Source organism: Agelaius tricolor, unplaced genomic scaffold (assembly GCF_023055355.1).
Source record: "Agelaius tricolor isolate 1412-34295 unplaced genomic scaffold, bAgeTri1.0.p SCAF_11, whole genome shotgun sequence".
Taxonomy (NCBI): domain Eukaryota; kingdom Metazoa; phylum Chordata; class Aves; order Passeriformes; family Icteridae; genus Agelaius; species Agelaius tricolor.
The window spans coordinates 21,356,228-22,491,875 of NW_027269271.1; the positions used below are offsets into that span (position 1 = coordinate 21,356,228).

General features: G+C 46.1%; 35 protein-coding genes and 2 long non-coding RNA genes across 71 annotated transcripts in view; 15 read left to right on the top strand and 22 right to left on the bottom strand.

The window, feature by feature from the left end:
* Positions 1-11,234: 11,234 nt before the first annotated feature.
* On the bottom strand, positions 11,235-108,195 carry EIF2B3 (eukaryotic translation initiation factor 2B subunit gamma). 2 transcript variants are annotated; one of them, XM_071436590.1, is made up of 12 exons: positions 107,906-108,195; positions 104,353-104,492; positions 89,489-89,648; positions 83,912-84,023; positions 59,656-59,745; positions 41,282-41,412; positions 40,421-40,614; positions 36,420-36,497; positions 35,557-35,705; positions 35,319-35,342; positions 21,757-21,860; positions 11,235-11,451 (listed from the first exon to the last, which is right to left on the bottom strand). In XM_071436590.1, the coding sequence occupies exons 1-12, from the start codon at positions 108,051-108,053 to the stop codon at positions 11,399-11,401; spliced, it is 1,383 nt and encodes a 460-aa protein (XP_071292691.1). In that variant the 5' UTR covers positions 108,054-108,195; the 3' UTR covers positions 11,235-11,398. The 2 variants fall into 2 exon arrangements, with proteins under 2 accessions (XP_071292691.1, XP_071292692.1); XM_071436591.1 differs by lacking the exon at positions 35,319-35,342 and having other exon boundaries at positions 107,906-108,194.
* A 446-nt stretch (positions 108,196-108,641) lies between these two features.
* On the bottom strand, positions 108,642-117,280 carry LOC139594445 (E3 ubiquitin-protein ligase HECTD3-like). The gene is made up of 21 exons (XM_071436589.1): positions 116,570-117,280; positions 116,331-116,491; positions 115,711-115,803; positions 115,145-115,280; positions 114,661-114,776; positions 114,288-114,401; positions 113,125-113,207; positions 112,722-112,887; positions 112,299-112,380; positions 111,870-112,052; positions 111,728-111,777; positions 111,532-111,596; positions 111,190-111,293; positions 110,823-110,942; positions 110,605-110,694; positions 110,306-110,512; positions 109,940-110,069; positions 109,484-109,558; positions 109,146-109,227; positions 108,980-109,051; positions 108,642-108,811 (listed from the first exon to the last, which is right to left on the bottom strand). The coding sequence occupies exons 1-21, from the start codon at positions 116,894-116,896 to the stop codon at positions 108,727-108,729; spliced, it is 2,541 nt and encodes an 846-aa protein (XP_071292690.1). The 5' UTR covers positions 116,897-117,280; the 3' UTR covers positions 108,642-108,726.
* Positions 117,281-121,914: 4,634 nt separating this feature from the next.
* On the bottom strand, positions 121,915-131,801 carry LOC139594448 (E3 ubiquitin-protein ligase HECTD3-like). Its single transcript, XM_071436593.1, has 21 exons — positions 131,475-131,801; positions 131,246-131,406; positions 130,758-130,850; positions 130,317-130,452; positions 129,759-129,874; positions 129,358-129,471; positions 128,907-128,989; positions 128,362-128,527; positions 127,811-127,892; positions 126,738-126,920; positions 126,149-126,201; positions 125,769-125,833; positions 125,231-125,334; positions 124,808-124,927; positions 124,377-124,466; positions 123,823-124,029; positions 123,306-123,435; positions 122,832-122,906; positions 122,561-122,642; positions 122,370-122,441; positions 121,915-122,111 (listed from the first exon to the last, which is right to left on the bottom strand). The coding sequence occupies exons 1-21, from the start codon at positions 131,799-131,801 to the stop codon at positions 122,027-122,029; spliced, it is 2,544 nt and encodes an 847-aa protein (XP_071292694.1). The 3' UTR covers positions 121,915-122,026.
* A 99-nt stretch (positions 131,802-131,900) lies between these two features.
* On the top strand, positions 131,901-135,631 carry UROD (uroporphyrinogen decarboxylase). Its single transcript, XM_071436594.1, has 10 exons — positions 131,901-132,136; positions 132,966-133,078; positions 133,157-133,236; positions 133,435-133,497; positions 133,596-133,793; positions 134,036-134,197; positions 134,472-134,609; positions 134,752-134,852; positions 135,107-135,173; positions 135,362-135,631. Exons 1-10 carry the CDS (start codon positions 131,901-131,903, stop codon positions 135,524-135,526), a joined length of 1,323 nt encoding a protein of 440 aa, XP_071292695.1. The 3' UTR covers positions 135,527-135,631.
* A 1,850-nt stretch (positions 135,632-137,481) lies between these two features.
* Positions 137,482-234,512, bottom strand: ZSWIM5 (zinc finger SWIM-type containing 5). The gene is made up of 14 exons (XM_071436592.1): positions 233,834-234,512; positions 167,358-167,714; positions 159,416-159,564; positions 158,600-158,750; positions 153,117-153,296; positions 150,693-150,869; positions 148,312-148,458; positions 145,318-145,455; positions 144,596-144,856; positions 144,068-144,203; positions 142,170-142,327; positions 139,853-140,016; positions 139,466-139,547; positions 137,482-139,056 (listed from the first exon to the last, which is right to left on the bottom strand). Exons 1-14 carry the CDS (start codon positions 234,510-234,512, stop codon positions 138,194-138,196), a joined length of 3,642 nt encoding a protein of 1,213 aa, XP_071292693.1. The 3' UTR covers positions 137,482-138,193.
* An 8,270-nt stretch (positions 234,513-242,782) lies between these two features.
* Positions 242,783-246,102, bottom strand: LOC139594451 (selenoprotein Pb-like). Its single transcript, XM_071436595.1, has 5 exons — positions 245,948-246,102; positions 245,005-245,221; positions 244,695-244,907; positions 244,423-244,558; positions 242,783-243,795 (listed from the first exon to the last, which is right to left on the bottom strand). The coding sequence occupies exons 2-5, from the start codon at positions 245,205-245,207 to the stop codon at positions 243,550-243,552; spliced, it is 798 nt and encodes a 265-aa protein (XP_071292696.1). The 5' UTR covers positions 245,208-245,221; positions 245,948-246,102; the 3' UTR covers positions 242,783-243,549.
* Positions 246,103-247,067: 965 nt separating this feature from the next.
* HPDL (4-hydroxyphenylpyruvate dioxygenase like) lies at positions 247,068-250,259 on the top strand. The gene is made up of 2 exons (XM_071436600.1): positions 247,068-247,431; positions 248,568-250,259. Exons 1-2 carry the CDS (start codon positions 247,287-247,289, stop codon positions 249,761-249,763), a joined length of 1,341 nt encoding a protein of 446 aa, XP_071292701.1. The 5' UTR covers positions 247,068-247,286; the 3' UTR covers positions 249,764-250,259.
* A 534-nt stretch (positions 250,260-250,793) lies between these two features.
* On the bottom strand, positions 250,794-255,853 carry MUTYH (mutY DNA glycosylase). Of its 3 annotated transcripts, XM_071436596.1 has the most exons (15): positions 255,723-255,853; positions 255,396-255,529; positions 254,597-254,636; positions 254,240-254,313; positions 254,064-254,105; positions 253,898-253,969; positions 253,581-253,694; positions 253,225-253,322; positions 252,817-252,961; positions 252,656-252,731; positions 252,396-252,581; positions 252,067-252,212; positions 251,712-251,864; positions 251,562-251,612; positions 250,794-251,341 (listed from the first exon to the last, which is right to left on the bottom strand). In XM_071436596.1, the coding sequence occupies exons 1-15, from the start codon at positions 255,838-255,840 to the stop codon at positions 251,237-251,239; spliced, it is 1,554 nt and encodes a 517-aa protein (XP_071292697.1). In that variant the 5' UTR covers positions 255,841-255,853; the 3' UTR covers positions 250,794-251,236. The 3 variants fall into 3 exon arrangements, with proteins under 3 accessions (XP_071292697.1, XP_071292698.1, XP_071292699.1); XM_071436597.1 differs by lacking the exons at positions 255,396-255,529; positions 255,723-255,853 and adding an exon at positions 255,157-255,367; XM_071436598.1 differs by lacking the exons at positions 254,240-254,313; positions 255,723-255,853 and having other exon boundaries at positions 255,396-255,661.
* A 432-nt stretch (positions 255,854-256,285) lies between these two features.
* Positions 256,286-261,008, top strand: TOE1 (target of EGR1, exonuclease). The gene is made up of 7 exons (XM_071436605.1): positions 256,286-256,442; positions 256,525-256,565; positions 256,676-256,772; positions 256,930-257,088; positions 257,363-257,622; positions 258,913-259,087; positions 260,079-261,008. Exons 1-7 carry the CDS (start codon positions 256,329-256,331, stop codon positions 260,856-260,858), a joined length of 1,626 nt encoding a protein of 541 aa, XP_071292706.1. The 5' UTR covers positions 256,286-256,328; the 3' UTR covers positions 260,859-261,008.
* A 614-nt stretch (positions 261,009-261,622) lies between these two features.
* On the bottom strand, positions 261,623-337,986 carry TESK2 (testis associated actin remodelling kinase 2). 4 transcript variants are annotated; one of them, XM_071436601.1, is made up of 11 exons: positions 337,785-337,986; positions 329,889-330,189; positions 312,700-312,821; positions 303,464-303,512; positions 284,898-285,044; positions 276,482-276,564; positions 274,563-274,638; positions 272,839-272,922; positions 271,613-271,699; positions 268,117-268,252; positions 261,623-266,309 (listed from the first exon to the last, which is right to left on the bottom strand). In XM_071436601.1, the coding sequence occupies exons 2-11, from the start codon at positions 330,105-330,107 to the stop codon at positions 265,297-265,299; spliced, it is 2,016 nt and encodes a 671-aa protein (XP_071292702.1). In that variant the 5' UTR covers positions 330,108-330,189; positions 337,785-337,986; the 3' UTR covers positions 261,623-265,296. The 4 variants fall into 4 exon arrangements, with proteins under 4 accessions (XP_071292702.1, XP_071292704.1, XP_071292705.1 ...); XM_071436603.1 differs by lacking the exons at positions 329,889-330,189; positions 337,785-337,986 and adding an exon at positions 307,486-307,578 and having other exon boundaries at positions 312,700-312,823; XM_071436604.1 differs by lacking the exons at positions 329,889-330,189; positions 337,785-337,986 and adding an exon at positions 299,981-300,080 and having other exon boundaries at positions 312,700-312,772.
* Positions 337,987-346,288: 8,302 nt separating this feature from the next.
* LOC139594456 (uncharacterized) lies at positions 346,289-361,312 on the top strand. Of its 3 annotated transcripts, none has more exons than XM_071436606.1 (5): positions 346,289-346,406; positions 355,972-356,442; positions 357,504-357,836; positions 358,171-358,331; positions 359,129-361,312. In XM_071436606.1, exons 1-5 carry the CDS (start codon positions 346,340-346,342, stop codon positions 359,171-359,173), a joined length of 1,077 nt encoding a protein of 358 aa, XP_071292707.1. In that variant the 5' UTR covers positions 346,289-346,339; the 3' UTR covers positions 359,174-361,312. The 3 variants fall into 3 exon arrangements, with proteins under 3 accessions (XP_071292707.1, XP_071292710.1, XP_071292708.1); XM_071436609.1 differs by lacking the exon at positions 359,129-361,312 and adding an exon at positions 358,464-359,120; XM_071436607.1 differs by having other exon boundaries at positions 346,291-346,406; positions 355,975-356,442.
* Positions 361,313-372,190: 10,878 nt separating this feature from the next.
* On the top strand, positions 372,191-377,467 carry MMACHC (metabolism of cobalamin associated C). 2 transcript variants are annotated; one of them, XM_071436623.1, is made up of 4 exons: positions 372,191-372,299; positions 374,187-374,381; positions 374,751-374,903; positions 375,451-377,467. In XM_071436623.1, the coding sequence occupies exons 1-4, from the start codon at positions 372,228-372,230 to the stop codon at positions 375,760-375,762; spliced, it is 732 nt and encodes a 243-aa protein (XP_071292724.1). In that variant the 5' UTR covers positions 372,191-372,227; the 3' UTR covers positions 375,763-377,467. The 2 variants fall into 2 exon arrangements, with proteins under 2 accessions (XP_071292724.1, XP_071292725.1); XM_071436624.1 differs by having other exon boundaries at positions 375,454-377,467.
* Positions 377,468-384,730: 7,263 nt separating this feature from the next.
* On the bottom strand, positions 384,731-391,979 carry PRDX1 (peroxiredoxin 1). The gene is made up of 6 exons (XM_071436625.1): positions 391,830-391,979; positions 388,949-389,065; positions 387,978-388,131; positions 387,589-387,711; positions 386,651-386,781; positions 384,731-385,112 (listed from the first exon to the last, which is right to left on the bottom strand). Exons 2-6 carry the CDS (start codon positions 389,052-389,054, stop codon positions 385,027-385,029), a joined length of 600 nt encoding a protein of 199 aa, XP_071292726.1. The 5' UTR covers positions 389,055-389,065; positions 391,830-391,979; the 3' UTR covers positions 384,731-385,026.
* A 2,120-nt stretch (positions 391,980-394,099) lies between these two features.
* Positions 394,100-417,036, top strand: AKR1A1 (aldo-keto reductase family 1 member A1). 2 transcript variants are annotated; one of them, XM_071436621.1, is made up of 9 exons: positions 394,100-394,999; positions 398,185-398,280; positions 404,514-404,633; positions 406,380-406,531; positions 408,496-408,691; positions 409,294-409,493; positions 410,519-410,591; positions 411,538-411,624; positions 415,160-417,036. In XM_071436621.1, the coding sequence occupies exons 2-9, from the start codon at positions 398,191-398,193 to the stop codon at positions 415,223-415,225; spliced, it is 984 nt and encodes a 327-aa protein (XP_071292722.1). In that variant the 5' UTR covers positions 394,100-394,999; positions 398,185-398,190; the 3' UTR covers positions 415,226-417,036. The 2 variants fall into 2 exon arrangements, with proteins under 2 accessions (XP_071292722.1, XP_071292721.1); XM_071436620.1 differs by lacking the exon at positions 394,100-394,999 and adding an exon at positions 395,125-395,946.
* Positions 405,558-418,186, bottom strand: LOC139594464 (uncharacterized). Its single transcript, XR_011680639.1, has 3 exons — positions 418,055-418,186; positions 417,237-417,378; positions 405,558-405,959 (listed from the first exon to the last, which is right to left on the bottom strand). It is a non-coding gene; the product is annotated as an uncharacterized lncRNA (long non-coding RNA).
* On the top strand, positions 417,636-428,814 carry NASP (nuclear autoantigenic sperm protein). Of its 2 annotated transcripts, none has more exons than XM_071436610.1 (15): positions 417,636-417,796; positions 418,536-418,586; positions 419,361-419,471; positions 419,982-420,062; positions 420,235-420,332; positions 421,061-421,909; positions 423,713-423,795; positions 424,659-424,735; positions 424,867-424,940; positions 425,882-426,070; positions 426,292-426,458; positions 426,867-426,920; positions 427,014-427,085; positions 428,010-428,141; positions 428,640-428,814. In XM_071436610.1, exons 1-15 carry the CDS (start codon positions 417,735-417,737, stop codon positions 428,691-428,693), a joined length of 2,154 nt encoding a protein of 717 aa, XP_071292711.1. In that variant the 5' UTR covers positions 417,636-417,734; the 3' UTR covers positions 428,694-428,814. The 2 variants fall into 2 exon arrangements, with proteins under 2 accessions (XP_071292711.1, XP_071292712.1); XM_071436611.1 differs by having other exon boundaries at positions 417,700-417,825.
* A 562-nt stretch (positions 428,815-429,376) lies between these two features.
* CCDC17 (coiled-coil domain containing 17) lies at positions 429,377-432,518 on the bottom strand. Of its 6 annotated transcripts, none has more exons than XM_071436615.1 (8): positions 432,181-432,518; positions 431,750-431,941; positions 431,292-431,659; positions 431,136-431,195; positions 430,921-431,051; positions 430,711-430,833; positions 430,349-430,518; positions 429,377-430,063 (listed from the first exon to the last, which is right to left on the bottom strand). In XM_071436615.1, the coding sequence occupies exons 1-8, from the start codon at positions 432,358-432,360 to the stop codon at positions 429,923-429,925; spliced, it is 1,365 nt and encodes a 454-aa protein (XP_071292716.1). In that variant the 5' UTR covers positions 432,361-432,518; the 3' UTR covers positions 429,377-429,922. The 6 variants fall into 6 exon arrangements, with proteins under 6 accessions (XP_071292716.1, XP_071292715.1, XP_071292718.1 ...); XM_071436614.1 differs by having other exon boundaries at positions 430,711-430,845; XM_071436617.1 differs by having other exon boundaries at positions 430,711-431,051; positions 431,292-431,415; positions 431,530-431,626; positions 432,181-432,517.
* Positions 432,519-434,184: 1,666 nt separating this feature from the next.
* GPBP1L1 (GC-rich promoter binding protein 1 like 1) lies at positions 434,185-466,137 on the bottom strand. Its single transcript, XM_071436619.1, has 12 exons — positions 465,997-466,137; positions 450,739-451,624; positions 450,001-450,115; positions 449,584-449,713; positions 448,957-449,240; positions 446,187-446,259; positions 444,861-445,054; positions 440,849-440,989; positions 437,188-437,346; positions 436,324-436,448; positions 435,354-435,456; positions 434,185-435,114 (listed from the first exon to the last, which is right to left on the bottom strand). Exons 3-12 carry the CDS (start codon positions 450,058-450,060, stop codon positions 434,968-434,970), a joined length of 1,416 nt encoding a protein of 471 aa, XP_071292720.1. The 5' UTR covers positions 450,061-450,115; positions 450,739-451,624; positions 465,997-466,137; the 3' UTR covers positions 434,185-434,967.
* Positions 466,138-466,262: 125 nt separating this feature from the next.
* On the top strand, positions 466,263-470,402 carry TMEM69 (transmembrane protein 69). Its single transcript, XM_071436622.1, has 3 exons — positions 466,263-466,853; positions 467,305-467,367; positions 467,996-470,402. The coding sequence occupies exons 2-3, from the start codon at positions 467,323-467,325 to the stop codon at positions 468,713-468,715; spliced, it is 765 nt and encodes a 254-aa protein (XP_071292723.1). The 5' UTR covers positions 466,263-466,853; positions 467,305-467,322; the 3' UTR covers positions 468,716-470,402.
* Positions 470,403-471,029: 627 nt separating this feature from the next.
* On the bottom strand, positions 471,030-478,978 carry IPP (intracisternal A particle-promoted polypeptide). Of its 2 annotated transcripts, XR_011680640.1 has the most exons (9): positions 478,595-478,978; positions 478,080-478,511; positions 477,588-477,743; positions 476,531-476,698; positions 474,978-475,115; positions 474,535-474,657; positions 473,610-473,830; positions 472,890-473,050; positions 472,633-472,764 (listed from the first exon to the last, which is right to left on the bottom strand). XR_011680640.1 is itself a non-coding variant. In XM_071436626.1 (8 exons), exons 1-8 carry the CDS (start codon positions 478,896-478,898, stop codon positions 472,540-472,542), a joined length of 1,767 nt encoding a protein of 588 aa, XP_071292727.1. In that variant the 5' UTR covers positions 478,899-478,976; the 3' UTR covers positions 471,030-472,539. The 2 variants fall into 2 exon arrangements, 1 of the variants encoding a protein (XP_071292727.1); XM_071436626.1 differs by lacking the exon at positions 472,890-473,050 and having other exon boundaries at positions 471,030-472,764; positions 478,595-478,976.
* Positions 478,979-481,574: 2,596 nt separating this feature from the next.
* LOC139594469 (uncharacterized) lies at positions 481,575-507,984 on the top strand. Of its 2 annotated transcripts, none has more exons than XR_011680641.1 (4): positions 481,575-481,739; positions 490,121-490,247; positions 502,709-502,914; positions 506,937-507,984. It is a non-coding gene; the product is annotated as an uncharacterized lncRNA (long non-coding RNA). The 2 variants fall into 2 exon arrangements; XR_011680642.1 differs by having other exon boundaries at positions 481,584-481,739; positions 502,709-502,839.
* On the bottom strand, positions 489,314-499,020 carry LOC139594468 (riboflavin-binding protein-like). Its single transcript, XM_071436640.1, has 5 exons — positions 498,867-499,020; positions 498,045-498,144; positions 496,814-496,942; positions 492,372-492,483; positions 489,314-489,678 (listed from the first exon to the last, which is right to left on the bottom strand). The coding sequence occupies exons 1-5, from the start codon at positions 499,003-499,005 to the stop codon at positions 489,436-489,438; spliced, it is 723 nt and encodes a 240-aa protein (XP_071292741.1). The 5' UTR covers positions 499,006-499,020; the 3' UTR covers positions 489,314-489,435.
* Positions 507,985-509,245: 1,261 nt separating the features above from the next.
* Positions 509,246-697,101, top strand: MAST2 (microtubule associated serine/threonine kinase 2). Of its 11 annotated transcripts, XM_071436632.1 has the most exons (33): positions 510,133-510,212; positions 511,260-511,388; positions 512,382-512,448; positions 530,496-530,643; positions 533,938-534,080; positions 590,783-590,814; positions 599,344-599,550; positions 631,361-631,452; positions 638,183-638,258; positions 640,661-640,681; positions 643,203-643,281; positions 648,066-648,220; positions 655,603-655,678; positions 656,552-656,761; positions 662,471-662,572; positions 666,445-666,577; positions 668,210-668,271; positions 668,925-669,010; positions 670,405-670,613; positions 671,471-671,609; positions 672,030-672,162; positions 673,532-673,697; positions 674,717-674,818; positions 676,417-676,539; positions 678,700-678,809; positions 680,817-680,971; positions 682,306-682,610; positions 685,245-685,460; positions 687,207-687,433; positions 688,958-689,080; positions 689,813-689,949; positions 690,187-690,374; positions 691,083-697,101. In XM_071436632.1, exons 3-33 carry the CDS (start codon positions 512,416-512,418, stop codon positions 693,170-693,172), a joined length of 6,078 nt encoding a protein of 2,025 aa, XP_071292733.1. In that variant the 5' UTR covers positions 510,133-510,212; positions 511,260-511,388; positions 512,382-512,415; the 3' UTR covers positions 693,173-697,101. The 11 variants fall into 11 exon arrangements, with proteins under 11 accessions (XP_071292728.1, XP_071292729.1, XP_071292731.1 ...); XM_071436631.1 differs by lacking the exons at positions 510,133-510,212; positions 511,260-511,388 and adding an exon at positions 509,488-509,651; XM_071436627.1 differs by lacking the exons at positions 510,133-510,212; positions 511,260-511,388; positions 512,382-512,448 and adding an exon at positions 509,246-509,651.
* Positions 697,102-708,119: 11,018 nt separating this feature from the next.
* On the bottom strand, positions 708,120-886,145 carry PIK3R3 (phosphoinositide-3-kinase regulatory subunit 3). Of its 3 annotated transcripts, XM_071436650.1 has the most exons (16): positions 786,875-787,032; positions 785,655-786,316; positions 781,659-781,754; positions 781,362-781,439; positions 773,026-773,157; positions 770,021-770,222; positions 769,586-769,671; positions 725,048-725,159; positions 722,642-722,740; positions 721,017-721,197; positions 720,053-720,178; positions 719,169-719,311; positions 717,913-718,089; positions 717,375-717,449; positions 716,893-717,063; positions 708,120-715,447 (listed from the first exon to the last, which is right to left on the bottom strand). In XM_071436650.1, the coding sequence occupies exons 2-16, from the start codon at positions 785,968-785,970 to the stop codon at positions 715,246-715,248; spliced, it is 2,196 nt and encodes a 731-aa protein (XP_071292751.1). In that variant the 5' UTR covers positions 785,971-786,316; positions 786,875-787,032; the 3' UTR covers positions 708,120-715,245. The 3 variants fall into 3 exon arrangements, with proteins under 3 accessions (XP_071292751.1, XP_071292752.1, XP_071292753.1); XM_071436651.1 differs by lacking the exons at positions 769,586-769,671; positions 770,021-770,222; positions 773,026-773,157; ... (2 more) ...; positions 785,655-786,316; positions 786,875-787,032 and adding an exon at positions 740,589-741,296; XM_071436652.1 differs by lacking the exons at positions 722,642-722,740; positions 725,048-725,159; positions 769,586-769,671; ... (4 more) ...; positions 785,655-786,316; positions 786,875-787,032 and adding an exon at positions 886,124-886,145 and having other exon boundaries at positions 721,017-721,193.
* On the top strand, positions 792,904-797,382 carry TSPAN1 (tetraspanin 1). Its single transcript, XM_071436644.1, has 7 exons — positions 792,904-792,972; positions 793,982-794,188; positions 794,578-794,652; positions 795,349-795,447; positions 795,805-795,942; positions 796,403-796,486; positions 796,736-797,382. The coding sequence occupies exons 1-7, from the start codon at positions 792,916-792,918 to the stop codon at positions 796,787-796,789; spliced, it is 714 nt and encodes a 237-aa protein (XP_071292745.1). The 5' UTR covers positions 792,904-792,915; the 3' UTR covers positions 796,790-797,382.
* POMGNT1 (protein O-linked mannose N-acetylglucosaminyltransferase 1 (beta 1,2-)) lies at positions 801,872-816,573 on the bottom strand. The gene is made up of 22 exons (XM_071436642.1): positions 816,436-816,573; positions 815,470-815,662; positions 813,320-813,428; positions 812,832-812,947; positions 812,512-812,577; positions 811,986-812,099; positions 811,203-811,320; positions 810,793-810,891; positions 810,203-810,330; positions 809,558-809,628; positions 809,218-809,293; positions 807,727-807,810; positions 807,556-807,597; positions 807,326-807,384; positions 806,760-806,832; positions 806,333-806,461; positions 805,924-806,049; positions 805,723-805,787; positions 805,325-805,369; positions 805,011-805,146; positions 804,584-804,693; positions 801,872-804,305 (listed from the first exon to the last, which is right to left on the bottom strand). The coding sequence occupies exons 2-22, from the start codon at positions 815,578-815,580 to the stop codon at positions 804,197-804,199; spliced, it is 1,986 nt and encodes a 661-aa protein (XP_071292743.1). The 5' UTR covers positions 815,581-815,662; positions 816,436-816,573; the 3' UTR covers positions 801,872-804,196.
* On the top strand, positions 816,584-822,551 carry LURAP1 (leucine rich adaptor protein 1). The gene is made up of 2 exons (XM_071436643.1): positions 816,584-816,946; positions 819,923-822,551. Exons 1-2 carry the CDS (start codon positions 816,737-816,739, stop codon positions 820,610-820,612), a joined length of 900 nt encoding a protein of 299 aa, XP_071292744.1. The 5' UTR covers positions 816,584-816,736; the 3' UTR covers positions 820,613-822,551.
* Positions 829,967-842,187, bottom strand: LOC139594473 (uncharacterized). The gene is made up of 3 exons (XM_071436645.1): positions 841,445-842,187; positions 840,341-841,354; positions 829,967-830,511 (listed from the first exon to the last, which is right to left on the bottom strand). Exons 2-3 carry the CDS (start codon positions 840,816-840,818, stop codon positions 830,330-830,332), a joined length of 660 nt encoding a protein of 219 aa, XP_071292746.1. The 5' UTR covers positions 840,819-841,354; positions 841,445-842,187; the 3' UTR covers positions 829,967-830,329.
* RAD54L (RAD54 like) lies at positions 870,205-920,763 on the top strand. Of its 2 annotated transcripts, none has more exons than XM_071436646.1 (18): positions 870,205-870,389; positions 902,569-902,658; positions 904,162-904,281; positions 905,017-905,077; positions 906,645-906,780; positions 907,555-907,624; positions 909,690-909,978; positions 910,393-910,517; positions 911,843-911,993; positions 913,156-913,282; positions 915,452-915,526; positions 915,940-916,070; positions 916,172-916,282; positions 916,427-916,550; positions 916,835-916,913; positions 917,020-917,199; positions 918,610-918,773; positions 919,878-920,763. In XM_071436646.1, exons 1-18 carry the CDS (start codon positions 870,246-870,248, stop codon positions 920,077-920,079), a joined length of 2,379 nt encoding a protein of 792 aa, XP_071292747.1. In that variant the 5' UTR covers positions 870,205-870,245; the 3' UTR covers positions 920,080-920,763. The 2 variants fall into 2 exon arrangements, with proteins under 2 accessions (XP_071292747.1, XP_071292748.1); XM_071436647.1 differs by lacking the exon at positions 870,205-870,389 and adding an exon at positions 902,341-902,444.
* Positions 920,761-929,152, bottom strand: LRRC41 (leucine rich repeat containing 41). Its single transcript, XM_071436649.1, has 10 exons — positions 928,885-929,152; positions 928,713-928,799; positions 928,348-928,418; positions 926,444-927,575; positions 925,780-926,025; positions 924,743-924,907; positions 924,304-924,402; positions 923,716-923,838; positions 922,772-922,847; positions 920,761-921,641 (listed from the first exon to the last, which is right to left on the bottom strand). The coding sequence occupies exons 1-10, from the start codon at positions 929,009-929,011 to the stop codon at positions 921,407-921,409; spliced, it is 2,361 nt and encodes a 786-aa protein (XP_071292750.1). The 5' UTR covers positions 929,012-929,152; the 3' UTR covers positions 920,761-921,406.
* A 62-nt stretch (positions 929,153-929,214) lies between these two features.
* UQCRH (ubiquinol-cytochrome c reductase hinge protein) lies at positions 929,215-930,486 on the top strand. Its single transcript, XM_071436653.1, has 4 exons — positions 929,215-929,350; positions 929,440-929,460; positions 929,692-929,853; positions 930,226-930,486. The coding sequence occupies exons 1-4, from the start codon at positions 929,327-929,329 to the stop codon at positions 930,256-930,258; spliced, it is 240 nt and encodes a 79-aa protein (XP_071292754.1). The 5' UTR covers positions 929,215-929,326; the 3' UTR covers positions 930,259-930,486.
* A 926-nt stretch (positions 930,487-931,412) lies between these two features.
* On the top strand, positions 931,413-935,102 carry NSUN4 (NOP2/Sun RNA methyltransferase 4). Of its 2 annotated transcripts, none has more exons than XM_071436654.1 (6): positions 931,413-931,580; positions 932,155-932,576; positions 932,723-932,877; positions 933,040-933,194; positions 933,843-933,967; positions 934,676-935,102. In XM_071436654.1, exons 1-6 carry the CDS (start codon positions 931,449-931,451, stop codon positions 934,947-934,949), a joined length of 1,263 nt encoding a protein of 420 aa, XP_071292755.1. In that variant the 5' UTR covers positions 931,413-931,448; the 3' UTR covers positions 934,950-935,102. The 2 variants fall into 2 exon arrangements, with proteins under 2 accessions (XP_071292755.1, XP_071292756.1); XM_071436655.1 differs by having other exon boundaries at positions 932,723-932,838.
* Positions 935,103-936,076: 974 nt separating this feature from the next.
* On the bottom strand, positions 936,077-946,989 carry LOC139594036 (vitamin D3 hydroxylase-associated protein-like). Its single transcript, XM_071435625.1, has 15 exons — positions 946,777-946,989; positions 944,887-945,000; positions 944,450-944,593; positions 943,143-943,276; positions 942,565-942,771; positions 941,283-941,323; positions 940,943-941,067; positions 939,186-939,311; positions 938,708-938,805; positions 938,437-938,536; positions 938,293-938,336; positions 937,805-937,844; positions 937,299-937,407; positions 936,896-937,041; positions 936,077-936,202 (listed from the first exon to the last, which is right to left on the bottom strand). The coding sequence occupies exons 1-15, from the start codon at positions 946,987-946,989 to the stop codon at positions 936,077-936,079; spliced, it is 1,767 nt and encodes a 588-aa protein (XP_071291726.1).
* Positions 946,990-953,731: 6,742 nt separating this feature from the next.
* LOC139594480 (vitamin D3 hydroxylase-associated protein-like) lies at positions 953,732-966,024 on the bottom strand. The gene is made up of 15 exons (XM_071436658.1): positions 965,300-966,024; positions 964,204-964,317; positions 963,729-963,872; positions 963,252-963,385; positions 962,771-962,977; positions 962,212-962,252; positions 961,512-961,636; positions 960,404-960,529; positions 959,583-959,680; positions 959,007-959,106; positions 958,427-958,470; positions 957,792-957,831; positions 955,605-955,713; positions 954,638-954,783; positions 953,732-954,394 (listed from the first exon to the last, which is right to left on the bottom strand). The coding sequence occupies exons 1-15, from the start codon at positions 965,507-965,509 to the stop codon at positions 954,266-954,268; spliced, it is 1,767 nt and encodes a 588-aa protein (XP_071292759.1). The 5' UTR covers positions 965,510-966,024; the 3' UTR covers positions 953,732-954,265.
* Positions 966,025-968,264: 2,240 nt separating this feature from the next.
* On the bottom strand, positions 968,265-977,180 carry LOC139594479 (fatty-acid amide hydrolase 1-like). The gene is made up of 15 exons (XM_071436657.1): positions 976,816-977,180; positions 975,303-975,416; positions 974,475-974,618; positions 974,015-974,148; positions 972,786-972,992; positions 972,345-972,385; positions 971,700-971,824; positions 971,312-971,437; positions 970,997-971,094; positions 970,527-970,626; positions 970,206-970,246; positions 969,782-969,821; positions 969,143-969,251; positions 968,702-968,847; positions 968,265-968,610 (listed from the first exon to the last, which is right to left on the bottom strand). The coding sequence occupies exons 1-15, from the start codon at positions 976,978-976,980 to the stop codon at positions 968,482-968,484; spliced, it is 1,719 nt and encodes a 572-aa protein (XP_071292758.1). The 5' UTR covers positions 976,981-977,180; the 3' UTR covers positions 968,265-968,481.
* A 30,962-nt stretch (positions 977,181-1,008,142) lies between these two features.
* Positions 1,008,143-1,028,391, bottom strand: DMBX1 (diencephalon/mesencephalon homeobox 1). 2 transcript variants are annotated; one of them, XM_071435626.1, is made up of 5 exons: positions 1,028,238-1,028,391; positions 1,014,443-1,014,608; positions 1,010,880-1,011,058; positions 1,009,358-1,009,712; positions 1,008,143-1,008,543 (listed from the first exon to the last, which is right to left on the bottom strand). In XM_071435626.1, exons 2-5 carry the CDS (start codon positions 1,014,594-1,014,596, stop codon positions 1,008,143-1,008,145), a joined length of 1,089 nt encoding a protein of 362 aa, XP_071291727.1. In that variant the 5' UTR covers positions 1,014,597-1,014,608; positions 1,028,238-1,028,391. The 2 variants fall into 2 exon arrangements, with proteins under 2 accessions (XP_071291727.1, XP_071291728.1); XM_071435627.1 differs by lacking the exon at positions 1,028,238-1,028,391 and having other exon boundaries at positions 1,010,880-1,011,075; positions 1,014,445-1,014,596.
* Positions 1,028,392-1,135,639: 107,248 nt separating this feature from the next.
* TMEM275 (transmembrane protein 275) overlaps positions 1,135,640-1,135,648 on the bottom strand; it is a 9,885-nt gene continuing 9,876 nt past the window's right edge. For both annotated transcript variants that reach the window (XM_071436659.1, XM_071436660.1), the window contains exon 3: positions 1,135,640-1,135,648. This exon is cut by the window's right edge and continues 1,846 nt beyond it. The gene's annotated coding sequence lies outside the window, so the exon portion shown is untranslated.

A 1,135,648-nucleotide genomic window follows, 5' to 3' on the forward strand; every position in this document is an offset into this window, starting at 1 on the left:
CAGCTCCACCATTCCCCTTCCCGGTGGACCCGCACTACCGCTGGGCAGCTGCAGCTTTTTATCAGCTTAATATTTAAAACGTAAGTTGTCGTCCTCCTTTCCAGCAGGGATGGTTCCCCCTCCCCATGTTCTCCATTGGCTCCCTATCTGTCATCATTGGTTTCCACCTGGGGCTCTCCCACCCCGCCCTGCACCCTGGGAAATGTCATCAATGTCCTTGGAAAAATCGTGGAATGGCCCACGGAGACCTGCTCAGTGTCTGCCAGGGCCTGGGCGCCATCCCAGGGTACCAAGGGTTTCTCTTGGACGTGGGCACCCAGTGCTACAGGGCCAGCTTCCATGACCCCACACGTTGGCACCAGGGTGCTGTGCCACAGGAGCACCATGCAGGACAGGATCACCCCTGGCACCCCTGCCTGCTCCACACCATGCACCCCTGTTCCACTGCCCTCCCACTGCCACTGTGGTCCCCAGGGACCAGCTGTCCCCCAGTACCTGTGTGCCCTGGCAGCACTGTCACAGTGTGGTGACTTGCACCCCAAGCAAGAGGCCACGGGGCTGGGCAGAAGGGCAGCTGGTTTGGGGATCCCAAGATTTGCAGCAGGAGTGACAATACCAGTGACAGGGCCAGATCCTGCCATGCCAATGAGGATCGAAAAACCAACTGGAAAATGGCAGGACGGCGCTCAGCCTGCCCTGCCCTGACGCCACAGAGATGAGCTTTGAGTCTCCCTGCAGGGAATTTATTTCTCCCGGAGCCACCCGAAAGGGGACTGGGAGCCCTGCAGGCCCTGGGGGAGCAGGATGGGGAGCAGGGGCTCGGCTCGCACGCAGGGAGGCTTCTCCTGCCGCTTCTTGCTGACCGGCTGTTTTATATCAAGGCGGGAGGGGGGATTTGCTGTTCTAGATGGTATTTTAATGGGCAGGCAGGCAGCTGGAGCCTGGGAGAAGCCTGCTTTACATTGTTTGGGGTTGTAACAAATAAATTCAATTAAAGGCAAATGGCTCCGCGCAGCCCCCACCCTGCGCAGTGTCTCTGTGGCACTGGAGGCTGCGGGAGCCCCGCACAGGGGCTGCCCGGGGCTCTGCCCACCCTCGCCCTCGGCCCTGCCGCAGGGAGATGGCGGGGTGAGCTGGCAGGATGCGGTGGGAGCTGGGAAGGGCAGGGCACCGCACCCACAGAGTACCCACAGAGAGGATGGAGTGTCCGGGGAGTCCACCCTGTCCCCACACTGCGTGTCCCACCCCGTTGAGCAAAGGGGATGTGAAAATCCCCGTGGCAGGAGCCCCGCCACAGCGAGCACTCCTCAGGAAGGGCAGCCCAGGACAACAGCCGCGGCGGGCAGCAGCATCCTCCGGGCAAGCAGAGACTGGGCAGAGGCTGGGGCGTGGAACTGAGCTTTGCATGGCCACCATGCAGCCCCAGAGCCCCATGGCCGGGGGGGAGAAACAGAGGGGGCTTGGCAGGGACATGCCAGAGCCTCAGCACGCTGTAAACAGCCGCCGCCGCAGCAGCAACTCCTCTGCCGGGAGCCAGCGCCGGGCGTTAGTTAGCTGGAAACCAGATGGTGCTCCCCCAACCACCGGCACAGCCTGCTGGCCACGGCCCGCAGCCAGGCACAGGCTCTCAGGGACCCCAGGGCTGCACAGCACCCAGCACTGGGACTCTGTCGAGCTGGACAGAGAGCTGGGGGTGCAGGGAAGGCCCCACAGATGGACAGGGAGAATCAGTGTGTCCCCGACCCCATTGCTTCCTCAGCCAGTACCATGTGTGTCCCAAGGCATGATATGTCGTAAGGGATGGAGAAGGGAGGCAGAATCCAGCAGAGGGGATTGGAGATAGGGTGTTAACATCCCTCAAAATGCCCGTGAATCTCTGGGTGCCACACCGTGCCTCAGTTTCCCTGTGCCTCCCAAACAGCAGGGAACAACCAACAGCTGGTCCACAGGTCAGAGTCAACCTCATCCCCCCAGATAAGGATAAGATAGGGAAGAGATAAAGCCCCACTTCCGAGGCCAGGGAAAGCCTGAGCAGTCCCTGGCACATCACACCTGGAGTAACTCTCCATGGGAAATACAACGTGGAATACAGACAGTGAGCCCCCATCCCAGCACCACCAGCAGGACCTGGGGCTCCAAGCTCTTCCCCACTCCCCAGTGGTCTTGGGAGCAGGTGCACCGAGGGGGCACAGCGGACCCATCCCAGCCCTGGGATTTTAGGGGGGTCTACAGCAAGAAGACAAACAGCCGGGGCTGGGGAGGGGCCAGGGGGAAGGACAGCATCCCTGGTAGCCGTGGCGGGGGTCCTGTGGTGTTTACAGAGCTTAAAACCCGCCTAAGCCCCGCAAGGCCATGGCGCACAATAGTGTGTGGACGTGGTGACACCGGCCGTCCCCACACCACCTTGGAAGACAGAGAGCCCTGCCACCCACCGCCAGCACCGGGATTAATTATGATAATGTAGTTCTTTCCCCCTTTGTCACCCTAATGAATGGGCCCCTTTAGGATTTTAAGGCCTTTGTTTGGTGCCTCTTTACTGCGGTATTGTAGGATGGGGACTAGCAGGTGGCAGGTCCCCAAACAGCCCCTTTTGTCTCCTTTGGGGGCTGTTTTGTGGTGGGGTTGGGGAGGGGGATGCGAGGATGCAGGAGCGGGGGTGTGCTGCAAGGGAGCTCCTGGACGGCCCCGTAGCACCCGTGCCATCGCTGTGGGGCCGTGGCACCCCACGCTGTGCATTGTGGCACCGGGGATTGCCGGCCCCGGCCGTGCCCTGAGCCACCCGTGCCCTGGCCTGCTCAGTGGGCAGATGCGGGGAGCCACCGTCTGAGCCCCTGCCTTGATCTTTTACTGCCTGGGCAAATCAATTACCCAGCAGAAAAGTCTCTAAATCCCACCATAAAACCCGTTTAGCAGCCGCGGTGGCGCTCGCCAGGCCCTGGGCAAACCTCACCCTGTGCCGGCACGGAGCTGGAGCGATTTTCTGCAGGGACGGTGGGTAACTGCTGCCGGGGAAGGTCGGGCTGCAGGCGCAGCTGCACAACATCTCCCCACGCCCAGGAGGCAGATGAGGGCTCCCAGGAGTCCTGGCTGTGCTCAGACCCTTCCGAGACCTCCACAGCTCCGTGCCCTTCTGCACCAGTCTGCCCCCCTCCACATCCCCTGAGCGCAGGAGCAGCTGGGGATGTGACAGCACCGGGCACGGCACTGGGGACCAGGGACAGGCAGCTGAGGTGGCACAGAGGCACAGGGAGCAGGGACAAGGCAGGGCACAGAGACACCCGAACGGCAATGCCCTGTGCCAGCGTGGTTCCATGGGCTTTGTGTCGGGGCCATTGGCTGTGCTCATGGTGCCACCACAGTCATGATGATGGAGCCTTGCTTCCTCCTATGCAGACACATAGAAGCATCTTTAATACCAATGCCAGCAGAGGGATGACACCACTAGAGGGTTGAGGGGCCCGGGGATGGTTAACGTCCCCCTGATTGCAGGCTGGGCTGGGTGATTCCTTCAGGATGCCCAGGAGCACTGGAGAGGCTGCATGGTTCTGCCTGGGGCATTGTCAGGTGCCGGGCATTGGGGATCTCTCTGCTGTGCTGAACCTTACGGCACAGGGGACCCCGGCTGCCGTGTCCCCCTGGGCAGAGGGGCTCCACGAGGAGGGGGGAGATTCTGGCCAGGCACTGCCGGGGGCTGCAAACTGGTGAGCAGCGGGGTGGTAAAACGGTGACAAGTAATTGGTGTCCCGGCCAGTCCTTTCATGCCGACGCCGTTTTATGGGTGAGGAAATTGCTTGTGAGTCAGGAACACAGGAGACAAATTTAGGAAGTGCTCTCTGAATGTGCCGGGGTCAGGCGCCGAGGCCGAGTGCTTGAAACCTGGGTGGCCTCGCCGCTCGCCCCGCATTCCCCCCCCGGCTCCTCGGCATGGGAAAGCAGACCTTTTATCTTATCACTGCTCTTCCGCCGCCCCGGCCTCCCCCGCACGGCCCCCTCCCGGCACAGCCGCTCGCGCAGCAGACACAATGCGCGGTGGCGGCCAAACGCGCACCCGTGACCCTCCGGCAGCGCCTGGCACCGGGGGCTGCTCCCACCCGCCTGCCAAAGGGCTCGGGATCCTTTGCACTACTCCGCATTCCCTTGGCCACAGGCACCTTGCTGGCCAGAGGGCTGACACAAGGCGCCGTGGGATGAGGGGATGTGGCATCCTACCCCTTCTCGGGAGCGAGCCCTGGCACAAGCTGTTGTGACCTCAGGGATGCAGCGATGGGGAAACGCTGGTGCAAAGGTCTCCCTATACTATGGGGTGGCTGGTCCTCATCCTGCTGGCAAAGGTGCTGGAGCAGGCGGACCCCCCGTGCTGCAGTGCTGCACCCTATGCCAGACTTCCCCACGTTCCCCCATAGGCTGGGAAGTTAGTACTCCCTTTTCCTCCCTTTTAACTGGGAGGGAAGGCCTCAGCTCCATTAAGGTGCACCCGAATACAGCTGCCGGCTACCTTGAGCGCGCAGCCCCCATCCCCGGCCGCGGCCGAGCCGCCGCATCGGGCGGTTTGGATGTATTTTTCTTGATCGCTGGCCAAGCACTCTCTCCTGCAAAGCAGCATGTTTCTCATTTTCTGTAGGTTTAACTCCAAATTAATTTGTAAGTGATCTAGGTTTCTTGTTCCCCGAAAGATACCTAATAGCGGGGGGAGAGCTCCTGCCAACCGAAACGTCGCAGCGGGTAAAGGAAAAGCAGGAAAAAGAATCCCAGGAACTGTGACCCCTGGTGGGTATTTAACAAGGTGTCAGGGCAAGGGATTTTCGGAGCCAACTAAGTGGATGTGACACCGGCCCCGTGGGTCGGGACGGGGTGTGGGGATGCTCCTGCCGCGGCAGTTTGCTGCCGCCAGGTCTCATCCTGATCCAACCCTTCCTTGGGGGCAGCACGAGCAGGGAGGGATGCTCAGCACTCCATTGCTTGCGCTGGCGGGTGCTGAGAGCCCCGAGGTGCGAGAAAAGCCGGGGGAACAGGAGATGTTCGGGGTCGGGGCGAGCCATCCCCAGCACGGGCCGGTGGAGGTGCCCTCGCTGGGGGACCAAGGCAGCGCATTCATACTGGACAAGGGCTGCGGAAGCGCCAGCGCCTGCGGGGAGGCAGGGGAGGCCCCACAGGGTGGTGGTCCCCTGGGGCCGGTGGGTGGTGGGAGGGGGCCAGCGAGCCCGCCGGGCGCCCCTGCCGCATGGGAAGCGGGCACGGTTTAATTGGGCGGGCGGCCGCTCGGCGGGGCCGGCTGCTGGCAGGCGGACACAAGCTCTTTTGTCTCCGCTCTCGCTCCCGGCACCGGCTGGGGCTGGCAGGGCCCGGAGCGGTGCAGCCACTGAGAGCCGAGCTCGCCACCGGGGCAAGCAGCCAAACCCACCCCGGCTCCTGGGGCTGTCACAGGCCCTCGCTGCACGCGAGGAAGTGTCCAGGTGGCCAGCGAGGCTTCCTGGCTGATGAGGGGTTAGGAAATGTGTGGCAACCCCCGGGAAAGGGCCCTACAGTTCTCCCCGTGCCCCCTTATTGCCAGCAACAGGCAAGACCCCTGCCCTCCCTGCTGACCGGGCCCCCGAGCTTCGTGGCCAGGGATCCTGGGGCAACAGGCGTGTGAAAGCACCCTGGCTTTTGCTCTCCAAGGTGGGATCTACAAGAGGATGCCAAGGAGGGATCTATGGTGACAGCAGCCACTGCTTTTGGATCCTGGTTCCTTTTGCATCCCTCCCGTCCATCAGCTCCACTCAGATCCTTTCTGTGGAGTAGGTCACCAGCCAGGGGCGGTGCCTCTCATCCCTTCCCCTGCACCCTACTGGCACGGTGGCTCTCCAGCCCCACAGGCAACATCCATGAGGGTGGATAATGACAGGGCTGAGGAATAAGGAGCAGACCTCCACCATGTGCACACTGCCTGGTCTCCCAGGGCCATTCCCAGGAGCCTCCTCTCCCAGAACTCTCGTGCTACAGGAAGAAGACTGGAAAGGACATCATGGTGAGAGCATGAAAGAGTGAACCCCAGGTGATGGGGTGGATGGTCTGGCCACCATCCAGAGCAGACTGGACTCCTCAGAGAGCAGTCCCAGCCCCTTGCACAGAAGGAGCATGGCTGGGGCAGCAGGGTGCATCACAGCCAGCTGTGGATCAGCAGTGGCTGCAAGCAGAGCGCGGCCAAATCCCTTCTTCCCGGCATCCGGCACCAACCACCCCCTTTGCAGAAAGGCCCAAGCAGGGGAAGATGTTGCTGTTGCTCAATGACCCTGCGAGGGCCTGGGTCCTTCCTGGTGCCGCTGGAAATGGCTGGGCAACACGGCTGAGTTGCCAACCCAAAGAGCAGGCACCATCATCACCATGGTGAGCAACGTCTCAAGGATGGCACAGACTGGCCAGGTTTGCCTCCTCAAGTCTCTCTCAACCCATCACTGGGAGATTCATGGCTTTCCTTGTCTGGCAACACAGCTGGATTCCTTGGGGAACCCTGGGGGGGAGATCAGAGGCCATTACCCACTGACCATCCCACCCATCACCGCTGCCAGTGTAGCTGGTTGGTTGCTCCTCACCATCCCCTCCAACTCTCCCAGCGCTGGCAGGCGGCTGCACCCCGGCCCCAGGCACAGGTGTTCGCTCTGGAGACCACAGTCCTGGGGAACAGGGCTGCCCTCCCTGCCTGGGGCAACCCGCATCCTGCCACAGGGTTAAACTCCCCAAGGAAAGGAGGAAGATAGGAAAAACAATCACAAGAATTTGTTTCATGCTGCCTGGATCCTTCCCCGCACGCAGCAGTGTTTTTGGACGGCCGATTTATAATCAGCAGTGTGGAATGTTGTAAATTAAATATTTTTAAACAACTTTGCTCTCTCTCTGGTTAAACATTTCAGAGATCGCTCTTTCTTGTCTGTCTCTTGCTGGGTGGTCCCTCCATTCGCCCGTACATCTTCCTCAAACACAATTAACCATTTAGATGTTGCACAAAGGAATAGCTTATGCATACAACACCAGTCGCTTGCTGCTCCGACGCTGGGGGAGGGAGGCAAATAAGAAGGCAGCTTCTTTTATTTTCTACTAAAAACAAAAACAAGAAAATCCCTTTTTCCTTCCCAAACTATCCCATTTTTTCTTGAATTGTAAAGGCACTGATCCAAGCTCATCAGCTGTCTTGGTCCTCAGTCCAACAATCCCCTTGCCGTCCCCCATCCCCTGAAATTCAACATTAGCATTTTAAAAGCCTAAAACATACAAGTTTATTTAGACTCAAACTCTCCCAAGCTCTTGCTTTCCATATTTATATACACACGTATTTTAACGTATATAAAATGTCTGTCTATAGGAGCTGGAAGGAAGTTCCCGTCTGCCGGCCCGTCTGGGAGGCACAGGCGCGGCTGTGGACCTTGGCTCCTGGGAGATGGAGTGAAAACCGACAGGATCCAGAAATCAGCCTCCTGGCTGAGAGGGAGCGAGCCTCGGTGGGCAGGCTGCTGCAGAGGTGCTGGGGCAGGGGGTGGATGGTGCTGGGTGCTGGTGAGGGAATCTCCACATCCCAAAATTAACTCTGCAGGTGGCCAGTGAGAAGGGCCCCGTGCTCTGCGCTCCCCCATGGCTCTGGGATGTGCCAGGTCAGTGCACAGTGGGCAGCCTGCAATGCCAAAGGCCCCAACCCCAACTGCCCACTGCAGTAATCAATCCTTTAAAACAGATAACCAAAAGGCCACCACAGGAGGGGCTGTATGTGACGGGAGGGCGGCACTGCGGTGTCCTGGGGCTGGATTACACCACACACTGTGCAACGTGCGTCTGTCACAGCACTGCCGCCGGCACAGGCGGCTCCTCTGCGAGCCCCACGTGGGGCTTGATCTCACTCTGCCTTGGGCAGGGACCACAGCAGCCACTACTGGCCCTCACTGGGGACTTGGGCCAGTGTGAAGGCAGTAAGGCACCTCTGGAAAACAATGGTGCTCCCTAGACCTGTGAGGTTTTATTAGGAAAATACTCATCTCTGGACCAGCGAAGTCCAAAGGGTGACCGGGGCATGGTGAAAAGCACTCTTCCCAGGCAGCCAGAGGAAGGACAGTGAGGTGCAGAAACCAGCAAGGAAGCCAGCAGGAGCATGGCTCTGCTCAATCAACCTTGGAGACTGATGGCAGGAAAAGATTGTCAAGTCCTTGTGATCCCAACCCTGAGAGGTCCAGGAGAGTCCTATTGCAAGGGCTGCACACACAGTGTCACCTGGATAGGTGACCAGGGGAGCCAGAGACCATATGACTGCTCAGGCTCTACTCTCCCCTTCCTGCCCACAAGCCAAAAAACTGTCCTAAAAGCAAGATCAGAGCTAGGTGCAAAGTTTTTGTGTCCATTTGAACACCATGGGGGTGGGAAGCCCACCATCCCTGGGAATGGCTCCCTGCTTGTCTTCACCTCATGTGGCTCTCTCCCAGGGCTGCCAGGAAGATGGGAGCCATCTGCTTTGGTTTGACTGCAGAAGGGATCAGATGAGCTGCTGCTTCTTGAAAGATCCCAACAGCCACCTACAAAAGCAAACACAAACTGCTGAGGGAGGCGAGCCACGGCTCTGGGTGCCTGCAACTGCCCAACAAATGCTCTTCCCAAATCTGTGTCTTACAAATGGGCTTGGCTGCAAAAATCTTGGCAAGCACCTGGCTGCAGAGCTGCTGCCAGTTGCACCCAGCTCTCATAGGAGCCAGAGTGAGGGGTCAGAGCTTCAGGTGCCTCTGCCATGGTGTGCCAGCAGGGCAGGACACACAGGAAGAAGTGTGGCCAGGTCTACACACACACCAACCCTGCTGCCCTGGTGACAGGAAAAGCCTTTTGGGAGCAGCTGGCAAGACACCACTCAGGAAAGACGATGGTCCTGCTGGCCATGAGGACATCAGGTAAACCTCTGCTTTACCCCATGCAGATCCAGCATGTGACAAGCCACTGCAAGAACCTTTTCACAGCAACCCTAGCATTACATCTGCCAAAGAAGTGTTCAGGACGAGTCTGTCGAGAAAGAGCCAGCGCCTACAGAGCTGGAGAACTTTCATCTCTTTCAGAGAAATGTTGCCTATATAGCACCACTTTGACACCAGTAACACTGTGATGGGCACGAGCTGTAATGCTCAGCTGCCTGGGGGTGACAAAGCAGCTTATTTGTGTCTGAGATGTGCCCTATTCCTTAAAGTTAGTGAGCAGCCTGTATTAGTAACACCTTCCAGAATGTCTCTGTGACCTGGGAGCAGTCACATCCAAAACTACCTGGGAACAGAACCTGATGTCCTCAGTCACCTCCCCAATTTTCTCAATGACTCTAACATCACTTGGTTTGTGAAGTTGCCTGACCCAACCCATCACATGCTCACCTGATGATGACAGCAGTGTGGAGGCCAGGTTAGATGAGGAAGGGTTAACCTCCCAGTGCCTGTCTTGGGATTCCTGAAGGCCCTATTATCCTGAACTATTTTTCATAATTACTGCCACACACGAAGACTACATCAAGAGTGAATCTTCACTTTGATAATTTGTGCTGTGAAATCTCACTTTGGGATCTACTTTTATCTCACACCAAACACCTGCAGGTCGTAAAAGGCAAAAAGGAAAAGAAAATGCCTCAAATCCTAGCCAGGTTTTCAAGTGTCAGAGAACACTAAATTAATGCTAAATTCTAACCGACACAGTAAAGAGCCCCCCACCCTCTTCTTAAATTAGCTAAACAAAAGGACTGAGACTTTAACATATAATTAAGGCACAAGGAGGTAAAGCTGTAGCTGCTAAACAAGGCAATGCAGACCTTTCAGAAGTTAAGATGTATCCTAAAAACAGAGGGGGAGAAGGCTTTGTGTTTCAGCAAAAGGACTGTGAGTCAAAGTCCCTGCAAACCTCTCAAGGCTTTGCCAGCCTTCTGGTAAAATGCAAAGCCAGGTAATTACACTCCACTCTGCTTCTGTTTCTACACACCCAAAATGGAGCCTCTCTCCCTTGCCGCACACAGAGACAAGAATTCTCTTTAATTAACCTCTGTAAAACCTCTGCGATCCTTGGATGAAAAAGGCTTCGTACCTTAGGAACATGTTTGCGCACATACACGAGACAAAACCTCCAGCACAAAGCTGGGAGCTGAACTGCAGTGCATTTCTTCTCTGCAGCTTGTCACAGACCTTGAAGTTTGTCCTTACCCATAGTTTCCATTCCAATCTGGTCCTTTAGAAGAAGGATTTTGTTTATGAAACTCAGGGAATGTCTGGATTATAATCTCTCTCCTGTCAAATTAACTAGGAAATGGTAACTCTTCTCAGGGGTCACAGATGCCCATGAAGCACACATTTAACATTTATCACTTCAGTTAATGAAATACCATCCCCGCCAGTTGCTGTAAGCACCTCTGGATGTCAAACTGCCAGGGGCAGATAAATGTCCTGTTCAATCCTACTACATTCTAATAAACAGCTTTTAGGTAGAAACTTGTGTCCAATTTATAAACATTAAAGAACAGCTTGTGTTTCAATCCCATCCAGGTGCTTTACAATCCTGGCACAGGCCCTGACCACAAGGCTGTGCGTTTCACATTAACACGAGCGACTCATCTCAGAGACACAGGTACAGTCATCCATGGATCATCCAAGTGTGGGGAGAGACCTCTTGTCTGGGATTAGGAACAGTGGACTGACAGGAAGAACCATCAAAATAAGGCAGGGAGTACCCACTGTTTACACCTCATGCCTCCTTCATGCTCAACCAGCTCTCACATACTTGCTGTTGGGCAGAATTTCAAACTATCAGACCAAACTCAGCCCTGATGGAAATGGGTGCCAAACTCTTTGACTGCATTACAGAGGAGGAGAGGCGCAGATTAAACACTTCTGTGCGGTGGGGCAGCATCATGAGAGACAGTGAGGAGGAGGAGGAGGCCGGCGAAGCTGCCGGGCTGCAATGAGCAGCCGGCACGGCCGCTGTTCTCACTGTCCGCCTGCTGTGCTGATGAGATGCACAAGCAGCATCCTGAGCAGTTTCTCCCAGGCTCAGGGACGGTGGTGCAGGACTGCAGGGACGTGATTTACACCGCAGGGAGGGCGGCTAAGTCATTCTTTGGAGTGGGCACAGTCTGTGTGGTCCCCGCTCTCCCTTCTGCTGGAAAAGTACAGTGCGCTGGCCGGGCGCAGGAGCCGATCTAACCCGGCACCAACCCGCGCGCATCCCAATGAGGGGGGAGGGGCCCACGGACACTCCGCTCTGCAAATCCTCCTTTATTAAGACATAAATATAAAGCTGAACAGGAAAGGAGCAATGACAGGGTAAACCATGCCAGTACTGATCTGTACGGATGATCTTACGATGCTTGAACATCTGGTTCTGCTGCTGGCTTCCATAAAATCATCTTTTAAAGCTACTCGGGTTATATCTCCATCAGCTGTTCGGTGCCCACAATGACTTCATTAACATGTTTGGCTGAAAAGAGAGAGGGAGGAAAAGAAGAGCAATTGAGTTTTGCAGCAGAGCTTCAGACCTTGCATTTTTTAAATCTGCAACTTTAAAACAAATGAGAAAAGCAGATTCTGGAGAACTCAAACAGAGATTTGCTGAACTCCAGCGTCTCTCCGACAGTATCCCACACACATGGTGAAAGCCTAAACAACTGACTAAACATCAGGAGATTTCTCTAATGAGAGTTTTCACATGTATGTGTCACTAATAAACAAGAGAGGCCCTACGTAAGTCACAGCTGCTACTGACAGGTGTACACCTAGGTCAAGGCAAGGAACCATCAAAATCTAACATGGCGACTGGACATAAAATTAAAGATCAGTAATCCACCCTGGCCCTAAAGAGCACTGTCTACCCCAAACTGCTGGGATGCCGGGTGGGAAAAGGGCTGCTCAGCACCAGGGGGCCATCACCGAGGCAGTGTGAGATCCTCTCAACAATCTCAACTCAGCCCTGGCAGCTTAAAAACAAGAGGTTTTTTGTGTTTTCTTTTCTTTTCTTTTTTTTTTAAATTTAAACCTGACCCTCCTGTGGAGCAAATTTGTTGGAGGGGCAATTTCTGCAAGGTCACTCTTTTGCCTGTTCCCAGGAGCTTTGCACAGCCCCAGTGGACACATTAATGTGCCAGTCCCTGCCCCAGCACTGTTAATGCACTGTACTGAAAGAGCCTTCCCTTTAAAATGCAAAAGCAGCTTGTCAGGGAAGGACTGCAAATAAAGGATCTAAAGCCAAAATAATAAAAACACGCAACTGAAAGCCCAGTGCCTAAAAAACCCAAGCATGTGGCCTCAGAGCATGACACAAAGCTGGTGTGCTCAAAGTGGGTGTCCTCAGGGTACTGTGGGGGAGGTGGTAAATCTAAACTGCTCTCCAGGAGCTGGACACCTATCCAGGTGGAGCTCAGGTGCTGTGTCCCATGCCCCTAGGCTCTTCATCTTACCTCCGGCAATTAGGAATAACAATTGTCTCTGGAGCCTGGGATAAAGTGTCAAGGCCTGTGAGGGGCTGGGATACACCAATGGAGGCTCTGGTGTCTCCCACACCTTACACAGCAGTGGGGGTAGATAGCCAAGGATGATGGAAATGATGAGTTGTGTTTTATTTACCTACCTAAAACTCCTCCCCTCAGGGGAGTGGATCTTGAAAGATTGCTGCAAAACAATATCCCACCTTTGGCTAAAGGAAGAAATTCCTGGCAATCCCCAAAGTGGCTGGGCCAACATGGTGCTTCTCTTGGTTTAAAATTCAAGATGCAACCTTTGTACCGTGCAAACCATTGCTCCAGTAAAGGTTTGATCAAATTGTGCTCTATAAACTTCTGCACTGTGGCAAGATAATTTCTCACTACAACCTCAACCCCAACCCCACAATCATATGGATCACATGCAATCTTCTCAGCCTGAGGGACAGAATGAGTGAGCCACACCACTTCCTTTCAGAGACCCTTCGTGAAGGCTAAAATAAGGAGACCAAGGGGCTGCTTCTCACCTGCAGCATCAGATTGAGACATTTAGCTCTTTGCTCAGGGTATTTACTGTAAACTGGTAATTAGTCCAGGAGCCTCACATTAACATCCTGGAGCTCAATCTCCAGCACTTTGGGCAGGATGAGCAGAGGTGGATGCAATGCTCAGGAAAATGAGGGGCTGACTGTACAAGTGCCAGGTGCAAGCATGATGTAGGTAGCACCACACAACTTCTCCAGGACAGCTCTTGCCAATAGCCCCAAGTCCAGCCTTCAGCGCCTCTCTCCTCCCGTCCTGGACCCCACACAGCCTTGCCAAGGTACCTCAAATCCAACCTGCAGCATTTCTTGCTATACATTCCTCACCCCCAACAACTTTCCCAATATATCTCAACAGGCCCTGTAGCAACTCCTGTGACTCCATTCCTGAACCTCCTCCAAGCAGACTATCTATCATGTTGATTTCTATGATGTGAATAAGACCCTGGCTACCATCCAGTGAGAGTAATTATATTATGCCTCTGCAGATTAAACATGTCTTCATCTAGGCTCATAGAGAGCCATGTCAATTTATGGTTCTATATATAGGTTATCTGTAGCAATACTTTTTAATAAGGAACTTCTTGCTTCATTTCAGACAGCATCCTCCACAGTCCTAAATGTGCAGAGCTGGGATGGGTCCTGTCACATACCTTGCTGCAGAGGTGGTACAGACTATTTGTATTTTGCACTGACATGCTAGCAGCAGCCTTATGGTGTCTTGTATTTTACACCTGATGAGTTCAAAGTGCTTTTTGAGAACGGGTGAGTAAGAGCATTCCTGTTTTACAGATGGGGAAACTGAGGCAGCAGTGAGTTTAGGGAGCTTCAGCAGCCAAAGCCGCATGGGAAATTGGAGCCTGCATTCCCTCATCTCTCACCCCTCTGCCTGTTTCATCTCCTCCTTGATCCCCGTGACCCAGATTCCCCAAAGTGGGCACACATGGTATGTCACTGCTACTTCAGACTCATATCACCAAACGTATTTCTTCTTGTAAAGGCTTAAAGAAAACACATGAATCTGCCTGTCTAAAATCCGCGAGAAAGTTTTTAAGTGATAAAGGGAATGGTTTTGCTAGAAACAAAGCCCCATTCCGCACCTCGAGGGGATGTGGTAGGCAGATAAGGATTCACCCTGCTTCCCTCTTCCATTCCCAAAGCCCTTCTTGAGGAGTGAAGGGAATTCAGACTCCAGTGTGTGTGCCAGAGAGCTGAGCTGTGGATAGTGTTTCATTATCAGACGTGGCTGCCAGTTGCCAGTGGCTCTGGCTGGTACCGGCAAGCTCAGTTCCCGCAGAAACTCTGCCTGAAACTCCGGGGGAGGAGGGAGAAGCACCTCACATGCTTTGCTGTTCAGCTCCCTTTCTCCTTCCCCAGCTCCCGGATTTCTTACCAGGCTGCCTTTTATCTGACACTGGCAGAGTTACAGATGCATTCAGCCCACAGAGAAAGAAGAGAGATTAGAGAAAGGACTTTGAGAAAGCCTTAAGAGTTGGACTCTTCAACCTTAAATCATGTTCAACTAGATCTTCTCAGATTGGGAGCATCTGGTGCTAAGCAAATCCAGAGCTGATCAACACATTCAACCTTCTGATTAGCACTTTGCTTCAAGTTGCTGACGCAGCCCAGCCTGAAGTCTGCCTGGGTGCTTGAACCGAGTGTCCACGGAGACTTTACTGAGTGTAAATCAAAAACCTGTCACTCGTTATATATGCGTTCCTGCTTGGGAAGACATTTGTTTACACATACTGTACACTAGCCCCTTAAAAACATACGCACGAGGCGAGCTAGAGAGCAGAGCAGCTTTTGGTGCTTGGCTAAAAACAAATTGTAATGCAAATAAACAGAGGGGCGGAAATGACTGCGCAGCCCAGCACAAACCCCAGCAGCAGGCTGGGGGCCGGGGACCCAGCACTCCCCAGCCTTCCTGGCAGGTTCCTGCCAAGCCACTCACAGAAAGGGGATGCCGGAGCATTCCTTTAAAAGCCATGTGAAAGCATCTCCTTGTTGTTTGCTCAATTAGCCCCAGACAGATTGCTGCTGCTGCTGCTGGTGGCAACGCTGGGTTGTAAAGGAGGAGGGGAAGGAGGGGAAAGGGAGGAAAAAAAAAGAGAGAAAAAAAAAGGGTTAGGGCCTAGGCCCAGGACCACCACGAAGTTTCAGCCCTCAGGGGCTCCAGAAAACGTTCAGTTTACTCACTCAATTACATACACTGTTTTATAAACCCTTTAAAATAAAATAGAAAACAGTCCCTGGCACAGAATTACTGCTCTATTATACAGCAGTGATGAAAGCCACTGCTGTGTATTTGCTCTCTTTAAAGCAAGAGATAGTTTAACTTAAAAAACTAGGTGGGGGGGAGGGGTGGCTGCAGAAACGCATGCACGAAAACACGCTGTGGGTGGTTCCCACCACATTCACCCAGGACAGAAAGGATCAGAGAGTGGGAGAGAAGAGCAACTTGTCTCTGCAGTGATGGTTGGCTCTGGAAAAGCAGCCAGGTTAGGGGGGGGAGAGGAACTAAAGGGGCTTAAGGGGATGGGAAGCAGCTGAAGCTTGACTTTGGGAGGCTGGAGGGTGTTTTAAATTACATGTACAGATAAAGAAGGGAAGCAGGTGATGGGGGCTGATTTGTTTGTGTTTACAGAGCAGTGGGACTTTCCAGTCAAGGCCTGTTCTCTCCTCAGCCAAGCTTTACTTACACGATCACTGGAGACCAGGGTGACCACACTGTGGCCCCAAAGGCCAGGCATGTCTCAATTTCTCCCAAGTGCCAGGTCAGACCCAATGTGCAGGCATCAGTTGAGCCCATGGGTCCCCAACAATGATGATCCCCATGAGTTGAGTGTTCCAGCTGCTCCTAGGATTCCTTTATGCAGGGAATAAGGGATGTGCAGGTCACCCCAGGGGGTTAGTGGTAGCTTCAGGCAGATCAGTTCTGAGCCACAGCTGGGGCCTCCAGCCCACAGAACAGACAGGCAGCAGGGATCTTACTTCTGCCTTACATCCAACCACCAGTTCTCAGTGCTGGTGGCCCCATGGTTCAGCTGAGGATTTTTTCATAGTTCAACCAGAATGAATCCCTTTGCTCTCAACCCTTCTTGAGATGTGTCTTGGAGTGTGAAGGTAAGAGTGACTCAGTGCCCAATGAGAGATGACTTTACTGTGGCTTGGAGCGGATAGGTTGAGGGAGTGAAGGTAGATTGAAGGAGTGAAGGTAGAGGACAGAGATGTACAGGGAAGCGATCACACAGGGTCTTAGAAGAAAGGTTAGTAAAGGATAAAGGAGACCCAGAGCTCAGGATGCACCTAAGATAGCAAGTTCCTTGGGAAGGGAGACATGCTTGAAGTCCTCATACTGGGACAGAGTCCTAGCAAAGTGTGTGAGAAGGGACTGGATTACATCCATCAGTGCTCCCATGGGCTATCACTCCCTCACAGCAAATGCAAGCAGGGATCTCAAAAACAGCAGTCTGACTGTCTACATCTTAATTTCCTGATATGATGGCAGAGGTGCCATATTTGCCTGGAGCACTGGACACAAGCCCTTGTCCTTTCTCAGCATCTATTGGGGTGTTCTTCCTGACTTTTTCATGTGCCTGAGCTCTACCAGAGCAGAAGTAGTTATTTTCTCTGCGTGGAGCATGTAAAAATATTTCCACAAGGTTATGAACTGCTGCCTTCTGGGTAGACTTCAATATCAGCATGCTGTGAATGTGGCAGCACATTTAACCCGCTCACTCAGGAAGCCTGAACTTCCCTGGCTGGGAATGACAGTATGCACAAGTGTGGCAGTCCCCAGCAGCAGAAGGGAGGCCAAAGCATCGCTGGATGGATATTCTAAGGAAGTTTTGCGCCACTGCTAAGGCCAGAACTCATAAACCATTTTTATACAACTTGGAAAGAAGGCTTATTAGGATTAGTTAGCAGTGTAGTCACTGCATAGTCACTGCAACAAAAATGTCAACTATTTAAGAGATGCCTGTTTTAACTGCCAACAATATCTTTGTCATGGGCATTCAGTAGTTAAACTACTTCAGGGAGAAATCTTACCAATCTCTCAGTTTTGCTATAAATTCACACCATTCCTACATCACCTCCAGCTCATTTTGCACCCCTGTGCACAATATACATGTGTGCACTGTTTAGTCTGTGTCTGTTCTTCATGAGCTTTCGTAACTCCCATCTGCACAGCAGCATGCCTTCTGATCCCAACCCTGTGTCGTGCTAAGTGTTTTCAGTTCCTGAAGACTGCACCAGGAGGTACTCAGCATCTTGCAAGAGCAGATGCTTGCCCTTACTTGAATGTAGCGAGAGCATCAGAAAGTCTCTCAGTTCCTTTCTGCCCCTATCCTGTTAAATCTTGGCTCATGTGAAGCCTCCTCACAAGCAGGGAACCATTCACATGTGGAGGTTTCATAAAATGTACCTGGATTTAGAGGATGACATTAGAGAAAAATGTGCTCTTTGGCCCTCATTAAAATAAAACAATCTTATTCTGTTTCATTGAGAAGTCCTGGGACTCCAAGCTTGGAACAGGACTTGGAAAATGATTGGAAACGGGAGCCAGTCCTTACTGGATATGAGCCTTTTTCTCTTCTTGTGAGAAACCACACAGTTTTGGCTATGTGATAAGCATTTGAAAAAAATCTGAAGTTTGCACATGTTCTCAGGAGAACAGCTAAAAGCTCCAGAGACTGCAGTGAGCACTCTTGACCATGGAAGTGCAGGAGGAAGGCAGGGCTTCCTCCAAGCTGCATGGACCAGGGGAGCACTTGGCACAGAACCACCCCTGTCCTGTGCCCAGTACAGCCTGCCTGGGCATGAGAGAAAGGGATGCAATCCAACTAAAAGCAGTCAGGGAATGAATGCTAGATGAAAAAAGGAGCATGGGACTGGAAATAGCAGCTATGGTCAGACCAGAGGAGGTGTCAGGTGGGTGTCTGGGAATAACCAAGTAAGAGAGAAAAACAAAAGTCTCTATGGGAGAAACACTAGGAGAAAAACCAAAGAGAAAGCTCGGATTGGGATGAGCCTGGTGCTCAGACAGAGCCATAATGGAGAGCTGTGAAGCAGGAGTCAGGATCAGGTAGGACACAGATCTAGTTGGAGCCCCATGTCTGATGCTGGAAATAAATATGCAAATAAAACAACCCTGCCCCAGTGACAACAGAGATGAAAGCAAGGGAAAAGGTAGTGAATTTTATACCAATTTTGCCAGTTTTATACTTTGTGTTAATGTTTACTATCTCTGCTCCTGGGGTTGCTTTGAAGAAAGGTTAGGCTGCTTTACCTTGAAGAAGGGTTAGGCTGCTTTACCATACATGCTTGTACCTGGCTAACTCATACCAGATGTACAACACTCTCCCTGCTGAATCTGGCTGAGAGACTCCTTTGGGAGCTGTACTTAGTGACTCCAGGCTCATCTGACTCCTTGACTGGCCCATCAGCAGCACTCCCTCTCTCTAGTCCTACTTCACTGAGCACATGCTGCTTTTGAGCTCCTCTGTAAAACCAGCTTTATCAAAAAGGCTGCGGTGTAATCTTAATAACTGTCTTCAAAACAGTGATTGAATGCTCTGTGCAATAATGTTCTTTCAGAATGCTGTCTGCCATTTCCTATTCCTCTAAGAATTACTGCCTTTTTCTTAGGTACCAACATGTTTTTCAAACTGCTACCTGGTGAGGTAGCTTTCACAAAGCCCATCTGTTAATTCTCTGCTAGCAAATTCTTTCAAGTACCAAAGAGGAAGGAAAGTGGATGCTTCCAAGGCATGGTAATAAAAGCAGTAGGAGAATAGCAGTGGTCTCAGGAGGCACAGCTTGCAAATCCAGAAGTTAAATAAAACTCCATACCTTGACTTCAACAGAGACATTTAAAAATACTGTCTCTGGCCAGTGCTGTGACAGGGTGGAAGTCAATGCAGGACTGGGATGACACTGCTGACAGTTGTCAGCACTCCTGGGCCTCCAATTTTCTTTTTAGTTTGAAAGTACCAGGTTGCCTCTGATCTACCCCTGTAACCAGTGGTGGAGTATTCCCTCTATTTAGGTGTCAAGAGATTTGCCAAGCCCATTATTAAGTGATGAGGTCTCCCACCATGTCCCCAGGGAGATTATCCCACAGCCTACCAGACCACATCGTTAGGAAAATGCTCCAGATAGCCAACCTAAATTGTGTTTAATTCAATCCCATTACTCCCAGCTGTACCATTTGGACCACCCTAAACATACCCATATTATTGTGCAGAAGGAGAAGGACGAGAGCTGGTTTAAGTTACGTTTGCCTATCATTTGTGGTAGCTGTTCTCCTGCCATCCTCCTTGCATGGGACTGGAATTCATTTTATGAAAGGAGGTCAGTGCACCACTGGCTCAAAGAGCTCTTGTACCCCAAGCTGCCTGGGCAGTGTGGCCAGGACTCGTATGGTAGAGCAGGGAGCATACAGCCAGTTTTGCAGCAAAGTCAACTGTGGGATCTTCTTGGGGCTGTGTAGGATGATTCAGGGATATTTCTACCTTTGATGAATCCTGGCTGATGTTCTGGAATAAGGGACTGCTATATTTTTATTTTTTTAATGTTTCTGGGAAGGTGTATGGAGTTTTGCTGAGGAGGTTTCTACTCCCAGAAACTGGAATGTGTAACTCCCAGACTAGGGTCAGCAGCCAGCAGCTACTGCTTATGTCTGCTGAAGGGTGATCAGCTTGCAAGAAAAGGTGGCTCCTACCCAAGAGAACTAGGTTTTTTCTTTACTCAGCCATGGAAGCTCAAGTTTGAAGAAGGAAAAGTTACCAAACAGAAAAACACAGCCAAAGTCTTGATGAAGGGTGCAATATGGAAACAGACTTACAGGGCCACACCAAAAGCTTGGCACAAGATACAGGAAGTCTTGGGCAGGGGAAAGGAAGTCATGACATGCTTTCACAGCGAAAAAGACAAGACCCAGTCTACTATGGGATCAGTCAAGGTCAGAATAGACATGCTGGGCTGGAAAGACTCCATGGTGCAGGAAGTAAGTCATGAACTTCATAGACAGATCCCAGACCACCAAGGCAAACCTGACCCCTAGCCCAAAGAAATTCTAGAATGGTTAGGAAACTGAGGCAGGAAAATGAACTGAGGCTTTACTATTTTTTCTTGCTCAGCATAATGGTGTATTTATAATCTATGTCTCTGCTAATGTCAATCATGCATTTCGAAACAGCCTCTAGTTAACCCAAGAAGTGGGTTTAAACTATGGGGAGGGGAGCAGTAGCCTCTCAAGAATAGGCAAATGATCCATGGCTACAGCTCTGTTATCCTCCCTGCAAATACATCTGCAGACCCTAAAACCTATTCAGACAAGGATGACAAAGACAGTCAAGGAGAAAAGAGTAGTTTTCATACTACAATCAACCAGACTAGGATCTCCACCCTGGAAGACACTTCTGAAGTGGTTGTGATCAAGGTCAAAGGGGGATATTTCTGTCTGGTATCATATACCAAAGAAATAAAATATACTCCTGTTTCCTAAAATATTAGCTAAATCTACATCTGGTGTCCTCATAGTTCACAATACAGGTTAACAACCAAACATGACCCAATTCATCTCTCCTGGTGATTCATGCAGATGTGTAGATGCAGCACTCAGGGACATGGTAGTTTAATGGGACAAAGGACACCAATTCAGACTGGTGTGATGGGCAAAGCTATGAGTAGACACAGCCACACAGAGACCAAGACCACAGTGAACTCAATGTGTTACCTACAGTATCAGAGACTTGCAACTGCAAGATCAATACTTTGTTTTCATGAGTCCTTTGTATTTTTAGTTTCAATTTAAAATTTGTCATATGCAAAGCTGACAACAGGTTATGCTATACTACATTAAGTTCAAACCCTGCTCTGTATCAAGACACTTAGAACTGGGAATCCACCCTCAAAGACAAAGCAAGCAAATAAATCCTGATCTGACTAAATAACTTCACATGAAGCCTGCAAAGGAACTCACTTTTGTCCTTGGTCTACACACTGGAGCAAGGATCTGCCAAACCCCAACCATAAATATTCATTAAAAAGCCTCTGCTTGGGATGCAGTCACTGAAACAGCCATTTCCTGCCCATTATCTCTTAGGGCAGGAAATCAACAGTTCCACTCATGCGGTTACCACCAAGCCCTCACCACGAGCACTCCCACTGGACAGCTGAACTTTGTATAAATGAGGGCCACGTAGCTGTAACCTTTCTGAAGCCCCAAAATAGTACTTCTTGGCAGTAAAGCAGATCTGAATGTAGCTGCCCTTGTATTTCATACTGAGCACACCAGGTCCTAATATGATATTCCACCTCGAGTTTTTCCTTGGAGCAAAGTGAACACACTGGCACTGTGGGTTGGGAGCATCTACAGAGAAGGATGTTTGTGTGTTCAACAGATTTGCTTGCTTTGCCCCTGCCACTGACAAAGATTACTAGTCAAAATAATGGCTCCTTCTGCTGAGGACAACCTCAGGCTGATCTAATTGTGGTCTCTGGGAAAAGACTGTCTCAGCACCCAATCTTGTTCCTTATAAGAAAAACAGAGCTTTTCTGCCAACTTCAGAGGAGCAAACCACTGAACTTATGCCAAGAAGCTGTACTTTCCATGAAAAAAGTCCTGATATTATAGGACACCCCACTGTAGAACTGCCACAGTTTACTATCACTTCATGAAGAAGAAGGAGTAAAATCTCAAGGAAAAAGTTCTGAAAATTATGACAAATGCACAATAAATACAGCTTTTGTACTTACCTTTGGTTTCCAGCCTCTGATCACTTCCAATCAAACAGTCCTTGATGTCTGCACCCTTCTCTATCACAGCATTATGACAAATAACACTGCCCTGAAGACAGCACCTACAACATAAACACAAGCAAAGCAAGAAAATAATTTAAATGACAGAAACAAAGGTATCCACTGGAATATGTAATGACTCTGTGACATGATCCTGTAATAGGTTCAGTTCAGCTCCTTTCTCAAAAACTCCATTTTTCTCTTGATCCTCACACCCAGTTGCTGGAAAATCTTAAATGCCAGGTGTCAGATTGGCTTTGCAAAAAAGAGTTTGCAGCTTTACCTCCCGCTAGAACAGCTTTCCTCTACATTTCCTCAACAGAATAAATACTTAACTGAATAAATAAAGACTTGGGACCTGGATCAAGTCTTGTATTTTCCACAGACAGTCTGGGCAACTGCAGGGGTGGCTTCTCTGCTCAATTCCCCAGCTAAAAACAGGAGCAGCAGCACAGTCTTTCTCTGCAAATTTTGCAGAGCAGTTTTATGCATTCCAGCTTGTCAGGCACGAAGAAAAGGTGGAGAGAAGGGGCAGATCAATAGCTCAGCTGGTTGGCTTTGTTCGTGTTACATTCAAGCACCCAAACATGATTATTCTGCAGTACTAAACCAATGAAACCCACACTACACCTACACTACCTGCCTTGGCTATCTTCAGCTTCATGTTGCCTTTGACATCACTAAGTCTGAAGTGCTACACACGATAGAACTTTAGCAAAAGCCACTTTATTCCAAAATGTATTTGAATCTGTAATAATCAGCTTTCAAATCTGCCAATCCCAACATCCAAAGAGGAGAGGAGTTCAGAGTTCAGCTGCTGGGTTTGTAACTTCTGTGCTGAGAGTTTCTGAGTTACTGCATTTCTCTGAGCCCCTTCTTCCAGTAAGTTGGAACTTGTCAATCTTAACTAGTATCTGTGATGTGTCCTGAAAGGCTATTCCCTCAGCATGATGCATCGTGTTAAATAGCATTAAATGTAATTTCTTTCAAAGCTACAGAGAAGAAAATAGCTGTGAATCAAATGATTTCTTTCCTTATTTTCACATGTGCAAAAGTAGATAGGAGTCACTGAAGGACAGAAAACACAGCTAAGATGTATCTAAAAATACTAAAACTCATCAAAACCAGCTGATTGGGAAGAGGGTATAAGTGAGATCTATAACCCTGGAGAGATGCAGGTAATCTGCTCCCCCTAGATAGCTCAGTATTAATCCTACTGTGAACCATAGCATCTCATATCTGCTTCCCAATATTTCTGTCAATATTAATTACAATAACTGTGAATATTATCAGTCCAACAACTGATCTCTGTCAAAAACCAGAAGTTTTTGGCTTCAATGACCTTCTGCACAGTGAGCTGCCCAGTTTAATGACCTGCAGCCATTCCCCACCTTGGTTATGGGCACCACCACTACTCTCTGCCCTAGTGAAACACGGCTGCAGTGCACCATCAAGCTGGCTTGTGGACAGAACTGTCAGCCTGGAGTCTGAATTAACAGAGCAGTTTTGGTATCAGGTCAAAGCCCTGAGCCTCAATTCTGTATTTAATGGAGCAGTAGTCAGCTGAGGTCCTCAGAAGTGTGAAACATTGATCCTCACTCCAGACCGCTGATCCCAAAATTAATTCATAGTATTTTCCCGCTCACACAACACTATTATCTAGAACAAAGAATTTATCATTAAACATATTACAACTCTGTTGCTTGTGTGAGTCAGAGCAGAAACCATCTGCCCCACAAAACCACCATTAATTCTGCAGGAGTAAAAGCAATAAAACTGGACCTCAGTTGCAGTGGTTCACAGTTACAACCCCCCGTGAACAGACTGTCCCCTCTGAACAATTATTCTTTTAACTCACTTAAACTCCCCCCCTCTGCTGACCTATAAGGAGGCAATATGAGCAATTATTCTACAAGCAACCAGCTCAGGTTGCTTTGGCATGGTTTTTACTAACATGTTAATAAGATAAAAAGCGGCAAAGATACACAGCAGACCCCTGCCTGTCTTTGCTCTCGCACTGTCGCGATCTGCTTCCTTTCCAATAGCCTGTGTGCCCACACAGCGGCTCAGGCCATCTCCTGTGCAACAGCAGCTGCTGAGAGCAAGAGCAACTTGGCATTTATGCTGGGCTAGGGAAGGGATCACTGGAAGCAGGACTGCCCACTGCTGCCATCCTGACTTAGCTTAGGACTAGCAAAGGGAATGGGAGAAGTTGCTCATTTCCCACAGAAATGGCTCCTATCCAAAACATGCACTCCAGCATACCTCCTCCTCCATTGCTTTGAGCCAGTCAGATGAAAGCTTTCCCCTGAAACTTTCAGGTTCCCACCATCTATCACTACTCCTGAGCATGAGAGCAGCTGTGAGCGCACTACACCTCTCAGCATTATCCTCATGCAGGAGGATATTCCCCAAAAGAGAGGGGATTTAAGCTGTCGGTCTGGAGCTCAGGCTGGAGAATACTGCATGTGTGTTCAGAGCCTACTTGAGCATTGGCTTTCAACTCCCTGAGAAAGAATAGCATTGTAACCAAGAAACTGCTGATGACATTAACATCAAAGATAATGGGGGTTCCTGCCAAACCATTTTTTGGGAGGGACAGGCCAGGGCACCAAGATGAACTTGTCTGTGCCAGGTGCTTGCAAATCAACCCTTCCCTGGTGCCAGGGTAAAACAAAACCCAAGAACTCCACCACCCCAGGAGTTTCTTAAAACTTATAAACCCAACCAACTGCAGAAGTTTTAAAGCCATACTCAATGCTCAGATTACCCCAATCACACAAACCAGCAGCAAATCCGGCTTTTATTGCTCAAGTGGAACAAAACTTCAAGAGATAAAAACACAATTTGTGGGTGTTCCCTTCACCCGCTGACAGATGTAACACAGCCATTTTGAAACCACTTGTAAATGCCTTTTTTCTTTAAAAAAAAAAGTTATAAAGCCTGCCAAGAGAAGTATTTTGTGTGTTTATTTAATTTTTACTATTTTTTTCAAGTTGAAGAGTAAGGAATAAACTTTTATTCTCTTACAGGGTAAATATCAGATCTCAGGGCACTGCTGTAGTCTCCTTGGCTAAACTGCCACCACAGTTCCTGCCTTCCATAACAATTAGGTGCTATTAGCCCTCAAAGGTGCTCTGACAGCATCCAGCTTCATCAGCTCTGGTGTGTGTGCGCATACGCACACATTGATGTACTGCTTTATAATGCAAACCATATTTATTTTTTCCCCTGAAAATGTAGTATATTTTTAAACTTTTCAGCACGGTGAAAACGGATATCTCCTGACCTTAAAATCCAAAGAGCATGTTCAAACCCACAAGAGGAACTAATTTGGGGCATTTGATTTACGGCTGAAATTTCACTTTGAATTTGTTTTAAGTGTAATCACAAACTGAAAGTCTGGCAGCTGGGTGTTTTTCAGAAAATAAATAAAAATATTCAGTGTACATCTGCATTCTAGAGAGAGCATTTTACAAGCCTCGTCCTGTAGTGGGAACAGATGTAGCTAAAGCATTAATTTGTTCTACAGGTACAACGTGTAAATGGGAGCATATGAGAGAGTGTGTGCCTACGTCTGTGTGTCTGTGTGTCTGCTACGTGCCTGCATCTGAGAGACAGAGCCCGACTTTGGGGTGGGTTTTTTTGAAAGTGAGAGAACAAGAGCAAAAGGAGTAGTGGCCAAGGAGGCATGGGGGGATTACAAGGATTTAGGTCTTTAAACTGCAGACCACCTAACAAGATCACTCTGAAATGCCACTAATTTCAGTTAAGGCCACAGACCTCCCTTCCTCTGCCCTCCCTCTCTCCCCCATTGTAAACAACTAATCCCAGCAGAAAACAACAGAGAGCAAAATGTACACACATTCTGCAACATTCCAGGTCCTTCTTTATCTTTTATTTATTTTTCTAAAAGGTCAGCGTATGTATGGAGGGAGGGGGGAGGGGAAGAAAGCCAAAAAAACCTCAAGTCCATCTCTTGTGTGGGCTTGAAGGAAGCTGGGAGAAAGCAAAGTCCAAGAGCACACAATATGGAGCTTTTATAGCACAGCAATTCCTGGACTCGGCTTACTTTCCCCTCCCTCTATTTGTGGCAAAGTCACATAGCTTTAAACCAAAGGACAGGGTGGTCGATTACATCTGAAAGAAATGTAAAAAATTGGGAAAGAATTCCATCTCCTGTCGAAATTATAAATAAGGAAGTATTAATCCCAGAGACAGGCTGATTTATGCAGCCCTGGAACTGCTGACTTTCAGCCCGAGTATCGGTCTATAAATCAAACTCTTAAATCAAGTGTGTCAATCGCTGCAGCACTGTGATACTCAGGCAAAGCAAGGCACCTACCACTGAAAGCAGGAAGATTGCCAGGGGACTGAGGTGCCGTACCCTTCTTAATTTTCTGAAGTGTAAATCTGAGATCAAACATCCTTTGGGGGAACGGGAAATCAAAATACGCAGTGCTCAGCACACCGGGAGCAGGCAGCAGGAGTCCAAGACACAACCCCCTAATTACAGGCTACCCACTGATTATTTAGGACTCTGTGATTAAAGTGATGAACGCTCCTGGGAGAAAGGGGCTTAAGTAACTGAGGTCAAGACCTCAACTGCAGCTCTCGCCCTGGTTGTGCAAGCTTAGGAAGGTATGAATGTCACAGGTTTGCCTTACAGCAAATCTTCTGAAATGCCAATGGAAGTTATCCAGGCCTGGTACTTTAATCCAATTGTGCCAAAACCCCGACATAATCTCTGTTGGGCAGCAAAGCAAATGAGGTGTCTATAATGCAATGCTTAAAACTGTAGACTCACAGGAAAGCAAGCCTGGAGCACAAAGCCTAGGACAGCCTGTTGGTACTGTTCTGCCCTGCCAGTCGGTCTTGTGCGCCTCCAGATGAGCTACGAAATGGAGAGACTGACGCGGGAGTTAAAAGCAAAGGGTGACATGCCTCAGCAGCTACTTTGCTGACTGAGGGGTAACAGATGCGAATTCCCCTGGGAGCAACATCCCCTTCTGCCCTGACCAAGGAGATAACAGCCACCACAGGCACCTTAACAATTCTAAGACGTGGCAAGGAGTCAGGGAGAGTTCTAAAACCTACCAGCAACCCCTAAAGGAATCCCCTGCTAGCTAGTGAGCTGGTGGCTGGGACTCATGATCACAGGGGTGAGGCATAAAGACCATGGAAAAACAGGGGAGAGGCAAAAACACTAATAGAGAACTTGGGAACCTGAAACGTTGCCTTTGCCAACATGCTTTACACACCAATACATTTTTACACCAACACACTTTTACACACAAACACAAGAACTCCAGGCACTATGAATCTCACGTTATACACTCAAGTAAATACCAAAGCCTACAATAGATGCCAGCAGTACAGGCTATAATTTATAGATATATTTCAAAGCAAGCATTCGTAAGTGAATTTGGCCTTTGATCTCCTGTTTTTCCCCTTGGGGGTAACAAAATCATTCTACCCCTCTAAATTCTTCGCCCGTCTCTGAGGGTGTTTTCACTACGGAACTTGTTTCATGTCTATTTTCTAGCCAAGCTCATCACTGTGGTATGGCTCCTTTACACTTCTTCCCCACACCCTAAACATTTTGCATTACATATTGCATATACTTGCCAGCACTCGTATTTTCCAGTGAAAGTTCAACTGACCTTAAAGGATTGCCTCAAACATACCTTAATGTGTTTTATTAAGTGAAACTTTGGGTGCAGGGGGAGGTCGCCAGGAAGGTCATGCCTCACCTCTGAAACTTCAGTTACATCCAGCTCATCTTGGAACAAACAAATTGGTGGCCTTTTATGTAGCTGTAAGCTCAGGGCTGCACACTTCAGCAAAAGAATGCTGCAAGGAGTTTACACTGGGAAACCCCACACAGACGAAAACTGACCACCCTCTGGATTCTCTTTTGCAGAGTGGGAGGTGTAGGCCAGGTCATGATTTTACAGACACTTCACTGATGGCCAGGAAAAGCTACTTGTGTCTATGTGAAGGAAACAAAGCAGGAAAATTATATGTTCACTACCACCTCTAGGTTTGCTTCACTTTCCCACCAACTCACACAGACTGAGCGAGGTAACAGGCACAGAAAAAGGAAACCTTTTCTGGGGTTTTTGAAGCACAGCTCTGGGTTGAGAGCTGTGGCCCTTCATAAGACATTATTGGTTAAGTCAGTTTCTATATCATGTGAGCTAGGTTGACATGGAAAAGGTTTCTGTAAATGTCACCCTTACAACTGAACCTGGCTTCTTCGATTCAAAGTGAACTTGTTCAACCCTTTTCTCTTCAGCAACTCAAGAGGTACAATGTGATAATTTCTTTGTCTTCCATACCCAGGCAGGAGAATATTTTAAAGAGCATCAGAGACATTCACGCCCAGATTCCCACCAAAATCCAACAGCAATCAGCTGTTTGAAAAATCTCCATACTCTTTGATTAGACCCATGTGGTTAGCAGGAGACAGAAGCTTATTTATAGCTCTGAAGTCAGACATAACCCTGTCCCCCTGAAGAAGCAAATCAGCAGAATGAGAGGAGATATTTTAAAATGCCACTTTTCAGGGCTCATCTGTGCTTTAAGTTCAACATTTGATGTACAAGATGTTTGGAAAACTGGGATGAGCTCCCTGCACTATCAGGGAAACATCTGTATCTCAGATTAAAGAACAGGTGATTTATTTAAGACAGATTGATGTACCAGGAAGCTAGCCAGAAGAAAATTTTTTTTTTGAGGAGCTGCTAGTAATAATGTTCCAGACACTCACAAGATAACAGATATTATATGAGAAATTTCCTCAATACATTAGATACAGTAGAATCTTCAGTTGAAAGTAACTGAAAACTAGTTCTGCAAGTAGCTCCACTACTTCCTACTTACTAGTTTCCTACTTTGCACTTTCTTCCTCAATTTATCTTCCTGAAAGGAAACTCTGCTGGCCAGAGGTTGTCTCTATTCAGTATCTTACATAGCATGTGCAGTGAATTACATAGTAGAATGAAAATTGTAATTCCTGACGAAAAATGCTCACAGTTTAAAACCAAGAGGTACGACAGAAAGGACAGAACTGCTACATAATCAAGAGAAATAAGACCCCTTTTTACAGGCAGGGACTACTATATATATAGTTTCTTCATGAATTTAATTTTTATCCATATCCATTATATAGTTTATCCATATATTTAAGATGAGCATGTGCTTTTTCTGAATGAAGCTCTCACTTTTCATCTGCTTTCTGTGATATCTATTCTAAACTCATTCTTCTTTCTAGGGAGGCAGGGATCCAACTAGCAGTGCAAGATAAAGTGTCCAGGAGACAACAGCCATCTTAAAAACTGGTTCAAGATACAAAATGCTTGGGAATTTCAGCATAAGCAGATCTTTATTTTCAGCTTTGCAAGCTATGGTGCTGGCAACAACTTCACCTCTTCATTCCTTTTCATGAGGTTAGGTACTGTAAAATATGTTGCCTTGGCAATAGGATCATGCCTTTGTACTGCCACTGTCCAAGGGGACAAAGACTATTTATGCACTGAACCCCTACAAAGACTCAATTCCACCCTGGTTTTAATTACAACTTTCTTCAAACCACTGACTGTTTCTATGTCAGGTGCTGATTTGGCACTATTGAGGAAACAACCAATAAACTTCACAATCAATCTGCAGTTAGTAGTCAATCCAGCTCACCCTGCTTGTTGTTTTCTTCCTTTGTACATTTTCTCATACAAAGTAGCAATAAATTGAAGACATGTGGTGAACTAGAGTAGCCTTAACCAGTCACATGTGGTCTCTCTCCAGTCCACTCACTAAGCAGAATTATGTCTGTCCATCTACTTTCACACAGGTAGCCAGAACACCTTTAACAAAATCCAGTGCATAACTTACTGTCTTCACATGACTGAAGAAGGATGATGCTAGTTTTGGCTGACAAAACATTTTTGGTGCCAGTTCTTTCTTCACATATCTGGGTACTTTAGTCCCTCATACTAATTTTTACTCCAGCCTATTCCTCCCACCCAGGGAGTCAGAAGCCCAAGGTTTACCACATCTTCCTGTGGCACTCTTCTAACTCTCCCTCTGTGTCCTCAACACTCACATCACCTCCCTGCAGTTTGTAACTCGAAGCCTTTGGTGTCACCTCCCTCGCATTCCAAGTTTCCTGATGCTGCAACACTTTGCAATTTGCTGGCATCACAGTGCAGCCTGACCCAAAACATATCTGCCTTTTTAACCCCTTCCCTTTCCAAAAGGTGACCTTAGCTGTGTGCCACATGGGGAACTTCAGCAGTTCAGTTCAGTTCTTTTGGGTAGGATGTTTGTATGTGGTTCCAACAACATGCTGCAAACTTTACAAGTAAAGACATGAGGGTTTTGTTCAATGATTCCTGCCCTGCACAAACTCAATAACCTCAGTCACACCTGCACCCCCACTCTTACAGTTCCTGAACCAAATGCCCACTGCATCAAGGCTAACTGGCAAATATCTGCTGCAAACTCCTTTCTGGAGGGTACACTCTCCTTTTCCCATTGCTAATCCTGGTTTGGGATACAGTTTTTCTGGTAAAATTACAGGTGAGACAGGTTTAGCTTCCTTGGTTTCTCTGTAAAGATCTGGTACTTGCTGTGGAGGTGAAATCTAGAAGCAAATCTTGGGCCATTTGCTCTCTGATAATCAGAGCAGCCTATTTATGATTTTCATAAAAACAGCATTTGAAGCAGAATGCTTTCCTGTATTCCCATGAAAAAAGCAAAGCAGGAAAATACTTCATTTCAGACTATATCTACCACAGAGTCCTTTTGGTACTGACTACCACCATGTCAACAAGACCTTTTCAAAGCATGGCTTACAGCAGACTCAGTATTAATCTGAGCTTTTCATGCTTGCCTTCTCAACTAACCTCTAAGTAGCCCAAAGACCAGATTTTTTTCCCTCCTAAAGAGTCCCTTTCCCTGAATCTTTACCAGGGAAACATTAATTTTCCACGACCAAGGAAAAAGGATATAATGTGCACATAAAATGGTCAAGCTCCTTCCCGTAAGTGTATACACTGGGATAGTTTTACTAACAAACAAGAGATTTCGAAATATTTATCTGCAGGGATGGAATAAAGGATTCAACATGTTTTTCCTGTTAATATTATTTGTAATGCTCAGAGCGCTTCAGCACAAGGTCCTGTATGACCAGAGCAATTAGATGTTTCTGCTGCCAGAAGGTAGCAAACTAAGTAAAACAACAAGACTGGTAAAAATAAAGCCAGTGTTTGATAAAAACCAACAAAGCAACCGTTGACTGCTAAAACAAAAGCCAGAACAGGAACCTGAAACTAAATGAATCCATCCATATCTAGGTCTCATTTCAAAACAGCTAAGTGTGCCTAAGTCTATCAAATGAAACAACATTATGGAACCATAGAGTAGTTTGGCTTGGAAGGGACCCTTAAAAGTTATGTAGTCCAGACCGCCTTAAATGAACAGGGACAGATTTAGCTAGACCAGGTTGACCAGGGCCTCATTCAGCCTGGCCTTGAACATTTCCAGGAATGGAGCAGTCCCAGCTCCTCTGGGCAACTTGTGCAAATGCCTCAAAACCTTTACAGTAAACAATTTCTTCCTTATATCTAGTTGATATTCTTTTAGTTTAGAGCCACTAGCCCTTGTCCTGTTGCAGCAGGCCGGGCTGAAGTTTATAAGCATCAATCTTAGAAGCCCCCTTTAAGTTCTGAAAGGCCACAATGAGATGTCCCTGGAGCCTTCTCTTCTGACCAACCCCAACTCTTTCAGTCTTCACGGAAGTGTTTCATGGTTCAGCCCTCTGATCAGTATTATGTCTGATCATATGTGTTATGGTCCTTACAGCTGAGAGGTGTGGGAAGAGAGATTGACAGTGAAGAATGAGACAAAAAAAGTGGTTGAGTATCTCAGCCTTCTCCTCATCTGCTGTAACCAGCTTGCCAGCCATGCTTATCAGGGGGTTAAATTTACCAGGCATTACTTTTCATTTGCTAAATGGCACAATCCCCTGGGCAACCAAGCTCCAGTCAGGTCTGTGGGTGTTACACGCTGTCCCTTTGCAAGAGAGCTACAATGAGGGGACTCCTGCACCAGAAATCCAGGGACCCTCTTGTGCTGCTCCACCCCTGATGAAAACAGAGCAAAGAGAAGGGGCAGTCCTGAGCCACTACAGAGACTAAGGACACACACAGCTACTGCAGGAACATCCACACAGACAAGGTTTTCAAGCAACCTATGATTTTAACTCAATTAGTAGATTTTTTCCAACTATGTAACTCAGTGCAGTCATTTGTCACTGAGCTCTAGGGAGCCATCCAGAGGGAAAAAAAGAAGTGTTTTGCCACTGCAGCCTGCCACCTGGGCAGTCAGCATCTCTCAGCACTTGTGCTGTTGTATAAATTACATCCCTCCCAGCTTGGTCAAGTATGTCCATCATTCAGCACATATGTAATCTTTGCTATTTTATTGTCTCATTGATGGAAGAATTAGCTGCACAGTGGGAAACACATTAAGAAAGGACTACCAATTATTTTGCCCTGTTACTAACTTCTTTAATCCCCTGTAATCTCTTCTAAGGGGGGATTCATATCTACTCAAATCACTTCACAGGAGACATATATAATGTAATAGAAGCCCTACACACCAAAGCAAACAAACTCAGCTTCTGGTACTCCAGAGTATCAAATGCACCAGCCATTGCTGGAGGACACATCATAATTTGCAAACAGTATGCAATGGACTGTCCAAACTAACCCCAGTTACTTGATCCATTCAGTTGGGAAAGTTATCATCACCTAGGCCATGACCTCTGTTCCTCCAGTAATGAGGCAACCACTGCCTAATAAGAGATACCTGGTTTTGTTCTAATCACCTTGTGGTGTTCCCACCTACACAGCAAGAATTTATCAATTTCAGAAGCTGGTATTAAATACCAGCTGTGAGGTTATTCAAAAGCTTTCTTCTGGTTTGGAGATATAATTTGTGGATCTTGATGCTGCAGCAATTATGGCACAGGACCATCAATCACATAGGAGAACTACCAAGAAATAAACATTTTAAATTTTGGTTTTGGTGAGTTTTGTTTGTTTATTTTGTTTTGCTTTTTCTATCTTGACATAATGAACTGAAGCTGCTGATCACTTTTGCAGCTCAGACAGGAAAAAAAAGAAAGATTCAAGCCAGAGAAGCTAGAGGTCATAGAAGAGGCAAGGGAAATACTAAGGCAGTGAGTGCCATGTAGCTCTTGATAAATGAACTTAGAATGCAGAGCAATTTTTGCATTTGGTTGTTCTCACTATCCCAACTTTAAAAGATTTATCTGATCTTTCTTTCTTCTGAGTTATCTATACACCTTTGTCTTTTCCATAAGTGTCCTACTGCAGTCTTCTCAGCCTACTGCTTCAAGCTGTTGTTACTGCAAAGAACACTCCTGAGAATGGCCTTCAGTTACCACTCACATTTGACTTGGGCATTATTATACAAGATCATTAGTCTGGTTGAGCTGCTCATGTCAGTATAAAAATGTATATTCTTTAAATGACACAGTTTTTATCCACTTCTCAATGCAATTTCAGAAGTTTCTAATATACAACACTTTAGTTGATAAAACTGCCTTACTTGTAGGAAATCTGCTGTGCAATATAAAAATGGATTAGATCTGTCAAGGCACTTTATTATGCTCATTTTGACCCGTATCAGCCGACACATACTGACTTTCCAATTAAAGATGAAGACATTTTCTGAAGTTGTGATTAGATAAAGCCTGAGTTGTTTTAGAGACACTTGGGAGAAGAGGTGTTTATAAGGAGTTGTCCACTGTGGACAGTTTAGAGCAAAACCACATATAATTTATCCACCTGTTCCAAATGGATCCATCAACACGAGTAAGAATGATTAGCATTTTAACAAAAATCCATCAGATTTAACCAAAGTAATGAAAGAGAATCAAAATACATTGAAAAATACATAGAAATCCTTCACTGCAAGCAAGGCTTCTTTCAACAAAACTCAGCAGCTAGAGTACTTCTGTTTCTCACTACCTGTGTATGCATGACTTCATGCCCCTCTAATCTTAAGACTTATCATGATGCAATAAGAAATAATTTATCAGCTCAGTATCTGTGCAGATCTACATAATATTAATTAGAGTATGCTTTGCAATAAAGATCCAGGGTATATAGTCTTAATTCCATCTGGAGAGGAATAATTGCAAATTTGACTCCAGTGCATCAGCGTGCAGTAACCATAGAGCAGCTAAAGGGGGTAAAACCCCTGGGACTGTGAGGTTTTTCACTCTTTGGTGGCTATATTGTTTTCACCAAGAGTGACTAGGGATCACATTGTTTTCTAGAATTCACAAAAATGTTACCCCAAAAGTCAGTTTATCTCACTTATAAATAATATATCACCAACTTTACAATGCTTGTGGAATTTTGTGAAACGCTTAACATAACAGCTCTGGGATCGATTTAGGATTTAGAGCACTACTAAATGCCAATGCAGACAAACACAAGATGATTTGGGACTCTTCATAAAAAATAGTGCTATTTATACACTTAGCTGCCTCTGCTATTTAATGGTAGAGCTGCTGACCTCATATGCAAAACCAAACCATTATCATTGTGGCATCAATTCGTTAATCAAAATGACAGAGGGTCTCATGATCAAATGAGAGAGGTTCCTCTACTTTTTATGACAGTAGTGCTTGTGATACAGCCATACTGGATCCATCTGTGATTGAACTGGAAACCAGCTATTTTCTATACTCAATGGAATTCTGATTTATGATGTGTTTGAAATTACTGTGGATTTCTATTAAAGACAAACACTTTGTGGTAAGGTACCATACTTACCTGTAATTTAGTTATGTAACAGTAGTATCCTCCATAGACCCCACATCCTTTGGGGTTTTATGTTTTTCAGATATGCAACTTTCAGAGCCAACTTGGCATTTTTTAAGAGTTTGGCCTTTTTCCTGAGGCCCTAAGCAAACCTCAAGCCATGAAGGAGCAGAGAATTTATACAGGTCTGCACAGACTCAATCAGCAGTTTCCTTTCCACTGACATCCACAGGAAGCCAGCATGTATGGAAAGATGGGGGCATGCAGACATCAACAATTACAGACAGGCCACTTTTCCCACATTTGGAAATGTACAGCTCAAGGCTAACTATTTAGTCAGTGTCTTTAGTGCATGAGAAACCTCTACTAGTTGGCAGATTTTCTCTTTGAAAAGTTTATTAATTTATTCTATTACTCAGCATAGGCAATGGTAAAGTAAAGGCTGCAGGATGACAAAGAAAGGGCCAAAGAAAATGACATTTTAGGTGAAGCTGTAATGTTCAAATGTGAGAAGAATATTTCTAGCTGGCAAGCATACCACTTTAAAATATGCTTTGTGCCTCAAATATTTTAGGGATACTCACTGATCCAGCCACTAAAATAACACTTGGAAGAATGACACACAAGCTCATACAGACTCATACATCCACTTAACTTACTTACACATTCTGAAGATGACAGGGTCTACTGTAAAAAGAAGACATTTATGTTCCAAGATTCTTGTTAGTTCATTTCACTTATGCACTTCTGGACTGCTTATAGAGCAGTCTTTGGAAACACACCCCCTGGTATCATCTCTTCTGGCTGAGGATTCTTTACAGGACAAAAATTACTGACTTATGATCTATCTAGAAAAAGAAACTGCAAATTTAGGGAAGTAAGGTAAAAAAAGGTAACTTACCCTTCCTCAATTGTAACAGAATTCATGATGATACAGTTTGTTATCTTAACTTTGTCTTTTATGGTACACATGCTACCGATGATGGAGTGTTTGATGGATGTCTTCTCTCCAATTTGTGTGGATGACCCAATGATACTGTCTGACCCAACCTAGGGAAGAAAAGAACAGAAATTAGCAAAAGTACATGGAGCTCTCTGATACGTGTTCTCCATACACTTCTCCCAAAGCACATCTCAAGCACTCATCAATAAAATTTACCCTGCTCTACCCTGAGGGATCCTTGGCAGAGGAAAGACCTGAAAATTTAGGGCCCACCCCACAGGCAGACAGACAGTCTTCCCAGGTCTGTTAGCCTGGTAAAACTCCTAAAAAAATCCAGTGGATCTGGCTTTGTAGGCTTCATGCAGAAAGGTAAGCACAGTAGGCACGTTCCTGCTGGTACTCACTGGTTTCACTCAGGTTTGCCCTGTGAGACCTGTTAAAGGGAGGCTTGAAGCTGGCATTCAACCAAAACACATTAGCAAGAAGCAAAGCTAAAATACTGATCCTTTCTGGGTTTGGTGTCCTTAGGGAGGCAAACTGCTCAACTACCAGGAACTGCCATTAGGAAACAAGAGGCTGCAGTGTCTGACTTGGGAGTAAGATAGACTTTTTACCAAACATTTTAAAAGAGAGAGACTGAAAGGCAGGAACCCATGGGTGAGCCTAAGAAGAGTCTGGGCTGCATCACCTACGTTCCACCATTCCACTCTTCAGAACTTGGCTTCACTTCCAATAGTGGGACTCAATTTTAGCAAGCAGTTCTTGAAACAAAGGGGTTGCAGACTACTGAAAGAACAGAGATGGGAAACGGCAACACTTACCATGCCTCTATCAGTGATCTGTGCAGATCCATGAACCAACGACTCTTCCAGTCCCAGATTAAGCAATAATTTGGGAACCTACATGAAAAAACCCACATCACAAATTAACATGATACTGCTGTACCCACAAGTTACATAAACAGCTCAAAGATGGCTTTGGTTTCCATTGCACAAGTGTATTTGCCACAAACATTTTAAATTATGGGGAAAGGTAGGTCACTGCATTTCAAATGTCCACCAGTTATGTGTGATTTATCATCTCCCACTTTTGTAAAGGAGACAGGTACACTACTACCACAGTGCACTACATGTCTCCTTTCAACTCAGCTTCCCATTGTGGAGAAGCAGTGGATCAGCAGCAGCAAGCAGGCTGCCTCCAGCTGAGCACAGTGACATCCTGTACGTCACCACAACGTCCAGCATCTGCCATTCCTAATGCAGCTCAGCTTGTTTTACACTGTCCAGTAAAGCAAAGGAGGGAAGCAAGTAATAACAAATATAAATCAGTAAACTGGCATAAAAAGATGACTGTGTCCAGCCCACTCCATAAGATAGTACTCTGAGGCATGGGCAACAAAATTGTATTTCAGATGTTAAAGTAGAAAGAAACTAAAGATGATCAAGTGGCTATTCCAGATGATGGAAAGCTGCACAAGAAAAGGCTCTTGACAGGGAGAAGGCAGGTGTTAGACAAGCAGACAGAGCAGCAGTAGGTAATAAAGAGAGACACAGCCCATGAGGTAGCCAAGAACAAATCCATAGAGAGCAATTCTGAACTGGCTCCTGAAAGGAAGGGGAACTAGCATTGTAGGAGATGGGATATCACTCCATCATTCCTTCTTCTGTGGATGAAAGAGCAGCCTGAGGCATTCTGCATCTCCTGGCTGAAGCCAAGGTCACACAGCACAGAAGAAGTGATGACAGCAGGGATGGGGATGTCAGGGGAGGTGGGAGCATTGCAGCAATGCACAGACACAGTGCTACACAGTTACTGGCAGGGGTGATGCTATGTATGATGTCTCTTGGTAGGACAGAGAGACAGGGATGTATGAGGGCTAAGAGGTCTGCATCACAGCAAACTGTCTGGCTGAATGAGAGGCAGCATGTGCTGGGGCTGGTGTGGAGCTCTGCACGTGCTGTTGGCCATCCAGGATGTGGGCACTCACTGTCCATCTGGGAGGTCATCTGGAGTCTCAGCACAGTGATGGTGAAACTGAGTTTGCCTCAAGGGAGGAAGCAGCATTCATTAAGTCTTCCTTTTCTCTACCCAAGCACCTACTTTTACAAAACTCTTAGAAAAGCTTATCTCCGAGATCTCTATTGCTCTGTTAAATTTGGCTGAATGTTGCCAGCAATTTCCAAAGTTGCTATTAAGGAACTGCTACACAGTACAATTGTGTAAAATTATTTCCTTAGAAAGCTGGGATAACAAGAGCTGATGGCTAAGGAATGAACCTCAAAAAGCAAATCCCCCAGATCTGAAGAAGATGGGATCAGATGAGCTTAGATTTCTGAGCTATCATTTCAATTTGCTTGTTGCCCCAGTAGACATTTTCACACCTGTAGCTCTTTATATCTTGAAGTTGGCCCTTCCCACTAGACTTGGATTTTGTTTGTTTTTTAAAAAGCAAGAGTAGATTAGATTCTTCAGTCCAAGGTGCAGGCACTGCAGAAAACCACCAGGTTACCAGAACACCACAAATTAGGCAAATCGGCCTGGATGATGCTGGCTGGGTGAAGAGATGTCCCAACATGTCACCTGACACAAAGATCCAGGACAGGAACACACACTAAAGCATACCTACAGCATAGGTTGGAAAGATTCCTACTATCCAGTGTTGATCTGCAGGAAGGAAAAAAAATGAAGAAAGGCTCTTGACCTCCCCAGTGGAAAGGTGGTGGGGTGAAATAAATAAAGGATTTTACTGGCCAGAGCAAAGGCCTTATTAGAATCAGTCAGTGGTAGTGCAGCCTGAGGGGTAACCCACAAAAGCTACAAGCTCAAGCATTTTGCTCTAAAAAGAAAGGTTAGACTGGGGGCAGGAGTCAGAGGGAGTGCCTGGGTCAAGGGAAGGTTTAAGATGTGTTTGGATTTAATTCATCTTACAAAGAAACTATTTCCTGCTATTGAAGATAACTCCCTCCTGAACCCACCTGCCCACACACAGGCTGCAGGCATCCAGAAACCCAGCTGGAAGTGAAATGATGTGAGCAGTGTTTCCTCACCAGAAGGGCAATGGGTTAGGATGCCATTCCTTCCCACAGCTACTGGACTGGACTGCTACTGCTATGTGGGTCCGTCCTTTGGGATCTCAAAGTTATAGGTCCTGACTTTGCAGCAAGGGGATCAGAATCTGGTCTGTGAAGGCCAAGATAAGAGCAAACTAAACACCCAAAATCTTCCTTAGAGACCAACAAAACAGGTAACCCTGTGCCCCCCCACCCCCCCAATCAAATTAAATGTGCATCTTTTATGAGGATTAGCAAGAGAAACAAAATGCAGTGGCACTGAAAAAAGGAACTGCTTTCTCACAACTCCTCATTAAGCTCCATTTTATGTTTTACCTCCACATAGTTTCCTTAGAAATTTTACCATCCTGAAAAAGTTCAAAATTCAAAGAAAATCCTTTCCAACGTTGAAGGCCCCAATGTGACTTCAAAACACTAATTCTTTGTACCACCCAGGAGCAAATATATTTCCTGAACTAACCAAAATGTAGAATATTTAGGTTAAAAAAAAAACCCAACCAAAAACAAAAAACCAACACAAAAAATCCCACATGGAGTCTGACTGGCTTAACTCAATAACTTTTTACTGAAGTGGCTGCTGCCAAATGTACACGCACACTTCCCTTAGCAAGTGGTATTCTCCCTTAACCCTTTGGGCACACTTGCTCCTGCTATTTTTGGGGAAGTTTTCTCTGACAGCAGTGCTGCATCTCTTCCTCATCTCTCTAAGCACAAAGCAAATCACTTTATTTCTGTGTTCCTCTACAAACATCAAGGAGAAAGAGCTCCAGTGTGTAAACTCCTGCTGTCATTCCTCAATTCTGATTTGCATGAATTAATCCATTAATGTTGTCAAAAAGAAAGCAACTCAGTCTGAGAGCAAATGCAAGGCAGTGACCACTTCCAGAATTCCCAATACAACTTTATCACCTTTCCAGCTCCACTTCCAGAAATATTGAGTCTTTCCTTACTGGTCTTTCAAAACTAGAGGAAACTGTCCATTCATGACAGCAATGAAGTTCATCACTAGCAGAGCAAAGTATAGAGAACTTGTACATTGCATCAGCCAGTGTAGCAAAAACCCCCCCCCAACCCTGCCCCACAAAGATATTAAGAGCTTTTAATCACCAGCTTGTTAGGTAGTACAGGATTTCCCTAATTCTCATCTGTTATTTTTTCCTTTTATGAATTCTCAGTAGTGTGAAAGTGAAAGCTGCAACAGATGCTGCCTCAGATCAAGAGTTCACCTCTGTGTGTACCTGGAGTCCCACAGTAGGAAAACCTGTTCATAAAAGAATCCTTTTATAATGGAAATCATTAGGCAAATTAAATGAAAGGGTAGTTTACATCGCTCTTCAAATTGTTAATAATCTTTGCTATTATCACAAACAAACATCTGCTAGGAAGAGTCCAGTCAGAACTGACCTTGCTTTTAGGACATGGAGGACATTGATTAAATGAGCTATCAAAGTTACTTCCATTCTTATTTTCCACACTTTGTGGCTCTTTGGCTGCAGGTCTTGCCGCTCCCAAAAACCCACAAGAGTGTGTAGGGTGAGGGTAAATCAAATCTAGAGTAAATCAGTGACAGAACTGTTTCCTGGCCTCACATCCTATCCAGCCAGCAGCAGGGTGATGTGTGCCTGGATAACGTGGCTCTGGTTCAATTCCTACATACTCCTCAGCTGTGTCACAGGGAGTCACTCCTGCAGGGTGAAATGTCCTGTAAGCTACTGCTGGATTCCCAGGTGGAACCTCTGTATTTTCCTCACCTGTCTGTTGGCTTCAATGTACAGCCCAAGAGTATTCACTCGGTAGCACAGCCCCTCCTTCATGATATGGACGTAGCAGCGCACTTTCCCTTCGTGGAGAGTCTCATTCATATCTCCTCTGTGATCATTCCAACAAGAGTTATCTGGAGCAGGTTTCAGCAAGCTATTATCTTCCTTTATGAAACTATAAATGTCTGGAGAACACACACATGCATGAAGTTAGACAGGATTTAATGAAATACCTTCTGAAGAGGAATACTATTAAAATACTGTTGGTGAAGGGAAATCTTCACCTCACCTCATCTCCATGGCTAGATACTCAGCAATCATTAACAGATTTTATCACATGTAGTGAGTAAGTGCTTATTTTTATTCTGCAGGTGTGAATTAAGGAATCAGGACAGATACAATGTTTTGCCCAAGGTCACACAAGGAGACAGCAGAAATACTAGAAATAAAATCCAGAATCTGAGACCCTGTCGAGTTCCCAGTACAGGGTGGTTAAGGCTTAGTCTGTTGTCCTACCCAATTTTAGGAACTCCCTCCTAAAATTACATTTTCAACAATGAATCTAACTTTTTTCCAGAAAAAAACCCCCAAACAAACTAGAGCTCCTAGCTGATTTTCTAATGGTTTACACCAAAATAAGGGAGGACAAAAAATGTATATAGTCTACAATACTATTTGAAAAAGAAATCTACTAGAATATTTGCTAGGGAAAAAAAGGTTCCTCTGCTGAGGAAAAAAAACTGAATCTCTAAAATAGTGTTTCAGGCTAGTTCTGTACTCTACTCCATAGCTCAGCTGTAGCATATGGGCTTTAAAACTTCCATAAACCCAAATCTTTGGTATTGTACTGACCTAGGGATGCTTGCTCTTTTTTCTTTTGGTCCTCTTCTTTGTTGTCTAGTCCTTGTTGCAATGATGCAGGAGAAGAAAACTGTTTCCTAACCAGATGAGGAATCAGTTCACTCCGGAGAGATGTGATTGTCCTGGGGAAAGAGACACATGAGGTCTGTGAAAGCTAAAAATTATGTCTTCATTTTCTTTGTGTAACATTATCAGACATTTGCAAACTTCATGAGGATGAATCAAAATGGCAAGACATTAAGACAATTTCCACTAGTCACCTGCTTCCTTAATGCATTAAAATATAAAGAAATACTCAAAATGAGGAAAAAGCTTCATTTTCAGAACTATGGCCCCTATATTTTAACAGATGTGACTATAATTTATTATGTCCTTATTCTACAATTCATACTTGTGTGGAGATGGAATGCAGATGGAATGCAGAAAGTACCAACATTGTAATGACAAAAACTGAAGTCACTTTATATGGCTCAAAAGATGGCATCAACTGACTGGAAAAGAGAGAATAAAGCACCCACAGAGGGAAAACCTAAGCAGCTCCTCTTCTTTGTGATAAAAATATGGAAATACTCAAGGATATATGAAATATCAGATCACTAAAGTAAATTTTTTATGATACATTAATGATATTCCTTTTCAAATGACAGATCCAGAACATTTTAAAGACTCAATCCTTTAACAAGAGAAATTAAGACATTTCAGTTTAGGTCCCAAGACCTTCATGTTCTTTAGATGTTGCAATATAAAAGGTGTAAGTGAACAGAAAGCTTCCAGAGGCTTCAGCTGACAATACACCCATCTTCCCCTTGTACAGAATTCAACTTTTATTGTATCCATTCTGATACCCCAATGCTAGGAGGTGGGGAAATCAGGAGGAGTTTTATCCCAAATCAACTATGCCTTAAAAAAGGGTCCGAATCACTAGTGTATCTCTACTCTTATATTGATTTATACATTGCAATGAATCAACAAAAAACTCTCCCAAAAGACAAATATCAATGAAGAAAGTCTATTGTACTATGGGATTATAACTCTGCAAATTTAATTTTGACTATGAGAAGAAAATTTTATTTTTCAATAAAGTATTTGGGAAAAAAACCCAAATCAACAGTTTTTACAGTTGGAGTGCAGTCTTAAAATAGCTTTATTGTTGTTGTTTCATTATTTTAACAATCTCCATTTAGTTACTGAATTGTGGATTATTTAAAGTAGTACTTGGGAAAATCATGCGGAAAATGAACTCAAACTTGGCATGTGTAAGAGGAAGTGCTAAACTTCAGAGGAAGGGTTGGAGAACTAACACAGTGAATTTGGCTAGAGGAACTCAACAAATAACAACCCACAAAGAAAGAGGAGTTGTTTAGAATGGAGGACAGCAAAACTAGGAACTAACTAACAGATAAAATTACGAAAGGCAAGTACTAGAACGAGTACAGTGAAAATTATTTTGGTTGGCAAAATCTCTAGCAAAGGGGGATCTTACACAGTTCAAACTTAAAGACCAGCTCAAAGCCCACCCAGGCCCCTGTTCAGGTCAATGATAGTGAAGCAGACCTAAGGACCAAAACAGTCTTTCCTGTCCCTAGCTTTGAAGGGAAGATTCAGATGTGATTGCCAGTTCAGCCCTATGAACAAATACAGAATGTTTCTTTTTCTTGACAAACTTTTTCTTCAGCCCTCAGTGCAGGTTGTGTCACATCCTCTCTCCTGCAGCCCACCTCTGAAATTCTGCTTTTATGTTTTATTACAGTCAAGGAAAAGCTCTAGTCTTTAGTCTCTCCTCCTGCTCGAAAATAAGATTATAATCACCTTCAGATAGCTGTATTTCAGGAACTAACGAAGTGAAACACTTCGTTCCCTAATCACCGAATTTCTGCCTGCTAACCACTCACAGGCGCGCTCAGCCGCGGCCGCGCCGCCCCGCGCTCCCACACACGTGGGGCTGTGCAGATGGGCAGTTTACTAGCTCCCAGTGTTTGCCTGCAGCTGTGCCATTCAGCAATGATTTCCTGCTTGGGTTTTATACTGCATCCAAAACCGACAATCCTCTGTTTCCCTCAGAGGCTGGCTATGGCATTTATAAGATATATTACCTATAAAATACCCAAGTATTTGGCAGTCTTAAATAGTCTGATGCAGAGGACAACACAACACGGTAGGAAATGAAAGCAGTGGAAAGGGGAAAAGACAAAGTTTTGCAGTTTTGCCTGGTTTTTGATGGTTTAATCTTTCTTGGCCAAACTCCTGAAGCTTTCCTGCAATTCTCTGAAGTGCTAGCCACATTCCTTTGCCAAAGGTGGAGCAAATCTCTGGGTCATCCATAAGATGTGGCTCAGAAACACATCCTTCTTACTGGAAAAGGAAAACCAGGAAGGTTCGCCTCTGCTTGCTGTTGAATTTATATGCAACATTAAAGGAATTTGCCTTTGGAAAGTAGTAAAAATATACAGTAAGGCCCTCTGTGAGAAAGATTTGGGAATTTTTTGCAACAGATCTTGCAAACTAAGATATACAAAATGATAGCATGAGACTATTATCTGACTGTCAACAGCGGGAGAAACCAAACATCTTGCTGGAACTAGGAAAGGAATTGAAATCAAAGGAAATGCAGAGAGACTGAAGACCCTTCATCAAAAAAGAAAAAAATTAGCAGGAGTTTGGAAGAACCAACTGGCCTGTAACCTAGTGACAGAAGAAGACAAACCAAAAAGGTTTCTGGTCTAGTGTATTTAAAATTCTTACAACCAAATCCCAAACTTCACATGCCTATATTAAGAAGAAATAAACATAAGACTGTATAAGCTGAAGAAAGCATCTTTTTTATTCTCTTCAGGTTTTAAAACTTGGAGCCCCCTGGTTTCTAAAGCTCGCTGTTTTCGTTAGCACCAAGAAGTGAAAATGAAATATGCACTGAGATCCACAGAAGGAAAAATCTGCTACAACCAGGAGAAAGAAAGTAAAAGGGTGAGTGGAAGGAGAGGAGGGCACAAAAAATTTTGGCAGAAATCCAATTCTAAGCCAATGTGGAGTAAGCATGCTCTTGACACCTCAGAGCAAACTCCAGAGGGTAGAGAGCATAAACATGAACCTGCCTTTGAGAAACATTTGCCAAAATAAATGTGTTTTCGTAAAATCTAGCCCAAGTGACAGGCCCTTTTTCATGACTTTTCATTCCCTCGACTTTGATTTTTGAAGTTCTATCTGTCTGTTTCCACCTCAACAGAAAGTAGCAGGTTTTTAATGAAACCACCAAAGATGGAGAGTGCTGTTAGATGTCTTCTTGTAAATGAAGAGAGTGGGACACACTAATCCCTGAAGCACCTTATGTGGCTCCAGTATCCTGAGAACAAGAGTTGGCAGCAATTTTGAAAGAGGCTGATACTGATCATATTTTAAGCATGCAAAAAGAAGTATCATCCCTGCCATTCATGCAGCAGGTCACAACTACAGGAGATATTGGCAAGAGATGGTGCACAAATGGGGGAAATGAAGACAACTGGGCAGTTGAAATCCATGGTGCAAGTGCAAGAAAAAAAGTGGGAATTCAAGTGAAGATGAAATAGTTAAATATCAAAAGAACCTCCTGGGAAATTCAATATTCAATGTACCTAAGAGATTAGAGCATACATCAGTTACTTGCAGTTAGCTATGTGGATTGCAGACTCAGACTCACACAATATAAACTTAGAATATTCCAGATTAATTTTCTTTAAAACCTAAAACATTAAGGGACAAAAATGGCTATTTGGTCAGACAAGTGTTATTTTACCAGCAAGACATAATTACACCTTTAGAATCCCTTTATTCCCAGTCCCTGTGCACTCTCTGTATTCCCAGTGTTTCTGGGATTTTTACATTTCACTAAAGGCACAGATAAGATTCCTGCTAAATGAAAAGTTTTACTTGTGAAAGAACATTGGGTGAAAACACCCCACCTAGGTCAATAAGCTTAATATTTAAACACAGCTATGCAGAGTGTTTCAGAGACTTTTAACCATAAATAAACTTAAAACAGTCTACAACGTGGCAGAATTAAGTTTGTATCTATGTATGTTATATTACATTACATTACATTATGACCCACAGAGGGCCAACTTTTACTTGTTGCTGAAAAGCAATTGCCTCTGGGATGAAGCTTATTGAAACTTCAGCAAGAAATGAAGAACAATGTAGCCAACTGAAACACAAGAAGAGTTTTGGGGGAAAAAAACTCATACTGTCCCCTTAAAAAAAGACAAAAAAATAAGACAAAAAATGATTTCACAATTATGCTTTAATGGGCTGTGATTTCTGTTCTTAGATATATGTATTGCTGGAGACTCTGTCATAAGACATGGAAAATAATGGTTCTGACCAATGATGATAAGGAAAGGAATCTCATAAAATATTTTACAATAATACAAGAGTCTATTTGAATCTAAGTTTGGGTGACCTTGCACAAGTCTAGGTAACTGTAAGTGCTGTTTGGCTTGATCCACAGCAAGAATAGGAGCATCCACAGCAGGAACAGGAGCATCTACAGCTTCTGCTTCCTGCAGCTAATTCTCACCAGCTTCAGACACCCTGAACACAACTGTCAGTTCCATTTACCGGCTGTCATTCATTTTCATTTTCCATGTTTAATGTTAAACACCATAAAATAGTATTAATGAGTATTAGCATTCTAATATCCTCCCTGTTTTATTAATCTGTGATGAAGCATGAAATCTACTGTTGCTGTCAGCACCCACCTGTGAAATCTGCTGTTACCCTCCATGGGTAGCTGCAGGGGGCTTCCCTTGCTATCACTGTCAGCACAATCAGCTACATCTACAGGTGCAGATAATGTTTGTGATTCCCCACTACAAACAACCAGATCATTAGCCCTTTCATATCCATTTGTATCCTTTATTTTTTTTTTAGCAGGCGAATGAATGTTAGCTCTTGTACAGCTATGCAAGTGTACACTGGGTTGGGTTCTGATCCATGGCCTTCAACAGAGATTCTTCAGATCACATCAAAAGAACATGAGGCTGTATTTCAGACTGGTGCTCATAATTAATGTTAGAAATGTATACATAAATACAACTAAACAAATCCTAAGGCAACTTACAGTTTTGGCCAGAAAGGAGTTGCATGTTTATACAGAACAATAAAGATGTAAGAAAAAGGGAGGGAAGGAAAAAAAAAAGGAGGGTGTTTGGAAGAAAAAGAAAAGTTAATTCTGAACCCTGTAGGTACATAGTTCATGGTTCTCATCGTTTAAAGGATAAAGCCAAATAACATTTAAAAATTCCATGTAAGCTGGGAGCTCTCTTGTTGAATCTCAACGTTATTTTCTCCTGATCCTTTGATGGAGATTAAAAATTTCCATGTGAATACAAAGAAAGAAACAACAGTTACTCTGAGATTTTTTCCCTGAGCATTTAATGCTCCAAACTAGAGCAGCCAGCCACCATTCCCATCTCCTCCCCCATCCTTCAAGAAAAAAAAGTCAACTCACTTTGAAGAAAAGACAAAACAGACAAAACAGGGTCAGGGCAAGGGGGATTAGGGAAATGATATTTATATCATGGACCAAATTAAAATGTCAATGCAAGAGGCAGGCAAACAGCCCATGCCACATATATACACCAGGCATGTTTCCTCAAGGAAACAGGAAAGAGATTTGAAAAGAGTTAATGCAGTCCTGAGTTAATACCACCTGCCTCAGACTCAACACCACTTAAAAGACAGTGTTTGGGTCCATTTCCCACAATGCCGTTTTAACAAGCACAATGGAAAAAGGAATTACAGGACTTTTCCCCTTCTTCCCACTGATTCATTACTAAAAATGCTGGAATTTCTGAGACACGCTAAGAATGTGGAGAAAGCAGAGAAGGACTACATTAAAAAGGAAAAAAAATCAAGTGATAAATCTCTAGGGTGTGCCACATCTCTGCAGAAGGCTAATTCTGCCCTTACATCTTGCAATAATCCTTTTGCCTTTGTTTGGTGTAACCAAGACCAATTATAATAAAGGAAGACTCCAAAGTAACCAAGCAAGCCAATAAATTACCAGGCAATTAATTGTGCATAATTCAATAACCTACAGCACTTGTCACAGCATTAAACATCTGTTATATCTTGCTATGTTCTATTTCTCCTGTTCTACTCTCAAAATCTGGACCACAAAAAGAGCAAATACATTTCTCACACTCTGCCATAACTTCATATTAATTGTCAGTGTCTCTTATTTTTGAAGTTAAAAGCCTAGGGAGAAGACAAGGAAACTTCGAGAAATGTTCTACTAAAAGGTAATTCCACATGACTGCATTTGTGCTTCATTTGTCTTTCCATACTATTTTCTAACTAAAACCTTCAAGCCTGACAGCAACATACTCCCAAAGCTCACAAGAACGTGCATGACTCATTCAAAAGCCATTACACAGCAAGCCAGTAAAACTGCACAGCTTTGCAGGCTCAGGTTTATGAATGACTTCCCAAAACTGCAGAATCACCACCAAAACCCCACATTCTGGATGATGGAGGGAAAGCAGAAGACAGGCAAGTGACAGTCACAGGCACCATAACATGGAGAGAAACTAGATCAAAGTATGAAAGGGATGGTATGGATGCAAACCACATAAAAGCTGTTCTCAAGTTCCACCAAGTCTGGATGCAGTTAAAGGAGCAGGGATCTAACTTCCACTTCTGCCAAAAAGCCCTTTGGGAAACAAGGCAGCTTTCTGAAAAATTGACCACAGAAATTAAAACTCCTCAATTACATACTCAAATCCTTTGAAAGCGTGTGCACACTCAGCTCAGGTCATCTAAGTAACCTTAACTCTGCCCACTTGCCAAACAGCCAGCAACACCCCACAGCTCCCAACTAACACAGCTTTTGCACAGGAATGCCAGCAAGTTTAGACATTTTTAGAACTTCTCTCTGACCAAAAGCCTCTGAGGCCGTCGGAGGCCACCCAGGGTGTTTGGCAGGTTGTACACACTGCTGAGGAATGGATCTCATTCATTCCCAGACAGCATCCCATTCTTCTGAAACAAGCGCACCTGCAACAAATGGGACTCCTTGCCAGAACTCATCTTTCCCGTTTCTCTCCCACCTCCGCCTTTGCAGCCATCTGTGTCTGACTTACCAACTTTTTTCTAAGTGCCTTTGAAATTAGGCTCCTTTTCTGAAAAAGAAACAGGCATTCTGACAATTTGCCTAAACAAACACACACATATACGATGCATTTGATAAGGCTGACATGTATCCATAAACCAGTGAGTTATGTAAACTTTAGGTGCATAATTATGTATTTAAACACTTCAGACTTGTATAAAACATGTAAGTGTCAGAAAATCCAGACACGGCTCTAGCTTCACATGGGCAACCTCTTCCACCCCACTTCACTGGTATTGCATCACAGGCACTGGAGATGCCCACATGACTTTGCTCTTTCTCCATGCAGATACTGTGTTTGGTGGTCTGCAATCAAACAGATCTATCCTCAGTTTGACTAATTTCTCTCAGCAGTCTGGGAAATAAACTGGAAGCTGTGATGTGCAATTCAATCCGGCTTCCACCTATACAAGTACCATTTCTATATCCTTCTCCCCAGCAATCACTCTACCTTACCTCCTATCCTCTATACTCATTGCTAATCCTTGCTCCACCCCTCCCTGTAGGACAATTCTTCTGTTCTTTTTACCATGGTGTTTGCAACATGATCTTCTGCCAGTGATAAGACTAAACTTTTTTTTTGTCTTCACTTTATCCTTTCTTGAAGAACTTTGAAAGCTTTTTGGCCAATGAATCCCATCTCCTCTTTTTCACGAGACAGCTTGTATTCATAATATTCTTTCCAGGTGGTATTAATCCATAAAAGCTTGGTGTAAAATGCTGTGGGAGCTACAGTTCATCTCTGCATCTTTGATTTAGGGGAAATATCACTCCTCTCCATTCAGCTCTTGGACTTCTTCAAAAGGAGTAGCTTAACTAGACAGCATTCAGCATTTCCCATAGACTATTTAAAATGTTATACTTCATTTTTTTTTTAGTTTTTTTCACTTTAAGTAAAGAAATTCACAGTTGCTCCTCTTCGATTCAAGATTGTTCTAAGATCAACCTGTACCTCATGCTCTAGGCTCCTTATCACATCCAAAAGGGAACTCAGAGTACCATTACTGATTGAATGATGGTTCACTAACTTAAGGAAGACACTTCTTAGCTACTCTATTCATGTATAAGTGCCCTATCATCACTGGTAGCATTTACTGTCCCATCTATAGGCAGGAAGTTAGAAGTCTCCCACAACAATAACTCAATGCAATAATAAAGTCAGCAAGAGTGTTAGAGACATATTTATGATTGTTCATGTTTCATTTGCCCTGCTAAGGCACAATGAAATTTAACAGTGAACACCCAGAATAAAAAAAAAACAAACTACAAGAAAAAGCAAAATACTAGGAAGACAATAATTGTTTTCTCTCTTTACCCAAAATTCAACCTGTCAGTAAAAGGGGACTCAGCATTTCAGGATATATCAGTGACTAAGGTGTTGTGGAAGAAGAGATTTAGAAGCAAAACAGAGAGGGACAGAAAAGAAAAAATGTTTTCTTTTGAATCTTGAAAATTGTACATTCAGATCATCTGAATGAAGAATACAAGGGAATTATGTTTTTCACTGCAAGAGACACATATATGATATCATAGTATAAGGATTGTATCCTCACAGGGAGATGCCCAGCAAGGCAAGATAGTAACTTTACCCGAAGTATTTTCTTACATGCAAGTAATGCTGGGTACAGAAAATGTACTGCATTGATAAAGGAATGTTTACGGTGATACTGCCCAAGTGGCAACGATTTAAGAAGGAAAAAAATCAATGGGAAAAAAGCACACAAAGATGGGTAAACTAATTACTTCTTGGCTCTGAAATCACATCTCGTGTGAAGACAAAAGTCAGCTTGACTGAAGGTTACCCAAGGAAACTGAAACTGCATCAAACAGTGGAAAAATAGTTAACCATTTTTAATGTTTATTATCAGATCAGAACAAGCCCAGCTGAGGCCACCAAGAGGGCCAAGAGCAGATGACACAGAGGGAGAAGCTGGGGGAGCTGAGTTTGTTCAGGCTGGAGAAGAGAGGGCTGTGGGGGAATCTGATTACCATTTTCCACTACCACAAGTGAAGTGATACAAAAGACAGACAGAGACTTCCAAGAGGTGCACAGTGAGAGAGCAAGAGGCAACAGATGCAAGCTGCAACAAGGGAAATTCCAGTTGGGACATAAAGAAAATAACTTTTCAGTGAGTGGTACAGTCCTGGGACAAGGGCCAGTTTCCATCCTTAGAGATTTTCAAAACTCAACTGCAAAAAAACCCCTGAGCAACACAAGAGTTAGACTTGAGCTGGAGGCTGGACTAGATCTTGCTAGACATTCCTTCCCAATCTAAATATTTCTATGATTCTATAATTGAATGACATCTTTCATGCCCTTCCTTTATTTACTTTTTTTACTTATTTACTTTTTTTACAGAATCCAAAGGGTCATAATATGATGCTGTAAGTCACAGTAAGAGAACAAAACTGACACATTTTAACATTTACCTTAGAAAAAATTTGCATTAGGAGCAGCATTAGCTCCAATGCAGCATATCCAAAGATACGTCTACTCCCAGGTAGTCTGCCAACAGGAAAAGGAATTGTATTTCTTACAGAAGGCATTTGCTGAAAATCATAATGTGTTTAAATCTAGTTTGGATCATTAGGGCTTTTCCCCCTGAGGTTTCAGGAGTAAGCTTGATTGGTACCATGGAAAGATGATAGCAGTAATGATACCCTGGAGGATGAGGACATCAACAAATTTTAAATCCTGGCATTTCTAGTAAGGAGCAGGGAAAGCTCCAACAGCTGGATATGTTTGACAAGGAAAGGAAATGGGGAAGATGAATTGCCATTTCACATTGTAATAGATTAAATGCACTAAGGAGGAGCCTGGGTTGGGTTGACTGTGGGGTGTTTTTCCCCCTTTTTCTCTTCCTTGTTTGAAAAGCTACAATCTATTTGCCCTGACTTCACAGAGTATACTTCCTGTAGGAGCTATTTGTTTATTTTTCCGTTTTAATCACAAGGAAAGTATTCATTATAAAATCTCTCCTTACAGCAAAGGAGAAACCTTCCAGCCACACGGCTGACACATGTTAACTTGCAGGTATTCACAGAGCAGGTCCTGTTTTAAGCCATCTTTCAGGCAGCCACACAAAGACCACCAAAGCTGGGTGTTCAGCTCTGCCAGACCTCCCCCAGCCAGCAGCCCTTGCCAGGAAACACAGGTGACAGCCTGAATGATAAAAAAGGCATTTAGAGGGGAAAAAGAAAAAATGCACTGGTTTAGTCTGGGCAGTACCTTAATATAAACCTGCAGGGGCCTTTGTGTACAGCAGAGCACACAGCCATCCAAGCAGGAGCTCCAGAGACAGTCACTCACACCTCCAGTTTCCAAAGATCTCACACTGCCCTACCCTTTATTGAGGGAGGAGAAGGGTGGCTCTGCTGCAGCTCTTTTCATGGCCACAGATCTCCCAACACAGCACTGAGATAGCAAAACCTCCTCTCCCCTCTTGGTGCTGGCCCAGCAGAGGCTCTCTGGACACAGCAGAGGGGAGCTGAGCAGAGAAGTGTGCTCTGGGATTGCAGCTGAAGCAGTTTGGAAAGGCAGAGTACTATGACCTCACACAATTTGCTCTTATTTATTTCAGCAGTTTAAGAAAAAAAATACCAACCCAAACCCCAGTGTTTAACTTTGTAAACAAATCATACTGACTTTGGCTATAAAGTTTACTGCAAATTTGCTCAGTTCAGAAAAGAGTTTCTCAACTGGCAGATTCTGGCAGGCGGCTCTCCAGCGCTGGAAGAACTGCAGAAAGCTGATTTGTTTTCTTAGCTACAGCTCAGACCCTCACAGGGTGCACCCTGAGAGGAGGGCTCCCCAGGGAAAGTGGATTTCCCTGGTGGCAGGCAAGATGGCAGCACTCAGCATTCCCAGGATAAGGCACTGTGAATTGCTAACTCAGACCTTTTGACGTGAGCACAGTGCTGCTGTTTGTCATTCTTGCCTTTTCAGTACCACAATTGATCCTTCTGGCCACAGGAAGAGCTGCCCACTTCCCAGGTGACTGTACCTGGGAAACTGTGGCTTTTTCTACATCCAAAACTTCATAAGGACTAGATTCTGGACAAAATGGTGATTTTCAAAACACATTACTAAACACAATAAAATTTTACGTGGTTTTAGGAGGAAGAGGGGTGGGGGAAGAGGGGTGAGGGAAAAAGGGGGAAGGACACCATAAAAGTATGTGAAAAGTCCTAATATATAAGAGGAACATGTGTGCTGTCAATTTTGTTTTACATGCCTACACAGTCTTTAGAAATGAAACCTGAATATCTTATGTCACAAAGTGCATGTGACACTCAGGTGGAGAACAGAGAACCCAGAACATCTGAGCCAACACACAGTGGCATCTGCCTCCACCAAATCTAAAATGACCACCATTCAGAGGTGGTGCAACTAGGGTGCCTGAAGAAAAATTGCCCAGAATTTCCTATTTTAAGTTTCTGTTTTCATCTGTTTGTAAACTTTGCCAAACTGTAACTGTTTTGGCTGAAATTACCCATGCCAGGTGTTTCCCTCAAGCTGATTATTTTTTGGATAGCGTCATCAAAAATGTCTCAGCTATTTCCAAGAACAAAATTATGGAAAAACCCCTTTGTTTTGATCATGTTAAAAATATTTCATCTGCTGTGCTGAAAAGCTCTTGCATTTCCAAGCTTAGAATTTGGCACAGCACAGGGTTGTCTTTTCGTCTGGGCATTACATTTGTAAACAGGAAAAGTGCCCATACTACCCCAAGCTCAGTCTGAAAAAACACTGTTTGCACAAGCTTGGAAGAGACCTGTTTGGTTTGGGTTTTTTTACTTCTAAAAGGTAGAAGTACTTCTACCTTGGGCATGCTCCATTCTCTCTTTTCTGCAAGGCAATTGAAGTACTTGTGCTCTGTTCCACAGAGAAACAGATATGCTTTGGGCCAAGGTTATAAATGCTGAGATGGATATTCTTTGAAGTGTAGAGCATCCCATCTCCTTCTGGTGGCTGACCTGAAAGGTGATAAATCTATGCTGATAACAGCTAGTCTGTTAGCAGGAGTCACAGTAGACTCACTGATTAATTCTAGAAGTGTCACATACATAAATATATATATACACATACTAAAAGAATATCATGGTAACAGTTTGGGCACTCAAATTAAGAAAGCTAGAAGCTGCTTATACCTCAATTAAGACCTTGTGTGTTCACATTATGATACAACCCTTAAAAACACACCTACTTTTCCTCTCTCCCCAATCTCAATCTCTTCTTCACCAAATGCAAAGGTGGACTATGCCCTGGGGATGGATCACCTTTGTGTAATGAGGCAGAAGAATGCCTCATTTGTTAGAACATGTGTGTTAAATGTACAAGGCAGAGGGCTGCAAGAGGAGAAAAGAACTGCTAAGATGTAAGACAAATGAATGATGCCTGAAGAACTGAGTTTTACCTTTTTTTTTTGCAATTCTGTTCTGTCAGAGGATTTTACGGATGGTGCTGCATGCAGAACATAAATCTAACTTCTGCAGGTTGCCACTGATTGATTATTAGCCTGCAACAGCTATCATCAATGGAAAAGACTTTTTCAACATTACGAGCTCCCTGTATAACATTAATAAGTGAAAAATGGCATACTTAAGACAAAGATGCTTCAAACCTCAGCTCTTGTGTACCTTGGTTTCCCACTTTCAGAAGGGGAAAGCCACAGCTTCACTAATAGACGTGCTGAAAAGAGTTAATGGGCGTTACAGAATCAGTGATGAGCACCAAGAGGAACATATTTACTTTTACCTTTCCAAAACAAAGTATTTGACTTATCTTCAGAACATGGTTTAAACAGGGATTAAGGCTGGTGGCCTTCACCTGAACTACAGAAGTTATGTACAACACTGAACAGTGTCTCCTTCAGTAAACATCTCAGGCAATAAACAATGCAATGGTCACAGATGGGAAAAAAAAAACCCAAACAAGGTACAAAGTCATGTAACTGAGGCTGTAACATAATATGTGGGAAAAACAAAAGCAAAAAGTTGCAAAGGGAGCCTCAGCTGTGGCATTTATTAATTGGCAAGTGCTACAATTAACAAAGTTAGTATTTTTAAATGTGGCTTTTTGTATGCTCAACCTGTAACTAAGGTTGGATTAGTATATTCCTAATATACCAAATAAGCTCTGCACTGATGAAATTTGAGAAAAATTATTTTGGGGACCTTATTGATTAGGACCACATACTGCTTTGCTTTAGGTAGCCTTGATCTGGCTTTGGACTTTGTGGTCTACCTCAGTGAGGGGTGAAAACAGCTGTCCCCATATGCCTACGGGTTTCAGCTGCGAGCATGGTAAAATTCTAACAAATATAACAAATGCTGCCATCTGTACCTGCACAACTGACTTTGGGCACAATGCCATTCATGTATACATGTATTATAAATGCATGTTAGGTATGTTCTTAAGCATATTCATAGGATATGTAGAGACATATCTTCAAGACTTAAATTTCCAAAGCAAGTTTGAATTTTCCATGTTAAAACTTCACAAGGAAAGGGGTTGCACTATACCTATCTCCCCTCTGCCCTCCTCTCAATTATGTATCTTACTTCACCATGCCAACCAAAGCTTTAGAAATTTTCAGGAAAAGCAGAACACAAACTACCATGCAACTTCCCTTTGATCACATTTCTCCTGGTAGCAGCTTTGCTGGGATTGTTAGCAAGCCAACTGTCAGCGCACAGCAAAGAAATAGCAGCACATGTCAGTGCAGCACGCGGGGCTCACGCGGCACATCCTGCCCTCTGCTCCACGTGAACTTCAGGGGGAAAGGGAATAAGGACTCTCTTCTTCCATCTGCTCCGAATGCAGCAGCGAGGCAGGATTCCAACCTAGCACTCAGGAGAGTGCCAAAAAAGGGACTGGCTACTGTGCTGGCTGCCACTGCAGGGCCCCAGGGGTGTGAGGCCCGCCAGCTGTGGGGTGGAGCCGTGCCCCCAGCCAGCTACAGCCTCTGCTGCTGTCTCGCTGCCGGCTCAGCGCATGCAACGAGCGCTTTAAGAAAAGCAATATTGTGCAGTTCACCGTGTGGTGCAGGTGTTCACCTTCAACTGTCCCTGCCCTGGGCTGGCAGAGCAGCTCCAGCAGCACACACAGCCTCACACAGCCTCTGCTTGCCTGTCTTCCCATGCCACAAAGCGTGGCAGCTATGAGATCCCTGGGCTGGCTTTGCTCTGAAAGAGGAAATGCTGAGGAAAGGAAAGCTCTCACTATACTCTCTCAGTATTTTTAACTGACTTCTCTCCCATGTGGAGGTGTGATACAACTCCACACTCTCCATCAAGAGCAACCTCAGCAAGTCTAATTTCACTGATGAAGAAAGGAACCTGGTGAAGAATCAAAGGCCTCTGCTGAAATAAACCCCGGGGCCAGGTACCACCAGCAGAAAATTCAGCCAAACAAGAGCTGCTTCACATTGAGGTCACAGTTCCTCTTCAGACAGGATAAATCCAGCTGGTAGCAGGGTATGGTCTGTGACCTGTTGTGACTCTCATGTGGACAGACCCAGCAGTCAGCAGTGACTGGGTATCCACTGCAGATGCAGGGATGGAGATGCCCATCCCAGGGCAGAGTTCCCAGTCCCACCCCTGTGCAGAGGCTGCCAGTGCACTGCAGCTGATTAAAGAGCATCTTTTAATCAAACTACCCTCGTGAAGCAGAAGTATGGAAAGAAGAGGAGGAAGAAATTCCAGCTGCAGGAAATAAATTGCTATGGGCAAGAATTTCTTCAGCTGTTGCCCAAGCCAGCATGGAACCATGAGGGTTTGAGCTTGGTAGATTTGGACAGGGTAGGACCCTTGCACACTTGATTTCACTAGGATCCAGTGCTGAACTAGTGGATGAGTGATAGATGGAGATTTAACTGCCAAAATGCATTTTTTCCTCCTAGGAGAGGAAAGAAAAAGCAGTTTCATTCCTGAAAAATAAATTCCCCAGGTTTAAATTACATTAGGGGCATAGTATTTTTTATTTTTGTCTGGACATACATATTTGAGGGTGTTCTAATAAACAGAATATTTCCTCTGACTTTTATTCAAAGGCACTAGCAAGTTCTGCCTTTTAAAACTCAAGAATTTGAATTGCTATAGAGCAGTAAAACTTCAGGCAGGATAATCATAAATTCAGGCCTTTTAAAATAGTTCATAAAAATGCATTAAAGGACTACAAACTGAGTTACAGGCTACCAAACAGTATTTTGACCTCTCCTAACATCTCTCATCATAGAATCTCACTGCTGCCAAACAAATACTGATTATTTTCCAAACAATCTCACCCAGAAGAGGAAACAAATGCATAGAAAAATCAAAGGATCTGTCTAGTACCACAAAGCAAGACAGTGATAAAGCTAATGAAAAAACCCTTGGTATAATGACTTCATCTTGTAGTTGAATATTCAGCCTTTTTCCAAAGCTGCCACTCAACAAAGTCGTTCCAAATCCTAAAGCAAGATTTTTATAGTTAGACAGAACCAAGGTTTAGCCATTTTCTCCCATTTTTATATTAGTTGCTCGTGACTTTTTACTTTATTTACAGCACATATATTAATCTGAATGCCAATTACTCTTACAGGTACAGCTATAAACAAGTTAGATTCACCCAGGCAGAGCTTGTTCTTGCCATATCTTTGCAGCTAAGCTGGGACTCACTGAAGAAGAAACTGATCCCATACAGATAACCACATCAGTTTTCACATAATGCTTCAACCTGGAAGTAATCATAATTTTCCTCTACAAAAGCCAGTTGTAGCAACTGAATTTTTTACTGCTGGGCAACATCTTTTCAACTTTTGTCTGTCAAAAAAACATTTGAAAAAATGTAAATGCTTCACTGAGCTACAAACAATGAAAAAAGGTGTTCTGCCTGCCATCAAACCCCGCTGTTAAAATATTAACACAATGTAAATATTGTAATATTGAGGAAGTACACTGTGTCAGTACTTCCTGGCACTGTACAAGAGCTTCACTGTTCCCTTCAGTCCCTGCTGTTAGTTTTAAACACGCACAACTTAAACAAGGCATCTGAGCTTCTCCAGTCGTTTTGCAGAGAGGCAAAATCTTACTGTAGGTTCTTTCTGGACTAAAAACCAAAGTATTAAAAAGAATCCTTAAACCCAAACAATTATGTAGATGTCAGTATTTTTGAGGCAAAAGAAAAAAATCCCGAGAGTCTTTCAAAAGTCTTGGCATATTGCTGCCAAACATGGAAAGATCCTTGGGTATGCACTGTCCTCCCCTTCCTCAGAGAAGAAAAACAAGCTGCAAATGCCCACCAGTGCCAGAAGTCTGAAAGCTGAAGTTATTCCTCATGGCAAAAGTCCCATTCCCCAGATTTGCCAGTTAAGCACATTACTTGCAATTGACTCTCTCAATTGACTGAATAAGCAGCATTTGTGTAATAAAGAGAATGAAGCAGCTATCTACCATCACTAAGCCAGATGTTGCTATCAGGTCTTAAGAAATGCTGTCTAGCTGCTGTAATGATCTATTTGTCATGGAAGTGTCACAGAAAAGCAGCACTGCTTCAAAAAATAGTGAAGAAAGAGAATAACCTTGCTATAAAAACAACAAAAAAACCCCTCCTAGTCGGTCATACTTGAAAAAAGTCAGTAGTTTTCTTCTATGGGGATCTGAGGGCAACTAGTGAAGTTTTACTCTACTGGCTTTGGTTAATAAAAGGCAAAATCCTTTTTTTGGATTGACTGACAAAGTCAAAGGTCTCACCAGTTTCCACTGAAATAGCATTAAAAAAATTGAAATCTGAAGTTGCTGCTATTTACACCTCTCTGAGTAACATATCTGACAAGGACCATCCTTGTCCCACAGATCTAAATTCAAAACCAAATGAAATACCAGGGAAAAATAACTGAACGTGTGAAATGTCTAATATTCCAGAAATGTCTAATCCCAGCAAAACTAGGTGCTAGGATTTCAAGAAATGAGTCCTACGTGCTGTATTATGACAAAAGAAAGTTGTAAACACTGCTTCATGCTACCACAGGAAGAACGAGAATTCCAAACCCTCACCAACTTTCTAAAATACACTAAATAAATGGTTTATTTCAGGTTTAAAGCATCTGCTGCTCCTGAAGCTTTCTTACCTTTCACAAGTTTCTGTACACAAGTGGGAACTAAAATAACTTGTACAATGCCCCTGTGTACCAAAATGTTGGCTAAGCCTTATTCTTATGCGTGGTAAGAAACTGCCCTCGGGGTTAACACAGATCTTCCACTTAATTTTAACTCACTCACAGACCCTTATTCTGGAAGAGCTCCTTCAAGCATGTATCCAGCTGTATCACCAGATTTGTACATGGTCAAGACTAACATAAATCTCCCACCCTCAATGTTTTTTCACATGTCAGTTTATCTGCTAAGAAAATGTACTATGAACACAACACTTAGCCCCTGTATCTTTTATCTTACTTAAAAGGGTAGAAAAACTCTTGAGAACTCAGTGAGCATTCAGTATATGTAATGGGCATGAGAGGGCTATAAAAAGTCTAGGAACGGGACATAATTCCAAAACTGAACTACTTACTGTGAGGGGGAGTGTTCATTTGTTTGTTTTTAAAAGACAAACAGGGGGCTTTTTTTTGTCTGTTTCATGAAATATTATAGCTAAGATCCTTCTCCACTTCCATAAATGGATGTTTTTCTTAGTCTCAGTGGGTGGTCTCAGAGTTTTGACAGAGGAATATCACAAGCTAAAACATAGGATGCTACAGAGATAGCCCACCTGCAGTGGTGGTGGATGTGAAGGGGCAGAGGGAAGGTGATTGCAAAAGACCAAAACAGACTGTGGTGGGGGAAATCAAAGGTCAGAAATGTATTCACAAGCCTAACAATAGGGAAGCCCTGGTAAAATGAGCAGCCAAAAAGAACAGATACGTTAGAAAAAGAAGGAATGCATAAAAGAGACAAAAATGTTAGTGTTCGCTTTTGCTGGGATTTTTGTTTAGTTTTGTTTTTTCAAAAAGATCATAATAAGAGACTCAGACATAATTCTTGGCACTTCTTTTAGTATAGTTAAAATATTTTGAAAACTGGTTTCTTTTATATTTCTATTTTATGCTAGCTTTTTTTTTTTTATATTTCTTTTTTATGTTAGCACTAATTTAATGGGAAAAAATTCCTTTAAAAGCTCTGATGTAAACCATAAGTCAATGCAAACTCCTGCTACTACCTTGTGTGTTGCTTGGTTTCTTACCTGTTTTCTACCAGAAAGTCTACCACATATTTCTTCAGACAGTAGAGATGGGCATCCATCAGCCCTGTTCTGATGTGCATTCTGGGGTGCCTGGAAAAGAATAAAAAAGGGAAATCATGGAGCTTTTGCATGGTTGTTTACAAGAGCTTGACTTTGCAATGAGGTCAGGGGATACTGACAAGTGTGCAAAGGTTTGTTCCTTTCCACAGAACAGGATTGCTGAAACAGAAGAGCTCAGGCTGCCATTATTGGGCTGTGTCTATAAACTTACACCTGCTGGCCCTGGGCTGATTTGCTGCAAAAGAAAACACCTCCTCCAAGGAGTCATTACTCCTGCTACATCTTCTCATGTAAGTGGAAATTGCACATTACTGGGCAGGAAGCCAAAGTAATGGGCCCAGAGTGCTAAAAGTTACAGTGGGTAATGTCAGGGTACAATAATTCAAAGCTTCTGGCTAAGTGCCTGCCTTAATATATATGCAAGGCTGGGCATGTTCTGCTAGCAAACACAACAACACTACTGTATTTTCTCCAACACTTCCTGGAGGGGAAGAGGGGAAGGAGATGGGGTCTGCTCACCTTTCTTACACTACACATTACAAATGATTGCCACAGCTCAATTACAAAGCATTTGGCTATCCAGCCCAGTAAGGTGGGAAAGATCAGTAAAACTCCCACTCATCATAAGCCAAACAGGGAAGTCTTGGCTTTTGGAGCAGTGTCAGGTTAATATTTCAGAACCTCAGGAATCTCTGGTAGCTTCAAAATTTTAAGAACAAAGTTTAAACCATAAAGACTCATTGACTGCTTCTATTGCTTCTCTTTATGCTTTCTCGTTCTTGGATAATGGAAACCCTTTTTGGAACCTGTTTCAAACCAGCTAGATATTTAAAGCCAATATTACTTTCCCTTCCACAAATCTGTGGCCTCATTTGAGACCATTCTGGCTGCCTGAATTTGCCACTGTTCTCAGAACAAAAAAGCCACAAGAATATTTAGCCTGCAGATTAAAAAAGACAAAACACAACAACAGTCAGGGACTATGCTGAGTTGTTCAAGACATCCATAACTGCACTCACGGTCAGAGGCTATTAAGGAGAGAAATTTCAATCCACACCTGAAATTGTCTCTGTTTTCATTTTGCTTCCTTTGATGTCTGGATTTCATAATTAAGCTGGAATGAACCTATTTTATCAGTGTACTCTATCCAACTTGGTTTGCTTATTCCAGAACATGCTAAAGTCAGATGTTTGTGATCATGATCACTTTTATTATGTAGTTATCTCAGCAGAAGGATCACTCACAAATTGGGCATGCATACAAGTATAAACAGTAAACCAATACTACCACACCAAATATTTATTAATACCAAAGTTACCAAGAACATCAGGTGTTCTAGTAAGCCATTTTTCAGTGCATTTTTCAATTAATGCCTTGAACTACCAAAGTATTTAAGTCTTAACATTTCATGACTTATGAGGCATTTCTCAAGCATGCCATTCAAGCTACGCATATTTTTGACTATAACAAAATTCCTGAAGTCCCATTTGCAAAAGGAACGCTCCTATAATAGTAGTACAACACTTTGCAGTGAAGTATGTGGTACTAGAAAATGATATATGCACTTTCAGTAGATTACTTCATTAACAAAACATGAGCTCACCTAGCAATGCTCCAGTACTGATGTTATCAGTGGCCCAGATGTTGCTGTGGAAGGCAGCCCAAACAGCAATGTTCCTTATGCAAAGAGGATAGGGAATCCACTAATTTTAATGAGATCTTGTAGTTGGAAGTCAGCAGATTCTCTCCTGCTCTGCATCCTGAGAATGGTTTCCACTTTTTGTGTATGTGTGAGAGGGAAAAATTTCCTATTTTCTCTGAGAAGGGTTCCTTTGTATTTATGTAATGAATATAATAGTTTACTGGGAAAATTAACAAATCAATGCAACAGGCAATAAACATGTAAAAATATAGAAACAGATGGAACATAGGAAGGAAAGGCAAAAATGGGAGGAAAAAATCCAATTTTTAACCTGAAGATGACAAACAAGACAAAATTTCTTTAGTGCCAGAATGCCAGTTTTTTTCTCTTCCTATTCAAGATTTTTCATACACTCCCCCTTACACACCAGGCAGAGGAAGCTGCAGGGGCTAGGCATCAAGCAATGCTGTACAACAGAAATTCCCCAGTAAATGCTGGTTCTGTTGCCAGTGTCTGTGTGGCTCTCACACATGCAGTCTCCCCACCTGCAAACTGGAATAATGCTATTTAGCTACACCACAGGACACTGAGGATTTGTGGGCTGAAGTTTGTATCTGCATGCAAGCATTGTACCAAGATTTTCTGTAGCTATGCAACTTTGTTATAAAGTTATACAAAATCAGTGGAAGTGGACAAATAGTAGCACAGTGCTATCCCAGCTCCTCAATCACACACAAAACAACCCCCACAAAAAGCAGCCAGACAGAAGATGTACTGAAACACCAGTCTGAGTTAGCTTTCAATGTAGAATATACTAACAATAATGGAACATCATGCTGGACAAGAGGGAGGTCCCACAATGAAATCCTCTAAAATACAGACCACCTAAGTGATTTGCAACAGAATAGTCCCATAGATTAATATTATAATCACAGCTTCAAAGGTCAAACAGGCAAGTTTGGGCACATGCATAAACAAAGCTGTGATTTCTGTAAACCAGGCTCAAGAAGAGAATAGCCACACTAAACCAGACTGATAAGAGCACTCTATCATAACAAGCCACTAAAGATGATGCTCATTTTCATTGACTAGTGCTTAAATCAGTTTATCTTCAGGTAAAAGCAAAGTAGCCAAATAATCTAACAGATAATGGCAAACCCCATCACCATTTCAAATGAGCATCTGGTTACTAATATTGAGAGCCACGCTCCCGTCTCATGCCTCTGATCTCCCACTCCATCAGCTAATCTTTACAACATATGAAAAATGAGCATGTCCAAGAACAGCTGATACAGAGAGAATCCAATAACAAACAATGCAGGAGCTGACGCACCTAGACTTATTGCTTCGAGGGAGATAATACAGAAGGCTTTTAATTATATCATCAAAGCCAGAGAGAAGGTACTAGGAGGGGCTGGCTGCAGATGGTTAAGTGTTAATGAATGCCAGGTTGGGTGGTTTATCAAAAGAAAAAGACTGGATATGTATCTGAGAGGGTCACCCTTGAGATGAAAGTTGCAACAGCCATTGTTGGAGCTCTTTAATGAGGGAGGAATGTCAAATGTGTACCCTGTAAGAATCATACTAATTACTAAATGAACTTCAGTTCAATCTAGCAAATGTAATCAAGCACAAGTCATTAAAATACACAGTAAAACTCCCTTTGGTGCTGCCACTATAGTGTCTATTACTGTCTGTGCTCCCATGCAAGGGAGGGGGCTGCTCCCACTTATAAGCTCTGTGTGTTAACTGACGGCAGATTTTAGTCCTAATGATGAGGCACGGAGGGCTCCCTGGCAGAAAGTCGACAATTAGAAGGCTAGGAGAGATCTGTGGAGAAGTCAGGGAAAGATTAAAAGAGCAATTTCAATGTGTAAAATTAGCTTTTATTAGCACATAATTCCACAAAATCCTGACTCAGGATGAGAGTGCATAAAGGTCTGCAAGAGTCCTTAGAAAAGTCTGTGCCTGTAATTCCTGACACGCCATTGTGAAATAATAAGCAGTACTAACAGGATTGATGCATGCTTCATACATGGCATTGCTTTGAAAGTGGAGCCCAGAGCTTTTCTTTCCCTGATAACCTCCCTCAGGATTTCCTCCCTCAGGGAAATCAACCACTGATAGAGCAAACTTCCCTTGTTTAAAGGCAAGAAGTCGGACAATTGTTTCAACTGTAAACTAATTAAGAGAGATTACCACCAAGAGCTGGAGGTTCCAGCCAGCTCCATACTCCCACTGACAGTGTGATAATGCCAGGCTGGGGTCAAAATCATAAATCTGAAGGGAGCACACACAATGCTTAAAGCCAAAAAGCCTCTCTACTAAGCATGGGATATTGCCACATTAACCTCACCACCTCACAAATAAACTAGCTGAGAAAGAGAAATCCCATGGCCTCCCTTTCCCTAACTTCATACAGCTGTTGACGGAAAATATGAAGGTCTTTAAATAAACTCAAGGACCTGAGGCTGTCCGTACTCTAACACTAATCCAGGCAATGACACAATAAAAATCTAATCATACCTGCTATTAACCTGGCTCCTAAACCTACACCTGAATTACATCAGGTGGGCTCATGGGTATTAGTTAATCTTCCTTCCCATCATTTCAAAGTAAATAAATAACAGCAAGCTATGTGCAAACTACACATTCCACACTTGCATCTTTTCTAACTAATGGCATGTAGCTCACATAGTCCATATAGCCAAACACGCTATCACATTCTTCCGGTCCCCACACCATGTACTGTGCTCTTGCATGAAGCAGCGTGCGGTCCAGGTCAAACACAGTGCTGACCCCTGCCTGTCTGCAAGAACATGGTGCCCTCGTGTTGATACAAAGCCAGTGTACAGATCAACATGAAGAGAAGTCTCACAGCAAAAGCTGCCAGACCACCTTTAATGTCTCAAGCGTTCCTGCTTTTAAAGGAAAAAAAAATAATCCCTAAATCGCATTGCTCATTTACGGGACAGCTCTTGGCTGTAAACTCACTAATAATAAAAGACCACTGTTACACAGGCTCTTCAAAAATCCCAGACACCTTATGACCTTAATTTTTTTTTTTTTTTTTTTTTTTTTTACACAGTGCTTTTGGCCAAAAAGATCCCAAAGCACTTATCCCCATGAATGTCCCCTCTGTGTGCCGGGGCTGCTTTGCCCACTGGTGAAATGCTGCCACCTCTGGGCTGCAGAGCTGCGGTGGCGGGGCCGGCCGGGCCCCCCCGACGAGGCAGAGGAGGGTGGGCAGAGGGGAGGAGAGGATGCGACTTCTTGGGTGGGACTGCTTCAGTTGTGGCTGAGGAACACCCCAGCAATGGGGCCCCAAGAGCTCTACACGGCGTAGGCTACCATGAGGTGTCTCCCAACACATGCCATGAGCCCTGGACGCCCCTGACCTCTGTTCCCCCGCTGTACTTTTGTAACAACCTTATTTAAAAAGGCAGGAGGGCAAAATTTGCTTTGGTCCATGGAGGATCTCGCAAGGGAGGACAGGACACTGCAGTTCTGGTAACAACTCCCCACCACTCATCCTCACAGCTGCTGCTGCTAAAGAGACACTGCACCAGAAATGGGACGTACTTTCCAAATGAAAATGTTTTATTGATCTGGTGACCTAAGTTGCTTGAAAGCCTTCTGAATAATAAATATTTTTCACTTAAAACCTTCACCACATGCCACTTTTCTTTGTTGTACTACGTTATTAATATACCCATGAGACTATAATACAAACTCTGAACTCACTTTTGACAAAAACATGCTGAAAACTTTTTGGTAAAGGAACTAACCTTCATGGAAAGCCAAAGATTAAATCATTTTCTCTAGTATAAAGAGTATAGGTTAGCAGTCAGAACTCAGGATTAATATTTGCTCAAGGTCAGTAATGGTTTACAACAAGCCAGTGTGACCTCTCTGTAGAAAGTAATTTTCTTGGCAACAACACTGTGTTTTAAAGTTAACATCTCTTTAGAGTTGATGCTGAAGAGCAAGGATGCCAATGGTTGCACAGCCACCCCATCACATGAACCTATAAAAAATGTTTTTCTTCATCCTGCTTCAGCTTTCCCATATGAAAACCAGAACAACAGTAATTCCTCAGCCACCCCAAGTCAGAGGAGTGCTCCCTGGGGGCTGCATGGCCACGTTGCTGGATGCACGTGCATCCCCCTGGGAGCACAGCAGACACAGCTGCCTGTGAAAGCACTTCCCTAAACTTGGTTCCAAGGGTCTTCTCTACCATACTGAGTGTGAACAGCTGTAGGAAACAACGCAGGGGCCAGGCTGCCGACAACACTACCACCCCTTTTCTCTTTCCCTGTCACTAGAAAAACAGAGTTCATGCAAATATTTTATACTAGACACTTTTATACTAGATACTATTCTGTTAGCATACCCTGATTGCTATGTATAAACTGGGAAAGCAAAAGAGAGAGACCAAAATGATAATAAGCCTGGAGTTTGGTGTGAACAGAAGAGAATACACTGTGAAGGAGGGCGGGGACTGCCAGAGACATTATTAATAGGTTTTACCCTTGAGCTCTGGCAGCTACTTGTTCTATACACAGAGGAAAAGGATTAATCAAGCCTTGCATGTAAAGGTTCTTTCTATGGTCTGCCAAAATATTTAAAGGGCTATATACAAAGTGTAAGCCTTATTATTATACACATTCAATGTAATCATCTTATGCTACAGTTAAGGCCAGGATGACAATAAAGTAGATTATTGTGTGCTATAACCAATTCAATTCCAAAACAACGGGACATGGCTTAGTCACTTAGTTCAGATCTGGTGTTTGAGCTTATTTTTCTTATGCTGGGCTAAACTGTGATTTAAGAGATTTAATCGAGCTTTGGGAAATGCTTTCTTTGCTGAAGAAGGAGAAAGAGCTAGAAGTCTGCACCTGGCAACCCTAATCATTTCCAATTTTCAGCCCATTTTGCTTTCTGCTTCATGGAAATTCACCTTAGTAAATAATTGTTCCCTAAAATCACCAGGGCTGAAAGGATGACAACACTTCAGAGGAACAAGTTTTAAGATAACATCTGAAGCTGGAGGATTGTATAGAGGCTACTGAAGAACAACAGCTCCTGCTGATCCCTCCTACATCAGTTCCCTAAGGGCTAAGCAGCAGACATATGATATATTTTTTTAAATCAAATAATTACAGTAAATGCATGGGAAACTGAATACTAGGTCAAAGCTGCAGGTCATGAGCAATATGTAGCTTAAACACAGCAAGGCTGACACAATTTCTTCATGCCACTGGCCTGGACTCAAAGGCAAATAAAACTGTACTTGCAGCATGAGCCTTACATGACAAGGCTCTGAAGACCTTCTGCACTTCCCAGGTGAGGTGGGTTCTACTTAGAATATATGATCTGCAAAATTTGGGAATTTAAGGTAAGGGCATATCTTTGGGCTACTAAAATACATAGGCAAAAAGAAATTTTTCCTCCTCTAACTTTAAATTGTAAGTAAAAGCATAAGCAAAAAAAAAAGCCTCCAAAGTTGAAATAAGCATAAGCAAAAAAAAAGCCTCCAAAGTTGAAATAAGCATAAATGTTTCCCTTGCACTTCACAGGGCCCAGGAGCAGAACAAATTGAAGCTGTCACACACATCCTTGGGTTTCCCATTGTGAGTTGCTGTTCAGGTACCTCATGAGAATCACCTACTTCTGCACCACCAGCTTATTAAAATTAAAAATCTCTCTTTCTGTAGAACATATTTGCATTCAAGAAAGTTAAATTTCACCAGACTAAAGAACAACCTGACAAGAGCCCGATAGCAAGTCATTAGGGTTAGAAGGAAGACTACGTTAGACAAAGCAGCATCTGGCTCCCACCAAAACATAAAGTCCAGAAAACAAGAAACATTGAACTTTGAGTCCAAAGATGGGCAAAATTTAAGTGTTATTGTTTTTATTACCAAAATCTACTCAAATCCAACCTTCTAAATCCAGCCTTTCTGCCTTAAGCCTGGCAATGCTAATTAAGTGAATTATACTTTGTTCCTGCTCCTTGATGGTCTGTAGCTTCCTTAGCTGATGCTTTGACCTGTGGGGCTTTTGTTGATTTTTGCAACTACTGCTTCTGCCTCAGTTTTGGTTCACAATAAGCTTTTACTACCATATCTACTCACATCTCAATTCCACTGGAACCTCACCACTTTACCACTTGACATGGCAACCACTCTTCATACTGACAAGATCCCAATAACTGCAAGTGTTACTTAATTAGGTAATGAGAACAGCTTTATCTCAGGCAGAAATTAAAGTGGGCACAGAACTTGGCTCTGCAGTGACTGTGGAGGGAGTCTGGCTGTGACTGTCAGGGTGGGGCTGCTCCACACCTTGGCACTGCTGAAAAGGTACATAAAACAAAAATACATGTTGAGGAAATTCTTCTAAGGAATCAGCACTCAGACTTCATGAATCCTGCTTCCCTACAGGAAAACAGAGGGGTTTCCTGACTTGGTTATACTGAAGTCATGACACAGCCTGTGTATTCAGATACACCCTCAGAGACATGCTAGCTCAGATTTAAGGCAGCATCAACCTTGAGCTGTGAGATTTCAGGACAGTGAGAGTCATCAGAGCTTGGGACATCAACTAATGTAGAGTACAGCCAGTCCTGCTGTAAAACTCCCCAGGTGATAGGGACATCACACAAGAAATACAGATATACTTATGCTTTTTTCTAGTTTAAAAGAACCTATACAATTTATCAACAAATATTTTGACAGTATCAAACAAGAACTTAATTAAAAGAATGTCTTAATTAGCAAGTGTAACATTCTTTTTGCAGAGTGACAGCAGAATTGAAAGCCAAAGGAGAACTGAAGTCAGACTGAAGCCACTGACAGACATCACTCATCTTTTCAGCCCAGAAGAACTTTATGATTACTTCTTTTAATAGCTAACTGGCATTTTACAAAACACCATTAGAAATACCATGGAATGAGGAATGTAAGTATCAGAGGGAAAAAAAAGGAAAAAAATACTAGACACAAGAAAGTATCATCACCACAAGATGACCTTAACATTCACCCAAAGTCTAAATTTGCATTTTTTTTAACAAGTAATCACAGTGGTTACAACCACACTGGATTAGTTTCTGGTTAGACCAGATTACTCACGATTTAACATCTTCAGACTTGTTAATAGCTATAACAGAAGTTGCTGCTTCTTATTACTACAAGAAATTGAACCTACAACTAAAACACTTTCAGGAAGATGCTAAAGTTGGAGCTCTATAGCATTAAGCCCAGATGAACAAAAACATACTGTACTAAAGACAGAGCTGGATTTCCAAGAATCTCTCTCACCTTTCACCCATTAGTAGCACCTGAATAAAAGCTTAAAGTTGGGCTGGAAGAATTTTACTCCTTTGGAACAGTGATCATACAGCAATTAGAATACTGCAGAAGAAAATCCTGGTGAATTAAATGCAAAGAGAAGGTACTTTGAGCAGGTTTCCTTCCTTCTTTGGAACAGTTATTGCTGACTGAGAAACTTCACATACACTAGAGTGAAGTTTCTCACTTCAGCACATGCTGAGGTAGGAGCTGCCTTTATAAATAAGTAGGCAAAAAACCCCAAACAAACAACAAAAAAAACCCCCAAAACACATTCTTGAAAGAAGAGTTGTCAGGACAGCTAATAAAACACTGCTCATCTGTGTATTTTCACAATTCCAATATTAATTTTTGAAATTTTTAGCTGCAGTTATGAAGTCCAGTTTTTGGCCAGAATTACCACATATTTTATTGCTATGACACCCAGCACATTACTTATCTGGAGACTGAGTGGCTTCAGCAATTAAATAGATAAGAGAAACGTCATTAATCCAGACTTCAGTGGTCCCTCACAGTGAAAGCAGCAGCAGAGAACCATTTTCAGCACAGATCACAAGTTGATATTGAAAAGCAAGTGAGAAGACAGCAACTGAATCCTCTGTTGTTTATACCACCTGGGGCAGTGAGTTTAAAACTCACAGCCTAGAAGCAATAAACTGGCCATGGCAGGTACCAGAGCTCAGATGTTCCATCATTTTCTCTTAGAAGAGCTTTCTGTACAAAAACCAGAGCAGCAACAAATCCAGTCCCTGTCCTTTGCAAGGCTAAACTCATGGTGGGACCATTGCCTCATCTTGAAACATTTAGCCTAACAGAAAGAAATGGGTAGTGGATGACCTGAAGATTATCATTTACAATTTTACATCAACCTCAGATACTATTAAAACAAAACAACTTTTATTCCCTTCTTGCTTGGAAAAGACTGGGACCATTCTGTCTGTGGTTGTAGACTGTTTCAGTATTATCCAACTGCATAAACGAAACTAGTGTCAAAATTAAGTTTTAAATGGCTTGAGGTTTATAGGAATTAAAGAAGGAAAAATTAAATTTGAAACTCTGCTTGTTTACTAGCACTAATTAAATATGCCAGATTTCTGGGCAAGCTTCCTAGCCTGTGGCTACTACGTTACTGGCTTGTAAAACAGTCAACAAGTGCATGAGTACAAAGCACAAATACAATAACAGATTTCGTGTACAGTCCTGCCCTTAGTTTATAAAGAAAAAAATGTATTAGAACCAATCTGTAAAGCCCTGTGCTAACCCTCTAGACTGTGCTAGTAACATTAAAAAGGTCCAAGTCTACAATGGCTGCTTTTGCAGAGACAGTTAAAAAAAGTAAACACAGAGAGAGGTAAGAAGCAATAAGTACAACAAAAATTAACAGGAAGCCTTAAAAGACCATGAAGAAGCCAAATTTTTACTTCTAAAAATTCCATGCTTCTGGGCTCTGCTCTCAAAATAATTTGCTATTAAAAATAAAAGGGAGTTTTATCACTGCAACAGAAGAGGTGGGTCTGATTCTTCACACCACAGAAGCTGCACTCTTCACAAATAGATTATTATATTGGACTTCACTAGAAAATAGCTTTATCCTGGAAAGCTGGAATTGCACATTTAATGGGAGAATGGACCAGATCTTCAAGTGTACAGTCCTTCACATTCTGTACTTTTAAGACAGGTAATATCTTTGTGTTCTACATTTTAAAGGAACCAGCACAATGAGCTCATAGTCTGTGAGGAAACTACAACAACCAAGAAACAACAAACTGAAGCCAATCTCAGAAAAAAAAGGAGTCTCTGGGGACAGAAAAAATGCAGTGGTATCATCCCTAGGTAGGTAGAGAAGGAAGGAGGGACAGTAAGAGCCCATCAGCGAAACTGTTCTTTGCACACCCTTCTTTCAGAAAAAGCTCCCAATTTACTTTCTGTGCCTGAAGCAGCTGTTTCTACAAAAGCAGCAAACAACTCTTAATAAAAAAACCACTTGTGGACAATTTGCTGCCTTGACAGCTTTAACGTGAAAAGCCTTTCACAGCAACTCAAATTAATGGGTGTTCCCACTATACAGTAGTCCTGCTCAGCTTTAAGGAAACCAGGAATTATGCTTCAATAAAAATTCAGCCACGCAAATATTCTGCTGTAAAAAGAGGCATAAACATATAAGTCTTCAACTTCCAGAATCACGTACATGAGGCAAAGGGAAATGATATAAAAATAACTAGGCTTTTGTTTACATCTCTGATTTAGAAGAGCAATTCCAGAAACTAAATTGCTTCCACAGAGGCATTGATTTAATTAGTCTGCATAGCATGCTTTATTTGTGCTCAGACCTCTGACGTACATTGATAAAAAAAGAAAAAAAATACACAGTGGACACACACAAAATAATTGCCTAAACTTTTCTATGCCAGATGCAAGTAGGAATTCTTAAACACACTTTCATGGGCTCTTCCCTACATGCAAATGATCTTTTTTTAATATACACAAACTATGTATGTTTTCAATTAAAAACATGACTAGATTGATTGGATCATATATTTTTGCAAAGCAGCCAAAAATCAAACACAAACTGAAGCCATGAAGGAATTTCTGGAAGTACAAACCATACTACAGTTCTACTTCTGGCAAGGAGAAACACCTCTCATTTTCAAACAATACTAGAACTGACATCAGTGCACAAAAATATGCTGTCATTCAGCAATGAAATAACTATTCAGAAGCCTAAAAACCCCTAAGTGGTCAAAATCTTAGCTTAGTAAATAAGCCCACTCTGATCAAGTAACAGCACAACACTGGCTTATTGCTTTTTGGTAACTCTCAATCTCAATTTTGGGTCTTCAACAGGATGACAATGGTCCTCAGAGATGTGAACAATGGATTCTCTTCAGGACACAAGCAGTGGCAGGGAGGGTGACAATTTTGCCTAAAGTAACAAACAGGACTACTAAGAATGGGCTCTCATACACCTTTTTTCCCCCATTGCATTTTGATCCCCATGAGTACAGATATTGCTTATCCTTCCTCACTATAGATTTAAAAGCCAAAATATCCCAGAATTTTGGGAATGAACATTCAGCTGTGTAAGTAAGACATTATTCACTTTTAGAGACAACATCCAAGTTCAAGTCAGTGTCTACCTTGAATGAATACTTCTGAAGTTCATCAATTTTTCTGCTCTTTATAACCTCATCTAATTTTCCCTATGCATGCAGCACCCAGCAAGAAGGGATCAACAATTGTAACACAGAGAAGTCAGATCAGCCTTTGCAAAGACACAGCCACAACACCTTTCCCTGGTGTACACCGCACTTCTCTTTAACACTCCTGTGTGCACAGTACACAGCTGGTGGTGGCCTCACATCACCTTCCCAAAACCCCTGCTCATTTCAAGCTTTTGGATGCTGAACAATTTGGTTCAGCTTTCACCTCTTCACCATACAATAACTTTTCAGGCACTGCCCAATGATAAAAACATTCACAGGTCAGTGTATCTAGAACTTAGGAAACAGCCATATCCTAAGATACCATATCCTAAGACTCTGGATATTTCCACTGAGACATGAATTAACACTCATGGCCAATTTTTTTATTGCCATTGGAAGAGCAGTGAAATCAGCAGTAGATATGCAGACATATGGCAGGTAGCAGACTGAGGCCTTCCAGAAGTCTTGACTGGAACTTGTGAGTCACTTCCACTGTGAACACAACACGTTTCCATATACGAAAATTAAGAAGGCAAAGCAGAGATTTCAAAGTAAAATAAACTTTTAAATTATTTTGCTGCAGTTTGCAATGATCATTCACTTGTACTCAGTACTAACCACTTTTCTCATATTGACAAGTTCATAACCTTTCATCCACTGCCTCCAAGATAGTGAATCAATCAGCTAGAACTTGAAACACAGAAATGAAGGAGCAGGTAAAGTGACAGATTTCTTTGCAGCAGGCTACTGAAATGCAAGGTTATTTCAGCTCTGGAGTCTGGCATTTCTGCTGTTTGTGGCATTCTTGATTTACAGCTTAATTATAACTTTGTTTATGCACACAACCTTTATGAAGCCGCTATTCAGTAGGGCAGTATCACTTTGTTTTATTACTATAACCTGTCATTCAGAAAGCATTCACTCTTTCTGTTTATGGATAAAACTGAGATTAAAAAAGTGAAGAAGGAGATCATACACAGCTGCCCAAATCAACTGGGAAGATGTTTTACAACAGATCGCCTGCAAAAATATCTGTCATGTTTTTAAAATGTTTAGGAGAAATGAAAGCAGTTAGTCTTTGAAGTGATCACCTTCTAAAGGGAATTACTCTTCTACTGTGAAAATAAACTATTTGAAGAATTATAAAAGATTATACTCTTGTTTGATACTTGTATTCTGCTGGATCCTGAAAGTGCTGACCAAAGCTATATACACAGGTAAAACCACAGCTGACATCACAGCATTTTAAAACTGCCATCAGGAGGCCAAACTGGAAGCAGAGAGCAGCAAGCAAATGCAAGAACTGAGGAAACATAAACATCATTTTTTCTCCTTTATGCAGAACAATATGGACCTGGCAAAGCCCACATGACACAAGGGTTTCTTTCTGCAGAGGGACTGGCTCCTCCCAAGGAGTCCTCCTGCTATTTCCCCAGGACACACAAGCCCCGGGTCGGCTCCTCCCGCCCTGCGGTGCCCTGGCAGCCCTTGGGTGTCAGCTCAGGGGCATTGCTCTGCCCTGCCAGACTCACCCAGCATTTGTAGAACCAGCTCAGATGCATGCCAGGAGTCAGGCACCTGAATACAAATCCCTGCACACCCACGAGGAGCAGCTTGCATTTAATGCAAAAGAAAACAGATTTAATTTTTCACTGCATGTCCAGTGCCCTTGTAGAAAAAAAAAAAGAAAAAAAGGAGAATTAATACATTGAAAAGGAATTAGAGACAGTGGAGTGGTAAGAAGAGCTTTGCATAATAATGTAACACACAATACAGGACATAAATACAACAGACATCTGACATGCAAAAATACAAGTGCTGAAACTGAAAATCTGGGTTCAGACATGACCTGTAGCTCAGGCTGGATGCAGTGTTAGATCAGCTGTTTCCTGCAGGTCATTTAAACAAGTACTATTCTGACTCAGAGTGCGGGAAAGCCAACAGTTAATACCCTGTACTCAGAGCAGCATTTAACATTTACACTACTGACATAAATGCTCACAAGTTATGCCCCTATGACACAGGAAAGAAATACTGCATTCATTTTAAAAAGCAAAGAAAATGTGAGACACTAACATTAAGTGGATTTCTCAAGATCACAAAGTCAAGCAGAGAGGTGAGATCTCTTTGTGTGTAAATTACAAGGCATCCTTAATGCAAACAGGTGATAACACACCAATTTGTATGAAGTTTATCCCTTCCAGCATCAGATCTCCCAGAGAACTCTTCCTCCATAACCACAAAGGTTGCTTATTTTAATGGTTCTCAACAACAAAAAGATTAACACTTCTATTTTTTTCGAACAGAAGAACAGATTAGGAAGAAATAAGGTCAGACTTCTCTGCAAATACTTTAATTCAACAGTTGTCTAGGACAGTAAAAGTAATTTTTTACCCCCAGGCATATGGTCACCCCTATCACATATGAAGGCCTGGAATCTACATAATATCCCTAGCATAGTAACATTTTTTTCTAACAACTATCAAGGACATACTGAAAAAAATGCTAAAGTCTGGTTTTTTTCCAGTATACTTCCTTCACATAGCAAGGTAAATCACAGACCACATAGAATCCTGTGTTTCAAAGCTACACTAAAATGGGAGTACATCTCTAACAAACACATGCAAAGGACATATTCCTTAAATCTGAAAGATATACTATTTTCTCAAAAGGTAAGATATAGAAAAACATACTAGCAAGCACCAATTTGTCTCACTGATCTATCCCTTCAATAGCCAGAGGCTACTTTTAAGTATGCTGTCTTAACACAGGAATCTGAATTGTATAAATCAATGTCTCAATTAACATTTTGTTTAGGAAGAGTTACAGAAGAAAAACAGAATGTAATCATTTGCTAGCACAGTGGCTCCAGAGGTCTGGGAGTATGTGCAAGAAGAATGGAGCTGAATGTGGGAAGGGTCCATTATTCTTTCAATAGTGTCTGGTGCTGCAAAGTATGCACTTGCATACTTTCCTACTGGAAAAGCTTAAGTCTTCAGTAGCTCCTTGGTCTGGGAAAATGGCAGGCACCCAAATGCTAACCCAGGGATCTAGGAACAAGATCTACCTGAAGAACAATATTTTTCAAGTGGCCTTAGAAGTGAAAAATGGCCATAAAAAGAAGTCTCATTTCCCAAGGGATTTTATTCCTTCTGTCTGGCTGCTGTTTGTCAGGTGCCGTTCCCCACACACATCCTCAGCACATTCTAAAGCAAGAATGGAGTGAGGGCCTCTCTAAAAATAATCACACTTGCTGAAAGACCAGCCCTGCATAAATATCTCTAACAACAGTACAAACAGAAATCAGACTTCTTGCCCAATACTTTAGTTGAAATTTATGGCACCACTGGCCATGATTCTGTTATTACTATTCTACCTGGCTAAGGCTCAAAGTCACAGAAGTGGGAATTTCAGAGGTATTTTCAGAAATGATGTAGCTCATCTGGGGAAAAAAAAAACCAACCAAAAAACTTACTTAGTTCTACAAAATGTTGTACCAATGCATCAGTGAACAAAGCTATATATTACACATATATGTATACATATATGAACACATACACCATAAAGATGGGACAGAGAAGTTAAGGACACACACACAGCCTCTGAAATTATATTTAATGCTACACCTTGGGAATAATAAAGCAAAGGGGGGGGGGGAAATAAAATCAAAGGGAATACTAGAAGACAGTCTCTGGTGCTCTTGCAAATTTCACCAGCTGCTGGATGATTTATATGCAAAAAAACTAGAAGTTGAGCTTTAACTTAAATTTCCCTGCTTTCTTACTGGTTTGCTTCCAACCCTAGGAGTTTAATTAAAGTCCATCAGCCAAATTTTTCTGAAGGACGTAAGTTATTCCTTTTTAAAATCTTCCTGTACTAACTAACCCAGATTTTTTAAACTTTTGAGCTTTCACCAACCTGATTATGAATACATACACACACATTTTTAAGAAGGTTAAAGAATTTCAAGATGATCAACTCAAGAAATACCAACAGCTGCTGCTGGCCAATATGCAGGTATGCAGGTACATGCAACTTATACTAAAATGAGTAACGGGGCAAGACACAGCATTCTGCATTGCCAGTTCACATGACAAGATCTAACAGCTACTTCCTCTTCATTCTTAACTGAGTACACAGTATTTGGTGACTGGGGAAGGAGAGTTCTACAAGGAATCTCCAAGAAAAGTGGATAAGCAGTTTTACTGCTTGTAACAGGAATCTCTCTCTCATCTTCTCTAGCTTTCTCTAGGGAAATGGTGCAATAAATTTGATGAAGAAAGGAAGGATTTAAAGCCAGAGAAAATTAGGATTTCTCAAAGCAGAAACATGCTGCCCTTAGGAATAGATCTCCACTATTTACTTGATCTACTGGAAGAACTCCTGGGGAGCATGTCTTAGCAAGAGAAAGGAAAGCTTGCTATGCTCTTCATTTCCTGTGTAATTCCAGAAACTGCCAGCACAATGCTGTTTGGGGAGAACCACACTACAGCTATTCAACAGGGAATTCGGCATTGTATTCTGAATGAATGGAAACTTTCTCAAAGATATATATTTGCTGCAACTAAAGTAGAATGCAAACCCAGTAAGGATGTGAGCCCTCATACACCTTCAATCAGCTAATTGCAAATTGTGACTCTTTCCATTATGACTTTCGCAATTCTTCGCAGTGCGAAACATCACAGTAAATCACCCGGGTTAGAGTTCACAGGAGCCACGAACTAAGTGCAATAAATCAGCACTAAAAATATTATGCAACTGCAGTTCAGCTGATACCAAGTGTAGCTAATTTAATGGAGAGGCTATCACTTTTATATGTCCTTGCAAGTTAGTGATTTGGGGTCTCGGTGACCAGGGTAAAGGAAAGGCTCTCTGAAATCTGGATTTCTTGGAATAAACTAGATAAATGGTTCCCTGCAAAAATCCCAGGGGTATTTCCCTCCTGCCACTGCAAAAACCTTCTGCTAAGGATGAAAATTTAAAGGACTGAAAATGCATCAGTAACACAGTACAGTAAGGGAACCACAAACTTTGGCTGGCTTCATGAGCCAGAACCTCATCCCCAAGCAGAATCAGACCTTTTAACTGAAGAGGAACAGTCACATGCCTCATTTCACCCTTACTTTGCTTTAAACTAGGCTGTTTCCTCCCCCGCCATATTCCACATTGGCTGATAAATTCCCCAACGGCGGGTGTTAACTAACTCTGCATTCCAGTCTGCTCTGCGTCATGGAGTTCCACATCCCACTGATGAGGAACACATGGCGGACATGTGCTAGGGGAGAGCCTGACAGCGCTCGCACAAGCAGGGATAACTCCTCTGACCTTTGGCTTTTTTCTCTCTGTACCATCCCAACTGCACAATGAGAACTCTGTGCCCCTCTGTCGCCTACTGGTCACTCTAGGATCATGGACACAGCTGAAACCCTGACATTCCAACAGACAGCTACACTGAATACACGTTATGGGTGAAAATACACATTGAAAGCAAGCAATTGATCGTTCTGTGTCTCTGCCCTACGCAAACCATCCAGAGGATTTTTTGACCACACAGGTTACATCTGGATCAACTGGGGTAGAGTATGTCACAAAAAGAACTCTGGTTATGCTTCCTCATCAACTCTGTGAAATAAGGTAACTCACAGCCTTGCTAAAAAGTAAACAGTGGCAACTGTATTAAAGCATTAAGATGTCTTTCTAAAATGAACAGACCATTTATCATCTTTTTAGGACCTGAGCCTGGCTTAGAGTAACAATGAGCTTCAACTTCAGTGTTGTCCAGACTGAATGACTCATGCAGCGTACTGCATTTACCAAGTCACATGGACTCGAGGGTGTCCAAGCAATACAGTCATCCCTTCCTCCTTCGAAACCTCTGAAAAGTAAAACCGAATCACAGGCTAAGTGCTGGTCTGAGACCGCAGCAGACAGACAGACAGACAGACAAATGACTAATGGCAATCCATGCAACATACATTTACTGCCGATTAGAAACCAAATGCTGAGCCTCAAGCTCTCTGCTTTTAGTCTTATGTGTACTAGAACACTGGCCAGAATCCTGCAGTAAAATGAAAGCCATTGACAATAAGCCTTTCTATAACTACACTCAACAGAAGCTCCTGCTAGTATTCCAGATTCTGAGATTCATGAGATTCATGAGCTCTTACCTGTATAAGCTGTCAAGACACAGCATGACCTTTCTTTTATAAATAGGACCTGGATATGCTGTACCTTCCTTTCAACCCCTCACCAATGTATGAATAAAATAACATGGCAGCAGCAAAACAATAAAATCCTATGGAAGCAACAGTATTAAAATCAGTAATAGCACTATGTTCTTTAAAATATAAAGTCAATGTTTCACTAAGTGCTTTTATACTATGTTCATGTTTATTGTACAAGTATAACATATAAAAGCATCAAATTAAAGAGTTTTCATTATACTTGGCTACATTGATTTTAGAAATAGTAAATAATTTTTTAATACTACTCCATTTCTGAAATTAAAGGCTACACTCATCCCCAAGAAATTTACAGAAAAGGCAGAAAAAGTTGAGCGAAGTTTAAATGCATAATAAAAAGGGCAAACTCTCTCAGAAAATGAATGCCTTCTAGCTACAGCAGCTATTCTTAGTGAGCTGAGAAACTAAACAGGCATGCAAATCCTACTCAGGGCATCCTGAGAACATCTACTCCACGCTCATGTCTCAAACAACAACAACTCTTGTATCAGTATCTTTTTCTGAAATGTTCAGCAAAACCCTCTTTTCTAAAGAAATACGATTGAACATTTTAAAAGTGTGATTATAGTTTGAGAAGTTAGTGTGTAAAAGTCACACCCTTTGATTCAATAGACTTAGTTCCCTGGTTTTGATTCAGTCACATCCACTTGCTTTACTGGCTAAAATAATTTTTTACAGCTTTCTAAATTCCTATTAGTACTGTGAAACCAATTCAATTCTGGGAAGGGAAACCAGATTCTTTTCTGGCTTATGCATCTGTAAAAGGATTATTACCTAAATCAACACATACAATTTCTATTTTTTTGATAGAGGAGGCAGAAAGAATGTTACTTATTTTCTGGATGATAGCCAGAAAACTTTATTTTTATTTGCGAGAAGACCAGACCTGGACTAATTGAAAGAGCAGATTTGGATCAACAGAAAAGACATCACTCTATAGAGGTCATATTTAGAGAAAACAAGTTATATCCAACAACTTTCTTTGGTATTTCTCAAAATATCATTTGATTGCAAAGGAAATTTAGTCAGAAAACTTTGCTAATAGTGAAAACTCCTGATTTTTCAAAGAGAAGTCCACCACCAAAGCTAGAATGTGTATTCCTTCTGTAGGCAGCTCAGACCAGCAAAGAGTTTTTGGTCCCTGGTCTGTCCTGAACTGCTCCTCAGGATTTTCCTATTGAGTTGCATTACTGGACCCCCCCCTTCCTTGCCAGCAGCACTGCTTGTGGGGACATCTCCCAAATGCACAAAGAAAACAGAACCGAGTCACCAAAGTCCTGCTGTTTAATCTATCAGAAGTCATGAAGTATTTTTGACACATGTGGCTTATGGCGTACTCAACTGTATGTCCAGCTGGGCATAAGCTCAGGGTGGTGGCCCCCTTCACCAGCACAGCTGGATCTGGTACAGGACATCTGCCCATGATTCAGTTTAGGATGCTTCATACTGTAGAGCATCTGCCTATACCAGTGTCATTCCCAACTTTTCTAAAGGAAATATATTTTAAAAGAGAAAAAGAACCACCGTAGGAGCAGCAGAGTATTTCAGAGATGACAATTTCCCAAGAGCAACAGTTTTAGAGAGCCGAAACATTAAGGAAGTTGCAGCATGTTTACATATGATCCACTTATTTAAAACCAATTATCAGCAGGGAAAAAAAAAAAGAAGAGAAAAAGGACGATATCCCAAGGCAACAGAAAGGAAATCAAGTGTATCAAAGCTGTTTCTGAGCTCCCTTTACCTACCCACTTGGCAATGCTGAATTTTGAAATTATACTACACCATTCATTTTTACTTTCGTGATGCAAGGAGAAAAGGAAGAAAAAACTCCCCAATCTTACCCCCTCTTTTTACTAAATTACCTTAAAAACAGATCTGCATTGTTACTTCAAGGTTACTAATGTTAGTACTGTATATATTTATAGATGAGGTATTCCTTTCTGTCTGAAGCACATGAGGTAATAAGTAGCTGGAATTGTCATGGTGATTTATTAACATATTCTCTAGGAGAAGCCCTGCACCTGCATCTGTGCAGACAGAACACCCACGAAGGCTGAACTCACCCCTACACAGCCCACAAGATCTTAAAAGGAAATGCTCCAAATTTAGACCTGCTCCAACAGGTGTCTTTTACTGTTTCACTTTGCATGACCATAAATATCAGAGGTGGAGCAAAAAGCTCCCTGTCCATTGTAATCGTGCTTTGAAAACAAATACCTTTGCCCCCTCCCAAAGCAGAGGCAGCAGCTATGGAATTCTCATCATTTCCTCACTCCTTCATCCTGTCAAGACCCAAGTCAGAGAGATGTCACCGGCAAAACCAGGCTCCAGGGATGAGCACATAACTTTATTTTTTTCTCTTCAAAGGGCCCTAAGCTGGCTCTGAAACGTCCCCAAACTGTATTTCTTTCATTCTAGTATCTCATCTTGCAGCTATTTGCCAAAGTGAATGACATGCACAGGCTGTTCATGGCTTTTTATAAGCTCTCATTACCCAAACAGGGAACCATTTCCTTGAAAATGCTTTCCCCAGCAGCATTAGTCTCTCTAGGCACCACCAATAAATTTGTCTTTTGGCTCAGCCTGTTGCACTCCAAAACGTGCCTGAATAGATGTATTTGATATTGTTTTCCACTTGTTTACTGAGGGAGGATGCTACCTGTGGGACTTGTCATCAGGGTGCTTAACAGCACAGGGAAAATAAAAGATAATTTTACCCGCCAAGTTGAAAGCTTTGCCAGACTTGCTCTGGCAAGCAAAGAGCAAAATCCAGACTCCTTTCTGTGGTGTAACAAGGAGAAATTTTTGCAATCCCAAACCCAAAATGGCTATCCACGACTTACAAAACCACAACACAAATCAAAATAACAAATCTGGAAAAGAAATCCTAACCAAACTGAGAAAGAGAATAACAGGTTACACCATGAGCTTAGAAATTCCACTAAAATGTTTCATTCTGTAACACTTCCACTACAAAACACCCAGGTCAAGAGCAAGTAAATATTTAATACTCAAAAGGTACTCAGGAGAAGGTGTGTTTTCCCCGTCCCTCCTCACCAGCTGCTCTTTTATGGCAGGAAAGTGAAGAGCATGAAATCCAATGATAGGAAGAAGGCAAAGGTCAGGAAAAAGGTTTTTCTTCAAGGATTTAAATTAGCCTTCTATAGTTTTGTGTGTTTTGTCAACACAACTTCCCTCCTGTGAGGAGGGGAAGCCAAAGGGCCTTTGAACCATTTCTGTATGGGGTCTAGATTTTTACCAGTAACAAGATTCCTAGCTTTAAAGAAAAGCTCATCTTCCTTCTTCCCATTCCTTTCACCACTCCCTCCCTGTCCCTCCTTCCACTCCCCTCCTTAAAAAGAGACAGGAAAAAGAAAATAGACAAAGGATCTGAAGAACAAAACAAGCACTGGAGGAGTTCTAGAGTTCATGTAACGAGACCACTATAGCCCTTCAAAGGGACCATTAAAAGCAAAACAAACAAAAGCAACACCCTCAAGATGTCTATTGTATTCTACAGAGGAACAAATGAGTGTACTGGAAATTCTCCCACCATCTTGCCACAAAGTCTGTTATTTCATCAAAACAAAGTCCAGAGATCAAGAAACAGCCAACATGGCAGCTGAAAGTCAGTCACATCAAATGATCCATGAAGAAAATGAGATAGGGCTTGCTTTTTTTTGCATTTTTTCTCTTTCTTTAGTATGATGTATTAAAAAAAGACTTCAAAGACTGTTTCAAGAGTCGCTTTTGTTTCTCACATGAGAAAATCAGGGGTTGAGCAGGTCTAGACAACTCAGTGGTTAAAACACCATTAGCTGCCAACACTTTGTCTTCCTAGAGCTCCCACAGTTGTTCTTACCCTGGATTTGCCTCAAATGAAATTACTTGATTTCCATATACATTTTGCTTCCCTCAGAGCTTCCCAAAGATGGCAGCTGCAGGACAGAGAGCACACCAACATTGACAGTTGGCAGTTTCAGATGTCAGAGGCTCATCCACGTGGGTACTGGCCCAATACTTCTGCTTGATGCTTCAAAGCACCATTTTTATTCATTTTTTATTCTTTTTAACACTTAGTGGATCTCTTTTTGTTCTTCTACACTATCCTAGCATCTTTGGGCTTTACTTGGAGGGTGGCTAACACTTTACATTTGCTTTCATAGTTGTGCATGTAAGAACTACAGGGAGACAGATAGATTTTTATCCCATCTGTATATCATCAACACTCCATTCACCAAATCCCAAACAGTAATGCTTAAGATCTGCTGAAGACAATATAACTGAACAGGTGCTACTGAGGGCAAAGTTTAGCCTGCAGGATAAAGCCTGATAAATTTAGCTATAGGAATGAGAATCCTCTGGTTAGATGAACCTGTAAAATCAGGGGTCAACTAAGATCACATATGTTACAGCAATTTCTAAGTCATTATACCACAGCCACCCTCTAGTGCCAGGAGGAAGCCATAAAGACAAGCTTGTCACTAACAGTAGATAAAATATTCCTCCCCTAGCCCAAAATAGATCTATTAGTCTTCATGTGCACAAACCCACAGAATGCATCAGTGATGAATTTCCTACTCTATACATATCAGCTGCTCTGTATGTTCAGAAGGCTTGCCTGCAGCTTGGTCCCTCCCATGCCCAAGATGAGCCCAGGAGAGCGCCAGTGGAAACATGCTGGGACAGGCTCTTTCCATTACAACAGTTAACAGGGCACACTCTTGATCACCTTCCTTCTAGGATAATCCTTAAACTCAGGCAGAGGAGGTGTCATCTTTCCATGGGCACAGAGCATCTCCCTCACATCTGGTAGCGGGATGTTTAAGGAAAGATTACACTGAGCTGTGGCCTACAGCACACACCAGAGGCATTTTCACAGCAGAGATTTATCTGAGAGCAGACCCCAGATGTCTGCATCCTTGACTTAAAAGGTCCACATGGATGAATTCCCAGATCTCAAATGGCTGTTCCACAGGTGTCTCATCTCACAGAGGTGAAAGTCTGACTGTCAGCCTGGGACGAACTACAAAGGTTGGCCTCTCAAGGAGCCAACACAGCTTTACACAGAACACGTCAGACAATGTGTGCCTGAGAAAACTAAAATCACTGTACTGGAGAGCATAAAGAACGAGTCATCTTTCCTTCTCCTACTAATGGATATGAATTACACAGTGCAGAAAGCTCAGCTTGTCTGGCATATTTGATAAATTTATCCAAGTCCCCAGTGAAGTTTAATGGTGGCTATAGCATGGTTTCTGTAATGAATCTTTTGGAGCTGGGAAAGACAGCTGAGATTTTGTGCCTTAAATGCGTAAGAGGGTCATGAAATCCTGAGAGGCTCTCATGGATACTCTGCAAAACCATTTGGGACTCAACCAATGAGACAAGCATTTCATTTATGGAATAGGACCTATTCATTTATAGGCCTAACACTTCACAGTCTCTGAATCTAAACTGTATCTGACCTATTCCAATATAGGTTTTGTTTCAAGAAGAGTTACCTTTTCATGCATTTTTTTTCTTCCCCTGGATTCTTTCCTAATAAAGGTATAAGACTATACCTATAGACTATAAGCCTATTACTTGGTTCCAATGATGTAACAAATAATAAAATACTGCTCCCAGAATATTGCAAAAGTGGCTTTTCCTCTTCCCTTCTCATCCTACTTTGTCTTTAACCATCTCTCCTACGACACAATTATTTTATCTCATCCCAAGTTCAGTTTCTATTACAAGGACCCATGAGCTTACTTCTGAAGGATGGATCTTTTAATGACAAGTTCTTCATCCAAGTCAGCTTCATTAGCCATGAAGAGCAATCTTTTTCCTGTGTCATCCACTCCAATGAAGTCGCGCTGCTCCACTGAAGTAGAAAATCAAACACAATCATTATATAACCCCATTTTAATGCAGGCTGGAAAGACAAATGGCACCACTAACCACCCCTAAAATATGAAATACGACTATCCCAGCAAATCCATGAATTTAATAAATATTGTTGATAACTTTTTCAACTTCTTGTCAGTTGGGGTAGCTGATATATATCACGACATTCAAAATATTGGCCCTGAAAGGTTTGTGCATCCTTTTTATGAAGATGCGAACTACAGGTCCTGACATGCAACACTCAATTTTGAGCTGTGCTTTCCTTTCCTTTTTTTTTTTTAAATAAAAACCCCTGCTACCTGAATTAAACCAACAACAAATTCAAGGCAAGCAGTGAGTTCTTCAAATCCAACTGCTTCTTCTTATAATGTCACTCCACATTAGAATTAAGGGGTCTGGAGAGGATTATGATTTCAGTTGAGACATAAGCATTTTGCAAGTCATCTATTTTAGACAAATACCAATACGTAAATCACAAACAGACATAAAAGTATAGATTCTTAGACTTCTACCATGGATGTTTCTGGGTGGATTAACTTGGTTTAAATATCTGTTTCTAAAATTGTCCACCACGAGAATACCTAACACTCACATGTATTATTGTAGCAGTCTGTATCTCCTGCAATCAGTGACTGTGCATCAGCAAGGACTCTGGCCTACTGAAATATAAAGCTTTTGTTTTTTAACAGTTTTCCACAACATCTGAATACAGTGGTGGTAGCTCATTCTAATTTTCACTCTGTAGTTGGGCCACCACTCTGGTGGCAGCCATATAATGGTATTTACAGACACAGGCTGTACAAGTAAGCCACAGCACAATTTTAACAAAAATCTTTTTTCTCCCAACAAAGACTGTAATTTTGGCCCAAACTGGCACATATTTGATCTCCTAAGTTCTATGTCTTTAACCATGCTGGAGTAACAACATACCCTAGAAGTAGCTAATTCTCTAAGATAATTTTCAGACAAACTATTTTTAACTTCATTTTTCTCAGTTCAGGCCCATCCCTTGTTTTACCTATACCTGTTCTTTCAGAGTTACCACAGTAATAACTACCATGAAAACAGTCAAATCTATGCAGCTGTTGAAAGTTCTCCTGTGCAATCTTTGATCCAAGTGATCAAGCATACCCTCTTCAGAAAACTCTCAACCCTTCTTAGAAATTCATTACACAGCAAAGAAATATGAAAATAGGCCTGAACATCTAAAACCATGACAAAATAAGTACAATTACAATAAAACTTACTTGCTGTAAAAACTCAGAGTAAGTCTTGAAAGCACTGCCTATTTTCATTCTGTGGAGGGCTGTGAAGTTTGAGATTAGGGGTGCATGAACCCTCACCTCTGCCACCTAAGGGGGGTCTCCTGACAGGCTGGAAATACAACAGTGACTGACTTTCCTCTATCAAGGCACCAACACTTCCCTGAAAGTTCAGGTCCTGCCTGCCCATCTCCTCCTGGCTGTTCTTACAGGAACATATTACACTGCTACAGCAAAACTCTATGCAACAGGAAAAAGGGAAAAACCAACTTGATGAGAGCAGGACCAAGCACATGCCTAACACCAAACCAGCTGCTCTTGCTTGTGTGGATAGGTAAGAAACAAACAGTGAAGCCATGAGAGTGCACTGTGGGATTTTTTGTAGCAGATGCAAGGTCAGGTTTCTCCTTGTATACTGGCAATAAAAAACATTACTTCAGTAATTTAAACAAAAGACAAAAACAATTATCCAGAGGTACAAGAGTGCTGTTTCAAATCCCACTGGCATCACTGGAAGGAAAAAATAAATGGAAGAGCAGACACATAACTAGCTCACAAAATCCCTGCAAAAAGTCTGAGAAAAGTGTTAAAGTGACAGTAACTTAACAAAATCATTTAAAGCATAAAAATGACATGCAGGATGTGTTTTGCCTCCTCACAATAGACAAATAAGGACTTGACACTGCTAATGAAATATATTAATTATCTTACAAATTAGATCCCCATCAATTTTAAGGGCTTTAATGACATAAAGAAATTATGACATCATAAGAGAATACTAAGCACTTCAGTAAGAAAAAGAAATAAATTTCAGTCACATTTTTTAAAATGCTTTCTAATCAATCATAATTAACTGACTTGAGAAAAAGACATCTCTGTTAAAGACTCAGTATCCCCACCCTTTCAATTAAGTGGAGAGGATTTCACAGGATGCAGCCTTCAAGACCACCAAGAGGTCTTCTGGCAAACACAGAGAATACCAGTGATGAGATGCTTGCTGCTTTCAAGACAAGAAAAATAAGCAGGAAAGAGTCACCATCCCCATCTTTTCTGCCTTTCTTTATACAAAGAAAAGTTCAGACACTATTTTCCACTCAATCCCTTGCAGGTCATCTTTAAGCACACAGCTCCATTCTGGGTATCTGAATTCCTCTGAATTCCAAACACTCTCTGTTTATTTGGGTTACTACCACTGACTAGCATTTTCATGTGTTTTTTTTAATTGCCATTGCTCTTACTGCTCTGTTAAAAAAGCCAATGAGATTATTATTGTCACTATATGATCCCCTAAATATAAAACCCAATGAACTAGACCCTGTAATTTGCAGCTGAGTCAAACATTGCAGGAAACCATCAGGATGAATTTATAGCACTTAACACACTGCAATTCATGCTAATTTAAGAACTGTTCTTTATATCACAGTTCTTGAATGTTCAATAATACCCCAAAAGCAACAACTTTGTATCAGATTCCATGACGTATGCGAAATAAAATCTTGTTTATACTTCTTAAAAAACGAATTGCTTTGTAGGAACAGTGAAAAAATAAATCCAGTGGCTTGTCATGGGATCAATTTTCTAATAGAAACACTTGAACAGTAGAGTCCAAGTACATAAAAACTTGTATGTGTCACAATTTAGAGAAGGAGATAATAGTGCCACCTACTATGGAAAACTGCCCAACATACTCCATGTTAATATCTTGTCTTTGGGTGCTTATAAGTTTCACCAAGTTTTAACTGTCTGGGATGAAATTTCTAATGCCAGGTGCTGGCTTAAGAGGAACATTTGAAAAACTACAGCAAAAACCATTCAGCTGGTTCTAAGGCTAAGGGGAAAAAGAGTTTAGCATAAGCAGAAATGGTTTGGTGTCCCTTCCCTTGAAAAGCTCTAACCAATCTTTGGAAAACTGCAGGTTTATATGCTTTATTCTCCTCTAGCCTTCTATTTTTGCTGCAAGTGTTTCTGCATATTTTATTCTTAAGGATAGATTGTTCCAATTCCTCAAATAGCAGGTGCTACCTAAGGTTTTCTGTACCATCAGGTGGTAAAAGCAAAGCACACAAACCAGGAGGGTCCACAGCCATGCTGCAATGACTGTTCCAGGGGAAAGAGTTTCATTTGTCTTTTTGCAGTCTGTCTTTTACAAGGAAATAAATGTCATAAACTCACAGAGGTGAGGGAAAAAAAAACCATAAAAAAATGAAGATTCTGTAAGACAGGCTGGAAGGGACAGAAAGCAGCCCCTGAAAACTACTGGAAACTGTGACTGCCTGTTAAAGGACACTAGATGGGACAGGAATCAGAAGAGAACAGGTGACTGTAGGTAGATAAATGAACCAGATGAAGACAAGAAGTCAGAAACAGAAGATGGAACTGGCAGTTCCATCCATCATCAGTGAAAGAAAAGAGAAATAGATGAGAAAGAAAAGCCAGGCTCTCAACAAGAATCCTTGAGGAAAAAACTAACGAAAGAGAACACAAAAAAAAAAAAAAAAAAAAAGGAAGCTGGTGGCAGCAGAAGCCAGCATAGGCAAAAGAAGATGGATGAGCAAAGGTAATGTTGACAGCAATAGGGTAGATTTAGTCAAGTAGGAATGAAAGCCAGGAGGGTCTGGTACTCCCTAAAATGTACTTCCCTCCTCCAGAACCTGGAGGAGAAACTAAGATTCCTGTCTTGGCCTTCCCCTGCTTTTATCAAATGACTGAAACAGGCCAGGTAGAGTTCATGTCTTGTCGGAGGCAGTTCACAGGAAACATGTCACTACTGCTGTCCATGGCAGCTCAAGTGGTGCTTTGCATGGGAGATCTGAGCCCCACAGAAAAACACCAGGGGTGACAGAACACTTCTACATAATGGAATTTTAGTCTTTTCAAGTTTGGTATTTTACAGATCTGAAAAAACACACACAAATTTCAACAAGTCATGTAGAAAGAGTTATGCTACAAAGTCAAGCACGCTAACATAAAAAACAAGCAAAATAAGAATGCATGTACAATCTGATGTGTTTATATTTGAAAAGAGCCTTCAGATAATCTTGTTTATCCTCACAGACCTCCTCACCCCCACCCTGTGTGCTCAGAGCTCACATGCTGGGAAGCTCTATGATGTTTAACCACAGACCCATTAGTTTACAACTCCTGAATGCTCAACTCTCCGCTGTAGCAGTGCTCTTGACAATGTTTTATGTGCCATTAGCACTTAGATTGCCTTTTCAAAAGTAGGGGAGTTAGAGCTGTTTGAGAGTCCAACTACTAAATGCTTTCAGCCCTACTAACCTTACACGTTGCTCCAGAAAAATCTTCATGCAGAGCCTAAGAAGTTTTCTTTTAAAAACTTATTTCCTCCACTTTCAGACAACTGTTGGCTTGCATTTCACTCCTCTCTCAAACAGTTTGAAGCTACATTTTCTTACTTGTATTCCAGTAATGCCTCTGAGCTTTAATCAAGGACCAGGTCCCACTAAACTGCCAATAGTTAAGGCTCAGCTTTTAACAGATATCATTAACAGAAAATGAGAGGTATAGTGTGGGAACAACTGTGTGGTATTTAGTACTTTTAGCATATAAGTAAAATGGGTATAATAGCCCTGCTCTGCCTTACAGCACTGTTGTGAGAACAGATACATTAAAGATTACAAGGCACTAAGATATTATGGTAAAATGGACAAGATAAGCATCTAATCAGCTCCTTGAAATCAGTGGGAGTTTTGCCTAGCAAAAGGCTCCTGGATGTGATTTCAGAAGAGTAATTCACTACATATTATGAGAGGGGAGAATTTCTACAAGTGCTTTTTACCCACCTAGTGCCGGTCCCTACAGTCAGTGTAAAATTCCCAGCTATAATCTGGCTGATGCGTAGTGCTCTTGAAAAACCTAACGGTTTTAATGTTCATATGTAACAAAAATTCAGGGTTTCATCCAAAACTCACTGAAGTCACCTGGAGCTTTTCCCTTAACTCTTGTGAGCTTTGGATCACAGCCTGCAAGATTACACGAGTCTAATACTTAATTCTGAGCTGGAAAAAACCAAGTCACACCCTCACCAGGGAATCTGAGGAAAAATAGGGTATCTGTGCCTTTTTTATTTCTTTTGCTCTGGGACTGATAACTAAACATATCATACATACCAGTGGTTTCTCTATAATTTATTAATAAATATGTATTCCTTCCTACATACCTGGCTTTTTTTTCCCTTTCTGTCCTGGTACCCCTTCTGTTGGTTCATGAGCTTTCTTCATTAACATGGAGAGAGAAGCATCATGTGTTCGAAAGAGGTCCACAACTTTGTATAAATCAACATCTGTGATCAGATCGCAGCTCAACACCAAGACATCAGTCTGTCAAAGAAGGAAAAAAAAACCAGCAAACCTTTCAGAGACAGAAATTACCACATATGGATTAGCATTTGAACACCCAAAACCAAATACACACTTAACTCACTTAACTTTTTTCTTATTTTTTAATTTACCACTGCCAAAAATAGCTCCTGGTTTTTACCAGTGCACTTTTCTTGAGTCCTGCTGTTACTGTTGTTTGGTTAATGCTTATCCAGATCTGCAGCATATACAATATGTGACCATCTGAATTCTCTTCATCTGCTTCTGAGGACACAGAAGCCATGGCTTTCAAAACCAGCAAGAAATTCTGCAGTTATTTCAACAGCTACTTTTAGTTATATAATGAGGTAGAAAAAAAATCTTTCTGAAGAACTCTTTTTAGCTGAGTTTGCATCTGGCAACAAAGTGCTGGAAAAGATATTTAAACTATGTTATTTTATTGGGGGACAAAAAAAACAAAGACTATCTAGGATGTGATTTACTCAGTAATTGCACTGCGATGGTGGGCTCAGTTTAGAAATACATTTCCTAAAACCAGCAATACTCCATATTAGAAGGAAAAAAAAAAAAAGGATGTTAGGTCCTATTTAATAGGAGGCTTGTACTTTATTTTGATCTCAAAGGATTCCTAAATCCCTTATGCAGTTTTTAAGAGAACTGCTGCACAAGTCACAGGAACTTTATCACATATTGAGCAAGACATAGCAGCTTCATTAACGGTGGACACTACTAATATAATCCACCTAAAAACTCTTATTTAGAAAAAATTTTCCGTATTTCATGGGGGTTGCGAGATTTGCTGCCAAAAACCTATGAGTTCAGCAATTAACTTAATTTAAACTAATCCTAACATAATATTTGTGCAGCATGGCTAACACAAAAGTAGCAAATTTCCACTTTTTGTTAATGATCAACCTTCTAAAGGCCTCTCCAGAAGATAGTGTTTCTTTTCTGACAGTTACCATTTTCACTTTCTCTGCTGCCATTTTCCATGCTAAGTCTCCCTGCAGTGTGACATGGCTGCCTAATTTTATCTTTTTAAAAGACAATATTTAATGAGAAGGGCATTAGACAATACTTAGAAAAAACCTGAGTTAATCCATGGAGGATCGATCAGTAATTCTACTCTTACTTTTGAAAACTATCTTGGTTTAAAGCAAACTATTTCATGACTGACCTCCCATTCCAGAAAGGTTTATTAAAGAAAAGCTTGCTTTTTTAACTAACATGAGGAGATTCCACATTGTAATTGTGATTAGCTGAGGTCTGGTATTTACATTATTTGACAGGTTCTCCTATAACTGCTAGGCAGTTTCATGTGTTTACCAATAAGGTGTTGGAATTCATCATGTCACAAACTGTTGGAGCTGCTGATTTGGCATGCTGTGCAAAAGGTCAAGCTCTTCCATGTTCATGTGATTTGTCCCCACTTTACTGAGAAACACCTGGCTGCTTTACAGGAAGGAACAATCTGCAGGTCGAGAATTTTACACATTCAAAACCCGACTTGCATCACTCCTTTTAACATATTTTCAAAATGTGTATTTTATATTACAGTTTTGCCCAAGGAAAGTGTTTTAATTAGCACTTCTCTAAAAAAACCCAACATGCACACATTGGAAAAAACCCCAACAACCCAAACCACTAAAGTGAGTTGCCCAGCACTCTGGAGCAGCCCTGCTCCAACATTCCAGGGTGCACAAAGAAAATAAGAAAAAAAATTCAGCTTGGTATGGAAGCAAATCTCCCGCTTCACAACTGTAAACTGTGAAGAAACACATATTAAATATCCTGGAAAATCCTGCAAAATTTTCAGATATTCTGTTTTTACAAGAGCACGAATGAATAACAACGTTTACAGAAAAGACCAAAAGGTATTCAAGACCCATATAAATAGACCTGTACTTTTCAAACTCACTTTATAGAAAGAAGAGATTGCCAGCTTCAAATCTAGCTGCATTCACTCCAGTGGTGAAAATAAGAAATAATCAAATGAGAGAGACTGACACCCCAATAGTCTTATACTAAGGAACGACTATCTGGACTTGTAAAACAAACCTTGTAATTATTTCACATTTTACTAAATGCTTTAATCTGTCACTAATGCAAAAACCCAACAAGCATTTCATAGTTCTGACCAGGCTCCTGGGTTTTTTCTCCTCCCTATAGGACAAGCTTTTTGCAAAAACTGAATGCAAGACCCCTGAGGAGCATACGGGAACAGAACCACCAAATGTCTGGTTGCCATCTGTTCTACCCATTTACTCTCCCAATATGTAAATAAACGTCAGTGAGCGCAGGGACCAGTGAAACACACAGTTGCTCTGTAAAGCCCACATTTCTGCCTCTCCTCCTGATGAGCAGAGCAGTGGCCTCAGAAGCACGCTGAGAATACACCATGAAAGGCTCTTTTGGGACTTGACAGCTTCCCCTTTGAAACACCACCCCCCTCATAAATAAAGCCCTCACTGTCTAATGGATGCACTTTTTTTTCCAGTGTACAACTCCTGAACGAATAAACTAATGGCTGAATGAAAAAATAAACTATCCTAGAACCTTAGCAGAAGTGTGTGTTTTTCTTTACGTTTTCGAGGTGGGTGTAGAAGAAAGAAAATAAATGGTAGAACTTGTGGGTTTTTTACATATATACACACCAAATAAATGCAGTGCACCTTTCCCAATGAGCCACTGATACAAAGAAGAGAAGTACATACTTACTACATGCACTCACGTGCTAACAAGGGGTATGTGAACATACTTGACTTCATGAATTATGCAAACGCCTAAGTACACGCACATCTCTTAATGAAATACATGGAACAATGATTACATCAACCCCAAACTATTATACAGACGATAAGAATCAACACGAACTGATTAAAAAAACCCCAGCAAGCACACACCTCAAGCAGAACAACTCCAAAGGAAAAAAATGCACTCACAAATGCACTCTCCACACGCATTACAACCACGGGCAGGGCAAGGCAAAGGTCTTAAATCAAGAAGGACCGTCAAATGGATGGAGCATGAGACAAATACTTGGAATATCTGGCATCTTCCTGCTCTGCCAAACTTGACACATTTTGTGTGCCATTTTGTCTCTACTACTTTTATGACAAAGAGCAGGTCTCATCACAGACCAGGGCTCTGCCACAGAAGCTGCTATACGGAGCAGGTGAAAAGGCCACCAAGCATAAGAGAGCAGCAAATGATTTTGGGTTGAGGAACACAGGAAAACACTGTATTGCTACTCTCAGGGACAGCAGCCCTGCCCTCCTGGTAGCACAGCTCATGTTTTTGTGAGCCACAGAAAAGACAAGGAGAATATAATGCTCCTTGGAAGTGTTAACTTGGGCCTTAGCAATCCCTTTTAACCTCAGATTTGCATTCACTCACTCAAATGAAAAACTGAGACTAAGCTACTGACCAGTGGAGAAAAGTGGGATTCTGCAGAGATCATCCCACCTATGATCTGAGTTCAAGAAGATTCTTCTGCATCCCTACTGACTTCATAAATTATTGGAGTTCTGGGCTTTCAGTCCAACCATCCCTGAGTACAGAGTATTCAGTTAAGTCAAGTATGAAAACATGGCACTAAAGTCCCCACATCTCCACTCTACCTTTCTGGCTAACAAATCTCCACTCTACCTACTGGCTAACAGCACTTCACCATCAAATGTTATAAACTATAAACTAACTATGTGAAATGGTCAGGTATTAAATAAGTTAAATACTTGATCCAGATAAATAAAACAGGGCAACATAAAACATGAAGAGATTTATACAAAATAGAGAAAACAGTAAGGAAAAAACACTAAAAACCAGTATGTCAACAACTATATTAAACCCAGAACAATATGGAAAATATACACAAAAACAAGACCAAAAAGCAGATTGTTTCAAGAACTCGGATCAAGACAGCCGATTTAAAAATAGAAAACATGTTTTCAATGGAACTAATTCATACCATGGATCAAAAGATGGATGCAATTATATGGTGTAATATACCAGCATAAATAAAAAGCCTTGGACTTTCTCACACCCTGCATACAAAGGCAATGCTAAAAACCCTTTTATATTCAGCAATTATTGCTGGAGCCCTTATGATCAAACAGGAGATGTCAAGGTTACCACAGATAGCTGGCAGCAAATTATGAATTTTTACTGGTATTTACTATGCTTTTTCTATCAAGTATAGACAAGGGCAGGACCTCACAGCCTAAACTGCTGATGGCCTCAAAAACAGCAGACTAGAAAATGAGAAAACATGTGTTGCAAGGAAACTGTAATATGAACAAAATCAGCCTCAAGAGAAAGAGGAAAACAAATGTCAGATTGCATTATAAACAGAAAAGAAGCAAAACATCCACAAGCAGTAGAACCAGCTTCTTAACAGAACTTGAAACAGACAAAACACTGAAGCTAAATGTTAAGTTTCTAATTGCAAAGTATTACAGCTGAGACTTTGACAGGAAAAGAAAGAAAATCAAGAGATTAGATATACTCAACCTAAGTTAATACATGCACAAACAGAGAACTTTGCATCACTTCCTGCGGTGTCACCAAACAACAGGGGAGAGAGAGAGGAACAAGTTATAATTACTGCTGGAATTAGGACTGAGTTTTATACACAATAGCCTGGAACTTCACCCACATGTTGCATTAACAGTGGGGTTTGTGTGTAATGCTTTTTATTATTCTAAAGAGTGGAAAGGGAAAAAACAGTTTGGCTGTGGGCAAGCATTTTGATTGCTTGTTAGCATTCTCCAAGCAAAGTCAAAGATACCTCCCAGCAATTGCATTACTCACCACTCTTCAGATCAGAAACTTACATCCAAGGCTTTAAATAATCCCTTTTTATCTCAGTCTCCATTAAGAGACCTCCAATTTCCACACCTGTGACCTCTTTGAAGCTCTACGGCTGTTGCTGCAACTGGAGCAGGGAACCTCATTTATTTTTTGATGTCTGTAAGATCTTGTTAGCTACCAACTGAACTGGCCGCCTTTGGCTGGGAATTCCCACTCTCCTTTTGTAATGTCCTTGATGGCAAGATTCAGAGGGAAATCATGATTTAGTACTTGCTAGCAGACACAAAGCATTTACCTACTCTGCTGTCACCCTGCAGCAGGAAGTTTGCTGTAGACCAGCACCTTCTAAACTATTCTGAGGACAGAGGACAGTGGAGGCACAGAATGTCTTTCAATCTGTAATCTAGAAGCAACCTTTCCTCATTAAAGGATGGAAGAATTATATTTTAAGATCTGTGTAATGTGAAAGGAGCTTCTTAGAGGCTTATTTTTCCTTTTTTTTAAAAAAAAAAAAAAAAAGAAAACAGGAAAGTCTGATGTGGGAGCCAAGGGAGTCTCTTCTAATTTCCTGGATGGCCTTGAATTCATCAGGTGAGGATATCTTAAGGCAATGTGAATGCCTTCACATACGTAACCTGTCAGCATCACTGTTTATCTTCCCAAAGAAAGCTGCAAGAAAGATGCCAGAAGCTGGGGAGGAGACTTAACCCCAGTCCCATCATATGGCTCATCCTATGTTTTGTATCAGATGGGACCATACAATGAAAACACCATTTTAGGTTATCTTTTCATCTCACGAGCTACCATCCAAAATCAATATTTTTTAATTTACATACATATAAGCTAGGAACAGGAAAGATATTCAAGCCTAGAAGGCATCCTGTCTCCTCCCAGAAGGAAGTCGTGTTACCTATGCTCAAACTGACATGTGAGGTGGAAAAGTGTAATTTACAGTTCTCAGCAACCAAACCTAGAACTATAGAAATGAACAGAAGTTCATACACTTATTAAGGATACTTTCAAAGCAGGACATTGATATTATGACACTTACTGAACTGTAAAACTTCTGGTCTGGAACATAAGCTTTCCAATCCACCTTTTTCTCTGGTGTCAACTAAATCAATCTTGTCCTGCTTATACAGTACTCCAAATGTAATTTTCCCAGCTTATTCCTCTACCCCCATCACCCTTCTTCACTGGTTCTGTTTTCTATCACATGAACCACAAGCTGTTTACTGTCCTTTTAAAAGCCTATCCCATCCACTTGTCACGCACTTAACTACTTCTACCGCACTTCAATACAGGATGACAGCCCTAGTATCTATTTGTATCTTCTAAAGGGTGTGGCTTCAGCCTCTGCTGTCTTTATTTTTTTTTAGTAAAAAAAACCTGCTACCCTTACACTTGCAGAACACTGACAGTCGTCATCCTATCAGTATCCTGGGGCACTGGACTGACACAGTTGATCCTATAATGGTAGGCTCTCTCATCTGTCTGAGATCAGGGTCATCTCCTGGGTTTATGTCCCAATCCTGAGTATGTGGTTTTCCCATCTAAAGGCATCCAGAAGCGTGCACTGTGCCTGCAAAGGCTCAGGGGAGCACTCCAGAACCCAGACCTTGCATTTGCCAGCTCATGGAGGGTAAGCCTGGCAAGGTAAATTCTCTCCTGGCTCAATGCAGTGCATGGACAGACCCCTTCTCCACAGGAAGAACTCCAGAAACAAATGGCACTCTCCTCATCACTCCTTTCCTGGAAGGCAGGTTTCCAGGACTACCTGGACGGCAGCACTGCCAGACCTGCTGCGCAGCTGATCTTGGACTCTGCCTCCCATGAACAGAAAGGAGAACGCAGCAGTCGGGCTCCAACCTCAACAGCAGCAGCGCAGCAGGAATTGCTGCCAAAGCCCAGAGCTCAAGCCCAGGCTTAACACTTAATGTAAGCAGAGCCTTAGGCAGTCAGGTGCTGCAGTCATACACACAATAATAATAAAAGTAGTCCTAATGGAGCTCAACCGGCTCAACTTATTGAAGGGAAAGAAGGCCTTTGCCCACAGCCAGCAATCAGCCCAACTGCAGATCTCTCAGCAGCACAACAAAAAGCAGGAATGACTGGATTCAAGGGCTAGGAACCAGTGATCAGTATAGGAATAAAATACAAAGTGGTTTAAGAGGGAGAATAAGTATAACCTGGAATAAAATATCAAAGTATGTAACAGACAATTCATACATTCTAGTAGATGAAGAAAGTCTTGCTATATTTCAGAAACACTTTTGCTAAGTCATCCCTAAGTTTTGGGGCTAACAGACCCAACTAGTGGGTGCAAACTCCCATAAAGACTAGAGGATCATAATGGTTCCTTGCAGTCTCAAACTAGACACTAAATAAAAACCAAAACGTACAAGCATGTGTCCTCAGGAATCATTCTGCCATCCTGCAGCTAGTATCAGCACGATCTTAAATTAAAAAAAAAAAACCTTTCCAAGGTCAAAACAAGTAATTACACAACATCCAGTTTCAACACTGCTTCAAAAGAAAACCCGAATTCTGATGTACTCTGCAAAGCAGAGGCTCTGTGAGACAGCTCAGTGAAACTGCTACTGTGCACCAGCCTGCACAGGAGTGGAAACCACCTTCCTGAAACCCCATCAGCCTTGTTCAAATGTTGGGGCTCTTCCCTAAATACTTTTCATGCTATGGTAAATAAAAGCACTATTATAAACTGTAGATCTCTAAACTAATCTTCCACACAGGATCATTTTCTCCTCTAGCACCTTTCCAATTTTTCTAATGGTGTTTGGTCTGCAGCAACTGCTGTTGTAAGAAAAATGTTACGAAAACTTCAAGACCTCCACTGCTTTTTCTAGCACTATTAGTCTACATCAAGAATTTTCATCATCTTCCCAAAGAAGCTGATTGAATTTATACTACAGAAGAATATCTAAATTTGATTCATGAAAAATCTAAATGCACATTTGCTTTTCCATTTTCAGCACAGAACCGAAGAAAAATGAGATAACCTGTTTGGGTTTCCCAGTTAACACAGCATGACAAAAATGCAAAATTAAATTCCAGGCATCCTAAAGTCCTAAAGTCCATGATCTTCAACATGGGTTTCACCAAATTAAACAGTGACAGAAAACCAGTGCTGAGAAGAGTGACAGTCTCTGGGATAGCCTGTGCTGTTCACAACACCACATTCCTATTATCAGTGTTACACAACTGTACCAAGCTGCAAAACCAGACACAGGGGAAAACCCTCTCCAGCATAATTAAGTCCATGGGCTGACGTTTGACATCTCCTTCCTTCCACATTCCCCAAAAACTGGAACTAGGTACTGAGGCTCCAACACACAGATCAGCTGTGTCTGATCTGAACAATTCCATTTTCTCTTTCAGGGGAAGAATATCACCTGCAATTATATCTTCTTTGGACATTTTTCTGGAAGAACATTCCTTTCTTGCTGCCTACAGCCTTTTTTGCTTTGTTTCTAGGCTGTGGGATTTCTACTTGTGTATCTTCCCCATGTCTGGATCTTAACAGATCTTCCCTCATAGAATGTTTGGGCTTTTCATGGCAATTGTGGGCATTACAGCTATCACAGCTATCCTTAAAGCACAGTAAGTTATTTACACAGGGCAGCTGTATATATTTTAAATAGGGAAAATGAATGAGGATTTACCAAAATGAACACTATTATTTACTCCCCAGAAATGAAAACTAGTAGTGGCTGACAAAACCAGGAAAATATTTTTACCAGGATGCTTTTAAATAAATTACTTCAGCTATATGCCTGGGCAAAGAGCTTGCTGTGTCTGCAAGTAGAATAGGCTGAATTCGTGTAATTCATCAGAAACCACAGAGGGCCTAAATGAAAACACACACTGTAATACAGGAAAAGCAATGGCCATTAACTTCTACATGGGAACAAGAGGTATTGGTTAACATAATGAGCACGGGCCTGGAGTTCCCAGGAGTATGAAAAGGACATGCAGTGGGAGATGCAACAATTGAACTGACAGGCATCTCAGGTCTGTCAATGACTCTTCTTGCAAAACACCTAAGGTTTTGCAGTCTCTATAATGGAAGGCATCCTCTTTAGTTGACAATGGGCAGAATAGCAAATGCCCTAATAATCATTCTTGATCCAGCTTTCACAGCTAATTGCCTTATTCAAACTTCTGGTGTTTAAGTCATTATCCATAGCAAACCTGGGCAGCAAAAGAATTTAATTAGCTAGAGTCTTCTAAAGCTGAGTAACATTAGAAAAAATAAAATAAAACAACAAACAAACAAAACCCCCCAACAACTGCTGAATTCTCTCTTACCCTGCCAGAAAAAATAATGATCAGCTGAAAGTCCTGAACACATTCCTCAAGCACAGAGTCAGGCAGTGGTGTATTGTTCCTCCCAGCCACACAGCCTGAGCACCTGCCCATGTAGCTGCTTTCTACAAAGACCATCAGCTCTGCTTTGGGAATGGGACTTGGGCATGCAAACTGTAATAAATGTTTAAAAAAACAAAAATAATGTTGGCCAGTGCCTTCAGTCGTGGCAGCTTTCAGTAAGAGGCAGAGAGAGAGAAAAAAGATGCTAGATACCCTGTGAACAGTCTTCTGATACATCTGCTTTCCTTACTAACAACATTGTTAAAGGCAGAAACAGAAAAAAAACCAAGACAGCATTTTTATTTGCATTTTAAACACTTAAGTAAAAATGTTTGCTGTCAACTGAGCTGGAAGAAAAATATTAAATTATTTTTACTACTTCAAAACAGATTAATAGAATATTTAGTTCAGCCTTGCTATTATATAGACCTTGTCTCTTACAAATGAATTTCATTTGGGTTTTTTATTTCCACTGACAGTACAAAAAAATACATAACTCTCTATTATGGGGACCTAAATTTTTCTTTCCATGCTCACCAAACTCTGCTCAGTCGTACCAAAAGGATTCAGATTCCATCTTCCAGCCGTTCCAGCAAGCTTCCTTACATCATGTGTTTGGAAAGGAGATTTTTCAGCAGAGGAAGCGGAGCGCTTCGCCGTGCTGGCCAAGACTCCACGGATCAGTGACCCTCAGCAGCACACGGACCACCACCGTGACATCACACTTTCCACAACACGGATCCCAAAGATGCACATTCCAAGAGAATCTGGAGTTTCAATCTTTGTTTATTTGCTCAAAGAAAGTTGGTTTTTCTTCTTCTTTTTGGTAGCTTTTTAGGGTTTGTTTTGCTTTGCTTTTAAAGAGCTATATTACTTTGTAATCTTACTTTTTGAAACTGAGAAAACCAGGTGGACCATCTGAGATGAAACATTTCTCTCACAAGCACTCAGCAGTGATAGCAGCAGAAGACAAGCTGATTAATTCACAGCATATTATTCAGGGCTTCCATTAACACAGCTAAGGGCTCATCAAGGGAGGAAAATATGAAATTGTTCCATTGCTGTTACTCTGCTGGAACGCCACATTTTAATCACTGTCTGGAGTATAGTTGAGCGACACAAGGGAGAGAAATGCTTAATAGAAGATGAAAATAATACAGACTCAGTGAAGACAAATGTTTGATCCAGGCACACCCAATCCACCCAAAACACAGATTCATCAGTTAACCAGGTTTTTCAACCTGCTGCCTGGAGAGCCCCAGCCTGGGAGGGGTGCCAGACAGCAGCTGTGTGGGTCTGGTAAAATTTGGCACAGGAAACAAAATGGTCAAATATTAGAGATGCCTAAATTTCAGAGGAGCTCATTTGTAAACTATAGTGACACCCCTTGCCATTTATTTTTTTCATCAACAGTAATCTACAATCCACAAAAAGGGCTTTAGCAGCCTGATGAATGGTACAAGCAGAAAGTCACAGAAACACAGTCCTCAAAGGGGTTTCCTGAGTCAAGAGTTTTGCCTCCTGTCATTCCAGCTATTGATTTACTCAGTTTATTTAAAAGCAAACAAAACTAAAACAAAACAGATTCTCATTCAAGGAGGAAACTGAGGGATTCTTATCTTGTTTACACCTGGAAAACTGTCTCACAATCACATTCTGCTCTGATTAAAACTTTTCTGTAATTTTCAGCCTATGTTTTCTCACAGCTAATTTAAACCCATTTATACTCCACTCTGAGTATCTTATCTTCTTTTCTAGTGTTTGTCCCACATTTGATACCTTTGAGTTCCACACCTGCTCAATATTCCTGGCAAACAACTCCTTCTCATTGCCTTAAGCAATACAATTAATTTCTCATCTCTACCATAAAGAATACTTTACCTGATACATTCTAGTTTTGCATCAACCTTTCCTTCCTCCATCAGAGTGGCTGCTTATCATCACAGTATTTCAACTAGTACATTCTGAGACACTGCAATTTACTCTTGGGCTTCTAGCTCCTACACAAATTTCTTGTTACTATTCCCCAAAATCACAAGTTCTGTGTTACCAGCCAAACTCTATGTGCTATAATATGAAGGTCATGGCACACATTTTGCATACTGGTCCTGTGAATCAGCCAAAGGAGGTCCACTGAACTGCAGGAGCAGGCTTTTAAGAATGACAGCAGAAGTCAAATAAATGAAGACCTATTTCTGGACTGCAAAAAACCATACTGGATGTATCAAAAGACTTTACAATATGACTTGAAAAAAGCATGTCCACTAATACCAGCTACAGAGGAAAAGCCTCCCTAAGTGAGCCAGGGGATTTCATTACATAAAATTACAAGGAGCATCAAAATAAGTTCACATTTAAAAAGGCTGTTCCCCATAATAACAACAACAAAAAATTACCACTGAAAGACAAGCTGCCTACAAAACCAAACTGCATCATCTGCTACCACAGCCTGCAGCAGACAGCACTCAATCTTTTCTCTTGCTAGAAAGTGTTATCACATATCATCACTGAAACGGTCAAGACCTTTATGATTTCCCTATTACCCAGATTCAACTCACCTGAATGCTCCAGCCAGTGCTGCTTACCAATGAAAACCAGAAACAAGGATTAATAGTAGTTATTGAGGAGAAAGCAAGTATATATGATTTTAAAGAAAAGCTGTATCTCTTCACCTAATTATGCCTCAGTTCTCAGTTGGAGAATTGTGAGGACAAACTGATTAATGGTGTTTGCTATTCAGACCCCAGAACTAAATGATTAATAAAAATAAACAAAACAACCCACTACACACATCAGTTAGAGAAGTACTGGTAAAGAACAGGCCAGACTGACACCCAGGCCTAGGAATACACAAAGTGAAACTTACAGGACCAAGTTTTCTGGCGTTTGCTACTTTTCATGTAGGTACCTTAAGGACCCAAGTTTAGCATAATATTTTTATTGTATGAAGGATCCAAGAAAAGTATACATTCAGACTTGTAATGAACATGAAAATCCTAATGAAGCTGCTACCTTGTCAATCAGGTGTAGGCTGAGACAGCCAAAAATAACAAGAAGACTTCCAATAGAGCAAAGAACTTGCATCTAGTATATCAACTTTCGAAGCAAAATTGTCAAAAACATTATTATGTGTGCAGAGTGAGCAAACAGCAAACAAAAACTTTAATGAGTTTCCTTTGCTCTCATGAACTTCTGAACACTTGCAAAAAGTAAGACTGGCAGTCAGATGGTTGTTACTGTGAATGACAAGTCAGTCTTACCTGCCACCAAAAAACACCAGCACCATAAAGAGAGATAACAATGGAAACTACACTTCCTTAGCCCTTACAGGTTTTGCATGTACGTGCTCTCCTGCTACTTCTGAATGCAATTTTCTAAGTCTAATCTTGACATCTAATCTTTAAAGTATCAAGCCTCATTACCCAAGGAGCAACACAACAAAAAGGCCCAAAACTGCAGGCACAGCAAGCAGCAGTGAGACTCCTTCAGTCAATGCTAGACAAGGCAGCAAGTCATGAAATGTTATGCTTTAGAGTGCTTTATGCACATCTCAGAATTTGTGATCAGCAGTTCTGCTACCCTTAGCCATATTTCTTACTGCGCATTTATAATCTTGGCTCTACTCCCTGTCACTTGCACTGCACACAAGCAAGTTGTCTATGCTGTGCCATGTTACCTCGCTTTCACTGAGCATACTTGCTCTTCTGTCTGTGGGCAATTAACTCAATTTGTGACAACTAAGTTTCAGCAACCAGTTTAAACTTCTCATCAGACTTTTGGCATGGGCTGCAAAAAGCCTGCCAGCAAACTATGGCCACAAGAAGCAGTTGTTTTCACCAGGGAAACTCATTCTTCAACGAGATCACTCTCCCACTGCACCGCAAACACAGCCAACATACAGCAGCTTTTCAGCTACCTCTACTGTGGAGTTCTCTCACCTCTATCACACAGGAGAGGGCATACCCTGTAAGAGGTGCACTAGTGGTATGCATTTACTACAGGAATGACTCCAAAATACACAGTGCAGCAATCTGCTCAAGAACTTAGTATAGGCTTCTTTCAAATAAGAGACCACTGTCCTCTGTGCCCAGGCAAGCAGACACGGAATAAAAAGGGCAGAAGCAGCTGCTGCCACTCATACATAGCATCTGACTTAGGAAAACTTGTGTGGGTTTCAGCACTACCTCACATCTTCTCTAAGCCTCTTTTCTGGAAAATAAACAGAGGATCAACACTGCCGCCTGTGAAGACACACTATTTTCTAACTCACAGACACTCTACTTGTTGCTTCCCAGGGCCCCTAAGCAGACCTGGCTGGATTACCAAAAGACAGAAACCCCAATATTGATCAGACAATAAAACTGTAAGGTCAGGGTTCCAATTTGCAGTGCAGATACTTCCTCATTGCACACATGTATTTAAAAAATACTGCCAAACTGAGTTATGACAAAATGTGATTCTGCACATGGCAGAAACATTCAGTTCAGTTAAACTGATTTTGTTAATTTTGATTTTCTTTGTTATGCATTCTCTTCACCCTCTAAATACTAGTCTGTACATTAATCCCTTGCCAGATCTATCTCCTTGTGCCATTGACACATCCGTATTTGCCTTGAAGTTTCACCTTGTCTCAAATGAAGTCTTTCTCTTGGGAGTATATAGCCTGTAACACTGCACTTTGTTAGCTTCAAAAAGAGCTTCAAAAAGAAACCTCAGGACTTAAGCACTCATTGATGTTCTGTTGCAACATTTATTTAAACAGGCAATTTGGCTAAGATGGCCTAAACAGACAGGGAACAAATCCCATGATTAAATCTATGACAACAACAAAAACAAAATTCTGTCCCAGATCACAGCAAGAGCTCTGAGCAGAGTTTCTGCCTTACATGGGAGTGTTTTAATTATGCAGCTGGAAATTAAAATTCTATAAACTGCTGGTTTTATTCGAACAGCAGCCCTTTATCACATCTGGGCACTGTTTACTGAAGACCTTACTGTAAGACCAAGGGAACAAAAGCAGAGGAAAAGCAGAAAACTGAAGCCCAGCACAAGTCACTGACCCAAGAGTGCAGGCACGCCTGTGTCATGACCAGCAGTGAACACAAACTCTCTGGAGCACCACTGCACTGCCTTAGACAGCAAAGAACATTTGTGCAGAGCTACTCCCCCAAGCACTAGGTAGACAGACAACAACTATCACACTCTGTATCAAAAATCATAGAAACAAATACAACCTTTTAATTCCTTGCCAGAAAGCTAACAGTGACCAAGAAGCAGCCAAAGCCCAGCCTGAACAGGCTCCAGCCTTCCCAGCTCTCAATTCCAGTCATTCAGAATCTTTGTGTGCGTTCCCTTGTGAGGTGACCTTTACAAAATTCAGCTCTTTTGAAGACCAGGAAATTCAGTTATGCACAGTATCACTACACAGGACACTCCTTACAACACAACAAAAAAAAAAATTACAAACAAATAACTTCCAGTTAAGTTCAATAAAAGACAGTAATACCTTAATTTTCTGGTGAATATGCCTCAGTGAATCTGCTGTACCCATGTCCATGTTGTCACTGATGCACACAAAATCAAGCTTCATTTTTGTGTCCAGGTTTAGCATCTTCTGGATTTCCTTCCTTGTAATCACAATGACCTCTAGGACAAAGAAGAGTGAGATGAGATGAAGCAGAAAAAAAATCTAAATAATATTTATCACAAATAGGATACACCCACTTTTTTATTTAGAAAGGCTCATGGAACTGTCAAAAGGCTTGAGTAACATCACTGGGTTCTCCACCCAGTCAAGCTCTTTTGGCAACAGTAACTTTTCAAGAAAAGAATTAAACTCCAATGAATGGGAAAACAATCTCCCCTGCTTTGCTGGGTGGAGGTTGTTACTGAAAGGGACACATGCATGTGTGGCATGAGCTAGCAAGATAGAAGAGACACTTCTTGTATCATTAACCAGCAACCTCAAACCATATGTCCTCAAACAGACCAATGAGACCCCGTGTTCATGTCACCAACACTTTAGAGCTTTGTCTTTTGCTGCCCCGATCCTGTAATCCTCTGTGGACAACACCAACCACACTATTACAATACAATGGTTAAACTATTTCTCAGCATCAGCTTGGCAAGAAAGTGGGGTAATATATGAGCAACAAATTCATTCCATCTACAAAAGAAAAAGGATAAATACATATTTGAAGGAAATCAACACTGGCATGAAAGCATATTTTCCAAAACGAAGAATGTGAGAACAGAAGCTCTGCAAAGAAAAGACTGAGGAAACACGATGACAAGAAACCTTTTCCCCCAGTCTTAAGAATGGGAAGGAAAAGCAGCAATCAAATTTTCCAGTTAAAATATCCCCTCAAAACACCTCAACACTATAACATTGTATTCCACATAAAATTTTGAGAAAAAAAAAAACCAGAGAATTATGGGAAATAATAAATAAGAATGATAATAATAGAATAGGCAAGATGAAAACACAGGAATAAATCTGCATCAATCAAAACTCAACTCATCTTGAATCTATTTAAAAAAAAAAGAGAAAGGAACTGTAAACATGGGACTTGTGTGGCATTTTAGTGCCAGAGACATGGCTGCTCTTCCACTCCCATACTGGATGCTAGTGTGAATTCAAAAGAGGCTGAAGAATCTAGAGAAAAGGACTGAAAGCACTCCTTGAATTAGGCAAAGAATTAACTGATAAAGGGGGAACTGGTGCAAGTTGTAAGCTCACACAGTTCAGCATAAACCTGGTGAGCTGGGCAAAGGCCTCCTAAATATTAGGAGGGATGAAGCACTTGCAATTAGGGCAAATGAGACACAGTGAGTCACCCATGGAACACCTACTTACTTACATAGCAAGTATGAGGAACTAATCCTTAAGGGAGAGAACTCATGCCACTGGATCATTTAATACAGGGGTGTACAGCTTGGTCACAGGTGTGAAGCACAGAAGGAGAAGGAAGGTGGCAGTTTCCTTACTGAAGCTGAATGCATTTACTGAATACAACCCTGCATGTCCACATTTTCACTGGAGACAGGTAAGCTGAAGCACTACATGTGAGAAAGGAGAAAGATCTGACTGCAGCACTGTCACAGAGTCACAGCAGGGTTCAGGATGGAAGGGACCACACTGGGTCATCTGAGCCAACCTCCCTGCTCAAGGAGGGTCCTCTCAAATCACATTGCACAGGATTGTGTCCAGATGGCTCTGGGATATCCCCAGTGAGGGAGGTCACACACCCTCTCTGGACAGCCTGTCCCAGTGCTCAGTCACCTGCACATTAAAGAAGTTTTTCCCCATGTTCAGGGGGGAACTTCCTGTGCATCAGTTTCTGCCTGTTTCCTCTTGTACCATTGCTTGGCACCACTGAGCAGAGCCTGGTCCATCCTCTGACACCTCCCTTCAGAGAATGAGAGACATTGATGAGATTCCCTCTCAGTTGTCTTGAGGATGAACAGGCCCAGCTCCCATAGCATTTCCTCATAAGGGAGATGCTCCAGTCCCTTCATCATCTTTGTTGCCCTCCACTGGACCTGCTCCAGAAGCTTCATGTCCCTCCTGTCCTGAGGAGCCCAGGACTGGACACAGCACTCTAGATGTGCCTCACCAGGGCTGTGTAGAGGGGCAGCACCTAGTGCTAGTGGTCAAGAGCATCAAGTGGAAATGGTTATTTCTGAATAAAGAGCCCCACAAAGCACAATGCTGATTATACAGAAGATTTTAGCTATCTAAATTTCCATTGGAGGATAAAAGTATTGAAAAAAAAAAAAAAAGACAGGAGAACAGGCAAAGAAGGGAGACATTCAGAATGCAGATTTCAATAAACAAAAAACAAATCCAAAGAACAGAAATTCTTTAGGATTTTCTAATTAAACAGAATAAAGGCAAAGTCTGCTCTTAGTTTTGTTCCTTCCCACTGAAATAGTAAGAAGCTAACATGGATAATCATGAGCTGATCTTTACATCTCCACAGAATATAGAAGCAGTCAGGAAGAAAGCCACAGACTCAGGATGAAGTACAGGATAATCACAGAGACAAAACAGAGAAGAAGAAACACAAAAGACAAACACAAACATAAAAAACTTGGACACTTGAAAGGTGTCAGGAAGAAGCTTTAGAAGAAGCTGGGGGGGATGCCACAGAAAGATTTGGTCCAGCACTCAAAAGGTGAACAAAGCCTAACTTCAGAAGATACTGAAGAAGCTCACCAGGTACTAAATAGCACTTTAGTCCCAGGGTGAAACAAAGCCCACAGGTGAGCACCACGAGTGTGCCATTGTCCCCAACCTGCTGTGGCCACACGGACTGAGTGCCTCAGACAGAGCCAGCAACCCTGGCCCTGGGCCAGGCTGAAACAACAAACCACCAGGGAGATGGCACTTCTCACACTGCTGCCATTAATGACTCTGAGAAAGGAACACGGGAGACTCAAGGTTAGTGACCCAGGGAATGACATCAGAGCTGGGAAAGGCCTCAAATCACAGAATTGCTGCAATGTTTGAAAAGATCTTGAAGATCATCAAGTCCAACCAACCAGCACCACCACCACGTTCACTGCTAAACCACGTCCTCAAGTGTCATATACTCATGGTTTTTGAACACTTTCAGAGATGGTGACACCACCACTTCTCTGGGCAATCTCTTCCAATGCTTTAACACCCCTTCAGTGAAAAATATTTTCGTAATATCCAATCTAAACCTCCCCTGGTGCAACTTAAGACCATTTCCTCTCGTCCTGCCACTTGTCACCTGGGAGAAAAGACCAACACACCCCTCTCTACAACCTCCTTTCGGACAACCGCGGCCCTCGGTGAGAAAAGGGATGCAGGCACAGGGAGCGCAGCCGAGAGGGCACGAAGGGATGTGACACGGGCCAACAGCACAGCTCCAGCACAGAGGGGACATGTGCTACAGCACCTGCCCCGTCCAACAGGGCACCTGCGACACGGCATGAGAACGGACGGGAGCGGCGGCGGTGAGCGGGGACAGCCCGTGGTGACCAGGGGCAGTCCGCAGTCCCCAGCATGCCCAGAGCCCGCCGGGCCTCACCTTCGAAGCCGGCGCGCTCCAGCAGGTTCAGCGGGTACCAGAGCAGGGGCCGGTTTCCCACCGGGAGCAGCGGCTTCGGGATGCTGGAGGTCAGGTCCGTCATGCGGGAGCCGCCTCCGGCCGCCATCACCACGGCCTGGAACTCCATCGTGTGGCGGAGTGACACAGAGAGGCAGGGCCTCACCGGCACAGGCGGAACGAGGCCGGGTCACGGCTCCGCTCCCCGCGACCGCTCCCGGCACTGACAGCGCAGCAATGGCGGCGCGGCCGCGCTGCGCCTGCGCGCGGACAGCCGAGAGCGTCGATGGCGGGCGAGCGCCGATAGAATCGATCCACCACGCCGGTGGGCTGCGGGCGGCCTCCACCCAGCCAGGACGGCGAGAGGAACACTGAGCGAAGGGATCCCAAGCTGCCGAGCGCCGAGTCATGGATCCCTGCCCAGCGGCGGGGGGCGCTCGGCGGAACAGCGCCCCCAGGCGGCCGCGGGGAGAACTCTGGGGGGTAATGGGGGACACTGGGGGGACACCGGGGGCTCTGTGTGGGGTGTACTGGGGACACTGGGGGTCAGTTTGCAGCTGTGCTCCCCTCACCATGTCCAGACAAGGGACAGGACTTACACCGCTCCCTGCCCCCACGCTCTCCACCCCGCAGGACCCTGTGCGGGCAGCACCCAGCATCCAGCGCCATGCTGACCCTTCCAGCTGCAGTCCCAGACCTAGAGAAGCACAGACACAAATGGGGGCAGGACAGCAGGATCTGGCCCTGCAGTTTTATTGAACCCAGTGTCCCTGAGGCTCCCATGGCGTGGGCACAGGGGGGTCTCATTCATCCGCGGGGTTCTTGTCGGTGTCGATGGACATGCAGTTGTATATAGCATAGCGCAGCAGCTCCTCGCAGATCTTGGCCCTGGCAAGGGGAATGCCAGGTCACAGCCATGATGGCCACAGAAGACCTCAGGCTTCCCTCCCCATGCCTGCCTGGACAACCCCCAGGGGAAGGCCTGGGGAGTCTTGATGGGAACCCCAACACCAGCTCCAGGGAATGGGGAGCATCTCTATCCCCAGCTCAACTCACGTGGAATAGTTGGGCAAGAAGAAGCTGCAAGAGCATGTGGAGGACTGTGGCATCACGTCCCACGCATCCAAGCTTGGGAGAAAGGAGAGTCAGAACCCAGCACAGCAACCTGACATGATGTGGGGACCCCAGCATGGCACAGGGACCCCAGGCAGGACGGACTCACTTTGACCTTTCCGGATAGACATTGATCTGAACTGGGAGGCGGCTCCGGCCAGTGGCAAACTTGAGGAAATGGCTGAGATCCTCTGAGGGGAAGGACAAGAGCTCAGGTCTCAGGGACAGGGCTGTCCCAGCAAGATCTGCCTTGCAGAATCACCCCAGGAGCATGGGGCAAAGCTAAGGGATCCTCTCGGAACCCCAGGAAGGGCCGGCTGGGATGACCCCAGCCGTTTCCCAGGGAAGCACCTGGTGAGCACCCCTGGGGCACAGGGCAGGGGGTACTCCCTACCCTACCCCGTCCTACTGCACATGAAGAGCAGGTAAAGGCTTGGGGTCACTCACCACTGGTGAAGTTGTTGAGTGCCTCCAAGAAATACTTGATGCGGGTATCATCAGGGGGGAAGTCCTCAAACTTGACTGCAACAAAGAATGTGCAATGGCTTAATTAGAAACTCCCAGCAAAGCAAAGGAAAGGAGGAGACCCTCTGCTTCTCGGTGAGCCTATGAGAGCCCCTGGCACCCCTGAATGGGACCAGCACCTTGTGTCATGGTGGGTGGAGAAACAAGGTCCTAGTTTGCAGAGTGGCCACTCAACTCTGCCCATAGCAGCTAAGGACCAGATGGAACAGAGTGGGTTTTGCTGCTAAACCTGAAGTATCCAGGGACCCTCTACCTAATCCTCCCCCAGCCTCTCGGACATCCCATGACCAGGATGCATGTGCAGGACAAGCATTATCAAGGGGATCCCCTGCCCTTGTAGAGGGCAGGGAGCAGCTCTGGGCTGGCCCTGTGACTTACTGAACTTCTGCAGCTCAGCCACTGTGATCTCCGGGTCCCCACAGATCCTCTTCTCCATCTGCTGCCAGGTGAGCAGGTCCAGCACGGGCTGGGGCACCACACGGAGCAGCCCAGCACGTATGGCTGCAATCTGTGGGGACACAGGACGGGCTCCATGTCACCACAGTGGGTCTGAGCCCCAGGCAGCCACCTAGGGTTCTGGGGACAGCAGCCACAGGACCCCAGAAGGGATTCCCCAGGGTACACAGACATCCTGGGCATGGGATGCACAAAGAAACCACCCAGCTGGAGCTGGCAGTCCCACAAGTACCAGGACATCTTGCCCCAGGAGCAGAGTCCCCTGTCAGCCCTGGGGGACAGTGTCACCTGCTCCTTGCTCTCCTCCAGCCGAGCCTTTTGCACCAGGCGGATGAACTCCCTGCGGTCCTCGTAGCGCACAGCGGTGTTGCTGCCATTGGGGATCAGCTCCACCATGCGCTGGTCACTCAGCACTGTCGTGTAGGTCAAGTCTCTGCCAAACATGAACTCAAAGCCTTCCTTGTCCACCCTCTCCAGCACCTCCAGCAGCTTCACCTGCAATCCAGATGAGCAGTAGCCACCACAGTGGAACCAGAGCAGCCATGAGAGAGCACAACGCTGCCCTGCCAGCACCCGGCCCTGCTCACCAGCTCTGAGTCCACAGTGGCAAAGTCCTTGCTCCAGCTGACCTCCTCCCCTGCCAGCTGCTTCCACACCAGCGCTGGCAAAGACAGGATCTGCCAAAACGAGTGGACACAAGCATTCTCCTCCTGTCTCTTCTTCACTCATGGGCAGCCCCTCTGCCCAAGACAGGGGGGCCCCTGCCAAGCCCCCTCACTGGCCAGGAAGGCTCTGCTGTGCTCACCAGAAACTCCTTGCTCCTCAGGGCTGCTCCCATCAGCTGCCCGATCCACTCATACTTGGGGAAGTCCTTGCAGGAGGGGTTGGGGACATACCTGTCCCTGGTGTCACTGCTGCTGTTAGCCTGTGTGAGAGACTCTTAGGACACAGAGATGTGACAAGCCCAGCATGGTCTCTCCTGCAGCCTCCCCCACATTCACCCCTCCACCTGCCTCTCCTGCCCTTTACATCCCTCCAGGAGATCTCCACCACCCAGGTACAAGCACAGCTCCCCCAGCCAATAGCCCTGCAAGCATTAAGGTAGGGCTAGCACCCCAGGCTCTGCTGACTCACTCCCCTGGCCTGGACAGGCAGACTGTGGGATGCCAAACCTCATTGGAGGTGCGCACAAAGAACGGCAGGGGCACCGGGACATCGCTGGAGCTGGGACACAGTTCCTCTGACACATCTGTCAGGCTGTCCCGAAAGCCACCACCTGCAGGGGGGGCAGAGGATGGTCAGTGCCTGACACACCAGGGCCAGACACTGAGCCACAGTATCTGGCCAAGCTGCTCCCCTCCCTGGGGCAGCAGCAGCAGCACTGGTGGGGTAGGGGAGATACAGGAATGATCTCATGTTTGCAGAGCAGGGGGCTGCCGCTCCCAAAGCAGCTGGGACAACGTAGGCACCCACTGAGCTGCACAACACATGAGACACCAAGGGAGAGCTCTCACCACTGTCAATGATGCCCTCAGTGACGAAATCGCACTCCCACCACTGGCTGTACGTCAGGGGCCACCTGTGGGGAAGCAACAGCCCCATGCACATCCCTCCTCCATTCCAGCGGAGCACATTCCAGCAGCACCTGGAATCCCCTTGCATCCTGCTCTGGGGAAGTGACACCCCACAAATATGACACTGAAGACCTACCTGTAGTCCAGGGGCTGATTGTTCTTGGAAGAGCTGAGGCCTTCATACAGCTGGAGAGTAGTAGAGCAGAAAGGGGATGAGATGGGGGCAAAATACCTGCTGAAGTGACAGGTACCTGGCACAGGGCACAGTGGTGCCATACCTGGGTGAAGACTGCGTTCCTGCAGCTGGGGTCCAGCGCGGGGTTGGCACGGTGCTCCCGGGCCAGGAGCCGGTTGATGTAGAGCTTTGGCAGGCTGTCAGGAGCAGAGCTCTCTGAGGACTGCAGACAGTGGGCAATGAGGGCTTCACTCTGCTTGGACAGCAGCAGGAATGGCTTCATGCTCTAGCAAGGGACAAGCAGGGATGGTTAGAGGTCTGATCCTGCTGTCTTTTCTACTCCTCAAGTCAGCCCTGGTGTCACAGGGGATGCTCCTCCATCCCTGAGGCAATGCCAAACATGGCAGCTCTCAGCCCTGAGCTGGTCTGTCCCCACTGGATAAGGAGGAAACACAACAGCCCCCAGAAAACCTGAACTTGTGAGGAGATGCCCCTACTGGCACCATCCCAGGGAAGCCTGGCACATGCTCACCCTGAGTGCATTGAAGGTGCCGATGCTGTCCTCGGAGAGGGGGATCAGGTAACACAGGACACTTTCCAGGAGCTGGACAAACCTGGAGACAGGAGAGAAGCAGTGTGAGGCTGCAAGAGAGCGGCATTTCACCACAACCCCTGGGCACTGTGCTCCCTGCACATGGGTCCCCTCCAGCCCACTGAAAGACATCAGGCACCAGAGGAGCACCCACCCTCTGTCCAAGCACTTTATTTCATTTCCCCCCAAAAAATGCTGCAAACAAGAGCAGCCCAGCCCAGGCTGCTGCACTGCAGCTGAATCACTGCAGAGGGTCTCTGTGGGGCCAGTGCTGACCCCAGCCTGGGGCTGCCCTGCAGGTGAAGGCACGATGCTTTTTGGGACTGAGATCACTGTAGGAATTGTGGCATCCCTATGCCCTACCTCTGGATGAGCACAGCTCTCCGGTACAGCACGTCGGCATCCACCCCTTCCAGGAGAGGGTAGCGAACCAGCCGGGCTGGCTGGAACATGCCAGCGTTCAGGATCAGGTCCCACTCCCAGAAGGACACAATCTTAATCCCCTGCAGACGGACATTGTACCCTCGGGCTGCCGAGAAAGAGCAGCGATGCTGCACGTGCTGCAGCCAGCATGGCTCGGATGCTGCAGCAAGAGGCGAGGTGCCCCCAGCACCTGCAGCATCTCATATGAAGCTCATTCCTCAACCTCCCCGCCAGTGGATCCCAAAAAGCAGCAAGTGTGGTAGGAAGAGCCACAGGGTCAGGACTAGCTGCGGGTTTAGGGCCAGGCTGGACTGGCAGGCACAGTCTGGGTGCACAGGCTCACCCCGGCACTCCAGGAAGCGGATCTCCAGCACGGGCATGTGGGTTTTCATGTCGCGGAGGATGCAGACGCTCTGGTAGCTGTTCCTGCACACAGCACGGAGGGAGATGGCAGAGCCATGAGGCACAGACAGTGGTGAGGTGGCCAGCGAGGCACAGGCCACTCTGGCTCCCCAGCCAAGGATGTGCTTCTACCCATGCAAAAGCCTCCCCGCCTCACCAGGGCTGTGGCAGGAGGTGCCCAAGCAGAGAAGAGGCTGTCAGAGGCACAGAGACGTTCTGGAGAAGGTGGAAGCCGCATCCAAAAAGCCAGAAAAGAGCACAAATTCAAAGCAGTACAGAAAGACAAGATGGCTGAGAGCATGTCACTGTTCTTGGGGGTCCCAGCACATCTCACAAGGGCAGAACCATCCTTCAAGCAGAGTTGGTCATGCAAGGGTGGTGCGGTTTTGAAAGAAACAGGGATTTGTGTAAATGAGCAATTTACTAAGTGTATTTTCAACGCCTTGTCAAGGTCCCATCAAAGTCCTGTGAGCCCATGGGGAAAAAAACACTGCAAGCATTCAGATGCAGATTCAGAGCTGGCTCCTGCCGCTGCAAAGGACACCTCTGCAGTCTCATGGGTGCTTCTTCAGAGACACATTTCACTGCTCAGCCAGAAAACATCAAACAGGCATGTTTAGGGGGGAAGGCAATGGAGACCTTTGTGCTCCTGTGTAAGCCCCTGGCTGCCTTGAGAAGGGTGTTCAGGGCCTGGGTGAAGATAGAGAGGTGAAGCACCCCGGGACTTCTTGGCTACAGCATGGCAGAGATGCTCAGGAAGGTGGCAGCGGTGGCATGTGTTCCAGAAGTGAGGAGGAAGAGGCAGAAAGACCATCAAAGTCACCAGGCAGAAGGAAGCACGCTGCAGACCAGCTGCTGCAGCATGGGTGAGGAGCAAGAGAGGAGATTAAGGCACTTGACTGGCACATGGAAGCAAGGGACCACCACACTTGTCGGAGCAGATGTAGCCTGCACCCAGAGAGTTCCAACCCTCAGAGAGCCACTGTCACTGGCAAGTCACTCAGAACCAACCCCAGCCCCACCCTTAATATCTGCTCAGGATGCAGAGACAGCTCAGGAGTGTGGCACAAGCCGGGCACAGGCTGCTCCTCACTCATTACTCACTCGTTAATTAGGACTGTTCTCAGGTGCTGCAGCCTGCTTAGTGTTCCCCCATACACAGCCACTCGCCTGGGTACATGGGAGTTGGACTGCCCATCCAGCATCAGCCACAGCCTCCTGGCGGTGAGAAGAGCAAGAAACAGCGTTGTCCTCCCCTCATGAGCTGCCTGAGCCCAGAGGTGCCCCCACAGTTGCCCCAGGCCTGGGGCAAGGCTGTGTCTTCCTGGGGTGCCTTTGGCAGCAGCTGTCCCCCACCTCAACCCCACGCCCCCAGGTAGAGCAGGGGGAAAGCTGGGTTGAAGAGGAAGATGGTGCTTTGCCCTACACCCTGCCCTTCCCTGGCACAGCTGTTGGCAGGGACACCCCGAGGTCTCACTTGACAATGGCGCCTTTCTTCATGTTGAGCCGCACCCAGTGCTGCCCCGGGGGCCCGCAGCTCTCCCAGAAGGTGTATGTCAGGTTGTCTGTCAGATGGGCTGCAGCACAATCCTCCTGCAAGTGAGCAGAGGGAGGGAGATGAGCATCCTTGGACACACCATGGCCTCCTCTTAGATGTGTTCTGTGGGTCCAAAGGAGGTCAGGAACAGGCCAGCCCCTTGGTTTGCTAGGCTGTGGGTGGATGGTGGCTCTCTGACACAGCAAACTGGGCATGGCTGTGGACCCCCAGTGCCCCAGAGACACAATGGGGTTTTGACCCCAACACCCAACTCCCAACAGCTTTGCTAGAGCAGCAAAACCCCCCCACCATGCCCTTCCCCTCGCAGAGGGGACAGCCACAGCTGGCCACTCCACCCCACATCTGTGCTGATGCTCACGTGTCTTGTGCTGATTTGAGGCTGCAGAGGAGCCCCACTACGCACCGCGTGTGAGGAGACCTCAATGCTGTTGATGTGTTCCTTGATGCAGTCCGCACTCTGCAGCTTCTTCTCACTGTGGTCGTACAGGAAGCGCCCCAGCTCCATGTCGTGCTCATAGGTCCAGCCTGGGGGCACGGACCTGCAGGGAGTCTCTGTGTTAACAGGATGAGGAGACCAGGCTGCACCCCAAACCTGCCCACCAGCAGTGTGCAGGAGCCCCAGCCCCAGCTGAGACTGGCTGCAGTGTCTCATGGCCACCAAACTGACATGGTGCCAGGACACTGTGCTGCAGCAGACAGATGGCATGGCTCTATCTCATCATCAGCACACCAGGTATTAATGGCCACTCCAACCCAGTGGAATAGCAGTACACAGTCACTCCAATGGTCTGTGGAGCAAAGGCCATCTTCGCTTGAGCAGTGCTGAGGTACCAATGTAAAAGGCATCTCGTGGCACTCATCCTCCCGCCTCCAGACCCTGAAGCCAGTCTTGGCCCTGCAGACATGTCCAGGCCCTGGCCAGCAGCCCCTCAGGATGCTGCAGTCTTGCTCAAGGAGATGCATTCATACCGAAACTTCTGCACGGCAGCCTCATCCTGCTCTATGAGCCTGGGCATCTCTCCAAGGCGTATGGAGTACGTCAGGTCCACCACTTGTTCCCAGCTGGAGCAGCAGAGGCAGAGGAGTCACACAATGGAAAAGATGTGTCAGTGCTCAGTGTGTCCATTACTGCCTTAGCCTGAAGTGTAGTCAGCAGTAGTGGGGCTCTGGGGGTGGCACCCAGGAACAGCTGCGGGAAGGGTGAGTGTCCCTGCCCGAGTACAGGCTGGGACAGAGCAGGGGAATCCCGCCCTGCACATGACCTTCCATTAGGAAAATAAAATTTGAGCTCTCTGATCGCTGCACAACCCCTGTGTCATTTGGGCTCAGCCCAAATTCAAGTGACTCAGAACGCCCCTGGTATCATCTTTATTCTGTGCAGGCGCTGCCACAAGCAAACAGGATTAATCTACGAGGGAGCACCCACCTGCCCGCCGCTGCTCGGCGGGGACGGGTCCCACCTGCGCTGAGTGAGTGGGCTGTGCTGGGCGTGCCCAAGGGATTTGGGATGGTTGGGTTGCATGTCCTCTGTGAGGACCGGTCACACGCGTTTTCAGCGCCCAGAGCCCAGTTCCTGCCCGGGGCCATACCTGACAGCAGGTCTGTAATCAACCCCCAGCGTTTGGTGCTGACACTGGATCCTCTCCACGGAGTCAACGGGGACTAATTTATCTCCTCCCTCTCCGAACCTCTGCGCCAGGACCCAGCCCTCCGCCAAGCCACGGGTGCCCGTGTGCTCCTCCAGCTGCTCCTGAAGGCACATCCCGTCCTGTCACCGCCGTCGGGACCCGGCATGCCCGGGTGGTTCCCGGTGCCGCCCCCGCGTTACCTTGCTGAGCTTGACCCAGAGCCCGGCGCTGTTGCAGTACTCCTCGCCGGTGGCGCGCAGGCAGCCGCCCTTCCGCACCTCGATCGTGGCCCGCGCCGCCCGCTTGCCGCCCCGCGCCGGCCCCGGGCTGTCCCACACGCTGAGCAGGCTGCGGGCGGCGGCGGCCGCGGGGGCCGAGGGGTCCTTGCAGATCTTGTACTGCACCTCCCGCGGCACGTAGCAGAGCGCGGCGGGCAGCGCCCGGGCGCGGCGGAAGCACTCGCTGCACTGCAGTAGGAACCGCAGCCGGCCCAGCACCTGGTGCGGCGCCTCCCCGCCCGCCTTCATCGCGCTCCGGGCACCGGCTCCGCGCCGCTGCGCTGCGCCCCGGGCTGTCCCGACCGTGCCCGCCTCGGAGTGCCCGCCGGGCCGGGGCGCCTCCGGCGGGACCGCCGTGCCCGCCTCCCTCCGGGCCGCCCCGCCTCGGGCAGCGCTCACTTCCCAGCTGCCGCCTCCACGCCAGGCAGGCGCCGCTCCGCCCGTGCCCCGGGCACGCCCCAGCGCTTCTTCATCACTCTCGGGCCGCAGGCGCTCCGGTCTCCAGTTCCCGGCCCCCTTTGCCAAAATCTGACTCTGTTACACCCACTTCAGTATCTGCTCTCTCCCGGCCTCTAACATCTCTGTCTTTGCCTGCATTCCAACAAGCAGAGAGGGAGTCCTGTGGCATCAGGGCACAGGGCTACATCTCCAGCCTGGATAGGGAAAAGAGGTTGGTGGGAATTCTGGTATGGGAGAGCCAGCTTCTGGCTGTTATATCCTTGCCCTGGGCAGGCCTGCAGCAGGTGGAGATGCTCCAAGCACTGCTGGGGAGGAGGACAGGCTTCTCTGCCTAGAACAGCTTTATCCCAGGTGGCAGAGGCATCCTGGCAGAAGGAGTGAGGCCATTACACCCAAAAGCACGCAACCCCAACTCCCCCACCCTGCCCTGAACATGGGGTGTGCCATGTCATCTCTGCTTGTTGCATTCCACAGCAAGGCGATGGCAGAGAGCAACTCAGCTCCACCCCATGCTACCTTAATTTCTTCAGGTTGGGCACAAAGGGCTGAGTTGAAGGATCATGAAACAAGCAGATGGCAGAGCTCAAAGGTCCCCTGGTGCCTGCCTCCTCTCCTGGCAGGTCAGAGTCCAGCTCCATCCCTGCCTGCAAAGGCACAGTGCAGAGAGATCCAATAGCTGTTCATCCCTGCAGTGTTACCTATTGAACAGGCATGACTGTGTCTCACCGCAGCAATGGCCACCTGCCTTGCCATGAACCACAATGCAGAAGAAATGTAGACTTCAGCCTTACAGTAACCTGCAGTAACCATAGTCAGGAGGGTCCTGGGCCCTCCTTCTGCAGCCAGTCACCCTGTACCACTGGTTTGCAGAGCTGCTGTAAAGGGTTAAGCCAGTTAGTACTCTGAGTCACCTATGTGACGCTACTTTGTGTGCAAGACATGGCAGGGCCAACTTCTGCTTCACCTCCAGCTGCCTCTCACAACACCAGTCTTCATTGCTGCTTAGAATCACAGAATCATTTAGGCTGGAAAAGACCTAGAAATTCATAGAGTCCAACTGTTAACCCAGCACTGCCATGTTTATGACTAAACCATGTCCCCAAGTGTCACATCCACTATTTAACCCAACAGAAGGACACAGGAGCCCCTGGCAGACCTGAGAAATCATCAGGAAGGCCAGGAGCAGTTAGTTCATTCATTTTATTCTAGATCCTACACGAGGCAGGGACAGACAGAACCTGTCAAACTACTAAGAGGTTTGTCATACTCCAGGGTAGTAGTAGCATAACAAGAACAGCTAACTACATGTGCATTATTGATCACCTGACACTATTCTATCACAATCCAGCAAGTTGAAGGCAGGAGAGAGCAGGAGGTTACATGGAACCATGATGACATCACTCCCTCCCCCAGCTCACCCCTACCCACCCTGTAGAGCTGCAGCTCGAGCACACAGAGATGCTCCTCGGCAGCACAGAGACACCAGCACCTTCCTTAGGATGGCACTGGCTTGAAAATCGATCTCCACTGATTTGAGACTGGTTGTTGGGGCGAGGACACGCAGCTGCTGCTTCCTGATAATCAGGACTCTCTTGCCCCAGGCCACATGCAGCGGGACTCCAGGGCAGGGGCACTTGATTTGTGCCTTGTCAAACACAACAGGAGACAGTTCCTACCCACAGCTTTAGAGATCAGAGAAGAAACAGAACCCAGCACTGACCTAACACCTATTTTGGGCCCTGAGATTGGCCAGAGTTGAGCCAGGCTGACCTTTTCCACAATTTGCTGGGCTGTCACAGCAGACATTCAGTTTGTGATTGGCTTTAAAACGCTGCAGATGAGAGGATCATGCAGAGGACCTCCAGGCCACTCCCAGCTCCTTCTTCCCAGCTTACCTTTGCACAGCAAACTCAACAGCACAATCAGTGGGTTATCTTGGCATTGTTCCACAGCTGCCATGTTTTTCCAGACTCTCTGACCATGCACCAAACAAACTCATTGCTGCAATGGGCTCCTCTCCCTACTAGAGGGGCTTTCACGGGTCTCTCACCCCAGTACACAACCACAGCAGCAACTGCTGCAATTCTCCAACATGTGTATGGTGATAACACAAAACAGAAAATAAAACAATGGTTTATATGGTAAAAAAGTGGTTTTCTCAGTATGCTTGTAGGAGTTAAATCCAGACCATCCTGGGTGATTCCCTTTCTGCTAGGGCCAGAGTCCTGTTACTACAAGTATCTTTTAAACAGAAATCCCTGACACCAGCTAGATCCTTTCCCCAGAGTCCAGCAAGCCCTTGGGCTGCACTTGGTGACAGGAAGTAAGAGGTCTCAGATGCTAAAAGACCTTGCTGGAAGGAAGAGTAGAGAAATGCAGGAAAAGTGGGAAAAAACTAGTTGATAACTCCATAGTCATCAAGTGCTTCAGGTTAGGGAGGGCCTAGATCTAAAGCCAGCAGGATGAGACTGGAAGGTTGATCACAGTGCCCAGGGCTGTACAAGGAGTCTTGAGCATCTCCAAAGATAGAGGTGCCACAATGCTTCTAAGGGAAGGATTCCGCCACTTCAGCCAGGTTCTGCTCTCTGTGTTGCTTTGCACAGCAGCCCTCTCCTCATCATGGAAGGCTGGGGCTGTGTATGTGGATAATGAGAGGGAACAGAGCTGTCTAAACACATCTCAGCGAGAAACCTGAAGTGTTCTGGGTATACCTCTGTAATAGCCTCAGTTACTCTCCTTCAGCTGCAGTTGCTTCCAATGGTAGGGGAGCCAGAGGTGCCTGTTCCCCTAAAACTGATCACCCCAAGCAGCCCTAGCTGGCTCCTAACCTGCCCATTCCAGCAGGTGACATCAGCTCACCCTCGACCAAAGACTAGGGCCATCTTATCCATCCCACCCTGAACCACTCACCAACCAACCCCTGCCCAGCAATAAAGAGAAGAGTCTATTTTATTGCTGCTTCTAATTCTGCTCAGTAAATAATGTGGCCTCCTGCTGATGTCCAGTAGAGGTAAGAGGATAAGGTTGGAAAAAGCAGTATCAATTCCATCCCAATGTCAGTCTCTTTTCAGACAGCTTATTTCAAATCCCAGCTCACTGCTGCAGGCTTCTTCCTCAACACTCCTGACTGAGGGCAAGCCAGCAGATCAAAGTCCTTTCACCAGCTTACTCATGCCCATCTAAAACAGACACCCTAGGAAGTGACTCAGCCACCAGCACATAAAAGTATTGCACTGGTTCCGCTCCTGTTGCCATTCACACTGCTGGAGGAAATCAGCCACAAAGCCACAGAGATCAATTCTGGAACAGCTCTAGGATTTACAGAAGACCTCCTCCAGCAGACGGGACTTCATACCCACCCAGCTGAGCATGGAAGGCCCTGCTGCAGGCAAGGGCTGCCATAAACAGCTTCCCTAATTCACCCTGTGCTCTCTCCACTCACTATGATGCAGATGGCAGCACATGCTCCTTCCTGGTCCTACATCCCTTTTAGTAACAACCCTCCTTGGCAGATCTGGGAATGCATGTTTCAAAAGAAACTAGTGACGGGAAGGACTTTGTTTAAAACTGGAAGTGATCTCTGGCTGACAGACTCCTTCAACAGAGGAGAAAAAGCCATGAAACATTAAGACAGGATTAATCTTGACTCACAGCATCAGCCCTGCTCCAGTGCAGCCACAGTGATTCTGTGACTCACAGTAGTAGAGGTCCAACAGACCACATAGGCTGAAGATGGAGCTGGAGGTATAAATGCAGACTAACATCGAGCAGCTCCCAGTGCTAGGCAATGACCAGCCCTGCCCAGAGATGGGAAGATCCACAAATACTTCCAAATAGTTGTGAAGGTTTTATTGCCCACTTCTCACTCACAGAGCATGCGTCCATCTACTCAAGGAGCTCCAACTCTTGGTACCCGGTTTCTACACTGCCCTAGGGCAAAGGCTTTTCCTATTCACCTGAAACTTCCATGTCCCTTCCCACGGATGACGGGGGGGAGCAGAGCCTGGCACTGCCATGCCTGCTACTGCTTTAGCCTCTGCAGTCTGGAAGATGAACTTGGCCCTGACAGCGGATCTCCATGAGAACTAGAAGAGAGTAGTTGTAATACTGCCATTCAGGGGTAAACTGAGGCTCAAAGAGCCTGGAAGAACAGCTGCCAGGCCACCAGCATGCTGAATGCAGAACTAAAAGAATTAAAGGGAAGCAGACAGTTCCCAGCAGACAGTGAGTGCACTGTGAGGATGCAGTTTCCCCAGCAGTCGCTGCTGTGTAAGAGGTGCCAGGAATGACAGGAACTCAGATTTGGTGTGATGTAAAAGCATGGGAGTCCCTTTGGAATCTTCCACAGTCCTGCTGTGCAGGTCTGTTATGACACCTGGTGGCCAAAGGCACCCCTGCAGCACCTGCCACCAGCCTGCGCCATCCTTCTTAATCCTAGATGAATGATTTAATTTCCATTGATCTCATGTGAGAGCAGGAACAAGGCAACAGAGTATGGTTGGGACACACTGAGCATCTTGGCCATCCCCTAGTCTCAGCAGCAGCTCACAGTTCTGTCCTGTGCTGTAAGCTGCTGTGCAGCTTTGTCTCCTTACCCCACTTTTGTTTGAGCAAAGTGCACCCTGGAAGGAGTGAGCATTGTGGAGCTACAAGAAGATGTGGAGAAGAAACTCATTACAAAAGCCTACCAGCTTTTTGATGCAGGAGGGCTCAGACAGAGTTCCATCATCACAATCACATTTACAATCCAAGGTAGCTCCCACCCTGTTGAAGACCCAACTCTTCATGTCAACTGCTGGGAGCCAGGCTTCACACCTATATATTTATTATATATATACACATCCCGTGGGGACAAGGGAATGCTTCCCACTGCATGGTTTCCTTGAACAATTGTCCATGCTGCTTGGTCAGGCTGCAACATCACTCTTCCCACGGACTCATATCCGTGTCAATGGCCACGCAGTTATAGGCAGCATAGCGCAACTTCTCTTCACATACTTTGGCTCTAGGGATGGCAGGAAGGAAAAAAAGATAAAGGTAAGGAGGAGCTGCCATTGCTGCATTTGCCAGTTGAGGGGACAAGATGTTTTCTGAAATGGAGGATAAGCTTCACCAGGGTCTCAAGAGAGAGAAACTCAGCAGCCATGCAGAACAGGCAGGGGATGTAAGCGTGGCAAAGTGATGGCCCCCAACGGGTCAGCACCAAGGTTAAGAAGAGAGCCCACACACAGTCCTCCAGACATGGGGAAGCACCAAAACTTACGTGGCATAGTTGGGCAAGAAGAGAGTGCTGGAGCAGGTGGATGATTCTGGCAAAGCATCTGTTGTCTCTGAGCTGGGGAGAAGGTGACAAACTGATTAGAACCAGCAGGCCAGCAAGGCAGGGAGCCCAGACAACCCACTCCTGTGGTGTGGGCTCTGCCAGCCTTGCAGTCTACAGAAGAATGGACTTACCCCATCTTGTCTGGATAGATGTAGATCCGTGCTGGAAGGCGACTTCTGCCAGTGACAAATCTGAGGAAGCGGCTGCGATCCTCTGTGAAGGAAAAGCAAAGACATCAGCAAACCCTAGAGGGATGTGAGATGCAGTACAGCTGCTTCCAGGTACCCCCAGCACTAGCGAGCAGTCCCTTCAGCCTAGCTGCTTGCTTTCCCTCCCAGCTCCCAGCCAGCAGGCAGGAGCTGTCATGGCACAAAATACGCATGGACAGAGCGAGTTGCTCACCATTGGTGAAGTTATTGAGTGCTTCCCAGAAGTACTGAACACGGGTATCCTGTGGCTCAAAGTCCTCAAACCGGGCTGTCAGAAAGGATACAGAAAAGAGTTTAATAAAGATCCGAGCTCCTCCCTCCTTGGCAGTAGGTGCCTGCAGGGTGTGACCACATAGACCCAAGGTGCAAGAAACATAGATGGTCAGGCCCCTCCCAGGAAGCACAGCCAGATCCACATCTCAGCTCCACAGGGGCTCAGATACTGGCAGCCTAGGGATGCCCCAGCCTCTACTATGAGGCCCACGACGGAGTCAAAGGACACTTCTGTCTCCCCATCAGCACTCAGCTAAAGGCAAGAAGTACACAGGACCACATTATCACTGTAAGAAAGGCTAATACTGGCCTCCCACATTTCTCCTTGTGCCAGCACAGACAGAAGACAGTTTTGCTTTCAGGAAGAGAGTTTTCAGCAAAGCCCTTCACTTACTGAGCCTCTTCAGGGCATCCACTGTGACTTCAGGGTCTCCACAGACCTTTTTTTCTAGTTCCTGCCATGTAAGGAGGTCAAGAACAGCTTGGGGTACCACCTTCAGCAGCCCAGCCTGCATGGCCATGATCTGAAAAGGAGACAAGGTAGGTAAGCAGCATGTCTTGCCCATTTCCCTGACTCAAGGTTAAGCCTAGAGACTCTACTGGATTCAAGCCATGTGACTGCTCAGCACATGCTCCAAGGAACCTGAAGGAACAGGATAGGATCCCAGAGAGATGCATCCCCATTCAGAGAAAGCCTGTGTCAGAGCTATGAATAAAACCTCCTATCACCAGTGATACTAGAAGCCACTTTGCTTCTCAACAGCTCCATAGGCTCCAGTACCCCACTGAAAGGGTTGGATACCATTGCCCTCATGAGCACAGGGATGCTAACCACAGTGCATTTTACCAGAAACAGGCTGGGGGCAGGTCTCTGGGAGCCAATGACCAGCCACAGGGTGGGACAGTGTCACCTGCTCCTTGCTCTCCTCCAGCCGAGCCTTTTGCACCAGGCGGATGAACTCCCTGCGGTCCTCGTAGCGCACAGCGGTGTTGCTGCCGTTGGGGATCAGCTCCACCATGCGCTGGTCACTCAGCACTGTCGTGTAGGTCAGCTCATTCCCAAATTTGAACTCAAAGGTGTCTTTATCCATGACTTCCATCACCTCCAGGAGCTTCACCTGTCCAGGCACCAAATAAGTCCATGTTAGAGAGATGGCCAGAGAGCAGTGATGTGCCCAAGTCCTCATCTTCTCCCTTCCCAGACAAGCTACAATGACACAACATGGGATATGCTGCCCTAAAGCTGTTTAGCAGACCTTGAGCCATTGCATGCTTAAAGCAGCAGTCAGCATGGCTGCATCTCTATAAGAGCATTTGGTGCATCCTTATAGCTGAAAGTTGCCCTTTGTTGTGTTTATTTGACATATCATAAGAGGAATCAAGTACATGAGGACAGGGACACAAATCAGCACCTTGCTGAGTGCCACAAGGAATAGGATAGGCACAGCCTCCCTGTCCCTCTCACCAACACGGAGTCCACAGCAGGGAAGTCTTTGCTCCAGCTGACCTCTTCCCCTGTTAATTGTTTCCATACAAAGCCAGGAAGAGCCAGGACCTGAAGAAGAAAAGAGATTTTATTGAATCTGTGTCAAAATGAGACCTCCCCGAAGATGGAGATAGGACTCAACAATGCAGACACAAAGAGCCTTCCCTACTTCTCCCTCTACATGCAGAGCTCATCATAGCTCAGTAGAGACCAAACACTGTCTCCCACACTCTCAGCATCATCCCCCAAAACTCAGACTGTGAGTTCTCCAAACTAGTTTGCCCCAAATACCTCTTTTCCCAATATGTGACCACAGAGCCTTTCCATTCTCCTGTTAGACAGGCTGCAGGAGGGAGCTATCAACTCCCTTTGCAGCAAATCTTCTTAGAGGGATGGGGCTGAAAACTTACCAGAAACTCCTTGCCCCTGAGAGCTGCTCCCATGATCTGCCCAATCCACTCATACTTTGCAAAGTCTTTACAAGAGGGGTTGGGGACATACATGTCCCTGGCTTCTCCAGTGCCATTACCCTGTAGGAGTGAGAGGCAAAACTCCAAGTCATAATTTCAGCACAGCATGAAACACCACAAACTACTCCTCCCATGCCTCTGGGCACTTTTCACAGGAAAGTGCCCCATCCCCCCAGGCAATATTCCCAGAGACAGACCAGTATCCAGGCACTTGTCAGCATATTTTAAAATGAAATGCCACAAAGCAAACCCCTCACAAAGAAAAGTTTAAAGTAAGTATGTCCCTGGCATGCAAGGGGACAGGGACAGTGCTGCATGGCCAGGCATGGAAGGGTTTGCCCCAAACATCCCAATGCACAGCACCTGGTTGGATGTGCGCACGAAGAAGGGCAGAGGCACAGGGGTGTCTGCTGAGCTGGGGCACAGCTCCTCTGACATGTCTGCTAGGCTGTCCCGAAAACCACCACCTGCAACCCCAAAAGAAGGGCATTCTTAGTGATGTGAACTCCCCAGGTGCTGATCCTCAGAGTTATGGAGCAAAGATGAGGATTTCTGGTCCAACCTGGCCCTGGGTTGAGCAGAAGGCTCCTGAAAGAGCCTTATGGCACTGGAGAAAGTAAGACAAAATAAATAACATCCCTGCCTGAACTGTGGAGAACAGCCAGAAGGATCACTGGCACTGGTAAAGCTGCTGTTAGTGACTAATGGAAGTTTGGTCCCCCTCCCAGCAAACAGCACTCTTTATCTGGGTCACAGCCAGAGGTGGCAGGACAAGGCAATCTGCCTTCCTTCTCTCCTCCACACGAATTAACACTGGAACCAAACCAAAGGACCTACAGCAACAGTCACCTCATCAGCCCCCGACTGCTCCAGAGGAGCTCTGGCCTCCTGCAGCCCCTACCTTGGTCGATGATGCCCTCTGCGATAAATTTGCACTCCCACCACTGGTCATAACGCAACGGCCACCTGTGGAGAACCAGGCATCACCTGAGGCGCTGCTCAAAGCCAAGGAGGTGCTGGGACAGGCACAGCAGGGACATCAAGGGATAGGGTGGAACAGTCTGAGTTTAGCACAGGACAAGATCTCAATCTCCAGAGACAGCTGCATCCTCAGTAGGGAGCTGACACCTTGGGGAATGGGCCCTGATCCCATGGTTGAGCTGGCTCCTGCCCTAGCAAACCCTCTCTGGAGTACAGCACAGGGCTTCCCAAACACCCTACTGTAACAGGACACAGCTCCCAGCGCTGCATGGTGCCTTCCCTTCCCGAGACACTGCTTACCTGTAATCTAGAGGCTTTTCAAACTTGTCTGAGGGTTTCAGACCTTCGTATACCTGCAACAAGCAGAGACAATCAAGGTTGGTATCCCCTCTCCAGGGGAACTGGTGCCACATGAAGGCAGGTATATCAAACACAAAAGTCTCACAGCAGTTTGGGGTGTTTGTGCATGCACAGAGCCCCAGATCTACTGGAGGTTGGGAGAGAATGCACACAGGAAGATCAGCATTGCTGTAAAACCAAAACACAGAACTCTATGCAGCTACTTGACTGCTGCCACACAAGAATTCTTTGCTGCCTTTTTAGTGCAACAGGATTGTTACACTCTCCACTAACAACATGCCATAGAGAGCATCCAAGATAGAGTATAGATGTCAACTCAGAGATCCCAAATCCCTCATAGTTATCATTCCTTATGGGATCATCAGCACCTGTAATTACAGAGCCTGTGAGTCACATGAAGAAGCCTTGAAGGCTTGGTCTGTCTCCAGCTCCAAGCTCTCCCTTCCACCCATCCTAATGCAGATCATTTTGATTTTGGGATGCCCCAGTCTCCCCAGAGCAGCAGGGACCCTTGCAGGAGGGACAGTACCTGGGTGAAGACAGCGTTCTTGCAGCTGGGGTCCAGGGCAGGGTTGTCCCGGTGCTCCATGGCCAGGCGCCGGTTAATGTAGAGCCTTGGCATGAAGTTGGGCTTGCTGGTCTCCGAGTCCTTCAGACACTGGGTAATGAGAGCTGTGCGCTTCTTGGACAGCAGCAAGAACTGCTTGATGTGCTGCCAACAGGGACGCACAAAACATGTCATCTGCTTTCTGCTGGAGCCATCACACCTCCCTTTCCCAGGGCCTTCCCACACAGACACATTCTCATTGACAGTATTTGCTTCCCCTCTGCCTCTGAAAGATGCTGCATTCTGGCCTAAGGGAGATAACAAGCTCAGCCCTCAATCCACCAGCTGTCATCTGATGCTCACACTCCAGTGTTGCTCCTTTACCCTCACTCTCACCAGAACACTGGTCTTACTATCCCTTTTAGTTGTAATCAACCCAGCTCCTCTAAACAAACAAAAAACCCCAAATGCTTTGGGTCCGTGTTGACCTGGCACAGGAATTACAGTGCTTTCTGACACTGGGCCTGGAAACACACAGAATAGGGCTATCCTGGTAATATCCAGCATGTGTATTCTTGGAGAGGATGTAAGGAAAACAGACAACTGGAGGGATGAACTCAGCACTATGTAAAGGATGAAAAGCAAAAGCTTATTAAAGCCAGGAAGAATGTTACTGGTAAAAGCCTTGATGTTTGGACAAGCCAGCTCAAAGCTGCTGGCAGGAAGCGCAGGAACAGAGCGTCCTGGGCTGAGATCTTGGAGGGGATGTGGATCCAGCTTGCATGCCTAGTGCTGCTATGATCCAAGTCCCTTTGAGGGTGAAATGTTCTGGTTTGAGTCTACTTGTTAGCCCACAGCTACTTGCTTCTACATCAGCAGTTTAGCAGGAAAATAAACAATATCACCTTTCACAGTCTTAGTGACTTGACCTCAGGAAGGTATTTCCCTCCAGCTGCTTTAAAGGCAACAAGTCCTGGCTGCCTCCCTTACCACAGCATGAGCACCATCACCCTGCCAGACTGAGGCCCCAACAAGACACAGAGCCAAGTGCTCACCTTGAGCTTGCTGAATGTGCCAACAGTGTGGTCCCAGGCTGGCACCAAGTGATGCAGGACACTGTCCAGGAGCTTGATGAACCTAAATCCCAAAGAAGAAGGTATTGCAACAAGGAGTGATGGGGATCTGTGCATGTCTATTCCAGACCATACATCCCTGAAGCAGAAAAATAACTGATCCAAACCAAATCCAGCATAGTTTTTTACCTCATGAAGCCTTTGGTACTAAATTCCCAGTGCCTGGGCACTGCAGTGATTTTGCATCCCTTACAAGTGACTCTGCATACACCTGCCCCCCACACTGCACAGATATGCTGTGCTTGTGACACACAAGACACTGTAAACTTGAGCTACAGAACTACTCTGAAAGCACAAGGAAGCCACCCCAGAGAGCCCACTTTGTCCCCAAATGACTGCTATTTTCTCCCAGTGTCCAGGACATCTGTCTCAAAAGAAGTGTCGTATTTTTACAGCTTCCAGCCATGTACGTGCTGGAGATGGCATCAATCCCTGCAGGCAGTGGCACCTGTCTGCCCCCCTCCACACAGTACCTTTGAATGAGCACGGCCCGTCGGTACAGCAGGTCAGGGTCAGTTCCTTCTAGGCGAGGGTAACGCACCAAATTGGGCAGCTGGAACATGTCAGCACTGAGCCCCAAGTCCCTCTGTCGGGAGGATTTGATTTTGATGCCTCGGATACGAACATCAATCCCATCATCTGCCAAGGAAGACCATGAATGATATGTCAAGATCACAAGGAAGCAAGCCTTAAATAAAGTGTAGGAGGTCTATAAGCAAAAACAGTAGGAATGTACCAGCTCCACCAGCTCTGGGGTTGGGCACTGTGAGCTTCAAATACCTCTGTGAAGAAGCAGGGCATTTACAGGAGAAAAATAATTAAATTATTGAAGGCAGAGAAAGATAGGATGAAAGCTGAGAACTTGCAAAACTTCAGAGCTCTCAGGAGTTTCCCATGGTTCTTTTGAATCTCATCTAAAACAGCCCACAGGGAGAAGAAGTGCAAGTCACAGAACAAACTCTTAATGTATAGTATTTTACAGGTGCATTATGGATGTGGCCACAACAACCAGCCCTACCTCTGCACTCCACAATCCGGATCTCGATGACTGGCAGGTGTGTTGTCATGTCCTCAAGGATGCACACATCCCCAATATAGCTCCTGCAAACACAGAACAGATGAGGATTAAAGGGCTGTTCCCTCACCCATCCTGCCAAAATCCACTCAGACACTTGTACAGGAAGACAGCTTGCATCTTTTGAAATGGGAGCCTATGGCAAGAACTCAGTTCTTGCTTACAATTACAGCTGAATGCCTGAACCTGCTGTTGACTCAGGTCCAGGTACCATGATTCTGATGTGTCCCACAATCGGATGAGGAGAGCTCTGATGACACCACCATGCTATTGTAGGCAGAGTGAACCTGCATCCTAGAGAGCCTGGCTTGTACTGCATGCCTGCTTAAGGCTACTGTTCAGCAGCTTGGGCCCCTGCAAGAGCCATGACACCCTGTGCACCTCCACCACTCACTCATCAATGCCGACATCATTCAGTTTCTTCAGATTGTCCCCCTCGCCCCCATACACAGCGACCCGCTTGGGCATGAAGTTCTCATCAGTGGTATCCACTGTCAGCAGCAGCTTCCTGCAAAGGGAAGCACACATTAAGGAGAAGGCAATTGCATCTGAACACCTATTGCTACTCCCTCTCATCACTTGGTCATGTTGTTACCAAGCTGGGATGCCCAGGTACCTGTGATAATGCTAAAACGAACTTCAAGCCCAGAGCCAGAGTAAGGGCTGAAGGGCAGGGAGTGCAGGGCAAATTTGGGCCACGACACTCAAGCAGAGAGGGAGTGGCAAAGCTTGCCCCAGTCACTAGCCAGCATGTAGAGCAGAAATGACTCTATAGAGCAGAGAGAGATGACTCACTTGACAATGGTGCCTTTCTTCATGTTGAGCCGCACCCAGTGCTGGCCCTGGGACCCATCACTCTCCCAGTATGTGTCGGCATGGCTATCGGTCAGGCATGACACATTGAAGTCCTCCTGGAAGAGGGCAAGTGAATGGAAGGAAGATCAGATGAGTGTAGGATAAACTTCTCTTTAGTGGTTACTTTCATCATGAATCTCAGTGTCAGAGGGTATCACATGGGCCTGTTCCCTTTGCTGGGCTGTGGGTGGACACTGGGAGTGCAGAGCACACAGGACACTGGGGTTGACCCTCAGAGGTGCTCTGGGGTCACAGACACAACACAGAGTATCAAACCCTCCCTAACATCAGCTTTGCAGCTAATATTAGCACTGGCTTCTCAAACCACTGTCCCTCCAGGGGCTACATTATACAACATGCTGCATGATACTCCCCAGGTTTTTCTCCCACATCCTCAGACAGAGTGCAGTCCAGGCCAGAGCAGCACAGCAGGCAGTACCCATGCTCCCCAGCCCCACAGCACAGTGGGGCTGATGTAGCCTTGTCCCTTTAACCCACCGTGTAGGACGAGACATCGATGCTGTCCACGTACTGCTTAACGCTGCCCAAGTTCTCATCCTCCTTCCCAATGTGGTCATACAGGAAATGCACCAGGTCCTCATCACATTCGTAAGTCCATGTTGGGGGCACAAACCTAGCAGGGAAAAGGGATTACTGGGTCTGGAGAGCCAGAGGCAGCCAGGCTAATGGGTCAAAAAAAGGAAGGGCCACATCCTGCTTGCCTTGCTCAGTTTCCTGCTTTTTTGCAGGCATATCTAGGACAAGACTGTGCTGTGCAGAGATGCCTGTCTTCCCCCCTCTGCCCCACGTCTGCAGGAGACGGCTGAGATGCCTGTCTTCCCCCCTCTGCCCCAGGTCTGCTGGAGACGGCTGTGTGGGCAGTCACAAGAGACAGGAGCTTGTCCCCCACCATAGCAGAAGCCAGGAAACAGTTCATACCGAAGCTTCTCTACTGCAGCCTCATCCTGCTCCATGGGCCTGGGTTTTGCTCCGAGGCGCAGGGAGTATGTCAGATCCACCACCTGCTCCCATCTGAAACAACACAGAGAAGTGGAGTGAGAACATCCCAGAGGAACAGGAAATTGCTGATCGAGGAGTAGTTGCAAGGGGAAGATTTGCGTTTAAAGCCCCACCGTGCTCCATCCTCCATCATCTCCAGCATCATCTGTTGCCCTTTCCTTTCCAACCACGTCTACTCCTTCCACACCCCGCTGGGCATGTGACAAGCACAGTGCCCGTGCCAAACCCAATTCACTCCACATCCGGCATCCCTCTTGCCTCACTTCCATGAAACCTGTCCAAGCAGGCCGGGGGTTCCCTAGCCCAGGGCAGGAGGGGCCGCGGGGAAGCATCCCGAGCCCGCACAGGGGTGAGCGCCTCCGCGCTCCCGGGGAGGGACCCAACGGGACACGGCGGCGGCCCCGCACCTGATGACGGGTTTGTAATCCACCCCGAACAGCTGCTGCTGCCGCTGGATCCGCTCCGTGGACTCCACGGGCACCAGCCGGTCCCCGCCGTCGGCATGCTTGCACACCAGCACCCATCCCTCCTCGAGATCGCAGCCGCTCCGGTACTCCTCCAGCTGCTCCTGTGGGGACAGCCGGCGGTCAGGCAAGGCCGGGCCGGGCCCTCCGCGGGCCGCCGCCCCCGCGTTACCTTGCTGAGCTTGACCCAGAGCCCGGCGCTGTTGCAGTACTCCTCGCCGGTGGCGCGCAGGCAGCCGCCCTTCCGCACCTCGATCGTGGCCCGCGCCGCCCGCTTGCCGCCCCGCGCCGGCCCCGGGCTGTCCCACACGCTGAGCAGGCTGCGGGCGGCGGCGGCCGCGGGGGCCGAGGGGTCCTTGCAGATCTTGTACTGCACCTCCCGCGGCACGTAGCAGAGCGCGGCGGGCAGCGCCCGGGCGCGGCGGAAGCACTCGCTGCACTGCAGTAGGAACCGCAGCCGGCCCAGCACCTGGTGCGGCGCCTCCCCGCCCGCCTTCATCGCGCTCCGGGCACCGGCTCCGCGCCCCTCCGGTTTACGGCGAACCCCGCCCGCCGACAGGCAAGATGGCGGCGCCCGGCGGGGCGGACGTAGAGCAAGATGGCGGCGCCCGTGCCACGTACAGAGGAGCAAGGAGCGGGGCAAGATGGCAGCGTACGGAGGGGTGGGGAAAAATGGCAGCGGGCGGAGAGGCGGGATTACGTCGAGATGGCGGCGACGACGGGGCGGGACGGGGACGGGGGCGGGGGCGGGATGGGGGCGGATCGCGCCGCGTCGGGAGGCAACGGAGAGGCCGGGGAGCGGCTTAGGAGCATGGCGGGTGGCGATCGGCTCCTGTGAGTAACCGGGACCGGGCAGGCCTGCGTCTCTTCCTGGTGTGGTAACGGGGCCGTGTTCTGGCGCCTGCCGGCGGATACTGGCGTGCCTCTGGGAAGGGCGATCTGGCACTGTGGGAGCACTGGGGGTTGTGCTTTCGCGCTGAGATCCGGTACTGGGGACACTGGTGTGGCTCTCCGGACTCCGCCGAGGCGCTGGAGTGGCTCTGGGATTATGGTGCTGGCACAAGAGTCCGCTACAGGGTCACTGGAGGGGCTCCGGGCGGGGAGGGAGGGAGGGAGGGAGGGAGGGAGGTGACCCTGCACTGGGAGGGATCAGCAGGGCCGCTGGTGAGCTAGTTAAGTCCCTAGTCCCAAATGGAGGTTTTGGGGACTTTGTTCCCATAGGCCCCGCGGTTGCCAGGGTCCCCTTCCGCGGCGCGGGCCGGACTCCAGCAGCCGCACAGCCCACGGGGAGCTTGGAGACGGGGAGCTTGGGGACCGTGAGGCTGGGGGCGCGTGGCCTGGCACAGACCGGCGGAATGCAGGACTGCCCGCCCCGCTCGTCCCAAATCTCCAGGCGGGAGCAACTGGTGGCCCCGATAACTTAATCTCGCCCTGGGCAGCGCATCGCCTCTCCCGGGGGCCCCACGGTCCTCAGCAGGAAGAAGTCCTGGGGCTGTGGTGGGGAGAAGTTATCGCACTTGTCACAACTGGCGCAAGCCTCTTCTGCGGTCAGGGAGTGGGGACGAGCCGCTTACTCTGGCACCCTGTGCCCCAGTCGTGGGGGACTGGCAGGGCTGCCAGGCCCCTCGTGGGTGACACCCTGTACCTGCTCTTTGCTCCGCAGCCCCAAAGGCTTCCCCAAGCTGAAGAACGACACGTTCCTGCGCGCGGCGCGCGGGGAGCAGACGGAGCATACCCCGGTGTGGTGCATGCGGCAGGCAGGGCGCTACCTGCCAGGTGAGCGGTGGAGGCGTGCGGGGGTTAGCGAGGGAGCCTCAGCAAGCACCCGGTAACATTTGTGGTGGTCCCTCGTAGAGTTTCGGGAGACACGGGCATCACAGGATTTCTTTGCCACTTGCCGGAGCCCCAAATTGTGCTGTGAGCTGACACTGCAGGTGAGCATCACTCAGGGGTCTGTGTGTCCCCTCTCTCTGCCCAGATGGGGATGGGAAGGAACCTTGGTTCTGGCCATCCTGGATGGCCTCAGTAAATTGCACAGCCCTTGGGGACTCCACTACCTCCTGTGCTTGACCAGGTCCTCCATGGGAAGGGAGTTGCAACCCCTCAGTAATGTTGCCTCTTCCTCTGTGCAGCCACTAAGACGATTCCCCCTGGATGCTGCCATCATCTTCTCTGACATCTTGGTGGTGCCCCAGGTAAGAGCCATGGCCAATGCCACACGGAACAGCAGCTGGTAACAGGGCAGAATTCAGGGCTGCTCCATTCCTGCTTCTCCATTCTCCCCTGTCCCCAGGCACTGGGCATGGAGGTTGTCATGGTCACTGGCAAAGGACCCACATTCACAGAGCCCCTGAAGGAGGTGGAGGATCTGCTGAAACTGCGACAGAAGGTGGATGTCACAGCAGAGTTAGGTTACGTCTTCCAGGCCATCACACTGACACGGCACAGCCTGGAGGGCAAAGTGCCGCTCATCGGCTTCTCTGGGGCACCGGTAAGGAGCGTGGCTCCTCTCTGTGGGTTTCCCTGATGGGCTCCTCTGCTGTCTGGTGTCAAACCAGCCATGGCACCCCCAGCTGTGAGTGCTACATGGGTGCGTAATGGGAGGCATTCAGTGCAGGAACAGCTGTGCCCCAGGCTCTGGGGTGCTCACAGGTCCTACCTTCAGCATCGTGACTGCGAACTTTGTGTCTTCTTTCATCTCCATCACTCTCCTCACTTCACTCCTCCCCACAGTGGACGCTCATGTCCTACATGATTGAAGGTGGTGGCTCCACTACAATGGCCAAGGCCAAGAGCTGGCTGTACCGTCACCCCGAGGCAAGCCACCGTCTGCTACGCCTGCTGGCTGATGTCATCATTGACTACCTGGTGGGGCAGGTGGCTGCTGGAGCGCAGGTGTGTCCTGGGGCAGTGTGGACAGGGCCAAGAAGGAAGGCAGGGGATAGGGAGCAGAGAGGATCCAGCATCTGGAAGGAGGAGGAGGGACTGAGTTGCTGCTCTCCCAACCCCATGGGAAAGTGGTTGAGTTGCCATTCCTGGAAGTATTTGATAGACAAATAGATGTGGCACCTGGGGACACGCTTTACTGCTGGATTTGGCAGTGCTTGGTTGTTAGACTCAATGATCTTAAAGGTCTTTTCCAGCCTAAAGGAATCTGTGTCCCTGGCAGGCGCTCCAGCTGTTTGAGTCCCATGCAGGGCACCTGGGCCCAGAGCTGTTTCAGGACTTTGCCCTGCCTTACATCCGGGACATTGCCCAGGCTGTCAAGAGCAAGCTGAAGGAGGAGGCACTGCCCCTGGTGCCCATGGTGAGTCAGGGCTACCTGGATTGACCCTGACATCTGGGCACTGCTGGAGTGGGGTGCATCCCATGGTGCCTGCTTCCCTCAGTCCAGCCTGTGGAGAGGTGTCTGAGCCACAGCAGTGGCTGCCCATCTCCTCCCTCCGCAGATCATCTTTGCCAAGGATGCACACTACGCCCTGCGTGACCTGGCCCACGCCGGTTACGAGGTCGTTGGTCTCGACTGGACCATCCGGCCCCAGGAAGCTCGGTAAGAATCTGACTGAGGGCTCAGGTGTTTGGGCAGGATCCCAGACCAGGTACTCTGACCTCCTCCTCTGCCCTGAGGCGTCCCAGGCCTGGACATTGCTGCTCCAAAGGTGGGGATAGTTGGGCCACCATGCTACAGCTTCTAAAGGCTGTGCTGAGGGGTCCTGGGTGTCCTGCGGTGGGGGCTGCAGGCACCTGGCTGCTCTCGGTCTCTCTACCACATGCAGCAACTCACCTGTTTCCTCCCTGCTGCAGTGCACAGATAGGAAAAGATGTCACCCTGCAAGGGAACTTGGATCCATGTGCTCTCTATGCACCCAAGGTGAGCCATGGCTAGTGCCGGCCACTCGGGCTAGTTCAAGCCTGTGTTAAAGGCCTTCTACCTCAGCTTTGCCACCTGCAGCACTGGCTCATGTCCCAGCATCCCCTCAGGCTAGCTGAGGGGGACTGGTGGGGGTGAAAAACCTGAGCTGGATTGGTCTGACACATGGTTTCCTACCATACCTACAGGAGAAGATTGGCGAGCTGGTGAAGAAGATGCTGGAGAGTTTTGGGACCCAACGCTATATTGCCAACCTAGGCCACGGCCTCTACCCTGACATGAACCCTGAACATGTGGGTGCCTTTGTGGAAGCCGTGCATGCTCATTCCCGTCATATCAACAAGCACAGCTGAGCTTGGGGCCTTGGGGACAGGACTCTGGTTTGGGCATAGTCACCCATGTTGTCACAGGGCTCACTTTAGGCTGGGCTGCAGCATTAAACCAGGACCTTCTCTGCAGCAGCCGTGTGGCTCTGGCTGGGGGGATGGGGAACTGGACAGCCCTGAAGGAGAGGGGAAGGCATGGCAGACTGCTAGAGGAGCATGTGTGGTGAGGGGGAGCCCCTGAGCCCCATCCTGCAGGTCAAAATGGGGAAACAGGGATGGCAGCAAATTGTGGAGGATGCCTCTCCCTGCCAGGCTGCAGTGTCCATGCTTGCAACAGAGGATGTGAGCCCAGGGCACAACAGCCATCTCCTGAGGATGGATGTGCTCAGCCCTGCTAGGGAAGGTGGGCTGCCTGAGGCTGGCAGGGTCACAGCCTGGGAGCTTGGGGCTCACAGCTCACCACTGGCAGAGACTCAGCATCAGCTGTCCCACAGTCCTGCTCCGGTTGAAATGGGCAATGTGTCCTCAACCCAGGGTAGTCTCAAGGGGCTGGGAGAGCCAGCAGGACTCACCTGGGAGAGACAGCTGGCAAAATGGCAGGAGAACCTCTGACACAGCACCACCAGCCCCCCGCCACACTGGCTGGGATGGCAACAGAGGCACCATGGCCCTCCTCCTCCAGCTCCCAAAGCCTCTTTAGGACCATCCCCCTCGTCCTAGAGTGTTCCCCTATGCGCACCTCCCCATCTCCTCTGATCCTCAGGGCCAAGCTTGCCTGGGGCTTAGCAAACACTGCAAAAAGCAGCCCAGGAACCCCGAGTTACAACTCCTTGCCACCCCATTCCACACTCAGCACACTCACTGTGGTCCAGGCTCGCAGCAGGATGGATCAAGACAGAGAAACGCTGGTCTAGCTGGCATGGGTAGGGCAGTGTCTCCAGCATGGGCAAGGACCTGCTAACGTACATGGCAGGGAGTTGCACCAAGAAGCAACCAGGCTGCCCTGTCCCTGCTCTGTCCCCCTCTTCGGGGCACAGGAGCTGGCTACCACAGGGGGCTGCAACACTGCACAAGTGTGGTGACCCCCCCGACATCAGAGAAAGGCAGGAAAGACACAGGCGGTAACGTTCATCCCTTTTATTATTAAACATCAGATGAAGAGGTCGCACACACACATACACGCACGCACGCAAAAAAAAAAAAAAAAAAAAAAAAGGGAAGGAAAAAAAGAGAGAAACAGACTGGTTGAAGACTGCTATTTCGGTGGCGACACAGACCGAGTACAATTGGGTTCCTGGCCAGAGCGCGGACACAAGTCACTTGCCAAAAAATTAAACCAGACAGCAGATAACTAACGTGCGTTCCCCAACTACAAGTCACCATCCAGACCGGCCCTGGCCCCCCCCAGCCCTCCCAACCTGCTGGCAAAGAAATGAACCAAAACTGAAGAGCCACTGGCCCGGGGCTGGAGTGTGCCCCCAGGGCCGGGTGAGCTGGGACGGGCCCAGCCTTGGCTGCACCACGGAGCTGGAATGAGCTGGGAATGGTGCAGGAGGGTGACGCGGCTGCCCCTCCCTCCCCCGAAGGCAGCCCCGGTGCCCGCCCAGGCACTCACACCCTGCACCTGCCCTGCGATGGGCCGAGTCCTCCATCGCCAGCATCTGCATGTGTCCGTGTGAGCATCGCCCCGAGTTCCTTTCCTTTGCTGGGCTGCTGCTCCTCCATCCATCTGTCCGTCCATCTGTCCCAGGGCTGTGAGTCGAGTAGATGTTCGCCTCCCCCCCACACCCTTCTTGCTGCTGACGATGCCATGGGAACCTGAGAAATGTTCGCGTGCCTCCTCCTCTTTTTGTCTGTGGTTTTGTGTGGGTTTTTTAAATAATAGTTTTAATAATAATAACAATAATAATAATAATAGCAATAATAAAAATAATCGCCCCAGCCCACAACAATTTCAAGTATCCCCCAAATAAAAGACAGAATTATAAATAATTATAACTTTACAATTTAATAATTGACACATATACTATAGTATTTACAGTATCATAAATGCTTTTTTTTTGTGTTACTTTTAGTAAGCAATCCCTGAGAACAGTTACTTTTACTTGTTTTTATTGAAGTATCTTCACAAATAGAGGAGTTTGCATGTCTCGGGCGGGCGGGAGAAGCGCTCTGCAAAGCCATTGCTTTTGGTGACGCATGAGGTTCTAGTGTCGCAGGTTTCTTTGCTTGCTTTTTTTTCCTTTTTTTGTTTTGTTTTGTTTTGCTTCATTAAATTCCCCACTTAATTTTAAAGATTTTTCACTTTGCAACCTTCATATCCCTCCAGCGACCACGTCCTTCAGGAAAGAGGTATTAGATTTCCAGGTTAACTTTTGGTATTGGCAAGGGAGGGCAGGGGGCTGAGTAAACCATCCTTTTTCCCCGTGGTTGCCTTTTGGTTTGTGCCCAAGGAATCTCTGGATCCTCTCAGTGTGTGAAATGGTTAAATCCAAGAAAGAGTAACACTAAAAGAAAAAAAAAAAAAAGAAAGAAAACAAACAAACAAAAAAAAAAAAGAAAAAGAAACAGAAGACCAGAACAGAGCAGCCTCTGCCGATGGGGGGAAGCTGATCTCCACTTTCCTTCCTTCTTCTCTCCCGAGTCCCCTTGCTGCGGCCAGACCCTGCCAGTGAGCATGGCAGGAGCCGGGGCTCACCCAAACCGTTCTCGCACCAGCAGCATCAGTTTTTTCTTGCCTTTGTAGATTTGTTTAAGATTGTCAATGAATTGGGCGAACTGTATGTGCCCGTCCTGTGCCAGGAGGAAGGTCTCCCTGGCCTTGCTGAGGAACTCGATGAACTCCCCATAGTGCCGTGGGCTGATGTGGGTGAGCCGGGAGTGGGTGGTGTTGATGTAGGCGCTTATCGTGGCGTCCAGCAGCTGCCGCAGGGGGGCTTTGTCAGTGGACATCAGCTTCCCCGAGTTCCTGCGCCCAGGGATGCCGGCCAGCCCTGGCGCTGTCATGGTGCAGCGGCGAAGGATGTCCGAGAGCACCGTGGCACAGTGCACGCTCTTCACCACCAGCGGGATGATGGCCGCAAGCTCGTTTTTGCCCAGAGAGTGGCTCAAGGCGCAGGCCCAGAGCACATCATTGATGGCTGGGTGCGTGTCCTGGTTGTAGGCCAGGTTGAGATGAGTCATGGCCAAGGAGGCCAGTTTGAAGGCTCGGAGTGGGTAGCCCCGGTGCTCCATGTAGCGGGCGATGGTGAAGAGCTGGGTGTAGGTCATGCCGGTGGAGGCGGCGTCAATGACGATCTGGTAGGCGGTCTCGAAGGCGATGTGGTCCTTCTCGCAGAGGGTCAGGGCAGACAGGGCGCAGTTCTGGGGGTCCTTCATGGCGCACTGCAGGGCCAGGGTGCGGGCACAGCTGGCCAGCTCTTCCCGCTGTGGGTAGTCCAGGCTCAGGCGCAGGATGGTGTTGTGGGACATCACTGTGGCCGCCACAATGCTGGTGGCTTCCGTGGGAGTGAACAGTGAGTACCAGCTCTGCAGGATGCTCACCAGGGCCCTCACTCCTGCAAGAAAAGACCGGGGTCACAGCATATCCCAGGGACCTGACTGAATTTATGGGGCTCCTCTGAGACCCAGAGACAGGGCAAAAACAGCCCGGTCCCTCACTCTGCCCCAAGGGGGACAGGGCAGAGGGGGACAGGCAGAGGCCAACCCACACTGCCATGCTGCAGGGCACAGAGACCACCACTGGCCTTGGCCAGGTACAGGGCACCCATCCAAGTCTCAAAACTGGCCACTGCTGCAGTCCCAACCCTGTCAACTGGTGCTCTGAGGTAAATTTAGTTACCCAAGAAGAAATGAGAGACTCGGGAGAACTCAGATGCTCAGGACTAGGCATGACCCAAGGATCTCCATGCCCAGCCCTGCTCCCACTGCATGCAGGCCAGATCCCCCAGCGCACATGGAACTCACCCACTTCAGTAGCACACGTCACCAGCCACCTCACCATCTCCCGCCGCCGCCAGTTGAGCGTGGACAGCGTCATGCGCATCACCTGCGAGGCAAACTTGGGGTGACTGGCTGCCCTGCAGGGCTCTAGTGAGGCCACCCAACAGAGCAGTGCTCCCCAAAAATCCCCCTGGTTCAACGGGCTACCACCTACCTGGCACTGCCTCACCTCCACCCAAACCACAGTGAGCACAGGGGTTTCCCAGGGCTGAGGTCCCCTGCTCAGGACCATGCAGGGATCAATTTACTCCATCCACAGGGGACGCCTTGCTTGGCGAAGACCATAACCAGCACGGCTGCCACAGCAAGAGGGGCTGAAGGGCCACCAATACCCCCAGCATCATCCCATACCTGGAGCCCCAGTTCCAGCGCCACGTTGAGCAGTGTCGTGTCAGAGTTGCTGTCAGCTGGCGTAGCAATCTTGAATGCATCCTGAGCCAGCTTGAAGATCAAGGAGGAGGAGTGGATGTTTTTCTGGATGGCCTCCAGCACCGTGCGTAGGCGCAGCATGTCCCCTGGGAGCAAGCAAGAACGGTCAGATGGCTCAGACACCCCCCCAACTTGCCTTGGAGCCCCATCTCTTGCCTGCACCACAGCCAGCCCCTCTGGACACACACACAGAGGGACACACAGTGATGCTGGATCAGGCCCTGCAGTCCAACAGTCTAAAATGGAGCACCCTCCCCAGGAAGTGATACATCCTACAGCAAGCGTCCTCACTCAAGTTCATCCTCTCACAGAGAGGACAAACAAACCTGAGTGATCCCAGACACGTCCTGTCTTTAGCAGACATCTCCAGGCACCTGGACGTTCCACCCTGGCTGCAAGTTTGACAGCTGTAGAGTAGCATCTTCCCAGAAAAGGAGGGGCTTGGGGAGATGCCTAGTATTGCATGGCTGCAAAAACATCAGTCTTCATCCAGGAACATTAGGAAGAAGAGGAAAAGCTGTTTGCTGCACACACACTGTCTTGCCCAGCAAGTTCCCTCTGCAAGGCTGGGCTGGGTATACCCAGACTTGCTGCACCTTGGTCCTCCATGTCCCAGGTCAGGCACACAGCACTCACAACTGAGACAGGCTGAGCTATCCCCAGAGAAGGGGGTTGTGGCACAGTACCCAACGGTGCTGCAGTACTCCTGCTACAGGAGGTTGTGGGTGCTAGGATATATGATGGCACCAGGAGATGGGGCAGGATCTTGGAAGAGGGACACATCAAGGCATATTAATATCATGATCTGCACCTATCCTCCTATCAGTGCCTGTGGGACACAGTGTGGGGAGTGGGACCTTTGGGATATGTGCAGACCAGAGGTTCTAACATGCCACATTAGGTTCCAGCTTCATTTCTACTCCCACTAATAGACTGAGCAGATGAACCTCATGCAAAGACAACCAAATCATGCACAGCAGTGAAAAACCCAGTGCTGCACCTGGACACACGGAGACATCTCGGGTGACTCATAGCTAAAGATATCACCTGCCACCCACCACAGCCGCTTGCATTGCCACCAAAATCCAAGCCTCCCTAAAATGGCTCGTAGGGGCGTGGGGAAGAGAGGCTGCAGGATCACACTGGGACATGCTGCAGCAGGGGAACACCTGAGGAAGGGGATAGTTGGAAAAACAAATGCAATCCAACAGCCCTACATCCCCAGCATAAAAACCTCATCCCATTAGGCACTGGAAGGGAGAAAAATACCTGAAGGATAAGCCAAGTACCAGCTCTTCATCTGAGCACTGCAAAACGGGCAGAACACCATCAGCCCTGGTAAAGCAGCCTAGAGAAAGAGGCTGGAAGGAGAGAAGAGGCTTGCAAGGCAGCAAGGTTGGAGCTTTCTGACAGCTCATTTCCCTTCCCTCTCACTGGGAAAGAAAAACATTCCCTGTCAGGGTGGCAGCACCAGGACATCAGAGGGCAGTGGTAACTGCTTGGCTCACTGACCCTCATGGGATACAAGACTCTTGCCACCCTGATGGGGTCGGTTTCTGGCCAGGAGGATGTCTCATGAAAAGCCTGTGCTCTCCTCCATAATAGTGCCTGGGCAGAAACTGAAGAGGTGCAAGAGACCAATGAGGTCTTTCACGAGCCCCTTGCAGCCGGGACCAAAGTGTCCTACCCAGCACTGCTGGTTCCATATCCAACAAAAGCCACTTTTGGTTTGGTGCACAGGGAGCTCTTCTCTCTCCCACAGCCCGTGCAGGATCATCACCACAGGATGGAAGAGACAAAGCAGAGGTGAAAGGATAAACAGCTTCAAACTAAACCATGGCATGACCTCATGACATGCCTGGCAGGGACTGCTGGGCTGGCAGCTGGCTGTGCTGCAGAGCAGGCATGGTCCTGCATCACGTGGGGCACTACCCAGGACCTGCAGCACCATGGCTGCAAGGCCTGCCTGCACCTCACTGGAAATTCCCATCCTGCCTGGCTGGACCATGAGCCCTTTAGGACAAGAATCCCAGAAACCCCAGATTCTCAAGGCCAGCTCATCGTGCCCTGCCCACAGCAGGTTGCTAGTGGGGCACCTCTGGGGCCAGTGGGGCACCCAGCCAGTCTCTGCCAGTGCCAGCAGAAGCAAGAGCTCCCTCCTCTCTCCAGAAAAAACTCTTCCATGCCCCTGAGCACCATCATCCCACCAACCCTCTCCCAGAACTGCCCTGCCACCAACCTTTGGCTGCCGTGAGCATGGTGGAGGCGAGCTCACACTGCTGTGACTCCAGGTGCCCCAGGGTGAACCAGCGCGGGTACCTGCTGGGCACCACCGACACCAGGTGGTGAGGGTGAGTCACGTCGCCGGATGGGGCCGTGGTCTCCAGGACAGGCAACCTGAAGGGCAAGCAGGAGGAGGCACCATCAGAGCCCAGCCCAGCCCCAGCCTCACCTCCTGTCCCTGAGGTGCTGCCAAGGCGAGGCAGGGGCTGCCTTCAGGCAGCTGCCTGCAGCAATGCCTTTGAACACATCCTGCTGCTGTGCACGTGTGTGGCTCCCCAGGCTGCGTGCTCAGCACATGGGCACAGGGATCAATCTGAGACTGACTTGAAAGGGGGGAGAAAGATCCATGGAGTGATTTATAAACTTGTAAGGAAAAGCACAGACCTCAGAGAAAAATAAAAAGGAAGGAAAAAAAGTAAAATCCCTCCTCCCCTCCTGCTCCTTTCATGTCAAAGCACCCGGCAGAACTCCTGACAGTATCATCTGGTTCTTCTTAAAATGCTTGGTTATGATCAGAAGCAGCAGCACATTTCTCCAGGGCCTCTAGAGCCAGGTTAGGTTGCCTATTTTTGTGGGCACATCCAAAAGCTTGGAAAACCCGTAGGAGAAGCAAGACTGAAGAAGGGGAGCAGGATTCTCATGTCACCAGCCATGGTGACAAATCCTAAACCCCTGAGTTGGTGCTGGTGTTGCTAACTTGATGGCTAGTTATGCAGGAAGGAAACTGCAGCCAGGACATGAAGAGCTTCCAAATGTCTGCTATCCTCACTTGGAGGCCTGAGGTAACCACAGGGCAGCAAAAGCCCAACTTTTCCAGCCTTGGACACAGATACCCCAAGACAGGGAGTCCTAGCTGGAAGCAGGGGATGGGCATTAACAGATGGCATCCCTGGGGCCCTCAGTCCTGTTCAATGGCCAGAGGTCTCAGGTCGGCCAGGACATGGTGTTTCCATACACCACAGAGGCCTTTGGCTGCTTATTAGGACTGGCTGCCTCCTGAGCAGCTCTTTCCAGAATAGGGGGATTTCAAACTTCCCCCCAGTGTTGGAGAGAGATGACCCATTCCATTTCACTGAGGAAATGCTGAAAAAAGGCAATGCTCTGGGCCAGGACTTATTTATAATGGTGGTAAGAGGGAGAGAGCACTGGGATGTTCTGGAGTTGACAGTGCTCCAAGCATTGACTTGTTTAGGAAATTCCAGCTTTTCCAAGACCCACCCAGTCCCTGTCAAAACAATACACAGGCTGATGTTTGAAGTGTGTCATGGACTGGGGAAGGAGATAGGGCAGCTCTCAGCATCAGCTGTTACCCCAGTCCCAGAGACAGAGATGGGTTTTAATGGAGAACAGCATGCAACTGTGTTCTCCACCTGGCTCTGTGACACCCTGGAGGCTGGGGCAAACCATCCACCCATCTGTGCCAGGATAACAGCCCTTGTTGCAGGCAGGGAGGGCTGCAGGGTGCCCGAGGCCTGGCAGACAGAAGGCAGATGACAGTCCTGTGTGTGCCTGGGACCTGCTCTGGCAGAGGATGTCCCTGTCACAGGGGCAGGCAGGTCCAGCCTGGAGTGAGTGGCTGGGTGGAGGGCTGGGCCAGCAGACATTATTGGACCCATACAAATCTGTACAAATGGAGTTTATAAACCAGGAATCACCCAAATGGAGAGCAGGAACCTCTTTGCACTGCTGCTGTGCCCAGTGGTCCTACACACTGCAAAAGATCCCACGGACAGCAAGCTCCAAGCCTGTCTCCACTCCCATCCTTGCTCTAAAGTTGCAAAGCATCCCAGCTTCCCAACAAGCACAGGAGAGAGGCAAAAAGGGGAGCAGAGACAGAATTAAACATGCACCAACCTCATGGCCCGCAAAGCCAGCTTGTATGCCAGGTCAGCATCGTGGGGCAGCAGGGCAGAGAACAGGTATTTGGCAAAGGTGTGCATGGGGACGCTCTCCCGGTGGATGACTTCTCCCAAGCCGCTGAAGGGACCACCTAGGCAGAAGCAGAGCCCATCAGCCATAATTAGCACAGCAGGATCCGTGGCTGGGGTCTGGACCACCCCAAAGCTCTGAGGATCTGCTGTTCAACTCCCTGTTACTCAAGTTGGATCCAGGGATGCTCTTTCCTTTTCTAAAAGAAAATAAGAAACTGAAGCCATGTGCTCAGCACCCTTCTCCATATTGCCTCTGACTTGGTCTTTTTCTAGGGATGCCAACAAACCCTTGCTTTTCCAGGTGATGGGGCAGAGCAGCCATCCTACAGGCTCTGCACCACATCCAGAGAGGAAGAAGCAGGATGTGCGTAAATTTTGAAAAAGGCACCTCAGAGATGTTACCAACACTCAGCTAAGACACAAAAGTCAGCTAGATGAGCCAAGGCCCCACCTTCCAGCAGCAAGATGCACTGCTTCCGCAGGGTCTGCACCAGCACCGGGTCCAGCTCCAGGTCCTGCAGGCGGGCAATGATCTGCTCCTCATTGCGGCACACCTTGTCCTGGGCATAGAGGCCTTCGGGCATCACTCTCTGCTGACCCATCCCCATCAGGGCCACCTCTAAGGCCAGGGACAGGTAGGACTCGTCACCGTCCTGGCTGCCGGTCACAACGGGCACATGTTGATACACTGGTGGTTTGGAGTCCCCAGCGTCTGAAAGGAGGGAGAGGAGATGCAGTGGGGTTACAAGAGTCTTCCCAGACAGCAGAATCATTGCAGAGAAAAATCTCTCATTTCAGAAGCAAGACCCACACTTCCCTTCCTGCCTGCTTTTGGTTACCCAGAAACGACAGATGAAAGCTCCCTGAGGGAGATGTGGGCTTCACCATCCTTTCCTGCTCTCACCAGGAGATGCAAGAGACCCAAGACACATGCAACAGGGTGCACAGCTGACACCAGAGTCTTCCCTTGGACCTTCTCTGCTCTGGCTGCAAACCCTGGGGCTGAGAAAATTCTATTTCTCTCTACTCACTACCTTCCTTCTCTACAGTTCTGCCCTGGTGCTCCTGCCAAGGCCGAGAGGGGGGACTCAGAGTCCAGGTGTCCAGAGCCCCAGATCTGCACCCACCTCAGCCACAGACACCGGGAAGGGATCCAGGAGGAACACTTGGTACCTGAAATTTCAAGGCAATTTTCCTCTTCTAATCTACAAGCTTCGGTCAGGGTGAGAAAGAGGCAGCCGATGGGGTTCAGAGGGTGGCCTACCCAGCCCTCCAGGTTGGTGATGGTTGTTGCTCCTCTCTGCAGCAGTTCTGGATAAAATAGAACAGTAAAAGTAAGGAATTTAAAGACAAGTTCTGCACCCAGAGAGGTTTCTGAGACCAGAGGACTTTTCTTATCCCACAACTTGCATCCAACAGGAACCTCTAGGGCCAACTCTGGCATGGTAGTTCATGAGGGCAAGAAGAAGCCACTCTGCACAGACAACTGAGGGAGCAGGCACAGACACAAAAAAAGGTGTCCCTAAGGCCAATAAGATGCAGAGACTCATTCTCTGTTCCAGGAGAACATGAGGGTCTGCATAGTCCCAAAGAAAAGGTCTATAATGCCAGACCTGCAGCTCATGGACCAATTTGCAATGGTAGCCTGGATGTTCGTGAAACACAAGCAGAAATCTCTCCTGAGATGATCAAGACTTCCAGTGATTCTTAAAATGTCATCTTTTGGTGATCTCAAGCTGGCTGAGCTGGCAAGGACCAGGAGTCGCTGACCTTCAGCAGCACTGCAGTAACTGACCCCAGCTCCCTTCCAATTGCAACTGCAAAAGGAGGAACACTGGGCTTGTCTCCTGGTACATTGACTCAGGAAATGCAAGGTGGAAGTAGCACACACAGCCAGTTACTGCTGCTCAGCAGTCAGGCAGCTCCTCTTCAATGCAGGCAGATCTTGCCTTACAGGCAACCAGACACAACAACAGTGGGAACAAGAACATCCCTACTGCAGCAGCCTGAAGACAGCATTTGGGCAGCTGTGTCCTGAGTATGTGGGTATCAACTCAACTTGGCTCAAGCAACTCAGTTTGTCTTCCTAGGACATAAGCAGTCCCCTGCAGCGCTGCCCATCTCTGCCACTCTGAGTGGGGCAGCACAATTCTGTTACAGAATCACAGAATCACTAGGCTGGAAGAGACAGACCTTCAAGATCACCGAGTCTAACCCATGCCTTAACGCCTCAACTAAACCATGGCACTGAGTGCCACATCCAGTCTTCTCCTAAACACATCCAGGGATGGTGACTCCATCACCTCCCTGGGCAGCCCATTCCAGAATTTTATCACCCTTTCACAAAAAACTTCTTCCTAATACCCAACCTAGATTTCCCTTGATGCAGCTTGAGACTGTGTTCTCTGGTTCTGTCAGTTGCTGCCTGGAGAAAGAGACCAACCACACCTGAACGCAGCCACCTTTCAGGGACTTGTAGAGAGTGATAAGCTCACCCCTGAGTCTCCTTTTCTCCAGGCTAAACACCCCCAGCTCCCTCAGTCGTTCCTCACAGGGTTTGTGTTCCAAGCCCCTCACCAGCCTCGCTGCCTCCTCTGGACACGCTCAAGTGTCTCAATGTCCTTTCCAAACTGAGGGGCCAGAACTGGACACAGCACTCGAGGTGTGGCCTCACCGGTGCCACACTGCTCCCTGCTCCTGCTGGCCACATTGTTCCTGATACAGGCCAGGATGGCCTTCTTGGCCACCAGGGCACACTGCTGGCTCACGTTCAGCTCGCTGTTGACCAGAACCCCCAGGTCCTTTCTGCCTGGGCACTGTCCAGCCACACCATCCCCAGCCTATAGTGTTGCAGGGGGTTATTGTGGCCAAAATGCAGCACTTGGCACTTGGACTTATTAAACTTCATCTTACTGGACTCTGCCCATCCATCAAACTGTTCCAGGTCTCTCTGCAGAGTCTCCTACCTTCCAATAGATTGACACACACTCCCAGCTTAGTGTCATCTGCAAATTTACTAATGAAAGACTCAATCCCCTCATCCATGTCATCAATAAAAATATTGAACATAACTGGTCCCAGCACAGACCCCTGAGGACACCACTGGTGACCGGCCCCAGCTGGATGCAGCACCATTCACCACCACTCTCTGAGCCCAGCCATCCAGCCAGCTCCTAACCCAGCACAGAGTGCTCCTGTCCAAGCCATGGGCTGCAGCTTTTCCAGGAGTGTGCTGTGGGAGACAGTGTCAAAGGCCTTGCTGAAGTCCAGGTACACAACATCCACAGCCTTTCCTGCAGGTCACCTGGTCATGAAAGGAGACCAGGTTGGTCAAACATGACCTACCCCTCCTAAACCCATGCTGGCTGTACGTGCTGTGTGATTACACTTAATATAAACTGTTCCATAGCCTTACCAGGTACTGAGGTCAGGCTAACTGGCCTATAATTACCAGGACCCTCCTTCCTACCCTTTTTGTGAATGGGTGTCACAATTGCCAGCTTCCAGACATTTGGGACCTCACCAGTGAGCCGGGACTGTTGGTAAATGATGGAGAGCGGCTTCATAAGCTCATCTGCCAGCTCTCTCATCACCCTGGGATGGATCCCATCTGGGCCATGGATTTATGAACATCCAAGCAGCTCAGCAGTTCTCTGACTGCCTCCTCCTGGTTAACATGGGGACATTCTGCTCCCTGATACCATCTACCAGCCCAGGAGGACAGCTGTCCTGACGACAAGCCATCTTCCCACTAAAGACTGAGGCAAAGAAGGTGTTAAGCATTTCCACCTTTTCCTCATCTGCACTTACTGAGTTCCCTCCCATCCAGTAGAGAACAAAGGTTGGTCTTACCCTTCCTTTTGCAGTTAATATATTTGTAAAAACATTTTTTTATTATCCTTTACAAAAGTTGCCAAATTAAGTTCGAACTGAGCTTTGACATCTCAAATTTTTTTCCTACATGCCCTAGCAACCCCCTTAAATACTTCCTGAGACACCTGACCCTCCTTCCTAAGATGGTACTTCCTCGTTTTATTCCTAAATCCCCTCAAAACATCGTTGCCCATCCAGGCTGGATGTTTGCCTCGTCAAAGTGGAAAAGATATTTCCAACCGAGATACCCCAGCCAAATGTCACAAGACACTTGTCACATAGCTCTACCCATACCTTTCTTCTGATGCTTATATATTTCCAGCTGCCTTTGCTGCTGCAGTCGCAGGGTGTTGATGATGGCAACAGTGAGTCGGAGAGCCTCTCTGGGATAGCCGTGGGAGCGCAGCGCATCCACCCGAGCACAGGCTGTGGGGACGTGTTCTGCAAGGCAAGGAACAGGGGCATGGCTGAACCACAGGCATTGACAGGATGGCACTCATGGGCCACCTTCTACTCACGTGCCCCACACCTGAGATAAACTCCTGCTTCCTGTCTTGAATTCATCCCTTCCTCCCTGCTCCTGGAAAGGATGCCTACCAGGAATACTAACGGGACTCCTGCCACTTTCAACCCACAGCAGCCACGTCAGTACCTAAATCCCCACCTCCACAAAGTTTATCTAATGGCAGCATTTCCAACACACCATTGCTGCAGTACCACAGCTCCAACACAGGCTGTTACAGTCCTGCCGCTCATTTCTCCTAAAATCTGCATGGCCTATCTCAATTTCTCTCAGTGCTCTCGGGGCACAGGGTGAGGCTGGGCATCCAGCACTGTGCTGGGGGCACTGGCAGACTTGGGGTGATGCTTTGAACTGACTCCTTAACACCTCCATGGAGGGAGCTCTGCAGACATCCTGTCTCTTCTGCAGTTCTCCTACCTGGTGTTTTATTATTAGGAACAGTTGCACTAAACCCCCTCCCAAGACTCACAGTTGCTTAGGAATTCATCTGCTCCCGCTGCTTATTGCTCACCTGAAATCACAAGCAACTGTGGAGAGGATTATGACTGAGTGAGAAATTAGCAGGAGCAGATGACATGACATGCTGCATAACAAGCAGCAAAAATTCCATTTTCTTTCAAAATGTCCTACCAAGGGGAGAAAAAAACCCAGGCAAACACAGAAGATCTGAAGTTATCATAGAGGGATAATGTCTATTCCTGGAAGACTTCAGAAAGCTGTGGAAATGCAGACAACCACCTCCAGAAATGGGGTATCCACATCCCAAAGGTCACCCACAAGGAATACATGAGGAGGAGATTTCAGAACAAACACATCTGTAAAAGAGCTTCTTGTTGCTCCCTCTATTCATTTGCTAAATGGATGAAATATTCATCTTCTCACTGAATTCATCACGGGAAGTTGCTGACAAATCACCCTCTTCTCCCAGCACTGGGTCCCTGAAGAGGTGCCAAGAAAGCAAAAGCGCAAAATCCAAAAATCATGGCAAATACATCAGAAAAATAACATGCACCAACCAGCTGGGAAAAAGGGCTCACCAGAACCCAGATTAGGCTCAGGAGAGGGGAGCTGTGGCCACCATATCCCTTCTAGATGGAGTCCATGGATGCATTAACCCACCACTGCTGCCTGTGGCTGTGGGGGAAGGGGACCTCCTGCCTGCAGCTGCCCAGAACTCTTCCCAGAGCAGAAATATCCTCTCCTGCTCCAGCTAAAGTGTACCAACAGCCTACATATGAGCCCTTCCTATCTCCTGGCATTAGCAGCAACTTAGTGCCTACTACTCCAGAAACTACATCTCTAGACAACTTTAAATATTCTCTTTCCTTGTGGCAGACCCCAGCTTCTGGAGTGGACAACAGTGCAGTGGTGGGCTTTGACCTGTTCTGTGCTCATATACTCAACTCCTGGACTGCAGGGGCTAAGTAATTCCCCCTTCCTGGAGGTGGGTGGGGACTTGTGTCCCCCATTTTGGGGTCTGTCTTAGGGCTGACAGCCACACCAGGTTTCCCCCCTGCCCCCCAAGCCCTTCATGTCACTCGTTCTCATCCCAGACAAGGAACAACATGGGTCCACAGATCTGCCTGGGCTCATGACTTTGCAGGAGAGAATTTGTGTGGCTTGAGGTACTTGGGCTAAAAGTCTACAACAGAGGAGGCCTCTGGGCTTGCCTGGCCCAGTACACCTTAAGTTCCCATGAGGCTTAATCGTACTGACTGCTAATTGCCTTTAAGAGAAGACTAACAAGAAGGGGAGAGCAGGAAATAGAAAATCTGGAGGATACAGCTGTGCTTTGCAGTCAATTTTCAAGAGACTTTAAGTGTCCAGACCCTCTGTAGTGGAAACAATGAGAGGTTGCTCTGGGGACAGCTAAACACTGGCAGGATGAAAAGGGACATGATGAGCTTGGTCCAAACTGCCCAAGAGAAGGCCAGACTGTAAATATGTGGAGATTGCTCTAAGGATTGTGGCTGGGGTGTGGGTGGGCACTGAATTCTTCTGCTCCCCCCACTCCTCAGGCTAAGGGCCAGGGTAGCAATTGCAGTCGAGGATGCAGGAATTGCAAGGACCCAGGGCAGCCTCAGGTAACTCCTTTCCATTAGAAACCCAACCCACACAGGCCATGAGAGGGGCTGCTGGTTTGGAGGCTCACCCAGCCACAGTGGCTGTCCCTGGGAGTTGAAGAGGAGGCTCTCCCCCTCCCGCTGGTAGGAGGGGGACACGTAGAAGTCGCTGCTGATGATGCGCTGCAGGTGGCTGTCCTGCCAGTGCAGGTCACAGCCCTCGATGGCCCGCGTGAACACCGTTCGTCTGGGCCTGGCCAGGGAGTCTGCAAAGAGAAAAACATCAGTGCCCTGCTGGGGCAGGAAGAGCCTGTTCCTCCTCCCAGACATGACCTCCCTGGGCACAGCTCTGCCTTTACAATGACAGCAAAACCTGGTCTCACCCCAGTAATTTCTGGGATGGACATGGGCTCTGGCTTTGGATGCCTCTCCTGACTAATGTCTCCTCAGATGGCATTGCTAAGTAATTTGCTAGAATAGCTGACTTGGTCAGAGGGGTGAGAAAAGAGGCAGGCACCACCCACCCATTTTTTGTGACCACAATCCACTGTCACACACAAGGCTGATGCCTTGAAACCTGGCAGTGTGCTCCCTCCCCTGTGACACTGAGCACGCAGGCAGCTGCCCCTGGGTCAGGACTGGGCTTCCTCAGCATTACTGCCCTGCAAGCACCATGAGATCTCCTCCTCTGCTCCAACACAGTCTCAGCTTCACTGAAGTGCAGCTTCTTAGATCAGCAGCACATGAAGCCACGAAGGGAACCACACAAGTGTGTCTCAGCTGCTCCCAGTGACTGGGGGAACAACCCACCACCCCCAGCAGCCTCTGTGGGCCTTGTGAGAGGGCTGGAAGGGAGGAGACAGCATCATCTGAAACCCCACTGCTGCCCTGCACCAGATATCTGCTCCTCTTCAGAGCTGCTCTGTAACTTCATGGGCATTTCTGAAACTGAAATACTAATCCAAATGCTGGATTAGTATTTCACCCCATCCAGACCAATCAAGACAAGTGGTTTGATGTGAGGAAAAAACCTGTCTGGAGCAATCCCACTATCACTCCAGCCACACTGGATCATGAAGGCCAAACACAGCTGGCAGGCTGCAAAATGGGAAGCCCCAAAGGGGCTGCAACGTTCCATGTAAGGTCCTGCAACCCACAAGAGGGGCTGAGTTAAATGCATTCAAGGGTGGAAAACAAAAGGCACTGTTCAAAGCTGATCCAGGGAGGCTGGGTAAACATGCTCCGGAAACGATGGCAACAAGCAATTAGCCGGAATGCTGCAGGCACCCTGAGGTGGAGAGAAATTAAACAGGTGTTTGTATGTTGGGAACCAAGGCTGCTCACTTTACCAGGAAGGATTTCAAGAATCAGCTGTTCTTCAGTAATAAAAGAGGCTGTCAACAATCTGGAGCAGTATTTGCATATGCACAAACATGAACCCCAGGACACCTCCAGGATCTGGGCTGCTTTCAGTCCCCTTCTTGGAGAGGCAGGAGCACAGGGAGAAGAGAAGGGGACATCCCTGGCATGTGCTTTGGGAACCCCTTGCAGGTCTAAAAAAAATGACCTGTTCAGCCCCAGCAACCTTCCCCAAATGCCAGAGCAAATCCTTGGGAGAGCTGGGAACACCAAGGGGGTAGTCCTGGGACTGATGCAGGACATGGAGCAAGGCCAGGTTTAAATTAAGCTGCTCCCTGAGGAAGAGGATAGGGAGGCCGGGTATGTGGTCCTGGCCATGGCTGGCGTGGTTGGCAGGACAGCCACGCTCCCAAACTGCTGCTGCAGGACCAACCCCACCCTGAAGAATGAAGTTTCCCCTGTGGCATGGCTGCTGTCCCCCTCTCCTCCACCCACTTTGGCCACACATAATACACCCAAGAGCAATTCCAGTGCAGCAGACAGAGGCATGTGAAGAGCAATAACTTTCAATTAATGTCTACTTCAGGCAAAAGGAAAGAGAAAGAGTGCTTAAAGGGATCAAATGCTTTGTCAGCGGTTGAGAAACTATTTTAGCACTAAGGAACAACCCCTTAACTACATCGCTCTGTCTGTGCTCTGCACTTGAACTGTGTTAACATTCCTGGCTAATGACTTCCCTACCACCTGAATCACAGCCTTTAAGTGAGGCTTAAGGGCAGGGAAATGGGCTCTGCACCATCTCCAGCTCCTCACTCTCACATTACAGCCAGGACTTCGGAGCTCAGCTCTGCTCTGTGGCAAGCAATTCTGTTTTCTTGTATTACTCCATGCCCAAACCTGCACTAAACTACCCCAAAGTCAAACTGCTTTAGAACAGTCTCTAAACTCAAAACACAGGCAACTTTACCCTGTAGCAAAGAAGCAAACAATTATATATAAAACCAGAGGCTGTGAAGACAAGTATTTTGTGTTCCTATGACTCGCAGAAGCATAACCAGCAGCTGAAGCGAGTTCTCTCAGCTTTGGGGTGAGTTTTGACCTGGACCCAACCCCTGTGGCTGTCAGCTGGATTTCCACTCCCTACCCAGACTCACCTTGGCTGTGACCGGAGCTCTGCGTAAGCGCGTTAGTGATGTTGGGAAGCTCGTTACCATAATTGCCATCTTCCAGGGGACAGACGTCCATCTCACCCCACTTGCGCAGCTGCCGGAGCCAGCAGGATTTCTCTTCCAGCTTGCAGTGTGGGTTTAACACCACACACACCCACAGGGCCCCTAAACAAAGCCAAGAAATCACGGAGCTGCCACCGCCATGCGTGTGGGGCAAAGCTCTCCAGCCGCCCCGAGAGCCTGCAAGGTTCCATCGAGGTTTGTAAACTCATTTCAGCATAATGCAGAGACCCAGGAGGGGGATTTACACAGCTTCTAAATAAGGAGGAAATTAACTCTATCCCAGCTGAAACCAGGACAAAGTAAAACTCCTTCGTAATGAAGCTAAATTATAATCTCATGAGATGGGGGACAGTGGGGAGGAGGGAGGGAGAGAACGGCTGTGTATGAATTTGTGAGTGCTTCTGTCTGCCAGGACAAATCTAGTGTTTGAACTACACATCAAAGCATGCTTAAAAACACCCTGGCAAGCTGCAGAGTCTGCATCTCCAAAGACTAACCTGATTTTGATCCTACCCACGTTCCAAGCGCTTTAAAACCCGCTCTGAATGCCATTTCATCTGCTATTGTTCTTCAGGCCATTTGCATTCAACTATTTAAAAAGGAGATTTGGTGTATTTTCTTTCTTTTTTTTTTTTTTTTTTTCTTTTTCAATCCCTACTAGCCCCAAGCCTGCAGAGGAACCAGCAGAGGAACCTGGAGCTTGGCTTGATGTCTTGCAGAAAAGAGCCCTCCCTTTGGAGTCCTTTGGATCTCACAAGCCAAGCTGCTCACCAGCAGGACACCCACACTGACACCCTCTGGGTCAAGCACGGGACCTCACATGATGCTGGTGATGCTGTCTGCTGTGTGAGAGACAAAACCAGAACCAAGGACATCTGTCATCATTAAGATCCAGCTCATCCTTTCATAAAACAGGGCTGATGCTGGTGCTGCTAACTGAGCCTTACAGACTATTCCGAGTCACTCACTGCCCCAATAAGGGCTACAGCAACCTGAGTAAGTGTAAACCCGTTAATTTTTCTTTAGCTAACTCCATTTCTACCCAAATTTCCCTGCATGGCTGCCAGGATGTAGCATGTCCCCTCCTTTGTGCTTCCCTGCAGGGTGGGATGGCTGTAGGCTGACACAGCTGCAATATGAGGTATCCCCAGGGATCCCCTCAGGCTGAGCAGCTCCTGCTGCTTCTCTCTCTGTCCATGTCAAATCCTGTCACACACGTGGCATCCTGCAGAAACACCCTCTCTGCCTCTCCTCCATGGGCTCAGCAAAGCCCTGGAGCACCTTCCTTCTCCCTGCTGTCACCTCTCCATCACTCCCAGAGCCAAGGTTCCCATCCCAAAGTGACAGCCAGTGGCACAGCAACATCACCCAACATGCCTCCACTGCACAAGGAGATTCCTCCACAAGCCCCAACCACCTCCCTTGCTGGCTGTGTTTTGAGCAGCAGCTCCCCAGCCCTGCCATTGAGCCAAACAGCCCCAAGCAAGGCTGCAGATCCAACAGGAGCCAGAGCAGCCGGTCCCTCTGCCAGACAACATGAGGCAATCCCAGGCTGAGCAGCGATGTCCTGGCCCTGGCTCCACTCTGGTGCCTCTCTGCATTACAGCTGAGTTTCGGTGGTGCTTTTGGGGTGCATGGACCCTGACCAATCCTTTGCCAGCTGGAAATTGTGGACATGTCTGGTTCAAATAATTAGTAAGGCGTGGAGGCTGTGCCTGTCTGGCTCCTTGGAGCTGCCTGGCTCGGCAGGACAGACGTCACCGCATCACAACGCAGATGGCGGCAGCAGCATCACATCCAGGAATGGGCACGGGAAAAGCAATTGCAGGCACGAGCATCAGCAAATGTCCAAAGCAGCCCTTGCCCAGTTCAGCTCAATCTCTGCCCCCAGGAAAGCCCACCAACACCTCACTTTTTTCTGATGAGCAGGGGGGATTCAGATTTTTGAGCTGCAACATCAGCAATTAATTAATGTGTAAAAGAGGTACCTCCTTGGGGGCCCATCCTTACCAGAGTAGGTCTATGTCACTCACTCACAGGCTCCTGCAGGCTCCATGGGGGATACTCAGACATGGCATCTTTATAAAAATCAGGTCTCAGCTCCAGAAAATGAGTCTTCCTTAAGGAAGGGGATAGAACTTCCCACCTCCTCGGGTGGCCATGAGATAAAACCTGCACTCGACTCTGGGTGTCGGGCATTCCCTTCCCACCAGTGCTCCCGCCTGTTGTCACTGCTCTTCGCCCACTTTGGGGGTGCTTGTGTCAAAAGCAGCCTCGGGCAGTTTCAACTCACGCCTCTGAGGGTGCACAGATCTTGGCTGACAGGCAGTAACAAGGCTTGGTGCTCCAGCTTCACCGCCCCCAGGAATGGGATGCACCCGCTGGATTTTTGGCTCCCACAGCTCTGCTAATATGCGTTCCTCGGAAGCCTCATGACTTTGCTGCCTATTTTTGAGAGCCCTCTGAGGCATCCTTTGCATGCCAAAACATTATGCCCCTGGGCTCTCCTGCAGAAAGAACGATGTGACGGGGAGGTGGGAACTAGGAGGGAAGTGAGATTTGCATCTGTCTCAGTCATGATAATTATCTGGGAGATATAACAGAGTGGTTTTCTGAGCCCTGTGGTCAAGTGACATCAGCTGACAGCACAAGTGACTCCTGTCCTGAGCCGAAATGCCACACCAGGTCAGACTCCATGTCTCTTCGCATGCTGCAGAAACCTTCATCTGAACTTTCTGATAGCAGGAGGTTAAGTGGGGAACAAAGCAGCAGATCACGATTAAGCTAAGCCTCTAAACAAAAATGCTTTTTGATGACGGGGCTGGGTCCAGGGACAGGGGGGGTCAGAGCCTTCCCAGCTCAGTGGTCCTGGCTGCAGGCCCCAGAGCAGACAGGCGCTCCGATCCCGCGCCCAAGTTTCCCAACCATCAAAGAAATTCTCCCGTTTCCCACAGGGTCACTCCCCAGCTTAATCTCCTGAAATTCCCCACTGTAAACAAGTGGCCGAGATAAATAAACCCGTCTCCAGGCAGATTAAGGTCAGGCTGCACTTCAGCTGGTTTTTCGTCTATTTTTTGTAATTAGGCTTTAATCGTAAGTACTAATGCGCCAGGGCAAATACTCCCACGCTGCTGAGCTCTCCATCCAGCAGGTCCTTCCTCTGGCTCCCCAGCAGACGGGGCAATAGAGGTTCAGTTGGCAGCACATGCACAAGCAAACCATCCCGTTTTTATTTTCATTTCCTTTTTTTTTTTATAACTCTGAAATCCTGCAAAATCCTTTACATTTTCCCCAGCATAAATCCACAATCTTCTTTAAGGCTGATCTTCTTCCAATCCCACGCAAGTCTGTGATGCAGTCTTTGCTAAAATCGATGATTAATTATTAAACACGTGCCCAAAATAATTTCCAAAAGGCCCTTTTTTTGCTTCTAAGTAGTGGAGGATTGTGGTCTGTGCCAGGGCTTCCCGTGGCAGCTGGCAACAGGCTCCTCATCCCTCCCTTCAGCAGTAATGGTAATACTGGCAGCTTTGGCATCCACAGCCAATAGGCAGTGGGATGTGGTGCTTCCACTGCCCCATGTGCCCTGGCTACTGTTACCCACCCAGGGATGGTTTAGGACACTGCTCTGCATTCCTGATGTTTGTTACTCGTGAACACCCCCAACTCCAAGCAGCTCTGGTCTCTGTGCCTCCACACCTCCTTCAGAGATATGCTCTGCTCCTACAGTAAACACTGCACAAGGCCAAATGCAAAAGGCTTCTGTAAAATGAAGGAATAATCCCTGCTTTGAGTACAATCCATGCCCATTCTGGAATTGCTTCTTGGAACATCACTGTGTCCTCTACAGGAGCTTCTCTTCAGCATGGAGATGCCCAGACCCTCACGTGTGACATGCCTCTGCCAGGAGAGCTGCTCTGACGTGTGTTGGCTGGCACCACACTTCCCCTGCTGTCGTGTTGATCCAGCACTGGAAGGGCCCTGACATTCCCCAGCCACTTTGCCATCTGCCAACAGGGACGTGCTGCCACCTCCTCCCACTCTGCCGACCAAACCTGCGTCCACCAACCTGGTCCTTGTACAGTTAAGCCAGGACTGAAACCCAACCACCCTCTCCTCGCCTGTGCAGGAAGGGAGGGAGGGCTCTCGGCTTGGATAGCAGCTTGGAAATCTGGCCAAATAATCTGTAATTTTAAGCAAATTGCTTCCTGCGTCCAGGCCTGCCCACACACCCATCCATTCATATATCACCAGTGTGCTTGCTTTCTTCCATGTGGAAATTCTGGCTTGGTGGACTTGGCCACCTCTCCAGGATCCTTGCATATCCAATTGTCTAGCTACAGCATCCCAAAATCCTGGAAATATCTTCTTGGCAAGCAAGCACAGATGAGCTCTCCAGAGCTGGTGTGGTTATTTCCATCCAGGAAACTTCATACAGAAACAAGACATCCCACCCCTGCCCAGATCTTGTCTGTATAGTTTGGCCAGAGTTCCCAGCCTCATTTCTGTTTGCACTTGTTGGGCACTTGGTAGGTGGGTTTGTGATTTCCAGCTGCAGTTTCAGATGTTCCAGATCCCAGACCTTCTAATCCTTCTTCCAGCTCTACCATATCCCTTTGGTGCCAGCCCATCCGCCCCTACCCTTGGAGCAGTATCTCCTACCAGAAGGCTGCAGAGGAGCTCAAACTCACTCATCAAACTATGGCTCAAGCCAAACTATTCACCCAAGGTCCCATATATCCAGGAGAGCCCAGAACTGCAGGGTTAACTTCACCACACAGCCCTACTCCCCAAGCCCACGTCATCTAAATGTTTTATTCTAATGATATTACAGTGTCAGCCAGCTGAGCTGGTGTCTAAGGTGCTTAGCTAGAATTACCCAGAACTGCATTTCCCTCACAGCCAGGCTCTGTGCTGCCCATCCTGCCCCCCTCACCCTGGAAACATGCACCACAGCAGGCAGAATCTGTTAGACGTGATGAGACTTGAGAACACGCCTTTCCCTCTCTGGACCAAGGTTCCCCCAGGAACAGAACTGCAACATCCAGGCTACATCTAGCACCTGGGGCTCACCAGCCCTGTGCCCTCCCTCACAAAGGCTTTGGGGCAGCTCACCAAACACCAGCCTGCTGGAAGCATGCGACCAGCAACACACTGCACACTTGTCATCCTTGATCCTTTTGCAAGAGAGGGGCAGGTTTAAGGTTTTGAACTGTGTGATTTGGTGTGATCAACTGTGATCCAGCTGTCTCACAGTGATTGCCCAGCAGGGGATAGAGTAAGGTCCTGGCATGTCTCAGGGTCTCTGTTCCCAAAAAAGAGCCCCCAGAGGGCCTCTGTAATGATGTCCATTGGCCCAGGAGCCCAGGTAACTCTGCTCCTCTCTGCAAGGCAATGACCCTTACCCAGCTCATCCCAGAGCTGCCGGCACTTCTCTGTTATGCCTGTCCCCTGCTGCCTCCAGAGGGAAAGCCGAGGATCAGCCATGAACTGCTCTGTTATCAGTGTCAGCATCCTGGCCCCGTTGGAGTCCCTCATGCGCAGCATCTCCCGGACCTGGAAAGGACAAACAGAAAGTCTTGGGTGAGACAAACCATGGTTCCTCAAAGGTGTTTAAGACACATTCACCTTGCTGGCAACCCACAGCTTCCTCAGCCTGAGGGTTCAGACTGTATGTAAATACATACATACATACATACGTGTGTGTGTGTGTGTGTGTGTGTGTGTGTGTGTGTGTAATGGAGAGTCACACACTATAACCCCCATGCAATGGCTGTCATGAGGCTGACTGGAGCCCAGTTGAGTAGCAGCCACAGCCAGGCTGTGAAGGAGACTGAGATTACAAACATGAAAGCAAAGCCCTTCTGCAAAGAAAGGCCCATAGGTTGGTGAGATCTGTGGGTTATGGTTCCACCTTCCCATGGTCTTGGTAGGCTCTGCAGGGTTGGCTTTTTCCCCACTGCGCTGAAGAGGAGATGGGGGAATGTCCTTCCTTGCACAGGGATCACAGCACCCATGGGAGGAAGGGACCTGCCAGGACAGCAGGTGAGACAATCCAGGCCTGACCCAGAGCCTGGATTACAACTGCCTGCTTCGCGACAGGGCGAGAAGGCACTGGAGCACAGATTCCCAGCTGTGATGGGCACCCTGCCAGGGCAGCCAGCGAGTGCCAGCTACGTGACAGGCTGAGCAGAGATGGGAGAGAGCAGCCGGCTCCTCACCTTGGCAAACATGGAGTTGAGCTGCTTCCCCGAGCCGTAGTACCCTCCCTGAGATAGGAACAGCTTCACCTGCTCTCGGACCTGCTCCTCGTCCAAGTGCCAGCAGTTCTCATCATCGATGCTGGCCCCAGCAGTGGGGTCAGGAGCGCCTGAGAGGATGGGGGGAGAAGAGAGACAACCATGTTTATGGCAGCAGGGTCAGCCGTCCCACTAGCAAGGAGTGCACCTACCTCTGTTTTATTAGGAACCCACCTTTACTTTATCAGCTCAGGTGACAGAAAGGCAACTTGATTCCTCAGTGAGCCCAAGTGGCAGCACTGTGCTGTCCTAACACAGTAGTGGCAGCAGCCATCAGGAGGGATATCCGGACCACAGGCCTAATTCTTGCATGACCCCTCACCCTCTGTACCCCATATGAAATGAGGCTGAGGAAGACCAGGGACCTGCCTTCCTCCAAAGCCCCAGGAGTGCAGGCAGCACAGCTGCAGAGCCTGCAGCACTCTGTGGCTCCAGGGAGTGCCCAGCGTGCTCCTGCTCCACATCACCAGTTTGTTAAAGCATCAGTAAAGCTCCAATTCCTGCAAGCCCTTCCCCATGTCTGGAACACAGTCTAACAAAGGTACTACTGCACTTGGGCTCCAGAGCCCTGGGTTAAACACCTGGTCCTGCCCCTCACTTGCTTCAGAACAGGAGACAAGTCCCCAGGCATCAGTGTACCTGCCTGAGAGAGACCCTCCGTGGGAAAGAACAAAGGATCAATAACCCTTCAAAGAGCAAACTGTGACCAGAGCAGGGCCTTTGGCAGGCACACATATGCATTCACAGGCTGCATTTCATCTTCCAGAGAACAAAAGAAAGAAAGAAAATCCACAACTGATTTAAACAAGTTGGACCAAATTTCCCTCACCTTGCCCCTTTTGATTCCAATTTTCTGCCCAAGCACTACCCTACATCCCAGCCATGGGTTCCAGGGCTCACAGGACAGGCAGTAGCACAACTCCAGTGAGCAGCCAAGAGCACAAAATGGAACAGAAAGTTGTATTTTCAGCTGTCTGCTTTTGGGTCTTGCTCTACAGAAACTCCTTAGGGAAAACCAGTACCAAGGAGGGACTGCTGCAGCTGGAGGATGTTCCACTCCACCTTAGTCTGCTTCTCCTATCTCCATTTCAAGAGAGGAAGGTCAGCACAGGAAGAGCAAGGTGCTGCATGAGGAGCCATGGGATGCTGTAGCTGACACATTCCCAATTAAATCTTCATGATGCCTTTTCCAAAACTGGGATTTGTTAGGGAGCAGACATCACTTTCCTACAGAGACAGCCTGGGATGCTGTGCACACCCCAGCCTTGTGCATTGCTGAACCAGGAGCTCAAATACAATTCATGAAAATTGTGCTCCAGGATGCCTGCTCAGCAGGGCAAGTGCCTCTTCCTGGCTTGTAAGCAAGACATCATCAACCTCAGGGGTTCTGCTCCTCCAGCAGGCTGAGAACACTCCTGACCTGCTAAGATACAGTTATTTGTATTTAATGTCCTTTACAAAATTACTTTAATTTCTGCTAATGGTCACTGCCTGAGAGAAGTTCCAGCAAGCTCTAGGCATGCTGAAGGGACAGGATGCTGCTGCTCCCTCTGCAGAATAATTTATAGTTGACACAACCACATAATTGGGATGAGAGCTGAAGCAGCAGAAAGGAAATCACAGCTCCTGGATGAGCATGAGGACTTTTGCCACATATGCCCTGATCCTGATCCCACTCCCCTGCCACAGCCCTGGAGAAGCAGTTAAACCCCGAGTCCCCAGCAAGGGCGAGTCCTGCTCAGTGTACCACCAAAGTCAGCTCAGAGTCCTGTCTTAAGCCACGAGGGACAAGCACAGCCAGGGACAGGGACAGTCCATGCCGGCCCTCTGAGCTTTTCTGTGCCTTTTCCTTCCCTCCCCCAGCCTCATCCTTATCTCGCAGATAAAGAGCAGACAAGCCGGTGATTATCCCCTATCAGGAACCGATGACTAATCTGTCTACCATGAGCGCTTATCCGGCCCCATCGCTAGGTATCCCAGACGCTTGCACTCTTAATATCCTCCTCCCGACCATCCTGCCCGCCACTCCCAGCTGCAGCCATCCAGAGCAGCCTCGACTGCCTCTACAGGGTCACCTGTCTGTCTACAGGGACCAGGAGGGCATGGTCACCTGGAGTGACCCATCCCACCAAAGCTCAGCTCATCCCTCATCCCTCGCCACGGCCGTGGCCGCTGTGGCAGATTAAGGAGGAGGAGGTCACAAAATGTAAAAAGTAGGTGCGTTCTTTGGGGGTTCCCGGGGCTACCCCGCCGTGCCTGCTGCTCACACGTAGCGTTAGCAACGGAAAGCCCGAGCAGCGAGGAAGGGAGTGTGCAGCTAAATAAAACCTCCTCCTCCCACGCAACACATTGAGCACTTCGCACGTTGGGGTTCGGGCCGCAGCCAAATTAGCAACGCGCCTCCCGCGCCTCCAAATAAAGCCCGAATTTGCTTGTAAATGTATTTTTCTCTCCTATAAAAGATTCAGAGAGAGGGCTGTAATAGCAAATTCCCACACGTGCAGCACAACCCGGCAGATAACGGGCTGCCCAATTACGCTGGGGAGCTGAATAAACATTTAAGAGCAAACAACGGGATTTGTGCTGGGTTTAAATATTAATGGCAGGATTTGTCCACTTCCCCTTGCCAACGTTCACACCGTGGGGGCTTCGGCAGCGGCACGCCGTGACGCAGCTGATGAGTGATTCCATGTCTCAGCTCCAAAGGAGCTGGGAACGGCATGTAAAACAGCCCGGCGCCTGCATAACACATTTCTCATATAGCAGCATTCGTGCTCCAAAGAGCCCTGTTTCAGACGTGCTGGATCTTGGTCCTGCCGGATTCGGATTTAAGGAAACACCATAGCACATCTTGAGTGGAAAGAGTGTTTCACCAGCCCGTTTACACTGGCTGTAGAAACTGAGATAAAAATGCAATCCATCATACCCCAAGCTGGGCTCCCCCCTCACTGGGAGCTCGGGGGTTTAACTGTTTGACAGCCAAGTGAGACTTGGCAAATACAATGACTGAGGAAAAAGGACTGGAAAAATCTACAAATTAGAAAATAGAGTGAAGTCAGGCATGGAAAATTCAACTCCTTGCTCAGAAATTAGCTGCCCAACATGAAGAAAATGAAAGGGGCTCCTGGAACGGGAAGCTGCATGTTTCCAGGACTGAGGAGGCAGTAGGACCTTGTGGGTCACGCCAAAGCATTGTCCCAAACCCAAGCTCCTGAACCCAAGAAGGGGAGATACATCAGCTGAGTAGTGTGGAAAGCACTCCCAGGACATCTGACCTGAAGCAGGATTGGTGATACAAAGAAAAAGGCTTGATCATAATTTTTAACCAGTACCTGGAGCTGATAAAGTGATGCTAAAAGCCACCCAGTGATAAGGGTGGCTGCTCCAGCATCTCCCTTATGGTCATTTCACCCGACTGTGCCCAGCACCCATCAGTGGTTTGGGGCCTGGCCGTGCCAGCCCCGGGGTCAGTGGTGCCTGGAGCAGGGCTGGCTGTCGTGGTGGCCATTCACAAGGGCCATCTCATGACTGCACATGGTGGTGTTGCTGAATGCCTCCAGGCTCCTCTTCAGCGTCCAGAGAGAAAACAGATGTGAAGGATCAGCTCAGGGCGGGGGGTGGGGAGGACATGGACAAATAAGCAAACGGCAGAAAACCTTGAAGAGAAAATAACCAGGCACCAGAAAGGAAATGAACTCTAACAAGGGATTAAAAATAGCAGCAAAGCAAGGAATCCAGCTCTGCCAAGACTCCCAGTTTGTTTTCAAGTGGAGGCAAGTCAGAGCGAGCTGCCAGGGCAGCCTGAAGATTCACATACACTTGACAGCACCGGGACAAGGGAATCCAGACTGGCTCCCAGCATGGTGGACAGGAGCAATGTGGTCCAGCTGGTACCAGTACCTGGTGCAGCCAACTTTGGAAGCTGCTTGTCAAGAATCACTGGTGCTCTGGAGTAGTTTGGCAACCCCAGTCACTCTGCAAGACAAGGGGAAGAGCTGTCTTTCTCTCCAGCACTCAGGTGTGTTTTTCCCCTTAAATCCATCACAGCTCAGCAAACAGGAACATGAATGCCCTGGAGATCTGACCTTCTCCTCCTCCCCTGTGGGAAGGCAGAATTTCGAATAGATTTACTGGTGCTGCCCTCCAGACGCTGTCTCGAGATGACCTGAAAGTCAAAGAGTGCCTGAGGACTCCTCAAACATCAGCCTTGGCTCGGTGTGACAGGACAGGCAGGGACTTCCTGCACACTGACCTGGCAGCCAACTCACTGCGCACAAGGAGCAAGGTGGGACAGCATTAGCCCAGGAGTTGAAGGAAAGCTTAAGGTGGTCAAGAATGCATGTAGGGAAAAAGGGAATGGATGAGCCAGCAGGCTTCTTATGGCTCTTGCATAAGGAGATCTGCTTTTCCCATGCCAAAGCCTGAGGGACCATTACCTTTAAGGGTTTTCCAAAAGTCCTCTCCTCCAAGAAAGCTCCCAAGACCCTGCAGGACCATGGAGGCCTCTTGGTGATTTACATGGCTTGTCCTCAGAGGGAGCTGCCCCTGCACCTTGTGACAGCAGAGGTTTTGTGGCTTTTCTCACTTCTGGTTGAGAAGAGCATCCCAAGCCCTTTGATGGCACCAGCTGAGCACCACAGATACAGCATCATCCACTGGCATTTCCATGGGCCAGACAGACCACCCCAGCCACAACTCCTGGACAGAGGGCAGCAGCACCCTCTCCCATGTCCACATGCTGCTCAAGCTGGGTGAGTTGCAGAGCCGCAAACACGGAGTCTGCCAAAATCTCGTGCTCCTTATGCAAGGAAGGGGGAGAATTCATCAGTGATGCATGAAAGGTACCTCGAAGCCCCAAATCTGGGCCCACAGGCACTGTGCCATCTTTAAGCTCTCAGAAGAGCGGAGGGAACAGGATGCCAAGGTGGCCACCACCAGATGATCCTCATTCCCATGGAGTCCCAGCTGTTGGATCCAAGCCCTCCAGCTGCAGCTTCTGGCTGCCCCCAGCATTCGACCCACCAGGAGAGACCAAGCAGCCACGAGTCACTTTTGCTGGCACAGTGCAATCCTTGCAGCCTTGCTCTGTGCCAGGCAGCCACACTGCTGGCTTTGTCCCCTTGGGGAGGAGCATTGAAACCTACCCTGGTCCCCTCCCTCCAGCTGCCACTCCAGACGCCAAGCGTGGAGGTGCCAGACACGGGAGATGCTCTCGCTGGCACACGCTGCCCTTCGCAGCCAAGGCACAGGAGCAGAAACGTGACCCACTTCAGCAGGCAGAGGTCAAGTGGGGAGCAGAGCTGCAGGCACACCTAGGCTCTGCTTGGCCTGAATCCTCCGGGAACACGCAAGCGCCTTGGCTGCGCTCCAGGACTCCATCATTACTGGATAGTTTGCATTTCCTTCTAGGAAGGCAGCCGGGAAGATCGGCACGCGGTGCACAGCCCACGGCTACAGACTCCTGCAAGGAACAAAGCTCCAGTGCCCAGAGCTGAGCACGCCAGACAATGGACAGTAATTTTCTCTGCCATTCAGGCTCTGCAGGAGAAGGAGCATCCCTGAAAGCCTTATTTTACAAAACCAGACAATCCTCTTGCACAAGGGGCATTCCCCAGCCAGCCTAGTGCAAAAACAGCTCCTCAGTCCTACAAGCTTGCCATATAAATAAGGAAAGAGGAATCCTTTGAGTGACCAGAGGCAGGTGAGGAAGACCTGATGCTGATATGAAGCTCAACAGACCTACCCTCAAAAGAAGGAGGGGCAGGGGAAAAGGAAGGATTTCCAGAAAGAACATTCTTGCTCCAGGGTGTAATAACTTCAGGTGCCCAATGCACACAGTGGGTTACTGTTTGGGTTGCACAAGCTGGCCTGCCAAAAGACACCTTGGCCCCAGCCACAAGGCTGGGGTGTGACCCCAAGGGTCTGAAATGCACATAAAGCTCTACATAGAGCACAGCTTAAAGAATTACAAATCCCAGGATCAGTGACCCACTACAAATGCATGATTGACAGCTGGGAAGGGCAAGATGGTGGACAAATTTGGATCCACTTCACCTGGAGACCCTAGAATTCCTCTCCCACAAACAGACCCCCATGGCTGCAGCCCTTCCTCACCCTGGGGTCAAGCAGGTCTGCAGTGCAGTTTGTTGCACCGTGGCTGTTCTTCTGGCAGGACCAAGAGGGCAACACTTGCAACACTGTCTGGGATGAAGAATCGAAGCCCTGGACAGCATCACTATGAACTTGAATGTGAGGGGTTTGGAGCCTTCCTTTTCACAGGAAGCAACATTTATGAGCTATAGATCACCTTAAGAGTATGTCAACATATGAAGGCTGATCTGCATCCTTCCCAGGGTGAGACAAGGCTGCTCTCCTGCTTGCAGAGGTGTTTACACACTTGTGACCAGCCGGGCAGCCAGAGGGGTGTCAGGTAGGTGCCACCCTCTGTGGGGTGACCACGTCTCTGTTGGTTTAAAATCGCACACTGGAGTGCGTAAATTTGCACCAAGTTTGAAGGGAGTGAGAATTTTTGCTTTGTTTTTTTTTTTTAAGCCACTTGTAAAAACAAGAAGCAGATATTGAACTGGAGCCAACATCTGTATCTTTGTAAGACTCTCAACCACCAGCCCTTTGCTGACTCTAGAACAATAAATATTCAGAGCCTTAAAAGCTTTACTTCAATCTGCTTAGGAGAAAGCAGCTTCAAACAATGGCCAAGAAGGGATCTTGCCCAGCCTCAGCTTCAGTAGATCAGTTCAGAGAGGGAATGGCCCTCACCAGATCCTTGCAGCATCACAACTCCTCATTCTTTTACAATTCCAAAAATTGAAGGCCCCCCTGCAAAAGCCAGTTAGTTAGAGCACAACCACCCATGCAGCACATGTGGCCCAGCAGAGGAGACAAAGACCTCTCCCAAGGTAGGAACAGGAACTACCAGATAGAGAGAGATGAACACATCCAAGATCAGAGCTGCCATCACCCCCATGGTGACGGTGAACCTCTGGCCTTACTTCTCTACATGTGGATTCAACTAGTTCAGATGGTATTTTAGGCTGCATATGGGGCTTTTCATCTTCAGAACACTTAATAGGCACGTGTTAATCCCTGCAACGCCCTTCCGTGGCAGATAAGTGTTTATTATCTCTGCTCTACAGCTGGTGGGACTGGCACAGCGGGGAGCTGCTCATTGTTGCAGACCCTGGGCAACTTCAGCTCCTGGGCTCCTTGAAAAGACACTGTGGGAGATCCCCAGGAGCCTGGGCCACATCCTGGGCCAGTGGAGCAGGGCTGGGCTGGGCACTATCCCCCAGATTTTCAGGGGAGGAAGTCAAAAGCATTTTCCAAACACAAAGCCACAGGACACATCTCCACTGCCTTTGTGCAGTAGGTAAGAACAGCAGTGCTCATTTATTATGGGCAAATTAACGCCCATGGAGATTAAAGCTTTATCTCCCACCAGCCCAGCCACATCCGACTTAGTGCAGGGCTCAGGCTGACACTGTGTCCCCATGTGCTGGAGGAGCCACATCCCCACTTCACCTCCCTCTCCACAGGGTCCCAGCACCACATCCTTGGCTTCTCCATTCTACTCTGAGCTTCACCTTGTTCACTACCAGCCTGTCAGCTCTGCCTCTTCCTGCCTGTTGAAGCCCATGTTTGACACACAAACACATAAAGAAGAGGAGAGGGCAGGCTGGGGACACCCCAGCCATGTGGTCCCAACACCCATGCATTAACATCAGTGTGACACTTCCAGCTCTTTTCTGTGCAGCAAAAGACAAATGTAAAATGAAGGACACCACCATGGGCACCAGCCCAGCCCAACCACAGAGCCAGGGTCACACAGTGAGGAGGGAGGAATTACCGTGCACTTGGTTGATCTCAGAGTTGGATGACAGGATCTCATCAGCCAACTTTTGGGCGGTGGGCAGCACCTCAGTGTGGTGTGCTGTGATCAAATACTGAACAAACTTCTGGAGCTGGTCCCTGTTCATCTGGAAAAGGGTCTCTGAGATGGGAAGACGGAGTTTGACCTGGTCTGGCTTGCGGATCCTGTACAGTGAAAGCGCCACGACGTGAGCGCAGTAAAAAATGTCCTTGTTCCCACAGCCGCACGTCACGGAGGTGATTTTGCAGCGGTCGAAGCTGATGGCCACCTTGTAGGTCATCTCTGGTTCTGTTGCAGTCGCTGGCTCCGTTACTGTTCCACTGAGGTGGAACCCTGGAGAGGGAAAGAAGAAGAGAGAAAGGTCAGGTTAGCTTCCATCTGACCACAACCACCCATGCCAGCTCTGGCAGGAAGGAAAGCCAAGACCGCTCGCGTTTCTCTCTCATATAGCAAGGAGTGCAGCACCCAGCACAGCCCATCCCCGTGGCTTACACCCAGCAACACCCAGCCCGTGTATACAAACACACTTCTGCACCAACACACACACACAGCCAGATTCATCGGCGAGTTTATTTAACAGCCAAACCCTCAGGGGAAGAGCAAAGCTGCTCGATTCCCATTTGTTTAAGTATCTCAGACTGTTTCTCTCTTGGGAGTCATTTCCATCCACGCCTCCCTCTCGCTGAATTTGCAACTCACATGAGTGAGGGCTGGTAGAAAAAGACCACGTTTGCTTTTCTTTGATGAGGCAGACAAAAAAATCCACAAACTAAATGCAAAGCAATTTCAGCTTTGGTCTCTCAACCAGGTAGAGTGCTCCAGGGCATGGTCACAGCTCTGAGCTCTTCCACACAGTGGAAACAAAGAGCAGGGACAGGAGCTATGCACAGTCCAAACCACAGCTGGGGGAAAACCATTCACTGAGTTCCACAAATCGTTCACACCAATGTTACAGTGCTCCTGACAGTTCCCACCATGCAGAAAGGGGGAGCAGTGACTTCAGGCATAAAGTGTGAAAAAAAGCCCCCAGAAGTACCAAACACAGGTGAGGAACATGAAATGCGCTCAGAAAGTCCCATGGGTCAAAAGAAACGTGGATGTACCAAGCAAGTGAGGGACTAAGTCAGTGAGGTAAGACTGACTGATGGATGCCTATCAGCCTCACTTTGAATGGGAGCCTCAGGGAGTCCTTCTCATGATCCAGTTGCTGAGTGGGTTCAACACCAACACTCTGCACTTGCTCAGCCACCTGGAAAAGGGATATCTTTGTTTCTCACACTCATCTGCCTTGTTCCTCCAAGAGGGTGAGGGTGCACCAGGAGGTTAATTAACACAGCCAGGGCAATCTGGTGCCCCCATGTCAGAACATGGTGTGGGACCTGGCACCTCACAGTGCCCATCCCAGCCATCCTCCCTGAGGAAGATGCTCACTTTTCTCCGTGCCACTGCAACCTTATTAAGCCTGTGTATGTACAGGTCCCTGCAGAGCCTGCCATCCCCTTGGAGAAGGCAGCAGACAGCTGAGAGCCCTACAATTAGCGACAGAAAAGGAGAAGGGGTGGGGGGGTGAAGATTAAAATACATTAACTGCATCAAACCCTTGTGCGTTTGCCAGCTCTTACAAAGGCTTTCGGAGACAAATTCTACCAGAGGTTTTTAATAAATGGCATCAAAACCAGCTATTCACTGCCAGTCTCTTTAAAGCCACGCCAAAAACCACATTCAAATCTGATTAAGCGTCAAGGAGGTCTGCTTTTACTTTAGTGCCGGGGCGGGGGAAAAGCAGACCTGTTCTGCTGCCATCACCCAAAAGCCACCCCATGTGGCCAGCAGAGCAGGAGGGGAGGGATGCACAGCCCTGCGCTTCCCTCCCTGCTCACAGGCTGCTGGAGCAGGAGCAGTGTGGCTGTGGAGGTGCTGGGCTCGGCGCCGCGCGAGCAGCACGGCCAGGGGCTGACGAGCCTCCCCCTCCACACAAGCCCTTCCCCTGGCAGCCAAACTATATAAATCCAGAGGATAAACTCCAAAGTGTTTATGTTTTACCACTTCTCTGGTTTGCAATGCTTGGCAGGAGGCTCCGACTCACTGCCAGTTTCTCCCTAGTTTACTTTTTGAACAAGTTAAAGGGACTGGAAACCGCGTTCCTGAGCAAGTATGTACGTATAGCCTCATATGTATGCCTGCACACACATATATAAAACACTCCAGGACAAATTACTGGCCATAAACACTGCCTTGAAATGCTTACTTTAACACGATTGTGGGCCAGACCCCACTTGGGGCTAACTGGTGTAAGACTGGAGAAACTCATTTAACCAAATTATCTGTTTCAGACAGGTATAAGTCTGAAAAAATATCAACTGTGGTCTGATCCGGCCTCTCATGACAGAATATTTGTCCAGATATTCCTCAGGATATTCTCAGGCATCCCAAAAGCTGTGCTCTCCCATCTGCTCCAAGAGCTGCTCTTCACAATTCAGATCTGGTCTGCACATTGAACAGGACCATTCATTATGTCAACGACTGCCAAGTTCATCTGGCACTCGAGCCCCAAGTCAAGTGTTGGTTTAGATTTTAGCTGTGGTGACAGCAGGTCTGTAGGATAAACTAGGAACTCTACAAAACATTTATCAAAAGTTGAGTCAGAAATTAAACATGGAGGGGTGGAAGAGAGATGAGCTGGCAGGAACAGAGGCATTATTTGTGAATATTTACTTTAATGTGAGGTCAGACTGCAGCTACCACATTGCAGCCAAGTCTGCACCCCAGCACCATGGCTGCTGAGCACACGAGCTCAGCAGTGATGGGTATCACAGTCCCAGAGAAGAGTGGTGGCTAAAAGGTAGGTTTTGGTGTGGTTACTTCATCATCCATCGAAGCTCACACTCCTGCTCCACATAGAACACTGATGCTATCACCAAAAAGCTATAGGTAGCCCTGGAAAAGTACAGCTCTCACTGTACCCTCCTCTCTGCTCATCTTGCATCCTGGAAGAAAGAAGCATCCTAGGAGCTGTGATATCAGCACTTCAATAGAGAGAAACAGCCCTGATCACTGACATAAGGTCTGGATAGCACTGACAGCAAAGACATACTCTCCTCTGTGTCCCCCCGTACATTCAATTTAAGACATTCCTACAGCCCAGTGCTTATCTAGGACTTCATCTTCTTTCTTAACATAAGCTAAATTAGTGTTTGATTTGCTGCCAGCAAAGTTACAGTGCCAAGGCTTGAAAACCATGGAAAATAAATAATTAAATACCATCTTTGTAACTGCAGACTCATTACATCCCTCCAGAGTCTAGCTTTGTCCCAAGATCTTCACCTTTTCTCTGCCCCAGAACACCCTCTCCTACTTTTACCACAGAAGCTTCCCAGTGGATGTCTCTTTGATTGAGCTTGTAAAAGGAGCTGACTGTTCATAACTGCCCCAGAAAAAGCACAGAAAGGTGCCATGAATGTTCACGGGCACACAGGGCATGATGAGCTCATCTCTTTCTAATCCCAGCCATCCAACCCATCAAATGGGGACAAAACTGGAGGAAGAACTTTCCTTGTTTTACTGCCACAGGACATTGCACCTCTGATTTAAATTAAAATAGATCCTAGAATTGTTTTCCAGGAGTTTGTGAGTTCCACATTGGTGGGACTTACAAACTTGTCATCTGGGCAGCACTCTCCTCTTCGGAGCTGATAAATCCTGCAGGCTGGGAGGAGGATGGATCCACAAAAAATGAAATAAAAATTCCTGGGCTCTCAAACAGCTACAAAGGATCAAGCCTTTAGCAGGGATCCCAGTGCAGGAGACTTTGCTATTGGGACAACAGTATTAACACCTCAACAGAAGCATCTTTAACCAAGATGATGAATTTTTTTGATTTCTAAACCTACTTGACCAAAAGAAGTTGTGCAAACTCTTCCAGTACTGCAAGACCAGAAAGCCTTTCAACAGGACATCTTTAACTCAGAAATCTTCGTGCCAGCCATCAGGAGAAACCACTAGCCTGTCCTGCAGCTCCAACCTACCATAAGGCCATCTGCAAAGACCCCTTGCTTTGTGTCCTTCAGCAAATCACTGAAGATAAAGCAAACATTTAGGCTGGTAATATTGAAATACCTGGAGTCTGGAGACAGGCAGATGCCCAGATGGAAATTTAAACCCCAAAAGCAAGCAAAACCCAGGCATAGCCCCTTCCCTTCTCATAACTGTGGCACCAACACTTGAAAGAGAGAGGAGGACTCCTCCACACCTACCACACTAGCTGGGAACCCGAGTGCTCAGCTCTGCTCCCTCTGGCAGTTGCTGCTCACAGCCATCCCTCAGATTTCACACTGCAGCCCAGACTGAAGTCACAGTTGTCATTTGCTAAGTTGTGCCATTCGGAAAAAATGAGCTCTTCCTTCCCAGGCGTGGCAGTCGCTTGTCTTTCCCGGAGTGTTGGCACAGTCCTGCAGGGGTGGAAAGCACCACAGAGCTGCAGCCACCTGCAGGACCTAACCCTGAGGATGCTGGACTGGCACTGCTGTGTGAGAGGATGATGGCCAGTAACACACAGGTAACGTGGGGAACATTTCTTCATGGCACTGTGGTTCTTCTGCCTCCTCACAGGCTTTTCTTTGTGATAACCTTGAAGCAGGGCAAGGAACGGCTCAGTAGAGGGAAACGTGCACCACATCCATGCCCTGAGCATGGACCACTGGTGGGATGTAGCTAGACCATGTACATAAAGAACTCACAACCACACCTAGCTGTCAAAACCTTAAGTAACCTCCTAGTACCTGAGGCTGATATTTTGGGCAGCCTCTGTTAGGAGCCACGTGATGGAAAGTCCATCCACGCAGCTTCCTGAAGGCACCAGCCACATCCCCTTGCATCACAGCCAGAGAGGGGTGGCTGTGGCTGACAGCAGCTTGGCTGCTCACTGCTCTTGTACTCTGTGCTCAGCTCCCAGGGTTCTCCACCTCTAGCCAGACTAACCCCACTCCAAATCTGTGTTTGGGGAGCTCTGTCTTCAGGCAGGCAGGAGCTCTGTGAAACCAAATGGAAAAGAATAGATGGATATTTATGGGGCTCAGCAGATGTACATGAGGTAAACTGAAATTCTCAGTGCAAGTTGTATACACTAGGTTAACGTGACCCAAATATGTTTTTTTAAAATTTCCAAACCACAGCGGAAAGTTATTTTAAACTAAAGTGATTCCAAGCTCTTTAGTGATTAAACGGACTGCAGCTCCAGCTCCTAGTGGAAAAACCATTTGTTTTTCCAGTGTGTGAAAGCCATAACTAGCAATGAATAATAATTGCCGCACCCGAGTGTTATTTATAAGCCATTCTCAGTCACATTTCCATGCCTCGAAACAGCAGCTTTCTAAACATGAACTCAAAATCGGTCAATATTTGTAATGTAGACAACACCCACGGGAGGAAGGTGTCGGTGTGCTCGAGCGGTGGGAAGCAGAGGAGAGTAAAATCTCCCGAAGCTTTCCAGCTTCTAGATCAATTCCTCCAGCCGGCTGATGCTGACAATTGCTCAGTCCCTGACCTTGCAGTTGGAAAGGAGATGGGCTCATGAACTCATTTGCACATGACAATGCTCCAGCAAAGTGAATCATCTGCCTCCGATAGTAACGAGAGTACGGCGTGCCCCAGCCCTCCCGGGCTCCATTCAACCAGCACAGGGCTGGCCTTTTGTGCTGCCAGTGCAAGAAAGACTCTGCTGAAGATGTGTGCAATTAAACCCACTTTTCTTGTTGCTCTTTTGATTCAGCAGCTCAATGAGAGGCACCCTAGGCAGGTGTTGTCACACACAGATAAAATGTGCCTTTTCAGAGCACTGGCAGACAGAAAGAAAGAGGGTAAGGCTGAATCAATTGCCATTTCTCCCTTGCAAAATAGGGAATCCAGGCTTCCAGTGAGTCAATGAGCAGAGCTGCCATGAGTTTCCATCCTCCCTCCTCTCCAAAGCTATTCTGTTTTGTGACCGCAGGCAAAGGTGCTGCTGTTGAGACAGACTTTGGCAGGGATGAAGGAGGCAGGCGATGGCTGGTCAGGAGGATGCCGCCCCAGCAGCACAGAGCCTCGCTTCTGCTGCTAAAAGATTTCTCCCTGCAGCCCTGCTCCCTGTCCCTACCATGCTCCTGTCCTTGCCCAGTCATTATCATCCTGGAAAAGCACCTCCACTTTCAGAGAGCTAACAAAGACCATTAATATCACCCCAGGAAGGAGCCATGCCCGCAGCCGCAGGAGGAGCCGAAACAAAGGGATATGGATGAGTTGGAGAGTATGCACCATGCCTGCAAGGGTCCCCACACATACCTACGGCCTCAGGCACCAACTACGACAGGTTTGGGAGAAATACTCTTCTACCACCTCTCCAGGTAGGCCAGGGAAGAAGCAAGAGCTGCAGCTGTAAACAGAGGAGATGGAATGGGGCTGTTTGTGCTGGAGGGAGCCGTAAGCTCCTCTGAGCAGCTGAGTAAGCTGGAGGGACGCTCTCTCTGCCATCTGCTCTGATCCCACAACACCTCCTGCAAATGAAGAGTCAATCCGCTGGTTTCTATCCCTGTTAACCTCTAATCAGCCAAGAGGACCGGCCTCTGCCTTGCTCTTTATCCGAGCCAGCTAATGCGTGAAGCACACCGCGCTTCCCATCTGCTCCAGCATTACTAGAGTTAAAGGACAAAGCCGTTTCCCTGTCCCGAGCATTCACTTACACAGATGCCCTTGTATTAACTCAATTTCTCAGTGATTTCCATTATTACCCTTACGAGATTTCTGGTGTTTGTTTATCTAGGAGCCTGAAATGGAGGTTTTTCCCCTCCCCCTACCCAGCTCAGGGGCTTGGCTGGCCCAAGGCCATGCTCCAGACAACCAGTCCTAATCTGTGATTTTACCCAAAAGTATTACAAAATGTTCTCCATTTTCTCCCCAGCCTGGAGTGCTCTTTGTTGCCCATACAATTCTTAAGAACCAGTTTTTTTGGGTCTTTGTTGCCAGCCCCAAAGCCAAGACCATCCTTTCCAGCATCACCTTCCACAATCTTCCAACACCTGTCCACTAACGGGTTTTTAATCTACCCAGATGTACAACCCTTGCTCTGAAGACATACAGTTTGGGCAAAAAAGAAAAAATACAACCAGTTTTAAAGCTTGGACTGATTTCCTCTGCTAAGGTGTAGCCTTGCAAGCTGAATTCCTCTGCTAGCAGATCAGATCCACTCAATCTAAATGATGATTCTGAAGCAACAGAAAGGGCTTGAAGAGAGAATGACTTCGCTGCATCTTGGTTAACATATGATGCAATAACTAGTGGCAAACTGCTGTCAAGTCTCTGTTCTTTACTGCTACAGTATAACTAACTTATAGGCATCTTGAATATAAAGACCTTTCTTACAAAAACCAGAAATGTGAGAAAGGTGAAGATATGCAGTACATTTTTAAGCAGAAGCAGTGAATGCAGCATCCTTACAGTCAACAGAGAAAAAGCAACGCATTTTTGTGACCATCCTCAAAGCATCCAGCCTTCTCCTCTTCTCCCTGTGCTTACAAGTGGCTATATCCAAACAAGGAGCAACATGGTTCCTTGTCACAGCTCAGGTGTTTGCTCAACAGATGCAGGGCTGTTTTCAAGCATGAAAGAAAATATCCACAGGGAGGAAACTCACTTTTTCCGCAGCTTCCGGGCTCATGCGTGCCATCAGTTGGAGCTGCCACAAAGCAAACCCAGCCCCGTGCTGTCACCACCTCGGCTGCCTCAAGGAAACTGATGGGAGATGCCAAAACTCACACACGAGACTCAGATGGGGTCATCTCCTGACTTCAATGAAGCCACCCAGATTTCCAACAGCTGAGAAGCTGGCTTCTAGCACATAAAAGGGTTCTAATTAGGAACTGCCTCTTATCCCTTCATGCAAGCATCACCATGATGGGATCACTGAACTTCGTCACAGTCAAAAGCAAAGGGAGCAGTGCTCTTCCCTTCATCGCCTTTTCAATGTGGTGATTCACAGAGCTCTTAGCACCACAAAAACATCATCCCAACCCTTAAAGCAAAGTGCCTCCTATGCCAGAGCCCTTAACCCGTTGCTCCTGGTTTAAGGGCTCCTTCCTCAGGGTCCTCTGCTTGCGCAAGAAGTTGATCCAGAGCCATGGTCATCCTTTTCTCTCGAGGTATCTGCTTGCCTTGCTGACCTGCTTTTCTGAGACACAACCTCCCTCCGGAATTGGCCGCTTTTCCAGGACTTAGCCTGAGGCTGGGGAGCAGCTTTGGATTTTGTCTCCAAACATGCAAAGATAAATTGCATTCAATGCATATTTTACCATTTAAAGCTGCCTCGGGAGTGAGCCATCTTCAAATCAAAACACAAATTCAATTTACCAATATTGAAAAACAAAAGCAAAACCAAGCCTGAGAACCTCCTGACTTGTCTTCTTCCCACATTTTGGTCTTGCATAGGGCAGGACTATCTTAATCAGAATCAAACCAGGGCATCACACAGTAATGGAGGGAAGCAGGACACCACCCTGCTCCTCCCTGAGACACCAAACCTTAAAACAGCAGCTCTACAATTTATAGGGAAGTTATTAGTTATGATTTTCCTGGCCCTCAGATGCCTTCCGAGGGAATGAGGCAGCCTAGATTCAATACGAAAATCTGCTCCAAATTCTTCCCCAAAAAGACACTTTTCCCACTAAGAATAGCTCTTTCATTTTAAGAGAGCATAAAGTCTGACTTTCTAAGCCACTGGCAGTGTTGTTAAATGAACACTGTATTTACAAAGCATTTCAACAGCATTTCTGGTAATGGTCTCAGTAACAAATTTGTTGAAAAGGTCAATTAACTTCCTTCCGAGAACCTCACTTCTAAGCACAGAAAATGGCTTTGCATTAAAACTGCCTCCCCAAAGTGGAAAAAACTCTAAGGTGACACCATTTTGCCATTTCCACCCTCAGCTCCCCATTCAGCAGCTGAGCACAGACCCCAGGAGAAGGCATCAGAATGACTCCCCTCTCCTGCTGACTTTTACAGCCCTTATTTAGAATAAACCCACCTTTTTTTTTTTTCTTTTTACATATATTTATATATATATAAAATTTCACTAAGGAGACTACAGACACACGCTTTATATTGCAGAAATATTATTATATTAAACAGCTTAGCTCACTTCAGTAACTTCAAAAAACCTTTGCCATTTCCTCCCCTCTCTGGCCCCCAAACCAATAAAGCTTAAATTCTGGAGCTTATTTGGGCTGCTCCATATAGGGAAATTATCTGCTCATTGCAGAATAAATTATTCAGCAATTGCTATTCCAGATCAGCCTCCTCTGTTGACATTTTATTCCAGAATAATTTTTGGAAACTTGGTGAGTAGATTTCTGAAGAAAGGGACCTCAATTCCAGGACAGGGAGTTATCCTAATACCTGCTGGCACACCAGTGGCTGGGCTGGTCACCATCCCATGGTGAGAGCCTTGACCAGAGCCATTCCAGAAGAGGAGGTGAGAGGTGGTATCAAGTTTGGGAAGACTGACTGTTGTATTTCAACATCCAGCAAAAAGTGAGGTGAAGGAAAGGCACAGACCTTTATTTTATGTGGAAATAAATGTTTTTTCCAGCTTTCTTTCAATTCGTAAATTGCAAAGGGAGAGGAACCACCCAGCAAGAGGCTGGAGGACTGTGCATCACAAGGTGTAACATCAGGAGGGTGGCACAGCTTTAAATCCATCATGCAAGTAAAGTGCTGAGGGTATTTGAGAAGCACCAATTCTGACAGTGGAGAGCCCTGCAGAGCTCCACATCTACATGTGCTGTGGTAGTTTCCAAGCCCAACTCAACCTGCTGGTGGATGTTTTGTGCCTCTTCCACATGGCCCAGGGGCTTTTCTGGGTATTCTCCAGTTCTACCAAATTATGCATCACATCCAACACTACTCAGAGTCAGCTCCGTGGAGCCCAGAGGCCGTGCCTGAGCAGCCAGACTCATTGCCATTTCCTGGGCACAACCATTTCCACAACTCCCACAAACAGCTCCCTGGTACAAACACCACCACGCACAAACCTCAACACACTTCAGAGGGCAACAGCAAAGCAGTGTGTTCATGCACTGTAAGGAAAATCAAAGAGGGATAAGACCAACCCAAGCGAGGCAACCACATAAAAGCCCTCAGCCGCCAGTATGTCCTCTCTGGTGAGACCCCACAGCGAAGTTCTGGGTCATGGCTGACAAGCAGTCAAATTTCCCGATTCTGCAGGACCAAAACCTCTGAAGAACAGTCAACACGCTTTAAATAACACTTTAAAAACCCTTTTGATCACATTAGTCTTTACATGACCTTTCTGAGAAGTCAGGAAGGCAGCGGGAGGTCTGCAGAGCAGAGACATCCCCAGCAGCCCTCCTTGCTTGAAAGGAATGTGGTTGGGAGACAGATGCCTGACAAAGATGCTCTGCTCTCCTGCATCAGCAGTTTTCACCATCTTTAGCATGCAGGCATTTCAGGAAAAGCAGATTCCCGTGCAGTGATTTTAAGCCCCTCAGTACTACCCTTTCTCCTTCTGGACACACATTGTGCCCAGCATCTCCCAGCCACACATCACCGAGCTCTGCTTTAGCAAGGAGCGTGCAACTGGAAAGCTGTCCCGGAAGATCCACCATGCACAGGAAAACATGAGCCCTCCTGCTTTTCAAGTCCAAGATGACTCCACAGCTTCACAGCCTTCAGAAACACAAAGGGCCACAAAAGCTGATATCCAAGGAAATAGGAGCCATCGCCCTTGCTGGGTTGGGAGCAGTGTACAGGCTGCCTCTGCGAAACTCATGTTTCTCATTAAAAACTTCACAGATTTTTTTTTTTTTCCCCTGGAAAAACATTGTTATTCAACCCATAGCCTAGACTGCAGGCTCCTCCGTTTGCTTTTGATGCAGTGCAAACATCTAAAATGACACCATGTAATGACAAGATCTGTCATCAGGATGGATGGGGCTACAGTAGAAAGAAAAACAAAGGAACGATCCTTTCCTTCTCCCTAGAATTCAACACAATTAAAACAAAAGGAAACCTATATTGTGAAGTTAATGCTAAATACAAAGGATTGAAGGGAAAAGGGAAAAGCGTGATGTGAAACATTTAGTGGTGGTTTTCTTCCATTATGTGACATGAGGCCCCTTTGGCAGTGGATGGAGGGTCTCCAGCTCCTCTAAACATAGATCTATTTCAGTAATTAAGTTCTCTTACAAAGAGGGAAAGGGAAAGGGAGAGGGAAAGGGTTGCAATATTTCAGATAACTATCTGTGGGTGAAATTCCACCTCTGCAGCCTCCTGAAGCTCCTGGTTAGCCCCCATCCTCTATGGGACAAGCCAGGCACAGCTCCTAGGTAGCAGACACAGCAGCATAATTTGGAACTGGAAGCAACCAAAAATCCAGTCAGCTCAGCATAATGGGAAAGAAATAAAGTAAAAAGCAAAACCAGATGAGCAACTAGGAACTGACTCCTCTCTTCCCTTTGAAAAGGGAAGCCAGTAATTTGAGAGAAGGTAGTTTTACCCACAATCTCAGCAAAGGGTTTTAGGAGTCACCCTAATAATCACATAACCTAAGTATTACATAGTACTCCCACTTAAGAGATGGGAAAACATGGTGGGGAAATCTTCCCGACCCTTGAAAGCAGGTCCACGGCCCAGAAAAGGAGGAGCAAGTCCCACACTGTGGGTGACATGTCCTGGCTTGGAGTGGTCTCTCTTCTGGGCAGATGGCGGAGTGCACCTGAGGAGCTGCACCCTGCTATTTTTCCTGCTCCAGGCTGAGCAGGAGCAGAGTGCCCCTTCCCCTGTCTGGGAAACCAAGACAGAGGGGTCTGACAGCAAATTCAAGGCCAGGGAACAGTGGCTGTGCATGCAAGGAGCCCATGCTCCACTGCTGTCTCTCCAGGAAGGAAACCTCCAGCCCTACCTTACCCCCAGACATCTTCCTAGGGCTCAACTTGTAATATCTGCAAGGTTTTAAGTAAACTCCCATGTCTGGGCTTTCCAGGAACCACTGCCACTGACTAAATATGGTGCTTCACTGCAAAATTAATTGCCCTAATGAGAGCGGTCAGGGCTGATGATGCCCTCACTAAAATGCCACCTGCAAATGTATCTGTGCAGGTGGATTCCATACTGCCCTGATGCTGGATGTTGCTAACCCCACTTCCACAGCTGCTTAGCAACTCCCACAGTTTGCTGCACTGACTGTGTGTCAGGCATTAAGTACCCTCATACTCAGGTTTTGCAGGTGAGGAACAGACAGGAGATAACACACAAACCATTTTCTCCTACAGGAGGTGCTGCCTCAGCCTCTGCTGGGCCCTTGAAAGTTCCTCCAGGATGCCAAACTGCAGCACACACCACTGAACAACTACTATCAAACCATTTGCAGTGGAAAAGCCTCAGTCTGTGGAGCCACATGAGAAGCCTGGTTATCACAGGCACTTTGAGAAGATGCAAGCATGATCTTGAAACCACCAAGGTACAGAAATTAAACTCAGTTTGCTTTCCAAAGCTTGTAACATCTTAAGCAGATACAACTGCTTTTGTCATGGCTTGTGGCTTCTGATAATTTGAGTTGCTCAGAGAAGTTAACATCAGCCTGATGCACAGCCAGACTCCAGCATCATTCCCACACTCCCACAGGAGGGGTATGCATGACACTTAAGGCAAGGTCACCTCCAAACCAAACTCAGCATCACCTCAGGATGGAGGAAGAAAGGAAGTAAGGAAGCAGCTGTGGGTTTCTGGCATCGCCAGGGGGCTGAGACCTGACTGGCACCACACACCGAATGACAGTTTGCCTGGAGGAGCAGCACTAGGATTGCCCAGTGATACACAGGGAAGATGTCTGTCCAGTTGTGCTGGGTTTCAAATTTACCCAGAGCTAAAGGAGATGAGAGCCTTAAAGTTCCCAGCAAGACCAATTCAATTCTCTCTGAGCCCTTGCTCAGAGACTGACTTGCAGAACCTCACACCCATCACTTGTGTGCACAGGGAATGGTCAGCCCTTACAGGCTCCGACACTGATGCACTCCCCTCAACAGCAAACAGTCCTTCAACAACACACACGACAAATTAAAATGATTCCAACCCTCAGCAACCTCTCTCTCTGAAGAGCAACTGCCACTACTTATTAATTTGCTTCCTCAAGATAAACAAGAAATTTATTCAAGTCTGAAACAGACCAGGAGCACACAAGGCAGCAGAGGGGCAGGGGGTTGCCACTTGTCTTTAAAAAATAAATACTTCTATGCTAGATTACACTTTCCACTTGCTGTTTCCCCCAGGAAGCAGTTTCCACTCTGTGCAGGATGGAAACCCCACAGACTTCTATGTTATGTTGAGGGCTCAATCATTTTTGAGGGGAGGAAGCACCAAATTTTAGACCTCGCAAGTGAAATGGAAATAAAAATAGACATTTTAAAATAAAAGCTAAATGCATCTGAGCGATGAGTGCATCTGTCTACAGGCTGCTCTCGCAGATCATGACCTTGACATCTTGCAGAGGAGGTGCAACCTTTGACAATCAATTCAGTTCCTTGTTTAGAGAAACTGCTCCATTAAACCTGGAGATGAACTCAGCATGGATGGAGAGACCAGCACTTCCCAGGAGAGCTGAAAACAGTCTCACTCCATTCAGTCAACAAGCAGGTGATGGTCGTGGGTGGAACTGGAAGAACAAAACTCTTCAGTACAGTTTCCTACGTCATCTACAGTGAGAAGAAATGGTTGGAAGGATGATGAGGAACAGAGTTCCCTTCATGCTCACAATGTACATTTGCAAAGGCAAAACATCATCTGTGGATTTTCCACCCATGCAACAGCCGCTCCAACAGCCTTGCTTTCATACATCCCCCCTTGTTTCTCCAGTCACAAGGGAGGAATTAAAAATGGCTGTTTCCAGCCCAGTACAAGCTATCAACTGCATCACTACACCAGCACAAAGGAAATTATGTTCACAGTATATCCAGCATTTGTGCAGACAGGAGTACATGGGAGATAAAAGGGAAAGAAAACTCACAGCAGGTAATCAGGACACCTAAAATACAAGTGGCAGGTCTGCAGTCATGGTTGCCTTCAGTCCTGGTGGTTTGCTAAAAACCAACCTGATTTTTAAGTGATCAGTGCAGAGCAACAGCACTGAGGATGCCCCTGGGGCAGTCGCAATCTTGGGATCTCTAGGATGCCATGAAGCCCTTATTCCTCAGCCTCCCCCTTAAGGAAGGTGTGAAACCTCACATTAGCTTCCTATCATCTCCAACCACACTACTGTAAGAACCACAGCTTGGAGAGCTCTGTGCTACCAAGAGACATTGCTGGATTCAGGCAATGGGTATGAAATGTGCTGGGGTGAGACACCCCCAGACCCGTAAGTCTGAGTGAACTAAACTAAAAAAGAATTGAAAACCAAATCCCCTGTGACCATCACAGACTCTGTGAAGTTCAGCCAATCCCAACTGTTGTTCTCTTCTCCTACTGACCCCTGGACCACAGCAGTCATGGGACTGTCCTGGTCACACCTTTGCAATCCTCAAGCCAAATGCTTGGGAAATGCTATTCCAGTTCAACACCCCTGGGAGATGTGATGACTGAAGGGCCATCAGTTGACATCCCCAAGCTGTCCTGCAGCAAGCAGACAGATGAAACAGCGTGGTGGAGGCTGGCATGAGTGACAACGCCAGCGTGGGGCAGTTCAGCCTCCGTCTACTCTCCACCTATCACTGTTCACCCAGCTCCTCCACATCCAGGGTGGGCTACAGATATCACCCAGTATCCAAAGCAGATGCTGGATCCAGCTACCACCACTGAAGATATCAATTAAACTCACCTTGAAATTTTTGGCTTCCTGTATCTGTGTCGACTGGATAGTTAAGCTGACACCTTTGCACATTCTCTTTGTCTGGAGCCAACAGATCAATCTGCCTCAAATACAGGAGATCTCTTTTTAACACTCCAAAGCTAATGAAAAAAATCCCCTCTGGTGAAAGGAAAACACTGGATCAGAGAAGTTTTATTAGCCCTTAACCATGTAAAGTTGGAAGCTCGTCCCGTGTTTAATTCTAATACTCCAACTCTGTTAAACATTAACTGTATAAATAATCAAATACTTCACATGACAGAGTCATACTTCCAATATGGGGCAAATAACCCAGAGGGTAATGAAGGGTGTAGTCTTCTGGTCTGAAGGATTTCCAGCACTCTCCAAAAAGCAGAACAAAGACAGTCCCTTCTGCCTTCAAAGCAAAAGCTTTGATTCACTTGGGGAGACCACATCAAGCTAGAGCAGAGGCATGCAAGTGATCTATCTCATCATTCCCCTCTGCTCCAGAGACACACGTGAAACCACCAGCCACTGTGTGGTCTCAGCCTTCTCAAACAACCTGCATCCACTCCTACAACACCCGACTCTCCCTGGTCCTGCTGGCTGGCAAGCTCTGAGAGTCCTTCTCACCCTTGCTCCGCACCGCTTGGGGAGGTGATGTGGCACCAACCATCCAGCCCATATCAGTCCCAGACTCAAACCTTCCACCAAACCCCAACATTGCTTCTTCAATAAGAGTGTTCTCCTGGCAAGCAGGACTTGAAGCAGACAGGGCTCCAGCTCTCCAAAAGCTTGTGGTCTTCCACCTGGCTCAGAAGGGCCACAGACCCAACCCCACTGAAAATATCCCTGGTCTCCACTGCTTGTAACATGGATCACAACCACCTGGTGTGCTTGAAATTAAGCTCTCACTTTCCTTGGGCTTTGGTTTCCCTGACTGCAAAGCTGGGATAATGTCCCTTCTGGGGTTCATAGGAGTATTTAAAGGAGAAGGCTAAAGTTCAGTTCCTCAGGAAATGACAGGTGCATTTGCTGTGGAAGAAAAACTCTGTGAAGGAAAAAAATGTTTGAAAGAAGTTAAAAATTAAATGCTGCATTAAAAGTATATAAAACTGATGCTGACCATTCCCCTCATCCAAGGCCAAGCTAAGGTAATTTTTTTAAATATGTAATCATGTGATGCCCAGGACTGCCTCAGTTTAGACTGATGCTCTCACTTTAATGCTGACTGAAAAGCTTCAAGTGATGCTTGACAATCAAAGCATCAAGAGCCAAATGGAGAATGGTCTAACCCACAGCCCTGCCTAAAACTGCGCTTTCAGTACTTCTGAGCTGACTTTGGAAAGCCAGTATTGGCTTTGGCAGAACCCAGGAGAGCCACTGTGCATTAATTTTCGCTCTTGCTCTGCAGACAGACATACAAAAGATAAAGACAACAGTGAGGCTTGTTCAGAACAAGGGATCCAGCACCATCTCAGCATAAGTACCTTCTCTTTCAAGTACTATTCAACCATCCAGATTTTGAAGACAGCCCTTGACTGAAGGCTCTTTACCTACACTGTAAGGTAAAGCATGGACTCACCAAAACCCATGTGATCTTTGTCCACATTGTTAAGTTGAGGTTCAGCACACCACCTGAGCTGTACAAAAAAATCACCTCTCCCAAGCACAGCCATTACACCAAATTCTGCATTGTTGAAGGAGTCAGCAGGACTCCTCTCTATCAGCTGCACGGACAAGAAGAGACTCACTTCCACCACTGCACCCCCAGCCACACAGCCAAGCAGAGCTGTATGGTCCATCATGACACCTACATACTATCTCAACCAAAATTGGAATACTGTTCTGGGCTTCTCCCAGCAAGACCCTGATTTATCTCCTCCTCCTGCTGACAGCTGAGAGTGCAGCTGGGATCTACAAGAACAGAGAAAGGCTCTTGGTTTCTAGAATGTCAGCTGTGAGGTGGGGGAAACCAGGTGTTGCATTCTTGGGGAAATGTTTTTCCTGGTCAGCCCATCATTTTCTATTTGCTCCTCTCAGCACCCCAAGAAGCACACACAGCACGTACATATAAGACACCCCTCAGGGGCCCCCAACCTACCAGCACTGACTGGAATAGCTCAGGCTTAAGCCCAGCTTTTTGCAGACACAGCCCATCCCACACGCAGAGAGTCTGAGAATGTAGACAGTGAATATGAAGGCGAGAAGGGTCCCAGATCCTTGGAACTTGGTCCCTTCAGGAAGCCACATTGATAAGGGCTTAGCATGACTTCACAACATCTGTAAGCAGGTCTCAGCAAGTAACTCAGATGTCATTCAAGCTACTGGTGCAGCACCAGAGGAAGGACCCTCTGAGAGCATTGGACACGAGCATCTCAGTCCCTCCTGGCTCCCTCACCCACGCTGACACACTTCACAGGCAAGCTGCCCACGCCTGGAACAAGCAGTCTGCTCCAGGGCCGATTCCCACTGCATCTCCCATCCTTATTTAAAATGAGAGCTAGTTGGTTTCCCTCTTGTACATGGTGCAATGCCAGCCACACTGAACAGGCTTCATGTGAAACACAGCCCACTGCCTTTCCAAGCCAAGGGGGAGACATTCTCCCAGTCTGCAGATAGCAACTTCAGACACCCTTAAAGCCAAGCTCTTGGTCTTTCTTTCCTTCATGAAGCAAAAGCAGAAAAAGCACCACAGCTCCCTGACTCCTGCTTTTTCTGCCATGTCCTTCAGCAAAATAGACATACAGACCTCCTCCAGCTCTGCAGCAAAATCTTATAATCAAGTCACACCCGACAGGGACATGGAGATGCCAGGGACATTTCTGAAGGACAGCAGCCATGATAAAAGCCAGAGCTGAGCAGATTTCCTATCAGAAAGGTTAAACCTTGAAGATCACTCCCTGAAACACTCATCCCAAAGGGAAAGATAGGTTTTAAGGTGAAACCAAAGAAGGAAATTCAGCCAAACGACCATGTCCCAGCCTGTGGTGCCATGACTGACATGGCATCCAACAGAGCTGCACAGCCCTCCAGACACTGCCTGTCCCATCCTTCTCCATTCCCCCAGTAAAAGCACAGAGAACCCAGCAAAGAAGATAAGGCTCCTTCTGAGGAAAAGAAGCCCCGTTCCTCATGAAGCTGATGGAAAAGCCCTGTCAGGATTATGTGCAATGGCCAGAGAGCTCACTCACACCGAGGGCTCTGGGCAGCATCTATGTAAGCTTTTCTTGCTCTCCCCCAGACATCTACCATCACTCTGCTTGGAGACACTCAGGTCAGAGAGCAGTTGGAAGGCACGAGAAGCCCCAAAACAAGGCAGAGTGACCAGCATCACACTGCACACCTCTGAGATGCAGGAACCTAGGGGCTGGAGGCACCAAGGCAGCCAGGATGCTGTGGCAGAGCTGCTGCCACCAACATCCTCCTACACCAGCCACCCACTGCTCCAGCACCACCGGCGGTCCAGACCTGGAGGTAAAGCCAAGAATCACAGCAGGAGAAGGGCAGACACAGAGGCAGGAGAACCAAGGGCTCTTCTCCTCCCACGCAGCAGTGTAACTGCAGCCAGAAAGCCTTTTGGACTTACAGTTCCTTATGCTGACAGAAAATTCAAGCTGAGTTTCACTCCTGACTTGCAAATCCTGAGGAGGAGGAGGAAAAGGGATAAAAAAAAAAGCCAGGCCATCTGCTCAAGGGCCTTGCAGCAGAGAAGAAGGCTGCACATGGTGATTCTCCAGGTAGAGCCCTGGTATGACTTTCAGGTTGACTTGGCCATTTGATTTCTTTAGTGCAGTTCTGGACCCAGATGTTTCATAACACACGCTATTGAGTGTGTACATGTGAGGAAACTACCTCCAATCTGAATATCCCTGAGAGCACATTGATCTTATTAAACACTGCAGAGCTATTGCTCCATGCAGCATTAACAGTACAAGACATTCTGGTAGACTACAAAAATTGGCCCATAAAAAAATAAACACTTCTGTCTTACTAAGGGCATCTGGAAATGACCCAGAGAGCTTGTCTTTCTTCATTAGTAGCATTTTTGTACAACAGAAGAAAGAAACTGGTTGTGAGTTTTGAGCAAATGTTCCTCAAATGCTTACAAGGAATCCCTGAAAACACCAGCAAACACGCCACCCACCCAGCTCCCCACAGGCAGAGCTTGGAAGACCACAGTGTGGTCCCATTTCATTCAGGCTTTACCCCACTAACTATCCTTCCTGTTGTCTCTCAGTAAATCACATCCTTGAGGAAAGAAACTTGTCTCGTACACAGGACCCACCCACGCCCACAAGCATCCAACCCCACCGCAGCACACACGTGGCAGGGAAAGCCAAGCCAAAGGAATGGGCAGGCTGCCCTTTACTGGGATGCTCCTCTGAGACCAAACTGTGGCTCTGAAAGAAAAACCCAGTAACAACATTTGAAGTTAATACATTGCTACCTTTGCACTCCCCAGGGCTACAAACCTCCACCCTTGCAGCTGGACACACACCGGCTCAAATGCAAGAAGCAAGTCAATCCTTGGCATTTAGGGGTGCAAAGCTGAAACCTCCCTTTGTGTGCCAGAGGCCTGTGGTCATTCTTGGAGCTTCAGCACATCAGCAGACAGCAGCATGACTTGCCATGCTGCCATCATAGCACACCAGCAAGTCAGGAAGCAGGAGGTCCAAGAGCTCTGCTAACCTTCTTGCTCTGCTGCAGAAACCAGCCAGAAACACTCAAATCCCATCAAGGATGGGGTCCCAAAAGAGCAGACAGGAATAAACCACAAAGAGATAGCATCTTCCCCAGCAGTCTCTTGTCTGGAGATGTATTGCTGGTGACTGATTTCTCAGGGCTCTTCAAATTCCTGCTCCAAGCTCAGAGGACTGGAAACAGGAATGGTGGAGTCACCCATTCCAGATCCTACCCAGGAACTGCTCTGATGACTGCCTGGCTCCTTCCTTCACAGCAGAACATTCCAAAAATGAACCAAAACAAACTCTAGAGTCATGACACTTCTCACAAGGCAGACTCCAGGCTCTCCAGCCAGGCCCAACTGCAGACGCCACAGAAGTGTATTTATTTTAAAGACTATTTGAGCTGGAGTTTGTGAGAGAAATTATCCTTTTTTTTTGAAGAACTTGTGGTTTTTCTAAAAACCGATTTTAGCAACAGTCACATTTCAGGCTCTCTTTAGAGAAACCATCTGCTGATCTCCCAAGTGTGGTGCAAGCATTTCTGCAGCCCTCTGCAAGGACCATGCACAGGAGACGCGGCACCGGTGAAGGGCTGTGACTCCAGCTGCATAACTGGGAAATACCAGAGAAACTCACCTGATGTGTCCTTCTTGCACAGTCCCATCCCATGCTTCTCCCTGACCCTGGGAATCTCCCTCCTCCCGACACTGTGCCATTTTCTACCTTTGCCTACAACAGCCCCGTATTCCAATGTCCCCTGCCAGGCCCAGCCCTACCTGCCTGCCCTGCTGTGGTTAGGGACACACTCCCCACTCCCTGCCTGGTCCCCAAAGCAGCTGTAAGAGGACAAGACACTCTAGTGACAGGAGTCACTGGCTGGGAATGGCCAGCATCCAGCCCTGCCTCCCTGGGGAGCCATGTGGGAAGGAGCTTTGCCCATTGTGAAGGCACTTGGGTAATTACCAGCTGCCGGAATCAAAAAGTCTCTGCTGAGAACATGCAAATTCCAGCTTTTCTTGGATTTGACCACGTCTGCAGAGGGACAGCAAAGACATCTCGCAAAATGGACACCTCCTCCCCATTCCGCTTGCACAGCAAACTATGAGAAGTGCTCTCTGGACTTCTGAAACAGGGTGAACACAACATTATTCTCCACTCTTACTCTCCAAAATGGCAGGACCACTGTATAATTTATTTTTTTTCCTCTCCCTTAAAATCAAACCATTTGAGGTCAACATCCAGCATGAAAATTCCAAGCACGGATGTTTAAAACCCCAACAAAATTACAAGCCAATCAGAAAACAGGATCTTGTCTCATTAACTGCTGGACAAAGCTTCATAATAGCTGGCACCACCAACCCCACCTCCAGCAATCCCCATCCTGAGGCAAACTGCTCCCAGACACCTGCTTGGGAGCACAGCAGTGCCCATCTCCACTCCCGCCTCGCCTCTGCCGACGCTGAAATTGAAGCAGACTGACAGCAGGATAATTCGGGGGGAAATTACATTTTCTATATAACTTTCATACGTGACTATATTTAGCAGATGGAGAAACAAAGTACATGTATTCAGTAAATATATATTTTTATAGCTGTAAAATTATAAACACATATGTATGTTCCAAGGAGATCTGAAGTCTATTTTAAGACGCTCTTCACATGCGGATCATTAAAGCCTACAATACAGTTCCTTTGCCATATTATAATAAATATGGAAAGTGAATACACACGTCTCAACTCTTGTAGGTCACGAGAGACCTTAAGATGATCTCGTTTCTCTTCTGGTCGCCCTCTTTAGTGCTGCTTCAAAGGGAAATTGGTTTCATATGTGGGTTGACTGTACCTCACAGCATCATTTTGCCTGCAAACCTAATTTAGTGAGCTGCTGAAACACTGTTACATAGGCAAGCATCGATTCCAGACTTCTGCAAACCCATAGGGTCAACATTGGAAACTAATTCCTCGCCTGACAGGCTGCTGGCCTTGCACGAGTAGCAAAACTAGCATCTTGCCACCTCTCACATTCAGGAGGCATTAATCACACTTGCATCACTCCAGCTATTGGAATTTCTGATCCAGGCTGATTAATTTCCTCCCCATGCCCATTTCAAGCTGCTCACAGGCTCAGGGCTCTGCCTTTGGGGAGGGATGCTGAATTTCTCTTCCTGCTCCCTGCACGGCCAAAGCCAGGAAAGAGGACGACTTTCTCCACCTTATTTCCTCAAGACTTCTGCCCCTGGGGAGTCAACAAGGTTTTAATCAGCACCTGGCACTGTATCTATCAGATATGCTAATAAGGTTCCTTACCTTAACAAACACCCTCAAGAGCAGACTCATCTATCTTAATTGGTAAACGCTTCATTAATAATGCAGCTGAGGAGTCTCAGAGCTAGAAATATAAATAGCAAGTTCTGATGCAAGGGCTTTTTTTTGTTCTCCAAGTACAGATTCAGAAGGAAGGTCTCTGTTGTGCCCTGCTGCAGACACAAGAGCCCTTTGCAGCGTGCACAAAAAGCCTCTTTTCTTGTCTCTAAGGGGTCCAAGTTCAGAGCATCCTTTCCAAAGGAGAAAGGCAGGCATGCTGGAAGGCATTCCTGGGCTGGGAGGCACCCAGAAGGATGGGAACCCATCAAGCACCAACACAGAGGTCAATGTGGACACGCTACCGAGACAGTGGCTTGCAGCCACTGATCGATGACAGGAAAAGCATTAAAACGCCTCTTTGGTTAAGTCACAAATTCCAGTCCTATGATTAACGCTGCTCTTAGCCAGGGAGCAAAGCAAAGGCTCAAACATCACAACCAGAAGGGATGTCTGAAGAAAGAGATCTTGTGTGTCTGGGACTGCACATTCTGCAAAGAGATGACCCCAGGCCCACCACGCTAATCTCCAGATCTCCATTTTAAGGACTTAGCCAAAACAAGGCAGGAGTCTCTGAAACCCAGCTCTACTCATGAACTCCAGGCATGTTAAAATAGTAGGCTTAGGTTCTCCTTTTTCTTATAAATTCATTCTGCAGACAAAAAGCCAGACAATTAGGGATTTTAAGTATACTCACTCCAGCCAGAGACTTGCTGATCTTAATCAAGTTTCTCAAAGCAATGGCCATAATTTCTACACAAAACCATTCTTATTGTCCTTTTTTTTTTTTTAAAGCTCTGCTTATCAGTCCCTACAAAGTCTCAGTGGATCAGACTGGGAGTTTAAACCTAAATGTAGAAGAAGAAATTATTGAGGTTTATGGATGTTAGGTCTAGTAATTGTTGATAAATATCTTCCTCTGATGACATCTGGAGGATTTAAATAACAATGAAGTGTTAGATCAAATCCCAGATAAACAAATTTTGGCAAAAATTTAAATATTTCAAGCAAGGAGGTTTCAGACACTTTTCTTGGGGAAAAAACTACCAAAAAGTAAGGAAAAAAAAAGAACAAAAAGTTTTGTTCCACATTCTACCACCACATCCTCATCTTGATTTTTTCTAAGCAACCCTTCTCTGACACCATCTCTGGTCTCCTTCTGCATTATTTATGAAATCTTTCTACAGCAAATGACTCTTCCAAATAGTAAGAGGTTTTTAAAGCATCAGGCTTGGAGAGCAAGGCTGCTGTGCAAGTCCAACTCAAACTTCCAATGTTACTTTGAGTCCTGTGCTTAAAGCTCCTCTGGAAATGGCTCCTGGGCACATGTTCTCAATTGGAACAAAAAGGCAGGCCAGAGATTTTATTTCCAAAGGATCACAAACAGTCACACCTGGAAACACTGGTTTTTTCCCCAAGTCCCATTTAGCAAACTTAGCTGGATGCTTGCCAAAGGTATGTAACTCCGTTTTGAGCAGCTCAGCAATACTCCCTGGGACAGCAGCATCAAGATGGGATTTTGCAATGGGGTCTGCATGGCCACAACATCCATATATCCCTGCACTGATCCCAGGCAGAGGGGCCTAGCGTTCCCCATCCCACAGAGTGCCTCTGGCTAGAAGTGCCTCGTCCCAGACAAACCCACCATTGTGCAGGATGCTCTGCAGCGCCAGCCCGGCAGGACACCAAGGACACTGAAAACTGATTTCTCCAGCCAGCCCGAGCTCCCGCCCCACTGATTAATGGTCCTCCACCACAGAAGCTAATAGGATCCTCTTTGAAATCCAAATAACCAGCATTAGTGACCTCAGAGCCCTGTCTGCTAACTGGACGTACAGCCTGCTTTTAATTCCCTTTATTTTCCACTGCATCTTCCCTACCAAAGCTTCCTTTCCCACAATGTTCTTTCCGAGCTGCTACAGCCCTGCTCTGCTGAGTGCTCCCCAGCTGCCACCCCGGTTACACCCCCTGTGTGGCTGCACAGCAGCATCAGCCCAACCCAACACATCCTCCCCCTGATCCCCTACCCTAGGGAAGGGTCCAGGTTAGCTGCTGCAGCCCCACAGCATGTCTGTACCCAGACAACAGAAATGCTCCCCTGGCACAGCAAACAGCTATCGAGTGTACCCCAGGGTTGGTTCTCAGCAGCCAACAATTTAAAGCTAAAATTTACCAGGCTTCCTTGTCATTCCCACACCTAGCTCAGCAAAAGCCTGTCTGTAAGGGACATTTAGGCAACCAGCTCTGACTACAGTAAATCTCCTTCTTTCCTCTCTCTCTCTTTTTTTTTTTTAATCCATAACCACCAGCTTTAAAGCTTTAAATCAATATCCCCTCTTGCGATCTGCATTCAGCAAGGAATTATTCACATCGAGAGCTTTAAAAATTAAGCTAAACCCTGCAGGGCCCAGGCCAAACTTATATCACAGCAAAGCTTTAAACACTGGATCAGGGACACAGCGTGAGCCATGTCCTGGTCTTAGATGCAAACTAAACGTAGAAAACAAAGCCGCTGTCACTGTGTTAAAATGAAAAACCATAAACGGTCCATGCTGTGGCTTCTCCCAGGGACACAAGGGACAAAGGCCCTCCTTCCATGAAGAGGGGTCAGCCCATTCCAACTAAACACCTCGCAAAGGAAAGAAACTAATTGTCCCTGCAAAGGAAAGAGACTTATTGTCACTGTTTGAAAGAGAAAATGGCAGCTGATCTATCCACCCGTCTGTAATGCTGGCCAGAGGGAGGTCTTTGAGGGATGATGTGAGGACAAAGAGGGCAGTGCCATGTGCTCCCTCCACAGAAGTACCCACATCCATGGGAGCAGGAGGTTCTCAGCACTGCTCACCCACTGCTGCTCACACCCAGACACAGCTGGCCCCAAGCTGAGAGTCCACTACATTCCTAGAGGTGCCAATTTTAAGGTGCAATTGAAGAAGAGGTGGGAGAAGAAAAACTCACAACCTAAAAGAGCTCCTGTTAGTGCCCCAGAGGACCACAAAGACAGGAGAAGATGGATGAAAGAGCAAAGATTCTCAGCCTCACCAGTAAGAGAAGCTCCCATCTTTAATTTGAGGAGGGATCTGATCTGCTCAATGACAGGACTAGATATTACAGGGAAGACACCCTACACCCCATCTCTCCTCCCATCACAGGGACAAGGGGCTGCAAGCACGTCCCTCTACACAAAGATACCTCAATACCACCTGATGCTGTGATGGTGGCAGAGGGTTGGATGTAACCAGTGCAGGAAACAGCTGGATTTACACCACCCCCACAATGGCATCTAAATGAGCACTGAAATCTTTCCATCTTCCCTGCCTGAGGGATGGCATGAAGAAGTCCATCTGCACTGTGCAGAGAGCATCCTTGATCCCACAGTCACCAGACTCATGTAAGACCCAACAAGGACTGGCAAGGGTCAAGGAGCTGGAACAAGGCTAAGGAATTGGTACAGAACAAAGCAAATCAGGAGGCTCTCCTGGCCCCAAACATCCTCATGGTCCCACACACTGACCTCTTAGAGGTATGAACTGCACAGGGAACTTGGGGCTTGAATCCACCCCAGGGCAGAGATTATGCCTCATGTTCAGCTCTTGAGATGCCCACACACAGCCACTTCTCCAGCTCTCAGTCATGGGGGTGACTGCCCAGGCCTTAATATTTGTAAAGTCCTTAGGAAATCCTTGGAAGGAAAGAGTAGAGTATTATTATGAAATAATAGCTTTTTATTCTGCTCCATCTGAAAGCTGCAGCTCTTTGTTCGGCCCCACGCTGTCTAAGCCAAGGGTTAAGGCTTGGCTGGCTGGGCTGTGAGAAGCCATCCTCCAGGGTGGGGGAAAGGCAGACTTCTGAGGGTCTCGAGAACAAGGTGCCTTTCTAACCTATTCGGACTCCAATAAGCAGCTTTAGATGTAACAATAGGGGGCTGAAAACCCAAATGCCCCAAAGCCTGCAGACAATCAGGACTGTTTAAGCATCCACAACTGACATTTCTAACACCACCTGAAATGTGTATTTTCCTTTCTGTTTCAAAGCGTTATTTTCCAATCAGATTATGTGCAGGATAAATACCCTTATGCGGTGACAGCAGGCACTGCACAAGAAAATTGGGGATAATGGTAAATGCAAAGATTTACAGATACTTATCTCAGCATCTGCAAGAAATATTAGCTTTGAACGTGGTGTTCAAACACAATGTCAATCACTAGAACCTAGAAAAGTGCAAACTTGCTTAGCTGAACTTAGCTCTAAAGTAAATTAAATAAATAAAATATAACTAGGCTTTTAGAGCCCATCTCTCAAACGGGAAGCAGCAGCCACATACATAAAAAGCCAGGCTGGTCCAAGTTAACAAAGCACAGTAACAGATGAGAGACCGAGAGTAATGACCCTGGAGACACTGCTCTTCTCTGAGGTCAGGGACATCCAACCATGAGGAACACAACAATCAGGGAGATCTGGCCATCACCTGCAGACAGAGCAGGCACAGACACACTGTGGCTGCCAAGGAGCACATCAGTGCCACTCAGCCAGGCTGTAGGAATGGCCCCACAAGCACCCCAAGCTCACTGCAGTCACAAAACAGCACCCACGTGCTCAAGACATCACACTACACCCATGCCTTGGGGACACGAAGGCTTGGTGGTTTCTGCTGTCACCATTCCTTCCATACCCCCCACCCAGGAACAGGACCCCAAGCTCAGGCTGCTGCCAAGGCTCCCTGACCAGCACCACCCAGGACAACACTCCTACACACAGATTTGCCAACCAGCAGCTGTTAAATGCCCACACAGGTCCTATGCATTCCCACATAAATAATCCATGTAGCAAGGAGATCTCTGCCACACACTTGCCCTGACACTGACCTACGAGGAAAGGATGTGCAATAAGGTCCTGAAACTTTAATGAATCACTGTGAAAAAGAATGTTACAGTCACCAGCTTAAAAATACACCAAAATCACAAGCAATTTCAATGGAGATAAAAGATGAAGGAGGAAGATGCCACTTCAACAGCCCAGATCTACTTACCTCTAAAAGTTCAACACATACTGGCATTTCTGAAGATGTGGCTGGACTTCCCCTGGCTGGCCAGACCCACTCTGAAAGCACAGGAACCACTCTCAACTCCTCAGCTCCTTCCCCTGCACTTGCTTTCAGCATGGAACATCGTTCACACCCCCAGAGTTAGCCAGACACGCAACTGATCCTCCAGATAAACAGCCCGACATCTAACAGCGCTTCTTGGGCTACAGCCACAGACCATCAACAGAAGAAGCGAAGCTGAGATCTGAAATCTTATCTGGTCGCTGCAGAAACGCGGCGGAGAAGGTCAGCTTTCCATCGTTCAGCAAAGCCATTCAGCGCCAGCACACAAACACTAAAAAATATCACTGGTGAGTTAAGACAACTTTGGGGTTTCTGCCTTGCAGCCAAGTATCACTCAGCGGCCATTAAACAGATTTTTTAGCCATCAGTGGAACATTAGAAATTCCATGAATCTGAAGTTTATTAATTCCACAATACAGTTTATACTTTTTTCAGGATTTATACTCCTTGGCTTCACTCTTTCAGCTATAAATAAAACCATTTGCTAAGCTGGCTGATACATCGCAGCCCATGACTGGCACATTTATGCAAGTTGGCTGAAAAACAAGAGGGTTCAAGGAATCGCCAGAAACACTAAATCCAGTTATTTCAAATCTATTTTGAAACATCTAATAAATCTGCAGGGATCACTTGAGATACAGAACTGGCTAAACTCGAGTAGCCGTGCTTCTGAACAGCATCCCTGACATTTATGGAGTGGCTGATGTGCATTTTACAGCTTTCTCTCTCAAGTCCTTCACAGCCCATCGCATAATATTCATGTCTTTGGAAAGTCTTCAGAAGAGAAAGAAATGGAAATAAGAGAAAGAAATGGCAAAAGAGATCCAGCAGAACAGACTTATAGGATCCCCCATGCCTTTCCACAAGCTTGAAATAGAAAAGAGACCGACATCCACGGGTTCCCATCTTGGTGGAGTGCACCTGGCAGGGACAGGTTCAGGGGTCTTTGTACCACAGGTATCCCAAGCAAGAGGCCCGTGAAGACAGCTTATATACAGGCTCAGCACAAGGAAAAGGTGGATCTGGTCTATCAAAAAGCTCAGGCAAGAAAGTGAGCCTGCACAGCTACTCCCCAAGTCAAAGGCAGTTGGAGAGCTCAGAGTCTTGTGAGGCGGGCCAGTGGCAACAGTTTCTGGGGCAGATGGAAATTGTGAAATCTGTAGTTTCTGGGGTAGATGGAAATTCTGAAATCTGCCCAAGTCTCAGAGCTTCCCTGGTTAGCAAGAGACAAGTGATGAAAGACCTGATCAGGAGGAAAAAAAATAAAGATATCCAATTCAAAATTTTTATCATAGCACTCGTAATCTGTGCCCTAAAAACTACTTGTGAACAGAAAGAGACTCTGGCCTCAAGATACAAAAACAGATCTTACCCCAAAGCACCAAGGGACTGACAGCAGTTTTGCTCCTCCAGTAAGATGAGCAAGCCAAAGGAGAAGGCACAAAAATAAACTCATAGGGAGAGGGCTGTGTAGGAAACCCTGAGCTAGAGGTGGGGCCTCAATGCTCAGGTGGAGCTTTTGCATGCTTATTTCCTGAGCAAAACCAAAACCCCTGGCAAAGCTGCTCAGACAGGTGATAATTAGCACTGCAAAGCCAAGACAGGCTCTCCAGGAACTCAAGGTGTGCAGTGCCTCCAGCCATGAGAGAGCAATTTGAGCCCTGGGGAAACTGCAAAAATTTTTAGGCAAACAGAGATATGATAAAATAAATTGGAGTATTAATAGATGAGAGCCAAGGTCCAGGGCTTCCTTTCCTGCCCACCCTGCTCCAGGCAGGAGTTGATTTTCTCTCAGCCACCAAAGCCATACTTCTGAGTGTTACTTTGGGGCACTCCAACCTCCAAAACTTACAGCCAGGGTATGCTCCCCAATAGCTACACATTGGGTTTTCCTTACCTGAAAACATCTTTATTGCTTGAAAGTCCCTCCTCTCACTTTCTATCTCCCAAACAGCAGCAAGAGATTGTTGCCAGCAGCTGTGTTTCATCCATGGAAATACCAACCATTCTGGAGCATGTAACACTTGATAAACATGAAATCCAGTGGGATGTTTTTATCCCTGCGCCCTGTCTGGCTGACAGGTGACAAGACTACAGCCCCTAAACACACACTGCAGTCTAATTCACCTCCCTGCCACCCCCAGCCCTGTCCAGAGAACGCTGCAACACCCAAGGCACAAACCTACCCCAGAGGTTTCCCCGCCTCTGCTTCGCTAGCTGGGAGCCAAAAAGCAAATAATTCATCATTCCCTGCCCCTCCCTGGTGCAACTGCTCAGAAATTGCTGAGTCTGACCTTACTTATCACTGGATGTAGTGCAGTTCTGTTTTCTAATCCCCCACATCTGCATTTTGTACAGCCCTTTTCTAAGGCTCTTCACATTTGCTTCACAGTTTATCGCCCTGCTCAAGCAAGATGACGCATCTTTAAACTTTCCACTCAAAAGAAGCGCTGAGGAATGAAACCATTCAAAACCCAAGAAGCTGCCTCGGAAAATAGTCCCCACAGAAAACGGCCAGCAGGAGTTTTTTTTTGAAGTCATAAACTTAATGAGACATGGGATTATCTCTTCTGTTGGAAAGACTCCTTGTTCCTGGTATCATAACAAAATAGCGAACCATTTGAGGGCATTTCTTCTTAGTTTTGTTCAAAAACTAGGACAATAACAACTGAACTCAGAGAGGGGAAAAAAAAGTTTCCCTATGTGGAGACAGAAAAAGGCTTCCCTGCACAGACTTAGGGAACAGCCCATTCTCTATGCCAATTCAAGAAGCCCTTGCAACACAGATGACCCTAAAGCAATATAGGTCCTATAGGTCTACCCCAAAGTTCCCTCAGTGATATATCCCAGCAGTCAGAAAAGGTTTACCATGGTCTCTACAAGCTCAAATACACTTCAGAAATTTTAGGACCCTGTATGTAAATAAGATCAGTCCACTCTGGCAAAGTTGTTTGTAGACAGAGCCAGACAACACACAACTCAGAGAGAACAAGACCTAAATGCAGAGATGCTGCTGCTGCCTGGCATCCCATGGGGTTTGACCTTTACATCGTTCCCCCTTAAATAAACCTCAGGTTCACACCCACCCACGGTCTCTGGGGACCCCCATCTCACAGGAGACAGCACTGGCTCACTTTATCTGGGCTTGGGGGTCTGCAGGGTCTGTCAAGCACACATACACCAATCCAAACAATAAGGACACCATCAACAGACAGGGAATCATTTCATCCCATGCCTTCAAACCACCAGCCCACTCCTCCTCTTTGCCCTCAACACCACAGGGAGCCTCTGATCCCAACCAGCTCCCTGAGCACAGCCCCCAGCGCCTTGCAGTTCAATACGGGGGCTCTCTGTGGGGGTCTGGACTGGGTTTCAAAGACAAAGCATTGCCAGAAGAGGAAAACTCTGGATAAAAAACAAATGGGCAGCTCTGCAGCTCTACATCAGATCTGCAGGAAGCCAAGGGATGCCTAGGAACACCCAATGGACACAGTCCCCCAGCAGGGGTGCTAAACCAGAAACCACATGGCTTGGTGGCCCCAAAGAGCACATGCTGCCTCCCACGCTGAAGCCTTGCAGGGTTATTTGTACGCTAGGCCATGCTGAACCAGGGCAGCCAGAGACTGCTGTGGCTCCAAGGAGGACCATATACACGGCCTCCCCTCATGCTCTTGACCAGCTCAGGCAAGAGCAACAGCAGGCTGAGCAACAGCCACGGCACTGGTGAGGCAGTACCTTCCATGGGAGGGGTTGGGCAGGACAGAAAGGAGAAGGGAAAGCCAAGTTTGACTTGGCCCAGCAGCAGGCTGGGACTGCAGACGATGCCCTGGCCCAACACACAACGTGCTGGGAGCAGAACCCAATGCCTTGCTCTACCATGGACGCCGTTGGTGCTATCAGATCAAACTCCGGTGGCCTCAGCTGAGCCCTGGGGAAAATGGGGAATATCAGTTGTCCCTTTGGCTTGGTTTATCATCTGGAGAAGGCAAGACCCTCCACAGCGCAGGCAGATGCTACAGTCAGTGCAATTTCAGAAGAAATCTTCTGATGCTACATGTGTAACCATTTTTCTGCAGTCTGCCCCAGTGATGTTCCCACCTGGAGCAAAAAAACAGCCCAAACACTCTCCGTAATTAGGTGAAGTTAGCTGTTTTTACAGCTTTTAAGGTTCAAACTAGATGGATTATCCATGTACCCATTGCATTAGCAGGGCTGGCTGCCTCAGATCTGAGTTCATCTTCCTTAGATCCAAAGAAAGGAAAGGAAAAAAAAGAGGAGCTCTAAAAAAAAAAACCATGATTTTGGTCTCCCATCAGGTGATTTCTTACTCTCACCTCTGGGTTTGTCACACAGATGCACAGCACCTGGGTTGATGGGAGAACCTGTTCACACCAGCAGCAGAAAGAGTCCTGAGCCCCACAGTCCAGCACATCTCCTTCCCTGGGTAATCCTCCCACAGCACTGTAAGTTATTACAGATGGCTACACCAACAATAATCAAACATGACACCCAATCACCTCGAGATCACTTGCAGCCCAGCTGTCCTGGAGAAGGGACAACCCATCCCATCACTGGGCTAAGGCACAATCAAATATTTAAATGAATGTTTCTGCTTCAGGTCAGCTTCGCCTCCCTCCTGCCGCTGGCTCCGGAGCGGAGAGCGATCCCCTTGCATTGCCCTGACAACCTGGGGATGGGTTACAGCCACGGCTGGGCTGCTCAATGGCAGCGCTGGGTACTTGACATGCGACAATGGGATACGTTTGCCTTTTTTCAGAAATGAGAGGCTGACATTGTGAAGCGGTTAAAGCCAGACATCCAAGCGAGGCCATCACCATACACGGGCTCAAAAGGCTTTGTCTGCCCTTCTAAGAGAAATTTCATAATATGCGAGGGTGAGCAGTCAGCAAAAGGCTTGGATAGCTCGACTTATAATCATCCCCAGCTTCCTCACAACGGCCCTGAATACATCTTTGATTGGTTATGTATGAGAGGAGCCGTCCCCAGCGTGGTGCCAGACATGTGTGACACAGACCTGGGTCGGACTCCTGAGCAGGAAGAAGAATTCTGTTCAGCAGCAATGCTTAAAGGGTGGGAAATAATAATAACAACAACAATAATAGCAATAGTAGTAATAGCAATAATAATAATAATAATGATATCACATTATTAATGTGAATTTGGACTTACTATTGAAAAATGTGGCAATTTTTTAATCCCAACTGGTTTCAAGATATTATTGGCTCAATTGTTGTTCCCCTTCTGCAGGCAGGGTGAAGAGCCAATAACAGCCATGGCTGCTATTCCCGAGATGGGCACTTCCACACAGCCCTCTCTGCTTCTCAGTCCAAGGGGAAGGGCCACCCATCCCTAAGAGCGCCCTGGCAGCCCCAGCATTCCCCCAGGACCCCAGTGCCAGCCCCTAAGAGGGGAGGGGCGTGGATCCCATGCTCATTCACTGCACAAGTGACTTTCCTGTTGTTCCAGGCGAACAAAAGCCGAGCGGCGCAGTGGGCCCTGAGAAGAGTGCCTTCCCTTTAATAAACGTGATTTCAATCCCAGTGAATATTCATACAATTACCCTAGCTCTAATTTGTATAAAATGACAGCCTGCAAACCAGGGATGATTGAAGAGGACCAAAATCATTTTGTTTGATTACAATCTCTCCTCCCTCCTCCCCCCCTCCCCACCTTCATTATCTTTTATGTCTATTTAAACTCTGGACACTGCATATTCATCTCAATTCTCCCTCCATCTCTCCTTCTGTTTGTGGGTTGCTGCTGCTTTTATTTTTCTCCCCCCTCCCATCTCTCTCTCTCCTTTCATTGTAATTTTCTTCTTGCTTCTGTTGTGCATTCAGGGATTTGAGGAGGTTTTCAGGGGGAGTGGGGGTGGACTTCATTTCATAAAAAAAAATACTGTGTTGTCTGGATAGAAAATTACATTTGCATGCTCGAGGGGCCTGAGGGCTTCTCTGTGGGCTTGGCAGAGATCCTACCTCGGGGAGGGGGAGGGAGGTGGAAGATGCTGATTTGATTTCCTCCTCTTCCCACCCCTTCCCCCTTTCCTTTCCATATTATGTATGTCTGCCTGATTTTTCTTTTCTTTTTCTGCATGTGCAAACCACTTGAAGAACAATGGCACAGATTAGAGGCCTTCCTTAGGGCTGTTTATGAATGCAGTTGTGGAGTTCAGCAAAGCAGAAACATTACATACAGTAATTGGACATTTAATTACTAATGAAGCTAGCAACTGAATTTTTTTTTCCAAGGGTCTGAAGCAATGTGACAGACCCTCCAACTGCAGGTTTAATTATGGCTGGAGATGGGCTTAATACTCCCCATCTTGCACTCTATTACCCTCTCAAAAGCCCTTCTGCCTTTTATTTGTAATTTTTATGCCCCTGCCGCATCCACAGGGAGAAACATCCTGATGCTCCATCAGACAGGATGATGCTTCTGCGGCTGCTCTCAATTGCTGTGAAGCCAAAGAAACCAGTCCTGGGCAGGCTTCCTACAGAGTCAGCTCTCTTTAGAGCATGGAGGGAAGAGACCTGTTTTGGTGGCCAAGAACATCCAGAACAAATCTCTCCTTGATTATATTTCAGTTTTGGCCCAACCTAGTTTTTGACATCTCAGGTTTCAATCCCTCTTTTTAAGAAATCAAATACTCAGGTTGTTTATCCCCACATGGGGATATTCCGTTTCCTCCTAGAACTTAAAGCTTAAGTTTTATTTTCCTTCCTCCCCCTCACCCAGCCACTGCCTCCTCCAAACACCATGGGACAACTGGACATGAAGTCTCTACACAGCAGAGGAACCAGAGCAGGCTCCAAGCAGCCTGAAAGCAAAGATATGTCCCCAGAAAGATTTGCTTCTGTAGGGCAATAATCAGGCATCAGTACAATGCTGGGCTGGTTTCTGGAGGGAGAGGTGAGCGGGTCATGGGTCAGGGGGAATTAGGTACCTGAGGTCTCAGTCCTACCACTGGCAGCACATCACAGAGGACCTCAAAATTACAAGCCAATGTGCACTGGATCACAGCTTTCACCTCTATCGTGTCTCTGACAGGGAATGACATCCCCCAGAGAGAGCTTCTCCCTTGCTTCTAGCAAGAAGCAGCTTCAGAACTTCCTGAGCTGGAAGCTGCATCTGGATCATCTGGTTTAACACCACTGAAACGGGGCTGGAATAGGGTTAACAAGCTTCTTTGGAGTTTTTTCATCTCATTCTGCCTCACTGAGTTTCATTCATTGCAGCTCTAATTTCCTTCTTCAGGTGAAAGGAGACAAAGTGCCAAGGCAATCCCACCTCCTCGTGCAGAGTGCTAAGCTCCAGGGAACTGAACCTCCAGCTTCTGTTGATCAAAAAAACCTTCTAATTGATTACAGATGAATGCTGTACAGCAGAACTGTTGGATTTTAAGAGCAAAGAGAGCACTTTTGTAAAATGTCATATGCATATTGGGATTTTTCTTTCCTGGTTTTAATGACAAAGTGCAAATTTGGGGGTTGGGGGGAGAAAAGACAGGAGAAAGAGTAACAGATGTGAAGAGATGAAAAATGTTCCTAAAGAACAAATCACCCATTTCTTCCTCCAGATCTCCCAGCACATCACATGGAACTGTAGGCTCTCAAGATTTGTTCACACTAATCCTCATGTGTCTTACAGAGTGAATGACCAGCATTCAGTTAGGACCCATGGATTCAACTGGCCTGCACATTCTTACACCTCCTCTGGTCTCAGGAAGGACTTGTATCCATGAGAATGTTGTGCCAATTGAGCTAAATCCACTACAAAAGGGAGCAGCTGATATTCTACTCATACAGGTTATGGTGGAATTCATACTGAGGCACTAAACCAGCAGACAAGGCTACTCTAACACCAACTGCAAGAAAATCATCTACATACCCACCCCAAAGGACTGGGATAGCATCATCTCCAGGCAGCACTGGTGTCTCCAGTGACTGTTAGAGATCTTGGAAGACTATACTGACAAAGACACACAACTTTTAAACAGTCGACAGCAGGCAGGACTCCCTCCCAAACAGCATGTGCCTGGATAAAAGATGCAATTTCCCCCCTGGATTTGCCTTCCAAATGTGGGATTCAGCCAGTAAGCACATCAAAAGTTCACTGGCACCAGTGAGAGGTCCTGCTGCTCCGCTGCTGACTTGGATCCCAGACAACTCGCCCCTGGCTGTTTTAGAAGCAGATACCATATTCCTTGGATTAGGAGCAAGAGTCTGCACCAAACCTCTTCCAAAACTATGCCCAGTTCCTCAGCTTTGAATTCAGGACTTTTTCTGCTGCATGAACAGTTGGGCAGAAAGTCTCTGGTAATACAGAAACCTGGCCCTCATTCACCTTCCTTGCCCAGGGAAGCAGTCTAGAAGAAGACTATTTCCAAGAACTAATTCCATGTCCCTCCACATGATTTTCAACCTGTTCTCCACAGACAGATGCAGCGGAAGGACTCAGTCAGTGCTTTAGTAAGTCCTTCCAGGTATTTTTTTCAAATCAGGTAAATAATAGGGGTCCACCACAAAGCCTGGCAATATGGGACATGGGAGGATTCTGTCCATGGGGTCATGGGAGGATCCCCCAGCCCTGGCAGTGCTGAAGGCCATGTTGGATGGGATTCCAAGCAGCCTGGTCTAGTGGAAGGTGTCTCTGCCCATGGCAGGGAGGTTGGAACAAGATGATCTTTAAGGCCCCTTCTAAAACAAACCATCCCATGATTCTATGATTCAGAGAGGACAAACAGGCCATACAAGCTGACATCTCTAACCAAAACCTGCTACTGAAAACTGGATACAATCAAGAAGAGAGATCTAGTGACCTGCGCTCTGCTCTCACCTCCTGTCAGCTACTTCAGCATGTGGTGGCCACCTCATGTTTCAAAGGAATGCCAAATTTCACCCAGGGCCATCTCCAGGAACACATCCAGCTGACTAGCAGCAGCCCCTGCCATTTGGGAGCTGACAGTTGCCAGTTCAGTGCTACAGAAACCCTGATGGCCAGGCTCATCTGCTTTCCTGCATGTCAGAATTACATGACCCATTGACTCATTCCACTGCCTCCACCTTCTCAGAGACCTTGTGGCACCATAAACACCTGCTCAGGGTCACCAGGACTCAAACTTGTAATCACACTCATCCACTTCTATCAACATCAGCTGTATTTTAAACTGTTTTGAAGAAATAGTGGTGAACATAAAACACAACCTAAATATAGATTATATGACAGAATGTAGCCCTGGTGTGAGCTGCCTTTGACCAGCACAGCTGCATGCACCCCCCACCATAAGGAATCACACTTTGCCCAAGTGACCTGCAACTGCTTTGTCCATCTGAGAGACCTTAAATGAGATCTGCTTTACAGAAAAGGATGAACACCCTCCTGCTGAAGTCTGGGCCTCTTCAAGATGTCTCTAGTCAGATATTCAACACTTAATTGCTTTTGAAGACCAAAGAGCCCCTCTTCATTCTCCTCCCATGTGTTTATCTTCTGCAGAAGTCAGCTGCTGAGTTTGCAGGAGAAAGATCAAATAACAACTAAAAGAAGTTTTAAGATGCACACCCACTGCCATTAATCATATTTGTAATATCTTCCTTCCCTCACTGCCTTAAAAATGCTTATTTCCAGACCCTGACCAGCCTGCTCCCTACAAACACAAGCGTAGTGCCCATCAGAGAAACAGCTTTGGTGGCAAAAACATGCCACCAGGTGTGAGAAAGTATTCCCTTACTCAACATATCCACTGATGCTGGGCAAAGGTGCCAGCAGGAAACCAGGAGGACACGGAGGGTCAGTCCTGTCCAAAGTAGCTCCAGGGTTGGAAGGGAAAGGAGTGCAAGACCTTTCTCCAGGCCTTGACCCATGGGAAGTATTTGTGGGAGGGAGCTGGCTTCTCTGGCAATGCTAGTGCTCCTTTGGAGACTTGAGCTCACCTGGCAAGGACTAGCTGAGATTTTGGGGCCATTCACATCCAGAGGAAGCTGCATTTAGACAGAACTTCCCTGCTTTAAGGGACAACAGACCATTCAAACCACTTCAAAAGGGACACATCTGCCCAACAGTTGCCTTTTTACCAGCTGTCCCATGGTCCAAAATATCCATCACCTTCCCACACATTGCCATACGCCATACAGACTGAGATGTCCCAAACACCCTCCAGATCCTGCCATGAAACTAGCTCACATCAAAACCTGCTAACATCAGAGTCAAGATCAGAGGGGAGCCTGATTTCCTCCAGCTCTCCCACCATGCTCAAAATGGCCTCCCAGTACCCACTCACTCCCAGGGATTTTCAAGCCTTAACTCATCTTTACTCCCAGTTCAGGGGGTTCAGGGTGCAGGGCAAGGGTGGGAAGGCAGCCCAAGGCTCACACACAATGAAGGAGAGTAGAAAAGCAGAGTGCAGAAACCCACACCAAGGACATTTGCTCTCCAGCAAGACCAGAAACATCAAGCCAGCACCACAGCATTGCTCAACACAATCTGGATGGAGACAGGGGAGCCCTGCCTCTTACTCACCATTGGGATGGGGGTAAACAAAACAGCAGGCCCCCAGGATCCTGGCTCCTCCTGGGGAACGTGGCACTCAGACCCCCATCCCAAACCACCCCTGCTTTGAACCCTGGCAAAAACCTGGTTAAAAACAACTGCCCCTCCCCGAGAGCCCGCTGTCATGCTGGACAAGGACACTGCTCTTGAGCTGGACTCCCTTTCAGCATCTCTAACTTGACACAGCTGTTCATTTCAACTGCTAAAAGCCAGTGTAAGCTGATTTTGCAAAGAGCCCGTCTATGTAAACTGCGCCGTTCCTCCAACATAAATAGTACGATCCTGGCTTATAATTTCAGCAACTTGATGTTTTCTTGGCCAAGAGTGAGCCCAAGCAACTGGAGATGGAAACAACTTCAGAAAGTGTGGCCAACCGCACAACAGAGACTGAAAAAGTCCCAAAGAGGACCTTGCTCACAGCCACGTGGCTGAACTAACATCCCATCCCTGCAGGTCACACCCACGTGCCCCACAGGCAGGTGAGTGCTTTGCACTGAGACCCTGCACCCTGCAATGTGCGACTGTCAGCCATGGGGTATCAAGGGAGATACATAGCAAAGCTGGCAGAGAATCAAACCAAATGCAAAAGCCACTTAGGAGTCAAAAATATCCCAAATCTAATCCTGTTCCTTCTAAACCAGGTCCTGAAGTCTGGATTTTTAGGACAGAATGTTCTTGGTGCTATAACACCTGGGAAACAGAGATGAGGAGTACATGTTGGTGTGGAGGGTCTACAGCCTCCACTACCACCATCCTAGTTCCTCACGCTTCTGTCTTGGTCCCAAGCAACCAGGACAGCTGGTGACAGCCAGTAGTGGTCCTGACCTCACCTGGATGAAGCTCAAGATGCTGCATGCCCTTTTTACACAGAACCCACACCACACATGGCATGGTCCTGAGGGACACAGGGATCTGCACGCCTTCAAAACCACAGCAAGGTTCTGGCCATGCTGTCTGTTTGGAGTGTTTACATGTGTACACAGTCACACACTGTATGTAAAGTAATCTTTACATCCATGTACTGTCCTACTGAAGCAATGCTGCTTCTTTGTTCCCTGATGCAGAAAGCATCCTTTCAGCTAAGAAGATTTCAAAGCTCTCCACTCCTCACTGCAGCCAGAGATAAATACATTAGGATGCAAGGAATTAATAACTCAAGACAACAATTCTGAGTTTAATAGAAAATGTTCCTCCCACCCCTCTCTCTGAAGAGGAGGATGGCTGTTAAACCTGTGCAAAACTTGCATTAATTCACCAACTGTTTCCATGGCAGAAACGGGTGATGCAGTGAAGTCAGTGACTTCATTTCCTGAGGACACCAGATCTTGCTCTATGCTAAAAATAGAGATTTGTATTTTAGGTTTGTGAAGGGGGGATGCTGATTTTTAAGCTTCCTTGGAAATCTCTGTGAGGGCACATACCTGAGCAGGAGTCAGTACCCAACATGATTTGCCACCTGGAGACAGCAAGACCAAAGTAGTTTGTCAGGAAAACAGTCTCCTTGCTTCCTTCATTGCCCATCAGAAAAAAACGATGCCCACACTGGCTGCTCATGGTTTGATACCAAAAGAAAGGAGATGCTAATGCAGCTCAGAGAGGAGATGGGCCGAAGTCTCAGGAGATTAATCTGCCACACATGGAAAGTAACTGTCAGCATGAAGCTGAGGAGATGACACAGACGTTAAACACAGGCGAGAAATCCACAGCGCTGTTTCCTGGGCAGTCGGCGTGAGACAGTGGAGCCATTTCACACACCTGAGCGATTTTAGCAGCCTGCTGACACTCACTTCCCTCCCCTCCCAACTGCGCAATTTGTTTTCAGAGTTAATTACAAAGAGAGATCAACATCGACCTGAAGAAATCAGGCAGCACCTCAGCTATTTTTGGAACAAAAAAGCACAGGACAGAAGGTGATCTCCTTTGATGAGTAGAGAAGATACCCAAAAAAAATCTTTTATGCTTCTCTATAATTTTTCCCTTTTGTTTTCATTTAACATCTTTGATCGTTTTAAAACAAGACCCACTCTCATGAATTCTCTCCTAATTAAATGTTCTAATTAAAATGCACCACACTCCATAAATTCACTCTCATTTCCAAAGCTAGGTTTTAATCTGGAGGGCAAATAACTCTGATCTCAAAGTTAAAAGGGGGGGGCGGGGGAAACACCCCACATTCAACTGATTCAACAACGTTTAAAAAAAGAAATCTACCCCAAGACCTTGAGGGTAAATAGGAACATTTGCACCCACTTAACGTTGCCAAGCTGACACTGGCAGGCAACATGTCTCTTCCTGAGTTTGTAGATCAGCTGGCATAATGGCAGGGTCTATCCTAACACAAATATTTACTCTGATTTCTATTTATGTAAATACCTGGAAGGCAAGGTGGTATTTACAGATCACTACGATCAATTTAACACTGTCCCACCTGTCCTGCCTAGCATGTCTCTAGTCTCTGTGCTAAAAATCCTCACAGACCCAGAGAATTCAGGCATCTACTTAAGGAACAAATGGAAGGTACAATCAAGTAAAATTCCTCATAAAAGTAAAGGCTCCAACAAGAAGAAAGCCCTGAAGCCACCAAACACGAGTTTGGCTGTTGTTGGGATAAGTATCCCACCTCCATCCCAAGAGACAGGAAGGATGAGTCTTAGCACTGTGTATTTTCCCCTGGTTATTAAGCAGGACACCTTACACAACCATGTTGTATGCTGGACAGATGCTAAGTGTCAGATGTGCAAACTTAAGATGCAGACCATTGTACATGAGCACTTCTCCTGCTTGGAACAAGAACTGTGCAAAAACCAACTTCCTCCACTCCCAGCTGGGATACACGCTTCTGTTTAGTTTTCTGGAAAGGAAAAGGATCAAACAGGCCAATTTATGACAGGAGCAGATTTGTGCATGTGTGATGACATCCTAACAGTGCAAAATGGCATGGATCCACTCTTCAACCCTCAACTGGCATTTTTCCCCCTTTCCCAACGTACCTCTATGTATTTTATGGCAGTTTCACATCACACACAGGCAAAGGTTCTCTGCCAAGGGTTTTCCATTCCAGCATTTAATTGGTTTGTCTTCTTTCCCAGTGATTTGGTCCTAGTGAGGACATCAGCTGAGTATTTTAACACTCAATCTACATCTGCAGGAGAAGAACATACTTTCTCACAGCCCAAAATAGCTTAAAAATTGGTTTTGTTTGGATGGGCTTCAAACAAAAAAATATTTATATGCAACCAAGCCTTTTTTCAACCCCAAATGTCTTTCTTTCCCCCCACTCCCAAAACATTATGGTCACGTAACATAAATATTAACAAAGGCACTGATGGTGAGGTAGGTATGTGGTGGCAAACAAACAACTAATTTCTGCTTCCTGATACAAGGGTTGCTATGAATTCTGCACCCATTCAACGCTTCACCACAGCTTCACCAGCAGGTAAAAATGGGGCTTTAGGGAAAAAAGCCTAACTTTAATCACTGATCTTCAAGATGACAGCTACGCTGCAAAAATAAAACACATTCATGAAGCCCTACAGGGAAGATCAATGGTTTTAGCTTTCAGGGAGATTAGACTGTATATTTTTTAAGTTCTGCAATATGAATTTGGTTTAGACAAAAAGAAGAAAGTGGGGGAGAAGTGTAATCTATAACACTTGTTCATTCCGAGTTTCAAAGCCGTTTATTATTTTGGAGACACTACTGCATCCCAATTCCCAAGCGACCAAGAATGCAATTTTTACAGCATCATTAACCATCACAAGCAGAAAGCCAAGCTCCTGGCTTCTCCTCAGCTCTCCTGAGGAGAACTGGAACCACCTCGTACTGGTCTGCTTGGAAAGGAGGAGATGGTATCTTTCACTTGGCTCCTGCTATGGGGTTTGTCACCAGCTTTGTCAAAGTAGCCATCATCTGACCCACAGAGGCTCACCACACACTGTCCTGGAGTATTTGCCATCTTCTGAGCTTCTGCATCTTAAAGAACATATTGGTCCAGTACTTGGTTAAAGCTCAAAGATTTCAGGGAAAAAAAAGTCCTTGCTACGTTTCTGATGCGCTGGGTACTTTTCAATGTTGGAGCCACTTCAGATGGCCCGTGTCCTTCCCACTTTTCAACAGGGCTATTCCCTGCACTGCCCAGCTGGATTGGTCACCATGGGAAGCTAAAGAGACAGAAGCACAATGTCTTAAACTCTTTTATGTTTGCAGATCTCTGTACATTTTTCCCATGGAGATGCACTCCCACAGCATGAACATCAGCCACCTGAAAATGGGTCAGCATTACTTAGCCTGGCTACTTCTGCAGATCCTTTAGGGTAACCCTCTAATCTTCAGGCCCTCCGACCACTGGGGCTGGACAGAGAACATAAAGATGGCAAAGCTGGAAAAGGAAGGAGGTGGGGAGCAATAAATACATATTTGAAAAAAGAAACCAAACTACAAAAATAAGCAAGCAAGAAGCAAATGAAGGAAGGATACTAAATCCCTGCCACAAAAGCATCAGCAAAACATGTCTGTGTTCCTCTGATAGCTCCTGCCAATCCACAACTGACAGGCCAAGCTAAAAGGTACTGCAGGAAGTTGATGTTGGAGACATTTGCAACTTGTTGTCTTCTAATATTCCAGCCAGGTGTAGGTTTTGTCTAAGCTAACATGCCACAGCAGGGATGCATAATTACAGGCAAGTTCTCAAAAATAGCAGGAGACAAGGTTTTCACTTTGCATTTTTACAGGCTCCCTTTCTTTGTCCAATGGCACAGAGTGGAATTCCAGAGCAAAATTCACCAGCTAAAGACTGTGGGGAATGGACTGTCTCTTCCAAACTGTTCAGTCACCTGATGGGGAAGAGAGCAGCTGGGACACAAGCAAGTCCCACCAGCACAAACATCCCAACCTTGAAGGGCAAAGTCCACCCCCCTCAGCTCTTGGGTGGCTGCAATTAATAATACACATCAGAACATCAAGTGAGCCTTAAATCAGAAAGAAACACAGTTTCTACAGCAACCCAAGCCACAGTATCCCCCATGACTTTAAGTGGGGCAGCAAATATTAAGAGTTCATTCCCAAAAAGAATGAATTTCTCATAGAAATCCAGGAGGAGATCTAAAAGGTGAGAAAGAGAAGCCTTAGGAAAGGCAGAGAAGGGCAGAGCACCCTCTTTCTGCTCACAGACTAGAGCAGAAAGAAAAGGAGCTGGGATCTGCATCAGCCCCTAACAGCAGCTCACAGCCAGGGAAGCAAGCTCCAGGATGCTTTCCCCAGCCCAGCAAAGACATCTCACAATGGTCAAAATTGAGAAGAACTTATTTATCTTAGCTGCTGTGAAAATGTCTGCATAGCAAAGCTGTTTAGAGAAGGGATGTCTCAGCTAGCTAGTCTGCTATTCTGCTGGCAAGGGTGAAACATCAGCTCTGCTTGGCCTCTTATTAGGTTTGCTGCCCAGGCATCATCTAATTGTCACTCCAGTTTACGAGCTGAAGATCTGCATTAAGATAAGACTGGATGAATTTTTGGACCCAGAATGAAGGAAAACTAATTCCATCACCCTGAAGTGCCCTTCTGCCCACTGGCAATGGCAGATCTAGCGGAACAGGATAGAGCGGAGAGGGTTGTTACGGGTTCAAACAGGCAACTCAACCCCAAATATCAAAAAGCCTGCTCACTTTGAAATAAACACACTTGTTTAAAGTGCCAGATGGACCTCACACGCTGATCTCCTTTCAAAGCAGTAAAGGCTGCTTCAGCACACTGTTTATGTGAGTCTGGGGCCAACACCAGGGTGGATGGTGCTCCCTTCCCACAGCAAGGGGACTTCCTCCCCTACCTAGAAACATCCCTTCCACATTCCAAATCACTCCAGCTGAGGGATCACAAGATTGAGCAGAGATAGTCTTTGAACCCTTGTGGGTCGTACAGACAAAGTCTTGAAAGATCAACCACCCTGAGCCACCTTAGTCAGGATTGATCTTGTCCTACTCTGGACTAACACAACAAAACCCCCTCAGTCCTAATTACTCATGGAGCCTCCCTCTCCAGCTAGATCACCCCTAAAGTGCCCATCTTCATCCTCAGCAAAGGAAACACACACAGTCTCCAACCAGGCCTGGAACACAGCATGAGCCCACCATGGACATACCCATGCACCTCGCACCCATTCCCATCACGCTGACAATCTGCTCCAAACTGGCACACTGAGGGGACTCCCCAAACACCCCACAAACCAGTAAGAGGACATGACCTCCCTCCCCTAAGGAAGCACACTGAGCTGTTGGACCAGGTAAGGCCACGGTTTAGAGAAACGACCACTTTCATTGAGTTCGGAAACAGCAAAGCCATTGGAATTCAAATTTAGAAATCAAGCCAATCAGACTACTGCATATCTGTTCTTGCTCTAATTAGACTTCTTTCCTTTAAAAAAAAAAAGCAAACCTCTGACTGTACAGTGCCCTAGCACCCCCACTCCATCCCAAACTTAGCAGGCATTTTTCTATGTTACAAATTCCAAAGGCAGCTAATTAGTCAAGACTCAGCAAACTCAGGTTAAAAAAAGAAGCCGCTCCAACTCCATCAGGGAGGCAGATGGCAACGGCGTGTTTCAGACACTGCAGGCTGCATCAGCACTTTCTCTAGCCCATGGTGTCTGAACAGGGAGGGCTGCAGACTGGAGGCAGCACAGCAATCCCTCTGCCAAAGGGCCACAAACAGGTGACTCACTGCCGTGAAGAATTCTCCCCTGGCCCGCAACACGCAGCCTGGAAAGGCACACCATTGATTTATTAACTTGCAAGAAGTGTTCACCTGCCATGGCTTGACCCTCAAGCAACAGTCCCAACCTCACACAGACACAAGCAGTATTTAGCGGGGTACCCAAAGCTGGACATTTCACCCTGCTTTTTCTCAGACCTGCTTCCAACTCATTCGCTGGGATGTAGAAAAAGAGAGGCAACTGCAAATGGTGGGGGGAAGTGAAAACGCACTGTGGGAAAACCTGTGCTGGACACAAGAAGCAGTGAGCCCAGAGCCTATGTAGCAAAGATGACTCTTCAAAGTAATCCCTTATGCCAGCAGGATCCAAGCCAGGTAGGCACAATTTAATTAAAATGACGTCAGCTCACACACAGGAGTCAGAGGTCCCACTGGACATGGTGCCCAGCGGTTCAGATATTGAGCAGAGACAAGCAGAGGTCAAACTTGCTTGGACTCTATCCATTAATACTCCTTGTTTTTCTTTTCTCTTGGTTTTAAGCAGGTCTTCACTTCAGACACCCTTCCTTGTACTCTTCCCAATGCCCTGAGCTCTCACCAAAACCATAAGCCAGCAGGCTACATCGTGAGCAGCATTTTCTGTTTGCAGCATCTCCTGTTCCTCTCAATCCTGTCCCACTCTTTCAGAACCTTGAGGCATGTCTCAGCTGAGAAGGAATGGAAAGGGCACAGCAGCAGGGGATACTTAACACCCATTAGGAATGTCAGCAAAATCTCTCTTGGACCAGCCATAGGAAAAAAAGGAAAAAAGAAACTACACAGTGAAGGTGGGATGCTGGATTTGCAAGATCACTCAGCCTCTCAGCCTGAGCAGACCACAGACAACAGGAAACTGTTTTTTCAGATGGCCAATTCAGCATTTGCAGGTTCTCCTGCTGCCCACAGACACTGCTACCAAAACCTGTACCATCTGCAGGCTCACTGCTGCCTTAGCTTAGTTATGGACTTGTGGTTGCAGAAAAACATCTGTAAAGAGAACACACATCACATTCCCAAAGCATCTATGCAGAGCGATGAAGAGCAGGTGACCAGTTTCAGCTAGAGCATGACCACAAAAGACCAAGTTCTCCAGAAATACCATGGCCCAGATCCATGGCAGCAAATGTTCTCCCTGCAGTTTTCCAGTTCACTTTGCACTAGAGATGCAAAGAATAGCAACTCAGGGAGTTCAGTGGCTAAGGAAGGCCCCACTGACTTCACTAGGATGCAGGATGCATCACTGACACGTTCACACCCCTGTGTGAGGAGACCCTGACCGTGAGGCTAAGGTACCTTTTGTGCTTCACAGTGCAGGCATGGAGGGCAACTTCCAGCCGAGAAGGCGAGGGCACCCATGCCCAGCACACTTGACTGGGTCCTGACTTGGCAGGAACAGCCTGAGTTCCTTATCTGTAAACTTCAAAAGAGTCTAAAAGATAAGGAGGGAGCAGCTGCCCTGTAAGCACTATTAAATCCTCTTCAAAACATCCGGCTGGTGCTCCCAGACTGATGGATCAATAGCAATCAATTTCTGCTCACCAAAGGGATTTTGCAAGTGCCTGCTGCCCTCTGGAATGGGGCCATTAGCACCTACAGTCTCAAACTAACAGCCAGTAATGAACATTTTACCTATGTTAATAGTTGGGTGATGATAAACAGTGATTTCTCTAGCATTGCTCATTGGGGTGAGCAAACCTTGCCACAGCAAAGGAGAGAAGATAGAGGAAGAGGTGGTGCTGGCACTCTGGGAAGTTGGCTATTTAGAGGAACAAGGAAGAAATGGGTACCCAAAGAGGCCAAGAAGAACCAGGAGAAAGACATTTTGGTTACATAAAAGTAAATTATGAACATGGGAGCGTCCAAGACAAAAGGGACTGAACATAATATAGCAACCAAACCCAAGAAGAAATACATCTACCCTATGCTTTAATTTAAAAACCTGAGTATTTCCACTGACACCAGAGAAGCACAGTTCCTGGGAAGCCATATCCTCACATGTCCACTAATTCTGAGTAACAGCAGTTTTCCTCAATTGCACCATTTCCCTCCCAAGTGGATACTCTAATGTGTGGCAGAAGGTCTGGGTTCACACCGATGCTGCTAGTCCTTGGAGACCTACCAGGGCCAGGCTTCTCTCCCCTTGTGAAGCCATCCACCTGGTAAGAGTTAAACTCCAAGGCTGGTTCCAGCTCCTGCTTTGTGGGTTTAATACGCCCAGAGCTGTTGCAAGGGTGTTAAACTCCCACACTTCCAGTTCAAAGGCAGCTTTGCAGAGCTGAGCAGTCTTAAAATGCGCAGCTTTTCAGAAGTGTGACCTTTTCACAAGGTTTCCAATTCAGTAAAGGTTTGTTTCCTCCCTCTTCAAGCACGTAACTAATGGTAGTCATGAAACACCTCCTCCAACAGCAGCAGGCAGGCGGGCCAGGCTCCCCACCGGCCTTGAAATGTCATGACCTGTTGCCTTTGGTTATTGCAATGGTGCTTCTGCAAAGGCTCAAGGGCACAGAAAGTCACTGCACCACCACCAGGCATCAAGCCCTTGCACACTGGGTCTTGCACACATCTGCACATCTCCTCCACCCTGCTGCTGTCCCCACAGAGGGAGATGCCAGTGCAGACAGGGAGGGCAGCAGAGAGATGGACCTGGATCCACCACATTCCCCTGCACAATGCAGGGTCGGTGCTGCCCCACGGACACAACCCCCAACCATCCGCAGCAGGAGGCGTCCTTCAGAAAGCTGTTCAAATCCCTAATTGCCCTCCTCAATAAATCCACACATCTTTTTCCTGCAGATATCAACCTGAGAGACCTCTCCAGCCCTCTCCTCAGTGCCATACTGAGGTCACATCCACAGGTTTCACTGGCCATCTTTCTTCATTCTTGCTTGCCCTAGGGTTTCTCCAGGCAGAAGAAGAGTAAGAGGAGAATTTTTAGACATTTGCACCAACAAATCCTACAGCACACCAGAGGGGACACCTTCCACTGCATACCAGCCCTCACCCTATGCCCACTGCCCAGCTCATGGGCTCCTGGTCTTGCCCCTCTCCACCAAGACACTTGCAGCTCATGACAGTCCAAGAATAAAAACAGCTGCTGGGCAAACAAAGCAACACTTCACACTGACAGGATGGACTCCATTGCCACCCAAAGGGACTTCTCCGTCCTAAATTCCTACTAACCCACAAGCCCCCAAAGAGCCTTGGCACAAGGTGCTGCTGCTGGCTCCACCTGCACTACCATCCCTCTCCTTCAACCTTAAAGAAAACTAAACCCCTGCACACACCCTGTCTGTCCTCTTCTTCCTTCTCTGTTCATGCTGCCTGGAAAACTCTTCCCGTTCCCACACAGAGAGGGAGTTCTTGGGGGCAGCAGACAGTTTTCCCACATCTGGGAAGTGCCTCCACGTGCTACCTAGCTATGCATGAAGCACACAACATTGTACTGCTCTGTCAGACTCCCTTTCACATGTCATTTATTTCCCTGCAAATGAACCAACATTTCACATTTTGCCCCCCTTTCCCCTGTTTACACTACAGGAATGGGGAATGTGCTGTTGTCCCCTCCGAGGGCAGCAATCCAGCTCTCAAAGGCTATCGATCCCACTGAAGGTGGAACTACACACCCCCACCAAAACCAAATCTTTCCCACAGCTTTATTGCTATGTTACAACCAAGAACCTCTCCAGTTTCACCCTTATTCCAGGGTGCCGAAGTTCTCACATCAGCAAGTAACCATACATGGGTTTCTTTGGAGACAATCTGTAGAAATATCCACACAGTCCCTACAGCTCAGGAGGCTTATGTTATCTTAAAATATCTGGGATTAGTAATCTAAAGGCAGGTCACACACTCTGGAGAGGGTAGTACTACACAGACTGGCTTCAAAACCAGGCCCAGTGAAGTCCAGTGCCATTAAACTGCTGAGAGTCACCAGCACTGACGTGCCAGGTATTTCTGAGCTAACTGACTGGACACACCACTGCTCCCAAAGTTTACAAACTCCTAATCCAAGGCATTGTCAACAATACAGCTGATGTTTGGAGGGAACACATTGTTTTTATGCTGACAAAGTTTCTCCAAATACAAGGCACAACATCACACAGACCAAGTTCAGAGTTTGGGTTACGCGCTTCCCAGAAAAACTTTGGGCCAACCAAGGGGGAACTCCAGCCTTACACCAAACTCCATAAACTTGTCACACAGCTCCGAGGCAAGCTGTGGCTAACCTGCATTTTGGCATTGTCCCTATACAATGCATATTTACCACATGGGTTTGTTTGGATGTGTTTTGCTCACGACTTGCTCTTTGGAGCAACTCCAAATCTGCCTCCCTCTTAAGTTGTGCTACAGTATAGTCATTCAAACTGATTGCAAACATCAGAAGCGAGGGCTGATTTCTTCATGTGCACTAATTCTAGACTAGGTCACCAAAGTATTTTCATAGTTATGTCAGCACTGTCTAGACAAACCATTAAAAACAGGATGCAATGATCATCAGAAATCCAACGTCAAGTTTGTGCCCAGAGATACTGTGGGAGCCACAGGGAGAGAAGAAAGGCCAAACCTGTCCCATTCCCATAGGTTTGCCAGAATTGGCTCAGTTGTCCTGTTTTTGTTTAAGCAAAACTTTACCAGAGATCACCAGAAAAACATATATTTAACTGCAATTTAAAATAAATAAGCTGACATCAACAAGCCTAGACAGCAGCAGGATCATTTGAGGGACTGCCAGTGCAGTCACAAACCCATCCAAAACTGGCTCCTCTGTACTACTGGATGCCCACACCTCGCTACCAGCACCAAATTCCCACCAAACCACATCAGCATCCTCAGGGCACCAGGCAGAGCACCCTGTGCCACGAGTCCCAGCACGTCCAGCAGGGTTTGGCTGTGGGCACTCACCCTCACTGACCGCCACCAGGCTCCCATGCTGACCACCAAACCCACAGCCTCCGCATCCACGGAGAGCTCCCTGCTAACGCTGTGCATCCCAACGGCTGCTTCCTGCTCCTCGCCACTCCTTGGCAGGGAACTCTTCCAAACTCCAAGAACATGAGCTGTAATCTCAGCAGAAAGGGACGTGCATATAAAAATCACCACTCTGTCAAAACAGAAAAATAATGCAGGAGCTGATCTGTGCACATTAATCCGCTGCAGTCATGAGGAGACAATTTCCCTGGAGAAAGTCATACATTAAAAGAAAAAAGGAGAAAAAAAAGGGAAGAAAAAAAGATTAATGTGACTTTGAAATATCACAAGCACCGTTTATCTTCCTCCTACCACCACAGGTTTCTTGTCTATTTTTCTCTTTTTTTTAATACAAAGAGCCTTAAAATTCCCTGTGAATACAGCCTTTCTGCCTCTGATGTGCAAACATAGGTGCATTACAGTATAGTAAAAATATAAATATAGTACCACTTGTTCTCTCAGTATACAATATTAACATTTTTAATTAATTCAGTTTAAAAAAAAAAAACTATTGCTTTTCAGTGGCATAACCTTCTAATTACACTCAGAGTAGATTCATGCTCCTCAGAGCTCCTACTTATGCTTGCAATTCAGTCACACACAAAGTTCAGCCCTTGGTACTTGTGTGTCAGCATGGAAGCTGAATGCAAAACTGCTCCCCAATATACATTTAGGCAAAGATAGAAAGCTCAGGCTGTGTCATGGGCATGACCAAAAATTCAAGAACGCATTTCTTTTCTAGGGCAGGACTAAAGGATTTTTCCAGCTAAAAAAAAATAAAAATAAATAAGGTTCAAACCATGTAACACAAAGATGACAGACATGCTTAAAACCGAGGTGAATTGCATGAACTCAGCCTTTGGCAATCCTGAAGCAAATGAGCTCAGCATACCGTTTAGATTCTCATTTTCACTTTACACATATCCCATAGATCATAAATACACATTAATAACTGTAACAGTCAAAGTTTACATTCGGCTGTAACATTTAGGATCAATACTCTTCAAATGACCTTTAGTAGTAATGAGCTGCCATAACACTGTCTTGAGGACATTAAATTTTTATTAGAAATACTTTACTACAAAGGTTCAAATCTCTCTATGCACTTGTGCACCCATACAAATATTCTCCTATTATATTTTTCCTTGACAAAAATAAAAAGCAGGTCTTCGAAGGTTTTTGAAAAAATGTGCAGTGTGGAGGCTTTAAATATTTCACGTTGTCAGATGTGGGGGGTTTCTTTCTTTGTTGTTTTTTAATCAGAACCCATGAGCCAAGGGTTGGAAAATCAACCACTTTTCAAAGTGATAAATAGGAATTGTTCCCACGTGGCTCAAACAGGACAGGACTGAGCTCCTGATTACCATAAGGCCTCAATTCGATGGGGGTGGGAGGAGGTGAGAGAAGCTGGTGCTCCACCCGTGGAGGGGTGACCCAGAGCAGACCTGGGTCTGGCCCCACAGATCACCCCCAGGTCCCCAGGGAAGCCATCCAGGGGCTCAGCTCTGCTCCTGCCCCTGGCTCACGGGGGTCCCGATGGGGACCTGCCAACAGAACAGATCCATCGCACCCAGCTCTGGCCAACTGAAAAGCAAAAAACTGAAAGGTGAGGAAAAGCAGCTAGTCAAGATCAGCCTCTCTATTTCTTTTTAAAAACAAGTCAAGTTCAAAGTCAGATCATGTCCACGTTTCACTGCCTATTTTAAAAATTACATGTAATTCACAGGCTGGGGGGCTTGTAGCAATTTATTTCTTCACCTGCAGGTCCTGGACTCAAACTAGAGAGAAGTCTGATTTTAGCAGAACAATGAAACCGAGCTGATGGAGGTGAAGTCAAACAAAGGAGACACAGGGGAAAAAAAGAAAAATATTTCCCTGCATTGTTATTAGATGTCACCTCTAAGAGTTGCAAATTAAACACATTCAAGGCAGCACCATCTACTGCAGTTAATGTCCTTTGAAGAACCTGCCTTGGATCAGCAAATCAGCAGGATGCTACAAAGAGCCCAGACCTGGCAGGGAGGGCAGCATGAGCACATTCCCACATTTCATTGTAAATTCCTCAGGTGTCTTGACTTTTAAGAAATATTTCAATCTTTCCTCTCTTGTTCACACTGATCTTAGTCTCTAAAAAACAATTCTGTGATTTCGATACTGCTTCCTAGACAGCAGTGATCACGCTGAAGGGGGCACCCCTATAAAACCACCAGAAAAGGGCAGGAAAGCTGACCAATCAATATTTGCACTCCCTAGCCCCTTGATTTTTAGGAAGACACTCTGAAACCACAGCATATATGTTTCCATGCCTTGAAGCATCCTTCTTTCCAGGGGAGGTACCAGGAGAGCCAGCAGCAAGCCTGCAGCGCACAGCCTGCCCACAGCACTGTCCTCCCCTGCCTCAGCAGAAGGCAAATCATATCCCCCACCCTCCCAAAGCCCTTATGTGGGTCATGGCAGTGGCAGCCCCTCACCACAACCCCCATTTCTCCCTCAGCTCCTGCAGTGGCTCATTAGGGTGGAGAAAGGCTCCAGTGCATCATCTCTGCGGGCTTGTGGAGGGCTGATCCGAGACGGGTAATTCCCACTGCCTAATGACCTGAGACCGGCGAGGCAGAGGAAAATGGGAAAGGGAATCTTCTCGTTTGTTACCCATCCCCACATCCCGATAAAAAGAATGATTACACTTTTAAGTTTGAACAATTCCCTGCAGTTGTAGCCATGTCATATCTAGATTGTCTAATTTACATGCATATTCATAATCCCTGTGTATTTAATTAAATTCTTCAATCCCTGGAGTGTCTTTCCTAAACAATAGTAATTTATCTTGCACAGATAAGGGTGCCCTCGATTTATTCCACTCTGTAGCTAACAGCATTTCCTTCTGATCAAGGCTAGGAAGCAAACTTAAACAGAAGGAATCTTTAAATATATTTAAATTGCAAGATTAGGCTGCTTCTCTTTCTTTCTCTCTCACCCCAAGTTACCCTTTTAAAGAAAAAACACTTTCTCCTGAACTCCAAGGAAAACCTTTCACCCAACCTCCTGAGAGCACTGCATGTTCCAAATACAGTAATGCTGCCCAAAACCCATGAGGCAAAGAGATCCCACAGGATCTACCCAGCAGCAGCTCTTCTGTCCAAAGCGGTCCATGGGACATCCTCCAGATGCATCTTCCATAGCAGGCTACGAATTCCACTGCAACCCACAGCAAACAAGCTACACGTTAAAAAGTTGCAAGCAGGAGGCTGAAGAGCTCTGCTTCTTTCCAGCAAATATCCCTACACTAGGGGTCATTCCTCAATGGATAACCTTGGGCATCTCAGAGAGGGCCAGACACACACAGCAGACACCCCAAGATGAGGCAACCCTTCAGAGAGCTGCAGCTGCCTCCAGACCGCTAACTCTGTTGAAATATTAGCACTGGGAATTTAACTTGTCCTACAATTAGAGTAGTGCTAAAATATTTAGCAAAGTCAAACCATCTAGAAGATTGTAATAAGAAAGGAAAAAAATAGAGACTGGTGCTACTGCACGTTTTTTTTCTACATATTCCTCACACCCTGTTAAATCCACAGCTCTTTGCTTTGTCTCCCAAACCTCAGCCTTCAGATCCAGGATGGCATCAAAGTGGGGTGAAGAAGTGCTGGTCCCTCCAAAAGCCTCTTTAGCCCCACCAGTGCTGCATCACTGCTGCCTCCCAGAGCAGTGCCAGCAGTCCCTGCCAGGGAGGGCCATCCTGACACCCACAGCAGGGATGCTACATCCCAGGAGACTCAGGGATAATCCCAGTGCTTCAGGAGATGTGGGGCCAGGGCTGCTGTCACAAACCATCTCCTTGTGCATCCACACTGCAGCTGAGAGCCAGGGCAGCCCTTTGGCTGGAGAGACTGTTCACACCAGGGAAGAATCCCTCTGCTCCAGCCCTGCTTCTTGATCTCCTCCCCAAGCATCTGCTGCTGACCACTGCCAGACACAGGGGAACCCGGCCGTTCTGTTCCCAACCAAGCCCTCGAAGCCTTTAGAGATGCTGTTACTATTTATGAAAATAGGGTCAGGATCCTGCTGTCACAGCTCCTTCCCGAGCTGCAGCGTCACCCGTGCTGTTGAGGCAGCTCTAGGAAAGCCCTCAGGAATGTGACCACTGGGACTCAATGACAGACAGGCTCCAAGTCCCAGCCACTAACACAGCTCTGGAGTAAAACCAACCTCCCCCCACCCGTGTGTCCCTGTGCCCACCTCCCTGGGCAGCCCCATCTTCCAGTTCCACACACACTGCAGCCACCAGGTCATCCTCTGGGCCACCCCCAGAGCCACCACACCCCTATTTCACTGTGCCACCATACCACAGCCATGGCTGAACAACCACAGCCCCCCACAGCCGTGTCTGGCTGACACCACTGCTCCCACCTTTCCAGTGAGGTGCTCCTCCCCTCACTGAAGAACAGAAGAAGCAATGGATGAGGAGGGCAGCTGTCTCCTTCAGCACTGGAACTGGACTTGGCATGTCCTGAAGAGGAAGGGGCTCATGCAGCCAAGCTGCCCTGCCAGCACCTGGCTCCCAGCAGAGCCCACGGGACAGCGAGGTGCGTTCCCCACCCCCAGTGCAGAGCCTGCCCACAAGACATCCTGCCATTGCCAAATCCTCTTCCCCAGGAATTCATAACTGGATTCAGACATTCCCAGCCTGTTACTTATTTCAATACTTTCAGCTCTCTGGAGTAAAGGGACATCCTGTCTTAAACCTGCTGAGCCTCACGCCAAAACGACATCTGCTTGGAAGGCAGCCCCTGGGGCTGACCCAGGCCTGGAGGGTTGCCTTCCCATCTCAGCAAGATCCCAAACATACCCTTGCACCCACAAAGCACAGCCAGCTCACAGCAGAGCCAGGAGCACAAAAAGTTGCTTAGGCAAACCACAGCTCCCATTCCCACTTCAGAAGCGTTGCAAGATTTTTAGTCCTTGGAAACATTTTCTTCCTACTCAGGGCATTTTTAGGTTAATGGTTCATCAAACCTCAGTCCAGGAAACCTTGGTGTGGCTTACCTCTGTGTGGGTGTGGGAAAGGGTGGGGGAAAAAACCCTCCTGGGCATCAGCCCTTCCCACAGTGTTTGCACCACAGGCTCTGGGCTGAGCTGGGAGCCACCAGAAATAAGGCAAAAACCAGGCAGGCAAGGGAAAAACACCAGCAGTGCCTCCTTCAGATACAGGGAATGTTCATCAATCCCCTTTTAAGTCATCCTTCCACATCCCTCTTTTCTTTAGGGAATATTGAGAAACTGAGTCATGACTAGAAACAACTACCCATTCATCTTTATCCTGTCTAGTTTTGCTAAATTTTTATGATTTTTCAGAGCCTAAGTCACAGAAAATTTTTTATTATAACACGGACAGAAAGATAACAGAGGAAAATTTCACTCTGCACCCTTTCCCAGCAAGTACAGCAGCAGTTGTAAAACACCTCCAGTTCCCTTCTGCCTCTGAGATACCCCACAGGGAAGGAAGCCCACTGTGAGCCACTGGCAAATAACTTCCAGCTTAAGCAAAGCACAGCACATGGGAACCTTTCAAACCATGGCACTGCAATGAATTTTAGAGACAATGGATGCTTGAGCTGTGTGAGGACTGTGACTCAAAGTGGACAGTGATGCAGATGAAGATACTCGCTCTTTCCATATGCCCTCAACAATATGGTCAGGATGAAATCAGCAGCCTCATAAACCACTGAAGATACTCCTCAATCTCAAAAAAGCTGGCTGCTATCAAGCACTCCTGAGGAGGGTTAGCCAAAGAACCTGAATGTTATGTAGTGGGATGGGTCCCTTGAAGCTAAAGCAGACTGAATCAAACTCGAGAGAAGTAGGAGATGAAGAGAGCTCCACAAAGGGGAAGCAATGTGCCCTTCCATGTCATCCAGGGGTTCAGGGAAAGAACAGGACTAAGCTCCACTCTGCCCCATTTCAGAGGCATAGCTTAAAAGTACTCTAAAAACCCCACTGCTCGTTCTTGGTCATCCTCACAAGCACTTGCTGTGCGCCTGTTGTGGGTGAGTAATATTTTCCACAGAGGTGGCAAGTGAGCAGAAGCAGCACACTAGAAGCTACCCAAGTTCACCATCATGCTTTGTCACACACTGGTTTGCAGTTCCTTTCCACCAAAACTTGCCTTTTGAGGTCTGACCTTATCATGAGCCAAAGGGACAGAAGAGCACACTTCATTGTCCCACTCATCATCTTTCCTAGAAGGTATCTGCTTAAAACAGGCACTTCTTCCCTCACCCCTTCTCCAGTCTCCAGAAGTCATCTCCTAATGCAACATGAAGCCAATCAAGGTGAAGCAACAGGGCAGAAGCCTCAAAAGGAGGTGACTGGGGACAACACAGGGACTGGAGCCTTCTGAGTGTGCTAAAAACATCTGTCAGTGATGCCAGCTAACCTCAAATACAACCTAGTGAGACCCTCAGCTTCTCAGTCCAAGTCTTTAGAGAGCTCAGGTGACCTCAACAACTTCCCAACACACCATGACAACATTTCCAAGTGGAATTTACAGCCTGATTTTTCTACTTTCAGGCCAGATGCTCCTTGTTTTAGCAAGTACCTCAAATATGGCAAGTCCACATCTTACAGATGAAATAAGGCAGGCTTAAAAGAGGGGAGGCTCAATACAGAAGAGATACTTCCCAACAGGAAAAAAAAAAGAAGTAACTTTTGCCTCAAACGTACCAGACACAAGGGACAAATTAAAAAAGAAAACCATAAAATGCTTGCCCAGCTCCTTTTTTTAATCCTTACATTTTAATCCTTACATCTGCTGCTTTACAGTAAAGTTCCATCTACTGTGTATAATTAGATATATGTTCCATGATTCTATTCTATACAGATTTGAGACTTATCCATACATTTTTTAACCCCAAATAAGTTTTAATTGGACCAAAAGCTGCCGTTAGAGCACTGCCTCGCTCAAAGTTCTAAGAGGTACTGGATGAGTTTCAGCCCATGGTCTAAAGACTTGTGCAAGGCAAGAGGAACACACCAGCTTATTGCTGCTCACCTTTACCTTCTAGGAGCTATCTGCTGGAACATTTAAAGGCTACACAGCATCCCCTGACTATTCTCCAGATCCCACATTCAGGATCACACTGAACTCAGGGCAAAGGTTCCCCTGAACAGCCCTGTGCTCATCCTGGCCCAACTGCAAAACACAAACCAGCCTTTTTATTGTTTGCTAGGAAAAGATGAAGCTTGTTTGGGTTTTCTTCATCAGTTAAAGGGTTGTTTCCTTGGAGCTGGGAAACCAGACAGATAGAAGGTCACCAATTCCAGTGTCAAAAATCCAGCAGGCCAAAGAGATACTGGTACTGACCTTAAGAAACTCCAAGAGCAGCAGGTCCAGGAGATGAACATGACCAAGATACCCAAGAGCAAGACAACGCCATGAGTGGGAGAAAGAGGTAGAGAGACCAGGCAATGGGGATGCTCTCAATTCGCGATCATTGCCCCATGCTAATTGCTTTGGCATAAAGGACATCTCAATCTCATGCCCCTCACTTTGTAATTAAGCACATAAAATGTGCACAAGGATGGAAGGAAACTGTCTCCATTTACAAGGGAAGGACTAACCACCCCATGCTTTACTGGGGCAGAGAAAACAGCATTGCTACTGCAAAACACCCAAATGTACATCCCATTCCACTTATGACCAATGCTGTGGGCACTCCTAGGAGAAGCTGATCTGCCAGCATCTCCACCAACCATGAGGAAAATCAAGGAGATAAGCAATGCTAGACATCCACCAGCCGAGCTAAGAGGATGAAGCATTTCTCTGGAAACAATCGGGTTCTCTAATAACAGGGCTGCAGCAGCGGCGTGAAAGGGAGGGAGGAGGAGCAGGCGGGGAGAAAGGGACTAGCTGGATATTTATCCCATCCTCATCTTTGTGTTATCAGTACCCCGGTATCAGCATTGTTCAAAATGGCTGCTTAGATGGTTGCCAGCAGCAACAACAGAATCGGTCCATCTGCTGGCATTCTCCTTAATCTATCTCAAACACTCGTCTTCTTTTTAAATGCACACAGGGGAAAGAAGGAGAAAAAAAAGTCTGCCTTGTACAAAGAAACAGAATCCTCCTATAACAGAGCCTTTTAACTAGATTTTATGCCACCCCTGTTTCCAGGACACACAGACAAAAGTTAATTTTCCGATAAAAGAACCAGTGTAAGGTGCTTTTTTGTTATGAGATCAGAAAGCAAATGGAATTTGAATTGTCTGCAGTGGCATGTATCTGACAAAGATTAATTTAAACAGATATTGTCTCTGAAACCAAAGTCCATTGAGCGGCTTCACAGCCTATCAACCATGCGAAAGCATCTCCTTAGCAGCACTGCTGACTCCACCACTTTCTTTAAAAATGGCTTAACCTATTTCTTGTAAGATAAAAGGTCATATATAGTTCTATTTTACAAACCCATAATAGCCAAAGCCACACCAAGCGAGGACAATCGGGAGAAAATAATAACGGGGGGGGGGTGGGATTTCCTCCCCCTTCACAGACAGATGCTTGACACTTGCTGGGCATTTTTCAAAGCACGCCGATAGTGAGCGGCTGCAGCAGCACTGAAATGTTTCGACACCCTCAGAAAAGAAGAAAAACCACAGGGCCTCTGCAGGTCACTGGTGCAGGATGCAGGAGCTCACCCCAGGGTGGAGATGCTGCAGCAGGACAGCCCACCACCCTCGCTGGGATATAAAGCCACAAGGCTGCAAGGACAAGAACAGGAGCTCCAGCTCCCTTGGTCACTGGGCCAAGCAGGCAGAGGCAGGCAGGAGGAAAGACCTGCTGCTCCCTGGGTGCTCACTCACCCCCCAGCTCCTCTCTGAACACTGGGGTATTATTTCTCCTTTTAATCACAAGAAACAGATCTGTGCATGCCATCAGCGGGCTGTGCGGATGGGGACAGCTGCTCAGACTTCAATGGGACACACACACACACACATAGAGGGGGAAAAAGCTGCAGAAATCCAAATCCTGCAATTTCTTCCCTTTTTATTTCCAGTTTATACGGAGCACCACAGGGAAAACGCTACCAGACAGTTTCAGAGCATTTGATATAGCAATGATCCAGCTTTGGGAAAAGAACGAAGGAGAAGCAAAATAAAAGATGACAGCCAAAAGCACTTTTAATATAGTTTCAGTACTTTCAAGAGAAAGCTTCTGTACACAGAGCAGCCAATGAACTGTTACCAAAATAAACACAACTGGATTTAAAAAAAATTTTAAAATGTCTTTCTGATGATAAAGAAAATCAAAAGAGATGAGAATTAGTGAGTGAGACAGAAAATGCATTTCTTTTTCATCCTCCAGACACACTTCTTTTAATTTGGCACCCAAAGCCATTGTAGTTCATTAATGGAAATTTTATTTATCTCAGGAACTATTTGTTGCTTTACCACTCCTTTGACAGAGTACTCATTTTCATCAAGGCAACCACACAAGGCACAGCACGAAATACCTCCTGCCACCCCAGCCTTTAAACACCACACAGCACCAGTAACAAGGAACGCCTGTGACTGGTGTCCCAAAGCAGTCACCAACATGCTGGTATCAGTCAAAGGACAGAGGCCAGAGCTACTGGTCAGCACCCAGACCAGGGGCACAGCCTGCCCTGACCTTGCCAAGGTCCCAGACACCAAGCCTCTGGCGTTCCCACGGGGAATCCCCCCGCTCCAGCAGCTGCGGGGACACTGGCACCGTCTCCAGGTGCAAGGACAGCAGCCAGGCAGATACCACGCTGCATCCTGCTGAGCAAAGCTCAATAATGATTAGCGGCCCCAGTCAAACGAGCTGGGTGGTGAAGGTGCAGGCAGCTCATTACGGGCATCAGCAACAAGCAGGGCATGGCAAGGGGGACACAGACCCCCCTGCCCCATTTTAACCCGGGGCGACAGCAGCAGGACATTTGCAGACAACAAGCTGGACCAATATATCCGCATGCAGCCCTTCCAAGCTGGCATCCCAGCAGATCTGCTTCCTAAGCACATTCATGCCTTTGTTTTTAATGAGAAAAAAAAAAAAAGAGAAGAAAAATCCCTGGCAACACGCACCTACAATGCGACAAGTAAAAGCCCAGGGTTTTATTAATTTGTGCATTACTTTAAATGCACCATTTTACAAGGGCTAACCCCAATCCTGCACAAAATCCTAAGCCGTAAGCTTGAAACAAAAAAGCAAATGCTCTTAAAAAGCAGCACTAGAAAATCCATTTTGAGAGAAATGTGGTGGTTGTTGCACAGGTGAATCCTCAGCATTTAATAAAACACACCCACCATACCAACCAAGTGGAATCTATTCATATTTAAACATCAGGATTAAAAGAACAGAAAAAAGCCTTTGAAAAATTGCATTTTATTTCTGGGACATTTTATTTTAAAACCATAAAGAAGCTTTCCTACCCACATCCCCCAAGAAGCGGTTTTGAAGGACCTGTCTCTCTGTGAGATGTTATCAGGACCTTTCCTAACTCCTGGAGCAAAAGCACAAAAGAACTTGGGGGTCAAGCCCATATATCAAACCCTTGTGAATACAGGTGAAAAATGAAATGGGCTCAGCACTTCTCTCCTGAGTGTGGAGGACAACATCTCCAGGGCCTGGGCAGCTCTGGGTGCAGACAGGGAGAGCTCCCCACTGCCATCCCACATCCTGGCTCCAGATGCTAGATTTGTCCTATTGCACTTATTAGCATAGCCAAGGTTTGGTGTCTTTCAGTTTTTGTTTTCATTGGAAAACAGATCAATTTCTATTGATGCTGATGCCAGAGAAAGCAAAAGCTCAGCAGAGGCAGGAACCAGTTACCCAGAGAAGTCACTTTCCTCCTCCCCTCCTCTCACCCCCAGAAGACCAGGACTATGACAATGCCATGACACAACCTGTTCAAGACAGCATCAAAGATATAGTAGGACATACTACAAGTTCATTTTTAACACCTTCAAGATATTCCACATCTCCACCTACCTGCAAAATAAAGTCACTGGCACCAGCCACAGCTGGAGAGACTGACAGAGAAGCAGGTTCAACCATCACCTGACTCCTGCTGAGCAAAGCCAGGAGGCCATACCAGTACCCACCTGTCCAGGTGTCTTCCACTGCCCCACCAGCAGAAACAAGCTCTGAAAAGCAAAGGATCCTTCCTCACCACCTCACCCAGGATGCTACACACAAGTTTGGCTCCTCAGAGAATGGCAGAAGAACAAAGTCAAAGCCTCACACCCCTGGGAGAAACAGCACAACCCCCCCAGCCCCAGAAGAAACTTCACGCACAAAGTAGCACCATGCAGCAACAAGCCTCGGCCTCACACTGAGAATCCCCAAGCCTGGCCACCTTGAGAGGGTGAAGAGATGCTTCTGCTCCCCTAAAAAACCATGCCCAGCTCCTCACCCACATGAGCTACTCCCAGCCTCAAGAGCAGCAGGAGAAAACCAACGTCACTACTAAACACAAAGCTGTCTGTGTCACCTAAATGAAAAACCCCTGAAAAACAACTGCAAGCACAAGTTGGCCATGCTGTTCGTCTGAGCTAACCCCAGAGGGGAGCAGGTCTCTCACTGGGAAAGGAGAGCAGGACATAACCCCAGAACCACCAAGGACTCCATCTCCCCCAGGAACCAGGTCCTCCTCCAGGGCAAGGTTCCAGTATATGCCAAAGAAACACATAAGCCCTCAAACTCTTCCATCCTAATACTACCAAGATTATTTTTTAAAAACTTTTTTCTTTTCAAAGAAAATTAAAAGCTGACACAACACAAGACAATTCACAGCTGAATGTGACTTTACAGAGCTATCAGACGGACAAGCTCATTTAAGTTTTCCAAAAGTCCTATCTGAGGTTTGAGGGACTAATCATAAAACATCTAACATCAAAGCGAGCGTCAAATAACAGCAAAGCACATTCCCTCACACAAAGCTTCAAAAACAAAGCAAGCAGGCACATGTGGTTTATGTTATTGCAGTTTTAGCACTGTTAAATATTTCCTAAAATATTCTCCCTAGATGTGAGCAAAATGAAAATCTGCTGTGAATGACACGCAACTTGGAAGCTCAAGACTAAGCTTTATAAAGCACAGGTGAGCTGAGAACAAACTCCTACTGCCAGCTCAGAAGTCAGAAACTAGGACTCATACCCTGAAAAATGTTTCAAACCTATTTATTCTTAAAGCCAACACTAAATATTTTATTTCTTGTGCTTTATTTTTCTGGCCTCTAAGTTAGTATCATTTAATTAACCACCTAGTTCAAAAGACATCCCAGCCTCAGAGGATCTGTTTATACTCTTTGAAAAGGACTCAAAAGCCAATAAATAAATCTGCTTAAAATAAAAGGTTAAAATTCCAGCTGTCATCCCAGCTCTCCCTGCACTACCAGCAAGAAACTCTGGTGGTTTTCATCATCTTCTTTTTCAGTTTCTATAATACAGTCCAGAACAGGCTCAAGAAACATCTCACCTATGAGGGAGCAGCAATAAACAGATCGTAAGTTCTAACGCCTAATAATACTTTGTTTTAATTATATATGTTAAGAAAAAAATAATTAGAAACCTAAAGAGCTTAATGTATATTTAAAATGTACAAGAGTTTCCATCATGATAGGGCTAAGGAACTTCTGCCAGCTCCTTTTATGTGGTTTAAAGTATTTTAATACATAGGGTAGGATCGAGTAATCTACCCATAAAGAAAAACAAAGTAAAAATTAATTAGCAAATTGGATACATGTTGTACAACAAGCATCCCACACAAAAACTAAAAGGATACAGAAAAATTAAACTCCCTCAGCAGCACTCAGACACAGGACACCAGGATTTAACCTGAAAAAACCTTTCACGACCCATGGCGTTCCTTCCAAACCTGCTCCTGCCGGATACAGCTTTAAACCCAGACCCAGGAGGAGACCAATCTTTACACAAAACAAAAGCAACCACAATTTGCCCTAGAGAGCCCCATCAAAGTGTTTTCCCCAAAATAAACAGCTCTATAAAGCAACACACCACTGGATATAAATTTATACTCTGCTCCATACCACGTCACAGGGGCAGGAAACCAAACGCTTGCCTAAAAGTGAGCATTTCTAGGGGAAAAGAAAAAAAGAAGCTTAAAACCTAAAAATAGTTTGGAAAAAAAAAGCCAGAAGTGGTTTCAACCACATTGGAAATCATCAGTATTTTTACCTCTGAAGCTAAATTTCAACAGGCATCATTACAAACATAGACAAATACAAGCTGAAAACTGAAGTGTAATAAAAAGCTTCCAAATCTGAACTCCTCCAATTAAAATACATTTACAGCTATCACTTACAGGTATCAGGTCTTGCTTAACCTCTGCCCAGTCAGAAGGCTGTTGAAGCAAGGTTAAAAAAACCCCAGCACCTACATGACCAGCATAGATACCAGACAAGGAAACATGGGAAGGTACTCATGACTGACCTGCAAAGCATCAGATAAAATATCCAGAATTAATTGCAGGTTTGAAAGAAACAGGCTCCCTCCAAGTGTTTACAAAGCCAGAGCATTTTAAAGCCCTGCTTCATTGTTATTCTAACAGCAAAAGTAAATTCTGCCTATGTACTTATGGCTGGACCGCATACCTTCCCATCGGGGCACAAAGGCTTATCTGTGGCTAAGGAGCACATACCGTGTAGGTTCCTAAGCGGCTGGTTACAATCCAAAGAACAACACAAAGCTCGATGCTTCCTCTCCTAAGTCATTGTAAAACCAATGAGAAAGCAGAATTCCCCCCTAAAACTACCCGGGACACTTGCCCACCCATCAGCATCCGAGACCACTCGAGGGCAAACCATATTATACCATACTGGGGAGCACAGGAGAGAAACATGAATTTGTTCTGCCAGATCACAGCTTACTGTCAAAATCTACCAAAGGTCTTTTCTCTCTCCAAAAACCCAAGAGATAATAGTGTAAAAACTTTTGTTCATAAATATTTATGCAAGTGAACTTGTTAAAAATTAACCACTGTCGTTAAAGGTTTTGTATCCTTTAGGATTCCCAGCATGCAGTGCAGTTGCATGCTTTATATTAAGCCTGGCATTTCTGCATTCCTTTCCTGCATGCTTTTGTCATTTGTCTAAAAATTAAAAGAAAAAAAACCCACACACCACACACACACAAAGACGGGATCTGTACACATAATAATAAAGCAGTTTTTAAGAAGACAAAGATGCCTGTGTTCAACATCCAAGATCTTTCTTTGAGCAGGGGAAAAAAAAAATCAATTTAATGACTCCAGTGAGATCAGGGTTTAAGCCTCGTTTAAGTTTTACTAAGCATGAAGGAATTATTGGTTGATAATGTGGCATATATATTTTTTTCAGACCTGCCAGCTTTATAAGCACGAAGGAGCCAGAGCCTGAAGCACTTTGTGCCCATAAGCACAACCCTCACCCCTCCACACTATCCTCCATTACCAGAAGGTCATTCCTCCTGGATTTTGTCTGTCAATTTTTCAAAAGGATTTTTCCAACCACACAGAGAAGGAATTTCACATCTGTACTGTCCCTATTTTTTTCACAGGTCTGAGTCAGAAACACAACTGTATAAACATCTGAACTTTATTAACAGAAAATCTCAACTGTGCAAACCTCAGGTCATGGCACCGGGAGCCAGTGGTGTCCGTTAAAGGGATCCTTAGAGGGGAACAGTAGTTTTGATTTACTGCTGGAGAGCATCAAGGAAGCCAGGGTTGGAGTTTTTATTTTTTCCCAAGACATAATGGTTCCCAAGTTCCTATCTTAATTGCAAACACACACAGCCACAAAGTGTTTGTGTCTCTGGTGGCTGGAGCTCTTCCACCTCACCTTACAGAGGCATCCACAGGATGGATGTGGAAAGTTGGCGGAGGACATCTCAGCCTTGCCTCCCGTCTATAAACACACAGCCCTTCACAGCCTTTTGTTTGATGTAAATTTTCCTCCTCCAGCTCAGGGCTGCAAGGCTGTGACGTGGCTGCTCCTGGGACAAAAACAGAGGTGTCTGACCCCACGTCACCCACCCACTGCCATGTGAAGAAGAGCCACACTACAGCCAAGACCCAAACCTTCCCCCCGCCAGCTCTAAAGGCAAATTCCCATGGCGAGCATCCCACACGCCCCTTTTGGGCTGTGGAAACAGGAGATAAATCACCCACCGACTTTGCGGCGAGCGCTTCCAGAACGTGCTGCTTCATCTAAAAAGCTGACGGCTCCGAGGACAATGAACACGAGCTCTGGTTTCAAAGCCGGGGAGATGGTTTAGACTTGTCAGGGGGGACATGAAACACCAGAGCCAGGACCATCCTCTCTGTTCTCTGGCTCACCCAGAGCAGCAGCAGAAAGCGCAGGGAGACGGGGCAGATGAGATGCTGGATACCAGCACTGGACATCGCTTTGGGATGGGACTGCTCTGCTTCGTGTCCTGCATGCATCTGACCCCAGCGCTCACCCACATCCTTCACAGAATTGGATAAAGGCTCATCAAAGCTATGTTCCAAAGACAAATAAATTTAAAAACTGATTTTAAAAGAAAATTCCTTTGTACTCAACCAGTCCTGGGTTTAGACAACCGTCACCTCTGTCTCCCACTCCCACACCAGCTCACTGCATCCACACCTTGGTGGGCAGGTCATTAAAACATCACCCTCAGCAAGCTATTATCTTCCCTCCCCCCTAATTTTAAAGTTCCTGAAGAGCTACTCCTCTCCTTCTAAAAAATAATTTGGTTTTGAGTTTCACAGTATTTTAAACAGAATAATTAATCATCTTAACGCAGCCCTTACAAAATATTAATTCACGCCAAAAAAAAGGCTGTAATCATATCCTCAGAGAAAAACCTTTTGTGCTTCAGGAATTTTCACTGCATGTCCTCAGAGGTGGGAGGAGAATTCTTCTGCTGCCTCCTATTCTCACATCTCAAATGGGAAATGTTTTGATAATGCTCTTCTGAATGCAAACTGTACCAAATGGGATTTTTATTATTTTTTTAAGCAGCTTTTTTTTCCCCAAAAGGAAGAACGGCTCTTTAAATAAACAGAGCGAACTACCCATTCCTTACAACAAAAACCACCCTCCCTTCACTCATTCACGCCATACCCTGGCACAAAATGAATTTACATTTCGCATTTGCAAAACAAATTCTCGCCTAATGTCATTTTAATGGGAACGCGCATTTCAATCCCTTCCAATAACAACGAGGAGCGGCTTATTCTATGTAAAACACCCCAATTTGTTTCTCTTTAAATATATGCGGATTTCAGATGGGGACAGGAGCTAGAAGGACAGGGGAAGAGGAACATTTCCTCTCCGGCAATCCCCCTCCGCCAGCGCACACAAAAGCCACCTGCCCATGGAGAGAAAACACGATGCCATTATTCCCATCGTCATTCCCACGGCCCCTTCGACACCGAACGAGCGTGAGAAGGCCGTGCGCATCCGTCCCCGACACGCGCATCACGCCAGGTCACCGGTGCTACCCGCGGGTCCACCCAACTTGTCACCCCCGCCGCTCCCTTCGCTCCCCCCGAGCCGGCCCCGCTGGACGTGCCCTGCAGGGGCTGCGAAGAGGAAAGCGGGGGCTGATGCCACCCCTAGAGATGTTCCAAGCAGGGAAAGCCCCTGATGGAGAGGACAAAGAAGAACGCTCGGAGCTGTTGGAGAGATGCATTATGTTTGTAAGCCCATCTCCCGGTGGAAAGGACAGGACCCCCGTGGGAGCGCGGGTGGGGGTGCTCAGGCGTGAGAGGGACAGCGGCTGAGGGGTCGGGGAGGGCAGCAGGGCTGCGTGCCCTCCATACAACCCCCCGACGGGCACTTCGCGGGGGGAAGGGGGGGCGAAGAGGGGTGGTCTTTATTTTCCCCCTCGGACTGGACGGACGGCGTCCAAGCTGCGGGCAGCTGCCAGTGACCCCCGGGCAGACGCACCCCAGGAGGCGGGGGGAGGTCACCCTCGCCCTCCCACCCCCTCAAACCCCAAGCCGGCATCTTCCCGAAGGAGCGCACGGCAGTCCCTGCCCCCGGGGCAGGATTTTCCTGTCAAACCACAACCGCGCCAGACAAAAGGCTTAAGTGCAGGAGGGGATGGGGAGGAGGGGACGAGGACGGGGACGGACACAGACGAGCCCCCGGGGGCCCCGTCCCGGCACTCACCGACTTGCAGCACGTTGTCCACCGCGCCGGTCTCCAGCAGGCGGATGCCGCGGCGGAAGGGCAGCCCCTCGCCCTGCGGCGCGGCGGGGGCGGCGGGCGGCGGGGGCCCGGCGGCGGGGCTCTCCTCGCCGGCCGGGGCGGGGGCGGCGGCGGCCGAGGGTCCCCCCGCGGCGGCGCTGGCGGGGGAGGCGGCGGCGGCGGCGCGGCCGGGCTGGAAGCTGGAGTACATGCAGATCTGCCGCTCGCTGCGGGGGAAGCTCCAGTAGACGATGCGGCGCTGGACGGGCTCGGGGATGCGCTGGAAGCGGCCCTCCACCCGCTCGAAGGCCCAGCTCCCCGCCACCCGCTTGGCCGCCGCGTCCAGCAGCGACTCGGGCTGCAGCAGGCTGCCGGTCCCGCCGCCCCCGCCGGCGCCCCCCTGCCCCGCCGCCGCCGCCGCCGGCCCCGCGGCCCCCGCCGGTCCCGCCGCCGCCGCGGGGCAGCAGCCGGGCAGCGCCGGAGGGGCCCCGCTGGCCCCCGCGCCCGGCCCCGCCGAGCCGGCCCCCGCGGCTCCGGGACGGGGGTGCACGGCCCCGGTGCCCCCCGCCGGGCAGGCCCGGGAGCACAAGCGCTTGGGGCCCGGGGCGCCGGCGGGCAGCGGCGGGCGGAGCAGCTCCTCTCCCTCTCCTCCCTCCGCCATGGCTGCGACCGACTGAGCCGGGCGAGGGGAGGAGAGACGCCGAGGAGGAGGAGGAGAGGGCGGGGACCGGGGGGGGTGGTCCCGCCGGCCGGGAGCCGGCCCCGCCGGGGCGGGACGCTCCGCAGCCCCCCGCCCGCCCTCGCCGCCCGTCGAGGCACCGCCGCCTGTGGCACCTGCCCGGCTGCCGTATGGGTGGTGAGGGCACGGCCCTGGGCACAGCCCGCTGTCCTCCTGGCCGTGTCCCCAGGCGGGAGGGGGACACGCAAGGGACGCGGAGAGGAAGGACCCGCGGCTGAGGGTCCCCACGGCGCTGGTGGGTGAGGGGCTGGCGCAGCCATCCGAGCGCCAGGAGCCTGCGCTGAGCCAGCGGGACAAAGGGGCACGGCGGCGCTCCATGGAGGTGGCAGCGCTCCCGCGGGGTGTCGGCGGGATCGGCACTGCTCCTGCTGCGTGCCCGGTTCAGGCGCCCAGTCTGACCCACATATCAACACCCAGCCTCACCCGTAATTCACCTACGGCTTTACATCGAGTAGCAGAGCAGACAACAGTGCCCTGCCCTTCCATGGACATCAGGGTTTGCTTTTTATTTTAAAGCCCTGTAGTGAAGATGCTTGTCCCACGCATCATAGCAGGGTCCTCGGGCACAGGAACCACCAGGTCCTTTAGTACACACGGCCTTTGGGGGAGGAGATGAAAAACAGGTACTACTGGCTTCCAGGAGCTCTCTTGTGCTCTCAGGTGGGATTACATTAAAGGGACATATGAATATATTCAGCACATACTGCCTGAGTCGGCATCCCAAAAGCCAGGGAGCTGACTCCTCACCTCTGAAAGCCTCTGCTTTCAGCCAAGGGTGATGGCAGCGCCCCTGGGACCAGCACAGCGTGGGGCTGATGGGGGGAGGGCTGTGGCAACTGAAGTCCACTTCTCTGGGCCTCTACACCCTGCCATCACTTTGCTGCTGCGTCCAGCAGGACACCATTCCAAGATTTTCACCAGAAATACATTCCTGGTTTTGTGTCCTGTCTAAATTTAAGTGACAAACCTCTGAGGAAGAGCAGAGCTCACAGCTCTCCGAGTTCAGTTTTCTTGCTATTATTCTCAGTGCTTTGAGAATCCAAGACCAATTCCTTCCTATCTGCAGTTCAGTCACATCTAAACCATTACCGGTTACTCCCTTGTTGCAGAGATCTCCTATTTATTCTTACTGACAGAGCAAGAGTACATTTCCTGGAATAACAGGGCGATGCAATTAGGGAACAGGAAATAATTATGCGCCTTTGCTCTGCCACGAGATACCTCCAAGCCCAAGGTCTCCTCTGCAGGACACGGAGGGAAGGAATCAGGTCTCAGGCAGGTGGTGAGAGCAGGCAGAGCTACTGCAATGAGAAATCTCCATTTTAGAGAATAAGCCACAAGCTAATCGATGAGGGTCAGGAAGAGGTTTTCCTTGAAGGCTGAGGTGTTCCTTGCTGCTGTTGGTCTTGTTCAAAGTAATGAGCGCTAGCAGTGGCAGGGACTGGCCTGGGGCAGCAGCTGCACACAGATTTGTTTACGCACAGATTTTCCCCAGGAATCACATCCCCATTTCTTTAACCCTGAAGGCCATTTTGCTCTCTTGAAGAGTTTGCTGCAACAGGAAGCACTTGCCACAGAAGCATGGCGTTTTGTCCATCACCTCTGCTTACTGTTGTGGTGACAGGTCCTGGGGCGACAAAGAAGGGCTTTGTCCACCTCTGCCCCTCCCTGGCTGCACAGAGGGACCTCACAGGGCCATCCCAAAGCACCCTCCTGGCCCAAGGTGGAGCACACCTTCCTGGCAGAGAACAGTCCGGCCATCTCAAGCTTTTTCTGCTGCTGAAAGCTGTGGGCTCTGGTGTCACAGAATTTCTGCTGGTACCTGTGTCTCCCTGCAGCTGCCAGGGCTGCTCGGGCAGAGGGTGAGGCTGCATGAGAGCTGGGATGTGGCACCCCAGCTTGTCTGGTCCCTCGGTCACCAGCCGCTGCAGAGCTCACCTAGTGACAACCTTGAGTGTCCTTACTTACGTCGTCCCCAGACAGTGCCAATAAAAGGAGTTTAGACTTCAGACCAAGCAGGGATGTTATTCATTACCAATAAGCTGACTTTTCATTGCATAAAACATATAATCCAGACTCAAATCAAAGCAAGGTTGGTGCAGTGGCTGGCCAGCCTGTCTCTGGGGGGTTAGCATGTTATTTCAAAGAAAAACCAATCTATTTTTCCTCTCTCTCTTCATTCAGAACATTTGTTGCTCCCCATTCCTCCCCATATTTCCCTGTGCCTTTCATCACTGCCTTGATTTTGCAAGGGGGAGAGCTCTCCTCCTCCCAGGGAACATGGACAGACCTCTTCTCCCTGGGGAAGGATGCAAAATGTCAGCCTCCAGCCCAGCCCCTGATGCTGCTCATTCAGAGCCTGGAACCAGGTACATCAATAATTCACTGCACGCTTTCCTGAGCCCAGCCATTTGCTGAGCCACTGGCAGCCCTGGTTCCCCTCCTGTTTTCAGGACTGTTTGGTCAGGCTCTGCCTGTGCTGCAACCCACCAACTCCAGCCCTTCTGGCCTCATCACGGGTGTTATCCATCAAGTGCTGATTTCTCCTGTTGGCTCCAGGATGTATTTTATTTTGAGTCCCTGGCTAGAAAATTGACTGACCAAGGGGCTGGACCCCCAAGGGCCCTAGACCACAGTCAGGCAGCAATGCAATGCAATGCAATATCTTCAGAAATTTTTTGGGTGCCAGCTCAATCAGAAGTCCAGCTTTAAGGTGAAGGTGCTGTGGAGTAAGAAAACCGCTTTCATCTTCCTAGAAACTAAATTCAAGGACTATAAAAAGGAGAAAGGACAAGGCTGATGAGGAGATGCCTCTGTGGGCTTCCCAGCAGCTGTGCTTTGTTTTATGGCAGTCAAGGTTAGTGGTGGCTGGTGCCACATCTCAGCCCAAGGGGACGTCACCTCCTTGGCTGCTCCCACCTGCACACCTCCATGTAGCTGCTCTCCTCTCTCCCCATCATGCCCAAACTCCATCCTCAGCTGAAAGACTGCCTTTCTCTGGGCATCCTCCCCTCTCCTGGATGCTCCCATGCTGCTTTGACATTGCTGTGACTCCCACCAGTCAATGTTGTGCTCTCACTAACACAAGTGACACTGCAAAGCCTTTAGAGAAGACAGCAGAGCTTTGCAAGGCCCAGGGAGCACCAGGGAAGTCCTGTGGTGACAGATGAAGGTACACAAGGGCAGAAGAAGCTTTATGGGCAATTAATGATGGGAAAGGAACAGGATAGAGTGCAGGCAGACACCAAGCTCCTGCTCCAGCCATCCAGAGGATTTGCTGCTCCAAAGCAGCCAAAGACAGGCTTAGCAGCAGCCCTGCTACAGCCCCCATTGTACAGTGCTCACTGGAAGTGAGGCTGTTTCTGCCTTTCCTATGTTGCTGATGCTGTTCAGAGCAGAGGCAGAAGGGAAAGGATACAGGGAGTAACTGCAGTTCCTCTGCCTTAATGCATTTGAGAGCAGAGGAATCTATTGGCCAGGACAATTATCCCTTAGCACCCCCATGGATCCAATGTCCAGGACGAGACAGAGAGCATTGTCTTATGAAATATTTGGCCTTGCAAGCAAGAGGAGGGACACCTTGATTTGGTTGCCCATGGAGTTTAGCACCATTTTTAGATTTTCCAGTGCCTAGTAAGGTCTCCAACAAAGCACAGACTGGAGTTGGAGCTTTTTGCTGTCAAACTGTTCAAATCCCCTGTGGATTCTCCACTGATTCATTAGCGCTGAATTATTGCTGTGCTCCTCTTCCAGCAGGGACTCTAATAAAGTGGCTTTTTGCTAGCCAGCCAGTTATTTTATGAAACTTTCCAGAACTGACAAGCTCAAAGACCTCCTTCAGGTGTGACTGCAATTGTCTGTGTACTCAAAAGAGAAATGCAAGGACTGAAAGTACCATCTCTCCTCTCCAAGCACAGGCTGAATTCCAAGATCAGGACTGGGATGGCTGTTCTAACCCTCATGTCAATCCAGGAACAGCTCTACTTGCCTGTGTGTCCCTGTGGTTGCTCAGGCTGGGATGATGCAGACTCAGACACCCCCTTGTACCCAGACAGAAATTTCTGGTTGTGAGAAACTGTTGTTCCCTTTCCCTCACACATGATGTTACATCCCTGGCTTGCCAGGGCTGCCTTCCCCCAGCCCCTGTAAGATTAGCAACATGCTGAGCTTCTGTCTTGCCACGAAGATTTCAGCACCCTTCCAGCAAATGCATTTGCTGTGTAGACAGCAATTAAGCACAGAGCAGCTGCTGGGTGAAGACCTTGGCTTCCAGGAGGAACAGCCACCTCTCCAGCATGGAGTCTACAAGCACAGGATGCTCCAGAAAGTTACTCAGGCCCACACTGGAGAGATGTCCACCCCAGCCAGGCTGGCTGTCTCAGGGCTGAGCTCAGCAGAAAACAACCCTCTTGGGCCACCACCTCCCCCTTTCAGCCACTGAAGTTCTTTCCCCTTCATTAGGGATGCTAAAATAAATGGGGTATCATTTTTTCAGGCTACAAGAGTATGAAGAAATGATGGCAAAAACAAGGGGTAAAGAATGCTTCTGTTAGCCTTTAGTATGGGGTCTGCCCTGGCTTTGGAACACAAGTGGATCACAGGGTCCAGGCGGGAAGTTGGAGTCAGGCATTTTGGCAGCTTTACAAAGCTGTGGTTCCTCAGGTGCAGTGAGTGCCATCATTGTCACATCTGCCATCATCCCAGGCTGCTCTCAGCAGTGGGATTTGGGAGCCCAGCATCATGGCTAACCTGTTTCCAGGAGCGGCTTGTGGAGAGACACACAGCAAATCACCCCTCACACGGCAGAAAAGGATTATCTTGCTGTCTGCTTTCCTGGCAGGAGGGCAGAGGGGACCCTGAATCTCAGCAAAGCTCCTACAAACACAAGGACCAGGGCAAGATCCAGTCTCAGTCCTGGGCACCTGCCTGCAAATCCACGCATGAGCTGGCCTGGTGAGATGTGTCTCTCCCAGAGTGTGGGTTGGGCTTTTTCTGCTCACACTGGGCTCTTTCAACCTCCTGATCTAAGCTGTAAATAACAGAACAAGACTGTGCTGGGCAGACAAAGAGAGGAGGTGATGCCACAGAAAGCCATGCAGGGGTGAGAGCCTTGGTATCCTATGGGGCTGGGGCTCCAGCTCTGCATCCCCCAAATCACTCTGGACCCACCAGGAGGGAGGGAGAGAGCTGGGATGTGTCCCTTGTAGGTCAACAAATGGCCATGGAGTGACTTGAAGGCCTTTGGAGGAAGGAGAGAGGTTATAGGAGGAAACAACAGGAGAGGCAAACCTGTTGTATGCAGCTTTGCTCAGAAGCACCTCCACCCTCTGTCCCTGGGGACTGCTTTGGGATGACTCTGCTCTCCCTCTGCCAGCAGACAGAAGATGGGGCATGCCAAGCAACTGGGCTTTGAAAACCAGGGATTGGACTCTGTCCTGCCCAGCCTGGTCCCATGGTTGATGCTGAAGAAGGAGATGGGAATGAATGTGGCCAAAATCTGACTCACTTCTGCAGCCCCTGCATCACTTCCATCAACCCCCCTGCACTGGTGGCCATGCAGGGACCACAAGTCCCTGCTGCTGGCTCATCCCTGCTGCTGTTTCTCTGCTCTGTCCCATCTCCTTGGGCAACGCTACACCAAAATGAATCTGGGCCTCTTCATCAGGGTCATCAGCAAGCTGGCCAAAGCCACGGATGACCTCTCCAGGTCCCATTCCCCAGCTCCTAACCCACAATGGAGATAGATGGCTGCCACCCCCAGGCAGCAGCAGCCACCCTGACCCCAGAAAAGCCAGAGGGGCCCGGCTGGGCTGGACTTGGGGGACAAAAATGCAGCCGCCTGCATTTATTTTGCCTAACAACAGTGATCCCTCTGTATATTTTCATTCTGTTTTCCTAGGCTCAGCTGCCTCCTCAATGAAATGTTTCCAAAGCAGCCTGGCTTGGCAGCACGCCAGCCCCGGCTGCCAGATGAATGGGCGGAGGAGGAGGGACCCATTCCTCTTCTTGACACAGCATCGCTGCACAAGAGGCCTCTGTTGACATTAGGACTGGCTGTTCCTCCTTTCCCGAGAGGATCTGCCCAGCCCTCTGCAGGAGCAGCACACAGGGCCAAGGCTTCATGTGACATGAAACTGACATCTGTCCCCCTCCAGGGTGGTGGCACAGCCATGGGTCCATGGGTACCAGGGTACCATGGTGCACCCTCCTCCAGGGTGGTGGCACAGCCACAGCTAACAGGGTACCAAGGACTGCTAGGACCTGAGTCAGCCCTTGTTTCTGGCCCTTGACCCCCCAGCTGAGCCAGCCCCCCAACAGGTGAGGATTCCTTGGAGCTCTCTGACTCTATTTACACCATCACTCTCCAAGACATTGGTGATGTACAGAGCCTGTTTCCTCACCCAAAACCCCTCTCCACCTCACCCAGAGCAAAGCTCTCCCTCAGCACTGCAGGAGTACAGACACTGACACAGGATTTGCAGAGCTCCAGGTTTCTGGCATCTTTCAGGGGTGAATCCTGTCATAGGGGCCCCAAGTGTGGCACACCAAACCCTTTAGGTTTTTGGACAGTAATATATGGAATAGGATCAGTTTCACCCTAAAGCCTTGCCCCTACTCAGTCATGTAGGACTTCATCCAAACAATGTGGCAGCTCTTTCCCACACCTCAATGTCTCTACCCAGAGCAAAACGCCCACCCAAGCTTTCAGGGCCAGAAATTTGTCTGCTGGGAGGTAACCAAGTGGTAGCTGTTGCAGTGGACTACACACCCAGCACCAGATGGGATCCTCCTCTCTGCCATGGCTAATTGCAGCACTGGTCATCAGTGAGGGAATGCAAATCCATGTATGCACCACTCACCTCCTTGGCAGGGACACCTTTAGGAGCTGCACAAGGAAAGGATGTGGAATTTAATACAAGTGCTGATAATGCATCAGAAGGCAGAAGAAAGAGATTAAAGTAATCAGCATCCTTCCAATCTGCACCTCTTTCCCTGATTGGCTCCTCTGGCATCTTCTGCTGGTGGCCAGCACCCAGCTGAGGCAAGCCAAGGACCAGGGGCTGGATAAGAGCAGCACCCAACAGCAGGCCACAGGAACACAGTCTGCTCCTAGCAGCTGTGGCAGGGAGACCGCCCTGCCTGGATGTGGTGGAAAAGAGGCCAACCATGCATTGATAAGATGAATTAGTTGTCTCAGCAGCACCAGCAAAATGAGCGAGAGGAGCCGAGCCCGCGAGGCCCGGCCTGCTTTGTTTCAATTACAGCAGCTGCCAGAAGAAAAAGATAACCTCAATATTGATGGCAGGAGCAGCAGACAGAGGTGCCCTTGCAGGCTACTGGGAGCAGGTAGAGGAGGAAGGGGGAGGAGAGATGGAGGAGGGGGAGCAGGGTCTCAGCCAGCACACCGTGGGAGAGCCTGGCTGGTAAGAAAGACACATCTGATCCCATTGCTCTCACTCCTGTGAGGAACAGCTCCTTTTCACTCTGGTTCTTGTCCCAGTCACTGTGCAGAGCATCCTCCAGCAGGGACAGGGTGCAGAAACCCAGCACTGGGACACAGCACCATGAAAACACTGAGCAGAAAATCATCTCTCTGCTCCCCACTCAGGCTGCAGGGCCTGGAGAGGCATTGAGTAGGGCTGTGTGGGATGATGGATGGAGCTGGAGTAAAGGGCAGAGACAGGCCTGGGGCACCACAAGCTGCAGACAGGCATGACTGCCTGCCAGGGGCACAGCACCCACCTGCCTGAGGGCTGGGGAGCCCCATGATGTGCTTGCAATTGGGACTGCTCTGGGTGCTGGGGATAAGATGCCCATGGTGACTTTGGAGTACATGTGGGAACCAGCAGCAGCCTGGGGCAGGGACCCCAACATCACACCTACAAGCCAGGTATGGAGGTGCTGAGCCAAACACCCTCCAAGCAGTGCAGTGTTAACGTCCTGGACTCCCATCCTGGGAGGCAGCCAGAAGATAGGAAGAGATGGGGTCTTCTCTTGAAGAAGACTTCTCTTCAGTCTTTACCCCTAACCCCTTTACCTCCAGCTCCTGCTCAGGGGATGTAAACCATCCCTGGCTGCTGCATCTTGGGCTCTACATCCAGCCCTGTGTCCCTCCCTGTGCCCAGGGCACAGACCGGCGCTGACACCTCCCCCTTCCCCCCGGGGCCACCAGAGGCCAAACTGAGCAGTGGTCACTTCACAGAGGTTTTATTCGCACTCCGGATATCCACGCTGCCCTCCCACCTCGCTTACCCGCAGGGAAGACCTCAGGATCCCCACCCTGTCCTCCCCGAGCTGCGCCCGTTGGATCCAGCCCCTGGGTCTCCAAGAGGGGACAAGGCCACCATCTTGCGGCCACCCAGCACCACTGCACATACCCGTGCGCACGGTCTGGGGGCGCCCAGGGCGGCACAGCCAGGGGGGACAGACTTCGGACCGTGGGGAGCCGCGACATCCCACCGCTCCTCGCGCCCTCAGTCCCCTGGGACCATGTTCTGGGGCACACGCTGTCCCTCCCCTCGCTCCCTGGCCAGGAAACCCAGGGATTCCAGCACACCCAGGAGGGTCTGGATGGGCAGAGGATGCCAGCAGTGCTCCTCCCACCCCAGCCCCGGCCCCTCCGCCCTGCCCTGCTGCTCCGTGCAGTGTCAGCCAGCAGTGACCAGGGACCTCCCGGTTTGCACAGCGGGCTTCATTGAGCACAGAAAGGCAGGCAGTGGCAGATGAAGGCTCAGAACCGAGCCCTGGGGCTGAAAATGCAGCACTGAGCAGGGTCCAAGGGGAATTTCCATCCCTATCACAGTGTAGGAGGGCAACCCACATGGGGTTTGCTGGAGGGAGTTGTTATTAAACCAGCACTGCTGGTGACCAGCAGCCCAAAGCAAGTCCTTCCATGCCTCTGTGAAGTGAGATGTGGTGTCTGCACACTACTGGGTTCTGCAAGGCTGCCCAGCCTGGTTTAATGCTCATCCCCCTCCTTCTGCTTCTTCTCCTTGTGATGGAGCTGGCCATGGTCTCCGTGGTGGTGGTGAGCATGGGTAGCAGGTTTGTGGTCCTCACTTGGGTTTGTGTCTCTCTCGCTGTTGACCTCGTGATGGTGGTGAGGATGGAGAGGCTTGTGCTGGTGGACAGGAGTCTCTGACTCCATCCCCTCATGTTCAGGAAGGGAGCTTGGGGTTGCAGGGCCCTCCATGGTGCTGTTAGCCTGAGGAAAGTAACACAAGGGCTGGTGTGGTATGGGAAGGCCCACAGAGCCCCGCAGAAAGCCTGGGAGCACAGCTGTGAACTGGGAAGAAGGCAGGCCAGCATTCATCAAACACAAAACTGTGGGTCAGAGCAAATACTCTCCAGCCCTGTCCCAGGGCACAGGGACAGGAGAGGCTGGAGCACACAGGGCACAAGCCTCTACACTTGTGTCCCTTGGCTCAAGCTGTCTGTGGTTCAGAACAGGAATTTGCATTCAGTATTTCTGGATGTTCTTTTCTCCTGGGAAGTGACTAATCGCCTGCCAAGCTCAGAGCTACAGCCTTTTCTTTGCTCTGAGCTTGCCACCTCTGCATCCACTGCCTGCCCTTTCTTATATGGGAACAGTCCTAGTTAGCATTCCCAGACATGGGATATGACCCCTTTAGTCAATTTCTTTTCAACTGGAAAGCTCTGACCTATTTAAGTGCCCTTATTCCAGACCTTCCATCACCTTCCCTCTCAAACACATCTGAGGGCAGCTGCCAACCCAGAGCCCATCCCCTACACGGAGATAAGATTGTTCTTGCTGATGTGCAGTGCCAAGGACAGCAGGGATCCCGGCTCCAGCGAGCATTCCAGCTCTTACCTCCTGGGTGGTGTTGGGGTAGAGGGAGCAGTTGCCACAGAAGTCCTTGATGTAGCTGGAGCGAATGGCTGCTTCCACATAGGGGAAGTGGAGGAAGCTGAAGGGCAGCTGGATGTGGAAAGCCAGGCGGCCACACCTGAGGGGAGAAGTCACGGCCTGGCTCAAGACGGGGGCTGGAATCCCCCCAGCCCAGCCACGAGAGGGGATTTTGGAAACCCATGAAATGCTCTGTAAAGCCCAGTAAAGCCTCAGGCGAATCGAGGGACGCTCACCGGTCATAAACAAGGAAGTCGTCCTTGTCACCCCCCAGGACCTGCCAGACGTCGGGGTCCTCCTGCTCGGGCTGGAGGACGGGGACGCCGGGCGGGGCATGGCGCTGCAGCTCCGGCAGCATGGCGCGGGACAGCGGCGCCTTCTCGTTGACGATCATGTAGCGAACCTCGGCCGTGCCCTGCCGGGCCAGCCGCTCCCGCAGGCCCCCGAGGCTGCGGCAGGGAGGCGCTGGGAGGGGCTGCCGGGCAGGGGCCGCCCTACGGCCCCGAGGTGCCGGAGATTGCTGCGGGGAGGGGGAGCGGGGCTCACCTGTGGGCCTGCCTCAGGCAGAACTGTCAGCTGGCCTTCAGCAGGGCCACCACCGTCACCTGCCCTGCCGCCCCCTCCATGGGGCTCGAGCCATTGATGGTCCACGCCGGTGCCTCCTGGCAGATCCGGCTGCTGTTGGCCGTCTCCTCGGAGGCTGAGGCCAGCCCCAGCCAGGTGGCCAGGGCCAGCACCAGCAGCCCCATCCTGGACCCTGGCCCTGGCAGGGGCATACGGGGTGTTACCCTCCTCCCAGATCCACTGCAACCCCAAAATACCTCCCTGCACCCAGCTCCAGGGCAGACAAGAGCTGTGGGGAGTGTTAGTCTGATCCTGGCACTGCGAGCCAGGACTCCCATCCCCGGGGGCAAGGAAAGGTGCACGAGGGGGGGAATTGGGGTCCTTGCTACTGTCTTTTGTGGGCACCCAGTGCCACAGCATCCTGTTCTCCCCTGGCAGTGAAGACCCACTCCACATCTCAAGAGATGAAGGTGCTCCTCTTCCCACAGGCCTTCTCCATTTCTTTGATCCCACAAAACAAACCCAGCCCCAGAGACAGGTCTGTCTTTGCCCCAGAAGGGAGCAGGGACACAGCCCTCATCATCTCAGCTGCCAGTGAGCAGTCACTGGAACAGAGATGGTTTCACCTTCAGGTCACCTTGAGAGTCCTTGGTACCCCACAAAGTGCTTTGGGGGTACACAGAGCCTTTAAAGCCCTTGAGTCTCCCAAAATCTGCCTGAAGCCCCGTCCTCCAACAGCTCCCTAACTCTGCCCACCCCAGCATATTCCCCATCCCTCTAATATCCAGCACACTTAATGGGCAAGGGGGAGGATATGGGTCTGGAGGGGATGGTCCGGGGAGGGAGCTGGGAGATGCAGGATCTGGTCAGGGTGGATGAGCTCCCACTCCCCAGCCCTCTCCCCGCGAGAACGAGCCCTCGATACCGCGCTTCTCCTCGCTGCCGTCCTCCCTCGCTCCCGGCCCCAGCAGCTTTCAGCAACTTCCAGCTGGCCCCCGTCCCCCTTTTATCTCCTGACCACTCTCCCCGCCCAGGAGGGAGGAGAAGAGCCTGGCTGGAGCGGGGACTGCGCCTCGGCCACCACCGCCTGCCTCGAGGGGACAGCGACAAGGCAGGCACTGTCCCCGTCGGTGCCATGTGGCCTCGGGGTGCTGCTGCCACAGCCCAGCCCAAGCCGTGCCGGAGCAAAGCGGTGCCTGGTGCCGGGCTGACGCCAGAGGTGGCAGGCGGTGCTGCAGGGAAGAGAGGGACACAGCCGCTCCAAACCTCGCAGCACAGGAGGGCTGGGGACCTTGCCAAGGACACTGCTTACACCGAAGGGTTGCACCACTGTGGGGTGACCTCCAACAGTGCCATCCCTGCACGAGGTGCCACAGGAGCCACCAGTGCCGTCTCTGCTTCCCTGCAGACAAAAAGATGGTGCCTCCCATACACAGCTGGGTGCTGGAGCTCCCTGCCCTGTGGGGTGTCACCTCGAAAGCCGGGCTGGTCTGTTGTGCCGTTCTCAGGCCAAGCTTGGCCCCACGGCAACTCCCCAGTGTCCAGTTCCGTGCCTCCTGTCCGGCCCCACACTGATGGGGCTGTGGTAGTGTCGGTGTTTCCTTGGGAAATCACAGCGATACTGGATTCCACCCCCCAACCAAACAAGAGGCGCTCACCACTCTGGCAGCACAAGGACATCTCTGCAAATATTTGAGCAGTTTATTGTACCTGGGATCTGTACAAAAACATGATAAGGCAGGGAAGGGCAAGCAGCCACAGTCACAGCGAGGGCAGAACATGATCCCAGGCACACATAGAGTGGGGATTCGTCTGCAAACAGCAGGGGGAGAGGGGATCGCTGCTGAGGGGCTTGAGGGGCCCAGCAGTGTCTGCAAGGATGTGGGGCCGTGGGTTGAACTGGTGAGCACTCCCTGTGACTGACACCAGACTTTCTGCAGAGCTGTCACCCCCCACCCGCACGCTGTTCCCCTCAAGTCCCCACCGGGTACCCCGGACACCGTGAAGCGCCCAGCACTGAGCAGGGACACGTTTCCCCAGTTCATGTCCTGGGACTCGGGCTGGCAGGGAATGACCCTGCACAGACACGAGCTGGGCCCCAGGGAGCCCAGGCCACCGCCTGGCAGGCACTTCCCTCCTCCCCTCAGCTCATCCCGAGTCGCGGTGCCTGCGGTTTTCAGCCTGGGCGGCTTTTGGCCCGCAAACCGCGGCCCCCGCAGCGGGCAGCGCGTTCTCCGTGCGCCGGCCCCATCCCTGCCCGGGCGATGGCCCCGCTCCCCCGCCGGGAGCGCTCCCGCGGCCGCTCCGCAGCCCGGGCAGGGCCGGGCCTGGTGCATGCCGGGGCGGAGCGAACTGAACCGCCCCCGCTGGCGCTGCCCGCCGTCCCCTTCGCCCGCAGCCTTGACCTCGGTGAGCCACAGCCCGAGGGCGAGCGGGCCCGCGGGCACGGGGGTGGCGGGGCGGGCGCGGGGAGCGGGGCCGGCGGGAGCGGAGCGGGCCCGAGCCGGTGCCGCGGTGCGCAGCGGGAAGCGGGGCCGGAGGGAAGGAGCGCCGGCCCCTGCCCATGCGCTCGCCGGGTCCACGCGGTCCCTCCGCCCTGGGCTGGTGGGAAGGAGCGCTGAGAGCTCGGTGCACACAGCCCCTTCAGGCGGGCAGGGAAAAGGGAATATTTGAGCAGGTGTGTGCCGCCAGCCCACTGCACACCTGTGAGGACTGGCCAGAGCGGCTTGTGCATGCTATGGGATCAGGAAATCTCAGTGGGTGCTCTGGAGAGGTGATTCTGATTGGAGTTTTGGGCAGATCTGTTTTCCCCCTTGAGCATCACAGATATTTGGATGAGTGGGGAGGAAGGTGTTTCCCGAACACTTTCCCGAAGTGTTCCTCTTCTGTGCTGCTAGGGCATTGTCATGGTTTCTGGGCTGTAGCAGAGAGCACGGTGGCTCCACGCTGTCCTTGTTGGGGAGGGGAAGGGCACATCAGCCTATCATGACCCCACTGCTCCCCTCCACTGGTGGGACACACCTGACAGGCACTGGGGCAGCACAGGAGTGTTTTAGCTGTAACCAGTGTGTTGCTCCATGTTTACCAGTCCATGTTCCTGGTACAGGACATTCCCACCATAACCCTTGTCCCCATAATCTTGCTTACACATGCAGCACACCTCCTCCACTGGGAATCCCCACTGACCTCCCTGCAGCACTCCCAAAGGACACGTGGCTCCAGAGGGGACCCGCAGGGCTGCATCCAGGGCTTGGAGCTTTCCTGCTCTGGGACCTCAAGCATGGGGCAGGGCAGCAGAGTGGAAGGCTGGCAGGAGGGCTTGGCATCCTTGGGCTGCTCTTTGTAGCTGGTCCCAAAGGTGGGTGCCCTTTCACAGTGCAAACTGGCTCCTGAGACCCACTTATTTAAAATCACACATCTAAAAGGTGCGAGTTTACACCCATATGCATGTGTGATTGCAAACACAGGTGGGCTCCGTGCAAGGTGGGGGAACAGCTTTTCCCCAAGGCCAGCAGCCCCTCTGACCCCCTGCATCCTCCCCACAGCCTGCCCAGCCATGGCAGCCTCGCTGAGCCGCCCCTGCTTCATCTCCCTGCACCTGCCCTACAGGCAAGGCTGGGGCCAGCACCTGGCCAACACCTTTCGCTTCCAGCCAGTGGCCGTGCGGGAGACGCCGCGTGTCCGGCAGCTGGCCCTGCAACGGGAATCTGCCATCTTCCTCGTCAACGAGCGCCTGGCACCTGCACGGGAAGTCACCTCATCCCATGACTTCCTCTATGATGTAGATCCCCAGCCCACCCTGGGCACAGCCTCCAATGTCTGCTTCGAGGTGGATGATGTGCCAGGGCTCTGCAAGCGGCTGCAGAGCCAGGGATGCTCCTTGCTGGTGCCCCCCACTGAGCTGAGTGATGAGGGTGGTTCTGTCACCTACAGCGTGGTGAGCTCTGTGGTGGGCAACATCAGCCACACCCTTTTGGACCGATCCTCTTACCGAGGACTCTTCCTGCCGGGCTTCCAGCCCATCCAAGGAGCCCCCTCAGCCACAGGGGACGAGATCAGGATCACTCACTTTGACCACATCACGTATGTCTGCCCCCGGGGCGGGGCCCGGGCGGCTCTGGACTGGTACCAGCGCTGCTTCGGCTTCCACCGCTTCCTGCTGAACCCCCAGGAAAGGCCGGCTGAAGGGTACGTGCTGGGGGGGCAGGGGGTGGGCATGCTGCTCCTTGCACTGCAGAGCGCCCAGGGCACCCCAGCCCACGGCTGCAAGCTGGTCTTTGCTGAGTCCCTCTCCCAGAACGGCACCAACCAGGTTGACACATTCCTGGAGCAGCACGGCGGGGCTGGGATCCAGCACGTCGGCCTCTGCACCACTGACATTGTCAGCACGACCAGGGCTCTGCAGCAGCAGGGGGCACGGTTCTTCACACCCCCCCCCACGTATTACAGCCAGGGGGGCAAAGCAGAGGAGATCCGAAGAGCTGGGCAGGACCCTCACATGCTGGCAGAGCTTGGCATCCTCCTGGACACCACAGTGCCTGGGGACAAGGGCCAGCTGGGCATTGATGCCACAGAGAGCCCCTCTCGGGAATATTTGATGCAGATCTTCACCCATCCCATCTTCTCGGAGGAGACCTTTTTCCTGGAGCTCATTGACCGTCGAGGAGCACCCGGCTTTGGGGAGGGAAATATCCGGGCGCTGTGGAAAGCTGTGCAGCTCTACATGGACCAGCAGCAGTAGTGCAACGCTGCAGTCCTCCTCCCTCAGCTCCCCAGCTTCTCCAGTCCAACCCCGGGGCAACGACCATAGAGATCCCATCCCTGGCATGGCCCAGGTGAGCAGGGACCAAGGGATGGCTCCAGATCAATCCAGAGCCAACCCAGCTCCAGTGGGAGCAAGATGCTCAGGGCTGAGTCCAGTGGGGGTGTGAGCATGCCCCAGGATGGCTGGGATTTCTCCCCTGCCCTGGGTTCCCAGTGATTTATCAACCACATGTAAAGAACTTTCTGCCTTAGTTTCAGCCTAATTTACTGAGACTTGAGCCTGGAACATGGCCAAGAGCATGCTGGCACAGAAACACTCCAGACACAGAGAGAAGAGGGGCTGCCTGAAGGGAGTGGATAATCCAGAGGCCCTGGATTATGATCACTTAGTGGCAGTTACCACCCACAGCATGACCAGCCCTGTGGGGTGAGTGGTGGCCTCTTCCTCCTCTCAGTTAAAGAATTAACTTACAGGCACTGCTTTGGGTTTTTAATCCTCCTATTTAAGATGTGCTGAGTGCCAGGTGAGGATGAAATGGCCATTTCCATCAGTCAAAGTGGGTGTATCACTAAAATTGAGATCACTGCCCCTAGCACCCCACCAGGACTGTCCCCTATCCCTGCCAGCCCCCAGCATTGGGCATTTGCAAGGGTGCACCACACTCAACATGAACAGCGCTGAGCAGCCCAATGAAAAACTATAAAAGGAGAATGAAACCCTACGAAAAACCCTGGGGGCAGTTGTTCAGCCCCAGGGAGGAGCAGCCCACAGGCAGGAGCTGCACAACCCTTGGGGGCCAACATCTGCCCTTGCAGGAGGGGTGCTCTGGGTGCTTTATTTGGGGGCACCAGCAGTTAATGCTCAGCCTAGGGGCTCTTGGGTGTATTAATGAAGAAATCCCTGCTCTTCCCAGCTCAGATCTAAGGGTCCTGTTGGCTATCTTCACATTCCATCACAGGCTGCCCAACACCCCCAGCTTAGCACAGTGCAACAGAGACAGTCACTTAAAAACCCACACACTTGAGATTTATTTTCAGGTACAGTAAAAACAAGGGAGGGTACAGCAGCATCCCCAGTCACTGACAGGGGCATGAGATGCAGGCAGGGGACAGGGCTGCAGGAGCCATGTGGCCACAACCTTCCCACTGCTGGAGAGGAAGCCCTGCTGCCCTGAGTCCACAGTGCCAAAGTGGTGGCAGTACAGGGCCAAATAGCCCAGGAGGGCTCCAGCCAAGGAGGGAGGGCAGGTCTGGCTCCAGGATTAATCCAGGACCAGCGGCCACATCCAGGCACAATGCCCACGGGGGAGGCAAGGGAAAGGAAGAGTGAGAGACCATTGTAGAGCCATGTCCTGGGCTTGCTATGGCACAGGGCCAGTGCTGCCATGCCCTGGGCAGGACTGACCCCAGCGAGGGGCGAGGGGCTCTCACACAAGGAAGGCTGGTGCCCTCATGGGGCCGTCGGTGCCCGGAGAAAGGCACGGAGGGAGAGCTGTGTCCCAGGGCGGGGGCTGCCTGCTCCCGGTGCCTCGGCCCCCCGCTTCCGCTTGGAGCCCTGCAGGAGACACAGCAGGGCTCAACCAGACCCCAAGGGCCCCCACGGGCTCCAGGGATCCCTCTGGGGACAGGACACCCGGGGGCAGTGCCAGTCAGGGGATGGCCACAGGCTGGGGATGCTCCTTGGCCTCAGCCCAAACTCCAGGGTGCCTTCAGCACAGCACACCAGAGGCTGTCCCAGAGCACTGGGGCCCCAGGCACCCTGGAGCACTGCTCACCTTGACAGGCCTGCTCTCCTTCCTGCGCTGCTTCTCGTGAGCTTTCAGCACCTGAGGGAAGAACAAGAGAGCCCAGAGAAGTTGAGGGGATAGCAGGGGTTTTTCCCAGATAACTGAGGGAAGGGAGGAAAGGCCCAAGTGCCCCCATACCTTCTTCATGGCTGTGGACACGGCTGAGGCATGGAACTCATCCTCTGTCACCCAGCGGGATGGGGACAAGGCAGGGTCCAGGGTGACATCCCCATCTAGGTGCAGGGAGTAGACCACATAAGTCTGGTGGATGTGGGAGAAGATGTGGATGACCTGTGAGGGGATGGAAGGACACATGAGACAGGCAGCTGGCAGGCAATGGGGGATGCAAAGTGCACTGAGCCTGCCAGGGTCCTGAGCAGTGGGGCAGAGCTTGGGAGGGGTGACAGCGGGGAAGGGACACCTTTCTCCTGTGTGCTACATCCCCATGGCTGAGCACAGGGGACTCACTGCATCCCTCCACCTCCAGGCTCACCTCTCCAATAAACTGCAGGCCTTTTGCTGCCATGGGCCGCCCCATCCAGGCCTGGAGGTGATCAGCCAGCTCCTCCCTCTCCTTCTCCTCCTGCAGATCTTGAGCCAGTGGGACACTTGGGAACTCCCAGAGTCCAGCCAGGAGACCTGAGAAGGAGGCATGACAGAAAAGTGAGGCAGCAAGGGACACATCCAGGGACACTGAGCCTCATCACAGCCCCAAAGGGCTCCTTTCCCTACCCCAGCAACCAAGGCCTCTCCCTCTATCCCTCATGCAGGTGGGAAGGGGCTGTGTGGTGCCTTCATCCCCCCCCTTCCCAGCCCCATTACCTGAGCTGGGTCTCTGCACAATGAGGTATTCTGGGGCCCCGTGGCAGCCCCTCCTCTCCAGCACACACGTGGCTGTTCGCATCGCCCGCGGCGGCTTCTTCGCTGCTTTCCGGGGAAAGTTGGTCACCCCCAGGCTGCTGTCCCACAGCTCTGTGGCTGGGGGGCACAGGGGACAGTCCCCAACACCTGCAAACACCAGTGTAACAGTTGCTGCAGGGCTCAGACCTGGAGCTTCAACAGCCATCTCCCCACATGCTTACCACAGTCCTCAACATCGGGCACTGGGGGGGCTTTTCCAAACAGCTTCTGAGAGGCAAAGGCCAGCTCCTTCTCCACCTGCAAGGGCAAACAGAAGTGAGGACAGGCTCGGCCACCAGCCTACATTGTCCCAGGCATGGCAAACCCTCGGGGCCACACTTACTCTGCGCCATGCTTGGCAGTGCTGCTTCACCGGGCACTCCCCACACAGTGGGGACTTGGGTACACACACAGTTGCTCCCAGCTCCATCAAGGCTTGGTTAAAATCCCCTGGGCGACTCCTGTCCACCAGGACATTGGCCATGTCCCTGGAGAAAGGGCAGTAAGAGGCATGGGGATCTCTGAGAAGAGCATGCCAGGACTTTTGCCTGGCCCCTGCCTGTTGGAGGGAAGCTCCCAGGTAGGCACAGGCAGCACAGCTCCTTTCACCACTGCTCCGAGCAGCACCAACTACCCAAGAGTTTCCATACTCCACACCTGCCTCCCTTCACAGGCTCAGCTCCCCAAGGCTCCTGGGTGATGCTGCCTTTAGCCACACTCAGCACAGCTCCAGGACAGAGCACTCCCTTACCAGAGCCAGTCGACGACAGCTGGGCTGCTGGAGTCGGCACCGACGCATCGCAGGCGGCACAGGACCCGGATCACGTTCCCATCCACAACTCCCGTAGCCTGGCACCAGGAGCTGGCATTACCATGCTGGGATGTGCTCCGGACAAAGAAGGGAGCTGGGATGCTCCCAGGATGGAAAGGGACACACAGGAGGCCAACCCACAGGTCAAGCTGGGTGGGGGCTTTGATGCACCCCAAAGTGGGGAAGAGCCAAGCAGAACCCTGGGGATCCCTTGGCTTGTGAGACCCAGCAGCAGGAGCTGTCAGGAGTGGGGCTGGGCAGTGAGGGGAGAGGTGCCCACTGTCAGCAGCTCTCACCTGTCCGTACGAGATGGACGCGATGGCTCCCGCCGTGTATCGGCCCACCCCCGGCAGCAGCTTCTGCAGCTCCTCAGCTGTCCTGGGCATCTGACCAGCCAGCTCGGACACCACCTGGCAGGGAAGGGGCCAAGCTCAGGGAAGCAGCTGGGGTGGACGTGTGCAAGGAACCCATTTTGCCCATGGGAAGATAGGATCCCAGCCTCTGCAGCCTTGTGCCAGCAGCACAGCCCCAGCGAGGCAGGGCAGACATGAGCCAGCACCAGCCCTGCAGCCAACAGGGCTTTAGAAATGCCCCTTCCCCCCCACTCCAGCACCTTCCTTGCTGCTTCCTGCAGACGCTTCCCTCTGGAGTAGTAGCCAAGCCCAGCCCACAGCTCGTTCACCTCCTGCTCAGAGACACAGCAGGGTGTTAATGGAGAGTGTTGATGTTAATCTTTCTGCCACAGGGCAAGGAGAGCACCGAATCCCAGCGAGCCTCACCTCCAGGGACGCCTGAGCCAGAGCCTGCAGTGTTGGCCACTTCTGCGGGACAGAGGGAAAGGGACAAGTCAGGGACAAGCAGAGTTCTGCCACTGGGGATCTGCCACAGGCAGGGGGCAGCTGCTCCCTCCAAAAGGGACAGGCTGTGGGCACAGGACTGTGTAAGGAGCAGTCACCTGCATCCAGCGGGTGTAGTAGTCGATCACTGTAGCCACCTGTGTCTGCTGGAGCATGATCTCAGACACCCACACTGCAGGGAGCAGGGCAGGGCTCACAGCACAGGCACCAACGCCACCCACACCTCGTGCTGTGGCCACGTTAGCACTGGCTACAAACCCTGCACAGCATCCGGCTCATGGGACACCCTCCCACCCCTCACCTTCCCCACAGGGGCTCCCCCAGGCCCAAGGTGGGTTCTTCAAACCCCCAGCGCCTTGCAAGGGGGATCAATGGCTCTGGTGTCCACATCAGGCAGTTTGTTCCAAGGATGGCACACGAAGCCACACCTCACAGAGCCAGCCCCTGCTCCTCACCTGCATATCCCCGTCTGTCGGCATCCGGCTCCGCCGCTGCCTGCAAGGGAAAAAAGATGAAGCATGAGGAAGAAAGTGACACAGACCCCACTGCAGAGGGGACCTGCGTGTAAAATACAACAATCCATGGTGTGTTTGGAACACTGCAATGGAATCTGAAAGTAAAAAAAAAATCTCCCCCAAGCACTCAGAAGTTCTGAGTTTGGGTTAATCAAGTGACAGCTAAAGCAACTTCTTGCTGATGAAATCCCACATGGAGAGTTACCTAGGAGGCTAAAAATCCCATACCTGAGCCTGCCTGCATAGGAAGCAATTAGAGGCAGATGTAAATCCCACAGAGGGGCTGTGCAGTTCCCACCATTCAGACGTTGCTGTAAAGCTGATGCCCACCCTCAGCACCACAATGACTCTCTGAGCACAGAACAGGCAGGAGCTAGCTCTAAAAAAACGTCCAGCAGGCTTAAAACAAATGCATGGGAAACCTTCTCCATACAGCACTCTCTGCTTCAGGGTATCATAAAGGCAGGAACAAAACAGGATTAAAACACAGCTAGACTAACCTCGCCAGAGATAAGTACTCGTCTGGAAGGTTACATATGAGAAGCGTGCCCTGCTTTTACTCTTCATACCTAGGGACTGGTTCCAGACCACCCACCACAACACAGCCAGGACCAGCTGGGAGCACTTCCATGCGGGTGGGGATGCACGACATAAGGAAAAACACCACGGTCACATCAGCCAGGCTCCCTTAAGGCAGAGTAAGTAGTTCCCCACCCCTGCTTCCGATGTCTCCCCTTACCAGCGCCCTCCAGGGAAGGTCCCTCTTGCATCGATCGTACCAGGCGAGCAGATTCCGGCGCAGGGCCTCGACCTCAGCCGGGTCGCTGAAGAGATGCCGGGCGGGCGGCGGAGCGGGCGCTGCAGCCGGGGCCCCTGCCAGGAGAGCGGCGCGGGGTCAGCGCACGGCGGGAGACGGCGAAGGGCTGCGGGGCTCAACCGCAGCAGAGGCGGGAGCCCGACCGAGCCGCTGCCGGGTGGACCCGCACCGAGTACCGGGCTTTACGCGGACCCAGCAAGCACCGGAGAGAACACCCCACGCTCCCCCAGCCCTCCCGCTGCCGGGCACCTCCGCGGGGCGATGCGCGCCCCCTGCTCCGCCCGCGGGGCGGGGCCGCGCTCCCGCCGCTCCGCCGGAGCGCCCCGGCCGCCGCCACCGCCGCCGCCCGGCCCCGCGCGGGGCTCATGGCGCAGCCGCTCCCGCCGCCGCGCGCGCTTTCCCGGGAAAATCTGTCCTGCCCCACCATCGCGCGGCGGCCAATCGGAGCAGGGTGTCCCGCCCACCGCTGCCTGCCAGCCAATCGAAGGGAAGCGCGCGGGGCGGGCTCGTACCCGCCCTCCCCCGGAACGCAGGCGTGAGGGGCGGGGCCTCCCGGCGCGCTGGAGCCAATCAGCAAGCCGGGAGCAAAAGGGGCCCGCCCCTGCTCCCGCCGGTCCGAGCGTCCGCTCGGGAAGGACCCAAAGGAGCTGTTCAAGCTAAACGCCTGTTGACTTAATTCCAAATTTCGGTTGGAAACGGATTTTGAGAACGGTAAAAAACCCCACCGGGGCCGGCAGAAGCTGGGCCGGCCGCGAGGGCGGGCGGCGCTGGGCGCGGAGCGGGTAAGGCGTGCGGGGCCCGCGGCGGGCAGGCGGGGGGCAGGCGGGGCGGCGGAGGCCCCGTGCGGGCGCGGCCATGGCGGGCCCGGCGCGGGTGCCGGTGGTGGACGTGCAGAGCGACAACCTGGCGGAGTTGTGGCCGTCCATGGTGCTGGCGCTGCGCTCCGCCACCTTCGTGGCCGTGGACACGGTGAGCCCGGGTGGGGGCGGCGGCGGCGGGGAGGGGCGCGGCCGGTCCCGCGGAGCCACTGACGGTGTCTGTCTCCCCGCAGGAGCTGAGCGGCCTCGGCGCCAGGAAGTTGCTGCTGAGCCCGTGAGTGCCCGGTGGGGCGGGGGGTGCGTTTCTCGGTACCGGCTGCGCGGTGCCCTCTCCCCGGAGTACCGGCAGGCCGGAGCCGTCATGGCCCGTTCTCCCGTCACCAGGTGCATCGAGGAGCGCTACAAGGCCGTCTGCAGCGCCGCCAGGACGCGCTCTGTCCTGTCCCTCGGCGTCGCCTGTTTCAAGCAGCTCCCGGAGAAGGTGCGTGCGCGAACCGTGGGGCGGCCGTTTTGTCTTGGTCGGTCCCGGGAGACGGGGACGCGCTGGGAGATTGAATTCCCCTGTGGAAGTCCCCCGGCTTTTTTGGCAGCTCCCCCTGACAGGTGTTCCTGGGTTCTTTGCCCCTCTCCTTGCGCAGTCCGAGAACACGTACCTGTGCCAGATCTACAACCTCACGCTGCTCTGCACCGAGGATTATGTGGTCGAGCCCCAGTCAGTGCAGTTCCTGGTGCAGCACGGCTTCGACTTCAACAAGCAGTATTCCCAGGGGATCCCTTACCACAAGGGCAACGACAAGGTACAAACTTACTCCCCTCTCAGACACCTCAGCCTGCTCTGCTCCACGTTTCTGGGAGTGTGCTGGCTTCCCCTGCTCCTGCGTGAGGGTGGGCACACCCTGGGCTCCTGCCTGCCGCATTGTCCCTTTCACCTCCCTGCCGCTTTAAATGCACTCGTTGCAGTTGCTTTTCCAAACATTTGTGCCTCTGTTCAGAGTCAGTCACAGCTCCTGCCACAGGCTCTGAGGGCTCTCCAGAGTGCCCAGGCTCACTGACTGATCCTCCCTTGTGCAGGGCAACGAGAGCCAGAGCCTGAGCGTTCGGACGCTGTTCCTGGAGCTCATCCGAGCCAAGAAGCCGCTCATCCTCCATAACGGCCTGATCGACCTGGTGTTCCTGTACCAGTGCTTCTACGCCCACCTCCCGGAGAGCCTGGGCACCTTCACCGCCGACCTCTCCGAGATGTTCCCGGCGGGAATATACGACACCAAGTACGCCTCGGAGTTTGAGACTCGCTTTGTAGCCTCCTACTTGGAGTACGCCTACAAGAAGTGGTGAGCAGCACACTGGAACTCAGAGCTTACAGAGTCAACTTGTGTTTGTTTTTCCAGCAAGGGGCTGTGTCCTTTCACTGTCCCACTGACTGAAGGTGCTTTTCAGGTGACTCTGCCCTATGCTTTTTCTGTTTCTAGAATGGGTTTGTTTTTCAATAGGCCTTACCTGTTTGGTGGGCAGCAGCTGAAAGAGAAATTCAGAACTGGTGTCAGTAGAAGACTGACCACAGTGGCCTGATCTGAGATCTAATTTTGTCACTGCCTGGCTCTGGTCCAGCAGTGCCACAGGGTCATGGCAGGACATCACACAGAAAAGAAACCAGGGCTGTCCTGCAGGTTTCCTGATTATAATTCTACTTTGTGGGGGACACTGCAGTTAAAGGATGGATGCTCCCTGCACTCCTTGACACTGACCAGCTCTGTCACATGTCCTGCACACAAGATGCCCATGGCCCACTCTGACTCCCATCACTTCTTTCCAAGCAAGGGTTGTGCTCTTGTTCAGGACACACATCTGTGCTTTGCAGTCTGGCCCCACATTCTGCAGGCCCCACACAATCTAAACAAGCCCCTGGCCCCTGATAAAGCCCCTGGGATCTCTATAAAGTTCAAGTCATGCTCTGTTTTGAGGAGAAATGGTACTTTTTGTGACTGTTTTATCTCAGGAAATGCCAGTTTGACAGGTCTGAAAACATTCAAGATGGCTGTTCTCAAAACATGAGAGTGCTTTGTTTTGACAAGATAAAAATAACTTTCTAAGCTGACGTCTTAAATGTTTTAAGCCCAGTTCTTGTTAGGTAGAGCCTTCCAAAGGTTTTGACCTTTTAACCAGCTCTTGGAACAAAACAGAGATCAGATTTTTTTAATTAAATGAAAACTCTTTCCTTGTTGCCTGCATTGCCCAGGTTCAACCTGCCTGGGTGGTGACTGCTGGACAGTCTGCACAGTACCTCATTTTGGGGCATCTTTTCCTTGTCCATTACCATTATGAAGACAAACACATATCTTAGTGCCCTTTACAGTTAAAAAAACAAACTGCATCCCCTTCTCCTGTAACTTCAACAGAGATGCTGCTTTCCCTTCCTCTATGTCAGCATAAGAAAAAAACCCTTTGAATCAGCATAGAAACAACTACTTACTAAAGCTGCTTTCCTGGAATTGAATTCCTTTCCATCATCTGGGGCTGGAGCTCAGGAGCAGGAAAGTCACGGAGTTGAGAGTTGGTGGAGGGCAGTGTTTGCTCCGGCCCTGGTCCCATCCCACAGTAACTGTGTGCTCCTCTTGTTGCAGCAAGCGAGAGAACCGCAAGCTGCGGGAGTCGAGCGGGCAGCACCTCACGGTGGAGTTCTGCAATTACCCCGCCGACATGTCCCGCTACATCGACTACCGCTACTGCTCTCTGGAGGAAGACAGCCACAGCAGTGCTGCAGGGGGCAACAAGGTGCCTGTCTGTGAGAAGTTTTCAGTAAGTAACACAAATCCCCACTCCTTCCTGACTCCATGGAAAGGGGCACACATGGCCTGAGCCAGAAGTTGTAGGAAAGCATCTGGCAACTCCCCCTCACCTGCTTCAGAGTACAAGGAACATTTTCAGGCTTCAGGTGGCTTCATGGCAGACAGGGCAATAGTGTGCTCTGCTTGGAGGTGGGGAATCCTACAGGCTTCATTAGGAAGATTCCAACAGAGTCTATGGCCCTAAACAGTGGGATAGTATGAGTTACAGTATCCCGTGCTGTCGTGGGGAGGCTGCAAGTTCTGCCTTAGTTTGGCTTGTCCTACAAGAGAGAAGTGCCACCTCTACCCTTCCCTTTACCTTCATTAGATATAAAAAATTATTACCTGTTTGCAGCTTCTGGCACTGTAGCACAGGGTGATCCACAAGAGCTCATCCTAGTGCAGCTACAGCAGCAAAGAGCCCATCTGGTCAGATCATAGCTGGCTTCAGGTGCTTCATGGAGAAAAGGAGCTCTCCCACATGTTGTACATTCTGTCACAGAACATAAGTTAGGGAAATCTCTGGAAGTTTCTAAGGACAGAGATTAAAAAACCACTCCAGGTCCCTGTTCCAGTGCTTGACCACTACATGAAAAATGTCTTCTAGTCATAATTTCCCCTGACTGTTGCCAGGTTTCCTCTCCCTGTGCTCTCACAAGAGTGTAGCTCCATCTTGCCCATAACCTCTGCTGTAGGTACCTGCAGACACCAACTAGATATCCCCCTCCCCTTAGCTTTGTCTTCTCCAGGTAGAACAAACACACCTTCCTTGGCCTCTGCCCATATGCTGTGTGCTGCACCAGTACAGTGTGGCAGCACCTTTCCTGTGTGCTGGACACTGTTCCTGCTCCAGCCTCGCAAGCCCTCAGTGGAAGGGAATAATTAGCTCCACTCCATGTTATGGTGATTGCTGTCTTAACCAGTAGGATGGAGGCTACAGACCCCTCTCTCTTTCTTGCTAGGCCTATGGGTGGTGTCCAAAAGGGGTGAAGTGTCCAGATTCTCATAACATTGACCTCATCATTGACGAGGACGACAAGCTTTGGGAGAAGCGCAAGAAACGGAAGCACAGATGGAAGCATCGGAAGACCGTGAAAGTGCTCGCAACGGCATTCCAGCAGGAAAGCTCAGGGGACAACATGGAGCAAGCTCAGAACGGGGAGGAAGGACCACCACGGAAACAGAGCTGCTATGAGCCTGCAGCTGCCACAGAGCTGGCAGAGATCGCACCCAACGGGGAGGGCAGGCCCCTGGAGGAGATCTCCATGGACATGGAAACAGAGGTCAGCTCAGACACCAGCACACAATGGGAAGAGAATCTGGGGGGCACTGAAAGAACTGACCAGGGAGCAGCTGCCCAGAGCCCTTCTGCCAGGGGAAATGCCTCTGACAGTGACCAAGCAGAGAAGAAGTCCAGGGTTGGGTTGTCACCCAGTCACCCAGCCGCCCGTGAGACTGCAGGTGCTGCAGGAAAGGAGAAGGAAGCCCATGGCCCTCCTTCACAGGGGGGCACACACCGAGCTGGCTTTGATGCGTTCATGACTGGCTATATCATGGCTTACGTCTGGATGCTCAAGCAAGGGAAAAACACAGACCCCGGTGCAGGGCCCTGGTTGCCAGACTGCCATAATAAACTGTACCTCAGTGGGAAATCAGTGCCACTGCAAATAGTGAAGAGCTTGTTTTCTAAATCTTCCAAAGCTCACAGCGAGAAGATAAAGTTGGCCTGGGACAGTGCATAGAGATACACCACTCCTCACTAAACTGTGCTTTTTTTGTCTCCTCCAAGTTTTGGAGTTCTTTCTTCCATCAAGAACTTGCCAAAAAGGGAACAGGTTTCATATTCTTATTTGTGTTTTAACATCTGACCCATTAAATTGCTCTCAGTTGGAGTTGCCCGTGTTCCTTAGTGGCATGCAGGGATGTGAAGGCAGGGATGAGGCTGAAGGGAGGGAAGTGCACCTTTGGTTAGAGCATGCACAGATGAGACCTTTGCCCCTACAGGGGAGAAGGGAAGGAGAAAATTCCTCACACCTGGGAATGTGCTGATTCTAGAGCCAGCTAACTGCATGCAGAACCAAGCCATAGCAGGTCCTCAGACTTGTTCCAGGGGTAGAGGCAGCGGGGCTGAAAGCCAGATATGGGATCCTGAGAAACTGCACAGCTTCCTATGCTACTGAAGCTAATTAGGGCTAGAACAGAGCAGCCATGGCAAGCACCCTGCAGGCTACTATCAAAAGCCATCTTGTCTGGTAGCTCACAAGATACAGCCAGAGCAGAAAAAAAAAATCCTTGAGTCTCATGGATTCAATAGTGGAACTCTTCAGTGAGATGCAGGAAAGAAATAACATTTACTGAGGATGAGTTTCTCTTGGGTATAACTCAGCACTGAGTAATAGCAAATACAATCTCAATCCAGGTATTAATGGCATTTCTATTTTAAGTACGCATTCGAGCCAGCTTTTTTAACTTAAAGCAGTTGTCCTCTTAATCACAAGACTCAGGCCTTGATTTCATTTTTATTTTGAAAGCAAGTTGGGAAAGTTTACAAAACCTGACCAAGAAAAAAATTATCAAAATATTTAAGTGGATTCATCTTTGGTTACTTCTTATTGCAGTTCCAATAAAACATACACCATTTCTATAGTTCAAAAAAGTCAGAAGGTCAATCAACATAAAAACAAGACGTGCTTTCTTTACATATTCATAAATATCCGTAATATTAGAAAAGTTGTTTCGCAAAGATTTCTTTTCTGGCAGTGTTAACTTACTATTATACACAGGCTACAAACTTCTTCCTAAGCCTTTAATTACAAGTTCAGCTATTTACAGACTGCAAAATATTAAGACGTAAAACTCCTTCATAAATACGAAAATAGATCATCTCGCAAAGATCTTTATACTTAATCAAATATCTGGCTGCCCCTCCTCCCAAAAAAAAAAGGTTATTTGTTTTGCATAGAAATGTAGTGACATGCAATATAAACAATAGCATTAAGTGCAAACAGGAATTATTCAAGTGTCTTTAGTTGTACTGGCAAAAAATACCAACGTTCTGTTACACATAATACATCAATGCCTCTCCAACAAGTACAAGTCTGCTACAGCCCCTTGGCTGTGCTGCTTTTGAGGGGCAGCAATTCACATGCATTCTCCTGGCTGCATTTTATCAACCTGCAGCCACAACAAAAATAGCTTATAACAGACATTTAATTGAACTCAACAGAGATTTAAAGTGAATTAAAAACATACTTGATCTCTTCAGGGAGATGTGTAGCAATGTGTAGAAAGTACTTTAAAAGAGCAAGAACTGCTCCTGTAAAGTCAAAATTAAAATCCAATCACGATAAAACTTTGTCACATCACTATAAAACAAGGGAGTTTGCTGACCACATGTTCAAATTCACGTTTATCAGCAGCTGTCAGAAAACAGCCCTCTGTAGAAAAGCAACCTCAGTAGGCACAGAACCTAGGAATTACTAGGTGCAGCCTAGATTCAGCTTTATGCAGCCAAAGGGATGAGATGTTTTGACTTCCAACTGCATCCTTGGAAACACTGGGTTTCAGCAACCACTATGCAATTTTTAAAATGACCTTTTACTCCAGTTTCATACACATGCCTCTTCCCATGCAGACCAATCCAGGAAAGGCCTGAGCTGCTACTCCTTGGCATTTCTGTTTCTGACATCTCCACCTCAGTACCAAGAGCCAGAAATGTTGATAGCTGTGCCCAATGCATGTCAATTGGTTGTGCTTAGAGCGGACATTTAAGAAAATAAAATTTTAGCTCTGCTGCTTTGTAAGAGCTGTTCAGGGCAGGGAAATGTCGTAAAGACAGCAGTGTAAGAGAACAGTGAGGTCACTGCAGTGGGTGCCCTGGGGTACCCCAAGCTGACTGCTCAAGCTTTGCAGTCAGTGTCAGGGAGGGCTCCATGATGAGGTGTCAGCACTGACAGGCAGGGCTCGCTCAGGGGAGCCCCAGGGCAGCCAGAGGTGTGCGTGTGCTCTCCGGTCAGGCTGCTGGGCAGCTTCCCTCAGCCTGGTGATCCAAAAGGAAACTACTCATTATTGCTTCTTTGTCTGAAGTCACACACCTAAATGCATCTTGTGACAACAGAAGCTGGTGCTGATGGTTTCCCTCCCAGAAGATATAGTTGTAGCAAAGATAAAAAGATTTAAAAATAATAAAAAAAAAGCAAGCAGGCACCAGGCAGGCAACTGAGTTCTAGTGTTTCTCTGTCCCCAAAGTTACACACCCACACAGTGGCAGCCATACAGGCTGCTCTGCACTCTGCAGACACAATACAGAGACAGAGACTACTCTGCAGATCAGCACCTTCAAGAGGCAGAGAGGTGTGGGCCAAAAGGGGTGATCTTAGTGAGCACAGGCATTTTCTCTTTTGAGCTGTGAACAGCTGCCTAATCTGGCATGGACTGTATTAAATAACTCAGCAACACTGGGCTTCTCCTTTCATTCATAACAGCCACTGCAAAGGGAGAACTGCCCAGGTTAACACACACTTCACTAGAGGAAGTCACAGCTGTAACTCATAGAATAGCTACCTACACCTCAGGAAAGATACACATCCCAGCCAAGAAAGAACTAAGGCTTTCTCCATCCTTTCTTTGAGATGGGAGAAGAGTAGAAATAGTCTGGCTTCCATCAGAGACTAGCTTACAGTACCCAGCCTTAGAAGAGAGCAGGAAGAGTGCTAACAGGCTACCTGGATGAAAATCTGGACTCTGCTGCGTCACCATCTGCTCAGCAGGTGTGCAATGTTTACCTCACTTAGGAATGATAATATAGGTTTAAAAAACCCCCGTAAAATAAAATTTTAAAAATCCCATGTTTTTTGGGATGATGATAGTGGAAAAGGGCAGGATGTTGCACAAATGTCACAGAATGAGCTGGGATTGCTGATGATGGTTCCAGCAAGCAGCATTAAAGCTCATGTTGCTGAGCTTCTTTCTGTAGAGGAAACAAAAAGTCAATGTAGGACAAGCTAATTTTCTTCAGTTTGACAATTCAAAGCCTTCCCGTGAGCTGTCCTTTCCAAGAACACTTGTGGGGCTATCACACTGCTGGCAACTTCCCCTGAGCAGGAGATTCCTGTCCTCTGTCAAGCAGGCTAGTGAGGAACCATCATTACTGCAGTGAAATCAGTGAGATGGGATGTTGAACCAGAGAAGGAGGTGAATGTGACCCTTCTAGCTTAGTGATAATAGTCAATTGTGATGTAGCTACTGTATTTAACTATTCTGCAGAAACAGATCATGATGTCAGCTCTTCAGAGATAAGAGCCCACCCCCTGCCAAAAGCTCAGTACAGCTGGTACTTTCAGAAGCAGTTTCTTCAGAAGCCCAGAAATGGCAATGCCTGGAATATGCTTCTCTGTGCCCTGGGCAAATCTTCCTCCACATTTGGGCTGAGGTACATAAAGAGCTGTACAAGGAAGCGAGCTTCCCTGCACAAATGTATTAAACATCATTACTAAATCCCAAGGGAAAATGAAACACCAGGGAACAGATTCTTCTTGTTAATCACAAAGTACTTGTCATGTGACTCAGCCTGCAGATTGTGACCAGCATGAGGGGTTTTGTTTTTGCTGCTTTTGAAAGAAGAGCTTGTTTAATGCTACAACAGCATTCAAAGCAGCTCTGGGACTAGAGAGCATTTCTATCTGCTCAACATAGTTCGGAAAGACTTCTGTGCCTGTTTCTGAAACACAGGCTCTGACTCAGGTGCACTGATGCAGAATGTTAATGAAAAATATGCAGTGGCTTAGAGCAGATGTTCAGTTAGAGGAAGAGGGAAAAATCTAAGGGTCATTCTTTCTACTTTACATGGAGCTTAAGACCTTAAAATGCCCCATGCTGGAAATCCAGGTCAAACTGTTTAATGGTGCCTGCTCTGGCTGCTGCCTCCAGGAAGGGCTGTGGGACCCACATGGCCATTCTGGCTGGAGTAGTTCCCCCTCCTAATTCAAATCAGGAAAGGGAATAAGCACAATTTGAAATAAGGTTTTATAAAATGATCAGTCTCTTCAGACAATGTCTGTAGCTTTCTGTCCTACAGCCAGCTTGTTGAGTCTCTTTCAGATGTGAAGCCCAGCACTGCAGAAAAGCTTAGTTTAAGCAACTGGGAACAACTCAAGGACACGTTCAGTTTAAGCCCTCTCTTCATATGTCACAAGCTGACTTTGTGCTGCCACTTGCTGAGATGTTGGAGGAGGTCTGAGACAACAGGGCAGGACTGTCCCCATCCTGCTCCCTGAAGGGCCATGCCTCTCTCTTCAGCTCGGTGGGAGGACTAACACTGAACAGAGGCTTTGTAGGCTCTAACAGCGTAATTTTCAGTAGGTCATCTTCTACCTCCATCTCTTCAGAAGGGAGACAACCTGCAAACACTTGTGGGGAGCCACGTCCCTCAGAGTTCACTGAATTCTCAACTGGGAGCTTTTTGTAAGATAGCGGCCTGGACTGGGCCAGCACTAATGGTTGATCACGTGCTGGATCTCCACATGTGTTCTCAACAGGGCAAAACCCATTTTCCTCCTGGGCCACTGGCCCATCTGAACAGTCCATATCCTCTTCTTGTCCTGGTGCAAGAAGAAACTCTGTTCTGTGAGGCTTGGCGTGAAAGGGGGGAATCTCTGACACACCATATTTAGTGCTACTCAAGAGTTTTTGCCGAACCTCCGCACCTAACTGGGCCGGGTCACACCTGCCAACAGTTGAAGACAGTCCCCCAAACAGGCCATATTCCTTGTGTGGTAATTCAGGAGAGAGTGGAAGTGATCTGCATCTCCTCCCAGGAAGCAGGGAAAGGTCTTGCCAGTCTGTGCTGTACGCCTGCCGGAACTGGGACTGGCTGGCTTTCAGGCCTCCACCCGCCTCTGGAGAATGCAAGTCAAACACGAGGGAAATCACAGACTTGCTTGGCATGTCAAAGAATTTGATCTTTCCCCCCTTGAGGTCCTCCCGGGCACTGAAGGGGTTAACTTTCCGGCCTAACCCTTTGCTTGGTGTGTAGTAGGGGTCCTGCACGTTGATCTTCCTGGAAGGTTTGCGAGAGAAGATATCCGACTGGCTGCGGGACAGCCAGATATTGCGACGTGGACGGGGTGACTTGGGCGGGATCTTGTCATCCAAGGAACTCAAACGTTTCACTCCTGGTCCTTTGTCAATTGATCCTGAGTAGAAAAAGAGAAACACTCTTAGCTTAAAGAAGCTCTGTATAGCTGTACACCTGCTCACTCACAGAGCCTTCATGACCACTGTAAAGAAAAAAAGCTGTGTTTCTGATATTCCAAACTGTGTTCCATAAGCACATGTCTGCTCCTTTCTTATAAGTTGCTGCACAAACACAAGCACACCATTCTCTTCTCTTTTCCTCAGTGTATTTAGGGCCCCTGCAAACCTCCTTGCTTCCAGTACACTGCCACAGCAGAGATGGCACAGGGTGGTGTTGGAGAAGAACAATTTGCATGTTTCTAGATTTATCATCCTGACTTCCAGCAGAGATTGCCCAGGGTCTGTTGGTGCTACTGACCACAAAAGAGAACCAGTACAAAACACAGTTGCCAAAGAAATTGGCACTTTTTCACCCTGATGGGAAATGTCTAAGACAAAAAAAGTCTCTCCTTGTACCATGCAGATTTTAAATCATTCTATCCCAGCCTTCTTTCAGTACATTATCCAATACAAAACTGGAGATACATGAGAGTCTGACCCTAATGAATAGGAGTTTAAAAGTTGTACATATGCCTGTGTATTTTCACTCACTGCACACACACACATTTATATATAAAAGCTGTATCACTAGATTAGGATGAGAAACCAGTAGATGTTAACTCCCCAAGTGTTTGGAACATGCATCTGTCATGGGCTCTCAAGGTGCCTCTGAAGAGCCATGTTAGAAAGCAATAACAAATGGGTAAAGAAGCGATATCTCCTTTTGACTAACATTTCCAGAATAAGCACATGGATTTTCACTTTTCCCTTTAAATACTGCCACAGTTTAGACTACAGCCATTCCATGTAGGAAAGACTAAGCAAGTCAAAGAACAGCATTGTAACACTTCTTTGAGAAGTACTTGTTTTGTACATGTACTCCATAGGGAGAATGCCACCAAAAAAAACACCAAACACCAAAAGAAAAACCCCAACCCAAACAAAAAACCCTAAACAAAAAAAAAGGCTTCCTTTTTAACTCACACCTCTTTTAGATGCTTTCCAGGTGTGGGAGAACTACCACATGCATTAACTCTATGTGGTTTGACATAGAGAAAAATTATTTCAATCTACAACTATATTACAGATCAATAATTATGTCTTTATGTTGCATATTTGTATATCCACATAATATAAGAAACTATTATAAATGTACTCTTAAGTTTCCAATGCCAGAAGTGTACTAACATAGAACACCCAAGTCAGAATACAGCCCAGGCTACAAGTGTTTGCTCCCCACACCAGGTGGCACCAGACAGCTTTAAGAAAACCTTTCAAGTCAAACATTCCCAAGCAGACCTGGGACTCATCTTTTCTCGTCTTTCAGAGTATTTCTAGGTACTTTATAATACTCTTGCATCTTCTGTGCTCTTCCTCCTGAAGGAATTTAAGAAGCCTCTAAATATTACAAGTAACATACACCAAAGAAATTATGTACAAAGCAGCAATAAATAAAATTTATGGGTTTTCATATACTATCAGCAATTTACAAATCCATTCCCAAATGAACTCTAAATTTCCTCTCAAGATCTTGGGGACAGACTTTTATCACTTTAAGAAACAGCTAGCTGTTTTTTTCACCAAAGGACATCCCACAATGCAAAGCATAGAGCATTGCTCCAGAATAATTTTCAGGGTTTGTGTAAAATCATTCATAAACCGTAAATAAAACCATATATAGCCAAATATCAGTTTTCAAAATATGAAGCTTTTCCTCCTCTTGCTGTGAGCACCCAGCAGCAATGTTTGTACGGTACAGACATTTACCTTTTGGTTTTCTTTCATTGTTGTCAAGGTTCAAGAACTTTCTGTCTCTCTCTGAGTCCTCATTTCTCAGGCGGTTTAACATTTCCTCCAGTGTTTTGACAATATCAGCAAATGAAGGACGCAACTTTGGATCCATCTGTGAATGCACACAAATCAAATAAGTCCATTTGGGTTTGTCCAAGCTACTCTGCTTACACAGTGGACAGAGAGAGGGACAATCTGAGGAAACTGAGGAAATTCAAAATGGTTTTAAGTGTGTTGTCATTGCAAAAAAAACTACAGAAAGAAGGAGAAAAGCAGTATTCTATTACACCTCTCCAATTTGTAAATATTCTATGAAAAGGAAAAATTTTAAATTTAAAAGGTGGGAAACTGTCAGATTCATGGCTTGTGAGGGGGGGTTGGTTGGTTTGCTTGAAACAGCTTGGATAGTTGAGGATTTCTTTCTGGATTCTTTCTGGTTATCAAACAGAGATTATGTACCAATGTTATTTCAAAAGGATTGCAGAAAACAATATGGCTATGTCAGTCTTTCAAAGATTGTAATTATTCCATACTACTCAGTGTACTGGTCTATCATGTAAGGATGCAAGGGTGGTTATATAATTTGACAAAGCTATAAATTAGGAAAAAGAAAAATCCATCTTTCCCAGGTAAAATATTCCCCCTGCTCATCAATATGTATTAGTCTGTATTTCTCAGTACGTATTTATTTATTCACTCTAGCAGATACAGATCTCTAAACAAAATCCAACACCAAAATTGTACCACAGGGCAAGCAGCTTCCTTTAAGCAGTAACTTTGAAAGCATTTCATAATTTTGAGCACTGACTCTGTATATATGTCACAGGCTTCACCACTGTAAGTAGCAACATCTAATTCAGCAGCCTAAAGTTAACTTTATTACAGTAATAAAAACGATTCTGCTTGACCTGATTGCTGTTTCCAGCCTGCTAAAGGCTTTCTCAGAGTGGACAAGCCCAGACAGATCCCACCTCTACAATGGGAACAGTAGTGCTTTGTATACAACAAACCCCAAAGACCTCCCCGTACTGCCCTGCAGGTTGTTTGAGATGGATCTTTCTGAAGACAACTGGTATGATCAGCAATGCCAGAACACCTTCTAGCACAAGGGGAAAAGTGCTAAAAATTCCTATGGACAGTAACAAAACCAAACAAAGCAGCCACACTTGAAGAAATCAACAGCAGCAAGAAAACTGTTCTAAAGCAGCAGCTGGAATTTACTGGCATTGGAAAATATTTTTCTGCATTCCCTGTCTCACTGAAGAGTAGGGCAGGGGCAACACTGAAGCACACACTGTACTCTGACAAACTTACTAATTTGGGAATCTTACAGAGCTGTTGCAAGCTACAGGAAGTTAGAGGAAGTAAAAAGAGCTCTCTGGCTATTTTAATTTGTGCTAGGTAAGATCCAAGACAAGAGCAGCAATGGAAAAGTTACTCAGAGCAGTATTTGCCTCTTCCATCCCTGAGCAGTCCAGATTCTGCTCAAATGGAAGAGAAGGTTCCTTCTCAAAGCAGCAGTTGCCAACAGCTTAGCTCATCCTGGTAAGCTTTTTGCACGATCATTTATGATTACGTTTATTAAATATTCCCACAAGTAAGCTTGTAATTGTTGGGTTCTTACAGGTGCATATTTACAAACCCACACACTTTATAACAGTAAGTTTAAAATTTAATCCACTCATAAATGTCAGTTTTTACTGGTTTTCTTAGGGTGCCTTGGAACACATTTCCTGGCTGTAGAAAATCCCAGGGCTTTGCATATTAGTTCAGCTGGGCTATACAGTTCACACCTTGTTGACCTATTGCATAATAAAAAGGTATATAAACGTCCATGTCTCAGAGGAAATTAACACACTGATCACCTCTTCCTGAGGGGCACAGCATGCTTAGGAAGATATAAGAAAGCTTTATCTGTTACTCCGTTTCCCTTCTCCTAGGTGAGTGGTACGTGAATTCCAGCATGCCCCACACTGAAATCAGCATATTAATGGCCAGATCACAAGACAGTAATTTCCATTTCAATTCAGCCAAGGGACATTTATTATACAGGAAGCTGCATTTGACAATAATGAGCAGGAGAAAACCCTTTTTCTCTGAGCACACCAAATTTTACATGAGAATATAAGGTCACTGTCCCTTCCTTCATGAGAAGCTTTACTCTGAATTTCTGAGCTGAAAAGTTGCTTTGGATCAGGCAGGCACCATGTGTTTGGATGCAATACCATTTCTGGAGTCTGCAGGTGGGGGCTGAGCTTTCCAAAGCCAAATCCTACCTCTAACCAAACCCTTTAGTGCTCATGTAATCAAAGGGCTTCATAAACATGAGTGAGATGTACCCCTATCCAGGAAAAGCAAGCTCTGCTGTACTAAGGTGAAATAAGAGGAGTTAAGTAGCTCATCCATAGTAAGTTCCACAAACATTTTAAAAATTAAATTATGCTATGTGGTACCAAGAGCAGCAGTCACTGCCCTCATTCTCACCTTTATACCACTCTCTTCTTGGGCATGGACTATTGTACTAATACAAAGTAAAGAGAGACATCAGGCCAAAACAATCACCAAAAGCATCAAAGAAATGAGACTTCTTAAAAGCACTCACTTGGACACAATGCTGGCATCAGTTCCAGCACAGCCTGGTTGGGAATCCAGGGCCAAGTTTTGTGCAGTAAAATTTTTTAAAGTTGCCTCTACTTCAGTTGAGCAAACTGGACATTGCCAACGTCAGCTGAATGTGGTGGAAGCTCAGGTTCTCTTATTTTATATAAACTGGTTTACTATACATTGGTACTAGTAACTCTGTTACAGGATAACCAGCAGAAGAGATCCACTGCCCTGGAGCTTTCACAATAAGGAGCCAGGAAGGTATCTACTATCACAATTTTACTTGAATAATTGCCAGAAAATTTTCTCTATACAGCACATGGCCTACAGCCTTACAGATATTAAATCATTTCAGTTACAGTCTGGATTTTATGACACAGGCTAAGCATTTGGCTGTCAAACCCCTTTTCCAAAAGGCATCATACAGACACTTCAGAATAGTTTAATGCCTGATCTTGATGTGTTTGTCCCCTCTGTTTGTAAGAGCAACTCAGTCCTTCCTTCATAGCTCAGTAGCCTGCACACAACAACAGCTGGATTTTGTCAGCCCGGGGGTTAGCCAGTGTCAATGGCATCCAACTGGTTATGGTCAGCCTGAGCAGCCTGCAAGAAGCTGTTCAGTGTGCCAGACCTGTTGGTTTGGCATGACAGAACACAGAATTGCAGAAACACAAGACAGACCTTTGAGCAAGGGGAAGGGAAGGATTATAAAAACTGAAAGGGACTTCCTGGGTTGCCAGAAGGTACACTGCTTCTGGAGGTAGGCTCTTCAAGTCTCTTCTGTAAATGCTTTAAGCTTTATCTTCAAAAGCCAGAGGGATTTAGAGAACTCCAGTTTAGGTCTCTCCCCTTCAAGTAAGATACTCACATTACAGCAGTTAAAGGCCAGCTGGAGGAAGTCAGGAGGACAGTCTCCCACCATGTGCTGGAAGGAATCATAATCTAATCCAAAATTCTGTACAAATGACAACAAAGCATAGAGAAATAAATGAGGTCTTCTATCTAGCTCAAAGCATCTTCTTTTAGGAGGTCCCTATGTGAAGTTATCAGGAACAACCATAAGCACCTTTCTCAGCAACCACATAACAGAGGAGTTTGAGAAAACTTCATGCACACTCCAAACTGCAGCGTCCCCAGTGGGGATTACTGATACAGGACAGCTGTAAGAGAATGGGCTGACATCAAAGCCCATCCTTCTTCCTGGATTCAAATGCAATCCATTGCACTTGAAATGTTGCCTGTGTGGATTTGGAAATACCATATACTGTGATGTTTCACTGTAGTGATTTTCATAGTGCAAATTAACAGCCCACTCCAAAACCAGAGGCTTTGCTATGATGGAAATGTATCAGTTAAAATAACTTTTTAGTTATTTTAACTGATACATTTCCATCATAGCAACTAACTATTCAGTGGATGGTAAACTGGTAATTCAAATTATCCAGTTCCTTAAGTGCACGTCTATAAAATCTGAAGGGCAGACTAAAAAAGAATCTTTAATTTATTACAGTCTGAGACTTAAGCAATTTTCCATTTTCAGAAATGGAGGGGGATAGACAATTTGGAATAACCCCACAAAGGGTCAAAAGCTTCCCTGTAGATGGGGTGAATAAAGAAAAAAGTATCTTTAATTACTCAATTATAGCTGAGATCCACTGTGCTTAGCAGAGTTCACACAAAAATAAGGGTTAACTTATTTTAGCTGCTGTTAACACTGCTCCTGCCTCTTTCACAAGGAGGGGGCTGCTTAGTGCATACAGAATGCCAAAATGTCTGTTGTGAACCTGGCAAGAAGTCTACATGAGCTATCACTCCACAAAAGGAAGAGTTTGCATTGCAGTGCTCTCGATGTCCTGCCAGTTAGGGGCAGAAAGGATTCCCATGAGGACTGCAGCTGCACAAAGCCTCTGAGAAAGTGTCTTCAATGGAGCTTCCCACAATAACAGCATAAAGAGCAAAAGCTTTTCACAGGCTATTTTTAATGTCACACCTATTCATCCTATCTTTGACAGCAGTGGCAGAAGTTCTAAAGGCTGAGCTGTTATCATGGCAGACTCACCACCTCCCACCAATGTTATAAACACAACCACTTACCTCTGTGCGAGGGAGATAGTCTGGGTCTGCCTGTATTCTTGCTATAATCTCACACAGAATTATGCCATAGGAGAACACATCTGCCTGAGAGAGAAAAAATTCAATAGACACATGGTTCAGCTATGAATGCTCAGTGCTCTTATCTGCCACTGAGTTTCTCCTTACCCTAAATGGCTATCATGAAACAACTAAACAACACCACAAACACTGAGCAACTGCATTAAAGCTAACATTTTCCATGTGAAGAAACCCATGCTCACAGAAAGCATTCTTATTGTACAAATAGCAATGATAACCTTAAAATTCTTTCAAGAGGAAAAAAAAAACCACCAAACTACTCTTAATTCAGCAATGCAAAAATCTTTTAAAAAATTAAAAATCCTTCCTTGTACAAAGAATAGTGAAGTTCCATCTGATGTCCTACACATGGGAATAATTAAAAACATAGCCAAAACATGACATGCCCATATATCACTGTGGTTAGAAAAACAGGTTTAGAATACACAATTCACAGCCTAGCCAGAACATTAATGCTATTTTCAAGAAAAATTACATTTTCCTCTTCTCAGTTCAGTACCTCTGGAGAAAACTGTCTTCCCAAAGCTTGAGCTATCTAGCAGCACTGTATATCAGGTTTAATTTCCATGACGTTTAGTAAGCACTTATCTGACTACCTCTGGAGCTGCACAGTTCCTCAGATTTCCACCCACCTGAATTTTTCAGGTAATAAAATTTAGGAAAACATGGAATACAAAACTACAGGGCAGAAGCATGAATCCCTCATCCCTTATCAGGTTTGTTTATGTGTCATTCATGCTGATGAGGTATGACATCTGCTTCCTCTTTAGTCCTCCCCATGGTAGGGTCAATGAGGATTGTGGCATCATAGATTTAGGTACTTTATTATTAATTTAGGTCAATTAAACTCTTTTAAAAGCTTTGAAATGGTAATTATTACACTGAGGTAGTTTCCTGCAAGTTAAAAGTACCACCAATTAAACAGAGTATTAACTACTAGGTATAGAGAGGTACAGGATGTGGCCTTTATCACATAAAAGCTGCACTGGCAGAGCTGAAGTAATGGAGACAAAATCCTGTGTAAAGAAGAGACTGATTGAAAACATCACTTCTAAAACCCAGTGTGACCTTATCCTCCTCTGAAAGAAACATTTCCCAATGACACAAACAGGAAAACTTAGAAATACCTTTGGAGAACATTTTGTCTTATCAAGGTATCTCAGCTTAAGACATGCTGGTTTATTTTTATATTTATACACACACACACATATACATACATAAATATAGATACATAGACACACACACAGAATTGTGCAAGTTTACATACAGACCTTTTACTTCTACCCAGGTTTCACTACTGTACAGTCATGGAAGCAACTTTGCTACATTTCTCAGACTTGGTTAAATTAAATGGTGTTAGGTCAACAAAACATTACTATATTTAAGTTTGTGGGATATTTCAGAATGGAAATAGCATAACAGAACAATCATAAAGCCAATTCTATTTCCATACAAGATTAAAAACCATGAATTACAAATATTAGCTATTTAATTCTCAATCTCCCTTAGTCTGTTTCTGTTACTGAGTACAGAAACATCACAAGTGAAAATAACAATAGTTTTAATATGATGGAAATTCCAAATCTTGCATACTGCTACAGAAGAAAAACATTTGACAACTAACTGCATTTATATCATGTACCTACCTTTTCATTGTAGGGCTCATCTCTGAGAACTTCTGGTGCCATCCAGAAAGGTGAACCCACAACTGGTAACTTCTCACTATATAAATGTGGGATAGATAGGGATGGGAGGTGGTGGGAGAGAAGGAAGAATCATTAATTAAATGCTCAAGCATTGCTACTAACTTTCCCAATCAATTACTCATATTTTATTTCCAGTTTAACATGTCCAGCTATTTTAAAAGAATGTTTTATGTTAAGGTCACAGCTGTTCAATAGTTTTTATTGCCTAATTCTTGGCAGAGTTGGCTCCTTCATCTACACATATAAAGGTTTGTGGACATCAGTTTTGGGCTAGATGCCAAGTTCTCCATTCATCCAGTAAGACATTCAGGTATCCATCCCTAGATGTATATGCAGCTCTGAATGAAGTCAAACTTATTTATTATTAAAATAATAACGATTTTTAAATTGTATTTAAAAAAATAAAAATCAAAATGGACAGATGAATCCTTTAGTATGGAAAAATTAAAAGTACTCAGAGTAGACCAATTTGAAAAACTTGCAGTTTCCATAAAGCTGAATACTGGGGCCTTAAGAAAGGCTCCAGCCTGTCACCCAGCTGATCTTGAGGGAATACCTATTTAAAAAAGAAAAGGCCTCTGAAGGTCTCAAAGTAGCATGGCTTGCTACCAGCAAACTTGAAAGAACAAAGCTGCTTTTGAAAATGGAGGTAAAAGTAGATAAAAACAAAATAGTGTCTAACAGTGCTAATGCAGCCATTCTATTATGTTGTTGGCTTTAGTCTCAAGCTACCTTAACTGTAATCTCAGTTTTCAGAGCATCTCAAAGCTGGGTATTAAGCACACCTTAAGGCACCTGTAGTGTCTTGCTGATTTTGTGATGGGTTCATCTGAATACAGCTGAAGCTTTCAGCACCTCACAGGGTGCTCCAGAGCAGCTACAAGACAGACACTGGCTGGACTTATCAGTAGTTTGTAAATTAAGATGTTCACTTTGTTAAGCTTTTAGACCCAATGTTTCACCAATATTAATGCAAACCTTCAGATCTCTCAATGTATGGTTTTAGGATATGTGCAGTTTAAAAACTGTGCAGAGCTGAGATCAACTTTTATTGTTTTCTTTGCAGTCAAAAGTGCTGGAAGGCTTTTATTTATTTTATGCAGAAGCACACACTGGAGAAAATCTGACAGCACATTTCACAGTCAGAATACTCTGCAATACACAAGTGAATATACAGAGAGAACAATGAAATACTTGTCCCTGATCTCTCTAATGGAGGGATGACAAAAGGACTATTTTCAATTGTGACAATAGCTTGTGACAGTCCCCTGTGCATTCCTCAAATGAGTTAAGATTATAATTTCATCCTGGGGAAAAGAAAATTGTGAACTACTGTTAGACAGTAATTTTATAATTAATTTTATTTTACTCTGCTATAATCCTGGATCTTAAAAACTAACCCAGAAGTTAAATAAGAATGATGCTGGAATGACAATGAATATTGTTTATGAAAGTGCAAAGAAATGAAAGTTGCTTGAAATCAAAAAATGACATTTATTACAAAATCATCCCAATCCAGAATGCTGGACAATATTTTTGTGTTTGCTTTGTGTTTTGGGTTTTTTTAAACCCAAAATTCCCAAGTACCACCTTAAGAGATCTACCAAAAAGCTTGAGCAAATCCTTTAGTGCTTGGAATATTTTTGAAGAATCAATGTCACCACTAAATATCAAAAATGGACAGTAATTAAGGCTGGAACATTTTGGCTATCCAGCCTGCAGTTCCAGACTGAAGACTGAGGGTATTTTTTGAAAATTCTGTACCAGAGTGCAATAACAGTCTCAGGGACCTGGCTCCCAAGAGCTTCTGGCCTGCATTTGTACTACAATTCTCACTTCATTTAGATTAGCTCACATACCTGTGATCAGGAATTTTCTCTGCTAAACCAAAGTCTCCAACTATTGCTGAGTATCCATTCTCATCATGTTTGATTAAACAGTTCTGGAAAAAAAAACAAAACGAAAACCAAACAGAAGAGTTATTATCTGGGCATGAAACCTCTGTAACATTCCAGATTAAAAATAGATAAAACAAGACTACAAATATAGTTTGGAAGATATTCATCTATGAGAAGCTTTTGTCTGAGAGCAACAACCCTTTTCTCCCACCCTCCCCCTGCACAATCACATGTCTATCAAACTTAAGATGCTGCAACCAGCCTTCCACTTAGCTAATAATCCACTTAAAAACTTGCTGAGAAGGCAGGCAGGCAGCCACAGGCAGCACATACCCTGCTAGGTTTTAACAAGAATTAAGATGATTTAGCTCCCTTATGCTCAAATATGCAATACATGCTGTTCACTATGACACCTTACATTTTCTCTTTACAATTTGCCTGTACCTGACCAGAATACAAGATCAGAGCAGACTCTAAATTCCTTTCTATGTTTTGTTGCATTAACTACTGAAAAGCAACTTGCTGCTTTGCAAAAAACTTCCATCAGAAAATATAAGATGTGACCAAGTTATATGTATGTGCTTTTAGAGTCTCAAAATTCTTTACTTTACAGTACATCAGAAGACATGATTTAAGAGAAAAGTAATAGGGAAATGCTGTCAGTGTTTTCCTTTCAGATGTGCCCTCCAGTGTCAGGATGGAGGGCAACTTAAGGACACACACAGATAATTGTGCTCTAACAGCATCACATCCCACATAGGCTATTATAGATTTCTTTTTATTTTTTATTTACAACTCGGAGAAATATGCTCTGACCATTCCAGTACCACATCTTTTCCCATTGCACCAAATGAATCAATAGCTGATACCCTGCATTTTGTTCTGTCCTGCAATGGATGGAACAAGACAGAGAATTCATTCCTTTCGCACGTGTTGTTCTGTATCCTCCTGCGGGCAGGACAATAGCAGTGAGCAGCAAACCCACTGCTGACTCCTGCCGAGTGGTACCCTGCATTAATTAGCTAAACAGCAGGAAACACTTTCTGCCTTTATTGTGCCTGGATACACAAAAGCCCCTCACTGACCCCAGAGCATTAGCTTGTCTGTATAATGCAACTACCAAGAAAAGTGAGTCCCTTGTCTAAAAGATCAAGTTCAGGTCATCACTGTTTACATTATTCAGAGACGATTGTGGCTTAGGCCATGAAGTGAGTTTTCTTCCTGCCAATTAAAAGGTTAAGCGAGCCACTCCTGTGATCATGTAAAGAAAGTGCATGCCAGCCTCTTGAAACACATGCCAGGCTCCTGAGATGCAAAGCTTTATTTGTTTAGCATGACTCAAGTATAATAACTACAGTTAGTTTGGGGATCCATAAACATGCACCAAGTTAAATCAACTGTGCTTGCCCAAAGAGCAGCAAAGCTTCTCAGTTGCGAGCTTTGTTATCTTTTATCAAAGAGTGCATTCATTCAGCTTGCCTCTCTTTAAACATTTGGTCACAGTAAGTGGACTTAAAACTGAGAAGGATAAAACTACTGAAAAATCTTACTCAAATGATTCAGACAAGTGGAATTTCATTGTGTACCACACAGAAACAAGTCCATGAGGACACCAAAGATTTTACAGTGTTCAAGAAGGCTGATACTATTCTGTGCAGAAAAAAATTCAGGTTATTTTTCTGCCATAGATTTCTCAGTGACTAAAGATGATTCTTAATTCAACATTTAAAAAAAAAACCTCTATAATTCGTAATCACTAGTTTTGAAATTTAGGTTTCCTTCTTGCATTATACCTTTGATTATTTACACTTTATTCATTTTGAGAAGCAAGACAGCAGTACTTAATTTTACCTTCTGGGTTTTATGGATCATTGTCATTCTCCAATAATCCCTGATCTCCAAAATTTTGAGGAAACAATTACATCCCGACTAAGAACTATTTTCAACATAACTAAAAATCTACTGATTTTAAGATCCACAATAATTTACAAGCCTGCTTTGTTACCAAAAGGAAGCTTAAACGAACATCATCGTGACAGCAAATATTCCTTCAGGTTCTTACCAGGATCTAATCTCATCCCGTTAGACAGCGATACATCAACTGAAGCTGAACAATCCTACCCCCCACCAAGCCCCAGGCAGTCTCAGCTTTCAGGTGCAGCACTGAACTATTATACAAGTAGGTTATTCCTAGATAAATCATACATTAAATCAATGTTGGCTGACAGCTCTGAGCCCCTTCCCCAGTGAGCAGGATTTGCCTGCAGCAGAGGCAGGCTCCCTTGCAGTGCAAGCATTTGGAGAGACCCAGCAGCACAGACACCCCACTGCTGTGGGGTCCACAGGTCCCACAGGAGAGGCCACTCCACCAGGAGAAGGCACCAGGGGAAAGCCTTGGGAAACATTCCTGCTGTAGGGTACTGATATGAGCTGTTCTGCTATGGTGGGCTGCACAAACTGCTCTCTCTCATTAGTGCATGATTGTCTTTTGTTTGCACATGAAGAAGTGCTGAGTGTGAATTTAAGTTCATTAGGATATGTAGTCCAATACAAGAGTGACTTTTTTATTCACACTTAAATCAGCCACAAGCAGGTGACATGTACCATACAATAAAATTCCAATGTCACTACAAATGCTCACTGTAGTGAAACTAAACTGATTTAATTCATCTGGGGCAAATTTTTACATAACTAAGCACTGACTTCCCGGAACCCAGAAAGAATGAAAGCCCATTCCTAGCAAAATCAGTAGTAAACCTTTTCTACACACACCAGCATTGTCAGATGTCACTTCCCCAGCCTGTACTGCTCATTCAGAGCAAGACTGTGCAGATGATAAAGCTGCATTTTGTGCTGAGATCCTCCAAGCAGTCAAGGTTAGTCCTCAGCACCACCATACTCCTTTTCTCCACACTTCCCACCCTAGTAATGCCAAACCCACAGCACAGATAATGGAGTTACCAGACTTAAGATGCAATTCATAAATAGGTGACATAACATAGCCCACTGTGGTTCATACACACTCAATAAAAGACACAAAGAATTCACATTCTACCAACAAGATAAATCAATATCAAACAGGGACAAAGCTTCGGTAGAGACTAAAAGGTTAAAAATAGCTTTTGAATTTAATCTAGAGGTGGTATCTTAGTAGGAAAAGTACAATAGTACAAACTGCACTGTTTCTTCTAACAAAGTGATACTTCTCAGTTTCTGTAAAAAATCAGTGTGGTATGAAGAAGTTCCATTAATGGATTTTAGCTCAGAGATGCAAGAGTTCAAACCCCTCACTAATGCAAAGAGTCTCTCAAACAACTGCCTATGAAATGAAATGCCAAGCAGCTTCACAACACGAGCTTTGAGAAAGGACTTTTGACTTACTATTGCACTATTTGTATAAGCTGCAAGGCAATAAAACTTGGTGACCTTTTCAGGCTTTCTTTCTGGATCTCTACAGAGCTCTATGTCTTTCCTTTGGCAGCTCACACTGTCAAAGAGGGCAGTATTTGACTTCAGCTGAGTTTTTGAGGGGTTTTTTCCTCCCAAAATAGGGACCTCATCAGTCCTTCCTGAGGCAATCTCTTAATAGAAGCAAGGAGCTCTGTACATGAGTCTGAAAGAGTTAACAGAGCTGTTTATAGCTGTTTATGCAGACAGATGTGAAAGAACATAAAGCCCCCTTTGTGTGTTACAGGAGCTTAACATCTGCTTTGCACAGCATAATCCTACTAAGACCAATGCAATATTCTACCCCCCCTTTTATATAAACAAAAATGAAAATAGACTCAAGAGTTTCAGAGTTAAAAATAAGTTGCTTAGATAAAGAAACATCATTGTTTTATTTTATGATATTACATACAAGCTAAACTCCCCAGAGATTTTAGTGCACTCCAGAAAACACAGAAATGCCACTGCAGTGTCATTTGCAACCTTCTGCTGACTGTTACCAAATTAAAATACTTAAAGGCCAATTGAGATGTATCAGCTGTTCAAAAAGTGTCCCCTATTTCCCCCAGGAGAAACCCCACTGAGAATTAAATGTGTAACAGGAAGTTTACAGTACTAGATACACTTTTGAAACTATTATGCTTAAGGGAGAGGTTCCATTTGCTTCCCGAAGTATCAGTAGAAGTTTAGTATTTAGACTATCATTAGAAATAGCCATCTGTAACAGCTAAATTATTCAGTACAAAATATCCAGACAAAAAGCTTATTCAAGCACAAAGGGAACCTTGCAACTGCAGCACCAACTTTGAGACTCATCAGACAAAGGTGCTGTTCATGGCCATGGGGTTTATTTTGTTTTAAAGAAGCAAACAGCATACACGGTAGGAAGGCAGGGCATGTCACTTTCAAGCCCAAAGGCAGTAAATTTATGTTACATCAGATAATCCACAGTAATTGCTTACACACATGACTCTGTCCCATAGTAACTGAGACTGCTCCTCTCTCAGTGAGAGAAGGCTGAGCCATTACACACTGTGAAGTGAAAGCAGATGTTGGCAGGAATACACACACATGTTTTTATATATATATATATGCCTGGAGATTACAATTTCTCCATAGATTTTATCATCAATGGAACTCACAATGTTCCCCAAAACTGCTCACAACCTACTATTGATTATAAAACCTGGTTTTCAATTATATATAATTCTGCAAAATTAAAAGGCGTTTGTTTGGAGGTTTGCCCGTTTGTTTTTAATCAAGAGTTTTGGTAGTGGATTTTTAGGGAGGGAGTGTAAACTGTCCAAATATCAGTCTATGGTATCATACTGAATTAGGCATGTTCTCAACGTGAAATGTGATGAGACCACTGTATAAGATGGTTCTGTTGCCACCTCTGCAAAGAGTAGACTGGAACAGAGTAGAACAGTATATGCTGTGTGAGGAATTTGAGAGCACCACTAAGGTGACAAGACAGAGCACAAGCCCAAGCCAGGGACTGGCAGGGACCAAGACCAGGGAATAAGCCAACAAGGCTGGCTGTCAGAACCCATCTGTGGCTTCATTTCCATGTAAATCTTTTCATGACAAGTCAAAAGTGCGGACACCACATTTCCAACCCTATAAAAAGTCCAAGTCACTCTGCCCACACCCCTACTCTGTGCAGGCTGCAAATGGCCAGTCTGACCACTTGTACCTCCTGACAGATTCAAGCCAGGCTGTTGCTATCAGCTAGGGCAGCTCAGCCTGATCAGCTGCAGCAGCCCAAGCCCAGAGCCCAGGCACTGAGCTGCTCATGACATGGGGAAGCAGCAGCTGTCGGGGCAGCACATCCCTTCTAACCAGAGCTGCCTCTCTTTCTGACAGAAGGCCATGGGGAAGGGCACCAGTGGGAGATGAGGGCTGACATGCCCCTGGGCTGTCACATCGACTATAATGACCTACATCTACTCTTCTCTACCATTCTTCCCTCTGGCCTCCTGCAGTATCAATGCTGTTCTGTTCCTCTCCACATGGTGCAATTAGGAAGCGAGATCACCCTGCTATATACTAATGGCCCAACCCACTTATTTTCCAATCTCAGATTGGCAAGGGACAGGAACTTTTCTTTCTTAAAAATTGTTAGGCAGCAAATACATTGACACATATAATTCTAAGAGCAAGACAACTCTGCTGCCATAACTGACACAGTAAAATTTATGTATGACACCATCCACTCCAGGAAGCTGCAGGAATTGGAAGTTTACCAGAAACAGAAAGGCAGAAGTATGGGTCTAAATTAATTGAAATTAGTAAAATTCATATTAAGGGACAGTTCGCAGTGGGCTGTTGTCCCAAGTGTAACATGTAAAGCATGGAGACATTCCTGCACAGAAAGTCTCGGTTTCATTCTGTTCACACTTCAGTCAAGGCCAGCAAGTTTCATAGAAAAATACTCCATTCTCCCACCTTACAAACTCAGCCTGTTCTGACTTTTGCAGATGTCTAAACCCTTGTCTTTGGCTTCATTTGAATAACAAAGCCATCCCATCAATTAGTGAAGTTTACTGAATAAAGAAGGACAATACAGAATAGTATTGAATTTGCCCTTGTTCAGTCCAAGTTTTCTCCCAAGGCAAGAGTCCATCACATCTTCCTTCAGCTTGCTCACACACTGACTATTTACTAGTAAGAATGAAGACAACTCATCCATCACCAGTACAAACCTGGTAAAAGCCAAGGCATATTCTCATGCAGTAGCCAAAAGCTGTAGTCTAAGAACTGAACATTTTGGTGACAGGTTTTCCCTATGGTTATTTTCATTGTTTTTCTTTGGAACAAAGTTACTTTTTAAAAACTTACCAGCCAGCAGTGCAAACATTTGCCCAAAAGGGGAGTAGTTTGCCCAACAGATTTACAGTTTATTTCATCAATACCTTAATAAGCTAATAAAATTAATGAGTTGTTTAAGGCCAGGTGCTTCATCTACTTCCTTTCCAAACAGAACAAGGAAAGTGGAAACGTGACATAAAAAAATTAATAAACTTAAAAAAACCAAAACAACACAAAACCAACCCAAAAATCCCCAAGAAAATTAAAAAACACAGACTATAGCTGTCATCAATTAAATTCTGTATTATTCTTAAAGCAAACAGCTTCTGATGTGACCCACACAGATACTATAACTTTAGTGCTAAGAACCACCCAAATATAACATAACTGCTAGTGAATTCTTTGGGTTTGATTTGTTGTTCATTTGTTTTTGAATAACCTCAACTACTTCCCGTGGCCTCTGATGAGTTTGCTCTTCCCGGGACATCCCGCACCCCTCCCAGCGGGTGCAGCTTTCCAAACAATTGGCATTCAACAATAGATAACAGTGAAGCACTGGCAGGGCAGCACCAGAGAATGACATACAGTTATGTAAAGCTGGGAACAAAGGCATTCACAGGGAGCCCAGGAACTGGATTTTCATATGACTGACCATCACAGAATGTGTTACAATAAATGCTGCAGGCACTCAGTTCTCCTTAGTTACTTGGGTTCCTTGCAGTAACTCTACTCTTAAATGCACTAAAATACATCCTGAACTGAAAGAGAAAGGGGAATACCAAGTTGTCTTTTCAGATATTTTTATGGATCTCTTACCTGCACACACCAAGGTGACTGAAATGGAGCTTTCTGAGTGTATCATGTCAAAGTGACATGACTCCAAGTCTGGGCATTTTTCATAAATTTGATATTCTTCCTTACAGAATTCAGTGCCTTTCACTTGAAAGAACAGCCAAGAAAGTATTTTATGACTTCACCAAAATACTTCTTTCATCTACCAGCTGAACTGGTTTTTTTCACCTTGACTAAATGCAGACTCTACATCTGTTTAACACTGCACTAAGGAAGCTTTAGAAAAACCCCTAAAACTGTAGTAGCCTCATTGGTAAACACACTGTTGTGGTTTTATTTCTAAAAAATGTTTCTAATCCTAAAAAATAATTCCTTTTAGACTAAATTAACATTCTTCTGGATGCTTCTGATTGAAGTGACATGATGAAGCCTTCTCAAGAAGAGTTTTGAAAGACTTTCATGTTGCAGGCCCCCAGTGAGTTTAAACCAGCTCATTAGCACCAGACAACAGGACAGGCAGGACAGCAAAGCTTCAGTACAGGCTGCAATGGGTGGTAAGAGCCAGTGTGAATACTGGGACAATCTGCTCACACAGCTCAGTGCTCCTATGTCAATATTTCTAGCTGAGCTTGTATTATCCAGCTACTTCAGCCAACTAAATTCATGCAGCATGTCACCAGAACAGCTAGGAAAAAGAAAATCCACGACCACTGAAAACTCTGCCACTGATATATTATTCTGGAAAAAAAAATCAGAACTTGAAAATTTTAGGCAAACTATATTGATCTTACTGACTTTAAAAATGAAAGAAACATAAACCAGGATCGTACATAGCACTTAAGGCAGAATTAGTAATGAAAGGTCACTCTTCCTACAGAAGATTTGTGAAATACACAGGGAAACAAAAACAACAAGGAGATTTTGAAGTGCATTTGTAATAATCCCCTCAATTTGGGTTCTTTATATGATTAACCTGTTCCAAATGTTAGATTGTTGTGCTTAATTATCCAGGGATTTAAATACTTTACTGAACCAGAATTCAGAACTAGAAAAACTCTGCAGCTGCTTTATGAGAAATCCTAATCTGAACTCATTTAAGGGATGATCTTCCTTCATGATAACAATTTCTCTAGTTTCCATACAAACTATGAACATGTTTTGAGGAGAGTTTTCATTCTACAGACAGAATTTCAATTTGTTTCTCAAAATGTCTTAGATCACACCTTATATAATAGCAATTCTCTGCAAGGAATGGAGGAAGGGAGAAAACCCAACAATCAGTAACAGTACCTTCATTAGGAAGTTCCCTCAATTTTATAAACAGTACCTTGGATGTAAGGTCCCGGTGGAAAATGCCTTTATAGTGAAGATAACTGATTCCCATAGCAATGTCATATGCCAGTTTCACCCTCACCGTCCAGGGCAGATGCTGGTTGCCATCTAGTAGCTGTTCCAGGTTACCACAATTGATGTACTGAAAAGACAAAGTGACATTTGTAATTAATTATTTAACTTAATATTTTGTCAGGAATGTAAAATTCATCACTACAACAAGTAACTTCAGCTCAGTTACATATTAAAACCTTTTTTTCATATGGGCTTGGCAGGCACAAAGTTTGCAGATCAAGAGAAGTTGAAAATGTCTCCCTTCACCACCTGTACCAACACCCTTATGTTAAAGAGGCAACAGCCACCACTGTATTAACTCTGTGGATTTAAATAGACCCTTCAGAAACCCCTGCAATATCCTATCACTCTCTCATTTCAGCTTGAGGAAAATTAGGGCAAAAAAACAATGCAGAGCTGACTTTCATATAGAATTAATCAACAAAGGCAGAGGTAAGCATCCAAGTGTAGGTCATGGAGCCTGATCAAGTTTCCTTAAACTGAGACAGCATCAAAGAAAATATTACAATGTGCTGCTCTAAGTTCTATTTTTTCACTGCTGTATCTACGAGTTCTAATTAGCAATATGATTCCCAGTGTGTTCAGTACTACATCAACCCCATCAAATGGTGGCCCTCACAAAAAGGAGAGCACAATAAGGGAAAGATAAATGCTACAAGAGACAGCGAAACAAAGCAGCACCTAAATGATTCTAAGTAATATAGCCCAGGTTAAGACAAGGTAACTCCAGTGCTGGAATAATCACTACAGCAGCACAGCTTATGCTTTATGTATAGACCCTTTATAGCACATCAGCAGCTACATAGTGTTTAAATTGCTTCTTGTTAAACTCCCAGCCCTAGTCCCCCACCAGGGACCAGGCAAAGAGAGTAGCTCACTCCAGAAGGAAAACCTAGCAACAATGCAGTGACTTCTGTCAAGGAAACCCAAGTGAAGCAGACAGGACAATTTGCTCCCAAGCCTGGCCCACGCATGTATCCCTGTGCCAGACTGCCCCAACTTCACTTCTTTGTGCCACACAGGTCTCCAACTCTCTCTCAAACGACTTTCCTGTGTCATTCACTTGGACAAAACATGTGGCATCATTCTCATGTTAAAAAAAAACAAACCACAAAACCCCCTAAATTGCAGCTCTTGTTGTTTCAGAAACTTGGAACCTGCTTGTATTTTATTGCTCTTTCTTGTGTCTTGGAGCCTGGGACACCAGGCAAACATGAGCCATACACCCTGCAGTGTGGATGGATGTAGCTGATCTCCCGAGGCTGTGCTACAGCAAGGAAAGAACACACACAAGTTGGGCTCTTCTGGTAACTCTGGGGGTCACAGGTCACCTCCTGCACAGGCTGCAAGAAACAGCTTCTTCCTTACAGCTCGGGTCCACCCGCTGCTGATCTCACTAGCAGATTTTGAAAACCCTTTCAGCAGATACACAAGTAACTATTTGAGGAGGCAAAATTGTCGGGGCAGAGGAGGCACCAAGCGATTTTACCTGGCACAGAACCCATCGGGAGGGGGCGCCACGAGGCAGCCGGGGGCTCCTGCGCGCATCCCTCGGGAACGGGGCTCATCCCAGCCCGTGCACAGCAGCGCATGGCACGGGCAGCCCAGGCCATGCCCCCTTCTCTCCAGAACAACCTGCTCCTTGTGTTGGAGTTCCTGTGCCAGGAGAGCAGAGCAGCTCTGCAATAGGTCACTCTGAGGCTATGCAATCTCCATCCTTGGAGATTTTCAAGACCAACTAGAGCTGTAGCCAACGTGGTTCAATGCTGGAAACAATGCTGCTTTGAGCTTTTCCAGCTTTGATCTCTCTCATTTCTTTTATCTGAACCCCTAGGGGAACTAGATGACTTTATAGAGCACACAAGAAAAAAAACCCCAAAGTATAAAAAACAATTTTATTTTTAAATAAAATTAGATTTTTTTTTTAAAAACATAAGGTGCTCTCATGCTTAAGTCAAAAACAGCGACTAAGATTTCTACAGTAACATGTTATAGATTCCCAGCCTCCTTGAAACAGTGCAAACAGCACCTCTCATCTAGTCATGTTCAAATCAGAACAATAATGACCAACCTGAAACAGAAAGCACCAAAGCACCTGGCTGAATAATTCAATTATAGAATGACACTTAGCAAATATCTCAAACCATTTTACCTTTCTGACAGGCCAGTAACAGACCATCCATAAAGCACCACCATACTTGAATTCATTGGAAAGACAATGCAAGGGGGGAGGGAATCACTGACCTAGCTTCCATTTTCTGTTCTCTGAACTGTGCCATTCCATGACACAAATTGCTCCAGAAATGCTAATAAACAAGCAGCCCCTAGGAGTATTGACACACACAATGAAATGGGACAATAGCTGGCTACTATATCGAGCATGCTCTTGCTTTCCTTTTCAACACAGCAGCCTACTGATTTGATCCATTGTTGCCATATTAGTTAAATGCATCCAATACATACATTCCTGCAGCACTCTTCCAGTCAAACAGGCTTGCAGGGTCATTCATCCATCTTAACTGCAAGGACTAGATTCTAGCATGGGCTGGGGGACAGCTGACACACACATTGCACACAGCACCCACGAGCTACAAAAGTGACAGTCAAACCTGTTTCTAGCAGATCTACAAAAACCCACCAGGCTTCCTTGCCACCCAGCAAGTGCACAGCCCTCATTTATCAGAGATGTGAGTTCTACCTTTGGCTCTAATTTCTACACATGTGAAGCACATGAGACTAACCAGCAAGTGAACAACAAAACTAAGATTTTCCTAGACATCTTCAGTTGATTTCAGGTTTTAGCTGGCCAGCAGGTAATATTTGCATGCAGAGACCAGAATTGTTCCTAAGGCAAGCACTGCACAGTGCTCCCTCAGTGTCATGTAAGTAATCCAATTCTTCCAGTCACTCAGGCTGACAATGCAAACAGCCAGCCTGATGGCCTATTTTTTTCAGAGGACTTCAACAATGCCTTTTCAGGACAGACACAAAACTATGTACATTACTTCCTAATTGCCAGTGCAACTGAAAGAGAAATACTTGTTTTCAATCTCTTACTGGCACAAATCAGCTCTGTGTGGTAAGAATATCCTGAAGGATAGAAAATGCACCTCTCCCAAAGAGAACACTGGATTTTATTCTGTCCCTGACACAGTACTGGTACAGTAAGGCTACAGCACACACATTATCTCAAAACATTATTCTACTACAACAACAACAGCAGCCATCACATAAGTGTACAAGCAATTGGAACAGAGATCTGACTGGGCTAGGACAATGAAAGCAAAGGGCACTACATTTCTTAGAGACATCACAGCTAAATGGAGCAGTGTTCAGACCTTTTCAAACTCTGTATCATCAGGTTGCAGTGAAACAGCTACCCATTATTCCTCATGCTACTTTTCTGTCATGTAACTGGACACCAACAGCCAGCTTATCTAGCTGCCAGTCTGAAAGCGACAGCTATAGGTTGTTTGTTTTTGCATTTACTACAACTTAACACAGAATGTTGAACACTGGTTTAAAAGATCTTGGCATTTTAGTCCACAAAAATATTCTTTCTTTAAAAAATCCGAGGTAAGAGCTCATACCTTTGTTGTGAAAACAAAAGTTCAGCTAAACTGCATTTCTGGTACCTCTCCCAAATGTTATGAAGAAAGAGGGCAGTAGCTCCTTTGAAGGACAAGTTACTCAGAAGCTCAGCCAAGCACAGATGATTTCTGGATCAAAGAACCTTGAAGAGGTTTCTGATGTTATTGTTTACTGCTGTGAAATGCAGAAGCAGCAGCGTATAACTTATCCCCATACAACAGTCATGCTACTTTAACCTAAAATCAGCATAATAGAACTGCTGCCTCATAACACAATTGCAGTCCCATTATCAGACTCCAGCATATAACAGTACTTACACACAGCATTACATGCTTCATTTCAAGAGACTAATAATGAACTTCAGCTGTCAGATAATACCCAACTTCAGCTGTCAGATTTTAGCTTCAAAAACCAAAATAGTAGTTTGAACACTAATATGAGAACTAATAGCTCTTAAAGAAAAGGCACATCAGATTCACACAATTCTACCAGTTATTTCTCAAAAACAAAGACTCCAAATATTGCCAAGTCTGAGCGAGAAGACTGATGGGAATTGCAAAGAGTTTCCAATGCTATTTTGAAAACCAATGCTGTTTCAGTGTGTAGGTCTGATATAAATAAGCCAACAGATACGACACAGGAAAGCCAAAAGAAAAAATTTGGCCTGCTATTTAGATGACTTTAAATGTCACTGCCTGTCATTTGAAAAGCAACAAATAACCACAAGACACTCCTGTACTGTTGGCCAATTGTTGCAAAAGACAAGGCTTTAAGTGGTTAAGAAAAGTAGGTGTGGAGAGTGCATTTAAGGTGACAAACCAAATGAGGCAAATAAAGAGCAAGAGATCCAGGGACCCAGAACACAACAAGACAAACACTGAGATAGCAACAAATGAATATACTGCAAAAACACACTGAAGAAACAGGTAGAGATGCAGGAGAAAAGAGAAACTAGAATTGTGGCAGTAGCACCTTCTGCATGGAGAAGGAAGAGAGACATCAGAGCAAAACCCAGAATAAGTAGTTATGCTCTGAAGGGAGACCTGGAAAGCAAAATAAAGTATTGCAGACATTATTGACAAAAGCATGAAAGACTGTCAAAATAGACAGAGCTTGCATATTTGTATCATTTCTAATGCTGGAAGTAAGAAGGAAACTCTCATGCCTAATAAAAGGAAGCTAAGAGCTTTTCACTAAGCTTTCTGCAGAACTTTAAAACCGCTTTTAGACCACCTGTCTCAAGGAAGACACAACTGCATCTTCAGTCCTCTTATGTTTAACAGTCACCTGTCACACTCTGCAGTCTCTGAGTGACTGCTCTGAAGGTTTCTGCCTTCTGCACAGGCCAATGGACCCTTCTGCCACAACTGGCATAACTAGCTACAGTGGAAGGACTGGAAGTTTCGTCCTTTCCCCAAACTGTTTTCATTACCTTCAGCTGTGCAGAACTGGAAAAGAAAGACAGGATCACTATGTTCAAAACTACAATACGAGATACTACAAGTTGATACAGCGAGATTGACAATGAGATTAATTTTTTTTAAATTTGAAGTTGGTTCCTAGACCTCCAGTTGTTAAAAATCCCACAATTAAAAAATCTACAAAACCACCTGACCCAAGTACCCTTCCATTTCCATTAATTGTTTTAAACAAAATAAATTAATCATTGAAACAGAACAAGTTGGATATTGAATTTGGGCTGTGTGAGTATACTTTTGCTCAGCAGGTCAACTAATGTTGCCATGGAGAAACACACAAATACTGAAAGAGAACACAGGTGAAGCAAACACATTTCAGAACAAAGATCAAACTTTTTAATGAGGGATCACAAGGGCACAAGTGGCTTGGAAAAACAGCTTGATTGAAAGAACAGAAGCAAAACCAAAAGTCTGCATCTGAAGGCTCCTTTACTTTCCTGCTCCCCAGTTCCTGAAAACTGAAGGAAAAGAATCTGTAACCTAAAATCAATTTCTCATCTGCTTTTCTACCAATACAAATGTGTTCTTTAACAAAAAATGGTGTATTTTCTTTAAAGGTGTTAACGATGACAGGATTAAAATAAATTTAAGTGCCAGCTATTCACAGAGGAAAGGGTCAGCTTTGTTAACTGCCATAGCCTGGTCACTCTTCAGAACTCAGAACCAAAAGCCAAGAAATGCAACAGATCTACCTCTGTTTCTTCTTCTCTGTCAGTTGTGGCATTGATTAATTCATTGGCTCCTCCTTCTGAAAAGGCATGTACAGGCATGGCTTCTTTTATAAGAGCAAACAAGAATTAACATGCACTAACTCAGGAAGGAGCTGTAATGAAACCCATTTGTTGCATTCCAAACATTCAAGCGTTGGCATGGAAAAGAATTCAGCAAGATTTGTCTTCCTTTAATTCTCTAATTCCAACAGCTCTTATGGTCAGTATGCTGAATTGAGCCCTTTTCTGTCATTCCATTCAATCAAAATGTAATGTTCACTTGGCTACTTGCTGCTACGAACAGATTCTTGTTGGTAAGTCTTCAGCTGAGGCACATAGCAACAATGCACTGCTGCAACCCACATGGATGAGGGCAGTTTTCTGGATGCTCACTCATACTCAGGTCTGAAATACTGCAGGAAACAAGCTTATTTTGGTGGAACCGGAAAACACTCCCAGTATATCTATACAAACTGACCTTGATAACCATTTTTCCTGTAATTATATTAGTAGAAAAAAAAAACAGAAAGCAAAGAAGACCTAACAAAAACTCCTGCACTTATAATCTGAAATCACAACCATTTGGATTCTAAGTGGAGCCCAGTCTCAGTGCAGATAAGAATCTGGAATATGGCATAAATTAGCACACAGGCATAGAAGAGAAAGTACCTTGTTGCTGACACAGGCAAGAGAAACAGCATCTCTACAATAACACTTCTGTTAAGAGCAGAAGGCTCTAGCCACACTGACAGCATTTCAAACATACTGAACTCAGTTCTGCTGAGAAGCTGCAATTCCTAGCAATGAGCTTCTCATTTAAATAAGGTCTTTCTCACCTTCCCCACATAAATAACAGCAGCAGCAGCCCACAGATTATATGGCTGCAAGATGGCAGAAAAATAACCTCTTTGCTTCACTTTTTGAAGTCTGAAACAGCTACAAGGATCTACTGAGAGCAAAACTTACAGCACGTGAACACCTCTCATAGTACAAACTTTAAATTCTGCATAAATACTCTCTTTGAGCTGTTTCAGAGTACTTTTCCAAACCTCAACACTCCCACATCCACTCAACATATACACTTACATTTGAGGGTGCTCAAACGCTTTATTGGGAATTATAGAAGGCACCAAGATCCTCTATTATTATTGATGTGCAAAAACAAACATTAAAGGAGTTTCTGAATGTTTTGGATGGCTGATAAGTAAAGCAAAATGAGGAAGTGAAACTACAGAACACTTGTTAATTCAAGAGTATGTTTCCTGGGATCCAGACTGAAAAGGGGGGAAATAAGAGAAAGCACTACATACAAACTAAATTTACTGAAAATATGTGAGAAAAAAATTGCAAGGCAAAAAGTTAAGCAGCCAGCATCACAGTACCTAACTGGACTGCCTCTCTTCATATAGAGAAGTAACAGGAAAATCTAGTGCCCAGGACAGTGTTCAGTTCTCCAGCTCTCTGGCCCCCCCATACCATGACAGCTGAGAAGTTTACATCTCCTCATTTTTTTCAACCTAGCCACCAATAAAAGAATTTAGAGGTTGAAATACAAAAATGTTTTTCTTTCTTGCTTGAGGCAATGGCAAGTGGTCCAGTCAGCTTACAGTGAGTGTCAAAACAGAGATATTAAAAACCCCTCCCCAAAAACACCCACACAACCCACACACAGAGCACCCACCCACATGTGTGTGCCTCACACATGGGCAGAAGGGAGACAAGGAATGAGACAATGGAACTTGCTTGTTTGCAGTTGAACATTTATCTGCCTCTTATCTTTCTTCTATCCTTGAGACATTCTAGAAAGGAGGAAGAGGTTAGCACCAGCAAGATATTTAGTAAGTCTTCCTCAGAACACAACATATTTAGATGCTCCTATCTCAAATAATATAATGAATAAAAGGCTTGTGCACTGTTACAGGCTCTGAAGTGATAAAACAAGTCAGTCATCCTCCTGTGAGAGAGGAGGGAGAAATAATTAAAGCCAAGGTATAGCCTGCAGAGCCAAGATTTAATTTTTAAAAATAGAGGAGAGGAAGGGAGAAAAGCTCAGAAGTTGTCACTGAAATAACTGGTTGCTCATCACTTCTCATCTAGCACCTGCATGCATAATATAGACTGTGCACCTCAAGTTAGACTTTTAGTTTTAAAGTCTTGGCTTCTGCCTTTACATGAGGACTTCTTTAGTGTCTCTGATTATAGCTCTTTTTACATCTGAACTTTCTTTTTGTGAGAACCCACCCTTCTTGCCTAACCACACAGTGCAGATGCATCTAAGCAGCTTCCCACTGCCTGCAGCACAATGCAGGGCTCACACAGCTTTCACTGCTTCTCTGCTTTTGGTAAAAGCACAGACTTGGTCTGGAGAGCTGTCCCCGTGTGTTTAACCTACCTGCTCACCATCAGCCCACAGCAGGTTTTTTCCTTTAACTGCCAGCTTCCCTCCTCAGAGAGGGCCTGTAAATGCCAGCTTGTGTCCTCCAGAAGGCAATGTTTTTGTCAGCTTTTTGCTTCCTGTAACTGAGCTTTTTACTGCAATTTTTGAGAATCAATTCCACCTTTCTGTCTTCAGAATAAAGTGTCATGACAGGTAGAGTAACATGAATTTCCTTACAAAATGCATTCTGTGTGGCCAGGTACAACCCACCGAAACAGATTTTTAAAAATTCTTTGTTAAGTGTTTTTCTGGAAACCCACATCTTTGATCACTGCCATCAGACAAGATGGTTAGCTTTCATTTATTAAAAAAAAAAAAAAAAGTAAGCAAGCATTAGATGAAGGGGGAAAAAAATTGAAATATCACCTAACTTAAATAAGGTCCTTCATATGCTTTCCAAAAACCTCACTTTTGATATTTAAGGACTCAAAACTGCAGAGCTACAAATCAGAGAGACTTAGTTGAAACTCCTGTGGAGACCTGTATCATTTTTGCTGGAGAAAGAACCAAAGGGTCAAGCACACCACATATGCCACAACATGAAGCTGCAATAGTATGAACTGGAGGTGGAATTTCAGTCAGAACACTAAATTTCCTGCCTCCTGTCATTGAAAGCCAGGCCCCCTTGTGTGATTTTAAATGGACTTTTTTGGTATGTGCAGCACATCAAGCTGTGTTTGGGACTGAAGTCTTTTTTCTTTTTAAAAAATGCACAAAAATATCGGGTTTCCAAGGAATTCATATAAAAGTAAAGAATATGTACTTTGTTTAAACTTCTGTGAAATAACTTCACTGTGTTACACACATTGCTTTTTTTTTTGGTTACAAAATAATACTTGAAGCCTTTAAATTACAACATAAGGCTTAAACGGTGTGACACTTTGTAAAAACCACGACCTTCCCCCTCCCTTTTCTGCAAGTTTCTTAAACTCTACTTACTTTGAACAGTCTCATTTACTTATTACATGTACCATGTTTAGATTTGATCTTGCATCATCAGCCTGACTCAGCTCTCACACGCAAGGTACACATAGGTACCAGTCTGCAACTCCTCAGCTGGTTGAACAAGCTCAGTGCAAGTGCCTACAGAATCGTTTCAACAAAAAAGGGACATCTTTAGCTGATCAAACAAATGAGGGTGCTCATATTCTTTTGGCCTTCACTCAGCTTTCTCAGAGTTGTTAACCTATGTTGAACTGTCACTGAAAACTGAATTGTAACTTTTATTGCTTTTTCAAAAAATATAGTTAGGGCAGACACTCCCCTCACTAAGCCAGTACAGCTGGTTTGTCTGGCACTCTCCATTTAACCAGGGCATGGCTGCTTCTAGAGGCACCTGTGCTTCTTGACAGGATCAAGGGACCAGGAATGGTCTCTTCAGTTCTGCAAAATGTGTCTTTCATATGGGGATGTCTCAGGTTGAAGAGAGATGCTGTACTGCTCTGAAGAGAACAAAACCAGAGGAAAAAGGACACTGCTTTGAAGATGAAACAGCGCCTTGCATAGCACTGAGAAGGGATGAGGTAGAGCTGGGCTGTCAAGGCACAAACTAGATTTGCAGAGAGCACATTCAGCCACTTTTTATAAATTAAACTGAGAACCTAAGTGAACTGTTCCTGACAGTCCATATGCTGTGAAGGGTGCAAAAAGAAGACCAAATATGGCTCAAGTGTTGACAAGTATTTTTAAAATTCTATTATGAACAATCAAGAGATGAAGGGAAGTGTCGGCACCAAACCAAGCTTATAAAAAGAATTATAACTGCATTTTCAAAATGATCAAAGATATAGTAGAAACCATTTTGCAAGTGACACAGAAACCAGTAAGCCCAAGGTCTGTATGTACTACCAAACAAATAACTTGTCCGATACATACACATATCCATCTACTAAATACTCACATTTATAGATATCTATTTTTTGTCAAAATAATTTAAGCAAAAGCTAAAAATTATACTTTGAAAAATGAAATTCAAAGCACATCCCAAAGCTTTTCACTTTAAAGAATAGGGATTTTTATAATTTCAAAATTATATTGCTAGAGACTTTGCTATCATCTACTGCTAGACGGTTTTTCATCTTATAAACACATTCATATTGGAATATAAACAGAAGCTTCCTAATTTTTCAGCTGTAAGAAAAGTCCCTATATTCCTTTCAGCAGGTAGCTGCTGCATGCAACAACAAAGGTGATAAAACTTTGAGTTTTCCTAACTGAGTCCTGGTGTTCATGTGCAATGAAGTAGAAAGCACAGGCAATAGGTTTGTCTTTCTGTACAAGTTTACTTGCTTAGGTTTTTTAACCCCAGAATATTAAGTCAATATTCAGATGTGTCAGTAGGCAGGCACACAGTAACAGCTTTTTGCATCTTGTAGGTTTACCTTATCTCTATTCACCATAGTTTTTATTATTTTAATAAAGGATGATAGCATTAACAAGATATTTAAAAGCACCTACTAACTTGCAACAATTTTTCTGTAGTGAGATAAGTGATTTTTCTCAAGAGCAGAAATATAAAGGGCCATCAAGATGATCAGGATGGAGCACCTCTCCTGTGAGGAAAGGCTGAGAGAATTGGGATTGTTAAGGCTGGAGAAAAAAAGGCTTCAGGGTGACCTAATTGCAGCCTTCCAGTACCTGAAGGGAACCTAGAGTAAAGATGGAGAGAGACCTTTTAAAAGGCCAAGCAGGAATATTTTTAAACTCAGAGTAGGTTTAGATTTAGATCTTAGGAAGAAATTCTTCGCCGTGGGGGTGGTGAGACACTGGCACAGGTTGCTCAGAGAAGCTGTGGATGCCCCATCCCTGGAAGTGTTTAAGACCAGGTTGGATGGGGCTTTGAGCAACCTGGTTTATTGGAAGCTGTCTATGTCCATGGCAGGGGAATTTGAGCAAAATGATCTTTGAAGGTGCCTTTCAACACAAACCATTCTGTGATTCTACGACCAGGCCTTGGCAACCAGCCCCAGTCAGCCCTGCTTAAGCAGGGAGGTTGGACCAGGTGACCTCCAGAGATCCCTTCCAGCCTCACCATTCTGTGATTCTGTGAAAAAAGCACTACACAGACAGCAAACAGCCCTAAGAGACATCTCATGATCTATTCATCCTAATTTAGTGCTGGAAAAAATAATGCCAATGAAATGGAATGATTTCTCACCTTTTACATTACAGACTAGCCTAGTCTTCCTAATACCTGAGCTATTTCCCCATTCTGCTTTAAACCCTACTTTTGCTGCCATGACCTTGCTCTTCTCAGGGCCTACAGTGATTGCTCACACAGTCATTAATGGGGAGTGCAACTACTGAAGCATCAGACAAGGTTACCATTACTCTTCTCTAGAGGTCAAATCCCTGGGCTGTGGTGAAAGGTTTTCTGTTGACCCTGAGGCAAGTACATGCAAGGTCTAACTCTTAATGACTCCTGTAAGGGAAAAGCTAAACAACCCAAACAACCAAATTAACATTTGAATTAACAGAGGAAATAACATAGATATGTGCTGGCTGGACTTCCAGTCTTACAACAAAAGCAGCAAAAAAGGCAAATAAATAATAGCAACAGATACTTCTAGTTTTATACCACATAACCATTCTCATCATCAGAGCATATATTCCTGGAACCAAATTTATCCAGGTCTAAAACTCAAGTCCATTACAGGAAAGATACAAAGTAACCATAGCTTAGCAGGACTCAATACCTCTGACATACTTTCAATAGGGCTAAACTTAACTCTTCTGGCTCTTGGGTTTTACACCTGTGGAGGCCCAGATTGCCTCTGCAGCTACCTTCCAGCACTAGCCCAGCACCACTGAAAGCATTCTTCATTCATAAAGTGAAGCTGTAGCTCCAATCAATGCTACAAAAAGTATCCGAACCACGGAAAAAGAGGATAGAGCCTGCAAGCAGAGGTTTATTACAGCATTAATCCACAGGTCATGTTATTCATTGGCTGAGAGATCACAAGGATAAATTTAATCTGCAGAATTTTATGCATACTTTGAGTTCTTATTAAGTTTACACCACAGCCCTTCTGCTGCATCCTACAGCCAGGAGGCATTTAAAAATTCTGGCTGTCAGTTGTTGGAAGTCATCTGAAAGATCATTTGTCATCATTGCATGGTAATCTTTTTTTAAAGTTACTCCAAAGTAAATGCCCTTTTTACACTGTTCTGTATCGAGACTCATTCCCCTAAAGGAAAGATATTTAGAATTAACAGGTATATTCTGTATCTTCTGGGCTGTAAACAGAAACATCCAAGAGAAAGCTTGCATCATTGCTCATGTTGTTCCTCCAGAAAGTCAAAGCAGTGACCAGTACCACAAAACCATGAAACAAATAACTTTACATACTGCCCAAGGCCTTCATACATTCAAGGAAGATGCTTTATGTATGCAAATGAGACCAAATTGGAGCAGAATTAGGTCCCAAATCTGAGAAGAGATAAAGGACAAAATTATCTTTAGAGTTTTCCCACCCCTCTGCTTTTTTCCTCCTCCTTTTGAGTTCTCTTTTTCCAATACTTCAGTCAGAAGGACTATATAAAGTGTCTAGGAAATATTTCAATAAGCAAGGGGAGGTGATGCACAAGCATTAGTAAGTACAAGATATCAAGGAATACAAACTGATCTGGGAGCCTCTACTCAGTAGGGCTTCATTGAACACATTAGGTACAATCTACCTAACATGAATTCAAGGACTTCCCTAATAAATCTCTGAATTGTTGGGGTTTTTTGCTAGAAATTGGACAGCAGTATCCAGGAAATAAGTAATATTTTCTAACAGGATGAAAATGAGAGTCCCTCAAATTCTTTCATTTTTCTACTCGGTGCTACCTTAAGCACAGCTGTAATTTTCTCTTCAGTCATCTCCAAGCTCAGACTTACCAACTTCACATCACAGCTATTCTCCTTTTTTTGTGTGTGTGTGTGGTTGGTTTTTTTTGTTTGTTTGTTTGTTTTTTTGGTGGTTTTTTTTTTGAGAAATACCACCAGAGCCAACTTATCCAGGAACTAAATGTCAGCTGGTAAACAGGTAATACCTAAAGCAGGAACAATTCCTTTGCTGCATGAAATATTTGCAGAACAAGTGCTAATAGGAACTACAGTTCCAAAGACACCAGTTCTCCAGAGTTGACAGCCTACTGCCAGCACCAAAGCTCAGTTAAATATTTGTAGTGCTACATGAGTAAAACTAAGTTACTCAAACAGTATGAATCACACTGGTGGAACAAAAGTAGGGATTTGAGAGTCTTACAGGAGATGAGGAAAGGAGGGAGCAGGGAAGGAATGGTATTTCAGGCCTTTTTAAAACTCTCACAAGTGTGCAATTGCCATCTGGAAGGCAATGTATGACTACATACATTTACTACTACTACTACTATTTTAGCTGTAGCATAAAGCTTCAGAAAAGGAGACCTAAGTGATGTCTGTCTGGTTTTCTCCATTCTAGAGTCAAAGGCTCTCCATAGAAAGATAACCAAGAACTGAGGGGAGGAAAAAAGAAAGAATAATTAAATACTTTTAATTATTTACTCTGCTTGTGAAAGGCTGTATATCAGAAGAACTTTCCCACTTTAAGAACTTACCTTCTAGTCCTTGTCAAAGGGCAACTCAGCACCATTGAAACAATTCTGAGATTTTTAAGCTTTCAATATTTTTTCCTTTCTAATTAGTGCTATCTCCAAAAGTAAAAAAGAAAAAATGCTAAAAAAGGAAGGTCTCCAAAAATCTGAAACTCCACTAATTGCATTTATTGTTTACTTAAATTATTGCTGTTGAGAAGCAAAGCAGAGAAGGGAAGTTCTCCATTATCACCAAAGAACTTACTGAAAACAACCCTCTCTCTTCAAAGGACATTGGCATTTTCATTACAGTGAGCTTTAGCACTTTTCCCACTGCCATATGAAACAGCACCTGAAAACCATGGCTGCCCAGCTACACTGAATGCTTCTGATCCCACCCCAGCTATCTGCTGTGGTGTTCCATGAGTCTGACTCTGCCATTCACCAGCAAGGAACAAATGTGAAAGGCTTCAGGAGAGCATCTCAGGCAGCTCTCAGCTCACACAGCTGCTGGCTAAAATAACACTGTGCTACCCCTCCATCACCAACCACATGTTCCTATCACACTGCAACAGCCCTGCTCTCTGCCTGAGAAAGTTCCATTGCATGTCAGATCCCACACTGAGCAATCAGATTGTGGCAGCAGTGCATTTGCACACATTTTTATTATCACACAGTATGAATTAATAGTCATAAAACTTGTGTTGCAACAATTAACTATTGTCCCCGAAGCACTGCAATTTCAAGATATCCCAATCAACACACAATAACTTTCCATTCCTCATCTTCTATACACACAACTGCCAAGGCTTTCATTTCCTTCCAGAAGGAATTATCAAGCTGTATGATTCATTCTGTGCATATATAAATATACATCTAATTATAACCAGATTTTACCCTGACCTGTCTCTTAGAAATTCAGATAAACCTGTTTAACTGAGTTCAACAAACAATTCAAGATCTGCAAGAAGGTATTAAGTGACTTTTATATGCTAGACTTTATGCTGCTACCTTATCTGTTCCAGTATAATAGCACAGGCCTATAAAACCTACAACACACAAATTTGTTTGTCTTCCATCTAAAATGGATGTTTGCCCATGCAGCCATTCCATGACAGATGTGTATGGGATAAAATCATACACAATTGCTATTGAGCCATGGCTGCTCCCCACTGGCTCAGGCTCCATGTCCCCTGAGCACACAGTGTCTGTCTGTCTGTCTGCTCACCTGGCAGTAGTGCTGAGCTGGCCTCTCAATGCTCTGCAGCATCCCATGCTGACACCAGAGACTCTGCTACTCTGCAAGTTTCTCCAGACTTATGATACTGCTGTGTGCCAGGAAATGGAAGTGAAGAGAGTTGTCAGATTAGGAAAGTGGCTGGAAAACACAGAGAGGCCTGAGGGAAAGGCTGAAATTAGTTTGGAGAGGCATGTGAGTACAGCAGGAAGCACTGCAGATTCCTGTAGCTAAACAGAAACAAACCAGCAGCTTCAGATTAAAGCTGAATGCTGAGAAAGGAATACCCAGTTTCTGGTTTTAGAGAAAACAAGCATGGCAAATCTGTGCTCATGAGCTCAACATTAGTGAGGCAGTCTAATGCCTGCCAGCTCATTTGGGTGATACACCCATTAAAGCATTTACTCTGCTTTCCTTAAATGTTTCTTAACTTAGTGCTTGCAGGGATAGAGGTCCTTGGCAGCCTAAGCTGTTCTGTCAATCTAAGGATATTGAATTACTGCAGAAGAGGCATATACCATAGCTTCTGGCTTGAGAACTTAAAAAAAAAAAATTGGATTATCAAAACTGATAAGACTGTGGATTCAGAACAAGGCCAAAGTCCTAATGCAGTCTATAATTAAACATTTCCATTCTTATTTTGAAAAAAAAAACCAAAACAAACAGAAACTGCCTCTTGCTCAAGAGTTTTAAAAACAAAAGCCACTTGAGACAGGAAAATTAAATCAACACAAAATGCTGCCAAAAGGGAAAATCCCAAGGCATACACAGGATCAACACCTTCCTCAGGCAAAAACCTGCTCTGCATGATCTACTCCTGCGTTTAAGCCTCCTGTGTCTGTAAACATGCAAGAAAAGAAATCTGTAATGCTTCAAACTCTGCCTTCCAATAACAAAGTGCTGCATATTCCTAATGCAGCCCCTTAACAGGCTTACAAAATCCTCAATGCTCCTCTAACACCATTTGAGGTTGCCCTGCCTGTTAATCGCACAAGTTGTCTAAATCCAGTCACCAAACATTTGGCACAAGTTCTCAACTTCCTCTGTTATGGAAACATACACATATATAAAATAAACATGATTTCCCATCATGCTGCCCTCAGACATAAGCTCTAAGTGGTGCTGTATCCCTCATACATAGGCATATCATCAACTGCACTCTCAAAACACAAGAAGGGATAATTAAATCCATTACAGAACAGGTCCAGCACAGGCAATTGCCAGAGGATTCTCCCTGCAGTGACTCAGACACCTGTTGACCAATGGGCCTCTGAATCAACAGTTTCATCTCCAAAGAACTGAAACCCTGGCAGAAGTTCTGAGCACTTGCAGTGCCAGGCTGGTGTCAATTATGCTGAGCACTGGGAGCAAGGAGACCACCTCTGTGGACCACAAGCTGAAAAAAGCCACGAGACAGTGGCCAATTTGTTTATCCTCCTGGGCTATATTTGAAATGGTGATTCACCCTGTCTGTCTTACTAATAACTCCTTCAGCTCTTCATTTCAGCCCCCTTCTCCAACCTCCAGAAGCTTTCAGAATTCAAGTATTACTCTACACACACTTGAAGAAGAAAAATGCTACTACTGTTGCCAGAAAAGACAATTCCATCACTTGGAGCACATACAGTTTTTAACTTTTAAAAGCTCTCTGAAATTTAAGAGTAGCTATGTTACTGGGCAAAATTGTGTGTGGATTCCCTATAACATCCATTTCTGTCATTTTCCTATTGAAGGCATTAAATGTTCATCTTTGTTCACAGAAGAAAAGCAGTAATCACTAATTACACTTTTATAATGTCACTAAAGCTATTCTGTTTCTCAAAATGTTGCAGTAAACTTCTTTTCCTTTTTGGTCTCAAGATGCTTCAGGAATCTCTTCTGTTATTCTGAATTATAACTATAAAAGGTTATTCTTTGAAGTCTTTCTTAGATTTATTTGCTTGCCAAGAACTCAAAAATAGCTGAACAAAGCAGCAGCTACAAAGTTAGCTCACTATGAGGAAGCATCTGTGCTGTTTTCATTTTCTTGGCTTTTTGGGTGGGGAGGGTTATTTAAATGGTAAGCAACTGCTGTGAAGGAAGGGAAAAAATAACCAAACAAAAAACCCACATTGAGTAAAATCTTCCAAGTTTAAGTACAATAAAGAATTATGAAGCTCCACCTCTTCTACGATAATGTTCAGTGAGTGGAATGGCCCAAAACTCCCTGTTTCAATTTACCAGATATCCAAAAGAAATCAGCAATAATGTTAGCAAAGCCTGTCTGAATAACTTGATCAGCCATCTTAGGAATGTTTCCTCTACTGAGCACAGGGAGGAGAAAAAAAAACCAGAAAGAATAAATCAAATAAACTGTCCCTTTCATGGCAAAGTGCTCACACTCCTGCTGTATCTTGAAATTTCTGCAAGTCTCTTTACCTTTGCTCCACTAGAGATACAGACACTGAACCACAGTGCATCTCTGCAATAGCAGCTAGAATGAGAACTACAACATTGTCACCCCAGAAGGTGAAGAAATTCACTGCCCACATATGTGCATCTTTGCCTCAGAGTGACATCTTTAAGTTACAGAAAGTGATGGTGACACATATCCTGCTAATTGGCACACAGCTCCTCAGCCTCCTCATTTTACAGCAGTCCTTGGCAAGCACATCATACCAGGAACCTGCTTAAATTGCTAATTAATAGCAGACTTGTCTTTGGGAGGGTGGGAAAGGGTTAATCTTTTAATTGAGCAGTTCCTACAATACAGACGTAAATAAGAAACATGAACTTTACCAACCACGAGTTTCCTTTTAGTCTGTACTCAAACTAATTCAACAGGCAAAGCATTTTATTGATTTTTACTCTAAACAGGGAGCACTATTCCTAACAAGAGAATACTCTCTTCTTGTTTTTCCTGAGCAGTACAGGGGGATTTAACAAACAACCCAATAAAGTAGGGTGGGAACACATATGAATGGAAACTTCAGCTTCATATTTGATACCTACATCTTGGGCAATGAAATAATTCCTTTTTATGGGGGATCCAGATTAAGCTGTAATATGAAAGTGGGAGGGAGTGAATACAATAACAACCCAGCTGAAATGTTATTGATTCACTTGTGAAATGTACAACTGGAGTGTAAATAAGACTTAAATACAATGCAATGCCACTGAAACAAATAATATTTAGGGGCAGCTCAATGGTAATGCACATCTCTCATTTAGAACATTATCAGTGAAGTTTTACGTTCTTACTGTGATTTTTTTTTTTCACCTCAGTAAGTGCTTCTGAGGAGAAAAGACATACAAGGGCTGCGAGTGGAGTTCTGAGGGCTGATTCTGCAATCTTCCCTTAACATAGCAAATAGTGAGTGATTAACTCACCAGTTACCATAGAAGAACCTTCACTCAAGGTGAATGGCAATTGCAGAATCTGTTCTGAGAACTGGATATTTCATATTCAGTATGTATATTATGAAATAGTCTTACCTCAGTAAGAGCGTGCAGCTGTCCTTTATGCACACAGACACCCATAAACCTACAAGAAACAAGAAAAGAAAAGTGGTTTGGGCTTTTTTCCCCCCCTCTTTTTTGTTCTTTAAAACAACTAATATAGGATACACCAAAAAAGGAGGAAAGAGAAAAAAAAAATCAGCCTCACAGACACTGCATACCTCACCACTGATTATTTAAAGATCTCATTACAAAAAAATCATGTACCTACACTATAATATAATTTGAATTAGCAGTTCCAAGAGAGCACAGAAGACAGCTCAACCTCAAAATGGAAAGTTATTAATTTGACTATAAGCAAAGGCCAACATATAATGATTTATGCAGAAGGGAACAGTCTCAGAGTCCTATTTTAAGGAAGTTTAAGCCAAGTAATCCACTGTTGGTCTGCATAAACAGAAAATTACTTCTCTTTGCATTTTGCTGTTTAAGCATAAAGATGTTTCTTCCTATCCCATTCTTAACCACTCAGGAATATGAGAGCACATATGCAATGTATACTTCCCCTCCCCAAACTCCTCTTTCCAACACTTGGATAGAAGCAAGTTTCAGTAGTATCCAGTATAGACACATTCCACAAGTGTTACCTACACTGCACAATTTTCAGACTCCTGCTGTTAATAGTAATGATTGCCACCCTTGGTTTCTCTGGAAAGCAACAGAATGTGCCATAAACAACTGAAAGCTCATTTTTACCACCATACAAGCTGAACTTAAAAGTGACAAAATGTAAATTAATGCTACTAGTAAACATCTCCCATGAGAAAGTTCAGTAAAGCTAACATTTTAAACACTTTAGAGCCATCCCCGCACAGTTCAAGCATTCGTTCTTTATAGATTAACTAATTCTCAGTTTTAGCATTTAGATTTTGGTCTCAGCAAGCAAAACCAAGTTGTCTGTCATTTCCATAATGTTCAGAAATTTCTATTTTGCAAATAAGACATAGACATGTATGATTTCATTAAATGTGACACGGGAATCTTGTGGACAACAACTCAAAGGAAAAGGACCTTTTATATCCTGAAACACTTCCGAATTTAAACACAAAATGATGCAAGACATGTAGTGCTAGTTCAGCTAAGCTGCTTTTGAAGAAATGAATGATCCTCACTGTTCTCTTGTCTAACAGCTGACTGGTAAATTACAAGCAGCCAAAGCAAAATAATATAGGTAAGGTCCTTTGCATGATCTGAGCTGTGGAAATCTGTTTTTATAACCCAAGAAGTAGCAAGGCTTGAATTAGAACGTCTACTGCCTGCTCTTACCTCAAACACTCAAACAATACTCCCTGAATATAGGAATTTTAATTTGAGAGACACTGAAAATCCAATTCCTCTTGTTTAATGTAGAATCATAGGGCATGATCAGGCCCTCAGGAGAAAGGGAAGAAGCTTCTTTTAGATATAGCACGTAGGCAAAGCATTGTTCATTCTGAGTTTCACTTCATACAGCAATCAACATATGAACAATTTTGTAAAGAAATTGACAAATTAAACTTCCTGAGATGAAGAAACCCAGACTTCTTCAGAGCATAAATCTATTTCTTAGTTCATTCTGAAAGGCTCCAGAGCTATCAGGCATGGTGTTAATGGCTTTATTCTCAAGCAAAAATGGAAAGTACACAATTCCAATATATTACTTTCTCTATAAGACAACTTTCCAAAGTACTATCTTCTCTGTCCAATTACACAAAATTAACCTGCTATGGCAATATTTTCATTCAACAAAAACTGAGATTAAGTAATTTAAAATAATAATATTTTGATCCGTTTTGGTCAAGGGAAGTCTCAATAGAAACAAAATCATTACCTTTGTGAACCTATGCTTAAGGCAGCAAAGACACATTGAATGAAGTTACCAAGAGTAAGTTTAAAAATTCTCACATGCTTAGGATTTCTACTAAGAATCAAAAATCAAAAAACAAAGCTCCATATCATGATCTCATGGAAAAAAAGCTGGACATAAAGATACATTTATAAACCCCACATATTTAGAAACTATTACCCAGGAAAAGAGAAACCAAATACACTGATAAAGACAGAATTAATGAGCTTACAAGCAACATACTGAAGCCATTTAAACTTTGTGTGAATGAATCTCAGTTTTCAGGCTCTGGAAAATAAATTGATAGAACAGACCTCTAGCAATCCAAATTTCTGGAAAACTTCTGCTTAGCTGTTTTATCAAGCAATAATAAGCCACTTGGTTAAGCCAAGAACTGCTACAAGACATTGTTGGAAAGGATTTTCACTAAAAGATAATACACCCAGCTGCTACTGGGAAATACAATTACCAAGCAAGATTTAACATGGTTTCAATTTCTGAGATTGCCCCAGATGAGATTCCAAGCTGTGTGGATAGGAAGCTGACATGCTGGTCCAGCACAGCTGAGATTATTCCTGTTGGCTAGACACACTGTCTCCTGAGCCAAAATGTGCTTGTAGGTGAACTCCAGCAGAATGCCTTGTCAGCCAAAGGTTACACTTCCTATAAGCATTTCTAGCTGGAATGAGCTCCAGTAGGCCAATCATCCACAAAACAGGAGATCATTTGCAGATTTAAGGAAGTTTATTTTCAAGACAGTGTATCTGGCCTTATCAGCAAGCTGAAACACTTCCAAAATCTGGTTGGAAAATTTTTCTTCGAAGCTGCAAATAGAAAGGATGATACTTGAGTCCACCCAACTAAATACAGTGCAGCACATTTCCACTATCAAATGCTTTCTAACAAATCTCAGCAATCTATACACATGTTGGAAATCTCATTTTATAAACAATCAATCTGGTAAATCTGTCCTCCTAAAGAAAATCAAGAGAAGTCTGGATATTTCTTAGTCCTTCACAGTGGTTACACAAACTACTTTCAGTTCAGTCAGATGGCAAGGGAGAAAATCCTGGACAAAAAAAGGGAGACTCAATACTGTAGCTTCAGTCTGAAATCTTTGCCTTAATTTATCAAACAAAACTAATATCCAGATCACACAGCTTCTGTGGATATCCAGACACTGAACACATGCTTCCAGTTAAAAGAACTTCACTGGGACACATTCCTGCTCAGTGGATAAACCTGGGGCAGCTACAGTTCAACAAAAGAAATTGATGCCCTCAAAAATTTACTGCTTATATGAGAAAATTCAGCACTTTGATAACATTAAACAAAAGAAACAAACCAAACACACCAATGCAAAAGCCTCTAGTACAGGCTCAGTAACAGAGACAAAAGGTCAGAAAAGACACATGCTTTTTTCATTGCACTGACTTGGAGAAGGAAGAGGGCAAATAAAAATATTAAGTCTGCATTTAGGCCCTCCTTAATGGTTTAGGAACCACGCTAGATTAAAAATGTATTTTAAGTTTTCTACACTTGCATCTTGATTCTAGAAGAGGTAAGGCATTTAATCTATAATTTCTGTAACATATTACACACAACACATACAGCCTCTCTTCTGCTGCCTTGTACACTGTTTTTCTAAAATACTCCTTTTTGATAACCACGTTACACAAAGAGAAGAAAAAGCAATTTTCTTTCCTGTTAAAGCACTGTTCAGTACAGGACAAAGGATGTTAAAAGACAAAATCCATCCTTCTGGCTATTGTAACAAAGTCCATCACAAGCAATTTAACCAAAAGGAAGGTTTGAAAGGATAAAACTACACACACAAAAAAAAATCCCTGGTATTGTGTTCCCAGGGTGATAGATTTGTCTCAAAGGGGATGAAATAAAATTCTCCTTGAAAGGAGTTCATGGAATATGCACACAGTGTGCTTATTTTTGTGCTGCACACACAAGAAGGTGGATTTAATCAATGAGTCAATCTGCCTGCATGCTCACAGCCAAACATGCAGCAATACCTCCAAGTGCTCCCACGAGAACACTTAAGACATGAGCTAAGACTTTCTGTGTACAGAATGTTTTAAATTAAGTCCCCAAGGTACAGATCAAATAAAGAAATACTTTTTCATGCAAACAATAGTGATATTAAAGACTGAAATTCTACCTCAAAATTGAAGATACACCAATTTAAGAGACAGCACAAGAGATGGGAGAATCATTGGTAGCACACCACTTCATTTGTATGAGAAAAACACATCTGCAAGATATTACCAAAAAAAAAAAGCTATCAGGTCTTTCAGGCTGTAGACTGAAGGCTCCCAAGCTCAGGACACAAGGATGGAGATTTGTTGAGTCCTTTCCAGACCAATTTTCTTACTTTGATTTGGGTGAAAACTCATGACTACAGCAGCATATCAGCATTCAGGAAAGTAACAAAATGGTACAGCACATCCACAAGCATAGACCAGACCCTTTCATAACCATGGTGCTTGATCTAACCCAACCCTTGAACAGCACTGCACTTTAAACAGGACACAAGCTAATAAAGAAGTGGAGAAATGTTCCCAACTCCTGTTTTCCCTAACCTCAGCAATTACAGTCTTGCCATGTACCAGCTAACCTGTATTACAGTGGCTATAGGAAACATCACATGGTACAAACCCCAACCTCAGCTCACTTTTCCACACCTCCTCTCACCATCTGTCTGAGGGAAGATGTGATAAAACCAGCACATCCCACAGCCAAGGCAGGAAGAAATGTAGATAAGAGGAAGAAAAGCATTTTAATTCTCCATGTTTAACTTGTATGCAGGAGTGAGATGGAGACAGGAGATGAGGCTGATGGTAGAAACAAAGAAAACACTCCTTGAACACCATTCGTCTGCTTCTGCCCTGTCCATTCCTAAAATGTCCCCAACCTGGACCCTGGGGAAAAACCAGCAAACCAAAACCACACATAGTTTGTTATAAACACCAGACAGTGACTGAACAAAAAGTTACTACATTGTAGTTAACACCTACTCTGCCTCTAGAATCACATCTGCTAGCTGAAATAGGAAACAAGAGGAAGGCAGACAAAAAAACCTCCCAAATCCCCTATTTTTTACCATCATGCCTGTGTAGCTGCAAGAGCTGGAGTCTTCTATTCTAAAATATCCTTAACAGACTGAAAAAGAAGTTCTATTTTCTGCCAAAATAAATCCTCTAATAGAGGGCAGCCTCTCATTTTCTTCATGGAAAATACATTAGAAGCTTACATATACACATATATTTGACCACTGGAATCTTTATGATCCTACCATGGGGATGGTAGACTTACTAGGGACTTGGTAAGTGAAAACTAAAGTCTTCACTTACATCTCTCTTCTAATCAAGATGGATCTATATGGCTGGCCAAGAGCAGAATTTGAGTACAGAAATACTGAAATGAGTGTGGAAATTTAATGTTAGCCTTTAACTCCATGGCAAATAAAGCCTGTTGCCTTTAAAGCCTAAATACCCAGATCAGTACTTCACCAAGTAAAACTGAAACTCACCAAGAGAAGCTGAAACACCTTGACCCAATTCCATCTCCTCAAGATGTGCAAAAGCATCAGTAAGGTAAAAACACAGGTGCACCTTTAGGTAATCTCTATTGAGCCCAGGAATGGAAGGAAGTCAGCAACTACTGACAAACTCACACTCCAGAAGAGTGACCAGAGTCTGGATAAAAACCTCAAAAGGCATCTGTAACTCTTAAAAGGAGTTGATATGGACAGCACAGAAGGAAAAGCAGTTTCAAATAGTCAGCAATACTATTAGTAACATCAGTACAATCAACAGCAAAAGTACCAAAATCTTCACATTAACATCTTGAAGCTAACTGTGGGCACATGGGAATTGACAGCTTGTAAAAAGCTCCTATATATTTTAGAGCACAGGCAAAGGGATGGGTTTTTTAATTACCCAAAGGATAATGATGATCCTGGGCTACAAAATGCACTCCAAGGAAGAAGAACATCTTCTTTCCATAACACTTAAGTATATAAACTACAGAAGAGCTCTTGGACAAAAACACTGATTCAGTAACAAATCTGAGGTATTACTCATCAGGATGTTCAAAAACACACTCCCAGCTTAAGGAAGGTTTTAGTGTACTAAAATAAATGCCTCATTGCTGAATCTGACATTCACTTTCTAAAACATTAACTTGCTATCCTACACATGTTGAGAGGGTTTGAGAGCAGATTGTGGAGGCTGTAAAGCCAGTATTTATCCAGTTCCATAATTCTACAAGCCATTTGATGGCAGAGCACCTTGCAGTCCTCACCTGGTTCAATCAACCACTGCACAATGTGATCCCAATGTTTCAGCCTAAGAACCCATTACTATCCATACTGGCTAGCAACAGGAAGGAAGGAAACTTGTTTACAGTGGAAGTTAACAGTAGGTAGCCCCAGAGCTCAGAGGAGATGAAGAAGCTCAGAGATGAATTACATAAAAATCAGAGGACACCTTCAAGGCATGTGGAGGAGATCCAGTGGCTAATCAATAGAAAAGTGAACTTGATGCTAGTGACAAAACACCTTACTCAGTAACACAGAAGAACTTCAAAGGAAAGAAATTAGATGAAAAAAATATTTAACAGCGAACTGAGATAGCTCATAGCCCCAGGAAAAAAAGTTATATATTAGAACTTCTTTGAAGAGGATGTTCCCTTTAAATACTAATACAATCTTAAAATTTCCAAAAATAATCCCAGAAAATGTTTCAGTGGGAACAGGTCACTCTAGAACATTTTCCTAAAAACCTCTCAGCAATACAACTCAGCTGCTCTTATCTGACAGCACAATGTTGTCAAACAAGCAACACAACCTCTCACCACTTTAAGTGCAAATTAGCATTAATTATTTTTATGTGTTTCTAAAGTGGGAAACAGCTGTTTCACAAGACTAGCAGAAGCACTAACGATTTACACATTTATGAAATCTAAACAGAGAGGATTGCATGTGTTTGTTTATATACAGGTATATACAGACACATAGGTAGGTAACATTTAAGAGGGGCAAAATCTTCTCCCAGACATAAAGAAATTGAAAACACTGCAGTAAAACTTAGACAAAAACTTAAATGACACATAACTAATATATAAGACCATCAAGTTATGTCCTACACAGAAAAGTAGTAGTTTTTACTGTGTATTATAATTCAGTAAAAAACCAACTCAAACTAAATACCGTTTTCTCATTTGGATTTCCTGTAGGAATAACTCTGCTCCCTGTAGCAAGGGGACTTACCTAACAGATAAGAAAAAGGCAGTATTTTACCAGAGCCTGCTTTTTTTGAAGAAGCCTCAAATCAAGCAATTCATAAATCAAATGCAGTTTATTCTTCTAAACAACCTGTGCAAAGATAGACCATTTCTATTTAAGTAATTTATTTCTGATGCGTTCACTCATACCTGCTTACTTGAGCACAAAAAGAAAAAGATTTCTCTGCCAGTCCTGGATAATAACTGGAAGAACAAATGAAATTCCTTTTCTGCTTCATACATAAATCAATACATTATTGTTCTTCCTTCAGGACCATCTGTGTAACACTGCTGATTTCAAATTATTCATAGGCTCTAAGGCCAGAGGGGACCAGTACATCACAAATATGATCTCTTTTACTTCACAAGACACCTAAATTTCAGGAGTTACTCAGGACTGAGCACAATATTTTTATTCTCAGCAACACCTCTGTAATCCCATTCAAGAGGGGGCAGGGTTATATTTAGGGACAACTGAATGCTTTTGGCCTGTCAATATATCCCTTTCCTACTTTCCCTCATCCCAACCCAAATTAAATTATTGATTTTGAACAGAGCTGTAGAGCTAGATTTTTTTTTAGTAAGATTTACCAACCACACAAAGTTGATAAAGAAACTGATTAAGTGTACTGAGCTGATGATTCTGACAATGCCAATTTTACTTTGGAAAGTTACTCTTTCCACAAACCTTATTAGAAAAGCAGCTTTATCAGTCCCAGGGTCATATGCTGTTTATCAAAGGATTCAGAAAAATGGAAATCAAGGGAAAATGTGGGGAATAAATATAAGACACAATTAATGATCCTGAAATCTAAATAACCAGATCGATTATATAATTTAAATTTAAAAAAAATAAGAACAACAACAAACAGACAGAAGGAGGAGTTGCTTGGAATGCACCTCACCTTGGAGCAGAGAAAACAGACTAGGAATTGCATTTAGGGATAGATCACTACAACACTTGAATAAATATATTATGATAAAACCAACACAGTTTACAATGAATAAGAATTCTTTAAATTCACAGGGTTTTGAGGTTTTAAGAAAAAGAATACTAGAAAACACATGAAGCAATGGGATGCTCCTTACAGATATTTCAAATGCTTCTGACATTTATGTGTCCTCATAAATACTGAAGGAAACACACAGGATAATATTGATACAAATCAGTTGATGAAGACTGAGATAGGATTTCAAGGATCAGAAAAATCAGTTATAAAGGATTTTAGGAATCAGTATTATGTCTGTACTATGTAACAGAATGGTGAAGAAAAGGAAATTTAGTAACAGAGTTCACCGTGTCTCCAAAACTTTTCAGAAAGAACTGAGATCAGGAATGGATCCCAGGTGTGCAAGAGCAGCTTAGGAGAACTGGTCATTTGGTGCACTATCATCACATCTTCAAATTTCATCATGTTATGGCTTCAGCTAATTATGTTAATTGCTTGTCACATCACCATAGAAGAGAAACCAAGACTAAAATGGTTTAAGGAATAATAAGATACACCTTGGAACATCTTGGATTTGCATGCAGTAATCTGTTGCAAGGCAAGAACTACCCTTTTCCTTCCAGAAGCATATAAATTAGATTAGTTCAACTCTAGCTTCTTTTCTTCAGTCCTTCTTATCCCACCTTGCAATACTGCAATAAGAAAATCCCAAAAACTAGAAAGCAAACCTAATACTAGGGAACAGCTATGGCATTTTGCATTCTTTAATTTTAAGATTAATAACCATAAGTTAGTTGAATAGTGTTAAATTTGCAATAGCTTAAATTCACAAAAAGAAGTCAAATTTCACTCTTCATATCACTTTATTGATTCATTAGAAATTTAAAATGTGAGCACTTGTTTTTGTCTAACACAAGTTACTCATTACTGGTAAACTCCAGATAGCAAAATCCATGTTTGGGTTTTTCTCTCTTAAGTCTTTTCTTCTTCCTCCCATTCATCTATTAAATTAGCCATTGATCCTAACACATTCAGAACAGATAAACCAACAACAAAAAATAACTAAGTAAAAATTGGAAAGAGGAGAGCCCTACTAAAGACAACCTATCTCTAGATGATTCAGAAAAAAGCCAGTGTACCTTAAGATGTTCGGATGTGAGAGTCTATTCATAAGTTGAACCTCTTTCAGCATGTTTGCTCTGTTGCTGTTCAGTGTGTTCATCTTCAAAGCCATTACCTGGTCTGAAGTTCTGTGCCTTACCTATTGGATAGAAGCAAAAAATGGTAAGGATATGAAATGAAAGACTGAAGAACCAGTATTGTTGTAGTGCAATGTAGAGATCCTTCATGACAAAAGTGATCCATACACCAATTTCTGCAGTCTTTATCACAGAGATGACTTCCTAAAAGCATACTATGCAAATGTGAAACGGCATTTTGCTCTTCTCTTGCAACTCATGATGACAGAAAGCTTGAGAAGTTGAAAAAAACCCAACTATCAGCTCCTTAGAACAAGTGAAGGAAGCCATCTGCTTGTGCACAAAGTTTCCCACTCCAAGACCTATGAAACTTATTTTCATACCCATTTTTTCCCCCTACAGTGGTTGCTGTCATTGTTCACAGAATGTGTTATACAAGGACCTGTTGCTTACAGCTACAGGCAGATTTTGGAGATACTCAGTGTTTACTGCTGAAAATAGACTATGATCCAGGGGACTGAAAGCATTCCTGCCAACCCCTGCTGTAAAGCAGAGAGGTTCCTGCACAGACCACCTCACCAGGGTGTCAGTAGTGGCTGTACAGCATCAGCAGGAAAAAAAAGGATTTCTCTGGCAACTGCACAGCACCAGCACCTTGTTCAGCATGACTCTCCCCAGGCAGAAATGCAGGGCTGTGGTCATTTCTAACTTGGTACTCAAACCAGCCCATCTGTCAAGTGTTATGTAGATGTGTGCTGCTATTAGAAAGGAGCTGTCACAATAGTGAAAGGCTTGCCAAGCCTTTGAATTTCCTTGCAGTTGGGCATTCCCACACACATACTGGTAGTATTCATGGAAATTATGTTACCATTTTCTTCCTACATCAGTACCTGCAGCTCATAAATAGAAAACATGTATTTCTCAAAACACTGAATTACCCCCATGGCAAATTCATTCATGTTATGGAGATTAGCTTAGGAAAGTCTGTGTTACAGGAATTTAAGACTCATCAGCTTTCTAATTTAAAACTGAAATCAACATTATGACTTAGGTACATACAAACTACCTACATTTTCAACAACAGCAGTCTGTCTGCTTTTATTCCAGAAGACTGTTCATCTTTTCCAGTAAAAGGCTCCTTTAGCTATGATATGTTAATTACAGAAAGAAAAACTGAATCCATGATAAGCAGATGCAAGAAGAAAATGGGGTATGGGTTTTGAAAGTAAGGCTCCCTCCCTGGCAGTTCTGAGACAGCAAGTGATACCTATTTTCAAGTTTTATTTGCACACCACTATGTGCAAGAAGAAGGGGCATGTTTAGCTGAAACATTGTCATCTAGACACAAAGCCCAAGAATTCAGCACGGGGATGTACAGGGAGGAAAGGGTGTCATGTTTCAGGTGTGTGTCTGGTTTAACACTTCTAAGTTGCCTCTTGCCGTCCTAGTTTCAGGTATAGGGTAGCACTGGAAACATCCCAGGTGAGTGTGGTAAACAACATCGAGGCACTGAGTAGAAAAAAAGCCCTCAGCTGCTTTTCCTCCTGCTTCCTCCCTGCTTATGTACATGAGCTCCTCAAATGCCTCACCTACAGTCACCCAGTAATCCCAGAGCAAGAAGGATCAGGGAAAGGGGGTGGAAAAGGATATAGAAACCAGCACTGAGTAGAAACCAACAGTAAGTTCACAAGCATGGCACTCCTTTCTGTGGTAATATTGGTTTTAAAATAAAACTGGTCAAACTACAGCTTTAATGCATTACAACAAGATAATCTAGAATCATTCTCAACACAACCTGTCTTGCCTGTTTGGCATGCTTATTGGTTTTAAGCAGGATGATTGCATGTTAAGTTGATGAGGTTTATTGTTACTTGCTAGGTTTCCTGTGTCAGTTGTGTACTTTCATTAACTTTTAATTTTACCCAGCCAATTTGAATGAATAAACTAAGTTGGACAGGTCAATGTCTACGCAGAGCCTTTTAAAACATATTTTAGTTATACCTTAGTTTTACTAGAAGTAATACCTTGGGTTGGGGGGAAAAGTTTAAATGTTTTCATAGACTTAGAAAACTTCAACAATGTAAATTTAAATAAAGAAGAAAGGACGATGCTTTGAACCTATACACAGCAGCAGCTAAATCAACACACTTCCTCTGAGACAAAGGTTAGGAATCTTGGGTGATGTGGTGGAGTAATTTGGGGTTCTCAGGGAAAGAATTTGAAGTGACTTAATTCCTACAGTCAGAGATGCTCTCAACAGAAATTAGCTTTCCACCAACACAGAAGCTTCAAAGTTTGCCAAAAAGGAATGAATACAGGTAGAAGGCAATCAGGAACTCAGATGGAATGTGGTCTTAAACAGTATTTGCCTTCTCCTTAACTCTGCCAGCTACCTCTTAATTTCTTGCCCATTTCTATAATTCATTCAGTTTCATGCCAAAATTTCCTGCTCTTTTGCCTCAACTCTGAAGTAAAAGTAGAATTTATCACAGGACCTTTTTCCTTGTTCAGACTGCTTTTCTTAAGCTAAGGAAACCTCAGAAAAGAAGGTGGGTAACTTTTTGGGTCACTGCATCCTGCATGCTTCTTGGATGTTCAGGTCTGATATGCAACAAGAAGCGGTCAACAAGTGCTTCTCAAAGGTCTGATTGTCCACAGCACTAAGTGCACATCCAGAGAAAATTGAGCTACTTTTGCAAAGACAAAACTTTTCATCCTCTCTTTTAGGCTATCCTGAAGTCTTTCCTATCTTGACAGACTGAACAAGGTTTGGTGGCAAGGTCAATAGGCTTTTCTTTTGTTTGTTTTAGAAAATCATATTTCCCATGCTTGGAAATTTCTCGAGTTTCTTACACACAGAGCAGCAGAGTCTGTCCAATTATCTGGTCTCTAAACAGTACCCAACATAACACCATGTTTTGTTTCACTTAAAGGACAGAGGAAAGTAACACGAGCAATTTTAAGTTCTGTATATTCTTCTGATATTGGAGGATGTATTTCTACAATATCTGACAGGACAGCAAAATTCCTAATCAAACCAAGGGAGAGAGGGGAAAAAGGGACTCTTCGTTTCATTAGTTATCTTTTAAGCAAGGAGGAAGAAGCAGAACTGGAGGTGAGGGGGCATCTTTCTCAAGAGGACAATACTCAATATTATGAATAAAATCAACTATCAGTTTATAAATTATGGAGCACAATGCTAATCACCTGGAATACACTTAAGACTAACCATGTTCTCTCCTCTGAAGCACAACTGGCAAATAGCATTTCTATGGCAAGGCCAACAAGGATCTGACAGGTTCTGTCTTTAAGGTCTCAGTCAAACTGAATTATCAACGTGGAAGGAGCTGTCAGCTCTGCCCTCCATGCCTACTTACCCATCAGTCATACCCTAGACAAAATTTGTCTCTCCTGGCATGCCTTGCCAAAGCCCTGCAAACTAAGTTTTAATCCTTCTTCTCCTTTCAGGCCACCTCTGTGCCATAAAAGCATGGAAGTCATGCTTCAACCACCTGACTCCAGAAGGAAAATTAGTAAATATTTTGGCAATACTGCTCATCCAATTTAACATTTGTTTACAAGGCAGTTTGCCTCAGGCATACGCCTGTATACTCAACATAAACAGGGATTCACTCATGCAAGTCAAACCTCTCACTGATGCAACTTGCAGGCTGCTGTGAAGCTTTCAAAGCTGTTAACACTATTATTAATTATGGCTCCTTGCATATCAGACCAAATAACCTTTCAGCAATGTCTGGATCACGGCTCTCTGCTTAGAAACATTCTGACAATCCTACAGCTGCTTTGCTCACACTTCCAGCTTCTCGGTCTGCTTACCTATGTGTGTGACTCCATCTGCAAGGTCACAGTAACCAGCTATTGCCTCCCTGTTTTATTGCTGACAGGCAGTAAAACTGTCCCTTTGCACTCTGATTCTCCTAGGATCAAAGCACTTTGGACATTGACCTGGCTATGGTTACCTGTGTGGCTCTGCTCACATCAGACCATGTTCTGATCCTTACCCCTTTATTCAGGGAAGTAGAGGAAGTCACAGATACAGGTAAAGAAATAGTGATGCATTTTAAGGAAATCTCATAATAGTGATTCAGCAGGGCTCACATTCCAAAAAAGTAGTCACTATATAAAGTTCATGAGGATTGTCATGCAAAAATTGGGGGGTTTAATGTTCAGCTTGCTGCTTAGCTGTAAGACTCTTTATTGTTAAAAAAATTATATTTAATTTAGATTATTATTTATCTATTACATCATATATGCCTGTCAGGGTTCTCTGAAAATCCAAACATTTATATTACTTCCACTTTCTGCTGGACTGAAGGGGAGGTATTTTTAAGCAATAGCTGAAATCTAGCCTGATTTCATCTTTCACAAAGCCTTTTTGATCTGTATTCACTGTACCTTTCCAGGTGGCCCTGGAATAAACATCTGAAGAACATTTCCTAATACTGATATTGTAAATCTGCCAACACAGTTTTCAGCTGTGCTCCTAGTTTTTCATTGCATTTTCATTATTTTCCAAATCAACATTATATAGCTGGAAGTATTTTGTCACAGTTCTCTTCCAAAACTTAACATTTAACTGCTTTCCAGTTTTTCCTTACCTTCCCCTCCTTCTGGCATCCAGCCTCACTGCTTAAATACATTTACAGATCTTTACTTATACAGCCTACTCCATAAAATCATGTTGCTGCTCTAGCACACACCAATTTTTTGTTCATTCTTTTACACATCTTGGTCATCATCCAGCCATTTCACCTTCACCTTTGCTGCCATGTACCCAAAACACCATTTTTAAAGCAGTCCCCTCTGGTCCAAATATTTCACCTTCCTTGCATTTGCTTCTCTGTCTTCATTTGATTTACAAATATTTTCTCTTTGATGACAAGAGATGAAGACATTCCCTTAGCTACCATTCTAGGCCATTTGCACTAAATATTTTACACAGTTTAATTTTGATTGACTGGGTTAACAATAAAGCTTTTGAGGCACGTGAGATGAAGCAGTAATCACTGTTAGAGAGAAAAGGCTTCATCATAAGAGTGCCTACCAAATGACAGGAAAAAAGTCTTCCACAGGGAAGCAGACCAGCAATTTGGCTCTGATGCAAAACTTCTCTCAAACACAGACTACTTCCTTGCTGTGACAGCAGAAGAAATATTTTTTAAAAACATAGGGTCAGCTGTATTTTATCCAAGTCTCACAGTCAAGCCACCAAGTCATCACACTTACAGGGATGCATATTCACGCCTCGAGGACGAATGTGTAAGAAGAATGCCTTAACTCTATGGTTGACTGGAAAAGCTCCCTTCAGCAAAGATAAACCTGCTCTTCAGCTCAGATCATAGTGCTTCTAAGACTGTAATCTGAAATGTTTTCCTTAACATTAAAATGTACCCACTGTCAGATACACATTCTCATAGCAGTGATGCCTGTATCAAATCAAAAATTTCATATCACTAGGAAAATTTGCAATGACAAATAGAAGCTGAAAGAAATACCCCAGTTCAGATAATAGTAAGCTGCTCTGTTGATGCCAGATAGTCAGATGGGTTGTGGCTGTTTTCAGAGCAGTAATACAGAATGTCACTATACTACAACTTCTTGCAGCAAGAAGAGAGACATGCCAAATGTAACAAAACTTTGCCAAGCAAAACCAGTCAGCATGTGTTACAAGAGCTTTAGCACAGGTTCAGAAGATCTACAGAAACTAGGCACAAAATAAACCCCAAAAGCTTTCAAAAGTCTGGCAGTAATTGTGATTCTACTAATTTCTAATGCTAAAAAGAGTTGAGAGAAATACATAGAAAAAGCTGGAGACTTTACCATTTTCCCTTTAGTACAAAAGCTCAGTATTAGTCAAACAAAGGTCCTAACTTGATAACTTTAGTAACTTCTAGCACCACCAATTCAGCAAAGAAATATATTCAATTACTAGAGAATATTCCACACCTACGGTCAAATTATCCTTTTTTTTTCCAAACTAAAGTGAATTTCTAATCAGTAATACAGCAGTACCATTGATACTTTGTAAATCCACTTGTGTGCCAAAAAACCCTAAATTTTTCTTTTGTATTTTGTTTTTCTTCATTGCCCACTGTAATCTAGAACCAGGGCCCATAATAGAGCACCCTTTTATTTTAAACAAACCATTTATTGATAGGAATCTGTGCACATATCTCTGCCTCTGCCATTAACTTGATCTCAATCAAGCCATAAAGGCAAAAAGAGACTACAGTCTTATTTTGAGAGAAAGCACAAATTCATCAGAGGACTATTGTTCCACAGTTTGAGATGAGAAATAAACAGGCACAGCCCAGGGTGGAGAAGTTGACTGATTTTGCAGCCAGTTCAGCAGAATGTAACCATATAAACTTTCCTCTGCAATCCAGGACATGGAACATGGACACTGGATGAGCACTGCTTTACCACAGCCTCAGTAAACAGCTCAGCCATGTACTTTATACCTGAGTAATATTATAGTCAGGAAAGAAAAAGAAATAATGAGTTTAAAGTTCATAACTGAGAGCTTATTCTCAATTTTCAATGTTAGCTATCCTCAGCTCACTGAGCAGCCCTGAGCATGCTACTCCCTTTCTTTTGTTACCTCACTGGTCTATAAAATTGAGGTGATATTATCTACCTGCCAGAAAACTGGAAGACTGACATCTGCAAATGACTGCTGTAGCATCCAAGGATAATACATAATCAGATATCATATCTCTGTTCCTATTTTCCCATTTAATTTTTAATACTTACGGTTAAATATTTCCCATGTTACTATGGGTTTATTCTGTATAAAAGATAATGATACTTACATAATCTGCAGATGATTTTGAAGAAATCAATACTTTGGACTGAGTTTTCCTGACACAGAAATTGTATCTCCTAACTTTTACAGTGTATGAACAGTTTGGCAGTGAGCACACAGTTGTTCCCCCCCCCCCCCCCCCCACCAATAATCTCATCATTGGTATTCAAACACATTTGTGGAATTTCTTTTCAAAACTCTATGGGAGCCTTGAAAGTTCTGTTTGGGACAGAAATAGTTTCCTTAGATTTCCTTTATAAATCTTTCAAATAAACATTACCATGCAAAAGTAAGGAAGTCTGTCTCACCTTTCAGAACAGAGCCCACTGATATACTATTGCTATTATAATCACAGCACTTAGAACCTGATCACAACCACAAATAAAAAGAGAGCAGGAAGCAGGAAGAAGCCACATTTTGCTTACTTGAAGATACTTCAGCTTTTATAAATTGATACAGTCAATAATTTTCAGGTTACAGCCAAAACCAAAAATTCTAAGTCATTTCTTGTTATTTAAGCCTTCATGAAACTGCTCTTCTTGAGAGTTAGGTTCTTACACAAGCAGCTAATTAAATATGCCATGCAGTTTCTTATGTCTCCTCATGGCCTGTAAAGGCTAGGAAGCACAGGAATTGGATTTGCAGGACTTAACTGCAGGCAGCTGATGTGAATGTTACAAAGCAGCAGCAGTGAGTCAGTGTGAGACACATTGTCAGCTCCGGATTAGTTAACAAAGCAACGCTGTCTCGGTATCGATCACTCCAGCCGATGTTTCAGAGCTCTGTCCTCTCCTCAACCCCTAATGCCATCAAACAGAGGGCCCCCACCTTGCAGAGCTGCTGCCAGTGCAAAGGGCCCTGCAGCCGCCCCAGAGCACCCCAGGCAGTGCCAGTCTCAGCGAGGGACAGCAGCTGTGGCAACTCCCAGACACAGGAAGCACATGGACTGGACGGGAGAAGTTGTTCCTATAGTTTCGATAGGGCCTCAGCATCTATTGGGAAGAAGTTCCAATAGTTCACTTCCAGTGGCTGCTAAGGAGCTAAGGAGAAGCATTGCCTATGGATCTGACTGTAAGCATCTCTATTTTGTTAGTCCCACCAATAGTAATTTGCAGTTCTCATTTTTACACTTCATATTAGGCAGTAACACATATGCATTTGTATGCATTAACATCACAGACACTCCCCAGGCACAGGTAATGAAATCCACCACTGAAATATATTTAACTGTCCCCTGGTGCCAGTCCCAGTAAATAAGAGTCCAGAGAGGTGCCTCAGAGGTGTCTCACAAAGCTTTTAAGTGATGCACTCTTGTTCTCTAGGCGCAGTCATGTTAACACTGGACACATGCCAGCACAGTTATTTGAAGAACAGTAAATCAGCACCTGTCTCTCAGTATCAGCTATGAATGAGCTTACACAAATGTGCATGTTTGCCAGCTGGCAAAACACAGAAAATCCCAGAGCTGCCAACCCAGCACATCTCCATCCAGAAGAGAAAACTAAACAGATCTCATTTAACCGTGCTTGAGAAATTATTATGGAAAACAAGACAAAAAAGCACACAAACATTTCAGTGCCAAGGGAATCTTGCCACCTGTTTTGCCCTGGGAAAACTGCACAATGATACCCAGATTGGCACTTGTCCGACAGGAGGAAATCAAAGGCCCAAAGGACTCTGAACTACAGCAGTCACTGTACTGAACACAAATCCAAATGGGGGTTATCTCCTATTGCAGGGTACTTGTTACAGTATCAGTGTCTTTCTTACTGTTGACAGAATTTGTGAGCACTCTATTTGTGAGGACAACAAAGACTTACCTCGGACATTCCATGTATCAGCTCTTCAGCAAGGCTGAGGAGAGGCCAGGTTTTCAAGCAGGTAAAAAATCCATTTCAAATAGACAATTTTAAATTAAACTATGTTCCTTTTTTTTTTCTGACAGAAAATTCTTTACCATCAAGTTTGTTTCAGTGATTTTTATTCTGCCTTTTTAGTCTTCAAACAAATTGTTCATTTCAGGGTAGTTCTATCATTTTCTAAATATTTCTTTCTTCAACAGAAAAGCTGTCTGACACAATCAGAGAAAGTGAAACATAGTGTAAGAACTGTTTCACCCTGTTTTAATTTGTGTTACTCATTAGAGTTCTAGACTTGACTGTAGTGATGCCAAGCAGGACTGTAGGAAGAAGCATTATGGAAGCATAGTTTTGGAAATTTTCTTAAAATATTTCAACAACACTACTAAAGACATGGCTTTTATTAAATCTGCAGCCTGGTTCTCCTTCAATCCCAGTGTTTCATCAGCTGATGTTTTAAGATGATTATAACATGCATATCTTAAGACTTCTACCCAGAAAATAAATTAATAAAAACCAGAACTTGTTTCTGATAGTAAATATGAGTTAACCCTCCATTCTACCTTGTATTTCAAAGCATTTTTAATTCTGCTAAAAGTAAGAGTGCTCTACACTTAGATATATGCAAATGTCATTAAAATTCAGAATTGCTAAGTGGGGAGGAAGTGAGTATTTTACCCCGATGGTGCAATCCATAAACACTAACAACACAGATGAGGTTTTTAATTTCTATATTAATGATCTGTTGGAGCACAGCCTATTTATTACTACTTCCTCCTGTAGCCTATGCCCTGTAAAAGCATTTGCTAATTAAGTGACAAGGACTAGGATGACAGCAGCTTGGCACCTCAATAGCAAAAAAAAAACATTAGCAAGAGGAAGACAACTGTCTGGTTAAGTGGTTACCATACAAATCATCTTAGCAGTTGGAAGAAGAGCTCCAAAGTTTGATTGATTGATCAAACTAATGTGAGTTTGGTTTTCTCACATCAGTGTGAGAAAAATCAAACTCACAAGAGTTCTGCATTTATGCCTCAGTTCCACAATGATGCTGCTTCCTACTCCTGACAAGAACCAGAATAGAAAGAAACAAATCAGAATCACCTCTCTAATAAAACCCCAGAGTTTGAAGTGAAGTTTCAGGGTTATTCCAGCCTCCTTGGCCAGATTACATAATACAGTGACTGTATTCCCAAACAATTAGTAGCTTGTTTCAGCACCATAACTTCACAGGAGAGACCTTTAGCCTCCAATACCTTACTTCTGTCACCTTGAGCAAGGTGAGTTTCCTTCACTAGTCAAAAGGAAAAGATTTTCAGCTTAAAATTCAATCCTATAAAAAAATGAGGCCAAAAGGTATAGATGAACAAGAAGAGTTGCTGTCTGTTTTTCTGACTGGCATTGTATCACACAGGAAGGGCAGGGACAAGAACAATGGCTCTACACCTGAGTGAGGGAAGACAGGCCTTGGTCAAATGGGGGTCACTTTTCAGTTACAGAGCATATTCCCCATGCCTAAAAGATCTAATACTATATCTGCAAAACCAAAATGTAGGATAATCCACTTACTCATTCCCTATTCGTTTCCACCCTAAAAAGATGGCTTCTGCCACTATTTGTCATAAGTAGACCTTAAAGTATCTCATTTCACTTGATGTGGCTACAGAAGTTTCAAGAGCGAAAAAAACCACACATCAGTTGAAAAAAATTCCTATTGTCTAGACCATGACTTTCCAAATTTGGTGGTATTATATTGCTGAAAGCTAAAACTTCCTCAACACTTTACTGAACCCAATCAAGAACATTCTAAAGAAATAATAAAGATGGCCACAAATATCACTAATAAAGCAACAGGAAAGAGAAAAATTTTGGTTAGTAAGGCACATCCCATAGACGCTTTTTTAAAATAAGTACAATTCTTATTACAGCTTTTAGCCATTGGGCTTTATTATGCCTTTGTCATTACACTAAAGAACACCTCCAAATAACTATTTCCTTATTGTAAGTAAGTCTGTTTATGCACTGTAATGACAACTTTTATACAGCAAACACATTAAGACTAAAGTCACACACTGAATCACTTCTCTAGTTATTAAACCAAGTTTTATTGGTTTTTTGTCCTCATATGTTAACACCAAGTTAACAATTTGTGTTCTCCAACTTTTCTAAAGTCAAATATCCAATGTTGAAAAAATATTTAAAGACTAAAACTTGAAAGTTAGTACTTAATAGAATAATTAAAATGAAGTATCTTTTAAGCCTATCAAATAGTATCACAAATATAATGGATACTGTGTGTGTGATCTCACCTCTAATGTTTTACAAAGTTTTTGAAAAACACTTACGTGTTCAGACACTTACACTTGGGCCTCTGATCAGGCTGCTAATTCCAGAGGCAAAAAAGATCCTTTCCCAGTACAAACCTTTCACCAAATGTTCAAAACAACACATGACAAACTTTGAGAGAACTTTGAAACTGAAGCCATAAGGACAAAGAAAAAGCATGAGAAAGATTTGAGATTTCCAATGAAATTTTACATTATCAATGCTGCTCTCTGAGAACTTTTAACCTGAATACCAGAAAATCTACAGGTTATGCAGAAAGATGTTTTTGTTGTGTTTCAAATTTCTAAATTGACAGTATTGCTACTTTGTTCCTTAAGACAAAGCAACAATCACTGTAGATAGAGACGGTATGAGGAAAACATTTATTGATGATGGAAAGCAACTCTTCCTGATGCTTTCTCAATTCCTCAATAAATTTGTACCATCCCTTTTCCAGGAGCTTCTCCCCTTCCAGCTCAAGCAGGTGAAGGGCCATCCTGCAAAGACCAGCAGTAATGCACAGACTCACATTTAGATTTAAAACACTTTTGACAGTTCAAATAGTGCAGTGCCTGTTTATCTGATAAAATACAAGTTAATAAAGATTCCAGTCCAGGAAAATGTTGTCTGCAAACTCTGACACTTTCCAACAGCTTGTGCAGTGGGATTGTGCTGAGCGTGGGCTGAAAACCAAGCAGCATGTCCCTTTCCTTTTTTCCTGTACTTTTTCCATGTCCTATTTGTAGTAATATTCTCCTTTTAATATGAATTGGCATTCCCTTCCTTGCATGCTCATTTTTATAACTACTCAAATATCTGCTTCCCTCCTTCCACACATTCACAGACATGTTACTCTTCTGACTAAATGCCACAGGAAAATGGAAACCTCTGTCAGTAATGAGTTGCTAGTAGAGTCAATAAGCAAATAGGAAGGACCAGCTGTAGAAACAACTCAAACTGGGAGGTTCTATCTATAAAAGGATCATTTAAAAATAATAAATTATAGCCTGGATACACCAAAGGAGGCTGTAGAATCTTTTATGATGGAAGTTTAAAGGACAAGCCAAAAGTAGCTGCCAAGAAGAGAGCAGAAATACTTATGCCTGGCTTAGCTAAGGATACTGTAGTAATTCTCATAACATGCCTGCCTAGATTTACATTAATTTTCAATTTAGGTAATAAGATTGATTAAGCAAAATATATACATGTTTTGCAATAACAATATACATGGACTTCTGTAAGGCATCAGACTCCATGCCAGAACTGACTACAATGTGTTACAGACTGGCCAGGGCCAGCTGAAGATAACTTGGACATGACAAAGCAGGGTAAGACAGGGGAGTCTCCTCAAGAACCAAATGAGGTCTCCTCTACCTCAATGTTCTGCATTGCCTTCCTCCTGATGGAAGCTGCCACTTAGGAAAAATCTGAAACTTTTACATTTGGACCATTACCCTGTTCATGTTATTTCACTAACTAGTGAAGGCCACTTCATATCTTAAATCTATCTGAGCAAAAATCAACATACCCAAATGCAATCCTTCATTGCAAACAAGGACTGAAGGCTACAGAACAGGAAGTCCACACCCATCAAACATAAGGTACTAATGTGCCATGATAGCAACAAGTGATGTGCATTTTAAGAGTGTGACACAAAGCTGGAGGATGGTTTTTACATGCTATTGTTGAGAAGACCAGGGCATGGTATTGTCTTTGAGACCTCCAATTCAGAACTGAATTTAAAAACCAGCAAGGGAGGCGTACCTGTGCTGTATGTGGTGTCAATATATGCTCCAGACAAAGTTCCAGTTACTGATAAAATTCAAAGACCTCAGGTGATGTGGCAGTGTATGTAGATGATCCAGTAACTCTTCCAAGCCTTAACTGTTTGAGAAGTTCATAATGCCTTTATTTTTAGACACAGAGTTCAACTACAAGACATTATAGGCAAAGTATAACATGATACAGATATTCATGCCCACCAAGAGAGATACTCTTTTTTTTTTTTTTTGTCAGGAGACCTCTCACAACTTTTGGGTCTGAAATCTCATGACTTAATCCCTCACTTACTCCACTGTTCTGTTCCTACTCTGCACTGTTATTCTAGTTAAGCCCTGTCAAACCTAGGTCAGAGGCAACAGAAGAAAGTGACATTAAACATTTCTGCACTTGACTCCTCAAGGCCTGCAAAATCACAGACAAACACAGAGAGAAATGTTAATTTGAATGGTAACGAAGTCAAAGTACAAAAAAAAAAACTTTCCATTGAGTCACTTTGGGAAAGCCAGATCAGTAATAAATATCTCTTAAACCTCCCACAGCCTAGAACAAGATGTTCCAGAGATCAAGCCCACCACTATGACAATGTGCCCATGACACACAATATCATAAATGATACACTATCTAGTATAATTTATTATTTGTATGTTTAGAGGTGACAGAATTACCAGTTTTATCCTAAGTGCATTACAAGTACTTGAGAAAAAGAATTATATATGTGTTCTTCTCGGTACCTGTGAGCACAACTCCAGCCTCGTTTCCCCTTTCACATTAGACAGTTGGATGCTGCTTATCTCTAAACACCCTGAAGACATTAAATAAATACTAGAAACAGGATCCCAGCCTCAGGTACAAGGTACGTATTTGGACAGGCACACCTTTCCTGATCAGTCAGCGCTTTCGAAAGTCAGAGAACATTAATTTGACCACACAAATAAAGACTAACAACTAATTAATGAATTGGGGACCATCACTCCAGGGTATTCAAAGAGGAGGCCTCACAGTATAAGCCCATACAGCACAAACACCTTGAGGATACTGATCCTTTTGCACCCACCACCCATCTTGTTAAGACATCCAAAAGTACGATGCCCTCTCTTTGTATTTATACCTGACCTTGTACAAATCTATATTGGATCAATGACTCCTGTTTTATGTGTACACAAATAAACTGCAAAAAGTCAATTTTTAACACTGAAATGTCACAAGTATTTCCAGTCTCTCTCAAAAGTTCAGCTACAGAATGCAGAGACAAAAAACTTCTGAAGGAAATTCACAGCAACTTGGATACTTAATACTGAACCTGAAGGTACATGTGAATAGAAGATCATCCTGGATTTTAGTCTGACTGCTGTTCCAAACACACATTTTATAATTAATAGTAACTATTTCCTAATACAATACTTCAATTGTATCCATATTGTATCCAATACAATACTTCAATTGAATCCAAGCATCCAAGAATCCAAGTATAATGCTTGGATTCCCCCACAATTCCGTACAGCTTCATCAGCTGGTTTTCCCAACAGTTTGAGGGTTTGGGATCATGGCTGTTTATTTATACAAACAGTCTCTGCCCAGCTTGATCTTAAAAGTAAACCTCAGGGTGCTGCATTTGCCATTGAAACTAAGAACAGGCACTAGTCAGTCAGCTGCTTCAAACTAGATTGCTGATATTTTGGCAAAGTTCAGTTTTTCTAAACTAGTTTCCATAACACCTGGTATTCAGTTAAACATGAATTCAAAGTGTTATAGTCATGGTTAACAAAATCAAAACACTAGTTTAATACTCTGAATAAACCACAGATTTTAATATGTTTGTGAATAAAGGTGCATTAGAAATGTTAAAAGATCATTCATAGCATATATGACCATTAATACACACATCTGAGCTGTAACATACTCTTATTTGCAAGTTAAGAGAAGGCAACTTCTAACCACCACAATAGACTATATTTTAAAAGAAGTTTCCACAGAAAAGGATAGAGGGGAAGATATCACTGAAAAAAAATTGTCAACTGCATAGCAAAACAAAAATCTCAAACCCTTAAAATAGTCCAAGCATTCTTTGCTAAACTGCTTGAGTGAGCCCAATGTATGATACAAAACAATAGGCAAATGAAAAAGCTCTGGAGATGTGGTGGGTTTTGAGACACCTTTGATCATTTAAAGGGAAGGCTTCATTGCTCTTGCAAAATGACTTACACAGTAAGTTTAGAACTACCCTGGATTTTTCTCAACTTCAATCATTTAGCTGTGAGCCTGCAGATCAGACTGAAATTTAACAGTGTCAAGCCACGAGGCTCTCTTTACTGGAAGCACATCAAGGTTCTCACATGAAATCTGATCATCAGCACAGCAGGATTAATGACAGAGGTGGTCAGGCTGACAAAGCAGCAAAACAGAAACCTGCTTAAATGAGTTTGGAACTGCACCTGTGATAAAGTTGTAAAGCATCCTCACCCCTTCATGCCAGAGCCGCAGAGCTCTGGTTGAAACTGATGCAAAAGAAAAGAGTTTATCACTCAGTCTCTGCCTGCAGGGGGACTGTGGTTGTTTCTGTGAAAACAGACACCAGATACTCAGACTACCACCACAGCTCCCACACACAGTAATGCCACCAACTCGATCCAACTCCTTGGGATGTCTACTTTAGCTCACTGCAAAGGAGAATAGCAGGGGAAGGTTTTTAAAGAATTAGAGGACTTGCTTATGTACATAAAAAAAAAAAACTGGTTATCAGGAATTTCTCTCAATCAACAAATTCTCAAAATAATCAATTACTATGAATACTGGAAATTCATCTTTACTTTTAGCTACCTTTTTCCCTCCACCTGAATTCTGAAATTCTCACAAGTAACTGAGGTCTGTTATTTCCTAGTTATTTAGACACGACCCAAGCCTATTGGTACCTTTATATATGGCACAGCAGCTTCACCATAGAAACTGTAATGATGAATTCCAGTAACATACAGAACTTTAAAGCATTTAACATTAGAAAATGTCTCCACACAAAACCAGTTGCTACAAAATGCATTATAGAAAGTTTTCCAAACAGGGAAATAAGACAAAAACCAACCAACCAAAAAACACCAAACAAACCCTTGTTTTCAACTGTTACAAAAGCTGGCTTTATAAAGAAATGTCCTACACCAAGTCTCCTACACACCCTGAATAAAGTTCTTCATTCAGGATTTCTAGCAATTTGAAAGAATTAAAAACTGGTGTTAGTGAAAACTAAAATTTCCTATATCTAGCTAAACAGAAAAACTTCCATGGAGTGACTTGCCTTTACACAAGAGGAAATACATACCTGGAGATCTCAATACCTTTGGGTATTAAAGCAATATCAAAATTATTTCCATTTTCTAATGCAGGTATCTCCTTACAGCAATAAAACTGGATAAAAAGTTTTTTGGTTTAACTTCAATAAAGAAAAACAGATTAATTGTCATGGAATGGACACAATATACTGTAAGGTTGTTTCCATTTCAGTGAAATGCCAGAAAACTGTGTGGAGGGTAACTCCATGCAAAGTCAGGAACTAGACAAGGAAATAGACTATTTTTTCAATGCCTGAAAGACAACTCCATGTCCTGTTCCTCTACAATAAACCTTACCAGAACAGTCAGAGCAGCAGAAACACTACCAGCACTATAAAACTGCATTTGTCAAATTGCTTTAAAAAGTTCTTTTCCATGTCCCACATTCATAGCAACAAGCCACTGACAACATCAGATTTTCTCATTAATATTATTTACTTCAGACCAATCTCTGATTATTGGAGCTAGAAGTGTGGCATAAGCAGCAAAGGAAATAGAAGAGCAGTTAATTGTATTGTAATTTCAGTGCGATAAAATCTGTCGTTCCAAATTCAGCAACCATGTATGGAACTCCTTAACACATGCATCTAAGTGTTGTGAGGCAAAGACTACCAAAGGAATGTGCACTATCCCACAAAACCAAGAAACCAGCTAAATTAAAGACATTTACACTTACATATGGGAGAATCAACAGCCATCAGTGTTTAACACTACATGAATGCAAAAATACATGGCTGAGGTCAAAAAATAAAGCAATTATTATTAGCTTTTTCTCTTTCTTACAAAAAGCTCTGCAATTCCTCAAATAAATTATAAGTGACAAAAAACCAGATGTAAGAGTGATTGAAGAAATATTTGGAGCCTGAAAGTTCTTCATCACTCACCCATTTTGAGTGAAGCAAATACAAGGACTATCATTTGACTTCAGTGCAAGGTACTTTGCCTGACAGTCTTGTACATTCTCATCATCAAACATGAAGCAACCAACACTGAGAGGAAAAAAAACTAAACACACACCTTGAACACCTCAGAGAAGAAACCAGAGCCAATTTTCTCACATGTGAAATCATCAAGACGAGTAAGTCTGGAAAAGGCACTTATCAGGGCTCTGTATGAAGAGGTACAAACTCTTCCTAGCTGGGATGCAGTCCCTTCTCCAGTGCTGCTATCAAAGTCGTCAGCGCGCTCCAAGCGTGGTGGAAATCCTGCTATTGAATTCCGCTTACTTCGGTCCATTTTGAAAACAAGATTTTATTTCACTATGGGAGGACTTCTCACATCTTAGGTAATGTGCTGTCTTCTCTACTCTTGTTGGATTCTAAAATACAAAAAAATCGAGATTACTGTTATTGTGGAGGTATCTAATAAGTTTGATAGGACTTCAACAAAGCTTACACCCATTTAAGAGAGTAAGAACAGAATGAAGATATCCAAGCAGGGGCATAAAAAACAAAGAAATAAAACAAACCATCAGACAATATCAAGAGTTAAGACAGCAAGCTAATGAACTTTCCCTTTAGATTCATAGAAATACCCTAGGCTCTGGCTATTCTGAGACAAATAGGCTTGGAACTCAAAACTTAACTGGTAACAAACAACTTTCATTCCCTCCCCCCAACCCTTTCTTTTTTTAACTTAAATTCTGGTTGCTACAGCAAGCAAAGGAGCCGAAGAAACCCATAAAATGTAACATTTTATTCTACTTCAGTTGTAGCTGGTGACCAATCTACTGCTACAGCAAGAAACTATTTCACTTTCAGAAGTGAACAAGGGATCTCCAAGTATAAAAAAAATTTTTTAAAACTTTTCAATCAGCATAAGGAAAGTTATTCACTTGAAGCATCAAAAACTTGTTTTTAAAGCTTCCATTTATGAGCTATGAGTTCCAAGATCAATTCCTTACCTGGTAGGAACACAAAGTTATACCCACTGAACACCTAGCCCCTAAATTAATAAAAAAACCCAACAATCCTGCTTCAAAGTATTCTTATAACAATCTGCCAGACAAATTTTCCTCACAAAGATCTTTTTTAAAGCTATATTAATTTCAGTTCAACTGAAAACACAGGAAACAAGCTACATTTGCCAAGTAGGAGAAAAGGGGGGGAAAAGGAGGGCGACTAATAATTTTTTCTCTTTTTAAGAGGATGATGAAGTAATCAGGATGACTCTGGAGCCCATCAAATTCAGCTTGGACTGGCAAACTTGACAGGTATTTTAATACTGGGATTTTAAAATTTTAATTATAAAATACAGGTATTTTAATTTTTTTTTCTTTAAATCTTAGACTTAGGAGGTTATTCATCTACTCCAAACTTCACTGTTCATTTACAGCAATTGGGTGACACCTACAAGGCCTGAACAAAGTGAGCAGTCACAAAGAGGATACTTTTTTTTCACCAAGGGTGAATGAAAAACCAGAGGGAAGAGAAGGAAACAATAAAATAATTTTTTAAAAGGTGGGCAAAATAACCACAGAGCAGGCAATTACACTTCTATTTGCAAAGATGTACAGAACCTGAACAATAGAGTACATTTGAAAAGCATCTCAGAAACAGAGGCACAGCAGCTGTCCTCTGAAAACAGAGCAGTGCTGCTATACCCATGTTTTGCATGCAGTGTATCTTTTAGAGATGGGCTGTGCCAACACATCAGGCAAACACACAGTCCTCCCCTGCTTACAGAAATAAGCTCTGCTGAACTGTCTGGAATTAATTTGAGGTTGTCCGCTCCAAAAAAGAAGGGTGTTTATTTCAAACATCTTAACACCTCTCTAAATGGATGTCAGTGGGTATAAGGGACTCTTACCAAGGCACAAATATGAACATTTAATCTCTATCAAATCCCACACCATGGATTCCCTACAGAATTTTGTATGCAGACTCCCACATGCCTAACCTTACTGCCCTTTTCAGATTACAGTGGCCAACACAGCAGATCAGGATCCAGTTTGTGATCTCGTATTCTTGACTCAGGAGCCTTGAGGGTCTGGAAAAGGCACAGAAGCACCACAGGAAGATAAACCCTGAGAAAAATAGCCCAGAGAATCTCCTCAGCTACAGACAAGATGCCTGGGAGCTTCCAAGGCCCACTTAAATAATTCCTTTTGATCTGAAAAGGACAAGCTATATTTTGGTTACTTTTCACAGAGATAAAGAAAGAACTGTCTATGGAAGGAGAACAGAAAGAGGAAACCATGGTACTAACAATTAATTTTTTGGATCAGAAGATGCTATCTTTGAAGACTGACCAGAAAACCTAGTGTAATTCAAGGAACAATTTTTTACAACTTATTTCCATCAGAGTAGCACCCACATGCACCAGACACTTTCCATGGAAGGAGGCAAGCATTTGCCCCCAGAAATGCACAACCTGACAACCCAGTACCACAGGGTACCACAGGATCACCACTCCACACAAAGTGCAGAACTCCAGAATAAATCCAGTGAGAAAACACATCTACACTGCAACCCAACTAAAGATTAGAAGTTCGCAGGCAAAGTAAGATTTAAAAAATGAAAAAAACATAGGAAAGACTGCTGTTGTTTTAACTAGAGGAAGACAGACCAAGTTAGATAAGTATTAAACAAGAGGAAAAGCCTAAATCTCTTAAGTATCCAGATACCATTAACAGAAGATGGCCTCAACACAGTTTTTACATTTATTTAACAAAGGAAAAAAATCTCCCTCACACATATACACATCCTTTTGATTGAAATCACATGGTGAACTTTGCAAAACTCTGTACAAATTCCACAACGAGAGAAGCAATTCACTGTACTTCACACAAAAGAAAACCCCAAAAGGTTTTGCCATCTGGATTCCCAAGTAACCCATTCCTTCATTTTTGCCTGCTAGAGTTTACCTTTCCAGACAGCTACACAAAATCCTTGGAAAATATTAGGATACAGCTCCATTATCTTGCCCAGGATTGCGTACACAGAATTAGAGGAAAATTTCAAGTGGGCACAATTCCAAGTGGGCCTCCTGTCATTTTGGCCAATTACACTAATGATCACATTGTCAATGAAATCAACCAAGGTTTAATTGACTGTCAAGTCAGTCTGAGGTACTTTAATTTACTACCTTGTATGGTTAATTAAAGTGCAATGAACAGAATCCAAGACTATCCTGTAAATCCTGTAACCATCTAAAAGGTTGTTGGGTGGTTTTTTTCATATTAAGGTTCAGCTTAAAAACTCTTAAGCTGTGCTCAACAGATAGTTAAAAGACACTACACACTAGAAAACACATTTCCTAATAAATGTTCTCCTTCCAGAACAATTTTTCTGCCACCCTTATTCAGGAAAAATGCCAAGAACAAAGTAATTCTGAAATTCACCTCTCAAAATGCATATCTGCCCTATTCAGCCATTTCTCACATTTCTAAAAAGCACAATTTCAATACATTTCATGCCCTACTACATTTTAATTTCTTTGCTAACCAAAACACACCTTGAAGGAAAAAAAAATCCATATTAATATTATATTAAAATCAGTTTCTTTGCTGAATGAATGCATTGATTGTTTAATCATAGAAATTACTATAAATACAACTATTATCAGCATTAATTGGGTTAATTAGAGATTTACCTTTCAAAACCAGCGCCAGAGCCTGCAATTATTTAAAGATGGAAACCCCACAAGAGCACATCAAGTTACACCCTAAACATCAGTGTCAAACTAACAGGTGGCATAATTAGCCAGTAATTAACATTTTATACTTCATAGGTATAAAAATGGGTAAGGCTCCTCGACTTCAGCAGTATCCCTTTTATACCTCAGAGTATAAAACAAGATCCTCCCAAAAAATATTTCAACTCATTACTAAGAGGTTTTCTGTCCCCAGTATCTTTATAAATATGTGCATATTTGCACTCAAATATCAAACTCACAATTTCCTAAAAGATGGCCCTAATAACAACAACCATTTTTAGACACAGAGACCGTCGCTAGGCATTCAGCCTGGAAAGCAATAAATCTGGCAGAAGCATGTTATTAATTTGAAAAGGTTTTCTGAAGAACAAGATGCCAAAGCTTTGATAAAAAGTCATTTGCCAAGAGTTAACTATTTAAACTTGTAGTCTGATGAAGCTTCAACAGCCAGCACTACAAAAACATAAAGGAATTAAAGGAATGATGCTGGCAAGTGTCACTCCACAAAATAATAACTCAACGGGGAAGCAGACTTCACTGTAGTACTGTGCAAATTTCAGAAGGGCTTCAAAGAAACATAAAGAATGAACTTTTCCAAAGACTGAATTGACTGAGATCCTTAGCCTGGAGGAAAAAAAAAAAATATAAAAACAAGGAAAAAATGCTTAAAAATGAAACCCAAGGATTTAAACTGAACAGGTAAAAAGAACCAGGCACTCAATAATTTTGTTCTCAGCTGCTGTCACCTGCTCCCCTAACAGAGGAAAGTTCCTTGGTTTGTCCATAACTTAGCTTCTTGTCCTTGAGAGGAAGACAATACCAAATATTTACAGATGAGGTAACTACAAATACCAGAGCTTGGGTTATGTTTGGCCCAGATCATCCTGAACCTGAAGTCTTTTTGACTACTTTATGGAACAAGTCTTTAGCTTCAATTTATAGTCTTAGTTACAACAGTGCACTTGAACATGAAAATCCCAATACTTTCTGTTTTCACTTACATGACATTTTGCTTTCATTTCATCTGCCCTGTACAGGATAATTCCCAGCTCTAGCCGGTACTGTCAAAGCATAAGCTTCCTGCAAACTAGAACTGACATTCCTCAGAAGAGACCTGCATTAGCCCTACTGCACCACTCCAGAAACTGGAAGTCTGCTGAACTGCATCATGGTTTTATAATGCAAACAAACCTCCACGAGAGGCTAAGCTGAAACAAACAGTTCATTTATTTTGTGACCGTAGCCAAGTTTGAAATGAGTAAGAGAGAGACCAGCTATTACTGCAGAGCTCGGGATTCAGGGCCAAGGTTGTAGGTTTAAAAATATTTTCAGCAGGCATAGGCATAATTTCTAGCACATATTTAGAAGGCAAATATAACTGAGGGAGAATATTAAAAACTCACAAACAAACAGAAAACTACTTGATCCTTATGCCCACAGAGTAATTACCAGCATTTTCTAGGGTCCAATTACAATACAAAACTGAAGCTCTACTAAGGAGCTCGCAACAATCCATTCCTGTCCTAGCCTGGTTTCAGTCACAGGTTTCACTGCACACACAGTGCAGACAGGCTCCAGCCTGGGTACAGAGCATCGCTGGAGTTAAATAAGCACTCAAGTAGATCATGTACAAGACACAGCTGCTGCTTCAAATGGATAATTTTAATACATTATGTTTGCTTAACAAAACAGAGCCCAGCAGAGACACTGAGAAGCTGCTCATGCCTTCCAGGTGTCAGCAGGCTGACATTTGCTGAGCTCTTAATAAAAAGAAAGGGAATCAAAGCCTTCTAATACCAACAGGTATTGTAACATCTCAATCTAGGAATTACCCCCCAGCCTCTCTGCTGGGTTTGCAGTGAGGTGACAGCTCTGTTAGCACTGAGGGTTTCACATGAGACTGGAAACAACTTTTGTTGTTTCAATGCAGCCAGTGAGACAATCCAGAACAGCAAAGGGAAGAGAACACGAATGCCTGAAAGAGGGATGAAGACAAAGTGAACAGGCTGAATTTCATACCTGACTGACATCTCTTGGACACAATCTGATATTTATGCACCCCACACAAGGCAGCCAATATTTGTATTTTCCAGCTTAAAGTATCATCTCTACAAATACTGAAGACATTCTGTAGGCTACCCTTACTAAGCACAAGGCTGTGTTACTGGCTGCACCTCACAGTGAAACACCGAGTACCCTGTTTACTGCAGCAGCAGCTGCACAAACGGAATAGCAACATGGCCTTCACTAATTCATGACTTTCTGAAGTGAGAACAGGGCTTCTCAAACCCATTGTTCTTAAGGTACTGCAGACACTGATGTCTGCTGGTATTTACAAACCAATGTGAAGCTGCTGTACAATGGAAAACACATAACTCATACTATGAGAGCCATGGACCTGGAGTGTACAAGGTCAGCCATCAAAAGCAAAGTTATTTCAAGCAGCTCCACTGCTGGCTGCAAAAGCTGTTACATTTCTCCAGTGCAACCAACAGGACAATCACACCAGAAAGTGGTTTAGCCACACAGCAATGTGTTCAACTTAACAAAAAGTGACAGGATCATATGAAAAGAAGCTTACAATCTAAGTCAGAAAGAAGACTTTGCAACAGACAACAGATGGAGCCAGTGTGATACAGTTGCTGATTATTAGATGGACTTACTGAAGAACACACAGCTCCAAATGAACATGTTAGGGAACTAATAAGCAGAAAAAGAGCTCTAAGAAAAAATTATGAAGATTGACCTTTTTTTTGATCTTACCTATCAGAGCTCTTATTTTTGTGCCAGTTTGCAAGATGCCACACTGCAAGGACACAGCAAAGAGCTCTGCCATTGTGCAAATTCGTGGCTGTCTGCTACAGGAAAAATACAGAAAGGGAACCTATGATGCAAGTGAACCACAAGCTTCATTCTTTTCTGCAGCAGACACCAAAGCAACAGACCCCTCCTTCAACCTTGCATTTCTTTCATGAGTCTGTGAAACCATTTGCATAAAGGATTATAATGGTAAAAGCAAATATCTGGAGTCAGAGGGTATAACTAAGTTACAGGAGGCCTGTGCCACCAGAGCAGCTCTTGTGAACTAACTCTGTCCTTCCACAGTCACAAAAATATGAAGACCTGAAGCAAGGCTTGCTCTGTAGGCCCTAATTTGTGCTTGGTCCCAGCTGCCAGCTGTTCATCCTAATGAAAAGCCACAAAACAAATCAAAGCAAAAAACACAGGAGAGCACACACTTGTCACCAGGTATAGGGAACACACTTCACCCTCAGTTTAAGGTACTTTCTGCATGAAAGTTTTACACAAACCAAAACGGACAATGGAATTACTCAGCCATGTCTACAGCTGAACACTGCAAGAATCAGAAAATGACATTTTTATTGGCATGCAACAATAATTTCCAAGGATGATGACTAAATGGAAAGGTTTATGACTAGTCCACAGGGCACATCAGAGTTTCTCATAAAATTCTTATCTTAGGTTGCAAATTCCACTGCCTAATTAAGTCCATGGAACTATAAGTCTGTTAATTTTGCAGACAATAAAATATGCTAGAACTCTGATCTCCATTAAAAAAATAAAACAACAAAAAAAACCAATCGAAGCACAAAGGCTTCTCATAAACTAATCTAAATGTTAGCTGTTGCTTTTTTTAGAGGGGCAAACAGAAACCTTTAAAAAAAATTCAACTCAGTACTCTTCCAATTCAATTCAATACTCTTGAAATTGTAGCTTTCAACTGTTACAGCACCACTTACAGGAACACACAAGTGGAAAGTCCCCCGTACTTGAAGCAAAAACCCTCCAGACCCTCCAAGGAATATAACATTAAGAGTGACCATCTACATTTATAGAGCACGTCTCACCTGAAGGCCATAAAGCAAACATACACGCACATACACTTGGACACTCGAGGCTGTCATTAACGCGTGATTCACGTATTCTTACAGGGTTGCACTTAAACAGTAAAACCCGAGCCAAGCCCTCGCACCCCTTGGCAAAGCCAGCATTTCCAGGGCAATCCCGGCCGGGCAAAGATCCGCGCCGGGCGCTGCCAGACCCTTGCCCCCGGAGCAGAGCGCGGCTTTCCCGCCGCCCCTCACCTGCTCCGCGCACCTGCTCCCCGGAACGCCCCGCTCACCTCAGGGCAGCGAGACCCCTGTGCCGGCAGGGAGCCCCTTCCCGGGAGCGGCCCCGCTCCCCGCCGCCGACCCGCCCGGACCTGCCCCGCACCGCCCCCGCGCCGGCCGTTACCTGAGCGGCGGCGCCTGCAGGGCCCGCGGGCGGCGCGGGCTTTCATGGCCGCATCCCGCAGCCGCGGCCCCTCAGCACCCCGGCGCGGGTCCGCCCCGCCGCTGCGGCCGGCGCGGGGGCCCCATGTGAGGCGGGAGCCCGGCTGCGGGACCCGGGGCCGCGACCGCCGGCTCCGCCTCCTCCTCCTCCTCCTCGCGAGCGCCACCGCCCACAGCGCCGGGGCGGGAACCGGCCGGGAACCACCCCTCCGCACCAGCCAATCGGCGCTAGGCGAAGTGTGATGGACAGTGCCTGTCGACCAATGGAAAAAGGAAGCCGGGCGGAGGGATTCGCAGGTAGTCCGCGTGAATGCCCCTTTCCAATTGGTCGTAGGTTCTTGAGCGACACGCTGTTCAACCAATCATAGGAGAGACAACAACTCCCGAGGGACGCGCGGGAGGCAGCGGGAGGAAGAAGAGGGGGCGTTGCTATGGGCGCCTCGCTCTCATTGGTCAGCTCTTGAGGGCGGGTTATAAATAAGAGAATTAGCCAGTAGAAGCGCAGAGCGGGCAGTGATGGGCGGGCGAGACAGCCAATCAGCGGGTGTTTGTAGGGGCGGTGGCTGAAGCTGTCAGTGGGGCGGGCACTCGGACGTCCCGAGTCTGGCCCTGGTCCTCGTCCCGGTCCCCGGTCGCCGTCCCATACCCATCCTTGAGCCCTTCGCAGGCGACCCGCGGTGGCCCCGGCTGGGCTCCATGATGGCAGCCCTGCTGTTATTGTCCCTTACTGCCCGTCCCCTGCTGGGTTTCCCCATCCCTTCCTCTGGTCTCCTCCTCTCTCCAGGACGTGCAGGTTCAGCCTTTACTCCTCCGGTTCTTCCCATCTGCCTTCCCCCGCTCCTGGTGTCGGTCACACGGTTCGGCACCCCCGGTCCCCGCCTGGAACCTGCTTAATCCAGCTCAGATATTCTGGGGGTTCGGCTGCCAGGAAGAAATAAACCTGGGATTTTTCACATACAAACTGCTATTTTTCAAATTAGCACTTATCCGCATGTAGGCAGCCTGTAACAGGTATGGAAAAAGACAACTTTCCTCCTGCTGCGACGCTGTGCCAGATTCCAAGTATCCATTCCAAAGCACGGCAGGACTAAAACATCTCATTAAACATTTGTGAGGGGGATTTGGTTTTGGTTTACATTGGCGAGAGGTTGATTTTTTCCCTGACCTCATCTTTGGCAGAGGCTGAGCTATTTTTACTGAAACTCTTCAACAAACAAAGTTCATTTACTATACAGTTATGGATAGAATAACCAAATCCCAAACAGTTAAAAACCAGAGGAGTTGTAACTAGAAAGGGTCTTAGGCAAGAATGTGTCACTCAGCTTTGCTGTACCATATTATTAATAAGTTTTCTCATTATAGTTCATAATTCATCTTACATCTAGTCTTTTCAGCATGATCTAAAACGAGCTTGAGGGAATTTGATGTTGGACACATTAGCACCAGCTCTAAATACTGAGACTTTTCCACACAGTTGGATTAAAATCTCTCTATTCTGCAATGTCTGGATTAAATTTAGCCTCAGAATTTCAATCAAGAGTTTACAGTGAAACTTTCTCCATATGTTTAACTACAAAAGCTATTATTACCTTTGCACAGGTAACAGATTGAAAGTACTTTGTGTGTGGGCAAAAAATGTCTTGTTTTCTTAATTTCCTCCAGAATTTCCTTCACAGGAAATTTTCCCACGCTCACAAATGTTAAATATCAACCACCTGCAAACACCTATTCTAATGACAGCTCAAACACAGGGTGCAGCAAAGCTTTGGTAATTAAGCCATTCAAAAAATTATTATTACTGTTATATCCATCATATTTTAGAGAGTAACAAAGCAGATGGAACTACCCAGATCCATCAGTCTCTTTTCTCTATATTCAAGCAGAATTGAATCTCAGAATAGAGGGGTTTAGCAAGATTTTTTTCTTTAGATTTTTTTAAAGTTAAATTTCAATGCTTTATATGTTGCTGGGATTTATCTCAGCAAGATTTTGTAAAGTCAGCTCTGGGGTCCTTCATGTCAGGGTCCAGTGATCCCTGCGACTTTGTACCCCGTTAAAAAAAAAAACATACAGTATCTCCCTGTTCCCCGATATCCTCGTCCCTGCTGTTTGGGGAGCTATTAGTTGGCTTTCAGATGACATCTGCTGGTAGGTTTTGATTACCGCTCCTTTTAGGAACTGATCCCAGAACTACGCAAATGAATTATCGTTCCCCCGTTTCCCATCAAACAATTTACCTCCTTTTTGTTTCCCAAGCAAGATACGTGTAATTCCTGCTTTTGGGCTGCGGATGTCTTACTGCTAATAGCCAGGAATAAGCACTTATCCTGCAGTCTGGTGCAAAGTAACATCATTAAAACACACCAGAGAGATCCAGTGAAGCTGAACCTCAGTTGGAAACGCTCACATTGTTTCAAATAACATTGCGAGAGGTCCTGTGACTCGTGACGCTACTGAGCCCTGGTTTGAGAGGGAAATAATCCATCTTATGAGCCCTCCTATGGCTTCATCTCGACGCCAAGTCCTGTTTTTAAGGCAGAAAACACCGGGCATCGCAGCAGGACTTTGTCTCACTCAGTCCCCGTCCCCCCTCGCAGCTGGCAGGAGCAGCGGGGCAAATCTGCAGCCTGGAAACCTGCAGAGGACGAGAGACTTCTGGAGCCTCCCTCTGTTTCCCGGAGAGAGGAAAATGAACACCGCATTAGAAAACTCATCAAAGAGACTCATCAAAGGCAGAGCCTCGCAGGTGTCTCAGCGCTCTCGGTTCTGGGGATCTCCTCCCCTCCCAGAAGGGCCCCCAGCCTGTGCTCAGGGGATTCATTCCCCTCTCCTCCGGATGCCCCCAGGCTGCTCCATGCCGCTCCAAACAGCAGCTCTGCGCCTTTGCGGTTCGCACCTCTCTCCTCCACAAGGATCACTTTGGCTTTTTAAATGTGACTGGTTTGGAAAAGGAGCAGCGCAGGGTTCATTCACGGCTGGACGTAAAAACAGACAGGAGAAGGTGGCTGAGAGCAGGCAGAAGGGGGAATTCCCTTCCTCCGGGATCTGCAAATGCTCCGGAGGAGAGAAGTTTGGGAGATTTCTCCTTCCCAAGAAGAAAGCTGATGCAATGAATACATGTAAATTTGCCCCCACTGCAGCAGAGCAGGTGTCTTCCCCAGCAGAGGTTCTGTGGGCTCTAAAATTAAACAAGTGTCATACGACAGGGACTGTCCCTCTTCCCTCCCAAGGGACCAAGACAGTGGTTTGACCTCACAGTATTGTGATGAGATTGGGCACTTTAGTGATTTAACAGATTAAATACTTTTTGTAATGAAACCTTTCAAGAAAAACCATCTTTGGGCAGGACTGGTCAAATTCTGCTCTGATTTACTCCTGTGGAGATCTGAAGTCGTGTCACAGGAGCTGGAAGAGAGGGTGCCCATGGGAATTCCAGGAATTTTCTCTTGATTAATGTTAACATAGGTCCTTTTCTAGCTCCTGTCCTAGGTGGACACTTAACAGAACAGCCATGAAAAAATGATGCCTTTAGGTTTTCAGTCACTCACCAAAGCCCTAGATTTTGAAAACCATCTTAATGGGTTCCCTGGGAGGAACATTCTCCCACATGTGCCTCCCTCAGCCAGCCTTGCAGGTGGCCTTTGCAGAACAGGGACAAGTTTGCTTGCAGGTGAGAGGGCATTTCCAGCTACTCTGAGGAGGGGAAGGCACAGCTGGGGCTGTGCTCTGACCCCCTGCCCCTTGCCTTGTCATGCCCACGCTCCTGGCAGCAAGGAGGGCTCCGTGGGGGCAGCCTGCACTCTGTCCTCTGCACAAGGATGAACCTGCCTGCTGCCCAGCTGGGTTAATGATTCTGTCTCACCACTGGTGCAGAGGAGGTGGCCAGTGTGCCCTTGTGCTCAAAGCCTGCTCCATGTCAGCCCAAACCCACCACCACAGGTCTCTGAACGAGACAACCAGGTCTCTGCATGGCAACCATGGGAATGTCAGAGCATCTTCCATGCTCCTCTTCCAGGAGGCTGGCACAGCACCAGACACCCTGCCCGGGGAGCTGGAAAGGGATTGTTCTAGGGCAGATGGATATGCCCAAACTGACAGCTCCTGTACTGGCACTGGTGCTGCAGCCCTGTGCTCCCCTGCCTGCTCATCATGGCCATCTGCTGCCTTGGCTGCAATGCAGAGCCTGCCTGCCCTGGCACGCTGCTGTGGCATGGCTGTCACCAAGCTCCTGGTGCTGCCCTGGTTGTGGAGTGGCACTGAGCTCACCAGCTGGCTCCTAGCTGCTCTGAGGTGCTCTCAGCCATGAGGCTGTGCAAACACTGGGACAAGGAGCCAGGACTGACCCTGTGTCACTGTGCCTTGCTTCAGCCCTGGGCACAGCCCATCACAGCATGCCCCAGCCCTTGGCATCTGAGGAGCAAAGGGTGAGACCTCAATACTCAGGGCAGGCCTGGGACATGGCTTCTCTCAGCAGCATCTGAACTTTTGAGATGTCTGAGTACCAATTTTGTAGGGGAAAACCTTGAACATCTGATGAAGGGTATTAGCTTTGTATTCACCCACCAAAGTGTAGAAATACAGATTTGCACTATCTTGGACCATGGTGGATGCTGAAAGAGGCCACACAGTCCTGTGAAGATCAAGGCCAACAGCCCAATGGCCATCAGTCCCACCTCTCCTGCCTCATGTTGAGGCACAAAAGGGTTTCTCATTGCCTGGTGTGCTGTCCTCACTCCCCAGCTAAGGCAGGTTATCTCTGGGATGAAAGCACAGCTTTTTGTGTCCCCAGGCTGCACAGCAGCCTCTCCTCCTCTGGTTATGCTCCTCACACTTGCACTCACTCCTTATCTCTGCAGATACAACAGTGAAGAGATTTTTCCCTTTCGTGGCACTGAAATTGGAGACCTCTGCCACCACAGGGCACTTCAGCTTGTCCCCCCCACCAGCCACCCCAGGCTTGGGCACCTTTAGCTCTGCTCCTACTTTCTCCTGCCCTTTTTGCAGAGCTGCAAGATGTAGCTTGTACCAGATGCTACTGGATCCCTGCTCAGCTCTCTGAGAGATCCCACTCTCTGATCAGCCTGCCCCCAGATACATTTAGGTTTCCCAGACCCTTCATTTTCCCTGGCTCCCTGAGCCAGTGAAGTCACAGTGTTAATTGTTCCTTGCCCAGAATGATTCCCTAACTCTTATGCTTTGCTCTCTTATCCACGTCTTTTGGTTTTTTTTGTTTTTTTGGTTTTTTTCATTTCTGTTCTTCCTTTCTTCCTTTGCTGGGTTACCAAGCTGTGGAGAGCTCTTAGAACAGAAGATGAGTCAGGACAGATATGCAGAGGGAAGAAGATGATATTCCAGCCTTGAAGTCAGGTTCACTGCCTGCGTCATTGTTATTAAAAATAGATGAATGGCAGTGCTCCTCACATTGGAGGAGAGACACAGGAGATGTAATATCCTGGGCTGCTGAGCAAATGCTCCCTCTGTCTGCCTGCAAGTCCCAGAGTGGCATCTTCTGCTCTTTGATAAATTCTCTTTTCTTGGCTCTGACTTGTGGGATTTAATTTGCCTTTCATAAAAAAAAATGGTTTAATGTTTCAGCTTTGGGAGGGGGAATGACTCACTCAATGATTAGCTCTTCTGCTCCAGTCAGTTGACTTCCAGCTTCCTTGAGAATTGAAAATCCCTACAAGTGCCAAGTTGTCTTCCTTTGAGAGCAGGCCCTCTCCTCATTCTGCAATGAAAAGTTTCTGGAGGATGAAAGCAGCTGTTTAGGGATGATACCTGGGCCTGTCTACCCCAAGACCACCCTAATCATGCCCCATCCCCTCAAGGGGACAGGGGGCAGGCTGGGACCTGCTGAGATCTGCAAGGCCAGGCTGAGATGTGCACCACTTGTGCTCCCAGTGCCCCTGCAAAGGGCAGAGGGGAGAGAGGCCAAAGCACAAGACATGGAATGATTTACATGAGCCCAGAGCCCAGGTGAACCACCCACGTGCCCAGAGCCATCCCTCTGCTCAGGACTCCACTGCTGCAATCACTCCCCCGTGGGCTGGTGATCACTCTCCAGATTTTGTGGGGCTGCAGGTGATGGTGGCAGCGAGGCCAAAGCTCTGCTCACTCAGGGGACACTCAGCCTATGTCATACCCTGGGTTTGGGGGGCACAGCCCAAGGACTGAGTTTACTTGTCCTTCCCAGGGCCAGCACCTCCATCCCTCCTGCCTGTGCCCTTACTTCCCCTCAGCTCTTTTGCTGCCACTATTTTCTATTCACTTTTTTTTCTATGATCTGCTTCTTCCTATTAAATTACTATAACCAACATTATCATCTTTGGTCTGCTCCATGACTTGGCTGGCAGCCAGGCAAAAAAGGATGGGAGCTGAATAGAGCCACTGCAAGAGGGAGGTGTGACAGTGGCAGAAGTTGATGCTGTGGGTTTTGAGCACAAAACTTTCTTTCAAAATTATTCTAAGTCCTCAACTCTCAGTGCTACCCAGACCTGTCTGATCTAGATGCTGCTAGGGCTTGCAAAGGTGTTTACAGTCTTACTCAAGAACAAGCCAAGAGCCTACACAGACATGGAGGACTGCTGCCTGCTGTCTAATGGGAATGGTTTTGCTTATTCCATGAGAACTTTCTCATGGAATAAGCAAAACCATTCCCACTGGCTGTCTACCAGTGGGATGTTAAAGTTCCCCTTCTTTTTGCTCCTTTCTCCAGGGTGGAACATCGGCAGTATCATCTCAAAGACATTATCACACAGATGCTGTCCCTTTTCTTGCTCCCAATTGTTCCTTCCTTGCTATGGGGAGCCAAAGGTACCTCATTAGTGTGTTAATAATAATCCTGACGTGTGGAGATCAGCTAAATAACAGCAATGACCTGCAGGGGGTCTCATCTGCCCAGATTTATGGTGCTGCTCACCAGCCCCTCTGAGGACTGCCAGCGCCCCTTCCTCCTTGTCCCCCAGCTGTTGAAAATACCCCGTGCAGTGTCTGTGTGCTTAATTAAAGCACAGGGACCGGTAACCTTGACGACTGTGAGCCACCCTCTGTAAGCCAGCTGAGGTGGATATTATGGTTCTGGTGTCTCCAGGGAGAGGCCAGAGCAGAGAAGTGAGTCAAGCACACAGGCATTGGACACGCTCATGAGCTGGGGGCACAGCCAGCAGTGCCGTTGTCCCCTGGAGCTCCTGCCCTGCTCAGGGACCTGCCCTGGTCCCTCGCTGGTGAGAGGTGGCTGCTGGTGATGCACAGTGCAGCTCTGAGAGACCAAGCCTGTCTGGAGCAAAGGAAGCTTAGGTCTCTTGGGTAGCCCTGCAACCTCTGTGGGTAATAGAAGACTCCTATAACCAACTCCATAGCTGTAAATATGCTTAAAAGAATTCCCCTTAGAACTGGGACATTTGTACAAGCACAATTACCTCTGCCAGAAAATGGTACAGCTAGTTTTCCTGGCAGTAAGTAGCGAGCAGCTAGAAACACATTTCCCATGAGGGGCTAAGATTGAATTTTACTTTTTCTTATAAAGCTGGTAAAAGGCATGATCAGTTCTGTATCAGATCAACTCTCTTCTACCTCAGAACTGAGAGCAGGAGCTACCAAGCAGCTCCATATTGAAAAAGGGAGGCAAAATCTCTTGGGTTAATACCCGTTTCTACTTTCCTCCTCCGTCCCCTGCCGGCACAGGGATCTGATGGAGAGGGGGACCTGTAGTCCCACCTTTGACAAAGCAGCCTGAGAGAGGATCAGCAGGGAGCCCGCCATGATATGGGGCCCTTTTCTTCAGAAATACTAGCCAGAAGAAAGCAGTCAGACCTCCTGAAGAATGGCTCAGCCTGCACGGTGCCTGGATGAGGCTGGCCAGGCCCCCAGAGGCGGGAAGAGATGTGACACCAGGGGATGTCCCAGGGGCTGCAGGATGCCCTGAGAAACCAGCCGTGGCACATGGAGCACCCGGCTGAGCCCTGACCAGGGAAGGAAGTTTTCCAGGGGTGCTTGGAGCACCTCTGCACCCGGCTGTGCCCACAGACACAGCCTGAGACTATACGGAGGCCCCAAGATGATGCCCCACGTTGGGCTCATCTGCTGCTCCCATCCCGCATGGGGCAGAAGTGGGGGTGTCAGGCTCAACTGGGGCTGCCAAGAGCAGATTAGGAGGTGGTGAGATCCTCGTCTAGGGTCACTTGAATAACTGTCTATGGGGTGATGAGGTGGTGCAAACCTGGGCTAAGGATTCCCAGAACAAAGGGTGTCCTGTCCGAACCAGGAGTGCCGGGGACCAACTGGTGATGGTGGGGGCGGTGCGGACCGGACCGAGGGTGCCGGGGACCGAATCGGGACCGGACCGAGGGCGCTCTGTCCGACACGGGCATGTGGGGTACGGGGCCGGCCGCTGCCCCCTCCCCGCTCCTCCGGGGCCGGGGCTGGACCACGTGCCGCCCGCCCCGCCCCGCCCCGGCCGCCGGCCCGCCCCGGCGCCGCCCCGGTGCCGCCGGCGGAGCCAGCGCGGATCGGCCCAGCATGGAGGGGACGCGGCGCGCCCTGCTCCGCCTCGCCGCCGCCTGCTGCCTGCTCTGCGCCCTGCCAGGTACCGGGGCGGCCGCCGAGGGGTGCCGGGGCGGGGGGCTGACCGAGGGGATCCCGCCGGTCTCGCCGCGGCGGGGAGCGCAGCGCCGGGACAGCCGTCGGGGCAGCGCCGGGACTCGGGCTCCTCCGCCCGCTGGTGGGGCTGCGGGAGAAGGGTCTGGAGAGCCCCCACGCAGGGCTTCTCCTCCGGCGAGCAGCGCCCCGGGCCTGCCCCCCGAACTCGGGCGAAATGCCCTCGGAGCCGGGCGCCGTCGCCCCGGCGGACGCGCAGGTGAGGCGGCCCAAGGATGCTCGGGGGGGTCCCGGCTGAGCCCCGCGCTCCGGGCAGCAGCGCGGCCGCCGGTCCCGGCCTTGCCCATACAAGGCACTGCCGGCAGCGCTGCTCCCGCCGGCGGAGCCACCCGGGCTCAGCTCCCGCCCGGCGGGATCCCGAGGGGATGTGCGGGGAGGGGGCCGACGGTCCTGGAGGCGCTCCCCTCCGGCATCCAGCCCTGCGAGCCTCCTGCCTCCCGCCCGGCAGCTCGCGGTGCCTCCGAGCCGCTGCTGAGCTTCCCCCCGAGGGAAGCCCGGACAAAGCCCGAACTCTGCCGCCTCCCCCAGCACGACGGGACCAGGGCCCTGTGCCTGCGGGGAGAGGGGCTGGACGGATGGAGCTGTTCGGGACGGAGCAGGAGCCAGACCCCGGCCCCAGGCAGGCTCCCGGGGAGTATTTCGGCTCTGCTCTGGGATCAACACGTCCCCACGTGGGCAGGCGCAGTCTGCAGCGTGGCGCTGACAGCCCCGTCCACCGACACCACCGCGCTTTGCCGCGTGGCTGGAGTGTGCCCCAAGTCGGGGGGCTGTCACCTTCCTCGTGACTCTGGTAGTGACAAAGGCACTGTGCAATTTAGGGGCACAGGAAGCAAAACGTGTTTCTTCTTCTTTGTGGTTGAGAAAAACCCTTGGCCAGACCCTGTTCAGATCCCAGCACCGTTACTGCAGCAATAGAGACCAGGGGGTGACGCACAGAAACTCAGTTTCTTATAACTTATTAGTTCTGGGGAAACCCTAAAATAGATGCCTGTGGGGCTGAGCTTCGGCAGCGAGAGTAGCACTCAGGATGAGGTTTTGGGTGCCGGATGCGGCTGGGTTTGAGGCTAAACACTGGGAGCGGTCCCAAACCAGCTCCCTTTATGTGGGTGAAGCTGCACTCCCCACAGAGAGTGGCTGTGCTGTGATGGGCTGTGGGGAGGTGACCAGCCACTGGCAAAGGAAGGATTCAGGATTTCCACCGCAGAAAGGAGGAGGAGCTCTGAGCTGCCGGGGGCTATGTTCTGGCCCCGTGTCTCACACTCTGGGCACACTGGGAAACCCCAGGGAGCCCCTTGCCCCAGCTGGCTCCTTCTTGCTGCAAAGTCCAAGACTCAAACTGACAGAATGTACCAGAAAGTAAGATTGCACTGAGTTTTTCCTGGGATCTTTGTTGCTTAGTGTCCCAATCCAAGATTCTTCACAGTCTCGGGAAATCGTACCTATGCAGCTGACCTGGCCCTTGCCCTCATAGCTTTTGAATTCACTACCCAATCCCAACTGTGGTTGAAAGACCAGATGTTTTGTGAAAATAGAAAATAGATGGAAGAGATGCCACCATTAATAAAATGCCCCTTAGCAAGCACAACCCATAATGAGACACCAGAAAATCTCAGCAGGACAGTGGTGGGGGAAGGATCGGTTCACCCAGAGATTAGCCCCAAAGTCAGCAGTCCCAGACAAATTTGTCCACAGCTGGGCTTGCTCTAGCTCCATGAGTGCTCTCAGCCCTGCTCCCAGCACAGATTCCCTTTGCTCCTGCTGTCTGGCAGTGCCTGCTCCCACTCCCAGTCTGGGTTTGCAGCAGGGCCACAGAGGAGCTCAGGCTGCTGCTCTCCTGTGCTCTGCCCACCCCGGCCTCTCAATGCAGCCTTTCTTCACTGCCTGCGGAAATCCACTTCCTCCAGCACCATCAGCCTTACAAATAAAATCCTGAGTAATTTTGGTCTGGGCATTTTTCTGCCTCTCCCTCCCATGCCGAGCTGCCTTGCGAGCAGTGAGAGCAGAGCAGAGCAGGGCTGGGAGCAGCACGAGCACATAAAGCCCCATCTGTGGGCACCACCGGGGCCATGCACACAGGTAGGCAGAGTGTCTGTTTCAAGGTCCCACTGACGATTTTCCGTGATTTTTTTCCCTTTGTTTGCCCAAGGCAAGGACAAGTGGATGGACTTGGCCCCACCCTTACAGGATAGCTCCAGTTCTGCTGCACCCAGAACTGAGCCACAGCTTGGTCCCCTCCTCTGGGTGTTTCCTCCAGCAGTGTGACCCTGCGCTCCCAGCCCAACCTTTCATGTCATGCCATCAGTCTTTGATGCCATTTCTACACATGATTTTCCCTCAGCCCCATGGGCAGGGTGGGCCTTTTCTCCCTGCTGCCCTTCCAAGAAGGCTTGACCTGCTGGGTAGGGGCAAAGCACTCACCTCCTTCAGCTCCCTTGGTCCCATCCCTCCAGACAAAGGGGAGCTGGGACAATCTATAATACAGAAGTGCCTGTCCCTCCTTCCTTTCCACCTAGATCCTCTGGGTGGGCAGACATTGTTCTTGCCACAGGGTTTTCCCTCGGTCTGTGATCATCCCCACAATGCTCTCTGGAGCAGCTTTCATAGGGCTCAGTGCCACTGAGTCTGGGGTCACATCCTGAGCCCTGTAGGGCTGCTCAGAGCTGGGCAGGATGCATCCCCCAAGCTCAGAGCCCATGGAACCAACAGTTGCACTGCTGGAAGGACCTGGGGGCTGCTGCTCAGGGCAGGGCAAACTTCCTGATGTCCAGGCTTCCCCCAGTTCTTGCCACACTGCACTGGAGAGTAGGCTCCCTGCTGACACGGGGCTGCTATTAAGGCAACTGGCTTATTAATTTCTCCTAATGATGTGAATGCTTCTTCCACTGCAGCTGTGACTCCTGAGGTAAGCAGGGCCAGGCTGCCTGATGCCAGAGCTCCCTGCTGTTGCTGTATTGCTGGGGTTACACAACCCCAGAGAAGGGCAGGCTTCCCAGGCCGTGCATGCCATGGGTGTGCCCAGCAGCTTCTGGGTGAAGGAGCCTTCACCACTGCTCAGGCCCCTACTGAGGAACAAAACCAGACAGCATGGGAGTCTCCCAGGCACCTTCCTGCCAAGCAAGGTGCTCCATAGCTGTATGTGGCCCATGGAAAATAACTGGCTGCTCTGACAGTGGTAGCTGAGCAAGGCAGCCTGCTCTCCCTTTTCCCTGCCATAGAAATTTGGGATAAGCCCCCTTACCTGTAAATGGGGGATCAGTGATAGAGCTTCCTGCAAACCTGCAGGAAAGAAGTTTTTTGCATTTCTCTCCCCTGGCTGGGTGAGGAGGGTCTCATGTGGCAGGACCAGGCAGTGTCACACCCTGGGGTGCTGTGCTGTTCCTGCACGTAGTGATCAGGCTGGTGCTGCCCCAGTACTGTGTGCTCTGGGCTGTGCTGTTCCTCTGCTTTTTTATGGGTTTTCCTAGTCCTGAAGTACCTGTGCTTGGCATTTATAGTGCTGTTTCCAGGGCTGCTCATCCCTGTTCCATAGCTTTTGCTCTACCATGCCACGTTGGCTGGTTGTCCTGGTTCCCAATGCAGTGCCATCTGTTGAGGTGGTAGCACTGCCTCCCCTTTTTGTCTCCCCGTGGTTCAAGCCTGTGGCCTGGTATCCACAGATGCCCTGAGGAGTCATCTTCCTGCCTGCCTGGGCAGGTTGGCTGCTGGGCTGTCCCTCCCCAGTGCCCCACACTCGCTCAGCACCCCATATCTAATCTGCCCCCGTCTCGTGCTCTGCTCGTGGCCACCTGCCTTCCAGTCAGGAGAGCTGGTTTCTATTCCTGTCCCTTACCTCAGCCCTTGCTTTGCAGCATGCCTGGCCTGGCAGCTCTCCAGGGCTGAACTGGGTGCTCAGCACCCCCTTTTCAGCCCCCCCAGTTTTGGTGCCTGCAGAGCAGCTCGCAGAGGCCACGAGGGGTGCAATGAATTAAACTCTGCCATGAAGAGCTACATGTGGTCCCCAAGCAAGCTGCAAGGCTGGATGTGTGTCTGCGCCTCATGCCTGGAGTCCTCGAGCAGAGGGAGTCTGTCCAGCCTCTCTCAGCCAGGATGGGGATGGGGACAGTCTGGGCATCAGCCCTGGCAGGGAGAGCACTGGAGCCTGTGGCAAATGCAGCCTCTGGCACCCTGCCTCCATCGAGGTCCTGCAAGGTGCCCAATGGAGCTGAGCTTACAAAGCAGCTGCCCCTTGTACTCGATCCTGTCTCTGAGCTTGCTTCACCACCGTGAGGGTGTTTGCTGTAGAGCATCCCTGGGTGCATCTCGCACCTCCCTGAAGGGCTCCAGAAATCTCTTCTGCTGCTTGTTTGGTTTTTTTATTATTATTATTCCAGGAAAAGAGATCAGGCTCAGCTAGTATCTAATCAGGAGCTATTCCAGTTCTGCTTTTAAATGAAATGAAGAGCCTTGGTTTTAAATCCCACTATATGGTTTTATTTGCATTTATACTCAAGCTTTTTTTCCTTGAAGAGATTGTCTAATTACTGTTGGTTGGTAATCATAAAATGTAATAACTGGCAACAAAAGATAATTTCTACACTTAATGAAGTAGTTTGCTAAGCAATAAGATATGACTGCTTTGATACATACAGGTTATAGTTTATACTTTGACTTTTTAAACATTGTATTTTTCCATTTTACCAGGTTGTTTGTGAGTGGAGCTGTTACACTTAAATGGAAATTGAATTCATTTAGTGCACCAAAATAGCATTGTAGAAGAGTTTGGGTGCCTTTTCAATGAATCAGAGCAGTGGTTTGACTTACATTCTGTAGGAAGCTGATTTAAGTGAGGTGCTGTCCTCATCCAGCCTGTGCAGGATGATACATCAACACCAGGGAGTCCTGCTCCCATGGGCACTTTCTCTGAAATCCTGGGGGAATCCTTCTCATCTTTGTGCTTAGCTCTCACCTGGGACTCTGCGCATTTTTCCCAGTGGTGGCTGCACCCTGCTGCCCTGCTCTCTCCCTCAGTCCCCAGGAGCCAGCCTGCCATGGGCTTCCTCATCTTCATCTCATCCTAAAAGGGATTTTAAAAAGTGTTCAAGTCTATGATTGGAGCTGGGTTGGTGTTGGCCTTTGGGGAGCTCAGGCTGCTGTTTCTGCCAGACAGGAAGGTGGGTGCAGAGGATGCTGCTGAGAGAGGCAGGAGGGTTGTGGCAGAAGCTTGTTGAGGGTTTGTCCAGCTGAGGCCCTGCTCTATGTTATTGTTTTATCTGAGAAGCAAATAGATGTGGGGTGGCTGCTGTGGCAGAGCATGGAGATCACCCTGTGTGACTACACTGGCACAGCAGTGACTCTGTCCTGCCTGTGCAAACCTTCCTCAGCCCCTTGCCTGGCCCCAGCCCTGAATCTTGGGCAGGGAGCACAAGGCAGGAATGGCCCCGTTTCCTGCAGAGCTGGCTTCCTTCACTCCTCTCTGTTTTAGCATAATTTACCATGTCTGTTCTGGGGCTGGAGGGAGCTTGGGTTGATACTTGGAAATCACTCAGTGTTGTCAGACAATGCCAGAGAGGGGTCAAAGCTGTGGGCTGATGTTCAGAGCCCTCCCTTCCCTGAAAGAGCTGGGAGTGTTTCCCACCCTTATCCAAGGCAGGGGCTGCTTCTTGGTTGGCTGCATCCCTCCTCCCCTGGGACCACTCTCTTCCTTTGCCCCTCTTGTTTCCCAGACAGAGGTCACTGCAGTCAGCACAGTCTGATGGGAGCTGCTGCTCCAAATCCACCAGCCCTGCCCTAATGTGGTCTGGGATCTCTTGTTCTCACCACGCACAGGCTGAGCCTGGGGGGTTAGCACAGACACGGGGCAGGAGTGGGGCTGTAGCCAGGGGACCAGCTCTGCTTCAGCAGGCTGAAATATAAAGCAAGCTCACCCTTGGTCCCCTATCAGGGAAAGACATATTCTTATGGTCAGAGCTCTTGCTTACAGATCCTGAGACAGTCATAGCTGCTCTGTTATGGATTCAAGGGTGAGTGCACCTTTACCAGCTGTCCTGGGATGCTGCAACTATCAGGTCTTGGAGAATCACAGAAAAGGTGAAGCATTCACACTAACTCTTTCCATTTGCATCTGAAACAAGAAGGACATGGTTCTCTCCTGTCTCCTGAAGCTTGTGGTGATGCCTTAGGCAGTACAGCTATGGCTTTCCTGGCATGTGGTGCAGGAAGCAGAGCTTCTCCAGGAAGACTCCAGAGGAACGAACTCTGACCTGCATCTCTATAGGTAACTGATAAACAGCTAAAACCATCAGCACCCAGTGACTGGGGCAGCAACGACAGCGCTGGAGCTGGGGCTTTCCCGACCTGTTGGGTACCGAGCTCCGGAGCAGAGCAGGAGCTGGACCCCTGAGGATCCCAGCCCGGGCGGGGTTTGCTGGGTCTGCCCCGGCACAGGCAGCAGTGCTCTGCTCTCCCCCTGCACCGCAGCCTCTGCCCCGCGCTGCGTTTGCGTGGCAGTAGGTTGTCCTTTTGGATGGATGATAAAACTGGCAAACTAAGCTGGGGCATTGCAGCAAGGCCCTTTGGAGGAGTGGGTTTATTTTCAATTGAAACTGAAATAAAACTCAGCGCTTGTACCTTTTAACACCTACAGCTCACAAGGAACAAGTTGCACCTCTGGGGGATTTCCCCAGGTGCTTTGCTTGGTGACTGTGCTGGCTTTCGATGCTGCCCTTACTCCTTAGAAGCTGACAGATGGGTGATGGGAATCCTTTGTCTGCCTGTCCCCGGGTGATCAGGATTTACTCAGTCTTTTGTTTCCTTGGCCATTCTAAGGCTCTTGCCTTTTCTATCTTCCCACCATCATCTCTTAATGTCTTGAATTTTTAGAATGTTAGTCTGGATTAGGCTCTCCTTTGTTTCCTGAGCTGGGTGAGCTGGGCTGGATGACTTGCTAATTAAGGTGCCATCAACACTTGCCATACTCAAAACAGTCCCTTGTTCCTCACCTGCTAATTTAAAATCTCTTCTGCAATTCTCTACAAACCAGGTTTTTCACACCACGATGCTGTGCTACACCAGAGCCAGAGCGGCCCATCCACCCGGGAACCATCTTCTTTCGCAGTGATGGACACTAGATAATTTTGTGGGAAGAAGCCAAGTGGCTTCTCGGAGAGAAGAGCTTAGGGAAATGCCAGTCCCTCTGGCTGTCCCTCTTGCAGACAGCAGGAAGCTGTGCGTGCACTGGATTGGGGGGAGCTGTTTGTCCCCTTAAGCCCTCCTGTCCCACAGCACCTCGTGGCAGGGATGCCAGTTCCTGGCATGCGGGGAGGTGTCCTGGTGTGTAGGACCCAGACTCATCTGCCTTCCCTCCGACTTTCCTTCTGTGCATAAAATCACCCATTTTCCTCCTAAGTTCAGGCTATCTGGGTTCTGCGCATCCACCAGAAATTCAAACTGGGTTCTGCAACGAACTTTGCAGCTTGAGGTTGGTAGAGACATTAAGACCCATTTCTCCTAAAGACCCTCACTCATGGAGCTGCTTGTAAAGACATTAGCACCCATCTTGCCTATCACTTCTCTGGTCAGAAACTGGCATGATGGCTGCCGAGTTGCTCAGGCCTTTGTGCAAGACGGCTCTCCACAAATCTTTCCCTCAGGATGACTCAAGTCATGACTTGCCACCCCATGAGAGGCTGTCCCGGACACAGGCCAGCTATTCAGAGCAGCACATAGCCAGGCTCGCCCCTGGCCAGGCACCTGAGCACCACCTTTCCTGTTTACCCCGTGGTGACAGCAGGGCTCTGTCTCTGGTCTGCAGGAGCAGGCAGTGGGGTGTTTACTGAGCAAGCATCCGCCAGTGCCCAGCCAGCAGCCGGAGCTGGTGGGATCCCACCCGTGCTCAATAGCACTGCTGTGTTTAGGGCTGGAAATTGTCACATTTGGTGACAATTGGTGACAATGCCTTTTGGTTCCACGAAACCCAGAGCTCAGCTCTTTTCCTCACAGGTGTTATTGGTGTATCCTACACCTGAGCTCCACGGCAGAGCAGCTCGCTTTATTTGGAGGCACCTTCTGGCCATGCACATCGGGATCCAGGAGAGGCCAAAGGGAGCATCACATAGGCCTTTGGTCTTCATGTTCAAGTTGCCCCAGCTGGGTTCCCTGTGAGAGCTCGTTCTCTGAATGTGCTGAGCAGGGCTGTGCATCATCCCTGCGGGAGCCCTCCTGGGACTGGGGCCCCGGGCTGGGGAAGCACAGCTCCATCAGGCTGCTCAGGGCTTTGAATTCTCCAGCTGGTCAGGGTACTGCAAAGGTCTTGAGAGAGCCATGTATTGTGTCTTTTTTTAGGGCCTGTTAAGTGCTGTAGCTGGAGAAGAGCTCTGATAACTCTATATGTTCTGAAGAGCTTTTAAAAATTGCTGAAATTTCCCCAAAACAGTATAAGAATGGGCTGCTTTGCTGGTGGATGAATGTTTCTTGCTGATAGCATCTGCTTTGGATGCTTCTTCACTGTGGGGAGAAGGGGCACGATGATGGATTTGCTTCAGTACCTTTATTTTTTTCTGTAATTAGCTCATCAGTCCTTTGTGGTTTGGATAGAAACTTTAACAGAAATTGTCAAAATATTGACTATGAGACATTTTTAAATTGGAGAGTCCATCCTGATGTGGCTACATTTCTCTGTTTTCTTCCTGTTTATACCCTGACAAACCCTCACAGGATCTGTGTTTATGAACAGGCAGTGTAAGAGCCTTTTGGTTTTCCTCCTCCTGTATGCTGTCACACTGTCTAGCAGCTGTGGATCTGGGGGGATCTTTGCTTGCTGCAGGTTCCCTTCAGGGTAGCTGCTCCTTTTTGCTGTAGTGGGGGGCTGAGTAGCTCCCCATTTCTATGACAACTGTTGTATTTCGTGGTGGTGATGTGTTCATAAATAGCTCAGGAAGGCACACCCCAGCCCCATTAGCTGTAGTACTCTTACTGCTCATTCACCTTTCCCTCCAGCAGAATCCCACACTACTGCTAAGGGGACTCACAATATGTGCTTTACCTTTGCCATCCACAGTCTTTTTAAATATCACTTCTCTCTGCTTCGTTGGGCCAGGGGAGCTAGAGTCTTCTTTCACATTTTCCTCATTTGTATTTTTTCAGCACCACTTTTGACTCTTTCTCAATAACCCAAAGACTTATTTAAATTTCTTACAGAATCAGGTATTGGGTGATACTTTTAACAAACCCAAATCCTCTAAAAACGTTTAAAAGATGCTCAAGGATAGAGGGATTGGTCGTGCTGACCCTAGAGAACAACAGCACAGGACTGGGGAGACAGTAGGGTAAAGAAAAAGTCCCCTAGAACAGGTCCCTGCCTCAAAAACCAGGAGGACAGAGGAGCTGTTTGAATCCCGTTCCCAGGTGTGAACCTGTGCTGGATTTGGAATTAAGGGGATAAAGAAGTTCCATTTCTGTCCTTCCCCCCTGTTTGTCCTCTCACTGTGGGATCTCTGACAAACTTCTCTGTTCCACAGCAGAGGGCCAGCAGACAGCAGAGGCCTTGGTGTCACTGTCACCTTTTCCTAGCACAGCGCTAACCTCGCTTCGGCCAAGGGAAGCCTCTGATGTCCCTCCAGTGACTGCTGCCATTCCTCAGACAGGCCTGGAGAAAAACCTGACTGCTGCAACACTCAGTGCCATGGGGGCCCATTCTACAGAGGTGGAGGATGCCTTCATCCCCACCACCCCCATGGCAGGCTCCAAGGCAGAGAGACTGCAGGCTTCTACCACTGCCAGTCCTGCCGACATCACAGTTACACATCCTGAGCATGACAACATGAGCTTGTCAGTCAACAGCAGCACTGAAATCACCTCCCCTACCTTGACTGCCAGCACTCTGGAAGAAAACCAGCCCAGCCATGAAGCCACAGAGCCTTTCAGCACAACTGAAGAAACGGATGATGCCAGCAGTGCAACCCCCACGCCTCCTCTGAACACTGGGCCGGGTGAGGTTTTGCTTTTCCTGCCTGTGCACAAAGTCCTGCCTCAGGGATGCACAACCTGAAATGTCTGAGCACTCTCCTGCTAACTGGAGAGAGGGAGAAGAAGGGAATGAAACACTAAAGCAGAGCCAGTTCAGTGCAATTTATTTGCAAAGATGTTAGTTCAGCATCCTCTTTGCAAACCTCATTAATGCTGGTGTTAATTGTGCTGGCTGCTTTCTGATTGATTGTGTGCAGGGACATCCTTCATATATCTAATCTGAAACAACATGCCTTAGCAGCACTGCCTAGCTGGGCCTTTCTGGCATCAGGGCTGGGGGCTCAATGGGAGCCTCCCTGGAGAAGCACACCCTCCCTTAACACAAAACATGGAGATTGGCAAGCACAAGTGACAGCTCATCCATACCTGGACAACCACAGGAAACCTTACCCTACCTTCAGATCCCTCTGGGCAGCATGGGGACTGGTTATAGGGTCTGCAATCCCAGTTTTGTCCATCTTGGGGCCTGCCAGGATGTCACACACCCCTAACGCAAGGCAGATACTGACTGATCACTTATTTATATGGTGTTCATGCACAACTGCATTGTTTTCCCTGGCTTGTGTCACGTGGTGCTGCTGTTCTGTGACAACTGACACAGCCTCAGGGGATGCTGCTACCCAGTCCCTGGGCGGCCCCCTTTGTGCTCCCTGTAAGGAGGGATGAGAGGCCTGTCCCAGTGTCTTGCTCTGGGGTGATCCCCAGCTGTGTGTAAAGTTGTTTAAGCTTGTCTGCTTGTCCTTTGTCCCCAAGGACAGGCCTTGTGGGCCCAGCTGAGGTTGGCTGACATTGCAGATTGGCACATATGAAAACTGAGAGGACTTTCTAAGCACTGTGGGTTATAGTGTGGCTCAGCTGTGGCTGTGCTAAAGGCTCTGCTTGTTTTCCAAAGGGTTGACAATAAGCTGCTATTCCTATAGTCCCAGCAGTCCTTCTTACAGTCTTGCTTCCATCTTGTCCAGTCCCACAGAACAGTGTGCTTGCACTGGATCCTTTGAAATAACTGCTTGTTCCTATTTTGCAGCAACAACTAACAGCTCTCAGTCAGGGCTTTTTGATGGGCAGACCCTGAGGCCCACAGCAGCAAGGTCTGAAACCAAGGCAGGAACGAGCCCTGTGGGTACCACAGAGGAGAGCACTGTGGAGCCCAGAACTTCCTCTGCTCCCATCTCCATTGTACGGAGCACGTCCTTTGCCACTGCTTCCAGTACTGTGACAGTGACGGTGACACCCTTCGTGACCAGCTCCACATCTGCCAGCACAGCTGCCATCCCCACCAGCACGCCCACACTGGCACAGTCATTGGAGCCCAGGCATGAGAAGACTTCTGTGTTGGATGTTGGTGATGATAATTCAGGTAAAGGCTCTGCTTTTAATGGGATGCCCAGGGAGGTGGTGGAGTCACTGTCCCTGGAGATGTTTAAGGAAAGACTGGATGTGGCACTCAATGCCATGGTCTGGTTGACAAGGTAGTGTTAGGTCATAGGTTGGATTGATAATCACAGAGGTCTTTTCCAGCCTGTAATAGATTCTGTAATTGTTTTGTACCTGTTCTCACAAAACATGGCAAAGGGCTGGAGCTACCTGAAATTGTCTCTTGGTTGTACTGAGCAGAACCAGAAAAGACAAAGCCTTGCTGTTCCAGCCCTTGAGGGCTCTCCTTTGGCCTCATTCCCTTGGTCTCCTTGCAGAGCTCCCCAGTTTGGCTGGTAAAGCAAGGGCTGACCCCCTGGTGATCACTGTGATCTCTGTGTTCATTGTCATGGTGGCCATCCTGGCCCTGGTGGGATTCCTGCGCTACCGCCAGCACAACAACCGCACCGAGTTCCGGCGCCTGCAGGACCTGCCCATGGTGAGTCTGCCTCCAGCCCAGCCCCACCTGGGCTGCCTTGCCACTGACTGCTTTGCAGCTCTCCCTCATTAGCAGCCCTCTGGGTGTTTGCAGCAGCACCAGCGCTGATCACACACTCCTGTTCCTCCTTAGGTCCCTCTCCTTCCATCCAAGGTTTGAGTCAAGACAGCAAGTCTCGAGGCTGGGCACTAAAGAAGCTCTCTGCCTTCCCCTCACTCTGCAGGGGAATGCTGAGAGGTTAGAGAGAGGAAGGAGAGCTCCATCCAGGCTTGTCCTGAAATGACACCTTCCTGCCCTCTCCTGTTTTCTGATATATTTGCTTTGTAACTGTGACAAAGCAGATTTTATGCTCTGTTCCAGAGAGATTGTCTGTTTGTCTGTGTTTGACCCTTTGGGAATATAAAAATATATGAGGGTTCCAGAGGCTGGACTAGCTCTGGGGAAGCTGCAAATAACTCCCTGAACTTTCTGGAACAGAGGAGTACCGCAGCTAAGCACGCAAGCTGAGCTGTTTCAAGCTGAGTGGAGTTTTCAACAGCCAGAGTTTTCCACATGCCTGCAGCAGGCAGGCAGTTCCTGCACACACATCTTCTCTCCAAATGCTGCAGCAGGAGAGAGACTGACAGCCCAAAGATCCAGGAAGTGCACAGTGACAGCGTTTAGGTGGATGGCTGGGCAGATGCCATGCTGTGAGGCGTGGCTGAGAAGGCTGTGCTGCCTGCACAGCAGTCTCCCAGGCTGGGACCATGATGCCACCGTGCAGACGTCTCATTAAAGCCCCTCTTCTCTGCTTCTAGGATGACATGATGGAGGACACCCCTCTCTCCCTCTACAGCTACTAGGCAACCAGGCTGTCTACTGCCCAGAGGAAAAGGCCTTGAGGACTTGGTCCCAGACGATCTGCTGAGGAATGAGGGGCTGTGATTTGCACACAACTGAAAGATCCTTTTCAGATGGTTTTTGGTTTTAGATGTTTTCAATAGTTCAGTGTTGAAGTTTCTATGCTGCAAATCAGAGCCCAAGTCTGACCCTTTTCTCCAGGCTCTCCTCAAAACAATGCCCTGAAGAGGTGTCCCCTCCTTTTAGTGTGGCAACCAATTAGCCAAGACAACCTTTGCCATGGTGTCCTGCATGGATCTCTTCTGTTGATCTTGGTAGCTGCTGCCTTCAAAGGAGGTGGGCTAGTGTTTCAGACTAGGGCTCTTAACAGTGGTGGTGTCAGCACAGTGCCAGCAAAGGAGACTGCTGTTTTCTGAGGAAGCCAAGGATGTGGAAATCAGTTCTCTTGGGCTCCCTCTTGTTCTGTATTTTTAAGGTTGTTTGTTTTGGGGGTTTTCTTGCACTTTTGTTTTTGTTCCTGTTTCAGCTTTAGCCCCAGGATTGGCATTACCCATCCTGAAACACCTACAGGAGGATAAAAGACTACTCTGCTTCCTTCCTGATGCATACCTTTTCTCTTCAACCAGGGAAAAGTGTTTTGTGGCCACTGGAGAAGTGCCCCTGCTACTTGATGTTGCTTTGAAGTTGCTGGGAGGAAATTGAACATAATGTTAGCTTAACTGAGCTTGATAGGACTCAGTCTATTGCCAATTAGACACACTAATTTGGTCTCACCACAATTAGGAAACCATGTCTCCTACACTTGATGCTTTTGGCATATGTGTAAAATCCTTTCACAGGCCCAGTAAATGCTTTAGTCCATTTCCATGCCTGGGCTAACACAAGCCTTTCCTCAGGTACCTCCCATTTTGCTTCTAGCATCTGGTTGCTGGAAGTTGTACAAAGCTGGTGCTTTGCTCTCCCTCCTGTGCTATGCAAGGTCAGAGCTCCTCTACTTTCTGATGTTGGTCTTTTGAGCCAGTTGTGTCTTGTCATGAGGACAGATCCTGGATGTAGGTGCCTTCCTCCCCTTCCCTTTCTTGGTGTTATGCTGATTAGATTCTGCACTTTTGCCTCAAAATATCACTGCTGTAGACTGCATCCAAGGCTCTTGAGGCCTCTCAAGGAAACCCATAGACTAGAGCCTCTGAGTATAAATCAGAGGAGCTTTTGGTGCCCTTGCCTCAAGAAGACCGGAGTGTGTGTGACATGACAATCTTCATGTAATTACACCCGCTCCTGTTTTCTAACTCAGATTTGACTGCAGGAAAATGGAAACACATGCCTTCTCTAGAGTGTTTGATTTTTGACTAAGCCAGTTGCTCCCTCAGGATACAAGGGCTAGAGTTTATCTGCCACGTTTCTCTACAAGCCTCAGTTTCTCCTCTCCTTTTAGGAGCAACATCACTGAACCCCACAAAGACAGATACCAGGCCTCACTTGCAAAAGTACCTTTTTTTTCCCCAGTGCTGTTAGTGGTTGTCATAGCAGGGTAAAGGGTAATTCCCTATCAGCTGAGCTCAAGTTACCTGGAAAGCCCAAAGATGGAGCAGAACCGGTCTGGGTCAAATAGATGAACTGGGTAAGGCAGCAGTTCCTCCTCCCTGTGCTGCTGCTTCCAGAGTGGCTGACAAATGGCTGCAGTGCAGTTGGGCTTCAGTTTGGCCTTCCATCTGTGTATTTATGCCCAGTGAAATAGGGAAGAGGGTTGGTTCTCTTCTATGATTGCATGAGAACTAAAGAGCAATTGTCACAGCTCCAAAGCTTTTGTATCAAGCATTGTCTGCACAGAGTGATCTCCCTAGCTACAGACTTGTTTCCCCTGCCGGAGGGCAGGGTGCTGCTGGTTTTCAGCACAAAGTTGGCAAGTTAGTGGTGGAAAATAGAACTCCATCCTAGCTGGAACTGGTGCAGGCTGGCATATCTGGGAAGTGTGTCTGCACACAATCAAAAGGGCAGAGGCTGGTTGTTCTGGTTTCCCATGCATCGCTGTGCAGGGGAAAGGGGTGAGGAAAAACTCGCCCAACACCAAAGTGCAACTTTGTTTGTAAAATATGTTGATAGTGGATTTTTTTTTTCTGCAATAAAGTTACAAATGCCAAGAGTGTCTCAGTCCTCGTATTTTCATTGCAAACATCTAACTGAAAAGCTTTTATAGATCACGATGAATCCTGTGATAGATAAACAGCAGCAGTTTGAAGCACAAAGACTCACAGAGCTGATAACTAGAAAATGCCAGACAGCCATGAACCATAGCTCTGACAGTTCAGAAGGACACCACCCCCTGACTGTATTCCTTCTTGTCAGGGTCATTCCTGGTCTGGGTCGAGTGAGATTAATATATGTACAGTTAAATCAGATGAAATGTGTCTTAGAGAACCACACTAGACCAAATAATCTAATCTACACCTTTAGACTCTCTTCCTTTGCCTCTGATTGGAGATATTCTCATGATGTCAACTGTAACCCCAAACCTTATTTACAGAAATATCCTGAAAGCCAGCTTAATCTAAACCTAAGTAGTATCTGTCATGCTTCTTTTTATAGTACAGCAGACAAAGCAAACTTAAAGGCACATACTTCTTTCTTTTTAGCTTTATAGCTGTTTTGGACTCTTCTCTTTAGAGCTCAGAGTTGCAGGGAGGTAAGTGCTCAAAAGCCCAGCTTCTGCTACAGACCTACTAAGAGTCTCCTAGCTGTTAAAATACTTTGGCAAAATCAGTCAGCTCATGTCATAGATTGCTTGTATTAAAGATTTCTATTGCAAAAGCAAAATGTGGTGAATGAAACTACTTGGTAGTTTGGCTTATGCTGTTTTCTACTCACTACAAATCTAGAAAAGCAAATCCTTGGAAGATCTAGAGCAAGGGGAGAGCAAACAAAGACTTTGTAGCCTAGCAAAGAGCTTGCTGAGTAATCTGAAGACATGAGGGTGAACTCTAAACCCTGCAGAGATTTCAGTCCTGTCCCAACACACAACCATACAAAACAAAACAAACATGCCACAACTAAGCCAGTCTTCTCAGGTCTAAAGTCAGCATTATTCTGGTGGTTTATATTGGAGTGTTCTCTGCTCTGCCTTTTTACCTCCAAACCCACTCAGGGCTGATTCATTCTCTGCACAGCAAACTGCTTAGCTGCCTTGTTGGAGAGGCTGCTCAGAGCAGGGCTGTGCTAGCTGGAGAGGCAGCAGCAGGACAGGCTTGTGCAGGCAGCCACCCCTGGGACACACAGAGCTTTGTGCCTTTGCCCAGCTGAGTTCTGACCTTCCAACCACCTCTGAGGTGGCCAGGTTTGGAGATGGAGCATGGGCCACTTGTGTGGGCTTCACCTTTCCTGTGCAGCAAAGAGAACTGCCAGAACCAGAAACCAACTGTTGCCAGCTCATGCATTTCTCCTTGAGCACAGCTGTTGCCTCTGATGGGGTTTAGTTTTAATGCCTCTTAGGCTAAGGCATGATTGTATTACTAAATTGCAAGGGACCAAGAACCAACCTAATCACTTGGGTTTAAAGTTAAATAGAAAGGAAAGGAAAGAAACACAGGTAAAAGAAAACCAGAGTTTGAGACCCATCTGCCTCCTCTGACCTTCCCTCCTCCTCTCTCCAGACTCATGTTTTGAGGGGAAGGGGATCTAAGAAGCTGAAAAGTGACAGTCCTAGAGCTGCTGTGCCATGGGCAGGGCTACTTGTGCTTCATGCCATTTCTCTGCCCACTCAGTTGTCCTTCATGTCTCAGTGTCTGTATTTTAGCTTTAGACACTGTATTAAACCATCATGTCACACTGCAAGTCTGTAAATAAGGCTACAGAGGGTGTTCAGGGACAGAGAAACTGCCATGAGGAGCACTGGAGTGGACAAGGCAGTGTGTGGGTCTTGTAAGACAGATCATCCCATAAGGATTTCCCATGGATAACAGTCAGTCTGCTGTGCTTGCTACCACTTAAAGCAGGATGAAAAAGGAATTCCACTGATCCAGGGAGCAGCAGTACAGGAGCAAGCCAGGGAGGCAGAGCAGTAAATTTTCAGTAATGAAGACTATGAAATGATGCAGAACCTAGAAGATTTTACTGGCCAGTGTTCTTATACCCAGGGGAGAACAGAAATGCCTACTGCCATTTCCCAGACACCTGTGAAGGAAACAGGAGACTGCTCACCTCTGCATTATTTATACTTAATTTTCTATAACTACATCAAATCAGTATAAATGTGGATTTGTCATGGGGGAAGTGGGACAGTTTTTCTAAGTGCATTGCCTGAGCCTCTGCCCATGACGTTCATGTACTTGCTACCTCTGCTTCACTGCATAGCAGAAGCAAGACAGGAATTTTATTTCCAATAATTCCTTTCTATCCCCCACAAAGAAAACAAAAATCATGCACTTACTGCCTATAAAACAGCCAAATTTTCAGTCCTACTGATACAGACAAAAGTGATAAGCAAAGCTGGAAGACCATGACTGCAAATATAAAAGTTTTCCAGCAGTTTCCCAAAATTTTTTGTGGTTTGGTTTTTTTTAATCTCCCAGAACTTTGTATTGTAACAACAGGCTTCAAAGTTCCCCACCCAAACACATTTGAATGAAGACTTTTCCTCACTCTAATACTAAAAGGGTCATGTTTCCTCACAGACCTGAAAAAAAAAATCAACCTTCATCCAGAGCACAACTTCAAAACAATGTCAGAGGATAAAGCTCTTAGAAGCTCCCAGAAAAGAACCTTCTAATTGTGCCTGGAGATAGAGACCTTGTGAACTAGATCCCCCACCAGAGTTAATCCTGGTAAGGTTTTATAAGAAATCATTAACTACTACATGAAGGAAGCATAGATAGGTTGATAATCTTTTGCATTTAAAATACAAAGGGATCGATTTATTCATCTGCCTGACAGCCTGCACTGTCTTCCTTGGCTTGTTCCCACTTCCTGTCCAATAAGTGCACTCAAAAGACACGCTCAACACAGGTCTGCTTCACATGCCCCAGCAGTTTAACAATGGTTAGCCTCAGTTCCTCTGTAATATTTTTCCTATTCAATGACCCAAATAGCCAAATAACCCCCTGAACCACAAAACCAGCTTGATCTTGATCAGACTGACAGTGGTCACAGCTGCAAGAAAACAAGTACATGTTTGTTCCTACTGTTCAGCTCTCTCTCTGTTTACAGGTAGACCAGATTCCCCACCCTCAGATCAAATAAAGAGCCGAGTTAGTTACCAGAGGTATCCTCCCAGCCATAAAACAGGTCTCCCTGTGATGAACTGCCCAGAATTAATATATCCCTGCAGCAGAAGCCTTTTGCTAGCTCTCTTTGAACTACAATGGAACATCTGTTGACAATATCCCGCAGGGTAACTTCCCTCCTCTGTTTTAATCCTTTCTCTTTCAGAAGTACACATCAGCTGCCACAGGACAACTCTCACAAGCATTAGAGTGTTTCCTTTCACTGGTCTTTCTTGGGACCAGTAGGAAGAGGGATGATCAGTCAGCTCTGATCAGTGTTTTCTTCAAAATTTGCTGTTATGTCCAGACTCCTGAAGCTTTCAATGCTGAATTACAGATTCTGCTTGGAACAAGACAAGATTCATGAGTTCTTGACCATGACTTTCGGCCAGATTTGGACACTCATTTGATTCTGACTGAGAAGAGTTTTACTAGGGACAATTGCAAAATTAGCAAAGTGTTCCTTTGCACTAGTCCTGGCTATGTCTTCTGATCACACAGACAATTAAACACAGCTTATTGCTAATTGCTTCAATTTCCCTTCTGATAATAAGGGCAGGATGAGAAATTTTGCCCACTTTTTCAAAAGGATCTCAATATTTTTAGGTGGAAGGAAACTGTGGACAAAACTATTTGTGGCTGTCTAGCAGAAAAGGGAACCTGTTTTCACAAAGGACTTAGAGAAGTGCTGGGGAAAGAGTTCCCTTCATTTTACAGAGTCTAAGCTGGTGTCATTCATTCACCTCTTCCCTTCTCCTTCAACAGACAGCAATTATAAAATTAAGTTATCTCAGAGGGAAATGGAATAAAAAAAAATTCAAACCACATAAGGAAATTTCACAGAGCCCTTTTCTGCCACTGTGGCATTCTATTCTCATAAAACAAACCAGCAACCTCCCCCTTATGAGCGTCATGGAATTTTCTGTTCAAACAACAACATTTCTCCACCTGTTTTGTGGCACATAAGAGGAAGCATTTTACCAGCACTTGTCAAGTCAGCTGCTCCATATTGGGTTGTGACAGGGTAAATCTATGGTCATTCTATATCTGTTCTGTTCCTGCTGTGCATAGTCTCCCTAAAAGGAACAATCCAAGCTCAGTCTACATCCCAGAGCTTCAGATAGCCAACAGTGCAAGCACAGCCCAACATAACATAAAACTTACTGTATAACTGGGAGAAAGAACCCTAAACATTTGAAGGCATTAGTAGAGAAAATACACTAAATTCTCTCAATTTGTTCTGGTCCACCAAGTGAGAGCTCAGAGGACAGGACCATACATCCCATCCCATGGAAGAGGGCTGAAGCAGAGGACTGCAGCCTAGGAATCCTCTGACCTTGGAGGAACACCCCCACTGTAGCTGAGCACCACAGCATCTCTCTCTGCAAGCCAGCTGGCAGCTGCCAAAGCTGACTGACAAATCACAAATCAGGCCCTGCACCAGTGCCTGTCCCCTGCAGAGAAAGAGCAGAACACACAGAAAGGGTAGAAGGGGCAGGTCTGAACAAGGGGGCATGAGATGGCAAACAGCAGCTCAGGTCTCTGGCAGAGTGTGGGACTGGGCAGTCTGTGAATGGTTTCTCAAAATGGGTGTTTGCCTTCCTGGAGCTGCCCCCCTTGGATCAGCCCCACACCTCACAGCTTCCACTTGTGGAAAATCCAGGGCACAAACAAGTGAAGAAGAGTTTGCCCACCCAGGGAAGCCAAGATCCTTTTCCATGTTTTAGTTGTTCCTGACAGTAAAGAGTGCATCTTTGAGTTAACATTAAAGGTCATGCAGCTCCAGCCCAGGCAGGTCATTGCTGAGATCATCACTCCAGCTATTTCCAGCCACTTCTCCAGCACCAGCTCAAAACACAGCCTGGAGACACATGCACAATCTACACCAAAAGACCAAAGAATTATCCTTCCCCAGCCTTCTTACCCCATGTGCCAGACCTGAGCACAGAAGCAGTCTGTGTCTATCCCCTCCAGCACTGCTGGTTCAGTGTGCTCTGCAATCGTCTCAAACCCTATTAAAAACATCCTCATTTATCTCCCACTGAAACAGAAATACCAATGAACATCCTCACAAGCCATGTAAACTCAAATAAAAAGAGGTGCCCGTGGTTCCAAGTGTTCTAGGCTAGCAAGCTGCTCCTGGGTGCCCCTGCCATGGTAACTCCTGCAGGGTTCTGATGTTACCATGTACAAATAGTTGCTACAATAGTACAGCAACAGGTAACGAGCTGTTTATTATTAAATGAGGGGCTTTGCTTGAACGTCTGATCAGTAAACTCTGTATAAGAGTCCCCACCTGGCATGTGCCTCAGAATAAATGTTAGAGAAAAGCTTAACCCTTTGATGGGACGTGCAGGCTCTTCAGGCATTGCCCTAACAGCAACCTGACATGTTACAACTGCACCTACAAAGCAGCTAATTGTAGCAGGTTTGCTAGCAAAGTCTGAATCAGCAGGATCAGTAAATTGGAAAAACAGCACACAGGGCAGTTTAATATGCCTTACAGCCTCCATTCACAAGAATCTTAAGCATCTTACTAAAGTAGGGCATGAATTTTTTTTTTATTTTAAAGGAACATTAGTCCTTTGTTCCTGATTTCTTTTAATGCTAAGTGTTAATGCAAACACAAGGGGGTTTTATATCCTAAAAGCAAGGCATAAATCCAAAACGATGAAGAGGCTGAGAGGCAAACCTTCTTGAAGTGAGCAATTTTCACCTTCTCACTGGCTGTGTGTCAGCACCAAAACAAAAATGGAGCCACATTAAAAAATGGTATCTTGGCACTGTCAGAGGAAGTGATAAGTATCATAATTGGCCCTCACATGCAGCTTTTCATTATCCTGACACTACACGGGGAGGGAGGATGAAAGAACAGACAGGCACACACATGTTACCTCTGTCCTGGCATAGCAATGCTGCTCTCAGAACTAAGTTTTAAATCTGGCCCAAGTGCTAGGCCACTACTCCAAACTGTGCTGTCTTCCTGCCTTGAGGCACCTGATACTCAGCCCTACCAGTAAAACTGGGCCCAGCAGGAGCCTCTCATCTGTATGACCTCTGGAATGCCCTGAGCAGCAGAGCTTTGTCATCCACAGCACAGCAGAAAAACCTCCAGGTTCTTAGATGAGATGCTGAGGGTGCAGGATCCAGCCACACTTACCTGCAGGCACCTCCATCTCCATGGCATTGGAAAGCTCCTTGGAGCTGAAGTGTCTGGGGTAGGAACCTCAGCCAAAGGCAGAGAGAACCACACTGCCTATCTCAGCAAGTTCTTGCTTCTCTCTAAAAGAAATGAAAAAAAACCCCCAGAAGATTAGGCCAAAATTTCAAGGATAGACTTGCTGAGTTTAAGCATCCTTTGCCTACGTTTTGTGACACCTAGAGAAACTGCAGTTATTCCAATTTAATAGCATTTTCTTATTCTTACATGGCTACAAGCAGTGGCACAAGGCTTCCATGACAGGCAGGAGAACATATTGGCAAAAATGTTCAGGCATTGGAATTCACCTGTCTGTGGCAACAACAGCTCCAGCCACCTCCACATTGCTCAGGTTTAAACCATGAAGAATCAGCCACCTCATTTCTGCTCTGAGCCATGGCCACAATGCCAAACCCTTCCCATACAGGGCTCAGTTTGTGTTGGAAAGGGACAACAGGACACCTGACCTTACCACAAGATCTCTAAACCAGAGGCTGGAAAACCATATCCCAGACTGTTAGTAATGTTGGAGTAAGTGTGAAATCATTCCTGTGATCTCTTCTTTCCCTGCAGGTGCCATGGATGTTACTTCCTTCCAGAAGAGACTTTACACTTGATCTTTCAGATCAGAGACTGTAGGTCTGACTGAAGGATAACACTGGCAGTCCCTGACACTCAGCAATGCCTGCTGGAGCAGTTACTGGGGGTGAGGATGGGGTGGCACCACTTTGGGAGGGTTTCCAACAGTTGTGCCTCATGCAGCAGAAGGCAGCTCTGCTGAGCAATTCAGTTCTGTTTTCAGAGGTGAATGGGCTGGCAGCAGAACCTCTGCCTCCCCACCTAGCCCTGATCACATTGTTCTCTCAAATGTGCCAGCACAATTTTTTCCTGCAGCAGCACTGTGAAGCACACCACTTCAGGGGAAAAAAAAAATCCAACAAAAAAGCCCAAACAATGACGCACTTGTTAGAACCAGCTCGGCTCCCTGATCAGATTTACAGCACACCAACAACTGCAGTGGCAGAAATTTGGGAGGCAATGTGCTGTGAGGCCAGGGCAGGAAAATGCAGAGAGATTGGAACATTTTAAGCTGATGTTGACAGCACAGACAATGTCTCATGAAATCAGAGCTTAACAGGTGGGAGGGTGACATAATAAGGGAAGGCATTAGGCTTTTATAGAAAGAAATAGGGAATCAATATTTAATTACAGGAAAACTGCAATGAAGTTGTATTATTGAAACCATCTCACCAAGTTGATACAATATTTTTTATCAAAGAAAACCTAATAATGAATCTACATTAACCTCCAGACTCAGTGTTCACCAATACTTCCCTACTAATAAAAATAGACATTTATATGCTTGTGGTCAAGAGCTAGAAAGATCAGAAAAACTGACAAGGAATTAAGATGTCCTTTAACTCAATTTCAGTTACCAAATTGCCCTGACTGTTCAAACAATTTGTGTGAGTCTCTCTCTCTCACATTAGGTTCCTACCTAATGCAGAGCAATTGTTCCTCGCCAGGGTCAGGAAAAGGTTTCAAGAGCTGTGGATGGAAAGCAGAAGGAAAATCCCTTCTGTTACAATCAGTACAACATTGTGTCTTTGTCATTTACTGTTGTGGAGAACAATGAGATCTAATGATCCTTTTTGTATAAATGCTTCATGATAACACCAATTCACACTGTATGCAATGTCATAGCAGCATTAGCCTGAGGGGGATGAATGAAAATGTTGTGTTTTTCCTAATAATAGAACAAACCACAAAGCCATACCTGGGACACAGACACCTCACAGACACATTGCTGCCTTCCCCCAGGGAAGTGAACCATATTCTCTGGATGCTGTTTTGCTGAAGCACAAAGCTGTCAGGGGAGAGAATGGAAGCAGTGACATGAACTCTCAGCCAGACCTGTGACAGTTTGGACATCTGGCAGCTGTCTGAGGGCAGCTGGGGTGGACAGGGGGGACAATGAAACCGAGCCAAAGAGATCTAAGGATCTTCAACAAGGAGGCTGAGATGTCACTCACTTCTCTCCAGGGAGCAGGGCAGAGCCCTTGGTAGGGGTGGGGGAGAGCAAGGGCCAAGCTAGCAGAGGTTTGAGGCACAAACAAAGCCAGTTCCCACCAGCTGGGGAGAAAGGAATGTGAGGGATGGGGAAACTGGGAAGGGATTAGAGCTCAGGCATTTCAAATGAGCACCTCTTCTTAAACTCACCAATTATTTCAGTCATTGAAGCAAAGTGCAAGTAAAGTAAGGAGACTACCCTGACAGAGGGCCTGGGTAGGAGACAGCAACACTCCTGGTTAAACAAGGCAGATGATGAGGTGGCTCAGGGAACAGCTCCAAGGACAGCTGTGAAGGAACAGCAGGTACCATCCTCCACACCCACATGGAAAGAGCAGATGATGCCAACCCTCAGGATACAAACATCTCAGTACCAGAGGCTGCCATTCAGAATCACAGAATATCCTGTGCTGGGAGGGACCTGTAGGCACCAGCTTGTGGTGACCAGCATTGAAGGTAATGAGATATGGAGGGCTGAGGTTACTGACCAATCACAGAGGGCACAGAGGGCACACAGGTGTAAGGCATACAAAATGAAGGGAATAAAAGGTTGGCCTGAAGGGGAATAAATGGTAGAATGCTCCAAGCATTCTGGTGAGGTGTGTTGCTATGCTGTATGGTGACACTGTATGTATTGTGGCTGTCTTGACCGTGGTATGTGCTGTGACAGGGACCCATAAGGATTGTCTAGTCTGACTCCTAGCTCTGCACAGGACAACCCCAAAAATCACCTGTGCATCTGAGAGCATTGTCCAAATGAACTCTGGTAGTCCTGGTGCTGTCAGCCCTTCCCTGGGGGTCTGAAGGGCCGAACGCCCTTCCTGCACTTAGCCTAACTCCAGGAGAGGGCAGACACTGAAGTCAAACCTGCCTCGAGCCTTGCCAGTTCAGGATTAAAATGGAAGAGCCCACTCACAGAGCTGACAAATCTGTTTCCTTCTGCATCAGTAAAGCCGGAGCCACACCTGGAAATGAGCTGTGCTCCACAGGCAGGTACAAAAGAGAACAGCAGGATGAGAGATCAGTCCCCAGCATCTCTGAGCTTGCCAATCCAGCAATTTCCACAGCACGAGCTGTCCTGCAGAGCTCAGAGCAGCCGCCAGCCAGCAGCACCCTCCTGTGACACATTCCTGCAGCTCCCAGGCAGCTGCTCCGCCTGACAGCCGGGAGCTGCGCTGGCTCCTGCAGCGTGCGTGCACCTGGCACCCCCAAATTCCCTGAAGGGGTGTCCCCTCCACCTGATGTGTACAAACTGTAAGATTGTGCCCTGTTAGACTGAGCTTTGTGGCTGCTCACCTGAAATACAGGGGACAACCACTTCCAAGTGTTTTCCAGAGGCAGCCTCTGATTCAGCACGGCATTAAGCCCTTCAGAAAAATCTCAGAACAACTGAAAAGAAGAGAGCTGGACATATAACATGCCAACATAGGCAAAACCCTCTTATTTCCAGCATCTAAGATGCAAAGCATTTCTGCCTTATATCCAGCTCTTTCTCTTTGTTGAGCAGGGAGATGGAGCAACCTTGTGCCAGGCTCCCCTCAGCTTGTTGTTTCTTCAGCAGGACTTCAGAAACCTAGACAAGAAGTGATCTGTGTAAGAGGCTCTATCAGTGCTTTGCTTTCACTGCTTCACAGCTTATGGATCTGCTCCTGCCGGAGCTCTTCCTCCTGTTTTAGTCAATTCACAGACTGAGATATTCAGTGATATGGGCGGATGAGTGGAAACGGTTTTGTATGAGGATTACTTACAGTTTCGTCCTATAGTTAGTGGTCTGGTGCATCTTCACAAGCTGGAAATACAGGGAGATCTGGAAACAACAAACTGTAATTCTAAACATGACTGACAGGATCCATCTGCCCTCCTAGTAGAGAAGGCATGGATATAATAAGAAGGAACTCTTGGGGTACTAGAAGATATAAGGAAACTCCACAAAGCAGTAAGTTTGCATATCTGAGGTAGTTCTGTCCCCAAGAACTTGCACATTTGGTGTCCTGAACTTCATAAAACCCAAGACTACAGGCTGGAGAGCATTGTACAAGTACTATAAAGCTTGTGATAAGCAGCTATAAAGATTAGGGTAAGGAGATCCAAATCTGAGGCTCAGTCTCCAGTGTGGCAAGCAGTAGGGAATACAGAATCTGCAAAGAACGCGTGTACTTTCAGAAGGGGAAGGAGAAAGGATTGCCAGCACAGAGGCCTCACTGTTTCAGCGAGCAGCACCCGCCCACAGGCACAGGTGGGGCTTTCACACAGAGTGAGGCCAGGAAAGAGGCCTAATCCCTGGCGGTGTGACGGGACGGGCACAAGGCGGGAACGGCGAGGGGACCCCGGCCGGACTGCGCTGGCTGAGCATGCTGGGACACCGAGTCCCCTTCAGGGGAGCCGCCGCGGAGGGGAGGGTGCCTCGCACTACAACTCCCGCGGTTCTTTGCGCGGAACGCCGTCTCCTAGGAGACGCGGGGATGCGCGCCAGGGGTCCCACTGGGCCGGAACTACCGCTCCCGTGGTGCCCCGCGCGGCGCCGCCTCCGCCATGGAGCGGCGCGTGGCGGAACAGCTCCGCAGCGCGCTGGGCCCGCTCGGCCTCGAGGCGCACGCCTTCAAGGTAATGACGTCACTGTGGCGTCATGGGGACGACGTCACTGCCCGTGGAGCTGCGGGAGCTGAGGGAGCGCGGGGCGCGGAGCGGGTCCCGGGGCCGCGCAGGGGCCGGGGGGCGCCGGGGGTCGGTGCCCCGGGGAGCCTGGGGCGCCCCTCGGCCGAGCGGGGCCGGGCACGCCCCCGCGGAGCCGCTGCGGCCGGCGCGGTCGATGCGCAGCGCGAGGTCCGGCCGGCCCGGCCGGCAGCGCGGGGCAAGGTGACCGCAGCGGCTGCGGCTGCTCCGGCCCTCGGTGCGGGCCGCTGACCGGCGGGGTCGGGGGGTTACGTAATAACACATCTGCCCCGGCAGACGGCAAAATCCTCTAGGCAAGGTTACATTTTAATCTGAGTGTGGGAGCGTTTGTCTGTGGAAGTGCTGACCACCTCATGGCTCCTCTGACCTCTGTTCTGCCCGTGGAAGGGGCCCCCCTGCAGCCTCTGCCACTATCACCTGTAAGTGCAGGGGCTCCTTCCTTACCTGCCCCGGGGCAATCTGCAATAAATCAATCTGCAACATCGAATACAAATCAATCTGCAATAAACGTGCCCTTCCCTCGGGGAGTGTTGTATCTATCACCTGAAATATTTTTATTTCCTGCTGTGATCTTGTTTGTATAAAAAGTAAAAGGCAATGAGGTGGTGAGAGAAGTAATGAGATAAGTGCCTTCAGAATTTGGAAAACTCAATGCTGCTTTCCTGAAACACATCAGCAGAATTCGGGGCGGAACCCAGATAAAAAGACCCTAGCTACCAGAGGGGGAACATTTTGGCCCTCTAGCTCTCTCCAGATTTCATTCTGACACAGCCAGCCCTGGTGCACTCACTGATGTTCACTGGGAAACCAGCAAAGCTTAGATTCACATCTCTCTAATTCCTTGTAACATCTCAATTTAGCACCTTCAGAGTTCTAAAACTGATTAAACTTAGAGGTTCATATCAGAATGTAAACTTTGTAGTGAATCTAGATTTGTTCTGTGTTTCCAGATGTGCAGTCTGGCTGCCATTGCCAGCTGCAGAGTCACCGTCAGAGTAATTTCACTGATTATTCAGAATGACCAGTACATTTCATTTTCAAACTTACTGTTCCATTACTCAACATCTCTTTGACTGTTGGACCTGGTCTTGTGGCACCCCAGGAGGGAGGGACTTGTCATAACCTATGAAAAGACTGATGTTACTGTGCAGGGCATCAGGAGTGGGGTGCAGGGGGTTTGGGCCGTTTCCTCCTGCACTTGGCAGTTGCAGGTCTGAGCCCTGTCCTCCTGGTCATGCTTTCTGCTGCCCTGGCTTGATCTCTGGTTTCTGGACTGTGTCCAGCCCTGGAATCAAGTATCCAAATGTGGCTGTGTCATAATCCACGTGCTGCTGGTAAAAAACGTTTTTAGGGGGGGCTTAGCACTGCCAAGAGCTTCACATCCTTCATTCCACACAAGTGTTTCCTGCAGAAGTGGTAAAACATGCAACTTGTCACACCAAACAGAACCACCAGTTTCTTTCTGGCCCAAGATAAGAGAGAAGAAAAAAAATCAAACCTATAAAAGCTTTATCTGAACCAAACAATCTGATTTGCATTGGCAAGACTGATTGCTCATACTTCCCTCTAGGTTTCTGAGCAGAGCTGGATAAAGGGCAGATTGGAGCTGAATGCTGTGATCCTTATCTCACAGCACAGCTTCCCCAAACTGTGAATCCTGGTGTGCAAAACAACTTGGTTTGAAAGGAAGGCCCTGGGCAGGTTGCCCATCTGGGTTGCAAATGAAGGGGGCTACAGTTATTTCCACATTTTTACATTCCTGCATGTCCACTAGAGTGGTGTCTGTATTCTAATGGAAATTTGTGTTTCTTTGCCAAGGTTGGGTGGTACAATGCTGTTCTCCAGCCAGCCTTCCACCTCCCCTACCCAGATGACACACTGGCCTTCGTGGTCCTCAGCACGCCGTCCATGTTTGACAAGGCCCTTAAACCTTTTGTGAGCAAAGAACGATTAAAAATAATCAGGGATCCTGTGGATCAGTGTGTTTCCCATCATTTATCACGTGTGAAGGAGGTAAGAAGCTGAAATACCCATTCCATGTAGTGCTGTGGCACATAACCAGGTGGTTTGAGCAGCAGACAAAGCCCTGCAGGCTCCTGCCCTGCTCTTTGGAAGGGTGAAGCATTATTCCTGAAGGAGGGAGCATCAGCAGGCTTTGGGTGCTTTACTTGCATGTTCTGCCTCTGGATTGCATCTCACAGCTATGAGGGAGCTCTGCAGGCACAGGCTGAATGCCCACAGCCTCCAACCTGCTGATAGAATTCAGCAGCAGGATGTGAGAGTCTGCAGGCTTCACATGTGCCTGATTTGCTGCCATCTAGCAGTTCTGGAGTGGCAAGGCTTTTTCCATGAGCCTGGGCTGATGTTTTGATATTTTCCCAGAAATTCCCTGACCAGAGGGTGGATATCATGTTTGATTACGAGATGCTGCCGAGCCGAAAGCCCAAGTTCCTGGCACAGACAGCTGCCCACGTTGCTGGAGCTGCATATTACTACCAAAGGAAGGATGTGAAGCTCGATCCTTGGGGGAAAAAGGTGAGGCAGAAACACAGTCTGGGAAGAACCATTGAACTGCAAACATTGAACTGTACAGTGATTGTTTGCTCACTAGTCACTAGTTCATCTTGCAGGAAGCTACAAAGTCCAGAGTATGTACAGGTTCATGAAGTGTTTCAGGTGGGAATTGGAAGCTTCCAAGATTCTTCAGGGTAGTAGGGGGATGTGCATGGAGAGAAATATCTTAATCTGTTAAACCTACTTAGATAGAAGAATAAATGGCAGTGTAAAGGAAAACCTGTTGCTTAGAGCATTACAAGCTGGGGGGAAAATGCTCTGTGGTTAATTTCTGTAATAGATTTTCAGAAAGGAACCTCTCCCCACATTCCAGGGAGGTGTGTGTGGGCACAGGAAAGTAGGAGTGAAATGCAGTGCTTCGAACCACACGTTCAGGAAAGTTTTCCCTTCTGCTCTGTACAGCTCTCCAAGAGAAGGTTGGGAGAGTGAGAAGCATCTGATGGATGCTTAGAACTCTAGCCTTGATTAGACACAAAGTGAGGCAGCCTGGATATTTTTTTTCTTCCAGAAGATCTTTGGCGTTTGTATCCATCCCAAGTATGGTGGCTGGTTTGCTATCCGAGCTCTGCTGCTCTTCCCGGCCATCCAGGTGCCGTTCCTGGAGCAGCCCCCCCCTGTGGACTGTGTGAGCTCCGAGGACAAGAGGATTGAGCTGCTGGAGCTGTTCAACTTCCACTGGCTGGACGGCCGCTACAGGGACATCATTGAAGTGAAGGAAAGGTACTCGGAGGAGCAGAAAACCTACTTTGCCACTCCTCCAGCCGAGAGATTCCGGCTGCTGGGGCTCTCACAGGAAGCCCAGAGAATCACATTTCACTGAGAAACCGGCTCCGCGGAGGGCAGAGGGCAGCAAAGGGTCACTCATGAGCACCGGCTTTTCCCGGTACCGAGGAGGAGGAGGAGGATGGTTATGCTGGTACAGACATGGCAAATCCGAGCAGCCTCAATGCAAACATTGCAATCAAAGCTCCCCAAAGAGAGGAGCACTGCTCTGCTCTCTGTTCTATGCTGCTGCTGATCTGGGGTGTCCTTTGGGGAGCCCAGTAAGCTGCCATTAGCCTTTGGTTGGGAGTAGTTTAGACATCCTGGCAACTTCAAAATCGATGCTGCTCATTAGAAAAATCACTTTTGTTCTCAAAGATTTTCTTTCCGAATGTTCTGTTTTTATTCTTTGTAGGTGTAAAAAAAAATCAGTAGTTGTACTACTTAGTTGGATTTTGTCTAAACTTGGGGCAGGTACTTTTTTAGATGTAGCCAGCCATTTTATTAACCCTCCCTAGGGAACACATGTCCAGTCTTTATAGCCTTGCCTAGGTCACATTTAAGCATTTATCCATTCATAGAGCTGACTGGAATATTTGGAAAGATGCTGAGTAATGTCCATATGATTGGAGGTTTTACTCGCGTTAAGATAACTGAAAAAGACAATTCTCATGGCCTTTTCTAAGGTAGACCACATTTGTGTTGAAAGTATTTTTCAGTGCCAGCACACAGCACACCCCCCACAGTTACTGCCACACTTTCCTGGTGTGCTTTCTTTGTGGGAAAGACTGTAAACCTGCACACACGTAAAAGCCATGGCACAAGGCTTGCCACATGCACAGGCAAACAAGCACAGAAGAAAGGGAAATATTAATGACATTTATGTTTCTTAGATTGCTGGATTAAACATGTTCAGACAGAAGCAACATTTTTTCCATTACTTTGTCCTGTTACATTTGTTCAGAGGCTACAATGCACCTGGAAATCAGGAATTAATTTCTCTGAGCAATTTGAGGCTCAGATCTCATTAAAGTAATATAACACATTAAAATAATATTTTGTGGGAATTGTTTTACTAGACTGCTGTGCAATGCTGCAAATGGACAGGCAATTTTTTCCCTTTGAGGGTACTAACACGATGATGAAGAAATACTCACTTGGCAGAACTGAGCCCTTTCTTTTTATATTGGGATTCTTCAAAGCTTTGGAGACTCCACCAGGGAGGTTGCCCTCACCATTGATACAGTTGCTCACAGTCAGTACACTAACTCATTGTAATCCAAATTCAGGATAACAAGTTCGCTGCCCTGTAGACAGAGTAGTGAGCGTGTGATCACTGGGTTTGTTCACTGCATTTGCTGTTACAAAAAAGTCTTTGTTGCTTTCCATGCTTTGTTCATCTCTGACTAAGGCAGACACCTGACTTAGAATGTGATAGAGGTATTGTGATGTTTAATTTAAGGTAAAGAATGAAATTTGTTTAAAATCTGTTCTTTTGTTACAGAATTACTTCTGGTTCAAATTTGTTTGATGTTTCAGAACTTTGAAACTGAACTGTAATTTAACAGGGTCTTGAGGTAATGGCTCATACTAGTAAAAAAGACAAAGTACTGATTCTCTTAGAAGATAAATATAGATTTGAATCAGATCTATCTTTTTATACTACAATTTAAAGTAAATTATTTTGATTTTTTGGTATTGATTTCTTACAAATATTTAATATTTTGTCTTAATTTATTAAACAGATTACCATGGTCAATGCATTTCAATTTCTGTAATTTATTTCTATTCAAATGCTATTTTAGTTACTAAATATATAAAGTTGTAAGTAAATCTCAGTACTGAGTATTTTTATTTAAACAATGCAGTTCTTAACTTGTGGAGAACTCAAGATGTTCAAGAGAGAATGAATCATGGTTTTTTTAATATCCTGAAAAGAGTGAGCTACCTAAGACACAGTCCAGTATCTGAAAACTAAGGAAAAAAAAATGGTTATCTTAGCAGAAGTTGGTAAACTATTATCACAGGCCCACGGGATATGAAAAATAAAACCTACATCACATTATGAGTAAGTCCAATAAAGGTTTATCTTTCCCAGGTCACTTCAGCCAGAGCATTATAATAGCAAGCACCATGACAGTGCACTTCTCATTTCTTCCCCTGTTCTAAACAGTAACAAAAGTTCCAGCTGTCCAGTGAGACATAACTGAGGAACTTTTCCTCAGTAGCATTAAAGTAAGTCCTGTAGGTACTGGAATTTTTACTGGTTACAACCTATTAGTGAACAGAGTCACAGACCCATGTTCCTTGTGCCTCTGACAGCTGTGTCAGGCAGAACAGAGTGCAAATATTTAGCAATATCCATTCCTACTACAGTGATTTTGGAGTGACTTGGACTGGGCATTACTTTCTTCCTCTCAGGCAGCTCACTGAGATCCACAGCTGCACAGAGAGATACAGATACACAGTGAGTAGATTCCTCCTTGCTGGTTGGAGTATAATGGCCTTTGTCTTATAAAATTGAAGTTTGAGAACCTGTTTGACTTACCTCATCTCTTGGGACAAGACCAGACATGGTGAGGAATGGATCAGCCTTGGATCCTGAGGCAATGTGAAGGCATTCTTAGTTTCAGCCCTTGCAAATGTCAAACAAGTAATTGCAAATACTTGGATAGATTTACGAGTTCAAGTATCACATTTTACATTTTTAAGCAAGTTGTTCTCTAAATCCTAATTTTTAAACATTTTTTAAAAACTCTTTTCCTCAGTATAACCAGTAGGATGAGTATTCAAGAGCTGAACAGGAAAAATAGAAGAAATTAAAAGCGATTTGAATTTAAATTCAGTTTTAGCAACAAGGTATTCAGTACATTTCAAGCTAATAAAATATTTTATAGAGAATTAACAAATTTGTAATAATTTCATGCATTTACCATTCTTACTATCCTTATGCTTTTCCCTATTTTTTATTTTTCTAAAAGTAACAGATTTAATAACAAAGATTTGACAGACAATACCAATTAAATACAAAGCACAGTCTAACCTGGTTACCAACAACCATCAGGGTTGTTGCTCAGAAAACACCTCCAAAAACACTCACTGTTGGTGGGTTTTGGTATCAGTTACATCTCAGTGGTACAATAATAAACACTAAAGTTTCTTTGTGGTATGGAGAAGAGTGTGGCAGACTTTATTCCTCATATTGACTTGTTTCCTTCTCCCATAAAAAGAATGGCTTGTAACAATGCTGTTTTCCTCTGAACTATGGAAAACTAAAGATGCTTTGCTGTGTAAATGAGTGTGTCAATCAAAAATAGCCAACCTTAGGAGAGCAGGGAACTCATCTAGTTTGTTGTTTTGATGGGGGTTTTAAAGTCTGGTTCAGGTTGGGGTTTTTGCTATGCTTTTGTTTTGGGGTTTTTTTAGGGCTAGATTGCCCTCCTCTGGATCAGAAGCATAATTTTACTCATTCAGTGTAATATTCATGGTCTTTTATTCATTTGTGACCAAATGCACCTGGAAATCAGGAATTAATTTCTCTTTGAGCAATTTGAGGCTCAGTTGGTGTAACTACTATTTGACATGGGTTATATTTCTGAAAATGCACATTGACTTCAATTGAAATTGAAACAAAAACCCCCAAGTTAAGAATAGTGGCAGCTACTGGTCAGTGCCAGTGTGGTTATCAGCACTCTTTGTTAAGCCTCATGCAAAAAGTGTGTTTAATAAATTAGCTTTGAATACTGACTTCAGCAGCAGCAGCAGTTCAAAACTCTTCCTCTGAGGGAAGTGGTTTTGCTGCTCACTGCAGTGGAGAAACAGCTGCACCTCTGCAAGCTGAACTTTGAGAGATTCATCTACCAAAACAGACAAATGTATTCATGAGAGGGGTTTTGCTGTTACACTGGCTTCCTGTGCTATCATATATCCTGTGACAGATCATCCATCACGTTTCCTTCAGAAAACAGAACAGGGCACTTCCCTTCCAGGTTTTCAAGGAGGAAACAGAACACCAAGGAACACTAATGACCTTTTCCCTCTGTGAGTCAAAAAGATGTTCACATTCCTTAGGAAATACGGTGGGAAACTTGAAAGAATTGAGTATTTTGTCATAAAATGAGCAGTAAGATATTTGAGTGGACTGATTAAAATCTCTCCAGTTACATACCAAAATCTGCAAAATGTGATTATATATGCATACAAATATTTGAAATCGCTACTATCATTCATTAATATGACATCTATAATTCTCATGTTATCTTTGTTGATGTTTGTACATAACTCAGTGAGAAAGCAATTTTACTTTTAATAACTGCATATGTTTTCCCCCAAACACCTTGAAAAGTTCTGAAGATCAGACACATTTACATTAAGTTGCTTGGGGTTCTTTCCCTCATGTAGAACAAACCACGGGACAGGAAAATTTTCTAAGTGCATTACAGAAGGAGTGGAGAGATTCTTCTTTTTCTTAAACTTATGCAAAATCATAGTTTTTTCTGTGAATGCATAAATCCTCTTATTCTTTTTAAAGGAACTAGTGTTAGGTTTTAGTTTCATATCATAACCTTTTTTCCAGTATTGTTGAGACTAGTCTTCCTGAATCATTCACTGTTGCTTCAGTCTTCCAAAATGTAAAAAACTGCCCTATTGTAGTGAAAGGTGAATTTGATAAAATACATCAATTTTAGGCTATGATGTTTTATCAAGTATAGATTGAAGACTTTTTTTCCTTCCTAGACAAAGGATATTGGTTTTACTCATCTGTGCAGATACTTCAAAAATCTGTTGCTGTGGAATATGGAACATAAACCTACTGGACTTGGTGTCAGAGGACAGTGCAACCTTAATGACTTCACCTATATTTAGTCACATATCTGTGCTCAAACAGAAAAACTCTAAATTCAGACACGTGTCCCCATAACATGTACAGTGATTCAAGTTTCAGGTGAAAGAGCCAAATTTCACATTGAAGCAAACCTTTCATCACTAGGTGTGGTGAGAATTGCTTCCCACAGGCTCAGCTCTTGTTCAGGAACACTGCAAACAACTCACAGCCTGTTCTCCTGCAGCCACCCAGGGGTGTGCAGCACAGGGCCGTTGGTAATGCAGTTTGTCTGACTCTACATTAAAGGCAAACTCCTGTTTTTTCATTTCCAAGGATTAAAAATAGACCTACTATACTCATGAGCAAAAATCATTTCTTTGATTTCCTTGTTCAGTGTTCTTTTTGTATGTACCATTAAATGCTATTAAAAAAAAAAGACACTAACACTTTCTGAATTAATTGCCCAAGTGTGCTGCATTCCACTACTCTGCACTTCCCTCATTTCACCCTTTGCAAATTACAACCAAGACGTTTCTGGTTTAAGTCCTCTGTCAATCTTATACATTTGCAGACTGTCATGTAATGTAATACTGAACACCAGAGCCACTGAAAATTCCAGACTATTAATACAATAAACCTGAGTATTTTAATATAATCTTTACATAACTGTTATTTTGATGTGTAACATTGCTAAAAGCTGCTTTCATGGAACTTTTGCAAACAGACTTTCCTAACCAAAGGGCATCATTTTGCAATACCTGTGAGATATAAAATGCTTGCTTTTGTTCTTTGAACTTTATTGATTTGCTGGACAATCCAATAGCACATTCAACAAAGGCCTGATAAAAAGGATGGAATACTTGTCAAGAAAATAGAACTTTTAAACATTAGTAACTTTTTGTGCTGTTTTTCAATACTAAGAAGCTTGCTTTTTAACGAAGTGATAATTCTTTAAACATTAAGAGGCAATTTCTTTCTTCTAAGCATCTAAATATAAATATGCAGTTGTTAATTTTGAAATAACTAACTCAGAAGTTGTACAAAATATAGTAAAGGTTAGATTCTGTATGTTGAATGTCGAACATCACACCCTATATATGTCAAGATATAATATATAGAATTTATGTCTGATGCACAGCTTTGTAATATACATTCCAAAAAAATCAAGTTGCTCATACACAAATGCTATTATCTGAAAAATTAATTACAAATCTCTGTCACAAACATGAGGAAATCAATTTTTTTTTTGTTGTTCTAGATAATTTGAGAGCACAATGTGTGTGTATGGGTTTGTGTGGTGAAGTTTGGTAGCAGAGGGGGTGACAGGGGTGGCTGCTGTGAGAAGCTCCTCCACGCTTCCAAGGGAGCCAACGCCAGCCATCTGTGGGATAACAGAGCCAAGAAGGGGGGCAATTGTGCAACAACCTGCAACTGCAGAGAGGAGAGGGAGAATGTGAGAAACAGCTGTGCAGGCACCAGGTCAGTGAGGGGGAGGAGGTGCTCCAGAGCAGATTCCCCTGCAGCCTCATTATTTCTCATTATCCTATTCTAACTTGATTGCTAGTAAAATTAAGCCAATTTCCCAAGCGTGTTTTGCCTGAGACGGTAACTGGTGAGTGATCTCTCCCTGTCCTTACCTTGACCCATGAACCTTCCACTATTTTCTCTCCCCTGTCCAGCTGAGGAATGGTTACATAAATTCCCAGGAATCACAGCAATCAGCAACAAATTAAGAGATCTAGGATAGAGACACAGCAAGATATATTTCAGTTTCCCTTCACCTGACTATTCTAAATAAATAAATAAATAAAGGTCATATTTATAATAAACACTCAAACTAGGAAAATAGATGTGCAGTCATCTGCACATTAAAAAACAAAAAAAGGCAAATATCACATCCATCCTTTCTGATTTACATCTTCAGGGAAAATCCCACTAGGCAGCTACCCATCCTGTCAAATTCCAGCACTGCTTGAGGAAGGTTTTTACCTCACTGGGAAATATGGCACCTGTTGACCGTGAAAACAAAAGCAGTTCATAATTGTAATGAAAATACATCTGCATCCATTGGCCCATGGAAAAAAAAAAAAAAACTACCTCAATAAATTATTAGAATAATAAAAAAACTAAATAAATTATAGTTATTTGAGTATCATAAAAGTTACACCAGTCTAAGATGTCATGATGCAAGGAGTGGGGTGTAAGCCCCTGAACACTTACTGAATATTCCAAGCTATATCTAAATGAACAAAGAAATAATCTTCCTGGTTTGAAGAAGTTCTGTTATACATTTTTTTTTGTGTTATTCTCTTGGAAATGTAAATTATGTAAACATTCCCAGGAATGACTCATGTGGCTGAAGAATGAAAAATAATTGTTTAATTGCATTGATTCCCACTGTCAATCCTTTAATGTACACATGTAATACAGTTCCTAATCCACAGGGATTTGGTTTCTTGGCTGTTTGCAGTTTCCACAGTATCATCACTCACCTGTGACTGTGATCCTTAAACAGTTACAGTTTGCAGCCTCCCAGTGTGGGGGAGCTCAAGGTGGGCAGGACACACAGGAAATTACAGCATGTGAAGGAAACTCCTCACACCAGAGGAGTGGGATGAAGAAATGAGCACAAGGGGTGTTTCTACAGGACACTCCTATGCCCAGATATGCTGCAGGGCAGCTCTGACCTCTCCTGACAGCAGCCACAGTAGCTGCTGGGGTCAGAACCACCCTCAGACCCTCACCTTCCTCCCAGGGCCTGGGATAGGCACATAAAGATTCCCTTTGTGGAGACAGCTTCAGGAGCAGAACATCAGAGAACTCCTGTATCCTCTATGTCCAGGGACAGGTGACCAAGTAGCTACAAAATCACTGTACAACTGCCTAAAAGGGTTTGAAGTGAGGTGGGTTTGGTCTCTTCTCCCAGCTAATGAGCAATGAGACAAGAGGAAATGCAATTTGCACCAGGTTTGGCTTTGATACAAGCAAAGATTTGTTCACTGAAAGGGTGGTTGGGCATTGAAACAAGCTGCCCAGGGAAGCATTACAATTATTATCCAGGAAGTATTAAAAAAGCTATGTAGATGTGGCACTTGGGGACATAGTGCCCTCCAGGTAACTACTGTAATTAATTTTACATTTCAAGGCTAATCTAACAATTAAGGTAAGTTTTACATTAGCTTAGCCATAGCTTTACTCCTTTTCATTTGCTAGAAAAGAAAGTTTGGTTAACTTCTTACTCAGCCATGCTCATTTATATTAATTTTACTTTGAACCATATAAATGCCCCTGTTACTTATCAATGCTTTCCTGGGAAGCTGGCCTCATGTGTTATCTTGAGACTTTGGATTTTAAAAAAAATAAGCAGAAGTGATCCAGCTAAACATTACTTTCCCATATGCTCAAGGGGATTAGCTACTTTAAGAAGATATTGAAGTATTTGGTACCAAGGCTTCTGCCACATACGTTTTGCAGCTGTACAAAACAAGTTTATTACTCAAGGCATACAACTTTCACTTCTGAGTGACATAAGTAGCCCTGGGCCTCATCTTTGGTGTTGCTGGCTTTAAGCAGGACAGAACTTGTTTACAACCTGAGCTGAAGATGGTTACAAGGTCCAGTAAGAATTTAATCTTCACAGGTACATGAAGATCACAGGGCTCTAACTCCCTTACATTGTTAGGCAAGAGCTCATTACCCAAGTCCTCAGCTTTGAAGTTTAGCCCTATCACAAGCCACACTGAACTATGAAGATACACAGCAGTCACAGCTTTGGTATAACTTAGGGACAGTCATGTGCTCTGAGTTTTACATAATCACTTGAAATACAAAGATTAAAGACAAGGCTGAGCACACCTGAATACCGGATTTTATAATGTCACCCTTTTGATCCAGATCATATGACTACAATCTAATGGATAACTGGTGTATTATCACCCCCATGACATGTAATAGGAAAGACTGTGGATGAATGTGCCCAGAGTTTAAGCCTGACAGCCTGATCCTCCATCCAGCCAAGTCATGAAGAGTGTGAGGAGTACTTCATTACTTCAACATGCAAACCAAGTCTTTTTCTCTCCATTCTAACGGAGCTGTAGTAAAAGGCCTTTATGACTCAAGACATCTACAGAAAGCTTTCAGAAGTGCAGCCTGCACTGCTCCCAGGTCTCCTGATGACTACATACAAGAACAGTAGACAGTGTGCTCTTTTCACAAGTTTAATAGAGTTACAAAAGGATAGCACTGCTCTATGTAACACATGGCTAACCACAGACACGGCATTGTCACTAGGGTCAACAGGGCTTGATGTACAGATACTGATCGTTAGGATTTGCTATGAAGGTACTGTCAACAGGACAAACTTTCCTTCAAGTAAAAAAGTTACTGTTTAGAACTATAACATGATCCCTTGACTCAGATGCAATGACTTAATCAAAGTTCAGTAACTGATACTTGCTCTTTACGTAAGGCATACTAGTTTCCACTCAGGCTGAATGTTTATTTCTGCTTGGCGAAATACTCTTTACTTTTCTGAACATCAGGCTTGATTGTGTCACTCCCAGGCTTCCAGCCAGCAGGGCACACTGAAATGATAAGAATGTTTAAGTCTTACTAGCTGTTCCTGCAGAACATGTTTTACAAAACATTAAAGCAAAGTAGCAACTCAGAACATGTACAGATCTTTGCAACATACAGACAGTGCATTCAATGTCACATGATGTTTTGTTTTGCTTGTTTGTATTTCTTTACTGGGCAGTAACACCCAGACCAGGTTTCTGCCCAGGCACAGTGGGCCCTTTACACAAGCACCTCTCCCAGCCCCACTTAAAAGCTTCTGGGAAGTTTGATAGCAAAGGTAACACCAACTCCAGCAGCCAGGTCAGAAAGGCTCCAACACCACACTTCACTTATCTCCTTGGATCCAGTCAAGTCTGTATTCCCCTTATCTTTAATCCACTCTGGTCCAGCCCTGCAGCTGAATGGGGCAGGGGAAAAAGCGTTCAACTGTCACTGGTTCCCCTACATGGCTATCAAAAAGCCACCATATGATGAAGAGGTTATATGGTCTCAAACTTCTAGCAGCTCCTTGAGCAGCATTTTTTGAACAGTATTCCTTCTTTACTGTCATGGAATGCTGGATGCTAGCTCCACTCAGGACTGGCAATTTTAGCCACAGGATGCTCAGCTTCTGAGTGTTGCTACACATCTTACTCTGGTCTGTCCTGATTTAGATGTGACTGCAGTCCTAAAGTTCTAAAGGAAAACCTTTTGCCAGGTTTTGACTACTCAAAAGTACAGTAAACCCCTAAAGACTTAATTTGCATGACATGTGACCCCTCCATCATCAAATGCTTGATATGTCTCCTCACTAACATATATTTATATGCCACAGTCACGAGAGCAGCTCATTTTAATAAAACCTGCCACTGATTTACCACTTCTGAAGCACAGTGAGTATGACCAGCAGCAACACATGTCATCAGTTAATGACAACTGAAGACTACTAACACCTGCTTAGCAATTTTGAATTTCTCTAACTTGGTTCTAACTTTTTATCCGCGGTGTCCTTTTTTTCTTTCACACTTGCAGAAAAGCTAGCAGTATCAAACACCTTATTCTGCCTGAACTATGGGACAGAGACTCTCATCCATTTTACCCTCACTATATATTGACAGAAAGATCAGTAGACTTTCAGGAATTTAAGTAGTTTGTCTAACAGGCTGCATAAAACACTACATTACCAAATCTGAGAGCAGAATCTAAATCAAGCTTACTCTTACAGGCTAAGTTACTACATGTTCTTAATTTCTGTCTCAAGTATGTTCTGTGTCTAATTGAAAGAGGCAACTTCTATGTGCTGGACAAGACATCTATCACCAAATTGATTTAGGTGAAATCTCAGCATGAGCAAGTACTCAAGGGATAAATAATTGGAATAGGATAAAGCATTATGGTGTCCTTCAACAAGCAGATTTACAGAACCAGCTGCACTTCAACAGTCACAATTACCTGCAGTGCACAGATTGATACATGTACTTCGTACCTTTCAGTGACCCTTGATTTAATCTGCCTAGTTAATACTGCTCTTTAGAGAAAACATGAAATTAAAAAGCTCTCTTACCTTCTCCATGTTTATCTGTAAACTGGAAGGCCTGGACAAGTCTGAGGGTTTCATCAACAGAGCGGCCAACAGGAAGATCATTGATTGTAATCTGCCTCAAGATCCCCTTCTCATCAATTATGAACAGACCCCTAAAAACAAACAAAAACCAGCCCTGAAATTAAGCACAGCTTTTGAAAGGCTGATTAGACTGACATGAGTTTCAAAACCTCAGGTTCACTATTTGATTATGGCACTGTTCGTACCATTTACTGTGACCTCTTCCTAGCAACCAACACCTTGGTGCAGGCACAGCAATGAAACAGTAGCAGCTGTAAACCCAACAGGAACTAGGAGGGCCAGGAGCCAAGTCAAAGCACTGACACGGGAAGATACTACTCAAGGAAGATACTAGTAGGGAAAAAAAAGGAAGAGAAACCCAAGGGAAAAACTCAAGGAGAGACATTCTCACATTAAAAAAAACTCACTACATACTGTTCTCAAAAAGACAACAAACAACAGCTCATCAGTCCTCCAACATCAGGTTAGGAGTTAGCAGAAGCTCAGCTCCCTCGGCAACTTTTATGAAGAGCAGACTAAAGACTTGGGGTTTAATTAATCTGCACTTTGATCACTAGATTAAGTACCTGTAATCATGTTCATGAGTATGCAGGTCTTGCATTATCACTGTTTGCAGCTCACCTGCATGAGTCTCCTGCATTGAGCAGCAGGCAGTCAAAGGGAAGCAGAATTTAACTTAAAAGCACAGGAAACCTAAGCACCACAGAGAACCAGGGACCATCTCCCCTTGCAGAAGTGTCTGACAGCCTGCAGGAGCTCACACCTACAACAGCCAATAGCTTCAGCTGGCTGCAGGTGTTCAAGTGTACACAAGCTCTGTGTTCATGTCCATGCATTGCAACATAACTTTATCAGCTCTTTCACCTCCGGCACATTACCTGTATGCAATACCTTCATCCTCCTTCAGCACTCCATAGTCTTTGGCAATGGCACGTTTTGTGTCAGAAACCAGGGGGATTTTCATAGTGCCCAAACCTCCCTGCTTCTTAGGAGTGTTGACCCTAAAAGAAGGAAAGTTTACACGTTAAAAACATGGGCAGCTCAGAATGAGGGCTCAAGGTACAACAGAAACAGATCCTTTCTGCAATATCACACTCAATCTGCCATGCAGCAACAAAAGAACAGATGCCCAGTATGCTCAGCTCTGTTCAGCAGCACCTGGCACTACCAATACTTACCAAGTGCCTTTGAATACACTCAGGACTCAGTTCCTGCAAGAACTGAGGCCAGGCAGAACAATTTGTTGGGTTAAAAGGCTGATTCTTACCAGGCAAGGTGACAGAAGTGAGAGTCAACAGAAGCTCCAATCACTTCACAGTTGATTTTCTTGAATTCATCAGCTCTGTCACTGTAGGCAATGATTTCAGTTGGACAGACAAAAGTGAAGTCCAGGGGGTAGAAGAAGAACACAACATATTTTCCTAGAAAAGCAGTACAAGCAGTTAATCTGTTAGGTTTTTAAGAAAAAACAAACAAACAAACCCCACCAAAATACAGGAAAAATCCTAAACAACCACCTTAAAACCCCACCCAACTGAACTCCCCAAACCCAGACTGTCAAATTTAACAGGGAATGCTTGTCTCTTGGGTCTACTCCCATAGGCCTGCCCCAAGTACAGCTCTGGATGTGCTACATCAGAAGACCCCTAACAGGGAAATGCCACAGACCTGAAAGGCTACCAGCCAAGGAGACATTTTAATAGGTGAGTAGTTTATACTGACTCATCACCCTGATGTAGCCTGCAGCATCATTAGAATTGTACTTCTAAAGCCATCAACCTGAGTACTTGATTACTTCAGGCTTTCCCTTTGTTTTCAGTGAAGGTTTTGTTTGACAAAGCAAACATATTGCCAGCACTCTAGAGAAAGGGACTTTGTGGGTTAGATGAAAGAATTTACTTTCCATTGACAAAGGTGAGACAGAAGATGCTGCTGTTCCACAGTCTGGAAACGTTACACCAGCCTCACTATGACTCAGGGCAACGAGCCTGAAGCAAGGTAACAGTTCAGAGGACTTTTATGCTCACTGGTAACAGTTATCACAGCTGGGACACTCAGTCATGCTGCTGACAGCCTTCTAAGCATACTGCAGCCACCACTGCACAAGTTCTGATCTTCAGTCCACTGCCAAGAAGTGGTCACTATAATTTCAAAGCCAAACCAAGATGCAAATTCAGATACCTCCAGTCCTTCCTATGACCAGCCTATCTGTGTAATTAGAGAAGTACATGAAATTACCTTTGTAGTCAGAGAGTTTGATGTCTTTGAATTGTCCATCTGGCATTACAGCCGTGGCAGTAAAGTCAGGAGCTGGTTTTCCAATGAAAGCCTTTCCTGAAGACATCTTGATTTAACCTAGACAGGAGTGAACACCAATACAGTTTAGATGGTAGTACATTTGCACCTGGAAGTAAGGATTTATTCAAAGCATTTTATCAATCTAGATTAAACACCAAAGACATTTATCAGCACTCGGTCTTGCAGCAAGGCTTAAGTGTTAAATGAGTTTTGTCACCTGGGTAGTTGAGCCACTATAGAGACTGCCAGCACTTCAAAATATATGGCTCATGGCCTCCTAAGATGCAGTAATGGTTATCTAACCATTAACAGCTCAGAGTCTGGGAAACTGCTAGCCTAGAGCTTTACTAGTACTCAGAAAACCATATCACCATGGTGGAGTAGACCTTTCAATGAGAAGAACTTTGTTCAATTTTACAAGGGAATTTAAGGCCTCAAACTTGAGCTTCCTGTTCATTCTGAAAGAAAGTAACTTCTGTTAATCCCCAGGGAATATTGCTCTGCATAACTACACTTTACCCTTTTGAACAATTCAACTCTTTTCTATTTGCAACCAGAAAGACTCTTGGCACACATGGAAATCACATTCTATGTTAATTAAAATTTCACCAAGTCTAAATCAGTACAGCTAGGTTGCTTCCCCTTTAAGTCTATTGAAAAAGAATAAAAGGGTACACAAGGACAAGAGCATGCTCCTTTCTGGCTGTCTGCCCCAAAAGCTTGTCATCTGTAATTCATCCTGTGCAGTATTACTGCTCAGTCTGGGAGTGCAGAATAACTCCTTAGACTTCCAGAGCATAATCTTTCAAACAGGCAACTCTACAAACCTAATTTCTGCAGATCACAAAATATTCTTACAAGTTATTTCACTTTGTTCTACACACTGCAGCACTGGTTGCCTCAGAGATAAAAAACACCTCTAAGGTTAGCATGAGTCTCATGTTGCTAAGGAAAGCCAAGAGCCAAGGATTGTTCCAAGTTGTGCCTGCAAGGCACCAAGTCTGTTCTAAAAAAGGTTGAGAGCACCTCATTTCTTGGCTCCCTCCCCCTTGCCAGACACTTTTTTCCTGGAGAACTAGCCCACAAGTCAAATACTTAGCTTTGAACCCACACCTAACCTTTTTAGCAATGGTTTTGCTTTTGGAAGTTTCTCTCACAAACCCTGACAGCAATGATCCACCTCTCAGTTTTAATTTTCAGAAGTGCCCACACATTCAGCATTTCTAACTCTGCAACAAAGCTCCTTATCCCCATGTTCATCCAAGGGTTTTTAGTCTTTAACTGCAACAGACTGGGAGAGAATGCGGTGGCCAGGACTAGAGATCATTTGTAGGATGCAGTGAAGTCACCTGGCAGGAGGACATCAAGAATCCCATACCCACAAATGCAGCTGTGGTTCCCAAAGTGCAATTCTGCAAGAGGGAGAGGGGACCAGCAACTGCATAGTATTTATCTGAGATGCCTCCAACTAGCAAGTTTTATCTTATAAGCAAGAGATGCTCGGCCTGGACTGCATGACCCACATTTTTATCACCGAATTACATTATTTTCTGCTATCCAAGCTCAAGGTCATCCTTTTGCTCAGTACTATGCCAGTCCTTCTATATTTGTTCCATCAGCAATCCTCTGGAGTACCTCACTAGGTATTCAAGGTCAGACTGCTCTTTGATACTTCCCCTTTCTAAATTACAAGTTACTGCCCCTTTCTCTGGTAACACTAAAATCTTTTTAGTATTTGCAGGAGACCTCGGTTGCCTCACACTTCAAGAGAACCATGTGCTTTCCTCAGAGCACCCGCTGTGACCTGCCAACCCTTCTGCTACTCCTTGTGGGGTCAGCGCGTGTTCTGCTCGGATTTTTAGCCACAGCATTTCCTAACGCGCAGAGGAGCAGACCACAGAATCATTGTTACTTCCTTTCATTCCGGAGGAAAGTACAATGAGCACCTTAAATCAAATACACTCGAATCCGGCCAGAGTATCTTTGTTGCTCATAGCCGCCGACGGCCTCAATTATCTTCAAACTGCAATTATAATGAGCCAGGCCTGCTCTCTTGAACGAGCTATTTCATACCTTTAGGGTGGCTTGAACAAAAGCGAAAGGCCGTTTCAAAATGCACCATCAACCTTCCACTCCCACCTTCAGACCGTCACAAAAATGCGGTCAGGCCACCGCGGCCGCGGTCGGGGTGCGGTACCGAACCGCGGGCATCGCGCACGGACCGCGGCACGCGTGGCGCCCAAGGGGCTCCGAGGCGACCTCCGAGCCTTCCCCCACCCACATCGCCCCTACACCGCTCTGGGACAGGGGAAGCCGCCCCCTGCATGTCCCCGAGCCAGCGCTCGGGTTTGGGTTTTTTTAAGGCTTAGAAGCGAGATGCAGCCTCGCTTGTCGGGGGAAGGGGCCGCTCGGCTCCCTGCAGGCGCTCTGAGCGCTCCCCGCGAGGGCCCTCCCCGCGGCTCCTCCCCGCGCAGCGCTGATAAAGGCCCGAGCGTTGGAAGGACTTATCTGCTCGCTCTGCCCGCCAAAAAAAGGCCAAACCAACACCAGGGAAAACTGAGCCGCTGCTGGGGGCAGCCGCAGCAGCGCAGCGCGATTCCTCGGGAGCGGGACGCGGGGAGAAAGGGCTCGCCCTACGCGCCTCGCTCAAGGGCGCATCTGCGCAGAGGGGGAGGGGAAAACGAACAAAAAACCCACCCAAAACAGTAACAAAACCCACATAAAAATAGAATGAAATGTAAAAAAAAAAACAAACCAAACCAAAACAAAAAACCAAACACTGTGCAAAGCCCCCAGCAACCCCGCGGCCCCGCACACTCACTCGGAGCGCACACCCGGTCCCGCAGACGCAATAGCAGCAGCTCGGCTCAGCTCGGCCCGGAGTGCCGCAGCCCCGCCGCGCCGCCCCCTTTATAGCAGCGCGGATCTCGCGAGCGGACGCGGCGGGGAGGGGAGGGCGGCAGCGCCTGCAAGGGCAGCATGACTTGGCAGATCTGGGGCTATCGCGGTGCGAGTGAACGCAGATCATTCCCTGGAGAGAGCCCCGGGAAGTGCCGTGGAAATATTCAATGCCGCGGTTATAAACGATTGATGGCCTTGGTGCACGAAGCGATGGCATTTTTACTGCCTTAATTGACCTAGCTATGATTATTTGAAGTCCTCAGAGGGTACGCAGGACTTTGAGAGAGAGTAAGGGACGACTGGCATGCCATTCATGTGAATTAAGTATTGGCCATTGACAGAAGTAAAACGAAACCTCTCACAAGCAGAGCAATGTGTGTTCGCAGTGTTACAGAGGTGCGGTGACAAATCTCCATCCTCTCGCTCTGCACTATCCACTGCCCCCTCTCCCTGATACTCGTTCCCAAGGCTTTCATTGATTCTTCTCCATCAATGGGAACACTGATCCCAGTCATGCAAGTCAGCAAAAGAAAGATGAAAACTAAGTTTAAAGTGCAACCGTTGAGCTTCAGTGGTAGGATGGAAGCCCTTGGAAGATACAGTTACTTCAGGGAGTTTTGCATCATTCAGTAGTGAAGCTGCTCCTGAGGAACGTGTAACCTCAGTGATTCCGCCATGAGCACCATCTTTGAATCCAAGAGTGAAGAAGCAGTTTGGTACTTTTTAAGGGCCAAATTCTGAATTTAAATGTGAAAGCTTTATTAAATAATGAATACTGAAAGCCATTAAGCCATATCAAGGACAAAAATGCTTGCTTCTGTCAAAAGTGATAAATGTGGTCACCAACTGATTTTTACTCATCTGGTTTGCAGTTTACAGTTTTGTTTCTTATAGCTGTTAAAACTTGATTATAAATTGTAATGAGTAGAAAACCACAAAGGATTAACAACTTTAAATGTTTATCATCAAGATCACTGTGTAGTGTTGCTGGGTGACCATACCCATGTGGTGGTTCACCCAGAGGTGACTCATTTTGGGATCAGGTGAAATTAATCCTTAAATAATGAAAGCAAATAACATGCATATATGGACTCAGGAAAAAATCTGCACTCACTTTCATGCAACTAACTTATCTACTTCTATTGCTATAGATAGCTTAATCTTTTACAGGAAGAAGTTTACTTTCTTAACATCAGTGTTCTCATGAGAATTGAGGTCTATATATTGAGACATGTATGTACTTCCCCATCACCTCAGGACAATGAACCTGTGAACAGATTAACCCCTGAAAGGTCAGGCAGTCCTAATCAAAACCTCCAGAACAATGTTGTCCCACTGCAACTCCAGCATGTTTACCAATGGACAAAGCAGTAATGACTTTCTCATGGTTTCTGACTCCTTTAATGCTTGTTATGTTCATTTCTCTTACTTTCAGATGCACAATATACCCACTATGCTCTGCAGGCTGTTCCAGGTTTGTGCTGTAAGCATTGCCTTTCCATTCATATGTCTGTGGCCTCATTTTGATTAATTTCTGAGCTTGTCTTTCTAGACGTCAGTTTTTGGAGGTTTTGGAATAATAATTTGTCGAGGCCACTCCTTGTTCAGCGAGCACCTGGGTTTCTGTAGTCTTTCTCAACCTTTAGATGTAGGATGCTACTTAGATTAAAACAATTATGTTTTCCAGGAAAGAAAGGGTATGTCTACCCCCGCAGGTGCTGGAAGGATGGAGTTCTCTCCCCACAGCAGTGTAATTGTGCTCTTGTGTTCTGCTAAAATAGCTGCCAGACAGGATCAGCTTGTACCTGATTAGCATGGAGCATCAGAGCCCAGCGCAGGCCTCTCTGCACCCATCCACTCAGACAGGGACACAATAAGTACTTCATCTTTCAACAAAGAGGAGCTGGCAGGCCCTGCAATGCCAGAGCAGTGAAACTACCCAAACTGGGAGCCAAACTAGCTTTCACATCCATCATTTTGATCACAGTATCTCCCACGTATCTTAGTTGGGAATGTGCCCCTGATATGCAAAACAAATGCCCTGCTGTGTGTAAAAAGAAAGGCAAAGAAACTGGACCTGTTTCAGAACATTACCACACATTTGAGTTTCCATACATTTGAGAATGGTTTTGTATAAGAGTATCAAAGATTTCCAGAATAAGATAAACTTAGCTGGAATAGTAATGGATTTGGCAACACTGGGCATGCCCCTGGAGCACACAGCAGAGGTAGTCCCTGCATGCCCTCAAAAGCCAGCTCATTGGCACACCCTACACATGCCCTGTGGAGTTCATCACTGCATGTGCCAAAAGCCCACTGAGTCCTGACTGTACCAAACCTCCTACATACACATGGCACTACCAGAGGCACAGTCAGAGTGAGACCTGGCCATGTGGGGACAATTTAATTTAATATCAAAAGTTCCATGGGGCATTTATGCATAAGTAGCTGGTGCACAAATATTTTAATGAAAACAACTGCATGTCATTAAATATAAAATACACATATTAGCTTTCCTTGTTTGAATCAAGTGAAGATTCTATTTCTAGATCAAAATTACCTCTTCTCTGCATATTTTTTTTCAATTAACAGGTTATTACTCTATGTTTGGATAACCACTGCTTTTTGATGACAAAATGTTTTAGTCTTCTTTACCTTTTCTCTTTTACTCCCCTATTATATTACTGGAGGCTGAGGTATGTTAAAGTTTTCATATGTGAGATTTACATAATTCAAGCATCTTCTTTTGCTTGAAGACTGTGGATTTTCAAATGGATGTGATTGCCAGGGTCTTCATAAAAATAAATCAAACTCAGCAGTGATTCCTCCCCCTTCATTCTTTCATTTCCTGCTTCCTGTTATTTATAATTGTTGCCTTGTCCTTGCACTTTTCTTCCACTTTCCTTTATTTCGTCAAAACAGGCTGTGCAACAGAAAAATCTGGTCACATGCATGTCCAAGAGATTAATTGACCTTTGTACCTTTAAGCCTCCTGAGCAGTTCAAGTCAGAACAGCAAAGACAGAATCTGCAGCAGATTTATCTCTCTGGAAATAAGTAACAGGCTCTTCAAAGCTCCACTCCACCACAGGTATCAATTGCCTTATTTCTGATCTAATCTTACTTTAAGTTCTGAATCTTTATACATTGCTTGTAAAGATGGAATCCAGGAGTAGAAGTCAAAAGTGATTCTCAGTTTTTAGTTGTGTTTAAGATTGGGTGCACAGCTGATTCTCGATTACAGGCCAAAGTCTGTTTCAGCAGAAGGCTTTGACTTCGCAGTAGCAGAGCTGTCCCTGCCCAGCAGTGAAAGCACTCAGCTGAACCGACCTGCTTTAATCTCACTGCGGTCCCGGTCCCGAGCAAACAAGGAAATGAATTCCTGACCATCTGCAAGGAGAAGAGCCCCAGCCTTCTCGGAAAGTGCGACTTCTCTATACAGCTTAGAGCACAAAAGCTGAAGCAAAACGAGTGCAATCAGCCTTTCACTTTTCCTGGATTCCTGTTATATAGGTCTGCAAATAAAACTGGGTATAGTTGGTATTCCTACAAGTAGAAACAGCTTCAAGAGGCCACGACAAACAGCAGTCGGGGAGATGCAAACCCTTCTTGTTGAATTTATGGGCCGGAGCCGTCTTTTGTCGCTTCTCCCCGTGTGGTGCCCATCGCATTTATCGCTTCACCGCTCGGCGGGAGCAGCGAGGCTGGGGCTGCCTGAGCTTCCCGACGGGAACCGGGCCGGGAGGGCACAGGAGATCAGCGGGGCAAACCCGATGGCAAACGGGATGGGTCGGTGCCGGAGGCCCGATGAGTTATGGGGAGCGGGTCGGTGCCGGAGAGCCCCGCCGGGGGCAGAGCCGAGAGGGCAGCTCAGCCGCGCTAAACCCCCACGGATGGACTTTCACATTTGAACCCGCCAGCGGCACCCGCGCTGCCCCAGCCCGCGGCCCGCTGCGCATTCCCGGCGGAAGCGGAAGGGCCGGGCAGCAGCCGGAGCAGCGGCCTCAGTAACGGCGGTAGCAGCGGTCGGTAGCGGCGGTGAGTGCGGGAACGCTGCGGGGGCTGCGGGGCCGCCTTATCAGCCCTCCCCCGCCCCCCGCGCCGGGCGGGCGCGCCCTGCGCCGCCCCGATAAGGGGCAGGGGGGCGCGCTTGGCCCCTCTGGGCAGTCAGAATGCAGAGGGGTTATCCCCGAGCTATGCGGCAGAAGCTGCTCAGCTACAGCGATCTAAGTATTGCTGATATGTACCTATTTGCATATCTATACATATTAATGGCATGTATAGCTATGGTTGCTTTACTGCTAAAGACTCGTTGCTTTAGGTTAAAAATGAGCTGTAGCTGCGGGTTGATGAACCGGGGTAGTTTGCATTACTGTGGTTATTGATGCATCCTCTCAGCCTTACACTGTCCTTGAGTTACTCTGAGCTTTAATCCCTTTATGTGAATGTGGCAGTAGATTGGTGATGCTATGCTATAACCATATCTTACTTGTCCAAAATTAGTTTGCTTTTATGTTTGTGTTTATCTCTGCCCTTCTAAGAAGAGGTTTTCAGCTTTTTAATGAACTGAATAATTATGGCTAGCATCATAAGTGTGATTCTCCTAAATTTCCTATTTTAGGGAAGAATCTGAGTGGAAAGTATTAATTAACATATTTTTTCCAGTGTCTGCCATTCTGATGTGTTCCATTCTTCCAGAGGCTATAGTTCAAATCTCTCTGTGGTGTTAATGTCCAATCCTACATGAAGCAAGATGGTTCTTAAAAAATGTGCTGATGCTAGTTATTGATTAAACGTGTACCTTGTCTTCTGGGCTGAACTGTTACCTTTAAGATGATTGCATAACATGGTTGTGTAAGGCATACAGTTGGTATCTTATTTGTATTATAGACCAAAGTGAATGAAAAAGCCTTGCATTTTTAGTTGTGTTGCTTGATGCAAGATGTCTTTATTTAGGCAACTAAATTCAGGTGAACAGCACCCACTTGCATGTAGCTGGCTATAAAATGGCTGTGCAAGTTCAGAGTAGAGGAGAATACTGTTGGCACCATCACCCTGTCTTCTCTGACCTCCTACCCCAATAAAACAGATGTACACCTGCAGTTTGGTTCATCAGTGATTGTCTCCAGCACCAATAGCTGGATTTAGTTCAGCACAAATCCAGGGCTATTAGTTCAGTGTCATGATTGCCTTGCACCAGGAGGTGCTGGCCCTTACAATCCTGACAAGAAAGGCACTCAGACTCTAAGGTATCATCTCAAATGATGCTTTTAGAGCTAACCCTTTCTTTAAAGGAGGAGAGTGTTAATGATTGTGCACCCCTTCAGGTGCTGGGAGCCCCAGCTTGTGCAGCATTGGGCAGATCTCACACAGGACAGTGTGCAGACCCTGTCCATAGCAGGGGTTACCCTGTTTTGGTCATTTGAGCTGCTGGGGATTCTTTTACAAGAAAACACCTTTATTCATCACTTCTGCTGTCAGACAGAAAGGATGCCTGCCGGAGAACTTCCTGCATTTTTAGATAAAGGCAGGATACATAGGTAGCATAGTTGCAGGTACAAAATGTCAGTGACCTGCAGACTGCTGTTACAGGTTGCTGCTGAGCTTATCCTGCAGCTTGTGCATCCCACAGCACCAGGCTGGGCGTGGAGTGCAGCACAAGATGAGCCTGGACCTACTCAGGTTAACTGTCACAGGGATCCCCAGCCCCTTGGTGTACAATGGCCTTCAGGTCAGGATCACTCCAACAGCTCCTGAATGTCTGAAAAACAAGTGTGCTATCTGGCATCTGCTATTAAATCTACAAAAGTGTGACTTGAGAAGCTAAGCAAGAAATTGGAAGCATAAACTCTGTGTGAACACATCCATCAGCTGAGACCTAATTATGTGAGGAAAATGACAATACTGAGAAAGCAGACCTATTTTGGGATAGTGTGCTATGTGGATGCTGAACTCTGAGAACATCCATTCCTCCTACATACTCAGATGTAACTAGCATTGCATTCTTCCACTCTTGGTTATTTTTGTTGCTTTTTGTTGTTTTTTGGATGCAGCAGAGCTTGGGAAGTAACTGAAATCAGCTAGCCAGCTTTGGAGCTCATCCTGACTGCAGTTTCTTTTTAACTGTTTGAGCAGAAACATAGATTGTGAGCATGTTGAGACATGCTGTAAGCCCTTCCTTTGCTGATGAAAAAACTTTGCCACTGTGAGCAGAAAAGGTAAATTGTTGCAACTTAAAGAATTGCTGCAAAACTATTTGTTCTTTTTACTCTTTAGGCAAAAATGCCTGCAACGTGTGACTTCGTTACACTCCACACTGGGCAGAAGATGCCTCTCGTGGGACTGGGAACCTGGAAAAGTGACCGTGGCCAAGTAAGCAGGGAACAATGTGATACTGTGCTCTCAACTAGTATGTGTGCTTGTGCACTTTTTCTGAAGGTCCCAGATCTGAGGCCTGTATCCTTTGCTTGAGCTGTTCTAGTCTTGAGTCCACTGGAGTTGAATGTATATATGTGCCTGACTAAAGCCTAAGGGACAAAGACAGCAGATCTTTCCAGAAAGGAAGATCCCTTTGGACTTGTTAGCCCCGGCCTTGGGCAGTGGAGCTCTGGGACATGAACCCAGAAGAAGACCAGTGAATGGTGTTTCTATAATGTGGTGCTGGACTCTTCCACTGGCAAGTCCTCAGGCTGCTGGTCTGACCAGACACCCCTCTGGCTTAGGCTGATGACTCAGCAGAAAGCATTATTTTGGGAGGCAGAAACTCAAGTTGTTCTTGTATTAAGTCCTGTTCCAGCAGCCAGCCAATGGTTAGCAGGAAAACAAAGAATTTGCTTGGGTCAGCCTGCTTTCAGAATAAGAAGACTCATGTATCATTAGACATTCACTCTGCTTCTGAATGCATTGAATTGGCAACAATTGGAAACAATTCTGTGTGTTACTACAAACAGCCTCTGGGAATGTTTATGTGTTCCATGGTGTGCCTGCTATTGTAATGCTTCTCCCCTTTGTCTGTGTTTTTGTATCTCTTTCATTTAGCTAAAAGATAAATTTTTTGGGGAAGAAATTGTATGTACTTCCTGTGAAAGGTAATGTCCACTGCTTGGTGGAATTCCTAGCTGGTATTCAAAGAATTGTGGAATCACAGAATGGTTTGGGTTGGAAGAGACCTTAAAGACCATCTAGTTCTAATTCTCTGCTGTGGGCAGGGAGACCCTTCTGCTAGACTAGGTTGCTCAGAGGTCAATCCACCCCAGCCTCGAACATTTCCAGGGATGGGGCATCCACAGCTTCTCTGGGTTATGCACACCACTTTATGTTTGTGCAGTAAATGGATGTCTCACTGCTACTCCTGTGTGTGAGCCTTAAGGTGTTTTTTGGAGTATGTTGGATGACATTGTGCTCACGACTGAGAGGGAAAGTTAAAACTCTTCTCAAGACGTGCAATTCTCTTGTGCCAGCTAGAAGAAAAGGTGGGAAACAAGCTATGAAAATTAAATCTATTCAGAGCCATTTTACTATGGGTTTTCCTGTCCAAACAACTGTCAGGACAGTGGATCTGTTGGGAATAGTTGTACTAATGTGGAAGCTGAGTTGGTGTGAGAGCTCAGTCAACCTCTTAAATGAGGAAAAGGGTGAATGTGCAGCTTTGCCATTTAAAACATCAAATGACAGCTGAATTAAGTTTGTTAACATGCACAAACTTAATGGATTCATTTCTGTGCACTCAAAACAGTTAAATATGCTTTGTCTAAAGCAAATGTCTGAAACTAAACAAACAAAATATGAATGTGTTGTTTATTCTGTGAACTAATTGTTCTGAAAAACATGTGGCTTTAGAAAGGAACCAGGACAGATCCTGTTTGTGCATAATTTAAACCTAATTCAGTTGGATTTTGCCATAATCAGCAGTGCTGCTGGCAGCTGAACCCCACACAGGATCCAGCCATCTTCTCTGTGTTTCCTTGGAAGTCACTGGGAGTCAGTTCTTTGGAATATCTGCTGTCTTCAAAGACTTCCTTGTAGAATGTATTGAAGACAAAATCTAGGAAGTGCAGTGGAAAGGGCCAGAGTTACAGAAGTTGCTGCTATTCCTATGGAATAAATGAATTTCTGCTTACCAGTTTTGAAAATTCAGGGGCATAGCAGCAATTTGGCAGTGTCCAGATGATTTACCCTTAAAAAGCCATGATGTAGCTCAGGGATAATAACTGCTATTATGAATTAAAGACTAGGGGCCAAAAACCCAAAGAAGCAGAAGAATTAGCATTGATTAAATTTGGTTTAGCTGTTTCCCAAGTAGAGGCTATTTATCAACAGCTCTTTTGTTCAAGTGCTGCATTAGAAGTAAGTGTGGAAATGGATGGCTTTTAAATTATTTCGGGTAAATATTTTGCAGATTGTAATTCTTTCCCTTGCCAAGCTTGAGTAATTTCTTTATTACTGCTGTTACTGTTCCTGACTGTAAACAAGCCTTGACCTTGTAGACAGATCTTAGCAGTCCAGTACAAAGGTGTCATTGCAGTCCCAGTTTCCTAGATATTAATAGGGGGAAAATAATTGAATCTAATTCCATGTTGAAAGGATTTTATAGGATTGACACCATATAAAATAATAGGATGTTTTGTGTTTTACATGATCAAGTGCTAGAAGAGAAATTTGTTTTGCATGTTTCCATAGGGATATGATGGAGAGCTGTTGAATGGAAGGAAGCACAGTACAGAAATTTATGAACTGGCAGCATGAATCAGTTCAAAGAGAAATCCATTCAGACAGGAGTATCAAGAATATCAGTACTGTGCTTTTTGATATTGCAGCTGGATTAGCTGTAATCCTTTAATGCTTTGTTCTCTTCTCTCAAGTGAGCCATGCTTTCAACCTGGAGGATTGATCCCCACCTGATGAGCAGCCTAACCTGAGTGGCAGAGGCTGGTTCTGTGGGACAGGGAGACACAGGGCTTGTATTTCTGTGTGAAACCTTGGAAAAGCTGAGGAGAAGTGCACCTCAGAAAACCAGTCAGACAGGGTGTCTTGTGACAGGATTGCAGCTTCAGGGGAGAATGTTTAGTTCTTGAAATTTGTTAGTACAGAGAATTCTGGTTACAGGCACAAAAAAATTCACTGCTGTTGAGGAAGGGACTTATATTCAACATTTGAAGGATAAGAGGCAAACCTCTTTATTTTAGGGAACACCACCTTTTAAACTGGCGTTATTTATCTCATGGTGTGAGTTCCTTTTCAGCCAATTTTGATGCAATTTTTAGAAACTGTGATACAGCAGCGCTTGGGTTCTGGTCATAGTGCATCTGAACATCACGTGCACTGATTGTGATTGGTTTTTTCCTACTTCCTCTCAGCAAAATAACTGCTAAAATGTGTCAACTTTGCAGGAAGCAGGGGTGGCTGGTCAGAGCCTTTTCTTTCCCAGTAGTATCGAACTGTTAAGAGTGGAAATCTCTTCATATTGGCTTGGGACTGTGCACAAGAGGCTCCTGATCCACTTGAACTGTGTGTTGCCTGGAAATATAAAGATGGCTTGTTAGTTTTTTAACCTTGGGAGAGGCAAATTGAAGAATTAGAAATCTAGTAATGAATATTATAATTAATGGGGACTTACAGATTGTATCTGAATCTGCCACTGATATTGTGTTCATCCATCTTCAAAAGAAGGTGGGTGACAAGACCAAGTCCCTTACAGGAGTGTTTAGATGGGACTGTAGTTCCTTGGACTTTGCTATAAAGTGAAGGAGGATGAGGCTCCAACTGCAATACCTGTGTCTGTTTTGGGGCAAACCATTTGAAGAAAGGCATGAAACAACTGATGAGACAGCAGCAACAGAGATGCAAGGTTTGGGAAAGGTGAGTTGTGATGAAAGGGGGAAGCACCTGCAGTTATGTGGTCAAGAGAGGTGTGAGAGGAGCTGTGCACTTTGCAAATGTGGGAAAAGCCCTCACAAAGGGCAAGCTGTGAATTTCATCTCTGGGAGGAATGGGATGTGGCATCAGGGCCATCTTTGTGAGTTGTCTAAAAGACTTTGAGCAGAAAGATTTCAAAGCATTGGAATAGACTGCCTGTCACAAGAAGGGCTATGACAAATGTGTGTGGGAGTGGTCTGGATTTACTCTGCCCAGCTGAGGGCCTTGAGGGTAGACTGGAAGATGCCTAAAGATCCATTCAGATGTACTTTTAGTAAAACCTAACTTTAGTTCTGTGGGGATGGGTTGGTGAGTCACTTGAGTCACTTGTGAGACTCAACTTGCCTAATACAAAGTAAATTCACTAATTGTTCCTTTCATAGCAGTATTGACAGGCTAAACTAAAGAATATATGGAAAGTTTGAAGTACAAATTTGGCTATTTGTACTTCACAACAATACCCACAGGCATATCTTCAACTGCCTCTGTTGTGTTTTTGTTCTCTACCCCCTACCATGAAATGCATATACCTCTCTAAAGTTAATCTCAAAAATACAGAACTTCTTGTTAAAAAAAGTACTTTTTTAAAAACGTACATCTATGTGTTATTATTTTTCCCCTCCAAAAATAGCCTTTTTTTTTTTTTTTTATGTTTGCTCTCAATTGTTTGCCTTTTGTGTGGAACAGGAGCTCTCAGTTCACACTGAAATGTCTTAGTAGGCTGGGAATAGCTTACCCAAATACAGATTATTTTTGTCAGCTCCCATAATTTAAAACCTTATTTAAATTATCAGTCCCAGTTCTTCAGTGCTAGAAATTTCTCAAAACATGCTGATAAAAAAATACAGCCTCTTGTTGATCTCTTTGCAAAGACATGTTTGGAGTGCTTTATCACTGTTTTTCTGTGAGTGTGCCTACTTTCATTTGTGGTAAACTTTGTGCCTGTTTGATTAAAAAAGAGTATTAATCTGATACAGGAAATAGGGGGTTCCAGACACAGAACATTTTTTTCTGTCCCTCTCCACAAATCTCATCTTTTTGGAGGATAGATATTGAGTCTTAAAAGCCCTTACTATGTCTCAAGTGATTTCAGGATTACCCTGCCCTTGATTTTGTAGTGACCTGAGAAATGTCTTTGTCAGGTGAAACAAGGACTGTAAGTACCATCCTGCTAGAGAAAGGAGGAGTTCACTGCTGTAATAGAAGTGCTTTGTCATCCTGGCTAAGGGAAACTGAGCTCCAGTTTTCCTCTCAAAATGCCAAAGAATGTAGTCAGAATATCCTGTGTCTGCTTTTACTGCACTTCTTGACAAGAAAAACAAATCAAATCCACCAGCAGGAGAGAGCTCTCACATTTGGTTCTCCATTGCCTTTTTGTAGCATCTGAAAGTAGGACTATAAACACCTTTGCTTGGTATTCCTAATTTTGTCAGCTTTAAATTGGAAAATGCTGGTACTTTAAGTTTTGAATCAAAGCCCTCTAGCCTTTGTCAATATATTTTTTTAATCTCATGCCAAGAGAGGTGTGATCTCACTTAACATTTATGGCCCTGTTGCATCAAGCCTTATACACAGAGTAATTTAGTCTCCCACAGTCTTGAGAGACAAGTTAGTGAGGTGCAATGTACAGAAATCCCTGTACAGATGGGGTTTATTATTCTTTCTGTAGTATTTCAGAAGGACAGATGTTAGAGAGAATGTGTGCTAACTGTCCACTGGAAGTTAAATGAAATAGATTTTATTAAATGGTCATCAGCCTAATGGGAGATGATGATTACACTGGCAACTGTAGTAATTCTTCATTTTTGCAATCATTTATAGAAAGTCTTTTTTTCAAAAACTCCTTAGGAGTCCTCACAAAGATGCCGTTCTGTGTTTCCTTCTGGTTTCTAGACTTGCTTCATATCTGAGGCCCCCATGAGAAGATATTTGTGAAGCTTGTGCTTCATTAGGGCTTTCAAAAGCAGATTTGAAGTAACGTGCCTTGGTTTCCAAAAACCATTCTGGCTTTTGTGTGACAATATGGAGCAAGAGTTGTGTTGCTGTTGGCAACACCTTCATTGTCAGCAATGTTGAAAGCAGAATGTAAAGTTGTGAGCATCATCAGGAGTATCCCAGCAGCATGACTTTTGCTGTTGTGCAATTATGAGACAAGAAAGAAAAACGTTCCATAAAAGAGCATTGTCTTGGTAATTAAGTGTGAGTGGCTGAACCAAACTCAAACTGTGGTGATTTTGGAGTTAGAAGCCAGACTCTTTCTTTACTGGGCAAGAGGAAGTATAATCCAAATTTGATGTTGATTTGTCACTTTGGTCAGAAAAGTTGTCTTCCTAAGCCATGACTTATTTGAAAAGCGCTTCTTATAGCTCATTTTATATTTAAGAAAAGTGTAACAACTGTAGTGAAGAGTAGGGATTTGTTCTACCTGGTACATTACATTCTTGCATGCTGGCCCTGTGTACACGATCCATTTGCTTGTTCCTCTTGGAGTGCCTGCCAGCAGTTTGCTCTTCCTCCCTAAGGACCACGCCACAGAAACTCCAGATCCTCCTGTTTGAATCTCATGACCTTAAACAGATCTGTGTTTTTTTGGGGGATGTTCCTCACCAAGTCTCTTAGCATTCTTTAACTTTTCCCCAGTGCCACATCCCATTTCAGTGGCTGCATGGGCAGTGTGTTTGTGCTTGCAGGTGAAGGAGGCAGTGAAGCACGCCCTCAGCGTGGGCTATCGCCACATCGACTGCGCAGCCGCCTACAGCAACGAAGCCGAGATCGGGGAGGCCTTCCAGGAGTGTGTGGGGCCCAGCAAGGTGAGAGCACAGGAGCTGCCCTGCTCACTGTGTGCTGTGCCAAAGCTTACTGCTGTCCCCTGGGAGGGTCACAGTTGTGGCTTTGCCTGCTGGTCTCCCCCAGCTGTTTGCTGTTTATCAGGAGAAGGCATGAGAGAGGGCTTTCTCTCCTCTTAGAACCCTCCTGGCTGTCATGGGGACGGAAGATTGTCAGGGATATTTGGATGGAAGCTACAGAAAATGCTTTTGGTGGTGGTGGTGCTTTCTTTCCTCTTCCTGCTCCTTTTCCCCTAACAAAGTATCCCAATTTGCATTCTTTGGGGTTCCCAGAATCATAAGTTATAATGTATAATATTTGTCATGATTTGTATGAAAAGTTACCCTGACTTTCCAGTCTAGCATGCAATGGGGGATAGCCACAGCAAATTTAGTGTTTTTTTTGGTTATTGATAAAATATCAACTGTAGGTTTTTTGTTATAGATAAAATATAAGTGAGTAAATGTGGTGAATTTTAATTTTTTAAGACAGTGATTGCACATGAAAGGCTCATAAATGTGACTCCAGATCTGCACCTGAGAGTTTGAGGGCTAAGTATAACGTAATGTGACAGGCATTCCTATGCATGAACCAAGGTGGAATCTTAAATTTATTCCCTGAAGGGACTGAAAGGATAACTTGTACAGCCTCACAGCTCATGGAAAGGAAGTTTTCATGTTCTTGCTTTCCTGCTGCTCCTGCCTTGGCTTTAGGGCAATCTCATGGTTATGTGCTTGAGAGAGGCTGTTTTCAGCTTGCCCCAGGGATTCCTCCCTATTAGGTGTGGTAACAATGGGAAGCATTTTGTTCAGTTCATATTAGCTAGTTAACTTAGAACTAGAATTTGAATCAAAATTCTTTTAAAAAGAATTTTTAAATATCTTCCTTCTGAACACAATATCCTTGCGTGAAACGCAGAAATAATTTAATAGTTGGAAGAGAGAAACTAAGGAATTAATAATTCTTCAAAATTCAAAAATTCTTCAAAATAGACTTGACTGAAGTTTTATCAGACATGCGACAGTGAGAAGTGTCCTTTCTGATGCAATTCTGTGCTTCTTTTTGCCCAATGTGATCTCCCTTTTGTATTTTATGCTCTCTAGATAACCAGTTCTCCATTGTTTTGTTTCTGGTTCTTACCCTTCCAGCACAGGGTCCAGGGCTCTCTGTTCTTAGTGTGTTCCTTCCATAGCCTAGAAACTCCAGTGCAGAGGTTTGGGCAATCTTCTGATTATTTTCCCACGCTCTTTCCACAGGAAGCAATCTTGGTTTTTAGCTTGTGATGAGTAAAGTAAGTTAGCTAGTTGAACCTGGAAAATGTGAATTGTTAAATGGAAATTTGAAAATTTACATATGAATAAGCTGAGTAATCTTTCTTTTGGCCACATCACTCTTAGTAATGGCTTTAACCCTTGAATTGGAAGGTTTCGAAGAGTGAGTATGTGGAAAGAAATTTTTTTGTTTTTCAAAACTTCTAATTGCTAAAGTATTTGATATACTTTAAGACTTGCCACTGTGTGTATTTTTCTGGCTTGTCTCCATCCAGTATATTTTTGAAAGGTTTAATTTTTAGGTTCCATGTGTTACCTTTAAAAAAAACCAAAACACAACAAACATAACAAACCACAAAACTTCAGTTGTTCTCTTTGTTTTAAAACTAATTTGGGAATTCTTGCAATTCTCTTTCTGAACTTGCTCCAGTACATTACGGTCTCCTTCCTTTCTTGAAGGTTATTAAAAGGGAGGACCTGTTTGTAACATCAAAGCTCTGGAATACCAAGCACCACCCAGAAGATGTAGAGCCAGCACTGAGGAAAACACTTGGAGATATGAAACTGGATTACCTGGACCTGTACCTCATGCACTGGCCTCATGCCTTTGAGTAAGTTCTAGATGCAGAGGGCACAGAATGCAGAAACACCAGTTTTGCATAAGTGGCTCATGTTATATCCTGAGGATGTTCTTTCTGAGCTGTGGATTTCTTCCTGTTTATGCTGCCTGCAAGGTGTTTTTTGGTGTTTAAAGTTTAAAACAGTCTAGTGTCTTCATCTAGGCACTGGAGAAGTGTAGCAGCTGTTCTTGGTTCTGCCATTGGCCTACCTGGTAACCTTGAGAAAATACCAGAACTGTTTTGTGCCTTAGTTGTCCTGATCTGGAAAATGGGAATTAAGTGCTTCATAAAGATAACACTTTTTACTTGTTATTAACTGTACTGGAGTGGATAAGCACATGCAGTATCGTAGTGGTATCTGTATGAGGTGGAAGTGAATTGTCTTCTTATGACACAAATTGCAGTAATTCTATGATTTGAGGAAATAGGAGACAAGCAAGCTTTCCAGTTAAGTGGTAAATGCACTTATCCTACAATCCCATGAGAAGCACAGTTCCATACTCTATTTCCTTGTAGATGTGGAAGTAGTTGTTTCCCCAGCCAACTACAATCAAAAAAAGGCAGGAGGAATAAATCTCCTTGCCAGAGGTTTGCATGGAGTCTTCACTCAAGCCCTTTGTTTATGGGGCCTCTGTTCTGCAAATCTGAGGATGTTTTTTCTCCTCCTTGTCATATGAAGTGAATTTTACAAATGTTATACACTAATGATAAGATGCAAGATGCTCAAAGTACAAATATATTCCTCAGCATAACAGAATGAGGAAGTGTTTTTAACTAGAACTGGTCTGGAGGAAGAGCTTGTAAAAATTCCTTCTGTTGTGCAACAGGTTTGCTTTTCTTTTGCTTGAAAAAAACTGCCCCATCAAACATTGCTTTGATAATGACATGGAACACAAATTATGTACATTTAGATAGTACTAATATTTAAATTTAGACTATATTGTGGCACTGTTGACATAATTGACAATCTAATAAAGTAGTTTCATTTCTTTTCTCATTGGAAACACTATATTCTGCAGTTTTCCATTATTTCTATGTAACTGTTTTAATGTGTGCTTATTATAATGTCAGTTGCATTGGGAGGCTAAGCTAAGGAATGTTATTTACAGAAAAACTAAAACAGACTTCCAGATGAAAATCACAATGCCTTTAGGTCTTGAAAATTATTCTCACTTAATACAGTACTCTTGACATATGAAGCTGCTCTTCTGACTTGGGAGCTCATAAGGCTTTCAGAGTTATTTCTGGTTCTAGATTTACCAGTGACATGAAGAACCATCTCCCCTTGTCTCCAAGTACTGCTATTTCTCACACCATTCACTGCTGAGCTAGAGCACTGTAAGAGTCTCATTGCTGAGCTACCAGAGTCCTGTGATGATTATGGTGATATATATATATTTTTTTTTTTAATGTGTTGACTAGTTGGAAGGAAACACACCCAACCTATAAACAACATGTACATGTTAAGACTTCTGGGAGAGTCTGTGCTTGTATTGAGTAGTGACACAGCTACAGAGTCCAGAGGGAGTGGGAAGGCCAGTATCCTTTGAAAACAGTTTCTCCCAGATAGCTCTTAAACCCAGATCCATTTGGTAGCAACTTCAAGCCGCCCTCAGAGTTGCTGCTCCCTAAATCAGCTGTTTTATGGGGATCAAAGTGTGCAAAGAGCTGCTGCTGTGTGTACAGTGGTTTATCAGTTCTCTGTAGTCACTGCTGTATAGGTGAGTACTTCAAAGTGCTGCGTAACAACTTTATGTAGGAAAGACTGTCTTGTGTAATAACTGCTTATTAAGCAGTGGTTAAGTCATGTAATGGAATTGAACAGATTCATTCAGTTTGTACTCTGTCCTTCAGACTATGTAGAAACTTTTAAGACTACTGTGAGGAAGGTTTCTTTGAGTGAAGAACTAAAATAATTTGGTGCATGTACTTACACTTCACCTTTGATGCTGTAGACGAGGGGACAATCTCTTCCCAAAGAATCCCGATAACACGATGCGTTACGACTACATTGATTATAAGGAGACCTGGAAGGCTATGGAGAAACTGGTGGAGAAAGGTCTTGTGAAAGCCATTGGGCTGTCAAACTTCAACAGCCGGCAGATTGATGATGTGCTAAGTGTGGCTACTGTGAAGCCAGCTGTGCTCCAGGTAAGGTGGATAAAGGAGACAAATACCTTTCCTGTCTGTCCATAAGAGGGAAGAATTTGCAAACCAATGTCGTGTGTTTAGCACAAGAGATGCAGCTTCTTATTTGCAGGGAAGAATATAGCCAGCTCTGCAGGAGCAGACACACAGAGGCTGTCTTTCCAGGCAGATTGGAAAGGAAGTCTACACCCATGTTCTCTGGGCATTTATACCTGCTTAGATGAACAGGTCTTTGGAAGACTTAATCTTCCATGTGAGGAACAATTTAGTCTGTAAAAAGGAAAGATTGTGAGGGAGTAATTTGAATCCCTACTGCATAGAAATTCCTTGCTTGTTGGATGATCTCTTTGGTACCAAGGCAAAGTCCAGCACCAAGCTTAGGTAATCTGTTCTTTGTTTCCTATAAGCTTAGCCTACCAGACACTTCTTTCTCCTGGTAGTGACTTGAGTTGCTAAGGTTAACTTAAACCTTATCCTCATAAGGTTTTCTGGAATCTGGAATAAACTCCTGTGATATGTTTGGTTCTTTTGTGCTTGACTTCCTGTTTGCTTCATTGTATGTTGGTATCTGTTCTGTAGCCACTCATTGTGGGTCATTTTAACAGGTGGAATGCCATCCTTACCTAGCTCAGAACGAGCTGATTGCTCACTGCCAGAAGCGAGGACTGGTGGTCACTGCCTACAGTCCCCTTGGCTCTCCGGATCGCATGTGGAAACACCCGGATGAGCCTGTGCTGCTGGAGGAACCTGGGGTCAAAAAAATTGCTGAAAAATACAGCAAATCGCCTGCACAGATCGTCCTCAGGTACAGAATAATTGTGAGAGAGGTGGTGTTTGGGACACAGCCTTCAGTCAAACATACAGGCTAGAAGGAATCTACTTAAAGTTTGTCAGGGAGAGGTTAAAATCATAGGGAGTGTCGAAAGCAAACCCCACTTGGTGCTTGTTTTACAAAACTGGTAGAGTTGGTCCTGCCTTAGGGCAAGTAGGCTAGATCAGAGGGGTCCATTCAGGGCCTGAATCCATGTCTGAGATAGTTCACATGGACTGTTGCCATGTCTGGGACAGTACCTTTTCTGCTGGGAAATAGCAGTAGGACAGTTAAGGCACCAGTGTACCATATCTGAGTGCTCCCCACCGAATTTGCATCTGGCTGGTTCCCTGAAGCCTCTAGTGCTTGCTGCTGCACTCAGGTGGGCTCCCAGGAAGACGGGCTGAGGAAAAGACTTGCCTCCTTTGCACTGAAGAACTATTTGCTGTTTTGTTTTTATATAGCCAGGTACTGGATATTACAGTGACTGAGTGATAGCCAGAATGTGATCAGCACCTTGTAAACTAAAATTGGATTTCTATCCTCATTTTTCTTGACTGGCTTTTTATCCATCAGTATCACTACCACAGTCTTGGGTAGTAGCACATTACCCAGAGAGCAGAATGTGTTCAAGATTTTGTGCTCAAGCCACTAGATAGGCATTTTAGGGATCTGGGTTTTCATTTAGTTTCTGAGTGGCTGTCAGGTTAGAACTTGCTTGAAATGCATAAGTATTTTTTTCTGACTGTTTCTTGGGCTTTTAGGTTAAAACAGTTGAAACCTGGGTGCTTGTTCCAAGGCATGAACATCTTCCCCTCTCTGATTAATTCAATTGTTACTGTCTTGCTTGAGCTTGGACCTACCAGGTCCTAATACAATGCAGGGCTATGTCACTCCTGTGCAGATTTTTATTTCACAGGAGTGACATCTCTGCTGCTAGAGATTATTACTCAACCAAAATAAATACTTGTTGTCCCTGGACTGCACACACAGACAAAGTCTCTCACCTCCTCTTGCAGATGGCAAGTGCAGCGTAAAGTGGTTGTCATTCCCAAGAGTGTCACTCCTGCTCGCATTCAACAGAATCTGCAGGTAAGCTGAAATGGAGGAGTTTCAGAAATGCCCTTGCCATGTGAGTAATTGCTATACTGTCCTACAACTTGCAGAGCAGCAAGCTGAGGCACTTGGTTCATACTTGTTCATCAATGTATGCACATGCTGGGGAGGGAGGCTAAAGATGCTTTTTGGAAACAAAGGATGTGTTTTAAGCAACTCAGTGTGTGTGTGTGTGTGTGTGTGTGTGCAATGTGCACATGCACAGTCTTGTTATCAGAAGGTAAAGAATGTACTTTGTAGAGGTCTAAATGAAAAATCTGTACTTAAATTTTTTTGAGATGCAAATTTATTGAAATAGGGAGTCTTCAAACTATGCTCAGTGACTCTTATTGATGAGTAATAGTTGCTCTATCCTGCAAGTGAGGACTGGTGAGTACTTCTCCAGCAAACTGCCATTCTAGTGATGCTGAAGGAGTAAGTGTGGTTCACTTCTGCTCTGAAGTAGAGACTTCAGAAATTATTTGAAAACCCTGACTTTAAATAATCTTGAGGGATGTTTCTGAATCACCTCCTTGGATCTTTTTTCATAAAGATTGGCTGGTTACATACTTGTTTTTAAGTAAGGAGTTGTTCATGTAACTGTTACACCCATTAATCCGAATTCTGGCATATAGCGTGCTGCTAGAAATCTCAACCAATTCCTATAAATTCTGCAGTTGCTTGAGGTATAGATCTACATGGAAACAGAATATTTATTGAATAGGCAGCATTTACTGTGAGAAACAGTCCCACTGCTTTCTACCTTAGTGGTGGAGCACTGTGCAGTACCAGTGTAAGCTTAGAGCTGGAAGGCATGTGAACAGCTCAGACTTTAAGCCTTTGCTTTGGTGTTTGTTATAATTGCAATTTCACATTTATTAGCAGAAAACAAACTGATGACAACCTATGGTTATTGAGTAAAGCCTCTGGCTTTTGTTCTCAGGTGTTTGACTTCAGCCTCACAGCAGAGGAGATGAGTCACATTGGAAACCTGAATAAAAACTGGCGTTACATCGTGCCAATGATTACGGTAAATTTCTTGTGTTTCTAATAGTTTTCATTATGTGCAGATGGCCACCACTTGGGATTTTTACAGTTTTGTTTCTTTAGTGTTCCCATCAGAGCTACTGACTCATAAGAACACTGCATCTTCTTAGGGTATCTAAGATGAAAGAATTTTTCAAAAGCTGGGTACAGAAAAGGCAGCTTGTTTGAAAACTTTTGTCCTCTGTTTTGGACATGAGTGGCTCTCTCTTGAGTTCTCTTTACTGATCCCATGGGTCTTTAAGTCAGATGGGCAAGTTGCTCATCTTCAAATCTCACCAAACTCCTGCTGATTTGTTCTTCTAAGTCCAAGCATGGCATTCCTCCAGAAGTACTCCTTGTGCCAGCTGTCACTATCGACTTTGCACCATAAACCTCTAAGATCAGTGAAGACTCAGGGTGCTGCTGCTTCTCCACATCCATGGTGGAAGTTACATGAGGGAATTCATCCCCTCCCTTCTGCTGGATGTCCCCCTTTTCAGAATCTGTTGTAATGACCTTTCCCCAATGTAAGGAGTTTGGATTAGGCTGTTCTATTTTTCTTCCCAAATCCATTAGCTGCAGCATCTTTCAGCATCAGTAATTTACTGTGTCACATGAACTCTTACCTCGTGCTAGCAGATGCCAGTTTGTTTTTAGAGAAGCTGCTGCATTGTAAGCATTGAAGTCCCCTTGGTCTTTCCTTTATTACATTAGAGGAACTAAACTTTTTCCTTTTCCCTCATTGCAAAATTCCAAGAAATGCCTTGTTATCTCCTGTCTTTATAGTGTTTCTCATTTCTTCTTGTCTTGCTTCTGACTTTACAACAGAAAGCTGTTGCTGTTCCTGGTACATCACTGGCCAGGATATGGCAACTGTAACAAGTTGTTGTAGTTGTGCTATAATGAAACTGAAGTGATTTATCCCTTCTGTGCCATACACTACACTGTACAGATACAGGAAATCTCAGCAAATTTGGGAGCTGTTAGGCACAGTCTGGCCTCTTCAGTGCTTTGCCTGTAAATTATCCTTCAGTAGTGTCTTCTGGCTGTAGGAATTCCTTGGAGAAAGCTTTTCTTCAGGATTTATCATTGTGGGTTTTTTGAATGCTTGAGAGTATATCAGTGACCAGCCCAAGTTGGAAAAGAAGCTGTGAATGTGTGGGAATGATTGTCTCATATCAAGGGTAGATACGTGTTACAGCTTTCACTGTTTGTCATGCTTACATGAGCCTCAAGGCCATCCTTTTAACTGTATGTGTGCATAAATATAAACCTTCACCTCCCTGCAGCCAAAATTCTCTCTGTGTTTATGGATCAGGAATCTGTATACCAAACAAGCAGCTTAGCTGCTGATCTGTGAGAATGGGGCATTGACAAGAACACCTGCTGCTGACAACACGTTTCTTTCAAGTGTTTTGCTACTCATGCTGCAAACAAAGTTATTTTGAAACTGCAAAATACATTTAAATGTAGCCTGGCTTGAATGAGCCAGGGATAATTCATGTGCTTTTGTTACCTGGGAGACCTGATCAGATCACAGGGATTCACAAAGGAGAGATGAAATACAGTTCAAAGTGGCAGCCCATCCAGCTTGAGAAAGGGTGAATGTGATGCAGCTGGGCTTCAAAGATATTGCCATATTGTCAGATAATGAGACAGGAAGAAGCAAGATGAGTGCAGTTAAATCACAGCTCTGTAGCTCTAAGATCTCTAATGGAACCTTTTGTCTCCTGCCCATCCCTTCTGGGCTTATTGGAAAGAATTTTCATCAACTGTGAATTAAAATTCCTGTCTAACCTTTCATGCCTATCTCTGCTATGAATCTTAGTGTTTGGTTTTCAAAGTGTGATATGACAGTGACAAGAGAGCTCCTATCATAACTGAAGAGACAGTTCTTCTTGGCTTTACTTCATTGATCTATAGCCACAAGTTCTTAAAATTGTGCCACTCTCTTCCTCCTTGTGTATGTTTAAAGCCTGAGGGGAGGCTATTACACTGCATATAGACAAAGTTGCTTCTTACTTTTAACTGTTCATTATCTGGATAGAATTTGGAAGTTACCTTGCACCAATCTGAAATCCAAACCTTTGGAAACATATAATTGGCCAAGGAATATACTTAAGTGAAACTTAAATGACTGTCAGGCCAGGAGAGGAGGAATGTAGTGAGCACATCATGATCTCTTTTTAAGAGTTAGCTACTGCTGACCTGCAGGTGTGTTCATTGCTGATTTTATCCCCCTCTCCTTCTCTCACATTCCTGGAGTAGACTGGAATCAGTGGTGTGAAACATTGCTTCTGGCAGCTGCTGTCTTGGCCTGCTGTGAACAAGAATTCTTGCCTGTTCTTTGTGGACAAATATGCAGGGGGACAGAACTGGGGGGAGAGTGAAGAATATGAATTCTAGGAATATGAGGAAGCTGTTGGTTTTCAAGAGAACTTGAGGAAACCTGAAGCTACTGTGACACTTCTGTCCTGTTTCAAGGATTGCCTTCCGCTGAGAGCCTCATAGCAGCTCTATTTTAATCGGAGCGTTAGTCAAATGTTACACGGTAACATCCTTGTTTTGTGCTCTGCAGTGCCCCCAGGTGACTCCTTTCATTTAAACAGCTCATTGCAGGAATTCCAGTCGCTTTGAAATGCAGGTTTTATATTCAAAACTAATGGGGCACTTGCTAGTGGATACTTGATTTGGAAGTCCCTGTGATTTCCTCTGTGCCCATAACATTTCGAGTGATCACTACCATCACGTTTTATATGTATAAAATCAAGGATTTCTCTAATATAACTTTTATTGGGGCATTAGTTGTTTAACTTAAGTTTTGGCTGGATGGTGCTTGCATGACATGTGGGGAGGTGTGTGCTGTGGGCCAGTGCTGCACCCAGACTTCCCCAAAAGTTACAGATGAGGTTTTAGCTCAGCCACACAGAAGTTGGGGGTGTTGCAATGGACTTGGTGCAACAGAAATGCAAATTGTCCATCTGAGTGCTTTGAGGGATGTAGGAACTGAGACTTCTGCATGGCCACGTCTGCTTTTGGGCCAGCCCAAGCCTCTGGTTATCTGTGAATATTGGTTTCAGTGCTCCCATTTTACAGCTGGACAAGTTCGTCTTCTGTGGAAATGTTCCTAAAAGGAGTTCAGTGACACTTCTAATGCCTCAGTAAATGACCCTGAACAAGCCTCTCAATGTGTTTCATCTTATCCATCTCTAAAATTGGCAGCCCAGCATTTTCTCTATCATGGAAACATGGACAAAGGCTCCAACTCCAATCAAGTGTTTTGAAGTGTGCATGTTATGACACTCAGTAACACCTAGAAGGCACAAGGCCTTTAACTACCCTTAGTCTAATTCTTCCAGTCTCTGCAGTGAGAGACTCTTGCTCTAGGCTACAGAAGTGTCTTTTCTTTCAGGAAAGGCTAAGAGGACCCAGATTTCTGGGATACAAAGTTTTAGAAATCTAAATCATGGAGAACTTGAAACTGCAAGTAAGAGTGTATTTTATCTTTCTGACTTGACTCTGTCTTGTTTATTTCACAGGTGGATGGAAAGCTTGTAGCCAGAGATGCTGGACACCCCCACTACCCCTTCAATGACCCCTATTAACTACTGGAAAATAAGGTGTTAAAGTAATGCTCCAGTAATTGCCTTTCCACAAAGTAATTGTTGCCACGATTTTTTGACAGTTGCCACTGTCCAGATGAAAACCTTCCTTCCCAAGTGGGTTTTCCTACAATGTACTACTTCTAATCCACCTCCTGCCTGGAGATCCTGTAGCTTCTGTTCCAAAGTTTATGGATTTATTACAATGACTGCTGGCTGGCTCCTGGAGGCATCAGATCTTTTGGAGATTAGATAAAGAGTGAAGGAGTCTAAGTCAAGTTCCAAACACATTGTTATCAGACAAGGGCATTACTTTGGTTACTACTGTGAAACGGTTTAGAAAACTTCAGTTATTACCATGATGAGGGAAAAAAAGGGTGAAGGTGTGAAAGTTTTTTAAGGCTAAAGAATTGCTCAGCCATCAACCTTGATATCTTTATTAATAATTTTTTACAGAGGGAATAAAGTGAAAGGTGCTACAATTGCACTATGTCCATAAACCATTCATTAAAACCAAGTAATCAGCCATGCCCAGTGCTTTTATCCACTTCATAGTACTTTTGGGACCTAGAGTTGTCAATTTTCTCTTTCTTTTAATTTGCCTGTAGATTTGAGCAGAATAAAAGCAGACCCTGGAGCAGGCCTTCAGGGCAATTCTCTCTCTTGCTTGTCACAGTGCTGGGTTTCAGCTCTGACAGCAGCTCTGATCCTATCGCAAAAATCTCAAGAATTTTTCAGCAAGTCTTGCAGAAAAACATCCTGCTTTTCCTGTGAAGCTGTCCAGTGTTTCTTTACTAAAGACATCTATTTTGAGTCCTGGAAGGTCACAAAATTAGTTCCTAATTGTACAGTAAGACCAAAGACCTTACAGAGCTCCCAATGTTTTAATGTTGCATTTTTGGCTGCTGCCAAAAAATGTTTTTGGTTGATGCTGAGGAGAGCTGCTCCTGTCTCCTGCTGTACCACTGACCTGCTGGTAACTCGGGGTGAGTCATTTGCCTTCTGTGCCTGTTTTCCTACTGGCCATGTCTCTGTGTTCCCCTGACAGGGACTAATTTGCTGAGTGCTGATGCACCCTTGGACTGGAACTCTAAGCACAGTTTTCTTTTGTGTCAGTCTCCTAAGGAATTGCTGGTCATCTGAGCACAAAGGGCATGAGGTGTTAGTACCTACCTGTGCTCTGGTGGTGACACTTTCTGTGGCCTTAGAAACATCAACACTTTATTTTTCTCTACCTGTTAAATAGGATTAATTTTTTCTCACAGTAGTAGCAAGCAATTAGAAAAATAGTATTGTATATCAAATAGTTAAAAAGTTAAAGAATTAGACACTTTGATTTGGATACCCTCATTTGCAATAGGCCTATAGCAGATCTATGCATTCATTTTGAGTGTAAAGCCTTCTCAGGTAATTCCTGCCCTGGGCCTCACAGTGGGCAGCTGAACTGCAAAAAAAAGAGTGACACCCATTTATCACTCCTTCTAAACCGCAGGCAAAATTTCAGGAACTCCTGGTCCTTTGTAAAATGTTTCCTAATTCCTGATGAATTTGCCTCAGTGCAGGAAGCCACCTCATTTAGGATTCTTTACTAGACTGGACATTTTATCCAAAGGAAAACTAAATTCTTGTTGTTTTTTTTAATTGTTCTACTCAAACGTGGTGACTCTGAATACGGTTCTTGTTCCAATCATTAGGTAAGCAACTGTACTTTGAAGGCACTCTGCAGACTGCAGTCATCCTGCCAAGGACAGTGGTTTTTCTTGCTTGTTTCACTTGCATGTTTGCTTGTTTAAATAAATTCTGTACTCATTGTATGACTTTGAGACTTTTTCCCTCCCTCTTATCAAGGCCCCAATTAACTTTCTCCAGTTATTTCTCTGAGCAAGAGTACCTAATTGGGCTGGGAGAATTCCCAAGAAAAGCACATGAGTGCTGTAGCTCTGTGAACCCCACACTTCCCAGCTCTGTTCCTGCAGGGAGGGACATAGCAGGGTTGAAGCTGGAGAACTTTTACCTTGAAATAGCAGAGCCTGGAGGTCTCGGTGCTGGGCTGTGCTGTGACAGCGGCCATGTCAGCCCCGCCTGCTCGTGTGTTCATGTCGCAGGGGAGAGCCAAGCATCCGCGTTAGCTGGGCAGAAACCCGGGGTCTGTTCACCTGGAAGAGGCCGAGGGCGGATGCAGAGCCCGAGCCTGGGTGCCAGAGCGTCCCGGGTCCCCAGCTGGGGCTGAGGGGGGTCCCACAGCCGGCCTGAGGGAGCGGGACTGCACCTCCCGGCATGCCCCGCGGGACCCCGCCTCCCTCTCCGGCACTACACTTCCCAGCGCGCCCCGCGCGGCGGCGCCCCCGGCGTCCCGCGGCGGGGCAGGCGCGCAGCGTGCCGGGAGCGGTAGTCCCCCTGCGGCGCGCGCGCGCCGCCAGGCGGGCCGGGGCGTGTCCTCGGGGGTATATAGCCAGCCGGAGGGGCAGGGGGCTGCACTCTGCCGCCGCCGCCCCTCTCTCCAGCAGCTTCTATGCAATCCTCGGCCATCGCCGCTCCCTCCTGCGTTGAGCCCGCGCCGGCCTCCCAGACTAGGTAGGGCCGCGCGGGCTGCCCCGGTTACGGTGTGTGCATGTCGGGGCCGGGGGGCATCAGGGGAGACGGGGGGTGCCTTCGGGCCGCAGGGTACCGGAGGGGATGGGGGGTAAGGGGGGCGGTGGGCCGGATTTCCTTAGGGGAAGGGCCGGGGGTGCTGCTCGGGCTGGCGAAGGTGCACCCCCTCCTCCCCCCCTTTCCTCCTCGCTGGCGGTGGTACCTGCGTCCCCCCGTCCGCCCCCTCGCCGTTTGTGGTACCTGCCTCCGCCGTCCCCCCCCGCCGGCGGTGGTACGTGCCGCCGCCCCGCTCCTCCGGCGCCAGCTGGGCCCGCGCGGCTCGCGAGGAGCCACCACGTGACCGCTGCGCGGCCGCCGCCATCTTTGTTGGGGGCAGCCGACGCCGCGGGGCGGGCTGGGGGGGGGCCGGCGTCACGTGACCGGCGGCCCGTGAGGAGCCGCCGCCGGGGTTTGGCGCCAAGGGCGGGGGGCGGGGCCGGCGGAAGGCGGGAAAGCCCCATTGTCTGCGCGGGACCGCGGGCAGGGGCTGACAGAGCCCCTCACAACCTCCCCTCGAACCATCAACACCAGACCGAGGGGCCTGGGCCCGCTCCGCGTGGATGGGCACCTCTGATCCAGGCTCTGGTGCTGCTTTCGCACCCCTGAGAGCTCAACTGGTGCCGTGAAATGGGTGGCTGGTTCTGAACGTGAATAAAAAGAACATTCGATTTTCTGTTTGCAGGATGGAAGAGGAACTGGCAGCTCCTTCCACATCCACAGACAAGACAGACAGGTGAGATGGGAGTTGGAACTGTCAATTATGAAATAACACAAGATCCTGGAGTTACTGTGTGAAGCGCAAAGGTCACCCTTCATATCACTTCTTAGACTTGGAGTTCAACGCCCATGTGTGATGTAGGTGCTGAAAACCTGTGCTCACCAGTGGTTTGCACACATCTAGTGCATCGAGGCCTTTTCAGGGACTGATACATACAAAAATACCAGCTGTTCTTGAAGTGTTTGGGTTTTTAATTAGTGCTGGAGAGGCAGCTGGCATGTGAGAGATGGTATTCCTCTGTGGGCAGCTCCTCTTGACCTAGTCTGAGATGTTGGGCTGGACCTTCTGGAAATCAGCTGTGCAAGATGCACTGAACTGAAACTGACACTGGTATCTGTCGTTCTTCTCAGATGCACCATGCTGTGCTGTGAAAAGTTTTAACTTGAGTTTATTCTTTTTCTTGATTTAGCATTGAAGTCTGGAGCACTGGTGCTCCGTGGTGTGTTGGTGTGTAACTCCTAAAGTATATTTTTTAGCAGCCTTTGTCACAGCAGATTCTGATACTTGTTGCAGTGATTAGATAAATTTGCCTGTCTTTCCTTGGTTATTGGAACTATCAGTTGTTCCGATTTACACAAATAAAACCAAACAAGTCCCACCTACCCTGGTAGTTTCAACCACTGTAACGCATGCAACTTACTATTCCATAAAGCAGACTAGATTTTGGAAGCTAAAATTACTGTGAAAATTAAGAGAGTCCTTTATTTGATTTCTTCCCCCTTCCTCCAGTATGGATGTGGACGGAGAATCAAAGAAACTATTGGGTTTGGGACAGAAGCACTTGGTAATGGGAAATATTCCAGCTGCTGTGAATGCATTCCAGGAAGCTGCAAGCTTACTGTGAGTAGTAGAATCTTCTGTGTGTTTTTGCTGGGCTTGGGCTTCAGCTTGGCTGTTCCGATGTGGATTATGCAAGAAAGACTGGGATTTTTATTTCACATGTTTATAATTTATAATGTGACTGTGATGGGGGACAAACCATTTGAAGTCACCCAAGAGTTGGACAATGCTGTAGTTGGTGTACAGTTTAGGTGGCTTTTGTGATAGCCATTACCAGCAGAGTTCCCTAAGGAAAGGGATTTGATAGTTTATTATGCAGGTGTCTTCTCTGGTAACTTGTTCACTAGTCTTGGTCAGGCTCTGTGAATGATACTATTTGGGTTACAGATTAATTTCCTCGGTTGGGTATTTGAGAGCCATATGTAACTGAGAGAAGCATTCAATATTTGTTTAAAGCAATGGGAAACCAGCCAAGAAAGTGATCCTTTTGTCTAGGAATATTTAATGTTAAAGTTCATGTATCCAGATCTAAAGTAGGCACAGGCAAATAATTCTTTATTATTTTTGTAGGGGTAAAAAGTACGGTGAGACAGCGGATGAGTGTGCAGAAGCTTTTTTTTATTATGGAAAATCTCTCCTGGAGTTGGCAAGGTATAGTGACAGTTTGTCATTTGGTGAAGAGTGTGTCTGGTGTAACATGGTTTCACTCCTTTATGGACAGGATTACCCTGGGTGGGGTGGGATGGGCTGGGGTGTTGCAGCTTGTGCAGTTCAAATCATGGTATTAATTTTCCAAGGGAAAACAAACTCCTGTTCCCTTTAGAATGGAAAATGGTGTGCTGGGAAATGCCTTAGAAGGGGTGCAGGTGGAAGAGGAAGGAGAAAAAGCAGAAGAAGACTCTGCACTGCCAGCTGCTGATGGTATGTAAAGCTGCCTGTCCTGCCACGGAGGCTCCAGGCTGTATTTTCTTGTTGGAATGATCCAAATTTAGTCCATCGGTATCTTGGGTAGCCTGAATCATTCTATTGAAACTCTTGGCAGTATGAATGGACTCTGTTTCTGTTTGGTTTTTTTTAGTCTTGCTTAAAGATGAGCAAAATCTGTAAAACACCTGCAAGGAGCTGGTCCCTGAAAGCATGTGTAAAGGGTCAGCAAGTGTCTGTGTCCTGAACACTGCATTCAAACTCGCTTTCTTAAGCTTCACCGCTGACTCCAACTGCTTTGTAACCTTGTAGCAGTACAGTGTGTGTAGTCCCAGAGGTCAGAGTCTCTGTACAAAGTCCCAGGAACAGTGGCTATTTTATGCTGCCTGCAGCTGGAGAGGATACAGGAATTCCTGTCCATCCAGACTGTTAAAGCGCTGGCACCTCTTGCTTAGCTGTGACTAAAATCGCTGCACAACCGCACACTGCTTGAGCGGCCGCTTGCAATGCTGCAGTCTGGGGAAGGGGAAGGGACTTGCTTAGATCAAGCAGCTATGTTGGTTGTCTCCTAATTCCTTGTACTTGGAAAATGAAGCTTTTAGGAGTGTCATCCAACTTGGTAACAAACCAACACACTGGAGGGTCTTGAGGGTGGTGTTGGCAGTGCCCGTTAATGTCTTTATCACTAAACTCGAAGAAATGTTTATGCTTCCTCAATCATGTAGAAGAAACAAGGGAGGAGTTGAGAGAACAGGTTTATAACGCCATGGGGGAAAAGGAAGAGGCCAAAAAGTCCACGGAAGAGTCTACAGTCCTCTCTGAGAAGGAAGTCAAAGAAGAGGATGTTGAAATGAAAGAGATTAAAGAAGAACCCAAAGAAGCAGCTGCTGACAAGGATGCAAAGCCTGAAGAGGCTGAAGGGAAGACTGAGGTTCCTGTGGGAAAAGAAGAAACTTCAGAAGAACAGAAGAAGCAGGTGCCTGTGAAAGAGGAGGCAGCTGTGGAAGAGAAGGAGGTAGAAAAAGAGCAGAAGACAGTGCCTGAGGACAAGGTAGAGAAGGCAGCTGAGGAGGAGAGAACGACAGAAGTGTCAGACAAGGAGGCAAAGGCAGCTGGGGAAGAGGCTGAAGCAGGAGAAGTGGCTGTGGAAGAGAAGGGAGAGACGGGAGAACAGGCAGCAGAAGCAACAGAAAAAGAGCCAGCTGTGGAGAAGGGAGAGGCTGTAGAAGAGCAGGCAGAGACAGCTGTGGAAGAGAAGGCAGAAGCACAGGTGGCAGCTGCTGTGGAACAGAAAGAAACTGAAGAAGGGGATGCAGAGGTGGCTGAACAGAAGAAGGCAGAAGAGAAACATGAGCCAATAGAGACAGAAGAGAAACCAAGTGAATCTAAAGAGACAGAGCCCTCAAAGGAACCTGTGCCCACAGAGGGCAAAGAGACACCAAATGACATGAAAGAAAAGGCTGAAGTTGCTGCTAAGGTAGAGAAAGAGGAAAAGAAAGGTGACCTGATGGAAGAGGGTGAAGGTGCTAAGGTAGAAAAAGAAGAGAAAGATGACCTGATGGAAGAGGGAGAAGGTAACACTGAGAGGCGAAAAGTACTTGTGGGTGGATGACTTGATGGATTTGGCTAACAGTGGGTAAAAAGTATTCCATTCAGAATTTTCTGTTTGCCTTAGAATAAGGAAAAGGCACAGTAAAGGGGCTCTTGAAGGACTTTACATACAAGTAAAGTTTCAAGGAATAGTGAATAGTCTCAGTTTCTCTAGACTAACGCTTAACTAACTGCAAAGCAAGTCTTACTTGAAAGCAAACTGACAGCCCTGTGAAATGTGTAAGTAATGGCTAGGCCGGTGGAGAATACTGAATGGATGTTCACTTGCATGCTTCTGGGTGTATTGCACTAACCTTCACATAACTGCAAAGCACAAATTGCCTCTGGTTATAGCTGTGTTTTTTTTTTTAATGGTGGTGAAAAAACAAGAACAGCTGAACACATGAATTTACTTGGAGGAGAGGAGCTCTTCAATTGAGTCTTTCTGATGGTCATTGCTAGTAAAAATTTAGTTGGAAATTCTAAACTTGATTTGCTCTGAAGGCTTATTGCTGCTCTAGTACAGTCTTCTGGCTGTCCAGCTTCTGCCCTTCTGCTTCCCTGCTTTATTATAGCTGTTTCCCAGGCTCTGTTGCAGCAAGACTTGCACCCTTTGCTGCAGCAGTACTTTGTGGCCTTAGTGGGCCTATGCCTTCTATTGCACAAGTTAATTGATGAACTGTAACTGCAACTTCGCTTGCCAGTAACTCATCTTCACAGGCAGGGCCTTACTCAGGAGTGGCAAATGTTCAGATTAAACAGTCCTGGAGCCTGAAAGGATTTGTTCTGCTAAGCATAGTGAACACTCAGTGGTGGAGCAGTGGCCTAACAGGGTGACTGTGTGGAGAGAGGATGACTGAAAATAAACTAAGAGTAGTTACCTGCTCTTCACCCCCAGTGCTGAGAGGCTGCTTATGCACACATACTGCTGCTTTTTGCCCCAAGTCTGGCAATGTGAGGACCCTCTGGAACATCCTGGTCTGGTGCTGAGTCATTCCAAACTCCTCCCACTACCCTGACATCTCTTCTGTTTACCTTTGTACAAGTGTCTTCACGTTCACAGGTTTGGCCCTCTCAGTGGTGGGTGTGTGCTGGGAGTTAGACCAGTATGTTCACAGGCTCTCTAGTCCTACCCCAATCAAGCTTGTGTTCTAGAATAGCCAGAGGTATTCTGGAATAGCTACAGGAATTGTGTGACTTCAGCCTGCAGACCAGCCAGTGCTCTGAAGTTATTAGCCATATTCCTTTACTTCACATTTCCCCAAAATGTCTTCTGCTGGTAGAAAGATGATGTGATGCTTCTGCACAGTGTCAAAGTCAAATTAGTACTACACAAGAGGAGGTTCATTAACATTGATACTTAAATGCCTGACATAAAGATCACGAACTGAGAAACAGACTAATTTGTGTTCAGCTTGGCAGCTATTTTGCTGAAAACTCTTACTTTCTGTAGCACGAAGTTTAGCAGCTGGCCAGTGCCTCTAGGGCTGCTCAAAATCTTGTGGCTTCAGTGATAGCTGCCAACAGATTGGTGAGAACTGAATTCTATATAAGTTTCTGTTATTGATAGTAAGAAATTGAACTTATGGTCTGCTTTAGTCTACAGTGCTGAATGGTTTCAGCAAGATGGCTGCTGATGCTGAGACTTTAATGTATCTGCTCTTCTTACATCACACCTCTAACCTGTCACTGGAAGGATTAGGGTTGGCTATAACACACTCTGCCTGACTCCATGTTGAGCAAGCACAGTAAACACAAGTGTCCTCATGCATCTACTTGCCTTCTAGAAACAGAAGAATCTGAAGAGGAAGACAAAGAAAATGATAAAGCTGATGATGATAAGGAGAATGAATTGACAGTGGAAGACAAGGTGAGGTTGCTGAGGTCTGACACCAGTGTTGGTGGAAGGATGCAGTATTAGGCCTAAGTATGATGTTTATGCCCTTCTAAAAGCTCACTTGTGTTTAATTTAGTTCTGTGTAGAAAAATACTTCTGAAAGCCAATATTGCCTAGGAATGGTCAATGTTAGGCCTTGTCTGCATTGTAGCATCTTGCTCAGCTGTGTCTGTAGACTTGAGTTTGTTCAGCTGCTCTGACACAAATGCTTGTGGTGTGCTGAGCTGACTTGGGGAGAGCTGTTCCAGCCTGTCACTGGAGTTACTTGGAACAGTTAATTGTCTGCTTGTCCAGTAAGCTGTGATTAGGATGGGAATTGTTTGAGAAGTGTGGTGCTCCTCAAACCTGAGATGTACATTGATGTAGTAGTCCAAACACCTGGAAAAATCTGCAGCCTCGTAGAGTGGCACTAAGCATTCACGATAACTGTCTGTCCCTTTCTCAGACTATTCTAACAAAGCTCAAAGGCTCATTAAAAAAAGCTGGACTGTGAACTTTATTTGGTTCATCTAAAAACAACCTTAACCAAGATCTTGCTCTTGGGATAATACTGGTGCTTGGTGCCCTGTTATTTCTGGAAAAAAATTAAAGCATATCACAGAACAATGTGAGTTCATGTTCCATTGAAACATTTTTACTCCAGGCAAAGTCTTGGTTGATGTATTAACCTCTTCTGCTTGCCTTTTTTTTTTTCTAGTGGTGAAATGTTCACCTCTTGCAGAAATGGAATCCTTGATAACACTGGTTGGGAATGTAGTGGTGGTGTTTGTTGTGGTCTCTGACATATTGATGTGGTCTAAGTCATTTAATCTGTCGTGCACTTCTGGTCTTTACAGGAAAGTGAGGAGGATGAAATTGGCAATCTTGAACTAGCCTGGGACATGCTAGAGTTAGCAAAAGTCATTTACAAAAGGTAAAGACTAAAGTTCTAATTTGGGTATATGCCACAGAAACTTAAAGTAAATTGGATGGTTGCATAGCCAGTTAGAGAACGTGGCATGCTCTGATTAGGATTTGAAAACTATTTTTTCCTTCTGGCTGTAGACAAGAAACAAAAGAAGCTCAGCTCCATGCAGCTCAAGCTCATCTGAAGTTAGGAGAAGTTAGCATTGAATCTGGTAAGTAATGTTAATTCTCATGTGCAAAATGTTTGGTTCTACTTTCTGTCACTGGGTTTTGTACTTCAAAATGAGCAGATGTGAGTTAAGGCTGTCAGGATGAGAACAAGTTAGATCTTGATAGTTTGCAGCCATGTGAGAAGCTTTGGAAGTAATGGTTGGTGCCTTAAATAGGATAGTCTGTGCTTTTGCAGAGCAGTGGAAAAAAAGTTTGAGTAAGAAGCAATGTGTTGCCAGCCTTGTGTTCTGCTTTCTGAAGTAACCAAACCTCGCTCCTGAACTTGAGAGACTTGCTGAAATTGTCATGAAAAATAGTTGACTCTCTTAGACCTTCCCAAATCGTAGGTTATAGTCAGGAAAGGCTCTTGTGTTACACAGCAGAAAAAAGGAGTGGGAGGCAAACCCCATTACAAACCCTTGTAATGACTCACTTGCCTTTCATTTAAAAATGTATTCTAATCTTGTTAAATCCAAATGTACACTTCCTCTGGAAATAACCCAATGGGTTTCTGGGCCAGGGCTACAGAACAAGGGTTGTGTCTTATGTCAGTGGAGCACATTTGGGGAGAGCTTGGCAGGAAGGTGGCACTGTCCTTAGCTCCAGATCCGTGTTGCAGCTGGGACCAGTTACGCTCAGTTCTTGGTAGAAAGTAAAGCAGGAGGATTTGGTACCTGCTTTGACTTGGCTGCTCAGTTTTCTGTGCTGAAATTAGACAAAACACTCATGAGAACCAGAGGAGCTGGCCTAGACAGTCTCTCAGGGAAGGCAGAGTTGTCAACTGATGGTCTGAAAGCAGCCCGGCACTGCTGTGTTCAGTGGTGGTTCTGTTTGCAGTCTGTATAATGTGTAACAAAACACCCAGTAACCAAACCAGGGTTTACACGGTGCTGCTGTGGATAATTACTGAGGTTTGTAACGACCTTGGGGCTTTCTCCTGTAGAGAACTACACACAGGCAATAGAGGAGTTCCAGGCCTGCCTGGCCCTGCAGCAGAAGTACCTGGAGGCCCACGACCGGCTGCTGGCCGAGAGCCACTACCAGCTCGCCCTGGCCTACCACTACAACAGCGACTTCGACGAGGCCGTGCTGCAGTTTGGGAAGTCCATGGAGGTCATAGACAAGAGACTGGGTACGTGGAATTCTGAAGCTGCTGCCTAGTGAGTTTTCACAAGGCAAAGTAGTGAGGTATGCTCATTGTCTGCTGTGTCGTGTTTTATCTGAAAGTGGTGAGACTACACTGAGGGCAGAATTGGTAAAACTGTTTGTTAGCAGATAGTTGCCTCTGGGTGTTGTTATCTGGGCAGTTACTTTGTCTCGATGTGTTTTGCTCTGATAACTGTTTCATCCCAGCAATACTGACTGAGCGAATAAAGAAGGCAGACGCTGGGTCCCCTGAGGATGAGAAGGAGATAGAAGAACTGAAGGGACTGCTTCCTGAAATAAAAGAGAAGATAGAAGATTCAAAGGAGTCACAGAAAAGTGCAAAAGTAGCTGAGCTAGGACTGAAAGCAACTCTGGTGAGTGTGTCCTGTGGTTTCCTTTTGACCCAACCCTTCTTCCAGTGGAACTTAGAATAAATCAGTAATGGGAGGAGCTCAGACTTATCAGGGACTGGTGGTTGCTCACAGGTGTTACCAGGCTGTGGTTGTGAGAAGGAAACTGAGGCAGCTGGCGTCTGAAGAGGATATTTACTAAGAGCCCTGATACTAACTGTTCCAAACTAGACAGGAATTTGATAGGCTTCTGTGGCATTTCATGTATCAGGGCTGGAAATGATGGGTCAGGCAAATGTGGAGCACACGTTGCATCTGTCCTGTACTGAAGTGCAGAATCCAGTGCTGGGATGGGAAGGACTTGGGCTTTCTGTATCTCAATAAGTTCTCATGCATCTTCTGCCACAGTCTGTTTTTTGTGCTTTTCTTAAGGTTGGAACTACATCTGGCTTTGCACAAAGTGAAGACAGTGGTTCTGTGTCCACAGTAAGTTAATCTAAGATGAACGTTGTTGATTCTCATCTGCTCTAAGGATTACTGGTTGTGTTTGCTCATGTGTCAGTGTCTGTCTTGTAACAGATTCCAGTAAGGAAAGGAGCTGATGGTGCATCTCAGTGTGTAACAGACATCTCTCATCTAGTCAGGAAAAAGGTGAGTCCAGAAATTACTTGTTAAACAAGCAGTTTGTTGAAGTACCTCTGGCTTGCTCTGTGTAACAAGATTTGTCTTAAAAGTATGTTTTATTAACTTAGCTGTATAATGGCAAAACACTCCAGAAGTAAAACCAGTAGTGTATGAAACTCCTTTCCATTGGGAACCAGTCAGTCTGGTCTCCTGGAGGCCAGATGGTTCCCATTCTTGGGGGTTCAGCACCCTGCCTGACCCACACTGATGTAAATCTGACCCAGTTGTGTGGCTTCTGCAGGTGTTCCCTGAACAAGAGTTTCCTCTGCTGAGGACCCTCAAGAGCAGCAGGGTCACCTGCAGATCCCAAGGAAGAGGCAGGCAACCAGGCTGGGCTGGGTTCCTTTCTTTCCAAAAGGAAATTGGGACTTGGACTTCTAATAAATAGTAAAGCCCCACTAGTGGTAATTATAAAGTGCCTCTTTAAGAAATCAGATATTGAGAATTTGGTTCCTTTAAATGTTATCTGTTCTCTAGAAGCATTTGCTGATGAAAACTAATATAGGTGATACTCTCAGTTTTATGTTGCCTCTGTTCCATTGGTCTGTCAGTTCAGGTGTGCCTGGAGTGATTTGGAACTGCTTTAGGTGATTTCAAATGTTGTAGATGCCCTAAGTCTACCCTGGAACAGTTACAGGCTCAGTGGTTGCACCTTTCTTTACCAGACTGTAAAGATAACTCAGCTCTGGAGATCCTGGCACCTAGAGTGTCCCTGTGGTCAAGACCTGGGTATCAAAGCTCTGGTTAAACCCCAGCACTGGGGAGTCTGTCCTGAGCCTGGCAAGCAGAGGTTGGATAGATGATGTGCAGTGACATCTAATGCTGAATCTCTCAAAAAGATTTGAACTTTGATTTGTACTTAGTGGACATTATAAACAATTTTGTCTTCAGAGGAAACCAGAGGAGGAGACTCATCAGGGCGACAATGAAGCCAAGAAATCTAAACCAGAACCAGCTGTCAATGGTGGTGGTGGGGACTCTGTCCCCCGTGGAAATGAGGTTGCAGAAAAAATGGAAGAGGAGGTGGGCAGCTGAGCCAGGAGTCTGGGCTGTGCTTTTTATTTTATTTCCCCCCTCTCTGTTCAGGGATGGTTCTGTGCCTGGTAGATGTCCTGGTTTTATTGCCTGCTGTCCTTCACAAGGTTTCCCAGATGAGATGAAGACTATTCCTAGTGGGCAGGATGCATGTTGTGCTGTGGTGCTGACCCTGTGTGGGCTGGACAGACCCAGCTGTGGAGCCTTGTCACCTGTGGGGTGGGACAGAGACAGGTTCTGGGTGCTTTTTGCTGGGCTCAACTCCAGCAGAGGGTCTTACCCCAATTTTTCATCTTCTGGGTTTTATTACTTACCCCTGGGCTGCACTCGTTACTATCAATGCTTTAGGGTAGTGTTGGGCTCTGGAGACTGGCAAAGTTCACATAGTTAAGTCTTCAAATTACAGAACCCTTGGGCTGCTGCATGAGTTGGTGCTGTAAGACTGTGTCTTGTCTTTTAAAAACAAACCCTTATCTTCTCTTTTAGACAGAGAAAAGGCCACAAGCAGAATCAGGGGCTGCAGTTGAAAGCACAGTATGATAATGATTCTTTAACCTTGGACACTCCTCTCCTTACAAGGAAAATGGTTTTGTATATAGTGTATTTTTTCACTTTTTGGCAACTTTTGTATGACTTCAATAAAGATTGTAAGCAAATAGTCCCTATTGACCTTCCTCCTGTGACAGGTTGCAGCCTCTGCTCCTGGCTGTCCCCTTGGGCTGCAGGTCTCAGTCCTGGCCCACTGCTGGGCTCATGCTCCCTTTCCTTTCAGCATTTGCACCTATATCTGCCTCCTTAGGGGCAGAGGATTGGATGGGCCAGGCAGGGCTGGCTGCTGCAGGGAAGGAGAGCATTGCCTGAACTTCACTGTCTTGTCCAGGGACCTGACCTTTTTTTCTTCTGCTGGGGCCTTGTCACAGCTGGGGCTGTTTTGTTCATTCTAGGCTGAACCTAAGTTGGTTCTGATAGTGCCTCCCTCAGCTTTGAGCAGCCTAAAGATGGTGGGGAAGGCTGATAAAGAAAGAGCTTTGTAACATCCTGGGCTTTCTTGCTGCGTATTTTTATCTCTGCTCAACCTCTACTTTGCACCCAGGAGGGGTGCAGGAGCAGGTGCTGATGGTTGGAGACAGGGGCAGCAGGGCTGTCCCCTGAGCGAGCTGGAGTGGCCAGGTGGGGCTGGGACCCTGCCCTGGATTGTGTGTGTATAAAAAAAGGCCAAGAAGTGAAAAGCAATGAGCTGAAGCCTTTTATTAAGTATGTAGCACAGGGCCTCTGACACTTTGTAAAGCTGGCTGTAACTACTGTGCTGGTTCCCAGGGCTGAGCTGTACATGCCCTGGGTTAGGCTTTCCCTACAGAGGGCTGGATATGGGGATGTGCCTGAGGACAGGGAATTTATTGTGCCCCTCGGTGCCCTCTGACTGTCCCCAAACCACCATTGTGAGCAGGAGGGGTTGAACCACTCCTTTGGCTGTGGGCTCTGTCCTGAGGTGGAGACTGAGCTGTTTGCTGCTGGCTTGGGGCTTTGCCTGTCCTTTTCCTGCTGACATGCCTAGACAGAGCCTCTTTGGTCCCATCAGTAATCCCATACATTTCCACCCATCCCAGCACCATGGGATCCTGGTACCAGCTGCACAGCTGGTCCCTGAACCAATCTCTGCAGCTGGAACGCAGCTTTTGCCTTCATCACCCTAACAGTTACTAAAGCCCCAGTTTGCTGGTGGAGGGGGGTGGCAGGGCAGTCCCGTGGGGCCATGGCCTGTTCCTGGCTCACCTTTGGGGAGCCCTCTCTTGTGCTGGGGGCTCCTGAGCAGGAGGAGGGTCCTCCAGGGCCACAAAGGGGGTGAGGGGGTGTCCAGGGGCCACATGGGCTGTGGGTCTGCCAGGCCCCAGTGCTGCCCTGGGGCGCTCCTGGGAAAGGAAAAAAGTGATGTCAGGGGCAGGAGGCTCCTGGCAGGGTGGGAGCTGCTTGGCCATCCCCTCACATGTGGCATTGGGTATGCAGAGCAAATCACACCCCTGGTCCAACACTGGTGGGGATTCACCTCCTGCCCCAGTGCAGCAAAGGGAGCTGTTTCTAAAGGTCCCCAAGCTTATACCTCCACACCCATCATCTTGTCCCAGTTGGCAACCCAATCCCAACTCCCCTCTCCCCTCCTTGGAGAGCTGGAAGTCGCCCTGGGCTGAGGCTCTTACCATGAAAAGTTCTGGCACAGCAAGGGCTGGTGGCAGCAGGGGGCCTGCAGGGTATGGGCAGACAGAGGGGTGCAGCCATGGCCTCATCTGCTCTGCGTGGCATCGCAGCATTCCCACCTCTGCCTGGAGCCGCGCCAGTTCCTGTGTGTGCCGCTGGGCTGCCCGTGAGCCTGGCCAACAGGATTTGGTCACCGTGGGGTTTACAGCAGCCATTTTCCTGGCACCTCACCAGGCCCCAGGGGACCAGGACTCTCCCTGCTCACTGCAGAGAGCTCACCCTGAGCTGCAGCCCCCCTCCACCTGCCAATATTTCCAGGAGCCATCTCCGGCTGTGGGGTGCAGATGAGGAACCCATCACTTACCAGCATCTGCTCTCCTCTCCCTTCTGACCTTCAGTGCCAACAGTTCATCTTCCAGACGCCAGTTCTCCAGCTCCACGGCCAGCAGTGCCGCATCCAGACCGTGAGTGCCAGTGCTGGGGGGCTCTGCTGGCACAGCTGGGGGTGCCTCAGCTGCTGCCTGGGGCCACGGTCCCTGAGGGGGACAGGCCTGGGCCTGGTGATGGCGCTTACCCATCCGCCTGCCCCTGCGCAGCCCCGCCGTTCCTTTCTCCAGCACCGTGGCCTCCAGTTGGAGGTGGAGGAGCTGGTCCAGGATGGCTGGGTCGTGTCCCCCAGAGCGCAGGTAGGACACTCGCAGTGCCCTGCCAGAGCCCCGGATCAGCCATTGCCCGGGCTCGGCCAGCAGGGCCCTCTGCTCGGAGCCGCCAAGGCCCACAGACCCTCACCTGGCCTCAGCCGCGAGCGGCCCTGCGGGCGGCAGGAGGGTGTCAAGGTGGAGGGTGGCCCTGGGGAGGAGACAGACAACTGGGGGTGAGGGAGCCTTGATGGAGAGCACCCCGCAGGGCCAGGGCTCTGCTGTGACCCCTCAGGCCAGGGCTCACCGGTGCTGTGCTGTTCGGACATGTCCGGCCTGGTCCCACGGGCCTTGGCTCGGCTCCTGCTCCCCCTGCCCGGGCTCCCCCTGCTCAGCCCTGGCCCCCAGTGTCGCCAGCCGCCGGCACAGCCCTGAAGGACCGTGAGGGGCTGGGGGGCTCAGCACGGCACCCACAGCCCCACTCTCGGGGTTACTGCATCCCACACGTGCCTCCCCATCGACCCAAAACCATTGCCGGGGCCTACCCTCTCTCTGCCGCTCCAGCTGCCGGGTCCTGGCCCGGATCTCGGCCACCTGGCGTTCGTGGGCTTCCAGCAGCTCCTGCGGCGGCTGCTGCTGTCCCTGCAGTGGGAGCGGCTGCGGGGGGGACTCTCCCTGTGGCACACGGGGTTCAGTGGGCAGGAGGGGCTGGCCCCCAGCCCTGGGGCTGCTGATGCCCGCCCTGGCATTCAGGATTCACCGTACCTCTACTGGCAGCCTCCTAGAGGTGGGGTTGGTGGTGCGGAGCAGGGCCCTCTCACGGGGGGTCAGCACATCCCCCAGGGGAGCTCCCCGCACCCGCCCTGGTCCCTGCTGACCCCGCACAGCTGGTGGGACCCCACGAGGCACAAAGCGATGGCGTGGCTCAGCGTTGTCCGTATTTTGGGACACCCCGACCTTGCAGACACAAAGGGAAGGAAAGGGTGACACCCTCACCCTCCCCCAATCCCCCCCCCCAGTAATATACTTTTCTGGTTTTAGCAAAATAAGCACCAAGGGCTGCCTGTGTGGTGCAGGCATGGGAAGATGGAGGCTTACCCAGCTCCGACCAAGCTGGATCCTGGATGTGATTCCCAGTTTCCCAGCCCAGCACCTGTCCCCATCCCCATTCTGCGCCAGACCCAGCTCCACACTACCGAGATGTCCTGTGGTTTCCTTGCCGTGCCCTGTGCTCCCTCCACAGGCAGAGGGTCCCCCCCACGGGGGCAGGAGCTGCTGGGTGCCGTGGGCCCGAGACACAGCTTCTCCATGTGCACCCGCAGCAGCGGTCGGGATCTGAACGCCAAGGAGCAGCGGGGGCAGAGGAAGGTCCCCATGTCCAACACCCTGGAAAGCAGATCGGGTGGAGTCACTCGGGGGGGCCACCCCGGTATCCCGGGACAGGCTGGAAGTGTGCACAGACCTGCTGGTGGCGGTGGCTGCAGTGTTTGAAGCCACTGTTGCTATGCTGGACGCTGGGCTGGGCAGGGAGGGCCCCGGCCCCGCCCCCAGCCCAGGACATTCCCACTGTTTACCACGGGCACCGAAATGGGGAAAAAATATCGCTGAGCCACCAGAGCAATCCACAGAGGCCCCGTGTCCCTCTGAGGTTACAAAATGCTGACAGCCATGCTTGCCCTCGCGCTGTCCAGGAGTGCTCCTTGCCCACCTTGCAGCAGCTCCCACTTTGCAGACTTTAAGCTAAGGAGGAACCTCCACACAGAGGTGAAATAGCTTCTTCTGCCCTTTCTTGCCACAGGGGTCCAAGCCCTGCTTTTTCCCAAAAAAGCTCCCTGTATTCCATCCGTGCACCCACCTCAGCTCTGCCTGGCAAGTCCCTACCAGTTTTTCCCCTCACCTCACTGCCAGTGGTACTCATCATTTGCTCAGGAAAAAGCTGCCATTTGATGGATGGGGACTTGCCCTGCCAGGCTCACCCAGGGGCTGCCACTGCCACTTCCAAAGTTTCATCGATATTTAAACCCTGCACAGCCCACAGGAGGGTCGGGTGAAGCACAAGGAGATCCTGGCACACATAGGCCAGGCTGGTCCCACTCCAGAGTGCTCAGCAATGAAATTCCCCCAGTCCAAATGGCTGTCAGGATGGATCTCAGGTGAAGGGGTTTTTAAATTTACCCCATTTCTTGAAATCAGTGCACACAGATCTGCATAACTTGGTTTAAATGGATATAGGAAGTTAAACTTTAAAAAAATGGACAGGCTCTTTCAGACAAAAGCAGTGTTTGAATATTCAGAAGGAACAAGATGGTTTGTGCAAAGTCGTACAGGAGTCCCAGCACCTCCCAAGCACTCCCAGGCAGCCTCAGCCCCTGGACCCTGGTTTCCAGAGCACAGGGATGAAGAAATGCTCCACTGCCCCTCTCTGGAGTTCACTGCAGAGCCAGCACGAGCTGGAGGCATAGGTAGCAGAGTTACACCCGATAATACTGAGCGTGCGCCCTTGAATCCAGATGCAAAGATTCAGGACTAAACATTATCATTTTCTTACATCTCTGTCCTCTCTGCCTGGCCAGGAATGGGTTAAAAACACACAGGCACAACCTTGGAACAAACCCCCTCAAGTCAGCAGTGTGACTCTGTCCCACACCCCTGCAAACACTGCACAACCCCAGAGCACTTTCCAATCCATCCAAAACCGTTGTGCACAAGCTGAACTTACACCAGACACTAAAATAGCTTAGGCCACAACTGAGTTGTTTGTAAAATTCTTTTTAATCTAATAGAAATGTTTTCATGAATTTTTAAAAAAGATTTCAATGAAAACAGCTTTGGATTCAGACATTCCCTTGCCACGTTGTGAACATAAACAGCAGCATTGCACTAGGAACAAGTGACACCGACCGGTCGAGCTTCACCATTTTGTATGAAGCGGAAAAAAAAGCAAACTGCTTTAGTAGAAGATAATTTTGAATTATTTTCTTTAAAAAAAATCCCCAAACATGGACTGTCATCTCAGCATTGTTCTCCCTCTCCCTTCTTAAAGGAAGAGTTCAGTTCCTGCAGTCTGAGCACTACAGCAATGTTTGCCAAGTGGAAAAATAGAGCGGGAGAAGAAACTGTTTATCCCCAGTGCTACTGAACCCCCAAAGTTGCAGGTCCCTTAGAGGAAAGCTTCTCTTACATAAGAAAGACAATTAGAATTGGCAAACTGATGCAAAATATTTATTCCAAGTTAGTTATTTTTGATGCAGTAGTTTTTCCCCCTCATACAGACTCAATGTGATAGTCACTTTTTAAAATCTGTAAATAATGTTATCAAAATAATCTTAATCTTTGAAATCTCACAAAAAATTTATATTTTACAATCCACCCTGAATATCAAGGCTGCAAGAAGAAGAACACAAACAATTCCTATATCCAAATATTTTACAGCTGTACCCAAAAAAAAAAAAAAAGAAAACCACAAACGCCTGGTTAAGTGATGAAGCTCCCCGAGCCGCCAAAAAAAATAAAATAAAATAAAATATTCATGTTATTAGCATTAATTTAACATAATTAGAACTTCAAAAGCCATTTTGTCATCGACAATGATTGTTTTAGCACACCGTTACCGCGCGCTGGGCAATGCGGCGGCACTGTTAGAAGCTTGTTGTTGCAGAGATCAGTCAGCCACTTGTGTCCTGCTCACACGACTGAACTTGTGCACTGCCCCACAAGGGATTTTTGTCAAAATTTGCTAGCTGCACAAACTTCTAGTAAGCATTAGGGCAAAACCAAAAGAAAAAGCTAAAGAAGCCAATTTCTCTCTTCTTTGGGATACAATTATTTCCCTTGTGCATGAAGTATCAACAACAAAAGAAAAAACTGAACAGACTGGAGACAGAATAAACTCTGTTTAGTTTATACAACCCCAAACACGTGTTGAACTATGAACTGAGTTTATTGGGTTGGTTTTATTTATTTTAATTTTATTGTGCCCAGTTTCAGGCATCGTCATCTGACGTTTCGCTGCTACTTGTTTCTGTGTCTGAGTCCTCAATCTTTGTCTTAAAAGTGCTTCCCCAGTGGAACAACAGGCTGGAGCCGCGGCCCTGAAGAAATCCATTCTTCCCAAATCCGTTTCTTCTTCGCTGTAGGAATGAAAGTAAGTTTTTAAACGAGCAGAAGTGTGGAGAGTAACTGTCACCAACCCTCTGTGGTGGACATGAATGCCACATTTAACTGTGTATGCACACATGCATAATGCAGAATTGTCCATTCTACTACATTCTCCCTTAAATGCTTGGTCCTGCTGAACATGCTTAAGAACAAGCCCTTGAGAAAGGAGAGGAAGAAGAGCAGTCACAAGTAGCAAGAGCTGTAAACATACCTGCTCTGATTTAATCTGGAACTCTTTGAGCTCATCCTCCGTGAGGGGAAGGTAGTTTTCATCATTTTCAGGATATTCCTGCCATCCCATTTCTTTCAATAACCTGATTGTGGAGAAAATAAAAGGGGCATGGGAACTAAAGCAAGGAAACAATGGCAAAGGAAGGAACACTTTGTCCATGAAAAGCAAGGTTTTGTAGTAAATCACTCCAAATTCACCAGGGAATCTTCTCTATCACAGACCACTTCAACAATCCTTTGTGTTTACCCACCATTTTTCAATGTCTTTTACAAATATTTAACCATCAGCAGCCCTCTACAAGGGTACATAACCAGCTTGGTGGAAGACAGGGATTTGAAATTCTAACTCAAGGACACTGAAGAAGGACATGAGGCAACCAAACCAGTATCACAGCTTAGAATCTTCTGAACCTTACTATCTGCTTGCACCAGATGCTCACACTGCTTACTCACTGACGTGAGATACAGCCTGAGATACCAGGTAAATATTTTCCTAACTCTCCTCCACTTTTACAGCATGTAAAGGAGCACAGGAGTATTCTAAGTGCAAACAAAGTGTGGTGTGTGTCTTCAAATCATTGCATTTAGGACACCTGCTTGCAAATTAACCAGAATCACCCTTGGTTCATGCTGACTCCCACTGTGGGCAGATAAATATCTCTAAGCAGCATTAACACATGGGGATGTGGCATTAAAGAAGCACTGGAATTTAATTACAGACCTTGGTAAAGCCTTGGCTCATCTGTCACTGGTGTCTGGTTTTACTTTCAATAAGACCCCACCCAGTCCAGTACTAGTCACAAAGCCCACACACCTCCTTCTCCGTACAAACACAGCTACTGCTGCTTCCCAAAAATAGAGTTTTCTTCAAAATTGTTTCCTTCTCCTCACACAGCCCAAGGAATCTAAGAATCCCTTACTCCAGACACTTTATTCTGCCATTTACTCACCTGTGTTCTGCTTCCAATGAATGGGAGAGGTTTTCCCCCTCCTCCGGTAAAGGGAGAGAAAGGCCATTCTGATGGCAGTTCTCTTCCCAGTTTTCCTTTGGTTCTGGTGTGCTGTTGCTCTCCATCTAAAGAAAAATAAAACCATCAGAGTGTGCTTGCACAGATCGTGCCAACAGCACAGTTCCAAGTTCAAGCTTCTGCCTTTGAAAGTCCAGCCAAGCCTTTCACCTTGAGCCAGTGTTTTTTACAGAAGCTGCAGCAACATGTACCTGGCTGTGACAGGACAACACAGATGAAGGACATTTGGTGGCCTGTGCTGCCGTGCCAAGGGAGTGAGTGCTGGCATTGCAAAGCTACCACCAGCAGCTCAGAGTGACAGCAAGAAAACTATGAGAATTAAATGCTCCTAAGGACACACTTTACATGCACATTAAGGCACAGATCTATACATTTGGGGGTTTGGTCTGAGCCTCTGAGGCTTGAGCCACATTCCTGCACCTTTCACAAGCACAAAATTCTACTTTTCTGTGAATGCAGTTTGACAGGGAAGTTGGAAAGCAACTTGCGATGTTAAAATATGATACTGTTCCTCTCCTTAGAGAATCCTTGCAAAAAATCTAGATTACCTTCAACATCTGTGACCTTCCCTTCCACCTCATTTATTACTTATCCACTTGCATTTCACTGTGCTACACATCTCCCCCCATCACTGCTGTGCACTATTTCCCCTGGCACGTAGGCCAGCCCAGTGGGAGTCATTCCCTTCCTCTTCCAGAGCCTGAACTATGTACACTGCTTAGGGCTTTTTCAGTCCCAACTCCTCAACAGTAATGATTGTATACACAGCAGGGACAGTGATCTTACATCATCCAGCTTGTCACATTCCCTGTTTTCTGTTATCTCCCCATTTCTATCATCCTTCAGTGCCTTCAGGAATTCGCTCTTTTTGTCAGTGGTCCGGCGCATCAGCTTCGTCAGGCGTGAGGAGCAGATCTCGATGGGAGGGGTGGTGCTGGAAGGACTCTGCACAGGGAGGAAGAACACACACATCAAACTGCACTGCTGCAAACCTGAGGCCTCTTCAGTGGATGTGCTTACACCTTTCAAACACTCATCAGTTCCTTGGGTGGCTCTTAACCCCTCAAAAAATCCCAACCTAATGTCAAATTCCCATCAAAATACTAATGGGTGTTGCACATTCACTTCTCCCATCTATTATTATCAACTCAATTTCTTTTCTTCCCCTAGGAGTCAATTCACATGGCCATGAATATGTTTATTTTGTTCCTTTGTACTGTAATTCTCTCGAGCAAGCTGGTGCCTACAACAGATTATTAGGGCAAAAAACTTCATGCAGGATTCCTGCCCTACAAAAATTAGCAAATGAAGCAGCTCAGACTCAGTTCATATTTGTGTTTTAAGTCATCCTGACAGACTCTACCCTGAAATTAAGCTGTGGGGAGGTAATCTCCTTTCAGGGAGTGGTCACATCCTTAACTAACCACAGCCGGGTGCGGAACAGGCAGCCACAGCCTTGGAATCCTCCCCTGGAGAGAATGTTGCCAGCTGCTGCCTCTGTACACTCAGCCCAGATGGTTCAGTGTGGAGCCAGACACGGACAGCCCTGGAGCCTGTGGGAAACCTGCTCAGCTCAGTGCAGGAACACAAGAAAACCTCCTGTGCTCTTCCACGATGTTTAAGCTTTCTTAATAATCTGGAGTCTGTGAACCAGGCCCACTGGCAGTATCTGGCCATGATCCTGCAATAGGAGTACTGCTAACCAAGGTGAGCTTTCAATTTTATCTGTTCCATGTTTTGACTGGGCACACAAAAGGAATCTAAGAACGTGTTATGGGAAAGTTCCCAGTATCTTAACCTCCTGCTGGAGTTCATGTCTGGCTACTCTAAAACAATGAGGAATTTAATCATTATTATGGGTAACTGACACCAGAATCTTGCATGCAAAACTACTTTTTCTTCATGTACATGCTTTGATTTTTAAAAAATCAAGATTAAACCAGTAAAATTTCCTGAAGTTTGTAGTGTTTTTCTCCCCACACACTTTTTTTAAGTTGCGGAGGAAGGTTGCAAATTCAGGCTCTTCAAAATGAATCTCCTGTGCCAAAAATTTTTATCACACTCACTGCTCTGAGCAAAGATCAAGGGAACTAGACCAAAAGCAAGGCAGCAACTGCTGCTTATATTTCCAATGACTGTTGCATGTGAAACACTGGTGTGAAATAATGCCTGCAAGGAAGTAAGTGCAGCCTGGAAGTAATTTCTCAGGCAGACCTTGCAGATTTTGTCTAATTCAACACAGTAAGAAACAAATCAGCAGTTGTAACAGACCTAATGAGTGACTGCAACTATCATGATAAAAAGCCAACACAAGAGTGAAATTAAGCTCTCAATGTAACTATTACTTTGACTGCAGTGACAGAAGGTAACAATGAACAAAGGAGACTAAAATTAGATGTCTTCTGGTAATCTGAAATACTCAACTTGAGCTCTTTGCTAGTGGCTGTTTTAATCTCTAATAAACTACTGAGGTACTAAAACAATTTCTACACATCAGGGGAAGACAGTTACAGCTTAAATTTAAAAACAACAGATTTCTGAAAGGGGATGAATTTCACCTCAATTCTGGTTTTATGCGTAACTTTCTGTAGAAGGGTTATGTTTTACAAAATATTCTTCTTTAGCACTAAAATGGTAAACTGGCATCTCTTCTGAAGTAAGCTGAGCCCTTTGACTGAAACATAAGGCATCTCACTCTTTTGTGTTGCCTTTTTTTTGGGTGTTTGGGTTTTTATGAAGGAGAGTGCTATGCATCATCTCAGATTTGTTCTGATGTCTATGTAACACGGATGGCTACTCTTCCAGAAAAGTAATCCTGAATTCATTTTAAGAACTCAGGCTGTATTGTAAGCTTGGTTGTCTTAGACTGGCTTGTGGGGACAGGGCCAGTGCTACTTGGCACCCTTTTAGTTTTCAACACACTGGGGTCTCTTATGAATAAAGGTGCTATTTTTACCACTTCTGAAGGAGGTGAATTTGCCCCCTTTCAGAAACAAAAAGGCAGAGACTATGTGTAGTAGTCCTGGACAACCAGGATTGCAGTACTATCTGCTGGCCACAGACCTGTGTTTTCATAATCTCAATCTCCAACAGATTCAAAGAAAAATGTATTACAAGTATCCAGTTTAGTTGGAGGTAATTTTTAAGCCCTTTATGTTTAGCTCTCAGGTTGGTACCCAAACATCTTCACAGACTGGAGTTTCACAGAACACCTTCTTGGGGGCAGGTGAAGGAAACACTTGCATTACTCCTGTATGATACAAAGTGAATGCCTCCCCTGTCTGCCAAGGTGAAAGCCTGTTGAAGTTTACATATTTACACTGCCCATACTGTGCTGTGCATTACACGAAAAGAAAACTGTCAGCAACACAAAGAACTTGGTCCAAAGAGAGAGAAAAGCAAGGTAAGGGAAAGAAACGGAGTGTAAGATCTATCTGTCAAAGTGACAGGTGCCTGTGTATTAACTATTGCCTTTAATGACTGCTTGTACACTCAGCTCTGGCTAAGGCAGAAAAGCGCAGGTTGCTGCAAAGTAAAGTCTGCAAAGCAGAGAATATAAAGATGACAAGGCCTTATTTTAGAAGTAATGCCTATAACAGAACAAGACAAGTGCACAACTAGAAAAATCCCCCAATTCTACAGTTAAAACAAGCTAATTTCAGATGTTGAGAATCATTATTTACAGAACCACAAAATCATTAAGGTTGGAAAAGATTTCCAAGATCATCAAGTCAAACCTGTAAAGAGCAGCTGCATTGGCCAGGAATTTATCACAGTCTGTTCTATTTCCAATTTTTTTTTCTTGTGCTCTGTCACAGTTATTGCTGAAATATTAAGAGATTTGTATTTCAAGGTTCTCTCTATACTTCAGACTAAAACTAGGGGCAAGTCAGTTTCCATCTCAGCAGATTACCTCCTTCCAGTGTCAAAACTGAAAAGAGATACTGTAGCTGAAAAGTCATATGTACACATGTTAAACTCCTTCAGCCCCCTCAGATGTGAGTGCTTGTGCTGTTGTTCCAGAGAAAGGAAATTAGGCAGATCACCTTCCTTCCCCTTCCTTTCCTACACTGAAAAACATCATGGGAATCAATTTGCCTACCTATTCACATCAGTTCTTGGTATCTGCACTCCCATAACACCAAGCTGACACATGTCTTGTTACACAACACCACTTAAAGCATTAGTACTTTTTTTTTTACTGGAAGGAAATTCTAATACAGTTGATCAAACATCAATGGGTTTACAGACAGGTAAACCCCATTTTTATTTCTTTTAGTGTATCACTGATGTGGCAGAATGTGCTAAGAATGTACAAGTGAGTCATCCCTCAAGGGTGCAAAGGTAAGTACCACATGCAGAGAGGGCTTTATCATACATTAGAGTTTATGCTCTAGTAGGTGATAGGTGCAAAAGCTCCCAGCCTATCCCCAAGCCCAACCCTTACCTCTTTGGGAGAGGTGAGGACTGAGCCACTTGCCAGTACCGCTGGTTTGGTTACAGACACTGGACTGGTAAAGGCAGAGTCACGGGTGGAGGACAGCGAGCCTGGTTTATGTTCACTTCTGTTGGCTTTCCATGGGCTTGGCTGTATTGAAGAGAACACAAAGTACAGGGCAGTAAATGGTAAGGCATGAGAAGGGGCTGCTTGCAAGTATTGAAATAAATAAACAACACTGTGTTGGCTGTTGAAAGGATTTCCTTTTCTTCTTCCCTCTTCAACAACAATCTCAACAGGTTTATTTCAACACCCGTTGTTTCTCCCCTGGCATCTTCAGTTTTCCCCAAATCACACACAATTCTGGTTCATGGGCACCACCCTTCAGTAAAACACCATTAAGAGCTCACAGAGAAAATCCAGCATCGCCCTTCATTAATTGGAATCACCACTGTGTAATGCAATTCACCTTACAGCCACCCACAGATGGGAAATAAAAAAAAAATCCCAATTAAAATGACATTTCTTAGGAGAACACTGCACACCACAAAGAAAGGCTTCCAATCACTTGATAGGAAGTTTCCCTGTGTGAAGAAGATCATCATGCAATAGTTTTGTTTTGAATGAGAATGAAAATTATTTATTTCCTAGGGCCCTGAAAGTGTCTATCATTGCACCAATTTAGCAACAATAACAAGAAAAAGCAGCAAAAGCAGCCAATTTATTGCAGTGCAGGATCACTTGCTGTTTTGCCCTGGATACTCTCTGCAGTATCCCTTTGAATATACTGGTCATTTGGCTGAAGAGCAAAGACTTCAAGATAAGTTTTTGTTACTTGGAATGTTGTTCTTGAAGCTCTCTTATCAGTCAGGGACAAACACTGTGAAGTGAGAGTTTCTACAAAAACAATCCTAAGAAGAAACTTGTACCAAGTAGCACTGGCAAGACACTGTCAGAACATTAAAATATACAGGTTCCTTTGACCCACTGGATTTCTGAAGCCAGCTTCAAGTCACTCATAAAATAATTCATGCACAAATGGGATTCAGCTAAATCTGAGATGCAACAGATCTTGGAATCTGCCAGCAATGAGAACAGGGGCACTATTTCAGTATGTTGTCACTGTCTACTGTGTTCTATGGATTTTTTAAAAAATATATTGCATAGTGAGGCCATCAGCTTTACTCTTTCCCTTTAACTTAAAAATGAGCATCCCACACTATCAAAGAGATTCTATGGCACTCACAGCACACATTAAAAACATCCCCTTCAAACCTCAGAAATATCCTGATCTGCACAATATTTATTGCCTGTACTAAAATTAGGTGCAATATGACTCTGACAAGAAGTTTCTCTCCACAGCTCCAGGGTTGCACTTTTCCATTCCCACTCTCAGCTGCCCAGTGCTGTTCTCCAGGCTTCCACAAAGGGGCAGCTCACAGCTCAGACAGATCCGAAGACAGACCCCTCTTGCTTTCCCTGCATGGCTGAGTGTGACCTTCATGGATTGCCTGACTGTGAGCTATTGGCCATCTCGATTAGCCAGAAAGAACACACTTGTTTCACTGCCATCAGTTCTCTTCCTTTCTGAACTACTTGGTACAACTTAACAAAATCATTTTTCATTCAGTTTTCCTGTGACAGCTTTCCAATACTGCTGACCTTGTGGAAAGGAATGTTTTGACTCCTCTACTACTTTGTGCACTGTAATTCCTGGATAACTTTCTAGAAGTCTTCAGGCTAATGCATCCTACCACAGCTGCTTTAAGGCTGTGACTTTAAAAAGGCATCAATGCACACAGCTTTTCTGGCTAAGGATATGCTGATACCCCACCTTTGGGTTTTGCTAATGGTCACCATTCATTAACAAAAGCACTGTTGATGACATCAGATAATTCTTCCCACTGCAATCCCCACCACCGAGGAATATCACACTGCCCCAGTAATCACTGCACCACATCAGTGTGTAAACACTTAGAAATTAGCAGCTAAATCACTAAGTACATATTTATAGGCCGCTTAATGTGACTGATCTAAAAAATTAATACCTTTGTCACTAGCCAAAGACCATTTCCTTTGTTATCAAGACTGCAATATTTCACGTATAAATCCCGGTGTAATTCAGGCCTACTGGATCTAGTGAAGTAAAAACTTAACTAAAAGGAACTTAGGCAGGTACCACTACATATTGCCATAATCTCTGATTTAAATACAGATAAACAATCTGGAATGCAAATGATCTATGTCACATGTAAAGCAAGCTAAAAAAAAAAAGCCCTACCACTATATTTTGATGGATGCTGAACCTTCAGATCACAGTTTTATTCCAACTGTGAGCACTGAATAATGTATTCTTTTTATCTGAAGAATCAAAACCTACATAGTCTAATTTCAGAACATGGTTAGCAAAAGCTTGGAGAGCAGCTCTCCTTGACTGAATTAATGAAAAACCTCTGTCCATGGGCTTCAGAATGCAACAGTAATTGCACAGCAAGCTGCAAGGAGCAACTGGCTGTGCAATTACTGTTGCACTTGTTGTAGCTTCTCCTAAAGCTGCTACATTTGCTAAGCAGATTTTTATGCCCAAATTCTACATTGTAATGCAATGGGTATATCATGACTAGCAGTAACAACACACATTCCCATAACTTTCAGAAGTGCATTTTCATCTCTCAACCTCTACATTGGTACAGCATTAACTTTCAGACCTCAGAAATTATCTTTGCATCCAACAGTCAGTAACACAGACAAGCTGTATGCATTGTAATTCACTAAAATTCTGTTTACTTTGAAGCCAGAGACAATCTAACAGTCTGGTCAGAAACTGTATCTCTGGCCTTTTGTTTCAAAGAACACACAAAACATCCAGACTAAACCCAGGTCAGGCTATATCTACACATGTATCAATCAAGCTGTAAAAGCAAAAAGAAAAGCCACAGCAGGCTCCTTACTCATTAAAAGCTGCATTTTGTTTACCTATTGTAAACAAGAACATACATGCACTGAAAACTGTGTGTGGAATGAAAAACTCCTTATAAACACCCTTTCTAATGAGTCAATTTATCCCATCTTACCAAGAAGTAGATCAGCTGTCAAATTAAATGTTTAGACAGGATTATTTGATAATAACTTTAACCACTACAATTTTTTCTGTAGCTGGCAGAATTTAACCTGAATTAACAAAAGTTTACAAAAGGGGAAGAAGATCTAAACTTGCTTTCTTACAAAAAGAAGCTGTGAATCTCTTTTTTTGTTTTTATCTTTCAAGTGTGTTAAGAATTTTCTACTGTAATCATAGGGAAGATTTTGTTGGAATGTCGCAGCCAGCATTAGTAATTAATACATTTTAGAACTCAAAGTATTTGGACATCTCTTTAAAGAATAACCGAGCTAACTTTTTTTTTAGCTTTTTAAATACTTTCACTATTAATTCTTCAAAAATTCTAATGCATCCATACATGTTGTTTCTCCAGAGAAATGGGCAAGACTAAGCCTAGAACTAAGGAAAAAAACCTACTTTTTTTTTAGCACGACTGTATTTCCTTCAGTAAAAGAACTACAGCACAAACTCCATGGCTTTTCCAGATTGTTTTTAAGGCTCAACTAAATTACACCTGAATTGCAGGATGTTACAATCTAATCTGATCTTAGCTTCTATTGTTCTGGACACATCAAAGTATTGTAACCCAATAAAGATTTTTCAAGGTAGTCATGTGAACAGTTCAAGCACATAGCAGCACACATTCCACCTCTCCAGCAGTGCTCATTTTGTCTTATTAAGATAAGGATTTGTCTCATGCATGAGGACACACCCATTGAAATAGACAGCAGTGTAGTCAGAGCTTAGCTCTCCCTATGGACAAACCCAGAAGGCATTTTAACAGAGAACAACTTTAGTAGCAAATAGATCTCTACTGTAAAAGCCACTGCCCAGAAACTACTGGATTCCAACTCCTGCTACTTGTTGGGGGGTTGATTCCTTTGATCTGCAGTTCACTAATTTGGTTGGAACCCTCTGTACCTTGGAAGGAGGAGCTGCAGGTTTAGGAACCAGATTTTTGTAGACACTTGGGACAATGGTGGTGGCTTTGTTGCCATTTGCCAGGTGAGAAACAGGTGATGTAAATGCAGCTGAGAAGGCGGCAGAAGGATCCTCTTTTGAAACCTTTTTGATGACCAGCATCTTGGTAGGTTGCTTGGCACTAGGGGGGTTTTCTGTAAAAACAGAACAAGAGATTCTGAAATATAAATATCCAGTTTCAGAACAGCTTCAGTACACTGGTCCAGTTCCTCCCTCTCCACCTTAGACACTGCACATCTGATTCTGAGACCATCAGCTGCTCTTTTGTTTCAGCTCAGACAGAAGATACTGGATGTGGATAGCTAAACACAATCTTTTCTAATTCAAACACAACAGCTCCCTTGATGCTGAAAGGAAAAAACTACAGTGACTTCAGTTAACAGCCTTGCACCATTCTACAGAAATCAGAAACAGGTATGAGTATTTTTTTGAGCAACCATGGATCAGCTTTATTAGTTCACTAACACAGCAAAAATATTTACATAACCTACACTTCAAAAGACACACTGCTTTTACAAACAAGCACAGTTAATGCTTCTTAGGCCAAATAAACATATTTCCAGGAGCATAACAATTTAAAAAATACTTATAGTATAAACAGATAAATGCCCTATAAATGCTGTCAGAACAACAGCTACCTGACAAACATGCAAAAAGAATACAACCCAACAGTATTGCAAGAAGTGTTTCTGAGTTTCTTTTGCATTTGTACAATTTACAGTATCTAACCCAACTAATCCAACCAGTTATTAACAAATCTGTGTTTAACTGCTAGAATTGGTACCTTGTTTCACTTTTTTTTTTTAAAGGCATAGATTCACAGAGTACATCAGGATCAAAAGCAAGGCTGTTCTGAGTTTAAAAAAATCAACTAAACACAAAGCACAGAACTATGACAGCTTTGCTGTATTTCCACTACGAAGATCTCAAGTCAGGAACTAATGTCTAGTTCACTCCAATCTGCTCTGCCCTTCAAGTGATGCCTATGTGAAACTGTAACTGCAGCACGACAGGAAGCGAACACAGAACAGTGACATTACTGCCACTGGCTGTTTTTTTATGACAAGACAAGCATAGTTTCAAATACACAAAAAGGCCAAGAGATTAGGGAAGACTGTGGGAGGAAAACAGCAAAGGACAGAAAGCAGCAAGCTGTCTGCTTCACTTAAATTTTTAAAATATTTTTGAGTGAAAAACCCAGCATTTAAACACCAGTCACAACTTTCTGCTCTGTCATCAGCATTATGTACAGTGACCTTTACCTACCCCATACTCCAGAAGGTGTCCCTAAAGGTTTGTTCTGGTTGTTCTGTCTTCCAGCTTCTGGATTCAAAGATGGCTGTAAAAAGACAATGTACATGAATACATTGTTATATCGCATATAACAAAAAGTAATCAGTATTAACATTTTGCTTCCAGGAACCCAGAGGATGGGTAGATTTCTCTGAACAGCAGCTGAAGTGGAAGAGAGCGCTTTGCCACAAGTCATCAGAAAATCAAGTTTGCCTTCTCCTTGGTTTCTGCTGTGTTTCCAATGGAACTACCAGAGGGTTCAGGATAACTCCTTTAGTCTTCTACTATAATTAAGTAGATTCCACCAATCAGTACATGTATTAAAAAATTAGGTATTTGATCAGCAGCTCAAAAAATAAAATAGAATCCACATCATTAGTAAATGAAGAATCTATCCTAATTTCATAAGTATTTTAATACAATAATTATGCATGAGCCAATTTAAAAAAACACCCCGAAGCAATACTAGATTCATAATGTAAAGGAATATACTTACTAACAATAAAAAAAATAAGCTACATTTAAATTTGTATTAAACTTCAGAGTCCACTTTTTAGGACAAGAGTGCATGCAGACTCCATGCTCTCTGCACACTTACATGAGATTCAGTTTCACAATTCAACTTGGTGGAACAACTATAGACATGTCCAAGCTCAAAGCAGAGTGAAGAAAATCTGAGCACTCAATGACAAGTGTTCTTGATTAGCTATTCCTCTTCCCCTGTCCCAAATAACCTCAGTTCAAAATACAGCCATCTTTTTCCTCTTTTTAATGAATTCCTCACATGTCAGTTACTATGGTGACAGCATAACTCTGTAATAGTGAGCATCTGAAATAGTAGGTATTTCTGTTCTGTAAGAGTAAGGAAAAAATGTCACACCATAGCATAAATTCCCGCCTCAGTCTCCAGAAACTCCTCTGTTTAAGTGCTTCAGTTTTTAGCTACAGGTCAGTTTTATAGCAGGGGTGCTCACACTTAGACAAACAGCCTGCTTTGCAGACCTCTCAGGAAAAGTGTTGTCAGGCCTAACAGCTACACGCTTAACCACAGCATACATCAGTTTCACCCTATGGCAGAGACAGTACAGGGGTTACTAAACAAAGCTTGCTGCTAGCCAGTGTGTGGTATTATCATCTTAAAAATGAGGGAAGTAATTAGCGAAGAAACAGCCATGTAGCTGGGCACTCATCAAGCTGGGCACTCTGAGGAGGAGAATGAAGTACGTGGAAGAAAGATTTAGACCGAGATAGACAACAAGAGATTGCACAGTTGCAATCATTGCAATATTTCTAGATTTCAACAGACTTCTGACAGTCAAAAAAAACAGGCATATAGAAAGCCTGAATTACAATATATTTTTGAGAAATCAGCTAGTAGAAATCCATACACAAGCTTTATTCCCACTCTCCAGCTCTTAACTACTCTGTGATGCAGGCTCTTGTTCCAAGCAGCAGCAGCTAAACAAGAGCATGCAATCACTTCCCAGGCCCTTCACTGAAAAAAAACCCAGCAGCTTAAATCAAACTACCTCCTGTGGCAATTTAAGTGTAGGCTCTGGATTTTGGCCTGAAGCAGCTGTGGGTATTCAAGTATTTCACTCTGACTCGTAAATTCCTGAGCAGAAGCCATCAAACTGCCACAACAATTTTAGCTGTGAACAGCCTTCCAAAGACAAATGCTGAATAAGACAGCAAAAACCTCATCATGATGATACACACAAGTGTGCACAGTATCACCAGAACCTCTCATGACAGGAGGCAGTAAAGGCTTTAGCACTCAAGATGAAGACAGAGGAGCTGCATTAGGGGAAGGGACAGAGTTACCAGAACCTTACAGAGGATATTCTCATTACACTGGTCAAGAAGAGCCTAGAGACAGCAAGAAATAGATGCAGAAAGAAAAACGCATGGTCTGATAATATAACACTCTTCAGGGGTTAGGAGAAATAGAATTAAATTGAAAAGAGAAAGCAGAAAAGGTGCACATCTCTCAAAGCATTAGCATTAAGGAAGGCACATGGTACGGATGAAAGCTGTAAATTCAAGTACTGTTTGATAAAGTTTGAAAAACTAAAGATATTCCAGTAAAAATAGAGCCAGGATGTAAGAGACTATCATACTGATAATACCACATGAATCAAAATGCTGAGTAAGAAGAAAGTTGGTCATCTGGAGATGCTGATGGAAGAAATGGCTCAAGAAACCCTGATCCATAGATTAACAGAGAGAGAGGAAAACATCTCTGATAGTACTGTTCCAGAAGATTCAAGGCAGATGGTGGCTAAAGTCTGAGCATGTCATGAACAAGCTTGGGAAGGTTATCACAAACACCAACAGTGAAGGAGACAGGAAGACTGAAGAAGGCAGACTGAAGATAAACTGAACAGATGTATTTCTAGGAGCAAAAAAAGGCTTTGTAAGCAAAGCCACAAAGTCAATACAACTACTCTTCCTCTGTTACCTTATGGGTTTCACTGAGGACCTGGTTTGAATGTTACAATGCCTTCAGTTCACAATAACCATTTGGCAAAACATATGAGCCAAACCCCATAATCCAACAGGTCTTCAAGTCCTGAGGCTCTGGATACCCATCAGCATCCATTCAGTGCCGGAATAATTTTGTTAAATTTGTCATGTATGGAATGCAATTCTAGATCCTCACCACCTATCAATGCTAATGCAAACGAGATCTGAAAAGCCATTTCTCACACCTTCCACTTCTAATGAGAAGCTACACACTTACAAAGTCTTCCTCCTCAAACTGCAAATGTTCTTTATCTTCCTTCTTCTCTTCCCTGGATTCAACAGGCAGCTTTTCTTGAAAGGCGGAACTTTTCCGAGAATGGAAGTTGCCATTCCAGTGGCGATGAACTCCAGTTCCTCCTCCCCCACGCTGGCTCACACCATCATGGCCCCGTGAGGAACCATGCCAGCCAGGCTGACTGCCAGAAAGCCCAACATGAGCTCCTTTAGAAACACCAGAATCTACAGAATCATGGCGGAGAAGGGACGGCTGATGCCAGCAGTCTAAACAAAAGGAGATAAGGATGCAATTTAAAAAAATCAACACAGTATGCAGAACACTTAAAATATCAGGTTGTTTTTCTTGTTGTTCAGCCAGTGCCCACTAAGGAACTGGTGAGCTGGATTTATTAAGTACTGTGTGATTATATCAGAAAACAAATCAAGCTACACAATGCACATACAGCTACTATGAAAACCTCTTAAGGTCTGAGCACATTGCAAAGGAGAAGAGAATAGCACAACTTCCTCACAGGATGCTTTGAAAAGGTACAGTTTGGGAAAATGTTTCTATTCTGTTGAATTCTTAATTCTACTGTTTGCTCTCAGGCTGCATTCTGATCCTTACCTCCCGCAGTTCGGAGGGGCCCATTATTGAAAAATCCATCGGAAGAGTTGTGTCTCCTACGGCTCACGCCAAAGCGGCCCTCTCCCCGTGGAAGATGCTCTCCATGTTTCTCAAAGGTGGCTGCAGGGGACTGCAGAAAGTAAACATGTAATGAAGCACTCATTTGGACTCTCCTGGAGCCTGTCAGCCCAGCAGTGACATTTGGCTAACTGAAAAAACCACCAACCCCCCCATTCCTGTATCAGTTTTCAATTCAGCATCCGTAATTGCATTGATTAGCCAGCAACATCAATGAGCCTGGATGGGATCACAACAGCTCACAAATCCACCTGTCTCACACAGAGTCACAGAGAAACCAACACACTGATCTTACCCGTGGCCAGAGCTGTGAAAGAAGCTGATCTGTATTAATGTTACCTTGGTTGACTGTGGTGTTGAGAAGTTAAGCCAGGCAGGAACAAAGTCATGCTGCGCCATTTAGGTCCAGTGTCTCCCTTCAATAAAATGAGGCATCAAACCTCATGGCCAGGCTCTGTAAATGCGAAGAATTCCCTGTCATCTTATTAAAACTGAAATAATGATACAATTTATCTCTCAGTATAAATAGGAGGGGTAAAGTGCTGAAGTTTTTTGTATTATATTTGAGCATTTTTCTTCTCATGCTTACATTGTTCCTCTGACTGAAACAGGTAAGAACTTCAACAGTCCCAGTTACTTCCTGTTTACAATTAACACACCCATGAGGTTCATGACAGAATGGGTGTGGAGGGGGAAGAAAACAGAACCAATGGCAAAGAAAATCCATACAAGGCAGATGTAAAAATCAAGACATGACAGAATTTGGGGTACAATCCTTCATTGCCTCACAGTCTGCATGTTTTATTCCAGAGGCTGTAAATCAAATATGACCAACTGGTGACATTCAAAGCAGATCAGAGACCTGAAAGACAACCATATGCCAGCTCCTGCACCCCTTTGTTCTTTCCAACGTATCATAGCAATTGTTACTGCTCAAAATTATGAACATTTCACTATTGCACCGTATAGCTGAATTCCACCTTTTTTTGTGGAAGATTCTCCAATCCACCATTTTGCTTTACCTAGAAGCAAGTCAACACAGTATAAGTAAAGTAGTAAATACATAGGATCACTCACCCTGAGTTTGGCCTCTGCAGTCCAATGTCCTCAGTCTGTGTGCTTCAGTGACCTCTGGGTTCCTTCCTTCTGCAGAGTTCTGGAAGGCCAGCCTTGAGGCAACAGTGCGTCTCAAAGCAGAGCACGAGAGGCCGCGCTTCGTGCCAAATGCGCCCTTCACCCCCTCAGCTGCTCATTTTACCCTCTCTTTGCACTCTCACTACAAAAAAAAGATACCTAAGAAGGTAATTTATATTTAAAAAAGCCACGCCCACGTTCACCTCATTAAATTTCCTCTGGTCGTGGTAGTACAGAAATCAACCTTTACATTACAAAAAGGTTTGTCAAGTCTGCGTGACAACATTCAGAGCAACATCATGGTTAATACTGAACAGATACACTCAAGGCTGCTGGACAGTTCATGATCTGCAGCAGATCAATCTAAACACTCTGGAAAAAAGATGTTACATAAAAATGTTTGCCCTAAATGCTGAGATCTAAACAAGATGCATCTGCCCAAGTGCTCTTAAAATATAAATTTCATTTTTATCACATACATCTGCTAAAAAAAGGTAAAATATTTTAAAAAATGAATGTTAGGATATACTCTAGTCTTCACGTAACTTGGGTAATGCTCCAGAGAGCTAAGCACTACTTGATATAAAGCTCAGAAGCAGGCACAAATGTTCTCCCTGTTTTTCACCATTTACATGCTGAAACATAGGTCACATGAACAAAAAACAAGCCAGGTCCAAAAATAATCTCTTCTACTCTATTTTTTGTAGACTGGGTGCTGCTTTTAAAGGGACACAATTAATCCACAAGAGCTTCTTTGTTCTACAGTGAAGAGTTCACTTCTGGGTCATAGTCCTCTTCCATCAAAGAGGTGAGACAGGAACTGTCGTCACTGTAAAAAACCAAACACAGCTCCATCAATACAAGTGGCACAAACACGACAAAGTATGACTAAAGAGAAGAACAGAAAGGGAAATTGAGCAACTATAGTGTGAGTGCCAACAGCTATTTGATCTCCAATCAAAACACAACCTGAAATAATCTAATTAAGAAAGAGTCCCTGAAAAGGGCATTTTTACTTTTAAATGATCACTTCCCAGATTTAGTCCACAAAAGGGCAACAAAAACAATCAGAATAAAGGGAAGACTGGAGAAACTGCATGCAGCTGATGAAAGCGATTCCACACTGCATAGCAATTTTAAAACCTGCTGCTCAAATAATGAGACTTGGGGCTGCAGGTAGGCCTGGCCATTCCAAATGCCCACAATCTCATCTCTACATACCCACATCATTCCTAATCTGCTCCAGTACAGCCAGAGTCCCCTCTCAAGAGGATGATGTCAGTAATACAAACAGTATTCCATTAACTTCTCCATGGAAAACAGCACCATCAACACCAAAACCTGAGTTACTTTGCTACGACATTTTTTCTTGTACCACCCTACCTAACCAGAAGCAAATAGATAGTTCCTAAAACAACTGACAAGTTTTATTACTGTTTTGATGTCATCAGCTGTTTCATAGTATGCCTTTAGGTGTGCCTTATTATGCTTTTATATTTGACTTATCCGAGTTTGTTTTCTTTGTTTGGATATGGTTCCATTCTTTGATCAGTTTTGGTTTTCACTGCGTATGTTATGTCATTCTTACTTTTAAAAGAAGTTTTAAAGGTGATTTTGATAAGGCTCAAAATAAACACACCCTGGGGAACAGTAAAATAATCACCACCTTGTATCTTCTGGGTCACACCTTTAATAAACCCCTTCATTTTTAATGTTTTTTTTTTTCTTTTTTTTTTTTTTTTCCTGGAAGTAGATGTTACTGTTGTATAGAGGAGTTTGGAGAGATGGAAACACTTCTGCACCTAAGCTCTGAGCCACAATCACATTTCTGCAGACAAAGTAAGAACAAGCAGCCTCACAACACATATAAACCACCAGCCAAGATGAGGAAAAAGCTGAGTGCTCATGGCCACACACAGTACTGACCTGGGAACTTTCTGAGCACCCCACCCTGTGCTACAATCTACTGAGCGTCACACACTGCAAACAACTAAAGTTCTAATCTATAGAAATGTGGTTTTATATTAAAGTGTGCACAATGGACATAATGGAACATCTGCTACAGACAGAACAGACTTCCCATCCTGCTGAACTCTGTACAGGTACAGAAATCCTTCAGATGTGACCTTCTAAGTCTACTACCAAAGGTTTGAGCAGTAAGTAGAAGATAAAACAGGGACAAAGTCAATGCAGTTGACTGTATTTAAACAAGATTCATTACCTTCTGAATAAATATGCTTTTCAGAACAAACTGTATAGCAATTAAGCTATGTCAAGCTATTGATAGAAGTTAAAAAATTTAAGAAGTTGATTTAATGAACCTTGAGAATGGTTCACAGCAATGTGAAAAACTGACCTAAAGAAAGCCCACAGAGGACTGTTCTCTGGATTTAAGGTATCTAAATAAATGAACACCACAAACTGCAGTTTTGAAGTAAGAATGAGGTCTGAGCACAAAATAAAAATTAAACCACCACAGGTTCCATTTACCAAAACGGTTCCCAGTACCTTTGGAAAAGGCAAGGGAAAAGCATATCAACAGTTTGTGGTGCTGCGAGTCTTCCTACAACACGAGTCTTCCTTTCAACACGAGTTTCAACATGAGTCTTCCTTTCAACACAATCAAAGTGAAGGTGAAACATTTTCTAAAACTCCAATCACCAATTTACAGATGATCTTGCAGAGATTTGGGTCTCCTAAGCTGCTATTCTGATATCACTGTTAGTATGAGTGACCAAGGCAGTTCCTTATCAGTGCCTAACGCGCAAGTAGACAGCCTAGGCCAACGCCTAGACCTGACTCCAAAATTCAGTAGGGACAGACACAACTCTTCAGTCATCGCCTTCCTGGGCATGTCCCAGCACAAAGAGAACAACAGATGCCACATTTAAATGCAAGACATTTTGCTAAAGCAAAAACCTTGTTAGATGAAGTGCTGTAAATTATAGTAGCGCTGAAACCCTTTGGTCTCCAGGATTAGCCCACGTGCCCCCTTCTCACACACACACTGAATCCTGTCCAACAGCAGCACATCTGCAACCTACCTGAGACACTTCCATAACCTACCACTCTACTGACAACATCATCACAAAATCCTAACAGGAAAGACCCAAAGTCTCTCCATTACCCTCTGTAATAAATTCTTGAGAAAAAAAGTGCAAGACCAAGAACAAACAGCATCAGGACTCCCAGGATACTTTGACTTTTAAGCCAGAGTCTGTATTACCATTTAATGCCAGAGTTCTATGCAAATCCGCTCAGTTGCTTTGTTTTCAGACACATTTATACCTCCAAAATGAGAGTGGGCACAGTTTATTTGTGCTTTATGTAGAAGTCAACTTGGAGTTATTAAAAAAACCCAGCCTCAATTCAACTGGGTATTTTCTTGTGCTACCAAAGTGCCCAACCACATTCTATTCAGTTTTTCATGATACTCAGGATTTTACCCAAGGTACACGGACTCATCAAGTCATGCCTCTTCCAAACTAAGAGTATCCATGGAAGCCTTCTGAATGCCTCTAATCATCCTTATTAGCCTTTACCCTATTCTTTAGGTATATCACCACCAAAACAGCATCAAATGTTCATGATTTGGGGGTATGGCCAATTTACACAGTGGCAAAACTGTGCATTCCTAATGTCTAACACAGTTATTTTTTCCCTTATTACTACACAGAACTGAAATGACCTTTGACAACTACTCAGTTCTTCTATTATTGCATTTACAGTTCAATTGAACTGATCTCTGCTTCACCATGGAAAACACAAGGACAAAGATCATCAGTAGACACTCCCAATTCCAGAAAAAAAGCAAACAAAAGTGCTTGTCAATGCAAATGTAATTAATTCTCACTTTCCTTTTAAATGAATTAAAATGTGAATTATTTCTGGTAATAAGAATCAGAAAAAGAGAAAAGAATAGTAATATCACTAAATGAAATGTTCTCTAAAGGCATATCTCCTTCCAGAACAATGAAATCTGCTTTAATGAGCTTTGGTGTAGAAAAAAACCGTGTCAGCTATCCCAAAATATTATCTGACCCATCAAAATGGATAAATCTTTGGTAAGTAATCTAAGTACGAAAAAAATTTAAACTCTGTATTAGCACCTGGGTTCCACTTATTTTTAAAGGTTCACTAGAACGGTTAACAATTTATATTATCACTTTTTACATGTAACTTTAAAAATGTTTTAACTGCTACTTCATAGCCACCTATTTTCTTAAGTTTTTGTTGTTCCAAAAGTAGTTTTCCCTTGTTAAGTGCCTAAGTTTCACAACTAAATATCACTGTGTCATTTTACATGCAAGTAAAAGTGGTATTTATCACTGAGTCAAACAAAATTGTCAGGTGTTCTTTTATATACCAGATTTTATAGTGTATTTGTCTAAACAAATATTAAAAACCGGCATGAAAACAGAAGGAATATACAACCACATTGAATTTAAAGAGACACAGACCACAGTAAGAAACGTGCAGTCAGAGACAAACCCCACTCTCCAATATCCCTTCCATAAAGTTCTTGCTGTACCTCAGTTGAATGGAGTTGCCTGGTTGTTTTCAGCCTTCTGCTTATTTCATTTCTGCTCCTAACACAGACTTGATCAGACTTAATCTCTAAACCAGAGTTTCTAAAGCTTTGAGTCTCAAGCTGAGCTTTTCAGATTCACCTGGCAGTGGGAACCAAAGAGGTGCTCAATATGTAAAGACCTACATTGACCAGAACACGAGCCTAGAGAGACGAGCTACACATAATCAGAGCCAATGAGTTATGACAGTTTTCACTGGAAATGGTTCAAGATACTTCAGAAGTCCTAAGAAACAGAACAGATGAGCCTTAGCAGTGGTGCATTTTTCCTACTACTTCCTCTTCCATCTCCTGCCTTGGCCTACAAGGCTGTAAAAACACAAGGAGCAGCAGTCTCCCCTGAGCTCCAGGCTGCCTGCTGTGCCATGACTGCTGCTCCAGCCCCTCTCTGGAATACCTGGAACTAGGGCTTCCAACCTTCGTCCACTGCAGTGCACATTTCTGAAATGGACACATTTTACTGGGTGCTTTTTCTGCTTCATGGTACCCTGCAAACATCCCCAGCTCCCTTCAGCACTGCTGTCTACCAGGAATCCTATTAACTGCAGCCTCTACTTCAGTTTCTCCTTTCCTGCAACAGCAAATCATGAAGACGTAGAACCTTTAGCAGAAAACCAGCATGAAAGTAAACTTTTACCCTTCATTACACATTTATCAATCCAGTTAATGGCAGCTGTAAAAGGTCATAAGGGCAACACCTGTCTATCCCTGCCACAGTTTTAGTTCACTGCATTTCTATCTATTACTCCAAATAAAACATGTTTACTTTAAAGAAGTAAAAATTTGTTTTTCTAACCAGCCAAGTCAATGGGGATTTCAGTAATATTCCTAAAGATCAGATGTCAGCTGGGTTGCAAAAGCATTCAGAAGCATTAGTGAACAATTTAATGGATGCAGAAGGCAGAACAGAATTTACTTCCCTCATCAGTTTTCTTTCTGTGAAGCTCTTTTAAAGTTATTTAATCAAGCAGATATGCCCAAACATTCAAAACAGACCACTTTCCACCTACCTACTTTTTGGAGTAGTGTCACTGAATAGGTGTATGTTGCTTTAAAATAAGGAATTACTACAATATGTATTCACTAAAATATCTCTAATTACCTCAAATTCACCCAATACATTCACAGAAATAGGGAGCCACAGCCTGGGGTCCAACTCTGGAAGAGTCAGAAGTATGCTACAGATTTCCTTAAGGATATCAAAAAGCCTCACATGAAATTTCACTACCCTGAAAAAAGCCCAAACAGAACATGGCTTGGTCTTACATAAACATTTCATTAAGATAATCATATTTGGGCACACAAAATTAAAGAGCATCTAGTTACAGTCCCGCTGCCACAGGCAGACACCTTCCACTTGACCAGGTTGCTCACCTCCAGGTATCCACAACTTCTCTGGGCTATCTGTGCCAGCAAACTCCATTTATAACACAATTATAAACTCTGCTTCAACTTTGCATGCATTATTAGGCCTCACTGTAAAAGACAAGTGCAGCATAACTCATTCAGTTGTAACAACTGGTGAGCCACATCCTCACAAGTTGAGATAATTCATTTCCAGTTTACCTACATAAAGTATCTACAAGAAACCCCTTACCTTCCTTTTGCTTTCACTTCCATGAATACAGTTGTGTAGACACACCTTCACAATCTCTGCACAGCTGAAGTGCAGCCCCCTTTGGAGAGGAATGGCTCGTACAACTGGCACAGCCCAACACCTGAGCTACAGGAACCAGAACTATATCCCAGAGATGCCATCACCGCCCGTTTTTTCCCATTATATCCACAGTCAGCCCTCCAAAATGACTCCACAAATATAAAGAACAGCCCTATTAATTAAAAATACTGCAAAAAACATTGTTTAAATGGTATCTGGCTGCTAAAAAAAAATATCTAGTATCTAAAAAAGCAGAGCATCACTCATAACAGGTTTTCTAGAATTCCAGAAATATGAGCCCATTTTAGAACACTAAATGATGGATTAAAATGTTAATCATGTACTAAACTAAAAACTTCCCAGATACAGATATTAAATGTTTTAGTGAAGACCAGCTATTACTGAGAGATTAACACCTTCTTTTTTAAGTTTAAAGCAAATTAATCTATCTTGCAGAGTCATCAAAACTGTTTTGCATTCTAGACAGAACACTGCTATATAAATCTGTATTCCAAGATGAAAACATGCCAGAAGCTTGGCCATACAAAAGTTCTTCCAGAGTAACAGGCTAGAGATGGGGGAAAATCCTACCAATGGTTACATACCTGACCATTTATACAAACCGGATGACAAATTTAAATGAACTGAAAATAGGTTAAGAAAGGTCCATACATCTATGTCCTAATCCCCTTTTTTCTACTGACAGTCCTCCAACTGATATCTCACACAGCTCTGCTTCACAAACAACCCGTCCCTTCACATACTTATTTTCCACTTCTCCAAGGTCATGCTGACCCAGTCTTACCTCCTTCAAAACTTCTGGACAAACACTACTCCCATAAAACCACATACTGAACTAAGCCTTAGCACTCTGCTCTTGTGAATACATACTGAGATCTCAAGGGCAGGGGTAAGGAGATGATTCTTTTCCTTTCTGACAACAATTAAAGACAGAAGGGCATACAAGAGTAACAACAAGTAACACAGAAAAGTGACTTCTAGGACTGTAGAAAAGATTCTTCATCGAACAAGAAACCACCACTGACAAAAATACCACCTTTAGAAATGCTATCGATTGAATGATACCTGCCCTTCAAGCTTCTGTTGATCCAAGTTTCTGCAAGCAAGGTTACCATACAAAAGCAGGCAAACGTGTCTTTGGAAGCAAGTTGTACTTAACTCAAAAGCCCAAAGCACATTTTGGAAAAGGCAGCATCTGGGGAACCTGTACAGAAGCCTGTGTAAGATGATAAGTCTCTGGCCCTCAGCCAGCAAGTGTGATACATCAAAAAAAAACCCTTGCAAGGGGTTTTCATGAGTTCACTCCTCAAAGCAGCAAGAATACCAAGATAAAGCCATTTAAAACATGTAAAATCTAAAAGGTTCAACTTCCCATAAGCACAAAATAGGAGAGCACAGACTTTTTAGATATTATGCCTACCACCAATTATTCCTGTGTGTTTCATACCGCGCAGCCACTGGCAATGCTGTCAGCCCCTTATGCCACTCTCCTGTGCCTGTGAAGATTCCACTTCCCTCCAGTGCCCCTTTAACTGTCTTTAGTACTGTTTATGTTAGAGAACTGTGGTATTTACCTGAAATATTAAAACCTGTTTACTGCTCTACCCTGCTGCAGGGAGTAGGGTTTCAGGGACTGTATGCCTCTCTTAAACAAGTGTATCTATTGACACTACTGATACAAACCAAAGAAACACATTTTAAATAGTATTAGGCTTTAAATGTGAACAATGCTCTGAACATTCAAAGAGCTTCAGCATTTTATGAAATAAGGTATTTCAAACCTGCAGAAGGCATTGTACTATTTTAATCAAATCCAAAGGTCTTCTTAGCTCTTTAAGGAACAAAATCAAACATCTATTTTGTACTGCACTTTGATCTACAGGCATTTTGCAAGTAAGTCAAGATAAGGTTCTGTTCTGCCCAGAAGCTTGCACAGCACAGCACCTTGTCATGGATGCCTTTAAGGTACCACTCTTGTCCCCAAACCCTCATGACAGAATGAGTGAAAAGGCAATGAAGAGCCCATCTGTGCAGTCTGCCCAAAGCCTTAAGGAACAAAGTCAGTTCTGCACATCAGCACACACCAGGATAATGTTCTCCATCATCAAGAAAGAATTGCAAATATGTAATTACTGGCTTATCCCCACTGGATGCTACATACATCCTGCCTACCTGTCTTCCAGAAATGTGGATGGAGCCTAAGCAGAAGTTAAGTAAGTAGCTCTCCAGCACCTTAAAAAAATGGGATGGGTATTTCCCACTAAGGGTATTTTATAAACCAGTATTTTACCAGGGTTATTATTGCTACTATAGCACATTTACATTTAAATATATTCTGCTAGGAGTGGAGAAAAACACATTTCCTATGAAAAGAGCTTCAAATGCAACCAGACTATTTATCAAATATTTGTGTCAAGGCAAGAGAGACTACAAATCAAGTAGAGGGAAGCACAGATCTGCATTCCAGATGAAGGATAAGCAAGTAGAAGGCATGTCATTTGCAAAGAGGAAGAAGAATTGAAAGTCAACAAAACAGAGGACATTCAGAAATAAGAGACCATTCTCCTAATCAGTACTGGACTAATTCTGACCCTCAATACCATTGCCTGGTCCTACAAGACCAGTACTACAAACTGGGAAGGGAGGTACATTCCAGTTACAGGTACTTCCCCTAAAGTACTTTGACAACCTGCCAGGACTGAGGGACAGCTCATACCTCTGCCCCTCCCTGCATCTGGATTATTTCCAAACCCTTGTACATCAAGACCAGGACAATATGATCAAACTCCACATTTATTTGTCTGTAACTAGGACATGAGAAAGACATGTTCACTCAGCACTTTTCAGCGTGTGTACAACACCTGCATTACAGTTTGTAAAGTTTACATTGTCTGCAATGGTTTTTATTTCACTGGTTTAACATTTTCAGCACTTTCTCTGATTGAGAAAGTATTAACAAACATCAATGCAGAAAAGTCACTGAACACAATGATGTTTAAAACAACTAAAAAATAAATTGCAAAAATTATATCTATATAGTTTGGTCTTGGCTTAAAAAAAGGGGGGGGGAAGTGAGCTCTAGTCCTGTGATCTAATGATTTGCTGCAGCTGGGACATATAACCTCTTTGCACGTTCACAGTGTTTTCCTGGAGTTCTCTCTATGATCTAGTCCATGAAACTGAGTTAAAATAAAGCAAGGAGTTATGGACAAAATGTTGTCCAGCTGGTTTGGGCTTTGTCTTTAGATCTTGAAGAGAATTATTGTGCTGTTATTCTCCAGGTAATCTATGCAGGCCAAGACTAAAACACTGTCATTCTTCTATCCTAGTGCCCTACAATAAATTAGGGAATACAAGCAAAACATCTTGGGGGGGGAGATCTTCATACATTGCATGGTTAAGAACCTTTTCCAGAGATTTAAAAGAATTTAGCTCTACCCTTGTCCATCAGATATCTTTGAAAGTCAACTAAGCAATGCTCCCTGTTTCACCAATTTGTACAGTGATCTTCAGCCTGCAGAGGTCCAAAAATTAATCCTAAAATGTCTCATGAAGTATCAGAGAAACAAGTTTGTTATCAGCAGACTGGAATTCATTATGCAGCTATATGTACCCCTACTGGGATATTTTTTTGGAAGGTGTAAATGAAACCAGATTAGCACAACAGCATTCTCCAGGGTATCCCTACAATCTGTTTTGGTTATTTCTCTGGCTTGAAAGCCTATCCCTGCATCTAATGCCTCACCTGAACATATTCTGCTGCAATTTCAACCCATAACCGCTTGTTTTATTCGTGATGGATGTGGAAAACTGACTAAACTCTCCTTGCAGATACCTTTTAAGAAATATTTTCTTCAGACCAAAACTTCAGTATTCCCTGACTGAAAGGCAACTTCAGCAGGTGTTGCTCTGGGGGAAGTCCCACGGACCACCCTGTATCCCAGCACTGTTTGGCAGCAGAAAAAGGATCTACTATCATATTCTGGGATCAAATATAGCCATGCTTTTTTTAAAAACAACCAACCAAACAACCCACCTTCAACCAGTCAAATTTTACTGGCAAAGATCAAGATTTCAAGTTCAAAGCATCAATGATGAAAAAACTGACATGACCCACCTACCAAGTGTGACAGCTCACAGGCACTGACAGGATGTTGGAACTGCCTCCCAGTTATACCTGCAGGTAACTTTTTAAAGCTGCTTTACATATCACCTGCTTATGTCTGATGAAATGATGTATAAAACCATTGGAGAGCTAACCAATCCATTTTTTCCCAATCCTTAATTATGGTTTCTCTCTTTCAGACTTCATTATTTTCTTTACAAATCTTGTTACACAGCCATAACTTTCTCAAATATCACATTATCCCAAACTGAACAAGATAACTCCAGCTGAAGACCTACCCCTTCTCAGCAGAATGGAGAAACTGCTTCATTGCCTTATTTAAAATGCTTCTGTATGTTCCAGTGTGACAAATGAATTTTCATGACAGTGATGCTGCTGAGTCATGATAATTTAGGAACCATTACAACCCCCAGGATACTCCCCCACAGAACTGCTTCCCTACCAGCTGCTACTTGTCTGTGTAGGCAATATACCAAAACACAGTAATTTGAACCCATCTACACCAAAATGGCTGAATCCAAAGCTATTGTTTCCAGATCATTTATTGAATTTGTTAGGATCACATTATCTGTGTGTTCAGTAAGAACATTATTGCAATATAGGGAAGTGAAACCACCAAAAAGTACATGACACAGGACGGACTCCCTGATGTGAGCACTCTTCCCTTGGACATACCCAAGTCTTGCCTTTTTTCTAGATGTTGTGGGGAAAAATGCTCCTCAACTCTTCAGCATTCTGGAACTTTTCCCACCCCCATGGGCTATCAGCTCAACACTAGAGGATACATTCCAGAAGGCCCAGTCAACCTGAAGACATTGAAGTTATCATTAACCCATTTCTCTACTTTTAACTGGAGTTCAAAGTAGACGAAAAACAGTTTCTCCAAACTAACAGTCAAGACCGTAACACATTCAATATTTTCAGGATGAGGGATCCTTGCTGAGTTTTTTAAGATTAACATCAAAGGTCTTTTCAGATCATCTCACGTGAGTCCTGATTAATCCCTTGATGATGGATGACTCATTGTAACACAATGGCAAAACACTCCTCTCTGCTGAAAGGCTGGAGCCTGTTGTAATCTTAACCATACACCTTCACCAGCAACTTTGTGAATACCAATAATTTCTGTGCCCAGAATAATACCATGTACCTCCCTGGCAGACTCAGTCCTTTATTTACAAGTTAATTGTTCATCACAAACTGAAGATGACAAAATTCCAAGAGAGTGTCACTCACTGCCACATACTCTGTATGTTGTAAATATGCTACGGGGAGGGGGTTACACAGATATCCAGAACCTAAAAGAGACACCAAAAATAAAACTTAAATTAAAATGTCTAATTTCTTCCTGTATTGAAAAAAGGGATTCTTAAAACCAAGGACATTTAGACAACATTATCCACATACTTTCTTATCAAGTGCCACTAACACCACACCACAGAGCTGTGATCCTCCTTCCAGTGTGGAGGATAAAACTATGCAAAACACCGAACTGGAAACGATCACAAGATTCAAGGAGAAAACAAATCAACACTGGCATTTTTGCTAGAATGTCTGTAAGTCCTAGAACTTCAGTTGCTCCTGGCGAACTCCCTAATGTACAACAGTCCCTGAGGCACAAGGTCACATGCTGTAAAATATTTCTTTCTGAGCATCATTTATTGCAGAAAACCTCAGTCATGTTTGGCTGCACTGGTTCAAAGCATTTTTGTTAAGCCAGACCTTGGAAGTGCAACTATTTCAGATTAGTCATATTATAGAACTGCATACACCAACACTTTGTAAAACTGTTCGCTGTTTAATAATAGAAAGGTCTAAGTAGTATCAAGTGTGAAAATTCTTCTCCCGACTTTCAAAGACCAGCTAGAGAAGGAGTTGCACACTTCAATCAAGAATTTCCAGTTTGGAGTGATACAGCCTGATCACTAATATGTATGATCAATTAAGCCAAAACGCTTCCCTCCCTGCCTGCTGTCACGCTCACAGCCCTGTCTAACCTAGAACTTCTAGGTCTGCCCAGTGTTTGCACATACACGTACAGGGCAGTGGACACTTAGCCACTATCAATCTCTACCTAAATCCACTCCCAAAACCATAGATTTATCTTCTGACCATACAGTAACTCATTAAAGTTTGGCACATTTTCACAGGAACATATAAAGTTACAGTACACAAATTAAACAACATCCTGGCTTTCATGAAGTACTCTGAGCAGGACCATGTTTCTGCCAACTTCACTGCTTTTCATCAAATCTGACGAGCAAAGAGAACATGGACTTAAATTCCTCTTGCTGAAACAAAAGCCACATGATTTAGTTGGCATCCTGGTCACTACGTAAGTGGCAGTAAAATGTCTACTTACATTGCTGAATTTGCAGAACCAAAACTAAACCACTCCTGCCTCTACAAATAAATTAACACAAAACTTAAAAATCCCAGACAAACTTCCTGGTACACACACTACCTCATCAAGTGCAAAATCCAGTGAGTATGACCTGTCCCTGGATAAGCTAGAGCAACAGTCACCCCCTGGTTTCTGTGGAGCTGTGAGGAAAAGCTCTGTCCATGCAAGCACAGCCAGCACTCCACAGGAGAGAGGTGCTTTAAAGCTTCAGCTCTACTGAACAGAGTCAGCCCTTTTCCAAATCTCTTCGTACAGACAAACAAACAAAGCACACCCTGGAGTACACTTCACAGCTAAATCAATTCAGCAGTTACACAACTAACTTCAAACAACTTGTAACACTGGGGGGGGAAAAGGTAACTTTAACTCCTGAGCCAATAGTTTTTCTTCAGTTTGTAAAGGCAAGAACTACATTATCTGACATCCCACACTCCTGAAAAAATTCACAGATCTAACCACAGCATTTTTTTGTATTAAAATAAGGATCCCACAACTCCTGAAACACTGTTTCCATTTAATGAAAATTCTAGTGAATATTATTTTTCCTGTAGTGACTTAGTTTCCTAATTTAAAACAGGAATGTCAAGATTCAGTAACACCATGCATCAGTCACATATGTGAGACAAGGTGACCATACCCTGTAAATATTCTCAAAGTAGAGATTTTTTCCTAACATCCAGAAAGTATGCACTTCCATTTGATTTGTTGTACTTCACATCTGCATTCTGCTCCTCATATTTCTGAGATACTGCAGAAAAAGCAGGATTTGTGGTTTTTTTTAAATGCCATCTGTTCCCTGCATATTTTCACTTTAGGTCCTTGTATGATATCTGCAATGGAAACTTCTGTGTCATATAGGATTAAGGCTATAAACCAGATGAATATAAAATGCAGAGGGCTGTTGCACTTCCCTACAAACAGCTGTAAAAAAACCCCAACGCCATAAGGAAGTACCACCTGAAGCCTTTCTATTCCAAATACAAAACTTTTAATAAGTTCTTCTTAAAGGGACTTTCCTCCAGAAATGAAGTGAAAGAGTGTGAGAGGAAAAGCTGCTTCAAGAATTTGGGAATTTTATTTGTTCCTACCACTGCTCTACACCTGTTTCCTTCCTGAGTCAGAAACTGGAAGTTTCAGATACCCGGTCTCCAAATGGATAAGCTTTAAGGGGAACCTTTCACTGAAATACCAGCCATCTTCATTCATGAACTAACATTTGCATAAGCTTTTTTCATAACCACCTAATATTTTTATAGAAGCAATGTCAACTCCACAGTAAACTCAGCTTTGATGGCACTCCAATTATCTCAGCTGTTATCTCCATTCCCCCTCTTTGCTATTTCCACACTTTGCTCAGGCACTTGCAACGTTTCAGAGTATTATCAACATTACTAACGCTTGTGTCACTCACAGCTCGGGGGCGGGGAAAGGCAGGCTGACCTACCTGGTCATGTTAATATAAAAAGATTTTTAAGCAACACTCTTAAACCATTCCACCATTACTTGTAAGAATTTAAATAGCTACTGTTCCTCTAAAGCTGTTTAAAAACTCGTAACTTGTGCAGACACCTACTGACTGCTCTAAAATCGTTCCAAAACAGCTCGTTACTAAGCCGAACTGAATTCAAAGTCTTAAATGGATATTGGAAACGCCAAGCGCTTTCCGAGCAAGTCCAGCCCCAGCCCTTTAAGTCAAACCACACAAGACCTTAGGCCAAGGGGGCATCAAGCACACCGGACACACGGAAATAACTTTGACGCCCGAAAGAGCCGCCCCACGCTCGGCCCGGTCACCGTTTCCCTCCGAGCAGACACCGAGCGGCACCTGACAAGTTTCCCAGCCCCGCTGGCAGCGGGCACAGCGAGCCGAGCCCCGGCTGCCCGCAGCCCACGTGTCACTGCCGGGCGCCGACCGCCCCTTCCCGCCGGGGGCAGCCGGGAAGCGCGGCCCGGGAGGAGCCGAAGGAGAACGGCCGGGCCGCCCGGTTTCGTTTCCAGCCTACAGCGGGATCGCCCCTGCCCGGCCCTCGGGACTCACCCGCCGCCCCCCCCACGGACGGCCCCATGACAGGAGCTCAGCTCCGGCAGTGTCAGCGCTACGAACTTCCCGGCTGAACAGGAAACAATAACCCGCAGAGCCCCGGCCCCGCCGCCCACCCCGGCCCGGCCCTGCCCGTGGGGACCTCGCGCTGCCCCCCCACGGAGCCGCCCCGGCCGCGGGACCGAGCGCGGGGGGGGGGGGGGGGGGGCCCGGCCAGGCGGGAGGCCGCTCCCGGGCCGCACCGAGCCCGCGGTGCCGCGGGGGGCGGCGGGGCGGGCCTGGGGGCGGCAGGGGCCGGGTGAAAACGCGGGGGACGCGGGGGGCGCTGGGGGGGTGGAGGGGGCGGCGCGGGGGCCGCACTCACCGGGCGGGCCCTGGCGCGGCTCCGGCGGCCCCACAACCATAACAAAGCTCTGCCCAAAATGGCCGCCCAGCCCTGCCCGGCCGGGGGCCGGAGGGGGCGGGGCCCGCGCGCGCGCGGGGCGGGGCCGAGCACGCGGAAGGAACACGCCCCCCCGGCTCCCCCTCCCTGCCTCCGCCCCGGCCCCCGCGCCTCCCGCCCCACCAATCAGAGGCGGCGGCGCGCACCGCCCCCGTCACCGCCTGTCGGAAGCAGCCGCAGACTACGAGTCCCAGAAGAGCACTCGCCATCTCCGCCGTGCAGACAGGCGAGCAACGCGCCGCAGGGCGGTTTGGGATTCGTAGTCCGCCTGCGGAAGGCTTGCCCGATGCGGTGATGCCGGAAACCAGAAAGCAGGAATGGCCGCACTGCTCCCCAGGAGAGGTTCTGTCCCACGGGCAGGAGAGGAGCGTGTCGTTCCTGTGCCACACCAACCGCGACCCACGGGCTGAGAGTGACCGGCACTGCTGCCCCCGGTACCGGCTCGGTGGGCCTTCCGCGGCCCGGAGGAACACGATGGGTCGCGCCGGTTCTTGCCCGGACCGGTAGCGCTAAGCACCGGGTGCCGGCGGAGCGCTTATGGGAGCACCGGAAGCCGCCACAGCTGGCGGGTCCGGGGCGCTGGCAGCGCCCGGTGCGTGAGTCCTGCCCGGTCCCCGGTGGGCAGGGCGGCCCCTCCTCCCTCTGGAAGATCCATATATTGTCCGCTTTCTTCGCCCTCTGGCAGGGCAGTTTGGCTGCCGGAGCCGCCCTTCTCTCCCGGCGCAGCAGGACCGGGAACTGCGGAGCCAAATCCAGGGCGAGCCGCCCACGTTCCCCCGGTGAGTGTCGTACCCCGCAGGGAGCTCTGCAGCTCGTACCTGCAGCTTGCATGGGATGGGTTTTCTCCTCCTTTTTTTATTAATGGTCGCTTTTCACGCGCATGAGGAAATGCTCCTTTATAAGCTTTGTGAAGGCATTTATCCATTGAAGAGGGAATGATCCATGAACGGGAAGTCATCACCCGTCCCCTGATACTCAGTTTTTAAAGTAGAAATTGTTCTTGAAACAGTTAATACAACTTTAGAATTTCAGTTCGTAGAGCTGCTTGAAACGAAGTATTCTGCACTGAGCAAGTACTGATTGAATAGATATGTAATATACATATTTCTTTAAATATATACCTGTAAGACTCTTGTATTTGATAAATGTAGACTGTGGCTGAACTTTAACCATCAGACCAACTCAATAATTCATTAGTTTCAGACCTTTTTCTGAATTTTTCTGTTTTAGGGCATTGAGAAAACAAACATGTTTCCTCTCATACAACGATGCTGCTTCAACACACCTTTCAAAGTAAGTTACTGAAGGCTTTTTTTGCTGATTTTATTTAAAATAAAATAGCAAAAGATAGGACTGCAGCTTTGGAAAAAAAGGTGGCTTCCAAGTTGGAGTGTATCACTCAGCTTTTCTGGAATAGTTCATCATTTCTACAGCACTTTTAGGCAAAGCTATTTCTTTTATAAATAGCTTTGCTTTTTGAGATTTAGCTCAGATTTAGAATAGCTTTTTGAGATTTATTGTCTCAATGTATTTTTTTCCTATCACTTCTTGATGGGAGTAGTGAGGAGACAGTAGCTGATTTCTGGGGTGACCTTATCCTGCTTCTATATGAAACTACTTTATATTTTACTCTGAAAAGGACTGATATAACTTCAAAGTGCCTAGAGAATGTGTGGGGAGGGATAGGTGGGCACTGAGTAAGTTTTGCTTGTGCACTCTGGAGAGCCCAGTTGCTCTTCATCAGCTGCATTGGGTGCCTTCATTAGTTTGGTTAAAACCACTTGAAATTCAAAAGCAAAGACAGCTGTGGTGTGACCTGAGCTGGGAAACCACTTGGTACAATATTCAGGAGGTCGTTTAGGTACCTGCAGGTCTGTAAGCCTGCACTGTGCAGTGTTGAGAACAAGTTCTGTGCTTGCAGCTGCAGAAGTTACCTGGTGCCAGTGTGCTGCTCCGTGGCAGGAACAAGACAAGCTGCTCCTCCTTGGCCCTCCTCCAGCTGCAGAGGGATGCACGGCCTCTCTGTACACCTCTGAGCCTCCAACCAGCAGCAGTTTGCATAGCCCAGCTCCGGCCTTTCCACACCTCTCTCCCTGTCTCCAAGAAGAAAACCCCTGCAGAATCTGAGGAACAATCACAGGAGAGCCCGGGATCACTGAAGGACTGTCCCAAGCCAGCCCTTTACTTGAGCCTGGGGGGGCTGATTCCCTTTGTGGCCGTGCCGCTGGCCATGGCCTCACAGGGCTCCTACTACCCAGAGCTGGCCTTTGCTCAGGTCACCTATGGAGCTGCCACAGCCTCCTTCCTGGGGGGCATGAGGTGGGGCTTTGCCCTCCCAGAAAACAGCCCAGCCAAGCCAGACTGGCTGAACCTGGCCAACAGCACAGTTCCTGCTCTGCTTGCCTGCCAAGCCTTGCTTTTCAAAGATGTCACTCAGGGAGCGCTCATGCTCACGGTGGCCTTAGGGATAGCGCTGCATTATGACATTTCCCTTCTTCCTACTTACCCCAGGTGGTTCAAAGTACTGAGGGTAGTGGGAACAGTGGTGATGATATCATCCCTGTTGGCCACTGTAGCACTGAAGGCTTTCTTAGAAGGGGAGCAAAGTGATGACAGAAAAAACCAGCAGAACATAAATTAATAAATATGTAAGGAAAAGCTATTATCTCCTAATAAGGTATTTGTATGGAGTTCCAGGAGAAATAAAGACTGATTTGTGCTTAGAAGTCGTATGAGGGCAAGGATCAAGATGCTTATTCTTGAAGCAAAATGATTTTCCAACTGATTTTGAAGCTAGTTCAGGAGGGAAGTATTCTAAATAGCAATTACTTCCAAGGCAAGCACGAGTCTGTCCTTATCTGTAGAATAAAGAATCACTCTTGAATGGGATGTTGCTGCTGTAGGAATTTAGAATGGAGATTCAAAATGACACGGGTATGAATTACTCAGTGCTGAACTATGAAAGCATCTGGTTTGACTGTAATGTGTGATCATGTTCTGAGCTAGGGAAAACAACAGTAACAAGAAAGCAGTTCTAGTTTGGTGTTTAAAGAAGTAGCAGAGAACGATGCAGAAGCACATTCTACTCAGTTGCTGTGTTGTGGAGGAACAAGACTCCTATTTCACTTCTATTTTCAGAGGAGGTGCTGAAAATCACAGAATGGTTTGGGTCAGAAGGGGCCTGAAAGATCATCTCATTCCCATCCCCTGCTGTACCCAGGAACACCTTCCACAAGGTCAGGTTGCTCAAAGTCCCATCCAGCCTGGACACTTCCAGGGATGCTGTGTGAGTGCTCACTGTGATGTCAGGTAAGAAAGGACAGGTGAGGTTTATTTGCAGTGGCAAGCCAAGGTCAGCACTCACCTGAAATGTGTCATTCAGCTGCTGTGCTGGAGTGGGGAAAAGCTGAACAGGAAGCTTTGTATGGCTGACAAGGTGCCACAGGAGAAGGAAGGCCAAATTCCTGCTCAAGCTTACTGAAATTAAAAAGGTTATTTGGACTACCTGTTCTAGGTTTTGTTTGGATTTAGGACTGCCTGGCAAAGGAAGCTGCGTGCAACACAGCCATAAAGATCTGCCATTCTCCTAAATTAGAGAACTGTTAACTTACGCTGTGACACAAGGACTCAAGTGCTGGCACTAAGGGATCAGATAATGGGACTGAAAGTAGCTTCTCCCTCCTAAGAATCTGTACATTTGGACAGGTGCCAACGGGCTTGTAGGTAGCCTGCAAACCCTCCATGATGGGTCTTTTACTGAAACCACTGCAGAAGCATATGCTCTCTGTACTGAATTCTTCCTAGCACATCATTTAGTGGAAGATACAACCTAAGTCACATGGATTTTCTTTTTTGTGTCCACTACCTCAAGAAACCTATGAAATGGGATGTGGGCATATTTCTTGTAAGCTTTTTATCAGAAGTATTTAAGTACAGTGTAAGATGCAGGAAGAAAGCTGAAAATGACATCCACATGTGGTCTTAGGACCAGATAATCCTCATAGTTCTGTTAAAGCACTGTTCTTCATTGTTCTACACCAAATAAAGCACGTGCTGTCCCTTAAAATTTGTTACCTGTTCATTCTGCAAAGAACAGATGTTTAAGAAACCTGCCTGTCCTGGAGATGAACTATCTTGTGTGATGTTGCTGAAACAGCAGCTCTGTACATCAGCCTCTCCCTTTTGCAATCTGTTAACATTTTTATGTTAAAGAACATATTAAGCAATTATGTGTATTAATTGCTCTATGCTGAATTATGGAAGTACCCTATTAAACAAAATATTTCAGAGCTTTTTCAACATAAAGGAAATAAAATTGAGTTTGTGAATGAAAATGGTTTTTCTATTCCTTCTTACTTAGACATGGCATCTTTTAAGATGGATCCAGAGAAGAGTCCTGTCTTTATCTTGATTAGGTAAAAGTGGTGCTGAGGATCAGAGACCATAATCAACAAGCTTCAAAGTTTCATTCAAACACAACAGAATCAGTTACAAAACCTGGAGAAGGTAACTTCAGACAACTGCAGATTCCCTCAAGCTCCATTAATCCAGGAAGTTTACAGGTAGGGATCAGAGGAAAACCTGTAGTTCCCAAACAAATAAAATACTGTTAAGGTAGTGTTTCTCAAACAGTTCCAAGAGGGATCCTGAATATAAAGAAGAAAGACTAAGAAATATTACCTGTAATTTCATCCTACAGAGGGCTGAAGAGAGCTGGCAAGACAGTCAGACTCCCAAGAAGTTTGAGTGATTTTACACTGAGAATACATGAGTATTTTACTGCAGAAGTGTGTTACTTCCACCACTCAAATAGTCAAAATTTATAACCAGTCTTTCCCTAGTGTTCTAGGGGAAATATGATTTCCAATAAAAAGAAAAATATTACCTATTGTATGAAAGTGGCAGTAATACAGCTAACTAAGTTATGAAAGCAACCTATTCAAGAGGCATTCCAGTCAGTTCTGAAAATACATTTTATTATGAAAAACAGTTTAAACAAGATCAAACCATTAATTCAGACACATAAGAAATTCTTTGAAGTAAAAGCACACACAAGATTATGGAACAGAGAGACTCTCAATCATCTGGCATGTTTTAGCCCAACTCTATGTTAGATTTTAGGACCTCAATTATTAAGGTATCTGCAACACTCACCTTGGAGGATTTATCATGTAGTAATTTGTTAATTTTACACAGGGGATATTGACCTAAGCAGAATGAATGCTCCTTTGTCTACACAGTGCCAGGCTTCCTGTTTTGTGACATTCCAGTTGTGGTTTGGTGATCCAGAATAACACTGTCTATCAAAATTCAAGCAGCCTCACTTCAGACTCCATCCAAATCATCCACAGCTGCGCTGAAAATGCAGCCACAGTGTGCAAAAAACAACTTGAATCTAGAAATAACTCCAAACTCTTTGTAGTATTGTTTTACTAAGTGTGTCTGAGCTAAATACAAACTCCTTAAGAACACACTGATATCATCAGTTCAATGCTAAATGCAGCTAATTCTATCACAGAAAGCTCCATTGGCTCAAATTTGGATGAGGCAGGATACAAGCTGTAGTGAAGGTGAAGGAATGTGTCTTGTAGAACAGCAAGTATTCAATGCCAAGTCTCAGCATGTGTCACACAGGGTAAAACCACATTGGACTATGGGGAAAAAATATGGGGGCAAAAGCCTTTCCCTTTGTTTTTATACTAAGAGCAGTCCTAAACAGAACAGCCAATCTAATGCATTTGCATTTAAATTTCACTAGAGCTTACACAAAAAGGAGCTCTACTGGCATCACTGACACCACTGAGAGGAAAAGCCAGTGCTGAAGGGGAATGGCATTATTAGAACTGTGAGGACAACCTTCCAGAATAGGAAATTCTCATCCACTCACCATTCAAATTTGTGGAGTGGCCAGAAAGTAAATATCCAATTCATATTTAATGCCCACCATGTTCAGCAACAGAAAAGAGGCTTAAATGGATCAAGGTCATAAGTAGAGGCACCAAGTCCTTCCTGTGTGTTATCTTCTCTTCCTTGTTTTCTGCCAGAAAAAGAACTAATGCCATCCAAATCGCCCATCTGAACTTACCTACAGGTAACTCCTTGCTGTTGACAGTAATCCACTTCCAGACTGCAAGTCTTGCTAATGTGCCAGCTCAGTAACAACCTGATTAATGTCTCTTCATGTGTTGGAATTATTTCTTCAGATTTTCCAGGGCAAATTCACCATTTATTTCAGTGAGCTTAATCCAGTTCTAAGAGGCGTTCCTACTCTTAACAGAATACTTCCTGAGACAGACACTGGATAAGCCAATTTACATTGAAGGGCTTTTCCTTTTGCTCAGGAAAATCCCTCTGATCTAATTCTCCACTGAAGCTCCTGTGTTAAAAGAGGTTTCTGGCCAATGAACAGGAAATCTGAGGAGACATAATTGACTCATTCTTTGAATGAGTTTTGTCCTTTGTGTTTTACAGCACAGCTACACCTCCTTCGCAGCGGCTGGTGATCATGTTGGCAATTTCAGTCCAGCTGTCCATGTGAGGGTTATAAACTTCAACAGAGTCAGAGGTTACTGGAGCAGCAAAATCAGGACTGGGAGCTCTGCCTCCTGAGGCATAGAGAAGTCCATTCACAGCCACAACACAAACACCAGCTCTTGGGATCTTCATCGATGCAACTTCAACCCACTTTTCCTAACAAAAAGGTGAAAGATGAAGAAATAGCTTTAAGACAAGCCCTGATTCTGCTAAAATAACTTTTAAAGCTTAAAGACTGAAACATATACAAAGAACATTGTGTATACACTTCACAGGCTTACATGTGGTATGTGTACAGTATCCAGAGGATTACCAAGACAGGAATGACAACACTTTCACAAAGTGGTGGTCCAAATTGTGGTAATCTCTAAAGAGCAGATCCCATATTGTCTGCACACAACACCCCTCCCTTTCTTCAGTCACTGCAAGATGCAGTCAGTGTCTAAAATAGAGCATGGTACAGTTTGAGGTGGGGGAAACAGGAACACTAGATTCAATTTGAAAAGCAAAACAGATGGCACATGGGATTATGTTCTGCTCTGTTCTTGAGAGTAGCTGCTCTTCCAAAGAGCATCATAAAAACATGAGCAATATCAGTCTAGTTTTTTGTCTTCTAGTCATGCTGAAACACTACTACATTTTGATGCAGAAGAAGATCCTCAAATTTTGCAATAAAAGGTAACTCTTACCTTTACAATGAGTTTTTTCTCTCTATTCAGATTATTGAGCTTTCTACTGCAGAGGGGGAATCTATCCTCTCATCTTAACCCTAAGAAATATTTACCAAACTACAGTATATCTGTGCATAGTTAAACCATGACAACTACTTAGGACAGACCCTGAGATCACCAAAGCTTTGTTTCACGCAAGATACCCAGCCAGTAGTGAAAAGGAAATGGAATTTCCAGCTTTTTCTTTTTAAAGAAAGGAAGCAGGCTCTATAGTGTCTTACACAAAGCTGATGCAATCTACATTTATGAAAAGAAGGGACTCTGGCCTACCTCTTCGAATGAGTATCTTTCTACACTAGCAAGTGCATCCTGGGATTCATTCCAGCCTCCCACAGCATAGATACAATCGTTGAGAGCAGCTACACCAAGATAGGCTCTTCGGGTGCCCATCGGAGCGAGCTCAGACCAGCGTTTGGAGATGGGGTCGTAGACTTCAACAGAACGCAGCTCTACTCCTTCACTGCTGATACCACCAATGACATAAATCAAACCTGCAGAAACAGAGCTTCTCCTCTTTTAGGCTTCATAATACAGACATAAAATTACTGTCACAACACAAGTTTCAGCCTGACATTAAGATGGTTAAAGAATGTCAGAGAATTCTCCTTTTGCTCAGTAGTTGAATACATAAAGCTTTTGCATGAGCAGCTTGAGGCTTGAGCACTAGAAGCTCTGAGGAAAGCCAAAATTAATTAATTTAATTAATTAATTTTAAAAATTAATTAAGTGCAGGGGAAGGTTCATTCAGAAGGTTGCAAGTCCTGACCTGGCCAGCATCAAATACTTGGTAAGCACATTTATTGGTCAAGTATTTAGACATATCTGTCTTAAAATAACCTGCAAGTCTTCACATTTTCACAGAGAAAAACATGCAAACCCAAATATGGAAGGTATAGAAAAGCAGTATCAGAAAGAACAATCAACTGCAAAAAGACTAGCTGCATAACCATACTGGCAGCCATGTCTCCTGCCTTTTATCTCATGAAAAGTTTTTACAAGAGAGAACTTTATAGTCTTTGAATTCTGCAGAATTAAAAATGGAGTGTTAGAGCAACAAACAAGCAAGGCACAAGCGTGTGTGACTTGACTGACAGCTCAGTACAAGATAAAGGTAAGACTTAATGACTGAGACATAAAGGTTCAAAATCCACTGAGTGTTGGAACTATTTAGGGATATAAACTTAACAATATTCACCTTGCATTTCACAACACCCAAAGCAGTAACGGGGCTTAGCCATGCTTCCCACCACATCCCAACTATTCTCTTCAGGATCAAATCTTTCAATTGTGTTGCCAATCTCTGCTCCAACCCAGCCTCCTGCAAATAACAGCAAACACAGCAAGGAATTTAATGGCACAAAGTTGTGTATTAGCTGCATTTTTAGACATACAGTGGACTGTTCCAGGACAATTTCTGAAATCAGCATGCTGTCAGTCTACAATGAAAATAAATTATAACTATACAATAACTAATCCACAGAGATTTAGTATATATGTTAATATTTATGGACACAGATGTTTTTCAAAACTTAAGTTTGTGATTTTGCATCACCAAGATGTAATATTAAGGATCAAATAATTCTACAAGTTCTATGAATTAACATCTTTAGCTTCACCAAGAAAAACCCCACAACTTACCCAAAGCATAGATGGCCCCATAGCATGTGCACACTCCCAGTGCACAACGGGGATGGTTCATGGAAGCCACGGTCGTCCATTGCTTTGTAACAGGATCATAACATTCAGTACAGTCAAAAATCATTGAGTTGTCCTCACCTGCATAATAAAAGCAAGAAGAGTCAGGGGAAATGCAATCTTTTACACTGCAGAGATGGAAACATTCTTCAACTTCTTCCCGAACAGGCAACATTTGAATACAAGATTTATCTTTTGGTGAAACAGCCAATGTAGCAAAAGCTTCATTTATACATAGTGATGATTATACATGAATCATCACTGGGAATCACTTTCATCAGCAGTTCCCTGAAATGTTGCTGAAGACATCATAGAGGTAAACAACTGTTGTGGTGTGTTTTATGCTTGTTCAGTTTTCCCTCCATTGTTCTCTCAGAAAGTCCTGTCCTGTTACCAGTTTGTGTCAATCCCCAAACCCCTCCCCAGTTGTCTTGGTTACCAAATGTATCTTTCTTGTTCCCCACCCCTGGCAGCCTGCCTGTCACTCGACACCCCTGCCTCTTTTTCTAGAGAGTTCGGGCCAGGGTGTCGAGTGATTGGGTTAGGGGCCAGGGTCCCTCCCGCAACTGTGTTTGATGGGTTCTCCGATCATGCCAATCCTTAATGTATCCCTCTCTGATTTGCTATCTTTCACCCCTCCCACCCTCTGTAAAACCGAGGCTTTTTCCCTGCCTCGGGGCTCTCAGCTTCTTCCACCGAACCTGCATGTTTCCCTACCAATAAAACCACCCCCCCGAAGAAACTGAGGGTCGCCTCTTCATTTCATCCTGCGACTTCGGAGCTCTTTACTGCGGCCACACGTCCGCAAGGCCTGACATCGCCTTAGGCACAAGCCCCTGACTCCGGGTTGGGGAAGTGCCTTACTGGCTGGAGGTTGGCTGGACACTTATCTAGCCTGGGCGTTTCACTTTTCACCGGCCACTGCTCCAAACAACCACGGTGCTGCACGTTTTACTCCTCAGCACAACTGACTGGGTTTTCGAGACCAAAGAATGAGCTCTGCAGTGACAAAAACAGTCTATATATGCATTCTTTTGTGATGGGCTGGTAGAGTTACTCATCACATCCTTGTGCAAACAGACATAATGAGCCTTTCCAGGCAGGCAGTGCACAAGTGGTCTGTCCTGTGCTACTGCCTTTTATGCTATGGGCTTCTCCTAGACTGTAAGTGAGAAAACAAATTCCATCAGCAGTGGTACACAAAGGCTCCAGAATAGCCAACATCTCTGAGTATATCTGCAGACATCTATATGGTAACCTCTGAATAGCTACACCATGAGGGGAGAGCAGCTTAGTAAAAACTGCCAGTACAGGATCCCTAACAGGCATTCACAGAGCAGTGACAATAGAGAATCAAGGAACCCCAATTCCTTTGTTATTACACCTAAAAATTGTGTTATCCTGAGAACTGCTTAAAAGAAGAATAATTTTGAAAGCCTCCATCCATGAGTTCTCTGGCATTCATGTAAAAAAAGCAAGCTTATTTCAGCTGTTACCTCCAATGGCATAGACCATTCCTCCCACCACAGCCACGCCCAGGCCACTCCGGGCCTGGTGCAGAGAGGACACTGTGGTCCAGTAGTGGCTGAAGGTGTCAAATCGCTCCACACAGCTCAGGGCTCTGCTGTCACTCCAGCGTCCTCCCTGCAGTCGGGTGTACCCACCTGCAAAGCAAGTGGAAAGGCCAAGTAAGAGCTTCCTCTTCACCCTCATGCTCCTATTTTTAAACCATTAAAATATTAGAGTAACAGCCATTAGCCACTTTTAGAAGGAACTGGATTTTTCCAAGTAGCTTCATTTCTCCAGCATACAAGGAAGAATGGTTGTCTTGAGGGTCATGGAAATTGTGCTGAGCTGATGCCACAACACTAAAAATATTAGAATTCATGTTTTCAGTAAAATACAAGGATCGGCCAACAGCCTTTGCTGCATAACCATACTGGCAGCCGTGTAAAAACTTCTCATGAGATAAAAGGCAGAAGAAAAGAGAGAACTTTCTAGTCTTTGAATTCTGCAGAATTAAAAATAGAGTATTAGAACAAGAAACAAGTGAGGCACAAGTGTGTGTGACTGACAGCTCAGTACAAGCTGGTGCTATTGCCCACAGAGTGAAACAAACATGTTCCCTTCCAATATAAAACTGCAGCTTTGCTGAAAACTTGGATTTTCAAGTATCCCATCATATGAACCAAAGTGTCCCGCACAGAGAAAACTTCAGCCATCAGAACAAAATGTGCAGTGAATTTGCATACACCATTCCAGCAGTGAGCCCTGGGTAAATCCTCTGCTGATTTGCAGTTTTGCACCCAAAGCAAATTATTTTTGAACAGCAAATCTGGGCTTTGAATGCCATGTCACAATGACAAGAAATGTGAATGCTGGACTCCTGCAATTCTGATCAAAGCTGCTAACATCATAACTCAGCCATGATGTCATGTTTTGGAATCATTATATATTTTGATTTTTAAAATAATTCTCGAGTATCTCCTTCATTCCTGCATTCTGAGATACTACTTCATTTGTTTTATAAGGTTCAAACAGCCACATTCTAACCTACTGCATAAAGGTACTTCCTGGCTTTCCTCCGGGGACGACCTTTAGAAGCCTGCAGAAAACTGCTGACCTTGTTCTCTTTGGGAGACTTAGAGACTTCACAATATTCTTTCAACAGAGTTTGCAGGGCCACTCGAAGACTGAAATCTGGAATACCTTCAAGAGTAACATAAGCAGAATAAGAATAAAATTAGCAGAATTGAAAAAAAATCACAGTGAAAAGTAACAAACTGTAAGCAATTCAGTTGTAGAAAACTTACTAACTCCTCCAAAAACAGCAGACATATCAATGTTGCTTACTTTTATAAGGCGTTTTCAAAAGCATGTTTTTAAAGTAAGCTGTACTTATTTTTTTAAAATAGCGCTTGTTTGCTATAATTTTTTTCATTCACCATGCCATTAATGTAAAGAATAGTCCATCAAAGCCCAGTAACTCTGAACAACACATAGTTAGCTCACATACGTGCATCTGATATTCCTTCTTTCACTTACTTTCTATGTATTTTAACAGCCTTTGTGCTGGTAGCAGAGGGAATCGAACAGGCTCCAGTACTTCTACGACGTATTTCTTTCTTTTCCCCACGTCCTTCAGAATCCATTGCATCGCTGCCGTGAACACCTGGTACTCGTCCTCGATGCTCAGGTCCTCGCTCCGCAGGATCTTCACGAGCTGCTCCTTGGTGAGCGCCAGGAACTCCTCCCCGCTCTGCACCTCCAGGAAGTGCGCGTGGATGTAGCTCTCGGTGAACTCCATCAAGTCGTGACAGGCGATCTGCTCGGAGAACTGGAAGAGGCCGATGCAGTTCAGCGGGTCGATCTGGCCCTTGAGGAACTCGCAGCAGAGTTCCACCACCTCGGTGAGCTGCAGCATGTCCGCGGCGACGATGAGCTCCTGGACGTTGTGCTCCGCGATGCTCACCACCCCTGCGGGCACCAAACCACAGCGGGGCCCCGCTCCAGCCTGCGGCCGCCGGGCACCCGCCCCCCGCCCCGCCGCCAGCCCTCACCTGTGTAGATGAAGTCGAGCAGCGTGTGGAAGGTGTCCGCTTCCACGCCCGCGATCCGCACCACGTCCCGCCCGGACTCCTTCATGCCGCCCGCGAACAGCGCCGCGAAGTACGGGCTGCTGGCCGCCAGCACCAGGCGGTGCACGGAGAACGCCTCCGGGCCCACTTCCAGCCGCACGTCGCAGAAGCTGTGCCCGGCGCGCAGCCGGTTGATCTGGGCCAGGAGGAGGCGAGCGTGCCGCTCGGAACTGGAGACGGAGGTGGAGGCAGAGCCGCCCTTGCCCATCCCGGCACTGGCCGCCATCGCTGCTGCGGCACCGGCACCCCCCCGGCGCCGGCCTCGCGCCGCGCACGCGCCCCGCTCCGCCCGCCCGGACGCCTGCGCGGGGGGGAAGTGAGGGGCGCTCCCCACTGAGGCGGCTCTGCCCGGACGGGGCGGGCACCGTGGTGGGCGGGGCTGAGGGGGCTGTGGGGGCTCCGTGTTTTGTGAGGGCTCCGTGCGTGCCGGGGGCTCTGTGTGCCGAGCACCCTGTGTGTCGAACACCCTGCCCTCACGGCGGCACTGGTTCAGGTACCTCTGTTCGCTCCTTTGTCTATGCGCCTGCGTGGGCACCTGGCCCCGTGAGGTCCCACAGAAATCACGGCATCATCAAGGCTGGAAAAGACCTTTAAGATTATTCATTCCAATGGTCCACCCAGCACTGCCCCTGTAACCCCTAAACTGCTAAACCGCATCACCCAGTGCCAGATCCCGATGCCTCAAACACCTCCAGGAGTGGTGACTCCACCACTTCCCTGGACACTGCCTATTCCACTGCCTTACCACCTGCATAGTGAAAATTTTTTTCTAACATCTAATCTGATCTTAGCTTAAGGCCATTTCCTCTGGTCATTTTACTGCAGACACAGTAAAAGAGACTGACCCCCACGTCACTATAACCTCCTTCCAGGGAGTTGTAGAGAGCAGTGAGGTCCCCCCTGAACATCCTTGAGACTGAGCAGCCCCTGCTGCCCTCAGCAGTCCCTCATAAGATATGTTTTCTAGCTTTGTTGCCTTCCCTGGACATGCTCCAACAACTCAATGTCCATTTTAAAGTGAGGAGACCCTGTGTACCCCTACAGACACCTCTGGTCCCTGCTCTGCAAAAAGCTTGTTTGTGGTTAAAACTGGTCCTGCAATAGGTTATTCACTTAGTCACTGCCTTCACAACCTCTGTCCCTGAATCCTAGTCATGCTCTTGCAAACTGGGTCCCTGTCCACCTCAATCTGTGCTTGTGAGAAATATAGCTATGTTGGGGAGAAATTGCAGCTGCCACCAGCCCAGGGAACTGCAGAGATGAGAAGCAGGGACACTGCCTGGGACTGTGGCAGCAGAGCAGCGTTGAGAGGGGATAAGCATTGCATACTGAGGTAAACGCACATGATCACCGGGTCTGGCAGAGCTGACACTGATTCTGAAAGAAAAGCATCCCTCCTGAGTTTTCCACAACTGTTCCAGGAGCGTGACAGGCAGGCACAGCCCAGCACCCCCTTTGTCCATGGTGTCATGCCATGTGTGGGCCTTCCTCCTCATTCCAGCACGGATGTTTCATCAGTGTTCTGTAGCAGCACCATGTGGGTCACTGGGGCCAACACTGATCCTGAGGCAAAGTGTGCTTCCATCTTAGTCTGTGTAATTCCCTGAGTCACGGCATGCCTGAGCGTGGATGGGGGATGAACATCACATACTGAGTTAAATGCATGCAGTCACTGGATCCAGCAGAGCTGGCACTAATTCTGAGAGAAAAACATGTCCAGAGTTTTCCACAGCTGGTCCAGAAGCATAACATCCAGCCAGAGCAAAAAGCAATCAGAGAGCCACTTGGAAAGCTTCCATATCTATTTACTGTGAGGCTGGGAAAGAAAAACATGTCTGCTCACAGTTGCAATGGTCATGGCCCCTCAGGCTTTTCTCATGAGTCTGCATTTCATTGTAATAACTTTTAAATGTACTTCTGGAAAGAATCTGAATCATGATACCCTCGGGGGCTGTTGGTTTCTCTCTTCATCAGCATTACATTCTAATTACATTTCAAGTTGGTCTTCAAAATATACCCATAGAAAACATAGATCTAGAGAGAAGATTTCTGTAAGTACACAGTTGGAGGCATGCTGATATAACTCTATATATTTTAAGCTTGGCTAATGAATGCATCAAAATTTTTCTTTCTTTGACACATCAGTAAAAGAAACCAGACCCCTCTCACAATGACATTTTATTCATCGGAAGCGGCCTGTGAGTAAAAGGCTTAGAATTCTCCTAAATGCCAGTGGCCCACTGGCTGGCTGATGTCAGCTGTTAGACTCTTGGCCAGCACTAGGATTTCACACCATAGTTCCAAATTTACAGACACAAAATAGTGTTGCTGAGAGAGTAATTTTGCCCCAAAGGCCTGTGCTGTGTTCATGGTTCTGCCCCCAGCAATGTGCCTTCAGCAGATCTCTTCTGGGCCACACAGGAGCTGTACAGGATGGAGCTAATGATCCCATATACTATTGTGAATATCCCAAAATATGCTGTAGATTTTCAGGAATAAGTCTGAAAGTACCTTTGATAGTGTGAAATTGCACAATGTAATGAGAAGGCCTTTTGATTAACCACGGCAGGCACTGTAGTGAAGGAATTTAAGATGTCTTCAATTTTAATATAATAGACTTTAAAATATATATTTGCCAATAAGCCAACTAAATGCTGATTGTGATGTAGGACAGGTGACAAAAAAGTCATGCCCTTTGCTCCTCAACATGTCCCACTGCCCACACCTGCTCCAAAGTTCTGCTGCCACCCTGACAAAAGAGTGAGAAGATTCTCACAAAAAAACTATCCAAGTTTTCTCTTGAAAAACCTCTGTCCCACAAAGGCCCATGGCTGCTCAGATTTCCCTGGCTGAAGGGTTCTCAGGAAAATCTTTCCTGATGATATTCTGCGGAGCCATGGGCGGTGTCTGTGCTTTTCCTGAATCCTGCAGGTGCCGCTGTTGCCGCAGGGAGATGTATTGGAACATTAATAAAACCGGGACTGCAGGGTGACGTATTGGAACAGTAACAAAATGGGGAGGCTGAAAGGTGTCACCTGTGCGGATGCTGAATCTCTCCTCTCTTACAGTATGATTTAAGTTTGTCGTTGTTGTGGTTTTTTTTGTTTGTTTGTTTGTTTTGTTTTGTTTTTGGGGTTTTTTTGTGTTATTTTTATTTTGGCTTTGTTTTTGTTTTGTTTTGGGTTTGTTTTGTTTTGTTTTGTTTTTTTTCCCTTGAATTTGATAAAGACGGAGAGCTCTTATTCTTAAAAAACCAAAAAACCCAAACACCCACCCCAAAACCTAAAAAGAGTAATAATTGATTTGAATGTGCAGTTTTGCCTGACTGCTTCTTCTCAGAACCTGTCCATTACTCCTGCAGTTTTGGGGACCATTTTGACTTAAAACCCCTTGCCATACTTGGCTGTTAAATTCCCTATTGCAGAGGAGACATGAAACTCAGAGCGTGACCATTCATAAATACATCAAATCCCATGGGATATTTTGTGATAAGGAGCCACTTTCCATTGCAACCAGAATGTGGCATAATTCCTCCCCCAGTTTAGTGGATATGAAATCTTCACTTCCTGTCACAAACTGCATCTCTGCATGCCCTCTGTGCTAAGGCGTCTGCTGTAACCTTTCAATGGTACAGGCAGTTGCCATTTTTGTTACTAATTACCCACTATAGTTGCTACTTGTAATGTAATACACTGGATCTATCAGAGGAGAGGTGTTCTACAGCCTCACCAAAATGGAAATACCTTTGGAGAGGTGTTCTACAGCCTACCAAAATGGAAAGGAGCTTTGTATTTTGATGTGCAGGTAATAGGATACAACCATTTTTGCTCCACTTCCCTAAATTCCACAAGGATTTGAACTCAAACTTCTCCCAGGAAAGCCAAAATTGCAAAAGTGCAGAGCTACCAAGAGCTCCTGAGGAGTACAAGCATCTAAGCTACATCTCTTACACTTCCAAGACCTTGTCTCTGTTAAGGTCTAGGTTTTTCCCACATGTCCCGTTTACTCTGGATGCCATTGCATGTCCAAAGCAGCGATGCAGATCAGCAGTCTGCGGATGCACAGTTGGTGGATGCTGTTGTGCATCCCTTGAAGGGGTAAGACAAGGCAGGCTGCTGGACTTCACACTCTTCAGCCAGGAGAGGAGGAGGCTCCCTGGCTACTTGTTAGGTATTTCTCAAAGACAGCATGGGTTTACCCCATTATCACCCCAATGGTGATCATCACAACTGCTTATTGTGTTTGTCTACGCAGCCAAAAGCCTCTAATGAGCTACAGACACTGTATTCTAATTAGATACCTGCATAAACCTGTTGTCAGCTTATGCTTTCACGTGATACATAAGCTTCAGTGGATAAAGAAGCTTCCCTTCAGGGTCTGAATGTTTCCTACCTCAGTGGGTTGTGCTTCACAGGGAGATAACACATTTTCCAGACTCAAGCCAGGCATAAGAACACACTTTCTCAACAGGGTTGAGCCAGGCCCAAGAGCTATAACCATCATTCCTGTGAGGGTTAATGAATCTTGATGAATATGTGTGTATGTATGTGTAGGGTAGAGGCCTGAACTGAAATTGACCCAAACACAGAGAGCAAGAGGGGTCCCCAAAGACAGTCTTTCTGCACAGGCAGTCCCACAATACAGAGCTTGTGTGAAAACATTCAAGTTTTCACACTATCAGCAAGGTGATGATGGCTCCGTCCATTTTTCAGCTGAACTGTTAATGGCTTGAGAAACTGTACAGCTCCCCTCGCCTCGCCCCGCCCCTCCCCACCGCTCTCCTCCCCTCTCCCACCTTTAGAAGCCTTTGTGAACTTTTTTCTGTTTTGAAATTCGTAACTAAGTATTTACTATTTTCACTGTAATATGGCTTGAGGTAAAGGTGGCATTAAGGTAACAGCCTGGGGTCAGATTTGTCAGTCCAGAGAGGTTTAGCACTCCTGAAGTCGGGATTGAGAAACTCTCCCAAGTATTCAGAACCCACGACAGGAGCTGCAGCACAGGCTGTGCTGGCATCCGGTTGAGGGAGGTGTTGCCCCCTTCAGTGACCAGCCATGCCCTGGGGAGCCAGGCAGCAAAATTGGGGAACACATCTGAGCCACAGGAGGCTTCAGAGGGAATTTGACATTCCCGGTGAGTAATGCACAGATATTGGCTTGTGATTTCAGGAGCACTGGCAATATTTCACTACTATGTGCTCCAGGCTTCACCTTCACAATAGCATTGGGTGGAAAAGGGATTGGTGTACGATAAAAAAATAATAAAACAAGGAAAAAAACATTTTTCAGTTCTAAAGTATGCCCCAGCAATGAAAGGATTGTGTCACCTGACCTACTTGTGTGGAGAGGTTTGTGTTCTAGGTACACTTACCTAGCAGGAAGTTTGGAGGAATTCCAGTGAAATGGGGAATGTTGTGTAACATGCATGGCTACAGTTCCCCACCACTTAGAAGATTCTTGTGTTTAAGCCATAGATCTGGATCGATTCCAGGCAATTTGATTTAAAATAAACATCCTGGATGCAGTGTGTCAGATACTAGCACAATAATGTTTTAGTCTTCCTCATTTCTCCCGTGGGAATAATTATTCCATGAAGAAGGAAAGTGATCTAATGAGAGAATTAACTCAAGAGCTTGAACATTGAATTAGTCACAGCTGTCTGAGAGGGGAACCAAGGCGAGCTCCACAGAGACCTCACTGCATTTCCAAGGAAGGAGGCCAAAAGAATACTGGAACTCGGATAGCAGTTGGTGGCAAAACAGAGGCAGGAGAGATATGCTTTTAGGAAAGAGACTCCCTCATTTCTCTGTGAAGATAAATCTCAGTAGTAGGGAATCGCTGCAACTTTATCTTGAGATGTTGAAAGCTGCCAGATTGTTGAGGTCTGATCCTGTGTCCTCACACTTATTTGAAGCAGATGATTGATTTCATCGCTTGGGTCTTTTTTCACTGTGGTCTGGAGCTGACCTGCAGCTTCACACTGAATTAGATCTGCTCTCTTAGGTGACTATATCAAAGGTGCAGGTTTTTTTTTTTTTGCCAAAAGGAAAAATGAGTTCTGCTTGAGAATTATCAGTCTTCAGGCATGGGGGAATTCAGTCTTGCCGTTAGTAAAGTTTGGCAATGTTTCAAATTGTAATCCAAACCCTAATGCTTTTTGGACTCTTAACTTAATTCTTGTCTAAATCACAGTGTTTCCTTGGATAATAAAGTAGAGCAAACATACAATAGACATGAGCTGTCTGAAGCATGTGGCATTTTTTAAAATAACTCCAAGTTATTCAAACCTTTGGAACAGAAAAAAAGGAAGGAAAATAACCAGAAAATGTGCATGAATTCAGCTAATTTAATTCCTTTTAAATTATATAGTCATTAGATATATACCAAGAGCATGTTTGTTCTCCTAGAAGATACTGCACTAGTGTTGACAGAGCTCGTGAGCTGATTTCATTGGGAAGATGGATAGAGTTAAACTCTGCCTGATACCCACCACATTCCAGAGCCTGTGTGATGCAGTGGGGTCATTCCAGAAGCAGCCCTCAGTGGAATGTGAGATACGTCACCAGCTCTGAGTAACTGTTAGTAGGATGTCTGTAGGTCCTGCATCTGCTTGCTTGGTGAGTCAAGACTTCCAGGGCTCTGCACACACTGAAGCCTTAAAAGATTAAACCTCCTTCCACAGTGTAACATTTCAGCTGTAAATGGCATAGGTTGCTGCTATGCATCCCAGTTCCTTGGCTGCTCTGCTGTTGCTTTGCCATGTATTTTCCTGGATAATTTTTTCCAATGATTTACCTTTCCTCAGCATAAGTATTTTTCGTCTCCCTTTTTAGAATTTCAGCTTTGGAGGCTTGGTCTAGTTCTTTGGATGGAAAGATAATTTTTATTCTAATCTTGTCCTTCAAAGTGCTTGTAAAATCTCTGCTTCATGGTTTAGGAAAACATAAGGGTTGACTGGATCAGAACAGATCCTTAGGGATTTCTAACAGAAGATCCGAGTTTAACAACATACTCGTAGTAAAATTTAAATGTATTTTTAAGCAAGTATTATGGTGATTTAAATTGCACTTTGATTTTCTCCAGTTGCTTATCAGAATATTATATCAAGTGTTATCAAAATCTTAAAAAGCCAAATCTCATCTATATCTTTCTTTTTCTCTTTGGGCTGGTTGTTTCTCAGCAAGGCAAATTAGCCTGTTTGACATTATTTGTCTTATATAGTGCAATGGTTATTTTTTGTATAATTTCATTATCCTTCAAGGTCCATGGAAATGTATGGTTTAATAATTTGTTTTGGTTTTTGGATGCTCAGGCTTTTTGCACTATTTTATTTCATAAAAACCTGGATCATCAGACTCAATGATCTTAAAGGTCTTTTCAAACATGAACAATTCTGTGATTCTATAATTTTTGCATAATAACTTTTGCATGGTAATTTAACATAATAACATTTTCAGAGGTTTATCTTACAAAGTGCAGCTCCATTTGCAATGTAAAAAAAGACTCTGCAACAGAACTTGTCTGTGCTAGTCCTAGTTCTGCAATACTTGCAGCGATCAGATAAGTCTCTTTTTGACTCTCTCCCACTGATACAGCTTGCTTCTCACTACTTATTTTCCTCTCAGATACATTTTGAAGATTAATGAATATTTATAAAATGTTTTGAGTGAAACCTGCACATGAAAAATGCAACAGAAGTTGAAAACGTCATGATTACTGATGTTTATTATTTTTTAAAAAGTAAGACTCTATGGCAATCAATATCTGTGGAGATTTATGAACCATAAAAATAGAATGAGAACTCTAAAGGTACTACAGGAAGTTCTGGCCTGAGGAAGAAAGCCTTGCAATGGCACAAGAAACAGTGGGCAAGTTTTGTCGATAATAACTGAGTATTGAAATATGTGCTGGATGAAGCATTTGTATTACAGAAATATGATGGAATTCTTTTCAGTCTGCAAGTAATTAAGGATGAGGTTCATCATCATCATAAACCATATTCATAATTTTAAAACACTAGGCTAAGATAACATATACTAAAGAACTGTAACAGATCTCTCATGAAGGGTCTCATTTGTAAGAAATCCTGGCCTGTCAGTGAAACTTCAGAAGATTCACTGTATTCTGCCAATGTTTAAGGAAAGAACATTAAATAAACAGAGCAATCAGGATGACCCAGCTTAGCTGGTTAACATGACACCAGGCCCAAGTAGCACAGTACAAAAGTTGATTCTTAGCCAGGTTGTAAATAAGTCAATAATTGGCCACAATTTTAATTTTTATCAACACTGTCTTGTTGATAAGTCCAGTTTAATTTATTGATAAGAGTTTTAAATCTGTTTCCTCAGATTGGTGTAGGAATTATTTCCCAACCTATTTCCCAAAGCATTTGACTACCATTGTGACATTTTAATAAAGATCTTAGTGAAGTTTAGTGTCACTAAATATGGTGGTCTGGGCCAGTGTGGCTCCAGAGGCAGGACATGTGCTTTTGGGCTGTGATGCATAGAAACACCTACCTAATCAGGCAGCACTAGCTGGGGATGTCTGCAGCCACCAGTAACTTGGATCTTTCTTTTCCCTGGTTACCTTCACAGTGTATTGCTGTGATCTGTTTTTTAGCCATTTGTGTTATTTTTCATTTTGCTTTACCTGAGTTATCCTAGTCTTTCTGTAAATGTAAAATATCCACTGATAGCATTTCTGAGTGTCACAAAGGTTGTTAGGGTGTAAATTTCTGTGTATATAAAGCAACTAGATAGAGCAAACCGCAAAAAAGAAGATTGGCATATTCATGCCAAGTTTTTGTAACACAAGCGAGTGTAAAACAAGGAGCCTGAGAGCTAAGATCACTGTTCACACCTCTGGGACCAGGGAACTGTAGAGTGGAAAACTGTCCCATAGGGACAACTGAGAAATTATTGAATTCTTATCCTAGAAGAGAGATGACTTAGAGGAAACATGGTAGCTCTGCAAAATTATTTGGGTCACAAAAGAGTTAAATTTGGTTAGGGTGCATCATGAGTCAGTGGGAAAGTTATGAATAAGAGCAAAACGATCTTTCTTGGTCCTTTATCTTGCTGTAGGACCCAATGTTCCTCAAAAGCATGCAGTAATCAGTCTTATGGGTCATCCTGAAACTAAGCATGGAGGAGTTGTTTGTTGAGAGTGGTTTCAAGAGTAATTTAGCCAGAGCAAAGAGAAAAAAGTGGAATGGGAAGAAAAAGAGCAGAGACACAGGCAGAAACAATTGTGCTATGCTTAACAAAAAACATGAAGAAAATGTTTGTTCATGGTGATATGGAAAAAAATTGGTGTAACAGCAGTGAGAGGGGATAATTAATTCTTTAATTTTGAGCATAGCAAAATAAAATGCAGGAAAATTTCTGCTCTGATTGAGGTGCAATAGAGGACAGGAAAGAACAGAGTTAGTGAAATAGGGGGAGAAAAGGACTATCAGAGCTTTACAGAAGACTAAATTCTTGTTCTTTCTTTTCTAACAGTAGAACTGACAAATTGAGTTAGCACAAAATACAGATGTGGCAAAGTATCATTCTGAAAACAATTCAATGCTGTTAGGAATTAGTCCATTGTTAAGTGTACTGAGAAGCTGGTTGGAAGCAGAGCATGACCTAATGGGTTTAGCATTACTTTTGCAGCTGTGTGAAACCATTCCAATAAATAAACAGCTCAGTGAAGAAAGTGTGTTAGATTTTTAAAATTCTCCCAGTTAAAGAGGATGTGCCAAGTCATTGTTTGAACAGTGGAACAGATCCTTAAATGCTGTAAGGCAACCAGATCCTTTAGAAGCACCAAGATGATGCTGAATTTGATAATGTGACCCCCAAATTCAACTCTTCTCATATTTTCTGGGGTGATGGCATTGCAAAAGGCTGTACAGAATGGCACAGACCTGTCCACTCTGCAGTGATGTCAGAGGAAGTATGGATGCATAACTGAAAGCAGGATTTCCTTAATTTTTACCTTAAAAATCCCTCTGGGACTGGTGCAGATTATTAATTTGACTGTAACAGTGATGCTGGGAAACAGAATTACTGATGGGAGATACCTGACTGGAGGTGTCCTTGACACTTTGGTTTCTCAGAGATCATTATGTTTGGAATAATTCAGTGGGAATAATTTCACTATTGTAGGAGACTTTTCCATTGCTTTTGCTTAAGGTAAAGTCCTGTGCAACAGACTGTGTATGCTGTGTACTGACAATATTTGGATCCAGGGATTTAGGTAGTATACTATAAAGCCCTGTTTTTAAGATTCAAAATAAATACATTTTCAATGTTCAGTAGAGAGGCTCCCTGACCTATTTCTGCCTGAAGATTTCTTCTTTATGTGAGCAGACCCAGGCACAGAGTAACTCGTGACAGGAGTGCTGTGTGCCTGTGCTAATGAAGTGTTTGGGTTGAAGATTTGGTGCATTACTGGCAGGCCTGACCTTCCAGAGGTCTCTGGTTCTCACTGTTCCACCTTAAGTCAGCGGGGGCTGCCTGTGCCTCTTCTCCTTGAAAGTCAATCCCTGGATGTTTCCTTCAGGCTTGTAGCTGTTCAGTTCAAGTCACAAGATTACACCTGTGCTAGCCTGTCTGGAGCTTTGTGATGCAGATGCAAAAACATCAGAGAAAGATTAATAGAACCAGCCATTGATTTATTATGTTCTAGAAAGGAAGGGTTAAAGCAGGCTGGCATGATGCCCCAAGCCCAGCCTCCACCACGATTTCCCTTGTGCTGACATCCATCCAGTAGCATTTATCTGGTCCGTTCACCTTCCTTTTGCTTTAGTTTCTCGAACTTCAGGAGTTTATTTTGGCAGGCATGCTCCTCACTGCTGCTGCTGCTGCTGCTGGAGCTTTCCTCTGAGCTTTTGGATAGGAGATACTTGATTGCAATGGAGTCCTTCTTGTTCATTTGCAAGCAGAGGCAGGAGGATTCGCTCACCTTAAATGACTCCCCCCACATACTCTGGCACATGTCAGTGCCATTTGCATACATCTGTGCGTCAAATAAGAAATGCCTCATTACATTTAAATAAATTGAATTAGCATCAGTTTGTATCAAATCGATCAACATTTATCACTTTTTAAAAATTTGCACCAGGATATAAAAACACTGTCTGGAGTAGTTTATTGTCTTGCTGTGTGCTATGCTTCATCTCTTCTGAGATGTCTGAAAATGTTACCCAGTCCCACAACGGGCAAAAGTAATTTGCCTGTTTTGAGAGCAAGTGGTTACACAAAATGCATGGATCAACAGCTGCCCTTTGTTTCCACCCTGGGGCTGACAGCCCAACAGCTCTCTGGGGCTGACAGTTAAAGCTGTGTGTGAGAGCTTTTGCAACTTGTAGCATGTCAGGACACTCTGACATGCCTTGAAATCTGAGTAGTGCTGAAAGTGCCAGATAGTGCTTTGAATACAGGAATCTTTTTATTTACAGGCCAGACACAGCCCAGTGGAGTCACAGCTCCGAGGGATCTCATTGTGCCTGCTGCAATGTACTTCATGGCCGGACAGGACCTTGCAGGCAAAGAAAAGAGACATAATTTAACAACTGCTTGAAGAAAGTAAGTTTTTGTCAATCTTCCAAGGTGCTTTTTCCAGTGGGGCAATGGCCTTTCTGGCTCAAGAAACTGCGAATTGCAGCTTCTTGTACCTTTATCAAGTGAAACCGTTCTGTTCTTGCCACTAGTGCATTTTGTAAGTCCTGTGTCATAGGACCTGTCAACCACACAACAAAGATACTGCTTGTTTGCTGAGCTCACATTGTGACAACATTCTGCCTGCTCAGCTTGAGTTTATCTGAAGAAATTAGCAAGTTCTTCCCTATGTCCCTATGTGCAAAAAATTACATTGTCTTTTGCCTTAAAAAACTATCCTTTATGAATAATAGAAAGTCCATTTCAAAAAGCCCCAATGACTTTGTAGTCTGTAAACCAGCTTTTCAGCCAATACTATCTCTAGCCAGGGCTTGCACCATGGATGCTGCAGGTGCTGGAGAAGGTATGGAGAACATAGCCTCTATCCCCAACATATTCTTAAATTTCTGCAAAGGATTCTGACTCTTTAGCTTCTTGGAAAATGTCCTAGCCTGTGCATTAACACTGCTTGGGGAGCACCCAGCTGGGAGAATAATGACAATGCTAAAACTGGCCATGGTCAGTTGTACATCCTTAATATTCAGCATTTTTTCTTTATTCAGCAGTTGTCCCAAATGGGCCTTAGAACCACTTGCATACATTACATGTAGGGCTGCTGATTGGTCCTCTGTGTGAAAAAAGGAACTGTCTACAGTGCTCTGACATCTGAGAACCCTTCCATGAGCTGAGTCCAAACCAAGGCAGTCTAGTGTTTGTATATCATGTAATCTTCATATGGGAAATGCATGTTTTTAAATTTCTCTGCAGAAATTTCATCCTTATGATTACTTACCATGCAAGTCTATTTGTGGTGAAAAACATGGGTAGTTTAGGGTGTGGCTCCATTTAGTTAAGGAATAGCTGTGCCTGGCTTCAAGTGATAAGACCTTGGAATTTGCTGCATGTTTTTCCCTGCAGATGGTATATTTTCTTTAAGAAATAAGTGCAAGGGAACTCAAGGTTAAAAACTCCTATCTCTGAAACAGGGACAACTTGAACAGAGACTGCAGATTATTTATGGAGATTATAATTTTGTTTTTCGCTTCATCTGGAACTACTGATGATTTAGCACATCTGGGAAACTAAGCTGTAAGTTTCCACAGCCCATTTGTTTTTGGCCACCTTCCTGAGTCTGCTGATTAGTGTCACTTTTGCAAGGCAGACAACAATCCAGCACGAACTGGACTATGTTTTCCACTTGTATCAGTTGCTGAACTGACTTCTGGAAGTACATGCACTTGAATTTAATTCAAAATAATGAATCTGCAAGCCTTACTTCCAGTCCCTAAGCACTTCACATAAATTTTGTTTACTTCTTCAATTTGGGCAGTTTTTCATGGACTCAGTGAAGTTCAGCTGTTAAAAATATTCAAATACACATTTGAACTGTATTATATCACTGATGCTAAACTTACTTGAGTCACTAGAAAAATCCTACCTAACTCTGGAAAAGTCTGTAGACCAGGTTCCAGGCAACCTTACGCCTGTAAGTCTTGTCAGTTCTCATTTTATACACTTTTGCTCATAAAATTAGTTATCCCAACCATTAAACATTCTCAGAAAGATGGGATGGAGAAGGACAAGGTAAAATAGAGAATAGGGCTAGGATACCCAATAGGCAAGACAACTTCAAAAATTCCTCACTGGTTGGGGAATTCACATTCCAGTTTGAAAAGACTAGAGCTTATGTGTAGAGCTCCATATTGTGTAAGGAGCCCTATGAATTGCATCTTAGTGTTTCTGTATGAAAAAAGTTCCTTTATCTTTTACTTTTTAAATCCCACTGGGTTAAAATATTTGTGTTTCTTCGACTTTTGTTTCCCAATTGGAATGAATAGTGATTAATTAAATGTATATCTACCTACAGTGAATACTGTACATAAAAATGAATGTTTGAAAATTTGTGTACTTAAAAAGTCTGATGTAAGAATAGCTTGAAACTGCTGAAGTAAAAATAATTCACTGATTGCATTTTACTCCCATATATTCAGTGAAAAAACCCCAGAACTCCTAATGCCATAGTTTCTGCTTCAGTTGATCAGGTTTTCTTACCTCACGGTATGGAATACATTTGTCCTTACAGTGGTTTTCTCCATTTTTATCCCACTCCCAGTCTGTCAGCCAGTTACGAACACATATGGAATCATCTTTGCAGGCTTCATACCTTCATGGAGATTAGTGTGGAAGATAAAGTTACTTCTCTCACATTTTTCATTGGACTCAGATTCAACTCAAAGAGATGTCCAGGGGCTTTGTTAGTAACGTGGTGTGATTACACTGCAGCTTAGCAACAGATCTTCAAGCAATGTGCACATTATCTTAGCTTGACATGTTCATAAACTCTGAGCTGCCCAGGAAAACCTAAATTCCCATGAAAACGAAACAGTTCACTCACTACCTTTTATACTGACAGACTTAGCAAATGTTGTGGGTGTTTTCTGCTTGTTTATCTGATGTTTCTGAGTGGAGGAAATCCTGGGAGGGAGAGAAGGAGTTCCATGAATGCTGCTGTTCAGTATCATAGCAGAACATAGGTGTGCTAAGGGTGAACTGTCACTTGAAGGAGATGTGGGGAAAGTTTTTATTTATGAATTAATACAGGACAAGAAGAATGACGTTTGCCAGGCAGGGGAGTTGCTGTGAGGAATGTGCACTGAAATAAGGAAATTCCACAAAAAACAAAATAATATAAACTAATAGGCTGTCAGCCTCAGAATGACATTTTCAAAGAAGAAAAGAGAAGAAAAGATAAGAGCCCTCTAGAGCATAGGTCTAAAATCTTAAATTTTAAGTTATTTTTAATTTTTAAGTGGTAATGTAGGAAAAAACCTATAAATGGCCTGGAATGAATAGAGTTCTGACTGGTCGATGTGATGAGAGATCTCATGACTTACCATCATCCTACATAATTTCCTCCCTTCCACTTCTCTTTTATGCTGTACTTTTTGGCTCTTACCTTTTTTAAGGACTTTAGTTAAGGACTTTACTTTCTGGAAATCAGTTAACATCTTCTTAAATTTAGTCTCATTGGCTTGTAGGACTATTCATACCAGTAACTGAGAGTGCCAAAATAATGAGGCACAGCTTCCAGAAAGTTCATGTTTAGCATGGTATTCGTAATTAGTGCATTTGGATAGATTTTCTGTTTGTCATTTTTAATCTTCAGGGTCATGTTTCAAAACTGTTTTGATATCACGAGGGCTGCAGCCTTACATTTTAAAATGAAATATGTGGGTTGTCATGTGGTCACGAGAACTGGACATTGCAGTGGATCTGCAAATGCAGAAAGGTCAGAAGATGCATATCTGCAGTATCTTCACACTGGTTTTCTGGGCTTTTTGGAGGGAGAAAAAGCAGTAACAGATGGAAGGTAACCAGGGCCTGAAGTAAACAGCTCAGGGTCAGAAGACATGTACTCTCAAGGGGTTCATCCCTGAATCTGCTGTCAGAGGTAGGGGCTTTGCTGGAAATAGAGGCTAAAATTTGAGAAATTAATATTCATGGTATGCATCTGGTTTCCTCAGGAATATGAATAAAATATATTGAAGTGTTTATATTTTTATTCACCATTATTTATTGATTTGTCAAGATGAAATGTTTCCTAACCACAATTATTACCTGACTGTGGGTTGTGCTATAAGCAGGTGACAAGGTATAATTCCATTGTTAGGAGTTTTTCTTTATCCCAATGGAAGTAATTATGAAGTCAAGTTTATGAAAAGTCATGGTTAGTGAAAAGTCCAATTTCTCCAGTCCAGAAACTCATATGTTGTTTATTAGAACATTAACTAAATATGAGAAACATAAATACTTAAAAGACCCTCCCTGACCATATTAGTTCCCTCTGTATAATGAGCAGGATATTTTTATTTTAAAGCCTTTTCCACTGTATTTTTTCTAATTAGCTCTTTCTCTTTTCTAGGACACAGGGCCCTTTCACAGGTGAATGAGAAAGTGACTTGTACATTGAGCTCTTTTAAAAGCAATAGTTTAAGGACTAGTGAGAGCAAGGAATCCTAAAACAATAGAAAGAAAAGGAAGGCCCCAAGCTACTCAGATGGATTTCTTTTAAATTAAGTCACTGCTCATTCAGAATACTCTGCACATTTCTGGCCACAAAGACATACAGTATGCAGCAGGCACACTCACAGTATGTAGAGAAAGTAGGTCACATCACCAGCAGTGCCACAGCATGCTAAAGGGCCTCCAGTGAAAAGAACATGAAAAAATGTTACTTTAAATCACCAGAAAGAGTGGGAATTCTGTCCAGGCTCTTTTCTAGCCTGAGGCCTTAAGCAGGGTGAAGGAATGGGTTTGACATTGGCATTAGGCAGGCACACAGACCAGCACGCAGGGTAATGGGCCATCAGTACATTTTTGATTCAGGCCAGGCATCTGTGACGCCAACAGGAGCCATAGATCATTGCTCAGGACTTGTTTAGAGCAGATCCTCTCTCTACCAGGAGACTCTACTGGAAAAGGGTCAGTTTTCCTGGGCAGCAGCTCTCAATCTCCCCACTGTTAAAAGTTAAAAGTACTGTTTACACCCCAAAAGTTAAAAGTACTGTTTACCTGCAGGCTCTGGAAGTGCCCAGGGAACACTGAGGATTTTGCAATGTAATATTGACCTGCATGATCTACAATTGACCTACAGTGATCTACACTTTGGTATACACCTCATATACAATAAAGCTGGCTTAAACTAGTTAATAGATGCAGACTAAACTTACAGCACACATTTTCTTTTATCTTTTACTCTCACACTTTTACTTGATATAACAGTTTAGTAAAGACTTTTCATGCTGCTTGTTTTGGGACACGTTTGTTTTAGATCATGGTATTCTATCATTTTGCCCATTAGATCTCTTCTAGAGCTCACTGGCAATGCCAGTGCTTTAACACCCAAATGCAATATTTGGTAATTGGTTCTGAGCTTTAAGATTCAGAGCACTGAGGGAAATTCAAGGTCTCAGTCTTTATCTTCAAGGAGGTCAATGATCTGGATTCAGTTTAGAAGATTACAAAAACGTAGCAAGGAAGACTGCATGTGACAAATCTGTTTCTGAGGCACATGCAGTTTCCTGACACAGAAATAAAATTCATTCCTAGAGAAACCTCTAGGAAAGCTAAGAAATACATCAGCCTTTCACACTCACTTCCATTACAAATCCAAGCTATGCTTCTTGCTTCCTTCACTGGCACAAAGCAATGGAGACATATTTGAAGACAAATCCTACCAAAATTCTGCACTGCATACATGATTTTGCCCTTGGAGGGAATGGAAATGGATCCACATGTCAATAATATTCAAGCTGTGTAAGCCCTAGGGAAGTGGGGCAGAGAGCAGCCCAAGAGAACCCTACTGTGTTCTGTATCTTTTGTACTTTTAAGAAAAGCTCTTTTATAAAATTTTTAGAAGTATTGAAATGGTTTTCCATGATTTTCAGAGTGGCCTAAGGGATCCAGACATTCACAGTCCATTACTTTCATGGAAAGTTAGCACTTATAATCTTATCGTGTAAACAGAGCCTGGGGTGTTTGTGCTTCACACACACATCCAGACAAGTTCCTCCAGTGACTGGGCACAACATTCATAAGGTGCTGACTGAGTTTATGTGTCCCATGGTGATGTTTTTAAGATCCAACATCTCAAAACAGGGAGGGAAAGGAAAGACAGAGGGAGGGAGAGATATATGCTGGATAAGTACCAGTGGAAAAACCTCAGTACCCTACATGGATATAATTCTCCTGCCCCAACACTAAGGACAGATGGGTGCTGGGTTGCCCTACCGTGTGCCTTGCACTCAAAACATAATGTGATTCTCTGATGCTGTGTTTTGGGAAACAAAATTCAATGCTATTATGCTGCTCGTTGCTATTATTAATTTTAGCATTAGTTGGCTGCAATTGTCTCTGATATTCAGGCTTTTAGAAGAGATTTCAGAGAGTATGATGATAGAGGGGATAAGGTCAAGGGTGAAAAATTAAGGAATGAGCTAATTTGTAAAATTAAGCTAATTTGTAAAAATAATTCGTTGAAATCCCACAGGAGTTGATATCTTTCCTGATTTTGTAGTGCATTTTATACATGCAAAACAAATGTATCATGTAATGATCAAGTATTCAGATTGAAAATGCTAATTGCATAAATGATATTTCACAGACATAGACTTTTCAAAGGGTGGGCAGGCTCTTGCTGCTGCCAGTGCCTCTCAGTGTGGCAGGAGCTCCTCTGGCACGATGCCACTGCACTGCATCCTCCCCCAGAGCAGGGCAGTGCTGTCCCCAAGTCACTAAACTCATCTTAGTGTCCCCATCCTGCATTCACAGCCAGTGTCATTATTATTTTGGGGGCAGTAGCTTAGTAGAAGGAAAAGCAGAGACAACAAACAAGAAATTCAGAAGCAGAACAAGAGAAAAGGTGATGTAACACCACTGAATCATGGGCATATTAAAACTAAATAAAAATACTTTGATAAAAAAGCTGAACCTACCAGTCATCACAAAAGCTTTGACACAATGGAACAGCCTGGATAGCAGCACTGTCATTGGGATGGATCCAGTAAGCAGCATCTGGAGAACACCGGTAAAAGCACTCAATTTTCTTTGTGAAATCTTCACAGCTGTGGTGGATGAGAAAAGCCACAAATAAGCCTGTTTCTGAGCATCAAGGCTACAGCCTCAGTTTTCTAGGCCTGCTTTGATGTGGATGCAATACTATGGATTAGGAGAAAAACACAGAAAAGCATCCTTTGGCCATGTTAATGCCTAAGTTTGAAACTCATTCCTCTGGCATTGTGTACAGGCTCTGACCGTGCAATTACCACAGCCAGCTACAGCACAAATGTTTCCGTGCATATTTCAGCCCTATTTGTGTAAGCTTTCTGTAAACTTTTGAGGCCTTGAGTTTTCCTGGCAACAACAATTCCAGGCAATAATAAAATGTAGCTTAGAACTATAGTATGAAGCTTTGTCTGTGCTGTAGCCTCATGGTTTCATTAATCTTTAGATTTTTCCCACAGCCCAGCTGAATTTACTTAAAATCACATACTGTGATGCTCTCCTGGGAGGGGCAGGCAAGAGCTGTTACTTTTTCACATCTGTTTTTGCTTAATTGTTTTGTACTTTCATCCCTTTATTTCTGTAACTTGCCAGGTTTCACAGCTTTAACATCTAACGAGGTACTGTACTAAAAATCTTAATTAAGGAGACATTTTTCATGGTTACAAAACCCACAGGACTACAAGAATTTTTATTCTAAATTTTCAGCTGTTTCATTTCTGGGCTCCTGTGCTTTTTTTTTGGTGAGATTTAGTAATCTAGTTGATGTGCTTTCTAAACAAAGGAAGAAGCCTGGTCTCTATTCATTACAGATCACTCTCACTGGTGGGTGATGGTTGGAGAGCTCCAGAGGTGCAGGGTGGTTGTCACCTACTGGGTTTATGACTGGTTTGCATTGCAAGATCTGGTTCTATACTGAAATCAAATTTGAAAAAAACATAACCCTGTCTTGAAAAAATGGCAGAAGTTGTGCAGACTTAGGGATTTGTGGGTTTATGTGAGAGGAGAAGAAGAGTCAGAGGTTGGTCAGGTATAGAGAAAAGGTGATGGGGAACTAGGCCGGGTGACATAACCTTTACAGTAACCTAATGTCCATCAGCAGCTGGTGGCTGCTCAGCCCTGATCAGGGGAAGCAGGACACAGCAAACATCAAAGCTGACTTACGATTTACTGAGCTGCCCACATCTGTTCCAGTAGCTGTTGCTTACTCTAATTACTGGGGAATGAGCCAATTGCTCTGTGAAGTCTGCATAGCAACAGGAAACTGTTGGGAGTAAAACAAAGATCTTGCATTAAGTGTTCCTTTTTAACACTGTCTTTGGAAGACACAAAATGTAAGATTAATCTGGTTTGAACCATAACGTGGTAAAGTCTCTTAGTAGTAACTAGAAGATGTACTCAAGCTCTAACAATTTTGGATGTGAAAGTGGCAGTGTAAATGCCAGGTGAAGCAGACTGACATAAACAGTGCTTTTGTCAAGTTGTGCCCAGAGAGTCCCAAGAATTTTACCAGTGTTCTGCCAGATGGCACATCCTGAGGGATACTAACTTTGAAAACTATCAAACATTTAAAAAAGGACTTGAAGAATTTTAATAAGTACTGTACTTTGCTTACAATAGAATTTTGATTTTAAATTTTCCCATTTGGTGTCTGCTGCAATTGATTCTTATACTTAATTACAATAAACCAAAATAATCTTTGCTGTAAACATTTTTAAGCAGATGGAACTACAAGAAAGGCAAACAACATCAGAATTTTGAAAAGAAAATAAATCAAGTCAATGAGAGTTTTACAGCTGACTTTGTTAAGACCCAGAATCTTACTCTTGGTTTGCATGCAGCAAAATGCCAATGAAGGAGGCTTTTCAAGTACAACGTATACTGCATCTTATATATTTTTTGAGAAATTAGGGGAAATGCAGAACAATTAGTGTGTACAATGCTGTACTTCTTGAACATATTTGGAAAAAATTAAACCACTCTTACATTTAGAGTAGAGAGTGCACTCTTGCATATTTGGCTCAGGACCTGGCTTCAGTTTTTGGGTGTCCCCCTCCAGACATCCATATTTTTGGCAGGTGGATGATGTTATGACAGCAAGGAGGGTGATAGCAAACCTCAGCATTGTTCTTCAGCTCTTTTTCCTGTATGGAGAGAAGTTTTTGTTTACATCTTTTATTTCTAGGAGAACCCATAACATTAAAAGGAAGGACTGCATTTAAAATACTACATATATGATCAAATAAAAATGCTCAGCAAAGATGCACACAGAAATACTAAGACACATTCTCCCTTCCTATTTGCTTATAACTGAACACTTAGCCTTCTGTTACATATTTCTGAGGTTTGGTGGCAAGTGATAAAAGTCATCAATTCAGACTATGTACGAAAACATGTTATAATTTTGAGTATTTAAGAAAATTATTTCAAGTTTCTTCCACTGAGCTGAATTATTTGTTAAACCTTCCAAGAGACATTTGTATGTTTCACTAGATTTGAAGAAAATATTGATAAGTTCTAAAACCTGAAGAGTTTTTTTGCACACTTGGAAATTATGCATTAAATACAACTGCAAGTGGGATAGTAGTGTTCACCACCTGAGCTGGATAAATTACATTGAATATTCACCTTTGTTGAAGTTATGCTAATTTATATATAAGAATAAGATCTGTTGTTTTCTGCCTCTTTTGTAGAGTTTGGTCAAAAATGCAAGACAAAAATGTTTTGTCTTTATGACTAAAATTTCTCTAAACACAGGCTATACATTTGTCACCTATAAAGATAAATCTAGAACTTGTTACATATATCAATGCATTATTCTTTGTACATATGATTATTTTAATCCTTCATTCTTTAGTTAAATATTCCTGTTAACTTTTTGGAATAATTTTGTCTGAATAAGCACTGCAGTTCTTCTATGTACCTAGACTTTTTAGATATAAAGAACAATTTATACAGAAGAAAAAAAACTATCTCTTCAGTTTCTCAGTAATTTCTCACCTCTTTTGCTTTCCTTCTGGGTGATACTTCTCCCTGGAACAGGAACACAGTAAATTGCTTTTCCCATTTTCCACTTTATATACACACCATCTGGCATCAGTGCTCCAGAATTTGTTTGCCCTGGAAGAGTTCCTTGACCCTTTGGAATGCTAACACAAATTTATCTCAAAAGCAGATGCAATGACCAGCACATAATGCCCTTTTATTGCTTGCAAACGTCGACATGATAAAGAGGAAAGTACAAACACGGGTTAGAATTAGAAAAACAATAGCTCTCCTATATTTCAAATGCCATTAACCCCTCCTGCCCGATTTTTCCTTGTATTATTAATTATTAAATTAATTTCTACAGCAGTTTCATGGAGCTCTCACCACAAATTCAGGCTTCAGTAAATTCAAGATATTAAATGCTTCTTATTTCAGCCTGACTGACTTAATTCTGACTAATGGCTTGCCTTGCTACTCAGTAATTTTACTACATTCCCTGGAAGATAGTCCATGTCTCCTGATTCCCAGTTCTTTGCTCTCTCTTCATAAGATCCCTTCCAAACCTGCTGCTGTTCACCCTGCTTGCTCTGTACCTGTCTCATAGGCACCTTACAACCAGGCTCACAAGCACTACAAGAAATGGTTGATTGTACCACAGATAGTGGCTCCTGATGGGATTTCATTGGGAAACCTGCTTTCTGCAAAGAGCATTTGCATCTAAACATAAACCATTGGTGGTGATGATAAATGGTTGCACTCATTTTCACAGGTTGTCTTGCTGTACTGTAAAGAGCAGCACCCCTCAGTACCTTGCAATTATTTATATGCATGAGGAAAGCAGCATCTGTTGGTTTTTTGTTTTAAATAGAACACTGATTTGTCAGATAATACACTGAGGCCATTATCTACTAAGCTTTTCTTTTTTTTGAAAATACAAACCTTGGCACAGTAGAAGTGTGGTATGATTCTCAGTGTGCAAAGGCATGATAATAAAACAATCTCTACAAGCTGTAAGCACTGATTCCTATTCTAGCTCTAGTAAATGCCTCAAGGTGAGTCTTGGTGGCCTAAAAAGAGCCTTTTCCAGATGAGTGGAAACGGAGCAATTTTCATGTTCCAGAATGAATTTAATTAAGGCAAATTTAGAGAATGAATTTAATTAAGGCAAGTTTAAAAAGGCATAAAGTAACTATAGTAGAAAATGAAGTCAATCTAATGGCTTATTACCCATGCTTTCACCTCATGTGGCTTGATCTAGTGTTGGCTGAAATTCATGGAGCTCCTTGCTGCTTTGCAAAGTAAAGGATTGGTGTGTGCTGCTCAACACTCAGATCTGTGCAGTCATACAAAATAAAGACCAAACTAAAATATGAACATTGACTTTCAATCCTTGTGAGGAGTGGACAGGCTGGCCAGCCTGGTGAAAAACACAGAAAAAGTCCATGCTCTGCTCCTTCCTGCTTGGATTGTGAGAAGTTCATGGACACTGGTGAGGTGTCAGCATGCCAGGAGGTTCTTGTAATGCCTCTGCTCACTGAATTGGCATACAAATTATATTAAGCTATAGGAAACTGGGATTGCTTTCAGGCTTTGAGTTTGAGCCAAATGGGACCGCTTGCTGGGAGATTAGGCAGAGTTTCTAGCAGCAGGAAGGAAAATTGTCATATGTTTGTGATTTCCCAGACTTGGCTTTTGGTTAGCAGTACATGTAAGCAGGCTCAGGCTAAGGAGCTTTTAGTGATGTTGGCTACACATCATCTCATGAGAAGTGAATCTTGGTTCTTTTCTAAAAGTATTCCCTACCAATGCTTTGTCTGTTATCTTATACTGGGAAATTTGTTAAAGGAATCTTCTTACTTCTTCCCATATTTGAAGGGGTCATTTATCTTAATTTGTTAAAATTTAAGTAATTTTCAAGCACTTGGTGATATTCTTGTACTTTAAAGATTCCTACTGCTGTTTCATTTTAACTTTAATATCAGTACCCTGTAACTTTTATTCATCTCTTCAGAAGCTAGAGTGAAAGCATGGATGATGTTGAGGTATTGCCATAGACAACATTTCAGGCACCACAACAATAAATTATCCTCATCTGATGATTTAATTGATAGTGGCCAATGGTGTTAGCAAACCCATGCATCTATTCCAAACCCACAAACACTGCTACATTAGGTCTCAAGAGTCATCAACCTGAGCAATTTCCTTCTGGCACAAGGCAAAGGCAGAAAATTAGGGAAAAAATGTTTAAAAAATATAGTTTCTAATTTCCCCAGCTTCTGGCACTCAGTTTAGTAACTATGTGAACTGACATCTTGTACCTCAAAAGAGTGATCCCTGCTTTGTGAGTCAGATCTCTTTCATGACTGCAGCAAGCTTTCATGCTTTTATATTCTTGGTAACTCTGCAAAGCCGATGCGGTTAAGGGAAAAATTGTTTGTGCTTCCAACCAGTGACAATTGCCAGATCCATTTCCCTTCTTGGCACCCTGAAAGTGTAACAACAGTGTGATTGGAGGGAGACTGAGTTTCAGGAGTGTAAATTAGAGCATTTGGCCTGTTACAGCTTTATTAGACATGGCAATGTCTGCTAATGAAATTAATCTGTTTGTTCCTCATGTCTCAGCGTGAGTCTGCACGCTCAGAGGTTGGAAGTGTTTTTCTTGTTAACTGTAACAAAAAATGTAATTAGGAGAACAGGTTGTTATCTAATTTAATGACACTCCTTTAAATGCAGAACTGCATTTAAAGTAGCAACAAGAACATGTTATTTGATGATCACTGAAGTACATAACCTGGACTTCCATTATGTCAGACTTTAGAACTGAGAGTTTGTCTTCACAGGTCCTGGTTGAATGTATCATGTCACAAGTCAAGCTGAATGCCAGGGGAGACACTCCAGATGGACTCAGTCTGGCACTTCTGACTCTGGAGAAAAACAGCTGAGGTCAAATCTTAATGCTACTGAATCTGAGGTGTGATTTGTTTCAGCTCACTGATAGCATTTCTCCTATTTTTTTCTTGGTGTAAGGAATACATCACAGAACAAAGTAAGGCTTATTTGTTTTATTTGAGTACACAAATGTTGCTGAGCTAGTTCTCCAACAGGGCACAAGAATGACAAAAGCACCAGTAATTTTATATAATGGAGAGTGTGAGTCAGTGGTGGGTAAAAAAGCAGATATTTTAATGAATGGTAGGTTTGAAAAGGAATCACAACGCAAACCAACAAAATTAGAATTGTAAAAATGTCATTTTAAGCCCCATGTTAGGCATTTCAAAATTAAAGGGGACAAAAACCTACTTATTTCAGCTTATTACTGAGTTGAAAGTACCTCTTGAAAGCATAACAGAATGCTCTTCCTTTGCCCTAGTCTTTCATTTGCCTTTCACATTCTGCTAGTCTGTTACTGTGGGATTCCTTGAACCACTAACAATTACTGTTAGTTTTTCTACAAAGAAGGGTTTGGGTGGCTCCTGACTGGTGTGAAGGGGACTTTCACAAGTGACAAAGAAAATCTGTGTCCAATTTGACCTATAATCCAGAAATAACCAGCTGCAATCATGTTTTGAATTTAGACCATTAATATTTAACTGATTTTTCTACATCATTTATGTAGAAATCACTTATGAGTGATGAATTTCTTCTTAGGGGAATAGCAATACATTTAAAAAAAAATTTACACTTGAATTATGGGTAATCATTATTTGAATAGAGATAATGCCTAGATGTCTCTGCCTAAAATTGTGATGTAGTGTTTTAAATACTTGGTGCCATTACTGGATTCTGGGTGGCCACGTCCCACAGTCCCCTCTGTGCCTTGATCCTGTACTGCCCCTTTCCCTCCATTGTCCTGGCAGAGCTCACATGAGATTGTGCACCCAACCAGATGGGGAAAGTGATACAGCAAAAAGAAATCTAGTGCTCCCCTTGCCTCCAGTGTTTCTGTGTGAATCAGTTTCAGTTACAGCACAGCTGAAGAAGAGTTTTGTTGCTGAAAAGGGTGGTATCACACTGAGAGAGACACGTGAGGGTAGGACTAGCAGAACCTCAGTCAGAACTGCCAGCCTCTGTGCCCCACTGTGTTGACATTCTGTGCTGGTTTTTTTTAATTGTTACGTTGAACACCTTGTAATGAAAATGAAGAGCTGACAGGTCTATAGAGAAAACAAATAATGCAAGCACAAGGTAACAGTGAGATCATACTGGTCAACATATTAGAAGGCAGTGACTGGAAGCCACCAGATGAGTCACTGCTGAGCTTTTCCTGTTGGCATCACTGCAGGGACGAATGTTAAGGAGGACACGTTGCCTCGGATGAATGACTCCCTTACATGCCATATTAGTCCTAGATAGCTTGACTCATTGTCCTGTGATGATTCTGTGGTTAGAAAATTGACCACAAGACTCATGAAACAGGTGGTTTTTTGTCCAGTACCTTTGTTTACATTGTCATCTCTCTCTCTCTCTGCACCCCTCAAATGGCTCTGCTCTCTGTTGGATAAACCAAGACATGTTTTTGCTTCCAAATCTTTCCTCAGTTATCTAAGGCCCTCTTTGACTGTTCTCCTTCAACACAGACACCTTAAGTCTCTCGAAGTACCCCAGTGCCAGTCTTCCCAGCACACCTGTTGGATTTCCAGGGCTGCTGTTTTGTATTTGTCATCTTCTGTATGGGAGGCATTTCTGTAAGTAACAGTAGAACCACGTGTAATCCTCCCCTTGGCCCTTCTTAAATCTCATCTTTGTTTGGGTGCCAAAGAGAAGGTGACAACAGTTAGGATCTGAATCTACTCCTGCTGGCCAATCTCTCCCCCTTCCTAATGTGCTTCTCTTTTTGGACCTTTCAGAAACACACACAAATATAGGTATTTTTGTCCGGATGTATTTTGTCCTCTGTTCACACACAGGGGTAGCAGCCTTACTGCAGCAATTGCTGTACAGTCAAGCCCAAACTGACAGAGAGCAGCACATTCACTGGTCTCTTCCTCTGTTTAAAGCTCTAATGTGTTTGATGAGCTCTTGTAGCTAAGAAGTGCTGTTAGCTTAGCACTAGGCTCTCCTGATACTTCACAACCATAATTTTTAACTTCTACTACGTATTTTCAGATTTTCATATTTTTATCTTCTATTTCCTTATCAGATGTAAATATGATACCTAAAATAAGGTTAGAGCAGTGCAAAGCTGTCACTTTGACATACTGCATCACTGCAAACAAGGATACTTGTCCTTCATGGTATATGAAGAAGGAAAATAACTATTGGAAAGCAAATCAGATCCAGTTATGACTGGAATTTTGCTATATCTAGATCTAGTAATTGCCATTCATATGTCTGCTGGTTTACTTCATTAGACTGTCCCTAGAACAGACTAATAGTAGTAGTTTCCAGTGAAGATGCACTGGAATAATATATGGTATAGTATACTTTAATGGAAAAAAACCTGCTAGTAAGAAAGTTCTTCTGAATCCTCCTTAAGTCAATGTTTAGTTTGTGCCTTGAAACAGAACTGTTCACAACCTTCCTGTAAAAAATCCTTATGTAACTATGAGTATTTTTTATTAATTACACAAATGTCTAAAATTTGTACTTCTTGACCCTGGGATGAGTTCAGCTGGTCAGAGCACAGTGGTGATAACACCAAGGTTGTGGGTTAAATCCCTGTGTGGGCCATTCACTTAAGAGTGAACTTGATGATCCTCGTGGGTCCCTTCCAACTCAGAATATTCTGTGATTCTCAAACAGCAGACCTCACTAGATCCAGATGATGAGAAATTGTGCCTAGATTGTGTCAAGGTCCCACACTTGCAAATTCTCCTGTGTTCTTAGAGAATCCTTTGTTTCTCACTGTTTCCCTGGAGCTTGGGGGTACTGATGGGGAGCTGTACTCTGTAGCTGCACTCCTGTGCTGTGCAGGCAGCTGGCTCTGTGGGACTTTGTTACCTGTATTTTTTATTTTGGTTATAACTGGTATTCTCTAGTTGTATCATGCTGGTGTTGTTTTTTTTTTCTTTTTTTTGTGAATCTTGAAGAAAGAATGCTGTCACATGCGTGGAGTTGGGGAAGCTGGCAGGAGTCAGGGTGATGACATGCAGCCTGTTAATTACTCTGTTAATTACTTGTCATTCCTGACACTGTGCAGGTACAGCACCACATGCCGCAGTCCCGTGCCTTCCTCCTGCCTGACTGCACATTGCCAATTGCTAAACATTAGTATTCCAGTGCAAAGCCCAGAACTTGTCTGTGAATACCATTAGAAGTGGGTCACTAACAGAAGGTGTGTGACAGATTCACATGCAGAACAACCAAAGCCATTTCCTCCGTCTCGTACAGAGCACAAACACTGAGAGGGAAGGCTGTGTGTACAGTGTGAGTGGAATGACAAATGACAGGATGCAGTGATAGACTTGTTTGATGGCATTAGTGAAGCAGTTCTGCCTTGGAAACAGTGGAAGCAGGTGATCAGCTGGGCTATGTGTGCCACTGATTTTGCCAAATGGTCAAATTTAATAGGGATTCAAATGATTAAGTATTTCATTTTGAAGAGAAAATTCTCTTGCTCAGCAGAATGACTTCTACTATTTAGCATTTTCTATTCTGTTTGGAATAAAGAGGTTTTAACCTCACAGCTTCAGTCTGCATATCTATCTTCCAGCTCCAGGAATTATTGCTGTAGCTGTGTGCTAAGCAGTCATAAAAATGTTGCAGAGGAATTTATCATTCCAGAAAACATGGAGTGAGTTCGAGTAGACTGTGTTCTGCCCTACCAAAGTCCCTTTAAACCAGCTAGAGAAGAATGGAAGGGAACTTTTCCTGGCAGTATTATTCCAGCTACCTTCTGAATCAGAAGAGCATGCTGAGACCTTTTTTATATGGAAAAAACCAAGGTGGAAGCCAGGGAGAGGCAGTATCTGGAACTGCAAAGAGAAACTGCATTAGCTGAGTGTCAGCACATGAGCTACACAGACTCTGTGGTGCCCTGCTCTGTGTTAGTCTGTGTAGATAATCTAAGAATCATTCCCTTTATAACCCTTTATTAATTATTTTTCCATCTTTTTTTTGATGTGACAGAAGATTTCTGGAGACAAACATCATGGGCATTGATGTAGCACCACACCACGCTCTGCCTCATTCATCTGTACTCCTCCTCCCTGCCAAGCCTCTCATGATTCGTTCACTTTTATTTAAAGCTGGGAAAAAAAAGTTCAGAAAACTAGCTCATATGGAAAAGAAAAATCAGGTCACTCAGACCGGTCTGCAGATTCAGGTCATATTCAGTGACACGTTTAAATGGAAAAAAATATGGGAGAATCAGTAAAATGAGGAGTATTTTTCCTATTCTGTTAATATGAAACCTCACTGTTCTTTTGTTTCAAAAATATTGGAAAGACATTTTGAATCCAAAATACTAAACGGGGATTAAACAGAGAAGGAAATGAGCCAGAAGCAAACCAAACACAATCTCTTTGCAAATAAAATGTCCTATTAACTCCCAAATGGCTTTTTGATTTGGAAAAATGAAAGATATTTTTAATTTTTAAATTAAAATACAGAACCAAAAGGCAATTATTTTCAATTCTGTCTCAAATGAAGAGCTGAAGGTTTGTTTCTAACATGTTTATTTGTTTAATATGTTAGACAGGTAATGTTATACACATCCTCATTGTGACTTTTCTTCCTGTGTGCATGGAAGAATTCCTTTCTGGCACACAAAGCAAACAGGTGTGAGCCAGAGCAAGGTGTCCCACAGGCCATAACCAACAAATAACTAATTGGCATCCATGCTGCAACAGGGCAAAGATCCAGCCAAATTATGATGAGGCACTGTGCCATCCTAATAGACTCACATTAACAAGGACGCCAAGATTCCATAAATTTGCATTATTTACATTTAGTTAGAACAGGATTCCCAGCTGGGAAGTTCCACATGGTTGTCCATCCTGATCATATACAATTATGATGGAAAAAGACCTCTCTGACTAATCCAGCATCCTGAAATAGTTTTCAGCAAGCATTTAAACATTAATAATTACTTAAAAAAAACTCTTCTACCTCAATAAATCATTGGGAATTGTATTTTTGTTCTTTGTACAAAATGAATAAAAAATTTATACAATTAGATTTCCTGGTTGAAGATGTATGAGCCTTTTCAGCTTGGTAAAATGGAAAAACGAGTTATTTTTTCTGCAGGAGCAGCAAGATTCCTGACTACGTAATAGTGAAGGAAAAACCCCAAAACTTCAAAGTTGCTTTTGTGAAAAATGAATGCGGAAACTGGTAACTTAAACCCTCAAGAAATAATTTGCAAAACCAAAAATGCCACGAGGGTGTGAACTACTGAGATGGAACACGAGGTGATGACATTCTCTTACTACTCCTTGAGGTAATGAATCTCTGAAGGTTCGTCTTTTCTGCTAAGATGGTGAACTACATTTTAATCCACACCCTAAGAAGTGGAGGGGCACAGCTGGTGAACATTTTCCTGCAGCCCAGAGTTCCTGTGGAGAGATGAGAGATGCCCAGACGTTCTCCACTCGCCTGGGCACTGCGGATTTGGGGCTTGGATCCCACCGTGTCTCGCTGGAGGAAGTCTGTGGCATTTTTCCAATGCGACTGTCTACGTGTAACACCATCTGGAAGGTCTTGCACCCTCCTGAGATTTTCACGGACAATTAAGAATTTATTGACAGGGAAGCTGGATTGTGCTGGACATCTGAGCTGATCTCGGATCACAACCATAGGGACAGGATGACGCACAGAAAGTTCTACCTGAATACGAGGAAGAACTTTACTCTGTGGGTGACCACACACCTGTACAGATTGCCCAGAGAGATTGTGGAGTCTCCGTCCCGGGCGATGTCCCAGAGCCGTCCGGATGCCATCCTGTGCCTCGTGCTGGAGCAGGGAGGCTGGAGCAGATGAGCCACTGCGGTCCCGTCCAGCCTGACTCACTCTGTGATCCACAGAATTGTAGAATCGCAGAGTGACAGCACGTTCAGGCTGGAAGGGACCACAGTGCCTCATCTGCTCCAACCTCCCTGCCCCAGATCCCGAGGCACTGGATGGCATCCAGACGGCTTAGGAACATCCACCGGGAGGGAGACTGATTCTGTGGGACACGAACGCTGCCCTCACGCCCGCGCGACACTCCCGCAAGAGGCATCCTCATCTCACACCGCCCAGCCTCCTCCTGCGAGGCAGCCCTGGCACGCATGCAGAGGCTGTTCCGCCCGGCAGGGCCACCGCTGGCCGGGACAGCCCAGCCCGGACCCCGCCGCGGAGCCTCCCCGGGGACCCCCGCACCCGCCCGCCCTCAGCGCCCACGAGTCTCGCTCCTCCTCCCGCGGCTCTCGCGATAGCGGGCGGCAGGCGGCGCGCGGGGCGGGAGGGGGGCGGTGCCGCGGCGGCCGCGCTCGCTGACAGGCGGCGGGAGCGGGAGCGCGCGGCATGTCCGCGCCCGCGCGCCCCGCGCGCAGGTGCCCGCGGCCGCCCCGCCGCCCCGGCGCTCTGTGACCGCCGCCCGCTATGGGGCCCCGGCCGTGCCGCCGCCGCCGCTGAGGAGGAGGAGAAGAAGAAGAAGAAGAAGAAGCGGCCGCCGCCGCCGCCGAAGCCGCCGCGATGAGGAAGGGCCGCTCTCGGGGGGACAAAGCGGCGCCGCCGCCGCCGGCGCGGAGGGAGCCTGGGCGGGCGGTGTCCGGCACCGCGGCGGAGCGCAGAGCCGCCCTGCTGGGGGGCGGCGGCAGGAAGGAGCCGGAGGATGCCCGGGCCGCGGGGGCGGCGGAACGGGTAAAGCCGGGGCGTGGGGCGGGGGTCGCTGTTGTTATGGAGACGCGCCCCGCGTGGCGGGGCCGGTCCGCGCCCGCCCCGGGCCGGGACCGCGGCGCTCCGGCGGGGGGGAGCGGCGGCGCCTGGTGCGGCGGCAGCCCCCGAGCATCCTCGCGCGCTCCGTGCGCGGCTGCCGCAGGTAGATGCCCCCAGAAGAGCGGAGGGTGGGAGCGGTGGCGTGTCCGTGTCGGTGCTGACGGCGTGGCGTGAGTGAGTGAGTGAGTGAGTGAGTGAGTGAGTGAGTGAGGGCTGCGGGAGCCGCGGTGCCGGGAGTCTGCCCGCGTGCCGCGGAAGGCGGGGGAGGATGCAGTGGAGTCGGGTGTGTGCTGTGTGCTGGCTGGTGTTACTAATCGCAGAGTACATCTTTCTAGTAACCCTCTGTGGGTCACTCCTAATCGCGATGGTAATTATGATGCGTTTTCCAGCATTTTAGGTCTTAATTCCAGAAGTGGTTTGTTTAGGAAACATACCGTACCTTTGCAGAGACTTGAAAATGCGCAGGCTTGTTACATGTGAGAGTGTGTAAGTTCACCATGTCCACTTTCATGTCTTTCATACCCACAAAAATAGGATCTACTGATTGGTGTTTAGGATTACAAGGATGAGAGACCAGAGAGATACTAAATCAAGTTTAGGATCATCAGCACTTTGGTTTGGTAGGTCCTAGTTCTACAAGAGATAAAAATGGGAGATGACACTTTGCAGTGAAAAAATGTAGGTGAGAACTAATGCTATTTTTTTGTTTATTTGAAGAGAAAGTATCACAAGTATGAAGATTCCTGGGATGCAGTAATTCATTGCCGTGCTTTGCCATTTTTTGGAGCAAAGAGAAAATCTAGGTTCTTTGTCAAAAAGGTGTTTTAAGTTTATGTCATTGTTGCAGATGCACAGGTTTATGCTGTTAAAAAATAATTTCTTAGGTTTTTTTCCCTAGAAAAGCTGGATTACATTGCCTTCAATTATGGGAGCCTTGGATTTTGGCTTTGACTAATGGATATCTCTTGAATACAGATTTATGAGACTGGGCCCTTGAAGAGACCTCTATAATTTTATTCTCTAGTGCTTTGTTAAGCCAGGTGGTTAAAAGGGGCTGCTGCTTCTGATGTTTATTCTTTCCCGAAACAACTAAGGAATACTATAGTCTTCATTCAGGGAAGAAAATCTAAAATCAGAAGAGGTCACCTGGTATCTTCCCAGCTGTCTGTGAAATGGGCAAATTTGTAGGGCAAACAAATGTAGCAACAAGGTGTTTGTTGTACTGTTTTGATGTATTGTTTATTATATTGACATGGAAATTGAAGGAAATTATTTCCATTCTTGGTGGTGTGAATGAAACTTACAAATGGTACACACAGAACATTCTATGTCTTGAATAATGTATTGAACACTTGGGCAGTTTCACTGAAACAACCCCAGTGCTGCAAACCAGGAAAGGTGCAAATTCAGAAGTGTCAGTTTTTGAGATGCACCTGGCTTTTTAATGGGAAATAGTGCCAATCTGTGTTTAACTTGGGCGCTCTGACTAGGACCTGAAGTGACTTGTAAGAACAGATCTTTGTGTGCTGGCAGGTATTCGGTGTGTTGGAAGAGGAATTTTTCAGCTGAAGTTAAGAAACTCAACTGTGTGTGAGATACTCCCCAGACTTCTAAGGAGAAGCTCTCATCCTCTCTCCCCTTTTGTCTTTCATTTAAGGTTTTGTAAGTGTGGTAAACAGCTGCAAATAAATGGGTGTGTTGGACAAATGTGACAAACAGCATTTCTGTCTTGAATACCAATAATTCAGCATTTATTTAAATGTTGGTAGTGTGCGTGTGGTAAAAAAGGCCTTCTGAGATGCAAAAGACAGTGAGACACTCCATTTTCACTGATCCAGCCTGTAGCTTGACAAGTATTTCCTTTGGGGCCCTTCTGATTTAAGTAGCCCAGTTGTTCCCAAGTCTGTAATGTGCCCTCAGCAGTGCCAGTGCAACAGTGTGCACAGCTGCAGCAAACCATTCTGGATTAAATTCAGATCTCTTTGTTTGCCATACATTTGCACAAGTTTGTGGCTGGGAGAGGCTGAGCTACTCCAGTGTTGAAAAAAAATCCATATCAAGCTGTGACTGCAGCAGTTAATCACTGTACTGACCTTAAGGCCTTTGAAAATCTGGTCCTTTGCTCTGCTTGTAGTTCCGACGTGCACACGATGAATGTTTGCGCTTTCTCGTGCGTTATGCAAGAATTAAGAGTGGCTGTGCTTGGGCACATTAAAGATCCCTCTCGCCCAGTATCCTGCCTCTCCCAGCTGCCAAGAACAGATGCTTGGAGAAGAGTACAGTGTATATTGAGGAAATGCCTCTCCCAGCCTCCAGTAATTTGTGGCTCATAGGTTTCCTGAACCAGAGGTGATATTTGTTTTTAGAGCCCCCAGTGGGTTTTTTCTTCTATGAATTTGTCCAATTAGTGTTTGAAGCTGGGTATGCTTGTAGCATCCACAACATCCTGTGGCTGAGTTGTAGGGTTTAAACACATTTTGTGTGGAAAAAAACACTTATTTTTGTTTGCTTTTAAACTTTCTGCCTGCTTGGTTTCATGCCTTGCTTGTACCTTCTTGTATTGGAAGATGCAGTGAAAAGGAGAATCTATGTTATTCTGTGTGCTTTATGGGTTGATGACTTTTATTTACCATCCCTTGCTTATGACTTTTCCAGAGGTTTTTCAGAAAGAAGTTACTCTACCCTTTCAATGTCCTTGCTGTCTTCTTTGCACCTATTGCAGGTATGTTTCTGAGTGGAGACAGTGATGCAGGAATCCAGGGAACAGGGTTGGGTTATAATAACCAGGACCAGCTACAGTATTTCAGCATATGCTGCCCAATAAACTTACATGCATATTAGATTTCATTCTTTAATCTTCTGCATGCTTTTTTAGACAATCTTTAGGCATTGAATTGGCACTTCTGTGGAACTATAGTATCTCCAGTCACTCTTTTAAGTGGTAATACCTAGTTCAGAACTTGTAATCGTGTACATGTTTTCTAATACTATGCATAAATTTACAATTACCTGCTATTTTACAGCCCACTTAAAAAGTATCATTAAAGCCTTCTTCAGATCTTTGGTCATTGCTTTTGCAATCTTCAATAACTTTAAGCATTGTCAGCAAACTCTGTCACATAAGTGTCAAACTTCTTTGCTAGATTTTGCCTTAAAATATGGAAGGTGTTGATCCCAGAAGAGACCCTTGTGAAACTCCAGTGGTGATCCTTCTTTTTTGGGAAAAAGGCCAATGGCTCCAACTTACTTCCTGTTCATCAGTCATTAATTCATGACTGAATTGTCCTTCTTACTCTGTGACATTTTAGTTTCATTGATTGAGGGCATCTGTGTCAAACACAGCCCACTTGGATTTCAGTAAAGGATCAGCTTAATCATGGTATGATTGCTGACTGCACTGAAGAAGAAAAACGGGAAGTTGAGGTGAAAGTGATTGTTGCTCATCAATGACTGTCACCCTCATCCAGAGGCACATTTCAAGCACTAGGCTGTTTCCGTATCATGCTGACATAATTTGATTTACTGATATTTATAGTGAAAGATTTGACGTGGATCATAGCCAATATTTGTCAGAATTGCTTTTATTAGCATTTTTTCTTCAGGTAGAAGACTAAGTCCCCATAGAAAGGATTCTTCAGTTTCTAGAGGAGATGGCTCTAGAGGTTTTGATGGAAGTGTACAAGGTCGTGGTTGGTCTGCAGGGGGTAGGTAGCAAACAGCAACTCGCTGTGTCCTCTGGTATCAAGTGATGACTCAGGCTTTGCAAGAGGTGGATCTTCATGCTGAAGGTAATGCCTGTACTTCATATTTTTTTCCCCAAGGGATGTAATAGATGCAAAGGAGGAGATTAAGAGTGAACATTATTTAATAGGTAGGCTGGATCCACCTGAGGAAAACACCTGAAATCAGCTGAATCGAAGAGAACATTGGAATGGGGCAAATGCATGGTGCTTGCTTTTACTTGTCTGTGTGGAATGTCTTTGTTATTTTTTCCACGAGGAGTGGGAGCTAATGTGTCCCTAACAAATCTAAATGCTGTATTCCTCTAAAAGCAGAGCGATGATGAACAGAGGTGAGGAAAACTGAAGTATTGTCACAGGTCTAGTGGGATGGAGGTTGAGAGAGAGTAAAAACATAGAATACTGAGCACTGAGCATCACTGAATGACATTTTCTGCTCTAAAGGCATGCAGGGAATTAGGGAGTGCAACCCAGGGGTGCTTGCTTGGATATGTGACAAGGTGAGGGAACAGAAACGGGTCCTATCACTTCTGACAAGCTTCCCACTATTGCTGTGGGTGGCCAGGTGTGCCACCAATTTCTGCTTGGATGCAAAGTATTTCCTGAGCTTTTAACAAGCTAACTGAGTTACAATCAATTCATTTAACAATAACTGTCTCTAGGAACTGTAGTGCTACAAACTTTCTGAGAGTAACAAAAATATTCCTTTTTTTTCCCCCACCTGTCTTAGAAACATTTTAGATCTTTCTGTCCCAAAGCCAAAATAGAGCACTGAGGTTATCCAGTGTGCTGTCTGTGGATCTTTCCTGAAAGATAAATTAAAACATCTCTCTTAGAAACTGATCTTATCTTAGCATTAGATCATGGTGTGTTTGTCACCTCTTCTGAAAGCTCTGCCAATGTTTAATTATTCCTGCAGTTAGAAAACTAAACGACATCTTAACTTCAACGCTTGTTTTGTCTAATGGCCAACTTTCAGCTGCAGAATATGCTTGTGCTAGCACAGGCAGTAAAAATTCTCTACTATCTGATCTCTATTCCATGTAGAAGTATTTGAAACGTAAAATTGAGCTTTGGTTGGAACAGAAGGCACTGAGTTCTTTTGCTTCTAGAACTCTGTGCATTTCCCTCTTGATTGTTCTTGGAGTGTTTGCCAAACCCAGGTAATACTCTGGCAGCAGCCTGGAATAGTGTGATCGCAGACAAGCTTCCTCCTTCACTACTTTTGGATACTTGTCTTTTTGCAATTTTGGGGATTGCATTACCACAGTTGGGTGTGTCATATGAGAGAGGGTTTTGTAACATTATGCATATGTGGATATTTCTCCTCCATCTATGAGTAAAATCATGCAAATTGGTCCAAGACTACTTGTAAACGATAGGTTACAAAGCTTATTACTCCCTTCATGTTGTCATTATATTTTGATTCTTTTTTTTTTTTTCTTGGAAGGAATAGCAAAGGATCTTTTCCACTGACTTCTCACCCTGTTCTTTTTTGGAAAGCAGTCAGTGACCAGCAGGGAGAAACTGGCCAAACCCCAGAGTGCTACTCAGATTTATTTTGTCTCCACAACTGCAGAGAAGCTGTTACCATGCTTTCCTTGCTGCGTGGCAAGCCTGGAAACTGAAGAGATCTTTCTTTTTTCCTAATTAGAACTTCTGTACTTCAAATATACTAAGTGTTTTCTTTTCTTTTCCCTCTAGGTCATCAGTGCTAGTAAAGGCAGTACCCCTGTTGTGATGAGCTCTGTATGTAGACTGCAGAACAGTTTGGTGTTCTTTGGTTATTTCTACCATGAGTCTTCCCTTTTGATTGACAAGTGAAGAATAAAGTTTTTGGAGTTCAGTTGGCGTTTTGCTTCTCAGTTTTCTCTACAGCTCTGGCTCTCAGGCTGCTGATCAGAGCTCTGTTGCAGCTCTCCCAGTCATGGACCTTGTGGGTAACAGCTCACAACACTCAAAGCTGTTCTTTATAACTTCATGTCAAAACCTACAGGCTGGGATGAAACTTAATCTGAAGAAGATGAAGGTTTATTTTAAAAATTCAAGCACATAAACTGAATCAAATGGACTTACTGTTAGCCATGCAGATTGCATTTGCAATCTAGTGTAGTTTTTACTATTCACATTAAATATTCTATAACAGCAAGTATAGCTTAATCATAGCCAAATATATTCTGTAAACATCATGGCCCTTTTTATTAAAGGAGGGATGGAGTACTGCTAACTTGTAGAAGATCAGGAATCATCTGTTTATATAAATGGTTATTACCACCTGTTCTGTGAAATTGTTTAGGGTTGATTTTAGGGTAGTTCTGACCTGTGTCTGTTTTGTCAAGGGAGCTAAAGAAATTTCCTAAGGAGGACATTGGTAAAGACTCCTGAATTACAAGTTGTGATTGTAAGTTGCCAGTAAAAACTCAGTTACTGTTTGCAGACGTCAAACTTCCTTTTCTCATCTTCCTTTGTTGCTGTCTAGCTCTTTTTCTTATGGCAGGAAGAAAGCAAAAAAAAAAGTGCTGTTTTCTACTAAAAAGCACAATTCTAGCCTGTGGAGCTTCTAATATGGTTAACCAGAGTCCAGAGTGCATGGCTGGCTGGCAGGCATTCTTACTTATCCTCAGACTTTATTTTCTGAAGTTTATTCCCTTTCCTGTGGAGAAACAAAGGTAGTCAAGAGGCCAGGGTGTAGCTGTGGAGGAATCAGATGTTCTCTTGTGACATATGTGGTTCTATCTTTGTTTTCTTCTTGGTCCTTTTTTCTGAGGAGGCAGGAAAAGAAATCAGAAAGAACAAACCTGTCAGTGCCCCATAGGTGTGTCTCACTGCCTGCCATAAGCTGATTCTTGTTGATCCCAGAGCTGCTTCTACCTGACTTCTTCATTAGCCCTAGTTTTGCCTTTCTGTGCCCTCATCAAACAGAGATGGCAGCTCCAGGCAAGCTCTTCCTCTGAGTTCACTTCTGTGTTCATACCAATGTTTAAAAATATGGGGTGCTGAAAAAGTGACTGAGGGAAAGAGTCATCTAAAAGCAGGCAGAGTGGAATAGAATCAAGGGATCAATTCTGTAATGTGCTTATTAGATAATAAGAGAATTGAGCCAAAAGAGAAATCCAGATGCCGACAAAAGGGATGTGGAGTCAAGTGACCAATTCTGCAATGGGCTTGTTGGGTAAGAGCAAAGTGGCACCAGAGGGCTGATGGCACTTTGCTGGCCTGAGAAAATGGAATCATCACTTCTCTCAAAGTTGAGTATTAATGGACAAATTTCTGTTGTGTAAATCAATATTTAGGTAGGCATTGCATCAGCAGCTTAGATGATTCAGCTTGCCCATGTGAGATTTCGATTTCCTGTCACAAGTGAAGAGTAAGAGCAAATATTGTATTAGCCACAATAATTTCATATCTTGCATATTAGAATAGCTAAGCAGGCGGTGGAAAGATGCAGTACACTTTATTTCTTGTCCAAAAGCAGAATAGAAGTGAAGGAGCCAAGAGAATTCTTCTGTCAGAAGTGCTAGGGTTTGGTGTGGCACTGCTTTCCTTTAGAATAATTATTAGCCTTAAGGGGGAAGCTGCTGCTGCTTACTGTTTGTTACAGAGCACTTGAGGATAACAGTGGGGTGCTGTCCAAAGCTAGGATTAGGCAGCTGCAAAGCACTCAAAGATTTTGGATATATTCCTGACTGGATGCTTTGGGAAACCAAATAGTAAATCCAAGTGTTATTGTGCTGGAGGAATGGGTATGTGGTATTGACTTTACACCTAGCAGTTGACTTCTTGAGCAAGCTCACCTGCCTTCTTGCAGCCCAGAGTGTAAATGTTGTCCTGCCTGTCAAGGTAGTTCTTAAGAGTCTTTAGAAGGGGCAGTTCTTAATTTTGTTTTGATAGATATTTTTTATTGACCATGCTGCCTGCCATAAGCCAACATTGCTTTAGTGCTATAAGAAAGGCAGTGGATTATTGTAGATATGAGGATAGGCATTTATTTAAAATAAAAGTTTTTCTAAGTCTTATTTAATTCCTATTCATGGAAGCTGAGTAGCTGAAGCTAACAAAGCAGTGAAGACCACCAGGCTGGTGAACTATTTGATAAACCAAAATGCTTTATCCCTCAGCAAGACTTTGTCCCTCAAGAACCACAATAGATAAATGGACAGGTCATATAGAGTCTCAATGATTTCATTTCCACATCAAATAATGGTGTGCTGTGGTTAGTGTATTTTTGTAGTGATGTAGTGCTGTTTCAAGCCTGGTAAAAATGCTGCTCTTTGAAGGAAGAAGCATGAACACTCAAAAACTACCTTTGAAACCAGATTTAGAACTTTTTTATTTGTTCTTCCTTTAAGCTGTGTCTTTTGTGAGTTTTTTATTTAACTTACAGTTAGGTTCCACAAATCTAGTAATGTGTCAGAAGTTATTTTCAAATGTTCTGTTATAAATACATGTTACAGTGCAGTGAGGGAAGAGGGTTCAAGACTGATGGCTTGGTCTTGCAATAATTTGGAAGTCTGGCTTATAATTTTTTTGCTATTTGAAATTGGTCTAGTGTTAATGGAGTGGAGTCTATTATCTACATGGAAAACAGGATGATGCTGTGTTTCTTTCCAGGAAAAAATACTGTCTTTGCTATTGGAGTTGCATCATAAATATTTTCACTTTTTTTTATACATATAGTAAACATTTCTACCAATAAAACATGTTTTAAAACCTTTTAGTTGGTCTGGATTTTTATGAATGTAAAAGCAAGACAGCAATTCAAAACATTCCATATACATGTTTAAATTTCCAGAAACAGATGGCACTGTTGAGGGTGGGTTCTGGGGAGTGTAAGAATTTTTGAAATGTAATTTCTGATTTAGTCTTCATGAGCCATCTATATAGGAAGATTTTCTCTAATGATTTTTGTTATAAGGTGTGACAAGTAATCCACCATAAACATTCTCAGCTGTTTGTAGCCAAAATAAGTTGATTAGTTAATTGATTGATACTTGGCAAATTTTTGTCTTGACATTTACTGAGTCATGCTGTGTTCTGAAACTCTTGTAGGTGTTTAACATATCAGCTAATTCAGCTAATGCTAAAAATACTTAACAAGAGTTATAATAAGAAGCTGATTTTCAGTGCACTGTTAGAATTCACCTTCCATTATCTACTCATTGTCCAAACACCCAGCAATCCATTCAGGACAGATTTCCAGTGAAGTTTTTGCTCCTAAGGGGCTCATTCAGCTGGTCCTAACTTCTTGCAGTGGCTGTGAGCTGTCTTGTGGAAATTGGCTGGATGTACACTGTGTGTGTTTATCACTTGGACATGTTAGCTGCTAGCACAACAGGATTGGAAACCAGTAATAGATTGTGTAGGTCCTGCCATCCCTGTTGAATTTCCCCTATGGGATTTGATGGAAGAGTTCACAGAGCAGATTGTCTTTCCAGGATGGAAGAGACAGTACAGAAAGGTTACAGTGGTAAACAAATGCTGGCCTGCAGCATTCAGAAGGCAGTTTTGCTAAAGACTAAAATTATGTGTGCAGTTAGACCCAAACTTGAGACACTTTGTTGTACTTGGTTAATGCAAACAAACAAAAACTAAGTGGAAAAGGTACATCCACCAAGGAGTGAGGGAGGTTCAGTCTGTGGGATGAAAACTTGAGAAAACATTTCAGCTGCATTTCAGGAAGCTTGAAGACTTCTGTGAAATGCAGTACTTGTCAGATTGATTACTTGATGCTCAAGCCTGGTTTCCTTTTATCCTTTAAAAATACAGCTGTCTTGTTTTGAGCTTGATAATGATGATTTAAAAACCTAGTTTTCTAATACATTAGTTTTCTTATATGCCTTTCTGTTGCTATGTATGATGGGAACTTTGTGCTGCAGCCTCTGCAGATTGTTTTCATCCCACTCAGGGTCATACATGTGCAGAAGGTCTGCACAAACACCTGAGTTAGACTCTGCAAGTGGTTTGAGCCTAGGTCCATGTTTCCAGGAAGGCTGTCTCTCTGTGCATGTGGAGTTCTTTTGGTGGGGCCTCTTGGGATAGGACAAGGGATAATGGTTTTAAACTGAAGCAGGGTTGATTTAGATTAGATATAAGAAGAATTTTGTACCAAGAGTGTGGTGATACACTGGAGGAGGTTGCCTAGAGAGGTGGGGGGTGCCCCGTATCTGTAGGGGTTCAAGGGTGGGTTGGAGGGAACTTGAAACAACCTGGTATAGTGAGGGGTGTCCTTGCCCATGGCAGTGGGGCTGGAACAAGATGATCTTTAAAGATCTCTTCTAACCAAAACCAATACATGATTCTATGATTTCCAGGTATCCCAGGTGTTAAGCTAGAGATTTGCTTCTCTTTGCATTGAAGGGCGTACAGCTCAGAATGATCAAATTGTGTTTCTCTGCACTCCTAAAATCCCATTTGTCATTATGAAACAAGTACACAAATGACAAAACTACCTTTGTCTTCTATGCAGTTTTAAGAGAATACAACTTCACTAATGCAAGCAAAGTGTTAAACTCTGGCAAAGACAAAACTAGACAAGAGTGTGTAATGTCAGCGTGGGGTGCTACTTGGAAAAAATGCACTGATAGTGAAATGATTTCATGTCTAGCAATGTTTCTTTGATGTTTGTTCTGTTAATCTGGTAGCTGTGTGTCCTCTGTTCACTGAGGACTCTCAGCAGCTCTCATGACTGTATCGTACTCCAGTTTTATTGTAAAGGAGCTTTTATAATGCCCCAGAGCAAGGAAATGTCATCTCAAAAATGGAATGCCTAGTAATTAAAACAGGTTTATTAGTTGCTAAAATCACAGCATTCAATATTTAGTGTATTTACAAGCATTTTATTATCATAAAAATTACATTTTAATATGGAGCCTTAGTAAAGACCTTTAGAAGGAAATGAGGGAATCAAGTCAGAAGTGATGTCAAGTGTTCTGGACAGCACCAGAAGATCAGAGAACAAATGAATAAATTATAATCACTGTTTTAGAGAAAAGCTTATAAATGAGTTGTCTGGCTTCTGGGGTGGCTGAAGGCATTTAGATATTTAAATATCCAGGCATAGATGGATCCAGTGACATATTAGTAGCAAATAGGTCTTTATTAAATTGCACCTGTGCAGTATGAAGGTGACAAAAATATGACCCTGAAAGCTAAATTATTCATTAATTTAATTATTTGCACATTCTTTGACATTTAAATTAATCTCTGTTTTTAGGACAGAAGAGAATCTGTTTCCAGGGTTGTTTTGCCAGTTTAGCAGACACTTCAGCAGGAGTGTCTGCTGACTCCAGTCTTTGTTTGAGCTCAAGGCACAGTGCTGTTCATAAACCCAACACTGGGCATTGTTTCTGTTCTCAGGCAGAAGAGAAGAAATACGTCTTGTCCTTGAAAAAAATTTTGGCTTTTGTTCCTTGGTAATGGAACTGTATTACCCTGCTTGGTGAGGAGAAGCTTTTGTGCAGATTATAGAGTTTCCATTTGTTTGTACAGACATTGATAAGAATTGTGAATTAGCTTATCTTTGCCATTTAATGGGATCTGTGACGAGAAGCTAAGGGCTAAACTCTTATTGTGTGTCCAAGAGTTGACTTAGTTTTGTTTAGGTCTAATGCCACTGGTAATTTTATTCACAGTTTTAAAATAAATTGATAATTTTTTCCCCTGTTCTGTACATGCAGATCTGCAGTTGAATCTCAGGGAAAATTTGTTCTCAGGAAAAACCTCACACAAGTGCTTCTTATTTTTGGCTCTGAATCGATCTGCTTATCTCATTTGTGGTAGGAAGTGAGAAGGTTGCAGATGCTTTATGGAAACAAAAATATTGATGCCAAAGAATTGGAACTTCACAAAAAATTTTTTTTTCATGCTCCAATAGAGGTCCTCCTCAGTGATGATAACACCAGATTAAATTGTATTTTGGTCTCTCTTTGTCATGTTTATGAACAGATAGTGTTTTAACTTTTAGCAGTCCACTGATTCTTGTTATATTTTATTTTGCCAGTAATCTCTGTCTAGCTACAGTTGGTTTCACTACTGCTACTGTTCAGGCCATATCTGTGATCCATGAAAAAAATCCTCGGTAAAAATATTAGTGTTGCTAAAATGGATTCCTGTTCTGTTTTCTGGTTTCATACTTTGCTTTGTGCAATATTTGTTATTCAAGTGAGCTTTAACAGTTATGATCAAGTCATAAAGTTGTATTACCCATCTGTAAGTAGCCACTCAATGTCTGATTAGAAAACCCCCTTGAGCTCACCTGAGTGATTCTCCACCAAAGTTCAGTTTATGAGTTATTTTTCAAATTTTCTTTGTAAGCAGCTTCATTTGAAATAAGCCTTGGAATAGCAGTTGGACATGGATTTCTTTCCTTTGGCCTCCTTAGTCTTGGGACATTTTTTTAAGGCAATATCTCATACTGGACCAATAGATACTTTTATTAGCGATTATACTTCAAACTTAATGAACCTTAACATTTTTCTTTGGAAATTGCTTTTTACAAAACAAGATTAGAACTCTGTATTATTAGTAAATAAGTAATTTTTATACAGCACACACATTTTAATACACTGTTATTGTTCACTTGTCAAACTTTGTATTTTCAGCTACTATTTTATTTTAAAATGTATTTTATTTGTGCCTTAGACATAGAAAACTCTATATTGTTTTGGGTCAGGAATCAAATATGAATACAGATAACATGTCTTAGGTTTTCCAACTCAACCTGGAGGTTCCTGTCTGAAATATATAAAATCAGATAAAACTTCCTTCCTGGTTCTATTGCTATGAAGCAATTGTTTGTTCATGTAAATTAAATGAACTTAAAACTTACCATTAGGTTTTGTTCATTTCTGTTCCTAAAAGACCAGGGAGTTTACATTCCAAATAAAAATTCATTGGCATGTAACATTTTACTGGGCATTAAACAGAGTTTACACAGGTATAGGTAGGTATTTTATGTTGATTTGATCTTTCCCTGTGAACGAGACAGTGAGACAATGTCATGTGCACAAAAATCAATATAGGTGGAGATCTGAAAGCTCTAAAGTGAGCCATCAGAGTTGCAGGGAATGAGGGTGCCCTGCAGAATCCTCTGGTAAGTCTCCTTTTTATAGCCAATAAGAAATCATAGGCTTCTTAACCTGCACAGATGAAAGTGCAGCTGTTCCTGCTGCTGGTTCCATGAGCAGTTCCCATTCTAGTCTGACTCACAGCCTAGGTCTGCTAACAGGGCTTAAGCTCAGTGTTTTCTGTGTAATAAATATCTGAATAAACAAACAAGAAAAGTTTGGCTTGCTAATACTGTGGATTAGGGTCTTCAGCAGATCTAAACATGCACCTCTATTTAACCATATAAAACCTCATAGATAAGAATAGAGAAGATAAATGAGATAAATTTGATAACACACAGGATGCTCAAGAGAACTTGCAGGAATCCTAGTCAGTGATGCTGGGACTCATCACATGCTTGGCACATCCTTTGAGTCTATTGAAAGAAAATCTTCAGAGAAAAGGTGTTTTGATGTCTTATAAAATCAAGTTTTATTACAAATCCCTTTTTTGGTGGGGGTCATATTTCTTTTAATCCTTACAGCATATGAGTAAGGATGATGAATGATAGAGTTGTTTTGTTTTATCTGGCCAGGAGTTAATTTCCCTGCTCAGTACAACCTTTTAATGTTTGCAATACTCATGCTAGAAGAGCAATGATAAAGGAATGATGTGGCCTTTAATGCTCTGTGTCTTTGTTCTGGCTGGTTTTGTTGTGAGTGCAGCTACTGAGCCTGGTGTGGGGTTTGGAGTCTTGATAGATTGATAGTGGTTTCTTTGAGCCTCTGTGAAGTCTGATACAGACTTTAGAGGCTCTGTTTCTTTTTCTTCCCTTGATGAAATTCATTTGGCTTTAGGCATTTACGAGCTGAATTCAAGAATTACTCTTCCCTTTTGGCTGTTGGGGAGATCTTGAGGTAGATTTGAATACTTTGTTTAAGGCATTTGTGTTTTCATGTAAGGACAAAACATTCAAGCTGATATAATTTAATCATTAATTACCTTCTCTCTTAGACTGTGTTTCCATTAGGAATAAAACAATTCTGCATCTCAATAGGCCTCAGAAAGGGGCTAATAATGCACACAGTTATAAATATTTACCTTTTCTTTTTAACAAGCTTCTTCGCGTGATCCTGCAGCTGGGACACTTCACAAGAGAGTTAACAGCACTAACTTCCCTGGTGAAACATTAAATCTTCTCATTCATTTGTTCTAATCAAACATGCCATGTAACTCCTGAAGAGTTAACAAGAAAAGAAATCTCATTGAAGAACAAGATAAGGAGGGTGTATCTGATAGTAAAGGCTCCTGATACTGGGTCTTTTAGGGAACATTCATTTATTTTTCTTGTTTGTTTGGTTTTAACACTGGGATTTTTTTAACATGAAGTTTTGAGTTTGTAACTTTTTTGTCATCTGTGGTATCATCAACTGCAGATGAGTGTGCAGAGGAAGCTGTAGGCATTCAGAATGGTAAATTTGTGCATGATGTGTTCAAAACATTGCTGTGGCAAATAACACTTGGCTTTGCAGTGATTTTGAAAACTTAATATTGACACTAAGTTCAGTTTATATATTTACTGTTGTAGGAATGTTGGAATTTATTGCAAAGTTCTTCAAATAAATCTACTACAGAGAAAAATAGTGTAGAGCTCTTTCTGCCTTTAAATACTGACCCTTTTATAAAATGCAATACATTCTGTAAAGCTTTTCTCTGTTGTTGATGTTGTAAACCAGTATATTATAGCCCCTAAGAGTCTATGTTGATTTACTGTAATTTTCCCTGATTCTGCTGTCTCTGACATTTTTCAGGGTGCTGCTGGCAAGTACATGAGTTAAGCAGATACAGTTAAAAAGAAACTTAGTTGAAAATTCTTATTTAGCCTATAATTTTGGTCTCATGTGGGCTCACCCCAGCTTCCTGGTAAACTGCTGGCCCTCTCCTCTTAATGTGTAATGCCCAGACTAGAAAGTTAAGGCAAATTTCAGTGCTAAATGTGGGATCTCAGCACATCGTTCCCGATGTCCAGAGATGCCAGGAGAACCCTTGGGGGTCTCGAAAACCCTGGAATGTTGCCAAGAGTGTTTGGTGGCTTGATTTTGATCCATCCACAGAAGTAACAAGAGTCTGAGGACAAGAGAATCACTTTAGAGTACAAGGTGTAAAAGAGACACATTTAGAGGGTGAGATATAGACTTTAAGGTTTTTGGTACAGGGGGGTTATGGAGACAAGATGGAGAGATCAGGGCGTGTCTTGTCCTTCTTCTTTCTTCTTCTTGTCCTCCATCTCCTGTGATGATGTTGGCACTTAGAGATTGGTTTATGGTGAAGGTGCACTTGCCAACATGGGCGAAAAGCATTGGGAAATAAAGGTAAATATTGTATACGTAGGTTTTAGTATAAAAAGACATGACCGCCCCGTGGGTGGTCAGAGAGTGCCTGTGACTGCCTGCAGATCAGACCTCTGTTGGGCAGACAGAAAATTTTGTAGATAAGAAATAATAAACAACCTGAAGACCGAAAGCTGAAGAGTCCAGACTCGTCCTTTGCATCGCGCCCACCAAAGAACCACTCTACCCGTGTCGGGGCAGAGACAGACAGCCGGACCCGACACTAAATACTAAAGCATAAATACTATGATTCCAATGCACTAATTGCTACTTATATAGATAGATATTTGGTCTGTGATCTGTTGTCCAGGCCTTTAATTTTCAGTGTATTTTAGAGTATATTAGAGCAGGCCTAATGACAGGATCAGATTTATCTTTCATTAAGGGTATGCACACAGATTATATTAAGTGATGAGGAAAGGCTGAGAAGAAAAAGAATACTTCTCAGATGTGCACACAGCCCTGACACAATAAGCTTTTATCTTTTAAAGGACAAACAGTACTGTGTTAAAAAATAGAAAATGCAGCTTTCAATGTTGGTGCTATTTTTGGTGCTTTCAAAAAATTCAGAAAGTATTAAGTTTCCCTCAAGTAACATTGCTCATTGGTTATATTCCTTACAAGATGGGCTAATAATAGTGAATTCTTGGCTAGTCTATTGTAGTTAAATTTTCATTCTTCCTTCCAACAGTTTGCTAGGATTCACTTCCAGATGACCTAAGGTTGTTATGCTCATTAGGCTTCATAAAAAAAGGTTTCTCATTTTTCTTACTAATGGATTTCCTGTTCATGGAAAACTTTTGTGTAGATTCTCCACCCCCTGGCTAACAGTTTAACATACTTTAACCTGCAGACTTGAATACTTGTCAGTCACAATTGAGTGCTTTTGCTTGTCATAGAAATTGTGAGGCAGTTTGTGTTTGATTTAATTACAACACAGTTACATGCAAGGAAGTGCCCTTTGCATGATCTGTTACTTCTTAAATATAGGCCATAAAAACAGGTCTTGAGAAGTTTTATCCCAGCATTGGTCTGATGCTGATGTATGAGTCTTGCTGTCTGTGTGATGCTTCACTTGGCAATCAAGCAAAACAAATCCACACTTGCAGTATTCACCTGCCTTTTGGAGATTAAAGACCTGTGCTGCTCTCCTGCAACACCATTAAATGAACAATGGTTAAACAAAAGAGGTTCTGACAATCCCTGCAGTGGTTTAGTGCTTGTTCTTTTATATCCTGCTGTAATTGCTTGGAACTCTTCCTGTGCAATGAGGGCTGAGGAGGATCCTTGTAGCTGTATTCTGAAATTACCAGATCAGGTTTTTAACAGGGGATATAGTGATCAGGCAAATTGAGAAGCACATTTGGCTTCTTGTCTTTTGTCTGCATCCCCTGTGACAATCTGGTTTTCCCATCCAGCTGAGTGTGATAACCCCAATGTGAGATTTCAGGCAAGAGGAACAAACTTATTCCAGTATCAGAACTCTTTTAGTGCTTTTTCTGTGCGAGTGTGGTAAGTGACTGAGCTGAGAAATTCAGAGCCTCTTGATAGCCAAGAAAAGCTTTGGCCATTCTTCTTCATGTCCTGCTATTTCAAGTTATGTGAGCAAACTTTTGTTTGCACTTTGTAGGGAGTGATAGCAATAATCTTTGCCTAGCAAATCAAGATTATGTGGTGCTTTTATCTTCAGCCCTAAGCTTTGCAGGAATCAGCTGGGTGTTTGAACCCGATTTTTAGCCTGTGGCAAAAGCCACAAGCCCAAAGTAAATGAAGTTCTTTATCACCTTTGAAAAGAAATGAATGGAGAGAGGCTCACAGTCCTTTTCACACTGTGTGGGTAAAGTGTTACGTGCTTACTAATGCTTTCATCTTTAGGGCTGTAAAATTTTTTCTTTTAAAAAGTGGAAGTGGAGTCCTTAAAATTTTGGCAGTTTGTTCTATGTGATCTATTCTTCAACCACTTGCTCTGATAGATTAATTTTGTAATTTGAAAGCATGTAAGTAAAATTTTGCTCTACCATTGCAAAGAGTTTCTTTATGCATCAATTTGGAATGTTGTATAAGAATTTTGTGTTCTTTGTAGGCATTGCTTTGGGGCAAGGACAAGGAAAGATCTTTTCCTCTAGTTTTTCCCTTCCTTGTTTCAGAGTGGTAATGTAATCTGCTATTTTTGTGCAGTTCATCTGTGATCTGCAATATCAAAGCAGGGTTTTGATGGATGAATGAAATTACAGTCTTATGGAAGACAGTTCCTTTGTTATCAAGCTAAAACTTTCCCTCTTCATTGTTTTTCTGACACAATATGGACACGGCTCTTAGAAAATGAAATTTTAAATTGGCTATGTTGCACTTAGCGTTTTTAAAAAACATAATAGGATGTCTCAGAACAGTGCACTTCTTAAAAAACTTTTAAAATATCTATTTGAAAAGTGATTTAAACAGTATATAAACCTGCAGAATTTGATTGGAGGCCCTTTCTTCCAGACATTTAACACTTACATAGTCTTCAGTGCCCAAGGGTTTAATGTGCTTAACAAGAAAGGGGTTCATGAAGAGGTTTCCATACGTAATATGTACCAAATCCTTCATTTCTAGAAGACAGCCTGGATTCTTTGGTGAGTGTGGGAAGCTGTTTTTACCTTTCTGCTATTCCTTTCTTGTCTCTGTAGTAGTTTTGGTGGAAAGCTGAACCTGGGGACAGCTGTCACAGGGAATGGCTTTTTGAGAAGTAGCTTATGCCACTGGGCTGACCTCAAAGGTGTGTGTAGGCAGGGTGCTGGAGCTGATCAGATACTGTGCTAGGAGTAGGTGTGCCCTTCAGCTGGGGAGCTTTTGATTTAGATATTATCAGAGCTACAAGATTTTGTGTACTGTAACTCAAGAAGACACATTAAGAATTTGTAATTATTTTTGCCAATAAAAGGAGACTGTGCATAGAGGGAAAAGGGGAAGGGTAGGGAGGTGGGCACATTCCTTGCCTGGTAAGCATTGCCTGTATATTGTGGGGAAGGAGACATGTAAAACACAGAAGTTGCTTGTAACATGACTGAGAGTACTTTGGTTTCTGACTTCAGTGCCTTTCCTTACCTGGTGTCCCATGTGAAAGAATGTTCTTATTTAGCTGCAGCTCACTGAGAACGATTGGTGAGAGGTTTGTGTGTGTGTTTGTGCTTCTGTGTGTGTTGAAAGGGAGGTGAATATGCACCTGCAGGGGAAAAACCAAAACAACAAACCAAACGAAACCTCCAAAACACCAACAAACACCCCCAAAACTTTGAAGAAAGAAGTCCCAGTTAGAACACTTCAAGTTAGTCTTTGACATTTTAATTTTAACTGCTGCTGATGTGCATGGGGCCTTTCAACACATGACTAGTTTCAGGGAAGTAGCTGGATACTGAGGGATACTGGGAATATTTGGAATTGAAAAGTAAGGAGTGTGAGAGGGTAGGCTGGATGAAGTTCTTAAGTAATTTGTTTGTAAGCTGGAGTGCTCATGTTCGTGGGTTTTTTGTTTTTTGTTTTTTTTTAAGGTGTGGTAATTTCAGACTGTCACAGATAGTAAACATGTGCCAGATTTCAGACACTATAGGTGTAGGACAGGCCTTATTAAAAGTGTGTGCATGTTTCTGTATGTCTACTTACAGTAATATGCACAAATATAACCATGTTCTACCATCCTGAATAGAAAAACAGACTCTCTGCCCTTGACCTCTGCAGCTTTCAGAGTCCCCTGTGCTGGGGGACTGCTAATGCTGCAATTTAATATTATTTAGCTTACTCCCAAGTACAGAGAGAAAGACAGGTAGATGCCTTTTCAGCTCTCCAAATGACAGAAAAGGAGAAGAGTACAGCCTGCTGCAAACAAAGGACTTGAGTACCTTTGTGGGGAAGGTCAGAGACAAATGAAAATGTGACACTCTTTGCTCCAAGATGTGCACAAGGAACCATAAGATTTAAACAGTTTTTCAGCTGAGCAGTTTTCTCTATTCCCCCCAGGTTATTTGTTTTTGAGCCCCCCCCTTTCTTGCACCAACACAACTGTTTGTGGCTGCATGGGCTGAGTGACCTGAGCTGCTCTGGTACCCAGCTGTCTCTGTGATCTGGTTTAGACCCTGTGGTGACTGAAAGTCTGACCTGAACCAGAGAAGGAGCTGTATCCAGAGCAGCCTGGGAAAGGTGCACCACTGAGGCTGATGTGGGGCACAGCACTGCTGTCCCTCAAACAGTAATAAACTTATTCAGTATTATGAGGTGCCAAAAAATTTCATGATTAGAAGGAGATGGGGTCTAAGAAAGGTTGTGAATGAGTGACTCAGAGCTAAATGAGAATTCTATTTCAAATCCCAAATAATTTTTTTTTTTCATATAAAGCCACTTTATTCATCTCCTTCCCCTCCCTTCCCCTTGAGGTTTTTAAAGTGTGTACTCCTGGTCTGGATTTGACAGTTTGAGGCATAACACTGTAGACTGAATAGATTTGAATTAATGACTTTAGAAATAGATTTTGACTTGAATCTGCAAATTTTAATTAAAAACCGTAACTGGTAAACTAGTTTTTGATTTAAGCATAATTTAAAACTATGTTAAATCATGTGGTCATGTAGGGAAAGTTTTTTTTTTCTGCCTCAGATGAGATTTTTATGAGGATAAGCATGGCTTGAAGTGCTGTATAGCTAATGAGAGGGATTTGAAATAAAATGGAGGAGTCCATGAAACAAGTGGAGTGTTTCACACTGCAGAGAAGGGAGAACTTGAACAGTTCATCTATATGGGCTATAATGGAAAGTGTCACCTCTTCAAATCCATATCTGATAGCAAAGCTTGTTGTTCTTCTTTGGGCGTGGAATGAGAGTTTGACACCTCAAGAACAATGAAAAGCATGAGAAAAGCACTCACAAATGGTTGTGCTTGACACTGCTCTGCCTACGCTATTTTGACTGAAATCTTGCTGTATGCTGTGAAAGGAATTCACATGTGTGGGAGTGTTTCTGACAAATACATGTCTAATTTTGTTTGTAGTAATAACAAAGACATGACACAAAGGCTGATCCTTATCCTAGTTATTATTTGGTTATGCATATGGTCTTCGTAGAGCTATAACTTATAATAGCAGTTTTGGGTTGCAATAGACATTGCAACAGCTTCTTTATTATAGGTATGTTACTCATAGGCTGGATGGAAGAAAGATTGAAGAAGATCAGAGAAAGTACTTCTGCTTTAGCAGGAAATAGCTTTAATCACAGCTGAGCTTGTTTTCTCAGTGCCATTTTGTCCTAAATACTGTAAGAGAAAAGAACTGCTGTAGCATAATTGCATTTTTCTGACTATTATTAATGGTATTTCTTGCAGCAGTGGTGTTCAAGGACCAGAGTTGACAGGGACCTTGTGATGTGCTTTCTGTGCAGCTATGGGCCACTAAAGAGGGCAAAGAGGGGGATGTTAAATGTTGTTGTTTTTATTTTTTTGGGGGGATGGTGGGGTGTGTTTCTTTGTATTTTTTTGAACAGTCTCCTTTATGCTTTGGAGATTGCACGTTTCAGACAGGGGATCCTTGGCTGGCATTAACAAAGTTTTGCGTGTTTTTCTTCCTCCAGGAGATGATAACAGAGTCCACTCCACTGCGTTGCAGGAAGCTCAGCAATCCTGACATCTTTTCATCTGCTGGGAAAACCAAGCTCCACCGTCAGCTAAGTCAAGATGACTGCAAGCTACGGAGAGGTAGCTTGGCGAGTTCTTTGTCAGGTATGCCATTTTGTAGAGTATGATACTTGCTTAGTATTAAAGAAGATTCAGCATTGTTGGCATAACAGTTATAATAAAAGATACTGATAAGTCACTGGTAAGGTGACCTCTTGTTGGCAGGGAATACAAAATTTTATGTAAGAGAAAGATGCAAAAAGAAATATCAGTAGAGAAGAGTGAAAAAGCCTGGCTTGAGAGTGAAAATTTTTATATTGCCCAGAGTGAAAAGTTAAAAACCAAGATTTAATATGCAGAGTTAAAGAATGGAGTTGTGGAACTTTAGGTGACACATTGGTGTATTCTTACCCCTTTTAAGATCAGCACTGAATGTAAACTTACCCACTTTGCCCTTTTGTTTCTTACTGGGAAACTGACTTTTTATATCATGGTTAAATTACTATTTAATTTCTTTTTGGCTTCAAAAGCACTGTAGGAAATTGTCATTCAAAGTAAAAAATCTTGTATACTAACTTGATATTTTTTTAGTTCAAGTAAAATTTGTTTTTTCTTGTGAACATGATATTCAACCTTGTAATTGAATTTAGTTTGTCAGCTGTAGAATCATTGGAGCGAGCATAGGCAAGTAATTAGCCAACAATGGACCAAGTTCAGTAGTTTTCTTTTTTTTCAAAGACTTTGTTAGTGGGCTAGGGGATGGTTTCACAACTATTTAAAACTGATATCAGAGTCTGTGGTGCTGGAATTGAGCACAGAGAGCTGCATGATCAGTCTAGAATGAAAGAGCTGATATGCCCGAATGCCACTGTTATTCTGTAGGGTTAAGTTGCAGCCCATTTCCTCCCTAATTAGGCTGCTTGCCTATTTGCATGTTAGTGCAAGAACTGGAAGAGTTGAAAATTCTCAGTGGGAGAGAAAGAGGAAGAAGGTGAAACCATCTTTTTGATTTATATGATTGTGAAAATACATCCAGTCCTGGTCCCTCGTCTTTTATCAGAGGAAGATAAATATTTTCATGGTTGAGGTGTTAGGTGTAATAGAATTAAATAAGCAGTAAATTATATATGTTTTATTTTGGCTTGGCCTTGGCTTAGCGTTTTGTTTGTAGTAAGTGGATAGTTTTTGAAAAATGGAAACATTCATAATGTTTTGTACATGTGCAAGTTTGTTCTCCAAGGTAAGTTAATCACTAGAGGAAAACAGAACTTTATGAACCCCACAGCTGTTGACTGACTTCAATGGCCTAAGTTAGTACTGTAGTTTTTTTTTTCCCCTTTGAGTAGAAGAAAGCAAAGTAAATAGGAGGAAGTAGGAAAACTGGAACGTCTACTCTCTTTTAAAAACAATTTTTCTGTTTGGGGAGTGTAATATCAGAACAAGAAATTCTATATTTTCCAGAACTTGTTGATTCATCTTGATTACTTTTCAGTCTACTGAAACCCCTTCCTGATTCAGGAAGGGGTAAAGAGCCTGAAAAAGATCAATCTGACCCAACTGGGTAGAGAAAATGTACAGGTTTTGATGTATATTTTCAGTGTAGGCGTTTGGAATGTGTGTAGAACTTAAGGAATGACAGGCAAAGGCTTTAGCTTCAAGTTCCATCCTTAAAATGATTCCTGCTAATTTTTGCTACAGAATCAAATAAGTTTGAAGAATGCAGATGACTGATGGGCTGAGATTTGACTCTTGATGGAATTCTGCCCTCCTGGATTCAGGTTTTTTGGAACTAAAAGGAGATATTGATAACCGTATCTTATAGAGACTTAAATAAAGTTATTCTTGTCCTGAAGCATGGGTATTTTAGACTGCTAGATAATTATATTATTTGACTTGCTATTACAGGATATCTTTGTTAGTGCTGTATAGAGATAAATTCAGCAATGTACATTTCTCCAGGTTTAGGTCTCTGCTGGTGAGTTGTTTTATTTTACACTATCTTGAAAATGATCAAGCCATGAAAATCATGTCCACAGCTGTAAGCAGCTTGAGTGGGACCAGGAAGAGGGTACTAGTATGTTGTGTCTGTTTGCTTGACAAATTTGAGCCTGCTCATCTCTCATACACTTGGACTCATTCTGTTGGTGTATACTTGGCCCATTGCCTGTAGCTATCACAGAAAATTAATCTTAACAAGTTAAAAAAAGAAAAAACCCACGCCACTTCCACTCCACACCTTTCTCCAGCATCATGGCTGGTCACATTATGTGGCAGCCTTCCAAATATTGCAGCCACTGTTATGGAATGAATGTAATAATTCACATTTAGTTCTAAGGTGCAGCTGAATTTGTAAACACCTTTCTGTCTCTGAGAGAACAAGTCTTTTTCTGCGGCATATTTGTGATTAAAGGTGTAACCTTCCTGCTACTTACTGCAATAAATGCCTCAGTCCCCTGTGATTCCTGATCATGTAGTAATCCATTGAATGCAAGACTCTTTACTATGGTTGGAAGAGGGTGTGTTATTTAGTCCCATAGTCCTAATTTTAAGGAACAGAGGTATTATCCACTTCCATTTTGCAATGGGGAAATTGCAGTACAGGGCTTGGCTGACCAAACTTACAGAGTAAGTCATCTGGGAGCTAATAACTGAACCCAGATTCACAGACTTCTTCACTTATGTGTTTTTAACCACAGAAATAGCTTCTCTTTTTTCTTTGTGGATGACATTGTACATAAAAGGAAGCTGTCAAGCTCTGTGGAGTCAAAATATGACCTACTTTGACTTTGGTTCTTTCTCATTGCAGAAATTTACTGCTTGACATTTTTCAAAAACGAGTGTTGCATTGACTAGAAAATCAGTATTGAGCAAAAAACATCCATTGTTCAAAGCAAGACAATATTTAAACATACACTGTATTATGTTACAGCTGTGGGAAATGCAGTGCTCAGTGTTCCAGTGGTAGGAGAAAGTGGAGATGTCTAGATGACCAAGCTACTTAGAGGAGATGATATTTTACCTAATTTTCAATTAGGAATCCATTTCCAAAAGAATTTTTAAAATTATACTGAAGAGATTTTGCCTTCTTTTTTGGCAAATATTGTTTCCTTTTTAAAGTGAGTGGAATATGGAAACTTATAAAGTGATAGCAGTCTGTTTTTACAAGGTTTTTGGATTTCCCCATTATCTCATAGTGTAAAGTAGATTTTTTTGGAAATTGTTAGCTATCAATTTACTGGTAAGGTGCTCTTACAAGTTTTAACCTACCAAAATCTTGAAATTGCTTTTTTTATTAATTTATCTTTTTCTTCCTATGCAGTATTTGTTCTCAGCTTTGTACTTTGAACTTGCAGACTTGTTTAGAAACAAGCTGATGGTATTTTGATTTTATTTTTAAAGGAAAACAGCTACTTCCCTTATCAAATAGTGTCCACAGTGGAGTGGGACAGACGCTGTGGCAGCCTCCTGGAGATACCTCCAACCTGGTCCGCATGAGAAATCAGTCTCTGGGACAATCTGCTCCTTCCCTTACTGCTGGTTTGGTGAGTGCCTCTGGGAATGAATACTCGTGGTGCTTTTGTGCTATAAAAAGTGATGTGATCCTGTGCTTTAGTTTTTACCTTGTTTCCCCTGTTCCTGCTCAGTGAAAGCAGCATTTTGTTCCTGTGGGACTTTTTAGGCTACAAGGTGAGCCAGGAAGAGAATGTGTTCATCCTGGTTTAGACAGAAAGCAGGAAAAAATGTGTGTTGAAGAATCATTTCTTTTTGGGGACATTCCTTCTCAAAGCTACTTCAGTTGCCTGATGCCTGAAAGGAATATCATTGGAAGTCTAGGAGATGTGAGCATGGGAGCCCAACCATTTCAAACAGGTTGAATTGGGAATCAGCTTTCTGAATATCTGCCTCTGCCTCTTTTTCTAGGGAATAGCTAGGGGGATGAATCTGAAAGGGATAACTCTTATGTCCAAGTAATTGAAGAGCTGAAATTAACATAGGCTCTTCTTCGTGATTTCTGTCAAAAGGTTTTGGTAAAAAACCTTTGGGAAAATATTTTTGAGGAATGTTGCATCTGCTAAATTAACATTTTCTGTATGGGGACACACACTCAGGTGGCTACAGTCAAGTCTGAACTGCACACGAAAAGGAACACATGTTTTGTTTGTAAGTTTTCCTTATTATCCATAAAATTCTAAAATCAGTGATGTGTGAGGTGAAGAAAATTCCAAGAGTAGGAAAAGACAGTTACTTGTGAGCAGGCATATATGCAACAGAAATTGTTGGTAAGTAGTAGATTAAAGCCAAAGTTGAATTTTTTTTGCTGAACATCTACAGAGTTATTTGTATAACAAGTTTTACTCAAGTGAGGAGTTTTGGTGTGTGCTACTTATAGTGCTGCAAATAACTGGGTAAATTTATGTTATATTGTAAGATTGCTTAGAAGCAATGACCCCTTAAGTTAATTCTTTTTTTAGTTCTGGATAAAGTCCTGAGAATTTTTTGGGGCTTCTTGGACAGTTTGGCACCACCGGCTTATGAAAGGAAACTTAAATCTTTAAGGTTCAAAAAGTCACTTTTGTGTTACAACTAATTTTGATTTCACAATGAAGTAATTGTAGTCTTGATATTTTCAGACTTGTTACTATATTGAAAGTCTTCTGATTTGGTTTAATTATGTTGTGTCTTAATTTGGTGCCTGTTCAGTGTTTGCCTTAAATTTATGCTCTAGCCAGTGGCTCTAAATTCAGTGGTAACAGAAAGGGAGAATGCTCACATGAACTTGGCTAGAAGTATTTATCTGAGGGGGATTAGAAAAAGTAATATGTTAAAACACAGGCCTGTTCTCTAGAGGCAAATAAATGCCTTGAAGCTTCATAGCTTAGGTTAATGAAAATAACTGTGCTTTAAAACAAAGCACTAATTCTCAGATATTTAATTTGGAGTACTAGGCTGTTGCTAACAGCTGTGTGCAGCTCAGCGAGCTGCAGATGTTTGCATGTTACATTTCTGTATATTACTCATATTATATCCTGTGTTTTTAGTTTGTCATGGCAGTGTTTGTGCTGTCTATCAAATGTTCTGATCTGAAACACAATGCCAACGAGTTATTTTAAAATAATTTAAAATTCTCTGTTTCCTAAGTAAGACAGAGAAATTAATCTCTAAATTCAATTTTTGTTCCTCTGTGATGGTGTTTGGGTGTTGAACTATTGTTCACTGTATGGTCACTTTCCTATCTCTGTATGTTCTATGCTGGGCTGTGTGTTTCATTACAATTGCACTTAATTAAGCCTAGACATGACGAATTTTTATGTGAAGTGGGTTTCAAAAGCAGTGACTAAAGAACATCACAAGATGAACACCTAATTAAATGCAGTGAGTCCTGAGATTTTGGAGCCACTTACATGTTTGCAGCTGTTTTAATATGCTTGTGGTATTGAAATACATTTCACAAATTAGAATAGCAAAAGGTCTCTTGCCAGTATAATTAATCTCCTTTGAAGAATAGCTCTATTAAGAGATGAGTAAGTTCAGTAATGCAGAGTGTCATTTTAATATGCTAGCCTTGACTGCTAGAGCATTTAATTCTTCTATTATTTGTTATAATACAGTAGTTGGATAGCTAGAGAGAAATGGAATGTGATTTAGGAAAGCCAGGAAAGCTGTGTGCATTGTTTCTGCTCCCTCTTTCTGGCTCTGCAGGTATCAGTAGATTTTCCTTTGCTGAATTGCTTTGGGGCATTCAGTAATGTGTTTTTTTTTGCTTTCTAACCACTACTAATCCTATAGGTTGTTTACTGTGCTTAAATTGCATTATTTTCCTCTTTAAAAATATTTGCAAAGCTAAGAGATAAGTTAATAATAGCAAATTACAGAAATTTTTCAGCTTCTGAAACAAGCCTGATAGCTAGGCTACTTATCAACAATAACTCCAGAGCTGGGAATACAAAAAATTCTAACTTGCTAAACTATATTAACACAATTTATTGTTGGGCAGGATCTTTCAGCTTGTACATGTGTGATAATCTGGATTAATGTGCCTGCACAGCAGTTGCCACTAGGTCCTTGACTTGAGAAAGGAGCCAGGGCAGAGTGAATGCTGAGAGCTGTCATTGTGGAATGAAAGGTGTTGATCTGATCTGTGTGCCTTCTAAATATATGTGAGGATTTTAGAGGATGACCTTCAGCTCATCATCTACCTTAAGACGAATGGCTCTGATCCTATGAGATTGAATTCTGCTGGGGAGTATCCTATTTAAGACTTTAAATCCCTAAGATAGCTGAGGAAGTAATCAGAGGAAAACACATAAAGCATCATTGTGGGTAGCTCAGTGGTATTTCCTGCTGTCAGGACCAAAACACACTAAAAAAATTGGGTGCAGGGAATATGTATGGAGTGCACATTTAAGGAACAGCAGGGTAATTTTATGGAAGATTTCTTTTGACTTAATTTTGGGGATTTATCTGAGATCTTACCCTGTCATAAAAAGAATTAGACCTTGGACTGTGTTTTTTTGAGGGATGTAATAGAATTCTAGAATCCTAGAATATGCTGAGTTGGAAGGGACCCACAAGGATCATTGAGTCCAACTCCTGGCCCTGTGTAGGACACCCCAAGAGTCACCCCAGGTGCCTGGGAGTGTTGTCCAAACACTTCTGGAATTCAGACAGCCTTGGTGCTGCAGCTGTTTCCCTGCGGAGCCTGTTCCAGTGCTCAACCATCTCTGGGTGAAAAACTCCTTCCTGATACCTGACCTAAACCTCTCCCAACTCAGCTTCATCCTGTTTCCTTGAGTCCTGTCACTGGTGATGCAAAAGATCAGTTATGTGGATGCATTCTCTTATGAAATAAGGCATAGAGAACATCAGGGTTTCTAATTTTAGAAAGGAAAACGACCTTGTGAAGAGATGGTTGGGATTGTTGTACAGGTAGTTTGGGAGTGTCTTTTTTGCAACTGTTAATTTTGACAAAACACAATGTGAATTAAACTGATTGCCAGGAGCAATGCCATAAGGTGCTAATATTCCATAGCTGAGCATTTATTGGTGGGCAAGGGGTGGCTTTCCCCTCATTTTTATTAAGGACAGGATGCTTACCTAGAGCACTACACTAGTGCTGAATATGCTTCTTTATCTGTAAATACAGATAATGTGTGTGTGTGTGTGTGTGTGTGTGTGTGTGTGTCCCATGTCCTGGCCCCTCACAGAGAGCATCTCAAGCACCCTCTCCAGGGTTTTGTGAAAGAAACATCCGATAATGTGCAGCCCAATAATTAGGACCACACCTCTTATGCATTGCTCACCATCTAATGCCTGGAAAAGTTTGAGATGTTCCAGGAATAAGAAACTATGCATGTTCCTTTTGCCAAGTGTGATGATAGGAAAACATTTGAAGAAGCCTGTCAATGGAAACTTAGATATGCTTGTGAAAGAGATTTTGAAATTATTTTTTAAATACTTACAAACTCGAATTTTCTGAGGTGCTTCCAGTACTGAACTGAAACTTGTGGCACTCCTTGAACTGAAAAACTGGACATAATTTTTGAAAATGAGGTTGATGGTTTCAGCTGGGTGGTTGCAGTTTTATTTAGTGTAAACTTTCTTCCTTATGTTCTGGGGTATATTATGGGATGTGGTCAGAGCCATTTCATCTTCAGAGATGAAAGTTGCTGACTAAGCAGTTGGTGCTCTGTTAATCCTCTGATGCCAGAGTGCTAAGATTTCCTTGTAGGGTCAGTCTCATCTTCACAGGATAATTTCAAATGCCTTAGGGGTTTATATTTACTTTCAAACAGAGTGAAAGTTGGAACAAAGTGAAATAATTGCATATTCATTGTGATTATACACACTGCCAGAGAGTTAATTTTTTCCTCATCTTGTTCTAGAAGAAATGGCAAAAGACCCAAGCCTCTTAGATTTTGAATAATGATCTGGAGGGTAGAAAAGCTCAAATGCAAAGATTTTAAACAATTCTCAACTGAAGAAGTTCCTCTGTGGAACAACACTGAGCCTGATTTATTGTGAACATTCAGTTCCCCAAAGCTGTGTGGATTAGGCAATGCTGAGTGGAATGGGGAGAATGGGTCATCCTGTGCTGCTGGGGCCTTGGCTTGGCATGTGCTGGGAGCTGGGAACAGACCTCACACTGGGGTGTGGTACCTTTGGTCTCCAAGTTGGGGTATACTTTTTAGATGTAGGAGATGATATTGAGTTTTTATTATCTAAATTTTTGCTCCTTTTCCTTTTTAAATTTTTTTTAATTTCATATTACATATATTAGGAATAGAATCAACTGTACCTAATATATAAATTTCCCCTAGTAGCATATTTCCTTTGTGCAGGATGCTGTATATTAAAAATAAAATTAAAATTTATATTGTTCCTGGCTATGAGGAAGAGTGGCTAATTGGCTACAGTTTGAGTTAGTGAGATTGTTACTACAAGGTGGGTGATTCCCTTTGAATGCCTGTGGAAGTGGAATCCAAAGGCTGTGCTCTGCTGGAGCCTGTGCAGGGCTCTGTGGAGCTGGGTTGCCATCTGCTGGTGTGCCAGGGCTGGGGACAGGAACCGTGAACTCCACGATCCGAGTGAGTTTCTGTCAAACGGCGTTAGAACCCCCGCGATCATCAGTGGTTTTACAGCAGGGCTCTGCTCTTTCTGGGACCCTGTCCCACAGCAACCCCTTTATTAATAACTGGCCTTTTTCTCTAGCTGGAGTATGAATTCGCTTTGTAATGCCGAGCCGTGGTTTGCAGCATCCTTTTTCTGGTAACAGAGAGATGATGGTTGGGACATTTACGAAGGAAAAAAGATTTTAAAAATAAAATATATTATTTGTAGCCGATTCTAGAAATAAAATCGAGATTTTTTGAGTGGCAGCTGTGTGAGTTGCGCTGCGGCCTCTGGCCTGGCGGTGGCGCTGCAGCCCCGGGCGTCTCCCGAGCCGCGTTCCCGCCGGGAATGGCTGTGGGACGGGCTGGGGACGGGGATGGTTCCCGCCGCTAAAGGAGACCTCAGTTCGTGTTGTTTGTCTGTTCAGTACGGGAATCAATAATTCAAGAGGCCTGGTGAAGTGCAGTGGAGCTAGAAGTTCCAGCTTCAAACCCCCTCCTAGTTATAAAGGGAAATTCCATCTCCACAGTTCCTGCTTAGCCCCCAGCGCTTTAATGCAGTTATTATTTATTTATTTATTGTATCCTGTTTATTATTTAGGATCTGTGCGCTATGCAGGCACCTGGGCAGTGGCTGTTAAACTCACAGGGTGAGGTCTTGGAAGGAATGGGGTGGGCAGACACCAGGTACAAGATCTGCTCTCCCCCCACACTCTCCATCCACCTCTCTGCTCCTTATGTGCGCTGGCAGTGAGTGCATAGAGATTAGAGTTCCATCTCCTCACAAAAGAATTAGATATAATCTCTTTTAATTGAAAAATACAGCACTAGTTCAGTGCTGACAAATCATTAATGCCAGTTGTGCGTAGTGCTACCTCCTGTGGATTGCCTGGATACTTGTTACAAAAACAGGCGTTTAGTCTGATGGGAAAACTTCATCTACATTTGTGTCTTCTAAAACACACAGCTGCTCTTCTCCCAAAATATTTTGTCAGAGATAAAGTTACTTTTAGTTTGCATTCTAGGTGGTAACATGTTGACTATTTAAATGTTGCTCAATACAGATAAAAATAGTTTTGTTTAAGAATAATCCTGAAAGTCGTGGGTGATGAAAGTCATAAATTATTTTATTTTTTAGTTTATTATTAGGGAGTAGAGAACATTCCATACTTGACTGTACAAATAGGATTTCATATTTTTTTGTTGATAGAAAAGGAAAAGACAGCAGGAACTATGGCTGCATGAATGAAGGGATTTTATTACTTTATGAAGGCATGGAAATTGCATTTTAAATTGGCAGTTGTAATAACCTGAGTTAGAAAGTAAGTGGATTTCCAAATTAAGACCACATGTGAAGTCTAAGTTTATGCATACTAATTAGATATTTGCATGGACATATGCTGCAGGGTCTGTTGGTAAATCTTTGGGGACTTTATCAATTTTGGAACTTGGACAGGGCCTGAGAAAGAAGTGTGGAGCAAGTTCTAGACTTTTGGCAGTGTTTAGAGTGCTTGCAGGGACTCACCTTTGCCACAGCTTTTAAGGTGTCTCTGGTAGGAAACCAAAAATGGATGTGCTGTGACTCTGTGTTTTCATGATAGATTCAGGACACTTGCTTCACACTGGCATCCAAAACTGGTAGTCCTGATTGGTTTTTCACTAGGAAACTTAATTCTGAATAGTTCATGTAAAGAACAGAAAATTTTTGTGATAAATTCTGTACTAAAGTTATATTTACTATATGGTGCATATTACTAAAGCACAGTCAGCATCTTGCTCTGAAGAAACTTCAGCATATTACTTAAAACACAGCATATTTTTGCTCACTTCAGTTAAGTGAATTCCATTTTGGAGTGGACTCATTGGCTTAAAGAAGGTTTTCATATTTGAAAGAAAATGTGAACACCTTTCTGTGTAACCTGAGGCTTGTCATTGTAGGAAATATGAATTCATAAAGCTTGCCTTGTGATAATTGTTAGGCACTAGACTGTCAGTTTGAATGATTGCAGTTCTCATTATCTTCAGATGCTGCATGTTATTTTTTTTGTCTGTGAATATGTTGAATTGATTTTTGGCACATGCAGTCACTTCTCTTCCTGACAGCAGCACTATTGTAGGTGTAAAGTGAGAAACTGCTGTAGTGTGCATGGAAAATTAGCTATTTTGCTTGGGGAGCTATGGGGAACTTAAAATACAGTTCTTCAGACTGTCTTGAACACACTCTGTTGAAGAGTGAGGCTTTGTTCCTTGAGTGTTGTTCTGTGGTTCTCAATGACCTCTCTATAAACACATACTGATATACACAATAAAAGTTCTGGGTTTTAATTTAAAGTAGCTGAAAATTTGCTGTTTTATTTTTGGCAGATATTTCCATAGAAAGGCACTGTGAGATGTCTGCATTTAGTATTTTAATATGGCTGCCTTCTGTGTCTGGTAATACTTCTTGAAATAGTTTCCTAGGATGTGATAATAGGAGGATGGGTCTTAAAACATGAAATAGTTTGTTTGCTCAAGTTTCAAGCTGCTTTCTTTCAGAAATGCAAACTGTTTTGAGCCTTAGGACATTTATAAGAATCCCCTGTAGCATTTTGACTGAGCAAAAGCTTTGGACATGCTCTGTAATTAGTAGCATAATCCTCCATGTTTGGCTGCCACTTTTTGTTTGGTCTGTTTCCCTGCACTGTGTCACTTTGGTTTATCCAAGCCATGCAATGTGTCTTTCCAACAATCCTTTTCCAGCCCCAGAGACACAGTGATTGTTTATTTTACCACTTTTAGGACAGTGGGAATACAGAGGTTTGTGTGCATCACCTCTGAAGAGCTGCAGCTCAGAATCTTTCCTAGGAGTTAATCTAAAATCCTTATTGCCTCGAGATTACCAGGGTGGGAGAGGTGAAATCTCTTGGCAGAGATAAGGGTAGCCTTGTAAGAGAAACACAAGCCTAGGACTTATGCAACATGCTGATATCTGAACTTTGATAAGCTCAGGTACAGAGAGGTTCAGTCCCTTGGTCACCTCAAGAGCTGAAAGTAAAGCACATCTCACAGACTTTCTGTAAACCTCAGTTTATTAATGTTTAGCAGATGTTTGCAGCTCAAATGGATTAATTTATTGCTGCAGTCACTGTATATAGTGTGCCAGGATAGTTTTCTCATTTCTGACTGTGTTCATATTTAGATTTTCAAGTCAGTTGTTTAAGAGCTGAGGCATGCCATGATCTCTTTCCTGCCCTTGCTGGGTTATTATTGCTAACCTGAGCATTTCCACATTAATTGTGAGTTTCAGACTCTTCCCTGGTGGGAACTGCAGAGTCCTTGTGCTGTGAGAACATGAAGTATGAAGTCAGAATAACCAATATATTACCAAGCTTGATTTAGAGTCAATATCTCTAGTTCTTCCCTTATTGTGGCATTTTGGATTGATCAGAATTATTTTTACTGAAAGCAGTTGTGGCCAGCTAAGTACAAATAATGTAAAATTTGCTGAGAGGATGCCTTACTGACTGGGGGGCTTCTGCTTTGTTGTTTATTGCAATGACCAAGTTTCCATTAAATAAACAAGATTCTGTGTTCATCATGAATATAAAACACTGTCATGTTGAGACTACAGTGTGAGTATGCAAAAATGTGTCAGTGTGAACTCTCAGCTATTTGGCAAAGGGCAATGTTTATAGAAGAGGATTGAAAGATGTGCAGGGTTTCAGATCTGTCATAAAAGGATGTGAAATGTAATTAACCTAAAATAACCTTTAAAATATTTTTAAGCCTGATAAATTAAATGAGCTGTTGAGATAACTTAATGAGAGATTTTAATTTTACACCTTAAATAATATCCTATTAAAATCCTCAAGATTTTGCTTTGTGATGGAATCCACTGAGATTTATATTTTCACAATGACCTCATGATTCAGTAACATTGTTAATATATTCGATGCATATTTGAGGGGTAAGGTCTAGGTTAATGGCAGCATTTATTCTTTAAGTGCTCGAAGCCACAAAGCTCTCATTGAAGATTGGAATGTTCAAACCTCATTATTTTAATGTGGTCATACAGTATAGTGACACTTAAAGTAGTTATATGATGAACTCCTATGGCAGGGTTCATAATTTGTCCATGAAAACAAATTATTATGTGAATCTTGGAATTAAAATTCTCTGCCTTGGAGTTTAAATAAAACATGAAACTTCAGGTCTAACATGGTTTCTGTATTTGTCTTTGCTCAAATTAGCAACAAGCATTTGCATACCTTTAACACAGAGAATTCTGCTGTGAATTGTTTACACAAAGTTACAGTGCATGCTCTGAATCTCTCACACAAAGCTGCCTCAGGAGGTGCAGTGTGATGTTTTTGTTTCAGGTGGTTAAGCCTGCAGAGGTACTTTTGGCAAATCTGCATCTCAAATTTTCTAAATATTGAAGTAATTGAAGTAATTTAATGGATGAGCTGTTGTCAAGGAAAATACATGCAGTGCTTATCACAGTGTCAGGAATCCAGGGCTTGGAGACAAAGGTCGGAATGTTCATTCCTGCTTGCATTTCATCAGTGCTGCCAACCTTGGTCAGGGCAGTTTGCACACTGGGCTGCCTCCACTCTGAACTAAATCCTTTTGAGACCTCTCCTACCTTTTCAATGTCCCTAAGCTCTCCTTTCTCTCCTGTGCTCTCCCAGAAGTGTTTATTTTTCTCCATGGCTTTCCCTGCCCCCAGCAAAATCCTCCCCACAGTAAAATTCAGTTCTTATTTCTTGATGATAGCCAGAAAATTCTGACTAATTGTGAATTTGGGCTGCTTTATGCACACATATGCTCACTTCTACTGTGGCCTCCTTAGTCCCTCTCCACTGTCAGTTCTTCGGGCTATGGGCTCCTGGTGTGGGAACTGTGAGCACTGTAGAGTTGTATCTTGTATTGCAGCTTTACAGCTGCTCAAAACTTGCACTCCCCTTTTCTACTGTACAGTTACTAGTTCTGGTACTACCTTTATTTCTTTAGTATCTCCTTGCTAAATGAACAGTGTTCTAAGTCATGAGCTATTGATCCTCCAGATCTTTGAGTCTGTTCAAATGACAGTATGCAACATGAAAGTCAAGTTTGTGGGTGTTATTAAATCTATCAATAACTATTTGTTTGGTTTTAGGTAAGGTTCTGATGTTTTGCCTTAAAATTCATCTATCAAATATTTTCTGTAAAAGAAAGTAAAATGTAGAGTGTTATGAATTTCAAATGCAAAAATTTCTTATCAAAGTTAATTCTTGAATCTTATTAGAATGAAATAGGCTAATGGAAGGGAAGTTTGGCAAGATAAATGATCAGGTGTTTGTAAGGAAAGAGGAACAATGTTTAATGTGGCAAACATGCAGAACTCTCTGAATGGAGAGGAAAAAGCTATGTCAGCATTGCCAGATTATATTGATCAGGTATCAGCATCAATCCTGATTAAACAGGCAGCTCTTTAAAGTGGTACTTTTGACAGTTACATCTTTTATTTTCTGTATGATTACTGGCCTGCTGACATGTTTACTTTCTCAATATAATTTACATATTGTCTTTAAAATGTTGCTGACTGAGAAATAGTTGAATTATACAAGGCAGAGTAAAAAGAAAATCAGACCTTCTTCTAGCTGATATGAACATGTATATCAGGTAATACCTACAAAAAAACCCAGTTGATTTATGTACCAACTTAATTCTAGGAGAACACACTCTAATAAATTAAATGGCTTGCTTATCTTCTTACTTTTTTATGATAAAGGTGCTTTAGAAATCAGATTATATATATATATACACACACACATATATATATATATACATACACACACATACATATATATATATATGAGACTTAAAAAGAAAATGGCTGCAAATGTTTCTATAAATGAGGGTTGTTGAAACCCTTGCGAGACCCTGTTCCATGTGGCTTATTGTCAGACAAATCTGTGGTATCAGCTTCCCAGGGAAAGTGTGAAGTGATTAAAAACCATTTGAGGGTGCTTGGCTATTAAACTTGGGTCTGCAATGAAGTGATAGATGTCTCTTACAGTTCTAATTGCTGAATTTCTCTATTTTTCCATAAGCAAAAGGTGAACTGCTCATTCCCTTGGCTTACTATAAATTGCAATAATTCCAAGGGAAATGTGTGATGGTGCTTAGCTTCTTCAGTGAAGTACATTAATGATGCATGCCCTTCCATCTGCTTTGGATATCTTTTTGTCCCATTATCAACAAGGATTTTATCATCAAGCTTTGCCTCCGTTGAGTGCAATCTCCATCTGAGAATAGTCATGGACAGCTGTTTGTAATGGTCAGCTCCATTTTTCTTTGCACATCAGGAAACATCCCCAGTAGTTTGGGTGTTCAGAAGTAGGTAAGCACTATTTCACATTCTGGAGCAAGCCATGAAATGTTGTTTGAGCTCCATTTTGTGTTATGTAAAAAGGATAAAGTTGATTTAACTCCATTTCACCTAAGCTATATTATTGAGCTTATGCTTTGTGTTATAAGCTTCTGTTCTGTGTTGACTCCCCCAATTCAGGGTAGTGGAAAGCATATAATAATGTTCACTGCCCATAAGTGTAATTACTACACTACAGTATGTTTTACAGATAATTAATCCCATAAAATGCTCAAATTCTGTCATGGCTGTGCTGAGGACTGCCTGTCTCATTCACATGCAGTTCTGTGTCCAATTTCCTGTCCTCAAACTGCATGGGAAAGGTTATGGAGGCTGAAAATGTGGCTGGGTGGTGCTGCATGTTTAAAGACCCTGCTCTCTGCTCCCTTTTGAAACAGGCAAAGCACACCCACCAAACAGGCAGAGCACACACCACCAAGCCTTGAAGCTTGGGTCTAATTAAGGTGTATTAATTGTGCATGGCAGGGGATGCTGACTGCAGTGTGCTGAGGAGGATTGGACACCCTGGAACAAAATGTTAGTGGGAGAATTCGCTTGCTTCTGTGTTGACGGGGCACATGCCATGGTGAGAGCAGACTTTACATGTTCAGTGATGGTTTCATAAAACAGATCATGCTCCAGCAAAGATCCCATGGGAGGAGGAGCTGTTGGTGTCCTTAGCAGTGCTCAGTTCTGGTTCAAAAGGTAATTAAAAAAAAAAATACCCTAAAAGCTGAAATAGAAATAGAGGTATGCAAAGCTAAAAACAGTAAAAAAAAAAAAAAAATCTGCTTTGAGTTTCAAATAGATGAACCAATTTAGAAAGAGAAGTGTGAAGAACCAGGAACATCAGTGAAGAGACCTGGATCTTTATAGTCTTCACAGGACTGAACTAAGGACCACTCCTTCAAGGCAGCAGAGGAATGCAGAATTCCCCTATCCTACCTATGAATAAAAATTAAGATTGGTTAAAAGGAAAGCAGAATGGTGAGGAACAGACCAAAGTAGGTTGTTAATTCAGTGAGTGAAAGGAGATAATGACACAGCTTTAAAATAATTCAAAGATGAAATGTGTGAACTACTATTTGTGCTGTATAGCCAATTGCTTAAAATAGTCTGAGGACGGGAAAATGGCAAATTGAGTACCAGTATTTGAAAAAAGGGATCCATGAGAGATTAATGGAGTTAGCGTTGCAGATGTTCCCTTCATGCTGTAGGTGCCTAAATCCTAATTCCTGTGAGTGTAATTTACTATTTGGTTGCATTAACATGGTACATGCACAGAGCAGGTCATTCAGATCACCCTGACAGTGCTGACCTCACTGTTCATTCTCTGTTAGAATACATTTGTCATCAGTGGCTTTATTTTTAGGTCACCCATTCATATAATAGAATCATAGAATGGTTTGTGTTGGAAGGGACCTTAAAGACCCTTTTGTTCCCACCCCCTGCCATGGGCAGGGACATCTTCCACAAGACCAGGTTGCTCAAAGCTTCATCCAGCCTGGCCTTGAACACTTGCAGATATGGGACATCCACAACTTCTCTGAGCAACCTGTGCCAGTGCCTCCCCACCCTCATAGTGATAATAATTTCTTCCTCATATCTAATGTTATATGCATGGCTGTTCTTTTGACATAGAAAGGTCATATTCCCTAGCAATTCTTCTGACAGCTACTTTTAAAAATTCAATTGATTGGCAGGTTCTTAACCCAGAAAGTTTTGCTGTTTCCTGGAGATACATTTTCTTTAGAAATGTAGTTTTCAGTCAAGCTGTAAGCTCTGAACAATTCAGAGCATTCAGATGTTTACATGTTTACTTGATCAGCAGAGACAGTAATTTAAACAGCCCAACCTCTACCTCTCCCATTCAAAAGCACCTAAGAACTCTTCTCAGAAGCCACAGTGATTTATTTGCAACATTTTTTTTTCCTATGAAAATCTCAATAACCAATGCTATGATGCTTCCCTACTTGTTCTTTGGAAAAGCTGATACAGGACTGAAATAATTATTTTGCCTTGGACATTGTCCTAGCTGCTCTGAAACCTCCTTGATAATCTGCTTACTTGTTTGGCTGGGCAGGAATGGACTTTGGCTTGTCCTCTGCTTCCTGTTGCAAAAGCAGCTTTGATGGCAGTTCTGAGAAGGAAAGGGAGCTGCTAGCGTGGGAAATTCAGGAGCACAGAACAGAGCAAATCAACTACAATCAACTGATAATGCTGATGTCTGATAACTCAGAGGTATATTTAGAATGCTGCTGCTGTTTTCATGTTTGTCTTTTGTTGTCCGTTGCAGCTCACACTTGCATTTAGTTGCTTTCTACTTCAGTGACTTCGAAGGAAACCTAAGGAGACAGGGGTTTCTTCAGCTTCATTAACTATTCTGGAAAAAGCTTCTCCTTTTCTTGAATTCCACCTTGCCTGTAGACATTTGTGTTCTGCTATGAGATCATTCTGTCAATACAGGCTTGTTTACTTTACAACTTCAGCAGTTTTGGGAGGCTCCTTTCAATACAGAAACATCCACCTTTTGCACTAACAGGAGCATGGAACTGTGAATCACAAGTGATGATTGTCAGTGTTTCTTTCTTCTAGGAAGACCTAATGGTAGAAGTGAATTCTCTGTTTTCTAATGTAGTTTCCTGTGTTAATTGGTTTCTTGCTGGATCCTGTCAGCCTCACTGTGATACCAGCCTTCTGAGATGCTTATTTTGTGGATGCATTGAGAAAAGGCTCTCCTCCTTTCATAGAAAGAATTTTCTCTAGGGATGCTGCCAAGTCTCAGAAGACCAAGAAATGATATGGTTTTGTATTTAAGTGTAATCAAACTGGCATTCATGATCATTTTGTCTCTTTAGAGCAGGAACAGCTCTGTAGATGAATATATATTTTTAGCATTGGCTTTAACCAAAATTGAAAGTAATGGTATAAATGATCCTGACTGCCAGAAACACTGAACAGTAGTAGGGAGTCAGTTTCTCCAATTGTTCCTTCTTTCCTGGTAACTTACAAGCTGCTGGCCAATTTCATCCAGGCTTGAAAAGAATAAGAAATGTCAAAAATAACTGTAATTGCAATACTATAAGAACTGGAAAGCGAGTGGGAGACACCCCCTCACATTCTCTCAGTGACAGTCAGTTTGTTGTTTATTGTGGTTTGGCAGCACTGGTTGACACTCAAATATGACAGCGCTGGATTAACTGGGGGAGGTGCTGCCTCCAGCTGGGTGGAGAGCAGAGGAGGAGAGCCAGAGTTACCTCTGTCAGGGCTATGGGAGGGAGCAGGAGACAAAAAGCCAAACTCAAGTCTGTAAGAAATTGGGTGTCTTTAGTCCTTGTTGCTGAAGAAGCAGCTTGTTTATATTGCAGGAATGAAGGAATCTGGCATCCTTCTGTTTCCAGGAACATGGACGTTCATGACCTAACTCTGGGCAAGGTTGGAAGGGCAGCTTTTGAAATGCTTCCCTGTAGTCAGTTTGGCATGCTGCTTTTGCTGTGGGAGGAGTGGTGGGATGCTACTTCAGCAAACTGAAGGTCTTTCCATGTGTGGTGGCCTTTGCAGTGCCCTGTGGCTGTCCTGCCTGGGACTGCACGGCAGGGTCAGCACAGGGAGTGGTGGATGTCTTCCCTGGGCTGTAAATCTGACCTTCCAGAAAGGAGGGAAGGGGACCCTCACGGTTCACTTGTGCATATTGGAGCTGAGCGTACTTGTGGCATCATCTGCAGTTTATTTCTTTGCTTTTCACTACTAACAACATTACAAAAATTAGTATTCTACAAGCTTGAAAGACAGACTATTATCTAATTGGCTTTTGGTTAGGAGGATACTGATTTCTAGGTCAATGTAAAACAAATGAGCATTTAAATTGAAGAGGAGCAGCTGTTCCAAAGCCCCTTTCCACAGTGCCTGGTTTTGTTAAGGATAATTATGTCTAATTTTAAATTATGATAGCTTTGAGTATTGAGCTTTGCCTTGTTACATCCACTAGCTCATTCTCCTTCATCACTAAGAATGTTCTATCATGGAGCTAGGTTTCTGATTGGGTTTATTTTTCTGGGCCTTTTGAATCATGAAGAGAAATATAGCTTTAAGGATGGCGTTTTCAACACTTTCATGCCAATGTTACCACACTCACATTTTATTTTTCGAGGTCTCAAAACTGATACAGTGTGTCTGATTCCTGTGGAAAGATACTGCTGGGAAAATACATATTTATGTAAATGTGTAAGATTTTTGTTCATATTTTTAGCTTGACTATGGAAACGTCAGACTCTAGTGCTGAAAAATCCAAGAAAGCTCTTGTCAGCCTTGGAAGGAAACATATGCTAAAGATGTCCTGTGGATTACATACTGCTTGTTTCAATTAACACATTGATATTCTCTGTCAGTTCTAGAGACAAAAAGCCCAGGTGACAATTCAAATGATGCATGAAAATAACATTTCAATTTTTACTGGTGAGCTCAGATTTTTTTTTTAAACAAAGAGCAAAAGATTTCAACTGTTTTGGTCAATGTTACATTAGTAACTCAGTAGTATGTCTGAATTCTTTAAGGAACATATATTGTAAAGATGCTGCTGCAATGGAGCACATTTGTTTTTCTGAAGCGTTTGCCACTGGACATGTATTGTTGTGTCACATGTAAGAGTTTTGTGTTTGAGTTTAATTTGGAGTAAAGTGTAAATGTACCAAGAAATGGAAAACGTATATATTTGACTTAATTTGAAATCCAAGCATTTTTTATCTGCTACTTTTATGGAAGGAGACATGTTTTCACATGCCTTTTAAAATAATTATTGTCACACTTTTCTTTTGAGAAATATTCTTTGAGTCTTTTAAGCCAGCAGTTTTACTGTCTTTTGTTTCTTCTCTCCTGACTGAACGTAAATGGTTCTATTAAAAAACACCAAAAAAAGTTCAAGAGATTGCCAAATTACTATTATGTCTCTACTCTTTTTTAAGTGAAAAATAGCTTTCAAATGAAAAAAAAAAACAACCATAAGAACTCATAAAAATGGGAGGTCTGATGCAGATCCTGGAAAAAAGGGAGAATTGAAAAAAAAGTTATCATTGTACTGTAAATCTTTGAAATCTTGAATGAATTTATTATTTTTACCTTTCTTTCTGTTTTTGTTCAAGTTTAGTGGATAAATGTCAGAAAAAAAGAATATCTATAAAAAAGCTTTTAACTTGTCCAGCACTTTAAGGAGATGACAAAATTGTGAGAAATCAATAGCAAAGTTTTGTCTGAGACCAGAAACGGAAGAATAAAATCCTGTCAGAATCCATCAGTAAAAACTGCTGTGAGATGTCTCCCTGGATATTGATGTAAGCTTAGTCAGGTATAAATAAGGAGAGTAGGACAGAATAAAGCCCTCTAATTCCAAATGTTTTGGCTTATCTTCAAGTATTTATTTCAAAGGCAGTGTTTGATGTATATCATGTTGGTCTTAAGCCAGCAAAATGGTACAACCTTTGGAGCTCTGTTTAAGCACTTTAATGTCAGTGGGAAACCAAAGTAAAATTCATGGTATATAGAAATGAATTGTATGTGGATTAAGTTGGAAAAATATATTCAGTGCTGTAGACTCTGTTCTGAGCAGAATAATTAAAGAAAAAGCGGTTGTTGAGTTTCATGGCTTTTTTCCTAATGGCAGTGTGAATCATTATTTGTAACTATTTTACCAGTGTAATAGAAGAGGTTCCTTGTCTCATGAAACATCAAATGTTTGTTTTGAAGAAATGAGTGTTCAAATATCCTACAGATACAAGTGGGAGGAAGATACAGTGAAATACAGCTCGGTTTGGTCTCACACCTCTGCAATTTGGTGTCCTTACAACTCTTTAATTGAAAAGCGCCATCTTTCTATTAAAATCGTCTAGCTTGTACTTCAAAGTTAAATGTGGCTTTATTGATGAAGTAAGAATTGGAAGCAGAAGTTTGGGAGGAGTTCACAGAAAAGGGAAGTGTGTATATGCAAACCACTGCTGCTGTGGTGAGGCTGCAGCAAGGGCAGAGCTGGTCAGGAGTGTGGACACTGGAGCAAATCTTGTGTGTGCAGTAAAATGTTGGGAGTATTTATCAGTAAGTGTGTTTGCATGAGATATGAGGTGCATCTGTAATTTGTAGCTTTGCAGAGCCAGTTTCTAGGGCAGAATAGCTTCTGGGCTAACTGGATTCATAATGTCTTTCCTGGGGGATTCTTGAAACTACAGCCTTTGTTTCCATAAACATTTCAGTAAATGTCAATAGCTTCATTTGGGAAACACACAAGTTGGTTTTGAGTCCTTGAGCTTTGGGTTTGTTGTCATTCTGATTGGAGTTATTAATTACTGAGGTTTAAATCCTAACGTTTGAAGCATGAGGGTTGTCTTATAATAAAGTAAGAGAAACTTGATTTTGGTAGTCATCAAATGTTTAGTAAATAGAAATTATATTTTCCTCAGGTTTAAATTTGCAGTCTATATTGAAAAAGGCTTTTCTGCCTATCAAAACCACGTTTCTTTTAAAAATGGCATTGTATTTGAAAGGTAGCATGAGACAAGCTGCTTTCCATTCTGCTCTAATGGCAGTTCAGCTCCAGAATATGAATTTGCATAGTGAATCCCACCTTTTCTATAAATATGAAATTTAATTGGAGATTCCTTTCCAAAGATGTTAGCTTGAGCCAAGGTTCTGCCTGGAAGCTGGTGTCTCTTCTGCATGTGCCTTCTCTGTTACAGTATGGAAGCAGTTGTTCTGTAGATGAATGAACTCTTTCCTCCAGCCTCGTCGGCAGCAAATTTACATTTGTATGGAAGATGAGTGGGAGTGCCGCCTTTCATAAGGCATTGGATGTGGGGGATGGGGCAGTCTGGCCCGGGAATCTAAACCTAACAAACTGGGAACACAAAGTGTGCTGTGAAAGCCTGAGTATTGTGTAAACCTTGAGGATTTTAGACATTTTTTCAGTGTTTCTTTTTCTGGGACCAAGCCTCGTAAGCAGTGGCTCAGGATGAGTTCCTGCTGTAGTTCATTGCTAATGCACAGCTTTGCTCCAAAGGTCTTACTTTATCAAACTGAATCTTGTATATAGGCAAGACATCCAGAAGAAATTCAGACAAGCTGTCAGGCGAGTTTCCTTAGGTTGGCTGCCAAGTTGTTGTTTTTTCTTTTTTTAAAAAACAAGTTACCTCATCAACCTTCCTGGTTTCAGTATTCTGTCAGTGTATCTCGAAGAGACACATTTTTAAATCTCCAGATAAACACAGCTTGATCAAAATAAATAAAAAAGCCCCAAGCACTTAAGTTTCAGTTTGACAGCGAAACATTTGGCTCATTTTTTTTTTTTTTGCACAGATAAATGCTACCAAAGACTTAAAAAAAATGTCACTAAAGTTGTCAGCTTTTAAAATTTTGGAAAGTGATCTTTTTTTCCTACCAGACAATATGTTATGTAAGGAAATGTTATAGCTTTAAAGTTTCCCACAGCTTGATATCTTGTTGCTTTTAGTTTTGATTAAATAGAGTAAAAACTATAATGAATTAGGAATTATGAAATTCATAATTTACATTATGAAAAATGTAAATTTTGACTCTCAGTATTTTAGATCAGGGCATTGGTTCAAAAAATTCCTTGATAATACAATATGTAATTAAAACCATTGCTTCTTGCTGCAGAAAATTGAAAAGCTGCTGGTCTTTTTAGCCTGATTTTTGGGTGGGAGCACTCTTTGTGTGGAAAAACGTGAATTGGTGATCATCACAAGATCATCCTTTTGTGTAGTGCTGATGTCCTTCACACCCCATCTCCAGTGATGGGGCCCTGGTTGTGTGAGAGACTTTCTGGTGTTTTTATGGTGAATATGAAATATCAAAAGTTTCTAAGTGGTCAATATAAGTGGACTTGGACCTTTGGAAGGACCTCCAAATTCTCTGGAGTTAGGAATTTAAGGAGTGCAGCTATTGGATTCACTTAAGCTATTCTAGACAGCACACACATTTTTGATCCACAATGTGACAATTTGATTGCCAAGATGACCTTTACTGGTTTTGCCTTTTTGGTAATGGTAGTTTTCAATTCTGATGCAACAGTATAAACCACAAAAGATGTCAGGATGCAGTGCCAAGAACCTGAAATGACTAGGAAGTCATAGCAAAATTATTTGCCTTATTTTAATTTGTAGTTTTTTCACGGATGTGGAGTGATACCTGAAATTCACTGCAAATATCAATTACAATTTCAGATAGGTAGTTTATATTCTGCATAGAAAGTACAATATGCAAACTGAACACAGCTCAGAGATGAGCCACGTGATTCTACACAGATATGTCTTTGTGCATATGTAAATGCACTCTGATATAGTAGATACAGACTCCTTTCTTATTTATTCCCCTTTGCAGTTGCTTTGGTGAGTAGAAAATGTGAGTAATAGGATAATAGCTTATTCAGGAATTCTCAATTATGTTTCAGTAAATGTATTGTACACAGGAGCAATTGCACAACTTCTAAGTGACTTCCTGTGGTCATTGCTTTTCTGACTGTGGAATTGGTCTGTCCTTGGTCATCTTCCACTGATGCTATTTGAAAACCTGTGGGCTGCAGAAGAGCTGAAAGAGTTGTTGTTATGATGGTACTGGAGTTAATAGATGGAAAACTCCTGTCATTTTCACCTTGGAAATGTTCTGACCTCTCAAATTTTTTTTTTTACGAGAGAGAGAAGTGATAGATTTTGGTAGCAGGCAGTGGAATGGGGTCTGAATCAGCATGAATGAGAAGAGATTTCTTCTTATCAAAAGACATAAACTGCTGACCAGAATCCAAGCATAGACCCCTCCTAGAGACCTCTGAGAAGTAGGGTTGTTTGCTGTCTAGTGTGTAAAAGGTAAAATTCCAGGTCCTCTTAATATTCTTCAATGTCTTGTCATACATATGGCTTTTCCTGGGATAATGAAAGGAGATTAAGTTCTTGAAGTCTTTTAACACTGATGTTTTTCTACCCTGCTTTTGTTTTGGACATTTTGTTTTGGATCTTTCATTTTATCAATATTAATTTCAAAATATAGGCCACAGACATGATTTTCCATGGTGATGTCATCAATATTATATCTAGAGACAATACCACTAATTTATGATGTGTAAGTTCTTTTGGTCTGTTCAGAGATTCCTTGAGCTGTCATAGCTACATACTATTTTTAGAATTACTTTTTAGTTTAAAAATTCACTGTTACACCTCATTCATTTTTGGAGTTTGGATCCCTTTTAGGATGCAAGACACTTTTGTCTTGGGCAAGCACTATCTTTGGGCTTTTTACTTAAACAAAGCCACAGAATGGTTACCCTGGCTGAGCCCAGGACCTTATCTCTGATTGCTGGTGTCTAAGGCAGAGTCTCTTCCCAGAACACTCACAACTGTTTGTGACTCTGGGTCAACTTCAGCGTGTTTCCCTCTTTTAAGAGTTCTTGGCAGATTCTTCAATGCATTTGTCCAAACACTTCTGCCCATGCTTGTGATTCTTTTCCCCTCCAGCCTTTTACAGCCAGAAATAGCCCAATGTGACTGTTGTGTAAAGCAGTAGCTCCTTTTGTTTCTTTGGAAATTGCTCTTAGCCTGGTTTAATTCACCCCAGTATTGGCAAGCTGATAAACTGCCCTTCCCTACTTACCAGGTTAATCCTTGTAGGAACATACTGGAAGTTCATGGCCATTTCCACTTCTTGATGTCTTCAAACCAATGTTCAATAAAGAACTTTCTCAGAGCTTTTTCAGAGCACTGCAGCTAAACAGGAATTGGTTTGATTATGGCCAGGAGATCCCAATGCTACACTACCCTTTCTCTTTCCTTGTTGCTGCAGAGCAAAGCAAATTTTCTCCAGATGTGTAAATTTGATGAAGGAAGGAAAAACTGAGTTAGGAGCTTACTAAAGTTAAATTCCCTCTTTTAATCCCCCTTCCTAATTTCTTTTAGTGAAGTTGAATATTAAGGTAGGTACTCTTATTCTTAAAGGATTCAAGTATTACATGACCTCCTGATTTTGATTTTTTTTCCTCCTGATAAATAGGTTTTTTGTTAGACCCTTTCTTGGTGTTGCCTGCATCTGGAAACTGTTACGGAACTTTCTTCTAGAATTAACTTTTTATATAATTGATAAAATTACATTTTATCCTTCTGTTTCTTTAATATCTTTCAGTAATACATCCTTTAATGGAATGTCTTAGACAAATACTTTCTCATCTCTAATTGGAGACTTACCTGCAGACCTTTTAGGATGTTAAAATCAGTGTCTAAGGGTAGTGTAATATTTTGGTGAAATGATGAGTAAATTAAAATTTCTAAAGGTAGCATTTAGTAAAAAAATTTTCCATGTCAGAGAGTTGCTTTGAAATTCCATTTGTCCTAAGTATTGGTCCTAAGTATTTTCTCCCATCTTCTTTCACCATTGATTTTCTGTGGTAGATTTTGCTGAAGGAAGAAAAAGAGAGAGAGGATGAGTCTTAACAGTTAAAAAGCAGAGAGGAAAAGGTGGTTGCTCCATTTGTGATGTTTTTGGTGGGGGTTTTTGAGCTGATGTTTAAGCAAACACTGAAGAAGGGAAGGGGACAGGGAAGCTAGAGGAAAAGCCATGCCTGTTTTTTTTTTTTTTCCAGCAGCCCCACTTGGCTTCTCTAGCCCAGAAACTGGGTAAGTGTGGCAGGCAGCCAATTTGAAAGCATCCTCCCCAAGAAAGCTTGAAATTTGGAAGAGAACAGATGATTCTCATGGTATTTCAAGACTCATGCCAGGCTCAATCAATTACAAGTCACTTGTGGAGACATATTGAGAATTGGCAATGTCTGAATATTATGGTAAATAATCCAGGAAGGATTAGATGTATATGTGCCAATAAGAATGCTTCCAGTTATGTTATGGAAATAAGTTATGGTTATATACTACTGTTATCTGCCTGAAACATTTTCATTTAGTGGTTGATTTAGGAGGAGAAGACAATGGGAATGGTGTTGCATGATTGTTAAGATGCCTTGATTCCTCTCACAGAATGTGTTGTTTAATGCTGGTGCCCTTAGAGGAGGTAAGATCAATGATCTGGTTAGTTCATGGTCTAATAGAAATATTTCTAAAATCTATTGTAGACTAAAAGAAACTGCAAAGTGCACGTAATGTATGTGAGCATGCATGCCAAAATGTTTTGTTTCTATGAGATTTTCTTAGGTAAAAATAGAATTTGTATAGTACTAATGTCTGATAACTGAAGTTGGTATTTTGTATTTTTTCCTGAGGAAGCTTACTTCACAGGAAAATGCAAGAAATTATATTGAAAACCATCATGAACGTTATCCCAGTGAAGTCCTATGATCATTTTACATTCCTGTGCGCTTTAAAACCGAGCTTAATCTGTATTTTTATGTCGCTGTTCCCCCCGGTGACACATCCTTAAGTTCTCCCGCAGAGTTTTGTGGCTGGCTCGCTGTTCCCCAGCCCCATTTGCAAAAGCAGATGCTGTTCCTTTAAAATGAAGTGGCTCATGGAGTTGTTTTCACTAGCGCAGGTTTTTATATGGTACAGTAGGCTCCATGCAAATGAGCTCTGCCCTCTCCGGAGCGCACAAAGGCGCTGCAGCCCTCGTTCGGCATTCGCTCGTGTAAATCGGCAGATGGATGGAGGCAGGCGCGGCAGCCGCAGGATTTATTAGCTGCTCTCAATAAAAGACCACACTCGCTCCGCCGAGGATCAGGAAAAAGCCTGGTGAATGGGATTGAGTTGTATCTGCTTTCAGCTGACTTTACAATGATGTGTTCAGCTCATGTGACTCGGTCACTTAGCATGAAGATCAGCTGAAGATTTCCGTGTAAATCTCCGCTCCTTTAAGCACGGCCAGACCCGTGTGCTTGGCCGGAGACTCTTTTGGCTCGCAGCTGTCAGAGCTGCGGGGACAGGAGCGCTGCCCGCGCTGGGCTCCGCTCGCTGCTGCTTTGCACACTCGAGGATGTCTGGCTGAAATCCCCTCAAAAACACAGCTCTCGATGAAGTTTGATTTGTGTATCTCATGAAATCCTTCAGAAGTTAGGTTCTTTTTAAATACAGTGTTTATATTCAGAAGTTATAAATAGGCTCTCTTCCTAAGCTTTTATCAGGAGATGAAATCTGTTGCTTTAGCTTTCTGCTAAAATATTGAAGGTCATTGCGGCAATAGGTTGTTCATTATATTTGCAATACTTTCTTTTTTCCTTTTTAATCTAGAAAGGGCATGTGTAGGACAAAGGGTTCTTGACATGCTCAGAAATTTAAATGATACTGGCATGAACATACCTAGATTTTTGGTTTTACGGAAATGGTGTTTGGTATAGCTAGAAGCATTGTTGTTGTTTTATTTTTCAACACATGCTGTATGCTTGTGTTTTAAAATGGTATTGGCATTATGGACCTAGAGGGGCAAAGCCCTTTTTGACCTTGCTGGAGTTGTCTGTGTGAAGGTAGCTGGAAAACAGGAACTGCAGGACAGACTGAAAAAGCCTCAGCTGAACTGTGCTTTTTCAATTTTTTTCCCCCCCTGCCTTTTTGCAATGGATGACGATGAGGGAAGGGCTACTTCAGACAGCTCTGTCAGGGATGAATAGATGAATGAATTCTTAAATGTTCAGGACTTGCAACATGTGTTCCAGACCCTTCAGCACATGAGAGTCGCAAGATCTCAGCAATGAGCTGAAGAATGTGCCGTGCCTGCTGCATGGAGGAGCCCAGCATACCTCAGAGATAGCAGAAACAAAAGAATGTGTGACAGTATCTGAAGAATCTCACAGTTGCTTTGTCTTGCAAAGGAGTAAAGGAATTTTTCAGAATTGGGAAAAATAAAATTTCCATGGTTTTCATAGCGAGATTTTTCTGTATTTTCGGTGCCAGTGTATCGTCCTGTGTGCCCACAGTATTGCTTTTTTAGTTAGCGTGACTGTGTGTTTTTTAAAGGAAATGTGACCTGGATTTTGTGAGCTTATTATACACAGTAAATGAAGGCAGCTGTTTTAGCTTACTGATCCCTTATAACAGCTCGAGTAAATTGAAATAAAGCAAAAATGCACGTGTATGGGATCTGAATTAAATTCCACTCTTTGGCATTATGTGGAGTTGTGGATTATTATTATTATTATATATTTGTAGAGAGCTCTGTGTATGAGGGGAGTGAGACATCCAACCTTGAAAAGATTTAGGAAAGTCGAAGAGATTTTTTCAAATGTGACCTGCTAAATCTGCCACAAAGAGGCAGGCAAAATTACATACAGATAGTCAGAGACTGGGCTGCAGCTCTTCCTGACAGGCAAGTGAAAGACCATGTCCTATTTTTAGCAAGTGGACGGAGGGCGAGTGGGAGGGGGAGAAAAGTTTGAAAATAATGGACTTCTTTAACAGTTAGAGAGCAAAGCTAGTGAGAAGCAAGTGAGCTTTAGTGATCAGCAGTGGAAATATGGATGATTCAAGTATTCTTCGAAGAAGAGGGCTGCAGGTAAGTGTAACTTCAGCCTTCTTTTATTTATTCTTCTGCTTGTAATGTGACAGTCTCATAAAAATGCTGACAGTTGTTTGATGTGAATCAGGTTGACTGAGAACATAATGATACTAGAATTTGAGTTTTTCTGTTTTTACCTAGTGTATATTTTATAAATTAAAAGCAGGATTTTGTATACAGTAAGAAAATAATATTTTAATGTCTTGGATTATATCCAATAGTTTTGTGACCATTCCTATGGTAAGAAGGGAAGTATAAACTATGAGGCTTACCTTATTTTTGGGACTTCACTTTTACAGATACATACAAAAATCTGTTACATGACTTGTCAGACTTGCCTTAGAGTAGCCATTTTACTTGAGCATTAACTAAAAATTAAATGTCAAAGCAGATTGAATATTCTCATTTATTTTTGCCATAGGCTTCTTTATTGCTTCAAATGCACAGTAATCCAAAACCAGAATGCAATTCAACAATGCAAATAATATTTATATTTTACTTTCAACAGCTATCATTGTTAAAATAAAGACTCTAATTTGTTTTGAACCCAAACATCCTAGTGAAGTTTTATTTTGTACTGGTGCTGTGGAAGCTGGACTCAGTTGCACTGGTCTGACCAACAGTAATCTGTGCCAGTGTCAGTGGTGTGTGAAAACTGAACTGATGCTTATGGAATAAAACTGCTGGAAGTGAGTGAGCTCCAAAACCTTGTGTGAGATGGACAGGGAATAGATTTGTGCTTGAGAGCAACATATTCTTCCCCTCCACCCCCCCACCCATTTCATTGTAATAGGATGGTATATAGCCTATTACATACTTGCTAGCATAAGTAATTGTTTATAGACCGTGAACGTTGCCTATTAAATTAACCATGTCCGTCCCATTGTTTAACTTCCTTTGAGGAAAATAAATTTAATATTTTAACATATTGCTATTCATGCCTTGCTGATGCTTTAAGGCAATTACAAAGTAATTGCTGCCTTATGTGAATATGTTCTACATCTCACCTTTCTATTTATTTATTTATTTATTGCTTATTAATATTACTGAAATAGCTTGACACATACTATGCATATACCATGGTGACAGTGTATTAGGATAGCACATTTCCTCATCATAAAATTAGCTGTATTTACTTTCTGTATAACTGAGTATATAGGAATAAGTAAGATTATTTGGGGTGAAGTTTTGGATAAATTGATATTTATTTTCAATGTATATAATTAGTTAGAGTTCCATAACCAAGAAGATTGTTTCTGTCCACAGATATCAAAATTTTTTTCAAGCCATTTATTACTTTTCTGAACCTAGCATTTCTCATGGATGTTTTATCTGTTGGACATGCCAGGGAGTGGTTTCATGGTAATTCTTTAGGGGAGTATTGGAAAAGGAAGGGAGATTGGAGGAGCCCAAATGTCCACCAGTATCAGCAGAAGACACTGCTGGGAATGAGAATCCATTTCCCTGGTTTAGCTTTGTAGCATGGTGAAATTCCATCATTTTGGTGGTCTTGAGTATTTGCTGTCTAGATGTGGTGTTGTGTCTGTCCACAGCTGGGTAGGTATGTGTAAATGCATATGCATATATACATGTATAGGTGTAATCAATATCTACATCAAAAATGCTTCAGGAACTAAGAAAATAGGCTAAAAGGATATCAGGAAATAAGGCAGATGTCTAAAAGGAAGTTCATGCTGGATGATTTTTTTCCCCTCTGTATTTTGGAGTAGAATTTTTGGAAGAAATTGTGGCTTGGAAAAGTGACCATTTTTTAGTCAATTTCATCTTCAAAAATCAGGAAAAATTAAAGAGCTGTTGGGACATTGCCAAGGCAATATATTTAATTACTTCCCTTGGAATGCTGTGTGATACTAGTTTGAAAGGCCACTGATGAAAAAAATTAGTTTCTTAGTTCAAGCTGCATGGTGATGGCTTTTAAAATGAACATCACAGCCCAAATTAGGTTTTCTAATCCAACCTCTTCTCTCAAAGCAATGCTCATTCCAAAGTTAGATCAGGCTGCTGAAGGACTTGTCCAGGCTGGTTTTGAGTGTATCTAGGGATAGGAGATTTTGTAGCCTTTTTTGGCACCTGTTCTGGTACTTAAACAAGTTCACTGTGAAAATCTTGTTTCCTTTATGTTTCACTACAGGGCACTTTTTCAAATGCACACATGTTTTCCTTGTGCTCCCGTTTACCTCCATCACCTGAAATGCTTGTGATATCGACACTGTGATAACTTTGTCTTCTTGGGGAGCTCTCTCAGCCCTGATCCCTGCAGGAAATAGCTGTGGACTAGAGGGAGCAGATAACCTAAAGGAGCAGGAATGTTATAAATATATATATACATGCAAAGTCAATATAGTGGCACGTGGCTCCTCTGTATCACTTTCTTCATTTGTTCAGTTCTGCTTTTGTTGCATCCTGTTTGGTGCCACAAATTTGGTCTACAAATTTGTAGTGGTGAAATGTGTGGAAATTTAAGGTCCAGGAGAGGCAAATCAGATTTTCTGTATACATGTAACTGTATATATTTATAATATACACACACATATAGCATGCTCACAGTGTGGCATAGCTGTGCAATGGTATTGAGAAAAGGCTGAGAAAGCTTCTAATAATGGAATATTCCTTTAATTTCTAGGCTTTCATTTTAGGTAATGAACTTGGACTTTTGACATAAATTAATGCCTAAGGACAGGTGCTAAGTGGTGGAGCTGTTTCTGCTGCTCCGTACAGAGATGTGTTTTGGATTTCCAGATTATTTGGTGTTACATAAAATACATTGTGATGTAGCCACAAATGTTAGGAGGCTACCTAGGCTTGTTATTGTTCCATGTACACTTATTGTTGCTGGTATTTTGGTGCAGATCATAGCAGTAGTACCCAATGAACCCCTGTGAAGATGAACTGGTACTTTGCTCATCTTGTGCTAGAAAATAGTGGGGGTTTTGCTTTCTTATGCATGTGCGCTTTTACTCTTCTCACACATGCAAGAAATTGGAGTTTCTATCCCCAAAATCCTGATTAGTGAATGCAAGTAAGAAAAGTAATGGAGAGTGTGATATTCCAAATTTCAGACTCTTGCACACAGTTTATATTCTGCATTTGTGCTATGTGAGCAGTATCCAGATGTGGCTGGACATTATCACCACAGTTCCCTGCATCCATCTTTCCCTAGTGTGGTATCTCTCTTTCATTTTCTGCTGAAATTTGGGCTAACTTCAACTAGGTAATTTACTTTGTGGGACCACTTTTCTGCTTGAATGTGCTTATCTTGGCTAGTGTTTCTACTGCACAGCATGTTTGGCCAAAATATAATATACCAAAAACCCCATGCCTCCTAGCCCACCAGAAGAAAAATTCATTAGTTTTTAAGATAAATCTAACATTTTCCTCCTGGGGGCAGGGGAGAAATAGGGCATAGAGAGTATAATCTGAGTATTTGGTGGACTTGGTCTTGAGCTGGTTTATTTTACTCTAAGGACTGAGCACTTTTTTGTTTTGTTTTATAAGGAAAGGGAATCAGAAAATCAGTGGAATCTCTAAGCTTCAATATATTTAACAGTAGGAGACTGACTGCACTGTACAGTTCAAGCCTTCTCTGGCAGTTCTTTGGCCATAATTTAGAGACCCTGAAACTTGATTGGCTCTTCCTAAAGAGTGTCTTTTAGAATTATTGGAGACATTTTTTGCTGGCTACAAAGCTCATTACAAGTTCTGATAAAAATGGTGTTAGTAAGAAAGTTGCTTTTTACTGTATTTTTATAAAAAAATTAAAGTAGAAATGGCTCACTAAAGGCCTGTAAGTTGTTCACAGTGAAGGAAGACTCTAAGTGGGAGTCAAAATTTGATTTTTCTGTTCTGGTGTTAAAAAACTTCTGAAATACACATTAATTAAATAATTAGTATCTACATTTTAAACTGAAAATTACCTTTGTAAGTTTAGCATGAAGATAGGTGCATCCTATACACATGTAAAGATCTTCAGATGTTACCAAGTCTCTTGGATTTGAGTTTTTGGAACTATGTGCTGCAGGGGAGCCTGCCATGGGAAATATATTAACAAGACTTATTTTATACTGCTCACAGATTTACCAGGAACATAACTGCACCCACAGGTCAGATATCTGCTGAAGAACTCCCAGCAGTGATGATGTAGGCAGTCACCACGTACACTGAGGAAGAGGTGATAACATGAGAAGATAAATAAAAATGATTTATTCAGATACTGAAATTTTAAACTCATCTTAGAATACCAGAAAGTGCATGCCAGTTTTCTTTTTAAAAATATTAGTTAAAGAAAAAGAATTTTTTCAGGTTGGCTTCCAAAAGAAGCAAGATTTATGTTTAGGCTTGGTTCCTGTTCCCTCAGTAAATTTCCAACACCTGAAATTAATTAACAAGACAGTCTAAGTTCTTTAGCTTCTGTGAAAATTGGCAGCTGACAGGAGGAGTGGGATCTGCATTGGTGTTACCTGTGTGGAGAAGGGAAGTGACCTTGCTCTTGTACAGAGGTTGGTGGCTGAGGGTGTCCAGCCTGTCTGGGCAATGTGCTCTGTCTTCTGCTGAGGAGGAGACTTGGGGAACTCTGCCAACACATGAGTGGTTGCTAGAATTCATTAACTAGATCAGTCATAAGCAACTGGTTTTGACTAAAGTCAGTGGAAAAATGCTGTGGAGTGTTATTGTGTGAGTCTGTTGTAATCTGGTGCTGGGATGCTGTGTGTCACAACGTGGGAAAATGGATTGTTGTGAAATCTGTGTGGCACATCTCACTGGAGGACTGAGGAGTCGTGCTCAGACAGGTGTGGAGCCTTGTGGGGTTTTGGTGGATGTCTTCTGGGCATGTGAGCTTTCCCACTGGTTTGATTTCTCAGGACTGGTGCTTGTGGTCCACTTGGCAATGGAGTAGGGAAGGGAACCGAATTTGGGGGGTCATGAGCTTCTGGCATTCACTTTGAGGGCACTAGAAAATGTACCAAGGCAAAAATGTGAAACCTTGTTAGAATAAAAAGTCCTTGAAACATGGACAAGGAGAAAAGGTTAAATGGTTTGCTCAGGCAGAAAAGATGGCATTTAGCTGCTGTCTTCAGGGTACTGTTAAATTGGTTTGATAATTTGCTGTAGTTAATGCTTAAATAAGTGCTTTCAGTTTGTCAGTAAGGACATTATGAATGCTTGTATAGCTGCACTAAACTATTTATTTTCAGGCTGTGAGGAAAGATAAAAATACCAGTAATTAATATTCTACTACTTCAGGAAGAAAGGTTTTGTTAGCAGGTGACTGCATGAAAGAATGGATGTATGTGTGTGAACCTGAGCCCAAGGAAATGCTGGATAGAGGAATTCTTCCCAAAAATAAGCAGCAGTACCTGTTTCACACATTTCATTGGCTTGAGCATGTCAGCTGGACTTGCTTGTTGCCATGAATGGTGTTTGCTGCTGGTGACAGGGGTTGCTGTGCAGGGGGTGGGAGTGTTTCTCCTCCTCACCATCAGCCACTTGGAGTGTTTCACTGGTGTTAACATTGCTGCATTTTGTACTTGCTTAATGCTGGAAATCCCAAATCTTAAAGGGAAACCAGCTCTCCAGCCTAGCAACATAACATAATGCTGCCATGCTGCAAGACTGGTGTTTAATCTGCTTATCTTGAACAGTCTTCACTGCTTACAGAGACCCACTTACCTCTTTAATGAGAAGAAATGTCCTGCAGTGAGGCAGTGTGTATTTTGCTTCTAGGCTTATGTCATCAGTCTGGAAGTTGAAATTGGTTAGAGCACATTTTATTTTCCTGCTGTCAGTTCTGCTGGTTATGGTTGTCTCTTCAGTTCCTCAAATACATTGAAAGATGGTATAGACTGGTTTTTTGTGTTTTTTTTTTAAAGGAAACCTAATTAAAACATGCCAAGTGAAAAAATCTAATTTTGAAAAACTATCACTATTCATTGGGAGTAGGCAGTGCTTTTGTGTTTTCAACAGATAAATATTAATTATCTTTGCATTCTAAATATTTGTAAATTGTGGATAGTAGTCACATACATTACAGAAAATATTTTAGGAGTAGCGGTTTAATTTAATAACACCTAGAAAAGGTTCTCTAAAGTGTCAAGAGATATTTAAAGTCAGTTGTAAATATGTGGCAGTATTTCCCATGTGATTTATCAGTTGGTCTTCTTTTATTTTGTATTAAATTGCTTTACCCAAGTCATTAGTATTTATCTGACCTGTAGAAAGTATGGGATTTTATCATTTCTGAGATCAAGACAGGATAGGCTTTTCAGGGTTAGTGATTCTTGAATTTCTAGGAGCTACTATTAAAAACATGAAGTAATTTGTGGACTCCAAAGTATTTTAGTGTTCTTCTCTGAAGGAGCAGATATTAAATCTTGGTTTTTAAAGAAATGAATACCCAAGACTTTTTGATGTGCATTCTTAGCACAACAGTGAGAGGCAAGAAGCTAGATTACTTTATTCAACAGCTACATGAATAGCAGAGTGTTCTTGCCCAACAGAGCAGTGTGCAAATACAACTGTTTTTCTCGTGGCAACCAAGGTAGGTCAGGTATTCCCTGTAGTTTGTTTTCAGTTGTGTGGATGTATTCTGAATTTTCCAATCTGTGATTATAGTTTAGCAGCTCTTTCTCTTTTTTTTCACAAAATGTTTGAAGTTTACATGGTCTTTCAGTAATTGAAGACACGGGGTTGGCTTTGGTGGAGGTGGACTTAATATTTATTAAGTTTTGCTCACTGAATCTTCCTGTTTCTAGTTGTTAAAGGTTTTTCTTAGTTGTGTGACTTCTGGCCTGGCTATCTGTGACATTCAAAAGAATTGCTAAACAAAAAGCCACCTAAAACTACAGTAAATTCAAGTGGTATGAAAATTATTTGTTAGACTAGGTTTAATGTAAGCAGGTATGCTTCAGAAATATGAATTTTCAGTTTACTCATATCTTGTGAAAACATTGGTTTTGTACTGTAAATAATGAAGCAGAGTTCCTTAAACTTGGCTTATGAGCTTTGGAATCATCATCTCTATTTAAAGATTTGCTATGAATCACACTTTCTAGTTTTGTGATTCACAGTGTGAAAGTCTATTCCATGTTAGAAAGCTAATTTCAGCTTGAATACAATTATTGTATACTGTAGTAGAAATATATAATATGTGACATTTTACATAAATGCTTCTGCATGATTAAACCTTGACGTTTCTTTTCTATTGTTTCAAGGATCAAGAATGAGATCCAGTAAAAAGTATTAGGTTGTTTCAGATTTTGATAGTGTTTATTCTAACATTCAGCCTTACTGTCCATAACTGTTCTCCAGTATCAATTTTATTGTTATATGTGGAGGTAATCAGGGCCATTTTTCCATGCATCCCAATGTGTCGTGTGCTGTGGGGCTTTGGGTGAAGTGCTGCACTGCAGGCATGTCATAATATAGTGAATTAAGGGTTTAACTCTTCTACTTTCTATGCAGAATGCTTCCTGATAGATGTCATTGCTGCCTTTTGAATGAATTTCTTGAATAGATAATGGCATTTATGGTTTAGTATTGTTTCTTTTTAGAGATGAGGTATCTATAGAGATCCTTGAAATCTGGACTTTGAAGTTATCAGCACCTCATCTGTGAATACATTCTCTGGATGGAAAGTGGTTCAGCTTTGTTTTTACCTGGTCAAATCTATAAATGACTCATTTTGCTAATAGCAATGCTCCCTTTAAATCAAATTGTTGAAGCACAACAGATGCTTTTGTAGCCAAAGGTTTCTTTTTCAAAATGCCCTTCGGTATTAGTGTGATAAAATCATGTTTGGAATGAGGATGAATATAAATATTACCTATTGTATGGCAGAGCTTAAACAACTGTAACCTGATATAATTACTTTTAAATTACTTTCCTCAAAAGATGAAAATATTAATTGCCTCTGACATTTATCACTTGTTTTACATCAGCATAGGCTAATAAATGTCACTTGTACTGCCAGCCAAAAAAAAAGAAATGATATCAGATGTCACTGGGGTAGGTTGGTGTATTCTGTGAAAAAGGCCCTTTCTGCTCCACTGGTCCATGAGCTGTGGCTTGTTCCTGCTGGGGATGACTCCATGGGCTGAAATGGAGCAAGCCAAGCCCACAGCCATCACTTCCCAGCAGATCTGTGGCCTTGAGAGTGTTTCTGAGTGCTTCCAGTATTACACTGGTTTTTTTTCCCTTAGGTGTATGTAGTGATCGCCTTTTAAAAATGTGCATTGTTTGCCTTATTTTTCGTAATTACAGTGAACAATTTGGCTAAGGTGGAAGAATGTGTGCTGGCTGGTAGAGAGATCCCCTGGGGGGGCTAATTGTGAGGTGCCTGTTGGGAGGCAATTAGGATCTTAGAAAAGATCAACAATGGGGATAAATTTAAAGGCTGAAAGAGGAAAGAAGAATGGATTCTAGTGAGCTATGGGCAAGAAAAAGATTGGAAGTGACTTAAACAGGGACATGAGTGATTTTACATTTAAGATTGATTTCAGATTGCAAAGGCTGTGGGCTGACAGTTTATTCTCTCTAATGGTCCCCAGTCATTTACTGTTTGTTTTCCTAGCTTTTATCATTTTCTCTTTCAAATGTGAATGTCAGGCAGCTTCCTGTTCTGAGCTTGCTGACTGTTTTGGTAGGCCCTACCTTAAAACTCTGTGGACCAAATTTACACCTGGCAGTTCTGTTCCACTTTGTCTCAAAACATTTATTTATGAAATAGCAGCCAAAACTTCTCGTACTGAAATGGGCAAACATTGAAGTTTTTTAAAAACAATTTTATAATCTGGGATAGTTTTGCTGTGTGGTGACTGCCTGCTTGTAAATTTTGAGAGTTTGACAGTGCCAAGCTGATATTTTTCTTCCAAAGTGGCTACCATGAAGAAAGCCCCTCAGGGACATGAGACTACTGGAGACCTTCAGAAAGCAATGTTGTGCTTGATTAAGTTTAGACAGATGATGGAGTGATGTAGTAAAATCATTTTTGTTAAGGCATAATACAACATAGAATCCAGTGTAGTACCATTGGGACTGATAAAAATGAAATACTAAAGAAAACCCATGCCCTTACATACAGCTTTCAGCAGCAGATGCAATAGGTGTAATTTAGTTGTGTGGTGCTGGGAACATAATATTGATTTACCATGAATCAAGAGAAATAGCCTGTACCTTGCCTGGCTGTATGGATTGCAGCAATCTTGGGGAAACCTGTTACCTAAAAATGGTGCTGTAACAGAATCCCTTCTTTTTGATGGCTGTGGGGAGGTGAGTATAGCCAGGTGAAAAATCCAGTTACATATCTAAATGGGGGAGAGGGGGTAGAGGTCCTTATATGCTGCTGCTGGGAATTGCCAATTTTCCATGTACTTAACTCATGCTTCTTGAAAAGAACAATTTCTTGAAAGCAATCCCTTGCATAACTTGCATAGAATTGAAGGCAGTGGAATGAGAGGGGTCTGGGGTAGATCTTGCCTTGTATTGCTCACACAAATAACTTCAACTTTTTGTGTAGCATTTGTGTACCACAAGATATTTTTCCTCTGTTTAAAAAAATATCAAGCAAAATAGCATTTGGGGTAAAGTTGCAGTGATTTCAAAGAAGGTCAGGCTGGTCACTGTGGCATGTGAGTTCTTTTTGGGAGGTAGTAGTTCTCTTAGTCTTTAAGAGGAGAATTACTGGATGAAGTGATTACTGTTTGTGTTTTTTGGCAGACAATATAATGCTACCAAAGGGTTTTAATAACTTCACCTTTCAACCAGAAAGAGCTGTATTATCTTACTGTTTGAGAGACTGGTGTATGGCTTTCATTCATTTACCCCTTAATCCTCAGGTGACCTAGTTTATCCTGTAGTAAGATAGCTTTAAATACCCTTGACAGAGACCCTGATACTCAAAACAATGCACTCCTGGATTGGTGTCTTGGGTCTCTTTATGTGCTCATGACTGATATCAGGTGAAAGTGAGTGTTTCAAAAAACAATGATTCATTTTTGGTTTTGGACTTAAAAAAATTTCTCCATTGCAGGCAAATTGAAGCCTTGTCACAAGAGGGCTTTGCCTCCCCTCATTGTTCCTTATTTTTCCTTATGCCACAGTGCAGATCCTTCTGCCAGGTCCCAGTTGTTCCACAGGTGAAGTCAGACAGAACTGTGCTCATTCTATAATGGGACTCAAAAGGGGTTTTGTAGTTGAGTTCCTTCTGTTTTTTGAAAACTTTGGAGTTTAACAACCATCATTTCAATATTCTCTGCTTTTCTTTCAGGAAGTGAGCTTGATTAGAGGGCTGCTAAATTAACGTCAGCAGGGTGCATTGTGCAAATGAAACCTGACCACTTTAGAGCAGAAGGGATGATTGAAATGGAATGGTTGCCTTTTTTTTCCCCAGCTGGCAACCTTGGTTACTCCCCAAATATTCTTGGTGAAGAATTAGTGCTTCTAAACTCCTAGAAGGTAGATTTCAGAAAGCATTAAAATGATTCCTGTTGGTATTTCAAGAGCCCCCTGCTCTCTTGGAAAAGAACCAAAATAAAACCCAAAAAATCAAGCCGGCAAGATACTTAGCTGTAGAAATAAAAAGAGGCCACCTTTGTACCTGGGCTGGGTTTTTGGGTCTTTGCTGAAGGTTCTTATGGAAATGGTTGATTTGGCTTTTGTTAACTTTATAAAAAAGAAATGAACAAATGCTGTTTGTTTTCAGGAGCCAGAGAGGCATAAATTTACACTGGCCTTGTGTGGAACACGTTGTGGTTAGGATGGGGAAGTATGGGTGAACCAAATATATGTGAAAGCTGCAAGCACTCAGTTTGGGATGCTGAGTTAGTTCTGATAGAACACAAAACAAAGGGAATTCCTCTTTAATATTTGTGTAACAAGCAGGTTCAGGGAATATATTATGCTACACAAAGGCAGGGGAGAAAAACCTCTTTGCCACTTTTCATCTTGGATGTGTGCCAATTTTAAAAAAGCAAAAATAGAATACAATCCTATTATTAGTGTAACAGATCATGATTGATAGTTGTTATGGCTAGAAATTGGTTTTAAGCACTGTATTTTGGAACAGCTTGAGCAATATTATAGGCTTTTACGTAACACGCCTTTCTTAAAATCTTGTTTCTGCTCTCAGTCTTTCGACCATGCAAAGAGATATATTTGGACAAGGTATCTATTTTTTATCTGTTTGAAATAACATTCACTTTACTGTTCAATAATCAGCCTTCTTTTTTTCCCCTCTGAATCTACCATTTGTTATTTGTGTTGCTCTAAACTGCTCCATAGCAGCAAGAAAACAATAATGAAACTGAAAACGAAAACTGATTATGATGACAAAAAAAAAAAATTGTCATCAAATATATTTGAAGTAATAGTTGTAGTAAAAAGACTGTACTTAATTTCTTGAATAAAGATTTTTCCAAACTAAGGCCATTTTGAAGATTTATGCTTAAAAAATGTAGCCAAAGGAGTCAAAGTAGCTGTAAAGATCATGAAATGCAATAAGAGAGAGAGCAATAAGGTAGAGATAAACATTCATAGCATTTGAGCAGGATATTAGTTTTTAAAGGTTAAAATTTTAAATAAAATTCAGAGGAAATATTTTTTAATTAAAAATGAGGTAACGTGAGAAAAATGAAAGTTGAAATAGAAGTTGCACTCAGAGTTGTGGTCAATGCTTGATGTCCAAGGGGAGAACAGTGTTGAGGGGTTTCCTCAGTTGGGACTGACCCTGTTTAACACTTTGTTGGTGATGTTGGATTGAGGGCACCCTCAGCACATTTGCTGGTGTCACCATGCTGCACTCAGGAGTGGGTGACGTGCTGGGTGGAAGTGATGCCACCCTGAGGGACCTGGACATGTGTCAGAAATGGCCTGTGAGAACCTCATGAAGGTCACCAAGGCCAAGTGCAAGGTCCCGCACGTGTGTTGGGGCAATCCCAACCACAGATCCAGGCTGGGACATAACAGATGGAGAGCAGCCCTGCCCAGAAGGAGCTGGGGGTGCTGTGGGTGAGAGGCTGGACGTGCCCCAGCCATGGGCTCTCCCAGCCCAGAAAGCCAAATGTGTCCTGGGCTGCATCCAAAGCACTGTGGGCAGCAGGGGAGGGAGGGAATTCTTCCCCTCTGCTTTGCTCTGGTGAGACCCACCTGGAGCTCTGTGTCCAGCTCTGGAGTCCCCAGCACAGCAGGGACATGGAGCTGTTGGTAAAAGACAAGTCTATATTTGAGCCTGCATTTTGGGAGTGGCTGAGTGAGAGATTTGTGAGGTTAACAGGAAATTAGGGAGGCAGGAAGATGAAATCCAAATTCCTGGCTGTAGGAATGGTAAGAACCCAGAAGGTCCAGAGCCTTTCAGTGCCTTCCTATGTGAATCTATGCACAATGTTAATTCTTGCTACAGTGAAATGAATTCTTGAGTCAGTGGCAGGTAAACTGAGCAGTTGAAATCCCAAGTAAAAAGAGATACCTGTCAACCTGCTAAGAGTTGTTTGCCTTTGTAAATTTAACAGAAATCAAAGTTCATGGAAACAAAAATGAAAAAGTAGAAACTTTAGATTTAACAGTAGTAAGATGCTTAGAGGTTATTCACCATTGCTGCTGTGAAGTAAACTGGTAGGTTATTGAATTTTTGTGTTTGGAAAAATTACTTTAGAAATAATACACCAACTTCTAAGGTCAGGCAGTTTAAACCAAGTGTTTTAAAAATTGATTTATCAAGTAACTGTCAAGTTCTTAGGGAAGAATACAGAACTAAAAAGAATAGAAACCTCATAGGTGGAACCCAACAAAATGCTACATCCAAATAATTGAATAAGTTTCCAGGAGAGAAATGCTGAAAGGATTGCTCTGGAAATATCTTTCTTGTGTTTTAATTGCCCTGTCAGAGAAGACGATCTCATTAAGTTTTGTTTCTCATATTAAAATCCATGTTTGGGTTCTGTAAATGGTTCCATACATCATCTATTTGTATTATCTTTTACTAAACGTCTGAGTTGGTTTCAAATTCATATTATGGATGAAAGGTTGTAGTAAATGTTGAGTCTAATCATATGGATATACTGTCTTTTGAACATTCCTGGAAGCAAATCTTATTTTGCTGCTTTAATATGTTTGAAGTCCAAATTAATCTTACACCTAGATTAGCATTACTGGGATGTGATAATGGATTAAGTACTGATCTTTTCTGCCCCCTGTTTCATCAGCTGCTTTCTTCTGCAGGAGTGGTAATTGCTTTGGAATGGAAATCTTCAAATAGTATTTCAGTTGATAAAGATTTGTGCAATATCCATGCAGATATTCTTTTGCATTAAAAAGGATTTTTCTACTATTTATTTTGACACATGTTAAATAGTGTAAGAGATATCAGAATGTGAATCATAATTCCTTAAAGAACTCATGTAATAGCTGCATGAGTCGTCTTGCAGAAATAAAAAATCATAACATGGAGATCAGCTCAGGAAAATCTTAAAGTAAAAATATGAGTATCAAATAAGAAATAGAACACTTATCCTACAAAATACCTAATGCCACAGGACTGACAACATACAAAGTAGAACTATGATAAGGGGACAATATGCAGTATTAGCTAAATTAGAAAAATACAAACATTAGTACTAACAATACACAAAAAGTGCTAATGTTACTAATGTGAATAAGGTCTCCTGTTTTTTGTAACAGGTAAAAATTCATCTGTACTATTTTGATCTCAAGCATTCAAAGACAAAGCTGTCAATTTCACGGAGTTTCAAATTGAAACATAACATAATTCCAATTTTGGAGTCCAAATAGAAACACAAGTCAGCTTTTAACTTCAGTTGAATTCTCCAGGGCAGACAAGTGTTAAGAAAGTTAATTAAGATAATGTAAGACTTTTAATGGACTTGCAGCTGTGCACGAGGCCACCCACTGCATCTGACTGAGATGGGGCAGCTTTGTGTCTTTGTGTCTTGTCCTTACCTGGGCACTTCCAAGCATTTAACCACGGCCTGGTTTGCAGACAGTTTGAGAATTAACTGAGAAATTAGACCATTTATGCTGTTCCTCAAGGACAGTCTTTAAACAATGGGAAAAACTCAATTGCAATATTTAAGGGCAGCCAATATGCACTGAGGTTGCAATAATAACTCCAGCTTGCAGGGAAGAGATTAAAACTTCACTAACAGTAAAATATTAAATACGATCGCTTGCTAAAAACAATTTGAACTTTGAACAGAGAGAAGACATAATTGTACAAGAAATGGAATTTTGGACATGGGAGGTTGCATTCTGATGCACAAGACATAATAACAAGCTAATGCTAAAAGAAAAGCAGGTTAGCTGCTGTTGTCCCCTGATGCTGGACAAAGTAGAACTTTCTCCAAAGTACATAGAATTATAATTTTAATTTTTGCACATAATACAAGATGCTGATGCATTAACAACACTGCCAGCAATCAGAGTTAGATCTGAAATAATCCTTTCTCAGCTAAGAAAGATTGCATCTTCATCTCCAGAAGCTGTTCAGGAGAGACTTGTCACTCTCCTCCTGTTGCAGCATTAATGGTGGAGATTAATCAAGCAGTGTATTTCCAAAGTCCATATTGTATGTATGTGCAGTATGAAATTTAATAACCAAGTCAAAATTCAAGTAAATATTTTCTCTGATTAACATAAAGGTTCTAATTCCTTTTTCAGTGGTGAAAACCTCAGTGATTAGAGATGTAAAAACCTGAAGCAACAGCTCATAATAGTTGCTGGTGGAATGGCAGTCAAATGACAAAGCCTTTGGATTCTTGGTAGCTCTTCCTTCTCTTGGAAGAAATCCTGATCCACAGTGTCTTCAGGAGTTTGATTCCTATTCCTGGAGTGCATCCTCTTGTGAAAAGATGTGGTGATGTAGCTCCATCCATCCCAAATGACACATTTGTGGCATAAGAAATATTTCAGCTGAGACTTCTGTGTATCAGCAGCAGATGGATCCTTCTGTAGTCCTCATTTGCTGGAAATTGGGGCTGAGAGTCTTGCAGCAAATCCCTCAGAAGTAAACTGTAGTGCAGTAGAATAATGGAGTGGAGTAAAAAGCCAAAAAGGTTGATTGTACTAAAGAGGATTCACTGAAGGTGGGCCATAAAACAAACAAAAAAGTGCTCCCACAGAAAATGGCAATGGCAGCCGTAAAATCAGATAATAAAGGAATCCTACCATGAAGACAAAAAAGCCAAAAACAATTAAGCCCCCCCAGAGAATCAAACTAAACAGAAAACAAAAAGCAAACAGGCTTAGGACAGGGAGACACAGGCATAGAGCAGCAGCCATGTTGCCACTAAAAAAATCCTGTGCTTAAGCAGATTAGGAAAATTCCTCTTGCCCTAAGCTCCCACAGTTTGCCTGCTATATATATTGTAGGCTGTTTTTGAATGCCTCCATAAATTGCACATGTAGAAAATGCATTCCAGACACCTGTGGCTTTCAAGCCTCTTGTTTTCCAAAGAAAGAAGTCAGTTGTAAAAGAACGTGGTGGAAATAATGCTGTAATCTGTGGTGCATCCAAACAAAATTTCCTCTTATGGTGTCTTTGAGGTTTGTATATATACAAAAGAAAATGTGTGAGCTTTCCATTTATCCCAGGAAAATAGAATTTCTTTGTGTCTGTGTATTCATAGAAATCGTGTGTATGTATGAAATATGTGTATGTACTGTCCAATTGTATCTCTTTAGGACCACAAAGAATTTAAGTACTTTATTGCTACTGTTTTACAAGCATAGTCTTCTGAAAATCAGAAACTTTTAGTTTCCCTTTGTATGGAAATGGAAACACACGTATTTGAGTGCATCATTTCTTGTGCCAGCATTGTCCTTTGTTCTGAGTAGCTTTCCTTCTGTGGGAATTCTTCCCTCAGTTAATCCATGAGACTGTCCTCACTGCAGCCAAAGACTTCTTGTGCTGGAATGATGGCTGCCAGCATTTGAATATTCATTTTAGATAAACTGGAGGCTCTCCTTGCTGAGCTGTGGAAGGCAGTGCTGTCACACTGCAGGTGTTTGAAGATACTTCTCCTTTGCCTAGAAAGAGAAGTTATTTCCTTTCTGATGAAAACCCGTTCAGTAGTGGTTGGAGGGTTTTTTCTAGCTTTAGGCTCAAGTATGTATTCCATAGGAAAATGAATTTCAGGAGTAGTAGCAAGCTGTCTTGGCCAGGAGTCTGTCATTTTTCTTTGTGAACGATGTGCCCAGAACCAGACATGGCATCATAGCTGCTGCTGTGCTTCTGATTGAGCTAATGCCATTATAATAATTTCCATATTATGTTCCATCCCGTTCCTGATGCTGCCTAACAGCCTGTTTGCCTTTTATTCCCCAATTAAAGCTGTCCAATGTCTTCACAGTTTCTCCTCTGTCCTTTGTCAAATTAGTTCTGGTTTGGCTGTATGTGGGTGGGTGAGGAGTGAGTTGTGTATTTGATTCTGATTCTGGTTCTGATTCTGGCCCTCTTGCCTGATAAATCCCTCACACTGCCAGGATTTACAGGAAATCCACATTTGGTTCTGTGCAGTATCTGCTATTGCAGTGTAATCTGGAATTAAGTTAGGAAAACTCAATCTAAATGGAAAACCAAAATCTCAAATTTCTAACATTTTGCAGTAATAAAATAATAACACACTTTTGAAATTCTACATTAGTTGTTTGGGTTTTGTTTTTAGTTCTGTATGTAAAATTTTTGACCCACCTACAACATTAGCCAGCTTTCTGTCTTATCATCTGGGATACTGAGAATGCCCAACCTGTTCAGAGATGCAGGAGTGAAAGGAAAAGAAATTTCTAACTTGTATGTAGAACAGGAGACAATGAAAAGGTTGGCTGTCATCAGCAAAGAGAGAATGCCTCAAGTCAGAAGAGGTAAGTAAGTAATGCCTCAAGTAAGAAGTAGCCCATAAATTCAAAATCTGAACTTGCTCTTGGATAGATGTCACCTATTTTTAATTTACTTAATAAAAGTAGAATAGAGTGGGAGGAGAGTAAGTTTAATTACTACTTGAAGGAGAAGCTTAATTAGCATCAGGTTCTAGTACCTAACACATTGTTAAACATTAGAGACAGGTAGAAATCTGGCATCTAAGTGAAGGCTTCTCCAGTTTTTGCAGAGAATGCAGATCACATGATGGAGCAGGTGTGTTCATGTGTGTGACTCAGGGAGCTCTCAGCACTGAGAGCACAGGTTTGCTATTAAAGTACCTGAGCTGGACAAACTTAGTAGAGAGGCTCAGAGGTCACCACAGGGGCAGCCCCTCTGCGCTGCTGCTGAGGGTGGACCTGAGCTTTTGGACAAGATCCTCCTTGCAGACAGGGTCATTGCATCCTTCTGTGCTGAGGAGGCTCCTGCAGCAGAGATGATACCCCCAAGGATAAGGGGAAGCTGACTGTGGTAGTGGGTGATTCTGTGAATAAATGCAGTTAACTCAGGTTCTGTGGGGGAGGTTCAGGGAGGGATGCGTCCAGGGTAACTCGAGGTTGCCAAGTGGGCCATTGAAATACAAGATTTCTGTGATAACATTCTCTGTAATACCTGCCAGTTCTGTGTGTGAGAATCAGTAGACAACAGATTAGCAGCCCACATGTGTGGACAACATAAAGGAGTAAAAAGGAGGAATTAGGAGTGATGGAAGCTGATCATGTCTTTGGCACCAAAGGCTTCTGCCCAGGAGAAACACTGCACCCCAGTCAAGAGAGAGTCATGCTGTGGGCACTAAAAAGGAATGTAGAGGGCTGAAGACAAACCCAAAATAGCATCTCTTCTTGGAGTTCAGACTGCTCTTTTGTTATCCTGGTGAAGCACTGGCCCAGATTGAAAACTTCCATTGTTGTGAACTGTGTTAGAACAGTCACATTGTTGTGACTTGTTCTAACTTTGCAGCTTCCCTGATCTTATTTAATGTTTCCTGATTGTTGCCATTGCCTTGAGCTGAGAATTGGTAGCACAGCTCTGGAACTGTATTTTTGGCTCTTACAGGCTGGGTTTCCTGCCCAAAGGGATTCTGTGATGCATTTCTTCTGTAATATTTTTATCCTGGTAAATTTCGTCCACAGAGCATCTTCCCTGCTCCCACAGCTTAATCCATCAATCCTGATAAGTAAATACTGACAGCACTATCCCACAGATTATCCTCCTGTGGGCAGGTGTGTGGGATGCCTGTTACAGAGGGTGGTCTGCTGCCAAATATACTTTTGTTTTATTTTCCAGGCTTCTAGAATTCATGTAGAAGCACCTGTAAGTTCTGCTTTGCTTTATGCAGTATTGCACATGGTAGCTCCCTGGAACTGTAGCCAGATTCATTTCCCTTTCCTGTATCTTGCTATTATATTGTTTATTTGCCTGTTGGCTTTTTGAGCCCATTTTTTGCTCTCTGCCTTTCCCAGGCTCCAGAGACTTATTTGCTTTGATAGGAATACCTGAATCTGTGAAGCAAAAACCTTCTAGGCATGAAGGAAGCCATAGATGAAGATTTTCAGACACTACAATGAACCGAATTTCTCACCTTTTCCATTGAAATGAATGGACATTTGTGTAGTGATGTTCCAGTTCTGTTTTGAAAATACTATTTTTTTGGTCAGTCATTTGCTTTAATAGTTTCTAGGTCTGAACGGTGGAATGCTATTTAAGTACACTGAAATTAGGAAAACTTGAAGTATTAAGATGGAAATAAGGTTTTGCTCTCCTCAGTATGGTAATTTTACAATAAATTCTTTCAAGTTTGTATAACAGTACAGATTCTGCTTCCTAGAACCAGTATACATTTAAATGCTCTCTATCCATTTGTATTTAATGTTAAACTTGGGTAGGGAGGTTATAAATATTCAATTAGAATAAAATGAAAATGGGAAAATGAAAAGAATATTTTATTAATCTATAATGTCTATTGATTTTTAGGTGAGTAGGCATAATGTCTATTGATTTTATTTTTTTAAGGAGCATGTACATAGCAATTTAAGCACTCTGGACATAAATGCTGGGCAGCTTCTTTCAGGTGGGGGAGGGAATATGACTTGAGTTGCTTTTCCTTCATCTGAAAAATAACCCAACACCATGTTAACAAAGCAATAGACTTTCCCAGGGGCTCACCTAGTAAGACACCAAGCTCACTACATCTGGAAAACTGCTTTTAAATGTTTTTGTTGCCCAGTCTCTGATAGTTCTTGTGTTCAGGTGAGCCATCCTAGGATTTTTCTTAAATAAATACTAACCTGACTTTTACAAAATGTTCCTATAAAAGTAAGTGATGGGCAGAAAAGAAATATTTATTATTTAAGAAACTACTGTGGAATTAAAAGCAGTGAAAATAAAGTGGTACCTGTGACACACTTTTTTTTTTTAATCCTGTAAGTGAGGAAAGATCATTTGAGATGTTAACTCTAAATTGTCACTTAGCACATATGTAAATCTGGACTAACCCCAGGGGCTGCACTGGGTTTGTTTTGGGTGTGTGTGTGTTAGAGAAATCCCCCTATAGCCAGTCATCTGTAATTTCTTGACTAGATGGTGGGTTTGCTTCCTGGTGTTAAAATTCTGAATTCAACAAGTACAAAGTTTGCATTAAAAAACAAATCTTTAAATCTCCAAAGTTTTTTCCTCCTGATTAAACTGAAATGCTTAAAATACAGTGGTGAATTTGGAGCAACGTTTCAGCTCCAGGAATAGGATTTAAATTGGAATTTAAGTGGGAATCACCATCTTGCCTTTTCTTTGCTGTGCTTTTTACTTTGTGAGAAACTGAAAAGTGAAACATCTTAAAAGAGCTTTGAGCCTGTTGCAGTCAGACCACATTGGAACCATTTTATCAGTTTCTAAACTATTTTATTGAAATGAAAATTATCAGTTATCACAGAATTTAAATTTGGAGGAGAATTAATTAAATTAATTCAATTTTGTGTATGCACTGAATGATTCTGCAGGATCACTCTAATGCTTTTACTAATCCTTTGTTCTGGCTGCTGAAGTTGCACTTCTGTTGTGAGAATTTGGGAGCACCAGGACAGCTTGTGGCAGCACTGCCTGAGAGAAAACATTGTGGAAATAGGGATTAAGGAGTTAAACATCTAAGGGAAACAAACCAAGAATTTTATTGATGAAAAAGATAACTTATCATACCAAGGAGCATGGGTAGATGGTTGCTATCAGGAAATGAAACCTTGAGTCATTCTTTGAAAGCTATTTAGGTTAGTTCTTCACAGATGGTCACTAAACTTCCAATTTTTTTTGTTATTTCTTTGAAGTTTGGTCTCTCTCAAACAAAAATGTAACAAGTTCAGTGAAAAATCTCATAAGGCTTTTTTCCCATTAGTTAGCAACATAAGAATTGCTTTATTGTCCACAGCAAACATTCTTTGTATAGGAAGTCCTCTAATGCACATAGCAGCACATCAAAATTGTAATTTCTACTCTGAAAAAAGCTGTTGAGTTTGGGCTGATTGTTAGTGAGGTGGGATAGACAAAAGAAAATGACAATAAAACTTCAAAAACAGCAGTGGGAAAGCTTGTGCAGAGGTATAGACCTGGTTTTTAGTAGTGTTAGCACCATTTGTACTTAAATGCTTCGATGTACTGAAGCTTTTTGCCTGTTAGATAGTTTGCAGTTTCCATGCTGCTTTTTCTTTCCAGTATGAGTAGCTTTTTTTTGTGGCTTTTATGAAATATGTATCAGAGGAGCAGGGACTTTGGTTCTGGTATTCAAGTTCTCCTACAGTACATTACAGACATCAAGTTAAAAACATTGTATTAAAGACTTTTTGGCTCCCCAGAAGCTATTCTGAGCTGAATGCTTTAATCATGCATTGAATTCAACCTGAAACTGTGAACAAGGCCATTGATTAGACTTGTGGTTTTGAGGCCTGTCAAGTTGAGGAAAAGCCCCTTCCCAAATCCTCTTTGAAGAAAGAGACTGTTCAGTGACAATTGGTGATGAATTTTCAGGTATTGCAAGTCTTTGGAAATTTTTTCTGTACCCATAAATGCAAACAGGAATATACCTTAAAACCTCACTTTGAAGCCAACAGCTGAATTAAAAAAAAACTTGCAGTTTCTTCTAAAAGGAGTAGAGGATGAAGAGGAATGCACAGCAGAGAAATTACAGTGCAGACAGTCCTGAATACCTGCAAGGCTTTTCCTGGTGATGAAGTCAGTGCTTGTTCTAATTTGAAGTATGGTAAAGGACAGAAGGCAGAAGTTTTAGATATTGATTAGTATCTTTTGTCTTGATATTTTCAGGAGAGTCCATATTTATAATTTAAATGCAGCAGAAAGAAAATCCTTGCCAGAACATGTCTTTGTAATAGAATCAGCTGTTTCTGTCAGCCCATTACAGAGCACAGTAATCGCCCATCAGAGCTAAAAGTCATTAGGCACAGTCTGCACTTTCTCAAAGCTGTGCTTTGGGAGTGAGTGCCTGTATTTTACCACTGCTTTAATTGGGGATGAATTTTCCTTTACTCTGAAACAGATCTCTTGGCACTGAGTAAACCTGAATTATCCAACTATATTAAATGTAGGGTTGTTCAGAAATAAATCTGTAAAAGATGCTTAAATGTATCCCATGCTTTTTCATAGGAGAAATCTGAGTGATCCAAAAACTTCAGTTCTCTTGACATTTGCAGAATTTATGATGTAACTATAGGACAGGGCTGGATGTGGTTATTTAAATATATGCCCAGGGATGAGGTTGGTCAGTGTCTATGGTTCCCAGCTCACCTGTCTTTCATTTTGAAAGCAATAAATGCTGCTTTTGTGAGATATATTCTGTCTCCCCTAAGCCTGAAGTTTTTCTTAGCTACACGAGGAGAAAACTTTCCCCACACTGGGTTTGATCTGTAAATGAAAGCTGGGTTTGGCCTAGCACCACTTTGCAGTTTCTTATTTTATATTCCATCTTAGAGCATTGTCCCACTGTTGAACCCTTGAAGTTAATATAAGATTGTGATTTTAAAATTAGAGTTCATTTGGTGATTATTACAGTTCTGTCTCACTGAAATGGAGATGACAATTTAATTACTTTTTTCTAATTTTTTTTTTGGTCTTTATGATTAATTTAAATATGCCTAAGCAGAAAAAAACCCACCAACAAGTTTGAAAGTATGAGTGAAAGATGATAGGAAAGCATGTTCCAATTTAATGTTTGGTTTTTTCACTGAAATGATTGTTTTTCAGCACTAATAATAAAAAGTTGTGGTATAAAGGCTTTGTGTTATAACTGAAATGAGTCATGCTGGGTGTGTAGCCACCTTATATATATCCAGGGGGTGAATATTCTTCCTATACAGATAGTATGTGTGAATGTCAAATATCTGTGGCTTTTGCTTTTGGTGTGAAAAATTATTTGTTTTTGGGGAATGAAGCAACAGAGCCCTTTCTTTCATCACTTTTGTCAAGGGTTTATGCTCCAGTGTGGAGCCCAGCAGGCATAAGCAATATCAGAGACTATTCACTTCTGAGGGAAGAAAGAGAAGTTAAAATTCTCTTGTTTGCTTACAGAGGTGTAAATACTGTCTGGCTCTGATTATTCCAAATTTTCACATGGTGCTCAGCATGTGGATTTCTTCACTAAGTGGATGATGGTCTGTAACTGTTCCTTTACAGAAAATGCTCAGAGCACCCTGTCTGTCCCTCCTCCTGTGGTTTTGTGGGAAGCAGTGATTTGAGAGGGGTAGGCTGAAGTGCCTCATGTAGCTTAGCTAAGCAATGGAAAATTACATCTGCTTGTTCTGTAAATAATGTCCAGTCAGAGCAGATGTAATTAACTACTGAACTTAATGGATGCCACGTGAGGTTACAGATGCTATCAGTCATAAACTAGATGAAGGCAAGGGAGCTTTATGTGCTTGGAAATCCTTTTAGGACTAATTACTAAATATCTTTAAAATTGATTGCTTATGCTTTCAATTTCTGAGAGTGTTTTCCCATATCTATGTGGATGGATTTGATGCAACTTTAAGGAAGGATGGGAGACACCTTTATTGTTGAGGCTTTTTGAGGAACTAAAAGGTTTCTCTTCCCTGGGACTTTCTCCCAGAGCTTTACTGTTAGGAAACCTGATATTATTTTAGGGCTGGCAAAGCTGTCCAGCTGTCTGGCAGCACTGGCCTGGCACATTTTTTTTTGTCTAAATTAATTGAGGAATAGACAATTGTAAAGATAAAATTCTATTGGTGTGTCACAAGTCTTGGCCTAACATTGACAAAGAAATTGGAGACATGGGGAGTACCTCTCAAAAACAACCACCAAATTTAATTTCTGCCTGTTTGCTTTCCAACACTTCAGAACTGGGGAGTCAGTGAGAAACCAGCCTGACAGACTTTGGACTGGTGGGAGAGACCTGCTGCTTATGTTAACACTGAACTGAGCATGTGCCTTTTGTTCCTTCAACTATGGTATTGAAAAATGTCCAATTTATTTTAATATAATATAATACCAATGTATTTCAATATAATTTTAGGGGCAACCTTTGAATTTTGTTCGTGGTCTGTATTAACAGTGCACTGAATGAATATGAGCTGATGAGCCAGGGCTGGAGTTTTCATAAGATGCTCATTGTTTTATATAGATTTTTGTAGGATAAACCAGAAAGGTTCTTGTGGAATCCTTTTGTTGGGGTTGGTTATTCAGTTTTAAGGGATATTTAAAGAGTTTAAGCATCAAACTTGTGGTCAGGTAGCCTTGATGACAGTTAATTTGTCTAGAAACAACCTTTTAAGGAGTAGACCTGTGTATAGTAGAAATATCAACTGACTTAATCATAGATTAATATTAGTATGAGCTACAAGGGAGAGAATAAAACTGGATTTGTTTATTTGTAATGCTCTTGGCATTTTTAGCAGCTGTGACTGTTTCCTTGTGACCATTGCATGCCCAGTCTTGAAGGAATTTTTGGTGCAAGTCAAGACAGAGTAATTTTAAGAGTGGTTTCTAACAATAGCATTACAGCTGGAGTTCTGTACAGCTCTGAGATGAGACTCTTCCCTGCATTTTCTAAAATTTTGCAGAATGTGACCTTTTGACTTAAATTTCTGAAACTGGCGCCGTCTGGCAAAATGGAAGAGAATTTTGAACAGTTGCTCCCATTATTTGGGGTGAGTGTTCAGTGCTGGGCAGGCTCTTTCACACATCAGGAATCTGCTTCATGGCCTTGTAAAACTAGAATTAAGTAATGAGAAAGATTAATGAGCTGTCTAAGCTGTGTGCTTTATTACTCTCAGTATTCCTTTGCCTTTAGGTTAATTTGTGCAAAAATATATAAGGAAGATTTGGAACATTTATTATTGGTGTTATTTCTCAGTTTTTTAAGTATAACCTTTTATTTACAGAGGACTACCATGTGTCTCACTTTTTATTTTGTTGCTACACATGCACACACACATTTTGGGTTGCTGCTTTTGTTTAATTTGGGGAATAAGTCATCATAATGGTCTTCCAGAGCTGGTGCTGTTGCAGTTTATGGATTGTCTGTTAGGAGAGTAAATTCATAGTTTTTCTTCTGCTCTGCTGGTTTTTTTTCTATGCTTCTGCATCTAGGACTCTGGGTTGTAAAATTCAAGCTGTAATATTTAAATTTACTTTTTCCTGCTAGTGAAATTACACCTTAAAAACATTGTCTCTTATGTGCTCTGTAACATTTAAAAGTAAGTTTGGCAAATTTACTTGAAGACAGCTGCTTCTATGGTTGGTTTTATTTTTTTAGCCTTGAGGAAAGCAATCAAGTTAATAGTAAATTAGTTTGTTGATGTCTAAGGATTGAACAGCTGAGTTACTGTACCCCTGTTATTGTGACCAGGGCTCTTAGAGGTTGTCTTAATATTCAGAAGCCACTCTTTGTTTAACCACAGCTGAAAAGCTTGGGATCGAATATAAATCTAGGAATTGTCTTTATTATGGGAAGAAAGAGACTTCTGCTTGGCTGAGGGCATGAAATCAGAGTGACCCTGTGCTCCTGGTCCTGAGAAAGAGAGATAGGAAAGAATCCTGTGGAGGAAATGAGAGCTGCAGGACTGCAAGTCACTCATGGCTGTGGCTGGTGAGGGATGCGTGGGTGCCACCGTGCCTGGGCTGTGGGTGCCCACTGAGCTGTGGAAAAGCTCTGCCTTTTCCTGGGGCTGGTCCCTTCATCCCTTGGGAATGTGGTTTGCATCCCTTGTTTTTATTGCCATTTGCCAGTCATGATGTGTGGTTTCAGTCCTGTTTGTTGCCATGAGCAGTGGCCCATGCTGTGCACTGTGTAATGTTGTATTTTGGGCTGGAAAACATGATGTAATGTACAAAATATGGAGCAGACACTCCAGCTTACTAAAATACATATAGATATAGTATATATATACACATAGGAGTGGGCACTGAAAATATTCTGAAGGAAAGTGTGAATTCTTGCCTATTTTGAGATGTATTCTGGAATTATTTTAGGTCAAGTAGCCAAAATCCATAATCTTATGGAAAGCCCTGAGGTTAAGTGATATGAAGGGTTAGTGGGAAGCTTCTGGTCACATATATTCTTGACAAGTTAATGCACAGATGTGACCTGGATCCTTAGCTTTGCTTACCAAAGAATAAGTTTCTGTTGCCCATTCAGAAGGGCTGGTGGGGGAGGGAAAATAATTTGCTGTGTTTGAGAATTTTGCTTGAAGTTTAAAGGGCTTTTAGCTCTATTTCCTTCTGCAGTAACTCTAATTTGAAATAAATCCAAAGGCTTTTTATTTTGCTGACTAGTAAGGGATTTCTAAGCTGAAGAGAAAAGAAAGACTGGAAGATCTAAAAGCATGAAATGCATCATTGGCTGATTTGTGACCTGTGGGTCGAAAGACTGATATACACTGAATATTTAGAGAAATAGGGCTGCCTGTTAGTTAAACAGCTGAGGGGTTTTTCCCCATTTGGTTTTATATGTTAGAATAGTTGCAAAGGATATTTTTATTGTCATGCAACTTCTGCTGAGGTAGAAAATGAATCAAAACAATAACTTTATTTTGCTTTGAACTGGTAGTATGTTTAGGCTAGCACTGGGTGAACAAATACCCTATTGACTGTTTTGGTGTCACACACATTTTTCTGGAGGCTGTGACCCTTTGCCACCATGAAGGTGAGATTTCTTAGGAAAGGGTGGTTCCAGGCAGTTTGGGTGGCACTGGGAATATGGAGGGATGCCCTGGGACTAAGCTATCCATGGCATTTTAGAATTTGTGTGATGGCAGACATAAATTCAGTAGAGTGCAGAGAAAGGTCTGGGAATTGAATCCATGTCCTCTGAATATTTTGAATGGTATTGGCAAGAGGCTGGGTATTCGTTTTCTGTATTTTAAGTATCTCTGTAGCTAAGCAGATGATCTAACAGTATGATCCTGAATTTAGTTTCTAAAAAGTCAGTAAATTATAGAAAATATCTGCAGCATATTCCATAGGTTCATCTGACCTTCAGTACAGATATGGTTGCAGTGTTGCTGTTTAAAATTCTTTACTGATGAGTTTGGGAAACAAGTTCAGATGTAATCATTTCTAGACAGAGAAATTGAGAAGTGCTGTTTTTAATAACCATTTACAGTGATATGGTGAAAAGAAGGAAATTATTTTTCCTGACAGATTCTGATAGCAGAAAGAAAAGCTTAGCATGGGGCATTTTTTTTTTCTTAATCACCAAGAAAAATTCCTTCCTGTTAATCTGATGGATGGATTACAGTTTGTCCTTGCACGGCCAGGTTGTACTTTCCATCAGAATTGGAGATTCCAACCCTCATTATATCATTTCTGTAATGCAAATGGTTATGTATAGAGGGAGATTTAATTAATCCCCTGCTGGTTGGTAGTATACCCTAAAGCAAACATAGTCAGCAAAGGAAAAAAATTAAAACAAGAGTGCATGGTACCAGGTCACTGACTGTCAGTGGAATTTCATCATCTGTGAAATATTAACTTATTAACTGAAATGTATTTACTCTTATAGCTGTAAAAATATTTGTCTATTGTCCCAACTGGTATGATAGTGAGTACCTTGCAAGGGAGCCAAGGTCAAAAGCAATCTCAGGAATCATGCTGTCTGCTCTGGCAAAAATATGGAACATCCTGTGTGGCGATGGTTCTCATTTTAATTTGCAAGGACTCCGTTTAAGCTGCCATCAGTGCAGGCTCCAGCATCCAACTTTGCCTGTGGGTCTGTGCCATATGTGCAGATACATATTCAAGGACAAATTACAAGACTGAGAGAAAGTGACAAATTTGAGTGATGGGTTCCTGTTTTTTCACACTTTTATAACATAACGGATCTGCTGGAATGATGTGGGCTGTATTGTAGGTCAGTGAACAAATAGATTTCCAGACTTTATTTCCTCTCCATATTGTGTGCACACACCTATGCAAAAAGCCAGCATTCTTCCTGCTGCTTGAAACATTCCAGTTTTCAGATGCAGTTTCTGTATATATATTAAAAAAACCACAACTGAATAAATTTTTCAGTGTTTATGTACTAAACAATGTGTTTTACAAACAAAAATGATCTTTCAAATGACTGGTATTTTTTCTTTTTAGGCTCCTTGCTGCCTGTAAAATGAGGATTGAGTCTTATTGTGAAACCTCTTCTGTAGCATGATATGGTGTCCAACTGATTTTATAGCCTCATGATTGAGGTGATGAACTTTAGATAAAAGGAAATATAAGGAACTCTTTTGAAGGCAGACATTTGAATCAGCTTTTATAAATTCTGCAATGCTGAATTTCTTTCCCAAGGCTCCTTTTTAACTGCTCATCTGAAAATCTGCTGCTTCTTTTGTCTTGTAGAGATCAAGTTGCATGTTTAATAATTATGCCCTGAAATGTGGAACTGGTACAAAAAATTAACTTTCAGAACAGTCTGTTCTTGTCATTTGGGTACTGCAAGATTTAATACACTTCTTATTTTTTAGGATCTGTGAAAGTAGTTCTTTATTTCCACTTCTGAAAGTTCTTTGTGAATAATGTGCACCAATATTTTATAGTGTTCTTATGCTATTTAGCACTTCATATAAATCAAATATAAATGTAAGCCTCTGTTTTGAGGGTTATATTGTTGACCTAGAGAGCAGGTGGCATGGAGCTGGCTGGAGTAATAATGGTGATATAAATATAGCTACTGGCAGCACAAGTGCTCAGGGAGGCAGATGTGCTGTTGGGAGGGGCAGTTTGGAATCTTGTGGGCTCCTGTGTTGTTCTCATCAGAAGGGTGGTCTTTAATGAAAAATGTCCTTCAGGATAAACTAGCATATTGAAAGGATTACAGCTGCACCCTTTAAATAGTGTTTCAGACCAAGGAGTCACAGCTCAGCACTCTTTTATTAGTTATCTCACCTCTTAAAATGTGATTTATTTTTTCAGGATATATGGACATGTAATGCCAAACTCCTTTGTGGTGTGGGTGGAAACCAGTTAAATCATACCACCTACCTCATAATTTACTAACTAAAACATTTAATAACTACTATAAATGATACTATATATGATTCTGAGTAGACTTTAACCTTTATAGGGTGCTTGTGGAATGCTGTTGGACTTACATTTTTCATAATTATTGAATCCCTGCTTTTGTAGTGCTGCTCCATATGTTTGAAACCACCCTGTCATTATAAGATACAAACTCTCTGTTGGTCCCATTGCACACATTGAAGTGTTGAGCTGTCTTAAGACCCAGCTGAGTCTCAACCCTGTGAGTGTATTCCCATCTCTGGGAGGCATTTTCATTGTCCCCTTGTTCCCCTGGAGATCTGCAGTGTTCTCCTGGCAGTGGGCATCCTCAAATAGGAAATAATTCAGCAGTTGTCTGCAGTCTGCTCCCTCCTTTCCATCTCCAGGAGTTTTCTCTCTGGGATGTAACTTCTTCACACACAAACTCCCTGGTGATTTGGGAGAGCAAGTCTCATAATTACATTGCTTGTGGTTGTGTAATGTCCAGCTCTGGTGCTTTTGCCTCGGCCCCACTGTTCATGGCCTGTTTTGGGGATTATGGGGGCTGTTACCAGCTCTGGAGAGGCAGAGAAGGGCAGAGAGCTGGGAGAGTGCATTGTCATTTCTCCAGAGGCCAGGGAAGGTGCTGCAGAGGCCAGGACGGGGTGGGCTGTGTGGCTGTTAGGGTTTGTGAAGGGGATTTTAAGACTAACATGAACGGAGGCATAGTGGAACAACAGGTATAAAAATTGATTGTTTTGATTGTGCTCTCTGTTGTCAAGACCACAGTGGTATTAAATGTGAACTGCTGCCTATTGATTCCACAGCTGCACTGTGTTTGTCAAGGCGGTGGTGCAGAATGAAGACAATTCCTGCATGGATAGGATAATATTTCAATTGCATTGAGATGTCATCTGCCAGGACTTTGTTCCTTCCTTATTTGGAAACTCAGTTTCCAGGGGATGTTTTCAGGAACAAAGCCCCAGGCAGTCCTCCTCCTTACCTTGCATGGATTTTATCCTGAATTTCGTACATTATAGGAAGTATTAAAGGTCATATTGTTTGAGTAAAGCAAGAGTTCTGTAAAGGAAAAGATTTGTCCATTCCTGTTCCTGGGCCATGTTTCTTGTGATGTATGTCTGGTAATTACAAGTCACCATTACCAGAGCTGTGCTGCTGCAAGGGAGCGTTCCCTCTTTAAATGACTTTTCAGCTCTAATGACTAGAGCAAAGCTTGTAAAAAGGAACCCTAGAAGTTCAAAAACTTGAAGGTAGTTAGATTTAAAGGTCACTGTTTTGCTTTTTCATCCAGTACTATGAAATTCCAGAGTTTTATACATTCATTCTAAACCTTTCTGGGGCTTACTGTGTTGGAATCAACAGAAATACGTCATTTGAATAGAAAAAGTGCCTTCTGCCAAGAGGTGCCATCTTCTTTGAAAAGCATAAATTAAATACAGCTGCTCATATGGTGAAAGAGACATATATGCATGTCTAAGTAACACACTGTCCAAAGAAGCAGGATAACATATAATACCTATATCTTATCTGTTTTTTGTTTTTCATTTGCAGTAGCAAAAGCTGTCTTTGCTACATAGGTTTCACAGTTGGAAACTAATTCTTTCTAACAAATGAGAGTGGAAGAAATACCTTTTTTAGAATATAAACCACACAACCTGTTATAGATGCTAATGATTTATTATCTTATGCACTTGAAGTGTTTTGATTAGATCTTGACAAGTTTGTCTGACGACAGGAATTTATTTCTCCATGCTGTAAGCTGTCAGCCTTGAGATAATTCACACATGGAATTTGCTCAGCACTGTTAAACTGTAATGAAATTTCAAATTATGGTGAACTAATACTTGAAAAGAATAATGGCATGTAAGAATTATTTATTTATTTATTTGTTTGTTTGTTCTTAGTGGCTGTAACTTTTTGGTATCTTTGAAAAACTTGAAGCCAAATCTAATGTGTTACTGATCAGACCAGTCAGTGCCTGTCAATAGCATTGTTAGTCATGTCACTCAGCACAAACACTGTAGCTAAAGATGGAAAAGAGATTACCTTACCAGTGTTATGGATTTGATTTTTTTTTCCCCTATTGATTTTTTTTTTCAATATTCAGTGAAAACACTGATTTTTTTTTTTTTTTCTTAGAGAGGGGTAAAAAACACATCCCGTTGATCAGTACCCTGACACCCAGCTGGTATTGGCTGTGCCGGTGCTTGCTGGGCTCAGCCGAAGCGAAGCGGCCGGGGATGAGTACGGCCCGTGCCGATGTTTTAAGGAGAAAACTCCCAGAATCGGGAGCCGGGCCGGCGGCCGCGGCTGCCACCTGGCGGTGTCCGGCGGGAGCGCAGCCCCCGCAGCCGGGCGGGGCCGGGGACTGCGGACAGGGGACAGTGCCGAGGGGGGGACAGTGCCCGGGTGGGGACAGTGCCAGGGAGGGACAGTGCCAGGGAGGGACAGTGCCGGAGGGACAGTGCCGGGGTGGGGACAGTGCCCGTGGGGTGGGACAGTGCCCGGGGCGGGGGGACAGTGCCCGTGGGGTGGGACAGTGCCCATGGGGTGGGACAGTGCCCGTGGGGTGAGACAGTGCCGGGGTGGGACAGTGCCCGGGTGGGGACAGTGCCCGGGTTGGGGACAGTGCCCGTGGGGAGGGACAGTGCCGGGGATGGGCAGTGCCAAGGGATGCGCCGTGTCCGGCAATGCCCCCGCCTGGGGATGCCCCCGGGCTCTCGTCTGCAATAAAAACGGAAAAATCCACCGGCTGCCTTTGCTTGTGCTGCTGAAATGCAAAATGCTGCTAAGTGGAAATTGTGTTTGGCCTCGAATTTTTTATGATAATACATTACACAACTAATGTGTATGTTTAAAAAAAAAACCAACCCAAATCACCCCCCAAATGCACTCTATGGCATTAATTCTTCCTTTTGGTGAGAGTGTGAGACCATACTGCAGCAGCTGCAGGCGCACCACGTTCCACACTTCTGGAAGTGGCTCGGTCTGATGCTGATGAGGTATGTAGGACAGAATTAATTACTGCCTTATCTGTGCTCAGGCTTGAATTTCAAAGTTATGTTTGCTCTGTTGAGTACTTATGATTTTTAACTCCAAAGGCAATGATTGTTTAGGCAAAATGAGCAACCTTCATACCCCAGACTGTGCATTGTGAATGTGCAGCAGCAGAGCTGTGCAGTTCCACACTGAGCATGCGCTGGGAAATGGCCAGCTCTTTATTCATTCCACCTCAGTCATTTATTGATAAATAAATCAGTCATATATAATAAAAAGTAAAATTAACTCAAGGTTTAATTTTTTTTTTTTTTCCAGAAAGAGCTCAGTCTCCCCAGAAGAGGAAGCTTGTAAGTATAAGTATTCCTTATTCATCCCTTGGTTTGTTTTGAACATATATAGCTGTTCAGTTGTGGAAGTAATTTAGATGGGCAGATGCTCTGTTTTGTCTGTTCAACATTTTCAAGAATCTGTCGTGGGCTTGGAAAGAGCTAGCTTGGATTTCTGTGAGACTGAAGCCTCTATTCATTTCCTTAAGTGTAGCAGGAAAAGCAGTGGTAGTGTAAGCTTTCTTCTAATTACCAGCCTGAGCTGCTCCTGATACCAAAGTAGCTGCAGTGTTGAGTGCTGCCACTCTGATGTGGCTGAAGGGACTCCAGAGGAGCTGCTGATTATTTATGTGATATGGACAACTCTGATCGCTGCTCTCCAAACAGTCTGTTGACAGAAGTCTAAGCACACAGCTCCTGGGCCACACAGGTCAGGTGTTTGTGGAGCAGGCAGCCTGATGGAGGTGTCTCAATAATGTAGTGCATGTCAGGAAAAGTAGGCTTTTAAAACTGTAATTTAAACAAACAGCAAATTTTTTTTAATGCATTATGATGCTTAAAGAATTTCAGCGAACTAACTTGGTGTTTCAATGGTATTATAAGAGCTTAGCTTCTGCTATGCTTACAGATTTATGGTGGAAGAAATTGCATTATTGATTGCATTATATAAAAGAGAAAGCTTTTGTACTGCCTGCTATTGCATTATGATTTAAAATTGTTTCCCAAAGCTTGTGGACTACAGACATGAAGCTCACAAAAGCTTATAACCTTTCTTCCTCAGGTTTCTGGTTCTAATGAGAAATGATTTTCAGTCTTTCAGTGTAAGCTATCCCCTTTGTATAAGAAACAGTGTTTGGAAAATGCTGTGTAGAGCTTGTGATTCAGGGCTGAACAATGCAGAGGATCAAAAGGTCTTTTTTTAAAAGTGGGGCATGACCAGACCTTTTTGTTTAGTTCATATGACAATGATAAACCAGTCAGGGACTTATTTAAAGAACATGAAGCACTGACTGGTTTTGGGTTTTTTTTTAACCAGTATGGCTCAAAGGCTGGCTTAACAAGATTTGAGAGATTTCTAAGACAGGTGGTGTTCATCATTTGAAGATTATGAAAGTTCTTTGATCAAATAGTGGAGCAGTGAGTTACCAGCGAGTTTTTTGTTGAATGTAATTTTTGCACAAAAGTTTTGGAATTGAAATTGAGGATGCCAGAGATATTCCAGCTCATGCCAGCATGGAGGTGGGTATGACACAAGACTAGTCATGTATTTTCATTTGAGCTATCTGAGATACATGTACAAATGAAGTGCTTCAGATGTGTAATGTTTTAGTTACTGGTAACTAAACCAAATGATTGAATATTTTATTTCCGTATTACTTAACTCCTGCAATTTTCATTACTTCACTTTAGTTTTCTTCCACAAGTGAGTGCCTTTTAAGCTGTCACTATGTGAAGTAATTTAGCAACCTGTGTCAAGAAGATCCAGGCCATAAATTTTAAGCACAAGGTTGCAGCTATTAGTGAGACTAAAGATCTATGAAGAATTGAAATGTCTTAGTTGTCTGTGTTGTCTAGCTGATTATTTGATTGTAGTTTCTGGAATTACAGATTCTCTATCAAGTCAAGTACCAAGTGTAGTCCAGAACCATATGATGTCTTGTGGTTTGAGAAGTTTTAACTGTTCATGAAGTCAGTGGTGCATTGTGGCTGATATAGACCTGTGTTGATGATACTCTATGAAATGTACAGGCTCAATGAAAAGGTTCTTGTGGAGTTGATCTGCTTGATTTTGCATATGCCAATATCAGAGTGCTTACTTGATTTAAAAAAAAATCCTCTTTGTTTTTGAATTAGAAACTAGAGAAATTTACATCAAGGGAATAATTATATGCATGTATATAAGGTAAATATGCATGTATATAATTATATGCATATATATATGCATGTAATATAAGGTAAAAATATACTATGCATAAATTTGTTCAACCATTTTGTCAAAAATAATGGCATTTCAACTGTAGGCAGTTTTCAGTTCTTCTGGAGGCTTTTTTTCTGCTGGAATCAACTTAATTGTGAACCTCATATTCAAAAATAAATTCTGAAAATAAAATTTATTCTGAAAAGCTGCTGTTGTGCTGTGGCTGATGAGCAGGGATAGGTATGGGTGTAGCCATGTCCTGATTCATTGACTGTCAGTCACTGACTTTTGATCACTGATAGAAGCAGAAGCAGGAATGGACAGGAGGATGAAGTACCTGGCTTGGAGCCAGAAACTCTCAAGAGGTGCATGAATTTTCTTCACAAACTCCAGCCTTTGTAGCAGTTGAGTAGCAATTGAATTATATACAAAAATCAGCCACTCAGCATTTTTTTGTGTGCTAGTCTGGAGGTTGGGGTGCACTTCTGTAAAAAATCTGCTACTGCTGACTGGTTTGGTGATTGCTTTGCTGGATTGTTGAGTTACAAAGGTTTTAGCCTGTGGATCAGCTTGGGTAGTTGTCATTGCTGAATGAAAAAGGATGAGCTGTTCCTGAAAATGCTTCTTTTTCTTTATGTGACCCTCAATATTTCATATTTCCTGAGTCAGTATGAGTAATCTCTGTTTTATTGCAGGAACTGATTATAAGCAGGGACAACAAGAGCTGCTGTGCTTATTTGTGCTAAGGAAAAGGAGTGGAGTTATATGTCTCACTGTTTTTGTCAGGAGAACATGAGAACTTTTGTCACCTAAAGAAACTCTTGGGTGGGAGCTGAAGAGAAGGAATGGTGGGATGGAGCCTGTGAAGTCTGTTGATGAGTGTTGATGACTGTTTCCATATTAGCAGAAGGAAACACAGGCACACTGTAGAGGATGGCTTTGCACTTGGGTGTCTTGCAATCCTGAGTTTGAAATAATCAGCACACAGTGAGCAGACATGTAAAACAGATGGGGGAATTGTATGCAGGGTGGCATTAAGAGAAATGCCTGATAATTTAGATACCATTTTGTTGTTAATGTGCTTAAAGTGTTTGTGTTTCTATGGGGGGTTATGTTTAATGCACTAAAGGAGATGATATTCAGCTGAGTTGTAGGCTGCTAAGAGACTGAATAGTTAGAGAACAGGAATAAGTAGTTATACTTTGTCTCTGGTGTGGTTCAATAATCAGAGTTCAAAGTTTTCCTTTAATGAATTATGCATATAAATGTATTGGTTATGTTTTTCCCCATGCTTTGTTCACAAAAGAAATAATTACCATTCATGAATATTTTCTTTAGTTTCAAATAGTGGATGTGGAGTGATAGACTCAAACTTTGATCTCCAGCCTATTAGTCAAAGTGGTTTAATTATTTTCAGCCATTATCCTGTTCTGTTCTCTGTAGAGATTGGGTTTTGTATTGTTGGCTGCAGCTTTCACATGGTTTTGATGTGCACCTGCACGTGAATCACAGCAGAGATGTTTCAGACTTGAAGGGACAAAGGTGGGGACTTTGCAGCAGGAGCATCCCATGGTGAAGCACCTCTGTGTGCTCATGTGTCTGAGAGCAGTTCAGCACCCAGAGGATCAGGCTGCAAACTGCATTTCCTCCTGGCTGCAGGATGCCCAGCACCAGCCTGGAGCTCACTATTGCTCCTGCTTGTCTCCTTGGCTGAGCAGTAGTCACTAAATCCAGTTGGGGCTGCCCTTGAGCCATCTCATTTCTTGTTCAGTACCCCAATAATAATAAATTAATTAAAAAATTCAGTTCTTTATAGCATGAACTTTATTGAGCTGTTCAGGCTTTTTAATGAAAAATGTGGGTTTGTATTTTAAATCCTCATGGTTTCTAAGGCAGGGTTCGTGGTGTGGGTTGCTGTAATTTTTGTGCTAAATGTAAAATTTTCTAAAAAGAAAACACAGCTTTCCCATATTATATCCAAATTTGAAAAGAGTAATTTCCTCAGCAAACTAAATTTGCTAAACCAGTTTCTAACTTCAGCTGGTTTTTTTTTGTTAATTATTTCCTGCTATCAACCATCTGTATCAAATATACTTTAAAAGGCTGTATACAAATGGAAAAAGAAACTGGAGGCATAAGAAACGTGAAAAAATAGTTTTAGTCCAGAATATATCCAGTAAAAATACACATTTATATGAACCAAATATTACACATTGTTGTTTTGATGGTGATTGGTGCTGGTAAAGAGTAGTATTTACCTGAAGTTTTTATGTCTATCTCTGAAATATGGTAAGCAACATAAAAGTGTTTGTTGAAGACGTGTGCTTGCCTTTTATGGTGGTCTTTATTCCTTCTAATCACTTTTTAAGGCAGCTTATGACCCCTGTGGGACTTGTTTTCTCTCATTCTCTCCCTCCTTCTCTGCATTACCATTTTACTTTAAACCTCTGAAGATTCTTAGTTTTTGCTGCCCTAGACATTTCTGAGGGGGTTTCATTAAACAAGTCTTCATCATAATTTGTTAAACTTGCCCCCAGCTTCTTGACAGTAAAATAACACACAAACACACCAAGGAATTTCTTTGGGGAGATGTGCTGAACTGCTTGTATTTTTTTTTTTGAATGTTTAGACCTTGGAAACAATAAGAAGTTTGATGGCAGGAAAGAAAATTTCTGGCTTTTAGTGGTTTACGTCTTCGTGCTGCCATGCTCAGGTGCTGTGGGAATTTGCTCTGTGTCTGCAGAGAAATGGAGTATATAATTCAGTTTCTGCTCCTCTTGGCGGGTGAGTGTTTCTGCTGGTGATGGATCGATGCCGTTTCCCTGCCAGGAGCGAGTGCCACTGTCCCAGGAGTGGGAAAGCCAAAGTGCAGGAAGTGGATGAAAAATGGTTCTGAAAAGGAGTAGGGGATTTTGCTGCTTTTGCACTCTGTTCTGATTTGGATGTGGAAATAAAGTAAGAAATAATGCCTGCAGTCAGTGCATTCTGCTTGTGGTGTTTTATATAGATGGGGAGAGAAAGAGGTGCACTCTTCTGACCACCCCATCCTTCTCTGAGCACGTAGAAGCAGCTCACAAGCAGTAGGTCAAAAATAACCTGCTGCTCTTAAGCTGATCCATGGGGCTGGTTCTGGAGGTGGAACATGCTGAATTATTCTTGTGGAGCTCCACAGCACTGCTGCTATTCCTGTATTAGATTTTAAAAATTATTTGAAAGCATTGTTTCTTTAAAAGAAGTGATTTGGCAAATCAGGAGTATTTTAGTATTATGTATAGACTGTAATCTCAGAGACAAAGAATTTATGGAGGTTTTCATCAAGGATTTAAAAGTGGAAAAAGTGTTTTGTGCAGTTTTTATTGTCAAGTTTCCACTACTTAATCCAGGCTCTCATTTAATAAGTACAATAGAATTATTTGTAGCATACCAAATTTGTACTTTCTGTTGCTTGCTGCGCTATCTGACTCCAGAGGCACAGTGTGGGGGCAGGGGCTTTGGCTGTGTAAGGAGCAGCCACCCTGGCCCTTCCTCCTCAGCCTGGCACTCTGTTTTCCTAACCATTGAGAGATTGCGATTTTGTCGTGTGGGGCTGCGATCAGAATCCTGGGAAGGTCTGAAGATCAGAGTTGGCACCTGGAATTTGACTTGGTTGATGAGTATTTGTGAATGGCAGCCTAAATACAGCCTTTAGCACTCTAAAACCTATCAAACATATATCTATGGAAACTTTTTTGAGGAAAGTAACATTCTTACGAATACACATTTAAAGAAATGTTGGACATCATTTGGGGGCAGTTTTGTTAATAGCACAGAGTTGATTTTGAGCTGTTTGCGAGCAGAAGTGTAAAGGGAACATTTCTTCCTGGTGAAGGTGGTTCCCCTTCCTCCCCTGCGCTCCCCGGGCTGCTGCGAGCGCTGCTGCCCTGTTCTCGGTGCTGGAATCCATAAAGTCTCTGTGTGGGGCACAGCTTGGGGGTTTCGGGAGGCTGTTTGAAGCTGCTGTAGTTCAGGGATTGATTTCGGACCGGGGCTGGTTCGCGTGTCCCGCCGGCCGGGCGCAGCTGCTCCCGCGCCCGCTGCGGGCTCTGCCGGGCATCGGGTGCGAGCGCTGCTCTGCCCCATCGCCCTGCGGCTGTCCGGGCTGCTCCGAGACCCCTGCCAGGATCCTTGCACTGTGCCGTGCCTCTCCCTGGGTTTGCTGGGAAAGCTGCCCTGCTCCTGGCAGCCCCGGGGTTGGTGAATCAGTCGGGTGATGTGCGGCGGCTCGGCCGGAGCGCGGCAGGACCGCGCTGCTGGCGCTGTGACAGGTCAGATGGCCCCTCTGTGCCCTGGGCTCCTTCCTTTCCTTCTGCTGGGCTCCGCTTCCTTTCGCCGGATGCTGGCAATAGCCTCGCAGAAGATTTTTTTAATCTGAATATTTATTATTTTTTTTATAAAGAATTAGGTTTTTGACATGAGCTGTGTGATTAATCTGGACCATTACTGAACTCCCGAGGTGTCTGTGACACGGGGGGTGTATGAAGAGCTCGGAATTGCACTGATTGTTCTGTGCTCTGCGTTGGAGTGATAACAGTGGCCTCTCCTCCCCAGCCCTAAGCCTCTTACGCTGGGAAGAGGCATATCAGTGTATCAGCACAATGATGAAGCGGAGGAAACAGAGGCTCGGAGCCCCATCTCTGCGGATCCAGTAAGGACTGTTGTGAAAAAGAAATTGCACTTAATCATTTCAAATGGAAGCTATGAAGAGGAAAAACCGGCCAGAATTTTCTGTGGCCAATAGACATTGCTTTGATTTGTTAGAACTTTCTTTATCTGTCGTGCTTATTTGGCTGTACATGGAATTTCATTTTAGAAGCTGTAGCATTTTACTGTTGTGGAGTATTGACCATGAAGTATAGCCAAAAAAAGCAATGTTTCAATGTTTTTAACTGGGATATATTGGGGTTAAATTTTGTCCCAAGCATTAGTGTAGTCAGACTAAATGTTTGTAACTCTGTCTTTCTAGTTTGATCATTCTTCAGATTTAAAAAGCACTTTTAATAATCTGTCAGAAAGCTGTCACAGTGCTAAAATTTTCAGAAACCTTTGTTACCTTTGTTGTCTTCTAGAATTACGAATGCTTTTGAAAACTTCTAGATTTGAAGCAAGAAGTCTTAGCTACATTTTCACATTGCCACATGTATTTCTACAAATGGAATTTTAACAAGCATTTCCTTTTTAAATGCTTTTCCTTTATAAGTGCTTTGAAATCTACTAATGGAAACTGCCATTTATGATCATAATTATATTTATTATTTCTATTAGGTAAAATTAAGGAAATTGTACGTTTAATACTGTGCTCTTAAGTAGAGGAGGTGAAAAGAATCTATGGTGTAGTCAGTGGAGGGAGGAGCAGGGTAAGAGGCAGGCTTAACCTTTTCTGTCTGCAGACTCTAAAGCTCATCAGCTGTTTAAGCAGAGATTGCTGGTGGGGAGGATTTCCAGCATATAAAGGTTGCATTACTGATAAGTATTTGGATTCACCAGGAAATTTAAAGCTAGGAGCATGGACTAACGTGCTTGACTTCAGGACCCTAAGTGTAAAATATCTGAATTCTAAACAAAACTGAAATGCCTCAAATTTCCATTTTGCTCACTGTTGTGTTTAAATATGGTAAATAGAAACTGTTTTCAGCCCTCAGTCAAAAATCAAAATAGGTATAAATACACTGGCACTAATTTGTATTCTAACACATAAGCACACTGTGTAATACCAATAATTGTAAGTTAACTTTTACTTTATTTCTAGTGAAGGACATCTCATCGTGTATAGTTCACTAAAGTAGGTGTTAGAATCTCTGCTCTGTGTTTATGTACAAGTCTGTTTGCAGCTTTTTGAAAAGCAGCTACTTTGAGACCTTTTCTGTGCCCTGTGTGAATACAAATGTGCCTTGGCTGCTGAGCCTGCAAAAGCAGGATAGTTCACAGAGCTGAGCACAGAGCTGGGCACCAGCACCCTCAGCTGCAATCCTGATGCTACCGTGGATGTGCTGTGGACATGTCACTAAACCTCTTCATGCCTCAGTTTCCCCACTGCTAAAATTAGAATAAAGCCATTTTGCAGTGCTGCTTTCAGGCTTAATTAGTTGTTGCTCTAAAACAACTGCCACTGCTAAATGTTGTTTTCTAGTTAATGGTTTGTGTCATTCATATTTTCACAGTTGTGTGTTTTGGTTATTGCCGCAGCTGTGGCATGGAACCGTGGCTCCCAAATTGTGAAGGCAGTGATAGAAATGGTCTCTGTTTGCTGATGGTGCCATTAATAATTTGTTCATTTTTCTCAATTAAGCACTTTATATTAGAGATTGACAATACTGTGTATTCCAGAAAGCCTGGAAATCACTGCAAGAACGTATTTGGATAATTCCAGATTGGAGGATTTTTGTAGTGGAAAAATAACATTGAATAGTTATTAAATTGACTGAAAAATACATTTTGGTTTGGATGATAATGGAAAAAAATTACTTTTGACCACTTAGTTTATTGCATTTGTTTAGAAGATATAACTTGTATTTTGAAATTATCTTTTTTCTTTATTGAAACAGAAGATGTAATATTGACCCTGATTTTTTTTTTCTACTGTGGTACCTTGTCAGAATCTCCTCTCCTTTGTTCTCCCACTGCCGAGGAAATGATGTTCATCAGCACATGTTCTCTCCTACATCTGCTCCAGGTCTGCAGCATCTTAAATTCCCATTTAGTGCTGACTGTGCACTTGTCACTTCTCCTCTAGTATTTTACCTGAACTCACAAGCCCAGAGCAATCCATCTAGTCCGTGCTACAGCCATCCTTTTCAGTGGAGGTAAGGAGAGGTATCAATTAGGAATTTTTAACAGTTTGGTGTTGGCATAACCATCTATGAACTTAACAGCTTTACAGTTCAAGAGAATAACACCTAACAGAAGGAAACAGCTTCCTACTCACAGCTTACTTCCAGCCTTTTAGTATTCAAGTTGATGTTGCGTTTTGGGACAAAGTTTTTGTAGTTTGCATGTAGGCCCTATGTAGGGAAAAAGATAAATTGGATTTAGGAATGGAAACCTGTCTGGTGGTGTGTGCATGCCTGTTCCTGGTGGTACCTTGTGCACCTTGTCCTGTGCAGCAGAGGAGCCCTCACAGGCATGTCTGGTGTCAGGAAAACCAATTTAAAAGCAAAGCAGCCTAAAGTGGGGTCCTTAAAAACCGCTGTCTAAGTAATGGGTCTGTGCTAAATACTGCACCCTCTTCTATTCCCTGGAAATCCACTCTGCTTTCTTACAGAGGCTGGCAGGCTGAAGTCTCCAAACACAGGGTAAACAAAGGATAAGGAGTAGAATCAAGCCCGTTAGCAGGCTTGAGTGGAGGCTACAAGAGTTTCTAAAGCAAAAATAGCCCAAACCAGCTCAGTTTATATTAGGCACTTAACAGCTCAACTGATATATTTTCCCTTCAGGATTGGGACAAGCACAGCCATCAGCCACCCCAGTGGAAACCTTCAGCTTCTTCACTCAGGGGAAATGTCACCAGCTCTCAGGGGGACAGTCCCAGGCAAAGGCTCACACGCTGGAGATCTTTGCATGTGCGGTTATGAAACTGGAGCTCAGTGGTACCTACTTAAAACTTGAGCCAAAGCAGCACCAGAGGGCTGGTTTTGAAGTTCACATGCTGCAGGGTGGATGTGGCTGGTCAAATTTCAGTTACTCATCAGGTGGTAATGCAATAGCCCCTGGATCTAGATGTTATTTCAGAGGGAGGTTGGTCTTGCTGGCCAGCTCTGGTAGGACTAACTAGAAAATGTGAAGTTGAACTATTTTAGGCTTCTGCCCCTCTACTGCAGAGTAATGTATACGACTTCTGTTGAGTGGAAATCAGGTTGTCAGCAGAGGAAAGGGACGTTGCATGTGTCTGTCCTCACTGTGCATGGCCATAGGGAGAGGCTTGCCCAGCGTCTGCTGCTTTCCCTGCACGTTGGGCAGCACTTGGTGACAATTCTTAATAAGGTGCTCACTTTGGCAGCACTTGGGGGAAGTGAAGGGCAGCAACTACAGAACAGTCTCCTAACATTTCAGTGTCATGGCCATCAATCTAATTTTTAATGAATTTTTATTATTTAAAGGCTGGTATTGGGTAATGTTCCTTTAAACAAGGGTGATTAAACTCGATTAAATGCTGTTTAGCCTTGGGGCTAATTAACAGACTGGTAAGTGGCAATTAAATATCAAGATTAGATTATTGTTAAAGTCAGCTGAGAACTGTTCTTTTTGGGGATGAGATCTGATGCTTATTGATTATTTTCAAAAACCTTTTTGGTACTTACTGCTTTTTCTTCTTCTGAGAAACCTTCAATTTTCAGAGTTCTGACATGGGTCAGTGAATAATTTACTCTTTAAGAACAGTTCATATAAAAGTCTTAATAGCAAGCTTTATTCCACTGTTACTATGGACTCCTTGATAATAATGTTTTTCACATATGGGGACCTTCCAGCCATCTGCTCTTTAAATACTGAATGGTTGATGATTCACAGATACATGGTTCTGTGTGAGAGCTTAGGTCGACTATAATAAGTTTTTATTTTTGTCGTTGTTGCTTTCACCTGTGCAGGTCTTGATCCTGTTGTATCCTGTCTATCTTTGTTGTAGTTTTGTTTACTTGGTTACAGTGCCAGTGATAGCCATTCCTGCTTGCTTAGAGCAAAGGTTCACCTTGGCAAGTTCCCACTGTCATTGATCTGCTCAGCTTAGCACCTCAGGTTAGCCAGGCAGTGATTCATTTCCATGGCTATGCAGGGAACTGCTGGAAAATGTAACAAGAAAAACCTGTGCCTTCACTTTAAATCTTCCTCACTTTTTACCTTTGGTATATTGCATTTGCAAGAATCTGCACAGATTTCCCCTTCTTCCTTATATTTCGTGGTGCCATTGATAATTTTATGTTGACAGATGAACAACTGTTGGTGCATCTGATGTCAAGACAGATGGCATGGAAGTTCATGGCTTCTGAAAGAATTAATCTAATTAAGATTGAAAATATTTTATACATAACCTTTGAACAAATGAAAATAATGTAAACCTTGCAAAAGAGTAAAAGGAAATATGGTCTGATGACAATAAAACCAAATTGATAACAGGTGGAATAAGACTGCTATAGTTGCTGGAAATTTGGGCTGGAATTAAGGTCATGCATCTTTAGGAAGAAAAGAGAATTATGTCCAGAATGAAACAAGTTCTGACTTTTGTCTTTGGGATCTGGCTTGCACTCTTCTGGGGGTAACAGGAAAGTCAAATTACTGAAGAAGAAAATGAGGCCATGTTTCACAGCTGGTCCTCTTTATGAGCTGGCAAATCTTTGTGCACCCATATTTGTCCTTTAATTTAATCAAAATATGAATTTACAGCATTTTTTGCTCTCAGGTTGCTTAAGAGATGTCATGAATTGATTGTTCTAAGTTGGAAGTGATGAACCGTGAGATTAAAGGAGAGTGCAATTACCCCCATTCCAGAAAATGTTACATTCTGTGTAACACCCTCAGTAAGATATAAGACATTTTCAGTAATTCTGGAAACATTTTAATTTATTTGTGGTAAAAAGGATGAAAGTGTCCAGGTGCTGTTTTTCTGGCATCTCTGAGTGCTGCAGCTGAGGTGAAGTCTCAGTGGAAATTTGCTTCAATTTCCTAACAAACCAAGGGAAGAGTTGGCTTCAGCTGGATCGTTCCAGGGGCATTTTCTCGTGCTATTTCAATTTCATGAATTCATGCCAGTTGTGGAACATGTTCTTATAGGGATGTATGGTGGAGGTTATTTTTATAGGAATGTTTTCCCTTGGAAATTCTAGCTTTAATGAAGTCTATTGGAAATAGCTATTAATTTTTTTATAGCTTTTCAGAATAGTTTAATAGAATTTTTTCCTAGCCTGTACAAAATCTGGTCACCATTTGTGGATGTGATGGTGACCAGACCCTTGCTGTCTTATTTAAGTAAAACAAAATGGAAAACCTAATGTTGCTCCAAAATAGTCTTTAAGCACACTACATAATTACTTGATCAGTGTGTAATTACAATGTTATGAGTTTTATATAATTAGGATTTTATGGACATCTGTGATATAATTTAAGAATATATTAATTTATTTACATAAAAAGGCTATTCTAGGAAACAAGCCTTTCATCAATAACTGTGGTAAGTAACAAGAATATATTATACATAGGCATTCAGCAAATGTCCTGGAGGGCTGCCTGCCTTTACTTAAAGCCTTTTTTGTACAAGCTGTTGCAGTGGATGAGGGGAGACCTATATTTAGAGCTAGGGCTTGTTTGGGTGTATGAGTGAGGTTGGGTGGGCAGTGTCCTGGGCAAGTCTGCTCCATTGCAGTGAATCCAGTGGGCTTTCCAGGTTTGCAGGGTGCTGGTCAGAAAACCCTTCCCAAAGGGTGGGGATGGGGATAACCACCTTCTTGGAATGGATCTCCTGTTAGACCATGGCTCTTTATCTTGTGTGTGAGGATTGCTGGTGTGTCTCGATGAGAGCCTTGTAACTCCAGCCCTGCTGCTTCAGGCAGGTGCAGAAATCCCTCCCATAGCACAAGGATGTATCCTTGGCACACACATCCCCAGATCACCTGAAGTTTGGATTTTGAAGACTGCATATATTTTACATCAGGGCCGTAGCTGTAAACAGAAGTTCCTTATTTTTAAGGAAGATCAAAAACATTTCAGAATTCAGACTTGATAAGTTTCTTTGTTCTTATTTTAAAATACCTCAAGGCTTATCAAAAGTTGTTGATGGTTTCCTATCTTTGCCTAAATTTTGCTTAGTGTAAAGTCACTTGATATTATACAGGTTTTAAATTTATTTTTTTTAGTTAGAATTTCCTATTTGACAAATGCAGTAGGATTAATGAAGAGGCCTATGCTCAGTTTGAATGACATTTGGAAATTGTTCTGGTTTTACAGTAAGTGTTATCCTCCTGGTTTAGTGCTTGATTTGGTACAGGTTCTGCTTTCTCAAATGTGCTAAATAATTGGTCAGAGTTGACTGCAAGATGGCATAATGTCACTTTTGGAAACAGTGTAGAGCAGCAATTCAAGAATAATGAGAAACAGAACAACTTTGTGGATATATCATTATGCATAATGTGAAATGATGAATTTTGAGTAGGTAAGCTTTTGGCAACTGAATTCTAATCTACATCTCACATTGAATGTATGAGTTTCCCAGATTTAATTTCTTTTTTAATGGAAATTTTTCTCCTTATTCCTTTTCCTTTGTACTGGTTATTATTCTTGGGAATCATTTTTCCCATCTAAGAAACTACATGGGAGGGACACACTGTTGATACTTGAAATGTGACAGGCTCAGATAACTTCTTGTGTGTCTTGGGCTGACAGGAAACTGTTTGTTTAATATGGTTGGCAATATTGAGGCATGGTGGCCTGCATGGTATAATTTTTTCATGTGAAGGCATTATGTAAATGCAAAAATCCCTGCATCCTGCCTGGAGCTGCAGTAGCAGAAGAGTTAAACCCTGGGGTTTGGAGCCCGAGGTGTGAATTCTTGTCTCCTTCCAGGCTCACCATTTGGCTGCCCTCCATGGGACCAATCGTAAATCACAACCTGGTGGTTTGACCTGGGAAATTGGAGGCTCCCAGAGGGGAGCTTGTACTTGTGACTTTAGGAGTTGGAGAGCTTTACTGTTTGTTGGCCATTTCACCTATAAACCGTACAAGGTTATGGTTCATAACTGCTTTTTCTATATAATCATGTTTGAAGGCTGTGATCTGCTGGTGCACCTGTGTATGAGCTGACTCATTTACTACCCCTGCACTGTTCAGAGTTTGGGATGGTTGGGATAAGTCAGCAACTTCTAGGGAGGAACGAAGAGCTCAGAAGGTTCTTAAGAGACTGTAGTAAATACTGAAGCCTTTCTTTTTCTGTCCTTATCCTCAAATAACAGAGAGTTCCTCAAACGACAGTGGTGTGCTCCTTCCAAGTAGTCTCTCCTTCAAAGACTTTTTGATCTTGAATACAGATACAGAAACAACCAGAGCACTGAAAGATTCCTGGCAAGGGAATAGTTCTGAGAAAGAAATAAAATTCTTAACCCGACAGTCATGTGTTTATTGTTGTTGATAGACAGTGCCATGCATTTTCCAAGATTTGTTTTTAATTGGACTATGAGGCAACCAGGTGCTATTTTTAGTTTTAATTTGGAAAATCAGTGAATGTGCAAAGAGGCCTGTTAATGTCCTGTGCTGAAGCACTGATAGTAGAGATGTCCTAACAGTGAGTAGTTGGTGTCACCTTCGTGGCCTGGAGCTGGGGGGAATCAGAGGTTATTTTACAGAGCTGTGTGTGTCAGCCCAGGACTGTTCCTGCCCATGAGCAGAAAGTTCCTTTCCAATGTGTTTCTTTAAAAAATTGCTTTTTGAAGACATCTGTTACAGATTTTATTTAGTTAGATAAACCATTTAGTAGATCAACATTAACCTGAAAGCTTAAGGATGGTTTAGTATGTAAAGAAGGAAAGAGAATCTCAGGGTAACTTTTCACCAGTTTTTGGAATGGCATCCCATTTCAGCTATGTTTCCTTATACTGAGCTATGGTGAACTTTTGTCTCAAATTTATGCTCTTGTTTGAATATTCATAACTACCATGCCAGAGAGCCTGCAGAGCTGCTTCTGCTGTAAATGGACCCACTCATGCTCTCTTTTCTACAGGCTGCATCTGTGCTCCCCTTTTTTTCCAGTATCTCTCTATTCCTGTTTTTGTTCATTCATCTCAAATATGCTTCTTTTAGTGCTCTAAGTTCTCTCTTCCCCTCATTTATCTCCTGAAATTTTGCTACTTTGGCTACTTGTTATTATTCTGTCATTCAATCCCTTGTGTGGTACTTGAGAGCATAATCTTCTAACCTAGTTTACATTACACTGTCATTATGAATTATTAATGTTCTAAAATAAAATCTTCAAACTGTAATCTTTGCTGTGGTGAAAGAGCTCTGTGTGCTTTTGTTTCCTTCCTGTTCTCCCTGTCCTTTCCTTTCTTCAGACCTTTAGGTCTTTAGAGCAGGGATGTTATTGATCCAGCCGTCTGGGAAAGACTTGCTGCGCTTAGAATTGCATTGTCACATCTCTGGGCTGAGATGGGCATTTATTATATAAACACTAAAAAAGCTGCTTTTGGAACTAATTCTTTTGATTCTCGTCAAAGACATGCTGCACAAGTAGAAGTGATAATGTATGTTTGGGTTATAGCTTGCCTGAGAAGGTGAATATTATTTTTTGTACTCTTTATTAAAATTTTGTTTTGTTCCTGAGAGTCTCACTTGTATTTGTGAGCAAAGGAGAAATTTAAAATAGCAGAACAGGTCAAGTGATAATTCTCAGCAAATTTTTAGGGCAAAATTTTCCACTGAAAGACAAAAGGTCCCTACTAGCTTTCTTCCACACTTCATTTAATGCAACTGCTTGCCCATTCTGCTTCTGAGAGACTGGAAGATTCCAGAACCATGAAACGCCCAATTTCCCGAGCGAATCAAGGCACAAATATTGACCAGAAGCGTTCCTTTAAAGCCACGAGTGTCTGCAGTGCCCTCGCAGGGAACTTGCAGTTCCTTTGAGCCAAATGCAGTCGATTGGAGCTGCGCTTGTCTTTGGCATGGAGGAGAGGCCGTGGGGACGTGTCCCGGCCTGCGCCCCACGGCTGAGCGCGCAGCCTCGGCCGCTGCCGGGATGGATCCCGGGGCCGGGACGGGTCCCAGAGCCGGGACCTGCCGCTTCTGCAGCCTCCCCCTCCGCGTCCCCAGCAAGGACAGCTGCAGGCTGGGCCGCAGGACACCGCACTCGCTGCTCTACGTCGTGCTCTTGTGAGTGCCCTGCCTTTGGAGCTGTGCTGGCCCTGCTGGGAGGGCTTGGCGTGCGCACCTCACCTGTGCTCTGCCCGCTGATGTGTTTGCTTAGGAGCCTGTGTGGGGTACTGAGCGCTGTGGCCAGCTGGAAATAGGATTTGCTTTTCTTACCAGCTGCATTTTAGTACGTAGCACAGAAAACAGTTTTCTTAAAAAATATTTTTTAATATTGTATACATTTGTGCTTAAATCTTAATATTTTTTTCCTTTCCTTAATCTATAAAATCTGAATAATGCTACATCTCCTAATAAAAATGTGAAAGAAAAGAAAAGAAAGTGAATACAAGATGGATATTCCTATTTATTAACACTTTCTCTTTTGCTTTATATCTGAGATGGCTTAAAAGGTCATTGGTGAGGTGGGTTATGAAAGTAATTTATTTAAAAACCAAGCAATTTTGTTATATATTTTTGTTTCTAGCTGTATTATTTAGATTTATTTGTGCCATTTTTAATGTTACAGTAGAGTGTAGTAAGATACAGCATTGCAAATGGATAAATTTTGGGTTTAGTATTTATGAATGTTTCTCTGGAGACTGCAGAAATCATTACGAGTTCCATATCTGTCCATTCTGTACTTTATTTCAAAGCTGAGAATTCAGTTTGAGTCAATTTATCTTAATTTATTAAATCTGCTTCTGTGTTCTAACACTTATGTCTCCACTTATATATAGGTAGACACATCAAAGTCATATATAAAATAAATGTCTTCATTCAAGACCTTCTAAATAATATGTATATTTTAGGAAACCTTCGTTTTGTAATGAACCACCTTTGTGGGTTTCTCAGAATTACAGTAGAACAGTTGATAGAGTTGTATAGTTATTTAGAACTGTATTGTTATTTAGAGTTGTAGTTATTTAGAAATCTGTGGTCCAGGCTTGTTCTTATGTTGGATCTGTTTGCATGTAATATATTTTTCTGAGGCTCACAACCTGGAGTAGTTTGTTTGTCTAACAGTTGATGATACCTTATCACAGTTTTCCCAGACTTTAAGACTAAAAGCTAAGCTTTTGCTGTGAAGATTCATAATATTCCAGAGGAATGGCTAAAATAGGGGCCAATTTATCTTAAAAATGCATGTCCAAATAAGGATGTAATTCTGCCCTTAAAACTAGATTAACTTTTTCTCCTTTTTTTTTGTGTGTGTGTGTGTCTACTAGCACCCCTGATGTTTCCCAAGCATGGTTTTGATTTCTCATGTCTCTTTTGTACCATGCTTATTTTGTAAAGTCTATTCTTATCCCATGCTCTAACTTCATTAAGAATTTATGCTTGAAAATGTAAAATTCATCCTCTTCGTCTGTTCATTACATTAGCATTCCCCTTGCTCCCAGAATAACTCTTCTTAGCCAACATCCTACAAAATAAGCTTTTTGTCTCAGAAAAACCATGGTAAATGCAAGGGCTTTACAATATCCTTAACATTTCAGCTGAGCCTAAGTGTGTTAACCAGGGAAAGAGGAAACGAGCTGTAGAGTGGAAGGTCCTGCACTGGAGATTTGGGTTGGAGCAAACAACCTGAATTAGACTGAGAAACAAATCAGATGCCAGGGCTTGTTTTGGAGTTCAGGCTTGATTTGGTCTTCAGGGTAATACATTGTGAAACAGGTGACAGCTCTCCCTGCTCGCTGCTCACCACGTGTGCCCTGAGCCTGGGGGCACCATGGTGATCCTTGGCACGGGCTGCTGCCCTGGGATGTGCTGGGGGTCTGTGGTCCTGCACAGATGAGGGGAACCCTTTTTGCTTTTGTGAGCTGGTAATTGAGAGCTGAGTAACTCAAAGCCCTCTAATTCACTCACTGAAATACAGCTCAGTTCCCTCCCTTTGTTGTTTGCTTTGTTCATTTTACCTTAATGACTTGCCTGTTGTCTTGGTTTAGTTTTAGCCATCCTTTCTTCTTCAGTCCTCACTCCCTATGAAGACACAAAGTCTGCCAGCCACTTTTGCTGCTGCTCTTACCCCAATTTCTCCTTTCGGCTCTGCACTGTAGCTTCTCTGTTAAATGGGGGGGAGGATAACACCTGCTTTTTCAAATCTGCTTTGCTGACATAGTTTTGTTGGAGTGGTTATGGATGCTGTCTGTCAAGGACTGTGTGTTACAGCTCTTTGGGATATGTACAAACCTCATGTTACAGGAATTAGCAGTAGCCTGGTGGTGTTACTCAAGTACAGGGAGTCAGAGGTGGAAAAACTGCAAAGAGCTGAAGTGCTGTACTTCATCATGGAGAGGCTGCTGCAGGCTGCAGTGGCAGGAGAAGAGATTGTCTTCCTGTCTGCAAATCCAGTTGCACAGTGAATTCATTAAGACTGTATTGCAGGTTAAAAAGGAAGTTTTAAGTGCTTTGGGATAAATAATACATGACAAAGATGAGGAAATGCTATGGTGGCAAGAGGAGGCTCAGTCTGTATTTTTCCTTTGGATAAATTTTGGCTGGTGAAGAGGAGGAAGAACCTTTGGAGGAAGATGTTTGGGCTACAGCAGCACTCTGTGATGCTGTGTTTTTTACAAGTGCTACTGAATGTCCTTAACTACATTTTGGATAAAGCGTTAGAAGACTTCTGTGTAAACAGGAAGTGACATTTTCAGATCTGATATTCAGTATTGTTGTTTTTCAAATAACATTTCTCAATTTTTATGGCATTTGAATCACATATGGAGGTTACATTTGATTAAATTGGACAACTGACATTTGAATCACACATGAAGAAGGCTGGGCTAGGGAAAGAATGCAAGATCCAGTAACTTATTTAAAGAGGATAATTGACCTTTCCATGGCATCTGAACCCAATTGTCAAGTCTGTGAGTTTGAAATTATGTTAAGCTTATGTTATATTGGAGTAGCTGGACATCTTACTAGTGTTACTTGGGAAGGATAGTGTTGCATAGACCATGAATATACTAATAAGTGATATTTTTGTAAATAAAAATACAGAGAAGGAATATTTATTAAATATCCATAGGAGTTGGGGCACAATTAACTTGGTATTTTAGCACTGCTCACTTATCACTTATTTAGTAGTGTCTTCACTTAAAAGATTGTGATGATGGAGCTATAGTTGGCGTCCTCTATATCTGAGTGAGTACAGTTTTATGAGTTGTTTTAGACCGAAATCAGAGCAGTTACTTGTGCTTAACTGTGCAGTGATATTGTAGTGCATTAGATAGCATTTCAGGCTGTCCTCTAGGATGGCAACCCCTGTTAGTTCAGTAACTGTGCCCAATTAAAGTTACATGAGGAGCTGGCAGCTTCCATGCAGGTGCAGTGCCCGATAGCTGCTTCAGTGAATGTTTCTGATCCTTTGAATCATTAACTAGTGCAACCACTAGGCTGTTCCCTGCATAGGAAATACACATCAGAAGGAAGTTTAGTTGTTTTTCACCCCAAAACCTTTGGCCACAGCTGTTTGTTGAATCTCACACAGATATGTTTTTGGGAGCCCTTTTATACAGAGGTAGCAGCTGAAATCCTTGGGAGCCACTGTAGTAAAAGACTATGGCTCTTTAGATCTTGGGTGGTGGCTTGGTGATTTCTGCCCCAAAAGGGAGAAATCTGTGGGTTTGTAATTTAGTAAACGATAGAGAAGTGAAGTTTGAAGATACATCCAATCTAATGTTTTCTGTCAGACTGTTGCTTAGGAGTCTCGCGATTGCAGGCGGCTCAAAGACAGTCTGTTCTTCACTTGCTTAGGTCACTGTTCAAATAATAATGATGCCCCAAATAGCTCAACACACATCTCCCATGTAATTTTTTTTTTAAAGGAACCATCCTTTTTGTTTTTTAAAGCATAAATGAAGAACTTTTTCCTTTCCCTCTATTGCAAGACCAGTTTTCTGCTGGGGTTTTTACACCTTGCACGCTTTTCAGTGTACGGTGACACAGAGTAGGTATCTTCACCTGTGTTAACTTATGCTTACTTATAATGGAATAATTTTCTGGGCTCATTGGGCATACAATTTAAAGTTTAAAATCAGTCAATATGCTCTTTATAGAGATGGAGTGTATCTACTTATTTTGTGACTTCTCCAAAGAATTTGGCTTTGCTAGCAAAATGGTTTTAATTTCTGGTTATTTCTAGTGAATAATTTGTGTATTTCAGTCTAATGACAGTTTAAAAAAGTTATGTCCCCAAGTATCATGTTTTTATGTGAAGCTTAATATAATGTAAGCATGCAAGTGATGGTGTAATTAGCAAGAGGTATGTTTTTCCCAATGGCATTTCAACTGGTTTCCATTATAAGTTTTCCTTTACCACAGTGTAACTTGTGAAATTCATCTTAATTTGAAAACTACTGCACTATTTCATGGTTCATCCTGGTTTAAGTGTTTAAAAATATAATCAGTACTTTGTGGAAACTTTTCCTGATACATAGTCAACTTAAAATGTAGTCAGTCACAGGAGTTTTGATCTTTGGGATATTCTTTTTCAAAATTACCTCATTGATCTGCTTGGTACTGCTTCAGACTTTTCAGGGAGTTCAGCTTACTTCTAAAATGACAGATTTTATTTAAAAGATGATGATCTTATACCAAGGAAATTTATTTAATGATAAATGTAGCTGCTATAAAAAAGTCCAGAAAGCAATGGGTTTCATGTGGACTGTTTGCCTAATTGCATTCTCATTTAATGTCAGGCTTAATTAATGTCCTGCGTCGGTAATGGTAAAGATGAGAAATAGGGAAAGTCGTTGACACTGACTATTTATAACTGTCCAGTGGATGCAGTGTCATTAGGAGGGCTCTGGAAACTGTACATTTGGTTGACAGAGAAATACTCCATCATCACAGGAGCTGCTGAAATGTTCTGCAGGTGGTCTTTTCAGAGGACAAGTTGGGCATAAAGAAGGGAAGGTGCATTAACAAGATTGATGGAGACGAAATATCCTGAAAGGCGAGTGAGAGAATGTTGTAAAGGAAGAGGTTTCTTCAGGCTTGGAATAATTCAGGGCCTGGAATTCACAAAGAGATGTTAATGTTATTATGAGTTAAATAAAATAGAAAACTCATCTTGTAACCTATTTGTGTGAGTGTGTTGTTGACATGTTCTCTCATATACAGATATGATTGTATATTTTTGAATCAGTGAGAAGTTTCTGGTCCAAATTTTCCAAAATGTTTTGCTGATTGTGCAGAGACAGTAAGGCAGTTCCTTCAAAGGATTTCATTTGTCATTGTAGGTGTGAGAAAATCCTTATCCTTCCTATATTTGTCTCTACTAAAGACAATTCTGCATATGTTGACACTGTCATATTTTAAGACATGACTCATTTTAAAAGCTTTTTGACAGTTTGTGTTCTTCTGTTTTTCTAACAAGAACACTTCATCTCCAAGTGTGGTGTCTTCCCATTTTTTTTGGATTCTCTGAATTTCTTGGGAATCTCTGGGTCCCAAAATGAGCACTTTGTAGGTGCTGATTTGCAGGATTAGAGTCTGTGACTTCCATGTGGAACAAGCATTTTGAAAAGCAGGAATATAAAGTGTTAAAAGAAATTTCTGCTGGTTTTGAACCAGTGTTATGTAATTCTCAAAGTGCTTTTTGCAGTTCTTGGGTAAAAGCTCAGCAGAATTGTGTTAAATAGCAAGATGGGTGAATGGATGAGTTTCTGATGGTAGCAAACACCCCATCCCCTTCCCTGCTTGGGGTGCCCTGTGTTCCCCAGGAGCAGCAGAGGGTGGACAGGGTTTAGCTGGATTAACATTGCTGTAGGGCTGTCAGTCACTGATGCCCATGGAGAAATGTTCTCCTAAAATGGCTTCTCCTTTTTGTGTCCTTCCTGCAAGAGATGTGAAAGTGCTGCTGCTGAGCACAGTGATAATGAATGCTATGTCTTCAACAACTGAGTTTTCAATCATTTTTGTAAAAAGCGTGACTAATACAGATTTAGGGGTGTTAGCTGATTGTGATCTTATTTGCTAACTATGAGCAGTCAGGAATTTATTTCTACTGTGATAGGTTTATTTTGTTAGTTAACTGAACACTTTTATTCCACCATTATTGCTCATGAATTTCAATTCATGTTTTAGCTGACAGAGTAAAATTTTCATACCTTTTCAAAACCAGGGTTTATTGGAATTGGAAGGTCACATAATATCCTGAATATAATTCCAAAAGGCTAGTGTTCAGTTTCTACTTGGTTGCTATATGATATTATGGGGACACAAAAATGAGTGTGTTTATTCTTTCTCATCAGTAGTAGACAGTGGCAGAGTTTGGTTCACTTGTACTCTAAATTAACTTTGTGAAATCAAACCACTATGTGAAGTAGATTAACTTTGTAAAAATGTTTAAAAGCACTAGAAAAGACAATTGTGTTATGTAGAGTCTAAAACTCCCATTTGCCTGTTTGGAATTCCAGATGGAAGGGAATACTTTGCTCAATCAGACACTGTGATTCCTGATTAATGTATGTATTAAAAATATGTAATTATTTAATGGAAAATTATGAAGACCATCTAATTCTTCCATGAGATTCTTAAAGCTGAAGTGAATCTAGTGGGATTTCTTTCTCCCAGACATTTTTGTGTGTTTTTTTAGGGCTGTATTGTGCTTGGAAGGCTGTGCCAGCTGTTGATTGTCATCTTTCTCATGACTGTGATAAAAAGCCACTCAAGAAGGCTGAAATATGAGAACGTCATTAGCTTTCTTACTGGCAGAAGTGCTTAAAGAAGCCACAATAAAAAGAAAATAGATTGCATACTGAAATTAAAAAAAAAAAAAAAAGGCAGCTCCAGTGAGGTTTTCTTTAAACCCCAGAAAAAGCAAAATCATGGCAAGAAGGTCCTACAGGCTTGAAGGGGAATAGTGAACTTGTGGTTAATGTGCAGTGGGGGCATGTGGGAAACCTCTGATGTGCATCACACGAGTCTTGCTTGTGTTTTGTTGTCAAAATTCAGCTGGTTGAGTTGTTTTTGGGTGCCAGGTGCCACGTAGGAGTTTATGTTTACTGTGACTGACGTGGATCTGGTGTGGCTGACTTCAGGGGGAGAATGGATTTCTGTTTTTAAACTGATCTTAGGAGGCATTAGAAGCTTTTTTTTTTTTAATTAAAAATCCACTTGGAAGATGAAAGATGGGATTTGTTTAAAGGTAGAAGATTAATTAAGAATAATAAGCAAAATGCCCCATATGTGACTCATGTAGTTAGGAAAAGAAGAGCCACCATGTCAGAATAAAAACACAAACTAGGCAGACAGTGGTGCTTTCTGTGCAGACACAGCTTAAACCCCCCTGTGTTATTCAGGATTGCAAACAGTGCCCAGTTACGATTTTGAAAATACTGAAAATATTTTGCTTGTTATTAGATGAACACAGAGAGATGTATAGAAAGCATGTATGCTGTGTATTCAGCAAACTCCAGGTTTAAAGTGCATTAGGAAGAGAATAAATATCTCGTTTTGCACTGCCTCCTAAGGTGGAGGGAGGGAGGCAGGGATGGAGCAGGGAGAAAACAGAGGCAGTGGAAACAGCAGCAATATGTACGCTTGCCTGCCTGTCTCACATTAATGGAACAGCTTGCAAGGTCTACAGGGAATTTGCATTGGCTCTGTCACTGGTATTATTTAGTTCCTTATTTATTGCTAGTGGCTTGATTGTGCTGTATTTTCCCAGCAATGAAAGCTTTTAAAGATCATGTCTGACTCCTTTTGGACAGTGCTGTCCAATTTCTCTCTGCCTGCTACCAGCATGTTGAGACGATCCAAAAGGTAATCTAAGGATTTTGTGAGTTATTCTTACGATGTTTTTCTAAGCTACTTGTTTTAATACTGTTTAATCTTGCCTTTTTTCCTGTTTTAAGAGATTGAATCATATTCCTAGTATGTTAGATATGATTTCTTAATTTCTGAATGATTTGTAATTGTATTCATTGTAAAAATCATACTGTGCAGATCCACCGTTCGTTCTTTTTAAAGGTATTTATTTAAAGGCATTGTTCCTTCTAATACTATGTGAATGTGATAAGGGGTTTGTTTCTGCAAAATGATGGATAGATGCTTACTGGAAGGAAGCTGCTTTATTATTTGAAGTAGCAAAACAGTATTATGTTGAAATAGGCGGCACCATGAAAGACTTGCAAATATTTTGACTTATAGCACTTACGGTCTTCACAGAGATATGCATAACCTTAAATTTTAAATAATGCCTAATACATTTAGCATCTTTCTTCTTATTTTAGATGTGAATATGTTAATGTAGCAGTTAATAGGATGAATGTTTGCATTTACCTTGCTCTCTGGATTTTGATAAAATCCCATTGAAGTGTGTGAACTAATGAATGGTATCGGATCTGATGCTGTACAGGGTTGTCCCTTCAAGACTGGGAAATATCAACATAATTATCGCTCATCAGGTGCTCTGTGGAGCTTAGCATTTGTAGCCTGAAAACTTACTGGGAAGACTGGTAGGTAGCTAATCCTGACCAAAGCAGTATATTCAGATTTATGAGTAAACAGTTGCAGCTGGCACCAGAATTTCGCAGCAGCTGGTTTGTTGATACAGTTAATAATCTGTGTAAGACTCAGAATATAAGCTTTGGTTTAGGCTAAGGGTGAATTTTGTTCATCAGCTATCAGAAATTATATTAACCTTTTGTAGAGGATTAGCTTCTTACCAACTAATATTTCGGGGGACTCTTTAATTTTTGTTATTATTCCACATTTGTGATTAAAATTTTATTGAGGTTGTGTTCTGTGCTGCCACTGGCTTTTAGAAATCTTAGTGGCAATGAAGAAATATTTTGTGAATAAATAGGGATCTTAGTTGCCAGGAATTTCATTAGCAATGTTATTATTTTCAAAATTGTTGCCTTCAGCCTGTTTTTTAAAGTAAAAGAGCTCCTTGAGATTCAGGTTGTGTGTTGATGTCTGTGCTCCAAGCAGTAACTTTCACATCCATTGAGCAGTTGTAGGAGTGGTTTCATAGAGTGACAGAAGTGACAAAGATAAAGCTTCATATTTTCTTACAGATTTCTTGAATTTGGCTGGGGAGAGGAAAGGGAGGCAAATAATTCTCCTGTGCCTCCATTTCCACAGGCTAAGGTAGGTTGGACTTGGCTTTCAGGTGCTCTTGGCCACCAAGCTGTGAGATGGGAGCAGCCTGGTGTAACGAGCCCGGGCTCACTATGGGAGCCAGGGGAGCTGGGCAGAGCCAGGAGCACAGGAGCTGCTTTAGGGCACGTGAGCAGGGAGGACACCTGTGCATAAGGAGATAACCTGTGTTAGACCTGCAGGTTCTGGATCCTTTCATTACTGCTGCTTGCACAACTTTGGTGTCCTGAAGCTCTTCCATTCCAGATGGTGTCTTAAAGGTAGTATTTTGTGAAAATTCAGCAATAATAGTCTTTCAAAGAGAGTAGACACGCACAGTGTCTCACAAAACAAAAATAAACCTTCCTTGTTTTTCAATATCTTGTTAGTGTGCCAATTTGAATTTAAAATTACACATCAAGGTCAGAAACAATTTGAGAGATACTAACAAGGTTTCAGGTGTGATATTTTGTCAGAAAACTCCTAGTCAAAATTTTCAATTCCATTTATTGTTAGTAGTTGAAGTACAAAAAGAAAGAAATTGATCTGTAAATCCGCTGAGCATCTTAATGGAAAAGGGATGACTTTTTATTGATTTAATCACATAAACGAGTATTAGGTATTTCAAAATGATCAAACAGCACCATGAGTATTCAGAGCAGAGAGCTGCTGCATGAAGTCATGTGGTGGAAATCCTATTTTGCACAGGATGGAAACTGCGGCCTTCAGCCAGCCTCAGAAATGAAATATTTGAGCATGTGTGACAGTTTGCTGGGAATATCACCTTCTGCCGAGCCAGGCTGGCAGCCTGCCAGCTCTTTGCCTGCCTCTTGGGGGAGATGGGTGGGCAGGTTGGGCTGGTCTGAGGAGTATTGTGATAAATCACTGTAATAATGTGATTCTTGCCAGGGTATCCATCCTGAAATCCCATGTCCACGTATGCACTGACTGCTCCTGAGAGTTTCTGGGCTGTGAAGAGTGGTCACTGCACATGGAGTGCGTTGCAATGCCATGACCTGGGTGTTTTTTTTGTGCTAATGTTCTCAGGATTGTGGCATCTGGGCACTAGGAATGGAGTAGTGTATCACTAAATAAATAAATAAATAAATATTTTTGAGTTTTAATTGCCCCCCTTTCCAAGCACAATGTTTGCTTTGTGCACTTCCTTTAAAAATTATGATTTCAATTTAAATTTCTCCTGTAACTTTGCAATCTTGGTCATGTTTAGCAGTAGAGAATTTTTTACTGTGACAAGTATTTGATACAGTTTTCCCCTATTCCATTTGTAAAACTTCTGTACAGTCCCGTTGCATTAGTGATAGCTTGTGTGCTCTTAATTCAGGGCTTCTCCTCCTTGGTTTTCTCTCAGTTTTAATTTGGTTTCACATTGCAAGAAAGGGTTACTTGTGGTATTCTGACTACTGAGCTATGGCACATTTCTCTATAATGGCCTCTGATATGTACTAAAAATCCTAGAGGGCTTGACTCCCATATGGCTTCTCCTGCATTAGGAGGCAAATGGGGAGGACTCCTCTTTCTGCTCGGTGCATTTTGTGGAAATGAGCTCTCCGTGCAGCTGGTGGGATCCTCGCCGCAGCTAATGGCTCTGGAAAAGTGAACCATCTGCTGCTCTGGTCAAAGTGGCTGCCTTCTTTCTTCTCCTGCCTATTCCCAGAAGGATAGAGAAAGTCAAGAGCAAACTGTAAATACATAAGTTTCTCATGGGAGGGGTGACATAAACATAAATCACATTTACCTGTCAAACTGGTTCTGTATAAATATTTATGAGTTTAAACTATAGGAGAAATATGAGAACTCCTCAAAGGGTTCAAAGGGCATGTGGGGCTGGTATTCTGATATCAGCTCTACTGAGGCATTGCCAATTGAAATTGGATTATGGAAAGATAAAGCATAATTCTGACTTATATAAATTAAATGTCTCTGCATTTAAGTCCTTTTGTTTCTTTACACTTTGGGTGTATCTTGAATATACTCTTGCAATTTGATATTAACAGCATTGTAGAATTGTGCAAGTGTTTGTTGGTCTTGTAAAACTGACTTAGAATGCTGATTTCTAATGTTTCCTCATTTTTTCATTTTAATCCTCTCTGGGTGGAGCAGGCTGTGACTGTGGGTTTTAACGATTTCACTTTTGCTTAGTGACTTTCTATTTGCAAAGTTAAGATGGGAGATTTGTGTGTTGAAGTGACTTGAAAGATAATTCTGGAAGATGAAAAAAGGTGGATTTCTGTGAGGAAGGACATCTTGGATTTGTATCCACAATTGCCATTGATGCTTTAATGCTCTTTCCTCTTCTCCTTTTAATGAAAGGGCTGTAGTGATACAAAAATTGCTTAAAATCACAAGAATTAACTGCTTGTAAAGTGTAAAGCAATCTTTAAGTAGCAAAACACCTCTAAGATCAATGATTCTGTAGAAATTATTGTATTTCATACAAACAGTTCCTTGGTAACTGAGGAAAATGGTATTCATTATTGAAATAGTCACAAAGAGTAAGAGAACCCACCTTTCACTGGGATGTAAATGGGTGAATGGCAATAATCAGGTGGCCAAGAACACATAAATGGTGCTTTCTGAGACATTGGTGTTTTTCTGGTAACTTTTCAGTTGCCATAACAGGACCACCTTAGACAGTGAGTCCATACATTTCCCCCCCAAATCTATTCAGTGTCTTTTTTATGCTGATTCATCTAGATTGACATTAAAAGCTGTGTGTCAGAAGGATGCTACCTCCTCCATATATACATTGTCACTTTGAAGAAAAACAATTAGTTTGATGCTAGCAGAATACTTACTTTTTTGTGGTAACATAAAGCTAGCATTAAAAATGTGAGTCTATACTATAATTAACTTTAAAGTGACAGCTGTCTCACCACACATTTCCTTGCTTAAATGAATAACATAAGAAATATTTCCCTTATGTTAGGAAGGATAGGAAAGACCTGGAAATCTGATGCTTTTGATAACACTTAGCTCAATTCTTTTTGCCTAGCTCAGCATATTAAATGACCATCTGACACTCATAATTGGAGAGGAAATTTCATTCAAATTACTTCTGCTAGGTATTTCAATATGGCCTTAGGACAAAAACACTGCTTGGGGGAGAAAAGATCTCCACCTTATCTTCTGAAAATCTCTTTATGACAATAGTCTGTTGGATTGCATGGAAATGTAATGGATATTTTGCTCACTAATGGATGAGTTTTGGGGAGCTTCCAATACACTCTCCATTAGAGAATATTTGCACTACTTAAATACAATGAAAGAGGCTGGTCCAATGAATGGAAGGGAGGTCCTCCTAAAACCCCCAAACATTTCTAATGATTTAGGCAATCCACCTGGACTGTTCGTATTTTCTAGTTTATGTGGGATTCTGTGTAAATCATATTTTATGTTGATTTTGAATACTGTTGGGAGATTCCCTCTTGATTAAAACCCAGGGAAAGGGTCTTAGAGGGTTAACACTGAAGTTTTGAGCCTTGAAAGCTTTTTGTTCAGATCAAATCTCTCTTGTATGAACATTTGGCTATTGCCCAGGACAAACCAGTTTTTCAAGTCAAAACCTTTGTGGTGAGGAAATGAAGCAACACACAAATTGCAGACAATTTCATGAATTATTTGGATCCTTCACATGAACGAGACTGCTGAGTATAAAATGATTTTGCACTGGTGTTTTAAGTGAGCTAAATGAAATAGTGAGGTAAGAGACTGGTTTGAGGGGAGGTATGAGGAAAAAGGAGATCCTGGACTTTACAGAGGACACTCAGATCAGGTCATATCTACTGTGGAAAATAAGACAGAGTAAATCACTGGCAATGTGCAGTTCTTGTGTTTAATTGAAGTCGACACATTTGGGTGTTGGAATCCTTACAGAGTCTGTGCATCTGCTTATTTTGACTGTTTTTTGTCTCTGACAAGCGCATTTTAAATCTGAGTGCCCACCAGCCTAAAGCTCTGGGATGGACTTGGGGACGTATCTGGATGTGAGGAACCCCTGCCCGTGCCGTGATGTGACCTTTTGCAGGCCCCTCTTCTTTGGACAGGTGTGAAGTTGTGGTCAGGAGCAAACTAAGAGATGTTCTCTGGTTCACCTGGGTTTCCTCTTATTTTACTGCCAGCTGGATGTTGACCTTACAAAGAACTGTACACCTTAGAGCAATTTTTTTTTTTTATAAAAAGGAGACCTTACTTAAGGAACTGAGAGATACATTCTTTGGCATGTCATCTTCTATCACCAGACACCTACCTGGAGAGAAATTACTTAGTTTTCAGCTGGATGCTCAACACTTTGGATTGGCCACCATTTTAGTTACTATATTCAGCAAGTAAATATATTTTCAAACTATGAAGGAAAACACCTTTGAAGTTATTTGATTCTACATTTGTAGCTAATTATCAGATAATCCCTGAATAGTTTTTCTCCATTCATAGCCCAATTATCTTTTTTTTGGCTATTATTTTGAAGACTACAGATTAATACCTAATATTGTTCTTTATAATACCTAATTAATGTACCTAATTAATAACTTTATAATACCTAATGTTTTAATTAATACCTAATTGTGCTCTTTAGAGTAATTTGCTGATAAAATGAAACATACTTCTGTAGTGAAATGTCATAGGTTATTCCAGGCCTCTTAAACATTTAGTTTTAAAGTCTGTTTTGGTGGTTTTTTGGGTTTTATTTTTGGCTCTATGTCAGCCAAAAGTGGAAGGATTCAGAGAACTGGGTTTTAGGAGGATGCTTACGAGTCCTGTGCAGGGGAGTCCTAGTGCCAGACATGAAATCCAAGCCACCTGATACCAGTCTCTTTTGTCTATCATTTTAGGCAGTGCTATGCAGCAAGTTGGATGTGTTTTGAGATTGTTGGCTTAATCAATCACTATCTTTCCACAAAAATGCCTCTACTGTCATGTTTTATATGAGGACAAAGCTTAGTAACGTACTGAAAATCGAAGCAAATGTTGTATATCAGTATGATGTCTCCCCATATTCATTGCTGCCTGCTGTGTTTACGTAGCACTCAGCACATAATTTAAACTCCTTCAGAATTAACAGAAGATGCAAACGTCACTTGCCGTGTTCTGTGTGATCTTGCAGGAGTTCCTTCTGGTGTCATGCGACACTGGCAGTGAGCATGTGCCAGAGCAGAGGCTCTCAGTGACGTGAGGTAAAAAATCTTCTGCAGGCACACATGAGAACAGCTTTGCCCTGGATCTTTGTTCTCTGAGGAAGCGAGCTTGGATCCTGCGGTGCCATTTGAAATTACTTATTTCCAGTACATTGTGTGTTTTCCTGTCCTGTAATTTTTTTTTCCCAGTCTTGATTGCATGGTAAATTAGGATGTTACAATTAGCAGACCTAATTTAAATTAGGCATGATTGCTATGGAATTTGAATACCTGACTTTCTCTCAGTGTTTGCATTTGTCTTCCTCTGTGTCTTCATTTGTGTATGTTCTGCAATTTTCATGGGTCTCATTTGTTTTCCTGCTGGACAAGCTGGTTTCAGACTATGTGCAGAACAGAACTAGGGCAGCAAGAATGCTGGGAATTCACAATACATGGCTCCCAGAAATTAATTTTACAACAATCTTTTACTTTTACAGAAATAGGCTAATGTTATTTAACAGCCCTATCTTTCCCCACTTTGTCTCACAGAAAATTTGGGCTGTGTTTTCCTGTGCTTGTGAGTTTCTGCTGGAGTTTGTTAGACACCATTTGTAAAAATAATGCTCACATGTTCTTAGTTCCTTCAGTTATGAATAACTACATAAAGCATTCAAAAAGCTTTTAGCAATTTCTTTGCTTGCATTCTGATCCCATTTTACATGAGGTACATTTATTAAATATCTGCTTTTTGAATAGCTGTGTAAATTATGGCTCTGATTTTACTAGGTTTTAGTTTTTTCTTTCTTTTATTATTTCTTTTTGTTATCACTGCAACCATCCATTTATTTTTGATACATTCATATATTTGTACGTACTGCTCTCTACCATCTTACTGGAATTGATTTTGATTTTACTTTTTCGCCTTCTTAAGTAGAATAGCTCTTAAAACAAGTACCTTTTCTTGGCAGTGGTGAGCTGCTTCATCCTTTGGATGTACTGCTGGTATAAGCTTTAGCTGTCAGCTTGTGACTTCTAATGTTTGTGTTTTTCTTCTGCTCAGTTTTGTGGATGGTTGTTCCAGCTTCAGTCCTCTAAAATTTCAAAACTCTGTGCGTGTATCTATTTGTAGTACACATTCGTATAGTTATTAAACGGGAACAGCTATCCTTGTATGAAAAATTGATGGCTGTTGGATAATGAACATTTGGCTCAGCAAGCAGGCTTTACACAAAAGAATGAGGTTTAACATGTAATCAGGCTTGATTGTTCCAGAAACTTCCCCTTGCTGCAGATCTAAGGGCAGGCTCTGTGTGCCAGGGCAGGATCTGCACTCGGGGCCTCCCCCTCTGCTCCTGCCCTTGGTGGTTTTGTTGCTCCATTAACAGGAAATGCCTTCTGCAGGTGTATTATCTTATTATTTTAGTAGTCAGCTTATTTGATCTGATGTACACTGCAGTATAGCTACCTAATGTGTTTTTGTAAATAATTTTTTCATGTCTTTTTAAGTGTGTTGTTTTTATCCAGGGCAATGGTTTATTGACAGACCTGTCTGTGTAAATGAGTCAGGACCACATAAACGGAATCCTTTTTTTCAACACTGCAATGTATCTCTCTACGTGAATTTACACCAGTTTTAGTGGCTACACTGAGCATTTTCAAAGTCCACAGAACTTCAACTCCTGTCTGTCCCCTTCTTTGACGTTTAGAGCTGATTCTTATCTCAGTAGCCTCTTTTCCCTCTCTGCCATTCAGTGAGTGCATTGATTAGAAAGGTCCCAAGCAGCATTTCCTCTTCCAAAGCTGAAGGGAACAACCTGAGCCATCTGTATTCTCTCTCTGTATCTGTTTTGAATTAAAGCACCACCTTGGCAAACACTTCTCACCTTTGTCTTCTCTGGTAGGGAACTGCTCTGCTCAGCCCTGGTGGAGTCCAGGCCGGCAGAGCATGGCATTTTCCTGTCTAAGCTGAGTCCTGGACAAATGTCAGAAGTTTTGTAGCCTGCCCACTGAGATTGCAGCTTTGTTTGGCCCAGGTATTTTCCTAATATATCCATTGGACTATTACCAGTCTACCTTAGTACACTCATGCTTTGCTGTTATTTTTTAGAGATGTTCTTGAGGATTTTTCTCCCATCTCTGTGTGTGTGCAAACATGAGCAGCAAACTGTTTTCAATGCTTCTGTTTGAAGGGCTTTAGAGGCTCAATTTTTGTGTGTACATATATATACATATTTTAATACATGCACAGAAAAGTGGTGTTACCAAACTCTTGTGGAAATGAACCTTTCTTCCTTGGACTGTCTTTTAGAAGTATCCTGTTCTTTTTTTTCAAATTTTATTAAATTGATGCTGATATTTTTCTTTTGGTTTTATTTTGTAAGAAACTGCTAAGAGTTGGGAAACATTATGGCTTTAGGAAGGAGAGGGTCTTGGTGATGAAAATAGAAAGCACATTCTCACCTTCTAAGTTTAGAAGCAAAAGTATAAATTTAAATTATCATTGTAAGGTAGGCAGATGGAGACTGATTTTCTGCATCTATGTCATTACCTACTACACTTTGCAACTGGGGATGAATTTGAGAATTGTTTACCTAATCAATGAATATTTTTTTATATATTCAAATTCTGCAAAGTTAAGAAAGGCAATATGGAATCCCAATAAGATAAAAGAGCATGATTCTCATAGCAGAGGATGGTTAGGGCAGTGCCTGGGTCAGAAAGACAGGAGGAATGAGAGTGTTGAGGTATCAGTGGTGCAAAGCATGGTAATGTATATGTTGCACCTCACCTTGTTTTTTTGGGTATTTTTTAAAAGGTCAGATATTTTGGTCCCTATAGCTTCTGAGTTAAATCCAAAATATATACAAAGCTTTTCTGTCAAAAGGTATGTAGAACTGAAAAAGGGATGGTGGTTTTACAAAAAGCTACATAAAAATGGTGTGGAATTGGTTGCTAATGAAGAGCCAGGGGAGTGGGTTTATTGTCTCACAACGTGCTCTCTTTGTTGTCTGCTCTTCTGGCACATTTTTCCGGATGTGGTGCTGTGTTCTGTTCAGGATTTTCTGTGCTCTGGTATGCTGGATGCTGCTTGCAAGTTCAATATGCTGGGTGATGCTTAAGGAAGTTGATGTTGCAGAGCTGAGGATGGCAGTAAGTGAGGCTCATGTGCAAAATAGCAGAGGCACCAGGGGTGGAAGCACGGCCCAGCACTCGTCTGAAAGCCACAGCAGGGACGTAGTTCCAGCTGGGAGGAAAGCACATCACAAGTGTAACATTCTGCCAAGCAAGCACAAACCCTGGCACTCTTCAGTTGGTCTCCATAGCTGGAGAAGATGAGTCTTACCAACAGAGCAAAACCTTTCCAGTGGAGCTCAGGAAAGCACCTTAAGAGCTTGTATTTTTTAAATGTGCAAATAATTAGATTGCAAACATCCTAGTTTTGTTCAGAATGTTGCCACCCTGGTTTTTACTCTACTGGTCGGCCATGTGAAAATCTGTGTTCTGTGCAGTAGATGCAACTCCCTGGACAGTCTGGAGATTAATTCTAGAATAGTGTATTGTTAGAATAGATTTAAAATTAGATCAGTAATTAATCCTCATGCTGAGCTTTGGAACCACAGGTAGCTGGTAATGAGCTAATTTGTAACATTTTTTGATTCTTAAACTAAGAAAATGCTCTGAAACAAAATGAAGAGAACTGATTGTGTTGAGTGCTACAAAGCAACCAAATGAGTTTTCTTATTATTTTATGTAACATTTGCATTAAACATGAAAAACTTTCTTTCCATTTTCAGCTCATTTGCTTTGTTTCCTGGGTGGATCTTCGGGGAGAATGTCTAGAGTAGGTTTGTTATATTGCACACCTGTATGTAATTGTACACTCCATGGTTAGAGGATTTGAAACAATATAAAATCACTTTTTCATTTCATTCTGGAATTTGTTTGCTTGTATTTTTTGGAGGAAAAGAAATGTGATAAACCAGCTTCTGTGAGAATTGCCAAGTAGAGACTTATTTAAAAAGCAGCTATATGCTATGTGAAGCATTTAATAATAGATTTGGAGGAAATGGGAAATGAAAGTATGCAGTTATGCTTAGCTTTCATTCAATCAGCCTTTCACACTTTGTGATGTAACTTCATGGCAGTATAATGCATAACACAACTGAAGTAGGAGATAGCAGTGCTTGAGAAGGTTTGTTTTATGTTTTTGCCCATTAAATAATGTCTGTATTTATTCTGGGGTCTCTCTTCCATAATCAGAGATTTTTTCCTTACTTTTGTTCTCTTATGCTAAAACAAAGATAAGCTTGGAGTGTGTTCAGAATAAAGTGGATTTGTGTAGTTGAGAACGGCTGTACCAGTCACTGTAATTTGTTGTGACATCTCATTTTGTTTGGCCTTGCAGAGTTGTTCCTATGTTGTTAATAATGCAAAAGGTCTGGACTATACAGAGTGGTGTAAGCAGGTGTGCACCAGCCTCAAGCATTAGGCAAATTAGACATAAATTTGGTGTTCACTGGCAATTCCAGCCTTTTCTTTTGTAATTTCTTAGCTTGCGGTGATGCTGCTTCTTCAATTCGAGCTCTAAATGAAGTAGGAGAGCTTGTCTAACATATAGCTTGGTTTAGATGAAAGGAAAATGGCCTTTCATGCAATAAGTTAATTCCTAAGTACAAAGATGTTAATTTTCCTTAAAACAAAAGAACCATCTGCACCCATTTTACTCCTTGCTTTGTAAGTCTTGCATTGCTTGACTCTGTGTTCACCTCGGTTAATGTGCTTGGTAGCAGGCTGAGAGGTGTGGTGGCAATATGGAAAATGATGTCCCTTGTGTGTTTTACCCCCATGCACTCTCTTGATATCTGTACAGAAGTACAACTCACACTTCAAAAGCTGACTGCATCTTTTTCCTCTGTGCTCTTCTTTTTTTGTCCAGTTTATTCTGTCCCATGGGCATCAAAACGATGGGCAGTGCAAATTTGAGTGGAGCCTGGCTTGCTGAACAACTTGCATCTGTTACTGTGTTTGTAGCAATTAAATTGTAGGAAATGTTTTGTGGAAGAGGACCCTGCACTCAGGCAGTTGGTTTTCATTGTTGTTTTTATTTAAGTTCCAAAGTTTAATCCTATTTGAAGTTCTTCAAAAGATGGTGGAAACAGGAATACTGTAATCCAGTCTCAAGATCATGAGAGTTAGGGATTGATCTTATAAAGGAGTGAATGGCAGGTACAGATTGTCCAGAGATGCACTGGATAAAGGCTCCTTGTTTAGTCTGGCCAAATAACCAGGAAGGAATCCAAATTCAGGATGTTTCCTTCCTCCTGGGACTTTAATGACAGGAAATAGAAAGCAGTTTTCCTAGGTGATGTTGGGAAGAAGATAGTTCTGTGTCTGTTGTGGTGGAGACCCTGCCTGCAACCTTTAAGAAGTTGCTTGTTGGACTCATGCTCCCATCCTTCGTATCTTAACTGTGTGTAATTGTATTTCTTTACAACAAAAGAAGTGTTTATTGTAGGAATGTGCAACCCCCCAAACCTACACCATGAATAATAACACTTTTTTCCCCTCAGTTATTCTAGGATGAATAATTCTTAAACTATTCTTGAATGTGGAAAAAAAAAAAGAAATCAGTTGAACCAGATGCTTACTTATCTATTTTAGAGAACTAATTATCCCTGTTGTTGGTAGTGCTAAAGCTTACAAAATTGCTTCCATCTTTGAATTACTATAATTAAGACGATAACTTCCACATCTAGTTAACATTGCTGTGCAGCTGCTGCATTCATTGACATGCAGATTTTGGATTTTGTAAATTTTCTGTCATTGTGAATAAAAATTTTAAATACTTATTTTCATTTCCAAAATGTCTGTTTCTCATAAAGAACTCTTTGTAAAGCAAATCAACTGAAACCAAACTTCTGTAATATCAGAGGAGAATCTGGTGAAGTTTGGTTAGGTGATATTACATTTTAGGAAAATATGTAACCACAAATAACTTTAGTAGATATGACTGCTCTGAATTTGGATCCCGATTCATACGGATTTGAGGTCACTAAATGGAGTGTCAAATCTGGACCAAGTCTGATATTTGGCTTCTGAAATGCTGTTTTGAAAGAAGTTAGTGCAGGAGTTAATCTGGCACTCTGACAACCTGAGGTAGTTTAAGAAATTCTAAAATTAGAATTTTTGGTCGAAGATTGGGCTTGATGATCTTGTAGGTGTTTTCTAATTTTAGTGATTCTGTGATAAATCACTAATATAAATAAAATGCATTCATGACGAGTAACCAAAATGTCATTTAAGCTATACTTTTTCCAAGTATCTTATTTCTTCAAGTTGATTTCTGTCCAAGTCAATGAGAAGGCTCATGCAATCAGTGTTATCTTGTTTACTTACATACTCCAGCATTTTCGGCTACGAGAAATTCCTCAAGGCCTATAAATTCAGATGGATTTTGAGAAACTTCCTTATCATTATTTATTTATAATAACCAGCCTCCCTATGAAATTGCATGATAGTGGTGCTTGGTTATTTATATTTACATTGTTTTTTTCTGTGGCCCTCGCTTTCATTACACGGATGCCTCCTGGGCATTAATCAGTTTTGCTCAGTGAGTTGAAGATGTCCCCTGAGTAAGCTGCTAAAATAAAGAATCAAATATCGATTTATGCTGAAACTGAGTCATTGATTTCTCTTTCAGACTGAGTAGGCACATGAAACCAGGCACACTTGTGGTGCCCATTTCAGAGGCTTGCCCTGGGCTTGTCCGTGGGTGAGGAGGAGGAGGAGGCTGGTTGGGGTGCAGATGAAGAGCTGGGGGCTGCATTCAGGTCACAGGTACAATGCCAAATGTGCTCAGAAATAACTCTGGGCGAGGGTGCTGCCTCAGGGGCACATTGCAGTGGGTCCAAAAGCAGTGTCCAGTTACCGGAGCCGTGCGATGTCCTGCGGGGTTCAGTTTCAGGAGCGCGCTGGGGACACTTCAGCACACGTAACAAATGATATTTTTACTGCAGGCAGAGAAGTTAACTCCAGAAACAGAGTAAAAGCTCTATTTCCATAGTGATCCAAAGGCATTGTTTCAGCTGTTTCAATGTAAGATATCCGTTTTACTATGTGTTTTTAGAATTAAACTGAGGTGCTCCTGTGATCTCACAGGTTTCTGGACTTGGGTTTGGCTGTGTGTGTGTTTGACCAGGGAAGGGAGGGCAGCACCTCCAGAGCTCTGATGGGCTGGAGCTCAGCCCTACAGCTTTGAGCCCTACAGAAACTCTGTGCTTTTAAAATTATGTTTTGCCTAAGCTGGAAGACCTGGAGGGGATTTGCTCTCTGAAATGATGAAGTGAGATCTGAGAAAAAAAAAGATTAACAAGACCCATAGTAAATTGTGAGAGAAAAGGAGGTTCAGGGCAGGACTCACCTTGTGTTTAATGAAAACAGCAAAACTTTGGCTTATAAACAAATAATAATGCTTGAAATCTCTCTGGACTGGTTAAAACCTGATTTTTTTCTAGTTAAAAAGTTAGCTATAGCCAGCCTTCTTCCCTTTTCCTTTCTCCTATTACTCCTGTTTTCTTATGTAGATTGAAATAATTTTTGAGCAAGAAAACATACAGTTTTCAAGAATTGTTTCATATTGTTTCAAGAATTCACAAATGGTAATAAATAATAATTAATGCAACTTAAAGGATTAACAATATGATCTCCTCATTATCTTTGGCCTGGTAGCTCACTTTTGAGCCGAGCACTGTCTGTCTGGCTAAAATGAACCTTCCAGGAAATAATTTTTTTTTTAAGTGGAACTGCTTCTGCCAACACTTAAATTGACTAGTTTGAATTTCTTTGGCACTAAGCCCTGCTTAAAGCCAGCTTTGCTTCCTTCATATTTATCTGTTCTTTAGGAGGTGCTCAAATGCTGTCATAGTGACTTGTGGGGGGAGAGGTCATCCCACTGAAGTCTGCTCGTTACCTCCTCCCTTCACCCTTTTTTGTTTTAGTGCCTACCAGAACTTCATCACTCTTGTTCTGCATTTCCTCTAGGATTCCTACATCTGTTAAAAGCTTTTTCTCTATATGCAGAGAGCTCTCTTCCACCAGTAGAGAGTGTGATTGTACTTGTGTATTTTTCTCAACATAGAACATGAATTTGAGAAGTTGGGTGTTGTGTTTTTAGTCTCTGTGTTTAAGTTTTGCCTTATTGCCAACACACATAAGTCATAGCAATGGCTAAACAGACCCAAGTGGTGTTTCTCTTTTGCAGATGAGAGATCCAGGAAAATTAGAAGTTATCCAATGCTGAGGGTGCAAAGAGAATAATGTTTTATTCCAAACTTTGGCTAGGCTTTCACTCCAAGCCATTCCCTCCTCTGGGTACATTTGTGTAAACCTGACCTATTTTAAGGGGTCTCAGCTGTGCTTGCTCTCCATCCCCTTAACCCTTTCTCTTTTGGCTCCTTATATTGGCAAAGACAGCAAAGAAAATGGGTTTATAAAACTCTATTCAATTGGGAAAATGCAGGCAAGCAGTTAAAAAGCTCTCGGTTTGGGACAGTTCACTTCCCCTGTTATGCTGTGGTTTAAATATACCAAGTTTCCATAGTCAGCTCCAGACATTGCTGTGGTAAAGTGTGCTTTAGGAACTCTCTTTAGCAAAGAGATAAAAGTGTAGAGAATGGAGCTCTGTTTTCTCACTGTACTAGTGGTTTTTATTGAGCAAGATCTTAAATTCTTACATTATATTTGATACTAAAATACCCAGGATTCTTTTTTATTTCTTACACAGTAATATATATTACACTAGAATACTCAGGAATTTCATGATTCAAGAAAGATTTTGTGCTAATGTAAACAATGATTATCTGGTATTAATGTTGGAATTGAATATTCTGGGTTTTTTTGCAGCAGTTACTGGAATAGTGTAACCAAAAACATGTTAAAAATATCTGTGAACTGGGATTTTAAGCTTCTTAAAATTGGGCTGTTAGTTTTTCCATGAGATGTGCACAATGGCAATCAGTTTTTGGATGGACTGTTGTTGAATAATACATGAATGTAAATGGAGATTGTATGGAATCAGTTGGATAATTCTGAGGAATGCTTTAAGTACACTAAAGAGCCTGAATAGCAGTTAATGGTGCTTCAACTTTATTACTGTTTATTATAGTTGGCAGTTCAGTTGTATTTTTTTCTGCATCAAGTTCTCTAGTTTCCTATAGAACAGCAATAAAATAAGCTTACAAATAATAATAGTCAGATGCACTGTATCCTGTGGCAGCAAAATATTTTTGCATTAAATTGTAGTTCTTGGCAGCCTGAGTTGTGTTTATTGTTGGGCAGCTCCAGCAGATCAATCAGTGCACGAAGGACCTGGCAGACGTCAGCATTTGGGGTTTGCAGGCAAAGAGGCTTTTCTTGTACCTGGGGAACCCAGTGTGGAGCTTCACAGGGCACCCCTGGAGTGGGGCCAGAGGGCTCCTTCCTCAGCCTTTGCTCAGCTTTCCCTGCTCCTGGCTGTTCTCCCACCCCCATCAACACCAGTGGGATTCTAGGGACCTGTTTTGGGAACTGCTGAAGTAAGCAGGAATATTTGTGCCATGGGGGAAGCAAGCTGGAGGTACAGAGAATGGATGTATGTAGCTGTAGTGCTGGGTCAGTTCTAAGATTTTGCTGGCAATTTAATTTCTTCTGTTTAAATAGCAGAAGTGGCAATCACAAAGGGATTTAACTATCTAACTGCTCTTCTTCACAGATCCCATGGTTTAAAAATGTTTCCCTCACCCATTGCAATTCCTTTTATCATCTTTAGAACTAAATGTTTGCTACCAGCAGTCACGAGCTGGGAAGCAAATGGAGGAACACACATCCTTCTCTTCACTTGGCTCAGCTTTCCCAACGGGGAAAAAATAAATCTGAACTGTCCCATAAGAAGTGTCACTTTCCTTGCTGGAACAAAGTCATGGCAATGAGCGGAGCTCATGTGGTGGAGGCGTGTCTGAAACTTGCTTTGCAGAGTTTTCCATCGGTATTGCCACATGTGTTCACAAAGATTTTTGGATCCCAGGCTTTAAGTTTGATTAGTAATCCCACTCATCTGCTGGGTTGTGCTAACACTTTGCTCTGTAATTTTAACTCTGCCCTAAGGAATATGCTCTAGTTTCTTATAACCAAGCCAATAATTGTAACGGATTTATTTGCTATGTTGGGTATTGGTAAGAGTATCCAGAGCACTCTGGGCTATATTACATTGTTTTTTGCTTTTTGTGTGAGTTGTAAAGCATGAGTAGCACATATTCTGTGAATCAGAAATAAATTACCAGCTATCTCCAGCGGCCTGTGCAACAAATGCTTCCAGAGTGTTGAAACACTTGCTGCTGACAAAGTACCTTTCTTCCCTGCACATTTCTTTCTTTGCAGGATCACTACTGAGGTCAAGAGTATGAGAAAATCCCACCCTAAATGCTGAGAGATTCCTCCTTAGCAGAAAGAGATTCTGCAGGACCTGCCTCGAGGTGCTGTTGTCCATCTGACCGTGCCTAATGGTTGGTTTATTTTTCTTTCTTTCTTTCAGCTGTCGGACAAGCAACAGGAAGAGTTTGATTGTAACATCCAGCACATCTCCAACTCTCCCACGGCCACATTCCCCTCTTCATGGACACACAGGTAACTCCCTAGGACTGCTCCACTTGGGAAGCATCAGCAGTCAGTCATGGCAGTGAGTTTGAACATACTGATTGATACTCAGCATCAAAGGATGCCCTATGGAAATTACTCTGACTGTGGTTTTTCACCTTCTCTAACTTGTAAGAGGATCTTTATAGTTTCAAGAGAAATGTTTTATGTTCTGCACTTTCTAGTTTGCTTCCATATCCACCCTCCACTCTTCCTGGGGGATTCAATCCTCTTACATCCTGCAAAAGAGCCTGAGATGGAAAACGACACCAAATAAAATTAGATAAATACATTTCACTAAATCTCTTGTTCTGAGTCTCTGAGCATGGTTAATTTGTGCCAGTGATTTAACTTCAGTTCTCATGAGGAGGAACATCCTGCCTGTTTCCATGTGCCTCTGGCAGCCTAGCAGCTGTGCAGTGTGCCATCTTATGGTCTATGTCTGCTCTTTATGGCAGCATGAGGTGTTTGGGAGTTCTATTTCTTTTTGACACTGCTCCCAATTTTACCATGGTAGCAGCTGGGAAATGCTCATTTCAGAGCACATGGGCAGGGGCTTGTTAGTCATTGAAGTGAAGTGTGTGGAAATGTTCTTCCAATGGAAAAAGGAGTAATTCTTCAGAAGGGGTCACACATGCAGATTCAACAGCTTGCCTGAACAGCATGTTCCCTTGTTTTTGTTGCTGAGGGAGGTAGATGGTGTGTGATGACTTTGGTTTTGCTATTTCAAAATGCCAGAGAGGATGACTGGGCTCCAGGTAGGTCCCTGATGGGCACCAGTCAGCAGCAGGAAACAGCTGGAACGTTTGTGGCACATCACCCACAGTGCAGCCTCTCTGCAAACGCGTCAGTGCTGCATGTGAGACAAGGAATGTTGTTTTCATTGTAGTCACACTGTCTTCCTCCTACATGGCATACATTCTGTAAATGCTTTCTGGAGACTGAAACTGAGGCAATGCTGAGAAAGAACAGCAGACTGATGGGAGCTCAGCTAGAAGGAGCCATCTGCTTCTGTTTGCAGAGCTTTGCATCCCGAGAGGTGATATCCAGCCTGTTGAAAGGAAAAAGAAGGCTGAAGTTATTGTTCAGGGATGCCCATAAAAGCCTCATTCACTCTTAAGTTTTCATAAAAATCTGCCACATTTTCTTGGGATGCTACAAAATGTTCAGTCATGGAAAGCTAGGAAGATGCTTTAAGTACATTGTTATTCTAAAATGACCTATGATTTTCAAATTAAAATGTTAACAAAATCTTATGGATGGTATATTAAAACCATTTTCTGCTTCAGAATCTGATAGAAAATGCAGGGCCAAAAATGTGTATAGGACCATCTCCTTCCACTTCAAACTCCCTTGTTGCTGTTGTATGGTTATGGTGGCAATAATTTTGTAAAATTTAGTTTAAATAAGGCATTTTTCTTGATAAAGATTCTCCACTTAGTTACATTGTGCTTTTTGCTTTGTAATCATATACATATATAGGTAGTTGGTTTCACTAAATTCTAAATTAGCTCTACAAGTGTTTAACTGAGAAAAAAATGCTTGGGTGATTGCAACAAGATATTGACATGATCATTGGTCAGAAAACAAATGCAGCAATGTTCATAATAGAAACATGTGTATTGTATTTTCTTTTGATTTGCTTTCTCCTCTATTTAAAAATTTAAGTTTTTTTCTGGTGGTTTTAATGCTGTTTCAGGCTTTACAAGCTTATAATTTATTAGAAGTATGTGAGTGTCTTCTGAAAGCAAGAGTAACTACTCAGTGGTGTGCCACCTTACTTTAGCAGTAATTTTCAAATATTTCCTTTTTTTCCCCTGATGTTGCATATGGGATTTAAAATTATTAATTGAAAGGGCATCCTTTGTTACCTGCAAGAATAGCCAGTAGTGCAAAGGAAGATAAATTTATTTATTGGGTTCTCTACCAGTACTATATTTAGGAGTCTTCCCTGGGAAAAAAAAATAAAATTATTCAAGAGACAAAAGTAGATGAAATTTAGAGTAGAGTCACAAATATTTTCTTAAGAAATATCATATATGAGGAGTGAATTTGAGAACAGGCTGTGATATTTGTTTAGTATTTGAACAGAATCTGTCAGTCTGTTTGTTCAGGCACACGCAGTGATGAGTTACTAAGAAGTGCTGGTGCCTCTCCCCAGCCTCTTTTGTCTTGAACTTTTCTCTTGTCTTCTTAATGCCCATTCTGAGCCTCTGCTACAAATCAAAGGAACAAGAAGCATGCAGAGAAACCAGAGAGGCTTTCTAAAATGTTTCTGTTCAGACACCATACTAAAATAAATTCCTAAAATACTAAAATAAACACACTATAATACAATACACTAAATACACTAAAATAAATAAATGGCAGTAATGTCAGGAGTTACTCTGCTGTGTAAGATGTAAAAGTCAGTGGGTGAGATCTAGGAGAGCTGTCTTTCTGTCAGGCAAGCCTAGCTCCTCATGAGCACTGATCCAGGCAGAGGCACTCACTGTCTCCAACAGCATCCCAACAGGATGCCAGGCAACTTCATGTCCTAGAAAATTTAGATGAAAAGTATTACTTACAGAGCTTTCAACATTTGAGAAAGAAGTACATCCAAACATTTTGAACCCTGCCATGAAATCACTTCTGAATCAAGAGCACTTCAGTGTGCTAGTTCAGTTTTCAGACTGTGTGAAACAGCCTTTTCCAGAATGAGCTGGTACTTTGGCATAAAGAGCTACAGCTCATGGGGAGCTCACTCTGCTGGTTTAGTCTCCCAGATTTGTAGTGGCCAGTTTTAGGAATGCAAGTTTGAAAATTTTGCCTTTATTCTAAATTCTTTTTGTTTTGAAATGAGAGGGGGAAGTAAGGAGGTACACATGTATATTCCTTAATTTTTTTTTCTATTTCTTTGAATCCATTTTTTTAAATCTGAAAATAACAAAGAGGGTACACCATAAGGTTAATAACTAAATTGCCATCAGATTATAGTTTAAATCAAAAATTTTAAAATCAAAGGAGTTACATTGTAATTTAGTAGTAAAGAGATAGGTAATTACAGCTGGGAAATTGAAACGCAGGCTATTTTAAAATTTACTTTCCACAGCTGTAAGTTATCCAGGTTGCTCTCTGACTTCCAGTGGGGGCACCTGTCACTGCTGGGACCTTTGCCCTGCTCCCATCTGTAATGGCACACAGAGGGAGCTGTTTACAGGCTGCACTGTGAATTAAATGTTTCTGCTATTACACTGCAAGTTCAGTTTCACCTTCTGGCAGAAAAATGGCTATTGCTGAGGTGCCTATTTATTAATTTATTATTTTTAGAGTGTGCAGAGTATGTAACATCCTGCCCTGGTTATCAAAGCTGAGTTTCATCAGCACATCATGCCTGTGATCCTTGGCTGGTCTGAGAGCACCATGGCATTCATTGTTTATGAGACTGGTGGTACACAGGATGCTTTAAATATGGTCATAATTTTGAAATTTGTGTGTGCTGGAAGGCATCTAATTCTGTAGCATGCATATTATCTTTAGCTGCTTGCTTTAATATTCAGCAAATAATTTGAATATCCTGCACAGAAGACCACAGAAACTTAGCTTTTGTGTTTATTTATTAATTTTTATGGCTCTCAGAAGCAGGTTTTACAGCATGGTTCTGATGTGAATTTTGGGGCTCATGACCTATCTGAAGAATGTCATTCATGCTTGTAGGGAGAGCTGAGACTGTCATTGCCTGTAAGGTCTGGTTTCATATTTTGAAGGTAGTGGATTTACAAATGCTTTGGCTCCATCCTTCTTCCTGTGTCCGGAAGATGTGAAGGTTCCTGCCTGAATTATTGGCATTGGTGTTGCTGTGTTGATTTACCTAATGGGCAATCATTCTGTGTAACAGCCTCCCTTGAGACAGGTATTTCAGGTTCAGTAGTAGCCAACTCTAACCCTGGAGCAACAGGGGAATCTACCTTTGCTGCAGAATAAATGGTGTTTCGATCAGCCTTGGTGAACGAGGCCATTGCACTCAGGCTTCTCTTATTAAAATACCTCCATCTACAGCAGATGCAGCAGTGCTGGGAAATATTAGGGAAAGTAGAAATTCCCCTTCTCCCTGTTGTTGTTTTAAAAGCTTCACCCAGACTTGAATTGAGTAGAAAAACTAATTGCTTTTCATTTTAAAACTAGAAGCAAATCACAGGGGATCTAATTAAAATTCCAGTGTCTGAAAGGAAATATGCCATATACATCTGAAAAACTAGTTGCTTAAAAATTAGTAGTATCTCTGTACCACACAGTGCAGGCTCAGAAGAGTTTGAACTCCCACATACTTAATTTCAAAATTTAAAAACTGTCATTACACAATTTGCTCAGTTATTCCGAAATTCCATTTTGATCATAGCCCAGAAAGTTCAAAGATTGATGAAGATATAAAAAGGCAATGACAGTTCATTGCTGTTTATAACAACATTGGGCAATGAGGTTTTTGATCAAAACTATCATCTTGACACAGTAGTGCTCATTGCCAGTATAGTTTGAAAAATGAGAAGGCAAAGACCAAGGTTTCCAGCAAAGCTGGCAGCCTTCCTTGCTTGGTTAAATCATCTGCATCACCATGGAAAGGCCTCACTCCTGCAGCATCCTAAAATGCTCCCTCAGCTTTCTGCTACCAAGTGATTGGTGACCCTGACCCTATGTGCTGCTGCCAGGGCATGAATTGTCATGCATGACTCAGTTCTTCACTTGGACTTCCTCAATCCCCTTGGAAGCTTGCAGTGCCTCCTAGACTGGGACTGTCAGACCTCTCCATCTTCTTGTGGTCCAAAAGCAGCAAAGTGGTTCTGGTTTTCCACTGTGACCATAAGAATTAAAATGAGTACAAGCTTAATAAATGAAACGCCAGAAATTATTTAGCTATTGGTTTCTGATCACTCTCTCCCCTCTGCACTTGGGATGTACTGGGAATGGGTTAAACAGTATCCAGTTTTGGATGAAGACTTGAATTGTTTTGTATCAACTGTGAACTCATTGTTAGTCTTAACTAATAATATGAAAGAAAACAAAGGCAAAGGAAAACAAACCTGTTGCTCAAACTCTTTGTTTTTAATTTAGTTTGCTCTTGATGAAGCAGATTGTGGAGCGGTCTGGAATTCACTTACCTCTTCAGTTCTCTCATCACCCCATGACACATGTTCCCTCAGCCTGGGGCTGGTTTAATCTCAACCAGCTGCTATTCTTCCCCTTGCAGACTTGCAGACCAGATGGAGTTTGCTGGCCTGTGCTGCACTGTGGCCATCCTCATACCCCAGGAGGTGCCAGCCTGGTCCCCTCTCCTCCTCCTCCTCCCTCCCTGCCCTGGCACTCGTGCCAGGTGTGCACACCTGGCCCACAGAAGTTGTGCAGAGATGCTGCTGCAGACTTTAGTGCCCCTTTTGTGAGGCTGAAGTGGGAGGCAACATTGCCTTCAGCTGAGCACCGTGCTTATATTCTGCTCCTGCTCAGTGGAACAGCAAAGGTGTGTGGATAACTTGGATTGAAATTAATGTGACTTAATTACAAGCTTAATTGTAAGCTTCAGTAGGTTGCTGGATGGGACTCTAACCTCAGGATCACTGCTGCCCTGTGGGGCAAGCTGGGCAACTTGAGCTTCTGAAACAGACAAGTCCTTTGCAGATGGCTCATACTTTGCAGGTGGCTTTTAAAATAAAACCATTTTATATGGGATCTAAATTTAAAACCATTTCTGATGTACCTTGCAGTGTATTGCTTTTCCAGAATCTATTTTGTTTTCCTGGTCTTATTTTAGTGCTATATTGTTGTGTTTGCACAAAGAAATTGCTGTTGACACTTTTACTATGGATAGTTTCTCTTCTGTTCCTGCATTAATGATGGGACAGAGCAAACCACTTCATGCCCAATAGAATGCACACTCACTGATGTGAAGCTTCTAAATTCATCCATATCTTTGAAATATTTTTGTAGTTAGTTTGTAAATGATCCTGGCTTTCAGAAGGGCTTTCTGTGTGATGGTTGCTTTTTACTTTGAAATAAAATACATTGCAATAAACCACTCACCGTGATTACACACCATATGACAAAGCCCAGAGAAAAAAAGACCACACCAAAAATTAACTGTTTTTTCTTCTTGTCTGTATAGTTTCACTGGTACTTTCATTTTCATGGTAAAGTACTATTTCAGAAAAGTGGTAGTTAGTGTGACTGCTGATATGTTTTAGCCCAATCATCTTCCATATAGATAGTCCTTTTATTATGTGCAGTTTTCATGGTATATCCCTTTTTTTTTTCTCAGTGAATTTTGCATTCAACTTTAGCATACATTGGGAAGAAATGCTTTGTTACTGTTTATTTTTCCTGAAACTGGCATGTGTCGCTTCTAACTCAGGTTTTTCATTGACAAGTATTAGGAAAAACTTGTAGATAGAAATTACTGCAAAATAATAAAAGACACTCTTGTCTATGGGTGGTACATTACTTACCTGAAAGGGGGAAATGAAACATACCCTTTAAATTATTTTAAAAGGAGGAAAAATACTGGTACATGTGTGTCAGAACATTTCTTTAGCAAGCTAGTGCTCAAAACTCAAAGACTCAAAGCTCCATATTTCCAGTTATTTGTGACGTCAATGTGCCGTTCAAAGTCTTTCAGAATACTGAAAACTTACTCCATTTCTTTCAAATGTGAACAAAGTGGTTTTGAACTGTTAATTTTTGCTTTCTTAAACAGGTAGCAGCCCCTTGGACAGTCCCAGAAACTTCTCTCCAAATGCACCTGCTCATTTTTCCTTTGTTCCTGCCCGAAGGTAAGGCAAGATCTGTTCTCTTTGGACTGGCAAGCAAATAGTCTATGCATTTTATTTACTAATGGCCTATGGGTTAGAACATTTTTGATTGTGTTTTACTTTCTTTGATGTCTCCAATTTTGTTTTATTTTACTCCTTATGGCTTACATCTTGGCAGCACTGGAATGTATTAGGAAAATATAAAGTAAATGAAGCAGTTAATGCTGCCTGAGGAAGAGGCAATGTTCTCCCAGAAGAATGACATGTAGGGCATGTGATATGACACATTATTTAGTCAAAGTGACATTAAAGCCAGTCATTATTAGGGTAATTGTAACTTAGTTGTAGTCCTAGATGTTGCTCTCACTGAGGTGTATTGAAAATGTACTGATCTTCTTTGCTGTGTCTGCACAAAGGTATAAAAATACCTTAAATTAGGTGTGCACAACCCTGTGTCTTCATTCCCTGCCTTCTCACTGGTAGTGACTCCTGACTTCTGTCTGCTGTCTTGGGCATTGATGTCAAGAGAACATTACTGCTCAATGAGGAAAATAGCTGATTATTGAAATTGTGAGTCTAAGAGAACCTCTACAAGAGCAGCACTGAGAGACCCCAGAGTGGAGCTGTCATCTGTCCTGCAGCAGTGCTGGACAGGTGCTGGTCATGCCGTGTGTCAAACTGCTGGGAGGAAATCTGATCCCACAGTGGTGGATTTAGTGTAAGGAACAGGAATGAGAGAACAGAGACAGCTGGAAAAGCAGAAAAATGGTGATTTGAATGTTGAGTCCCAGCAGGTAGGCAGAAATGGATAATGATACAGAGAGTTAAATTTTGTGAGAAAGAAGGAATAGGGAAATTAGAGAGCTCCCAAGCAGTGCTTGTGCATAGGAACTGGGTTATTAGATTAAAGTGTGAGGAAGGTATTTTGGATTTATTAAACTCTGCCTTAGCTGAAAAAAACCCACTTTGTATTAAAAGGATCTGAGAATAGGAAATATGTGATCATCCTGAGAGGAAGTAAGTTTTCTGAGAAAGACAGATTTAACTTGAGGACTAGTTAGAAAAAATGATAAGTCTCAAAACTTCAGAAAAGACTAAAGGGTTAGGATTTGATGGAATAAGGTACACTCTTTATCTGAATGGTAGGAGAATCCTGGAACATTTCTCCATTGAGGTGATTTGCTAGAAGACCTGGTGTCCTTGAGTTCTGTTTGAAGCAGACTTTGGTCTTCTAGTCTTATGTAAGAAAATGCTTTTTAATAGCACATGAAATGTAAGAGACTGGATATGTATTTTCCTGTTGCCTCAGAGAGAAAATTAGTGCTTTACCTGCAGCTTAAACAATTCAAATGCACTCATTCACATTTAAAAATTTAAATGTGAAATTTAAAGCCTGATCTGGGTGTATTCAATAAGCTCTGTTGAAATCAACTGAACTTTTACCTGTTTTCAGAGTATCTGAAGTATCTCACAGGAGTTCTGGATCCTGGAAAACAGTAGAAAAGTTGCAGCAGAAACAGCAGTTATTGTCAAAACTTAACGTAATTTTTCGACATCATGTTTCAACTTGATCGTTCAATATGGCTTTCTAAAACTCTGAAGAGTGCTCTTTCACACTTTTCCACTTTTTAAATCTAATTTTTAAAGAAATCGATGAATAAAGGTTAAGCCTGTCCTTTTGAGTACAGAGGTTCATTTTATAGTATTCATGTTCCTCTCTATACTTTTCCTGCCAGGGAAAAGAACACTTAAGCGCTGCTTGTTTTAGAAACCTGTTTCTATTTTCTGCTTGCATTACAGCTGAATAGCTATGCCAGCAGTAACAACAGATACATGCTGGATTACCCCATACTGGCATCAGAATAACTTCTATATGATGGAATTAAGGAATTACAAGTATGGTGCCAGAGAAATGGATATTTCACAGTACCCTTTTCATTGGCATTGCCTGGGGTTTAAGAGATCAGGCCCTTGCCTGATTTCCTGCCTTTGCCATCACAGGAATTACCTGTTGTTGGTTTTCTGCCTTTTTTAGTGGTGTAATTTCTTCATTTATTATCCTGTTTGGACATAATTTGTGATTTCCATTCTTTCTTTATAGTTCTTTCTTGAGATGGAATAGGAAACTTGTTTGGAAAGCTTGTGTTATTGTAAAGCCACTACAATTTCCTGCAAGGTTGTCCTTAGTCTGACTTGTGATTAACCATAAATCCCTTGTTAGATACTCTTTCAATGATTGTGTCATAGCCACAACACCATGGGCAGGAATCCTTCTGTTGGAATAAGGAAATGTATGTTGATGCCTATTTCTCCTGATGTTGGAGGAATACCAGTAACAGAAGGTGAAGGGTTTTTTTTTAGACATCACATGCATCATTTACTGCTCCCTCTCTCATAATTATTGTACAATTTTTTCCACACAGCCATGGACACAGAGCAGACAGGTAACGTGTATCCCATTGCTGCTGTTTGTGTGTGTGTGTGAACTGTGCTTCTGTGCAGCTGAGCACGTGTCCCTAACAAGTTCATGCTGTAACAACCCCATTTAGGCATTCAGCTTCTAGTCTTTGTAGTAGAAATGGAAAATCTTGACACTTTGGCTTGAAACAATAAACAGGTAGCTCTCTGGTGAAGATGTTTGTTTTTCTAACTCCTTGTCTGAAATTGTTCTGCTTCTTCATGAAATAGCATTTAGCTGCCATAAAAACACCTCCATAATTAACTAATTAAAATATCATTTTAGAGGCAAAATTTGTTGTTTGCATGTCTTTGTTGGGCTAGCAAAGCATCTATAATAAATAAAAAAACCTAAAGGTATCATTCCAAGTGTCTTATCCTGAAGTAATATTGCATGTTGTCTCTCTAAAAGTATGTTTATTAACAAAACATTAAAGTACTTTGAAATGCTTTGCATAAATGTAGGAGGAATTTGCTTAAAAGGTCTTTTCCCCTTCCTTGATTTGGAAGATTTTCACTCTTGTCCCACTTCTTTCTGCTAGAGTAGAGCTGATATGTTTCTCCTGACTCTTAGCACATTGCTTGCCTGGATTGCATCAGCAGAAAACAGCCTAAGCATGAAGGGCTGTGCTGGAATTTTCTAATTGAGAAAGATCTTTTCTTTTAACTTGGTAAAAATGAAAATTCTAAAGTTATTTCAATAAACCATTTAGGTATTTCAGTTTAAAAAAAAAATCACTCTTTTCTTTTGCAAGAAATGAGTAAATTGTGCAGCAAGAAACAGTGTTTTGCTCTGGGACTGAAGATCCAAAGTGAGGTTGAATCATTGACATAAATATTTCCCCAGAGCCCCTGTATGTTACAAGAAACTCAATGAAGATTATTGAAGTTAGGTGTTCAATCCCTTACTACAGCATGCTACAACTTTGTAATGTGGATAGTTGTTGTTTTTCAGGGTTAAGAAAGGAATTCCATTTCACTTGAAATTATTTTGAGATTGTTCTTTTACATTTAATTGTCTTGCCAGAGAAATCATCACCTGTGGCTAAATGGGGTTTAGCTGTAACGTAGGCATGCAATAAAAAACTGCATTACAGACTTATTATTTTTTTAATGCATGAAGCATGAGTCTTTTAAAAACTCTATTGACATAATATTCTTTCAGTGATGTGGAACAGTGAGTTTATTTCCCTCTCATTCTAAAATAGATGACAAAGAGAGGTGTATATCAGTGCCTGAAAATAAAAGGAACTAGAGCTGGAAAAACTGTAAACAGGGGTTTTTATCTTGGTGGGCACTGAACATTTATCTGGAGATGAGGCTTCATGGGTATGGATAGTGGGATGAGAAATATTACTGAGAAGATAACAGCTGAGATTTTTATAATCACTATTTCAGACCTGTACCAAATATCTTATTTTATAATGCACTTGCATAAATGCACTGTATCTCTATGTACCAAAATGTCCCATGTCTCTCCAAAGTGAGTTAGAACTGTTCTAATTCAGCTTCATGTTATGACCGGTTACTGATAATCTGCTGCAAGAAAAAACCCAAGCAAATGGAACCTGACGTGAGGAGGAGACTTTCAGCATCAATCTCACTGTGCAACAGGACATGGTTGTCCATTTTAAGGACACAAAATGTGGGGAAATAGATCAGAGCTTGAAGAAGTGCTGTGAGTCTGAGCTGAATGTAGTTCAGTTTCCATCCTCACTGAGACTGGGTTTGTGGGAAGAAGAGCATTTCAGGGAGGGCAGCACTGATTCTTCTCAAAGCTCTTGTGTAGTTCCTCGGTTCCTCAGTTTTGACACTGGCAAAACAAGACCTTTCTGCAGTGTCTCCACAATGTTTTGGATGTTTTCCCTGAGGAACATGTTTATTTGGCTACAACAGGGAAGTAACTGCTGATGTTATAGTGACTGGAGGAGAAAGGACCCTAGGTGAGATTTCTGTGATTTACTCGTGTATTTGGAGTGAGCCCCTTGGCTCTGTTCCTGTTTACTGGGTTTAATTTTCCAGCTGTGCCAGGCAATGTGCTGGGCAGAATGCCCTCCGAGTAGGTAAACAAATTAATCTGCTTTCAGTTGATTCTTGAGCTAATGTAATTTTTTTTGTCCTCAATCTGAATCTTCATTTGGAAGACAATGAGCTGCATAAGTATGATAAGCATGAGTGTTTTTTTCAAAGAAGTTTGCAAGGAGCTGTTTGTATTTGTCTGTTTTAGGAACTCCAAGTTTTGTACAAGTACAAAGCATCTACTTAATGCAGGATTCTGGTGCCCCTTTGCTTTAGCTTTTCCGAGGTCACCTAGTTTTGCTTTTAAAACTTACTCTAATTGCTTTTCCACAAGTGTGATTGTAAATAGGATACCTGATTTATCTGAATAACTCAAGGCATTAATAAAAGTGTGAGGTTAGGAGATACAGAGGAGAAGCTTGCTTGTTTCTCTCCAGAATTAGCCACACTGTGTTCCTGACTGTGATTTCCCTCCCGTGTTTTCCCCAGAACGGACGGACGCCGCTGGTCCTTGGCCTCCCTTCCTTCATCTGGATATGGCACAAACACTCCCAGTTCAACAGTTTCAGTAAGTGACACAGACTTTTCCAAGCAGTTCAGTTTGTACAAACACACCCTAACAAATCAGCTTCTGAGTCTCTACTAAAATACTGGATCTTTCTTCATTGTTTTGCTAACATTATTTAATATACTAATTATTTTAAAAATTATTTTAATTATTGGTTCTGCTGCTTTTTTCCTCCATTTCCCAGCTCCTATCATCTTGCACTTTGCCTTCAGCATTGGTGAAATCCCAGTGCAGCACTTGGCTTAAGGGATCGTTTGAGAGGCACAAAGTCTCCAAAGTGGCAGGACTCAGAGATAGTGCACAAATACCTTCCAGCTCTCAGCTTTTTGTAACTGGGGAATGAAATTCCTGTCTGCTTTCAAGTACTTAGTCTGAAAACTTCTTCTACTAGGCTAGCAGAAAGAAAAATTGATAAGCCTCATCTGTTATTCAGCTCCAGTAATTTGAACCTCCTAATGAAGCTTTCCAGTTCTTACACCCATCATTAGAAAGTCTGGCTGCAGTTTGCTTGAGTTCTGTCAGCAATACCTACAAGCTGGCAGCACCATGTTAAGCCTTGTAACTCTGACATGCCTCCTAAAATGAATCTTACTCTTTATTTAAGTCAGCTCAGCATTGTCGTTATCCACATTAGAACGTTGCAAAGACAAACATAGGAACATTAGAACTATAAAGTACAAACTTAATGTAACATGCTTTTGTATGTGTCTTATGGTGTCTTCAACTGTGTGGTAACAAATCACTGCCTCTTTCCATAATACTGATCATTTGATTTTGTATTAATTATTTAGAGTATGCTCCTAATAATTGTAACATCTTTATTAATTAGGGCTCATTACTACACGTTATGCAAATCTTACACTGTATCATTGTTTTCCTTGTGAACTGTTCTAAGTTCATCCATAAACTTTCTACTGCCTCTCAAACACAAATTTATAAGGTTTTTTGGGGGTGAGTGTTAAATTCAATCTATATAGAAAAAGAAGAAATTGGGGTCAAAAGTTTCCTTTTAGCTCCTTTTCGTATGAATAGATATGATTAAAATTTGATTCTGCAATGTTAATCTTATCTCTATAACTTCATTTGTTCAGACACATTCTTGCAAACTCTAGTTCACACAATTTCTACTATTTGTTACCTTTTGAACTTCAAGACAGTTGCTTTCTTGTTGAGTTTGGGATGCTTTTTGTCTCCTTGGAAGACAGGTGACCTGATTTCAATGTGCATACAGATATGTGGGCAGGAGTGTACAAAAATGTACATGAAAAAGATGTCCCTGGTTTCACTGCCACACATTATTATATATTCAAACACTTAAGAGCAGTTGTTAAGAAGGGGCTCTGCTTTGGCCTTTATAGTCTTAGGTTAAATCTTTATGGGCATAATCCATGTCTAAGTCCTCTTCAAGCTATGGGAGCATGGAGCAAGTACAGTTACTTTCCATATGGATGGCATCCAAAAATAGCTTGGTCATTGATAGTCACTGTAACAACTTCCAATTTGCTTGTGATGACACTTTTGGAGGCCAAACTGTAGTTTTTAAAGAGTTTGTAGTTTGACCAGACTTAAAGTGGATGCCTGTGGAGAGAGAAAAAGTAACAACACCAAAAATCTGTTGGAAGCATCAGTTCTTGCTTTGAAATTGGGACATCAAGACCACTTTTAGAAAGTTCTCAGCTTTCTGGCATGAGAAAGCTGAGAACTTTCTAAAGTTCTATATTTGTTTCTGTACTCAGTCATCATATTTGTCTCTTTTCATGTTCTCAGAAATAGACCATTTTGATTAATGTTTTCCCATTAAAAAAACCCAAAAATTAACAAATCTGAGATAGACATGTCACATAGAAAGCATCAGTTCAAATAGTAATTTTTCAAAGTGCAAGTAACAGGGAAGTGTAATGAGAAGCATAAAGTGATAGTTGTAGTTAGACCTGAATTCAGCTTCATTCAAGAAATTGGTTGAAACATGTAATTCCAAGGCTTTTATTTTTTTTCCCTAAGTGACTAAGTTCCTCATCTCTAGACCTTTTGCTGGTTCAGTAGTAGAAAGACTTTGAAATGGGCTGTTTAGTAAGCAGTGATGCAATTGTTGGAGCTATTAAACCTGCTATTACATTTCTAAGCCAATCCTATTATCTCGGTATTTCACAGATTAGAATTAATTTGAATTGATCTGAATAACACCTCTAAAGTTGATAAGCAGTGTTATTCCTGCATAGACTTGGAAACTGAAGTAAGAGTCAGTGAAGGGGCTTGTCAAAAGGACACAATGAATTAGTGCTGCAGATAGGAACTTAACAGAAGTTTGGGTTTCCATTTCATACGATCAGTCCTCAATATTGTTTCTCTCTCAAGCAAGAAAAGGAAGCCAGCAGACCTTTGCTCTGGTGGATGTGCCAGTGGAAAGTGAAATACCAAGAAGGGCCCAGTCCATTCTGTGTCCTGCTGTTTGAGTTTTTGTATGAGAGCAAGAGCTGACCCCCATCTCTGTGATCAGAGATCATTTGCTGTACCAACCTACTGAACAACCCAAGGCATTTGCCTAGTCCTAGGGCAGGGAGGACCTGTAGATTCTGCTTTATTTTTTACTTCCAAATGAGGGATGACACTTCAATCAAAACCAAACCACATTTACCCTTTTCTTACAAATCATGAAGACCAGATGTATCATCAGACCAACTCTGAAGAAGCTGGAGAAGAGCTTTCTAGTTAAGTGAACATAAAATAATCAGTTAGATGGGCAAGTACACAATTATTTTTAAACAGTTAATCTGCTCTTCATTTTCTAGTTGCAGTTAGTTTACAATCAACAGTAATATAGATTGATTTTTTTTTTTTACTGGAGAATAGTTGGCTAATTCTGCATCCGTAATTAAGACACCAGGGGGATATTTGTATTAGTCTGCTGCAAATATTGAGTAGTGTGATGTGATTACCTGAAAATCAATACTTCAGAAGTGTTTCACTTTGCTTTCATGCTTTTTCACAGAAAGGTCATATGCCTTAATACTGCTAGAGAAGGCCTTGGCAGAGAAAGTCCATGGTCTTTATCTTCAGGGCCTTCATTAATTATTCTCTGGAATCCTAAACTTTGTGATCTGATTGCTTTTAGGGAGAGGAAGTGGAGGGAGGATTTTGCTGTGCTGGCCATGGGTTGACTAGCACTACTTCCCCAGTGATTTTGCTGTTGGGAAACATAAAGTTTTTAATAATTTTTCTAGATTATAAGTTTTGATTTTTTTTTCTTTCTAATTCAAGTAACTATGTGCTAACCTGGTTTGTTTTGAATCAGACATGTATTTGCAATACCAGAACTTGGGTATCTGTTAAACCAGGTTTTTAAATGTCTTTAGTACTTCTTTTTCTGTAAAATGCCTCTGTGCAGTGCAGTGGGAGTGGATCTGGAGCCAATTAAATTTTTGTCTAAAATAGGATCTTTAGGTTGATATGTTCTTATATTACCAGATTTTCTGTTTCTTACAATACTTGGAATAGCTACACCATTTGAACATTCTATGTGACTTGTTCATCTCAGATTTGCTGGCTGATTGGGTTTTTCCCCTCAGAAAATGTCAATCCAAATGATCTAGCCATATGGCAAGAGACAGATATGCTTTCTTTCCCATGCTAGGTGAGTTAAATCTTTGGTCACATGTGTTATATCATGTATAACTCCCTCCTACCAGTACTTCTGGTACTAGGATCTACTTCTTCCAGTCTAAGTGAGGGTTGTTGTAGCAAAAGGAAAAGTTTTTCTGTTGGAACAGTGTACATAATTAATTTCATCAGATAATAAGGAGCTGTGGAACTTAGGTCAGGGTGATGTTTTTAATAAGGCCCACTGGTGTTGTTCAGTGCTACTCTGATTATTCAGCACCTTTTTTTTTTCATTTTCCCTCTTGTTTTTAAAGAGAATTTTTAATTTGTCCTTATGTAATTTATTTTCTTCTCTAAAATGGAAAGGGGCATTGAAGAATCACACACACACAAAATACATTTCTTAGTTGACCTTCAGCTTTTTCCCCTGGAATGTCTAACTTTGATGTTATTAGTATTTTCCACAAATATTTCCACAAATATTTCTTTTACTCTCAGGTTTTATGAGGTTCACAAATTAAAACAGTTTCATGTCTATTATTATCACAGAACATGAGTCATATAAATGCATCAACTTATTTACAGAAGAATAAAATGTTTAGCTCACTGATGAGAAACTTTGTTAGTTTTAAAAGTCAGATACTTTATTTAGTATTGGTTCCCTGGTTAGAGGAGAAGCCTGATGGAGAAATAAAATCCTGATCATTTACAATAGCAATTTGCAGTGAGAGCCAATAACCAAAAAAATCTGAGGTCTACACAGCTCCATAGCATTTTGCATGCCATGAAGCTCCTGAGCTAAGAGAATATGAGGGAAAAGGAAAGAAAGTTGCTCACCACTCCAGGAACCTCCTTGTCCTTTCCTGAGTAGTGCTGGTGCTCACGTGCCTCCCTTTCTGTCTCCTGATAGTAAATTATCTGCATGATCAGATGTGCTGGTTCCAGAATCAGATGCAATGGTTCCCTAGCCCTCTCCCAAAGTTTTCCTGATCTCACCAGCTCTGTCATTGAATGTAAGGGTTGGCTTAGCCTGACAAGAGCAATAGCAAGAGGCACCTGGTCTGATAAATAGCTTTCTTTTCCGCTGGAGTGCGCAGTCTGGCAGAGTCCGTTCCTCTTCCATTCATTAGCTGACCCCTATGCATGCGTTTAGTGCATTTCTTTTCTGTATTTTTTTCTGTACTCAGTCATCATGCTCATCTCAGGAGAAGCTGCACCAGCTGCCCTTTCAGCCCACGGCAGATGAACTTCATTTCCTGACAAAGCATTTCAGTACTGAGAGCATCACTGATGAGGAAGGGCGCCATTCTCCAGCCTTGAGGCCTCGCTCTCGCAGTCTCAGGTGAGCTTTGGATTGCTTGTTGAATTTTTAAGATGTTGGACACATTTATTGCATTTCTATATGTGCTTTCAGATCTAAGAACAGTTACTAGTTACTTGTAGTTGCTTTGTTGCATATGTTTGAAACTTTTAATCAGCATTTAACTCACCTCATCTGATCACAACGGATTTTTTCTCACATTGCTGAGCTTTTGGATTGCAAAGTGGTTGGTATGCTCTGCTTTTGTATTTTCACAATAACTCTATGATCAGCAAGTGTCTCAAACTAAATGCATAGGGTGTAGATTTCCTTTAGTGAAGTTTCTTCTCAGAATTTTGCTGCAATATCATAAGGATGTGGTTATAACCACTTTTAATATCTTTTCTGGCAGCGCTTCAGAGTAGATAAAGTCAAAACCTTAAATGGAGTTGCACCCCAGCACGATTTTGTAATAGTGCTGAAAATGTTTCTGCTACATTAGTAGTTGAATAATTTTACTTTTGGTTCAGAGAATTGGTTGTTTAAAGATAACCGTCCAGGTTATTTCCTTGTAGTTGATTTCTCCATACATAAACCAGAAGCAACTAGAATTTCATCTTTCACAGAATTACAGAATGGCTGAGGTTGGAAAGAATCTCTGGAGGTCATCCTGTGCAAAACCCTATTCAAGCAGGCTGCCCAGGGTCATGTCCATATAGCTTTTGAATATCTCCAAGAACAGAGATTCCACAAACTCTCTGGGCAATTTTTCTGCAGATCTTTAACAGTTATGTGGAATCAATCCACAAACACTTTGTATCATGGCAAAAGCCTCAAGTTTTGCTATCCCTTTAGTGCTGGACCAAGTGAATGAAAGTCTAGACACACCTTGTGAAAGAAAAGGGTTTTTACAAGCAGGATGGAAGGAGGTGAAGTCTTCATTCATCTGAGGATGCTGGAGGTGGATATCACCTTTAAATTAATGGACAATATTCAACAACTCTGCCAGCTGGAATTGCTGAGTCAGTGTGCCCAGCTCAGGACTTGGGTGGGAATTTGTAAAAGTAGGAAGTGAAACAGGCCAGGATAGTAACAAAACCCACAGTGAATATCATGTCATGGCAGAGCTGACCTTCCAGGATTATTTGTAATTATTTGTATGTTCTAAACTTCAGTGCAGGCTGCATGGTAATTGCATATGGCCCTGCTAAGTGTAGTTACACAGTGATCTACAGGAGCCATAGTCCTGCCACGGATAACCCTGACCCCTGCTGAGCAGTGTAGCTGTAGTGGCACCAATTCTCTAGGGGTGAGGCAGCTCCTGCAGACACACTTGCTAAAGTAATGGTTGTCCTCTGTCATCCTGTTGTAGAAGACACTTCTGCTAATGCAAGAATGATAAACATGACCACGTAAAGAGCCCAATTTTATTTTCTTCCTTGTTAATATGGGTTATCAGGTTGCAGAGAATTTTGCCTCTGTGAGCCAATTTGAAGCAGACTGATCATGGAGTAGGTTTATAATTTGTGGTGGGATGAGATTAATTCAGTGTGTCATATAACTGATTAATCTTCTTCTCCTGAATACCTTTTCTGGCTCTCTCATGGTTTTTAGTGTGAAAATGTCCAGCCTTATTGGTATTCCAAAGCTTAGAATGAAGTAATTTAATTTTTTCAACTCACTGTGCCTCATTTGGTTTTCATTTTGCTTATTGCCAGTACTGTGATGCTGTGTGACTCTAAAGCACCCTTGCCACTACCAGGCATTCATGCTGGCCCTTGCACCTCCAAGGAAAATGGATAGGTCACTCCAACCAACTGCAGCAATGTTTGCAGGAGCAAAAACCCTCTCACAGAGGGGAGCCTGTGCTTGTAAACAAATACTGAAATACATGAAGACCAGACATTGTTCACTGCACAAAGCTTGCTTATTTATTTGCCCATACTTTAGAGTTACCTCGCTTGGTGAGAAGATATTTTCACTTACTTAAAAAATAAAAGCTGAGAACAGCTTTTGTTTTTCAACATTGAATTCAATTAAGTAGTAATTTCCTAAAAATGTATTTCTTCACTCAGTGGTCTTGTTTGATCAGCTTTAATGAAAAGCAGATGAACAAAATACATCAGACATTTCCTTTAATTGGCAGCCATGGCTTTATAATTTAAAAGATGGTGTCATAGTTAATGTGTATTCATTTTCCGTCCTATATGACTGCAGCCTTACATCTGTTTTTGAGAGAGGAACTAGCATTTTGAGATGTCACTGCCAAATGCTGAGATTGGTTTTTTGTCTCTGTAATCCAAGATATTTTTTTTTAGAAGAGTCAGATGATCCTTTTATGCTCCTAGGTATAGAATATTGCCTAGATGTAACTTTTGGAAAAATACACGTACTTTTTTGGCTAGAAATGTACCATTTTCTAGCTGCAAATGATCTATTCATACAGAGCACTCCTAATGATCAAACTGGATGATAAAACTAACAAAGTGTGCAGTCATGGAGGGTGCACTGACAGGTTGGTAGCACCTCTGCTTTGCTTGAGGTGTTCTGCCAGTGTGCCTTGAGGATACTCATCTTTTATTTAATCATGCCTTATTTGAAATGCCCAGAATTTCTGCCCTGAAGAAATGGCACTGGCTCTTTCCCAGCTGCTTTCCTGTGCAGGGGGAAGGAGGGAACAAGAGACCAGCACTGAAATGCAGGGGTGTGACATCCTTATAAAGCTGCTTGCAAAATCCAGGAGCCTGTTCTCTCATCTGTCTCAAAAAGGTCCAGTACTCATGTGCTCAGTCAAAGAACATATTTCCATGTGAGCCACCTGTTTTGGTGCTTGTTGTGTGTCTTCAGTAGAAGAAAAGTCTTCTTTATTACCTGCGGAAGTAGCTCCTAAATATCATCTCTCAACTGTTCTCTCTCTCTCTCTTTTTTTTTTTTTTTTTTTTAATAATGCAACCTTCAAATTCTTTCAAGTTATTGACCAACAGGGAGATCCCCAGGCTACATTTGTTATGTTCAGATCAATCCTGGGCATCACCTGAACAAGATTTTTTTTCCTCCCTGGAGTAAAATGCATGAAAAGTTGTGAATACTTGCACGAAACTTGGCATCATTACTCTTTTTAAGTTAAAGAGATGCTGCCTTCCATCTTTTCCCAGTTCTCTTCACTTGTCATCTTTAGCAGTTGCTCACATGTGGGAATGTGTGGAGAATGTAGGAGATAAAAGTAGAGTTAACTAATAAAGACTTTTTCAGGAGCTGCCTTTGTGCAGTCACTCAGCCCACCAATCTGCCCATTTTTCTTGATCTCTTTTAGTATTTCAGGATAATGTTGTCTAGGTAAAAAGGGCAGAAGATTGTTGCAGTGAATTTTTATATAGTTGAAGTAGATGAGATCATCCTTCTTCATCTCTTTGCTGGGTAGTGCTTTTTAAATGCAATCCTCCAGCCTGACTTTTAGCATGCTGGATCCTGCGGTTGAGAATATACAGACAAAACAACTGGAAAATACCAAAAAAGACTCCTGATGATAAAATGCCCAAGAAGCAATAGGTGTTGTGAAAACCAGTGGCCCACACAGTTGATTTTTATCTTTCATCCTGCAGGCTGTGGGGCTCTCTCATCTCAGTGCACTTCAGAGGCAGCTTTAACCACTTGAGTAATCGTGGTGTGTTCATCCCTTCACGCTGCTCCCAGGCAGGGCCATCCACCACAAGCTGTGGAGCAGGGATTCACATCCCCGTGGATTTGGGGAAGGATAATAGTTTTATATTCTACAGCACAAGGCATCTGTTCCTTCTGAAAACACATTCTAACTGTATTACAGATAATGTTGGTCTCTTTTTTTCCTCTCTCAAGACAGTGTGTCCTGTGGACTTGACTTGAAAAGGTTTTTCAAAGTGGTTGGTTTTATATTTATTAACTTTTGGGTTCAGTCACCTTTTTCATGGTTTTCTGATATGAAGTAAACTGGGTATCCTTATTTATTCTTTGCTCTGCTCATTACTCCAACTTTGTGTTTTCATTCTGAAGCAGTCTCAGTCTTTGCTGGCATGCATAAAACCCCTGAAATATTGGAAAGCAGAAGTTGCAGCCCCTGCTGCTGGGGAAGTTTTCTGACTTCTAGTATTAATGTAACTTTCATTACCTCAAAGATTTAAATATTTATTTCTTGGGAGAAGAGGAAGGCTCACCTTCAGCAGAAGGCTTATCTTAGTGCCTACTTTATCCAACTTTAGCTCTCTAGTTTTCAAATTCTTTATTTTGTGTGTCTGGAAATGACAGAAAATTAAAGCCTATAGTTTTAAGTTTCCTATGAGAACTGACTTTGGTCATATCCTGTAAATACAACCTAATTAAACCTTTATATACAGTGTGAAAGCAGAGGGAAACGCAGTGCTTTCAGCTTTTTTGCTTTTTCCTAATAAGCACAGTTATCATAGTGAAGGAAAAATTACCTATTCATAAACATGTCAGTTTTATTTAGTCACCCTTAAACTAGATTTTGTGAGATTTAAGTTATTGCGTAAATGTTGCTCCTCGAAATAGCTCTCCATAAGCTATTTTCACTTTGAAGCATCAGATAAGGAGACATGAGTTTTGACAGGTTGAAGGCAACAGAAATCTTTGTGGGAGATAGATATCCCTGAAAATCCACCTCCACGTTGTCTCATAAAGTGGAGGAAGCGTGAAGGAGGGGAAAAGAGAGAGTAGTTTTTCATTCTGCTGTTAAGCTTAAGGGGACAGATATTATTCTTCTAATGTCTGCTCTGCTGAAATGAAAAACTCACTGACAATAATCACTTCTGTGACCTACCTACCTGCACCAAGAAAAGGGAAGGAGCCTGCCTTTTGTCTTAAAATGTTATGCACGTGCACAGCGTGTGTTCTCTGTTTTGCAGAAAATAATCTGTTCTTTTGTGAGGCTTGAAATTTTAGACTGGTTTGGTTCTGCTTGTGAAATTTTTGGTGTTGGGTAGATGTGTGAAGCTTCTGCATTTGAAAAGATGTCATGCCAGTAAAATGTCTTAGACTCCTTTTATCTTATTTCTAAATTTCCTTGTGTTCTCCCTTGGTGGCATTCAGTTATCTGCCCAGTCCTTGTTCCTTTTTCACCTGGTTGTGTCCTAGAGGTGCTGTAGAGAACCTGGCAGTGCTTGGCAGGTAGCCTTTGGTTAGTTAGGTATCCAGCTAATTAGTTCCTTAGTTTCCCAACCTAAGAATCCACATTAGAAATGATGGTGCAGTATATTATGTTGCAGTCTTGCTATAGTCAGCTAGACATTTAATTCGACCTGGTATATTGAGCAAATTTTATTTCGGGTGACAATGCGCACCTTGATCCAAAGTTTTATCCAGAGATTTTTGGGTATTCTGTTGTTTTGGTTGGTAGAAAGTGGTAGAAGGTGAGAGACAAAACTACAAATGCCCAAGGAAGCACTTTCTTGCCAATTGGTGTGCACAGACATTGTTTCATAAACAAAAGCAAACGCAGTAAATTCTCCTATCATGGTTCTCCCTAAGGAAATGCTACATCTGCTGGCAGGACAGCTCAAGTAGCCTGATTTCTGCAGAGCTCTTAATTTCCTGTATCCATATGAATAAAGTGCCTTGAAAGCAAAAGGCAAAATCCCTCATGTTTTATTGTAGCCCTAAGACAGCAAATACTTAAGCATGTGCAAATTTTAGTGTTAAAGTGAAGTATGTGTGTGCTTCAGTATTTCTGTGTAAGTATCAAAGGGCTTATATATACTTGTAATTTATACCTCACTTAGATCACACAGAGAAAAATTACATCAGAGAAAAATAAATTCTTCAATAACTGTGTTCACCAAGTCCTCCAGCTCCATATGAAGTACCAGTAAACAAGTGTGGTGTTTGTGTCAGCATGTTTTGTCTTAAGAGAAAAAAGGATGAGGATAGCAGGCTAAATGTGCAGGGGAATTTGCTTATAACTCTGCAATTTAAATGTTTTTACCCAAATGTTTAATTATGTCATACATTACATATGAATAGAGATGTAAGTTTCTTTTTAAAGAAAATTCTTCTTGATTAAAAATAGCTATCTATGCAGCTTAGGAAAGTTGATGAAAATGTCTTTTTACTTGCTATTCATAACATCCAAATCAGTTTTCTTCTTCAACATAAGGATTCAGTGACAGATTTAATCTGAAGTGCATTTTCTCAAGCTAAGGGATAAGCAGTAATAAAAACAAGACATGATGTAATTCATGGAATTTCAGTACAAGGCATGAAAAGAGTTTGGTACTGCTACAGTCTGTGACCCAATGAGTTAAATTTTCTTTGAATTGTTAATATATGTTGCCAAAAGAATGGTTTTGCTCTAAATAGGTTAGCAGGAAGGTAGTAACTGTAATGCATTCCAAGTTTAAAATGCATTTATTCCATTTAGAGAGATCGATTTCATCCTTCACTAGAAAGTTTGAAATGTTTGAAGGCATTCAAGATAAAATTGTATCTTTTGACATAGAGTATTTTTAGGACTATTTAGTACTCTTAAAATCATGAAGGCAATGATCATGTAAGATGCCAAATAATTGAAGCCCTTGTTTGTCTGGAATGTTGAAACGAGGTAGCTGGAGCGGTGAGCTGCTGCAGGCGATCTGTGGCTGGGGATTATCTGCATTACCTCATCCGCCTGTCCTTGGTGGCAGAGTGAGTCAGAGCCCTGCATACCATCAGATGTGATGAAACAAGATGCAACCCTTCTTTAAAAAACCTACCCAAACAGTAACATAAATGCAGCTTGTCAAGATTTACTGTCCTGTTTTTTTTTTTTTTTTTTTTTGTGTGCCTTAAAGTTTCTTGCTAACTGTGCATAAATGCATATGGATCCATGGTGTAATGTGCATCAAGGGAGTGCAGCTCTCATAAAAGTACTCTGTCCCTGTTGCCTGTGGGATTTATTTTATATGTAAGATTTAGCTGAATAACAGTGCTCGTGCACTATCCTTCAAAGGAAAACAAATCTTCTCAACTTCTTTACTTCCTATTGCCCTGCTCCCTTCTGGCACTGGAGACTTCAGAGCTCACTGTGGTTTCTTTTGGAGTGGGGCTGCTCCTGCTGCCATGGAGGGCAATCACAGGATGAGGGGAATAGCAAATCTATCTGCAATAAACACACTGGGGTTTTGCAAGCTTCTGTGTTAGGGTTTGCAACCACTGGAAATGGAATAGGGGGGTTTCTGCCAGAGCCTGTGGGGACAGGGATGTCAGCATCTCCAGGAGACTGCAGACTGCAACTGCTTGCCAGGATCTTCTCTGAGGTCCAGCATCTGCACAGTAATGAAGCGAACTCAAAGCTTTGGAAGGGCTACAGTCAATGTGGCAGCATTATGATCAGCACTGGGTTTTGAAGTTTTGGTGTGATATCTGTAAATGATAATGTGATTTCTTTTCTCCTCCAGCCCTGGTCGCTCTCCAGTTTCCTTTGACAGTGAAATAATAATGATGAATCATGTGTACAAAGAAAGGTTTCCAAAGGTAAAGAAATAATTTTTGAATAATGCATTCAATGAACTTGTGTCCAAGCTCAGAATTAGTTTATAGTGCTGGCTGGAGAAGGAGTCCAGCTTTTACTTCCCATTTCCAAGCAGTGATTGAGAGTTTGAAGCTGCCTCCTCATCTTCATATCTTAATTCTACAGTAGAAGAAATAAATTTGGTAGATGTAGAGATGAGGATGGAAAAGGCTGAATTGGTTTTTTTTGTTTGTATTTCATATTTGCTAAATTTCTGATGTCTGCTATTGGCACGAGAAATTCTCACTAGAGTGAGAAGAAGGGCCATGCCTTGGCTTTTTAAAAAGCTGGATAATGAAACCTGTGGAAGCAAGTTAAAAGTCAAAATCTCATTGAAATGAGTGTAGAAGATTGTGTATCCCACAGCTGTCGATATGGCCATTCCTTCCCGTTCCACCACCAGCAAAAATAGATGTTTCTCTGGAGACAGGATATCAGGGCTTGTAGTGATAGAAACGCCGTGTGTTTCTTGCTTGGGGCAATGATTTTCAGCTTCCACAGTCTTGTCTAAAAGTTCTGAAAACTGCCTCACATCTTACATCCTTACTTTGGAGACCCAGGGAGGAATACAGCCTCAGGACCAAGATGTTTTTTATGGTCATTTACATTTTCAGAAAGCATGTTTTGATTAATTTTTGTTATTTGCTCATGTGAATATAACTTTTGCCTCTGATGTGCTATCTTGATTCTCAGAAAATGCTACTGTATTTTGGAATATTTTTTAAGCCTTGTGCCATTTGATATTGCAAATGTTTCTTTAGCACCCTACTTGTTTATGCTTTAAGGTCTGCCTTAGTAAAATTCAGGATTAATTTCTCTTTATTCTGCACTTTTAGGCCACGGCACAGATGGAAGAACGGCTGGCTGAGTTTATTGCCTCCAATGCTCCTGAGAACGTGCTGCAATTAGCAGATGGGGTCCTAAGTTTCATTCATCATCAAGTTATTGAACTGGCCAGAGATTGCCTAGATAAATCACGTGAAGGTCTTATTACTTCTCGGTACTTTTATGAGCTGCAGGAAAACTTAGAGAAACTTCTCCAGGATGTAAGTGCCCTCTGGAAAGTAGAATATATTCTTTTGATTGAAACTTTAACCAATAAGCCAGAGCTTTGATTTAAGGAGAGACAGTGTGGATTCCAGGGGAGGGGCAGCAGGTGGGGGGTGTCAGGAGATCTGAGATGTTCCAGTCTCCTGGAAAAGGATCTACTGTGGGAATATTTGAGTAAATCACTTCACCTGGGAGCTTTGTTGGTACAGAAATTAAATGTGAATATGAGTAGGTCAAAGGCAGTCTTTACCATTTATGAAAATTGGGTTTATTCAGCTGAACAAAATTACTGAAATCTTTTCTCATGAACTTCAGGACTCTGAGTGGCTTACTGATTACAATAGAGCCTTCAAGGAGTGAAAACACCATAGTTATTAGTGTTGCTGTAAATTTTTCACAAAAGATTTTCTTGAGCTGAACGTAATCCAGTTGTGGGCTTTTAGTACTTGGATGTGTTTTGTGGCATTCAAAGCATATGAAAATACACAAGGGGGCGTAATTTTAATGCAGTCTCAGTATGCTTCAGCTACTCATTAAAATTTGCTCTTTCCCTTCAACATGAAAACAATATTAAATTTCAAACATCTCTTAGAATTTATGCCATAATTGTTGTGAAGAGTCTATTGCCAATTGCTGAGTCCAGACCTCTGTTTAGGAATATCTTCCTAATCCTCTGCTTTAATGATAGAGCGAGCTGAAAAAAACTGATTTTATAAATATTGCATTCTCAGATAGCAAATATCACAGAGACACCTGGAAACAGAACATCTAAAATACTTTGTTTTCTGTTATGATTTTCATTTTATTTTACCTTTATTGATAAGTTTGCCAACTCACTGGCATGAATTGCACTAGATTATGTCCCTTTGCCACTCTTTTCAGACATTAGAAAAAGGCAAATGAGTAAAAATACTATATTAGTATACATTTGTTGTATTAAAGAGCTTTGTGAAAGCTGCAGGAACTTCCCTTGTATCAGCTAAATTTTTTGGCTGCCCCATTTATGTAAGTGTGGCTGTAATTTTTCTGGTATTTGTTATGCTTGAGAGAAAATTGAGTCATGTTTGGATCTGTGGTGTTCTGCTTGGATGGGGAATATAATTTTGACAGACCAAGAGAGGAAGGGAATGTGTTTTGAGGGTCTATATGATTGTCTGCCTATTGGATATCAGTAACCACTTGTGGATCCCCCTTCTATCTCCAGAGTCTGGAAGCAGAGTATTTGCACATGTCAGCTGTGAAATAAGGGATCAGGTCTCTTTGAGTGATGGTTTGGAAGTTGGGAAGGTTTCATTAAAAGTGACTTTGTATGCTCAGCAAATCCCTTATGTTTCAGGGGCACAGGAGGACTACAGTGTGTTTTACTGCTTTTGGTAGCAGATCCTTGGAGCCTGAAACTCTCCCTGTCCCTGACTTTCCTCCTGTGTGTGGACAGTGATTTCTTACACCATAAGGAACTGAGAGAGCCATAAATTAGGGCTGGCCACTTCCAGGCTGCATTTTCAGTCCTGTCTTCTGGCCTGAAGAGGTTAATCAGGGTCTCAGAGAAGGTGTGGGTTAGATAAATCAGCTTTTCCTTTTCTCCCCTTTCCCTCAGAACAAATCCTCAAAATATACTTCTTAAATGCCCCTTCCCCCTTGATCCTACAGGTATTATCCTGCTGCTCTGAAATACTGGGAAAGGTGTCATTGAACTGTGATTAGAGGAGATACAATGGTCATCTGAGCTTGCTCAGGAATTGACATTTGGGGCTTTCTTTGCCCTCTTCCTCCTTAACATCTTCTGTGGAGTGAGGGCAAGAGAGGGGTCAGCTTTTCAGTGTGATTGATTTACTCTGGGAAGTAAGGTGGGCTAGAGGTGATTAAAGGAAAGTTTAGAGAGGCAGAACAGGCTGGGAAGGAAGGGAACAAAGACATTAAAGACATTAGAGGAAAGCCAAAGGCTTCATTCCACATCTTTCTCATTTTTTTTTTTTTTTTTTTCCTGTCCTATGGATTTTTCTGTTCCTTAGCTTATCATCTTTTAGATTTTAATATTTAAGAGCTACTTATTTCCTCTGCTTGCCTAGTCTGTGCTTTGCACTTCAGACTGCATTCTGCAAGGAAATAATTGGAACATTTTAGTCAAAATATATAGAAATTGGTGATATTATTTCCTTTGGATGACTCACCTGAAGCACAGGACATTTTGGAGTCAAGTTTAAACTATTCCAAATTTGATGGCAGGATGTTAGCCTTTGTTTAGGTTGTAAAGTATCATAAATAATAGATACATAAATAGTACCAATTAGAAGGTAATTCAAAGAGCTGTGCAGCTTGGGAGTCGTATGGTCTGTGTAGGAGGCTATGGAGTTTTATGGTATATTTTTATAACATATTGAAAGATTGGAAAGATTCTTTATTGGTGAATAATGAGGTCAGCAAGTGGCAGAAATATCCACAGATTTTCTTACAATTTTACTGTGAAAGAATGGATTCTCTCTCTTAAAAATTCTTTTTAAGGTATTGATTCTAATATCTGGTAACAAATTAAACTTGCACAGCATTTCAAACCATAAAATGGAAACTTGATTTAATATATTGTACTTTGAGTAAAAATGTAAAACAGACTGTTTGGGTATGCAAATAATGAGCTGTTTAAATGCACCAAACCAGAAAGCTTTTGGAAGATTTTTAGATCCTGACTTTTGTAATAACATGCCAACAGATCTCATTAGCTATGGCAAATGAGATCTTTTCCCTTGTTTGGAGCATGAAATACTGTCCTTTAGCCAGAAGAACTTATCACATCATTGAAATAATCATGAGGTAAAAATGAATGTGAGAGATTTTCTTCATTTTGGAAAACATGAACTTGAATGCTACACTTCACATCAAAGTAGAAATGCAAAAAAATAAGATAAAGCACTTATATAAAAAAGAACATGTGACATTCAGTTCTTTACCTGTTACCATGGGTTAGAATCTCAGGTTACTGAGGAACAAAAGGTTATAGGCAGTTATTCCTTGGCTGAATCACTAAGGTAGAAGTAGCCTAGGTGTAGCCAGTTGGGCAGGAAGGTGAAGGATTACAGGTGTTTCTGTGAACAAAAGGAGCAGGGGAGGGCATGAGCATTCTACAGCAGTGGCTGATGCTGCATATTGGCAAATGGGTATTCTGGCTGGGGTTGCTTTCTTAGTAGGAGCCTGAGTGTGAATTTATCAGTCCTTGGCTTTGCAGGTCTATTGTTTTGGTTTCCATCAGTCTATTAGCTCAATTACAGCGTTGTGACTTGCATATCCCAGTTATTGGTCCTGCTGAAGCCCAGGGGAGGACAGTGATTTTAATTTCATGCCCCAGCAGCCACAGTTAGTGACGGATGGGTCTTTCAGAGGAGGGAATCGGTTTGTAAATTACCCATCCCTGCCTCCTGTGCACGTGTCGCCAGCAGCGTGTGCAGGAATGGCACCAGCCCCTGCCCAAAGCCCTCCTGGGGACAGCAGGGAGCCCTGAGGTGCCACCAGCAGCCCGAGCCCGGCGCGTGGTGCTGGGGACGCGCTGCTGAGCTGGCACAGCTGGCACCTGGCCCATGGGAGCGGCAGCTTGGCTGGGCACACCTCCTGCTCCTGGGCTCTGTCCGGGGGACACTGGGGACACTGGGGACAAGGAGTGCGTGGGGATGGCCGGGCTGTCCTGTGGGAGCAGCAGAGAGGAGGAGGCAGTTTCACTGCGGATCCTGGGAGAGCAGCGCTGCGCAGAGATGATGGCTGAGTGGCTGTTACAAGTTGTGTTTGGTTTTTGTAAATGCTTTTTTCCTTTTCCTTTTGCTTTTCTGTATCATTTGGCAGTCATGGTCTAGCTTTTCATTTTCAAAACAGACACCTGATTAAACTAGCTGCATTTTTAAATTGTTTTGCCTAGATTGTCAGAGATGAGAAAAGGAGAAAACAAAAGGACTTGATTTAAAAGACTAAGTTCTCTTTAACAGTACAAATGGGTGCAAAATGATGAATTATATCTATTATATTATATTTTTTGCATAATATAACCTATGTGGGGGGGGAGAAAAGAACTTTCCAATTGCATGGCTCAAGTTTAAAATAATACAAAGTTGTTGATGTTTTATCTATTCATTTCAGTGCAGCTAACCTCTGGTGATCTGGAATGGCTTTTAAAATATGAAAGCATTAATTTCTTTCTAAAATTCATATTGTAACTTGTAAGTTTGCATAATGCATTAGAGAACACAAAGTGTCTACTTATCATTTTTTGTTATGATTATTTTCTATTTTATAATTTTAAAAAATCTTCTAATTAGGAAAAGAAATCACAACTTATTTCAATATTTCTAAAATAATCTTCTGTTTAAGGCTCCATAGCCAGGAAGGACCTCTGATGTTGTTTTTAGATAATGAACTAGTAGGTACATCATTCTCTTCAAGGTTAAAATTCTAGCCAGTGCTAACGAGTGCAGAAGGACACAATCAACATTTATATTCTGACTGGTGTAAAAATGAAAAATAATGAACCTCTAAATATTTTTTCTTTGGCAGCAAAGTATCAGAGATTTGTTATATAAGATGCTCCTTGTGTATTTCTAGTTCTGAATTTCTGCTCCCTGTGTTTGTATTACTCTTTTAGGTGGTCACCAGTGTGATTTGACTTCTCAGACATATAATGACATGTAAATATGTCTTCTTCTTAGGTGATTCTAATGGACAACATTAAATGAACCTTTTAGTTTATTGCTGCTTGCACTGTTGTTGATAAAATATCACTCTTATAAGTATCTGGCTCTTTGTCAGCAAAAGCTCATTTATTAAGTTCTGAACATATTTGTTCAGAATATGTTAAAGCACAATTTTTAGCTCTTGGGGAAAAATAGCTGTACTTTGTTTAAGAGTTTTTGCATTGCCAATTTTTTATCACTCTGCCATGAAATACTATTATATTTCTGCTCCAGAACTCATCATGTAGCCATTGTGTGCTTCATCAAGAGAAGGGTAATTGCTAAGGGGGTTTTTGTGTTGCTTTTATTTCTTTTTTTAAAAATTATTTTTGTTTTGGTGTGTTTGCTGTTGTAAAAAAACAACCCATCACACAAATACACACATACATCTTGAAACTAAGACTTCAATTTATACTGAAATCTGGTGAAGTAACAGACAGGACTAAATCCTCTGAATTAAGTTTTTATATGCTCTTTTCTTTGCTTATCTGCTTGGACCTATATAACATACATTGCAATGCTGGAATTTTATCAATCCTACTCACCAGGATTGATAAAACTGAAAAAGGAGAAACTGAGATTGAATTTTTCTTGATGATGAAGAGAAATTCTAGCTCAAATTCTAGCTGAAAGTAAAGCTCAGAAATGTGTCTGTTAGTGATTACCTAGATGTCAGTGTTGTGTGGAAGGTAAAATTGAAAGAATCAATATTCCTCTGCTCATTTTAAAAAACAAACTGAGCCCACATTGTATCTATTATAATTGATAGGTGATATAATGCAAACAGAGCCTTTGAAATATCTCTTGCATGATAATGTGAGTCAGATGCGATGGAAAAGCCGCGGCATCCCTGAGCAAGCTGAGCTCAGCCTGCCCTCACCCAGCTGTGCTTTTGCTGCTGGGTTGGTTACTGAGCTGGTGATTGCCTTTAGGATGTGAGACAGAGAAATTCAGAGTTCAGTGCTGGACCCTGACGTGCTGCTGTGCTCCCCACAGGCCCACGAGCGATCCGAGAGCTCCGAGGTTGCCTTCGTCACGCAGCTGGTGAAGAAGCTGATGATCATCATCGCCCGCCCAGCGCGGCTGCTCGAGTGCCTGGTGAGTGTGGGCCTGGGCAGGCTCTGACAGTGCTGTGCCCTTGAGGAGATGAGGGACACAAAGCCTTCAAAAGAGACCTTTACATGCTCATTAAACACTGATGAAAAATAAATTGATATTGGAAAAGAAAAAGAAGTACTAAATGGCTTCTGCATTAATATAGAAGTAGTTCTGCAATGGACTGTCAGCTGCATCAGCAGCTAAATTATGTTTTAGTATAAAGTTTGTGGCTGAGGGGCCAGATGCAGTTGTAAACATCATTCCATGCTACTTGATGCCACTGGATGTTCCTCATGTTGTTAATAGCTGCTGTAAGGAGCCTGTAAATGTCTGTATGAGGTGTGCCCAGTGTCCAGGGTCCTGTGCTAAGCCAGAGCTGTCACTAAGGAAGAAGTTCCATGACATAAATGGTGTTTGGGCTCTGGGACTCAAACTCTTCCTGTAAACCCAGCAATTGGTGAATCCTGGTGTCAGGTTTTCCAGCTGTGAACACACAGTGGGATATCCCTGTGTGAGAGCCTAGGAGATTTGGAAGCCTAGGTTTGAAATCCAGTTTGGTGCTATGGGAATACAAGCAAAAGCAAGTCTCACTCCTTTTTAACAACTTAATTTGGCTAATTATAATGCATTTTAAGAAATTTAATACTAGAAAATGGTGAAAAATTTTAGGCAATTCCAGTGAAATAGGCCACTGTATCCCAAAGTTCTGCAACTACAAAAATATTTCCTTGGTGTGGTGGAGAAGCAGCTTGAAAACCTGTATTTTCACTGTCATGCCATAGCAACAGGGTTAATGTAAACCTTCAGTATATATAGAAAGAGGTGCACACAATTGAAAGGGTTCAATTCAGTGACTGTATTTCAAAAGGATGTTGAAAAATTAATGAGAATGTAGAAAAGTCACCAAAAATTGTGAGGTGTCACAAATCTACAATGGAAATTTAGGTAATGGCAAGATTAAATTCCCTGGTGTGTTGGCACGTGCTCGTGGTGGCTCTTTCTGGACATGGAAGTGACTGAGATGCTGCAGGTGTTTGAAAGATCAGAGAAGTTGGATGGATTAGGGATCTGTGGCTGGCTATAAAAGCACAGTTAACATGAGGGTTATGTTGTGGTCAGTGTGTCCATGGGTGACTTTTATTCCTGGAGTCACTGAAAAATGAATGACTTTTGTGGAGCTTTCTTTGACAAAGTAGACAGGAGTGGTCCGGTCTTTGGTATCAGTTTTTGGAAACACCTGCAGAAGTTCTGAGAACCAGTAGACTTTGGAGGGTTACTTATTCCTCCTCCACAGCTGTCAGATGGATCACTTTGCTGGGAATCCTGCAGTGGAAGGAAAGCCACTGTCAGTGAGGAAGTTGCTTGCACAACCAGCAGGACAGATACCTTCACTTACTGATTCCAGAAATCTCTGCCAGACTGCGCTGAAAATCCTGGCCACAACTCCATTCAAATTGGGAATTCCTTGGTTTTCAAACCATATTTGTGATTTAGATGAGTTTTTGTGACTCCCACTTATATTCTTCCAGCACTTCAAAATTTATTTTGGCAGTGAAGGCAATGGAGAAAGGAGATAAATTTAAACTCACTGTGTTTGTATTTGCTGCAGTCACTATTGTCATTTTTGCTTGTGTACACTCATCATCTAGGAAAACTTGGAACCTCAGAAGGCCTTAGGAACCCATGTCTGTACCTGCTGAGTTCCAAACTCAAGGCAGCTCTTAGTTGCAAATCAAGAGGTCTCCAGGTCCTTCTATGTCTTCTCCACCCTGACGTTCTGCAAAATGAGTGGGAGCAGGTGGAAGCAGCAAAGTCATTGAGATTTGAGTAATGAATTCCCAAGTATGTAGTGACAACCTTGACAATCAAGTGGCCAGACTCCAAAGTATAGAAATAGTATCTGGATGTGTGGGTTAGTCTTACCTGTTTTTTTCAACGTGCATTGCCTTTCTAGCAATTTTTTTCCCAAATATCTATTTTAATCTGGTGTCATGAAGAACTAAATTCTAATGTTCCTTTTGTCCCATAAACCAAGAAATATAGTAATGGATAGTTAACTGTTTAAATAGTTTTTGGGAACCAATTTTCATTTTTATCTTTAACATACTTTGTTTGTAATTCCATCTTTGGCTTCAGTTATATGTGAATTTATAAAAAGTTTTTCTATTATTTAGTATTAAGGTTAATTTAAGTAACACAGCTCATTCTTCTTTCTTCCTTGTAAATGAAGTAAGTGTCCATGTAGACAGTACTTGTGATGAATATGATTGTTTTAATGCAGTCAAAAACATTTAAGTATTCCAAAGTTCAGCTATTTGGCTTCTGTCTTTGCATTACTTGTTGGACTGTGAAATGTTTATTGGCAGACAATCTCTGAGGCTTCAAGAAAATGATAGTGTGGTTTGTGCATCTCTGAAACCATCTTTGGGGAAAAGTATCTAATTTTTTTTTTGTTTATTTTTCCATACCACCCACCTCCCCTTAGTAGGGTTCATTCTCCTGTATTCAAATGATTAAACCTACCATAAAGAAGTCAGAACTGGAATTTATATAGTTCCTTAATGTTTTGTATGTTTGGGGTTTTTTGTCACCAAGTTGGTTTTTTCCCTCTCTCTTTTACTGACCAATGAATGACCTGCAGTTGTACCTCGAGAAGTCCTTCCTTGGCTCCACCATCCCTCTCCCTGCATTCTGGTGACCATGTCTCTCTGTGATCCTCTCTGGTCTGGCTCCTGCTCTCTGCCACTTCTGGGACTGTTGATTAATCCTCTTCCAGAGGAGTTGGGAAGGAACTCTGTTTCTCACATTGTTGCTGTCTTTGGTGACAGCATCCAACCAAGCAGCATTGCTTGGAGCAGTCATGGAAAAGCGCATCTGTTCTCTGTTCAGGTCTCTTCACATCATTACAAGCTCTAATTTCCTTTTCTTGTTTGCAGTTCTGTGCTCTTTTTCTCTCACGTTGCTGACCACACAGCAGTTCTTTCCTGATGCCCTCACTGTTATCTGTGCATGCTCAGCTGTTTGCTCAAACTCTTCCCCTTTCACCCTCCCAATTCACTGGAGAATTTTTGAAGAGTGTTGGTGAAGCTGCTCATTGCTGGTGAATGATGAGGTTTGTAGTGGGGAGAGCTAAAGTTAACTGGTGAACTTGTTCCTAAGCAGAGTGCTCCTGCTGCCCAAAGCTTGTCTTTTGTTTCCTGCTATATCTCTTAGTCCAGTGCAAGAGAACACACCTTCTCTAACCTTTTCTGGCCTGAGAGATCACATGCACCACCACTGAGTCACTAAAGTGATCCTGTACTGTAGGATACAGGGCAGCAGTACTTCTTATGAAAAAAGTTGTTTTATTAATAATTTTATTAGCAGTTGCTGAGGTTAGGACAGTGGCAGGATTGGGTGGGTGTATGGCTTGATCAGAAGTGACTACTGACAGCAGGAAAGGCTTTTCTTGGGTTAACTCACCTGTCAGATGGAGGTGGCAGAAGGTGGTGCCTCAGTTCTCATCACAGACCTTTCCCTGGCACGTCTCAATGTGACAAAACTGGGAATTGTGTCCACACTTAACACTTATGTTAAGAGGACCTTTTGAAAGTTTGGGTTTGGTTTTAGAAAGTCCCTACAGTCCTTGTTCTGTTTTGATTTGCAGATGTAAACCTGTGGACACCCCGTGGGATGTAACTGTCTGTTGGTTTTGCAGAGCAGAGTGGGAAGCTTTGCCTTGCTTGTTGTAACTGGAAATGTTCTGCATCACTGCTGAGCCCAGAATTACCTTTGGATGTTCCTGAGGATTCCCCTCTAAGGGGGAGAAACCTTTCATAGCTGTAAAGCTGTATGATTTACCTCTCTCTGTGTCTCTCACTGCTTTGCTGTAGGAGTTTGATCCTGAAGAGTTCTACCATTTGTTGGAAGCTGCAGAAGGCCATGCCAAGGAAGGGCAAGGAATTAAATGCGACATTCCTCGTTACATTATCAGCCAGCTGGGACTCACCAGGGATCCCCTGGAGGGTGAGAACTCTTCTTATGTACTTTGCAAACTGTTGAAAGGATAGTCAGATATCCTGGTCACTACATAGCTGAAGGATGCTTTTGTTTTATTGATTGAATTTCTAGGCCATTTTTCCTTATTTTCCCATTTGCTGTCAAATTCTAGACTGTCCTTTTCAGCCCCATGTCTCAAAGGAATGTTGCTGGGGTAAGGATGGCACATCAATAGTGACAGTTCTTTACTTATGATGTTAATAATGTCTCCCTGTATCAAAGCTGAAACAATGTTAGAAAATAGCTTTAGGATTTAACTGTTTTCTTTGTGCTGATGGACAGTAAAAGTAAATTTACCTGGTTTTTTTTTGATCTGTCTAGATAGGCCTGCTAGTGGCCTGATTGGAAAGTATTTTGTCATCCCACTTGATTGTCCTCTCTGGGAAAAATGTGTTTTTTGTGGTTTTCCATGAGATTACCACAATGAGTATGAATTTTTAGCTGGAGGTGAGATTGAAGCTTTACATCTTGTGTAGCAGCCAAGCCAAAGAGAGCAATGCAAGGACAGAAACAGCTTTTCTGCAAGGTGCCAGAATTGCATATGCTTAACTTAATATAGACATACATTGGCCCAGAAGATTGTAACTTTAGAATTAGTGAGTTAATATTTCTGCCTGGCACTTTGCTGGCTGAAATGACAAGTTTTCTGAGCATGCACAGCTTGTTCAGCAACAATAGAAAGTGTGACAGAGACTGGAGGTTACTGCAGAATCTTTCAGTGATTGAACTATGCTTCTTGTTACCTCAGGAGAGCATAATTTTAACATAAATTAGTAGTCTGGCTGGGACTAGTTTAGCTTCTCTGGTGTTTACTGGAATGACAGTGACAGGTTGACTTCAAGTGAAGAGCTCTTCGGGAAAATTTCTACCAAAGATTGCTAAATGCAATTTAATAGCATTTGTTGAAATCTGACATTAAAGGGAAATTTCCTTTGATCCCTGTCATGGGAGAGAACCTTTCCATTGCTAATTCCCCTTACTAAAGTCAAATTTTCTTTGGAAATGTGGGGAGATGTCAAGATGCCTTATTTCCTACTGTAAGGAGGGCACCCAGAAATGTCAGTGATGTCTGTTCAGAGCCTCCTAAGGTAGGATTTGGGCTTGCAGAGTTTACAGCATCTCCTGCAACAGCTGAGTAGCCTAAACTGACTTTTCCCAGTTTGCTGCTGCTCAGTGTTTTGCAGAATAAGCCACGTCATGTGGAGGGCAGCTGTTTGAAATGTGATGCTTTTTCTTCTTGGAGCACAGAGATGCCACCAGGCTACATGCAGACATATATGTGTGTAATAGGTTTTAATATTAACTAGACAGCACTTTCCCCAAACATGCATTTATTGCTTTTACTTATTATAGAAACTATCTAGAGTAAGTCAGGCTGAAATTAGAACAATTAATTATATTCATCTTTATATATAATACTGCCTGCAGCATACAAGATGTTAAAGGTTATCACTGTATAATTTTGGTGACTTTTTACAGAGGGAGAAAATGTCCTTCATCATCTACAAGCACCTCTTAAAATCCTGGTTTTCCTGCATAAACAAAGAGAATAGTGTTTGATTGAGATCATTAGGAGTAATCTTTCCTCTTTCTTTTCAGAAATGGCCCAGTTGAATAGCTATGACAGCCCAGACACTCCCGAGACAGATGATTCAGTCGAGGTAAAGCAGTAATACACTCACTCTGTCTAGCACTTTTTTTTTCTCTCAAAAGAAGTAGTCTACAGTAAAGAATTAATTATAAGGCAGAGTAATTGTAATTTAAATAAAAAAAAGTGCAGACATTTAAAAGCTCATATTAAAAGTAGAGTACATGCTCATAAAAATGTGAAAATCTTTATACGGCGGTGGTAAAATAGGCATTGTTACCAAGTTTTGTGGATTTTTTTTTTTAATTTTTGGAGTTAAAAATGAAAATAATCTGGAGGAATTATTTATATTCTTTATATTTTACATTTGTAAAATGTGATGGGTATTGAAAAGAGCTGACTTTAGTAAAACCACTGGAAAACTTTAATTATGTAACTGGCTAGGTTTCAAAGATCCTTATTTTATTGCTTTTTTAAAAAAATGTAATATTAAGGAAAGGCCTGAATCTTACAGTCCACTGACTTTTTGTGCTAATAATTTGTGGAGGGAATCTGCAAACACCCTATAGATACAGACAGCTGTCCTAAAGCTGAGGACTCCAGAAATTCAGAAATGGATTGAGTTTGAGTTAATGAGTGCTAAAGAAGAAAAGGACAAAAAAAAACCCCATATAGAATTAAGTCATTCCTGCTCCTGATTTCCACTTTCTTGTTGTCTTTCCCCAGAGCCGTGGGGCCTCCATCCAGTCAAAGAAAACTCCGTCTGAAGAAGAGTTTGAAACTATTAAATTGATCAGTAATGGTGCTTATGGGTAAGACTTTTAGACTTTGAATTAGAGTAAAATGCTATTTTTGTCCTACCCAGCAAAGGGCTATAGCAAGGTTTGGCAAATGTCTGGGTTTTGTTGGGTCCAAAGCATAAAGTAATTTCAGTTGGGTCTTACAGATGTTCCACAGTTGTTGTATCTTCTGCATTCTTCTGGGGGATACAATTTCTTTCATTTATTCAGATTATATATGTAACATATGTGGCTGTTTGTGAGCACTTGAAATGCTAAAAGAAGTGCTAGAATTACACTGGGGTAAATCTACTGTGAGGAGTAATACACGAGAAAGGCTATTAGATTTTATTATCCATTGAAGAATCAAGTATGAATTCAGTCAGTTTCAATTTTAACCACACACACAAGCCTATCCAGAATTTTAAAAGGCAGTTCCTGACTCTTTACAGTTCATAAATCCTTACCAGTGAGGTCATTAGGCTGTTACTGAAAGGCAGTGATACTCAGTAGGTCATAACAACAAAACCTGAGCATGTGCTTGAGTGTTTTGTGGAAGTGGGTGCCTAGTTAACAACAAATCACTTTTTAAAAATTATATGTGGAAAAAGTGTAAGCATGGGTTTTTAGTGAGTGAAGACACAATGGAGCATGTTGAAGAGTCATTATGAGACAAAAAGGTTTTAAATCTCTTCAGTCACATTTCTGCACAGGCCCCATGTCACTTTGTAAAAAGGGGAGAGAGAAGTGGTAGTTTTGCTGTTAGTCACATGTCTTTATCCTGAGTTTATTTTATAGTCAGTGGCTAGTGAGACACAATAGCATGTTAAATGTAATGTACTCCAGAGAAAAGGAAGCGAGTACTGATTCAATAAGGCAGGCAGACTGGATGAAAATTTTATTTGCAAACTGTATTATTAATGTGAAGGAATCTAATGATCTGCAAATGATAGAAGTGTAAGAGATACTTTACTGAAGGAAATCCCTGGTGACAGTGCTGCGTCAGATTATTTTTATGAAGCTTGGAAAAACTCATGCTGATTCCATAGATTTTGGACAATTTTTTAAGCAAAGTGGTCACTGTAGTGTTGAAAAATACATGCTGCTCTGCAATGGTGCTTATGGAACTTTGTGACATTGGTATTTGAGATTTCTCCTTGTTTGTCACATCAGCAAAAATGCTGCTTTATTCAGGAAGGTGGAGTAGCTTTGGGAAGGAAACATCATGGGGCTCCTTCTTTTCTAGGGAAGCTTGTCACTGAAACAGGATTTTCTGGAGTCATAGATAAGTCTGTTAGGATCCATTCAAAGCACTAACATCACTGTTTAAAACACCCCAACAAAACCACAAAGAACTCCAAACCTGAGCCCACGACAAAGCAGTTTGAACTCAAAATGGACCTTTTCCTCTGGGTGTGGTTTTGCAGAGCGGTGTATTTGGTGCGGCACAAGACCACCCGCCAGCGTTTTGCCATGAAGAAGATCAACAAGCAGAACCTGATCCTGAGAAACCAGATCCAGCAGGCCTTTGTGGAGAGAGATATCCTGACATTTGCTGAGAATCCCTTCGTGGTCAGCATGTTCTGCTCCTTTGAGACCAAGCGGCACCTGTGCATGGTTATGGAGTATGTTGAAGGTAACCCTGTTGGTATCCACTCCTCCAGAGGGGCTGTGAGTCCCTAGGACTGACACAACACGTTTGCAGTGAGCTGAGCCTCACTGCTGAGGCCAGAAGTCAGCATGAACTTTCCAGTCTTCATTGGAAAGGCAACCCTCCCTTCCTCCTGTGGGATGGAAGGGCTGGATTCATAGCACATTTGCTTGACATTCCATTTAGAAAAAGATTTAAGAAACATAAGTCTTTGTTCTTTAGCAGCCTTTTTAAAAATAAAGTGTCATTTTATGCTGGGGTTTGTTTTCTTCATTGTTTGGTTTGCTTATTCTTTGAAATATAATTTGATTTTACTTTATCAGGATATCTTATTATAAGCAATATCCACTGGTGGATAGGATTAATTTCTTATGCCTGGCTTGCTTGACTGAATGTTTGAGAAATAAGATTATAGTTATTGTATCAGTGCTCTTTCAGATAAATTAGTGGGATGAAATCAGATGTATTGACAATAGGAAATTTTAATATTAATTCCTCTTTGCAAGTAGAAATGAAGGTCGACTGAAATGTGTGGCCAGTGTTCCCAAGGAAGCTTCAATCAGGAGTCCTGACTTATTTTCTTCAAGGCTTCCTTCAGTTTGCAAATCACATCTGTACAATTCCTGTCCCAGCCTCCCATATATGGATCTCAATTTTCCTAGCATTTTATTATTTAAGTTCAAGACAGAGTATAGAGAGACCTTTAGAAATCCTCCTAACAGGGTTGTGAGAGACAGCCTTTAGAAAACTTGGTCTAATCTTGTACTGCAGACCCATAGCTGTTGTTTCTTACTGATATTTGCCATTTCAACGTGCCATACCTGCAAATGTTTTGTTTCCAGGAGGTGATTGTGCTACACTTCTCAAGAACATTGGTGCCCTACCCGTTGATATGGCAAGGATGTATTTTGCTGAGACTGTTCTGGCACTGGAGTACCTACACAATTATGGGATTGTTCACCGTGACCTAAAACCTGATAAGTAAGTATTTGGGCCCTCAGAGGGAACAGAGCCAGTCCTTCAGGGGCTTACTCTGTAGGTAGCAGGACATGGGGGCTGGAGACAGCACTGATCTTCAGCAGCATCTGACATGTAGGAGGTTTCATGGAGTCTCTTGCTACTGATGTAGAAGCAGATAGACACTGAAAGGGGTGGGAAGAATGTCTTCAGGTATTATCCCAAAGGTGTTGCTACACTGATGGTGTTTTGGCAGAAGGTAGTCCCACTCCTAGGTGCCTTGTCTGCTCTGTGATATTTGGCTGCATAGGAGGTTTTTTCCAGGTGTTTAATGGGGATGTAACACTGCACGTCCTTTGCATTATCTTGTGTTCTTTATGTTTGAAATTGCTTTTGGGAAACAATTAAATGAATGTTGCATTGTTTTACTTCTCTTTCTTTTAGTCTCCTGATAACTTCAATGGGTCATATTAAACTAACAGACTTTGGACTGTCCAAAATTGGGTTAATGAGTCTTACAACTAATCTTTATGAGGGCCACATTGAGAAGGATACCAGGGAATTCCTGGACAAGCAGGTAAGCTGAAAAGTTTTGTCTGTTGATGTGGGATCAGATGCAGGATTCTGTCATGGGATGGAATCAAAGTTAGTAGCACTCCTCTGCCTTGATGCTGTGCACTGTAAAATGGGAGAAAAAGATATCAGTCCATTCTCATCTTTGTACATAAATTGACATAGTTTGTTATTTCAGCTTCTTGTTTTGGAGTCATGCACTTCAGCTCTTAGTTTAGGAGGCTGAAAGGGTGGCCCAGGCAGCAGTGCAGGTGTAAACAGAAGTTGGTTTAGGGATGTAACATGGATTTTGCTGAAGGTTGTTCCACGATCTCCCCCTTCTGGTGCTTAGAAAGTTCTTGGCAAGTTTCTATATGTTTCTTGTAATTTTGTCTAAGAGCCTAAACATTGATTTTTATCCCCATGATAAAAAGGGTCATTTTTCTCCTTAGCCTTCATTTTGCTAGGCTTAACCAGCTAAGTTCTTGTAGCTAACAAATAGATTTTCCTTTGATGAATGAATAGCTCTTGCATGTAACTCTTTCTGTTTGAGTTGATATTTTCTGGACATGGTTGAAGGAACTGTTCTGGATGCAGGCTTACCAGTGCCTTGTATAATGGGATTAAAAAAATGCTTCTCTCTTCTGAAAATACCTAGGATCACAGCTGAATTTTTATTTGTGCCAAGTGTTGATTCATAATTATCCTGTGGTGTTGTCTTCCTGTTGTCTTCTGAGTAAGGATGCTTTTTCTAACAGAACTCTCCTAGGTCATTAGATCATATTCTTGTACTTTACAGTGGTACATTTTTTACAACTGTTTTGTTATTGTTGTTGCTGCTTCTAAGCCCCAGGCAATTTAGATCTTCCAAGGTAATTTCCTTAGCCATTGTCCATGCCAGCTGTACCTCCCAAGATTAAGGCTGAAGTGTGTAATCATGCTGGGCTGCTTATTCTGCATCTGTGAAACTAAATTCTGTTAGCACAGAGATGTGAGAGGTTTGTCAAAACTCAGTTCCTGATAGCTGTAACTGTGCCAGCAGACATCCATCAAGCTGTCAGGCCTAAACACACAGAATATGCATTTTTCCCATATGCTTTCCTGTGCATGCACCAAAGCACTACTTAGCTGGCATGTCCACACTAGGAACATTTAATTTCATGTGATGTTATTTCTGTAATAATATGCAGGTAATGTCTTCTTCAAATATAGACTCTTGCTCCATGGAAGTAGTTCACAACATGAAGTGATTAGTGGCAAAACATTAATAACTTCCTTGTAAAGCTCTGAAGGGGGGAAAGAAAGAAAGGAAAAAAAAAAAAAAAGACAAAATAAGCTTTGACATGCATTTGGCAATTTGTAAATTTATTGCTCTCTTGCATGTTTCTCTTGAGGTGTGTGGGACTCCTGAGTACATTGCACCAGAAGTGATCCTGCGCCAGGGCTATGGGAAGCCTGTGGACTGGTGGGCCATGGGAATCATCCTCTATGAGTTCCTGGTTGGCTGTGTTCCTTTCTTTGGGGACACACCTGAAGAGCTCTTTGGACAAGTGATCAGTGGTAGGTTTCTGCTCTGGCTCTGAAGAGGTTTCAAAATATGCTTTGAAAATATTGAGGATCCACAGTTTAGTCAGGAAGGACTAGGTATAAAATAATGGGGTTTAATTTTAGTGTTTCTAAATTTCTGTGTCAAAGCAGTTTGCATCTGATTTCAGCTATGGAAACTTGTGTTGCTTAACGTCTTCCTAAATAGTTCTGTCATGGTCCGGGAGTCATACAAATCCTTGTGGGATTGAGGAAAAATATTTGGGGATTTTTCTGTTCTGTCTTTTAACTTAACTGATGGAGAGTTTGAAAGGAGTAGCCACCAACTGGTCTATTTCAGGCTAATTTTGGTTATTGTTTTTGTAGGTCCAAATGCTAGTCAATTAGTAATTTTGTATAAGTGAAAGGAAAGGAAATTCTGAGCACAATACATTGAAGTTGTTGTACTCAGTACCTTCACATCTTGTGGCTTTTTAAACCTTTCTCATGCGTGGAGTTGGACAGACAATTGCTTTGTGTTCACTCAGTGAATATGCCAGTGAAATAATTTTCTATTGGGAATGCTTTCTGAAGCAGTAAATTTTTAACACACTTGGCAAATGTCCTTTGTAAAAAGAAAATTTCATCAGAGCACTAAATATGATGCATGAAATCGTTACCTGTGAGTTGTTCTCTCTGTTCCAAGTATAACGACTCTGGAATGTGCAGGCAGGAGATACAGCCACAGTATTGTCACTGCCTTTGTTTATGGATTGTCATGGAAGTCCCATTTCATACTTTATTAATAGAGTCCTTAAAGCTTTTTTTTTTTTGTCTTCACAAGCACTGCTTGGATTGACAGCAGCTTTAGCTGATGCTGAATTTCATGCATTTTGAAAAATGTCAATGCTTGAATTATATTAAGCTGCTGAATTCAAGGTATTTACGCTTCTGGGGCGGTTCTCAACGCTGCACTTTGAGGTGTAGGAGTATGAATGGTTATTCAAATTAGTTGGGAAGCTGGTAGAAAATGTCAAGTCTCTTTTTGTCCCCAGATGAAATTGCCTGGCCAGAAGGAGATGATGCACTGCCCCCAGATGCCCAGGACCTCATTTCTAAGCTTCTCCGCCAAAATCCTCTGGAAAGAATGGGAACAGGTAAGAGCCTTGTGCACAGGAAAACACTGCCCACAAGCAGTGGATGAAGCCCCCTTGCCAGTGATGCACCCCCACTCGTGGTGAGGAATGCTCATGTGGAGCTGGGGAGCAGTTTGTACTGGATTCAGTGTGGTGGGGCTCTGGGAATTGGTGTCACATGTCTGCGAGCCAGGCAGATTTTACTGTCATGTCTGGGCAACAGGAAAGGGGCACTGTCAGCTTGGCAACATCACTTCTCTGATTTGTGCTGCTCTGTTATAGGCTTGAGGGTTGTGTCTCCATTTGAACAGTGGATAATCAGATTTCTTTGAAGTTCTCTTTGAGTAGAAGCTTAATCCCTGCCATGGATGTGAATTCCTGGGTGTAATAAAGTAAATGAAAACTTTCCCCTTCCTAGAGGCCTGTAGTGTAGAATTCTCCAACCATACAGCAAAGTCTGATAATCTGTTTGGCAAAGTCAGATATGTCTGTCAGTCTTTCTGTATTATAATGTCAGGTTGGAAGTCTTACAAGCCAACACTTCTCATTTCCTCATAGTAAATAATAATAAGTAACCTCCAGCTACATTCTTGTTTTAAAGTAATTTGTGCAACACTGGTTTCACATGACAGCTCATCTTTCATTGATTTGATTAGTTTAATTTAATTTGGGATTTTCAATTCAGAATTACACTTTAAGGATAAAAAAAAGCTTAGAGATAAATATATAACAATTCCAAAAGGTTCAGCAGATTTAGCACATGTGCACACAAGGGTGATGAATAGATCATGAATTAATAATGATATCAGATGGTTTTCACATGTTCTTCTCTGCTTAAAATCCATGTACTTGAAAGATGTTGCTGTCATGGAAAAGATGTAGAGTTTCTAGCCTTATAAAAGGAGTTGATGGACTGATTTTTTTTGATTTCTTATATACCTGTAGTGCTGAGACTGCTGTTTCACTTGGCATGTTGTAGTGCCACTGGCACTCAGCAAACCTTTTATCTCTTTTACTCTGCTCTTTTCTTTTCTAAAAAGAAGGTATCATCTGCAATGAATATTAATTTAGTTTGAAAAAAAATGCATAAATGGGTAGACAGATAGTCTTTACTTTTTCCTTCTGGGTACCCAAGCTTCTGAGCTTAATAACAATAGATACTAATTCAGGAAGATAGGTGAGCCCTGTCTTGTTCTAGGCACATGAATGAGTTTATTCACAACAGTGGAGTTGTGAGTTGTCACTCACATTCTAAGTGCCTCTCAGAGTTTGCTCTCTTCATTCAGTTATGAACAAGATGGTGTTCAGAGTATGAAAATTTTAAATTAAGGTGTTCTTAATCTTGAACTTGCTGTGGAATGCAACAGCAGATGCTGTCTTCCAGTCTCTGTGTTGTTGCTGAGCAGGAAGAGGAGGTGGGAAGGAGGAAATCTTGTTCAGGTTTTATCCTGCATGACCACTTTGGTAAAAGGATAAGTTGTTTCTCAAAATTCCTGGAAGATGTGTGAATTAAAAATACTCGAGTACATTCTCTTAGGCTCTTGGTATTTTTAGGGTTTGTTTTTCACGTTATGCAAATGCTGAAAGAAATACTCTGCAGTAAAAGGTGCTTTTTTCAGGTAGTGCCTTTGAAGTGAAGCAGCATCGGTTCTTTAAAGATCTGGACTGGAATGGATTACTCCGGCAGAAAGCTGAATTCATCCCACAGCTGGAATCTGAGGATGACACAAGCTATTTTGACAGTAAGACTCGAGACTTGGCCTAAACAGCATCATATTTCTTGTGCATATTTCATTTTTGAAATTGTTAGAGATAAGTCATTTTAGAAATTGAATAAAACGCTTGATGGGAATTGCTTTAAAAAGTTTCTTTTGAATGCCAAGTAAGGTTTCTTTGAAGGCAAATTAATTTTAAATGAAAAAATGTTGCTGCTGGAGTCAGTTGGCCTTTCACTGGTGCCTGTGGTCCTGCCAGCCGTGGGCCTGCAGTGAGAGGTGCTGCCATTGTCATGCTGGGTTCATTAAACTTCTTCCAAAGCATTTGGTAAATCCAAATTCCTTGAGTTTTTAAGCAACATGATCTTTCCCTAGTGACTCTTTTCAGCCAATAAATGTTTTAAAACAACCCCAAAACAAACCCTCGACCTTGAAGACAAGTATGTGGAGAAAATTCTTAAGAGATTTGAAGTAATTTGAATTATTTTTGCTGCAAGTGTATCGCTTTATTTTAATATTACTAGCTCTAATGAGATATGAAGTGTCTGTCTAGTGTGTATAAATGTCTGGGAACTGCCATGGTATCAGTGCTGTGTAAGATTCCTGGTATTTCAAGATAAGCACCAGACAGAGTCAGTGCTCTTGGGAGAGAAGGGAGGAGCGTCACAGGAGGGATGGAGAGATCTCTGTTCCCAGAGCCTCTGCTCCCTAACTTTTCTCATTTGACTTGGGGAGCTGAGCAGGTGGAAGGGGCTTGGGCAGAATAGGATACTGGCTGTTTCAGTTCTCTGAGAAATGGAAATTTCTGCTCTACATCAATAGACTCTCTCCCATCTTGGCCTGGTTGAATCTGTGTGAAGCACATTTTTTCTCTGCTCTTGTGCTTTGCTAAGAGTGAAAGGAGGGGGAGAGAGAGCAGGTGCCTCCAGCCCCTTGGCTCTCACACTGAGAGAGCCACTAAATGGAACCACAAGCAGTGATTCCATTTAGTGCTCTTCCACTTTGGGAAAGGGGCTTTTAGGCTGGACCTTGTTTGGAGAGGTAGGATTGGCAGAGAGAGATGGATTGAGAAATCTCTGTGTGATTGCTGCAGAGAGCAGCTGGAGTCAAGCTGTGCAGAGGGGGCAGAGGTGGGGTTTCTACATGTATTGAGGTTGTACTGGGGCAACATGCATGGAGAAGCTGATGTGGTGGGCTGTCCTCACCACTAACTGTGCTTACAGGATGGGGAAACTTTGGTCACTGAGTTGGGTCAGTGACTGGCAGAGGGGCAGCAGCCACCAGCAGATCTTGGTGGATGAGAGGAAAACCACTGGGTCTGTCAAGCCAGAACCATGGGAAACTCCCCAGGTGCCCTGGCACACTCGGTGTCAGGGTGACCTTGGTGTGACTCCTTTATAAAGGCTGGAATTCTCACATCAGGAAATATCTGACATAGACACTGATAGGAGTTGGTGTTGCTGTTATAAACTCTAATGCAGAAAATGTTAGAATGTATAAAAGTAGCTTTCTGGCTGATGTGATGCAGCAAATTTGGCTCAGTGTAGTTATCAGCTCTCTGTAGCCAAACTTATTAGTGCCCACCCCACAAAATCCAGTGTGGCTGGCTTAGAAATCCAGTGCTGCAAATCTCAAAGCACAAAATCTCTTTGGAAGAAGTTTTTACATTAAAAATAGCTTTGCATATTGGCTGCTTGCCCATTTTCTTTCACAAAATCTAATCCTTTTCCTAGTTGCAAGAGGGAAAAGAAGAGATTTTTCTTTTGGGTAAATATTTTTATTTTTTTAAGTAGGCTTGTATGTATGCAGGACCGACTTTGTATAATCAAAAAGCTGTTTATTGGGAAGTTGGACAGTGAATTGTTTCCATGTTTCCTTCCATGTGATTGTTTGCTGTAGGGAAGAAATATCCCTACCGTGAAGGGTCTGCAGGATTAGGCACCTTTTGAGTATCAGCTGCTTCCAGAATGGAATACAGCTGACAGGATAAGATAAATTCAGTGCCAAGGAGATATTCTTCACTGGCAATTGCACGGGATGAGCAAAAACTGGCTGGGTATGTTTCAGTATTAAGGGAAATACCCTGCATGGTGTATAAACATTCCAGGTTCTTTAAGCAGACCAGAAGCAGAGATGTGAGTTACTAACACTCCCCACACTGATGCAAGTGCCATGTCTTGTTCCCAGCCCGTTCAGAACGGTACCAGCACCTGGATTCAGAAGAAGAGGAGGACACTAATGATGATGATCATGTGGAAATTCGGCAGTTTTCCTCGTGCTCACCCAGGTTCAGCAAGGTAGGGACATGCTAACTTGTTGAAAGAAAACAATGTAGAGAGGAGCATGGTTTCTTTGCTTCCTATGGGGCAGATTTTAATCATCTGGATGCTCTATGGGATCTCACGGTGTGTAGTATTCACTGAGGAAAGAAAACACTGCATGAGTTGTTTATTCAGTGGTAGTTTGTGGCCTGTTAGAAGGTGAGTACCAGAATAATTGGAGAATGACATTTTATATTTCTTAATCTTTCACCAATATGCAGGGCATTGTGTAGTTCTCTTCTGCATCTGATACAGTCTGATGTTTTTACCAATGACCTGGATGCTGGCATAGGGAGTATCCAAAACTTACTTGCTTTGAGTAGTGTCATTCTGAAAGGACCTTCCATGGGTGACAAGATGAATTTGGGAAGAAAATCAATTCTGACATTTGGAATAAGGGTCTAAAATCAAAGGGGTAAGAACATCAGTGAAGTTTACATCACTCATTGTCTCAAATACAGCCTGAGGAACAAAAGGCAAGGTGACAATTTCAAAGAGAAGGGTCTCAGCACAGAGTCCTTCACGACTTAGATGTGCCAAATTATGGAAGCAATAATTTTCCATACTGGGCTTACCAGTAGGAAGGCCATAGCTGGGGTATTCTGGTCTGTACTGGGCAATGTTCTTGAAAAAATGGAGTCCAGAGGAAAGCAATGAGAATGACCTGAGTTCTACAAAACATAAAACCTCTGGTGTTTTCAAATATACATAACTAGAAGGACAGGACTATATTGGTCTTCCTGATAAAATAGAATATGTTTGGGAGGGGCAGAAGGGAGAAGAAATGCTATTTTGAGGCAGCCACTTCATGAATTGTATTTTCCTCTTAGTGAGATGGGAGAAGGAATTTTACTTAGGAGCTCTGAAAGGTATTTTGGTTTTTCACAACAGTTCCTCCAGTTTTCCACTGCTGAAGTCAGTTTTTAAGGACCAGTTTGTTCTTTGTCCTCAGCCAGGCTACAGTGGTTTAAATAACAGTTACTCTTAATTTAATGGAGTTGCTCCTGATTTGCATCACTAAAAGTATGTTTAAAATTGGACCTGAGGATTAGTTGGTGTTTTGAAAAAGTTCTCATGAGCACGTAAGAGTTTCTTTTCTCTGCCTTTTCTCACCATGAGTATTACTCATTTGTTAGACTGAAGCTTTTCTTTAGGGCTCAATGTTTTTGCCACAAAGAGAGAAAGTTCACTTTTAATGAATTTATTTTAAGACCTGGAAAATTATACAGCATTTGTAATGTGGGAGGCATAAAAGGCTCATTATATTTTGAAATTCTTGTCTGACAATTCAGCCATATGATTTATTAATAGTTATCTTGTTGATGCTCTGAATTTTTAATAACATTATTTTCATTAATCTCTTCTTATGTAAATTAGGTCCACAGTCAAGTGTAGTTTTAAAAGGATGGATTTTTTTGCTTAATCATTTAATTATTTAAAGACGGCTGTAAAACCAAGAAAGGCACTTTCATTAAGCTGTCAGCATTATAGTAGATTCCTTGAGGAGGGCAGGACTTTTTTGTTCTGAAATAAGCTTGGGGCAATGCTGATAGACTGATAATGAAATGGGGTCATGAGCATGATGCCTATCACTGAAGTGAATTTGTGTAGTAAGATTTCAAGATCCAGATGCCAGCCTTCAAGAGTTGTGCAGCTGTCTTTAGAAATAGCTCCTCTTAAATTTGAGAATTGTTAAAACCAAAAATCAAAGTAATTTCATGAAGTTTGTCAGTATTTCTGTTGTGTTTGCAAAGGAGAGGCATTGGGTGCTGTTGTAGAAAAGCATTTTAGGGTTTCTGAGGCTGGGCCTTTTTCCTTTCCCCCCGGCACACCTTGAGCACACCTGCACTGTGTTACTTGCTCAAAGAGCATCACCAAGTTCAGGCTTTCAAGGGGGAATTTCAAGAGGAGATTTTCCCCCTTGCTCAGAAAAGGCCCCTGGGTTGGTTTTCCCTGCTCAGAAGGATCTTTTGCTGCACACAGGTGTACAGCAGTATGGAACGACTTTCCATCCACGAGGAGAGGAAGACTCCACCACCAACCAAGCGGAGCCTGAGCGAGGAGAAGGACGATCGGCTGGACAGCCTGGGGGGCCTGAAGAGCCGGGACCGCAGCTGGGTCATCGGCTCTCCTGAAATGTGAGTGCTGTGCAACTGAGTCTTCTGTTCTCCCCAGCGGCTAAAAAAGACCAGCCAAAACTTTCTATGATCAGTGTTTAGTGAGGAGAGCTTCTTGTGTTGTATTTCTGCAAGAGAAGCCTGGGTCAGATAGCTAAAAGGGAATGTGTAGAACCTCTACAGTCCTTAAACGTATCTAGTTAAGTACTACCATCTTCTAAGTCCGTAGCAAATACTTTTAATGAATTTAAAGGTATTCCAAGCTTAAGGGCAGATTTTGTGTGTTACGTCAGACATGTACCCACATTAGTTTTTTTCTTAAATTAATGCAAATTCTGGTGTCGCCAGACTTTGACCTTTTGTTACAAAGCAGAGAAATCATTAGGAAAGTTCAAAGTTTCAAAAGTTCAGAATATGCCCGAAAAATCTTGTGCTCTAATAAAAAATGTCAGTAAAATATATGAATACCCACAATTTGGATACCTGCCATGTTTTTGGCATTACTGAAAACTTCCTTTATAAAAGGGATGTCTCTCATTTTGTGCAACCCCTGTAAAACCTTTACACTAATGTTTGGCATTACAAAGAGCATAAAATGTGGCTCTGACCTAGTCTGTATGACTCCCTTAAAAATGTTTTACAGATTGCACTCACAACTGATGTGCACTTCATTTTGCATTAGGCCTTCCTGTCTTCTAATTTAGAGCAACTTTGAAAGAAAAATTCAACAAATTCCAAAAGGAACATGGAGGATGATTTGCATTTTGCAAGTGTGATTTTTTAAAAAAAATCATATTTAATACCACGTTCAGATGTCACTCTTGTGCCGAGGTCAGGACAAGAGCAGGCGAGAGGCAGGATCATAGAAAAGGCAAAGAAGGCTTTATTCAAAAGAACCGCACAGTTTTTATAGAGTGGTACGATAGATTCTATTCTATTGGCTGACTAAGAGAAACATCTTTCTCACGCTCTGTCCTTGAGAGGAACAGAAAAATAAAGTAGAAAACACCACCTGCAAATTGTTTATAATCAACAAGTTATCACATCTTTCCAGCTCCCTAAAACTTCTCGCAAGCTGCTGTGAGAAACACTTGCCGTTTCTCTCTCTCTGTCCCATGGCATCCACATTCATTGTATTGTATTTTTCTTTGGGTTTATCCCTTCCTTTCCTAGAAGTTGGAAATCTAAACTCAGGTGATGCCCCAAGCCTTTGTTATTTTAACTCCCAGTGTTGTAGCTTGGCCACCAAACCTCACCTTAAATTGGACACATGGGTTGGATCGATGTCCTGTTTTCACCCTTCCAAGCTGGTCGTGGCCTGGCTCACCCGGGGCCCTGTCTGGTTCTGCCCGCAGCCTGCGCAAGCGCCTGTCCATGTCCGAGTCCTCGCACACGGAGAGCGACTCCAGCCCTCCGCTGACGGTGCGGCGCCGCTGCTCGGGGCTCCTGGACATGCCGCGCTTCGCCATCTCCGCCGAGGACGAGGGCGCCGCCCTCAAGCGGCCCCAGTCCGAGGGGATGCTCCTGTCCACGGTGCAGACACGGGAGGGGCTGCCCCTGCCCATTCCAGAGCAGCCTGTGGAGCACGAGCTGCAGCTGGAAGGGGATGCCGGAGCCACCACCCCGTCCACGGCCGCCGGCAGCGCCTCGGCGCTGACAGGTACGTGCTTGGTGTGGGGTGTCCTGCTCCCCAAGGAGGCCGTGTTACCTTGCAGAGATGAACTCTGTAAAGCTGGCTCTGGGTGTCAGGGGATGTGAGTGCCTCGTGCTATGTAGATATTTTAATGTAGTTTTGTGGATGTGCTTGCCTTTGAAATAACGCCAGTGGTTTCTTCTCCTCAAAATTGCATCTTAGATTTCAGTGCTGTCACTTCAAATTGTTTTAGGTCTTCTCATGCTTGAGATTCATATGATCTATGCCTACTTACAACCACTGGGTCCCTACCTGAGACAGCATTAGTTTAAGCATTAATCCGAACAGATCACTGCTGAGTTGGAGCTGGAGAACGTGGGTGTCAGCCATACCAACAAATCCCTGATTCCTGTGGTTTTGCTTATCCCAAGAGTTTGGAGAGACTTGAAATATGCTGGGGAAATGGGGCTTGTGTCAGGGACATGCTACTTTTTTTTAACAGCCAAATATGCTGAAATTCATCCAGTTGTAGTCTCAGAAAGGTGCTTCCTAAATTTATTAGAGTGGCTCTTAGAAGTCAGTGTTTGATTTCTCAGCAACTTTTACTGTCCTGGGGCTTTTCTCCAGCTCTGGGCTGAGCTGAACCTTCCTGTGGAGGTGCCCTGCAGTGCAGGACTGAGCTCTGAGTGCTGGAGTGTTCCCAGCTCCTGCCCCTTTCAGGGCATTGGGAAGCCAAGGGGGTGAAGCTGCCTGTTCTGAGAACAGAGGAGGCCAGAGCTGGGAACTGCTGTGAAGTAGTAAGGAGGGGGAAAAAAAGGAAGTTTGGAACAATGGAAGAAAGAGGGGAAGTTGAAATGAAGGTTGGCAAAAGAAAATTTGAGAAAGAAGGCATAATTAGGGGAAGGACTAGATTGTGGGGTTGAATAGCAAGGTCTAACTGGGTAAGAAAATAAAGAACAAGTTGCTGGGACAAACTGGGAGCAAGCAGGCAAAGCAATTGTGGTGCATTGAGAATGGAGAGGAAAGGGTACTGAGGAAGTAGTCAGAATGGCAGCAAGAATGGACAAGGTGGAAGGCACTGGGCAGATGTGATGGGGGACTGATAGCAGAAGGTGGAAATGCCCTAGAAGAAATTTGCCTCCAGAGTAAAGCCAAACATTCCTACATCTTATTACTCCTCTTCTGCAATCCAGTCTGTGAAATTCTTTCAAAAATTGTTCCATTCCCCTTCATTGCCCATGCTCCCTGAAGAGACCTGGTGCTGCCACCATGGAAAGAAGAGGTGCAAGGGTAAAGGAAGGAAGCTGCCTCATACTTGCTTGGCATAGGTGCCATAAGTGAAACCTTGGGCTCTCAATTTCATGCTAAGAACCTAGAAACATGCTGTTAAAAATGGCAAAGAACACTTCCATTGCTAATTTGAGTATCTGCAATGTGAGATTGGCAAAAATTAGGTTCTCCTGGGCAGCCTGCTCCCCTGAGCTCAATACATTAGAGCAGTCTTTGATCTAGTGCATGGAATCCAGGGATACCAGTGCTTCAGTGTCCCCAAGTCAGAGGCTTGAAAGGAATTTAATTCCTGTCACTATCTCAGACTGCTCCTCTAATTTATGTGGCACCTTTTCCCATGCAGCCTCCAAATCTGGGCTCCTCATTGTCTGGGAGCCTGATTTGAAACTCTGTGCCTCTTAAATGTTGAACAAGCATCTGGTCCTGAGGTCTATGGGAATAGTGCTTCGAATTTTTATTTTCATGATACTTCCTGCTTCACTTAGTATGCAGAGCAGTGCTGCCCACTTAAATAACGATGATCAATGTTTTGTTCTGTCCTCATTGTTCAAAATGTGGCCCTTAGGCTTTATTTATTGCATGCTGCTTAAAATTTGCTTTTGAAGACAGAATGATTAATTTCCCTTGTGGAGTTGCTGTGATGTTCACCACTTTCATTTCTAAGCACCTTGTAAATTCTAATTACTGTATTTTCACAGTGCCCCTTTAAGGTATCACATGGGGGACTGAGGCACCGGCCTTGAGTACAGGACCCCCAACCCCCAGCATCTGCTGTTGTTACATGCCCAGTCTGATCTTCAAGATTACTTTGCATTTTATATATAATTGTAGCAGGTTAAATAATTCAAGGCTAAATTGCAACGGTGCACAGAAGGGGGCAAATTAAGGTTGTCTTTGCAATCCACATTTTTACTTTCCCTGACTTGAGTACCTTAGTATTCTCCTAAAGTGGATTTTTTATGTGCAACTCCAGTAGAACCTGGCTCTTCTATTACAGGCAGTTTTAACTTAAAGATTGACAGTTCTTGCTGGTTGTAAAAATGCAGCACTTTCTATAAACCCGTTTTCATCTGTGAACGATCCCATTGAAATGGTGTGCAGAAGTGCACCACGGCTTTAGGATTCATGGAACTGCCACTGAGCAATGTGATTTCATTAGCCAGCTTTTCCACAGAATAGAAGCTGCTAATTTTCTGTGTTCGGAATAACACCATTTCTGTAAATAAAAATTCAAGCCCTGGGGTTTCTTCTTAGGAAAATTTACTCTTGGACTTCATGTAAACATGACTTTGATTTAATGTATTTTGCCTGTCGGGGAATAGACTGTTAGGAATTCCCTGTGGTTCTAATCTGTTTTAATTTAAACTGTAGCTGGGAGCACTGCAGATTTCTCTGATCCACGAGCTCGCAGTAATAGCAATGAAGGCTCAGACTTTACCACTCCAAAAGCCATCAGCGATTTGGCAGTGCGGCGGGCACGGCACAGGTTGCTCTCTGGGGAATCAGGGGAGAAACGCACCTCGAGACCTGTCAATAAAGTGATTAAATCAGCATCCGCTACTGCCTTGTCTCTCCTGATTCCCTCAGGTAAGAAATGCCTTGAGTGAGGCATTGTCAGAATCTGCAAGCACTAAACAAAAGGTCTGCAGACAGATCCTCCCCCTTCACTCTCCTGGAATAAAGCCTTGGCTGGCAGGAGGGGAGAGAGCTAACTTTTACAGTCGGTTTAATATTTCCTGCTTGCAGGTTGATGAGCACTGCTGTGCCACAGACAGCAGTGCTGTGCGTGTGGTCTGACTGCAGCTTCTGCAAATGGCAGCTGGGCCCTGTTCTTCCCCTGGTTTTGTTTAAATTGACTCCTAACTGGTCTCTAGACAATGGTGCAGCAAGGAGGTATAGAGACACAAAGTGATTTTAACCCTCAAGGTGCTGTTTTTTGGGGTCACATGCTAACTACAATGCTGTTTGGGAATGAACTGTGTCTGGTGCATTTATGCACAGGGAAGTTTCAGAAACTCCAGATAACTTGGTTGAGATTCGTTGCTCAAGAACTGAATAGTGTAAGTAACTTAAGTCAATGCTGAACTGCTCACCTTCTTGGCCCAGCTATGTCTACAAGGAAAACCAGACCTTTACAATTCCCAATGCCAGGTGATAACTCCTAGAGAGCAGCTCAGCCATTCTGAGCCGTGACAGACTCGTTCAGCACAAGGAGTTTCTCCCCACAGGGATTTTGTCCCTTTCCAGAGGATAAGACCATGCTGTATTTCCAGGGTTGTGCCTGTTCTTGCCTAGATGGGAGCAGGGAATGCAGCTGGGCTATGAGCAATGCCCACCTGTTCCTCCCAGCAGTGAGCTGGAGGCAGGAATGCACCTGCTCTTGGCAGCCTTGTGGTGATGCACATCACATTTCTTGTGCTTTGGGCATCTGTTGCTTTTTGAACTACGAACTCCCTCATGAAAACCTCTAAAATGTGTATTTAATCACCCAGCAAAGGTTTCTCCAGAGCTGCTCTCATCTGCCAGGTAAATATGTGCTGGGTGATTCAGTAGGTATTTCTTAATGGATTAAAGATTACCTTCTACAGCTGCATTTAGTATTCCTGATCTTTGGGTTTATTTTACTGATGTTGACCAGCTTTACTGTAAAATGAGAGTTCTGTATTTGCTTTGTACTTTAAAAAGTGGATGTTCCACCAGCAAGTAGAGTCAGGTAGTTTATCTGAAAGCCCAGCCCATGGCTTTTCATTTGGGAAACTAAGTCAAAAATAACTTGTGAAGTTGCTTTTCAGTAGCAAAGTCCCTGCAGTAGCTAGTATTTTAGATATTTTTGCCCCTGTGAATTTAAAACACGACCAAAACTGCCTAGACGTAGTTGTTGTGTGATCACCTGCTCATTCCTTTTGTGTTAATACTAACTGATTTGGATTTATCTCAGCACCAGTGTGTAACTTGCACCAAGATCTAGAGACATCTGATTTTCTGGAGGAGGATAATACATGATAACCTGGAAATGGGGTTGCAGGATTGTGCCTAGAGCAAATGCTCATTGTAAATCCTGGAAAGAGAAATAGAGAACACTGTGACCCAACCATAATTCTGTATGAGCAGTGCACTAAACTTACACCTCCAAATGTGCCTTTTTGGAAACTCCGCTGTTTGTATTACAAAGCTTGAATTAGTTGAAGCTGCAGGCAGACCCAGCTCTGGTGAAGGCCACCAGCTTTAAGACCATTAGCAGATACAGTTTCATAGCTGTTCTCTAACAAGAATTTTCTCTCTTTCGGAGGCCTGTTTTCCTAATTTTTGCCCACCTTTATGTCATCACTGTAGATCACCACACGTGTTCTCCATTGGCCAGTCCAATGTCACCTCATTCTCTCTCCTCCAACCCATCTTCGAGGGACTCCTCACCCAGCCGCGACTTTTCTCCTGCTATCGCAAACCTGAAACCACCAATCATCATCCATCGGGCTGGAAAGAAATACGGTTTCACTCTGCGCGCCATTCGCGTCTATATGGGTGACAGTGATATCTACACTGTGCATCACATGGTCTGGGTAGGTCTCTGCTTTTCTGCACACAGGACCCTCGGGGCCACAAATGCATCTAGCCAGGGCTGTGGGGTTTAGCTTTAGAGATTGTGTTTTGCCACCTTGTTTTCTCTCTCCTTAATCACATCCAAAGTTGTCTTTTTGGTGGGAAGAACCCTAGATAAATAACTAAATAACTAAATAAATAACAGCACTTTGGGTTTTCCAATAGTTTTCAAGCCCATCACAGAACCACAGCAACCTTTCTTTCCTTCTTTTCTCCCTGGTTACATGAATCCACCTTCTTTCACCTGCAGCACATCCTTTAAAGCATGCTTCTGTGTACATACCCTCTTTCTCTTTATTGGGGTTGTTGCGTGAAGGCCCATTATAGCTAATTTATTCAGGCTTGTGTTAGTGATTATAACCTGCTTCTGATCAGTTCAGTCTGCTGGGGTTTTCCTAGCAGTCGCTTGGAATTGATTACAAGCCTTAAAGCATCACTGCTGCTATGCTGATTGCCATGGGATTTAGCTCTTGGCTTAGTTGTGAGCTGTGCTAAAAGGTCTGGTTTCCATGTCTGTATCACTTCCTTCCCACTGCTGCTGGTACTTGCTGGTACTTGATCTCTGTGTTCCTTTTGTGTCAGTGTAGATGACTTCTAGGAATGATCCATTCCCTGAAGCAGTGTTGTTAGGATTGTGTAGGTAGGGAAAATGCAGTCAGGGTAAAGGTGATTCATTTTTTTCCCTTGCACTTCTGTGTTCATTAGGTAATATGGACTTCACACCCTTTGGTCCTTATTTAACACTCATTCTGAGAGAAATAATCTGAAACTGAATTTTTGCCTTGCCCCTCCCTTGCATTTCTTGAACAATGCTGAGTTTACCAAGATACTAATTTGGAATCTTTCCTGTCTAGAGGGAGATATGTGCATTCCCCTGCACATCTGTCTCCTCATGGTGAAGGAGGCTTACATTCCTGACCAGGGACAGGGGAAGGGCAGTGTGTTCACAGGGGAAAAGTCTGGTGTTGGATAGGTTAATAAAGGATGGAAAGTAGAAAAAGAAACTCTGTTTGGGATGAGATGCAATATAGGCACCTTAAATACATGGCAGAGTCTTCCTTAAAAGTCTGTTGGCCACCTTTGGTTCCAACATGTACATAGAAGGATGCTGGATTTGGGATGGCAAAAAAATTGAAAGAGGCTGAATGTTCTTCTGGAAATCATGAGCATTTGGGTAACATTCCTGAGTGCTGTAAAATTTTTGGAAGTGTGTTAAGCCTTTTGCTTTAGGAAGAGCTGGTCTCTAGATCAGCTTAACCATCCTGGCTGCCTTGGATCAGGGTAAGACTGGTGGGATGCTGGGGAGGAGTGGAAGAGTGCAGGGTTTTGTGCTTGGCCATGCCAGGGGTGATTTCTTTCCCCCTTCTCAGAAGCAGCTGGGGCTGGCTGTGGCAGGAAGTGACACGGATGGGCTTTGAGTCCCATCTGGGCCAGGGGCCCTGCACATTCCCCTTCTCAGAGCAGTCACCCCTTGTTGTTGGCAGCACGTGGAGGAAGGGGGTCCGGCCAACGAAGCAGGTCTGCGGGAAGGGGACCTGATCACCCACGTCAACGGCGAGCCGGTGCATGGGCTGGTGCACACCGAGGTGGTGGAGCTGATTCTGAAGGTAGGGGCTCAGTGCTGTTACAGTTTGGAAAACACAAGCAGCTTGTTTAAAATGTATGTAATTTTGGCATTGTCTGAAATACAAGTGTGCACATAGCACCTGGTGGTATTTAAGAGCAGCTTTGTACTGCTTGGTGTTGAAATTATCCAGTTAAATTACTTGTGTTTGATACCTCTCTGAGTAGAATCTGTTTGCAGAAAAAACACCCCAAAGTTCTGGACTGTTCCAAGAGACAGACATCTTTGGGATTGCAAATAGAGGAGCACTCAGTATTATTATTTATTTTAACATGAGTGAGACAAGACATGCTCTGTGTTGCAGATTCATCATGATAGATGCCTGATATGCTCACATCTGCCATCAGTCAGAGCATTGGGAATAGGATTGGTGACAGAATATCACTTTGTTCAAGTTTCCAAGTATTACAAGTATTAAATTGAGTCATTTGGGATCTCAATGGGAGAGGTCAGATGCTGTGTTCTGCCTGTTCTGGGAAGCCTTACCTACCAGCTGGGGTCTGAGCTAATCATTTGTGAAAGCCTGACTAACGAGGGCTCTCTCTCGGCAATTCCTTAATAAATGATAGGTGGAAATATTGAGGGGAAAAATGGAGTTTGACAAAGGATTACAAAATGGCAGGCAGCAATAAACTAGCAGCCTACCTGCTTTGCCTGCAGATCTGCTTCAAATAACCATGTTTTAAGCAATGTCTCTTTGTCTTGTGTCTGACAGAGTGGAAATAAAGTGTCCATCTCCACCACACCATTTGAGAACACATCCATCAAAGTTGGTCCAGCTCGAAAAGCCAGCTACAAATCCAAGATGGCTCGTAGGAACAAGAAGAGCAAAACAAAGGATGGTCAGGAAAGGTTTGTTTTGATGTTTCTCTGTTAAAATTAAAGGGTAACCAAGATAATGTAAAAGATCCTTTGAGAGATCTTGTCAAATCCATTTGCAGATAATATATATCAGCAGGTAGGTCCTTTAGTTCTTCCTTTCTGCCTTTTTTTTTCTCTTTTACTGTGACACAAAATTGACTGAAATATGCTAGTAAAGGTAAATAAATCATTTGTGCTTGTACACACCTTTTGAATGCTCTTCCCCAGCAAGAAGAAGAGTTCTCTGTTGAGGAAGATCACTAAACAAGCATCACTGCTTCACACCAGCCGGAGTTTATCGTCCCTGAACCGGTCTCTGTCATCTGGAGAAAGTGTGCCTGGCTCTCCAACTCACAACCTGTCTCCTCGGTCACCAACCCAGAGCTACAGATCCACTCCAGAGTCTGTACACTCAGGTAAAAAAAAGAGACATGAAACAAAACAAAACTAAGCCAAAAAATCCAGTCAAACAAGAAAAGAAAATACTGGAGGAGACTTTTGCTGATTGAATAATTTTGGAAATAAAATACACAGCAGCAGGTAGCAGGTCTCTCTGTGAAGCAAATGACAGCAGTGATGTTGATTACCTTAAAGATGGATGTGTTCTTGTTCATTGATTCATTTAAAAATGAAAATCCATACATCCTTTTAAGAATGCACTTGCTGTACTACAGCATCCTTCCACTTTGATGAAAATGTGTGTTATAAGTTGCAATCTTTTCGTAGCATTTTGACACATTTTCTGTGTTCAGAGAAAAGAAATCAAAACAGTGTGGCAAAGTCATATTTGAAAATTGAATCAGCTGCTGGAATAAAGAGATTTGCATCCAGAGAATAGCAATGAAACACGTGGTTTGTCTGATCAAAGGGGTTTTTTTTCCAGAAAAGTGTTCTCATAGCTGAGTGTTTCTTACTGTGCTCTGGTGTTGGGTGCTAATGATGTGAATTTCCATCAGAAGCCTGGCAATGTTGCCTTCAACATCACTGCTGTGCTTTGGAGTAACATAGCATTGTGTCTTGACTTATTTTCAATAACTTGTTTTAATGGCCAAATATGTATTAATCTTCTTGGTATTTTTTTCTTTGTTCTTTTTGGTTTTGGTTTTTTTTTTTTTTCTTTTAAGTTGGTGGCAATTCTTCTCAGAGCAGCTCTCCCAGTTCCAGTGTTCCCAATTCTCCAGCCAGCTCTGGACACATCCGACCCAGCTCCCTGCATGGGCTAGCACCAAAGCTCCAGAGGCAGTACAGATCTCCAAGGCGTAAATCTGCAGGAAACATCCCTCTGTCCCCGCTGGCTCACACTCCATCACCAACCCCACAGTCCACGTCACCGCAGCGCTCCCCATCTCCTTTGCCAGGACACTCAATTGGCAGCTCCAGTATCATCCAGTCTTTCCCAGTAAAACTACACTCCTCTCCACCACTGGTGAGACAAATTTCTCGCCCCAAAAGTGCCGAGCCCCCTCGGTCTCCTTTGCTGAAGAGAGTGCAGTCGGCCGAGAAACTGGCTGCCTCTCTGTCCTCCTCTGAGAAGAAGCTGGGCTCCTCAAGGAAGCATAGCTTGGATATCTCCCACTCTGAGTTCAAGAAGGAGATGTTGCAGCGGGATCCCAGCCTCCAGAGCCTGCAGGAATCTGCCAATGAAACGACGGGCGGCAAACTCGGGCTGGCAGAAAAAGGGATGCTGCAGAAGCCGGGCTCACGGAAGCTGGGTGCCATTCGGCAGGACAGGGTGGAGAGGAGGGAGTCCCTGCAAAAGCAGGAGGCCATCAGGGAAGTAGATTCTTCTGAGGATGAAACAGATGATGGTTCAGAAGATAGTCAGGATGGGAGAAGGGTGGACAAGCCCCGTGGCAGTGGAGACCAAGGCTCGGATTCTTTTAATGAGGACAATAAGTTTTCATCTAAATTGGAAAGCAAGGATAGTATTGAAGACGATGCCTTTCTACCTGAAGATCCAAAAGGTACAGAAGATTTGCAGAAGGGAAATACTCAACAAGCAAAGCCTGTTTCAGAGCCTCTGCAAATCGGTGTGCACCCCTCCCCACCAGAGCTCCCCTCAAGAACTGCTTCAGAAAAACTAGCTAATTCAGAAAAGCCATCCCTAAAATCAGAAACAACTGCAAAGGAGCATAAATTGCCAGAAAACAAAACTTTGGAGTGTTTTGGTCCAAAAGACAGGTCTTCTGAAGCAATCAAAGATCTTGGGAGAATTCCAGGTACTCAAAAACCAGTAGATCTCACCGAACATGTGCAGTGCCCATCTATCAAACTCCTGGAACTTGAAGAAGGTGATTCTTCTGGGGCCTCCTGTGGTAAACTTGACATAAAAGAGCCTGTGCTAACAGAAAGCAGTCAGAAAAAACAGGATTCCAAACCTCTGCTGGCACTTTCCTCATGGTGCCCAGCAAACACGAGCACTCCTGTCGCGGTGAGCCCCCCAGACCGCGGCGAGAAGGGTCGCGAGGAGACGCCTCAGCCTGTGGAACAGCACAGCTCCTCATTTCTGTCTCCTGGGAGCGCCAGTGAAACATCCCAAAGAAGTCCTAGCCCTGACAAGCAGCAGCCCAGCTCATCCCAGGCAGAGGGTGCTTTAACCTCCAGCAAAACCAGCCCAGCAGGACCCGTGTCCTCCCCACTCCTCATCCCCAGTGCCATCTCCGTGTCCCAGTTGGTGCCCCTGGCCCAGAGCGTGTTGGGCCCTTTGAAGCTCAGCATGTCTGGGTCTGGAGAGGTGGAAACGAAAAAGGATTTGGGCGCCTCCTTTAAAGAGGAGAGAGATTTGAAACAAAAAAGGCAGGAAATTTCACAAGTAGGAGAATGTCAAGAGAAAGCCAAACCCTCTAGCACAGATAGTCTGACCACGACAAGTGGGTCCTGTGCAGAGTCCTTACATCCAGCAAAGCCCTGGGAGGCAGTGTGTCCCATGGGGGCCAAAAAGGAGGCAACATGTCCTGTGGTGATCAAAAAGGAGGCACTTTTTTGCAGTGCTAAAGCATCTGAGGCGTTGGCAGGGAGCTGCAAAATCACTCCGTCAAAAGAGCTGTCTCATGCTCTTGGACCAGCAGCTCTGAGAGCATCTCCTCTGCCAGATGGCAGCACGAGGCCCTGTAAAGAAGGGACTCTGGCACAAGCAAAAAGCAAAGAGGTTGGAAATCAGTTAAAAATACAAGACTTTCCCCTGTCACATGATGATGCTGTAAAGAAAACATAGCAGCATCGCTGGTACTCATGGACTGGAGCGTCTACATTCAAAATAGAGACTGCATGTTTGAATTTTGTAATATACACTAATATAAAATAGAACTTGTGTACATCTATTTTTGGGAGGGTTTTTTTCATACTGTTTTTTGTGTTTTTTCATCCTTGCTATTCTATTTTTGTACACAGTAGTGCTTGCTGTTTGAGGTCTCTTTAGAACAGGGTATCTTTAAAGCACGGCTTAAGAAACACTTTGGTTTCATTTTTTTTCCCTTCCACACCTTTTATTTTGCCTGAGTTTAGGGCCTGATGTGCTCTTCCCTCTAATTCTGCATTTATTTGAGATCCCAAAAATTCTGTGTGCAAAAAAGGCAGCTTGTTTTTAAATTTCTGCTTTTCAGCATTCTCTTTGAAATTCCATTGAAATTCACAAATGTCAAGTTTTTGCTCCAGTTTTACAATCTGATGTCCCTTGACAAGAACAAGAGCCTACCCTCTTGTCTGCAAGTTATTCTGAAACTACACACCCTCTTTGGTGCAAGTAAAACCTCTTTGTCACCATGTGTCTTCACAGTCCTGTGTCCTTAGAGGATGTGGAGACAAAGGACTTGGCTGGAGAGACTGGGCAGAGAGAGATCCCTGTCTTCTCTTTGAAACAAGTAGGAGTATTTTTCAATGGAATTATCAGAAAGAGAAATCTCCAATCCATAAGCTGGCTTTTGGGGGGGATTGTTTTTACTTATCTGTATGGGACACATGGCAACTTTTCCTTCTGTTTTTAAAATTTTAGTGATGTTTTATCTTCCTTTCTCTGGCTTCAATTCATAACTTGCCCTGCCTCAGAGTAAGTGACCCCAGGAAAGGGGTGCCTGTAGGTTGGTTTTAAAGTAGAAAAATTTCTAGTTGCATAGTCTCCAGTGTCTGGCAAAGTTATCTCAATGAAAAACGACCTTGGAGACTTTTCCATCTCTTGGTGAGTCTAAATAGGTAGGGATTTTAAGGTGTCCCTTAACATTTCTGAACTGGGGCTTGGGAAACTTGCTGAGTTTTCTGAATCTGCCCGTTTTAAAAACAAACCTATGAAGAGTTCAGACTCCTCGAGTTCTGTGGTCAAGCTGCAAGCAGACTTTAAAACACATGTGATATTTTCAGATTTCAGCTTTAATAGCTAGATCATTTCCACTGCTGAGGTCACTTTGCATTAAAATCTTACTCTTTACTCCTAGGTTTAGACATCGCTTTGCTCTAAGTGTGACCGACTCTGGGTGACAGTGCTCCCTGCTGAGGATTAGACCAATAATAATGCACCAATAAATGTGTTGAGTGGTGATACCTGTAGCACTGTACCTCTTCATCCAACTAAAAGTTCCTCTCAATGAACACTCCCATCATTTGTCCCAGATTGTGCTCAGCTTGTATCCTAGTCTTGTCTGAGTGGATCTCCCTGCGGATCTCACTGGCTTACTCTGTTAGAAGCAGAATGTCTGTGCAACAGTATTCCAGGCTAAAACCCATCTCTGTTGGTCTGATTTCCTTACACTGCTGCTTCCTTCACTGTCTTGGCTTTCTCTGAACTTGAAGTTTTGATTCGCTTCCCCTGAATGCAAATATCTTTATTATATAGGAATATATTTTCTCTGTCTCTTTCAATCTGATTTTGGTACAACCCACAGCTCAAAAGAAAATCTCTGGAATCTCACCCTGTTTCTTTCTGTGTAGCAGTTGATTCTCCCCATTATATACTTGATTTTGGCTGCTTGGATTTCATTTCTGGACCAAGGTTTGGTTTGGTTTGAGCTTTTTTTTTTTTTTAACGTGTTTAAATGAGTGTTTACTCTGTGTGTCAGTGTGAACATGTATGGTGTTGCTACTACACTAACCAAAGCCTCAGCGCTCCCAGGTAACACCTTAATAAACCTGGTTGTGGTGGTACTGAGAGCAGAGCCTGCTGTGCTGTCTCTCTGCTCTTTTCCCTGGAATTCATAGGCTGCTCGTATACACTTGGTTTGCAATTACAAACCACAGTATTTCCACTGCCTTGTCAGGGTCCTGGGTGTCTCCAACCTCTCCAAGTGCTCTTGGTGGTGAGTGTCGTTCAGTGCTGATTTAGAGCAGTAGCAAGTGAGGAACAGACTTGGCAGGATCTGGCACTTGCATGGCTGGTTTTCTCCCTGATGGGTTGATCTGCTAAAAAACTGTTGAGAAACAGCGCAGGATATTATGGCATGGACAGGAATAGTGAAAAGTGGATTTGGCATCCTGAGTCTGTGGTAATTACAAAGACAAGCCTCCTTGACAAGCTGATCTCCTGAGAGCACCTGACCTTGGTGAAATGGAAGTGTCTGTGTAAATTAAGGAGTTGTGTGAGGATGTGGTCTGACCTGGCTGTTCCCTGGGTGGCAGGTCCCCCTTTTCCTTCTGTGTTTAAAAAACCTGAGGAGAAGGCTGACCACTGCTCGTAGGTGAGCATGGGGTGTGAGCCAGGCTGGGTAACCTGGTTCATCCCCACGGGCAGGGGTGGGACCCTGTGACGGTACCAGCTTTAAGCTGCTGACTCCCTGCCTTTGCAGCCACTGCTTCCCATGCTGAATTGCAGAATTATCCTTTCCTAGGCATAAAAGGAGGAGTGAAAACCTTGCTATGTCACAGCTTTTGCTGCTTTTGCCTGTGTTGGCCAAAGAAAAGGTGAGGTACGTGTTTTGTTGCCTCTTTTGTAGCTACGGTACAGAGAGTGGTCAGTGCAATTAAAAATCCGTGGGTTTTTGGAAGCCAAAGCCGAACAACGTTGCCAGGAAAGCATTTTAGTGAAGCCCTGTATCCCCTGCTCTTGCTCAGTCCTGCAGTTTCCCTCAGTGTGCCAGGTGCCCCATCATCCCTGTTCTACCTGCTGTCAAATTTACATGGCGCACTTTAACAAAGGGTTTGGGCAAAAACACTTTCTCTATTAAGTTTTGATAATAAGCCAGGTAGATACACCAAGACTTATTCCTTGCTCTGCTATAAATTCCTTAAACACCTTCTCAAAAAAAAAAGCTTGCAAAATGTGTTGGGAAGGAACAGGGAGTTGGAAAAGCTGTGTCTGAGGGGCACGAGTGTGTTCCCAGCTGCAGTGCCCAAGGGAGGCCCCAGCCTGTGCAGCCCTTGGTCTCCGTGGGTAATCCCGAATCAGGAGGCCAAGGTGAGGTGTGTTTGGTGAATGAGCCATGCATGTCACCATCCAAATATGCTGCTTTCCTGCTTTGTTTCCCTCTTCCCTTCTGTCAGCTTGGATGTGTCTCCTGCTCCTCGCCCGTGTTGGGACGGCAGCGCCTGAGCTGGTTCGGCCTCCGCAGCTCCTCTCTGCTCCTGCATCCCTGCCCCGTGCCTCAGTGTTATTCTTCCCTTTGTCTCTTACTGTTGCAAACTAAGAGAAATGGATGATATTTATTGTAAATATTAGACTTTAGCGTTGTACTGGCCACTCCTGGGTCTGAATGTTGGAGGCCTTTGGCTGCTGCTGTACTAAAGAGCGCTTGTGGGGGAAGGGGTAGGAGTGACCTGTGGGTTTGTTTGCCACACTTGCATTAAGGTGTGATTTGGAGTAATTTTTTTTTTGTTTGTTTTGTTTTGTTTTTCTTCTGAAGAGGGGAGGATAAAGTCTTTCTCTGGTTTTCTCTTACTGGATGTGAAGGATAATTCTGTACTTCTAGTAGAAGATTTGACAGAAGTGTGTGTTTACGTTGTGTTCGATTACCATATCCAGGTGGCTGTGAGAGCACCTCCTGTGCTGGGCTCTGCCAAGCCGTGTCACTCAGCACTTAGCTAGATAAGAGAAAGTGTGGAATTTCTGTGTTTTTAGAAACTTGAACAATTGCCACATAATAGCGGTGCAATAATTTTTATTCATGTTGTACCTGCATGTCGATGTTCAAATCCTCCTCCAAAATAAATAATTTTTTTTTTTACATAAATCCAGACTCGTGTTTGTCTCTTGGTTGGTCTCCCCCCAGTTTCTCATAGCTCTGGTGGTGGCTGTACTCCCAGCCTGCCTGCTCAACCAGCTACTTGATGGGGCAGAAAATGGCCTGTGGAGTGTCTGGGTACAGGAGTAACTCTGCCAGGCTGTTTGGGATTTTCTGCTCCACAGGCAGACTAATCCTCATTCGCTGCTGCCAAGGATGCTCAAAATATCCCGTGTCTCCGTGCTGCGGAGCGGGAATCGGGGGCGAAGCTCGGCTCCGTCCGCGGGAGATTTGCGGAGCCTCTGCCGGCAGCCGCTGCCCGGGCGTCATCGCTGATGTGCGCTCATGTGGAGAGAGAGAGAGAGAGAGAGAGAGAGAGAGAGAGAGAGAGAGAGAGAGATGCTCCTGCCCACGCCGAGCGGGCCCGAGGGGACAGCGGTGCCTCCCCTGGAATAACCCCCTGAGTGTCCCGGCAAAGGATCCCTGCTCCCGGCTCCTGGCCCTGCCCCACAGCCCAAACCCAGAGCATCATCTCCAGCAACCCACAGAGCAGCACCCCGGATGAGCAGAGTTTGGTGCAAGGGCTTTTCAAATTGCATTTTCATGGAAACAGAGATATTTTTCTCCTTTTTAAAGGCTCACTAGCTGGAATTTAATTAGGGTTATTTTAGAGATATTTTTCTCCTTTTTCAAGGCTCACTAGCTGGAGTTTAATTAGGGTTATTTTAACGTCCACAGCCCTCCTGTAGAGGTTCCCCCAGCCAGGAATAAGTAATTCTCAGTCCACAGCAGTTTATTCTTCCAGAGGATTGAGCCACAACAACTAAGGGCCATTTTTTCCTCCCAGATGATGGCCTGGAAGTGGCAGCCCAGTGCACTTTGGCTCCTGCTTGCCAATGCTGAGATTTGACTCCTTCCCCCAGGATCAGAGGGTGGGGGTGGGTGTCTGGGGAAAGTCCCACTGCCAGCAGCCTGGCTGCCTGCAGCTGACCTGGAATCCTGAAGGTGGGAACTGGGGGGAAAGCCAGAGCATCCTGCACAGGTGCACTGTTGGTCACTGATCACTGATGTTGATCAAACACTGATGGGTTTGATCCCTGTCTGGGCCATTCACTTAACAACTGGACTCGTGGTCCTTGTGGATCCCTTCCAACTCAGAATATTCTGTGATTCTGTAGACAGTCTGCCCAGAATGGAAGCCACAGCTGGAATTGCTGTTGGATGCACCGAGGACTCAAGAGGAACCTGAGGCCCCTCAAGTGTTGCACTCCACATTGCTGTTCCCATGTGAATCCAGGGCACCGAATGCAGGGGCTGAGCTTGGGGGGGTGTGCAGGTGTCCGTGGCTCCACAGGATTTAACTCTCCCCATCTGCCTCTGCTCTGTGCAGCCTCATTCCCTGTGACCATGGCAGCACCCAGGGCTGGCCTGCAGCCACCCCCTCTCCAGCCTCCCTCATGTGCCAGTGGGCTTTATATTTTAAACGCTGATTAGGGCTGACCTCATATTTCAGAGCTTACTTCATAGTCACTAATGAGGGATTAGGAATGTTAAGCTAATTAGCAATCAGCAAACGAGGGCTCAGTCAGTCTCCTCAGCCTGACACGCTGTCAATGAACGAGTTATTTGATGATTATCGTAAACCTGCTCAAACGGTGCCTAATTCTGATGGGCAGCAGGGAAGGAGCCAGGGCGAGCTGCAGCCCAGGTGATGGGAGCTCACAACCTCACACAGCCCTGGCCACTCTCCACACACTGGAGGGTGCAGGACACCTGCTCCTGGAGCCTAAGGATTTAAATAAGTAAAGAAATTGGGGTGGGTTTTTTTTTCCATCTCAGATTTGTTGAGTTATGGGCCAAACTTCCCAGCCTGACTGTTTTGGGAGAGGCTTTATCTGATGGGTCACCTGAGAAGAAATTGGGTCACCCCTGGATTCTGTTCAGCTCCAAAAATACCCTCAAACCAAACCTTCCCTGCTGGGAAGCCTCCTCCCAGGCCAGCCAGAGCAGCCTGGCTTTCAGCTGGGTTTCGACTCCCTGGGTCATTTATTATCCCATTATTTTGATTTTCTCCCACACCCCACCCTCCACTCCATGAGGGAAGCAGGGCAGCCAGGGGGTGTGGTGGGTGGGAGGGTAGCAGGGACCTGATCAACATTTCACTCTGGAAAGGGGGAAAAAACCTCAAACCCCCAAATATAAAACCCCAGAGTGCTTTTGGAGATGAAGCAAAGGGGGAAATGAATGGGACTAATGGGCTGTGCTGGCCCAGGAGGGATGCAGGGGTGCTGGGCACTGTCCTTCCTGCTGTTTCTCTGCTCTTTTCAGGGTACTCAGGACCCAAGGAAGCTCCACACCTGCAGATGGCCCATGTGGATGAGGTGCTCAGCCATGTGCCAAGGACACACTCTGGCTGTGCTGAGGGGCAGGATTAGAGAGAAAGAAGGTATGGGAACCAGTGGCATTGCTGCCAGGCCAGTGCCACTGCAGAGGGATGGGTCTCTGGGAATGAGGGAGCTGCCTCTGCCCTGGGCACAGCTGTGCTTTTTGCTGGATGATTCCAAAAAGGGCCATTTTCAGCTCCTGGATGTGGGGATGTGGATGGTGGCAAAGGCTGGATGGGTCTGGGGCAAGGACTGAGCAGGGATGCTCCTGAAACCCATTTTCCTGCCTTTCTGGGGGAAAAAGAAATGCTCTCTCTTCCTTTGCAGCCAGTTTGGACATAGGGTTTCTCCCCCCCCAGGGGCTCAGTGTTGGCCAGGACATGCGGCTGTGACCTCCTTGCTGCTGGGGCTGGATCCATCCTGCCTGGCGTCCGTGCCCTTCCCATGTGCCACCCCAGCCTGGCAGACTGGCAGCTAAAAATAGGTGAAATGCAGGGGATAACCGGGTGCCTAAATATATCCCTTCTTTAATTAGCGCCAGGCGACTGCCTCGCAGTCACGTCCGTCTGCCCGCTAATCCCCGAGCCGTGCCCGCGTCACGGGGCTCCCCCGCCGGCTCCCGTGAGCCCGGGCACGGAGCATCCCCGTGAGCCGGACCTCGCTGGGAGGGTGACACCACACAGGGGTCCCAGCGCAGGGAGGAGGGTCAGGGGTGAGGCGGGGACACGATCCTGCCGGCGCTGAGCTGTGCGAGAGGGGACGGGGAGATGCCCTGGGTCGGGAACGGTGATGCCCTGGGCTGGGAATCCCCCTGGAAGTGGGATGCTCTCCCGTGGTGCTGCCTGGGGAGCTGCTCTGTGCAGGGCTGGGGCTGAACTCGGTGGGGTCAGGCTGGGAGAGCTCCCTCCTGCCCCGGATCTCACCTGGAGCATCCCTGACTCTCCCTGGCGCTCACCCGAGGCAGTGGCTCAGGCAGGATTTAACCCAAAACAGCTTCATTGAGCTCTGTGGTCCTTCAGGGCCTTGGAAGTTGGAGTTGCACCACAGCTGCTGGTTTAGCATGTTTTTCTATTCTAATACAGACATGCCAATAATTCTTTCTGGTTTGCCCCCTTGCAAGGGCACTGGGTGCCATCAGGAAGGGATGAGCTAAACCTATGGGCCCCGTGGCTGCAAACTCTTCTCTGGTCAGTAGCTCTTCTGCTTTCCTAAAAGGCTGGATTTCCCCCAAAACAGCTTCTGGGGGGCTCTGTGAGCAGCACAGTGGGGCAGCATCCTGAAGAGTTTTCTTTAGGGTTCCCTCAGAGCATATGACCAAGGCATCCCTGCTGCTGGCAGCAAGGACATGGGGTCTCACTGCTCTGTGAGTAAGGGTTTTGCTCTGGGCACCCCTATTAATCCTGCAGGAGAAGGTCTCTGGGAAAGGTGCTGCCCTCCCAGGTCTCTGCAGCAAAAGGTGGCATTCCCCAATAAACAATTCCTGTGCTCATCCTCTCATCCCCTGACAGCCATGGTTGTTTTGCTGGAGATGAAAAGGAGAAGATTAAAATGTAAAATGAAAAAGATTTTAAATATTTCCGGCCCCAAGTCGCTGGTGTGACACCTCAGGCCACTTTCCTGCTGGATTGCTCACCAGTGATCTTAAAAGTAACTGGCTCCTGTTGCCTCCCTCCCACCCTCTCCTGACTTTTGGGAAGTTGAGTGGGTGGTGGAGCCAGCTTGTTAATTCTGGAGCTGGCATTAATGAGGGTGCTCCTTAATCCTGCAGGTGCTGTTGTGTTTGTCCATGGGGCTGCTCAGGGGTGCACATTCCCAGAGCAGGGGGGGATGCTCCTGTGGGACAGGGAGCCTGTGCTGCTCCCCAGCCCTGCCCACATTCCCTCTCACTGTTAGAACACTGTTTAGAGCATGAGGAGGGAAGCAGGGCCCCTTGTGCCCCTTCCTGTCCCCCCATTCCTTGCATTTCCATGTGCTCACTTGCCTGGTTGCTTTAGCCATGAAGGACTTGGGGCAAGGAGGAACATTCACCTCCTTGCCTCTTTCCCAAACCTTGGATGGGAAAAAAGCCCTGAATGCAACAACATCCAGCAGAAACCTGTGGGGCTGTGGCTGCTGTCCCCTGTTTGGGGAGACAGATTCAAGGGAATGGTGCTGGAGCAATGCTGGGGAGCAGCTGAGCCCCTGCCCTGCCTGCATTAGGGTGCATGGGCAGCACACACATCTGTTTTGCAGCTGGATGAAGGCCCCACTCTTCCCAGGAAATCTCCTCTATGGGAGTCAGGGCAGTGCTGCCCATGCAGCCAGTGCCATGAGACCACCTGGTTTATGCTGAACTCCTGACCCAGCAGCCAGGAAAACCCCTCCTGCTCCTGGGACACACACACTCCAGCCCTGCTTCCCTGTCCTCAGCTGGAAGAGCAGGTGCTGGCTCTAGGACAGGATCAGATCCATTGATTTGAAGAACAAATTTGAGTTTTTGGGGGTCTTTGGGGTTTGGCAGCTTGAGCTGCTGTGAGAGGGCATTTGGAGTTGGGCTGGAATTCCTTTTCCCTCCAGCCTGCTGGGGCCTTCCTGCCTGGGGGAAGGACGTGCACATGTGTGCAGGCACATCCCAAATTCAGGGCAATCCACTCCATCCTTCTCCAGCTCCTGCTCTCAGGGGAGCGAGGCTGGAGCTCCACCAGCACTGCTGCAGACCTCTGAGGGTGCTGTGGCCAGGTGTTGGTAAAGCTCCAGGAGTGGTGCAGATAACACAAACAAGGGACACCAGGGACATCCTGGGCAGGTGCTGCACCCATGGGAACAGAGGGACGATGCTTCTTTGGGGTCTGTTTGCAGGAGGGGGCATTTGCTGCTCAAGGAGAGCGGGATGAACCCCAAAGAGTGTTGAATGAATGAGCCCTCATGGGGAGGGCTGAAGGGATGTTCCTGAGGATCTGGGAATGCAGTGGCAGAGCCAGGAAAGGCCCTGTGGCACCTGGAGCCCTGTAGCATGGCCCAGCACATCAGGCTGGCAAAGGACAGCCTCCATGGCACCACCTCCTTTGGAGATACCAACCCAAACCTTGGCCCAGCAGAAAAGCACCGTTCCCCCAGCGTGGGGCTGGGCTGGGGCTCCCTGGGGCTGTGGGGGGGCTGCTCCCCTCCCAGCCCCTGCTGCTGCTGTTCTCCAGCTGAATTCCAGCGCTGGGAAGTGGGGGACCCGCAGGTGCTCCCCTGGACAGCCAGGGGCTGCCAGCAGCCGGCAGGAGCAGGGCTTGGCTGGCGTCCCTGTGCACAGACAGTGATGGATTCCAGACAGGGCTCACCACAGCCTTACTTCGGCAGCTGGGCTGCAAGGGCCTGCTCCAAAGGCAACATCCGTCAGGAGGCGGTGCTGGGAGCAGGGGGAGAGGGACGAGGAGCAAGAGGAGGAGGAAGAGGAGGGGGATGGTTTTATTCCTTTGGCTGCCACAGTGACCTCTCAGGGCTGACTCAATTTCTCCGTCCCATCTGTCTCCTCCTAGCCCTGCATGGAAGGCTGGCAGCAGCAAAGGCATGTTTCCAACTGCCTAAAAATATTTGGGATGTGGGCAGTGGGCAGGGGAGGCTCAGCCTGCCCTGCCAGGGGTGTCAGGTGTGGCCCACGCTGTGTGAGTGACCAGGCTCATGGGGAACCATTCCCTGTGCTGCAGGAGGGGAGAGCCCTGGGCTGGTGCATCCCCTCCCTCTGCATTTGGGGTGGGGGAGCAGCTTTAGACAGGCGACATAAAAACTGGTTGGAAGGCAGCACGTCTGGGCGCTGCTCAGGGGGGAAGATGCTTGTCCCTGTCACCTGGGGAGCCTGAAAGGCCACCTGAGCATGCAAGCCACTGAGTCCCCTGGAAGGGATGTGGTTGGGATTTATAAGACATATTCAGAAAACAACCTCTGAACTGAAAATGATGGTGATGAACACTTGTGCCTGCAGTGAATCCTGGAGGAGGGATTTTTCTGCCTCAGGAGAAAGGTGAAAGGGCTGTACAGAGTGTACATCTTGCTCCCAGCTGAATGTTTCTCTTCCCAGAGGGGCAAGAAAATTCTCTTCGAAATTGTAGACACATGCAAAAATTACACCATGAAGTAAGAAGGAAAAAAATTAAAGAGCAACACAAAGCAGGAAAGGAAAAACGCCAACAACCCGCCCTGTGCCCAGGATCAAAGCTGGGAGCCGTTTGGGAGCCCTTGGACAGGAACATTCCCTGGTTCCTCTGGCCAAGCCGCTGCTGTGAAAGGCTGCTTTGTTCCTGAGGCCTCAGCCTTGCTTTTCCTGCTGTGGACTTTGCTCCTGACAGTGCCTGGGCAGGTGAGATGGGGCAGGTGAGATGGGGAAGGTGAGAGGGGCAGGTGCTGGGACCAGGGACACTGCAGTGGCAGTTCTTTGATGGGGGCAGAGGAGCAGGAGGAGGAGCCCTGGCTGCTCCTCTCCCCACTCAACACTGAGGGCAGGTATAAAACACCCAGAGCTATTTATTCCATGAGTGATGTGCATTCAAGTGCCCTTGCACTCCTCCTCACCCCTTCTTCCACTCTGAATCCTGCTTTTTGCTCAGGTCTTCACAATCTTCAGGCCAAATTAACATTTACCTTTTATTTTTTAGTGGGTTTTGTTTTTTTTTTTTTTAATAACCTGTGTTTGTTGTCCTGGCTTTGTATTGAAGTGCACCATTCCATGACACTGGAATTTCCCTTCCACAGCTCCTTCTAGGTTATGGGGCCTCACCACCTCTGTCTGCAGTGCTGGGACAGTTGGATTTGGCCAAATGCCCCTCACCAGAAATGAGGAGAAGCAAGGTCCCACATCCTCTAGGTCTCCAATCTCCAGGCTCCTACATTCCCAAATGCCACATCTCAAGCACAGGAGGGACTCTGAGGCTGACTAAGCCCCTTTAGCTCGCAGGTGTCCCCCAGCAGGGCAGCCCAAGCCCTGTCCAGGTGCCGGAGGTGGTGGCGGGGCCGCGTTTCCGCGGGTCCAGCGTGGGGCAGGAAGGGCGGCTCTGGCCAGAGCCCAGCCGGGGCAGCTGGGCCGGGCCCTGGCTCAGCCCGGCTCTGTGGTGTGCTGGGGAAAGCTGCCCAGAACAGACCTGCCCTGTGCAAAAATGGGAACTTGTGCTGCCGATGAAAAGTGCTTTCTTTGGGGAGGATGTTTGTGTTTCCTTTGGCAGGGCGGCGGCGGGAGCGTGCACAGCACCTGCCCAGGGCGGCTGGCTCTGCTCAGTGCACCCATCCTGCCCCTTCCCTTGAAAGTGTGAGCAAAGGGAAATTTGGGAAATGCTCCAGCCACAGCTCTGCTTGAAGCAGCCTTGTGGCTATCGAGTGCCTCTCCTGGGCACAGCCCTGGGGCAGCAGCTGGCAAGGCCAGGATCTTGCCCAGAAGCCCAAGCAGGAGCACAGGGACAGTTTTTGGGATGCAGGGGCGCAGCCTGGCCCCTGCCCTACCGGCATCCATCCTAGTCTGCCTGAAGATGCTCCACCATGGGACATGCCTCTGCTTGCCCCTGAGGCCTTGTGACAGCTCATGCTCCTCTCCCTGCTCCTTATCCCTCTTCTGGGAACCAGGCCCTGAGCTGCTCTAGCCTGCATCAGGGCTGGGAGGCTGAGCCAGATGGACGTGAGGAGCTGCCTCCTCCTGCTCCAAGGGAGAGGTCAAGGCTTTGCCCCTCATTTGGGGGGGATTTCTTGGGTCTGGTGGGACCAGGGAAGGGAAGGGCTCTGGGCAGGTTGCTGTGCACAGGAGAGCTGGAACCCACACTGGGTTTTGCCCTGAAACACACCAGTGACTGGGCAGAGGTGGCCATGGTGTTTCCCAGGAGCCACCACCACCACCAAGGATGGGTTTGGAGGCAGGAGAGTGGGCAGCAACCCAGGCTGGTGCTCTGCAGCCTTTTCTTCTTCCTCCATCACACCTTCTGCCCAGGGAGCACAGAGACATCATGCAGAGTGTGCCCTGGCATTTTGTCCCCTACCCATCACTTCTCTTCCAAGTCAACTAGATCTCGGTGAGAAAGATTTGCCATCAGAAAGAACAGATTTGATGAAAATAACAGTCAAGATAAAATGTGGAGAAAATAGTAGCCAGGGAAGTGGATTATGTTGGTCAGAGTGAAGCCTCTTTCCTTCAGACCCTTCTGGGCTCATGGATAACATTGATATAGAAAGGCTAATGCTGGTGTGGGACTGTGCCAGCTCAACAAAAATCAGTGTGGGATGTTTTTCCCCCCCTTGAAAGTATTTTTCAGAGTCAAATTTTGTGCATTACCATTTTGTTCCAATTTGGATGAAGCCTGACAAACAAGACTATGATATTTCCCATGAAATGGGGATTCTGGGTCTCTGGCCAACCCTAATCCAGCAGTTCATTTGAAAGCTGCTGACTGCTGCTCCAAGCTTGGACTTGGTGCTCCCAGGAGGGAAATGCTGCATCTCACGTCTCACAGGGATAAATTGTGGGATTCAGGCAGCTCCCTCTATTTTGGGTACCTTCACATTCACCCCAACCCCAGCCCCAGTGGGACTTGTGTCTGAAGCAGCTGCCCTGACTGCATTTCCAGGCTCAGGTGCTTCATTCATGGCAGAGACACCTGATGGATCCCACATTCCAGCTGTGCATGTTGCAGTGGAATGGAGGGGACAAAGAACCACATCCCTCATGGATTTTGGGCTGCTCAAGGTGCTGTGCAGCACACTCACCACCCTGCCCTTTACTGATGACTGTGGTACTCAGAGCCATGGCTGTGGTTGTGTTGCTCCTGCTGCCCAGCAACACAGTGTCTGTTAAACTAAACTATTAGACTAAAATAAGTCTGTTTTGAGAGATGAAACCAAGGAGGAAAAGTGGAGCAGCTTGGTTGCTGCAACAAGCCCCAGGTTTCAAACCAAACCTTGATCCCTTACATCAAGGCATTATGGCTGGGGGAGGATGGGCTTTTGGAGATGTTTGGGATTTTCCTGACAGATTTTTTTTCCCATGGGCAAGATCCTCACATGAATCTCCCACTACAGTGGGTTCCTAGATAGGGCAGAAGAGAAATCTCATGAAAGCAGCCTGGGGACTTCTGTCCATCCCTCCTGCAGCCCTGCCCTGTGGTGCCATGCCTGGGGCTGCCAAGCCACTGCCTGCCCCTGGGAAGGGTCCTGTGTGTGAGTGGGGGGAATCCAGGGGGCTTGCAGGAAGCTCTGTGGAACTGCTGAGGATGGAAAAATCCTCGGGATCTGCCCTTTCTCTGAGAAGACATCTGAGCTGGGAGGTGTTTTTCTTTCCATCCAGTCAGCAGGGCCGCTTGGAAATTTCCTACGCCGGCTCTGGCTGTGATGTTTTCATAACACAACGAGCAGCCTGGCAAAGCCCTGGAAATCCATTCGCCAATTAGTGACTTACATCTTTCCTGCAATTCTGCCTCATTAGCCCTTATTAAAAAGAAATAAATTAAATAATAATAAAAAAGAGCCAGGCCCCTGGAGCACCTTGCAGAGTCCTCTCAGCTCCTTGCTGTTTCCCCATTGCTCTCCTCATGCCTGGGGGTGCCAGTGCAGTGAACACTGGCCCACAGAGCCCATGGCTCATCCCTTGGGTACCACGTGGCTGCTGCTGTTCCAGGTGATGTTTCCAAGGGGCTGCATCCCTCCAGTGCTGTGGGCAGGACAGCAGGGAGCACCCCGAGGTGCTGCAACATGGGGTGAGCTCCTTGCTGGGTATAATGGCAGATGACTGAATGAACCCATCAACCCACCATGTGGGTGCTCCCAGCTCCCCTGCACCATGATCAGGGGCTTTTCTCCCCAGTTGGGTGCTCCCTGCCTGCTGTTGGAGGGGCCTCTGGTGTGGGTGATGGAGGGAATGCTGACTCAGCAGCTGAAAAGGCTTACACGGCCCTGTGAAAAATGCTGATGCAGCATTTTTTTTAAAAAAAGGTTGACTCAGGAGGTTGGAAAAATGTTGCTCGTTAGTCTGCAAAAAGGTTGACTCATGGGGCTGCAAAAACACCGAGCCACACACAGCCACAGCCACTGTCCCTAAATTTCTGAGGATGCTCGGGTGGCATCCCATCTGACTGCCAAATTTAAGGGGCACTACATCCCCCCAGGGTCCGCCCTCCTGCCATCACCTGTGTTTGTAATGAAAGAGGATCAGCAACACCACCCCCAAACTCACTGATTTTTCAGTGGTTCCAATGCCTGGTGCTCATGAAGGAATTGGGAAAGCAAACAGTGATTTCCCAAACTCCTGCAAGATCCAGGTGAGTGGATGCAGCTGAGCCATGTCTTTCCTGAGTCTGCTCAAGTGGTGCATGCCCTCCTCTCCCCCCAGCAGCAAGAGTGGCATCACCAAAGGTGGTTTTCCCTGCTGGCAGAGGAAGCAGTGAGCCATGCAGAACACTGCTGATGGCTCCTGCTCCCTCGGAAGAGCTGTGAAAGGAGAACGGGGAAGGCTCCATTAAGGAGCGCGCGTGTGCTACGTGTATTCCTCCCTCCTCCCAGCCCCAGGAGGGGCTTTCTCTCCAGCCTAGAGGAAATCAGACCTCTGCAAGTCTTTTTTTTTTTTTTTAAAGCTTCTGTTCAAGATGATGCCCATGGCCTCGGCTGGGAGACAGACACAGCTACACCAAGGCAGCCCAACCACGCTGCAGTTTGGAATTTATTAGAAACAGCTGTCAGTACATCCTTCTAAAACATTACATGTCAATGTGCTTTATTGCAATTTTTTTTTATTGCATTTTTTTTTTGATCTAGAGCAAGTAGGCCCAGGATGCTTAGTGTCTGGGATTTAAAAGCCCAACCATCTAGTAAAAGAAAGTACAGCAAAATTGTAACACACCCGGTGACAAGTACAGTGTTGCATTACTGAGCTAGAAACTACAGGATGACTTGTCAGAAAACACTAACATACACTTGGTTTCCTTATGAAGCAGTTTGTTTCTTTTCTTTAAAAGTTAAACTACATGAATTCCTTTTTTATTTCTTTTCTTCCCCCCACCCCCCTCCCCGACTACACCATAAACGACAGAAGAACAGATTTTACACAAATAACAAACAAGAGTACCAAAGTTACATGCTGGAATTCATCTGGAAAACAAAATAATTCAATAGCTTCTGGAGAAGCAGGTTCTTAACAGATGCAGTTTCCCTTAAAGAAAAAAAGAAGTCAAAGAAAAGCAGAAACATTGATGCAAAGGTTGTACAAAGGAGTGTGCTGTTATTTCAGCCCTCGACACAAGATCAAACACCCACTCATGCTTTACATTGAACCACACCTTGTACAAAGAGTCCACTCACAAAGGGACACGCACCAACACCACCCATTGCACATCAGCTCTGGACAGGGGGCACTGAGGGGCCACTGGAACGTGCAAACAATCACTGCATCTCACAGGAGAGCAAGAGGGGTTTCTTTTGCTAAGCCTTTGCTTGGGACACGGTTGAATGTTTTGTCCCAGAGTAAATAACACCCCAAATCAACTCTGTTTACAAATATAGTAGCAACCCCCCCGAGGAAATCCAGAGTTCAGCATTTCAGAAGCACATATGCAAGATGAATACAATAAACTCCTTTTCGTTTGACAAAAAACCAACCCAATTCTGCCTAAACACGTGGCAGAATGCGCTAACAGTGAGTTTTGTTTTATTTTCAAGGGGCAGTGCCACTTACAGCTAATGCATATAAATGTGTACGTGAATATATTTTACATATATCTATATACATACAGTACATATACACACACACGCACGCGCACACACACACACGGATGATGCAGACCATTACAATCCCATGGTGCAATAAACAGCCAGATATACAAAATTAACAGGTTTTCATCAAACAGATCTTTGCTGGATGTAGAAGTCACTCACGAAAACAAAACAGATTCAAACCCTGACCCAGCTGACTGAATGTGAGCCCCCCCTGCTACCTTGGGGCAGCTCGGGGCTGGCCCCAGCATCCTACAAGCCCCTGCTGGGGGGTGACAGTCACCCTTAGAGACCTTTTCTTTTGTCTTTGGATGCAGGAACTTTCTCCAAACGATCCCGAGCCTCTTGCTACAAGCACTTGGAGAGTGCATGGCAGCGGTGCTGCTGGACACAGGGAATGTCCCTCCCCTCATTTGCCAATGCCAATCTCACAGAAGCAATCCCAAGGGAAGGTGGTGGAGGGGGCATCAAATTAAAGCTGCTTTCTCTAATACAGGTTGATCAACAAAGTGGGGTTTTTTCTACCAAAAAGGGCCCGTCTCACTTTTTTTTTTCCTTGCCTCTGAAGCTCATATTACATTTTTTAAAGGCAAACTTTAGAACAAATGGTGAGTCTAGTCATAAAATAAGGTGAGTCTATGCCAAAAGCAATTTTAAAAATGCAAATTCTGCATTAATTGTATGGAGCCAGCCCCAAAGACCAGCACTTCAAGCACTGTCATCATCTAAACAGTTAACAAGCTAAAGCTCCCAATCTGCCCCTTTGAACAAACAGGAAGGAACTGAAAAGATTTCAAGAGAGATTTTTCCCCCCCCTCATTCGGTGGAAAGTATTTCTGCCCACAGAATGCAAGATTCACAAAAATGTTGGCCAAACTTCACGTAACCCCGTCCAAAGCTGCTGCTCACGCAGGGCTGAACTGGCCCAGCCTCCTGAGGAACAGGCCAGCTCTTCTTTGGGCTGGTCCTTCCCTTCTCCCAGTGCCAAGGGAAACAAGGGGATCAGCAGTGCAAGCTCCCTTCCCATACAGAAAGGGCAGCAGCTCCTCAAGGACTTGTACCAATTCCCTAAACCTCTCCTGCATGTGCCTTTAAGGAGATTACAACTGGTTATTCCAAAGGGAAGGGTCTGCTCTGGCATCTCCTCTTATTTCATGGTTCCAGGCAGAGGTTTCTGGTTCATGGTCTGTCTCCTGCTTCATCAAACTACAACCAGAGGGATGCTTTAGGGTGCTGATCCTTCCTCTCCACTAAAGCTATTTGCTTTGAATGCTGAATTTGAGCAAGCCTGACCCCCTCCCCTCACAGCATTTTTGTTCTTCGGGAATGTTATTTTGATTCTGCTATTGCAAAAGCAGAGATTGCAAATCAACCATAAGGAAACTACATCTAAGGAAACTTGATTTTAAACATGGTCTAAACAAAACAACCCCAAACCCATCATAGTGCTTTGTAAAACTGCATTTTGAACCTGTCTGTCTCTTACCCCTTCTGATCCACAAGCAGTACCTGTTTCATGTCTGCACAATGCAGCAAGCATACAAGACTCACTAACATTTCAGATTTTTATTCCCTGTTAGTGTAACAAAAAATAAAAAAATAAACAGACATTCAAAAACAGAAGCGAGATTGTTCAAGTACCAAATAAGGGGCTTTTCCAAACTTAAAGTGTGACACTCCTATAGCAATTCTGCTGTTTTAAACAGCCACAGCGTTCAGGTACAGACATGGTGCCACCTAAGCCTGCAGAGAGCCCAGGATTTGGGGCAACCAAGACCCTCATCCTTCTCCTCTCCTCCCCAAAACAGCACTAAGTGTCAACATTCATTTCCACAGTCCCATCACAGTTGCCTGGCTTTGCAAGGGAAAAACTTTGATGTTTGCCCTGCTGTGACTAGAATTCAGCTGTGATTAAATGCAAGTTTTTCCTTGGGAATGGCTTTTGGTTGTGGAAGTCTTGCTAACACTAGTGTCAGCGAGAAAAGAATCAGGCCCATCACATTAAATGGAAAACTTCTTGAACATCTGCCACCTCAAGAGAGATGAGTGTGGAAAGAGCATTTTATTTTTGGCATAAGACAAAGGGCTATACTGGATACAACTCTAGATTGCAACTACCAATGGTGCAAAGCAGCAACTCACTTACTGCTGATGAGAATGAAATAAAAACCCCCAAAACTAGAGCACTCCAGTATCAGAAGGTGGACAATTGCACATTACTGCTTCACACATTAGTGAAGCATCTGTTGGGATATCCTTCTTGTTTCTTGGTTGGTTCTTCCCATGCTCAGATTACTTGTAATCAACAAACAAACTAATGGGAAAAGATTTATAAGTTACTAACTTCAAAAACATGGCACTCGTGGCTGATACAATGGGGCCAATGGCAACTGTGGAAGCAGACCTGATTTCCATCCATACCAACACAAAATACTGAAACACCCCTAATTCCCTGCAAATATACTTCAAAACAGATTAGAAGAAACTGTGCATATTTGAGTTTCAACATCCCCTCCCCCCTCCCCCATTTAACACTGTGCAAAAGTTATTTATTCAACTCTACATATATATTTAATACAACATGGGTCAGTGAGATCAATGTTCCTTTAACTGCAGCCTGGTACCAGATGGCTGCTACGACAGTGAGGCTACTTCCCCCTTTCCTCCTGATGTTCTGACTCTTAAAATTAAAACCTTCTCACATCTTACTGTTTTAAAAGAACTTGAGTTTCTTTGTTTTGCCTCTTTGTTCACATTTCCTGTATTTGTTTCAAGCTTAACAGCTGCTTTTCATCCTGGGGTGTAATCCTGCACCTCACAGGCCCATTTCTGATTTCTCAGTCATGCAAGTGTAGAGCAGCTCCTGGAAGCTGTGGGTTCTCTCACAGGTCTAATGCTACTGAGCAAACAGAATTAGGCCAAGCACAATGAGAGGTGCAGGACCAAGCCCTTGCCCCATAGATCACACCAGCTACACCTGTCAGTTGATTTTATAACAATTTTCATTTTCTCTATGAGTGCAAAATAGTTGCAGAAAGAATCTGTGCAATAGCACGTGCGAGTCAATGGGGAACCATGGCAGCAGCTGGGACTTCAGGTGCCTAAACCAACACAGGGAGAGACAGTGACAAAACAGCCTCAGGAGACTGCTCAAATAATGGAGCCAGTACAAGGAATGCAGGCTTGGTCTGCCCATAGCCCTGCTCCGAAGGTTTGGGCAAAACAGAACTTCAAAGAACACTTCAGGATGGCTTATTGGCCCTGGCTCCATCATTCACAGCAAATACATCACCTGTGATCAGCAAAAAGAGCTCGGGGAGCAAAGGGCCAAGAGTCCCAACTCACTCACACCACGATAAAGCCAAGCTACCTTCACAGATGCTAATGGAATTACACTGTATTTACCTTGGCAGAGCCAGGGCTGGAGCCTGGACCAGACCTCACAGGATCAATCAGATTCCACTACAGGGAGACTTCAGACAGCCCTGCTCTGCTATCCTGCTGCTGTCAGGACTGCGAGGGTGTGCCAGGATTTATGAGCCTGGAAGTAGACTTGTGCCTGTTTAAAACAAATCTGAGCCCTACCTGAAATTGGGGCAGACCTGAAATTGGGGCAGATGTGAAACACTTTGGCCAGGTTACCTCTGTTACAAAAGCAGGGATCAGAAATATGGGTCTCATCAGCCTCAAATGTTAACACTGTCAGTAAGAGAGTGCAGAGAGATCACAAGGGCAGGGAAAATTCAGACACCCCTCTCACACAGGTTATTCTGAAGCATGAGGCACCTGGCTATCATTTGTGCCTTTGAACTGATTTCTTTCATTGAGCATTTGGTCTCAGCCCAGCATCAAGGGAATGCTAGATGCCTGAGAGGTGTGAGAATGGCAGCTGTACAGCTACCAGATTAGAACTGCAAATTAGCCAAGAAAAAATTCCATGTCCACAGACCACTGAGGAAACCATTCAAGATTTCCACTAACAGCAAAGGCTATGTCTCATTTTTCCTTTTTTCCTGGGGAAGTAGAAGGGACACACAAACAGATGTGGTTCATTTTGACATAGCAGCTTATGTGAATTTTATTCTTCTCTCACACAGTTTTGAGATTTAATTAAGCCTTGTAGGGTATTATTTAAATGAGAAAAGTGGCACCTACAGAATTCCTTGCCTGAAATTGCACTCTGGCCAATTAGGAAGTATCTGGGATGTGTCAGGGTCATTAGTGCAAAATAAAAAATGTCATGGCATGCCAGGCAACCAGACTACCCTTCCTGCAATGGCTGTCAGTGCTCCAGCCTTGTCACTTCCCTACTTGTGAATTCAAGACATTCAGTGAAATAATACTTCTAGTGTAAACAATATACATCAACAAGCCTGGCACTACTGCCCAGGCATTACAGAAAAAAGCCATTGGAACAGGAAATCAGCCCCAGGGTCAGAAACGGGTCTCCAGCATTCTCAGACCTGCATGACTGTCTGCTTCCTGTCCTGCACAATGGGTGCATTGCAAGGGAAACGCTTCCAGTAATGGGAACAAAAGTAACTTTCAAGGTTGCACGCTGAACAATTACTTTGCCAGTTGTGCTTTGATGCCAAGTGGTTCAGTTTGCCAAACTTAGCTCTTTTTCATTTTAGAAGCTTACGGAATGGAAATAAGCTGCTTTGTACACTTTCCAGGGAGGGGATTTATTTGATGATTGCTGTAGTTGATGAAGCCCAGGACTACCCGCTCCAGTATTTGACAGCAGCCCTTGCCAAAGGATGGTACCAGACATCCAGTAACTGAGGAGTATGGCTCTCATCCCTTCCTGTGTTTTGCATCATGTCTAAAATAACTACAAGGGAATTTAGATTATACCAGAGTAAAATCTTGCTTGGCTGCAGTGGTGTGAGAGTTCAGAACCCAGCTTGCAAAGAACAAATCAGAGGAGATCTAGGATTAGCATGCTCACTTCTTACAACTGGGAGCAACTATACCCCACCAAAGAACTGGGTACAATAAGCCATCCAGGAGCATTTGATTACACCGACCTCTTCTGTACCAAAATCAAGTGTTACAAGAGTCTGTCACTGTTCAGCAAGAGACCTGCAGCAGGTCAGTGCAAGCTTCATTCTGGTTTACATTCTGAAGCACAGCATCATTAAAACTCTGGAAACAGAATCCCAAGCTGAGGAAGAGGAGGGGGAGTGAAGAAAGAGGAGAGTGAGCAATTACATCAGATCAGACAAATTTAGTGTTTTGAAGCCAGACAATGTTTAGTTTTCCTTTTATTTGTTTCAAGTTTTGGTGCAGAAAGTATGTGCGGATGCTAACGCAACCTCCCCTGTAAGTGCTCGATCTAGCAACGAACAAAGTTTTGGCATGTTCAGTTTGGTTATGTTTCCTTTAAGCGAAGACCTGTAGTGCCATTGAAACCAAAACTTCATTACTGTTGGCAAAAAAATAAAGCAACTTTCCTTTTACAAGCATTTTTCCATTTAAATAAAAACCTGAAGCTTTCCCATAATTCCTTTGGTCTTCTCTCACCAAATTCCACGCTACCTCAAGACAAGCCCTCTTTTGGAAGTCCTGCTGAATCGCAGTGAAGCTGCTAAAATTAGCAGAGAAGAATTGCTGTGGCAGAGTTTCCCCCTAGTTTGTTGGGAGTTTAAGACTGAAAGACATTACCAGTGCCTCGGGTAGAGGCTTCAAATTGTGTCTACTAGAACAAGAGAAAACAAAATCCAATTAGAAGTTCCACTGAAGGTGCCTGGCAAAAAATCATCTCCATAAAATGATGCTCTGCTTCCAGTATTTTCATATGCGTTGCGTTGAGTTTATTCCCCTCATAAGGAAACAAAAGTATCGGTGTAAAAGCACAGCTGAGCTTTTAAGGTAGCACCAGGACACCTACACCCAAGTTGTCGTCTTGTTGCTGCTAGGCCTCTTTTTGATTCACATTCACAGAATCACTTCTTGTGCAAAACAAGCAGTCTAAGGAGAAAGAATGCCCTCCGAGTTCTAATAAAAATCGTAGAAAAGAATCCAAGATAAGCCAACACTTTCCTCCTCCCCAAAATTTACCTGCAGAGAGAGGGGGGCATCTGTGCGTAGACAGGATAGGCAAGCCTGACATTTAGGGAATCATTGTGTTGGACAAGGGATGTCTGCTGGTAATGAAGAACCAAATCCTTAAGTGTGCTGTACAGGTTGTACGGTTCTGCAAACCCATAACCTCTTGGAGTGCTGTAGATCACACAGTGTTTCACCTCTCCATCAGCTCTGCAAGGAAAGGAAAGAGGAGAGTTTAACATAAAAGGACAAACCCAAAGTGACAGTCTATTAACAATTAACTAATGCAGCATCTCTGCCAGTCACTGAATTACATAATGGAAGACCCAGTAGATGCAAGTGGAGGAGATTAATATAGTCTGTGAAGAAACAGGGCTTCAGGGCATGTGATTAAACACTCTTGCATAATAATCCACATAAGAGGGCTCTTCCACCCCAGCAGTACAATTCCCTACTGCATTGTTGTCCAAATGGTCCTTGGGAAAAAAGTCAATAACTGAACCAGGAAGATAAGCACCCGAAGTCAGCAATGACTTTGCGTTCAACTCACCTAGAAACCTTTCCACTAAGCAAAGAAATCAAAACCCACAAATTATCAGGACCTACAAAGTATTCCATGAAACACAGGGGCTAACCTTCCATGTGCATTTTTTAATGTTAAGCATGGGACAGGTTCAAGCTGATTCATTATCTGAAGCCATAGTGACCGAGTCTCTAACTTGGCAAAGCAGCTACTGGAGCACAGCGATTCCAAAGCAGCCAGAAAAATTTATCTGCCAGAAAGATCAGGTATTATGTAATCCCTGTATTGGAGCCTGTTACAATCCCAGTCACATGTAGGAACAGGTTACTTTGTGCCACCCCGTTTTGAGCCTGTAGCATGATCCCAACCAAACAAAAGCATCTGATGAACCCAACATTTGAGTGACTGTAATGAACAGTGGAATGTTCATTACATCAACAGTAATGGAACACAGCAGATACTACAGTCTTCAGTTACCTTGAGGTGCTAAACCTTCATATATTCATTTCTCAGACTTGTGCTCAGAAGCAATTAACCTCATGTGAAATAAATCAGTGAAAGCCATTTTGGACTCCAGGACAAGCTTGAAGGATTTTTAGATAATGGAGTTGGAGAATTTCTGACCTTCATTACACCAGCATAAAATGAAGTGAAATACAAGAAATCAATGCAAGGCTGTGTGAATGTCATCAAAGCTACTGCTCACAAATAATCCTCTGAAGCATCACCATTACCTTACACACACAAGACAAAGATCTAGAGTTGGGAATGTCTGAAAATGAGAATGGAGGATGTCACACCTGCTTTAGTTCTTCCCATGTGTCCCTTAGCACAGAAGAATATGGGAGAATTAGGCCCTAACTTAGCCCTTACTACAGAGCTTCAAGTTGGGATATTTCAGACCTTTGTACTAACAACTGTGGGAAGTGAAGAGAGGCTGCAGGACTACAGCTATTGCACATTCAAAGCACATTTTTGTTACAAAGCTTTTACCATGCCGGTTTTCCTGCAAACATGCAACACATTCCAATGGGTAGGCCTAAGCTAGGCCTGGCTTTTGTTCTCCAAAATAAAGAGCTTTGGTAGAGATTTATGAATCGAGTAGTTGGAACAAAAAGGAAAACAGACTTACACCACAGAACAAGCATAACATCCTTTCTTGCTACTCTCGCGAATTAAAAATGCTCCGTCAGGTTTCCCACAGAGCAAGTCTTCTGCTTGGACACGGTTGAGATCCCCGACAAACCAAGTTTTCTCATCATGATGTGGCAGGTTTTCATCTTCTTCATTCACAAAGTATGTGCTGAGAGGATACATTTGTTAACCAGTGATCAGTAAAGGAGTTAATAAGCAGAGTTATTTTCACAGAAATCATACAAAGAAATACCAATTGCCCAAATTGGGAGGTTGGGCTCCTAACAAACATATATTAAAGGCTTCAAATTAGATCTTAATTTTAATCCTACATGTTTCAGCAGAGTTGCTGCCTCACATGACATCACATGACTCCAGTCTTTTATTGAGAAACTGGTAGTTTTTGTTACCAATCCCACAAGAGAAAACACTTAGTAATGGAACACTTCTCAATAAAATCATATGTATAGTGACACTTACTCATCAATATTTTCATTTTTGATCCCCAGCCAGTCATTTATTCGCTTCTGTCTCACCCCCTTGTGATTGAGCCATCTGCCAGAAGAAGAGAACATTTATACATCAGAGCACATGTATGGGTCTTCTTAGTCAGCAAGCTGAAGCTCAGACACAGGAGAAACAGTCTGTGTCCAGCCCAGGGACATTAGAAGCTGGATAACTGTGGTGAAATCAAATGTGGGTATAAGAAATATAACAGAAAAAAAGTACTACCATCTGTTGTTTTAGCAACCACAGGTTTTGTTTATAACTAATTTTTCTTAAATTCTTTATTTACAGGAGATGCAGATTGTGCACCTAGTTGTGGCTGGCTCTTTAAATAATGAAGTCATGAAGAAGCCAACCAGCTCTCAGACATCCACTGCCAGACTGTAGCACCTTAACATCAACAGAATTTTGGTTATGAAAAGAAAATTAAACTCTCATTATCCTGATGGAAACAGCCATTAATCAGATTCATCAGAGACACTATTCTGAGGTATGGGTCAGGCTTACTTACACAAGATACTGATCTCTGATTTTGCGGAGCTGAATTAGGTCAGGCTTGATGCTGTTCATTTTCTTATCAGTCTCCCTGTTGTCCAGAGCTTGTTTCTTCAAGTCTTGTTCCAGGCGCATTTTACTGTCATGGATCTCACCCAGGCGTGATTTTAATTTTTCGTAGTTCATCATTATCCTACAAATGAGTATGAGAGAAGAGGTTAAACCAGCCCAGAAGGACTGAACCTACTGGTAGGACTTACAGAAGAGTATCACAGAACTGCCATAACAGTAACTCCTCCCTTGACCTCATCCTTACATGAAAATTACTGTATGAGTGACAGGAAAGACCTCTTGTCAGAGGGCTTGCAACCTTCAGTTTACCTTAATATATTTCCTTCTGGTAGATATGCAGGAAGAAATTCTCTGCAGGAAGCTAAGCTAGAACAGATTCCTCCCTCACTGTCAGATTCAGTTTTTGTTGTATCAATTATGCAAGCCCACTACAGGCATCAGCAATAGCAAGATATCAAATGCAAACTTCAATTACTATCAAGAGCTACAAGGAAGTAATGCTGCCTGTCTCTTCGTTCAAGACTAGTTAGCAGATTTTGTGTGACTCAGGAAAATTACATCTTTTGCTTCATAATTGTCTTTACTCAGAACGAAGCACCTCAAGTGCATAGTGAGATTGTTACAGGTAACTGTTCCTGGTCCAAAAACCTCATTAATGTGGTTCATAAAGCACTATGTCAAGTGAGGCATTATACCTGGCCTTTTCTTCGAAGGCCCAGATCCACCTTTTTCTGCTAATACCCTCTTGGAAGGGCAGTTTCAAACAATGCACTCACTGAATTTGTTAGATGACAGCTACTAAACAGTGATCTCTGAAAGCGACTAAAACCAACTATGGACAATGAGATTTACCAGATTTATGTACATTTCACAGTTTGCAAATACAGAGTTCTCTGAATTATATTCTGAGCAAATCCAAATAGAAATGGGATAAACAAATTAAACCATATTTCCTGTTCTTTCCTGGTCCTCATCCCAGTATCTTGATTTACTGAAGGTAAGAGAGGATAATCCAGAGATTTCCCAGCTCTGCAATTCTTTGAGAGAAGAGAGCTTTACTGAAGGCTGAGATACCTTGAGGGAAGGTCTCAGAAACACTGAGCTTACAAAGTGGCTTATATGATTTATATGATGCTGTAATGGCAGTGTCAGTGTGGACACCACTGTTTCCAGGTAAGCAAACAGAACCTGAGAGCTCACCGCTCAATTTCTTTGTCGTTGCCCTCCCTGCGGAATCGCTCGATGTATTCTTTGCTGTATCGCTCTTGTGAGTGGCACTGCTCCTCAAATATCTTAATTGTTTCATTAAATGCTTCGATTGCAGTTCTCTTCATCTGAATTTCCTGTGTGAGGAAAGAGTCCTTCATCATTTGTTCATAATACAGATGACAATGCAAGACTCGATTACGTTCCCTAAACTGACTGAGAAGATGATACTTTTTCCCCCCACTTAGTTAAAATAGGATTAATCAGCTTTAAATTCAGTCAGATGTCTGAGTAGGGTCAGGAAAGAACCAGGCAGACTTACTCCCTGTAAGTCTACCCTCCTCCCCTACATGATGCTCTCTATTAGGCTGCAAACCCATCAAACATTTTAGTCATATTTTCCATCTTAGTTTGCAGGAAGACTGCCAGCAAACCTCCTCCCCATACATGAACTATCTTATTTTTCAAGAAGCAGTCCAAATACTGTATTCACACTTCCTTAATGCATAATATCTGGTAACTGACTTGCACATGATTTCACAAAAAACCTGGACAAATCCCGCTACAACTCTCACTGCAGCATGTGGCAGCTGGAAACACTCAGCAGTATAAAGCTTCTAAGTGTTGGCCTTCTCCACAGCTTTTCCTTTATACTAAAAAGTTCAGCTCCTCTTTGCCCCACACCATACCTCTAGGACTATCAGCAACAAGCAACATTCACTGTTTCCATCAAATATGAAACTTCCTTGCTGTATTCCACAATTTACTAAGATTTTTTTATAATATTGCCTTTATTAGCCTTAACAGGATATAGAAAAAATTCTTTGCTTTTTAAACAACAATAAACACACTCTACAAAGAGCCAAAGCAGTACCAACCTGGGATGTTCTGGTATATTCTTCATACAATTTGTCATACTCTTTGCTCTTTTCCTGATACTGAGCATGGTATTCTTGAAGCTTTTTACCTACTGCATCTATATTATCTTCTTTCACCAACTGATCCTGCACATACAAAGAGCTGTTAAGTCTTCAAGCAAAGCAGCTTTTCCTTAAGAGTATTCATTTGTCCACTTATGCATATTTGCATTTTACAGACATTAGCGTCATGTTTTATAATCCAGTTTCTAGAGAGCACTGTGTCTAAATCTGCCTTCCTTTGTGAAACGTGTTCCACAGTTTACAGACACAAGGAACTGGAACTATGGGACACCAAGGGCCATGCCAAAATCCTAAACTTCCAAAAACACACCACACCTTATTTTCAGGATTTCTATCCCCAGTTCAAGAAAGAAGGAAGCAAATTGCTTAGAAACTTCAGTTAAAGAACAGAGTTTGGGGTTTTTTTCCTCTTCTAAAAAGCTCTGCAGTTCTTTTTCCTCAATGCAAAAATGTGGTTTGGGCTACGGAATAAAAGTTTAAAAAATATTATTGAAGAATTTAGATGGCTATGCACAGAGTGAACAGCTGCACAGCTCATATGGGCTGCACTGGCGACAACAGCGCTCAGGGGGTTCACCAGGGTCCATGGAGAAATTAAAAAGTTTCTCAGAGGTTCAACTCTGCTGCCTGTCAGGGTTTAAATTCTCTGTTGGGCTCAGAGGGAGACTGGAAACCTGATAAAATGTAGCAGCTTAGATGGTTGGACAATTTGGAAGATGCAAGTGAGGCCAAATATGAAAGTTTTGGGGGGAAAAAAAAAGTCCTGTTTTCAAAAAAACCAACCAAGCAAAACAAATAAAAACACACACAAAAATAAACCACCAATAAAAAAAAATTATACACATCTGCAATTTTTTTCTGGTCTGCACTAAAAGCCATTGGGGTCTGCTGAAGCTCTTACCTGCTGGTACCTGGACACAGGATACATCAACTTCACGTCGAGCTTGGGGTTGTACTGAGCAAGGGACTCATTGCGGTAGTGGTTAATGAGCTCCACCACGGAATTAAATGTCAGCGGATCAGAAAAGCCGTATTTTCCATCCCGATGGTAGATCTTTATCAGTTTGTTGTTGCCACCCTTCCTGTAAAGTACAGTCATTCAGAGGTTTTGCTGTGTCCCTCCCATCCCTGATCAGCACTAAGGCTGATGACACCAGTGAAATTCCTGGGCGAGTGGCTCCCACACTGCACACCTTCACGGTGATTCTTTACACAGCAGTAGTATTAAGTAGTTTAAGAGTCAATACACACAGAATTATCATCAGATTATTTGAACAGGAACAAAGCCCAAAGTAAATCTCTTCCTATGTGTTCATTCTGGAGCCAGCTTATGGTATTTAAGTCCTAGCTTTGCCAGAAGTTTTGCAAGGGAAAAGGAGAATTCTGAAGGCTGAATAAAGGAGCTGTAAGAAAACCCAAACCCATAATTTCCTGCAATTCAGGGTCACTAATAGTATACAACAGAATACAGATTTATACAATTACTAATGAATCTTTTTGAATTATGGGTGCTAATACAGGATACATGAATTTACAATATCCTTTGAGGATTACAAGATGGTTGTACATGTCGTTACCCAGATTTATATAGTCTAGTGGTTTTCCCAAATATAGTTCTGATCTTTTTTCCTTTTTTTCCCAACAACAGACTGTTTAGACACTGTTCTGTCCTTCTCCTGTACTTACAATTTTGCCGCCTAAAGACAAAAATTCAGTAGAATTCAGTAAAATAACCAAATCATGCCAAACCTTGGCACATAGCCTGTGAACTTGGAGGCAGAAGTTAAAGCAGAATTTTAACTACACCCTTGGGATCAAACCAACCACTAAGGCAATGGAATTTCAAGGCAGGATCAAGTACCTGCGTATCACAGTAACTCCCAAGGGTGTGCTACAAAGGCTGTGGCTTCCGTGCCTCACCTGCCTGTCCCTAACAATCAACCTTGGGAGCCTGTCAGAGGCAAGTGGCTGGGCAGGCTGGGCAAGGCACCAGAGGCAGTCACATGAGGTTTCTGCCTAACTGCAGCAGACAGGGCTGGGGCAGCTCTGGGAAACCTGCCACGTGCAGACATGAAGAAAAGAACATGGCTCCAAATCAATATTCCCTAAACTTTGGATCAGAAAGCACAAAATACTCTTTTTACCAAGACATTGTGTTCAGTTCTCCAGAGCTGCATGCTGATGAGGTATTCAACACTCTCCCATTAATCAAAGGCCTGGTTTAGAAACACCTTTTTTATCTTAGCAGTTCTGAAACCATGAAGCACTCCTGAGCAGCTCTCCTCCCTGAGTCCCATCTCATCCACACAGAGATCCTCAGGGTAGTACTTAGTGAGGCACAGGACTCAGTGCACAGAGCAGAACTGACTGTCAGACCTGGCTCTTTATTTGCTTGTTCTGTGATGTGCAGAACTGGGAACATCTCTCAGCTTGAGCTGCATGAGCTTTACACAGCCAGGGCTGTCACTAGAATGGCAGCAGCTCCTCAGGGCTTTGCTGAGGGGACCACAAGTGCTCAGTGCTCACCTCAGTGTCAGAGTATAGTCTCCCTGCATCTTGGTCGATGCGTCGCGCACCAGGAATGTTCCATCTGGCATGTCTCGTAATTTGTCATTGACTTCTTCCCTGGAGAATGGAAAGGGAGGCAAAATTAGAAGTGCTAAGGACATGACCACATTTGCCACAGGTGAAACATCTGACCCAGCAACACCAGTGTCTGCAGAGTTTGATCTCTGTCATGCTCAGGCTCTCCAGTTTTTTAGGCCACCTAAAGCAAGCCTGAGCTTGTGTAGCTGTACTAAAGAAAAGTAGCTGCAGTCAACTGCCACTTAGGAAGGAGTCTCTGTTTAAACAACAGTGGCAGCTGTGACTCAGTTCACAACCTTTCCCTTTAATCTGTTCAGGTTTTAAAGTCCACACTGGAACAGGTGCCCTTTGAGAAGCCAGTCTTGACCTCCTAAGACATGGTCTCTAGAATCACAGCTCAAAGGTGCCTAGAGTTTAGCACAGTTTTAGTCTCAAGAGGCTCATTATTGGCTTAACTCTGATCTTATTTACAGCCCTTTTAAACCACTACAACCTTGCTACTCGCAGTGCAACTTTTCCTTATTTACAACTGAGGCAGAAGGATACTCAGTCCAGAGCTTTAAGCTAAACCAAGAAATCTTTTAGTGAAAGTGAGTACCTGTAGGCATTAAGAAAATTATTTCAGCTGAAGAGATATGCATCTTGCTTATGAGCATTTCACCCAGATTATGTATCTCACTTTATAACAGCTCCTTCAAAGGTTTTGGAAGCCCTAAGCACTTTTTAATACAATAATTTGGAAACTAAAGTTTCTCAAGTAGCCTCAATATTCTTTAGGTGCTGTAGGAAGCCTAGCTAAATCTTACAAAGAAAAATCAACAGCAGTTTTTTTTGTTCAAATACTAAGGAACAAAAGTATTCAAAAGAATAACAAAAGAATAGCCTTAGCTTTGATTTAGCTACCTGAAAACTATTTTGTTAGTAAAACTGACTCCTACTGAGTATCACATGCTCATATCCATTTACTCCTCTCAGACCATTTTACAGATTGGACCCAGTTAACTCCTTTTTGAATGGACAGATAATGACCTGCAGGTTTGGGCCTGCAAGCTGCACCCTGGAACTCATGACAGAATTTTCAGCACAAGTTCTTGACTGAAGAACATTGCTCCTGCCCTGCTAGCCTGATGCAGCCTGTACCTGCTGGCTGCCAAACCAGGGTCATAAACAATTCCATCTTTACATAAGTGTGTATCAAGTTTAAATCTAATAAAGCCACTCCAATGCGATTTGCAGTGCATTAGCTCCTGCCATCGTGGGCACTGGTAATTGAGGGACAAATCCACAGTCAATAAACTGATACCAATATTGAGCAGTTTTAAACAAACTGCGCTTAGTGGGTTTTGTGATCAGGTTTTGCCACTCTGCTTCAGCTTAAAATTAACAGAAAAATATCTCTGCCAAGGCTCTTCAAAAGCAAGATCTACAAGGGTTGGCTTTATAAAAAGATAAGGGTGGTACAATAAAGATATGAAAACTTTATCTCCCTTCTCAGAACGCCAGTGAGCTCATGTGGCAAACACACTCTTCATGCCTCTATCTGCCTAAGTGCTTCAAAGTACTATGTGCACAAGTTTGAGCAATTCCTGATCACACTCCCAGCACACTCGCCTGTCCTCTTACAGCTCCAAATTCTAGACTCTTCAGAGGTGCCTTAAGAGGGTAAGAGATGACTGAACATTTCAGTTCTTTTATGCAATTAAGTATATAAAAAAAGGTCTTTCATTTTCTGAACCTAGCCCAAGCAATCTATTTTCTCAAGTGCATAAAGAAGGTTTTTCTTAAGAGGCAAAACTTATATTGTTTGGTATGTGTCTCTATCATCTGCTCAGTATAGCTGGATGATGGTTAGCATTTGTAAGAGCTATTTTTCATATCACTATGTAATAGAAATTAATACAGCTGAAATTTTAAACAAACGTTCAAGAAACCAAAAATAAGAGTGCAACTCCTTTTATCCTGAAATGTTATTTTTATACTGAAATTATGTTGAACTGCATGCATTCCAGGATTGCATGCTTATAACTCTTTATTAAATATCAGATTCAGAAGCATTTATCTTCTTTTTAAAGACTGTATATGTGGGCAAATTTAGAAACTCAAAAATTACTGTCACCAAGACCGCCAATATCTGCACCAGAAGAGCAACAACTTAAATATCCTGAATCTAGCTGAATACTTTCATTTAGGTGCTTTGTCAAGCATGGTCCTAAAGCATTCCCTTCCAGTAAAATGCTGCCTAAAATAGATATGCTCTTTTTGTCTTGAAGTCTAGCAGGCTTATCCTACTTTTAACAATATATATTAATACCTTTTTAATTAATATATTCTAGCAATATTGCTTACCTTGAGATGTCCCCCCAGTACCACTCTGCTTCCTGCAGAGAGAAACTGGAATTGTCCTTTATTCCATTTGTATTGACTGGAGTCATTGGTTTGGGGGGCTTTGGAGGAAGAGCTGAAAAAGAAAAACAGATTAACAGAAGGTAAACAGGAGAAAATAATCACTAAACTGTTAATGAAACATTACAGAAAAAAAAAATAAAACAAGAGAAAATGTGCATCTCGAACTCAGCTTTCAAGCTCTCTCAAACCAAATGGAACTTGTAATCTTAAAGGAAGTCTGAAGTCAACTGTTCCAGTGTGATCTGAGATTTTTTAGTATCAAATGCTTGAGGGAGGGGAAAAGTAAGGAGTATGAGGAAATGTGAGTTTTTGTTAAAAGAAGACTGGTGCAGGCACGACTACAAGGGCAGGTGCCGCCTAAAGCTCCACACAAATGACAAAGGTGTATTGTGTTTGAAAGCCACAGCCTGGAGAGCACTGGGCACCACTATGGAAAAACTCCATTTACTCAGGCATCAGCAGCCCTGAAGCCAGCCCACAAGAGCAAACAGGTGAACTCTTCAGAGGGAAAAACACTGCTAGAGAGCAGTGGCTGGGCAGGGCTGTATCTGTCACACACCCAAGGTTCATGTTTTACCTTGGGTTTGTCATTTAGGTTTCTGTTTGGAACAAAGACTGTGACTCTTTGAGTACTACAGGACAGGAGGTGATAAGGGAAGGGGACAGGGGACGATAGGTAACTGTTAGAGTGCCTGCATTGCTTTGCTGAAGTGTTTACCACAGGAGAGGGGATGCTACAGATGCCCAACAGACAGGCAGAACTGGTGCACGCCTGCCCAGAATTCCCCTATCCCAAATCCATGGCAAACAGGCTTTTGCTTCCATTCTCAAAATAGGTTACACAATATAAGGGCATACAAGATACCAAAGCTGTTTCTGTTTGGCCAGTTGTTGCTCGAAGAACTTTATCATGAACCTGACTTTAAGCCCTGAATCAGTTAATTCAGCAGCCACAGGCACGTTCATGTACTGGGAGAGACTGGTCTGTGAGCAGAAATGTATTATACATTTTCTTTTGGAAAGGTGTCCTGAATGCTCTCCCCTGTTTTGCAAAGACTGGACGCTTCACCAGGAACATTGCTACCGAAAAAGAGCATTTTTTAAGGCATTTCAAGAGAGTGTTTTACAGAGGGACAGGTCACATTCTCATTCAGAGCAAGAAAGCAGCTCCACACATTGATTTGCTGCTAGCAGGTTTCTAAGTCAGACCCTGAACATCTGCTCGCAGCCCTGTGCCCTCGCCATCAGATTACACAAGCACCAGCGAGCAGTGACACAGTGACAACAGCCATCTTTCAGATGCACAATCCTCAGGTACACACAGGAACACAAATAAAGGCAGCAGAAAGAAGATTTTGATCTCCAGCTTGAGCACGGAATGGCTCAGCACTGAGAGGTGTGCTACTTGGCACCACGCAGCTGCTCACCTCCGAGCCACACCTCCCACATGAAAGAAGAGAAAACAGGCTTCCAACTGCAGCTCCAAATACCATTTCATGCTGAATATCCAACACAGTAACTTCACTGTTCTCTGACAAACCAGTAGATGCTTTAATTGAGCCAATCTAAACTAAATCTGAACCTTGACCCAGACGTTTGCACCCTGGGGTTGCTGACCAAACACCTGATTCAGATAGCAGCATTCATTCTGCGGGACCGAGCATTAAACCCTAGCATACAGGTTCTTTTTATGGGGTGAGCTGGGAACTTTCAGGTGTGCACACATCTAGTGAGGCAATAACAGGTCTTGTTGTAAAAGGAAGGTGAAAACCTCCAGATTCAGTGAAGCAGCTTCCTGGTTAGGAAGTTTCAGTTATTCCTAGCTTAACTACTACAGTTGTTTGTGTAGTGCACAAGTATTTGCACAAAGCACTATTGACAGTAAGACATGGCTCCAACCATACTTTGCTGGAAGCTCCCAGCCCCATCCAGGGTCAAAGGAACACATATCCAGGCTAAGCCTGTGGAATCAATTGCATTGATTGTGCTGTTCCATCTCCCCCTTTCAAAGTTCCTGAATTAAGAAATGCCATCAGGTCCTCCCTGCTCCCAACATCACATCTGGAACAGGACAGCTACAGCAGCTCTGAGTCTCATCAGTGTCACAGTAAATCTGAGGTCAGAAAACCTGTAGATTCACTCCAGAATCTTTTGTAGGCTCTGAGTCATCAAAAAGCATATTAGGTTTTACATAAAAAACACACAAGCGTGGAGAGGGTTCTTAGAAAACTGCACCAGCACCTGCAATTATTTCAAAGGGACCTTCAAATTAAGGCCTGGACATATCGACAACTTCAAGGTATTTTACAGTGCCTGTTTTACACTGGTAGTAGGGGCTTTCCAGAAAGGGCTTTCAAGTGCTCTCTAGAACACTTAAATACTTCTCTAGCCCTCCTTGTAAGATTAAGTCTTGCTCCTTTTTGCACTGTGGGATTATTTGGCAGCTTTGTTAGGGCTCACTCCAAAGCACTGGGTGCAGAAAAGCAAACTATCAAAGACCAGAAAGGTAAGGAATGAGAGTTTGGACTCAGAGCACTAGACATTACACCAAGTGTCCCTACTACAGGTGGGAGTTTCTCCTTTCCCTTTATAGGCAGATATCAGTTCTCACTATCGGGACGCTGCCTACAGAACTTCATTCTTCATGAGAAAACTGGAAGGAAATTCTTTCAGGGAAAAGAATAAGGCTTGGACCAGTTCCTGTAAAACCTGACTCATGGAAGTCAGTCCTTTACACAATAGACTTTTGAAAAATGCTTTTTAATAGCTTGCACATTTCAAAAATACAGAACTATTTGCAAGGGTGGATCCTGTTTCCAAAGAGCTATGTATCTAATTCTTTACTTTCAATGCTTTGAGCTCTTTGAGTCACAATAGATTTCCCCTGTACTGGATGCAGAACCAGGCCCTTGCTCTTGCTTTGCCCCATAGGCCAACATGCCCATCCATTTCAGCATTTCTTGGCTACCCTCTCATAGACTTTAGTCTGTACCAATGGAGAACACTCATAAAGGTAATTTAAAAGCCTCACAGCCCAGCCCTGTGATGACAAAGGGGAATATTTTGTAATGGCATGGCAAGTCTACAGCAACAGAGCAGCATCCACCACACTGCTGCTCTCATAATGCTGGCCAACCAGCATTGCTAAGAGAGGCATCCTAAAGGAGTTTTTGCTTAGTACCTAGATGGTACTAACAACCCTGCTAGGGGAAATCCTGTGCTGTTTCTATGAGAAGCTACAGAGAGCCTCAAAGAGTCTACAGATTTTGATTTTAAATTCAAAAGAATTCAGTTTTATATACCTTACTCAATGAATATTAGAGATCTAAAATCCTAGAATAAAGTAAGATAAGACTGTCTTGAAGTCAACAGAAATGCTTTCAAGAGCAGCCGTGTTTCTTTCCATGTCACTGAATCCAATTCTGATTTAGCCACAGGCACAATTTTACTTTATCTCAAAACCAGCTCTGATTAAAGTGAATGATCCTGATGGTTTCTTGCCTCCTTTTTCCTGGGAGAGAAACACTGATCACAAGTGATTAACAGCACAACAGATCTATCTGTTCTAATAAAGAACCTTCTCTTTGCACCAGATACACAAGCATCCTGCCCCTAGCATGTCTCTAGGACAGCTTTAGAGCACAGCTCTTTCGAAACACCAAAAGGTGACAGCTCAGTTGTACCCTTCACTCCCACATGAGAACATTCCAAAGATCAGGTTCAGCCCTCAGTGACCGCCAGGCAATGAGAGCAGACTGGCTCTCCCTCATGCATTCACAGGCATGTCTGGTTTTAATTTCTTCAGCAACTGTAGTTCCTTCTTTCTAGCTTTCCCAGGCAGACTAGCTTGAGCTAAATCCCAATCCTAGCTTAGTGTCACTTAGAAGGGTGAAATAAAAATGAGCTGGTGATGGAGCAGAGGGATGGCAGCCAATGCGTGCCGGGCATGGGATCGGATGTTGCTGACGTCAGGCCCCGAAGGCTGCTGTGCCATTTCCAGCAGGTACAGCCACTGTGCAGGGCCCCGGAGAGACAAGCCCATGGACTGGGCTCTGCCAAAGGTAGTTCTGGGATGCTTTCTTGACTGTGCAGAATTGTTTTTTGAAAAGGTGACTTGTGACTTTAACTGAGCTGACTCTCTGAAATTCAAAGCGCCTCCAACACCCAGGCGGACAGGAAAGCTGGCAAGTGTCTGCAGTCCAACGCTGCTGTGTTTCTTTTAAAGTCTCTCGTAAAAAATCCTGGGCTATATTGGTCCTCAATTTAACTGCAGTGGAGTAGGTCGTGACTTCAATGAGATACACACATTCCCCAGTCAGGTTTTGAATAAAAAATTTTACAAGTTTACATGATCTAAGAGCCACCGAGCCCTGTGTGTGAGGGTTTTCAGTGGCACTGATTCAGGAGGAAAACAGGAAGAATGCCTCGGTTATCCAAGTGGTATATCCTGTGCAGTACCCAGTCAAGCAGGCTGTTTCTTCTCTGGCTGCACTATTTGCATACAAAATTAACCTGCCAGTTAATTAAACTCTAATTTTCACTTTTAAGGCAGATGCCACTTAGTCTAAGAATGGCTCCACAACTTATTTCTTCCAGTATTTTCCAAGAGCTTCAAACTACATACTTAAGAGCACTGCAGGTTTAAATGCAGCATTACATCTACCTTACTGTTACAAATAATCACAACTACCAAGTACTCTGATAAAGTCAATTTTAAGTCCCTCAGCACTTTCACGGGCATGTTTACTAGCCTTCCTTCTGATGCTCTCAATCTACTCTCTCTCTACACTGTGACAAGCAGAAAACAGATCAGAGGATTTCCAAGACAGTTACTCAGCTTCAAAAAGGCTGATGTACAGTAGATACCCTGCAAACTGTAATATAAAGCTCTACAAAGTGTCATTGCTATGGAAACATGCAAGTAATCTGTGGTTAGGCCAGCTAACATTTTTAATGACATAGTCCTTGAGGAGAGAAGGGTTTTCCCTTTGGAGATATAGATGAAGACTTGGAATGAAAATGTAGGCTAGCTTTGTTGAAAAGAAAAATTCACCCCAATCTTTAACTGCTCTCTGCCGTCTTACTCAATTTCTCAAGCACTCTTCTCAATTTCTCTAACAGAGTTCAGGCAAAGCCTCAAAATCTTTCCCTCCCTCAGGAGTCCCATACTTGTCCCTGCTGCATGAAAACCCCTCAAAGATACCTGTGAAAAAAGCACAGGCTTGTGCAGAGGCTTTCCAGCTGACAAAGAGGAGGGTGGTGCACACCTGCTGACAGCAGCTGACTCCCACCACTGGCAGGTAAATGATGCTGGCAGCTCCACATCTCAGCTCTCCTGCCAGAGCCTTTTGCAGAGCGTTGAGCACCAACGCCCTTCGGAGCTGCCCTTCCTCAAAGGGCAGCTAATGTGCACGGAGAACTGCTCTGGGAATGGGGAAGGAAGCTCCTTGATGGAATTATTGCTGGCCACAGAACCTCAGGCATGCTCACATTTTCACTCTCCTCCCCCAAAATAGGCCAGATGCCAAGGAGTAAGACATATTCAAAGAATTGAAGTCTTTCAATATCTCATTACAGAAAACAGCAGACAAGTTGGCAGAAGGCCAGGCAGGCTTCCAATGAAAACATTCCCATTATAGCTTTGCTTATGTTTCTATGAACTTTCACAAAAAACAACACCTTTAAGAAATATTTCAGTTTTTATTAATTGGCTTTTTTGATAAAGATCTGTTTTGTTTGAAAACTCCCCAGCTATCCAGCCCTCTCCCACACCTCCCAATCACTGTTTCACCTCCTACAACCCAACAGCCTTCTGCTGCACTCTGTTCCTCATGAGCATCCATAGCTACTGCACAGGTTAAAATATTATCTGCTCTGGGGCACCTGCAGAACAGGGGACAACAACAGTCTGTGAAGAGGCTGGATCAAATTCAGCATTCCCTTGGGCATTTCAAAAGCATCTCTCACTACTTTGCAAGCCCTGTTACTTCGCGGGCTGAGACATAAGAAATGGAAGATGTTCATAGTCAGATAAAGGACATGGGGATCTTTGACTTCTGTACCAAAACACAGCTTCTCCCCTTCATTCCAGCCTTTGCATGAAGGTGCAAAGCCAAAAATCCCTCAGCTTCCCAATTATTTTCATTGCCCAAAGAAAAATTGTTTTCCTTCCAACACAGAGCCCGGTGTAACTGCTGCAAAGCTACAGCAATGTCAGAGGTTCCATGATCAACAGGGTTGAGGTGACTGTCCCAAAATTAACATGAGGAGGATAAAAAGGATAAGTCCTCTTTCACCTACCAGGCATAATTAGCACACTCTTAATGAACTGGAGAGGTTTTAGGACTTTTGTCATGTTTCATCACTCAAAGATTATCACTACCCAGTGTCACATGCCTGGCTCACACAAGGAAGGAATAATTTTATTATATAAACAGCAGGCCCAGGCTTTTGCCAACTCTGGATGAAAGTCCATGACAGACATTTTATTGCCATGAAAATTTCAGATATTCAACAAGAATATTGTACATTACAGTATCAAATGTCAGGTCCAGAAGACTATACAGCAAAAGTAAGTGTAAAGTGCAAGGAGCAAGGAGCTTCTCTTCTTGCTTTCTAAGTGAAGCAGCTCCTCATCTGCCTTCACAGAAGAAACACCACAGCATGTTTTCTACTCCTCCACAGGCAGAGTCTTCAGAACACTATTAAAAGTATTGTTTGGTCAATATGCGGGAACAGATTTTTTGACAAGAGCAAGGAAAACACAAAATTCAGAGTAAGCAAAGAACTACAGTGATTGAGAATGAAGAACTGGCTTTTCATTGTATCAGACAGAGAATGAAGTCAGGCCCCAGCAGTGACAGCTATGGCTAGGAGACATACCAAAGCAAAAAGAAAAAGAACTTTAAAATAATAACTGATTTTAAATAATAAATAATTTAAATGAAAACAGCTCAGGACTGTTTCCCCCAGGTATTTCAAAGACTAATCATCCATCCAGATGTCAGGTACAAACCTCACAGGAGATCCAGTTCACAGAAATAACTGGTGCTACTGAGAAGTTGGCTGCACAAGAGGCTATTTAAAAATAATAATACAGCTGCAAATGCATATGATTCTTGCTGCTCTAAGCAGCATTTTATTTCAGCTTACCACTAGCTCCAATCTTTCAGAGCAGTATGTAAAATTGTTCCTCACACAGTACCTGTCCTTGTGCTATGTCAAACCATTTTCTAGTTACCAAAGCACAAATATTTCAACACCACCTAAATTGCTAAGAGTGAGCCATCTAAATCAAGATCAAAAGGTGCATTTCTAAATCAAGACTCCAGAAGAAATTTGAAGGTAAAAAAGTATTCAGAGGGAATCTGTTGTACACTTTGTCATGAGTCATCTTTTTTAAGAAGTTTGATTTTGAAGGAAGCTCCACTGAGGCAGAAGTCCCAATCCACAGGGGGGATCCCACACAGTGCCTGCAGCAGAAGGGGAGGTTCAGAGCAGACATGGAAGAGTCAAGCCAGGCCATTGCTCATGCTCAGATTTGATCCCCTTACTCAGTACATGGTGATTTTCAAAGTATTTTAATGAAATCCACTTCAGATCAGCAGCTTGACTTCTCTCACTGCCCCAAAACTTATCAGTGAGACTGTACTATAGCCTTCAAAACAGAAAGGATCTTCAACACTCATCTCATTGATTCAAGCTGCCTTGTAACCTTCAAGAGGCACTCTTGGAGACAGGAGATGAATCAGGGCAATGAAGCCAAAACCACCACAGACTTCTAATTGGACACTTGGGAGCAGTTCCTTGAGGGACAACGATGGAGATTCTGACAATGTCCCCAGGACAACTGCACAGGGCAGAGCAGCAGGAGTACTGGAGCACAGGGCAGAAATACAGCCTGGGAAATTCAACTGCAATGTACAAATTCAGGTTGTAACAGACAGAACTTACAGGCTCAAGTTCAATATTGTCAATGAACTTCTCATCCATTTTATCTCTTGGACATTTTCCTGGGACAGCTGTTGAATACAGGCCCTACTGCTCACACTCAAAAAGCCCCACATGTCAACAGTGAGACAAGTTCCCCCCATTACAGCAATTTTTCTTGAACTCCATTGCAGCAGGTGTACTTTCAGGGGTTTGGTTGGGTTTTTTAAGGGGAGGCATGCAAGGAAGGAAAGAATTCCTCCAAAAGAAAATATGATTGTGTGCAGCATCAGATTTTAGGGACTCCAGAGACAAAGTTAGGATGAGGCTACAGAAGGTAAAAACCTTAAAAAATGGCTCCAGTATTCTCCTTTCAAGGGTTAGAGGAAGAAACTAACAGAGAGCAAGCAGTAGTTAACAAAAGGAAAGGATTATGTTTGGAAGGAGAAAACTGACCTGAAGCACAAGAGTCACAAAGTGACACTGAACCAAAAGTCAAGTTATTCTGTAGCAAAGGAACAAACAATATTAAGGAGTGGATTGGTATTTTTATAATTCTTCCAAACCCACCAATTTTTGTGCAGAGAAATGTGATCTTTTTAAGCCATTTCTAGGTAACTATTGGTCGTCTTCAGGAATATCTGCTTTTAGAAGTAACATTCCTATGAGCTACCACTAAAATCACAAAAACTGGAAGAGTCTGGATGAATGCTGGAAGCAGTCACAGGCTGAAGCAGCTGAAGTATTTCATCTCCTTTTTCAAAGTGCTCGGGATGGAAGGCATCCATCTTGAGTGTGCTGCTGCACTCAAAGCCAGGGAAGATCCTGGATTCTGTTCAGCCACAGGAAAGCTTCAGAGCTCATTGTGCTTCGGCATCAGGATTCACCAGGCAGCTGGTTGGTGTGCAACAGGGCAGCTGGAGTCCTTTTTGGAAAAGGCTACAAGAGGCACCACCTGCACTTTGCCTTTTTTTTTTTTTTTTTTTTTGTACTGTATGAATCTTTGTAAAGCTCCCTGTATACAGGCACTTTTCTTCAGAACTAGAAAAACTTAAGATACTGGAATATATTCACTGGAACATTGCAGAGTCTTTGTCTGTTGAGTGGAGGACACATCAAACATGAAGGGCAATGAAAATATCTTCTAAAGAAGTTACATCCCCTCACACTGTTTGGGGACCCAGCACCAGCTCATTGCTGTAGCTTATATTATATGGAGAATCAAATTCTTGCTTACTTAGCTACTGTGCAGACTTTAACCTGTCAGAAGAAATGAGATAAAAAGCAGAAGAAAAAAAGACAATCTGACTCATTTCCATAGGGGCACTTAGTACATGAGCAGAGATTGTTCCTTAAGCATTACTCAGCAACCTACTTTACAAAAATGAGTTTTCCAAAAAATCCAGCTAGAACACACCTATTGCTTTAATGGGACTGAAGCTTCACAGCAAACTGTTTCAACACAGTTAACAGTCTTTCTGACAATAATAAAGCCTAAGCTTTAAAATACACAGGGCATGCTGATAAAAGTATTCTTTATTCTTCTCTAGCTCTCTGCCCAAAAAGTGACTCACTAAACAACCAACATGAGGTGATGTAAGGCACCCAACTGTGTTCAGCCCTGGGTGCAGATGTGTATGACCAGCTATGCCTCTGTTTTCCCAAGCTGTAGAGCAAAGATAAGCGCAAACAGCTTCAGTCTGGAAGAAGATAATCATGCAGGCAATGGCAAAGACAGAAGACAGCTCTGCTGGTTGGGAAAGCAACAGCCACACAGAAAACTCCAGGAAGAGTCTTCTCCTTTTAAACATGTGATACAGAAGGAACACCGTGATTAACTCCTGTCAGGTACAGGAATCATGCAATACACAAAACTGCTTGGAACAACAATTGCAGAAATAACATTTGCTGCAAAAACACATGTTGAAGAGCTTAGTTTCTTCTCAGAATGTTCCCTTGTGTTTTAGTTTGCATAAACCTGTAGCTTTAAGAACACAGAGCTGAAAAACTCCTTTTAGCAAGTTCTGCCTCCCCAGCTATTTCTACACAAACTGAAAACCTAGTAATAAACACAAATGTCAGCCTTTTAAGGCAGGCTCTCTCATCTCAAGCAAAACAGCATTTCACTTTCTATTAATGATGCTATTTTTTGTGGTCGTGTATTTAATTGAAAGCTGATGAGTGATATTCTTTAACAGTTAGAGCCATCAAAAAGAAAATTAAATGCAAGGAATGCAAAAGCAAGCCTAAAAATGCAATCAGAAATAAAAGAATGGTTACAGAAGTCATTAAATAAAAAGGCCAGTAGAGAACTCTAGGTGAAACAAGAACAGAATAGAAGCATTTCACACCACTGCCCTCATAGAAGCTGAGACTCAAAACAAACAATTTTCCCACATATGCAGAATACAGTGACTGAGCCTTATTTACTCCCTGCTCTACCCCAAATCAGCCTGCACAAGCTTCCCTTCTGTAACAGGGAAACTCTCAATCCCAAACGTCTACTTTTTTTGAAATACAATTTCCAGCAAGACTTAAATTTGCAAAAAAAGACAGTTGAAGCTACAGTGCTGTTGTTTTGAATACATGCACTAGTAGGACTATTTTTTTTAAGATGTGCAAGAACAGAACTTTTCTTTGATAAGCTTCTGGAGCCAGATAAGCTGAAGGACAACACTGTCAATGCTATTCAAATTTGCATCTGTTCTCCCATTGGAAAACTAGTCAGGCATAGACAGAAAGTGTTCACCTACATCTGGCTACTGTGTACCACAAACCCAGTTTGAGAAGCCCTCAGTTTCCACTGTAACACTGAGAATGATACAGCACACCTGGTATCCCAGTAAACACTGCCCTCGAGCTCAGAACCCTGTGTTTTCCAAATTACAATTACAGTATCGCTCCCCTAAAATAAGGGTTGTCAAATTATACATGAGAATAGAAACTATAATGAATAAATATAGTGTTTCCCTTGAATACTTGGAATACTTATCTTATTCATACACTGGCAGTGCTGCCTAAACTACATAGCCCACAAATTATTGCTCCCCCTGTTTAAATATTGAAAGATGTTGTAGCAATAGCATTGTTATAGCATATGAGGCAAGGCAAAGTACTGCTCTTGAAAAAGACAGCTGGATCAAGTTATAAATGTAGTTAGTCATATTTCAGGGTTCAAACAGGTAGCTTCCATATAGCTTGAGGTCAAAGAGCTATTGTACTATCTGTTCATAGACAGAGCCCATTCTGCATTAGGAAGCCTGCCTTAAACTTGTGGTTTTCTTCATAACCCACACACAGGAAACTAACCTCTAATTTGTAGTTGAGCCAAATATCTTTGCTGACATCTGTATCAGAAATCCCAGCAGACCACTCTTACTGATTTTCATCCAACTGTGACAAAATGTATTCAGTGATTACACATTTTATCACCAACACAACTGATAATGTATCCCAGATCTACAGAGGGAAAGACTTTACTTAGCTCTTCGAAGTTGAAGTGAGGCAATACATAGGTAGCTGTGCTTTAGATACTCTGGTAACTTTTGCAGTCAATTTGACATCCTCTGTTCAAAAACTTCTGGCAGTAACAACTTTTTGCAGACCTGAACCATGTAGTCAAATAAACTAAATTCAACCCAGAACCTATTTTCTTGTCTTTTCACATAGCAAGACCCACAGCAACAACAAACATATGAGTGCACCCCTGACAGTTTCCTAATGCCAGAGCCAGCACATGATGCAGCTACAGCCACAATACTCTAACTTAATCTATCATTGGAAAGTTGAGAAGCTGTTATGTTAGCTATATGCAAGTGATGGCCCCATTTGTGTCTAGATACGGAAAGCTTCTGGTTGCATGTAGTATTATGGGCCATAAAGAGATCCTCCCTCATGCCAGTGATGCATGTAAAAATGCAAAATAAAGTATAAGCAAGAGGAAAAAGCATGAGGTAACAGGAGTCACCCTTCTGGTTGTCACCACTGTGGTGCCTGTGTTAGTTGTACTGCTCTAAATTATGCTTTGTGAGGCTGGCAGAGATGCATCCCTAGTTACACCTCTCTGTTTGGGAAAACTGTCCCAACTCCTATGTTCAGGATGGATTAAAGCTAGCAGAAAGGTTGCAGTTCCTTGTTACCTGACTGCCTCTGCTCAAGTTGAGAAAAAAGTGAGAGACGAGACAGGCGTTACTACTTTTATTTCTGAACTTTAGAGCAAACCTTGTAGCAGAGAGGCTCCAGGACTGCTCTGAACATCCATTTACACCTACAGCCCGAACAGCAAACACAAGCACACTGATAAGCTGGTGCAGGTGCACTGAGGCCTGACAGAAGCTCCGGCTGCGCTGCAGGCTGCCTGCCATCACCAGATTTTATTTCTGCATTATTATTGGGCAAGGCTAAGATGGGTATTAAGAAGGCCTGCCAAGATAAATTAAAGGTCTACCGGCCCTTAACAAGAAACAGTATCCCCACCCTCGGCTCGGAGGTTACGGGTGACACCGCACATTATGTTCACCTTGCTTTTGTCTTCTGCCTCAAGTTTAGACGCAGTAAAATGTAATCAGGGGCAGTCATGCGTGAGCACAGACACTCGGCTCCCGGGATCCGCCAGTGCCCGGTGCTGCGGCACAAAACACAACCGGGGATGTCTCGGCTCAACTTGTGGGAACAAAGGAGCGCTCCGGCTGCCGAGGCAGCGGGGCCGAACACCACTGCTCCCGGGGTCCTGCTGCACACCTCTGCTCTGGGGGTGATGCTGCACACCCCTGCTCCCGGGGTCCTGCTGCACACCCCTGCTCTGGGGGTGATGCTGCTGCACACCTCTGCTCTGGGGGTGATGCTGCTGCACACCCCTGCTCTCTGGGGGTGATGCTGCTGCACACCCCTGCTCTCTGGGGGTGATGCTGCTGCACACCCCTGCTCTCTGGGGGTGATGCTGCTGCACACCCCTGCTCTCTGGGGGTGATGCTGCTGCACACCCCTGCTCTCTGGGGGTGATGCTGCTGCACACCCCTGCTCTCTGGGGGTGATGCTGCTGCACACCCCTGCTCTCTGGGGGTGATGCTGCTGCACACCCCTGCTCTCTGGGGGTGATGCTGCTGCACACCCCTGCTCTCTGGGGGTGATGCTGCTGCACACCCCTGCTCTCTGGGGGTGATGCTGCTGCACACCCCTGCTCTCTGGGGGTGATGCTGCTGCACACCCCTGCTCTCTGGGGGTGATGCTGCTGCACACCCCTGCTCTCTGGGGGTGATGCTGCTGCACACCCCTGCTCTCGGGGGTGATGCTGCTGCACACCCCTGCTCGGGATGCCCCACACCGCCGCTCCCGGGGCAGTGCTGCCACCACTCATCCTCCCAGGAGCTCCGGCCACCGCGCCGGGAACGCTGCACCGAAAAACCTTCACAAATTTTTGTTGGAAGCGGGCCAAGTGGAGCTGTGGTTGTTACCGGGTGCAAAGGCGGTGACTTTATCCCAAGGCACGCCGAGTGTTTAAGCCTTCCAAATAAATTCCTCCACACTCCCCTTAGGGACGACCTATCATCCCAGGCCAGAAAATGCCTTCCCACCCTGCCTCTGGACAGGGAGAAAGCAGAACCCTCCTCTGCCACACTCTCCCTCCCTCCCCCTGCAATTTAAAAGTTGCAGTTCCACGAAATCAGGACATACACATGGGGATTATCCCATGCATCATTTCCAGCTCTGCCTCGTCCAGTTTAAAAATATGAAAGATAAAGTTACTGAACACTTCAGGGATCAGCCTGTAACATGAAGTCCTTTTGCTAACGGGTGTTTGGACTGTGCAGATCCTTGATCCCTGACAAGAGGGCTCCAGTGATGGAAGCATTGGCATTATTAATGATAGAAGAGCTGCTTCGTAATGTAAACTTTTAAAGGCTCTGTGAGAATTTTGCATGGCCAAATTCTTGCAGAAACACTGGAAAGTTGTTTTCTAACCAGTTCATTTTGTCCAGCCCTTTTTAGCAGCCTCCTTGTACTAAGCCATTCAAGGGGCTTTATTTTTTTTTTTAATAAAAGCCCCACACTAATTGCTTTAAGTCACCTACAATGGGACTTGGGTTTTTGTTCATTTGATACAAGCACACACAAATACTTACCTCGTGAATAGTTAAAAATCAAAAGCATTTACAAGAAAGATACCCTTTAAAATTCACAGAAACAAAGTGATTTGACTGAACTTCAGGCTTTCAGGAGTAACATCTAAAAATAGATAGTGTCAGCTATGCAAGAATTTAATGAGTAGTGGCCAGTGCTGTGTGTATGAGAGATCTGTCCAATTTTTAAAGCATCAGAATTACCAAAAGAAGCAAATACAGGTCCTTGAGGTCCAAAAATCTGAGGATGATCACCTCCTCCTGTTTTAATTAAAGTACCACATACCTCCAGAGAGAAAAATACAGCTCACTGTGCTGAAACAAAGAGAATAAACCACACTTGCAGATACATGCCACGATTCAGGCACAGGTTGAAAAGCACATTCTGAAAGTACGTGCCCCATAAAAGACAGCACTTGGAATTGCTTATTGGCTATCAATTTCTCTGCAGGCTAAGACTTTTGGTGTATTTTTTACTGTACCTTCTGGCTGTACAGATCAGAGACCTGAGAAGATAAAGGCCCTTCATTTACCTTACTGCTTCAGCCTGTTTGACTCTTACAGGTATAGATACAGTTTCACCAGTACCCATTTATGCTTACTTTTATTCATTTACCAAAGAAAGACTCAACCTCTCCTCCTCACAAGCCTTCCCTCCCTCTTCAGACACAAAAGAAACTTTCTGCCCCATCTAAAAACTTCAGGCAAGCAAGGGATAATGCATTTCCCCATTTTCAGCACTAGCAATCCATGGAGGGGGGAGGGAATAAAAAGTGAATCAAATCCTTTTGAACAAGGTTATTAAGTGTTATCAAAGTAACTGTGCCTCCAGGGATGGATTCCAGCCCGTTCCCAAGTATTATGCCCCCATCACCAAAACCCAGCGACAGCACACACCTCATCTGTCACTGCTGGAAGAGAGCTGGGGAGAAAAGGGTCTTGGAGACTGTAAAAGCGATTAAACTGGAACTGAATGGAGGTGGGTAAATCACCACCATCAAAGTGTTACAGGCACATTAAGGCACACAGGTGAAGAGGATAATAAAAGCGCTCCTCTAGGAGCGAATACAGCCGAAATATACGCTTTTCAATAAAGGTTTTCAAAAAAGGAGACACGGGAGAGGGGCTGCGAGCAGCTCCCCTCCTCCTGCCTCCTTCCATCTCCCAAAAGGCACCATAAATTGCTCTTCCCTCCCACCTCCCCCACAAAAAAAACCCCCAGTATTAAAATACTTTTGCCCAGGAGACAGCAAGCTCAAGTCCCTGGGAAGTTTACACAAAGTTGAACTACAGATATTAATTTTCACCCCCCCCCCCACCTCCTTTTATTTTAAAAGGGAAAAGTCTGCAGGAGGAGGGAGGGCAGGGATGGACGGCAGTCCCCGACCCGCTGCCAGGGGTGCGGGGCCAGCTCGCAGGCTTCGGCTCCCTACCTGGAGGGTCCATTTCAATGTAAAATATCAGCTCAGTGGAATAGGGCATCATCACTTCCCTCCAGTCCGTGTCATCGCGGTCCATATCCCACAACGTGTTGTACATCGCGACAGCCAAGTCCCGGCAGGGTTAGAAATAAGAGGTTGGATAGCTCGGCTTTTAATCGAGAGGTGGAAAAAAAAATGGGAGGGATAAAAAAAAAAAAGAAAAAAAAAAGGCGAGAAGAATTCACCTCGCTGCAAAATAACACTTCTAAAAAAAAATTTAAAATCGCAAAATTAAACTTAAAAAAAAGCCTCCACGCAAGTCACCTCAGCAGCTGCCCTACAGGAACTAAAGGTAGGTAGCAATATATATAATAATATATAGAGTGCTTCTTTTTGTTAAAAAAGACACCTTTCCACAGAAAAGCCACTTTCCTGAATTCTTTCTAAAAATCGCCGTTTTCGGGGTATTTTTAAAACACAAGCCAAACAAGCTCCCCACAGGAAAGCCGGGGGATGGTGGGAAGCAGCGGATAAAAAGGGGCTATTTCAGTCTCTGGATGAATTCTTTCCGCCGGCGGAGGACGAGAAAGGAGGCAGCGGCGGCGGGCAACAATACGGGCGGGCGCGGAGCCCGAGCGGGGCGGGCGGCGCTGTGCCCGCGGTGCGGAGCGCGCCGGCGGGGCTGGCTGCGCGGGGCTCAGCGGCGGGCGGGCGGCCCGCGGCGGGGCCCGCCGTGCCCTGCTGGCGGCGCTGGGCGGCGGGCGGCGGTGGCGGCGGGCGGCGGGGCCGGGCTCGGAGCGGCCGCGCTCGGTGACATTTTAAGCGGCTCTGAGGGGCCCGGCCGCCGCCACCCGCCTCTTGCCGGGGACCGGGCCACGCCCCCCCGGCGCCAGGGGGGCGGGGCTTCGCGCCGGCTCTTTAACCCCTTGGAGGTGAACGGGGGTGTGTGTGTGCGGGCGCTTCCATGAGGCAGAAAGAGGGGTAGACAAAAAAAACAAAAGACATAAAGAGGAAACGTGCCTCTTCGCGCCAGCGAGGCAGACCCACATAGAAAGCTTAGCATAGAATAAAAGTCTGCTTCCCCCCTTTTCTAACTTTATCCGGCTCGCTTTCGCCACTTTTCTCGACGCTTTTTCGCAGTGCCCCCCCGTGCTGAGGCGCGCAGTGGCGGTGGTAGGTCCCCCGGCTGGCCGGCCGCCAAGGGGCCGCTGCCGCGGAGCACGCGCGGGGGGCGGGGGGAGCGGAGCGCAGTTGCCAGAGCTGCTGCCTTTGTCTGAGGGAGCAGCGAGCGCCGGGATTGGCAGAGGGCTGCGGGCGGCCCAGCCAATCAGCGCGCGGCGGGGCCGGCCGGCTCGATGGCGATTGGCCGCGAGCGCCGGTTACTAAGCTGGACAAAGGAAGGCGAGCGCTGAGGCGAGAGCGGGGTTCGGGGGGCGCGGGGTGAGCCGGCCCCGCATCCCTGCCCCGCACCCGGCCGGGCAACTCCCCGACACCGCCGGCCCCAGCGCTGGCCATGGGGAAACTCCTCCTGCCCACACCGCCGGCGGGGCTGCCCCCGCCCCGAGCCGGTGCGCCGCAGCGCCGGGGCTACCTGGCACCCTGCAGCCCGGGTCGGCCGCCGTGTGGGGATGAGGGAGACCCGCGCACAGGGGACCCTGTGCAGGTAGAGCCGCTGGTCACATCCCCGGCGGGAGCCTGTCCTGGCTGAGCTCTCAGCCGCTGCACTGGCCACAAACACTGGCTCTCCTCCCTCCTCTGCAGGGCCCTGCTGTGTGAGCCACGTAATCTACGTAATAACCTGTCCATCTCAGAGGGCACCGTAACTAGCGAGTGTGACCAGCGAGAAAAACCCGACGCGCTTTCGAGCGACATAACCAGCGGGAAAAAAAAAAAAAACAAAAAAACAAAAAAAACCAAAAAACACCAAAAACCACAGGAAAAGGCACCAAACTGGGTGTCTGTCTGTCACCAGGTTTGGGATAAGTCTGAGCTGCAAACACACCCGAAATGGAACCTCAGCCTGCCTGGCAGGCACATCCCGATGGGCAGCCACAGCCCGCAGGCACCGGCGGGAGGCAGGAGTGCAGCCAGCTCGGCACTCAGCCTCGGTTTTGGCGCGGCGAAGCATCCTTAGAGAAAGGCTGCTGCTGAGAAATTAAGGAAGAGTCCTTTCCCGAGACTCCCGACCAGTGTCAGAGGCACAAGGATGGACAACACCTTGATCTACTGTGGAAATCTCAGGGAAGGTTGGAAAACCCAGCACTGAAGTTGTCTGCTTTATTTGCACTTCAAAGCGTAGAAGAGCAAGTGACGAATAATTTGTCCTGCTCTGGCATTAGGTTGCAGCTCCTGAAAGCACCCTCCTGGCTTTGCTGAACCTTAGGGTGACTGCGACATAGAACAATTGAAAGGCTGTACCCGACTGAAGAGTGTGAGGGAAGATCTGAAGTTTGCTGATGTATCACAACTTCCACAGCAAGCAATTTAGAGCAGCCTGCTCCAGGAAAAGAGCTCCTTGAGGGATGGATGGCTGCAGAAGAGCACAGGGCTTTGATTCAAGTCACTCACTGTACATAAATTAATTTTATAAGCCCATCCACAAACTCTGATTAATCCATGATAACCAGATATGATTCCTTTTTCTAATTTTTAAATTAAATTATTGAGCTGATACCATGTACCAGCTCTGGCTTCTTCAAAGGAAGTGCCCTCCTTGGAAGCACAGCTGGCTCCCCCAGTGAAATTTAACTTTGTGCTTTGTGCCCAAGCCATCAGCTGCACACTGGCAAGGTGTGGGGCATCCCACAAGGGCCAGGCATGAAGTAAATGCTGCTTTGCAGGCCCTGCAGAGCTAAGAACTGGGGCTGTGGTCCCTGTGGCAGCCCCCAAACTTAGATTGGCAGCTGTGGCAGAGAGGGGGAAGGAGGCAGACTCAGGTTGAAATTCATTTTCCCCCTTCCTGCACCTCATTATAAGTTCCACCCACATAAGACCTAATTACTTGGCTTTTATGCTGGCAAAGTGGATTTCATCCTTGCTGTTTCCCATGGTGGTTGCCTTCATTTTCATGGCGGCACTGATGGTTACAGCTTATTGATGTTTTCACTTTAGTGATTTAAAGCAGAATACATTTTGTTATTAGCACTGGTTTCTCTCATTGCTGCTTTAATCAAAGATGCAATTTAAGGCAGAGGATTGTGTGTAATGGTAAACAGTAGGATAATGCCTTGAGAGAACAGAATATTAATGTGTTTTTATTTCTCAAAACTGTGCTTATAATTTACCCAAGATTGCTTGGCTCCCAAAACACACATAGGGGGTGCTCCCTTTCCTACCACACTGCCTGCCCTGCACCAGGGATGAGCATGGTGTGCATGTGTGTGCCCAGGGGGGAGAGGGAGGCACATCTGCTGCCTTACACACTGCTAAACCCCCTCTGCCTGTGCCTCTCCCACAGGCACAAGGTCTGAGCATCAGAGAGCAGAGACAAAACCGGGAGCACACCGAGGGCTCGGGGATGCTCAAGGTCTGGGAGTGCTCCCACTGCCAAAACCTGGCCATGCAAACCCAATACCTCACCCCAAGATGGGAAAAGCTACATTCAAACACTGAAACAAAATAATGGTGATTTGGCAGTGCCTGAGCAGGGGTCAAAGTGCTGGAGGAGGGGACTTGGTGCCCCATGCTACTGACTGACAGGGGGCTGAAAGACAAGAAGCGAGCCCAGTGCCTGCTGCCTTCCCAGCATCCTGACATCCCGTGTCGACGGCTGTGCATTTGCTCACTTTCCTTTCCTTGGATCTGACAATTTGCATTTCAAGGCAAGATTAAATATTGAAGTTTTGAGCGCTTCCATGTGCTTCAGGAGGAGCTGAACAGACCTGCACTGGAACAGACTGAACACAGAAAAGCCATTTGTGCCAAACTGCCTGGTTTCCTCTTTGCCGAGCCATGATAATGTGATATCCGACAGCTGAATGTAGGCCACAACAGGCTTTTATAGTTGGAGGGCTGCAAGAGGGAGGGGGGCTGGATCCACAGTGCTGCCAGCCAAATGCATGAAAATGATCAGAGACTTTTGGGGCAGGCAGGAGACTCCTGGACACTCCTGAGATCCAGATATTAGCTGCACTGTTAGCACAAGCTCAGGGCCTGCTGGAGGGGAGCTTGTAGAAGGTAAAACTGTGTTGACATCAGCAAGGACAACTCCCTGGCCATCAGTAGATGCTACATGAAATTACTGGCCTTTTGCTGCACAGGCACTGGGATTTTTGGATAATGTGCTGTGACCGGTGGCCAGCTTCCCACGGGGGCAGCCACACCTTGCAAGGAACAGCACAAGAACAACCAGTTATGGCAGTTTGGTTTAGTTAACGGATTCTTCCTGCCTCTCAGGAAAATCTTTCCTGTCTCTCTCCTGTTTCTCAGCTCCTGGTGATGAGGAGACGAGGGAAGGCGTGAGGGTTTGTCTGCTTTAGCTCAGATGCTGCTGCTGGGTCTCAGTGTGGCTCAGTACACTGCAGACCAACCCGGGAGCTTGCTGGCAGGAGAAGAGGTGTTGGGAATGGCAGAGGTTCATCCTGCCTTCCTGAACCACGGAGACTGTGCAAGCACCATCTTCCCCTTCAGTTGTACAGTCTGAGCCCCAAAAGTACCACAGAGACCACAAAGCTTTTGCTGCAAGATTAAGAGTATTAATCCCTGCAGGGGTGAAGCAGCTGCAGTTTGCTTCCCCGCATCCTCCAGAACCTTCATGTGAAATGTAATGGGTGTTTTTAACAAGGACTGTGCTTCCTCTCTCTGCTTTATAGTCATTTTATGTCCTAACAGGCTGCAGAACAGTTGCCTCACTCCACCCCAGATGCGGCCACATTTCTGTGGTGAGGAAAAACTCTGGCAAGTGTGCTGAAGTCGGGTGCTTTGGTTTGAAAATTATACATTGCATTAAAAACCTGTATTAAAGAATAATATGCGGTCTGCAAAAGCATTCAAATGAAACACTTCAGTGTTAGGAAGTGTCTTATTTACAGCAGGGAGAGCAGCTTTTGCCCTTTTCCCTCCCCTGTCCGCTGCCTAAGGAAAGAGTTTGAAATAGGGGCTTGTGTCCATAAAGGTCGGAACACAAGGCATGCACATAGAGCTGAGCTTGTGAGGAATCATACATTAGGCATTTCCTAACTTAAAAGCACTTGGCTTTGCATTGTAAACAACATTCTTTTAACATAGGAAATAACATTTAAAAAAAAATAAAGAAAAAGATCTTTTAAATAAATGTCTGCAATGTAGGTTGTTGCAGCTGGACCTAAGGTATTCCTCAGCAAGGCTTGGACTGGCCTTTCCTCACTGCTCCAGAGGCTTCTGCCCAAAAAATTTCAGGAGTAACGGTCTGGGATAGAAGCAGAAAGCTGCTCTCCTGCAAGGGGACAGGAGGTGTGTGTGGCTTTTGTAGCTGGACAGTGGATGCCAACCCCGTGCTCTGCACATGGGTGTCTGGGGTGGACACATCTGCACCTGGAGAGTGCCCGGGGATGGATGAGGGGGTGGGCACGGGGGGGAGGGTGAGGGAAAGGGCACGCTGCACTGAGCTGTGCTGAATTGCTGCTTTGGCAGACAGTACCAGGCCAGCTCTTTAGAAAGTTCACGTTCAGTTATTGTTTTGACAGGCTGCCAAAGTTTTCCTGAGGAATGCAGGCAGCAGAAGGGAAATGGTGATTTTCAAACTTTTTTTTTTATAACTCAGCCAAACCAGAATGGAATTTCATGGGAAAAGTGAAAGGTACATCTCTAGCCTCGGGGCATCTTTGCTGCCAAGTTTCAGGGTCTGGCTACAAACAATGGAGGTGTCGGAGCATCTCCAAAGCGGTGCACCCTTGCACGCACTCACATGTGCTCACGCACACTCACACACACGCTGGAAGCATCTTCTCTAATGGTGACTGCTCCCAGAAAACTGACATTAACCCGCAACGCTTTAAAAAGAGTATGCGCGGTGTAAAAGCAGGCGACAAAGCAGCTGATGAAAGGTTTGCGGCTTGGGAGGACATTTCGGTGCTCTCCCCACCCCGGTCCTGGCGTGCAGCCAGCCATGGGGGCACCGCTGCTCTCCACATGCTCTTCACTAGGTCAGTCCCAGAGCCACGGGGTATTTTTGCAGGTCTCCCTACCCCTAGGAAGGGCAGGAGGTTGCAAGCTCCCCTCCTCCTCCTCCTCCTCCACAGAGGGAGGAGAGCAGCCGGTGAGCCGGGCTCCAGCGCTGCAGCACCCCGGGGTCTGCGGGGCTGTGGAACCGGGCTGGGGAACTGCCAGTTACCTTATATTTTCCAGTACACTAATTTCTCTTGTCATCTTGCCAGTGACAAACAGAGAGAGTTAAACAGAGCAATCCATTAAAGAAGCAGCCTGACAGACCAATTGTTAAGGGTTTCAGCGATCCCCATTTACACTGGCTTGAAAAAAATTTTGCCTCGAGCAGCTCCAATTACAGAATTATCGGACCACACTCTGGTCCCTTTGTGCACTTCGCATCTCTGTCATCGTTCCAGGCCTCTCTCTATTTTGTTGCTTAGAAATGGTGAGCAAAATGGAAGGAGACTTGTAACAAATTCAGAGAAATTAGAGGGAGGATAAAAGAGAGAGAGAAAAGCTCCTTCCCTGATTCTAATGTCCTAAGCCAGGACACTTTTAAAATGTTACACTGTATAGGAATTTAAAATATTTTTCACTTCCTCTATTCATTGCTTTAATGCACTGGAACTACTTGCTTAGATTTCCCCCCACCCCTTCCCCCAAGGAATGTACAATAACCACTCTGTAAATTCCTCAGGTCTGATTTTAAGAGGTACTGTAGAACTTTATTCGTGGAGGAAAGAAATAATCCCAATACCTTCCTGCAGTAACTCTTTTTAATAAACATGGCAGTGTATGTTCTGATCCCAGCCAGTGATGCAAGCAGCAGGAAGAGGAAATCAGCATCACCTCTAGGAAAAGCGAGGTCTCAGGCCTGCTCTGCTGACATCCCACTTGGTGACCTTCAGGCTGGATTGCCAGCATGGGTTTGAAGGTGGCACCATTCCCGGTAAGAGCAATTCTGAAAAGCCCACAGGATTTCCACTTCCGCAAAGCAAAGCTTAAACTCTGTAGATTTGTTATTATTATGAAAAAACCCCAACACAATTTTTTCCCTACCCTAGGATGCACAGCTGAAGGGTTTCCTAACCCTTCACCTTTGGCTGAGTGAAGCATGGCCCCCATGATGCAGCAGCTACGTGACATGGACATTATGCCCCCAACCCAGTGTGGCATCACCTGCTATCTTCCAGCAAAGTCTTCCATTCCTGGCCTCCCAAACACTGATTTTACCATCCCTCTGCCAGTATTATTCTGGTAGCAGTACCCTCATAAGTCCACAACATGTAAGAACATCCTCCCTTTCCTTGCAGCGGAGATCATCTGGTTTTGGAGGGAGGGAAAGTGAACAAAGCCACCCCTGGGCAATGCCAGCGGAGACCGAGATCAACCTTCAGCCCTAATGCACCAGGGAATGCTGGCTTCCCTCTGGCCCAAAACAGAAGGAAGTTTCTCATGGCTGAGTCCCCAGCCCTGCCATGCAAGTTCTTTGCCCCCATCCCTTTCCCTGGGATTTGATGGAACTGACCTATCAATTTCTCTGTGTCCAGGGAACCTCACTGCAGCACATCCATACTTGGAGCTCTGCACAGCTGCAGGAACAGAGACTTCCCACCCCAGACTTTGGGTGGAGATGGAAAGCAGGAGAAAAACTCCCATAACAAACCAGGGAGCTCTCAGGGGTCTCAGGGGTATTGAAAAGTCCTCTCATTTCTTCTTAATCACTTAGGCCAAGAACTCAAGTGTCGGCAGTGTGTTGGCCAGGGTTGTTTTCCTTGCAGTTATCCACATGCAATTCATGCCTTGGAAAATGACCCATTTACCATCATGCATTGTTGCTTAGCTACACATGCTTTCCCTCTAAGTTTTCCCAAATGGAAACATGGCTCTATTTGCTTTGGAGATAATTTTCCCTGGCTTTCTCTGCTTTACAGTAAATAAGCATAAGAAGAAGAACCTCTGAATGCTGAGTGGAGAAATAAAACAAACAACGTGGTGTAGGGTGAGCATTTAAAATCCAGCATGTGAATGCAATGCCTTCCTTTCCCAGCCGAGGTGATGGGCAGGAAGGGTTTGAGCAAAGGCAGCTTGCAGGTCAGGTTCATTAAGACTTTTTTTTGTCTGTCATTTGCATAAAAGTTCTTTCCCTGCTGAAAATTTCCAAACAATTTGGTTGAATAATTCTAGGTTCTCAAGAGAAGAGTACTATTTCCCTGGAGGACAGGTGAGACTTGGGGGCACTGAAGCTCACTCTGTGTCTCTGCTGCCATGCCTGCCTTGTGGAATCCGGGTATCCTCCAGAAACATGCAGGAAAACACCTCCCTTATACCTGCAAACCAGCACACTACTCTGAGCCACTAGCCAAGACTTTATTCATCAAACCCCAAATTTTCTCACGTTCATTAAGTCCTAACTACACTGTTCTAGTGCCTGGTTGAAATAAACAGGGTAGGAGACTTTTTCTCCTTTTGGAGACTTTTTCTCCTTTTGACGCCTCAATCAAAAGTGATCCGCTCAAGATCGGGAAGCTCGGCGGGTCTGCAGTCCCCATCATCTCTCAGAGGGACTCTATGAAAAAGGGTATCTGCGACTTTGTCTACTTAGAAAAGAGCTGGGGATCCAGCCCTTGTGCTGCCAGTAAGGCATGACCCCTATCTCAAGTGACTCTTCTTTTCCACCTCCGGGTCCGGGTTTAAGATGATTTCTCTGGTCAGGGCGAGGGCAACAACAGTTTTCAGCATCTCTGCAGGCTCAGCATTCTGTTCCTCACGTGTAGGCATCACTCTAAGTTCTTAATTCTGCATTGGCTCGTTGTTTTTGGTTTTGTTTTGTTTTTGGTTTTTTTCGGTAAGTTTGACACTTCCCATGGCATGCTGGTCCTGAAGTTATTTTGCATCTTCTGATGCCCCCCCCTCTCCCACGTCTCGTCCCTTCCCCTCGCTGTCTGGGGAGAAGAGCCATTAACTTAGCCCTAGCCAGGGCCTTTACTGATACAAAAAGAGCCATTAATTTCAACGGCTTGTGATTATCATAACAAACAGGTAGCACTTTAGCAGCAACACTCGTCGGACTAGTTTTTGTAACCTTGTTCTCACAAAAAAATTGGTAGATTTTTGTTTATAACATGGTGGGCACAGGCTGGCAGATCAGCCACTGCAGCATGAAGTTCAGCTTCCCAGCACACCGGGTAAATCTTTGGGCCATTTGCTGGAATCCTGAGCCCACCAGTTCCTATGCTGCACAGACATCCTCAAAACATGCAACAAATCCCGAGATTTTGGAAAGCACAAGCTTTACAGCCCATGCACAGAGGGACTGTGTGGCACGTGTTCAGCTGTGTCCCTGGGATCACTGCTCTTGCTCAGCATATGCCTTAAGGCTGAGTTAGTGCTTGTGTCCAGGATTTCCAGATGTCCAGCAGTTTATCTGTTCCTCAAGGATCAGACAAAACTTGCAACATCTTCAGATTTTACTAAGGACAAAGCTTTTGGGTAAAAAGGCAGCCAAGTGTCTCTCACAACACATAGGTTAGTAGAGAACTCAGTGGAAAACCTTTTGTTTCCTGATGCCATGAATGTGCTGGCCATGAGCTCTTTGTGCAGAGCAGACACAGCCGTCAGCTGCCAGAGCTCCCAGGAGCAGGACGCTCTGAAGGGTGAGCTCTGCCCTGCCTTCTGCTGACAAAGCATAAAATCCATATTGTCTCTGAACAGAAAAAGGGGGGAAACAAAGTAAGTCATGTGATGCTGGTTACCAGGCCAAAACACTGAACTGAGGTTTCATACAACAGTTTCCAGAGTGCCAGAAAGTGAAGAGGGATATTGTGCCTATGCAAATCCTGGCTGGTGGGCTGACACCTTCCAAACACTGCACTCTGTGAGAGCGGCCAGCACCTGAAGAAGCACCTTTACTCCTCTGTCGCTCTTATCTTGCTTTGACCAAGTATACACAATAGAGCTTTGTTTTGGGTGATACGTCCCAGATTAACGGCCTCTTAGAAGTGCTTTGAGGATTTAAATGAGTGAAAACAGTAGGAGAGGGAGGGGAAAGGGAGAAAAACTTGCTGCTGCACTACAGGTGGCAAAGTCGGTGGATACTAAACCCACTAAATAAGGAGCTGGGATCTATGTCAGACTGAAAGAAGCAAATGTGTGACCTGGCTCCCTGCCACCAGAGACACCTCATGACAATGTCTCAGTCCTAAAGCAGGAATCCACTTCACTGTCCCCTGTGTCCTTGCAGCAAGGGTGGGGATGCTGTTGCTTGCGGATGCTGCCCAGGTCTGTGGTGTTCCCCACACACCAAGCTCAGGCACCTCATCCTCATGGTACAGCCTCCTGGCCCCATCTCTCTGCAGTGGGTGTGTTTCAGCACAGGCATTTTGGGGAGCCCAGCAGGTATCAGACACTGTGTCCTCTCCTTCCCTTTGCCACTGCATTTCTGCAGCTGAGGCCAAATCCTGCTTCTTGCAATCCTGCCTGCTCTCTTTGGTTGATGGGAGATGCCAGGTCTTTCTTGCCCTGGGTGAAAGGATCACTCTGGCTCAGGCTGGGCACCTGCCTTAGGTCCTGGAGCTGAATCAGGCCAAGGGCAGTTTTCACAAATGGAAATCCCCCTGGTTTTATTGTCTTTGAAGCCTGGAAACACCTGCCTGTTGCTCAGGGAAACAAGGCAGTCAGGATAAGGGTCTGGCAGCACCTCCCCTTTGTTCTGTGTCCTTCCTGGGCACCCTTTGGAGCCCAACCCTGCCAGCACCCTGTGCCCCCCATGGTTGGTTAGGAGTTGGCCGTGTGAAAATCAAACATCAAAGGGCTCTTCCAGCAAGGGCTATTTCCACATCAAATGCCTACCTCCAGTCCTGAGCCACTGGGGAGAGAATTCTTCATAAAAGGAGAGGGAAGATTAATATTATTTTTCAGAAGTATAATGGGAGGTTTCCACTCCCCAAGCACTTCAGAGTTGGTTTTTGCACAAAGCTAGAATAATTTCAACCCCAAAGGAAAAAGAAAAATACATAAGAGGAGGTTAAAAATGCCTGAAAAAATAGTTGGTCTGAATAGAAATGTTCAGGTCACTGTCACTTCAGGGGCTGGGAGAGGCTGCTCCTGGGAGAGCCTGACTTTCCATAGGAATGCATGTCCTCCATCCTCACTCTCAGAGCAGCAAGCTTGTTCTGGATGCCTGCTTGAGCATGGGGAAGCAGGGAGAGCCAAGGACAGGCTGTCAGAACTGCAAACTGGTAAGAAGAGAAAGGAGAGGACGAGGGGTAGAGAAGATGCTGGAAGCACTCTGTTGGGCAAGTGGAACAGGAAAAGCCCGCTGTGAAGTGCAGCCCTCCCTGAGACTCTCCAAGAGAAAGGCGGCACGAATCCGGCCGAGCGACAGGCTGGCAGCGTGCCTGGAGCGTGGCATAGCTGTGCCTTGGAAAGGCACCTGCAGCCTCAGCATCTTCCTCTCACAAACATGCCACAGCATCACGGGGGAACCACAGTCCTGCAGCCTGACAGCCAGTTTCTGCTCTGTGAGCATGAGCCATTGGGCCAGACGGGTGTATGAACAATTATTTGATCATTTCCACTGCAGGAACCAACTTGACAAATACCTCCAATTCACAAGCTTGCAGTCTGCTTCTGAAAAACCAGACCAAGAGCAAGCTTCCACCCTGGAAAATCCCTTGCTTGTGTCTGCTCTGCATCCTTTCCCGTGCTGGGAAAGGTTGGGCCAAATGCAGAAGGCACCACAGAGCTGGCAAAGCTGCTCTGGGGCAGTGTCCCCAGGCTGGTGGGTCAGGGGTGGCAGGGCTTAGCCCCTGGGACATGGTCTGTCCTTGGATGACTTTGTGCCTTGCTTGTTTTCTGCTTCTTGGTCATTCAATAGAATGAAATTTTGCTAGTGTGTACCTCACCTTCCTCTGGACTTGGGGTACAGTCCTTGCAGCTCCAAGCCTCACAGTCTCAGGTGACATGCACCCCTCAGTGATTTTCACTTAAAAGAGGGGTAGGAAGAAACTACTTGTGGATAAGGAAATGCAACATATGATCCTGATGGCTCAGGGAAACTCTGTTGGTTAAACCAAATCTTGCTGTTTCCCAATGCTTGAAGTTACCCATCTGTGAAGAGGGCCAGAGTAGGCATCTTCATCCCATAAATCCCACTTAAGCCCTAAAGAAAATGCTTCAGTGGTGCTTCAGGTTCATCTGCTGGCCACCACAGGGACAAAGGCTTCACACTGTCCCAAGCAAGCAGAAAAATCCCCCAGTCCCTCTGCTGGAGATTGGAACTGATGGCCAGAGGGCAGTGATGGGAGAAAGCAGCAGCAGAAGGTGGCTGGGCAGCAGTTTGTGGGACTGTGCTGGCATCACTTGTGTGCCCCAGTATCCTTCCTCAGCAGCTTTCCTGTGCCCCTGGAGCCCTGGAGCCAAAGCAGGGAGGTGATGGCAAATGCTTCTCCCCTCCCCCAGACACTGCCAGTTACCAGGAGGGTGGGGGAGCCCCGGGACAGTGGCTGTGCGCTGATGCCGGGGTGTGACACCGGCGGGGCAGTGCTGGGAAAGCCAAGGGGAGCGCTGGGAACGGGAGACGCCTGCGGCAGACGCCGGTGCCGGGAGGACACGGCCGGTTCGCTGCCTGCGGGACTGCCCAAAACAACTCGCTCACATTTACTGTAAGCGGCGGCCAGGCCGTCCGTAGCTTGTGGTGAACATACCAGCCCAGCCTGCAGAAAGGGCTGCGGAAGCCAAGCTGGCCCCTTGCCCAGCAGGCTGGAGGAGGGGAGCGGGGGGGCTCTGCAGCCCTGCCCCGGCACAGCACCCTCAGCCCCGCAGGCCCCAGAGCCTCCTTTGGGAACACACGAGCTGGATTTTCTCTTGCCAGGTGCTTTCTGCACCCAGCGTAAGGAGGGGGTGATGCTGTGGATGGAGCCCCCCGTATGATTCCCCTGCCGGGGCGCTGGGGCAGCTGGAGGAACGCAGGGAATTCCTGACTGCGCAGAGGGCCCCCATGAGCGGCACCGCAAAGGGACTCAGAGGCCGGGCTGGGTGCCGCTGGCTGGCAGCCAGCTCATCCCTGGGGCACCTGGGGCCACGGCCGAGCCGGGAAACCCCCCGGCTGCACCCGGCTTCCGGCCTTTGTGAGGGAGCCGGTGGCGGGGCGGTGGCAGCGGGATGGCTGCCATCGTGTCACCCTGGCCCTGTGTGCCTGCAGCCTGAGAGGTGCTGCCGGATGGCGGGACACCATGCAAGGCCTGGCCGAGGGAACTCGCCGTCCCCTCCCACGCAGCTGTGCTGGGAGGGAAATTTCCGACACTGCCGGCTTCCCAGAAGCCAGGGGAGATTTCGTCCCTGGCTCTGCTGTCTCAGCTCACGCGTCTTTCCCAGCTCAGGCTGTGACCCTGGCATGCGAGGCTTAGTGCCAGGGTGTGGGGAGAGACAGAGGGTGGGCAGCCCATCGGGCCAGGCTGTGTGGAGCCAGGCACAGAGCTCCAGCCCTTCCCCTGGCCACTATCCCAGTCAGGCCATCTTTGCCAGTGGGTCCCCTACAGCGCCGTGTGCTGCCCAATGCCAGCCAGCTCAGTGACATCAGCACGTGCCACATCCCTGTCCCCTTGCCCCAAAGCGTCGCACCAAAATCCCCTTTTGAGGCACCATGGCCCCGGCAGTGTTGGGGTCACTGTGCTGGGGGTGCTGTAGGGGTGTGCTGCAGGGCCAAGGAGTTTTGTCTCTCCCCTTCCTGGCATGGATGCAAAGCATCCTGCAAGAGAGTGCCCATCAAGGGAGGGACTCTGCTTGGCAGAGATCTCTGTGGCATGAGCCACAGGGCTGGTGCCTTAGGTGTCCTGGGCCCTGAGGGTCAATGGGCCTGGCCCTGTGCAGGCAGTGGGGAATGTGGCTGCTCCACGGTGGGATGGGGGAGTCAGGGGACACTGGCCATGTATCAGGTGACACTTGGTGTTGGGAGTATGACCATATCCTACAGCAGCCATCCCAACCTTCCCCAGCCACACAGCACTGGCTACGGATATTTTCTGTTCTTACAAGAAATCCAGCTAAAAACAAGGAACTGTTCCAACCAGGTGACTCCTCCAGAGCTTTTTCCTCTGCTCTGTGTTTAAGCAGCAGTGATTTTTGCTCAAGAATGTCCAAATTTTTTCTCTGCATGGGCTCTGATTTTGAGCTCCCAAGCACTGAAGGGCTCCTGGCACCTTCCCATCCCCTGCCTGCCCTGAGTGCAGGGCCTGTTGCCAGAAAAAAAGCTGAGCCTGGGACTTAAATGTCCGGCCCAAACCTGATGTGCCTGAGAAGGAGGAGCACTGACCCTGACCCTCGCAGCCCTCCAGCACCAGCTCGGGCTTAACTCTCTCCTCTGCAGGAAGATTTGAAGCCTTCCAGTTAAATCCGGGAAGGAGTTAGCAAGTCTTTGTGGCAGGCGGATTAGAGGCAGAGGTAAATGCTCCTGCTAAGTGTAATCTGGCTGGTTAAAAGCTCAGCTCAGCCTCTATCCCAGCATTGTCCTTGCTTCTGATAAATACAACAGGCAATTCTGCAAACACAGACTTTTCCTATTGCCACGCAAGGGAGTGGTGAGAACCTGTTGTTCTACCCTTCTCCCCAGGATATCATTAGGATTTATTACCAACCCCCAGTGCCCTCCTTTCTCTGGGATGGGTTGGACACTGGCAGCCTCTGATCCTGCGGGTGCAGCAGGAGGGGGATTACAGCTCGTGGGGCCACAGGTCAGGGCAGGTAAAGGCAGCAGAAGCTCCTGATGCTGGGGAAATGGGACTGGGGGGCAGAACCAAAGCCCTCTTTCTCCCCACAAGACAGGGGTTCCTCCAATCCCATGCCCTGGGGAGCCCTCTGGATGGGATGGGGCAGGAGCTGTGAGGGGATAGGGACTGGGAGGCTGGGAGTTCTGCTCACTGTGGAGTATATAGCAACTCAAAACAGAAATGAGAAATGATCATAACTGTGCAAAACCAGTTTACACTTACTTGATTCTCTCTGAAAAATTCTGGAGCTGGTGGCCCTAAGGGGGCACAAGAGGGTGGCAGGAGCCACTGGCCATGTGGCAGAAGCATCTATCCCTGCTGTTCCCTGCAGGTGACAGGACTCCCTGGGCAGTACTAGCCAGGACCCTGTGTGCCAGCTCCAGGAGTTTGTGGGTGCCCTGGAGAGAGTCCCTTGCTCCCACAAATTGAGGGTGTACAGATGACCTCTTCCAGGGGATTATGGCTGAACTGGGGGGCTTTCCTGGGAAGTATGAGCAGGCAGGGATCAGGGTCTTACCAGGATTAAGGTATTTTCCATGCATTTAAACTAGTTGTCACAAACCTAGAGCTGACCCAGAGCACAGCACCTGGGGGACAGGGGAGAAAAGGGGGGAGAAGCTCATGCCCACCCCAAAACCCACCCCAAGCCTTGCAGGGTGCAGGGGGAAGTTGGTCACAGAGGCTTAGAAGCCCCCAAATCCCCAGAGATGATCTCTGGTCCTCAATTTGCAGAGGTGAGCAGGTGCTGCACAACCCCAGATGCTGATGGAGGAGAGCTTGGGGCGCTCAGGGGGAACAGCAGCAAGTCCCAGGGAGACAGCAGAGCCCTGTGCCATCTCTGGGGCCAGGACAGAGGGGTCCATTGTGGGAGATGTGAGAGCTGGGTGGCTCCAGGAGCTTGGTAACCTTAATCCTCCCTTGGATTAATGCTTAGGGGAGCTGGGGACAGTGTTTAAACCTGCCAGAGTGAGCCCTCGTGTTGAGCACAGCCCTGTAGTGGGGTCGGAGGGGGACAGAGGGCACAGGGTGAGGACAAGAAGAGGTGCAGGCAGTCCTGTGGCCTGGTCTGACATGCAGCCTCAGATTTTGTGGGCATGTGTGCCCTGCCCTTGCTGGGAGCAAAGGGATGGGCAGTGTGAGGACCAGCCCTGTGACAGGGTCACTTCTGGCTGCGCTGCTTGGCTCTCAGAGGCTGCTCTGGTTCTGCAGGGCCCCTGCAGGCTGGACCCCTTGAGCCTGGCCAAGGTGGAAACCATCTGCCCTTGGAAGGGTACTCTTCTGGGGGAATGTCTGCCTGTAATGAAGCTCTGGGATGAAATCCCTCTCTCAGGATAAACTGGCTTCCCTGGGGCTGAGCTTTCAGCCTGGCTCAGAGGACCAGTGTGAGGATGCTCAGACAGCCCATGTTCCTGCCCACACAGACCCAAACTGAGCCCAGACCCCAGCAGAGGACCCCCGAGCTTGTGGCAATAGGAGCCACCCTCCTCTGTAGCCACTGGCCACGCTGGGGGTTTGCAAGGCTGTGCAGAAGCAGAGCAGTCCCAGCCCCAGCTCTTCCCCTGAAGCACCTGGTCCCAGCCTACCACACCAGGTCCTTGACCCCAGTCCCAGCTGAGCAGGAAATGCCACATGGGTGTCCTTAGAGGAGGTTCCCACCCTGGCAGTGTGGGTGCAGCTCTCTCAGAGCATCCCCTGGTCCCAGCTCTCTACCAGGCACCTGGCTTCAGCATGTAGGTGTCCCTGGACCTCCTCCACCACTCTAAAGGATTGGCCCCTCATGGGAATCCCCTGTCCTGTGCCTAGTCCAGACCATGTCCTGTGCTGCCCAAACCTGCTGCCAGTCCCAGGGAGCTGCCACAGGACACTGTCACCCATCCTGATGTGGCCAGTGTCACCTTGGGTGTGTCCCTGGCAGAATGGGACTGGCCTTGCAGGGGCTGCAGATGCTGTGTGCCTGTCCCCTGGGGCAGTGAGGCAGGATGGGATGTACTGTCCTAAGTGGCATCTTAACTAGATCTGATCCAGTCTTGCAAAGCCACAGCGCCTTCAATTCCCTTAGCGCTCCAAATCTGCTACTGTGCATCTAAGCGGATTATTTTAAATACCCCATGATGGACTGCTCCTTTGTAATATAAACCAGCCTCATGTGTCCCATTCCCCTCCTATTTGCTGTTATTTAGCTGCAGCTGTGACAGCTAGAAGTCTCCCCTTGTCCCCCTGCTCCCTAGGAAACATCCCTTGTACCAGCCCCTTCCCCAAATCCTCTCTCTCCTGTGCTGCTGGATCCTGGGGATGCTCCCTCCACACAGCCTTTAAGCTCTTCGGGTGAGTGATGGCTGTGGGATGTGCTGCCCCAGAGCTGCTTCATCTCTGCCCAGAACTGAGCTCTGCACGATCATCACCCCCACCTGCACTTCGGGGCCAGGCCGTGCCTCAGCTGCTTTTACCCAGAGAGGGACCTTGCAGCAGCCCTTTTGGGTTGGTTTTGCCAGTTTTCAGGTTTTTGCTCAAGCTGACTGTCTCTGACACCTCAGTCCTCAATGAAGTCAGCCAAGAGAGAATATCCTGCCTCCCATTCCCACTGGAGGGGGGTTTGGGGAGCACAGGGGCTGTCCTAGAGCCCACCCAGCCCCACTCTTAGCAACGGCAAAGAAGCTGCCACTTTTCCAAGCACTTCCCTTTGGGGCTTGTCTGATTAATGAGGGCTTGTTATTTCCAAACTGTTTGAAATCGTGTTTATTTTATCTGCCGCTGGATTCCTCTGACTCAGGGCTCATCGTTAACTGCCAAAGATGAGTGACAGATCCTGCTAATTACAGCTAATGATGGCCTTAAAGGATCTCTGCACACACACATGTGTTTGTGTGCACACATGCCAAGGGCCATTTATAATTTAAAGTGGGGAGAGTCGTTAGCATAAACCATGCCTGGATTAATTGCAGAGCGCGGCCTCTCCAGGGAGGATGCTCACCATGAGGTTGTGGTTTCAAGCACTGGATGCTGAGGGCAGCACAGGCTGCCTGGGCAGTGGCAGCGTGGTCCTGAGCTGAGTGTCAGCCTCGGAGACACCAAATCAAATCCACCACACAGGAAGTGTTTGGCACAGAGCAGTTAGGAGGGGCCAGAGGACACCAATATGTGGCATGGACATGAGTGGCTTGGAGCCATGCATGGCCAATGGGAGCTTGGCCATGCATGGAGCTGGTGTCCAGCCCCTGGAAGAGCTCTGTGGGGTGTTTTCCAACTATGAGGAGGACCATGCCCAAGAGACTCAGTTCTGCCCCAGTTTCTGTAGGAACAGGCAACTGGAGGAATGGGAGGCATTTTTTGTGGCTTTACTGAGGATAAAGCTGCAGGAGCACCAACTCCTTACTAGACATTAGAAACCTCACCCAGGGGGCTGGGGTTAGCAGTGCCCACTGCCCTGGATGTGCTCTTCCCTCTTCAGTCCCTGAGTAATCCAGCCCTGATGTGGTGACTTTGCTTTTATGTTTTTCCCCAGGAGGAAAAGAGAGAAGATGGAGACAATAAGGCTTTCTCTGCCCCTGGGCTGGAAAATGCAGAATGAGAAGCAGCAGCTACAGGATCTCACAGCCACCACCCTGCCAAGGAGATGGGCAGAGTGGGCTCATGCCATGGGCAGCCTGACTGGGGGCTTCCACAACCTTCCACAACCTTCCACAGTGAGGTCTGTTCCAAGCCCTTCCCTAAAGCAGCTCTCCATTTGCCTGGGCTGACTTTCACCCAGCCCTGTGAAGAGGGCACCCATGTGTCCCCTCACTCCATCCCCTCATCCTTCCTCTCCCTGGGGGTCCTAGTGATGCCCTTGCCCCTCTCCCTGTCCTGCCATCTCATGGAAGAGGTATCCAGAAGGAAACCAAAAGCTGTTCCAGATGGCAGAAAGGCTCAACAGAGTAGAACAACTGTTCCCCAGTCCTTACATTTCTGCAAACCAAATCCACCTTTCTTGGAAAAATGTAATTCAAGCTCCTCAGTCTTCCTTGGAGCTGGTGAGCAGCAAGAGCAAAGTGCCAGCATTGGCTCCCTGGGGAGGGGAAGTGCCATCCTGCAGAGTGCTTCTATATTGGTCTCTGCCATGAGCAGGTCTAAATTGGAAGTGATGGCAGCAGCAAGTGCCAGGATGCTGAGATGGACTCCAAGGCCTGCACAAAGTGATTTCAGGGGCTGCTTGTGCTTGGCCTGAGGGATGCCTGCCAGCACAGGACACTGCAGTTCTAATCCCACTAAAAGCTAGGTGGAAACAACTTGGACAAAGGCTTTTGTCTTTCTTGCTGAAAAGACCAGATTCCTGTCAAGACTGATGGCTTGTGAATTTGTCTAGGGTCTCTTGAATTGTTCTGGTCCCCAAAACACTCAGGTTTCTCCTTCTGAAACACCCCTAATGTTCAATTTAAGGCTCTTGCAGAAGCAGCTGTCAGAAGCTGCGGAGCAGAGCTTCCTTCAGACATGTGCAGCCACTCAGTGGTTGTGACCGTTCCTAAAATTGCCCAGGGAGGCTGTTTGGTCAGGGCCAGCTCTTGCTTGTGCTTTTTGCATTGCCAAACTCCTGTCACTGTCCTCCAATCCCTGTTCACACAGGGGTCCTGGGGGTTTGTGCTCTCTGGACCCCATTCTCCCCCTGGCATAGTTTCCTTTGCCGTGGTTCCCGCTGGCATTTTACAAAGCCTTCTCCAGGCCATCTTTCTTATAGCTTTAATAACCCCACTGTAGCAGGATCAGGAGGTTACAGGAAAGATGCTCTGGAGGAGCCACAGTCTGGGAGCACAGGAAGGACTGTTATGGAGGCAAGAGCAGTGACAGCCATGCTGGGCACCCACTTCACCAGGCTCAGTGCCATTTTGCCACAGATGCAGAGCTCTGGTGGCATTGGTGACCTTGGGGACATCAGTCTGCAGAGTCCATGTCTATGGTACATGGAGCTGTACAGCCCATGGGAAATGGGTAGCTTTGAGATCCCAGGGCAATTTTGGGGTGTGCAGAGCTGAGGAGTCACCCCCAAGCCCAGGTGACGTTTTTCCCTCTATGCTGTGGCCAGGGAGGGTCAGAGCTGTGCGAGGTGTGGGGCACATGGCAGGACAGGTCACCACAAGGCACCATGCTACAAGCTGCTTGCTCAGCAGCATGCTGAACCCTGCCCAAATAGCCCCTGTGATCACCATCACCCAGTGAGAGACCCCAATTGCAAAGAAAACAGGGAAGCAGCTGAAAAAATAAAGTGTTACCATGGCACTGTGCGTGCCAGGTCAGAAATCTGGGATGGTGCTGAAGCACAGCCTCAGATGTTCCTCCTGCCCCAGGGTATGAAGAGCCAACAGAGAATGGAGAAAGAAGTGCCAGGAGCCAGAGGGAAGACACCCTCCTGATGGCACCAGGGATGGGCAGTCAGGGCTTGTAGGTCCTCCAGATACTTAGGAAGAGCCGGGATGCTGCAGCCACATCTGTGTGGTGTGAGGTGAAATGACCTAGCCCTTGCTCCCTGTCTCCTGAGCATGACACAGTCCCAGGCTGCTCAGTGAGGTGCCAGCCTTTGTGGGTACCCCAGCCCCTTCACCACCTGCAACCCTCCCCAAATGCCAGAAGTATCCAAAAGATGGAGAAATCTCCTTAACCAAAGAATGGCCACAAGTTCCCAGAGACAGTCCCATGGGGCAGTAACTTTTTTGAGTTGAAAGATGAGAACAGAGATGAGCTGAGCAGATGGCTTTGCTGGGAGAACTGGAAGGTGGTGCAGCCTCAAAATCAGGATCAGAGGCAATGCCTGCCTCACAACCCTGCACATAGGACTGCCACACTGAGACCACCAAACTCCTGCACCTCTGCCCCGTGCCTCTGGCTATCCCCAGCATCAGCTGGCCTGGGGCAGGACAGGTCACAGCCCAGCTCTGTGCCCCCGGCCCTGCAGGTGTGGGCAGGGTGTGGGTGGAAGCAGCATTCCCTGCCCTATCTGCCAGCCTCTGGGATTAGCTGTGCACATCAGAGCAGCTCTAGCAGTGCCTGGGTAAGAACAGATAGACACAGATAAGGCAACCTGAATCCTGGGGAAGGCGAGCCAGCTGCATTAATCCCCGTGCATCCAGGCGCTGACTGGAAGATGCTATCATCCCCTTTCTCTCCCCAGCAGCTTGTGTGTGGCTGTCAGTCCTGCCTCACGCAAGGACAAAACCCGGCGCTTGCATGGGTGGCCCCTCTCTCCCAGAGTTGCTAGTGGCTCCCATGGGGACACTGCTGGTACAGGGATGCACAACCCACACAGGGTTAGAGCTGGTATAGGTGTCTACAGCCAGTGTGGGACACCACAGCTGGTACAGAGAGCTATGGATGGGGCAGGGGCGTGCAGCCAGGTGGAGACGGCCAAAAGTATGAGGAACACAGCCAGGATGGGGACCCAGCTGCCATGGGGACACATGCAGGGGGACTCTGTAGAGCCCCGAGACATAGTGATGCTGCAGGACAAAGGATGACCTGCGGTATCACCCACCCCTGTGATGGCTCGGGGTCATCCCCACGTCCCTCCCCAGGCTCCGGATCTCCAGCTGCAGCCAGCAGGAGGGTTCAGCACTGTGCAGGCACATGGAGGGAGGGGAGCCCTGCCAAGTCCCTGCTGTGTCCCCATCGCTGTCATGCTGCAGGCTGCACGGTGTTGGGTGCAGCACGGCACTGCCCATCCCGTTAGCGCTGTCATGAAAGTGCCACCGCTGCGGCAGCTGGGCCTGGCCACCATCTCTACTTCCAGGTAAACAGATGAAACAAGCGGCTCAAATTCCCTCCCCGCCCCGGCATTCCCGGCCACACAGACCCACCATTCAGCCCCGCCACCCCGAACAAACCTCCAGTGTTTGGGAGAGGGCTCCTGCTCCCGGCGGAGCGCCGTGGGGGGGGACACACTGCAGCCGGGCATTTGACACCTGGCCAGGCTGGAGCGCGGCCAGGGGGCACAGAAAGAGATGCTGTGTTTTTGGCCGGATCCTGCCGTGCTGGGGCAGGGGCAGAAAGGACCCCTTGTGTGCATGGGACCCAGGGATGCCCCCATGGCTTGGCTGCAAACAGGGTCCCACTAGCCTGTGGCAGTGGGCACCAGTGACTCCTTGGAGTGGGAGCCCAAAGGGGTGAGGGAGTCAGAGGTAAGGATGCCCTGTTGCCATCCAAAAGATTTGCAAAAAGTCACAAAAGCAGTGGGGATGATTCACCACATGCAAGTGCTGGCAGAGGCAGAAGCAGGAGGCAGCTTTCCCTGTGCATCACCTTGCCATTTACAAGGATGAGAGAAGAGTGCCGGCTCCTGCCCCTTGGACTCTTCTCCTCCAACCTCCCAACCCTCTCCCCAGATTTTCCTTGGCTGGGGGTCCATCCTGCAGCACATCCTGGGATGCTCTGGCCACGGACAGGGCTCAGAGGGATGCCCTCCAGGGAGCCTGACACTGAGCTGAGCACATCCCTGCCTCACCCATGACACTTACTGTGGGGCCAGGCTGAAATGGAGAGGGGAAGGCAGGAGGCAGAGCCTTGATGCTCCAGCATCCCAGCTGTTCCTTCTGCTGCCTCCATCATCCAAAAACAGCTGTCAGTGCTGTTCTCAGGGACATTGTCTCCTCCTCCATGCCTGACACCTTCCTCCCTTGCTGTCCCTGAGAAGGTGGTTTTCCTCCCCAAGGAGTGCAGGGAAAGCATTTTCCACCACGGCAGATGAAAATGGATTCCAATCCAATTTTACCCTAGTATCACTTGAGTGATTTTGATGGAGCTGCTCTGGATGGGTGCTGGTTGGAGCCAGAGGACAGCTGTCGTGGCTCCATAGACCAGGGGTTTCTTATCTGTGTCACCTTTGATTACTGTAATTGAAATCCTGCTCTGATCTGAGCCGTGCCCGAACGTTTGTGCTGCCTGTACGGCTCTCGGCTCCAACAGCAAAATGACGTTAATAGATTTTAAAGCCAGGCAAGGCCTGTAAGAGCATTTCTGCCTGACCTCCCGGATGGCAGCCGACAGCCACCACTTACCCCAGTCCCGCGCTCGCTGCTGGCACAGCCCTGTCATCCCCCTGTGACTCATTTTCCCTCCTGGAAGCACAAATCCTGCCTTTCCCCAGAGCTGCTCGTGTGTCTGTGCTGGGTAGCCTGCCTCCTCCCACCCCTTTGGAACAGAGCCTGCTCTCGAGGGAGGCAGGGTCCAGGGGTGCTGGTGGGATCACAGTGGGATCGGCTTCCCTACCCTAGCATGAAATTCCCCATGGGAAGCATTGCCCTTTTCTGGCATCTCCTGGCCAAAAGGGCAGCAGGGGGACCTGCTGCCAGGCAGGAAGCAGGGGATGGAAATGCCACTGCACAGTCGAAGATGCTCCTGGCTTTGGTGCCAAGCTGGACAATCAGCTGTGGCTGGTGGCATGGCCGGCGCTTTGTCACCCTCCTCATCTTCTTTGTGAAGCTGCCCGTGGTGTTTAGGCAGAGGCTGCGGCAGAAAGGGTGACGCCAGCCCAGACAGTGTCTGAGGGCAGGAGCTGGGAGGACACGCGCGCTGGCACACACATTCCTGCAGTCTGGCTTGGCCAGCAGCCGGCACAGGGAGCGAGCCAGCCCTCACCACTGTGGGACAGCAAAGCTGGTGGCTCCCTCTGGGTTGCTGAGGTTCTGCTCAGCCAGCCTGGCCTCTGGAAGCTGCCCTCTGGGACAGGCAGAGGTGTCCCAGGTTCAAAGCTCCATCACAAGAAGATGGAATGCAAATCTCAAGGGTCAAATCCTGCCTGTGCCAGACAATCACCCTGAACCCCCAGGTTTTTCACGCTGGCAGCTTTTTTCATGACCATACAGCTGAGAGCTGGTCAGCTCCCTGTGTGCTGACACAGCAACCTGGGCTGGCACCAATCTGACAGAGCCATCTCAAAACTTCATACTCTGGCCAAAGGGAAAGCAGGCTGGCCAGACAGCAGGGCACTCCAGCACCCCACCACCAGCACACAGTCTCCCCCTGGATCCTGGCTGGCCGAGCAGCAGCGTTTCCTCTCACGCTGGCGGGTCGTGGGCCGGCAGAACACACAATGCTTGGGGTTATCCAGGCCTTATCAGCTCTGGCCATGCAGTGCAGGCAGGAAAAGGCTTTCAATCCCAGCCGAGCCCTGTTTCCGTCAGGAGCCATTCCCTCTGTCATGGGGGAGGGCTGGACCATGCTGTGCTTTTGATATGGGGACCAGTGAAGCTGGGCTATGGGGAGAGCAGGACCACAGGGTTTTCATGCTGTACCCCAAAAGCATTTCCAGGCTCTCTCCTTTGTACTGGGAAAGCTGCCTGTCTCCAAGCAATGTAGCTGTTCCTGCCCCACCTTTACACACCAGAGCTGGTGAGACCCAGGAAAGGGGTTGCCTTTAGGGCATGCAGCAGAGGTCTGGGCTGGCTGAGACATCCTTTGCTGGGGGTCACTGCTCCCCATCCCAGGAAGGCATTCCAGAGCTCTGACATGCCAGGAAAATGCCTGCTCAGAGCTGTACAGGCAACCTGAGAAATTCCACAGCAAATGTCACCAATGCCAGCCACAGAGGGGGAAACTGAGGCATGAGGAGATAACATCCTTCCCAGAGCTGCTCCAGCCTCTTAAAGCTGACTGGAGGAAGAGGACTGTGGCACAGGGTCTCTCTTAGTTCCTCAGCCCAAACCCACAGGATCAGGGAATGCCTGGCCCCTGCTCCTCCAATCCCTGCAGCAGCACACACGGGTGGAAAGGGGAGGCACTGGCAAAGGCTGGGCTTGCTGCGATCCCCTCCCGCTCCATGATTAATTGAACACAAGCTAAAATTAGCCTGGAGGCAGCACCCCTGGGGTCTCCTAGCAGCATCCCACTGCCCGCCGGCTGCCTGCAAGTGGGTCAGGCTGCAGCTCCCTCCCAGCTGGGCACCCTGGGTGCTTGGGGGACCCCCACGCTCTGCTGAAGGTGGGAGCATCGCTCCTGGCTCCATGGCACAGCTCTGCACCTCTCACCTCCCCACTGCCGCCCTTCCCAGAGGCTTTTCCCTCTCTGGATTCACCGGGCAGGGCTGCGTTATGAGGAGCAGCTGGGAAGGCACAAGGCTGCCTTTTGGGATGGCAGGAGTGTGGATCCCCGTCATGTTCCTCCCCATGCCTTCAGGGATCTGTTATTTTTAGCCACTTTCTCTACCTCATGTTGCTAGCTCGGCTCTGGCTCTTTTTCCTCCCCTTCCCCAGCGTTAATTTGTTTTCTCTGTATTATTTGCAGATTCGGGGCGGCAGAACGAGGTGTTTTGGCACAGGGGACCACTCAGCCATGGCTTCTTCATGCTGCTCTCCATCCAGGGTTTTGGTTGGGTTTTCTCACGGCTATTTTTAACGCACACCAACAGCTCTGAGGGGATGAAACACCAAGGGGTAATGGAAATTTGAGGTTCCCTGTGGCCCATGTGCCAAGCCAGGTGGGAGGATGCTCATGGTTGTGCAGGGATGCTCCCGGGGAGGCAGGGCAGCACCTGGACACAGCCCCCAGCTGCACCCTCTGTGCTGGATTACATACAATGCCTCCTGCTCCCTCTTGACCCCTCTGCTCATCCAAGTCTGCAACCTCCCCCGTGCCACATCAGCTGGGGAGAGCAGGGAGGCTGGGCTTTTCCCTTGGATCCAGAAGAAAGCAAACAGGGAGAAAGTTAATTAAAAACTTCAAAGCCAGATCATTCTAATTTGGCTTAACACGGCAGTCCTGCTCAGCATTGATGCTGTCCCAGAGGTGCCTGCTGGGGCTTGGGCTGGGAAGTGCCCAGAGTGTCACATCACAGGATGTTCGTGGGATTGTCACCCACCACTGCCACCACTGCAGCCCTGCTCAGCCCTGGGGATAGGCTGCCACAGAGCTAAGCTCAGGGCTGGGCACCTGGGCACCAGCCTTCCCAGGGACTGGATTTTGAAGCCAGGAAGGGTGATTCCATGGGGAGGCTGTTCCTCAGTTTCCCCATGGCACAGGGCTGCCAAAACTGCTTGTTGGGAAGATGTTTTCAAAGCACCTGGGGTGGTGCTGATCCCCATATCCTGGCATGATACCACTGCCCCATGTGAAGCAGGGCAGGGCTGGGGCTCCTGGGGGGAAGCAGGGGGTGTCTGCCTCGGCAGGGTCCAGCAAAACAGTGGCCCTTGTCCTAGGGTGAGGACCTGGCACCACGGGTCCTGACCCCTCCAGCCACTGCTCTGAAGGAAGTAGAGGACATCTTCCTTGCCCAATTCTCACTCTTTTCTCCAAAAGGAACCAAAAGTCCTCTGTTTTTTTCCAGAAAGCTACGTCACAGGACAGTGATGCTCCTGCCCAAGCGCTCTGCCGCCTTGCTCTGCCTCCTGCCCCCGCTTTCAGGTTTTTTTGGTGGTGGGTTGAGGGTTTTTTTTCAGAACTTTTGGCTGCATGGTGAGTAAAGGCATCCTGCTGTCTGAGGGCTAACGGCTCGTTGGAGAGATAATAAAGCAAAGGGGAGTAAATTAAAGTGACTATAAATAGCACCAGGAGAGGAAAAGGAGATGAAGTCATCTTCCTTCAGCTGAGCTGGTATTTGCATCACTCCTTCCCTTTGCCTTCCCCTGCCCCCTCACCCTGCTCGGGAAACAGTCATTCCCAGACACTGGGATCCTGCTGTGAGCTCTGCATGCCCCCCTGGACCTCCATGGGGCTGAGAAATCTCCTCCTGGGGTGTCTGCCCAGTGCTGGGGACTCACTGGAGACCACAGTGAGGTGCCAGTCACTTGCCCCCAGGCTCCATGGCAGCTTCCCTACGGATCTGTGGCATTGCCCTGTGCAAACCAGAGCAGGGCCCTATGCAAACCAGTGCCTCCAGCATGACTCCAGCGCTGCATCCCAGGAATAGCTTTCAGGAGCCATCACAAACCCATTTTCTCCTTTGCAGCTCATAAAACAGGCAGCTAAAGAGACCCCCAGGACCAGTGGCCTGGAGGAAGGGATGCTGCAAACCCAACAACAGCAAGTTCACCCAGAGAAGCCCCTCCAGGAGCCAAATTCCATAATTTACATTTTTATTCTTTAAGATTCTAACATCCAAGACTCAAAAACTCCCCTATCAGTCCCAGGACACATGGGAGAGGAAGGATCCTGGCCCTGCAGGAGCCTCCCTGGAATCAGCAGAGAGCTTCAGATCTCTCCTCAAACCTCTCCATGCCAAGGAGGCCACTGCCCCTGCAGCCCCAAGCAGCCCCAAGCCCCCCAGCTGCCCCCTCACATGAGGTATATTTACATGAGTCAGAATGAGGTCACACCACGGTTTCCTTATGTCAGCTACCGACTCCTATTCCTGTGCTAGGCACACACACCCGTGTTATTGCAGGGTATTTATAGCTATTTTACATGTATAATTATAAAACCACAACTCCACACACACACAGAAATAATCCCGGTGCCGGGATGCAGGGGAGTGGGGCCAGGCTGATGGGAGCAGGAGCAGGACCTGGACCGCACCGCTAATAATAATTCTTTGCACTTTATATATAGCCCCTTTCATCCACAGCTCTCAAAATCGCTTTGCAGGCATTTAATTAAGCTTCCCAACATCCTAATGTGATGACAGCCAAGTAATAATATCCTCGCTTTTAGGTACAAAGAGAGGGGGGGTGGCAGGACTTGCCTGAAGTCCCACAGCGAGTCCAAGTGTCCTGTGTCCTGCCCCACACTTGTGGGATGACCACAGGGGAGATTTTGACTCAAAAAGGGGATGAGGACCTCAAGATCCTGCCCAACCCCTCTCCTCGGTTTGGGGTGGTGACACGGATGACATTGCAAAGCCTGGGGATGGCAGCAGTGACCCCAGGGACTGCTGGGCTGCAGCTGCCCATCAGCTGGATCAGCAGGTGGAAGAGACAGATGCATCCTGACAAACTCATGGGTGTGAGCTTGGGGGAGAGCAATAAATGAGATGACAGGTCTGAAAGGGCTGATTTACGAGGAATATTAAGAGTCGTAATCCAGCCTGGCCTGGCCATCCCCCAGGGAGGCAGGGTGGTGACAAGGACCCAGAGACATCACAAACCAACAGGATTCACTGGGGCCAGCGCCAAGATATCTCCAAGCAGGAGGGCTGGAAGCAATTGTGCCTCTCAGGCACCCAGGCAGCTCAGTGTGGGGGAATAGATGGGTCTCAGTGACAGCCTGGAGATGGGATCCCACAAGAATGGGTCTCTGTGGTCCTCCAGGTCTGAGGTTTGTGCTCCCCTGAGCACCCTCTCTACCTCCCATGTACACTCCTACTTGGATGGACCAGTTGCCCCCATCCTTGGGGTGCTGCAGAGGGCACAGGGAGCATGGGCTCCAGTTTTGGACACTGATAGGATCACAAGCTGCCACCCAGCAAGAGTGACACAGCAAGAGAAGGTGGCCAGCAGAGCAAAAGAGTGAGGAGGTGCTGGAGACAAACACTGGTGTTGGCAATGAAAGTGGCAGGAAAGGGGCAGGACTGCAGCCCTGGGGTGAGGCTCACTAACATCTGCAGAAAAAGCCTCTCTGCTGACTGCTGTCCATGCATGGAGGGGTGGGGGTAAGTGCCTGTCCTCATCCCCACCCTAGGGATGCCCTGTGGGGAAGCAGCAGTGGATGCAGGGTGATTCTGTACACATGGGGACTAAATGCAAGTCAAAAATCATAAACCTTGATTGGATCCTGTAGCAAGTACCATTCTGCCATTTTATGGTCATGCTGCTATTTTTTTCCTCCCAGATTATATCCAGATCCCTGCTCTCTGAAACTGCACACTCTCTGAAAGCTGCACACGAGCCGCCCACCAAGAGCCCCCAGCTCATACCAAGCCCCCAAGGTGAGGGACCAGAACCTGTTTGCATCACAAACCCAGGCACCAGAGAGCAATGACCGAAACATGAAGCCAGAAAACAGCTGCAAACCTTCTGAGGGGCTGCAAAGAAATGGCCCCAAATGAATGTGTCTCTGAGGAAAAAGGAGAGAGGGACATGGGGCAGGAAGCCAGCACAGTCTGGGCACTGCCACAGGGACAGCAGCACTTTTGCATCACTGAAACTGCCCCATGACTTGCTGCTGTCACTGCTCTGAATTCCACACCCACTGTCCCCCCTCCACCACCAGCCAGACGTCTCTTACCAGGAGCTGCTGGCAGCTCTGCCACCTCGCTGGCCATGATGAAGGACTCGAGGATCCTTGCACGGAGCTCAGGGCCTGCCTCGGTGCTGAGAGGAGAAGGAGAGGGGTGTGAGGACACCAGCAGTTCCACCTCCCCGGAGAGCCCCAGCTCCCTGGAATAGCAGGCAGCTACCCCTGTGGGTCTGCTGTGGGACTGAGGCATTGCTGTGAATCCCAGTGTGTGCATCGTGCCTGCGCACTTTGGGCCCTGGTGTGATGTCTGAGCACCACAGCTGGAATGGCAGCTTCCACATCTGGCCTCCCCCTACGGAGAACGCTGTGCCTGGGGCACTGATGGATTGTCACACAGCAAAACCAGCTTGGTTGGGAGCAGCCTGGGCAGCATGGGCACCCTGCTCTCACCCTCCCTGTCCCATGCATGGCAGAGGACCTCACCTGGCGGCCCCAGGGCGCAGCAGCAGCTCCCCAAAGAGCTCCCCGAGGAGCCGGGGCGAGAGGCGGCTGCGGTGGCCGCCCTGGCACAGGTGACAGAAGTGGCGGGCAAGCTGGCGCAGGAGCAGTGCCTGGGGCTGTGGCAGGGCTGGGGGGGCCAGCAGGGCTCTGGCTCGCTGGCCACACTCCTCCAGGCCTGGGGTCTCTGTAGCAGAAGGGACACAGGAAAAACAAAAGGTTAGTTTGGGAGGGCAGGGGCATCCCCATGCCTCTCATGGGAGCTCAGCACCTACCAGCACACAGGGCATGAGCTGTGGTAGCTCTCTGCTCCTCCTAGAGACCCAAAAAAACCTGACCTCAACCTCTCCCAACACTATTTTTTTACAGCCCATCCCTTTCCAGACAGGCCATGGGACTTGTGGATACCCCAGGGTCTGCAGAGATTATTTCTTCAGGGTCTTGGCCATTTCTTTCTGGGGTTTGCCTGCTCCATTTACGCAGTCACACCACCCCAGATCAGGTTGTGAGGTGCCTTTGGCACATTCCTTCTGTCAGCACATCCAGGAAGGGAGCTCAGAGGGCTGAGCTGCTCACCTGGTCAGGGCTGCACCTCAAAATCCCTCACTGCTGCTCAAATGGAGAACATTCCATGGTGCACAGCAAAGCCATAATAAAGGCAGAGGTGGGAAAATGGGCACCAGCTTGAAGATCTGCTGAATTTAAAGGCTCAGCCTTCCCCTCCAGAACAGTGAGCTGGGAGGGAAAAGGGTTTTTAGGAAGAAAAAATAATGTGCACTTGGGCTGCAGGTGGGGCTGCAGTGAGGCTCCTGCAGGCCCCTGCATCATGGTCTCACTCCCCATGGAACACAGCACAGCGAGAGCTGACTGGGGTGCAGCTGCTTCCAGTGATACTGGAATTGCCGACATGGATAAAATCAGACAATGGCATTGCACATCACAGAACAAAAACCAAAACCACTTGCTGCCAAAACCACTGTCACGGGTGTCCTAAGCAGCCCACAGCCCACAAGCTCCCACCATGTCCCCAGAGCCCTCTGGCAGCTTTGTGAGCTGTGAGCTCAGTGCCCTGGGACTGCGATGCTGCCCCAGGCACAGGAAACAGCCACTCTCCAGCCATCCTCCATCCCTGCCTTGTCCCAGCCCTTTTATCTGCTGGGGACAGGGAAGTCCCCAGGGCTGGGCTGCTCTCAGCTGCCTTCAAAGCCCGGCGGGGCCGGGGGCTGACTCAGCTCCGCGGCTCTTTGCACCAGGACTGAGGCTTGGCCAATGCACAGCCAGCTCCCGACATCCATCCTTGGAGCCAGGGTGCACCGGAGCCGGAGGGGCAGGGGTCTGGGATCCCCTCCAAAGCAGCTCTGCAACCCAGCCGTGTTGGCAGTGGGGTGCTGGTGAGATATTGTAGCCAAGAAACTGCTCCTGAGGGATGTTTAGCTTTGCTCCAGGGCCTCCCCTGCCACAATTATTGCTTTTTTTGCACCTAGAGGATCCTGCAGGAGAAGGCTCATGGCCAAAGGGGGAATTGGAGGATGTTTTTCCCTTCCTTTTGAAGGTGGTCATCTTGCTGCTTTCCCAGCTCTCAGCCTCAAGCAGGGCAGAGGAGCCTTGCAGGGCAGGCTGCCAAAACCCAGCACCGTCTCCTCAAAGACTTACATTTTAATTTTTTCTTTTAAGCCCCAGAGAAATCCTCTTCCCATTGGTTTCTCCACCGCTCTGCCCCCTCCTCCTCCTGCCCCTGTTGTGCCAGGAGCAGAGCCCGCTGCAGCACAGGCTGCAGGGAAAGGCGCTTCCCTTTGAAGTTGCTTAACGAGGCAACCCAGCTAATTGCTTCCTAATTGCGTTTTTATCCTTGGAAGGGAGGCAGCCTTTGATTTCTCCTCTGACGGGTGAGGGGAAGGCAGCTTCTCTGTGCCACCAGCCCCAGGGGTATTTCTTCTGGCTCTGTGTCTCAGCACAGGGCAGGGAGGATGGGGTGTGAGTTATCCCTCACCTTCTTCCTGAGTCCCTTCTGCCTCACTGGAAGCCACAAAGAGCCAGTGGCCTTTTCCCATCAAAACATGGTAGGAAAAGGCCACGGGTCTGGGTACTGGTGATCTTTTAGTGCCTCTTAAGGCAGCCAAGAATATGATCTGCCCAAGCACTAATCTGGCTTAGGATGGGGAGGTGATGCTCAGGGATGGAGGGTACTGCAGCAACTGGCAGTGAGATGAGAGCTGCTGTGGAAGGGGAAGAAATCCTGGTTTCACGAGCAGCAAGAGGTTCAGGTCCTGTTGAACACAGTGGGCAAGGGTTTGCTGTGTGCCTGGTGATGCCCACAGGCCCTCAGGCTGGGAGGGGTAGAGTGGCTCTGTGAGGACTCACTTGAAATGGATTTTGGTCTGGCCTCACTGTTGGGATGGACCATGGGCTCTGCTGACCTGGGTATGAGCCCTGCTCTGTTTATTTGAAAAGAAATCAAATAAAACCAAAACCTTGACAGTCTCCTACATTTGCACAGAGCCTCAAAAGCTTGCAGGGATCTAAAGGCGCTTCCTAATGGCACTAAGCTGAAAAAGCTGAGAATTTTTTGTGCCCATATAAAGCCAGGAGTTAATGAGATTACAGGAAAAATTTCCCAGGCAGCAGAGCCAAAATATTATAATAACGCTTTCTTCTGGGGCCAGCATCACCCAGCCTTGGCAGCTGCCCGTCCTGGCAGGCAGCACCTCCTTCTCCAGGCACTGCAGAGGGAGAAGACCACGCTGTGGTGGGGGCAAAGCAGCCCCCTGGATCTCCCTTCTTTCCCAGAGCATCTCCCAGTTGATGCTATGCTGCTCTGGCACAGGTGGTGTTCCCAATGGCTCTTTGTAAAATCTGCCTTTAGTACAGCATTGGGCAGGGGATGGGGTCAGGGCCACCCTGGAGATGCTGGGAAGTCTTTCTAGGGGCTTCCCAAAGTTTCTCCAGCCCCACAGAGGTGCCAGGTGTGGGGGCAGCCCATGTGTGCTTACCTTGAGCCATGTGGACCAAATCATTGTAGAGAGCTGGAGGGATGAGGGGTGTGGGGAGCTCCTGGAGGTACCACTTCAGGGCATCTGCCAGTGTCTGGGCCTCGTACAGGTCCATGTCCACAGCTGAGGCATCTGGGAGAGAGACACAGGGAACCCTGAGCCCTTGGTTCTTCCCTCTGGCACAGAGCTCGGAGCTCTTCATCCCTGTGGGCCTTCCTGCAGACATGGGGGCTGATTTCTGTGCCCATGCCCCCCTCTCCCCCGTGGGGCAGTGCATGATTTCACTGCCACCACTCACCCAGCAAATATTCCTGTCCCAGTTTCCCCTGACCCCGAGTTCCACGTGCCCAAGGAGAGCATGCGGCAGCATCTCTGCTCTGGGTAAACTGTACATCCAGGGCATGGGACAGGGAGCCTCACCATCCCACTGGGGTCCCACTGCAGGATAGGATCCATGGCAAGAACTGAGCAACTGCTCAGGAACCTTCTAGTTTTCAGGGCCAGGTGCCATGTGCCAACCCCAGCCCAGCAGGACCTGCTTGGAGAAGGCATCCATGGAATGGGGTTATGGTTCCCAGACAATTCAAGTTGCTAAAGGCCCATGTGACCCCCAGTAATCCCAAAATGCTGTGAATGTGCCCCAATTGGCATCACTTCTCCCAGCCCTGAAAGGTGGCTGCCCAGGGGGAGGTGGTGAAGGATGCTCCAGGAATGGGGGAAAGCACAGGAGGCCACACAGCCTGGGCTCAGGGGCTCGGGGGTCCTGGATCAGGACAGGGGCAGTGCTGGGAGCAGAACTGTCCCATGGCCTGTCAGGAGTCAGAGGGTGGGATGTGTCTGTCTGAGCCCCATGGCCAGGCCAGCACAGGGACATTGCTTCACCCTGGTCCAGGGGGAAGAAGCCTTTCAGCATCCTTTGGTATTGCCTCATGTGTTTGTCTTGGAGGTCTCCCATCCTGGCTGGGCTGGGTGGTGGCTGTCTGGAGGGTGATGGTGCCTTTTGCAAAGATCTGAAGGTTTCAAAATCTGGCTTTGGTTCAAACTGGACCCAAATGCAATGTTTTGAAATTCTTCTTCTTGGAGAATTTGGAGGGCGAGGGGTATGGGAGGTTGGGAATAATTTAAAAAATGAACATATTTGAGATGGTCTGAAATGGTTAATTTAAAAAAAAGAAAATCAAATTTGTCTTTTTTGTAAAGATGCTGTGTCAGGCTCCAAATGGCCTGGAATGACAGAGAAGAGTGTGGGCTTGCTCAGAGCAGGCTCTGAGCCCCCTTCCACTCTGCTCACTGGATCTTTACCCCCTGAATGCAGCTTCACTGAAATTGGAGCCATTTTGGGAGATGCTCCATCTCCCAGCCCAGCATCTTCCAACAGAAAATGTTGTGAGCCTCCAACCACTCCAGCTGTGCTTCCTTCTGGGGTAATAAACCCAAAAGAGGGGAGCAACCCTCTTTCTTAGTACAAGGCTTTAGAGGCACACATTCAGCAGGGCTGGGATGGGGAGCAGCTGGGAAAAGCTGTTTTTGAGCACCTTGACCTTGATCTCCTCTGGCTGGAGTGTCCCTGCTGTGCACCAGGCAGCCTGGGAGCTTGCCTGCCTGCCTGCGTGGGAACACCAAGCTGCAGTGGGTCCCTTATGGCCAGTGCCTTCCATTTGGCTCCCAGACGGAGAGAAAACAGATTGGCCAATGCCCGAAGGGCAGCCTTTAACCCAGCCATTGGAGACGCTACCTCATTGTCAGCAGCTGGGAGCTGTGTCCCGGGGCAGCCTGGGGACAGCCGGGACAGATGCCACCATGAGCCATCCAGCGTGGCCAAATGTGACCCAGGGCAAATGGGGTGCTGCCCTTCTGGCACCCCAGGAAGTCACAGCATCTGCCCTTGGCATCCTCGAGGTGGGCAGGGCTGTGCCAGCTGCACCCTGGCCCCGTTCTGGTCCCTGTTCATGCTCCCATCTCCCGGCCACACTCCTGGACCCTCTTGAGGGTTATTTCTGCCAGGCTTTGTGGGGGCATGACAGTCAGTTCCCCATGTATGGTAGCAGTTCCCCTGGAGCTGTGAGCTGGCAGGTTGTCTCGGGCTGGGCAGGTGGAGGAGAGTGGGGTCAGGGATCCCACAAGATGCTCCAGCACCTGGTTTTGGCTGAATACAGCGCATGGCTAAAACCCAGGGATGCTGCTGGGGGGTCCCAGGGTCTCATTGCACTGCAGAGAGCTTTTCCCATCACTGGAATGCACCGAGCAAACCCCAGAGCCCTTCCCACCTGCCACGAGGGTTTCTGCAGGGACCTGTCAGTCGCCTTAAGGATGCTGGCCCGGATTGAGGAGAGCAGCCACAAGCTGTTCCTGTGCAGGGACGGGGCCGCTGCCGGGCGCTGGCCCCAGGCGATCAGCCCCGGGCTCCACCGTGGCCTAATTAGCTTGTTTGCCTCGTTAGGCATGAGCCTGGGGGGTGTTCAAAGGGAAGGCTCAGCCGGTTTCAAAGCGAGATTCAAAAAACATCTTTACACCCGGAGAGAGGCGCGATGGGGAGAGCAGGGGGATTCACACCGCGCTGACAGAGACTGATCGGCACCGTTCTCCGTGGCACTGCGACTAGAAGTAGCCATTAGCCCGCTGTCCCCGTCCTCCTGGAAATGCAGTGGCATTCTCCTGCCCCAGGAGTTCTCCTCCTGCCCCAGAGGCTGCCCTGGTGAGCTGGGCTCCCCACAGGGCTGAGGGCACAACGGGGATGCTCCGAGCTGCCCCCCAGCACCGGCTGTGCCCCGGCAGCTCGGGGAGGCTCAGCCGGCAGCGGGGGAAGGGTTAACCCCAGAGCCTTCCCAGACAATTACCACCGGCCTGACCCCACGGATGCTGCTCTCTTCTTATCTGAGGGAAATGATAACCAGCTATAAGAAGTTAATGAAGCTGCAGGATGAGTCAATGCTCTCCTGCTGCTCTCCAGATGTTCCCATCTTTTCCCCAGGGGAATGATGGAGGAATGACGGAGGGATTCCATCTGCCTGCCATAAATAGAAGGAAAACACCCCAAAACCCCAACCTCGACCCCATACCAACCCCCTCCAACACACAACCTGCCTGCTGACCTGCTGGCAGAGCAAGCATTTGGGGACCAGCGGCGAGCATGCCTTGCCCATGGAGGGGTGAAAAGCAGGAATAAACTTTGGACTGGGGACAGGGTGCGTGGGATGACCACCGGCCCAGAGGGAAGGACTCCCAGCCTCCTCCTACTGGCGTTCCAGACCCCACATCCCAGCAGAGGCAGAAAGGTGCTGGAGCTTTGGGCTGAGTCAGGCTGGGCAGGAAACTCCAGGAGCTCTCCCGCAGCTGCAGCCGGCCAGGGAGGCGTGAGTAAGGCTGAGTTTCGGTAAACGAGGAGGATCTTTAGCCACCAGGGGCGGGGGGGAGGTGGGGGCTGTTCTGAAGGAGAGGCTTGGGCAGGTCCTGGTAACCAGCTGTCCCTGCTTGTGGCCACAGGTGACGGCTGCTCCCACAGCCCTGAGCAGCTCGTGGGTGACAGGGTGCAGGCCCTGCCCAGCACCCAGGGCCCCTCTCCCAGCAGGGAGCTCCAGCAGGCTGAGCTGGACCTTGGCCGCCGAGCGCTGCTGCAGTGAGATGCTCTCAGGTGCTTGGTCCCTGTGACAGAGGGGCACCCAAACCAGCCTGGGGCTGACTGAAATACCGACCTGGGGATTTCCCTACCCCTTCCAGACCTTTTAGTTTTAGTTGTCCCTGGCTGCTAGAGAGATGTCCTTGCTGTCCAGTTGTGGGGGCTGTACGTTCCCATCCGCACGGATGCTGACCAGGCACTCGAGCTCCTGGGCATCCCACAGTGAGGGTTTACCAGGAAACTGTGCACCAAATCAGGGAATATTTCCCAGCTTTGACTCAGCATCATTGTAACATCTCCCAGCCAGCCTGCTGGTACCTTGTGCTGAGACTTGGCAGCTGCCAGGACACCCCCTGCCCATGCACGGGAGCTCCTGCCAGCTCCAAACACTCTCCCAGCTGGGTTTCACCCCACTGCACCCTTGGCTTGCACTCAGCCAGGGTAGGGGTGCTGGGATCCCGTTTGAGTGTGCCCACTGAGACTGCCTTCCCCCACCTCACCTTCCCTAAGGCAATCCCCTTCCTCAGTTTTCCCAGCTGCTATGGGAGGGGATGGCAAAAACTCACCCCCAGTTCTCCCTGATGGGTCTGGCAGGGATGTCTCTGCTGCTGCTGTTTATTTACCCTTCTTTCATCACCACCAAATATAAGAGATGAGCTCATGCCTCTCGCCAGTCTCTGACGACACGGGGTTTATTTCCACTGCAGGTATAAATAAAAAGCAGTGCCGCAGGCACCGGGGCGCCTCACGCTCGGGAGGAAAGTCATCCTGGTGGAATGAGCTTGCCCAGGGGAAACCAGAGCCCTTGGGGGCCTCCGATCCCCTGTGGCATCCCAGGGATGAGGATGGGGATGCGGTCCCTCCCTGCGCATCCACCCCGTGCTGACGGGGGCAGCGGCGTGAGACCCCCCAAGCCGCTCCTCACTGCCCGACCCTTTCTGCCTAGCAGCAGCTCCTGGCAGCCCCAGCGGAGCCCCGGGACCCACCGTGTGTCGCTAATCCCCACCGAGAGCTGACCTAATTCCCGGGCACGTGAGCGTGTCTCCAGGCAGAGCGCATGGGAGCGCGCAGGGACGGCAGCGCGCCCGGCACGCCCGGAGACACCGGCTCCAATCGGCCGCGCTCTGCCGCCGCCTTCCCCGGCAGCCGCGCCGCTGCCGCTCCTGCCCGGCCCTGACAACAGCGGAGCCGCTTCCCATTGCTGCGCTTGTATCTGGGGAAGGGTCTCCGTGCGTGTTTACAGTGTCCGCAGCTGCGCTCCAGAGCCCCGAGCAGAGCGGGGCTATCCAAAGCGCGGGGGAGGGTTCGGTGCTTCGCAGCCATCCCAGAAGGGTTCGGTCTCACCTGAGCCATAGGGAGCACCCACGGACCCTTGGGGTGAGGTCTCTGTGCACTGTCTGCCGCCAGGGAGGAGGGATAAGGACACAGACCTTCCCTGCTAAGGGGTGGCAAAGCACTGCCCAGACATTACACACAGGACTTTGCAGCCATTCCCAAGCCAAACCTTCGCCAGCTTGGGTCCCTCAGGTCTGAAGGGCTCCAGCACCCACCAGCCCACCCACAGCTCTGCTGCCACCACCCAAAGAATGTCCCAGGTGTCCAGCAGCAGCAGTGAGAAGGCTGCCTGCCATGTCCCAGGCGTGGACAGAACCCTGAGCAACCCTGGGGGGAGAAGACATCAGGTCGAGCACTGAAGGGGCTCATACACCTCATGTCCCCGGGCACTGTGGAGTTAGTGGGTGATTTGCCCCTTCCCTGTACCCCAAACAGCCCCTGAGCTGGGGACAGCAGCCCAGGGACACAGGGGACAGCAGGAGTGCTGGCAGCTGAAACTCGTGGGGTCAGTGTGTGGACCCACACCACAGAAATACCCCAGGGTGTGAAGCAGCTCCCACCCAGGCACTGCAGGGAGTGCTGGGGGCAGCAGGGTGAAACTCTGCTTTATTCCTCTTTTTCAGGCCCATACTCTTTCCCTGACACTGCAGCAGGGCTCCTGGCTGGCTGATCACCTCCCAGCCTTTGCTGATCACCTCCCAGCCTTTGCTGAGCTCCCTCCAGCCCCCTGTGAAGCTGCAGTTTTTCTTTAAGTCCCTTTTTGGTGCCACCATGTGACTCTGATTCTCATGTTCAGTGATGCTGCATGCCCCCCTCGTCTCTCTTAATTGTTCTTGCAGCATCCATCATGGAAATACCAATTTTGGTGCACAGGCTCTAGACAGCAGTCAGATGCCACTGACCTGCAGAATGTCACCAGTGCCAGCATGGGGACAGGCTCAGCTCAGACTGTAGAGCCATAAGGAGCCACTCTGCCCAATGCTGCCATGAGGATGGGAAACCTTCATCCCCAACCTGGCTGATGATCAGCTCAGGGACTGCCCACAGGTAAGATCCTCCACAGAAAGGGCTCTAAAAGGGCCAGGGTTGGGAAAAGGGTTCAATCAGCACAACTCAGACCTGTGCCTGCACTGCCAGCCCTGGGAACACAATGCCCATGGACTCCTAGGGACAGCCAGGAGCCAACTTGCACAGCTCCTTGTGTCCCAAGGCCCTCCTATTTCTTCCCACTGGAAATTCAGACACTTTCAGTGCAGAAAACATGCTGAGTTCTCCAACACATTGAGATATGGGGGTTAGAAAACCAACATCTGAACTTTTCCAGCCCTTGCTCCTCTTTCCTTGCACTCTCTAGCAGTTTTCCTGCCACCACTGCCAAACACCAGTGGGATTTGGGTATTCACAGGGAAGATGAAACCCCCGGTGGGTACCCAGTTTTCCCCCCAGCCAAGATGTGGTTTGGTTCCAGCAGCCACCAACCCGGGCTCTGATTTCTGCCCATTCCCCAGGATGAAGCCTGTCCTTTGCAGGCAGGCTGCTGGCAGAGAGGGGAGGCTGGAGGGACAAACTACCAGGAGCATGGGAGGAAGGAAAACGTGACTCTGTCTTCTCCCACACAAGGTAAGGAAATTCCAGTATTCCAGCAGGGCTGTTCTACTCCACCAAATGCAATGAGAGGGGAGACAAAGCAGAGATGCTCTCCAGCCCTCCCCAGCCCACAGTGGGCTCCAGCAGGGTCCTGGGAAGCACCACTGGCTCTGTGCTCTGCAGGAGGTTGCAATAGGAGCAGGCTGCCAAGCTTGGCCTCTGCTGGGATGCTTGACTCGGGCAGGAACTTCATTCCCATCCTGTTGCAGAGCATCCCTCTGGCATGGCTGAGCATCAGCCCCTTCAGCTGAGAGCCTATAAGTGTGAGACTTGTCCTTCCCCCTCCAGCTCTGGGGAGCTCTGGCTTTGCCCAGCTCTGTGTTGCTGAGCTCAAGGGGCAGCCCCCTGCAGAGCCCAATTAAAGATTTCAGTCCCAGAGGAGATGTGGGCTTGGGAGTATCAAGTCTGCCAGGGCTGCTGGTGTTTTTTAAGGGTTTTCATATGTTTTGAAAACCACAATTGCATTTCTCTGACCATTGCTGGACCCTGCCATGGGAGATGGACAGACCTGGAGAGACCCACAATGTGCCCAAAGCTCTGGCCAAGCTGGTGGGGTTTGCCCTGGGCTGGGAGGGTCTCCTAAGGCTGAGCAGGATTTTGGCAGTAACTGCAGTGGTGCTGCTCTGTGGGGAGCCCTGGACCTGCCTGGGATGCTGCATGGGAAGAACGGAGGACCCATAACTCCTGCACGCTTGGAAAACAAACCGTGCTGGTACTGCTGCCCAAGCCCAGCCTAGGCACCAGTGCCCAGGGCAGCCCAGGGGATTGCTCTCGGATGCCTTCACCTTCTCCACAGCTCGGACAGTAAATCTGGCCCGGGCTACAAGGCTGTGAAGAAGAGAACCCGCTGCTCCGGGCTTCCTCAGCCACAGCTGGGGGAGAAGAGTGGGGTGGGGGGGTGCCCCCAGCCCCCGTCACCGCCGCGGGGAGCGCAGCCCTTTTCGGGCAGTGGGGAAAGAGCATCCCTGGGAGCTCTCCTCTCCTGCATCCCTCCTTCCCCGCCCGGCGGGACTCGGCTCCCGGTGCGCGGGAAGCGATGAGGTCATGGTGCTTAATATAGCGATTTCATCACAGCCCTTCTCCCCAGCAACACCGCCCGGCTCCCGCCGCCCCCCCGGCCGGCAGCGCCGGGCATGCGGCGGGATGCGGGGCCGGCCCGGGGCTCTGTGGGGCCGCCCGTGCCTGGTGTCACAGTGCCGCCCTCTGGGCACGGCGGCCGCAGGATGGGGATGCTCCATGCACCCCCTACCCCCCCAAAAAACCCAGGTTTGAGCGGCACGCTGGATCCATCGCGTCCCTCCCGCCCCTCCGTGTGCCATCCTATCCCAGCCGCGGGTTTAGAAGCAGGTGTGGGGAAATGGTTTTCTCCTTCCCCCCGCCCTGCTCATGCCCCTAAGTCTGCAAACAGCTTCCCATTCTTGTAAATAATGAGCGTTACCTTTCCTCTTTCTTTTTCTCTATCCCCAAGACGCTTTTCCCCTGCCCTGCTTCTTAGACACAAACCCTAGAGATTTAAAAAAATCAAGTATTTTTGTCCCCCCCAACCCCCCAAAAAATATTCTCTTAAAGCGCCCCTGCCCTGCACCTGCACCACTTTTATCTGCATCACACGGGGAGAAGAGGGGGTCGGCATGCAGGCAGGGCCTCAGAGAGCTGTGATTAGGTGATGTTGGTGCTGTAACCCCTCCCTGCCAGGGCAGCATCGCCTCCTCAGCCCCCTTCCCTCCCGGGAACTCACCAGCCAGGAGCGCCTGTTTCAGCTCAGCATCCCCCAGCACGGCGGGGCCGGGCCTGTAGAGCACTTCGCTGTCGAGCCCTGGGACACAGCCGGGAGAGAGGGGTTAGTGCTGAGCCCACCTCGTCCCTCCCGACACGGGGCAGGCGGGAGGGGCCGGAACACGGCGCCCCCGCCCTGCCCAGGGGGCTGGGGAGAGCTTTGGCCGCAGGGATGCTCTCGGGGCGCCCTGGAGCGGGCAGGGCTGGGGCTCTGCGGGCACCCGGCTGTGCCCCGCGGCTGTGCCCTGGGTGTCCGTACCTTGTTTTTCCAGCGCCTCGATGAGCCTGGCCACGGTCTGCAGCGCCTGCTCGGGCAGGGCGGGGTGCTCGCTGAGCTCTGCCTGCCCGGGGAGTCCTGCGGCGAAAAGAAGGGGAGAAGGGGTTTGGAAATTCCTGCCCGCAGGAATTCCGCTTTCCTCAGCTGCCCCAGGACAGGATCAAGCTGCTGCTTTGGCACAGCCACAACCAACACTTTGGCTCATGCCTCTCTAATTTTGGAGCACTTCTCCCTTTATTTTATCCTCTTTTTGCAATAAGAGTCACCGTTGGGGGCTCAGCTGCTTGCTGGGATGCAAAGACCTGCTCAGGCATGTGCCCTGCCCGTGGGGAGTGTCCCATCCTGGGCATGGAGATCCTCAAAGCCAAAATCCCTTCCCCACCTCTGTTCCCAGGGCAGTGAGACTGCCCCTGCCATCACCCACAGCCCACAGTGACTCGAGGCAGGAGCTGGGGACACAGACCCATGCCCAGCACAGACACGGCTCTCTGCAGCTCTCACCTGCTCGGGCTCTCTGCTGTGCGCAGCAGGGTTGAGCACAGGCCCAGGGAGGAGCCAGCCTCCCCTTGGCTGGTGCAGGCCTCCCTCAGCCCCTACAAACCCTTCAGCCAAACAGGGGTCAGCACAAACCCCCGTGTGCTGCTCCCTCCTGGGTTTTAGAGCAAGGACACCTCAGTGCAGACCATGGCAGAGAGGAGCAAAGCCCTTGGCAGGCAGGAGAGCAGCTGTCCTTACCCCAGGGCATGTTGTATCCATCCATCCATCCCTCTTTATCACCCCAGCTGATAAACCCCTCCTGTGTGGGTTAAACCCAGTGGAGACCTTGGCAGGGCAGTGCTGGGATTTCTCCCTGCTCTCTCTTAGGTGGCCTTGAGAACCCAGAACAGCAGGAGGCAGGGGCTGGCAGGGGCTGCACACACAGGGCCGTGTGTGACTGCTGCAGCATGGACAGCCTGTGGAAAGGCCAAAATAAATATAAGAGGGACTTTGGGCAGGGCCAAGCTGCCTTCAATCTTTTGCAAAAAACACAACCTGGCTGCAACAGGTAGATGCAGGCTCTGATCCTCACCGTGGTGGTGCCCTGGGGCTCCCTGGAGAACAGATAATGATGCAAACCTGACACTGTGGGTGGCTGATCCAGGCAGGGCCATGACCCCCAAGCACAGCAAGGGGGTCCCCTCTGCCACCCAGTGAGGGTGTGTTGGTGCCTTGGGAACAGGGAAGATTTCAGGGTTAAAAGCAAAGCGCATCATGTGAAGCTCATGCAAAAATGTCCCCACTGCATGAGTGGTTTCATAATTAAGGAAACTGGGCTTTTCCTCCAAATCAGTGGCTTGGGGAAAAGGTGGTGACTGCAAAAAAATAACTTTCTCCTGACTAGGAATGGCAGGAATGGCCCCAAGCTGTGCCACGCTGGACCCCAGCATCCTGATGCCCATGGGGAAGTGGAGGTGATGCCTTGTGGCAGTGGTGCTGCCCAGGACAAGTCAGGGGCAAAACAGCCAGCAAGATCCCCTGGGACTCAGATCTGCTGCAGAGCCATTTTCGGGATGTTATTTAATTAAGAGAAGGACCATTCCTCCCTGCAGAGCCAGCCCTGGCATGGCTGGGACATGCAGTGTCTGTCATTCAGGGCTTCCTCCATGGCCTGAGCCAGCCCAGGGTCCCTGTGTGGCACCAGGGCTCGGAGGGAACTCAGGGCATTCAGGGGTGGGGGGAATGGGGTACGCTGCTGCTGCAGAAATATAAATTTGGGTGCTTTTTTGCCAGAAAAACGTCCCTCAAACCTCAATCTGGAAATGGAATCGGTATGGGAAGAATTAAAAAAAAAAACCAAAACCCAGCAAACCAAAAAAACACAAACCAAAAAATCCCAAACCAAAACAAAAGTACCTTCTCTTCCAAAGGACGTTGGAGATTTTTACTTGAAGGGGAAGCCTGTGAGCTGGGAGGTTTGGGTTTAAACTGACACAAAATGGCACACACTGCTCCTGTGCTGCAGGAAGACGTGGTTGTGGGACAAAACGTCCCCTGGTGAGGAGCCTGCACACGCTGGCATCGTCCCAGGGAGGGGCACCCCATGGACAACACTGGGAAGGCAGCACCCAGTGTCCCCCTGGGCAGCAGGGCTGGACACCTGGCCATGGCCAGAGCACGTCCTGCAGCCTCCCCAGCCTACCCCAAAACCTGGCTTTAGGGCTTTTTCCCTACTAAAAACTATGGATTTTACAGTTTAAAAATTTTGTTATCCTTTCACCTGAGTGCACGCAGGGCTGGGGTGCCTACACTGAGACCTTCCTGGTGGGCCAGGCTCTCTGGCCAGGAGGCATTTCCTGCTGCGGACATTCCTCGGTTTGCAGGGAATCTCCACATCCCCAGCACCTCTGGGCAGGGGTCCCTGGGCACATCTCCCCCAGAGAGGAGCCCGAGGCACCCCCTGCATGAGGGGCAGCAAAGGCAGGAACAAGAAGGTGGCTTCACCTTCCCTGTGAGCAGGGCTGGAGAGCCCTGGGGTCTGCTCCTGTGTGCCCCAAAATCTCCACGCAGCACTGAGTTTTCCAGGGCTCTGCCTGCTGAACACTCAGAGGGCTCACCACTGAGCTGGACTGGCCAGGGGGCTCAAACCCCTCATCTGGCAGGATAAACACCCCCAAAAGTGGCTTCCACCCTCCTGCAAATCCAGCACGTAGCTGCACACGGAGCCTCACCAGTGCTGCTGGGACTGCGGCTGCCTTGGCGCACTGGTCGGGGAGGAGCACCTGCATTTTGGGGAGGGGAGGTGTGGAGGGGCCCAGCGTCCTTCCCATGTGGTTGTGGGGCTGCACATCAGGAGCTGCATGGCAGCCCCATGCATAGACATGGATGGTGCTCAGCCCAGGAACCAGGTGGTCCCCCCTCAAATCACAGTGACAAGTGGGTCCTGAACCACATTTTGGAGAGAGACAGGCTCCTCATCAGTGAGTGCCCCTCTAAACCCAGACCCAGCAGCACAGGGGCTGCTCCAGACTGGCCAGGAGGGTGTCTGGGGTGCCAGACCAGCAGCTGGGCAGGTTCTCCTGCCATGGCTGAAGGCGATGCCGCTCTCCCAGCCCCAGGCCAGCACCGACAGCCATTTCTGCTCCATCCATCCCGAGCAGGGGAGCACCATGGCTTTGACTGGGGTCACTGGGATATACCTGGCTGGAAGGGGGCATTCTTACTTTGGTTTTATTTTTTTTTAGCTCATGTACACTGTGTCACTGCTGTGAAATCCCCCCTGGCCCCAACACACTTGGCCTCGGTGAGTGGTGAGGGCAGAGCCGGCTGCACCAGCTGGGCAGATCCAGGCAGAGAAATGGCTGCAGGCCCCTGTGCCAGGGAGGGTCCTGCCAAGCGTCCCCCCAGGGCACTGCTGCAGCCCCCAGGGACACAGGAGCCCCCCAGGGACTCAGCACGCCGCTTGCCAGGATTGTCCCCTGTCCCAGCTTGCACAAAGTGACAGTGAGGCTGGGAGCTGGCCCAGGGCCAGCACTCGCCCGGGCACTGAGAGCAGCCTGAATCAGGTGCCGCAGTGGTGGGGAGAGGAGCACTTGCAGAAAAGGTCCCTGGAGACCACCACGGAGCTTTCTGCTCCTCTCTGAAGGGCCAAAGAAGCCTTGCATCTTCTCCTGTGCTCTCATGGATGTGGATCCCCTTGGACACTCCATGCCAGCACGGCAGCCAGCCTGGGATGCTGGTGAGGAGCAATCCCTGCAGCATGTTTGGCTGTGGGGTAACAACACTCTGGGCATCCCCTGCCCCTTCTGAGGCTGCCTCCATACACCAGGGCAGATAATTCCCAGGACAACTTCTTTTTCTGGGGCTGGATCCCATCCCGAGCGTGGTTTCCCACCAAGCCACCTCAGCTGCAAGCATCCACCCGGCTCCACACCGCCCTCACCGCCAGGTGAGGGGACACCCACCCGTGGGCTCCCACCGTGCTGCTCCCCTCACACTCACCCCAGGGCGTGGGGGTCCCCGCGGGCGGCAGGGGCAGGGGCCGCGGCCGGGCCTTGGTGGCGGTGGTGGCGATGCGGGCGGGACCCAGGTACTCCACGTAGGTGCCGGGGAAGTCTCCGCGCTCCTTGGTGCGCTCGTTGACGCCGTGCAGCCACCCCTGGGGGTTGCGCTCGTCCCCGTCCTTGTAGTTGGGGCTGCTGAGCAGCCCGGCCCTGCTGACGGTCAGCACATCCCCGGGGCACAGCGCCAGGTCCTCCTCCCGGTCCTTCTGGTACTCGTAGAGGGCCCGGTACTGCAGCCCGTCCGAGGAGGCCATGGCGGGGTCACCGCGGGCCCGGCCCGCCGGGCATTGGGGCCGCTCGGGGCAGCTGTGCCTGGGCTGGGGCACTGCGGGGCTGGGAGCGCTCCCTTCCCTGCACACTCACGGTGAAAACCTCGCTGTTGGCAAATCTGCGGGATGGAGAGCGGCCGCTGACCCTCCAAGCCCAAAATTGCTGTGGGGCCCCAGCAGTGCCTGGCACCCGTTGGCTCAGGTGTGGGCAAGGAGCTGTTCCTTCACCGGGGCAGGCGGAGGGGAGCGAAGGAGGCTCTTGGGGGTGAGGGGACAATCGGGGTCCTCGTTAGCCTGGCTTCATCCGCACCGTGCTGGGGACACCCCTCCCCTGCCAAGAGAAGGGCAGCGCGTTAGTGACCAAAGCTGTGCCTTGACCCGTCCCCCATGCCCGGCTCCCGGCTCAGGGAGAGCCCGGCGGCTCCCTCGGCTCCTGCTTCCCAGGGAGCTCCCGCCAGCAGGGCTCGGCCACTGCACGCAGGGAAAGTACCGGCAAGAGTCTGGAAAGTAGGGCAAGAGATCACGCCACGGGTTTTTAAAATAGACATATGTGCTGAGAAACCTCCTGCCGCACGCAGCTCCCCTCCGGCAGCTCCAGCCTGGCACTGCTGCACGGAGCTGGCAAATGAAGATGTAGATTTTTCATATGGGTTTGGTTTGGGTTTTTTTTTCCCTTTTTTTTTTAAATTTTTTTTGGTGCATTTTAATGTATTCCTCCAAGAGTGACATCATCCCTGGGGGGAAAGGCTGTGCTGCTGCCGACCCACTGTCCCCCAGCTTCCAGCAGGACCCCGCGGAAGAGGGATGGAGGGACGATGAGCAGCAGCCGTCTGTCTGTCCAGCCATCCACCCGCCTCCCGGAGCCCTCCCGCCGCCCCTCCAGCCTTACCGGGCGCGGTGGCTCCAGCGGCGGGAGCAGAGAACGGGAGCGGAGCGGAGCCGGCTCCCGGCCCCGCCGAGCCGCGCTCCGGCGGTGATGTCAGCGTCCCTCCTCCTCCTCCTCCTCCTCCTCCCGCTCGGTAGCCGGGTGGCCCCCCCGCCGCAGCGCGTCGGGGGGCGGGGGGCACCCGGCTACCGAGCAGGAGGAGGGAGAATTGTAGGAGTAGGTGGATGACTTCATTCCCAGATGCAGCATCTCTGCTCCCAAATTGCATCCTCTGTAGGATGGAGATCTCCCATCTGTGGGTCTCCATCCATCCTTAGGGGTGCTAAAGGACAGGAGGGGACCAGCGCCCCATGGACACCCCCCTTATGCCAGGCGGATCTCCCTGTGCACCCACACAGAATCCCATCCCTTAACCAGGCTAAAAAACACGCACAGGACAGGCAGGAGACGTCATGGAGAATCCCAGCTCAGGGATGCTCTGGTTCCTCACTCTCCTCCTGAGCTTGGACAAGCTATCCCAGTATTTGTCTGTCTGTGAGGCACAGGGAGATGGATGTGATGTTCCCAAAGGCTTGTTTTGGTTGTTGTTCTTTTTTTTTTTCCTAAATCCTTGCTTCTCATGCTGACTTCTCTGAAATGGTTGTGGCTCCTTGTCTTTGCTGCAGGTTGGACATCCTAAAAATAGATGGTACCTAAAACACAGGCTCTGGGAAATGCATGCTGGCTGAATCCAAGCCACTGCAGGCAGCAGTGCAGGGGTGGCATGAAGTCCAAGGAGGAACACCAGGTTCTGGGAAACCTGAAGAAGCAGACTCAGAGGCCAGCAGAGCAGTGCAGGAGATGTATGACCCTTCTCATCCATAATTTCAGCAACTCCCCTTCCTTTCCCTGTAGAGCACGGCTGATGGTGCAGGGCAGCAGCATCCTGGGGGATTCCTCCTCAGCTGCACTTCCTTGGGCAGCACACAGCCCCCACTGCCCCACTCCCCAGCTGGATCCAGCCCAGCTGCTGGTCCCTGGGGTTTGGAAGGGAATTTTCTCTCCCTTGTCTCATTTCTGCTGGTGGGACGGGGTCAGAGGTGGCTGTGAACAGGCAGGTGCTGCCCTCCCCACAGTCCCACTTCCCCAGTCATGATCCCTGTGTCCCACCAGGGGTGAAGAGGTTTTGCTGGGTGTCTGGAACCCCTCCTCATCTCCCCAGTGGGTCCCACAGGGCTGTGAAGTCAGCGAGGCTGAGCACAGGGCCAGTGGTGCTCTGGGGAATGCCTGGGGAAAGGCAGGGAGGTGTTTCCCTCCTGGGACAGGATGGGAGCTGGGGAGGCTGGTGGGCACATCCCCACCAGTGTCACAGCCATCCTGTCCCAGGATCCATCCAATGTACAGCCAGGAATCAGCACAGTCCTGCAGCTCAGGGCAGGGGAACAGCCTGGCATGAACCCATCATCTCCCCTTCCCAGGCTGCTGATGGGATCCCTCCTGCCCAGGGCAGATATCTCCATTTCAAGGGAGGCTCCTGCCTTCCTTAGCAGACATCTGTCTTTTCCAGCCAAGACAATTATTTCCCTCCTGATGCACCCTTGATGTCCCCAAACACAGAGGCACCATTTCCTGCAGGAGCCAAGTTCCACTGCCCCCGACCCTGCAATGGCTGGGTGGGGCTGAGCATCACCCCAGCTCTCACTGGCTGGCTCCTGTCCCAAGAACCCCCAGAGCACCCCTGACACCCATTCCAGCTGCTCTGCACCAGGATCATTCCCCAAAACTCTGTGTCCTGGGCTGCTGTCCAGGATCATTCCCCAAAACTCTGTGTCCTGGGCTGCCCCTCACCCTGTGTCACCCCTACCTGGTTAATTTAAACCCCCTCACCACTCCAGCCCAGGGTTTGGCACATCCCCCAGGCTGGGCAGAGGGCCCTCAGAAGCACCCTGTGAAGGCTGCAAGAGGTGCTCCAGACCTTCACTGCTATTGACTGAGCCAGAGGAGCTGCTTGTCAGGCTCTGATTAACCCACCCTCGCTGGATTAATGAGCAGCGCTCATGGCAATGAGAGCTTTGCCGTGGCTTGCCTGGCCTTGGCTGCTCTGTGGAGAGAACAGGAGGAGCTGTCCTTGCTCCCTGCAGCCCACAGCTCCCTTCAGGCCCCCCTTGCTCCCTGTCTGGGCAGCCCAGGGTGGGTGGCTCTGTGGGGAGTAGAGTGATGTGTCCCCAGTGGGGTCCCCATGCCCTTCTGCAGCTTCTCTCCTCCCCTGCCTGGAGGGACAACCCTTGGTGGAAGCATCTCCAGGGAATGCTCAGCTCACCTTGGCTGCCTGTCCTGCCTGGCCTTTCCAAAGTGGCAGGGGTCCCACTGCTCCCCTCTTTGCTTTTGGGGGCTGCCATGCTCATGTCCAGGGAAGTTGGCCACATGGCTGTGAGTAAATAGAGCAGAAATAGAGCTGTTAACATGCCTGGCTGCAGAAAGTGAGGCTGCAGAGTGGGCTGAGCCCTTCCCAGCCAGAAAAAACGTAGAGAAAAGGTTTTTGATTTCCTTTGACATTTCAGAGTTGGCTTTTTTGGTATCACCACTGTTTCCTCAGTTCAGAATGGGCCTTGCTTTGCTTTCTCTTTAGGAGCAGGAAAAGGCTCTTGGTTTTCTTCTGAAGTGCCCAGCATTGAGCTGTGTGGATTCTGATTTAGGGAGAGCCTCTTCAAACACCTCCCAGTGTGGCATCCGTGGACAACCTCTCACCACTTGCTCCCACCACCCCAAACTGCCTGCTGGGCTGGGGCTACCCCAGCCTGGGGAGGCTGCACAAAACCCCAGGGACACAGGGAAAGGCTGGAGGTGCTGCTGGGGCTCTCTCCTGCCTTTCTGCAGGGCTGAAGCTTCACAGCAAGGCAGCTGCCAGGAGCTGACCGATAGCTTTTAGGGTCAGATCAGACAAGGACCCCTTTTAGGAGGGGGTGCTGGCAGGGCACCCCAGCCTGGGGACACGATGCCACCTCAATGCCACCCCTCTGGGCAGCGCGGCTGGGCCGGGTCCCGCACCCGACCTGGGTGGGAGCAGGAAGCTCCAGCGCCCTCCAGCCCTGGGCACCGTGGCTGTTGAGCCGGCACAGCCACAGCGGCCCCGGAGCGGCGGCGCTCGCACGGAGCCGTCCCGGTGTGACCCCTCCGCATCCTCTGCGCGGCAGCCGCCGCCCCGGCGTGGCCCTTGGTAGGTAATGCAAGGGGATCTGCCGGCCTGGACACGCGTGGGGAGCAAGGAAATGGGATCTGGGCTGGGGGGGACATCACGGGAGGAAGCCCAGCCCGGTGCAAAGGAGGGATGCTGACATCGGGCCCCTCGTTGGTTATCAGCGCACAGCTGGGACAGCACCGCGATTAACATCACATTATCATCCCTGTGAGGCACAGGGACAGATCCTCCCCTGAGGGACACGCACAGGGCGAGCACTGCTGGCACACACTGGCACTGCCCCTTCTCACCTCTGCATTTACACCCCGGGCCCCACTGGCAGAGGTCGCAGCACCAGATGGGGCAGCTCTTGCTCTTGGCACTCCGGCCGTGGTTTTGCACATAACCACAGGAATGAGGAGGGTTCCCCCGGAAGCGGGAGCTGCAGCCACAGGGAAATCGGTGTGGTCCCACTGCCTGGTCCCTCCCAAGGCGGGGGAACTGGGATTTCCCCAGCTCTCCAGCCAAAATGCTTTGATTCCTTTCGAAGCTGAGAACTGAAATATTTCAAGACATCAAAAACTTTTGGCTGATGCAGATATTTATTTCTCCACATCAGGAGGTGGGAAGTGATGAATTCAGCACAAATCTGCAACATTCAGTAACTTCCATCTGCAAGCCCAAAGTCGGTTTCATCGCTGGCACATTGCAGTGTGTCCGTCCATCCTGGCTGCCCTGTCTGAGTGCTGGACAGACAGCTGGGCAGATGCTGCCAGCCCAAAACAGACATGGGAAAGCCCTTTGCAAGGGACTCACCTGGCTGGGGATATCCCAAAATCCTGTCAGTCACAGACCTGGCTGGTCTCCATGGCTGGTGATGCCTGGGGCTTCTCACCCTGTGCTTTACCAGGAGGGAAACTGAGGCCACTTCCCCGCTCTCAGTGTCCCAGAGAAGCTGCTTGGAGGAGCTTTGCTGCCCCTGCCCTGGTGAGAGGCATCCCCATGCTCCAGGGAGGGGGATGCTGAGGATCCAGCTGGCCTGTGGGAGAGGATGGGGACAGCAGGGAGATGGTGTGGCCTTGCTGGGCAGCAGGGACACGGGAATGTCACTGGACTCGTCCTTCTGTGGTCAGGTCGGGCCTTCCCAGAGAACCAGAAAATCCAGCCCTGGCTCCCTAATGGGGCTCAGGTGGGGGATGCGGGGATGCTGGGGAGCAGCTGAACCCCAGGCTGTGGCACCAGGCACTGGAGGAGATGAGGGGAGCAGTCCATAGCTTGTCGTGATTTTCCCCCTGTGGCTGGCAATGATTGGGAAGGAGAGCAAATATTCACATATTTGCCAAAATTATTTTTGGGGTGGGGTTTGTGTGCAGCAAACAGGGCCAGGCTGGGATGGGGCAACTTTTGGGAGAGGGGCAACTTTTGGGAGAGGGGCAATATGAGAGGGGGTTTAGGAGCAGCTGTCCCCCTTTGGGAGAGGAATGAAGGCTTGGTCCCGACTCTGAGCAGCTTCCTGGCAGCTGCTGCAGGAAAGGGCTGAGGCTACAGGCAGTGAGGGGGTGAGGGCCACAGCCCCCAGCTGCAGCAGGGGTTGTGCTCATACCCAGGGTGCCTGGGAGGGTTAGAGGCTTCCCCCAAATACCACTGTGATTTGGCTGGAGCCAATGGGGCTGACTTCATCCTGCTGAAATGTATCATTACAGCCAGGCAGGGAATGTGCTGTGGGGTTTTGGGGGAGCTGGGTGTGGGGTGGAGTGTGCTGAGCACACAGAGCCTGGTTTCCTGCAGGATGAGGTCTCCCCTGCCTCCTGCATCACTTTGTGGTTTGATGACAAGTTGAAGGGACACGCTGTGGGTTCTGGTGAGGGGACCAGCACCAGCTCCTGCCCCAAAGGAGCCCTTGGACAGTCAGGGACCACTGCCAGGGCCAGGCCTGGGGAGGCAGCATCCCCCTCTGGGCTGTGTGTCTCTTGCAGTCCTCCTCTGTGGGAAACCAGCCCTTTTTCAAAGCTTCTTTCCAAACAAAATCACTTTTGGCAGCCCTTAGGCAATGGCAGGTCTCTGCTGACTGCTCCAGTGCTGGCATCTGTCATGGCTGTCACTGTCCTCTCCCGCCGTCACCCTGTTGTGTCCCTGCCAGCAAAAATCCACCTGGCTGTGCAGCATCGGGGACGGCCAGTGCAGCTTTGGGTTCTCCTTCGCAAAGCAGCTCCTGGGGCCGTTCCCCAGCGCCCTCCTTTGCCAGCCTCTCTTTTGGCCCAGGACATTTGGGGTTTGCAGAGACCCCTGCGGTGCTGAGGAGGGGAGCAGCAGCAGGTCAGGCACAGAATCGGCCTGCGGGGATGGGTGCCCTGGCCGTGGCTGGCAGAGGGAGGCCGTGACCCGGGTGTGACCCTGTGAGTGCTGGGGTGCCACAGCCGGGGATCCATCCCCGAGCACGGAGGAGGGCGGCGCGCTGGTCCCGCACGGCTGCGGGTGACAGACGGGGCTCGAACACCGCCGGGGCTGGCACCGCTGTGCCCTGGCAGCGTCCCCAGGGCAGGAGGGACCCCGCGGGAAGGGCCGGGAGTGTCCCAGGGAGGCGGCAGAGGGCAGCAGGGCTCCGGTGCGGGCCGCCCGGGGGTGGCCCCGGCGGGGCGGGGGGCTCGGGCGGCGGAGGCGGCCCCGGCCGCGCCCCGTTAAAAGGCGGCACCGGCGGGGCGGAGGAGGCACAGCGGGCTGGGCGGGACGGGGCTGCACGCTGGGATCTGCTCTCCCTTCAGGTAAGTTGTGTCTGTCCCTCCCCGCCCGTGGGGACACCTGGAGGGGCGCTGGGCTCTGGGCACGGCAGCGGCTGTGCTGGGTGGGGGCTCCCCCGGTAACCTCTCTGCTCTCCCCAGGTGCAAAGATGGGGTGCTTCACCTTTATCAAGGTCATGATGATCCTCTTCAACCTGGCCATCTTCGTGAGTGCGCCCCGGGGGCTGGGGTCCGTGGGAGGGGGTCCCGGGGAGCCCCCGGAGCCGGGTGTGGGGTGGGTTTGGGTCTGGCCGCGCTCCCCTGCCCCTCCGGACTCCTTTCTGTGGGCCATGGGGTGGAGAGCGTGGGCAGGTGGGTGCAGGTGGGACTCGCCGAGCCCAGCGGGCTGTGCCGTGCTCTGGGGACAGTGGCTGTTGCATCAGCTGCCCCTGTCCCTCGCTGTGCTGAAGCTTGGCAAGGTGGTGATGTCCCGGAACAGTGGGTTCGCTGCATCCCTGCCTGAGGGTCCTGCCTCTGTAGGGGAGCAGCCCCCGTGTGGGACTGTGGCTTGGGGGCTCCTGGATGTTGGGAATTCAGAGCACATGCAGGCTCTGCTGCCACCCAGGGCAAAGGGAGCGGAGCTGGCAGGAGCTGCCCTGGCCCTGCAGGAGCCACCTGGAAGAGGCTGTGGTAGGACACAGCCTTGGGAAGGAGGGTGTGCAGAGCCTCCTGGCTTGCTCTGCTGAAACACTCCCTCTGTAAAGCCCCTGCCAGGATTTGAGTATGGTGGGGAAGGTCGAGGGGGCAGAGGGAAGGGCTGGCACAGACTGCAGGCAGCCCAGAGCTGACCTTGCCCAGGACTGTCTGGGGCCAGGGGCTGCTCAGCTTCTCCTCTGCGTGGGCAGGCAGCCGCCCTGCATGGAGGAGCTCGTGGAAGTGTGATGGTGGCCAGAGCCTGCACTGGCCCTGTGGGATCGTGGTGGCACTGCTGGCTTGGCTGCTCCACTGCTGGCACTGAAACCCCTCAGCTGTGGCACTGCCCAGGGGATGTGGGGGTGTGGGGTGTGTTTCAGGGTACTGAGCTGTCTGGCAGTGCCCTGGGCTGCCTGCAGTGCCACAAAGTCTTGCTTTGGTGTGGGGAAAAACTGCCAAGGGGAGAAACACCTGTGCCAAGGCCTTGCCTGAGTATCAAATCTCGTGCCTACCTGGAAGCTGACATTGCCTTTCTCCTCCCAGCTCAGTGGTGGGACCCTCCTGGGAGTTGGCATCTGGGTCAAAGTGGATGGAGAGTCATTCCTGAAAATATTTGGGACGCTGTCCTCCAGCATCCTGCAGGTTGTGAATGTGGCCTATCTCCTCATTGTCATTGGTGCCATCCTGCTGGTGATCGGCTTCCTCGGGTGCTACGGTGCCCAGAAGGAGAGCAAATGTCTCCTGATGATGGTATGGACCTGGCTGACCTCCTTATCAAGCCTCATTTGAGCTGGATCTGTGGTGGGAGAGGCCTGGTGGGCAGATTTCTCTGTGGATATTTCCATGTGGTGGCAGTCTGGGTGGCCCTTGGAAAGGCAGTGCTGGACTCAGTCTGCCCCAGAAAGGGTGAGAGGAGGCAGGGGTCACGCTGAGCTGAGGGCTCTCTCTTGGAGAGTCCAGAGAGCCCAGCCCCAAGCAGGTGGAGGGCAGGAGGACCCCAAGGTTGTGCTGCTCCTGCCCAGGAGCAGAGCTGAAGGCAGTGAGGCAGGAGGGCTGGAGCCCTGGGGAGGCAGATGAGTTCCAGGGGCCCCTGAGGATTCTGGCTGGGGTTTGACCTCCCTTCCCTTGCTATGTCCTAGTTCTTCTCAGTGGTGCTGATCATCTTCATTGCTGAAGTTGCTGCTGCCGTGGTGGCTCTGGTCTTCACAGGTCTTGTGAGTGCAATCCCTGAGTCTTGGGTTGGGCTGGTGTGGGATGTGTCCTACCCTTTGGGAAAACAGGAGCCATGGGCTGCCCATGGGTGTGGCTGCTCAGAGTGGTCAGTGCTCAGGAGGAAGGGATTTTGGGATGTTGGTCACTGCTGGCACCAGATAGGTGGGCAGGCTGGAGTGGCCTGAGGGTGGTGGGAGCAGGGTTTCCTGTTCTATCATAACCCTCATATTTTTAGGACAAGTCTTGCCCACTTCTTTCTGTCAAGCCCCTCAGTCCTGAACCAGCTTAGGCTTGACACCTCCCCACCTCTGAGGGTAGGAGCCACTGGAGGAGGAAGTTCCTATTGCCTCATGCTGAGCAAACTAACCCTATTATTAGCACCTGAGAAACCACCTGGAGAGAAAGGTGACTGCCTCATTAGGCACTGGAGAAGTCAGCCACAGGGCAAACTCATTCCTGGCTCCCTCACTTAACACTGCTTATCAGATGACTCAGGGCATAAGTGACCTTGTGCCATAAAGCATTGTTTGGTGGGGAAGAGAAAAACTCTCTGTGGGTCAAATGGCCATGGTGTGACTGCTGGCCATGCTGGGTCTTTTTGGTCTCCTCTCCATAGGCTGAGACCAGTATGGGGGTGCTCAGCTCTGTGGTGCTCCCCAGGACCTTCTCTGATTGTGTTTCCCTGCCCTTTCTTCCAGGCAGAGACGTTACTGACAGGGCTGGTGACCCCGCTGCTGAAGGAGAAGTATGGGGTGGATGAGGCATTCACACAGATCTGGAATGTCACCATGTCAGAGGTGTGCTGAGCACTGTGGGTCAGGATCCTCCCAACACGGGCTTAGGTGGTGCATATCTGGGTGGGACAGGGAGAGGGAAGTGGGGACACATCACAGTCCTGGATGTGCTGAGCTGTCACCACCTCCTCAATTCCCCAGGTTCCTGGGAACGGCCTGCTTGGGACCTGGTGGGGTGAGAGCTGTGTGTGATGGTGTGTGGGGCAAAACCCTGGTCCCAAGGTGACTACTGAGCAGCCCACTGAGGCAGGGTTGAGCTGGGTGACCCCCTCCATGAGCCAGTGGGGTCCAGATGGTGTCAGAGCATGGAGGGAGACCTGAAGGATGCTCCTCCCATCCCTTCCTCTCTCTCCCTCTTAGGTTCACTGCTGTGGCCTGAATAACTACACAGACTTCAACAACTCCTACTTTTATGATACACACCATGGCTACCCCGGGCAGTGCTGTGACACGCAGGAACCCTGCAACAGCACAGTGGCTGCAGAAGTGGCTGTCCAGGTAAGGGTGTGCTGCTGGCAGAGCCTGGCTTGGGGTGTGCCTGGGCATGGGGAGGGAGACCTGTCCTGTAGCTCCAGCCCCAGCTCTGCACTCAGTGGTCCCATGGGCTTTAAGTTCTGGGGGGAGGCTGTGGTGGCCTTGGCTTTTCCCTGGTAGAAACAAGTAAAGCTGTTATGTTTTTCTGGTCCTGAAGGGAATAGGGTGGCATGCTTGATGCTGGGCTTGAACCCAGGCACCACTCTGCCTTTTTGGGTGATTTTCCTGGTTCTTCCTTTCCTTGCTCCCTACCCAATATTTGGTCTGAGAAGTGGCTGAGTTGCCCCTGAAGCCTCAGACCTTCCCCATGGCTGTGTGCTCTGGGTTGGAGAAGCAGTAGCTCCCTTCCTGGGGGATGCTGTGCCCTGGCAGTTGGGGTATCACCACCTCTTGCCATCCTCACCTGTGTGCTTGCCTCGTGCAGGGCTGTTTCAAACAGATCCTGGAAGAAATCAGGACCAACGCAGGGGTGGCGGGCGGCGTGGCAGCCGGCATCGCTGCCCTGGAGGTGAGTGCCTGAGCCCTGCTCTGTGCCTCTCCTTGTGCCTGGAGCTGGGGCTGGGCCAGCCTGGGGGCCCCAGGGGGCTGGTGCAGCTCCATGGACCACCTGCAGCTCCAGATACTGAGCCTTCTTCCCTGGGCACCTCCAGCCCTCCCACTGGTGCCCTGGGCACGGAGGGCTGTGACCCAAAGCCCTGCTGGGAAGGGGAGGGAGGCTGCACATTTAGGGGGCTGATTTGCACCTTGCCACCCCCAGATTGCAGCCATGGCCGTGTCCATGTACCTGTACTGTCGGCTGGATGAGAAGTGACCCCCTGAGGCAGGAGGATGACCTGCCACCCCCCATGCTGGGGTGCACCTGTGATGTGCCATGCTCTCAGGGGGACCCCATCCCTCCCCAGGTCTGATGCTCTCCTGTGCACTGTGATTTGTAGCTGTATTTTGATCTACTGAGCTGGGATCTGTAGAGTTTGTGTATATTTTTGTACTGATATGGTATACAGAGCCTGTACATAGAGATTTGGGGTGTTTTTTGATTGGGGGGTGGGTGTTGGGAGAAGCTGCTTGGTCTGTTTGGCTGATGCCAGCAGGAGATAAAGCAGCACAGGGGCTTTTCAGGGCTGCTGATCTGGCAGTGGCACAGTGATGCCTTGAGAAGCCCCTGCAGGTGGGTGCTGTACTGCTCTCACACTGTCCCTGCTGTGTCCCCCTGCATCCCTTTGAGGGGTAACTACACCCTCACTGGGGATGTATCTACTCCTGCACCCATCCTCTGCCAGCCCTGGCCTTGCTGCCATGTGTCCCCTGAAGGAGGGGCTGGCTGGGTGCTGGCTGCTCTCTGCCCTTCCCTGGCTCTGCAGGGGCTGAGGCTGCCCTGTACCCTGTGCCAATTTGTGCCTGAGCCCCTCTCCCTGCTGTAAAGAAATGCAAATAAATTTTTCATCTTGGAAACAAATTATTTTCTGGAGTTGTTCTTGGTGCTGCCTTTAATAAATACCCTCTACTGGGTTGGGGGTGCAGGGGTGAGGGCTGCCTCACCTCCCTCTCCATTCCCTTCCATGTCCTTGCAGGCAGCACAGCCCTGCCCACAGCCTCCCTGCCCTCCTTGCCTGTGGCTCCCCACCTGCTCAGGTGCTTGGAAACAGAGCAGCCCTGTGTTTGCACAGCAGACAGGGTGCTGGGAGGACACCACCCTTACAGCCCCTGCCCTCTGCAACACCCACTGCTTGCTCACAGCAAGGGACTGAGCAGCAGCTTGGCTTGAAAGGCAGAGCTGGCTGGGGGTTCCTGTGTCCCCATCAGCTGCAGGAACCTGGAATGGGGTGGTGGAGAGCTGCGGGTGGCAGGATCCATCCCTCTGAACATCTCCACCCCAATGCTGTCCTGCACTGCCTGTGTCTGATGCACCTGCCCTCCCTCTGTCTGTGGGATGTGGGAGGTGGGTGGGCTTGGAGGGTTTCCAGATACTTCTATTGCTACTCCCTCTCTGCCTCAGTTTCTCCACTGCAAAAGCACAGCTGGGGTGGTGCTCCCAAGGGCTCCTTCACCCTGTTTTGGCCAGGGCTGTGGGGCAGGGAGGTGAAGGACAGGGGTGGTGGCAGGAGGCCAGTGTGCACACAGCCTCCCCAGCCCTGCCTCGCTCCTTGCCTGCTGTGGCACCCCCTTATCAGCTCCTGCCCGGTACGAGGCTGCACCGAGCGCTGCTGTGGTCTGGCATCTCCCTGGTGCCATCCAGTTCCTGTCACAGGGGCAGGAGCAGGCAGGAACAGTGGGACAGGCACGGGCACCCACTCCCCACACTGGGTCACTTAGCCCTGAGGAGAGGGCATCTGGCCCTGCCCCATGGCAGGGTGTGGGGGAAGCTGTGAGAAAACAGCCTTGTCTTTCCTGGCCAGGGGAATAAATAGGTCCCAGTTCTACCATAAACTGGTGCCACCTCATGGGTGGCGTCAGGGCTTTTATGCCTCTTATTCCTCTCCAAGGATGCAGGAGCTGCCAGGAAGCCCTTCCTGGAGGTGTTGTGGTGCCCAGGAACCAGTTGGCACAGAGCTGGGCACACCTGGCCGTGTCCTGCTCTGCCCCTGTTTTTGGGATGCCTTGCAGAGCTGGCTCCTGGCACACACCCTCTCACCATCGGCCCCGTGGGGCGGAGCAGGCTCAGGGGTGAAACTGCTGGCTTCCACCCTTGCAACTCCTCCTAGCCAGGGCTTTCCATGGGTCAGAACAGGCTGTTTCTGTGGCACTGAGTTTTGTAAATAGCCCTGCAACCACTGGCTTGGTCCCTCCCCTCCACCTGCTGGGAAAACTTGCAGGACCAGTTTCTCCTCGCGGATGCAATTCCTCCCAATTGCCCTTTGCGGTTCTTGGCTGCCCTGGCAGCCAAAATCAGAGCAGTGGGGGGTAAACTGGACTGGCACAGCCTCCCTGTGCTCCCACTGTGCCCCTGCCCTCCGCTTCCACTGCCCAAGCACTGCCACAGCCTTTGGGCTCTCCAAGGAGATCCCATTCCAGCTGCTCCCCCACAAGCTCTGTGGCCCATCCCAGCCCACCACCCACCCCCACCAGCTCATGTGGGTGCCACCAGGCACCTCTGCACTTTATATCCCTTAGAGCTGCCCAGTTCTCACAGACTGGCACGCTGGGGCAAACAGAAACTGTCAGCACAAGGCCAAGAGGTCCCTGAGGGATTATGGTGGCAAACAGAAACTTCCTTATTGCCCCTGGAAGATGGCAGGAGATGGCTCGAGGACCTGGCACATCTGGGTGTGTGCCAAAGTGGGGGTTCTTCTTTTCCACCTGGGATACAGGGTGAGGGAAGGCAGGAGGGCAAAGTCTCCCTGCAGGGACGTTGAGCAAACATCAGCCAGTGCCATGATGGGAGACGAACAGAGACCAAAATTCCTGGAGATTTGCAAGGTGCACTCTCCAGCGGCATTACTTGCCCCAGGGCACAGCAGGCAAAACCCGGTGTGGTGCAGGAGCCTGTGCTGGCAGGGAGTGGGCAGTGATCGGTAATTAGGAAAGGAGCCGCCCCCTCCTTCCTGGGAATTAGCATCGATGGGAACAGGTAGACGAAAAGAAGGAGGAGCTGCACCTCTTTGGGTTTGTGCTAGTAAAGGGGGTAATAAGAAGCAAAAGCAAATTCATCCAGCATTAGTTGTCAAGGAGTGCCTGCTGTGGGGAATTACCCCTGCCTGCTGTAAAAGCTGGGACAGGATGTTCCCAGACTGGGGACAAGAGGATATCCTTGAATGGCTCAGGCTGGTCCTGGGGAAGAAGTGAGGCAATGCACACTTTCCCTGGCACAGGCTGCCTGCCTGATCCCCTCCTCCTCAGAGATAAACCATCCTGAGTGCCAGCCTGACCTCAACAGTGCTTTCTAGGCAGCTCCCTGCCTAATTGTTTAGTGGGGATATCAGAGGAGGCGATGCAAGGGCTGTTCAAGAGGCAGCAGGCAGGAGCTGCCATTGAACTGTGTGTTAATCATTAATGCTGCACCGGGCAGGGACAGCACAACAACCGTCACAGCAATCCTGGTACCCAGTCGAAGATTAATTTTCCACCTACTTTAAATGTGGGAACAGGAGGTGGCAGCCCTGTGTCTGCAGGCACAGCAGGGAACAGGGACAGGAATGGGCTGGGTGCAGGGAAAGGACCCCTCTCAAAGCTGGGAACAAAGGGAGAAGCCAAGCAGAGCCCCTTCCTGGGAGCAGTTTGGGCACCTTGGCATTTATGACTTTTTATTCATAAATGCTTTTGGCATTCATGGCTTTTTATGAGGCAGAGGGTGCTGAAAATTTAGGATCAGGTTTCTGGGCTGGGATGCAAGTGGCTGGGCACAGCATCACTGACTCCCTCCCACGGAGGGAAGAAGATGGGGCCAGCAGGGAGCTAGTGATGACATCTCTCCATTCAAGAGGACTGGGTGTGTTATCCCAGAGGACTCTGGCTGGAAGGCTCTTCCCTCCATCTGTGGGGCACAAAGGAACCCATGTGCCATAGGAAGGGTCAGCCTAGACCTTGTCTCCCACATACCAGCCCGTCATCAGAGCACAGGGACTTCCTGCTTCCTCGGCACAGAGATCTCCAACAAAAAAACTATGATGCATAAAAATAAACACCACCGGAAACTATGCAAAATTCCCCACCCCCCACAAGCTCTGGAAAGGTCAAGTTTCATGCCAACACTATTTTGCTTTTGTTTAATTATCAGCCAGCTCCTGGGAGGTGGGGCAGCCCGGACAGGTTCTGCTTTGTAGGGCTGTACAAAGCCAGGGAGGCCGGGCTGGGGGGGCTGCAGGGGCTGGGTGAGAAGTGCAGCTCGGGCAGCACGTGCTGCAGTGCTGCTGCATGGGGCTGAGCTGGGGCAGCCACTGGGTCGGACTTCAGGGTGGGCAGGTGAGGGGACAATGGCCTGGCCAGCTCCTGGGACAGCTGGGAATGCTCCAGCAGCAGCAGGAGGCACCAGGAAGTGAACGAGACCTCCCAAAAAGGGCAGGATGATGATGGCTCATCTAACAAGCGCCCCGGGGTGATGAACCCTGGCATCAGCAGCACCTGGAGGGCTGAGGCTCTCCATCAGCCTCCAAGGGGTTAACCTGCTTCTGCTCTCCTCCCTCTGTTTCAGGAGGGAAGGCTCCTATAAAGGCAGCGGTTTGGAGGTGTCAGACCTGAGCCCAGTCGCTCTGCAGGGCTCTGCCCCCAGCAGGTGGATCTGCCTCTCGCCTTTGGTGCCACAGGGCTTGGCTGGGCAGGAGGCAGATGTGGAGGTGAGAGCCCCTCACCAAGGCCCTGGGACTAAGTAAAAAACTTCTGCCAGGGTGTTGCCCTGCCAGAAAGGTCCTGGGGAGGGGCTGTGAGCCCAGCCTGGCTGCAGGGATCAGGCAGGGGAGCAGGATGGAGCTGGTCCACACTGGTGGCTGACACTCTCCCACTACCACTTTATTTCAGTCCTGTGGTCTCTGCCCCAGAAACGGGTGCATCCCCAGCCCTCCAGGGTTCCCTGCCCCATAGGGCAGACATTTGGAGTGGTCTAGAGTGTGACAAGGCTGTAGATCTCAGGACACAGCACCTGGACGTGCCAGGAGGAAGACAGGAACGAGTCACCAGGCAGCTCGTCAGAGTTTCCATCAGTTGATGAAGATAAAAGTGATAAAGCTTGAGGAGGAAATAGCTCACAAACCTGTGCCAGCCCTGCTGGCACTGCATGGCACCACACAGGGGACCTCTGCTGGCACAGGCCTGGGGCCACTGTCAGCCCACAGCCAGGCCTGTGCAGCCCTGGGCAGAGCAAGCCACCAGGGGACAGGGGTCTGTCCTCTCCAGGCAGGACCCAGAGCCAGGGACCCCAGCCCTGTACCCTGCACAGGGCCAGCTATGAAACACACGAGGCTCAACAGCTTTGCAATGTTTACTCTTGAAAAAATAATTCCATTGAGAAAGCATCAAACCCTGGTGATGCCACACACCCAGCCCTGCCACAGCTGCCACTCCTGAGCCTTGCTGGGGGGACAGGGAGGGATGGAGAACAGCACCCCGTGGGCCTGGCATGGTGTGTGGAGAAGGGGGAGCCTAAAGCCCACCAGCTGAGTCCTGCTGTCACTGAGAGCAGGGAGCCACAGCCCTGTTTGGCAGGGGAGGAGAGGGAACTCATGTTTAGCCATCCCCTATCCCTAGGACCACCATCCCCAGCCACAACAGGAGCTGGGAAGAAGCCAAGCCTGAGCCCTACCTGAGAAGGGCAAGAGGATGCATTTAGTTTCCAGGGGAAGAGAAACTGAGCCTTGGGAACAGAGGTGCCAGGGAAGGGCAATGGAGAGCCATTGGGAAGTTCTTCCACAGCAGGGCATGGGGAGCAAGCTACTTTTCCTCAGAAAGAAGTCAAATCCCTTTTCCTTCCTCATAAAAGCCCTGCCTTACCCTGAGGGCTAGCACAGGGGCCCCCTGCCCACTGTGCCAGAGCACAGTCCCATGGAAGGGCAGCACTGGGGTGGCTGGGGAGGGCAGGCCTGAGCCCCAGACCAGTACTGCAGCCTCAAGGGTGCCACTCTGCACGCTCCTGTTCCCTCCTGCATCCATCCCATCCCATCCCATCCCTGCTGCTGGGGCAGGTATGCAAAGGACTGTGAGGGCCAGAGTCCCCTGCAGTCATGCTAGAGCTGTGCTGCATCCACACTGGGACCATCCTGGCCAAGAGGAGCTCCCTGCTTCACAAGTTTTCACTCCTGTTTTGGGCAAGGGAGAAAAGCAGGGAACAGAGGGTGGAGCCAGGGGAACAAGAGACAAACCTCCCATGACTGCACCTGTGCAGGCTGGGGGCTGCCAGCTCTCCATGCTGCTTCCTGTGATCCATCCCTTCCCCAGAGCAATAAATAAATAACTTAGTGTAGTGTAGACCCCAATGCTCAGTTCACAGTGAGAAAATGAAGGGGAAGAGCCCCTGTTACCTTAGGGAAAGGGCTGAGCAGAGAATGGATCTCCTGCTGCACGGATGAGAGGAGGAGCTGCACTGAGCAAAGGGACCAGGACTGCCCCCCCGGGGTGCAGGGGCATTAGTACCAAATGGCTGGGGATGGGAGGGGGCCCTGGGATCCTTCCTAAGGCACGGAACCCCCTCCCTGTCCCTCTGCACAAGGGGTGTACCACAGTGGGAGGGCCAGGCTGCCCATCCCAGACCAGCTCATAGCTTCCCTGCCAGCAACTTACCAGAGTAAGGGTGGGAATTCAGGAGAAGAAACTCCCTCTGCCTTCAGCAAAAGCAGGGGATGCCAGGGCAGGGAGGATGGAGAGGCAGGGTACAGTACCACAGGCAAGGACCACAGTGCAGCCTCTCCTGTTCCAATGACCCTGGCCCACCTGGCCCCTGCAGCCAGGGCATGATGCCTGCTGGCTGCTCCCTTCTCACTCTGCAAGGCACTTTCACCCCCTCTCCCACCACCCAGGGGCAGGGCTGCTCCCCACAGAGAAGGTGGGTGAGGACAGTCTGAGCCAGAGCACATGGCCTGGTTCACTTCCACCTACAATCACCTCCAGCTTCCAGAACTGCCTGCCCTCGTGCTGGGTGTGGGGTGTCCCTCTGTGTCTGCAGCAAGTCCAGCTCCTCTCCAGCATTCCCTTTTCTGTCAGCTGGGCTGCACCAGTGCCTGCAGCCCATGCAGCAAAGCCAGTGTGCAGGAAGATGTCCAACCCAGCACACAGTCTTCAAGGTGCATCCATCGTGCAGGTAACAGGAGAGATGCTGGAATATCCCCTCTTCAGCACTGTGTTCACCATGGGGCACAAAGCCAGCAGGCAAGAGTTAATAAATAACACCCAGCTGGCAGGCTGCAGCACTCACACCATGCTGCCTTCTCAGGACTTCAGGGCCAAAAAGGAGAGCAGAGGTGTTTTTTGAGGCCCCCTCTAGGCTCCAGTTGAGCATCTCCTTCCTCCAGCCTTGCCCAGCCAGGGGGCAAAAGGAGCAGCGTTAGTAGAGTGTCTGTGTTATAAAAACCAAGTTCCTGGGATTGGGGTGGCATATCTACAGGGAAGGACCCTGTCCTGTGCAAGGGAAAGGGAGACCACAACAGGGGGCTGGAGGGAGCCCAACATCTGCTTTTGCAGCCCAAAACAGGAGTCTGTATCCAGTCACCAGCCTCCAAGAGCTGCTGCCAACTGTGTCTCTGCACTGTGGGGGTCTCTGTGCTCCCCCGGTCCCCTTTGCTTCCAGCTGCCAGCCTCATGTCTGCTCTGCTGCTGCTGCCACCGCTGCTGGCACTGCCACTGCCCCCTCCTCCTTGGCAGGGGGCTCCATGTAGATGGGTGTCACCGACGAGGGCTTCTTGGACCTGCAGGTGAGGGGGCTGGATGGGAGCAGGCACAGCTGATGGGCCCCCTCAGGACCCCAATTTCCAACAGCACTGCCTGGCATGATCTCCTTCCCACTGGGACATCCTCCAACCCTTGGAATGTATCCTGTCCCCCCTACCACCACACTGACTAAGGAGTGAAGCTGGTGTCCCCCAAGGATTGGGCTGGGACAGAAGTGCATGATGGTGTGTGCCAGGCAGGGGACAGTGCCATAAGGATGGGGCATTACTGAGCCCTTTGTGTCCCTGATACTCACGAGTAGGGGGAGGCAGGGACCCCCACCACAAGGAAGTGGTTCTTCTTGCGGAACAGCCGCCACAGCCCCTTGTGGTTCCCACGGACGTCCAGGTCCCAGATGTGGAGGCACTGGGGTGGTGAGGAGGGAGGAAAAGGCATCAGAGCCTGAGGATGGACACCAAGGCCAGGTGCCCCCAAGCATGGGAAGAACCACAACCCCTGCCCTCACTGAAACACAGCAGAGAGGGCTGTACCCCAAGACTGGGGAGGCACAGGGCTGCATCCCTCCAGCCACACCAATAGTTTCAACATCACCCAGAGACAGCAAGAACCCATTTGGTGAGCTGTGTCAATGCCACAGGAAAACCCAAAAACAACAGCCAGGTGTTTGCCAGCAATGCAGAGACCAGTGCAGGGCTGAGGACAGACCATGTCAGGGCCCTCACCTTGGCAAGTTGAGTCCAGGTGGTGAAATCTGCTTCCTGCTCCATCCTGATGAACATGACGTAGACCTTGCCCTCGGTGTCGGGCACGAAGGAGTCCTCACAGGGGTTCTTGCTGTGGTCCAAGACCTCAGCCTCACTGTGGAAATGGAACAAGGAGTGAGAAGGGACCACATCTTCTCCCTATTCCCAAGTCAGAGTACTTCAGACATTCAGGATGTGGCTGGGGCCACCAGGGCCACCTCCACCCTTCCTTCTGTTCTGGCTGGTTCACCCAGTGTGTCTTGTGGTCTCTCCACCTTCCAGCAGGCACTCACCCCAGGAGCCGATGAATTTCAGTCTCATAGTTATCCTTCCTCAAGCTGTTGGAGAAGGAGAGAACACAGAGATCAGGGCAGAGTCAGATAGTTTGATCCAAATTTAAGACTGTCCCAGTGTAACACTAAAGGCAGCTGGAACCAATAAATGGAGAGCAGGGACTGCCACACATTCTTGAGATGTGGCAGCAAAACCATGACCCTTGAACATGTCCACCTGGAGCACAGGCTAGCCAAACACAACCTTGCAAAAACCACTGCCAGAACTCCCCAGCAGAGGCCAGCGCGCTGATGCAGGAGGTTATGGCCATTCCAGATGGGAGATGGCTCCAGCATAAGGAGACAAGAGTCAAACCAAGCAACTGTTTCATCAAAGTCTCATTGTGATCAGTACTCACCTCTCCACATTTTTAAGCTGGACATTTGGAACAGTGTTGAACTTGTGCTTCTTGAAATAGGCTTCCTGGGAGAAAGAGAGAGGGTAGGGAAGGAAAACCAGATTTGATCACGGTCAGCAACACCTGGAGATGACCTCAAGCATCCCCAGTACTTGGGGAGGTGTCTGAGTTGGTGTCTGGGGGCTGCAGGAGGTCACTCACATGGAAGTAGCCGTTCATGTTGAGCCCCACGATGCCAAAGTGGTAGGAGCGCGAGATGTCCGGGATGATGCACTCCCGGCCCTTCCGCTGCTCAGGCATCCGCATCCACATGTCCCAGTCCCAGAGCTGGGGAGGGGAAACTGCTGCTCACACGCAGCTCTGGGGCCATCCAGGGACCCTTCTGGGTGCCCACACCAGGTCCAGCCCCTTTGGCCCCAGCGCTGTGGATGGTTATGTGCCTCCTCAAGTTGCTGCCCATCCCAAATCCATTCTGCTTGGGCATCCTTCCCAGCATAAGCACAGGGACAGCCCCTCCAGGAGCTGTACACCCTGGGACTGGGTGAAGATCAGGGCCTGGTGATGGGCACAGATGGGGGTGTAGATGAAAGGGTCATTCCAAGGTACTCACCTTCTCAGGGGTTGGCCACTTTGGCTCCAGCTCATCCTTGTACAGGCTCTTCCGGAGCACCCATCCCAGGCCTGGCATGGTTTCCACACGGTACAGGAGTGATGGGTCCTCAGCTGTGTGCTCATAGCCCTGCAATGTTATGGGGAGTGTTCAGCACCCATCTCCCACCAGAAAAAGGAGGCATTGTGCTCCATTGTGTTCCTCATTATGTAAAGAGGGGAACAGCCACTGGGAAGGAAGCACATGGCAGGGACAGGAGGGTGGTTTTCAGGGACACTTCTGAAGAGTCCAGGGCTGGGGAGACAGACCCACTTAGGGTGACAGTGGGGACACACACCCTGCTTTAAAGATGGAACCTGGACCCCAGTCTGACATGGAAACAACACAGCCAGAGGTGGCCCTGCTTCACCATCCCTCCCTGACTCACCTGGTCATTCCACGCAGAGATGCAGTACAGGCTCTCATCCTCCTCCAGAAGATGTATTGACTGGCTCAGAAAGCTGAGGAAAGAGTTGGCCCATGTCAAACACCATTTTACCATGCAAACTAAGGCAAACCCTCCACCAAGAGATGAGCCACCCCCAACTGCTGGAACTACTTATCCCAATTTTTGGCCTGAGATAACTGGTGGGAAACCAGGGGAGCACCCAAACAAGCTAAGCTGCATCTCAGCATTGTCTCCTGCCCATCAGTCTCCTCTCCTTAAGAAGAAACAGGAGCCTCATTAGACACTGCTCCTGTCCTCTGGCTATGGGGCAGCTCCAACCATGTGAATGGATCAGTGTCACCCAAAAAGCCTACCGGGAAGAGATCCCCAACCCTGAAGTCACCCTGCACTGATTGCCAGACTCTGAAGGCAGAGCTCAGTTATGGCTTTTGCCTGGAGTCTGCTCAGCCTTAGCTAAGTGAACTCCAGCTGGAAGGGATCCGGCCTCTCCTGAGCATCCAGAGAGCTTCCAGGAAATGACCCCACACAGGAACCGCCAACTTTACCTGAAGAAGTCAACAGAAATGTCAAGATCTTCCTCCAGAACCACAGCAAATTTAGCATCCTGTAGGGCAAGGAGAACATCAGGAGGATGGAGAGATGAACAGGACAGAGCAGAGACACAAGCAGTGTGCTGTGTCTGTGAGGTTCCCTGCCCTGGAGGACTGATCCCAGCTGCTGTGGGACAGGGATCAGAAGTGCCAGGGGAAGGCTGTGCTGCAGCAGTCTCACTCACCGGGAACAGGTTGAAGGTTGCAGTCAGACTGGCTTTGTAGTGCTGCAAGAAAAAACAATCATTGCCTGTGTTAGCATCAACCTGGCACAGATCTGGGGCTGAGCCTGCCTCCCTCAAATGCTATTCCAGGTCCCTGGAAATAACTGTCCCAGGACTTGAAGGCTCTCTCACCTGGGAAACTCTGGCGTTCTTAATGCTGATGGGAGTGTGCTGTATTCCTGAGAGGCCAAACAGCTCCACGACATCCATTGGCTCCTGCAATGGAAAAGTGCAAAGCTCATCAAATGTGTGGGTCATTCTCCCCTCCTCTGCCAGTGTCAGCTCCCCAGGACAGCAGGAACATCCCCTGCAAGTGGCTGTCTTCTTGTAGACTAGTGAGGCTCAACACAGACCCTGCAGCACAGAACTTGCCAAACCCTTGTGGCCCTTCAGCATCACCATGACTTTGTTAGCTCTTTTGGCAGACACAAAGTTGTATCCAAGACATTTGGGAGGTCCCAATTCCAGCCCCCCACAACAGTGCAGAAAGCAAACAGGTACAGCCAGGACCTCCTAACAGCTGCTTAATGGCAGGACCACAATCAACCCAACTTTCTCTCACAGTTGCCAAGAAAAAGATCTTTCTGACCAAGGACAGGGGTCAGAAGTAATACAAATTTGGGCTGAGGTATCCCTGCCTCAAGAAGGAGCCACCAAGGCCTTCTCCAGCCCCTTACTGTGCATCCCACCTCCTGGCCACAAAAGAGAGAAGGAGGTCCCATTGGACCAACCCTTCCCCCTTCCCCAGGTATCCACCATGGCAGCTTGAGCATCCAGGCTGCCCCCTCGTAGCTAAGGGATGCTGCTCCAGTTGCCATGGCAATGGATGCTGCTATCTTTAACTGCTCTGATGTGGTGCAGCAAGAGCCTGCATAAACAAGCCAGCTCCCCCAGCCCCACAGTGTGGAAGTGGTGGGAGAGACCTGCAAGGGAACAACTGTCTCCATCCCAAAGCAGTACCTCACTGGATGCTGCAGAGATAAGGCCTAGCAAGGTCCTGAGATCTATTCAGATCCCACATGCCTGCCCCAGAGTACATTCCACTGCCAGACAGACATGGCTTTAAATGGGACTCTCCAGGGCTATACAGGGTTGAGTAACAGGAAGGCCTTTGCCTATAAAGGTCCAGTTCTCCTCCACCTGGCCCCAGCTTTCATGAACCTCAAGCTTTGAGCCTTGGGAAAACACTGTTTTGTGTCTCTTCACCTCTTACTGAGAATGGAGCTGGACAGGCATGGCTGGACTGGTTTGTTCCTCTCCGTGTGAAGCAGCTGGACAGGTGATGTTACACCCAGAGCAGCTCAAGGGGCTGCCAATGCTCATCAAGTGAACAAAGGGGATGGGGAGAGCCCAGCATGACCACCACGTGCCATTCCTGCACACCAACCCCCTTCTGACATGGGGATGTCAGTCCTGGGCTTTGGGAAAGGCCAAGGCAGCTTTACCCACACCCAAGGCTTGGCTAACTTTGGCTGGCTTTGTGTAGGAGCAGGTGAGGAGCAGTGTGACGCACAGCAGGAGGAAGGTGACGAGGCTCTCAACTTGCCACCCTCCAAGGATTGGGCCAGCACTGGGCTGGGGGAGCAGGGAGCTGGCCACAGGAATCTCTGGCAATGCTCTCACCTCGTAGTAGCCATCAATGAAGACTGTGATCATCTGTGGATTGACACCCTGAGCCGACAGCAAGGAACGCAGCATCCTGCGGAGAGACAGAGGGGCCTGAGCGCAGCACAGCCCCAGTGGGCACAGGCCCCTCAGCACAGGGCTGTGGATCCCTCGGGATGGGCAAAGTGTGCACCATTAGGGAACAGGACCCACCTATGCCTTCCCTTCCCCTCCCCAAGGTCTGCCCTTGGTGCTCACGCAACCCCTGGATGCTGCCAGCAGGAGAGAGGGAAGGGCCGGGGCCATGCCTGGTCTTGTGGCAGGGAGCAGAGGAGCTGTGCCCTCTGGGAGTACTTACCTGTACAGGTAGTTGGGGCGGTTCCCTGCAATGACAGCTACTGGCACATCAAAGACTTTATTGTCTTTGAGCTGGAAGAGAACAATGTGTGTGAGTGGGGGTGGGAGAGGCCACGCAAGCCAAAATGATTCCATGCCACTGAGAGTGGGATCCAAGGGGTAGGGACCCACTGTTAAGACAGGAGAGCTGCATAGTCCTACCTCTTGGCTCAGGGCCACACCAACCAACCAGGATGCCCTCAGCATGACTGAAAACCCTACCAGCCCCCTTTCTTCGCCTCACCTCTGACCCAGCTCCAAAATCCCAGTTTGCATCCACTCAGAGACCTGTGTCTGAACCCTTCAGCACCGTGCCAAGGACAGCCCAAAAGTCACAACAGCTGCTCTGTCTGTAGATATTCAGGCTCTGCTGCTTACACTGATATCCCTAGAATAGGGTAACTATTCCTGGCAACTCAGAGCAAAGGAATTTCCCTGCCACAGCATGACCTGCCCCCAGATATTCACCCCACCTTTGCTGGGGCTGAGGGCTTGCCCAGGGGCAGTTTGCATCACTCAGCTAGTGCTTAAGGCCAGTGCTCTGCATCAGCTGCAAAACACACCTGGTCCAGCCCAGCCCTCCCTCCTGGAGCTTTCCTGCACTCACAGGGTCAGGGTTGAACTCGATGGGTGTGGGGTCCTTGCAGCTGCAGACGCTGCCATACCCTTCCACTTTGCTGCAGAACCGCTTGCGGCGCCGGTTCAGCTCCGTGTCGGGCCAGTGGCACTCAGCATCTGGAGGCACCAAGGAGGAAAGACAGACCTGTCACCCTCACACACTCACCCTGGGTGCTCCAGGCTGGGAAACCACACACACGGCTCTCCCTGGGCTCAGCCAGCAAGCCAGTCCTTGCTGAACAAGGAACACTTTGGACACCAGACACAACCCCAGGAGCCATTCAGAGCCCAACCCCATCTCTGGCCTCTCTGAGCAGCAGCGAGTTGCTCAAGGTCAACAGGCAGAAAACTGACCAGACCAGGTCTGGAGAGGTGACAACTGGCCATGATCCCTCTTCTCCATCCTCATCTTTCCCAACAACCATGCCTGGAATTGCCATGGAAGTAGGAAGAAAAGGAGCTAAGCCCATTTTTAAAGTTACCATCATCATCTCAAAAAGCCTTAAATGACTTTGACTTAAAACCAGGCAGTAGGGAGACATCTCCCAGAGACACCACAGAGCAGACTGTACTTCTTACCTTCCACAGATGTCAAGTGGACTTCTGTCTTCAGCAGAACGGGGTCACCCCACGTTGAGAGAGCAGGTGACTTGGCATGCTTCTCCCCATACACTTCTCCTGGAGCAGGAACACAGGGTCAGGACTGCCTGGAAGGGCCCAGCCCCCCTTTGTCATGGCATGACAAGGGGCTGTCAGCCTGGGGGACAGCTTGGCACCTTTTCCCATTGGCCTCTGGCAAACTGCTGAAGGAACATGTTCTGCCTCCATACCCCCAGGTATACCCTCCTCACCCCCAGGAATGGAGCTGCCACTCTCTGGGACTTGTTCCCTGCTCATAGAGCCTGTTGGGGATGGGTTGGGTTTCTCTTCACCTGGCTTCTCCCAAAGAAAGAAGCCACAAACCCTCTCCCAGCCTGTGCAAGACTCACCCCCCTTCTTCCCCACAAAAGTCCACATGTCTCTCCAGCTCAGGAAAGGTGCAACTTGGCTCCCCAGGCTTTTCAGGACATTCTTGGCTGTTTCCTTGAGGTGAAAGGAGCCTTCATCCTGGAACAAAACACCACCCTGCAGCTGAGGTCTGGCTCCTGACAGGGAAGTCTCCCATCAATACCAAAGGGGTACAGGGCCCACTCCTACCCTTGAACCAGTTGAGCCAGAAACTTTCAGGGTCTCTGTGCCACTAAAGCTGTCAGTGGCTTCATAATGGCCCACAGGCAGGTCAGAGGAATCATGAACTCCTGTTTCCTTGAGACCATATTGTTCTCAAGCAGGGCCATGTGTTAAGCAACACTTCACACAGCTAAACACAAAAACCTTGAAGCAGCACAGTGTTGCTTGCACAGCAGCCCAGACCTAGCACAGTCCATAGGGCCCCTGTAAAGCCTGGAACTGGGAGCCAGAAGGATCCCACCACATCCTTGTATTTCCTCACATCCATTCTCCACCTAACCCCTTGCATATGCTGTGGCCTCTGACACATCTGCTTTTTGCTCTCCTGCTTTGCTGGGCACAGCAGTACCTGCAGCAAGAAGGGAGAGCAAGAGGACAAGGGAGGTGATCCAGACAGGGAGTCACAGCTCCATGGGGATGTGACATTTAGTCCTGGGAATGCTTGATGACATTTAGGAGGCTACTACCCAGATGAGCTTCAGGACATCCTGACTCAAGATGACTTTTTTTTTTTTTTTTTTTAATATTAGGGTCACACCTACCTTAATGGTGAAGATTAGGATCCGGCCCCGGGCAACCATGTTGAGGAAAAGTACCATGGCTTCATCTTCGTGGGGGGAATAGGTGTCAAAGACCCTCTTGGCCATCACATGTCCCTGTTGGTATTCACACGTCAGATGGATCTTAAATACGACATGGTATGGGCACACAGAATTATGGAGATCTGCCCTGGAAGCCTCACTCCCTGAGCAACACAGGGAGTGGCTTTTCTGGTATGCCAGGGAGTCAGTCCCAGAGTTAGTCCCCAGGCAAGCTCAGCCCTCAGGCCTTCCTGCACAGAGGTCCATGGGCAGCATCATCCAGCCCCACAACTCCTCCCCTGCCCGCTCCCCAGGGACAGCAGGCAGCATGCAGGGACTCTCTGGATGACTGTGCCATGCTCTGCAAACTGCACATAAAAAGCATTCAGGGCCTTCCCTCCCTCCAGGCTGCCCCTGGCCTCAGGCACCCAACAGTTCAAGAGCAAGAACAAACTGCCCAGTTTAGAAAGACACAGGGATGTTTTACCGTGGCCTGATTTAAGACGATGACATGGATCCCTCTTCCCTGCTCCCGAGCCTCATCTTCCAGGACCTGCAAGTGGATAAATGATGAGAATCATATACCAAGACCTCTGCTTATTCCCTGCCTATTCTGTGCAGCAGAGCCCCCAGACAAGAGGCAAATCTCTTTGGCTTTGCTGACAGCAAGAAGAGAAGAAGAGCAGAAGTCCTGGAAGCAGAACTTTTTGCCAGTCCCTGAAGTGCTCTCACCACTGCTGTTTGTGGCTTCACCCGTTCAGCTCTGCCCACCCTCTGCTCACAGGACAGCCAGCACCTGCCACTCACCGTTGTCCCATCCACAGCCACATAGACCTTCGACCTGCTGGAGTACACCTCGACATCCAGGACCTTCTTGTTGTTGACAGGGTGCCTGGGGACCTCCACATTCAGCATCTCGTCATCTACAGCAGAGAAACTCCCAGTTTCAACCAGTCAAGGCACTTCTAGCTCGTCCCTGCTCTGTGCTAACTCATCCAGAAGGGTGTGCCCAGCAGGCACCCCAGCCCAAGGAGTCATGGGTGGGAATTTACAGGGATGGTAGGTAAGGGGAAATACCAAATGACAACAGCTCTGACCCCAAGAGATCTCTGCAGCCAAATGTGCTAAAGCCTTCAGTAAACAGACCAGGAAGGGAGCAGCATTTTCTATTAATTTTTGTTAAACCCACATGCACAGACCTGTTTTTTGTGATGTAGCTGGTCACAAGTTAGCCCTGACTTAAAGAAACCCTTAATTTCCTTGCTTTCAAAGCACAACAGGATGCTGCCCCTCACCATAGTCCTGTGCAGACTCCTCTTCCTCCTCATAAGCAGCTCTCCTGGTGTCCAAGATCAGCTTGATGTTCACAATTACGGTCACAAGCAGGAAGAGGACAGCACCTGTCTGCAATGCAGGATGTTTTGTGTTAGAAATTTCTAAGTAACAACCCCAAAACCAGCCTGCCTCGGCATGGGTTGCAGGGCATCCCAAGGAGATCCTGCATGGGATCACAAGCATCTGACATTTCCTCTGTTTTTTTTCAAGGAGATCCTGCATGGGATCACAAGCATCTGACATTTCCTCTGATTTTTTTCTGAGGAAAGCAAAGAGAAAGAAATACAGGTGACTGAGTTTCATGATGAAATGCATTCATCAGCTGGAGAGCACTGACTCCTTGATATGTGAGAATTAACCCACTTCCAACGTATCCCTGCTTCCAGATCTGTGAGCAGATTCCTGCTAAATTATTGCATCAAGCTTGAGGGTCCCTGCAGGCAAAGAGTTTGGTAATTCAGAGTTACAGCTCCCAGGGTAACCTTAACTTCTGCCTCTGCTGCAGCATCACTACTCTCACCCATCCCTCTGGAACCAGAGGAGGCACTCAGGGTGTTCAGAGGAGAAGAGATGCTGTGCAGCTGAATCAAACAAAGGGAAGAAGCTGAGGTCTGATTTCAGGAAACTGCACTGTATCACAGGCTGCAGAGAGCAGCCTGCAGCCTTACTGTCTGCAGCAAACTTCAATTGCAACCCTTGTGGATGCTGACACAGAGGGCTTGGGAAGGTCCAGGGGCTGTGGAACAGACCCATGGTTCTCTGAGGTTATGAATGGGGCTGGGATCACACACTGGCCTGCCCTTGGTGAGAGGCACTAAAAGGATTTCTGCCCTATCTGTCCAGCTACTGCCTCAAAGCTCTGTGCTGCTGCTATCCCTGCCAAGCAGGTCCAAGGAGTAACTGAGGAAAATGGAAAACCAGCAATAAGACAACACGATGGTATAAATGTCACTATGGCATTTTGGCTTGTTAATTTGCTGTTGACTCAAGACTATGAGCACCTTTTGGGATCTGTGCACAGAAAGCTTTTAATTAAGCACGAACAGAGCTGTGGGCTCATGGAGAGGCAGCAAGGCCACCTCACCAACCTGCCCAGACCTTCTGCCCTGATGAGCATGAGGGAACAGCCCTGGTGACCAGAGTGAATAAGGCAATAAGGAATAAGAATTAAGCAAGACCAGCAGCCAGGTCTAGCAGAGGTGGCTTGGTCAAAGCTAACTAATGAATGCTTGGCTGCTGTAGACCTGGCTAATCCATACCTGCAGCTCTGGTCTGCCTATTTTAAGCCAAATGTTCATCTGTGTTTTAAGCAGTGCCACAAAGTACAGAGATGTGTGCAGGCTCTAGCCCATTGCCCCAGCATGGTGAGCAATGCCTGCCTGAATCACCAGACCCATTTCCAAGCCCTCAACACCTTATCAGATACAAAACTGAACAGTCTTCTTGCCCAGGGAGCCCTCACGACCCTTTGTCCTCCCAGGCAGATGCAAAACCCTCCCCTGCTCCCTCCCACAGCAACCAACTGCCAGATCTCATGAGCTCCTCTCAGGAAAGGCCCCTTTTCTGTGTTTTGCTGCAATGGGGCCAAACCTTCCTGTCCTTACAGCCCCAGACTCCCCCCAGGACGCCGTCTCCACCAAGGATTAGCTGTTTTACAGCACAAGCAACCAAGCCTGAGGCTTTCCCAGACACCAGCTGCCTCTGGGGCATGAGATCCTATTACCAAGCCCTATTTTCTCTGTCCACCTGTTGTGCCTTAGACCAGGCTTGGTTTGCAAATCAAACAGCTAAAGGCTGAGCCTTGCAGCGATCAGCATGAGTCCAGAGCCAGGTTTCTAGCTGAAAGCTTCCAAGGCCACCTGGATAATTGTATCTCCTCCCACAGCCAGGTCTCAACAGGTCTGCTGGCAGCTGAAAGGAGCTGCTACACATGGCAGACCCTTCCACACACAGGCACTTGGAGGCAGCTTCTTGAGAAGTTATGCTTCCTCAGCATGTCAGGTCACCCAGACTGCCAACAGACGCACTTCCACCCATGCAGCTGCTCCATAAACTTGTAAATCCTGTAGATTATCCCTCCTAATCTGCTGCAGGGCCGCGGGTGACTCACCTGGCACAGCTTCCGCAGCGCACGCTGGTTCATCAGCTTGTACTTCCAGGCAAGGTACCAGCTCCGCTTCTTGTGGGGCTTCACAGGGGGGTTGGGCTTCCACTCCTCCATAGTCCCGGCGGCTGGCAGGGGCAGCCGTGTGGGGCGGGGGTCAGGATGTGTGCTGCTCTCCTCTCATGTCCATCGGGGCTCCCTGCCGGGGGGAGAGAGCTGCCTTCAAACCCGCTCCTCAGCAAAGACAGAGCCTGGCACAAACAGTGGCCATGGAGTGCACTGATGTGCCATGAGAAAAGCCCTTTGGAGCAGAACTCCTGCTGGGGGCAGTGCAGGAGGCCAGGCTTTGCTGCAGGGTGAGGGGAAGCCCCTGAACTCATCGGCCAGTGGCTGCCTCTGCTCCAGGCCAAACCCTCAGCGAGGCTGCGGCAGTGCCATGGGCCCGCTCCCACGCTCTGGGAAAGAAAAGCAGCCCAAAGTCACAAGCAGACAACAGATCCATCAGTTGTTATGGAATGGGCCTCACTGGCCGTATGTGCCAGGGGTGCCTGGTGGAGAGGCACCCTCCCCACCAACAGCCCCATGCCCGCTATCGGGGCGCAGCCAGCCGGACACGGGGAGCAGCACCGGCCCAGCGTCCTGCCGGAGCTTCCAGCAGCCCCGGGCAGAGGAGCTGTGCCAGCGGGAGGCCGGGCGCCTGCGGGGAGCAAACCGCGGGGCCTGGGCGGGATGTGGAGCCCCGGCAGGGCCGGGGACCTGTCTGGAGCACAGTGCGCCCCAGCCAGGCCAGGCAGGGGAGGGGGAGAGGAGCGCTCAGGGGCCCAGAGGCACTCGGGGGGCGGAGGTGGCGAAGGGCCGGGCGGGAGAGCCGGGTGTCTGAGGGCGGCAATGAGCGGCGGCGGGGAGGGGGAGACCCAGGCGCTTTGGGACCGCGGGGAGGGCCGGGAGGCGTGTGCCGGCCACGCTACTCACGGGGAGGCTGAGGCGGGGCCGGGCTGGGGCGGGCAGGGCAGGGCCGGTCCCGGCTCGGCGGTGCCACCGCCGCCGCCCCGAGCTCCCTCCGCGCCGCTTCCGGCGCCGCAGCGACACCGCGGGGGGCGTGGCCAGAGCTGGACCCGCCCCCAGCCCCGCCCCGCGCCGCTCCGCGCGCCCCGGCGGCCCTCGCTGGTGTGCGGGCAGGTGGCGGCGGGGGCGGGGCCAGGGGCGGGGCCGCGGCGGGGGCGGGGCCGGGCGCGGGCGACGGTGACAGCGCGGCTGCCGCTGCCCCACCCGCATGGAGGGTGGCGGGGAGGCGCTGCCCGCCGACCTGCGGGACCTGGCGGGCAAGGTGGGACGGCGCCCGCCCGCCGTGCTGCTGCGGGGGCTGCGGGCCGACACCGCCCCCGCGCCGGTCGCGCCGCCCGCTCCGCCCGCGACACCCGCACCGGCCCGCGGTGCCCACCCGCCGCTCGCCGAACGCCTGCGGACGCTCCGCCTCGAGCTGGTGAGTGCCGCGGTACCGGGAGCGCTGCTGGTAACTGACCGGCCCGACCGCAGCCGCCTCGGGCAGCCCGTTGCCACCCCGGTGACAGTCCCCAATAGTGCCCGCGCTCTGCCTGCATTCCGGGGAACCCCCCTTGCTCCTCCGTGTCCCCGTTAACAGCCCCCAGCTCACAGCCCTTCCCCGGCCGCTCTCTGCCCCCGGCCCACGCAGCATCCACCCCCCGGAGTGCCCCTCGGCCACCTCCGTCCTGCCCCCCTCGCAGCCCCAGCGCCGGCTCCGTCGGGGATCGCGGTGTCCGGGATCAGAATTTAGGGCAGGGACCTTCGCCAAGGACATGGTGCCGAATCTCGTGTCTCCCGGGTGTGACCCCCAGGGTGACAAGGCACAGGCATCGCTGGGAGCTTTCCCGGGGTTCGGGGCGTCTCGGGTGGCTCGTAAAGGGCCGTGCTGCGGTGGCAGCCCTTCCCGGGGATCGGGGCAGTGCCGGTGGCAGCGTTCTCGCCTCCCTCTTTCGTGGAGGGAGCAAAGACCGGCGATGCCTGCGCCTCCGGGAAACGTGGCGAGGTTGGGCAATGGGTTCAAGTGCAGCTGGGGGAAGGGACTCTCCCACGCACGAACATGCCGAGCGGGTGGGAATGAGCATTGTTTCCATAGGGAAACAGGCTAAATACGCCCGCATCCCTGCGTGCCCCGGGGGGCTGGAGCACCACCCAGCCCGAGCCCTCCGCTTTGGCTGATTCAATATCCCCATGGGTGCGAGAGCTTTCATCCTCCCTCTGCTTTCATCGTCCCTCCGCAGCGGAGGCTGCACCCTGACCGGAGGAGAAAGGTCTCTGGGGCAGTGCGGTGTTTGCCCTGCCCAGGTGCAAGCAGCCTCAGCCTATGGCCAGCAAGGCCTGCCTTGGGCCGGGCTTTATTCACCTTGGCTCAGAAAGGCATTTCCTTGCCCTGCCCTGGCTCTTCTTGCTGGCCAGTGAGGAGCTGGGGACACCTCACACACAGATCAGCAGCTTGGGATTGGAACCCAGGTGCCAAAACCGAGCACAGGGCTCTCCTCATCGCCCCATCCCCGTGAACAGGGACCAGAATTTACCCCCCCCCCCCCCCGCCCCGAGCAGCAGGAAACCAGCAAACCCTCAATGCTCTGAGGATAAGCTGGCCTGGGAGTGGGCGGTGGGAGGAGAATTTAGCAAATTCCCACTCTCGCCTCCTGATCTGAGGAGGAAGATTTATCCCTAGGGCTAGATATCTTGAAAGGAGAAGGCGCCTGAGGTTTCCTGCGTGCTGGGGAGGGGAGCAAGGCTGTATCTGCCCGTGGAGAGCGTGAGGAGGAGTGTGACAGTCCCCTGTACAGCCGTCCTTGCTGCGAGGTCGTGCAGTGAACTTCAGTGCATCTGGAGGAGTACAGAGAGCAGCCTGTGCTGGGTCTCCTCCCACAGTAACCATGTCTTGCTGGAGAGGGGTGTTCTTGGAGTGCAGTGGGGAGGTCAGGCTGGTGTGAGCTAGCAGCAAATTGATGGCTAACTCCTTCCAGCAAGTAGTATGGAAAGCAGGGAGTGTTATCCCACCCTCTGCTTTTGGGTTGGCTCCCCGGGCATCTCTGACAGCTGCAGTTCTGCACGAGGCAGAGAAAAATGGGGAACCCCCCCACCAGGGGTTTCCAGCTCTCCTCCTCCTCCATCGTCTCCCTGCCAAGGCCAGATGCTTTAGCAGTGCGTGCAGAAAAGTCCATTGTAGGCAGTTTTTTAAATAACTTGCCTAGAAAGGAAATTTCTGTACTTGGAAGCTGGCTCCTGCCCCAATCCGGGCACATCCCTGCTATTTTTTATTTAAATCCAGCTTGAGGAGCATGAGGAGGGGGTGGGAGGGCTGGTGTTGAGTCTTTACAAATCTTTGACTCTTTTTTTTTTCTGTCGGCTGGAGTGAGAGGTGTCACGTGCTGAAATCCTGGCTGGAGTTTTCCCAGGCTCCTTCCTCGGATGCTTCTGTGGCTGCTCTGGCTGTGGGACCGGAGACAGGGGTCTCAGGAGGCTGTGGGGTCACCCGTGGGCGGGCGAGTGACTCCCAGGGTACCGGATGCTGAAAAATGATCCCTGGGGAGCACATGGACTTCTGTCCCAGCTTGCTGATGCTGGGCACAGGATGTGTTTGTGAAGCAGTCCGTGGGCATCTGCAGCCTGCAGGCTGCCTGTATGTGCCCTGCAGTGGGTTTTCCCCCTTTCCCCCCATCGTGGCCTTATTTCCTTTCCTGGCAAAATATTTGTGTCCTGTGCAGGGGAAATCCAGTGGCTTTTGGCGGCCAGTATCATACAGACAGGAATGTCTTGGCACACGGGGCTTTCCATTAGGAAAACAGATGTTTCTGCAGCAGCTGAGGTTTGCAAAGAGCTTCCCCAGGCTGAGAGGGGCAGGAGGAGTCAGTGAGGCGAGTGGTGTGATCAGCAATGCCTGTCCTCCTGTTCTGGGAGTGATTTGGGTCTCCAGATCCTGACATGTGACATTGTCACCAGGCTTGGTTCAGACCCTGGAAGGTGAGAAGTAAAGGCATGAAGGGACCAGCCTGGGGAAGCGCTGATGGTCCAGCCAGACCGTTGCACTGAGCAACGCCTGATCCTCTTGCCCTGCCAGCAGCCTCCCAGGTCGTGGAGGATGCTCTGGGATCAGATCTGCATCCAATACCTCCAGTTCCTTGCTTACTCCTTGTTCCCATAGAAGATAGCGACACAAGTGCCCTGGTTTATTTCCCTGAGGGGGTTGGTGGCTGGTGGGAGCCATAAGTTGTTGGTCACCGATGGCCGTGTCCCCGGGTCTTGGACAGGGCCCCCTGGGATGGCTCCCTGTGGGATCTTCTCCTATCCCATGCTCTTCATCAAGCAGCTCAGGAGACCTGAGGCCACCACAGTGACACCTCAGTTGGGCTGGGACACCAGGACCCTGGGTCACCTCAACCCCCCTGTGCTGTCTGTCTCCCCCCAGGCTTACCTGCGAGCTGTGGACGTGAAGATCCTGCAGCAGCTGGTGGTGGTGAATGAGGGCATCGAGGCGGTCAAGTGGCTGCTGGAGGAGCGGAGCACGCTGACCAGCCGCTGCAGCAGCCTGGCCAGCAGCCAGTACAGCCTGGTGGAGAGCCAGGAGGCCTCCCGGCGGGGCAGCTGGGACAGCCTGCAGGACCCCAACGACAGGCTGGACAGCATCTCCGTCGGCAGCTACCTGGACACCCTGGCCGATGACATGGATGAGTACTCCCACAACGCCGCTGAAACCGCTGCCGCGTCCACGTCAGGCAGAGCACTGGCCAGGGCAGAGCAGGATTGGGTCAGGATCGACCTCGAGAGGGGTCCTGCAAAGCAAGAGAAGGACACAGAGGAGCACGAGTGGCCCCACGTGGACCTCTCCCCACCTGGGTTGCCCCAGGATCACCGGTTGGCTAAAGAGCCCCAGGTGGCCAATGGGTGTTTGGGCCAGCAGTCCCCCTCTCTGGAAGCAGACAGAGACACCAAGTCACCACCAGGGGCCAGGGAGAGGCTGGGGAAGGGAAATCCAGATGGGAAGGCTTGGAAAGCTGAGGCTGACCTTGAGAACTGCAAACTCAACAGCAAACTGCACCTGGAGTACGATGCCCACTGGCGCTGGCTCCAGTCACAGGATGATGTGACATTCTTATAGCCCGTGGCTTTGCCTTCCCAGTCCAGCTCTCCCAGCTGCCCACTCTGCTTCACTTCTCTGTGCTTGGGAGAGTTGGGGTGGCTGGAAAGGGGGGCCAGGCTGGCTTGGTGGGTTGCACTGTTCCTCTGACAGCCCAAACAGCATTTGGTGGTGCAGCCATAAGGGACTGGGTGCCTGCCCTGCAGCACATTTCTGGGAGAGGACGGGTGAAGCGGGTCCTGGTAGATTTAATCCTTTGCTCTAGGGTGTTGCTTGCAGGTGGCTGGACACCCCTCTGTTGTCCTTGGTGGTGGTGGTGGGGAAATCTGGGACAGTGGTGTTCCTGGGATCTCTCTCTCTAATCTTCAGCTTCGTTTGTGCAAAAACTGGGGACCCTTGCCCCAAAATGACTACCCTGAGTGGACAGGAGGCACTGCCATGCAGCCACAGCTTGGTGGCACCAGCATGCTCAGTGTGGGGCAGGACCATCAGCAGGGCATCCCTGTTGGATCTGCTCATTTCCATCATTGTCTTCAAGGCCAGTGTCCATCCAGGGCAGAGCAGAACTGGGGTTTGGCCCCAGCACGTGGTGGATGCTAAAAAACCCTTCCTTGAAGGTGCAGCCCTGCCTGGTTTAGATGCCTCTGTGAAGCCAGTCTGAGGTGGGGCTGGGGAGCCTCTGTCTATGCTCTGCAGTGGAAGGATGATGGTGCAGACTTCCCAATGTGGTGACATGAGAACAACAAAGCACTGGGTGGGAAATGGAAATCCAGTTCTCCCAATCTGTTCCTGGACTGTCTTCCACCTTGGGAGCAGTCCTGCAGGATCCCTGGATGTGGCAGCACACAGGCAGCCTGGCAGAGCCTGCAGGGCTCAGACTCAGAGGGGCTCCTGCTCTCCCCTGACACGGTGTGATGGCGGGGAAGGCTGGGTTTCTCCATCTGTGGGATGAATGGTGCCAGGTCTCTGCCTTCTGCCAGCAACCAGAAACATTTGGGTGCTCTGTTGGGGTGGATTTGCAGTGACTCTGCCCTGGAGACATCTCTTGTTTTCTTAGCCTTGGCTTCTGCCTGTGCCTTTTGCTGTCCCCAGCATGCCCCTCGCTGGCTTGTAGAGCATGGCTTGCAGCTGGAGCTGTGTGAGAGCTTGGGCAGGACCTTCTGCCTTCACCAGGTGATGCAGGAAAGGACCTGAGCATCCTGATCCAAGGAGCCAAGCTTTTCCACATTTATGGATAAGCCTGGAGTGTCCTGACCTCAGAACCCTTGGGTACATCTGTCCCCAGCCCCGTGCTGTGATGGCTTTGCTCTCACCCTCGTCCTGTTGTTCCCTTACCTGCGTGGGTCACAGCTTGGATCTGTCTGTGTGGGATGGCAGGAGTGAGGACATGGTCTCGGGGTGTCAGTGGGAAGCTAAGAGAGAGGGAGGTGACTGGCTGTGATTTCCAGATGACAGATGTGAGCTGGCTGTGCTTAGGAAGGTGGCTGGGTGCACAACAGGTTAGGCTTGGTGTCTCTGTAGCAGCACCTTCAGTGGAAATTACCCTCTGTTCTGAGAGCCCCAAGCACCCTCCCTTCCCCTGCAGGTCCTCAGAACCCCCCTGGATGGATGTGGAGAGCAGGACAATACCCAAAATTCTCAGAGATGGTACCTGCTGAGGACTTAGGCGGATCCCGGCAAAATGGGAGTGGGTTCCCTTATGCAACAAGCATCCATCTGCCTGCCCTGGAGCAGCTGTGCTTGCCTTGCCATTGCCTGTGAGTAGCTCGTGGCTCCCTGCTGACACTGAGCCACCGTGTCCCCAAGGCTGGCTGTCCCCTGCTTTGCTGCTAACCCTGCATGCAATGAATCAGCTGAGGGTCCCTGGGGGGGACAGGGTAAGTCCTTTGGCACTGTTAAAATAATTCTCAAAAAAACCCAAAAAACATCGCTGGCTTAATAAATGTTTGTGTTTCTCCCAGGCCACGCTGTCGGTGCTTTGCTGAGCTCACTGGTGTTTCTAGGGAAAGGGGAGAGGCTGTGGGGTGGAATGCCCTGGAGCCTCTGGCAGTCCTGCAGAAGGGCAGGTTTAGCCCCAGACCTGAAACAGGCACAGTCCAAGTGTCTGGGCATTTGTCCCTTCTCACATCAGTCATAAAAGTCACTTTTCCTGAAGCAGCTGGGTACTGGGGCACATCTGCTAGGAGCAGGGGTGACTCTCAGCTGGACTATGTGTCAAACAGCACCTTCACCCTTCCTGCCCCATATTTCCAAGGAAGATCATTTTAGGTGTTTGCCAGCTCTGTTAGCTGTGCTGGAGCCTTTGCTTCCTGTGTTCTGCAGTGGCAGCTCTGGCTCCCATGGCTTCCTCCACCCAGGAGGTGCAGCGTGGATCTGGGTGTAGAGCAGAGACTTCTCCAGCCCAGCCGGGCTGGGAGCAGCACAGCTCTGATATCAGCTGCTGGGATTTGCTCCTGGGTGGATCCCTTTAAAACCACTAGAGCCAGTGCTCATGCAAACATCAGCTTTTCCAAAGCAATGCAATCAGCTTACCCAGCCCTGCCATCCCAGCCTCAGCATCCCTTCCAGCTCACAGCCTCGACACCGAGAGTGTTTGCAAGGGGGGAACTGGATGCTGGAGCCAGCAGGACTCAGCAGGATTTCCCCAGTTTCTGCTGGGCTGAGGAAAGAATTGAATAATGAAGAATACCTTAGACATAAAATGCCCAGCCTACTTCTCTTACAAACCTAGACTCAGCAGTTGGATAACCCCATATTGCTGCAGAAGAACTTTTGCTGGGGCTTCCCTGGCCATGGACTCTTCAGCCTGGCTCACATCAGCCCGAGGTGCCCATACTCACAAAATCTGTGTGTCCCCCAGATCCCAGCCCTTGGAGCTGGAGGGGTGGATGGGACCTCGTGGTTGTCTCCCTGCTGTCTCTGGGCTGCCTGGATGAGGGATCCCAGGCATGTGCAGAGCCAACTTCCCAAACCTCCCCTGGGGAAACACCCGGGGACCTGCATCTGGCTGAAAGGTGGGTGCAGCAATGGGGTGCAGAGCACCTGTGGGTAGGAAACAGCCCACAGCACAGATCCACAGCCTTCCTCCTGGCCTGCCTGGCCCTGACCCTGCTGCTGCTGCTGCCCTTGAGCTGCTCTTGGGCTGTTCACTGCTGGTATCAGGTAAGAAAACAAGCAGATAAAACAGGCGGGATCCCAGCCGTGCCAGAAAACACCCACCTCTGTTACAATGAAAACACCAGCCAGCCAATTTTTTTTTCCAGATATACACAGAGATTAGAGTGCCTTAACGAGGCAGTAAAACACTTCAATAGCTCTCCTTGCTTGTTATTAAAATGTCCCCTGGGCTTTCCCTTGCCTGTGTGCAGCTCAGCTCCGAAAGGGCCTGTCCCCAGAGCCAAGCAGCCATTTAAGCAATTTCTGTTAGTTCCTGTGGGGAGGAAGCATGAAAATATCCTTTTCTCAGGGGAAAAGGTCCCCATGGTCGGAAGGGAGGTGGCTGAACTCCGTGTCCTTTGGTCTGGTGGCCCTGTGGCCCCACACCACTCCATGGGCTGGCTGGCATGGGGAGCATCACTGTGGGGTGACCCTGGGAGTGGGTGCAAGCACAGCCTGTGGGGCTGGATCACAGTGCCCCCACCCTCCTCTTCCTTGGAGATTGACCTGGTTATCTGTAACCCTTTCTGGGGAGCAGCACTGTGAGCAGAGCTCTGGTTTTCTGCTGCCTGACCCATTGCAGACAGTGTGGGGCAGGAGAGGCCAACCAATGGGACAGGAAAGGCTAAGTGTAGCCCCCAACCCCTGCTCTCAGCCTGCCCTGTTCTGGCAGTGGGGATGTTCTGATGGTCTCCTGGGCAAGGCTGAAGTGTTGGTGCTGATCCCAGCACAGTGGTGATCCCCAGATGCCCAGGAAGAGCTCCATGATGCCAAAGCTGCCTCCAGTTTAGGACAATTGAGTTCAGTCCACTCCTTTGGGGCATGGTAGCCAGGCTGGCCCCATCAGCCGGCTCTCCAGCCAGCACCCCACAGCGCCCAGGAACCCCCAGTGCTGGGTTAAATCAGCCCAGTGTGGGATTATTGTGAACTGAGTTTCCAGCTGGCTTCCAGCTTTTCCTTCCCACTGCCCCAGGTTCACAGGTCTCCAAAGAACCTCCTACAGCTTTTGTGCAAAGAGGAGAACAAGAGACATCTCCCTCCCTGTGCCTGTCTTCTGCTGAACCTCTACAAACCCTGGAGAAGCCACACTGGACAGGGGATGCTCTGCCCAGGGAGGCTCAGACACCAGATGGGGTCTCCTGGGAACCTCCTGCCTCCTCTCCAGCTTTGGGAAGCTCCTCCTGAGATTCTTGGTGTCTGCAGCTCAGTGACTGTGAGGCTGCTGAACGGGGCGCAAAGTCAGAGTGTGAACCTGGAACGAGCTGAGCCTTTGGGAAATGCCTCCCCAGGCTGTTTGTTCCCTGCCAGAGGCTGGCAGCAGGCCAGGCCTTTGCTTTGGAGAATAATCCACTGGCTTTAGAGCTCCCAGCACTCCTGGGGAGTGAAAAACAAGTGTGACTGCTCAGGGCCTCGTGGGTGTGTGGGCACGGGTGGGTGACAAGGGCAGGCTCAGGGCTTCATTCCCTGCCTGTTCCAGCCCAGCTGGGGGCACAGCTGTGCCCTTCCTCCTCACTGGGTGCTGGCCAGCCCCCTGGCCCATCAGCATCCCTGGTATGCCACCTTCTTCCCACTTCCATCACCCATTGCTGGGCAGGAATCCCCCTATGCCTCCCACACAGGACTTGGATCTGGGGACATCCTGCTCAGTGGCACCCCAGGGGTGACAACCAAAACACCCAGTGTGTGCCCAGGAGATGAGTGTGCTCCTGGCACCAGCTCTGCCTCAGTCCCCAGCAGGGAGCAGCAGAAAAATCTGAATTGCTCTGCTGAGAAATTAATCTTCTTTCCCTGTCTTAGCTCAGCCTGACCTAGAAGAACCACCCCCCCCCCCATTTGTTTTTTTTTTTTTTCCTCTGTGGGGTGTTTAAAGGGAAAATTACAGCAAATGTGTTGCAAAGAAGCTGTGGGAGACAGGGGCCAGACCTCCAGCAGGCAAATTGGTTTCAGACAGGATTTGCCAGGCTGAGACCCTCTGAGCTGGGGTGGGTGGGCAGGGAAAATTTCATCTGCCCAAGCACGGGCAGTAGAACAGAAACAGTAAAAGGTCAAGAGCTGTGTTGGGTTCCTTCTGGCAGGGTGCAAAGTCAAGGGGACTTTTGGCTGGAGAGAAGTAAAAGCAGAGCTGCTGGAGAGAGAAATGGCAATGGGAACAAAGCAGCTGCAGTGCCCGTGCCCTCCCTTGGTGGCTGTGGTCCTGGGGTGCTCACAGGGACTGGGGCTGGCTGGAAGGACAGCACTGACCACCAGGACAGCCACAGGAGGGGAAATATGCCTCTCCCAGAGCCTGCTCCTGCCCCACACCAAACCTCCCACTGCCCCCAGAAGGTTTCACATCCCTTTTCCTCAGTCCCTTCGTGCATGGGATGAAGCCTGCATGGCTCAAATGTCATCTGTGGCTTCCCAGGCACAGGCTGGGTGAGGGAAACCAGGCAGCCCAACACCAAAATGATCCTGACAAAATGCTGAAGCTCACACCCTGGGGGCTGCATCCAAGGAAAGGCTTCATCTACCTTGAAGGCTCATCAGCTGCCTACCCTCATCATGGTTAGGGTTAACCCTGCTCCCTCCCTGCCTCAGCTTCCCTTTTGTAAAGTTGGGGAAATAGAAAGGAAAGAAGCCCCCAGTCTCCTCTTGTGCCTGAGGACTTTCTTGTGCCTGTGCTGTGGGGTTGGTTCCTGTTCCACAAGCCTTGGAGGAGAGCAGGGAGGCCAGGCAGTTGTTCTGGTGCTCATCCATGTGTCTCTGTATGTGTGTCTGCCTGTCCCTCCTTGTCAGAGTGCAGCACCTGTGGCTGTCCCACCCCTCCTGAAAAGGGGTCTTGAGTCCAGAACCACCCCCAGCTGGGGTCTGTGCTCTGGGAGAGGGGCAGTGCTGGGAGCCAAAGGGTTTTGAGGCGGTTTTTGGGCAGCAGCCCCGTTTTGGAGGCTCAGCCCTGCGTCTCGGGGCAGGAGGTGCAGGCAGTGTGAGCAGCAGGGATTATGGCTGCTATAAAAAGCAGCAGCATCTCTGCTCTCTGCTCCCTAAGGCGCTTAGGGGAGGAAGGAGGGAATTAAAGAGCAACCTCCTGCACTAAAGAGGTGCAGTCAGAATAGCCTGGCACACTCATGAGACCCCCTCCTCCTCAGCATCCCCAAAAATCCTCCCCTGGGCAAAGCAGGCCCTCCATGCTCTTCCTGGGTCCCTGCTGTTGGGTCACTGGAAACTTGTCCCCTGCTCAGAGGTTGTGGGGGACAAGGAGAGGGCTGAGGAGGACAGCTGAGCCTGCAGAGGGGGTCCTGGTGGGCAAGAGGAGCACATGGGGATGCTGTACCACTTGCACACCCCAAACAAAACGTGGAGCACTCCCCCATCCTCAAAGCCTCACTCATCTGCCTGGTCCTGTCCTGCCACCCTGCTTCCAAGGTCCTCTGAGGGTACTGGTGATGTCCTACAAAATGCAGCCAGCTGCATGGGTGCATGGCTGGACAGAGAAACACTGAAGTCTTGGAAGGACAGGGGTTGCTGCAGCCCACAGCCATGCTCTGCCTCCAGTGTCTGGAGGCAAAAAGGCTCCAGGGTCTTGGGACTCACAGTCATTCTCAGAGCTCAGCACTAGTGTGGGCTCTGCTGACATGTCTGGGGACAAAGCAGGGGGGAGGCAGATGCCAGATGATGGCAGTGGTGCAGGGAAGGGGGGATGTGAAGGGAGGTGGTGTGGGGAACAGCTGCCCTTTGTGGTGTCCCCCCGTTCATGGCAGGTTCCAGCGGGGTGAGTTCCACAAGCAGCCCCTGCAGAGCTCTGGTGCCAGCCCTGGCTCCTGGCATTGCCCAGGTTGGTGTTTCCCCTCGCTGTGGGCACTGCTGCAGCATCACCCAGTGCTTGGTCAGTCCTGGAGGTGGGCACAGCAGCAGGACCCCCCTGGCACCCCGCAAATGGGGATTTCAGAGAGGCTGAGCGGAGGGCTCGGGGCGCTGCCTGCCAGCCCTGCCCGGCTCCGGCGGCCACAGGAGGGAGCTGGGCTCCTTCCTTCGCCTGGGCCCTTCGTTCGGCTGGGCCCTTCCTTCGCCTGGGCTCCTTCCTTCGCCTGGGCCCTTCCTTCGCCTGGGCCCTTCGTTCGGCTGGGCCCTTCCTTCGCCTGGGCCCTTCCTTCGCCTGGGCTCCTTCCTTTGCCTGGGCCCTTCCTTCGCCTGGGCCCTTCCTTCGCCTGGGCCCTTCCTTCGCCTGGGCTCCTTCCTTGGGCTGCTGCTCCGGGGACAGCCCCGCCAGCCCTGCGTGCGAGCCGCTGCCTGGTGCGGGAGCATCTCCTGGGGTCAAACCGCGTCCTGTGGGACCCCGGAGGTCTCCGGGAGTGAGCGAGAGCCCGGCTGGAGTGCAGGGGCTGCCTCCGTGCCCAGGGAAGCCTCCACCTCATCCCCAGCAGCTGATGGGTGATGGGGCTGCGGTGCATCGGTTGTGCCCAGGGCGTGGCGTGTCCCCATGGTGAGCAGGGCCACTGTGACACACGGCGTGTCACTGTCCCTCACCTGCGGGACCCCGGTGTCCAGCCTGCTGATGCTGAGAGAGCAGGGGAGCAGCAAACCCTGCACAACCCGCTGACCCCCGGGAATCTGGAGCTTCCCGGCTTCCCCAGCCCTCAGCCAGCTCTGGTGCTGCAGGGGGTTGTGCCCAGGGGGTGACAGTCACTGGGGGGATCATGCCCCAGCATCATCCCCCCCGTGCTGTCCAGCTCTCCATCCCTGCCCAGCTCCCCTCGCAGCCCCAGCAGCACAGGGGAAGCCTGGCAGGTGCCAGAGCAGCCTCGCTACAAACCCAGGATTAAAAAAAAAAAAAAAAAAAAAAAAAACGGAGAAAAATGACGGTGTCAGAACACAGAACACTGTCAGGTCAGAAATGGTTAATCACGGGGGGAGGTCTGAGGTACTGTCCTTGCCTTTGCTTGCTGAAAAGACAACAAAGCCTCAGCCCAGGGTGGGACTGCTGGGAATGGCTCTCATTAAAGCCCTTGGAGCAGGAGTTTGAAACCACATCCATTTTCCTTAAGCACTTTCAGAAGGGGAAAATGCTGTTCTGGCCCCTCTGTTCGTGGTGTGCTGGGTACTGCGGGCTGGGAAAAGGCAGGACTTGTCTCCCTGAATGCAGAGGCACAAGTCTGGACCACGGCCTCATCTCAGGACTGGCTCTGTGGCACATCAGCATAACCTTTTGTTTTTAAATTCAGGGAAGATGTGGAGAGTAAAGGGATCTTCATAAAGGAGAGGCACAAGGAATGAGCTTTGTCCCAGTGCCTCCACTCTGCTATACAGAGAAATTATGCATCCTGGTTTAAAACCCATATTGAGGTTTTAAAGAGCTGATCTTAAAACAGCAATGAAGCCATCAGGATGCTCCTTTCCCCACATGGTTTGAGAGCTTGCCCCACACATTTGCTGTTGCTGGCTTCCCCTGAGCCCCTTAAACAGTGAGGAGCAGGGATCTGCCTGGAGTTACAAATGGGAGAGGGTGTCTTTGGGCACAGAGAAGGGCAGCTTTGGTTGGTGGTGCTCTGGCTGGGAAGAGGAAGGTGTCCAGGGAGAAGAGGGAGGTGTCCCTGCTCCCTCAATGCACATGGGCCTGACCCCAGCACAGAGCCAGCACCCCGTGGGTGGCAGGAATTCTGGGGGTGATGTAGGAGGTGCTCACACTGGGATGAGTCTGAAGGATGCAGATATACAAGGGCTATTTTCCCCCACAAAGAGTTTGGATTTCATGCAGATGGGTCCCTGTCCTCCTCTCCAGCAACATTTCCTCAGAAAAAGGGATTGTACCTGGTCCCAACAGGGCTGCTCCCTGTCAGGGGGTGCTGGGCTCAAGCAGAGATGTGGTGGAGGGAATGTGATGGCCCTGGCTTGGCTACAGGCCCAGAGGAATTAGGCTCCCTGGGCAGTTTGGGCTGTCACCCTGCTGTCCCAGAGCCACAGGACACACCTGCTGAGAAGGGCTGTGAGCTGGAGCTGCAGAACTAAAGGCAGGAGTGATGGCCCAGGCAGATCACCAGTGTGCTGGGGGATTTGGCCCCTGCTGGCCTTTCTGTGCCTTTCTGCAGCTCCCAGCTCCCTGCTGTGCCCTGGGCCTGTCCCCAGAAGTGCAAACACCACATCTCTCTGCAGCCTCCTTGTCTCCTTTGCCCTTCTCCCCACCCCATTCCCACACCACTGGACAGCCACATGCCAAAGGACTGCCCAGCCTCTCTCTGCAGCTCATTTCTCTTGCAAGCTTTGTCTGGTGGGTGTATTTTGCATTTGCTTTTTCTTTTTTGCTATTCATAGGGAACAAAGAGGGGGTCACAAACCCAAGGGCAGACGTCAGGACAGGGCTGACAAGCCTGGGAGAAGGGGTGATGCCACCCGCCCCCACAAGGTCCTTAGAGCCTGGTAAAACCAGGGGGAGGAGGGCTTTGCTCCAGGGCGCCGGCTCTGCCCATCCCTTCCTCTCCCCGCCCGGCCCTGCGGGGCGGCTGCTGCTCTGTTGCACGGCTCCATCCTCCTGCTCCATCCCTCCTCTGCATCCCGCTGCTCCATCCCGATCCCGCTGCTCCATCCCGCCCGGCCCGGGCGCGGCGCCGGTCACGTTTGCTGTGGCAGGTGACAGGTCTCGCTGATGGCAATGACCACGTCCTGGGGCTGCCGCTCCCGGTGCTGCCGCTGCGGCGCCTCGGGCATCTCGCTCATCTCGTTGACGCTGTTGCTGATGCAGTTGATGTCGCTCTTGTTGCTGTTGTCATCCGGGTTGGGGCCAAAGATCCAGTCTGGAGGAGGGAAAAGCACAATACAAGCCCCTGGTTACCTCCAGCTCTTTGCCCCAGAGCTCAAAGCTCTGAAATTGTTTGAAAATTGCTGCCTTCTGCTACATCCTACCTCTAGCTCTGGGTGCTTCCCCCTCCAGGAATGTCCCTTGCCCATCCCCGCCCCTTCAGCTCCCTCCACTCCCCTGGTGCTGGGATCTCTGCTCTTCCCAGCTCCGGGCTGGTTTCAGGCTGCTGGTTTCTGGAAGCCCTCCCAGCTTAGGCAGATGAAATCACCCTGTTAATCCCAAAAATGAGAGTGAAGTGCCTCCAAAGTGAAGTGTGCATCTGGGGTCTCTAGCAATCTATTTCCTAAAGTGGGATTTTGCTGTCAGACAGAGTAAGTGATTAAATAACTATGTTGTCATCCAAATGGGGCTGGAGACGTGGCAGGGACATGGCTTTTCTGCCTTGAGAGTGTATTACAGACATGCCAGGGCCTCAAACCCTCCATGGCAGTTCTGGGGCTGTGCTTCTTGCACCAGGACCTGGCTCTGAGCTGATTCAGCCACTGCCACCACCCTGGGGGTGACTGGTGCCCCTCCAAAATACAGAGTGACTGCTGGATGCCAGCGTGACTGAAACATCCCCTGCAGCACAAGGGACTGCAGCTGAGTGAAAGCAGGCAGTGCTGCTTCCCATACTGCTGTCTTTTAAAAAACTTGGCTGTTTGGGCAGTGAGACGCCACAGCCCACTGAGATGGGAAGGCACCAGCAGTGAGGAAACCAAAGCTGGGGAAACACAGGTGAGGGGAAAGTAGCCCCAAGAAATTGTGGCTGTGGGCAGTGGAGCACCAGCACCCCTCTGCTTTAGCTCTGCTACCAAAATAAAGCAGAGGTGGCTACCAGGAGGCAGACAAAAGGACCAGCCTGGTTTTGTTGTTCCTGGGGAACTCTGCTTATTTGCCACTGGGTCTCACAGAATACAATTTATCCCCTTTGTGCTGTGGGGTATTGTCTCTCCCCACGGGACATTCCAGTTGTGGTAGAGGACACAGGTTTCCTGATGGGGCAGGGACACAGAAATGCTATCCCAGTGAGATGATGTCTTTCTCATGGGCTGTGGAAAAAGTTTTGCAGCAAAACTAGAACTGAATAATGGCAAATGCCAGGTGCCAGGGTGGGATGCTAGGTGTGAAGTGAATGGAAGATCTCATTTCTCAGCTCACCAGTGGTGGCCAGACATTTCTTCAGGTGTGAGCAGAGAGACAGGAATGACCTGTGGGCCTCCCTGTGCTCAGTGTGTGCACTGTAAGTCAAATTTTGGGCTTTTTTTGAGAGACCCAAAGCTTCTCTCTCTCTCTCTTTTTTTTTTTTTTTCTTTTAAGAAAAGCCAAAAGTTTTGTTGTTTTTGCAATGCAACATTTGAATTTTTTTCCCAACCTGAAGCCATTTGGCCACAGCATCCCCAAGAGAGCAGAACATGATTTTCAGGATGATGCTTGTGCTCTGGAGCCAGGGTAGGTGACCACCCTGGCAGGGACAGGGAGTGGAGGGGGTTGTGCCCCACTGCCAGCATGGTCTGGCTGGAGGAGGGGGCTCTCTCCAAGGAGGGCAGGGCTCCCACCACGCTGGGCACTGGCAACATGTCCAGAGAGTGACAGTTTTTCCTTGGTTTTCCTATTTTCTTCACCTTCATCACTGTGCCAGCAGGGTTTGCTGGTTGTCCAACAGGAAAGGCAGGATAACCACCACAGCTCCCTCAGCCACTGCTGGGCTGGCAGGAGGGGTTGGGAAACTCAGCAAAGAAGTGGTCCAAAGGTTTTTGGGGAGCCCTGAGTCTGGGTCCCAACCAGGACATTTAGCTTTCACTTGCATCACCCACCTGAGGCTGGGCTACCCATCCCAACCCTTCCCCAAGGAAAATCAGCCAAGCCCAGCAGGCTCATTTGGGGCTTTTTTCCTTAACAGCTTTGATTTTGCTTGGATTTACTGGGTTTAGACTAAAGGCCAAACACTCCATCACCTTCTCTGTGGTCTGGTCCACCCCAGACAGAGCCTCTTGGCCCCAGGACCTTGCAGGCTGCTGCAGCCCCCACACAGAGAGCTGCTTGCCGTGAGGAGAAGCTGAAGGCAGTAACAAGATTGCCTCCTACAAATACTATTACAGTTCTCAGCTTGCCTCCCTTGACGTCAGCCGTAAAACTCCAGTGGGAGCAGCAGGGAGGAAGGGGAATAATCTCTAGAAAAAGGGGTGATGGGTCCTCAAATATCCCAGGAGCCACTGGATAAGGGTTGCTGTGTGCAACGAGAAGCAAAGAGCGTTGCATGCCTGTGAGCAGGGGTAAGTGGCATCTGGTGGCCAGATGATGAACCCCTGGTGACATTTGTGGGCACAAGAAGAAGCAAGAGCTGGATGAGGCACTGTGGGAAAGGCAGAGAAATGTAGGGGATGGGTGTGCTGGGAGAGCACCAAGGGCACCAGCAAAAGCCATTTGCACGGGAGAAGTGACACAGTGCAGAAGTGTCCCCAAAGGGGATGTGGCTGTGTGGGGCTGCCACAGTCCAGCTCCTGGGTGAGAGCAGGCTGGATTGTGAGTGCTAATCCGAACCACCGCTTCCCTGGGAATTATTTCTGGAGCCTGCTGGATCTAATTACCCAGTAATCTGCAGGAAGATGTAATTAGGCTGTCATTAGAGGGTATTTACTGCGATGCCTTTATGATTTGACTGTGTAAGTAAGGAGTGAAGTAATTACACAATTACATGTTATTTGTGGCCATTTATGGCCTGTAACTTCAGCGTGTTGCCATGTGTGGAAGAGGGGAGTGAGGCCCCGTGGAGCTGGCAGAGGATCTCCTGCCAGCAGGACCCTGGAGAAACAACCAGAAAAATGTCAGCACCCTCGTGTCCCCTGCCAGGCACTGCCAGCTCCCTCCCAGCCAGGCTCCATCCTCCCCAGCAGCTCCCTCTGGCTCCTCTCAGTTTGAGGGTGAGGAACCAAGGTCTCCTGGGGTCACCCATGGTGTGTCTGGGGAGGGATGAGGGGGAAGAGAGAGGAGACCTGCACATCTTTGGCGTCAATGGGATTAAACCTCGCTCTGATGCAGAAGGAACTTTGCAGGGGATGGGAGGGACAACCTCACGTCACGTGCCAACACAAGCTGGAAACCTTGGATAATGAACCCTGCACAGGGGTGTAACTGGGTAATGGGGGTGGCCAAGGGCTGGGAGCCCAGGGGTGGTGGTGACCAGCCAAAGGAACCAGCAGCCCTCAGCACTGTGTCAGGTATTTCTCTCTCCATCCCTTACAGCTGGCAGGGAGATGCATGAGCCATAAAAAATAGGCACACAGAGGAAAACAAAATCCTCTTTTGGATCTAAGTCCACATATGGGTTCACACAATCTCCAGCCAGAAGGTGAGCAAAATTAGGCTGAACCTAATGACACCTAATGGATCTTGGACAGCTACAGGCAGAGCTGGGGTGAGGAGGGATCCCACAGTGTGCTCCTGGGACATTCACACCCAGGACAGTCACACTTTGGAGATAAGAAAAAGCATTGCCTGTCCCTACCCAGCCACTGGAAGGAGCTCATAACACATGCTGCAAAATCCAGGGCATGCCCACGGCTGTGTGTGTGTGAATGTCTTGGATAAAAGAGAAGAACAAAGTGACTTTCTCAGCCAGGCTGAGGAGCAGCATCTAACCCAGAGGCACCTCTTCCAGCTGGCCAGGTGCTGCCAAGGCTCAGTGTGCCTGCTGGGGTCTGCAGGGCCAGTGGAGAGGTGGGAAGTGCTGAGGTGGGGTGAGATCGATACGGAGCGATTGATCCAAAGCAGCTGGAGAGAGGAGATAGAGCAGACTGGGCAAATCAGGAGCTGTGGAATAGCAGCTCTGTTATTGTAGTTATTATTATTATCCCCAAGTAGCAGAGTGATGTGGCACAAAATGCCCCTGCCTGTCTCTGTCTGAGCCTATGACAGTGCCCCTGGAAGCAGGACCCCTGGGATATGCTGTATTTTTGGGGACACAAAAACACTGGGGATGTCACAGCATGCCCTTCTTGTACCAGCAGCATGAGGGCTGGTCCTTGCCCAGAAACCCCTGACAGGGCAGGCAGCAGGGAGCAGCCTCCTGTTGTCTGGGTGCAGAGGGGCACAGGGTTACTGTGTGCCCAGTGTCACCCCAAGGGGGGTGGCATGGTCCCCTGCATTCACTGTTGGCAGGGTAGGATGTCTATGAGGCATTTCAGCTGCTGGAAAAGAGACATCCCAGGCAGAAAGAGCAGAAGGGGGTGGGAGAAAGGGCTGAAATTTAAATGCAGCCTGGTGAGTGAGACATTCACAGTCCCTGTAGAGATGGAAACAGGAAAGGAAGGGGTGACATGTTCGATGAACAATCAAACTCGTGCTCTAGTTTTGCTTTAAATGGAGCTGGGTGTGAAAGCAGCTGCTAAAAAAGCTCTTTTCCCATCAGCAGGAGCAGAAGCACCTCTTTCTTTGAAACAAGTCCTGCCCCAGCAATCACATTGCTCTGCAGCAAGGCAGGGCCAGCTCTGGCCGGAGCATTCCCGATGGACACGAGTTCAAGGGTATCCCTCGTGTCTCTGACATGATGCAGCAGTCACAGCTGGATGTTGTAGCTGTCTCACTTGCTGGACAGATTCTACTTATCCATTAGCAAAATCAACAGATAACTCCCAGGTTTGTTCTGATGGAAAATCTGTGTCTGCCCCTGGCAACAGTAATTTGTTAGAAACCCTCCTTTTTCCCCTCAGATTCACTTCTTTCTAAATGAATTTGATGTTAAGGTTTGTTCTTCCTGCCCTGTTTTGCAGAAATTTCACAGCTTTGCTGTGCTGGCTGAGTGAAACTTGTCCTGCACCCCAAACAGCATGAGCACTCTGCTTTGCTGATGGACAGGTAAGGACACTGCTCCTCTGCAGAGCTGTCACCAGCATGAAGCATCTGGTGGGAAAAGGGGTGATGTGGAAAAGGCACTCAATTAATTATGATATTCTCTTAAAAACAGCTTCTGTGCATGCACCAGAGCAACCCTGGACCAAGCCTGCATTTGATCCCAGTCCCACCCATCAGGCAGCATTGCAGCTCCAGAGAATGGGTCTCTGAGAGGTGGTGACTCAGGTGTGGTAGGTGGGAGGCAGGCATGGTCCTGGGGGTGGATATTTGCTATCCATGTCTTCCAGAGGCAGAGTGAAGGTGACCAGGGAGTGAGGAGCCCTGCTTGGTCTCAGCTCAGGGGAGAGCAGTGCTTGCAGGGCAGCAGACAAACACAGCCCTTGCTCCCAGGACCTGACACAGCCCATCCCTGGACCACATGCTGGCAGGAATGGGGAGGCTGCCGTGGGATGGTGCATCCCTGAGGCCTTGGTCAATGCCTGGCAGCGTGTGCTGGAAGCCATTCCTCTCTTCCAGCTCTGAGCTTTAAAGGTTTAGCCTCAAATGCAGCTGTCCTGAAGTGGGTCCTTTTTGCAGGGCCAGACCACTGTGGCTTGTTGTTCAGCCCTAGCCTGTGAGGGGGAGTGGTGAATTATCCTACAGCAGTCACTGCTTCCCCAAACAACACCTCAGGAACTCCTGATGCACCCCCATGCACCAGAAGGGAAACAGGCAGGGGATCACTGTGAGAGCTGGGTTGGAACCAAGATAGAAAAGCAGAAGGGAACCTGACGTAGTTTCTTCCCACAACTTTGGGAGGCAAAGGAATTATCCTCAAAACAGAGCTGGAAAATAAGAGGTATAAGTCCTCTCTGATGGACCTAAGATACTGTCTGCAATCCCTGCCATGGGCTGAATTATCCTCAGAGCCCTGAGGTTCTGTGTGGAGCAATTAAAAGTGGATCCCGTGTCCCTGCAGGATCACCCAGCAGCTATTTTCAGCAATGCCACATTCATGCACAGTTTCTTTGTTCAAGGAGACCGTTTCCTAAAGAAGCCTGAAATGTGGTGGCTGGAGATAAGGCTGAAAAACAAAAATATGGCTGGTGGGTCAAAAGGGCAAAGAAAAGAAAGACCCTGCTCCAAGGATGGCACAGGGCTTTGAGCATCCCAAAGCCATCGACCAGCACAGTCCTGCCAGCGCCAATGAACCGGCTGGGCATCTGCCTTGGGCCCATTCCCGAGGGAAAAGTTCCCTCCAAGGTCTCCTCTGGAGATCAGCAGCCCGCAGGAGCCCTTGGCTGAACCGGGTGACAGCAGCCAAGGTCTCCTGCCAGGCGTTGCTCCCACGCAGCCCAGCGGACCCTTCCTTCCCGTGCGGCTCCCGTGCAGGAGATGATGGAGATGATGCTTTCCCCTTTCCTGGCGACCACACGCGTGCAGTCTCCATGGCAACAGCTTTGTTTCCAGTCAAACTTTTTATTTTTTCCCCCTCCCCCCTTTTTCCTCCTTTTTTTTTTTTTTTTTTTTTTTTTTTTAATTTTAAATAGGAGCGATATTCAGCGAGCTGCTGGGGCCGGAGGAGGGAGGGCGGGCAGATTCCCGGGATTGCAGTAATTAGGCGCCTCGTACGGTGGTGACAGCCTTGTCATTTGCCAAGCCCGCTCCTCGCCGCAGCGCCGGCTCTGGCAGCTCTCCAGCGCTTCAGAGTTAAGCAGCTTTCCAAACGCTTCGACCCAATTTGCCTTGACTGCTGGTGGGGTCTGAGCCGTGCTCACGCAGGAGCCTTCCTCCCACCCTCCTCGGGGAGCTCACATTCAACCCCAAGCAGAGACATCTGATGAGTTTTGGGAAAGCCAAACGTGAGACTTGGTCAGCTCAGAGCCAGCAGGAGGGACTGGAGAGAAGTGAAGGTGTTTGGGGCTCTCCAGGAAGAGCTGAAGAGGGGCTCTTTCAGAGCCCTCTTATCCATATCCAGGTGCTCTGCCTTCCTGCTCTCCAACAATGCATCTTTCCTCCTTCTCCTATGCAGTTCCCATTTTCCACTCCTCCCCAGCCTGCTGGGCATCACAGCAGTGCTTATGTCCCCCTGGGGATGCCTGGGCAAGCTCTAATTGATTTTTTAAGAAGCATCTGCAAGAGAGGTGTCGGTGTCTCAAATACCCGTTCAGATTTCGCAGGGAGAAAACCTTGGCAGCATCCCAAGAACCCCTTCCCCATCCGAAACTGAGCCCAGCACCTGCTCCTCATTGCTCCTGTGGGAGCAGAGGCCTGGCTGATGCTTTGACTCCCCAAGCCGTGTCCCACAAGCTGATTTTGAGGAGTCACAATCATCCCTGCTGCCTCCGAGTGACTGTTTAAAGCAGCGATTAACTATTCCCACTTTAATCTCCCTGAAACAGGCTCCAGCCCTTTGGCATCTTATTTCCATCTCTCCCTGTGTATTTCTGAACATGATTAGTGCAGAAATGCTGATAGCAGAGGCTGGAGCTGCTGCTGAGTATATCAATCCGGGCATTGTGTTAAGACAGCTAATAGAGCAGATTCTTATTTACTGTCCCTTGGTCTCTCTGTCCAGTCCCTAGAGTAATTTTATGCAAACTCATTCAAATTAAACCCCTTCTCTTTAAAGGCTGTTCCTTGGCAGTGTTAACAAACACGGTCTCATCCGCTCTCCTCTGAGGACTGGCTCATTTTAAGTGTAAAAACTGTGGGAAGATGGGCCTGGAGTGCTAACTAGGATGAGCTGGAGGCAGACTTCAGCACTGAGGGGTGCTGCTGGAGTTTGGGAAGTGTCTTCTCCTCTCTGCCTGGAGGAGGAAGAAGCTCACATATGGATTTCTGACCCTAACTTGGAGAGATATTACCTCACCCCAGGGCAGGGAGGATGCTTTGCCCTCAGCAAGGGGTGTTAAACTGGAAAAAGGCTTCTTCCAAGGTGGTAGGGAGCAGGCAGACCCCAGCGCTGTCCCTGGGCTTGTCCAGCCCCTGGATGGCCGTGGTGCTGTGAAAGGCTGTGGCAGTCCCTTTGCAAAGGGCTTTGCAAGAGAAGGGGCACCCTCCTGACCTCGTCCCACACAGAGGCTCAAGTTAAAGGTCAGCAGGGAGCCCTGGTGCCGAGTTGGAAGCAGCACACCTGGGGCCCAGGTGCCCCTGACTGCAGCTGCCCCCTCTGTGCCTGCAGGGATGTGGCATTTCTGTGGATTCTGCCCTGCTTTGCAGCACCCACCCAAGGGGTGGTTTGAGCGCCCAAATCTCTGCTCTCCTGCATCAGGGGCCACAGCAATGGGGACAGGGGTGTCTGCTCAGCAGGGACACTGGGACTGGACTGGCCCTCCCTCGGGGGAGTTTCTAACCTGGCCTGACCTGGTCCTTTGAGCTTCTTGGGGCAGGAGTAGGTATATTTTTAGGTGCTGTCCCCACCGCCTACCTTTGTGGGGAAGGCAGCACTAAATCAGATGAGCAGCAGAGCCAGGTGATGTTACAGCCCCAGCAAGCTCCTGATTAAGTGTTAAATTTAACACTTTAAGACAATATATCCATTTCCTTCCATCTGGAGTGAAGAAAAACTCAGCAGCAGCAGGTCCCTGCTATTTTCTAGGCTCAGCCTCATGTGAGACCCCAAGTACTGCTCCCTGCAGGAGGTTTGACCTTCCTGTCCCAAATAACCCCCCTCTAAATCCCTGTGCCCTGGACCTGCTGGCCCTTGCCCGGTCATGACCCTCTGCCCTAAGGCCTTGGCTTGCCCTCCCCTCAGCAAGGCAGGGGTGCTGCCCACCCCCAGACACTGGCTGGAGTTTTGGCTGCTCTGTGTCTCCTGTGTCCCAGGAGCAGGGAGATAAAGGAGAATCATGAATGAACACGTGGATTTTGTTCCAGATGAGTGTGATCTCCCTCCCCCTGCAGAGATGGAGCCTGCAGGGCTTCAACCCTGATTGGGGGTCAAGCTCAGAGCAAGGCTGTGCAAAGGGATTTCAGCCTCGTTTCCCTGTGCAGGGCATTTTTCCCAGAGCTTTTGGGGATTGTGCACATCTGCAGGAGCCAGGAGCTCAAATCCCTCTGGGGATCCCTTCTGGATCCTTATCCAAACTGGAAAACTGTAACCAGCACACTGAAGCAGGGCCCTGACCCCCAGAAGGACACGATGGCTGTCAGGGTGCAGGGGCCAAAAGCACCAGGGGTTCAGATGGGAATTGGGCACATTTGCACTCCCCAGCACGACCAGCCTTACAAATTATGGGGCAAAGAGCAAGAGTATCATTGAAGGCTTATCATAAGCAGCCAAGCACCTGTGCCTGACCACAGCAGCCAGAAGTGTTTGTGCTCTCGGCCCCGATGGAGAGGGACAGCGTTCATCAGCAACAGGATGAAAAGAGGAGGAAGCCAAATCTCAAAAAAATGTACCCTCTTTGGGCTGTCATTGTGTGGATTTGTTGCAGGGGCTGTGATGGCTGTTCTAAGGCAACCAGACTGCTGAGCTGTGTTTCCTAGGAGTTTGTAGACTCACTGGTGTCTAACAAGGGGTTAAGCTCATATGGCAGATTTTCTTTCACTATGCACTAGTGGGTTGTTAACCTGTGCTCAGGTAGCTGTTGCCATGAAACTTTTCGTGTTGGAGACCTCTAATCCAAGCTCAGTTGAAACTGGCCAAGGGATTTTACAGTAATTTGGCAACCCAGACTCACGCACACACATTTATGCACATGCACACAAGCACAAGATTTGCTCCTTGAGGAAGGGGGCTAAGGATTTTCTCTGGGAAGATGGCCAACACAGAACTCAGTTTGGAGAACCCAGCCCATTAAATAAACCAACACTCTTGCAAATGTGAAAGGGTCAAAGCTTGGTCTAAAGCCCACCCAAATCAAAGGAGACACGCAAGGCAGCACGTCCAGCCTTGGCACCAGGCTCTTTTTGGCCACAAGCACACAATTCATGAAGCCCACACTCACCTACAAAGTCGTAGATGAGGTCCTTGATGAGATGCCCGACGATGGCATACGCCACTGCCACCACCACCAGGGCTGCCATGAGGAGGTAGAGGACAGCCTTGGGCAAAGGAATGGCATCTCGAGGAGGGGGTTTGTACTCCTTGTAGAGCTGGTCATTGTCCGAGTATGAGTACTGGAACAAGTGGTCCAGGCCAGCTGTGAAGTTGCTGGAGTTCATGGACTGGCTATTGGACAGGTAGTTGTCCTGCTCGGGGTCCTGGAGGACACTTACCACCGAGCTGGTGGTGGCTTCCACTTGCTGTACCAAGTTCAGAGTCTTGTTAACGCTGGGAAGGATTTGGGAAAGGAAAGTGCTCCAATCTTTGATGGCACTGATGTTGCAAATAATCATAATTGCAATGAGGAAAGAGGTTTCCAAGCTCAAGAGACTTAAAAGGGAGAGAAAGAGGTGAGAATTGCTGTGCTTACACCAAACCATGTACTGCAAAGCGGCCAGAGGAGGTCTGGATGGGGTACGTTTCTCATTTGCCAATTCTTACATGATCCGGTACGGATGCATCTGTGGTACCTCGTCTCACTCCTGGAAATGTCCGCAGAAAACCCCTATGGGCAAGAAGTTCCTTAGGAAAAAGTAGGTGCTGGAATGATTTTGACCGATATCATTTTTGTTCCTCAGCCGCCTGTCCCTTGTGCTACTCACCGATGAAAACCAGAGAGACAGGGTCCTGTAGATATTTTCAGTCATCTGGAAAAGAAAGATAAATCGCCCTTCTCCAGCTTTTTTTTTTTTTTTTTCAGGGGCGATGGTCCTTGGCGAGATGGCGAGACAGAAATCCCCCCTTGGCTCTGCCCCAGGCTCGGTCAGGCTCGAGGTGCGCGGTGCGGTCCTGGCTCTCCCGTTCGCAGAGGAGACAAATGTTCAGACCCCACAAAGTTCAGCTGCTCCTCTGAGCGACGGGGCCATTCCAGCCTGGCTTTCAGCAACTTCTTCTACCGGCATCTCCCGATCGATTCCTTTAAAAACAGAACCAAGTCAGAGACAACGAGCACGCCGGCAGAGAGCCCAGCACCCGCTCCCCAGCCCACTCCAGAAGCGGGTTTTACCTTAAAGACTTTTCCAAGCGAGCAGATCCTCTCTCCTGATGCTCCAGCTGGTTTCATTGCGGGCTGGGTCCCTGCGGAGCTCCCCGCACGCAGCCGCCGATCGGATCCGCTGTCGTGTGCGGGGTGTGTGCGTGTGTGTGACACTCCTCCCCGTCCCCTTCCCTGCTGTCCCTTCACCTGCCGGCTCTTCCCAGCCTCCCCGGCTCCGGCTGCGAGCGGGATTAGCTGCCGGGAGGTCGGCTCCGAAACTCCTGAGCGTGCTGGAAGCAGGCTGGGAGCGTGGGCTCAGCCTCCGCCGCCGCTCCCCGGAGAGTTAATCCTTGCGGTGACAAAAGATGAGCTTTGATCCGTCTGCTGGATGTTCCCGGGGAGGTGCAGGGGAAGGTGGGGAGCGCTCGCGTGGGTAGCCCAGGTCCAGCCGCCCGCGGGCGCTGAGCTCAGCCTTTGTCTGGGAGCGGAGCCGGCGGCAGGCAGGAATAATCACATGGCGGGCGCTGCCGGCAGCGGGGCGGACATCATCCATCCCACCGCCAGCATCCCGCAGGAGAGATGCTCCCCGCAGCCCCGCTCCCTCCGCCCCGCAAAGTTCGGGCATCGGAGGGATGACTGCTTTGCAGAAAGCACGGAGGGCTTGAGGCTGAGCTCCCGCACCGTCTCCCCTCCCTGCTAAGCTGTTTGTGCCAACTGGTAAGAGCCAGCCTCCTTGGTCACCTTGATAATGGTCCTAAACTGGTTCGTGTTCCCTACAAACACGGCTCATCCGCCTTAGTGGTGGGATCTCTGCGATCACTGAGTTGCTGGCTTGGTTTAAAGGCAGTGGGACACATTTAAAGAGGAGGAAGAGGACATCTTAGAGAAGGGGAAATTGTCTTTCTATATTTTGAGGTGAAAATAAACCACAGGCCCCCCCCCTTTTTTTTTTCTGCTTCCCCGTGTAAGAAACAGCTGTCACAGGGTCAAGAAAATCACCACAATAAGCCTGAAAGCAGCCAAATGGAGCTTCTGAGAAATAACAGCAAAAGATTAACTTTGTGTGTGTGTGTGTGTGTGTGTGTGTGTGTGTGTGTGTGTTACCAGCCAGCAGCAATCCTGCCAGCTGCCTGGGGGTTGGAAGAGTATAGAATAAAATGGCAACATCTCCTGTGCAATAATATCACCAGGTTTTGGGTTGGTGACGGACAGAGTGTACCAGCCCAGGAGCAAAGAAAATGTGGAGGAAAAAGCTTTTCTCCCTGGAATGTGCATGGACCATATCACAGTCACTTCTGGTGCCCAGGACCATTGAACAACATCCTAAAATTTCTTCTCACAAGTGACAGAGCTGTGACTGGTTACAGAAGAATATCTGGGCAGCTGCATGGATACACATCCTGCAGTGAGATAAGTCCTCCTGTCCCCCTGCCCAGCATCTTGATGTCCAGAGTTGGAGCTGCTACTCTGCCTCCAGAGCACGAAGCTGCAGAGATGCTTTGAGGGCCAGGGCAGGAGTCAGGAGCTAAGGGCAAATGGCTCCTCTGTCAGATTCTCAGTGTTTTCACACCAGATTTTATCCTTCCAAGGTGTAAAGTATGGCAATATTATTTTTCTTATAAGAACTTTTCAATGTGAAGTGAGTTTTGGGCTCTGTGCAGGGGTGGCACAGTGCAGTCTGGCTTTGCTCTGCTCATCCTTTGCCTGGGGTTCTTAGGAGGAGAGAGCAACCCCCAGGACATGGCCGCTGGTCTTTGGGGACCGAAGCTGCTCCAAAGCTGTCCTTTCACCACAGCTGTTTGGTGCCAGCAGTTGCCATGGCACCAGTGCATCAACCAGAGGGAACAGGAGAGCCCCTGGTGCAGCTGACCCACCCCTGTGCCTGGTTTCAGCTGTGGCTGTCCCAAGCAGGCTCCCACCGTGTTGTACCCCTTTATTCCCAGGAGGGGATGGAGCTGAGTGATTGGAGGCAGAGGGTTTGCAAAAGTATGGGTACCTGGGGAGATTAATCAGAGCTGAGGGCAACAGGGGCAGCTCTCTGTGTGCCTGGGGACAGCTGGTGACAAGTGCCCAGACCTTGCCCCAGTGGGACACAAGGCAAACGCCCTCAGTTTCCTAGACCTCCACTGAGTACTTGTGGGAAAAGGCTGGAAAGGCACTTGGGGAAGCTCTGAGCTCTGCTGCAGACACTGACTCCATTAAAGGGGCTTAGGGCAATACCACAAAAACACTCCCCCACCATTTGTATTTCTCTGCAGCGGAAATCAAGTTGGCTCCTTTCATTTTCATTAACACCCTTATCAATTCAAAGTGACTAAATAGATGCTTAACTGTTCATTATACACTCTCTGCATCTCTGGTCTGAAAGGGAGCCTTTATTTCCACAGTTATGGTTTCCAACCCATTACAGAGGGAGAGAGCATGGAGAGATACACAAGTGTGGATTTTAATAACCTTATATTTCAATCTCTCTATTATTAAAAAAAATGTTTGCATTTACTGTGATGGGGGGAAGATTAAAAGGATTGCCATGGATTCCACTTAGGGAACATTGCTAATGATTTCAATAAATCACTTTAAATAAAAATCACAATCTCCACAATTCCACCCAAATGCCATTTGGCAGAGGGGTTGATTATGGAAACAAAATGAATTTTGGAATTAGCTGCTTGTCCTAATGCAATTGGACAAATTAAATTTAGGGATACACACATATCCAATGACATATATCTCATGCAGAACAGTGGTGTTTTGGCCCCTGGGAAAAAGAACAAATAATGTTTTAGTGGGTTAAGACAGATCTTGTCCCTCATGATGGATGTCAAGTGTTTGTTACAGCTATTTCCTTAGTATTTTTATTTTATGGCTTACCCTCTGTGAAGCTACAAAGCACTGGTGTTTTATTTCCACCAAGGCAGGATCCAACTGACCACTGGGACACGACTTTGGTAATGGTTGTGTCCATGCAGAGCTGAAAAACCACTCTGACACATCACTAGCAATGCCCAGAGCAGACAGTCTGGACTCCTGTCTGTGACTGGGACCAGATCCCAGGATCTCTACAGAGGGTGAAGCCCAGGTTCTACACCAGACCTGGAGATCTGATGCTGCTCCCAGCTCCACTGCTGGCTGCGTGTCCTCTGTTCTGACATGTGAGGGACCAGGAGGCCACAGGCTGTGGATGTGGCAGCACCTGTCAGGTGCAAACAGAGCTGGAGGGGTGGAGAGCAGAGCTGGAGTTTATTGCTGTGCACTGTGCCGTGGCTTGGGAGGGCTTTGTGTCTCTCCCTGGCTCAGAGCTATGCAGAAGTTGGCCCAAAATGTAGTCAGGAAGTGCAGCTCTAGCAGCAGTACCTCCATCTGTACTTCTGAGTGAGACATTTGTCTGCCCAAGGGTCATTTTTACAGCCTGAAGGGGTTTTTGTATCTCTTTTCTGTGCTGCTGATGACTCCCAACCCTGATCCCCACAGAAAAACCTCTGCACCTGGGCCAGAAGAACAGGCACAACAATTAACACCCTCATATGGCACAAGGTAGAACACTCACCACAGGACTCCTTCAAACCACTCAAATTTTGGCTATGCAGGGGGACATTCCTATCCAGATGCTGGCTCATGGGGGCTGCACAGCTCCTGCTCCAGTCCCTGCAACCTTCCCCTGGAGGAGGCAAGCTGACCTTCATTCATCCCTGCATGGGCCAGATGCTCTTCCCTGCCTCCCTGCCTGGCTGTGCTCGGCTGCTGCACTACACCCAGAGCTGCGACTTCATCTCTAAGCAAATTCCAGACCTGCACCAAAGTTTTGACAGCAACCTTCCAGCATGACAAGAAGTTGTGAAATTTAGGCTTATCCTGTATTCCCATTCCTGGCATTCATCTTGCCCAGCGATTTCTGCTTGAACAAAACAAACAAACAAGGAGCAGCAGCAATTTTTAGCAGATGAATCACAGAGAGCTATCTTTATCTATCTATATATAAAAGCACCTTTTTAAAAACTTCTTTTTTTGATGCTCTATTATTCACGTATCCAAAGCTGAAGAAGTCCAGATTATAATAATAATAGACATAATAAATATGCCCTATTAAATGCAGTGCCTAGGAAGACTGTTCCCTGTCTGCTGTCTCTGGTAAGCAAAGTAGGGTTTTAACTCTGCGTGTGGCACCATCTCATGGACAGCTTGGCTTATTCAAAGGACTTGAGAGGCTGAAGGCAAGCACAAAATTATCCAGCATGAAAAGCTTGCTTGATGAAAGAAAAGGGAACATCTCCCAGACAAACAAACCCAGGGCAACAGGAGTAGTTGCAGTGGAGATGAGGTGAGGAGAATGAATTACATGTTTTGTTTGCATCTCTAGAAAGTGCTGCTTGGACAGAAAATAGGTAAAAATAGCTGAAAAGCATTTGTGGGAGTTATCTGGGTAAGTCTAACAAAAGTAGAACAGGAAGGCCTTATCCCAACAGGTGGGAAAGTGCTGTTTTTCCACATCTCCTTCCACTCACAGCTTTGCTGTCCTGAAATCCAGTGAGAAGGTGAACCAGGCTGTGTGCATCTGACACCTCCCAAAGCCTCTCAAAGGGATCTGGAGGGAGAAGCTGGCAGTCTCTACATTTTCTATCTTCTCTGCCATCTTAAGCTGGACATGTAGATCAAAAAAAAAACAAACAACCTTACCTGGTGACCTGGTGTTTCTTTCATAAAAAATGGAGAAAAAACTGTATGGATGCAAACCTGTTGGAGTTTTCAGAGAGCTTGAAAGGGCAGGACTGAGGTGCTGGTATCTGGGCTTCAGGAGGAAACTTTAAGCATCAACAATGGTAGAGGAAAGGAAGAAATTAAGGAATTGAGCAAGGCCAACAGGAAAACTTACCTCTTTCCCTGAAATATCCCCTTATTGCAGGCAGAGGTACAGGAGCAGAGACCTCCCCAGATGCCAGTCCTCATTCCCTACAGACACACCCAGGAGGGGCTCTGCTGCCTGCCCCTCACCACATCCTTGCTCCAGTATTTTCTCCTCTCAGAGCAGGACCTGTTTTAATGAGTGAAATATAAAGTTATGCTGGCTTTTCAGGTGTGGAGAGAGAGCTGGGTAGGGTTGAGAAGCGCTGCTGGGTTGCCAGGCAGGTTACAAATGCACTCTGTGACTCCTGATTAATCTGCCACCTCACACGAGAGGTGATGCAGTGCTCTCTTCTGCATTGCAGATTGTGCTCCCGCCGTGCCCTTTCCCCAGCACCTTTCAGAACCCTCACCTGCTATTTCCCAGGCACTCATTCAGTGTCTCACAGTGCATTCATTGCATGCCTGAGCCCCTTGTTGCTGCCTGCCCAGGTTGTAACTGTGTCTGCAGACTGATCCCAGCCTCACAGGTAGGAAAACAGCCCCTGAGGCCATGTCCTGGCCATCCCTGCCACAACAGGCACACTCACATTAAAGGAACTGATGGCAGAGGGGGACTGGAACATGTGCCTGTGTCCTGAATGGGAGTGGGTAACACTCTTTTTTCTGTGCTCCAAAGCCATGTGTGCAGATGCTGGATCCCAGATGGGAACATCCAGCCACTGTGGGTGCTGGAATAGAGGAGAGAAATGGGCACAGCCCTCCTGGGTGGAAGGCTGACAATGCCTGAGAGCATCCCTGTTCCCCATTCAGGTCTGGCAAGGTCAGCCAACTCCTGGTGAACTGTAGGAGCCCTGGACTGAGTGACAGGAGCATGAAACAGCTCCAGTCTGGACTGAGCTCTGCTGCATCCCAGCAGGGGCATTGCCTGGAGCATCCCGTGGTGCTCCAGCTCTAGCAGCAAGCTTCTCTTGTCAGCAGCAGGCAGCTGTGATTGGCAGGGGCAGCAAAACGCTTGATTACTTTGGGATAGGATAAACTCAGGAGCAGAACCAGGAAAAGAAAAAAAATGTTTTCAACAAGTATGGAAACCACTTTTAACCTGTGCACAACCAGAGGTGGGATTGCATCCCTTTCATCTTTTTATTTTGTGATGGAAGTGCTGCATGTTGTTGATTTTTTTTTTTCATTGCTACCAAAGAGTAATTTAGCCAGGGAAATGTTCACTTGAAGCTTGAGCTGAATCCCCAGGAAAAGTCTGAAATTAAGAGTGAAGGTGACATTCCTAATGAGCAGGGCAGGATTTTTTTAGCATAGGCTGTTAACTACATGGAGACAGAATCCTTTGACTATTGCTATCCTTTGACTTTACTGCTATGAAGGAATTAAATGTCTACCAATGCTACATGAAATTTTCCACAGCTCACCAAAGCTCTTGGTTTTTAAAATGTTGGTTGCATGGTGTGTTCTTCTGGCTGAACCTGCTGTTCCCCAGATGAAGGAGGTCTCCCATCAGTGAGAGCTCTGCAGTTGGTTCCTGTCCTTCAGTGTTGAGTTATGGCTTTTCCTGGTGAATCCAACTTCAGTCTTCTTCACTGCAATGGAAATCAACATCTTATCTGTCCCATCAAGCACAGGGAACTTCATATTTCCTTCTTCCCTGGAGCACTCTTTGATGCTTTTGACAAACAGAATGATCTATAGATAAGTCTAAAAATTACTTTACATGCTTTATTTCTTTCATCAGAGAGAAGAGCAAAAAAGCTAAGCCACATCCACTAAGTCCATGCATATTCAGACAATTCAGGGAGAGCAGGTGAGTGATGGAACAGCAGTTCATGGGGTTGCTGAGCTTCAATGACATTGCACCAGACCTTTTCTCCAGGAATGAACTCTGCTGATGGTGACCCTGGGATCTGGGCAGTGGGAGAGCCCAAATGAGGAGGTTTCTGTCTCAAAACCAGTTCTGTCTACGGAGCTGTGCCCCAAGGAAAGGAAGCCTGACCCCAGCAGACAGACATCTTATAGTTCCCATCCTAAGCTATGACTGCTTTCAGTTACCCTGTGTACCTACTGCTTGCTCATGCCAATGAAGCAGAACTCTCCCCTTTCAATGTCTGAATGCACTCTGCTCCTCTGCACATCTCTTCCTATTCCCTGACCTGCCTTCCCTGCCCCGAGGCATCCTGCACACTGACTTTCTGTCCTCAGATTTGTTTTGGTGTTGTGTTCTGTCTGTGCCAGCCTCTCGGTCCTTTAACACCCCTTGCATGATTTATAACCCTGCCATCACCTCCAGGGCTCCCAGTCACCACATGGGTTAATGGCTGCTACCAGAAGACTTTGCACTTTTAGGCTTTCTTTAACAAGTGTCCAACATGCACCTGAAATGTAAGTGCTTTGTTTGATTAATCTTTGGTTCTGTTCAGTCCAAGGTCAAAGCCAAGAACAATACAAAGAAGCAATAGTAAAACACACAAAAGCACTCTGCAAACTTCTCTGCAGGGCTCCAAAGCACGAGTGTATTTTTATTCTCCCTGTGGCTTTCAGAGGGAGGCTGGGAACAGTGTCCCTGTGTCACAGATGGGGAAGCTGAGGTGCACAGCAGCTGAGCACCAGAGCCCAAACTCATTCAAAACAGGGATTAAATTCTCATTGGTTTCACCTGACTTCAGTTCCCAGAAATTTAGGTGAGATGCCCAGTTTGTTCATGATAAACAAGCTTTCCTAACCAAAGCCAAGGTTGTTTCTTTAATGCAGGAAAGTAGCAGTGCTGGGAGGGAAGGAAGCATGGCAGTGGAACTGAGCTGCCGAGCCTGTGCGAGGAGGGAGAGGCAAATAGAGAGATCTCATATCTGAGACCCCAGCATTAATTCATATGTTGATGAATGCCATAAATTAGATTGCAATCAGCCTGCATTCTCCAGGGACCTATTCCATGTAACGAGGCAGAGCCAAGTCTGTTCCAAATCCAGAGAACTTCTGGAGACTCCGAGCACGGTTCCTTCCTTCCCCACCCTCAATAAATAAATGACGTTGAAAAAGAGGAAGGTATTAGCTGTGAATGGATTTTAATTGACGCAATGGTAAATTCATTTCATAATCTTTAATTAGCAGAGATGCTTGCCGGAAATGTAATTTACAGGAAACTTTCTCCTTTGCTTGGAAATCACTGGAATGTCCAGGTGATGGTAGTGAAAGGGGCTGTGAATTCTGTAAATAATGCAGGAAGGCCCAGAATGAAGGAGTTTGTCTCTGAAGCAGTCAGACCAGGCAGATTCTGATCCTGGTTCCAGTCAAACTTCAGTTCAGCTTCCCGCTGCAGCTGAGAATCAAGCAGGAAAAAATGATTAATGTCAGATGAAGGCTGGGCTTGATAGTCCGAATCTGTGGTTATCCAACCTTCACACACACAGCCCCTCTCCAGCTCCTGACCTTATCCTGAACCTCACTGCTTCCTGCAAGCTCTGTCCCCTGTCCTTTTGTTTTTCTCAGTCTCCTGAGATCCTATGGATTCCCTCCTCCTGCTGTCTTCCAAGAACCCTGACCCACACAGGTCCCAGAGTCCATCTCCTGGCACAGCTGACTTGATGAAGGGGACTGGGAAATTTTCCAGAGCAGACAAGAGAGCAGGCAATTGTTGAAACTACTCTTCTTCCTCCAACATATTCTCTGTTGTAGGAAGCTTTCTCACCTCAGGACACATTCAAAGCTCATCACTTTGGGAACAGGACAGATCATGAGGGAACCCAAGAAAACTTGGAGGGCAAATTATGAGTGGTTGAATGGGAGACATCCAGAGGTCCCTTGCAGCCAATGTGCCTCTGCTCCTCTGAAACCAAATTACCCTGTCTGGAGCTCCCAGTGAAAGAAATGGCTATGAGTCATGAGTGGTGATTAAGGACAGCTTTAGGTGCAGAGACTCAGAATAAAATCACAGTGCTGGCTTCTCTGCTTGTCTTCTCTCTGTTCATGCTCCACTTCTTGCCTGCTTATGCTGGGATGAAAGCAAGCTTCCTTTTATCTCAATTCCTAGCAGAGCTAGAGTTGTCCCAGCAAAGGGAATGTGAGCCGGTTCTACTCCTGATGTCTGTTGACATGTTGCTATAAAAAACCCCAATTATTAGGAGAGGAGAAAGAGAAAGGAAAGATATTCTGCTTTTCCATGCTGAAAACTTCATAGGGTGTAATTGAGAGATCAAAACTACCTTGGCAAATAATTGGTGCCAGCTGGGAAGAATTAGCTTGACGTGTGAATCCCATATTGGGTTTGTTAAGCCAGTCATGAGAAACCAAGTCCTTCCCTGGTAATCTGAATACACCTTGCAAGGAAGCCATGGGGAAAGCATTCCTTGTGCCTTTTAATCAAGCATGGTTTTATAGGTGTGTGTAACACATCCCCTGTCCCTCAGTTCCTCCTTAATGGCACTGAATTTCTGGTGTGGAGCTCTTGGGGGGTGTGGATGTGGTTGGAAGGGGGTTTGATCTTGGTATCCCATACCTGCACCCGTGGCCAGCAGCCTCTACCCACCGGGATGTGGGCACAGGGAGTTATCCCATAGCTGGGGAGGAGGGAGCACAGCAGGGACTGTGCTTGTGGGTTCCTGTCTGCAGGGAGATCTTCACTTGGATGGCCTTGGAGCATCCCTCTTGAGACCCAGGGATGGGCTGCTACAGGGATGGATAAGTCCAGCCTCCCTCAGTCCCCTAAATAAAGGGAAAGAAGCAAAGCTGAAAAGAGACGGCTTTCTGGACGCAGCAGGGAGCTCCAGTTTTCTTTCCCCTTCATTAAATACTGTGTTTTCCTCTAATGAAGGGGCCATCCAGAGCAATAATGAAACTCTTCTCACATCTCAGTGCCTCAAATGCCACTTCCTCTTCCCGCGCTGAGAAGAACCCAGGCTTCAGCAGCTCCGAGGGTGGGCTCCTTGCTGCTGCCTCGCTGTTTCTCTAGCAAAATAAAAGCAAAATTAGTTCCCCTCCAAGAACTGCAAAGCACCCGTGCAGGGGGTTGTTTCATTCATCCTTTCTCCTCCTACATCAAGAATGCCTTAATCTCCTCCCTGCTGGGCTCTGCCGTGTGCTGCCTCGATGGAGAAGGGCAGCATGGTGCTCCTGCAGGGCTCCAGGGCTGCCTTTTCCACACATAGCTGCTCTGCCACCGTCCATGTAACCCAGCCGGGAGTCACCACTGGGACACACACAAATCTGACTGGCTGTGCTTCACCTAAGGTCTTGGTTTGGGGTGTGTTTCTATAGGGCATGTCGTACCCAGGTATAGGGAAATCTTACATTTCCTGGATTACCTGGGACTCCTGGTGACACCTAAGCAGCTCAGCTCTCCACAGCATCAACAAATGTCCCCTCTTCATGTCAGGGGTGATTTTGTCCCCTCAAAGCTAAGAGCATCCTCATGCCTGTTGGAGTTTCAGCAGCTGGTGCCTGCCTCCTGAGAGCTTCTGGGAGCCGCAGAAAATATGAACAAAAGCGATGTGATGAGCCAGAGGGTGCTTCAGGAAGAATAAGTGCCAGGTATCTCCTCAGCTCCAGGCATCCCATCAGCTCCAGGCATTTGCCCCTCAGATATTCTTGATTTTGCTCAGGATGGGGCAGCCCCTCTGCTGTGAGGATGGGCAGGGATGGCAGCAGATCCAGGAGTGACTGTGCAGACACAGCTGATGGCCTGTGAGTGTCTCCTCATCTATCATCAACACGAAGTTCAATTACAGCCTATTGGGGTTTTCTCGATTTGCCAGTTAATTAATAAAATCTGCATCGCAGATGAGTTCTATTTACATAAGAGCTGAAGGAGGCAAGTCTTCATCTTAATAGCAGTGCATATTCAGATGTGAGATTAACTCATTGCTCTCTGCTTCAAATTGTTATTTACTTGGTTGTGTTTTAAAGATTAATCTAGATTTCCACTTTCTTATAGTGAAAGAGGCAGTAATGGGATGTTTGTTTTCTTGAGCCCTGGTTGTTTTATTGAAACAACTTCCAATAAGCTGCAAAATTGGTTCTGTGTGAAGGGAGGACCCCCTGGCTAGAACAAGAGATGCCTGAAGGGACAATGACAGAGACCTCTCATATCATGGACAGTAGGGAGCTGTGAGGGAATGATTGCTGCTCTTTCCTCATAACTAGGTATTTCTGAAAGCAGGCAAGCACTAGATTTGATACAGACAGAAGCAAGTCCCTTTTGCATTTCCATGGAGTGTGATTGATAATTGACAATGCATTGGTGGATGTTAAACCCCATAAGCTGAGTATGGCTTTGAAGTGATGAAGACCCTTGAACCACAGACCACCAAAGATGGGAAGAGTGGGCCAAGACCACTTTGTATGTGCCCTATTGCCCTGGATTTCTTTGCATGTGCTGCAGCCCCTGAACAAGCTGGGTGAGCCATTGGGATAAGCCATAAAGCCATTTCTACAGCAATTTGGCTGATAATTTGAAGAAAAGGAAATATGGGGCCCTTTGCTTCTACAGTTGCTAGAAATCAAGAAGATATGTCTGAGGAGAAGAGTACCTAGGAACATCCTGAGTGGTGATGGGTTTTGATCTGCCTTCACAATCATCATGAGCAACATTTTAAGGTGACCATGCCACTAGCCAGCCCACTACAAAGATTAACACAGTCCAGGAGAAAGCTTCCCTTTGGCTATAACCCACATCTGACCTTTGCTACTGCCTCAGCATTGTCCTTGTCTGATGAGCTGCTTGAAGGACTGAAGAATTAAGAGGTTGTGGCAGTGCCAAAAGAAATTAGGGAATGTGATTGGGAAGGAAACCTGGGAAATGAACCTTGCTTTTTAATCAACGTACCAAGCAAAGCAGGGCTAATCAGCATTAATCAAGTAGAGCGCTGTTGTTAGATGGAGGCCCTGCTTTAGAATAGGGGGCTCTCCTAATGACCCAGAAAAAGCAGGAGAGCCTTTCTAGCTAGAATTCCCTTGCCCAAGACAGTGATTGATCTGCTGATCAGGTATTGATCTGCTTTCCCAAGTGCACAGCAGCTTGGGCTCTGCATCATTTCTTCTTTTTGCAATGGAAGTGCCTGGTGGCCTCCCCTGGAAGTGACTCACATGGCAGCAACCACCAGTCAGGCAATAAAACAGCATCCAGTGGGAGCGAGGCATTTTTGTTTTCATTATTCAGACAGCATGTGGGTGTGTGGCTCTGCCCCAGCAGCAGCTGTCATCTCATAGGCAGTACCCGCACTCTGCTGGAGCAGGAATTCCCTTGGAGAGCAGCCACCACCCCACAGAGATGCCCAGGTGGTGTGGGAGAGGCTGAACACAGCCATGCTGAAACCATTTCCCTCAGAGCTGCTTTCAGCTCAGCTCTTCCTGAGCCCAGGTTGGACTCCTGCAACCTGAGCTGCAGCTGAACAGGGGGGACAGACAGGAACCTCCTGTTAGCCCCAGGGTGTAGAGACTGCCCCAGAGGGGCCATGGTGGCCATATCCACACCAGGCCTGGGAGAGCCAGGGCACAGGCCCACAGTGGTCTGCCCTCTTCCATCACTAGCATGCTCCCAGTTAACATCCTCTGGCCAGTGACTTGGCCCAGCCATGGGGACAGGCAGGCCAGGACCCCTTCCTGTGTGACAATATGGGTGAAATCACCTGGCTCTGAGAGAGCTTTTGGCTTGACCCTCGGATGGGGGCTGTACCATGGCCACTGGCCAGCAACCAGGCCTGTTTTATTTGGGTAGCTGCAGATCAAGGGGCTTTTGTGCTGGATGGTCTCCTCCTGCATAGTGGGAGTCATTGCCAGGTAAAACAGTGGGAAACTGAGGCACAAACCAGTTAAAGGACTTGCCTGCAGTCAGCAGCAGGAGTAGGATCTCAGGCTTTTGAGGACGTGTCACATCCCTCTCCACACGTAACAGGAACCTCCAAGAGTGGATTTCACCTTCTGAGGTGATATTCCATGCTGCCTTTCAGTGAGTGATGGGGGTGGTATCTCTTTCACTTCCACAATTAATTGTTTACAAATGATTACTGTCAGTGCTGCTGGGCCTGGCCGTGTGGGTGATAACCTGGAGGCTGAGTGCAGTGGGGAGGCTGAGATATGCTCTGCTTTCCAGATGAGGCAGCTGTAATTTCTGGAGCCCTTGTTTCACTCCATTAGGAAAATTTTCCCCCTGCCTTGCTGTCCCTGATGTTTGAAGTGCCAGGAATGAAAGCAAAGGCAAGTCAATCAGATGAGCAGAGGCCTACTGGAGATAATTGCCAGGCTCTCTCCCAGACAGCTGAGTCAGCTGGGGAGAGGAACATCATAGAAGTGATGTCACCAATTCCTCTGTGATCTCTCCTTCTTCCTGAGCAGAAATGGTCTGAAAAACAGCTTCTGAAAAAGCCATGAGGAAAAAACAAAGTTGGTCTTAAGGGAGTTGGGCAGATGGGCCCATCATCTGCCAGAGAGGAAAGGGAGGGCTGTCTGGGCAGTGTGAGCAACCATGGATGTGCTCAGGAGGCTTTTGAAAGGAATTGATGGGGAAGTCAACTTTGGGCTCTTTGCAGTGGAACACAGCAGGAGAATGAACAGCAATGGACATCCTGTGGAACAAGAGAGGTTCAGGCTGGTTATGTGCACATCCTCCTTATACAACACAAACTTTTCATGTGAGGGCAGTCAAACAGTGGGACAGGTGCCCCACTGTGAAGGCTGTGCAGTCTTGGCCTTTGGAGAATTTTAAGCCCCAGTCAGACAAAGCCCTGAACAACCTGGTCTCACCTCAGAGCTGACCTTGCTTTGGGCAGGAAGTTGGACCTAAAGACCTCCTGAGCTGCCTTTCCACTCAAATTGTCCTATGGCCTTAGGAACACATCCTTGTTGGAGCCTGAGGGGACAGGGAAAGAGGAGGTTCAGAGACTGAGGCTGTACACCCTCAAAGAAAACCCTTCCAGAAATATGGGAAGGTAAATACAGAGATGCCTTGACATGGAAAAGGGCTTTTACTCTTCACTGAAGGTTTCTTGGGACAGACTGGATGAATGTGGATCAGGCCCATGTGGGCAAACTTAATGTGACCTTGTGTGCCTTCACGTGTGAACCTTGGTCTCTGAGGTGACATTCCTGATCTCCTGCCACCCAGCACAATCAGCATTGCCAGAGCTTTCCAGCAACATTCCCAGTACTTTGTAGGAATCTCCATTTCCTTTCTTGACATTATCCTGGGTTCTTTCCAGGAATTTTCCTCATTTCTTTTCAGCAATTTCCACATTGCCTTCTAGAAATGTCCCAGCACATTTTCCAGGAATGCCCCATTGATTTATAGCAATTTGGAAGCAATTTCAGCATCATTTTTTTTTTCTTTCTAGGAATTTCTGCTTTGTTTTTTTCTGAATGTTCTGCAGTGCTTTTTGGGAACATATCATAAGTTTTCTCTGAATTTTCCAGAGTTTCCATAAGTTTTCTCTGAATTTTCTTTCTAAGAAGAAAATGTTGCAAAAATGTTGCTTTCTGGAAAGTTCTCAGGTTGTTTTCCATGAATTTTCTCCTATCCTTCTAGGATTGTCTCCAGTTGGTTTCTAGGATTTTCACATTTGACCTTAGCAAGTTCCCTGATTTTTCTAGACATTTTACCACAGGAGCTACTTTCCAGAAATTTCTTCTCTGCTTCATAGAAATGTCCCAGGATGTTTTCCAATAACTTTCCTTTTCCTGAAATTTCTCCTTTGATTTCTTTTGAATTTTATCAGGATGCTTCCAAGGAATTTTTTTGGTTCCTTCCAAGGAATATTTCCATATGATTTCTAGAAATTCTCATATTACTTTTCAGGATTTCTAGCCTTTCTTCCCAGAAATTTCCACACTGCTTGCTAGAAATCTCCCCTTTGCTTTTCCATGTCAGTGTTGTTTTCAAGCCATTTCTTGTTTTGCTTTCTAGAAATGTCCTCGAGTCTGATCAGGAACTTTGCAAATACTTTTCCAGTTTCTTCTAGGATTATTTGTAGAAAAAAAATCTGTTTTCTAGGAAATTCTTTTCCTTCTAGGAATTTCGTCACTTCATAGGATTTTGCCTGTATGCCTTCTAGTAATTCTAAAAATCCCTTTTTGTTTTGTTTTACTAGATCCCTTCCCTCTTTTTGAGGCTATTTTCCCAATATTTGTGTGGGGAGTGGCTGAGGTGGCTCCGTGGAGCCAACTTTGCATTTTTTTTCCTCTGCTAACTCTTGTGTGGAAGTGTTGTACACAAGCTCACTTTCTTTCTGCCACTGCTGCCTTCGGCCTCTCTCCTGTTCCTCAGTGAACACAGATCTGCTGCTTGCTCAGGAATCTGACAATGCCTGAGGCCCCTGGCAATAACTCAGGTGACAAAGCATTGTTTGTGAACGTGGTTCTTGGGGTTCCAAGCTGCTGCTGTGAAAAGCAGCACCATCCTCTGCTCTGCCTTAGCAATTGAACCAGTGCTGAGGGGGTCTCTCTTCTTGCACACAAAGCAGAGGTGGTTATTTATCACTTCAGTCATGTCCAAGCTGCCCAGGTGGAGTGGTCATAAAACATGCTGGGTCAGCAGTGTGGATGATGAGGGAACCACCAGTTCCTGTTCAATAGGGTCCCATTAATCTCCTACAGAGTTAATGCAGCTTCCATGTAATGCCTGAGGATGAAAGATGGGCTGGAGATTTCAAGTCATTAGTGAAATCCTGGTGTTATAAAAGGCAGATGCCAGTGAGGAATACAGAACTCATCCTATAGTTTCAATCCTTTGATGTGATGGTGATTTAGTGAGTGACCTTGGTTATGACCTTGGTTTCCAACCAGCTTTGGGCCTTACCTTTCTCCTTGTCTCTATTTGTGTCTAAAAGGTAGCAGATCTATTGAAAACTTTTTTCTTGGGTAAAAAAAGAACAGCTTTGACAAATGTCTTGGTTTAAAAAAGAGCCTTCAAATTCTTGAAAAGTCTCCCTTGGCAAGCAAGATTTTTAGTTTTCTAATTTGTAATGCCCTTGTTCTGCGATTTAAGCTGATTATTAACAGCATGTTTAGAAGCTACTGAAACAAAACATTTTAATTGACCCAAACCAGGTGGCTTTATGTCTGTTTAGTTTCACAGGTGCTTGGGATTTTGATCTTCAGCTGGAATGGGAGAGGAAAAAAGAAATCTCCAGGAGCTTTGTGAGGTAAACCCTTTTCCCAGCACTAGTATATGGAAGAAAGCCTCATGTCTTTGCATCTTTGCCTGTTGCTGGGCTCAGTAAAGCTCTTCTCTTCCAGCTAAGTAAGAAAGCAGCTCTCAGCTTGCTGTTGTCTTGCAAGCAAAGACACTCAGAGGTGACCTGAATGAAGCCATGCTCACATCTCTTTCAGCTGCTCTGCTGGCAGGTGACATCCCCCAGTGTAGCAGGCAGGTGGAAACGCAGGAAGAAACTGCGTTATGCCCTGAAAGGTTCCTAACCTGGATTTCCGAGGTTGCTGTTGCTGTTTCCTCTGTGGGGAAAAGAGATAAAAGCCTGTCTTGCCCTTGCCCTGCAGGTGCCTGCCCAGCTCCCTGGCAGGCTCACATTGAAGAGTGCAGAGTCCCTGTGCAGCAGGGGCAGGTGACCTTTTGTTGTGCCCAGCCAAGTGTGTGCAGCGCGGCTCTCGGGGCCAGCGTGGCAGATGTAAACACGCAGCTCATCTGAATGCTGAGCCCTCCTTGACGAGGCAGAGCACTCAGGCATGCTAAGGGGCAGATATTTGTTTTCCACAGCCCACCCTAAGCTTTCCACTTAGCCAGGGAGATGGTGGTGAAGGGATCTTCCTTAGAAGCAGTCTCACTGCCTGTGCTGTCCTGCACCCTCTGCCATGGGGTGGTACAAGGTGCAGCTCTTTCCTCTACAGTACTCTGGAGGGAAATACCACCAGCCCCAGAATGTGAACACACACCTGACTGAGGAAAGTCAGGTCTGCAGAGCAGTGTTTGGTGCAGATGTGCTGTGCTGGAGTGCCAGGAGAGCTGGGTAACTGCAGCAGGGAGGTTTATGGTTCTTTGAGCACCTGATCTTGGCAGTGCACTGGGATATCCACCGGGGAATATCAGCTGGGGCCATTCCTTGAGCTGGTGGCACTCCTGGAGGAGATTCAGATAGGACTTTGACTTGATATTGGACACAATGGGTGGTATAGCAGGTCTGTCAACGTGCCAGCTTTCTGCTAAGGTCATCCAGAATCTATTTAGCATAATTTGGCATTTCATAACTCTTAAAATTCTTTCCTATGGTTCTCTAAATGGCATGTAGAAACAAAGACTTTGGAAGGAGGAAATAATAATAATAATACTAAAAAGGGCAAGTTAACAACCTTTTAACAAAAATTATGCACAGGGCTGCATGGCAGAGGGAGATATTCATCCCCCAACTGCTTCACTTAATATGGAAATAAAGGGCAATTGATCAGAGCCAGTCACCCCCACAGCGCTGAGCAAGGAAAGGCCAGGCTGACAGTGTGGGGGAAGACACAACAGAAAGAGGCAGCTCTAAATGTTTCATTTTCATGTTCTCCCCCTGTAGCCCTTTCTGCCTTTTATGTAGTGCCTCTTCTCTTCCAGGTCTGCTCAGGGAACTGGCACTGGCCTGGGGATGTGCATCTGGCTGGGGAGGGGCTGTGGGGCAGCATGTGAGCTTGCAGCTTGTGGGCCAGGAGCTCACAGCCAGAAACCTGGCACAGGACCCCTGTCCCATTAAAAACTAGTGCTCCTCATCAATCTGCTCTTCACCTGAGACCAAAGTGCCCTGACCCCAGAGGGCTTTCTCCTTGAAGCACAGCTTTGTATTTCATCAGTTGCTTTCAGACAATTTCAAATTTTTGGGATCTCTCTGTGAGGTGACAACTCAAGGTCATGTTTTCAAACCCTCGTGGCCCCAGAGGGAAGCTTCCAAGCCAAATTATTGACTTCAGCAATGCCCATGCCAGTTATGAGCATCCTCTTGAGTGTCCTGTGCTTGGGGCAGCTTTGTAGCCCAGCCAAGGGCAGAGGTGACAGTGCTTAGCAGAAGCTTGACATCATCTTAGATAATGGGATTATCTTCGATGAAGAGGAGAGGGAAGATGAATGGGAAGATCAGAGCAAGAATGAAGGGGGAGAGGGAGGGCTGTGTGCTGTCTCAGGGGAACCTGTCCCCAGGGACTGGCTACATCCTGGGGCAGTGAACCAGTCCTGCTGTCACACAGCTCCCCAGTGCTGCTGTGGGTCCATCTCTGGGACTCCCTCCCTGAGAAGTGAGCTGCTGGCAGGCAAGCACTTTGTAAGAGGGCCAGAGAAATGTGCTCTGCTCTGTCTCTAGAGGCTGTGAGATACAGCCAAGGTGTTAGAAGGACACAGTCCCATGGTTCCTCTCCTCTCTGCCACTGACAGTCCCTGTGGCCTCTGGAAACTCACTTCCCATTTTCTGAGCCTTGATTTCACCAGCCTGAAAAACAATGCTGATTATTCCCCTTTCCTCTGATTTCCTGGCTGATTTCTACCAGTTTTCAAGGAGGTAAATTTGACATAGGAAATAAAGACTTTTTTTTTAACTGCATAGCAGCAGCAGGGCAAAGTTTATCTAATTCAGGAGGCCAGGAGGAGGATGACAGGCAGACAGCTGAGGAGAAGCAGGTCAGAGTATCAAACTGTGAATGACCTTGTTTTTTTTCCCTTCCCTGTTCCTTAATCCAGGCTATTAGTTCTTCTGCTTGGGGCACAGGTGATTATTTCCAAAAACCCCAGTCTTTTGGAAAGGAGCAAAATATTTTCATCAAACAGGGAAATGCTCATGAGAAGAGCATGAAACATGTGAACAGCACAGAAACCAGGGGTCCCAACTTGTCAGGTTCAAGCAAGCTGAGAGTATTGGGGAGTGATGTGAGACAGAGTGAGTTCAGGGGACTTGCTGCTGTGCTTCATGCCTGGATGCCCAGCTCATACCCAACTTCAAAACCTCTCACTGCTGCTGCTGCTGCTAGCATTGCTCCTGCAGCTTGTGTGGAGACCAGTGCATCAGCTCTGGGATAAGGAGATCTTTGTGTCAGGGGTGATTTAAGTGATGAGTTTTGTTAAGGTGATGAATGGGGGTGGGCTTGTTTCCATTTTGCCTTAGTTGACAGGAGGCAGATGGTGAGTGAAAAGCAACTGGTTGTTGACTGTGATTGCTGTGGAAATGTTCAGCTCAGTTGTTCAAGAAGCTTCAGCTGCAGTGCCAATGTCTCCCTTCATTTACAAACAATGCAAACTTTTGCAGCCATTTGGGTCATGGGAATGAGCAGAATTCAGTGACACCTGACCCAAGAGGAGCCTGGTGTGATCAGCAATATGAGCAAAAGAGCCATCTTTTCCACCTGAAAATAGATCACAATTGATCTGAACTCTGGTGGCACACCACAGTGGAGCTTCAAATCAGAAGATCACTTCCATGTAATTTTTAATATCTTTTTGCAGAAGTGGCAGCTTCTGGGCAGAGCAGAAATCCATCCAGACTCCACCCACAGAGCAGCTCCTGTGGCCTGAGCAAATTCCCTTTGAACTGCTCACAAGACTGTATCTGCAAGGAGAACAAACACTCCAGCTGCAGACATGAGGGAAAGTAGAAAATTACTCAAGGCCCAGTTGAAGGTGTTCTGTGCATGTTCAGTGGCAAAGCTGACACATGAGTGATTCCAGGAGCTGGGCCATGACAGACTAAGCTCACCTGGCAGAGGAGCCATGGTGGGCAGGGATCAAACAGCTCAAAAGGGGCTTGCAGGGCTCTGACCATGCCCAGGCTTTGCTTTATGCTCATGCTGAAGGACAGAGGTTATCTGCCAGCAGTTCCTGGGAGGTTTGGTCTCAGGAAAACGAATGGGCTGGTGTTGGTAAGCAAGAAAATCAGCCCCTGGCTCTAACATTCACGCCATGCAAAATATCCTCTTTTTTTTTTTTTTCCTGAAAGAGGTGAGGTGGGTGTTGATCTCCCTTTCCAAGTAATAAGTGACAGAATGAGAGGAAATGCCTCAAGTTGTGCCAGCAAACGGGAGCCCAAGGAAGTGGGAGCTTCAGCTAGTGAAAAGTGTAGACTGGCTCTCCAACTACCAAATAAACGTATGGATGGAAATTGAATGCAAAAGGGGATGATAATTTGAATCCAACCAGCCTGTGGACGGTGTTATAAGTAATCTTTTCACTTTCATCCCACTGGTTTTCTGACAGATGGTTGGGAAGATGGGGCCCTACCCCAAAGCAAAGACAGCCAGGAATGTAGAGGGGCTTGTATGAAGCATAATCAGTTTTTGTCTCCCACTGAAACCTTGTTTGGAGGGGTCATTAAACAAAGAACTGGAGGGAGACACGACTTTTGCATGGCTCCTCACGGCCATTTTGAAGATGATGATGCACTCACCAGCACAGGGATGGCTCCACACTGCTTTTGATCTAGGGATCTTCTGCTCAGGTGTAAACTCAGCCTAGGCCAGGGAGCAGAGATGTCTCCAAGCTGGGATGGCAGACCACCAGAGACTAACACTGCACAAATCAGTTCCTAAAGCCAAAAAATGCATTGCCTTAATCAGAACAACACAGTGCATGTCTAAGGAAATTAAGCTGTTTATTATTCATCTTATTTAAGGGAGGGGACAATGGTGGAAGAGGACACCGAGTCAATGACTGTGCAGGGAGAAGAGCCCAGTCTGACCAAGAGGCACGGAAAAACCACGGACATGGGCCATGGCTCAGGCTAAGCAGCATCTCAGGGGAGGAACAAGGGGTGCAAAAGGCCAGCAGGGCAGCTGCTCTGAGCCAGTCTGCCCACAAAGCCATAATGCAGCTTAGTGGTGCCATCCCAAAATAGCCTCCTTGTCCGGCGAGAAACGCTCTCCAAATCGGCCGCCGCGTTTATTTAAGGAGACACTAATTTCCTTCAGCCCGGCTTCCCTGGCTGCAGTGACCAAATAATCACCTGTCAAGTGGCTTACACGGTGACAGACTGGAGGAGGGAGCACACAGCAATGAGGAATCATCGCTCCAGGTGATTTTTAATATCCAAGAGGCAGTGGCAGACAGGAAGGTGATGGAAAAGTGTGGGCAGTGGCAACACATCTGTCAGGAGCTGCCTGTCCTGCAGGCAGACAGATGGGCTTTTCAGCATGTTTCATCAGCAGAGCAACCTCCTATATGGCATGAAAGGGGAGAGAAGAGCCAAAGGGTGAAGACCTGTCCAAGGGGACAGGGCACCAGAGTGCCCCTGCAGTCAATGGGGACTCAAAGAGGCTGTTTGATCACTTCTTATGAAGAGACTGGCAGGAATTGGGCTGGATGGAGCCCAAATAATGATAAACTTTAGCTAGGTTTGTGTAAGGAGGGTCAGGATGTTTGGGCAGTGCTTCTGGGCTGGGGTACAGAGCCTCTCTGCCCTCTTTGGTGACAGGGGTAGCAGGAGGGGACCTTCAGAGTGTGAAGATCTGCTCATGAATATATTGGTTTCTTGCTATTAGGACCTATTTTACATAGCCAGCAAGAGAACTGGGATTAACTGACTCCCACATAGGCTCAGTAATACCTTCCTTACCTTCAGGTGCTCCTTTGGGAGCTTTGCTCCAGCCTGCACGTCTGGGTGGCTTTGAGGATCTTGCACCCCAAGCTCCAGTACTGAACTGTCCTTGCAGTGCAGTGCAAGGTGCTGTTCCCAGGGTCCTAATAGCACCTGCTTCCCTAATCCACAGTCTCAGCTGTGTAAGGCAAGAGGGCTCTGAAGGCAAAGTTCCCTGGACAGTCCCAGTCAGATGCTGTGTTTGCTGCTTGTACCATGCTCAGCAGACAAGCAGTGTGTTTTGTCATACAGGCTGTCCAGGACAGGGCCCACTGGGAGCATCTGAACATTGGCTTTTACTGCAGCTGAGAGAAAACATTGCCCTGAATCCCCAAATCCAGTGTTTTGTTTCAAACAGTGGCTCAGCCACAGTAAATGTCTAGTTACTCATTGCCATGGCATCCCCCGGGCTGAATTTGGCTGGCAAATATCAGAATGACCAGTTCTAGTGAGATATTCTTCCAGAAACATATCCCACTTTTCATTTTATTTTTTTTTTTTTTAGTGAATACCTCCATTTTTGTCATGACTTTGGGAGACCGCAGCTAAAATTTATTTCTTTTTCCCTTTCCAACCATCCAGGGAAATATGTTCACATTTCAGGGCTGAATGTACCTTGGAAACAGATTTTCTATTTCATTACTCTACTCAGCACCTCTGAGAAGGTATGATAAGAAGTGAATTCTTCCCTCGCTCTTATTTCTGGCAGGCAATATGATATATTAAAAAAATCTGGGAACACCCCTTGCTACTTTAGATTTATTTTTACTTGTCTCTCTGGGCCTGAGTTATCACTTTGCCTTAACTGGGTTGTCAATGGACCTGACATCAGCACCTGCTCTGCTGCTCCTGCTCAGGTGCTGGGGCTCCCTCCCCCTCTGCTCCCAGCTCGCTTCCCTCAGGAGCATCCGAGCTCTTGGTGCTTTCTGCCACCCAGTCTGCTTTTCTTTCCAGCTGAATTGTGACCAGCAAATGCACAAATATAGATGTTAGCATGACTATTTACTGAAGGGATTAAGTGTCCTTCCACCTCCTCTTTTTTTGGTTACTTCTATCCCATTACCTGATATAGCTCTAGTTAAACCCCTCTCCCCATTAAATGGGTGCTGTCCTGCCCCTCACCTGAGAGCAGGACCTGGACCTTGACCTCCAAAGCTGGTTATCCTTCCTTGGGAGCTGAAAGAACAAGTGTGCTTTTATCTTCCTCCTGATACAAGTCTGAATTATCTTTTTACTCAAATAAAACTTCCCAAACTGTGTGAAACTGTCCCCTGTGTGAAAAGCAAACTGAGCTGGTCTCAGCCAAGAGACTCTCCAGGTGGACTGGTGTCAATATAACAGAGCTTCTTCCATCTGTGTCCTGTTAGTGCCATTAGCATTGAAGAATACTTTTAATTACAGCAGGATCATGCTCCCATGGCCTGCAGACAGATGATCCTAGGGAAGGCCACAGACACTTCACTTTCCCCAAGGGCTCTGACACTGATTTCTCCTCTGGGAAAGGTGTTTTTCCCAAATGCAGGACTTGGGAAATTGGAATGCCTTGTTCCCTGAATATTTGGGGGCTGGATGTGTCCTCCTGGCTCAGAAAGGAATTTTTGCTGAGTTTTGATCTTACTGTGCCAAACAGCTCTGGTGCTGCTCTGAGTACATGGGTGTGTAAATCAGAGAAATTGGGCAGGAATAAAGGAGTTGAAAGATGAATGGAGGGGTGGATGCAGCAGTAGAAAGATGAGTGTGGTGGAGACATACCAAAGTCTTTCAATGTGTTACAGGGTCTCTTGCTCCATTTAAGAGTCTGTTGGCTGGGACTTGGTCTGAGACTCCAGAAGTAACAGGGGGAAAGCTCCTGCCTGACTCCAGCAGGATTTGTTCAGCTGCCATCACTGTATCTTTGTATTTCTCTGTGTATATCCCAATCCTGCTGCCTGTAACAGGATCTGACCAAGGGGAGGGTGTTCTGACCCCGAGCAGAGCACACATTCCTCCCCAAAGCACCTGCCTTTCTCTCAGGTCTATTTCTGTCCTCCAGTGTCCTTTCATCCCCACTTCCAGGGGATGCTCTGACTCTGTTTTCTGCTCTTTTTTTTTTTTTTTTTTTTTTTCCTTGGTGTTAAATAAGCATTTTACTTTAAAGTGAGAAGACAGGGGTGAGCAGAAAGGTTAAACCAGTGACTCTGGCACCTAGTGAGAAACCCATTCCCATTCACACTGGGGAGTGTATTATTTTGATAGTTGTTCCAGGTTGCTTCACTTCCTCATTCCCTTTGGGGAGCTGGCAATATTATTAGATTTGCATCTGGTTTACAGATGATTTTGCACATCTTCCCCCTGGTGCCTGTCTCAGAAGGCTCTTCACAGTGTGACAGGAGGGACAGTGCACTGTGTGGTGCCACCTGACAGTCAGGGGGCTCAGGGTCACCAGCTCCAGGCCCTTTCTGCTGTTTGGGGTGTCTGACATGGGGAAAGAGAGGGATGATCCTAAGCACCAGTCCCAGGCTGGAGCCCAGCTCTAGGCAGTGGATCCAAAAGCTCTTGAGGAGACCTGGGCATCTCCTTGGAGTTGTGTTTGAGTTCAGACACCACTGCCAGCAGGTTTTTGATTGGGGGGGGGGGGGGGGGGGGGACGACAGGACTTTTGGAAGGGTTTAGGTGACCCAGTTGTTGGAGAAGGCAAATTCTGGGAAACAATTCTGGGGAGAGGCATATGACAAATGACAGCAGACACGAAGTGCCACAGTGTTCATCCTAGGGGCAGCTGGTGGCAGGCTGGTTTCTGTGCATCCTGGGCTCAAATTCATTCTGAAAGCATCTCCTTGGAGCTGACATCAGAGATGCTCGTGAGACAGGGACTGCTGGCACTACATCTGAGCCCTGTCACCCACCAGGAAGTGGGGTGACCTCCCAGCCTGACTGGGGACAGAAAGTGGCTGCTAGTCCTGCCCTGCCAACTCATGAGGGTGAGGAAATGTCACCTCCACCCTGTGCCCATGCCAAGGCTCCAGCCATCCAGGGAGTGCTTCTGGGCTCTGCAGCCTCTGTGGTGTGCCTTGTGGTGCAGAAAGCTTCTCTTCCTGATCACCAGGCTTTAACAGGGCTGGAGCTTTCCTCCCTTGGGCTCTCAGCTGTTCAGGCCACTCAGGGCAGTGTGGAAATCACAATCTGTGCTCTCCTGTTCCCAGCTGACCACTTTAGAGGCTGGTGCAGCTGTGCAGCTGCAGCTTTTTCAAGGCAGACTCTCCCCCAGTGTCTCTTATTTGCACCCAGTGGAGTTTATTGCTCACAGGCTCTCAGCTCTTAGACTTTGCTCTGATTTTCCTCTCCACAACCCCCCACTGGGTGCTTTCTGGTCCCTCCCCAGCTCACTCTGTAATCAGATCAGCTCCCTGCAGGGATCCATGGAGGGACACTCATTCTCAGTGTCTCACTGATTGGGTTTGTTTCAACACAGGCTGATTGTGAAGAGGTGTTCTCAGGGCTGTGTGGGTAGCTCAGCCTTTGGAAAAGGAAACGCCCTGCTACTTCAGCAGTTAATGATGGCCCTTTGCTGATGAGCCCTGGCTGAGCTTTGCACAGAGGTTTTTCTTTGGAAGGTTTTTATTCCAGGTGGTGTGGGTCAGTATTTTGGTTTTGGCTTTTGTTTTTCTGGGGTTATTTTTGGTGTGTGTAATATGTATTTTTCTATTCCCTCTCCTGTCTGAGGCTGCAGGAGGAAACAAGAAAGATATTTGACCCGCAGCCAAATATCTTAGCTTGACTTCCATGGTCAGATTCTTCCTTTTAGAAGATGTGAGCCTGGGGCCGACTTCCTGTTTTCCTGGTTGGTACCTTGCATTTTGAAATGGCTCTCACCTGGATCAGAGCTGGGTACCTTTTTAATGATTCTGCAGGTTTGTTCAGAGCTCATCTGGTGTAAGAGGTTTCAATTATCCATCTGCATCTTGCCTCTGGTCCTCTGCATTTCCTGTCCCAGTCACACTCCCATCTGCCATGCAGAAGCACCACGCAGTGATGACAGCAGAGCTCAGGCATGAGCCCAAGCTCCAGCTGGGTAGAAGTTTTCTGGCAGGGTGGTTGAGCTCGAGATCCCACCTCAAGGCTGGAAAATGTCTCTTGGTGTTCCCTGTGTCAGGCACGATTCTTCATGCACTGGAAACCTTTTGGTTTTGTAGAGGGCTGTGGAAACTCAGTTTCCAGCTTTTCCCAAAATTAGGATGTGTTCATTAAATCAGGCTGTGGTCCCTGCTCAGTCCCCAGACGATTGCATTCCCCTCATGGGCTTTCCTGTTGTTTAAACCAATAGTCCAGGCCTTCTCCCAGTGAGCTCAGTCTCCTTTCTGCTGTTTCTATAGCAACGTCTTATCCTAAAGGAGCCTGAAATCCCTTTGTAAACACAGCTTGAGGATATGCCCACAACCTGCAGGAGGGACCATGGCAGGTGCCCCAGAGCCCAGGGGGGCACCCAAGAGGAAGTCAAGAGTCATCCTGTGCCACTCTGGTTTTACAGGCAGATTGGAAAGATGTATTTTTGCCAGCCCAGCTGGTGCTTTAATCACTCTGCTGCTGCTCTGCACTCAGAGGGAAAGGGTCAGGAGGAGGCCTGTGGTGCCTGTAAGGGGCTGTGGCTCTGGGCTGCCACAGGACCTTCATGGCTCACAGCCCTTGGTCTCCTCCTGGCAGCCCTGCATGTAAGGAAGCCTTGAGCCAGCATCCCTGGACAGCGCAGAAGAGATTCAATTTCACAGGGATAGCCTACATGGGATACAAGCAGGGCCCAGCCTGCTTTGCCTGGGAGATTGTGAATCCAAGCACAATGTGCCACTGGAATGCAAACAGGGTTAGCAAACTCAAATATGGCCCTATATTTGTGGTGGACCATAAATCCTTGTTGCTCCCCTGGATAAATCCAGCATGGATCACAATTCCTTTGAACACACCTTTGCTGGTGCTCCCGAGCTCCCCAGTGATCCTGAATCTGGCTGAACACTGCCTGACCAGTGTGTGCTGAATGCACTTGCTCATAGTTACTGCTTTGATTTGGCTGTGATGGCACAAAAGGTTTGGTGGCAGTATGAACAGCAGATCAGACAGATCTGCCCTCAGGGATACAGAGCATCATCTTGCCTTTGGATCCATTTGGGGTCCTTGAGCTCCTAAATGATCCTACGGACTTTACCTACTCAAGGACATTTTTCTGCCCTTGCCTGTGGATTTTTGTCCTGAAATTTTCTAGAGGAAATCTCATGGCATAGAGAGGACGTTGTCCTGTCTCGTGCCTGGGATAGATAAAGGGGTGGCATAAATTCCTCATGAGGGCTCTGAAAGAAAGTTTCCTGATCCCCATCACCACTAAGGCTGGTAAGCAGTGGATGGACACCCAAAATGTGTTTCCAGAATGGGTTTCATGAGCCTGTACAGAGCAACAGGTTTTCCCCAGCATGTAGGCATTCCAAGCCATCTGGAAGCTGAGATCAGTGTTTGATGATGAAAATGTCAGGAAAGCACATCTATAGGGGTGTCAAATTCTGCTGTCCCCAGGCAGGAATGGTTGAACACACATGTGGGTAAGCTGATGGGATCCTTTCAGAGCCACCCCCAAAGAGGTTCCCAGCCACAACCCTTTCTCAACAACTTTGCCCTCAAAGTCCTCCAACACTGACTGTGCTTGACTTCTTATGTGCCAATGGCACATCCTTCTGAGCATGTGCTTCTCCTGTGCCCAGCTCTGTCACAACACCATTGTGTGAATGATTCTCAGGATGTGGAAGTCGTGGTTTAGCACTTAATCAATTCCATTAACAGGAGCAGAGGAGTTGGGTAGCAGAGGAGCACAGAATATCTGTGGTGTCAAAACACAAAACAATTGGCATGAAATTATGCTGATTATTCATGTATTAACTGGAAAAAAGACAAGCTCTGGAGGAGGCTCCGATTGCTAATTCCCCTCCTGAGACAGGCACAGAAAGGTCTCTTGGAGCAAAATCCACCACCTGGGAAGCCCTCCCTCAGCCTAAGAGGAGGAACATTAATGATACAAACCCAGAGAACTTGTCCTGGGGTTAGTGTGACTGTTTGGACAGGGTGAGGTGGCAGTATCTTATCACACGCTTTTTTTCCACTTCCCTTCCCAGGGATAAGTCTGTGTGGAAACAAGAAGCTGTCTTGTTGACACTTGGGCACCAGCCCAGACACTGTCACCATCTGTTCAACCCTGGAATGGGGTGGGGAATCTTTGCAGATGGAGGATGAGAGCTGATGGTTAGACATAAACCAAGAGCTGTCTCCTCTGCAGGTGAAAAGATCGTCCTCATGCTAGACTGAAGCATCAGCCCCTGCCAGGCAGCCCTCGCTGCAGGGAGCCTTGTTTGTTCCTGAGATCTCTGCCAGCTGTGAGGTGCTGCAAGGGGAGCAAGGTGGAGAAGACACGGCTGTTGCTGGGAGACAGGGAAAATGACAACGGGAAAAGTCACTTCCCTGCTTTGTTGGTTTTGTTGTGGATTTCCCCCCCTTCGCAGATTTTCGACTCCCTGTACCTGTGAACAGACTCTGAAAGCCAAAACACAGGAGAGAGGGTGGTGTGAAAAGCCTGACCTTAAAGATGCAGAGTGTGATTGTTTCGGTGACTTCATTTATTTTGCTGCTTTACTCCAAGGGTGTGCTGCTGTGCAGCTTAAACCCTGGCCAGAAGTTCAGCTCCATTTTAAGCCCTTGGTGTAGACTGACCTTTAATTCCCACTCTTTACAGTTGCTTATTGCCAGTCCAAACAGCCTGGTGCTGAGACCTGCTTCACCCCAGAGGTGATTTAGGCCCTCGGGGTCTCTCACTATAAGGAAGTTGGTCACCCCTTGAGCAATGTTGTTTGTGCACAACACTCAGCAATTTGGTGTGGCTCAGGGATTAAACTGCTGGGCAGGGGGAGTTGTTCCTTCCTGCCACCACTGAGGGGACAGGAGAACTTCAGTTATGGCAGCAACAACTGAGATTTTACTAGAAAAAGGGCAGTTATGGAGGCCTCACTCAGACTGACATCAGGACAACTTAGCTTTCAACAAGCAGCATGTAAAGTAGCAAGAGCAATGCCCCTGCTCCTACTAAAACACATTATTTGCCTCAGTAATCAAGACAATATGAGCCAAACCAAACTGCTCCAGACCTGCTGTTCAGCCTGTGCACATGTGTGGCTAAACAGAGTGAGCAGCCTGGTCACAGCTGTGTGGGAGTGGGCTTGAGTGACAGAGCAAAACATGTGAGCTGCAGGTGATGGATGGAGAGCTCTCCCTGCTCCTCAGGGAGTGGGAGGAGTGAGCACTCTGGGCTGAATTGTGCCCGTGGCTTGGACTGACTTCAGCTTTCCATGGGAAACCCTGCCTGTCCTTGCCAGCCTGGCTGTGTGCCTGGCTGATGGATGGTGGCTTGGATGTCACCCAGGCAACAAAACCTTGCTGGTGTGCTCCTGGACATGTGGCATTGCCTGGGGCTGTGTGTGGAGACTCCAGTTCCCTGCTCTTCCCCACGGCTCCTGAAGGACATGGGCAGCTCTGACCTCTCTGGAGGAGCATGGAGGGATGAAATGGGAAGCCTTTGGGAGCCAATGCCCAAACAGGTGAGTGGCAAGTGTGGTGTTAGCAGTGGGGCTGTTGTGTGTTGCAGGAATGACCATGAGGATGGTCAATAGCTCAAACCAGGTCTGGGTCTCTCCAGAGGAGCCCTGAGCAGCTGCTGAGCTTGGCTTGGGTGTCCCAGTTATCCCTGTTCAGCCAGCCCAGCCTGGAGGGCCTGAACACCCCTTGGGAGTCTCTCTGGCACATGGGTGTGTCACTGTTATATCAAACCAAGGCTTTGGGAACTGCCTGCTCATAGTGACAGGACAAATGGGGACAAAGAGCTCAGGCCCTGCCTCTCCTGGGTCCTGTACCTTGGTGCTGGCTCCATCCTGGACCAGGGAAACAACAAGGGCTTCAAACTGCCCACACTCTGTCTTTCTGTGTTTCTCTGGGGTTTAAAGGGTATGAGCTGAGGATTGCATGCTTTCTCAGGGTGCTCTCTGGTACCTGGTAAGGGGCTGATGTGTCCCCACGGGCTGTCCTGCTGTCACGCAGCTCTGCCTGTCCCTCTGCCTGTCCCAGTGGCATCTGCACAGACCAAGGATTCTGGCAGCCTCCACCTTTTGAGCCCTGTGGGTTGAAATGAGCTGATCCATTAAGGAGTTCTGAGGGTGGGCTGACACACTGGTGGGTACATGTGGTGTTCTGTTGCCTTCCTTCAGAAAACCAGGTTAATAACAGTAATAAAGCTTTCAGCTTTGTTGCTCTGGTGAGGTACCAGCGTGCTGTCATGCTCTGATGGTAAAACACTTCAATCCAAGTGAGCAGAAGGTGATGGCCCTGTGGAGAGACATATGTTCCTGCTCTATTATTTTTATTGCTCTTAACAGCAGTGTTTTTAAAAGCCCTCCATTTCCTGATCACACCTTCAAGTGCCAAAAGCTGGTCTCCATGGAGGGGGAAGGCAGGAGGAGCGACCTGGAGGAGGCAGGCACAGGCCCAGCCTCTCAGGCAGTGCCTGTTTAAGCTCTGTGACTGTGGGCAGAGAGGGATGTTCTGTGGAGATCTCAGTGTTCCCAAGAAAGCACTTGCTTTGTGCTGCACTCTGCCTGGCTGCTCTGACAGGGTGTGCTGTGGGAGCCCTGCCATGCTTGGTGCCCCATCTGTGTCCAAGCTGCCTGAAGAGCTCTCAGCAGGCCAGCAATGGCCCATCTGGACTGATTCACAGGCAGAAGGAGCACCTGGGCTGCTTTCTTTGCTGTCCTCCCCAGAGCCATCATTGGCACCTCTCTCTTGAAGCACCAAGATCTTGGCAGGCAGCTTCAGCTCAGCTGGCATCATAGATCAGGGGGGCTGAGGGTGCATCCAACCCCTGCTGCCCCCAGCTCCTAATCAAAGCAGGAATGGAGCCTGCAGCCCACCCAGCAGTCTGATGGAGTAGGATGCCTCTAAAACTGTATCTTTTGCTGAGAGTTGACAAATTTTCCTGTGTTTGGGGTGACCAAATGATTTAGCTGAGCCAGGGACTGGGGTCTCTCACTGTAGTGTCACTCCAACACTCACTGATACACAGAGTGTGGCCCATGGGCTGTCACCTTGGTGGGTTGGAAATCTGCTCTGTGCTCAGAAATCCTCAGAAGCTGCTAAATCAGAGATACTTGGAGAGATCAGAAGGAATCTGTAATGCCAGTGCTGAGACTTTTGACATGCCCAACGTCCACTTCTAAGAATTAGAAAGAAAAAGTGTCCCCCTGAGATGGCAGTGGGGAGTGCACCTGCCCCTGGGCTGGTGATGAATTGCAAATCACTGGTGTTTTGTAACAGGGCAGCTTCTCGCTCTTCTCTCCACCCTCAGGAAGAGATATCTGTGCTGCAGATCAAAACAAAATAGATTGAAGTAACAGTTCAGATGAAGGAACCTGTCCACCCAGGGAACCCTGCAAATTGCTCTGCCATCTCCCTGAGAGAACAGAGGGATACACATGTATTTTCTCTCCATTTCCAAAGAAAATGAGATGCAGTGAGGTTTGGAGGCAGGGAGATGGAGTTCAGAAGAGACCTGCCTGTGTGGGTGGAAGCACTGACAAGCTGGAAACCTCCAGTCTAATGGAAAATGCTACCTGATGGATGCACTAATGACAAGGAAATCTGGGGTTTCAATGCCTGACAATCAAATGTGGGAGTGTGTATGGATGGAGGCTGCTGAGCAGAGTCTTGATCCAGCAGTTCCAGTGTGCAGGTGAAAGCAGGATCTGCCAGGGAGTTTAAAGCTAAGCCATGCCTAAGTGATGGTTTGAGCTGAACTGACTCTCATAAATGGGGGAAATGGTCCAGCCTTCCCCAATAAATTCAGGATACTTCCTTTCACATTCATTAGCAGAGGGGTCCCTGCCCGTCCTATGCCCACCCTTATTTGCAGCACTGCCCCAGTGCCTGGGCCAGGCTGTCTGAGCCCAAAATGCAGCATGATCTATGTGACCTTTCCAACCTTCATGGCCCACAGCCAGGGCATTTCACTCTTTTTTTTTTTCTGCTGGCCAGTGCAAAAATGACTGTCCTTTGCTCTGCAAAATGCTCAGAGCACCAGCAGGAAGAAAGAAACCAGTTTTGTCTGAATGGAGAGAGGAGGAAAGGGAGAAATGAAAGGACATGTCCCTGGCACTCTGTGAGCTGGGCTGGTTTCAGTGATCAAAGGTGACATTAGAGCAGTGCTGGGAGAGGAGCTGCTTTAAATAAGTGGGTTTCATCTTAATTGCATCTTTCTAAAGCCAGTGTAGCTGTTGTGCAATGAAACCTTTCTGAGCCAGAGCCTGATTGAGAGGATGGAACAAAGGAAGAAAGAGAAGGGGAAGAGCATGGCTGTGTCCCCAGCATTTGCTGAGGAGGGCTGGAGGAAGCTGAGGTTTGTCAGAGCATGGTGGTGTGTGTTTCTCTGGCACTCTGCTGTGCTGGGGTCTTGGTTTTGAGGTCTCCTTGGGGACAGCTGTCAGGATGGCAGAACCAAAAGGAGAGCAGTAGTTTCTTCAGGAAGTCTCCGGGGTCTGCAGGTAGCCCGCGGGGTTTCTGTCCCATGTCACAGTTGTGAAGGAGGCAGGATAAGATCAATAGTGACTATTCTGCCTGCCCACAGCCTGACCTCTTGGAGCTGCCACATCCATAGGATCATGGAAAGGAGTTTGAACCAGCCTCTGCTACCTCCAGCTGAGGGATCAGGTCTCCCAGTGTCCAAAATTCCCTGTGTGAGAGTCAGAGGCACAGCTCTGTGGTGATCAATCCACAGCCTGAAAGAGGCTCACACCTGCTGGGATGAGATTTGCTTGCCAGATCCCAGCTGTGTCCTGGAGAGCCCTTCCCCATCTGTGAGGAAAACCAAGTGGGGACAACAGCAAAGCTGAGGATCTTTGATATCCCTGGCTCCCAGAGTTGGCCATACACCATGGGGCTGGTGTTTTATCAGCTGAAGCCAAGCAACCCTAATGAGCAGCTGATTAGTATAATCACAGCTTCACCTGTTCATCAGGAATGGAGCATTTCCTAATCAGCTGCAGGAGGGGCCCTGAGAGGGGTCCAAGGTCAAGGAATTTGAAAAATAGCTCAGCAGGCAGAAAGGGGACACTGGTCTTCGCAGGAGTTGGACACAGCTCCATTTCCTTTTTTTGTTTTGTTTAGGTACCCTTTAGTTTTGGTAGCAGCCTGAGAGTATTTGGTCAGAGAGCACTTCTGTTACTTCTCTGTAACAAATTGCTTGGAGGTCACATCCAGAGGGTGTTGTTCAATGGCTCTGGACAGCAGTGACAAGTGGTGTCCCTCAGGGGCTGGTGTTATTTAATATCTTCATTAGTGACACAGATGAAGGGACTGAGTGCACCCTCAGGCAGTTTGCAGGTGGCACCAAGGTGAGTGGTGTGGGTGACACCCCTGAAGGATGGGATGCCATCCCCAGGGACCATGGGAATCTCAGGAGGTTTAACAAGGCCAAGTGCAGGGTGCTGCTTGTGGGTAGGGGCAATGCCTGGTACAAATCCAGGCTGGGGGATGAAGAGATGGAGAGCAGCTCTGCTGAGGAGGGCTTGGGAGGTGTTGATGGATGAAAGCCTCTGCTGTGAGGGAAGGCTGAGAGAATTGGGATTGTTCAGGCTGGAGAAGAGAAGGCTTCAGGGTGACCTAATTGCAAACTTCCAGTACCTGAAGGGAACCTACCAGGAAGATGGAGAGAGACTATTTACAAAGGTCTGTAGTGACAGGACAAGGGGGGGTGGCTTCAAACTGACAGAGAGGAGGTTTAGATTAGATATTAAGAAGTTCTTTACTGTGAGGATGGTGAGGCACTGGAATAGGTTGCCCAGAGAAGCTGTGGATTCCCCATCCCTGGCAGTGTTCAAGGCTGCACTGGATGGGGCTCTGAGCAACCTGGTCAGGTGGGAGCTATTTCTGTCCGTGGCATGGAAGTTTGAACTGGATGGTTTTTAAGGTCCCTTCCAACCCAAACCAGTCAATGATTCTATGATTTTTGCTTAAGATGTGTCTGTCAGAAATGGAAAATGCTTTGCTTGCTGCAGGAATGCAACTGTCCCAGGGAGCAGCACCACATTTCACATCACTGAGAAGTGCTCAAGAATTGCCTTAGGGTTCAAGGCACAGCACAGACCGTGCAGTCTCTCTGTGCCTCAGTTCTCTCAGTGGATTTGATTGCTCCTAGAAGTTGCCCAGAGAGTGCCCCTTCAATTGAAACCACCAGAGCTGGTGCCCTGCAGGGGAACCCTAAACTGTGAGGCCCCCAAACTCTGCTCTGGGTCTTTTGTGCCAAAGCTCAGCTGGACGGGAAGATCTGAGCCTTATTCCCTAAGAGAAGCTTCCAATGCCTTCACCCTCACACACAGGCATCTGCTTTGCCCTGTTTTTTACCTGCCTTTGGCTCTCAAGCCCACTTGCCTGTGCTGTCCTGCTCCTGAGCCCCATGCTGTGCCTGCTGCCAGCCTGGCTGTGCCACCGCAGGAGGACAGGGACGGTTGCATAAGCCACTCTCTGTCCTCCTGCATCGGCATTCAAGCTGCACAGCCCCTATTATTGGGCTTGCAAATGACACTAATTTCCCTTCCCAAGCCCTCCCTATAATTTAGCAGCAATGTCCTGTACTCAGATATTATTAGCTGTGCACAGTTACGTGAACAGTTGCCCTCTTTCTGTTGGTGGGGGGAGATAATGAATTTGATAGGGAGGGCAGACCTGCACCAAGAGCCTTTGTCTTTATTTTTTAATTGACCTGGCTGGCTGGGTTGGAATGGCATTACACAGGCTCTGCTGCAGCCAACCTCATTGCTCCTCAGCTGTCAGCAGCAGCTCAGAGGGGATCCCCAGACCTCTGCACTACAGGAGCAGGATGTATCACAAAGCAGTCAGTGAAGGCAGTGGACAGAGGGCTTTCTGAGCTCCAGGTAGCTGTGATCTATTTCAAGTCCCTTCACTCCTTGAGAGGCTCAAAGCCACCCAGCTCTTTTGTTATACCTCGTTCCTTTAAGATTTCATTGTGCTGGGCTGAATACAAGGTGACCTTGACCTTAGGCACACCACACATACACCTGAGCATGTTTTGTTCAGAGTAGAGAGAAGAAGGAATTGTGAAAAGATGAGCCGCAGATACACTGACCTGCCCCAAGCCAGGGCCATCCATGCTGTGAGGAGCTCAGCCCACGCTGTGCTGCCCTCCTGGCCCTTCCTGCCCATGTCTCCTCTCCAGCCAGCACACCCTTTCCTTTCCAGTCCAGTCCAGGATGCTATACAGGGAATTTCTGGTGGCCCCACAACCATGTAATAATTCATAGCTTGGCCTCCACTTCCTCCTGCTCCTCCAGCATAGATCAGACATATGAGAACAGACAAATGCAGTGTGTCCCCACTATCCAAGTGACACTTTGTCCTCACCCCAGCAAGGAATGAGGTGGCCATGAGAGGTTTCTACTCCAGCAGAGTGGTCACTAGGATGCTTCTCTAGTTCCCATCAAGGAAAATAACCTCCAACCAGCAGGCAGGAGGAAGCAGGATTGTCTCCAGCAGGCACAGGATGCCCAGGTGAGGGGTCTATATCCCAGGCTGCTGTAGCTCTTTCATCTGCTTCTGAGCACACTTGGAGACCATATAACCTGAATATCCTGAGTTGAAAGGGACCCACAAAGATCACTGAGATCCAGCTTCTGGCCCTGCAATGGTTTTGCACTTCATGCCATTCCTGTGTTTTGAGGCTCTCCTGCCTTAGTTCACTGGCCACGGGCAAACTCTGCTGCTGGGTGTGCACAAGGGCAAGACTCAAGCCCTGGGGAGCCAGGGAAGGAGCAGCCCAGGAGCAGATCAGGGAAGGAGGAGCAGCCCAGGAGCAGATCAGGGATGGAGCAGCCCAGGAGCAGATCAGGGAAGGAGGAGCAGCCCAGGAGCAGATCAGGGAAGGAGAGCAGCCCAGGAGCAGATCAGGGAAGGAGGAGCAGCCCAGGAGCAGATCAGGGAAGGAGAGCAGCCCAGGAGCAGATCAGGGAAGGAGAGCAGCCCAGGAGCAGATCAGGGAAGGAGGAGCAGCCCAGGAGCAGATCAGGGAAGGAGAGCAGCCCAGGAGCAGATCAGGGAAGGAGGAGCAGCCCAGGAGCAGATCAGGGAAGGAGAGCAGCCCAGGAGCAGATCAGGGAAGGAGAGCAGCCAGCACAGACAGGGAAGCCGTGAGGTGCTGGACAGGATTTCTTGGTTGGAGAACGCTGTTGGAAACTCAACTCTGTTTCCCCAGACACTGGAAAGAGTTTTCATTCTTCCCATGCAGTCACCAGGAGTCTTATACTGGCAAGACATGAGGAATTGATGCTCCAGCTTTGTTAATTTTCTGTGCATGCTTGTACTCAGCAGTGCCATGAGTTTGCGAAAAGGATTTGCATCTGGCTAAGTAAACATATTAGAGATTTGGTCTGTAGAGGAAGACTTAGAAGATCATCTTCTGTTGACCCTCTCCTCCTGATTACCAGCCCTCCCTCAAGCAGATGCTCAGCTCTGCAGCAGGGATCACAGATGCTGGCTTCTTCTCAGCTCAGTTTCTGCAAGAATATCATATTCCTGCTGATAATTAAAGATAAAATCCAGGGCTTTGCTACAGGCTATCTCTGCTGGTGACCCAGGAACTTAATCTGAAGCTTAGCAAAGGTTTTGCTAATTTTAAACCTGGAAGGGCTATTGGGCTGGGCTCAGTAATGGAGGGAGGGAGAAAGCCCAGACAGACTGAGTCGGATCAGCTTGTGCTGTCATTTCTTCTGGCTTTGATTCAGTTCTCCTGGGAGGACACCCAGCTGGGCCCTGCTCCTTCTCCATGTCACCTGAGGTTGCTCCACCAGCTGGCTTCAAAGCTTCAATGCTGGCAGAAATATCTTTGAAATATTCTGTGTTCACCTGAGAATATAAAAAATAAAAGGAAGAGGAGGAAGAAAGCAGGGAGAAGAAAAGCTCTGTGGGCTTTTGGAAATGTGTGATGGATGTGCCCCCTGCCAGCTGTGTGCTGGATCAGCTGTGTAAATCCTGGGGGCTTTGAGAAGATCCACCCACCTGCTCCTGAAAGGATTCAGGTTGGGAAGAGAGTGCAGAGTGGGTGGAGAGGACAGCACCAAACACTGGTGTCACCAGAGCCCTTCCAGGACCTGCCAGTCCTTGAGGCTGTTCATGGCAGTCAGTGACAGGAAGGGACTGAGACTGTTTGGGTACAGGGGGTCAGGCAAGGACCAGGACTGCAGGGAGGAGACATGGATGCCAGGAGCTGCCCTTGGGAGTTTCAGAGCAATATCACAGCTGTTGATCTCTAGTGTCTGCCTGAAAGGATGTGGTGGTGATGACAGCTCCTCTTTCCTGGCCAAGATCCTTCTGGGGATGGATTAGCAGTGGTCTCACTGCCTCTTGGCATATTAAGAAACCTCCCAAACAAACGAGTGAGTGAAGGGAGGAGGTGAGCTCATGCTGGTGTTATCATCACTCCCATCAGAGATACTCTGCAATTGTGCGGTCTTCCTAGGAGATAATGAGGTGATCTTTATCAGAGCTGAAATCAGCTGGGTGTATCCCTCATGGAGGAGGAGAAAAACTGGGCAAACTGTCCTGTCTCTCCTGCTGACCAGCAAAAGCAATTTACACATTGAGTGAGTGGTGTCTGGAGAAGCATCTCTGGTCCAGATGCCTCCCTTGTGCTGCCAATGGCTGTCCACCTCCCTTGGCAGCAGGGTTTTATTTTCCCCTGATAACCTCATTTTCCCACCAGCATTGTGATACCGATGCCTCTTATCTCCTGGGGGAAGAGGTGGAAATGCCTCTCTACAAGTTTTGGAATTTTGTTTTGGTCAGGTGATCTTGCAGGATGATTTCCCTGCTTGCTTTCTTCAGTGTAGTGATACAAAGATCCTTCCCCTGTTCCCCAAATGACCAATAATCAACCTTAAAAGCAATAATCTAAAGACATGAAATTTTTCAGCAGCTATAAATAGGTTTTAACATAGCTTCAACTATTTACAGACCTGGTTTGGCCTTTTGTGTCCGGAGTGGGCAAAAAAAAGATTGAGAACAAAAAAACCAAAAAAAACCACCCAAAAAACCATCACCAGCAGCAACAAAAACCCAAAACATGAAAAAAAAAACCACCAAAAATCCCCCAAAACCACTAAAAAAAACCCCAAAACCCCAAAACAAATGAATAAACAAAAAACCCTAAAAATCCCAACAAAAACCCCCAAACAAAACCAACTAAACCCCCCCCCAAACAAACAAAACAAAACAAAAAACCCCACAAACCCCTAAGATTGCAAATACCACATTTTCCTTCAGTTGGAGGAGGATAACTCCTCTCAAGGCCACCAGCCCCTTTTTCTGCCAAAAGACTCACAGCTGCACATGAACCTTGCAGGTTATCTTCTGATGCTCTGGTCCTAACATCTAAGTGAAAATATGGGCAGTGAACAGGAGAGGCCAACAGCACCAGACCATAGGGATGCTGTGTGTGGAAAGGAATTGCTGTGCTGGTCCCCAAGACCTGACATCCCATGAGCCTGCCAAGATTTGCTGCAGTCTGGGAGCAGATCATGCTCAGGAATATTGCTAATGAAAGTCAGCTTTTTATTGCTGTTAGAAGCGTGGAAAGTTGGGAGTTGCTGCACATTCCCTGTGGGGTTGTCTGGGCCTCTGGAGATTACAGGAGCTGTGGGGAGAAGATCCTGAAAGGGTGGGATTTCTTCTGAAGCTTGGTCATGAGCTTGGAGCTGGATCTCAGCCCTGCTCCGTGTCCTGGAGAGTTGCACAGGTTTGCAAAGCACCTCTTGTGACCTCTCCTGTTGCTGCAAGGAGTTATTAGGAAAGGACAAAAGAGAGCCAAGAATGTCTCTGAGCCACTGTACAAATCCACGAACGAGAATCTTGAAGATTGGGTTTCCTCCTCACACCCAAAGTCCTCAACTCCAAAGGCATGGCAGGACTGGGAGAGGCAGCAAGGATGGCCACAGTGTGTGAGGTGTCTGTGCAAAGGACAAAGGAGGCAGGACCCTTTAGTCTTGGAGCAGAAACATGCTTTACCTGTCATCTTTTCTCTTTCTCGATGCTCCTATTATGAAAGCAAATGTGCCTTGATTGAGCAAGACAGGGAGAAAATGGAAGATGCATAGCACAGGGCTAATGATAGGACACGCCTCTCTTGCTGTGTCCCTTGGGGCTGATTTTCCCCACCTTGCCATGCACGGAGCTCCTCCAGAGAGGCAGGAGATGCTCCCTGCAGCAGTCAGACAGGGAGCTCTCCATGGCACGTACACAGCCTGGGAGGGATCTCTGAGTTTGTTCCACCTGGGAGGTGGTGCCTGCCCCCCGAGCCTGCAGCTGGAATGTTTCAGGCAATGGAGGCCAATTACCTGACACTCGAGCAATTTGGGAGTGATTTCACGCTCCCTGGGCGTACCAAAGCTGTGCCCGGAGAGCCCGTGCTCTTGGAGCAGGGATGCTAAACATCAAACAGGACTTAAAGTTTCCAGCGTTTAATTTCCCATTTAGCCAAGGCAATTAAAAGCATCACCATGCAAAGTGGAGGATTTTCTCCTGCATTTTTATTTTGCTGTGTCCTTAAAGAGAGCAGCTCATCCATCCCACTGCAGCAGGAACAAGCCCGTCTGCTTGCCCTGTCAAGGACATCTGAATCTCTGCTCTGTATTTCCATAGCCCTGGAAGCCTGGACTCCAAGAGGATGCCCTAATCCACCTGGAGAACCAGAGTGCAGGCATATCTCCATATGAGATGGCTCTTCTGCTGCTGGCAGAGGCAGCAAGGGAAAGAGGATAAAAATGAATTTCAAGAACAGGGCCACTGATTGGGGTGAGAAGGTGGAGCAAGATTCTTCTTGGAGATCCCAAGTGAAAGGAAGAGTACAATAGATGCAATTTGAGGCTAGTGAAATTCCAATTAGACATTAGGAGAGAAATTCACCCTCGGGATGGTCAGACACTTGGGACAGGAGTCCAGGAAGGTGGCGAGTCTCAGTGGCGAGATATTCAAGCCTTGACTGGACAAAGCTGTCCCTAGCTGGTACAAGAGGGGTGCTGGCTGGCCACCTTTGAGTTTTGCTGTCTGGGTTATAGGTCTGAAGGCATAAATTTCTTTCTAAAAAAAGGGAACAGCACCGATGACTGCAAAACTGGTGAGAGGCACCTGGAAGGGATGGTGAAGGTGGCCCTGGAAACACCACAGGAATAAGCCAGCCTCCAGCAGTGGGAGGTGTGCTCCCAGGGCAGCTCATCCCTGCAGCTGCATTCCCTGGTCACTGGCTGTTCCACTGGGCACACCCAGGTATTTCCTCTCAGGGCTGGCTCCTGGAGGGCTTTGAAGTGCATTTCCTTCCATTCAGTTGTCTCTGAATTGAGCTCTGGAGGGTGGTGGCAGAGGTGGCTGCATCACTTCATTTGTTCTCCAGTGGCCGATGGGTTTTTAACCAAGTAATTAAGGGTTGTTTTCAGCTGTACCTGAGAATCAACCAGCGAGGCAGAGATAAGGTAATGGCATCGCAGCAGGCCCTCCACTGTTATTTCTGGCTATGAATTAATCACAGCCACTGAGACACTCTGAGAAAGTGCATTGATCATTTGCTACAACAATAAGAATTTCAACCAGTTATGCTCTTTTCCTCTCTAGAAATACTTTGGAAACTGCTGACTTAATGAGCATGAGTCCAGGCTCTTCCCAGAACACTAATAGCATCCATTAAAGAAGAAAAAAAATCCAGCCTTTTATTTTGTGGCTGCTGAAAAGCCTGTTGCTGTTAACTGCCCATGTCTGGGGTCTGCTCAGGGAGACTGAACTCTCCAATTCACAGGAGGATCCAAGCTGTTCCCTCAGAGAGGCTGGGAAAGATTAAAAGCAGCTGAAAGCAAACCATGCTGGCTTGATAAATGGCATTTGGATGCTGTCAAGTTGTGGCTGCTGGCATTGTCTTCTTTGAGAGCTGAAGCAAGAGCTTCCTAAAAACCAGTGCCAGGGGTAAAGCCTTGAGGAGCCACAGGGTGAGATGAGGATCCCACCCTGCCTTTTTACTTGAGAGCTTCCCAGTGATGAGATCCCAAATTGAGAAAGGTAGTCAGATGGTCCCAAAAAACTCAGAGAAAAAAAAAAATGAGCAAAGTGGATTATTATGTTTTGAAGCCATGCATGTGCTTTTTGAACCTTTGAATTTCACTGCCTGGGGTGAGGAAAGAGGGTCAACTCAAGACTGGTCATTCCAGAGAAGGACAAGCCTGTACCTTGGGGGCTTTAATACAAAATATTGTTTATTCAATCATCCTGTCACTGCCCACAGGGATGGTCTCCCTGGCACGAGTACTGTGGGGCTGGGATGCCTGTGAATGTGTATGAGGGCAGGATTTGTCACTCCTGCTTTCCAGAAAAGCAGCACTGATGGTGCTGAGCAAACAGCCCGATGTGCATCCCAACAGGAAGGACTCCAGTGTGTGCTCAGCACCTCACACCATCCCAACACTCCTGGGAAGGGTGGCACAGCTGTGAGTGACAGCAGGGACAGTCTGGCTGGACCAGAATCCTCTCCAGATGGCTGCTGTCACATGTTTATATCCTCATGTGGCTTCCAAGCAATAAGAGTGATTAAACACAACTGGAAAAGCCACATTTAAGGTGGCCCCCTCATCCCTAAGTAGGTACTTGATAAAAAAGTTCATGCTGTTAAAGGATGTTTTGGGCAAGTTTTTCCCATGTGCAGGAAGGGTGATCTACTCAAAACAAGGAACAGATTCAGAAAATCAAAGCTGAGTTCTGTGCAGACTCTCTAGCCCTTACTGGAATTATCAAATCCCAGTTTTTAAGGCTCTGGCCTTGATTATGGACTTGGTAAAGCAGGGCCAACAATGTGTGGTTTGTGTATTTACTCTGCAAACACTTCCATATCAAGATTACCTCCTAGCTTGTCCAGCTGGGAATTGTTGGTCTAATTTTCAGATGGAAACTGGGCACATGCTGTTTTGTAGCAAACAGTGAAGAGAATTCCCATATATCCCTAATGACTCAAATAGGCAGGATTATTCACTCAGGTTTCCCACCCAAACAAACAGAGGAAACAGCTGTCACAACTAAAATACCTTTCAAGAGCTCAGAAAAACTTTCCAAGCATGGGCTGGATTGGAAAGCTGAACACTGACTTTTGTTACGCTACCAAACTACTTAACCCTCAGCATGGGTCAAATAATATATTTCTTTTAGATACTCTGATATATTTTATTTTATTTTATTTTTTGACAGTTAAACTTTATCTGAACTTTTAATTTGCAAATGAAATTAAGTTGAAAAGATGAATAATTTTTTTAAAAGCTGATGTATGAAACTGATTTTTTTTTTATTTCTATAGCCATATAAAGAAAGAATATGGAATGAATCAGAGTGCTTTTTTGGTTTGGTTTTTGGGGGTTTTTTAGTTTTGTTTTTTGGTTGGTTGTTTGTTTGGTTGGCTGGTTGGTTGGGTTCTTTTGTTTGCTTGTTTCAGACAAAATAGCTGCCTTCAGCAGGGTTTAGCAGACATTTGGCAGGGTGACCCATCTTTGACCCATTTTTCCCACCTGTAGATGGTATCAACATCAACATCAACCTTACTACAACAGCTCATGGAGTTAAGGAGAAAGAAGATGGGTCCAGTCACAGTAGGATTCACTTACTCACTGGTAAACACCCATTTCTGACAGGAAATTATCTCCTACACTTCACCAGAACTTTAACTCTGTGTTGAATAATCTGTCTTATTTACCAGACATCAGAACCCACTAAATTCCTTCACATTCAAGTGCCAAATATTTAAATAGTGGTTTCACCAGCAAATAGCCCCTGGGTCAGAAAAGACTTTCTTGGTTTATTTATTTGTTAATAGTTTTCTTTTATTGAACACAGCTGTTCAGAGAAAAAAGGAGAAAACACAGCAACACTAAAGAGGGAGCTGCCCAGACATCCCAGGAGAATCCAGACTTAGAAACCTTCTTTTATCACCAAACAGGAGGGATTCAGATGAGAAACACAGAAATTAGTGCTTAGAAGTTCTTCTGCTTGAGCTTAATGTCTGTTCTCCAGAGAGGCACAAAGATGTTTGAGTTAGAAATAGGTCAAATTAAAATTAAAAAATAAGAATTTTCCTGGCCAATCCAAGATAAGGCAAATCACAAATAATAGCATTTTCTTGCATAGTATTTGTATATACAAAATGGTGGGAGAGAAGCCTCAACAATCTTGAATAGCACAAAGAAATGGCAATTAATAAATATATCAAGCTCCTCACATCAAAAAATAAAGGGTACCAGTGAGAATCAGAGGATTTGAGACAAGCAAAAAAAAAAAAATGTTTCCCCACATAATTTAGTGATGAATGTCATTGCTCCAGGCAAAAATGTAATAGATCCAGAACCAGCCTGAAGTTTTCATGAGAGAAGCACCAGGGCCTGTTAATAGCCATGTGTCAACGTCCATTTCAGGAGTCCATCAGTCATAAACTGCTTGAAAGAAGGAAGGAGTTCCAAGGAAAAATCACTCCAAACTTGAAAGTTTTTTATTTTAAACAGCTCCCTGCTAGAATTCCCTACCAGTGCCAGATACAGGTGCAGGATCATATGGACCTCTGGTAATCTTTTTTTGGTGTATGCTTTTCATTGGCAATGTCTCAGTTCCTACCCATGACAGCTCTTCCTTCCACTAGACTGGAATTTCTCACCACCATGTGGCTGGTCCAATGCCAGGAGGAACAGGCTCAGCCCACCAAGCCTTTGGAAGCCCAGGCCCTCAGGATTCAGTTTGACTTTGAAACCATGAACACTGAGCTGAATTCTTCCTGATGACCAAAGGAGGTTTTGCCCAAAGCCTGTGCTCAAACATTTTCAGTCCTGACAAGACCAGGAACTTGGATTTTCTTGCAATTAGGAGACAAAGAAGTGCCAGAGGACTTTGTTCACATACCCAGGTACCACAGGCTTCTAAATGCCGCCTTGGAACCAGCCCGGCTCCTCTCTGGCTTGGCCATGTTATGCAGCTCCCCCTTGAAGGACCCAGGGATACTGAGGCCATTCTCCTTGAGTTTGCTCTTCCCCTTTATCTCCCCTCTGCTAAAGATATGCTCCCTGTGTCTTATTTGCATTTGTCTGCCTTCATCTCCCAGCCACTGGCTCTTGTTCCGGCTTTCTCTGATAGATTAAAAAGCTCTTTAGAAACTGGTGTTTTCTTCTGCTGACGGCACTTAGGCACTGTAATCAAATCACCTCTTGACCTCCTTTCTGATAAGCTAAATGGACTCTTTCAAGGTCTTGTTGAAATTTTTTCTGTTGCTCTCAGATTATTTGCAAGCTCTCTCCTGCAGCACTCAGCCTGTATGCAGCACTCCTGGCACCCTCCTAGGATGGGGAGGTGGAATAGGTTTTTTTTTTTTAAGAAATGGGAAAAGTTGTGGCATAGTTGAGGCTTTGGCTTGGGGTCTGATTCTTCAACAAAGGCATCTACCTGCCCACAGCCTACCTGATACCCATGGCATGCTCCTCCTTTATCTACATATGCCCAAATTCCCCCTTCATAAAATGACTTCTCCTATTTAGGGTACAAATAGTCTGATCACATGTCAGCCCCAGTTCCCAGGCAGGAATCCTTCTCTTCACCTGGAGCACTCAACACCCACTGAACAGACCTGCCAAAGTGTTTCTTGTGGACGTGGGACAGAGCTGTGCCCCAGAACATCTGGTGCTTGCTGCTCCTCTCTCCACTGACCCATTCCCAGAGCACATCTTCCTCTCTTCTCCTGCACCCTTCACTGCTCCACCCCCTGTATGGGCCTGCAGCCCTTCTCCTCAGGACACAACAGCAGCATCCTCACCCTGCCCATGTTCCTTGCAGAGGTGTCTCCCTCCCTCAGTGCCCTTCCTTTGCCGCAGGATGACCAAGCATCTTCTCTGCAGCATTATGAGAACTGCAGGATAGGGGAGATGCTGCCTTTTGCAGCCAGATGTTGTCAGCTGTAGTTATTAGAGATCCTCCAGTGCTCCCACAGCCTCTGCATTTTTTCATTGATGAAGCAACGAGCTCCAGATTTGAAGCCCATCCTAAGTGTGTCAGACTTGGAATGACTCCACCAGCTTTTCCCACTGCTCAGAGGCATTCAAAAGATATTTAATTAAACCCACATAAGATTGCTGTTAGCAAGCTTTCTCCAATTAGCAAGGTGGAGAGGACTACATGTCATGGGGGGAAATGAGCAGACATGAAATGGTTTTGTTGCTGATGCCTTCCTCAGTGTCAGATTAATTGGCACTTTTCTTCCAATTTGAGGCAGAGCTCTGGGTGCGCACGGGTCACAGCATCGCAGAGCAATCCCATCCCATTTTGTAGTTTCCTCTCTCTCTCAGTATGATTGAAAATTTCCTTAGGCACTTGAATCATGTTGTGCTCTGTCTGCCAGAGGAAAAAAAAAAAAAAAAAGGAAAATTAGTGGCGCTCAGACTGATCCTAGGCAGGGTTCTTTCAGGATCTCAACTCTCCTCTTCCTTTACCCATCTGTGTGCAAGTTGGCTTTTTGTGCTCTTTGAACATATGCCCCAAACCACAACTGGTTGAAATCAACCTCAAATGGACTTGCAGTCACTCAGGCCCTCCCTGTATGAAACAAGTTGAATTAGTCAGAGGGTGATCCAGCCTGACTGAAAATCTGCCTCTGTGTTTGTCATTTTGAACTTGCAGGGATCAGCTGCAAGGAGAGCTGCTCCCTCAAAAGCAGTACCAAGAGATTTGTCCTGTGACCCCAAGGACGTGCTGGCTCTCAGGATGTGTGTGTGACACTCGTTTAAGTCTTTCCCACAGCCTGGTGCTGTGTCCCAGCTGGGGCTGAGTTTGTATCCTTGGAACTCCTTACAGGGCTGTCCTAAGGGTGTTGACAATCAGCTCCACTTTTCCTGCCACAGTCACAGTCCCAATAACAACAAATTCTCTTCTATCAAAGCAGGGCACCGGGCTTTGTTTATTATTTGGAAATTGCAAACCAGACCTGCCTCGATGTGCGAGCCCGCGATGGGGGCATGCTGCTATGACAACAACATGAGACTGAATCATCCAGACAGACAAGACACACATAATTGTGTGATCACCTGTTCCCACTTGTTCAAAGGGAATTTTATTAGTGCTGCTGAAGGTACATTAGTGAACAAAGCATAAAACATCCACACATCAGTTGGGGCTCAGCTAATCGATGCAAGCATGGCCTGAGCCTGGTGCCTCACTGTTTCTACCACTCAGCATTTCACAGGATCCAGAACAGAATTTACAGAAACCTGTGTCTACATGTGAGGGATCAAGAAAAACTCAGTTTCTACTACTATGAAACATTTATACCTCTTGTGTTCTGTTGAGAACGTTGGAGTTTTGACTGTAGGATATTTTTGGTCATAGAGGGACAGTCTGGATCCAGGATGATGGTTAGAGAATGAGCATGACTCTTTTTAACATTAAAAATCCCAAACCAACAGTAATTAGGAATGGTAGGTGGGAGAGGAAAGATGGTCTGCAGTACTGCAGACAAACAGGAATATGCAGGGTCATCATTCACTCAGCCATACATATAAATCTGAATGTGTTTGTGCTGTGCAGGTGCATCAACCACAGCATCCATTTCCAGCAGCTGAGAGCACCGTTCCACTTGTTTCCTTGCTCCCTTGTTCCTCCTAACATGAGGGTGCCAAAATTACAATTCCAATCATAGGGCTGGCTTTGTGTGTCCTTTTTTAAGCCATATAAGCCCTGGGCAGCACAAAAAATGGCTTAATGTCAGTTCCAGAATACCCTAAATGGGAGTCTGGTGCTTCTTTTTAATGATCTATCTTTTCCAGATCTGTTGGTGTTTTTGCTTTCTTAAATCTTTCATACCTTAATCTTGTTCACCCAGAAGACTCCAGCAGGTATAAAGAGCTGGTCAAGTGGAAAAAAAAAAGCCCATTGTGTTTATTAATCACACTGTCTTTGACACAGTGGTCAAAAAATTCATAGGAACTTTTTTTCCCCAAGCTTTTTGTCAAGATTTCAACACACAGTGACAAAAAAAAAAAAAAAAAGCAATTTCAATAGGGTATTTACATCATTTGAAGATTTTCTACCAGGAGAATCAATGACATTTTTACATGAGTTGGGGAATTTCTGCCAGTGCTCCATTCTGATAGAGCCCAAATAAATATCAGTCAAATTTCCCCAGGAGCTGACAGGGGGCATTGTTGGCAGCAGCAATAAGACCTGAGATGTGGATATTTCCTCTGTAGATAATGCACATGCATGAGTGTCTCACTGAGAACATTTCCATCTGCTCCATGGTGAGCGGAAAATGTGGGTATTCCACGAGAACCATGCTGAGACCACTCAATCAACCCTAAATAAAACCAGCCCTGGAGTAATCTGAAAACAAGAGGCTCAGATGCACAGACATGAAACATTGCTGGATGAGCCTGTGCTACAAACCAGGGCCACCCCAGTGACAGGGCACATTGTGAAGAGCAGCACCTCTCCCACCTGCCCCTGGATGTGGCACCAAGGCTTAGCCAGGTGTGAGGAGGCACTGCTTGAAAGTCAGCTTCAAAAGGCATTGAGGAAGGAAAAAAGCGCCAGGAGTGAAGCATAACAACAGATTTGCAGACAAAAGCAAGACCTCTGTGTTGAACAGAGAGTGAAATGCATTGAAAACTGTCTGAAGGGTCATTCCAGGGGGTGCCCATCATGAGCACAAGGTCTAGTTGGAATCCAGCAGGTAACAGTGTCCCAGAGGTCAGTACTGGACCCAATCTTCTTCAACAACTTTATTAACCATGGGGATGATGGGGTAAGAGTGCCAGTCTGCTTAGCCCCAGTAAGTTTGCTGATCATACAAGACATGAGAAGTGGCTGATACACCCAAGGGTCCTACTGCCATCCAGAGGGACCTTGACATGCTGGACAAATGGGCTGACAGGAACCTCGTGAAGTTGAGCAAGAATGAAAAGTCCTGCACCTGAGGAACTGCCCCAGGCACCACCAGCACACTCTGGTGGTTCAGCACTGGTACGGGCTGCCCAGAGTAGAGTCTCCATCCTTGGAGAGATTCAGAAATTGACTGGACATGGTCATGGACAAACAGCTCCAGGTGGCCCCGCTTGAGCCTGCAGACGAGCTGACCTTCAGGTCCCGACAGCCTCAACCATTCTGTAACTCTGCTATTCTGAGGAGGTTTTAAAGGGGAGGTTGAACAAGTGTATGGTCAGACTCTTTTGGGAGGATGGACTAACCTTGTGAAGGCTCCCCCAGTCCTGCCTGGGTTCTGGCTGGGGTTGAGAGGATCTTCACACCAGAGGATCTACACCAGCTGGCAGTGTCTCTGACTGCCCCCAGCCCACATCTAGCAGCTGTGTTTGCTCAGTGACACTGTGCTCTTAGCAGGAACCTTAAGAACAGATAGTGCTAGAAGATTTTTGTTTAGGAATTGGGGAAATCTTGACTGCTTTGTTAATATTTTAACTGAAAGCTGTGTGGGGAAAAAAAAGCCATTGCATACTTTCTGATTTTGGGTTTTCTTCTGCAATTCCATCTCCAGTCAGAAGATTGTAATGTTGCTGCATAGCTACAGAAGAGGGGCACCTGTGGGCACAGCTGTCACCTCTTTGCATATTCTTGGTGCTACAGGTTTGAGTTACAGAGACAAATTTTCAAGAAAAAGACATGAAGCAATCCTATGACCTTTCACTGCTTAGAAATCTGGGGATGCCTTTTATGGTCATCCTTTTGCCACAGGTGAGGCAACCTTGTGCATTAACCCTTAAGCTCAGTTTTCTTCCAGAGCTTGGCAGATGAATTTCATGATTTGGAAAGATCTGAATAAGCTGCAGAGAATGGATGTCCCTCAGATCTCTGCCTTGAACTCTTCTCCTGTCAAACAAAAAGCAGGAGATGGACACAGTCTGAAGTGTGGGGGTGGCTGTCATTCTGCCACATCATGTCATCAGTCATCTCCTCTCCCCACCAGCCTGACTTGGGGAAGATGGGATCCTGAACAGAGCCAGGGGAACACACACACATGCAGCAGAGAACAGAAATAACCTAACCTGGCAGAAAGCAGGTAGGCTGTCACACCTCCACGGGGAAAACTGATACAGCCTCTTGCTTCTGTTTCAAAATCAATTTCAAGCTGGTTCCACAAGAGAAATGGTATAAACAGCATTAGATCTGGCAAGAGAGACTGCCGTTCCCAGGATGATGTATGGGAGATGAGTACAATTACCTGCATGCCTAAAGCTGGTACACAGCCTTTTAGGTTCAGCAGACTCTGGCTGTCCTTTCCCATCAGCAGGAAGATCAAAACAAAGTCTCCAAAGCCTCTTATGGGGCTGGGCTTGTCTCTGCTCCTGCTATGTTGGAGAACAGAACAAGGAGCAGCAGTGGCAGCTACTCAGCAAGGACCATCTGTAATGCTGTACCAAAGATGATCTGGTGCACAGTCAGGCAGGGAAGCCTCTTGTGCACCAGCAATGCAGTGCCATGGCTGCTCTGCCACTCTTCCCTGTGCCTGCATCTCCCCTCTCCCAAACTCCCCATCCCCTTCCCTTCTGCACCTAATGAGAGAAGCAAAGCAGAAACCACAAGACTAATTCTTACACACAGCCTCTTGCAGGTGCCACCTTCTTTCCTTTGAAGGCTCACCTGGAGTTGGCATGGACAGTGGGACCATCATGAGCTCGTGGGGAAAGAGATGCTGAGGTCCTGGCACCATCCACTCATCCAGTGTTTAGGGGCCCTCCCCAGAGAATGGGGACACCTGCTCAGGAGTTGTGTGATCCTCACACAGTTGGATGTGCAGCAGGTAGGACATGGTAATACAGCTGAACACCTTTGGCCCCTGGATTTAATTTCTGTGGAAGAAGGAGACATAGGCAAGCAATGGTTGTCCCCATGAGCAGCAAGGGCTTTGCATTGGCTTCTTCTCTCTGCTTTCGTTTGGAGGCCAAATGCAATAGGAAATACCAGAAGGTAGAAGTTGTCTCCAACTGCTGGCTCTGGTTTTTCTCAGACTGACAAAAGCTTGGAGATCTACAGACCTTTTGGGAGAGATGGGGCTGATGATGTCTCGTGTTATTTGGTGAAATTAATGAAGTCTATTTTTTTTTTCCTTTTGAAGATTGAAATGCCTTGGGAAAACAGTATCCTCTGTCTCGTGGCTACAGGCAGCTCTCCTGAATAAGCCATTGTCAGGCCTCAGAGATGTGAGTCACAGCATCTTTAATCTCTGGGCGGGAGCATTCTCCATGGCTTTCATGCTTTGGAATAAATCTTCAGAGATGTTCCCAAATTAAGCACGATTCCTTTCTAATCTCCTTGCACTTCTTCCTCTCCCCATTTTATCAGCCAGGCTCAAACACATTGCACATGGCCTACTTCGAAGCAAACTGATTAATGTGATCGCTTCAGGTTTTAGGAGGGATCAGTGCTTACAGCACGGGAAAGGGCTCCTACTGCTGCTGGCAGCCCCAGCTCCACAGTGGCTTGGGTGGCTCAGAGGGATCTGCCTGTGAGCAGAGCTGACAGCAGAGGCTGCAATCACAGACTCACACGGGCACCTTCCCGAGTCCAGCAGGACTCAGTGTCCAGGCAATTCCCTCAAGGATCAGAAGCAGCATCATGCTGTAAAATGTGGCTGGTGCCTCCTGGGCTTGGGGGAGAAGGAGGGAGGAGCTGCTGGCCTGCAGAAGGGATGTGCTGTGCTTCCCAGGGGCACCACTTCCCTTCCTGGGTACCACAACCTCTGCCTGCTCCTTCAGCCAGGGGCAGCTGAGCAGAGGATTGCAGCTCGTGCTGCTCTGCTGCAGCTGGCACACATCTGGTGTAGAACAGAGGGTTTGGGTCTGCATCCCTGCCACATGCGATTCAGGCCTAGCTGTGGGGTGTGAAAAGCTTGAGTTGGGAAGCAGTTGTCTGAATGTCAGTTAGGATAGAAAGGGATGTTGGAACAGGGTGGTGAAATGCTTTGGAAAATAACTAACTGTGGATCTGTATGTGTGTATTGATGTTGCTCACAGAGAGAAAACTGCTCCTCTCAGCTTTTGTGAATCAATTTTTCTGATAAAAGATGCAATCTCTCTCTGCCAACCTGCCTGTTGTGTTCAGCTCATGCAGGTCATCCTCTGTTGTCTGACAGAGGGGCTGCTCGCCTGCGGTGTCCTTGGACAGCCCCCAAGAGCTCACAGCCTACACAGACTAAAGCTGTGCAGTGATCAGCTGTGTTTTACAGACAAGGAGCTAGAGATGGAAGAGCTAGGAAGGAAGGAATCTCCCTCTGCAACTGCAGTTTGGAAGCAACAGAATCCTGAATCCAGGGCTACATTTGCCTGGGGCTGGGAGTCTCAGAAGTATAAGTGCCCTTTGATTTGCCACCAGGCTTCAGAGTGGGACAGGCTACAGTTTCTGAAGGTGAATTAAATAATAACTAAAATGCTGAAGTAAAAAAACAGTACATCTTGATGGGTAATACCAAATGGGACATTGCCCATGGAAAGCTGAACCTCATGGAGGACCGCAGAACTCATGAAGCAGAGTAAATATTGATGGCAGAGGGGATAGGAGAAACACAACTAAGCAAAAAAAAAAGTGTTTTGAAGGAGTGGGGCTCCTGACACTGCTTGTTTCCTGCAGAGTCTCTGCCTCGAGCACAGTAGGGTGATGAGGAGCCCTAGAGCTCCTGCCTTTGCAGTCTGGCCCAAATGCCTACAGTCTTGTGCATTTCTTTTTCCTTGATTGACAAGACTGAAGGACCCTCGTGCTTTAGTGAGTGTATAATGGCTGCCTTGATGTCATTTATTGAAGCTTTGGAATAACTGTGCTTTCTAATTACTTCTTCCCACCTGCCTGAAGAGCACCTTTTGCTTTCAGATTAACTTCTTGCTGTCTCTTTGAACTTGTGCCTCTGTACTCCAAGCACCCTGGGTTTTGTGAGATCAAGGCAGGCTTGGTTAAGGTAAAAGGCAAGTAGTGATCAAGGTGGTTGTTATTTCCTTTCCTGCTCAGAGACGTGCCAGGTTTGCTGATCAGACTGTGTGGCACAATCAGAGCCCTTGTGCCTTCAAAGAGACCCTCCAAGAAGAACAAGTCAGTGAATGGCCTTTGAAGGGGAAAAGCCTTCTTCCTAATCTTCAGAGGGGCATCAGCAGTGTCCAGCATGAGCATCCACATGCACTGCACATCTATCCTGGATGTGTGCGTGGCTTCTTTGCTCCTGCAAGCAGAGAGGTTTGGGGGCTGTGTGATAGGTGCCTCCTGTGTGAGTGACCTTTTTCAGTTCAAGCTGCAAGGGCTGATTTACTGCAGACACTTAAATGTCCTGGATTGAAATGCCAATGTCCAGATCCAGACCACTGCATAGTGGCATAGTGGTTTGACTGAGTTTAAATTGGCAAAAAATCACATTGTTCTTACTGAATATGGATTCAGTGGAGCTTTTAAAATGTCAATCCACTGTAGTTTAGTTGTGGCATGGAGGCAAGTCCTAAGGTTTTCCTGAACACACATAGAACGTTTAGGCATGAATGATAATCTGGAATTTGCAGCATGCTTATTGTCTGAAGCAATGGAGCAGGAGCTGTCCTTGGGCTTTGTGCAGCACTGAGCACACCAGGCAGCCTGAAAAAATGACATCCTCTCTTCTCCATTGCTGTCCTGCCCATCTATTTCAAGCAGAGCATTAAGCTGCTGGTGGTCTCCTCAGAGATGGTGGTTTCTTATGGAAAACTAGAAATTAAGTCAAGAGGGAGGTCTAGGGGTCACTTTTATCCAAAGCATAAAGCCAGCTGAAGGGTGTACTGCCTCCTCTTAAAAACTGCAGCGGTGGAAGGTCATCCCTGTCCAGACAAGGTTTTCCCTAATTTCTGACCCATACATATCCTCTTGAGCTGCCACTGGTGCCTACCACTTTGCTTTCTTACTTCCCATCACGCAGAAAATGCCCTACTTCGCAAGAACTTCTTATAAATTTGCAGATTGATCTCATTTCCCCCTTTCCTGAGTTTAAAACAATCACTCCTTTTCAGTTTCCCTCTGCACTTCCTATTTTCAAGGGTTTTGATAATGCCAGTCACTTCTCACCTCCTAACACACTGAGACCGGGTACCCAGAACTGGGCATGGAACTGCAGTGTTGAGTGAAAGGATGCTGTGTGGCATCTGATGCTTTATGCCTGATGACACAGTCCAGGATTCAGCAGAGCTCTTTAACAGCTGCACGTGTGGTGGCTCCAGCAGCTGAGGATTAAAGGAGCCCTGAGCACAACCTCCATCCGTGCTAGAAATTATTGCTGCTTGCACACAGGTATTGCTCAGAGCAAACTGCAAAACCCTGCTGTAAAGCAGGACAAGTTACTTGGGAATGGTAGGTGGCACAGCCTGTTTCCCATGGAGTTATTCCTGAAGGCTGAGTTCTGCTTGGAGTCTGTGGTGTCCTGTAAATGAGATGTTTCATGCTCCGGTGTGGCTGTCAAGAGCATTTTGCACTAGCAGAGTTTCTCTCTCCTCTCCCCAGTTGCCTGTTTACTCCAGACCTGTCAGAATGGCATATCTGGTTCCCCTGTGAAAAATTTGGTGCAAGCAGCCAAAGGATTTAAAAGTTATAAGGAAAAAGAAAAAAAAAAATAAAGAGAACAGCAGAATAATTCTGCTTCCTTCAAAAATAAAGCTTAAAAAAGATGAAAGGTATTTGCCTTCACTCTCTGTAGGCTCTAACTTGGCAGCCAGCTGGAGAGAATTTGGGAAAGCAATTCCAGGAGCCTGGAGCTCTTACTGTCAGTAAAACCTGCCACTGGGACAGCAAAGCCATCTCACTGCAATCCGCTTTCCTCTGCTTCCTGGCAGTTTCAGCTTTTTTATAGTGTTTTCTTTGAGCTGAAAGTCCCCCAGTAGCTTGATCCACTTCCTGTACAAGATGGCAAGTGATTGCCCACAGCTGGCAAGTCAATTCCTTGCCTGGCACTCCAGGCTGTGGCATTGAGGTTCTTCGTTTTTAGTTAGTTAGTTAGTTTGTTTGTTTGTTTTTTGGTTTTTTGTTTGGTTTGGTTTTTTTTTTTTTTTTGCTGCAGAGACTTGTAAACATTCTCATACAGAAGGAGAAAACAAGGTGTCAGAATCTTGAAGTCTGTGTTGTGGTGGGGCTGGGTGTGTCCAGCACGGCTGCCTTGGATGAGGCATGCACACTCAATTATTCCTGCCTGCTGTGCACAGAGCCTGAAGGTTTCAAAAGGTCCTGGCCCACATCTCTTCCTTTCAGAAGCTACTTCCCTCATGACTGTAGATGCCACTGCACATCCCAGATCTTCTTTCATGACAATCCCAGGGCATTGAGAGGCATTAGGACATTTTTCATTGGGGTACTTAACCAGAAAGCTGAAAACTTGAGTTAGTGTGAGTGGGACAAGGGGTTGGGGCACCCATCCTCAGAGATCTTCAAAGCTTGACCAGAAAATGCCCAGAGCAAACTGATTTAATCTTTGAAGCTGGTCCTTGGAAACTGGAATGTGAAGTTGGACCAGAGACTGCCAGAGGTCCCGCCTTACCTAAGTGAGTCTGTGATTGCAGGCATGGCTTGAGGTAAAACTCATCCTTCTGGACCCGAGGTCTCCATCTCCAGTGGAGGGAAAGTCACCTTCCTGATTCTGCATTACCCATCCAGCTGAAATCACAAAGCGGAAAGTCAAAAATAAAATACCCAATCCCTTTTTTCAAGGCTTGAAAGATTGTTGTGCTTGTCAGACATTTCATTTTTTTTGACATTTTCACTGATTTTTTTTTTCCTGAAAATGTTATTGCTTTTTGACTGAAAACCCCTCCTTTCAGAGAGAACTTCTCAATAGTCAGCTTGGTAATGCTTTCTGTTGTTTTTTTAAAAAACCCAAATGATTAAAAGCCCTCATTACAAATGCTGAAAAACCCCTCACAGTCTGCCTGTTTTGAACCCAGCAAAATGAGAACAACAGATAGTTCTGTATTTTTCATGAAATAGTTCTTCCTCTGTATTTTTTTAAGTCTTTCCATTCAGGCTGTGAGCTTTTCAGAGCAAAAATTGCCTCTTTAACAATGTCATTTTCCAGCTCCCACTTCACCAAGGTTTTCAATTTGGATGGGAGCTCTAAGTCAGATAATCATTCAAGACCACAATGTCTCTGGTTCAAAGCAGTGCTGACTATTTGAGCTCACAACTCTAAACTAAGACTTTCAGTTTATTAAAGCCCTAAGTTTGATTTTTTTTTTTTTGTTTTTGTTTGTTTGTTTGTTTGGGGTTTTTTTCCCAGTAGCCTTGTTCACTGATGCCCTGTTTGTTTTCCAAGCTATTATAAAAAAGCAATTGTTTTTTTCAGGGAGATGCTGTCAGTTCTTTGCTTTTCAGGAATTGCAGCTATCAGAAATGAAGTCTTAGTGCCTAAGAGATCTGTCATGCCTGCCCCTTCCCTTAACACTTACAAACATGTATCATGTTGATGAATTTAGATGGTCATTTAAAGGCAAATTGCTTGTCCTACTTTTTGCTTCTTATTGATTGTCATATAATTAACTGATTCATTTCGTTAATATAATCCAGAGTGCCTGTAACCCAGTTAATCAGCAGAGCCTGATCGGAAGACTTGGGTTTAATTAGACTGCTCTAATTGCCCCAGTGAAATGACGTTTCCTCTGTCCTGAGCCATTACTTATAGAAGCCAGACTTTTTTATTTTTATATTGAGATTTAATCAAAGGGGCAGAGAGAATAATATTTTTCCTCCTGCTAGAGGGAGGGCTCTCTAACAAAGACAAAAGGGTTATGGACAGCAGTCCCACGTGGTGAGAGGTGACACATCCCTTGTTACCTGGTGAGGGCCCAGCAGGATCAGGAGCTGTCCAGGATCCATAAGGCTGAGATCTGCCCTTGGATTTGCTCTGCAGCTCTCTGAGTGCTCTCTAAGTGTCTGAGCTTGGCAAGGAAAATTGTAACTGATTGTAAATTTCTTGCAAAAATGGACCTTCAGCAGGGCTAAACCAATTTGCGAAATCAAGCTGAATTTGGGAAGTAATTTCAGCCTTCCATCCTCCCCATAAGAAAGGAGGGATGTGTTTTTGGAAGTGCCAATATAGCTTGATTCTGATGTTTCTTTTTCATATTCACAGGTTGTGTTGTTGGCTTGCATGTGCTTATAAAGGTGAGCGAGATGACTGGCTAATTAGCTGTAAACAAAATAGAACATTTTGCTTTGCATCAAATGAAGTATTTTGGGTTGCTGAGTCAGACTTATGCATGTTTAAAAACATTCTAGCAAAAAAAAAAAAATTAAATTAGACAGAAAGGTGGTGCAGGGGAAAATACCCTGTGGGGATTGCCTTCCTCTTGAATAAAGGGCTGGCTCCTGAAAGCAGTCCTGGCTAGTGGGAAAATGCCTGAAGCACTCAAGCTGCTGATGGTTTTTCTCTGAGGGGATATCACTTGGTGGGTGAGCCTCTGTTTACAGGTACTTTTCAGCCAGTGTCACAAGCCTGAAGAGGAATCAGCTGATTAATGTGCAATTAGTGCCAGAGACTGTGATTAATGGTGGATGCAGGAGCAGTGGCGGAGGAGGAAGCCCAGGGCTTTGCCTCTGAAGGAAGTTGTTGCACTACCTGGAGGCCATCCCTCTTCCTGCTGTCCCACTGCTCCCATGTTCTCCTCCTGTCTCTGTGCCACTGGTCCCTTCTCCCTCTCATGCTTCTCAAGCCATGGCCTGTGTCTCAGCATGGTGGGCAGGTCTCTGTCCTCCATTTCCAGCACAGGGACAAGGAGGTATTTGGAGAGGGATGAAGCAAACCCATGAGGAAGAAAGTGAGCTTGCAGCATTTCTGGGGCTCAGAGCTCACTAGAGAGATTTTCCCCTGCTCCTTTTGCCTTTGCTGCTTTAAGGAAATACGATTTTGCACGTCTTCCTTCCTGCCTGCCTTTTTTGTAAATAAACACAATTAGCAAAGATTTATATTTTTCTCTTCTAACAGTAATAAGGAGGAGCTAAAGGGACAGGAGCCAAATGAACCAAAAGAAACAGTAATGTTTGAGGTGAGGAGCCCCCAGAGAGACTGGGACAGGGTCACCCAGCTGCGCCACCCTGCCGAGGGACACAGAGCTGTGCCTGGCTGTGCCTGGCTGCAGTGGGTGATGGAGGGGTGAGAGGTGGGATGAAGGTCAGCCCTTCCCTGCCAGGCACAGCTGTAAGAGCTGGAGGCTGTGCCAGCTCAGCACCCAGACTGGCTGGGGGTGGGATGTGGATCAGCGCTGACTCAATCGCTCTGGGCTCCTGACTGTGCTCTGCTGGGTGTAACATGCCAAGGTGCCAGGAGCAGTGCTGGGATCTCCTGCCTCCTTCCAGCCTGTGACCTGCCTGCGTGTAGAATGGCACCTGGTCTCCAGAAAGGAAAAGGATTTCTCTCCCTGGAGTGAATGTTTTCAAAGCACTCGGTGTTTTCCCTCTCAGTAAGTGGCTCTGTTGGAAGGGCAGATGAGCTGTCTCTGGTGGTGATGAGATGGGATCACAACTCCAGCTGGCAGTAACTTTCTATGATCATAGTCAGTTTCCCTCTCGTGGCTTGCAAAGGAATTAACTGGAAGGATATTTAATTACTTTCTCAAGTGAATATGGTCAAGCCATGCTGGTGCATCCTGCAGTCCTGGTCCCGTCAGAGCTTCACCTGAGAAGATCCAGGTGGCACTGCTGAATTTTGTTAAGGCTGTAGCTCTGCCCTTCTGGTCATAATTACAGATTTTCGCCTCTCCTTTCCATTGCAGAGTGGCTGGAGCTGTTAGACAAGGTCTGAGGTGTCCTTCCCTTAGGAGATATTTTCTTATAGTATCTCTCCTCATGCTGTTTTCTGCCTGCTACAAAGGTCACAAATTCTCTCACCTGTGAAGAGCTGGGTTAGAAGCCCCAGTTCTTCCAAAACATTTCTTAAAATTTCTGTGAAGAACTTTTCTGGGGAATGCAGGGGAAGGCCTGCATTCCATAGAAAAGGAAGGAGCCTCAAAAATAAAAGAAAAAAAGGGGGAGGGTGTAAAAGAAGGGAGATCCCATGGGTCAAGGAGGTCAGTGGAGTGCCACAGCATCCACAGGATGTGAGTGTAACAGTGGTCTCAGGGGAATGTGGTGGTGGCTGGTCCTAGGGAGTGCCATGAGCTCATACCATGGTGGTGACTGGAAGACAGGCTCTGTTTGATGTGGACAAACAATATAAACAATAAATATTTTTTAACTGCTTTTTTGCCTAATTCTAGAGTCTCTGAGGAAGATATTTGGCATCCTCCCCTCTCCTTGCTTGTACTGGAGGGACTCAGTATCCTGCAGAGACAGCAAGGGAAATGACAGGATTATTCCCCATGGTGATTATCCTGTGATCTCTCAGGGCTGTATAAATAGGAGCTGATTACAGTAGAAAAGGAGTAAATTGTGTAATTAGAGAAGGGAAGAGGGGAGGACTTAACCTCTGCCTGAAGGTGCTGGTTTGGAAAGTGGGAAAAAGAAGCTGAGCAGTGGCTGTCCTGAGACCCACAGCCCTGACCTGGTCCTGGCTGCTCCTGTTGCTTTGTGCAAGCCCTTCCATCTTCCCTTCTGGAGAAAGAACAAATTATTAGTTTCTGCTGGACCTCTTGGTCAGTTTATTTGTGAAGAAAGTCCTTCTTGCATGTCCACCCTGCCCCAGGCCTGCAGTGTGGTTGCCTTCCCAGGGGACTGGCTGCACTCAGACATTGGCATCACCACAAATTTCCCTCTGGGACTTGTCATGAATGGTTAGAAGAGAAAAGCCATTGCAGGATGGAACCCACAGCAGTTCTATGTTGGGTGTAAGATGACTAAGACCTTTCCTGCTGCTCTACATGGAGCAGGAATTTTGCCTCCCCTTCCCTTTATTATTGACCCAGCCTGGCCTGGGCCATAAAGTGTGTCTGCTCCCATTGCAGGGAAAAAAAGCACACAGCAGAACTGCTCTCAGAGCCATGGAGAGGGAGGCTATTATTGTGAATATTATTCATGCCAGGAAAAATAGCCAATTACCTTCCTATAAAACCACTCTCTGCCCAGTGAGCCAGTAATTGCAATATCTGACATTCATCATGGAGCTCTGAAAGAGCTTTGGGAATAAAATACTGGTAAATGGATGGACTTGAAAAAGACAGGGGAAAAAAAGTAAAGTTAAGGCCCTTAACCCTATCACCCCTAGATATTCAGGGGGTGATCTATGCCCACTTACACCTCAAGTCCTACAGATGCAAGAATTTGGCTTTGTCTTATATCCACTTTATTTTATGTTTTAAAGGTACATAACAGTATTAGTGTAGATGTTTAATAAACTGAATAGTGAAATAGGCTGTAACTGAGGTGGGGACACTGCCAAAGGTTCTTTCTTGATGTTTAAGAATACAGCTGGGCAGCTGTGGCACCAGTAATTTCTTGCATTTATTTCCCAAGTTTACCAGTGAAACAACCAACAAAGGGGAACTCCACCTTCCCCTTTCTTATTTTCCTCCTTGGAGGAGGAAGAAAAGACAAAGTCCTGTCAAGAGCTGCAGGGTGTTGGATATGTTTGCTCTGCTGGACTGCACTAAAGGCCACCAAGGCCTGCCCCCAAGGTGATCCATGGACAATGTCTGGAGATGTGTCAGGTTTCCCAAGATCTATTAATGCTGTCACAGCTGCTGAAGCCTCCAGGAACCCACAGGCTCTGGGGGATGTGCTCCAAGACCTGCCAGCAGCGCCTCTTCCCCACAAGCTGTGCAGGAATCTCACCCTGAGGAGCTGCCTTTCCTATCCGGCAATGGAAGGGTTAACTGTGTGTGTCAGAGGACTTGGCTCATTGTTTGGGGTTTTCCCTGTGTAGCCAGAAGGATAATTTAGCTGTGTGTCTCCAAAACGCTGAGGTTTTGCACCCTGTAAAAGTCTGTCCTTTAAATTGTTTGCTGAGCACCAGCCCTCATTTATCATGTCAGCTGTGATCCCTGCAGCAGCCACAGCCTCGCTCCTTCCTGAGGACCAGCCGCCCTTCTCTTGGAACGAAAACAAATCCACGCTGAAATTGCTGCTGCCCTGAGTTTGCTTTTTTGCTCTGAACCCTCACAAATCCCCTTTAGGACGCTCCAGAGGGATTTTCTCTTTGTTCCATGGGTGCAGAATATGATGCTGGCCCATAATCAGAGGTTTTGGGTCAGCCATCATGTCATACACGATACAGGTAATGTCAAACCTGTCAGAACAGGGAAGCTCGCAAAATGTGAAAAACACCAAGCACTTGTTTTAAAAATTTTAGAAGTTTAATAGTAATAAAATGGTTATAAAAATAGTAATACAATTGGAGTAATAATAATTTGGACAATTTGAATTAGGACAATATGAGACAATAGAAACAAAGAGTTACAGACCTCCGGGTACCTTTTTCTGGGCAGCATAAGCCTGAAAAAGGACACCCATTAACAGAGGATTAACCCTTAAAAACAACAGCCTGTTGCATATTCATATATCTCATACAGGATGCATAAATTCTATTCAAACACAGGATTCTGTCTGGTCATCGTCAACTTCTTCCTCATAATCCTAACAGCATCATCCTGCCCGAGTGAGGCAAGAAGAAGTTCGTTCCTCCTGATAATGGAGCAATAAATTTTCTTTCTCTGAAAGATTTAGGTATCCTGTGACTGCTATCTCAATGTGAGTCCTTTCTTTAGGACAAAAAAAAAAGTATCCTATATAGCATAGTTTCTATTTTAACATTATGTTATAACCTAAAACTATATTTAACACACTACTTAAGAGAATTAATACAGCATTACTTTCTAACACAACACATATAATATTCATTTTAATATTTGTGAAAAGCCAATCATAAAATATGCATTTTCCACACAAAATAACCTAAGATCGTGCCAAATTGAGGCAAAATTGTAAAGGGACAGCTTCCCCCTCTGCACTGCTCTTTCCTGGGTGCCCACCACAAGAGCCAGGGCTGTAATTCCTGCTGCCAGCATTCACTGCAGCCATGGCCCTGCTCTGGCCTTCACACCTTTGTGTGGACATGGCTCCCTTCACCTGACTGCCAGCACCTGAGCTGCTGAAGAGCCAAAAGAAATGGCTCAGTTATTCCTTGTACTGATGGCTCAGTTGCTTATTCTTTGTACTGATTCCTGCTACAGTCTCACACCCTGATTCTTTTGTGGCGCAGCTTCTGTGGGCCAGCGCTACTCCTGCTTGAAGAGGACAGGACCTTTCTTTGGACAGAAAAATAATTCACTTTTTTTTCCCTTTTTTCTCTCCCAGCACCTCTACTTGACACAGAAATTCATGACAAATCTCAACTCCTCTTATTGCTATATATATATATATATAAAATCAGTAGATTGCATTTCTTCTCCACACGCTCCCTCCACGGAGCCCCGAGCAGGTCGATGATGCGGCTCTGGTGCCGCTCGGCGCTCGCTTGGCCACGCCTGCGGGCGCGGGGGCGCGGGGCGGAGCTGGCCCGGAGGTTTTCCCGCCAGCGGCGCGCGCGGGCCGTTACCGCGTCCGCGCGCTCCCGTAAGGCGATGGTGGGTGCCGGGGGGGGACCGGACCGGACCGGACCGGGGATCTGTGCCTGTGCCTGTGCCTTTCCCTGTGTCTGTGCCAGGAACCTCCTAGTCCCTCACTGTGTGTGCTGTCCCTCTATTCCAGAGGAGGAGCCTGGCCCCCAGCCAGCTGGCCAAGAGGAAGGCGGGCGATGAAGATGAGGAAGAGGAGGAGGAGGACTGGAAGCCCCCGACGGTGAGCGAGGGGTGCCGGGACGTGGCCCCGTGTGTTCCCGGCCCCGTGCGAGCCCGCCGCAGCCGTAGGCAGGGGGATGAGGGGCGGCGCTGTGGCCGAGTCACTCCCCGTGCCTGAGCATCCCCATCCTGTGGGCATCGCGTTTGTGCTGCCGTGAAACTTTGTGTCTCGGCGTGTGGCTGGTGGAAGAAATTCATTGAGTACAGATGGTGCTTCGTGGTTGTGGAAAAACTTATCCCTGTGAGAGCCTTGAGTGCTGTGTGAAAGGAAGGGTAATGTTAAGAAAATTAATCTACAAACACCAGAGGTTTATGTCCAAAAAGGAGACAGAGGAGTCTTTTCTGGCTTTATTCGAATAAAGGGAGAGGCCATGGGGCATTCCCCTGGAATCTCTCAAATTTTTGGAGGACGCAGCCTCTTTTTTATCTTAATTTCCCGGTCGCATTTCCCTTCTCTCTTTCCCTATTGGCTGAGGTACTTGAGAGGTACAGACTCTCCAATAAGCCTGATACCAAAGATTTCTCTCTAATGTATAACCCTCCCTTTTACTTTTTAATTCTTACGGAATTTAGGGTTTTTTCTTCCCCGTTGTTTCTTTCATCTCTCAATGTCTAATTTCATTTATCAGCCAACCTAAAGTTTATTTGTAAACGCAATTATCCTTTTCTATTCATCAATCAGTGGAATCCTTCCCATTGTTTCTTTTATCTCCCAGTGCTAGTTTTATCTACTAGCAGACCCACAGCTTGTTTGGAAAGACAAATCTGCTATTCCTCTCAGTAACTGGGCTGTTCAAGACAGAATGTTACATATTTTTGTAACAGGACAGGGGAAGGATCAGTTTCACCGATTATCTATAAAAGACCTCGTTTAAGCATTTATAATAACAGGAGTCCCAGCCCTAATCCTAATTTACAGTAATGTTCTATGTCATACAGGTTAAAGAGTCTCATGTAATGTTTTCTGTGTCAGATCCATTTTTCTGTGCCAGCGGGTGGTTGAGACCATGCCTCACGCTGAAGAGGACTGTGTTAAATCAGGAAACAGATCAATAACTTATTTATTTTCATGTTTTTCTAAGTGTTTGAAATGAAGGGTTCAGTGTGAGGCCTTCCACCTGCATAACACCAGGTGCCATGGAGCCTCTGGGGACTCTGGTGTAGTTTGTTCCATGCTACTGACCCTTCCTTTTCTTAATTCTACTTTTGTTTCTGAGTGGCAGGACAGCACAAGTCTTAGTGCGCACAAGCCTGCCCTTTTACAGGTCAGAAAGTGGTAGTTATCTTCTTAATTAGGACAATGTTTTAAGCTTCATGTAAATCAAACTTCAAGGTTCAGTGACCTTGCTGCGTGAGTCCTGTGGCAGCGGGGGTGAGTGGTGGCTGTGCTGCTCCACTGCCTGGGCGATGGTCTGTGTGCTTTGGTGCTTACTGGGCGTGGCTGCAGAGCATCTCTGCTCCCCCCCGCTCCCCCTGAGCTGTTTGGTTCTGTTCTGTGTTCCAGGGCCGGAAGAGGCAGAAGGCAGCTGCTGAGGCAGAGAGTGCAGAGTGTTACCGGTCTCCTTTCCGCAAACCCTTGGCTCCGCTGACCAACAGACCCCAGTGCCTGGACAGCAGTCAGCACGTGAGTGGGCTTGCTGCTGCTACACACACTGCTCACTCAGCAAGGAATTCCCAGTCCCTCCGTGGCCCCTTTTAAACTGAGGCGTTAGGCAGACACAAAGTCTTTTGGAGAGGCTTTTTGCCAGGTCCAGCCCTTTATTGTTGAAGGAGCTGTGCTGAGCAAGCTTGCTGTAGTGGAAATCCTGAATGAGGGAGTTCTGTGAGGTGCAGGTGAAGGACAGTACCCAGAGGTGTCAATTGCTTTACACCCAGGTGGGTCAAATGCTGACTGCCTGCCCAGTTCTCTCTGGGCTTCCACTGCTGGAGAGCAGATGCTGGACTAGCTGGGTGCTTGCTGATCCAGCATGGATGTCCCTGCAGTGGTAACCCAGCTCCTTTACAGGAAATGAGTTGCCTGACTAAATTACCAAGGCGGGGGCAGCAATACGTTTTAAAGAAGTGAAAAAAGCCAGTGGATTTAGGAAGATGGGAGCTATGAAAAATCAATTTCACGTATTAGAAAACCCAAATGAAAATAGTTTTGAAAAGCAGAAGTGGTGGAGGAAATTGTGCTGAATTGTGACTTTCTTCCTTTTGGATAGTCTTGAAAGTAGTTGGAGTTGAAGCTTGAGTGGATTAAATAGAGGGACTCTGAGTACTTGGCAAAACTGAGTTCTCAAAAAATGTCCTGGACTTGCATTCTTGAGCAATCTCTGATTTCAGACTTTTGAAATGTGTTTTCTTTCTGAATTCCTAGGAGGCTTTTATCCGCAGTATTTTGTCCAAACCCTTCAAAGTCCCCATTCCAAATTATAAAGGTAAGATGAGGAGGTTTAAGGATTGTCTGTGTTGGCTGACTCGGGTAAAACAGATGATGCTTAGGCCTGTCAAATATATCTGTGGGGATTATTGTTATTTTTTGCACTGATGCATATGTTCCAGATATCCTGACTTAATTTTGAAAGAAAAATACTGGCATATTAGCAAAGTCTTCATATTTCTTACTAGTGTTTAGTTTGGATAATCCTACATTTCAGAATTGGATTTTATAGTCTTAGTGCTATGTATTTGATGTAGTGCCAGGAGATTTTACACTGTATCACAAATACAAAAGCAAAATGAATTCCAAGCCACGAAGGTTTATCATTTAAATAATGATGCTAACAGACAGAAGGCTGTGGTGAAAAAGATTGTATATGCCAGTTTTCTTTCTACTTGGCTTGGAGTGTTGAGCCTCAAGGTGATCTTCAAAACGAGATTGTTTTGAAGTTCAAAGCCTCAGCTGGTTTGAATCAGTGAAACATAAGATCTCAGAAACAAATGGGCCTGTTCATGTCCCCTGCTTCCCCTTCACCCTCCAGCTGAAAAACTCGAATGCAGAGCAACCAATTTCACTCAAACTTTAGTTATAAAAATGTCTGTAAGCAGCCACTGACTATGGAATGACAAGCCCCAGAAGAGTTTGGCAAAGCTTGCTTCTGGAGAAGCAGATTTGTCAGAAGGCTCAAACAGAACTGTAACTGGGAAAGCTGCTTTCTGTGTCTGTTACCTTGCTCTATTAATTGGGAAAAGGGGATGTTTCTTGTGTTCTTTCTTTCTTCTTGTTTGTGCACTGCTGCCTCAGCTTGTGGTACATTCCTGTTTTGCAAGGAGCTTTAGTAAACAGTGGACAAATAGACTTATTGAGTCTTTTTTGAGCAAAATCAATCCTGGGAGCACAGTTGCCTGAGTTTTGATGGGAAAAGGGATTCTTATGTATGTTCTTGTGTTCATCTCTATTTCAAAACTCTGACATCAAAACACAGTACTAGGAAAAGGGACTCATGCTTGGTTTCTGCTTTTCACAGAAATTGGCTCCAAGGCCAAACATCTACTATTGCTCAGCAGAGAGAAAATAATACCCCAGAGAAGGTAGTCACAATATGAAATTGGCTGTGGTGCTGTAGAACTTCATCACTGTTAAAGATCAGTTCCTGACCTTGCATCAAAGATATAACTCTAGCTAAGTCTGGGTTAGGTGACCCCAAAAGAGAATTTCACCCAGCATATTTTGTATGTAGGAGTGTATTTGTTGGGCTGTTGACATGTACATTCTGGAACCCTCCTTGGCTTTCAAAAAACTAGAACCACCGCCTTGGGTAAGCAGTGCCATTGCTCCCTCTTTGCCTCTGCTCCTTGGTTCTGTGTTTTCCTGCTGCAGAGCTGCCCACTGCGCTGCCAAACAACAGCCCTGCTTAGGTTTGCTGTGTGCACCAGCTGAGCACGCACCTCCACTCCAGCACCCAATTAATTCACTGTTCCTAAGTGTAATCAGACTCTGCTGCCAGGCTCTGCTTGCTTCCAGGAAGATGCTGTTGTTTGAGCTGTGCCTTTGTTCCATTTCAGGGCCCCTGGGCTTGCGCTCACTGGGAGTCAAACGGGCAGGACTGAGGGGTCCTCTCCATGACCCATTTGAGGAGGGAGCTCTGGTTCTGTACGAGCCCCCCGTGCTGAGTGCCCATGACCAGCTGAAAATAGACAAGTGAGTCATCACCTGGCATGAATGCTGCAGCTCTGACCTCTTTCTGGGTGTAGGTTTATGTGCTTTTCTCCCAAATGTGTTTGAGCTGGGGTCTGAACATCAAGGGGATTTCGATTCCAAGTATTCTGCCTGAATTGGTTCAGGTATGGCTACAGTCAAAGAAGGCATGTACCCATGCTAGATTGTTTGTGTTCTTTCACTGACTGTTCCATCTCTCATGCATCAAAAATTTAAACCTGTTGCAGGGAATGAGCATACACGCATGGAGAAACTGCTTAGAAAATCTCATGGCTTAGTCATTAGTCAGGAAACATCAGCATCTAAGGACAAGCAAAGGGAGATGACTGTCAAATGTTAGGCTGCCTACTGGTTTGTATTCTGAAGTAGTTTCTTTTGTGCTATTGTTATAACTTAAAAAAGCTGTCAAGTGGATCTTCGTGGATAGAGGGAGGGGTTTCTTTCTCCAGAAATTTAGTTACAATATTGTTATAGAAACAAGAAAAACAATACTGACTTTTTAACTGTGTTTCTGAACCACATTCTGCCCTTGTTTTAACCACAGCCCACATACATGGTTTCACTGATGTTTCAGACTGTGGGCAGGTCTCTAACTTCATTCTCAAAGCTGAATTAATCAATTTTTCACTTTCTTGTTTGAAGTTGCTTTCCCTGTGCCGCAGGAGAGTCCTCAGTATAGCAGTGAGATTTAACAAAGCCTAAACATGTGCCAAATTCCTCAATCACACTTTCTTCTTCCTTGACTGCCTCCTGCAGGGACAAGGTACCTGTCCATGTTGTGGTGGATCCTGTCCTCAGCCGTGTTTTACGACCCCATCAGAGAGAAGTAAGTTTTCCATTGGGACCTGAGAGTGTGGCTGGAGGATTTGTTCCATTTCAAAAAGCCACATTTCCTCTGCTGGAGTTGTCTGTGAGGTCTGCATAGACCTCACAGACTGACAGTCCAACGGACTCTAGTCTGTGGCAATTACCAAGTGAAGCATTTGTTCTAAGCATCCTCTGAGAGGCCTGAATGCTGACAATACTTCCTGTCCCTTTTCAAGCAAAGAGTCAGGGCTGAAAGTCTTGCTTTTACTTACCTTGAAGTCTGGAGATGTAGCTCTGCTGGGTGGAATTCACTGTGGAAGGTGATGGGATATAGTTGCAATAAACTATATTGCAGCCCAGTTTTGAGTCAGGCAGGGCAAACGTCCACCACTGTTTTACTGCTCAGCAGAATAGATTAGATCTGCAGTCCCTGAGCCAGGAAACACTGAGTCTCCAATTTCTGATACCATGGTTCCTAACAAAGTGTAGAGCAGGCTCCTGCTTCAGTGTGCTTTGTTTGGGGGCCGCCCTTGGTAGGTGTGAGCTGTGCCTGACCTATGCAGACTTGAAATTTGATGATGGAGACTGCCAAAACCGTTTTATGTTGTAAATATGTGCAACATTTTAACATGGCAGCAGTGGCTACAACTCTCCAAATACCTGATGTAGCTTCTGGACAGCTCAAAGTTCATCCCAGGTGCAATATATTATCATTTAAGCCTGCAGGGAGCACAGATGGTAGCCGTGATTGCTGATCTTGCAGGCTAAGCAGGTAAAGCTAGATGTGTCCCTGCATGGGAGATCTTCAGATGACAGTGAGAGCATAGTAGGCTGCCCATGGCTTGTAGTTTTATCTCAGATCTGGTAGTGAACCTGTGGCCCAGTGTAATGCTCATCTCTGGCTACATAGCTGGAGGCACTCTGGTTTTGGGTAAGCTGCTGCCTGCTGGTGCTTTTGTCAAGTAATCAGAGTTATGTTGGTGTCCTGGGCACACTGGGTTTTGGCAGGTAAATGTCAATGATACAGCAGGTTCTGCTCTAGCCTGACTAATAAGTCTCTGCCTGCTAGGATTCCTATACTGCTGTATTCAGCTGATGCTCCTACATAGCTGTACAGCTCTGCTCCAACTTTGTTGTGACTTTTGCCCAGATGCTGGTTCTGCAGCAAAATGCAGTCTTATGTCAGTAATTTAGTTCAAAATTGTTCAACTGGCTTAAATAAATTCCATTAGCCTGTTACTAAAAGTCAAAGAAAGAAAGAAAAGGACTTGAAAGTGCAGGTAAAGGTGCTCCATCTTCAAGTCCTAAGTAGTGGAGTAGAGAGGACGAATCATTGCAGGTGTGTTTAGCTTGTACATTCCCAGCACAATGCCCTGGTTTTCTTTGACTCTCTTATCATCATATGGTACAAGAACATTTTGAAGTTTGTCTCTTCCCCCCCACACCTCCCCTTTATCTCTCTCAGTGATGTGTCAGGGCCTAATGCAGAGCTGAGCTCTTCTCCCACCATGTGACATGGGTTAAAACCTCAGCCCTGTATCTTCTCTAAAGCTAAATCTGCTTTGGTCCTTGAGCCCCCAGGTGAGTCACTGCTTCTGGGCAGAAATTATGAGGGTTGATAATGGTGTTCTGGGAATTATTCAGGCAGCAGAAACAACTCTACTCACTCTGATTCTTTGAAATTACCTGATTTGGTGGTGTTAAGATGATAAACCTCTTTGAAATGATTGATGCATGTTAGTTCATGGCCAGGCCCTGTCTAATGCAGCCAAGGGTAGAAATTTCTGGGAATTCATGTTCAGAAGCTGGTTAGAATTATAGAAGAAAAATGTAGCAAGATTTTGTGCATGTTGTGAGGTACATGGTGCTGGCACCAGTAGTGCTGTTTCACTCCAGATGTGGCAGCATTTTAGCTGTGCCTCAGATGGTTTCCCTCTGTCTCATTAGAGCACTGCCTGTCCCCAGGGATGTGCGTGCTACACGGATCTGCTGTTTGCTGTGCTATCAGCCCTGTGCATTGTGGTAATGAACTTGTCACTCTGCTGATGTCCCCGTCCTGCTCTGAGAGAACAATTTTTTGGCAGGGGGTGAAATTCCTCTGGGACTGTGTGACGAGCCGGCGGATCCCTGGGAGCCACGGCTGCATCATGGCAGATGAAATGGGGCTGGGCAAAACTCTGCAGTGCATCACACTCATGTGGACGCTTCTCCGGCAAAGCCCGGACTGCAAGCCTGAAATCGAGAAAGCCGTGGTGGTGTCTCCCTCCAGCTTGGTGAGAAACTGGTACAATGAAGTAGAGAAATGGCTGGGGGGAAGGATCCAGCCACTGGCCATTGATGGAGGCTCCAAAGAAGAGATTGACCGTAAACTAGGTACAGAAATGTTTGCAATCTGGGTGTTCGGCTGGTTGGGGTCAAAGTCTTGCATTGGAAGGAGGCTGCAGCAGCTCATGTGAACATCTCTGAGCAGTCACTGGATCTCTGCAGACTGATGGCTGCCTCTCCACTAACATGTTTAGATCTTGCATGTTTGGTAATAGTTGATCTTTTGCCATAATCCAAATCTAGTCAGGTGTTGGGGTAGTCCAGGAAATGGAGGCAGAATGGACATGGAAATGGGAATAGTTGTGGGGAAAGGAGAATGGGTATATATGGGTGGAAGAGTTTTCATAAATTTTTAAGGCAAATGTTTTGCCCATTTGACCTGTTTTCTATTAGTTTTCCTCATCCTTTTTTTTTTTTTTTTTTTTTTGTCTTTCTTTTCCTTTTTCCCCTTCCCATCTGCAGCTGGCTTTATGAACCAGCATGGCCGGCGAGTGCCTTCACCCATCCTGATTATCTCCTATGAGACCTTCCGACTGCACGCTGAGGTGCTGCAGAAGGGCACTGTTGGGCTGGTCATATGTGATGAGGTATGGGGGCACCTTTAAGGGAATCCATTCCTGCTGTTTTCTCAACACCTGGGTGAAACTGGATCTGCTTTCTTAAAGGAGAGTGGACAATGGGATACAAGACTTAGCTATCGACAGCACCCATTCTGGTGTTTCAGAGGCTCTAAGTAAGATCAGCCATACTGTGTGAGCCTGAATGGGAGAGGTGTCTTCATGAGCCAAGATATGAAGAAAATCCAGCTGGTGGTAACTGCATCCACTTGTAGGTCCCTGATGGGTCCCTACTAGGGCCCTCTCCATGTGCAATATGTACCAGAAGGGAGGTTCATGCCTGGCTCTGTTGGTAGTGCCCTGGCTTACTGGTTTTCATGCATTGGTGTGTGTCAAGCTCTGCTTTCACGTGGCCAAAATTGAGTTGTTTTTTCATTTGTCATTCCCTATTTGTGGTTATAGGTAGTGAGAGCCAGAGATGCTTTGAAGGACAAAATAAAACAAGTGTCCTCTGCCTCCTTGAAACGATCAGGCTGGGACCTGCAGGGGTTGAGGTATCCTCTGCTGCTGGGTAGAAGGAATTTATTTAATAGGGGTGCCACCCAGTGGTTTGGCTTTGTATTTGCCAAAGCAGTGCCGAGAGGGGCTTAAAAAGAGTGAGTGTCCTCAGGAGTGTAGCTCCCATAAACGTTTTATCTACAAGTACATGACTGCCCTCACCTCTCAGTGCCCCTGGAATGAGGCTAGCACCTAGGAAATCTGGGAACCCATGTCCTTGGCCTTGTGGCTTCTATACATTTCCAAAAAATACTCACCTCTGCTGCAGTCTAGCACTCATGTAAAGCATCTCATCACTTGTGCTTTGTCCTACCCAGCACTCAGATGCTAATAAAGTTGCTTTTCCCAGGCATGAGAAATGGGGCCTGTGTTCAGATTACCACTGTAAGAGGTGAAGAACCTCTTTTTATTAGTGTGCAAAGGCCTGGCAGTCCTCTGTATAGGTGGGTGGTTTGTGGTCTTGACCTTAAATTAAGCAATTTTACTAGTCCAGAGTTCAGTGCTTGTGTTGGTAGCTGAAAACATTCCCATCTTAGAACAGGAAACAATTCTCAGAGTTAAAAGTTATATTGTGTGATGATTGTTGTTTTCATGGTAGGCTTTCTTGCCTGGGTGGAGCTTGGATATTCCTGGTTTGGGACTTGTCCTTAAGACAAGTTTGTTGCAACACTTACTCCACTACTAGGAATGGGAAGAGTGGTGAGATGCCTTTTATCAGTGCTGATATGGCTCTCCAAGCTGCTTCCTTACAGGGCCACTGGATTTATCAGCCTTATTCCTTTTCTGTTTTTTTACAGGGCCATAGACTGAAGAACTCTGAAAACCAAACTTACCAGGCTCTCAACAGCTTAAACACACCTCGACGAGTCCTTATCTCAGGCACCCCTATTCAGAATGACCTGCTGGAGTATTTCAGCCTGGTGCACTTTGTCAATTCAGGCATCCTGGGTAAGAGATGAATGTGTGGGAGATGGGAGGCAGGGGAAGGTGCTGGCCAGGCTTCCCTTGATGCCAGCAAAAGCAACAACTGAGATGTTGGTGAAAAATGATGTCAGGGGTTTGTAACTAGATGATCTCTTAAGGTCTTTTCTACTTCACACAACTCTGTGATTCTATGAGACTGCTCTGGATACAAACTCTTTCAGTTTGTATCCAGAAAGCCTAGGTCAGGGTGCCCTGTTCTAGGGACTATGTGTCATCTGGGCTCCGTTTAAACAAGATTCTAATGCAAACTACACCAGTCAAACAGGTGTTTTGGAAGGGGAATCAGTTAAGGTAAAACAAATATGTGAAACTGAGTGCTAATGTCAATTATTTCTTTTTTCATCTCCCATGATTGTCTCAGGTTGTTGGGCATCCAGTCCAAGAGGCTTCTCATTAATTCTAGTGCATGCCTAACTCTAGTTAAACACAATTCATCAGATTCTTAGTCTTGCAAGCAGAATTTGGGCTGTATCTTTTTCTGTTCAGCTGTTTTTCCTCTAGGAGTTCTCAAGGAAAGGATGGAATGGGCTGGTAGATGTTCTACATCTGCTTTTTCTGTGTGCTTCAATTTTGTGTAGTAATTACAGGGAGCTGATGGGATTTTCAGCTGCCCCCCTTGACCTGTACTTTGGGCAAGATTACTCTCCCTGTACTTGCAGTTCGTTCTTTCTGAGATGAGGTTAATGGTGTAAGTACTGCAGCAAAGCTGCATGCACTCAGTAGGCATTTTTCTCACTTTCAGCCTGTGGCCAGTAATAAGCAACTGATTACAGATAATTTTGGAGTAGGCACAGATAATGCCTGTGCTGTTGTTTGCAAGGATAAAATCTGGGAATAAAAGTATAGCTGGAATGTGAGCAAAAGCAGTATGTGTGGGACTGTTTAAGTAAAATTCTGTGACCTTCGGCTTTGCACTGTTGTTGGAGTTCAAAATGATTATCTGTTAAATTGATTTGTCTGCCTTGTGTGAGTCTTTTCTTGGCTAGGGAGAAAAAAAGCCAATCTTATGGATGGGATGGATGAGGGTTTGTTTTATCTGCTGGGCCCAGTGTTTGAGTTGGCTGTGGGATGCTGATCAAAGATTCTTTGGTAGTAGTTGTCACCTTTTCACTTCTGTTTTATACAGGAACTGCACAGGAATTTAAAAGACATTTTGAAATGCCCATCTTGAAAGGAAGAGATGCAGATGCAAGTGAAGCTGAGCGACACAAGGGAGAAGAGAGGCTTAAAGAGCTAATCAGTATTGTGAACAGGTGAACTTCATCCCTCTTCTCTTTGCAGAGCATTTGCCTATAAGCCCTTTGCATAAGCCCTGCTATATTTCCAAATTACAGTTGTAGCTGTAATGAATTCTCTTGCTTGTTACATCTATACAGCAAGTGATTGTGCAAGTATTTATTGCCAAAGAAATCCACATAGAATGGAGCTTTAGTCTGATAAATGGAACTGACATGGCACAGCCAGCTGCAGTAACCCCCAAGCAGTACTCCCAGGTACTGGATTATTATATGACTCCTATGTTTGCTTTTTCCTGGGATCTGAATAATCAGGCAGTATCCTTTTATTTATGTTATCTATAAATGTGGGCTGGATTAGACTTGAGATCCATCTGACCCAGATGTTGGGAGCAGAAGGAAAGTATAAGGAATGTCACTCCATTCTGCTGTTGATTGCCCAAGTCACAGAATAGCTCACACTTACACAGTTTTGTTGGCTCTGTAGGGCTGATAGGACAGACTACAAGTGTCAGAGATGGGACTTCTGATCCCCAAGAAGCACCTCTGTGATGTGAAATGCTGTTTTTATCTTTGGTTGATTTGTGCTACCTGTTCAAACTTGTTTGCTCTTCATGAATACAATCAGCTTATCCATATTTGCTGGCAATTGCTTGGCTCTCCTTAAGAACTTTCTAGAAAAGACTGTTGAATTCTCAGCATTGCTGGTGTCTTCAGGGTTTTTTTCTGATTGTTTGTTGTTTTATGGGTTTTATTTGATGGTTTTAGATTGCTGGTTTTGTTTTGGTTTTTTAATTTGATCTTTTTGTAGCCATCACAAATACAATCCTGCAGTTCACAGTAATGGTAAATTAAATTTCACACTAAGTAGAGTCACTCCATAGAGACAGTCCTGACCTTGACTCAGATCAGCTTGCAGAAGCCTAAGAAAAAGGAAAGGTTGGGAGGAGAAAAGCTTATTCCTTCTCAAGGTGCATTTATTTCTTTTTATAGTTGATGAAGAATGGATGTAAAAATGTGTTCAGGAATGCCTGTGCCTGGCTCTGTTGAGGTCTTTGTCCTTTACTTTATTGTGCAACAGTCATGATACACAAATAGGGAAGACAAAGCACAAAAGTAGTAACAGATGAGTCTGTGGAATTTGGTAGGAATTGCAAAAGGGCCATGGATGCAAAGACATATGGAATCATAGAGGTAAGGCTGGAAGGGCCCTGGAGAAGGCATCTAATCAGCCTTGCTGTCCTAAGGTAGAAGGTGTTAGAACTGAAGACCTAACCCATCTCTTAAACCCCCAGCCAGCACTGAAGACCTTGCAGTTTTCCTAGGACACCTTTTCCAGGGCACCGCTGTCTTTGCAGTTAGAAGAGGCTCTTAATGTGTAACATAAATCTTCCTTACTGCAGTTTAAGCCTATTACTTTTCATCCTACTGCTTATGGGTTCGGAGACCAGATTATTCTTTTATTTACCAGCCTTTGAGTGATTTTGGGGTTGTCATATATCCCTGCTGTCTTTCTTCTATAGGTTTTGTAACAGACTTTTAAAGCTTCCTGGCAGAACTGGGTTTCTGCACCTCTTACTCTGGTTGCTCAGCTCAGCACTTTTTCTAGTCCATTCCACCTTTTCTGAAATGTGGCAAAACTGCTCCATGGGGCATTTCCAGAGGCCAGAGGATATGTCCATTGCTGGAATCTTGGGGCAGCCATGAGCCCATCTTGGGTGAGGATGGCTACTGTGTTACTAAATGGGGAGTTGCCTGCCTGTACTTTGGTTTATACCCACAGTTTGTGGCGGTTGATCCCTGTGCTTGTTTGCTGTCTATGCTGCTGCTCTGTTGTAGCTCACATTGCAAATTCTGTTGGTAGTCTGAGGGAGAGCAGAGTTTCTCTTGTGACTGAGCTCTCTCTGTGTAGGTGGCATCATGTCTGATCCCTCCACATCTCATGAACCACATTGGAAGCCTTGCAAAGACAATGGGTTATATTGGGCTCTGTACACAATGTGGACTGTGAGTGTCTGGCCTCTGCCATGTGTTGGACTGTCACAGACCTTTGGAGGGAAAATATCAGAGGGATTGTCTGTTCACCATCTGAGGAATCATAGTGATAAAACAGAGTTTATGATTCCTCAGATGGTCAACAGACATAAGAGTCATCCAAGCATCTGATCTTAATTTCTCTCCCTGCAGGTGTTTAATTCGGAGAACTTCAGACATCCTGTCCAAATACCTGCCAGTGAAGATTGAACAGGTGGTCTGCTGCAGGTACCAAAAAGCATCTGCTGTGTCTGGGAAATAGTGGAAGCAACAGGAAGGACTGAAAAATTGCAATAAGCCCTTCAATTCTTGTGGTGACTGCTTCCCTCTAGGAATGATGTTGTAGCCATTGGCAATATGTTGCTTTTCCTTCTGAAGCTACAACCCAATACTGGTGGTTCTGCCAGCCAGCTGGTGAGCTCTGGGCAGCTGTGTAGAGCAGAGTCCTGGGCTGTGCAGTCTCTGCAAGCTTCTCTTCCAGCTCTGGAAGATAGCAATACTCTACCAGCAGCCTTGGGGGCAGTTCTAAGCTGTCTGTGCTACAGCTAGAAAAACTGAGCTGAAAGGAGCACGCTGTGTAGATGGAGCAGGCCTTTTGTTGGACTGCAGGCTGGGACTGCAGAGCTCTTGTTGTGTTTCAGACTGACACCTCTGCAGACTGAGCTGTACAAGAACTTCCTGAAGCAAGCCAAGCCAGTGGAGGAGCTGAAGGAGGGCAAAATCAGTGTTTCATCTCTCTCTTCCATCACGTCCTTGAAGAAGCTCTGTAATCGTGAGTTGTTCATATGGGTTTGGGTTTTGCACTGTTGCTGGAGGTATTTTGGGTCTCCCTTGTGCACTCTGAACAGTCTCTGAGCTCTGTTTATTCTTCAGATCCTGCTCTTATCTATGATAAGTGTGTAGAAGAAGAAGAAGGATTTATTGGAGCCCTGGGCTTGTTCCCTTCTGGCTACAGCACCAAATCTGTGGAGCCCCAACTTTCAGGTATGGTGGAACTCAGCAGTACAGATGAGCTGCCTAACACAGGCAACCCCAAGACTGTATTTAACACTTTACCAAGTGCCCCCTCCAGGGTCTGCAATTTGGGAATTTTGCTCCAACTTTTTCTTTCTTTTCCTTTTTATCTAGGAAAGATGCTGGTTTTGGATTACATCCTTGCTGTTACCAAAAGCACCAGTAATGACAAGGTGGTTTTAGTGTCTAACTACACTCAGACACTGGATTTATTTGAAAAGCTCTGCCGGAGCAGAAGGTTTGTCTTTGGGTTTCACTGCTTTAATCCTGCTAGACTGTACTTGTTGCCTGTGCTGTAAAAGAACTGGATATTCCTACACTTTCTCTCAGCAGGAACTTGTGATTTGTCTTTTAGCTCAGGTGTTCCTGAATTGGAACCAATGTAGGTTGTGCTTTGTCTGCTGGGGTCACTCAGCAGAAAATCTCTGTCCCTCTGCTAACATTTCTAGAGCCCATTCTGTTGTTACAAGGCTGCTGATGACAATTTTCTCCTTTAATAGCAGTAAATGCTGTGTGTTGCAGGTATCTGTACGTGAGGCTGGACGGCACCATGTCCATTAAAAAGCGAGCGAAGATCGTGGAGCGGTTCAACAGCCCCTCGGTGAGTAGAACCTGCCAGATGTGAGCAACTCTCCTGCCAGCTCTGAGTACTGGGACTAAAAGCATGGCTGCCTCTGCAGTCTAATCCAAGCCTGCCTTTTTTGCAGAGCCCTGAGTTCATCTTCATGTTAAGCAGCAAAGCAGGTGGCTGTGGTTTGAACCTGATCGGGGCCAACAGGCTGGTGATGTTCGACCCCGACTGGAACCCAGCCAATGACGAGCAGGCCATGGCTCGCGTGTGGAGGGACGGCCAGAAGAAGATGTGCTTCATCTACCGACTGCTCTCGGTGAGAAAACTCCTCAGCATGGAGCTCTGGGTGCCAGCCCAGACTGCAGCTGCTGTGATTGGGGCCAGAAGGGAGAGAACTCTTCTGTGTTAGTGACCAGAATTGATTGGAACTTAATTGCTTCCTACCCTTAGATGTGTTGCCATGGAAAACCATGAAGATTCTAGCTGGAGGGTCATTACTGCAGCCCTTGGTTTCTAGCAGTGGCTGGCTTCTGAGAAATAGAAACAACTGTGGCTTTGCAGATAAGATGTTCCTTTGAAGTCATTTAGGCATCTGACTTCTTTAATTTCATGAGGTGTCTGATGCAGAAGTTGCTGTTTTTCAGTCAGGCTGCAGTCTGTTTTAGTTGGGTGTACGTGTACTTTAGAAACAGCAAATATGTTCCTGGAATTACCAGCAGCATTTGGGATGGAGCTGCCAGTGAGCAGATGGGATAGCTGCTCTGTAGAAGAAGACCATGAAGGAGACTGCTCTTTTCAGACTACTCTAACACTTGGTCCAGCAGTGCCAGTAGTGTTTGGTGTTTCAAAGTGTCTCCTGTGCCCTTGTTCACCTCTTGTTAGTTCAGACTGTTGGGATTTTTGTTTTGGTGGGGGTAAGGGGGAAGTTGTTGGGTGGTTTTAATGTGTGTGGTTTTTTGTTTTGTTTGGGGATTTATTGTATAAGCTTAGTTCCTTGGTCAATTACTATTTTTACTTTGAGAAAACAGACCTTCTTTGCCCATCTTTTCTTAATGGAGTTCTTCTCTGACCTTGCTGCACTTGGAAGCAGGGAGCTCCTTTGCTTTTAGAAATAGGAAATCAGTCTGCAAATCATGACTAATTACCCCCCTCCTTGGTGTTACATTTGTTTGCAAAACAGACATTTTGCTCTTAGATTTTTACCTTTGAAATACAGCATGCTGGGCTTTTCTGCACATCTGTTCTGGAAGCAGACATCTCCCTCCAGGCAGGATGTGATTGATCTGTGTGTGGGTGAACCAGAAAATAGTGCTGTTGCTCGTGTCACCCAGGGCTAGACCTTGTTTCTGCTTCTTGGGGAGATTGTAGTTGGGATTTTTTGTCAGGGAGCAGCTGTAGCTGCTCAGCTCCTTTCCCTTCCTTCCTGTCAGCACATTCTGGTGCAGTGTGTGAACTTTAGCCATGAATGGCAGTTCTTCCTCTCCCTTATCTGTGTCTCCACTGGATCCACTCCTGCAGCCATAGGGAAAGAGAAGCAGAGTTGAGTTAGATCTGCAGCAAAACACATGTGGTTGGAGTGCAGCTACTAAAACTTGCCTGTCACCTGTACTGGTGAGGCACTAAGTGGTCCTGACAGCTTAGTGCCATTTGATCTGTGACACCTTCTCCATGTAGAGCTCCTTTAACACCAGTGTTCAACTGTGCTTTATCTCTGACTTGCCTGTAGACAGGGACCATAGAGGAGAAGATATTCCAGCGCCAGACCCACAAGAAGGCCCTGAGCAGCTGCGTGGTGGATGAAGAGCAGGATGTAGAAAGGCATTTCTCACTTGGGGAGCTGAAGGAGCTCTTCACACTGAATGAGACCACCACCAGTGACACCCATGACAAGTGAGTATTCTGAATGACTCATGGCTGGGATAGCAGAAGTTTGGTTGTGTAATTCAGAGATCTCCCAGGCAGCAGGAAGATGTCCAGAGAGTAAGCCTCAAGTGTTTCTGCTTCTGAAGCTGTTAACCACCTAGACATGAGCACTTCCTTGCTGTCCTCCCTTTTTACTATCTAGAAAAGCTGTGCTGGCTGGGTAAGTGAGCAAACTACCTTGTAGCTACCTGTTTTGGAGACTGAAATACTGCAGCTAATGAAAAGAGAAAAACTGATGAGAGCTGTTCAAGGTGGAGCCTAACTTGGTCGTTCCTTACTGCTCTCCTCCTGGTGAACAAATGCTGAGCTGCTTCCATACTAGGGCTTCTCCATTGGCTAAGAATTCATGAAGCCAGTCCAGGTGCTGTTCTGGCAACTAAAAGAATACTCTTCTCCATTGTCTGCCCTTCTCTCCCAGCCCAGAGACCTGTGGTATTACAGCCACCAGAAAGAGGACAGGGAGTGCAGGGAAAACGCTTCACTGTGAAAATTAAGACTCTTAATTCAGGCAAGAAGTGAAGAGGATTAGTTTTAAGCTGTATCAAGGCTTAGCTCAGTGTAGGTATCCATTCTGCATGGCAACAGCCCTTGCTGGCCTGGCTGCTGCTGCTCTTTGTCTCCTTAAGTGACAGCTCAGTGGGGCATCTCCAAAACAGCCTGAGCACAACCTGGTGGCTGTGGTGGGAGCCAGGATGGAGTGTTTTGGAGCATGGTGTGCTCTTTGAATTTAGGAGTCCTGATGCAAGTTAGCAGCAGTCGCTTGAGATCTGCCTTAAGCAACATCCCACACCTTTCAAGGGAAACTCCTCCTGAACTTCCTCAGTCTTGCTGGACCATTCCCAAATGGTTAAACATGAAGAGGGACTGCCACTGGCAACAGAACTCCCATCTTTTCAAAATGTGTGAGTCATTCCTTACCTGTCACACCCACCAGAAGGTAGTTATGCAGTAGTAATTCAGAAACTGAAAATCCAGGGGAGTTAGTCCTCATGTTCTGGGCTGCAGTTTTGAGCAGCCCTCAGGCAGAAGCAGCAGAGGAGCCTTGCACTGATGTTGCTGTGACCTTGGCAGGATCAAATGTCGGCGCTGCGTGAACGGGCACCAGGTGCGGCCCCCTCCCGATGGCTCCGACTGCACCTCGGACCTGTCGCAGTGGCAGCACTGCGCGGACAGGCGCGGCCTGCAGGACCCCGTGCTGAGGGCGGCTTGGGACGCTGCTGTCACCTTCACCTTCCATCACCACTCCCATGAGGAGCAGCGAGGGATTCCTTGACAGGTTACTGTCCCCCGTGGGGGCAAGGGCAGGCTCTGTGGCAGCCTGCCCCACTCTGATCCCTTTCAAGGAAAGGGGCAGTGGGCAGCTGTGCATGCTGGACTGTTGTGTGGCTGTGGGATACAGAACAGTGTGGCTGCAAAGGCCCTTGGCAGTGTTCAGTCTGCTGCAGCAAAGAGTCCGTGGCTTTTTATTTGCTGTTGAATTGTGTGCCTGAGAAACAGCCCCTTGGGAACTGGGAATAATGGGACCTTGCATGCTTGATCAGATTTAGCACTGCTTCTCCTGCCTTTGGTGTTTGTGCCTTCTACTCAGCCAGATTTTGTCTTCAGGTTTAAGTTGAGCCAGGAGTTTTATAGCACTTGATGTGCAGTCAGGTTTTTTTCTTTGACAGCTCTGGCTTACAGTTGCTGATCAAAACTTGCAGGATCCATTTTTGCTGTGAAATGTCAAACTTGCTGATTACTTGGGAAGAGGAGGATTTTGTACAGGGGGGAAAAAATTTACCTCATATGTTGAACATCTGGCCTGAAAAAGATCATGAAAGCAGTAGGAAATCAGGCTCTATTCCAGTAACTCCATTTCTAAAACCACTTGCTTTGTTATGGGCAGGATCCCCTGATCTAGCAGTGTTTTAATGAGATCACATTACATGACAGTAATAAAATTCACTTTGGTACATTATGATTCTTAATTATAATTTTATTACAAAAATGTTACAAAATAACATACTATTCAAAACCTCTGTAAAATGACTGCAGACACTGAAAAAGGGCAGTGTGATTGCAAATAAACAGCAAGCTATTTGGTACAGAAAGAAGTTTTTGGTGTAAAGTACAACTTTCCAAGTGGAAAAAGGTCAAGTCTGGGGGCTTAGTTAGCTTGTTTTCTCCTCCCTTTAGTGGAGGGAGGAGTTCCTACTTCACAGTCCACAGAATGAAGAAGTTGGAAGGGATGTGAGGTGATACTGTCCAATACCTCTCCTCAGAAACAAGAGCACCTAGACCTGGTTGCCAAGGACCACAACCCAATGGCTTTTGAGTCTCTCCTATGCTGGAGATGGTTATTGGTGAGACATTAGCTGAAACAACATGAAATTTGTCACCACACCCAGTGATGTGAACAGCTGTTTGTTCAGAAGCTCATTTGATGTATGTCCCTGGAAATACAGCAGTTGGCCCACGTGCTCTGGTGTGTCATGGCAGTGTCACATCCCTTCAAATGAACAGCAGAGTGAAAAGAACAACTCTGTGCTGCTTGAACGGGGCAAGAACCCCCAGCTGTGCTGTGAAAGGAGGTGGTGATGGGTTTCCCCTGCTCCTGTGTCCTACATGACACTGATGTAGTCAGCGAAGGCCTGGGAGGAGTCCCAGGCGTCGTTGACCACACTGCACAGGGCTCTGAGGCGCCGCAGCGCCTCCTGCGCTGTCTCTGCATCCTGGTCCAGCCAGTTCTGGAACAGGCGGAGCTGTGTGAATGGAAGCTGTCCCCCTCTCTGCTGGATGTGGCCTTCCAGCTTCTTGGTGAACTCCAGGAGCCCATCAGGTTTGATGCAATTTGAGCTTTCCAGGGAAAGAAGAAAAAGAAAAAAATAAACATTAAGAGTTTAGGCTATAATTCAAGCAATTTAAATTACCGTTCCTTCTAGTAACTGCCAGTGCAGGTACCTGAGGAGGTTTCAAGGCCAGCTGCACCTTTTTCAGCAGTACAAAATCTAAGTGTTTCTCATGAAAACCAAAACTGAGTATGAAGGGCTGGAAACCTTTTTAAACCACAGTGGTAACAACTACCAAGTTAAACTCATTATCCAGACCTCTTACTACTGATTTAAGCACACCTAACTCTGGCCTTAAAATGTTGCAGCTGTCAACTCTCTGGACCAAGAGACCTGGCCCAACCTACAGGTCCCAGTGCAAGACTCAGCAGTAAGTGATCATTATCTCTTCCTGCTGAGAAAACCTGAAGGGCATGTGTCAGATCCTGTTATTTCTAGGAGATTAAAAGGTCAATTCCCATGTAGAGATCTGTAAATAAATATCAAGTTGCATGTTGGATTTAAACCTTGTCAGAGGTGCAGTAACAATCAGGCTTCAAGCCTGCTGAAGGAGTGTGGCCATGGCTGAATAAATTGTCAAGCCTATGTACTCTGAGCAACCTGAGCTATTAGGATGTAAAGAGGGGGCAGAATCAAGCAAAGCAGCTGTTAGTATTGCAGAAATGCCACCCCCATGTGCTTCATGAAGGTTGCTGCCTATCTGTAAGGCCACTGGGTCAAGAAGAGAGCAGCAGGTCTGACTGAAGACCCAGGAAAGGAATGCAGAGGCATTCTGAGGATGTGCCAGGAACAGTGCCAACATTCTATTGCTTTGAAGGGGCAGTGGGAACAGAGCTGTTCACACTGATGCCTAAGAATAAAAGAAGGGATGTTAGTCCCAACCTACAGCTCAGGAAGCTCCCAAGGGAGCAGCAAATCAAAGCTGCTTTAGAGATGGAGCTTGACTCCTAAGGTGAAATGTCTCAGAGGTCCTGGCGGTCTCTAAGGGTGTATGTGCCCACTGCAGCATTCTCAGCTTTTCCTGGGCACACATTCTCTCAAGGAACAAAGCCATACTCAGGTTCTCCTGCTGTCAGAGCCCAGTTCAGCTCTCTCCCTCCCAAAACAAGGAATTCAGTGTTTAGAGAAGCAGAATACCTGACATCCAGCTGGCAGAGAGAAGAGGAGGAATCTTCAGAGAAAATGTCTGCAAGGGCAACCAGCCTGTGATTCCCTGAAAGGGAGAAATGCACTATTAGATGCAAATTGGAAATGATCTTAACATTTAAATTGTCATAGGGCTGGGATAATAGTGCAGAAAAGGAGTCTGTAAGCACATGAATGCAATACAAAGAGCCCACCTCTGGACCCTCAGTGTGTCCCCCTCAGTGACATCAAGTGAGTTCATCCCCCTGAGCACAATGTTTGAGGTAATGAAAACATTTGCTGATAGGGTAGTTTGTTTCCCTAGAAAAATCATAGTTTTGTTTGAGAAGTCCAGATGCAGCTTTGTTTTAGAAATTAAGTGTATTCAGGTTATCCCAAGCTTTCCTGTTTTACTTTGTTAAAATAACAGAAAAAAATATTCTGGATCTATCTGCAATTAATTTCTCAAACATTTCTACTTGGCCTGTGATTCAAAAAGCCTATCACTTCTGTAAATTCAGTTCCAATTCTTGGACTTAAATCCTCCTTTACTTGTTCATCCCTCCAGTGGCTGCCAACAGCTGTTGAGACACAAACTGCCCAAACTTGGGCAAAATCTGTGCCTCTGAATCAGAGGCAGTGCATGTGATGCTGGATCTGCTCCTGTAAAGTCTGAAGCAGATCAGTGTTCAGTCAAATCTGGAGATCTGCTGGAACTTGCATTTGCTGCAGAGAAAAGCAGCCATAATTCCTGCACAGTACCTTGGTACGCTGCTGAATGCAAGTGAAATTCTGCCTTTAAAAATGGATCCAGTGCTCCTTATTTGGTGCACTAAATCCCAGCGTAGGGTAAGTTCAGCACTAGAGTCAGCAGCTTTCAGTGGTGCTGACTCCAGCCCCAGAGTTCCCTGCAGAGAGCTGCTCTAAGGCCCCACAGCCACACACAGTGTACGTACCAAGGCGGTTCCCAGGCAGCTTGAGGCTCTTGAGTGATGAATTTCTTTTCACTGTATTGATTATTTCTGACAAAAACTCAGCAGTAGAACTTTCAAACAGCCGGCAGAAGGAAAAGGTGATTTCTGTGAAGAAATGGATTTACAGTACATGAGTACTCCCTGTGCTTCAATATTCCATAACTGCATTCTGCAGACAGCTCCAGCCCCTAATCCACATGCAAGAACCAAGCTCCCCCAGCAGTGGATTGCATATAACAGCACTTCTGCTGTGTCAGGAGGAGAGCCAGATCACACCCAGGCAAGTGGCTCTGCCAGCTCACCCAGTTAAAGGCTGATGTGCTCTGCAGGTTAGAAATTGTTTTACAGCTGAGACTGCAAACACTTCCCTGCAGGATTTGCCAGCAGCTCCTCTGCTCCACTGGCACAAAGGCATGTTCCCACTCTGACAACACCTGCAGATCTGCTCCAAATGTCTGTGACGTTTGGCTAAACCTTACACACCCAAAGATCCCCTCTTAAATGCCAGCCAGCCAAAAGCAGCCATTCACAGCACCTTTCCAAGCAATAGCACCCAGGAGCTGGCTGTACCTTGTAGGCCAGGATCCTGAAGCAGAAGCAGAACTTCTTTCTGGTGCTCAGCCAGATTCACATCATGAAAGCTCAGTTTCTTCAAATTTGGAGTACACTCTAAAAGCAAAACAAGTTCTCAGGTAAAGCACTGCACATCTCTGGGATAAAAAGAGCCTGACCCAGCTACCAGCTAACACCCAGAAACTGACTTAGACTGTGGGTAATTTGTGCTGGATTGTGGATAATTAAAAAGGAATCATTGTGCTGTGCAGGATTACCCACATAACACAGCACATGGGATGCCTGACACCCATTTCCTTTTCTCGGGAGACTTCAAGGATGTCCACGCTGAACAGATGGACCCACCTAAGCTGCTTCATGCTAGAGGATGGAAGACCACAGCATGGAAGCTACAGTGTATGTGCCCCATGATGCTGCCTATGGGTGAGCAGAGTACCTTTGAGCACCTCCAAAAGGAGCCCCAGCTCCTGGGGGCAGGGCAGGGTGGCACTGTCAAGGGACAGCTGCTGGAGGGACTTGGACGCCTTGAGCACCGGCAGCAGGAACGCAGTGTGCAGAGGTTCCCTGGGGAATCGGATCTCCAGCACCTCCAGGCAGCTTTCTAAGGGAAGAAAAACAATGAAAGAGTTTGCTCTGGAGTGCCTGTCTCCAGTGTAGCTACAGCAAGTAGGAAGCCTGGATGCCCAACACCACCATCCTTAAGGTTGGTAGAAACTGCCTATGCACCATGCCCTGCCCTGAGGAGCTCCGGCAACTCAGACCTGGGGCAGGCATGCCAATCACTTACAGCTCACTCCAGGATTCCTGCCAGACCACAGGACCACCAATTTCTACTGTGCTCACCAATGCTTGAGAAAAGGTCACCCTTTAAGGCACAAGCCAGTCAGTGCCTTCCCAGAGCACAGGTCTTTACTGACCCCACTCCAAACTCACTCAGGCTTTGCTCACTGCTTTTCTGGCAATTTAAGGGCTAATAAGGTGATGGGAGACCTGTGAGCTAAGCACTCACTTCTGTAGCTCCCAGGCTGTAATCCAAAGGCTTGGGCAGTGCTTTGCCATCTCCTGTGGTACTATGATGATCAAAGGATGGTTTCCCTCTGCTTAAGGATGTGTCTAAGGCTTAAAGCTTCACAGTCAATGGGATGGACAAAGTGGAAGCTCCCAGTCAATTTAAAGATCTGGTGGGATAGGATCCCCATGGACAATCACAGGTAGCAGGTTGTGACTGGCCCTGCACAAAGCTGATGTTGCAGCATGCTGGGATACAGCAATAGAACATTTTCTCCAAGATTCTGGCTCCACAGAACACCTTAGACTGGAAGGGACAAAACTGCAGCGGCAGATAAATCAGAAAGGTAAGGCTGTAATTGCCTAAGAACAAACCACCATAATAGTGTGGAGTGAAGCCTGTAGCAAGCCTTTACAGCTCTACCTGCCTGCCAAGTCCTGGCCATCACTCAGAATGATTCCTACCTGGGATTTCTGCCTCGCTGCAGCTCGCACTCGCCTCTGGCCTGGTGCCCTCCAGCTGGTTTTTGAGGTCGAAGCTGACGGAGAGCGTGTGGAGCTGGGGCAGGGCGCTCAGGGCGCAGCGGACGAGCTCCATGCAGGGCATGTGCGAGAACATGTCGCTCACACGGAGCACGCGGAAACGGCACTCGGGGTGCCGGGACAGGGCCCGGAGCCCAGACAGGATGCAGGAGATGTTGGCATTCAGGCCTGGAACAGCATTTGTACAGAAAAGGGTCAGCTGTGTGTGCAGGCACTGACACAGTGTAGGAGCTGCAGCAATGGCAGCCGAGTCAAGGGCTAAACCCACAGACCGCTTTATCCACGCATCCTTAAGTTAGGCTCTGGGTGTGGGAGATGCAGATCTGGCTCTTCCCTTTGCTCTCTCTGAAGGGTGTTTAGGCACAAAGCCAGGGGCTGCTCTGGGACAGAGGGATCCCATTCTCTTCCTTAAGTCCTCACACTCATTAAACATCTCACCCAACAGCTTTCTCAAGATGATTACTGATACTGACACTGATACTCCTACAATGCCCCTTCCTGTGAAAACTAACACAGGGTAAACCCAAGCAGTAAGCCAGACCATTAGAGCAGGGCTAGAAGGAAGTGTACTATTCACGGCACTAACCATTGTAGGATAGAACCAGGTTTTCTAAAGACACCCAGGAGCTCAGCAGGTTACTCAGAGTCCGACATGTCTCCCCAGTCAAAGGAATGGAGAACAACTCCAGTGTGGAGACACTTCGGAAGCGGTGAGCAGCTTTCAGAGAAAGGATTCCAGCAGCTCCTCCTCTTTTCTTACAGCCAGCATGGCCAGTGCATGGAGATCTTGAGCAGGAACTAGTCCAGTTCTCAGTGTTCTCTCCCTCTGTGGTCCTGGTTTTTTCCAGTAACCCTGAGTTATCCTCTCTAGCAACAGTAAAAACAAAATCATAGAGATCTTCTGGGTCAGCATAGTGTCCCCTGCTCCGTCTGAGGCAGCGACGTTTCCTCCCCACTGCAGGTTTCTGCCATCTGCATGTCTTTCGAGGAATGGGGTGACAGGACAGCTGCTCTGAGCTGGAATGAGGGGAAGAGCCCCCATGAATGTTGGTGTGGCCACAGGGCACCTCACCGCTTGTCTCTTCACATGCTGGGTTTTGCAGGGGAGGACTTCTGGGGCCAGAGAGGACAGAGGACATGCAGGCATCAGCCTCTTTTGGGGATCTCTTCTGCTTCTCAGCACTGCTCCCCTCCCGCTCAGCATTACAGCTCCTCTCTGCTCCCTCCTGTGTTGACTGCTGGCTTTGGGCTTTGTCCTCCTCTCTGCAAAGGCCACACGGGCTGCTGTGACAGGTGAGGGCATTTCCCGAGCGCCAAAACCCAGCGCTCATGGTCAGGATGAGGACGAGAAGAACCGTGTCAGGAACAGGCCAGGAGCACATGGACACCTGGCTGACAGAGCCGTGGTGGATCAGCCGGTGAAGGAGCAAAACCAGCGAGCGCCTGATGGACTGGTCACAGGAGAGGAGGTGCTGGAACTTCAGGACCCGCAGGGAGGCAGCCAGGTTTTCCAGCACCTCGTGGTTGTGCTCAGCAGTGAGTTCCACGGCCCCCTGCAGCATGTTGCAGAGGGTGAGCTGGGAAACGTGCGGGGAGCTGTGCAGCAGCGGCGAGAAGTGACGGTCATGGAGGCGCCAGTCAGAGGAAACGTCCAGGACACCATGGAGGACGTTGGAGAAGAATGTTTCAAGGAACTTCTTCCTCCAGCATGTTATGCTCTGCAGTTGAACAACACAGCATAGGAACAAAAAGTCAGCACCCATTTTTCTTGTTCTTTTTAAGTTAAATTATTGCTGTCTGCTAACCTGGTGTCCAAAAAACCCATCCTGCTAGCTCCACTGAGACCGCCTCTCTAGTTCTCAGCATCCTTCCTCAGCGTACTCCTTGAAAACCTGAGTGAATCCCATTGCTCTCTTCATCCTCCTTCTGGCCTAATTTAAACACTCAGTGGTTTGGAGATGGGCCATTGTTTTTCCCTATTAAAAACCACATCACCAGCAATTTTCTTCCAGCATCTATTTACTGGCTATCATTAAGTTGTTTGTTAACGATTCTTCTACGATGATGAAGCAATGAAGCTGCTTCGGTTTTTCTACATAAAGCCATTCTCCAAACTCAGTCTTCTCTATTTTTTCTCATGCTTTCTAAGACATCAGCATTTTTTTTTTTGCCAGTGTAGGTATAAACGTGATAGAATATACTGGTTTTATCTTCTGCTTCTGTGAGAATCTCTGAAGACAAAGATTTGCTCTTTTGGCAAATTCATTGTTGGGAGATGAAGGGTGTGGCTGTGCACTACTGCTTCCTTTATAAATCCCATTTCCCAAAATGTTTGTATTACCAGGGTCATGCCTTGGTCCGGAACGCTAGGAACGCTTATAAACAGATGCCAGGACTTTGTTGGAGGCAGCCAGAAAGAAAACCTCATGGAAAACATCAGAAACAGAGCTCCCGTGTCGAGCCCCTTCTCCCACCAGAGCGTTTCCTCACCTCCGAGTTGGGCGGCCTGGTTTTCATCACATCGTCCCACAGCTTGCGCCAGATGGGCTGTGTCGAGAGGCCTGGAGGGAAGAATCATCAACCGGGCGCTTTCACCCCTCTCCCAGTGTCCTGCTCCGGAGCTCGATGGGATGCCGGGGCACAGCCCGAGCCCGTCCAGGTGTGGGATAGAGGCGGCGTCCCTGGGACCGCTCTGGCTCGGGGCTCCTCTCTCCAGCCGAGGGTCCCTGCGCTGTGGGCTTCTCCCGCCGGGCTCGGGGCCATCCCTCCATTCTCTCACCCCATCACTTTGAGGGGCCCGTCCCTCCCGCCCGGGGGTGTCCCCACGAGTTCGCCGCCGTCCCCGCTGGTGTCACCTGCTCTCCGCGCGGCGTCCTCGGCCCGCTCGAGATGGAAGATGGTGAGGAGCGGCAGGAGCCCCCGCAGGAGGTGCCCGGGCAACGCTGCGGAGAGCCAGAGGGAGAGGGCGGCAGGGTGCGGGCAGGCCCGGGCCCCGCGCCCCGCCGCCCCGCGCCGCCCGCGCCTTACCCCAGACGTCCCGCTCCAGGGCGGCCATGCTGCGGCTCACGGCGGCCGCGCTCAGCGCGAACAGGCTGCGCGGCCGCTCGGCCGCCATCATCGCCTCGGGCACGGACCGTCCGCACCGCGCCGCCATCTTGGGGAGCGGCTAGAGCGGGCGGCCATGTTGGGGAGGTCGTGCCGAGCATTGGGGCGGACAGACCGGCGGTAGCAGCCCACCGAGCCGGCTCCGAGCCCGAGACACACCGGAAAAAGGGAGAGGAAAGGCGGGAGCGCAGCAATGCCCGCCTTGGCGCGGCCACACGCACGGGCGCAGCCGGCTGCCATGTTTGGAAGGGCCGCGCCCCGGGCCGAAGCACCGCCCTGCGGAGGGAGCGCTTCCGCTTCCGGCGCGGGCAGCAGCGCTTCCGGCGGGTGACCCTGGCGAGTCCTTCTGTGAGGCGGGAGCGCGATGGGGCAGCGCGGCGAGCCCGAGGTGAGCGCGGGGCGCCGCGGGGCCCGCTCCGCTCCCCCGGCCGGCAGGGAGGGCGGGCAGTAACGCTGTGCTCTCTTGTCTTTCCGCAGGAGGAAGAAGAAGAGCTCGTGGTAAGACGGGGAACTGCGGCGGGGACTTGCAGCTGCCAGGGGCGGCTGTCCGGGGCCGTCAGCGCCGCCGAAGAGGCTCGAGGGGCTCGGGCGGGGCCGCGCTGGGCCCGCGGTCTGGAGCTCCGTGGGGGGGCCGGGCTGCGGTGTGCACGCGGGGCTCTCTCTTGAAGGGGCTCGGGGGAAGCGGCGTGCAGGGCTGTCCCTGTGCTCACCGCAGCCCCGTGTCCGCAGGACCCCCTGACCACGCTGCGGGAGCAGTGCGAGCAGATCGAGAAATGCGTGAAGGCGCGGGAGCGGCTGGAGCTGTGTAACGAGCGAGTGTCCTCCCGCTCCGAGACGGAGGAGCAGTGCACTGAGGAGCTCTTCGACTTCCTGCACGCCAGGGACCACTGTGTAAGTGCAGCGCCCCTGAGCAGAGCTGCCTTCAGTCCCGCTGTCTTGTTAATGTTTGGTTCCTCCTTGTTACAACAGATCTCGCTGGGATTCGGTACGTTACTAAAGAATTAAATAACTCAAACCCAGTGTTTGTACCCTGCAAACGGCACTTAGCTATTTTTGTCTTGTACTTGCCATTTTAAAGTTAAACCTTTTGAACCTGAGCTGAAGCTTTGCAAGGCATCTCAGCAGCTTTCTTGATTGACTTTCTTAGAGCAAAAGCCAGGGCTGTGGAGCTGTGTGCATTGTTGGCCCAGAAAACCAAGAGGTGACACCTTGCTGATTTCCATCTCTGAATTATGAGTTACTGAGGGCTCTCTCTCTTTCCAGGTTGCTCACAAGCTTTTCAGTAAGCTGAAGTGAAATGGGGCATGGTTGTCCATCTGCTTCCACAGCCGGTGCCAGTGGTTCCTGGATCACAGTTCTGCTTCCTGCAGTCCATCCTCCGTGCTGAGCATGAATGAAAAGGCTTCCTGGCAGCCTGTCACTGCCTCTGTGCTCATGGAAGATGTGCAGCTGTGCAAAACCAAAACAAACAACGTGCTAATGTTCTGTAATTTTCCATATTAAACATTGAGAGTTCCTGTGGAAGTGCCCTGTGTTTATTTCCTAGTTGTCATGCTTCTGACTTGTCCTGGGTTAAGATGAAATCAGTGGGTGTCAGAGCCCAGTTAAGGTCAGGAGAGTTTTCCTCACTTGTGGGAATGTCGTTTTTGTGCTGCCATGATGGAAAGCTGCTACAGACCAATCCCACGGGGAAAAATTTGTGTCTTAAAGCCACAAAGATTATTCCTAAGCCCCTCAAGACCAGGGTTGTTCACACAGTATGTTCTGACTAAGTTAGGCTGAAGCGAGTGAGCCTTTTCTAGGAGAGAGAAGTTTGTCACACCCTCAGGGGAAAGCTGTCACCTGTCCCTCACTGTCCCCTACTTCTGCCAGCGGCTGGCAGAGCCTCCTTGCCTACAAAACCAACCACGTGGCTGTGGAGGTGCAGGGGGGTGGGTTCACCTACTCAAGCCCCGGTCAGGGTCACCTGGGGGGAGCTAAAGCCTTTCTGTGTGAGTTACCAGCCCGTTCTGCTCACCCTGGGACTGCCCTGTCCGTGCTCTGCCTGCTCCTTTCCCTAGAGAGAATGTTAGGAGGAAAACTAGGGTATCTCACAGCTATTCTTCAAAGCGGAATGAAAGCCACCACCTTATAAATGTGGCTGTTCTTTATCCATTTAGTGGTTCATTGTCCTTTTGCTGACGGATCTTAGACTTTTATTGGGTTAAGGGTACCACATAAGTTCCAGTAGGTTTTGGTTATTGTTTTTTCCCTGTGGCACAGGGCAGGGTCCAGCTGTGCCTGTGCAAAGCGCGTTTGGTGCCGGATCTTCTCAGTAGCTGATGCCCAAACGCAGCTCAGTGATAACCGCAACGGGGCCGTCCCTTCCAACCTAAACCGGTTGGAAGGGACCTTAGAGACCATTGAGTACAGCCCCGTTCCCCGAGCCCGGCTGCCCGCAGCCCTTTCCAAGCGCTCCCCGGTCCCGCCCCGGAAGGCGAGCGGCGATGGCGGCGCTGGGCGGGCGTGCGGCGGCCGCGCTGCTGCGCCGGGCACCGGGGACGGGAGCGGCACCGGGAGTGGTACCGGGAGCGGCACCGGGAGCCGGGCCGCGTCGGCACCGGCACAAGGAGAAATGGGTGAGCCGGGCCGGGGCGGGACCAGAGCACCGCACCCCGCGGTGCTGCTTGCACCCCGCTCTTGTCCCCGCTAAATCCCGTGCTAAATCCGGTGCGAATCCCCTTCTCGTGCCCCCGTTTCACCCTGCACCCTCCTCCCGCCGCTCTGTGTGCAGCCGTGCCCACTCCGGGCCCGCAGCCACATTTCGGCCATTCACAGAGTCCTGGAATCACTGAATGTGCCGATTTGGAAGGGATGCACCAGGATGCAGCTCCTGGCCCTGCACAGGACACTCCCAGCAGTCCCGTCCTGTGCCTGAGAGCATTGTCCAAATGCTTCCTCAACTCAGACAGGCTTGGTGTGGGATCCCTTCCCTGGGGAGCCTTTTCCTGTCATACAGCAGAGACCCCCCTGTCACAGCTTCATGCCATTCCCTCCGGTCCTGTCACACTCACGCTCCAGAAAGGCCTCATGGACTTCTGGCAGCAGGGAGCCCAGTGCTGGGTTCTCCCAGAAGAACATGAAGGCTGGCTGGGGAGGCCGGGTGTGGCGGTATCGAGGTATTTTAACACTTCTGCTGTTTTTCCCCACCAGGCTGCCACGGCCCCACGCATCCCATCCACGCGGCTGGCGCTGCACCACTTCGACACGAGCTACAGCCTGCACCTGGGGGCCCTGTGGCCTTCGGTCCGTGCTGGCCTGCTCTGTGAGCAGAAGTACGGGGCCCTCCTCAACAACTTTGCTGCTGCTGACCACGTTCCTGAAGAGCTGGAGCTGCTCAACGCCACCGATTTCATTTCCGAGGCCCTCCAGAAGGTGCAGCAATGGCAGCGCGGTGCAGCTGTGGGGGAAGTGGCCACAGGATGCCAGGAAGGCCCTGGTGAGGGCAGGACTGGGATGCAGGCAGAAATGGTGGCACAGGCAGAGAGGTCCCCACCACTTTGCATGTCCATCAGCTCCAAAATCAAGTGTTGCACCTTCCCCAGGGGTGACATCACGCGCTTTTGCCCTGCACGGTGAGACATCCCTGACTGACCGCCCTGGTCTCTGCCAGCCCCAGGGGCTGCTGCTTCCATGTGTCACCATCCTCACTTCCAACTGCTCTTTTACTTTCTTTTTACCTCCAACATTTGCTTTTGTTGTGCAAACTGATGATTTCCAGGCCGGATGGTCTGGGGCTCCTCGACTATTACCTCATGGATGCAGCATCTCTCCTGCCTGTGCTGGCACTCGACGTGCAGCCAGATGACTTTGTCCTCGACCTCTGTGCTGCTCCGGGTGGGAAGACTCTGGCTCTGCTGCAGACTGGGTTTTGTGGTGAGTGGGGATGGGTGTTCCCTTGTTCCTGTGTTAAACAGGGCTGGAGCAGTGTACTGCACGCATTCATGCCTGACCATTAATGATTTCTGTGTGTAAGAGCTGGAATCAGGTGTGTTTCTGCAGAAGTGACATTCCAGTGTGCCTGTTCTGTCCTGTCAGGGCATCTGGCAGCCAACGATGTCTCCGTTTCCCGGACAAAGAGGCTGTACCAGATTCTCCAGAGTTATGTCCCCAAAGAAGTCAGGGACACTGTGAGTGTCACGTCCTACGACGGAAGGGACTGGGACCAGGTGAAAGGAGGCACTTTCCATAAGGTATGTGTTGGGAACTAGTGAAGATAAACCCATCAAGTTCGCTTCCCTCCTCTTTTTGAGGAAGACAGCAGGTTATCCTTCCATATAAGTGTGTAGTTTTTTGTAATCATAAATGAAGAGAGGGAAAACCAAGCCACATAAGGAGTAATATTTCCTCCTGCTATCCCTTCCTGCAGGATTTGGGGCATATGTGCATCTAGAGTTGTACCTTGCCTGTGTAACACCCTTTAGAAATCCTGTTCTTGTCCATCACCTGGAAGGGGTTAAATGTGAAGATTAGATAATTCTGGCTTCTCAGCCATGTCCAGCCACAGGGGATGGGTTTGGTGTTCCAGGAGCTGGGTTGAGTACTCTGGCAGGCTGCAGCAGCAATGCTCGTGTGTGCTGCAGGAGCTTTGCCAGGGACACACACAGAGCAGGGACATTAAATGAGGACATGAGTTAGTGCAGGATGTTTTCCACCATTTTTGCACATTCCCAAAATGCCAGAGCATCCAGGTGGTTACAGTTCAGTGTGGTGCACACCTGTGTTTGGGCACTGAGAGCTGCTGGCAGGGGTGGAGGAGGTGGGCGTGGGGCTCACTGCAGGAAGGGACTCGCTGAGCTTGAGCTGTGCAGGGGGCTGAGGTGGGACCTCTGCTGCTGCAGGTGCTGGTGGATGTGCCCTGCACGACAGACAGACACTCTGCCATGGAGGAGGACAACAACATCTTCCACAAGAGGCGAACCAAAGAGCGTCAGATGCTGCCCATGCTGCAGCTGCAGCTGCTGATGTGAGTGAGCTCGGTTGTGTTGTGTTCCCTGAAACCTCTCCTTACTCTGTCCCCAGCTGGGAAACGTGGAAACCATGTGTAGTTTTCTGGAATGGGTGAAATCACGGTAAGTGTAAGAAAGTGCAGATGTTCTTGGTCAGATCACCAAGGACCAAGGTCTGACCCCCTTGTCCTTCTGTCCCCAGCAGTAGCTGTAGGATATAGGGAGAAGGTCTAAGGAGCAGGATGGGCACAGCTGTTTTGGGTGGTGATCTCCTGGGTCCTGGCAGTTAGCCCTGGAGGATTCCTGAGTGCCCACCTATCCCAGGACACAGGAGGACATGTGGTGCTGGGAAGGGCCACAGCTTATCACTGTGTGCTGTGGCAATGAGGAGGCAGATTAAAGAGCCCCATGGCAGCACTTGAACTGCAGGAATCTCTTCCCCTGTAGGTATATCCCATTCCTTTGGATGTGACTGCAGAATTACACCTTCCAGCTGCTCTGCAGCAGCATCTCCCACATTAAATCCTTTGTCAATATAAGTACAACAATATAAGTTTGACTCTTACACTCCTCATGTTGCAGTGACACGACTGCTGAGCCTGTGGAGTTCAGTGGGGGCTGTCTGTCACTTCCTATGAGTTCCCTTTTGGTTTCCCAGGGTCGGTGGGTGGGGATGTCCCTCGGTGTCCCTCCTGGTGACCGTGTGTGTGCTCCCTGTGCTGCAGGGCTGGGATCCTGGCGGCCAGGCCGGGAGGAGCTGTGGTGTATTCCACGTGCTCGCTGTCCCCGCTGCAGAACGAGTGCGTGGTGGAGAGGGCTCTGGACGTGGCACAAGCCCACTTCAACATCAGCCTCCACCTGGAGGACCTGAGCCACTTCAGGACGCTCTTCCAGGACACCTTCTCCTTCTTCTCGGAGTGCCGGCTCGGGGAGCTTGTCCTGCCTCACCTCACAGCCAACTTTGGGCCCATGTATTTCTGCAAATTACGTCGGGAGTAGAAGGGGCAGCAGAGTCTGTCTGTCTGCTGTCAGGAAATAGCCCGATATTTAAGGGAAAGCAGAGCTGCTTTATATTTATTTTTCTTTCTAAAATGTCCCAAAGGAAACCTGCTTTTTTACTGCAGACATGGGGAATAAATGAGAAAGACCTGCTGTGGTGTTTCCTGGATACTTATCTCTTTGAGACTGAGGTGTTTAATCTAGGAAAGAGAGAGAGGTCTTATCAGAGGGAGCAATTTTTCCATCTTTGTGGGATGGGATAAATGGCCCTGCTCTCTTCCTCCTGTCTGACTGCTTTGATCCTGCATGAGCAGGTTTGGGTTAACAAACACCATCTGGGGATCTCAGCCTTTCTGTCCCAGATCTCACCATCTGCATAAATGAGTTGCATCTGTCTGTGCTTATCTCCTGCCTTCAGAGAGAGAAGCCTGAGGTCCTGAAACCTAAGGCTGCTAAGAGTGCCCCTCCTGTGGAGTTGGAAATGTGCTTGGGATGCTGGAGATCTGGTGCTGTGCAGAGGCCAGTGACTGTTGCTGTCCCTCACAGCTAGCAAAGCTGTGGATAAGTGTGAATATTTCCATGCTGGATGCCATTTAATGTCCAGTGAGCAGGTATTTGTATGATTTTGAGTAGTAACTTTGTTCATAGATTCATCACCATCAGTGAAGGATTACTGGAATTTATCATGGGAGTTGCTTAATAGTTACATTTTTATTTTGTGACCAAATTACAGTGGTGAGAAGTGATGGACACGGCTGTATTCCTCATGGGGCAGCCCATAGTCCCATCCATATGAAGTTACTCCACTGCCAGCAAGAAAATACAGTTGAACATCTGTAATCCTTTCAGCAGCACCCTGCTTCTGCAGGAGGCAGCACTGGTGGAAATAGGGCTGATGAACCCACATCCATGGCCATCCATCCTTGCTGGAAGTGCAGTTCCTAGACTCACCACTGTTTGAACCTATCCTAAGCCACTCCTGCAGGGTTCCTTACAGGATCTGTGTTTATTGGCGAGGAGAGGGGTCAGGAGGTGTCATTTCCTTCCTCCTCCCTTCCCCAGTGCAGTCTCTGCACTGCTGGTGGCAGTCGTGCAGCGCTGTCCCTTCTCCTTGGTGCCCATGGTGACTATGCCACTCTCCTGCCACGGCTGAGGGTCTCCACCTCCTTCATGAAGCGCAGGCACAGCTCCTCCTGCCAGGGCAGGGCCACGCACTGCACGGCCACGGGCATCCCCACAGCTCCTGACACGGCCTGCAGCGGGGGCACCAGTGGTCAGGGGCCACCCAGGGACCCCTCGCACCTCCAGCAGGTTTTGGGAGCTTGGTTTAGGCCTGTGCCTCATCCCACAGCCTGGGGAGGCTGGAGTTTGAGCCCTGGTAGTGTGCTGGGCAGAGGGAAGGCTCTTGCTCTTCTCTGATAGAAACGGTTGCCAAATCTTGGGTAACGCGTTTGGGACGCCTTCTCCCCCCCACACACCCCAGCCAGCTCTGCCTTGGGCTGTCCTGTAGGCAGATCCCTTTTCCTTCAGCATACTCATTCCTGACCCATGCTCCACTGACAGCCTGGGCCTGGTTGAAGGCAACGTGGAGCAGGAGGAAAGTGCAGTGCAGTGCTGTGGGCTGTGGCTGTTGCAAGGACCTGCTCCCAGAAACTTTGCTGCATGACTCCTTGCTGCTTCAGCCTGCCTTGCTGCTTCAGCCTGCCCAGCCTGTGGGAGATCCTTTAGTCCCCCCAAAACTTATCCTTTAGTCCCCCCAAAACTACCTGTTGGGGGCTTGGGAGAACAGCAAAGGGTGTGTTCAAGGTGGGTTTGGGGATTAGCAAGGGGTGTATAAAGATATGAATTTTTTTGTGCCCATACTGATGGAGATATTTAGGAGCCCCTGATATGGAAACTGTTACCTGAACACACATCAGCACTGTCTGCTCTACCACTTGCCCTACCTGTTTCAGTGTCCGGTCCCAGGGGTCATCACAGCATCCTTTGTAAAGCTTTAGCTCTTCCTCATCCGCCTCTGTCACGGTGCTGACAGGGACAACCCCGGCAGGGAAGTTCAAGACATTGTACAGCATCGTGGAGGAGATGGCACCTGAGAGAAGCAGGAGAGGATGCAGGCAGTCACAGCCTCCTGCCTTCAAACTTACACATTCCCTATTCACTGAAGCCCCCGAGAACTGTGTCTCTGCTTTATATTTATTTTGCTCAGAGAGCTCTGTGTAGTTACTTTTCCTCCTTAATTCCCCTGAAATGCTTGGGTGGGCAGTGAAGCTCCATGGCCGTGGATGTTTCCCTCCAGTCTCGGCCAGTGTTTCTGTGCCCTCCTGAGAAGGCCCCAGACTCACTCACCGAGGAGTTTCCTGGGGTATCCCGTGGTGAAGGCAGGCCCCAGGACAGGGCACAGCACCACGTCCAGCTGGAGTTCCTGCCACTGGCTGATGACCTGGGAGCGGTACACCTGGGGAGGAGAGGGGCCATGGCCGTGCCTGCAGCCTCTCGGCCTCTCCAGGCACAGCTGAGGAGGCAGCAGCAGCAGAGGGGCCTGTGTTTGCCTCCTCTGCGTGTGGCCAGGAATTTGAAAGGTCCCACTCTGGCCATGCCCACTCCCAGGACAGCCTTCAGTGTGCCTGGGCAGGAGCACTGCAGGCAGCCACTGAAGCTCTGTCTGGGCTGACTCAAAGCCCATCCACCCCATTCCTATCATTCTTAGTGCCTTTCCCTCCATCCTGTCTCCTCCCCAGCAGCCCCTCCCCTGCACAATCCCTTTCCAAACCGATGACTCTCTCTGACCCGGTGCTTGCCACAAAGCCTCAACTTGCAGCATGATGCCAAAGAGGAAAGTCCTCAAAACAAACCTGTATTTGATGGTGATGATCCCACATCTCCTGCACTGACCTGCGAGTGGAAATTATAGCAACATCTTTAAGCTGTAAGAGGAGGAGGAATTGCTTAAATAGTCCTCTGGGTTGATAAGCCCTGGTGATTTTAGCAATTGCTTGAAACAATACAGCTTTCACAATCTTCCTAAAGTTTCCTTTGGCAGCTGCCCAACCAGTTAAGCAGCACATGTCTGGAAGTGCTGGAGGGAAGGTTTTCCTGATGGGCCTGGATTAAATACTCATCTCTTCCACAGGCTTCCTGTAATGACCTTATCCATTCAAGTGCCCCATTCCTGTCAGGATATTGCTAGGGGCAGTGAAGCCATGTCCAGCAATGAGGAACAGCCCCTGCAGAGGGCAGATCACAGCCTGTGTTGTGAATCCAGTCCCCCCCAGCCAAGGACACCTGGAGGAGAAGGTATCACCCATTTCCAGGGACATCCCTGGGGACAATTCCATCTTACCTCATTCCAACCATGGAGCTCAGGTAGTCAGCCAGGCGGGGAAACTGGAAAGGCACGAGGTTCCTTAGGGACATGACATGGGGCTGCACTAACTGGGGTCACCCCAGGGAGCCCCTGTTCCTGTCCTGAGGGACAGGCACTCACCAGAGGTTTAAGAAGCAGAGCCAGCAGCTTCTTCACCAGCCTTGGCATCTTGCAGGAATTCACCTGTGGTTTCAAGCCTGGGTCTACAATATTTCCTGTGCTGAGAGATGACAGGAGGATGGGGTGATTTCAGAGAAGCTGTTTGCCCTTTCTCAGAGACCCGAGTGTTGCCTGTTTGGGGTGGGAGAGCTGGGCTTCTTGTGCCTGTACCATGCTCATGGCATGGGGATGGAGGTGTTGGCAGCACTGCTGCCAGAGGGCTCCTACTTACAACACATCCACGAAGGCACGGCCTCCATCAGCAAAAAACGTCTTCATAAACAGTTCATTCATGACATAGGGGATCCGAGGGGGAGAGAAGGGCACCAGCTGCACCAAAACACAAGATTATGTGGCAGCCTGGGGATGTGAATAGCTTCCAAGACCCAAATGTGGATAATCCTCAGAGGCAGAGAAGCACCTCCCTGGGCTCCATGTGCCAAGAGAAGCCCTGGTTCAACCATTTTCCATCCAACAATCTCCCCATGAGATTATTCCTGCTGGTTGCCCATGGGATGCACTTCTCCCTTAGGCAGAGGGGTCTCTGCCTGGTGTTCTGTGGCTGGAGAACCATAATCCCATACCTCAGCCAGGTCATTTTCCCCACAGGTGTGCTTGGGAGCCGTGCCTGGTTCCTGAAGGGTGATTGCCTCAGCGAGGAGCGAGGCAGGGACACCCTGGGGAGAAGGGCAGGGGCTGGTGGTGCTCACCTGGTGCCCAGCTGCCTGCAGAGCACTCCTGGTTTCCTTCACTGCCCTCCTCATGCAGGGGGGCAGGGGGAAGTAGCCGTCGGTGTCGTAGTACCCGACCCGCAGGGGAGCGGAGCTGGAGTACACCTGGAGCAAGGAGACACCTGTTATCTTTCCTGTTCTGTGCAAACCCAGGGCACTGGGAATATTTCTCTGTCTGCTCTGGGGTGCCCTGACCCCCAGGGCAGCACTGACTTTGACCCTCACTCATAGAGAAAGTTTCCCAGACTTCAAGATAGACTGGAATCCACAAAAGTGTGAAATAGATTATAGAGAGCAGTGTAGGTGTATCATTTGATGAGAAATTTAGGTTTTGGGAGTTTTAGTATGCTGTGGATGGAAGCAAGATGGAGGGCACAGGGTGTTGTCCTGGGTTTCTTCTTCATGCTTCTTCTTCCTTCTCCATGGGTTTGGGTGGCATTTTGTAATTGGGCAGAAAAGTCCCCATTGCAGCTCTGTGGGATCAGTTATTGGGTTAAAAGGGAAAATAATCCAGGTGTCTGTTCTTAATTGGATAGTTTAGTCTTAAAACAAGAGATTGTTGGCCATTTTGTGCCTTCTAATGAAAAGCTGCTTAACTCACAGTAGTGAGACTGTTTTACTGATAAGAAATAATAAACACCCGAGTCTGAACATGAAACACCATCTCAAATGCCTTCAATCCAGACCCAGAGAAACCCACAACTGAGACCCTCACACTATTCCTAATGGGATTGCTGTGAAAATCCTTTAGACATACACCATTGACCAGGTCTGGGACTAAGACTGGATGCAGTGGGAGGGTCTCCCCTACTCCTTGCATTTCCCTATTAAATTCTTAGATCTGAACTGTTGGCCAGTCTGGGACTAGGATTGGACTCAGCTCTACCTAGGCTCTGTCAGGAGTTTAGAAAGTCTCTGAACCTTGTGACTCAATGGGAGGGTCTTCCCTGCTCTTTGCACCCTTGTCCTTTGCACTCCTAGTCTCCAGGCAAATCATTCCAAAGTGACACTAAGCTGATTTCCTTTGTGTGCTCCATCTTCAGAATAACTAACAGAGTGAACCCTGTCATTGAACTTTGTCACCCTTTTGCAAATTTGTATTAAAACCTTCTTTTTGCAGTGCCTTTGACAGTGATTCTTTAGGTGACCTCAATCTCTCATTTGTGACACCCACCCTGCTGGGGGAAGGTCTGCTCCACGCTGACACCCACTGCAGAAGGGCTCCAAATGCTAAGGAGTGACTAATACTCTTGTTTGCTGCTTATAGTTACCCTTTCCAATGTCTACCCCTGCCTTTTTCTCCAGGCCCTCCTTCAGGAGGAGCACAGCCACTCCAGACCAGGGGATTCAAGCACTGATAAAAAGTGTGGAGGTATAAAAACCTCCTGAAGCTGGTCTGCTGCAGAGAGAAAGGGAACACCCTCAGTTAAGAGATTTGCTGCAGCAGTTTCTGATCCTGTCTCATCTTCCCCTGAAGTTCTCCAGCCATTTGCTCCCAGTGTTGCCTTCTTCCCTGCTCTTTCTGGATCCTCACCATTCAATAAGCAGCATTCCAGCTGAGAAGACAGCCAGGATAACTACTGATTTGGCTATTTTTTTTTTTTAATGGGAATTATGAATTGTGCCCTCAAAGAGAACTGTTTCACTGAAAACCAGTCCTGTAAAGATAACTGGAGCCTTCAGGAGGGCATGTGGCACCCTGGAAGGAGCCAGGGCTTGCTGAGTGAGGGCCTCACCTCCTCGTTGAAGGGGATGGGGGGCACGCTGGGGTCCAGCTGGAACATCTCCTGGCACAGCAGAGCCTTCATGCACAGGGCCAGGCTGTCCACATCCCGTGCCATGGGCCCCAGGGCACAAGGGACTGCATGGGACAAGAGCAAACACCCACACTGAGCAGAAGGATGTGCCAAAGCCCAGCCCACCCCTCTGCACAGCCCCGTCGGGGTGGGCAGGCAATGAGGGGCGTTTCAGATGGACTCCAGACAGGACTTCTCTGTCTCAGGTTCTCTCCTGGCCTACAGGAGGACATCAGGCACTTCACAGGATGTAGGGAAAAGGAATTTAAAATTCACATACCTGCCAGGATGCCATTGACAGGGCCAGTCACTCCAGACAGGCTATGGGAAAAGAAGAAGCACATTGTCATTTCAGTAATGGGGAAATATTCACAATGTGTTTGAAAAGCATGTGGGGTCTCCAGCTCAGGACCAGAAACAGAAGGAAATTATTTCAAAAATTTGAATGGAGTAGTGTTACTGTGATATTTTATGAAAAATCTCTTCATTAAGATTTCTTCTCCTGGGAAGCTGAGAAACTTCAGCTTCTCCCTGTTTAGCTGCTTTAGAATGTGATTTGGAGAATTGTTTACCAAACATGTAAATTGTTTTTAATTAATAGCCAATCACAGCCAGATGTGTCAGACTCTGAGTCTGTCACAAGTTTTTATTATTCATTCCTTTTTAGCTTTCTGATATATCTTTTCTCTTTCTTTAGTATAGTTTTAGTATATCAATATAATATAATGTAATATAATATAATGTAATAGAATGTAATGTAATGTAATGTAATGTAATATAATATAATATAATATAATATAATATAATATAATATAATATAATATAATATCAGCCTTCTGAGAACTTAGAGTCAAATTCTCATCTCTCACCTCATCCTGGGGACCCATCAACACCACAGAGTAGTTCAAACCAGGAAATTTTGGCCAAAATAAGCAAATATAAACCCCAACAGATCTTAGTTTTGGTTTAACCAAAAGTGTTCCATTTTGGCATTATTTAACCCTTTTAACTCCCTTTTACTTTAAACTCCAGGCTAGATTTACAATGAAAACCTGCCCATTTCCCACTAAACCTAACCGTGCCATCTCCTGGGAGAGGTTTGGAGCAAAGCCACCCTTTAAGAGCCACCCTCTCTCCTCCCTCCAAGTACCCACCCAGTACCTTCCCCTTCAGCCCAGCCTGACCATGAGCAGGGTGGAGGGCAGCCCCAGTGAGACAGAGCAGAAATTCTCTAGGTCAGGTTGACCTGCTCTCACAGCAGTCTCTCTGTCTCTCTCTATCACCTCTGTTTCTTCTTCCTTTATCTTTGTCTTTCACTGAAGCAGTTTCTCTGAGCTTAGGCTTTTTGCAGTCAGACTAAATAGCTATGTTTTCAAACTACAGACTTAACTCAAAGATGTACATTCCACCTAAATCAAAACGGATTTTTACTCTGGAGAATTTCTACTCCGTCTCATTTCTTCTTTTTTTTTTTTTTATTTAGAAAATAAGTAAGTTCCTTTATTTAATGCAAACATCTTATTAAAGATTTTATTTGCAGTTGGGGACTATTTAAAGATTACCTGAGTCTCTCAGCGGTGGGTTTGAGGCCGCAGAGCCCGCAGAAGCTGGAGGGCAGGCGGATGCTGCCGCCCATGTCCGAGCCCATGCCCAGGATGGAGCCTCCCCCTGCAATCAGAGCTCCCTCCCCTCCCGAGGAGCCCCCAGGGCTCCTCTGGGGGTCCAGGGGGTTCAAGGTCTGCCCAAAGATGGGGTTGCTGCATTCGTAGCTGGGGAGAAGAAAGAAAGAAAGGAAAGAGGCTGTGAGGAGCAGCCAATGCCTTGGGTTTGTTTGTTTTCCTTTGCAGAGAGCCTGTGGGGCACAGCCAACCCCATCCTTTCATCCTGTAAATCCCTCAGGACACAGCTCATTCCCACAAAACTCTGCTCTCCCTCCCATGCACAAGTGCACTCGATTCCTCTTAACTCATGGGAGGCTTTTCCCCCTCTTTATCTTTTATCTAACAGCTTTTTCACTTGAGATTGTTGCCAGATAATGGAAAAGGGACTCTCCAGGACACGTCTCAGGAGCCTGTCCAGGGCCCTACAGGCTGGGATTTTCCTTCAGAAGCAGAACCAGATTTTTGATGATGTATGTCACCTGAAGAGGGACTGTGGCACATTGGTCATTGCAAATGGGATGGCTCCTTGTTTCTTCAGGACCTTCACCAGGACACTGTCCTCCTCCATCACAGTGTCCAGGCACTGCGTGAGCCCACAGGTTGCCAAGTGCCCCTGCAGAGAGGAGAAAGGACAAGGGACATGGTCAGTGCAGTTCCCTTGCTCTTTTGGAAGGATCCTCTGGCATTCCTTCAGGGGTTGTGTGTTTGGTACCAACTCACTCCCTTGAGAGCCCTTGCTTGAAGGACTCCCTCTCCTTCCATCCCTGGCAGAGGGCTGCCAAGCACTCATTGGGTTAAAGCTTCTCCTGAAGCTCTCCTTGCTCTTTTCCTTGCTCCTTTTCTCCCCTGACCCAAATGCAGCTCCAGACTCCACAGGTGCACCAGCTCAGGATCAAACCCAGCATCCTACTGTGCAAGTGAATCCACCAGTGGATGTTCAGGGAAGGAATATTCCCAGGTAACCAAAATGTGTGAGCCTTTTTCAGTTAGCCTTTGGTGTTTGGGGCTCAGCTTTAGTGCAGCCTGTACTGTGTCATGTATCACAGGAGAAATCATTTGTGCCTATAACTATTCATCCCTGGCTTTTCTCTGCTGCTTTTGACTGCTTTTGGCTGGGCTAGAGTTTATTTTCTTCACAGTAGCAACTACTGGGCTGTGTTTTGGATTTTGTGCTGTAAACAGTGTTGATAACACAGGGATGTTATTGTTATCACTGAGCAGGGCTTGCACAGAGCTCACACTGCCTCACCAGTGAGCAGGCTGGGGGTGAGGGACAGGGGAGGGACAGTCAGGACAGCTGACCCCAAGTGACCAGGGGGACATTCCATGCCATGTGGAGTCATGCTCAGCATATAAAGCTGGGGGAAGAAGAAGGAAGGGGAGATGTTTGGGTGATGTTTGTGGTGATGGTAACTGGGAAATCTGGGGTTTCCCAGTTACCATCAGACATGATGGAGCCCTGCTGTCCTGGAGGTGGCTGAACACCTGCCTGCCCAAGGGATGTGGTGAACGAGTTACTTGTTTTGCTTTGCTTGTGTGCAGAGTTTACCTAATAAACTGTCTTTATCTCAACCCACAAGTTTTCTCACTTTAACCCTTTCTATTCTCTCTCCCACATCCCACTGGGTGTGGGGGGAGTGAGTGAGTGAGTGCCCACTGCAGCTGCCTCAGACACAGCCAGGTTTCCTGTGGTGCAAGCAGGGAGGGATTGGGCCCCTTCCCCATTGTCCATCTCCCACCACTTCCCCACCCACGCTGGGACATCCAGAAGCACAAAGGGAAGAACCTTGTGGCCGATGTGGTCCTTGATGCTGACGGGGATGCCGTAGAGCAGCCCTTTCTCCTTGCGCCGCTCGATTTCCTGGAGCTGCTCCTCACACTCTGGGATAAAGTGGCGCAAGCAGTTTGTCTGCTGGGTCACTTCCAGGGCCTTTGTTGGGAACAGGTGATGGATAAGAACAGCATCATTGCACAGCTGCATTCAGCAGCTACCTTGATTTACAAAATACAGACTGAATAAGCCCCTCCCCAGAGCATCCCAGCTCAAGCCAGCTCAGAGGATCTGACCCAGGAGACAGAGCATGTTTTTCTCTCAATATTTCCTGTATTAAAGGCTGGCCATAATCCAGCTCCAACGAGCCTTTTCAGCCACCAGCACACACACCGTGGCATGAAGAATGTCAAAGATTTGCTCTGTCCATCTCACTGTGGATGGACACTCACCTTCTCTAAGTAGGTGTAGAGGACAGTCCTGGGGGACAGAGACCCTTCCTGGAGTCTTCCAGAGAGTTCCAGCAGGGGCAGGGACAGAATGGCATCTCTCTGGACACTGGGAACCTGCAGAGGAAAGGGAGGGGGATCCAGAGCCCCCTCTATGTTATCCAGAGCCCCCAGTTATGTAGCAATGTGGAAAATGGATGGTGTTTGCTGCTACCTCCTGAAAGCATCTTCTGAGAAAGCTGCTCAGGCAGGCACAGACAGTCACTCAATCCACACTCACACCACAGCTAGGTCAGCAAAGAGGGACAGAAAGGGTCTCTGAAGAGTTCCAGCAGGGTTTATTATAGAGCCATGCTGAAGGAGTACAGGGACAGAAGATGAGAAACCAGTGCAATGTCCTGGGTTAATTGTGGGGTCAGGGCCAATGGGCACAGGGGCAGTACCAGGGCAGGGCAAAGGGCAATGTCCTACAGGGAAAGGGAAGATCAACACAGTGCTGCAGAAAGGGCAGACTAACACAGTGCTGCAGAAGCCCCTTTTGTTCACCCCAAGCACTGAGGCAAACTCTAAACCTGTGGCAAATTCTTCCAGGACATTACCCTAGAAGTTCACCTAAAAGGCTCAAAGGCCTCCCCAAAGTTACCCTCTGGCTCAGGGGATAAAGGCTGTTAAGTTTTCTCATCATTATCACCAGAGCTTGCTGGAAAGGCAGATCCTGCATGTGAGGGCTCTGACCTTGAGCTGCCAAGTGTTTTATCCCAAGTTTGCATATCACAAACAGGATGCAAACACAGGAGCCCAGGTGCTGAAGGGCTTTGTCCATCCACTGCAGCAGAGGACATGGCAGTGCCTTCCTCCTGGCACAGTGGGACTTAGCCACTGGCCAAGACATAACCTCAGCTGAGCAAACACTGCCTGGGGCACAAGGTACCAAAGTCCTTGCACATGAGTCTCAGGCTGTCCTTTCATCCCTCAAAACAGATACAGGCAGTGCAGGACAGCCTGGGCTGAGAGCAAACATTGAACAGCCCGAGCCCATCAAACTTCAAGAAGTCAGAAGGGACTCACAGGTGGTCAACTTGGGTAAAGATTGGCAGTTCTCAGTGCCAGCAGGATTTTAGAGGTTTTATATAATATATTTATATAGATCTATATTTAAGAATATATGTATCACTTGTAGCTGGTATGCTTTACCTCCAGGTGTGTAACCTGTATAAGCATGAGCTGGTTTACCCAGTGTGTATTCAGAAGTGAATGGAGCAGAAAGGAAAGGGGGTTAGAAATGATGTTGCAGTAGAATTCAGGGCTGTGCTGGGTGGATGCCTGGCTCAATCAGCCCCATGTCACGTCCTGGTTGCTCCCAGGGGACACTGAAAACCCTCACAGTGTAAGGTCAGAGCAGGCACCTTCTGGGCAGCCTGATGGGAGGTGCCACTGGCTGAGAATGCTGCTTTTGGAATCACCTCTAGAGCTGTCCAGAAGCCAAGTTTTAGAGCCAAAGGTAGAGGGGTGTGAACAGATGTGCAAACTTAAAGTTAAGCAGAGGAAAAAAGGCTTTCTTGCTTCTACCCATTATTGGCAAGAGACATTTCCAGATCATTAAAGAATTGGGGTTTGGATAATGAAGATGCAGTGCATCATCACCTGTGTTGTTCAAAAACATCTTCTCAGTGAGTAATTAACATTCCCCAAGCTGTAGACTCCCACCACACCTCATCCAGCTTGAGGAGGGCAGTGATCTCCCTTTCTCTCAAGGCAGCCTTTCCTCTTGCTGAGGGCTGCTGGCACATCTGCTCCTTATAAAGCTATGGGGCCATGAGCTGGAAGGAGGATGTGAAGGACAGCATCAGCAGACACCCCAGTGGGACTCAGACCCCAGGGAGGATGGTTTACCTGCTCCCTGAACTGCTGCACAGCCTTTGCCATCTTCTTCATGCCCTCATCCCGGGTCCTCCGAGCCTCTTCCATTTTCTTCTGGATCCTCTTTTTGCCCAGCCATTTCCAGAGCCCCAGGGCTGCCACGGAGCCCCCGAGCAGGGCGAGGGCAGCACAGGTGTCCCCCTTCCCCTCTGGCAGGAGCTGCCTCAGCTGCTGCTGCTGGATCATCACGTGTGCCTCTGGTCTCTGAGGAAGGACACGGTGAGAAGCAAAAGCAAGGCAGGTGCAGGAGACCTTCCCTGGCTCCCCAGGCTCATCCCTCCCCCCTGTCCTGAGTCAGCAAACAGTTCAGGTAGTTCAGGCTAAAGCTGCCCCTGCAAAGCAGGTGTAGGTGGAGTGTGCAGTGAGAATGATTAACCACGACATGGGGAAGGTGAAGTTTGGCCAATGAACCTTGTGTTCTTTGGGGTGTTCGGTTTATAGGGGTTTTCTGGGCTGTGGGAAGTTCTCTGCTGGGGAGGACCGTAGGATCAACGGAACAAATGCAGCAAGGAAATTGCTGCTCTTCTATTTCCTGTGAAGCCTGAGAGGACAATGGGAGAAGAGGAAAAAACAGCTTGAAATAACAAGGTTTCCCTGCACAGGGCTGGGGAGTGGCATGCTGAGGGAATGCATGGCTGTGGGGGAGCCTGGGCTCACCAAGTCCCTCCTGCTGCTGCCATGGTGACCAGAGGATGTTTTGGCACTGCTGTGGAGTCCTCATGCACCAGAAGGAGAGGCTGTTCCACCCTGTGACAAAGCACAGTTGTATTGAGTGGGAAATCCCACAGGCTTGCAGGGCAGGAGCAAACTGACACTGGAAAGGCTGGTTGTTGGAGAAGATGAAACAGGAAAGCCTTATAAATATGATTTTCTGGCAAAAGATTTTGAGAATATAGAAACTATAAGCGAGATTGAAATCAAAGCAAGCTTTGAGATTTTTTTAGTTACTGAACAATGGGAAAACAATGGTGTGTCTGACTGAAGGTAATCTCTTTTTGATGAAACAAGACCTTCTCCTTGCAGGCAAGTCTAAGGGTCTGAGCAGACCCTACTAGCTTGGGGTCTAGCTTGGCAGAAGGGGTCTAAATAGTAGACCCCTTCTGTAAAATGTAACACAGTGTGGTAATGTAGTGATTCTTATAGGCTGTATGTAAATGCTGTAGGATTTGTATATTGTACTAGATTGGTTAGTGAGAATCAGAATATTCAACACAGAAGAAGATTTATTGTATTGTAACAGGAACTTCACTCTCTTGCCTCTCTTACTCTCTTACCCTTTTACGCTCTTAACCCTTTTACTCTCTTAACCCTCTTACTCTCTCACCCTCTCATCCTCTCTCCCCCTCTCTTCTCTGGGGCCTGCTCTGAGCTGTGTCTGGCAGCTCCCAGCAGGGCCCTGCACCCAGGCCCTTTGCAATAAACCCCAAGTTCCACAACCTGGCTGCAGAGATCTCTCGTTTCCATCCGTCCCGACCGTCCCACCCTCGACGCTCCTACAGCTGGTGTGTGAGGCCTTTCCAGCACAGATGGCTCCCACTACCAGCACCAAGAACAACACCCTGAGCTGAAGGCCACAGCCCAGCCAACATCAGCCATGGCCTGTCTGCAGTCTCCTCTGCTGCTTTTGGATGGTGGATCCTCCCTATGGGTCCCCTCCCTGGGAAAAGTGTTTGGGCAGCGATGGATTGTGCATTACACAGCATTGCAAGCTTCCAGCAGAGTGTGGAACTGGATATGGAATGGAGGCTGAAGAGCCCTCTCTCTTCAGGGCTAAGTGGTCCTCTAGTGCTCAGTTTTCCATTGCCACATGCCTTTTCAGCAGTTGTAAGTGTTTACTGCTGCTTTCTGTCACAATTTGTGTCAGCTGGGAATGTTCTTATCTTAGTTCTTAACTAGAGAAGTTTATGGATTCTGAACAAATCTGGCTTTGGGGTCCTCAAGAAAACAGTCTGGAGCAGGCAGCAATGTGGTAACAAACTGAGCTGGCCTTTTCCTGTGTCCATTCCAGTGGCACCCTTCCTTGGGGAGCCTCCTCAGCTCTGGCACTGCTGGTGTGAGAAGAGCTGCTGCTCATCCTGCTCCTGCTCCATGGTTCTGGCTGCAGCAGGAGCTTCCAGAAGGTGCAGAGCGATGCACATGAGCAGAGCCAGCATGCAGCAGTGCCCAGCCCTCTCCCAGTCCTCATCCAGCCTCCAGGAATCCATGCAAGCACTTCCTGAGGCAGAGGTGGGCTCTTTGCCTGTGTGACAGCACCACAAGCTCTGTGATGGGCTGAGCAGATGTGGGAGGGTTTTCTCCCTGTGCTAGGAAGTATCAGGGCATCAGCCTCCCACATCCTCCCACATCCCCCTGGGCTCTGGGGTCTGTGCCCTGATCCTGCCCTTTAGACACTTGGTGAATGTTTAACCCAGACAGACACAGCTGTGCCTGGTCTCACTTGGCATTTCAAAGGGCACATTTTTCAGCAGGCACAGCTGCATTTCCAGATGGCTGGATGCTGCTGGGGAAAACCCTTCTCCTATCAATGTGCCAGCATCTCCACATCCTTCATGAATCCGAGGTGTGGTTCCTCCCGCCACCAAAAGGCCACAAATCCAAGGGAACCTAAAGGAGGGAAGGAGAGGGATGTCCCAGGCCAAATCTCCACAGCAGAGGAGACAGACCAGCCTGACTCACAGGTCAATATTCACTTCTCCACATTGATTTTGTCACCTGAACTGATCCAAGACCAAGGTCAAACCCACTGGTGGAGTTCAGATGAAAGCCATGACCCTTTTCACTAGGAGAGTCAGCCTGTAACTCTGGTTTGGGATTTCATTGTGGCATCCACAACATGCCCTTCACTTTGACCATCCCAGAAAAAGGCTCTTAAACCAAGTCAGAGAGTCCCCTCCTGTCCCCAGCAAGACCTGCACCATCTTTGCTTGCAAGAGCAAAAATGCCCTGATTCACTCTCAGCAGGTTCAGCTCTCGGGCAGGCTGGGTCTTTTCTGAAATTCCTATAACTGAACTGGTTTTCCCCTAAATTGGTAAGAAACATTTTTGTCAGCTTTGACCTCATTTTGATTGAAATGACAAAGAATAAATCCTGACAGCTGTGTCTTGAGTGCATGTATTTGTAACCAAACACTCTGATGCTCCTTTTAAAACTATTTACAAGATGACGCACGTTAACTAGGCTGCTCTGAAAGAATTTTAAAGACATTTTACAAAATACTGAAATCATACTGAAATGGGCTGGACCACTCTGGGGAACTTGTTCAAGTTGGCTCAGAGGGCTGAATAAATGTTTTCTGGGAGCTCTCCAGTTTCTGACTCATTTCAGCCTGGAATATCCATTGGAAGCATAACACTTTCCTCAGTTCCAGTCTAACTCAACCAGCACTCACAGAACATAAGAGCTGCTAAGAAACTTTCCCCTACCTAAGCTGCAACTTTCCAAACACCAAGGACATCCGTTGAGAGGTGAGGGTCTGTCCCTTATAACCCTTTTTCATGTTGCCCAGCCAGGACCCTGTTGGCTTTTCCTGAATAAACTGTGTTAGGATGGCAAGAGAGAAGCCCCAAGGCAACCCTTGGACCTCTGACAGCAGAGGCTGCTTCCTCTCCTGACCATCCCTACATTTTTCCCACTTTATGGGTATTGCAATATTTTCCTCCAGATTTTCCATGGCCAAGTTGTATGAATCCTACTTAGAACTTGTCCAGCAAGGCAGAGGCATGATCAGAAAGGGTTCTGCAGAGAGCTGTTTGCTCTTCACCAGAAGTCCAGGAGCATTCCTATTTTGTCCATCGTGTCTGGTGCCTGGCACAGGTGTGTCCCCACTGAGTGACAGCTGTGGCTTCAGTGCCCTGCTGGTGAGGGGCTGGGATGTTCCCAGCTGCTCCATGACTGGGCACAAATCTTACAGCAGGAACCCGGCTGTCACTGGCTTCCCATGGGCGAGCAGGGAATGTAGGAAGCTGCAGAACAGTGACAGGAAAGAAAACAAAACAAAGAGTGAGCAGACCCTGCTTGCAGGGGTGAGGATTTCTGCAGCAAACAGCTGTCTCAGAGTGAAAGATTTACCAACCCTAATTATTGCCTTTTTTGTGTGTGTTTCAAGGGTGAGCCTTGTTATGTTCAGGTGTTTTGTTTCACCTGCTTTTTGAACATTTGCTTTAAGCTTCAACTACCACCTTCCTTGAAGCAAATATCTGGGATCCTGGGAATGTTTGTGTCCCTAATTTTCTCTGCCACTGCCTGCTATGTAGAGAGCTCTGTGTATTTTGGATTCTGTAAGAGGACACCTGACTCCTTCTAACCGCTCTTGTTCTATTTTATTTGCTCCTGGTGTTGTGATTATGCAACAATGTGAACTGCAAACTAAAGAAAAAGTCCTGCAAAATAAAGGAAAACCAAATAAAACCCCTGGATTTTATGATGCCTCAATCTCTCAACCTTATTTGGTAATTTATCTGGTCACAGAATGAAATGTGGGTTAAGGAGGGCAGATTTAAATTATTAAAATCAAGAGGGAGGAGGAGAAAGGATCAAAGACCACAACTGGGATATTGTGCTGAAGATGAAAGAAACTAGTAAAAACAAAGCCCTTTTGTCCCAGTCAGCATTTGCACATAATTCTCTGGGACAGACCAAACCTGGACTTTGGTCAGTGCTAGGCAGCTGGACAAGCACTCTGCAAACACTCAGTGCAGGGCTGCAGGGGCTGCACACAGCAGCCCTGTGCTGGTGGCTGTGGAAGGGGCTGACATTCTTTTTCCAGCTTGGAGGAGGCCTGCAGGAAGAACTCTGCTGAAAACTTGAAGTTATGCCCTGCTAAAGGCTTTTCTCTGCCAGTGTTTCAGCAGCACCTGGCCTCACCAGAGTGCTCTCAGCATCACCCTCCCCACTTTCCCCACATCAATGCAGCAATGGCAACTGATGTCATGAACAACCTGGCTGGAGAAAGGCCCTAAATTTTACCCAGGAATGTGCTTTGCTGTCTGCCCAGCTGAGGCATTTACCTGATCTGTAAATTACTGAACAGACCCCTAAATCAGGTCCAAACATGTATCTTACTTCCCTCACACTTTTCCAACATTCTTCTGGACTTCTTCACTACCTCATCCACTTCAGTGCCAGGAGAGTGTTATCTGAGCATCCACACTCTCTACTGCAGCATCTGCTGGATCACAGGGAGAAATTCCCTTTGGCTGCTGGGTCTGGGAGTGAGTGCTGCAGGATCCTGAGATCCAGTGACTGGCTGGAGGCAGGAGAGCGGGAGGAACAGCAAACCCCTTCCAGAGCCATCCACAAGGAGCAGCTGGAATGCAGAGCACAAGCATGCCTGGAGGAATTTGTGGATGTGACAGCCTGGTCAGAGAGTGAGAAAATCAGATAAGTTTTCTCATGGCTGACTTGTGAGACTTTAGGGAATTGTGGAGAAATGATGATAGCTTGTTACTGTGAACAACCTGCAGGTGGTGTTTTCCTACTCTCTGTTTTCCTATTTTTCTCAAAGATTGTTGATAAGAAAGGTGTTTTTGTTAATTAGTCAGTCAGGTATTGATTGATTGACCAGTCTGGTCTGTATGTATTGGAACAGTCTATAAAAGAGAGAATTTTGGTATTAAAGCTGCTGCTGTGCAAACCAGCCTTCTGGTGAGTCTGTGCACTTTCTTACTCAATAGCCACAGAAATTGCTTTTAGAAACAGGACTTTTTCACTTGGTTCAGCCTTGCAAAGATATGGAGGGATACAGGAGTGAAGGACACAGACCTTTCCCTGCAAAACAAGGTCTGTGCATGCTCTGGTCTAGCCAGGGATGCTACCTGGGCAGATTTCTAATTTAATGGGGAGCTCCCACCACCTTCCCTTTGAGAGGACAGCTAGAGACCCTTTGCTGCAGGCCTGAGAGGGTCACAGTCACTCCACAGGCTGTCCCCAGCAGCAACCCTGCAGGGGCAGAGCATCTCCTCAGGGCAGGGTGTGCCATGGAGCTTCTCTGGCTCCCCATGGGTCTGAGAGGGGTGACTCAGGCTTTGTGACTGTCACACTCCCCGTGTGACTCAGAGCTGCTGCTGGATGACTGCAGCATCCCTGCACAGCCCCGGGGAGGCAGATGAGTACCAAGGGCTGTGTCACCCCTTCTCTGTCCCGGCACGCCTGGGGAAGGAATCACCCTGATGATCATTGCTAGTGATAGTGCCTTATTTCAACACACACGTGCTTATTCAAAGCATCTCCTTCATCACTCCCCCTTTGTCCTCCAGCCTCTTCTTCCACCTTGAGAGTGAAGGATGGGTCAAGGAACAGCACACGATTGTCAGGGCGTTGCTGGAAGCGCCGAGCAGTGGAATGGCCTAAGTGTAGCCACAGAAATGCTTTCTCAGTTTTCCCTGAAGTGTTTGTGGGCAATAAACTCCCATATTTTCCCATTGCTTAACTGGAAGAAATAATGAGGAACAGGGGTGATGACAGACCAGCTAACATTTCTCTCAGCTTATGGTTAAGCAGAGAACATGAAGTTTTGCAGGACTCCCTGCACAGCTAAACTGCTGGATGGTGTGGAGATCTAGACAGCAAATGAGTTCAGGACGGGGACAAGTCTGTGGAGGAGAGCTCTCTTGGCAGCTATTTAAACCCATGGGCTGACTGCAAGTCTTTGCCAAAAAGTCTCTTGTCAAAACAATGGCACAGCCAGAGGGGGAATCCTGCACTTACCAGGTTATACTCTCCCACAAACATCTGCTCCTGCCCACTGTTGGAAGTAAAATATTGCAATAAACAGCTCTTTGGTCTCACACCATACAATAAATAATATTAAACTGTTGTTATTGGATCCCTTTGGTCCAGCATTAACTTCTTTCTTTTGTTTTTTTTGACTCAGTTAAACTCTAACAACAAAGGACAGTTTAGACAGAGATGAGATTTCTGCTGGCTATATTGAAACAGAATTTAGTGCCACTTTATTAAAACATTAGCTCAGAGATTTCAATTCACTATCTACTTTGCTTCATATCAGGTAGAAGGTGGCTGGAGTGAAGAGCAGGGAGTGAAAAGCCATCCCACTGGAGGCTGTGTGGTGGTGTTTGCAGGGGTCCAAGGACAAGTAGAGATGGGAATCTTGACTCCATGTTTCAGAAGGCTGAGTTATTATTTTATGATATATATTATATTAAAAGAAAATGATATCTTAAAAGTTACTAAAAGAATAGAAGAAAGGATTTCATCAGAAGGCTAGCAAGGAATAGAAAAGAATTTCAATAAAATCTTGTGACTGCTCACAGCCTCAACACAGGTGGCTGTCATTGGTCATCAAGCAAAAACAATTTCACATGCTGGGTAAACAATTCTCCAAATCACATTCCAAAGCAGCAAAACACGGAGAAGCCGAAGCTTCTCAGCTTCTCAGGAGAAAAGATCCAAATGAAAGGATTTTTCATAAAATAAGTTAGTGACAAGGCTGGCTCCCAGAAATCACACACTTCTCTTTGTGCCACGGGCAAGAGCCTCCACCTCCTTCATGAAGCGCAGGCACAGCTCCTCCTGCCAGGGCAGGGCCACGCACTGCACGGCCACGGGCATCCCCACGGCTCCTGACACGGCCTGCAGGAGGTCAGGGAATGCTGAGTCAGGGCCGCGGGGCAGGCACGGGACAGGGCAGGGAGGGAGGGCAGGGGAAGGGCCAGCGAGGGCACAGCTGCCAGGCTGACAAACTGCAAACCGTGCTGCTGAACCAGCTCCAGCTGCGCTGCTCAACTCCCGCTAGGAGATGGAGACAAGCCTTGGGCCCGTGTCCCAGGGGTGCCACTCTGCTGGTTCCAAGACCTGAGCTCTTTTGCTGCTGACCTCTCTCAGCCTCTTGTCCCAGGGGTCCCCGTAGTGCCCTCGGTAGTGCTTCAGCTCCTCCTCGTCGGCTCTCGTGACCGTGCTGACCGGCACCACCCCGGCAGGGAAGTCCAGCACGTTGTACAGATGGGTGTAGGAGGTTGCAGCTGGGACACAGAGCATGCAAAATGGCAAAATTGAATGTGCTGGGTCAGCAATGACCTCCAGATGGTAACCTGAGTTGCAGGAATTGCAGGCTGGAGTTGCTGGTCCAGAGGAGGCCCTGAAAATGTGCTGCCTCAAAGGGACCTTTAATGGAGAAGTTTGAGTGACAGAGAGCAGTGACCTGTGCATTCACCTGTCACTCGTGGGGAGATTAGATGTGCTCTGTGAGGGACCAATTCAGAGTCTGCATCTATCCCTGGGGGAAAATCCCAGCTACCTTTTCAAGATATTCCTGATGTCCAGTTATGCAACATCACCATGGGGATTTTGGATCCCAAAAGGTCATTGCTAGAGGGGTGGAGGACCCTGACTTGCTGGAAGGTATTAAAAAAGGCCTTTTTCTGCAAGTCACATGCAATGAGCCTTCCTGCTGTTTGCAGAGTTTTGGGAAATGTGAGACAGCTGCATCCAAAAGAGCCTGGTCCTGTACCAAAATCTGCCACAGCTGTCCTCACTGCCACCCTCTGCTGCAGGAGCAGCTCTGGGGCAGAAAAACAGGGAAAACTCACCCATGAACAGCTGGGACAGAGGGACCACTTATGGCTGCCCCAGAATTACCCACACATCTTCAGCTCAGATGAGGTGGGGTGGGAGAAGACCCACCCAGAGCCTCTCCTTTGCCTTCTCCCCGAGGGCAGAGCCAGCACCGTGCATGGTTTGGGGAATGTCCATGGACTCGTGTCCTGCTGCAGCTCTGCCCACAGACACACCCTGGGTGTGTGCAGGGACACTTGTGTGCCCTGTGTGTCCTCAGGGACGTTACCAAAGAGCTTCCCAGCATAGCCATGGTTGAAGGCTGGCCCCAGCACGGGACAAAGGATCACATCCAGCCTCAGCTGCCTCCATTTGGTGATGAACTCTGTGCGGTAAGCCTGCAGGGAAAGGAACAGAAGATGTCAGGGGTGTCTGTTGGACAGCAGTGGCAGATCAGTGCTGACACAGGAAAAGGAGGGAGAAAGTCTTGCTGGATACAGCAAAAAAATTATTTAAGATAAAATCTGAACTGTGCTTTGAAAGGGTCAAGGGAGTTTGTTCTTCCATTTTTAGGTTTCCTGTCAGAATACCATGTGCTGCCCAGACCTAGACATTAATGCTAGGTGTGTGATTCAGAACTGATTTATTTGAGTATTAACCCAATCTTTTCCATGAACAGCTTTGTTTTAGAATTATATTGAATGGAGATCAACAGCAGTTTGTTTGGATGACTAAAAAGTCACATTTCCTAAAAGCTTTCGTTATTCTGGTATAAGTATTAAAAAACATGAAGCCAAAATACTTCCAAAAAACCTTCATTCATTCTACATGAGGATACAGGTAAGGAGAGGACATTTGGGCAAGCCCCAGGACATCCCCCAAAACAGGAGGCACAGCTCCAGGCTTGTACTGCAGCTCCAAGAGAAATCCAGATTTGAAGTCTGGTTTAGCACAGCTTTGCTGAACATCAGGCAATGAATGAATCCATCCCCAAAGAGAGGTCCCACTTTGTCATAGCAAACAGACACAGATGGAACCACAGTAGTTTCTGCAGCCATTTTCTGGCTACAGGGACACATCTGTGCCATGGCCCAGCCCCTGTCCTGCACAACCCTTTCACAGCAAGCTTTCTGTACAAGAGTCTTCCAGCTCTCTCACAAAAGGCCTGGCCTTGGGGCTATTTTTAATCTGACCTCAATTTCCACCTGCAGTCTGAGATCCTTCCTGCTGAAAGTTCAACAGATGAGATGTGTTTCCAGGAAATACAGTCACTGCAGCTAACCTGATTTTTTTTTTCTTTTTCTGAGAGAAAAGCTGGTCACTAGCCAAAAGTTTTGAATCGGCTCTTGTTTGCAGTAGATGAAAACATGTGAATATGGTTTCACTAAGCTATAACAATTCAAAATATCTCTGAAGCCATCAAATCTTCTAAAGTGTTTTCTTTTTGGCTTTTTTGTTTGTTTGTTTGTTTTTGTGGTGGCTCTTTTTTGTGTGTGTTTTGTTGGTTTGTCTGTCTTGGATTTTTTATGTTTATTTCTTTGGTTTGGTTTTCTGTGGGGTTTTTTTTCAGGAATGGGAGAGGAATCTGTTTTCACCTTAAAAAAACCCCCATGCCTATTTCATTTCAAGCACTCCCACCAGTGACCAGGCAGCTTTTTAGGAGTTTTTCCTCTGCCCTATAATTTGTCAGAGCACAGTGCACACATCCATGGAGTGAGTGGCACTGATAGGGGCTGGTGGTGCAGGCTGGGGGATGCTGCTCCTCGGGGAGGGCTGTGAGGGTGTCCCAGGGAACACAGATCCTGCCTTGTGGGAGGACACCAAAACAGCCTCCTCAGCGTTGCAAAACACCAGCTGAAAGAGGATACTCCCTATAAATAGACAGAGGCAGCGGAAAATACCAGCGAGGAGAGGTGCTATTTAAACCCAAGGACAAAAATAAAATAAGGATAAACTGGAAGGGAGTAAAGAGCAAAGGAAAAATGGTGGTTTTCCAACCATCAGAGCAGAGACAAGAGGAGGCAGTCAATAAAACCAAATTGAAGCATAAAACTTAGCTGGTTTAAAAGAGGAACCTGGTCAGCTTGTGGCAGCACTGGATGCGGTTGTCCAGGAAAAAGCTTCCTGTCTGAGGTTCCTGATCTCAAATGAGTTCATAAGGAAGCTACCTAAGTCACAGGGTTCATGTAGAAAATTTTTGACTCCTAATGTCTCTGCTTGATAGTTCGAGTATGGCCTTAGGTCAGAACAGTAACACCTTATAATTGAAACGAAGAATTCACAACAAGAGACAGAAAAGACAAAATGAAGCCTCATCTTTAGTGGCTGTTCCTATGCTGGTTTTGCTTAAACAGTGCAGGGCAAAGTATGGTGAATAATTTCCAACCCCAAGTCCATCACTGAGTGCAAAGTAACTGCTTGGAAACTTTAGAGACCACTCACTACAGTAAGAAAAATAAAGTTAAAATCACATTACCGCCACTGCCCTATGCTGATCCCAGAGGTTTTTGGCAGACCTGGAAAGGTGACAGAATTAATGAGCTTTGTGGCAACAGAAAATAGTTAATAAAATGCACAGACAGCCCATTTTTAAGAAAACTGCACAACCCTTCTGGGAACAAGCAATGGTACCACCCAGCTGATCCCCTTAGAAGTACATCAAAAGAGCTTTTGTTGAAGCATGCCAGAAGACCTGGATAAAAATCAGTGTTCTAAATTCATTAGCTACCAGTTTGGTGTGTCTGTGCCTCTCTTGGAGGTGCAGGTGCCTCACACCACACTGCACGTGCAGGCAGAGACCTCTGCATTAACTTGGCACGGGATGCTCTGGGTACCACCCAGACAGGGAAAACAGCCCTTATCTCCCTGTGCTGATCTCCAGGAAGCCATCCCAGCCCTGCTACCCTGAGGATCCTTAAGCCCTTAAACACCCCCTGGCTGAGAATGCCTGGATTAGGCGGTGCTGAGCCTGGGTGGTGCAGAGGCAGCACGCCCCACTGGCTCAGCCCGTGCCACCATGGCAGGGCTTTGCACAGCTGGCATCTGCCTGCATGAGCAGGTGGGCACAGGCAGGCACATCCCCTTCTGCAGAGCTGCCCCAGGGTGCCTTACCCCACTCCACAGAGAGCGCCGAGATCCCGAGCAATGCGTGGGTACTTTTGGAGGGAAGAGGAAAACTTGGGATTAGTCAACAGCAATGCAGCTGGAATAGCTGGCTGCCCTGGGACTGCATTTTGGGCATCTGTCTTCTCCTGGCGCTGAAGGACAGGCCAGTTCCAGTGAAGAGGGTTTATTCCCACAGTAATTTACACATTTAACCACTACAGCTCTTACAAATAAGGCTCTAGACCACACTAGTAGTCCTGGAAATCATCTTCTGGATGTGGGAATGCTGCTTAGATCCTTGCTAGTGATATTCTTTCGCCTGGAGGTCATTGCTGGAAGGGCTGTATGCTCACAGCTCATCGTATTTCAAGCTCCCCATGCAAAACTCCCACAAAAGGCTGTCAGACTCACTTGATAAATTCATCTTGGGTTTAAAAATTAAATGTATTTCATTATGAAGCCCATCAGGCAATTAACATGAAGCAGCCAAGAATTCCTGGGTGGTACAATTTACCTCCCTGCACAAGGAAGCCTCCCCACCTTGCAGGTCTCCTATACCACAGGTGAGACACACCCACACACTTACTATGGGTTTCAGAATGAAAGCCAAGATCCTTTTCACCAGAGCAGGAAGCCTGTAAGTATTGTACTGGGATTTCAGGTTGGGATCCACGATGTCTCCTTTGCTGGAAGAGCAGAGAGTGAAAAGTCAGGACAAGTCACCTGTAGACAGAGCAATAGGAACAACAGTGCTGCTCCCTAGGCAGGGTTTGTCTTGGAGGGGAGCTGCTAGAAGAAAAAATCTGCCCACTTCAACAGAAAACACTGAGCAATAAATGCTGAGGTAAACATGTAATGTTCATGGCAAAAGTGACAGATAAATCAGCACTTTACTGCCTGTGTCATCAGGGCCATAGAAGTTCTGGGGGCTTTGCAGTGGTGGGGCCATGCACAGCCCCGGGCATGCTGAGGTGAGAGAGTGTCTGGGTGTCAGCCGTGTGTGTGAACAGCCTGCTGCTCGTGCTAGAGTCCCCCTGCCAGAAACTGCTCCTCTGCTGCTCATTGCTCAGTCTGTACACACAATATCAACGCTCTGGATGCAGCCAGTGGCCTCACAGTTGCAGGTTTCACTGCAGCCCACACAGCAATGGGTTTTACTCACAAGCAGTCCACCAGGTGGGCGGCCCCATCCGAGAAAATCCCTCTGGTGAACAGCTCATCCACCATGTAGTCAATCTTTGGTGGGGCAAAGGGAACGAGCTGCAAGAAAACCATCCCTGTCCAAGAGGCAGCAAGGGTGAATGACTCAGAGAGCCCTCTGTGAGCCTCCCTGCCTCATCAACCCTCACCAGGGGTCAGTGGGAATGGTGGGAGGCTTACACCTTCCTTTGCTGCTCCAGGACAGCAAGGCCTCATTTTCATCTGCCTGCTGTCCTTTCCCATTAGCCCCACACAAGGCATTAATGCATATTGGGACCTGGCACAGGCTCCACTCCCCCACATTCTTAGAGAAGAATTCTTAGAAACTTCAAACCACCGGTTTTAAATTTTCTTAAAATTATTTTGCATCATTGGAACAGCTACCACATAGAAATTTCCACTGGTGGAACCACAGAAAAATGTAGGCTAAAATAAGTCCCTGGAGGGTCAATTGTTCCAACTTCCTTCCCACTTACCCACTAGGAAATCTACAAGCTGTGTTTAACAGCTGAGGGACCACTGAAACTGTTTTGAGTTTCACATTTATGGGAACACCAAGCACGACGGAAACAACACTGCTTGGGCTGAGGTGGAGATATCTAAACATAATCATTATGTCTGCTAGGCCAGAAATATAAACAAGATCACTCCAGTTTAGAAAACAAGCTGTTGCATTTGCCTTTCTCTTTTACGAGGAGCAAAAATGGAGACGGAAAGTGATTTATCCAGAGTTTGTTAGGAGCAGGGTAACAGCTCCAGGCAACCCCAGGCATGGACACCCACCGTGTGGCCTGCATCCTGGAGGAGCTCCCTGGTGAGCTGCACAGCCCGTCTCATGCTGGGCGAGGGCTGGAAGTAACCATCCCCTTCGTAGAACCCGACACGAAGAGGCCCCGAGCTGCTGTAAACCTGGGAGAGGGGGAGCCACGACTGCATCCAGGAGAGGAGCCAGACTGGGCTGCTCCCAGGGCTCAGGGTGTCAGGACATCCCTCTGGCTGTCCCGAGCAGCCAAGACCCCTGCCAGAGGGCTCAGAGACCCTGGCACAGAGCCCAGACACCTGTGGGTTTGATTATGACCCGTGGAGCAAGTTACCAACCTTAGACGAAGATCTGCAAGCCATGACAAATTAAGTAGAATGAATTTATCACAAGGTGAAAAAGTAGATTTTGGGGTTTTTAGAATGGGGATTCAGTGGGGCAAGATGGAGGGATCTGGGCGTGTCCAGCCTTTCTTCTTCTTCTTCTTGACCTCCATCTTCTGCTGTGATGTTGGCACTTTTAGATTGGTTTAGAGTAGAAGCTCACTGTCTAACACAGGTGATAGGTATTGGAAAGTAATTGTAAACATTTTACATGTAGCTTTTAGTATAAAGACATAACACCACCCTGGGGCAGGCAGAGTGTCTGGAACTGTCCTGCTGGATGGACCTCGGCAGGACAGGAGAAAGAATTTTATAGATAAGATACAATAAACAACCTTGAGACCGAGAACTGAAGAGCTCTGACCCCTTCTTCGAGCACCAGGCTGGGAAAAGAGACTTTCCAACTTTTCTCGGGGTCACTCTGACCAGCGAGAGAGACCCTGACATCAGGGAGGCACCAGCTGAGCTCTCCTGGGTTGGGGGAAGGATGGGAGGAGCAGGGCTGGTGAAAAGCAGTGCTGTCCAGAACACAGGTCTGCAGCAGTGTCCTTGGTGTGGTCGTTTCACACCACCTCCTGCCTGCCAAACCTGCTGTGAGGCTGCTCCTGGGGTCACTCATGCTGGGTGTCCTCTGTCCACAAAGGTGTGTGCTTCCCTGGGTTCTTTGCTATCTTGGAAATCTAGGAATTTCTGGAGATGGTTCTCTGTGCTGGGCAGGTGGAGACATGGGAGCGTCTCTGAGCCTTACCTGCTCATTGAAGGGGATGGGGGGCACGCTGGGGTCCAGCTGGAACATCTCCTGGCACAGCAGAGCCTTCATGCACAGGGCCAGGCTGTCCACATCCCGTGCCATGGGCCCCAGCACCCCTGCCACTGCGAGCACAAAGGGCCTGTCACCTGCACTGCTGCACAGAGCTGCTGGTGGGGCTCCAGCATGGGGGAGTTTCAGGTCAGGGAAAAGAAGTGGGGAATGAGGGTGATGAGCAAGGAGGTCCAGCAGGAATAATCTGTCAGTCTCAGAGCAGAGGCAGCCTAATGAGCTTGATGACCTCCTGGGCCAGGCTTCTGCAGTCCTGAGGAGAGAGGGCTGCAGCCTTCCCACCAATGCCTGGGGGGAGCTGAAGCTGTCAGAGCCTCCTGGCAGCATCTCCAGTGAGACATCCCAGGCCTTTGGCATGCACATCTCACACTCCTCCTGCCAGGCATTGCACTGCCTGGTTCCATTCCATCATTGCACTGATTTCATCCTGCTGAGGTTCAGCCAACACCAGTCACCACACAGAGCAGAACAAAATGGTGCAAAATGTCGTAGCAGGAGGCTGGTTTAATAATCACTGCTTTGGCTGGCTGTGAGGCACAGAGCAGGACAAGCACACTTGCTGGCATTTCAGCAGTTGGAGATGTAAGAGGCAAAGGTTTGATGTAGGAACATGCCATCATGGACTTACCTGACTGCATTCCCATGAGAGCACCAATGACTCCCTGTTTGCTGGGAATATAATGGGAAAGCAGATTAGCAGCAGGCTGTAGGGCAGGCCACCGTGCTGAGCTGCAAACTTCCCATTTGCCCTCAACCAAATCTAGGAGGGCAAAAGTTCCTGCAAAGACTTGACACTTCCTAGGCTATGAAGAAGACTTACATGGTCTGGAAGATGCTAAGGACAGTATTTATTAATCTCTTTTCCCTGCTGCAACTAACTCCTTATCTATGGGCAAGCTACCTCTGATAAACAGAAAACTCTTACAAGAAAAGCAAGGGCTGGCAAACATCTGAAAAGGAGATCACCCTGTAGTATTTGCTTTCAGCTTCTTGGCCAGAGCTATTAAAAACTGAATAAGTCTTTGTTGTGATACAGATTGAAGTCATCTTGTGTTATTAACAGAGCAAGTTCAGTGCTAACTTAACCCTGGAGGAAACCATGGGCACTACCACAGTTTGATGCACTTTGGGGGACACCTTGCAGCCTCCACAGCGTGTGGAAGAAGAGGAGAGGAGCTGGGGTGTACCTGATCCTGTTGCCTGTGGGTTTGAGGCCGCAGAGCCCGCAGAAGCTGGAGGGCAGGCGGATGCTGCCAGCCACATCCGAGCCCATGCCCAGGATGGAGCCTCCCCCTGCAATCAGAGCTCCCTCCCCTCCCGAGGAGCCCCCGGGGCTCTTCTGGGGGTTCAGAGGGTTCAAGGTCTGCCCAAAGATGAGGTTGCTGCAGTCATAGCTGGGGAGAGGAAGATCAGCAGGTGAGTGAGGTTCTTCTGCCTCTGCAAACCGTAAATGCAGGGCATGGAGCACCGTGGGGGGATGCGTGTGGAGTTGAGGTGGAATTGGCATGAAATAGATTTGTTGAGACAGCTGAATTTAAGAAGGAAGAGGCATCAAATACAAGAGAAATCATTTTAGATCAAAGTAAGGAGGCAATTAATATGTGCAATTAGCTTGGATAGCAAGAGGCACGTGTCACAGTGTTTCCATGAAGGCAAACATGGCATTACTTTATCATGGTCTGTGGGATGTTGGTTTTCACAAAGGGGATTCCCCCCTGGTGCTTTAGGACCTGGACAATGACGCTGTCTTCTTCCTTCACTTGGCCCAGAAATTTCACCATCCCTCCAGAGGAGATGTGGCCCTTGGGCATGGAAACAGAGCTCTTTTTAGTGCAGGAGAGATGCTGCTTGGAGCTGTGACAAAACCAGACCTAATTAATCATGCCTCTTGTGGCAAAGCTCCCACCTAACTTTTCTCAGAGGCAGAACAGGACCTGACTGTCCCAGGGAAAACCAGATCAGAACAGGTTACAACTTTCTGGAGAAACCAAAATTTTAATCATAAGAAAGGCAGGTTTGCTGGTCCCACAATATTGGACCCAGAACATCTTTGTCTGAGGGAACTCTTAGCCAGTCCTGATGAGGATGGGACATCCTGGCCTGTTCCCAGACCCACAGCAAAAGGCAGAGGAACTGGGGATGTACCTTGCAATTAATGTGGTCCTTGATGCTGATGGGAATGCCATAGAGCAGCCCCTTCTCCTTTTGCTGCTTCAGTTTCTGGAGCTGATCCTCACATCCATAAATGAAGTCTGTCACACAGTTCACCTCCCGATTCACCTCCAAAGCCTCTCCAGAACACAGAAGAGCAGCAAGACAGAGGAATGGATGGAAGGAGACATTACATACTGAGTTTTCAAGCTGAATTTTTAACCTTCTCAAGGCTTTGGCATTATTGAGATTTTACCTATAAATTTAATATATTTCTTTCTGAGGTATTTATCTGCCCTGGATTCTGCCATGCTTATTTGCCTGTAAGCCACCCTTCAGACATAACAGTACCATAAATTGTAATCCCCAGCATTGCTGGCTCTCTCAGCAAATGAGCTGATTTTTGATTTGTAAGTCCCACTGCAGGTGAGCCCTGCAGCATCTCTGCCATGCTGGAGGTATCACCCACCTTGTCCATGTAGGAGTAGAGGACACTTTCTGGGGACAGGGACCCCTCCTTCAGCTTCTCTGCCAGCTCCACCATTGTCAGAGAGAGGATTTGGGAGCTCTGGATGCCTGGGTTCTGCAAAGGGTGGAGAATTGGGTGCAGAGGGAAGAAAAAGACAGAAAAGGTTGGTTAAGTCTGCAAATACCCAATTCTAACATCTGCCCAGCAGTCACCTTGAGTGGAAAATTCTAGGATATATGCCCTGTAAACATGCAGACCTCCCACAGAGCACTGTGTGTGCTGGAGTGGGGAATTCACAGATGGGGAATTTGCTGAGTCTTAGTTCATAAAACTGGAACCAAAACAGGCAGAAAGCTGCACCTTGGCTGGAGAGTTGTATGAACCTGTAAGAGTGGTTAGACCTGTCTCTGTTTACTCTCTTACAGCCTTCACTCCCCTTCTAACTCTAACTCACTGAAGAGCAGTTCAACCAGCTAAAGTTTTACAAAATTTATCATTAACAAGGGGGGAAAAAAGCGTGTGGGCTGTTTGCAACCTCCCTTCCAAGAAAAGAATTGCAAGAGGTATTTCTTCTGGGTTTAAGACAGTTCCACAGGCCTGACCTCCTAAAATCCAGGTGGTTCTTTACCTGGGAATGGGCAGGAGGAAATGGCTTTTGGTCGCTGATGTGCAGATGTTGGAAGGATGTGGAACCTCCTCGTACTTAGAGGATGATGGGGCAGACAGATCCCTATGGAGGGGCAGAGGAAAGAGGATGGGAGAGGAAAGGCTTGACAGTAGGGATGGATGAGGAGAATGGGTGTGGAGGGCTGGGATGGCGACCTGACTGAGAAGGTCCCGAGCTCCAACTTTTCTTTCATCCTCAGGATTTCCTCAATGGGTCTGTATTGAGAAATACTTAATTTACACAGTCTTTTGTGGGAGGCCTTCTGAGGCAATGGAGGGTGATGACCCTCACAAAACCTTGGGTTGGTGATGCTACAAAACATGACTAACCCTAACCCCAGCCACCATTCACAGAGGGATTGATCAGAGCTCCCCCATTTCCTTGGTTACCCAAATTAGAATCCCTTCCTTGCACATACCCCAAATTTACCTCTTGTTTGAGCCTGCGAGCTGCCTTCTCCATTCTCTCCAGGGCCAGGTGCCGAGACCTCCTCGCCTCATCCATCTTCTGCTGGACCTGCCTCCTTCCCAGCCATCTCAGGAGCACCACAGCTGCAGCTGAGCTGCACAGCAGAGCCGAGAGGGCACCGAGGTCTCCCCAGGACGCATCCAGGACCTGCCACAGTCGCTCTTGGGTCATGGCTTGTGTCTCTTCAGCCCAGCTGCAGACACCTGGCTCTCCCACCTACTCCTCAGAGGGCTGATGAATGCAGACTGCGCTCGCCTACTGGGCAGCAGCAGAGTTGCTTTAACAAAGTCCAGGAATGGACTTTGCAGAGTGTGGACTTTGAAAGGGTCTGGCTGCTGGAGCAGCACTGAGGGTCAGGCTGCAGAGCTGTGTGCTCAGCTTACTCACTTGGGGGGTTCCCCAAGGCTGTGTCCCCCCAGCCAGTGGCTGTGGCTGTACCTGGATACACACACAGCTGAATGCCAGCACAGCCCAGCTCTGGGCTGGCCCTGCTATACCCACGTGTAGTAATTAATGAACACTTAATTAATGAGCCCAATAGCAAGCAGTGCTCAGCCATCATCCCTGTCTCTCAGGCAGCATCACCTGCAGCCCCGTGAGCCTGGGAAAGTGTTCTGCTTGTCCTGGGAGCCCCATGTAGGGAGCCAAAGGGTCCCTGTGGAGAGATGGGAGCTCAGGAGATCCAAGAGAGGTGCAACAGTGACTCTGGAAGTGCAGTGTGGGAGGAACTCTCTGAAGGTGCCTTCAAGGAGTGACTGCTCTGTATAATTTTCACGAACAGCCCCTTTGAAAAGCATTTTGGCAACCTGAATCAGAGGGCAAGCAGTGTTGGGAAATCCCCTCTGATGGATTCAGAGTCTGCTCTCCTGTTTCTAACCCATCCTCCAGCCAGCAGAATGCCAAGGAGCTGGACCATGTAGCCAGACCAGCTGCCCCTTACCCAGCCATGGGTGCTCCCCTGCCCGGGACTGCTCTGTGGCTTAGTGCAAAAAGGAGAGGCTGATAAAATTAATTAACTTCTTTCAGCTCTCAAGCACCTGCAAGCCCACAGGGAAGGGACAGGGCATGCCTCTGAGAGCTCATTGCCAAGATGGAAGGCAACCTCCCTAATTCTGGAGAGATGCTGGCTCTGCTCCAGGCAGCAGGGTAGCACAGCTTGTAAGGGGAGAGCATCCAGAGTAACCACTGCTCTCTGGAGGAGGGGTCTCATTTGGGAACTGAAGCCAGTAGTCGTGCTGCTATATCATGTTACCTGCTTGCCTGTTACAGACATGTCCTGTGGGATTATTCCTGTGGCAGCAGGGAGGAAGTTGAGGAAGACATGAGACCCTGCAGAGAAACTGCTGACAGGAAAACTGAGGAGGATCCTCCCTATTTGGACAGGGCAGGCAGCAAAATGAGCCAAACAGCTCAGTGGGGATGCCACCAACCTCTCCCCACTGACTGGTCCTCACTGCCCCACCCCAGCCTTCAGTGCTTCAGTGCTGCCACTCACACCAACCTCTTGCTGCCCAGGCTGGGCTGGGAGCAGCCTCCAAGCTGGCCCATGTGGCAGCCTCAAGTCCCCAAAGCCCCCCAGCAGCTCCATCCCTGCCTGCTGCACTGTCCCATGGGCATGGCTTGCTGGAGGTCTTTGCTCAGGGCTTCCAGTGAGGAATAATTACAGGTTCAGGTTCACTGGTGCTCCATGGTTTGGACTCTTGCCCCCTGCCCACGTCCATGCCACGGAGAGAGGGGTTAAGCTAACAATGATGTGGTGCTTGGCTCCAGGAGCAGGGGTGCAGGTGGCACTGCCTTTCCTGGGACAAGTCCTCCAGGCCTGAATTTTAAAACAAACTCATAACCTCACCCAGCATTTTCCGTGTGGGAAGAAAGCACCTGTAACCCCACCCAGGCTCTTCTGGGCTTGACTTTACATAGCATTCAGTCATGGGATGCCTGGAGCTCCCTCCCTCCTAAGCCTGCTGATAAAGAATGGGGGTCCTTGGGGGCTGCTTTCTCCTTGGCTGTGATAAACACTATCCCAAGCCCTTGAAAACACTCCATGCTTTTGCATGGTTTAAACTACGACAATACATTAAAAACCCAAACATTAATCCTGCCAGAGCAATTTGCTTTTGGCATTCCCACATTGGGAAAACACTTTTGCACTGTGGTATTCCTTTTGGAACACCCTTGGAAACCTGCTGGGAACAGCCAGTGCTGCCAACTCCAGCGACAGGGGCTGCCAGTGGCTGGAAAATCCTGCTGGAAAACCTGGGATGGGCCAAAGGGGAGGAGAAGATGTGCAGGGCAGGCTGTCTGCTCTCCATCTGACCTTGGCACGCTGCTCAATACAGGCTTCAAACTGAAAGGGGGTGGATTTAGGTAAGATATAAGAAATTCTTTCCTTGGGGGTGGTGAGGCCCTGGCACAGGTTGCCCAGAGAAGCTGTGGATGCCTCATTCCTGGCAGTGTTCAGGACCTGGCTGGGTGAGGGTCTGAGCAAACTGCTCCTAGTGGAAGGTGTCCCCGCCCTTGGAAGGGGACTGGAAGGAGATATCTCTAAGGATCCTTCCAACACAAACTGTTCTGCAATTCCATGATTCCTCCTTCATGCTGTGCAGGGTGCTAGCAGCCCGGTGGGAAGTGGGCCAGCTCCATCCCTGCTTGCCAGAGTCTGCATGGAGGCTCAGCTTTCCCTTCTCTCTGCTGGTCTGTGCTAGGGAAAACGCCAGATTTCATCCCCAGGGAGCTGAGAACAGAGGGGAAAATCTCTGCTCCTACAGTGCTCCAAGGAGTAGTCTGAGCATCTCAGACAGAACCAGTGCCTGTGCCCCAGTTTCCCCATTTGTAAGAGACAGTTCACGTTCTTGTATTTCCCTGGGGTGATTAAAATCCACCCCAACCCCAAACACAAACACAGACTTGAAATAACAGACATAACTCAGATAATAAAAAGTACTATGTTAGGACAATTATTGGAAGAGCTCCACCACATCAGAGCTCGCCTTGCTTTCCCCTTGCTCCCAAATCCAGCAGCCAGCCCAGCCACCACTGCATCCATCCTCCCCGAGGGGCACGAGCATCCTCTGGGTCACACCAAAGGATGGCCCACGCTGCTGTTAGCTGGCATCCTGCTCTGGCTTCTGAGCACCTGGGGCTCAGAAGAAGCTGTTCTTCTTCAGGCTGAGGGTCTCCACCTCCTTCATGAAGCGCAGGCACAGCTCCTCCTGCCAGGGCAGGGCCACGCACTGCACGGCCACGGGCATCCCCACGCTGCCACGGAAAGCCTGGGGCACAGAGACAGGGAGAGGCTTGGGCATGGCCAGAGGAAGGACAGATGGGGGAGCTGGTGCCCCTGCAGAGCCTGGCACTGCTCACCTTCGCCAGGGTCCGGTCCCACCAGTCCTGGTAGTATCCCTTGTAGCCCTTGAGCTGCTCCTCATCCTCGTCCGTCACCAGCGTGACAGGGACAACGCCAGCGGGGAAGTCCAAGGCGTTGTAGAGCATGGTGTAGCTGACTGCCACTGGGGGAGAGGGGGAGTTTCCAGTGCCAGCCTGCACAGGGAGAGCCTTCACCCCTCTGTGTATGCAGGATTGCAGCTAATGGGGTGCTGGGAGCTCAGGGGCTGAGGGATGAAGATCGGCCCTTTGGCTCCCACTGCACCGGGGCCTGCTCCAGGTGTCCCCCCTGGGCTGGGCTGCAGCTGTCCCAAGAGCTGAGCTCTTCCTGCTGCTGGCCAGCACCCTGGGCAGGTGAGGGAAGCAGGAAGGCTGCCCATGGGCACTGGCACAGCGCCACAGCAAAGGGCAGTGCCCTACCTGAGAGCTTGGCAGGGTAGCCGATGCCAAGAGCCGGGCCCAGCATGGGGCACAGCATCACATCCAGATTCAGCTGCTTCCACTGGGCAATGAACTGGTGGCAAAAGTCCTGAGGAGGAAATGTGCTGGTGGTCAGTGGGGTGGATGTACTGTCCCACAGCTGCTGGCTGAGGCTCTCCTTGGGCATCCAGCTGGGCTCTTGGCTCTTCTCTGGCAGCAGCCAACAGGCTACATCAGGCCTGATCCTGCTAAAATCCAGCAATGCTTTGCTGCCTGGACAATATTCCTCCCAGCTCACAAAGCACCCTCTTCCTGGTAAACTGGAGGTGGGCAAAGAATGAGTGCACAGGCATGTGGTGACTTTTGGAAAACCAGAAGGGAAATAAAGGAATGTCTGATGATGTACATTTTTATATGCAGGTGTCAAAAATTCAGGTGTGATTTGGCATCATAAACTTGCCTATGTGTTTAAATGTGCTGAGAACTTGCACACCCAAGTGAGGTCTGTTGAGGAGTGATGTGTTCCTGTCTTACATCATCAGAGACCTGATCATCTCCTAACCTTGTGAGTGCTGAATCTGCCTCTCCCCAAAGAGAACTCAAACAAAAACTATTTAACCCCAAACCATAATACTTTACCTCGATTTCATGATGAAGGCTCCAGACTTCATCCACTGTGCTGTAAAAGGAAACAAACCCAATGAAAGGCAGAAAGGCATCCTTCCCTGTGCACACCTTCTTTCTGCCTTATGGCATCCCTACCTCTCGGCATGATGGATGCATGAACCACTGCTGAAGCCAACACCGTATTTCATTCCCACAGGCTTCATCCTCTTCCTAAGCAAAAGGCTATGACCCTGCTCTCATTCCCACCCTCAATTACCAAAGTCTTCCAAACCCAGCAGGGTTATGGTGCTGACACAAATTGCTCTGTTTGCTCCCACCCTTGCATTTTCTGCCTTGCATTCTCTCAGGCACATGCAGCTGCAGCAATATCAATAATGTAGCAAGCACTGCTGCAAAACAAATCTTCACATATTTGCTCAGGCTCAGATTTACTCACTTTTCTTTCATACTTCTTATGATACTTGAAAATCGAGGCACCTGAGCAGGAGAAAGTGAAAAAAAAAAAAAATTAATCCCAGCTCTATCCTGAGACAACTCAGTCACAAATAGAAGCTGTTTCCTCAGTGTTCAGGCTGGATTTTCCCCAAAGTGGGGAGAAAAGGAACAGAAATAGCATCACTCCAGTTTGGAGATGTGTCTGACCACAGCCAGAAAACAATGCCCAGAGATTTCTCTATGAGAAAGCCTTACTGCAATGGGAGACAAGTTATTCACATATAGCTTAACACTGCCTACACTAGAAAGAAATGGACCTTACGAAAGGTTTGGAAATCCAGGAGAGGAGAGTTTTCAGCCAGTGTGGTGTCTTTGCCAGCCAGAAGAACAGCCCTGAGCTGCCTTTCTCCATCTCTCCTTTGCTGAAAGGGAGAGGGAGGGTTTAGCTGAGCAGTGGTAGGAAGCAATCACAGCAGATCAGCTTTTCCCAGGCCAACCCTTCTGAACAGCATATCTAAGTGACAAAAAGAGGTTTGCTCCATTCTGCTAGGCAACACTTGATTCTCACAGCATTTACAGGCTAACAGCTCCCAGCCTCCTTCCAAGGCTGGTAACAATCCCAAGAGAACCAAGGTACAGCTGAATCACTTAATGTTAAGCCTCCCCCAGTGCCTACCAGCCACTACCTACGTCCACTAGATCTGCTACCTGTATCCCGAGCCCAGCCAGACCCTAGGGAGGATTTTTATAGCCAGGCACCAATCCCACCAAACCATTCCAGGCCACACTTACAATTTCCTGACGAAGGAGCTGCCTCCATCTGAGAACATTCCCCTGACGCAGTAGTTAAACATCACGTAGTCCACATTTGTGAGTTCAAAGGGCACCAGCTGGAGGGACAATGGAGGAGGGTATCAGTGGCACAGGCACTGCTTGGGAGAAGCCACAGAGGGCTTGAAGCGGGCCGAGGATTTCCTGACAAGCCCACAGGAAAATCTCCATCCTTCCCTGAGAACAATGTTTTCCCTTTGAGCAACAACTGCTGAGTCAAGAGACACGGGATGGGCTTGTCCCCTGTCCAAGCAGGAGACATCCATTATCCCCTACCGTGTGGCCAGCCTCCTCCAGGAGCTGCTTGGTCTCGCGGACGGCACGTCTCATGGCCGGGCTGGGCATGGTGAAGAAATCTGTCTCATAGTAGCCTATGCGGAGGGGTTTCGTGCTGGAATACACCTGCAGGGAGAGAGAGATGCTGGCTGGAAGGGTGCCAGGGCAGCCAGCAGCACAGCCATGCCATGGGGTGAGTCTGGAAAGCAGCATTGGCTCTGCCCAGGTGCCCACCCTGGTGGGTCAGGTGTTTTCAGCCTACAGCTCTCCCCAGAGATGTCCGGCCCCTTGGAGGCTCTGCACCTCTTCATTGAAGGGGAGGGGTGGCACTGTGCTGTCCATGGCTGAACATGGCAGCTCTCCCCAGAGATCTCTGGAGGCTCTGTACCTCTTCATTGAAGGGGAGGGGTGGCACTGTGCTGTCCAGGCTGAACATGTCCTCGCTCAGGAGCGCCCGCAGGCACAGCGCCAGGCTCTCCACGTCTTTTGCCAGTGGTCCCACTGCTGCAGCCACTGGAAGAGACCACAAGAGAGCATTCATGGCTGAGGGTCCTCCAAGGGCATGTTCTGCACAACCAGGACCTCTTGGCATTGTTTTGTCTTAATGCAGTGTTGACAACAGTTCCTCTTTAAGAATTGGGCAGGGGACGCCCACAAGTGTCTTCCCACCCACAGGTCCATCATTATGGACTGAGCTGCTATCCATTAATGTGCACCCTGACATCTCCATTTCATGACTTTAAAAAAATAAACAAAAAGATTTGTCAATCATGACATGAGGACAACATCACACACTCCCTTTGGCTGCTAATCCCACCCTCAAGATGCAGTGACAGACAAGGCCACACCCTGTGGGTAACAGCTCTATTGTGGTTTATGCTAACAAACAGCTCCTCTCAGCTCATGTGAAAAAAAAAAAATCCCTGAAAGGGAACCTGCTTCTCCCTAAAGGTGATGGAGAAAGTGCCCCATAACCAGCTGAGGGTCCTTCTCACCCCTGCCCTGCTGCTGGGGGACAGACATCAGCTCCTACCTGCCTTCTGCCCAACGACTCCAGCCATTACTCCTCTTTTGCTGTAAAGAAAAGAGACACATGAAATACAGCAGCTGAGTGGTTTGCTTTGAAGGGAAAGGCTTTAAGCAGAAGCAAGTATTAATTAAAATTGCAGATATGAAGGTTGGATGAAGGAAGGGCCAAGAAAAAGCTCAAGAGACAAAGTCTAGGCCTAAGTGATTGAGGCCATGTCAGCCAGGAAGAACCATCCCCTCAGCATGCAGATGAAGGGGCTTCCCCACCTCCATTCTGGGGGAACCAATGCTTCCCTCCATATAGGCCTCAGATACTGCCCAGGCAGGAGGGATAAACGAGCTCTTCCCAGTTCTTCCCAAGTTTCCCTTGCCCACAGGAGCATCCCAGCACAGTGGCTGGTAGAGCGGGTGTCACCCAGAGACATCGCTGCATTTCTCACAGTACCTGAGTCTCTTCCCTGTGGTTTTGATTGCACAGATTCCACAGAAGGCAGCAGGAAAACGCAGGCTCCCTCCTACATCTGTCCCAATGCCCAAGATGGACCCACCACCTCCTACAAGTGCTCCTTCCCCACCAGAGGAGCCTCCGGGGGTTCTGGTGAACATCAGAGGGTTGCGGGTCTGACCAAAGATTAAATTCTTGCAGTCATAGCTGAAAAGAGAGAGAGAGACAGACATATTGCAAATGAGGAATTCAGGTATCTGCTGCTGTGGAGCCCAGTCACCACTAAAAGACCTTGAGAAGGCAATCAGGTAATTCACCAGTTGTTACACTGACATGGTTTACTGTGGTTGTGAAGACCATGAGCCTTTTCCTGGTGGTCCCAGGACCTGAATTCACTGACAGCTTATTTCACTGACATTAAACCTATTCCAGAGAGAACCTCTGGCAGCACAAATACAGCAACCCTCCCGGAAAGTCTTCCTGTTCAGGTAGCCAAGTGCCACAGGTCACCCAAAGCTGAGCCCCTGCTTGAGCACAGGCCAAATGCCAACTGCAGAAATGTTTGACACTAGACTTCCCCAGAAAGCGGCGCAAAGTCTGATAATCCCTGGGGCAACCTCTTTGTGTGGCTTTTTTGAACTGTGGCCAGGCATTAACACATAACCTTAAGGAAGGCATTTCATAGGGCTTGGGCAACAGTCACCCACAGAGGAGCTTTGCCAGAGTCACTTGGCAGGACAGAGGGACACTGGAAGGGTGGCTGTCCACCACAGCACACCTGAGCACACCACATGTCAATGACACCAAGGGTGGTCTTGCCAGATAGAGCAGGAAGTTTGGGGGCAGAATAATTTAAGGCCATTAGCTTAACTAGCTTCCCCTTCCCCCTGAATATGTATTTGCATTTTAGAGTTAATAGGGACATCTCTGAGAGGTTAATTTAAAAAAAGATAAAAACAGTTTCTCTCCTCTCCTCCTCCTCTTCTGCTTCTTGATTCCATGTGGAACTAGAGATAATTTTTTTTTCTCTAGTGGAACTAGAGATAATTTTTATCCTCAGCGTAAATGTGTTTACTTTTTAAAGTGAAATTTATAGACACAAAGAATGGAGACCAGGTGTTGTTATATAAAAAGAAGTGGGAAATGAGAATGAGACCAGATAGAAACCCTCCCTTGAGAGGAGGAAGAGAGCACTGCTGCTATGCTGAGCGAATGGAGCACCCACCTACCTGATGAGGGACTGGGGAACGTTGGTTTTGACAAATGGAATTGCCCCCTGTCTCTTGAGCACCTGCACCACCACGCTGTCCTCTGCTGCGGGTTTATTGAGGTTTTTTATGAACCCCAGTGTGGAGTCATGACCCTGGGAACAGAGGACAATGAGGTTTCCAGTTGGAGGACTGCAATTCTCTCTGCCCCCATACTTTTATCTACACATTTAAGTGTGTTCTGCACCTCCAGCAACTCGCTCATCACACACACATTTAAAGGTGCACTGATGGCAAACCTGACCACACTCCTCTGTTGGCTCACATGGGAGACAGGCAGCACAGCCCCTCCCCTGTCCAGGCAGCCCATTCCACACCAGCTATGACAAAGTCAAGCCAGGTGCTGAGGTCAAAGCTCCCCCCTCCCCAAACTTCAACCCACAGGGATTTCGGGATACACGTGGAATTGTGCTGGGGGTACCTGCAAGTCGATGGAGTCTTTGATGCTGACGGGCACCCCATAGAGCAGACCCCGCTTCTCCATCAGCTTGGCTCTGCGGAGCTGGGTCTCGCTCTCCTGCAGAAACTCCGTGATGCAGTTGGTTTCTATGGCAATTTGGAGGGCCTTGGGGAGAGCAGGACAAGCCCACAGGTGAGTCACAGCCCACGGTGCTGCACAATGAGCTCTGTTCTGCAAAGGACACCTGCTTTTTCCTCTTCCCCATCTGCACAGCTGGTATCAGGGCAGCCCTTGCTGCTGCTTTGCAAGCCAAACTCCAAGATGGACACAGTGGGGCCATAGTACCAGTCTGGGTGTGCTAAAGGGAGGTACTCGGCTCAGATGAATACCACAGACTGCTCTCTTGTTGAGTTTCTGGGATGGCATAAATGATAGTCCCTAAGAGGGAATCCAGGAAGTGATCAGAACATTAGGGCAAAAGTAGAGAATGAGCATGAAAACTGACTTTTTGAGGTTTAACAATCCATTTGGAGATGGAGGGGAGACAACAACAGCACTCTGCCACTTCCCTACAGGTGTACCTGCCCTAGGGAAGGTGTGGGCTCTCCCAGGAAGGCGTGGGCTCTGCAGATGCTGCTCGCTGCTCCTTTTTCCTCCAAACCAAGCTGGGAGCTATGGCAGCCAGACACCCAGCTCTCTAACCACTCACAGAAAGCCACAGAAGGGCTCACCACTGGCCAGTGAGCAGTGCCAGCTCAGCAGCACTTGAGCCAGGTTTAAACCTTGTGTTGTGCTCCTCCCAAAAGAAGCCAGCCCCACCGTGGGTGAGGTGCTGCCCGTGCTCCTCACCTTGCCCACGTAGGCATAGAAGACGTGGTCCAGGGGCAGGGAGCCATCTCGGAGCTTCCTGGAGAGCTCTGGCAGGGGCAGAGAGAGGATGGAGGCCACCTTCACAGAAGGATTCTACGGGAAATGTGGAACAGGCAATGTCACACTTCTACTGCAGCTGATGGGCTCCTCCTTTCTCCTTGGTCCCCTCTGTAACTCACCCAAAAAATATCTGCCATTTAGTCACTGAAGGTGGTCTCTGCCTCAAGACCACATCCTGCCCTACCTGACACCTGTGAGCACCGTGTGAAACCCTCAGGGCCAATATTAGCCCTAGTTTTCTCAGCCTTTCTTCCTGTTCAGACCAGTCACACCAACACCAACCACCTAGTAATTAAAATAAAGCCATTCACACAGCCTTGTTCAGACAGGTCACAGCCAGGCCTGGGGGAACAGCTTAGTGCAATGCTGAATTACAGTGGGAGCTGGGGTCATGCTTATACAATGGTTCCATCAAGGAATGAAACCAGAACCGGAGCCAATTCTACTCCTAGCACTATAAGATATTTGCACATGGAATTGCAAAATCTAGGGGGCCCCTGGGCTGGTAATTTTTGGGTCAGCAGAGGTTTTTTCACCATCATGGAAAACGTATCAAACCTCACGCGTCCGAGCTGGACTCTGAACCTGAGCGACTTTGCCCCAGCCCGAGGCCGGGACCGCGGGGCTGCATTGCATCCCTGCCCTCCCTCCCCGCAGCTGCACTTTGGCCTCTGCTGATGACACATCGCCTGTCGCCTCCTCCTGCTGCCTCCCCAGCCAGCCTGAGCCTCCCGCCACGGCCACGGGGAGCTTCCCGACAGGGATTTCCCCTCCTCGCTGCCCGTGACTGCTATCGGGATAACGGGTTATCTCCCGCTCCCCATCGCCGCGATGCTGAGGGCTGCACACGCACACCGACTTAGAAAGCGAAAATAATAACAACCCTAAATCCCCGTGGGTCCATACAAGGAGCCGGCAGAGCACCTGCCAGGCGGGCGAGCCGCCCCTCGCAGGGAGGGCAGCACGGGGCAGGCGGTGGGGAGGGGGCCCAGGTGCGGAACCCACGGGGCAGGCGATGGGGAGGGGTCCCAGGTGAAGAACCCACAGGGCAGGCTGTGGGGAGGGGTCCCAGGTGAAGAACCCACGGGGCAGGCTGTGGGGAGGGGTCCCAGGTGAAGAACCCACGGGGCAGGCTGTGGGGAGGGGTCCCAGGTGAAGAACCCACGGGGCAGGCGATGGGGAGGGGTCTCAGGTGCAGAACCCACGGGGCAGGCGGTGCGGAGGGGGCCCAGGTGCGGAACCCACGGGGCAGGCTGTGGGGAGGGGTCTCAGGTGCGGAACCCACGGGGCAGGCGATGGGGAGGGGCTCAGGTGCGGAACCCACGGGGCAGGCGATGGGGAGGGGTCTCAGGTGCAGAACCCACGGGGCAGGCGATGGGGAAGGGGCCCAGGTGCGGAGCCCCCGGGGGATGGAGCGGGGCCCGGCGCTCACCTGCTCTCGAAAGCGCCGCGCCGCCGCCTCCATCCGCACCAGGCTGAGCTCCTGCCGCTCCTGCGCCTCCGCCACCTTCCTCCAGAGCGCCCGGCGCCGCCGCCATCGCAGCAGCAGCAGCAGCAGCGCCGAGCCGCCCAGCAGGGCGGGCAGCGGCACCCGCATGGCTCGGTACCGGTACCGGCAGCACCGGCGGCAGCGGCACCCGAGCGGCCGCAGCCCGCTCCGCCCCGCCCGGCCGGCCAAGGGCACCCGCCCGCGGGGAGAGCGAGCCAAAACCCGGGCGGGATTGGGAGCTGGACAGGGATTTAACCGGCTGGCCGCCGGGCGGGCAGCGAGGGGGAGGTTGGGCTGCAGGAAAAGCTGCGGGATGACAGCTCGCTCCTCCCTGCGCTGGGTGGTCCCTGCCTGATAAGGTTTATGGGTTTTATTTCCGTTCGCCCAGGGAGGCTTTAATCTGCCCGTAATTTTTCAGCCTCTCTGGGAACAGTCCTGGCTTGGAGGAGCGAGGCAGTACCCAAAGGTACCCGAGTCTCCTGCATTTCCTGGAGCCAAGCGGCTGCGTGGGGAAAAGGAGCGATAAATGTCGCTCCGTGGAGTTCACTTGTCGCTGGCAGGGCACGGGTGTGCCTGTGCTCTGCAAAGCGCCGCGGCTTCCAACAGCGCTGTCTGGCATCCCTGCTCTCTGCGGCCTTGCACTCCGTGCTGAGTGAAACTCCAGAAGAATTTCTTCATCACCAGCCCCACAAGGGGTCTGTCCTTAAAAAAAAACCCTCCACGACTTACAAAAGTCTGTTGGAAAATATTTCAAGCTATCCAGTTTAGATACTGCCTGTAGGATTGTGAAAAACCTGTTGGGAAGAATCTGGGATGTTTTCTCACTTCCCAGCAGGATGAGCTATTCCCAAGTGATCCCTGGGCAGATGCTGAGCTAGAAAATGTGATGGAGCTAGATGCACGCAGACTCGATTTTCCTGGCATTATTGCTCAGGCCACTGGCTTAATTTCTTTCAGTCTTCAGGGTCTCAGGCCTCCTCTGGAAGCACCTGAGCCACCCATGACAGAGCCTGGCACCCTTGGAGGGAGCTGCTGTGCTGTGCATCCACAGTGTCCTGGGGTGTGCTGGACATACTCCATGTCCTGGGGCTCTTTGCTGGAGGGTTTTGAAGCCTCAAAAATACTCAGTCCTCATGAACTCCATGGCTTCTTACTCTGAGAATAAGCAGCTGCCTGTTGTCTGCGTCAAGGAAATCACATGCAAGACCAGCAGTTTTCCCAGCAGTTTTTTTTCCCTTTAACTTCTTTTTTTTCCTTCCCCCTCCCAGCCCTTTTTCAGATTATGGGGCTCAGAGAGTTATACAAGATTGCAAACTCCCAAGGTCACTGAAGTTGGCTCACAAGAGAGAAATGGGTTGGCAGGAGTGCCCTTCCCATGAATCAGGAGGATGTAATCACTTCAAAGCTGGCAGAGCACACCATGGCTGTGATCCCGATCTCTCCATTCCTTCCTTCTCACCCTGGAGGCTCCAATCCCCTGCACTGATCTCACCCCAATGCCAAAACGGGGCTGTTCCCTGGCAGGTTGTAAAACCATGTGCACTGAGGTCTTTCAAGATGAGAACAAGAAAGGTGGGGGACTTTGGAGAAACAGAAATTAAAACTACTTCTTGTGGAAGGCAAAATTACTTCTCCAGCCTTCTTCCCCCTAATTTAAGTCCTGCTTAAAATCTCTCATGCAAGAACAATTTTCAACTTCTGCAGTTCAGTTTGTGCAAAGGGAAGAAAACAAAGTAGGAGAGTTATGCCTGGAGCACCTGCACCTCCAGGAGCTGCTGCTGGAGACTCCTTCTCCCCTTTCCTGGAGAAGTGTGTGTGGGTGAATAAGTGGGGTTGAAGCATCAGTCAGGGCAGTGGTAAGGCTTGGCTCTCTGCTGGGGCCAGCCAGGTCCAGGAGGGTGACTCAGGGCATGGGAAATCCCAAAATGCAGCAGGTGCAGCTGTGGCCCAGCTGCCAGCAGAGACGAGCCAGTGCAGGAGCCGGGGCAGAGGATGGGGAGCTCCAGCATGTGCAGGTGCTGGCTGGTGATGCCCTGCCCGGAATGATGTGCCTGGCACTGGCTAAGTGAGCTAAAATGGGTCTGCTCTTGTTCCCCATGGCCTGGGGTGGGCCCAGCTGCTGGCCTGTGGGCCAAGTGATGCCCTGATGTCCCTTTGGGACACTGGTGTCTCCTTGCTGGATGAGCACTTTCCTGCTGTTATGTCCACAGGGTTGCTTGTATGCTACTGCTTGAATCTTGGAGAGCTGGAATTGAGAACTGATCCTACTCCTGCCCCTCCTCCACTGCCTGGCAGGGCTGGAGCCTGTGGCTAAGGGAGGATGAAAGGATCTGCTGGATCTGTGAAGGGTTCTTTCCCCATTGCTCACACACCTCCCTTGTCCACAGAGCTGTGGCTGGGTGGGTGCCACCACACCCCCGAGGTGCTGGAACCCTGCAGTTACCAAAGGAGGGGCACAAAGCTGTCATCTTCTGTCTGTGACAAATCACACACGGTCAGCCAGACTGGCTGGGGCTGAAGGACCAGCTTGTTCCTGCTCACCTGACACCAGAGCAGTGCTCAGAGCCCAGTAAACACCCAGTGGTGTTTTCCTTAGCACTGTCTCCTAGCATCCGGAATGCTGTGGCTCCTTTGGCCAGGGGCTGTATTGGAGTGACTAATAGCTGTGTGCTCACACAAATATTTTTTGTATGAAGCAATCTGATTCTGACACTCCCAGCATCCTGGAGCAGGGAGATCCATGGTTTATCTGTGTGCTGTAGGGAAGCAGCATCTCCTGTTGGCCTCCCACAGCTGATTTCTTTTACTCTTCTTGTTTCCGAGGAGGAAATAAGAAATTGTTTGCTATTCACCCAGGAACTTTACACTTCTGTTCTTCCATCTCACCCTGCTGCTTTTAGACTGTTTCCCAGGAATTAACAACCTGTTCCTGCCTCCAGTTGCCAGTCACCTGCTCTCTGGAAAAAAGATCCAAGCTACATTTACAACAGCCAGCAGTCCTTCTTGCTTCATTTCTCCTCTCCTTGTTGGTTCCTGCCTCTCGAGTGGAGTTAGTCAACATGAAGAGAAAGAAGGTAAAGCAGCTCCACTCAGAGCTGTGTAACCCCTGCAAGAAGGTTGTTCAGCAGCTTGGGCAAGAGGCAGTGCCCTGTGGGAGTGATTTCTTTTGTCCCTGCCAGAAAACTGTGTGTTTCAAGCAAGTTCTTCACTCGGTGATGTTTTTATTGTTCACTTTGTAGGCACAAAGGTGTTTGAACTCCTCACTGCCTGCTCCCCAGAGCTCTGTCAGTGTGAGGGCCTGTTACTCCCAAAACTTCTTCAAGCTGGAGTGTGTGAGTTACCCCAATCAGTTTGAACACATGGTTTGTTGCCAGCCTTGTGGACTCTGTTCTGAAGCAGATTAGGAAGTGCTCATGCATTTTCTCCACCAGCAGAGTGGAGGAGGAGCTGCCCTGGGAGAGGACCATGACTTGCACATGCCAACTTGGATTTGCACAAACTCTCTTGCTCCTTGTATACATAGCAGCTGTTGCATGGTAGCTTGAAGGAAAAGCTGAAGAGATCATAACAGAGGGATCCCTAAGGTGGGAAAGACCCCTTGGGATATCCCTGATATTGCTGAAGGCACTTTAAGCAACTGTCTCTGAAAAGCTCCTTTCTATATAAATGGAGGGAGTAGGGACTTATTTCTAACAGTGTCTCCATGTTACAGGGATCTGAGTCCAAACAGCTTTGCATTAAAAAATAAATAAGAAAAAAAAAAAGTTAAGTGAGTAAAATTACTCCTGTAGTTGTTTTACTCCTGTAGTTGTTTTACACAGCTCAATGAAGATAATTTTATTGGCAATCATGAGTGATTACAGTATTATCTGCCATCAAAAAAGTTATTTTTTGAGCGCTAAAGGAATTAATGATACATAAAACTGTGCTTAGATTGAGTGCATTCATCAGCAGAAATGCCTCGTGCTGGCACTGCTGCACTGTAATTACTCTGTGTGCTCAGAGGAGGAGAACAGGAGGTGGGGGTGTTGTGTGTACTGCCTCAGATTTACACACACTGAGCAGCTGGGGCAGGGGGGAGCAGAGCCAGGGCAGCAAAGCTGGTGAGCAGAGAGACAAGTTTCACATCCTTTTACTTTATTGTGCATTACAGAGTGAAGAGTGGGGGTAATCTCTGTTTAAAACTTTACAGGGTGAAGCCAGTATGGAGAAGATGATTAAATGCTCCTCAGAGTATCAAGGGATGAGTCCAGTCTTTGAAGGATGATGCTTCATGGTGTGATCAATTGATAAAACCAATCCTGGGGTCACAGGCAGTCATTGCCCAGCCCTGGGAGACTGATGGGGATGGTGGGAAGGGCAGAGGTGCTGTCCCCAAGGGACATCTGCTCATGCCATGTGCTTTGGGACAGCCCATTGTGCTGCCCTTTTGTGGAGCTGGAGCATGGGCACATCTCAGCAGGGGTGGTTGAAGAAATGCAGAGAAAATGCTCCCCAGCTTGCTCCCCACACTGTGGCCCTTCAAGGGAATCATGATACTGAGGGGAATGTTTACAGGCTGGGGCATTGCAGGAAAAGCTGTTTCAGGGACTGTGGGCAGCGTGTGCAGAGCAGCAGGATGCTTTCCATGATCCAAAGGCTTTGGAAGGGTTTTTAAAGGAAGTGTGATGGTTCCAGCCCCTTTACAGAGCCCATGGGCCCCCTGCAGTGATGGACTCTGCTCAAGCAGGGAATGTGAAACCTTCCGTAGCCTCCATCTCCTTGTGCACAGCTGCCTTCTGAGCTCAACCTTCACCCAAATGAATAAAGGGCAAAGGGCGTTTGGGGCAACACCAGGTTCCTTGCAGCACCGAGGAGAAATCGCTGCTGGATGCGTTTGGCCTCTCAGCTGTAGCCACCAGAGAGCAGGATTGAGCTGCTGGCCTGGCAGAAATCTTGTACACAGACTTCTGCACCCTAAACCCTGTGGTAAATGCTCTGAACTTGGAGTACTGTGCAAAGCAGAAAGCCCTTTTTGGGCTGTTTGGGTGATGAGACAGCTCGAGCTTCTGTGGAGAGCAGAACTTTGATTTCAGGTGGTTTTAAGTGCTCTTATGAAGTGCTGGAAGTTCTGCCGTTGATCCTTTGGGACCACGTTGTTTTTGCTAAGGGGAGCATCCCAGCAGAACCTGATCCTGCAAATTGTCAGCTTTGCTGCTTCCAGGATTTGTTGCTGTGGCCAGGACCATGCCTCAAGTCTGGCAGGCTGCCTGCCCTTTCGAGGGGAACCATGGAATCATTTGGGTTGGAAGGGACCTGTGGTGTCACTGACCCCAAGCCTTCACCCAGCACTGCCAAGTACACCACGAATCCACGTCCCCAAGTGCCACATCTGCACATCTCTTAGGGGCCTCCAGTTTTGTGATGCAGCCACTTCCCCGGGCAGCCTGTTCACACTGGAATGAATTGAATGAGCAAGGGCATCTCCACCCTCTCTGAATGCACATTGCAGAGAAGGGGAAACACTTGATATTATTTGTGTTTGAAGCCCCATGGCCCAGGTTTTGAAACTAACAGGGGCTGCCCCAAGTTTAAACCTGACTGTCTTCCCCAGAAGTGATGTTATTCTCTAGTGTGGAGTCTGGATTCAAATGGGGTCCTGAGTCACAGCAGGGTCCTGAGCCCTGAGTGACTGGGCTGAAGCCAAACCTCCTTGGCCACTGGCATTGTGGGCTTACTTGCCTGGCAAAAAAAGTACACAGACACTGAGGTTGCCTTTTCCTTTTCCTTTTCCTTTTCCTTTTCCTTTTCCTTTTCCTTTTCCTTTTCCTTTCCCTTTTCCTTTCCCCTTTCCTTTTCCTTTTCCTTTTCCTCTTCCTTTTCCCCTTTCCTTTTCCTCTTCCTCTTCCTTTTCCCCTTTCCTCTTCCTCTTCTGTTTCCTTTCCCTCTCTTTCTCTTTCTCTTTCTCTTTCTCTTTCTCTTTCTCTTTCTCTTTCTCTTTCTCTTTCTCTTTCTCTTTCTCTTTTTTTCTCTCATTTTCGAGATCCCTACTTTCTGAACAGGCCAGGAGAGGGAGACAGGCAGTCAGTTACAGCACAGCCCAGATTTCCAGCTCTCCCTGTTTGCCCTGGGATGGAAGTGAGCACACTTTGGATATACACACTGGTTTTCCGAGGGAGAAGGTTTCATCTGACCTGCAATTTACATTTACACAAGCCAGACAGGCACATGGCAGGAGGGGAAGCTGAGGCACATGGCAGGGCCATGCCTGGAGGGATGTGGTTGGTGGCATCTTGGTGCTGACCTCCTGGGCCCCACTGCAGGTTGGGGTTGCTCTGTGTGGATCAGTGCAAACATCCCTGTGGTCTGAGGTGGGTTCTCAGGTGGTCTGTGCGGGTCCATTGAGCACCACCACAGATGTCACCTCTGCAGGCACACTCAGGGCACAGCAGGAGTGGACCCCCTGCCCTGTCCATGCCGAGTCTCTGCAGGGTCTGTACAAGCAGCAGCTGGTCCCTGGCTCAGCCCCCTGAGGGAGCAGTGGTGGGGAGCCCTGCCCATGCCGAGCTGGTTTTGGTGAGCTCACCCCATCACCGTGGAGGCTCGAGGGGCAGAGATGTGCAGGGCAGTGCTGGGGAGGCCCCTGGTGACTCCTGCCCTGTCATCTTCCCAGAGCCATTGGAAAAGCCATTGGAAAGCCACAAAGCATCATGGCCCGTGGGCACAGCAAACACCTCAATGGATTGATCAGCCCCTCCCATTGCCTGCATCTTCCCTTCCCCTCTCATCCCTCCTGGGCCAGCACCACCAAAGGGCTGGTGAGATCAGCCCTGTGCTGAAAACAAATAAATAAATAAATAACCAAATAAAAATGCTGACGTGGAGAAGTCAATCAGCTTTGTGTGGCCTTGTAATATCTCATTTTATCCGCGCCACGCTTTATTAAATTCTCATAAACCTGTCAATGAGGACAGATACCATTTCAGTTTACCCCATTAGTTCTACACAATGACATCGGGGGAGAGAAAGACGGGGAGGTGGTGGGGAGCCACTCGGCGTGGAGAAAAGAGGAATGAATTTAAAGAAAGGAAAAAAAAAAGAGAAAAATCAGAGCCAAAACTCGCCTTCGTGACAATAATGTAATAACAGCAGCGCTCAGGGAAAGTAATTGAATTAAGTGGCTTTTGTTAATGGTTTTAAGATTTAGAAATGTAAATAATAGGTAGGACTCTTTAGTGTGACTCTAGTTTAGGTAACTGCATCCCTGAGAATAAGAAATGCTTTGCTGTTAAATGTGATGTCAGATAGTTTTGTTACTCCTCTGGTTTCATGCCTGCAAAGCATATTTTGCAGTTTTAAAGCCGGGTGTGTTTATCATCTTTCCTTTCTAACTTCAGACGGAGCTTAATTCAGGAGTATTTGCATGAACCCTTCTTAGCCAGTCCCTATCAGTTATTTGCACCGCCAGGAATAAAGTATTATTTCTGCCGAGCTGCTTTGGAGAACTTCCTGACTGCAGGGTGACTCTGCTCTGAAGCCTCCTGTCTATTTACATGTTCATTAAAGGCAGCAGCAGCGCTGCTCTCTGCAGCAGGGCCAGACTCAGCCCCTGGAGTAAAGTGCTGGCAGAGGGACAGCAGTTACACCGGGCTTAGGCCATGGGGATGGAGAATCCAGCCGACAGGTAGGATGAGCCGGGCGATTTAGAAATGACTTTCATGGGAACTCGTTCTGCTTAAAATATTATTGGATTTTCATTTAGCAACCTATCAAAGTGCAAGAATAAAGTCTGAGCTGCCTAACCCACATAGGTCTAAACAAACAGTCCTCCCTTCTGCTCTGGGATCTGTCGGCTTGCGGATTGGAAAAGGTCCTTCGGTAAGGCATGGGCTGAGTCTCAGGGAAACCTACTGTGCCAGGCAGAATAGGGGGCTTTGCATTTATTCAGGCTGAAAATCTTCCCCTTTGCAGGATGAAGGCTCTCCCTGGTCTGTGCCACAGGGATGCTCCATCCCCACTTGTCCCCTTAACTCTGCCTGCAGCTGTGTGCGCAGAAAAAGCACAGGGTGGAAAAAGTTCTCCCATGGCTTTTGCTCCAGTCCCACAGCAAGTGGGCAGCTCCTCACTCTCCAGATCACTCTGGCATGTCCTTTGGGGACCTCCCTTCCAGCTTCACCTGTGATCTGCCCAGATCTCTGCTAGTGATGGCTCCAGCTCTGCTTCTGTGGCTGGAGAGCTTTCCTCATAGCTGCCAGCTGCTTCCCATCCAGGAATCTCAGGCCCCATACACCTCATAAGCCTTCTCCCACCACCTTCCCCAGCCCATCCCTGTCACCTTTATAGGCTTATCTGGAAAGAGCCTTAATGTCCCAAGTCCAAGCCAAACCTGACCCAGCTCATGTGGGCAAAGGAGAGAGTTGCCAAATGGTTAATGTGGAAATACAGGGTTCAAGAGTTAATATGGAAATACAGGGTTCAAATAAATTTTCCTCAGGGTGTTTCTTAAGTAGGTTGTTTGCAAAAAAAAAAAAAAAAAAAAAAAAAAAAAAAGGAAAAGAAAGGAAAACAAAACAAAACCAAACCACCAAAAAAACAAACAAACAAAAAAAACAAACCAAAAAAACAAAAAAAAAGCCAGCCCAAAAATCAGTCTTCCTGGAGAATTTGATGATATTTCTTACTACTGTCCATTTGCCATAATGCTGTAAAGGGAAGATGGGGTAGAACAGAAGGATTTGTTTCTTCCTTATGGGAAAATAAAGTAAGAACAAGAAGAACATTGCAATTAAACAAATTAAATCCTTCACTACTCTCCTTTCACTAGAGAAGAAAACCCAATCACCCTATTAATGATCAAATTCTTAAAACCAGCCCCTGAGTGAGCAACATGCCTCTGACAGATCCCTTTTTTCTGACCATACCTCTGTGGCAGAGGCAGCTGCAGGCTGGGCTCCTGCCCTGGGCTCTCCTGAGGATGCTCTGGCTCTGTGCAAGGTGCTGGGGCGGGATCAGTGGCTTTCCCTTCTCTACAAACAAGTGGAACTCTGCCTCCCTGCCTAGAAATGGGACAGTTTGTGGCTCTGATTTGCAAATTGAGGTGCTCAGCAATGCAGCAACATAACAGCTGGGGGGAGACTTGCACAGCCCTATAGACAGGGAAGGACTTTTTTTCTTGGAGTGCCATTAAATAGTTTTCCATGGCAGGACCCAGGGGATGCTATTTTCTGCAAATAAAAAGCAGGTTATTTTTCATTAGCTGCACAAGGCTGTTGGTGGTGGCAAACTTGCCACCAGGTCTGTAGCTCGACACAACATGAGCAGAGAGGAACAAAATCATAAAAATAACTGAAATCCACTGAGGGCTCTGTTGAACTGCCTTTTTAAAGTGCATCAGGTGAAGCAAAAAGGAGTGGGATAACCCTGATTCAGGAGGTTGTGCTGTTGGATTGGGAAGTGCATACACATTGAACAGGAGATGTGAGCATGCCAGAGCCACCCCAGTCTGCTGGAACTGCATGTGGATGGGAGCCTGGCCCTGGCTGCAGCATTTTGTCCAAGCAAGACTGAGTTGAAGTTTTTCTGGTGGGAGTGTCCTGGTACTGTCTTCACTGACAAGGTCCCTGACGAGCCAGGAGCCTGTTAGAAGCAGACAAGGAAAGAACAGCGCTGCAAGCCAAAGAAATCAGACTCCAGATGATTTACATGGAGCATGAGGGGCACCAGAAGGGCAGCCAGCCCAGAAAATGAGATTATAAACTATCATCCTCTGTTACACGCTGGGACGTGGCTGCAGGGTGGCCCTCTGGCATCATTCGGGGAGGCAGCCGTGGTCTGGAGTTGAAAGCAGAAGGCTTTTGTCTTGTCAGATTGGAAAAGCCCACATCCTGAGGAGTGTCTGAGAATGTATGCAGGCCTGCCTTCCCTCCTGCAGCCTTTTCCTGACCTGTGTGCAGTGCCTGACACCTTCAGAGGCCACAAGAGCATCCCAGCTGCTCACTGCCACGTCCTGCTGTCCCCATGGCGTGGTCTGGAGAGGGGTGTGAGGAGGCAGTCTGGTGGATGGAGGTGGTGGAAGAGAAGAAGCCCTTCCTCCAGGTGGCCAGGTCCTACAGAGAGAAGTACTTGAGGTGGACCCACTCCTGAATTCCAGCTTGCTGCTATGGGGCAGGTGGTACCTGCAGGGCATCACCCAAAGTAGTTTAAACATTGATTTTCTGGGGAAAGGAGAGGTGAAGGGAACCTGGAAAGGAGATACAGGAGCCCTAAAGTGGATGCACCAAGCTCCTTAAACTGGGTTAGGGTTCAAGCTGGGTCAGTGTTGCATTTAAACTGAGAAAATGCAAAATATTCCATTTGGTGATGCAAGTGTGAGACCTGCTGGTAGAGGCTTGAGTTTAATGTTCTTCACCTCTGTGATGTGAACCCACAGGAAGGGAAAAGCAGCACGAAAAGGAATCCTCAGCAGAGGCAGAGCCTGGTGTTTTATCAGAGCTGGCATGGATGTGGTTAATAAGATAATCTGCGGACCCTCCAACACAAAGAGAAAGTGAGTTTTCTGATCCATAAAGGATCAGTCTGCAGGAAGCCCCATCAGACTCCTCAGCGTGAAATTACACCACAGCAGGGGGGTACAGTCCTGCTACTGTACAACATTAGAGAGATGAATTAGGACTTGACATTCATGTGCTTAATATGCCTATTCCTGGCATTATCCCACAAGGACCAGTCACCGGCAAGGGCTTACGGTCAGTGGGTCCAGAGAGGTATTTAGGGTTGCTCATTTGCTTCCAGAGCCAGGCTATCAGGCTTCCCCATCTAATCTCTCCTCATCAGGAGCAGGGGGGGAGCACAGCCCAGCTCTGCTATCTCACAGCAGTCTGGTCCAGGGAATAACCACCAGGTGCTCCCTCGTTTCTTGAATAAATCACAGCGATCCTCAGGACTGGTGAGAGAGGAACGAGGCAGAAAAGAGCACATAAAAGCATGACTAGGTCCTCAAGAAGCTGAGAAAAAGGGAAAGAGTCAACCCCAAAAGTCTGTGTCTTGCACAGTTGCTGCTAACAAAAATAAATATTTAGTGGAAAGGGAAGTCTCGGCAGGTCTGTATTAGGAATTATTCAAACTGGGTTTGCCTCTCTGGTGTTAAACTGGTTGGAGGTGTGCCTTGGACAGACATGGGCACTCTGAGCTTCTTTACCAAATGGGTTTTGTCAAGAAGCCAGAGTATTTCCAAGCCCCAGGTCTGGGCTGTGTGCAAATTCCTGCCTGTTTGAACTCCGAGCCAGGACAGAGTGCTTTTGGTTTGTTTTTTATCCATGAAATATTTTGTTGAGAACAAAATTTTTGGGGAAGGGGGAGAATCTACTCCAAATTCTGGAAGAAATAAAAAGAAAAATGTTGGCTACGAGGCTAAATAGTTTTTGAACTGATCATTTTCCAAGAAAAAATCCAAATATTTTTTTTCAGAGAGTAGCTGTCCTGCAGGAAATTCCTGATTTCATGGACGTGCCGCACTTCTGGCAAGTGCGCTTGTGATCAAACTGATTGAAAAGCCATTTAATTGGAACTGTTTTCAGAATGCAGAATGAGCTAAAACTTGGCAAAGCTAATGGGGGGAAGCATGGACAGACCCAGGAGAAATAAATGAGAAGCAGAATCCTCCCAGAAGCTGATTTTGCAATGGTCTGGCATGGAGAAAGGGCAAGAGCCTCCCCAGCACGAGCATATCCTTGTGGCTGTGATCACATTGTGTGGCATGCGGGCACTTTGCAGCTCACAAATCCTGCCCCTCCAGCTCTCTCCTCTTCAACAGTGTTCCCTGGGAAAGGGGAGCAGGAATGTGGTGGGATCCTGGCACTCGTCTGGCCATGGCAGTGATGCTCAGCCTGAACATGCAGGATCAGTCCTGAGCTTGGCCATACAGAAGCATCTCTTGAACTGGACCCAGAGAATGCCCATATTTGTAACCCATTTCTACAGCACTTTGAACATGGGCACATTCCTGCTTGCCCTGCTTGCGGAGGGATAAAGCAGAAAGGTCACGAGACAAATTCAAGGAAATTGAGTGAATTGGGATTCTAAACCACCAAGCTGCTGTACCAATATGGGGACAGCATCACCACGCCCCTTGACTTGATTCTTCTTCTCTCTGTTAAAACCATGGTAGCCCATGGGGACGGAGATGAGGATTTCCATGGGCTCTTTTTCCCTTAAGCACAGATTTTGTGGGATTATTAAATCTAAATCAGAGCTAACATTGTTGTGAGTGAAATCAAATAACAATGTGTATACCCAGATATCTTTACTCTTTTCCATGTGATGGAATTTCTGGATCTGGGCTCCTACACCCTGACACTGAGCCGGGCATGGATAAGGTTCTTGGACTTGTAGAGCAGACTCTGGAGAATGCAGTTGCCATGGATTCAAGGCCGAGGTGGATGGATTACCCATCCCTATGGACAGGATGAGCTTGCCCCTGCTGTTTCCTCTGCCTAGTGGCACCATCTCAGTGAGTGATGTGTAGCCACCACTCCATCTCCCTAATCTTCAACAAAGTAGTCCTCAAGTCCAAATAAACACTTCTGGATGCCTTGTGTTCAAGGAGCCTTGAACACTGAAAACCGCACAATGTTTTGGTTGTTCTGTTGTCCACACAAGCCAAACACCAAGTATTCCCAAACCCATTCTATTGATTTAAAATAAATCCCAAGAAAAACATGCCTAAGTAAACCAATGTGTGGAGGCTAATGGAGCACTTCCCACCTGAATGATAAATTCCCATTCTCTGAGGGAGTGACAATTTTTTTTTAGCATGTTTGGCTTTTGTCTCCTGTGAAATCAGAAGTCTCCCACTGAGGGAGGGTTGGGTTTCATGTCTGGGTCACAGTTTCTACTGAAAGGAATTTTCATTATGGCCTTGGAAACACTTAAGCCTCCCTGTGCAACTGATCTATCTGGGCTTTTCATATCCATCAGGACCATGGATGCCATCAGCAATCAGGGGTGAAATCTCAAGCAACCTGAGAAGGAGGTATGAGCCTTAGGATGAGACAGGATCTCATAGTGAGATTAACATGGGCTGAGAGGGTAATTAACCACAGTAATTATTTGCTGAGGGTGAGGTGGGGGGTACCTCCTTGTTGGCAGACTTTAGACTGGAGGATGGATTCCCTGTTTCAAGGGGGAGTCAATTCACTGATGTCCTTTTGTTTGTGATGTGCAGTGACAGAGTAGATTATGAGGCTGAAACAGAGGTTTGGGGACCAATCTAGCAACAGCTGAGTCCTCAGGCCACACAAAGTGTGAGAAGTAAATAACTATTCCCAAAGTATTAAATGACATGAGGGAGAGAGAGACCATCCCAGGGAGATAGGAGACCTAGGAAATGCTAACAGGGCAGAAAGCCCTGGATGTATTCTGATCAGCAAAATTCAAATATTGTATTTCTATGCCTGGATCTTGCCCTGTTCTTTGAGAACATAGTAAAGGGACTAGTTCCTGTCCTTAACAGACCTTTATATAGTTACAGCACCCATGTATCTGAAACTCCCTTTGCTTTCTCTTTCCAGGTTACACAACATCAACAATCTTAATTTTCCTTTATGGATGCTGTTTTCCAGTCATTCTTATTATTTTTCTCTGGACTTTCTCCAGCTAATAGACATCTTTCTTGAACTGGTTCTCAGAACCAGACATGTTTTTCCATCTCAGGTTTGACCAGAGACGAGCAGAAAGAAGATGCATTCCCATATCCTAAGGCCTCTCTGAGGGTTGTCCATGGCTGTAAGAGCACCTCATGGGTGTTGTATGGCTTTAATCAAGCAGTTACACCAAAAATCTGTGACAGGGGTTGTAGGCTGGAAATGGAACACTCTTTTGTGACTTTTTCTTTCCTGTTGAATGTGATGGAAATGAGGAATGTGTCTCCTCCCACCCACCCCCGCCCCCAACTTTCTCTGCAAAGGTGAGATGCCAAAACCACGGAATGAGTTATAAGAAAGCAAAATAACTATTGGAAGGTGGATGTCTTCATCACTGTTCCACAGTTAAAGATTTTCCGCATCAAATAAAACAGGTTTTGACATAGAATTGCAAGAGAAAAGAGCTGAAAGGACTCCACCATTGCTCCTCCCCTGTTAACTGGAGATGATTCATCACAGTCCAGGCAGACCCTTGAAATCTGGGGTAAATCTGACAAGCTGTGAATCTACAGCATCAATAAATGTACAAGGACATTCAGCCTCCTTTGACAAACAGGAAAACCAGAACCAAGAATGTGAAGCTTTTTCTCCAAACCACATGTAATGGGGCAGCAAAGACAGCAGTAGCAAGCCAGGCATCTCTGCCCTGCTCAAGGTCAAGGCTGTCCTGTTTCCTAAGAGAAAGTTAATCCTTTCGTTTGGTTGGTGGGAGCTCTGTTTTAAGGTCTCTCTATTATTTTACAGCTCATCAGATTTTTACCTCCTGGAAGCTGCTACACAGCCTCAGAGTGCTCCTCTTGAGACAGCATTTTTTTTTTTTTTCCCCAGGATAAAATCTCTTTTTCAACATTTGGGAACTGAGGCGCACGTTTGGGTGGGGTTAGGGCACCTGTGAGCAACTCAAACCCACCTCCTGCCCAGAGCCAGGCTGTTGCCAACACCAGGTCAAGGCTGTGTTTACCCAAGTTTCACAGCTGCTAGAAAGGGCTGGTGGAGTTTGTGTGAACATATCTGTGAACTAGGGCCAGCAGGAAGGAAAGAGCTCAGGGGAGTTTGTAAGGGGATGCTTTTGCAGTGCTGGGAATAAGTGAGCCATCTCAATTTTCTGCACTCTCTTTAACAACCTTTTTTTGTGCCCTGTTGTAAGTCAGTTCTTCTTGAATCACAGTGTTTAGAGCAGTAATTTGGGTTGGAAGGGGTCTTTGGAGGACATCTGGTCCAGGTGTCACCTTGGTCATGGGAGGCAGCATGTGAAGTTGGGGGTGGTAGGAGCTCATCCTTCTCCACCAGCTGCACAGTAAGCAGAGAGCAGCACCCTGATTTCTGGAGGACCGAAGTGAGACAGGATGGAAAGACTGACACTGTCCCCAAAATCCCACCTTTTCCTCAGTTCTGGAGCTTACACATCAGAGGAGACCCACAGTTCTGTGATAAATGTGAATGGCTTCCCATGGGCTCAGAGGGAAGCTCCTTCCAGGCTGGTGCTGGCAACCTGCTGGAAGATTTCAGGGAAGACCCTGGGGCTGTGTCTCTGAGTGCTGAAGGCTCCTGCACCTGATGGGCATTACTGGGAGCTCCCAAATGATGTTCACTCATTTAATTTCTACAGCAGACTTCTCACGTGCTGCTGGGCAAATCCATTGGTTCTCCCCATTTCTGCTTCCTACCAGGAAATGTCCCTTCCTCCTCCCACCTCCATCTTCTCTGTTTAGGTGAGAGGGGAAGGCGTGTTGATTTACACACAGTGTACAGAGCTCTGCATGACCAGGCTCTCTTACTCCCAAAGGGGGAAAAAAAGCCTCGAACAGGACAAAAAAACCCCCACCAAAATCCTAAAAGTGGCACTCTGCTGAGCAGGTTTGGGGGGCTGCTCTGCAGAGAGGAATGCGAGCAGGGCCAGGGCAGAGCCAGCCTCTCCAGCGGCCCCCACCTGCCCCTCTTTCCCCCAGTGTGTGAACCTACTGTAGATTTCTTGAATTTCCCTTTGATGTTTATCTCCCCGCAGTAATTCTCTTTGGGGGATTTGCTGGAGCGGCGTTAGAAGAATACAGCCCGGACTAGGGCGGCCGAGGGGCGAGGGAGTGTTGGGAACAGGATTAAGATCATATTCTACAAGCGCCTGTCAGCCGCTGAATGGGGCTAAAGTTTCTTATCGGCCCGGGGTGCCAGAATGCCTTTGGATTCCTCTCCCCTCTTTCCCTCCTCCTCCTCCTCCTCCTCCTCCTCACGGGGCTCTCGGCCTGCTGGGGAGAGCACAATCGTGGCCCTCAGTGGGGACGTGGGCCCTGGGGAGCATCGCCCCACGGCGCAGGAGCTGCCAGAGGGGCTCCGGGCAGTGCTGGGTCTCATGGGCAGCCAGCGCAGCAGCCTGGGAAAAATAAGAGAAACAAACAAACAAAACCCCCCCAAAAACCAAACAAAAAAACCCAAACAAACAAACAAACCCCCCCAAACTAAAAAACAAACAAACAACCCCCCCCCAAAAAAAAGCCCACCAAAAAAAAAAAAACAACCAAAAACCCCCCAAAAACCCAAAAAAACCCCAAACAAACAAACAACCCCCCCCAAAAAAGCCCACCAAAAAAAAAACCAAAAAAACCCCTCAAAACCCCCCAAACAAACAAACAAAAAAAACCCCCACAACAAAAAAACAAACAATCAAAAAAAAAAAACCCAACCCCAAAAAACCCAAAAAACCCCCAAAAAACTAACCAAACAACAACAAAAACAAACAAATAAAAAAAACCCAAAAAACCCCCAGAAAACCCAAAAAAACCCTGCAAAACCCAGTGGTAATGCTGAAACGGCTGGAGGATTTTTAGGTGCGAATCTCTATAGTAAGAGGAGAATATTCCCTTTTGAAAGTTCCAAGTTCGGTTTCTTCATTTCTTTCTTTTTTTCTTCTTTTTTTTTCTTTTTTTTCTTTTCTTTTTTCTTTTCTTTTTTTTTTTTTTTTTTTGTTTAGCATGGGATTTCATGGCTTTCACTGGGCATTTTAGTTGTTGGGGTTTTTTTCCTTCTTTTTCTCCTTCTTTCCTTAAGATGGAATTGGAGTCCTGGTGAGAACTTAATTGGAAATATTTGGGGCCTGCTTCTGAACATTCCAGGTGGTAGGAAACAGAAGTTCCAGAAAAGCAGAACAATTCTGAAATAAGGAGGGGAGGGTGGGGGGAAACCAGAAAGTGTGTTTTGAAAACTCAAAGTGTGTTTTGAAAACCAAGAGGCAAAAATAGTTGCGAAAGAGAAAAAATTTTGGAAAGTTTTGAAGCTACTTTCATATAAAACAAAAACCACAAAGACACAGAGCTTTCCTGGGGAATGGAATCAGGATCAAATTCCCCTGTGTGCTCATTTCAGAAAGCTAAGGACATACAGGCTTTTGATGTTTCCACCTGGAAGATGCTTTTGTCTTTTTACAGTTTAGAACCTTGTGATAGAGAAGATTTTAAAGGGACCGGTGTCCTCACTTTTCCCAGCCTGAAACATGATGGATGGACCTGTGTGAGCCCTCTCAGACCTGTATGTTTCAGTAGAAAAGAAGCATTTCTGGTAAAATATTCAGATCCATTTAGGAAAATCTGGATTTCGTTTGACTCTGTGGGTGTGGAATGTTTTTCACTTGTTCTGCACAAAGCAAACAGAAACCTTGCCATTGCTTCTGGTTTGTGTTGGAAAAGGAAGTCCTGCAGGTAATGTCATTTCTGGGCTGCTCAAAACAGCTGGGGAAAGGAACAACTTCTGCCCTTTTCACCTTCTGGATCATGACCACCTGTAGCTGTTCTATAATGAGAATTTGTGTTTTTCTAGAGCACTTGCCTGATTGAAAGCATCAGGAAAACTTTATCAAGAGACCTGCTGATGAGTAAGAACTTTGCAGAAGCTGTAGAAATCCAGCAAGAGGAACTCACTGCCCAGAATTTGCACTGTTTGGGGACTAAGTGGGTGAAAGCCAAAGGAGTTAAAATCCAGCTCCTGGACACCTGTGAATATGAAAACAGCTCTGCTTTTAAATGAGTTTTTCCCTCGTGGTTTACAGAAATTTGACAGCTGACTACAGAAATCAAGTTGTCCTTGATGTACATGACAAAATCTCATTAATTATTTTAGAAACTTGAGAGTAACTTTCTTTATGCTTGTGGCTGGCAATACCATGAAACTCGAGAGAAACAGAGACTGAGTGACATTACCAGAAGCAATGAGGTTCAGGAAAGTTAAATAGTCCACACAAAATGACTTAAAATAAATTAAGACTTTTAAAATTCCTCTGGTTTTTGTAGTCCTTAACAAATAATGCTTTCAAGTCAAATTCCAAGGCAACATTCTGTAGTTCTTATTGATTTCAATTGTAACTTTGCCTAAATAAAATGCATCCGCTTTATTTTTGACTCTTTAAATCCATCATTTCTTGCTATTATTCCTAGACTTTGTCAGCTCACTCATTGCTGGGATCAGCCCTTGTTGTGTGAGGGCAATCTGCTCTCACACCCTAAGAGCTCCTACCCTAAGGACCTGACAAACTGCTGCATTTTTGGATTTAAAACTTACATTTCCAAACCCCCTTGTTCCTTTGAAGAACCAGAATATGAACAGCCACTGCTCATTCACGGAGAGTTGAAGGATGTAGGGTTTGTGGGAGGAGAAGGGATCATCACAAGGGCTCTTTGGACAAAGGGGGCTCTGAGGTCCATGTCCACAGGGGTCACTTTCATGTTCCATCTCCCATTCTGCTCCTGGCTCAGTGTTTTTTATGTAACCCCAGGGTTTATACACAGTGAATAGATTATGCCTGTTCAAGGCAGTGTTGCAACCTTCCTCTCACAGCTGAGGAAATCAGAGCCCCACCAAAGAAAAGTCAAGAAATTGCAGTAACTCCTTGGAGTGAGCCAGGGCACAGGAATGCTCCTTCCTCAGCAAACTGCTGCCCAGGAATATTTCCAAGAGCCTCCCTCCTATTTGCATTTGCCTGTGATTGTACCATCTTCTCCTGAACATCCACTCCTGAGTGCAAGTGGGACATGTCAGGGTCAGCTTTCTGAGGAATTTTCCAACTTTCAGAAACTTTCTCCAACTTTTGGAAGTCAGCTGAATGCATAGCAGGGCTGGACTTGGCAATGGTTGGTCCAAGTGATCTTAGAGGCCTTTTCCAACCTAAATGGTTCTGTGATTCCGGATCTGGCTCCTTAATACTCATAATCCCAGTTTTACAGCAATGCCTCCCCCTTGTGCAGAGGCAGGTTCATGTCCAGTCCTCCCTGTGACTCAAGCAGGTAAAGCAATATCAAGACTTTCACAGAACACCTCATAACATATGTAACCTGTTTGATCTTTTTAATCACCTTTCTTTTTTTTCTTTTTTTTTTTTTTTTTTTAATCAAGCTTGAGACATCATAAAACAAGAAGTGGCACTTTTGGAAGAGGAGAAAGCTTTTCAAGATACGCTGGGAGATGGACTGTGATCCCAAATCCATAAAGGACAAGAAGATTGGTGTGAAATTTCCTTTTACCTCACAAATTTTTGATGCAACCCTCTGCCTGTAGCTCCTGCTTGTTTTGCCAGCACGGTGCAAAGTGCTCTCCCCCCATCCCTCAGTGTCACCACGAGACTCATCCCAGCAGAAACCCAAAAACTGAGTTTCCTTCCCCAGGATGCTGGGCTGTGGCCATCTGGAGCCACTCTAGGGCTGCTGAGCTGGGTGGTGGCAATCAGCAGAGGCAAACACAAGGCCAGTGGTGGGTGACATTCAGGGGGACACCTGGGAGCCTGTGAGGGGGACAGCAGGCTCTAAACACATGCTTAAACACGGCGCTTTTTGCCCAATAATCAGTAACATCGAGAGGGCGACATCAAACAAAATAATAAATCGTGTGCTGGCCCTCAAATTGGATCCCTTTTTTTTTTTATTTATTTGATTTTGCTAGGATTTATTCCCTTTGACAAACCATGCTGTTTAGAATACAATAGTGGCATAATCACAGCCTGGGGCCCTCATTCTTCAAGATAATGGGATACTTATTCATCTAAGGCAGGTACAAGTCTGTCCTTGGCTTTCATTTTACAAGATTACTTGTATTTCTGTCTCATTTGCAGTAGGTGATATCTGTCAGAAAGCAATTTTCACCCAATTTGGGGTTCTTAATATTTCCTCTTTAAGCTCCTTTGTTGTTGATTTTTCCTCCCCCCACCCCTTGACACGAATTTTGCAAGCAACCCATGGACAAGCTACCTTTTATTTCCCCCCCTTTAAACAAACAAACAAACAAATAAATAAATAAATAAAGAGCATCCCTGGCCCTGTTTACACAGCTCGATAATTTATGAGTTAGCGTGACAGCACAGGAATTTTTCAATGTAGGAGGCAATGTCCTGGCTGGTGTGTGTTCCATTCCCCCTCAAGAAAAAGACAGCAGTGCTCACTTTTGTTTGGCCTGACAGCCTGAAAGTTCAGAGGTAGGAGCCCCCCGTGGCCCCAGAAATGTGCCAAAAAAGCAGTGTTTTAAAGGCCAACTGGAAGGCCTAGGCTCAGGTCCTGATTCAGCCTTTGAAGGCTTAACCTCAGCATTTTTTTCAAGTAAAGATGAATGAAAAGCAAGTTGTTAGGTTTTAGGGTTTGGGGTTTTTTGGGGGGGGGAAAGATTTCTGCAGGTATTGTTGGGAAATTAAAACAAAAAAATATTGGTCCACTAGCAAGATTCTACTTCATGCTAAACAGAAGTATGTGGTTGATTTTTATTAAAGTTAAAAATGAAGTGAAATGGGGAAAAGTATGTGATAATGTGTTTGGACCTAAAATGCATTCAGATAAAATTCCAACTATTTGGGATTTCAGCCCTTCCAGATTCCCTGTGTGAAAGGCTCCTCTCCTTTCCTTGCTTTCCTGTTTTCCCCTGCTTGCCCTGCATCCCTCCCTGCTGTTTTTGGATCCCCCAGGTCGATTTGTCCATAAATTTTATTTGCAAAGTGTGGTTGTTCTTGCTGAAAGCTGCAGGAAGGTGGGCAGAGGTGAAGCCCCCTCCCACTCCTGGCTCCTGTGCTGAGCCCACAACACATTCCTGCAGGTGACAGCCCTGCAAACACCCTGGGAGGTGCAGGGACTTCAAAACCCAGGTGGAAGCAAAGCAAACAAATAAAATTTGGGAAATGGAGCTGAAATCAAAAGCACATCTCTCGTCTCTCTTTGCCTAAGCTGTTTAGAGGAGCTCTGTGTGCAGAGGAATTACTTTGAGCTAACTCAGACACCTTTCTTTTCTCCATGGGTGTCTCTGAAGGCAAAACTAATTCACTTCTGCTCCACCAGGTCTGCCCTCTATTGTTCCCCACTAATGTAATTTTTTTTTTTTTTGGTCTTCAGAAACATTCCTGCCTGTGTAATCATCTCCAGCACAGGGAGCAAAGAGAGGAAATTAAGATGTTATTGAGGGTTTGAGAGATATCTCATGTTTCAGAGTGGATCAGCGGCTTTTTTTTTTTTTTTCCCTTTAAGGTGTCTGTTTTGGGGAGATTAAGTAAATATGGTGTATGGGTTGCTGGGGTGAAGCAGGGCTGGTCTTCAGGAAGCTGTGATGCTTCTCTCTTCCCCTGACACTGATTCCACGTGTGGGTCCCTCTAAGCAGGAAATCTCCTGGGGGAAGAGTTTCACCTCTGGTGGTCTCCACAGGGTAATCCCAAGAAGTTTTTACTAAACAGCTCCAGTCTCCCCGTGGAAGAGAGGACTGGACTATGTGAAATATCAGACAAGTTTTTTTCTTTTTTTTTTTTTTTGGTGACATGAAGCAAAACTGAAGCTGACAAATAATTTCTGAGTATTTTATTTTGTCTTCACCAAGGCCGAGCTGGAGGGAGCTGAGCTGCTTCCACCAGGCGAGTGATTTATCTTGTTATAGGAGAGTTCATTTTTTAACTAAAGAATGAGACTGTACACATGAAAATCCATCAGCAAAGGTTTTTCCAGGCAAACACAGTGTATTTCAGTTTTCCTCATGTTTCCCAGGGCAGCTGTGAGGACCTGCATGGAGATTTTAAGGTGGCTTTGAAACTGCTTTGTGTTTCTCTGCTTCTTCTCATGGTGTCATTGGAGAGATGGTCTCCTGTCCCCAGCAGCCACACTGGCCATGGCCACCAAACCACTGAGATGACATTTGGCTTAACTCACAGAGCCCTTGTGATGCTCATGACCTACTCATTGACTCCATAAGAAAAAAAATAATTGGAAAATTAGCATAAGTATTGCATGTCAGACCAAACTGCTTGCAGCTGCCTTCGAAGTAAGGGGTGGTGTAAAGTTTACTGCACAAAAATGATGGATAAAAAGCCAGCCTGGGAATCACAGGTGCCTCAGCTGGGCTTCCTGATGGTGGTGTGTTCTGCTGAAATAACCTCACCATCCCATGCATCAGTTTGCCCATGTGTTTCCTTGTGGACAGGTTGTAATCTCAGACTGATATTTCACCCTACTCATGCAGAGAGAATGTGCTGGAAAGAAAGCCAAGCTGAAGGAAATCTGTACCTTGCTTTTTGCATCTGTGTGTGAGTGAACTAACTTTGCTTTAGGCCACTGCATTCCCTGTTCAGCACTTGCTGGGATGGTGATTTGGAAAACCATGGAAAAGAGTGGATGCTGCTGGAAGCTCAAAGGTCTGTAAACATTATCTCTGCTCTGGTGGTTTCCAGCAAAAGCACAGCTGAGAAATGGACTTGGCTTGGAAAGTCAAGTTGTTTTCCTGTTTCCCAGCAGGAAAACAACTTGGGGTGCAGGTTTGTGAAAGAGGAGCAGGATTAGGGCTGCAAGGGGGCAGCAGGGTCACCCTGCTCCTAGTCCTGCAACATGGACCTGCGTCTGAGTCTGGGACCATCTGGACTTGGCTGAGCCACCTGGATGGGTCTTTGGTAAATCAGGACTTGGAGAAACCCGTTTCCCTGACATCTGCTGATTTTTATGGGAGTCAGAGAGTTAAACACCTTCTGGGCTCTGTGTCTAATCTGGTGAGCCTGGTGCAGGAGAGATGCAATCCTACAATTCCTGCAGCTGGGCACTCTCCCTGCACCACGGGAAAGGAAATACTCTCCTTCATCAGCTGCAAAAGGCAAAGAACAGGCTGCAGTCTGACAGTGGAGAGGCTGGGATTCATCATCCCCATCATCCCCATCATCCCCATCATCCCCCATCCTCACCTGGGGGTCCTGCTGGCAGAGACTGGAGGGTCAGCACTGAAGAATTTGCCAGGGCTGAGTTAAAAGCAGCTTTTATCCAAAAGGGGGCTGCAAAGCATGGAGACACCAGGTAAAACTAAAGCAAGAGCCCCAGGTGATGTACAGACAAAAGCTGCAGGTATTTAAGCCACTTAGGCACTGTTAACAGCTGGGTTTGTCTGACTGTGCCTTGCAGCAGGTTAGAATAAAACAGCAGCACGGTCCCTGCTGGACTTGCAGCTCCTGAAAACAGAGGCAGCCCCAGTGTATAATAGGATCTTCACTGCTGTTCTGGGGCTTGAATAACATTATGGTGACTTTGCATAGATTTTTTTTGCCCTTAATGCAAATAGGGGAATGATTTTCTAATCAGGTAAGATTAAGCTGAAACATGATAGCTGGAGTTTGGTTTGTTAATGAAATACAAAGAAGTAGCCTGTACCTTTGTAAACTATTCTTAAAAATAATGCAATGTTAAAAAAAAAAATTGGTTTCTTTGGCTAGCAGTCATGTGAGAGAGCCTTGATGGAAATCTTTGTAATGAGTGCATTCCGATGAGTATTTGAAAAATATATATGTATTTATTTGCATTGATATGTTTATATGGCTTTACATATCAACTTAGTCAGGAAAAATTGAATAAAATGTCTCAGGTCTGGGAAATGAGAAGAGATTATGAAAAGCAGATTTAATATAGCACCGTTTTTTGATGTTTGTGGCACATTTCATCATATTGCCAGAGACACCCAATTACACAGCTTGCAGAGTAATCAGCAAATGGGGAATCTGAAGGAGAATATTAACTCTGGTCTTTTTTTTTCCCCTTCCTCCTCCTCCTTCTTTAGCAAATATTATGTTATGCCTTATGGAAATGGATCAAAATGCCACATGTGCAGTTAATACTGAGCTCTGGAGCTCTTTCAAATCTTATTTTTCCCCTCACATTGTATTTTTCTGGAACAAACCTCCTGATAACTTTAGGACATGGTCTTCAAGGCCAAAACACCACCTTAAACTTCCTGCAAGTTTGGGTTTCAGTTTTAGCTGGTGGCTGACTTTACCTCATCAACCTTGTGTGAGGGAAAATTTGGGTTATTAATTGAAGATAACCACGTGCAAGGACGTGATCGTAGTTCATCCATTTATTATTCACATTATATGTGAAGGCAGGAATTTACTGAGCAATTTGGTGTCCTTGATGGTCACAGACACTCCCTACCCACTTGGTTTTTAATACTCAAAGCAGACCTGTAACTGTAGTGGAAAAGGAGATCTAATGATGAATATTTCCCTTATTGTGGATTAAAAAAAAATAGCAATGGCTGCAGTGTAGGGCAGTTGTGGCTGGCTGATATTTTGGGTGCATGTGATCAAACAGTCTTCAAAGGCACTGATGGAACTGGGTCAAAACTATTAGCACTAAAATTTTTGCAGTCTCTGCCCACATTCCCACTGTTCTGGTTCTCTGCCTGGCTTAAGAAAAAGCCACTTTTCTTGAGAATGTTTAAAAACTTATTAATCACTGTTACAAATGCACTTGCATTTCCTTCCAGATTACTTCTTCCCTTCTATGTGTTTCCCTTTACATTATTTCTACAGGTGAGAAAAGAAATTGGGAAATCATATTAATTGGGGGATGACATTCTGAAATGGAACAATCTGATTTTTTTAAAAAGAGCTTGATGATCAGATGACTTCGGAAAATATCGATAAACTCAGAAAAATATTTTTTTCCATCTGCTTCACCAGGCATCAAATTGTGCCTATACCCAAGGTGAAAAGCCCACGAAATCACTACCAGCTTCCTGCCCAAGAAGTAGTTTCAACTTTTAGGTTCAAACTAAGCCTGAAGGAACAGGAGGTGCAGGAAGGAGTTTGCAGAAGCTTTTCTGCCATCTCCTGGAGCACAGCCCTCCATGGATAGCTGTAGAAAGGGGGACAGGTTTTCCACCAAAGGAACAGAAACATCCTCAAAATCACATAGAAACCCCAGTTGTTTGAGAGTGGTCACATTTATTGTGCACCACTGTCTTTAGAGATGGGCTGTCTGGTCAGGTCTTTCCTATCTTCACCTCACCAGGCAGGAATTTTCCCCTGGGCTGTGCAGGAAGGTGTCAAGAGCTGCTGCAGCCCCTGCAGTGGTGTCTTGTGGCCAAGGGGGATTTTCACCTGCCACCCCAACAGCAAGGAGCTGATATTCAGCACCTTTTGGTGCAGCTTTTTCTGTGTGGCCCCAGCCTCAGGTTAATGAATGATTCACAAAATGCATTTTTCTTGGTTTTTTTTTTCCTTTTTATTAGCGGAGTATGAAAACAGGCAATAATTTTACAGAAAGCAGGACTGGCACAATTGGTACATAGCATCATGCTGCAGCTTTTCAGAAATGAATATAAACTCTTTTTTTTTTCTTCTTCTTCTTCTTCTTTTACCTACCAGAATAAATAAATATGATACACATTTGAGTTCCTCAATAGTGAATTCTAAAGCACAAGGTCTTACACTACAGCTCAATTTTACAGCAATCTGTACAGTATATTACTTTGATTTCCTTTTTGCAATTTAAAAGCCTTTGTTCCTTTGCAAGATGGGTTTGACATACAAACAGAGGTACACTTTGGAGCTAACTGTACACCTTGGGTCAGAACCTGGGGAAAAAACATAAATGGACTGCTTCCTGGCATGACAAAATAAACAAAAAAGTTATTTTCCATTGCACAGACACATCTAAGGTTCTGCTTTATGGGATGGCCCCACTCAATGGACAGAGCAGTTGGGAAAGGCTTTGGCCATTCATAGGGCATCAGCTGCACCATTTGATTTGCTGTGGGTTTCATGTGTGTCTTACAGAGGTTTTGAAGAGGACTTCCAGCCTGGAACCCAGACTATTAAAAATATAATGGCTTTTTTTTTTTTTGTTAGCATACAGGAAATTGTATATTCTTTACGAATCAATGTGGGGGTAGAGTGCTGTTCCCAGCTGTGCCCCAGTGAAACTGGTGCAATGATTCCACTCTGGCAAGTCATGAGTGTCTTAATTTGTGCCCCTCAGCTTCTGCATCTCTTCCCCAGGAGCCTGGGACAGCCAGGGACAGTGTGGATGCTGCTGCCTGAGCAGCTGGGAAGCAAAGAGCACCCCCAAAGTCTGTGGGAAGCAGGGGAGGGAACCTCCATCCCTGTGGGCTGGTGTGGAACACGGTGGGAGAGTCGCAGCCGCACGCCAGAGCAGGGGATTTTTTTTGTTTGTTTGATCTTGCATTGCTGGCATTTTTGGGGGTTTTTCTTTTTGTTGTTTATTGCACCAACCTCTTCTTATCCTTCCACTATGGATTTGGGCTGAGAGCACACCTACGCAGAGAAGTAGGTTTTTTTCACTCAAAAGAAGAAAAAAAAAATTAGATGTATTCTGCTGCTCTAGAACAGATCATAAAAAACCAGCAAGGGGCACATGGAGGGCTGAGAAGGGAGGAAAAGAAAAATCAACGCAGCTTGTAAAAACCAGCAGGAAAGTTCTGTAATTGACTTTTTTCAAGCTTAATTGAATTATGTTTCGTAGCTACTGTAATTAAACTAATAGAATATGGCGGATTTTAATTTGCATTCCTTTTCTAGAGAGGTTTATTTAATCTTTTATGTATGAACTCTTCAGAAATCTCCTGATGTTGCTCAAAATTGTCATGTCAGTGGAAGTACTACACATGGAACACAGGGACAGAAATAATTACAGTTCCCATGTCTGTGTCCTCCCACTTTGGTTTTTCTTCAGCAAAAATGAGCATCTCTCTTGCTGGCTGCAGTGGCAACTCATACCTAGAGCTCATTAAAATTCTTCATATGGTGAAACATCTAAATGAGAGAGGAGATGTGGAGGGATCTGTTTGTTGATGGTTATTTTCATATTTGGCAGCATTTTTTGTGTTTCCTACACAGCAAATGATGATTTTTTCTTGGAGGAAATAGAGGGAGAAAAGTATCTCTCTTTATTCCCATATTCGTCATCAAGGACATTTCCCCTTCTTAGCCAAAAAAATTAAAAAGACAAAAAAAAAAAGGAAAAAAGGGTGTTTTCTTTCATCCTCCCTGCATCATTACTGGATACTTTCTCATTTAGCATTTCTCCTGTACTGTTTAAAAATTTCCTTTTTTTTTTTTTTTAATTAATACTTATTAGACTTGTCTTGCAGTATAGAATACATTTAACTGCAAACTTTTGCACTCAGTATCATGACTGATTTTCTCCTGGGACTTGGTCCTGCAAGAACCATGTATAAAACCTTTATAAATTTGCTAAGGAGGGTTTGGAGCTGTAGCTGGTTCACCAAGGAGAGGCAAAGCAAAAAAAAAAACCATAAGAAGGGTAAAAGATTGGCAGAGGAAGTATCCGGATCTGGAGAACCTGTTTCCAAATAGAACTAGGGAGACTTTTGCCAGATTTTCCACCACCGTTTTTAAAGGATTTGGCAAATTCTTTTCCTGGCCTGTGTGCCATGCCTGGCATTCCTTTCACACAAAAAATTAAAAAATCAGCTTGATCCTCTGCCCCACAGAACACAAAAGGTTGCTTCCCTTTCTACATTTCACCTCCCCGTGGGTGGAGCTGTCCCAGGAACGCCCTGCCCTGCACCAGGTTGGCACAGCACCCAGAGGGGATGGGAAACTTTTTCTCCCCTCTAACAGCTCAGTTGTAGGGTCTCTGTGTTACACTCCAACCATTTTATGCCTGTGATGGAAGAAGCCACGTTACATCCAATTAAAATGTTTGTTAAGAAGTGCCAGATCTCTGCCTGGAAGTGAGGAGGGGAACCTCAATCTGTTTTGATTCTGACTCTGATATCAGTGACTTCATTTTCCTAAATAGCTGGGGCTGGTGGAAGGAAAGGGGACAAGCAGAGCTCACATCCCACATCAGGACACTTGCAGGGCTTTTTCCCACCTGGAGAAACATCCAGCTAAATTCAAAGAGGAATGATGCCGAATCAGTCTTTTCAGCCTTCCCAATACATACACAGGATTATATTGCTGGGGGGGTTTCTCCCTATGTTTTTTCATAATTTTTTTTTGTCAGAAATAGCCCAAGATCTCAGAGACCTTACAACAATATGCAGGAAAGATTCAGTTTTGACAGATAATTAATAATTATACTTCTACAAGCTGAGAGCCTAGATTCTTGCATTTTTGCATTTCCAAATCAATTTTGGCTTTTCAGGTCAGCTCACTCCCCTCATGGATGTTTCAAGTTGACTGTAAGAAGGTAAACCCCAAACTTGGCATAAAATTACTTCAGGGGCTCATCTGTATTTAAGAAAATCTCCTATTTTTTTCTGTTTATTTTTAAATTTTAGGTATTTTCACCCTGATTCAGAATGGGAGAAATAATCTCCAGGTGGGAATGATTCACTTGCCCTGGTCCAGGACCAGCTGCACCTGAGCCAGCTGCTGCTCCTTGCAGAGGCAGATGAGGAGGGTGCTGAACAAATACTCCTGTGGACTGGTGGAGATCCAGGTGTCTCCTCTCCCAGTTTGCTCCCTGAGCTGTGCTGGCCTCACCCCAGTGCTGGTTTTTAATGGGGTGAGAGATGCTCCACTGGGGAAGTCCCAGGCAGCAGCTCCAAGGCTCTGTGAGGAAGGAGATCAGCAGAACACAGGGATGAAGGGGGTCAGGCTCCAGGGTCAGCTGAGATGTGTGAAGGCTGTGAGTGTTAAAATGAATTTTTGCACCGAGGCACAAGGAAGAGTTCCCCTCCTTGGCTCAGTGGGGAAGGTCTTGCCTCCCTCCAGAGGATCATGGCAAATCTAGTGCTGGATCAAGCTTATCTCCTGTGCTCTCTGTCCTTGCCTTGCAGGAGCAGGCCATAAATCCAGGTGTTCTGACTGTGCTGTGGCAGATGCTGTGGTACCATCATGAGCCTGGGTAAGGCTGTGTGTGCCCTGGTGGGAGCTGATGCCTCCCTTTCCAGCCCCAAGGACACAGAAGAGATGCCTGTGTTACCTGGAATGCTGCAAGAGTGGCTGCAACCCTGTGCTCTCTGCCTGACACACCCACTGGCATGAGCTGCAGTTTCATGGGAATCTTAATTAATTTAAAAAAAAGCTCAAGTGCAGATCTGATCTCACACCCCATTACCTCATTTGTTCACTGGCACCAGGGAACAACATCAGAAGGGGTGTTCATTAAATTTGTGTTTGCCCTGCTCTGGTAAAGCAACTCCACAGCCTAGAGTGGTGCAGAGGTCAGCAGGGCACAGAAAAAAATATAGGTGAGTAAAGCCTTTCAAGGAAGGAGAAGGAAAATTAAAGCTTTGTTTGGGTGTCCCTGGCTTGGGTGACAGACAGCAAAAAATGAAAGCTGGGACTTTCTTTCTGGACAGAGTAAATGTGCTTTGGTGGTTTTAATTTGCTCAGGCTCCTTTGAAAGCGGCAGCCAAAAATCTGCTTCCTACAAATACATTTGGTTTTGGCAAAGTGGAGAATTCTGCCGGTCACGGTGGCTGATTTGACACAGTCAGGAAAACTAAAGCATGAGAGAAAAGCCCCAGACTGAAGTGTTTGGCACAACAGAAGTATTTATGGAAGACACTCCATTTTCCTTGGAAGCTGGTGCAGTTGATGAGCTGCCCCTCCTGAGGTCTGCTCCTGCTACAACTTTATGAAGGATAAACCACTATTTCCCATCAAACAGCTGTTCTTATGTCTCTATTTGTGGGAGTTGGATGCTTTTTCAAAAAAGAATAATGTAGCTGAAAGCACTATTTCCCTCCACGTTTAAATAGGTAATTTGACCCCCAGTATGAAGAAGATGGGAGTGAGAGGGGCCACACTTGGGTGGCTATGGGTCTACACTTCAGGTTAAATCAATTCTGGTTATTTGCAGAGAGACAGCACAGATCTGCCCAGGCTGTCAGTGACATCCCCAGTCGACACTCTTGGGACACAAACATACCACCTGCCCCAGAGTCACTGTGGATTTTTTGATTTTAGGCAATATTAGAGATGAAATCTGAACATCATCCCTCAATGCTCAGAGAAAAGCAGTGAGTCCAAACTGTTTATTTGGGTTTGGTTAGGCAAAAAAATAAAAAAAAAAAGTTATTTAAATTGGCAGAAACATTCCTTTTAAACAAGGAAAACCACCCAAGGGTGAATGATGGATCATTCCAATGAAATGAGACTGAAACTGTTCAGTGCAGTAATTCTGAAGCTGGTGAATTTTGGTTACTTGCAAACTCTGCATTTTTGGCAAGTTCATCTATCCCTCCTCAGCTCCCTAGAGAATATAAAGCCCCTGCTTACACCTGCTTTGCCTCCAGCAGTTCAGCATTTTTCGCTTGTTACATTTGCACTTGATAACCACTTTCTGGACTGAGGGCTTGAGAACAGAATTGGGTGATCAGAGATTTTTTTCCTGGACACAGCTTGCATTTATCAAGTTTTCTGTCAAAGAACCATAAAGTTCATGGTGTGTGAACACACCATAAGTCCATATGAAATTTTTATTACTATCTATTATCAAAGTAAGACCAAAATACTCTCCAAAAAGAAAACCCTGTAACTTGTAAATAAAGTTTACTCTTCTCTGAAGATCAAAGAGGAAACAATATAGATAAAAATAATCTGCAAATTTGGCCTTCATTTTCTCCCAGCCAGCAGCGTTTGGCCAATATTTTGTCCTCTTCAAGCAAGTGCTATTAAAAAGAAAAAGAAAAATTCTTGCCTTATAGGAAGTGCTTAAACAGGAAATTCACCTTCAGATCATTTCCCAGTTGTTAAAAAATTAGCTTTAGCAGAGAAGGGAGAAGTGGAGTGGTGAAGTGCACGATCATGTCTCTTTCTCATGAACACCTTTAGGATGCTGACCCAAGAAGAGCAACTAGCTACCAGCTGAGGTCAAGGTGATGGTTGATTTGTAACTCTGATCCTAGCTACTAAAATTGGAAAGGAAAGGGGAATAAAAGCAAAAGAGGTCACAGTTCTGTAACACTGACAGTAACACACAAATGATGGGTGCTGTCAACATTATAAACTATATACAAGACGAAGCAGGACTCTTTCTTCCCCCAAAGAACATAACAACAGCAACAAAACAAAAGGTGAATAAAACACAGTTGGCACCTTATCAAGGGGATGAGGAGAGGGGGCTCCTCCTGAACGTTACAGGCTGAACTCATGGCGGTCCAGAGCACAGTTCATCTGTCTAAACACAGATCCTCTCCCCTTTCCTCGTTAAATATTTAGTGAAGACCAGGCCAGTAGCAATGTCTGACACAACCGTGGTGCTAACGAGGACGTTAATGAACGCCAAGTTTTCCCTGCAAGGGAGCACCTCACTCCAGGAAGAGGTGGGGGTGGATGGGGATCCGAGGAGTGCCAGGTGCGGTGCCAGCCCCTGGTGCACCTTCTCAGGGGCAGTCAGTTGGGGAGGGTGTCCAGCCCCAGGGACGCCGCGTGCTGCTTCGCCCGGAGCCTCAGGTTCTCGATGCTGGTGGTTTTACTGTTCAGGCTTGGCAGGGAGCTGGAGGCCTGCAGGATGGGGGAGGACCAGACCTGCTGAGCGTGGGACAGCGACTGGTAATAGGACTGACAGTGCAGGGAGCTCAGCGGGGCCATGTTGACGTTCATGCCCAAGTAGGGCATGGCAGACGGTGTCCCCATTTCGAAGGAGGAGTAATGGACCAGGTTGTTGGTGGCTGCCATGTGCTGGCGGAACTGCTCCTGCAGGCGGAAGAGGCTCAGGGGCGAGGAGGAGTAGGAGTGAGTCTGAGCCAGGCCACTGCTGGACGAAGGCGTCACAGTCGCGCTGAGAGGGGACTCTGCAGCAGGAGACAGAGGGGATGGGGGTTATTCCTGCAGGCTGGATAAGGTGGTGCTTTTTCACACCCCAAAAAGGTTTGGGCAGCAGCACGGGCTTGTCTCTTGCAAATGAGAGAGGGTATGACAGCTCACGAGAGCTCAATGTGTGCCCTTCCTATACCTGGCACCTCAGAGTGTAGAAATGGGGCTGAGCTCTCTGCTGCTGGGCCCTGCTCTCCCCAAGATCTAACTGGAGCAGGTCTTTGCTCTTTCAGTGCTCCATCCCCAAGATCTAACTGGAGCAGGTCTTTGCTCTTTCAGTGAGGCATCAAAGTGTTCAGCTGACTAGCCACACTCCATGGAGGCACAATCAAATGAGATCCCCCAATACTATGAGCCCGAGGATTCATCTTCCGATTCACCATCAGAGAATTAACAAGGATTGTCTTAACAAACTCCTCACTGGACATTGCCCTACATGACACCTACTATGTGGTAGCCCACTTCCACTACATACTGTCAACAGGGGCAGTATTTGCAATCCTAGCAGGCTTTACCCACTGATTCCCTCTATTCACTGTGTACACCCCCCACTCAACATGAGCTAAAGCTCACTTTGGTGTGATGTTCATAGGTGTAAATGGACATCCTGCCCTCTCTGGGGCTGTTCCGTGCTGAGGATAACAGGACAAGCCTGGGCAGCCTATCCATGAGCACCAACTCCACAGGGAATATGGGACCATACCCAACCACCAGCATCCCCCTTGGAAAGGGGTCCTGACCACCAGCCTGCCAGGTCCCGACACCAACCTCCAGCAAGAAGCTGCCCCTCACCTGCTTTTGGGCTCGCTCTCTTGCAGTTCAAAGCCTTGCTGTCCACACCAGGGCTCTTGTCCACTTTGGCCTCATCCAAGGTGCTCTTGAACTCCTCCTCCCTGTCGGTCTGGTCCTCGGGAGCCGACTCGCTGGCAGACTGCTCCGACAGGGTCAGGTTGAGGTCAGTGCCCACCTCGCTGGGGAGGCTCTGGACCTTCTCAGTGTCCGGGGTGGGAGCCTGGGTCTCCAGCACAGGGGGCTCCATCTTTCCCTCGCTGTGGCTCCCCTCACAGTCCTTCTGCTTCTGCAGCTGCTCTTTCTGCAGGCTGCGCTGCTTCTTCCGGAATTTGGCTCTCCGGTTCTTGAACCAGACCTTCCGTGCCACAAACAGCAAGGGAGAAAAAACAGTGAGAATCCTGCTCAGGGCCGAATTCAACATCACTCAGCCTCAGAGCTTTGGGGGAACCCCAAATAACGAGGTGCTGCGAGCCCACTGTGCCCAAAGGCCATTCCACTTTGCTGGACCTTAGAGCTCCACTGTTTTCAGTGAATCTATAAATAACATTTCAAACAGACAAAAAAATATCCAGCCTCTATATTTTACAGCCTCCACTGCTTTTTTTGGGGTTTTTTTTCCCCCTAAATTGGTTAGGCACCTCATCCAAAAAGAATGTCTTGCAGCTGTAATGTCTGATGACATTACACTGGCTTACAGTCTGTTAAGTTTCTAAAACCATTTGGTTATAAGTGTATCAAAACTACAATGGCAACACTCAAAGTAAGTCATTACAGGCATAAGCTGTTGTCTAGGAACTGCATTTAGGAAAGGAGGAGAGAATCTATTATTTTTTTAACGTAAATCAGTAGACATGTATTAGAAGAAATATATTAGGAAATCTTGTTTGTTGTTTGCTTGGTTAGATAAGGGGACAAACCGTTTTTTAGATCAAAATGTCTTGATAGTTATATAAAAGAACTAATTTTTTTCCATAACTTTTTCTCTTCGCAGTTAAAACTATTTGCCTTTTAAAAGACAAGAACTGCTTCGCCAGCAGGTTATGAACTAGCACATTTCACTAATTGAAAATAAAAAGCAAACAAAAACAAAAAGCAAACCCAAACCTTGGCCTGAGATGTCACAAATATTGACACTGGTGGAAAAGAGCAGCTGGAATTACTTGTGTCTCTACTTTTTTGAGAAAGCCAGAAAAGCCTCACAATTAAATAAATAAATAAATAGACTTCTGTTGCTGTTTTTAAAATTTTCCTCAAAGAAATGTGAAAGAACAAATGAAAACCAGCGTACACTTCAGACAATCCTAAATTTAAAAAATGTGCGCGTGGATTAGAAGTTTCTTAAGCAGATGTGTGACTTCGGATAATTTTATCCTCCCTGCCCCTGCCTTTCACAACTTTACTGCCCCAAAATCTTCGCTTCCACTGCAAGAATCCTGGAAGGTCAAGGGAGCTGTCAGCCCTCTGGGAGCCTGGCTGTGTTCTTTAAAAGATCCCCGCTGGCAAACCCCCAGAGTATCAGTACCTGGACTCTGGCTTCAGGCAGGTTTGTGCACATGGCCAGCCGCTCTCTCATCACCACATCTGGGTAGTGAGTCTTCTGGAAGGTCTTCTCCAGGGCCTCCAGCTGCTGGGCAGTGAAGGCCGTGCGACTCCGCCTCTGTTTGCGGTGCTGGGATCCATAACGTGCCTCCAAAATGATGTCTTGAAATGTACAGCCGTTGGAAGACAAGGAAAGTGGCCAATTTAATTATTGGAATTTGTACGCTGACAGTTGAATAAAGCACTTGCTAACATCAGACAAAACTATGGAATGTTTTTTCCATTGCTTTGGAGCTAGTGAAACACATACATATGGATTTTACTGGTTAGCTGAGGTGTCCAAAGAGATAAAATCATAGCAGAGGGGTTAAAGCTAGATGACCTTTGAGATCACTTCCAGCCCAAACCATTCTATGATTCTAAAAGCCTGTTCTGGAGAGAGAACCTCTTTCTGTGACAGCTGTGAAAGCTGTTGAGACCCAGTGCTGAATTTGGCTGAAATAACTCAACCTGCTCCAACATCAGAGGGGCAGGACATGCAGATGCCCAGACCCTACCATGGCATAAGCACCTTCCATTAAGAAACACAACTAAAAATGATGTGGGAACATTCACTCTTGTACTTCTTTAATGTCTTTGCGTAGCTCACTGCAGTCTTCAAGTCATGATATTGGAGAGCTGTTCTGGGCTCCAGTTCAGAGAGCATTTAATCTCATGTGCTTTTGTGCATTTTGCTCCAAAGCACATCCTTTACTGAGCATGGACACTCTCCAGCATCTGGGGTGGAAACAGCAGCCAAGGCCACGTCTAGCCCCACTGGTTGCAAGCCCAGTGCTCATGTGCTGAACTCTTCTCAGCAGAGCACCTACTCACAAGGTCTGACTTTGCAAACCAAGCTTGGAAAATTGAGGGCAGAGAAGAAATTCAGACTGGGGAAAATCTGAGGCCAACCGTAAAGGGCTTATTATTTTACCAGAGGGGTTATTATTGCACAACAGTTAGTGGGAGTACAAAGATCTTAAATCAATGAAAATAAGTTACTTGAAAATGAAAAAAACCCACCCTTTATTATGCAAGTTGGGACATGCTGTGCTACAGCCCTGGAATGAAACAGTCTGGCAAGAGGTTTGCTCTCATAGAGGAAATGCAGAAAGAGCAGTGTCTGGTATCATTTTTAATTCGGTTAAGAATGTGACTTCCAGTAGAAGGGAGGAATGAACACACAAGAAAACAACAGAGCAGGGAGCAAAGCTGGCACTATCAGCACACGGAGCCCGATGAAGGCTCTGGCTGCTGTTTGTTTGTGCTTTTGTCACGAGCGTCGTGACACGAATCCAAACAACAAACAAAAACCTGCTGTCCCCCAGCACCACAGAGCCAGGCCCCAGACCCACTGGCTAACGAGCGTGGCAAATCAGCTTTGCACTGCTCAAACATTCCTCTTCCAAAACTTCCAGCTGTTCCATTCTAGGTCAGCACTCGCAGCGCCCTTCTGGGGGATTGACAAAGCTGCGTGGTTTTGGCAACCTGGCAGAGATGTGATCAGGCCAAAGGTCCTCAACAATATAGCACTGCTTGCATACAAGAGAATTTTGTGTTTGAGGAATCAGAGCTCCTTGGGGAGTTCAAATGCTGGTGATAAAGCTGCCCCTGGGGAGGCAGAGGGACCATCCTTGTGCATCCAGGCACAGCTGACAGAGCAGCCAGGCTCGGAGAAGGGATATTCCAGCACAAGAAATGAAATTGAAGGCGCCCCAAAACATTTTAAAAAGCCAACATTTGTGTTTCAAGTACACAGAAACAGGAGAAAGGGCACTGGTTAAACACCCTACCTAAACACCCTACCTGCAGGCTGGAATATTCCCAAATTTCTAGAGTAGAGGTTAGACCTACCAGCTCCCCAGAGGCAGCAGCTCATGCATTAAGTTTGGCCACTCCAGCGAGAGGCAACCGGCAATTATCTTAATATTTTAACTATGTTTTCAGGCTTTGTGCAAGAAGGAGAATATAAATTGCAGGTGAGACTTTGCAGTTACCAGCAGAAACCTCTGTTTTCTGACTTAAGGTCATTTGCTTTTGTGCTGCTTTATTCTGACTGTCCCTGGAAGGCAAATGAGATCTATAACCTGCACTGAAAGATATTCAGAAGTAACAGAATGTGAGGCAACTGCAAAGGAAACAGCTCGTAGGTATATAATGCCTACACTGCCAATGATAAGCAGACAAGGGGACTGTGGGATTTAATCTGGAAAGTCTTCCAGGTGAGTTATTAATTTTAAAGATAAGAGGTCAGGAAACCAATTGAATCTTCCGGTCAAGAATATGAGAATAGGTTTTTAATTCTTTTTTTATCTTCCTCTGCTTTAGCCTAGTTAGGGCCAAAGACATTAAGTCCTCCATGCTCTACTGTAAAAGACAGAGATCACAAACATCTTTCAAGAGATTCTTGCAGTTAGAAAAGGGGCATCTTGAAACCGAGGGTCTGAAAGATACATTGCAGAGCTCAGGGCCATCTGCTCCCATCTAAAACCTGCATAGTGAAAAGGGGCAGGGAACAAGGAGAGGATGACCAGGACAAGGACAGCGCTCTTCCCATCACTCTGCAGCCCAGCAGCAGAGCAGGGACAAGAGTCCAGGTCTCTTTGATTCCAGTCTGGTCGTTTATTGGTGAGGACAGTGACTCCTGCTCTGCCCGGTGCTACCCCAAAGATCCCACAGGCCACTTAGAACCATGCTAAGAAGGTCACAAATAGCAGCTGGGTAAAGGAACATTGCTGGCACAAAGATCTGACAGGCAGCTGTGGCTCACTGATCCAAAGAGTCCAAGACCTTTATCATCATGCCTTTGTGGACTGCCCACCTGGGAGGACCTTCCTGAAACTTCTGCATCCTTATTTTGGTTTAAGCCATTATTTATGAAATTTAGCCCACCAAAGCTGTCAGGACAGGTAATTTTTCCCACCTACTCTATACTGGAAGGAATCCCTCTACAATTTTTTTTTTTTAACTTTAATAACAGACAACTAGAAAGCTATCTTAGAACAGATACACATTTTCAGACAGTCAGGGGAGATAATTCCATTCTTCGTGATGACATTCACTCTGCCCTTATTTACTAACCACAAAGGGAAATTCTTTGCTGTTTTCTGTTCACTTGTTAAAAGACATTTCAGTGTCTTTTTAATCCTCTCTTTTCAATCCCATATAGTGGAGCCACGTCCCATCTCCCTTGAGCTTCCCAGCTGCCAGAGCCCAGTCTGAATCAAGGTGCCAGCACACACTGGAGGGCAGGTGTCACCTGAGAGCCTGGCTACAGGGACAGCACTGAGGAGCACACCATGCCCCTTGGCTCTCTCACACTCCAGAAGAGTTCCACTCAATGTGAGAAACAAGGATTCTTTTTTTGTGCTGGGTTTTTTGGTTTCTTTGTGCGCGCGGCTTTTTTCGTTGTTGTTTTTTGGGGTTTTTTTTTTTTTTTTTTTTTTTTTTTTTTTGGGGTGGAGTTTTTAGAGCCAGGCAAGGGCAGTTGCCATGGGTTGTTCTTACCAGCCAGTCTCTCAGCCAGGGTGAGGGCGTGCACGGAGGGCCGGTAGTCGGGGGCGTGCTGGGCCTGCTGGGCTGCCTGCTGGTGCAGGTTGTACATGGCGCTCAGCGAGTTCATGGCGTGCAGCGAGTAGCCGTTCACTCCATAGTGCTGCATCCTGACATCAACCTGAAAAACAACACCCAGGGGAGTCAGGGGCTTAGGGACCTGCTGCTCCAGCTGCCTGGTGACTCAGCAGAGCTTTGGAAATGCGGAGATCAGAACTGAAGTGCTGCGTGCAAGGCTCGTGGCTGACATCTCAGCTCCAGCAGGTTCTGGGACAGGAATGGAAATATCTTCAGTACTCCTGAAGCACCATCAACACAAGTCCAGCTTCCAAACTTGAAGCCCAGAATCTGACTATATCTCACTCATGCTGATCAAAATATGGGAAATTAATTTTTTTGTATACCACAGTACAGTTTATCATATTACAGTGACTTTTAATGCATTATCTAGCTCTATCCCAGGGCTAGCTGGGATTTTGCCCCTATCACTGCCTACAGTGGACTATTTGTAACCCCAGTGCTGGAATGTCAAATAATGTTTCTCATCTGAACTCACTCATTTATAATTTGTTTCCATTCATTATTTATTTTCCTAACAGGTCTTTTTAAGAAAACACAAATGATACGGGGAGGGGGGGTGGGAGAAGGGCATGTGGTGAAAAAGAAGACAAATCTGCACCATAATAGCACCAAAAATGTTATGGCTAAAGAGGGAATAAGTTTTGCAATAAATACCGACACTTCATAGCTCAATAGCAAGGAAATTATTTCAGAAAACTAATGGCTTTTTTTTTCTAGTGTGGGGTCTGCGTGAGACTTCAAGCTCTTTTTCCTTACAGACCATCTGTAAAACTGAGCTAATATTGATCTCAAAAGCCAAGCAATGCTTCATTCATCCCTGTTGTAAATGACTGGGGGCCTCCAGGATGTCGTTTCTGCAGTTTGTAAGACATCAGAAAGGAAGTTGTGAAACATTAGCCACAAAATAAATTTTTTAAACCACCGTTTACATCAGCAAGTCACCATCTGGAAAGTCAGTGCAATGAACAAACGCTCAGGGAAAGAGGGGCAGCCGGACTAACTTAAGGAAAGCAGACATCTTTTCAGGCAGCCTCTTAGAAAACAATTTAAACACTGGAGGGAAGTGATGATTTCAGGAGAAATGCCCATGGTTTTAGGAGGAATGCGATGCATTGAACAGTGAAAATTTGGAAGAGCAATTATCTGCTGTATTTTCTGTACTGGGAAAAGACCTTTGTATTTGTCCGTAAATTATTTATACCATGGAGAGACAGACTCATGGTGAAGAGGCAGAGATGGAAATGAGTTGGTGCCACTGCCCCTCCTGCTCTGAACTCCTGTTCATTCCACCTTGATGTAAGAAGTACAAACATGAAGTAACCTTGTGTAACAGCCAGAGACCAAGCAGGAGTTCCTTAAAAAGCAGCTGAATTTGGTACAACGGGTTCTGGGGCATCTCATGGCTTCACCCTCACAAGCATCTCTGCACTGTGGTGCCCAGGAACAGGGGAAGGAAACATGCAGCTCAGTTTGGTCAAACACTCTGCCAGCCCAAGGATGACCCTCATGAATATGAGTTCTGGTTCTGGGATTGTCTTCTCAAAGAGGCTGCAGAAATTATAAACCTGTAATTTTGGAATTTAGCACTCTGCTTCACTCCTGTTCCCCCAAGCCCCTCGTGCTCTGCCACTGCATCATTTCAGCACTGAGTGCCAGTGGAGGGTGGCAGGTCCAGGTGTGGTGACACCACAAAGATCTGACACACACCCTGATGCCAGCTTCTTCTGCTTTGTGCATGCCTGTTCACCCACTCTGGACTGGCTCCCCATTCTTCTAAGATAAAATGTGAAAATGGACATTTTCCAAAGCTCACAAGGATGCCATAGCTCTGCTCTAATGGAGCTTAGGGAAGATTTAAGCAATGACAAAATTGTTTGCTGGTTCTCTGATCAAGGTGATGGACTTCACACACCAACAGATTTTTGGCATTCTTATCTATTTTCCTCACAACGGGGTTCACAGCGAAATTACAGCTGTGATGTTGCTTTCTGGGACTGCAAAGTTTTGCTGCTGGTGGCACATGTTAAGGGACATGTACCACTGACATGGCCACAGAGGACATCTCCCATCTGCTGGGAAAGACTGACCTGTGGTGCAGCCTCACCCCATCCTTGGTGTGGTTCATTTCCCAAGAGCATCATGCCACCCAACACAGTTGTTCACTGCTCTGCTGTCACAGACAAGGGCAGGACTGGCTTTTCTGGACAACACAGGCAGCAAAACAGAGATCTGCAACCTCATTCTGCCCCCTCCCCTCTCACCACCTCACTTGTGAACCAGCTGGCTGGTTGCACCAGCTTTGGCCAGCGGGGTAGAGGTCTCAAAGCTTATCAAGTTCCTGCGTGTCTCGTGAAAACCATCTGAGGACACAGAACTTATTAACTGCCCTGGGCTGCTGCCAGACCTCTGTCCCTAATAGAGGCTGGAGAATCCACACCGGGGCTCAGCCCTGCCAGGAGATACGTGGGAGGCCAAGTGTCTTTGACTCCCAACTCACAGAAATGCCTGTTTTTCTTTTCTAATCCCCCTTGCATGTCATGGGCTGTGCAGCAAGCTGGCACATTAAAGGAAAAAGGAAGAGGGAGAGGAGGGGAATTTTCCCATACCATACAGTCTTCCAAGGACACTGCCAGTGGTGGTGTGTCTGGAGCCCAGTGTTTCCACTGAAACACTTGCTCCAGGAATATTTTGGTGGTTTTGATTGTTAAAAGATGATTTTATGTGTACATTTTTGGGTGGCCTAGAAGAAAGTGTACTTAAAAAAAAAAAAAAAAAGAAAAAAGAGAAGGACCTCGTAGGGGTGGACTCAGGATGGGAGTCAGTGCCCATCACAGCTTTGGTGATAACTGCCTGCTATGCTGCAGTGCAGACAACAGGCAGAACTTCTACTCACTTGTGCAGCAAATGTATCATCCCAGATTCTGTGTAAAAAATGAGGGAATTTACTGAGCGAGACAGTTCAGCCGGGTAAGCAAAGTTAACTGAGACCACAAATAGCTCCTGTTTAACTGGCAGCTCCCAGCTCACTCCAACCCCAATAAATTAAATATTTAAAAGACATCATGCAGCAATTTTTTTTTAATGGAGAAAGCCATTCATCAAGCCACTGCTGTGTTTCACAAGCTGTCGAATAGTGCTTACACTGGTTAAAATAATCTTTATATTTCATTAAGCAACCAAATAAGCTGATCCCTTCCCACTGGCTGTATAGATGGTTTTAATTTTCAAAATCTGCAAATGCATCTTTTATGTCTCTGCATGGCTGGAGGGCCTCAGGAACAGCCACAGCCAGGAGCAGGATGAGAGCAAAGTTTGAACTCCTGCTTTCTTGAAGGGCATGAGCTTGAGCAGCTGTGGATAAGCTGGGAGGGTTACAGGGTCCATCCTGAAAGAAAGGGTATTCCTCATCCTGATTTTGTGCATCAGAGATCAATGAAGAGTTAGGAGCAGTGAAGAAAGGAGACAGAAGCTGAGGAAAGGTGCAGGAAAACAAGAGGTGAGTGAAAAAAGCCCCTGGTGGGGGCCTGTGGGCTGATGCTGCAGCGTTTGCTCAGCACAGGGGGTGGAGGCTGTGGGCAGTGCCTGGCTGGCACCTCCTGGGCTGGTGGTCTCTCCCTGCACCCTCAGGGCAGCAGCAGAGACTCTCCCACCCCCAGCATCCCAATCCAGCCCTCTCCCAGCTCCCCACATTGCTCAGCACTGGCTGTGAGCTCTCCTCACATGCCCTGCACCAGACCCTGCCGGGGCTCCACTCCTGTCTGTACAATCCTGGCATTATTGCTACCCCAGGGTCAAAATCCCTCCTATGGCTTGCACCTCTCACTTGTGTTTTCACTATGGAAGGCTCATGGATGCTGTGCCTACTTTTCTTCCCAAGCCTGCAGACTTCTCAGACCTCAGGAGCATGTCCTGCCAGGATCCAGCCTCACAGACAGCACGTGGGATTTCCCCTAGCTGTAACTGCTGCTGTCAATGAGAAACCCAGCTTTCTCCATTCCTGCATTGCTTTGAGGCCAGGATTCTGCCCATCCCAGACTAATTGAGGGACCCCACCACTCTGTATTCAGCTGCTGCTGTTCAGTCTGATGCTAAACAATCTGCACATTTACCAGCCAGAAGGAGGAACCCTGTTATCCCAGGGCAGAGCTGCACTGCTCCAGCCAGCCTGGCTCCCATCCATCCCTTCCAGCACTGGCCTTGAAAACCTCAGGTTCCCCTGAAGCCATGCAGCACAAAAGTGCTGCAATTTATGGTGCACCACGTAACAGCGTGGCATACAGGGGAGATCTGACCCTGGGTTTTAATATTCTCAGCTTTGTACAAGGCTTTAGGTTTCCCTATTTAGCTGGCAACTAATTTTGTATAATTCTGCATGTAATTCTGTCCTGAGAGAAGATGTGAAGAGAGATCCATGCATTTCCTCATCAGCTGAAAACCCCGTTCCTAGTGGCTTCTGTACATGTGGAATTCAGGCACATCTGAGAACAATTTAATGAAGTATTGAAATTTTCTGAAAAATACCTGGCTAGAAAACATCCATATTTCTCCTTCTATCAGGAAAAAAAACCCAAAACCCAACAAATCATAAAACCAGAATCACAAACAAGATATTTGCCCTTCTCAAGCAAACTCTGCCAGGTGAAATGAGGCTGGATGCAGGACATGCAGCTTTGCAGGGGCTTTGGACCATTGTCTCTTTTCCCTCTAAAAAGTGAGTCATCCCAAATCCAAAGAAATACTGAGACTAAATTCATTGATCTACACGAGACACTCCGGTGCCATCATAAAGAACAGGGTAATAAAACCTATGAGCTAGAAATACTGAATAATTCCTAGAGATTGCAAGAAGAGGATGCCAGTCTGCTTTTGACTGGTGGGCACCATGGGGTGTTTTTTTATCACTTTATCAAAGCTGTCCCCCAAATGGGAGGGTTGGTGATGGGAGAGAAGGTATATGAGGCTTTCTTTAAATGTGGGAAATAAGCTGTACCAAAAAAAAAAAAAAAAAAAAAGAAAAAAAAAAGAGTCAAATCTGGACTTTGGGAAGTCACTTTCAGAAGGGAATTTCAACAGTACAATTCACTGCTTATGGAGAGATTCACCACCAATGCATTTAAAGTTTGGAAGAGCGTGGCACAGCCTCGGGTCTGTGCCCTGATGCAAGGCACAGCTAGAGCACAAGGAAAAGATCAGTTTAAAAAAAAATCAAGCCATGAAACAGAAGTCTGGTGCACTTGATTGGTGTTCAGGGTTCTGCGGGTGACAGAAAAAAATAGGAATAGCCCCATGTCAGGTAAAAGGAAAGTTATGGTCCTCAGCTTAAACACCTTCAAAGGTGCTACAAATCACTGCTGGTGTTTATGCAAAGCACAGGAACCCACTGCTCATTACTAACAGGGAAAAACAGCAAATGGTTTGTGCTGCAACATCCTTTCCCCCTTATTACCACTGGCAAAAAACATCACTGAAAATAGAATCACAGCAGAATATTCCCCCTCACCTCCCCCAGAGCTGTTCTGGGTTATGATTATATGCTTTAATTCCTTATTCAGAAACACTTCAAATCAGAAAGATAAATAACAAATCTTTGACTCTGTGTAACTCACATTCTAGGAAAACAGGCTCATTCTATAGATAGACATTGGGTTTATATATATTTGGTACTAAATGAATTACATACCTGGGGGGTTATGAATAAATGATCTTAGCAAGAGGTTTTCTTCAATCTTTTTTTTTTATATCCCTAAATCTTTTAGATATATAAAGGCCCAAAATAATGTAAGATAATAACCAACACGTTATAAATGAGTTTTGTTCCTCATGTGAGATCACTGAATATCTAAGGAAACAATTTCACCTTTGTAGTGGATGAAATATTGATAATTTGAAATACTGTAACACATCACAGTTCCTCATCCAAATGTCCAAGTCTGAGAGCAGCAAGCACTATAAAAACAGGCTTCCAAAAGACTTTCCTTGTATCTGAAATAAGGAACTGAGAACATCTCCCCAAAAAAACCCCGGAGGACTCTGCATTTCTAATCTTCCTGAAATATTTTTACCCCCTTGAATATTCCTGGGTTGAAATAAAGTTAATTTCTAAGTGCAGAGAGAAATGCTAATTAAGCAGGATCTAGTTAAATCTACGTGACAATGCACCGAAAGCCAAACCTGACCAATTACACCAATTCCTGCAGCTCACACTCAGCTATTCCCAGTGACCTTGCTATAAATAAAGAGATATTTTTTCTTAAAACCAGGAGGATTGCTAGCAGCTGAAATCTGGAAATACTTCCAGTTAGGGACAGCGTCACCAGTTTTGGGTAGACCTTGTCAAATAAGTGACTCTGAGGCTGTGCTGATGATGAGCACAGCAGCTGTGTTTGTAACGCTCATCTATTTGCAGTGGAAACATAACAGGATGCAAGAGGGCTTGTAATTTTTGTAAAATAAACCTCAGAGCATCCTGCTGAGACAAAAAAGTTTTGTTGCAGATCCCTAGAAATTCTCACACCAGGTTGTGAGCAGCTGAGGTAACAGGGCTTGGCTGACAGGGGTAACTCACATGATTTGCTGTGATTTTTATTTAAGGCTTTTGTGAAATCATAGTTTTTCACCCAAAAAATAACGGAATCGAGTGACTGATTAGACACTTCCTGGCAAAAGACCTTCCAATGCCTCTGTTTGCAGAGGCATTCCTCAGGGGGCAGGCTTTCCAGGTACAAAATAAAGAAAATAAAATAAAGACACCCCTAAAGGCTCTGCTTTTGAGCAGGGGTAAGTTTCAGGGCTTGGAGCCCAGCTTGCGGTGTAGAGCCAGGAGTGGCACCACCAAACATCACCGCGGTGCAAAACCCCTTGCTTGTCGTAATTTGCACGAGACAAGCAGTGCTGACAGATCAAACCAGGACAAACCTCCCTTCTCCCCTTCAGAGCAGCACTCAAACCTCAGTGGAAGCTCTTGGAAATTACATTGAAGTGGAGCATTTTCCTGGAAAAAGAAAAGCTCTTGATATCAAGATCACTTTGACTCTCGTTTCTCATCTCATTCTGCTTCCAGATCAACAACAACAAGAAGAAATCATGCATTTAAGCTTTGCTGTCATGAACAGCAGAATGGAAGCTGAGCCCTGCATCCCAGCTCAGCCCAGGCTGCTGCTGCAGCTGCACATCCGTGGATATGGAACGCGGTCGCATCCCGCTGCAGCCCGGCTCGCGCGCTCCTGCGCTGCCCACTGCTCTCCCCTCTCCACACCTTACAGCATCTCTGCCTCTGGACTGCCCTGAGTTCAGAACTTGGAGTAACCCCGAAGCACCCTGCAATCAAACTGCTGAATTCACAACCTGCTTCAAGGGTTTATCTTTGGTGTTTTTATGAAAGGAAAAACAACAAAGTACCTGCTCAGTCCTTCGCCTCGTTTCTGTGGAAAAGGCTTCCTTGAGAAGCATCATTTTGTTTTCCCCTAACACTGGCAAAGGGAATTTTCCAAACCAAACTCTGCCCTTTCCCAGGTCTGCTGGAAGCATGAGGGTGGCTCCCTGCTTGCTCTCTGCCCCCAAAACAGCTTTTGCCTGCAGCATATTTGATTGCAGATTGTTCCCATGTGCAAACGGACTGTGTTGGAAGGCAGCCTCTTGGGACTTCTGGTTCAGGAATCTCCCATCCCTAGAAGATGGAACAATATCCTGGAGGATTTGACCCATGACAGTCTCATTAAGAAGACAAGGATCTACAGTTCTGTGTCAAAATACGTTTTTAAGCCTGTGACCCTTCCTGTGTCTATCCTGAGCACCACAACCACGACAACGCTGATCTGACAATCTAACCCTGAGCCCTAACAAGGGAGATCAAACCCTGCAAGAAATGCACAGATAAGCTTTGTAAAGATTTCCTGAGGCAGTTTAAGACATTCCCAGCTCCTCTCCTGCTGCTCCCAGGTGCTGCCAGCTCAGCAGCCAGGCTGGCAGGAGGGAATGCAGGCTTGCCCTGGGTAATGCCTCAGCCCGGATGCTGGGCTCCACGGGCAGGCACTGGGATGAGGCACACAGGGAGGGTGATTTCTCCCCCCACCACCACTACTCATCAAGTAGAAAGTAAAAAGTTGAAGCTGTAAGTTCTGGGTGTTAAACTGAGGGAGTTTGGTACCCACACGAGGAGGGGAGCAGTGTGTCTGTGAAATGCAGAGGTTTCTGCCACATTGCTGGAGTTTAACCCTTCTGGCACAAAAGGACTCTCCTAGGGGCTCTTTTAGCTGATCAGATGGAAGGTTGTGAGGCTATGATGCCAAGTGCAATTCTGCTTGAAGGTGATTTTGAGAGATAGAAAGAGCAAGCAAAACTTGAGAGCAACAGAAGCTGAGAGCTGAACTCAGGATGTTTCTGCAAGTTCAGCTGGACCCTGCCTCTGCAGATGATTCTTGCAGCACTCGGAACAGCAGTCACAAAACACAGGACGGGAACTGCTCCTGCTCAGACTTAAATCAGCTATAAGGCAAAATGACAGACAATCCTACTTTGGCCTAAAAGGAGGAAAAAAGAAAAATCCTGAAAGGCAGCTCCACAAGCCATGCAATTGTGGGGGACTTCTGATACCTTAAAAGAATAAATCAGAAATTTAAAGTTTTTCTTCTCTGCAAGTGGTAACACAAATGTTCCTCCTACCACTAAAAAAAAGATGCTTGAGCTCAGTGGCTTTTACAAGGAGGGGCTGGGGTGGGGGAAAGACTTGTGCCACCTTAGAACAGGGCCACAAAACGGAGTTAGTGGCAGCAGTGCCAGGGGCTGGGGAGCACCAGGGGCGCATGGAAGGTTTCCTTTCCCGTAAGCCTTTGGATCCCTGCACCGAATTCAGCGCGGCTGCCAAGGCAAGCAATGTACTTTGGCCACCAGCAGGTGATCTGTGCTCTGAAGAGCTGCGTGCTGTAAAGCAGGCAGAGCTGCTGAACGTCTGGAGGGTTTTGTGGGGAGTCTGAAGTCCCTCAGCAGAGGCACGTTCCCCCACCTCGGGATAACACACGCCAAGAGCTCCCAGAGCTGCTCCCTGCTCGCTGCGCCCGGAGCTTGGCACGGCTGGAAACACCAGATTCCCACAGCTCCCTCGGGAAGAACATTTCCTCCCTGGCGAGATCCATCATCCCCCAGTGCAACTGGGACTCTTTCTTTGGAAGATCCTAGTGGAGTTCCCAAGCATCACACCCATGCTTTCAGTTTTACAGCAGCATCTCTCACATCAGTATTTGCTCTGGCCATGCAGAGGCTGCTGCTGGTCCTAAGAGAGCTGTGCCAGCCACCCACAACTCCTGGTGTAAATATCCATTCCCCTCCCTTTGGAGAACTGCTGGTCCATCCTACTCCCAGCCCTCCCTCAGAGACTCTCCTCCCATGAGCTGTAATTCCACCAGTACTGCTTTACCAAACAGAAGAAGTATGATCCAAAACCTAATGAAGTTAAAAGGAAAAAAAAAAATCAATTTCAGTAACTCTTAGAGTGAAATAAACTGACGGGAAAAGACACAGGGTTTGGCTAACCCCAGTACACTATGAGTTAATTCTTGACTATTTGGCTACATTTCCAAATTCTCCACCAGCAGGTTTTGATGGAAATTCCCCCAAAGTAGATTAGTTTATTAGTAGCTGTATAGGATTGGAAAATTTGGGATTTATTGAACCCCCGTTCTTCAGCATTTTCCCTCCTATGTTTTTCCAAATGAAGCAAGGCAGCTATATTCTAAATATTCTGTTCAGACACAAGCTCTGGAAACCAGCACTCAACCTTTTGAAAGGGTTTAAGCCCAGCTGACATTTGTCAGTGCCTCAGTAGGAGCATTTTCAACTTGACAAGCTGAATTTTGAGATGCCCCTGAAAAACCACTGGAATCTTGGAAAACGTGGACTAGTTCTAGCTGAACACTTTACCCATCGTGTAACCAGTAAAACCAGTAGGGATCTATATCAGAAGAGCTGGTCCAGGACCTTCTCTGCAGCAGCTTTGTTTCGTCAGGGCTGGTTGTGAAAATGAGAGAGGAAAAAGAAACTCTTCGCTCCGGCTTCTTTTCATCCGATTTCCCTCCTTCTCAGCAAAATATTCTTTTAAAGGATAAAGACGCTGGGTACCAAACCCGCTGTCGTCACTCCCTCTACAACTACATTGTGCAAAACTTGCCTGGCAAGCCTGCCCTTCTGTGACTTGTGGGAAGCTCCTCTGACTCTGTTTCTTTGGTGCAGGCAGCGACACTGGCACTAAGGAACAGCAACATCTGCACCAGCTCTATGAAACAGAGCTGTGCCTTCTGATTCGGCAGAAAGATCACTTCTCATGTGTGTGAGCATGAGGAGAATCTCCCATTTAGGCACCAAGATCTCTTAAAATTAGCAGGAAAAGCTGGAAAGCTGATCTAAACCATCTTTCTGTGTACTGGCAGTACAATTTTGGGTGTATTTTTGCACTATGTTGGCACAATTTAATAGAACCTCTCATCAATCGCGGGGTAACTCAGGATCGAAGCCACTCTTACCCTTTCAGGAATTTTGTGCCCATTGCAGTTCTTAGTTAGAATGGAAAAACTGAACCTAGAAACACAACCCAAAAGCCAAAGGGTTGTAGGTCCAAGTCTCTCTGGCTGGGGCAAACAAGGAAGTGGGATTGACTTGCACCAATTTATTCATGGGTGAAAAGCGAACATGGAAGGGATAAGCTAAACAGTCAGCGAGCCAGTTCTGAGATGCGCTCAGGAGAAACACAGAGCAGTGAGAAACTGCAGATTTACCCTCTGCCTGCCACTGCGCGGGGGAGGGTGGAAAAACCTCCCATCCTCAGGGTGAGTCCCATCCTGCCCTCTCTGGGACAGGCAGGGCAGAGGAAAAGCCTGATCTGCACCAGAGCACCCCGTGGGGCTCAGCCTTTGCCCTCCATCGAGAGCACGACCCACGTCCTGTAGGTGCATGAGGTTCCCAGCAGGGTCAGTTGTCCACGGCTTGGAAACTCAAGGAGGAGAGGGGGAAAAAGCAGCAGAAATTGCTTGAAAAGCTGGGGAAGGTGGGTGCTGAAGGTACCCGGGCAGGCTGGGAAGCGGCCAGCGGCTCCCCCAGCCTGAGGAGGGTCTCACCCCACCCAGCTACGAGCAGATTTCGCTTCTCTTTTGCTTTGTGTTCCGTGCAGAGGTGAGGGAGGGAGAGGGTAAATAAACCCCAAACCCTCCAGCCCTGCCTTGGGGGAAGCGGGAGGCTACTTCAGACAAAACTGTTATCCATTAACATCCAATTATCACTTGGTCCAAGCCATTAATTATAAATCAGCCTCCTAATTGGGATAATTAGCTCTCTGCTACTTAATGTAGTATGACTGATGCGTTTGGAAAGAAGGTAATCAGTCCATTTGTTTAGCGTTAGGCGAACAAATCCAACTCTCATGGTTTAATTTCAGCCGAAGCCTTCCCAGCGCCTTCCCCCCTCGGCCCACCATCAGCATTCTGAGCCCATCGCAGCTCCCTTAATTGTTTGGGAATCACGGCAGGGATGGGCACACGCATCTCCGCGGGGCTTTCGGGACAGCAGCCCCCGGCCCGGGGATGCGGCCGGACTCGCCCCTCCCTCGAGGGGAATTGCTGGGATTTTGGGGACGGGGTTAATTAGAGGGGACGGGTTTGAACCTGAGCGCGACCCCACAGTTGGGATCGTTCCGGAGGAGCGAGGGGCTCCTCTCATCCCCCCGTCACCCCGGCCGGGCCTCGCCTCTAGAAACCATTTCAGGGAGAGCGGAAAAAACTTTCCTCTGTATTTTATCCCCCCCTCCCTCTCCTTTTCCCCACTTCCCCTGGATGTCTCATTAATGCCGGCTGCTCGGCGAGCCGCCGATAGCTGCGGGACATGATTAGATATTTATTACTGTCATTTACATGGAAAACTTGAGCTAACCAAGTGGAACTGGAGGGGGCCGCCGGAGGGGACGGGATGAGGCGGAGCGGGGACATTTCTTTTCCCCGGCGGAGGCGGAATGCGGGACACAGGCGGAGCGCGGCCGGCTGGAGCAGAGGGTGCGGGGATAACCCCGCAAAGCCCCCAGCCAGGGCGGGGGTGTTGGGCCGAGCCCTCCCCGGGTCTGCGGCTGCGGTGCCACCTCGCTCCGGCCACGTTTCGTTTCCAAAGGCAGCGGGCAGCGTTCGTTGCGGGAATCCCACCGGGAAACAGGGGATGCTGCCCCCTCCCTCCTTTCTGCTGACGGCCTCGCCGAGGCGACCCTCGGGGACACCAAGGACCTGTCCCGAGATGCGCTGATCCCTTTTTCCCCCAAGGCGCCGGAGGTCGCCGCCTGGAAATAGATGGAAAGCGCAGCCGGGAAAAGCCACGGACCGCGGGGACCGGACGGCTCCGTATGGGGCTCTTCTTGTCCCTCCTCTCCCCAAATAAAGGGACAGGCACGGCGAGTGTCGCAGTCAAACCCCACTTCCATGGGAGGAGAAACTGCCCCGAGGGCCTTGCTTTGGGCTGGAGCAGCCCGTGTGTCCGGCCCCCCGCAAGGCTTTCGGGAGGTCACCCTCGCCCTCTCCTTGTCCCCTGCCAGGGGAACGGGTCCTGGGTGCCCCGGGCAGCCAGCACCGAGTGGGGACACGGACTTTTTTCCGCTCAAGTGCTGGCCGCGGCGGAGCACAACCCACCCCCCTTCCCTATCTGTTATCCCATGGCCCGAGGGGCGACTCAGGCGGAGATGTATGAGATCTCTTGCGGTAAAAATATGCATGCGGATCCCCATTTGGTTAGCCCTATAATGGAGGTGTAAATAGGTTTCGACTGCGAAGCCCTTAATTTATCAAGAAGGGCTGACAGCGCAGGTCCGGGATTTATACACCCCTTAAAGAGGGGGAGCGTGCAGGGGGGCCGCAAACACCGGCCTGCCAGCTCCTTACGGGGGCTCCCCGTCCGTTCTGCCGTCTAACCTCGCAGCGGGGTGATGTGGGGGCGCGGTTTGTCCTAGAGAGGCTTCTCAGCGCTGCCGGCATCTTGCCCTCCCTTGCGGTCCCTTCCGCACTCAACTTCCAGCCGCACCAGAAAGAAAAACCAATCCCGGAGCCACCCCGAGCGGGGCCATCGCCATCGTCCCCGGCTCCCGGCCCTGCTCGGGGCTGTTTCTGCCCTCGGCAGCTCTCCCCAGGCTGCGCAGTTTACTAAAACATCATTATGTAAACAGGGGGAAAGTTGCGCTCTCCTCCGGCGGAGCCCGGCTCACGGAGGGATGCGCGTCCCCCGCCGTTCCCCGAGCCGGGTTACAGCCCTCGCACCCCGCCAGCTGCCCAAACCCGCACCGGAGCGGGCTGGCACTCAATAGAGTCAATAGGAACGAGGCTCCGAGCTCGTGGGGGTTTGAATTGTTTTTCTTTCGCTGTAGTTTGGTCTTTTTTTTTTTTTTTTTCAAACGCGGTATACTTCAAATAAACAAGAAAAAATAAAAAAAAAAAGGAAAAAGAAAAAAGAAACAAAGAGAGACAGGAGGACAGAGAGCCCGGGCCGGGTTTCTCCTCTCCGGTGCGCGCATCCCTGCCAGCGGTGCCTCCGCCGGCCGTGCATTCCCCCGCGGACAGATTCCCCCTCCTCGCAAGCAATCCCCAAAGTCCTCTTCTCTCCCCGTCGGCATCCCCGGCCCGCCCGGCCCCGCGCTGCCCGGGGGGGTTCTTACCTGGGGCGGTGGGGCAGCCTCCCGGCCCGCCGTGGGAGCGGGGACACGCGTGGGAGCGCGGCGCTGCGCCCCGGCCCGCCCTACTCCATCCGCCCGCGCTGCCTGCGCGCTGCCTGCGCGCCCGGCGGAGCTGCCATCTACCGGGAGGCAGCATTGGAGAAGGATTTTTAAAAGGAGCTTCATAGCGACCCGGGAGCTACCCAGCAAGATTTTCAATGGTCCTCCACCCTGTCAATCAAAACGGGGCTGCTGGTACACCCCCCACCCCCCCAACACTTCTTACTAGTCATTTACTCCAAGCCGAGGTGTAAACGCCTAATTAAATCCCTGGAAGCGGACGGGAAGCCGGTGGAGGGAGGAGGGCTGGAGCCAGGGCCGGGGGGGTGATGGGGTCCGCCAGGCACAGGGAAGGGAAGCCAAGCCGTGCCTCTCCCCGCGCCCCCGCTCAGCACCGCGCTGCATCAGACCCTGAAGTTCCCCTCTCCCCCGACGGCCCCTGGCTGGCGATGCTGCTGGGGGATAATCTACCAACTTTAATTACAGAGAGACCGCGGCTCCCCACCCTCCTCCCGGCCGCCTCGCTGTCCCAGCTTTGTCCCAGCTGCACCCCTCCAGTACTCTTTAAAATGTTGGGGGAACGGACACGGTCACAACACGGAGAAATAAAATGGGAGCGGTGGAAGGAGCTCAGAGGAGCGTTGGGCGAGGGATTCGCCGCCCGCCCCGTCGGGAAAGCTCAGCCGGGAGCGCACGGGCGGCCCTGCCGGGCCAGGGGAGCCGGGCAAGGCAGAGGGAGGGACAGCAGGCACGGGGGGACCCCGCGGAGCTCCGACGGGCAAGGAACGAGCGCTTAACGCATCTCCCCGCTCATGATTTTTATTTTGTACTTTTCCCCTGAAATAATTTTTTTCTTTCCTTCGGTATGTAAAAAGTGGAAAACCGGCTTTTCCTTTCCTCGCATTTCCTTTTCTTTCCCTTTTTACTCTCTCTGCGGGATTTTCGCAGGTACCTTCCCGTCCAGCGGCCGGGCTGGTTATCTGGCAGAGCTCACTAGCTGGAGCGGTGGTTGTGTTTGCTTTTCAGCTTTGCCATGCCTTCGCAGCAGAAAGAGCAGTTTAAAGCCTTTAGAGAGATTGCTAATAGATGCCAGTTCCTTGCCTTTAGATTCTCTCCCAGCCCAGGAGGATTTAGGATGGGATTGGGAGACGAGACGCCATTTCAGGCTCCAAAACACCCTGTTTTAAAATGACTGCGGGTAAGAGGATTAAAACAATAATACCCTTCTCTTCTTGAAGGTTTTTTTTTCCCTCTCTCCCTCCTATAGAAAAGATTTCTTCTCCCAGAGCAAAACCGTTTAGACAGGAATTAAGGGAACAAGAAAGAATAAGAGGGGGGGAGAGGACCTTTTAATTTGAGCTTGATATTTTGTACAAATTCTGACCAAAAGAAAAAAAAAAAAAAAAAAAAAAAAGAGGGGATCGGTCTGGCTCGGGACACCAGAAGGTTCCAAGTGCCACTTTCTTGTATTTATTTTTATTGCATATATTTATTCTTTTTTTTTTTTTTTTAAGCAGAGGTTATGGGGTACCAAGTGATCGTCTCGGGAAAGAGAGGGAGGCGGTGAACCTATTGAAACCTATTCCAACCTATTCGTGCCCTCGCTCCGCCGTCCCGCTCGCCCCCAGGAGCGAGGAGAGCCCCTCGCCCCGTGCTTCCCCCGCACCCTCGAAACCAACCACCCGCTCCTGGCCCCGAAACCGATTGGGCGAAACTCGGCGCACTGATCGCGATCTCTTTTCGGGTGCGTTTTTCGGGGACCCGACCCCGGGCTGGCCTGGGCATCACCCCGCACCACAAACAACGCGGAGCGTCCCTTCGTGCTTTCTTTTGAGGTGTCCCTGCAGAGGACACCACCAGTGCCACCGCCCCCCGAGTGTGGCACCGGCACCTTCCCTGCTGCGCTAATCACAACGACCTGGAGCGGGGCACGGCGGGCAGCCGGCTGGCGACGCTTCCCGAAATTCAGCGGCCGCCCTGGCAGCCCCTCCTCGCCCCTCACAGCCCGGTCGGGAGCAGACCTGGGGCACAAACACCAACCCCGGGGGACAAAAATGTGCCCCAGAGCCGGCAAACTCGGCGGGGCTGCTGCGCTGCGAGCGGCGGGGAAGGCGCTCCCGTGAGCCCGTCCGGGCTGGGGCAGCGCCTCTGCTCAGTTCTTTCTGAATTGTCGCTCGCAGCCAGAATTCCCAACCCCTGCGACCGCGATGTCACCATTGTCTCGACTCCCCGCTCGCTGAGAGCACGGGAGATTTTGTAATGACTTCGACGAAAAAGGCTGTTTTAATTCCTCCCTTCCCCTCGAAGAAATAATAAAGAATTTCCCTCTATCTTCAGAATATCTTCCCGAGCTCTCCGGCGACGGGATTCCTGCCGTTTAACCAGCCCCCATAAATAAATAATTGCGTTTAATTCGGCGTTTATTCGCAGAAACGAGTAACCAGCGCATTTAGCGCAGCTCGGAAAAGTGACCCCAGTTTGTCTGCGGGACCGATTTATCACATCTCCCCCCGCCCCGAGGTATCGATGGGGCGAAGCATCGGGGAATCGGCACCACTCGTGTCCAGATTACGGGGGTTTCTTCTCCAAAACGCGGGGAAGCGAGGGAGGGATGCGGAATGCGCAGGAGGAGGGAAGGCAGCCCCGGGGGGATCCCCCCAGGAGCGCCCCGCTCCTCCCTGGAGCATCCCCATCCACCCCGGGGCTCCTCAAACTTGTGTCTGGCACCGGCTCCGACACAGAACCTCGGCTCGGCTGGGCGAGAAATGGTTCTTTTCACCCCTTCCAAAATAATAATAATAATAATAATAATAATAATAATAATAATAATAATAATAATAATAATAATAATAACGAACGGAGGAGACGAGGGTAGATACCGGGCAAATTTTTCTCTGTGAGTTTTGCCTCACAGAACAAATTGAAATATGGAAATAAATAAATCTGTCACCCAGACTTGATCCTGCACTTCGAGACTGGGTGGGAGGAATTTATTAGTTCGCCATGTAGCAAGGAAATTTTAAGTTTCCATGATATTAACGGTAATATTTTTGGCAAACTGTCTGGGACTTTACACGTACCAAAAAATCTCCTTCAAAGACAATTTTTAATGTCTTTCCTAAGTAAACCGTAAATTTCAGGCTTCCATGTAGGCTCTAAGCCCCCTCACCTGCATGACGGGAAGAACAGCTGCTACTTTTAATTTGAAAAAATGCCTATTTTGTGGGGAAAAATAAAAAAAAACAAACAAAAACCTAACCAAACAACAAAATAAAAACAGTGCAACGATCGGGGTATAATGTTGGAAGAAAATTATGGTTTTCTCATTTTATTTAGAAATACATATAATTTCCCTATCTCGGACATTGAGCACACACCACTCCATCCCCATCCCCATCCCCATCCCTGCAGAATAATGTGTTTGCATTTGCACAGAAATCGTGGTCCTTTCCTCCAGAAGAACTAAAATCAAAGCCAAGCTGGTTATGTTTTAAACAGCTAATGCATTAACTCCCTCCCTCTCTCTCTCTCTTTGTGTTTTTTTTGTTGTTTGTTTGTTCGCTTGGCTTTTTTTTTTTTGCCTTTTTTTTTTTTTTTTTTTGGTGTGAATTTTAGAATACCTCTTGCCAGGACAGTAAACTGTGTTAAATAAGTGAAAATTTAATTTTAGGCTGAATAATGAGACATAAAGCTCCATCTTTGGAAGATGGACAAGGAAGGAAACTCAGAACACTGACAAACGTCCTTACCCCTGGATCTATGGCAAATACAGTCCGAGACATTTCTACTTGCCTCAAATTATAATGGCAACAAGGTCTTAAAATAGCGACTTAACTAAATCAAGGCCACTTTGCTGCTTGGTTTTGTTTTGGATTGTTTTGGGGTTCCCCCCCCCAATCTCTCTCTCTCTTTTTTTTCTTTTTTTTTTTTTTTCTTTTTTTTTTCTTTTTCTTTTTTTCTTTTTTTTTTTTTTTTTTTTTTTTTTTTTTTTTTTTTTTGGTATGGGGCATCTTTTGGGGGTTTGAAATGTTCCAGACATTGTCCAGTACTTTGTCCCCGACGCCAACCGCATTCGTGTGAGACCGAAAGGGGATTAACTTGTGAACTTTTAAAAATCAGAACTTAAATGAGAGGCAAATCTAGGCCACAGCTCATTGTGGGAACCGTTTCTTAAGCAATTAAAGCGAGAAGAAATTCCTCGCAGCCTTTTTCCTTAAAGCAGCTTTCTGAAGGATTTAAGGAGGACTAGTGTCCGGTCCATCAAGAAAGATTTAAACTGCACAGTGATATAGAAAATCTCCACTTGCTCTTATTTAAAGGGGCACTATCACCATTTCCATAAGACCCTTGACATTGTTTCTTTAATCTTGTTTATAAACTTAAACAGATTTAAAAAGTTTTTTTTCTCTTCTCTGCCTCCTTTTTTTTTTTTTTCATGAATTCATTGAAAATATATTTGATGCAGTATTTGAAAAGAGACCAAAATAGGCTCTCAGTTGGCTCACAGTTAAGGATTTTCTGTTACTAAAAAGTCTCAAGCCACAGCTTGCCACATTTCTCCTTTTGCTCTTGGAGGTTTGGAAGAAAGTGAGATTAGTGGGAAAAGGAATTTATATTTTTTTTCCTCTGGGGTCAAGTATGCAATAAAAGTTTCTTTCTCCCCAAATTAAGAGGACACAAAGCACCTTTTCCCCCCGAAACAGACTCAAACCTTGATGCAATATTTGTGGTTTAGCACATTTTCCTTTGGCTAAAGGGTAGAATTATATTCTAAGCAGCCTCCTGTAATGTCAGGTTTTGGTTTTTTATTCTCTCCTTTCTCTTTCTTTGCCCCACTAGTGCTCCCTCCTTAAGTCCTGGCTGTTGGGGCAGGTTCCTACCCATATTTAGAGGTCAGCCAGTATTTCTTACAGTTTTTTCCAATTTGAGCTACTTGACAAGGTTTTCTGCACTGCATTCAAAAAAATACCTGCTAACCTTATTCCAGAAAAAACAGTTGCTCCCCCTTAAGTCTTAAAAAGAAGAAGACGGGGAAAAAAAAGAGAGAGAGAGTGAACACCTTGGAGTCACCAAAGCTTTTGGTGCTTATAGCTAATTAATAGCCCTAATGATATTTTTCCAAGTCCATGAATACATTATGTTTGCAATCCAAAAAGCGTTAGCCCCATTCAAGGGTACTTCAACATCTGCTCATTTAAGGGCAATTAATCATTTTGATATATGGTTTAAAATTGACTGCTTCCAAGGGACTTTTTTTTTTGACAAGAATAACAAAGCAATTTGCCAGGAGCCATCTTCTGGACATGTTATTAGCAGAGCCTTCATCTTAAAGAGGGTTTAAAAAAAATCCTCAGATTTAGGTACCTGCTTTAAAGGGAACCCAACACCTTCTCCCTCCTGCTTGCTTTCCTACACTTCCTCCAATTCTTCATCCAGCTTTTCATTCCTCTGTCAAGAGTGAGAGAACACTTCCATCTAGACCTAAAGTTTAAACCTTGACTGCAGAGGCATGTGAGTTTATAATTTTGCCCCTCAGGAGAATGTGAGCTGAATATCACAAAATACAGAGCGAGCTCATCTCCTCCTCCCATTTCTGCTTTCTCTTAATTGTGATAATAACTAGTTTTATGTTTTTGAGTAAAAAATGCTTCATATTCCCTCATTGATCTCAACGTTCTCTCAAATGCAGCCAAGGAATTTTTTTTTTTTTTTGCTATTAACTGCAGTTTGTAACTGTAATAAGCCATTCCTTAGTTTAGCCTATTTTTCAAAAAATACCTGTAAGGAATCAAATCTACCAAGAGCATTAGGTGAAAACAGCCAAAAAGATCAATTTTTTCAGCCTGTGGTTCCTGGTAAAAGTGTTAGCTGAGAGAATGTAAAGGGGAAGTCTCTCCCGTGCAGGGAATTTAAAGTATAGTTATGACAGGCAGATCTACTTATTTATTTATTCAGTGAATCCCAGCTGTGTTCAGAGGCTCCTGCCAAACAGGGGGCCCTTTCCAGCCCGGGAGCTGCAGATGAAGGAGGGCATCCAGGGCAAAAGAGATAAGCAGGAAAGGTGATGAGAAAAGGCAAATAAATAGAGGAGGGATGTGCCCAGCGGAGGCAGAGTCCAGAGGAGAGGCCTCCCTCAGCTGAGTCCCTGCCCTCCTGGCAGAAATGGATTTCAGGGTCCATCTTCCCTTGGGGACACCTCTGCTCTGCTCTGTCACAAAGGCACAGGTGTCTCTCCTCCTGTCTTTTCACAGGCTGCCTGGAAAGAACCAGCAAAATCGAAATTTTGCAATAATGTGTCGGAAGGGCTCCTCTTTGATTTAAAATGTTACTAATTTATTTTCTGTCTGGATGCATCAAAAATTGCCTTTTTGTTAACACCTGGGTTGGATTCAGAGCCCTTTATCTGTGGCTTTATTCTGGTCTGGGGCCATCCAGTGCCCAAGCTACTCCTTGTGCTCATGCAGTTTTTATTCATCAATCTGCAGCCAATGAAATACCATTATTTGCTTAAAAAAGGTTATGTAAATGAGTGGAGGTGGTTTAAAAAACATCCCACTTCTAGAAGATTTGGGTTTTTATCAGGAATTTGAAGGCACCCTCCAAGTAACTAAGTAGCCTGGAAAACAAATCCAGCCAGGGGAGAAACGTGGGTGGTTCTGAGCTGGCCCTGCTGCTCTGGCAGTTGCAGTTTGGGTATGAAACCTCTCCTGTTCTTTGAGGATGGAGTGGTGGGGGCAGGTGACATCACCCAGGCCATGTGAGGGACACAGCATGGGGAGGTTGGTCCATCAGCCACCACATGGCCAAAGAGACCTGGGAGCTCCTTGGTTTTTAGATCTCCTGAGAAAAATGTTCCTCCTCCCCAGTGAGGCTGCAGAAATGGCAATTTAAAGTCATTGTAGACCCTTCGCCTTTCTATTTTGATGATTTTTTTTTTCCTTTTTACATTTTTTTCTGTATTTTACAGATAAAAGGCAGGGAAGCATCTGAAAACAAGGCACTTTCCAGTCAGGCTCACAGATCAGCAGAGGCTGAAGGTTCAGCCCATCTGCTGCTGCTGGAGGAGGAACTGGAGAAGCCTGCCCAGCCCCTTTGTAAGGGTGGGCAACATGGTGGGGTTTGGTTATTGTTTTTGGTGTCTGTCTCACCCATAGATTAATTTAGGGGAAAATAATCTCTTGGGGTTTTACAATGGTCAGACTGAAACCTGGTCCAAACCTGTCCACCCAGGCAGCTTCACAGACATCCTTTAAAGCTTGGCTGTGCCTGGAATTTTAATGTTCTCCACACTCAGGGGATGCAGGTTGGGATGCTGCCTCTCCTCTTGCAGGTGTTTCCTGCCTGGAAAAGCCTTTCCTTGCCTGTTTGAGAGGTGAAGAGCTCTCCACGTGGCCACTGCTTTGTTATTCAGACCCTGATGGGACTCGTGGAGAGAAATGTGAATGTTTCAGGAGGAAGGCTGTGATAGGGATGTTACAGCTCCTGGAGGGCTGGAAATGTTATCCAAGCAGAAAACAAACTTCAGGAAGTTGTTTATATTCAGGCCCTCCCCATGGGCTTGGCATGGAGAGACTGCATTTTCCAGCTTGAGACCCTTCCCACATGAGAAGCAAAGGTGGTTAAGTAGCAAGGGAGTCTCTGCTTGGGTTCCCCTTGCAGCACCCCATAATTTGGGCAGCTGTAAACTGTAAAAAAAATTATTTTTTTTAAGAGCACAAGGTGCATCCATAATAGGACCTGCACCCTCTGGGAGCAAATGATGCACCTGCCTGTGTGGGCACAAGTCCTGTAATGAGTTTGGGGCAATTAAGGTGTTTCTGACCCTGACTTTCCTTAAGCCACTGTTGTATCAGCCCTCTGCTCCTTTAGCTGAGGTCAGGCTCTGCACTGGAGGATGCTTTGGAGCCAGCATCACTGTCTGCTGTGGTTATCCCCCAGAGAGCTGCTTCTCCTTGTCCTCAGGAAAGACATTATTCTTGCAGCTTGGCTGCTCCAAGTGTGCACCCAGACTCCATTTATTCTGAGAGCTGGCTTATCCCAGCTTTCCATCCCTGAAACCAGAGGGGGGCTTTGCCATTGGCACCCAGGATTTGTCCCTCAGCAGCAGATCAGACCCAGAGCTGGATCTCCCCAACCATCCCTTCAGAAAGAAGCCCCAATGCTGATCTCTTGGACAACAGTGCAGGCTCTGCCAGTCCTGGCAGTGAGGCTGGATGCAGCTCAGTGCTATTTTGCTGGTGTAAACCCCAAGTAATTTATTCAAAAGCAATGATATTTATCTAGATTTACATCATTTAGCACTAAGTTCAGTCCTTCGGTAACGGATGCTCAAATGCATGACTGCATTTATTTTGTCCCTACCTCTGAGCAAAATGACAGATACGTTTCCTGGGGGATAAAATCCATCTCCCAGGCACACAGCCAGGCTGGCTGTGTTTTCTGCAGCACACATTTCAAGGACATGAGAGGACTGGGGAAAAGGAACTTTTCCTCCAGACCAGGAGCATGGCCCAGTGGCCCCCTCCAGCAGCACTGGTGCACCAGTGGCTCCAGCCTTGTGCTGGGTTGCTGCAGCAGCTGGAGGAAGGGTTCCATCCCAGTTTCCCTGCACTGGCACCCGTTTTGGGGATGTGGTGGCTGCAGGCACCAGCCAAGGCTGTGCCATCCCCTGTGCCACCCCACCTCAGTGGGTTTCTCTGAGGGGGTGACAGAGGAGGGGAGAGGAAAATGAGCCCTGCTCAGTTTTGTGTAACACATGACATGAAATATGTTAGGTAAACACCTTATTAGAAATGATTTGTCATCCCTCTGCCTCTCTCAGCTGCATGTAACTCTATCTCCAGACTATTATAGTATCAAATATATTTTACAAGAGTTTTACCTACAGGTGACTTGCTCTTTATTACTGGATGTAGGCAAAATCAATATTTTAGTAACTAGAAGATCATTTATTTTGCTTTTTGAAACATTTTTCAACAGTGGGAGAGCAGCTAAAGCCTGTGAAGCTATGATTAAGAACCCCAAACTCTACCTTCCTTTCCTTCTATGCCTCCTAACCCATTTATTGACTTAAATAGGTAATTTCCAAACCCAGAACATCATCCTGAACAGCCACTGCTGGTGCATGGGGTTTTTTTTTTTTAGTTTTTGGGGTTTTGTTCCCCCCTTGCAGACAGATAATTCTTTAAACTTGGATAATTTCAAGAGGGAATCAACTTAATATAAATATACCTGTCACTGGTTGAAATAGAAGCAGATTCTGGCCTTTCAATAAGGCCACTTCTGCAGTCCCACACTGGGGAGAAATCAAAAATTGCTCAGAACTGATAATGCATTCCTCCAGCTCCACAGCCCTGATGGAGTTCAGTCAGGCCAAATACCCTGGCTGCTTTTATGTGTTTATTTTACCTTCTGATTTGTTTTGAAGGTCATATGATGCAAAGATGATGGAGGGGAAGGGCTTCTTGTTTAGGGAGGTTTGTCCCTGTGCTCTGCTGCTGGCAAGTGCCCCACAAGGAAAGGAAAATGCAGCTGGGCTGGTGCACAGGAGAGAGAGGCTTCTGCCTCTTCTCCCCAGCCACAAAGGCTTTGTTTTCCTTCAGGTTTGTGGCTCCTCTTGCAGCTGATAGAGCACTTAATCAGTAAAGAAATAATCTCAGGCTGAAATGTCCGTGTGCTCTGATGCCTGGCACTTGGAGGGAAAAAGTGACATTGCTCTATCCATGGAGGTGAGGGCTGCTTGGATGAAAACTCAGACTTTAGATGTCCAAGAAACAGCTGAACATCTGCACTTTACATCAGCCTGGGCTTTTATTTACCCTTCTGTGAGCCAAGGAGAAGGGCATTCCCCTGTGCAGAGGTGGGGAGGAGCAGCCAGACACCAGCGAGGATGATGAGGAAAACCCTTCCTCCAGAGAATCATCTCTCCAAGCACCTTTCCCCCACCCTGGGATGCACTTCCCACCCATCCCACCACCTCTGGCCCCTCTGCAAACTGCTGGTCCAGTGAGACCCTGCCATGGGGTCCCTTTGGTTCATTTTGGTGTCAGCCAGACCACCCAGGGTCCTGCTCCCACCCATTCTCCCTTCCACCAGCAGGAGCAGGACTTTCCTTATGGCAAAGCAAAGGGAAAAGCAAAACAGAAGAGATTTTTGAAGTTTTTTAGATTTTTGCTTGTCATCCCTTTGGTTTTAACAAAACTTCTCAACCAACTTTTTAACCAAAACTTCTCAATTTGGTATGAAGTGAGCAAAGGTGTTTGCTTAAAAAAGTACATATGCACATACTGGTGTGCTCATGTTCAAACACATGGGTAAATGTATAACCTACAGTTTTTAGACTATAACATTTATCATCTGGAATGTCCTTTGATAAAGTCAAAGACCTTATGATTCACTCATTTTCTAGAAAAGTCTGATGTAATCATCTACTTGTGACAAGAGGGATTTTAAGGGTTTCTTTTTAATGGGTACTATCTCTTTAGTAAAATGTAATTTCCTGTTTTGGAGGGAAGAGCTTGATTCCCTTATTCATTTAAGCAAGGATACTTTTTTTTATTTTTCATTCTGGCACAGCTGCACAGGGTCACACACACTGGGGTTTGGAGGATGAGGATCCTTTAGACCTGCAGCCCAATATGGTGCTGCATCTGTACTCTCACAGCTTTGCTACAAGTGCTGTGGGTATCAAGGCATGACCCCATGTCCCCCAAAATCAAGAAAGAGCTGGGGACATACATAAATCCCAATAGGATAGAAATAAGTTGTCATTCAGGAGTTTTTCTGGATTTGAGTTGGGGTTTATTTTTTCTTGCTCCTCATCCCTGCTTTTGAAATGATCTTGTCAGGCAGGAAGGGTTGGCAAGTGCAATGCCCCTTTGTATTTTGATTTGGGTAGGGGTGAATCTCCCATATGTGTAAAACCTTAGGGTTTTGGAGGTTCTCTGTCTCCTGCCAAAAACCCCACGGTCTCTCTTCTAATGCTTGGAAATCCTGTTGGCAGAGAAAATGAAATGCCATCATCACTTGGTGCTCGGTCTTGATTTATTTCTATTTTACTTACAGCTTTTTTTGCAAGGATATCATCACATGAGCCTTTTCCAGCTTGTTCTGCTTCCTACAGAGTCATGGCAGAGGACCTGGGTCTGGCTGATGGGGACATCTCACCAGCACACGCTAAGATTTAAGCATCTCCCAAAGGTGGGAAGGCATTGAAGATCACCATTCCCTTGCATAGCTGGCTGTGTTTGAATAAATGAGATTCCCTCATCTCCCAGTGTGTCTGGAGCAGTGCTGTGGCTTCTTTTCACCAGGTTTGCTGTGGTCCAAGTTTCACTCAGGAGAAATGCAAGTTTCACTCAGGAGAAGTGCTGCCCAAGCCCTGGTGAGACCTTGCCTTCCCCTCGCTCTTCTCTTGCCATCCCCACTGAATTTTGGCCATTTTGGAGCAGTCTGAGGCAGGGGCCTGGGAGGCTCAGGCAGCCTCACCCCTCTGCCCCAGCACCCACCGTTCCCACTGCAGCTCTGGCCATCTCGCATTCACAACGTGTCCAGCAAAGTTTGTGTCAGGGGGTTTAAACTTTAGATTTGTGTGACCAAGGAATTCCCAGTTCTGTTGCATGTGCTCCCCTGTCTCTCCCTCTCCCCCCTGTCTTTCTCTTGGCTGTGAAACAGCACAAGGAGACTCTTTGTATGCTCCTAATCCTGAAGCAACACAGCTTTAGCAACATCCAGGGATAAAAGCACCATCAAACCACAACTTTATGGGGGCAAATCTCCTCTAATCCCTCGCTTTAGCTAAACAAAGCTTCTTGCCCTAATCCGCTATCGCTTTAAAAAAAAAAAGCTCAGATTTTGTTTTTAGTAAGAAGATGATCCAAAGGACTAATTTTAAGAGAGACTAACCAACTCTGACAGCTTTTAAAATAGACGACAAGAAAATAGATGCAAACTTTCCTCTCAATTCAAGGGTTTTCAGGCTATGCAATAAGAAAAATATCCAGGGTTTAACTGCTTTCCTTTAAGCTCACTTTTATTGTATTAAATGCTCTGACCAACTCAGATTCAAATCACCAGGCCCAAATGCCATTTGATCTTTAAAGAGAGAGTTAAAAAGTGTGCATATTATTCCCAGGAAGGCAGTCCAAGGAAAATCAATTATCATAAACAAGGATTATATTACACACACGGTCAATATGGAAAAACAAACATGATGCTGATAATGGGCCGAGGAAGTGGCTCACATCTGAGGCCACTTTGACTGCATTAAAGATAGTTCTTTATTAATTTCAGGATGGTTGTGTGTAAGTATGATAATGAGGAGAAGTCAAGCTCTTAAACAGTCAGGCCAAGCTTTCCCTCCAAACATGAACCAAGTGCTGAATTTTCCTTCCTTTTTAATTTTTTTTTCCTTGTGAGGTGTAGAAGTGTTATGGTTTGACTTGGGGGCTCAGCGTGTATGTGTGGCTTAGTGCTGCTTGGCTTCAGCTGTGGGAAAATGCTGGGCTTGGAGCAATCAGGGGTTACCACTGTGGTTCCTGCTGGTCTGAGCCCCTGCACTGAGCAGGTGCCTGTCTCACTCCCATCGTGTCCCCTGGGTGCTGCAGGAAGCCAGCTAAACCCATTGGTTTCTTCCCCTGGTTTATATCTCAGCACTTACTGTGAGGAACTTTCATTATCCATCAGCATCTAGTCTGACATTCAGCAATCTGCCTGCAGGATGAGGAGGACGAAGAGTGGGGTCATTGCAGCATCATGGTTTCATCCTTACTCATGCTTTGCTCCCAGGGAACAAGCAAAATCTGTACCCACATTTTTCCAACACGTTTGATGCAGCCTGGCCACCTTGCTGATGTGAGGAGGGGGATGTTAGCAGGTCTCAGCTCCCCCAGCACACCTGGGTGGGAAGGGATGGAACCCCAGCCATCTACTCCCATGCTTGTGACCTTGCCCCAAACTGGGGATGGGACCTTTCCTCGTCCTGGCTGGGGAGCAGCACAAAAACCCAAACTAGCATTTCTCTCCCCAGGGGAATTCCAGCACTTTGAAATGTGCTTTGGTGCAAATACCACTGGGAAGTCAAAATGATCTGGGGATAATTTTGGTGTTCTGACATCACAGGATGTGAGCAAACATTGAATACAGCACGAACATGGTATTCAATAAAACTGAAGCTGTAGGAATATTTTGACGTGGCATAAACGTAGAAGCCAAACAAAGTGAGGAAACTCCCCACCGTGTGGAAACTCACTGAAATAAAGCAGTTTTGGTGCTCAGTGTGCAGAGAAACTCTGGGCAGATTCCTTGGATGTTCTCCCATTATGGGAGGCTGTTGAGCATGACATCTTTTTGCCACGTGTCGTGTGATTGCAGTCAGATGGGGAACGGCTCTGCCTGACTCCTTGGGAACATTCCCCATAAATCCAGCTCGTGGGGGAGCCCCAAGCCCCTTCTTGCTGCAGATCAGCCCAGCCTGCACCAATGGCCATGGATCCTCCTTTGAGGGAAGCCGCTGATGGTCTCCCAGATGTTCCACCTGGTCCCAGTGCTGGCACTGCACCCGCTGGCTGCACTTGACTCCCTGTGCAGCTGTGACAGGAACGTGTTTCCCAAGGCCCTTGGCTGCCCAGGAGCTTTGTCCTCAGCCAGAGGGACGTGTATAATCTTTGGCTAAGCTCCCCCAGGACCCCCAGCCTGTCTCTGCTCAGCCACACTGAAAGGGCCCTTTTGAAGTCCAGCCAGCATTGCGGGGTGTGTTTGCCCTCCGACAGCACATGAAACCAGTAAACACCATTTCTGGGCTGAAATCTCCAAAGCCCATATCCTTTCAGCCTTCAAGTTTCCCTTTCTCATTGACCTGTGCCCAGAAGTGACTCCTGATTTGAATAGCAAATAGTAGCTGTCTTTCCCTCCACAGCTAAGCTGTTTTCTTTTCTTCATCCCAAAGCAAGGTGGGAGCTTTTCACTTCCCTCTTCAGAGCGGCCGAGGGGAAGGGAAGCAGCAGAGCTGGTGGGTGCTGAGTGGAGCCCCCATCCTGCTCGTGCAAAGAGCCTTTGTTGGACCTGTTTTCCCCTCTGGAGGCCCAGGCAGCAGTGGTTTTCAACCAGATGATCACGACCCTGCAGAAGTGTTGTGGCTCATAGCTGGGATTTTTGGAAGCAGCCTTTGGTGTGGCCAGCATGGGTCTGGACTGCCCAGTGAGAGACTGATTTCATAGCACCTTGTGTCACCTGCTGATGTGTTCTGTGTTCAGCACCAGATGTGGAATAGGGAAGCCCCAGTGGAGGAGAAGGATGATCAGCAGGAAACTTTAACACTTTGAACATCAGAACACAGCCAGAGTGAAAATACACCCCCACTCCTGCCCCAGCCCCACACTGCAGAACAGGAATGAGCCAGTGGGCTGGGTCTTGTAGCCCATAGTCAGGCCCAGGAGATAAATGTCAGGTGGGACAAAGCTTTTGAAAGGCACTAATTTGATTTTTTTCCCCCCCCAATATTCTTCTCCTCCCTGCTGGCCTTCAGAAAAACCGATTTTCACAAGCCCTGGAGGATGCAGCCCTGACGCTGGGGACTCTGCCTTTCCCAAAACAGCCACGGGAAGCTGGCAGGTAAAGGGGCTCCAAAGAGCTCTACTGTGGAGGTAATGGGATGTTTTCTGTCCCTCTGATGGGGCAGCCTGGGAGAGTTTCCACAGGTCACTGGCACTTTGCCTTTTCAGTGCTCTTCCACTGGAGCAGGACAATGGGGAAAGCGCCTTCATTTGCTTTTGTGCTAATGAAGTCAAACAAGCATCAGGGAATTTGCACTGGGGATCTGTACTAGGGGTTTGATCTGTATTAAAAAAAAAAAAAAAAAAGGTTCTTTGGGTAAAGCTTATCCCAAAAAGCATCTGGTAAGCTGAAGGCATCTCCTTTGTTTTCAGAAGTTGGGTAGTGACTGGGAGTGGGGAGAATTTTTCCCCTAGATTTAGATTTGAATCTATATTTTTCCTTTGTTCAAAGGGGAAGTGATGGGATGTGGGAATACCCAGTTTGATCTCAATACTGGTAATCAATCTGTTTACTGAACAGAAAGTTGCAAAAGCCTGCAGCCTGGTGAGCAACCCCATTTGTTCTCCATCCCTAAATCTCCAGGACCAGGAGTCATGTGATAGTGCTAGACTCTTCACTTTGACTTTTAATCAAGCTGCAGGAAGGGACCTATGTATCATTTCAAAAGCCTGAAAACCAGAAAGGAAATGTGTGACATTATGCTTTATTTTTCCTTTTTTTATGCTTTATTTTTCTTTTTTATCTCTTGACTTTAGTGTCCAAGCTATGGACAAGGGCACGGAACAACCCGGTGGGAACATTTTGAGGCTTAATGCAATTATTCAGCATGATATTTTGTAAGATTGTAAAATCCTCTTCTTTGTTGTCTAGATGAACCCACCTGAAATCTGTGGAGTTCACTGTACTGGTGCTACTGTGATACCACTTCTGCTTTTCACCCTAAAATATTGACTGGGAGCTGACTTTCAGCTCCAGGTTTTGAATCTGAAGCCTGGAGCATCCAGCTCTCTCCTTCAGCCTTTTCTACTTTCTATTGCTTTTCTCAACATTGGATGTGAATAGCTCATAAAACCCCCTGCAAACAGCAAGCAGGCAGCAAACCCAAACATGTCCCCATTGCAGCAAATGCTGGAAGAAATAAATTCAGCTGAAAAATCCCTGTCTTGGTTTTTTGTTATATTTCTTTCTCTTGGATAAGGCAAAAGAAGGGGGAAAAATTAAAATCCCTTGGTTGCAAAAATGCCTTCAGTCAAGTTCTCTCTCTTACTTGACAGCTCAGTTCCAGCTACAGAAGTCTTAATGATATTTTGGCCATAATGCCGAGAGAAGCAAGAAAGCCCCTTCAGACACCGGCAGCTTTCACCCGAGTGGAGCAGTAAGAAGACAGCTGAAATGTATCTTTGAACCCAGGCAGGCAAAACTGGTTGGTTGTGGTGTCCCTCCCTGCTCCTGCCCACATCCATGTCCCCAGGCTGGCACAGCAGTGCTGGTGGCACGTGAGGGCTGTCCCCACACTGCGGTCAGGGGCGGAGGGCTGGGTGCCACCCGGTGCTCCCCTCTCTGAGCTGTCTCCTTCTTCTGGCCTGGAGGTGCTGGCAGGACACAGTGGGCATTGCCTTTGGCCTTTTTAACTGTGTGGCTTGTGCAGGTGTCCCATGGCTGCAGGTCTCAGCCTGGTCACCCCAGCAGCATGTGCTTCCAAAGGTTCCCATGGAGGAAAGCAGCTGGACTCCCCCTGGCCAGAAACTGGTCAGCAGTGCCTGTCTCAGTGAGCTGTGGCACCCAGTTTGAGCACTGGTTTGTGTTAAACTGAGGCTGAGCTAAGGGAGAGGTGGCTGCTCTCCCCTCAAGTGTGGGTCTTTCGGGGCCTCCAGCTGCCCTGTGGTCCAGGTGGACTTAGGCTGAACATTAGAAAAAGGTTCTTCACCCAGAGGGTGTCTGGGCACTGCAATAGAGAAGTGGTCACAGCATCAGGCCTGACAGAGGTCAGGAAGGGTTTGGACAATGCCCTTGGCCACATGGTGTGACTCTTGAGGATGGTCCTGTGCTGGTCTCCATCCTTGAGGGTCCCTTCCTGCCCAGCATATTCTGTGACTCTGTGGTCTCCTGTCCCAGAGCTCTGGCCAACCCTACTGAGCCCTCAGTGGTTATGTCTGGCAAAAGAGACAGATCTCATACCCCTGATTGTGGATCTATGCTCCTTTTCTTCTGCTGCTGACACCAAACCTGCAGGCTGTTTCTCATGGTGCTCCTGTCCTTGCAGCAACCCCAGGGTAATTGTGCTGTGTTCTGTGGGGACAAAGGGCTTGGCTGTGCAGACTGCTCTCTCTGCCTGAAGACGCACTCAGAGATGTCCCCTTCTCTGTCCCCCCTTCCTTGTGTCCATCCCAGGACTGAAGGCAGCACCAAGCCACCTGGAAAAGGTGTTTAGAAGTGACACCTTGGTGCTCCCTGACGCCAGCCCTGATGCTGCTGGGTTTGTCTCACTCCTCCTGGGTTTGGCTCCTCTGGGTGCTCAGTCAGGAGCACAACCACACAGGAGAAGCCCCAGGATGAAGAGGAGAGTGTTGTACTTGCAAGGCTTTGAGTGCTCACTGAAAGTAATTTCCAAAAATGATCTTTCACCCCTTAATCAAAGTCTTTATCCATATGTTACAGTTGCCCTTAGTTGCCCTTCCTGCCCTTAGGCTGGAACCATTTGCAGATCTCTCTTGGCTATTGGCTGATCCTAAGTAATAAGCACTAATATTTGAGCTTCAAAATCACTTGCAAAGTTGCAGTCTGGTAAAGCCATCTGGTTGAAATCTGTCAGTATTTATTATCCACTGGAAGTTTCTCTTTGGACAGCTCTGATGCTGCCTTCCATTATCATGGAAAGCTGATCATATTAAACTAATTACAGGGAATAGCTGATGACAAGTTGCTCTTTAATCTGCTGTATTTTTTTTTTTGGATCAGAATTAAGGTCATTCTCCAAGACCTTGATTTTTGGAAACTCCCTGGCAGCAGTTGTTAGCTGGGTTAAAATATTTACAAATCCGTATATCTTCTGTTGCTCCCACTAGGAATGAATAAGCAGGGATTTGTTAGTGGGGCTGAAATTCACCATTGTTTTAGAAGGTACTAAGTGCTGTTCCCATGTGCTGCTTACACCACGTGGGGTGGGTAAGAGAGGCTTTCACACATTCAAGCTTGCCAAGTCAATTTTTCTTGGGCAATGTTAGGTTGTCTTTAAATCAACGTAATTTGTTTCCCATCCCTAGACTTGGCCATGCCACAGTAATGCCAGTCTGGTCTGTAAATTCCTCTTCACTGTGAAGGGAGAGCAGCCCCTGTGCAGGCTGGTCCCTGCCTGAGTCCTTGCAGACACCTGAAGGTGCATGGGGCAGCTTGCTGGGCCAGCTCAGAGCATCTCCTGAACAGGAGGTTTGTGACCTTGCAGGAATTGCAAAAGGGATTGGAAGGAGCCCCTGTGAGACCTGTGGATGGCTCAGGCTCTGCCTCCCTGGTCTGCTTGCTGGTGGGTTGTGCGTGGGATGATGTGCCTGCTGCCTGCCTTTCCTTCCTTGGAGTCAAAATCAACCCCTTGTAGGGAGGCAGGAGGGAAAGTTAGGCATTTAGAATTCATTTTCTGTTTTTAGGTTGTTAATTGTCTATGTCCAAAGTTTGGAGGCTGTAGGTCTATCCCTCTCTATGGCTTTCAGCAGTGTAATGTTACTGCATCTGCTCCCAGTCTGCTGTGAGACCTGGACAGCAGCTCCTCTGCCATGGCATTTCAGCTCCCCACCTGCCTTTTCCCTCCCATGTGGATTTACAGGAGAGGAGGGTTTTGGTTCTGAATGTTTATACAGCCTGGCGAGGACACAGCTTTCCAATTACCTCCATACTTCACAAATTGCTTTCCTGTAATATGATGTAATTTATAGCTTGAGCTCACTGCCAGGTCCCTGGGATGTAACTTGGTATGACTGCCTCCATCCATGCAAACAGGAGCAACTGGAGTCCTTCCCTTAGGGCTTACTCAAATACACTATATTTAATAAGAGTTAATCCCTTTAACACAGTTGCTGGCCTTGCCTTTTAAAATTGGATTAAGACTGATGCACTATAGAGAGTTTTTAATGCCAATGAACCCAACCTGTTCTAGAAAATGGAAGTTGTAAACATGGTATGGATTCTAAGATCAGTCTAACCTTAGGAATTGGCCTTGGGAAAGGCTGCACAAAGGCCTTTTTCACACCTTTAACTCTGCAGGACCTGAAGCCAAATCTGTGGATAGATGAGCAAGGCTTTGAGGAGTTCAGCTGATTCTCTGCTGCTCTCTCACAGGCACAATCAAATGGCAGTAAGGCAGAGAAAACACTTCCAGTGCAAGTGTCCTGAGGAGGAAAAGCACCAGGACTAAGAGACCAGAGAAGCCAAGCCCTAATAGTGACCTTAAAACTGAGTAAAACTGATGCAGATCTGAATTATTGCTGGATCAGAAAAGTGAAAAAATACACAGTGTGTGTGTGATTGACAAAGGGTTGTGACATCTGTGGGCTAAGAAGATCTGTAGAAGAAATTGTTCTCTTTCTCCTAGAAATGCCTTTGAGAAAAAATCCTAAGCTACATGCTTCTGAGTTAATTTTCTGAAAAGTTCATATATCCTTTTATCCCATATTTGGGGACAAAGTATTTTACCTATAAATTTTCAATGTAAGTTATGGATTCATGTTTGAGCTTGGAGGCAGAAATAAGGGCTTAGCCCTTACTTTTCACCAGGGCTGGTTGCTTGAGCTCTAATTTACTCCCCTCCACAACACTGAGGCTTTTCATCTTATCTCTTTTTCAGAGCAATGCGGAAAAAGAACCACATGTGGATTGTGTTGGTGCTGGATCTCAGGTGCAAGTGGATCAGGGTGGAAGCTGTCCCATGGACAGCACCTGGAATGCACCACACAGTCAGGACTTGTTCCCGGCACTGAGCAAGGCTGGCATGGACAGCCAGGGCTTGATTTCATTTATTTCCTCCATACCTTTCATGCTTTAAAAAATATCTTTCACTTTCTGAAGGGGAAAAAGGTGTTTGCTTAGCCTCCTCTGTTTGCCCCATCATTTGTAGTGTGGAGCCATAAAATTAAACCCAGGGTATCTTTATCCTGTTGATAGGCACTGCCAATCTCACATCCCTTTCTCTAAATGGAAGGGACAGCTCACTCACACAAGGAATTGCCAGACTGCAGTGGTATTTGGATGGGAGGGGGAAAAAAAAAAGGAATAAACAGACCTGGGGAACTCCAGTTTGACATAAAAAACAAGATGATGGATAGTCCACAGTGACCACTGGCTCTAGTGGCTGGAGGACAAGGAGAAAAAAAAAAAAGCAAGCAAAAAAGAAAAAAAAAAAAGCCAGGACAAGCAATCTGCAACCAGCCTAGGAAGATTACTGCCATAAAAGCAATGCTGGAAGGGGCTAGTTATCAAGTGGAAAACAAGAAAGTACAACTTGCTCCCCAGCCACCAGATTTAGGGGACTCTGGTTGGAAGGTTCATACTCTGGTGGGCCATTAGAGCAGAAACAGAAATGGATGCAGTAATCCAGAACATATTGAGTCTCTAGGTTGCCATGAAATATAATGCAGGGAGAAATGAATTATTTTCCAAGGGAAGCTGTAGAAAGCACATATATAGACTTTTTTTTATTGGGACTGTGTTATCAACAGTCTCTCTTAATAGTCGAAAACAGCTTCTTATGTTTTTTATAGAGTTTTAAAGATCCCTCTGGACGTGTCTGGAGGGGCTGGATGGGGGGACCTTCAGGAGGAGGGAGCAGGGGAAGAGGAGAAAGGAAGGAAGTGCTGTAAGAGTGAGCACAGTGCTGATTTCCTTGTGCTGTCTCAGCATCTGGGTGTGGTGCTGCATTTTGCTGATTTTGCCTCATTCCTTGCACAGAAACAATGTCACACATCCATGCTGGCCCTGGGCGTCTTCCTTTGCAAGAAGGGGAACAACACATCTCCAAAAATTAGATAGAAGTAAAAAAAAAAGTGATTTAATGGTGTTTTCATCCACCCTGGAGCACCTGCAGGGGATGGCAGAAAGGCAGCTGGAGGAGCCCACCGAGAACTAAACTCCTCCTGGTTAAGTTCTCTCTTGTTCTCCTAAACTCATATTTAAAGAATGAAAGAATCTTGTGAAATCCCTCTCATGACATTGATGGGACTTTAATTGTTTGGGAGTGAAAATATTAAGGCAGATCCAAGAGGTTTTGATGTTTTTTTTCCATGCACAAAGAGCGGTTTTATATTTTAACACCTGTATCCACTTGTAATGCTAACTTCTGGTGAAAGAGCTGCTGCTGGTGACATGAAGTTGTCACAAAATGAATCTTGAGATTATGAAAATATTGTGTAGTAAGGTCTCTTTTGCCTTGTCACCTGACTTTGAGGCTCTGTCTTGTGTGCACATCATGTTTGCAAGGCTTTTTGGCAACCACAGGTAAAACAAAGAGGAAAGGGAAGGGGAAGGGACAAGAAATGGGTAGATGCCAAGCAATCTGAATTGTCTGTTTCACAGGAGCTGAGGTTTGAAGAGATCAGAGCCAGGGACTCAAATCATAAGGGCTCAAAGCAGAGATTTTTAGTCACAGCAGAGTCCTTCCAAGGAAAAAACCTCTGAGTTCCCATGACGGGCAGAGCACACAAAAGCATGAAAATCACTTTGCTTTGCAATAGCCTGCCTGTGTCTGGAATTGGGAAGCTGCCTCCAGAAGCAGCCTCTGAAATGTAAAGACTGCTGCATGCAGGAACCAATCCATCAGCCAGGAGTGCAGGGATATTGTCCTCAAAACATAAAGTTGGACTACTTGGAGTAAGAGATAAAAAATTAAAAAAAAAAAAAAAGAATGATCAGTCTAAAACTCCGAAATTTCTTGAAAAAATGAATTATCTTGGATAGAAAACTTGATTGATGCTCTCTGTCTGACCACTTAACACCCCTGTGCTTTTTGCTCCCTGTAATTCCACAGAGCTGTTCAGCAGAAGGGCTCATAGCTGCAGTTTTTACTGTTTCAATAATTTTTTTTAACTGCCTGTCTTATTATATTCTTAAAAGTTCAGCTGATGACAGATATCTATCTATCTATCTATCTACACAACAGATATCCAAGAATATGGCAGAACAGTAAATAGAGTCTTCATTCCACCGCTCCCAGGGGAGATGCTGGTGGCAGGATGGACTAATGTACACAAAGTGAGTTCTGCACCAAGTACTGACCAAAATAATTTCAGAGGCCCAGGCAGTGATCTGGCACACCTAACAATCTAAATTACCTTTTTTTAAAATAGCCAGAGAGGTGTTTATCTCAGCTTAGCATTCACCCCTCGGGTTGTATCCCTGCCAGAACAGGGATTCCTGCCCCAAGAGCCAGCCCACAGCCCTGTGGGTGGATGGGGGCCCTGGCACAATCCCAGTGGGGAGCTGTGGATGTGGATGCTGCAGTGGGTGCCTAAATGGGCAGTGCTGCCTTCCTTGGGAGGAGGGGGCTCCTCCAGCGGCTGGGGCAGCGATCCTGGCGTGGCACGTGCTGGAATTTCTTTCTTACTGTGCCAGTTCCTAGGTCTTGTGGGAGCATTTGGGGTGGTGGTGGGGGCAGATTGGCACAGATTTATATGCCAGCCTTGTCTCTAGCTCTGGCTCTGCTGTTCCGCCTGGGCTTCCTTCATTTAGAGCCCTTTGTTACAAAATGTAATGGATATTGCCCTAGGAGCCGTTCTCAATTGCTCGTGACCACGCAAGAAACAATTAGGCAAAGCATATTTTTGTTTATATCCTCACTGCCTCCTTTCCTAGGAGAGATTTAGAGATCCCTGGCTGGTTGGGTTAATAAAATGTTGCTCAGTCTGAATCTCACAGCCTGGGTTGGGGTTGTGGCTCCCCCTGAGCAGCAGAGGGGTGGGAGGAGTAAGGTAAGGGGAGAAACAGGCACTGAAAATAACAAAATGAGTGGAAAACCAGAGAATTTAATTTTTCATTTTCTTCAAAAAGGTTTCCAAATCTGCCCTGAGGGTGGTTTGTAGGCTGGTATTGTTCTACTGAGAAAAACCTGCATGGGGCACTTCAAACTGTGCCCTGCTTGGACCTGGGACTGGAATTCACATTTCAGTGCTTGTGTCTGGTCTGCCAGAGCTCCTTGGCAGATGATCCAGGCAAGGGTGGAAAAAGAGGTGGTGTTGGAGGAAGGGATGGCAATGCTGCAGAATGGTGATGCTCAGGGAGCCTCATGGCTTGGGCTGTCCATCCCAAGCTGGGCTGAAAGCTGAATGCAGTGGGATGTGCCTGGACATGGGATCCTGGTCCTGTGTGTGTCTTGAGGAGGTACAGAAAGGGATTGAGAGGCAGCAGGGATCCTTCTGCCTCTCTCACTCTCCTGAGGGATTCTGATGAGCTGGCTTGGGTGTTCTGAGCTGGAAAAGTGTGCTCTCAGCTCAGGGACCCACCTGGGAATGTTGTCAGGAAGGTCCTGAACCCAGAGGGGAACAAGGCCAAGGGAGAGCCCAAGAGGGAGAGGACGAGAGAGGACAAGAAGCAGAGATTGCTGTCACATGGGCCGTGGGGACACCAGGCTTGAACTGATCAGGCTGATCCCTCCATCCTTCAGACTGATCTCTGCTGGATGTCACTGATGGCCTATCTCCTTCAAAGCAGCCCAAACCAAGTGTTTTGCTGGAGTCATCCTTTGGGAAGAGGCCTCTCCATCGAGCTGAGTTTGGACCCTGCCTACAGACAAAAACCAGGCTAAGAGCAGTGAAAATGCTGCTGCTCTGTGCAGGCAGAGGCAGTGCAGCCCATCGGGGAGGGCAGCCCCTTCATCAGCTCGACGAGCCCGGAATCTGCATGCAAACAAGGGCGGGCGGGGGGCGGCATTCATGGGGCAGAAAGGGCTGGGAGATGCTCGCAGCACATGGCTTGTCCTTGGGAAATTGTAGCCCGAGGATAACACAGCATTCGGACCTTCATCTGGCACAGGGAATAAACGGGAAGCTGCCTTCCCCAGTCATTTCAAATAAATCTCAGTTACTGATACAAAAGGCTCTCAGGGGGTCATTGATAAACCTCAGTGTGAAACCCAAACAGCACAGCTACCTCCTGGTGGGGAAGGAGCAGGTTTAGAATGGGTTAATTAGAAAGATAATGAGCTAACAAGGCTTCATTTCTGTTCAGTGGCTCAATGAGGAATTCATTAGAAAGGCTTAATCTAACTGAACAATCCCAGGGTTTAGAGAGATTGCCCATTGATTGCCAGCCCAAACTGTTTATTTACAGGTTTTTGCTGGCTGAAAGGTCTCATTCCTTTATTTCTAAGGCCATAAGGATGCTGTGCACCCAGCAAAAAGCAGCAGCAATAAAAATCTGGCAGCAAAGCCAGAAGGGAAGGAGAAAGGCATCAATGATCCCAGTAACACCAACCATGTAATTTTGGTGTGTTCCCCCAGCTAAAGATGAGGGCAGGGGAGTTCATATATAGGGTTTGGGTGCCACTGGAAAGCGAGGAGAATTGAAACATTGAGACAGAAAAAAATGGAGCACAAACATCATGTTAGTGGGGAGAGGGGCTGGAGCTGATCCCTCCAGGCTTTTCTATTTCTCACTTCATATCATAAAATGGATGTCATTTTGCAAGTCTTTTTCAGGGGCTTTCAAACACCCTGGGGAACCTTCTCATCTTGGGAGTGTGAGGTGCCTCCACGGGGTCAGGGAGAAGCCAGGAATGTGCCACTGGAGGAAATCTCCTAATTAAATCTCTGCAGATAAATCCCCTTTTGCCTTGGCCCTCTAGCAGCTCCATTCTCTCCCTTCCTGTATGGGAGGTGAGAATTTGCACTGCAGAGGGATGGGCACCTTTCCCACCACAGGACAGGAGTCCCCAGCACATCAGGCACCAGTGAGATTCTCTGCAGCCCCTCCTGGTTCCCTGTTCAGTGTGTAAAAACATAAAAACATACCTCTCGTGTTTTTACAAACTGAGTTGATGCTGGGCTGGGCTGCACAGACATCCCAGCAGGATTCTCTGGCTGATGGTGCCTCTCTCCTGAGAGCTGGCAGGTCAGTGACATTTCAAGCCAAAACCCCTGTTAATGCACTGTTTTGGCAATCTGGCTGTTTTGGAGATTTTTCCTTCACTGTTATGCTGGGTTGTTGGTTTTTTTGTTTTGTTTTGTTTTGTTTTTCCACATGGAAGCAAAGCCGTGTGTTCTTCTGCTGGAGACTAAACCAATGTGTTTCATGTCCAGGAATCCTGGACCAGAACTTCATGAGTTTCTTCAAGACCCCACACACTCTTTCAGTGGTGCTTTTTAGCAGCATGTGACAGGACTGTGTTTAGTAGGGAAATGAGTGTCCTGGACATGGGTATAGCCCCTTTGACAAGACCATCTGCCACTGTCAGAGAAATGACAGGATGATGAGCCTAGACCTGAGCAAAGCTGAGAGTTGGACACTCTCAAAGATCCCTTGGTCATCTTCCAGTGCTGTAAAAGTGAAAAAAAACCCCCAAACTAGACTGCTTTTAAATACCTGGGAGACTGGCACTGACCTGCCTCCAGTGTTTTTTTCAAGCTCTCTGTGGTGGGTGAACATGACCTGTGGATCAGAACCATTATTTTTTGTGCCACTGAACCAGGCTGGTGGTAATTTCTAGGTGGAGTAGGTTAGAGTCACATTATATTTGCTGAGCTTTTAAAAATCTTGCTAGATTAATAGCCTTAAAAAAAAATCTGTTTTAGTGCCACATTAACCACAGGCCACAGTGTATTAACTGACAAAACCCAAATTGTTCTTTAATATTCCTAAAGCTGGTGTTAAGCACAATAAGAACAATTTTGGCTTTCAATAAGAATCTGACCCTGGGTTTGCCCTCTGCCCTGACCTGGGTCTTTCTCTACAACCATGAGGGACCATGTGGAGTCATTCTGTTCTCCCTTGAAATGATGATAATTAAAAAGCATTTGCTTTCAGATTTTTCTTCCATCTGATTATCTCTCCCCCTTTGGTCTCTACTCCCTTCTGGATGTGCAACTGGATTTTCTGCATATTTTGGTGTGTTACTGGTGAATTCCTCTGTTCTTCTGGTGAATCACAGCACACAGCAGTCCAGCTTTTATTTAATGCTAGACTGAGCTTCCTGAGGTTTATTTATGGCAGAGGGAAGCAGCACAGCCCACTGTACAGTGTGTTATTCTGTTGATGTGCTTGCTAGCTCAGGGCAAGTTAATGTCTGTCTCTCACCTCAGTTTGCCTATGCTGGGAAGTCTGAACACCAATACCTGTCTGGAAACCACTGGCTGAGGTTTTAACTGGGTGACTTTAGCTGCAATTGCAATGAAGGAGGTGCAAAAAGTAGGAAAAATTAAGAATAAGAAGCAGAGTTTTTTTCCCTCCTTGCAATGTGTTATTGAAAGGAAGAGCTTCATATATGTCTGGTGCTGATATCTGGACATTTTTGTGGTTAGTCAATGATTTGTAAGGGACATGAAACCTCCTGCTCCAGGGTTTAAGCTGATCTCCAGGTGTTAGGATATTTCTGTGTAGTCATGGTCTGTCTGACACCAAGCAGTGTTGTTACAGCACCTCCTGCCCAAGAAGTCACTGGTGCTGGTTCCTGGTTGGGGTGGGAAATGTGAACCAGAACGTGGGAACTCCTGCCTACCTAAAATTGCAACCACGGGGGGAATATTTGGAGGAAATAATTAGTTTTCTAATTACATCAGTTCCATCATTGTTTAACAAAATCTGTCCTCCAGCACCACGACAGCTTGGGAAGCAGTCACAGTCACCTTCCTCCCTGCCTGCTCTGCTGTCTTTCCCTGCCCTGTCAGGGCTGAGGCACTGCTGTTATCTCAGTGACCAAAACAATGAAGCTTAAAAATGCCCTTCTCCTTTTTTTTTTTTTTTTTTTTTTTTTTGAGGACAGATTTAATCCTGGATCAATTGGCTGATCAGCGTGGAGGGGCAGAAACTCCTTAACTTCTTAAGCCAATCCTAAGGAGTGGCTGGGCCTCCCATATTTAGAGCAACTGAGGAAATCAGGGCATCTTCTGGATGGAGAATTTTTCTCTGCCATTTGGAATTAGAGCAGCTGTTACACATCTTGGACAATCATCCCTTGGAAATGCTGAGAGGAAGAAAAAGGACTTGTAGCACCCGACTTGTTTTCTGAAGTGACTGACAAATTTGCATGCTTCAAAAATAAGTAGAGAAAGAAGAGATTGCCTATACAAATAGACCAAAATAAAAAGGGGAAAATAAGTAAGTTCATTTACTGATTTATTCAGAGCAGAGCAGACAAACACCACCATTGTCAGTTTGGACAGCTTCTGTAAGGGAAAGAAAACACTCAGATTTCAGCATTTCTGACAGTCTACTTCTTTAAAATCCTTCAAAGTCCTGAGCCTGGAGCTCCCCTAAGAGCAAACTGATGTAATTCACTTCCTGCAGTGACTGTGGCCAGGGTCTGTTTTATGGGCTTGGCTGCTACAATATAAAATCAGTCTGGGTGGATGTGTATTTTCTTCAACCAGAGGACTCGATAATGCTGCGCTGGTACAACTCTGCAAAATATTTACTGGCTCAGAGAAGAGCAAGGGAAGAATTCTTGGAGGCAGAATTGATGCTCCTAACTTGAAGTTTTCCTTGCTCTTGGTTTTGGGTACCTGCTCCCCAAGAGAAGTAGTTGGGGGGTGGAAAGAGCAAAGAGCATTGTCTCTGTGCTTCCCATGCATTGTTCCCTATGAAAGCATCTCCCTGCAACCTTTACCTTCTGTTCAGACGGCCCCAGCCTGTGAGGGGAGAATGGCAGATTTGTGCTTTCTAAGCTCCAGATGGGGCTCCTTTCTTCTTCCTCTGTAAGTTAATGGTGTCTTGCTGAGACCAACTGGGCATGTAAAGATTTGGGCAAAACTCACAGCAGTGGTCCCATAACCTCAAGGCTTTGCAGGCAGTGACGGCCGGTCCCCAGCGGAGCAGGGCCGCGGCTCTGATGTGGTGCCAGAGGAGATGGGGAAGGTTGTGTTGATTACATCTGTTTACCAATGGTTAAATAAATTAAAAGCCCATTGCAGACCACCAGCAGGCCCTGCTTTCTGCCCAAGGTTCTCTTTGGATGCTGGTATGGCTCGCTGTGTGTCGGTGTTGCCAGTGTGGCTCTGGTTTGGTCAGGATGAATCTTCACAAGTCAAAATAGGTGAGATATGAGCTCCCTCCTTTCAGCAACTCCAAGAGCCTGAGCCAGATCCTCCCATCAGAGCATGGTCACACCAGTGAAGTCACTGCCTGTGACTTCGGCTGGACCAGCTCCCTCCTTGCCCATATCCTATGCTAAAGATAAAATGGGAAGACACATTTGTGAGAACTCGTCTAAGACCTTGGCAAACCCTGGAGGAGGACAAAAATCCTCATGCAGAAGGATTTTTCACTGTTGGCACAGCATGGGAAGGGTCTGCCCCTGATCACAGTCCCTGCATGCTGGGATTTGTGTAAAGTCACTGCAAGGGACAGTCACTGTCCTGAAGAACACATGGTCTTGATAAGTGGGAGCAGAAATGAGCTAACAACAGAAGTGGCTGCAGTGATGGGAGGGTGGGGAAAAGCTTGGAAGAGGATGTGATTTCCACCCATGAGTCTGATCCAATACTGTCACTCCAGCTGGCAGAATCCTGTGGGAAGGAGGCCTGGAGGGTAAGGAAGAGTAAGTGGCCAGCTAGGGCTCCTCTAATTTCTATGATTCTCTGAGCTAAGCCCTCAGATCCCTATTTGAGGATTTTTTTATAATTCATTCCTAAGCAGCCAGATTACCAGCCATATGGACAAAGGATACTAGAGAAAGATTATTAAGATTATTAAAACAGATTATTTTTGCCATGGAGTAGAAGTTGTGATGATCAATGGGAAAGGCATGAGCCAGGCAACTAAGACAAGAGCTCTCATACTTTTGCTTGCCCAGCCTAATCTCAGTGCTGCTGGTGGTTTCTTGAGCAGAGGTGTGTAATCTGTTCTACTGGGAAGTCTCTGAGTGGCTGATATCAGGTGTTGCCTGTTACCAAAGATGGGGAAAGGGCTGTTCTCAAAAATCTCAGATTTGCCCATACATCACTGTGTGCGTGTATGGAAATTATTTGTGTGAGTCCTGTTTGCTCTGGTAGGAACTTGTGTTGCAGGAAACACTTTTGGGAAGAGAGAGGGAATCTATTCTTTGCTTGCTTAGCCTTTTGGAGAGATGATTTCCCTTCTTTCCATCACTATATCTTATGATTTCCTATGTTATCCTTCTTACAAATCTTATGATTTCCCATCTTATCCATCACTATATCTATGATGCCATAAGCTGGGACAGCTGACCCCAGCTGACCAGAGGGACATTTCAGACCCTATGACATCATACTCAGCATATAAAGCTGGGGGGAGAAGGAAGAAGGGGATGAATTTTGGAGAGGTGGTGCTGTCTTTGCCTTTTCTGGAGTGTCAGATGTGATGGAACCCAGCTTTCCTGGAGATGGCTGCCCATGGGAAGGGGTGAAGGAATTCCTTGGTTTGCTTTGCTTTGCTCACACATGTGGCTTTCACATCACCTATTAAACTGTCTTTATCTCAACCCATGAGTTTTTTCACCAATTCTCCCTCCATCCCACCTGGGAGAGGGTGAGTGGTGGCTGGGGCTGAGCTGCCAGCTGGGGTTAAGCCATGGCAGAAGGCTCAGCCACCACAAGTCACTGCAGAGAGACCTGCGGAGCTACCAGGCACAGACATTGTTATTTTTGGTATAAGTGTTCTTGTTTCAAGTTTTTTCAGGTGTGAAGTTTCCCTGTTCGACAGCCCATCAATCACATAGGGGACACCATTAATAAATCTGTCCATGATTCTCCCTTGAGCTTGAAGAAAGAAAAACTCCAACTGTTAACAATTATTATAGAAAATTAACTCCATGGCTTTAAACAAAGTCTCATTGCAGGCTATTTTTGCACCATAAGGATGGGGGGGGGGGGGGAGTGGTGGTGGTGGAAATCACCCTAAGATCTGCAATGAGATGCATTTAAATTTCTTTGAAAAACCAGACATCTGACAAAAGTTTAATCCTGGAAGCAGAGGCAACTTCAGTGGCTTCTCATACTGTTCTGTTGAACCCAGCTCCTTGCTAGGTCCCTTTGGTGGCTGGACAATGCAGAGTGGCATAAAGGGAGTCAACAGCATTACATTCAAACAGCCAGCAAGGCCTGCTGCAGTTTTCTAGGGTCACCCCATAAAAAAATGTTTCCCCATCCTTCCTGAATCTGTCACAGCATTTTTTTGGCCATGCTTGGTTATGTCTTTTAGAAAGCCTCTGCTGCCAGTTTCCTGACTGTCAGTAATGAAGAAGGTAAGCGATGGAGGGTTCCTTCCAACTCCCAGCAATCCATTCCAATGGTAATTACCTTGACTGCCAGTGATTTGCAAGCTGGTTTGAACCTTGTTGGTTTCAGCTGCCAGCAAAGGATGTCATTTTGTCTTTGTCTTCTGGATTAAAAAGTGCTTTATGCCATGTGAAGCACCACAGACTGTGATTCTGTCTGTGGTTCATGGGAAGCAGGAGGGGTATTATATCCATGGGTAGAAGTCCTGTCATCCCAGAGGCTGCCTTGGAGAACAGCAGGACCATGCAGGAAATTTGCTGAGCTTTTTCATGTCTTTATACCTGCTCAAGGACTGGCCTGACTTGGCTGTTCTGATCAGGGAGTCAAGATTAGAAACCCAGGAGCTGTTGTGTAAGAGGTGCAGTTCCCCCTGCCCAAGACCATTTCTGAGCCACCACAGATCAGCAGGCTCCTCCTTTGCCCCCATAACCTTCTGGTCACCTCTGCACATAGCAGAGGTCTCTCCTTTCCCCCCATGTTGTCCTTAGGAGCTCATTGCTACCTTCCTGTGTCCCTGCTCCTCCCAAATCTCCCTGTGCAGTGTCTTTTGCTTCCCTCTGTCTCTGTCAGAAGCCTTCCCTGTGCTGATGAATCCATGCACAGCAGTAGGTTATATTCATTTGTCTTCTTCTCCAGTTCATTTATCACAGTGAATGCTCTGCTGTGGAGAATCCTGATAAAAAGTCCTCTTATTCTCCTGGGTGCCTGAAATAGGACATTTCAATCAGCTGATTGCTTATTAGTGTGACCTTGCTGGCAAATCCAGGCAGCACCCAGAAGGGTGGGCATGGAGGTCTCCCTTTGTCACTCTTCTCATGTGGAAGAATGACAACAGCATTTCCCTTTCTCTCCTGCTGTCTGCTCTAAAGAGTTTTGCCTTGGCTTTTATTTTCACGTTGTTTATTTCCCCCTGTAGAATCAGGCTGGGGGTGGTTGTGGCAGAGCTTGAACACCTCCAAGGACAGAGAGCCCACCTCTGGTGTCCTGTCTGAGTGCTGCACCACCTGCATGGTATGGAATTGTTTCCTGCTCTCCAACATGAACCTCACAAGCCACAGTTTGTGGCTATTTCTCCATTTTATGTTGTTTGGCACTGATGAGAAGTGTTCTGGTCCTGTTGTCTTTCTAAACACCCCGAGGTAGCTGTAAGAAGCATTAGACCCCTGCTCAGAAACACAGAAACAGATGACCTTCCACCTTAACTTCTGTGAGTAGGAGACCCACCCTGTGAAACCATCCCAGCTGCCCACAGGCACTTGGACAGGGACATCTACAGAGCTGCTCCATGGCGTAAATGGGAGTGATTTGCCCTGATTTTTTCTAGCAAAAGTGATGCCTGCTTGTGTTTTGGTTTGTGTATGTGACACATTTTCCCTGTCACAGCCACACCAAGAACCACATCAGTCCTTACAAAGTACATATTACCTGCAGGTTCAGGCTTGCAAACACATGCATGGGTTTAACCTTGGGTATGGCAGTAGAAAGGATATTTGTACTGTTCAATAGTGCATCTCACCATGCTATAAGTGTGGACACTACTCTTTAATACTTTCCCCTGCATCCATCCATTCAGCAGCAAAAGACTGAGTAGAGGAGCACGATGCAGCCTGAGCTCTTGCCCATCACCAGTGAGAACAAATGGATTCCAGTAGCAAAGCCACACCGTGGCTTTATCATTCTTTCGACAGGTAATTTTCTCCCTGGTGAATATATCTGAGACTCCCTGAAAACACTTCTCAGTGGCTGGAATGAAGCTGTTTCACTCCTGGCAGCAAGGAATGAGCCTGGCAGTGGCACTGGCTTGTTGCTCTGCGTCTCTCTCTGAGCCCCATGCTCCTGAAAGCCTGGTGAGACACTTTATTATCCCCTGATTATGTCAGGTGTCCTCACTTGCCTGCTGTGACCATCAGGCATGTTATTTATTACAGTGTTTTTCCACTGACCTGTTGTGGGCCCTTCTCTAAGGGATTTCTCACACCACTAGGAGATAATGCTCTGTCCCAAGAGTTTGCAGCAGAAAGGCTTATTCAGCTGTAAACTCAGTTAAGTGCTGTCCCTCACTCACTAGCAAAACCAAAATTCAGATGCAAGAAGGGCTGTGGTGGGCTACAGAATGCAAAAAAAACCAGATACAGCCTCCACTGCAGGGAAAATTGACACCACAGATTGAAATGAGCTGGTAGGGATGTACTGCAAAGAGAAAATTCAGCCAAGGAAATAGAGGAGTGGGCCTAGAGAGAAACTGGGGAAAGAGGTAGAGGGTACAGCAGAAAATCTTAGGCTATACAGTAAAAACAAGGAAAATAACCAGCTCTCACAGGAGTATGAATGCAAATAGGCTACCATCACAGGCTCTCTGGAAGCTTTCAAGCTCTGGTAGCAGAGGGGCTACAGGGGTGGCTTCTGTCAGAAGCTGCCAGAAGCTTCCTCCATGTCCAGCAGAGCCAATCCCTGGTGGCCCCAGGAGATGGACGTGCTGCTGGCCAAGGCTGGGCCAATTGCAGGTGGTGGCAACGCCTCTGTGGTAACAGATTTGAGAAGAAAGAAAACAAGTTATTGTGCAGTTGTAACTGCGGCCGGAGAAGAGCAGAGTGAGAATGTGTGAGATGAACAACTCTGCAGAGACCAAGGTCAGTGGAGAAAGGGGAGGAGGTGCTCCAGGCAGAGCTGGGATTGCTCTGCAGCCCAGAGTGAAGACCATGGTGAAGCAGCTGTGCTCCTGCAGCCTGTGGAGCAGACCCACACGGGAGCAGCCTGAGAGGAGCCTGTGAGCCCGTGGGAGACCCACGGAGAGAGAAGTCCACCTTGGAGCAGCCTGTCCTTGATGGAAGGAATGGCCCACGCTGCAGCAGTTTGAGGGGGATGGACTCATGTTGGAGAAGTTTGTGGAGAACTGTTGCTTGTGAGGTTGTCTCATGTTGGAAAAGTTCATGGAGAACTGTTTCCTGTTGGAGGGACCTGGCGGTGCAGCAGAAGAACGACTCCTCTCCATGAGCAGCAGGAGAAACCACAGGTGATGAAGGGACCATAACCCCCTCTCTATGTCCCCTGTGCCTCTGGGGTAGGAGGTGGAGCTGGGAAAGAGGGACCAGTGGAGGAGAAGGTGTTTCCAAGGTTTTCTTTTACTTCTCATGATCTGATTTTGCTAGCAGCAAATTCAGTTGATATCTCTAATTCAAGCCTGTTTTGCCCATGAGGATATTTGCTGAATGATCTCTCCTGGTCCTTATCTCAACTCATGAACCCTCTGTTATATTTTCTTTGTTATATTTTCTCTCCCCTGTCCAGCTGTGGAGGGCAGTGAGAGAGAGGCTTGGGTGGGTGTCTGACATCTGGGCAGTGTCAGCTCTACAGCTGCTAGGGCACCAGCAGGGCCAGCTGCCAGGGTTTGCTGCCTCGGTGATGGGGGGAATGCTGAATGGGGGGAATGATGCCCAAGGGAGCAGCTGAGGGAAAGGCAGTCTGTTCCTCTTTGCAACTCCCAGCACAGCTGGGCAAGTTGGTCTGGAGGAGCCCAGGGAGGGGGCAGCTTGGGCTGCAGCAGCAATTCCCTGTTCCTTGCACCCCTCTCCCAGGCCTCCCCAAGCCCCTGCTCCCCAGGACACAGCCCCAGCCTTGCAAGCCCGGCAGCTCTGCTCAATTTGAGCAGAACTATTTAAAATTCAGCTGGGAGATGGGCTCCAGCTTGTTACAATGCCGTAGCTGGAAATAGAGTCATCACTGGAGACTATTCCTTTTTACAACTTTAGGTATATAGATTTCCTCTCAATTCAATTTATTTTTATATAGTGTCTTTAATACACTGTCTCTCCAAACGCTTTAGCAGATAGAATTGAAATAATGAGATAACGCTTTGCAGGAGTGTGTGCAGCCGCTCTCAGACAGGCAGCGGGTGAGGCAATAGATGGAGATGGAGCAGAGAGTGCAAGGTGGAGGCTGCATCACTTGGAAGCAGCAGTAATATGAGCAAGCATTCACACAGACTATTTATGGCAAGCACAAGGGCTGATGGATATGAAGAAAAGCAAGTAGGCAGGTGTGATTGAAAAAGGAGGAATTAAGGAGTAATTTCCATTGAAGAAAGATGGCTCTAAAAGGGAATGAATTCAAGGGAGGGATGTTCTCAGCCAAATGGATCAAAGGCAATGAAAGCAATCCTTGATTCTCTCTGTTCATCAGGAATGGAGGTCTTGTTTGCTCCTCCATCACTGCAGTATAAGCCGGAGATGGACACGGTGTGCTGCGGCTCCACTCCACACAAGTGCTGAAATTGCTGCGTTGCCCTATTGACTTGCCTGGAAATGGCCAAGTGTGCAAAGATGCAAATGCACCCAGCTGGAAATTTCTCCCTGAGCCTGTTTTCGACAGATAATGAAGATATGAAAAGCCCAAAAGGTTTTAGAGGAGCAGAATCATCCAGAAGGGGAAACTGTTTCTGTCTTATTAACACAGGAGTGACAGGACAGACTGTGACAGGACAGGTGTTGGTTAAAAATAAACATAAACACAAAAAGTCTTTGGTGAAAAATGTAAACAAATTGAAAAGGAAACTTAATTTCATCCGCCTCATGTCACTTATACTCAGCAGGGAAGAGCAGCATGAGAAATGGCAGCACTTTTTGTTTTCATTACAGTTTGGACTGGCAGGGAAAATGAAATCATTGGTTTTCCTGTAAAAGGGACACTTCTGTCACCTCAGCCACAGTGAGTGACGGCAGAAAACTTGAAAATCTTTCTTGGACTGGGATTTCTGGGCCTAACCAGTGATGACTAAACTCAAGGGTAGTTTCACTGGGACTTAAGGGATAAATCTTGAGTGACAGGGAAAGCTGTGAGCAGTCAGAGGCTGCTACTCAGAGATCAGGCAAGAAGATGGAGCAAGCTCATGACACTCTGTGGTACCAAATGGGTTCAAATCTGGAAAGGAGCAGGGAGCTGGGAGGTTGATGAACACAACTGGTTTGCAGAGACAATATCCCCATGCTGCTGTAGGTATGGGCCTGGGGAATTGAATTATTGATGGTGCAAACCAAGGGTGACTCTGTTGAATTTTGTGGGGAGCCTGACATGCTGGCCTGGTTCCCTTACCAACACCCCCTGCACTTCACAGGACTCAGATGTCTTTCCTCAGGACTTGGGTCCCAGCAGGATGATGGATGGATGGATGGATGGATGGATGGATGGATGGAGGGATGGATGGATGGATGGACAGATGGATGGGTGGGGATGGATGGATGGACGGATGGAGGGATGGCTGGATGGATGGATGGATGGACGGATGGATGGATGGATGGATGGGGATGGATGGATGGGGATGGATGGATGGATGGATGAATGGATGGATGGATGGATGGACGGACGAATGAATGGAGGGATGGATGGATGGATGGATGGATGGATGGATGGATGGATGGACAGATGGATGCATGGATGGAAGCTGCTACTTCTCCTTTTCCAGAACTGCTATTAAAAGCTCAGTGAACATCTCATATTTGCTCTCAACACACCAATGTTCTAGGTAATGTGAAGGTCAAGTGGACATTTCCTGCACAAGAATTCCAACCTGGATCCCCATTTCTCAGTGATCTTCAAAACTTGAAATAGTTTTATCCTTGCAGGGGGTGGGTGGCAGCTCTGAAAGCAGAGCTGAGCCAAGCTGGGAGCGTTGGGATGTAGGGTTCTGATTTGGAAATAAAGAAAAAGGTACAGATATGTGAATTTTGATTATGTTTCATTTAATGAGTTTTTAAAAGATTTGGAGCTGAATTAAAAGTAACAAAAAGCCATGGAGATGAATGACCCTTATATTAAATTCAATTGGCTTTTGTGCAATTTGTTGCATAGAGAAGCCTCGTTAATACATTTTGCAGGTGGTTGGGTCATTTGTCATCAGAATCGCACTTTATGGAAAGCAACTTTCCTCCCTCTTCAGTTATTTTGCTTTGAAATGAGTTTCCCTGGGTCCTGTCTGCTGGCAGGAGCTGAATCGGCTTCAGAGGAGCCACAGGGTTTCATGGAAAAGAAGAATCTGGCCTGTTATTTTCTATATATTTATAAGTTATCGTTTTATAACATTGTCTACAGTTAATATCTCAAGTATATGTAGCCATAGCCCTCATCCATTAGAAAAAGGCTTGCCCTGTATTACAGTTAATAATATTTATTGTTTCCTTTTGTTTTTCTTAAGAGCCAGAGCAGCTTCCCTCTCCAGAGGGAAGAAAGGCTGGGAAAAAAAACCCCAAACAAATACAAAAAGCTTATTTCGTTTGCATTTTCCTAATTTGTTTTTCTCTGGCTCAGACATGTGTTGCCTATAAGCTATTAAAACTCTTTCTCTAGGGTTATTCTCCCCCCTCCATCCCCCATCTGATATTCACAACTTCATTCTGCCTGGATCAATGACTGCAAATTTGCTTTATGACAACTTGAACAAACCCATGATGGATCAGAAAGGACCTCAAAGTAGGCTGAAGCCTACTCAAGTCAAGAGTACCAGACACGTTTGTTAAAGACCTCATTGGCCTCTGATCCTTGGGTTGCTGCAGTATTGATTTTTAGGGTCTGAGCTCAATTGTGCTGGCAGTGGAGTCATATGGAGTCGCGTGCTCGTGGGGGAGACAGGAGCTTTATAATGGGAACGGATCGATGGGCAATGATTTAGCACAGAGGGAGCTGCAGGCTTGGCAGCAAAGTTAAGCAATAATCGAGCTCTGGGCTCAGAGCTGTCTCAGGCTGGCTTGCTGCCTGTCTCAGGCTCTGTGCAGGGCTCAGGGCTGCTCTGCTGGGCTGGCACCAGCCCTGCTGCGGCTGTGCAGGGACTCACGGTGCTGGTGCTGCTAAATTTTTCCTTCCCCAACACTTTCTATGTTTAAAATAAACCAAATTTGGCCCTCAGATGCTGTGCACCAGGACCTGGTGGTGTTAGTGTGCTGCAGCTCTGGGCTAAACACATAAGTGGCTCGAAAGAGGCAGAGGCTGAACATGGAGAGAAGAGCACTTGAATAAGGAGCACATTTTGTGCAGCCCTGGAAATGTGGGGTTTTTTTATTTTTAAACTGTGACTTTCTCGTAAACAGGAAGATTTCCCATTCTCTAACCCCTGCTCCATCAGTATGGATGGGGAATGAGAGACACTTGGGCAGGGATTGGCTTTCTTCTGTGTGCCAACATGCAGCATTCTGGGGCCCAGGTCTGTACTTGAGTTACCCCCAACTGATATAACATAGAAATCCAAGCAATTCCACTAGAAAGAAAGGGAGACAGGTCCAACTTACATTTCCCTCTCTGTTGCTGCATGCCTCAGTTTACCTCTGTGATGTGTAAGTAAAGGCCTGCTATGAGATGCAGGTGGCACCTCTGTAGTGTTTCTGTGTATGACACACAGAGGATTTTCTAAAGCAAAGTGGGTTTATGTCTAAGGTGACTGTAAGCAAATCACCTCAAGGAGACTTTCTTTTATTTCTGAGCCCTCAGGTCATCAGCAGTGTGGCTCTGATCTATGGTGGCATATCTGACCTCATTTAAGCCCTAAAGGTTTCAGGGAGTGGGGAGTTGTCAGAGATAGAGCTCGAGGGTTAAAATCCAGTCATCATCCCAGTGAAGTTCCTCCTCTTCTGACTCATTTTCAGGGGTGTTGAGATGCCCCAGTTCCAGCCACAAGCCAGGATTTTCCCACACAGGGGTTCTGGCACAGCACAAAACTCATGGGTAGGGGGGGAGATGAAATGTGCAATAGGAGCAGAAAAGAGGCTTTTCCTGCTCAGCTCAAGTGCAGGTAATTTCCTTCTTCTGTGAGAAAACTGGGCCTGGATGTAATAATTAAAGCTATATTTCCTAATAGCAGTCCCTGTGCTGTGCCTGCAGGCACTGAGACAGACTGGGAGGACAGACTGAGGCTTTTCCAAAGGGATGGAATGTGCACAGCTGTTTTCCTGCAGCACAGTGTGCATGTGGAGTGTGTCAGGTGAGCTGGACAGAAGCAGATAAGCACTGATATTTTGGTTTTTCTCCCCTTCCCACCCCATTCCTGCTCACCACCACCCCTGTCATCCATGCTGTGCAGTCTGTTGTTAACCCTGTAAAAGGGTCCAGGGTGGCTGAGGGTTCTCCATCCTTGGAGACACTCAACACTCAGCTGGACAAGACTCTGAGCAACCTGATATGATGCTGAAATTGGATCTCACCTAGAGTGGTCCCTGTTTGCAGCAGGAGGCTGAACTGGAGGCTGGACACGTCCATACCCATCTAAATTACTGTTATCCTATCAAGCTGTATATGAAGCTTGGTTTGATTGTTTCAGGCCCTTCTGCTCCAACAGGAAAGACTGGTTCCAGGTTTTTCTGTTTGTGGAAAACAAACATGAATATCTTCCCCAGTCTGCAGATATTCATCACTTCCCAGCTACTCAGCGTCCCTTCTCAACCACAGCTGCCTCTCATGGCAGAAACAGGGTGAATCTCCCTCAATTGACAGAGGAGAGTGGCAACACAAGCTGGCTCAAAGCCCAAGGAACTCTAAACAAAAACAACTTGCCTAGATTTGTTTAGACCTCATGCTCAATTTTCAGATGGTTAATTCTAAGTGTGCCCACATTTCCCCCAGCTTATGCTGCAAATAAATGTATTTCCCTGGTGCATAATTCCTGACAGCATTTCTCTGAGGGCCTTTGCCTTTGCTGGGTAAACAACTTGCTCCATGCCACTGATGCTAAGTGACTGCTGCTGATGAATGCAGCCTGTGAGAGCAGGTGGAGGGATCTGGATAAGTGCAATTAGCAAATCTTTGCTTGGCAACTCACAATATTTTGGGGGAAAAAAAGAGAGAGAGAGGTGTCTTAGCACAGTGACAGCTAGGTGCAGCTTGTGCTCTGAAGTCTTTGCTAGAGGTGGGAAGAGGCAGCCAGGTTTCACGAGGACGGGCAGATTAGGAAGTGTGGGGATTAGCAGGGAGTAATTACAGAGCCTCCACTGTATATTAAGTGTGTGAAACAATATACAGGCACTCAGCACACGGCAGGCATTATGGCTGGGTGTCATAGTTGACGTTTTTAATATCCATTATTCAAAAATTGATTCCATGCCTGACTATCAAGCTGCATCCTGCCATAATAAGGGTGTAGCACCACACAACAGCACTGTCATCTGCTAAGAGCTTTACAAACATTAGCTAATTCTGCCTACCCTCTCCATCAGAGATAGGTAAGGGCTGCTCATTCCGACTGCCTGAATCCCCAGGGAGGGCTGGGATTAGGTGAAGGTGTTCTGGGAGGCTGCAGCCATGGGTGTACAGGGGGTGAGCAGCACAGACAGTGGCCATAACTTGGAATAACCCCCAAATTCCTCCAAACCCGAGGAAAAGCACTTCCAGTACTCAGAGATGCTGAAAAATATGACCTTTAAGAAATCCCACTCAACTATTTTTTTTAAGCGTTTTTAGGGAAGTTTTTCATTTTGGCATTTTGCAAGAATCTCTAAGAAAGGTTTTCATCTGGAAATCCTTTTCTGCCTATCTTTGTTTCCTTTTCTCATTTTGGCCCTCAGGAAAAGAAGAAGCAAGAGCAAAACAAGTAGGGAAGCCAATAAGCAAATGATGGGGGGGAGAGACCCAAAGAAGAGAAAAAAAGATTTTTCTTGTTTTAGTGGAATAAATGCACGTTGTAAAAAAGACGATTTTTTTTGCTATTGAAATTATCTGATTTAGAAATGTAAAAAAGCTTTTTTTTTAATTGAAAACACCTATGACTCAGAAGATGAACTGATTTGTGGTTCCTAAGTGAGGGCAGCAGTGTTATCTTAGAGAGCCTGGCTGATTTTTGGTGGGTCCACACCTCCTTGATGGCTGTTGACAAACCAGATTTCATCTTCCTCTTCCACCCGGACTTGACTCCAGGAATTTCCATTCCCAAACCTCTTTAGGCAAATCCTCTCTGAAGATTACCTACATTATCAGCTTCTCCCTGGAGACAGCTTCCTCTCCTTTGCTATCAATTAACAACAGCTCTCACCAACCCCTCGGTTTAATTGCACCATCTTTAAAAGCAGCCCTGACGTTGACGTGCCTTTTTCTCCTATTTTAGTTTCTCCCTCTGAATTATTCTGTTGCTTCAGAGTGCAAACACCAGCGCTGAAATCCTGGGGGATTAATGGACTCCTGCCCTCCTCTCTTGGCTCTGGGAGCCTCCTCCCCACAGGGGTGCCAGCACCTCCCCTGAGGGCTCCAAGTCTCCGTGGTTTGTGCCTCAAACTCAAGCAATCTCAGGAAACCAAAGGGGTGGTTGTGTGGAAAAGCTGTTTTCCATTGGTGTAGTCCTTTCTGCTGGGGATATATCTGGGGGTTGTGTGGGAAGTGTTATGTCTGTGTGAAGGGGAGGCTCTGGCTTACCCCAACAACCTTCATGAGGCTGAAAATGTGAAATGCAGAGCCAGTCAAGGATCAGGTGGGATCTTAATCACAACATCAACGAAAGAAAATGGAGTGCAGACTCTCCATAACCTGTTTGTACCAAAACCAGGGTCAAACTGCCCCTTGTGAGCTCCTGTTCTCTTTCTAGGTTGCCTCTCTCTCCTTTTGGAGCTGCTTGTGCCACAGGAAGGGTTGAGAATGAATTGTGCTCAAAAACCGTACCTCAGCCGTTCAAGACACATTTTTTTCCCTGAAAGGATGGTTTTCCAATGGGAAAAACCAATTGGCTTTGATGAAAACTCTCTGTATCTGCCTGGTTCAAGCAGAGTGAGGCCTGAGTGCCTTCCTCTTGTGGGCATTTGAGGCTTGATGTCTCCTTCCAGCTGGTGGCTGCTGCATGTGGGGTGTCAGGCTGGAAGGTGAGGACAGGGCCCCCCATAGCCACCAGTGCACCCCAACCCCTGCTCCAGTGCAAACACCTCCAGTACTGCAAATAAACACAGACCTGCCCTTGGGTCCAGCCGCATTTGAAGGTTAAAAATAACACAAAGGTGCTTAGAAAAGTGAAAAAAAAAAAAAAAGAAATTAAACCACCCCCACACTTGAAAGAAACCTACCCCTTTAAGAAAGGATTGAACGTAATCTATTTCCAGCGTACGAGAGATCGGCTAAGGATTGCTGGGACATTTTCACTGACACAAATCTACATAATCGTTTTAAACTTCTCACCATTTCTTCCGATTATTCTCTTTCTGTCACTTTAGGAAGCGCTAAAACTGATTTTCTCTCCGTAATCTTCCAGTATTGCTTAGCACCCAAATCTCTAATATTTTAAGAAGATTATTTCATTTATAATTGATTGAGTGTATTTGCCAGTTTGCTACTTCAAAGATGTTGTGCTTTAAGGGGTTCAGGTAGAGCATTACTAAGTTTCCACCCCTTACCCCCCAATCCGAAAAAAAGAGGCAGAAAAATTTTGCATCCTGCCTGACACTTGATGCTTTTTTTTTTCTTTTTGCTTTTTTAAAATATTATTGGCATTATTTACACTGTCAGCATGCTGAATAGCTAAAAAAAGGAATCTCCAGAGATGAAAGGCAAATGGAGCTGTCTCCAGCTGCAGGCTTGGGCCATTGCAGGGAGCAGTTTGATGAGCAGCGATTGCAGGCACTCCTTGTGCACCAGCCTTCCCTCCCAGGGCCTGGCTGCCCACCTCGCTGTTCTCACTGCCAAAGGGACTGGAGAACTCTTAGCAGTTAAAATAGGTTTGATTTGTATTTTTTGCCTTTGAATGGACAGGGTGTTTCCAGCCATATCTGCTCCCTGGGGTTGTTTTCTGCATGGAGACAGAATGCACAACATGGTGGGGAAGAAAGGGGCAGGAGAAATGGGTGTGGGCAAAGGCAATTCCTGAACCACGTTGCTGCTGGGAGTTGTCCTCATCCAGCTCAGGACTGGGCCATGGTAGCTGCTGCCTGTGGGTGAATGGCTTCCATCACTCAGTGCTGGATGTTGCCTTGCAGAGTGCTCATGAGAAAGGGGTTGAGGGATGGGAGAAGGGTGCAACGGGTAATATTTACTGAGGGCAAAGGCAGTAGGACATCTGCAAGCAGAGCTGTGGAAGGAAAGAGCCCATTTAATGCACTGCCCCTCCCCACCACATAACCAAGAAACCTCAGAAATAAGGGGGAAATTTCCCCATCCTCAGCCCTGCTCTGCTCCTCATTCTTTATCACCTGTGAACTAGTGAGGAGATGCATGGCACAATGCTCAAAGAAAAGCTCTGAGCCCTCTTTTAGGGCTGGCAGAGTCTTAGTGATGCTCTGTCACAGTCATTTCAGGAATGGAGCAGCTATCAACTAACAAGAATGAATTTCAAGGCTGATCACCTGCAAGCCAGGGATAATGGGAGGTCTGCACAATCAAACACGTCTCCTGTTATAGTAAAACAAGCAACACTTGAAAAAGACATGGAAACAGGCTTCTTTAAATCCAATTCAGGGATTTGGAATCCCCACTAAACGCTTAATTAATTTTTGATTAGCTGAGAACCCATTAAACAGACTGATTCTTCTAGCTTTATAAGTAACGGCAGCATGCTGCTTTAATTAAATTAATACTAAGAGATGTTCATTTTCAAATCCTTATGTTGGTTATTTGAGAAAAAATCATTTCATTCCCTTCCCTAAGAGGTTTACCATGTTCTTTTATCCCAATGCAGTATCTCTTCCCATTCTGTTTGTATTGCCCTTGGCTTGCCTGGAGGCAGGCCCTGAATTTGTTCTGCACAAGGGACATGGGGGTGCCCCAGAAATTTAGGACCAGGAACCTCATATTCCTATAGGGGTTCACCATATGGGTATGAGCAGTCTGAGTGTTTGGGGTCTCACAGCCACTCCTCCCATGGAGCTACCACTGGCTATTTCCTATGTCAGGTACTTCAGATGAATCCTGCTTCTTCTTCCACAACACAGCAAGCAGCTGTGAGTTATCACCTCCTCTTTTGAGGGTCAGAGTCTGTCCATGTCTCTGCTGTGACTACACCATGTATCAGAGAATATGCCATGGCTTGTTCACTCCTGGTTTTCAAAGCCCTATGGATTTCTCTGTTTCCCAGTGGAAGTCAGAGTTGCTGATGTCCATCCTTGTTTTCTTCCCCAATGACCAATACTTTCCTGTGTGTGCTGGACTCTCTGGTGATGGGAGGGATGCAGTCAGGCCTTGGGCCCTTCCTTGATGATGAGATGTGAAATGAACACAGGTAGCACTGGGTGTGATTAGGGAAGGAACATGGACTCTCTCTTAGAGCAACTCTTTGTACAGGAGGATTCAAAACCTCCCCTCTGCCTTTTCTTCCTCTCCCAACAAGATCTGAAACTGAAATTTGCAGCCTTCTCCCAATGCCCTAATGGGTGGAAAAACTCCTCCCTGCTCCTTTCAGGGCCAGCATGTTGAAATTGGCAGCCTGGGGCTCTCCTTGCTTCAGTCCTGGGTCTTGCCCAAACCTCTGAGCCATCCACCAGTCTGAGACCAGTGTGAGCCTCTGAGGTCCTTGGCTGTGCTGAGCAGGGTCCATGATCACCCAGGGAATTTCCATAACTATTTATTTATGCAGATGCACTGTGCCCAGCTCAGAGACCTCCAGCCACACAAATTCCCTATGACGACATCACTTCTGTGATGCTGCTGAACAGCTTTGCATTGATTATGATCCCCTAAGTGGGAATCCTTCCCTCTCGTCTGAGGGTTGGGATTATTTTTTTCCTTTTTAAGCTTCTTCCATTTGGCAGAAGAGGAAGAAGAACTTTTGCAAAAGTGGCTCACAAGAGCCCACTGCTCAGATGAGCCACTTGGGAATGACACCAGGCTTGGTACAGGTGTGATTTTCCTTACACCATCTCCATGATGTTCTGGCTTGGTGTCCAGCCCTCACTCTGGGCATGTCTGGATTAAGCAGAAAACTTGTTTCACTCCTTGCTCTGTTTGTCCCAACAAATGAAGGCTGAAACTGGGCTTTCAAGCCACCAGTGACCCCTTCACTACCGCAGAGCTTGGATGTCACCTAGATCCCAGCTGCAGAACCATGCTGGGGTGGTCCCTGAGGATTTAATCAGCTAGAATCACCTGGTGCTGCCATTACACAGGATCTGGGGAGGGGGGCTTGGAGAGCAGCCCAGCCCCTCATGCCTTCACCCTGCTGCTAAGCTCCCCTTGCCTCCCCTCTCCCACTGCCCGCTCCTTGTTAGGAGCTGTCGGAGGCAGCTGGCTGCTCGTGCATTAAATTAGCAGATGTTGCTGCTACACAACATTAAGCACAACAATACTGTTAATGTGCCCTCCCGAGCCCTCTGCCTCCTCCTCACCGGGCCTCGCCAGACGCAGCCTCTCCGGAGGCAGATTAATTTCAACTCTCTGGATCATAATAAATTAATTTTTATTAGAAAAGGCAGCGGGGGGGGTGGGGGGGTTCAGGACTGATCTCCTGAGCTGAAGAGATTTAAGCCAGCTGTCGACCGTCTCCTGGCATTTGGGTTAGGAAGTAAATACAGAAGGAGGGGATTTTTACAAAACACCCATCAGCCCTCCTTGCTGGGAGGAGTGTGAGAGAGGCTTGGAGGTAAGGGAGGAAAGCCTGTGCCATGGGGTTAATGCTGTACAGAGTCCAGGGCTAAACAAACTGGAAGGGGGATATTTTCCTTCTTACTCAGGGGGAACACTTCCATCATGTTACCCTGACAACAACCCTCCCTAGATGGGAGGCTGTGAGGTCCCACAGCGAGTCCCCACACCCCCACAAGCCCTCCTTTGCTAGGCAGCCTCTTTCCCAAGATGCTTACTGGAACAGGATTTGCCAGCTTTGCATTGTCACCACTTCCAGAGGAACGAGGCACAGTCCTGGCAGCGCCTGGAGCATCCCCACCCCATCCCCAGCACCTGCTCCGTGCCCAACCCAGCTTCCCAGCCACAGCCAGGCAGCAGATGGCTGGAAGCTGACTCTAGTACCACAGAGTTTCTGAGCAGAGGAGATTTTGGCGGTTCAGCCTCGTTGCCTTAGATGCTGAAGGCTCACAGCTCCTTCTGGCTTAAGTCGGGGCTGTCTGTACTCAGCACTTATGAAAATCAGCCCTGGGTCTTTGCTCAGATTAACAATCAGTGTGAGCACAGCAGCTGTGGGAAGCCCAGATCTTCATTTATCAGTGGGGAGTGCACTGCCCATTGTGGATTTGGAGAATGTGGGAGCTGGGCTCTGGCTGGCCACCCCTAGCTTCACTACTTGGACCTGGTGGTTTTGGTATCACCCAAAATAATTGCTGAGGAATCTGGACTCTGGCAGGGTGGTGGACAGGAATGTGTTATCTGTTAGTGCTGTGTTAAATGGCAGTGACATTTCCACTGGTCATTTCAAAGGCCAATAAATGCAGCCAATCTCTGTGCAAGGGCTGATCCCTCTCAGCATCCTGGCTCCAGCTGTGGCCAGCAGTGAACACTGATGAAGGAATGTCACACCACAAACTCGCAGTGATCCTTCACCAGAACAGCCTCCCAAGCCCCACATGTGTGGCTGAGGGACTTTCCAATGTAACCAAAACTAATTTCTTTCCTTGATTAATTTCTCCATTTGCCTTTGATCATTCACAACATCCAGTGTTGAGAAGCTTTATAGACTAAACAGGCTTTGTGTGAAAAATTATTTTTCCTTTTTCAGCTGGTCTGCAAGTTTCAGCTGCTGCCTTCCAGTTCTTCTAGAAGGAAAAATGGTGAACAGCTATTTTCTGTTGGCCTTTTTTCCGTCTATTTTATCTTTATCACTTCCTCATTAATAATTTCTTTTCCAGAGATAAGAAAACTCTGTCACTGAAACTCTTTCTTCTACAGACAGTGTTCTGTGCTCTGTTGGTAGCTGGCCCAAATACTAATAAACCTCCTGGATGTTCAACTGGTCTCTGCTGCTTTGATGAAAAATTCTATATTTTTGCTTGTGTTACTGTGGTATTATTCTGCAGTGTGAGAGCAATAAAAAAATCTGTCCTACTCATCTGTATTTTTCTTCCCCATCAGGACACGATCTAGGTTAATAACAGCTCATACTTATGGAGAAGGGTTCATTTTTTAACCTGTAGCCATTTGATTTCTTGGTTCCCAGCCCATACAACTGCAGCGAGGCAAAGGGGGGGAAGAGCTTTCAGTGCAGAGATGATGCAGGCACATCTCTAAAGCCAGGGCTAGAGTCTGGGAGCTGTTTAGGCTGGAGAATGGATTTCCAGCTGAGGTGCTCCTGGGTGAGGACACAGCAAAGGGGGCAAAGAGCTGCCCCTGCCCCTCCTAAAGGCTTTTGGAGCTGCTGGGATGCACCATGTGTGTCCTGAGCCCCCGAGCATCTCCTTCACCGCTTTACAGACACTGCCAACACCTGAAGCTGTCACCCCACATACTTGTCCTGAACTTCCCTTTGATGAGAGGTCTTGGGGAAAGCAAACCGGAGCAGGCAAGCGCAGGGGATGGAAAGGAAAGTGGTGCTTGTGATAACACGAGATCAGGTTTCACCGAGTCCTTTTTCAAACACCAATTGAAAACCCCTCCCGCCACTTGACAAGTTTCCAAAATCCTCTTTATTTCCCGGATCTACCCATGGCCCTTGAGTAGGGAGAAGAGGCTGTGAAATGAAAGACCTGTTTGCTCTGTGAAAGAGCTTGACAATGTGTTGAGAGAAAGTGATACTGCCTTCAGAGCATTCAGAAAGGCGTCCATTTATCTCTCCCTTTTCTTTTTTCACCCGTTCTTCTTCTAAGGAATCTCTGGTTGTAATCCCTCTCTGGGATTTTTCACAGTAGTCTGATAATGTTAATATTTATCCTGGCTCAGAGATGAACTGACAGCATTGTGTTCTCTCCTCTCCCATTTTATCTCTGTCTATCTATCAGGTGTTCTGTATGGCTTTACCTTCATCAACACCCAGCTTGGTGCAGTGACAGGGAAAATCACCCTCCATCACCCTCCACCTCTCTCACCTCCCGTGGTTTGTTTACTCTGTTTTTATTATCTTATTAAAAGTCTAACGATTTTAAGTAAGTCTAGAAGCAGTTATAAGTGGTCAAGGTTCTTGGGGGTTCTGAGGGTAATTCTCAGACTAGTCCTTGCCCTGTATTAAAAAGCTGATTGCAGACTTTTGGCAGAAGAGCTCTGGGGACATAGAGGCAGATTTTTTTTTCCCCCCCAGGATTTCAGTTCTGGAAGAAAAGGACCCACGAAGAGGTGGAGTTTTCTTCTACCTGATGGTCAGTGTCCTGGAGCCTGGCCATACAGGTCAGTGAAGGGTTTGTGCTGCCCTTGGAAGGGATGCTTGTGGAATAGCAACAGCCAGACATCATTTGTCATGGAAAACAGTCAGAATTTCTCTCTCTGGGGGTGTAGCACAAACAAGTGGAAAAGGGCAACAGTGAAGTTTCTTCTGATGGAATTAATGCCTGCCAATACAGGTTGAACATTTGTATTTATCTTAAAAACCTCCTGCCTGGGAGTCAGAAGAGTACAGTGAGATCCTGGTTTGCTTTTGTGTAAAAATGAGTTTATCTATCTTGCGTGTGCCCAGAAACAAGTAAGAAAGTATCTAAACTAGCTTAAAAACTCTGTAAGGCTAAAGTAATCCTGCACCTGCTATGAAGAACCTGACTGAAACAAATGGGAATGTTTGTAGCTGGCTGCAGTTCCCCAGTGACCTCTACAGTACCAATAATCCACCCTTATACAGGCATGAGGGTGATGTGGGAGTGGGGAATGTCCCTGAAGCCACCCATAGGAGGAGAGATACCCAAAGTAACCTATTTCACCTCAACCTTTATTGATGCAGTGAGTAACCTCAGTGGAGACCACAGGTAAGGGTTTGTTGGTAATTAAATTTTGGAGATATTTTCTCTAATTTACTGCTGTAGGATTAGATTGAGTAATGTGTGAAATTGCATTGATCAGGAGGAGCACCAGTTTGTGTGGAGAGGGGTTTTACATGCAAACACACCATCTTTCTAGGACCAAAGATTTTTTATCACTTGTACTCTATCCAGAGCTGAGTTCATTTTAGTCTTCCAAACCTTCTCTTATATGATAAAACTGACCTCAGATCTCCTCCAAAGTGCTATTTCTCCTGTAAGGAAGCTACAGATTACATAATTCATCTTATTTTTATTCATCTCTCATCTTCAGTGGCAAAGGAGAAAGAGTTTGAAGAACATGAAAGTGTTAATGAAGGTTTTCCTGCAGACAACACCAGAGGTAATTAAGACTGATGAGAGTTTTATTCCAAAAGCTGAACTCTTGCATCAACAAATCCTAGGATTTTTCATTCTTTCATATACAATCAGTTTTGAATATCTGTTTACCCCCATTAAAAAAAAACAACAATTCTCTGTTGATCACCAGGTTTCTACAGGATAGGCAGGAAGTTCAGCAGCATCTGTACCAATAAACAAAAGGGAATGTGAAAGGACATTGTAGCTGCAGTGAGGCCAGATCCAGCAGCAGCAATAAAGGTGGTGTGGTGTGATCACTAAGGGTTTGCCATGGGAGCATCCAAATTCCCAGTGCTGGCCACTCCAAAGTCTCCCATTTTGGCAAGCTTTTAAAACTATGCTTATCACAATGATGTAAGAGTACAAAACCCTCAGATCAACCAAGAATTTTTTGTTATGTAAAGAGTTCACACTAAACACTGGCTTGTCACTGGATGACTGGTAATTATTGCCAGTCATGTTAATAGAGACTCAGCTTATTTTCACTCTCATCCCATGCAGGGATTCACACCTGACCTGCTTTTTTACACCAAATTTCAGCAAACTTCTGGCTGTAGGTACCCCACGGGCCATTGGGCTGAGTTTTCTCACAATCTGGTCAAACTGAGCAAGAAGTTTTTGATGTGGCTGCTCATTTCTCAATAGCACAAACTGGCAGAGTGGCTGAGCAGAACATCTGGAGATGGGAATGCCCAGGGTGGTCCTGAGAAGCCTTTCTCTCTCTTCTGAACCAGGAGCACTAGATCTGGCCTTTCCAAACTGAGACAGAAGAGAATCTGACCGGGAACATCAAAGGGAACAAATATTTAAGGAAGGCTGAAAATATCAATAGCTCAAAGATCAGAGCTTCTCTTTTGTGATGTGTGCTGAAAGCAGCCGAGAAAATTCAATTCCCAAGAAAATTCAAATCCTTACAATCAACAGTGCACTGCAGACTGACAAATGTGTGTTACTTCACGTGTCAGCACACCCATCTGAGTGCTCTGTACCTCCCCATGAAATCACTGGGTCATGTGGAAGAGTATTACCACTCTCTGCACAGATTCCACCAGGCTGTAGCAGGGTTGACCTAGGAAATCTCTGCTACCAAATGGTACCACAGCTGCACCACGCTAGGAAATGCTAATCCTGCACTGCTCCAAAGAAAAGAATAATACATATGTTAATGTCACAGCATTAAATTCATGTGCTCGTTAATTATAATTAATTAATTCTTGGGTTCTGCCCCAGACATGGCTACTCCACTGCTTTTGGAGCTCCTCCCATCACCTGACCTGGCTCCTCTGAGTGAATCTCCTCAGTTAAACCAATGGAGCTTTTCCCAGTTCTTCCACTGGATCTGCAAAATATATGCAGATTTATACAGCACACACTAAATACTCCGGGGGGAAGGAGTAAAATAGACATTAATCAGATATTAAAGGGCTTGTGAGACAGGGAGAAATGTACATTTGGGCATAGTTTGGGGTTGGTTTTGAATGTTATGTATACATATATACAATTACTGTGTGTACGTATGTGTTACTGTTCTGTTTTAAACAACTGGATTGGATGGGATAAGAAGAGAGGAGGAAGAGGCAGGAGTTAAATACCCAATAACACTAATGTTAGACAACTGTGGCTAATTTGCAAATGGATACCACATGGAAACACGCTTCCTCTAATCTGTGTTGCTTTAAAAAAGGAAAAAAAAAAAAGAGGAGGAGGAGGAGGAGGCTGGGGTTAGTAAGCTATCTGACAGTCTGAGCAGCTCATCTGCTTGCAGGGATTGGGCTGGGAGCAGATATTCCCGAGTGCCCTGAGTATGGAGTACATTGGATGTGGCAAGGTGCTGCCTTCCCTTCCCCCGGGGCGGCTCCCGCTGGAGGCGCAGGCACCGCCCGGTGGAGCAAGGAGGGGGCACTGAGAGGGACAGGGACAGGGACAGCTCCGCAGTGAGTGTTTGCACCACACCCTGGCCCTTCCCCTGCCTGTGCTCCTTGTAATTTCTGGAAATCAGAAATAAGCTGATGTGATTAGAGAAGTACAGATCTGGCTTAGTGCTCTTCAAGCTTAAAAAGGTGCTAAAGACTTGACAAATTACAAATACAGAACTAATGGAGATCCTAAATAAGTACGGTTACCTAATTCCTTTACACCGAGAGACAAAACTGAAGGGTGGCATTACTGTGATTGATGGACAGATAGCAGCCTGGCCAGGGAGAAATCGCTGAGAGCTGAGGCACATCAAAAAACATTTTACACCCAGCCCAGCCTTGATCTGGGTAAGGAGGGAAGAGTTTTTGCTGGCTCTTAGCTTTGTTGATGGTTTGATACTGGTGACCCAGTGGAAACAGAGTTTTTGTGGCTTTGCTTCTCCTCGGGGAGGGGCCAGGCTTGGTTTTCTTTAGGTTACACTTTTTCTTTGTCCTTTTTATTTTCTTTTCCTTTTTTTCAATGCAATCTCAAAGTCATCTTGCATTAATTAGCCGTCATCTTAACGACACTGTTGCATGTTAGACGAAGAGATCTCAGAATTCAAATAAGACTTGACCCTAAGAGGGACCAGCTCCCTGGCTTTTTCTTCTCATCTCCTTAAATCTAAAAATTGCTAAGTGATCTCTGAGGCTCAGGCTTTCCTCGGAGATTAGTGTAAGAAAAGCCCCAACATCTGCAAAAGTGACTGCTTTTGACAACCGTACAGATATCTTAAAGAGCAGGAATTTCCCTAATAAAACCCCTTAAAATAAGTCTTCTTAAGATTTCTTAATGCCACAGTGATCAGTTTGCATGTTTCAGAAATTCAAGAATTTTTTATCTGCTTTGGAAAGTTATGAAAAAAAAATGAAGCAGGTTTATTTAAAGGGGAGAAGTATTTGAGATGCAGGAGAGACGGGGTAGAAAAGCTTAGGAACTGGTGATAAAACCATAAATTGTATAGCTCAGGGAATTTGTGGACTGACTAAAAATGACAAAGCAAAGCAGCCCAAGTTGGTCATCAGAATAATAACAAAGAGGACTTTTACCAAGGGGAAAAAAAAAAAAAAAGAAAAAAAAAAAAAAAAAAAAAAAAAAAAGCACGTGGACCCTGTGGCATTCCATAGGCAATTTAAATAGCTTAATTCGGCATTGTTGTGATAGCCATATGCCTGATAGCCTCTGGGCCAGATCCTCTGCTGGTGTAAAGCCGAGGCTTTTCCACCTATTCAGCAAAGCATCCCCGCTAAAGACAGCGTTTAGGCATCTGCTGAAATGTGAGTGCTTAGATCCCCACAAAGACACTGGGATGGGAGTTCAGCACCCGAGGAAGCTGCTCTGGCACACGGACATGTGTGCAGTGAGATGTTGTGGATGTCTCTGTGGGCTTCTGGGGCTTGATCCTGCCTCCTTTCCCTGCTGGAGCAAACACATGGATCTGCAGCATGTGGCAGATGGGTGCCAGCAGGGCTGGGTGTGCTCACTGGGCTGGGCTGGGCTGCTGATGCTTCCAGGGGTAAAATTCCATCATCCCTGTGTTAGCCCTGCTCAGCAGATCTGCAGCCGGGCTGAGCATGGCAGAGGAGCCCTCAAGGAGAGCCATCAGCACACCTGGGTGTGCAGGGACAGCATCCACACCAGCAGCCTGCAGGATGCATCCCTGAACTGAGTTGCAGTGGAAAAGTCCCACAGAGGGCAGGATTACTAGAAAATTTGGAGGAGATATTTTGGTCAGGTCCTTTTTTGTTTTTTCTTTTTTTTTTTTTTTTCCCAGTTGGTGGGTCTCCAATGGGGACAGAAATGTAATTGTCTGAATTTCTGATGCCTTCATGCTTGCCTGCTCATGTACTTCATCCCCATAAAAGTGAGCAGGTTTCAGCACTGGATGTTCCCATTTAACATTTTGTTTACTCCCATTTTGATTTAATGTTTTAGAAGGATCTGAAGGAATCTAAGCAAGGCATGAGCATTCACCCTGGTGATTTCTGTAGCAGCAAGTGGGAAGGACAAAATGGAATTTTATCAGGGATAGACTATACAGGGATACAGGTTTGATTTGCACAGGGAGGATGCTGATGATCTGTGTCTGCTGGTCCACAAGCCCGTGACTGACGGGGTGGAGGAACTACTGGGGTACAGCACAGATTTTTGTGCAAGATGGATGGATGTAGGTGCAGGATATTTGCTGAGGATGTATCCCATTCACCCCATGTGCTGTGGGATAGGGCAGGCAACACAGGGCAGCAGGAACCAACACATGAAACCCCACACAAGGTTTTTCCTCCTCCTTTCCCTTTATGGGACACTTTCCAGCTCTAACTGGGCAGAGGGACATATTGGAATTACAGAATAACCCACTGAAACCAAGAAATCTGGTGCATGGCCAGCCCTAGCAAAGGTGGAGCAGGAAACAGATCAGGGATTAGAGCCACGAAGGGACATAGGTTCACAATTACCATGTTAAGCCCTTCAGTCCAGCTGTAAAGCCTCCCAGCCACTACCCAGCTCCTGCTTGACCTTGGGTGCCCCTTAAATCTTTTTGGTGTGCTGGTTTGCAATGCTAAAATGCCCAGGTGCTGAGAGATGGGCTGCTCCTGGCAGCACCCCTGGCATGGCTTGGCTGAGCAGCTCAGGGCCCCTTATCTGGTCCTGGAGGGGTTTCTCAGCCTTCCTCACCCATGAGGTGCAGCTGAGGAGAACTCCCAAAGGCCCAAACAAAGTACAAACAGTGATGGTGGTGGTAGGCAGCAGGGAGGGGTGGAAAACCTCGTGGCTGCCATTTTTAGCCTCTTTATTTGTGTGTCTTTTCTCTGGTCCAGCAAATTGGCAAACGATTTAAGAAGTGCTATTGGTTAGAATGGAGAATATTTAATTTGGAAGGGACCTACAATGACCATTTAGTCCAACTGTCTGACCACTTCAGGGCTGACTAAAATTTAAAACAAATCTCAGAGTTAAGGTTATCCTAGAACTGAATACTTGAGTGCCTGTAGGTGGAAGATATTGGGTCAAATCCCCTCAGACAGGGGTGTAAATAAATACCTTGAGGGAGTGTAACATGATGTTGTGGGATCAGCCTTAGGATTCTGAAATATTTACTTGAAAGCTTATTATTTTTTCTTACAAAATGTGAGGCTTTGGGGTTTATTGTTTGTGTGACTCTCCTTTGGTTTGGTTGGGGGTTTTTTTGCTTGGTTTGGTTTGTTGGTTTTTTGAGAAGGAAAGCAGGACATTTTTTTAATGGAAGCATCTCAGATTGCAAACCTCAGAGGGGAAAACCTCAGATCTGGCAAATTCACCTCTCAACCTCCCTGTGTCTCAGTTTCTTCACCTGTGAAATGGGCACCAGATTGCTTAGACTGACTCTTCCAATGTGCCCCTACATTGTAGGCTCCAGTGTGACATGGAAGGTGCAAATTAAGACTCAGATGTCTCATCCCTATGCAGCAGTATCAAAAATACTGCTCTGAGTGAGAAAAATTGTGCCACCATAAGGAGAGTTTTATTTAGGACACTGCAGATCCGGATTTGCTGCCAGCAGCCTAAAACTAACAAGAACTTGGAGTGGGGAAAAAAAAATCCTTTCTGGTTTTATATCTCAATCAAGAAGAACTGTCCTTTTTAATTCAAACGCCGGGGTCTAGAGTTGTTTTCCCTGCAGATGCCTCGTTGTATTGGGAATATCAGGAGCTGCCAATTGCAATAACAGTTTCTAATTCCAAATTAATTCAGTGTAAATGAACTGTCAAGAGAAGATTGATTTGTTTTGGTAATTGCCCTGATGCAGGCTGCTGGGTGACAGCAGGAAAGAGCAAAGAAGGGAGCTTTGGCAGGTCTGGCTGAGCCTAAGGGTGGATCGAGGAGACGGAGACCTAGCTGCAAATATCATCTGTCAGGACCACTGCTGAGCCTGATGCTTTTTTCCAGCCTTCAACTCTGTCCTCAGGAATGAAGGCAGCACTCCAAAACGCTCCTTGAGTTGAAGACATTGGCGTGTTAGGCAATCAGGGAAGGGGAGATAAAAAGAGACCCCCACCATCGGAAGGTCTGCTCGTGGTCCTGCCCCCACCTCTGCTGTGCTGGGGGGTCACCAACCCTCCCTTCCTCTGGGGTGGACAGGTCACAGCCTCACTCTGCTACACAGGGCCAGGTGAAGGCCTGGTAGGGTGTGATGGGCCTCAAGGGACATTTCAGCCCGCCTGAGACCGGTGGAGGAATTGTGGATCCCTGAGCAGCTCCACGGGGACGTGTCTGATGCGCTGAGGACACTCAAGGACTTCCCCTGCACCACAGGGTGAGGAGTGATCCATCCACAGACCTGCAGCAAGCCCATGCTGGTGCTGGGGGGCACACCCTAACAAGGTGTTTCAGCAGGAAATTCAGTGTAACGCTCCCAGCAGTGAGGGAAAAGGCTGAACAACCCAGCACATCAGGAACCAACACTGTCTGTAACCCAAAAGCAGACTCTGGAGGGCAGGCCTGTGGCAATGGCTGCTCCAGCAATGTGTAGGTGCCTCAAAAGGAGCAGTGAGCATGTGATTTTTAATCCATATTACAGATAAATATATGAACTTCTTAAAAACAACTCCATAGATTCAGTATTCAGGCTGTTACTGCAGTCTGTAAAACAGCAAGGCAAGAAAACTCCCAGAGCAAATGACACAGTAAACTCCTAAATGTTAATGAAGTTGCTTGCTAAAGAACTGCCAAACAAACTAGCTTTTGCTTGCTGTATTTTTGGGGTTTGTTTTTGTGCATGTGCTTAAATTCCCTGATCAATACAGGTGCTGTGTGACTGAATTACTAATGGAGTCTGTAGATTAGTTTATCAATAGCATTTAAATACTTTTCACACTTGCAGTAGATTTTGAATTATTTATTTGTTTCTGGTCAATTGCTTATGATCTCATTAGCATTTGTCTGTAAAGTGATACTAGACATGCTGGAATACTTTAAAGATTTCATGGCTCTGCAACTTTGTCTGAGAGAAGGAGGTGTCAGGGCTTAAACTCACAAAATCCTACCACAGTCCATTTTAGGGCAGGGGCTCTGCTTGCAGGAGAGGAACACTAAAAATCTGCTTTTTGGGGAGAGGATGGAGGCAAGCTTGTAAGTAGACTGCTGCCCTGAAAAGTTCAGCCTTCAGAATGATTCCTGAAAATGTGACAAAATAATATTGCCGTGTTCATTCTGAATTTTGGGCACAGAACCTTTCAGGGATATGTCAGGGATCCCACAGAAACCCTATAGACAAGCTAGAACATGAACTGAAGCCTCTTGAGCCCTTTTCTCTAGTCTTCATAACAAATCCATTCATCTTCCTAATTACAAGAGTCACAAATAAGCTAAACAATCTCATTTCATGTGTAGTGTTATTCTGATTTGATGGAGGAAGGGTTGCACTGTCCTGACAGACTTTACATTTGTCTTTTTGTCTTTTGATATGTCACATGTAGACTCCACACAAAGCTCATAATGAGATGAATACATCTTGAAAAGGGGAGGGTTTGTGCCTTAAAAACATTGGAAATATAGGATTTATAAGTGTTATCAATGCACTTTAAGAAGGGGAGAGCAGATAAAATGCAAAACCAGGCTAGAAACCAATAGGAAGAGACAGCAGAAATGTCAATTGAAGAGGCTGTGGAAGGAGGAGACTGTTTAACCCCCAGTGATGGCCTGGAATGTCCCAGTATAAACTCACAAACAAGATGAAAGCTGTGGCCCAAAACCAGGACTTTGTACCTTGGGTTGAAAGAGGAGCACATTACCCAGGAAGTCTGAAGCAAGACTGGAAATATAAAAATCTTCTTCTGGGAATCAGCCATGCCATGACTGCTCTCCAGTGCCAGGGAGGTGTTCATTGTCTTCTGCTGAATTTGGCTCCCCTGTAGGTTCACTGTCCCTCCTCCCTTGTGGCAGTTAACACTTTTATGGGAGGAAGAGACAAGACAGCCTCATGACCTCTCTCTCCTGAACCAGCCACCTTGTGAGCAAGTGAAGCTCATTCAGGATGACCCATTGTGTGCCTGTAGGATGCCCCCAGTTTCCCTGAGGAATGCCCAAGGAATGCCTAAGGGTTTGCAAATGTGAGCTGCCACGTGTGTGCTGTACACCTTGGGCAGAGAAATCCAGTTGCAATCTGGTGGCAGCCAGGGCCACCTCACCAAAAGGAGGACAGGGAGTCCCACTGAACCCCTGGGCAAGGTCTGCTGGAGCAGGCACAAGTAATTTGAATGCTGTATGACAAATACAGTGTTGTTTTTGGCAGATACACGTATTTTCTCCCCCCAACAGGCTCTGGGGCCACGCAGGACACTGAGTCAACTGGATCACAGATAGAACACTTTTTCCTTTTCTTTCCTTTTTGTCTTCTTTTCTTTCCACTCTCTTTCTTTTTCTTTTTCAGTTCAGCCTAAATAATGATCTAGGACAGCACTGTCTCTTTAAAGGTGGCCTTTTTAACTGCAACCTAATCTTCTTCTATCCACTTGGACCTTGGATTTAAAAAATTTCACCAATCCGGATTTCCAAATCCTTGCAGATTCTGAGGGGGCTTGTTTATGGAAGTATCCTTTAGAAAACGGCTTAGACTTTAAGATGAGGAAACGCAGGGAGCTAATGTGAAGATTTAGGACTTTCTAGGAAGCTTGCAGTGCCTAAGCCCTGCTTGCTTGAGCAGTCTGAAGGTCCTTTTGCAGACTAAGAGGGATTAATACCCCTTTAACCAGCGGGGCTATGCACACATTCATAAATATACCATCTCCCTCTAATCGCTTCGCTCCCTAATCCACAATGATTTCTTCGGAATTATCATTTTATCTCAGCTAAATAAGCACATTCCTTGTGCTTTCCTGTAGAAAAATAAAATATTTCAGAAGATTTTCCTTTCAGCTGTGGTGCCATGAAAACCAAGCTTTTATTTAAGGCCTTTGGTAAATAAAGGAAACTTTGTTTATTTGCTTCTCAAGAGAAGGGTGAGCAGTCACATCCGCCCAGCATCTGCCTCCTGATCCACCCACTCCAGTCCCAGGGACTCCCCTGCAGTCAGGATCAGGCTTATTTGTTTGCCCAACACCTTGTGAAGTGACAGCACCTCTCTGTATGGACAAGACTCAGGTGGAGGAATTTGTTTTGGCAAATTACAGCTAAGACCAACGTGATGGTTGTTGAAAGAGACCATTTTTGAGAATCCCATAGAGGTTTTCATGTTTATTTTGTAGGTCTTTCTCCACCTCTTTTGCTTTTCAGGTTAAGTGGTGTTTTTATATGGTTTATTTTTTTGCATTTTACTTGCCCAAGCTCAGCTACCTTACACAGGACTATCAGTTTTGATCAATATCCTGCTGGCTCTAAGTACAGCTGGTAGCATGGGGTTGATCTTGGGGCAGGGAGGAGCTATGAGTAATAAGGAATCTGACTTCTAATGGCATTTTAAAAATAAAAGAAAATAGTTCTTTTTATTGCTAAGAATATTGCATAGAAGTGAGTATTTCTTTGGTAAATCACTCCCCACTTAGGCTTTGGTTTCTAAAATCACTTTCAAATCCAGAAATGAGTTCAGGCAAATTCCAGCTGGAGTGAAACACTCAGCTCTGGGAAAGGCTTTGAGTTTAATATAAAAAAAGCCTCTGAATTTCCTCTATTTCTAATTCTTACTCAGTTCAATTCTGGCCTTCTATCACAAAAAAAATGCACATAACCTTGAGAATCATATGCTGCATGGGAAGCTCCAGCACCTATAGGTTTCAGTGCTCACAGGTCAAAAAATTGTAATAAAATATTTATTCTGGAACAATTTATTTTTTAAATAGGATTAATAGGGACAATATGAAAAGATTGTTGTAGAAAATCAAAACTGTTTTGGAGCAGCTCTGTTTGTTTAACATAAGTATTTAAAAAATAATTTGGGGTGTGAATTAAAAAATACATCTATTTCCTTAGTAGATATAATAATGATAAATGAAGAATTAGAGCTATCTCCAAGTATTTCCAGAGTTCAGAGGTATTTGAATCTGTGTTTTCTTTTATGTGTCTCTCTACTGAGACCATTCAATTTAATAAGAAGTGAAATAGTGTGACAAATCTGCTGCAGCCTTTTATTACTTACAGCCCCTATGGGCTTTATATTTTTTCTTGTCCCTCGCCCCTTCCCCATTTCTCTGTGGTCAGAAGAGAAATGCAGAAGCCCTGACATGAAAATATAGATGGCCTGCAGTGAAATCTGTCTTAGAAGGTGTTTGCAGTGAGCACCCCAGGCTGCCGTCTGTGCTCCCATCAGTGTGCAGAGGTCTGACCCTGACCCAGAAGATGTGCAAGAGTCCCATTCCCCTTTTTCCCAGGACATCCTGCAGTTTCTGCTGTGCCTGCAGCTGGGCTCAGTGTAGATCTGGCTTCTGCCCACCCTCACCTGCACATGGGGACCTGGATTTGTATCTTGTGTGAGCTCAGGGGTGGGACTGACTGAAGTGAAGAGAATGTGTGTGACATCTACCAAACCAAACCTGCTCTCACAGCAAGGCCATTCTTTGTGGAGAGGTGCCTTCAGCTGTTTCTGGAGGGTGTTTCCCCAGCCACAGCTCTGCCACCATGGCATCTGCCACCTTCTTTTGCTGTAGCTGGAAGGTCTTCAAAGCATCCAGACCAACAGAGGGCCAATATTCCTGGCTCTGGCTTTTAACCTGTGTTTGCCTGCTGATTCTAGTGGGTTCCCCCATGGTACTAAAGCACTTGGAGCCCTTCTGCCAAGAGGCTGTTTCCAGTGTTATTTCCTAAAGCCTTCTTGCAACAACAGAAATATCCACCATGCTCCAAAGGCGCTCAGTTAAACCTGAGATTGATCTGATATGAGGGGGATTTCTACCTGGGTTGAGGTCCAGGCTTCACATCTCTCCATACAATGTTCTGCCCTAATGCTCACTGAAAGCCTGAGAGTAGCTGGGAGGATTAGCTAATGGGTAATTTAAATGGGTCATTTCATAAGAGATGTGTATGATAAGCAAGCTTGAAGCCTTGCTTAAACCCTGTAGCTTTGTCTTGTCTCCGTGTGTCTCTTTGTGCCCTTGCCATATGTCTCTTTGCTACTTTTCCTGTTCTCATCTTCCACCCCATCAATTGCAGAGCTCTCTTTCTTTGTCTTCTCAGGCAGTCTCAGCTAAAGCCCATTTTTGTCAATGGGAGTCATAGGCTAGGCCTTCAAACTCCATCTGACAACAAATCTGCCCCACATGGAAACAGAGGAAAAAGATAAGTCTGGGGAAAAGAGCTTTATATGTGCCTGGACATACATACACAGATTTATTTTTTCACTTCTTATCTTAGTGTTTCTCTTTTAGACTGAAAGATCTAAAGGGTAGGAAATTTGTGATAGCAAGCCTAGGAAAGTATACATAAAGGCTACTAATGACAAACATATTTACTGCATCCCCTGGACTTAATAATCCTCATTAGAGCTGGAAAAACAAACATATTAAGCCTTAAACTGTAAGAATGTCTTCTAATGGAATTTGAGGAATTAAAACATGGAACCAAGGTTTATCAGCCTGTTGCTAGGAGAGCTGCAGTCTGTGTTTGCTTAGGGAATCATCATCAATAATCCCTTAATCTAATAGCAAAATGTAGGGAGCTGCTGCACTGGAATGACCTTATTGGATGCCAGCAGTAAGCAACAGAAGAGAGCTGTGGGGTTACCCAATAGCAGCTGTGGGGTTGTGGCTGTTTCCAGGAGAGGACCATGTGCCCAGGCACCTTGGAAGTGTATGGGGAGACTTTCTGGACCTCAGCAGAACAACCAACCATGCTGTGGGATTTCCCCAGGAACAAAAGGATCTAAATGCACCAGAATGGATGTGCAGTATCAGGCCAAACACCAGCTGGAAACAGTATTGACCCTATTTCTGAAACTGCCCAAAAGGGAGGGTCTGTGGAAGAATGGGGAACACTTTTCCAGAACACTCTCTGTCCCTTTGTTGTTTAGACCTGGAGAGCCAGCAGTGGTGTCTTGGAATGGAACATCTCTTTTGTTCCTTAATGAATTTGTTCAGTTGCATTTTGAAGTAAAATAAAATCTTAACATCCAAACCATCGCTTATTGTGGACTTCCTTAATGTATTTACAAGCTCTGACTGTGTTTAGTTTGGATCTCTGTTTGTTACTGTCAGTAGATTATGTCTACTACTTGCACTGGAAGAGACACTGAACAAACATCCTTTATTTGCTGTCTCTGATCTTCATGCCACTTTATAGATATACAAGTGCAATTTCAGATACTTTGCCAGGAACACATGAGCACAAGGAATACAAGGAATTCCCTGAATCTTACACAATTTTGTTTCCATCTCTTTGAAAGGCTTAAATATGAGCTTGCAATCAAGGCACCTAAGTTAAAAATGGTGTAAAAATGGTGCACTCATTTGAATTCACATTTGAAATAGCATAAACCTTGGTGAATTTTGATGAGTGGGTAACACACAGTGGTGTTTGTGGGCATGTCAAAGGAAAGGTGGCAGAGAGCAGTAGTGAATTTCTGCTTAACCCATTGGACAGTTGGCAGTCTTTTTTGAGCAAACACAACATAGCAAAAAAGAACTTCCAAAACTGTCTGCTCCAGTCCACAAATGTTTCTGATAACCTCTTTTTGCTGATAAAGTCTTCTGAAGAACCATTTTGGCAGCAAAGCTGGAGACTTCGGTTTCTCTTTGTGAGACAGTCCAGAAAGGTGAAGGCTCTATTTGAAGGTGAGCATGCTGGCCCTGGGTCCAATCTCTCATAAATCACTGTCTAACTCTTGCATCACCCATCCAGTGCCTAGGATGAGCACTGTGATTTACTGCTTAATTCAGAACTGGATCCAAAGTCAATTGAAGTCAGGAGGTTGACACCAAGAAGTTCAGTCCCTAAGGCTGTTTAGGCAGGACTTATTGAAGGAGGGACTTACAGACATGAACCTTCTGTCGCCCTTTTTTCACTATTTTTTATTTTGATCTATGTCTCTATGTTTCTCTCTCTCATCCCACCTCCTGGATTTCTGATGTCCACAGTGACTCCAAAGTCTGCAAAGCCACCAATGTCAAAGTTTTTGCTGTCCCATGAGAGGGGGGACAGACTGGCAGGAAATGCCCACAGGAGGAGGTGAGGTGGATGGAGGATAATTCTCCTTCTGCTGAAGATGACTTGAGCTGAATCCGGCCCAAGGAAAATCCAAGGTTTCAACTTGTGTAGTGTACCCTGGACATCTACATTTCCTGCCCAAAAGGAGGAACTCATTGCAGCTGTTGTCTTTAATATCCATCCTTCTCCCCAGTGAGAGGAGCTGACGATTACATCACCCAATCCCAGTCTATGACACCCTTCCCCAGCTGCTGGGATAATTCAAGGCCACTTTTCCATCCCTAACCCTCCAAGCCTCTGGCCTTTGAATAAGCCCCCAGCACTTCAGGGCCCCAGACAGCACCAGGAGGTTTTCCTGAGTGGGAGAGACAAAGCAACAAAAACTGTGACACTTTGATGATGTCCTTGGAAAGAGCCAAGCTTTTTTCAAAGAACAGCCAGGATAAGTATGCAGAATGGCTTTGTTACCATAAAGGGTTTGATGTTCTTAATGCCTTCAGCACCATCCTCAGCTTTCAGGGGAACCACACATTTTAGTCCTACCAAAGGGTTGCCAGCAGCCTTGCTTCTTCTGGGATAGAGACCTGGAGAGGGCTTTGGGAATCTGCCTGGACCTACTAGTGCTGGGAACCCCTGTTACACCATGAACTCTGCAGCCTGTTTAGGAGGTGAGATCACTGCTGTGCCACTCACCTGTATGGGTCTGGCATGTTGAAGACAGTCCCAGCCTCTCCTGCAAGGACTTCCAAAGTCCTTTTGCTCTACCAGGCCACCTGTTTTCCAGAAATTTGCAGAAACTTCCCAGCTGTTTAGGAAAAGCACCCCTTGGAGACCTCAGTGGTTGACACTGCCAAGGGATTCAGAAGAGATTTTGGGGAGGGAAAGTGGGGAAAGAGCTGAGAACACACACACACACACACACACACACACACACACATATATATTGGCTGATTGCATTGCTCTCTTTTTCAGGAGATCATGGGAAGCTGTCACTACGGCAACACAAGAGCTTCCATGGGCATCCCTCAGAGCCCACTGCAGTGGGAAGAACTGCCCCATCTGCTTGCAGATGAGAGAAAACAAACATGGATAATCTCCAGGTTCCATCCAGCTTTGCCACTCCCCTCAGTTAATCCTCCACCAACAGTGCTGCCCATGGCACCACCAGGCTCCAGCCTCCCCTGGGGAAGCAGCAGCCAATCCAGAGCTGGCTCTTCTCCTTCCCAAAAGCAGCTCCCATGTAAATTTCTAGGGGAGGGACCCCCATCCCATTGACCCCTGGCAAGCACAGGCTGGTTAGTCCATGTCTGGTTCCACAGAGGAGACACGAGAGGGAGAGCAGGGATGAGCCCTGGTGGCCTCTGTTCTGGCCATATGGCTACATGAATCTTGTCTAACAGTGATTTTCCTTAAATGCAATCCTTTAAGGTGTTAAATCTTGCTTTAACTTATTTGGCTGATCCAACTTAGATCAGATTATGTTTGTATTTATTGGGATTTATGGATGTATGATTGCCTCTGAGCCCATATGGACAGCTAATTTGTCAATTAGAGCAATGCTGATCATTGCAGAAGCATGGCAGAGGCTGTTAAGCACCATTATCGGTTTCAACCTGGTCTGACCTTGAGACACACATTTATTTTGTCTGACAACCTTTTATTCTCACTGCTGGATTACAGATGTGTAAATTGGGCTAAAACCTTGAATATTCATCTTAGGTATGTCAAAAAAAAAAATCTGAAATTGTTGGAGATGAAGAATATGACAGGGAGAGCTGCATGCAGAGAATGGGACCTGCTTAGACCTTCCATTGAATTTTATTTGTGGCAGTGGTAGAGTTTGGGACCAGGATGGCAGGATAGTGCCCTGGGAGTCTAATTAAAAACAATGGCCATTTTTCAGGCAGAAAGAGTTCAGCTCTGATTGCTAATTAAAGGCCATTATTCCTATTTTGTAGTGGCTGTAGCAAGGGCAATTTCCCCCTAAATCAGAGGTGAAGGGTGTAGGCTGGTGATTTCAGTACCTGGCAGTAACAGTCAATATTTCCATGTGATCTCTCCATCATCCCAATGACAGGCAAAAAGGCTGGGACAGTCCTGTAGTTTTGGGCTGCAAGAATGCATCATTGGATCATGTTCAGCTTTTCACCCATGAGAACCCCCAAGTCCTTTTCTGACATCTTCTCCCATTTCTGGGATTGCCCTGACTCAGGTGCAGCCCCTGGCACTTGGACTTGTTGAACTTCATTACTTTCCCCGGGGCCACTTCTCAAGTTTGTCTAAGTCCCTCTGGGTGGCATCCCATCCTTCAGGAGTGTCAGCACACCCACTCAGCTTGGTGTCACCTGCAAACTCGGTGTCACTGTGTCTGTGCCACATTAAAGAGTGCCAGTCCCACGACCCAGCTCTGAGGGACATCACTGCTCACCAGCCTCCACCTGGACAGGGGGCCATTGTCCTCAGTGGTGTCTCAGAAGGGGCTCAGCATCTCAGGGGTGTGTTGGAAGGCTGCATGAGAGGCAGAAAATTTCCTGATGTGAGGCCAGTCCCCCTTCTCCTGTCCCATCTCAGATGTGCCACGGTGAGCTGAGCTGCATGGAAATGCGAATGTCAGATGTGTGTGAGCCCAAAGTTAAATGGGTACTTGGGGTTTTGTATCATCTGTTTAGAAAGCAGGTGTCTAGGCATTTTCCAGGACTGTGGGACGGGGTATCTGTAGGTGATAGTGCCTGATAGAGGAGGATGAATCATCATCTGCAGCTGCTGCTCTCCCCATGGATTGAGAAGGAACTTTGACTACTGCCTTAAATGAAATGCCTAAATTTTAAACAGCTACCATCAAGTGAGATGAATGCTGCTGTGGGTGTGGGATGCAAATGTGGGCCTGGAGAGGGGAGCTAAGTGCTTCTTAACCAGCTTCCTTGCCTTCCTCTCAGGCTCCCTTGACCACATTAGTCAGATACTTCATAAATCATGTGTCTGAAAGAGCAATTGTTCCACGCACGTCTCAGTGATTCTGCACTCGTCACCTTGACCCTGGTGTTTTACAGAGAACAAAAATCACACCCACACCTGTTAAAGGACAAGGCTAGGAGCTAAGGAATAGGATTGTTTTAGCAATATGTCCTCAGCCTTACTGGGTGTAAGGGACTTCATCCTGCAGATGATTAAGAGGACTGAATTTGTCAATTTGCCATCAATACTGAATTATTTCTTTTGCAATCATCGAGTCTAGAATCTAAATCAAGAAGGATGTTTTTTGTTGGTTTTATTTTTTCCTCTAAGAAAGTATAGATTTGGAGGAACATTAGAGTAGAAAATCATACCAGTTTTGTCAAACTGCTAAATAAATTGATAAAAGGGAAGACAGGAACATTTCACTTCAGTGATTCACAACTGGCCATTGTTCCCAATGAAACTCTTTTGTTTCCTGCTACCAAAGAAAGGAAAATCTCTTTGATGCTGCTTTGCCTGGAGAGATGGATTGGTTGGAGTCCCACAGCACCTTGGGTGAGAAAATATCCCACAGTGGAAAAACTCTAGAACTAAAAAGCATGAAAATATTAACTCTTTGGAGTGAACAGTGTGGTTGCTTGTTTACCAAACGGGATGTGTAAACCCATTACGTAAAATGTCTTTCATCGCCCATATGCTTTCTAAACTAATCAGCTTTGAATCCTGCTAAATCCCAGATTGAGATAACAAATGAAGAGCTCAGCTCACTGGGAGAAAGGCAGCCTCTTTCTGCTGGGTATTAAAAAGAGTTAAAGGTCACATATTCCCCATGTGGCTCACCCAAAAAAGAGATCACGCCGATAACACCTATGGCTTTTCCGTGCTAAGTAAGTATTACTGAAAGTGGAATTCATGTCAAACACAACTAAAGGGCAAAGTTTCAGATTAAAACTCACGTGATGGCTTTGTACAGGATGGAACATCATCTCCTAAAAGAAGATTTTGCCCTCCCAATCGTGCTGTGATGGTATTTACAAGGCAGGGATGAAGATGCTCTTGGCTGACACGTCAAACCAACACAACAACAGGACTTTGGCTCTGACCTGCCTTCTCCTGGGCTGCTTTGGGGTGGCCATTCTGCTGGCTGTCACCTGGTACAGGCCACTGCTTCTTGCCATGAGATGTGGATCCATGAGGAGGACTGTTGTCATTTGGAAAGGAGATGTGGGGTGGCTCACAGCAGGCCTAGTGCACATTGGATGTGAAATTTCTGTAAATGTCAGATAAGCTTTCTCACAGCCATTTCTCTCACAAAATAGCTCTTCTCAATCCCTCCTCACTTGCCTTTTTTTCTTTTCAAACTTGAAATACTTCCTCCCAGTTTTAAACTTTTTATTCTTGCAGTAAAAACTTTGCTTCTTTGTCAGCTGTCAATTGCTTTAAAAAAATGCGAGTGTAAGCACAAAATTTTCAGTAACTGCAAAAATTTTTTGATTGATCAACACTTTTCCCAGAGGGTGGGTCTATGCTTTTCCATCAGCCTGTCAAATTTATACTGACAAGGGTTCTGTATGGTCTTCCCATGAACACTTGTATCTATCTGTACCTACAATCAACAGATTCCTTGCCAGGAATTAAAGAAAATGACCAGTCCACCTAAGTTGCTGTCTTGTATTTTCTGTCCTGTTTATCAAATCATTTAAAGCCTCAGTGCTTTTTAAGCTCTGAGCACAGGAGATCTCCTAGGGCAGCACCATTCCTGAGGTACCAGATGCCAAGCCCTGGTCTTGTTGTAGTCCCTCCAGATCACCTAAGCAAAAATGCCTCATCTGTGCTAAATCTGGGCTCTCCACCCCAGAAGGATGAACTAAACCCATCCATGGTCCCACACTGTGTTTGCAGAGGATGGAGATAGGACTGGGATCCATCTCCCAGGTTTGCTGGAAGTGTTGATGTACCCTTGCTATTTTCTGGTCATTGGAAAACCATTGGTGTTCTGTTGTTTTAACTTTGGTACTCCATTGGTTGAAATTTTAGGAAAAGCTTCTACACAGATTTATTCTTGAATGCTGAGGAAGATATCATCACTCACCATTCTGCTATTGCATTAAAGTGTTCCAGCTAGATTAAGCTCATCTGTTTGAGTTAACAAAGAGAAGGTTAAATGGTGACTTGATTTTCATCTATAAATACTTTCCCAGGAAGCAAAGTTCTGGTAGCAGACAGCTTTTAAATTCAGCAGACAAAAGCTGAACAAAGCCCAATGGTTAGAAGATAAAGCAGATGAATTTAGAGCAGAAATGAGGGACAGATTTTTGGGAGGGAGGAGGATTATCCAATAATGAACCTTTCCAAGGGGATTGGGTTCTCTGCTTTTCCCCTCTTGATGGCACTGACTTTCTGTTTGCCCAGAATCCTGGAAAGACAGGTTGTAACAGGACCTTGTGGAAGGGTGAAACAATTTTTGGTTTCTTTCCACATCAGACCTCTGTTTGCATGAGCTCATCTTTCCACTGGTGCTTCCTTCCCTGCAGATCATCATGCACAAAATTGGAGTCGGAGAGGCTGGACACAAAAACCAAGCTGCCAAATTCAGATTACAATTATTCCTAAACTTTGCATCAGAAGTACACTTTTGGTTATAGATTTTCGAATAATTTTATCACAGTGAAACTGATTCTGAAAATGGATATGAAAAAAAAGTGGTAGATTTTTGAGTCAGCAATAAACATAATCTCTAAAAGAACATCAAAAATCCAAGGAAAATAATGTTTGCAGTTTGAACCAATAGTAAAAATAAGAATTTTTTTTTTTTTGTCTTTTAGGGAAGCTTGACACTGGATGAATAAGAGGAGCAATGAAAAGCAATTTTTGACATTTCACTTATTGGGGCTTTTCAGTCATGTGCAATGAATTGAAGAATAAAAGATGGAAAGAAAACCAGCCCACCAAACTCTGTAATTAGTTTTACACTTCAGAGTAAAACCAAACTCAGAATATTTAGAAGCTTGTGTTAAGGCATTTTTATTGGTGATGCTGTCAACCTTTCTCTGTTGGGAAGGTCTGTTTTTAACTTTCCTAAATCATCTGGTAAACAAGGTGAGGAGATGAAGACAATAAATTTAAAAACAAGCAAAGATTTAGTTAGGACACCTAATTAGGATTTCTAATCAGGAGTCATCAAGACCTCTAATTAGCAGGGTTGTTCAGACTCATTGCTTTCTCTTTAATGGCCATAGGACATCCAAATGGTTTTAAATTATGTACCATGGGCTCCTAATCAGTTTATTGAACATCATAAATTGTTAAAAGGAGTTAATAGCTTGTGTTCCCTGGTAGAAAGTGCTAATACTCGAGGCAGAGAACTCATCAAATGAAGCTCGTTAGGGAGGGGAGGGGGGAGATTGCGTCTCAGTGTCTCATTTTGTTTTAGTAATTAGCTTTTACTGGATTATCCGATCCAAATCTTTATTCAGTTTACTCTGTCAAATCTAGTTTGCATTTTAAATGGAAAATTGACACGTGGAACAATTTGTCTCCTGACTGGGTTACCGGGTCCAGCTGGCAGGAGGCTCCTGCAGGGAGGGGGGTTCTCACCAAAGCCATGTGGGGGGACCAGCCAGGGCTTTCCCCAGCACTTGGTGTGCCCTGGCCTGCACCCCCAGCTCCTGCCCCAGCAGCTGGCAAGCAGCCGTGTGTGAAATTGCCACGGTGCAGCCCCAGCTTGCCCTGAGAGCAGCAGGGAGCACAGGGAGCACAGGGAGCACAGGGATGACGCCAGCCTGGAGCTGCCACCTGGGCCCAGGTCAGCTGGCTCTGGGCAGGCTCTGGCTCTGACTCTGGCCAGTGCAAGCTGCTTTAAAAGAAGTTATAGCAAAGCTCCCAGTGGACAATTACAAAAAATTCTCCCTTCAGGAAGAGTATTTCCTAAATCAGCCAAATGCCTCTGGTTCCTGGTGTGTAGGTATTGACATCCGCGCTGCGTGCTCTGACAAAATGCATTAAAATGCCAAGATCCTTAATGTTTTACAGACACTGTGGCTTTTCTGAATGTGGGTTTGCCTGACAAAAAAATTGAGAATTTGGTGCAAAACATTAACTTCTAAAAGCCATCATTGTAAAGGTGCTGCTGTGAGCCCAGCTCAGTTGATTCAGCACCAAAGTATGGCTCTTCCCTGTGCTGGGAATCTTCAGATGTCAAAGCAAAGCCTCCCACTGCCACCCCATTTCATCCCATAGTAATGCTCCCAGCTAATATCTGGTTGGTTAAAATCTGGAGGGACAGCCCCAGCACATTTCTGTTTTCAGGAGCCCATTCCCAGGACTGTGATGGTTTATGCCTGCCTCTTTTAGCTTTGCATGACACCTTTATGACATTTGAGAGAGCAGGGACTGACTTGCCATGGCTGAGTACATATAAGGGAGAGGGTGATGCTGGAATGACCAAGGTGTGGTGGTGTTGGAGATCCCAGGGCTGCAGTGCAAATTAATTATTTACCTCCCCTGATTACTGTTATTTGCTCATTTGGAGCACTCTGCAGCTGGAGGAATGAGGTGCCTCGACTCCAGTGGAGCAAAGCCTGGCCTGAGTGGGGATCCTCTTAGTGCCCTTCACTGAGCAGCAGCCCCCTGGGGAGTTGGTGTCTCAGCCTCAGTGAGGACTGACATACCCAAAATCACCTGGGGAAACCTCTGGGCAGAGCTGGGACCCACGGCTTGTTTGTGTTTTATAATGCCACCTTCTGCCAGTGTGCTCCCCACTCCAGGAGAGCAGCTTGCCTGTCTTAGACACCTCATCCCCTGCTGGCTCCAAGGGGCCACCTGGGAATGAGCCTGCAGCCTGAGCCCTGTCTCCTGCAAGCCTCTCTGAACCCATGGAACAAGACAAAAGAGATTCATCCCCCTCTTCCCGCTTGAGAAGAGGGGTTGGCAAAGTGAGTCTTTCCATGCTAATGTCACACAATTACTTCTTAACTGCCAAAACAAATGGCAGAGATGGGGAAAGTGACACCAAATCAAAAATGTCACAGGTGATCGATTCATGTCATCTGCCGTCGCCGCAGCCAGGGCTGGCGAGAGAGACACAGTGATAACACAACACTAATATTACATTACAGCCTTCACAGCTCTGAATGCCAAGTGATGAATATGTGTCACTTTATGTGTCGCTCACTCTGCGGGCCTGGGCGGGCGAGCATGGAAAATGGAGTGCTCAGGATTAATGATATCGAAAATGATAGAGAGGAGATTGAAAATTCCTTCCTTCCTCAACCATGCAGATTGAAATGTACCTCAGAGCTATCTCTTGCTGCCCTCCTCCTCCTCCGCCCACTTTTTAAAGGTCTTTTTGTGCAGCATTTTGAAGATGGAAGGAAAAAGGAAAAAATAAAGGAAAAAAAAAAAGAAAAGAAGACAAGAGTTGGAAATAAAAGATAAGAGGCAAAAAAAGACAAGAGAATCAAAGACAAATGTCGAGGAGAGGAGAGAAAAGAAAAGAAAAGAAAAGAAAAGAAAAGAAAAGAAAAGAAAAGAAAAGAAAAGAGAAAAGAAAAGAAAAGAAAAGAAAAGAAAAAAGAAAAGAGAAAAGGAGGAAGAGAAGAGAAGAGAAGAGAAGAGAAGAGAAGAGAAGAGAAGAGAAGAGAAGAGAAGAGAAGAGAAGAGAAGAGAAGAGAAGAGAAGAATTTTTATAAAGAGTGTTCTACTTGGAAATTTCTTCCTCACTTCCTCATGGTTTGATTTATGAGTAAGATTTCCCATGTTCAGGTATTCTCTGCCATGCAGGCACAGCCTGGAACAAGTCCATTATTTTAGCCCAGGACCATCAGTTAACAACTTGATTTAGCCAGAAGGTTGTGGCTGGATTGAGGTCTGTGCATGATGTGTTATAATTAGCAAGTGATCTTACTGAGCATTCTCAATGAAATCCAGAGCATTCTAATGCTCATAATTTCTGTTTTGCAGCCTTCAGAAATTTCAGGTGAAGATCAGAGTCCCACAGTGCTGGTAATTTTCCCCTTCTAACAAGAAGAACTGATGACTGAGAAGATGGGTACAGCATTAGGGACAAAGTGACCTGTCCAATGTCACAGGCAGAGCTGAGCTGATGCATGGCTCCTCCTTTGACATTCACACACTATTTATGCATGAACACTGCTGGATGACCCATTCCCAGGGGCTCAGAGACTGCAGACACATTGCTGAGGCTGGAGAAGGTTACAGATGTGCACTTTTGTAGCTGCAGGGTTGGACCCTGTCAGCCCATGGAGGGATGGTTCCATCTCCATGCAGACATTCCCTTGTCCTGTCCCTGGCTGGTTCTGTGAGCTGCAAGGCCCTGTTGTAGCACCTGAATTATTGAGTGAGGTGTTTGCAAGATTTGTCCAGGACCTGGCGAGATGGGGGGGCCTGGGGGGAGCTTATCCAGGGACAATTCACCCTCTGTGGCTGAGGGTGGGTGCTTGTGGCCCATCCTGGTTTTGAGGAGAAAGGTTACCAGGTTGCCTTCCCATGGCTGTGCCCACACCAGTCCTGGACCTTCATTTTGGGTTTATCCTGGGTTTTGGCAAGAATGACTCAAACCTTCAATGTAGATGGCAAAGGAAGGAAAGAGAGTTTTTGATACCTTTTTTCCCATACTTTTTCCTTTAACATTTTTTTTTTCTTACCTCCAGGTTACTTTAATTGGATTGCCTTCCCAGGTGGGATGAGGGCTTATACCTTCCATCTAGCCACAGTGGAAACCATCTCCTGCCTTGCTGTGCCCTCACCTGATATTCCACGTGCTGCTCTTCCCATGGAGCTGGGAGCTTTCTGTCTTTGAGGCACAGTTGATGGGGACAGAGTTTTGTTAAGCAATCGATGCTGCATAATGGAACAGCCTTTTTTCCCCTGCTTTCTCTCTTCTTAACCCATTGCAGCTCCTGGAGAAATTGTTTCACACAGAAAAGACAGCTGAATCAAATAACAGAAAGCTGGAATGGGATGCAAAATTTGTTTGAGTATCATATTAAAAAAATGCTTCCTGTCACTGAGAGCCAAACACCTGCCTGACTTTATCATTAACCTCTCCTGCAGAATGACCACTAATGGAGAATGATCTTAAGCACTCACAGCCATCAGTTCCATACAGCAATAGACTGAGATTGGAGGAAGAAACCCAGAATCAACTGAGAGTCCCTAATTAATTGGATTATAATTACATTTGGAAAGCTAAAAGGTAATAGATCTGTTTGAATTATCATCATCACAGGCTCTTCAGGGACTGAGTGTGCAGTGTGAATCACTTGTATGTGATCACCAGAGACATGAAGAATTAAATGAATGCAAATATTTTAAATAAGAGCACATGTTCACTGGTGGGAATATTGGCTGCCAGGCTTGGCTGGCATGAACATGTTTGCATAGAGGTGGCAGTCACTGCCCTTCTGTAGTCTTTATTTTTTTTCAAGGATACCTGAGCCAAAAATATTACCTTTGGTGTGGTTCATCTCTGGAAGAAGGATCAAGCCTAAAGACAAATGAGGGCCTGGAGATTAAATTTACATGTGGTGGCTGCTGCTTTCCTAAACTGCAGCTCAAAGGGGCCACACACCATCATTGGACACATATTTTTGTCTGTCTTTCCTGACTCTTTTATCTTTTTCCTGTCCTCATAAGCATACAGTGCTGACTTCCCCAGCCTTGAATGTGAATTTCTGCATATTCCTTCTGATAATATAATCATAATCCTTCTGATAATGAAAGGAAAAAAATATTAAAAAAAAAATCAGGACAGAAAGAAAAGAGGCATTTCAGAGATACAGAACATTAACAAAAGCCTGTAGATTTCCAGCACAGAGTAACAGGGTGGTGGAAGTATTCGATCAGAGCCATAAATCTAATGAGATTGTAATGATATGCAAATTAACAGCACCATGAGCCAAATGGGTAAAGTTTCTTTATGGAGCATATTAAGAGGCGTTTTGCCTAAGTGGAATGGTTGGGTGAACAATAAATGGTGAGCCACAATCTGCAAGTATTGGCTGACAACAGCAGTAAGATAAATAAAAAGCAGATGAAGACAAGTATTATTCTTCCATTTAAAAGGACAGATGCTGCAAATGAAACCGTACTGCCCTCCTGCAGTGGGAAACTGCAGCTATGCAGCCTCCATGAAATACCAGGGATTTTTCACTGCTCTTGTTCAAATTAATACTCACAGGAAACTTCTTGAAAACACAGTTTTGATCCAGCATTTATATATTCAGGGATGGACAAGAAAATGTGAAACCTCAGGCCAAATTGTTTTCTAGTGTAAATGAGGCAGCCCCCATTAGCTCTACCAGTTTATGCTAGCTTTAGATCTGGATCCCAAACTGTACCTGCCAGCATCTGACTCTTGATAAATATTGAGTGGTCTCACTATGACATTTTAATTATAACATTATGGATTTCAGGGGGAGGGGGAGCAAAAGAAGAGAAAACATTTATTTTTGGTTTTAAGCTTTAAGGAAGAAAAAAAAATAGAAGAAGGAAATAACATCTCCGCAGGTCCAACAGGGATTTAGTGGAGATCAGCTAAATCTTAGTTCTTATCATTTTCAAGGGCTCCATCCAACCTTATTTTAACTTCCTTGCCATGGGCAGCTACTTTGTAATTTTCACATGGGATTCCTTGAGATCTTTCAGTGGTGTCACTGGCCACTCTAATAACTTCTGTGTCAAAAATGGTGAATCCCCCATGTGGATGGCAGAGGGATTCACTCCTTTGGTGTTCCATTGTGCCCTGGTGAGGCTGGAGCACTCATGGGGAGTAGGCCTGCTTAGTCATTGGAATAAAAAGTGGTATTTCAGGAGGGGTTAGGAATGGAGAACATGGAATGGAGGAGGAAAAGGAGGGAGTCTGACCCTCTAGCCTTGTGGGGGCACCAGAAGATGGCTCTTAGCTATTTCCTGGACATCCCAGCAACGTCACAATCAAAGATATTTGTGAGAGGGAAGAGCCATGAAATCATGGCCAAGGCTGTGCTAACAGGAAAGTGTCACAAGAAGTTTCCACTTTCCCAGCCATGGAGCAAGGTCATGGCTTTGACAGTGGCCAAACCAGCACTGACCAACAGCATGGAGCTGGCTCAGATAAAGTCTCTGGGATGATGCAGAGGCTGGCAGGGACAGCAGCACTGCATTTTCCTCAGGCAAGCCTCTCTGCCCACTTGAGGGTGGGACTGCCTGCTGGGTCAGTTTTCCTCCTTGTCAAGTGGATGGATGCTCACCTCCAGGCTGATTTCTGGTTTTGTTTGTGACCACGCCAAGGTCAAATTCAAAGATCTTAGAGACATGAGATTAAAGTGACACAGGCCTAAATACGAACCTATTAAAACCCTGAGTGCAACAAATGCAGCCTAACATAGTTTTTCCAAACTTTCCCTCCATCTGCCTATCTAAATGTTTCACCAACACCTACAGGACCTGGATCACCTCTCAATTAAAAATCTTAGCATTTACCTGTGATTCAGACTGTCCTGTTGATGCCTTAGGGTTTAGCTTTTATATTTTTCAGATCCTGTACTGCTTTAGTGTGTAACTCCAAAACTCCATGGCCTGTCAGCTACTGTTCTTCTCCTTTATTCAGACAAAACAATTCCTCTCTAGGCCTGGGGCTCAAGGACACCTCACTGTCTCAGGCTCTGAAAAATATAAACAAAAGTGAGTTGTGTGGGGAGAAAACTGGGGGTAAATGACTTCATTACCAAAAGCTGTAACTGGAGGATTAACCCCTGATATGTAAATGGACCAAACTTTTATCTGTCTGAAAAACTCATGACTGTTGTCCATTTTGGGTGTAGCCTGTTGGAGGCTTCTGACTGGCCAAGGTGTACCTGTTGAACCCTTTAATAAATGCCCACTTTTATTCTCTTGATCTTGTCTAGCCTCTGTTCCAGGTAGCCACTCCAAGGCATCACTGAAAGAAAGTTACCAAGATCCAAGAAGGACAACAAGGCTGAAGTGTTTGAGAAATGTTGTTGAACAGATTGCACATCGATCTAGGAGTTAAGCAACATGGTTTCTGCTCCTCAGTGCAATTTCTTTATAAAGCCCTTTCAGACCTATGGAAGGAAAATAAGATTCATAGAAGCTAAAACCAGAAGTGTTATAGCAGTGTAAATGTGGGTGCATGGCATTTCCCCTTCAGAGCTTACTAATAAAAATAGCCACCTCCATCTGTGGTCAAGTTTAATATCTGGCAAAATCCATTCTGTTCACCTCTATTTCACCATCTGGACTGCCCTGTCAATTATTAGCATTGTGCTCAATGGAGCTGCCACACAGCTCATTTTTGTGGTTACTAGCTTACTAAATAAATGTGTCACACTAAACATCATGACTTCTAAGGGAGTTTGAAAACAAACGGGCAAGCAAATAGGTGCAAAACTACATTAAAGCCCTCCTCCCACACAGACTGCAAAGCTCCTGTTCTGTGAGTGACAGAAGGGATGGAGCCTCTTCCTATCCAAATGTTGGAGTCCCCACTACTGTGAATTTAGTCCCCATGTCTCTGAGGGCAGCCCCAAATCCTCTGTGTGCTGGCCCAGCACAGAGCTGTGTGTTGCTAACATACAGGGTTTTTAGGAGGTGTGCGTGGCTTTGCCTGCAGAATGCTGCATCCTGGCTGCCGAAGAGGATGCTGAGCAGAGCAGCTGAGAGCTGAACCCACTTTGACTTTCTCTCAGCAGCACTGCAGCCTTTGGCTCCACCAGAGCTCTCTGCACAGTGGTGTGATGGTTGCACCATCAAAATTGGCCAGGGGCATTGAAGAGGGGAGGTGAAGGATGGGCCAACACTGTGCCCAAACAGTAGAGGCTGGGGCAGGAGACAAGTGGAAAAAGAATCACTGCTCTGGGCCTTCTGAAATATTTCACATCCAAGGTAGGGTCAGTGGTGAAGATGGGGCTGATGGGTTTGCTGTTGATTTTTTTGTATTTTTTGCCAGATGAATGAATCAATCTCATGGCAGAGATATCCAGCCTGCCCATGTAGGGCATGGCCAGCTTGGTCTAGCCCTGTATCTGCACCCATTGTATTGATCTGCACCATGTCTGCCAGGCTCCTTGTGTTGCATGCAATAGATCACCAAGGAGTAAAAGAGTAAGAGCAGGAGCTCAGGATGCTCAAGACTTTGCTGAAGAGGGGTTTATTAATGAACATCTCCTCTATGGCCATCTTCAAAGAAAAGATGGAAGCAGTTACACCAGAAGAGAAGCATGGGCTGTTGCACAAAACAAATATTCTGTATGCTGCCTGAAGTGCTTTGTCTGTGGTTCGTCATTGGTACCTGGGGAGAAGATGAAGTCTGGCCCCATTCTCCTGCTCCCTTTTTGGGATGATGGGAATGAGGTCAGTCCACGTGCCCTATATGTGGAAATCTTGCTCATGAAGATTTGCTCTGGAGCTTTCAAGAAGGACTGTTTTGGACTGGTCCAGCAGGCAGAGACAGAGCAGTAGATACAGTATACATTAGTCCTGCTTATTCCCTGTTCCAGCCTTGTTTTGAGGCTGTTTAATCCTTCACACACAACTGTGCTAAGAAAATTCAGACAAATCACAGAAATATCAAATGGGACTGGCTTGTAGAATGAGGGCAGCCTGCTTGTGTGCTGAGTTGATATTGCTGAAGAAAATTATACCTTAGCAGGCAGATAGAGTTAAAATTTGTAGAGTAAAAGGTGTTACTGCCACCTGCAAGGCTCACCTCCTCTTTCAGCCTTCTTCACCAGCATTCCACATGAATGCAGCAAGGGCAGCTTCATCTCTCCACAGTTAAATCCCCACATAACCTGAGCCCCTCTGCAGCATCTGAGGTGGAGATCCCCCCGTACAGGTTTACCTCTCCATGCTGAGCCAGCATGAAGCCAATTCAGTGCTAAATGCAATGTTTCCTCCACATGTTCTTGCAGATAGAGCAATATTATCCTGTATTAGGGAAGTGCCTGACTATGTCACTTACAACATGCCAAAAGCCATAAGACTATATTGGTTTTCAGACCCCTGCTGTGTTGGCTTGGGCATTTTCTGTTCTCTTCTATCAGAGCACTCTGTTTTCGGCAGAGATGTCAGGACGCCAATGAGCCAATGAAAGGAATCTCCTTGGCATTTATCCTTTGGTATTTCTAGGCTCTTAATCTTGGGATGGGAAATCTAGTGCTGGAAGATGGAAGTTAAAAGGATGGCTGATTTTCTTTATTCTCTTCCTTAGAATATGTATGTGGTGTTTGTAAGGGCAGTGGCACTGAGTGCGACTTAGGTCTTGCACAATCAGTCAAAATGTCACTGTGATGGGATCTCAGCTTGGATAGTTCTTGTACTTACTTTCAGCAGTGTGTGAAATGTGGAATGAATAGGGAAAAATAAAAGCTGAATAAGACTTGCTTCAGAAAATCTTCAGTAAACAAGTTTTGCTCTTGTGTAAGTTTGCTGAGCTGGTGGGTAGCAGGAAACAGTGACAGAGCCAAAGGCAAATTCATGGCCAAACCACTACCTTGGCACCAGCAGGAAAGTCAGACTCCCTCAACAAGTCACTCATCCACAGGGAATGTTCTGAATAAGCCAGATGTGGCCTTTGTTTGTGCTGAAATAACTCCAGGGTAATGTCCCGACATCAGTGGAGTGACTCCAATGTGACATAAGTGGCATCTCTGTCCAGCCCAGGAAACAGTTGCCTCAGGGTGAAGTTACGAACTGCCACACTGGGACTTGTTGCATGAAGGTGTGGAGCACACCTGGGCTGGATGCTGCCCCTGTGAGAGCCCTCACTCACACAGGTGCTGTGGCTGTCCAGGGTACACAGCTGAGCTCACTGCTCTGTTCAAGGGGAGCAAAGCAGAGCTCAGGACTGAGATGTGGACTCTAACAACACCTTGAATAGTCCCTCCAGACAGCACCCCACAAAGTCTCAAAGGAGTTGTGGGGATTATATTGTGGGGACAGCAATCTTCCTTCTTCCAACAAGACAGGCAGAGACCATTCAGTGTAAGTTCCTGTCCAGAAGCCTGACACTGACAGCAGAGACACCCACTTACAGTGTTCCCAGCAGGTTCTCCACCTCTCTGGTTCCCACCATTCATATCCAGTTAATCAGTCCCACAGGTAATACATTCTTTAAACCCACCCTATTTTACAGGTCTGAGTTTATTCTCCTCAAGTTTCAACACATAACTCTTCCTTCCAGAGCTGACTTTGCCAGTGCAGACCACAGGACACACCAAATACGTGCAGCAGCTGCCATCTGCTCCCCATGGCACCCTCTTTACCATCTCCCACCTTTATCTCTAGGATCACCCAATTCCCCCAGACATTTCAACCACCAGTTCCCAGTGCTCTGTGACTTCTGCTCTGGGCCATGATTATTGCTATGAGAACATGGCCCAAAGAAAAAAGAAGGAGCCTTATCTATCAGACCTTTTCTCCCTTTGCAGACACGGTACTGCTTTTTTTTTCTTTTTTAATTTCATTTTGTATTTCTGTTGACCTGTACTTAAACAACTGTAGCTGGATCAAAAACCAATGTGAAACTCATTCTATTCCAGTGGGAGGATCAGTTCCCAGAAACCATGGAAGTTTTTTGTACAGCTATCCACCTTGTCTGCTTCTTGCTAAATTTCCCCAACACACTGGATTTTGTCATTTCCACAGTGTGAAAGGTTTTTTTCCATTTTATTGTTCTTGCTGGATTTGGAGGCTAGGTACAAACATTTAGGTGATGTTCTGATGTAAATGCTGCCTCTCACCTGAGAAGAGGCTTCAAAAAATATTTAACAGCAGCCCCGAGACACACAGCTGTCCTTCGTTCTATTTATTTCTCCCAAATTCCACCATTTTTTGTCATTCACAAACAAAAATGTACATCCCAAATCCCATCATTCAGCTCCTGAACACTGGAAACCTTAGGTGAGGTGCTGGGACAGAGAGTGAAATGCCTTCTCTCCCTTATGTGCCCTCAAGTGAGGGGATGGGATGGGGAAGGACCATCCCAAAGGGTGACATGCAAATAGAGGTGTAAAAGAAAAAAAAAAAAAAAGGGAAGAAAGGGAAAAATATAAAGAAGAAAATAAGTCTTCTTGGTGGAACACAAATGGAGTTCTAGCTAGGTATCATTTGCTGGGGAAATTGCATTTCTATTTGGGAATAAATGAATGTAAAACTTGTTTGAGACCCAGGTAATAATAGAACAGGGGAGGAAATTGAAATTTATGACTTTGCAAATGACTCCTGTAGCAAAGAGAGACGCACATCAGAGATGTCTTTTTATCCCCCCCCCTCCTCCCGCCTTGTTTTCTCTTCTTCCCACAGATGAGGAGGACAGGTCTGCAATAAAACAGGTCTAAGCTGTGCCGGCCCGGAGATGCTGCGGGGGGAGAGGGGACATTAGCGCTGCCGTGGCGTTGTCACTGCCTATGTAAATGGCCGTGCTACATAGTCAACAAGACACACTTGGCTGCCTGCAAGTGGGAAGTACTTAAATCTTGGCACTGATAGATGAAATATTTTTAAGGGAGCTAATCAGTGAAAATGGGGTTTCATCAGGCACTGACATGTCTCGCTTGCTTCAGCGAGTCCGGGAGAGAAAAATGATGGCGTGTGGTGCGGGCCGGAGCCAGCTGGGGATGGGGAGCGAGGGGAAGGGGGGAGAGGCGGCGGCTGGGGAGGCTCGAGGGGCACAAGCCCTGGGGACCGGGCCCGGGGCGGCTCCTGCTCCGTCCCCCCCGGCCCCCGGCAGCCCCCGGGCCGCGCAGGCCGCACCGGCCCCGCTCCGCCCGGCCTTGATGGATGGCCTGGCACGGAACGGGCCGGCTGCAAATCCCCAATCTGCAGCCTGCTGGGCTCAGTTGGATCAGCAGCAGGCTAGCTGGTATTTCTGGATAAACACTAATAAATCTTCCTTCTCTTCGTGGCAAGTGGTGCTTCCTCCGGCTCCCCAGCCCCCCGTCTCTCCTGCTCTCACGCTGGTGCAAGGGGAGAGGGAGGAGAGGGGGGCTCAGGGTGGGGATGGGAGCCAAGCCTTGGGATGGGCAGGGATCTGGCTGGGGAAAAGCTCTGAGCTAGGGGCTGGCAGAGCCCCCACCAGCCCTGCCACCTGCAGGTCTGCTGCCGGCTCAGTGGGGACTCAGGGTCACCTCTCTGAGGCGGTGATGGTCATCCACTTCCCAAAGCCCGGGAGAGCTGTGGCCACAAAGGGTTTTGGGTTTGGCCCGTAGCCTCTGGGGAGGGAGGGGGATGTGGTACAAGGGGTTGTGTTCAGCGTTTTGTTCAGCATTTTGAGGGAGGGGCAATGTGGTACAGGGGGTTTGTGTTCAGTGCTTTCAGCTCAGAGCTTCACAGTGTCCCCCTGTCTTTGGTTCCATGAGTGTGCCAGGGCTAGCTGAGAGCCACGTGGGCCATATTTGGGGCAACAGAGAAATGAAATAGTCTGGGAAAAGTGGCTCTGACCCAGCTCTGACTCCTTAACTGGACCCTGATGTACACAACTCCATGGAGGTTCCCACAACGACCAGGAAGAACCCATCAGGACAAGACAGATTTTTTGCCTACATCAGCCAAAATCCATCAGTTGAAGCTGTCCCTGTAACCAACCTACCTGTAAGTGACGTCAAAACCGCCTGTAGACCAAAATACCATCAGTAAGAGAGGCAGCTCCCACTCTGTGAGGGACATTCCAGGATTTGTTCTCATCTGAAAGGAGAGCTCCATGCGTGTGAAAATTGTCACTGAATGAAGCTGCCTCGACAAACTGGCAGAGGGAAGAAATGCATAAATTAAAAGATGGAAAAAAAAAAAAAAGAGAAAGAAAGCCTGGTGCTTACATCATTTAGTCATAAAGGTTCAAAGAAGGATTCCCTCAGTAATCAGGAAATGAAAATGTCCTTCAATTATGGAGCATTTTAAGACATGATTATTTCATGTGCATGCTATTAAGAAAATGACAGCGGAAAATTCATCATGAAATAAATTAATACTTAAACATTTTTGAAAGGTTCCCTGGTGTATTCTTATCCTCCTCCCCTTCTGACACAATAATGTGTTGTTTCTAAAGAAAACTTTATTGGACTAGAGATGATAAAATACACAATGAAAAATACATTTGAAAGCAAATTCATAACTACTTTTTTTTAAAGGAGGCAGCTTAGCTGAAAATACACAAAAAAACCACAAGGACAATTTATTATTCTCTGCTAGTGGAAAAGAGACTTTTTTTTTTTCTCCTTCATAAACTCAGCCATGCTGGTGTTTGAATAATTGCCTCCCAAATTCATGCAAACCAACAATTTTGGCTATATTTGGGGTTGGCTTTTTAAAAAATTCTGCCTGTCTCCACCCTGCCAATGCAGCATATTGCTACATGTCACATTACAGCATGAATTTATTGCCACCATGGCAGAAGCTGATGCTCACTGGAAAATGCAGATAGCCCTAAGAAGTATTTGATTTGCTCTGATGCCAAGAGAATTGGTGCTGGGGAGAGATACAACAATGTGGCATCAGACACCTGATCTCTCCAAATGTGTCTGTTCCAGAGCCTGCTGAAGCCAAGATTTTATTTTTTTTAGTTTTTGGCATGGATTTCAGTGGAGTTTTGCTTAGGAGGTGCCTTGTGGGAGCCACCTGGTACTGCACATTTTTACCCCTTGGCTGAGAGGTCCAAGCCAGAAAGCTACCATGAAACAAGGCTGAGTTGAAGCTCAGGAGGTGGGAACCTCATGAAGGCTCTGTAGACAAGCCATGAAGAAACTGAAGCTGCAACCTGAAAGCAGAGAATGGGGTTTATTGAGGAGGCTTGACTGCAACCTGCCCTTGCCGGACTTCAGCACAAATGGGGCTGGTGGGTGCAGCCAGCAGGGCAAGCTCAGGTTTGCTCCTGTAATGGGAACAGCTCTTCTGGGAGACCCTGTCAAAGCTAGAGGCAAGGTCAGGCAAACCTTGCAGCTCCTTGGAACATGGGAAAATTGTTTGAGGACTCCCAGGAAACAGGAACAGCACGGGAGAGTCCTATACAGCCAGGGCTTGTTTTTGTAGGACAGCATGCAAGATTTTACCTTGACTTTTATCCTAGTTGGTAGTCAGCTGAAAAAAACAACCCCAAAAGAATACAAATCCAGCAGTGAAATGGGTATTGTTGCCTGGACGTGCTCCTGCTTGAGCAAGCAGGGGAAGAATGGTCCTTGCTTTGAACAGATAAGTGCAGCTCTTGGGCTTGATGGGAGCTGGACTCGATGGTCCTTACGGGTGCCTTCCAACTCGAGATACTCAGTGATTCTATGATTACAGGCCTGTTATACCACTGTGCTTTTTGACCCATTTTATATCATTGTGGAATATCTATTTTGCTGTTCTATGGCTCATATTTTGAGGAGGGACCATAATTCATGAGGGGTGCCTGCCTAGATAACTCACAAGTGGGATATACATGTCTGTCTCTTACTGAACCACATTTTGCTGCTAACATGTATTATATTTGTACCATGCCAGAGGGGGTGTCTGCAGGTCTAAAAATGTTGGTTATAACAGCTACTCATGCTATTAGTATAGTTGTAGATATCATATGATTTATTGATGTGTTTTTATTTCCCACTGGTATGGTATAAATATATTTATTTCACAAAAGTGGCCAATAAATTTCCCTTATGAATCCTGTTATCTGCACCATTAACCATTGATCATTTTTATGAGGTCACAACTTAAAGGTGTACATGAATTTACACCTTAATTTGTGACCCTTTCCAAAATAATACATAGCCACTTGTGAACTATTCACCTCACAAGGGGCTCTGCTCATTTTTGCTGCTTCCTACTGCCCTCAGTATTTGTTTCTCATCAGACAGTGTCCTAGCATCATGTGTCATTCAACTGTTTCATCCTCCCAACACATACACCGAGAAATGGATAAACCATTAATGACATGAAACTTTCCCCATGAAACTGAACAGAGTTCCAGTTCATTCCTTATGGAACTTTGGAATTTAACAAGAAAATGAGATGACAAACTGACACTAAATAACCCAAAGACACGCTTTAGTCTTCCCGCTATAAGTACCACGATTTCCTAACAGTATCCAAAGAAGAACAGGAATGCCAGAAATTCAGATAGTCCCAAGTAACCCTCTCTATTTTCTCTTTTTTTTGGTTGTGCTGTAGGTGATGTTTAGGATGTTGGGCAGACTGACCAAGTCTCTCCTTGTGTCCTTCATCAGTTTACTCTTTGATTGGTAAAAAGCACTGAAACTGGGAGCATTGCATCTTTATTTGTTATCAGACTCCCACGTGCTCACGTTTCAGTGTGAGGATTGCTCTTCAAAGCCCTGGATTGGATGCAACATTCCCCTGTTCTCTTGGTGACCTTCACCACTGGCCTTCCCCTCCTCCAGCTCTTCACAAACAGCGCTTCATGGACCCTTGGCTATCTCCAGGGTTTGACTTGCACATCACCTGTTCAGCTCTGATCCTTCACTGGCCTTGGTTGTGCTCTCCTCTCTCTGGAAGTGCCCCATCACAGCATTTGGGACGTTTTCAAGCTATGGCCAAAGTTGTATTTCCCATTGCACCTCCAGAGCTGAATTCTCAGTGAGCTCCTTTCTCAGTTACAATGACTCATTCTTCAGAGATCACACAAATCTCTTCCTTTCATTTAACCCCTTCTCCTCCCTGGAGCTGTGTTTGCCCAGCCATCCCCTTGCTTTGAAGTGTGTCCATTTTGTGTCTAGTCAATCTCTCCTCATCTCCTTCACATCTGCTGGGCAAGTTCTCACACAGGCCTGGCAAGTCCATCCCTACTGCCAGAATTTCCCTGGAAAGAATATCCCAAATAAGCTCCAGAGTCCAAGCATGTGCCAGGGGTTGTACACGACAGTCCTGTACACACTTTGTGTGGTGGGTGGCTGTGCCATGTACATGTACAAATCCCAGCTCTGATGCCAAGTGATCAGGAGTCCCAGGACCCTTTGAAATCATAGGTGGGGGAGAACCTGAAAACCTTTGGTGCCAAATGTGTGCTGCAGCAGATTAGTCCTAGGTTTTAAACAACAGGCACAGCACAAGGCAGAGCCCTCCTTCCCCATGCCCCCTCCATAGCTCTCTTCTCACCCAGAGTTTGGCTGCACAGACTTTTTATTTGCACACAGTTGTCCTTAAAAATAATAAGTGACTATTTGCCTGTTCAAAGCCAGAAACAAGTTGACCAATTGCTGCTGTGTTTTACTTCAGGGTATCCATCTAAAGGCAGGGAGAGAGAATCAGGCTATAATGGTTTGCCTGGCTCGAAAACTCCATTTTGGGCCGCGGAGAGTCATATTTCAGAGAGTATTGATCACAATGCAGTTTGTGTTTCCTCACGTCCATGATCCTGTTTGCAGCCCTGTAAAATAATAACAGTACTCATGTCAGTAAGGTAATTACCATTGATCTAACACACTGTGACAAATTTTTCAGTCATGCCACTTGATTCATACTTAAAGTTATGGCACTGCTGACTGCTCCTTAAATAATTGAAGGATGCCCTTTGTAAATCAGCACACTCTTGCCAAAAAGTGGCAGTTTCTTCTTTGTTCCAGGCCTTGTTTCTTAGCTTCATCAGGGATTTCAAAATTAAACAGACAGCTTTCCACAGCCCACATAGTTCACACTTGGAGCAAATATCATCTGAGCTGGCAAATCACTTATGACACCTTTGTTCGAGAAAAGTGGGAAAAAAATAAGAAGAAAAAGGTTTGGCTACAGGGAAGATCAGAGTCTCTGTGGTTGGGGGGTGAGGGTTGCTAGCAGGTGGTAACAACAAGAGAGATAAAGCCAAATTTGGTTAATTCAAAACACCCGTGAAAGCACTCGTCATCCTCTTGTGCTTGGGATTACTGAAGGCTGGAGAAGAGCAGTGAGGACAGTCCTGGTCTTCTGCTCCTGGAGCCACTGGCTGCCCATGAGGAGAGCTTGCCAGCCTCTCTTCTCAGGAATTGTTTTGGGATCTGCACCTCCACTACACCAACCCCCAACATGCTGAGGGGAAGCACCACAGCTTCTTGGCCTGGACTCTCCAGGATTATTCATCCCCCCAAAATAATTGAGTTTTTCACCTGCCTATAACACCGATATTAAATAAGACTCTTGAGCTGCCTTTGGGAGATGGTAGCACTAGCAGGCATGTAATCAAGAAGAGTATAGTTCTGAGTGCTTGGATCCATTGGCAGCTAACCATAAACCAGTTTTCCACTAGTGAAGTGTGGACACTCTTCAAGGTGAGTTTGGGTCAGTTCACCACAATTTTCATCAAATCGTCCTCCTTGGCTGTCAAGGAAGCCTTGGAATTTGTTTTAATTGGACATCAAACACCACGAAGGACACATTTCTCATTGACATTGATGCATAGATATTTACTTTGGCTCTAGAGTATCTTCTGGAATAGTCACTCTCATTTTCCATAAAATATGAAGACCATATAGGGAGATCACCTTGTTGCTTTCCAAAGGTATTTCTCAGGAGAACAATCCATAATAGACAGAGGTGCCTATGGAACAGTCAATAAAACCCCCACCTCTGTTGTCCCAGCAGACTGTCCCCAGTGACCAGACCCTTCCCTCTCAGCTCTCCTATTTAGAGATGTCCCTTTGCAGTGCATGGAGGACTTTGCTGCTGACCAGGGGTTTGCAGCTCAGGTTCAAAAACAAACAAGGAAAGACTGATCAATGTCTGTCATCACCATGGCTCGACAGCTGCACCCTCTGCTCCCCTTGGTTAGGAAGAAAATCTTGTCTGTGAGGGTGGTGAGGCCCTGGCACAGGCTGCCCACTGAAGTTGTGGCTGCCCCATCCCTAGAGGTGTTCAGGGCCAGGTTGGATGGGGCCCTGAGCCACCTGGGCTAGTGGAAGGTGTCCCTGCTCATCCGGGGGGGTTGGAACAAGGTGATGTTTGATGTCCCTTCCAACACAAACCATTCTGTGATTCCATGAGGTGTGGTGGCTCTCACAGGACTCCGTGGGGAGTGCACAGACCTGCAGCAGCCACCGTGGCATTGCAGCCTTTGGAGGACAAATTGAGTGAACTGTCCTCCAGAAGAGCCTCAAGCCTGCTCCTTTGGCATTGTTGGGACACACAAAGCAGTGGCTCTGCCTTTGATCCACTCTGCTACCTGTGAAGTGTCCTCTTTTGTGGGCATTCTTGTACCTGCTTGGGATGAGGCCAGAACAAACAGAAAAGCACTTTAAAGGAGCTTACTGGGTAAGTCTAGGATTGAGCAAACAGCATGTTCCAGGGGTCAAATTTAATTCCTTCCTTCCTTTTGTATTCAGATTAGAGGCCAAGGTAGATTTGTGGAAGCCAGGACTCCTCAGCTAATGCTGCTTTTGCACTTAACCTGCAATTTACCTGTCAGTAACAAATACATAAAAGGCTGGCTAAGCTCTTCAAACTTCCAAACAATTTACCACACCATCAGATGGGCTCTTTAGCATCCAAGAGCACAACAGTCTGTTCACATCTAAGGAAAACATCTGCTGCCTAAAAGAACCCTCCTCAAAAATGCATTTGGCGAAATGAATGTGCATATTTAAAGGAACATCATGTTTTAAGTCAATCAAACCCCTCAAAAATAATAATAAAAAGCCTTCCAAAGAGACTACTTGCCAGTGATGTATTGGCTTGGTTAAGAAGGGCTGTGTTTTCAGAGCCTCCTAAATTCCTCAACTCAAGTGCTGAGTGGAGGTTTATTAAGTGACCTGTCTGGATGTATATCTGCCTTGTCCCTGGTGGGGGTCCTATGTTAAATTCCATCATTAAAACCTATTACCGAGCTATCAAAACCCGCTGTAATTCCATCTAATGACCTCATTTCCCTAAGCATAACTCAGCTCAAGGTTTGCTGATGTGGAGTCAGCTCTTGGTGGGCTGCAGCCCCTGAGCAGAGCAGGGGAGAAATCAATGTCTGCGGAGATGACAAGGCACACGGCCAGAGACTGGGGACCAAGAAACTATCCAATATCCCATTTCCTATCCAGTCTATTAGCAGCTGAAGTCAGCCAGGGCTCTGGCTTTGATTGAAGGCTTAGCTGAGACCAGATAGAGCAGGAGAAGCCCAGGCAACATGGCCACCAGGCGAGGCTCCTTTCCAGCCAGCAGAAATTGCTCCGAAAAGTCGCTGTGTATAAAAATGGATTACTGCATTCAAAGTTCAAAATGTTCCTTTTATTTCATTTTAATTTTTTTTTTTTCTCGGGGTGGACACAAGGAAAAAAGGAAAGGGGAAAAAAAAAAAAAAGCCTTTCTTTTCTCCCCCCCCTCTCAATCCCCCTTCCACACACACACCTCTACTTGCCATGAAATCATTTCGTAAATACAAAAAAGGCCCCTTAGGCTATTGGTGCCCAGACACTCATTTTTAGAGTGGATAATTGACTCCTTTCAGTTGATAATTCATAGCTTGCATATGCCAGCTAATACATCAGTGCCCAGAGACTCAGCGAGAGCCCCAAGCACAAATGGGAGAGAGGGGAAGGAAAAGAAAAAAAAAAGAGAAAGAAAAAAAAAAAGAAATATTTCAGATGATAGATGAGTGCATTACAGCTTTATGAATGAATTATGTCCTGCAAATACCTTGAGCAGGAGAGACTGTCGGCCTGTATCTATACTAATCTGGGAGGAATTATGACGATTTTCACATTAAAAAGGGAAAGAATTAATTGAGCAATTGGGCCATTAAAAATGTATGTCAGCATGTTCTGTATGTCCATTTTCCAATTTATCATATGCTAGGAAGCTTCCTCCCAGGGTGACTGCCATTTTTCTTCTCTTTCTTGTGTTTGATCTTTTTTTTTTATTTATTGTTGGTTCCTGTCATACAAAACCAGGATTGTTTTGACAAGACAAAGTCTGGGAATCTTTTGCAATGAGGAGTTTTCTCTGTGCTTGTGCTCCCTGTCAAAAAAATAGAGGTGAGGGATCCCTAATGAATTTCTTCTTTGCATCCCGCAGCCCCTACAGTCAGTGTTCATTACTTAACAAAAAGAAATTATTTCACCCTGTAGACTTTTATTCCTTTTCCATCTGAGGAAGTTTGAGATGAAGTTAGCGTATAGGTGGGTGGACGAAGTAGAAGTTTTATTTAAAAAGCAGTTTGCCAAGGCTGACCCATCTGGAAGCACTGAGGGTGAGTGCCAGCAAATGCAAACACCAGCTCTGCACACGAGTGAAATGCCACAGACCACTGCTTGCAAATTCACTGACACCGACGATGCCCAGCTCCAGCACTGAGCTGTGGGTTGTATCCATTGCTGGCCAAAAATGCCTTTTGGATGGTTGTAGTGCTTGTGTTCCACAAAAATCTGCTGTGGAAAGTGTTAATTATTTTCTGAGGTCTGAGAAATTATTAAGTAGATTAAAAGAGTTTGCCAGTGGGGAAACGATTTTAGAATAACAGCAATGTTAGGAATTGTTTCCAACTCTATAAATAGTTGGATTGTTTAAATAGCTGAAATAAGAACAAATATTTGTTTTTCTGCTTTCATATACATAATATATTCCATTATATTGGCTCAAAACTTTAGTACCCTTAAAAAACAAACCGTAGAGGCTACAAAAAAAAAAAAAATCAGTAATTCAATCAATGTTAAAAAAAAATCTCTTTTCAGACCTGCCAGCAAATTTCAAGCAGCCTGACCAACACATATTGTTTAACCTGTGTCTTCAATTTTCTAATCCAGGAATTATGCTTCACCTGAACTTCCTCTAATACAATTAGCGTGGTGTATTTGCTGAAACATAATGCCTTTACAGAATAATGTTTTATGCTGAAAAGCATATCTAATCTCTTCACACAAGCCACTCTATGGCAAATCATTTTATAATGTGCAGAAAATTTTTGATATTGTTTATGTTCTCATGTTTATGAGGTCTTTAATTGATTGTAAGCTGCTCTTTAAGTACTTAAAGATGTTTTTAAATCCTATTAATTTTTCTTGTCTTTTTTTTTTTCCCCACACTTATTAAATATTTGCTGATGTGGTAGCTGAAACACGAGAGTGCTGGAGGAGAATTTCAGCAAATTATTGTGTTTGTATTCAGGACCTTTATGTGGGATATGCAGGTTTGTTGTCTTATTTGAAGTGCAGAAGGCCCCTAAATTCCCCTGGATTATGGTGTACCTGGGACTGGGAATTTTGCTGTGGGTTTGATTTAGTTATTCTCTGCTCTGGTACACAATGAAGGTGTAAGCACATCTCAGTGCAAATGTCACCCTCCTGGATATCAGCTCTTTTTCAGCAGCTACTCTGCTGTACAGAAGCTTTTGGGAGGTCTTAACAACCCCTGTGAGAAGGCTGATGTGTATAAAAGGGATGTGAAGCAGATTTCTGCCACTGCAAATCTTTCTGCTCTTTGAAACACACCTGTGTTCCCCAAGACTCTGCAGTTTTATACAGGGGGAAAAGCAGAGACTCCCACTGAGCAGGAACATCTCCAGCATCTCCAGCTCGTGCTGCCACCTGGCAAAGTGCCGGTCCCAACCCAGTTATTCCCCTCCTCCCACTCAGGCAGGAGCCCCCTTCTCCAGCTAGGCTGGTCCTGGAGAGCTTGCATCCCTGTGGACAGTCCTGTCTGCAGCAGAATGACCCCTTTTCTGCCAAAAACAACCACAAAGCATTTTGTCAGTAAATCAAGGCTCAGCAAGAAAATAGGAGGGAGGGTCAAAAGCCACCTGCCTTCCCTCTGACCTTGCTATTGCAGCAGCCTCAATACCACAGCCAGATGTGGGATTTGGGAGCCTACATGGGTGCAGCCTGGAGGGAACAACCTGAGTGACTGCTGGGAGAGGCAGGACACCCCTCTTTCCTCTGGGTTTCCACCAGCAGCCTTCACTCCAGCCTGAGGAGCTGAGCTGCTCCTCAGAGGCGAGGCTGAGTCACACGGCAGGGGAGGGACAAAGGTGTTGGGTACACAGAGGGACCTGGTGGGTTTGTGCCAGGCCGTGTATGGGTGCAAATCCTGCTTGGGTTCTCCTGGGACAATGGGGTACAGCATGAGGTCAGCAATGAGCCACAGTCCCGTCTCCCTTCACACACTGACTGACTCTTCTTGTCCTGAGCACTCCTGGCCTGCAGCACAGGAAGGATTTCACTGTGGGCTTTGTCCAGTAGGGGGAAAACACCCAATAATACTCATTTCTTCATTCTGGGGATCTTAACTTCCTAAACCCTGCATATCAGAAATGAACCAGACCATGGGACATGTCCATGCAGTGCCACTGAAGAGCCCACTGCAGCACAGCATTTTTGGCCAGTGTCTCCATCCCCCAGACAAAGATGAGGGAATGCTGCCAGCCCCACACAGCCTGAGCTGGGGATGGCTCCTTGGTGTGGCTCTGCAGAGTGAATTCACCCAGCAGGGCCTTCCACACCATGAACAGAGTTCACCCAAAAAGCAGCACATCACTCTTGCTGATCGCACGCTGTCGCCACATTTCTCCTCACGGAGAAAAGCAAGGCACAATTCTTCCCAAGAATATTTCTGAGACTCACATCCTCTGAACCTCAGAGAAAAACAATTCTTATCATTTGCTGTGCCTGTGTTTGTGCAAAAGTAGAATGCAATATGGAGATTGTTTACCCAAAGTGGTGGTGTTTTGTTTCCTTGGCCTATCAGGGCCAGGTGTGTGTGTGTCAGGACTGTTGGGGGACAGTCACGAGATGAGTGCAGTTGAGTGCTTGGCAGATTCAGTTTAGATGTAATGTAATATAATACAGGATAATATAGTATAATAAAGTAATTAATTAGCCATCTGATAAGATGGAGTCCTCCTCATCACTTCTCCCTGCCATGGGGATACCTGCCCACGCCTTCTTCTGGAGCCCCACGCCTCAGCAAAGGATTCATGCCAGCTGGAATCCCATTAGGAAAGGAACACAAGTTCCCCAGCTTACTTAATATCAGGTTTCTGGCACCTGGCTGGCTGAAGTGGGACGTAACCTGCAGAATATGGAATGTCCTGTTCTTGCCTTTGCCACTGACAGGAGCAGACATTTCCAGCCCAGCCTCCCCCAGACCTGCTGAGGCACGCACAGACCTGAGGGCTGTGCACAGCCTCTGCAGCAAGGGTGCTGCTCTGTTCTCCCTGTGCCTTAGCTGCTCATCTTTCACATGGAGATGCAGAAATGTGGATTTTTTTTTTTTTCTTGGTGGATCCCACAAAAAGGCATCAGCGAATGTTGTGCTGGACAAACCATGCGCACAAAGGTCTCAGGTGGCTGAAGCATTGAAGACACCAATGCTAGGAAAGGTGTGAGCATCCAAGTCCTGTGGTTTTTCAGCATCTTTCCTCTTCTGCTGGAATCCAAGGAAAGCTGTCCAGACTAGGATATTGCTTATCCATGAAGAACTATTCCCATGGTATTTTTTTCTCATGGCCCCTCAGTGGGATTTGGGTGCCTCTAACCTCAAAGCTATCTCAGACCAGGCATTGCCTAAAATGTTCCCCAAATACAGCCTGAGCGATGAACAAGTGAAAAGCCTTCAAAGTCAAAGAGACTTTTCTCTGTCTTGCTTCCTGGAGGACTTCACCTGGGAAGAATTCACCTTCAGAGGACCTAAATTTAGTATCAGATGATTTTATGCCTTTTGCCTGGTGTATTTATCATTTTATAGTTAAACCAAGCAAGAGAAAGGCTGAATACATGTAGATAAAAAAGGCAATGTACTACAAGAATAGTAAGTAGTATTTTTCTTGTTTTTTTTTTTTCCCTGAAATGAAAGAGTTTAGTTACAGACTAAAAAATACAGTTGTCTTTTGTTTCATTTAAAAACCAAACTATTTGATTTAAAAAATCCTCAAATGTCACATTTTATTGAGTATCTATAAGTAGTTTCAACTCTTGTATCCCAAAAATATGGAGCAGAGTCTGTTGGCCTACATTGTAGGAAACACATGAAGGTCACGGCACTTCCTGCATAAAACCCCCTGGAAACTGGGTAAAAGTTGGGATATCTGGAGAAGCCCTTGCAACTGGAACAGTTTCTTGCTGAAGTCAATAGAACACCGTGACTCAAGTGAATCTCTGTCCTGCTGTTTCAGTACCTGAGATGACTCTGCACACTCATGATCCTGCTCAGCAGGACTTAAGAACCAATTAGACATCATTTGCCTACTTTTTGCCAAACCTCCATCACCAGCAGTGCCTCCTACTGCATTCCACAGGGGGACAGAGCAGAGCCTCAGTGGCCGTGTGGGGCTGAGGTGTTCACAAGACTCCTGCATCCAGCCAAGAAAATGGGTCAGGGATGTGGCACCTCTCTGAAGCCAAGCCACCACTGAAAGCCATCAGAAAAGCCCCCACATCCAGTGCCATTTCTCCACCCAGCTTTATATCAGGTCTTTTCTGCAAGGAGATTTTTTTTTTTTTTTTTTTGAGAGAAGGGTTCATTATTATTAGTGATAATGAAATCAGCCATGCCCTTTTCTCCACCTGCCTCCCCCCAAATCTCTGTTTGGTTACCTGCTGCTTCAGGGATCCCACACTCACCCTGTGCTGATAACTGGGGGATGGCACCTTTCTTATTGAGCAAGGTGGCAAAAGCAGCTTCCAGTGTCAGGAATTTCTTCCAGACGTTCAGCATCTGTATTTAAATTAAGAGGCTTAAAGCTCTCCTGAACTTTCCCAGGTTTTTAATTTCAGTTTAACTTCAGGAATGAAGTTTTAAGCCCGGGATGTCATATCCGGAGTGCCATCTACCGCAGCTCCCAGGGACTGCCACCAAAGCTGAGCCTGGAGGAGCACAGCTCACAGGAGCAGCTCGCCTGGAATTCTGGAGAGAGCTGTTTGGGGGCAGGTGATGATGGGAGAAACTCAACTGTCTGCTCAGGAACACTGCAAATAGTGTGAACGACAGAGGTTGGGTTTTTCCAAAGAACGTGAGGTAATGTGGAGTAACCCCAGCGGGCAGCTCAGCACCACACAGCCACTGGCTCACTGCCTCCCAGAGGGATGGGAGAGAGGGAATTGGAAGGATAAAAGTGGGGAAACTCATGGGCTGACATAAAGACTGTTTAACAGCAAAAGCTGTGTGTGCAGGCGAAGCAAAATGAGGAATTAATTTGCTGCTTCCCATGGGCAGGCAGGTGCTGAGACATCCCCAGGAGAGCTGGGCTCCATCACGTGCGAAAGTGAGTTGGGAAGACAAACACCATCACTCCAAACATTGCTCTTTCCTCCTTCTTCACACTGCTTTTATTGCTGAGCACATCACATGGTGTGGGTCAGCCCTGTGGTCACGGTGCTCAGCTGTCCTGGATGTCCCCTCCCAACCCCTTGTGCACCCCCAGCCTCCTCACAAGGAGGTGGGAGAAGCAGGAAAGCCCTTGTCTCTGTGCAGGCCCTGCTCAGCAACAGCCAAACATCCCCCTGCCACTACAGGTCTGCTCCCAAATCCACAACAGAGCACCATCCAAACTACTTGGGAAAAAATTAATTCTATCCCAGACAGAACCAGCAGAGATGAAGAGGGGAAAAAAAAAAAGAAAAAGAAAAAGAGTTTGTACTTCTTGCACCTTGAAGTTAATGTGTGTAAAAATAAAAGGAAAAAAAAAGCATTTCAACAAACGAAAAGACAAAATAACAGATAAACTCGCCCTTTAAGCTCAAGGCATTTTTTGATGATCTGACACACAAAAACGTTTTTAGGCTCAAAACCCCAGTGCTGGTGAAGTGAGATCATGGCCAAAGGAGAAGGCCAGGGCTCCTCCAGCCCTGCCACATCTGTCACTAATGGCCACAGCTTTCCTGTCCTCCAGAGGTGGCCAGAGCACCAGAGAGCCTCTGCCAGGTGGGACATCTCAGTGGGACCCTTTGGAGCTCAGCTTTTCACTGCTGACCTCGAGCTTGCCTTTTGGGCCAGGTATTTTGGCAGCCAAATCTCCTCGGGGTCTTGCCTAGTGGGGCAAGGATTCTCTGATCATGGTGGGCAGCACAAGCACAGAAACAGGGTAAAAGTGGAGACGGCCGGGATTTACCCAGAACTGAGAGGATGAGCAGGTGTGGCACACCTGGCCCAGCTGTGGGGGAGCTGGCAGCCCTCACCTGGCCAGGCTGCAGGGCACCCTCAGCCTCAGAGCCGGCAAATCCAGCTGCAGGTGAGGAGATGCGAGGAGATGCTCATAGCAGCGGAGCGAGCTCCATCTGCTGCCCAAAGCCGGCGAGCAGCGAGCAGAGCCGCTCCTTCTGCATCCTCCCCACAGCAAAATCCTGCCGTGTGCGGGGCAGGACCCGCTGCATCCCCTCAGCTTAATTCCTATGCCTGACCATCTTACCTGGGAGCCTTCTGCCAGCAGCGTGCCCTGTGCCAGCCCCTGCTGGCCCCAGCACCATCCCTGGGAACCTGGGGGTGCAGGGCTCAGCCTGGCCTGGAAAATGCTCCCCAGGTTTCAGCTGCTTGGGGGTCACAGCATACTGGGGTCACAGCATGTCTGTCCACCTGCAGCCACGTGAAATATTTACCCTCTCTCCTTGTCGTTGCTGCCAGCCATAATTAGGGTGAATTGGGTAAATTTTCTGTCTTTTGAGTGATTTCTTGCAGGCAGATCACGTGGGTCAGTGTAGCTATGTGGGTCCCTGGCTTTGGCTGAAGGATTGCTATAATCCCTATAAATTCATTAGCATTTATCAGCTCCCTGTTTGTGGCTGCACTGCTCTGTCTCCCCCTTTCTTGCCCTTCTCCTTCCAGGGAGCAAAAATTTAGCGCTGCATTAAAGCTGGAGAGCTCCCAGGCGATGAGCTGGGGAGGGAGGATAATTCCATTACTTGTCAGAGTGGTTCAGGGGGAAGTTGTGGGCAATAACCATAGCTCAGAGCACAGGCTCCAGCAGTCCAAGCTTGTGAGATGGCACAGGGGGGAAAAAAAAGGGAATAAAAAAGAGCAGAGGGATGCTGTGGTGCCCAGGCTGGGGTTTCCTCAGTGGGTGTGCATGACAGAGGCAGAGCAGGGAGCTGCTTTCATTGAAGGGTTGAACTCGGTTGTCCTGCTCAATTATCTTCCAACTCAGAGTAATCTGTGATTCTGGGATAGTATTAATGGATTCAGCAGGAAATGGACATTTTTGGAGGAGAAAAGGAGATAAGATGAGACTTTTCAGCCAGGTCAGGTTTCTGGTATGGATAGGAAGAGGGGATCAGCTATGACAGGGAGGCAGGACCCTCTTCATGGCAGTGGGATGGACTAAGACCAGCTGGAAGTGACTGTCAGGCCATGGGCCAGCTCCTCTGAGCTCACCTTGGGCTGGATTAGTGTCTGTCTCAGCCACTCTGTCAGCAGCCACTCACATTTTGCTGCAAGTTTGAAAGACAACTATTACATCTGCTTATCCTGGCTAATGCTGGGGACCAGAACCCTTCCCCACTGTCCCTTACTTTTAGCTGTGCTCTCAACAACCAGCAAATTCCATTTGTGGACAGTAACTTTACCAGGAGACCAAAGACACCACAGCACTGGCCATCACTGATCATGAGCCCAACCTGGCTGCTGCAACACCTGTGCTTCCCCCAGTATTGTGCTGTGCCAAAGATGCACACCTGAGCCAGCAGTGAGGGCTGATAGGGGAATCTGAGCTGGACATTCCTGCTCCTCTTCTTTCAGTTGTGCTTCCTGCTAGTGACACCTGCCAGCCCCATCTGGTAGCACAGGCACTGGGAGCTGCCTCGTTCCCCTGTGCTCCCAGGAAGGATTTGTGTTTCCTACAGCTCCCCGTGCCCAGGATGCAGCACCAGCTCTTAGCCCAGGTTGTGTTTTAGTCTGAGGAGGGTCCCTGTTCAGCCCCAGGGTCTTTTCCACCTCACAACTGCAGCAAAGCTCTCTGGCTGCTCTGCTGGGGGGTGTCAGGGGGTTTGCTGCTTTTTGTCAAGTGTGGGGAAGGATTCTAGGGATGAGGATGGGATGTGGGATATAAACGACCTCCAGGGTTGTTCTGTGAGTCTAGAAAGCCCCTGACATCCCCACATGTGCATTGCCATGGGCTAAATTGCCTCCAGGAAAATTCTCACAGAAGTGTTTGGCTCTCCCCTTGATGCATGAGGTTTTTGAGGCATCAGGTGCTTGGGCATCACCCATCACTCACCAGAGGCTGTTTGCTGAGCTCAGGACTCCCCTGGCTGCTGGCAGCTGCCCACTGTGCTGTGCCCACCCTGGGGCCACCCTGCAGGGCCACAGCCTCCCAGGGCTGTCCCCCAGGACATTTCTGACCCGGCCCATGCAGAATTTGAGAGCTGAAGTGCCAGTTCAGGGTCCCTTCTGGAGTTTGCAGATTGTCAGGTCAGAGGCTTTGCTCTAGAATCTCTGTCATGCTCAGGGAGGTCAGTGTAGCAGCAGGATGAGATCTGGGCATCTACCTCCAGCAAGTGCTGCTGAAAGGCTGAGGGGATTTATTTCCTTTATTTCCCAAGGACTCCTCTTGCAGCCTTGGGTATAAATTTCCTTCAGTTTATTCGTTAAAGGCTCTGCTCCTGTGCTGTGTTTAGGCTCTCAGCGGTTGCCTTGGACATTTAGGTCAATCACAGATATTATTTCTGTCTCTGGAGCTGGCAGCTCTCATCCTGGGCCTTCAGCTTTGTGCCTTGCCTATAAATAAAGCCCCATTCATTCTCAGAGGCAGTGAGGAGCTGGAAGTGCTGCTTTCATGGGGAGGGGGGCTCATTTCAAATTGCTCAACCCTGCAAAGAATTATCAAGGCCCCTATTAAGCATCTCTATTGCTTTAAGAGGAATTCTGGTGAGAATGAGAGGAATAAAACCAGGCATTAGAGCTGGTGGAAGGCAGTTTGTATTTGCAGCTCGTCACTCACAGGCTGAACAGAAGCCTGCGTGGTGGAGACTGGGAGCAACTGAATGAGGACAGGCAGAGCCTGAGGGGTGCAGAGACACCTGTGTCTGCTGGTTTATCACACAGCTGCTGTTCCTGGAGGGAATGAGCCCCCAGAAACAGGAATCTCACCAACCCAAAGGCTTCAGGACCACAGCTCAGGGCAGTCAACATTCTTACTGCTGACAAGTACCAGTTCCCAGACCCAATCTGACAATAGGCTGCTGAGTCTTTTCCTCTGCAGGGCAGTATATTGACACTGAAAATCCAAACCAAAGAACTTTTAAGTCCAAGTCCTAGAAAGGGATGTCTTCTGGTGGATGCCAGGTTGCTCAGCTCAGAGGGATTTGGATAACAACTACAGTAAAGAGTTGTTAATTTGGGTGGTCATCATTCTGCAGCCATTTCTGCTCTAATGGGCTATGGATTCAGATCTATGCACTGGTAAGTGGAAGAAAATGTACATAGTAGGGGCCCAGTTTTTTTCAAATTATTCTGGTTACAAAAAAAATTTCAAGCATTGTCTAGGAAAGGGAAATGAGAAAACTAATTGCAAAACTGCTAAACAAGACATCAGGCAGGTGTCCTTTACTGTAAATTATTCCTGCCCCAAAGCAGCAATGATTATAAGCTCTAGATCTTTGTTTAATCTCTTACTTCCTTAAGAGTGCATGAATATTGTTTTGTCGTTTATTGGAGTAATTTTGCAAAGTGGATCCTGGGTGTTTTCACAAAGGGTTTACCTTGCACATGATTGATGAAGAAGATTCCCTCCAGATGCTCACATATCTCCCTGCTGCATATGTTAGAGCTGAGCACCTTTTATTTCCTTGCAAGGGAAATGAGCTCTGCCAAACGGGGATGAGATGAACATCACTTTATTTGAGGGCTGAGGCAAGGGCAGGGGACAGAGAGAAGAATTTTCTCTGGGTTTGCCTGGGTCTATCTCTTCTCAGTATTTTTTCTTTGCACTCCCACTCTGTAATATTTGTTTTGTACATTTAAATAATATCCCAGGCACCTGGTGATTATTGTATTACTGCACTGCAATGATCAAAACAACTGACAACCCTCTGCCTTTGGATTTCCAACCACATCAGTGAAGTATGGGCCGGATTTTGGCAGGAGGATCCCAAGAAGCTGCTGAGGGGGAGGATTGTGAAGCATCTGCTGTGCTGAAGGCAGGTGGAGCAGCCCAGCTGCCACCCAGCATCTCCTGCACCCTGAGCTCTGCCCCTGGCCCAAGGCTGCCACTCTGCTCAGCATGGATTGATTCCCCCATCCTGCTCAGAAGGGCACAGATTTCCCTCTTAGCTGCAGTTCCTACTCACCAATGATAAATCCACCAGTGAGAGCCCCAGCTCTTTCTTTCTGGTTTGTGTGTCCCCCCTAATTAGTCCACATTTAACCATTACAGTTGATAAAAGGCAGGGACATAAATTGTTGATAAAATGCAGCCATCCTCGAAATCATCTTTTGTCCAGGTGGCCCACAAAGTACATTATAAACCTCATTCACAGATTGCACCAATTAATTAGCTGATATGGGAATCACTTTGCTCACCACCCAAGGCAGCTGCCTCCAGGAGGGAGCACAGCCAGGGAAGGACTCACAAAATTCATCCCCAGCTGAAGGCCAGGGAAGGGATCAGGGTCAGCAACAGCAGATTTGCCACTGTTTTCCCCAAATTTTAACTATTTTTTAAATTTATTGTTTCAAAATCTGATTTTAGAAGGAAATGCCAGCTATTTTGCTGAAGGATTTACCCATGTCTGTCCCAAACTGGGAACCATGTGGCTTGAAGTGGAGCTGCCTTTCAAACCTTGGCAACAGGGAGCAGTTCCCTCATGGCCTTTGGTGTATCTTCAGCTAGGGGAAGTTGCATCTTCTTTTTTTTTTTTTTACTCCAAAGTAAGCAGATTATAAAACATTTTTTTTTCCAGTCTAAAGCTCAGTACCTATTGATAACTCTGTAATGAATTTGTACTCCAGGCTATTCCTTGCCTTGCAGATGTTTAACCATAGGATTCCAGTGCAGAAGGAGATCAATAGATGTTGAGATTAAATTATCCCACTGTTTCAAAACCCAAATAATCACTGCTTGAACTTGTTTGGTTTGGGCCCAGGACAAAAGTCAATTCCTTCCCTGTGGACATTTCTATAAAATACAGTTGACATAAGAAATGATGAGACTCTGGAAAACTAGATTGAGCCATAAATATTCATCTCTGCAGTGGATCCGAGAACAATAACTTAACTTTCTTTAATGCCCAGCTCTCAGGGTGCTTAACAAACTCTCTATTCTTGGCAATCCTCAGATGTTTAACAATTCAGAGCCCCTAATCCATAACTTGGGAGGGAAAAATTAAGATTTGGTTAGAATAAATCCCTGGCTGATGGAGTTAGAGGAGCTTCACTGTGGCATTTGCAATCAGCTAAAAAGAGCAGAAAAGGATGGAGAAGAGTGTCCCTGCCTTTAGGTATCTGTAGCTACTCCAGATAAGCTCTCCTACCATTTTTTCCTTCTTTTAAGTTGCTAGTTCCTAGGACAAGGATCTTCTACAAACATTTGCATGCCTTTCCCAGCAATCTCTACCTCCTCTCCCTCACCTGAGCCCTTCCTGGCTCTTTTCAGCCCAAGGAACCATGGCAGCCCCTCTCCTGCTGCTTGAGCATCTGTGCTCAGGGGCAGGAGCAACCTTTCCTGGCCAGCTGCAGTCACAGAGGATAAACGTGGTGTCCATTTGTCCTCTGGAACCTGTGCCTGGTTTGCCCAGGATCAGAGTCCTGGACACCTCCCTGCTTCCTGGCTGGGATGGGAGCTGTGCAGCACTGCCCCTGTCAGGGTGTTTGTGTGCCTGGACTTTCAGCCCAGCAGGGCAAATGTCCCTCGGGGGATCTGTGTGCTGGTCAGGGGAGGGTCCTGCAGCACATCCCGAGCAGAGGCGGGACTCTGATCCCTCCTTCTGCTGCCTCTCCTCGGTTCTCTTCTGCCTCCTCCTGCCCCTCCCAGGGATAAAGTGACTCATTGCAGGGGGGTCTCTCTGCTGAGCTCTCCCTTGGTTTTCCCAGTGCCTTTTTCCCTTCGTTTCTTGCTGGCAAAGAGCTCGGTTGTTGTTATAGCAACCTCAGTGTGGTTAAGTCTCTGGAGGCAAGGTTTATAGGGAGAGACAATATATTTTATTAGACTGCCTGATAAAGCTAAAAGAGGAATATAAAAGAGAAAAAAAAATAAAAAGAGGGGAAGAGCAGCTCCCTGGTTCACAAGCTCATTGCAGGTCCCCAGAGCTGTGGGCAGAGGGGAACAAAGCAGGTACAGAGGAGAAGGAGGTGACACTTGGGGACTTGCAGGCATCAGAGAAGGGGCAGACCTGGCACAGGCTTGGCCAGGCTGACAGGACAGCAGCCCAATAGCCCAGCAGTTCCAAGGATGCTAAATCTGCTTTTGCCTGTTGGGAAGCAGCAACTCAGAGGGAAAAGAGACTCATAACCAATGTTGTCTCTTCCTGCCAAATGCCAGCACTGTGCTGGTTTGCCTTCACTGCCTTGGTGCCTTCACAGCATCCCTCAGGCACTGGTAGCTGCACTTGCTGCTGCAGGATCCACTGCATCCAGTGTGACTCCAGTCCCCCTGATGCTCTGTGCACCTGATTTTAACCTCTGGTGAAGCTGCTCAGAGCAGACCCTGGCAGCACCCAGCCTAAATGCTCCTCTTGGGTACCCTCCCCACCTGATGTATCAAAGGCAGCAGAAAACACTTGTGGTCCAAAGCCCAGCCCAATTCCAGCCCTGTGGCTGTGTCTGCTGGCTCTCAGCTCTTCTCCCAGTGCCTCTCCAGCAGCACTGAGCATCTCCTTGCTCAGATCCCACCTCATCTGCTCTGCTCCTCAGGATCTGACCTCTGGCATCCATCAAAACCAAGCCACTGCTTTAAGGTGCCTCATCCCTCAAGCAGACAGCTCCTGGTGTTGGTACCTCCTCATCAATCAGTCTGGAGCAAACCCCCTTTCCACACAGCTGGTGCTCCCCTGAATGAGATCTGCTTCATGTGCTGACTGTTATGCAAAACTGTCACTCAGACTGGCAGTGTTCAGTTAAATTCATGGCTTGATGATAATTTAATGTAAACATTGAACTCAGGGCAAAAAGCTCTGCAGGCAGTGATGTAAGAGCTCTTGTCTTGCTGCCTGGTGTTTCTAAACTTCAGTGTTGCTCAATGGTTAAGTCACCTTTCATTTCGCATATTCTGTTCTGTTTAACGAGGCCCTTGTAACCTCCTGAGCAGAAAAGCAGATCAGGCAATAACTCATAGCCTGTCTGCTGAAGCAAACACAAGCACTTAAAAGAAATGTAAATTAATTCAGCATTAAACAGGTGGCTCTGGAGAAGGATGGGTTTGCAAGTGGCCCAACAGAATGATGTAGGATGGAGTCAGCTCCCCAGGGGCAAAACCAAAAAGAGAAGCAAGATCTGTGATCTCTGGTGGCTGATTTTTTTTTTTTTTTTTTTTTTTTGTAAGAAGGGGGAAATTGCACAACTTTAGCTAAGGTATTGCAAGGCTTCCTGTGTTTTAATAGCTGCAGGAAATTCTGGTTTGACAGTTTGGGTGACCACAGATGCTCAGGGATGACACCATCATTTGAGGTGATGCTGGGTGTTTCTGGGTGCAGTTTGGCCCTGTAAGTTTGGCCTAAGATGGTAGGGATTGGACTTTGGCAAAAGGGCAGAATCCAGGCTGAGACCAGCACAGAGCTGTGCAGACAAAAGCACACAGAAAATGGGGGAAGCAGCAGCTTCATGATCCCTCCATGAGCACCATTAGCAGAGCATCAAAAAAAAAAAAAAAGCCGCCACAGGGAGAATCCATGCACCAAGGAGACCTTTCCAACACCTCTTGTGGGCCCAATGCAGGCTTGGCTGATGAGGAGAAAACCCTCCCCAGCTCACAAGCTGTCCCCCAGGGAAGCCCTCAAGGTCAGGAGGGGCAGGAATGGGGACCTGCTGGAGGGAATCCAGAGGAGGCCATGAGGATGCTCAGAGGGCTGGAGCCCCTCTGTTAGGAAGAGAGAATGAGACCTGGGGTGGTTCAGCCTGGAGAAGGGAAAGCTCTGGGGAGACCTCACTGCAGCCTTCCAGTGTTTGTAGAGAGCTTTCAAAACAGAGCAACAGAGGCCTTTTACATGGGCAGGTAGTGATGGGGAAAGGCTGCTGGGTACTGGATGCACTGGAACTGGTTGTCCAGAGAAGTTGTGGCTGCCCCATCCCTGAAAATGCTCAAGACCAGGTTGGATTGGGCTTTGAGCAACCTGGTGCAGTGGAAAGTGTCCCTGCCCATAGGAGGGGGTCAAACCTGGATGATCCTTGAAATTTCTTGGCACCACAAACCCCATTGCAGTTTGGAAGAGACAACCAGGCTTGTCTACAGGACATGCAAGAGTCACAGGCTCAGCCTTTGGCAGACACTGAAGTGCTTTTTGAGGACTTTCACCTTAGCCACAGAAGGAGATTGACATGGAAGGATGATGGCACTGTGCCCTAGATGGAGAGGTTGCATTCTTCCAGCACTGCATTCCCTCATTCTCCCAGCACTGCATTTCCTTGTCCTGAGTGCTGCAGCACACAGGCTGCATGGTGCTATCCTGTGCTGCTGCTGCTGCCTAATTGGATCAAACTGGCTCTGATTGCATTTAGGAGCTGATAAATGGCATATCTGAAAGCCACTGGCGCGTTACAGCCAAAGTGTCTCTTGCTGTAGGGAGTTAATTAGAGCCAAGGCTATAAAGCTCTTTTTGCTGCTGTGGAACTCAGCTTTTGGGGGCAGCTGGAGGCATCATCTGAATGGAAACAATCTGAGGAGCCCACACAGGCTTGCTTTCATTTAGAAGCAGAGTTATCACAGCAGTCCCAATAACCCGTGAAGCTGAAATGTGAAACCTTGCTCAGAGCTTGTCTAGAGCTCATCACCAAAGCAGGTTTCACTGGAGTCCGTTGACTCCCTGACTCTTATATTTTTGGTGACAGTCCTTGGTTTCCACTGCATTTTTTCTGCAAGAGTATCATTGGTCTAGGATGTTGGACACAGAGGGGAAAGGCAAGGTTAGAAGATTATGAAGAAGCTGTGAGAGTCAAATGAGCTTGAGGTATGTTCATACGAAAAACAAAAAAGCCATTTCAACCCTTCAATCCATCTTTTTGGTGAATCCCCTTCTCCCAAGGCTCCCTTGCCCCATGACAGCACCAGAGACAGCACCAGAGATTTGTGAATGTGAACTGGGATCACCATGAACCCACCTCAAATGCAAAGTGCAGGGGCAGACAGACACCAGCCCTGGGCTGTGAGGAGCAAGAAGGCTCCTGGGTCCTCCCTGGGTGCCAGGGGATGTGCAGGAGCCCTGTGGTAGAATGCACAGCATCCCCAGTGCCCTGGAGAAGGCTGCCCAGCCCCAGCCATGTGCTGTCTGCCACAGCTCTGCTCCCCTGGGACACACAAGGGGTGAGCTGGGCACCTCACCCCTGTGGCCATGGGGATGGACTCAGTCCCTCTGGAAACTCCCCGTGGCTTGGTACAGATAAGTTCCTCTCCCATCTCCATCACCCTGCTTCACACATCATGAAAGAAGACAGATGACTGCTGTTCTCACTCCAGACAGCCCATCACCTCCTCTGAGTGACTCTTCACTTTTATTCACACGGATCCAGGCTCATGAAATGCAAACCAAGTGCCTTGGGTCATTCCCTGCCCAGACCCATGACACCTCTGCAGGGTCTGTAATTGCTGTTCCAGGCAGCTGCTGCTCATCTCAGCAGATATCATCTTCCTGCCTCCAGAAATGTGTTTTATCATTCCTGCTCTCCAAACTGAAACAAAACCTTTTCCCCAGAACATGGAAATATAACAGAATAAAACATTCTTGCACAAACCCAGCCTCCTGGGCTAGACTGGCACTGTTGATGTGAACTTTAGCTCTGCCATTTTCCTGCAGGTAGTGACAGAGGAAGGACAGATGGCTGGGAGAGAGTTGATGGACTTCTGTCCCCCCAGCTACAAGTCTGCCTGGAAGGGTGGCTGTGCCCTCAGCAGAAAGCACATCCAGGAAAAGGGGAGCTCTGCTGGGTGAGTCACTAGATGCACTAACTCTGTGCGGTGCTTTCTCCTCTGCCACCAAATCCTTGTGTGACCTTAGCCACATCACTTCATCTCCTGGCACATCCAGTTCCCCACATCCAAAACATCCCTTTTGCCTGTTTATTTCCACGCAGACTCCCAAGTTTTGCTGGAACAGCTTCCTGCCATGCTTTGCACCTACAGATGCCAACACCTCTGGGTCCCTGCATCAGTCTGGGCACTGATGTAGTAAAACCCAGACTGCCTGGCTTTCAAATGCCCTTAAAAATGTGAGGATCAAGATATATGCCCTTACTCCCTTTTATTTCCTCCACCTGCTGCTGCTACCTTTTTCCCTGTGGGAATAATGAGGCAAAATATTTCATACAGAATGGGCTCTCTCCTTTTCTCTCCTCAGCACTTAGCACCTGCCCATTAATGAATGTACACCCTGCACATTGACTGGGGCTGGTGCTGAATTGAACTTTGAATGCCTTTTCAGTGCCATAGCCTAGTTAATAATTACTTCTATGACTCACTCAACTCCATGCTGCTGGAGCACCATTAGGAGAATTGACAGCAAAATAACAGAAACATTAAACCTAATGATTTTGCGAGTGTTAAAGTGCTCCCAGTGTCACCAAAGAAGAGCCTTTCCCTCTGGCAGTTGTCTCTCCCACTCCCAGGGGGTGGTTTTTTCCCATCCCTGGCATCACAGAGGCACATCAGCTGGCTGGTCCTTTGAGTTTTGGCAGCAGGAGCGTGGGGTGCCCACGTGTGCCATGTGTGCACAGGCAGAGACCAGCCCCATTTCAGAATAGAATCATGGAAGCTGCTGGGCTGGAAGGGACATTAAACATCAGCCAGTTCCAGCCCTGCTGCCATGGGCCACCCACCACACTGGGTTGCTCAGGGTTCCATCCAGCCTGGCCTCAAGCACCTCCAGGGATGGGGCATCCACAGCTTCCCTGAGCAACCTGTTCCTGTTCCTCATCACCTTCTGAGTAAGGAATTGCTTCTTAACATCTAAATCTCCCCTCTTTTAGTTTTAAAAGTGGTTTTATAAAACCACTTCCACCCTGTTCTATCGCTATCTGCCTGTGTAAAAGGTTGCTCTGACAACTTTGTTCCCAACCAGCAAGCTCTTTGACAAGTTCAGTTAAGTGTGGTCTGGCATCTTCCCACTGCCCCATAATCCTGGACTGCCCCTCCACCAACCAAGCCCTGCCCAGAGCCCACAGGCTCACTGTCAGCTTGCCTAAATCCTCAGGGAAAACACACTCCTGGGTTTTCCTCTGTGTCACAGGGACAGAGGGTTACCCCCACCTTGCTGATGGGTGGCTGGTAACTAATGGTGGTAGTTACTACCATTATCACAAAGCTTTTTGAATGTGGCAACAAACCTGAGAGGTTTAATAAGAGACTTTGGTTCAAAAGGAGTTTCCCCCGCTGTTATTCCCCAAAGCAAAACTGTTTCTGTGAAGTAGGCCATTTCCTTTTCTTTTAAGAGGAAAAATTCAATTTCTCTTCTCTTTTTTGTTCGCCAGTTCCTCCTCTTTGCCTTCATTGCCACAAATTCCCTAATCTCGTTATTTTTGCGTGTTGGAAAAGTGTAATCATCCCAGCCATGAAATCGAAGACAACAGCATCACTTCCAGGGAGGTGACTTAAGTCAGAGGAATTAATTTTCCCAGCAGACAGCTCTTATTTAGAACAAATGTGATTTTCAGAACTGAAGCTATGTATTTAATGAGGCTCTATGAAAACATATGTAGCCCAGAGCTGCTGGGAAATTCAGCCCTGTGCCAGAGAAATGCATCGAGTCAGGAGAACAACATCCAGCAGGATCATTCAGTCAGTTCATCCCTCAGTTCCCTGCAGAGAAAAGCCATCTCTGTGCTGCTGACCCTCAGAGATTGCTGCCCTGAACAAGGGAATCTACGTGCATTTATTGGGTGTCTGAATCTGGCCCACCCAAAAGGTGTATTTGGAGGTTTAATCAGGAAAAGGAAGCCAGCCCACACGAGCAGGTGGATCTCCACACAACACAGGATTAAGGCATGGGAGTCCTGGCCCTGGGTTGTGGCAGATGTTGAGAGTTGTGGGTTTATTCTTACCCTGGGAAAAGCTGAGCTCCTCCTTTTCAGCCTTGTGCCTCATTTTCCTTTCTTACCTGTCGTCATTCTCTTCACCCAGAGCAGGAACTGCCCTACTGGCACCCACACAGCAAAACACCAGGGGCATGGAGGGGGCTGCTGGACATTCTGCATGGTGTCAGACCACATTCAGAGAGATTTCCAGAGGTTTATGGCTATGAAAATCCATTTATCCAGCAAGAACACAGCAAAAGTTTTGGGGCAGTTGGTGTTTTCAGACAAAGGATGAGAAAGCAAAGCCATTTGTAGAACACCATGTGGGATGAAGCAGGAAAGGGAGCCTCAGGGAGCTTTCTGTGCTCTGCTGCCTGGGCTCACCTCTCTGGAGCAAACAGCTCTGCCACTCCCAGGTGCAGCTGTAGCTGCCAGATAAAGGTTATTTTTCTCCAGTGAACTCCATGGCCCTGGGAAAGGCTCCCAGAAAACAGCTCTGGCTACTGATTTGCACAAGCAGCCTTGGGGTACAGGCAGCAGTGGTGTGCCCACCCCTGAGTGAGCTGCAGAAGCCAGATCCCCTGGGTTTGTACGTGTAAAATCTGCCTCCAAATGGAGACTGCAGAGACCTGGAGACAGCAAATGGGAAAAAGCAGCAGCTGCTTGCCATGGGGGAAGGAGGATCAGCTCCTAATGATAGCATCATGTTTGCCTGGCTCAGCTGGAGATGAAAAGATGAACTATAGATCAAACTGATTTCTCATGCCAAGGTAACAACAGAGAGGGATTTGTCTCCAAAAGAAGCATCTTTTCTGCCTACATACCAGGAAAAGAAATAATTTTTCTGTCTGAATTTATAACTTCATCAAATATCCATCTGGCACCAGGCCAGAGCACTATGTATGAAGTTGTATTTGCTGTCACAGCAGATGGATGTGAGAAACTCCAGTGAAGATTTCAGCAGGAGAAACCCACTGTGATATCTTGGGGAGGGTACACAGATCCTCAGAGGCATGGCTCATTAGAAGCACTGGGAAATCTGCCTTTTTGGATTTGATTGAAAACAGGGGGTCTGATAAGGAGCTGTAGTCCCCAAGCTGCCTTTGAAGTTTGTGGAGACAGAGTTCAGCAAGGTCTTTTTTTAGGGGTGCCTGGAGGATTGAGTAATAGGGCAGCACTCAAGCGTTTGGATCGGAAATTTCATCTGGAACCTGGGAAGTTTATTTCCTGGCAAAAGCATCATGAGAACCAGTGTATTCTCAGGACAGGCCAATTTCAAGAAATCAAAATTTCCAGATGACTTTGGGCTCCCTGGAAAAACTCCTGGGGACTCTGTGTGCGTGAATGCCCTGAAAAACATCATCTGTCCTCCCAGGCTGACACTGTCTGTGCTCTGAGGCTCCAAACCAGCTCAGTGTGTGCAGGTTCTGCAGGGACAGCCTCAGGGTGATGATGATGATGATGATGATGATGATGAGTAGCAGGAGATCTGCTGGTGGAAACAGTGAAATCTGCTCTGCCCAGGCTGTGTAAATGAGATGACCAGAGGTGTGGGAAGGAGCCTGTGTGGAGCCATCCTTGCTGACCAGCCCTGGTGGCTCAGCTGCTTTCTGCAGCCCGGCTGAGCCCTGGTCACCTCCTTGCTGGAGCCCTCTGGGGCAGCAGAAACCCCCAGGCTGGCCACCACTGCATGGGGTCAATCTCCAAAGACCTTCAAATTCATTTCAAAATTAAAGGAGCCAAGCTCCTGGCTTCCTTGGGAAGTGTGTGAGAGCAAACTGTGCAAGAGAGCAGCAGGGAGCTGCCCCATGTCCTTGGTGCATTCAGAGGGCTGTGCTGCTGGAGAGGATGGATCTCTGCTGGGGCTTCACATCACCCTGGGGACTTGTGGCAGGGCCACCCCAAAGGGGGAGCTCCTTGGGGTCATCAGTCTGGAATCCAGGAGTTTTAAAGAAATTCTCAAACCTCCCCTAGAGCAGGTTGTGGTGGGGCTGCTGGCAGTGCCTGAGGGTCTCTCCCAGTGCTGAAAGCTCAGCTGAGCTGACAGCATCTGACAGTGTGAGAAAAACAGCCTCTCAACCCTTAAATTGAGCACATTTGCCATGGACTCAATAGAGACTAATGACATAAA

Bases quoted from the DNA above. Each gene is read 5' to 3' on its own strand.
- EIF2B3 (XM_071436590.1), bottom strand. From the start codon at position 108,053: ATGGAGTTCCAGGCCGTGGTGATGGCGGCCGGAGGCGGCTCCCGCATG. The intron at 41,413-59,655 runs GTAAGAAACCAA...CTCTTTCCCCAG, and splicing joins GACTTTCTGGTAGAAAACAG to GACAATCACATCTCTCCGGA. The intron at 35,343-35,556 runs GTAAGTTACCTT...TTCTTTTTACAG, and splicing joins TCTGTTACAATTGAGGAAGG to TAGACCCTGTCATCTTCAGA.
- LOC139594445 (XM_071436589.1), bottom strand. From the start codon at position 116,896: ATGAAGGCGGGCGGGGAGGCGCCGCACCAGGTGCTGGGCCGGCTGCGG. The intron at 109,228-109,483 runs GTGAGTGACCCC...CCTTCCCCTCAG, and splicing joins ACTCAACAACTTCACCAGTG to AGGATCTCAGCCATTTCCTC. The intron at 109,052-109,145 runs GTGAGTCCGTCC...CTTTCTCCCAAG, and splicing joins GTCTATCCGGAAAGGTCAAA to CTTGGATGCGTGGGACGTGA.
- LOC139594448 (XM_071436593.1), bottom strand. From the start codon at position 131,801: ATGAAGGCGGGCGGGGAGGCGCCGCACCAGGTGCTGGGCCGGCTGCGG. The intron at 130,453-130,757 runs GTATGAACTGTT...TTTCCCTGCTAG, and splicing joins GCTGCAGTAGAGAAGCTTCG to GTTTGTGCCCCCAACATGGA. The intron at 125,335-125,768 runs GTAGGGGCTGCA...TTGGGGTTGCAG, and splicing joins AGAGGGCATCATCGACCAAG to GTGGTGGTTTTCGGGACAGC.
- UROD (XM_071436594.1), top strand. From the start codon at position 131,901: ATGGCGGCGCCCGTGCCACGTACAGAGGAGCAAGGAGCGGGGCAAGAT. The intron at 133,794-134,035 runs GTAAGGAGCGTG...TCCTCCCCACAG, and splicing joins TCGGCTTCTCTGGGGCACCG to TGGACGCTCATGTCCTACAT. The intron at 134,198-134,471 runs GTGTGTCCTGGG...TGTCCCTGGCAG, and splicing joins AGGTGGCTGCTGGAGCGCAG to GCGCTCCAGCTGTTTGAGTC.
- ZSWIM5 (XM_071436592.1), bottom strand. From the start codon at position 234,512: ATGGCGGAGGGAGGAGAGGGAGAGGAGCTGCTCCGCCCGCCGCTGCCC. The intron at 153,297-158,599 runs GTAAGGGTCATT...GGCTTTGTTTAG, and splicing joins GCAGCTCTGGGATGAGCTGG to GGGCCCTGTGGGTGTGTGTG. The intron at 144,204-144,595 runs GTGGGGCCTTGG...GCTTCTGCCTAG, and splicing joins GTGCATCTTGCTGCTGGAAG to GTGGTCCCTTCAGCGGCTTG.
- HPDL (XM_071436600.1), top strand. From the start codon at position 247,287: ATGGCCCCGCTCCCCCGCCGGGAGCGCTCCCGCGGCCGCTCCGCAGCC. The intron at 247,432-248,567 runs GTGAGCCACAGC...TCCTCCCCACAG, and splicing joins CGCCCGCAGCCTTGACCTCG to CCTGCCCAGCCATGGCAGCC.
- MUTYH (XM_071436596.1), bottom strand. From the start codon at position 255,840: ATGAGCCCCGCGCGGGGCCGGGCGGCGGCGGTGGCGGCGGCCGGGGCG. The intron at 254,637-255,395 runs GTAAGGGGAGAC...TTTCCCTTGCAG, and splicing joins ACCTTCCCTGGAGGGCGCTG to GCAGCGGCGGAGCCGGATGC. The intron at 252,732-252,816 runs GTAAGTGTGGCC...TTGCCCTTGCAG, and splicing joins ACTGCCAAGCATGGCGCAGA to GTGGAGAAGGAGCTGGCCTT.
- TOE1 (XM_071436605.1), top strand. From the start codon at position 256,329: ATGGCGGGCCCGGCGCGGGTGCCGGTGGTGGACGTGCAGAGCGACAAC. The intron at 256,773-256,929 runs GTGCGTGCGCGA...CTCCTTGCGCAG, and splicing joins TCAAGCAGCTCCCGGAGAAG to TCCGAGAACACGTACCTGTG. The intron at 259,088-260,078 runs GTAAGTAACACA...CTTTCTTGCTAG, and splicing joins CTGTCTGTGAGAAGTTTTCA to GCCTATGGGTGGTGTCCAAA.
- TESK2 (XM_071436601.1), bottom strand. From the start codon at position 330,107: ATGGACCGAAGTAAGCGGAATTCAATAGCAGGATTTCCACCACGCTTG. The intron at 276,565-284,897 runs GTACTGTTTATA...TTTTTTTTCCAG, and splicing joins ACCGGGACCTTACATCCAAG to AACTGTTTAATCAAACATGA. The intron at 268,253-271,612 runs GTGAGTATCTTA...GTGCATTCACAG, and splicing joins TGGCCTTTAACTGCTGTAAT to ATGGATCCAAAGTTGCGTCC.
- LOC139594456 (XM_071436606.1), top strand. From the start codon at position 346,340: ATGGAGGGGACGCGGCGCGCCCTGCTCCGCCTCGCCGCCGCCTGCTGC. The intron at 357,837-358,170 runs GTAAAGGCTCTG...GTCTCCTTGCAG, and splicing joins TGTTGGTGATGATAATTCAG to AGCTCCCCAGTTTGGCTGGT. The intron at 358,332-359,128 runs GTGAGTCTGCCT...CTCTGCTTCTAG, and splicing joins GCCTGCAGGACCTGCCCATG to GATGACATGATGGAGGACAC.
- MMACHC (XM_071436623.1), top strand. From the start codon at position 372,228: ATGGAGCGGCGCGTGGCGGAACAGCTCCGCAGCGCGCTGGGCCCGCTC. The intron at 372,300-374,186 runs GTAATGACGTCA...TTCTTTGCCAAG, and splicing joins TCGAGGCGCACGCCTTCAAG to GTTGGGTGGTACAATGCTGT. The intron at 374,382-374,750 runs GTAAGAAGCTGA...ATATTTTCCCAG, and splicing joins ATTTATCACGTGTGAAGGAG to AAATTCCCTGACCAGAGGGT.
- PRDX1 (XM_071436625.1), bottom strand. From the start codon at position 389,054: ATGTCTTCAGGAAAGGCTTTCATTGGAAAACCAGCTCCTGACTTTACT. The intron at 388,132-388,948 runs GTAATTTCATGT...CTGCTTTTCTAG, and splicing joins CAAACTCTCTGACTACAAAG to GAAAATATGTTGTGTTCTTC. The intron at 387,712-387,977 runs GTAAGAATCAGC...TCCTTCTTTTAG, and splicing joins CACTTCTGTCACCTTGCCTG to GGTCAACACTCCTAAGAAGC.
- AKR1A1 (XM_071436621.1), top strand. From the start codon at position 398,191: ATGCCTGCAACGTGTGACTTCGTTACACTCCACACTGGGCAGAAGATG. The intron at 406,532-408,495 runs GTAAGTTCTAGA...TTGATGCTGTAG, and splicing joins CACTGGCCTCATGCCTTTGA to ACGAGGGGACAATCTCTTCC. The intron at 409,494-410,518 runs GTACAGAATAAT...CTCCTCTTGCAG, and splicing joins CCTGCACAGATCGTCCTCAG to ATGGCAAGTGCAGCGTAAAG.
- NASP (XM_071436610.1), top strand. From the start codon at position 417,735: ATGCAATCCTCGGCCATCGCCGCTCCCTCCTGCGTTGAGCCCGCGCCG. The intron at 419,472-419,981 runs GTGAGTAGTAGA...TTATTTTTGTAG, and splicing joins CAGGAAGCTGCAAGCTTACT to GGGTAAAAAGTACGGTGAGA. The intron at 427,086-428,009 runs GTGAGTCCAGAA...TTTTGTCTTCAG, and splicing joins CTCATCTAGTCAGGAAAAAG to AGGAAACCAGAGGAGGAGAC.
- CCDC17 (XM_071436612.1), bottom strand. From the start codon at position 432,360: ATGGGGACCTTCCTCTGCCCCCGCTGCTCCTTGGCGTTCAGATCCCGA. The intron at 431,196-431,291 runs GTGAGCCCTGGC...TCTCCTCCCCAG, and splicing joins GTCCGAACAGCACAGCACCG to GGCCACCCTCCACCTTGACA. The intron at 430,064-430,348 runs GTAAGAGCCTCA...TTCCTTTCCCAG, and splicing joins CTGTGCCAGAACTTTTCATG to GAGCGCCCCAGGGCAGCACT.
- GPBP1L1 (XM_071436619.1), bottom strand. From the start codon at position 450,060: ATGGCGCAGCATGACTTTGTTCCTGCCTGGCTTAACTTCTCAACACCA. The intron at 449,714-450,000 runs GTAACATTAATA...TACTTTCTGCAG, and splicing joins CAACACCACAGTCAACCAAG to TCCCCTGCAGCCACCTTTGA. The intron at 436,449-437,187 runs GTAAGATCACTG...ATTTTTCTTTAG, and splicing joins AATGTGACAAGCTGGATGAT to ATGGAGAGCAACAGCACACC.
- TMEM69 (XM_071436622.1), top strand. From the start codon at position 467,323: ATGTTTCCTCTCATACAACGATGCTGCTTCAACACACCTTTCAAA. The intron at 467,368-467,995 runs GTAAGTTACTGA...CTGTGCTTGCAG, and splicing joins GCTTCAACACACCTTTCAAA to CTGCAGAAGTTACCTGGTGC.
- IPP (XM_071436626.1), bottom strand. From the start codon at position 478,898: ATGGCGGCCAGTGCCGGGATGGGCAAGGGCGGCTCTGCCTCCACCTCC. The intron at 473,831-474,534 runs GTGAATATTGTT...CTGTTTCTGCAG, and splicing joins TGGGTGTTGTGAAATGCAAG to GTTTGATTTATGTCATTGGT. The intron at 472,765-473,609 runs GTAGGCCAGAGT...CCTTTTTGTTAG, and splicing joins AAAGATACTCATTCGAAGAG to GAAAAGTGGGTTGAAGTTGC.
- LOC139594468 (XM_071436640.1), bottom strand. From the start codon at position 499,005: ATGCTGAGGTTTGCTATCACCCTCCTTGCTGTCATAACATCATCCACC. The intron at 498,145-498,866 runs GTAAGAGTGGTT...TACTCCCAACAG, and splicing joins GTGCACTCTCTACTCTAAAT to TTTCCTGTTGCTATGCAGAC. The intron at 492,484-496,813 runs GTAGGTTCAGCT...ATCTCCATGAAG, and splicing joins CAAAGCTTTTGTGATGACTG to GTATGAAGCCTGCAAAGATG.
- MAST2 (XM_071436627.1), top strand. From the start codon at position 509,484: ATGAGGAAGGGCCGCTCTCGGGGGGACAAAGCGGCGCCGCCGCCGCCG. The intron at 676,540-678,699 runs GTAAGACTCGAG...TCTTGTTCCCAG, and splicing joins TGACACAAGCTATTTTGACA to CCCGTTCAGAACGGTACCAG. The intron at 685,461-687,206 runs GTAAGAAATGCC...TCATCACTGTAG, and splicing joins GTCTCTCCTGATTCCCTCAG to ATCACCACACGTGTTCTCCA.
- PIK3R3 (XM_071436650.1), bottom strand. From the start codon at position 785,970: ATGGCCTCCTCGGACGGGCTGCAGTACCGGGCCCTCTACGAGTACCAG. The intron at 720,179-721,016 runs GTAAGAGCTTCA...TTGTATGTGCAG, and splicing joins CTGTGTCCAGGTACCAGCAG to GATCAGTTGGTGAAAGAAGA. The intron at 718,090-719,168 runs GTGAGCTCTCAG...ACTCATTTGTAG, and splicing joins AACGACAAAGAAATTGAGCG to GATAATGATGAACTACGAAA.
- TSPAN1 (XM_071436644.1), top strand. From the start codon at position 792,916: ATGGGGTGCTTCACCTTTATCAAGGTCATGATGATCCTCTTCAACCTG. The intron at 795,448-795,804 runs GTGTGCTGAGCA...TCTCCCTCTTAG, and splicing joins GGAATGTCACCATGTCAGAG to GTTCACTGCTGTGGCCTGAA. The intron at 796,487-796,735 runs GTGAGTGCCTGA...TGCCACCCCCAG, and splicing joins CCGGCATCGCTGCCCTGGAG to ATTGCAGCCATGGCCGTGTC.
- POMGNT1 (XM_071436642.1), bottom strand. From the start codon at position 815,580: ATGGAGGAGTGGAAGCCCAACCCCCCTGTGAAGCCCCACAAGAAGCGG. The intron at 812,948-813,319 runs GTGAGGGGCAGC...TCTCTGCTGTAG, and splicing joins GGAGTCTGCACAGGACTATG to ATGACGAGATGCTGAATGTG. The intron at 812,100-812,511 runs GTAAAACATCCC...GAATACCAACAG, and splicing joins TCGTCTTAAATCAGGCCACG to GGACATGTGATGGCCAAGAG.
- LURAP1 (XM_071436643.1), top strand. From the start codon at position 816,737: ATGGAGGGTGGCGGGGAGGCGCTGCCCGCCGACCTGCGGGACCTGGCG. The intron at 816,947-819,922 runs GTGAGTGCCGCG...GTCTCCCCCCAG, and splicing joins GGACGCTCCGCCTCGAGCTG to GCTTACCTGCGAGCTGTGGA.
- LOC139594473 (XM_071436645.1), bottom strand. From the start codon at position 840,818: ATGGTTTGGTGTAAGCACAGCAATTCTCACCTCTTTCTCTCCCTTTTA. The intron at 830,512-840,340 runs GTGAGTGTGGGC...TCCCTCCTCCAG, and splicing joins CCTCATCTACGACTTTGTAG to ACTGGATCTTTGGCCCCAAC.
- RAD54L (XM_071436646.1), top strand. From the start codon at position 870,246: ATGTGGCATTGCCTGGGGCTGTGTGTGGAGACTCCAGTTCCCTGCTCT. The intron at 905,078-906,644 runs GTAAGATGAGGA...GTTCCATTTCAG, and splicing joins CCCCATTCCAAATTATAAAG to GGCCCCTGGGCTTGCGCTCA. The intron at 910,518-911,842 runs GTATGGGGGCAC...GTTTTTTTACAG, and splicing joins GGCTGGTCATATGTGATGAG to GGCCATAGACTGAAGAACTC.
- LRRC41 (XM_071436649.1), bottom strand. From the start codon at position 929,011: ATGGCGGCGCGGTGCGGACGGTCCGTGCCCGAGGCGATGATGGCGGCC. The intron at 924,908-925,779 runs GTAGGAATCATT...TTCTTCCCTTAG, and splicing joins CAGCGAGGCAGAAATCCCAG to AAAGCTGCCTGGAGGTGCTG. The intron at 921,642-922,771 runs GTATTCTGCTTC...TTCCCTGGAAAG, and splicing joins CTCTGCCAGCTGGATGTCAG to CTCAAATTGCATCAAACCTG.
- UQCRH (XM_071436653.1), top strand. From the start codon at position 929,327: ATGGGGCAGCGCGGCGAGCCCGAG. The intron at 929,351-929,439 runs GTGAGCGCGGGG...GTCTTTCCGCAG, and splicing joins GGCAGCGCGGCGAGCCCGAG to GAGGAAGAAGAAGAGCTCGT. The intron at 929,461-929,691 runs GTAAGACGGGGA...CCGTGTCCGCAG, and splicing joins AGGAAGAAGAAGAGCTCGTG to GACCCCCTGACCACGCTGCG.
- NSUN4 (XM_071436654.1), top strand. From the start codon at position 931,449: ATGGCGGCGCTGGGCGGGCGTGCGGCGGCCGCGCTGCTGCGCCGGGCA. The intron at 933,195-933,842 runs GTATGTGTTGGG...CTGCTGCTGCAG, and splicing joins AAGGAGGCACTTTCCATAAG to GTGCTGGTGGATGTGCCCTG. The intron at 933,968-934,675 runs GTGAGTGAGCTC...CCTGTGCTGCAG, and splicing joins CTGCAGCTGCAGCTGCTGAT to GGCTGGGATCCTGGCGGCCA.
- LOC139594036 (XM_071435625.1), bottom strand. From the start codon at position 946,989: ATGATCCAGCAGCAGCAGCTGAGGCAGCTCCTGCCAGAGGGGAAGGGG. The intron at 941,068-941,282 runs GTATGTGAATTT...TGTCCCATGCAG, and splicing joins TGTCAATGGCATCCTGGCAG to TCCCTTGTGCCCTGGGGCCC. The intron at 937,408-937,804 runs GTTTGTTTTGAG...TCTCCTCCCCAG, and splicing joins ATCATCACCATCAAATACAG to GTGTACCGCTCCCAGGTCAT.
- LOC139594480 (XM_071436658.1), bottom strand. From the start codon at position 965,509: ATGACCCAAGAGCGACTGTGGCAGGTCCTGGATGCGTCCTGGGGAGAC. The intron at 955,714-957,791 runs GTAATGTGATTT...CTTTCCCTGCAG, and splicing joins ATCAGCATAGGGCAGTGGCG to GCTTACCGCACAGAGTTCAT. The intron at 954,395-954,637 runs GTCAGCAGCAAA...GACCTCCTGCAG, and splicing joins GGGACAAGAGGCTGAGAGAG to GCCGTGTCAGGAGCCGTGGG.
- LOC139594479 (XM_071436657.1), bottom strand. From the start codon at position 976,980: ATGCGGGTGCCGCTGCCCGCCCTGCTGGGCGGCTCGGCGCTGCTGCTG. The intron at 974,149-974,474 runs GTACCCCCAGCA...CTCTGTTCCCAG, and splicing joins AAGACTCCATCGACTTGCAG to GGTCATGACTCCACACTGGG. The intron at 969,822-970,205 runs GTGAGTAAATCT...TTCCTTTTACAG, and splicing joins ATAAGAAGTATGAAAGAAAA to CACAGTGGATGAAGTCTGGA.
- DMBX1 (XM_071435627.1), bottom strand. From the start codon at position 1,014,596: ATGCAGCACTATGGAGTGAACGGCTACTCGCTGCACGCCATGAACTCG. The intron at 1,011,076-1,014,444 runs TGGTAAGAACAA...CTTGTCTTCCAA, and splicing joins ACCCTGGCTGAGAGACTGGC to CGGCTGTACATTTCAAGACA. The intron at 1,009,713-1,010,879 runs GTACTGATACTC...GTGGCACGGAAG, and splicing joins TGCCTGAAGCCAGAGTCCAG to GTCTGGTTCAAGAACCGGAG.